Source organism: Lissotriton helveticus, chromosome 5_1, assembly GCF_964261635.1.
Source record: "Lissotriton helveticus chromosome 5_1, aLisHel1.1, whole genome shotgun sequence".
NCBI lineage: Eukaryota > Metazoa > Chordata > Amphibia > Caudata > Salamandridae > Lissotriton > Lissotriton helveticus.
Window position 1 is genome coordinate 1,667,813,579 of NC_136065.1, and position 1,153,433 is coordinate 1,668,967,011.

Below are 1,153,433 nucleotides of genomic sequence, written 5' to 3' on the forward strand. Positions count from 1 at the left end.
AATGGCGTGACGCCGGTTAACTTGTTCTTCCTTGCTACTACAGACCCCGTCACCTCCGGGCCAATGTCTGTGCTTAGTAAAGCGGTACAATATATTGAAATAACCTCTAATATTATCTAATAAGGCTCATTCACTCCATGGATCGGCTGCTTCCTCTGATCATCCAAGTCAAGGAAACAGCTCACCTCAGCCCTTTCTGTCCCTGGCAGGGACTAGTCAGCATCGCGTGCAGACGGCGCGTGCTAAAAGCAGAGGCATGCAGCCAGCCGCGGGCCGTGGAGGGAGTTACGGTGGGGCAGGGAGGCGGGGAGGGGGCGGGGCAGGGTGGAAAGGGCTAAAAACCGGCACCTGGATAATTACAGGTAAGTAAACAATTTGATTAATAAAACGAATTTCGTAGGGCGCACTGCATCGCATTTTGCGATGCAGTGCGCGCTACGAAATTCGTTTTATTATTTAAATTGTTTACTTACCTGTAATTATCCAGGTGCCGGTTTTTAGCCCTTTCCACCCTGCCCCGCCCCCTCCCCGCCTCCCTGCCCCACCGTAACTCCCTCCACGGCCCGCGGCTGCATGCAGCGGATCATAGACTCAGGCCTTTCCCTTGAGGGACAGTAGCAAAGGAAGCACCGAGATGCGTGCTCCGATGACGAGGGCTGGCAACGAGGCCAGCAGATGCCCTGGCTCCCTGACTCACAGACCCCTGATACTCTCCAGCGGACACGTGGCCTGATCCCTCACAGACCCCCTTGAACCTCTCCAGAGGTTATTCGGTCGTAAACCTCATAAATCCCCCTAAATATCTCCACAGGTCGTCTGGCCCTCTCTCCCACTGACTCCCTGGCCCTCGCAGAAAACCCCGAACCTCTCGCTCACAGATGAGCTTGCTCTATACTTGACAGACCTCTACCCGAAGCTCTCCAAGGAATCCTGGCCCACACCGTCACAGGCATCTCAATCAATCAATCAAGACATTTGTAGAGCGCACTACTTACCCGGAGGGTCTCAAGGCGCTTGGGGGGGGAGGGGGGGGGGCTGCTACTGCTCGAACAGCCAGGTCTTGAGCTTGTTCCTGAAGGAGAGGTGGTCTTGGGTCAGGCGCAGGTCGGTCGGGAGGGAGTTCCAGGTCTTGGCGGCCAGGTAGGAGAAGGACCTTCCTCCTGTTGTCGTTCTTCGGATGCGGGGGACGGCGGCGAGGGAGTGACTGGCTGATCGGAGATGGCGTTTGGGAGCGTAGAAGTTGATGCGGTTGTTGAGGTAGCTCGGGCCTTGATCGTGTAGGGCTTTGTGTGCGTGGGTGAGGAGGCGGAAGGTGATTCTTTTGTTGACGGGGAGCCAATGCAGGTCTCTCAGATGTCCGGAGATGTGGCTGTGTCGGGGGATGTCGAGGATGAGTCTGGCTGAGGTGTTCTGGATCCGCTGGAGTCTCTTCTGGAGCTTGGCGGTGGTTCCGGCGTAGAGGACGTTGCCGTAGTCCAGTCGGCTGGTGACGAGGGCCTGGGTGACCGTCTTTCTGGTCTCGGTGGGGATCCACCGGAAGATCTTCCGTAGCATGCGCAGGATGTTGAAGCACGACGAGGAGACGGCGTTGACTTGTCTGGTCATGGAGAGGGAGGAGTCCAGGATGAAGCCCAGGTTGCGTGCGTGGTCTGTCGGTATGGGTGCGGTGCCCAGGGTGGGGGGCCACCAGGAGTTGTCCCAGGCGGAGGGCGAGGAGCCCAGGATGAGGACTTCCGTCTTGTCTGAGTTCAGTTTCAGGCGGCTGGTCGTCATCCACTCGGCTACGTCTTTCATCCCTTCGTGAAGGTTGGCTCTGGCGGTGGCGGGGTCGTTGGTCAGGGAGAGGATCAGCTGGGTGTCGTCAGCGTAGGAGATGATGTTGAGGTTGTGTTGGCGTGCGATGGCCGCGAGGGGGCTCATGTAGACGTTGAAGAGGGTGGGGCTCAGCGAGGATCCTTGCGGGACGCCGCAGATGACTTCGGTGGCCTCTGACTTGTACGGTGGTAGGCGGACTCTCTGTGTTCTTCCGTCGAGGAAGGAGATGATCCACTCCAGTGCCTTCTCCTGGATTCCGACGTTGCTGAGGCGCTGCACTAGGGTGCGGTGGCAGACAGTGTTGAATGCCGCGGAGAGGTCTAGGAGGATGAGGGCCGCTGTTTCTCCGTTGTCCATCAGGGCTCGGATGTCATCGGTGGCAGCGATGAGGGCGGTCTCGGTGCTGTGGTTGGCTCGGAAGCCAGACTGTGAGGGGTCGAGGGATCCATTCGTCTTGAGGAAGGCGGCCAGTTGTTTGTTGACGGTCTTCTCGATGACTTTGGCTGGAAACGGGAGGAGCGAGATGGGGCGGTAATTCTTGAGTTCGGTGGGGTCCGCTGTAGGTTTCTTTAGTAGGGCGCTGAGCTCGGCGTGCTTCCAGCTCTCCGGGAAGGTGGCGGTGTTGAAGGAGGTGTTGATGATGTCCCGCAGGTGGGGTGCAATGGCAGCATCGGCCTTGTTGAAGACGTGGTGAGGGCAGGGGTCAGTCGGAGATCCGGAGTGGATGGAGTTCATCACGCGGACGGTGTCTTCGGTGCTGATCGGAGTCCAGGCGCGGAGGGTGGTGGTGGGGGGCGGTGGTTCGGTTGTGGCGTGCGACGGTTGAGTGCTGAAGCTATTGTGTATGTCTGCGATCTTGTTGTGGAAGTAGGAGGCGAGGGAGTTGCAGAGGTCTTGCGATGGGGTGATGTCGTTGTTTCCGGCGTTGGGGTTGGAGAGCTCTTTCACGATGTTGAAGAGTTCCTTGCAGTTGTGTGCGTTGTTGTCCAGACGGTCCTTGAATGCAGTTTTCTTGGTGGCGCGGATCAGTTGGTGGTGCTTCCGGGTGGCAAGCTTGAGGGTGGTCATGTTGTCCGGTGTTGGTTCCCTTCTCCAGGCTTTCTCGAGGGCTCTGCAGTTCTTCTTGGAGCTCTTGAGTTCGTCGGTGAACCATGGGGCCTTCTTGCTGCCGGGTCTGCTGGGCGGGGTTCTCAGTGGGGCGAGTTCGTCCGCGCAGTAGCTGATCCACTTCGTGAGGTTGTCGGCGGCCTGGCTGGGGTTCGCTGAGCTGGCGGGAGGGTGCTGGCTCAGGGAGGCGGCGAGCTGGTCGGCTGTGATCTTGTTCCAGTTTCTTCGAGCAGCTTGTGGCTGGTGGTGGTGGATCGTCGTTCTTCTGAAGGTGAAGTGGACGCAGCTATGGTCCGTCCAGTGGAGTCCAGTGGCGTGGCTGAAGGCGATGTCTTTGCTGGATGAGAAGATGGCGTTGAGTGTGTGTCCGGCGAGGTGGGTGGGGGTGGACACCAGCTGCTTGAGACCGAGGTTGGCGAGGTTGTCGAGCAGGGTGATGGTGTTGCGGTCGTTGTTGTTCTCCAGGTGGAAGTTGATGTCCCCCAGGAGGATGTAGTCAGCGGAGGGGAGGGCATGCGGGCTGATGAAGTCGGCGAAGTCCTCGCTGAATTGTGTGCGTGGTCCCGGGGGTCGGTAGATCAGGGTGCCTCTGAGGGTGGTTTTGGGGTCCGTGTGGATCTGGAAGTGCAGGTGTTCGGCGGTTGTCAGGGTGTCGTCGGTGTTGGTCTTGATGCGGATGGTGTCCCTGTAGATGATGGCGATGCCTCCTCCAGTCTGGTTGTTGCGGTCTCTTCGGGTGATCTTGTAGCCCTCTGGGATGGCGATGGCGATGTCGGGCGCTGAGGCGTCGTTCATCCAGGTTTCTGTGAGGAAGGCGACGTCAGGAGCTGTGGTGTCGAGGAGGTTCCAGAGTTCAATGGCGTGTCTGTGGACGGAGCGGGTGTTGAGCAGGATGCACTTCAGGTGGTTGCTGCTGGTGTTCGGCTTGGCGGGTGCTGGTGCGGGGCAGGACCGGATGCAGGTGAACTTGCAGGCGTGGCAGCTGAAGGGTCCGTGGGTTCGTCTCGGGGTGGCTCGGTAGCATCCCGGGATTCGGCCGGTGTTGAGTGCGATGAGGGTGGCGGCGTCGTAGGTCCGGCGGGTGGGCTGGTGTCTGCGGGGTGCAGGGGTCCTGGCCCTGGGCGCGGTCCAGGCGCGGACGGGCGCAGACGGGCTTACCTTTGGTGCACCTTCGGCGCGCAATCGGCGCGCCCGCTGCGCGTGCACGCTGCACGTTGGCCACTCTGCCATAAGAGGAGAGTGGAGGGGGCGGAGCGAGGGAGGGGCAGCTGGAGGCGGCAGGGAGGGGCAGCTGGAAGGCGGGAGCGGGGCGGCGAATGGGAAGGCTCCAGGTGGAGGGGGGGCGGGGCCGCAGGGGATCAGCGGCGGGGAGCGGGGAGGTGGCGGGGGCACAGCGGGAAAAACGGCGGGAAAAACGGCGGACTGGGCAAGAGACTGACAAGAAGAAAGAAAGGCAGGGCAAAGCGGGGGAAAGCAGCCCCAACACAGGGGGACAGACGAGAGTGCAGAGGCAGGAACAAAAAGGTCACGCAGGCAGCAGTAAGCTGCGCTGCGCTCCAGAAGCAGAGACCACGCCTCGTGGTCAGGGGCACAGCTGCGAGCAGCGGCGGGAACGGGGCAGCAAGGGCACACCCACGGGGAGTGTGCGCAGTGCGTGGAGGAGTGACCGGCCCAGAGGCACAGAGGTCATCTAAACTTCTCCCCTTCATCCTATGGTCATCTTCCTCATAGGCGTCCTGGCGCACTCCCTCATAGACACCCGGCACTCCCCTTCACAGAAGCCTTGGTCTTCTTCCTCAACTCTAAGCCGCTACCTAGATCCGTTCTGAGCACAAGACACTGGCCCATATTATCAAGAACAGCGATAAGATTATCGCCGCTTTAGCGGGTAGAAACTGCTGCTAAAGCGGCGATTAGGGGCTTGATAATATGCCACAGAGTAGTCCAAGAGAAGCCCAGGTTTGTGGTCTTTCACACCAGAACCTGGGCTTCAATTAAATACTCTAGGGCATATTATCAAGCCCCTTATCGGTGCTTTAGCAGCAGTTTCCTGCCGCTAAATCGGTGATAATGTGGCCCACTGTTTTCCTTCTCTCCCACAGATGTGCTGGAATTCTTGCTCGCTCATAATATTTACATTATGTATATATTAGGATTTATAGAACACAATGCCTAACTCAAAAATTATGGTACAGGGAGCAACACAATAACAGAACAAAAGAAAACAAAACTCAAACTAACTATGAACTAATCGGCAAACAGTTACATACTTATGCACAGGAATTATTTAAGGATGAAAGAAAAAATGATTACCAGAGTAAAAAAAAAAAGCATGTGAAAAGCATTTGAGAAAAAAGAAAGAAAAATAAAGTGATTGGAAGAGAAAAAGAACCATGAAAAATTATCATAATCCATTGAAAGCAAGCTTTTAGGAAATGGTTAATGTTAAATTAGGCACCAATTATTTCCACATTCATGTGGAAATAAAGATTTCGATATAATTAGTTTTGCATTTCTATATTTAAAATGTAATTTGCATTTTTCTTCACTTTCATGTTTTTGCTACTATTATTAGCTGTTATAAGGTCTTTTTCCCTGATTAGGTGATTAGCTCTTGGCAAAAATTTTGTAAAATGGTGTCAAGTATAATGCCCTATCTTAACACTAAAGTTCTTCGAAGAACATCGGCACCAGCTTCTAAAAAACAGTGCAAGCAGTTACTAACTGTTGCATACTGTGAGACCTGGCATCTTTTGGCGTGTTTCCCCTGTCTTTTTGCTTTCTGACCTCCTAGCTTTGACTCTGTTTTTGCTGGTTTAGTGTCTCTGCACACTTTCTCACTGCTGTTCAGTGTTAAAATGCAAGTGCTCCTACTGTAAATTATGTTATGGATTGGTGTTTCCATGTTTGACTTGTATGATATCCTGGTAAGTCCCTAGTAAGGTGCAACAAGAGTGCCAGGGCCTGTAAATCAAATGCTACTAGTAGGCCTGCAGCACTGATTGAGCCACCCACAGAAGTAGCCCTGTAAAGGTATCTCAGACCTGCCACTGCAGTGTCCGCACGCAGTTTTAACTGTCATTTCGACATGGTAAGTGTACCCACTTGCCAAGCCCTAACCTTCCCTTTTCTTAAATGTAAGGCACCCCTCAGGTAGGCCCAAGATACCTCCATGGGTAGGGTGCAGTGTAGGTGAAAGGTAGGGCATGTACTGGAGTGTGTAACATGTATTTATAGTGGAATACAGTGCATTTCGTTTTCCACTATTGAAAGGCTATCAGTCCCATAGGATAGAACAGGAGATACTTTGTAATATCATACAAGTATAACTTCCCATTGAGACAAGATAGAATGGAGTTTAGTATGCCTGGACTCAGAATTTAATCACACATCTTTTAGTAAAGATATTTTTTTAATTGTGTTTGAAAATGCCACTTTTAGAAAGTATACATACTCAAGAATGCCCCCTTCTCACACTACTTACAATATGACTTTTACAGCGACCGAATAAACAAATTCATTGAATCCGGTCTGGTATGTTTATTTATACCTTCTAGTTTTTTAGAAAAAAGTTTTTCAATTGACAGAGAAAAATACACATGTCAGTAAGTATTTACATTCTTATTTGATTAGCAAAATACATTTCGATCTAACATAAACATATACAAAAATATTTACAAACAAATCAAAAACTCAAAAACATCCAACGAAACATAACAATTCATCATTTTGCAATTTGTGCAGTTTTGATTGAATGAAATGGACATTGTAGCTCTTGTTATGAAATCTTTTTCTGTTTAGGAATTGGAATCAAATAATTGATTTAGTGAACTGCACAAATTGCAAAATGATGAATTGTTATGTTTCGTTGGATGTTTTTGAGTTTTTGATTTGTTTGTAAATATTTTTGTATATGTTTATGTTAGATCGAAATGTATTTTGCTAATCAAATAAGAATGTAAATACTTACTGACGTGTATTTTTCTCTGTCAATTGAAAAACTTTCTTCTAAAAAACTAGAAGGTATAAATAAACATACCAGACCGGATTCAATGAATTTGTTTATTCGGTCGCTGTAAAAGTCATATTGTAAGTAGTGTGAGAAGGGGCATTCTTGAGTATGTATATTGTATAATGGTCCAGCCCTCCCTCAGCCCCGCTAAGGACCTAACTCCCTTTGTGCACTTTTAGAAAGTAGGCATTTTCTTGCTTAACCATCCTGTGTGCCTCTGCTGGGTTGTGGATTGACTATTTGGCTTTGGAGTGACAGGAGCTGGGGACGTTAATTCACTGTAGACAGCCATTTGGGGGCTGACGTGTGTCCTGCATTTCCTGGATGAGTCAGGGATGAGCTGAATAGACCTGGGCTGCAATTAGAATTGTGGGAGGAAATTTCCTAGCACTTGAATTGGCCTGGTCTGCCTTACACAATGATGTCTCCACATCTTGTCAGAAAGCTGGGCCAGAGAGGGCAGAACTGGTTTGGAATAAGCACAGAGACTCTTTGCCACAAGAGAACAAAGGGAAATGTGGTATAAATATTGGGGCCTAGACCCCAGAATATTCAAACTTTTGGACTCAGAAACCTGCCAAGAAGAAGAGCAGGCGAAGCTGTGGTGAGGAACTATCACTTTGCTGTGTGATGTGCTGTGTTGGCCTGAAGAGGCTGCTTCTGTCTTGGGCAGAGAAAGGAAAGGACTCAACTTTCTGAAAAAAACTTTGTTTGAGGTTCTCCAGGGGCTTGAGGTAGAGCTTGCCCCCTGTTCAAGAAGTCTCAGGACCAGCGAAGACTTCACCTTCTTCTGGGTACCACCTCTGGGACCTTGTGTCTCAGTTGCCACAGAGGGAAACCGCTGGACAACCGCAACCGAGCCGCTGCCTGCAGCGCGACCTGAGGGCAATGCACGCTCCACCGCTCCGCTTCACACCGCAGCCTCAACGATTGGCGTCACCTGGCCACACCGCAGTGGTCGGCCGGAACAAAAAGTACTGTTTACAAGTCTTCCGACACCGATGCCGGTCTGCACCAACGCTGTTGAATGAAACTGTTGGATTTGGTTGTTTTCAGCACCGCTGTAGCACCGGACGGAGCTGCGAACTTCAAGGAACTGCATTTTTGGGGTTAATCTTGCAAAGTGCATATTTTGATTATTGTCTGCTGGATTGTTATCATTTTGGTCTTGTTTTACACAGATAAATATTGGATATTTCTCTAAAACTGGTGTAGCGTCCTTTTGTTGTGTTTCCACTGTATTACTGTTGATTAGGTGCACATGTTTCACACACTGCCTCTGAGATAAGCCTGACTGCTCTTGCAAAGCTACCAAGGGGGTGAGCAGAGGTTATTTCGGTAGTGTATCTCCCTTATCCTGACTAGGAAGAAGGGTCCCTACTTAGACAGGGTAACAAGTATAACCTGCCGACTAGAACCCCCCATTTCTAACATTGGTTGTCGGTGGTGAGGATAGGACTTGCATTTGCTCTTGACCTACAGTGATTGGTGTACATTACTACCATATCGCAGACCATTATGCACCACATACTGTTTCTTTTTTGGTCTATTTTTGATCTTGCCATTTGTTGGAAACTTGAACTTTCTATTGCATCATGCCTTAGTCAAAAGCATCTTCAGTTGCATCCTTGGAAGTAGCTGGAAACCTACAACATAAAGGAGTTGAAGGCTATTTGTAAAAAACAAATTAGTGCCATCACCAGAAAATAATAGCAACAAAAAGGGCTGAGGGCCTGAGTAGCAGCCAGGCATGCTAGAGGGTGAACTGGAGATCTTTGTATGGAGGAGGAGGAGCCTATTCCAAGGGTTGATGTTCTTTTGGGGGGACACCCCCTGGGGCAGCTACCAGTGGCTTGTCCCCAGAGAAGCTGGAGGACAGGCAGGAAGCAAGGAGCGATGCAGTTAAGGAACTTAGTTAGCAATAGAAGATAAAAGGATGCTGTTACACCATGAGCTTAGAGTAAAGGAGCTGGATCAGTGAAGTAGATCCAGCACAGATGGTGGCAGCAATTCCTCAGTGCACTCAGAGAGGATAGTACACATTCCTAAAAATGTAGGCAAGGATTACAAGAAGGATGATGATATCCAGAGGTGATTTCAGGGTTATAAGGCAGCTATACACATGAATGGGGCTCTTGAAAAGATTTGGGGAGCAGGACTGTGGCCTCTGTTCCCTGAAGAGGAGAGGGACACCTTAGTCGCTTTGAGTAAGGGACAGACCCTCACCTACACTGACATGAAGGAGGCCCTTCTCACGAGGTTTGGTCTCACTCCTGACACGTACAGTGATCAGTTTAGGTACAGTAGGAAAACAGATGCACACACTAGGTTAGAATGTGCAGATTCTTTTTGTAGGTCACTAGATGGTTGGGTGAAGGGGCAGTAATGTGACAGATTTTATGGGGCTCTACAATTTTATTGCATGGTAGCACTTGTCTAGTCTATGTTTTGCAGAGCTGCACCAGCACTTGACTGATAGTAAGTTGACTAACTCCAGGAAGCTTGCTATGTGGGCAGACCACTGGGTGAGTACCAAGGTCCACAAGAAGGTATATGGGGTAGACTCTGCCAAAGGTAGGCAGGGTCCCCAGCAGAAGAGTGAGGGGACAAGGGTAAAGCCCAGGCATTCTCTTAAGGGCCCCAAACTAATACCCAGGGTAAAGGTTCCTGCCTCTAAGGAGATAAGAAACCAGCGGTCCCTTCATGGAAGCCTGCAAAGACTGGTCCCCGAAAGTGCTGTGCCTGTGAGTAGGTGGGTCACTTGAAGAGGGATCCCAAGTGTCCCAAAAAGGCACAGCCACCCACCGATGGGTAGTCCAAGGTGTTGGCTAGCGTAGCGCTTGGGGAGGAGGGGTACCCAGAGGAGGGTGGGGATCCTGCAGAAATGACCTTTGTCTCACTAAGGGACAGTGAGATGGTCCCAGGAAACCAAGTGCCTGCAAACACTAAGAAATACAGCGTCTGGGTGACCATCAATGGGAGGAGGGTAGAGGCTCTCAGATATACTGGAGCCAGTGTGACCTCAGTCTGGTGTCATCTGGTCTCTGAGAAGCAAGTAGTCCCTGGAGCATTCCAACGAGTAGTTGCTGTGGACAACTTAGAGCACCAGTGTATGGTGGAGCAGGTTCCCTTTGAATGGGGGGTGGGAGGGAAATTAGTTCAGGTCACTTGAGGGTGGTTGTGAGCCCTACCATGTAGATTGTCTGCTAGGTAATGACCTGGAGCAGTCGTTGTGGAAAAATGTGAAGCTCAGGTCTCAATTGGAGATGCTTGGGTTGCCATAGTGGGCATGTGTGACCACTTGGTCTATGGCAGCCAGTAAGGGTGATCAAAGGACCTGAAGCCTGAAACAGTGGCCAGATGTCTGCCAAGAGAAAAGGGTAGAGGGTGCAGGAAACACACCCCTGAGGATCCCACAGTTTGGGAGGAGGCTGACCTTGAAAGGTACACCTGGGACCTACAGGGGGGAAAGTGGCTGAACGGGGGAACTTATCTGAGCTGACCCATTGGCAGCAAGAAGGTGGTTCCACCAGGGAAGATTTCTGCAGGGAGCAGAAGGAATGCCCTTCTCTAGAGGGTTTGCAGCAAAAGGCTGCAAACAAGGCAGCTGGTGAGCAGTCTGGATCACACTGGATCTACTGGGAGAACAGTCTCATGTACAGTGAGCTTAAGGTTGCTGAGCCTGCGTGCTGGTGGTACCCCAGTGCTTCAGGATATTCCTACTGGGTCTGGCTCATGACATTTCTTTGTTGGAACATTTGGGGCAAGACAAGACCTTTGACAGGATTGTCATCCACTTCTTTTGGCCCCAAATGCGAAGTCAGTCAGATGCACATTTTAGGTCTTGCTAAACTTGCCAGGCAAGTGTTAAGAGTGGAAGGAGGTGTATATTCCTCTCCAACCTTTTTCTGATTGTTGCCACCCCTTTTGAGATGGTTGGGATGGACATTGTGGGGCCACCGAACCCCAAGACAGCCAGAGGCAACACGTATATCCTGGTTTTCGTAGACCCTGCCACCCGGTACCTGGAGGCTATCCCTCTCAGGACAATGACAGCACTGGTGGTGGGTCGGGCGTTAATGGGGGATCTTTCTTTCCCATGTGGAGTTCCCCAGAGAGATCACTGGGAAGTGTTGAAGGCTCTGCAGAAGGCAGGCCACAAGATCAAGGCCAGAAAGTGCCAGATTAGGCAGAGCTCGCTGGTGTACTTAGAGCACCAGGTAGGAAGTGGCCAGGTGGCCCCCCTGCAGCCTAAGATTGACACAATTCTGGCTTGGGAGCTCCCCAAGACCCAGACAGAGGGGAACGCCTTTTTAGGTCTCAAAGGTTACTACTGGAAGTTAGTCAAGGGCTATGCACCATCATTGTCCCGTTGCCTGAGCTGACTTCCAGGAAGCAGCCCAAGAAGGTGATCTGGACTGATGCCTGTCAGACAGCTTTTAATTTTGAATGCCCTGAAGGCAGCCATGTGCACACTTCTAAAACGAACTAACTACTATCCTGGAATGTAGCCCTGGAGTGAAAGTCATGGACTTTTGATAAAAATCCCATGTCTCTGAGCATGGTTAGCAAGGTCAAGATGGTGGATGCCTATTAGGAGAGCTCTCTGCACCAAGTATATATACAAATAAATCCCCACCATGGCCGTGACCTGAATGCAATCTGAATGCAATCTGAAGCTGGAGGTGAGGAATTAATTCAGCACAAGTCAGCCATCTCCGGGTGTATGCTTGGATTTGGCCCGATCGGGCATGTGGGTCTTGTGCTGTGATTGACCCCTGGAGCGGCCTGGATGCCGTCAGGTTGAGTGAAGCGGGTGCAATGGCACCTGAGGCAATGGGTCTCAGCCTCACAAGTGTTTCTCCACACCAGAGGGAGGAGGAGCTGCGCAGAGAAGAAGTCACTGCCAGCAGCATGGTGGAGGCTGCATAAACATTTAGAAGTAAGGTACTGCACTCAACGTTTTCTTTCTTTTCTCAACCCCTGGTGTTCTGTGGGGGCCTGGGGAGTGGCCCAGACCCTGGGGTGATGGTGAATTTGGTTGGGAAAGGCCTTCAGCGGTCTTGGGTGGGCACCTCAGGGCCTGCAGTGGCGATCCTGGTGGAAGTGGCATGTGTTGGTTCCCATAGAGGCGCAGTGGTCTGTAGGGCCTAGGGGCATGCCAGGCCGAGTGGGGGACATTTGCATGGTGCTTGCCGACTTAGCACTCTGTTGGCCCCATTGGATTGGCCAATTGCTTGTGCTGCTAGATTGCACTGGAGGGGGGCGTCCTTTGGGAGCTCTGGGCCAGCCATCTAACAGACAGCCCATCCCCGTCCCCAGTTGATTCTGTGGTTTCTCTGGCCAGCCACAGTGGAAGTCCAAACTGCTTGAGGTGCCTGTAGGAGATGCTGGACCAGCTCCTCATCTAGCGGGGAAACGACTGCTCATGCTGTCCCCCTGTGGTTGGAATATCAATGGCCCACTGCAGTGTATCAAGAGAGCAGCCGTACTCCGATATGCTAAAAGATGGTTCCTGGCAGACCTCCTGCTCCAGGAGACCCAGCTGATGGACACTCAGTGCCACATTCAATGTCATTTTGAGTACGACCAGGATTTCCACGCACGCTTCTGAAGAGGCATAAGGGGTGTTGCCATACTTTTGCACAGGGCCTATTTATGATTTACAGTAAAATACACACAACCCACAGGGCATATTTCTGGGACAGTCTAGAGGAATCCCACTATAAGCTCCTCGGTGTTTATATCCTGCCACAATTTCCCAGGGGACCACTGGATGAGTGCTATGCCCTGTTCCAGAGATTTCCCCCGTGGGGTGACCATCATCAGCGGTGACTTAAATGCAGTTCCTCATCCCGAACACTATTCCACCACCAGTTCAGTGGTGTAGTGAAGAAGTGGCTCAAAACTACTGGAGTCCTGGATGACTTTGTTAGACCTCTGGGATGTGTGGAGGATGTGGCATCCACACGAGTCAGAATTTACACATATCAGCAGCTCACAAAACCCTCACCATGATGGATGTATTACTGCTCCCAGCGGCTGATGTAATTCTTACCATAGCAGTGTAGATTCTCAAACAAGGTATGTCTAATTATTCCCTAGTCTGCCTTCATATTGGCACCCCACCAGTAACCCAAAAAGTGATATGGTGGCCTAATTCCGGGTCGTAACTGATGACCAATATTTTGAGGCCTTGGGGAGAAGGGTATGGTTCACTTTGAATCCAATTAGGGTTCCGTCCCCTTCGCAGACATTTTGTAGGCAAAGCCACGATATGGAGGTGTGGAAAATCTCTGATCCGTAAATTATGAATGGGAAAAACGTCAATATATAATGGCCCTAGAAGTGCAAATTCTACAACTTGAGAAGTAGTGTATAGTAAGCCCCCAATCCATGCACTCTCAACAGTTAGAGGTGGCCAGATCTTCCCTTCTGCACCTGGTCTTGGAAGAGGCCTGTCAATGCTAGTACACCTCTCTCCATCAGGTCTATGGGTTTGGATATAAGTCCAATAAATTACGTTATTGGCTTGCTACTCATGATAGGCCCTCTAGAATGATGCCTGCGATCATGGATAATCAGGTTGTGATGCACAATATGGTGGCAGCCTTTGCAGATTATTACCATACCTTATATGCTTCCCTCCACAGTACCATCCAGCACCTGCCACCTCAATACCATTGGCTATCCCCCTACCATGGATTTCTCTGCCCCAACAAGCAGACCCGAGGCCCCTTGATGCAAGGGGAAATAGGAGAAGCTCTGGCTGAGATGAACCCAGGCAAGACCCCGGGCCCTGTCGGTTTCTCAAAATAATTTTACAGTAAATATCAAGAGGTCCTCCTGCCCCAGTTGTTAGCTCTCTACCTGGAGGCAGGAACTGGACCTCGCCACCATAGTGGTTTTACACAAGCCAGTGTGCCCTCCGGAATGATGTGCCTCCTATAGGCTGATATCGCTAATCAATAACGAACTTGAAATATTTGCAAAGGTGCTTGCACGCAGACTCCTGAGGGTCCATCCCGATCATTGTGGCTTTATGCCACACCATAGCATAAAGCACTGTATTAGATTGATGCATATGGCGCTGGCCCGACATGCCAAGATCCAAGAATAACATGCCCTATTACTTATTGAAATCGAGAAGTTCTTCAACTTAGTTGACTGAGCATTTCTACACCAGGCACTACAATGCGTGGGCTTCAGCCCACGGTTCAGGCATTATGTGAAACTCTTATACTCCTCCCTCTCTGCACAGGTGCGAGTCAATACTACTCTTTCCGATCCTTTCCCCATCCACATAGGAACTCAGCAGGCATGCCCCTTGCCACCTCTGCTCTACGCCCTTGTGATTGAGCCCCTAGTGAGACTTATTAAATGTGACGCACAGGTGCTGGGCTGGTGCTGGCGAGTGGGGGAGGCAGATAGAATTGCACTATATGCAGAATATGTCCTCCTTTATTTTTACAGACCCACAGGACATGCGTCCGAGAGTGATGAGAATCTTGTCTCTCTATAGGGAGCCTTCAGGATTGCACACTAATATGGCCAAGTCACTCTTATGAGGGGGGGGCAGAAACCACAAATTGGCAGACACCGATCCCGGTAGCTTCCTCTATCTTGGGATGCATATTTCAGTGGAACCTACCGTGACCTTGTGAGGTTCTGTGATTTTGCGTGCTTTTAAAGTGCACGACTTTCTTTTCTAAACATGGGTTTTTGCCATGCGTCGTGACTGTCATCTGGTGTTGCCTTTTACGTAGGCCTCAGAAGTTAGTCTGCGAGCAAAGCAGTCTGACCTTTTGTGGGTCATGTGTACATTAACTAGGGTTTCCTTCGTGCGCTGGAGTTAATTTCAGAAGCTGGCCTTTCACCTGGAATTGACCCTGCCAAGTCAATTTCCCTGCAAGATCGTTATCCACTTTCCCAATCACCATTCAAGACATTTGTTAACTTTTAAGTTTCTTTACGTTTCTGTTATCTTGCACATTATCTGAAACTACTTTTCTTTACTGTTTCTTCATTTCATGGGTTACGCTTTCAATTAAGGGTTTGTCCGGGCCTTCCAGATTATTATTTAGATATGCCTAAATATTAACTTGTGGGTTGGGACACTGTAAAATGAGCTTTACTATATGATGCTGTGTGATGTCATGTATTTTCTATTGGTTGAATTTCAGAAACCCCGACACCGCCAGAACCTGCCTACACGAAGGGATGAAAGACGTCGCCGAGTGGATGAAGGACAGCCGCCTGAAACTGAACTCGGACAAGACGGAAGTCCTCATCCTGGGATCTTCGCCCTCCGCCTGGGACGACTCCTGGTGGCCTCCAGCCCTGGGCACCGCACCCAAGCCAACCGACCACGCACGCAACCTGGGCTTCATCCTGGACCCCTCCCTCTCGATGACCAGACAAGTCAACGCCGTCTCCTCATCGTGCTTCAACACCCTGCGTATGCTTTGCAAGATCTTCCGCTGGATCCCGACCGAGACCAGGAAGACTGTCACCCAGGCACTCGTCACCAGCTGACTGGACTACGGAAACGCCCACTACGCCGGAACCACAGCCAAGCTACAGAAAAGACTCCAGCGCATCCAGAACGCCTCCGACTCATCCTGGTTGTCCCCCGACGCAGCCACATCTCCAGCCACCTGAGGAACCTGCACTGGCTCCCCGTCGACAAGAGGATCACGTTCCGGCTCCTCACCCACGCACACAAGTCTCTCCACGACCTGGGCCCCAAGTACCTCAACGACCGCCTGACCTTCTACACGCCCACCCGCCAGCTACGGTCACCAAGCCTCGCCCTCGCAGCCGTACCACGCATCCGAAGAGCCACCGCCGGAGGAAGATCCTTCTCTTACCTGGCTGCCAAGACTTGGAACTCCCTCCCCATCCACCTTCGGCTGACCCAGGACCATCTCGCCTTCAGGAAACAACTCAAGACCTGGCTGTTCGAGCAGTAGCATACACCTCCGCCCAAGCACCTTGAGACCCTCCCGGGTGAGTAGTGCGCTATACAAATGGCATGATTGATTGATTGATTGGTGCAGGGGCGTGCATTTTAAATGTACCTTTTTGTCTATAAATAGGGATGTCTCGCCTTAGTAAAATTGAGCAGTTTCTTGAGATGTACACCGTGTTGTATTGCTGGTATTTCTGCTACTAGCTGCAACTAATAAATTTGATCTCTGACGCCACCTAGAAGTATTCCGTGTCTCTGTATACCAAGGCAAGGGAACCCAGAGGACTTTGGGCGTGTCCCTGGCGCCGTTGGGTACTTGAAATCCCAGTTCTTCACTTGTCCCTCAACATTCCTCCATTTATGGCCAGAATTAAACAGTACTCTCGGGCCTGGGGTCACATCCCTCTCATAGTTTTGGGCAGAGTAGCCATATTTCAAATTATTATATTGCTGAGATTTTTGTATTCTTTCCCACATTCTATCCCAGTGGCATGGTACGGGATCTTAAAGAAACTACTAGATCCTCTGAGTTGGGCGTCTCCCTCACATTGCATGGGATATACATTGCAAATCAACATTTGAACGGGGTATAAGCATGGCTGACATCAGCATCTATTACTGGGCCTCGCAATTGTTGGTTATCAATGATTGGATGAACAGGGATAGGAAGACCTCGCTTATAAACTGGAGCTTCCTTGCTGGGACAATGTGCAACATCAGCTCTACTGGAGACTCATCCCCGCTTCCTCCACAAACCCACTAAGATAGTGATCGCCACATGTCGTATTGTGCTGAAACAGACAGGTTGAGAAGAAAATCATCCAACACACCTGTCTGTGGAAGTGCAAAAGATGGGGCCATGTGTCCAGCCTAGAGGGTTTACAGAAAGGGCATTTCATACCTGGTTGATGCGTGGAGGGGAACATCCATTTTATCATTTTAAGATTTGCTAGCACGATTCTCACTATCCACTCCGCAGTTCCACAAGGCCCTTTCACACGGGGCTTGCCCCGTGTGAAAGGACACATTGCTGGAGGTGCGCCACTTTTGTGACACACTCCAGCAATGCGTCACTTTTGCGCCATACAGATGCGTCAGAAATATTGACGTATCTGTAACTCCTTGCGACATGATGCGTCACACAGTAAATATGATGCATCAAATCATGTCGCAAGGAGGGCACACTGAGAAGTGACGCATCGCTGCTTTCCCGCAGCGATGCGCCACTTCTCATAAATGAGGTCCTACATACCTTACACCAATGCAGCTCTGGAAGGCGGGCAGGAGATCGACCTCACAGCGTAACCTCTGTGCAGCTCTGGACGCTGACTTTTACCATGTGAGGTGGTTATGTCCCTGTGATGCAACATACTGTCTTCTGTCGGCAGGGTATTGACGGAGGTACTGGAGAAGCTGGTGGAATTTGCATCTGAACTGGTGCTGCTGGGAATCCCAGTCAACTTTGGAGGACCCCGGGGAGAACTTACATTGGTGGGCATGCGTATGGTGCTTGCCAAGCGAGACATAGCATGCTGCTCGAATCTGATGCACCACCCTAAGATTGCAGATTGCCATTTGGCTATGGATTGGTGTTTCAACTGGAAGACCAGTTTTTAACCGGCTGGGCTGCCCACGTAAACATGCCAAGATATAGGGTCAATGGTGGACTTACCGTGGACTCAGCTGTGCTGCCGTGGTTGGGTGAGGGGCGATTTTAGCACTCTTTGTATGGATTCCAGTGTGAATCAGTATGGAGTACAATTGTTTGTTTATTTGTAATTATAAAATGCTAATAGAATTTGGTTCTGAAAAACAAACTCTCATTTCTTGGCCATAAAGAGCCAGCCCATGCTCCACCTGCACACAAATAAACTGGTTACTGTAATGCATTTTACTAGTGAGCTCATCATTCATTTATGACACTCTTTAGTTGGCATTTGCAACCAAGAGGTATTCACTGAAGTAGGAAGACTGTTCAAAAATAGGAGATGAATATTGTTAAATTATTTGAAAATCCGTAGCAACAGTATGAAATGAATTTCAAGCTCGTGACGCCATTTTTGTCAAAGCCTTTTGTCAAAAGTGGGCACTGTTTGCTAGAAATTAAAATCGACAGATGGTTATCTTTCAAGTTTTGAAGAATTATTTTCTAGATTTTATGTTTTGAGCCAACATTGTACCATTTATTGCCCCCTTTAGCATCTTAAAACTGCCTGCTCTCTTTTTGCAATTGTTTTTCATCTCTTCATTCAAATTTAGAAACAATCAATGTCTGCTTTCATTTTCAGGGCATGCCCTTATTAATATTCTTTGGCAGCCTTCATACAGCACAAACACAATGACCATATTGATTTTCACGAAGATGATGGCAAGAGTAGAGACTATTGGACATTTTGTTCTGCAAGAATACACTTTTATTTAAGAAGATAGACACAATTTCCACAATTCAAATATAAACACAAAATTACTTTGTGGGTATTTCTTTTTTTAAATAAATAATTGAATATGAATGCAACAGAAAATTACCAACTCTGCAGAAAGCATGTACCTCTAGAAACAACTGAGTTGGAAATTATTTGATATAAATATAATAGGCTTGACTAGCCACTGTATATACATTTGGAGGAATAGAGGAGTAATGGAACACCGTGTTTAGATGGTACTCTGGCTTCTTTGTCTCCCTTTCAGAGATAAATGTTGCCACAGGTGCACCTTGTCAGTTTGTAGAACTAGCCTCACTGTGCATTGCCATTGTATTTTTTTTTCTCACAACAGCATGTCACGCTTGTCTCTGAAGCTCAGGGATCCCAGTCCTGCAGTTTGTGAAACCTTGAAACTCTCCAGTAGACTTTCTACAGTGCCTAGCACACCAGCATTAGACACTACACAAAGAATAACAGGTGGTCTTGAACTTACTTGTTCTGGGTATCAGCATGGAACCCATCACAATCATTGCCTCAGCAGCAGAAGCTTATCAAGAAGGCTACTGTCTTTACTGTAGTGTTGTGCGAGTTACCAATGAAGGAACCTTTTGGCTCCTGATGGACTCCGCAGGACTATGATGTAAGTGTTAGAGCATAGTCAATTGAAAGCAGGTTTAGCATGCTGAGTTTGTGGTTACACGCAGAAGAATAAAGAAGTGCATTACCAAGCTTCATGTGTGACGTAACCGTTGGTGGGTCCCCAAGCTGGTGACGAGATAGGGGATAAGTAACCCGCAGATTGAAAGTGCTTTCCCAGAGACTTTGACATGGTCCAAGCACACTGCTTGTGCATGCCAGATGTGCCCCAGTCAAAATACAAAATCGATGCTTGACATATGTGGAGTCAAAACGCAACTCCAGCCGGTGAGACGCATTTGAGGAATATAAAAGCTTTGCTGGGAAGTCTACACAACGTTGGCTAAGAACCTGCTGGTGAGACTGTAAAGAGAAGTACCACTTTGCTACACAACACAGAGCTATACACGATATGGAGTGATAATGCAGAAGGCTTTTGAAAGAGTAGCCGATAGTGTCAGCAAACTGCAAGATAATGCTGTGATCAGAAGTGATGTGAGACAGAGATCAACCAGGTACAGAATGCACAATGGGTGGCAACAGCCAGTTACAAGAGAACAGTGATAGTCTACTTCTACAATGGCCACGAAGAAAGAAGCCAGAGATCCAGAAACTGTCTGGGATGACCCAGAGGCCAGCAACTCACAGGGCCTTAGCAATGGCACAGATTAAGCGGGTCCTAATGGACAGCAGACAGTATTGGAGAGATCTCCACCCTCAGGTCAGCCACTCCCATAAATGGTTACAATGCTGCTTCCTTCCTGAAATCACCACCATCACTCTTCACCACCAAAAAGATGAATTTTGGCGACAGATAGACTGCTTGAATAAAGACATTTGATGATTTTACTGATGCACTAGAAGAAACAGATAACAAAAAAACTATCAAATACCTTAAATATTTTGCCGGTGAAGATGTAAAAGAGGTAATAAAGAAAATGCAGTGAGCTGGCCAAGCTATATATCGTCAAATCAAAGAAGTCTTGAATCTCAAATTCAATCCAATCTCAAATGTTAATTACGAAAAGTATATCTTCAGTCAAGAATGACAAAATGTCAGTGAAACAATTGATACATTTATTGAGAGACTGGATATGCTCATCAAACACTGTAAGTTCTATGAATTTATTAATGAGGAAGCATACGCCTCAGAGTTATTGGTGGATGCCCATTAGATTCATTCAGATGATTAATGCTGAGATAAACTCTTAGTCTGGAGCTTGTTTTCATGGCACCCAGAACTGAAGAGAGTGCTGATCGACAAGCTGCTGACACGGAGGATGGAGGTGCCCTGAGTAAGTCATGTACATACAAAGTTAGGAGAAGCACAAGGCTGGAGGACACAGAGTGACGTCTCCACAGAAAAAGTTGGGCTTCAGGTGTGGAATTTTATTTCCACAAGGAGGTAAATATCCCACCATTTGACAGATATGCAAATGGTGTAGGAAGGAGAACCATTTTGTAATGGTTGGCAAGGTGAAGGAAAAAGTGTGCTACGGTGCAAAGACAAAATGACCACCAAAACATTCCAGAAGCTATGTACGACACACACCCATAAGGCCAAGCAACATTACCAATTGATACAAATCAACACCAAACGAAGTTGATCAACATCTAAATCATCGTCAAAAAGTTCTTCAGTATCAATAGCATGTGAAAGCACAGAATATGGTTGTGCAATGTCGATGCTTACTTCAGGAAAGCGTATGAGAACAAACAAGACTGATGTGTGGGAATAAAGCAAAGCAATTTTCTGTAGGAAAAACAATAAATTAATCCTTACGTAAAGGTACTCAGTCACAAGACTTATTCTTTATATTTGTAAGCACTAACCAACCGACCCCAAATGGACTTTCAGAAAGATTCTTTATCTTTTTTTAAGAATACATAAAGGCAAAAACATATACAACAAAACAATCATCAATAATTCATGATTCCTTCTTACCTATAGATTCATACATCAGTTGCTACAAACACAAAAATGCATAAGCAATCTGTATGGGAGGTAGTCCAGTACACACAGGTGAGGATTACTTTCAACCTCTGCACAGTCCCAAAGTTTGTATCCGGCTATCTTGCATGCAACTTTCAATCAGTCGGACTCCTCCAATTTGTGAGTTTGATGCATTTCGGCCCAATAAGTCAGGCCTCATCAGGATATGGGCAAAAGGAAAGCGCCTACAAAATAATACACTAACATAAATGTTGACACCAAACACTCTACATTACTAACAATGAGTGCCCAATCTCCCGTGTGTATGAAAGTAAAAGCACTTGAATAAAAAGCACACGGAGATGGAAAAACCTTTAGTTGCAAACAGAACCTCAATATTGCAACACCTTGGTGGACTAAGAAAAGAAGATCAAACCACCAACCAGTGTGGGACTAATATGATTCCTGCCACCGAGTAAGAGAACACCAGTGAAAAGATCTGTGCTTAAGTGCAATAAGGAGCGCCTATAGAACGCGATCGTGTAGTGTTCCAAATATCCGCAGAGGGAAAGACCATACTCACAATAGTATGAAATACACAGATTAAGGGCAACCGGAGCGATCAAATGCCTATCAGGGTAAGGGAAAAGCCTCTGTCAACTCTGCCCACTTAGCGTTCCCCAAACAAACTGGTCGGGCAAAACAGAAAAGGACAAACTAACTCAATAACCCAAAACAAGACAACGGCCAAAAGGTGCCAACACACCCATGAGTCTGAAAGCCGACGCCAAACAAAATAAAAAGGAAAAAAAGGGGGTCAGTCTTTTAAAAGAGAACGCATTCAAGAGTCTGCAAACTTTATCAAGTGTGCAACCAAAGAACAAGTGAAAAGCCCTATCTGAGAATGTGTAAAACCCGTCACCAGATTATATAGTAGCCACCAAGAATAAGATGGATGCAACCACACATACAAGTAGAACCATATTACATAATATGGAATTTCATATACATAGTAACGTACAGTTTAGAACAGTGCGGAAAACAACAAAATAGTTGCAGGGTACTTATAAATTACATAAAGCTCATAATGCATCTGTCTCTTCAAACAAATTTCCTCTAGTGGGGGAGGCAGGGAAATGTACAGTTCTGGCATATTTCTAACAGCTTCATCATAAATGCATTTCTAAATCCCATTTTGGAGAAGGGACTGGACACCATTTTACACAGGGGCAGCCTCACACCGAGTATTGCTGGAATAACTGTAAAAGTGCGCATCTACCTCAAAAGGGACCATAGGTCAGTTACCAGTACAAAGGAGAGTTGGAACAGTAATTAGTAGTTCCCCACTAACCAACGGACCATCATGTAAAACAAAGTATCAGGAGTACAATACGGTAGAAATTCACTAAGGGCAAGACATAGGCTAAAGGCTATAAAAGTGTTGAGATTTCATTGTATTCATTTAATCCTTGAGTTGCAGTTGTATACTTTTCAGTCATTCTAGCTTCTAGTCTATCCAGGGTAGCCTGAAAATAAACTTTATTTTTGTTTTGTAGCACAATCAGCACCAACCACTGGATATCATTTTCGCTATGTCTCAGCTGTTGGTACTGCTGTACCAGCAGGGCACCCGGTATTGAACACCTCAATCTAGATTTATGCTGAAAGATATGAGTTTTCACTGGTTGCGTGGTTTGTCCTATATAAAACACGTCACATGGATATTTGGGACAGTAAATTACAATTGGAAAAGCTGTTCTGGTGGTGTTCCTTACCATTAATGATAATGGATTTAGTGTCTCTTGTCACCTGGCATGCAGCATAATTGTGACATTTAAAGTGCCCAATCAAGAGGGAAGGATTAGCATTCCTCTTAGATCTTTCTTTGTCTCTGTCGGCCTTGCTGCTTTGACTATTTGTTGGCATATGTTTCTTCATTTGCGAACGAACAAAGGTTTGAGGATACCCAAGTGGCTTATAATACTCCAGTTATGTAGTATAATAACATATTCATCACTGTCCCAAATGACAATCCCTCTACCGTTATCAGCTGGTTTAATCACTATTGAGGAATTGTGGGCCAAATTTGTTAATGCCGATACTTCTTCTCTGGAACAGTTTTGATTGAAAAATATTTTTGGGTCATTCAAAGCATCCACTTCCCTAAGAACTTGGTGCTCAAATGCCAATATTTCTAATGGCATGGTTGCCAATGAAACCCTTTACTTTATACAACCCTCACTGACTCTTAATAGTGACATGCATTATCATTGGGTTCACCCCAACACCTAAAGGTCAGGGTGGGCTCTACCATATTCCAGTGAGCACTTATGAAGATTGGGTGGACGGGGTTGTAACTTTAAAGATAAAATTCCTCACCCACTCCAAAAGTATCCATCATTAGTGGGGTGGGAGGGAAGGTTGAAGATGAACCCGATGATTAAGCATGTCACTATTAGAGTGAGAGTTGTATAAAGAAAAGAGGTTCTTTCCCTTCCCAACCACAATAGTGGGTGTGCTGCCACCTGTCGTTCAGACGATCCCCCAACTTTCGTTGTTCCTAAAGGGGCCACAATTAATTATCGATTAAATAATTTATAATACTTAAAAATGAATTATTAAATCATTATAGTTCATTTACTACCCACCCTGTTCCCCTACAAACCTCACAACCTTCCCCTAACACTTAACTTGAAATAAATCAATTACACAATAAATACAAATTACACAATTTACATAATTAATGATCAATTAAATAATGAATATTAAACAACGAATTATTAATGAATTATAATTAATTTACTTCCCATTCTGTACCCATACAGACCCCACAAACCACGACTCTAAAAATTACAATAAACAATTAAAATAAATTTAAAAACAATAAAAGCTTTACAAAATATATTTTAAAACATTACCAATAATTATATAAACAATTTATAAAATATACAATTAAAACATATATTAAAATACTTAAAATGATCAAAAAACAATATTAACAGCGATATTCTTGTAAACGATATTAACAACATAGGGCTCGATTACGATGTTAGGCGGAAAGTCATCCGACAGCTTGTCGGAGGCTTTCCGCCCAACATCTATGGTTTCCCTCCGACCACCATATTGCAATACATGCGGTCAGAGACAAAGTCTCGGGGGATTCTGCTGCGTTTCCGAGTGTTGGACGGCATCATAATCCCATGATGACGGTAGAGCCAGCGTCGGCTCTGCCGTCGGGATTATGATGTCACTTTCCCACCTCCTTTCTATCTCAGCCATTTTGACATGGAAAAGCTGTCTCAAGGTGACCTTGGGGTCCCTAGTAGTGCACCCTTCCCCGTGGCTCTCCACTATGGGGCCTGAGGGGCACTTGTTGTGCCCCCCTAAACATCCCTGCACTGAGAGGCAGGCAACGCATGGTGCCTGCTGCACAGTGCGGGGATGTTTAAAAACATCCATTTTACAATTGTAGATTGTGCTGCAGGCCTTTTCTGCCCACTGCACAAGTTACAATTATAAAATGGATGTTTGTGACCGCCCAGGATGAAGTCGCATCTAAATTTAGTGGGTGCAACAGCCGACCTATGTCCGGGCGGTTCCAGTCCGCAATGGCGTCGGTGAGACGAAAGTCCGACTAACATCGTAATAAGGGCCATAGATATTTTTAACATCGATATTAACAGCATGGATGTTCTTGCAAACAATATTAATATCATAAATATGTTTAATATCAATATTATTAACCATAGAAAATCGATATTATTATCAATAATATTTTTGCAAAAAGATATTTGTGGATCACAATATTAAAAATTCCATAATTCTGCAAGTCGATCTCTTTTACTCGATATTTTGTCTGAATACCATGAATTCCACAAGAACAACTAAAATTCTATGTCATATCTTTTCTGATGTGGTTATGTCACCTGATCCAGCTAAAGTGCACGTGTTGTCAACTGCCAGTCCCCCACAAGATTATTCCACGTTATGTTCATTCTTTGGTATGGCCAGTTACTGTTCTAGATACATACAAGACTTTGCCACTGTAAGTGCTCTGTTGAGAGACCTGACTAAAAGGAATGTTTCATTTCATTGGTCACATGAATGCAAGCAAAGCTTTAAGAGAATCAAACAAGCTTTCAAGAATGCTACTGAAATGGCATAATTTGATCCAAAGCTTCATACAGATGTTGTTGTTGACGCTAGCCCAGTTGGTTTAGGCTTAATCCTTGCACAGCACAGCGGACACCCAAATGCTCAAAGGCATATTGTGCCAAACAGAATGTGGTTTTTCACAACCTGAGAAAGAAAGTTTAGCAGTGGTGTGGGCTTGTGAACATTTCCACATATTCTTATATGGAAAGCGGTTTACATCTATGACAGATCATCAAGCATGATTGGCCATCTTTGACAATCCAATGGTCTAGAAGCCTCCTCTCATTGAATGTTGGGGTCTATGATTATAAGAATACAATTAAACAATTGTGCACCATCCAGGGCAAGATCAAAACCCTGCTGACTACTTCTCAAGAGTGCCTATACTCGGTCATGGTACCCCTTCTAAGATGACTTAAGCCTGCATAAATATCATTGCGAAACCGAACATACCAGCTGCCAAATAAATAATCACTGCCAAAACTCAAGTTAGTGACATGTTAAAGTTAAAGGATATTATCACACACCAGTTTGGAACCAGCATACTTGACCTCTTGCCCGTGATAGTGAATATCAGAAGTTTAAAAATGTCAAAGATGAACTATTCCTTACTCAAGAATACATTATCCTGAGAGGTTCAAGAATTGTCATTCTGGAAAGCCTACGACAACAGATAATTGAAGTGGCCCATGAAGGAGACATTGCAGAATACTTGCCACAAAACAAGCTTTCTGATACTGAATCTGGTTTCCTCTTCTCGATGAGAGAGTTGGAAGAGAGTTGAAGTCCTGTTACGTATGTAACTGCCTGTCATCGAAAACTTGAGCGTGTCAGAGTTGCCGAAGCATGCTTGGGAAAATAGCCAGTGACTTCTTTGGTCATCTTCGCAATGGACATAATCTGATGGTGATTATTGCCACATACTTCTGTTTTCCATCGATAGAAGAGTTCTCGTCTAACACTCAAGAAAGAGTCATCGAGAGATTATATGGCATTTTTGCAACATGGGTATTTCCTGCGTTTTAAACATTTGACAATGACCCCCCTTTCAACAGTCCATAATTCAGAGACTTCCTCAATCATCTTTATGTGAAGCATCAGATAAGCACACCACCATGTCCACGGCCACAGTCCAATTGCCTTGTCAAACGTTTTTATGAGTACATTAAAGAAAGCTGTACAGCGTTCTACATTGGAAAAGTTTGTCCTTAAAACTGTGTTGAATTATACCTTGCAAGTTTACCATTCAACTCCTGCATCGCCCACAGGTGAAAACCCTGCAACCTTGATGTTCGGAAGAGCAATGACGACAACGTTACCACAATAGCCCAACAGAAGATCAACTATTGAGGAAGATACCTGCAAAAAAGATTTGAGGCCTCATTTGCAACAATTTGACACAGTGCAGCGCAGCCCATTACTTTGCTGCACTGCCCTGCGTCAAAAGAAAAGTGCAGGAATGCACTGTACCTATGAGATACAGGATGTTCCTCTTCCACTGAACTGGTGCACAAATGGCTGCCTTGCGCCAATGCAGGCTGCCTTGCACCATAATGCAAGGCTGCCCATGTTGTAGGAATGATTATTTTTGTACCATAAGGAACACCTTCCTGAACAAAAACTATGAATGGAGGCGTTTTCCTCCTTTGATGTGTGCTGCAGAATGTAGTACACATAGAAAGAGGGAAAAACAAGGAGAAATTAAGTTGTTTCTCTTCGTTACACCACCCCTGGGGAAGCACATGTTGTTGACTGATTCCCAGAATTACACTATGTTGAAAGTCTTGGAATGTGTCAAATATCATGGATGTTATCTGTGAACACCCACCTCAACGCCCATGGCACGCCTCCACGACGCAGTGTGAGGCAACTCAGCGACTTGCACTGCGTTGCCTTACACGCAGGGTGGTTTTTCATGGCCTCATAGATATGACTCTGCATTATGTGCTGCCGGAGAGTCAAAAAAGTGACATTCCAGTGGGGCACGGGGCTTGTAAATAAACCCCTGGGTTCGTAAAAGGAAAATGAAGGTCTATACTGACAAGCCATGACATATAAAACACATTGTTTTCACTAGATGAGGTGGAGTTCTTGTTTGTCAGTCGAGAAAATAGAAGTCTGATGCTCCCTTCGTTGCTGAGCCATTCCACATCGTGACCACCAAAGGACATATGGTGACAGACCAATGTCAAGGGAAGTCCATTACATGGCATTCCTTGCTTTTCTGACATGCTGCTCAACGATCGTCTGGTGCAGATGTCAATGTAGAGGCTGGTGCTGAAAGGACAATGAGGATTCCTTGGGGCATATTTACAAGCCCCCATCACCACCACAATGTCACTTTCAGTGACGTTGTGATGGCGATAGGGAACTCACTTTATTTATAAGGCAGCGTTAAGCCATTTAACATGGCTGAACACTGCCTTGTAAATAAAGCACCCTTTCACACTGTATTTAGCTAGAAATGGGAGAGCAATGGGTGTTGCAGTGGGTGCTCCACAGCAACACCCATTAATTTTGACGCTGACCCCTATTTGCCAGGGTTGGGTAAATAGGAGGCAGTGCCAAAATTAAGACCAGGGAAACCCTGGTCTTAAACAGACAAAATGGGTAGAAATGCTTTATTTCTTCCTCGTTGTTGCTGTTTCCAAGTGTGCTGTCTAGTGCAGCACACATGGAAAGAAATGTTGTGTCTCCTTTTTAGTTTTAAATTAACCACCCCTTGCTTTCCATCCTCTGTATGCCTCCTTACTCTGATCACATCCTAATCTGTCACATGCATTGTCCCCCTAATCCCTATTATTGTAATGGGTTTGCGGACCTGGTTAAATAAGGGCCAATGAGTTTGCAAGGAGCTCACAAATCAAAAAGGAAGGTCTTCAAACCCTTATTTCTTTTTTTTATGAACTAGCCATTGGCTGGGACTGACCATAGGCAAGTCCCTGTAGCCAACACCCTCTGAGCACTTCCAAAGCCTGTGCACAGCAAAGGTTGCTGCCCATGGAGAGTTTGGAAGAGGTTCTGGTGACAGCCAGTGCGGTTAAAGAAGAGTTGTGGTTGCAACTTAATATTGAAAAAACACTAAAATTCACAAGCTATATTTAGAGATGCAATCCATACCTTGCACAGCAGCAATGCGAATCATAGCGCGCACAATAGATATAATGCTGATGACCTCACAGTATTTATGCCAATAAATAACAATGTATAAAAGCAAAATTGTTGGGATGGAAAAGTTTCCTGCATGGTGACTGACGTGCACCCCTGCCCTGAGTTAATTAGCTGTCCGGGGCTTGTACAATGGTAATGCGGGCTGGTTAGAACAGGAGGGGCACAACAGCAGTAGTCTTGTGATGGTAGAGGGATATTGCCCTTACCGAGAGGTAAGTGACACAAGCACAGTGGTGGCTGTTATGTCAGAGCGCTTGCGACGTGATTACTAGCGACACACCAGCAAGGCCGCAGGGGCGTGGAAACAAGTGCAGGGGCCTGGCGTTGCAGCAATCATTACACAGAAACTGTGCTTGAAGGCATAGCCCCCGGCCCCGGTCTCTCCAGTGACCTCACAACCGGCCCGGTTCATATTTATTAACAATACACCATGTAGTGCGGAACCAACCACTAACACAGAAATCCAAAGGGGACCACATTGGCCACCCCATTACCTGATATGACACATGTGATGCAATGATTTACACCAGATAGTCCTTCAATCGTGTGGACGGCACTGAATTACTCCGCAGACTGTATCGAGTGAAGGCACTGTTGCCAGCCGGCACATTGGAGCAATGAGATGGGGAGATCTTCCCCTGGATCTCTGTTCCACGAGGAAACTGGGGACTGTCATCACTCGGCTCCGGCAGCACTCCTTCAGAATATGTAACGTTATGTTATGTTAAATTATATTTATAGAGCGCCAATCACCGGAAGGTCTCTAAGCGCTATCACATAAATTAGAGGTCCAGTCCAAAATCCTTACATGCAACTATCCACAACACACAGCGGAGTGAGCTTATCCAAACGCCTCTGTAAACAGAAGGGTTTTAAGTCTCCTCCTGAACAGTAATAGCCTGATTTCCTTACACATACCGTCAGGTAGATTGTTCCGGATCTGGGGAATGATGACTGAGAATGCCCGGCCCCCTAAGGTCCTTCTGTTAAAATGTGGACAGGCTAACAGACAGGAATCTGATGAACGGAAAGTGCAACCGGGCACATAAGGCCTCAGGTGAACTTTGATGTATTTGGGTGCTTCTCCAAACTGGGATTTATGCACAATGCACAGCCCCTTGAATGTAACCCTTTGCTTGATGGGAAGCCAGTGTAACTGCTGCAACAGAGGGGTAGCATTGGCTCTTCTTTGCAACTTATAAATCAACCCTGCTGCATCATTCATAACCACTTGTAGCTTCCCCAGAAGTTTGTCGGAAAGCCCAATGTAGACTGCATTGCCATAATCTAAGCGTGACAAGATTAGTGCTGTCACGACAGTCTGCATGGAGGAGAACAACAGCAAGGTCACCAGTTTCTGAAGTTGCCACATTAGACCAATACAACTCCCCACAACAGCAGATACCTGGCTAATTAGGGTTAATCCAGTGTCCAGCTTTATACCTAGGCTCATCACTTCTGGCACCGGAGTCGGAGTGGTGCCCAGCTCTTGGGGCCAATAAAGACTGGACCAGGGCAAAACCCCTGTGGTCAGAGCCAGTACTTCTGTTTTGTCTGGATTTACCTTCAGGGAATTAGAGGTCATCCAGTTCATAGTGAACCCAGAGGATATTCTGTACGTTACCTAGTGAGGCGGGAGACTTATCAACACGCACAATTAGTTGGGTATCGTCAGAGTGATTAAACACCTGACAGTCTGTTTTAGCTAGTGGGTCTATCAGAGGCCGCAGGTAAATATTGAAAAGTAGAGGAGACAGCGCATAGCCCTATTAGACCCCCCATTGTAGGCTGCCCCTCTAGATGTACAGTCTCACACTTGGACTCTTTGGGACCGATCCTCCAGGAAGGAGGTAATCCATTGGAAGACCATTCCAGTAACTCCCATCCGCCGGACACGGGCTAACAACTATACGTGGTTCACCGTGTCAAATAGTCCACTTCACCAGTGGCCTCGAGCTCATCGTGCACTGGAGGTACATCCTCTTCACTCTGGGACTGTCCTTGTCGATGATGAAAACACTTGAAAGCTGAAACATTCCCAGTGATTGTGTTTGGCCCTCATCTTGCATTGAGGTGGGTGCCTTTACGATGGATGTTGGTCCAGGGATCTTTCTCGAATGGCAATCAGAATTTGCTGCTAGGGCATTGATCCTGTACCAGTCCAGCACCATCTTACCCACCTGGAAGTCAGACATTTTCACTCATCGAAGATGACTTGCTCGATCATGAGATTTCTGACACTTTCCATAGACTCGCAGTCATCAACAGGATCTAGCAACCACATGGATGGTTCGGAATGGAATCTACAATGAATCAGCCCACGGAGAGGCGCCCCATTACCTAACCAGTGGTAAAATGGGGTGTTTGACGATATTCTCGAAGGAATTAATAAATTGTGAGTTCGCGAGGTTGGTGGCTTGCAGACGCATTCTAAATTACTTTGTTCAAAGTGCACCTAAACCGTTCAGCCTCTCCAGTTACCTGAGGCCCCCTCGGTGTGATCTTCTTGTGAATAATCCCTAAGGAAATCAAGTAGGCCGCCATCTCTTGCCCATGGAATTGACAGTTATTTTGCAGTTATTTTGCAGTTAGTTTGCAGTTATTTAAGTAGGCCATGAGTGGCCATTACATTCTCCAGTTTGGGTATCACATCACTCGCGCTCAAAGAGGGTATGACCTCTACCTCTCGATATTTGTAGTAGTCATCAATCATTACAAACCTATGTCTCACATCCGGCAAACTCCCAAAATCAAGGCTGGCACATAACCAGGGATGTAGGGGTCTTTTCTCAGTCACTAGATGGGATGCAGGATTTGCGCTCCAAGACCTGCCACCAGGATCTAAAAACAGCCTCAACTTTCTCATCCATTGATGGGAACCACACCTTAGCTCGCAATTTGTTTTTGGTCTTGACCATGCCTTGATGTTCTGCAGGAGCCAGCTGCCCTACGATGTCGAGACAAATTGTCTGCTGGGTTGTGAAATCCAAGGCTGTACTCCACTTGACAATTGTACTCTAGAAGTTGGAGCATCCATTTTTCAATCTGTGAGGTGGTTTTGCAGCAGTGCCCTTGAATAACAGAATGAGCGGTTTGTGATCCGTGGTTACAGTGAACGAGTTGCCATATGCATTCAGGTGAAAATGGCAACATCCCCAGTGGATGGCTATTTCTTCCTTTTCCACATGAGAATATCTCTGCTCAGTGTTTGTCAGTTAGTGATGTGCATACGCCACCAGGAACCAATCATCATCTACACATGACCGGTGCATTAGTATGGCTCCCAAACCTTTGTGGCCGGCGTCCACCATTATGGTGGTGTTCTTACGAGGGTTGCAATAAGCCAGAGCGGTCTCATCTGAGAGGGCGTCCTTAATGGTCTGGAGAGCAGCTTCTTGGGCTGGGCCCCATGATCAGCAGACAGACACTTTGGTGAGTTCAAGGAAGGGCTGCGTCACAGTAGTGAGGTCTAGAATTAAACGGACGAATGGTTGACCATCCCTAAAAAGCTGCGTCTTCTGTCTCAGTGGCGGGAGCAAGGGTCTCCTCAATGTCTTGGACTTTGTCCGGATCTGGTGTTGCTCCCGCAGCTGAGAACACATAACCCAAGAATTATAGTTTTTGTTGTAAGAACTAGCATTTGTTGTGTTGAAGCGACAAACCGGACTCTTGAATCCTTTGGAGGACCTCTTTCAATTGCGTACTGTGTTTGGGAACCATATTGGCATAAATAAAAGTGTCACGGCACCAGGGAGGTCATCCAAAAGTTCCTGAATGGTGTATCCCGTCACCTTTTCAATGATGCCAGTGGCCTCCAGCTTGGCCAATTCTTTTTCCACTAATGGCCGCAGGTGGAATGCGATGCACTGATGACGTAGAGCTATGGGCTGCACAGACTTATCAATATGCAGATGGATCTCTATGCCTTTCAGGAATCCAATTCCATCAAATACTGCATGAAATTCTGCCAGAAGGTGTGTGGTAGCCTACTGGTGGATTCCAAAAGCAAATGTTACAATGCCAAGGTCTATAGCTGCTCTACAATCTAGGAGCTTACCGTGGCCCTCTTTCGCAACGTACACCTTAGACTCTATGAACTCGGATCCGTAGGTGATGGTCATCCTAAACTTTCCTCGCATCACCAAAGGTTTGTCTTGACCATATGCAAACACCTTGATTGCCACCAGATGCAACTTGGGAGTTGGTTTCAAAAGTCTCATAAGCCTCAGCCGACATTACGTTAATGGTTACTCCAGTATCTACTACGGTAGTGGTGACCTGGTCTCTGACCCTTATCTGGCATTGTGGCAGCCAATGTGAGGTTTGAGTGGCCGTGCCAATGGTGAAAACGGAGTGGACTGTATGTTCCTCTGTATTATCGACATCCATGTTGCTCCCTCTTTCTCTCACTTCAGCGAGTGTGTTAATGGTGGTGCCATGTCCTCCATCTTTTCCTGAGCGACAGACCAGCATGAAGTGGTTGTGTTTGCCACACCCAACACACTTCTTCCCTCTTGCCGGGCATTCAGACGAGCAATGGCTGCTTCTGCCACAATATCCACAAGTTCGTAGTCGAGTGCTATCTCTCCTACCCTACTTTGCTTTGAGATTGCAGGTGATTGCATTGACTGGTTCCGTCTTCTTCAGGGTCTGCAAGGCTGGTTCTATGTGAGCTGGTCAAGCTTTGGAAAGTTCCCCAGTCTTGCCAAGCGTTAGAATGTCTGCTAGGGAGTTTCTCGATTCTTCCAGTATCTGCTCACAAACTTTGGCTGATGCACACCTTTGTATGATTTGTCCTTGTATTGCCACATTTTTATCCTTAAGTAAACATGTGCATGGAAAACTTCGATGGACTCCTCAGCTTGCTGTCTTGCTTGCTGAAATACGAACTGCTCATAGTCCTGTTTCGCCATCGGTCCAAAGTGCGCAGTGAGGGCTGCTATGAGGGTGAGGTGTGTCTTAGGAGCTGCTTCATTAATGGACTTAGATATTTTGTAAACGTATCTTCCCCGTAGATGAAGAATCATAGCTCTCCTTTGGGCATTGTCTACTTTGGTGGCATCAAAGAAAAGTCTTACTCTTTCTACCTACACCTTCCACTTAGGGGCGTGTGCTGATAGGGCACCTTCCACTATGAATGGTTCCGCAGGGGGTACGGTCGCCATTGTGCAGGTATGATCAAGGTGTTACCTGTAATGGCTGTTGTCCTGTTGCCCTCTTGAGTGTGATACTTTTGTTTATTTTTTTGTTAATATAGATTTACTCTTATTTTTCAAACAGTGTCCAGCATGCTACATCAACCCCTTCCTGGATCAAGCGCAGTTAACCCTTGGCAGTTCAGGACACTTCATCCATTATCCAGTGCACTCAGGCTCAGAGTGATGACCATGTGTACTTTGGCAACCCACGTTTATTTTTTAAGTAACGCTTTTGTCAGTTTTTTCCCTTTGTTTTGTTTTATTTATTTCAGCTTGTGTGCAAAACCGCTGTTTTATTTCAGTGCATAAAATTCCCTACCCGAGCAGGATATTCCTCCGGTCTCTGGGGTGCAAGCAGATGGTGCTGCACCAAGCACTCCTCACGATCCCTCCGCCCTGCAGATACTCCTGCTGGGAACCCTGTTCAGCCAAGATGGCCAACCGGGAACAGGATGCTCTGGCCCTGTTGTTCATCACACGGGCGTCTTCCACTAGTAGAGCTGCACACGCCGGGTGAATCTGAGCCGCGGCACAAGCACCTCGTGTGGCAAAAGCACCTTGTGTTGCTAGATTTAACACACAGCCACCACACAGGCCTAGAGAGGCACAACACCAGCTTGTCACTAATGTTTTGTCGATGAGTTTGCGATGTGATTACTGGTGACACACCCTCAAGGCCATGGGGGGAACAAGTGCAGGGACCTAGCGTCACGGCAATCATTACGGGGACACTGTGCTTGTATGCATAGCCCCCAGCCCAGGCCTCTCCAGTGACCTCATACCTGGCCGGGGTTGTATTTATAAACAATACACCACGTGGTACACAACCAACCACTAACACAGAAAACATTGGGGACAACTTTAAACGCCCCTATGGTCTGGACTGTAATCACACGTCCCACGATGCACCTGGTGCATCACAAGCGCAACGTTACAGTGGCGGCATGCCCATTTTGTGTTCAGTAGCAATTAGCAGTGTGAACATGCCTTTTTACCTGTGTCACTGGAGTGGTACATGGCTATGTATTTAACTCACCCTGGCCTGCATAGATTGTGTGTAGTGCTGGACAGTGTGAATACTTTTGTGTGCATGCTGGGATGCCTGTGTGTGACTGTAAATGATACATTCTAGAACACACACAATGGTCCAGTGGATCAAACTTCATGCAATGATCTACTAGCCCTATCACGACCAATCTTCTATGGGTATTTTAGTATATAGTAGTATTGATATACTACTAAACCCATAGTAGAGTGTATATCAATACTACCATACCCATAGAAGATTGTTTGCGATAGGTTTAGTAGATCGTTGCATGAAATTTGACTAACCGGACCATTGTGTTTGTTCTAGATTCAACCCAGGTTCCTTTCAGGCTGTATGGGTCGGTTCTTGTTGTTTTACATATTCTGTGGATATAACATGGAGGCCTGTGGATTCCATTTTGGAAAAATAGCGATTTGAGAGGCTAGTAGAGGTGAGGACTGCAACCCTCAGACAGAAGATGTGGACTGCTGACATTCCTCAGGGTTGAGATGGGAACAATCAAAGTGAAGGAAGGCTAGCAGAGTATTCTCTATGCAGATCAAAGGTTTCTTGATTTCTTTACACAGATCAAAGGTGTCTTGATCCCAGGAAGAGTTACTGGGAAGTGGGGCCTTGCCTCATTGTAAGGGGCTTGGTGGGACTAATTTGGTTGGTACTGTGTATCAGGGAATCTTGAAAGAGATGAAGGTTCATACCTTTGGAGCTTCATGAGGAATATTCCAGTGGAGACTGACAGCCAGGTGTGATCCAAGGTTACTTCCTTGGCCTGTGTTATGGGTCACTCAGAATTGGAGACTCTCCTGCTATGCCAGACAAAGAGACAGTCCAGAGGACAGAGCACTTCAAAGGAGCTGACACACATAACCTGAATTTCAAAGGATAAATCATAAATCCCATTTTTATCTGGATCTGGACTATAATGGTGATAGCATGAGTCACACACTTGGTTCAAAAGCACTGTTGATTCACAAGAGAAAATCACAAAGATGTCCAACCATTGAAATTAGGAGTAGAGACAAAGGTCTGCCAGCCTCCCTGCTGGTGAGCGCCAATCCTAGGAGTCAAGACATCTTGCCCTGAGCCCAGAGCATCAGCCTTCTGCATGCCTGCTAAGACCAATGGACCCTATGAGTAGGAGGAGACTGCCTAGAGCAATCCCTGTGAGTGGAGTTTGAGACTCCTTGTTAGACCTGGCACCATTGAAGTGGGTCTCCCTTCCATTTGTTTGCTGTTGCCTCCTATGTGTTTGCCGGTCTAGATGCTTTGGGCACTTTGCCACTGTTGTTCAGTGCCTAAGTTCAAATGCTCCCTTTTGTAAATTGTTGTTATGGATTAGTGACTCCATGATTCGTTATTTGATTTACTTGTCAGACCCTAGTACAGGGCACTGTGTGTGCCCAGGGTCGGTAAATCAAATCCTGATGGTGGGCTTGCAGCACAGGTTGTGCCACCCACAGAAGCAGCGTGTAAAATGTGTCTCAGGCCTGCCATTGCAGAGACTGTGTGCAGTCTGGGACTGCCATGTCGACTTGGCAAGTGCACACTTGCCAGTCACCAAACCTTCCCTCTTCTGCATGTTAGTCACCCCTAAGGTAGGCTCAAGGTACCCCTGTGGGTAGGGTGCATTGTATGTGAAAGGTAGAACGTGCCCTGAAGTGTGTGGCATGTCCTGATAGTGAAATACTGCCAATGTCTTTTTTCACTATTGCAAGGCTATCTGTTCTCATAGGCCAGAATGGGCAGTTTGTTCATAACATCTTATAAACATAACTGGCCCAGGGAACAAGGTAGGAAAATAAAGTTTAGTATGGCTGAACTCAGAATGTTAAAGTTCATCTTTTAATGTGGATGATTTTAGCATTCTGTGTTTGAAAATACCACGCCTAGAAAGTAGGTATTTTCTTGCCTAACCATCCAGTTTGCCTCTGCTAGGTTTGTTGATAGCATATCTGGTTTGTAAGTGGCATAGGCTGGGAGAGGGCAGCGGCACCGGCAGTGTGCTGAGTCAGGGCTGGGCTGAATGGACCTGGGTTGAATTTAGAGTAGGGGGATTAGATTTTCTTTCACCAGCCTGGGCCAGGTCTGCTTTCAACAATGCTGTCTTCACATCCTACCAGGAAGCTGCACCAGAAAGGACAGAACTGGTTTTGGCTGGGTACAGACACTCTCTACCTTTATAGAACAAAGAATGTGTGTGTATAAAAAGGGGCCCCAGACCCCAGAACTTTAGATCACTTCTGGGAAATCAAGAAGAACCTTTGCCAAGGAGAAGATACGGAGACACGTAAGGAAGATTTGCTGCCCCTGTGCTGCTTGCTGTTTGGGGTTGGTCTGCAGTGGTTACTTATTGCAGAGGAAAGGAGTAAAAAGGACTTTGCTGTTTTGCTTTGTCACCTGCTTGAAGAAAAGATCTCCAAGGGCTTGAAACTGAGCTTGTCTCCTGTCTGAAGTCTCAGGGACACAAAGAATTCACCACCAGCTCCCCTGAATTTCCTTGATGGGAATTCCAACTTGCAAAGAGGTGCCTGCTGCTGTTTAGGACCTCTAGAGACTGTTTATTGTTGGGAGCTGGAAGATCAATGTAATGAAGAAGAAGCATGTCGCATCCGTATTGATTTCCAACGCTTCGCCGAGTCACGGAGAAGACGCGTGCCACATCCGCACCTGGTCCCGGCGCATTGCTGAGACACGGAGAAAAAGTGTGCCGCATCCACACCGGGTCCCGAAGCATTGCCGAGAAACCCGTTGCAGCACCTGCCGTGCAGCTGCAAACGTTCATGCATCGACCAGATCATCGCATCGAGCTGCCATTTTGTTGCATCGCACCGGATCGTCGCCAAACATCGAGGCGCGCCATCTTGTCGCATCGTAACCGGTACACAGTAAGAAACACCTGCATCCCCTCCTCTCCAGTTAGGAACAGACACATTGCCTCCCCCTTGCTGCAGTAAGGAACAGACGCATCGCCTTACCTACGACCCATTTGTTAGTTTTGCGTGATGCATCCAAGGTACTTTGTGGGTAAAGTGTTGCAGTTACAACTTGCATTGAACAGAACTATTTCTACCATTGAAGAGCCTTATTTTTGATACTGTTTTGTGGATTTTTGTTGTTAGGTCTTGTTTCGATAAATAATACTTATTTTTCTAAACTGGTGTGGTATCCATTTGTAGTGTTTCACTGTATAACTATATGTGTTCACAAATGCTTGACACACTTCCTCTGAGGTAAGCCTGTCTGCTCGTGCCAAGCTACCAAGGAGTTGAGCACGGGTTATTTTAGGAGTGTATCCCCCTTTCCCTGACTGGAAGCAAGGGTCCCATTTGGACAAAGGTGCAAACCATTGCCATCTAGAGACTCCCATTTCTAACACTCCTGATCCAGTCAAGACCATTGCTGCAGCCCCAGTTGGTGTGCCCCCCTTCCCACTGTATGCCAGGTAATAGCCATTGTGTAGTGAGGCACATCGCCCTTGTGCAGTGCTAGTCAGCAACACCCATATGTCAGGTGGGAGCTGCCTTAAAATGAGAGCTGTTGCCCGTGAGCCAGCAACCCCCATATACTAAGACAGGGCTGTCATGGAAACATAGCTGTTGCCTGGGCCCGTCGGGTAATACTTACTGATAGCCAAGAGCCACGGTGTAGGACATTAGACACCAGCACAGGCTGTCTGGAGACTGAAGGAGACTCGATGGGTGATCGTGAAAAGACTGCAGGAGGTTATGGACCCTCAGCATCAGGAAACCAGAGCCCATTGAGACATTCCCAATCCTCTTACCCATGCCGGCTGCCATTGGGTTGGGTAAAACAAATTGTGGTCAGAAGGCCTGCTGGGTACTTGAAGTGACTTATGGCGCTGTAAAAAATTACTATTACGGGCAAATGTAAGTTTTGTTGTGTGAGGGAACTAGTGTGGGCTGCATCAGGGAGTCACCACACATATTGAATGGGGAATAACAAGCCTCACTAGGCTGGGATGGAGGTACTTGGGAATAGCGCCCAGGAGAGACTGTGGCTATTCTTTAGTGTGTCACCTCTATGCTTTGTGTGTTCACGTTAAAAAACTCCTTTTTTTATTGAGGGAGGTATTTGGCTGGACTTTCATGTCATTACAGCAAACGTATGTACTTTTAGCCTTGAGCCAGTGTATGCATCACATATCTATCTCCCTTCAAAGAGCATTGGATTGCTCTTCCCACACTACCACTGAAAGTCAAGTGCTTAAAGAGGTAGTGCTTGGCTCAGTTCCTCAGGACCCATAGTAGGTTGGGCCATGACACATTAGTAGTTAAAGGTCTCAACCCCTGCGGTTGAGCCCAGTAATTTCAGCTTGCCCTCTAAAAGTGATTTTGACGATTGGCAGCAAGCGGTGGAACGTCTAAGGTTCATGAGTCCAGGGTGTGAACGCTGCGGATGTTGTTTACAATTTACACCAGTAGCCCCGTAAATCCAGTTTTTTTCAGACAAATTATGCACATATAAATAATGGAAAACACACGGTTGAGAGCAGACCATAGCACCATGTCTATAGATCAGCTGAACGATCTACATAAGGACAGAGGGTGGAGGGCTCCCAGAAGGAGGGACAGAGAAGTACCTGCTGATTTCAATAGGGGCCATTTTGAAGGACTATGTGAAAGGGAGCAGGCTTAGGTAGACTCGATGAAGGGAACCTTCTAAGAACCCAGGAGGGCACTGTAGTCAAGCCCTCATATCCCATTCGCACACTTATATATGAGACACACACCGAATGCGTCCCCTAAAGCACTTTCCAAAGTGCCCCCAATTCATTTACCACCTCTTATTTCTAGGGTACCTCTGTCACCAATTCCGAGAGAAATTATTTGGGTTGGTTGAGCCCAGCATAGATGCTGAACTTGCAGTTGGCCCACCAGAAAGCTAATGCTGGTCATGAGGAGAAGGCCAAGGGTTTGAGAGGGAGAAGCAGGTGCAAGAGGAGAGGGAGGTGAGAGAGAATGGGCCCAGGAAGTGAAGCTAAGAGAACGGGAAGGGAGGGAAAGGGAATAAGAAAGAGTACTGGAGAGGGAAACATTGCCCCTCAGAAAGAGAAGCATAGGGTGGCAGCAAGGAAAGCTCCATCTGGGAAGAGTGACTCCACCTCCAGATCGGGCCAAACTGGCCAAGATTCTAAGAGAGCTAGTTGATGCAAGTGTGGAGGAGCAAGATATCTTGGAATGGTTGTGAGGTTTGAGGTTACTAGTATGATGCAGGCCTTGAATGAGGCATTTAAGGCAGCTGCCTTAATGCCTTAATGGGGTGCTTGGCATTTGAAGGGTCAGCTATAATTGAGACCTGTGGCAGACTAGATGGTGTACAATTGCATGAAAGAAGGTGTGATTAGATGATTTGGACTGAAGGCAGCTCAATACCTTCAGAGGTTCCGGGCATGCTCTGAATGATTTCTACAAGGCACAAGAGGAGTAACCTATGCTTGTGGGATTCAACACAGCATGGATGCCCACAACAGGTCAGCAAAGGAGTGGTCAGGAGGCATTATGTTGGCTACGAGAATATCCTACTTTACAGCGATATGGGCCAATGGCTTGCAAGAGTCTAGTGGTTCAGGTCAGTGCACTGAAACTTCCTGTTGTCCCTGGCATTTGAAGTGCCCTTGGCCGAGTATTAGAAAAACCCAGGATTAGTTGGACCCTTTGTTCTACTGGCCAGGGATGCAAACAGACACAGAGAGGTTCTATAGAATCTGTCCCACAGACAATAGAGTGGTGAACCAGGAGGGATGATTAAGTCACTTTTACGGCCTCTACCAATTGTGGGTGTTCCGTCTGAGTTGGTGTGAATAGACATAGTAGGTTCATTTAAAACCCTTGACAGTCAGATTCTGGTGGATCATGCGACCAGGTACCCCAAATCTGTATTCTGAAGATCATGACTGCAAATGTGATAGCAAAATCTGTGTAACAAAAAGGGGGGTTACGAGGGTGGGATCAAATGTTGACCCTTAGGCTCAATTTACCATTCCGAGGAAGTAGAATGGAAGGTCCAACCTGAGTCAGAGCCCAGAATACAATGCCTAGCAAAAAGGGGGACTCAGTTGTTCCTAAGAAAAGAGTGCTACGGTCAAGGGAGGAAAAGGTAGAGAAGAGGGTAGTGCTCAGTGGAGGACAACCCTGGGCATCCCATTAGTTGGAATGAATGGCCTCACACACTCTTGCAAGTGTCATGCTTCATCATCGGCCGTTGCTCCTCGTTGGACAGGCGGTGCAATGTCCAACGGGCTCACCTCTAGGAGGGGCTCTTTACCGGAGATCTTTTTTCCAACAGCCTGTGGGTGAAGTGCAAGTGAGGGGCCAGATAAGACGTGAATAGTGCAGGTGGGTGTGTTAAAATATAGCAAGGGATACCGGAGAGCAATTTATTCTGGTGGTTCCCATGCTATAAGTAAAACCAGTGGGTAGCCTATGATCGCCAGAAATTAGGTTCTGTATCACGATCTAGGTCTACAGGGCGTTCTGTGAGGTCAACATGTTTCTCGCTTCTGCAATTCTGCTGCGATTCTTCAGGACCTAATTGAATTAATAATACATCTATCACATGGAAAGACCTCTAAGAGTGTCAATCTCTAAACATCATTGTTAGTTAATGTTGTACTACCTGGTTGATACTGCTCTTGCCTACAGGTCAAAGAGTACAGATGTCAACAGTACCCGGTAGGTGTGACTTCAAGGGAGAGAGCCAATAGGGGTTTAATGGTTCTCAGAGCCTTGGTCCAAGCTCTTGTGCCTACCCATCACTACCGGGATCCGGATAGAACAACTGAGTCCCCCTTTTTGCTAGGCATAGCAAAATCTGTCCTTGGGATCTTTTCGGGGGTTAAATTTCCAAGGATCGTAATCTCAGACCAGGGAACCAACTTTATCTCCCCATAATCAAGAAGCAAGACATATCCTGAGCTGATAACAGTAATCAATAAAGTCTTTGAATGAATCACAAACAAAATGATCTTCGTCTCGTCATTTATTGTGATGTAATTCTTCTTAAAGGAATCTAGCCGACAACACGTGTTTCGTCTTAGGTGGTATAGACCACAGACTTCTTCAGGGCTATTGCTAGACCAACAAGTAATGATTAAACGGAAGATTGTATCAGCGTCTATATGGCGTCTTATTAAGATTAAGAGATCTGGAGGCTCTTGAAACGGTAAGTCATGGTTCAGGCAGATCTTCAAAGTAACAGTAAAGCCTCACTGCTTTACTGTTACTTTGAAGATCTGCCTTTGAAGAAGTGCAAAGAACAAGAATGCATTTTCTATGCCAGGTGACTTTGCTGTGTTTGCAATTCATGGCAGGACCATCTGAGGCACCTAGGACAGGTGTTGGATAGGACACAGGAGGAAAAACTGACCATCAACACAACCAAGTGCCAGGTGGGGCTGTCCTCTATACCTTGGCCATGAGGTGGGTAACAGGCAGGTTCGCCCATTTAGTGTCAAGATACAGTCTGTCATGTAGTTGGAGGTGCCCACTATCCAGACTGAGGTGAGGGCCTTTTTAGGACTCATGCGGTATTACAGGAACTTTGTTGCTAACTATAGAAGTAGAGTTGCCCCATTGTCTGCATTGACGGCCAGAAGCAGTGTAGGAAGATGATCTGGACTGAGGAGTGTCAAAGAGTATTTGAAGAGCTGAAGAAGGCACTATGTGTTGCGATAAGAGTACCTGACTAGAGTCAACTTTTAATTATTGAGACTGATGTTTCTGACCAAGGAGTTGGGGCTGTGCTTTCTCAACTAGTTGACAAAGGTAGACCACGTCCAGTGGCCTTTCTTAGTAGGAGATAACTACCCAGGGAGAAGAACTGGATGGTCATTGAGAAGGAGTGCTTTACAATAGTGTATGCCATGTGCACATTCTGCCCATTCTTGTTTGCCACAGGATTTTTAGGGCAGGTGGATCAGAAGCAATATAGTGGTAGATGGTTATGATGGGTGAGAATACCATCTTGTTAAGATGGTCTATTTCACTGCAAGGTTTGATTTAGTACCAGAGTGCACAGCCGGATTAAACCACAGGAATGCATATGGACTTACTTGTAGGTTTTGTTGCTCTAACTACCCAAATTCTCCAGGTTTGGAGTTGGTTTGGGGTAGTCTCATTTGGGAGGTGTGTCTGTTGGTACGAAAAAGTCCTTTCCATGGTGACGGATGTGCACAACCTGCCCAGAGTGGCCCAGCTGCATGGATATCTGGAATACTGGTAATGATTTTTGGTCATGGGCGAACGTGACTCCTGCATGTATGTCATGATCTAGGCCTGTATCATGACAATGTTGTCTTGCTAGACTGAGAAGAGAACACCAAGTGGCACCATATAGTGGTAGCAACACATCCGTTTTATTTTCAATAGTAATCAGTAGTGTGAATCTGCCTTTTTGCCTGTGTCACTGGAGTGGTGCCTACAGACCCACTCATGTAAAGTTCTGTAGCTGTGTGCATAACTCACCCCTGGCCGGGATGGCTATGTGTAGTGCCAGACAACCCATGATGCTTCCTTGATTGTGCTGGGATGCATGTGTGGGCCTGTGGATGCTACATGAGATAAAGACCATGGGTTCATTTTGGAAACATGGGACCTGAGGAGGGGGCTAGTGGAAGAGAGGACTGCAATCCCCAAACAGGAGATGTGGATTGACATTTCTGAGGGCTGGGGTGGGAACAGACCCACTGGAGGAAGTGGAGCATCCTCTGTTCATGCCATAGATCTCTTTGATTTATTTATTTATTTATAACGTTTTATATAGCGCGAACAAGATCCCGAAGGATACCAGAGCGCTTTACAGTAATGGTAGTATGGCACATATATATTAGGATCTGAGTGTTCAAATGATGCATATTGGTAGAGAGAGAAAGAACGCATTTATTATTCATTGACTGGATTGACTTGAAAACTAGAGTCGTTTTCATTCATTTCCGGGCGTAGACACAAGGCTTCCACCAATGGGGTTTACCGCTGGAGGGACAACCCCTTATCGCTCTATGCATTCACCTTGTCTGCCCTCATTCACAAGCCTCTAACGAGGGGGTCTGTAACGGAGGGACCGCCACCCCTTGGAGAGTTTAGACTCAGTGGACGCCAATTCAGATTGCGGAGGATGGGAGTAAAAGTAAAACAGAGATGGAAACAGATTGAAGGCAAAAAAGAAATAAAGAATGGAATAAGAATAGATGAAAGGCCATCAGCGAAGGCTCTGGCAGAATGAGACAACGCTGAAGACGGGGATGTGAGAGGCACAGATTTGAAGCCGCCATTGTATCCCCTTGATCACTGGGTGCCCCCGCGGCCTCGCAGTGCGCGCGCTCCCGCTGGCACAGTTATCGCGCGCCCCCGCTGACCCCTCGCTCCTCGTCTTGGCGATTTCAAAGGCCTGGCAGCCGCGCCTGCCCAGCGCCTCATTACACAGATAGGCATCGGCGCTATTCATCGGAGAGCTGGGAAGGGAATTAGTCCGACTCCTCGCCGCCGCGTTTGTCTCCCTTTTCTAAACCGCTGGCTTTGAGGGCGCTAATCCGGCCGCGCCAGAGCTCACCTACCCTACTTTCAACCGGGGACGATGAGAGGAGGACGCCAGCCAGAAAGGAAAATCCGCTGTCAGATATGCGATTAGACGCCAGGCCCATTTATTCGCGTGGTGTGCGGCCCTTGACATGCTAGTTAGCACATCAGAGGCCCAGCAGACCAAGATGTCAGTGAACAGAGAGTGTGGGAGAGACGGATGGAGTTCGCACCAGCGGGAGGCAGCAGAGGGTGCGCGAGGATTCCCTGGAGGCGGTCTTCTGTCTCCCAATGGACGACACAACGCACTCACAATCGCTGCCATGGACGGTGACGGCCAATTTACAGCTCCGTGCACACTGAGGGGTCTTTGTCTGCCCCCTTGGACCATGAGACACATCCTCAGCTCCCTTGGAGGATGGAAGAGCTTCATGGGTCACAGGGGTGACTAATAACTCTGCTTTCACCCATGGACATGCGCGCTCCATGGACCAAGCAAGTGCATCAGTGACTCCCATGGATAATTCAAGCCCGTGTACGACCCCCAGATAAAGAATACGCGCTGCATGGACAATGCAAGCACCCCCAGGGATGACGCAAGCTCCTCGGCTACTTCCAAGACAACACAACTGAAGCAACAATGCAAATAAACAATTCAAGTTAGTTCACACCTCCCATTCATGACACAGGTGTCCAACAAATCCTCCAGGGGGGTGGTGGCCACTCCCAGTGCAGTTTTTGTAGCTAGTAGACACTCCTGAGTATAAAATCGGATAGTTATGTTCAGAAAATAGGACAGATGATCACAGAGGCATTCAGCGAATAAGCTGTTGTTTGGATGGAACTCAGAGGCGAGGATGGTTAGTCATAGGAAGCTTGCCTCAGAAAAGTGGCATTGAGTTCAAAGGAGACCGCAGAGGGATGGCATTTAGAGAGGAAGTCAGCTGAAGAAGGGGTGAGCTTCACAGAGCAGGACTGTTGACAATGAGATGATATTAAGAGAAGTTGTTGGCTGGTCCTTGGATGGTAGTCAGAGGACAGCGCGGTTGGCCAAAGGTGATATTCAGTGGAGAGGACTGCTGGGTTTACAAACAGAGGACATTAGCCGTAGAGGGGGTTTAAAGAAGTGGATGAAAGATCATGGAAGACATTTCGAAAAGAGGACATTTGGTCGAGGGCTGATATTTGAACATGAGTGTGGTTGGCTTGAGGATGGTATTAAAAGGTAGTTGACCAGGTGGCATTATTTTGATGCAATGATTACTGATTGAGGGGTGGTACGTACAAAGGTAGGAAATCGCTCATAGGACTGTAGGCAAAGAAGTGAGTGGTTGCTTATGAGAAGGTATTTGAAGAAAAGGAAATTTCTTTAGAGGAAATATTCAGAGGAGTTAGTGGTTGGTTGCGGGGTAGCATCAAAACAAGTAAATAGTTGGTTGCAGGTTGGCAAGAAAGAAGCAAATGGTTGGCCAAATGGCTGTATTTCTAGACGGGGACAGTTGGTTGAAGGGTTGTATTTACAACAGGGGAGGTAGGGCAGAAGACTAAATTCAGAGAATGGAACAGTTGTTCATGTGATTGTATTTAGAGAAAAGGTTGTTTTATCAAGGGATGATGTGACTTTTACAGAAGGCAGTTGATCAAGGTGTGATATATACAGAAGCTGGTTGATTGAGGAGTTATAGATATAGGAGAGGATGTGCTTCAGATGATAATCAAAGAAATGGAAGTTTGATTTTATTAAATGTTTTTATGGGTCTCGTTGATTTCTGAGTTTCTGTCCTACATCACGCCCTTGTGTAAGTCTTGAACTGCCCGACTTTGCAAAAATAAAGGTCAACTGCTAAAGGGGTGTACCTGGTGCTCAGGTTTGGGTTGAACAGTAATTTAAAGCCCCAAGACACCAGGGAGAAAATACTCTCACTGTTGAAGCTTTGGTCCAGTAACCCCTTGTGCCCTGGGACTGCTGAAAATCTTCCCACAGACGGTATTTGCAGAAGAAGGAAGTTGGCCACGGGGGGATATCTGGTGAAGAGGACGGTGGGTTTTCAGATGGAAACCAGAGAAATGGAAGAATGATCAGGGCATGATAAAAAGAGGAGACGAGAGGTGGGTGAGGGGTGGTACTCAGAGAACTGGGTGGTTGCGTGATGTGTGGAATTAAAAGAAGCAGAGGGATGGTCATGTGGATACAATTCAGAGACAAAGATAGTAGGTGATAGGAAATCCGGCACCTGGGCAGAGAATGCTTTCTCATAGATTGCTAAGTTATATAGAAGACGGGAAATCACCAGTCTCTGACCTTCGAGCAAGTTCCAGTTCATACCACAAAGCAGAGAAAATAATGTGAGCTGGAGCTAAACACACACATTAATGGAGAAGGATCCAAACATACAGATAGATGTACATGGGCATTACCAGTTGAGCATCGTTTTTATATGGAGCAGCTTGAGATACAGCTTCAGCTCCCATCAGAGAAGCAGATCACCCAAACAGGCATGGAGAAAGCAAGGTGGTGGAGGCCGTGAATAAAGCAAATACTTTATACTCATCGTGCACTTCATTTCTGCAACACAGATAACATTGCAACCCTTCTCTAGCTCAACATGCAGCATCAGGCTGGCTTACCTTTATGATACAGACACAAAGTCAGTATGACCTAACACCTAATCGTGAAACTGATGACATTTTAGTTCATAAACACACTTTCAGGTCCTGGAAACAAAGCATCACACATTTTGGGTGATTGTTTTTTTAATATAGATTTTTTACATTTTTTTGTTTTTATAGAAAATAAAATGTTTATTGGTATTAAATTAAAATTCACGATTCGATGAGTAGTCCCTTTCGGCATCTGAGAGAACGGAAGGCTGAATTGGTCCTTACCCCCAACCACCAATCTCCTCCATTGTCCCTCCCATCACGCGGAGGAAAATGATGCGGGGCAATCTTCAGCACAGGAAGTACCCTCTGTACGCAGTGTGAATTCCAGTCACGGGCAAACACCTCACTGGGAACGTTGCAACAAACATTGAAACATGTGGTTAGACAGGACACGTGGAAGCAGGCGGCTGAGGAGGAAGGGCCGGAAGTAATGGAATAGACAGGAAGTAGGCGGCCAGAAAGGAAGTAGGGAAACTGATGACATGGAGGTGAAGGGACAAGCAACAGGGGCAACTAACAGACTGACAAACTGTAGGTAAATAATAGGATGTGGAGCAGTGGACAACACAAAGGACAACAGACAAGACACAGGGAACAAACAGGACCCGAGGGAATAGACAGCTCCATGGGAACCTCTGCTGTGGCTTAGAAATGAGTCTCCTGGGGAAGGGGGCAAGGTAGGTCTGTGACTTCTAACCATCTCGTCCTCTCTCTGCAGTCGCTCCTCAATGAGAGGCGAGTTCTGGGGGAGCGATGAAAGTCTCGTGCTTGGACCTTGGGCGTTGACCATGCTGGTGTTGCCTGTGGAGAAAGAGAAATGACAAACAATGTCACACATGTGATCAGACATTACGGAGATAGTTCAGTGTAACAATGGACCATGGTGGGGATCTTCTCTCAACCCAATGGGTGGAGACCCCCCATATTGTGATCACTGCCGGATTGGCCATTCTACCACTCTGGCATTTCACCGAAAGCTGATTTTAGAGCACGATGAGCTGCCATGACCCAACCATGGCTTCATTGACACATTCTAATTACGGCTTACAGCATTTTGGGGCTGGTTTTAACACGTTGGCCTGGGTTGGTTTTGGTTTCCATTTAGGCTGTGATTGTGGTGGAGACTGTGACAACCCACCAAAAGACCTGGGCCTAATCACCTCTATCTCTTGGCCAGAAAGCACTTACATCTGAAAGATTAAACAACAGGGGCATCTTGCCCACAGCTTTCACTGTCTCAAGTCTACTCTACAACATGCTACAGTTTTCTTTGTCTCCAGTCTATGGCTTCCTGTAGTTTTTTCGCCAGCTGCCACAGTTTTCATGTCTTTGGTGTATCGCTTGCTAACGATCTCTCCATCTTTAATTCACAGCTTGCAGCAGTTTTCTTCTTTTTTACTCCTCAGCTTGCTACAGCTTTGCTGTCTTTAGGCTACAGCATGCTACACGTTTCCCCGTCTCCAATCCACATCTTACTACACATCTGTATCTTCAATCTGCAACTTGCTACTGTTTTTACTATGCGTATTCTAGAGCCCAGTACTGATGTCATTGACTCTAGTCTACAAAATGCAACTCTTTTCCTGTCTTTACAGCCTACAGCACTTTTCTAGTCTCTAATGCAAAAATTGTGATAGTTTTCTACAGTTGTCATCATTTGTATTTTCTTCTGCCTGCACCATCTATTCTGTGCTTTAGCTCTACCTTCTATTCTAGCCTGCATCCTGCCACCTGTGTGTTTGTTCACAGTTTGTGCATCTCTTGATACAGCCTGTAGTATCTCTAATCTCTTAGAACAGTTTTCCTCGTCTCGAGTCTGTGTGTCCCTGCAGTTTTTCTTGTCTTGGTTCTACAGCTTGCTACAGGTTCCTGTCTTTACACTACAGATGATTAGAGTTTACCTGTTTTTTACTCCACAGCTTGCTAATTTTTTTAATATTTAGTCTACATAATTCCTGATGCCCTGTGTCTAATTCATTGTTTGCTACTGAGCTGTGTCTTTAATCTACAGCTTGTTACAGTTTTTTTCTGTCTCTATTCTACAACCCACTACAGCAGCGCATCTTAACTTTATAACTTCTGTGCACCCCTACTGAATCGCTACGTGAAGCCAGAGTCCCCAGCCTAAGTACACTCTAAAATTCGAACCATAAACCCATACACATAAATACAGAAACAGGTATACATCACACAAATACACTAGATATGACATATTTAAGTCGCAAAGAAAAAAAATCAACATTCAAATATACATTTATAGGAAGGTTGGAGCTTTACAAAATGTAGTTTCATTTCTAAAAGACGAAGTGAAATGTTAAACTCTAGCTTATTATGGTGTCTCTCTCGGTCCTAATGCATGGCTCTTTTTTGTTGCTGCATGTCAGAGTCTCACTTGAGCCGGGCCAGACTACCTTCAACAGAGGTTACGCTGGTCTGTACCGAAAAGATCGTTGAGGTCATCAGATGCTAAAATTATGATGGTGCCTTGTGTAGGAAAAGCCAGTTGGGGTGGCAGAAGTTTTGTAGCCAATGCTGCCAAGGCATGGAACGATCTCCCAATATACCACAGAAATATGACCAATCTCCTGGCCTTTAGGAAAGCATTAAAACATGGCTTTTCACTCGTTAATATCAGTGTACCTCTTCTATTCTCTTACTGTTTCGGCAGGACTTCATACAGCGCCAGGACACCTTCGGGTAGCAGTAGCGCTCTAAAATAACAATATCTCTTACTCTGCATGCATTGCTCCCACGAATCAAGCTAAGGATGCTAACCTTGGGGCAGATTTACAAGCCCCATGGGCCATTTTTGCGCAGCCGTTGCATCACTTTTGTGATGCAGCAGCGGCGTAAAATATGCAGCCAATTTACAACGTGATGCATCTAAGAAGATGTGTCACGTTGTAAAGCCCTGCGCCACATTATACCTGCGCCAGGTATAATGCATGCAGGGTGGGCGTTCCCACGCAAAAAGCCATGTAGAACTGATGCAGTGAAATCTACGCAGGGCTTTTTAAATAGGACTCACCCATCTGTTTTGGCGCATTGCTGAAGTTGCGCCACTTTCATAAGCAACTCCAGCAATGCGTCACTTTTGTGCCAGCAGATGGGTCAGAATTCCTGACGCATCTGTTAATCCTTGCGCCATGGAGCACTGTATTGTAAATACAGCGCATCCATGGTGGCGCAAGGACATTTGATGCTGACGCAAGGAAACTGATGCATCATCTGCCTCTAAGTTTTTAGGCACCAATTTCAAATTCCTTGACATTTACAGATCTTTTTTAAATGTTCAATGTAACTCTTTTCTACATATATACTTTCCTCATCTACTAATATTATTTAGTTTTCTAAACCATTGCATATCCCCTGAGTAGCCTTCAGAGACCACAGACATTAATGGGCTACAGGTCAAGAACCGCGTCTCTACAACTAGGGCAACGGTTCTTCACCTGTGGTCCAGGTAGCCGAGGGGGTCTGCAAGGTCTACTCAGAGGGTTCATGACAGTTTCGAAAATGAACATTAAGAGATTAATGTAAAATGAAAATATGATAAATTAAGAATGTTCTGTAAATGTGAAGGTATTTGAAATTGAAGGCTAAAATAAGGTTATTTTCCTCAGATTATTTTATGAGATCAGTGCAAACGCCCAATGAAGACTATATTATGGGAGACAGGTGGCCTCAACTGAATTAAAAAAAAATCCAACCTTATAATAAAATAACATTTAACTTTTATTTTTGTGAATTAAATAGCATTTTCATAATTTGTGTATTTTTTTAAAGAATGGCTGTGCATTGCTTTGTGCTTCAAATCCTTGAAATAACGAAGGCCCGGTTCTTGACTTCCAGTAATGACTAAGTGGGGGCCCTGGATTCCAATAATAATTCAGTGGGAGTCCTTGGATCCCAGTAATGAATAAGTGGGTTTTCACGGAACTCCGAAGGTTAAGAACCACCGACCTTCGGGCCTGACAAAACTATGGCATTAATCCTGGACATTAGTTATAGGAGGAGCCAGAAAAGTACCAGTTTTCCATGAAAAATAATATATATAAGTGCGTCCCAAAGTTTTAGAATCATAACCCAATTTTCAGAAAGACATACAATCATAGCCAACCTAGCTTTAATGTACATGAGGTCAGGCCGATGTTTTAATGTAATGACAGTAATTGCTTGTAAACGGCATGACCATGGCCTTCGATAACTGACTGTGGCCAAGATGTTGACCTGCCTATCAAAGTGGCAGATGGTAAATTTCACTGGAGTATGGAGCTGGAGCACTTTTCAGAGTGTGGTTCTGGCCTGTGACATCCGTTTACTAAAATCACACGGCTTGTGAAAAATCTAGGTGTTACCACCAGTGATTTTAGCAAATTTGAGAAGCCCCTTCTGTAGCAGAGTATGGGGTAAAGCCACACAATGGTTTTTATGCTAAAACAAGGCCCATATCTATATATGCACATATCTATCTACCTATCTATCTATCTGTCTGTCTATCTATCTATCTATCTATCTATCTATCTATCTATCTATCTATCTATCTATCTATCTATCTATATATATATATATATATATAAATATATATATTCACAGATTCACAGAACTAACTTAAGACAAAATCCTAAACTTACTACCATTTTGGTATTCACAGAAGGCACTTACTCATTTTGGTATCCACAGAAGTCACTCACTCATTTCGGTGTACACAGAAGTTAGGAGTCCTAATTTTAGGACTCCTTAATGCCTTTTGTGAATACCGAAAGTCTTAAAGTTAGTATTTTTCTGAGTTTAGGAGTCCTAAAGTTAGGAGTCCTAACTTTACTACTCCTAAACTGAGAAAAATCATAACTTTCGGTATTCCCAGAAGGCATTTAGTAGTTCTAAAGTTAGGAGTCCTAACTGTACTACTTCTAAACTGAGAAAAATCCTAACTTGAAGACTTTCGGTATTCACAGACGGCATTTAGGAGTCCTAAAGTTAGGAGTTTAAAGTTAGGAGTTCTAACTTTACTACTCCTAAACTGAGAACAATCCTAACTTTAAGACTTTTGGTATTCACAGAAGGCATTTAGGAGTCCTAAAGTTAGGACTCCTAACTTCTGTGAATACCGAAATGAGTAAGTGCCTTCTGTGAATACCAAAATGGTAGTAAGTTTAGGATTTTGTCTTAAGTTAGTTCTGTGAATCGGGCCCTCCATGTCCGTGCCCGTGCCATTCTTTTTCTTGAAAAAAGTGTCACCTCCTGCCTCTGAAACTTCACATGCCTCTGATCTCCCTCAACACTGTCTACGTGTCATTTGGCATAGAAAGCAGCACTGAAGGGGACTTCCAGAGCCCTTACTTACACCTCATTTACAAGTGACATGTGGATTGCAGCCTGAGGACGTGCTTGTGGCTGTGCTTGGCACTTGTATTTGACACTGTCTGTAAGTTCCACACACTGTATACCCCATGCCTTACTGTGTGTGTCTATGCTTTCCTTCCCCTTTGTCCCACTTTTAACGCTGGCCCTACTGCAATTGCCAAATCTTCATGCCCCTATCTTCCCACATCATACCCTATATATACTCTTACCGTGTCCGCTCTCTTGCATTTTCTTGGTCCTCTTTTCCACTCCATTGTTGTGTGCATACTGACAGTGCCCCCTATTCATAACTGTCTCTAGTTGTGCATCTCTTCCACCTCCCTGTTTTCCCTTTCTGATTGAGCTCACTCTAACAACTACCTCCGAGCGTCTCTGTCTCTGGCAGTTTTTTCCCTGTATAGCCTTTTCTACCTTTCAAACTACATGTGCCTGCCTAACCACCCAGCTTCCCATTCCCGCTGTGCCTACTCACTGTCCTAACCCCACCTGTACCTACCTGTTGCCTAACTCCCTTGCCCTTTGTCTGAGCCTGCTCCCTGCTTGTGTACCTTTCTCCCTACTGGACATTCTGTTTTTTGCAGTTGATGGGTTAGGAAGCTGGTATCCTGTAGATTCCATTAAAGAAACACCAGTTTTCCAGCTTTAATATAAAAGTAATTTCAATTTTAATCCATTGTTTGCCAGTTGGAGGGAGGGTGGGCCATCATGTATCCCCTCAAATAAAAATATTCCTTTGCAAACTAACCAGGGGGTGATCAGAGGCGTCACAATTAATATTTGCCACAGTGATGTTTTTACCACAGAGTATGAGCAAAGTGGTTATTGCCTGATTTCTGTGTGTCCAGTCTTTCAGGACATGAATACAAACCACTGTTAAAGACATTGGCAAAGCCAGTAGCTCTAGGTAAACACTCATAAGGTCCCAAAGGAGAGACCTATTGGCTATGCCAATGCTTGTTTTTCATTGCAATCTATGTATCAGGCTGTTTTATGGCTGTTGATTTAGAACACCCGTGGGGCGCCAAAAGACGCTATCTTGGGTGGCGCTCTAGTTGCTGACCCACACAATGTGCAAGTAGGAAGGGCTCTATAAACCAGTACTGTTGCACGGGAGTGCCGCTTGAGGGCCTAGGGCATGCCAAACGCAAAGCCTCCTGCGTCCGGCCACGATCCCTGCCATGCTGTCCGTTTGTATGCAGAAGCAGGTCAGTTAAATTACAGAAGGTTTGCTACAGGATGGCCTGAAGTGACTTAGGACCACCAATTTTGGAAGCTGTGTTCCTCACTTACTTTAACGTATCCCAAAGCACAGATATACCTAAGCAACTGGATGGTCTTCCCTTCTTTGAAAACGAGGTTGGGAGGAGAGAGTCTTTAAACAAAGATACAAACAAAGATACCTCCCACATATTACAATGTTACCGCCAACGAGCATTTTAGACCCACCCTGGAGCTAAACCTGTTTACGAGGGTTGCCTGAGGTGTGCCCTGCTTAACGCTCCCTCATCAGTGGAGCATTCCATAGTAATCCTTGAACTGCTGTGTCGGGGGGAGCTGGGTGTCCTGCTTCCAACAGAAACTTGATTTTCGGACACTTCCACTGCTGATGTTGAACACCATCCCCTAAAGGTTTTAGAATACTTTAAGGTAACCCCCTTCAGAAAGGGTTGGGGGAAGTGGCTATTATAGGGAGTGCTGAATATTCCATCAAATGAACTCACACTCTAGGAGTTTCTGTAAGTAGAGTTTCTCGGGTCTTCTCTTGCAGCTCCCGCCTCCACTGTGCTTAGTGGAGGTGTGTGGTGCCTCCCTCCTGTCACGTCCACACGCTTTTTAATTCCTTTTTTGATCTGATACTGCCTCTATCCCTCTCGCATACTAATTTGCTTGTGGTGACTGACTTTAATTTATGGATTTATCTAATTACTCCCTCTCTAATTTCATAGAGAGCATGGCGCCCAGGGATCTCACTCAGATAGTCAATCAACCAAGAGATAATAAAGTACACACATCAAACCTCGTTTTTGGATGTCCCAATAGCGTCAAACATATTGGTGTTGTGCAACCCTTTTGGACCCATCAAGACCTAAGGCTCCTCAGGTAAAACAACAGTGTAGTACATTTTCTAGCATTAAACGGATCAATCAGCTGACAGTGCAGAATCCTGACGACACAAAGGAGAGTTATACTATAACTACGTCCATTGGGCTGAGATGGTCTTAGATGCTGCCTTCCCTTTAAAGATAGTCATCCTAACGCATTTGAACCCCTCTGCAGCCTGGTACACCTGTGCACGGATGTAAGCCAAAAAGGGATGTAAAAAACTCGAACAGATATGGCACCATCATTTTTCCTCTAAAACCAGAACAGAATTAAAGCAGGCGTTATCTAATTATAAAACTAGCAGTTGCAGCAAAAGCGGAATTCTACTGAAATAAAATCTTAGCTGCAGAAATTCCTCTAAGGAGATCTTTGCTATAGTGAGATTTTAAGCCTCCTCCAGCTGCATAGTATCAGGTATTGTTCAATCACACAATTTAGCTGATAAACTCTCCAATTATTTAGAAGAGAAGATTAACACCGTGTGCGGTTCATTGCATCAAATAAGACAGCGGATTGACCCATATGGGAAGCTGCCTTGAACTTTCTGTCTCCTCGGTTGAGGTCTTATCCTCCGACTTCCACTTGGAACGGATGGATGCTTCGGCTGAGATTACTCCCGGCCTAGATAGTTTGAACTGTTTGACTTTGGAGCAGTTTATCTCAATTTCTGGATCTAGTAAATCTGGCTCCTCACTGAACCCGATTCCTCCAAAATATTAGAACATGGTCAAATCGTCTCTCCTACAACATCTGTTGATGGTTTGTAATGACTCTTTTATTAATGCTTGGGTTCCAAAAGTTGGAAAAGGGCACTCATTGTTCCATTGCTGGAGAAACAAAATGCTGATCAGGCCAATCTTCCAGTGGCGACTGCTACATTTTAAAAGTGGTGGGACACATACAAAATTACATTAAAAATAAAATAACCTAACCTTGCTTGATGATCTTCTGCAGCACATGTACATCCGAAGTTCCGCATGTGTTGCACTGCTTTATGGAAAATAGCTTCTGAGCCAATCCAGGCACTGCTCTTTTGCTGCTTACAAAGCTAAACAGCATAAGAGCAGTACTAGGATTTGCTGGAGTGGGTAAACACAGCGCTCCATCGAACACCTATGGGGCGGTACCTCTGCCTCTCAGCTGCCTTTCAGCTGTTGACTGCAGATGCCTGAACTGCACATGTCAGGCTGGCCACAGTGAAAACACCTGCCAAACGTACATGCACAGTTCAGTTTAACCAGCCTAAGGTCGTCCCACTGAATTACTGTTATGCAGTGGGGAGGTCATAGGGTCAGCGCTCCCACATCCCTATGGACAAAAGGCCCCTGCGCTCTTTCAAACTGTTGGCAAATATGTTTCTTACTCGTTGCAGTTAAAATTCTAGAGAACATTTCAACCAACAGTTCTCCAGGCACTTGAACAGAACCACATATCAGAACCCATCCAGTCAGGTTTTGTGCGGGGACACAGCACTGAAACTGTGCTATTGCCGGTCCTGGATGAAGTGGCAACATTAGCCCTTGTACTGCCTCGTTCCTCTGCATCCACTGCCCTTGACTCACTGCATTGGCATCCAGTTGTTATAATGATCTCTTGTAAACCCTTTTGCATGGTCCACAAGAATCTCCATTACCCTGGACCGATTTACCCGAGGAACAAATTCCAGCATTATGTCTTTGGTTGCCAACTTCATTCACAGGATACCTTCCTTCTGTTTAACCCCAGATTTGGAGGGAAAGCTTTCTATATGACTGCCGCTAAATTGTGGAACTATATGGGGCATATTATCAAGGGCAGTTTCGCTGCTTTAGCGGCACTTTTTCCCGCTACAGCAGTGATATTTTTATCGCCCTAACACCAAGATGGAGCTAACATGCATTATCGCATGTTAGCAGCCGTAATACTAACGCTAGCATCTCAGCGATATACATCTCTAATGAGTTGCAAACTAGGCGGTGCCATCGAGAAACACCCTGAATACAGTCGCTAACACGACTACCTCCTATTGTCAATGGGGCCGCAAATCTGCGTAGCGATAATAAAAGTCGCGCTAACCGCCTTTATGGCTGGTTCCTAACACCTGATTGAGACCTGACTTAGCCATCTTTTCAATGGTTGGTGGATTGTCTGGCTGAGACCACCATGGGTTATTACCAAGGATTTCACTATCACTGACATTTTATTGGTGGATTTCTAGCGCTAATCATGTATTTTGCCAGCGATAGACGGCGATAGTCCTATTCGCGCAAAGAGCGAATTGCGATATTTACTGCTACCCGCTGATAATATGCCCCTGTGCCTTTATCCCTACATAGAATGTCAGTATTGTCACAATTTAGAAAAGTCTTTGGCTGTGTACACTTTAGCATTGCTTTGTCTTCCCCGATTTCCTTGTATTCTAGGTTGCTTACTTTTCCTGTATTTCCTGCAGCCATATGACTTCTGGGTGTGGTCTCTTAGAGCTACCACACCTTCACAGTATTTGCTTGCTAAATAAATTCCGTACCATAACAAGATCAGCACGACTCAAAGTTGCCCTGCTTTCATCTACAGGGAGCTGGAAGTGATGATCTTGAGGGGTTAAGAGTCACTGCTTGACTGGTGAGAGCATTATTCAGATGCTAGTATACAGACTTTTTCTTTGCCCCTAGGTGTGAGATCCATGGCCGTCCTGTGAAAAGTCCAGCGTGAAAACCCCTAGTTCAATATTTCTCCTGCCACTGGACCTGGTAAGCAAAATGAATGCCTACCTGGAATCTCTATTTTGTAGGGATGATGGGGCATATTACCAAGCAATAGCGATAATTATCGCTATTGCTTGGTTAGAGACAAAATTTTACCGCTGAGCTGCGGCGATTTTTACCGCAGATAAACCTTGGTATTACTAAGGTTTATCGCAAATGCGATAAAAAACGGCCGCAATGCATGAATATCGCTGAAAAGCCAGCGATATTCATGCATTACCGAGCTAATGCTCTTAGCCATGTTATCCACCTCCCATTGGATAACATGGCTAAGAACTGCTCAGGGCAGGTGTTAGCTTTTGGAGATATTCGCGCTTAGCGCGAATATCTCCAAAAGTTGGTAATAGGAGATAGCGATGTTAGCGACTGTTTCCAGTTGCTAACATCTTGGCACGCCCACTTTGCATGTCATTAGTGATAAATATCACTGACATGCAAAGTGGGGCCCAAGATGGTCGCTATCTCCTACTAGCTGTCGCTAACTGGTGTTAGCGACAGCTAGGTAATAGGGAGATAATTTTATCTCTGCTTTCTTGGCCTTTAAAGCCAAAAAAGTGGAGATAAACCCCCTTGATAATATGCCCCGATATCCTTTTAAATAATTATTGTGTCCTAAATGTTATTTACAAAAATAATGTCTCACTGGGTGTAGTTGTTCTAATGTTAACTGCATAAAGGAGATATTTTTGTAATGATATATAGGATAACGAAGATGGACTTAGAATAATATATTTTTGGCACACAATATGTTAATATTAAATAAATTCTGGTACTATTGCCTGTGACTGTGTTGATCTAGCAAGAGTACTCTCACCCCTGTCCACGTTTGACCCTGTGTTGTGTGAAGGTATAGCGGTTCCTCCTGAGAGCGACACTGTTGTAGGTGAACCTCAATCCATCCTAGGAACGGCTCCTTTCCTTCCCTGTGCCACTGTACATATCACCCCACGGCTTTTGTGCAACTATTTAGCACAGAGTTTGCACTAAGGATACAACTATACAAAAATATGGCTCTGTCGTGCCAGCTCAGGTAAAAGCAGAGGAAACCACATCTACCCTTGACAGGCTGATGCTAGAATATTAAACATAGTGCATCTGATTGGAACATAGGTCTAGCTTCCCCTGTGTATATCCTAAACTCCTAGACCAAGTATGATCGGAAGCTGTGACCTTTGGTTACCCATCAGGTCATGTGCACGTAAGTCTGTCAGTGAGGTAGAACTGCTTCTGTTTGGTCTCCTTCCAGCTGTGACAAGGTCCTGCCTGATAGAACTGTCAGACTGGCTCCCAGCTGAACGGCTGCGTGGACTGAAAGAAGTAAGCCGGGAACTGAGGAGCCAGCAAAGAGTCCTGCTCATCCTCTAGAGCCAGTGGCGACTGCAGGAGTGGGGCACAAGCAATGGCGGTAAAAGTGGAACTATAAAGTGTAGGTAAGCAGCTCCCTGGAAAGTGGCTCTACCTGGCAAGCTTGCACTGCAAAATGACCTTTGCTCCTCAGGCAAATCCCCAGAATATTGGAACCAAAAGGATGGTGTGGACAGAATATTGTGTCAAAAATATCAAAGACCAAAATATCGAGACGGTAAGTGCAAATAGGTAAGTATAAATGTACTATTCTTAACTCCACATCTACGTACCTTGACGAATTACATATATCATCAAGGTACATATGTGTGGAGTTCTATATAGTAAAACTTTACTTACCCAAAGAAACTTACCTTCAAAATATTTTTGTCCTCGATGCTGTTGACACAATATTTTGTCCCAGGATATTTTTGGTTCCAATAGTCAGTCTAAATACCTGAGGAGGGTTGACTGGCCTATTGTCTCAGCTGGGCTATGAGGGTCTCCAGAGACACCCGAGAATCTCTGTTTCCTCAATTTGATGCTCACACTTGTGTAAAAACTAGAGACCTAACGTCCCCTTTGGTAGAACCAGGTTCTCCCGCCCATGGAACATCAGGAGATCACACACTCATAAGTACACAGCCGAGAGATAATGTCTCAATTCTGATTTGAGAACCGGGTGATATTAGACTTGATGTGTTGCTCATAGATTTTATCCTCTGAGATTGGCATACTAAGATGTTCAGTCTAGTGAAATATTTTGACAGCATCAGCCCAGCCCATTACGTGATAGGTGTCCACAAAAATCTAGTATCCCTGTCGCACTAGAAAACAGCACCCACATGCCAGTTTCACAATATTGGCGCGTGATGCCCACACAATGACCTTAACTGATGACCATGTGCCAAGGGAGGTCGCAAGGAATCTACAGATATTTGGAACACATTGGCTGTGAGTACTTTGAAAAAACAGTCTACATCCTCGTTTGTCTTTGCCAGTAGGAGGATGGAACTGGACCCTTTGTCCCAAATAAGAGATTGCACCAAACCTTTAGAACTACCCGGAACTTTAAAATAAACAAAGGCATTTGTGCCAGAGTGGCCTAGAACCTCTTGTTCTGGAAATACTTCATTGAATGAGGCTGGAAAACATGAACCCAGAAGTAATACCAAGGTTGAGCCCAGCTCTGTAAATTTAGTTTGAAATGTGTCTTACCCAGTATGTAACGGTGAGATCCAGATGGGGCTGTTTCTGGACATACAGACATGATTGGCACTTGGGTTTTAACAATTGTGTTCTGTTTTACCTGCTCTATTCTTCTATTGTTAGCTTAAATACTGCATTTTTCAAAAATATATCTTTAACTGGACTTTTATATTTGTGTCAGGGGCGTAACACAGGCCTCCGCAGCCCCCGCGGTGCGGGGGGCCTCTAGCTCCAAGAGGCCCCCTCGGCACTGCACTGTGGCCAGAGAGCTCCTGATTGAGCCTAGAGGGGGGCCCTCTAAGTCCCGTGCAGGGAGGCCCCCTCACTTTTCGTTACGCCAGTGATTTGTGTGATAGCTAAGCTACTATGTTAGTGTACCAGAGTCCAAGCTACATACCATCTCCTAGAAAAAAACCTTGACTGCTGTGCTTTCCCAACGCTACCACTGCTGAGCCAAGAAAATTGAAGGATATATAGCTACCCTTGGCAAGCAACACTATCCGGTGGCGTAGGACAGGGAGGGGAAAAGTCATTCCGCAACACCATAAAAGACTGCTCATATGCCCCAGAACCTGAAAATCGGCTTATGCAGTGAAAGATAACCAGCGACTCCATAAATACAACCAGTGACTCCGTAGAGTACATCAAGTACTCCTAAACAGGCACAAAAAACTTAGAGAATAGGCCAGACAACGGCCGAGTGACCCCTTCACTCCCAGTCAAAGCTGCTTTCAGTGTGCAGTACATGACCTCGTGCACATGAGCCTGAACACAGCCTCTCTGGAACAAGCTTTAAATCTCCAAACCTTTATCAATGGCTGTGGCCTTCCTCCACCGGATTAGGAATCAGAGACCTCCAAGCCACCATAGGAGGCGGGCTTTGCTCTTGCTGGTCCCGCCCTCTACCATGCTGTGTTGCCACTGATCAATCTCTGCAATGCCTACCTGCACTTCTAGGAGCTGCTGACAACTCAATACTTCATTAACTTTCCTCTTCAGGAAAGTTCTCACCAGTGAAGGTAGGCATATCAATATTTACCATACAGCAACTAAACAAACGGAGGCAGACGCAGATATCATTTTGTATGACTCCTACATATTTTGGAATTATTTAGTCAGAGCTTAATATGTATGTATGCATAATGTGCATTGCACTTTATGAAATGTACCCAATAATTATGCCCAAGCGGCAAGTACCGTTTATATGACGACGCGGTCCCAGGCGGTACGCTGAAATGTTCTAAATGTATGTATGCCCGGCAAAAACATCTGCTTTCAAAAACCAGCTTAAAGAGAAGCCACTGGACACAGACAGATGCTGCAAAGGACACCGCGACTAACTGTGCTCTCAGATGGCTTCGTACCTCTGTCGGTAATTACCGCCTGTGGCCTTCGCCGCACGGCCGGCCTTATTATCAAATCTTGTATGAATCCACGCACAGACACGTCTGATGCTGCTGAACATTAATTATTGACTCTTCTCGTTCACTAGGTGCGTCTTGGGCTCAGATGATTAATGTATCTGAGGATCTGTGGTGCCAGCGGCTGGAGGGACGGATATCTCTCTAGTCCTCTAAAGCCTGGCACTGATTTTACAGGGTGTGACATTTACACGGTCTGTTGCAGCTACCACTTCAAATGTATACATACATAAAAAAGAAGGAAGGATAAAGGAGGGAGGATATGGAAAACAGAGGATTTGTGGGAGGAATGCATGATCTCTCTTGCTCCAGTATCAACCATGATCCCTCACTGACTCCACAAGCTCCAGTTCACTAAAGTCTCCCGCCACACAGCGCCACAAAGCGGCTATTGGGCAGCATGTGAGCTGTATAAAATATCCATACTCTCTGCAGTACAGTGTCTCTATGTATGGACTGGCTTCAGCTACTCTTAAACAACGCTATTGCTAAGTATAATAAAGCCTTATAGCCCACCGCAAAGGGCTACACCGGTTGTTAAAGGCCCTAAACCTGAGCTATAATCCCTAGACGCAGGTCTTTAACAAGCGGTAAAGCCCGAAGGCAGAAGGGCTATAAGGCTATTAGAACATTTCACCCACTGAGGGAAGAATGTTCTAAATTAAAAAGGAAGGAACAGAAGGGACTAACACTGGAATGGTGACGGTCCAGGCATTTACCAACCACTCTAAACACTGGGCCACTCCATTGTCTTCAATGGATCTCCCTAAAATCCACTGCTCTAATAATGGAATGTGGTGAAAAATATAGGGGTAAATTTACTAAGCTTTAGCACCGTGTTTGCATCACAAAAGTATCGCTAATTGACGAAAATCTTTTTTTACTAATTTACTTTCCAGCTCTAAACCTGTTTAGTGCTTGAAATTCACTTTAAAGTAGCACAAAGAAGTTCTGCTTTGTATTACTTAGTGCCAAGGGGGCATATCATGGATGGTGCATGGGCATTTCCATGCAGCCACCCACGGTTTCTGATGTTAAGCCCTATTTAGTTACAACATTGACATGGTTTAGCGTCAAAAAATAGCGTCCACTTTAACCAGGTGCTATTACAGAGAAATGATTTCATTTCTCCTTTTCCTGACTGTGCATTTGTGCAGCATTGTACAGCACACATGCAAGATGGGAAATGTTTTTCGGTTAATCTAAGCCTATTATTTTGTATTGGTAGGGAAACCTTCCAATACAAAACCTATGCTAGTCTCACGTAGACACACTTTCACTATGATGCAAAGGTGTATACGTGGTGCACACCAGCACATTTCTGCATTGGCGCTAGGCAGATGGAAGGAGAGTGCCATATTTCTGTAAATATGGTGCTCTCTTGCTCACTCCTTCTCACTCAGTGCAGCACTGCGCTGCATGATGAAATGAATAAAATGAAAAAGAGATTTATATAGCGCAATACAATTACCCGAAGGTGTCAAGGCGCTAGCTCATCAGGTAAAATAAGTAGTAAGATCTTAATTCAGAGTCAGAGATTAAACAGCCATGTTTTTAATGCTTTCCTGAATGCCGAGTGGGTTTTGTCTTTTAACCTCTGTGGAAGAGAGTTCCAGAGTCTGGTCGTCCCGACCAGAAAGCTTCTGCCACCCCAGGAGCTTTTCTTGAATCTGGGAATCACCAGATTGTAAGACTGAGCTGAGCGTAGATGGCATGTAGGAATGTACCGTTGGAAGTTCTGCTTGAAAAAGGCTGGTCCTATGTCCTGGGTTGCTTTAAATGCTATGCAAAGAGCTTTAAACTCAACATGTCTTTTCCCTGGTAACCAGAGTCACTCTTTTAGTGCAGCAGTGGCAGATTTGTGCTTGGGAATGTCCAGCAAAATGCGCGCAGCGGCATTTTGTACAAACTGTAGTTTACTTAGGCATTTAGGCCCAGATGTAAGTAATAGCAATTTACCGAATTGTAAATACCGAATTTTACCGATTCGGTATTTACAATTCGGTAATTGCTATGTAGGTAAATATTTCAGTAAAAATACCGAATCTGTAAGATTTGGTAATTAACGATTCGGTATTTGCCATTGATTCCTATGGGCCTTTAAGCCCATAGGATTCAATAGCAAATACCGATTCGGTAATTACCGAATCGGTAAAATTACCGATTTTACAAGGGGGACAGGGTGACACCCTGTTGCACCCCTGTTTCGGGCTTGTGTGCCATGTGAGACACAGACATGCACTTAGGGCATGTCTGTGTGCCACATGGCACAGGTGTACATGCACAGATGTGCATGTACACTGTAATTTGTTATTTTCCATGGAATAGTATTCCATGGTAAATAATGATTCGGTAAGGGCCTGTGGCACTGATTACAGTGCCACCTACATATTGATTTACAGAATCGGTATATTTACCGATTCGGTATTTTACCGATTCTGTAAATTTACCGAATCGGTAAATATATCGATTCTGTAAATAATATGCCCCCTACATGTCAATTCCCAAATACCGGTCGGTAACGGCCGAAATGCCGTTACCGACCGGTAATTGGCGAGCTACATCTGGCCCTATGTCCTGAGATTGATAAAGAGACTTGCAGTAATCACCTCTGGAAATGATTCAGTAAATCTAGGCCATAGTGTCCCTCACAGTTTTTCGTGGATATTTTATTTGCTCTAATAGGTTGTGCCGGTGTTAGAATGGAGGCTCCACTCATGCCCCTCTTATTGTTTTATAGGTTGGCACGGGACCTTTATGCCAGGTTCATATTGAAAATGGGATTATATCCAAGTTTAATGGTGCTAAACAACTGCACAGACAATACTCCACCCATGCGTATGTTCCTATGTCGAATGGGCATCATGTGGTCAGGCTACTGGGTCGGAGTTTGGCCCTGTCTGTCATTTATTAAGTATGCGAGCTGCATAAACTGTAGGGTTGAGAAGCATTAGACCCTCAAAGTGGTCCATGGGGACTACATCTGAATTCCCGCACAGGCAACACGGAATGGGTGCAGGAATTCCATCCCATTCCAAGATTCTCCCTGTTAATGGGGAACAACTGTAGTAGTTGCTGTTTGCACTTTGATATGATAATTCCTAATTGACAGGCTGATTTCTCCCCATACATTTACCCCTTACATTTACCTAGGTGTTAACTGGAGAGAAAAAGTTGTGAACAACAGATCACTGTTTGGTGGAATTACATATAAACTCAGTTTGGCTTGTAACTCCCATTAATGGATGAAACAGAAATCACGAGCTACTCAGAATCAGGGCTTTAGTGTCCTACTTGGGCCACCATACCCATTTCCATAATCCCTGGGGAGTCATGCTATTCTGCGCATGGGTTTGCAGGCGGACCCTCTCTGGTGGGAGGAAGACAGTGCAGATGTTAAATAACAAGAACAACGAGAGCGTATGCATTGAGTTGTTTGGGGATTCTGGAAGACCAGCAGCGCTCCACCAGTAAAGGTGGCAGCTCCCTGTGGAACAACCTCTACAGGGCACTGATTGCTGCATCAATTGAAGCCCAAAAACCAGCGAGGGCTCGGTCCCTGAATTTCATACGGTGGGCCCACAGTTCCTGTAGGCCTTCGGGTTCGACTCTGTTGACAAACCCAACTCTCTCAACCTTATCAAAGCCTCAGGGCCAGATCACATATAAAATATACTGGCAACAAGAGAATATTTTATTTCTCCAAATAGATTAGGCTCAAACCCACCACCAGCCCATTTCTGCCTGCTACTTCACAAAGAGTTATCTGAGAAATTGCTTCACGCCCTACTGTGTGGCAGGGAGAGCTGCTGGTGCTGGAGCCGCTAGTGACTCTGCACAGAACAACAAAAATAAATGAAGGTCGCTACCTGTCATAACTTGCTTCTAAGCCTCGTCAGAGGTAGATAGCACTACAAGTACAATATAATGCAATACTTTCCATAGTGTGTACCCTGCTAACGCTGGGAATCATACTATTGCTTTTATATTTGATGCATGTGGTGGAAGAGGCCAGCATTAATTTACATACAAGTTACTCTACTTTGCAGTGTGCAGGTCCCCCACCAGCGAAGGATACTGCAAGGCTACCTCCAGGGCAGGTAGGTCCCTGCTTTTTCATGCCTCCTGTAAAGATGTGCACGCCCAATATTTTAACTATCGCCTGTTTTCCTATTTAATTTGTGATTTTCGTTTTTCTCCCCTGATTTTATAACGCGCTTGGCCCTTACCTGCACAATAATTTTGTATCATCCACCGCTGTTGGGCGGGTCCGCTTCTCGGCGTCTCTTCCTACAGCTGCACCATCTTGGGGGTAGGCGGTGCCGCTTTCCGGCGCATTCTGGCAGCCTACACGCTCTAGTCGTCACAAGGACGCTAGGCGGGTATAAAGGAGAGCCATGTTGACGCGCAGCGGGTACGTGCTGCGGGGACGCCTGATTGACGCCGGAGTTACGCCAGAGTTCAGCCCGTCTGCGCCCGTCCGCGCTGAGGACGCGCTGCAGGACGGGCTGGACCCTGGGACTCCTGATAGGACGGTCTCAATGCCTCCGGAAAATCTGTCACGCGATCTCTTGCTTTATAGACCTTCCGTGCAGTCATGCCATCATCGGCTCCGCCCTGAAATCCTGCGTCAAGCTCTGGTATGTTCTTCATGTAAATCCTGTTTTAATTTCACTTCATGTGCGGCTACGAAATCTGTTCTCCCTTCTCATGACGGAGGGGGACCCTCTCAACTTAGACAGGGCTTTTTGATTAATGCACGATCCCTCATCAAACATAATATAGAGTTTCATGATTTCGTCAGTGAGAGGCAACCTGATTGGGTCTTTGCGACCGAGACATGGGCCTCTGAGTCCTCGGGCCACGATCTTCTTTTGGCCATACCTGAAGGATATACTCTTCTCAGGTTGGACAGAGTGCGACGCAGGGGGGGGGATTAGCAGTCCTTTATAAAACTACACTCTCCTGTACTATAAAACCATTGTCTGTTCCCTCTGATCCCTTTGAGGCTATATACTTTTGCATTATATGTGCTTCTTCGATCTCCTTTACCGGAATTTTGATATATAGACCTCCGGGACCCAGGGCTAATTTTTGCCCTGAACTATTCAGAATTATGGAACCCTATTTTGGGAGATCCTCCTTTACTGTTCTTGGTGATATGAACTTTCATTTAGATGACCGGTCATCATCGGATACATGTTCTATGGTTAATGCCCTGGACGCAGGTGAGCTTTCCCAAAGGGTGTCCTTTCAGACGCATAAGGCGGGTCATACCCTTGATGGGGTGTTTTCTAATGACCCCAGGCTAACGGTCGGCACTCCTTTGCCGATAGTCTGGTCTGATCATTTAGCAGTACCACTATATCTAAATATGCCCAATATGGAAGGTAACTTGGTTATCACTAAGAACTGTCTTAAAAGAAATTTAGAAATACTACGAATGAGGGACTGGTACCTTTTGTTCAAACTGTAAATAGCATATCCCAGTTGATGGAAGATGATGCAGCACAAGAGTATGCTGACTCTCTCCCCAAAGCGGCGGATGAGCTAGCCCCTGCCTCATTTAAATATGTTGCGCGACAAAAACCTACAGCCCCCTGGTTCACCGATACTCTGAGGCTTCTTAGACAAAAATGTAGAAGGAAGGAAAGATGTTGGCGCAAATCCTGGGATCCGACTGATCGGGAAGTGTACAGGTGCCAGATACGAGAGTATAAAAGCAGAGTCATTAAGGAGAAACAGGATTATTTTACCAACCTAACCAGTTCTCTTACATCTTCCAAAGAGCTCTTTAAGATCGTGAGCTCTCTCTGCTCTCTCCAGGCCCCTGACCCCGTGGTAGTGTAGTGTAGTTCCTATCTTCCCAATAGGCTCTGCGCATTGGAATAATACCTACAGCAGTAAAGGCCTAGGCCAGACGTTAACTAGGTCTACTACTGTCGATACTAGACTTAAGTTTTGGGTTTGCCAGCGTAGCTCAGAGTTCGCTAGAAACTTTCTCGAATGTTCAGGAAAGAATTAACTCCCCTGATTAGACAAGAAGGGATTTAGTTTCTGACAACCATAGAACATGACAACTTTGCTCTCCCCTAATCAAGAGTATATCTCCAGAGTCGTGTGAGCACAAGGCAATTATTTTACTCAGTCAGTACGTGCATTCTTAGTCTCATCAGATTGTAGAGAAAAGGAAGAGACGGGCGTGTTCAATAAAAAGGTGTTATTTATTGATCAATCTCTTTTCTCGTACAAGAGAAATGGATCGATATTATTGCAATACTTATAGTTAAGTAAAGTGCATACATTAAAAGCAATAGTATAAAATAATACTGTAAAAACATTGATATGGTTTCTGAGCCATATGATGTTTAAAATGATTAAAATATATTTATATACACATATACATTTGACTAAACGTACTCAACTGGTGTTTCTAAATACGCCTACCCCGTGTACCTGACCTAAGTCTAATGCGTGGGCGGGAATAGAAAGTTACAGTTTAAGTTAAGTTTGTTTTTGCCAAGTGAATAACTAAAGAATTCTCTGTGAGGGGTTATTCAGTTCTGTACCTGGAAGTTAGGATGAATGAGGAATGGTATCTCTTTCTCTGCTCTCGATATTCCAGGCTGCCTGCGAGGGCTGCCCAGAAACGCCGGTGCTGGATTCTCGGCAGGAGAAAGCAGCGCGTCTCTCAGCGCGTCAGGAAGGCGGGGCTGTTGCCAGCGGGGTCTGCTCTGCTTCTGGGCTTCGGCAAGTATGGCTGCTCCGTCTCGTCACCACGCGTGTGTTTGCATAGGGCAAGATCGGCAATATTTATACCTTAAAGGTGCCGAGATTGACGTAAGGATGGACATAGATACGTCAATAAAGATGTCATACGACTTGCTCGTTAGCACATTCTTTTACTGAAGTTCTCTGTGAAATCAAAACAATGGCCGCACGGATTTTCCAGGTTGTCATAGGTTTGATTTGTTATGAGAACGTCGTATGCCTTATCAGGGGCTGGAGGAATGTCGCTTGTCTAATTAGATCTCAAGCGTTATGACCTAATCAGATAACACGTTCCTGTGCCGTAGTGTGACTGCGTCAGATAACGGTATCTGCATCATGGGGGCTTTTCTTGCCTCATGGGCTGACTGTTAGTTAACTTGATAGTTAGTTTAACCAGAATAGGGTCAGGAATAGGGGGATTGATTCAGAACCTATAGGAATACATGACAGTAGTCTCACAGGAGCTCTGTAACAACATCTCGGACTTCTTTTTAAAAAAAATAGATGATATCTATTTGGCTCTACAAACTCAGAGGAGCTTCCTGAGTGAAGAGGACTCCGCTCGAGTTAGACATCTGGAAGCCTGGGTCGATGACCCTCCCCAGGTGCTTAATCACTTTCCTGCACTCTCGCTGGAAGGACTGAACCTCTTGCTGGAAAGAACTAGTCTGCTTCTCCCTTAGATCCGGTCCCTTTGAAAGTGCTTAAGGCCTGCAGGGATACTATCCTACCTCCCATGTTGAAAATCATGAATGATGCGATGGAACATGGTATTTTCCCTGTAGCCTGGAAGAAAGCCATAGTGAAACCCTTGCTTAAGAAGCCCACTTTGGATCCAGGAATCCTACAGAATTTTAGACCTATATCTCTTTTGCCGGCCCCTGCTAAGATGCTTGAAGCCCACCTAAACTGTCATCTCTCTCGCTTTTTGGATGCCTCAGGATTCTTGGATGGGTCTCAACATGGTTTTAGAAAGCTTCATAGCACGGAGTCTGCTCTGACTATGGTTACTGACAACATACGTAGGAAAGTAGACTTGGGTCAAACCACCGTGCTAGTATTGCTAGATCTTACGGCAGCTTTCGATACCCTGTCTCCCATTACATTAACATCTAGGTTAAGGGAGGCACGAGTAACAGGACCGGCCCTCAGAATCCTGAGCTCTTTTTTACAACAAAGAGAGCAGCGTGTGATGCTTGGTGATCTCCTCTCCCCTGCCAAGTTCTTGCAATGTGGGGTGCCACAGGGGTCGGCATTGAGTCCGACCCTGTTTAATATCTACGTGGCCCCCCTTGCTAGACTTGTAAGATCTCAGGGGATGGAGGTAGTGTCGTACGCCGATGACACGCAGATCATGGTGTCTATGACCCACTCTGTGACTGTCACCGCTTCTAACTTTAGGTCCTGTATGCAACTTGTTGCAGAGTGGATGATTCTCAACTCTCTAAAGTTGAACGGTGACAAAACAGAGGTCCTGGTCTTTGGCAAAGACCAGGACATATGGTCTGGTGATTGGTGGCCTCCATCTTTAGGCAACTGCCCCATTCCCACTCAATCTGCTAGGAATCTTGGGGTCATTTTTGACACTCGGCTATCTATGGAAGCCCAGGTCAACAAAACTGTGGCCACCTGTTGGGGTGTTATTAGGACTCTGAAAAGAATCCTACATTATCTCCCCCCACAGGCACGCAAGCAGGTTGTAGTCGCCCTTGTTGGCTCAAGGCTCGATTATTGTAACTCCCTGTATGCCGGAGCCAACAAGGGCCTTCTGCAGCGCTTGCAGGTCCTACAGAATGCGGCGGCACGGTTTGTCTTGGCTCTGCCCTGGCTGTCGTCAGCGACTATGGCAAGGAAGAGTCTTCACTGGCTCCCCATCATCTCTAGAGTATCTTTTAAACTTCTTTGCCTCACATATCGTGCCCTTATGGCTGGCCCTGCTGATGCTCTTGGATCTCGGCTTACACGATATGTTCCGAGTAGGTGCTTACGCTCCTCAGAACTTAATCAACTGGTAGTTCCTCGCTCCATGAAGGCTAGATGGGGGAGTAAGGCCTTTTCCATCCTGGCACCCCAAATATGGAACTCACTTCCCCATGAGATTAAGTCACAACCCTCATTGGATCTTTTTAGGAAAGCTCTGAAAACTTGGTGTTTTGTTAACGCATATCAGTAAGCTCTATCCATCCTTTGACTCAGCTAGATTAATGTTAGGCGCCTTGACGCCCATTGGGCTAAGTCGCGCATGTGTAAATCCTACTTCATTCATTCATTCATTCAATGCACCTTCGCTGGGGATGCTGCATAAGCCCCTGACAAGGATAGCGCACCCTGCGTATCCCACAGATCACCTCCAGTCGCTGGGTTCACTGTGTTATGCCATGTCAACTACACAGTGAGGTAGTGCATGGCCTACATTTTCGTGGCTTCCTGTCTCCTGCCCAGCAGGGACTCAAAAAAATTTGTCTTTGAGTTTGCAGCACCCCCGGCACATGCAGTCTACAGACGCCATCTTAAATGATGATTAATAGAGATCCATACGCATGCTCCAGACACTAAGTACATCTTGAATTTGGACCAGATGGAATCCCTGCTAATGTGGAATTTTAGGAATTGGGTTTCTGTATGGCAGAGGTATGCACCCTGTGCAACGTAGTGGGTAAGTCAGATTCACACCATAAATTAGCCCATTCGAATCCTCCGGTCACTTGGCACAGATCAAGCAGTCTTACCTTAAGAGGCTATGGATAAAGTATTTGCGCAACACTTCAAACAGTAAAAGAGTAAAACACTACAAAAAGACTCCTCACCAGTTTAGAAAAATAAAGTATGATTATCTAAATCAAACAATACCGAAATGACAAAACTCCAATGAGTAGAAGTCAAAATATGAATTTTTTAAGATTAAATGTAAAAATAGCTCTTAGAAGCAATAAGTACCTATGACAGTTAGCTGGTCGCACTGGACTGGGACAAAGTCAAGAGTTAAGGCTGACCACAATGGAATGCAGGTCGGATGCAGGCACATGCACAGCCCGTTGAACAAAGTACCTTGATCCTGGTAGCAATAGCAAGATGCTTGGTGCAGCCGAGCGATGCATAGGTGTTGATCCAGCAGACAAGGTGATGCACATATTTTTTTTACGCAGTGGTGGCGATGTGCCCGTTCTGTAGATAAAGCTCCGAACCGAAGAGCATTGGTTCCATAGATGAAGTGCCGGGTTTCTCCACACTGTTGAGGGGATGCGTTGATCTTCCCACACTGCAGTGGTAGCTATGCAGCAGTTCCGATGCATCAGTTCTTTAAAATGATGCGCTGGTTCCTTGTGCGATGCGCTGATTCTGCTCCCGCAACATAGACGACCCATCTGTTCTGCTTCCCGCAGACAGAAAATGTGTCTGTTCGACTGGAGCAAGCATCTGGATCCACTTCCAGTGGACCAGGCACAGGAGCAGGTCAGGACACTTTGATATCTCTGAGTCTCAAAAACAAGAGGCAAGCCATCAAGCCCTTGGAGGTCACTCTGGGCTCAAGCAGAGTACAGTTCCTCCTAAGCAGGGGCAGAGTATATCAGGCGGCAGCAGCACTGCAGAAAAGCAGTTCTTCCAGAGGAGCAATCCAGCAGAGTGACCGTCCTTGTAGCAGCACAGCAGTCCTTCTTCTGAGTTTCTATACAGGTCCAGAAGTGTCTGATTTGGTGGGGTCAGAGACCCAGTACTTATGCCTTTGAAGTGGGCCAACTTCAAATATGAGTCTTTGAAGTGTACAGAGGTCCTTTCTCCCTAGCCCTGGCTCCATACTCACTACAGGGGGTAATCAAATCCTTGTGTGGGATCAGGACACTGCTCATTCAGGTGTGCCAGCTCCAGCCTCTCATCCTGCCCAGTATGAGATATTAGGATGCACCCAACTTTCCTTTACGTGTAGCTGTCTAAAGGGAATGCACAAACTCAAGCTGTCACCCACCCCAGGCGTGAATTAGAGACAGGTGGCAGGCACACAGAGCTTTAGGAGCAGAGAAATTCCAACCTTCTAAAAGTGCAAAAACAACGGTTGAAGGACAGAATGCAGAACAATGTCAAACATTCACCCCAGTACAGAGATCTGGGCCTAAATTCATTGGTTTTTTTTGCTCACCATGCCATTCCAGTTTGAACCCAGCCATATGCAAATCAGTCTTGACCCTGTGCCCCACGGGAACAGTCCAGCCTGAACTGTGAAGCCTGGTCCTCCCTGGACTGGAAACAAACATCCTAGGAATGATTTCAGCCCTCCTCAGCCAGGATAGCTTGATTCTAGTGGCATGGAGAGCACAGGACTTACGTCTGAGCATACCCGTCCCACTCAGGGTGGCAAATGTAAAAACAACAGTTGGTATTGCTTTGTTCGCCCTACGTTGGCAGGCTATGCCCAGACATGGGTCCCTTGCTCACTCTACCACTGGATTGAAGATAGCCTGGCTGATGAGGATTATGAATCCGAAACCGGTCCCAGGATGCTTGTTTCCGGTCCAGAGAAGACATGGCTTGGCGGTTCGGGCTGGACTGTTCCCATATGGCACAGGGTCAGACTGATTTGCATATGGCCATGTCTGAACTGGGGTGGTGGAGTGAGCTAAAGAATGGTGATGGATTAAACCCAGATCAGTTGACTGGGGTGAGTGTTTGATTTGCTCAAACGCTCCGTCCTTCATCCCCTTTGGTATCGCTTTGTTTGCCCTAAGTTGGCAGGGTATGTCCAGACGTGGGTCCCTTGCTCACTCTACCACTGGATTGAAGATAGCCTGGCTGATGAGTATTATAAATCCGAAACTGGTCCCAGGATGCTTGTTTCCGGTCCAGGGAAGACATGGCTTGGGAGTTCCGTCCTTCATCCCCTTTGGTACAACTTTCTAAAAGTGGCATTTCTTAAATAGTTAGGTTAAATCCAACTTTACCATTAAAGAGGAATTATCATTGTCATTCCAATGATCTGAAACATGACAGAGCTACTCCTTCTCCATCAGGAATTACAGCTTAAAGGTGTAATAAGGAATTTCCAGTGTTAAACTATAAGAGGAGTAGGCCTCACAGCAGTAAAAAAATAATGTAGGTGTTTTTCACAACCAGACCATTCAAAATACTTAAAAGCACATGTCCTACCTTTTACTTACACAGTACCCTGCCGTATGGGCTGCCTAGAACCTCCCTTAGGGGTGACTTATATGTAATAAAAGGAGGGCGTGGAATTTTAAAATGCCATGTCGATATAGCAGTAAAACTGCACACACAGGCTCTGCAGTGGCAGGCCTGAGACATATGTAAAGGGCTACTTGTGTGGGTGGCGCAATCAGTACCACAGGCCCAGTAGTAGCATTTAATTTACAGGCCTTGGGCACAGGTAGTGCAAGCTACTAGGAACTTACAGATAAATTAAATATCCAATTTGTGGATCAACCAATGTAAACATGTTTAGGGGAGAAACACATGCATTTTAGCACTGGTCCGCAGTGGTGACATGCTCAGAGTTTTAAGCTCAACAAAAAGAATCAGAAAAAAGAGGGGGTAAGCAGACAGAAAGTATTTAGGAAGACCACCATAAGGCTGACAGGTCTAACACATGTCAACCCCCGGCTGAAAGTGGGGAGAGCTACCCAAACTCTAGGAAGTTCTCATCACTAAAGTGGGAAATCTGGACAGACCATAGGCATTGTGGTGGTCTACCTCTAGTCTGTGTTAGACCCTAAAATCCATAACCTGTCGGGAAATGGACCACATCAACAATTTTGGATTCTCATCCCTCATTGCATTGGCAACCTGATGGGCCTGTGGTATGTCAGAATCAGGAAGTGTGTCCCAATCAGGCATGGTCTCAAGTTCTTCAGTGCCCAGACAACAGCAAAGGCTTTCCTCTCAATAGCGCTCCACCTTTTTTCCCAGGGGGGCAATCTTCTGGAGATGAATGCTAGAGGTTAGTCTAGGCCCTCTTCATTAAGTTGTGAAAGTACTGCCCCTATGCCATGCTACAAAGCATCTGTCTGAACAACATATTCCCTGGAAAGTCACAGGCCTTGAGCACAGGAGCTGTGCACATGGTGTGCTTTAGGGAGTCAATGGATGTTTGGCATGCCTCTGTCCAAATCATATTCCTGGGCTGCTTCATTGAATTCAGCTCTGTCAATGGACCAACAATTGTGCCATATCCCTTGACAAACCTCATATAGTACCCAATGAGGCCTAAAAAGGCTATGACTCTTGGGGAGCTCCCAGGCCATGATAGTCAGAGTTCAAGAAGTCTTTATTCGATTAGTTCATCATAAAAGACATAAAATACATTTAAACATATGAACAATAAAACAAGTATTAAAGCATTGACGTACTAATCAGCTTCTTGCATATATATACAAAATTACAGAGACGCATGAATGCAACAAAATACAGGACTCCATTTCAGGAGACACAACCTTAAGACCCCATTGGATTACTTTTAATGAGCCTACTTCTAATCAGCCAGGCCCACCTCAAAAATTTGGCCACACCCACTACTATCAGAGGATCCAAACTGGTCATTAACAGTCTGTTTGCTTCCCCAGCCGATCTTGTGCCCAAGTTTCTGCATACCGGCCTAAGCCATTTGGCTCTGGGGGCGGAATATAGTGGGCACACATATAAAAGATGACTCAGGTTTTCCCCAATACCGTTGCATTTGGGACAAAACCCCGACCTATCAACGCCCCACTTTTTGGTAAAGTCCCCAAGAGGAAGCGAGCCGCATCTAAATTGGAAGAATAATTTGCGATCCGCGGGTTTTGTTATTAGATCCCAATACCCTTCCAACTTGGGCTTATCCTTAAATACCATAAACAGGCCTGTAAGGCTATTTGAACTCGTTTTGGAGTACCTGTTATGTAGCACCCATTCCCAGTAACTGTGTTTGAAAACCTTTTTTGGAGGGAATTTAGCTGTTTCCGGTGTGGACCACAGGTCACCATACCCCAAAGCTGTTAGGGTAGCCTTAAGGTCTCTAAACCAGCTAATATGTGTGGCACCGGGGCTGTTCTTTACCTCCGAGCAAGCTTTAGCATAGTGATGGAGTTCCGGCGTTGTCCAAAGACGACGCCAGAATGTTAGGGGGCGGAGTCTTGCTAGGTCCTCAACCGGTTGGCATCCCAAATCGTAAAGAAGGGGGATTAATGGAGTCGACTGGGGCAGACCCGTTGTCATTCTTATGAATTTATTTTGAGCATGTCTTAGTGGGTCCAGATTACAACCACCCCACAGTTCCGCTCCATATAAAACTGCTGATAGAATCTTGCCACCGTAAATCTTAAGGAGGGGGGACATTGGCCTTGTAAATGACCCTTTGTGTTCCTTAATCAAGGCCCCACCCAACTGCTGATGCTTCAGGGTCATGAGCTCGATCTGATGTGTCCAGCTCAAAGTCTCACTAAAGGTGACTCCCAGGTAAGTGAAGAACAAGTTACTTACCTTCGGTAACGCTTTTTCTGGTAGATACTATATCTGCCTGTGGATTCCTCACCTTGTGAATACCCCTTGCGTCAGCAACATTCGGAAATTCTTTTTTCGTAGCCTCGCGCCGACGTGGACTCCTGACGTCATAGAGACACGACCTCGCTCGCGACTCCGCTGACGTCACCGACGCCTATAATAGGCCCACGCCGGCGTGATGACATCAGTTCCGCCCTTTTTTCCGTGCCATCGAGGCACACGGACGGACCAATGACAGTAGAAATATACAAGTATACACAGTACACAGTACTCAAGGCAAAACACACAGTGTTAAGCAAAAGCAGGAAAGCAACTGAAACATTTCCTTGACAATAAAATATATATATATATTACACTACAGTAACTCTGGCATAGAAGAGTGGACAACGGGGAGGCGGGTGGGTCGGTGAGGAATCCACAGGCAGATATAGTATCTACCAGAAAAAGCGTTACCGAAGGTAAGTAACTTGTTCTTCTGATAGATACATCTGCCGTGTGGATTCCTCACCTTGTGAATAGAGTCCCACAGCAGTCCCCACTCCCGGAGGAGGGTGTCCACTCTTCTAAACCAGGAAATCCTGAAGGACAGAGCGCGCAAAATGGCCGTCCCTCCTCACTTCGGAATCCAAGCAGTAATGCTTCGCGAAAGTGTGGAGGGAAGACCAAGTCGCCGCCCTACAAATATCCTCCACAGGCACACCTCTAGCCAATGCTGAGGTTGAAGACTTAGCTCTAGTTGAATGAGCCCTTATACCCTCTGGTGGTTCCTTACCGGCCAAAGAGTAGCAGATCTTTATGCAGAGGACGATCCATCTCGATAAAGTCCTTTTATGGACCGCCCTTCCTTTCTTGCAGCCAGCAAATCCAACGAAGAGCTGGTCCTCCAAGCGAAAGTCCTTGGATCTGTCCAAGTAAAAGGACACCGCCCTCTTAGGGTCCAGACGGTGCAGTCTCTCCTCCTCCTTGGAAGGGTGAGGGGGAGGATAGAAGGTAGGTAGGGTAATGGACTGTCCTAGATGGAAGGGAGTTACCACCTTAGGCAGAAAAGCAGCCCTGGTCCTAAGAACCATTCTATCAACATGAATGGTCAGGAATGGGGGCTTGGAGCTAAGAGCTTGAAGCTCACTAACCCTCCTTGCCGAGGTTATTGCAACCAAGAAGACTGTCTTAAGGGTAAGAAGCCTCATGGGACATTTGTGGAGAGGCTCAAAGGGAGCCCCCATCAAAAAGGTCAAAACAAGATTTAAATCCCACTGAGGCACAATGAAAGGTGAAGGAGGGAACATATTAGTAAGACCCTTCAAAAACCTTAAGACCACAGGAGACTTAAAAAGAGAGGGCTGGTCAGGCAAGCAGAGAAAAGCCGACAGCGCCGACAGGTAACCCTTTACCGTGGCAACCGCCAGACCCTGCCGCGCCAAAGAAAGAGCAAATTGTAGAACATTAGACAAATGGGCCCTCAAAGGATCAACAGACCTTTCCCCACACCACGTGACAAATTTCGCCCATCTATAAGAATAGATGGACTTAGTGGAGTCACGCCTGGCTGACAAGATGACATCCACAACGTCAGGCGGGAGGGAAAAGGAAATCAGGTTGCCCCGCTCAATCTCCAGGCATGAAGGTGCAATGTCTGGAGGTGGGGGTGTAAAACCTGCCCCTCCATCAGAGAGAGGAGGTCTGCCCTGAGAGGGAGACGGAGCGGTGGGTGAGAGGAGAGGTGGAGTAGATCTGTATACCACACCCTTCTTGGCCAATCCGGAGCGACCAATATGACTTGGGCCCGGTCCTGGCGAATCTTCCTCAGAACCCGAGGAATCAAGGGTATGGGGGGAAACGCGTAAAGGAGTCGATCTTTCCAACTCAACTGAAACGCGTCCCCCAAGGCTCCTTGCATCGGATACTGGAGACTGCAGAACGACAGGCAGTGCGCATTCTCGCGAGTGGCAAACAGGTCCACCCGAGGAGTCCCCCACATCTGAAAGATGTCGTGAACCACCTCCGGGTGCAGCCTCCACTCGTGGTCGGCAGAGAACTGCCGACTGAGACTGTCTGCACGAACGTTCAGAACACCGGCCAGATGATTTGCCATCAGACAAATCTGATGGTCCTGAACCCAGGACCAGAGACGCAGAGCCTCTCTGCAGAGACACTGTGACCCTACTCCTCCCTGCTTGTTGATGTACCACATCGCAGTCGTGTTGTCCGTCAGGACTTGAACAGACTGACTGCGAAGGGAAGGGAGGAAGGCCTTGAGCGCCAAACGTATCGCCCGCAATTCTAGAAGGTTGATGTGAAGCAACCTTTCCTCTGGAGACCAAAGGCCTTTGACCTCCAGATCCCCCAGATGAGCACCCCACCCGAGAGTGGATGCATCCGTTATCACCGTGGCCACCGATGGGGGAAGTTGAAAAGGCTTTCCTTGGGACAGATTGCCTTCCACGCCCCACCAAGACAGATCCGCTGCAGCTTCTCTGGAGATCCTCACTGACTCCCTGAGGTCTCCGCTGTGCTGATACCACTGCCTGCGGAGACACCACTGGAGCGCCCTCATGTGCCAGCGTGCATGGTTGACCAACAGAATGCATGAAGCCATCAGACCGAGCAGGCGAAGGACCTTCAGGACTGGAACGACCGCTCCATTGTAAAACAAAGGAATCATCTCCCGTATGTCGCGAATCCTTTGAGGGGGAGGGAATGCACGACATACGGTTGTGTCCAGTACCGCACCTATGAACAGGTTGCGCTGGGAGGGCACCAGGTGAGACTTGGGTACATTTATTGAAAAACCCAACCTGTACAACAACTGGGTTGTCTCCCGCAAATGATGGAGCACTCTCTCTGACGACTCCGCTTTGATCAGCCAGTCGTCTAAATAAGGGAATACCGGAATCCCTGACCTTCTGAGATGTGCCGCCACCACTGCCATCACCTTGGTGAAGACTCGAGGCGCAGTAGTAAGTCCAAACGGAAGGACCGCAAACTGGTAGTGCTGCGATCCCACCGTAAAACGGAGATACCTCCTGTGCGACTTCAGGATTGGGATGTGAAAGTAAGCATCCTGCAAGTCGAGTGACACCATCCAGTCTTCTTCTTGCAGCGCTTGAAGAACCTGAGCAAGAGTGAGCATCTTGAATTTCTCCTGTTTCAGATAGAGATTCAAGATCCTGAGATCCAGGATTGGACGAAGCCTGCCATCCTTCTTCGGAATCAGGAAATACCGGGAGTAGCATCCCTGACCCCTTTCCTGCTCTGGGACCACCTCTATCGCACCCTTTCTTATCAGAGTTAAAACTTCCTCTTGCAGAAGAGACAGATGCTCCTCGGAGCAATACCCTTGGCAAGGAGGGAAATTGGGAGGGAATTCCCGAAAGGGAAGGGCATACCCATTTTCTACAAGATTGAGAACCCAAAGATCTGACGTAACCGATTCCCAATCCTGTAGAAAATGGGTAAGCCGGCCCCCAACCGGACCCACATGATCCTGAATGTCGGATCTAGGGCTGCTTCTCAGGGGCAGGAGGGTTGGAGGAAGTGGAGGAGGAAGAGACCTGACGTCCACGAGGACGCACTCTTTGCTTTCCCCTGTAGGACCTGTATAAGGAGTTTTGCTGCTGCTGTTGTTGCTGCTGCTGCTGTTGGCCTTGCCGGGAATTCCGAAAGGCAGGACGGCCAAAACCCCTGAATCTTCTGCCAGTTGAAGAACCTCTCATTTGGAGACCCAGGGATTTAGCAGTCGCCTTGCAATCCTTAAACCTCTCAAGGGCCGCATCAGCCTTCTTCCCAAAAAGGCCTGAACCATCGAAAGGAAGATCTAATAATGTCGCCTGAACATCAGCCGAAAAGTCAGAGGATTTCAACCAGGCAGACCTCCTAGTAGCGACAGCAGTGCCCATAATGCGCGCTACAGAGTCTACAGTATCCAAACCGCTCTGAATGACCTGGCGAGCCGCTGCCTGAGCGTCAGAGATGACTTCCTCAAAATCCTTCTTGCTGTCATCAGGAACTTTTGGAACCAGAACATGTAAAGAGTCCATCAGAGCGTGTAAATATCTCCCCATCAAGCAAGTGGCATTTGATGACTTCAATGCCATACTGGCAGAGGAGAAGGACTTCTTTGCCACCTGATCCTGCTTCTTTGCTTCCTTCTCAAAAGGAACCTGAGGGAAAGCACCAATGTTCTTTTTGGAGCATGCAGCCTGAATGATCAAACTCTCCGGTGAAGGGTGAGAGGTTAAAAAGGCAGGATCATCAGGGGCAACCCTGTATCTTCTGGCTACACTTTTAGAGACAGCTGGAGCAGACAAAGGTTTTTTCCACACCTCCAGAATGGGCTCTGTTAGAGCTTCATTGAAAGGAAGAAGAGGTTCCACCACTGAACTCGGAGAATGGAGTACTTCAGTCAGAATATTAGATTTGAATTCTGCTGTAGGCAAAGTCAACTTAAGCAGACTGGCAGCCTTTCTCATAATCAAATGATAGGGCTGAATGTCCTTAGAAGGAGTACTAGAACCTGATGGTAACTCCCACTCTGGAGAGAAATCCAGGCTTCCTGCTATGCCAAATCTTCAAAAGTATCTTCATCCAACTCACCCTCCTCGAGATCAGATTGTGAGTCCAAAAACCTCCTTTCCTCCAGAAGGCGCTGAGCCTCTCTTCTGGATCTCATCTTGACCCGTTTTGCCCTCGGATCCACCATCGGCTCCGACGGATTCGGAATCGACGTCGGGATCGAATCCGTAGGTTCAGAGGGATGTGTTCTAGGTCGACCCGGAGCTGGTGACGCCGGAACCGGCGTCGACGGCTTCGGTGGAGCCGGAAAATGCCATGGCGGCGTCGGAGCCGGCATGTAAGGCATAAACGGAGCCGGAGGGTAGGAGTGAGGGACTCCTAAGTTAAACGCCAAAGGACCCATGGGACCCGAAGGTGCACCAGAGGGGTACCATGACCTCGAAAAGACTCCATACATCGCGTTGAGAAACGCAGAAGGGTCCTGGCCTGGGGCAGGAAATGGTGGATGAAAACCTTCAGGCCTGTCTCGAGGAGCGTTCGGATTCGGCTCACTTAAGGGCTCAGAACCCTCATCCTCATGAGGCTCCTCCTCATCTCGGACCGGGGACGGCGCCGGAGATGGATTCGGAGCCGGATTCGGAGTCGGAGACGGAGCCGGAGACGGCGCCCGTGACTCAGAAGGGGAAGCCTCACCTTCAGGTTCTGGATCCGAAGCTTCAATGGTCACCACCTTCGAACGAACCTTCGGTGACCTCGACCTCGACCCCGACTCCTTACCAGAACGACGTCGGGACTCATGTCTCCTCTTCTTATGTTTCCTCTTCTTTGAAACATGGTCCGAAGCCGACTTCGAAGACGACCTTCCTCTAGATCTAGACTCGGACCTCGATCTCGACTTCGACCTCGCCCTTCGAGAACGAGACTTCGACGATCTTCCTTTTCCAGCTTTCATTTTAGCCACCAGGAGCTTCGCCTCTCTCTCCCTCAGGGCCTTCGGGTTCATTTTCTTACATGAAGAGCAGTCCTCCACATCATGGTCCGAGCTCAAGCACCAGATGCAGTCGCTGTGTGGGTCGGTAATGGACATCATTTTGCCGCATTCTCTGCAGGGCTTGAAGCCGGTCTTTTTTGAAGACATTGTCGAAAAGACAGGATACAAAGACGCAGAAATTGTTAATAATAAAGACAACAAAGTATCAGTTGGCTACAGAGATTCCCGATAACCGTTAGCGTCGACGACGCGGAAAAAAGGGAACTGATGTCATCACGCCGGCGTGGGCCTATTATAGGCGTCGGTGACGTCAGCGGAGTCGCGAGCGAGGTCGTGTCTCTATGACGTCAGGAGTCCACGTCGGCGCGAGGCTACGAAAAAAGAATTTCCGAATGTTGCTGACGCAAGGGGTATTCACAAGGTGAGGAATCCACACGGCAGATGTATCTATCAGAAATGTTTTGTCTGCTCCAGGGGGATATCCCCCATGGAGACCCTGGCATTTACTTGTCTATGCCCTCTTAAAACCATAAATTTGGTTTTGGAGACGTTCACCTCCAGCTCATGTTCGCTGCAGAACTCCTCGAATCTTAACAGAGCTTTCTGCAAACCCTGCCTTGTTCGTGAAATCAGGAGAGTATCATCAGCGAACATGAGCAGGGGGATTTTCGCTCCAGCCAAACTTGGGGCATCCGTGGAAAAGTTGTCATAGTATTTAGTAACCCCGTTGATATATAGGGAAAACAAGGTAGGTGCCAAGACACAGCCTTGCCTGACACCTTTAGCCACTGAAAAGTTCTCCGTCACCTCACCCGGTTTTCCCCATCGCACATATGCAAAGGTCTGGGCATGAAGGTTCACAATGAGACGTACCAAGATGGGGGGCATACCCATATCCAATAGGGATTTCCATAAGCCTGCCCTCGGGACCAGGTCAAACGCTGACCTTAGATCCACGAAGGCCGCGTACAGGTTGCCTTTACCCAGGGTGACTGTCTTCCAATGCAAAAGCATGAATCGGAATGCCTGATCCAAGGTGCTCACATGGGATCTAAACCCAGCTTGAAGGGGGGTGAGGATATCAAACTCCTCTATCCATGCCTGGATCCTAGTGAGCACAAGACGGGTTATGATCTTCTGTACCGCGTCTATTAGACTGATCGGCCGGTAGTTGGATGGAACCGACCGATCGCCCTTCTTAAAGATAGGCAATATTTCAGCACCAGCCCAGGAATCGGGAACTCTGGCGTCCGCTGCCAATGCATTTACCAAACGCACCAGGTATGGTACCCAGAGGTCATGATCCTGCAGGAATATATCCGCTGGGATACAGTCTGGACCAGGCGCTTTTCCCCTAGGGATGGCTTTCAGAACTGCTTCGACTTCATTAGCCGTAAACACAAGTGTGTCAAGAGATAGTGGCCAGCTAATAGAAACATGCGCTGTGTTGCGACAACTAAATTGTTCCACAAAGTGGGACACCCATTTTTGTGGTTCGACAGAAGCGGGGCTTGGGCGATCATCATGTGAGCTACCCCACCTAAGGAGGTGCCAGAACTGCTGTAAGTTCCTGGAGCCACAGGCCTCGGCTAGAGATGTCCAGCGCTCATCATCCCAAGCAGCTTTGGCATGACGTTTAGCTTCATTAAAAGCCTTCCTACTTGCTTTGATTATGACAGGGTTCTTTGATTTTAGAGCCTTAAACAGATCTGCATGGGACTTTCTGCAGGCTTCATTAAACCAATTTAGTGGTTTCTTGCCCTTCCCTCTCCCTTTATTTGCGACATACTTAACAAACAAAGATTTTAGGGACAGAAACAGGCTAGCATGAATGTCTGTGATATTTAAATTCAGCACTTCCTGGTTATCACACTTTTCAATTTCTACCAGGGAGTTTGAGACCAAAGCTCTGATCTTTTTGCGTGCTTCCACGTCCACCGAAACCTTTGGCCAGCGCACCCTCCTCATATCGTTCGTAAGTACTACCGCCTCCTGGACAGGATTAGGCTGTCGTACGACCGTCCCTACAAAACTAAAATCCTTCAATTCTGCCACCAAGGGTTCATGGTCACTTTCTTGGCGTGGTGAAGTAGTGTGGCTCACTGGTTAGAGGCGGCAGACCCGAGAGCAGAGGACGGCCCGGGACCAGGGTTCAATTCCCGGCGCGGCAGGTTTCTGGACCAGGGTCAGCGGACTCGATAATTCTCTCGCCTCGGTGCCCACTCTGATCAGCGATCACACTCGGCAACTCTGGGCATTAGCTTGCCTCATCTTCACTAACGGCCCCACCAGACCGCCGGGGATGCCTGGTCTCACCCTGGAGATACCCATTAAGGGACCATCTCTCAGGGAAGCCAGGAAGGGTTTCGCAGCGGTCGAAGCGCCTTGGGACCCTACGGGTAAGTAGTGCGCTATATAAATGCCTATACATTTACATAACAGTCATATCCAAAACCACAGGCCACATTTTAATATCAACTAAAATGTAGTCAATGCGACTACTGTGTCTACCATTAAAAAAAGTATGTTTGCCCATCCTGTCCGAGCTAGCTCGACCATTGAGCGCTCGAAGCCCCCAGTTCAAACAAAGACCTTTGATATATGTAGCTGCTTGAGACCATTTATTAATCGGGGGTAGGTCGAGTTGTGGGATCCCCCAGGTCAGATCCTCTGCTTCGGTTAGTAAACCATCATCTTTACTTAATGGTTCAAAGCAGGTATTAAGGTCTCCCATCACCACTACATGACCAGAATTTATAGTAGAGCTTAAAAAATCATCTAAACAAGTAAGGGTGTGTGAAACTCTGCCACCCATTATTCCCCTAGCATATACATGAATCAACATTATATCCAACCCACTGCATGTTCGAATACTAACTATCAATAAGTCTGGGCAATCAATAAAAATTTCTTTGACAGTTACACCTGCAGCTTGGCGAACCCATGTTGTGAGGCCACCCATAGCCCGACCTCTTAAACCTTTGGTCGCGGGTTTGTTAAAATTCAGGAAACCTTGGAGATACACTGGAAGAATTGCCCAAGTCTCCTGAAAACACCAAATATCTCCTTGAGAGATGAACTCAACCCAATCAGGAATACATGTACGAGATTCAATACCTGCGATGTTCCAACAACCCATAACGGTACCCCTGTTATGCACTTGATCACACAGGTTAGTAATCTCAATGGGGTGGGAATCGTTAAACTGGCGAAGGGGTGCTTCAGACACAGAGGCAGCTAAAATCATACCTGGCATTATCGAACCCACTAACCTGGCCTGAAAACTTGGCTCTGGGTTTGCACCCACTCTGGTGACGTTCAATATAGGCAAGGGGGTTAATGCTATGTCCAGTGTGTCTAACTCCACTGGGTTAGCCGTGCCCCCCTCCATACGGTTACTAGGTTGTTCATCAGAACTTCCAGTAATGATTGGTGAATTAATCAAATCAACCCCCCCACCCATATAATCAGAATTAGATTCATCATCCCTTATCGACACTACTGGTCAATCATTTGTCGATAACCCTGATAAGGGGTCATAAAGGTTCCTCAACGGGATGCTCCAGTGGTCTTTGGGATTTAGGCTAGGTGGATGATGATATGCTGGGTAAAAGTTTGGGAGCTGTTGAAACTGGGGAAAAGCAGGGATGAAAGGAACTAAGGGGTACTGAGGTTTATTAGGAACAGGATAGTACGATAAGGCTGGGGGGCCAGGAGGTTGGGGTATAATTTTAGCCCAGCCCGGTGTTTGAGGAGGACAGTTGTAGCTAGATTGGGTGTAGGATCGGTACCGTTCCTCAGGGTTAATTTGTGGTCCATAAAAACTAGATGTAAAGTTGGACCATTTGGGGAAACTTTTGGTGTTTTTAACATGTGGTTGTTCAGTTGGATTAAACAGGGTCTCAGGATAAAAATAACTTAGGTTCCTGGTGGAAACCCCTCCCTCATGTTTTCCTACAAACCAATCTGAGATGTGGGATACTACTCTATTATCCCTAAAGTTGATTATCACTATGTCTCCCTCTATATCCTTTGGGCGAACCCCCACCCATTGACATCTTCTGACCGAAACAATGTCCCCATTGAGATGTGCCGGAAGGGGTCTATTTGTTTTTAGCCAGAAGATGACTTTATTTTTTAGGCTTTCATTGTTTTCCCGATCCCCTTCCGAGACTGGTGGCACACCCGTCATTACTATAACAAAATTCATCGAATCCGGTGGTAAGTCCACATTATGCCTCCGTAATGGGGGTTTGTGGGGGTTACTATTAGATGAAGCAAATTTGCCCTCCCCTTTCTTTAGTTGTTGCACTGCTCCCTGTGGGGGAGGTTTGTTAACAGCCACCCTGGGATTCGCATTGGCCGTACTAGCTGGTCTTGGGGGTTTAACAGCCAGAGCCGATACTTTATTTAAAATGGTGGCTGCATTGGTTGTACTATTGGGGTGTTGACTGGTAGTGGTATTTGTATTACCTGCCGTGTGTGTTGTACTTTGTGGATTAGTGGATGAACCCTTGCCCTTAGCTGAGGTAGAGGGTTGTGTTAACTCAGAGGACACCAGTAGGCGATCCAATTTTTCACTCATAATCCTAACACGCTCCAGCAAAGGTAACATGTATGATTTAATGAGCTTCTCTATGATGGCACAAGACACCTCATTAAACCCTTCAGTAACTAAATCAGGAGTAGGCAAGTTTTGTAAATCTGGCGTCGGTAACTCTACCTGAGGAGGGATCAGTTGATCAGGGATAACCATAGGTGGGGGTGATAATATCTGGCGATTATGGCCTTTCCTTTTTACCCCACCCTTTCTCCTTCTTTTTCTCGGTGGGGAACGCACCACCCTCTTTACGTCATTGGACATAGTAGCGACGTCACCCACACTCCTCAAGGGTAGGTTCTCACCGGGTTCAATGCAAACCAGTGATGAGTTGGGCAACGTGGGACATGGACCAAGGTCCTTAGTTTGGCTACCGGGAATGTTTACATCAACAAAGCTCGAATGGTCAATAGGAATGCAAACTAACTGGTCACCACTAGTTGCACTAACACCTGGTGGCGAAATATTTGGAAACCTAAATATACTGGGAATTTGGTTAATGTCTGTACCATCATCCTCAATAGAGCTCAACCCTCGGGCATCCGTAACCTGAGTGAGGTTTGAGTCTGAGGAGGTGGGCAGTTGGATTTTCTTCAACTGCTCAATTGAGCGTCGTCGCTCAGCTCTTCTCTCAGCAAGGAGGAGATCCCTATCTACTTCCTTGGTGGTTTTTAAAAAAAATTTATCGAGTGGGCCAAGTGCAAGGATGCCCACACCAGGGGGGGCTGAGTGACTCATATCAAAAGAAGAAAAATAAAATCTGTTATCTAACCGTTACTAATACCTTAATACACTGCTGACAGCGGCGAAACAGTGGGCAACCAACAAGAGAATAAATAATTAAAAAGTAACATCAGCATAAAAGAGGAAGTGTCAATACCCTGGCCCAGCCCGGCCTCCTGCGGCCCTGGACGGCCACAGATGGTCCCGCCCTTGTCCCGGGCTTCTCCCGGGCACGCTCCCGCGCGCTCCCGCGCAGCGGTACTTGTGTGCTTACTTTGTAATGTGAGAGAATGGGGGGGAGGAGCCTGCAGGGAGAGCTGCCCAGGTGGCTTGAATCAGGGCAGGCGGGCGCTTCTGGGACCAGTAGTCCTGCGCCTCCGCCTGCTCGCAGCCCTGCAGGTGACCTTTAACCAAAACCCCTCCACAGACGAAGGGTCTTGAGAGGTGCCTCCCACGCGATGCGGGACCCGCGGAGCGGGTACCGCGAGTTCCAAAGGGAAATACTGGTAGTCCTGCAAAGAAGGTGAGACCCAGTGCCTCACAGCGTCGTGGCAAAAATGAAGGTCCGCAGTGTGTCCCACCAGGAAGCTAGCACAGAGCGCTTTTCTTCGCTCCATTGGGGGAGGAGCCTGCAGGGAGAGCTGCCCAGGTGGCTTGAATCAGGGCAGGCGGGCGCTTCTGGGACCAGTAGTCCTGCGCCTCCGCCTGCTCGCAGCCCTGCAGGTGACCTTTAACCAAAACCCCTCCACAGACGAAGGGTCTTGAGAGGTGCCTCCCACGCGATGCGGGACCCGCGGAGCGGGTACCGCGAGTTCCAAAGGGAAATACTGGTAGTCCTGCAAAGAAGGTGAGACCCAGTGCCTCACAGCGTTGTGGCAAAAATGAAGGTCCGCAGTGTGTCCCCATGATAGTCTCTATCTTGACCTTGAGGAGACTGCACCTTACCCCTGCCTATCAGGTGCCACAGGTACACCACAGACCCCTGCCCTATCTGGAACTTACTGTCCTTCATTTTCAGGCCTGCCTGTTGCAGAATTTGAAGCACCTCCTGGAGGTGAAAAAGGTGGTCCTTTCAGTTGCTACTGAAGATCACAGTGTGATCCAAGTAGGCAGCACTGAAGGCCTCCATTCCAGCCAGAAACTGGTTGGCCAGCCTCCGGAATGTGGCAGGGGCCTTCTTGAGTCCCAAGGGCATCACTCTAAACTGATAGTAGCCCTCTGGAGTGGAGAAGGCCGGTCTCTACTTTGCTCCCTCAATTAGGGCGATCTGCAAGTATGTATTAGAATAGTGAGGGACTCCTCAAATGTATTTCTTTATCAACTGTTGCTTTTGCTTTATTCCTATTAGTTCTTAGCGCGTGGGCCTTGAACCTATGTACTAAATGTATGAGGCTTTTGTCTAAAGCCCTATTAAAGGGAGAAATGTCCCTTATATTGGGAGAAGATCCCTTTCCACTATCTGAAGGCGAATCTATGCTGGATATTGTCTAGAATTCTACTGAGTTTTGTTGCATTTTCTATTGACTCAACTGCTTATTAATTTAGCCTGATGGCCCAGCTCATGACTTTTTTTAATCTAATTTTTTAAGTAAACTGCAAATGAAGTTCCTTGTCTGTCGTCCTTTACTAGAAATGCTTCGTTCTTGCCTTTTGTAATTTTTCCACCTCACTTACTAGGAGAGAGAAGGGTCCACTGAAGAGCACCAATATCTGGTAGGGGCTACACCACTCCCTGTCCAGTGCCAATGCGCAAGAAGGAATTTTATGCATAAGTTTGCTCTCTTACACCTGACCACCCACTTCTCTGAATTCTTCTTTCATTCACAGGTGGGCTAAACTATTTGGGGCATATTTACATGAAAAGTAATGAGTGCTTAATTAGCCTTCTTGGCTTAACCCCGCGCTAATCTACTATTGAAACGCAGGGCTGCACTGTATTTACAACAATACAGTGCAGTCCTAGTTTCCCCCTGTGCTGGTGCTAATTACAGCTGCCTAGAGCCAAGGCAGGCACTCTTGCACTATAGTGCTGTGTTTTGTGAAAGGCGGTTTATGTGCAGGAAGGTGTCCCTTCTTGCACATAAATCATCTTAAATGGTTATTTGTAACTTCTATGTGTGCTGCATTGTGCAGCACACATAGAAGTTGCAATGTGTCATTTTTAAAATGATTGCTTATGTGCAGGAAGGGACGCCTTCCTGCACATAAACAATCATCCATGGCGTTTTGCGGTTCTTATTTTTGCTTCACAATGCAGCACACATAGAAACAGAAAAAAACATGTAGAAATAAAGCATTTCTCCTCATTGCGCCATGTTAAGACCAGGATTTTTTGGTCTTATTTTTGGCGCTGCCTCATATCTACCCCACCCTTGTATATATGGCGCAGCGTCAAAATCATTGTGTGTTGCGACAGAATGCCCACTGCAACAACCATTGCCCACACCTTTCATGCTAAATACAGAGTGAAAGGGGGCCTTATTTCCAAGGAGGTGTTAGGCCACGTTAGGATAACACTGACTTGTAAATAAGGTGAAGTACCTATCGCCAAAGGAACATCAAAAAAGTGACGTGGTGGTGGTGATAGGGGCTTGTCCCCTAGTTTCCATAGTCTCTCATCAGAAACACCTGCTCAGTAGTCCAACCGGCTGCATAATGCTCTGCTCCGAGGCATTGGATAGTCACCCTATTTAGGAGTAACCACCATAGAGGATAAAAGCAACACTGTTCTAGACATGCTGGCAGAAAACTCCCAGAGTGTCAGGAACTGGCAATGCACACTTTTGCCAGATGTGCTCCCGTCTAAACTGTACTAATCATCCTTTGGACCACACACTATAAAAAATGCTATCTTTACGTTGTCCTGTGATCCTGGAACATCAGCTCCCTGACTTACCAAAGGTTTAAAAAAAAAAAGTGTTTTGATTTTGCGTCTGACCTCTCTGTGAATGCTCAGGCTAGTACCTCGGTTGGTAGCTGCCTCCACCAACTCGATGCCGTCAGGTGATGCTGTGGTAACCTCCTACAGAGCGAATCCGTGGATGTGCACCACAGGTCTTGCGTCTCGGCAGCGTTCTGGGTCAGTGAAGGCCATGGATGGCAAATGTGAGTGCTTGAGAATCACAGAAAATTGCACTTTCACACTTATAGTTGAAAGGTGATCTCACGACATCCGGCTACGATAACGGTAATCCTCTCCAACAGACGCTTCTTTGAACAATGCAGGACGCCTTTAGGATTGTAAATTGCTCTATGGCTCAAGCCTGACTGATGAAGGCTCTAGGCACCTAGCACTTTAGGACCCCTGGCCTACAAAGACTCATGAAATATGTCTCACAGATTCGAAACACAATATACCAACTTCAATACCTAGGATGAGCTACTCCATCACCCATATGGAAACTTGGCAAACAGACTGAAAACATTGGATAACTATTTGCCCATACATAAGCATCGGCCTGTTCTATATGGACCCCTTTGATAGGACTTCTCCATATGCTCCTTTGTGCATCCCCCACAGACTCCTACACCCTTCAAATGCTTTAGGGGGCTTCTGCTTTCCTAGATGAGTCAAAAAAACTTCCAATTTATTCCAGTGGCATACATTTACTCCCACTTGTGTGTGCTGTTTTGATATCATGGGAAGGAGCGTTGTAAAACGATTCTTGAATTCAATGATCATATATACTGTATTATTACTTGTCTAATTACATGCTAACTGTCCATTTCCAATTATCATGGTAAAAACACTATGGGGCATATTATCAAGGGGGTTTATCTCCGCTTTTTTGGCTTTAAAAGCCAAGAAAGCGGAGATAAAATTATCTCCCTATTACCAAGCTGTCGCTAACACCAGTTAGTGACAGCTAATAGGAGATAGCGACCATCTTGGGCCCCGCTTTGCATGTCAGTGATATTTATCACTAATGACATGCAAAGTGGGCGTGCCAAGATGTTAGCGACTGGAAACAGTCGCTAACATCGCTATCTCCTATTACCAACTTTTGGAGATATTCGCGCTAAGCGCGAATATCTCCAAAAGCTAACACCTGCCCTGAGCAGTTCTTCACCATGTTATCCAATGGGAGGTGGATAACATGGCTAAGAGCATTTGCTCGATAATGCATGAATATCGCTGACTTTTCAGCGATATTCATGCATTGCGGCCGTTTTTTATCGCATTTGCGATAAACCTTGCTAATAGCAAGGTTTATCTGCGATAAAAATCGCCGATGTGCGGCGATAATTTTTGTCTCTAAACAAGTTAGAGACAAAAATTATCGCTAGTTGTTGGTAATATGCCCCTATGTCCTGTATTTGTTCATAATACATTGTATATACGTATGAACCACTGATTCAAGGCCATGACTAGCCCTGGTTTCCATGTTCTAGATTATGATTTGGTAAAATTTCAATTATGCTGCCATCATTTGCGTAATTTGGGGAATTTCACATTACGCTGGTGGTGCATAATTCCAAAAATTATGCCATGACGCCACTTTGTATAGTTACATACCATTTGCAGTTAAAACATACTACAAAATATGACATTCACTGTAAAAATGTACTGTAAATAGATAGGAACAACAGAACAAGAGCGGCTGTTCTTCATGGTTATTTGTTTAAATGCAACCTCCTGCCAAAAATTAACACGAGGACTCATTTACTGCTAAAATATAGGGACAAGTGAGATTCATGTATTTCATGTAATTACATGAAACTATGCACAATATTGTGTGCATCTTACAAAATTATGAAAAAGCAAATTATGTCTATGTCACAGATAATCTATTAAGGAAGTGAATACTGTGAAGGCAACCACGTAAAATTACCAGCGAAGGCTTATGACCGAAACCTGACACAAACTGCAGTTTTGGGCAATGAATGAAGTTCCACAGGAACACATTTTATAGGTTGGGAAGACAACCTCCTTGAGATGCTAGCTTCTACAACAACAGAATGGCAAGGAAGGCCTGTTGGCCTCTACCCCATGTCTGTAAACAGCTAGATCGAGTCCCCCACCCTGGGCAGCAGCCCTCTGGCCCTTCTCGGTGAGATCATACGGGGATTCCACAGGATCTCACCGCACATGCTGCCACAGCAGCTTCTGGAGGGCTCTTTATTTCAGAGATATCGCCTCCACGACCAATTAAAACCCACTTCTGCCCTTGTGCGGCATCTGTGTTATTATTCATATTCCTGTCACTGCTGCCTGAACCCATCAAGCCAGGAATCCTTTATCCTATTTCACACTTACCTGCGTCTTATTAAATGCACTTCGGGCTTTCTATCATTGTATTTCCAGCATTGCTGAATTTTATTACATTCATCCCGGATCTCGCCACTCTTTCTAAGCCTTTTAATTAGCCGGGCTACCAGAAAGTGAGCCGCGCGGTGGATGCTTTACTAGGCTGAGATGAGTCTGAACCTGGGGATGGTTTTAAACCTCGCTGACGTAGAATTTATACCACCCTTCTCATTCCTGTATATCCACAGGGAGAAAGAAATATCTACGCGGGGCCTCATTTACAATATTTTGACGAGCAGCAAGCCTTCTTGTTGCTCTGCCGTGCGTCAAAATAAAAGGGCTGGAATGCGCCGTATCTACAAGATACAGCGCATAGATATGGCACATTCCTGTCCTTGTCCTCTGCACTGGTGCACAAAGGTATTTCTCCTCAATGCGGCTCCCTTACGCCTCCCCTGAGGAGGCATGGGAATCTGACGCATTACATGGTTTACAAAACCTTGTAAATCTTGGATTGCGTCAGGTTCCATGGATGTTGTGCGGGAACACCCACAGCAACACCCATGGAACGCCCCTTTCACGCAGAGTAATGCGTGAAAGGGGCCCAGATTTACAAGGCCATGAAGAGCCAAGCTGGGTGGCTGTACATGGCATTGTGAATATGGGATGGCACACTGTCCGGCCGTCGCATCAAAAAAAGTGATACACAGGCAGCGCAATGTGGAATTGGCTTATAAATGAGCACCTTATAATCTACTTTAGACTATCGTTTTTATACTGCACTTCTTTCATTTCACAGTGCTGTAAATATCGGGTGTTAGAATTACCCAATGTAATGATGCTCAAGTTATTGGCCTTTGAATGATGAAGGGCTGAATTGGCCCTCTTTGATTTCAGATTTGCCATCTTTAGGTCACACAGATGTCAACATCGAGAACTTAACTCACTGAGCCATCTTTCATAAGCTAAAGGTCCAGTGACACCCCAGGCGAATGAAGAATGACAGGGTACTCATGGTGTAATTTATGGAGTGGAAGATGGGGGACATCTGCGGTACATTGATGAGGGTCTCGTCTGTCACACTGGTAGCTCCCGCCACACTCACGACCCAGCAACCTTAAAAATGAAGTGAGATTTGCTGTAGGATCTGGAGTTACCAGGAACAAATCTCTCCTTCGTCTGCCAAAAATCTACGATTTGAAATCAAGGCTTGTCCTCGGACTGGGATCCCCTTTATTAGGTCGAGGTAATATCTGGTCTGCCGAAGGAAGAACCGGAAGTCCGAGATTTTTTGTTTCTTAGAGTGGACTATTTGTCCCGCCTCTGTTTTTGTCTCTCTCCCATTGGCTGGCTTCCTAAACGGAGGCCAGCCATTGGAGGAGAGAGCCGTCCCTCCAAAGAAGCTCCGTCTTTTTCGGATTTGGGGGCGTAAGTTTTGCTGTTCTTTAGACAGTGACGTAGTCTGTCACTCAGAACCACAAAACCACGCCCCCGATTCCGAAAAAATCGGAAGCCTGAAACCGCCATTTTTCTTTTCCCCCAGTGAAGGTGAGCCTCGAGCCTCTGCCCCTGTTTGTGCCGTTTTCAGTGCTCCTGCACCCCTGTTTTTTTTTTAATGCTCTGCTTGCTGAAGGGTAGTTTCCCTGGTTAAGTTTGGCCGCGCATTACTCTCGGTATGAAATACGTCATAACAACTTGCATGATATCACTGAATATATTACAAAAAAAGTGACTCGTTCTACTGAGCGCCCTTTTGTTTTAGATGAAGTGGGTATTAGAGTGGATGTCACGCTGCTTGTTCAGGTTTCTACCTTTGTTGTACTAGACTTGAACACGAAGTATGGAGTTAAGCTTGTGCGGCATAGTATTTAGAGAATGATACTGCGATCCGATTAGAAGTTCCCTGGTGCACAAAGAGGCCCATCTGGATCGCGATGCGTCGCAGCGGCGGCTGGGCCTGTGCTCGTCAGACAAGTCAATACTAGACTGCTGGCAAGCACGCAGTTTACCCGGAAGAGCTGCTTGGCAATGCAGAAAGACATTTTTATCTGTGACTGACAACTCTGTAATTATTGATGACGTCAGTAAAGTCAATAGCAGCTACCTCGCTAACATCTGCGCACGGTGTTTTGCAAGTCTGTGACTGATACAGAGTATTAACCTGCGTGATATGACTGACGTACAGGCTGTACTGATAACATTAAAAAGGGACGTTTTCGGTGTGATGCTCAGTACACAGGAAGCTACAAAGACACGGCCCGCTACATGACTGCCTGGTTACAACACAGTGCACTGCTGATTGTCACTCACTCGTGAGGCAAACTTACAAGTGAAGTGGGTATGACTCTCGTTCGCAGTCTCATTTTTCACCCAATTTATGATTTCAAATGTCTCCTTTTTTCTGCAGAATGTGTCCACGCACTGTATTCACATTATTTTCTACTGCATCTTCCTAGCAGGATGTTCACATAAAATCGAGCAGATTGAAGAAAAGGGGACAGCCGACCGAAAAACACTACCAAGGTGCCCATACTCCTCTAGTAAGAACTATCACTGCTTGGAATACGTATTGGAAATTGACATTCAAAGTGTCAAGGCTTTACAAGTAAGGCCTCACCAATGCCTGATTCTGCTTCCCTTTTATAAATAATGCTAAATTCTAATAAAAAGCCCCCATTCGTAAATATTTTACCCTTGGGTGCTGGTCAATATGGTGTAATTGCTGCAATTGCAGGTTACGTTATGGCAGATATGGGGGCTTGGATGGTGGGACAGCCAATGAAAACAGGTGAACGCACACCTTATTAGTATGTTTGGGGTGGTCTCGTGTCAGAACGAGATGACGGCACTGGGCTGAGCTCCACTCGGACGTGGAGCTCTTTTTCACATTTGCAGCCTGTTTTTGCCACGCTGGGGAGAGGACATCTCCACCTGTGTTCTCCCTGATGGTCGGAGCGGCATTTGGAGCTGCTCCAACAACAAATTTCTTCCGGGCTGACCCGGGCTGACCCGGAGCAGGATAATAGTTTGTTGAAGAAAGACCTATTTTGTTCAGCATCTAAAAGCCCTTACAATATACTTTACCAAACATGATGAGTTTGCTTTCATCATACATAAATGTTAACTTTTCGCTGGCCTTCGAGGACGTGCACACAGTGCTCTGCAGGGTACAGAGAGATCTCAGCAGCAGGGGCATCAACCGCTGAGCTATCTCGCTCACTCGCACTCAAGGTACCTGCAGACTTCAACCAGATGCAGAGAGAGAGCGCCATCAGAGCAGCAGGCGCGTTAACACCACGAACTATATCTAGGACTGGAGCCTGTGCATGGAGCCCTCTGCAGGAGGAGCACGAACCGACCCAGCTAGGTTACTTACCGAGGACTTATTTATTTATTTATGCGTTTTTATATAGAGCGGACTTTACCCGAAGGTGTCAGAGCGCTTCACAATAGGAACAGAACTAATACATGAGAACATTACAAGTGCACAAAATACAAAAGCAAACGTTACATTAAATGAAGCAAAAATGACAATCGTGAGCCAACAAAATACAAGAGGTAGCAAACGGTGCATTACAAAAGTGACAATAGTGAACCAACAAAATACGCTATTGTGCATGCGTGTTACCCAATCAGCCCCCTCTGCCGTAGGTGCATTAACCAACCGAGTCAGCTTACTGGGAACTGTGCAAACACAGGTCTGTGCTGCAAAGGGGAACACATGAAGATTACAGACCAGGCGCCGGCGAGAGGCCAGTGGCCACGTCACTTCCGTGCTTTAGATCTTGGTCAGACTCGGATGTCCGAGGGTCCCTCCCGGGGACACTGAAGTCAGGCAGGGAGGGGGCACGGTGAGGGCATTATCCGGAAGGGGTATTTTAAACCCACCGCAGCAGGGAGGTCTTCGCTTCTGTTTTTAAACAGTGATTTACCACGGGTCTCACGCCCCGGGCCCCCCCTTGAGACCTCTTCAGTCCACGGGTTTCCCCTTGCATTCTGTGTCTTGTAGTCCTGGTCTTATAATGGGAGAAACAGGACTACAGACCCCAGAATGCAACGAGAAACCCTGGCCCTGAGCATCCATTTAGTTTATAATCTGTTGTACTTTGACCAAATTTGCTTTGTGATGGTGCAGAGTGGCAAAATGCCATTTATTTAACGATTACGCTATTGGCAATGTAAATGACAATGCCATTTATTTATGATTTAAAAAAAAATGTCATGAGCAATGCCAATAGCTCTACCTTTAATAATGCCGAGACCATTGCATTGTAAATGCTTGTTAATTTTTTAGTCCCTCTAACACTTGTCTTTCCCTCAAGAAAACTGAGCTTTGTGGTTTTTTACTTGGAATAATTTCTAGGCCACTGACATCCATATCTTACTCTGCTCACAACAGTGAAGCTCTCCCCTGCCTTTGGGGTTATGTTGGCGCTATATAAATGTTCTTAATAAATAAATGTAGTGTCTTGAGGACAGAGTCCTTGTATGTGCTATGTCTGAGATGCTGTAAAATGTAGGCCTGGGCAGTGAATTTCGCTCCGTTTGCAGAGTGTTCGGAGTTTTCTGCGCTCCGGACTCCGCGGAGCTTGCGGAGTGCAGAAAACTCTGCTTCGCGATGTGCAGAGGAGTTTTTTTCCCCGTTTGCGATTGCAAATGGTAAGTTCGCGAGCGCGAGCTGCCACTCAGGTAGAATTTCTACCCGAGCGGCAGGAATACCAGCACAAACTGCAGTTCGCACTGCACTCCGCCACTTGGGGAACTTTGCGGAGTTTTTTCCGTAACTTTGCGGAGTTCAGCGTAGCAAAACTCTTCAAACTTCCCCCAGGCCTGGTAAAATGTGGAGGAGAGCATTGGATGATGTGTGTGTGTGTTTGTGAGGTCTTGCTCTACTTCGTACTAAACGTTACACTCGACTACTAGAGCGGCCCTTGTCTTGTCTGTGAGAAGACCTACCCCCAGCTACAACAGAGCACCTACCTTTAATGGCTATCCTTTCTGAAATGAAGGTGATATTGTGCCAGACAGCTGAGATGGAAACAGCAAAGAATAATCCGGAGGCCGGTTCGGCCTCGGTGGACTCCCTCCAAATGTCTCTCGTGCCTGTCTCTCCAATGGTTGATTGGTCTGATTGTGCATGAAGTTATTGTTGAATCCGGCCCGACCCTGCCCTTGCCTCTCCCTCCTTCGCCAGGGTGGCTCCAGGGTGGCCCTCTTATACTGGGGGTCCTGTGGCCCCATACAGGTCCGCCAGGGTCTGAAACTGTGGCCCCCACTCTTCCAGATACTCGTAGCCGATGTCGGAGTCACCGGCACTGGATTCCAAGGCGCTGAGGGTGCCCACGGAGGAGCCCTGGCCCTCGTAGCCGTAGATCTGGATGGAGTCATAGGGTGGCACGCTCGGGTCCTCGTCCACCTCCCTGAGCCGGCTGCCCAAGAACTGCTCCATGTCAGGGGCGCCGCCGGGGCGGACTGTCTGGCCATGTCTGATCGAGGGCTTCTGCTTTGGAAGGACATCTCGCCGGGAGGCGGCGAAGAAGCCCCCACTCATGCCGGGGCCCATGGCGCCGGGCGCAGCAGCGTTGGGGTTCTGCAGGGCCGCCATGTCGAACGCCTCTGTGTCCTCCTCGCCACCACCCTCGTCATCGTAGGTGATGATGTTCTCACGCACGTCCTCCTCCTCGTAGACGATGAGGGATTCTTTCTTTTGCTTCCTCAGAGCAACAAATAGCACGACAATGGCTAGTGAGAGGGAAGAGACAAAAGACACCAGTCACTCATATCCCTAATAAACTGTCTCATCACCTCAATATATTTCTCTAATTCATGCCTTTAAGTTCATTTATTCTTTGCACTCATTGATTGAAAGTCAGTTGTGTCCCAGCTGGCGTGCAATGCCCATTGGGCTCAAAGGGCTTCAGAGCCACGCCCCCCCTCCCGTCGTGTGTGTCAGCCGGGCTGAGACAGCTTCTCGGGCTGGCGTCCGACGTATCGCAGCCACACCCGAGCACTTCACAGGTCTTTAAAAGACCATTTACTTGTTAACGAGGCCTTGTTGTGTTTTCACCCCTTCTTAGAGCCCCTGCATCCCCACTCTGCCTATTGCTGGAAGAGTCAGCCGCCCCCCCCACCCCCTTAATTTCTGTTAGCCCTTCCCGAAATTTAGCTCTAGTTGCGCCTCTGTGTCCCAACCTTGACATCTTTCTTGTACATGTCGTTTCAGGCCTCTATCTGGCCGACATCTTCCTTTCACTCATCTGGTATAACCTCTCCCCTCTTCCACCCTGGCTGAGCCCTTCTGCCACTCCTTGCCCCTACCGGGCTTATTACTTCCCACTTCTTTTCTGTCACAATCTCCATCCCTTCCTTCCATGTCTATGATGATGTTGATACATCTCAGCAGGTGTCCCTTGCTGAGTCAAGATGGCCACCACCATAAGCAATTGACAAGTACGTGTTCTTCCCTTTCTTTTTTTTTTTTTTTTAAATTATATTTACTTTTTCCATGTTGCACACACTTTATACATTATACATTTTTCAGCATTAATACTTCATGCTTCATAGCAAAATAAACTATTTTTACAAGATATACAAGCTTTTCGTTACACATTTCCACAAGCAGTGTTTATAACATTCTTACTTAACCACAATTAAACCTTAGGCCCTTCTTGGGTCTACCTGCGACCCAATTCCTTCCTTCCAAATACTTGCTGAGTCAAGATGGCCACCACCATAAGCAATTGACAAGTACGTGTTCTTCCCTTTCAATAAAAATTGCCACGCCACATTTCTTTCCATAGACCGAATTTATAAAGTAAGGCATTTTCAGAGAACTGTAAAAGCGTTTCCATTTTTCATGAAGCTGCATGTTATGCTAGGGGACTCGCCCAAGGTATAGCTCGAAGTGGGTATTGCAGCTGCAGCTGCAGCCTGCCTCTCAGCCTTGAGAGGTCACTGTACTGCCCATCTGTGCCAGGCGACGGACAGCAGGACAGCATATTGACTGACACCTAGTGGCCAGAGTAAGCATAACAACAATGGAAGACTTTGGAAGAGTATGCTCTGATGCAACAGGGACAGTAATTGTCCATTTACAGCATTACAGCAGTAGATGTCTTGCAGGAAGCAAACACTGACACCTAGTGGCCGGCTACGGTGCAGAATTAGCACAAGCCTGAAAAGAGCAGGCTGCGGTTGAGCAGTGAGTCCCACTGTTCAGACCGTGCTACTGGCTGAGGTATTCGAGAATGCACTCAGGTGCAGTAGTGAGTGACACCATGGAATTGTCTGAAGTCCTGAAGAGGGTTGACCCAAATGCAGAAGTGACACCCAGTGTTCAGTCACAGCATGGCATTAGCTCAGATTCTGTGGCCAAGCACCCAGGGCAGAGGTGGCACTGAGTATTCAATTGGTACTGAGGTGTCTGAGGTCCTTGGGCGAGCAGACAAAGGTGCATACACTGGATGCCACTGACTAGGTGCTCTGAGGGTGCAAGCTGATCCTCAGTGGCAAAAGAAAGCAGGACACTATTACGGATAATCAACTGTGCAGCAGTGAGAGCTGCTGGACATGCACTGTGTACTGCAGACTGAGGTCCTACAGGGTCCAGATAGATATTGGTACAACAGTTATCTTCAGGGGTTAGAACAGTATAGCATTGGCTGCAGTTCTGCAGAAGAGGTCACATGGTTACGTTTGGCCGTTCATTATAAGGCTATCCATTGCATGGAAATTAGGACATGAACCCTGTGTCTCTAGCTGGTCCCCTATAAGTATATAAAAGAGAGATGGGTGGAATGCTTGATTTCATCTCAGCCACTGGTAAACACGCGGGCCACATCCCAACCCATCGTTATTTTGTACGCCGTGCCACTTCAGTTTCCCTGGCCTGACATCACAGGGTTCTCCGTTCTCACTCATTTAAAAAAGGAGCAGCAGAAGGAAAATTGCAAATGTCAGAAATTGCAGCCATCTGTCGCAAGGCATCCTTTCAATGGCCACATGCCATTCTCCATTAGGCGAGCCTTGCACCGTACAGGATTGTCGTCGTTTGTGTCCAGGTTTATTTGTGTTTTGCTTCACTGTTTACCATACTTAGTTCAGACCTCACTGGGACACCATAGGAGGACAGGTGGATGCTGATGACCAGATACATAAGTATTCAAAACGGTGCTGGATGGATTGCCTATATTAATCTCAGTTACTGGTAATCACTCGGGCCCGCATCCCACTCCATCCTTATATTGCACACCATGCCACCTCTGTTTGGACCCAGCTATATAAGCAGATCAGTCTTCTATACTTAAGTGTCACCATGGTGTGCAGAATAACGATGGGTTGGGATGCAGCCCGAGTGCTTTCCGGTGGCTGAGAATAATTCAAGCATTCCATCCATCACTGTTCTGTATACTTACGTGTCGCCCTAAGTAGGATGGGTATGCCCAAATGTGGGTCCCGTGCACACTGTCTCACTGGAACCAAGCTGTACCTGGCTGGCGGGCCCATAACTAGGTCGAAACCGGTCCTGGGTTGCTTGTGTTCTGGTTCAGGGAGGACCTGGCTTGGCAGCTGAGGCTTTGCCTGCTCCTATTAGAGCAGGGTCCAAACTGGTTTTCATATAGCTGGGTCCAAACTGAGGTGTCATGGTGTGCAGAATAACAATGGACTGGGATGCGGCCCGAGTGATTACCAGTGGCTTAGATTAATGCAAGCATTCCATCCATCACTGTTCTGTATACTTATGTGTCGCCCTAAGTGGGACGGGTATGGCCAAACGTTGTTCCAGTGCACACTGTGTCACTGAAACCAAGCAGTGCCTGGCTGACAAGCCCATAACTAGGGCAATACCGGTCCTGGGTTACTTGTGTTCCAGTTCAGGGAGAACCTGGCTTAGCAATTCAGGCTGGACTGTTCCTATTGGAGCAGGGTCAAGACTGGTTTGCATGTAGCTGGGTCCAAACTGAGGTGGCATGGTGTGCAGGGTAGGCCTGATTGATTACCAGTAGCTAAGTTTAATTTAAGCATTCCGTCCATGCATGTTTTGTATATTTATGTATCTGGTCGTCAGCATCCAACTGTCCTCATATGGTGTCCCAGTGAGGTCTGAACTAAGTATTGTAAACAGTGCATAAAAACACAAATAAACCTGGACACAAACAACAACAATCCTGTACTGTGCAAGGCTCGCCTCATGGAGAATGGCCTGCGACAGATGCTGCAATTTCTGGCATTTGCCTTTTCCCTTCTACTGCTCCTTTTTTAAATGAGTGAAAACTGAGAAGCCTGTGATGTCAGGTCAGGGAATGTGTGAACCCATCTTGGTTGGGACAGATTTCTCATGATGCCGGAGTATTTCCATTCCATCAAGGCTCACCTTGAACCTCAATTAGTTTCCTTCCTAAATCCTGCTGCCAGCTCATCAACGTGCAGCAGTATGTGAATGAATGTGTAAATGAATATGTGTGATCATCCTCTGGTTTTACTGTGGAACATTGTCCTTACATAGGTCAGCTGTGATGTCTCATTCTGGCCATGAGATTGCTGTTCACCCCAGACACAGTCTGAGTGCTAGCAATACTCACATAGAGTTCACATCTGCAGTGGCTGCCATGTTCCTGGTCTTTTGCTGTCCTTCCACTATCCTTACTATGTGATCTTGCACTTTGGGGCTTGACGGAGACATTGCCAGCCTGTGGGCTGGGGACATTGCATCCTTCTTTGACATGTTGATGCCATAGTATCAATTTGCTTGCCGTGTGTATCAAAGGTAGTCAACACAGCCTCATGCCACCCTCATCACTTGAGTAATAAAATGAGAGCCGACCAGCACTGCTGTGATTGGCTACCTTGGAGAGTACTAGCAGGCACCATGCCAACAGAACCTGTACAAAATAAAATCCAGACAGGGCAGATTTGGATGCATTTATTAAATTATGCTAAAAGATTCATGGTCTTGCCAAGGAACCAATCCTTACTCGCTCTCTAGACCTAATATAAATCCTCCTATCCGGATCCCACGCACTAGAAAACAATCTCTGGCTATCATTAAGGAAGAGGAATATATGCTTAGCACAGCCTTGTGTTGACAAAGACCGCATAGGGATTCCTAGTACCAAGAAGCCAATAGAAATCTCTGACATCGTTTATAGAAACAGATGGAGGGTGACAGGTAGTGATGATGTTATTGCAGCTGGGTGAATGATTGCCGGGGCTTTAGTGATGGGAGCGGAGAGATGGTATTTGGATGTGCTGAGGGTTGATAGCTAATGACTGAGAGTTGGTGATTGATCACTGAAAGATTGGCGGATTAGAATTGTCAGATCACTGCTGACTGTTGGGTTTTTTTTGAGGAGGATTGCTGGGTGAGATTTGTTGGATGAGTATTGTTAGTTGAGGGTCTGACGTTGATTGGTGGTTGAAAGATGGTGATAGCATGTGGTTGAGGATTGATGTGAGATGGTATGGCAGACAATAGTTGGTGTTTGATGGTCGACATTTGGAGGTCGGAAGGTGAGGACTAGTGATTGTGGGTTCTTTGGGTATTTAGGGGCTGGGGTTGAGGATTGATGGTTGCATGGCAGTTGCTGATGCATCACTGGAACACTCACCCAGTAGAGTGATGATGCAGGCTAGGATGGCCACCAGCGCCCCAGTGCTCAAGCCAGCAGGAGACATGTAGGGCTCTGTGCTGCAGGAGAGCACCGTACCATCATGCCCACACTGGCACACGCTCACCGTCAGGGTGCCTGTGCTGCTGAGTGGGGGCCGCCCGCTGTCCGTCATCTCAATAGGAACCAGGTACACATCCCTCCTGTGCTGGGACAGACGGCTCTGCTGTAGGAGGATGCTGGCACTATTATCTAAGGAAAGGAGAAAGCAAGAGTTTGTTAGCAGGAACACAAGGACAGGGAGGGACAGACAGAAGGGGGCACTGTAAGTAGGTAAGAGGGAAGGGGACAGACAGGTTGGGAAGGAAAGAGAGAGAGAGAGGTCTAGAGTCCAAAGCCTGGCTCTGTCTCACCCTTGTCTAAAGGGACTTCTGAGCTATCTCAAGTCTGAACCCAGGATGCTGGACCTTGCCCGCTCTCTCCCCTCCCTAATGGAGTTTTGCAAAGAGAAATGCAGCCTGCTGCTAAAGGAATTGTGTAGGCGCATTAGTAAAGTCTGAACATGTGTTTTCGATTGATCACTGTCCACTGAAATTGTAGTTTAAAAGGAAACTTAGAAAGTAGAGTTATATTTATAAAGCATGGCTGCATTTCACAGGTCTGACCAATTGAAAAAATGCACTCTGCGAGTAAACTCCAAGTGACTTCCGGTGCTTTGCTGGTTTGCATACTCGCCTCCTTCTAGGTTCTCCCTGCATAGCTGTGCTTGTTGTTTGTAGGGCTGCCTTACTCGTGTTTACCTTTGTGCCATGGATACAATACAGATACATTTTGAATACGTATAGGTCGCTGCATTGCTCTATACGTTCGAACATTCCTTCTCTTTTGTCTCGTTGTCCCCCTTTGAAACTGAATCATAGGCAGGTGGCCGGATTCGTATCCAGGAGAATGCACGTGTAATTTGTGCGTTTCGCAGGTCCGCCTCAGTGAACGCAGAGCTCGCGTTTATCTCTTGAAAGACAACTAATCACATAGGATTGTTCGTGTGCGTGAATCGGAAGGGGGACGATGGATAGCGAGGATGTTTTATTGAATACTATTTTAAAGAGAACCCGGGGCTCCAAACGTGCGTTTCGAGGCGATCCAATTTGCTTCATTGTGCTCAATGTTCATTGACATTGGAATGTGGAGGCGCCTGCGTGTAGCTCGGTTCACAGAGTGACCGATACACAAACATATCCTCGCCATAGTTGCTTTACTAGTCTTTATCCCTGCTTTTATAATGCTAAATAGTGTACCTCAAAGACAGAATGATATCTTGGTTCCTTCATGGCTACATCATCAGGGCATTCTGGAAGGAATTAGCTACTCTTTTCTTGAGTCTTTCTAAGATTTCCACCTGTTTGGATTCACAGATGCTGGGCATAATCACTGTCTTTACAGTCCGAGGTTACATGATGCTCACGTTCACAATCAGAGCTCACCTGGCCATCTGACGTGAAGGATGTGGCACACGTTTGAGGTTACGTAATGCTCTGGTTCACCAGCAGGGTTCACCTCTCCACCTTGAGTGCACATCTGAGGTTACATGATGCACAGGTTCACCAGCAGGGTTCACCTCTCCACCTCAAGCCCACGTCTGAGGTTACATAATGCTCTGGGTCACCAGCAGGGCTCACCTCTGAAGTGCACCTCTGAGGTTACATGATGCTCAGATTCACCAGCAGGGCTCACCTCTGAAGTGCACCTCTGAGGTTACATGATGCTCAGATTCACCAGCAGGGCTCACCTCTGAAGTGCACGTCTGAGGTTACATAATGCTCTGGGTCACCAGCAGGGCTCACCTCTGAAGTGCACCTCTGAGGTTACATTATGCTCAGATTCACCAGCAGGGCTCACCTCTGAAGTGCACCTCTGAGGTTACATGATGCTCAGCAGGGCTCGCCTCTCCACCTAAAGTGCACGTCCGAGGTTACATGATGCTCACGTTCATAATCAGAGCTCACCTGGCCATCTGACGTGAAGGATTTGGCATATGTCTGAGGTTATGTGATGCTCTGGGTCACCAGCAGGGTTCACCTCTCCACCTGAAGTGCGCATCTGAGGTTACATGATGCACAGGTTCACCAGCAGGGTTCACCTCTCCACCTCAAGCGCACGTCTGAGGTTACATGATGCTCTAGGTCACCAGCAGGGCTCACCTCTGAAGTGCACGTCTGAGGTTACATAATGTCAGGTTCACCAGCAGGGTTCACCTCTCCACCTGAAGTGCACGTCTGAGGTTACATGATGCTCAGGTTCACCAGCAGGGCTCACCTCTGAACTGCACGTCTGAGGTTACGTAATGCTCTGGGTCACCAACAGGACTCACCTCTGAAGTGCACGTCTGAGGTTTACTGATGCTCTTGTTCACCAGCAGGGCTCACCTCTCCACCTGAAGTGCACGTCTGAGGTTACATGATGCTCAGGTTCACCAGCAGGGCTCACCTCTGAACTGCACGTCTGGGGTTACGTAATGCTCTGGGTCACCAACAGGACTCACCTCTGAAGTGCACGTCTGAGGTTTACTGATGCTCTGGGTCACCAGCAGGGCTCACCTCTCCACCTGAAGTGCACGTCTGAGGTCACATAATGCTCTGGGTCACCAACAGGACTCACCTCTGAAGTGCACGTCTGAGGTTACGTAATGCTCTGGGTCACCAACAGGACTCACCTCTGAAGTGCACGTCTGAGGTTACGTAATGCTCTGGGTCACCAACAGAACTCACCTCTGAAGTGCACGTCTGAGGTTACGTAATGCTCTGGGTCACCAACAGGACTCACCTCTGAAGTGCACGTCTGAGTTTACGTAATGCTCTGGGTCACCAGCAGGGCTCACCTCTGAAGTACACGTCTGAGGTTACATGATGCTCAGATTCACCAGCAGGGCTCGCCTCTCCACCTGAAGTGCACGTCCGAGGTTACATGATGCTCACGTTCATAATCAGAGCTCACCTGGCCATCTGACGTGAAGGATTTGGCATATGTCTGAGGTTACGTGATGCTCTGGTTCATCATCATGGCTCATCCTCATATGGCCATCGGAAGTGCACGTCTGAGGTTACGTGATGCTCAGGGTCACCGGAAGGGATCACCTCTGAAGTACACGTCTGAGGTTACATGATGCTCAGATTCACCAGCAGGGCTCACCTGGCTATCGGAAGTGCACATCTGAGGTAACATGATCCTCGGGTTCACCATCAGGGCTCAGCTGGCCACCTAAAGTGCACGTCTGAAGTTACGTGATGCTCAGGTTCACCAGCAGGGCTCAGCTGTGAAGTGCACGTCTGAGGTTACGTGATGCTCAGGTTCACCAACAGGGCTAACCTTTGAAGTGCACATTGGGGTTACATGATGCTCAGGTTCAGCAGCAGGGCTCACCTCTTTATCTGAATTGCACATCTGGGGTTACATTATGCTCAGGTTCACCAGCAGGGCTCACCTCTGAAGTGCACATCTGGGGTTACATGATGCTCAGGTTCACCAGCAGGGTTCACATCTGAAGTGCACATCTGGGGTTACATGATGCTCACGTTAACAATCAGAGCTCACCAGGCCACCTGACATGAAGGATTCAACACACATTTGAGGTTGTGTGATGCTTTGATTCATCATCATGGCTCACCCTCACATGGCCACCTGAAGTGCACGTCTGAGGTTACATGATGCTCAGGTTCACCAGCAGGATTCACCTCTCCACCTGAAGTGCACGTCTGAGGTTACATGATGCCCAGGTACACCAGCAGGGTTCACCTCTCCACCTGAAGTGCACGTCTGAGGTTACATGATGCTCAGGTTCACCAGCAGGGCTCACCTCTCCACCTGAAGTGCACGTCTGAGGTTACATGATGCTCAGGTTCACCAGCAGGATTCACCTCTCCACCTGAAGTGCACGTATGAGGTTACATGATGCTCAGGTTCACCAGCAGGATTCACCTCTCCACCTGAAGTGCACGTATGAGGTTACATGATGCTCAGGTTCACCAGCAGGGCTCGCCTCTCCACCTGAAGTGAAGGATTTGGCACCAAATCATGCAGTCCAGATTCTGAATTCACTAAAGGCAGCAACAGTTGGTGCCAACCAGTGTGTCTTCTTGTTTCCAATCGATACCTGTAGTTTCTTGACCAAGTCACTCAAGATGCTTTGCTGCAGATCTTGTATTGAACACAGGGGTGCCATAGCAACATCTTCTGTCTTGTTTTATTGTTGCAACAATTGTAATTATTCAAGCAATAAAGTTAATTAATTCACAAAAATAGACAGAAAAATAGATATAAAGAAATTATAAATAATACACCACCATCCAATGTGACCCAATATTGTCATTTAGGGGTTCTGGTGAAAGAATAAATCACGAGACTGGATGGTGAGTAGTTTGCCAATGTCAAAGACCAATAAAGGACAACAATACATTTGTTAAGACTTTTATATTTATTATGTTACGTTTATTTTGGGGTAGTTAGCTAGAAACGTATTTTTTCTAATATGTAAGTATGTTTTGATACTAGTAAGTGAAATTCCAGACCATACTGTTTTATTGTCTGCTTGTCATGAAAGTGTCTCGTTGGAAGACTCTTTAACATTCTAAATTACAGGGAAAAGAGATGAAAATCACTTGAGATACTCTGTACACTTAAAGTGCTGTCTTGAAGCAATGTGATGAGATTCTACTGGGCCTGGCACTTAAGTGAACTGGGTTTCTTTCAGGGGCGTTAGCTGGCTTTCATTTGTCATCTTTCTAGCACAACAAAACACGCGCTGCCTCTATTCACGTAGGAATAGATGGAAGCAGTGTTCACTGACTTTTGTACAGAAAGAGGAATATCAACAACATAATGAGCTCAAAAACAATTTTCTTAAGGGCTTAAATGCTTGGGGAAAAAAGTCAAATTTTATTTATTTTATACAGTATATATTTTATGGTTAAAACACATTATTTATAATACGTTGTTACTAGTCACCAGGCTTGGGCCTGCTTGCACGAGACTCATTTTTGATCCCTGATGCAAAGAAAAATGATGCTGTGTACATTGCTGAAGGCTTTGGGCACAACGTTACAGTGGCAGCCGCCAGCTGTGATCAAAATGTGGTGGCAAATGAAGCAAATATGCCTGGGATGCACCAAAAATGTCACTCAAGTGTGGGGAGTCAGCAGATATGCGTTGCTTCCCGGCTGAGAGTTATCACTATAAGGGACGAGAGAAAGAAGGAAATGGGGGGTGGGGGCAGGAGTGAGAATGAGAGAGAGGTAGGCAGAACCAGTGCGCTGAACCTAGTGGCAAAGCGACCCTTGAACTCAGGAGCCCTACTGTCTTCTAGTACCAAGCATCCCCAGCAGCCGAAAGCAGAAGACCCCTTTCTTAAAATAAGAAGGAAAAAAACGGCTTCACCGCTGGGGGAACAAAAGAAAAAGAGCAAAGGCAACTGGAGAATAAAATGCACTTTTTAGATATGAAATGTATGAATGAATAAAATATGATATTTAAAGCGCTACTTCATCGAATTCAGTCGATCACTCATTTAAGAGTGTGGCTACCAGAAATGAAGAGAGCCCTTCTGGCTCTATGGATCTCAGGAATTTGCTATAGACATTGATTTGCTGAAGGAGGTATCTGGTTGGCAGACAGGAAGAGACCCTGTCTGTGAGGTAACATGGGCCCTTCTTGTAGACGGCCGTGTAAGTGATCATCAGGGGCTTTAAATGATTGTGTTTTTTTTTTAACTCTGAGCCAATGCAAGTTTTTCAAATGGGAAATGATGGATTGCCTTTGAGGGATATTCAGAATAAATCCTGCTGCTGGCCTGCTGCGTTTTCAATAAGTGTGGGCATTGCAGATTTTTGCATACTCCTCGTGCCGCTGAGAACGTGGAGTCTATGCAAAACTCTGACTCCGCAGCGGAGCACAGTTCAGTCCCAGGTCCCACAGTAAGCTCCTGTCCCCGCCTCCACCCACCCCCATTAAATATTTTCAAATAAAGAAAATAAAGATTAAGATTAAAAAAACACACTTACCTTTATCACAGAGTCTCCGGGCTGCCATCCTCCTCCTCGCAGTGGTCTCTCCTGCATAGACCCCTACATCAGATGTACGTCATGGTAGGACTGCGCATGCGTGCACATTCCTACCACGACGTATATCTTATGTAGGGGTTTCTGTTAGCAGAAGAGAAAACGGCAAGGAGGAGGAGGGAAGCCCGGGGACACCGCGATAGAGGTAAGTGTGTTTTGTATCAAATTGTTTTTTTTTTATATTTACTTAGAAGGGGCAGAGGTGGAGGAGCAGAGCGGAGCTGTACTGAGTTTTTGCTCAACTCCGTGGAGCTCCGTGTACTGCAACTATGCCAGATCTCCCCAGGCTCAGTTTTGAACCATTTGTAATTTACGGGTCAGAAAAGGCGGCAGCACAAGGTATAACGCGTTGCATAATCTAACCTGGAGGAGATCAGTCAATGCACTATTGTTCTCCGAGTTTGATCAGGGACCAGTTTTGACATTTTCTTCAATCATCTTAATATTATTTATTTATTTATTTATTTTATTTATTACATTTATAGAGCGCAACTATCACCTAAAAAGGCCCCCTGGCGCTGACAGACTCATAACGACGAAGGCAGCCAATGGCGAGCTAAAGTTTCGGGAAGAGCAGTGTTTTCAGTCTCCTCCTAAACAGGAGGAGATCAGAGATATGTCTTAGCTCCGCCGGAAGGGCATTGCACAATTTCACCGCGGCTACGCCAAACGATCTTCCTCCTGCTTTGGTTTTCTTAAACCTAGGTATTGTCACCAACTTAGCAGAAGAGGGTCGTAGGCTGCGGGCTGGAGCATGCCACCTGAATTTCCTTTGTAAGCTAACTGGACCCAAATCGTGCAGGGCCTTAAAGGCCAGACAGAGAGACTTAAACTGTACCCTCTGTCTCACCGGGAGCCAATGTACCTGGGCCAAGGCTTTAGAAGAGGGAGCTCTTGTCGGCCACCCCAGCGCTAGTTTAGCCGCCGCAGACTGGATTCTCTGGAGTCTATCCATAAGATAGCTCAAAGCATCCAACAGCAGGGAGTTGCAATAGTCTAACCTGCTGAGCACAGTACAATGTACCACCTCAACCCGGGCAGGGGGCGGTAATAGTAGAAGGATTTTTCTCAGTAGTCTAATAATGGCTAGGCAGCCAGCTGCCAGTTTCGATACCTGCGCCTCCAAGGAAAGATCATTGTTAAACATAACACCTAGGTTTCGCACTACCTTCACTGGCTGTACCGCTGAAGAAAAATCCCAAGGCCAGAAGTTACAGGGTAGGGGAGTTTGCACCCTAGGTCTAGGACAGTATAACACCTCAGTTTTCTCCGCATTGAATTTCAGGGAATTAGCCTTCAACCACCCCACCGTGTCTCGCAGACAGTTGTGAAATTCTTCCAAGGAGGTTGAATCATCTCCCTCCAAGGAAAGAATCAGCTGCGTATCATCATCGTAGTTGACGATTTCGATCTTATATTTTTTGATGATTGCAACTAAGGGCTTCATATAGATGTTAAATAGTACCTGGCTGACTGCTGAGCCTTGGGTAACACCATGCAAGATGGTAGAGAAGGTGGATTGGATGGGAGGGAGGGCCACCGCTTGTTCTCTGTTCTGGAGGAACGACTCAAACCCCCCCAGGGCCCTGCCAGCAACCCCCACCTCTCTCAACCTATCCAGCAGGATGGCATGGTTCACCGTATCGAAGGCGGCAGACAAGTCAAGCAGGATCAAAACCCCTGCCTGACCCCTGTCTGCTCGCCAACGAAGCTCATCCAACACGGTCACCAAGGCTGTCTCGGTACCATGAGCAGGCCGAAAGCCGAACTGCACTTTCTCCAAGAGCTTGTGCTGCTCTAGGTGTCTAGAAAGAGTGCCTGCCACCACCCGCTCTACAATCTTAGCTGGATAAGGTAGAAGCAAGATGGGTCTAAAGTTCTTCAAGCACTTGGGGTCAAGGGTGGGCTTTTTCAGTAAAGGGGTCACCACCGCCCGTTTCCATTGCGATGGAACCACTCCAGAGGAGAGCGACTGGTTGCAAACAAGCCGAAGCATGGGAAAAAGCTCAGCCTCAAACTCCTTCCAGATTTTTAGTGGAAGCGGATCAAGTGGAGACCCAGATGTGATAGCAGAGGCCACTCCCCAAAACTCGTCTGCAGTCAACTGCGAGAATTCCACAAGGGACTGATCTCCTCCCTGCTCATGGGCGACTCTGAAATAGAGTACAACAGGTGGCCACGCTAAATTGAATTTGAGGCCAGAAAGAAAGGTCTTATCAAATTTGATCCCTTAATTTCTGACTGTAGAAGATAGAATGGGAGGCTCGCCCATATCTTCTGGCCACCCGGATGAGCCTAAGTCAATGGGATGTTACCAAATGACAGTTTTGGACTTCTCTGAGGTAAGCTTTGCACAGCTCTTTTCATCCAGTTGAATACCGTTCTGAGGCAGCCTTGAAAGCTTTTCTAAGAGCCCTTCAGTGATCAAAAGAAATGAGATCATCAACTGGGTGTCATCTCAATAAACTTAGAGCAGGTAGAGGCAGAGGCAAGCTGAGGTAAATAAACTTAGAGCAGGTGGAGGTGAAGGACATGACATGGAGTTTTCTTATGTAACCTTTCCGCTGCTTCAGAAAGCAGGTGAGCAGGAGCAGAAGCTGACCAGTGGGATAAGACTGGTGTGCGATATTAAGGGAAGAAGAGAGTGAATTGTATGCAGCTGTGATGCCAGAGAGCCTGAGAGTCCACAAGCGCATGTCTAAGTAGTGCAATTTTCTGGAGTTTCTGAAATTCATGAGATTGGGTGCAGGACAGGCAGTGACCTGCAGAAAGCCCTAAATGAAGCACTGTAAGAGGGGGGATCCACGTGTACTAGCAGGAAGGGGGTGGGTGACATACACGCATGCTAAATGTGCTATTGATGGATGTATGAATGCACGTGATGCATGAGTTCCAGCAGGAAGGTGGTGGGTGACATGCACGCAAGTGCAGGGGTTTGTGAATGGACATGTGATGCATGTGTACTAGCAGAATGGGGGTGGGTACCATGCACGCATGCACAGTTAGGGTGACCAGACTTTCCGGCCAACGCTGTGCTGGCTGGAAGAGGGTGGGTGCCAAAAAAACAAGTGATGGACAGAATGCGGAACAATTTGATACATTCACCCAAGTACAGAGATCTGGACCTAATTCCATTGTTTTTTTGCTCGCCATTCCAGTATGGACCCAGCCATATGCAAATCAGTCTTGAACCTGCGCCCAATCGTCTAGCCCAATTGCCTGGCCACGTCCTCCCTGGACAGGAAACAAGAATCCTAGGACCAGTTTTGCTGTATCACCCCTCATCAGCCAAGCAACATAGCTGGACTCCAGTGGTATGGAGAGCACAGGACCAACGTCTGGGCATACCGGTCCAACTCAGGTTGACAAATGCAAAAAGAACAAATGATGGACAGAATGCAGAACAATGTCATACATTCACCCCAGTACAGAGATCTGGATCTAAATCGTTAATATTTTTGCTCACTATGCCAATCCAGTTTGGACCCAGCCATATGCAAATCAGTCTTGACCCTGTGTCCAATGGGAACAGTCCAGCCCGAACTGCCATGCATGAGCACTGGTCAGTGGATGGATGTCTGAATGCAGTGATGCATCTATGCTAGCAGGAAAAGGGTGGGTGATATGCACGCGTGCGCAGTGGTCTGTGGATGGATGTCTGGGTGCACGTGCATCAGGTGGCAGGAAGGATGTACGCAGTTAGCCGGAGGGGGTGCGATGCGCGTGCGCGCAGAGGTGGGCCGATGAGTTGCGCTTTGATGCACGTGTTCTCACTCCTACCTTTGTTGTCGCGGACAGTGAAGTTGCGGTCATTGGTGAGTCCGGGCAGGCCACGGAAGAAGAAGGGCCTGTCGTTGCTGTGGTCATCCGGGTCCACGGCCCGCACCACCTGGACCAGCTGAGGAGAAAGAGAGATGTGAGAGGCCGGCAAGAGGGCCATGGAAAAGAGACAGGGAGTGGAAGGGGAGGGCTGGGGTGTGGATGGAGGTCCGAGGCCAATGTAAGGGGTCAAGGGAGCAGGGGTGATTAGGGAAAGAAGGGAAATGTTTGGGTGCAACGAGGACACGGGAAGAGGTCGAGGGTTCGAGACACAGACAAGGAAACGGAAAGAGGGGCACAGGCTGGTGGCTGCATAGCCAAGCCACAATGAGATGCAACATGTGCGCACACAGAGCCAATGAAGCAAGTACTTACTGGTTGTCATCAAGGTCCTCCCCGTCCCAGTCCTTGCCAAGGAGGGCAGGGTGAGGAGGGAACAGGGCCTGGGTCCCTGACCCTCGCCGTGCCGCCGGTGCACCGCCCTCCGGCGCTGTCCAGCAGACAGTCCCTCCCCGCAGTATCACATCCAGACACGCACCTAGACGCGCTTCAGGGCCCACGTGCGCTGCACTACAACGACACCGCTGGAGGGGGCGAAGGGCCCTCCCTGGCCTGACCTTTCTGTGCGGCTGGTGACCTTTCCAGCAGCGCATAAAGGTCAGAGCGCACACCTCTGCGTGCAGACCTGACACCTCGCAGCCGCCCTCGGTGGGGAGGAGGGGGGCGGCGGGGGTCCTGGAGCACGCACCTGACGTGAAATCGAAAGTGAGGCTATTATTCTCAGCCTGCCCTGCCTAATCCGCACTCCCAGCTCCAGGGCCTCTGTGAGTAATGGCCCCGTCGCGCCAGGACGAGGGAGCGCGGGCTGTGAAACCCAAAGAAACCCGGCCTGTGCGCGCGCCGCACCAACCGTGCACGCGCACCAGAGGCGACCACGGGCTGCACCGGGGGAGGCACAAGCCGAGGCTGTTTATTACAGTACTAGGCCGGGACCAGGGTAGCGAGGGGGCCGGGGCGCGACAGGAGTTGGTGCAAATGGGCCTCGGAGGTGCTCGGCTCCTAGTGCGATCACAACACTGGGTAAACCAACTGGCACCAGTGCAGAGAGGCAGGGGCACAAGCCATGCCAAGGCACCAGACGCCAGACCTGGTGAATGGAGGGGATGGGCGCACGAGGAGCAATATAACGCTGGGCAGAGTGTCTTTTCGAGCAGAGACCCCTCAGAATAGAAGGGGTGTTAGGAAGCTGAGGAGACCAGGATCTGAGTGGGCCTTTGCCAGCTTTATCACTCAGTAACAACATGCACCTAAAACAAACCAGATCTGATCTGTTAGCAGTGTTAGATACACTCAAAACAAGAATAATATTGCTGTCAAGATATAGAACTGAAAATGTTTCAATTCTGAAAATATGGAACTATAAAATAAATATTCTGTGGAAGAGATAATGGTCTTCGAAGCGTCTCCATTTTTTCTGTTCTCTTCTTCACATAAATGTGATCTGCAGCCTTTCTGTCATCCACTTACTCCCTTTTCTCTCTACATCTTTCTGGATTCCTCCATCTGCACATTTCACACATCATCTCTTCCCTACTCACACAGAACATACTTATTCAATTGTAAGCACCACATTTTCTTTTACTTTTCTCCTGTCAATGCTTCAGTAGCTGTGTACCTCCTTACCGCACTTCTGCTTACTGGCACAATACCCCACTGCTCTTTGCGCATTACAGAGAGGCCAAGGACGGGATGAGCATGCCTTCATGAACCACTGATAGGCAATGAGAGAAACTTCAGCTAATATCAGACTCTATACAGAGCTCTCAATCATGGCCAGTTATATACACCCATCCACACTTTGAACGCACAGAGACACCTATAGGTGAGCCAGTTCGCAGTAAACACAACACCATATTAATATGCTGCGTGAAAAAATGACAAACACTGCAACCTGGAAAACGCGCTTACTATTACAGAAGTAAATTATGTAAAACGTGAAATGTAAACCGAAGCAACTTCACTGACCTGGTTTACGGTGACCGTTTTTACAGTAATTGTTGAGAAAGAAATCTGTGCTTTTCCTTGTAAAGGACACCAATATTGGCCCGCCAGGTCCAGTTTCAAAGTCAATTATAAATGAACGCTGGGTCTGAGAGCCAGAGGGACCCGCATCACTTAAACCACCGCTCTTCTCAGAGAGTATTTCCACCCCTAATAAATATTACTGTGTAGTGAGGGGGAACGGAGGAGCGATAACGGGTCGGCCAACCCAACCAAAGAAACAGGAGCTGCCGTTTTCCTTCCAGAGGGGGCACACGGGGACTTGTAGGACGCAGAACTACGGAGGCCGAGATGGATCTTCTCCTTGAAACCATGGGTTCCCTGGGGAATCTGAGCCGGAAGACAGGGAGCGAAGAACGTTCTATAGTGAGACCAATTAGACCTGTCTTAAAAATCTACAATGCTAAGGTCGGAGCAGCTGTTCTCTATGGAGCAGAACTATGGGGGTCCAGTAATCTGAATAAGTTGACGGTTGCACAGAATAAATTTCTCCGCAACATTACTGGGCTACCAATGTCAACCCCATTGATACCTTTAAAGTATGATCTGGGAATCTATAGCTTTAGTGACATAGCCAAGTATAGAATTGTGGCCTACTGGAGAAGGTTATGGACAACTCCGGAGCTCTCCCAGTATGCCCAAGGCTTCCTGGAGGTGAGATCCCTAGATACTGCTAATAAGATAGTCTGGTTGAAAGAGGCTAAGCTTCTATATAGGGCATTGGGTCTATCCCAAATGTGGGATGATCCACTAAATAGTGTTTTTCCACCAAAAAAGATACTTCGTGAACTCTACTGGAGTATGGTGGAGATTAAGTGCTTTAGGAATCATATTGACCGTTCTTTTACATATGATTATTTGGAGCTCAAGCACTCACCGGCCCTAGAATTATACTGGGATTGGATTACGGTCCCAGGGGACCGGAAGAGGTACCATCAGATGAGGGTGGGGACACTCCCGCTGAATGCCCTAACAGTGAAATGGTATAAAGCACAAACTCCAAGGTGCCCTTTCTGTCCGGACCATAATGAAAACATTGGTCATGTGCTATTTGCCCGCCCTGAATATAGAATACCGAGACAATCATGGCTCAAACCAATTTGCATCCAGTTAGGTATAAAGACGTCAAATGAGGCTGTCAGGATTTTAAGAACAGATTCCTCCCAGCCTGTTGTTATAGCTATGGCAAAGTTCCTTCACTGGATGTGGATAATTCGGGCACGCAAAACCTGTTTGGAATAAGATAGGATTGCTATTCAATGCCGTACAGTTTGTATTTACTTAAGTTTCTTTTAAGTTACATTTTATGTGATAAAATATGTAATTTTCAACATATAGTTGTTGTTCTCTATCCTTATTTGATTGGATTCTAATGAACTTAGCTGGATATTTTAAGATTATGTAAAAATGTAAATAGGATGTTGTAAGATTGTGTAAAGATGTAAGTAGAATACATAGTAGTAGTGTAAATAGTATGAGATAGGAAGATTTTTATTATTTTGCTTTTTTTTGCTTATTTATTGTATTAACTTATGTGGATTCTGTATTTCTGTGGGGTGGGGGGATGGGGTGGGATAAAAAACAACGCATTTTATTTTTATTTGGAAAATGTCTTTTATGATTGAAATATATCGAATAAAGACTAATTAAAGTGAAGTGAGTTGCAGGGATGCATTCCTGTAAGTTTGCACTGTTAGTAGTTGTCTCCTTTAGCAGAAGGATGAGGGAGTGTGTGGTGTGCAACGAGGGAGATGGATAGGGGTACTAAGGTGTTGAAGGTCAGAGGTCATGGGTCGAGTGTTATGCGAACCTGGCTAGGTCAGATCGCTTCATACAGTAAGGTGTAACCAGGGCATGGGAAAATAACCGACAGGCATACTGAGGTGGCCAGAAGCAGCGAAAGGCTTCCCATTTTTGCAAAAAATGTGGGATGTGAATTTTGTTCACATTTTGCCATCACTCCGGCCACTCTTCCCCTGCATCTGTCCTCCTGACATACATTACCTTTGGTCTCCGGATCCCATCTTATCACCCTGTTGCAGGGACAGAAGGTGCACATAGGTATCCCCGGGTACCCTTATGCACCCTGCTGCGGCTGGCGGTGTGAGTGCATCACTAGCTCTGCCCCAGGGGAGAGCACACATTCCCAATGGTGTGGCACTGGCCAAGCACTGCTGTAGAAAGGATTGGGCAAAAAGTGTACACTTACGGAAAGAGAGGAATTTAGGAGCAGACCCCACCGCTACACAGCGAGGGCTGCTGCTCATGAAGATTTCCATATATTTGTATTTGCTGGCACCGCTAATTTTTCCTAATTCAATCGCAAGCCCATCTGTCGCTGGCACACGAGTGAGAAGAGTGCGATGTACCACGTCTGGAGGTAGAGAGGAGGGCATGGCAGGTGGACTGGTGGAAGGAAGGGCTGTGGTACAGTAGTGGGATGGGCGGAGGAAGGAACATGGAGGGGTCGGAGCAGTTATGCTGTGATGGAGGGTAAAATGGTAGAATGGGAGAATTATATAATGGAGATATGGGGAGCAGGGTGCTGCTATAAATGTCCAGGTATGTATATAAAGTGCCTTCTATACATTTTGCTTTTTTTCTCAGCGCTCCACATTTTTTATATAAATAAAAACCGAATGAAAGGGAGATTAAATAATTTGTCCAGGATTGGAACTGGAAATGGTACGAAAGAGAGATGCTGGGGTGAACAGCGAATGGAGCGATAAGAAGGAGAACGGTGTTTGGAGAGATAGAGAATGGAATAGAGGATGGGTGGGTGGGAGATAAAATGATGGCCAGATGGTGAAATGGTAGGATGAAGGGATGTGAGTCATGAATACAAAGATTCAGGTGTAAAGTATGGTATGATGGATCCAATCTCCGAGGCACCAGTACCTCAGTCTACACCATCTACCAGCACCTCACAGACACCACAGAGAAGATCACACACCACGTCGACAACACTACGAGCCTCAAGATGAGGTTCCTTTTAAATCTGATGGGGCCGGTAATGACACTTAGACAAATTAACTTTCCAGACTCACTCAAAACTTATCAGATCATTCCTTTAAAGAAAAAGAAAACCTTGACCCTGACAACCACATCAAACACCGTCTCTTTACATGCCTGCTTTACCAAGACAGTCAACAGGGAAGCAGCTGAATCCAGCTACAATATCAATACAATATCAAATCCACCCCGAATGTCTTCTACGTAACCATGTCAGATGTTAGATCACGGATATACAAGCATCAATAATCATCCTTGTTGCTCAACACAGGTAATGGCGCCATCTGCTTCCTAGTGCGCTTCAATTTTTTAACAATCTTTTTTTATGATTTCTTCATTTAACAGAATCTTCCTCTGCTGGGACTGGGGAGTGGTTCATTTAATACTGTGGCTGTAAAGTTTCACACCATTCCATATGCCTCTGCTGGTACAGGGAAGGGATTCATTTAACACCCTGGCTGTAAAGTTTCACACCATTCCATATGCCTCTGCTGGTACAGGGAATTAATTCGTTTAACTCTGTGGCTGTAAAGTTTCGCACCTTTTCATCTTCCTCAGCTGGGACAGGGAATGGATTAATTTAACACTGTGGCTGTAAAGTTTCGCACCTTCCCATCTTCCTCAGCTGGGACAGGAAAGGGATTCATTAAACACTGTAGCTGCAAAGTTTGATATCCTTCCATCTTCCTCTGCTGGGACAGGGAATGGATTTATTGTATTTGACTCGGTGGCTGTAAATTTCGCACCTTTCTATACTACTTCTGCAGGGACTTGGAGTTAGAATGAAGCAAGGCTACTTTCACTCTAAGACACTAAAGATTTGTTGATCGCTTTCAATATCAACAGCAAGCAACAGCATGCGTAGACCACCCAGGGGGCAGCAGTATGCACATATGCATGAACCTGGCAGAGGCAATCGTGGGTATAACCAGGCGCAGGGCCAAGACAACCTAGAGGCAGCCACTAGCCACGAATGTCTCAGCCACAAAGAAGCAAAGCAATGTACCCTTTCAAGATGGGAGGAACCTCATTGCCAATTCATGAACATACATTTATGGGCTCCTCCAATTAATTTTGATATTTTAAGTGAGAAGTATGCACAGGCGAGGATGCAGAAAACAGACCATTTGAGGAGTTCATGCCAGGATGTGGGAAAGGAGTGTTTCATACCACCCACTGCGGCCCGCAGACCCTCAGTGGACACCCACCTGTCCGGCCTGCGCGTTGTCGCATACAAAGGCGTCGTACACTTCCTGGAACTGGGGGGCGTTGTCGTTCATGTCCAGGGTCTGGATCGAGACCTGCACCCGCGAAGCCTGCGAGGGGCTGTCTGGAAAGAAGAACACAGGGGGCACGAGGCAGAGGTGACGCGGGACACAGGCGGGGCAGGCATGGCACAGTGAGCAGCACACACAGGGCACACGCAGAACAGTGAGTAGGACAAGCATGGTACATTGAAAGATCACAGTCATAGTGGAACAGAAGAGAGAGAGAGAGAGAGAGAGACAGACAGACAGAGAGAGAGAGATGTACAAAATTACCAGAGGGAGGGGCCGAGAGGGCATGCAGGGAGGGCCCAGTGAGAGGGCACAGATGGCACACAGTCAGACCCCAGAGAGATGTGTGCACAGGGCACCATGACGGGCCCCAGAAAAAGAGTGACCCCCAGACAGAATCAGAGGGACACAGGGGGTACGTGGACAGACCCCAGAGAGAGGAATACAGAGGAGAACCCGAGAAGGGGGCACACCGACAGACCCCAGAGAGAGAAGCACAGAAGGCACACAGGCAGACCCCCAGAGGGATGGACACAGAATGAAAAGGGCACACAAGGGGTATACATAGAGTCACACGAGAAGGGCACAGAGGTGCCAGACAGAATAAGAGGGGCACAAAGAGAGATCCCATAGAGAGGGGCACAGGGATACCAGAAAAAATAAGGAACATCCGGGGTAAACAGCCAGATCCGATCAGGAGCAAGGCAGGGACAGAGGGACCCACAGATGGATGGGGACACACGGGGCACCAGAGACGCATCGTTGAGACCAGAAACAATTAGAGGACAGACACACACAAGGGGCACCAAACAGAAAGACGGACAGTCGCACAAAAGGTACCATGCAGACCAACACAAAGAAACAATGGGTGGGCACAGGCATACACAAAGAGACACAAAAAGTTGGAAAGATTGACACAGACGGAGAAGAGAGACACACAGAGCTGTACTTTAGTAACTGTGAGCCATATCAAAGCCAAACAATGCGAGGGTCAATTTAAGACACACTTCAGGCAGCGCACTCCGCCTCAGGTTACATCCATCGTTCCTGCTATTATTTCACTCTACCTCGTTTATCCATTCTTGCCTACTGTCATGCACAAGTTCCTTCATCTCTGGGTAGTGTCTCACACCACCCCGTAATCCACGCCTAGTTTCCCTCTCTACCCCTTCATTCCCATCTAGTACCTCACCACCTCATCCATCCATGCACTACCTCCTCACTCCCACCTCCTGCCTCTAAGTACCTCTACCACACCAGCACGGCACCTCACACTATGCCCTCCATACCTGCTGAGTGCCTCAGACTATCTCCTACTTCCTCCACCTAGTAACTCACACAGCTTCCTCCAACTTTTACACTATCATCTTCCTCTCAATCTAGGGCCTCACATTGCCTCCTCTGTTCCGATGTAGTGGCTCAGACTCGCTCCTCCACCCCACCTACTGTCTCACAATTCTTTCTCCACCTGGTCTAGAGCTTTATCCTACTTTTGCTATCCTTGAAGAGTGCCTCCTACTAACTTCTTCATTCTCGGTTGGTGTTTCACACTAACTCCTTCGTCCTTGTCAAGGGTTTTACCACTACCCCTTCCTCCTCCCATATTGCCTCAGAACTGTCTCCTCTGTCCTCGCCTAGTGAATCAGAATACCTCCTCAGTAACCACACAGTGGCTCCTTCCCTGCCTCGTGACTCACACTACTTCCTCCACGTCTGCCAAGGGCCTCACGGTACATCCTCTGATCTGTGACTCACACTACTTCCTCCACATCTGCCAAGGGCCTCACGGTACATCCTCTGATCTGTGACAGCCTACAGCAGCTCCAGTGATAGGGAATGCTGCATATCTGAAATGAAGGGTACAGGGCCCCACGCGGTCACCCTTTCCTCTGGATTAATAGTTCTTGAAAGTGGTAGCCCTGTCTGAAGGCTAGTACCTGCAGTGCTTAATTTGAGCCGTTGGTTTCTGGTGTTCAACACTGGCACATAATTGTCAACACCTGCACTTATGACCTCTGCCACATGGTGGCGCGGTTTGTCTAATTTAGAATCTAGCACAACAATTGTTTATTAATTCAATATACATTAAAAATGACTAATGCCTGTTGCCAAAGCTATTCTTATAGGTTTGGAGAACTGGAATAGTCAGAATTGGCACACTTGTGGGAGTGTGCTAGTCACTAGCTGTGTTGATACTGTAATTGGCAGGGCTGACAGCAGCCATAGGTGGTGAAAGCAGAAGCAGCCCCCTGAGGGGGCCCTGGCACTTATGTTTTTTACAAATTAAGCACTGACTGTGCCTGGGAGTCTGCCCTGCCCCACCCCAGCTAGTCTCCTTGAAGAAAGGGAAGCCTTCCTCCTGCCCCAGCCTCCATGCACACAGCCTACTTGGGTGTGACGCTGCTGGAAGCCAGGGTGCTTTATGAACACTGAACACCAGGAAACCAGAGCTGGACTTCACTTATACAAATCTTTTTAACAACAGCTAGTCTAACTGACCCAGCTGACAGCTCTCAGTATCTCTGCTTTTAACTAGTCCACAGGACAAGCCGTGGAGGCACTACTCTAGCCCGTTTCAAATTGCACTGGCCTGCCAAGCAAATCAGAAAAATGTAACAAGATCACAAACAATGGGGGCTTATTCATGAGCCCTTGTGTCACTTTTGCGCCGCCGGTGTATCACTTTTTCTGACGCACCAGCGGAGTAAAAAATGCGCTATGTTTCGTCATATTTACAAAGTGACACATCTAGGTAGATGCGTCACTTTGTAAACCCCAGCGCCACATTACACCTGCACCAGGTATAATGTATGCAGGGTGAGCGTTCCGACGCAAGTAAGCCTCGTAGAAGTGACGCAGTGAAATCTATGAGATTTCACTGCGCCACTTCTAGGACGCAAATGCATCAATATCTTACGCATGCCTCACAGCAGGCGTAAGACTGACTCACGCGCATTTGAAATGGGACTTGGCTATGTGAAATGACCCATTGCTGGAGTTGCGTCACTTTTGTGACACACTCCACCAATGCAGTACTTTTGCGCCCACAGATACGTCAGAAATACTGACGTATCTGTAACTCCTTGCAACATGATGCATCATACTGTGAATATGACGCATCCAGCATGTCGCAAGGAGGGGGCAATGAAAAGTGACGCGTCGCTGTGTTCACGCAACGATGCGCCACTTTTCATAAATGAGGCCCACTGTGTTCAGAATCATGTTTAATTGCTCTTCCGGGGCATCACAGAAGGTAATCCGCTCTTATTAACGATACTGCACGCCTAGCTCCACGATCCCTTAGGCCCGCCTCTTCCTGTGACATCAGTCGTCACGTATGCAGAGACCAATCAATGCCCGCAGCGTTGAATCTGGCTTTCCTCTATACTTTCCCGCACCCCGCTTCGGTTAAATACTGCGCGCCAGAAAAGTGATCCCCTCCGAGGCTTCCGGACGGGAGTCAGCTGCTGCCCGCCCCAACCATACGCTTCCCTGCACGAGAGTCGGTGCCAGCCAGCACCCAGAGCTGGCTCTTCAACGCTCAGCCTGACACCTCGGCTGTCGTCCAGGCACTATTACCCAGGAAAATTGTAAATTTATGTACGCACACGCTGCTCGAAACATCTGCTGGAGACTGTTGATTAGAAAGGTATACTTAAGCAGATTATGGTGCAGTTAATGTCAAACAACTTGTGAAAAGTTTTACGGGGCTTGCTGAAAATGTGATGCTCTCTCGGTGCCAATAACTATCATCAAGGTTTTCACATCATTTTTTTGACCTTCAAAGAATGAAAGGCTTAGTCAGCATCAGGGTTGACTGGGACAGAAAGTAGGTGGGGATACCAAAATAAAAGTGCCCCCCCCCCCCCCCATTAGAGAATTAGAAAGCTGAAGTACTGGCTCTTGCTTGCAAACTAAGGCAGTTTTTAACTTGTAGACACGCTGTTCAAGTATTTTTCAAGGTAAGGAAGACTTCATGGATTTGAGCTTGTAGCAGGAAATATTTGTTTTAATATAAGAGAGATCAGCAATAAAAAAAACTGGCCCAGCAGACCATAAACCAGGCCCACAAACAGCTCAAAAACGGACTTATCCGAGCCGTCCTCTGCATGATTGCCCTATAGGCCAGTACGACCCTAGTTGTCTTGACTACGATTTCACACTTTCTGATTAAAGACAGATCTCTAAAGCAGACCAAGTGAAGAATTTCAGTAGCAAACCATCATATTTCATCAACATTATCAATGGGTACTGCTTTGTGGGCAGCTTGGGGAAAGCCGACAGAAAACAGACAAGAGGATAAGGGAAAATTGAAGAAAGGAAAGGAGAAATGGAAGGAACGGATGATAGTAGGGAAGAAGGGAAGCAATGGATGAAGAAAGCAAGGAAATGTAAGAAAAATAAGTGAAGGAAGTGGTGAAAGGAAGCAAAAATGAAACTATGGTGTGGATTAAGAAGGGGTAACGGGTGGAAGACAGGCTTGGATAATGGAAAAGGGACTAATGACAAAAGAAAGAAGATAATTAAGAGGAGGTCGATGCAAAGAGACAGAGAGGGGGTTGAACAAAGAATGAAGAGAAATGGTGAATGAAAGTGATGAAGAAAACAAGTGTTGGAACAGAAATTTCCCCTGCATGGTTCGGGAGAGTGTAATCACAGTTTCTGTTAGAATGCAGGTAAAGACACTTGAGTGTTGCATAGTGTAGGAAGCTGGGTTGCCCAGTGGGGCACATTTGTCCACCACTGTGAAAATCTGTCTCCTAGTTAGGCAAACACTGTTTCTCTAAGACTACCTCGTTGACCCTAGGCCTGGGCGGAGTTAGCCAAGTTCCGCGTGACAAACTCCACCGCGCTCCGCAGAGTTCTGCAAGTGGCAGAGTAAGGAAAATTGAGCTGATTTTTAACGCCGGGAATTTGCACGAACAGCATCACACACAGTGCAAGAGGGCACAGCTTCTTTCTGCCTCTCAAGTAGATGTTCTACTCGAGTGGCAGCTTCCTTAAAGCGAGCGTCAGGTTTTTCAATGTGAGTGGTTGCGACCTGCCACAATCGCCCACATTGAGAAATATTGCCTAGCGTTGGATTTTCCTCGTTCGCCAACTTAACGTTAGTGAGCCGTGAGAGAGGAAAAATCCACTTTGTGCCATTTCACAGAGTTTTTCGGAGCTCGAATCAACTCAGAGTGCAGACTTGCGAAAACTCTAGAAAACTCTGTGAACGGAGCAGAGTTTAACAGCCAGACCTAGTCACTCGACCCCTTAGTAGTGCAGGACTAAGAGGGAATGCAACTTCAGGATGACTGGCTACTGGGCGTTTCAGTGGGATGGTGGGGGTAGTTTCACTGTGTAGGGGCTGATTTTTGTAGCTGGGGACCTTCCGGCCATGTTCCTACTTGTAGCACTACTAAAATAAAATGCAAAAAATAAATGTTTTTAAAACACGCTTCAAGCATGCTTTTAAACCATTTGCTTTGCCATTATTTATCTAGAAGCACAGCACATGCCAGTCAAACTGGCCCGCACCCTGCCAGACAGCCAAAACTCCTGGTGACCATAAAGCCAGTCCAACTGAGTCTCAGAGTTTGTGTCAAGGGTTACCAGTACTGCCACCACAATTGCATCAAGAAATTACTCAGTAAAGCCAGTGGCCTAACCTGGTGGCTGTGGGCCCTAGCGCAAGGAATGAAACTAGGCTCCCAGACGGGTATTAAAATACGGCTATAAATGAGGTGCAGCACACACCTCAAACCCCTGGACCCTGGTGTCACTGCACCTGCTACATTGATGCAAGTTACAGTTCTCCAAGTTCCTCATTCTATTTGTCTTTCCTTCTCGTCTCCCTATCTCAACCCTGCACTCCTCTTATCGCCTCATCTATTTTATGCTCTCCTCTCCATCCCCTTACTCAGTCTCTCTCTTTCCCCTCTTATTTCTGCAACATATGCTCATCTACTTCTTCCCTTCTCTTATTTCTGATTTCTTTCTCTTCCTTTCCCCTCGCCCACTTATCTCAGCCTTATTTCCTTCCTCGCTCAACCTTTTTTCTTTCCTCATTCTGTCACCTTTTCAGCCTTCCTCCCTGCTCTTTCATCCGCTCCGTTTTCATCCCTTTCCTGTCTCTACTTTATTGTTCCCTTGTCCTTTACTGCAACTGTACCCCACTCCCTTCCAGTCTCTCAGAAAAGTAAACACTGCCAAGTCCCTGGCAGGCACTGTCTTAAAACACATCAGAACAGGCAGCCTCTGAAATAACATCAGCTGGTGCAGGGCAGACTGGTCTCCCTCCCACCGCTGGGCACCGGTGCATTGCACAGCCTGCACTACACCCCTCAGTGAAGCTCCCAGACCAATTTAGTAACATCAAAACGTTGTTTATGATTAAAATACGGCCAAAGTGACATAAAGTGCTTCAGCCGCTGGAAAGTTATAGCTAGCAGTGACGTGTTACTCAGGTAGGTTGAGGGGGGACCTGGTGGGACTGGTGCCTCGTCTGTAAATGTCCCGACCAGTACCAAATCACCCCCCACCTCCCACCCTGTGTACACAACTACGAACAATAGCCGCAGCCAGCAACAACAGACACTGCCCTCAGCCTGGGAACAGCAATATTGTTCCTGTTTATATTTCAGGCTTTACTTTATCTTGCATTCCCGAAGAGTATTTGCTTTTTCCAGGATAGTGTTTCCGTAGTTTTTTTTATGATAGATATTACTCATGTATAGTGTGGAGTGTGAAAATAGCCACTCCTATGTAGCTGTGAGGGCCACGATTGGCAGCAGCGGAGTTCAGGCTGATCACAGTGTGAATTTTTCACAGTGCCTCTTGTGGGGAATAAAATGGGTTTGGAATACATGCTCACCCAATCCTTGGCCTCTGCAGAGCACACAGAGTAGTGGTCAGCTTTGCCAACTGTAATTGTGATTATATGCAAGAGTGTGTGATTGAGGTGCACAGCTGTCAAAATGTTGACATGGCAAAAGGTAAAGAATGAAAGTGCATACAGGTGAGTGGGTGCAGTGTGTGTGTTAGTGTGGCGAAGTGAGGGACAAGCAATGAAGTTTATACAGGGAGAGTGAAAAAAGAGTTCAGAGGAAAGCGATGAGATATGAGGTATGCAGACTGAAAGCTTCAGAAATATATGAGAAGAAACAGAGTATAAATGTCTGAATGTCTAACAAAGAGACAGGAGAAAAGAGTAATGTGAATGGGAGAACAGGAGTGATTGAGACACTTCGGAGACCTGACCATAGTAAAGTTGTTCAATCCAGTCTGCATAAAAAGTGTGTATGTATATAGATTTATATACACACACAACACACACGCTCACAATCTTCATGATCACCCATTGAAGGTGGTTCCATTAGTTTTATCTCTGGGACCTTGTATCCCCATCCTAGAAATCACACCTAGAGATGCTGTGATGCCTAGAAAAAAGCTTCTAAAAGTGACAGCACATTACTTCTACATTCTGTAAGGCAGTAAAAATTGAAAGTTCCTGTGCAGTACTCAGAAGTGGCCATAGGAAGCTTCTTCTCCCTCTCGTCCAGCAACATGATTTCCAGCTCCGGTCTGCTTCCAGTCAGGCTGGAAGGGTTGGATGGGAGTCAGTAGGCTTGTGCAGTTAGGCATAGTTCACAGCTTCTAAACTTCATGAGTTCCTGTAGGGGCATCTCAGGCTTGGGTCTTTACACAAAAGTACCTCTTTCTCTCCTCCTCTGCTCCCAGCCCAGTCCTTGCTGTTGGTTCCAAAGTCCTTGCCTTCCTCTGGAGGGTCCCCTTTCTGGATACCCCTTCCCTACGCGGGCGCTCTATGCCCTCCGATGCCGGTTGCTCGGGGACTGTATCGTCCTCATCACTACTCTCCTGATTGCTGCCCAGCTTCGACAAAATTAATTGCAACATTTGGGCGATATCAGGTTCGCCATCCTTCCTCTTGTGACTCGCTCTTTTGGGTGGCATTCTCACTCACCTCGCTCCCCCCAACCACTTTCCCGCCAAACCATGCGCTACTCGCGCTCCCCCCCACTGGCCTTCCCCCCCGGCGCCCGACACAGCCAGCAAAAGAAAACGTGCACTAAAGGCCCCCGCCCGCAGCCACAAGGGATCGGGGCCGGTTAAATTGACGGGCTGAAATGCCCCGCAGCACCCGCTCCCTGCCGCTCCGAACGAGCCCCCCCAGCCACACGCACCCCTTACCTGACCTGCCGGGATACCGCTGGAAGGACCGTCGCCTTTGTCTCCGTGCTCCGCAATCGTCACCGGCTCACCTCCTCCGCCGACCGTGCCTCCTCACAAAAACCGGAACAGACGATGGGCAGTTTAAGATTTAGCTAGGGATAGAGGGGGGAGGCGCCGGTCCCAAGCGAGCACAGCCGTCTGATGTGGGGAGAAGGGGGACAAAGAGGCAGAGGTCACTGACCCCGGCCCCTAAATAGGCCATAATCTCCGCCCCCTTCTCCCCCGACCGGAAGTGCGTCACCCATGACCCGGAAGGACTTGGGCGGTCGGAGGCCTCACGGCGATCCTCCTGCCCAAAGCCTGAACAGGAGGGGGGGGGCGGGAACCGGGGAGACCGGGTCCTAGGGGCGCGCTCTCTTAATGTCGCGCTGAGCAGAGTTCCTGTAGGGGCATCTCAGGCTTGGGTCTTTACACAAAAGTACCTCTTTCTCTCCTCCTCCGCTCCCAGCCCAGTCCTTGCTGTTGGTTCCAAAGCCCTTGCCTTCCTCTGGAGGGTCCCCTTTCTGGATACCAGTTCACATTGAGTGTAAGTTTACTCTGGCACTCACTTTCAAGTTCCAAAGCAGAATCTTCACCAAGTTCTGACCAGTTGACCACTGAGAACTGGTCAGCTTCACAAAAGACTCATTAGTTGCACTTGGGTGGTCTGGCTGACCCAACTGGGGATCAGTTGACTGAACCTTTGGTAGAACAAAACACACATGCTTCGGCTGGGTTGGTCATGCTTACACCCACAATTAAGCAGACTCAATCCACTTCCAAGACTTCACAACGCAAGCCCATGGGTCTGGGTATCCTTTTCTTCTCTGACGTCCAGCGATGTTCCAGTCTAGGCTCAGGGGCCGTCAGGCCTCACACAACCTTCCCCCCCCCCGCCCCCAACCCCAGAGTGCTCGTGCTTCTGAGTCTCTCACACAAACTGCAGGCAGCAGAAGCAATCCTCTTTTCAGGTCAATCCAATCCAAAGCTTCTCCTAGCAGAGGTGGCAGAATGCGCTTACTGTAATTCCCCACACTCACATGAACAGTCTATCATTTATGGCAAAGAACCCACTATATGAGTGCTCAGTTCGAACTTTTTAAACGTTTACGCTAGTTCCAAAACTGCGCTTGGTACACCCATTTATGTTGGTTTGTCCCTCCTTCCCTCACTGAATACAGAGGCAGGTCTCACCAAAACTGCTTTGATGATCTCTCATCTTTGGCTTTAATGGAGGTTGCATGACCGGCTGCACGCGTGGTCCACTGGCACTCATTTTTGGGGGCCAGCGCTTACTTTTCTTCACTTTGAACCAGAGCAAGAGAGAGAAAAGCGCAAAATGAGGAGAGAAGGAGAAAGTGAAGGACAGAAAAACAGTGAGTGAGAAAAATGGGATGAAAAGAACCTGAAAGAATAAGATAAAGGAGCCACGGGTTTCTGGTGGTGGGTGAAAGAGCATGTGTAATCGAGACTACACAGCCTTGGCGTTTGGAGACTCTGACATTTTATAGCAATGGCATTGGGCCTCTGCGCAAAACTTTGGGCCCCAGCACTTAATCTTTTACAAAATAGGCCCTGGTCCTAATCCCCTGTGCACATGCTTATGTTAGTGACATTAGGCCCAAAAATAAAAAGAATACCAGATATACACGCAGTTGGGCACACAGGGAAGGAGAGCAAGCACATCTACAGGGGGGCAATCCTGTCCCAACAATCTCTCTTAAAACCCCTCAGCATTTATATGTGTGTCGCTCAAATCCTCTTTCTGCATTTGTATATGCAGGGTCAGAGGGGCATATAGGGTAATCTGGTAGTGCCGGAAGGGCAGGTCTGAAAGGTCAGTGTGAGGCTGTTTTTTGGCTGCTTTCGGGCATATGTTATGATCTGGTGTGCTGTTTTTGGGTTTCGCCTGCCGAAAGGCTGCGCTCTGCGCAGACTTTCAGCGCAGGTGAAATCCTATGTCTACACTAAGCACTTCGGGAACGTCCCCCGGCTCTCATTGGCTAGCTCCATAAATGGAGGCTAGCCATTGAGTGCCGGATCTGTCCGTCAAGGCCGGACCAGATTCGGGGGCGTTCCCGAGATTTTTTCCCTGGGCGGAGATGCGCTGTCCATTCCCGCCCCCTCCGTGTGCCTCCCCGCCCCACCCTCGCTGTCCTGTGCACGTTTCCTGCAGTCCGTGTCCCCTCCCGCCGTCCGTGTCCTCTCCTGCCCCCCTCCCGCCCTCCTCCCGCCCTCCGTGTCGTCTCCCGCCCCCCTCCCGCCCTCCGTGTCGTCTCCCGCCCCCCTCCCGCCCTCCGTGTCGTCTCCCGCCCCCCTCCCGCCCTCCGTGTCATCTCCCGCCCTCCGTGTCGTCTCCCGCCCCCCTCCCGCACATTTCACACACGTGCATTCATAAATACCTGGAGATTAATGCAAATAAAGCAGCGAGGAGGGCATGGACGGAACTAACATAGAAACCCCTAACTTAGTAATCGTCCCTGCGTGTGCGTGAAAGGTTTCCCTTTAGAGCCGCCCCTTTCCGTTCCTCCACGGGGGCTGGTTCAGGCAGGGGCAGATTCCTTGAGGGAGCGGTGCTTTCAGTTTCCATCCCTTGGCCGCGGCTCCTGAAGGTGCTGCTTGTGAGTCAAACTCGCACCAGTGAAGCCAAAGCCTTCTGAGACAGGATCCGAGGCAGACAAGCGCAGACCACCTCACCGGAGCGTGAGTACCATTTACTCTCTGTATGCTTTATATCCCAGCGGTGGGTGTGTGACTCTCTCAGCGATTCCTGCACGGGAAGCAGATGCGATGATTTAAATGCAGAAATGTCGCTTCCAGCAAGAACGCTTTCTAGTTTGTCACAGAATGTCGAGGGGTGGATCAGTTTGTGCCTCCAAAGGTCAAGCCCTGTATGTCCCCACCCCCGTGCGTGGACAAGGGTTCTGTGAGTGACGTGTGAACCCTCGTTTATTGCAAATAATGCACAACTGGGGCAGCTGAGGGTGATCGAAGGGACCTGGGATTTCTTCTTTCCAAGATAACTGTGTCAACGCTTCAAATAGGTGCCAGGGCCCAAGTATTACACAGAATGCACCACCCACTGCCCTGCTGCGCAGAGCTAATGCAAACGTCATCTATACAGCACCACACTCCTATTATTGTGTCTTCTCTTGCACATGAAAACAGCCTTTGCTACATATAAGTAGGTGGTCTCATGTTGCCCATTGTAAATGCATCTGCATATCTCTGTAGGAATGTCTTAATGCAAATGTAGGTGCCTGTGTTCGTGCATTCCTCGTTTTGTCTTCTTTCCATACCTACGAGTGCCTGCATGTACCTACAACTATATAAGCGGAATGACTTCAAACTCAAATGAGAAAAAATATTCTATTGTGTCTTATGTGCTTCCTGCATTCCTGTAAACTGGAACCCCCACTTCCTGAGATGATGAAAAGTTCCCTTTTTTAATGCAACTTTTTTTAATGGAACTCTGTTCCAAAACGGAACAATTCCTCTCGATTAAAGGGGGAAATTAAACACTTGGCCATGTGGAACATGAAATGTAAAAAACGGAAAATCAATCACTCCTACAGAGATTCTCAATTATCGTGGCACATTTTTAACTGAAGGTTCTGCTCAGCCAATAGGAATATAGCTTATTTGTGCAGGAAAGTGATGATGTTCCTGACACTGGAACAAAACTGATGTCCCAACTAATGTGTGTTCCTGTGCTGGACAACTATTGTTTACTGTACAGGAGTATTGATGTAATGGGTGGGCCAACGGTGGCAACTGCTTGTGTTTTAGTGTTACTTCTTAGTGCTTTGCAGTTCATTCTGGAGTTTTTTACACCTCGTTTTATTTTATTCTAATTGTAACAGATCTTTGTGTAGTGTGCAGAGTAGTGAGTGTGCAGAGTAGTGAGTGTGCAGAGTAGTGAGTGTGCAGAGTAGTGAGTGTGCAGAGTAGTGAGTGTGCAGAGTAGTGAGTGTGCAGAGTAGTGAGTGTGCAGAGTAGTGAGTAGCTAGGGAGTGCAGGGGGAGTGCAGGGGGGGTGCAGGGGGAGTAGTGAGTGTGCAGAGTAGTGAGTGTGCAGAGTAGTGAGTGTGCAGAGTAGTGAGTGTGCAGAGTAGTGAGTGTCAGAGTAGTGAGTAGCTAGGGAGTGCAGGGGGAGTGCAGGGGGAGTGTCACATATTCTGAAAGAGTCCCCTTCGACGGGAACAAGGGACTCTAGGAAGATTACTTCATATCATTTTTTACACCTCGTTTTATTTAATTCTAATTGTAACAGATCTTTGTGTAGTGTGCAGAGTAGTGAGTGTGCAGAGTAGTGAGTGTGCAGAGTAGTGAGTGTGCAGAGTAGTGAGTGTGCAGAGTAGTGAGTGTGCAGAGTAGTGAGTGTGCAGAGTAGTGAGTAGCTAGGGAGTGCAGGGGGAGTGCAGGGGGAGTAGCTAGGGAGTGCAGGGGGAGTAGCTAGGGTGTGCAGGGGGAGTAGCTAGGGAGTGCAGGGGGAGTGCAGAGTGACTGCCGAGATTAAGCTAATGGCAATGTAAATGACAATGCCATTTATTTATCTGTTTTCAAAACCAACACATAAATACAAATGTTGTCATTTACAATGCCAATAGCTCTAACTTTTCCAAAGGCGAAACCATTGCATTGTAAATGCTTGTTTACTGTTGAGTTCCTGATATAACTACAATAATTCCCCGGAGCAAGCACACATGTGTGCAGCCCTCCATACCTTCCATGACTTGGCCCCACTTTGAAAACTTAGGCCACTTTTTTAGCTCTTTCATTTCCTAATGAGGCACACTTTTATTTAGCTGACAGGCCCATTCTCTGTTCCAGTCCGACACTGGATATGTATGAGTCCCTCCCTGAAACCCTGTGTCACTGCACCCCCAGTTACACCTGAACGCCCCAAGAACCCAGTACTCAAACCCTTGTCTCAAACGCCGTCTTCACTGGCACGTGCTTCACACTGCACCATCACCTTCATTCCTCGTCCTCTCCGCTGCACCAGTGAAATAATGCTAAATAGTGGGGCCCCTTCAGAATGTGATGAGGGGCCCCTGAGCAGGGGTGACTCCTCCACTAGGGCGGAGGAGCGTCGCCCCACTGCTTTCTCGCAGTGCGAGAAAGTCAAAACATGAAATGGTAATAACTTTTAGTTATTACCATTTTATGTTTCCTTTGTGCATTCTGGGCGGGCAGGTGGGCGGGGCTCCTTTGCTCTTTGAGCAGGGAAGGAGTGGTTTGCACACTCCTGACTGCGCAAAGTCTGTTTTGTCGGCCCTCTAGGGCCGTACTAACCAGTCATGCGTACTCTGCCCTCCCTCCATGCAGGCTACATAGCAGCCTACATAAAGAACATGGACACGATACCCCATTAGCCCCTGGCTGGGTGATGTCCCGACCAATCACGACGGTGCTTGCAGCTTAGTGATTGGCTTAGTGGAGGGTCCGGAGGGAGCCTAGCTGCTTGCTTCCTATTCCTGCTGGAGACAGGAGAGCAGGAGCAGCCGCGGGTCCCAACGAAAAGGAAGGTAAGTTTAATTTAAATATTTTTATTTACCTGTGACCCCCCCGTACGACACCCTCTGCAAATCCTCCCCCACCCATGACCCCTCGCGCCTAGGGTGACCAACCATCTGTAAATTTCACGGACAGTCCGTAATTTCGGCCGGCCGTCCGTTGTCCGTTTAAAGTTTCTTTAACGGACGCCATTTGTCCGTAATTTTAACAGCTGTTGAGTGACAGCCAATCATGTGTCTTTCCAATGCCAACCGTTTGCTGTGGAGACCAAACAAAGCGATTTAGGATTGGCTTGAAAGCCATCAGCAAATCCTAGAGCTCGCTGGTACACTGCAGGGGTGCTCTCATTGGCCGAGAACAACTTTAGGGTACCCAGCCACTGTACTTCTGGACGTGTAGAGCACATTTTGAGCCTTTCCCTTTTTACATTTTTCGGCACCCTTTCTCGACCTCTGACCTGTAGACTCAGTAAAACTCATTCTAAAGGGACCAGGCCTCAAGGCCCCATTGGATGGATTGGAGGCTGGGAAACTATTAATGTCCGAATCCGATCCTAATGCATTTTTGGAGGTTTCCTGCATTCTGGCTATTCTTCAGGAGATCCTCATCGCACGACGCATTAAACAGATGAAATGACAGATAAAATATAGTCTCTGTGCGGAGGTGTAACACGAGAGCACTGGGCCCCAGTGCAAGCAATGATAATGTCACCCCGCTGTCTGTTAGCACAGTAAAAGGCAACAGTAATTGGTGTGCAATAGACCAGGTGTCGATGCTCCTTCTCCGCCATTGATAGCTACTGCCCTGTATCATTGTCATCTTAATGATTTTCGGGGCACTGTGCATGACATGTTTAGGGGCCCCCTGTTGGGAACATTTGTGAATTTTATTAACCATTTTCTGAAAACTGAAGCTTACACAAAGCACAAAAATATTAAACTATGTTAAAGTTTTAGAAACTGAATCATGCAGAAACAGCAGATGTATGTCTTCCCTTAGGGCTCAACAAGCCTTAAAACTACACAGGCAAGGGGGGTACGTTGAGATAAATAGACATAAATAATATAGAAATAGACCATCTTCCTAGGGGGGTGGGGGGCTTTATAGCTTGGGGTCCTTGGAAGTTGCACACTTTGCCCTTGCCTCAAAACGTCTCTGTTTCGTATTTGTTTGCAAATGCAAACTTATTTTAAACAATGAGGCTTAGCTTTCGTGTAACTGTGTACCACAAAAACAGGACAAAAACGTTATAGGTGGTTTCTGCAAAGGCTCTGGAAGCACTGTTGAACTCTAAACTATGTGCAATAGTGGCGCCCAGGGCGACAATCTTTGTTGTTGCCCCTTCCATGACCTTTCTTATGTATTCCCTGACTACCACCCACCATGGTGCCCTTCATCTCTCCTTAGCCCCTCTCTTATATGTTTTAATTTATAGCTCCTATAGCTAGTCATGTATATACACTGTACAACGAATGGCCAACAGAAGGTCGAGCCGCGCTTAGGCTCCAGGGCTTGGGATCACTTTTAAGTATATTTCCCTGCTTTAGCAGGTCTTCAGTAGCACTACTATGGCGGTTGCCTTGCTACTACCCCACCACATTCATAGAGAAGTCTGCTGTGCAACTGGCACCCATAACTTTGCTCCAGGACTCCTTATGACTCTCCACCTCGACTTTCACCGGTCAAGACCGAGGTAAGCATATGAGGCGGACCACGGTGTGTACTGAAGGCGGCCAGCAGCCTGTGCCTGGTTGCAACTTTAGGAGTCCCTCAGTCCATTGTGACTGATTAAGGGGTCGTGTTTATTGCCCGCAAGTTACTGAACTCAACCTGCCTGCTCAATTTCTGCGTTCATCGATATCCAGAGAAGAAGCTCGCCATTTTAGATTGAGGGTGAGGGGTATGTCCGTCCCATAGCCTATCCTAGAACTTGCCTTAGGAACTACAACAAGGGTGAAATTCTTGATGGGCCTCTTCCGTATGCGACACTGCAGATAAAAACTCCGCTCATAATTAATATGAAAAGGTGGGTGAGTGAGTGAGTAAAGGGATACCTGGATAGATTAGTGAAAGGGTGAATTGATGTATGAAAGGGTGAATGGATGGATAATGAGCGAAAGGATGGATGGATGAGTAAAAGGGTGGATGATGGGCGGGTGAATGGGTGGATAGATGAGTGAAAGGATGGATGAGTAATAGGGTCAATGAATGGATTCATGATTGGATGAGCAGAAGGATGGGTGGATGGATGGAAGGAAGGATGGCTAAGTGAAAGGGTCAATGGAGAGAGAAAGGGAGGATGGATGGATGACTGAAAAGGTGAATGGGTGGAAGGATGAGTGACTGGGTGGATGGATGAATAAGTGAAAGGATGGTTGGATGAATGAAAGTGTAAATGGCTGAATGGATGAGTGGATGGATGGGTGTAGGACTGGATGGATGAGTGTACGGATAGATAGGGTGAACGGGTGGATGAATGGATGAGTGAAATTGTGGATGGAGGAATGGATGGAAGGAAGGATAAATGATGGTTAGGTTTGCAAATGGATGAATATGTTTGGATATAGATGGGATTCATTATATACTGTAGTCAGGGTTGGATTGGGATTAAAAATCGGCCTGGGCACGCATAAAAAAATCGGCCTACATTTGCATAATGCCTTCACTCAAATCACTGCTTTCAGCGTAATTTTCCCCAAAAAGGGGAGGGGGGGGGGGGTTTAAAAAAAAAAAGCATGCATCAGTTTAGTAGTGAAACACACCTGAAAACAAGTGAGGCCACTTCTGATCTGGCCCCCTGCCCCACTTAGTATGCCTACATTAATGGGAGGCCCAGCTAAAGAAAAGGGGTGACACCTCTACCTGTTGTTCCTATACCGGAGTGATGAGTGCCCATCTCCCTCCAGAAAGGCCACTCAGACACCCACTGGGCCGCTGGCGGGATAGTCGAACAACACAACAGAGACACCGCCCAAATCGGCCCCCAGGCTGCTCAAAAGCAGCCCTCAGGTGGAACTCGGCCCCCTGCCCCTCGGGCATTGCCCGAATGCCCCCGTTACCAATCCGACGCTGACTATAGTGTGACCTCCTCTGATGTGTCTGTAAAACGTACCTTTTGTCCTGAATTTTTGTCCTGAATTTTGACCCTTTGTCCTGAATTTTTACACTCAAAGTCCTGAATTTGCACTCATGCCAGTTGGTCACCCTACTCGCACCCCCTCCACACCCCGGCCCCTATCCCAGCCCCCATAAGTAATGCCGGCTGCGACTGCCCCTAAGACTCCCATGTTTCACAGATATTCATTGGTCTTGGGCTGAATAGGGGCCACCCGAAGGGGTGGGGGCACCTAAATATGTGGGGCCTGCGTTACGTCATCTCCTCCACATGTGTCCTCATCCCTTTTGCTACCGTCAGTCGTGCAAAAGAGCCAGCCTTTCTCCTCTGAGGCCCCGCCCGTCTGCTGCGCTCTTATTTTGGGCACACACGGCAGGGGCGGCGGCTGGGGGGGCAGGGCACCCCTGGGTGATGCGCAGATGCCGGATACACGCTGAGGCGCGGTCAGGAAAGCGCAGACACACCGGGGAGCCGTGCAGTTGCTGCATTTGTGGTTTTGTGCTGCTGACACTCAACAAGGGGGGGTGAGGGCACCCCAGGGTGCTGTACAGGTGCCGGATTCGTGCTTTCCTGCAGATTTACAGCACAGTTAATGGAGCTGAGAATAATCAAGGACACTTTGGAAGATGGCTGAGGGCTCGGTAATGTCTGCTGCACCACCCGCGCGAGGTCCCGGGGGGGCCGTCGGCAGCAACAGCAAAGCTGGGCATATGGAGAGAGAGTGTACATCCGTCTCTGGCTTCCCAAAGGAATAACCCCCCCTCGACCCACCACGTACACTGAATCCTAAGTAAGGGAGACTGACTGCACGCCCTGTGCACTGTCCCTACCTCTGTTAGTGTCCCCTTAGCCTGATGGAAGCTTCTCACTGTCCCTGCCCCGCCCCTCTACTGACAGCAAGGTTAGGGTGAGCCAACCTCCCGATGCCCGTGCACCCCAGCCTGGTACCTGCGTCACACAGGTGGGCCAGCCACCATCTTCGAAGAGAGAGCCGAGCCAGAGGTGAGCCGGGGGTCTGAGGTGGCTCTGAGCGCCAAAGCTCGAGGGTCCATCAAAAGAGTCAGCATGAAAATCATGCAACAAATGTCAAGAAAAAATGTCATCCTTCAAAACCAAAATAGATGCTTTTTCATCAAAGTATCATCCTTCAAAACTAAAAAAGATACTTTTTCATCAAAATATCATCCTTCAAAACCAAAATAGATACGTTTTAAAATCATTGTTAAGTGTCTCAGTTCAGTGCGTTTGATTACATCACCACATTGAGTGTCACTTATTGAAAGTAATATTTTTCCAAACATGAAACATTCAAGAATGCTCCATGCCCTGACGAGATTGCTACAAGTTACCCAAGATATTTTAGTATGTCATGTTCTCTGAATATATGGTAAATATTGTTTAGAGGTGTGCGAAATATACGTAATTTGCTTTTGCATAATTATATGCAACTTTGAGAAAATGACGTGAAATTATGCGAAAATCAAATGACATTCATCTTTATATCTTAGTGAGACGGTCAAAGGCCTGAAATAATGCGAATTACGCAAGTAGAAATTGCGTTTCGCGCTGACCTATTTTTGTTATTAAATGTGAAGCAAGATTATTCTATAATAACCATATACAAGTGAGTTCTTTTTGTAAAGTGCTTATCCTGAACTGAATTACTACAGTGGTATTTTAAATTGCTTCGTCAAAGAAAATGACACATAGTGAATGAAAGCAATTTGCTTTGAATCATGTAATTTGGGCAAGCTAGGAAGCCGGGTTTGAGTCCAGGGTCAAAGTACACATTATTGTACTGAATGTTTCCACAGAAACTGGATATTGAACACAGAAGCAGATCACGTCTGTTCAAAGGCATGAAGCACATCCCATGGGTCTTGTTGAAGATCTGTGAGTCGAGGATCAAAGTCTGTGGGGGTACCAAGGTGAGTATGGTAAGCCAGCAGTAATACTAACATAAAAACATCCATCCATCCATGCTTAATTTGTAAATTATATAGTGCCGGTGCTCAACACTCTTATCTGAAACATGTGGCTGGTGCAATTAAATGTACACACATGGAATTCCAAAAGTTTGTATTCCTAAATCCACTTCCGTCATCATTAATTCACAGACACCCCATACGCCTTGATCTCACTTCTGAGGTTCCTGGTTTCTCTCTTTGTGACAGGGTTATGTCTTTCTCTTCCTCCATTTTTCCGCTTTATTATTTTTTCCTCTTTTGCTCTTGGTAAACCTCTACTGCAAATAAATAAGTGCTAGTGCCCACCACCTGAAACTACAGGCCCAAATTAAGTCTGTCTGTCTGTCTATTTGTCCGTCCGTCTGTCTGTCTACCTTGTTCAAAAGTCAGGGAGAGAAGGAGATGCTATTGAATGTTAAGGCCTAACGCCTCACACGCACAATTAAATAAAGAGCAAAACAAAAGGTCTTGGAGCCCCAGAGTGTTTACCCTCAAATAACAGGTCTTCTAAGAGAGGCGTGTGAAGGGCAGCATGGCTCCAGACAGACATGTCGCGGCTACAGGTCTACAGAGAGAGGCATGTGAAGGGCACCATGGCTCCATTCAGACATGTGCCGGCAACAGGTCTTCCAAGAGAGGCATGTGAAGGGCAGCATGGCTCCAGACAGACATGTCCCGACGACAGGTCTTCCAAGAGAGGCATGTGAAGGGCAGCATGGCTCCAGACAGACATGTCCCGACGACAGGTCTTCTAAGAGAGGCGTGTGAAGGGCAGCATGGCTCCAGACAGACATGTCGCGGCTACAGGTCTACAGAGAGAGGCATGTGAAGGGCACCATGGCTCCATTCAGACATGTGCCGGCAACAGGTCTTCCAAGAGAGGCATGTGAAGGGCAGCATGGCTCCATTCAGACATGTCCCGACGACAGGTCTTCCAAGAGAGGCATGTGAAGGGCAGCATGGCTCCAGACAGACATGTCCCGACGACAGGTCTTCTAAGAGAGGCGTGTGAAGGGCAGCATGGCTCCAGACAGACATGTCGCGGCTACAGGTCTACAGAGAGAGGCATGTGAAGGGCACCATGGCTCCATTCAGACATGTGCCGGCAACAGGTCTTCCAAGAGAGGCATGTGAAGGGCAGCATGGCTCCATTCAGACATGTCCCGACGACAGGTCTTCCAAGAGAGGCATGTGAAGGGCAGCATGGCTCCATTCAGACATGTCCCGACGACAGGTCTTCCAAGAGAGGCATGTGAAGGGCAGCATGGCTCCATTCAGACATGTCCCGACGACAGGTCTTCCAAGAGAGGCATGTGAAGGGCAGTGTATCATCTTCATCCACTCCCGCACCATCAGCTGATGATTTGGGCGGTAGAGTCGGGTGCCTCCACAAACATCCCATATGATGAGATTCCGCCAACATAGGGTGGTTTGATGGGAATATCTCAGCCAATTGCTACTCTATTATCCACTTGCCTCACAGTTTTTTTGTGCTACCACTCACTCTAGACCTCTCATCCTCTTTGGTATTTAAAAGGGCAGCATGGCTCCAGACAGACATGTGCCGGCAACAGGTCTTCCGAGAGAGGCATGTGAAGGGCAGCATGGCTCCAGACAGACATGTCCCGACTACAGGTCTACAGAGAGAAGCACATGAAGAGCAGCATGGCTCCAGACAGACATGTCCCAACTACAGGTCTACAGAGAAAGGCACGTGAAGAGCAGCGTGGCTCTGGAAAGACATGTCCGACTACAGGTCTACAGAGAGAGGCATGTGAAGAGCAGCATGGCTCCAGACAGACATGTCCCGACTACAGGTCTTCCAAGAGATGCATGTGAAGAGCAGCATGGCTCCAGACAGACATTTCCCGACTACAGGTCTACAGAGAGAGGCATGTGAAGGGCAGCATGGCGCAAGACAGACATTTCCCGACTACAGGTCTACAGAGAGAGACATGTGAAGGGCAGCGTGGCTCCAGACAGATATGTCCCGTATATGAAGGGCAGCATGGCTCCAGACAGACATGTCCCAACTACAGGTCTACAGAGTTGAAGCACGTGAAGGGCAGCGTGGCTCCAGACAGACATGTCCCGCATATGAAGGGCAGCGTGGCTCCAGACAGACATGTCCCGCATATGAAGGGCAGCGTGGCTCCAGACAGACATGTCCCGCATATGAAGGGCAGCGTGGCTCCAGACAGACATGTCCCGCATATGAAGGGCAGCATGGCTCCAGACAGAAATGTCCCGCATATGAAGGGCAGCATGGCTCCAGACAGAAATGTCCCGCATATGAAGGGCAGCATGGCTCCAGACATGTCCTGACTACAGGTCTTCCAAGAGAGGCACATGGGCTTCCGCAGAAATTTTTCCAGGGGGGCTAACCTGGCAAATGAAGGGGCGTGGCTAATGTTAATCAATAGGGGTGGGCTAACATGGCAGACAATCAGGATTGGGTAATGCTCAGGCCAAGCTGAGAAAAACAAGCATTGGCATAGCCAATAGGTCTCGCCTTTGGGACCTCATAAGTATTTAGTTATGCAGCAGGTCCCAAAGGCGAGACCTATTGGCTATGCCAATGCTTGTTGTTATATCTGGGCATGTTGAGAGGCTAGGGGACTGCGTCTCGATGTCGGGTTCGGAGCACAGCAATGACCTACTCAATTTGAATACGTAGGTAATACAACCGGACGCGTGAAATGAAAGGTTCACTACCAGGAATAACAGGAAGGTAGAAAGTTAGGCTGGTTAGAAAGGTAAGGAGGGGTAGAGGCAGGCATGGTGGTGAGGGGAGAAACAGATGCATGCTAGGAGAGCGCTGTGAGGGAGGGAGGCCAAATTGGAAGAGGCACTGACAGGTGGGTCGGGTAAAGACCGTAGTGTGAAAACAGACGGGTAGCGAGGGGTGAAGGGTAGACAAAGAAGTGAGGTGTAGAAGAAAAAGATTAAGGAGCAGAGACAGGTAAATCAAAGATGGAGAGGGGAGAATAACAGTCATAGAACGAGAGAAGGCCAGGTAGAGAGGGGGGGAGGTGTTTCAGAGACAGTTAGAGACAAGTGAGGAAGAGGGAATAATAAAGACTGAGGTAGACAGGTGAGGTAGAGGGGTGCGTTGATGTAAAGAAAGTGCAGAGATGTGTCAGAGAGATGTTACTGAAGAGGAAAAGAAGTAGAGGTATTGAGAAAGGAGAAAGGTACTAAAAGAAGTAAGGGGGTGAACAGAGGTAGAACGAGTAGAAGGGGAGCAATCAGGCAGTGAGTGTGAGGAGTGTGATGCAGAGGGAAATGTGGCAGTGAGCGCGAGGTGTGGGGTACAGAGGGATATGTTGTGGCAGTGAGCATGAGGTGTGGGGTACAGAGGGATATGTTGTGGCAGTGAGCACGAGGTGTGGGGTACAGAGGGATATGTGGCAGTGAGCGCGAGGTGTGGGGTACAGAGGGATATGTGGCAGTGAGCGCGAGGTGTGGGGTACAGATGGAGATGTTGTGGCAGTGAGCACGAGGTGTGGGGTACAGAGGGATATGTTGTGGCAGTGAGCATGAGGTGTGGGGTACAGAGGGACATGTTGTGGCAGTGAGCGCGAGGTGTGGGGTACAGAGGGACATGTTGTGGCAGTGAGCGCGAGGTGTGGGGTACAGAGGGATATGTTGTGGCAGTGAGCATGAGGTGTGGGGTACAGAGGGATATGTTGTGGCAGTGAGCGTGAGGTGTGGGGTACAGAGGGATATGTGGCAGTGAGCGCGAGGTGTGGGGTACAGATGGAGATGTTGTGGCAGTGAGCACGAGGTGTGGGGTACAGAGGGATATAAGGCAGTGAGCGCAAGGTGTGGGGTACAGAGGGATATAAGGCAGTGACCAAGAGGCGTGGGGTACAGGGGTACATAAGGCAGTGAGCAAGAGGTGTGGGGTACAGAGGGATATGTGGCAGTGAGCGCGAGGTGTGGGGTACAGAGGGACATGTTGTGGCAGTGAGCATGAGGTGTGGGGTACAGAGGGATATAAGGCAGTGAGCGCAAGGTGTGGGGTACAGAGGGATATGTGGCAGTGAGCGCGAGGTGTGGGGTACTGATGGATATGTTGTGGCAGTGAGCACGAGGTGTGGGGTACAGAGGGATATAAGGCAGTGAGCGCAAGGTGTGGGGTACAGAGGGATATAAGGCAGTGACCAAGAGGCGTGGGGTACAGGGGGATATAAGGCAGTGAGCGAGAGGCGTGGGGTACAGAGGGATTTTAGGCAGTGAGAGCGGGCAGTGGGGTACAGAGGGATATAAGGCAGGGAAACACAGGGTTGATATGCCATGCCAGACATGATAGGGTGCATACTGGCAGATAGATATGTTATTGACACAAGACTGTGTACGTTTTAGTGGGATCTGAAATCCGTGCTATGCTGCAACCTCAATTTTTGACTTGGGAGGATAATGCATCGACCCCCTCCCCCAGAACTTCATTTAGAAGACCCCTTGCTCTCAGGGTACACAGTGTTAAAAGGAGTTCTTGGTGTCCAGACCTAGTTTGCCACTTCCCCTGAGGATGCAGCCTGCACTTTCACCTATGGCTGATTAAGGAAAGGACTGCACGAACCAGAATGCCATGGAGCACGAGTTTGAAGGGGGTGGGTGTATTTCCGCACCACGTCTAGCAGTGGTGATGTCAAGTGGCACTCGAGGCAGAGTCTGTTCAATTTCAGGGCCTTAGGGAGAAAAACCCGATCATGGCGCACACAACACTACTCTGTCTCCCCTGGTCTCAGCAGCGTTTAACCAACCCGCTGAGCTGCCTCATTGGTTCAGGGTGGGATGTATGTTTTAGCAGCTCAAACTGGCCATTGTCATTCTGTATGAGATAATCAGCCACAGGCAGAATGACAATGGGCGGGAGGAGTGCGAGGCGCCCCATCAGGGAGTTGAAGCCTCTGGCAGGGAACAGCTCTTCTCCATGGAGGGCCCAGAATTATGGACAAAAGGCGTCCGTAAAAGCATGGGTGTCCGCAGGGGGGGCAAGGAGGGGTGCTCCGGGGGGGGCAAGCACCCCTCCCTCCCCCCTGCGGACGCCCATGGAGAGGCATGTGAAGGGCAGCATGACTCAGACAGATATGTCCTGCATATGAAGGGCAGCATGACTCAGACAGATATGTCCTGCATATGAAGGGCAGCATGGCTCCAGACAGACATGTGCCGACAACAGCTCTTCTAAGAGAGGCGTGGGAAGGGTAGCATGGCTCCAGACAGACATGTCTCAATGACAGGTCTTCTAAGAGAGGCACGTGAAGGGCAGCATGGCTCTAGACAGACATGTCTCAATGACAGGTCTTCTAAGAGAGGTACGTGAAGGGCAGCATGGCTCCAGACAGACATGTGCCGGCAACAGCTCTTCTAAGAGAGGCGTGGGAAGGGTAGCATGGCTCCAGACAGACATGTCTCAATGACAGGTCTTCTAAGAGAGGCACGTGAAGGACAGCATGGCTCCAGACAGACATGTCTCAATGACAGGTCTTCTAAGAGAGGCACGTGAAGGGCAGCATGGCTCTAGACAGACATGTCTCAATGACAGGTCTTCTAAGAGAGGCACGTGAAGGACAGCATGGCTCCAGACAGACATGTCTCAATGACAGGTCTTCTAAGAGAGGCACGTGAAGGGCAGCATGGCTCTAGACAGACATGTCTCAATGACAGGTCTTCTAAGAGAGGTACGGGAAGGGCAGCATGGCTCCAGACAGACATGTGCCGGCAACAGCTCTTCTAAGAGAGGCGTATGAAGAGCAGCATGGCTCCAGACAGATATGTCTCGACAACAGCTCTTCTAAGAGAGGCGTGTGAAGGGCAGCATGGCTCCAGACAGACATGTGCCGGCAACAGCTCTTCTAAGAGAGGCGTATGAAGAGCAGCATGGCTCCAGACAGATATTTCTCGACAACAGCTCTTCTAAGAGAGGCGTGTGAAGGGCAGCATGGCTCCAGACAGATATGTCTCGACAACAGATCTTCTAAGAGAGGCGTGTGAAGGGCAGCATGGCTCCAGACAGATATGTCTCGACAACAGATCTTCTAAGAGAGGCGTGTGAAGGGCAGCATGGCTCCAGACAGACATGTGCCGACAACATCTCTTCTGAGAGAGGCGTGTGGAGGGCAGCATGGCTCCAGACAGATATGTCTCGACAACCGCTCTTCTAAGAGAGGCGTGTGAAGGGTAGCATGGCTCCAGACAGACATGTCCCAATGACAGGTCCTCTAAGAGAGGCACGTGAAGGGCAGCATGGCTCTAGACAGACATGTCCTGATAATGTATTTGACCTCCAAGTTCTGTGGAAACATTCCAAACAGGAAACACACTCTTGTACATCTTTTAATTTAATAATATAGTCTTTTAACTCTCCTGCCTTATAGCATTTTTTTTCGTACACTGAATTAGTTAAAGTGAAGGACGCTTGGCTCGACTTTATTTGAGCTCGCCAGTCTCCACGGGACATTGGCCGAGTCAAAGTCAGATATTTGGCATAAGCCAGCCTCAGGCTTTGCTAGGAGTGCATAACTCTACTGTGCCCTCCCCCAAGGCATCGTCCCAGAAATCAGTGCCCCTACCTAATGGGTGGACCTCGGGTTTCAGTCTTCAGCCACCTATGGGAACCAGGGTCGGACTGAAATAGAAAATAACCAAGAGCACCAAAATAAAAGTGGCACCCCATTAGGGAATTAGAAAGCTAAAAAAAAGTGGCCCATGTTTGCAAATTGGGGCATTTTTGTACTCGTAAAGGCATGCTGTATAAATGTTTTGCAAGGTAAGGGATGACTGCATGGATTACAGCTTGCAGGAGGCAAAAACATGTTTAAACTCAAGGAAATCAACAGTAAAAACTGTCTTACCACACCGTAAAACAGGCCGACAAATAGCCATAATAATGGCCCTCACATTGACCAGTCAGACCAGCCTATCAGGCAGTGGCAACTGCCTGATTGCCGTATAGGCTTGTCTGTACCTGATGTCAACCCCCTGACACAGTACTCCATCCTGCTGTAGGCCACCCTAATATCCGTGCCATGATGCTGGTGAGTTTATGGCTGCATTCAATCCCCCTCAACCTGGCAAGGGCACACTGTCAGCATATCTCTTCTTGGCAATGGTGCCCATCTAATGATGCGCCACATTGGTAAGAACACCTTCTGCTTTCAGTGCCTCCCACACTAGTTAAAGTGCACCTTCTTTCAATGCCCATCACCCTGGTGTGGGCTTCCTCTACCATTAATGCCCCGTAGGCACATGGGTAATACCCCTTGTTATGAGGTCAGCTATGCTCTCAGTCCCCACCATGCTGGTAACAGTGCTTCTCTCCCAATGGCAACAACGTCCCCTGCTGTCAATGTTTCCATTTCCAGCTCCCCTGTGGCTGCCATGACGGCTCTTACCCTGTGAGAGGCAGTGTCCCTTACCTAGCTCAGTAGCCACCACGGTGATGTTGTGCCAGGGCAGCGTCTCACGGTCCAGGCTCATGGCCGTGGAGATAGTTCCATCCTGCGGGTCGATGGAGAAGAACCTCTCAGGGTCAGAGTGCCGGTCGATGGAGTACCTGCCGAAAGGAGGAGAGAGAGGGGTGAGGCTAGGCTTGCAGGCTATGACAAGTCAACTCTTGTGGCGTTCCCCTGAGGATGCGTCCCTCTGATGCTATAGCCCGTCCCACCTGTGCCCCTGAATGACCCAAGGCTTGCTATTGTTGGTATTATCTGGCATTAGTCCAGTGCACGGTCTGTCATTGGTATGGCATTACAGCATGTATCAGCAGTAGTGTGACAACAGCCCGGAGGTTCCCAGATTACTAAAACAGATTGGAGCCTGGGTTAGTTTGTGGAAGTGTGCAGTCCAGGGAATGAATGATGATGTATTTATTTCAGGTGAATGCGGCTGCACAGCACAATTGAGAGTTTGATGGGTGACGCAAGAATGTACATAGCATTGTAACTAGACTGCTTTGTCAGTATAAATTCCCATTACCCAGCAGGTCTAAATGTGTGGTAGGTTTCTGTGGGAGAAAATTTGTGCTAGATGGGTGGTGGAAAAGGTGTGTGGTAGATGGCTGGTGGGGCAGACGTGTGGTAGGTGGCTGGTGGACAAGATGTGGGTTATGTGGCTGTCAGAGAAGATATGTTGTAGATGGCATGTGGGGAAGATGTGTGGGAGGTGGCTGGTGGGGAAGATGTGTGGCAGGTGGCTGGTGGGGAAGATATGTGATGGATGGCTAGTGGGGAAGATGTGAAGTTGGTGACTGGTGGCTGGTGGGGAAGATGTGGTGTTGGTGTGTGGAAGATGTGTGGTAGATGGCTGGTGGAGAAGATGTGGGGTCAGTTGCTGGTGGAGATGTGTAATAAATGGCTGGGGGGAAGATGTTTGGTAGGGGGATGGTGGCGAAGATGTGTGATAGGTGGCTGGTGGGGAAGATGTGAAGTTGGTGGCTGGTGGGGAAGATGTGTTGTAGACAGCTGGTGGGGAAGGTGTGAAGTGGGTGGCTGGTGGGGAGGACATGTAGTAGATAGGTGGGGAAGATGTGAGATGAGTGGCTGGTGTAGATGTGTGGTATATGGCTGGTGGAGAAGATGTGAAGCTTGTGGCTGGTAGGGAAGATGTGTGATAGATGACTTGTGGGGAAGCTGTGGGGTATGTGGCTGGTGGAGTTGTGTAATAGATGGCTGGCGGGGTAGATGTGTGGTAGGTGGCTGGTGGGGAAGATATGTGATGGATGGCTGGTGGGGAAGATGTCAAGTTGGTGGCTGATGGGGAAGATATGTGGTAGATGGCTAGTGGGGAAGATGTGAAGTTGGTGGCTGATGGGGAAGATATGTGGTAGATGGCTAGTGGGGAAGATGTGAAGTTGGTGGCTGGTGTGGATGATGTGAAGTTTTGGCTGGTGTGGAAGATGTGTGATAGATGGCTGGTGGGAAAGATGTGAAGTTGGTGGCTAATGGGGAAGATGTGAAGTTGGTGGCTGGTGGAGAAGATGCGTGATAGATGTCAGATGGTGAAGATGTGTGAGAGATGGGTGTGGGGAAGATGTGGGGTAAGAGGCTGGTGGGGAGGATGTGTAATAGATGGCTAGCCGGGAAGATATGTGGGTAGGTGCTGGTGGGGAAGATGTGTGATAGATGGTTCGTGGGGAAAACGTGTGATAAATGGCTGGTGGAGAAGATGTGTGGTAGGTGGCTGGTGGGGAAGATGTGTGATAGATGGCTGGTGGGGAAGATGTGTGGTAGGTGGCTGGTGGGGAGGATTTGAAGTTGGTGGCTCGTGGGGAAGATGTAAAGTTGTTGGTTGGTGGGGAAGATGTGGGGTAAATTGCTGGTGGGGCAGACATGTGGTAGGTGGCTGGTCGACAAGATGTGAGTTATGTGGCTGTCAGAAAAGATATGTTGTAGATGGCTGGTGGGGAATATGTGTTGTAGGTGGCTGGTGGGGAAGATGTGTGGCAGCTGGCTAGTGAGGATGATGTGTGGTAGATTGCTGGTGGGTAAGATGTGTGGTGTGTGGTTGGTGGAGAAGATGTGTTGTAGATGGCTGGGGGTAAGATGTGGGGTAAGTAGCGGGTGGAGATGTGTAATAAATAGCTGGGGGGCGATGTTTTGAGGGTGGCTGGTGGGGTAGATGTGTGGTAGGTGGCTGGTGGGGAAGATGTGAGCTACGTGGCTGGTAGAGATGTGTGGAGGATGGCTGGTGGAGAAGATGTGAAGTTGGTCACTGGTAGGGAAGTTGTGTGAAAGATGACTTGTGGGGAAGATGTGGGATGTGTGGCTGGTGAATTTGTGTAATAAATGGCTTGTGGGGTAGATGTGTGGTAGGTGGATGGTGGGGAAGATGTGTGGTAGATGGCTGGTGGGGAAGATGTCAAGTTGGTGGCTGATGGAGAAGATATGTGGTAGCTGGCTGGTGGGGAAGATGTGAGGTTTGTGGCTGGTGGGGAAGATCTGAAGTTGGTGGCTGGTGGGGAAGATGTGAAGTTGGTGGCTGGTGGGATGATGTGTGATACGTGGCAGGTGGGGAAGATGTGAAGTTGATGGCTGGTGGGGAAGATGTGTGATAGATGGCTGGTTGGGAAGAGGTGAAGTTCGTGGCTGGTGGAGAAGATGTGTGATAGATGGCTGTGGAGAAGATGTGTGATCGATGGCTGTGGGGAAGATGTGGGATAAGGGGCTGGTGGGGAAGATGTGTGATAATGGGCTGCCGGGGAAGATGTGTGATAGATGGCTGGTGGGGAAGGCGTGTGATAAATGGCTGGCGCAGAAGATGTGTGGTAGGTGGCTGGTAGGGAAGATGTGTGAGAGATGGCTGGTGGGGAAGATGTGTGATAGATGGCTGTTGGGAAGGATGTGAAGTTGGTGGCTGGGGGAAAGATGTGAAGTTGGTGGTGAACAACCTTTACAACGAAACTTTTACAACGCACTACCATTACAACGCGGTCATTACAACGCAAACCATTACAACGCATTGCGCTGGGGGGCGCTTTAGGATAGGGAATAAGTTTAATTTACTATCCAACACCTTCCCTAGTGTCCACGGGGACTGGTGTTGGAATAGTAAATTAAACTTTTCACTATCCAGCACCCCAAAGCGCTATGCGTTGTAATGGATTGCGATGTAAAAACCGCGTTGTAAAGGCAGGCGTTGTAATAGCCTGCGTTGTAACGTCATACATCCGAAGTTGGTGGTTGGGGAGGAAGATGTGGGGTAAGTGGCTGGTGAAGCTGTGTGGTAGATGGCTGGTGGAGATGGCTGGTGGAGAAGTGCTGATAGGAAAACTCGTAGCCCGTTAATTGTGTATCTAGGCTGCTTTCGAAATTCTGGATAATGTGTTCTGTTAAATGACAGGTTGCGCTGTGTTTGTTGGCAGTGCGGGTGTAAACACGTTTCTGGTGCATCTACACGTAATGTACAGTATGTATGCGGTGCCAGCGGGAAGGGAAGCTGGGAGACAATGTACCTCAGCGATACACATATCTGAATTGCACAGTCACATTACATTTCACATAGTCACAATTGCATTGTATTACACGTACATTTACAATTTTAAGCACTTGGAGGATTCAGTCAACCGGGATCACAATTTTATCCTACACGTTCCAGAGTCGGCATCTTATCCACCAGGCTCCATTCCCAGGAGGGCCACGCTGGGGACGTGCCACGTTGTGCCTAATTTTCACTGTTCGAGGCAGGCGTGTGTCTCATGATGTGTAATTACAGATGTAGCATCTGTGCTGCGGCAGACCTCATCCTTTTGTGGGATGCGGTGACTGCAGCAACCGGCAGGCGAGAGGTGGCTGGTCCCCTCAGGAAAGCACTATTCAGAATTCCAGCTGTAAATCCCCACAAAGCTGCCAGAAATCACTTGCACCAGCAGGACACGCGGAGGACGCTCTGAAGGTAAGTGGGAATTGCTGCTGGGCACACAGAGCCGTCAGGTGCTGGCCGATAATTCCTTTCTCTGTCTTTCCATCTGCAGCTTGTCCCCTGCCCGCCTTCCCCATCAGCCGGCTGGCCTCGAGGACTCCTGCCGAGATGCAACAGTCTGCTGTTTTGTCTCCCCATTGCCTTTCCCTCAAGTAATCACCGCATAAAATGTCATGAAAAGGAGTTTAATTTTGAGTTACATTTGCAGACCTCATTTTTTATTCTAGTTCACAGGGCTGAGGAAATAAATATTTCTTTTATATGTGCAGAAACTTGCAGAGCAGACAAAGCATTACTGTCGTGAGCTAGCTAGGTTAGGAACCTTTCCACAGAAATTGGAAAATCAATGGGCTGGCAGCCTGAAGGTAGGACCACTCGAATTATGCGATTTTGTTTTTATCAGTGTTGTCCGCATAATTTTGGATTTGCCACATAATCCACCATTTGCTGCATAAACAACCGATTTAAAAGAAAAATTGTTTCTAGTTCAAAAGGATCAAAAGTTCCTAAAAACGTGGCCACACGTGTTGCTGCAGAGTGGAAGGTCATTTGTAAAGATTGAATGATCCTATTTCTGCTGCTTATTGCTGCATTTGGGTGTTAAACTGATGCAACCTTTGCCCTGACGCTGTCAAGCTGTGTATAAATGACAAAATAAGAAAGTAATACTATCACAAAATGTGCCACATTACACTGCACAATTTGGCGTTTCTTTCCGCATAATTTAGTCAACGCTGCTGCATAATTTGCTCCTCCTCTGCTGCATAAATTCAGTGGCCTTGCCTATAAGCTTGGCAAAGCATTACCGGTTGCATTTAAGGCTCCACCGGTTAGATTATTGGAAAATAATAGCATAGTAGTGAGTATAGTAGAGGGGTTCATAGGGGCTTATTTACAAGGCCCTTGCACCACTTTTGCGTCATTTTTAACATGGGAAAAGTGACGCACGGGTGGCGCAAGGGGCTTGTAGATAAGCCCCATAGTGCGCAGTGAAGAAAATGTAATACCGTCAGCTCAGCTAGAAGAAAGGCAGGATTATATATAAATATAACGTTTGTTCATGTATACAAATATCTGCTATCGGTATTCTTCCACTACATCGGTCTATGTTCCACCATGACGTCAAACGTACCCACTTGTCATTGAGTATCCTAAATTGAAACAGGAAGGGCTAGCATTGACGTTTTTTCTCATTTCATTGCATGGACGACGAACGGCTTGTGTCTTCTGGCGACCTGTGCTTGTGACCAGGGGTCGATAATGTTTTTTCAATTTAAGGCGAGACTATAGGTCCCCTCTAAGAACGACACATGCAAACCGTTCACCAAACTTTTTTAAAATTTGCTGTGCTTTTGTCAACAACATGGAGGCCTGTACATATAGTGTTTAATGAGAAATTAATTGATGTATATACAGTAGGGGTGGGTGTAACTCATATAATTCAGTATAGCGTATTCACGCTGAGTTACACAAAAATTCTGCTAGATTACACGAGAAGAGTAATTCTGCATTAAACACTATTTTTATTTTGCAAAAATGTTGCTTTGTGTCCAAAATGGATGTAAAGTTGCATTTTACGCTAACAAATAGTGCTAAATACAACAGAACATGAATGGTTAGTGCAAGCAGATGCTCATGCTTGCTAATTTTGCACTTGGAGTAGGATTTTCCCCAGTTTACTGTAAGCATTTAGTGCTAATTTCTTAGCACAAAAGACACACTTGTGTCCAAAATGTATGAGAGGATGCATTTCACACTAAGAAAATAGCACTAAATGCAAGAGAAATTAAACAGTAGTAAGATTTCCCCCCTAAATTAATTACGTTAGCGAGCGTAATTGCGTTATTATCAGTAAATCTGTGCCAAAGAGTAACGCGGAATTACTAAAATTACTCTGATTAATCCAGCACAATTGAAATACCATCCAGGCCTAATATACAGTACGCTATTGAGTACAATTAAGAATGAATATACATTTTTGAAATGCAGATGGTAACTAGTCCTTTAACAAAACACAAAGATCAAAAGGATACAATCAGGTAGTTAAATAAGTACTTGGCTAGAATTTCGCTGTGCACAGGGAGACGGTGACGCAGCGCTGAGTCCCATGCTGTCAATACTGTTGCATCTATGGAAGAAGCCTATGGCACTGCCAGACTGCCCCAATGTATAGTAAATGCTGACCTGTCGCGATAGGGTCAGTAGATAGGGCTGTGCTTCATTGTTTCAAGTGAGCAGCACCACTCATTTTTAGAGATATGAACATATTATGATCATCAAACTTTGACCCAGAGCAAGAGACAGAAAGTGGGCAAAGGACAAGGATGAGAAAGATATAAAAACAGTCAGAAAGGGAGAAAACAGGGATGAAAAGGAACCTGCAAGAGTGAGATAAAATGACAGGAAGTGTAAGGCAGTGGGAGTAAGAAGCATGAGGTGCAATCAAGAATAGGAAGCATTGCTATTCTGCAAACCTTGCACCTAGAAGTGCCAGTGGCAGGCTCCTAAAATACATATATTTTCTTTCTTTACAAATTGAGCCTTGTCACCACTATAGCCCAGGGAAATCGGGGAAGATGACAGCAATAACCTCAATGTGGAGAGATTAGAGGTCAGTCACTAAAATGAGGCAAGAACTTCAGAAGGGGGTCCTACCTCACAGTCCAACAGCTAGCACCATAGCGGCAATCACGGCAGCCTCTGGTAACCTGCTGTGCTCAATTTGAGCCAGTGGGGCCCACCAGCACTTACTTTTGAGGACCAGCACTTATTTCTACTTATCAGATTTTGACCCTGAAGAGAGAGAAACACACACAAGTGGGAAAGAAAGAGGAAGAGAGAGATGAATAAAAGGTGACAATGGGATAAAGCAGGGATGAAAAAAAACCTCCAGGAGTGAATTTGAGGGGCAGGGAGTGTCTGTTCATGGAGTAAAGCTGCATGAGTGGGACTCAAGACTGCATAACCTTGGCACCAGCGGCAGCTTCTGAGCACGTTTTGGCATTAACCCTTCTTAATTTTTGTTTTGAATTAAGCAGTGAGCCTGCGTCCTGCATTAAAGACGGATACAAAGTAAGTGTCACCAGAAGAAGACCTCAGGCCCTCTGGCAGTGAGGTCTTGCAGCAATCAGCTGCTAGATTTAGTGAGAACAGATGTGTTAACACATCAGGGGAGGATCAACAGCATAAGCATCCACGAGGTGTCAGGGAATAGGAATGTGTGTTCCCAGGGGAGAGAAGAACAGAAGACACAGTGACTCCAGGGTTTGAGAGAAATGAATGAGATGGGCCCTCAGGCAGCAGATTACAACACTGATGCAGCAGATGAAGCTGGGGCTAAATACCAGGAGCTAGAGCATTGGCAACAACCAAGGGTCAAGAAGCCTAGCAAGGAGAGCAGCAAACAAAGGAGATGGTAGGCAGCCACAGCACAGCCCAGACTCAGACTCTTACCGGTAACAATAGTTCTGTCATAAAATTCTTCCCAAGAACCGTCTGAACAGTTTGAGTGCCTCCCTGCCACAGGAACTACAACTAGCTGTGCCATCACTCACACAGTGTACTGCCATGATCATGAAACGTCTAGGACTAGGTGTGCCTTCAGAACACGGAACGTCATGACTGCAGGACTGGTCCAGGAGTAGATATGTCCTCGTACTACGGAATCTCATGATAATGGGAGATTAGGACTCCGCATGTCCTAAAACTAAGTTACAATACCAGGAGATACTGGGGTATACATAGGTTCCTCACAACATGTAGTACCATGACAACAAGAAGGGCCCAGGACTAGGTGTGTCTTCAATACATGGAGCGCCATGACTACAAGGCAGCTCCAGGAGTAGATATGTCCTCACACTCTGGAGTATCATGATAGTAAGGAGAGAATAAGACTAGGGGGACCTGTACACTGTATAATGTCATGAGAGCAAGGAGAAAATAGGACTAGGCGTACTTGCCCTCGCTGTACTGCCATCACTATATGGAGCGCCTAGAACTGTACATGCCTTTTCAACAAGAAGTGCCATAGCATTGAAGTCTCTGTGTGCCCCTGCACCAGTCACAGCTATTGTACTAGCTAGGTTATCGATATCGTTCCATCAAGTAAAATATCAACACAGATAAATAGACATGACCAGGACAAGACAGGCCTGGTCATGTACATGATGTTGTGTACAATGAACCACGCTTTTACCCCAAAATGTTCTTCACAGTAGAATACCATCATTACAGGATATGAGAAGGGCATTCAGTTTTCTACACCCACCTGTTGCTGGTGGGGTTGTATATGCATTATACATCTCTGTACAGCCCTAGCTTTCTAGAGGATCTCATCTCTAGACCACCTTTCCTAAAATGGTCAAAATAATGTTGCCAAATATGATCAATTAATTGAGTACATCATTGATCAAGAATGCTAATAATTCCATCACTAGTATATTCCACATCAGTTTAGCACACCTCTCCATCAATGGTGGGTCCTTCTGCCTTGAGCAGAAAGTGGCAGTCAGTTTTCCATCAAGAGCATGTGAGTTATCAGGGATGGGTTATCTTTTATCCGGTCCCAGCACCCCAGTACCCCCTGATATGGGTTTGCAGGTCCTTTCAAAAGTGTCTAAAGTTCAGATAGAACCACCACATACATGTAATCTATCTCAATCCAGTCCACATGCCCTTCACAATGTGCTACCTTTATGGGGGATTTAGGGCCAGATGTATGAAAGCCCTGTTTTGCGATTTCTCATTTGCAAAGCTTTGCGATTCGCAATTAGGAAATCGCAAAGCAGAATGCATGAAAGTGTGTTTAACACTTTTAGCGAATCCTAGAGGATCTTAAATGACCTACCTCATGAATATTAATGAGGTAGGTCGCAGTTTACAACCCACTAGGAATCGCAAAAATCACAGGGAGAGTGGTCTGCTGGGCTCAGAAGACCTCCATGTCTGTGATTGCTTTTTAATAAAGCAAATCTTTTTTTTAAATGTAGCCTGTTTTCCGTAAAGGAAAACAGGACGTGTTTTAAAAAACAGAAATGAAAGTTTTCTTTTCATTTTTTAAGAGCAGGCAGTGGTCTGTGGGACCACTGTCTGCTCTTAAAATATGATTTTACTAACATTCAACAAGGGGAAGGGGTCCCTTGGGGACCTCTTCCCATTTGCGAATAGGTTACCACCTATTTGAAGTAGGTGGTAATATGCAAATGTTTTGCGACCGCATTCACCGTCACAGAACATTAATGCATACCATTAGGATTCGATATTTGGAAGGGACGCCCTAATCACGCCCCTTCTACAAAGCAAATCACAAACCTATTTTATGATTTGGTAACGCATTTGGCCCATAGCCCTTAAATTCCTGGATCAATTCATCATCATTTTCTTATGTATTTCCCTATCTGACACACATCTCTAGGTCCAAACAAATTCACCTATAGTTGTTTTCATTTTTCCATCGTGATTTCTACTCAGAAAACTCTTCCCACCTTGACCTACACAGCAAAATAAATGTTGGACTAATTTTGTTCATGATCCAGTAAAATTGAAATGAGTAACCTTGAGGTGGGATAGGTTTTGAAGAGCTTTTCAAAGCGTTTTAGATCTCTTCGTCCAGATGGACCCCTGTACCTTGCAATCACCCAATGCCGATTCCCATTTTGTGTATCCTGTCAATTTAATCAAATTTGAACTCCCTTTTAAACTTGAGAGGATTTAACCTTTCTGCTAGGGGGCGTAACTACAAATTAAAAATCCCTCAACCGCTTAATGGTATCCCTTTATTCACAGAGTAGTTGGGTACAGTAGAACTAATTAATAGAGGGTATTTAGGTTTCAATAGTCCTATGACTCTTCTTATCCAACATGTTTCAGTCATACTCTTGCAGGCCTGAATAGGTCAGGGTCTTCATCATGGTCATTTGTCAAAATGGATCACCGAGCTCCCTGGAACTTTGTTGAGCCCACCCTGACTTTTAGGAGTCAGGGTGAACCTGATGATGAAGCATTTCACTACAAGAGTGTGCAAAGGTTATTTAAAGAAAGGAAATTTTTTCCTTTCCCGCGCTCATAGATGCAAAGTCTAGTTGGGGCGAGCACTCCCTCATTACGTCACATGTTGTGACAATAGGTGGGATACCTGTGAATATTGTACGTCTACAAAGTTTACCCTCGGGTTTCCAGATACCTGAAGACATTATTTTACTTTGAACTTGAAAAACAGGACTACAGTTTAAAATTAGTGGATGTATACTGGTGGGTAACACATTATCACCAGAGAGTGCCAAATAAGGGTGGGTATAACCTGCGCAAATCAGGGTAGCATAATAATGCAGAATTACTTGAGAATTCTGTGAGATTATGCATAATTACATGAAAAGAGTATTTCTGTGTTTAGCGCTATTTATTAGCGCAAAAATGCCCACTCATGCCCAACTAGTGCATTTTGCTCTTAGAAATAGAGTTAAATCCACATAGCACGAATAGCGGGCATAATCATACGCTCATGCCCACAAAATGTATTTGTATGGTAGGGTTGTTCTTCAACTTACGACAGGACCCCTTGGATCCAAAACGAGGGCAAAAAATGCATTTTGAGCTAAGAAGTTGCGCTAAATGTGCTCTTGTGGTAGAATTTTCCACCAACTTACTCCATTCATTTAGTGCTATTTGCTTAGCGCAAAATGCAGTAGAACACAAATGACAAGAAGCCGCTCTTGCATTAGGCTTTTTCCCTCCAAAATGCTCATAATTATGCGAGCATTAGTAATCATGTAATTATCAGTAAGTCTGCGTCAAAGAGTAATGCAAACTTGCTGAAATTGCTTGGATTACTCCGGCGTAATTGAAATTCAGCCTGGACCAAGTTCAAAGCATTGAGTGAGGCCTCACACTATCACACTAAGGAGATGCATAGTACTAAAGAGGACACAGACAGAGTGCTCTCTCACCAAGAGGTGGTACAGAATTAAGCAGGGTCTCACACTAGGCATGTCCTTGCACCACTGGGTGCCATAGTAGTAAGCAGGGCCTTCAATCATAATGCCTGTGCACCAGAGAGTTCCACAGAAGTAAGCAAGGCCTTGCACTCGACAAAAGTAAGCAGGGCCTCACATAGGCACGTCCCTGCACCACCGTGAGCCATAGTAGTAAATAGGATCTCCAATCATATTGCCTATTCACCAAGGCGTGCCACAGTAGTAAGCAGGACCTTGCACTATACAAAAGTAAGCAGGGCCTCACACTAGTCATGTCCTTGCACCACCGTGAGCCATAGTAGCAAGCAGCGTCTCTCATTAGCAAAGCCTTTTCAGCCGGACGTTTGACAATAGTAAGCAGAGCCTCGCAATCTACAAAAGTAAACAGGGCCTCAAAGTAGGCGTGCCTTGCACCACAATGAGCCATAGTAGGAAACAGGGTCTCTTACTAGTAGTGCCTTCTCACCAGGACATGCCACAGTAATAATCAGGTCCTCGCATTCTTCATGCCCATGGGTGTTCGTGCTGGCATCGTCATTATTATGTTTCTTATATAGCGCCTGAATCTACCCCCGAAGGGGTATCTCCGCGCTTGCCTTGGGAACCCGTCCTGGCTTTTCCCTGTGAGATAGCCCCTACAGGGCATCCCCAAGGTGAAAGCCAGGCATCCCGCCGCAGGGGGGCCGTTGTGGAGATTAAGCAAGCTTAATGCCCAGAGTTGCAGAGTGTGAACCCATGATTAGGTCAGGCACCGAAGCGAGAATTATCGAGTCCATGGACATTTGAGCTCAAGACCCTGCCGCGTCGGGAATTGAACCCTGGTCCCGGGTCTGACCTCTGCTTCAGGGTCTGCCTGCTCTAACCAGTGAGCCACACTTCTGTCATAAGCAAGCTTTGGAATTAGTGCATTGCCCTGTGAACGTCTGTGGTGATTTCTGCTCTTCTTTCAGAGGCGGCTCCTCCACAATGACGGAGGAGCGTCGCCCCACTTCTTTTAAGCAGTGCGAAACATAAACTGATAATAACATTATTTGAGTTATTAGCATTTTATGCTTCTTGCTCACTGCTTTGTGGGTGAGCAGGTGGACGGGGCTGCTCTGCTCTCGGAGCAAATCAGGAGTGGTTTGCCCACTCCTAAGTGCGTAATGACTGTTTGGCTTTCTCCTTCCACGTACCCAAGAGAAACCTCCGATCCACCAACCTTGCCGAGACCCCCTGCATCCGCAGAGCCAGAACAGGCGGACAAGCTTTCTCCTACATCGGAGCCAGGACCAGGAACGAGCTCCTGATCAACATCAGACCCTCACTGGACATCTTCAGGAGGACACTCAAGACCTGGCTCTTTGACTGAACCGAGCTGTTAACACCCCTCCAGCGCCTTGAGACCCTCATGGGTGATTAGCGCTCTCTACAATTCCTCTGATTGATTTGGCGGCCCTCTTGGTGCTGCATAAAGCAGTCATGCGCAGTTTTTCCGTTCTCCATGCAGGCTGCATTACAGCATACAATGGAGAACATGCCTAGGCCCCCATTCCCTGGTTGAGCTTAAAACCAGGATGCTCAGAACCAATCACAACGGTCAGGGGAGCCTGGGTGCTGACAAATCACAACGCTGCATTGCAGCGTTGTGATTGGTCAGGGGAGCCTGGCTGTGCTTCCTGGGGAGTAGAGCAGGAGCGGAGACGCGGGACCCGGCGTGTGGCAAGGCAAGAGTTTACTTAATTATAATATATTTTTTTACATTGCTCACCGTTTCCCGAATCCCCCTCAACCCGGGCCCGTGCACCCGCACCCGCCCCGCGGTGGGTGCCGAACACCACTGTCTTCTTTGCGCATCATTTTACTGTTGTACACACAGGCTCCCCTATGGAGTCTTCCTGGAAAGGCTGATTGGCGCGCTGCACGTCTCTACCAATGGGCTCGCGGCACTCCTGGGCTCCTCAGCTGGTCAGCCGGGCTCGGAGCAGATTGTCCGTGACAGGCCTTGGCGCGGATCTGCGGGGGCGCCGTCAGCTGGACTAGACATCATCCCAGCTCACAGAGCGACAGACGATTCACGAGAGAAGGGGGCGCGCGCTGTGACGCATTTGTGACTAGTGTCATAATTCGTTGTATTTGAGTTGAAAGACAGAATGGTGTATGTCTGTTTACTTACACTGTGGAGTTGACAGAGTCTACATCTTTTTTATGTTCACCCCAGGAGCAGATGGGTACAAACCCTTTCAAGACTATTGATTTGTTATATTCTATTCAGGGTGTTGGCGTGTAGTCTACCATGACACAAAATGATGCCTCGTGCTACTTAGTCTGCAAGGTACCAACCGGCGTGTCTTTCTCCACCTCTGGCGCTCTGGGGCCAGAGCCATCCCAGGGATTCAGGATGTCTCTGTCTCTTCTTCAGAAAAAAACAAATGAAGAAAGAGCACCAGCCCGGCACCGCGGGCTGCTGAAAGGTAACTGTGGTGAATTTTCAAGAAGGAGAAAGCTCTATTCCAGGAAACATGTGAGGGAGTTACACAAAAAACATACTAGAATAGCATTGGCAAACCCAATATTACAAGCCGTGGCAAGCTGTGTGCTGAATATATATTTTTTTGTATTGCAGGCAACGGCATATGCCACAAAAGACACAAAATAAAACAAAATAAAACCCTCGAGTGGCTGCCACATGCTTGCACTAAAATATCAAGTTTAAAAAAGCATTTACTCATGCAGATATCTAATTTTGTTTTTTTTAAAAGAACAAGCCTTTCATTTGTGAATTGTTTTATTTTTTATGATTTGTGATGGAGACAAGAATGGATCACCATATAAAGCAGCACTCGACTCGCAGGGTTCTACTAAGTTACTTAAACATTTTACACCTTTAAAAGGATTAGGAAAATAATCAACGTCTAACTGGGCATTCAGAGGGCAGGTGAAGTATACAGCAGTTATTTATAGTTAATGCAACACATAAAATTAAAAGTGCACTTTAAATCAGCAGTGTCAATGAAGAGAAAGGGGCTATTTTAGGTGGATGTTAACAACGTGCACAAACTTGCAGTCACTCAAAGTGAAGTGGGCTGACCCACTGCCCCATGCTGTGGAGGACCGAAGCAAAACGAGAATGGCAATTTAACAGACCAGTGGATGAAGCCCTCTGACCTAAAGCCCCTCTTGGTGTGTATATTATGTATGTTGTTTTTTTAACTATATTCTTACGAGACATTTCAAGCGCTCTCAAAGACTAGCCTTAACAAGCATTTACAATGCAATGGTCTCGTCTTTGTTAAAGTTAGAGCTATTGGCATTGCTCATGACATTATTTTTGTTTTTAAAACATATAAATAAATGGTATTGTCACCTACAATGCCAATAGCTTAATCTCTCGCAAATGCGTGACCTATTGCATTTGCACCTACACACACACACAGAGCCACACGCACCCACACACACACAGAGCCAGACGCACCCACCCACCCACACACACAGAGCCACACACAGAGAGCCACACACACACACAGAACCACACACACACACACAGACAGAGCCACACAGACAGAGAGACACACACACACACAGCCACATACACACAGACAGAGCCACACACACACACAGACAGAGCCACACACACAGACAGAGCCACACACACACACACACACAGACAGAGCCACACACACAGACATCGCCACCTTCCCGGAGAGCTGGAAGCACGCCGAACTCAGCGCTCTACTCAAGAAACCATCAGCAGACCCAACCGACCTCAAGAACTACCGCCCCATCTCGCTGCTCCCGTTTCCGGCCAAAGTCATCGAGAAGACCGTCAACAAGCAACTGGCCGCCTTCCTCGAGACGAACGGTTCCCTCGACCTCTCGCAGTCTGGCTTCCGGGCCAACCACAGCACCGAGACCGCCCTGATCGCAGCTACCCATGACATCCGAGCCCTGCTCGACAACGGAGAAACAGCGGCCCCCATCCTCCTGGACCTCTCCGCGGCCTTCGACACTGTCTGCCACTGTACCCTAGTACAGCGCCTCAGCAACGTCGGAATCCAGGAGAAGACACTGGAGTGGATCACCTCCTTCCTCGCCGGAAGGACACAGAGAGTCCGCCTCCCCCCGTTCAGATCGGAGGCCACCGAAGTCATCTGCGGCGTTCCTCAAGGCTCCTCGCTCAGCCCAACACTCTTCAACGTCTACATGAGCCCCCTCGCAGCCATCGCACGCCAGCACAACCTGAACATCATCTCCTACGCCGACGACACCCAGCTGATCCTCTCCCTCACTAACGACACCGCCAGAGCCAACCTGCACGAAGGGATGACAGACGTAGCCAAATGGATGTCGAACAGCCGCCTGAAACTGAACTCGGACAAGACGGAAGTCCTCATCCTGGGATCCTCACCCTCCGCCTGGGATGACTCCTGGTGGCCCCCCGCCCTGGACAGCGCACCCAAACCAACAGACCACGCACGCAACCTGGGCTTCATCCTGGGATCCTCCCTCTCCATGACCAGACAAGTCAACGCCGTCTCCTCGTCGTGCTTCAACATCCTGCGCATGCTACGTAAGATCTTCCGATGGATCCCCACCGAGACCAGGAAGACGGTCACCCAGGCCCTCGTCAGCAGCCGTCTGGACTACGGCAACTCCCTCTACGCCGGAACCACCGCCAAACTCCAGAAGAGACTCCAGCGGATCCAGAACACCTCAGCACGACTCATCCTGGACATCCCCCGCCGCAGCCACATCTCCGGACACCTGAGAGACCTGCACTGGCTCCCGGTCAACAAGAGAATCACCTTCCGGCTCCTCACCCACGCACACAAAGCCCTACACAACCAAGGACCAGGATACCTCAACAGCCGCCTCAACTTCTACGCTCCCAACGCCAGCTTCGATCGACCAGCCACGCCCTCGCCGCCGTCCCCCGCATCCGAAGAGCCACCACAGGAGGAAGGTCCTTCTCCTACCTGGCCGCCAAGACTTGGAACTCCCTTCCGACCCACCTCCGCCTGACCCAGGACCACCTCGCCTTCAGGAAGCAGCTCAAGACCTGGCTGTTCGAGCAGTAGCGGACCCCCTCCCCCCAGCGCCTTGAGACCCTCCGGGTGAGTAGTGCGCTATATAAATGCTCTGATTGATTGATTGATTGAGCCACACACATACAGACAGAGCCACCACACACACAGACAGAGCCACACACACACACACAGATCACTACCACCACCTCAAAATCACCAGACACGGAAGAGCAGTGACGGAGGCCAGCGCCCCCCACGGCACACCCACCCCGAGTTCCAATCCCACCCAGGCACTCTCCCACGGTGGCCGGAAGTGAAGCCCCCCCCCAGGGGGATGCTGGCAGGGGGACTGAGGCCAGGCTCACCTGAGGGTCCCGGGGAGCAGCGTCTGGAGGCAGGAGGCACCGACCGGAGGGAGAGCCCGAGAGAGGCAGGGAGGGCCGAGAGCAGGGGAGGAGAAAGGGAAGTGAGGTGTGCTAGGGAAGTGAGCCCAGCCCCACCCGCCTGACTCACAGCCGCGCCAAACTGACCCCACCCTGAAAAGTACAGCACCACACCCAGGAGGAGGAGGGGCGGGGAGGGCAGAGAGGGGGCGCCCAGAGCTCGGAGAGGAAGAGGGTGCAGGGGGAGGGAGGAAAATAAGTGAAGAGAAGGGAGATGCATGAAAGGAAAAGTAGAGCAAGAAGACGGGGACCAGGCGGCGGAAGGGGGCAGTAAAGGCGGGCAGAAGGAGGGTAAGAGTAAGGAAAAGAGAGCGGCCAGGAAAGGAGGAGGAAGAGGGAGAGGGCGGGTGAGAAGGACAGGGAAAGGAGGTACAGGAGAGCGGGAAAGGAGAGGGAGAGGAGAAACTAGAAGAGGAAAGAAGAAAGCCACGGGAGACAACACCGAGAACAGCGTCAGCCATAGAGAGCGCCCGGGGCAGAGAGTACACTCGAGCGATAGAGGGAACAGGTCCAAATGGCAAATGCCCCATAGGGCAACCCCCATCGTGAGTGCCTCCGCTCCTCCCGAGTCAGCGTGACACGGGAATAAGGCCGGCCCAGAATACACTCCCGGTGCCCTCAGCAGTTCCAAGGGGTGAGGCGGGAATCCCAGACCGGGGTCTTCCAGCTCCCTAATCCCTGAATAGAAGCGGGAGGAGGGTGGGCGGGGCCGAAGCAGGAAGGGTAGCCTGGAAGTGCATCGGCACCAAAGAGGGAGGGGGAGACCCAGTGGTACTGCAACGCCGGCCGGCTTGTAAACAGGGAGGCTCGCCAGCAAATACACCACGGCGAGAACGCAGTAGCACCCGACAACCCCACAGCCCTAAGAACCACTCTGAAATGACGCCAGCCACAGGCTGCACCGCTGAGCACCACCCGGCACAAAGCTCCGAGCTATTCCGCTGCACCCCCTGCACAGAACAGCCCTGGGCTTCTAAGTGCGCGAAAATGGCTGACGTTTGTGTTCCCATTCGGAGGGGGCCTGGCTTGGCAGTTTGGGCTGGACCGCTCTACTGGCGCCAAACCAAGGCGGGTTTGCATATAGACAGTCTCTGTTGTGCGGCAGGGGGGAGTAAACTGATGGCCTCAAAGACGACCCAAGTCACTGGCAGCGTTGAGACTGTTTGTAGTCATTCCACTCATCACCACTGCGTTTCCTCATAGCCAGGAGAGGGTCAAGTCAGAGCACGAGACAGAAAGAGGAGGGCGTTACATGCAGCGGGGGTAGGTTACAGGAGTGAAGAAATCAACCAGGTGTAGGTTACATTCGTGGGGAAGATGGAGCCAAATGTAGGTTTCATTAATGCGGGCCCAGGTTACATTTGTGCAGGGGATACCGGTTTAAATCACACGGTGCCAGGTGCAGAGACAGACAGGTGTGGTTTACTTTTTTGCAGTAGATGGCACCATTTGCAGCTTAAATACATGGAAAAAGACATTACAGGTGTGGATTACATGAATTAATTGTATGATTTATAGAGTGATTGCGACTCTGCTCAAGTGTACATAGTGCCTGGGTCAAATTGCATTTGCACAGGAGTTGGGGAAGGAGGGGACCTTGAGTTATGTTATTTCAGTGCAGGAGAAGTGACCAGAAGTAAAGGGGAACGGGAGTAATGCGACTTCAGGGCAGGAGTAATGTGACTTAAGTACAGGAGTAATTAATGTGACCAGGGCAGGAGTAATGTGATTTCAGGGCAGGAGACCAGGAGTGATGTTAATGTGTAGTTTTTGTTAGTGCTGGGCTTGGAGCAGGTCACAGAAGTGCAGGAAAGGGAAAGTTACAGTTATGATCCACACAATTTCTCTTCGGCGTACGACCTCTTCTAACCCCTCTCAAAACACACGTTGTCCCATCGTCCCAATAGTTACTCCTTGCACCCGTCGTACACACGTCACTCATGAGCACAAAAACAACCCTTCCTGACCCACCTCTTCTCACACACCGCCCCTAACAGAACAGTCACAAACACACCGTCACATTCCTGACTCCCTGCCTGCTGCCTACACCAGGCATGGAAAAAACTTGAAACAAGTCCGGAGGGGTTGAGAGCTTACGGGAAGCCTTTATAGGACGGCAAGGAGGCTACAGGAACACACACAAGAAACGTTGATGCCCTGACGCGCACCCCTTTTTCTCCCCGCAAAGACAAGCCGCCCCACCCCCCTGCAGGCGCACCCCCTCCCGGCGCCAGCCCTCGTCGGATCACCTGAAGCATCCCAAAGAAAACACTACTCATCCCGGGGTCACTGAAGGCTCTCCCCCCTCTCATCAATCCAGGCGCTAGTTGTTCGTTCCTGGGCCCCAGGACAGCCCAGGCCCCCTGGCACATCAAGGCATGCTGGCACCGCCTCCTCTCCCCCACCTATGGCAGAGGTAATGACTGTTCCCCCGTTCGTGGTCCAGATGGGCCGCCCTCCCCCTCCTTCCAAGCGGACTCCACTCCTTGGCCACCGAGCCGAATCCTTCTCCAGACCCGGGCCCGCCCCTCCCCCAGAGCTGATTATTTTCTTTGGCCCGAGGCTTAGCTTTACCCTCTGCCTGCTCTGGGCAAGCTTTTGTTTTCTTTAGCGCTAGTAAACCAGGAGCGGGCTTCTCGGCACCAGAAAGGGGTAGAGAACACCAGGTGTTGGCGAACCACCACTCACTAGAGTTAGTTTCACACCGATCAAACTAACCTCGTTCCTCGCCCGTCCCAGTGGCCACCGTGCAATATCATACCCCCCTCCCACCCCAACATGCATTATCGCATGCACGAGCATCAGGTCCCAAAAATCCTACTTTATATGTTTAAAAAGCACACACACAAAAAACACAGTTATGGGACCCGCTCACTCCCACGGGCGTCGGTTACACTACACCTGAGGTAACTTTGATAGCTAAGCCCCTGACTCCGTGATCAACATACGGTTAGACTACAGTGCCACGATTCGCGGCTTCAGGGAGCATTCGAGTCACTTGCAGACCGAAAAACCATAAACAACTCTGGGTGTTTACATGCACCTACCAGGCAGACACCCCGTGAGAAGCCCCGTCATTTTCAGACTGGGGGCGTATTTTTGTTGAGTGACTGAAGACGTCACGGAGAGAAAGCACAGCAAAAAACACGCCCCTCAATCCGAAATGGACAGGGCTTAGCTTAAAAAAATTACGTCACAGAAACCTCTTCTCCAATGGCTGTCTGCCGTTTAGGGAGCCAGCCATGGAGAAGAGGGGTGGGTTTAAGCCTCGCTACTGTGAGACATAAGATCTCGCCAGCGAGACTGCGCATGCGCAGCCTACGCTAGCCGAGACCTAAAAAGAAGGACAGTGGCCTAAGAAAAGGCAAAAGAAAACAGGTATGGATAAAAAGGGTCATTAATAATCGAGAGGGGGCAGTGCAAGAGGTTTTACGGTATAGGTAGAATTTCGAGGAATAGCTAGGGTAAAGCTAGTGAGTATAGAGAGAAGTAGAGGTACGGAGGTAGAGCTGTGCAGGGGTACTAGTTTAAATATAGTGGTTGCAGGGTATAGATAAGAGTGCAGGTGCTATGGTAATGATAGCAGGTTAGATTGATTAGGGGTTAAGATAATAGCGTGTATAAATGTGTAGAGGTACTAGTTTAGGTTTACCAAGGTAGAGGTATGGGTGCAGGTGATAGGGTGCAGTTCAGGACAGACATACTGGAGTATGGATAAAGATACAGGATGTAGGAAAAGTTAGATGTGGTAAGGTAGATGTAGTGGTCCTAGGATATAATTAGGGGCAGAGCTACTATGATATGGTTAGGGATGAGGCTACCGTGGTATGAATAGAGCTAGAGAAGATAAGGTATAGTCAGGGGCGTGCTTACTACAGTATAAGTATTTGTGCAAGGATATATGTTGGTGTATGAAGATATGGAAATGTTTTAAGCTAATAAGATACAGGCAGAAGTAGGGGTATGATACGAGTTACTAGTATAGAGACTATAATTAAGGGAAACTAATACATTGTTTAGTTTGAAAGAGGAGTACTTGGTCACAGTAAAGGAAGAGAGAAAACAGGAAACATTTTCGAGGGGAATGCTATTCATGTAGAAAACTCAAGTCAGCAGGCTATTGTCAATACCTGCTCCAGAACATATTTCCTGCAATATGTTTTCTCCAGAATCAGATGGAAATTTTCAGGATATCCACACCACACATTTGCATACAGATAACTGAAATAGGAATAATTTAAGTACTCCTCCTGGTGGAATACGAACCTTGACGACCGGAGCTGGAAACCATACTTAAAATTGAAGGTATCCAGTAGAGCGTAAAAAAAGATGAAATAATCACTTTGGCCAAGCAACCAGGCTGAGGTCTAATAACTGAGAAGGGTAGTTTACAAGTTAAAGCCATCTCATCAGACACTGGAGACGTGTTCGGGGGCAAGAAAGCAGAAGAATTTGTTAATATACTTGGAATTGCACTTCAGTGCAGCTCTGATGAACATTGATGAAATGGGCCATTGCCTCCGTTGTGAAATGTCGGATTGTAAGCGGGTTGTGTGACAAGTCGTGTATTGGTAGTAGCGCTTAAACACCCCAGTGGAGTCTACAGCCCGGCTTGCTTCCCCTCTAATGAAGCGCCTGGCGACTTTTGGGGCAGAGGGTCAGCCAATCACATCTTAGATGATGAATTACTAGTAGCTGCTAGGAACCCTCTGGCCAGGTCAGGGATTGCAATTTTAAGGGGAACACAGCGACGGTTTTAGACAAATGAGTTGGGATCTCGGCTAATATGACCGGAAATATATATTTTGTCAGGGTTGTAATGCACAGCAATGTTAGTACTCTGTCAGAAATCCAATAGCTGGTCTAATATTCCTTCTAGTATTCAGCTAGACCTAAATGCTCAGGACTTACCTTTCAAACTTAACAAGCACACTTTAAAAAGTCTTAAACATCGCTCTTATGGGCCTTTATTTGTTTATCCCTCTTACTTCTACAGTCTCCACTCATATACTTATTGCATTAAATAAACAATTTATTAGCAAACCACAACTGGAGTTCAATCTAGAAAATGTCAGCTGAATGCTTGTAACAATGCAATCGTTAGCGCATCTGTACTTACTGATCAATTCATAACTAATGCCCTTTTAAGCATTCCATGATAAATGTGTAATGCACATAACAACCAAAATGTATGTATGGTGTTATACATTTAGTTCGTCAGTGGTTAAGGTATTAAAAAGTAGTAGGCATAAAGTTAAATAGTTTTCAGCAGTTTAAACCATTTGTAAATTAACCTCTAATTACTTACTTACAAAGAGGTTGGTTATTAAGATAGAATAAGAACAAAATAGAGCGTATCATCAGTCAATTACTACAAGCAAAAGCTTTACATCAAAGAAGCATTTTTAATGTATGAAGTTGAAAAGCAAACAATGAATTCAAGTGCAGGACTATAACAGCCTGATTCATCAACGGGCCGTTTTGCGAGCCCCTAATAGCGATTCATAGCGAATCGCTATTAAGGACTCGCAAAACGGTATTCATGTAGGAATTGCTAAATAAATAGCGATTCCTACACATTCCTTATTTGCGAGTAGCAAATTGCTAATCGCAAATAAGGAATAACTCCCCATTCATTCCTATGGGCCAAAAGGCCCATAGGAATGAATGGGGAGTATTCCTTATTTGCGATTAGCAATTTGCTACTCGCAAATAAGATAGCGATTTAAAGGGTGCCAGGGGTGTCCAAAGGACACCCTGTAGCACCCCTTAAATGCAAATTGAAACAGGTGTTGCGCACACACATGTCCAAAGGACATGTGTGTGTGCAACATGCAACTTAGAAAAATGCTTTTAAAAGCATTTTTCTAAGTTTTTGCTATTTACCGAGAGGTCTAACCTCTCGGTAAATAGCGGCCCGAAATTGCGAATTAGCAATTTAAAAATGGTTGATGAATTGCATTTAAGGAATCTCAAATAGAGATTCCTTAAATGTAATTCCTCGCAATTTAGCGAATTAGCAATTACCGATTTTTGCATTTGGGATGATGAATCCCAAATGCAAAAATTGCGCTCGCAAAGGGCCAGATTCTCAAATTCTGGCCCTTTGCGAGCGCAATTCGGCTTGATGAATCAGGCTGTAAATGACTAAAGCAAGATTTGAAGTTGCAAGGCTCTAGGAAAACGAGTTTAAGATTGACTGAGGCCAATCAGAAAGGCATTGGTCAGTGGGTAAAGTAAACCTTAGGACAGCAAAGGGATGGGTCATAACAGGACTGATATGCAGGGGTATATGATAGAAAAATGTGAGAAGCCACTAAAGGAGAAACAGTAAACATCTTCAATCCATCCTACTTGACCTCGGATTCAAATCTTTGCCAGCATCTTTCCTGTTGTAGGTGCCAGGGAGATGGACTATAGAGTATGGGGAGCGCTGATATGAAGCTACTTGGTCATCACATTTATTAAATGAGTGGGGTTCCTCTATTGGTGGCATGAAAGTCTGGCTCCATCGGACCAGGAGTCATTCCAAGTAATGAGAATGGAGGCTTCTCTGGACTGTGAAACCAGGCGAACTAAAGGGAAATTTTTATTTCTGCAGAGCAGCTCCGAAAGTGAGCATTCACTGATTTGTTCAGAAGATTAATTGCAAATTGTTAAATATAAACAAATTCCAAATGAAAACAAAGACACTAGCCAGAAAGTTACATTTTCTAACTCTATTCTGCACCTGTTATTGCGAAGATGTCCTTGGAATCCAATATTGTTTTTAGGGAGACCATGTCAACCGCTGTAGAGAGGTCCAGGAGGATTAGGGCTGCTGTGTCTCCTCTGTCCAGAGTCATGCAGATGTCATACAGGATGTATGCCATTGCATCGCATACCCATACCACGCGTGCCATTACAACACGGGTATTGCTACGCAATGTCAATGACAACGACATGCCACAACATCGCAACATTTTACCACGACTATGCTTTTACCAGTCATGCCATTACAACGCAAAGGCATGCGTGGTTAAGCTGCACTCGAGGTTAAAGTTTACAAGGTAAGTTAATCTACCCTGCCCCTGCACAACCCTTCCTCGACCCCCAGTACTCTCCCTACAATAAAACAACACTACTCTGCACGACCCCCAACACTACCCTAAAACACTACACTACACAAACACTACAACACTACCCTAAACCCTAAATCACTACACTAAAAAACCACTCCAACACTACCCTAAATCCTAAAATACTACACTACACAAACACTACAACACTACTCTAAAACACTACACAAACACTACAACCCTACCTTAAAACCTAAAACACTACAAAAACACTACAGCACTACAGTAAACCCTAAAACAATACACAAACACAACACTACCCTAAACCCTAAATCACTACACTACACAAACACTACAACACTACCCTAAACTCTAAAACACTACACTACACAAACAGTACAACACTACCCAAAACCCTAAAACACTACACTACACAAGCACTACAACACTACCCTAAAACCTAAAACACTATGCAAACACTACAACACTATCCTAAACACTAAAACACTACACTACACAAACACTACAACACTACCCTAAAAACTAAAACAGTACACTACACAAACACTACAACACTACCTTAAACCCTGAAACACTACACTACACAAACACTACAACACTACCCTAAACCCTAAAACACTTCACAACCACTACAACACTACACTAAACCCTAAAACACTACACTACACAAACACTACAACACTACACTAAACCCTAAACCACTACACTACACAAACACTACAACACTACCCTAAACCACTACCCACACTGCTCCTACCCCTACACTACCCTAACCCCTAAAGCACTACGACACTACCCTAAACCACTACCCACACTACTCCCACTACAACACTACCCTAAACCACTACCCACACTACTCCCATCCCTACACTACCCCTAACACTAAAACACTACCCCTAGCACGACCCCCTACACTACCCAAACACCACTACACTACCCTAAACCCTAAAACACTGCGACACTACAACACAACCCTAAACCACTACCCACACTACTCCCACCCCTACACTACCCTAAACCCTAAAACCCTACGACACTGCATCACTACCCTAAACCACTACCCACCCCAAGCACAATCACCCTTACCTCTCTTTCCTCGTGGTTCCTCTACAGCGTCGCTGTCTCTGCTCCCGGTTCTTGCTTCCTCCTTCACGTCGAGGGGCTGTGTACGTCATTGTGAGGAAACGGAAGAGCCTCTGTTTCCTCACAACGAGGTAGATCGGCAATACATCGCATGCATTGTAAGAGCGCATGCAATGTAAAAACATGCGTAGTAATTGCTATGCGTGTTACATCACATGCGTTGTTATGCTTGCGTTGTAATGGCATTGCGGGGCAACAGCCGCGTTGTAATGGCTGTTTCATGTCATACATTATGACGATGAGGGCAGTTTCCATGCGGTGGTTGGGTATGAAACCAGACTGGGTGGTGTTGAGGAGTTGGTAGTCATAGAGGTGTTTCTGTGAGACATATGTTGATGATTTCCTCTAGGGCCTTGGCGGGGAATGGTAGCAGGGAGATCGAGATGTAGTTGGTGAGTGTTGGAGGGTTTCTTCTGCAATGGGAGGACAGTTGATGTTTCCAAGCATCTGGGAAAAGTTGTAGAAGAGATGGAGGATTTCAGAATGTGTTAAAGCACAGCACTGATGAGTTGCAATCCTCTATAGTAGGCATGGTACGATATGACTCCTGAGTGGATAGCCTTCATGGTGACGGTGATTTCTTCTGGGATTAATGACAGGCTATGTAATTAGCATTGGCTCTTTGGATAAGATTAGAAAGCACTTGGGGCCAGATGTAGGTCAAAAAATTACCTACATTAGATTTACCGATTCATGAATACCGAATCGGTAAAATTCGGTATTTATGAATCGGTAAATCTAATTTACCTACATCGGGCCCTTGGTGAGGTCTGTTGGGTCAGATTGAGGATTGAAGTTGTGAGGAAATATAGGTCTGGGGTGTTGTTGTGCAGTAGCTACCAGATCTTTGTGGTGTGTTTGGAAAATAAGGGGGTGTTGAGTAGCATGCATGAGAGGGTGGAATATTGTGTGAGTGGCTGTGGCCCAATGTAGGTTTGAGAGAGTGGGGTGTTGGGTGCTGTTGGTGCAGGTGCATTGAGTGTTGGGTGTGGGTAGGTGCATGAAAACTTGCAGGAAGAGCAGGACTGTGCTCCCTTGGTGTTGTGTGGCACAGTGAGGCAGCAGTGTGTGGAGTTGTGGCTCGGGTTGAGTGCACAGACGGTTACAGCTGGGTAGTGGCTGGAGGGGAGGAGTGCCAGGGTTCTTGGAACTGGGCATGTCGGCTTGCAGATAGTGGCCGACATACATGCCTTTGATGCACCGTCAGCTTGCCAGTGGCACACCCGATGCGCATGTCTTATGCATGCACATGCTGCAGCTGCCATTAATAGGTCCTTGGAGAGGAGGAGTGATGTCACTTCACGTGCAGAAGGATAATTGGAAATCCAGTAATGACACTACCGGTGTAGATGGATGATGGAAATGAGTTAAGTTTTGCTATGCTATGTTATGTTGATTTGAATAGTGCACTAATCACTTGAGAGGGTATTCAGGTGCCTGGGCAGTTGTGTAGGTGTGTGGTCCTTAAGGTGCTTATATGAAGAGTGAGGTCTCCAGGTTCCTGCAGGACTCAAAGAGAGAAGGAGGCTCCGATGTGTCGAGGGAGGAGCTCTTTTGCTTGGCCTCTTCTTTTAAAGACAGTTTTGCCTCGAAACCAGTGATCTAACTTCCTGTGCAGATGGGAAATCCAGTGACGTAGATGAACGATGGAAATTAGTCCTCTTGCTTCTTTTAAATGCAGCTTTGGGGGAAAACCAAGAATATGTGAAAAACGTTTAGCCTACGTTGTCGTGAATGATAAAACAGCTCCGGACATGATATTTCTGTTTTGGTTTCATGTAATGCTAGTTGGCAATCGTCTTCTTTTTTAAAAGCAGATTTAAGTGATAGCACGGAGAAGCTGGCACATTCAGCACCTGGTTTGTGTGATTAGGTATGAGGGATGGGAGGAATCGTTCAATAATTCTCTCAAGCGTACATTTAAAGCCAATTGAGTCCTAGCAAGACCTGGTAGCACTCCTTATTTGAGAAAGGCTGTGAACACAGGAACTGCTGAGATTGTCCAAGAAGATGTATTACTCCTCTCTGGCGACTTCAATACATAGATAAATCCTGTGAGAGAAGGGAAGTTGATTTTGGCTTCCTACAGAATGTAGACTCTGCGTGTGGATCTCATCCGGAATTGATTAAACCAGAGCAGGCAGCAGTTCCATCTGCTTGGCATCTGGCCATGGCTAATGGACAATTTAAGAACTCTCCAGATAAACCTACTGCTGCTGAGCGACATCTTTGCTTTTATTTGATTTTTTGCAGGTCTATGACTCCCCGTATTCGCAGAGAACCTAATATCCCTATGAGTATTTTTTATTATGATACCATTGGTTTGTCGTGACAAAATCTAACAGGCATTTAAATTCTGCTTCTATGACTGATTCCATGCCTTTGCTTGGCGATGAGCATGTGCTGCAGAACATATGAGTCGATGTGGGTCCAACATTTGAGGAAAGTCACTGGGGAGAATGCATGTAGGAACTGGAGCTTGCTTTACCTTACTACATACATCTGGTTAGATCACTTGAGTGCACGCTGGTTCAGGTGGTATACAGCTGGTCTGGAGAGTCGTCACTGTAGACTACAGCCCGACCAGGCGTTTACTTTAACACTAGCCCGCAATGTTCTCCAAGCAGGGAAATGAGGCTCTGGCAGTGGTTCAGATAAAGAAGATGAGCCGGGCAAGAACACAGTCACCTGGCCGCTATCAGTCAAATGTCATTTTGTGACCACTGGTGGAGGGCACTAACTGGCCATCCCAACAGGCTGTCTTATTCAATGCGAAAGCCAAATCTTTTCTCTATCATTAAGAAGTAAAAAAACGGAATCCACCCCATGACCACTATTTTTTTTTTTTTTAGCAGGCCAAGGAAGCTGCAGTATTTCACCAATGTTTAGGAGGCTACCTTGTAGGGGGAGGAGGCTGACTCCTTCGGAGTTAAGCAGCTTCTGGGGGAGATTTGGGGCTTTAATGCCCCTTCACTGCCTCACCTCGATTCCCAGAAAGACTGTGCAGCCTTGGAATTAGTACTGTTCCAACTGGAGGGCCCCAGGCCATGTGATCACAAGTATTCTTTGGACCACGGAGGGAAAGGATGATGGGAGAGCACGTGGCTGATAAGGGCCACAACAAAGCCTGCAAGACCTTTGAGAAGTAACATTTTAGATCACACAGTGGCCCATTGCCTCCCCCTCCCCTGCCACCCATAGCCAAACAAAGGAGACTCCACAGTGGCTTATTGCCTAACCCCTCTCCTCCCACCCACAGCCAAACCAAGGAGATTCCATAGTGGCCCATTGCCTAACCCCTCTCCTCCCACCCACAGCCACACCAAGGAGATTCCACAGTGGCTCATTGCCTAACCCCTCTCCTACCACCAACAGCCAAACCAAGGATAGTCCACAGTGGCCCATTGCCACCCCACTCCTCTACTAATTACAGCCAAACCAAGAAGAGTCCACAGTGGCCCATTGCCTAACCCCTCCTCTACAACCAACAGCCAAACCAAGGATAGTCCACAGTAGCCTATAGCCTCCCCCTCCTCTACCACCCACAGCCAAACCAAGGATAGTCCACAGTGGCCCATTGCCTCCCCCTTCTCTACCACCCACAGCCCAACCAAGGAGAGTCCACAGTGGCCCACTGCCTAACCCCTCTCCTTCCACCCACAGCCAAACCAAGGAGACTCCACAGTAGCCTATAGCATCCCCCTCCTCTACCACCCACAGCCAAACCAAGGAGAGTCCACAGTAGCCTATAGCCCCCCCTCCTCTACCACCCACAGCCAAACCAAGGATAGTCCACAGTGGCCCATTGCCCCCCCCCCTTCTCTACTACCCACAGCCAAAGCAAGGATAGTCCACAGTAGCCTATAGCCTCCCCCTCCTCTACCACCCACAGCCAAACCAAGGATAGTCCACAGTGGCCCATTGCCTCCCCCTTCTCTACCACCCACAGCCCAACCAAGGAGAGTCCACAGTGGCCCACTGCCTAACCCCTCTCCTACCACCCACAGCCAAACCAAGGAGACTCCACAGTAGCCTATAGCATCCCCCTCCTCTACCACCCACAGCCAAACCAAGGAGAGTCCACAGTAGCCTATAGCCTCCCCTCCTCTACCACCCACAGCCAAACCAAGGAGAGTCCACAGTAGCCTACAGCTTCCCCCTCCTCTACCACCCATAGCCAAACCAAGGAGAGTCCACAGTAGCCTATAGCCTCCCCTCCTCTACCACCCACAGCCAAACCAAGGAGAGTCCACAGTAGCCTACAGCGTCCCCCTCCTCTACCACCCATAGCCAAACCAAAGGATAGTCCACAGTGGCCCATTGTCTAACCCCTCTCCTACCACCCACAGCCAAACCAAGGATAGTCCACAGTAGCCCATTGCCTTCCCCTCCTCTACCACCCACAGCCAAACCAAGGAGAGTCCACAGTAGCCTATAGCCTGCCCCTACTCTACCACCCACAGCCAAACCTAGGATAGTCCATAGTGGCCCATTGCCCCCCCTCCTCTACCACCCACAGTCAAACCAAGAATAGTCTACAGTAGCCTATAGCCTCCCCCTCCTCCACCACCCACAGCCAAACCAAGGAGAGTCCACAGTAGCCCATTGCCTCCCCCTCCTCTAGCACCCTCAGCCAAACAAGGATAGTCCACAGTGGCCCATTGCCTACCCCTCTCCTACCACCCACAGCCAAACCGAGGAGACTCCACAGTAGCCTATAGCCTCCCCCTCCTCTATCACTCACAGCTAAACTAAGGAAAGTCCACAGTGGCCCATTGCCTCCCCCTCCTCTACCACCCACAGCCAAACCAAGGAGAGTCCACAGTGGCCCATTGCCTACCCCTCTCCTACCACCCACAGCCAAACCGAGGAGACTCCACAGTAGCTTATAGCCTCCCCCTCCTCTACCACCCACAGCTAAAGTAAGGAGAGTCCAAAGTGGCCCATTGCCTCCCCCTCCTCTATCACCCACAGCCAAACCAAGGATAGTCCACAGTGGCCCATTGCCTGACCCTCTCCTACCAACCACAGCCAAACCGAGGAGACTCCACAGTGGCCCATTGCCTCCCCCTCCTCTACCACCCACTGCTATACCAAGGAGAGTCCACAGTGGCCCAGTGCCCCCCCTCCTCTACCACCCACAGCCAAACCAAGGAAAGTCCATAGTGACCCATTGCGTACCCCCTCTCCTACCACCCACAGCCAAACCAGGGAGAGGCCACAGTACCCCATTGCCTCCCCCTCCTCTAACATTCACAGCCAAACCAAGGAAAGTCCACAGTGACCCAGTGCCTACCTCCTCATCCACCACCCACAGCCAAATCAACGAGAGTCCACAATGGCCCACTTACTACTCCCTATCATAGCACTCAAACACCCACGGTTAAACCAAAGAGATCCGAGAATGGCTCATATAACACAACGAACTAGTGCTCAAAGGTTCCTTGTTACATTTGCACATTTTCCAGTTGAAGAAGAGCTTCACTCACCTTTGCAAGCTACAAAACCTTTCTTACCATTCGAGTATTTTATTCCATGAGAAACCACTGCCCCCGCTAGTCACTGTTATGCCCTTGATTGGCCAGCATGCACCATTCCACCTTGCCAGTCTCCCACTTTTCTGAACCGCTAGGTTATAGCCCTATTCTGTGGCTTTGGTAGAATTTATTTTTTTAATTCTTTCACATACTATTCTAAGTTCTTTCACCATAAACCCCGTTTCGCACACTCTCTGATGTGTTGGCTGACTCCCTTTTCTGTTCCCAGCTCGGGTACCTCATTCCCCCATTGCGGACTTGTGATTCACCTTATAATCCTTTGAAGACTCCCTCTGATTTTTGTACTCAAGCAAACCATTTTGAGTTTTGCGCAACATTTTTTTTTCTGTTTGTAGAGTGTCTTTGTACTAAGGCGCTTTCCAAAGAATAGACAGCTTCCTCCTCATAGCCCAAGATACCGGTTTGTCTTCTACAGGACCCGTGGACAATATGTCAGTCAAACCTAAGAGAATGAGTATGAGAACTCAGAAGACCAGACCCAGCCTATACCAGGAGTCAACAGAAGAAGATAATAATAATAATCCACATTTGTAAAGCGCTCAATCACCCGTAAGGGTCTCTAGGCGCTGGGGGCCGTCGGGAAGATTAAGCGAGCTATTGCCCAGAGTCACATGGTGCTGGGCTAACCTGCCGCCGGAGCCGGGGATCGAACCCTGATCCCCAGATTCCAGCGTCAGTCGCCCTGGCCGCGGCGCCACACTTCTCCCACCAGACATCCTTGGGTCGCCCTCTCAGTGACCTTGGAGCTCTCGGTGTTCTTATGGTCCCTTTCTTTCAGTGTGCTACCCAGAGAGAGAGCTGTCATAGGAGTGTGAACTGTTTGAAGTGCTTCTACCTTTCATATTCTTGCTTTTTCATATTGCTTTGTCCAAGCCTATTTCACTATATTCTTTTCTTGACCACTTGCTGTCCTTCTCGCAGAGGCCTAGGTCCATCAATTTCAATACCACTTTAAAGTGTGCTGCAGATGACATCGCCTGTGACAGTCTTATCTGCCTGTGGGTTATTCTTCAGGTAGCAATCTCTGCACCTATAGGGTTTACACAAATGACAGTGGTTGAAGAGGTGTGATTAGGAGTGTGCAGTTGGGAGACTTGTCCAAGGCATAGGGATCTTGCTTTACCTTTTCAGATCACGCTGGATGTGGATTCTGTGGCATTGAATCTGTTGAATTTAGGCCTGGATTGGTTTTCCCATACATTCTCACAAGCGGCAGCTAGAATATATGTCTTCATGGGGTTAACAAAATCCCCTGAAGGGAGGCAGTGGTGAATCCCAAATCTGGATTTTCATACATCTCATAGATCAACAGCGAATTTGAGCCTCGAGACATATCTGTAGCATCCTTTACTGGGACCCATATGCAAAAGTAAACATCAATGTCAAGGAGTCTTATGAGTGACCATAAAGATCCAGAGCTCCAGGCACCCAATGGGACGAAGTCAATGCATAAAAGTGCTACTCTCAATGCAGACAATTCTATTTTTTAGGCTTAAGCAATCAGAGACGTTTTAACTTATACAAGAAAATATGGTTTCCTGGTAGCGATAACAAATAGGGTCCCGGGACCGGCAGAGTGAGGGTAGGTTTTCCCGCCAGCACCGTGGATAACGCAAGACACTGCACTATTCAGTGTCAACATCTGCTGGAACACAGTGAAAAAATAATCTGACCCAATTGAGGTTGATGTCCTAGATCTACAGTTACCACTTTTTAGGGTGCTGTATGGGTGGCCACTTAGTTATTTAATTAGGGACCACTACCAAACAGTGTGGACAGATCTTGCAGTGGTCCTGAAGAATTGCCTTTGAATAGAATAAATGGCAAGAAACATGTTGACCCCAACAGCGCACTTCCCTGTGACCTTATAACAGGGGTGCGCGTTATTCACGTTTTTAACCAGGAGAGTGGCCACATTCATTAATATAGTTCTGGGTGGACCTCTACCTCCTGTTTTAACCTCACATTTGTACCTTCCACATCTACACTCACTAGGGCCCTTACACGCACTGCACCTTCGGCAAAAGGAAAAAAGATCTCTGCTAAAAGGCCCCAATGAGGGTGCCAATCGGGTATTGCTGCGCCGACCGATAAGGAGCAGACCCGATGATGAAGCAAGACACCCCACTGTTGGGGTGTGTGAGGGTCCTTTTCCAAAAGGAGGAAACCTCCACCTGCCTCTAGTGTATACTTCTTTACTCACTACTTACACATCAACCAATAGTGTTCATTAGGAACAGCATACCATTCTGTTTTTGTTTTACACATGGGCTTGTATGCTGGACCTGGATAAATATAGCCCGTAGTCCCTCTTCTATTGTACACAAAACCAATAGGGGCCCACCTTTCTTGTCTCTCATGCCAGACTACCCTCTTTCCTCCCGTATGTATGTATTAGGTATTTATTGAGCGCATAAATCACCCTTATGTCTCATAGCGCTTCGCTGAAAACAGAAAGCTAGAAAGGGGCAGGACCAGATGTTAAAATAACCACGTTTTGAGGGCTTTACGGAATTTATTGTGGTCGGTTTCCAGGCGTAGCTGTAGTGGCAGTGAGTTCTATAGCTCCGGTGCAGTTCTGGAAAAGGACCTGCCACTGTTTTTTACAGTGCGGACCTTGGGGTTCGTTAAGAGATGTTTGCTGGACGAGCGGAGGGTTCAAACTGGCTGTTGTTTGGTCAGTTTCTTTGCTAAATAGGCTGGGCCATTATTGTTCAATGTTTTGTCTACCAAGCAGCATAATTTAAAGGTAACCCTCTTTCTTATAGGTGGCCAATGGAGGGTCTTTAGGCTGGGAGCCGATGCTGAACAGGGGGGGGGGAGATTCAAGACCAGTCTTGCCGCAGTGTTCTGCAGCACCTGAAGCTTTGTCAGAAGCTTTTCATTTAAGGATGCGAACAATGCGTTACCATAGTCCAAGCGGTTGATGATAAGTCCCTGCACAAGGGGCATCCGAGAGCAAAGAGGAATCCATTTAAAGATTTTTCCAAGGGAGCGCATTAAGCCATAGCTAGTGCAAACCACGGAGTTGATGTGGTCAGCCATGGAAAGTTTATTGTCCATAACAACTCCCAAATTGCAGACAGCTGTCTTGGGCGGGGGGCACTGCCCTAGGGAGGGTGGCACCAGTCAGTGGTCCAAATGTGTTGTTCCTCTCCAAAGAGCATGATTTCTGACTTGCTCGCTTTTAGCAGTAGGTGATTATTTGATATCCATTCATTAACCAATGACATGCATAGTTTAAATCTATGTTGTGTATCGGTGGGATCTGGATCGAGAGTGATTAACAATTGCATGTCATCGCGTTGGAGACTGTATCAAAGCCGTAGGCTCTGATTATTATAGCCAAAGGCAACACGTAAAGGTTAAAAAGTGTGCGGCTTAAAATTGATCCCTGGGGAACTCCCTTGTCAATAGGTTGGCTTTTGGAACAGAAGCCTCCTATTTGCACCTTAGAGGACCGTTCCGTCAGGTAGCTCTTGAGCCACTGTAGTGCTGGGCCCTCGACACCACACTCCCATAGTCACTCCAAAAGAATGCCATGAGAGATGGTATCGAAGGCAGCTGACAAGTCAAGTAGGACCAGGATAGCGCACTGTTTGGCATCTAGAGTGTAATGTATTTACTATGGGAACTGTATCGATATTCCTGTTTCTGACCCTTGTCCGGTTAATAAATCACTAGTGGCCATACAACGGCACAGAAACCCGTTTTCTGATTAGGTCATAGCGCATGCTATCACATTAGGCAAGCACTATCCCTCCAGCCCCCCTAGAAAGCATACCGAGTTCTCAAAACAAATCAAACCTCCAGCAACCTGGGAAATCCCCCGCAGCTATTGTTTTGATTTAGCCAAGAACTCCAGTAAAGAATGTAAGAACGACCAGTTCTTATGACATCCTTATTGACGTATTTATGTCCATCCTTACGTCAATCTCGGCACCTTTCAGGTATAAATAATACCGACATTGCCCTAAGCAAACACACGGTGGTGACGAGATTGGAGCAGCGCGACTTGCCGAGGAGCCCAGCTGATGCAATAAAAGCCCACGGACGCTGCCCCTCCCTTTTGACGCGCTGAGAGAGAGACGCTGCCTTTTCTCTTGCCGAGAAATCCAGCTCCGGCGTTTCCAGCCGCCCTCGCAGGCAGCTGGGATATCAAGTCCTGAGATAGAGATACCAGCCCTCCAGCCTTCTAAATCCCAGGTACTGAACTGAATAACCCCTTACAGAGAATTCTTGAGTCAGACCCTTGGCAAAGCAAACTTAACTTAAACTGTTACTTATCTACTCCCGCCCACGTATTAGGCTTAGGTCAGGTACACTGGGGTAGGCGTAGTTAGAAGCACCAGTTGAGTACGATTAGTCAATGTATATATGTATGTATCTATTTTATCCATTTTAAAGTATCATATGGCTAAGAAACCATATCAATGCTTTTACAGTATTATTTTATAATTCTGCTTTTACTGTATGCACTGTACTTAACTATAAGTATTGCAATAATAGCGATTCATTTCTCTTGTATGAGAAAAGAGACTGATCCATAAATAACACCCTTTTATTGAACACGCCCGTCTCTTCCTTTTCTCTACAATCTGGTGAAACTAAGTATGCACGTACTGACTGAGTAAAATAGTTGTCTTTTGTTTTCACACGACTCTAGAGATATACTCTTGATTAGGGGGAGCAAAGTTGTCATGTTCTATGGTTGTCAGAAACTAAATCCCTTCTTGTCTATCCAGGGAGGTTAAACTCCTCCTTGCCTATTCGAGAAAGTTTCTAGTGAACTCTGAGCTAGCTGGCACACATAACTTTAAGTCTAATATCGTCAGTAGAAGACCTAGTTAAGCTCAGTCCTACGTCTATACTATTGAAGATATTATTCCAATGCGCAGAGCCTATTGGGATAATAGGAACTACACTACAAGAGAAAGCCTGATGTTATCGATGACCTCGAGCAGAGCCGTTTTGGTTTAAATAGTAACAATTGTTCCTTTCACGCCCACTTATCGATACTAAGCTACAGACAAACAGTTAATGGCCCCAGCAACCATAAGCAAACTAATCTTTAGCCGCTGAAATTCAAAATTGTTATTTTATGTTTGACAGGTTCAAGTTCAAGTTTAGAATTTGTATAGCGCACTACTCACCCAGAGGGTCTCAAGGCGCTTGAGGGAGGGAAGGGGGGTACATTACTTATCGAGTATCCAGGTTTTAAGTTGTTTTCTGAAGGAGAGGTGGTTCTGTGTAAGGCGGAGGTGGGTGGGGAGAGAATTCCAGGTTTTGGCCGCTAGGTAGGAGAAGGATCTTCCTCCCATGGTTGATCTTTGGATGCGTGGAATTGCGGCGAGGCCTTGGTTGGATGATCGTAGTTGGCGGGTGGGGGTGTAAAAGGCCAGGCGCGTGTTGAGGTATTCGGGTCCTAGGTCATAGAGGGCTTTGTGTGCGTGGGTGAGGAGACGGAACGTTATTCTCTTGTTGACGGGGAGCCAGTGGAGGTCTTTCAGGTGACCGGAGATGTGAGCTTGGCGGGGGATGTCTAGGATGAGTCTGGCTGAGGCGTTTTGGATGCGTTGGAGTTTTTCTGTAGTTTGGCTGTGGTCCCGGCGTAAAGGGTGTTTCCGTAGTCTAGTCCGCTTGTGACCAGTGCATGGGTGACCGTCTTTCTTGTTTCGGTGGGGATCCAACGGAAGATTTTTTTGAGCATACGTAGGATGTTAAAGCATGATGATGAGACGACGTTGACTTGTCTGGTCATTGAGAGGGAGGAGTCCAGGATGAAGCCCAGGTTACGTGCGTGGTCCGTTGGTTTGGGTGCGTTTCCCAGGGCCGGTGGCCACCATGAGTCGTCCCAGGCGGAGGGGGATAGTCCTAAGATGAGGACTTCTGTTTTGTCCGAATTCAGTTTTAAACGGCTGTTCTTCATCCAATCGGCCACTTCTTTCATCCCATCGTGTAGGTTGGTTTTGGCGGTGTTTGGGTCTTTGGTGAGGGAGAGGATCAGTTGGGTGTCGTCTGCGTAGGAGATGATGTTGAGGTTGTGTTGGCGCGCGATGGATGTGAGGGGACTCATGTATACGTTGAAGAGGGTGGGACTGAGTGATGATCCTTGTGGAACGCCACAGATGACTTCAGTGGCTTCCGATTTGAAAGGGGGGAGGCGAGGTTCTTCCGGCGAGGAACGATATGATCCAGTCCAATGCTTTTCCTTGTATTCAGACGTTACTGAGGCGTTGTATAAGGGTGCTATGACAGACTGTGTCGAAGGCTGCGGAGAGGTCAAGTAGGATGAGGGCAGCTGTTTCTCCGTTGTCCATTAGAGTTCGAATGTCGTCTGTTGCTGCGATGAGGGCGGTTTCGGTGCTGTGTTTGGCTCGGAAGCGGGACTGTGACGGGTCGAGTGATTTGTTGGATTCGAGGAAGGCGGCGAGCTGGCTATTGGCTGTTTTCTCAATGACTTTGGCAGGGAATGGGAGGAGCGAAATGGGGCGGTAGTTCTTAAGTTCGGTGGGGTCTGCTGTGGGTTTCTTCAGGAGGGCGCTGAGTTCGGCATGTTTCCAGCTTTCCGGGAAGGTAGCGGAGTTGAGGGAGCAATTGATGACGTCTCGGAGATGGGGTGCAATCATGGAGTCTGCTTTGTTGAAAATGTGGTGGGGACATGGGTCGGTTGGCGATCATGAGTGTATGGAGTTCATCAGGCGGATGGTGTCTTCAGTGGTGATAGGGTTCCAGGCGCAAAGGATGTTGGAGGGGGGTTTTGGTTCGGAGGTGGGTGGGGTGGCCTGGTTGCCAAAGCTGTTATGTATGTCAGCGATTTTGTTGTGGAAGAACGAGGCTAGGGAGTCGCAGAGGTCTTGGGAGGGAGTGATATCGTTGGTGCCTGCGGTGGGGTTGGTAAACTCTTTGACGATGTTGAATAGTTCCTTGCTGTTGTGGGCGTTGTTGTCGAGTCGATCCTTGAATGCTGATTTCTTGGTGGATCCGATAAGTTGGTGGTGTTTGCGGGTGGCGTTCTTGAGGGTGGCCAGGTTGTCAGTGGTTGGGTTTTTTCACCAGACTTTCTCGAGGGTGCGACAGGTCTTCTTGGATTTCTTAAGGTCATCATTAAACCAGGGGGCTTTTTTGCTACCTTGCGTGATTTGATGGTTTTTCAAGGGTGCTAATTCGTCCGCGCTGTGGGTGATCCATTGTGTGAGGTTGGTGGCTGCTTGGTTTGGGTCCGATGATTTGGCAGGAGGGTTTTGGTGAAGCAATGTGAAGAGCTGGTCGGTGGTGATTTTGTTCCAGTTTCTGCGGGGAATTGGTTGTGGGAGGTTGTGGGCCGTAGTCTTTTTGTAGTTGAAGTGAACGCAGCTGTGGTCCGTCCAATGGAGAGCTGTGGCGTGATTGAAGGAGATGTGCTTGCTGGAGGTGAAGAGTGGGTCAAGCGTGTGCCCGGCATAGTGGGTGGGGGTGTCAACAAGTTGTTTGAGTCCGAGATTGGCGAGGTTGTCCAGAAGGGTGGTGGTGTTGCTGTCGTCGTTCTTTTCCAGGTGGAATTTGAGATCTCCCAGTAGGATGTATTCCTTGGAGGGGAGGGCATGTGGGCTGATGAAGTCAGTAATGTCTTCGCTGAATTGTGTGCGGGGACCTGGTGGTCTGTAGATGAGGGTGCCTCTGAGTGTGGTCTTGGGGTCGGTGTGGATCTGGAAGTGAAGGTGTTCGCGGTTGCAAGGTTGTCGTCGGCACTGGTCGTGATGCGGATGGTGTTCTTATGAACGATGGCGATGCCTCCTCCTGTTTGGTTGATGCTGTCCTTTCGGATGATCTTGTAGCCGTTCGAGAAGGCTGTGGCGATGTCGGGTGCCGATGAGGCGTTCATCCAGGTTTCTGTATATAATAGCACCTTAAGATAAAAGTACTATACATCTTTTTGGGTTGTATCTAGGTCCCAGAAAGGGCTTGAAACATTGCCAGTGTTGCAAGGTGAATAAACGGTATTCGGAGGAATCCAGGTAAGTTTTCAGTGGAGTTTATTAGAGCCACATCAATGCACCAGTGGCGGCATGAGGAAAGCTGCGGCCGCTGCTGTGTTACACCTCTAACAGTCTCGCCTCGCATGCTGTCCAATCCAGAGCACAAATCACCACACAATCGGGCTACCGACTGCTAGGCACGTGAAGGAGGACCACAAGCAAAGGATTGAGACACAACAAATCCTTTTTAGATCTCACCTAGGACGTACTTGCGCTGTCTCTTCGAGACATGCTGTGTTCAGAATATGGGCTTGAAGCCCCTCCCATCTTTTCTATTGCCTCCTCTTCATGGCCTTGGTAAATACAAGATTTTCATTGGTGAAATAGCTTACTAGTCCCTCCTTTTCACATTATGTAACCTTCCATGTGGATTGCCCCTGTTACATGGGCTTTTACGCTGCATATTATTTATTACACTTGCTTAGCTTTCCTCAAGCAGCGTTCATGCTCAGCTGATGGCAGCCTTTCCTTTCTTGAGCACGCTCACCTCTGAGCTTCAAAGTGGCCACACTTAAGCTTTATCGCTTTGCACCCTCTGGTTCACATTAGAAGCCTTCCTCCTACCCTCAGAGCAGAAACGCAGTAAGTCCCTCCCCTCACCCTTTCCATGTGCATTCAGTGAGTTTTTTGTCCAATCAATCAATCAATCAATCAATCAATCAATCATTTGTAAAGCGCACTACATACCTGTGAGGGTCTCAAGGTGCTGGGGGGGGCGCTACTGACTGAACAGCCGGGTCTTAAGTATCCTCCTGAAGGTCAGCAGGTTTTGGGTCTGTCGTAGGCTCAGTGGGAGGGTATTCCATGTCTTGGCGGCGAGGTGGGAGAAGGATTTCCCACCTGTGGTTGTTCTTCGGATGCGCGGGACGGTGGTGAGTGGGAGGTCAGCAGAGCGTAGCTGGCGGTTGGGGATGTAGAAGGAGAGCCGTCTGTTGAGGTAGGCTTGGTCGGTCTTGTGGAGTGCCTTGTGTGCGTGGGTGAGGAGCTTGAAGGATATCCTCTTGTTGACGGGGAGCCAGTGCAGGTTTCTCAGGTGGGGGGTGATGTGGCTGTGGCGTGGTACATCAAGCATCAGTCATGCCGAGGCGTTTTGGATGCATTGTAGTCGTTTGATGAGCTTGGTCGGGGCTCCCGCATAGAGGGCGTTTCCGTAGTCGAGTCTGCTGCTGACGAGGGCTTGGGTGACTGTCTTTCTTGTATCTGTCGGGATCCATCTGTAGATCTTGCGGAGCATGCGGATGGTGTTGAAGCAGGGAGCGTTGAATCGCTTGGTCGAGGATGATTCCCAGGTTGCGTGCGTGGTCGGTGGGTGTCGGGGCTGCCCCCAGTGCCGTCAGCCACCAGGAGTCGTCCCGGGCTGAAGGGTTGGAACCAAGGATGAGGACCTCCGTCTTGTTCGAGTTCAGCTTCAGACGGCTAGTCTTCATCCAGTCGGAGACGGCCTTCATTCCTTCATGGAGGTTGGCTTTGGCAGTGATGGGGTCCTTGGTGAGGGAGAGGATCATCTGAATGTCGTCGGCGTAGGAGATTATGTTGAGGTCGTGCTGTCGGACTACGTGTGCGAGCTGGGCCATGTCAATGTTGAACAGCGTTGGGCTGAGGGAGGATACCTGGGGTACGCTGCAGATGATCTTGCAGGCTTTGGAATGGAATGGGTGGAGGCGGACGCTCTGGGTTCTGCCAGAGAGGAAGGAGGTGGTCGAATCCAGAGCCTTGTCTCGGATCCCTGCGGCGTGGAGGCATGCGCGTAGTGTGCGGTGGCAGACGGTGTCAAAGCGCTCCTAATGGCAGCCTTTCCTTTTGTTTAGCGCACACCCTTCATAAAAAATTTTATTAGGCCACCACAGAAGCCCACTTTAGAGCTTCAAGGTCATCTGCTCTCACCCACCTAATTTGTGTTGAGCCCTCCCCCCCACCCTTCAAGCACAAATGCAGTGTTTCCCTCATCCCACCCATTGCATGTGCATGGTGTGAGGCACCATGCGTGTCGTTATGTGGAAGAGGGGGGACATTTAGACCCTTTTCCACATGCAAATTGCCAGGGCGTAACTTGAACAAACGTCATCGCATAGTCATAGTCACCTCTTTTTGGCAATAGCACGTCTCTGACACCAAGCTTGTTTTCTGTGTAGTGATTCGCTTTTGCACATTATCTCTCAAGGCCAGGCCTCATTCTTGTAACATTAAGCCCCCAACATTATCTTCTTTTATGGCGCTACTTTTAGCAGCTTGTTTAATTTTGGGCAACACCAAATCCTGTGGCTTTTCGAAGTATGACTTTTACATGTGTATGTGGATCAAGAGCTGACTTGTTCAGCAGCCCCACCCCTAGCAGTGCACGTCTCATCCACACATATTACCAGCTCTCCCTGAAAGCGGTGCACTTCTGGCAAAATATTCCCCAGGAGCTTAACGCAATTACTGATTGACTTGCAATGGTGATGTATCTGTGACCCATGCATACAGCCAACACATGTGTGAACCTTGCCCTGTCAGCACTTATAGATGTTGTTAGATTTGGGGGTCTCTAGTTGGCACAGGTAGGTACTTGTGACAAATAGGGACCCTTGCCTCTAGTCAGGATAAGGGCATTACACTCCTAAAATAACCCCTGCTCACCCCCTTGGTAGCTTGGCACAAGCAAACAGGCTTATCTCAGAGACAGTGTTTAAAGCATTTATGACCACATACAGTAACCCAGTGACAACACTAAAGATGGACACCACACCAGGTTTTTATATCAAACATAGGTATACTTTATATAGAGTTACCACAAGACCATAAACAACAAAAATACACAATACTATTACTTTAAGATGGTAGATTTAGCTTAATTAAGTTCAGTTCTTAAGATGCAACACTTTGCGTCAATGTACTTTAGGTTGAGTTGTGCTTCCACGACAAGCAATGTCGCAGCGAGAGAAGTGCGGCAAAGTTAAAGTACAAAGAAATAAAGACGTGAAGATCTTCCAGATGTGGCACACTTCTCCGGGGATGCGAGAAGTCCTCGGTTCGATGCGTGGACTGCAGCGGCGACACCCTGATTCAGCGATGCGACGGCAACAGCTCCAACTGCGACACTCTTCTCTCACGATGCCTGAAGCTTCCGCGCAATGTGACAACTACAGCGGCAACATCCACGATGCGAAGGCAGCAGCTCCAACGGTGGCGTACTTCTCGGGGATGTGAGGTGCTTATCTTCGATGCGGTGTAGTGGGACAGTTCCAGCGGCGACACCCTCCTTCAGAGTTGCGACGGCAGGCACAGCGATGGAGACACGCTCCGATCTCGCTGCGAGACTCTTCTCTCGATGGGGTGCAATGCGACAGCTACAACGGCGACACCCTCCTTCGGAGTAGCGACGGCAGCAGTAGCGATGGCGACACGCTTCTTCTTCATTGCGGCACGCTTCTCTCGATGCGGTGCAGTGCGACAGTTCCAGCGGCGACACCCTCCTTCGGAGTTGCGACTGTAGGCACAGCGACGGCGACATGCTTCTTCCTCGATGAGTCGTACTTCCAGCTCCTTGCGACACGCAGTTCCACAGAAGGCCCAAAACACTAGCAGACACTTCCAAAGAACTCTGGGGAGCTGGGAGGTGAAGTCTGCTGTCCCTGAGACTTCAGCAGGAGGCAAGCTCTTTTCCAAGCCCTTGGAGATCCTTCACAAGTTGAAAGCAAAGTACACAAAGTTCCTTTCTCCTTCCTTTGACAGTAAGGCAACCACTGCAGGCCAATCTCCCAAGCAGCTCTTCAGCTTGGGAATAGTCTCTCCTCAGTTTCTTCAGGTTCCTCTCCTCAGTAAAGGTTTCTTCTTGTGGTCCAAAGTGATCTAATTTTATGGGATCAGGGTCCCAATATTTATACCCTAAAATCCTTTGTTCTCCGAGGTGAAGAGGGGCCTTTGCCCAGTCCAAACCAGTTATGAAGCACTCTGTTTACCAGACTTCTCCTTTCCTTTCACAGTGCCGGGCAGAACCATCAGACGTCCCACAGGAGGTGGAGCCAGCATTGTGGAAGGCAAGTACAGTCCTGGAGCACTTTGTTGAAAGGACTCCTTCTCTTCTTTCAGTGAGCAGGGCAGAGACATCAGCCGCTCTCCAGGAGGTGGAGCCAGCATTGTGGAAGGCAGGCACAGCCCTATTCAAGGTTCAGGTGCAACTCCTTCCTCCCATCTCGATGCAGATCTCTCTATTCACCACTGGGCTGACTCATCCTGTCTCTTGGAATCCCCCAGCCCTATCACTCACAAAACCATACAAAGGAATACACAACCTAGCAGAGGCAGGCTTGAAAGGTTAGGCAAGCAAATATATACTTTCTAAAAGTGATATTTAACAAAATAAAACCAACTTTACTAAAAGATGCATTTTATCATTCTGAGTTCAGGCATTCTAAAGTCGAATTTCTACCACGTTCTCTGAGTCAGTTAGGATTATAAAATGTAATAATTCTAACAGCCCATTCTGGCCTATGAAGAACAGGTAGCCTTGCAATAGTGAAAAACGAAAATGGCTGTAATTCACTATTACGATATGCCACACACATCAGGGCTTGTCCAACCTTATACTTACAATGCACCCTGCCCTTGGGCCTACCATAGGGGTGACTGATATGAAGAAAAGGGTAGGTTTAGGGACTGGCAAGTGGGTGCACTTGCCCAGTCAGCATGACAGTCCCAGACTGCACGCAGGCTCTGCAATGGCAGACCTTAGACACATTTTACAAGGCTGCTTCAGTGGGTGGCACAGCCAGTGCTGCAGGCCCACCAGCAGCATTTGGATTTACACACCCTGGGCACACTCAGTGCACTGTACTAGGGTCTGACAAGTAAACCAAAAAGCCAACCATGGAAACACTGATTAATATATCAATTTACAATAGGGAGCACTTGCACTGTGGCACTGGACAGCAGTGGCACAGTGCCCAAAGCATCTAACACCAGCAAAAATACATGAGGCAACAGCAAAAATGGAAGGGAGACCCACGCCAATGGTGCCAGGTCTAACAGATGTTAACACCTGCACCCAGTAACTTAGGAAGGGGTGGCATCACCCCCTCATCCAGTATGACACGGACTCATTAAGCTGGGCAGGAAGCTTTGCAATCAAACTTTTGTTATTTTAATATGTCTGTTATTGCTACTGTGCCCTGCGCCTTGGCAACTGCCTGCACCCCACCGCCCCCCCTCCACTTGGCAGAGTCCGCTCACTCCCCAAAGAGGCAATTTCCTGTTTGGCTGAGGACAGGAAAGAGCATTTGAGCTGGCAGTAATGGCTGGCGCCCTCTAACACTCACGGATGGTATAGATTAGTGTGCATTGACTGCAGTCTTTCCGGCTTCTGGCACTCCTGTACTGCTTAGGCAAGACATATATTGTACAGAAAGAGGCATGTGTGCGTTTTTATGTTAAAGGTGATTTGTAGAGCGCACGTTCACCAAGCGATTTCTTGGCGCTGAGGGAGGACGGCAGCAGTTGCGTTTACATGACACATGGATTGTATGTCTGCACTCACCGCTGCTGTTGTACCTTTGTTATAATTTCCCGACTTGTAGTGCAGAATTTCTACAGCTTGTTCTTTCTTTGCGTTTTCTGATCTTTAATGGTTTCTGTCTAAGTTTAGAATTTGGTGTTGCCCTTCCAGCCTTAACATAACTAGCAGTAATGTGCGATAACGTGCTGCATCGCAAAATACTTGTAAGGTCCCTAAAGCGAGACCGATTGAATTGCAAAGGCTTGTTGTAATTGCCTTATTTATTTATTTACAGTTCCCATGTATAAAAAAAAATGTTTCCCTAACATATGTCTCTGACTGTGACTGACTGACTGACTGACTGAATTATTTTTAAAGCGCGCTTATGCCGAGGCGTCTTGGCGCTTATGCCGAGGCGACTGTGCGCTGAGATTACAACGTGTCATGTTGTATCTGTATCCCAAATCACTACTACTGCACACAGTACGTCTCGGAGGCTCGCTCAAACTAGTTACTTTGGTGGGGGGTCAAGTATAAAAAACAGTAACTTGATTATCCAGTTGGAGCGCAGCAGTACCAAAGGCTGTGGCACATAAGTGATAAAAGACAGCGGCACCATGTGTTGTAAGCAGGGTGTGTGCTTTGTATAATGCTGCAGAACCAATCGACAGACGGACATCTCAGACTGAAAGGCAGACTTCTCTGGGCACTATACCACATCTGCTGCTGAGCTGTGAGCAGGACTGTCCTACCACTGCGGCGGTGGCAGCCAAGAAGGCTTTCTGCGTTTTTTTTATAATCAAGGGTAAGGTGTTTCGTGGTTGATTTGCTTGTCAATAAACGGTGGGTCCTTCGGTGTAGAACTTCCGGAAGTGACGCACTGTCCCGAACTGACGCACTGACTGACGCACAGGCATGATAGAAAGCTGAGATTTGTACGTGAAGTCAAAGCTGAACCGCTTATTGAAAAGGACGCCCTGTCTTATGGGGCGCACAAGGCCACATGCGCAGGTGTTTAAACGCAGCTCTGGGTTGCTGGCTTCCGCAGCATAGAACTGTCGTGTCGCTTCAGATGACAAATGGCTTTCACTGTGGCATTCTACAGGTTCTGCTTACGCCTAATGAGGTAGCTAACAGACCCAAATATGCCTTTTTTGCATAATCCGTCCTTCAGCAAGCCTCCTCCCGCTGGCTCTTGATGCGCAGTGTCAGGACTGGAGAAATTCCTCTTTGTAATGGAGGGTTGGACACAAAAACAGCCTTGACCACATTGTTGGTCTGAGAAACCAAGGTAAAACCGTACCTCTTCTAACCTTGGGGTTGGGAACTTTTGTAATCGGATCTGGCGGAGGGTCAGGTGTGACCAGATGCCACAGATTTTAGCAGTCTATTGACAAAATACCTCTTATGGACCATTCCCAGTGCTTAATTTGAGCAGGAGCTTTCAGGTGCTCAGCACCTGCACTTCTTTCCCAGGGCCGGGTCTACAATTTCTCACCCTGCAGGTGGTGGTCCCAATATTAATTGTTCAAATTCAAAATAAAAAGAATAACATACATTGCATGGTTTCTGGCTGGTAAACGTTCATAGACAGGCCAGCATATGCCTGTCCAGGAAGGCTTGATTGTGTATCACCAAGTTAGTGATGATGTCATCTCCCCCCCCCCCCCATCACAAATCCAAGAAGTCATCGACAAACTATGTCTTGCATTCTATTCCCAGAGTCTGCTGCACCATGCCACTGCCTGAGCCTAAGCCTCCCATTGGATAATTGTAGCTCGGTGCTGGCTCAAGACGGAGATGAGCCAAGGAAGCTGCAAGAGCGCATTTGGAACTTGGGAGTGAAGGCTCTTGAGGAAGAATAAACCAAAGTGTGGACTTTCCACTTGATGTGTAGCCAGAGTAGCATATCCTGCAGCCCTGCATTGCTGCTATCCTCAACAAGCTCGAAGCGGCTGTGACCCAACACAACTTTTGTGCGCCATAGCGTCACCTGTAGAATCTGTGCGCTGCACCCCAGCATGGTAATTGCTGAGCGTGCGTGAGACCAGTAGGCAACGCAGCTATACTTACTAGCATTGGCAGCATTACGGCTGGGGACAATGCCTGTGCTGTAGTAGGCAGGGTCACAGCAAGCTGAGCAGTGGATGCCAATACCGTCGCCTACCCTGGACCTACTAATTACAGGCAGCACTAGTAGTGACATCACCTACTGTGCTTGAGCAGCTACCTGTTCTGCAAATAACCCAGTTATACTGCACTGATTAATATATGCAAAAAAAGAATTTTCATTTGGTGTACATTTTGTTTTTGCACTCGGTGTAGGTAAGAAAGTAAAGCACATGTAATCTTCCTCTTCTTTAGGAAAGACAACAGGAAAACGCAGAGTTCAAAATAGCAGGGACATGTACAGGCTGACGACAGGGTTCACAGGCAGCACCAGTGTTATAGATGAGAGAGCAGGAGTAAAGAGGAGAAAGAAACAACAGGGGAGGAGAGAGATAAGACGGAGCTAAGTAGAAGAAAAGGAGACCAAATCAGATACAAAGAGAAAGCAACCATGATGTGAAGAAGAGAGCATTAAGAAGAGAGAAGATAGAATGAAAGGATGTAGAGGACAGGACAGAGAAAAAAACAGACAAATGATAAAACAGAGACACAGCTAATCACTGCTAGAAGAGTGATCGTAAAGAGCCAAGATCGAGGGGAGAGAGAGGTGAGCATGGATACAAGTGAAGAGGAAATAGGGCAGGGGTAGAATGAATAGAGGGCAAATCAGAAATGCAGGGAATAAGGTAACACACCAGATGTGACAAAGATGATAGAAAACAATTAGAGAGGTTAGAAGATAGACTCTTAGAGCAAAGACGTAGGGGACAGACAACAGATCAATGTTAGAAGATAGAGACTGAGGCAGCGAGAGTGTTGAAAGTGGGGCTCACCGGAGGAAGAAGTGAGCTGTGGCCTCCTTGGCAACATTTTCAGCACCTGCACTTCTTTTTTTTTACAAATTAAGCACTGACCATTCCAAACTCTATAGTAGGCTTAAACACAGCACATGGCTTATGATTAGTTGACTTTCATGTCCATGCTTCGTGTTCAATGGCTTTCCTTCCTATCCTCGTGCTGGTTTCTGCACCATTTCTTCTTTACCATCCTTTTTGACTGGATGTCGTATACTCATCCACTGCTCACAATCAGGGTACTGCTTTTTTAGATTTTTTTTCAGCCCTCCACAGTGCTTTAAATGGAAAAAAAACAAGTGCAGAGTACCTGCTTGTTTCTGAGAAGTGCCGGTACTCTCCAATTAGAAGCATTGCATTTCTCTTGACAAGTGCCAGTTCTCTCCCACTAAAAATAAAGAAGTGCTGGTACTCCATACTGGACAGTACCGGCCCATTTAAAGCACTGGCCATGAGAGTGCATATGTTTTCTTGCTCTCTTCCTTGTGTGCTGTGCCCTATCAAATACCCCCAAAGTACCCAGCACCCCACCTCCAGAATGTCCATTGCTCCCCACTTGCTTTATCCCTCATATGCTGCTCCTTCCTAGTCCACCCCTCCGTGTTTCTCCCTCCTCCCCCCTCCATCCATTACTCCCCACACCCAAGCTCATCTGCTGCTCCCCATGTCCCTTGTCCTACCTGCTTTTCAGCTCCTCCCTCACCTCTCGCAGCCCTTAAAATATTTTTTCAGTGTTTTTGGAGAGCCCAGGAGATGGCAGTTGCTGCCAGGCAACTCTGTTTAAAAAAAAAACACTTTCACGCAAGTAAAAATGTGTTTTATTATTTACTGCCCCAAGTGGCATTTGCCATCTTTGAACGGTAAAAAAAAGAAACTGTGTGCAATGGCGATCAGCATCACCATCACAAAGTTGTCTCTTTTCTTTTCTGGTGATGCTGCATTGCATCAACAAAAAGCATTTCTTTTTTTCTAATTCTCCACATCGGTGTAAAGTATTGTCAAAGCCAACAAGCCAGTGCTTGCTAAATGATCCAGGCTCACCCCCAATCAAAAGTTGGGACACACATCCTGAACTTTCCTTACACCTTTCGTAGAATGGCATTATGAGGTGTGCTCTACCTGCAAGCTGCAAAAGATGATTTCAAAAGAGTAGATTGAATAGAAAACAGTGAAGATTGATAAAGGAAGGAGATTGTGCTGAGCCCGGTTGGACCCCTTGTGAGATGAGGCCTCAAACCGATAAGTTACATAACCATTTATGAGCTGTGATAGCACAGACAGAGGACCGGATTGTGATCTTTGTGGACAGGGTTAGTCCGTCACAAACGTGACAGATATCTTGTGCCATATTACAATTCCATTATATCCTATGGAACTTTTAATACGGACAGATGGAATATTCGTCACGTTTGTGATGGAGTATCAGTATCCCATCAATATTTCATTTAGTCTCAAGAGATGAAATGATGCCTACGAAATCTAACAACAGCCTTCTATACAAATATATAAATGAGGATCAAACTAGGGCTTATTGGCCTCTTGACAAGGAACGTATTGCAACTTATATAGCGCACGTATCACCCGAAGGTATCAGGCGCTTGCTTAGGGAACCCGTCCTGGTATTCCCCTGTGAGATACCCCGGCAGGGTATCCACAAGGTGAAAGCCAGGCATCCCGCCGCGAAGGGCCGTAGTGGAGCTTAAGCAAGCTATTGCCCAGAGTCGCAGAGTGTGACCCCGTGAGTCGAGTAGGCACCGTAGCGAGAATTGTCGAGTCCGTGGAATATTTTGAGCCCGAGACCCGCCGAGGCGGGGAATCGAACCCTGGTCCACAGCCGATCTCAGCTTCCGGGTCTGCCGCCTCTAACCACTGAGCCACGCTTCTCCACAATAAAACAGGAAATGGACTGAAGCAGGGATGCATCCTTGTAGCACTTAATTTACATTTATTCATATCTGATATGCGCAGGAAGGCCAAAATGAGTTAATTGCTTCCCACTTATAATTCAATCAATTGAATGATCCTCTTTCATGTGTACTGATGATGCCTTCATTTCAGTCCACTGCCAGCGGGTTTACCTGGGTACGTTTATTCATTCAAGACAATACCTCAGTAATGAAGATTGCAAAATGGCCGCTGGGAGACGTAACGCAACATATCATATGCACAGAGTAATATTTCCTGAAAGAATTAAAATACTTGTAATATTACGCTTTCACATTTCCCCAGTGTTGTATTGGTGCTGGTACTAAGAATGTCAATACTGCCGAAGTACTCAGTGGTAAAAATATTCAAAATAGGAGGGCAAGCTATTTGGAATACAGACAATTGCATTTATAGTTTGAAATATTTATGTGAATGCTACATATAAGAAACTGAGTGCAAAATCAAATTTAGACTTAATGAACATCCGTACAAAACATGAAATGTGAATCCTACAAGATGGGTGGGTCTACATTTCAAAATGCCTAAACACTCTACGGAAAGACAGAGATTTCAGAACCTAATCTGAGTTTGAAAAACACCAGGAAAGAAAAACTTTTCTTTCTTGAGTCCCCTCACTAACCAGGGTTTCCCCGCAGTGACATGCTTCATCATAGTGGCCATCTCAGTCCTCTATGGACTGAGGCGTGCTAGGACTTGCGGAACTACGTAGGAGCACTGTTGTGAAAACTATGTGTAGTGCAGACAGTGTAGGGGAGTGGGATAATGTGAGTTTGAAAATACCTAGCTAGTGGGCAATACAATTTTATTCTTGCTCCTGGTTGGTATAGTCTAAAAACAGCCGCCAACTCGTGGCAGATAGAGTCGGCCATATTTGGTTGATTATGTTTGTGTTTTAGACTTATTACTACGAAATATTGCCTTGTGGTGCGGCGATTTTTAGTATTTTTATTGTGACAATATTCGTAGTCTAAAATGTTATTATTATGAAGCTCTACATAAAAAACATAATTTTCATTAATATAAAAACAAAATATCGTTTTTACATCGAGATGATGCTCCGTGAAAAAAACATGTTGACAAATATAATGCTAGTTACACCTAACCCATTATAGCTAGGTCATCCAGCATTCTACCCCGTTTTTAGACTATACCAACTTGGAGCAGGAATAAAATTGTGTCACCCCTTAGCTAGGTATTTTTAAACTCAAGACCTTGCACCCAACCACAGAGACACCCAAGCCCAAGTAAACCAAACCCACATTTTGTTTCCTATTTTTTTTTAAGTAGAGGTGTACCCACGGCTCAAGTTACACACTCATGGAACCAGCGTACAATGAAAGCTTCCCCTGAGAAAGCTTGCACAGTACCACGGTATCGTGGTGCCATGGGTGAGAAGCTTCAGCAGTGGCTCAAGCTTCTCAAACGATGGCTGCGCTGGATCCTGGGAGAGTACTTCAGCATCCACAGCATGAAAAAATATACATTTTGGCACCTGCCATTCTGGATTCTCCAACAAGTATCTGGGTGGCCGCAAGAAGGTGTTTAGATGGTGGAGACCTAAAATAGGACACAGATGTCCCTACCCTGCCCACTTGCACTCTATTTTCAAAACAGTTTCTGGACACAGGGACCGAGCTCCTGAGTCCTGTATGGGCGGACACCACATGTTCTTCTTGGTTACAGCCAGCTACAGGATACTGAAATGGCCAAAGGAAGAAAATGCTTGCTCAGACAATCAGAGGACTATATTTTGTTTTTATTTGTGGTACCATGAGACTCCTGCAAAACCAACTTTCCAAATATACCTTACTTTATGATTCCTCACCTTTAGAATATCCCTGGGCACCAGACTGAACTCATAAGATTTTAACAGCAATGCCCCAGTGCGCCGGCAGGTGGCACTGTGCAGATCCACTATGACTTGGGTCCAGAAGTGACAATAGAGCCACATGTAAGCACCATCTCAGCACGTCAATGTCAGTTCATGTCTTTCTGCACCTTCATACATGAATCTAAAAGCTCACTTACAATTCTTCCTTGTCTCCAATGGGGAAAAGTATTTTTTCGCGCAAAATTGTCTTTTTACAGTGTGCAAGGTAACTGTGTTCCCTGCTTAAAGTACAGGGTTTAAACCTTGCAGGGAAAGTCGCAAACATATGTCCGTGACAGGTCCCCACAAGGGTTTGGTGCACAAATCCAAGCCCTGAGAGGAGTGTACTCTGATGAACATGAAGGTGTTTCAGGGACGTAAAGCGAAGCTGTTCATCACTGAACTATGCAAGAAGTCTTGTAAGTTTAGCTCCCACTTTAAGTCAAGGATCTAGATCCAGTTATGCCCTTGAGGTCGTTTCCGCAACAGACCATCTGTATTCCAAGTCTTCTGGTGAGGTCAAGCTGAAGAAGAAGAACGGGGAACATCCTTTACAACGAATCTTTTACAACGCGGTACTGTTACCACGCAACTATTACAACGAAAGTCGTTACAACGACCTGCGCTGGGGGGCGCTCCAGGATAGTAAATAATTTAATTTACTATCCAACTCCTTCCCTACTATCCACGGGGACTGGAGTTGGAATAGTAAATTAAAAAATGTACTATCCAGCGCCCCCCAACGCAAGTCGTTGTAACGACTTGAGTTGTAAAAGTTGCGTAGTAACGGTACGCGTTGTAAAAGTACGCGTTGTACTGTCATACATCCAGAAGAACCCCAAGCAGGATTCATGTTTGTGCCGCAACTCTCAACCTGAGAAGTCAGAGGACGTCTTACTTTCCAGATGAAGAGTCGATCCCACAGCTGATCTCAAAGTTTCCAGATCCATCTTTGACGTGGCAACAGATCAAGGCCTTTTGTCAGGCCATGTTGCAAATGTATGGCCCTCTTCTGACTCCTTCTGGCATGCCTGTAGACCCCAATCTGGCACCAAAATCCACTCTAGACCCTTCAATGCCATCACCGACTCACACCAACCTTTTGCTGTGATAATGAGACATGCAGTGGAGGTTTTGGAGTTACAATTGCAAACTATGGAAGTCAAAACTAACTTGTTAACAGACATTTTACAACCGGGACAAATTTCATCAGAACCCTTACTTCCAAATAATGAAACCCTGACTGACACCGATATGGGCACCTGGTCTAAGCCCTGTTCCCCTCCACCAGTGAATAGGAACCACAGACGCCACAGACTGACACCAGAGAGCCCTGATTTTTTTTTACATAGTACCCTATACTAGAAAGTTTGGTGGTTTATGTTCACACAAATGGGGTGAACTCCAATGTTTACCCCATGACTCCTCCTGACAAAGAGTCAAAATTAATGGAGGAATTCGGAAACAGATGCTTTCTTCTGCCAGTCTGGCTCTCTGGTCAGTCAAGGCCAGCTCTTTGCTAAGAAGATATACTTGTGTTTTATGCGACATGGTTGGTGAGATTGGTGCTGACAGTCTCTGAGGAATTTTGGGCCAGCCTGACTCAAACCACCCAGGATGATCAGGATGCTCAGTCTCTGAGGAATTTTGGGCCAGCCTGACTCAAACCACCCAGGATGATCAGGATGCTCCACAGTACATCACCTGGTCTGGGCTGGACACAACACACGCTGTGCAGGTGGCATTAGTGTGATGCTTTAGCATGCTTGGATGCGATCCACAAGCTTTCTCAGGGGACGTGACAGCCACTTTTATGGACAAATCTTTTGATGGCTCTTTTCTGCTTGACAAGGCAGCCAATTCACCATTGAAACACTATAAAAAAGAAAAGTCAAGCAATGGCACATTCTTTAGGCCTTTCCCCTCCTGTGCAATGGTACACTCAACAGTTTTGCCCTTTACGTGGCTTCTCCAGAGGATAGGCGTTTCAGCAATGCCAAAGCCCGCCACCCCTGGAGCAGTCACCCCAATCCTTTTGGGGTCTGGGTGGGGGTCCAGCAAACAACACCCAGGCCATCAGTGGGATGCACTCCACAGACCTATGCTAGAACAGAGGTCAAGCTGCTTTAGTTTTCCCCATGTGGCACATGACCACCCTGTTGGAGGTAAGATTACAGATATCCTCGATTTGGCAAAGGATAACATCCGACAGGGGGGTCCTGCAGATCGTTTGACGGGGCTAGACCCTGCCATTAGTTTTATATCTGCCACACTTATCGCCCACATCAGACCATCTCACAGAGGGGTACCTATCTATCTTGCTCGAAGAAGTGCAAGCTGTTTTGGACAAAAGAGCCCTAGAGAGGATCTCGGCCCAAGAAATAGGGACTGGCTGTTACTCTCACTATTTATTAGTGTCAAAGAAGGACAGAGACATTTGCCCTGTTTTACATTTCCACCCTTTAAACGCCTTTTTGCAGAGGGACAAATTCAAGATGCTCACGCTGACCCAGGTTATGTGTGCCCTGGATCCAGGTAACTTGATGGTGGCAGTGGCTCTGCAGGATGCCTACTTCCAGGCACGCATCTGCAGTCTCAGAAATGCAGTTCAAGTTGGCTCAGGAGTATTTTCAATTTGGCATGCTCCTCTTTAGCCTCTCCAGTGCTCCTGGGGTGTTCACAAAAGTGATGTTGGTGGCCGCAGCACACCTTTTAAGATTGTAGATTCATTTGTCCCCTAACTCGATGACTGGCTCCTCAAAGTGGGCTCCTCACAGGCAGTCACAGATCACCGCCAGATGACTGCGAACCTCCTGATATTGCAGGGTGGACATTCAGGCTATGATCCTGACATTTCTGGTCCTGGGTCTCATTAAGAGTGGTTCTGAAGCGTCTAGGCCTCTTGGCATCCTGCTTGTCAACTATGCCAATTGGTGACGTAAAGCCCCTAAGGTCCAACTCCATTTTGAGTGGTCCCCAAATCCATCTTAGGTAACAATTTTTTCCAATTTATACAGAATCATTATCATGTTTGCCATTGATGCAAATGTCATCTGACCTTATTGTTCCAAGAACTGTGACTATTCTTCAGACAATGACTTAGATATAACACCTGATGCAACATCAGTCTGGGACAAGCATCTTGTTATCACAATGTCAAGGTCAATAAGAGCAAACACAGAGATATAGTCAAAACAGAGTAGTGTGAATTAATGTTCTTTTACCTTAAATGATCATCAGGATATGTCTGGGACATACACCATGATGCAAATAATCTGTCGCAAATTCCTGACTTAATGTCAGAAAAACAAACCTTGATAAGATATATTATGAAAGGTTTGCCACTTGACAACTTGAGATTCACCCAGATTCTCACACAAGATATTGCCGGAGACAGATTTGATTGCAGCCAGCACACCAAGAAGATGCTACACTGCACTTGATACAGATAACGAGCAGAGACAATGATAAATGACGCTGCTGCAGGGTGCGTTTTCGTTTTGCAGGGAACACCACATTCATGCCTTAGATTACCACAGCTTTTGCTGTCAATAAGGTATGCAGTGCATTGCTTCTCAATGAGAAAGCTCAGATAGCAAGTTCTACTTCCCATGATGTCCTAGCGTAGCACATAGAAGTAGGTTTTAGGGTGTGAGCTTTTAAATTACATTTTAACTATGATAGAAATGTTCATTTTATTCCTGTTGTTTGCAACGTTCATTATTGCTGTTTTCATGATATTCTATGTGGTTGTTTCAGATTTGCTGGGAAACAGGTTTGCCCTGTTGCAATAAATACTTTTAGTTAAAAGTGTCTATTCTTCTTAGTACCATTTGTGGTGTGTGATATTGTGAAGAGCAAAAAAGACTTTTTCTCGGTACCGTGGTGCCACAGATCCTTGTTTAGGAACTGTTAGTAACTCAAAAGTAATGATTCTGCTTCAATAATGTATTGGGTGGGGTTCTGCAGGGAAACAATAACTTGTCTTTTACATTCAATGCTAGTGCATTGAACCAAGTTCACCTGTGCAAACCTTGTAGAGCTACGCCAGAGTCACGGTTTATGCAACAGTCCATATGTCGGTTCTGCAGCGAAACTTGAAAACTCGATGGACCCAGCACTAGGGGAACCCATCGATTTCCGTACAGGTCCGAGGTGACTACTAAATGTCTGCAGTGGTATGTCAACTGCATTTGGCTGGCCGCAGACCCCTCTCCTTGCTCCACCCAGGGCTGACTGTGGTGACAGATGTGCCTCTGCTGGGACGGAGAGGTCTCCTGGGACAGATGGAGTTTAGAGGACTCTGGTCTCCGACAGAGTCCCGTTTATACATCAGTCTGTTGAAGTTGAGGGCCAGCCACCTGGTGCTGAAAGCCTTTCTACTGTCCAACAAAACGAGGCAGCTCAGGTTCTCCTGGACAACACATGGAAGGTACTGCAATAAGCAAGGCAAGGTGAAGTCCTGGGTCCTATCCCAGGAGACACTTTGTCTTTGGGGCTGGCTGGAACCCCAAGGCTTCCACCTGGTTCTGAACCACCTGGTGGGACCGTTGAATGCCAGGCCCAAAGCAACTGGCAGTACCTTGTGGATTACGAATGGGGGTTACACCCCAAGGTGGCACAGGGCATCTTCCAGAAATGGGGATAACTCTGGCTAGATATTTTCACTAGTAGTGGGTGGAATTGATGGAATAAAATTCTGTGGAATTCCATTAAAATTGTGTGAGATTCTGTGGGATTCTGCGGTGGGCAGAGTGGGTATTTGCTGATATTTTCCTAGCGCAAAATGCATCCTCACATGAAAAAATGGATGCAAGGATGAATTTTGTGCTAAAAAAATAGCACAGCCAACTGCCACTCGGCGCCCTTACATACGTGTAGTGGTTGCTGCAGAGTATGTAAGGGAGCCACCACCGAGTGATATGCAGTGGTTTCAGAACTTTTGAAACCACTGCATACTACTCTGCTGTGCACACCCCTGGGTGTCCTTAAATACTCTGGAGTGATTACTGGAGAGAATGTAAGGGTGCCAATAGGTATGCACTGCAGTGATTTTTAAACAGGGCAGAAAGAGGAAGAAGTACTTCTATGTTTAGAAACCACTGCAGAGTATTAAGGGTGCCAAGGAGTGTGCACTGCAGTGGTCGTTTGTTTCTAAACAGGGCCATAAGAGGGAGCAGTGCCTCTATGTTTAAAAAAACACTGCAAATTAAACTTTAATCTTCAATGATTTTTAAACATAGATGGACTGCTTCCTCTTCCAGCCCTCTTAGAAACAAAGATTTACTGCAGATTAATTCTGCCGACAGAGCAGAGGAATTTAACAACAGTAATTCTGCATTACAAGAGTAATGTAGAACGTAATAAATTAGTCCACCCAGGCCGAATTTTCACCACCATCGAGAATGTGCCATGTCACAACTTTTGTGCGCTGGAGTTTAGTAGATGTCTCTCTCTTGGATATGTATTTTGGATAGATTGGAATATGGGACTTCTGTTCAGCTTTCTGCTGCTGCATTTGCTTCCATGAGTTCTGAAGAGGTTCAGGAAAAACCAGGCTCAAGTCACCTTGGTGGCTCCAGATTTGGCAAGGAGAGTGTGGGTCATGATCATCTGTCCTTCGATCCGGCTACTGCTGTGGAAGGCCCTCCTGATGCAGCAGCAGGGCAGATTCCTGACCCCAAACCTGCATCATCTGCACCACTATACAGTTAACTACATTTGATCTTCCTCCCGAAGTTGCGGATGCCACCCTGGCTGCCAGGGACCCTTCTACTACCTCTGTCTACGCCGGTGCTGGGACAAGTTTGTAACGTCAATTGGCACTCACAGTACCGATCCACTGCAGACTCTAAATGCCAAAAGACGTTCTGTTCATTTTATCTCTGGCCCAGCAAGGACTTGCATTGGCACCTTTAAAGTTATCTGTCGGCCCTTTCATCCTTCTTATGTTTACCAGACCAATTGTCCTCTTTGAAATCACCCTTTGAAATGAGATTTATAAAACGTTTGACTTATTTATTTCCTCCACAGCCCTTTATGGTGGCACAGTGGGATCTCAATTTGGTCTTCACTTTCCTCATGTGCCTGCCATTCGAACCAATGCACAGCTGTCCACCATGTTTCTTGAATGAATGAATAGCTTTTGTATAGTGCTCAGCTACTCTGTGAGTGCCCCAGCGTTTGCAAGAGGAACCCGTTTAGGGGAGGCCAGGCTGTCAGGTACTCCCTGCTCCTAAAGTTTGAATAAATATGTTTTCAAAGCTTTCTTAAAAGCTACTACATCAGAGGTGGATCCTAGGTGAACGGACAACTGATTCCACATCTTTGCAGCCATGACCATAAAGGAGGAGCCCCCTTTCTGCTGTTTTTTAAAGTGGGGGACTGATGCCAAGTCTGCGTTATTTGAACGCAGTGCTCTCCCAGGTTTAGACTCCTTGATCCTCTCCTGCAGGTAATTGGGACCAGTTTGATGGCTCAAAGTAAGCTTCCTAAACATAATGCGTTTGCATACTGATAGCCAGTGAAGTTTCTCTCTAAAGTAAGAAATAGAGGACGTTTAGGTATCAGTAAGAGTAGGCGGACCACCATGTTCTCAAACACTTGCAGACGTTGAACTATATAGTCTGGAAGACCGAGGTACAGAACATTTCCGTAGTCCAGCCTTCAAGGCCGGACTGGCTGAACGGGGCATGAGCAGTTTTGCCAGGAGGCTGGAAGGGTGGGGGGCTGGTTTTGTTACTGGAGGATGTTTTTACAGCAGTGCAATAGTTTTGAAAGCACTATCTAGTAGTTTTCAGGCAACAATAAAAGTGTCAAGATAACTGTGGAAATTAATGTACCTGCTGGAGAGAGATCAGAGTTTTGCCTAGTGGCAGTTTGAGTCATCTAAATTAGTGCAGAGGGTTAATATGCCTGCTGCAAAGGACATATACCATGCAGGTCACAGAACAATATTTTTTGTGCATATCTCAGTAGGTTACTGCTTTTGTCCCAGAGACCCTTTTGTTACTGTGCAGTTCATAAGTTACAATCATAATCTAGCACAGCGAGCTCCAAAGTGTCATCAAAGAGCTGCATGCAAAATGCATGGTATAGGTTAGAAAGTTATGTTTTTTTCTGAGACTTCCATTAACCTAATGTGGCTAAACAGGGTGTGTTTGGGTAGAATTAAATTCTTATTAGTAAACTCAACCCTTACCACAGTGTTATGTTTTGAATCCTGAGTTTGTGCTTCCCCAGACCAATCACTCCAGTAGGGATGACATGAATCCTACATATTGTAGTCTCCTCTGTCATATGTAACATTTTCTATACACTGATTTACACACATATGATTCATGGTCCCTGTATTTTCTGTGTGATGTAAAGTGCTTGGCACCCTACACTGGTATGAGAGGCGCTATAAATCAAATGAAATACATGTGAGAGAGGGGCTATGGAGCGATGAGGGTCATTGTTGGATGGTGATAATGAGGGAATCATTGAAGACCCTCAATAAAGATTGTTGAACACTGGTGAACTGTAGAGTCATCATTTACTGTGCTTTAAAAGAAAATGCAATCGAATATATAATGAAAATGTGTTGCAGAATGCACCATTTTTGCCCAGATTTTGTTTGGGGTAGAAGTCCCCCAGACCTTCCTTGTAGTAGTCAGGCTTGTTCGCTGCACTCACTATGCCCCGTACAGGGGCTGGTCAGACAAAATTTGCTATGGCTGCTTTGGTTTCCCAGTCCAGCCCTGCCACCCTTTACAGAATCAGCGCCCTGAGCCCTATGGCCTATGCTTCCTGTGGAAGAAAGCTCAGGAATTTCCTGAGCATTCATATGTTCCACAGGCTTGATTTCACTACAGCAGAAACCTGGGCTTTACAGAAGCGATGAGTGTAAAACATAATGTCCAGATTCCTTGCAAACGCCGTTAGAGGGGATGGGCCGGGCTCCTGTCCATCCTGCCCAAAAAATAAGATTTCTGTTTTGTCTGGGTAGCATTCGAGTTTGTGTGCCCTAAATCAGTTGAGTAGCACATTCATACGCTTATTTGGCCCTCGCTGAGTCTTCTTCATAAATAAGCAGGAGCTGTGTATCGTCCATGAACGATATAACCTTAATGGCGAAGGACTCAACCAGGTATGCTAAAGGGGTCACATATATATATTAAAAAGATTGGGGCTCAGGGAGAAACCCTGAGGTTTCCCCCCATTTCATAGATTTTGCTCTGGAAGAGCAAGCCAAGCTACTTGCTCTCATTTCTCCAAAAAGGAACCCCGCCAGACTAAGGCTGATCCAGTCACCCCCAGGTGCTCCATCCTCTGTAGCAGAATGTTGTGATCCACTGTGTCGAAAACCACCACAGGCCCAATAGTACTAGTGCCACATTGAGTCTTGAATCAAGACCTGCTTTAATAGATTTGAAGACCTCCATTATTGCTGTCTCTGTGCTGTGTTGTGCCCTGAACCCTGAATGGGAGGGGTGCAGCAGCTTGTTATCCACTAGAAAAGATGTGAGCTTGCAATTTCTAGTATCTTGGCTGCCACTCGAAGTAGTGACACTGGTCTGAATTCTGCTGGTACTTCAGCGTCTGTGCTGGCATTCTTAAGAAAGGGGATTACATTTGCCCTTTTCCATGAGCCTGGTATAATACTGGAATGAAGAGAGGATGAGAATATCTCATTGTAAGAAAGGACAATGTTGTCTGCAATAACCTTCAGGATGTGTGGAGGAAATTGGTCAGCTTGGGACACAGATCTACAGTTCGCGAACTGCACCTTCAACTCCTCTATTGTGGGAGGAAGTAAAAGTGTCAATGTCATTTCTACTGTTGACCCAGATATGTCTCCATGCCCTGTGACTGGATCCAAATTGTTAAGAGCCAACAGGCTTGCCTGAATTTTGGATATCTTATTGTCAGAGAAGTCACATAATCTCGAGCAAAGGACTTGATGGGTCTCTGGTTTCAGGGCCATAGTCTTTGGGTTATTGAAATCGGTGACAATCTTAAAGATCTCCTTCCCATTATTATCGGGTTCTTAAATGCATTTGGAATAGAAGGTGCTTTTAGCTCGCTTTATGTTTTGGTGATAGGAGTTGAGGGCATGTTTATATCGGCACTTGTCAGCCTTCTGATAGTGGCACCACCGAGCTCTTTCAAGCTTTTTGTACGCCATTCTCTCCAGGGTCAGATCCTGGGAAAACCAGCATGCTGACCGGGCCGTAACTCCCTTATGAGAGGGTACAATCAGAGCCACTGTATCGACCACCTTCATGAGCCAGTTATTGATGGCCCTATAGTCATCTGCGACCGAGCCTGAGAGTGTTGGTCTAGACTCATTCAGGATTCCTTTATTCCAAGTTCTCCTCCCTAACTCCTGTGGGGATCCTATGCGTTCCTTAGAACTTGGGGTACATCACAAAAATGGGAGCAGGAAATGATGTGACCGAACCACCTGAGTCGGGCTCTCCCACTGAACCGATACTTTAGACATGATGCCATCAATGGCATAACCAACCCTATGCATGCGGCCTGTATCAGCTTATGTAAGGTTAAGTGTAGATGTGGTTTCTAGAAAGCGGATAGACAGTGGATCATTTGCCCATGTCCAGGTGTATGTTAAAGTCATCTAGTATGGTAAAGTTAGCATAACTGATGCATTTTGGGTCTGTGGCTTAGTCTAGAGCCTCCTGCATATCCTGGGTGCGGTAAACTAATAGAAGGAGTGTTTTGGCAAAGGGAGATGACCTGAAGACAAGCGCTTCTGCCCCTTCAGCTCATCCAACTGAAGCACCTGGCACTTAAAAATCTTTCCATACATTATGCCTATGCCACCCCTCCCCCTTTGCCCACCCTGTTTGCATGAACACATGTGCAGTTATCTGGGACGGCTAAATGCAAATCAGGGCATGGGTTCTCAGTCATCCATGTTTCCGTCAGAAATAGGTTGTCTAGCCTGCTATCCTCTAATAGGTTATGGATGTGTGGGGCGTGATTATGTAACTAGCGTATGTCAGCCAGGGTGGCCTTAACTCAACCCAGATTTGATGTCAGGCATGATACGCTCTTAGCCTTGCTATTTAAAAGGTGTAGCCTGCGTTTGCGCTGCAAACATGAGGTATTGCCAATGCAGTCTGAAAGTCCCCCCCTTATACCTCTTAATTTGTACACTGTGTAAACATGTCTGGGACGGCCATCTATATCCAAACCGACATAGTGGTTGGTGTTGACGGTGTTCCGGTCAAGGACGGGCGCAGACGGGCTTGCCATAGGTGCGTCTGCTTTATGGTTGTGCTGTGGCCATGAAGATATAGGAGGGGCAAGACTCCTCCTCCCTGATGCTTGAACACTAGAGCGCGTCCTACACAAAGATGGCGCCGCTCCATGTCCTGATCACCTCCCCAAACTCAGAAATCACCCCTCAAGGATTTCCTGAAATTCTCACCTGTTAAAAGGTTAAAAACACCTAAAAAACCTTAGCGTGTGTGTAGGAGTGCTTTGTACAGAGTTACTGGATGCTGGATGGATACTGGTGCTTGTGCATACGTTGAGTACAAACAGTTCTTATTAAATCACAGTCTATACAGATTCAAATTCAAAACAGTTTGCTTGCAATTAAACTACATATTTTGCAGCATCTAAGCGCCAGGGAGCCTCTGCATACCTTCAGGGCATTAAGTGGCCGGATCCTGCCAGTGCTTGGCTCCGGCCGTTCTAAAAAGCAGGTGCTGAGACGGGTCTCTATCGTGCTTTCCCTTTCTGCCCTCAGGGTGGAAAAAAACATTAACTCTGCAGCAGTACCACCCTTCACTGCCTTTGAGGTACCTCAAAGAGACTCGTTATACTTCTTTCACAGTCTCATCATTTCAGAACTGAAGCATTTTCAGTATTCTATACAACGAACCTATAGTTGTTGCTTATTTATTTTACACAACTAACAACCATTTGAAAAGCCTGTGTGATGGAGAAACTTGTCTTTGGAAAGTGCCCAAGTGTCAGGGAAGCACAATACTGTGAAAGAATCCCCAATTATGGATTTATCCTCATATTCAGAACATTTACAGTGTTGGGCGTGAAAAATGATCCATTTCATCCCTAAGAATCAATGTTATTGCTGTAGAACGTACCTGATAATGCTGCCTTTGGCGTCCAGGTCAGTGGCGCTAACTCGGCCAACCAGGGTACCCGTCTCGCCATTCTCATGCACTGAAAGCTGGTAACTGGGCAGGGAGAAGAGCGGGGGCTCGTCGGCATCCTCTACGTTGACTCGCACGGTGGCCACATCCTTGAAGGGACCGCGGCGGATGTACTGTGGATCGATGAAAGTGTTGGTCACCTCCACTCGGAAACTGTAGGAGCGGCGGGACTCAAAGTCCAGAGCCTGTGGGAGGACAGAGAGAGAAAGAAGGAGAGACAGGAGTCAGAGAACTGGTGTCTAGTTTAGAATTTCATTTAATGAGGATTGCTTTGTATTCAATTACAATTTTTGAAGTCTCCTTGTGGATTGCTGTGGCTTTGTCTTCCCAGCACATATTCAATAGAATGAGTAGTTACTATTTTAGACAGAAATTAATTTATTTGGCAAGAATGGAAACATGATCTAAAGACCATACCAACCTGTTACCATGGTGCCACCCTGCCAGCTGACTTGTGATAGCCGGATCAGGTATCGCTATATCCTGTGTCTACCTAAACCTCGTGCATGTGATTAAAGATAGAGCAATATTTACACTGCATTCAGATCCAGTCTTTTTATACAGGTGCTTCAGAAGAGGAGAGAAGCGGACAGCAAACAAGTCTAGACTGCACTAGAGGTGGACAGGTCTCTGCGTGTCTGAGGCCCTTAACACTAGGCAATGCAAAGCACGGGCCCAAGGACTCCTACCAGGCTTTTCAAACAGCGCTGAAGGTGCAGCACAGGCCCAAGAGCCCTCAACAATCTTTTCAAATAGCCCTGAAGGTGCAGCACAGGCCCAAGGAATCCTACCAAGATTCTCAAACAGCACTGAAGGTGCAGCACAGACCAAAGGATCCCTGTCAGGTTTCTCAAACAGCGCTGAAGGTGCAGCACAGGCCAGTAGTGGCCGGTGGTGGGAGTGCTGCGGGCGGTGGGGCATGGCGGGGGAGGAGCAGGGTGGGGGGTAGTAAACTACGGCATACGGCCAAACAGAGGTAAGTAAACAAATAAATAAATAAAACAAATGTAATTGCGCGCGCTGCATTGCCAAATACGATGCAGCGTTCGCAAAGAAATTTGTTTTTTGGTTTTTTTACTTACCTCCGTTGGGCCGTATTCCATAGTTTACTACCCCCCACCCTGCTCTAACTCCGCCCCACCCCACCGCCCCGCAGCACTCCCACCACGGGCTGCTATTGGCACAGGTCCAAGAACTCCTACCAGGCTTCTCAAACAGCACTGAAGGTGTAGCACAGCCCCAAGGAATCCTACCAAGATTCTCAAACAGCGCTGAAGGTGCAGCACAGGCCAAAGGACACCTACCAGGCTTCTCAAACAGCGCTGAAGGTGCAGCGCAGGCCCAAGTACTCCTACCAGGCTTCTCAAACAGCACTGAAGGTGCAGCACAGGCCCAAGTACTCCTACCAGGCTTCTCAAACAGCGCTGAAGGTGCAGCACAGGCCAGTAGTGGCCGGTGGTGGGAGTGCTGCGGGCGGTAGGGCGAGGCGGGGGAGGAGCAGGGTGGGGGGTAGTAAACTACGGCATACTGTCAAACAGAGGTAAGTAAACAAATAAATAAAACAAATTTCATTGTGCGCACTGCATTGCCAAATGCGATGCAGCGTTCGCAAAGAAATTTGTTTTATTTATTTATTTGTTTACTTACCTCCGTTGAGCCGTATTCCATAGTTTACTACCCCTCACCCTGCTCTTGTCCCAACCCCACCGCCCGCAGCACTCCCACCACCGGCTGCTACTGGCACAGGCCCAAGAACTCCTACCAGGCTTCTCAAACAGCACTGAAGGTGCAGCACAGGCCCAATGACCCCTGCCAGGCTTCTCAAACAGCGCCGAAGATGCAGCACAGCCCCAAGGAATCCAACCAGTCTTTTCAAACAGCACTGAAGGTGCAGCGCAGGCCCGAGGACTCCTACCAGGCTTCTCAAACAGCGCTGAAGGAGCAGCGCAGGCTCAAGTTCTCCTACCAGGCTTCTCAAACAGCGCTGAAGGAGCAGCGCAGGCTCAAGTTCTCCTATCAGGCTTCTCAAACAGCGCTGAAGGTGCAGCACAGGCAGGGCCAGCTCTAGGGTGGTGTGACCAGTGCCATCGCACCGGGTGCTGGCTTCACGGTTTGCAACTTTATTATGCTTTTGAAGCACCTGCTTCAGTTACGGGCCTCACAAAAATGTCAAGATAACTCCTGTGATTAATGTTCTTCCTGGCCAGAGATCAGAGTTTTGTATAGTTGAGGTTTTTGACTTATGTGAAGCTAGCACACAGGGTTAATATGCCTACTGCAAAGAATGTGTACCAAGTAGATTACAGAGTGCATTTAATGTAAACAGATCGGCAGGTTACTGCTTTTAAAAAAGCCATCCGTTTGTTACTTGCAATTCATAACTTAAAGTCCTAATATAGTAAAGTGAGGAATTAACTTTCATCATAGAACTGCATACACTCAGTAAAGTATAGAACATTGAATAATGCTGCTAAAAGGGTTAATTTGGGTAGAAATTGTTTCTTTTTTATTAAAGAAAACTCCCAACTATGCTGTTTCTTTTTCGACTCTGAGTTTGTGCTTCTCCACACCAAGCACTTCTAAACTATACTTCCTACCAGTATGGATGACATGTGACTCCTACACTTTTAGTCGTTTGGCTTATGTAACATTTCCTATACACTGATTTACACCAGTATGATTGATTGTCTGTGTAATGTGTGTGTGATGCAAAGTGCTCAGACATACTTTACTGGTATGAGTAGCGCTATATAACGAATTCAATGCATCTGAGAGAGAGTGGTTATGGAGACTTGGTCACTGTTAAAGGGTGCTAGTGAGACAATCTGTGGTGGAAGTGGTCATTGGGGGGTCGGCAACTAACATTGTCGCACTGGGCGCCATCAGTGCTAAAGCCGGCCTGGCCAGTAGCAGCCGGTGGTGGGAGTGCTGCGGGCGGCGAGGCGAGGGAGGAGCAGGGTGGGGGGTAGTAAACTAAGGCATATGACTGAACAGAGGTAAGTAAACAAATAAATAAATAAAACGAATTTCATTGCGCTCGCTGCATTGCCAAAAGCGATGCAGCGCATGCAATGAAATTCATTTTATTTATTTATTTGTTTACTTACCTGCGTTGAGTCGTATTCCATAGTTTACTACCCTCCACCCTGCTCCACCCCCGCCCCACTGCCCCGCAGCATTCGCATCACCGGCCGCTACTGGCACAGGCCCAAGAGCTCCTACCAGGCCTCTCAAACAGCTCCTAAAGTACTGCACGGGTCCAAGGACTCCTACCAGGCTATTCAAACCGCCCTGAAGCTGCAGCACAGGCCCAAGGACCCCTACTAGGCTTCTGAAACAGCGCTGAAGGTGCAGCACAGGCCCAGGAACCCCTCATTGTCATTCTCAAGCAGCGCCTTCCTCGCCAGGGAGCCAGCCACGCTTGCAGTTCTCCAGTGAGGCTTCCCAGGACTCGCCTTTACATCCGCCCCCCTTTGTGTGCATCTGTAAAGTGACTACCGCTGAGACCCCCGCGGTTCCGCCATTAAGCACAAGTGGCAGATTCCCGCGCGGCAATCTGCATGCAGATATGTGCGAGACGGTAAACAGCATCTCCATCCTCGCACCCCCCATCGGCAAAGTCGTTAGTTTGAAGAATTTTTACAACCTGCATGGCAGCAAATCATGTCAAACTCAGAGGGGCTCTGTCGCCTGCGAATTGAAAGGCGCTGGATTTAATTGTTAACTCTTTCCTTACACCGACCTTCAGACTGCATCGGCGTGTGGATCTGAGGTCTGCAGGGCTGGGTTCAGAAACTAATTTATAAAAAGAAAAAAAATAGAAGCCCAAAGTTTGTCTCAGGAGTCTCTGGTGTCCAAAGCCAGCGCTGCACGGGCTGCCCAGGGTCGAGGCTGCTGAATTCCAAGGCTGTTTGTTCTTGGTTCCATTCAGGGCTTTAAGTGGGATGAAAAAACTGGGGGGTCTTTCAAAGGGGCGCGGCCAATGTAATTAAGGGCGTGGCTTAAAAACACGTAAGCTAAAAATCTGTGCTTGGCATAGTGTGCCGCCTGACTTGTATTTTGCTGTTTCTGTCATTGCATTCAGATATATGATACAACAAGTAACATCATACCTACAACAAGTCAGGACAATTGGCGTCAATGGTTGTTAGTTGCATAAGATAAATAAGCAGCAACTATGGCTTGTATATAATATTGACAACGCTCCCACTTAAAGCTCTGGTGACACCACAACAATGTTGCTGCTTCTGAGTTTCAAAAATAGAAGGGAAACCCAGAGAGAAAATAACTCTCTTTAAAGGATTTCCCTTTCCCTACAACGCTCACCCGACATGACGTCATGCCGTAACTTCTCCACAAGTGAGAAGTGAGCAGTGTGAGCATGTGCCCATCGATGTGCCTGCTGTCACTGCAGTCTGGAAAATACCGGACCGGCTGTGCCAGGGCACAAAACACAGCCCGATAGAGACCCGTTTCGAGGCCTCCTTTAAAAAACTGCCGGTGCTCAGGACCTGTGGGACCCGGCCCACTTAAAGCCCTGGTTCCATTTCATGTCTCTTTCTTCCATCACCCGACCTTCCAGATCCTTATCTCAATCTTGCGGATTCTTTTTAAGCCTTGCTTTTTCCTGTTGCAATTTTTTTCCTATCTTTCCCTATTTCTCCTTCCTTACCCTTCTCTGCCTGCCGCTCTCAATCTCTGGGGCAAGGTCTGATTATAAAAATCAGCTCTGGTCCTCAAAAATGAGTAGCAGTGACCCTCGGCCTGGAACCACTGGCACAAATGAATCGCTTGTTGAGTGTATTACTTTTTTTAATGCATCCTCGATTTTCCCACTTATTTCTTGTTAATCTTGCCCCTTCCTCAGCAAGTGCAAGGGTCTTCTTTTGTGTGAGAACTGTGAGTGGTCACAAACATTCACAAGGTTATTGATAAACTTTGCAAAAATTGTGATGGAAACTCTGTCCGAGGTGAAGTGAAAGAATATATAATACCACCAGCCTGGCTAGAAGACTTGTGTTCCTGGTGCTCTACACCAGCCTGGCTAGAAGATTTGTGTCCCTGGTGCTCCACCCCAGCCTGGCTAGAGGACTTGTGTCTCTGGTGCTCCACACTAGCCTGGCTAGAGGACTTGTGTCCCTGGTGCTCTACCTCAGCCCAGTTAGAAGACTTGTGCCCCTGGTGCTCTACCTCAGCCCCGTTAGAAGACTTGTGCCCCTGGTGCTCTACCCCAGCCTGGCTAGAAGACTTGTGTCTCTGGTGCTCCACACCAGCCTGGCTAGAGGACTTGTGTCCCTGGTGCTCTACCTCAGCCCGGTTAGAAGACTTGTGCCCCTGGTGCTCTACCTCAGCACGGTTAGAAGACTTGTGCCCCTGGTGCTCTACCCCAGCCTGGCTAGAAGACTTGTGTCTCTGGTGCTCCACACCAGCCTGGCTAGAGGACTTGTGTCTCTGGTGCTCCACACCAGCCTGGCTAGAGAACTTGTGTCCCTGGTGCTCTACCTCAGCCCGGTTAGAAGAATTGTGGCCCTGGTGCTCTACCTCAGCACGATTAGAAGACTTGTGCCCCTGGTGCTCTACCCCAACCTGGCTAGAAGACTTGTGTCTCTGGTGCTCCACACCAGCCTGGCTAGAGGACTTGTGTCCCTGGTGCTCTACCTCAGCCCGGTTAGAAGACTTGTGCCCCTGGTGCTCTACCTCAGCACGATTAGAAGACTTGTGCCCCTGGTGCTCTACCCTAGCCTGGCTAGAAGACTTGTGTCTCTGGTGCTCCACACCAGCCTGGCTAGAGGACTTGTGTCCCTGGTGCTCTACCTCAGCCCGGTTAGAAGACTTGTGCCCCTGGTGCTCTACACCAGCCTGGTTAGAAGGCTTGGGTCCCTGGTGCTCTGCCTCAGCCCGGTTAGATGGCCTGTGTCCCTGGTGATCACTGATCTGCCCCAGCCCAGGCAGAAGACTTCTGTTCTTGTGCTCTGGCTCAGCCTGGTGTCAAAGGCTGGTGTCTATGGTGCTTTGCCCTAGTCCGGGTAGAAGGCTTGTGTCGCTGGTGCTCTGCTCCAGCCTAGTAGAAAGTCTGTTTCCCTAGTACTCTGCCACTGTCCTGACAGAAGGCTGCAGCCCCAGGTGCTCTTCCCTAGCAGAAGGCTGGTGTCCCTGGAGCTCTATCCCTGTCCCGGTAGAAAGCTTGTTTCCCCAGTGCTTTGCCACTGCCCTGATAAAGGATGGTTTTCCTAGTGCTTTGCCTTAGCCCATCTAGATGCCTTTTGTCTGATGTGCTGCCAGTGCCCTGGTAAAAGGCTCTGTTTCCACGCTCTCTGTCCTTATAGAAGACTGGTGTCCCTGGAGCTCTGCCCCAATAGAAAGCTGGCATCACCAGTACTCTGTCTCCGCCCTGGTAGGAGGTTATTTCCCTGATACTTTGTAGTTGGTAGGTGTAACTCCAGTAATCCAGTGTAGCGTAATCATGTGGAATTACCTAAAAATTCAGCAAGATCATGCAGAATTACTTGAAAAGAGTATTCTGTATTTATTGCAATTTTCTCAGAACAAAAATGTCCTGTCGAGTCCAAAAAGGAATGCAGGATGTATTTTCCTCTGAAAAATAGAGCTAAATGCAACAGAACATAATTAGCAGCATAAGCATACGCTCACACTCACTAAATGTGCTATTGGGTTAGTATTTTCCCCCCAATTTACTCTCTGCATTTAGCACTAGTGTATTGGTGCAAAGTGCACCTGTTATACATAAATAAAGCTGCAACTTCATTGAAGTCTTCTGGTTGAAGTTTATTAGTTGGAGAAAACCCCAAACGATCCCTGCCAGACGCAGCTGGACCAACTGTCAAACATCCCCACCGATGGCATCAACTAAAGAACACTCATACATCACAGAAGGACGTCATGCCAGCCAGGCTGGTTGAGTCCTAATACAATATAACACATCTCCCCACCTTACATATTAATAAAACAACAGAAATGAAAGATAGAACAAACAGCGAGAAGAAAAGATAAGCCCGTAGATACAGACAGCAAAACAAGAAAATGAAAATTAGATAAAAACAATAAAACAAAATAAAAAAACAGAAATAACTCAAAAGGTACAATTTCATGCCAAAGCAACATAGTCGTTCAAATAAGCAGGAGCTCTTCTTTCCCCCGCCTCCCTCAGGACACGACAGAAACCTGTCAACCCATCTCCTTCCCTTCCTCCATCAACTCCCTTTCAAATGCAGTAACACCAAGCCTATGGACATTACAACCAGACTCTCCCTTAGAAAATTATGCATCAGTCATCAACATCCACGGTGAAGACGTGGAAAGATCAGAGACCTGTTCTGAATTCACTTTCAATTTTGCACTTTGTTTTAGATATAACGCAACACGTCTCAAATTCCACGTCTGCCCATTCATCAACTTAACCCAATTCCCACCAACAGCCTTCACTTTAAATTGACCTCTGAATTTATTCATACAATTAGTGTGCAGACCAGGTTTTACTTTAACCCAATCACCTACATTAATGAACCTTTTCTCAACTTTTGCCTTATTCACAGATTCCCCTACATCATCCAAAACAGTTTTCTCACACAACCATGATGGTAGCAATTTCTTACCAGCCTCCCTTCCACGCATCATCGCAAATGGACTTTGCCCCAAACTAGTGTTCGAAGTTGTTCTGTACGCTAATAACATCTCACTTACTGAACCAACCACTGACAAACCAGCACTATGCGCCAATTGCATAGTTCCCTTTACCATTCTATTTACACCCTCTACCAAACCGTTTCCCTGGGGATTGTACAAAGAACAACAGGTGTGTTTCACACCAACAGAATCCAGAAATTCCTTCATCTGACAAGACGTAAATTGTGTTCCATTATCAGTGAGAAGCACTGATGGAATACCTTCCCTCTTGAACACCTCACGCAAAACACCAATGGTGGCTGTCGTGGTAATGGAACTCATAAAGGCCACTTCAATCCACTTAGACTTTAGACTTAGCATCAACCAGAACCTACGCATATTCCTCATTTTCAGGCAACATTATAAATGGACCTATAAAATCCAAACACACCTTCTCTCACACTCTTTCGGCCTGAGAAGCTCCTAAACCCACCCTCAACCTTTTTTCCAACTCCTTACAAGCCAGGCACCTCACCACCCAATCCTTCACCTCACCATCCATATTTGGCCACCAATAATTCTCCCTCAACCTTTTAAGGGTCATGGTTTGCCCCAAATGCCCCTCATGTGCCAAACTAATAAGTCTAAAGCGCAAACCACAGGGTGGCACAAACTTATCACAACGCATGATGATACCGTCCTCAGTCAAAGACAACTCATTCACAACCTTGAGAAAAGGTCTAACCCCCGCCGGTAAATTACTCTCTCTCCGAATACTACCATTCATCATACACACAACACCACTCAAAACTGCATCTTCCTTCATATGCTTGTACCATGTAGCCCTTTGAACAGCACACGCACACATTTCCAAAACATCATCAACATTTGCCACAACTTCCTCTGTAGGCAAGTCCTCCACCAGACCCTGTTTGTCAGGCAAACGTGACAAACAGTCTGACCACTTTATTCTTCCACCCTGGTACATACTCCAGCTTGCAGTCAAATTCCTGTAACCTCACAGCCAGCCTTGCTAATCTCCCAGAACAATTCTTAATACTCCCTGGCCCCAGGACTTTTAATAAAGGTTTATGATCCGTCCGTAGTATAAATGGACTTCCCGACAAAAATACTCTGAAATAGTTGGTTGCCCAAGCTGCCGCCAATGCCTCTCTCTCAATCACCGCATAATTCCGCTCTACCTCAGTTAAGGATCGAGAGGCAAAAGCAACAGTTTTCTCTTCCTTACCATGCTTTTGAGCAAACAAACACTGCCCCAATACCCACAGCACTCGCATCTACTGTAACCACACTCACATTCCCACTTTTAAATGGAGTCAATACTCCTGCATGTGTAATTTCATTTTTGATTGTGTCAAATGCCTTTTGTTGACATTCTTCCCAAACAAACCTTCTTCCCCATCTTAACAATTCTCTCAGGGTTTCTGTGTTTTTAGCAAAATCAAACACAAACTTAGAATAATACTCCACAAGACCCGTAAAGGATCTCAACGTATCTCTGTCATGTGGTGTCTGGGCATTAACTATAGCACTAGCAAGATTCTCTTTAGGCCTAACCCCCTCACTCGTAACCAAATGGCCTAGGTACTCTACCTCCTTTGTTAAAAATGTACATTTCTCTCTGCGCAGAGTCAAACCTGCCTTGGCTATACATTTCAACACTTTGGCCAAACACTGGTTGTGCTCTTGTTCATCCCTTCCAAACACCAAGTTGGAACACAACTGCTCTCTCCACACCTGCAAGAACAGAGGACATCAACCGTTGAAACACACTAGCTGCTGAACATAGTCCGAAAGGGAGTCTACAAAACTGAAGCAGCAGCATTCTATCGTCGGTTACAAGAGACGTCGATGCCCAAGTCGCCTTTCACTTTATTTCCTTTATCCTCCTAGCGTAAATATACCCACTTCACCATTCGCTATTACGCTAAGCAAGGCATCATCGCGTTTGACATCTTGTCTCCCTTAGAAAATAAATCAGTTCGCTTACTTGATACAGTCGATGTTTTCCGATGTGCGTTATGTTACTTTTGTCATTCCTCCTCTCTCTCACAGCTCACAGGGTGTAATGCGTGTCTCTGCTCCACTTCAAGCACTGCATTTCTACCATTCCCTGTCGTCTTCTGCTCGACACGCGTTGATTCGATCTACTATTTGGGGTTTCTGCTTTCTCAAACTCTCTCCACGTTTGGTCAAGCGTCGCCAAAAATGTTATACATAAATAAACCTGCAACTTTATTGAAGTCTTCTGGTTGAAGTTTATTAGTTGGAGAAAACCCCAAACGATCCTTGTCAGATGCAGCTGGACCAACTGTCAAAAATCCCCACAGATGACATCAACTAAAGAACACTCATACATCACAGAAGGACGTCATGCCAGCCAGGCTGGTTGAGTCCTAATACAATATAACAGCACCCTTGCGCCCAAAATGGACACGAGGATGCATTTTACACTAAGAAAATAGTGCTATATTATAAACACCACGAATAGCAGTGTGAGCAGCTACTTGCGCCCAGCAAGTTCACTGTTTCTGTGGTAATTCTGCCCATCCCAATTACACTTAATTACATGAGCGGGATTAATCGCAGAATTATTGGTAATTCTGCTTCGAAGAATATTGCAAGATTTCTAAAATTACTCAGATTATTTTGGCATAATTAAATTAACTTCCAGGCCTTGTACTTTGTCATTGCCCTGGTAGAGGGCGGGTGTCGCTAGTAGTATTCAGACGGAGTCTGTATTTGTGGTATTTTGCTTCAGCAGATGGCAGTATTCACAGTGCCTTCTCCCTGCCTTGGCTTGGTAGATGTATAGTGAGCCAGGTGTCATTCTCCTGTAGAAGTTTTATGTACCCTTGGCATGCCCCTGCTTTATTAGGATATTGGTGTCCACAGAGATCAAAATATGAATACAGAAGTACAGGTATTCACAATCCCAAAGTATCAGCTTGCTACTGAGAATAGCGGCGGGCCGGGGAAGGCAAAGCTGGACCTGATAGGTGCCCGCGAGCAATGTTTGTAAGGGCGAGGTCACCAGGGAGCGGGCAACGAAGTCCACAAAACAGAGGCAGGTGATTGGCCATGTGGTTTAGATGACCCAATCTGGCGGGACTGAGCGTGGTGCTTGGGAGGTCAAAAGAAAGGGCACGGGCCTTCACCACGAATTGACCTCTCCGTTCGTTGGAATTGATCTGTCTGTCTAGATGTAGCGATTTGCCTTTGCCGTATAAATCGCTGCCGAGGAACTGAGTGCCATGCCTCCCATCCAGATAGGTTCAGCCTTCTTACGGGGGCAGATCCATTAACAGTGTGGATCTCCTGTGCTTGTAGGCCCCCCAGGGAGGATCATAATCGTCTTTAGAAGGTACCACGATGGGCATGGCAAGCAGAAAGGGCAAAAGAAATGGGAGAGTGTGACAGAAGCCAGCCCGGTACAGTGAAGAGGCAGAAGGAGAAATGGAGGCAGCACCAGAATAGAGGAGGCAGAACGCGCCAAGCATGGAGCAGGAAATGGGGCCAGACCTGGATGAGGATATGCAGGTTCTTCTGGAGAAAACAGGTGGACTGGTGGCCCAACAAGGGAGAGATTGGGTTAGCCAGCAAAGTCTGGGCCAGCTAGACCATGCCTTGCTAAATGACGCCAGCTGGCTCCGGCCCCTCAGTCCACTAAAGGAGCACAGGGGCCCTCCAAGGCCATCAGACCCAGATGGAAGGGGCACGCAGCCGGAACGGCGACATCCACTATTAAGAGCAATGAGAAGCATGAGCTGAAGGAGACCAGGGTCCAACCAGCAAAGGAGAGGCAGCTTGGCATCAATGGGCAAGAGGCACTCTGGGCGCGGTGACACTGGATCCCCAGCCAGCGGGCCACAGGGTCATGGTGGGCAGAAAGACACTCACAAGTGTGCAAGGGCAGCAAACTCAAGTACCAGTCCCTGCCCCGGTATCCTCCCATCACAGCTCAAGAAACTGGTCTAGCCAGTCTCATTCCTCTCACAGTTAGAAAAGGATTTGGTGCAAGGAGTGCATCGATATTTTCTCACTCCTAGAGGTGTGACAGACAGGGTTAGACCTGACTTCGCAAGTTGAGAAAGAGGAGGGCAGGAGGGACAGTCACAGACCTAGAGTGGAGAGGTCAATTGAGAATTGTTTGCTGGTCTTTAGAACCCTGCTATGCATCTATTTTTCTACGAGCAAAGAGCGCATGCAGCTCAACAGAAGTACCAAGGGGAAGTCTGGGGGTGGTATGACGAGGGCTTTAAGGAAAAGATGAAAACATGGCCTGAGATAGAGTGGGACCAGCAAGATAGTGAGGGATTCTCCAATCATATGGTGGCAGCCAGAGAAGGGGCAAGCACGCTGTACCACCTTTTTGGACCTGCAGGGAATAGAAATGTCCATGTCAGTGCAGCACAGTGCGCCAAGGTCAAAGGGCACACGGGGTAAATCTGGGAGGAGTCGCCCCACAGCCTCTTGGAAGTATGAAAAGGATGACTGCAAGTGGAGGCAGGCTTGCAAATTTAAGCACGCCTTTGGTAACTGTGGCGGAGCGCACCCAGCAATCAGTTGCAGGAAGGCCAAAGGAGCAGAGGACGTCAATGACAGAAGCAACAGAAAATAGTGGTTCGTGGGAGGCCCTCAAGCACCCCTGTCAGCCCTCCTCGCTCCCATCAGGTTCAGGGGGCTCAGCCAGATCCTCAAGAGATACCCAAGAACGAAGAAAGAGCAACTATTAGCGTGTGGTTTTATGATGTGCTTCCATGTCCCTTACCAGGGCCCCCAGGTTCACCCCCTTAGAAGTAACTTGAAATCAGTGATGGAGAATCTGGAGGTGTCTAGGCAGAAGGTGGCAAAGGAGCTCCACCTAGGGAGGGTGCTTGATCCGTTCTCAGCGCTGCTCTTGGACAACTTTTTTGTCTCCCCTCTGGGCGTGGTTCCCAAGATCGAGGATGGGAAGCACTGCCTCATTCACCATTTGTCATATCCACTGTGTACATCGTTCCGCCAGTTTTTTGTGGAATGACAGGCACAGCAAGTCCAGGTGAGATCACAAGTGGGAATGGAGTGAGATTCATACCGGGGGCATTTGAGGGTGGAAGAAACCAGGCTTGGGTGCAAGCACACCTCAGCAAGAAATCATATTACGCTAAGCTGCCGACAGGAAGGGACCCAGCAAACTCCTTCTATTGCAAGGCGGTGATGAAAGGGTGGGGGCGATTGCACCCCAAGCGGAAGGACCAGAGTCGCCTCATCTACTTCAACTTGCTGTGGAAGATGCTCTGCACAGTACTAGATGTTTTCAGGCCTGGGCACGAGGTTGTGCTGTTCAGGACGGCATTGCCATGGCATTCTTCTGTGCCTGTAGAGTTAGCGTACTGGTGGCCCCCTCCACAAACAGCTTGAGTACAGCATACAGAAGGCACGACAATGTGCATTTAGCGAGTAGCTACATGATATTCAATAATGCCTGTTGTAGATAGACCAAAACGCTAAAGGGAAGCACACATAACTAGATTGTCTAGATGACAGCACATGCTGCCTGGTATGCCTCATGCAAGAGTATATGCAGCAAGGGGGCCACAAGGGGCGGTCGCTCTTTCTGAATCAAGATGGTTCATGCCTAAGCCATTTTCAGTTCATCGCCCTCCTACGGTTGGCCATCTCCAAGACCAGACTGCCGTTTAAGGAATTTGGGTCTCACTCCTTTCGCATAGGCATGGACAGAACCATGGCATTGAGCAGACTGAGCGAGGAGCGCATAAAGCATCTGGGCCACTGGTGCATTCAAAGGTTACATCAGACCCGCGGGCATCTGAGCTGTGTTTCTCTTGAAAATTGATACTTGTATAGCGCACTTCTCACCCGCAAGGGTCTCAAGGCGCTTGTACAAATACCGCTGTGGAACCCATCCTGGCTTTCCCTGTGAGGTGTCCACTCCTGGGCACCCCCAAGGTGGAGGCCAGACATCCTTAGCGTTGTGGGGGCCGTTGTGGAGATTAAGCAAGCTATTGCCCAGAGTTGCAGAGTGGGACTCCATGATTGGAATAGGCACTGAGGCAAGAATTATCAGGACCGTGGAATTTTTGAGCTCAAGACCCGCCGAGGTGGGGAATTGAACTCTGGTCCCGGGCTAGACCTCTGCATCAGGGTCTGCCGCTCTAACCATTGAGCCACACTTCTTGCAGAAGATAGTCCTGCTGGCTGAGGCAGAGTGTGGATCTGGGGCCACTCTTGCGTCATGAGGGCACAGCAGTGGGAGTTGGCATGTAAGGACTACAAAGTAATCTGGCTGCGCAACATAGTAATGCCTTGACTGGGTAAACCGGGCATGAGTTGAGCTCATTTGCTATCGACCATCCAGGACACATTGCAGAAGGAAGAAAGGCCTGATGCTGTCCTGGTGCACCTTGAAGGTAACGATCTGGCATGGTTTGGGCAGAAAGACATATTGGGGGCAATTAAGTCAGAGCTTAATGCGAATGTGAGGCTGGTTCATACAGTAGATATGATATGGTCAGAGGTCATAGCCTGGCCGCAGTGGAGGGGGTTCCAAGACCTCAGGGCAGTGTAGAGATCCAGGCGCAAGTTATACATCTCCATGGAGAAAGTGTGTAGTGGGAATGGCTGGGGGTTTGTGAGGCACAGGCTCGTCAATCTCAGGACAACAGGATATTATGCAGGAGACAGAGTCCACTTAACCGGGTTGGGTATGGACATGTTCCTACTAAACATAGTTGGGGTACTGGAGCAACTAAGTTTATCAGAGGCAGGCAGGAAAGGGGGAGCTGCCAGCAGTCATGGAACTACCAGCAGTGTGGTGGTGACACACACACATAGCCAAGGAAAGTGCAACAGCCTAGGAAAAAGAGCTGCTCAAACAATGTCCTTGGGGTGCCTTATGGCAGGAGCACTGGGAGCAGGTGATGGGCCAGCAAGGGTCAGCTGCAGGTGGACACAGCACTTGCAGACTGGGAGAGGCCAGACAGACACCCACATAGGTCTCTGTAGCAAGGGAAGCCAGAAACCCCTAACGCTAGACACCTGCAAAGGTGCAGTCATGCAGGGCTGTTCCGGAAGTGCTGTCAGTAATTCAATATGGACCAACAAAACCAGAACTGCTGTGTTAGACCTGGCATCATTGGTGTGAGTCTCCCTTCCATTTTTGATGGATTGCCTCCTCTGTTTTGATATGTGTTTGCTGGTTATATGCTTTGGGCACTGGGCCACTGCTATTCAGTGCCACAGTGCAAGTGCTCCCTATGTTACATGTATGTACTAATTGGTTATTCCATGATTGGGTTATTTAATTTACCTGTCAGCCCCTAGTACAGTGCACCATGTGTGCCCAGGGCTTGTAAATCAAATGATGCTGGTGGACTTGCTGCACTGGTTGTGCCACCCACAAAAGCAGCGTGTAAAGTGTGTCTCAGGCCTGCCATTGCAAGGCCTGTGTGCAGTCTAGCACTGCCAGGTCGACTTGGCCAAGTGCACCCACTTGCCAGTCCCTAAACCTACCCTTTGCTTCATGTTAGACACCCCTATGGTAGGCCCAAGGGCAGGGTGCATTGTAAGTATAAGGTAGGACATGCTCTGATGTGTATAGCATTTCCTAATAGTGAACTACAGCCATTTTCGTTTTTCACTATTGAAGGCTACCTGTTCTCCATAGGCTAGAATGGGCGGTTAGATTATTACATTCTTATAATCCTAACTGACTCAGGGAACATGGTAGAAATTCAGATTTAGTATGCCTGAACTCAGAATGATAAAATACATATTTTAGTAAGTTGGTTTTAAAATTCTGTGTTTGAAAATACCACTTTTAGAAAGTAGGTATTTTCTTGCCTAACTGTCCGGGCCTGCCTCTGCTAAGTTGTGTATTCCTTGTCAGGGTTTGTGAGTGACAGGGCTGGGGGATTCCAGGAGACAGGCTGGGGCAGCCCAGTGGTGAATAGAGAAATCTGCATCTAGATGGGAGGGAGGAGTTGCACCTGGGACCTGAATAGGGCTGGGAATTCCCTCTACAATGCTGGCTTCACCTTCTGTGGCTTGTCTGATGTCTCTGCCCTGCACTGTGAAAGGAGAGGAGGAATCATGTCAACAGAGTGCTCCAGAGCTGTATCTTCTCTCCCCTGTGCTGACTCCACCTCCTGTGAGGCGGCTGATGTCTCTGCCCTGCACAGTGAAAGGAAGAAGAGAGTCATGTAAACAGAGTGCTCAGGAACTGGTTTGGACTAGGCAGAGGCCTCTCTGCCTTCAGAGAACAAAGGATTTTGGGGTATAAATATTGGGACCCTGATCCCAAGTAATTAGATCACTTCTGGAACAAGAAACCTTTTGCCCAGGAGAAGAACCAAGGAAGCTGCAGGAGTTTTACTGCCCCTCTGCCAGTGTGCTGTTTGCTGGGTTGGCCTGCAGTGGTTGCTTCATTGCCAAGGAAAGGAGAAGGAACTTTTAAGGACTTTCATCATCTTCAGAATATTCTCCAAGGGCTTGAACTGCGCTTGCCTCCTGCTGAAGGCTCAGGGACAAAGGACTTCACATTCAGCTCCGCTCTGAATTTCCTTGCTGGGAATTCTCAACCCGAGACATTTGCGTGTCGCTGGGAGCAGGAAGCGCAACGCATCAAGAGGCAGCATGTCGCCGCCACATCTAAAATTGTCGCATCGCCGGAGAAGCGAGCCTTTGCCGCATCTTCCTGGAAGCGTGTGTTCATCGAAGCTGCCTGCTGTCGCATCACCGGAGAAGCGTGACTCCATCGAGAGAGTCGCCATCGCATCACCGGAGAAGCGTGTCGCAGGGCCTTCCGTGGCTCCAAAGTACAGAGTTGTCGCAAGGCTGCCAGGGGGTCTACGCATCGTCATCGCATCGCCGCATCAAGGGCGCCATCTTCTTGCATTGCAACCGGATCATCGCATCGCATCAAGGCACCATCTTGTGCACCCCAACGGGCCCGCAGGCCAAGAATCTACGCATCACCTCCGCACCAGTAAGGATTATGATGCATCCCTTACTCTGCACAAGCATTGAGGCACGACGCATCATTACCCCCAGATCACGGAACCGACGCACCTCCATTTTGCGAGCCTTTTGTTCACTTTGTGTTACGCATCCAGGTACTTTGTTGAGAACTTTGTCGCATTTATCATCAACTTGAACTGAGTAACTTTGATCATCTTTAAAGCAATCTTAAGTGTAGTATTGTGGATTTTTGTCGTTTGTGGTCTTGTGTTAAGTCTATATAAAGAATACTTATTTTTATAAAACCTGTGTTGTGTCCATCTGTAGTGTTTTCACTGTATCACTGTGTATATTCACAAATGCTTAACACACTGCCTCTGAGATAAGCCTGTCTGGTTGTGCCAAGCTGCCAAGGGGGTGAGCAGGGGTTATTAAGGAGTGTAATCCCCTTATCCTGACTTAGAAGTAAGGGTCCCTATTTGGACAAAGATGAATACCATTGACAACTAGAGACCCCCAGATCTAACATGCTGTTGTAAACTTGAAAAGACATAACAGATGTGATGAAGTATTTGAATCCATTGAATGCTAATGACCATTAAGTTGTGATGTCTCATGTCCATGTGTAATGTTGAATTAATTGCGGCCATTATGCACCAACAATGCCATACCTTGTCTGTTCACTAGAAGGGGACCTTGGCCAACCGGTCTCACCACGGCTGCCCCTGGACCCCCACTTCCCTTCCTAATGGACATTGTTAGACCTGGCATCATTGGCATGAGTCTCTCCTCCATTTTTTCTGTTTGCCTCCTCTGTTTACGATGTTTTTGCTGGTAAATGCTTTGGGCACTGTGCCACTGCTGATCAGTGCCACAGTGCAAGTGCTCCCTATGTGAAATTGCTGTATTGATTGAATTCCATGTTTGGCTTATTTGGTTTACTGTCAGTCCCTAGTAGAGTGCACCAGGAGTGCCAGGGCTTGTAAATACAAATGCTGCTAGTGGGCCTGCAGCACGTGTTGTGCCACCCACAAGAGCGGCCTAGTAAAAGTATGTCTGAAGGTCTACCATTGCTAGACCACGTGCAGTCTGGTACTGTCACGCAGACTGTGCAAGTACACCTACTTGCCAGTCCCTAAACCATCCCTTAACTTCATGTTAGTCACCCCTATGGTAGGCCCAAGGGCAGGGTGCATTGTAAGCATAAGGTAGGACAAGCCTGACAAGGTTGGCATGTCCTAATAGTGAATTACAGCCATATTCGTTTTTCACTATTGTAAGGTTACCTGCTCTCCATCAGTTAGAATGGGCTGCCAGGATTATTAATGCTATAATCCTAGCGGGCTCGGGGAGCATGGTGCAATGTCGAGTTTGGTATCCCTGAACTCAGGGTTTAATAACGCATCCGTTTGTGTGGATGGTTTTTGGACTCTGTGTTTGAAAATAGCACTTTTAGAAAGTAGCTATTTTCTTGTCTAACTGTCTACCGGTCTCTGCTGGTTCTGGTGTGCGTGTGACAGGAGCTGGGTGGCTCCAGAGGTCTGAATGAGTCAGTGTGGGATGAATGGGGCATTTGCATTGAGAGTAGGGGAAGAGTAGCTCCTGATAGCCTGCCCTGCCTGATACAATGCTGGCTCCGCCCCCCTGCCAGGCGACTGATGACTCTGTGCCTGCCTGGGACTTTCCTGGCCCACCTCCTGCCGGGCAACTGATGGCCCTGCCCCTGCCAGTGACAATGCTGGCTCCGCTCCTGCTGGGCGGCTGAAGACTCTGCTCTGCACAGTGAATGGGCCAGGTGCTTCGGCCTGGCAACACCCACAACAAACCCAAGATGGGGGGAAATTCCCCCGCATGGACAAAGGGATCAAAGCCAAAAAGGGGTATAAGAGAAGGACCCCTGAACCAAGAATTTAGATCACTTCTGACAAGGAAACCTGAACCAAGGACAAGAAGCCTGCTGATCTAAGGACTGCCTACCCCTTCTGCCAGAGTGCTTTTTGTTGGGGGAATCCTGCATTGCTTCTTTATTTTTGCCAAGGAACCAGGATAGAGGAACTGTGTGTGTACTCTCAATCTTTGCTAAGAAAATCTCCAAGGGCTGGAAGAGTGCCAGTCTCCTGTTGAAGTCACAGGGCTAAAGGACTTCATCTGCTTAAAGTGCTGTTTGCTGGAACTTGTGAATCCAGCACCTGTGAAAGAATCTAGCAATCTCGACGCCGACGGACGCCGCCGAATCCAGCTCGACATCGTGAGTAACGGCTCCAGTGTCCCGCTTCCTCGACGCCGGACGCCGGGCCCGATCGACGCCAGCAACAACGCCAGTGAGTAGTGAGTTCGGCTCCAGCTCCAAGTGACCTCGTGTCGGCACCGCTGCTGATCGCATCGACTTCGAGCCCTCTCGACGCCGTGAGCGCTGCTCACTCTTGCAACATCGACATCGACGACGCCGTATCCTGCTTCATCTCGTGAGCGCTGCTCCCGCCTGACTTCGGTCGACGCCGCTGCAGATCGCCCCGACTCCGAGGCCCGATCAACGCCGAAGACACGACGCCGGACATCTCGACGCCGCTGATCATCGAGTGCTTCACTTTTCCAAGGTACTGTGTTGTGGGGGTCTGTGCGACTCCGGGCTCGACGTAGCGCTCCTCGCGGTCGACGCCGAACCTTTGGATTAACTTTGCCTCGACGTCGTGTGACTCCCGTGTGCGTTACATTGTTGCCAAGAACTGTGTTTTAAAGAAGAAGAGTTGCTTTTGATACTAAAGACTTTGTGCTAAGGAGAAACTACGCTTGAACTATTATTTTTCCTTCCAAGAGTATTTATTAAGATTGTGGTATATTTTTGTCGTTATTTGGTCTTGTGCTAAGCCTTATATAAAAATCCTTATTTTTATAATACTACTGTGTCGTGTCCATTTTTAGTGTATTCACTTTATTACTGTATGTGGTCATAAATGCTTAACGCACTGCCTCTGAGATAAGCCTGTCTGCTTTGCCAAGCTACCAAGGGGGTGAGCAGGGGTTATCTAAGTGTGTGATTCCCTTGCCCTGACTAGAAAAGGTGTGTCCCTATTTGTCAGAAGTGTATACCTCTGCCAACTAGAGACAGCCGCTTCTAACATTGGTGGGTCAGCGGTGAGGATTTGAACTTTGCATTTATGACCCATGTGCAGTGATTAGTGTGCGCTACATAGTGAAAGCAGACCATAGCGCAGCCACAATCTGTTTTGGTTGGATATCCTATTTTCGTTCTCCGCTTTCCTGGAGCTTGATTTTGGAAACTGCCAGTTTTGACCATGAGTAATGCTGGAGGCACTACACCTGTTGTTGAGGAGGAATTTGATAGGAGTAAGATCAACGACTATCAGTTAAAGGATCTGAAATCCTTTTGCAAGCAATTTAAAGTTCCTACCACAGGCTGCAAAAACAAACCAGAATATCTCAAAGCATTGCAGGCCTGGGTAGAGGCCAGAGATCCCTCTGATGCGGTGGTGGTACCGCCAGGGGAAGGGGAGGAGGAGGTGCCAGTGAATGGGCCCACATCCCCTCCTGGCAGCAGTGTTTCCTCCAAGGGTCTTTCTCCTGAAGAAAGAGAAGAAAGGGAGAAAGAGCGAGCTTACAACATGGAAATGGCAAAACTTAAGATAAATGGGCAGTTGGAAATAGAGAATGCAAGAGGCAGGAGAGAAGCTGATATGGAGATCAAAAGGTTAGAGTTTGAAAGAGAGAAGTTAGCTTTTGAGCGTGATACCAGGATGAGGGGGTTGGAGCTCAAAGCTAAAGAGTTAGAATTGAATCCCTCTGGTGGCAGCATCCCATCTGTGCCTGCAGAAAGTAGGTTTTATTTTCCCAAAGATGTGATCAAAGATTTTCAGAAGAATGAGGATATTGGTCAATGGTTTAAAGCATATGAGTTAGCATTGTTGGCCCACCGGGTCCCTGAGAAGGATTGGGGAGCGGGGTGTGGGGTCGCTTTGTGAATGAGGGAAGAGATACCCTGTTAGACATGCCTGTTGAGGATAGGATGTCTTATGCTCATATGAAAGATGCTTTAATGTTAAGGTATGGCCTAACCCCAGAAAAGTACAGACAGGCCTTTAGAGAATGTAAGAAGTTGCCTGGTACGACGTGGGTGGAATATGTGTCATATTTTTGCAGAGCCATGGATGGTTGGGTAAAGGGCAGCAAAGTGGAAAGTTATGATGCTCTTTATGATTTGTTTGCTTGGGAGCACTTGTCTAATGACTGTTTTCCAGAGCTGCGCCAGCACCTTATTGATAGCAAGATATCTAACCCTAGAAAACTTGCTGAGGAGGCGGACCGCTGGGTCAGTACCAGGGTCCACAAGGGTCCAGTGGGAGACTCAGCCAAGGGTGGGCAGGGTCCCCAGCAGAAGAGTGGGGGGGACAAGGGTAAACAGAAGGAGTTCCAGAAAGGGCCCCAAAGTAATCCCCAAGGGAACCAAGGGAAGGGTTCCCAGCCTCCCCCAGATAAGAAATCAGAGGCCCGACAGGTAAACCTGTTCGTAGGGGCCCAATGACCTGCTTCGCTTGTAAGCAGGTGGGACACCGGTTTTATGATCCTCAGTGTCCCTTGAAGAACTCTACTGCACCACCACGTGCAGCTTCCCGTCAGTTGGTGAGTGTAGCCCTGGGAGGGGAGGAGATGGTTGCCCATGGTGGGAAGGGTCCCGCAGAGATGTCCCTGGTCTCTCTAGGAGACATGGAATTGGTCCCTCCACCCCCTCTGCCTAGTAACACTAAGAAATATAGGCAGTGGGTGACCATTAATGGCCATAGAGTGGAAGCTCTCAGAGACACCGGAGCGAGTGTGACAGCTGTCAAGTGTCACTTGGTGTCCAGAGAGCAGGTTGTTCCCCACGCATTCTACCCTGTGATAGCTGCTGACAACTCCCAGAGAGAGTGTGAGGTAGCTCAAGTTTCCTTTGAATTGGGGGGAGTTTCAGGTACTCTTCAAGTTGCTGTAAGGCCCGCCATGCCTGTTGATTGTCTCCTGGGCAATGATTTAGAAGACTCCCCTTGGGCTAAGGTGGAGAGGGAGACACATTTGAAAATGTTGGGTGTGCCAGAGTGGGTGTGTGCAACCACTCGATCCATGACAGCAAGTAAGGGTGTTGATGGGGTTCTGGAGCCTGAAAGTATGGCCCAGGACCCAGCTGTGAAGAGAAGAGGCAGGGGGCGCGAGAAACCGTCCCCCGTAGTTCCCGTGGTCCAGGAGGAGGCAGACCTTGAGGGGTATGCCCTGGAACCCACAGGTGAACAAGTTGCTGAACTGGGAGAACTGCCCGAGCTGACCCACTGGCAGCAGGATGGTGGTCCCTCCAGGGAAGAATTCTGTGCAGAACAGAAAGTGTGCCCTTCTCTTGTGGGTATGAGGCAGCAGGCCTCAGCCCAAACCTCAGGTGATCAGTCAGGGTCACATTTTGTTTACTGGGAGAACGACCTCCTGTATAGCGAGCCTAAGGCTGCTGAGCCTGGGTCAGCCCGTGTGCTGGTGGTACCCCAGCGCTTCAGAGCCTTCCTACTGGGTTTGGCTCATGACGTTCCTTTAGCTGGACATCTGGGGCAGGACAAGACCTATGACAGGCTTGTCACCCATTTTTATTGGCCTCAGATGAGAAGGGATACAGATATCCATTGCAAGACCTGTCAAACTTGCCAGGCAAGTGGGAAAAGCGGGCGGAAGCAGAAGGTTCCCCTCCAACCTTTTCCCGTGGTCAGTACCCCCTTTGACCGGGTGGGGATTGACATTGTTGGGCCCCTGGACCCCAAGACAGCCCTAGGCAACAGGTTCATCCTGGTCTTGGTGGACCATGCCACACGGTACCCGGAAGCCATCCCTCTCAGAACAGTGACGGCCCCCGTGGTGGGACGGGCACTGATGGGTGTTTTCTCCAGAATGGGGTTCCCCAGAGAGGTGGTGTCAGACCGGGGCACCAACTTCATTTCCAACTATATGAAGTCTTTGTGGAAGGAGTGTGGGGTGACTTACAAGTTCACCACTCCTTACCACCCTCAAGGTAATGGGTTGGTTGAAAGATTCAACCGTACCCTTAAAGGCATGATTATGGGTCTTGAAGAACCAATGAGGCTTAACTGGGACGTCCTCTTGCCATGCCTGTTGTTTGCTTACCGTGAGGTGCCACAAAAGTCTCTAGGGTTCAGCCCCTTTGAGCTCTTGTATGGTCACCCGGTAAGAGGACCTTTGAGTCTGGTCAAAGAAGGCTGGGAGAAATCTCCCAGGAAACCTCCCCAGGATGTATACAGTTACATGCTGGCCTTTAGGAACCAGACTAGGCGCTTCAGAGATCTTGCTCAGGCAAATCTGGAGGCCAGCCAGGAGGAGATGAAGCGGTGGTACGACCAGAAGGCCACTCTGGTAGAGCTTCAGCCTGGACAGAAAGTTTGGGTTATGTCCCCTGTGGAACCTTGTGCGCTCAAGGACAGGTGGACTGGACCATTTGAGGTTGTGGAGAAAAAGAGCGATGTCACCTACATGGTGGACTTGAAGTCTCCCAGGAACCCCTTGCGGGTCCTGCATGTCAACCGTTTGAAGCCCCACTTAGAAAGGTCCGAAGTGGGCATGCTCCTAGCTACAGATGCTGGAATGGAGGAGGAGAGTGAGCCTCTTCCTGACCTCCTGTCTGCAAAAGAGCAAGATGGGTCAGTGGATGGTGTTGTCCTCTCTGACACACTGACCCCTGAACAGCAGCAGGATTGTCGCCAATTGTTGGGACAATTCCCTGATCTGTTTTCCTTGATCCACACCAGATGGGCACTACCAGTTCCGGGTTATGCCCTTTGGGATGAGGAATGCCCCTGCCACCTTCCAGAGGTTGGTCAACCAGGTCTTGGCTGGACTGGAGGATTTCAGTGCCGCCTACCTGGATGACATCGCAGTGTTCAGCGCCAGCTGGGAGGAACACTTGCACCACCTCCAGGAAGTGTTGTTGGCCCTGCGAAGAGCAGGCCTCACAATCAAAGCCAGTAAGTGCCAGATTGGGCAGGGTTCAGTGGTGTACTTGGGGCACCAAGTAGGGAGCGGCAAGGTGGCCCCCCTGCAACCCAAGATTGATACCATCCTGGCATGGGCACCGCCCAAAACCCAGACTCAGGTGAGAGCCTTCTTGGGTCTCACGGGTTATTACAGGAGGTTCGTCAAGGATTATGGTAACATTGTGCACCCCTTGACTTCGCTGACTTCCAGGAAGCAGCCACGACTTGTGATCTGGACTGACGCCTGTCAGACGGCCTTTGACACCCTGAAAACTGCAATGTGCACAGCACCCATACTCCAGGCACCCGACTTTTCTAAAGAATTTGTTGTCCAGACGGACGCTTCAGAGCATGGCGTGGGGGCTGTTCTAGCTCAGGTGAATGAAGAGGGCCGAGACTTACCTGTAGCCTTCATCAGTAGGAGGTTACTTCCCAGGGAACAGAGGTGGAGTGCGATAGAGAGAGAAGCATTTGCTGTGGTCTGGGCGCTGAAGAAGCTAAGACCCTACCTGTTTGGGACTCACTTCCGGGTTCAGACAGACCACAGGCCCCTCAGATGGTTGATGCAGATGAGGGGTGAGAATCCAAAGCTGTTGAGGTGGTCCATTTCCCTACAGGGGATGGACTTCACGGTGGAACACCGCCCTGGCACAGATCACGCCAATGCTGATGGTCTGTCCAGATTTTTCCGCCTTAGTGATGAGGACTCCCTAGGGTAAGGGTAGTTCTCCCCACATTTCAGCTGGAGGGGACACGTGTTAGACCTGGCATCATTGGCATGAGTCTCTCCTCCATTTTTTCTGTTTGCCTCCTCTGTTTACGATGTTTTTGCTGGTAAATGCTTTGGGCACTGTGCCACTGCTGATCAGTGCCACAGTGCAAGTGCTCCCTATGTGAAATTGCTGTATTGATTGAATTCCATGTTTGGCTTATTTGGTTTACTGTCAGTCCCTAGTAGAGTGCACCAGGAGTGCCAGGGCTTGTAAATACAAATGCTGCTAGTGGGCCTGCAGCACGTGTTGTGCCACCCACAAGAGCGGCCTAGTAAAAGTATGTCTGAAGGTCTACCATTGCTAGACCACGTGCAGTCTGGTACTGTCACGCAGACTGTGCAAGTACACCTACTTGCCAGTCCTTAAACCATCCCTTAACTTCATGTTAGTCACCCCTATGGTAGGCCCAAGGGCAGGGTGCATTGTAAGCATAAGGTAGGACAAGCCTGACAAGGTTGGCATGTCCTAATAGTGAATTACAGCCATATTCGTTTTTCACTATTGTAAGGTTACCTGCTCTCCATCAGTTAGAATGGGCTGCCAGGATTATTAATGCTATAATCCTAGCAGGCTCGGGGAGCATGGTGCAATGTCGAGTTTGGTATCCCTGAACTCAGGGTTTAATAACGCATCCGTTTGTGTGGATGGTTTTTGGACTCTGTGTTTGAAAATAGCACTTTTAGAAAGTAGCTATTTTCTTGTCTAACTGTCTACCGGTCTCTGCTGGTTCTGGTGTGCGTGTGACAGGAGCTGGGTGGCTCCAGAGGTCTGAATGAGTCAGTGTGGGATGAGTGGGGCATTTGCATTGAGAGTAGGGGAAGAGTAGCTCCTGATAGCCTGCCCTGCCTGATACAATGCTGGCTCCGCCCCCCTGCCAGGCGACTGATGACTCTGTGCCTGCCTGGGACTTTCCTGGCCCACCTCCTGCCGGGCAACTGATGGCCCTGCCCCTGCCTGTGACAATGCTGGCTCCGCTCCTGCTGGGCGGCTGAAGACTCTGCCCTGCACAGTGAATGGGCCAGGTGCTTCGGCCTGGCAACACCCACCACAAACCCAAGATGGGGGGAAATTCCCCTGCATGGACAAAGGGATCAAAGCCAAAAAGGGGTATAAGAGAAGGACCCCTGAACCAAGAATTTAGATCACTTCTGACAAGGAAACCTGAACCAAGGACAAGAAGCCTGCTGATCTAAGGACTGCCTACCCCTTCTGCCAGAGTGCTTTTTGTTGGGGAAATCCTGCATTGCTTCTTTATTTTTGCCAAGGAACCAGGATAGAGGAACTGTGTGTGTACTCTCAATCTTTGCTAAGAAAATCTCCAAGGGCTGGAAGAGTGCCAGTCTCCTGTTGAAGTCACAGGGCTAAAGGACTTCATCTGCTTAAAGTGCTGTTTGCTGGAACTTGTGAATCCAGCACCTCTGAAAGAATCTAGCAATCTCGACGCCGACGGACGCCGCCGAATCCAGCTCGACATCGTGAGTAACGGCTCCAGTGTCCCGCTTCCTCGACGCCGGACGCCGGGCCCGATCGACGCCAGCAACAACGCCAGTGAGTAGTGAGTTCGGCTCCAGCTCCAAGTGACCTCGTGTCGGCACCGCTGCTGATCGCATCGACTTCGAGCCCTCTCGACGCCGTGAGCGCTGCTCACTCTTGCAACATCGACATCGACGACGCCGTATCCTGCTTCATCTCGTGAGCGCTGCTCCCGCCTGACTTCGGTCGACGCCGCTGCAGATCGCCCCGACTCCGAGGCCCGATCGACGCCGAAGACGCAACGCCGGACATCTCGACGCCGCTGATCATCGAGTGCTTCACTTTTCCAAGGTACTGTGTTGTGGGGGTCTGTGCGACTCCTGGCTCGACGTAGCGCTCCTCGCGGTCGACGCCGAACCTTTGGATTAACTTTGGCTCGACGTCGTGTGACTCCCGTGTGGGTTACATTGTTGCCAAGAACTGTGTTTTAAAGAAGAAGAGTTGCTTTTGATACTAAAGACTTTGTGCTAAGAAGAAACTACGCTTGAACTATTATTTTTCCTTCCAAGAGTATTTATTAAGATTGTGGTATATTTTTGTCGTTATTTGGTCTTGTGCTAAGCCTTATATAAAAATCCTTATTTTTATAATACTACTGTGTCGTGTCCATTTGTAGTGTATTCACTTTATTACTGTATGTGGTCATAAATGCTTAACGCACTGCCTCTGAGATAAGCCTGTCTGCTTTGCCAAGCTACCAAGGGGGTGAGCAGGGGTTATCTAAGTGTGTGATCCCCTTGCCCTGACTAGAAAAGGTGTGTCCCTATTTGTCAGAAGTATATACCTCTGCCAACTAGAGACAGCCGCTTCTAACAGACATCCTTTTGTTTTCACTTTTCCAGGCAGTGTTCTCTATTCTGAGTTAAAATGTGCACCCTCCATCAAATCCATTTATTTCCCCTAAGCATTTGTACTTCATTTGTACTTCTTCCTAGACCAATCATCTGTTGTTTCGTAGTTCCAACGAGATAGTCACGCCTTCCCTCAGCCACATTCTTATAATTTCACACTGCGATTGTATGTAAGTTTGCTAAGATTATGTTTTTTTTTCTCTTCCTTCTTCGCTTTTTAAACTTATAATTTTTCAGGTGATTTTAATGTTGTTTTTATGCTGACAATACGATGCACATGTTGTTTGTATGGTGGTAAAACCCACCCTTTTATGATTTTTTTATAAATCAAATAAAAGTATTATTGACTAGAAGGGGAAAGGAAGCGGTTAGATGTCTGGGAGGGAACTGGTGGCGGCTTGCACATCTGGGAAGAGTTTAGGCAAGGGCCGGTGAAGGTGAAGCTGGACCTGATAGGGGACAGCAAGCAATGCTTCCCGAGAATGGGGTCACCAGAGAATGGGCAGTGAAGCCTTCAGGCGATTGGCCGCGTGGTTTTATGGCCCAATCAGGGAGGATTGGGTGTGGTGGATTGGGAGGTCAAAAGTTAGAGCATGGGGGCCTCTCCATGAATTGACATGAATTGACCTCTCCATCTGTTGCCCACCCACCCACACCAGATTGCGGGCGTCACAGACGCAGGTTGGAATTGGTCTAAGGGGGTGTAAAAACCGCACCGACACATAGCCAAGTAAAACACAATAGCTAGGAAGAAGAGCTGCTCAAACAGTGTTCTTGTGAGGCCTTATGCCATGGGCACTGGGAGCAGTTGATGGGCCAGCAAGGGTCAGCTGAAGGCGGACACGTCACTTGCAGCCTGGGAGAGGCCAGACAGCTGCCCACATAGGGATCGGTGGCAAGGGAAGCCTAGAAGCCGCTAATGCTAGACACCTGCAAAGGGGCAGTCACGTAGGGCTGTGCCGGAAGTGCTGTCAGTAATTAAATATGGACCAACATAACCAGAACTCATGTAGTAAGAAAGGACAGATGTGTATTTGAACCCATGGAATGTTAATGACCATTAATCAGTGATGTCTCATGTCCATGTGTTATATTGAATAAACTGCGACTGTTATGCACCAACAATGGCTACCCTTGTCTGCTCACTAGAATGGGAAGGGGGCAGTTAGATGGCAGGAGGGAACTGGTGGCTGCTTGCACATCTGTTGAGAAGTGCAGGTAATCCCCTTCAATGATTAAAGAAGTGCAAACTCTAAGTTCCTTTCCGTAACTGCTCATTTCAATCAATGGATGTCTCCAGTACCCTGACCTGGTAGGACGTTATTCTCTCTGCCCATACGGGGGAGAGTAGTCTGAAAAAGACTCTATGCCAAAGAAGGAGTTGGCTGCCCCCAGTGACCTGCCCCAACAGGAGGCTGATAGCTGGTGTGTTTCCATGTCCAGGAAGGAGGTTGGTGACTACTGTTCTTGCCCCCTGTAGGTAGGTAGCACTCCAAATATATGGCTCCTATTCTGCAATAGGTCTGTGCCCCTGGTACAGTGCCCTAGGGTGAGGTTGGTGACCATGATGCCCTGCAGTACTCTGCATCTGCATCTGTACTTTAATGGAATTGATACTTCATGCCACAAGAGGTGGTTGTGCCCCAAGAGTCTTGCCCTGGTGGGAGGTCTGTGTCCCAGGTTCATTGGTAGGAGATCGCGGAAACCCTGCTATTACACCAGCCATGCACTGTTATAAGCTGCTGCTGCAGGTTCTCATAGGCTATTTTTCTTGCTTTATGCCCTCCTGCAGTCTTTGTTTGCATTAGTTGCGCATGGGGTTCTGTGCCCTGCCATTGAAAGCATGTCACATCCCTGATGTACAGCTCTCAGTCTCTGCCTGGCAAGTGGTTGGTGTCCTGGTGCCTGTCCTGTTAGGAGAAGTCCTCTAGGTGACATCTGTTGTCCCTATTGCCCTTACCCTTATCTGGATGGACAAAATGGAGATTATCCTCCCCAGCACATTGGCTCTGCACGGAGTTCGCTGTCTCTGGTTGAAAATCCACTTGGCCTGTTACAAATTGTATGTATTGCAGTCAGTTGTGGTATACCTGTTTTTGGACATTGGAGTTTCTATCCGACTCAATGAAAAATATGGGAAATCCTATTTCTTAAAAAAAGACTAATTTAATCTAACATATACCAGCACATACAAATAGCTCCAATATGCTAATTCTGTAGAGGTTTCTCTACAGGAGTTCAGTGTAATTGCTCAAAAACCTGCATGCTAACAACTGGAATCAACAAAAAAAATGTAACAGGGCGACTGGAACCTTCACTAGCCCATAGTGCCCGTTTCTTGAACTAGGAGGCGGTTTCTGTCCCAGCTGCCATGACCTGCCCTCGCAGAGGTTGTAGTCTCTTACCTTCTGCCTTGTGGGCGACTTTTGTACCCATTGTCATGTCTAGGCCCTGGTAACCAGTGGCTATTTCCTATGCCCTTCCCTGGTAGGTGGTTGCTGCACCCATGATAACACTTCCCTGAAATGTGGTCGACAAACACGGTGACATTTTTCTGTACTGGTAAATGGTCGCTGTTTCCGGGGCCCCGTTCTTCTAAGTGGTTGTTATATAATCCTGCCCCTGCGCGAGTCAGTTCCGGTGTCCTGTTCTGGTAACTGGTGCTTCCGCCTGCCCTTGTGACAGGCTCGAGTCTCTGGTGGCCGTTCCCTGGCACGCGGCTGCGGTCCCCGGTGGCCTGCCAGTGTCCTCGCGCCAGTGTCCTCGCGCGCAGCGGTTCCCCTAGTTGCCCTCCGCTGGCGCAGCGCGTGCAGCCTGATGGATGCGCGGGGGCGCAGCAGCACCGCCTCGCGCCCGCCTCCCGCGGGGCGTTGATGGATGAGGCCTGTGAGTGGAAATAACAAGGGACAAGCGGCACAATTAGAGGCCGCTCCTCAATCACTGCGACAGGCCCGGAGGGGCGGCTACTCACCACCCCAGAGCACCGTGAGCGCTCACTCGGCGCAGCCGCTGCTACGAGGCCCACACTCAGCCACGCGAGGGAGCGGGGAGGTGGGTGGGTAGGGCAGCACTCTGGGGGTTACTAGACCAGACACCCAACCCCCCACCCAGCCCCAGGAACACATCCATCTGCCACTTTTTTAATGGGTTATTAAGGGTAATGGTTGGTAATGGGTTAGTAATGGGTTATTACTGCGCACTTTCATTTATTTTCCCTGTTGTGCCAAGCAGTCTTTCCCCCCTCCCCCTGCATTCTCGAAATGAATCTGCAGTATTTTTGAAGTTTCTGCAGCCAGGGGTTATTAAACATCTGTTAGTGGGCCTAATATAGCAATGTTGTATTCTAGGCAGTCACTGTCCGTTTAGCGTTTCTTTCAGCCATGCACCTCTAGTGCTCATTTGAACAGCGTGATTTTTAGACTTGGCTGGCAACATTATAGGTAGCTTTGAGAGCTGGTGTCTTCATCACCAAAAGCATACAGATAAAAGGGTTTTCGGTCAGCCACCTTCAGTCATTGATTAGTGATGGTCAGCTATTTTGAGCCCTTGCCACCGGAATGTAAGAAACTAGATATTTGATTGAGGAGAATAAAAAACCCTTCTCAAGCAACAAACACAGTCCTTGTGTGGGTGAACCACGAAAGTCACCAAATCAACCTGTGCCTAATCCTCTGGAAGGTTGGAACAAAAGCAGTTGTGATTAACTTAGACACACCGTGTTAACTATGTATGCAGCACACAAACCGTAACAAAGTGAAAACACAACACAAGAGAAATCCCACACAAATTTAGAAAAATAGAATAATGTGTAATAAATATGAAACCAAAATGACAAATATCCAAACAGTAAAACCAGAGATATGCAATTGTAGAGGTTTAACAAAAAATAGTGCCAAAAAGTGGAAATCGCTAACTGTGGGTTTCTGGTCATGCTAGAGCAGAATAAAGTCACAAGTTGCAGGGCGAGATGGATACAGGGACCACGTTAGTTCAGAGAAAAAGGTACCTTCTTAACTTAACCACTTGGATGCTAAGGCCTATTCCATCGTTGCCATGTAATTTCCATTGAAATGAATGGCATTTCCATGACGAGCTGAGCTCGTCATGAGCGTCCAAGGGGTTTTAAAGTCCTACATGCAGAGCTCAAAACTTCAGAATTTCACTGGAGGAGCTCTACTGATACCAGCCAAAGGTCCAGGACCTGGCGAGGCACCTCTTTGGGATCAGGAGAGGCAAGCAGGACCCAGACAGGTACAGTTGCAGGTTCAGGCAGGTACAGCTACCGGTTTAGGCAGGGCCAGTTGCAGCATGTCAGCTGGACAGTAGCAGGGGGGCTCTGGAGCTTACTGTGTGACTGTAGCTTAGACCAGGCGGTCAGCCAAGTGACCATTGGAGTCACTCTGATAGTCCTCGGATCAAGCAGCAAGGCAGGCTTGAAACACCAGGGCGGTCCTCTGAGGGTTCAATGCAGGCTTCAAGCAGCAGGACAGTCTTCCGGTAGCAGCATGGCAGTCCTCTGAAGTACAAAGTAGGCTTCAAGCATCAGGCAACACTCTGAAGTAAAAGGCAGTCCTACTGGGGACCCTCCACAGGGCCAGGAGTGAACTGAAGAGTGGCTCAAGAGATCCATTATTTATACCTGGTGCCACACTTTGAAGTAGGGGAACCTTGTAATCCACCCCCACATCTGATTCTGGAAAGCTCATTCCTTCCTATTTCTTCCCCAGCTTGGGCTCAAAGTGGTCTACCGGGTACCAAGTTCATCCATGAGTGTGCTGGATGCAGCTCTTTGAAAAATGAGTGGGGCAGGGAACAGCTCCACCCCACCCATCCTAGCAAGATGGCCCTCTCCCAGCTACACTCAGATCCTATTTTTTACTGTCTGGGCCCAGTATGCATTCCTGATTGGAGAGCAATTAACATGCCCAGGAAGCTGGAAATGCCCAGAAGGCCTCAAAAAGTTTAGTCCAGCAAAATGGCAACTTTTTAAAAGTGACATTTTCAAAATTGTAAACTTAAATCCAACATTAGCATTAAAGAGTATTTTAAATTACAATTTGAGTTCAAAGATTACTTTTCAGTCTTCTCCCAATCAAAGGTTAGCTCTTATTAAATGTAGTAAGGTAACCCAATGTTATCCAATGTAGAGAGGTAGGCCTTACGGTAGTAAAAAAACAATGTAGGAGTTTTTCACTTCTAGGTCATGAGAATGTGCTGGTATTGCATTTTCTCTCTGCGATGGGATATTGTGCACCTAAATGTGATACCATACTTCTGCTGAAATTATACTTAATGTGAATTTGCCCCAACATTTATTTGTACATCTAAATGCGATGCTGGGAGTTACATGTCTTTTCCTCCTGAATAACATTTGTGCTTCTTAAAGTGTTTCAGAAAGTGTTGCCATGATCCTGCTAATGTTATACCAAAACACGATACCACAATGCTGCTTACTTTGCACCTATGACGATTTGCACCTCTAAATATGATTTTGAGCAATTAAATGTGAATAGGCGTATACATGTTTCCTGTACTTCTAAAAATAACGTCACATTCTTGCTGATGTTGCACTAAGGCTGATTTTGTACATTAATGTGCTGTTAACCAACTGTGAAATACTGATGCACACATTTTATACCTAGTGTGCCAGCATATTACGATGTTGTCTATCTGTACAGAGTAAATTTGCATCTGAACTTGATAGCACACATCTACAGACTGTGTACTAAGGGTACTTTTGCCCCTGTGTATGTGCATCTTAGTGAGATTTTGGCTCGTAAGGTTATTTTTGCACCCACAACTGTCTCCACAATCCTGTTAATGTTGCACTAACAATAATATTGCACCAAAATGTCATTTGCACCAAAATATGCTTTTTCATTTAAATGTGTTTCCCCACTTTTGCGGTGTATTGTGCTGCCCAGGAGGATTTTCACCTAAAGTGTTCTTTACCTTAAATGTGATCTTTGCTCCTACAAGTGTTTTGACACTTGATGGTGCACAAAGGGGGCTTTAGAAGGTAATGTTGGCCCAGGAGTGTTTTCGTGCTTACAGCAAGGACTAGAGGACTTCAATTGTAATCAAGTTGCACATAAAACTCAACTCTCCCTCCCCAATACCCAGGGCTTTAAGTTCAGCATCAGCAGTTCTAAAAAGTAGGTGCTGAGACTGGTCCCTATCGAGCTCTCCATTTTTGCCCTCAGGGTGAAAAAATATATTAACTCTGAAGCAGTACCACCCTTCACTGCCTGTGATATAACTTCAAAGAGACTCGTTATAGTTCCTTTAGTCTCATCATTTCAAAACTGAAGTATTTTCATTGTTTTATGCAACAAAGCCATATTTGCTGCTAATTTATCTTAGGCAACTAGCATCCATTGACAAAGTCAATACTCCTGGCTTGTTGTAGGTGTAAGGTTACTTGCATTATGTATCTGGCTGGAATGACAAAAGCAGCAAAATACCCGTTGGGCGGGACAGTAGGCTAAACACAGATTTTTAGCTTACGTGTTTTTAACCCACGCCACTAATTACATCTGTCATGCCCCTTGGAGAGACCCCCAGTTTTTTCATTCCACTCAAAGCCCTGCAATGCCAGTGCGTTAACTTATAAGCCCGTTTTCCTGCTGCCATCGGAACTGTGGGCCAGTGAAGATTCACGAGGAGGAGCAGAAATTAAGACTGCCCGCTGATTTGTGCTTTGCACTACAATTGTTGTGTCAATGCAATAGTGGCGTGTTTCACTCAGAGACAAGCTCTATAGCAATTTAATCACACCCAAGTTGTATGAAACACTCTTCGATTCACCCAATACTAGGGTGGCCAACTGGCATAGGTGCAAATTCAGGACAGTAAGGTTAAAAATTCAGGACAGAGGGACAAAATTCAGGACAAAAATTCAGGGCAGAAGGTCAAAATTCAGGACAAAATGTGAATAAATGTACTTTTTCCAGACACATCATAGGAAGTTACGCGATAGTATAAAAGTAAGTAAATAGACAACCACTTAAGTACAAGTCAAAATAAATTTATATTAGGTTAAGACAATCATGCACTTCATGTTTATTTGGTATGCGTGCAGCTTTGAGCAACTGTGCAGGTGTTTTTGTGGTATTTCATATGATAATTTACATTCTATCATCCATTAATTCTTTCATCCATCATTCAATCTTTCACCATTCATTCTGTCCTTCCATCTGTGTGCTCATCCATATCCAAACCTTTTCAATCATTTGCAAACCTATCCATCATCTATCCTTCCATCCATCATTTAACTCATCCATTCCTTCAGCCACCCTTTCACTCATCCATCCTTTCACCCAATCCATCCTTTCACTCATCCATCCACTCTTCTACCCATCCATCCATACACTCATCCAGCCAACCGTTTACCCTTTCATCCACGCCTTCCTTTCACTCATCCATCCATGCTTCCACCCATCCATCCATTCACTCATCTATCTAACCATTTACCCTTTCACCCATCCAGCCATCCTTTCACTTACTCATCCATCCACCCAGTCACTCCTCCATCCACCCTTTCACTCATCCACCCATCTTTTCCAGCTCTCCACCCTCCCTTTCACTCATGATGCTTTCTTTCACTCATCCATCTTTACATTCTTCTTTTCCTTCATCCATACACCCATTCGCCCATACATTCTGCCAATCATTCATCCATACTTTCACTCATCCGTCTATCCTCCCTTTCTCTCTCCATTCCCATTTCTCTTAGCCACCCATCCTTCCAGCCACACTTTACCCATCTACCCATACACCCACCCATCCAGTTGCAGACAGAAGAGGCCCATCAAGTACTTCACATTCACTGTAGTTCCTAAAGCAAGGGGTGGGTGGGGGAGGGTTCACTATGCACCTCCACATAGGCAATCTGAAAACTTGGAAGTCATGAGTCTTGCATGATGCACAGTGCCAAGACGTGAGGTGAAATGAAATGAAATGAAAAATTGCACTTATATAGCGCGTAACTACCCGGAGGCCTCGCAGCGCTTTAGACTGATTACTGTGTCGGGCTACCGGGTACTTCAACACGCTTTTGCAAACAAATACGTTTTTAGAGCTTTCCTGAATGACATTCGGTTGTTATTTTCTCTCAGGGTTAGAGGAAGAGAGTTCCAGAGCCTCGCAGCCGTGTGAGTATAAGAGCGGCCGCCCCATCGAGCTTTGTTGATTTTAGTTGTGGTTGCCAGATGCAGTGTACCAGAGCGAAGAGCTCTGGATGGCGTATAAGGCAACACTAAGGGGTACAGAACGGCAGGGCCTGTTCGATGGAAAGATTTGTGCAAAATGCACATGGCCTTAAACTGCGTTCTGGCAGCCACAGGGAGCCAGTGAAGTTCTTTTAGAGCATTCCTCGCCGATTGCCACCGCAGGATGTTGAATAGTAATCGGGCGGCGCAGTTTTGCGTCACTTGAAGCCTGTTGGTAACTACCGCCGGGGCTCCTAGATATAGGGCATTTCCATAGTCCAGGCGAGAAAGTATCAGGGCCTGCACCATCACCCTTCTCGCCTGGAATGGAAGCAGAGGGAGCACTTTGCGGAGCATTTTCATTAGCCCAAAGCATGTGGAGGCAGTTTTAGTGGCTTGGACTGAAAAATCCAGCGCTTTGTCCAGCCAGATTCCCAGGCTCTTTATCTGAGGTGACTGTGACATGGTGTTGTTTCAAGGGCTTTACGTGGGATGAAAAAACTGGGGGTCTCTCCAAGGGGTGTGTCTGAGGTAATTAAGGGCTTGGCTTAAAACACCTAAGCTAAAAATATGTGCTGTGCGTAGTGTGCCACCCGGCTGCTATTTTGCTGTTTCTATCATTGCATCCAGTAACATTAGACCAACTACAAGCCATGACTATTGGCTTTGTCAATGGATGTTAGTTGCATAAAATAAATAAAAAAGCAGAAACTATAGCTTTGTTATATATAATATTAACAATGCTTCAGCTCCGAAATGATGAGACTGTGAAAGAACGATAAAGGTCTTTTTAACTTTTTTACACTGTAATTGTGCTACTTCTCTTCTACATATTCTTTTTGTTTGCCTGCTTGGTTTGTCTTTTCCTTCTGTGGCAATAGTGTTTTGGAAGAATACCTGGTACAGAAAAGGGTCTGGGTCACGGTAAGTAATGGGAATCCTACAGTTTGTGTGCTGTGGTCTCCTTAAGTGCACCAGGAATCCATTTGAAGCAAGAGCTATTCCCAATTTGCCCGCCAACTCCCACCTGCAGCAGATTTGGGAATATGAGTAAGGCATGGATTGTGCACCCCACAGGTTTTTATTTGCCTGCCTGGTTTTCGTCAGGGAAATCCTGTCTCAAATCACACAGAGAAAAGTGCGAAAGAAATATGAGTTTCTGCAACTTGGAGTCGGAAAAAAACATGCACAAGTAAACCGTTATTCCTCATTCTGGGGGTCCAAACGGCAACACTGAAAGAAGTGCAACATGTCACCCGAAAACTGCTGTACCCTGTGTCAATGGTGTTTACTAAATGCTCAACTCACACCTAGATTTGTGTGAAAATCAAAATGGGATTCAAAGTGATGAAATTTCAAGTCAGCTTTGTATTACTGTAGGCTATCTAGACTAGTGTTCAGTTTCACGCTCCATACCACCGCCTATAGAGGAGTCTTAGATTTAAATGTCGACCATCTAACCCAGGGGTCTCCAAACCGGTCCTGGAGGGCCGTATCTATACCCCTACAGAATGCCCTGCCCAAGACTGTTGAAGGCCACCACATGTTTCCACACCCCAAACTGGCCCGTTGTCATTCTGTATGTGGCAATCAGCCGGCACACAGAATGATAATGGGCGGGAGGGGCTGCTCTTGTGATTCGCAGATGAGTGCGAGGCGCCCCATCAGGAAGCCGAGGCCTCTCACAGGGAACGGGTCTCTGTTCCCTGCAAGGCCCGAAATTACGGACAAAAGGCGTCCGTAAAAGGGATCGGTCCAATTTACGGACGGTCCGTGAAATTTACGGACTGTTGGTCACCCTACCCAATACATCTGTGCTAATTCTTAAGCCAAGTTTTCTGCTGTCGCCTAAACGTGGATCAGTGAAGATTCAGGATGAGGAGCGAAGATTGAGGTTGTCTGCTGATTGGTTCTTTCTACTACTAAAGCTGTGTCCATGCAGTAGTGACGTGTTTAGCCCACAGACAAGCACCATAGCAGTTTAATTACAGCCAAGTTAGACAGAACACTAATTTCTTTCCATCAGGACATGAACAGGTAATTAAAGGTGGCAAACTCAGAGTTAATGCAACATTCACACAAAATAGAAGTGCAAATTGAGTTGGAATAAACAGTGGCTACTTATATCAAGTACATTGATAATAAAGTTAAAAAGTTTAGTTTCAAGGACACAAATAGAAGCTCATTACTCAGTAGAGGAGAGTGAATGTTCTGCAACCAGGGCGCATGTATGGTGATTGCTAGACATAATGGAATAGCTGGTGGAGAATTTGAAGAAAGAGCACAGTCCTGGTTAAAATACCTACAAGTAAATTTTACAGATAGGGATATGTTTAAATAGGGGAGCATTTCGAATGGTATGGTTTACCCTACTCAAGAGTGTTTGGGCAGTACAAACAATTTGCTGTAAAATGGACCTTCTTTTACATGTCTGAATATTACAATTGAGAGTAAAGATAACTTTGAGGAGATAGTTACAGCTACTTTAAAATAATCATATCTAGGAAATGACATCTTGTGATCAGGTTTTGCGGATAGATTTCAAATTCCACCGGACAAAAGACAAAGACACCACACATCTGTCTTCAAATCCTTGCTCCCCAACATACTACTACTACCTTGCATTTTCTTTACCACACCAATAACTCTGTCATTGAACCGATGTTCACAAAGAAGCACTCTGTGCAAGTCTTAAACACTCTCAGTGTGCATTGGTCAGACCACTTCTTCGTGTCTTTCAAAATCCAGACCCTAAAGCATCCTTCCCAAACTAAACAGAGCATGGACATGGTAACATCTACAAACTTAATTCGCATTAACAAAACAAGCAATTGCGATGCAATAGGTCTCGCATTTGCGAGAGTTGGAACTATTGGCATTGTAAATGAAAATGCCTTTTATTAATTTGTTTTTAAAACCTGCGAGCTTTGTATATACACGCACTTTGAACGTATAGTCGTTGCTTACAAGAAGCAAGGCTGGCAGTAAAAGAGACTGCCTGCCTTGCTTCTCATAAGCATGGACTATAAGTACAAAGTGCTTGTTTACGCACAGCTTGCAGGTTTTCAAACGCATAAATAAAAGGCATTGTCATTTACAATGCCAATAGCTCAAACTTTCGCAAATACGAGACCTATTGCATTGCAAATTCTTGGCGTGAATATGCTTTTCAAAATAACATTTAAAAAAATTTTTTTTAGGTTTTAAACAAAGCTTTATTCAACCATATAGCATTTTACACAGCTTGTTGCCACAACCCAGGGGCCGGCAGCAGACACATCAGTTATATACCCCCGTGGATCTGGTTGACACAGCCATTTAGCCGACAACCCGGAGGTCCGGCGGTGCATGATCAGGAAAAAAAAATGCATAAGAAACAGGATTGTCTTTCACCCCATCCTCAGCCCATATGTTGAGGCTTGATGAACGTTGCCCTTCATGTTCTGGCTGCTCTAAGTACCAAATCTATACTACATGAAGGGCCTACCCTGTGTGTCCCAAGCTAAGTGCGCCGTAAACTAGACCCTCAACAGTCCCGCTCCCCCCCATGTCGAACCCACTCCCTGCTCTGTAAACACCTGCTCTACTCTACATCTACCCGTGTGGCCCTGTGACCCCAGGGAGGTACTCTTCTCTGTCGTAGTGGTTAAAGTCTCAGTTACCGCATCGGCTACGTTTAAGTGTGCCTGGGCCGCAACCTCCTCCGTCCGAGCATCCCCTTCCGCATCTCTCACTCTTAAATATTCCTGATATAGACCCCAAAAATTCTTAGGGCGGCTCACCGGAGGGAGAAGTTCGCTATAGCACTCTGTTTGCGTACAGCAGAATAGCATGTCATGCGCCCATCTTTTCATGGCCCTCTGATCCAACACATTGCAATCACCAGTCTGGCCATAAGCATGCCCATATCTGTCAACCGTCGCAGGACCTTTGGGAGGCCCCTGGAGTGGCCTAGAAGTGCCAAAGCCGGATCGGACGCTAGATCTGTAGCTAAGACCAAGCTCATTTCGGCAAACACACTGTCCCAGAACTTGCGTATTCCGGGGCACCACCAAGCAAGTGCGGTGGTGCGCGGCATCTATCGCAAGCAGCGGACTGTCTAAGGCCGTACCTATGCAGCTTCTCCTGAGTATAATACACTCGTTGGAGATATTTAAAATTAATCAGCCTATGCCTGCCGTTTAGTGATAGTTTTCTGGTGCTTGAACAGCAATATGCCCACATACCATCATCTATTGTGATCTGAAGATCTCTCTGCCAGTCCATCCTCGCTTTCGAGACCGAGTGCACCCCTTGCTCTCTGTTCATGCTATATAGTTTTGCCACCAGTCTCCTGGGGGAAGACGTTTTAATAACATATGTAAGCTCCGGGAGCTCCTGAGGCTCCGCCAAGTCCGGGCCCAAAAGGTCCAACATGGCTCTGCGGACTCTGTGATATTGAAATCGGAGTAGAAGCGGGGCCCTCTCCGGGCTGGGCGCGGCCTGGTCCCAGGTTTTCACCGCACCCCCAAGAAACAAATCACCTGCAGTGTGAATGCCCATCGTGCGGAGTGCCTGTACTACTACCCTCTCCGCTATAGGAGACAACCACAATGTCCATTCAATAGGCATTAGGGGTGAATACAATAACGCTCCATCACGAGCCCGCAGCAGCGCATGCCATGCATGATTGGTGGTTTTTCAAAATAGCATTAATTGTGATTTTTAGACATCCAGCGTTCTAGTTGGCACGTTAACATTTTACCTGGTAATCAGACACGGAGTCAGTGTCATTTCCAATACAGTGTTTCCAATAAAGTTACATTCAATTGTAGAAAAACTTTACAGATTGGTTCATCCAAGGACATAGTGACAGTGTGGTTAATTACATCCATGTCAATGCATTCAATTGGGTATAATACCTCATGTCCATGAATGTGAAACAATAGTAGTGGTTCGATGTTTTCCATGTATATAATTCAATCAGGTTCCATCCCCGAGTTAAAGGATGGTAAAACGACACAATTAGGGTATAGTACCTGGAATTTTCCAACTCCCTGCTTTTTTGTAACCTGGGATAAATGCATCAGCAGTCACAGTATAGTTTTGACCTAACTATAACATCACTAACCTTTTTATTAATACATATATATATGTTTATAGAGACTGCAAGTTGGCAGTGAGCAAAGGAGGGTGAGTGCAGGGAGCAAAGGACAACCTTGACGTTGGGGGCTTTGGGGTAGGGAGAATTACAAAAAAAAACAATTTAAAAAGTCAAGGAAGGAGCACGAGGGAACATGTGGAATAGGGTCAGGTATGGAACAAAACCCATCCCACAAGGGAGACAGCAAGTGGTGAAGGAGAGAGCAATATGGAGAGCACAGGGGTATTTGGTGGGAAAGAAAACACTTTTATCCCCATGGAGTGCTTAAAGAAACTAAAATATACGTGAGTAGTGGAAGGATACATGCCAATCTAAAGGATGGTAAATAAGCTGTGCTCTGGGGAAGGAACAAACACAAGAAGAGAGGAATAGAAAAAAATCGAATGAGAAGCAAGCACATTAAAAGCGATAACAAAATCCTACCGATGGGAGAGCTCTAAGCCTACTATAAAAGTTTTTAGTAAGGCCCGCCAGAGGTAGTTTCCAAACAGACAGCTCAAAGTTGTCCTTAGGCAATTACAAGTACGCATTTCGCATACATTGAAAACAAATGTTTTATTCTGGAAAGCCATACAGTTTATTATACAGTGTATACTAATAATAAACTCCTTTCAGATGAGGGCATTCTATGTACACACATAAGCATGAAAACAAATATCTCCTCCTACGCAACGTAGGGCATTCTATGTACACACAAAAGAATGAAAAAAAAGTCTCCTCCTACCCAATGTAGGGCATTCTATGTACACACATAAGCATGTAACTTGTGGGGTACAACCACGAAGGTTACAGTGTGCACACATAAATCCTTCAATAAAAATAACGCAAACAACGATGTGGACAGTGACAACACATATAAACTAATCTGCGATCACTATCTCTACATTTACCACAAACTACCACCCCCTTATGAAAACCCACATTTCCTCCGGCACATCAGGAGTAGTGAGGAGACATGTTGTCAAAATCCCTATACATTGTCTTTAACTGTTCTTAAGAATTCCGTTTGGTTTTGCACTATTCTTGCTTCCCTCAACTAACTCATGCTGGATGACGCAGGCTAATAGACAGGCGTAACGCCAAATGACGCTAAAAGTGTTGGAACTTACCTATGAAAGGTGATGGGCTTCCCCTGCGCATCCAGGCATCTAGATTTACAGCGATTTCTACAATTTACAGCCACACAATATTGTGGCATTTTAAATCGTTGCTAACCCCCTACAAATCAACACGCAGGGGGCATATACTGTGTAGAAACAACTTGATAGGTCAGTACAGTCACTGCACTAACCAAAGATGGCTACTATGTTCAGCCACTATCGTCCTTTGTCATCTCTATGATAGCCAACATGAAAAGAGAAGGCACACTACTTTCACTGTGTTCCAATATGGCTACTATCTTGGACAAGAGAATTTGGAAACATCAGTGTGTAAATGCTCCTTCGAATTTTTCATGGTAAACTATGTCATCGAGACACCTTTAAAAGAATTTACTAGTTAGCGTGTTGCTTCGATGACTGACCAGTTATGCGTATTTATTCACAGAAAGCCCCGCGTTGAGCCGCCATTAAGTGGTCTGCCGTATATATTTTTGTAACTGACTAGACATTTGATTGATGCAACAGTTGGGTGGGGTTCATATTGGGCGTGGATTTTCCCGTGTTCATGTTCCAAGGTTGAAAGGAGTGAGGCCCACTTCATATTCGCCGCTGTTGCACCGTCTTCACTACCAGTTATTATAGTTAGGTCTTTGTTAGGAGTTAGATTTATTTAACAAATGTCAGCGCCTGGAACAGATGATCCGGATTGTCTCTCTTCTAGCTCCATGAATACAGGGCATTAGAGAAGTTGTTTTACAAGATGGCCGCACCCCTCTCTGCTTGTCAGAAGTTAACAGCTAGAAGGGGTAGATGTGCAGCGCGTTCGGAAACTGTGCCTGTTGCATTTACCGAACCAGGAAAAAAGCTGCATGTCCCGGCTTCGAATACTGTTTACATGTTGACTCAGAACAGGGATACTCTCAGCCCACCTGTTCCCCGGCCAGTAATCAAGCCTTCGCGACTCAGTTTCGAGTTCTTTGATCGTCCATGCGTCAACCTGGCTTGATTCCTGTTAGGGCAGGTGTTGACGTGAAGGCTGCCTGGGATGAGCTGCGGAACACGGCGGTGAGTGGGGGCGTGAGGGCGGACTGTGTTAGGAGACTGCCTGAAGGTCCTGTGTTGCGCTGATGCTGTGCGTGAGCAGAATCGCCAGTCAGGATGGGCGGGGCCTAAGGGCGACAGGGCGGACACCAACCCCGCTTCCAAAGAAGCAGGACACAAAAGCGACGACAATAGATCTCGCCAAGGCGAAACAATGCATGCGCTGCAACGCAGGCGAGATCTAAAAACACTGGCAAAGCTAACAGGGGTGACTTTAATGTGCTACCAGGTCTTTTTTTATTGCACAAGCTTGCAGTTCTGGTGCCATGGTGCACACAAACGGAGGGTATTATCCAAAAGGCACAGGCATAGGAGGCAAGGACAGAGGCATGTCGTATGCTTCTGTTCGCGTGCATTAACACATTAAAGCTGGCCCCATTTGCTTTGACAATGCTTGGTCCTCCTGCTCTCGTTTCACCTTCCACGAGCTAATTATTGACATTTGGGGGTAACACAGAGAATGATACTGGGTCACCTCACTTAGCCCCAATGTGCTCGGTATTTCTGGAGACATTCCCACAACATTTTCAGAGTGACAAAGGGGAGAAGGGAATTGTTTGAAGGAAGCTTAAAAGACTGCCCAGAATAAAGCCAGTGTGATGTTCCCCTCTCTGCCATCTGCAGAAGGCGTTGATCGTAGGTAACAAGACCTTACCATAGAGTGCATTTGACAATCTACTGAAGAAGCTCACTTTCAGCTGCATGGTGAAGCTGTCAACTAAGTCTGCAATTCATTTACTTCAGCTCCCAACGGCAGAACGATTTGATGATCGTTTCCTGGTGTTTAATCAGGATTTCTGAAATAGGCTCTAATGATTCCCCTCCTCAATAATCTCTGTAAGTAATGAACCGTTCACTTGTGTGTGTCTGTAATTGGGTGGCCTACCTGTGCATTCGGTTAGCTGATTCACGTTAAAACATTTGTAAACACACATACAATTAACACATTTAAAAGACATGCAAATTCACATTTTTTACTAACTGACTTTCAGACCTAAACCCCTTCGCTGTCTGGATTACTAACACATCTAGGGAACATTCAGAAGCTTCCCCAGGAATGTATTCCACCCATTGCTTACCATTATCTTTGTAGTTTGTAACTCACATTTGCTCGCTTTCTACTTGCAGGCCCTATATTAGGCTGACCAGCATGAGTTCCTCCCTCCATTTGCCAAAAGCCTACTTAAAGTATTCTTCCATCAATACTGAATTTCTGTAAACAGGGTCTTTAAATCGTGTTCTTATCTTGTCACATTTACTGTGCATTCAATAAAAGAGGTTAAAAGTCAGGCTCTCTCTTCCAGGGTGCTTAGTGTTTACTTTTCTTTCTCAGACTGAAAAGTGAGAGGATTTATGTGCCATACGTTATTTGATTTTTTTTTTGCGGAAAGCAACATTTAAATGTCTGTAAATGTACTGTGCAGATATTTCAGAATATGGAAAGCACAAATGAAGCACATTTTCTGGTAACTCTGAAGTGTGGTAGAAACAAATATTCTAATATGATCAAAACAAATTGATATGTTGGCGGCAACCCCTATGACCTACTGCTGACGCACACTGAGGTAGCTCCCCCTCCCGTCACACACTGCGTTAGCGATGGTGATGCGATGCTAGTGAGGGCAGTAAGCTCTTGGCGCAGGGCGCAGCTTTGATACAGGGTCGCGCTCACAGTGAAAATACATTGGACCTGTGGATTTCAAAGAGGGCTAGACGGTGCAGTATCATCAGGCTCATAAAGGACTGGCGTGAGTGTGGAGCTGGCTGGGGCTTTGAGGTAGGTGGGGATGTTCGCAAGGAGTCACGGGGAGGGCTTGCCTGCTATAAGCCCGGTGCATGCGTCCGACTGTCATGCAACAGCAGCACCCAAAACCGACTACCCCGGTACTCGCAAAGCAGCCTGAAAAGGCCTCATAAATTTGTGTATCCAGGTAGCATGATAAACAGATGGAAATCGCCTCAAGTTTTGTAGTCATCAAAGCCCAAGCTGGTAGCTGAGGTAGCTGGTGTAATTGGGATGACTTCATCTCAGACGTCCTGGAGGGAGTATTTGTCAACAGAAGAAGCCCACATATCACCAGCGACATCTAGTGGTTCGGAGCTGTCAGCGGACACTCCTTCAGTTAGGGCTAATGCCTCCAACTGGGCAAGAAGAATCATATAAAGGACTTGAGCCAAAACCTGCAGAAAAGTTCACAACCTTCAAGTTATTCCAAAAAATCTCCTCTAAAAGTAGCCTGGCTGACGACACCGCAAAGTATAGTGCAGGGAATTTTGTAACTGGAGATTCAACTCAACTGCGTTCCATGTCTACGACGCCTGGGCTCTTTGTATATTCGATGGCTGCAGCATTATGTTGGCTCATAAGAGAATTAGGGGGTGAAAGGTCTATGCCATTGGTAATATTACATACCCCTGAAAAAGCACTGCACTTGAATACTATATCCCAGGGGACACAGCAAATTGAGATAACTGAGATGGAGAAGGAGAACCAGGATCATTTATCCTCTCCCACCAATAGCAATAGTAGTCAAGAGTCTAGTTCGTTTTTCTGACTTTCAGACCAAATAGCAAATACTGAATAGAGCTATATAGCAAAAATCATTTACTGTCTTTGACAATGCAAATTTTAAGGTCTTTTCAGATTTGTCCTTTGCCTCGGCACGGCGCCGGAAGAGCATTTAAGGGTTGGTGAATGAGTTCAGACTTCTAGGAGGCCAGGCTTCTGTGGTTCAATCTGCTAAACTAAAAGTTCTATGGAAAGGTCAATTTCAGTTGTTTGTGGTGTTTGTGTCTTTGGAACAAGCGCAAGCCTTCTTAAAATTAATCAAAAGCTGAAGGTGTGACTGATAAGTAGGATATGTTCAGTATGTGTTGGGGAGAGAGGATAGTTACAGTTGTGTGTGTGCTGGGTGTGATTCCAAGGCCCTCCTTGAAGTGGGGTTGCGCATTGCGGGAAGGCAGAGATTCTCCGCATCATTGTGGAGTAGAGGGTGTTGGTTTGAAGGGAAAAAGGAGTAGGTTAAGAGCAATATATTTTCTTTTTAATAAATAATATTCAAAGAAAGAGTAAATTGAGAAATGCAAATATTATAATGAGAGAATTTTCTGTGAAAGATAGTAAATGATGCAGAACATTATGAGAATCACGTGTAATGTGAATGGATTGCTGAGTAATTGAAAAGCGGGTCCTCTGTTAAATTGGTTGTTGTCTTTCTCCCCTGAGATAATATTCATTCAGAAGATCCATTTTGAGTCGAATACTCCTAAATTATCCATGCCTAAGGAATATACTCAAGCCTGCTTTGCATCTGCAGGTTCTGCTGTTCATTGAGATGGGATATTATTTTCTAGTATGCAGGCTTCGGTAGTAGAGCAAGTTATTCAGGATCGACAAGGTAGATGAATTTGGCTTAAGGTCAAGGTTGGAAAGGCAGTTTTGATTTTGAATCTATTGAATAATTAATTTCCTGTATTTGATGATATTTAGGCATTGAAACAAATTTACGATGTATTGATTTCCATGGAAAGGTCTGTAGTTCTAGGAGAGGATTTTAATTATATTCAAGATATTAGGATGGATACATCAAATAAACCCAAGAAACAGTTAAAACCCAAAACGATGAAACTGTTAAATAGTATGAAACAGGATTTGACCCTAATAGATCCATGGCGCTTAGACCATTCAGGCTGTTCACAATTTACCTACTATTCCTCCAGGTTCAAGTCTGCCTAGTGTATACATTTATACCTGGTTCATAAGTGGATAGAAAGAGGGGAGTCGGAGATAATCACAAATTCTTTTTCTGATCACTCCATAGTCAAAATAGATGGAGTAGGGAAGAAAAATAGGCGACATTGTCAGTTTGATAAATCTTCACTTGAAGATCTAGTATGGATTGAAGACATTTTTATTCAGAACTTCTTCAAAGTGAATGAGAACTCTGCCTCAATATTTTTGGTTTGAGAAGCATTTAAAGCTGCTTTCAGAGGCCAGGTTATTTCCTATAAGGTAAGGATAAACAATCAGCAATTACAAAAAACTGAAGTCCTACAGGCAGACATAAATATATTTACGAGCATCTTAAATTCAGGTGTAACAGGGTCTCAGACAACTATTTTTCATGAGAATCTGGCCAGAGCAAAAGAGCAATTAATGGTCTTTTTTCATTTTGGAGGAAATTATAGAGAATAAGGCATATAGACAAAAGCTATATGAGGAAAGCCACCATATAGGCAGATATTTGGTTTGGGCTACTAAAGTTCAAAATAGTAGACATGCAATTGTCTAGGTAAGGGATCCAAATACAGGAGTATAGAAGGATAAAGGTTAAGGTATTTCTTAATCATTAAAAACATATCTGTCAAAAAGAGCAGGATATCGACCCATAATTGTTATTGGGGTATTTTGAGCCCCTTCAATTACCACATATTTCAGATGATCATAATGATTCTCTCATTAGACAAATTGATCATGAGGAAGTCACAAATGCCCTAAAAACATGGCCAATGCAAAGGTGGCAGGAAATGATAGTATCACCACAGAAGTCTAAGACCTTCCAAACCGCGCTCCTACCGTTTTTAATAAACCTTTTTATTCAGATAAAGGTGGGGGACTGTTATATCTAAAAAGTTTAAAGAAGCTGTAGCGGTAAGTTTTTAAAAAGAAGTATAAGGACCCAAGGGATCCTAATGCATACCACCCTATCAGTCTATTGAACGTAGATTATAAATTATTCATGAAAATGTGGGCCTCAATTTTGGCCCCGTGTTCTTAACAGGTGGCTCATAGAGATCGAAGGGTCTTTCTACCACAAAGATTAATGGCTGCTAATGCATACTTTTTAACGCAGGCCATTGATGACCTGTCAGTCAGCAAGGTCAAGGCAGCTATATTGATGTTAGATGCGGAAAAAGCCTTTGACTGTGTTGACTGGTAGGCGTTATTCTTTATATTGCATAAATGTGGGTTTACCTCCCAATTTGTCAAAATGCTACAGGAGCTCTATGTAAGATCAGGGGCTAAAATCATTATAAATAAGAAGAGACAGGGTGATACGGATCAGACAAGGGACTAGGTAGGGATGCCCGCGGTCCCCTCTCCTGTTCTCCTTGTTTATTGAACCCCTTGCAATTAAAATCCGTAAAAATCCCCAGGTTTTATCCTCTCTAAATGGGATGGCTCGGATAGAATTATTTGCAGATGACATAATTTTGTACCTGAAAGCTGATCGAATAAATATTCTGAACCTATTGAAAGAAATACAGGCTTTTACACAGATAGGGGGATATAGATTAAACCAAGCTAAAACCAAAATGCTGCTGTTTAATGCAACTTTATTGCAGCTCCTGTTGTCTATGCAATGGATATCGTCTCGGCCTATTAGAGATTTGGGAATATATGTGGAGAACAGTTATGATAAATTATTCTCGCTAAATTATGGCAATACTCTCGAAAATTAAAACATCTGTTATATAACTGGACCTTGCTTCTTCTGTCGCTAATTGGACAGGTACCAGTGATTAAAATGTCCATTTTACCCTTATTTTTGTTTATTAATCTTCCTCTTAAAATACATGCAACTTCAATTAGATACAACCCAAGGGAACTTATCACTCCTGCATTTTGCAACATACTATCAGGCTGTGGTGGCTAATTTGATTGTTCAGCTAGCTGTGTCACCTTCAAAATGTGATACTTTTATACTTAATTCAATGCTAACTGAATGTACAAACAATCTACCTGTTTTCCTTCGATCTTCCAAATTACTGAAAAAAACAAGGTCTAAGACAATAGCCGACTTACTATCCCATATCCAATTATTTTTTAAAGCACATAACATTCCAGGATATCACGTATTCTCAGAATTTCAGATTGTGAGAATTGGGGGTTACTGCTTTCCCAAGGGATTTTACATGTATAAAGTTATCTAGGATTTGAACGATTAGGTGAATTCTATAAGCTTACAAATACAATTACTTGGGATTTGTTTGAACAGTGGTTTGGTAGATAGAATGCAGTAGTGCCTAATTTGTCAAACAATAAGTGGCACAGCCAATGCTAGCATGGTCAGTGACAACTACTAGCCATCACATTCCTCCTACAAGTGTGACAATTCATACTATTCCAGCACCCTAAAGCCATATGAATGGCTTGGGTGGCAGGTATTACTATTTGTTAACATATATTCAGTTAATAAACAACTGTTCTTGTGCTCATTTGTCAATTAGACAACCAGCGCCATCATGTGCAGAGTTCCCGTGCTCACAATTAGATGCAGGTGCTGAGTACCGGAAACCACCGACTCAAATTAAGCACTGAAATGCAGCCCATTGTCTTAGTTTTAATCTACTATCTCATTTTTTAAGAGATTAATCGGGACTGTTGAGTGCTTCGATGACAATGATACCTTTGCACATACATGAGAATGCGTTGCTGGTAGTGGGTAGCTGGTATCGTCTTTTATGTCATACTATTGAACAGAAGAGATAGATTGATTCTTGTTAGATAGAAATAGAAACAGGTTGTAGATTGAATATCAAAGAATGGCAGTTTTTAAATGAATTGGGATACAGAGCTCTAAGAGCAGCCAATTACAAAAGGATGGATTTTTTATCAAGAGGGTTGACTTACTATAAAGCTATAAGTTTACATAAGATGTTTTCACTGCTTTCATATCAATGTTTGAGGTGCCAAGCTAGGGGAGCAGGAGGCCAGAGTCATATCTTTTTTCACTGCTTTCATTTGCAATAATTCTGGGAGGATGTGCTTAAGGTTATCAATCAATTGCTGTCTATGTTAATTGCGCCATTTACTCAGACTGATGCTATTTGGTTCCTTGTATGGGCTATATCATCTGAAGAAATATCATCAATTTTTAATCTCAATTGCAATAGCGGTAGCCAGATCTCTGATCCTTCAGAAGTGGAGATCGGATAGGATACCATCTGTACAGCTATGGTTTAGTAAGATGTCTAGGACGTATGCGTTCAAGGAGGCAGATGCTAAACGTATCGGCGCAATACTCAGATTTAAGGGGATAATGATCAGTTTTCTTCATTAATGGCAGCAAATTGAATTTCACTCTCTCTGCTTCTCGGAAGTTAAATACAGATCACGTTTATTATTAAGCGCAAGATGCTCAGTATTCTTTTCTTAATGGATAGTTGTAAAACTCCATTTCTTAAAGGTAATGCTATTAGCAATTACGCAAGGTCGTTGGAAATCTATATTTTGTGTTCCTGTTCAGAATGAAATAGGAAAATAGTATGGTATGTTGAATGATCAAAAATTATACATTGCACTTTTTATTAGGTCATTTTTTCTTGGTAGTTGTAGTATTGTATTTTACATTCTTTACTGTCTGGCTGCTGTTCGAGCTGAGATTGGAGGTGTTTGAAATCTATTATTAAATCTGTTATTCTCTACTACTATCAAGAAGCAAATGTGAACATTGTACTTCAGGATGTATGGCTGTAAAATTGCACTTTACACTTTCAACTTCCTGTTGCATGAACCATTTTCTCTGAATTGTCATTATTGAATATTTACATTTATTATATTCCAGCTGCTATTTGAGATTAGAGAAGAGATGCTTGTAATTTACTGATTCGTGTAGCTTGATATCAAGAAAAAAAAGTGAAAATATTTGAAAATATTAGCGTATGATGAATGGTTGAAAAATTGTATTTTATATTCGGTACTTGTCATGATGCACTTTTTTGGAGTTATTAGTATTGCATTTTTGGCACTCAGCATATTTTTGAAGCTATTGGAGATGTTTTCTGTCTGAGGTATGTTAGATTATTATTCCTCTTTTTGCTTTGTTTGATGTTGCTCTGTCATTTGAATTGTAAGTCCTGCTTTTTACCTACTCAAATAAAAATTGTTTTAAAAAAATCAATACACTTGTTTGTGAGCTGTATACATTTATCAGCAAAATTGTATGTCTGTCTGTATGTATGTCTGTGCAAATGTAATTGTCATTTCGATTGAAAATGTGTTGTCTGTAATGGCAGTGCGCTACCTCAGCATGCATATGCCACTTTACCCCACTCCACTCTACTCTCCAACACAGCATGAGACTGCACTCTACTTTGCACCACTCCACACTGCCCCACTCCACTCCATGCAACTCCACATTGAGTCACTGCACTATACTCTGCTCCACACCAAACGAAGCCACTCCAATCCACTTCACACTGCGTCACTGCATTTTTTCTCTGCACCACTCCACTCTATGGCACTTTACTCAATGCCTTACTTCTCTACACCACTCTACTCCAGTGCACTCTGACCCACACTACTCTACTATGCACCACTGCCTTCTTAGCCACTGCACTCTACGCCAAGCCACTCTAATATACTCTGCACCACTGCACCTATGACACTCTACTCTATGCCACTGCACTCTACACCACTTCACTCCACTCTGAGAAAATGTACTCTAAGCCTCTCGATACCACTCTGTGTAATCCCGCTCTACACCACTTCACTATACACCACTGCAATCTACACTGTACCATTCCACTCTATCCCACTGCATTCTACCCCACTGCACTCTACGTCACTTAATCCTAAGCCTCTGCATTCTATGCCACTGCACTCTTCATCATTGCACTCAACATAAATGCAATCTATGCCAGTGCACTCTACTCCACTTTACTCTAAACCAACACAATCTACGCCACTAAACTCTATGCCAATCTACTCTGCTCCACTGCACTGTGCACCACTGTAGTCCACTCTGCTACACTCTATGCCACTGCACTCTACACCATTGCACTCTATGCCATTTTGCTCTGCACCACTCTATGCCACTGCACTCTACACCAATGCACTCAATGCCACTCTACTCTACACCATTGCACTCTACAACACTGTACTCTGAGACACTGTACTCTCTGCCACTGAACTCTACTTCTCTCTATGCCAATGCACTCTACAACAATGAACTCTTTGCCAATGCACTCTACGCCACTATACTCTATGCCACTACACTCTACACCAATCCATTCTACATCAATCAAATCTACTGTTCACAATTGCTCTCAATGACACTGCACTCTATGCCACCTCACTCTACGCCGCTCTAGTCTTCACAACTGTACTCTAAGCCAGTGCACTTTACACCACTTTACTATGTACCACTGCACTACACTAATCTAATCCACTCTGCACCACTCCACTCTACGCCATTTCGCTCTATGACACTGCAATCTACTCTGCACCACTCTACTCTACGTCTCTGCACCAATGGACTCTACGCCACTTTACTCAAAGCCAATTCACTCGACGGCAATCAACTCTGCACTACAGAACAATATGCCTCTTCATTCTATGCTACTCGTTGACACTCCACTCCACGATACTCCACTCGATGATGCTCTACTCGATTAAACTGTATTACACTCTATACCACTCTACAACACTACTACACTCCACAAAAACCTTTGAAACTACCTCTATGCTACTCCATGCCACTATACTCCACTCTATTCTATGAGACGATACTCCCCTCTACTCCACTCCACTGTATGCCACTCCACTCTGGCACTCTGTGCCACTTCACTCTACTCTACACCATTCGGCTCTACAAGACTCTACTTCATATTATGCCACACCACTCTCCTACACTACTCCAATCTTTAATAATTTACTCCTCTCTACATCACACTACTCTACAACACTCTACTCGACTAAAAGCAATACCCTCTATGCCACTCCACTCTGCTCTACACCACTCCCCGACACTCTATGCCGCTTCACTCTACAACAGTCAACTCCACTCTGACATGCTACTCCACTCTATGCCACTCAACTCTACTTCACTCAACTCTTCTCTACTCTTCCACTCAATCACACTATACTCCCTCCAATACACTCCACAATACTTTACACCACCACACTCAACTCTGCACCGCTCTACACCACACTACACCACTCCACACCACTCCACATCTCTCTCTACACCATCCCATTGCACTCCACTCTGCTCCACTTTGACATTCCACTTCACTCTCCTTTACCCCACTTACTTTTAAGCATGCTGATCAGCAGCCACGCTGGTGTACAACATAGCTGAAACATATTTGCAAAGCCAAAATGTCTTGCTTCAGCGAGACCTTTTGACTTTGTCAATGCTTGTCTAACCCCTGTAATTTGGCAGGAAAGAAGTTTATGAGTTAGTAGTAAAACCTGAGCATCTCTGCTACACTGCAGTTCAGAATGGACTCTGCATTAGACTAGGGAGCTGGCTCCTCAGAGATGGGGTGGACAAAATTCTCATATTTTGCTTTTGCGTTATTACTTAAAAGTCCACTAAATTATGTGAAATTACATGAAATGCAGACATGGCACTCAGCATTATATTTTAGTAAGAAATGTGCCCTCGTGTCCATTTTGGACACATGGACACATGTTGTGCTACAGAATTGGACAAAAACAAATGTCCTGAACAACAGCACTTCGTGTTTGGGTCATTTGTGTTATTCCTGTGTTGCTGGCTAGACGGAGACCATGCACCTCAGCACCCAGATACCCCCAGGGGTGACAGTGCTGTGCTCTACAAATGCTGATTGATTGATTGATTGATTGATTGATTGATTCACAAAAACTTTGCTCATGCACACCATAATTATGACATGGGGCATAAAGGTGTAATTTAAAATAATCTGCATAAACAAGGGAAATGCAAAATAATGCGATATTAAGCTGGTGTAATGAATTTCACTTGGGCCTACTCAGAGACTTTGCCCCAAAATGAATCAGAAATTACCACCACTCCAGTTTTATGCCATTCATGTATCAAAAGATGCTACCCAGAGGATGCAAACACTCACTCTTGCTGGAAGCAAACAATTCATAAGAAGGAGACAAGCAAACTGTTCAGGATAAAAAAGGCTAATAAACATCTGCGGAAAGACACTGGCATGTGCCAGGGGCTGCCCCTCAAAGCCCTGCTCAATCTTTGAGTGAGGGTGGGATCCTCAGGCTCCACTCCGATGAATTCCCACTCTTATGTATGCATGGGGTGTTTGTAGAGCACAAACATAGCTACAGAGGACAGTTGATTCCGTCACCCGTGGCCTTACAGAGGCTTGCCTGAGGCTCCTTCCAACATGTCCCACAACCCCTCCGTGGACACCACTCCTGTGCCATTTTTCACAGTCCAGAGACATTGCTCCTCCATCATTCCCTGCGGTTCTGTAGCATCTACCTAGCCTACATGGTTCTCCACAGCTCCCTCACAAACAGTGCTCCTGTACCCTTCTGTACAGCTCCCACACAAGCAGCGACCATGAGCCGTTGCTTTCAGCTCCCTGACAGCCATAGCCAGTGTATCTAGGGTATTTTTGTTGCAGTTTTATATAGCACAAACTTGACCCAAAGGTATTGGAACGCTTTACATGAACACCAGTAACAATACACAAGGATACGTTCATTCTTTGGGCACAGAGAGATTAAGTGATTTTCCCAGGCTCACAGTTAAGCCGTCGCAGCTCTTGCCATTATGCCACATTCTCTTCCCCCCAGCTCCCCCAAAGCAAGCACTACCACACCATTCCCTGCAGCCCCTTCAACCCCAGCACCCAGCACTTTCACACTATCCTCTGCAGCCCCTTTGACCCCAGGAGCTAGCACCACCAACCCCGTTACCTGCTGCGACTTCGACCCAAGGACTCCCATAAAATTCCCTGCAGTCCCTTCGACCCCAGGAGCTAGAACTCCCACACCATTCCCTGCAGCCCCCTCAAGCTCCCACACCATTCCATGCAGACCCTGCGATGCTAACAGCCAGCACTCCCATATCATTCCATGCAGACCCCTCGATCCCAGCAGCCAGCACTCCTACACCATTCTCTGCAGTCACCTCTAGCCATGCTGCCAGCACTGCCACATCATTCAATGCAGCCCCCTCGAGCCAAGCTGCCAGTACTCCCACACCATTCGCTGCACCCCCCGAGCCCAGCCAACAGCACTCCCACACCATTCAATGCAGCCCCCTCGAGCCAAGCCGCCAGCACTCCCACACCATTCAATGCAGCCCCCTCGAGCCAAGCCACCAGCACTCCCACACCATTCGCTGCACCCCTGAGCTCAGCCGCCAGCACTCCCACACCATTCGCTGCACCCCTGAGCTCAGCCGCCAGCACTCCACACCATAACCTGCACCCCCTCGAGCCCAGCCGCCAGCACTCCCACACCATTCGCTGCACCCCTGAGCTCAGCCGCCAGCACTCCCACACCATAACCTGCACCCCCTCGAGCCCAGCCGCCAGCACTGCCACATCATCCCCTGCAGACCCTTCGAGTCAAGCTGCCAGCACTCCCACACCATAACCTGCACCCCCTCGAGCCCAGCCGCCAGCACTCCCACACCATCCCCTGCAGTCACACTACATCATCTCTACTTCACTAATTGCTCAAGCTTCCCCACAGCAAATAGTCCTACACCATTCCATGCTAATCCCAACCTCCCCTGCCCAACCCCAGTGAATGTTGTCTCACCTTTCGCACTGTGAGTATGCCGTCCTGTCCTTGGGAGTCGGTGTTTATTGTAAAGGCTTCGGCCCCCTCCTCGTCCAGGATGGTGTAGGCCATCATAGCGTTCTCCCCTATGTCGGGATCATGGGCCCGGAGGCGGCCGATCAGGGAGCCTGGGGAGGCCGTTTCTGTCACTGAGAACTGGTACAAATCTTGCAAGAAAGAAAATAACATAAAGTCACTGAGAGATGTCTTACCATCCATTCTACACACAGTGCACCTACCACATCCCCAGGAGGCAATGAATCTACACCAGGTAGCCACAGGAGGTTCCTACAATAGCCTATTACCAACGTCTGCCACCACAATAACTCACAGTCGAAGCCACTACACTAGCCCCAAACTAAGATTTGCTACAACAATCAGTCACAGCTGAAGCTCAGGCACTAGTCAAACAGCCACAGCACTAACTTGTCCAACCCGTGCTCAGAACTCTGACCAAAGCGTTTCTTGACCAGCCGTCGCAGCAAAAGATGCAGCACTCACCACCCACAGTAGAACTGTTAACATCATCCCCAATAACCACACTAAACCGCACAGTTGTCCCCACAGCTCAGCTGTGCTACACTATTAGGTGTGTTGTGAGGGCAGTATCTCAACCCACAGAGCAAGTGAAGTGTGGGCTGTCCTGCAGTTACCCAGAAAAGATTGGTCTATGGGGTAAAAACACTAAAAACTATTTTAATTCTGCGAGATGTGCCCAGGGTAAGGAAAGAGAGTGTATCAAAGGTTACAAAATATAGGATGTTGTGACGGGAAGTCTCCTGCATGTCTCTAGAGAGAGTGCTTCCCCTGTCTTATGCTAATCTCCAGGCAAGTCACTCAAAAGCTACTGTATGGTTTCTATATCCCTACCTCAGTGAGCATGACAATCATACATGTTCAATGAGGGTCTCCCTGTTTACGTGGATTGAAACCCTAGAGCTTGGCTCTGAGGTCGAGGGGGCGTGCCTAGTGCACCCCTATTTTTTAGAGAGTGGCTACCTCCCTCTCTATCCGGGCTGTGGTAGACTGACAGTGTTGGCAGCAATACATTTATAGTCAGGAGGGGTGAGTCCCTAGCCACCCTCCTGACCAAGTCTGTGCAGTCTGCCATGCCTGTGGTCCTGTTGCCTTTGTCTCCCCGACGTGTGTTTGAGAGCTCGTGGGTGTTCTGGAGAAGAATGGTGAGCTGAGCCAGAAATGCTAGCTTTTCTGCTGGACATCCCAGCTCCCCCGTGCCCCTCCCCATTTCCTTAGAAAGGCCTGGTGGGCTGGGGTAGACACTCAGCTCTTATCTGGGTTTAGCTGCACCAACCCTGCTAAGAGGACCCTCCCCCACTGGTCTGGAGTTAATTAAAATTCCTCTTTAGGGAATTACACAGGCTGGTAGCAGGAAACATGGAGGGTAACGGTGCATGCTTTAGCCATGCATTGAACATGCCATGTGATTGGAGGTGTATTAAGGATGCAAAATCAGCAGACCCTCTGATTGGATGAGCCTATCAATCATAGGTGATAAATGTCTGGCCTGAGTGGTCAGCTGTTGTTCAAGACTGGTTTTATGATGGAAGAGGTGGCCACACCATGTCCGGCCGAAGATAGCCTGGCATGGAGACGCAGTGTGAAGGCAAGAGATAAGATTCTTGCTCATTGCGTCTGGAACTTAAGGAAGTTTTCTCTATGACGGATGGAGTCTGCTGCCAAGAGTTCAATGAGAATCCAGGGCATCAGCAGCATGGGAGAAGACCAGCTGTTTCTGTATAGCGTGTGCTTTTGAAAAAGGAAATTGCAGACAGCTGCCCAAGGTGTGGAAAGGAAGCTTACAGCACATCAAGGGAATTGGTGTGGAAAGGAAGCTTGCGGCACATAAAGGAGGCTGGTGTGGACAGGAAGCTTGCGGCACATCAAGGGAATTGGTGTGGAAAGGAAGCTTGCGGCACATAAAGGAGGCCTGTGTGGAAAGGAAGCTTGCGGCACATCAAGGAAGCTGGTGTGGAAAGGAAGCTTGCAGCACATCAAGGGAGCCAGAGAGGGGGAAGCTTTATTCCAGTCCTTGAAGGTGAAATCAAATCCCCTCTAAGCTCCCCCCCGTGCGCTGTGGGAGCTTTGTACAAGAAGTAGCTGGGAATAGAGGCCAGTGAAAAAGGCCCTAACCTTTCTTTTTGTGATCTCTGGAGGTATCAGGGTAAACTGGCACTCTGTCCAGCCACTACCCTCCTGCAACTAGCCAGTGGCTACTGGACTCGTGGGACTCCAGTAAACTGTGCCAAGGGATGTATGACGTTACAACGCATACTTTTACTCCGCATACCATTACAACGCGGTATTTACAACGAATACCGTTACAACGCATAGCGCTTTGGGGTGCTGGATAGTGGTAAGTATAATTTACTATTCTAACTCCAGTCCCCGTGGACCCTAGGGAAGGTGTTGGATAGTAAATTAAACTTACCTCTTATCCTAGAGCGCCCCCCAGCGCAATGCGTTGTAATGTCATGCGTTGTAATGCCCGCGTTGTAATGGTAGTGCGGAGTAAAAGTTGCGTCGTAACGGGTGTATACCGTGCCAAGACATCAGGCACCTGTGGTCAGATCTCTGACACCACTAGAGCAGTGTCCTCACTCAGGACGGGAGGGCATTTCTGTTGCTTTGGGTGGGGGGTATGGGGCTGATCAAGAACATTTGACTTCACATCATATGCTGAAACTATCTCCTTTCAATCCAAAGACTGGTATCAAGGCTCTAGCGAATGAGAGCAGCCCTGTGAAACATGGTCTGTAATATGCAATGCTAATTGTGTGTTTTCAGGTTAACTGTGTTTTTATAGTGCTTGGCGTATATGCGCTATTATACTGTTTGGGGTCAGAACTCTGGCCCAGAGGGTTGTAGAGACATCCAGTTTTCACTGTTTATCCTAGTTTTATGTGTAGTATAATTATCTTGTGTGTATTAAAGTACTTTTCTTTTATAAAAAGTAAAGCACTGTCTGGACATTGAGTTTATCAGCCGGTAGTAGGGTGTGCGCTGTATTCTGAATGTCGAACCCCACCTCACCTCCTTGAGTAAGCCATGGACTGCTCTGTCTCGCTTAAACTTAGAGAGTCAAGTGTTGGAGAGGAGAACTTGGTTATCCATTTTTGGGACCACTAGTACTGAGGCCCCAGGACACCAGTGAGGGAACACTCCAGTTGATGCGATTGGAGCACAGTTACCCCTGAGTACCCTGGTACCCAGGAAGCCGGGTCTAACATAGGAGATGACTTTGTCACAATTATTTCAAAAGCAGGTCCTGTATCTGAAAAAGGCAGGAAAATGGACCAAAGGGGTTTGCTTTGAGATGGCTGTTCTTTGTCTAAAACCAAGACGTGACTATTTCTGATCCATCAGGCAGTCCTCTGTATTTCCTGGTGTTGTTTTGTGGGAAGGGTTTCAGGCGGTTTTGAGTCTGTCCTCCTGAATTAACTAAACAGGACCTTATTTCCACCGGTCTTCAGCCCAGTGATTCTAGTGAGACTATTCCAGCCACCAGCACTGATCTGCTGACCAGCGTGGGGCTATCATCAGGGCTTGCAGTCTTCATGAAAGAAGAAATCATGCACCGGGGTGTCTGTGGCACCAGTGTGAACCTGCTAGCCTCTGTGAGACCTTTTGAGTCACAACAAACCCTTCTGGGAATTCAGCTACTAGGGGAAGCTACCTCAGACCTGGCCTTGACAAACTGAGAACACCAGGTATGCTGGAATTGGACTGCAATACGGTCTGTCTGGTTCCTTAATAGACAGCACCTAGAATTGCTGTAGAACCAAGGGGCACTTCGCAATCCAGTACATGGAGTTAGTCACTCTGAAACCCCTGATATCCCAAGTTCTCTTGGTGGTGCAGATCCTACTGAAGGATGGAGCCTCAAGGCACTTCACATATGTCCACAGAAAATCTTTCAACCCAGTTCCGCCTTTTTTACCTATTGTGGATAGCAATAAGGTGTGTAGAGTCCACATTTAAGTCTTGATACAGTGGTGTAGCAAGAATGCCATAGAAAATGGGTCCTCTGCCCTGTGCTTGGGTAATAAAACACTCCCAGAATTTGGGTATAGTGTGACCCTCAAAGCTGGGCCTCAGTGTCATGCCAGTGCGCCTGATGAAATAATGACAATGCCCTGCCTGATGAAATAATGACAAAGCCCTGTCTTGAGACCCTCTAAAGCACGTGTAATCGCAACCAATTCCCCAAGGGTCAAAAAGTACGGTCTGTGGTGGGACCAAGGCTCCCATTGATGTCAGCAGGGTGGGGGCTGAGGGGTGGTGAACCGTGGAATTGGGGAAGCAAAGAATGAACATGTTGCGCACAGTTAGTCATGGAGTTATTTTGAGGGTTTCATTCCATGCTGCGCTCTAAATTAAGTCCCTAGACTCTAGAATATCCATAGATGTAACAATGGTGTGTTATGCTGTATATTACCTGTTATCACTCTAGCACACCATGGGGAGCCTATCACAACCTTTGGCGAGTCAAATGCAGAAAGAAAGTAACTTGATTATTGAATTGCAAAGTAGTAGAATCTTAGGCATCGCAATTTCCTTAGGCCTTTAGTGTATATGTAAACATAATAAGCGCTTAGAAACTGTCTCTGTTAAAGTAGCAAGTATTGTAAAAATTCAAGACATAATTTCCTCCAACATGGCGCACAGATCACTAATGGGGGCAGCCACAAACACCCAATCTTCAGTGACAGGCGTTGGACAATTGGAACGTTTATTGATGCTACTATGAAACTTGACATTTATCAATTCAAATAGAATATAAATATGTAAATACATAATTCAAACTATCAGGGGAAAAAGAAACATCAATGCTCTGAATTCAGCCAATTAGTTAAGGGCCCCCAGATCTGTTCACCCTCCCTCCGAACCCTATATCCTCTTCTCTTAAATACAGATATTTCCCATTTGTAAACACTTAAGAGTTTACTAAACCATACGTGTAAAGTGAGTACATATTTTTATTCTATTTGAATTGATGGATCTTGGTGATAATTGTCCTTTTTGCCCTGTAAGGACCCCTGTGGGGTGGGTGGGGGGTTGGATGGAGTATACGTTTGGAAAATGGGCCCTATGAAATGGTTGAAATGTAAGTTTATTATTTTTGCTTTTGTATGACTTCTGTACATGTCTTATCTCCTAATAAAAAAATATAAAAAAAAAAAAAAAGAAACGACATTTAATCCTGGCTTTAGCACTTTCCAAAAATATGATTGTTGTGAAATCTGTATTTAAGGTCTGGGCAGTTCCACAGTACAGTGGCATATCTTCTGTGAGAATAATCTCTATGTCTCAGCATCGAAACTACTCACACCCTAGTCGTGGTGTAATGAGCAAGATGGAAACTATTGAACCAATATATGAATATCGGCCTCCTCTTGTGAGGAATTGCTCATTCTTGGGTAATCATTTTCTGAACATATTTCTCTGCTCCTTTTTTTAGCACAGGTAGGAAAACACTTAAGTCAAACTAAACGCTGTTAGCAAGTATGTGATAAGAAAACAGGGCTGTAACCAAGCAAACGTTTTATTTTACTCAAGGAAAAGAGAAAACCCAGTCTGAGAGTTCACTTTCTAAAATATGGTGCCGTGAGAATGTTATCAATCTTGAAACGAGGAGTCCTGCACTGTGTGATGGCACTCCTGCTTCACCAAATTGTTTGACGATAGTCAAATTATAAACTTTCTGTGCCTTTGTCACCTTAATTACCATTAGGTGAGAGAGGTGGGCAGCGGCGGCTGGCAAAACAAAAATATGGAGGGAAGCCATGCGCCCAACTCACCTGAATGATGGTCCCGCTCTGTGCAGAACTCCTGGCGATGGTAGTGTGACGTCCACAAGTAGGAAAGGGAAGGACTTCCCTTCCTGCCCAACGGAACGTGACTCCTGACCAATCCTGCTGAGAGCAGATCCAGGATTGGTGAGAGCAGGCTAATCAGTACTCATTTTGAGGCTGGGGCCTGTGCCAGCAATCTCCCAGCTGTTTCACAGCCTGGGGATTGCAGGGTGTACAGTGAGCTTGTCGGGCTGGCTGGAAGTAGCCATCCGGAAAACCGACAAGTGCACTGAAAGGGGCTGCAGTAATCCTGCAATAGCAGGATTCAGCCCCCCGCCCCACCTCACACTCGTGCTGTACACAGCACGAGCTGGTGGCAAAATAAAATGGCATATTATGCCATTTAATTTATTAGTGTGTGACTGCTGTGCTCACAGCAGGTGGGGTAACGCTCCTCCGCCATTTAGGAGGAGCCTCCCCTAGAGATGGGTGAACCACTGAAGACTACATTGAAGCTCAAGCCAGATGCCTGGCTCTGGCTCAGCTTGAAGTGTATCATCAGGCTTAAAATGATCCAACCCTTCTGTCTGCCTTCCACGCTCCAACCTCATGTGGCAAGAATTAAAGGCAAAGTATTAACTTTTGTTGTAAAACAAGAGAGAGAAATAGATACCCATCTATTAGTGGAATTGAACATAGAGAAAACCAGAAAACCTGGGATCATTCCTTGCTTCCCCACTTGACCAAACTGTATGATCCCAAGCAATTATTCTGTTTCACTTAGCCTCCTTTTCTTTATTATTGCATATGAGCGCGCTTTGAAATACATGAGATCAGCAAGTGCCCTGAACAAAACCTCATGTTTAACTTATCAAACTATAATATTCCATGTATAATTGTAACCTAGGTCACATAGACAGGGCTCATGACAACTGACTTGCCTCTTAGTTCACTAATGACATTGTAGTCAGGGTACGGAAGACGTGAATGTCTCCAAGTTCATATTTGAGAGCTATCACTTTTAATTAATGCCTTTCAATGCAGTGATATAATCTGATTCACTAGCTTGAAATGCTTCCTTATGTTAATGAAATACACTTTCTGGAATTTTGAAGAGTCTTTATCATATTTTTACATATTTGTTACACATTGTCTTTAAAAATGAAGGTGTTTCTAAAGATAAGTGAAAGAGGCCTATAGATGCCCACAGCCTCCACTAAGAGAGGAGCCCTTGAATGCCCACGACCTCTCCTTGGTGCCCTCCGCTTAGATTGAATCCCTGAAATGCTCACAGCCACCTATCTGAGAGGCCTCGAGATGCCCACAAATAACCAGACTGAGAATGGTCCGGTTATTCCCACCACATCCGTTCTTGGAAAGGACCCAAGATGACCACAGCATCTTCTCTGAGAGGGGTCTGAGATGCCCACAGCTTCCACTCTGAGAGGGGCTTTATGCCCTCCACTTAAGAGAGAGTCCCTCAGATGCCCAAAGACTACTCTCTTTCCCAGAGTTTGGGAAGAGGGGTCCTGAAATGTCCACAGCCCCTTCTCTAAGAGGGGCACTGAGATGCCTACAATCTACTCTTTGCGAGGACCCTTTAGATGTCCGCAGTCTGCTCTCGGGGATTATATGCCCACTGCCTCCTCTCTAAGAGGGATCCTGAGGTGCCTGCAGTCCGCTCTCCGAGGAGGTCTGAAAAACCCATAACCTCCTCTCCCAGAGGAACCCTTAGATGTCCATAATCTGCTGTCTGAGTTGGGTATATTCTCACAGTCTCCTCTTTGAGAGGGGCCCTAAAATGCCCCAAATCTCCTCTCTAATACCGGTCCTTAGCTGTCCTCCACCTGCTCAAAAGGGGGCAGTGGAGAGGGAAGCAGAGATCACAATCAGTTGTGTGGTTTAGACAGTGAGATTCAGGGGGGTGTAAATCTCAAATTTCCCAGCTAAAAAAGCAGTGGTCCACAGAATAAATTGGTGGATTGCCCAAGGTTGGGATGGCCTATTTGCATGAGGAGAAATGTTCAGCACTGATTTGCATTAGGTAGCCCTCTGAGGCTGATTTAGAGTTTGGCAAAGGTACTCCGCTGGAACAGAAGTGAAGTACCCTCACTGCCTAATTGAAGGTCCGCCCACCTAATATTTAGTCGAGCAGACTGCAAGTTTTATGCTGATGGAGTCACATTTACAGTGTCAGTATAAAACTTCCTCTGATGGCTCGATGGATTAGGCACCATCGGAGGTAAATCATCCAACCATTCGCCCTATTTAGAGTGGAAGCTAGATAGCTTTTTTGTGCTGTCTGTCACCACGGGTGTATCCTGACGGTGAGGGATAGTAAAAAAAGAAAAATGACCCTACACCATGGGAGAAAACTCCCATGGTGTGTGGATCCTTCTATTTTTTCCTTCAACAAACAATTCCCTCTTTGGACTTTGGAAGTTTTTGCTTGAAAAAGAAAATCTGGAAAACTTTGACGTCCAGGCGTCATGTTTAACGGAGCCATCTATCTAATTTTTTCTACATTGACACAAACCGCTATGATGGCAGTTCCTGCCAATATATAGAGATGAGAGCGAAGCCAGCAGACATTTCTAAATATGGCTGGTGGAGTGAAATCAGGGTGGCAGACATGAACTCTAAATCAGGACCTCTGCCAAACTCCGTCCGTCTGCCAAACTCTAAATCAGGACCTCTGTCTAGAGTGGCACAGTGAGTGAAAAATGATAGTTTGGAATGGTACCCCAGAGCAATTGCCAGTGCTTAGACTATTTGCAAGCATACATCCCATCACCATTTGGGTGTTTGGTTGCCAGTAGTATGCCTGAAAACCTGAGACTGGAGCAGCTTTCCAAGTCAACTACCGTCAATGTTTGTGAATTCTCAAAAGTTGTAAAGTTGCATCCATCAGGCAGTACTTCGATTTAAGTTTTTTTTTTTTGGCAAGCCAGTCACTAAACATGTATTTAAGTTCTTGGTCCAAAAATTGAGCAAGCTGACACCGCTTAATAAAATCTACACAGACATTGCAGACCCGACTCAGGGCCTTCAGACCCAACTTCCAAGCCACAAATGCATGTATTTAGGATATACCAAACCCAAGCACCCCCTGAAGCTACGCCCCTGGCTGAGATGCCCGCAGTCTTCTCTCTGAGTGGGGCCCTGAGAAGTCCACAACCTGCCCTTTGAGAGGGTCCCAAAGATGCTCACAATCTAATCTCTAAAAGAGTCCCTTAGAGTCCACAACCACCTCTCTGAGAGGGGCCAGAGATGCCCACAGCTCCACCCTTAGAAGGGCTTTGAGAAGCCCACATCCTCCTCCCGGTGCCCTCCGTTGGAAGAGATTCCCTGAGATGCCCAAATACTACTCTCTCTGCCCGTGTTCGGGAAGAGGGGCCCTGGGAGGCCCACACTCTGCTTTCTATGAGGGGCCCTTAGATGTCCACAGCCTGCTCTCCGAGAAGGGCGGGATCTGAGACGCCCACGACCTCCCCTCTGTGAGGGCCCCGTTGGTGCCCACAGCCCACGCTCTCTGAGGGGCCCTGGGATGCCCGCAGCCGGGTCTCTGGGGCGGGGGGAGGCTCTGATGCCCACAATCTGCTCTCTGAGAGGGGCCCTGGGAAGATGGCCACGGTCTGCTCTCTGTGCCCGCCGTCGGCCGAGGCAGGTGATGGATCAGGCTCCGTCTCTAACAGCTGCCTGGCACAGCTGGCATCTCGTGGAGAATTACAGTGCAGCGTTCCTACCCAGCGCCAGGGAAGGAAGAGAGATTAACAGATGAAGGAAAAACCCCCTCAGGAAGCAGATCTTCCATCTCGAGCCCCACTGCACCAATCCGAGCCCGAGGAGCGCCGGGCGCAATCTGTGCTATAAATTGTAATCACATCTCCGCTCCCCCTCCATCGGCTGCCTCCCTCCAGCCGCTTCCTCCGCGCGCTCTAGCCCTCCCCTCTCGTCGCTTCTAGCGCGCTACCCTTCTCTTGCGTCTTCAGAGGTTCCTCTAGGCCAGTGGTTCCCAAACTTTTGACTCGTGAGGACCCCCATTGAGTCACCACTGGAAGCCGGGGACCCCCAAGCAATTTGTATGAGTTAAATTTAAAATATTAAAACAGAAATTCGAAAAAAATACACACGTGTGCACACTAAACAAATACTCAAAGTACTTAGGGGCAGATTTACAATAGATGACGCGTCCATGCATATCAGCAGGGATGCGCCACTTATTGTGCGCCATGCCTCCGCCACCATTGATGCGCCGCATTTACAATGCTGCGCCTCATAGGGGAAAAAAGCACAGATGCATGACGCATCTGTGCCGTAAAGGTGGCGCATTGCTGGAGTTGCGTCGAAGTGCGACACAGCTCCAGCAATGCTCTGGGGTGCGAATCTGGTTAATGCTGCGTCAAATCTTGTAGATTTCACTCAGCCACTTTTAGGAGGCGTTCCTGCGCCGGAACGCCTCCTTCTGGCGCAGGGCTTTACAACGTGACGCATCTCCCAGATGCGTCATGTGGTTAATATCCTGCACCATGGCGCATCTTTTGCGCCACCGCTGCATCACGAAAGGGACGCAACGGCGGCGTAAAAGAGGCGCAAGGGGCTTGTAAATCTGCTCCTAAGGATTTTGGGGCCAGATGTACGACAATTTCATTTAGCGCCTCGCAATTGGTGACACATTGCGAGTGGCAAATTGCGAGTCGCTAAACGAAATGTACAACAGTGTGTTTAACACTGTTTCGGATTCCCAATGGGGTCGCAAATTGCGAGGTTCATTAATGTTAATGAGCCTCTCGCAATTTGCGAGCCTATTGGGAATGCCAGCCCTCCTAGGTATGGTGCCTGCTGGGCTCTGCAGGCCACCATGTCTGGGACTGCTTTTAAATAAAGCAGTTTAAAAAACAATGCAGCCCATTTACCATGCATTTAAAAAAAAGAAAAAAAAAGAAAACGTTTTCGTTTCAATTTCTAAGGGCAGGCAGAGGTCCCTGGGACCACTGCATGCTGTTAAAAAATAATTTTGCATGCATTTGCAAAGGGGAAGGGGTCCCCTGGGGAACCCTTCCCATTTGCGAATGCATTCTACTTAAAGTAAATGGTAATTGCGAGTGTTTTGCGACCGCAAAACATTTGTACATGGTTTTAAGACTCGCTATTTGGAAGGGAATGCCCCTTCCAAATAGCAAGTTGCAAAACCTATTTAGCGAGTCGCAAACAAATTGTGACTCGCGAAATAGGCTTGGTCTGGAAAAGCACAAACTCAGGATTCAGAACATAGCACAGTGGCTGGCACTGACTTTAACATTAAAAATGTATTTCCACCCAAATACATCTTTTTAGCAGCATCAGGATAATGAATACCTGGTTAAAAACAAAACTTACTAACTGGTACCATGCAGTTTGCAAGCTGCTCTTTGATGACAGTTTATAGGTCCCTCTGCTACATTACGATTGTCACTTATGAAGTGCACAGTAACAAAAAAATCTCTGTGACAAAAGCAGTAACCACGAACCTATGCACATGAAATGCTGCTTTTTAAAATGCATGTTACACGTTCTTTGCAGTAGGCACATTAACCCTCTGTGCTACATTAGTTAAGACAAAGCTGCCACTAAACAAAACTCTCCTCATGCTCCAGCATGTACATTAATCACTGGCTTTATCTTGACACTTTTATTGTTGCTGGGAAGCTGCTAATTACACAAGAAACTTTCCGTGCTTTTAAAACTGTTGCCTGCGGACCCCCTGGGAATGTGTCACGGACCCCTGGGGGTCCGCGGACCACAGTTTGGGAAACACTGCTCTAGGCAACTGCCCATACACCCTGCTTCTAATCCCCCCTCCCCTCCCCCATCAGCCTTTGTCGCAATGTCTGCTCCCCTCTCTCCTCCCCAAGAACAGGCTCTCTCCTCTCCACCCTCCTGACGCACTCCTGTCTCCTGCTCGGCGCGAACAACTGTCCGTCTGCTGTACCTCTGTTACTGCCCTTCTATACCTCTTTTAATGTCCATCTCCTATGCCTCTTTTACTGCCATCTCCTATGCCTCTTTTACTGTCCATCTCCTATGCCTCTTTTACTGCCATCTCCTATGCCTCTTTTACTGCCCATCTCCTATGCCTCTTTTACTGCCCATCTCCTATGCCTCTTTTACTGCCCATCTGCTATACCTATTTTACAGTCAGTCTCTTCTCTCACGTCTTTCCTCATCCTTACACACTGACTCTCTCCTCCTAGCACATCACCCCTCCTCATATATCCTGTTCTACCTCTAGGCAACTTCCCATCTCTTATACCTCTTTTACGTTCCATCACCTGTACCTTACTACCCATAGTCTATACCTGTTTTACTAGCCATTGCCTATCCCTCTTTTACTGCTCATTGTCTATACTTCTTTTACTGCCCATTGCCTATACCTCTTTTACTAGCCATTGCCTATACTTCTTTTACTAGCCATTGCCTACACCTCTTTTACTGAGCATTGTTTATACTTCTTTTACTACCCATTGCCTATACTTCTTTTACTACCCATTGCCTATACCTCTTTTACTACCCATTGCCTATACCTCTTTTACTAGCCATTGCCTATACCTCTTTTACTAGCCATTGCCTATACTTCTTTTACTAGCCATTGCCTATACCTCTTTTACTAGCCATTGCCTATACTTCTTTTACTAGCCATTGCCTATACCTCTTTTACTGCCCATTGCCTATACCTCTTTTACTACCCATTACCTATACCTCTTTTACTGCCCATTGCCTATACCTCTTTTACTACCCATTGCTTATACCTCTTTTACTGCCCATTGCCTATACCTCTTTTACTGCCAATTACCTATACCTCTTTTACTGCCCATTGCCTATACCTCCTTTACTGCCCATTGCCTATACCTCTTTTACTGCCAATTACCTATACCTCTTTTACTGCCCTTTGCCTATACCTCTTTTACTGCCCATTGCCTATATCTCTTTTACTAGCCATTGCCTAAACCTCTTTTACTACCCATTGCCTCTACCTCTTTTACTGCCCATTGCCTCTACCTCTTTTACTAGCCATTGCCTAAACCTCTTTTACTACCCATTGCCTCTACCTCTTTTACTGCCCATTGCCTATACCTCTTTTACTAGCCATTGCCTATACCTCTTTTACTAGCCATTGCCTAAACCTCTTTTACTACCCATTGCCTAAACCTCTTTTACTACCCATTGCCTCTACCTCTTTTACTGCCCATTGCCTATACCTCTTTTACTGCCCATTGCCTCTAACTCTTTTACTACCCATTGCCTCTACCTCTTTTACTGCCCATTGCCTCTACCTCTTTTACTGCCCATTGCCTCTACCTCTTTTACTAGCCATTGCCTAAACCTCTTTTACTACCCATTGCCTCTACCTCTTTTACTGCCCATTGCCTATACCTCTTTTACTAGCCATTGCCTATACCTCTTTTACTAACCATTGCCTATATCTCTTGTACTGCCCATTGCCTATACCTCTTTTACTACCCATTGCCTATACCTCTTTTACTACCCATTGCCTATACCTCTTTTACTGCCCATTGCCTATATCTCTTGTACTGCCCATTGCCTATACCTCTTTTACTACCCATTGCCTATACCTCTTTTACCGCCCGTCTCCTCTCTCCCTGGACCTCTCCACTTCTTTCCTCGTCCAGGCACACCGACTCTCTCCTCGTAGCACATTATGCCTCTCTCATATATCCTGTTCTACCTCTGGGCAGCGGCCCGTCTCCTCTGCCTCCATGGCTCTCCACCCCCAGCTCTCACTCTGATTCTTCCATCTCTCCTCATCCCCCCAGCACACTGACTATCTCTGGTGTACGATGCTTTCTCCTTAACAACTGCCCATCTCCTCCACCTATAATAATGTCCACCCCGTTCTCCCTCTACTTCAATCACGCCGCCTCTCACTCTACCCCGCCTCGCTCCCCTCCTCCTAGGCGTCATCCTTGTCTGTCTGTAGCACCTTGCACCTCCGCTGCCTCCTGCACACTTCTCTCTAGTGCCTCCAGCACACAGGCGCTCTCATCTACTCCAATGATTCTGCCTCACGCCTCCTCTAAATCATTCTGCCCGGCCTTCCGCTCGCAGGCTGCCTCTCTCTCCTTCTGGCGCACAGCCTAGTCTGCCTCTCCCCTCCTAACCACACCACCTCTCTCATCTACCTCCTTTCCCTACTCCTCTCGATAGAACATCTCCTGCCCCGTCACACTGTCTCTCTCCTTCTTGCACACCTCCTCTCCAACACTGCCTCTCTCTTTCTTGCACACTGCCTCTCTCTTTCTTGCACACTGTAGCTCTCCTTCTTGCACAGCGTCTCTCTCTTGTTCATGCACACATCTCTCTCCTTCTTGCACACCATCTTTCTCTTTCATGCACACCATCTCTCTCCTTCTAGTACACCTCCTCTCTCCTTCTGGAACACCATCTCTCTTCTTCCTGCACACCGATTCTCTCCTTCTGCAACACCGTCTCTGCTTCTAGCACACTGCCTCTCTCCTTCTTAAACACCTCCTCTCTCTTTCTTGAAGACTGTCTCTCTCCTTCTAGCACAGTCCCTCTCTTCTTGCACACGGCTTCTCTCCTTCTAGTACACCTCCTCTCTCCTTCTTGTATACTGCCTGTCTCCTCTGGAACACCATCTCTCTTCTTCTCGCACACTGCCTCTCTCCTTCCTAAACACCTCCTCTCTCTTTAAGCCTGTCTCTCTCCTTCTAGCACAACCCCTCTCTTCTTCATGCACACGTCTCTCTTCTTCTTGCACAGTGCCTCTCACCTCTATGCACATTGTCCCTCTCCTTCTTCGACAGTGCCTCTCTCCTTCTTGCACATCATCTCTCTCCTTCTTGCACATCATCTCTCTCCTTCTTGCACACTTCCTCTCTCTTTCGAGCACACTGCCTCACTCCTTTTTGCACACCTCTCTCCTGCTTGCACACTGCTTCTCTCCTTCATGCAAACAGCTGCTCTCCTTCTTGCACACCGCCTCTTTCCTTCATGCACACGGCCTCTCTCCTTCTTACATACTGTCTTTCTTCATCTTGGACTCTGTCTCTCTCCTTCTAGCACACTGCCTCTGTCCTTCTTGCACACTTCCCCTCTCCTTCATGCATACTGCTGTGCTCCTTCTTGCACGCTGCCTCTTTCCTCCTAGCATATCGCCTCTCTCCTGCTTGAACACCGCCTCTCTCCTTTACGCACATAGCCTCCCTCCTTCTTGCACACAGGCTCTCTCACTCTTGCACACCATCTATCACCTTCTTGCACAGTCTCTCTCCTTCTTGCACATCGCCTCTCTCCTTCTTGCACATCATCTCTCCCCTTCTTGCACACTGCTTTTCTCCTTCTAGCACCCCTCTGCTCTTCTGCTTGCACACTGCCTCTCTCTTTCGAGCATACCGCCTTGCACCTTCTTGCACAGTGCATCTCTCTTTCTTGCACAGTGCCTCTCTCCTTCTTGCACATCATCTCTCTCCTTCTTGCAAAACGCCTCTCCACTTCTTGCATTATGTCTCTCTCCTTCTTGCACAGTGCCACTATCCTTCTTGCACACGTCTCACTCCTTCTTGCACAGTGCCTCTCTCTTTCTTGCACATTGTCTCTCTCCTTCTTGCACAGTGCCTCTCTCTTTCTTGCACAGTGCCTCTCTCCTGCTTGAACACCGCCTCTCTCCTTTACGCACATAGCCTCCCTCCTTCTTGCACACAGGCTCTCTCACTCTTGCACACCATCTATCACCTTCTTGCACAGTCTCTCTCCTTCTTGCACATCGTCTCTCTCCTTCTTGCACATCATCTCTCCCCTTCTTGCACACTGCTTTTCTCCTTCTAGCACCCCTCCGCTCTTCTGCTTGCACACTGCCTCTCTCTTTCGAACATACCGCCTTGCACCTTCTTGCACAGTGCATCTCTCTTTCTTGCACAGTGCCTCTCTCCTTCTTGCACATCATCTCTCTCCTTCTTGCAAAACGCCTCTCCACTTCTTGCATTATGTCTCTCTCCTTCTTGCACAGTGCCACTCTCCTTCTTGCACACGTCTCTCTCCTTGCACACGCCTCTCTCCTTCTTGCACATTGTCTCTCTCCTTCTTGCACATCATCTCTCTCCTTCTTGCACACCGCTTTTCTCCTTCTAGCACCCCTCCTTTCTTCTGCTTGCACACCGTCTCTCTCTCTCTCTCTCTCGAGCATACTGCCTTGCACCTTCTTGCACAGTGCATCTCTCTTTCTTGCACACCGCCTCTCTCCTTCTTGCACAGTGCCTCTCTCCTTCTTGCACACCGCCTCTCTCCTTCTTGTACAGTGCCTCTCTCCTTCTTGCACATCATCTCTCTCCTTCTTGCAAAACGCCTCTCCACTTCTTGCATTATGTCTCTCTCCTTCTTGCACAGTGCCACTCTCCTTCTTGCACACGTCTCTCTCCTTGCACACGCCTCTCTCCTTCTTGCACATTGTCTCTCTCCTTCTTGCACATCATCTCTCTCCTTCTTGCACACCGCTTTTCTCCTTCTAGCACCCCTCCTTTCTTCTGCTTGCACACCGTCTCTCTCTCTCTCTCTCTCTCGAGCATACTGCCTTGCACCTTCTTGCACAGTGCATCTCTCTTTCTTGCACACCGCCTCTCTCCTTCTTGCACAGTGCCTCTCTCCTTCTTGCACATCGTCTCTCTCCTTCTTGCACAGTGCCACTATCCTTCTTGCACACGTCTCACTCCTTCTTGCACAGTGCCACTATCCTTCTTGCACACGTCTCACTCCTTCTTGCACAGTGCCTCTCTCTTTCTTGCACATTGTCTCTCTCCTTCTTGCACAGTGCCTCTCTCCTTCTTGCACATCGTCTCTCTCCTTCTTGCACAGTGCCACTATCCTTCTTGCACACGTCTCACTCCTTCTTGCACAGTGCCACTATCCTTCTTGCACACGTCTCACTCCTTCTTGCACAGTGCCTCTCTCTTTCTTGCACATTGTCTCTCTCCTTCTTGCACAGTGCCTCTCTCTTTCTTGCACAGTGCCTCTCTCCTGCTTGAACACCGCCTCTCTCCTTTACGCACATAGCCTCCCTCCTTCTTGCACACAGGCTCTCTCACTCTTGCCCACCATCTATCACCTTCTTGCACAGTCTCTCTCCTTCTTGCACATCGTCTCTCTCCTTCTTGCACATCATCTCTCCCCTTCTTGCACACCGCTTTTCTCCTTCTAGCACCCCTCCGCTCTTCTGCTTGCACACTGCCTCTCTCTTTCGAGCATACCGCCTTGCACCTTCTTGCACAGTGCATCTCTCTTTCTTGCACAGTGCCTCTCTCCTTCTTGTACAGTGCCTCTCTCCTTCTTGCACATCATCTCTCTCCTTCTTGCAAAACGCCTCTCCACTTCTTGCATTATGTCTCTCTCCTTCTTGCACAGTGCCACTCTCCTTCTTGCACACGTCTCTCTCCTTGCACACGCCTCTCTCCTTCTTGCACATTGTCTCTCTCCTTCTTGCACATCATCTCTCTCCTTCTTGCTCACCGCTTTTCTCCTTCTAGCACCCCTCCTTTCTTCTGCTTGCACACCGTCTCTCTCTCTCTCTCTCTCTCTCGAGCATACTGCCTTGCACCTTCTTGCACAGTGCATCTCTCTTTCTTGCACACCGCCTCTCTCCTTCTTGCACAGTGCCTCTCTCCTTCTTGCACATCGTCTCTCTCCTTCTTGCACAGTGCCACTATCCTTCTTGCACACGTCTCACTCCTTCTTGCACAGTGCCACTATCCTTCTTGCACACGTCTCACTCCTTCTTGCACAGTGCCTCTCTCTTTCTTGCACATTGTCTCTCTCCTTCTTGCACAGTGCCTCTCTCCTTCTTGCACATCGTCTCTCTCCTTCTTGCACAGTGCCACTATCCTTCTTGCACACGTCTCACTCCTTCTTGCACAGTGCCACTATCCTTCTTGCACACGTCTCACTCCTTCTTGCACAGTGCCTCTCTCTTTCTTGCACATTGTCTCTCTCCTTCTTGCACAGTGCCTCTCTCTTTCTTGCACAGTGCCTCTCTCCTGCTTGAACACCGCCTCTCTCCTTTACGCACATAGCCTCCCTCCTTCTTGCACACAGGCTCTCTCACTCTTGCACACCATCTATCACCTTCTTGCACAGTCTCTCTCCTTCTTGCACATCGTCTCTCTCCTTCTTGCACATCATCTCTCCCCTTCTTGCACACCGCTTTTCTCCTTCTAGCACCCCTCCGCTCTTCTGCTTGCACACTGCCTCTCTCTTTCGAGCATACCGCCTTGCACCTTCTTGCACAGTGCATCTCTCTTTCTTGCACAGTGCCTCTCTCCTTCTTGTACAGTGCCTCTCTCCTTCTTGCACATCATCTCTCTCCTTCTTGCAAAACGCCTCTCCACTTCTTGCATTATGTCTCTCTCCTTCTTGCACAGTGCCACTCTCCTTCTTGCACACGTCTCTCTCCTTGCACACGCCTCTCTCCTTCTTGCACATTGTCTCTCTCCTTCTTGCACATCATCTCTCTCCTTCTTGCACACCGCTTTTCTCCTTCTAGCACCCCTCCTTTCTTCTGCTTGCACACCGTCTCTCTCTCTCTCTCTCTCTCTCTCTCTCGAGCATACTGCCTTGCACCTTCTTGCACAGTGCATCTCTCTTTCTTGCACACCGCCTCTCTCCTTCTTGCACAGTGCCTCTCTCCTTCCTGCACATCGTCTCTCTCCTTCTTGCACAGTGCCACTATCCTTCTTGCACACGTCTCACTCCTTCTTGCACAGTGCCACTATCCTTCTTGCACACGTCTCACTCCTTCTTGCACAGTGCCTCTCTCTTTCTTGCACATTGTCTCTCTCCTTCTTGCACAGTGCCTCTCTCCTTCTTGCACATCGTCTCTCTCCTTCTTGCACAGTGCCACTATCCTTCTTGCACACGTCTCACTCCTTCTTGCACAGTGCCACTATCCTTCTTGCACACGTCTCACTCCTTCTTGCACAGTGCCTCTCTCTTTCTTGCACATTGTCTCTCTCCTTCTTGCACAGTGCCTCTCTCTTTCTTGCACATCGTCTCTCTCCTTCTTGCACATTGTCTCTCTCCTTCTTGCACAGTGCCTCTCTCTTTCTTGCACATCATCTCTCTCCTTCTTGCACATCGTCTCTCTCCTTCTAGCACACTACCTTTCTACTTCTTCCACACCGCCTCTCGTGTATACTTGTTGCACTACCATTCTTTACCTACTCTTTCACGGATTCTCTCAATCCCGTTCCTTTCACTGCGTCTCCCCTCCCCTTCACATTGCATCTCTTTCGTTGCTTCTCCCCATGTGAAAAACGACAATTCCCTTCTTCCCCTCTATCACAGTCTCTTTACCTTCTACCAGTAGAATACCCTCTCTCTCTTTGGCTCTCACACTGCCTCCCTATCTACTACTAGCAAACTGCCATTGTCTGTCATCCCTCTATCACACGCCCCCCCAAAAGACAGCCCCTCTGATGTAGTACTATCGCACTGTCTTTTCTCTCTCAGCCCTCTACCGTGCTGACCTCCTTCGCGCTTTCCTAACGCACTGTGGGAGATATGTACAAGGAAGTGGAGGAGAGTGGTGTTAGCCTTCCTGGCTTAACACCTCTCTCTTCCACTTCTGAAACGCAAGCCTGCACCATATTTGCAAGAATGTGGTGCAGCCTTGCATTTCCCCCTGCGATGGCGCTACATTTAACAACTTAGCGCCAACGCAGGCACCTTTGCACCAGAGTGCAAGGGTGTCTGAGTGCAGGGGAGGATTGTTTATGTGTTGGAAGGTGTCCCTTCCTGCGCAAAAACAATCCTAGAAATGCCATCCTGTCACTTTCATGCATGTGGCTTCCTGCAGCACACATGAAAGTGACAAAATGGCTTTTTTTTAAAAAAAAAGTTTGTTAATGTACAGGAAGGGGGACCTTCCTGCACATAAACAAACAATGGCATTTTGCTTTTTCCATGTAGCACACATGGAAAAAGCAAAAAAGAGGAGATATAATGCATTTCTCCTCGTTTCGCCATCCTAAGACCAGTTTTTACCTGGTCTTAATGTTGGCACTGCCTCCTATGTACGCCACCCTTGTACATAAGGGGCAGCGTCAAAATGAATGGGTGTTGCAGTGGAGCGCCCGCCGCAACACCCACTGCCCACCCCTTTCAAGCTAAGCATGTGATGAAAGGGTGGCCTTATGTACAAGCCAGCGTTAAGCCACATTAAGTGGCTTAACACTGCCTTGTACATAAGGCGCAGCCCCTACCGCCACCACAATGTCAATATAAGTGACGTTGTGGGGATGATAGGGGCTTGTACATATGCCCCGTCTCTCTTCTCTCACTCTTCTGCGTCTCGAACACTGCACTGATGTTGTACAGAGAGCATTACTGTACCGGGGACCCCCTCCTCCTCCCAGACACAACCCCCCCTGAAACACATCCTGTTCTGAGAGTGACAGAGGGCAAGAGGGCGAAGCCAGGAAATTGGCGGGAAACCTTACTTGCATGACCATAGGCGAGGGACAATTGGCGGAGATCCCTTCAGCCTGTCTCTTCCAGAAGTGAGTGATGAGGGCAAGTCTCTGGGAAGCAGCACCGCCTTGAAAAGCGCATAAAATGACTTTCATTCAGCTGGGCAGATAGATTGTTTCAGCCCTTTGCCCTCCCCTGCCTGGCTCTGAGAGGATTTGAGTCTGCCTTCCAGTGAAGCCACATGTCTGTGACTGGCTGGCACAAGATTACATTGCTTGCACTTTTCTTTGTATGTTTTTCATTCTAGTATCTTTGTAAATAAATCAGGTGCTAATGCGTTTTTAACAACGTCCCGCGTTTCTTTTATTTGGTTTTGGTAATTGTTTTGATTGAGTGATGCAGCTCATCTAGTGATAGTCACCCTCTTCTTCTTTAAGAGTGACATGTCAGATCCAGCCCAAGCAAGGGTTCTCGGGGCGGAAGGACCAAACATTTGTGGTTTGGCCCTTGATGGTGTCAGGCACGAGGCGGGCGGAGGTGGCGCTAGAGCGTTCATTTTGCTGGACCTCCCGGCGCGCGTCTACGCCAGTGGCCACCAACTCCAAAGCCCTTGTCTAAAAGTGACACAACTTTTGAGGAAGAGAGAGAGCTTTAGAGGGCTGATATGAGGAGACCCGCTGGGACCAATCCTTTTCCTTCTGCCCTTTAACCTTTACATGCAGCAGTGAATCTTCTGTGTTCACTAAGACTCTACACATGATGCTTACACATTATGTGTAGGCTGGTTAAACAGAAACACTTTGTTATACTTAGCTTTGATGACATCCCTGCTACTCAGCTGGTGTGTCTCTTGGCATGCCTGATGACATAATAGAATCCTGGGTGCCTGGCTTGTGTGGAGTGCCAGTTGATGGCAGGCAGGCTGAGTGGCAGGGAGGCCGCTCCTGGTGGGGCTTTTGTCATCTTTACTTATTTACTTGAAACTGAACTTGAAACTAAGCTTAATTAAACCAGCGTGTTATATATAACTGGCTCCAGGACCTCCTTTAATTACAACACACTTCCATACCGTGCAATACCCAGTTAATCCATATGGCAATAAGTGAAGAGAAAAGATCATCAGCGTGATGCCAGGTAAAGGCGATTGGTGGACGGCATGGGATGTTGGGGGTAAGGATGCAATAGGAAAGCCTTGCAGGTCGGTGAAGTGGGGCATGGCGGTCGAATCACGGACCGCGAGGACGGGCGCCGTGTGGCACCCGCGGATCCAACGAAAGGGGAAGGTGGTAAACAGTCGATGGATGCCGGGGTCCAAATGGACAGTACCATGGAGAAGGATGGGAAAGAAGAGACTGAGGAGGATCAACATAAGAAAAGGCTGCCCTACATGGGTCTGGCGATGCCTTTGGGGTCCCATTTGTCAGAAAAAACTAAGATTAGGAACTGGAAACATGAAAATGTTTACATTTTTAAGCCCCTCCATAGGGAGATTCAAGCCAAAAAGAGAGCAGAAGGAGTAGGAGTTGACAAGGAGGCTGTGGGTGCCCATTAACATGGACAATTGGACCTCAGCTTTATTGATCTATGCAAGCATTTATTGTTAGCGTCATTTAGACAGGGCAAATGCTTTGCTGAAATGCATGGATATCATTTGCAAGGTACAGATGCATTTTGGGGGATATGCCTGGCTGTGCTATGACAAAGAGTTTTGGGTCAGGGTTACTATTAACCCAGATAAGCCATGGGGGAGATGGATTCGGAACTTTGGATGCAGTGGATGTCGTCCACCCAATCCTCAGCATCCACACATATGGCCAGTGACCTGCCAGTGACTTACCAGCCTTTTCAGACCCATCAAACTCCACTGAGAGTGAGGGGCGGGATATTACCAGAAACCACCTGGGCCCATTACAGGGGCATATTGGAACTTTAATAAGGGATTCTGTTCCATGCACCTCTGTAAGTTTAAAAATGAGTGTTCCAAATGCAGGGACACCATCCTATCACATAATATTTCATTTTGACCAGTCCGGCAGAGCAGTGGAAGGCCGCTAGAAGCCAGGGGCAGTCTGGAGCGAAGAGCACCTACCCCAGTTAGAGTTGTGGTCTTGGGTCCATGGCTCTCAGTTTACCCTGACAAGGAGGCAACACTACGGTTGAGGTATGGTTTTATTGAGGGGTTTTGGGTGGGTTACCAAGGTCCGGGCGGAGGGGCAGATGGGTGGATAACCTAAAGTCAGCAAGGGAACTTGCTTTTCCCCAAAAGCAGTGGAACCCGAGCAGTGTCTCATTACCTTGATAATTTCTTGCTTGTGGGGGCGAGAGATTCGGGTGACTGTATTCAGGCTTTGCACAACTTTGAGGACCTAACACAGGACTTTGGGGTGCCTTTGGCACCTGAGAAAATGGCAGGGACTAGTTGTGTGCTGACTTTTCTGGGCATTGAGCTGGACTCTGTGTGGTGGGTGGCCTGTCTGCCAAAAGGGAAAGTGGAAGAGATCCAGGCTTTTCTGTTACAGGCGATTGATGAGTGAAAGATTGTAATTAAGGGCTGTGCAGAAATTGCTGAGATTTTTTAATTTTCCGAGCAGGGTGGTGAGAGCAAGGAGGACTTTCTGGAGACGTCTCAGCACTGCCATGTCACGGGCGGTGCTGCAACACCACAGGGTGAGAATCTCTTTGGGCGTCCGGGCGGACCTGGGTGTTTGGCAGTTATTTGTGGATGAGTTTAATGGTGTGTGTTTGGAATTTTTGGAGGAGAACACAGTCTGGCTGGTACAGATTTTATCAGATGCAGACGGATCTTTGGGTTTTGGGCTGTTTTGGGATGGAAGGTGGTCCGCGGAGAAGTGGCCGCCACATTGGTTGAGGAAGGGAAGGAGCATTGCCTTTTTGGAGTTTTTCCCGCCGTTAGTGGCACAGGCAGTTTGGGGAGATGAATTGAAGAACAGGATGGTGCTTTTCCATATGGACAATATGAATGTAGTGGAACTGGTGAACAGAGAAAGAGCGAAGGACCTGAGGGTGTTACAGCTTTTGCGAAGGTTCATGTCGGTGTGCTTGCCTCTTAATGTAGTTTGCAAAGCAGGCACCGGGGCCAGCAATGACATGGCTGATTCCTTGTCTCATTCGCAGTGGCATTGTTTTCGCTGTTTGGCACCAGTAGCGGAGGAATTCAAGACAGAGCTGTGGTGGACATCTGTGCCTGGGGGAAGGAAAGTGATTTGACAGGTTGAGAAGTCGTTGGATGAATCTACCAGGAGAAGCTACAGGCTGGCATGGAGTGAGTTTATGGAGTTCTGGGGGTTTTCGTCAGAAGTGATTTTCCGCCAACGGCAGGATACTGGTCAGGGAGTTTTGAGTTTTGTTCTTAGTTATATTGATAAGAGCCTGTCACATACGACTATTGCAGGGAATTTGGAGGGGATCTCCTTTTATGGTAAACTGTATTTGGGTTTCGACCCTGCGGGAGATGAGATTCTAGGTAAGATTTCAAAGGGGTGGGGCAGGGAACGTGGGGTGGGAATGGGAGCTCCGCTGGATGTTATAACATTTGAGTTGTTACAGGAGTTGTTAGCGTTTGAGGTTTCAGTTTTCAGACTCTGCATGAGCTGAATGTTTTTTGGGGCGTTTTGGGTCTCAGAACTGTTGGGAACAGCTGGCCAGGGAGGGATCTTGTATGAGGAGGTGTGTCTAGATCACAGGAGCTTGAGGATCTGGTTGAGACGGTCGCAAACCGACCAGATGGGCAGGGGTCACTGGGTGTGGCTAGTGGAAGGAGGTTGTAGCGAGGTCTTCTTAGCCCGAGAATGGCGTGTGTTCCTTTTGTTGCCCATAAGGTGTCCAGCAGGGGTATTTTGTCATGTGAAAGACAGTAGGGTCACGGCTTTTCAATTATTGGCAGTATTACACATGGCTTTGTGCAAACTAGGCCGAGATCCTGCTAACTTCAGCACTCATTCATTCAGGAGCAGCGACGGTGGCAGTGTGTTTTGGGTGGTCTTGGGGTAGGATTCCCCAGATTGGCAGATGGAGGTTGTGGTGCTGCGAGTAATATATGAGAAAGTAGTGAGTCTGCTTGTGGGGAAGAATGGCTGTTGGGGGGGGATTTTGGTGTTTTGAGCGAATTGTTTCTTGTTTCTACTGCAGGATGCGTGAGTGGGCCAGGAACGAAGACGGTTACCTGGTTTGTGGGACATTCCTTCATGCACTGGGCAGCGAAATATAAGGACCAACAAGTCTATGGACAAAACCTGGGTTTGCAGAGCAGCCACCATGAGTTTTTTTGGTGGGGTAAAAGGGGGATGCTTTGGGGTGCGCTTTTACCATGGCTGACAAAGCTGGTCATAAAATGAGGCTGCCCGGACATGCTTTTGATTTATCTGGGGGAAAATGACCTAGTGCGCTTGTCTGGACTGACATCGCGCCATCATATGCAGAGGAATTTGGAAGCGATCAAAAGGAACTCTTTCGGGAATATGTGTTGTTTGGACTGAATTTGTTTGTTCTGTGCATGGTCTGGAGGGGGGCTGTAAAGCATGCTGCAATCAATAAGATCCGGAGAAAGTTGAAGAGGGCAATGAGGGTTTTCTGCCAGGCACATAATATCAAAGGGATTGCTTTCAGGGGTATTAAGGAGGAAGACCCAGGTCTTTTTTAGGGATGATGGAGTTCACCTTTCATGCTTAGGGAACACATACTATATGATGGAATGGCATGACATGATTAGCGCTATGGAATGAGTCGATATGGTGTCACCGATCTTATTGATGAGGGCAAAAGGTGCACAGAATGCAGTTGGGGCAGGCAACCGCCCTCCGAAGGTTTCCAATGTGGCAGTACTTTGGAGAGGTGGTGAGTCACATACGGGCAGATCCACCCCTCGTAATGCTGGGTGAGTGAGTTTTTCCATTCATTTATCAAACGATTGGGGTGGCATAATGTTTTTCTTAGTTTTTTGAACGGAGGTTCTTGTTTATGTTTGTGTTGTTGTAGATCACTATTAGTGCTCGTGGTGGGGGGGGGTCCACCTGTCTGGTCGTCGGCATGGTGGCCACCCTGCCTGGGAGAGGTACCTGCTCCATGTCATGAAGCAAAGAACCTGGGTGTATGGCTAGATGAGGATCTTGCTTTTGACTCCCAGGTTAGTCGAGTGGTGGGGACATGCTTCGGCATTCTAAAAACCATGAGGAAGATCTTGGATTTCCTACCCATTGCTGCTCGCCGGACGCTGGTACATGCGTTAGTCACATCTCGCATGGACTATAGCAATTTGCTGTATCTGGGGGCAACGGAAAAGGTTTTAAACCGCCTCCAGGTGTTGCAGAATGCTACCGCTCGCCTTGTTTTGAGGCTTCCTAGAAGATCTCCCTCCAGGGCAGCGCTCCAGGAGTTGCACTGGCTTCCGGTCAGGAGTAGGGTGGAATTCAGGGCTTTGGCCACATGCCACCGCATTCTGAGAGGAAAAGCCCCTGCCCCATTACAAAGTCTGGTCACCTGGTATGAGCCCACCAGGAGCTTGCGCTCGTCTTGCACAGGTCTTCTGAAAATCCCCAAAATAAAGAAAACACGCATGGGGGGTAGATCATTCAGATACCTGGCCGCTAAGCGGTGGAATGATCTGCCGATGGAACTACGCATGGAGTTTTCGGAAACCCTGTTTAGGCGAAAACTTAAGACTCATCTCTTCAGACGCTAACTACTGTTGGGCTGCTATACGGTCACCCTACCCACCACAGCGCGGGGACACGCCTTGGGCGTAAACCAGGCGCTTTACAAAACTCCCTAATAATAATAATAAGGATCCACTTACACGGAGGAACAAGAACCAACTTATTGTATCCTTTCACTTATCATTATATATGTTACACTAATTAGTAATTTTGCCCATACACTTTGCAGTAGCAACGTTACGAACAGAGGCCCTGAAGAAAGCCTTGGGTCTTTCCCATGTAGGCTGAAACATGTTGGCCAGAATGCAGTAAATTTGTTCCACACTGCACCCTTGCACTGTTCTTTTAATTAGGAAGAGACCATATTCCTAATAAAACTGTTTATTGTTTGTTCTCTATCCTATTTTAATATTCACCACACTTTTGTTTCGCACTGCACTTCTACCCATTGGTCCATATCTATTTGGTCACTATGTGCTTGTGGGCAGCGACCCCGCACTCCTACAGGGTAATATTTGGTCTCAATGATCTAGAGACTCATTACCCCTGAGGGATGACCAGATGATAAAATTGATCATACACTACTTTGATGGGTATCCTATTAACTGAGCGGGTTCTTTCCACAACCATTGACATACCTGCTGTTTAATATTGTTTATTCCACTTCAATAATTGTCATATCCATTTAGATTAGATCTAGAATGTATTGAGGTTTCCGCATCTTCCTCTACATAAGACCCCTAGGTTTCTTTGGTATTCATAAAATGAGGCTGCCCGGACATGCTTTTGATTTATCTGGGGGAAAATGACCTAGTGCGCTTGTCTGGACTGACATTGCGCCATCATATGCAGAGGAATTTGGAAGCGATCAAAAGGAATTCTTTCGGGAATATGTGTTGTTTGGACTGAATTTGTTTGTTCTGTGCATGGTCTGGAGGGGGGCTGTAAAGCATGCTGCAATCAATAAGATCCGGAGAAAGTTGAAGAGGGCAATGAGGGTTTTCTGCCAGGCACATAATATCAAAGGGATTGCTTTCAGGGGTATTAAGGAGGAAGACCCAGGTCTTTTTTAGGGATGATGGAGTTCACCTTTCATGCTTAGGGAACACATACTATATGATGGAATGGCATGACATGATTAGCGCTATGGAATGAGTCGATATGGTGTCACCGATCTTATTGATGAGGGCAAAAGGTGCACAGAATGCAGTTGGGGCAGGCAACCGCCCTCCGAAGGTTTCCAATGTGGCAGTACTTTGGAGAGGTGGTGAGTCACATACGGGCAGATCCACCCCTCGGGAGGAGGGGGGGTAAGGGTGCACAGGTCAATGATGGCAGTGCACAGGATGCAAAGAGCAAATACAGAGCTTCATGGGAGTATGTTTGGAGGGCAAGTGAAGGAGAGATTGGTTATATGGAATGAGGTCATCGAGTAAAAGGGGGAAGAGTGAAGCAATGGGACGATATGTGGAGAAGGAGCAGCTGTGAGTTGTGATGGTATGGGAGAATGAAACTATGGGTTGTGTCAGGATTCCCAATTTTGGAATTATTTGTTAATGTTAATACTGTTATTAGTATGTTAGCAACTTTGTCCAAATCAATGGCCTTTTATGCTACTATAAACAGCGTGGATTGTGGTTATTGCACGGTGATGGCCCCCGGGGAAAGTGAGGGTCATAGACCAGTCTTCCCCTGGTGTAATTCATGCAGGCCAGAGGACAGGGTGGGGACATAGGGGAAGGGGAGGGTCTTAGGAAGGGCTATAAAGGTGTCAGGAGAGGAGGATCCAGCCTCTTCTTGACACCAAGCACCACCGGAGGGGGGTTAAAAAAGTGAGTCCATCCGCCTACCTTACATGTTGCAAGAGAATGATAAGGAATTTTCGTTACAGCGTTGCCAGTTTAGGACAGGTTGCAGGGGGTTGGCGGTACTTTGGAGGGATGATGAGTCACATATGGGCAGATGCAACCCTCGGGGGAAGGGTGCAAAAGGTGAATGATGGTGGTGCACGGGATGCAATGAGCAACGGAAGGAGCTTCAAGGGAGGATGTTTGGAGGGCAAGTGAAGGAGGGATTGGGTATATGGACTGAGGTCAGCGAGTCAAAGGTGGAGGAGTGAAGCAATGGAATGATATCTGAAGAAGGAGAAGCAGGTGAGTTGTGAATGGTGCGGTGAGAATGAAACTGTACGGGTAAAGTCAGGATTCACAATTTTGGAATTATTTGTTTATGTTTATAAAGTTATTAGTATGCTAGCAACTTTGTCTTAATAAATGGCTTTTTATGCTACTATAAACAGTGTGGATTGTGGTTATTGCAGAAAGCTGATCTGTGGTCTGTGTGACCAGTTTGGCTGTGTAGCTTGTGCATATTTACATGGGAGGCGCCCTGGAGCTCTGAATGTGGGGAGAGCAGTTTGAATGCTGGTCTCTGCACCACTGTGAACCATTGAAGATCTTTCAGAGCCAGGGGCGGTGAGCCTGTTTCTTCAGCTTGAGTCATGTAAACTTTGTTAATTCTAAATCTCTTTTTAGGGGATCCCTTTGAATGAAGCACAGGCAGTGGGATTAAGTTATGTTTATACGTGCTGAGTTGAATTATTCAGTGGATGTTCCTGAGCTTGAAGCTTAGAGAGAATCAGTTACTCTGTGTCTTAAAATAAATCTTGTGTGGCATAAACGCTCCATATTGTTGTTTTCCTCAAGTCTGGGCCTAAACCTAGGCCAAGAATGGAACACGGAAGCTGCTGTTCTCTGCATGGAACACAAGGCGCTGGACTGTACTGAGAGAAACCCTGCTCTGGGTGTAATAAGATTAAAATGCTTGCTGTGGAAAGACAAAACAATATTTGACACCACCTAGTGGTTTTATGGAATTAGCTGCATTGTAAATGACTGTTAATATTTACATATATATATATATATTGTTATATGAGCTTGAGCCCCAAAAAGAGCAGGGCCGGAACAGAGATCCCCAGGTTCCCTCCAGTTTCGATGACTCCAAAGTGACCTGAAATATTTCCATGTTTAAAAACCTATATGCGGAGATGAAAGACGTAACACAACCTAGTAAAGACATTCGCCAATGTGAGTGTACAGCAGTTAAGTAGGACAAACAAGAAGATCTGCCGACGATTAATAACCTTTGCGCTAAGACACTACCCAAAGTGAGAGTCACAGCAGTGGACAGTCGACGAACCCTCAACATTGCTGTGATGCAGGCCCATAGGATCTCCAGCCTCAACTCCCACTAGCACAAAAGGGCAAGAGGTTTTAACTAGTATTAGACACCCCTCACTATGGAAGAACATTTATTCATCCAAGGGTGTCGTGGCTTTAAAAGGGTCAAGTTCTTCCAGGTCTCAGACCCAGCAGTAATTAGAAACTGAATTTGAAACTGGTTCCCATTAGGCCCTCTACTTATGTATTTAACTTTATAGGCAAAAACAAAGATCGATTTCTCAACAATGACTATAAAATTCCTTAAGTTAATCTATGTCAGCCATGCACACCTTCTTACATTTCACGCTTATTGTTAGACCTGGCACCTTGGCGTGGGTTTCCCTTCCACTTTTTGCTGTTGTGCCTCAAATGTTTTGCTGGTGTCTGCTACTCAGGGCACTGCACCACGGCCAACCCGTGCCGCAGTGCAAGTGCTCCCTACTGAAAAGTGTACATGTGATTGATGTCCATGATTGGTTCATTGGATTTACTGTTAGTCCCTAGTAAAGTGCACCAGGAGTGCCAGGGCTTGTGAATGCCAACACTGCTAGTGGGCCTGCAGCGCTGGTTGCGCCACCCACAGAAGCAGCCTTAAAATGTGTCTAGGGTCTGCCACTGCAGAACCTGCGTGCAGTCTGGTACTGTCATGCTGGCTGGGCAAGTGCACCCACTTGCCAGCCCCTAAACCTTCCCTTAACTTCATATTAGTCACCCCTATGGTAGGCCTGAGGGCAGGGTGCATTGTAAGTGTAAGGTAGAACATGCCCTGATGTGTGTGGCATGTTCTAATAGTGAATTACTGCCAAATTAGTTTTTCACTATTGTAAGGCTACCAGTTCCCTTCTAGGCCAGATGGGCTGCTGGAATTATTACACTCTATAATCCCAGCGGGCTCAGGGAACCTGGTAGAAATTAATGTTTAGTATGCCTGAACTCAGAATAATAAAATACTTCTTTTAGTAAAGTTTATTTTAATATCCTGTGTTTGCAAATGCTACTTTTAGAAAGTTAGCATTTGCTTGCCTAACCATTTCAGCCCGCCTCTGCTTGGATGTGGATCTGACTGTCTGGTGTGTGTGAGTGACAGGGCTGGGAGTTGACAGGTAGTGATTAGCAGGAGGACCCCTTAGTGGGTGGTGGGAGTTTCCCCTGAATGATGCATCAGGCTGTGCCCCTGCCTCCACAATGCTGGCTCCGCCCTCCTGGGGAGCGACTGATGACTCAGCCTGCACCTGGCCCAGGAAGGACCGAAGCTTGTCAACAAAGTGCTCAGGCCACTCCTGTCCTCACAATGCCGGCTCCGCCCCCCTGGGGAGCGGCTGATGTGCCTGCCCTCACACTGAAGGCAGAAGCCAGAAGTACCCACAACAAGTGCTCAGAGACTGGAGCAGTTATGCAGAGGCCCCCCTGGCTTGCTAGAACAAAAGAAACTGGGTATAAAAGAAGGAGCCCTGCTCCTTGTAAATTAGATCCTGTTTGTGCTACAGAAGAAACTCTGCCCGAAGAGAAGGACCTGGAAGGACTACAAGGAGGAGTGCTGACTCTGGCCTGTGTCTGGTGCCTTGCTGCCAAAGGAGAGGAAGAGAAAAGATTACAAGAGACTTTGTACTTTTATTTTGAACTTTGTGCCAAACTCTGCTGAAAGATCTCCAAGGGCTTGCTGTTGAACTTGCCCCCTGACCAGCGCTCCAGGAACAGTGAGCGCTACCCCCTGACAGAGGAACCACTGTGGACCGCTGCTTTCCCTCTGCACGCCTATCCAGGAAAAGCGGAGCGCGCTGTGACCATCGCGCTCTTCAGCAACGCTCTGGGTGTGCCCCCGTTCTGAACACCGTGACTGCTGCCTGCCAGGCCCAGAAGCATCGCAAAGATTAGCCCAGCTGATCTGAGCACCGTGACTGACCCCGAGCCGCAGCTCGCAACGTAAAGAAAGGTCCTGCCCGGTGCCTGCTTGCACCCCTCCGTGACTTGTGCCCCTGAACGCGCCGTCGCTGTCCGAGAAACAGCTGCTGCGTGGGGTACAAGAACGCCGCCTGGATTGTTGGTGGTGTGCTCTGGGGATTGCCGCCCCCTGCGGGTGCCCCTCTGTAGAAACGCCGAGGCTCTCTGTCCCTGTGGCCCGGCCCGTGCCGCAACGCCAACCTCCGAGCTCGAGCCGAGCCGCCGCTCGCTCCAACCCCGGGAGGAAGACACCGCGACGCAGATCACCGCGCTGACCTGCGATCGGACTGCCTCGATCCTGCTCAAGAAAGACGAAGGTACTGTTGTTGCCCCCGCGGTGCGAGCATCTGGCCTGCCCGCTCGCACCGCCCTCTGATCAGCCAAGTCCTCGGAGCCGGGTGAAGAGCGCTCCCAGGGCCCCCGCCCTCTCCTCCGCCAGCCGCGCACAGCCGTGCGGCTCGCACAGAGAGGCGGACTCGCACCAACCTGCCGCCGCTCCCGCTAGATGCGTGAGCCCGGGCCGGTCGGGCCCAGTCAGTCATCAGAGGCGCACCAAGGCCCCCAGCAGGCAACTCCGCCTTCGTTTTTGCTAAACTTGAACAGGAAAGCCTCACACCATATCGTATGTGAGAAAGACAAGCGGAGAAAGAACTGTGACATTTATAAAGAGTAACTGGAACCTGCATTTAACGTAACCAAGACTGTATTTACAAGCCTGCTTGAAATTATATAAAGAAGATATATTTTTACAAATACAGTTTGGTGTCATTGTGTGGTGGGTTGGTTGTGGTGGTGTAATGTTGCAAATGTTTAACCCTATGTGCCCCAGAGATTAGCCTAAGACTGCTTAAGCCACACTACCTAGAGGGTAAGCAGAGGTTGTCTTGAAGGTAACCCTCAGCCCTGACGGGGAAGAGAGAGGCCCTGCTTGTCGCCAGTGCTGCACTGCGCCAACCAGAGACTCCCCCTTCCTACATTGGACGCAGCGGTGAGGATTCGCGAATTTACATTTGCAGTATTTTACCTTAGCTACTGACCATTGCATAGTGATTTCAGTCCAGTAACTTAGCCACAGACTTTTTGATTTAATTTTGCTAAAGAAGAAGATCCCTAGTGTTGAAATAATGCCTGGCACAAACAGCGTTGATGGGGCGGAATCCATGACCTCTGAGGTGTTGGAGGTAGAATGGGATGCATCAAAGTTGGATGACTACAAGAGGAAAGAACTGTGGAGCTTTATAAAGAAATTCAAGGTTCCACATGCAGGGTGCAAGAACAAGGAGGATTTCCACAGAGCCCTGAAAGCCTGGAGTGAATCAAGGGATGCGCCTGTGGATCTTGTAGTACCTGAGCGACCAGACAGGGTCCACAGCTTTGGCAGAGGCCTGTCGCCAGAGGAGCTGGCAGACAGACAGGCAACCAGGGATCATGAGATAAAGTTGGCAGAATTGATTTAAAGGGCCAAATGGAGCTTGAAAGCAAAAGAATGGCTCTGGAAGAGCGAAAACTCCAATTGGAGTATGACGTGAAAATGAGGGAGATGAGTCTAAAAGAGAAAACCTTGGATCATCCTCCCTCTGGTGGCAGCGCAACGCCGGTGCAGGTAGAGTCAAGAGTGCACATCCCCAAAGATGTAGTTAAAGAGTTCTTTAAGGGGGATGACATAGGACAGTGGTTTAGGGCATATGAGGTAGCCATGTTTTCCCACCGGGTCCCTGAGAAGGATTGGGGAGCGGGGTTATGGGGAAGGTTCCTTAGCGAAGGGCGGGACACCCTGCTAGATTTGCCCACTGAAGACCAGAGATCCTATCCCCATATGAAAGAAGCTTTAATGACCAGGTATGGGCTTACCCCTGAAATGTATAGACAGAAGTTTAGGGGGTGTAATAAGCGGCCTGGGAATATGTATGTGGAGTTTGTGACTTTTTTTTGCAGAGCACTGGATGGTTGGGTGAAGGGTAACAAAGTGAATGATTTTCAAGGTCTCTTTGATTTAATTGCATGGGAGCACTTGTCTGAACAATGTTTTCCTGAGTTACGCCAGCACCTGATTGATAGCAAGCTGTCCAACCCGAGGAAGCTTGCTGAGGAGGCGGACCGCTGGCTCAGCACCAGGGTCCACAAGGGTCCAGTGGGAGACTCCGCCAAGGGTGGGCAGGGTCCCCAGCAGAAGAGTGGGGGGGACAAGGGAAAACAGAAAGGGTTCCAAAAAGGCCCCCAAAGTAATCCCCAAGGGGACCAGCAGAAAGGTTCTCAGCCTCCCCCACCCCCAAAGCAGAATGGGGCCCCGACAGGTAGACCTGTTCCAAAGGGGCCCTTCAATTGTTACAAATGTGGTGACCCGGGGCACATAGCCAGTGACCCCAAGTGTCGCCTGTTTGGAAAACCAGCACCCACTGGTGCTCCGCCCCGACAAGTGACCAGTGTTCACTTAGGAGAAGAAGTGATGGTCCCGGGGGGTGGAGATCCTGTTCAGATGACCCTAGTCTCACTAGGAGACAGTGAGATGGTCCCTACAAACTACCTGCCCTCTAACACTAAAAAATATGGGCAGGTGGTTACCATCAATGGTAAGAAAGCTGAGGCTCTTAGAGACACAGGAGCCAGTGTGACTGCAGTGAGGCATCACCTGGTGTCTCAAGAGCAGGTTGTACCCCATGCCTATTGTAGGGTTGTCAATGCTGACAACTCTGAGAGCCAATGTCCAATGGCTCAAGTTCCCTTCGAGTGGGGGGGGGTCTCTGGTACTCTGCAGGTCTGTGTGAGGAAAGCCATGCCTGTTGACTGTTTGCTAGGGAACGACTTGGAGGACTCCCCTTGGGAAAAGGTGGAGAAGACGACTCACCTGAAGATGGTGGGTCTACCTGACTGGGCGTGCGTGACCACCCGGTCCATGGCAGCCAGTAGGGGTGATCAAGAGGTCCTGGGGCCTGAAGGAGAGGCCCAGGAACCGGCCTTAGGGAGAAGGCGCAGGGTGCGCGGGAAACCGGCCCCTGAAGTTCCCACGGTCCAGGAGGAAGCAGACCTTGAGGGGGATGCCCTGGAGCCTACTGGGGAACAGATTGCCGAACTGGGGGACCTGCCTGAGCTGACCCATTGGCAGCAAGAAGGAGGCCCCTCCAGGGAGGAATTCTGCAGGGAGCAGAAAGAATGCCCTTCTCTCGTGGGTATGCGGCAGCAGGCTGCAGACCAGGCCAATGGTGTTCAGGCCAAAACACATTATGTGTACTGGGAGAATGACCTCCTGTATTCAGAGCCTAAGGCTGCTGAACCTGGGTCAGTCCGTGTGCTGGTGGTACCCCAGAAGTTCAGAGCCTTCCTACTGGGACTGGCTCATGATGTGCCTTTAGCAGGACATTTGGGGATGGACAAGACCTATGACAGGCTTGTCACCCACTTCTACTGGCCCCAAATGCACAAGAGCTCAGATGCTCATTGTAGGACCTGTCCAACTTGCCAGGCAAGTGGGAAGAGCGGAGGGAAGAACAAGGCTCCCCTCCAACCCTTCCCTGTGGTCAGTACTCCATTCCAACGAGTGGGGATTGACATTGTTGGGCCTCTGGACCCCAAGACAGCCATGGGCAACAGGTTCATCCTGGTCTTGGTGGATCATGCCACCCGGTACCCTGAAGCCATCCCTCTGAGGACAGTGACGGCCCCCGTGGTGGGGCGTGCACTGATGGGAATTTTCTCCAGAGTGGGATTCCCTCTAGAGGTGGTGAGGGACAGGGGGACCAACTTCATATCCAAGTATATGAAGTCCCTTTGGCAAGAGTGTGGTGTAACCTACAAGTTCACCACACCTTACCATCCCCAAGGAAATGGGTTGGTTGAAAGATTCAACCGAACCCTGAAGGGCATGATCATGGGCCTGGAAGGTCCAATGAGGCGTAAGTGGGACGTCCTCTTACCGTGCCTGCTCTTTGCATACCGCGAGGTGCCACAGAAGTCTCTAGGGTTCAGCCCCTTTGAGCTGCTGTATGGTCACCCCGTGAGAGGACCACTGAGTTTGGTAAAGGAAGGCTGGGAGCAATCTCCCAGGAAACCTCCCCAGAATGTATATAGCTACATGCTGGCCTTCAGAAACCAAACCAGGCGCTTCAGACAACTTGCTGAGGCAAATCTGGAAGCTAGCCAGGAGGAGATGAAGCGGTGGTACGACCAGAATGCCACTCTGGTAGAGCTTCAGCCTGGACAGGAGGTGTATGTCTTGGCCCCAGTGGAACCCTGTGCACTTCAGAATAAGTGGACAGGCCCATTTGAGGTTGTGGAGCGCAAGAGCTCAGTGACATACTTGGTGGACATGAAGACGCCCAGGAACCCTTTGCGGGTCCTCCATGTTAACCGCCTCAAGCCCCACTTGAAAAGGTCCGAAGTGGGCATGCTGTTGGCCACTGATGATGGAATGGAAGAGGAGTCTGAGCCTCTTCCTGACCTCTTAGTGGCCTGTGAGAAAGATGGGTCAGTGGATGGAGTTAACCTCTCACCCACCCTGACCCCTGAGCAACAGGAAGACTGCCGCCAATTGCTGGGGCAGTTTCCAGATCTGTTCTCCCTGGTTCCTAGTGTCACAGATTGGTGCGTCCATGATGTGGACACAGGAGACAGCTTACCTGTGAAGCATAAGGCTTACAGAGTGACTGACAGGGTCAGGGCCTGCATCAAGGAGGAGGTCTCCAAGATGCTTGCTCTTAGGGTGGTTGAGTCTTCCAGCAGTCCTTGGTCCAGCCCCGTGGTCTTGGTCCCAAAGGCTGCTGCGCCGGGAGCCACACCTGAACTCCGGTTCTGTGTGGACTACAGAGGACTCAATTCAGTCACCAAGACTGATGCGCACCCTATCCCCAGAGCTGATGAGCTCATTGATCGGCTAGGGGCTGCGCGGTTCCTCAGCACGTTTGATTTAACGTCTGGGTACTGGCAGATCGCCTTGACCGATGGGGCAAAGGAGAGGTCAGCATTCTCCACACCAGATGGGCATTTCCAGTTCCGGGTTATGCCATTTGGGATGAAGAATGCCCCTGCCACCTTTCAGAGGTTGGTCAACCAGGTGTTGGTTGGGCTGGATGAGTTCAGTGCCGCCTACCTGGATGACATCGCAGTGTTCAGTGGCACCTGGCCAGAACACCTGCGGCACCTCTGGGAAGTGTTGATGGCGCTGCGCAAGGCAGGCCTCACAATCAAGGCAAGCAAGTGCCAGATTGGGCAGGGTTTAGGGGTGTACTTGGGACACCAAGTTGGGAGTGGCAAGGTGGCACCCTTGCAACCCAAAATTGCAACCATCCTGGCTTGGGAACCCCCCAAGACCCAGACTGCAGTGAGAGCCTTCCTGGGGCTCACTGGGTATTACAGGAGGTTTGTCAAGGGCTATGGCACTATTGTGACCCCCTTGACAGAGCTGACTTCTAAGAAGCAGCCCAGGAATGTGATTTGGACTGACACCTGTCAGAAGGCTTTTGACACCCTGAAGACTGCCATGTGCACGGCGCCCGTGCTCCTGGCTCCTGACTTCTCCAAGGAATTCATAGTGCAAACAGACGCTTCAGAGCATGGTGTAGGGGCTGTTCTCTCACAGATGACTGAGGAGGGCTGGGACCAACCCGTAGCCTTCATCAGTAGGAGGTTACTTCCACGGGAAAGTAGGTGGAGTGCAATAGAGCGAGAAGCATTTGCTGTGGTCTGGGCGCTGAAGAAGCTAAGACCCTACTTGTTTGGGTCTCACTTCCGGGTTCAGACGGACCACAGGCCCCTCAGATGGTTGATGCAAATGAGGGGTGAGAACCCAAAACTGTTGAGGTGGTCCATCTCCCTACAGGGTATGGACTTCACGGTGGAACACCACCCTGGCACAGATCACGCCAACGCTGATGGTCTGTCCAGATTTTTCCGCCTTAGTGATGAGGAACTCCCTGGGGAAGGGTAGTTCTTCCCACATTTCAGCTGGAGGGGACACGTGTTAGACCTGGCACCTTGGCGTGGGTTTCCCTTCCACTTTTTGCTGTTGTGCCTCAAATGTTTTGCTGGTGTCTGCTACTCAGGGCACTGCGCCACGGCCAACCCGTGCCGCAGTGCAAGTGCTCCCTACTGAAAAGTGTACATGTGATTGATGTCCATGATTGGTTCATTGGATTTACTGTTAGTCCCTAGTAAAGTGCACCAGGAGTGCCAGGGCTTGTGAATGCCAACACTGCTAGTGGGCCTGCAGCGCTGGTTGCGCCACCCACAGAAGCAGCCTTAAAATGTGTCTAGGGTCTGCCACTGCAGAACCTGCGTGCAGTCTGGTACTGTCATGCTGGCTGGGCAAGTGCACCCACTTGCCAGCCCCTAAACCTTCCCTTAACTTCATATTAGTCACCCCTATGGTAGGCCTGAGGGCAGGGTGCATTGTAAGTGTAAGGTAGAACATGCCCTGATGTGTGTGGCATGTTCTAATAGTGAATTACTGCCAAATTCGTTTTTCACTATTGTAAGGCTACCAGTTCCCTTCTAGGCCAGATGGGTTGCTGGAATTATTACACTCTATAATCCCAGCGGGCTCAGGGAACCTGGTAGAAATTAATGTTTAGTATGCCTGAACTCAGAATAATAAAATACTTCTTTTAGTAAAGTTTATTTTAATATCCTGTGTTTGCAAATGCTACTTTTAGAAAGTTAGCATTTGCTTGCCTAACCATTTCAGCCCGCCTCTGCTTGGATGTGGATCTGACTGTCTGGTGTGTGTGAGTGACAGGGCTGGGAGTTGACAGGTAGTGATTAGCAGGAGGACCCCTTAGTGGGTGGTGGGAGTTTCCCCTGAATGATGCATCAGGCTGTGCCCCTGCCTCCACAATGCTGGCTCCGCCCTCCTGGGGAGCGACTGATGACTCAGCCTGCACCTGGCCCAGGAAGGACCGAAGCTTGTCAACAAAGTGCTCAGGCCACTCCTGTCCTCACAATGCCGGCTCCGCCCCCCTGGGGAGCGGCTGATGTGCCTGCCCTCACACTGAAGGCAGAAGCCAGAAGTACCCACAACAAGTGCTCAGAGACTGGAGCAGTTATGCAGAGGCCCCCCTGGCTTGCTAGAACAAAAGAAACTGGGTATAAAAGAAGGAGCCCTGCTCCTTGTAAATTAGATCCTGTTTGTGCTACAGAAGAAACTCTGCCCGAAGAGAAGGACCTGGAAGGACTACAAGGAGGAGTGCTGACTCTGGCCTGTGTCTGGTGCCTTGCTGCCAAAGGAGAGGAAGAGAAAAGATTACAAGAGACTTTGTACTTTTATTTTGAACTTTGTGCCAAACTCTGCTGAAAGATCTCCAAGGGCTTGCTGTTGAACTTGCCCCCTGACCAGCGCTCCAGGAACAGTGAGCGCTACCCCCTGACAGAGGAACCACTGTGGACCGCTGCTTTCCCTCTGCACGCCTATCCAGGAAAAGCGGAGCGCGCTGTGACCATCGCGCTCTTCAGCAACGCTCTGGGTGTGCCCCCGTTCTGAACACCGTGACTGCTGCCTGCCAGGCCCAGAAGCATCGCAAAGATTAGCCCAGCTGATCTGAGCACCGTGACTGACCCCGAGCCGCAGCTCGCAACGTAAAGAAAGGTCGTGCCCGGTGCCTGCTTGCACCCCTCCGTGACTTGTGCCCCTGAACGCGCCGTCGCTGTCCGAGAAACAGCTGCTGCGTGGGGTACAAGAACGCCGCCTGGATTGTTGGTGGTGTGCTCTGGGGATTGCCGCCCCCTGCGGGTGCCCCTCTGTAGAAACGCCGAGGCTCTCTGTCCCTGTGGCCCGGCCCTCGCCGCAACGCCAACCTCCGAGCTCGAGCCGAGCCGCCGCTCGCTCCAACCCCGGGAGGAAGACACCGCGACGCGGATCACCGCGCTGACCTGCGATCGGACTGCCTCGATCCTGCTCAAGAAAGACGAAGGTACTGTTGTTGCCCCCGCGGTGCGAGCATCTGGCCTGCCCGCTCGCACCGCCCTCTGATCAGCCAAGTCCTCGGAGCCGCGTGAAGAGCGCTCCCAGGGCCCCCGCCCTCTCCTCCGCCAGCCGCGCACAGCCGTGCGGCTCGCACAGAGAGGCGGACTCGCACCAACCTGCCGCCGCTCCCGCTAGACGCGTGAGCCCGGGCCGGTCGGGCCCAGTCAGTCATCAGAGGCGCACCAAGGCCCCCAGCAGGCAACTCCGCCTTCGTTTTTGCTAAACTTGAACAGGAAAGCCTCACACCATATCGTATGTGAGAAAGACAAGCGGAGAAAGAACTGTGACATTTATAAAGAGTAACTGGAACCTGCATTTAACGTAACCAAGACTGCATTTACAAGCCTGCTTGAAATTATATAAAGAAGATATATTTTTACAAATACAGTTTGGTGTCATTGTGTGGTGGGTTGGTTGTGGTGGTGTAATGTTGCAAATGTTTAACCCTATGTGCCCCAGAGATTAGCCTAAGACTGCTTAAGCCACACTACCTAGAGGGTAAGCAGAGGTTGTCTTGAAGGTAACCCTCAGCCCTGACGGGGAAGAGAGAGGCCCTGCTTGTCGCCAGTGCTGCACTGCGCCAACCAGAGACTCCCCCTTCCTACACTTATCATCATCTTGTTTTCTTTGTGGCTATTTGCTTTTCCCAGATGGTGTGTGTTAGACCTGGCATCCTTGGGGCGGTTTTCCCTTTCTTTTTGCTTTTGTCTCCTGTAATTTTGACTGTCTTGTGGACTTCGTTGTTACTGGTTTGTGTACACTGGGCACTTTACCATTGCTCATTAGTGATAAAGTGCTAGTGCTCCCTGTGTAAATTGTGATTAAAGTGCCCAGCGCCTGCAAATTAAATGCTACTATTGGGCCTGCAGGATTGACTGTGCCACACACATGAGTAGCCTTGTAAACATGTCTCAGACCTGCCACTGCTGTGCCTGCAAGTGTAGTTTTAAACTGTCATGTTGACCTGGCAAATGTGCCTGGCCCAAACCTTCCATTTTTCTACACGTAAGCACTCCTAAGGTAGGCCCAATGTAGCCCCATGGGCAGGGTGCAGTGTATATGAAAGGTAGGACATGTACTGGTGTGTTTTACATATCGTGATAGTGAAATACTGCCAATTTTGATTTTCATTATTGCAAGGGCTCTCTCTCCCATAGGTTATCATTGGAGCTGCCTTGTAACACTTTACAAGTGTAACTTTCAATTGGGAAGAGATAGATATTTGGAGTTTGAGTACCCTGAACTCAAGATTAAAAAAAACATCTTTCTGTGAAGGTGGTTTTTAAATTGTGTGTTTGAAACTGTCATTTTTAGAAAGTGGGCATTTTCTTGCTTTGCCATTCTGTGCCTCTGCCTGCTTGTGGAATCCACTTCTGGTTTAGACTGGCAAGTTGGGCTGTTTGAGCATTCTATCCAGACAGTCACACAAAGGGAGCTGAGGTGTGTCCTGCATATCCTGATTGTAGAGCACCAGGCTGATGGACCTTCCTGAGCTAGAGGGGTGGGAGCAGTTGTCACTGATACCTGAATAGGGCTGTGCCTGTCCTCTCACAATGCAGTCTCCACACCCCTGTAGTGTGTCTGGAGCCAGGTCAGGGCAAGGCAGGGTCTGTGCACAACAAAGACTATCCTTTAAAGTATACCTACTTCAAAGGCAGAAAGGGGTTTAAGTATTGGACCTATAACCACACATTTTAGAGCACTTCTGGATCAAGAGGAGACTCTGCCAAGAGAAGGAGCTATTAGGGGGATCACTACCCCTTTGTTGTGTTGCTTTGCTGGGTTGGCCTGCAGTTGCTGCTTGGAGAGGACAATGACTGGACTCCTCTTTCTTATCCTGCTTGAAGATTCTCCAGGGGCTTGTGTGTGCTTGCCTCCTTTTGTGGAAGACTCGGGGACATCAAAGTTTTCCTTGTGTTCTATCTAATAATCCTATGGGGCACTTTTGGACCTGTTTACTGGGCCTGTGGACACTCTTTCACCACATGCAAGGTGTGCGTCTTTACATGCCGCTTAGCCTTCCACCACCCGCTGTATGCACCCGGAGGCACTGTGAACCAAGTCCCATGCCACAAAGATCAAAGATTGTGGTGATTCCTTTAAGCAACATTACTCATTTATAGAGTATACTGTGACCCGAGTGGCTGTTAGAAGTCTAGTTGAGTTCAGGTTGTGAGTGATTGTTCTTGACAGGCACGGAATCACAGGTCTGGAGTTGAGGGTGAAGACAGTACGAGTTACTCACAGTGCCTTTAGTGAGTAGAGGTGGGTGAGGTACTGAAAGCTCGAGCCAGGATTGACCCAGATACGTGGCTCTGGCTCAGCTCAAGGTCCTCTTGGAACCTTGAGCCCAAAACGAGCAAAGCCTTCATGGGTGGTCATACTTAATATGGAGAACCTGGTTCAAATGCTGGCTCACATATCCTGTGAATCCCTGCAAATCTTCCTGTGCCATAAAAAAGCGTAACATAGTTATGTTATTTTCCGAGAATTAAAGGCACAGTCACTTCACGGACTACCAACTTTGATGTCAGAAAGACATACCTGTCTAGTGGCAGAATTGCACATCGTGAAACTGGAGATCCTGGCTTACCTGTATGACAAACTGGTGTGATCCTAGGCTAATATTTAATCAGCAAGCTTCCGTTTTGTTCATTGTCACATATCCGCATGACTACTAATATGTGAGTTGAGTCTGTGTGCTGTACAATATCTCTTGTGTTAGATTTAACAAGCAGTACTGTTGCTCTGTGTATAATAGCAGTCAAGGCCACATAAATGACACATATGACTTCTTACTTGCCTGTTAGTTCACTAATAGCACAGTCACCATGGTGGAAGCAGGAATGCTTCTCAGTTTCTGTTAAAAACTATCACTTTTAATAAATATGTCTCAATACAGAGATATAATCTACTATACTAAGGCGAAACACTTCTGCGTGTAACAGATTTTTTTTTCAGTATTATGAAGACATCATATCATATTCTAACATGATGTTTATTGCACAATTTACATGCCAAATATTTCCCAGCCTCAGCTTTTGCACAGGCTCTTACAGCCAAAACGGACCCTTTGCTCAGCTCTCCCTGTTAATGTGTTGCCTCGCCCACCTCTATTAGTGAGTCATAAACATATTCAGACTACATGCTCACCAAACCTTGGCCTCTTTGCAGAGCACCAGGAATGATGGTCAAGTATGTGCCATTAGTAATTACAATTCTTTTAAAAGGTGCTAAGGAGATATACACAGCTGTTAAAGTATTAACAGGACAAAAAGAAATAGAAACTGCTGTGTCAGAGAGAAAAAGAATGGTGAGTGAAAGGTGAGGCAAGGAAGTACATGCAGAAGGACAAACTAAAAGACAGTAATGAAGATGAAGGAGATTAAGTGTGAGATATGAAGCTGAAAGATCTCAGAAGATGCCGGGAGAAAAAGAGTGTAAGTGCCTAACAGTGTGGTGGTGAAAGGGAGAATGAAAGTGTTTGAAATACTCCAACAACCACTACCCCTTCCACAGTTTTCTGTAATAGTCTCATATTTTTGAAATTGAAGCATTTTCCGTTCTAATTCTTCTCAACATTGTTACTCATTTATTTGATACAGCAAACAAGCACTGACAAAGACAAAAGTTCTCGTTTGTTTTAGATATATGTTCTTTGTTGGGATATGTCTGGATGCAATAACAGCAAATTTACAAACACAGCCAGGAGCAGGATTTAGTTCACATGTTTTAGGTCACACACTTAATTACATAGGCCAGGCCTCCTGGATAGGATTCTTGGCCCTAATTCTGAGTTGGTTGGAGGAAGAGGTGCTACTTACCACACTGGATAAAAAAGGAACCCAGGATATATTATTTATTGGGTGTGATAAATTGCACCTACTCAGGGATTTTGGGGAATAACATGCAGATTTTTCTATTAAGGAACCAAAATCTGCCATGTATGGTAAATACTGTACACGTTTCCCATTTTTAAATTACAGCAGGTTTTACCTGCCGAAATGTAACCAAGGGTGAGGTATTTAACACACCTGTTATTTATCAGTTGCAGTAAATACTGCTAACTCGGAATTCCAATCCATGTGCAAATAGAGGTTTGAGTAGGGGGTTGGGAAACACCCACTATCTTGGAATCAGAGCCCCGGTTATGCTTCTTTGGCCATTCTCTCTACAGAGACCTCCACCCAAGAGCAAGGAAGAGCACTTCTAGTTTGTTGTTGCTGTACATATGTTCTAGAGGTTGTAGATGTTCCTAAGTTCCTATTTTGAGAGGTATGAGCTGTACCTCATGGAACTGACATATTATGTCAGGACAGGTAAGGGAATCAGACAGCAAGCTCCCACCACTCTACTGGGTGTGGTCAGCGGAAGAACAAAAGGGAACACCGGTGCAAGACTGAACCATGACAGTGCACAAGAGTGTCTAGATGGTGAGGAGCAGATGTCCCAGATTTGCCTGGACAGTCCTGGATTTTGAAGGACAGCTCCAGGTCCCGAAAAACTGTGTTCAAATAAATGCATGTCCTGGTTTTTGAGGGAAGGTGGATGAGTGAGCACATTAATCATAATGTTGTGTATTCTCATGTTCACCCTGGCCCTCTCATCAAATCTGGGATATAAATTCACTTGCTTATTAGAGTCGACTGCTGTGCTGCTTCGCATCGCTTATGCAGCACAACAGAATTTAATGAGGAGTGAATCAGCGTCTGAGGAGCACATCAACTAAGGAGAGAATCACCAGCAACCTGTCCCTTGAGCTCATCACAGCACACATAGACAAACACATATATATTCAGTGAAAAAAACAAAGGTTACAGGGACGTTATAGTTAGGCTTAGACTTCACTTGTACAAAACCAGTGAAATTTAGCAGTTATTGTTATCTGAGCTAACTGTAACTTATGCCCACACAATGCACTGCTTATGGCTTCACATATTCCATCACTCATGACATAGTCAGCGACATTACTGATGACATCGCTGATTACAACTCAAAGTACATAACTAATAATATCATCCAGTGATTGTGAGTGTTTTCTACAAGTGTTAAACATATATAGTAGGGTACTACAAAAGTTAAATTAGTATTCTTTGTGTACTACTAGTGAGTGATACTATTTCTAACATATATTATGTGAGTGGCCGTGTGACTGTGTCATCCGTATGTGAATGGGTATGTGAGTGACTGTTTGGATGTGTGAGAGGGTGTGTGGGTGGCTGTATTGGTAAATAAGTGGGTGTGTGAGTAGCTGTATGGGTGAGTGAGTGGGTGTGCGAGAGGCTTTATGGATGAGTGAGTGGGTGTCTGAGCAGTTGTATGGCTGAGTGAGTGGGTGTTTGAGTGGTTGTGTGGGTATGTGAGTGGGTCTGTGAGGGGTTCTGAGGATGATGTCATCTGTGATGTCATCAGTGATGTCATTTGAGATGTCATCAGTGATGTCATTGACCTTGTCATGAGGGATGTAATATGTGAGGACTATATGAGTGAGTGGGTGTGAGAGTGTATGGGTGTAAGCATGAGTGTGTCAATGTCTTCATGGGTATGTGAATGGGTGTGAGAATCTCTGTATGAGTGTGAGTGGAAGTGAAAGTGTCTGTATGGGTGTGTGAATAGGTGTGTGAGCAGGGCAGGACTGGCCATACCAGGCATCGGGCATTTCCCTGGGGGGTTGGAAGAGTGGGGGTCAGTAGTTTTGTGGCAGTGGGGGCCAGCTTCGTTTGTTTGGGCCAGTTTTTCAGTGTGCTCTATTATTGGTCCCTAGTAAGAAAAGCAGCAGTGCTTCACACCTGCGCCCCCCTTCCCCCAGAGGCTGGTCTAACAAAATAGCCAGGGCTGCTTTGAGTTCCCAGTCTGACCCTGTGTGTGAGTCTCTATATGGATATGTGACTGGGCGTGAGAGGGTCTGTATGGGTATGTGAGTAGGTGTGTGAGTCTCTTTACTGTCTCTGAGTAGTTGGTAGAGTGTCTCTATGGGGTATATAAATGGGTGAAAGAGTGTCCGTATGAGTATGTGAATGGACATGAGAGTGTCTGTATAAATATGTGAACGAGTGTGAAAGTATCTGTATGGGAGTAAGTGTGTGTGTGATTATGTATGTATGGGTGTGAGAGTCTGTATGGCCTTAAGAGTGGCTGTGAAAGTATATTTATATTTTTTGTCATGCACGCGAGATCCACAAACCTGTCCCGGATTTACACGAGGACCGCATGACAGCTCAGTGGATCTCATGTGTGGCCCCAAAAACTAATTTTCTAGGGTTTTACTGCCCAGTACACATGATTACTCCTCATTTTTAACATACACAAGGGGTCCGTAAAGCTCTCACCTGACCCTTTCATGCACTATACATGCACATTTTCAGCCCCGGGGACTGTTTCTTGATAAATAAAATAGCTGGCACACCTTTTCTGTGAAGGTGCGGCCAGCCAATCAGAATCTTACTTTAGCTGGCGGGTCCGCAAACTCCCCGTGAGTGCATCCTTGGAGGGTCCTCATCCTGAAATATGCTAAATTTGGATTTCAGGTAATATCTCTAAAGCTACTGAATGGATTTATACCCAGTAACAAAAAGAACACTTTCTTGATCAAGAACTAGCTTTTTGCCAAATTTGGTGTAATTCTGTTCAGCCGTTCAGGTTGCAGTCATGTTCAAAATATACATGGGAATTAACATGGGGAAAATGCGTTTTGGGACCCCCATTTTCCCATCCCCTGCTTGACAGATCACCCCGAAACATTCAACATAGCAGCTGAACTGAGCGGCTTACTAATTTTGAAAAATGTGTTAAGATTTGTCAAGCGACGCCAAAATTATTTGCAAAACAATAAACGCTTGCCTATGGAAAGTAGGTCCTAACTATAACTACTTACTAGCGACTGCCATGCCAGTAGGGGTGTGTGTGTGTGTGTGGATGTGTTGCGTGTTTTAAATGTGTTGAATGTAGTCCTTCAGCAACCATTACTGATGTTAACATTTAGGTCCTTTTCTATATCTGTGGCTGTCCCGGTTTTTGATTTTGAAAATCTGGTCACCTTATGTCTAGAGGTTCTTCTGAAGAGAACCCGCGAGCCCGCGCTATCCAGCCCCTACACTATAGCAGTGCCCTATCACAAACAACAGTTGATGAGCCCCAGTCCTCCCCTTCATGTAGGAGCTGTAATACCTTCAGCTTTTTGCCCTGTCTCCAGCAGGTGCAGACGGTGGCCTTGTGCACATACAACAGTACCTGCAGCTCCCTCCCCAGTGCCACTGCACCTTACTGCACCTCTAGCAGGGACATACCTCAGGCCTCTTACAACTCCCCTGCAGGCCACCTGTAGCAGGGACACACTGCTCAGTGGCGTAGCAAGGGGAAGGTGGGACGGGGCGGTACGCCCCAGGCGGACCGAGTTTTGGGGGCGGCGGCCGGCGGTTCCCCCACGCTCTCACATGTGGCTGTCGCGGGGCGGCAGCCGCTGGAATAGTCAGCACCCGCCTCCCCTGCTCTTAGACTCGGCCACCGGGGACGGCAAATACAGGGGCCACCACGGGTGGCCTAAGGCCTAGCAACGCAACCGACGCCGCTGGTCCCTCACAACTCCCTTGCAGGCCAACTCTAGCAGGGACATACCTCTCCCCCCTCATAACTCCCCTGCATGTCACCTCTCGTTTAGACACACCACACGCCAGAGGTGCAACTAGAGCCATATTTCGAGGGGGGGGATGCAACAGAATTTTTTTTGGGGGGGGGGCTAATTCTTCCAGCAATAGGCAGAACGGTGATGAAGGGGTGAAAAACCAACTAAGCCTCGTGAAAAACGTAAATGGTCTTTTAACTCCTTCGATGGTGATGACGGAACCGCTCCGTCATCAGCTGCGGTGGCGCTGTGCTGATGACGGAGCGGTTCCGTCATGGCCCGCTCGCCGCGCCTGCGTGGCGCGGATTTCGCGCCTCCGCTGGGCGTTCCATTGAGCGGGCGGGGCCATGACGGAACCGCTTCGTCATGAGGACAGCTCAACCGAGGCTGGTGACGGAGCGGTTCCGTCACCAGCATGGGCACCCCGCGCGGCCGCCCACCCCCCCCTTAGCGCTGCGGCGGAATAGCCGCCACAGCGAAGGTGTTAAAGACCTGTGAAGTACTGGGTGCGGCTGCGAAAAGCCCGAAAACTGTCTGTATGTGTGCCCGGGAAGCTGTCTCAGCCCGGGCTGACGCACAAGACGGGGGTGTGTGTGTGTGGGGGGTCCTTTGAGCCCTGTGGGTGTTGTGCGCCTGCCGCCGCCCCTCACAACTCCCCTGTAGTCATCTCAGGCATGAACGCACCACAGACCGCTCACAACTCTCCTCGATGGTTTAATAAAACCTCCAGCGTCCTCGGCCTGCAGATGCCCGTGTCCCTCCTGTGAAGGCGCCCCCGTCCCCCGCCCCCACCCCTCGATCCCCAACCTCTCCTCCTCGGAAGTGCAGGCCCTGGCACAGCTCATCCGAGGCAGTTGTGGTTTTATGCGCTTGAAAGAGGCCAATTAAACTGAGCTGGATATTAAAAATTAAATCCGGCTCCGGCTGGCCGCCCGCCGCCCCCAGCCCCGAGCGCTTCAAGAGCCATTTCACCACAAGTGCGTTTGTAGGAAGCGTTGTCTGTCAGTGTGTGATCTGCGCATCAGAGGAGAGATAAGACACTGGCGGCAGAGAGGGAAAGAGGGCAGAGGGAGGGTGACAAAGAGGCTGGAGGAGAGGGACGCGCAGAGAGCGGCTCTGTTCGAGAGACAGGGTCCGATCGAGACAGGGAGGGACAGGAGGGACAAAGGGACACAGAAAGGGTGGGAGGAAAGCGAGAGGCACTGAGAGAGGAGGACTCGAGCTGAGACTGAGAGAGAGAGAGCTCCGCGAGGGCTGCATGGGGAGAGAGACAGAGGACAGAGAGAGAGGGACACGGTGAGTGACAGAGGCACGCACAGCCACAGAGAAGACGGAGGCGCGAGCGGCACAGAGACAAGGACAAAACACGGGTACTTCGAGACTCTAGAAGAGGTAGAGGTTGGGAGTGACTGAGATCACAAGAGTTTTCAATATTTGAGCACTCTATACATCCTTCCCACACTTCACCGTAGAAACCCTATAACAGCTGGCACACATAGCCACTGCTCCGTGCTCTCTACAGAGAGGCCAAGGTCTGAATGAGCATGTATTAGAAACAGTTTATGGCACACTGACAGACAGACACAATGAGAAACGCACACTGCCTTCATCTTCAACTTCAGAGCTCTCCCTTGTGCCTCTACCTATACACCACCACACAACTGCAACCCACTCAGACACCTAGAGGTGGCTCGGATCATAGTAAGCACTATACAAAAAACAAATATTGCATTAAATAAAATCTACAGAAACACATCTGGAAAAAGCAAATACTCTTCTTAGGGAATGCATGAAGACGTATGGTCACTGTTAAGAATTCGAATAGTGTTTTTCATAAACAGTTTAGGACATGCACATAGGGCCCAATAGGGATTGTTTCAAATGCAGGGGCAGATTTACAAGAAAGTGACGCATCTATAGAGATGCGTCACTTTCCTTGTGCCACCCTAAAAAATGCTTGCACCACCATGAATGCGCCATATTGACAATACGGCGTACCATGGCGGAAGGATTGACAGATGCAGCAGGAATTCTGACGCATCTGTTGGGGCAAAAGTCACGCATTGCTGGAGTTGTGTCACAAGCACGGCGCAACTCCAGCAATGCATTTGATGGCCCATACCCACTACACTGCGTCACTCTTTATGCCTGCTTCAAGCAGGTAAGGTTTTGACGCAGTGGCGTCCTAAAAGTAACGCAGTGAAATCTTGTAGATTTCACTGCGTCACTTTTACGAGGCTTTCCTGCGTAGGAACGCCCCCCTGCATACATTATACCTGATGAATGTATAATGTGACGCAGGGCTTTACAACGTGACGCATCTCCCTAGATGCGTCACATTGCAAATCGGCAGTATTGTTTGCGCCGCTGTTGTGTCAAAAAAAGTGATGCGCAAAGAGGCGCAAGGGGCTTGTAAATCTGTCCCGCAGTCTTTATTTACTGCCGTGTCTGAGACCCGCCAGGACCCTCCCCACTTAAAGCCCTGCTTAGAAGTGAATGTGCCTGTGTGGGTCCTGTGGGGATGGGTGGGTTTGAACTTTTACAGTGACGATGTATACGGGCAGAAGCATGTGTGTGTAGGGGAGCATGACAGGAAGCATGTGGGCTGACTGGAAGGAAATTATAAAGCAAATGGGCAGTGTGGTCTGACTGGATCCATGTTCTTGCCAAAACAGGGTTCTCCAAGACCAGTAGCCAATCAGAGCGCAGCAGCAAAGCGTTGATCCGTCATTAGTGTCAGCAGCTGCCGGTCAAGTAAGGCTGAGACAAGCTTCTAATGGTTTGCCCCGGATAGGTTTGCTCATCACACAATCCCTGAACTGAAAATCGTTTCCTTTTCTACCACCTGCCCTTGGCAGGTTGGAAATCTGTCCAGACCCCAAGCAGAAAATATGCAGTGGGTCCCAGGGCTGGAACTGAGATGCCAGGATTTGAATCAATCCTGCTCAGACAGAATGGATGCAGGATTCAGACTCACAGGCTAGTAAGGGGACGCGTCACAGACCCTTTCACAGGCAGCCTGTGAAGAGCCGAAGACTCAAAGAGCTCCTTCAATCTCACAACAGAGACCAGCAAGGTGCAGGAGTATTCTGTTCACGTAGGACTGGCCAAGTGAGGAAACAAGGACCCCCTGAACAGTAAATAGTTCAATTCCTAGGACAGAGTAAAATATATTAATAAACTCAAATAAATCAATTTAGATCTTTCGAAGCACGTCATACTTATGTGCGGCTATTTCCTGAAGAAGGCGTTGTGAACGCCGAAACGCGCATCGAAAAATCCAAAGATAATGTTGTCATTATAACTTGAAAGTAAATTCTTTTATATACATTTTTTAACAATGCACTATTGAAACGTATATTTTGGTATCTTTTCTGCTTTTTCCTTTGGTTCTCCCTACATTCTTTGTTGTATACATTGCTTGTTGTATTTGATTCTTTATCCTGCTGGGGTCACTTATCCGAAAGTAGCCATTTTGTTCATCTACTTTAGTCATAAGGAAGACAGCGCTGCTCCCAACCCCGGCGAGGTCCTTCGTCTCCTCACCTGTCCCTGCCAGACGCCCGCCCTGCACTGGGAGCCTCCCATGGACAACTTCAGAAGACGCACGTCCATCTGAGCAAAGGGCTGATGCTCGCACTATGACTATTTGGAGTATCTCACTTTGTTCTCTACCCAGACACAAGGATGCCATTGAATCACAAATACTGCTGTGTATTTCCAGCTTGAGCTTCCTCTCCCTGAGCTGAGAGAACCTCTGCTTAGAGGAGGTCTTCTGTTCATTGCCCCTTGTGAGAGGGACAGAGAGTAGCCTGGTCATATCCACAGATGGATGAAGACAGACAGCCAACAGTGGCGTTAGAAGTCATGGAGATAGAGGGCTTGTTTTTCAGACTGGTGACTGGCCCATTTCATACCCAGTAACACAGATATCACTGAACAGGAGCGGCAGCGTTTCTTCATTCCAGACCGTTTCCTGGGAGACCTACATAATGGTAGCATGTCGAAACAGACCTCAGAAACACCTTTTGCAAAAAAAGATTCCAAAATATAGATTATGAAAATGTTGACCTTATAGAAGTCTCTCTCCAGACATTTCAAGCTGCACCAAATTCAAACAACAAACACTAGCCCCAGATATGCCAGGGTTGGAGTTAGAATAGTAAGTAACTCAGGCCTAAAGTATGAGGGAAGTGAGCGTGGCGGGATTTGGGGAGTATATAAATGTCGAAGTTTTGTAGGTGGGTGTAGGAATCCGCCTTTTTGCATGCTTTCCCTACTCGTCTTTGTTTTTTTGGAGCTGCATTGCTGGCATGTGTAGACCCTGATGCAGTGAGCGCGTGCTGAACAGCTCACCGGGTGCTTTTACCTTGTATAATGTGCTGTGCAGTGGACAGACCCCAGGGGCACAATCTCCAGCAGTGACACACACAAGCTGTGCTAAACTTTCATGAATCAGTGGTTATGGCACTGAGAGTCTACTGCTGGGAGCACTGGGGGGCAGCTTCCATCTGACAAGGGCTGCCTCATGTGTAAACAGCATATGTATGCGTCTCAGCCTAGGGACAAACACAGGTTCTGTGCTTGCAACATTTGACTATATATAGGAAGTCTAAGGTATTGTTTAACCTCTATACGGATAACAAATGTCACAGACATAAGGGCAGGTTCTTTCTCCTTCCCTGGGAATCACCCGGCTAGCCGGAGCAGCAGAGGTGCTTCGCCAGGTTAGCTCACTTGACCAGCTGAGGCACGTTTCCAGGCTTGTGGGGTAGCAAAGTCACCTCGCAAGGCTAGCTGAGGCAGCAGAGGCACCTCACCAGACTAGCCAAGGCAGCTGAGGCACCTCACCAGGCTAGCTGAGGCAGCAGAGGCACCTCACCAGACTAGCCAAGGCAGCAGAGGCACCTCACCAGGCTAGCTGAGGCAGCAGAGGCACCTCACCAGACTAGCCAAGGCAGCAGAGGCACCTCACCAAGCTAGCTGAGGCAGCAGAGGCACCTCACCAAGCTAGCTGAGGCAGCAGAGGCACCTCACCAAGCTAGCTGAGGCAGCAGAGGCACCTCACCAGACTAGCCAAGGCAGCAGAGGCACCTCACCAGGCTAGCTGAGGCAGCAGAGGCACCTCACCAGACTAGCCAAGGCAGCAGAGGCACCTCACCAGGCTAGCTGAGGCAGCAAACTCACCTCGCAAGGCTAGCTGAGGCAGCAGAGGCACCTCACCAGACTAGCCAAGGCAGCAGAGGCACCTCACCAAGCTAGCTGAGGCAGCAGAGGCACCTCACCAGGCTAGCTGAGGCAGCAGAGGCACCTCACCAGGCTAGCTGAGGCAGCAGAGGCACCTCACCAGGCTAGCTGAGGCAGCAGAGGCATCTCACGAAGCTAGCGGAGGAAGCAGAGGCACCTCACCAGGCTAGGACGCCTCACTAGAGCTGAGGCACCTCTCCAGTGTAGGACACCTCGCCTGACTAGCGGAGGCGCCTCACCAGGCTAGCTGAGGCAGCAGAAGCATCTCCCCAGGCTAGAACACCTGACCAGGCTAGCTGAGGCAGTAGAGGCACCTCATGCAGCTAGCTGAGAGGGCTGAGGCACCTCACCAGGCTAGCTGAATACAGCAGAGACACCTCACCAGGCTAGCTGAGGCAGCAGAGACACCTCACCAAGCTAGGACGCCTCACTAGGCGAGCTGAGGCACCACTCCAGTGTAGGACACCTCGCCTGACTAGCTGAGGCACCTTACCAGGCTAGCTGAGGCAGCAGAAGCATCTCCCCAGGCTAGAACACCTGACCAGGCTAGCTGAGGCAGTAGAGGCACCTCATGCAGCTAGCTGAGAGGGCTGAGGCACCTCACCAGGCTAGCTGAATGCCGCAGAGACACCTCCCCAGGCTAGCTGAGGCAGCAGAGGCACCTCACCAGGCTAGCTGAGGCAGCAGAGGCACCTCACCAAGCTAGGACGCCTCACTAGGCGAGCTGAGGTACCACTCCAGTGTAGGACACCTCGCCTGACTAGCTGAGGCACCTCACCAGGCTAGCTGAGACAGCAGAAGCATCTCCCCAGGCTAGGACACCTGGCCAGGCTAGCTGAGGCAGTAGAGGCACCTCATGCAGCTAGCTGAGAGGGCAGGGGCGCCTCACCAGGCTAGCTGAATACCGCAGAGACACCTCCCCAGGCTAGCTGAGGCAGCAGAGGCACCTCACCAGGCTAGCTGAGGCAGCAGAGGCACCTCACCAAGCTAGGACGCCTCACTAGGAGAGCTGAGGCACCACTCCAGTGTAGGACACCTCGCTTGACTAGCTGAGGCAGCAGAGGCACATCACCAGACTAGCTGAGGCAGCAGAGGTACATCCCCAGGCTAGCCAAATACCACAGAGGTAGACCACCATGCTAGCTGAGGCTGCAAAGGCACCACACCAGGCTAGCCAAGGCAGCAGAGGCACCTCATGTAGCTAGCTGAGGGTGCTAGGGTACCTCACCAGACTAGCTGGGGCAGCAGAGGCACCTCACCAGGTTAGCCAAGGCAGCTGAGGCACCTCATGTAGCTAGCTGAGGGCAAGGGTACCTCACCACCAGGCTAGCTGAGGCTGCAGAGGCACCTCATGTAGCTAGCTGAGGGTGCTAGGGTACCTCACCAGACTAGCTGGGGCAGCAGAGGCACCTCACCAGGGCTAGCCAAGGCAGCAGAGGCACCTCATGTAGCTAGCTGAGGGCAAGGGTACCTCACAAGACTAGCCAAGGCAGCAGTGGCGCCTCACCAGGCTAGCTGAGGCAGCAGAGGCACCTCACCGGGCTAGGACGCCTCACTAGGCGAGCTGAGGCACCTCATGTAGCTAGCTGAGGGTGCAAGGGTACCTCACCAGACTAGCTGAGGCAGCAGAGGCACCTCACCAGCCTAGCTGAGGCAGCAGAGGCACCGCCTGTGGTGCTTGCAGTTGCCTCCTCCTGATCTCAGAGTTCTAGGCTGAAAGGATTGAGGTGTGGTGCTAGGGTACCTCACCAGACTAGCTGGGGCAGCAGAGGCACCTCACCAGGTTAGCCAAGGCAGCTGAGGCACCTCATGTAGCTAGCTGAGGGCAAGGGTACCTCACCACCAGGCTAGCTGAGGCTGCAGAGGCACCTCATGTAGCTAGCTGAGGGTGCTAGGGTACCTCACCAGACTAGCTGGGGCAGCAGAGGCACCTCACCAGGGCTAGCCAAGGCAGCAGAGGCACCTCATGTAGCTAGCTGAGGGCAAGGGTACCTCACAAGACTAGCCAAGGCAGCAGTGGCACCTCACCAGGCTAGCTGAGGCAGCAGAGGCACCTCACCGGGCTAGGACGCCTCACTAGGCGAGCTGAGGCACCTCATGTAGCTAGCTGAGGGTGCAAGGGTACCTCACCAGACTAGCTGAGGCAGCAGAGGCACCTCACCAGCCTAGCTGAGGCAGCAGAGGCACCGCCTGTGGTGCTTGCAGTTGCCTCCTCCTGATCTCAGAGTTCTAGGCTGAAAGGATTGAGGTGTGGTGGTAAAATAGGCTGCTGAAAAGATGATGCTCCTGTGGAAGAGAAAGGCAACTGGGCAGAGTGGGGATTCCTCACCCACAGCAGGCACGATGACCTTGAATCCCCCCTCATATTTCAAAGACTAGGCCCAGTGGGAAAAGATCTTCAACACAACTGTTTCCTGTGGCCACACTGGCTCCTTGAACCCAGAGAGTACCACATGTGAGTCACCAGCTGGAGAGTTGTTTTATTCTGCGCAGTGGAGAGGGAGGCACCTGATTCGTTTGACAAGTCGAGCGCGGGCTTTGGAGCTCAGGGTTCTCCTTCATCATCTTTAAATAGACGCTCCTGTGATAGCTTTGGTCACAGAGTGAAGAAAACTCTGAAAAGTCTGAGAGGGATCAGAATTGGAACCTTGCAAAGATATTTTCAAGGATTTTCATCAATTCAGCGCCGTGTTCCCTACTGTGCCGCTCCTACCAGTTGAAAAGGAAAATGCTGCTTGATGCTGGAGGGACGAAGAGGCTGTGAAAGGATTACTCCTGCCACCTGTGGAGGAACTTAGAGAATCCTGATTCTTCATGAATCTTCAGGGCTGACAGCCATGTGCAAGGGTCAGAGAAGCTGGCTTCATGAAAGATAAAAGACAAGCCCCATCATGAAAGAAGATCCAGCTGACAGGTGGGGCTGAAGCCCATGCTGGAAGCAATGTTTGAAAAGCCTGTTTCCCGGAGACGCGCGAGCGCGGCAAAACAAGATGGCCGCCATCGTCGGAGCTCTGTGAATTTACGGGCCCGTTTTTCCCTGCAACGACGAATTTTGTGTCAGAAAGTCGGCACAATTGGCAGCGCTTACCTCCTGAAGTGGCTTTTCTCCTCTGTGGCGATTTTTGCCTCCTGGTTCCTGCTCCCAGCCTCTCCCAAAGGTATTGACTGCTCTAAGTGCTCAGGGGGCGGAGTGTGTCCTTAGGAAAGGGCCTGGCTTGGGCCTAGCCACCCCCACAGTCCAACATAGCTGCTGCACCAGTAGTTTTATAGAGTTCTTCACTGCTCTTTTAGCTTTTCACCTCATTTGTATTACATTGGAGTGTTATATTCCACATTTGTGGTTTTATTTACAGCTAATTGTGTATTTTTCACCTCAAAATGGAGACTAAAACTCCAGTTAACAATAAGAGAAGACAGCAAGTCTCTCCTCCTCCAGTCAAGTCCAAGGCGGTGGAGTCATCCGAACCTTCTCTCTCCTTAATTTTAGAAGAAATTCAGGCATTACGTCTTAGTACTGACACTATTGCTTCAGAAGTTAAACGTGTGCGCAAAGATATGGCTTCCTTATCAATGAACATTTCTGATAACTCCATCAAAATTCAAGATAATAAAAGTAAAGTGGACGCTTTTACTCCTTTAGTGGCTAAAATACTTCCTTTGCATACTCACCTTTTGGATATGGAAAATAGAAATAGGCAGTACAACCTTCGCATTTTTAATTGGCCTGAAGAAGTTGAGGGTTCTAATTGTCGCTTATATCTGGAATCTCTGCTTCCTGGTCTTTTGAATATCAAGTTTCCAGAAAAATGTGAAGTGGATAAAGCTCACAGAATCCCTTCTCATTGTAATCCTCGCCATTCTAAACCTAGGCAAATGATATTTAAAGTACTGCGTCATCACCATCTTGTCCTAATAAGGAAAGCTGCTAGAGAAATCCCCTCACTAATGGTGAATGGTAACAACATTTTTATCCACCAAGACTTTGCTAAAGAAACGGTTGCTTTACATAAAGAGTTCTCTGCTTGTCGTCCACAACTCAAAAGCCTCGGTTTCAAATATTGACTATTTGATCCTTCTACGATGCGCATTTGGAAAGACAACTTCTCCAAATCCTTTCAACGTCCTGAAGAATTGAGGCAATTTCTTGATCAGCAAATTCCCCCATCAATAGATACTCATGACCCTAACACTTGACTCCTTCTATTCAGAAATTAAATGACACATATTTGACTAATCCTCTATTTGCGGGCTTCAACGGTTCTGGCCATGCTTGTAGAACGTGTGTGCGTTTCTATGTTTCTATTTATGTATCTTGTTTGTTCCTTACTCCCTATTTTCTTTTCCTCCTGTTCTATTCTTTTCTATAGAGTTACTATTTTAATCTATATTTCAATTATGCTTCTCTTCATCTCTTCTTGTATCAGTACCGTTTTTCTTTCTTTTCCTACTCAAAATGGCTAATGTTCACAATATCAAAGTTGTTTCTCTTAATGTTAAAGGTTTGCGTCACCCAGTCAAGCATACAAAAATGTTGTATTACTTAGGTAGTTGTAAAGCTGATATCTGTTTTGTTCAAGAGACTCATATTGATGATAAAATATTACATTATATGAATAAAAAGTGGGTTGACACTATTATTTCTTCTCCTGCGAATGGAAAGAAAAATGGGGTTGCCATTTTCTTTGCAAAAAAATTACATTGTCAAGTTTTAACTAAAATTTCAGAATCTGAGGGCAGGTATATAATAGCTAAAATTAAAATTCATGACTCTACGTTATTTTTGCTTAATGGTTATGACCCCACGGCAGATGATCCCGCTTTTTAGTCTAATATTACTACTGAAGTTTTAAAACTGGGTAAAGTTCCACTGATTGTTGGAGGTGATTTTAATGTTATTGCGGATCCCCTGTTGGATAGAATATCTGCAACTAGATTTCGTCCTCATAAGGTGTTTCATGCCTTTAAATCTTTTATTCAAACTATCAAATTAGCGGATATTTGGCACCTACACTACCCTACTGAAAAATGTTATACCTTTTTCTCCAACCCCCATAATTCCCATTCCAGAATTGATTATTTTTTAATTTCCCCATCTCTTATTCAAGCTGCAACTACTCCAGTCATTGGTACTATAGATATCTCAGATCACGCTTTAATGTCTTTTATTCTGAATATCTCATCCACTTTTACTAAACAAACCACATGGCGCATTAATTCTGGTATTGCTCTCAATGATCATAATAAGCCTAAATTATTATAAGCTATTCAGGACTATTTTTTGTTCAATCCAGAAAATTCTACTACTATAGTTAATAGATGGGATGCATTTAAAGCTTATATTAGGGGTACCACAATCTCTATTATGGCTCATGAGAATAAAATGTTTAACACTAATATTAAAAACCTTGAGAAACAAATAGCACAGTATGAGCGATTATTTATTACATCCAATAATCCCCAATATAAAATTAAATTACAACAACTTAGATATGAATTTAATTCTATACTCAGTAAAAGAGCTGGAGTCCAACTTGCGAAATCAAATGCTAGATTCCGTTTTAATTCTAATAGGTCTGGGAAACATCTTGCTAATTATTTACGCATTAAAAGAGATAAAACGCAGATTACTTCTATTTGTAGCCCTCAAGGCAAGATTGCGTTGTCCCACAATAATATTGTTAAAGAATTTCTAGATTTTTATTCAAATTTATACAACAAACCAGATACTTGTGATGATTCTTTAATTGATACCTTTTTAAACACTTGTGATTTACCCCAACTTTCTCCTTCAGATAGACTTGGCTTAGAATCGCCCATCACCAATGAAGAAATTTTGAACGCCATGAAATCACATCAGAAAAATAAATCTCCAGGCCCTGATGGTATCCCTGCTGAATTTTATAAAGAATTCCAAACTCATCTTTTGCCTTATTTATTTCAACTTTTTTCATTTTTTGGCTCTTCTGGAACCATTTCAGGCTCTTTTGCTGATGCTTTAATTATTGTTCTCCCCAAGCCTGATAAAGACCCTACCCTGGTTTCTAATTATCGTCCTATATCCTTAATAAATCAAGACTGTAAATTATATGCCAAAATCCTTGCCTTTAGATTAGCTCCTATTCTTCATTCTATTATTCACCCCGATCAATCAGGATTCATGAAATATAGATACTCCGCTAATAACACAAGAACGCTACTCCATGTTATTGAACAGAGTCCAACCCTTTCTGTTCCCGCAGGGGTAATGGCTTTAGATGCTGAAAAAGCCTTTGACAAAATCCACTGGCAATTTTTATTTAAAACTTTACTATCATTTAATTTTGGTCCCTCTTTTATTCGTATGATATCTGCCTTATATTTTGCTCCCACTGCTCGCTCATTTATCAATGGCCAAATCTCTACTAAATTTTCCCTTTTTAGAGGAACTCGACAGGGCTGTCCCCTTTCTCCACTTTTATTTTTGTTGGGAATTGAACCTTTCCTTAATTATATACGTCATTGTGCAGATATTCAAGGTATTACAATTAAAAATGTTACTATTAAAACCTTAGCCTGTGCAGACGATGTGTTATTGTTTATTAGTAATCCAATTTCCTCTGTCCCGTTTTTATTAGACATCATTACCAACTATTCTGTAGTCTCGGGTTATAAACTCAATGTTAGTAAAACTGAATTTTTCCCTTTAAATATTCTTTGTACCTCTGATATGTTACCTGTGACAAATATTATTTGGCAAAAAAACAAACTGAAATATTTGGGTATTTTATTTTCATCATCCTTACCATCCACGTTAAAATTAAATAGTGATTTTATATTTGATTATGTCAAAAATAAAACTTCCAGATGGTCTTCCCTTCATCTTACTTGGTGGGGGAGAATTGAATCTATAAAAATGAACATTGCTCCTAAAATTTTCTACTCCCTTGCTATGATCCCCACTCAATTTCCACTAAAGTTCTACAAAGATATTGATAAATTGTTATCTAAATTTCTCTGGAACAACAAGCCTCCTCGAATTGCTTACAAAAAATTGAAAATGCTTAAATCTCATGCTGGATTTGGCCTTCCTGACTTTTTCCTTTATCACAAAGCATTCATATTGAAACAAAGTTCCTTATGGTTTACTGCCTCCCCTGTAGTTAAACCTACTATTTGGTTTGATATAGAGAAATCGCTTATTGCTCCTTTTCCCCTACCCTCTTGCTTACAATGTTTCATAAATCTACTGTTGTACACCACTCGTCCATAATTAAATCTTCAAGATTAATATTTAATGATTTAGATTCTAACTTTGCTTCTCCCTTAGGTTCTACCTTAGATTTATCATTATGGCACAGTGCTATTATTAAATTGAATAGAAATTTGAAATTCTGCAGTTCATGGATTAAGGAAGGCATATTCTATCTTAAAGATATATTTTGTGATGATGCTTTTATTCCTTTTGACATATTACAATCAAATTTCAAGTTACCTAATACTGATTTGGTTAAGTATCAATTTCTATGCAACTCAATTTTAGACTCATTTCCAAATGGTATTCCCTCTACAATTGCAACTGATTTGCTAATTTATCTTCATGCTGTCTCTAAATCTTCAAATGCTGTTTCTATTCTATATAAGAAATTTGCTGTTTTTATTGGTTCCAATATTAATATGATTTCATCGTTTTGAAACACTGAACTTTCCATTTCTATATCTGATGACTCTTGGAAATTTGTTTGGCTCAATAGCATTTCTGGTTTGTTACCAGTGTCCCTTTATCAGACAAATGCATATATTTTGTTTAATTCCTTATGGACACCACTGCGTTTGCATCGTGCTAAATTACTTCCATTCGATATTTGTTGGCACTGTAAATTACATCCTGGATCCTTACGTAACATGTTATTTGATTGCTCTATAATTTTAAAATTTTGGTCTGAAGTTTGGGACGTTATATTGAAAATATTGCCTATTCAAGATGTTCTTTCTTATAAATTGTTAATCTGCAAATCTGTTGTACTTATACATCCTCTTAGTGACTCTGAAGCAAAGTTGTTTAATTTCTTCATTTCAGCTGCTTAAAAATCAATCACTTTTTGTTGGAAAGATGCTTCTACTCTTTCTGTCCATGCTTGGTGGTCGTGGATTATCTTTACAAGAAGAGGTGCTCAATTATCATTACATGGAATTAATCATAATTTCCTTTCTTATCATTCCTTCTGGTCACCTATAGATTCATATTTATTGTTATAATAATACTGTTTACTATTATTCTGCTTTATCTTCACAATATTTGCATACTCAATATTTATATGTTAATAGTCACTCTATGTTTCTTATAAGATGATGTATTATGTACCCTCCCTCTCCCCCCTTCCCTTCTCATGCCCGTGATTTTGTTTTCCCCTTGATTGACTAGTACTTTGTTATAATTGCTTGATTTATTGTAATTTGTTAAGAATTTGTATTACTCAAATACTTAGACCTTATTGCAAATGTATGTATTTTAGTACTGTCTATCTATGTTACTTTTTCGAAAATTCAATAAAATTATTCTGAACAAAAAAAAAAATGAAAAGCCTGTCTCCCACTGCAGTCTGTAGCCTGCTTCTCCAGGAAGCGTGCCTGAACATTTAGAAACTGCAGAATTGACTTGAAGTAGACTTTAGCTCCATGTGAAGTTGGAACTTAGATTTCGTTTTGCTTTAAAGTAGCATTAAAACAAGATGCAGAGGCTACACAATCAGGAATTTTCTCGAGGAGCAATATTTTATTTTTCACCTGCCTCTGAGCTTTTTGCAGTGAAGTTTATGGGTCCTGCAGGACAGCAGACACAGAGTTGCCTTAAATATTTTTGGGGCACTGGCCAATATATATGTTTTGGGGACCCCTGCACATTTTTATAACCAGCTTGTACTACTTCAAGCTTGCATGAATCTAACGTTTCTGAAATGGGGCCAATCAAAAGAGTTAGAGAGGCAGAGTTAGGCAAAGAGGTTGAGATACAGGTGTAGACCGGGGTGAGACAGAGAAAGTTCACTTTTCCAGGAGTCGCATTGGAAGGAGGGGCAATAGGCAACTGCCCACTTTGCACTGGTCTGCTGGAACAGTCGCCAGGTATCCAGTATCATACAGCCATGCCTAGACACGTCTCCCTGCCTTGCCCTGGTAGAGGATTTCAAGGTGTCAGAAAGTGGCTGAATTCCAAAGTGAAAGGCGTATGTGTAAAAAGGTGGTAGAGTAACCCAGCAGCAAATGAGACTGGGCCATAGCTTTCAAATTCACCCCACTTATAGCTTTTGACATTAAAAAGCGAGACTTCATCAGGACCAGGATTATTGCCCACCTGGCTTCTTTGAGCCTGTCTTGGATACAGTGTTTACCTTGCCCAGGTGCAGGTTTTGACTTCCGAACAAGAGACGAGGGGGCTAATTGAATATCTGGTGACTTGCCAGCTCACCAGGTTCACTGTCGGCCCCAAAACGCACCTTGGACATTTACTTTCCACATCCACCATGCTTTCTGTGGACATTTTTACCTTTTCCTTGAAAAATCTAATCTATTCATTAGTTCTTTCTTACTATTATTACGTGGGGAGTTTATCTGATTCAGTTCTTGACTTTAAAACTGTTTTGGTGTCGCCTTTCTGTGGGAGAACAGCCTGTCACTTGAGCCACAAAACTGATGGAAAGCCCACAATTTCTCATAGAAGGTTCTTCGTTTTCATTTTTAGGCACTAGGGGGCATATTATCAAGGGATTTATCTCCGCTTTTTTGGCTTTAAAAGCCAAGAAAGCGGAGATAAAATTATCTCCCTATTACCTAGCTGTCGCTAACACCAGTTAGCGACAGCTAGTAGGAGATAGCGACCATCTTGGGCCCCACTTTGCATGTCAGTGATATTTATCACTAATGACATGCAAAGTGGGAGTGCCAAAATGTTAGCGACTGGAAACAGTCACTGACATCGCTATCTCCTATTACCAACTTTTGGAGATATTCGCGCTAAGCGCGAATATCTCCAAAAGCTAACACCTGCCCTGAGCAGTTCTTAGCCATGTTATCCAATGGGAGGTGGATAACATGGCTAAGAGCATTAGCTCGGTAATGCATGAATATCGCTGACTTTACAGCGATATTCATGCATTTCGGACGATTTTTATCGCTTAGGAGATAAACCTTGTTAATAGCAAGGCTCCTAAGCGATAAAAATCGCTGCAACACGGCGATAAAATTATTGCCGCTAAGCCAACATAGCGATAATTATCGCTAGTTGTTGGTAATATGCCCCTAGATTGTTTAACTTTGAGGGCCACCACCAACACAGGGTATGTCAAGATAAAGGCTACTCTCACCCCTTACTAGCAATGAGGGTTCCCAGAGTCGATGCTTTCGTAGGTTAATATTTCACCAGTCTCAGTTTACTCTTAATATGTATGCTTTTGTAAGTTGTGTTTTGCAAGATGCATGGTTAAGGGGAGCCTTGCAGCATGAGGCTGTCGGTCAACCGAATCTTCCATCCATGTTCTGACTCGAGATTCCTTCACATGTAACTAAAATCTAAAAATGTCAATAACTCAGATATTTTGGTGACTCTTTTTTCACGTTTTAAAAAATATATATATCTTCTGGGTCGGGAAACTGACAAATGTGTTACAAAGCAGCTGTCGGTATTGCCTGGATTTGCACCAGGGATGCTATCGACAGCACACCTTGCGCTGTGAGCACTGAACTCAACACTGAAGCATCACCGTCGTCTTTTGGTCAATGACCACCGCTGGGTCTGTGAAAGGAGACAGAGCCTCATCTGTGAGGCTCTGGTCTCGCGTGGGCTTGAGTGCCATGGTCAGAAGTATCTCAGACAGAGAGACTGATGTGGAAATCTTTGCATAGGATCCTTGCATCCCTGCCTCGTTGCCTGTTTATAATTCCATACCGAGGCTTCTATAAGGAGTTGTTAATGCAAGTATTATTGGCCGACCCAAGCACTGTCCTGACACTGTATAAATCCGCAAAGAAGACCGGCGAGGAAAGCTGGACCCAAGACTGATATCGGTGGGCTGCCTGCACAGAAAGGTTGCATCAAAGGGGATCACTGACGTCATGTGCCTATAATGAGTCGTCTTGTAGTGAGTGGGTCTGTGGGTTGCCCTCTCACTGGACCCACCTCGTCATATTTGCTTAAGTAGTGAGGTTTTTCTCTCTCTGCCCAACATTTCCTCTATGCATTCCTTAACTCTAATCCCTATTCCAACGGGTGAATGTATGTTGCAAGATGTCTTTACTTCCCCACAAACAAATAGGGAACTAAGTACAAGCGCAATGATAAACGAATAGTAAATTGCTTTCCCAAGTGCTATATTATTCTATTTTTCCTTCTTTGATGATATGTTGTCTTTTAGTTTTATGTCGATTTTGCCTCCTCTATAGGCGCATGTATTTTGGCTATATCTTTTTCCAATCAATGATTTCTATGTAATACTCAAAAGGAAAAGAAAGGAAATGGGCAGGAAGGGAAATAAAGAGGGACAGAATGATAGAAAGCGAACCAAGGAGATGGGAAGATGATAGACTGACAGAGAGACTGACAGGTGGGACATTTGCAGACAAGAATCACAGAGGAGAGGGGTGCTGAAAGTGAGGCACAAAGGAGGCCAGAGACAGTGGGCGCCATCTTTGGGGAGAATGAGAGGGGTGCTTACTCTGGGGGAACTTGGGAGGGTTGTCGTTGACATCGGTGAGGGTGACAGTCACCGTGGTGGTCCCAGAGAGGCCTCCCATGTGGCCCCCCATGTCCTTGGCCTGAATCACCACGAGGAACTCGTCCTGCGTCTCTCGGTCCATGTTGGGGATGGCGGTTCGGATAACTCCTGTGAGAGGGGCAAGAAGAAGAGAGATCAGAACCTGAGAAGGTGCAAGGAGGCAAAAGATGCTTATTTGGGACATAGGTTCTCAACATGGTTATGCAGTTAATGACTCCTCCACAGTCAATGACATCTCTAAAACACCCCTTCAGAGCTTGAAAAATATTTGTACTATTATCGCTTTTTGTTACAAAAGAGGCACGTTGATGGACCCCAAACTTTACCAGATCTCGCTTCCTTCAGGTAGACACGGAGCCCGGCGAGGTCAGGCAGGATGCCCCAAGAATGCCCCTCCCAGCAGGCCCGTCGGATTACACTCTGCCTCACGCCCCCCCCTCATTGGCAGTGCCCGTAAGACTCAGGGACAGCACTTCAGTTGGAGAACTACTGTTGCCTGTGAATAACCTTTCCTTCTTCAGCACAGGATCTCCCCGGGGCAGGTGTTTGGAAATGGGCTTTCATGAACAAGCAGTGTGAGGGGGGCTTGAAGAAACCTGGGCCTATTTCAGCACACTTTTAGGCTATGCCTCGCCCACTTTAAATCCACTAGTGCCTATACACTGTGTGCACGGGCTCTGCATGGCATCCCTGACACCTCCAGCACAGGAGAGATTCATGAATGTGTGAGCAGCTTCTCTACTCCTAGTGGCGACCACCCTGGTAAGGATGGTTTGGCTTCTGGTACCGTATACGGATCAATCCTTTGCACCCCACACCACCCGCACAGGCAACCTCCAGCTGTGATGAGAGCCTGATGGGCTCAGATGTGTCCAAAGAGGAGCTCAAAGCACGCTGGACATCGGGAGCGTGTAGGCGCTATGCACACAGCAGTGGCAGCTTATGAAGGTAGATCAGGAGGTTCACCGAGTGGTGAGCGAGGCAATCCGAAACCACAATTGAGTGGGATCCCAGGACAGCAGGTAAGAACCCCTTATCCTCAAGATAAATAGTAAAAGAGTCTTCTTCTGACAGCTCTTGCGTCACTCACTCTCGAGTGTGCAGAAAGACTCTCTTGGAGCTTCCATTAATAGTGGAATGTTGATGGAACATTAACCAAAATGAGGCAGGCTCATATTTTGAGCCCATCCCAAAAATCACTTGTCACCAGACATCTGAAGAAGTTTTCGCCCAAGAGTTCTTCTCTATGCGGGTTGTGGCAGCGAAAAGATGGCGCCTGAGGAACAAGGGTGAATGATTGGACGCAGCAAAGTCGAAACCAGCACGGCACCGCATCTGCTTGAACCCGCGGAGAGCTGAACGAGCTTTGTTGGTTGCCCATGGGTGCACAAATGAAATTCATCTCCTTCATCGCTGGTTAGAGCTGTTCATGGCAAAGGCCCTTCATACCTCAAATGCAGGATCAAATCCTGGATAATCAAACACAGACCAGCCAGGTCAGTCGGAAGATCAAACACCGCCATCTTCAAAGTTCAAAGATTCCACCAACAAAGACAAGGTACTTGAAGCTTCACGTCCCTGGTTCCAACACTGTGAAGCACCCTCCCACCTTCTCAAAGAGAGGAACATAATGTGCTCATTTCAAGGAAAAACTGAATCCCACCTGTTTAACTACCTGATCATTTCTTTGCCTCTTCTGTTCCCTGTGCACCCTCCCTCTTTCCCTACAGCCTCACTTCTCCATGCACTTTCAATCGGTTGTGGTTGTAATAAATGACCAGAAAATAAATAGCAGAGAGGCCGCAATACATTTCCGATAAATGATTAATAAGGAAGTATGCCCTTGTTGGACTTGGACCTTTTTTGCAGGGTCATCCCAGAACTTTTTACCTTCCACCTGTTTTTTTGACCTGTTGTTTGTGGTTTTATGACTCTGGGCACTTTATCACTGCTGATCAGTGCTAAAGTGCATAAAGTGCATTTGCTCTCTCTTGTAAACTCAGTAAGATTGGTCTACACATGTTTGGCATAATTAATTTACCTGTCAGTCCCTTGTACAGTGGTATCCCATATACCCAGAGCCAGTACATTAAATGTTACTAGTGGGCTTGCAGTGCTGCTTGCGCCGCCCACCAAAGTAGCCTTTCAAACCTGTCTCAAGCCTCCGCCTCCGCCACTGCAGGGCCTGCATGCACAGTTCACTGTCTCTGCGACGTGGCATATAAAGTGCTTGCAGCATCTACAACTCCCCTTTTACTACATATCAGTCACCCCTAACTTAGGCCCTAGCTAGCCCTATGGGCCAGGTGCGGTGTAGGTAAAAGATAGGACATGTGCCTTAACTGTGTGGCATGTCCTGGTATTGACAAATAGCTTATTTGGTTTCTCACTGCAGTGAGGCTGCCCTCTCATAGATTTGCATCGGGGATTCCCTGATATGTGCTTCAGTGGTAATTCCTGACATGAGAGGGTCGCGTAATCAAGTTTGATATGTTTGGAATAGTAGTGATAAAGTGTGGCTCAATGGTTAGAGCGGCAGACCCTGATGCAGAAGTCTGGCCTGGGACCAGGGTTTAATTCCCGCCTCGGCAAGTCTTGGGCTCAATTTCCTCAGACATGATAATTCTCGCCTCGGTGCCTATTCTAATCATAAGACCCACTCTGCAACTCTGGGCAATAGCTTGCTTAATCTCCACAACGGCCCCAACAACGCTAGGATGCCTGGCTTCACCTTGGGGTGCCCAGGAGTGGGCACTTCACAGGGAAAGGCCAGGAAGGGTTCCTCAGCGGTATTCGTACAAGTGCCGAGAGGCCTCCGGGTAGTCGTGCGTTATACAAGTACATCTACATTTACATCTACATAAATCCTGCTTATTGGTGAAAGCAGATTTATTATTACTATTTTAGAAATGCCACTTTTGGAAGTGGGAATTTCTGTTTGTTTATGTGTCTTTGTGTCCCTGCTAGTTTGTGAGTCGACTGTCTGGTTTTAGAGTGACAGGGACAGGGGATGTGAATTCTCTTCAGACATCCACTGGGGGGAGGGGTTGAAGTGTGACCTGCCTTCCTGGATGAGACAGGGCTGGGCTGAATAGACCTGGGTTGCATATAGATTGGTGGGAGGAGATTTGCCTTGCACCTGAATAGGCCTGGTCTGCCCTGAACAATGGTGTCTCCACATCCTGCCAGGAAACTACACCAGTGGGGAGAGAACTGATTTGGACTGGGCTCAGAGCCCTCTGCCAGAAGAGAACAAAGACTTTGTGGACTATAAGTAAAGGTGCTGTGACCCAATGATTTTTTACTTGAAAAGAGAAGAGACTGCGTGGGACCAAAGGATTGCTGTGCTGACAGGGAAATGCCACTGTGAACAGTCCAGCATCCCTGTCTTGGGTGCTGGGATACTGCATCTATGACCAAGGAGCATGTGTGCTGGCTGCTGCCTGCTCTCCTGGAACTGTGTGCCCTCAGTACTCTCCAAAGAGTCCAGCACCAGGGGACTGCTCCTGTGCTGGAGAAGCCTGAGCGCTGGTGAAGCGCTACACGTTCCCTGCCTTTGTTCCTGCGGTTAAGTGCAGGCGGAATGCTTGGTTTTCACCATTATCACAGCGCACTTTGAGAGTGCTGTAGGGTCGGGAGGAGTGCTTTTTCATTGCCCTACATCATGGGCAGGGCAGCGCCTTCCTTGGTGGCCAAACAACGGGAGGGGACAGCTGAGGCTAGCGAAGGGCTCTCCCTCTCCTTCTGGTGTCCTTTGGGGCTCGATCCCTGCCGCTGGGGCTTCGGAGCAAACGCCCACATTATAAAGGGGCAGGGCCCAGCCAAGGTGGAGGGCTGAACCAAAGAGAGCGAAGTCGATGGAGACTTCGCTCTGTATGCTGACGGCCTCCAGAAGCGAGAGTCCAACGTTCCCGGGGCCCGAGTGGTCCGACCGTGGGAGCTGCATCTTGGTGGCACTTCGCCCAGATTGCGAAGGTGAGAACCCATACCTTCGCATTTCCCACAGCCATCCGCGTGGTCACAGAGGGCCCCGGGTGTGCTGCCAAGCCAGTCTATGGGCCTGTGTCTGTGGGCCAAGGTCCCGCAAAGGTTCTCTGGGGAGCATTGTTTTCTTAAATCATGCTCCTAACAGCCTGTGGCTGGGTTTCTGCCCTAATTGGGTTCTATACAGCTGGCCCAGGCCTGCTACACCCCTGGCTGTGTAGGGGGAGCATCTTGGATTGCAAACCTGATGGGAAGGAAGCTTCCACGGAGCTCCCGGTCTGGCTGAGGCTTTTGGAAACACCGGGCCGATTGGTGTTGGGCCAAAGGGCACTGCATGCTGGTATTTACTGCCATAGCAAGTGCGCTGTAGTAGCGGAGTGAACTACTGCATCGTATGCCCTGCTGTTATTATGTGAGTGGTGCTACATGATCAGGGCTGCACCATATGTACCTTACTGTGATGGTTATCTATGATGTGTGCACTCTACAAGTGTGTGCTACAGGGCACTACTGATGTTGTTTATGCCTAACATTTCTTATGCTTAAGGTGATCCTGCCAGCAGTTACTGGTGACCCTAACTGTAATGTATATGACAGTGGCCCGATTGGCCATCTGATTTGTGTAATCCCTGTGATGTCATGACAAGTGCCTAGTGGCACAGTGATATATGTGATTGTGATCTAATGTGTTTTTATGGATAATACAAAGGATATTTTTTAATAACCTTGTGTGGAGTTTCTTTTGTGGTGCTCCTAGTGTGTCACTGGTGTGTGTGTGTGTTTGTTGCACAAACGCTTTACACATTGCCTCTGGGATAAGCCTGACTGCTCTGCCAAGCTACCAAGGGGGTGAGCAGGGGTTATCTTTAGTGTGTAACTCCCAGGCCCTGACTAGAGTGGTGAGTTTGGTGCATACGCTAGCCAACCAGAAACCCCATTTCTAACAGCCCTTCTCCATGGCTGGTGATTGCTGGTGAGGCTCCGTGTGAGACGTCACTCCAGTCGCTCCCTCTGATTGAATGGGAGAAAACAAGTGTAGCTGTGGGGATCATGATTGTCTCCTAGTTCGAGACATGAGGAATATGCCAGGAAGCTTAAAAGAAAAACTCTTGGTCACCACTGTCCCCATGATTATACTGTTGGCTGGATCTGCACAGCAGAGCTTGAGGCCTAAGTATATAGACAGTGGCAATGGAGTTGGATGTTGAGGTAATGAACATGTTGGGCGTCGGTTCCATCCTGGCTTGGTCGCCATCTGGGAGGCTCTGTCAGCGTGAGATGGAAAGAGCTGCGGGAGGAAGGGCATTCTCAGTTAGCCCACTGGGATTCACTTCCCATGTAGATATAAATTAAGGGGATGGAGGGTAGTGGAGTTTGTGGTGTAAGGAGTTGTGTAAGGAGTTTGCGGTGCTACCTATGCAGGAAGGATCTTTGCAGATAGAGTGCAGGCAACACGTGTCCAGGCACCTAGAGATTTCCTTCTTAAGGCTGTGCTGCATTAGTATATTCATGAGGGGGGATTAACGTCAGCCACTGGTAGTTGCTCTGGGCTGCATCCCAGTCCATCATTTTCATGCCCACCATGCCACCTTGGATTAGATTCAGACATATGCAAATCGCCCTGGATCCTGCTCCACTATCAACAGTTCAGCCTGAACTACCAGTTCCTCCAGAACCCGAACACCTGCAACCCGAGACCAGTTTTGGCCTATTAGGGCCGTTTCAGTTGGGTTCAGCTTGGTTCCAGTGGCATAGTGAGCAATGGCCTTGTACGGTACTATACCGATCATCATGGTGGCCTTCAGCAGTGCCTTATAGTGAAAGGGCGCCATGAGTTATAGCGACCTTCGATATTCAGCAAGGCCACACCAAGCAACTCTGTGCTTGTGAGCGACGTTGAGACACTTAACTATCATGTCCTCAATAAAATAAGTGTACCCGCCAGGCTCTTCATCGATGCTGAGGGAGAATGATAGTACCGATGAGAAGAGAATTACCCGTCATGAAAAATTACTGTTGTTTTACACATTTTCTTTTCAGGATGAATCGCATGTGGCCTGCATGACAGACCAACATTCTTTCACACTAAGGACACTATTAGTTCAAACTTATAATCATTGGGCGTCCTCTACACTGTTTTTAACTAATGCAATCTGGTCCCTAAATAAAAGTTTTTTTGAGACACAGACTGCTTTCTTTTAACATCACGCAAATCCTTTTTTTTGTATCGTTCACAAACACAACAAGCATTTACAATACAACGGTTTCGCCTTTGGAAAAGTTTGAGCTATTGGCATTGTAAATGACAAAATTTGTATTTATGTGTTGGTTTTGAAAACAGATAAATAAATGGCATTGTCATTTACATTGCCAATAGCTCTAACTTTTCCAAAGGCGAAACCGTTGCATTGTAAAGGGAGTGTTTGTTTGTTTGTTTGCAGAGTTGTATATAGCGTGAACTAGAACCGAACCGAATCAGTTATCAGAGCGCTTTACATAGCACCAGTTACGTTACATGAGGACACACTTTCATATTTTTTTTTTTTATTTTTTTTTAGGCACGGGGAGATTAAGTGATTTGCCCTGAATCACAGGGGGTTTTTGGCGTCGTTACCGAGACTCGAACCCAGATCCCCAGGTCCGAGGTCGAGCGCCTTAGCCGTTAGGCCAACACCTCTCCCCCAAGTGTGCAGTCACCTCCTGTTCCCCGAGACTCACTCTTCCGTGGCAGTTGACAAATACAAAACACTACAGGAAGCCTCTGCAGCGCTTCAAGCGCTATGCAGCAGATGTTTTATTTCCACACACGGGGTGTCCTTGACGCGGTATTTACCACTATTGACGGGTAAAAGGTGGCGTCCGTTTCATTCTGCGGGAACACGGCCACTGTTAGGTAAACACGGCAGACTTTGACACGACGTACGTATGTTCTATATGCACGGATCTGTAAACTAGCCCGCAGTTAACCTCCTCCGCTGCACATGCGTGTAATGTCTCGGGGCTCCCACTGACCCCAGTCCCTGCTGGCGCCGGGACTGCCCTGGCCCCTCACTCGCCCCAGCCATCCGAGCAGAGGCCCCCCTTGCGGACTGGCTTCTGATCTCTGTTGTTGCGGCTAGATTCATGCCCTGCGCCCCGCATCCCGGGAGAAGGGACGGGCACTTTCAGATCTCCTGCCCCTGGAAACCCCCGGGCATAAGAAGCGCCCCCTGTCTTTTCTGGCCCACCGGGCGGAAGTGGCTGTAAGAAGCGGCGGTGGGAGCATCGGTAACAAGCAATCTATGCGTAGTAATGAGAGGCGTCGGTAAGAACCAGTTGTAATAAGCCACGTAAGGACAGGCCGTAAGCAGCGGCTCGAGGGGGCACCAATAGGATTGGTTAGTAAGGTGCAGTGCACAGAACCAGCAAAAACAAGTAACAGCGGCAGAAGTGGCGTTAAAGAGCACAGTAAATAGAAGCGGTAAAAAGTGGCGGTAAAAAGTGGCGTTGAGCAGCGGCAGCAAGAAGCGGAGCAGTGAGCACTGTAAGGCGCTGTACTAAGAAGCGGAGCAGTGAAAGGCGCTGTACTAAGAAGCGGCGGTAATGAGCCGTGTAAGGAGCTGTACTAAGGAGCGGCGGTAATGAGCAGTGTAAGGAGCTGTACTAAGAAGCGACGGTAATGAGCCGTGTAAGGAGCTGTACTAAGGAGCGGTGGTAATGAGCAGTGTAAGGAGCTGTACTAAGAAGCGGTGGCAGGCAGCAGTGTAAGGCGCTGTACTACGAAGCGGAGCAGTGTAAGGCGCTGTGCAGAGCAGTGTAAGGCGCTGTACTAAGAAGCGGTGGTAATGCGCCGAGTAAGGAGCTGTACTTAGTGACGGCGAGGAGCAGCAAAAAGCAGTGGCAGTGAGCAGTGTACGGAGCTGTACTAAGTGAGGGTGAGGAGCAGCATCAAGAAGCGGCTGTAATGAGCAGTGTACAGAGCTGTACTTAGTGACGGCGAGGAGCAGCAAGAAGCGGTGGCAGGGAGCAGTGTACGGAGCTGTACTATGTGAAGGTGAGGAGCTGCAGCAAGAAGCGGTGGCAGGGAGCTGTGTACGGAGCTGTACTAAGTGAGGGAAGGAGCAGCAGCAAGAAGCACCGATAAAGGTAATGAGCAGTGTACGGAGCTGTAAGGGGTAGGACGCATCCTATGGAATAGGCTCAGAAGTGTCGGCGGGCGCGGAGCAGCGCCCGGGGGACATTTCTATCGTGCAATCATTTTCATAGTAATAATGCCTTGCACGCAGCCTTGAAAACAACGACCATAACGGAAGGAAACTCTGACCAAGCCGGCACTGCGTCTCTGGCTTCACCTTTCTGCCAGCAGGACTTGCGCAACGTTAAATACACAGCGTAGGTGTTTCAAGGGAGAGAGGGAGGGCGAGGACAGGGGAATGAATGGACGGGGGTGGAATGGGAGTGCGTGTAGGGATTCGGGGGCGTGTTTTTCGTGCTCTCCCCTTCCCATTGGCTGGAAGGTAAAATTCCAGCCAATGGGAAGAGGAGAGGGCGGTACTTAAAAAAAGACACGGAAACGCCCCCGAATCGCGTTTTCACGGGGAGAAAGTGATTGACGCTGATGTCTTCCAATGGCTAGCCTCCATTTATGGAGCTAGCCAATGAAAGTCAGAGGCGGGACTAAGCCCCACACTGTAGAGACATAAGATTTCTCCTGGGCGGAGCTAGGAGCTCCGGCCCCAGGGGAAACCTAAAAACCAGCTCAGCTGTAACATCAGGCATTGAAGCACACCGGGCAGACATTCGGTCTACCCGGTGGGAACCCTATGATGAAGCATGTCACCGACCAGGTCGATGAGTGAGGGTTCTTCATACTAAATTTGTATTTGTCCCCTCACTAACCCTTCCCCACCTCTTCTGTTTGTCTTCCGTTGCTTAAACTTCTTGGGGAGTATAACCTATAGTTTGATCACTCTTTTGTTGTTTGACTGCATGACAGACCGTCAGCACTTGTAAAATAAAAAGCTAAATTGACTACAATTGTCCATGCTGGCTGTTGGGGTATGAGAGGAACTCCATCAATGGCAATGGGGACACCACCTCTAGAAAATGGCAAGGGGCATGAATGACACTTTCCTAACGAGGTTTATTCCCTAACAAAACTGGCAGCTATCTACTTCAATAAACAGTACGTAATTGTATATATATATATTGGGTTGTATGTCAGAATATGGTATACAGAAATATTGTCTAACATAAATATTGTCAAATACATACAATTTACAAAAATATGGTCCCAAGCGAGACGATTTCTATTAATAATATCGATGGGATAATATTTTTGTAAACGAAATTTAGTCAACAGTATATATGTCAGATGATACTATAACAACAATATAATGGTGACATAATCCCCCTGATAGCACTTTAACCTTTCAAGTAGAAAAGAAGTCCCTGCTTGACCCAAAAAGAGGAAGAGATGAATTAAAAGGTTTCGAGAAACAAATCCTTCCTGTACTAAAATAACTGATATGAGTAGCATCTGAGGCGAAAAACAGATCATCGAGCAAGCCAACTACTAACACGTCATCAACCTTCTAAATGTAACGATGAGTCTAAAATGTTTCTTTAAAAGCTAAAACGAAATAGGCCTGTGTTCACAGGGATTACACAGGACACGAATACAGAAAATCTGAAGCTGGGTCATTCTGGGTGCAGTGCCTCTCTTGTTCTCTTGTTCCCTGAAGGGGCTGAGCCCTGTTGGACTCTGAGTGCTCAACAAAAGGATGGCAATGTTACAATTCATGACAAACACATTTTCAGAGGTCATTATGACTGAGGAGAAACATTCTTAAGGATATTAACTTGAGCAGACTGCCGTGTCGAAGAGTGCCAATCGATCAAACTTCCCCTGTGGTACCACAGGCCCCATACCTCTGAGTTGTTTCTTGTATCTTGGGCGGCCTGTGGGTGAATACTGTCTGTGACCCCCCCTCCCCCCCCCCCCCCGTGATGTGACCAGGGAGTACCAGTGGCACCACATTACCAGCCACAGCCACATCAACCAGGCGGTCTGCTGCCTCTGGTGGGGGTCCTGTACTCCCCTAACTACTTGCTTGTCACGTGTCCTGTCTCAGTCCCTTGTTCTCCGTCTCGAAGCTGGTCACGTGGCCCAATGAGCTGTACAGGTGTCATCCCTTTATGTCACTGTCCTTCTCATATGACCTTATAGTGCTCCAGTGTGTCTCACACTCATCAGTCACTCCCCCATCTGCTGAGCTCCAGCTGTTCCAATCAGTCTTGTGCCTGTTTGTGCCTGTCACTGTCTGTGAACTCCGTCCGAGGCGTTCAGCAGTTCCGTTTCTCCCTTTCACCCCGTCTGCAGTGGGCCTACGTCTATTGATTCCATCTCTCAGGTGAGTAAGTGGTACCATGAATGACTGCTGCTCCCCCTCTGTGACAGGCCAAGGGAAGTCTGGGAGATCCAAACAAACCTGTTACTGGTCGCTTTTCAGGTAGTCCCAACCCCAAATACCTCTCTGTCGACCTGGCCCCCTTTTGGTAGACATCATGTATCTCTGAGGGCCCGGTGCATGTCAGTCACTCTCCCCCCTGGTACTCTCAGGGTGGTCCCATGGGCATCAGCTCTTCCTCTGCATCCATGGAGCCCCATGGCTTTAGTTCCTGTCACTCACTCTCCTTCTCTGGTGGGCTCAGGGTGGTCCCATGTTCCTCAGCTCTTCCTCTGCATCCATGGAACCCCGAGGCTTTAGTTCCTGTCAGTCACTCTCCTTCTCTGGTGGGCTCAGGGTGGTCCCATGTTCCTCAGCTCTTCCTCTGCATCCATGGAGCCCCATGGCTTTAGTTCCTGTCACTCACTCTCCTTCTCTGGTGGGCTCAGGGTGGTCCCATGTTCCTCAGCTCTTCCTCTGCATCCATGGAGCCCCATGGCTTTAGTTCCTGTCACTCACTCTCCTTCTCTGGTGGGCTCAGGGTGGTCCCATGGGCCTCAGTTCTTCCTCTGCATCCATGGAGCCCCATGGCTTTAGTTCCAGTCAGTCACTCTCCTTCTCTGGTGGGCTCAGGGTGGTCCCATTGCTGCACATCACTCTCCATCTCTTGGGTGGACTCATGAACCTAATACATGGTTCTCCACGCCCTGTTGGCCTTGCGTTAGGGTGAACAACTGAATGCTCAAATGTTACCTCTTCTTTGTTGAATGCATCCAGGTGGTACAACCCCTTCTATTGCCCCCTCTTTCTAGTGTACATCGTAGCTCCCATGACTTTAAACAATGGTTTATTCCATTGCTTCTCTCATGAGTCTCTTATAAACCCCACACCTGTGTGTCCCACGCATTCCCTTCTGAAGGCTGCAGCCGCCATACCTGTCTGCGGATCCACAGAGAAGAAGGGCTGCCCTTCGAGGACCGTGTAGACCAGCCGGGCACTGTTGCCATACGTGGGGTCGTCAGCATCGTTGGCAGTCACCTGGATCACTGACGTTCCTGCAGGGCGAGAATACAAGACCGTGAGTCACAGAGGCCTAGAGGGCTGCCGCTGGCTTTACAATAAGCGAACAAAGACAGAAATGATAGAGAGCTACAAGTGTTCAAGACAGTCACACATCACCTGAGACAACTGAACCACAAGGGTCTCTTAATAGTCAATGGATAAGCTACCAAGAATTAAAATATTTTAGGGTTAAAAAGTGAAGGTCTATCATGGGGGTACAGCAGACAACCATGGCTTCCGGCTCATTATGTAAAGAGATAGAGTTAAACGTGATGGTTTATCATTGGTGTACAGCAAATAACCATTACTTCTGTATTGTTATGTAAGCAGTTAGTGAAATGACCAGAAGCCAATTGATAAAGGGTTAATGACTAGGGGCCAGATGAAGGTATCCAAATACCGGTCGGTAACGGCCGAAAATACAGATTTTCGGCCGTTACCGACCGGTATTTGGATACTGAGATGTAGGGCATCTAAAAATACAGATTTGGTAATTTTACCGAATCGGTAAGGTAAATTTACCGATTCGGTAAAATTATCGAATCTGTATTTTAAGATGTAGGTGGCACTGTAAACAGTGTCACAGGGCTTTAAGGATTCGTTATTTACCACCAACTATTAGTTGGTGGTAAATAACGAATACCTGTGTATATGCAAATCTGTGCATGTACACCCGGGCACACAAGCCCTAATCAGGGGTGCAACAGGGTGTCAAAGTGACACCCTGCCACCCTTGAATTATTCGGTATTTACCGAATCGGTAATTACCGATTCGGTAATTGACATTCATTCCTATGGGCCTCCAGGCCCATAGGAATGAATGGCAATTACCAAATCGGTAATTACCGATTCGGTAATTACCGAATCTTATACCGAAAATGTACCTACATCAGATTTACCGATTCTAAAATACCAAATTGGTCAAATTTGTTTTTTTAGAATCGGTAAAATAGATTTACCTACATGTAGCCCTAGATTCTGTGGCTACTTGATGAACGGTGAGGTGTTATAATGGCCTCTTACCCTAACCTTGAGAGATGTGAGGACCAAGTGTCTAGAATGTGAAGTTGAGGTTGATCTTGTGAGATTCCTCAGGTGACACTTGCTTCTGTACTAGTGGTGGCTTAGGCCAAAAACATCTAATTTGAACATACCTGCTTCTAGTGCATCTTTGAGTGACAGAAGGCGAGGATGAGGAGTTCCACCTCTACACAATCCTGCGCAGCTGCATGCTGTTGGGAAGAAGTATGTCCCAGGAAATAAACTCTACAAAGACCAATACATCCAGAAAGAGCGATCTGGAGATTTCAGACTCCTGGTAGAAAATTCCAGGGCTGTTCTGATGCAGCTTCTACATTATTGGAGGCACGCTGTGGATGCAGTGTATATTTCAGAGCCAGATCTGTAGGTCATGTGACCTAAAAGTGCTGTGGACTATGGCATCATTGTAATGCAGCGTGGATATCGCCTCCATGTGCGTCTCTTCAAAAGGTCTCTGAGTAAAGCCTGGGGCACAAGCGGTCTGTAGTCTAAGAAATTGATCAGCTGACCTTTTGGTTGAAGGTCAGTAACACATGGACGATCAATGAACAAGGCTGGCGCCCATGAGGAGGACAATTTAAGAAAATGGCCAGGGGTCTAAGGGTCAGGGACAGTCTACATAGAAGGTCACTGCTGTTCGGAACCCTATAGGGATGTTAAGGTATTACAAGCACTACACACTGCTTCTTGATAATGCACTCCAAGTGCAGCCATCCTCCCATACCCAGCCAGGAATGTGTCACACCCAGTGCTTTAAATGGGTGGGTACTGTCCGGTATGGAGTAAATCCAGTATTTGTAAAGCGCACAGCTACCCGGAGGCATCCCGGCGCTGGTGGCCGTTGGGAAGATTAAGCGAGCTATTGCCCAGAGTCACATGGTGCTGGGCAGACCCCTGCCGCCAGAGCCGGGGATCGAACCGTGAGCCCCAGTGTCCAGTGTCAGTCGCCATGCCACGGCGCCACACCTCTTCCCTGGTACCAGCACTTTTTTATTTTGAGGAGGAGGGTACCGGCACTTCTAAATAGAAATGCAATACCTTTAATTGGAGAGTACCGGCACTTCTAAGAAACAAGGAGGTACTCTGGCACAGAGAACCTGCACTTCTATTTTTCCATTTCAAGCACTGGTCACACCTGCTCTCACGGTGCCTGTCCCCTTCTGGCTGATCACCTCTGCTTCCACTTCAAAGCTTATGTGATCCAGAAACAGAAGAAAGTCAGCAGCCTGGTGTGACCCCGACCCAGCTCCCTAGCTCCCTAGCAGCGACAGTCCGCGTTGGACCCCTGGTGCGAGTCCCGCTCCCTAGTCCACACCATGGGTCTGCGAAGGGTCAAAGCCCTACTTTAAACCCATATGTAGCTCTATCATAAAGGTTACAACATTTTTCAATTTGTATTTTTTTTGCGAAGAAACTAATTATTTAATTATGTCACACGCATCTTTAACATAAGCAAACTAGTCTTGCACAACATATACTTTTGTTCTGCTTCTGCACATTTGCTTCGTACGTAGTGAAGCTCAACAAACAATAATCTTACAAAGACAAGAAATATCCATAAAAATATCCATGATGTACGTGCCATTGTGCATAGAACAGGCCACACAAGGTAAACTTGCAGAAAGAAAGATTACATGTATTTGTCACCTTGACTGGGTTCAATTAGTGTAAACAATACCTCGCCTCATGCAGAACAAGCATTTACAATGCAACGGTCTCGCCTTTGCAAAAGTTAGAGCTATTGGCATTGTAAATGACAACATTTTTATTTATGTATTGGTTTTGAAAACAGATAAATAATTGGCATTGTCTTTTACAATGCCAATAGCTTAATCTCTCGCAAATGCCACACACAAACACAGACCCACACACACACACAGCCACACACACACAGAGCCACACACACAGCCATACACACACACAGAGCCACACACACACACACAGAGCCACACACACACAGAGCAACACACACACACACACACACACACACACACACACACACAGAGCCACACACACACACAGAGCCACACACCAGAGCCACACATGCACACCCACACACAGACACACACACAGAACCACACATACACACACAGACCCACACACACACACAGACCCACACACACTCAGAGCCACACACACACACACCGACCCCCACACACACACACAGCCACACACACACACACACTCAGAGCCACACACACATACAGAGCCCCACACACACACACAGCCACACACACACACACATAGCCACACACACACACAGCTACACACACAGCAACACACACAGCCACACACACACAGCCACACACGAAACTGTCACCTAAAATGTATACCAGGAACCTTTCCCATGGGCACAAGGAAAGGTCTGTCTCTCCTCTTTTAAACCATAAACTGGCTGTCACTCTCCGTATTTCACACAAAAATTAACTGTAACTCTCCCAATTCATCAGCTCTTGCAGTATGAAACAAACCATTCTCAGCATCTAGGTAATAAGACTTTTTCTTACCTACAGCCCCCCGCAGGTCTTAATCCTGAAATCCTACAAAGTCTTTGGATATGCATCGAACTGCTTTAGCCTGTGCAGTTTGTCCATGACCAGTATCAGCCTCAGAAATGCACTCACTTCTTGGACTGAACAGCCAACCACACTACCCTCAAACGCATGCGCCAAGCTTGCAGCCAATCCTCGTGCACCTTACACACCTCAGACACTATACCTCTCTTGGGCTTTGCTAATCGGGGATTCACGGCCTGGCCGCAAGCCGTGTAAGTTGAAAAATGATAACCACCCTACTTTTCCTCGGCCCCACTAGACCAAGGCTACATCCACACCCAACATGGCCTCTGAGTGACTAGAGCTATTCACGCATGGACGGTACTGCCAAGTCAATATACACAATACGGATAACCGATGTGACGGAGGCTAACGTGTTAATATTAAACAGCCGAAAAAAATAAACATAAGCAAATATCATCAATTTGTTCTATGGTATTGTTCTTGAAAACATATTTCACATTAGACACGTCTGTGATGATTTAAAATATGCATGGTAACAACGAGAATGTCACTTTCGTCCCCAACATGCCGCATGCCTGACGATTTCGATAGGAATTACAATCTGATTAACAAAATAAAAAGGTTGGTTTGAAGACGGTTGCTACGATGCAGCTGTAGCTCTGCTTTGTTGGAACAAAGCTTCTCTCCCCACCCCAGCTCCTTCCGAGGCACAGTCAGTCCTTGGAGTACTGAGGAAGAACTAGAGCGCTAACTTTCTGTCTGTGAGAAGTGCTAAAGCTAGTAGGCTTTTTTCACGTTATAAACCTCCCTCCACCCTCCGAGCTTGTAGCAACATTAACGAAGCAGACGGGGACGGGGCTTAGAAACATCAAAGAATGTAAACAAGTCAAAAACACACCTCCAAAAAGAAACAACAGTCAAAAACACGCACCCCAGTCTGAAAAGGAAGGGGCTTAAAAAGAAAGAAATACGTCATGGCGACCTCTTCTCCAATGGCAGGCCTCCGTTTAGGAGGCCAGCCAATGAAGAAGAGGGGCGGGGCTTAACCCTTGCTAGAGAAACTCACCCTAAAACATAAAATCTCGCGAGCTCGACAGCGCATGTGTGCAATACGCCACGCGAGACCTAAAAACTTCATGTGTGTGAAGGTGATGATAAAATAGGAAACTTGGAATGCTTTCCATAGTGCGACAACCAAGAACTTCACAAAACGCCCGCACCCCACTCCACAAGGTGTTTGTGCACCGCCCGCTCCACTAGATCTTTATGCACCCCCGCTCCAGCAGTCCTTTGTGCACCCCTGCTCCACCAGACCTTAATGAACCCCGCTCCACCAGACCTTTGTGCACCCCTGCTCCAGCAGACCTTTGTGCACCCCCGCTCCACCAGACCTTTGAGCACTCCCGCTCTACCAGACCTTTGTGCACCCCTTAAACACCACACCTTTGTGCACCCCTGCTCCACCAGACCTTTGTGCACCTCTGCTCCACAAGTCCTTTGTGCACCTCTGCTCCACCAGACCTTTGCTCACCCCGCTCCACTTGTGAACCCCGCTCCACCAGACCTTTGTTCACCCCCTGCTCCACCAGACCTTTATGGAGCCCTGCTCCACATGACCTTTGTGCACCCCATTTCACAGTACTGCAGGGTCTTTGCCAGCCTAGCCCAAATCCCTTGAGACAACTCTATCTCACATATGTACAAAAGTAGGAACAGCGACTACCTAATTGCAATTTTTTGTGAATTGCAATTAGCAAATCATTCTTCCTATTTTGAGTCTCCTTAGCAATTACAGTGGGTTGCAAACAGATGTTTCTTATGAATATTAATGAGGTAGGTCGCAATTTGTGACCCCCTGGGATTCACTGCCATCTCTGAGATGCTGGCCTCCGTGGGAAACGGAAGGCATTTAAAATAAAAAAATGAAACTCTGAAGATTAATTTTTTTAAGAGTATGGACTACTGCCTGCTCTTAAAACATATTTTTCCAACCATTCTTAAAGGGGAAGCAGTCCCTTGGGGACCCCTTCCCATTTCCAAAGGGGTTATCACCAACTTTGAGTTCGCAGTAAATTGGAAATGCTCTTCGGTCAAATTTTGGTCACAAAACATTTGTACATAACACTCGATTTGGTATTAGAAATGGACGCTTTTAACATGCCCCTTCGAAAATACTTAATCGCAAAACTCAAATTGCGATTTGGTAATATGTTACTGTATTAATTAGGTCCACGCTTGAAGGTAATTTTCATGTAGTTTTATTGAGCAGATAAATTAAGTCAGGTACAAGCTCAATAGGAGACTTAAGGGACCTAGGGGAGACCCCACCAGGAGCATCTAACCAGGTGCTCAGCCCATCCAACTGTCACTACTTTGGCAGAGCACCAACATTCTGACAGCTGTACTTATGAACATTCCATAGATGGTAGAAAGGCATCACATTGGGAATAACAGGATATTACATATCCCCTTTTCTTATATAGAAAACAAAAGCTAGAAACAGTAAATCAGAATTAGAGAAATAAAAGTTAGTAATATTATCAAAAGAAGGAAAGTAACAGTGAAAAGAGAACATCCGCAAAGTAAAGTAGCAATAGAAATAAAGAAACTTGTATCAGCAAGAGAAATCAAGAAATAGAAATAGAATAAGGAACCAAAGAGAAATTTAGAAATAAGAATAGAAGAATGGAACCAAATATATATATCATCTACTCTTCTTACACAACAGTAGAAAAGAATAGATGAACGCATAAAGACATCTCCAAAACATACCTACTGGCCAGAACAGGAATGATTGAAGACTGAAAATTAGAAAGTATAGAACACAGAAAAGCAGAAAGGAAGAATAAAACAGAAAAGTAGATGAGGAATAATTAGTGAGAAAAATCATCAAAACACCATTAACCTTAAACAAAATTCAATTGAGTAATGCAAAGGTAATAGTGCGAGAGAATTTTTCAAAATACAACGAAAACAGAACATATTTAGCTATTAATGTATGAAAGTATTAAAATATAAATAAAACAGAAGCTAAATATGAAATCAAGACAAATCTCTTAAGAAAAATTGTTGTGCACCATTTTAGAAACAGAACTTACTGATGTTGTAAGTATAAATACGAAACTGTGTGGAAAAATCACGTTGTGCACATTTTAAAATGCTAAATAATTAGCAAGTATGAGTAAAACTTATGATAAGAGATATAAAAGACTTTAAACTTTTCAAAATTCCTTCAAATTGGATTGAAAAGACATAGTATGGGTGGGAACCCATGTCACTCAAAGGGAATTGTACCCTAATATAACTCCTAAATAGGAAGTGAAATACAAAATTAAGTATGAGTAGGAACTCATTACGATAATGTCAAGAGACAGTATCTCAAGCATAACTCCTCGGAAGGAAATAAAATTCATACCTACAAAATTTACGTGGGGTCTATGTGTAGACAACTATTATGGTATTGTTAGAAACTGAAAGGATTATAATCCTTAGCAAAACACAGAGAAACAAAATTTGGAGTAATTTGTGTATAGTCACTAAATGAGCACAGTTATAAACTAAAGGTAGTATAACTCTAATCAAACTTCAGACAAACTAAAACCAGTGGAACCTGTGTATGGACAACTGAAGTGTGCAACGAAAATTAAGTTACTGCAATAACAAAACAACTGCCTAGTAGAATTAAAGACTACATTGTGAAAAGCATATATAACAAAAACTAGGCACATAAAAAGAGGGATTAGCGAAAGAGTGTGCGCACCACATAACACTGAAGATAAACTAGGATAAGGAGACCAGCTTCCACACACCTCTAAACGTGCCCAGTCAACACTAAAATATGACATCTCACCTACATATCACAAACACAGGCAGTTAATGGCAGTGAACATTACAAAATTACATTACTAACCATAATGACAATGGATAATAAATAAAATGCTGTCAAAAGGCATATTACTTTTGATAGGTACTCACAATAAATGGCTAGAAATTTCAACTTATCTCAATTAAAAGAGAACAGGAACTCAGAAGATAATGAGTAACTTATACATTGTGCACACCAAAACTAAGACATGTCAGTAATACATTCTGCAATATAAATAAATAATTAATCAACATTAGCTCCGGTGAGCGATTTCTCACCCGGGTTCTGTATATATTGCTCTCTGTTGACGCTGCTGAGGTCTGTGCAGTTCCCATGGACTTCTGTCAGTCAAGTAGTGTATGATTATGTTCATGAGTAAAATGTTTATGTCTCCGTTTCTCCATATCCCTTTCAAAAGATAAATCATGGTGAAGAAATTGTAGTGATTTTAAATATACACAGGTGTGTATATCACCGAAAGAAAAACAAACGTTTCAATACTCAAGCGTAGACTATGAACACTACGAGTGGCTGCTGTTACTTTAGCGACACTAATAAACACAAGATGGTTGTCACGTCGGTCGAAGTGGCGTAAGTAGCGTGAGGGACGTGTCTCACATGAACAGCATCGCAGACGTCACAGGACACGAAGAGTACTTCGCTTCACCAACTCTCCGAAGAATTCTATGGACGTCATCAGATGGGCGGCAGACAGAGAGGAGAGAAGATCGCAGCAGACCAATCGTCAACCAACGGACATCGGGATACAGGACGGTGAGTTAAGAATCAAGGCAAGGTAAAACTTGGGAGATTGACGCTGAGACTGCCCAGGCTTTACACACATTTATTGTTCATCGAGCAGACTTTGCTCCCAGACTTGTGTATTTTGCACAGTTCACGAAATAAGACACTTTCTTTAAAGGTGTAGATGTCTTGACATTGGGAGATACGCAGGCTCAAGTTGAAGCGGCGCTGTATTTATGTGCTGGTAAAAAGTTTCGACGCTTAAAGGTAAATAGATACGTTCACAGTTTTTGTCAATGATGCAGCCAATTGAGCACTTTTTATATAACTTGCCAGTTACTGCCGACGCTTGACGCTTCTCACACTGTGTGAAGGCCAGACACAACAAAACATTCTTCAATTCTTAGGGAAGAGTAATGCTGGAAGACTTTTAGCAGACATAAGCAAGGTGACAGCAGGCATAATAGTAACAAACGCTGACGTTGTAGACTGGAGGTTTTGGCTAGACAGACTACATTCAGAAATTTGACTCACCAGACGCTTGTACAACTGGCAGATTGCTGTGGGCGACGGGTGGTAGGTCACTGGTGGGGTCACGATGCCAGTTGGGGTGCCTAGATTAAATTTCAGAAAATCTTGTGCCATTAACTTGCTTGTAGAGGTGACTGGTGTAGGTTCTTTCAGTATCGTCGCCAAAATAATGTAGTAATTAGGTCCACGCTTGAAGGTAATTTTCATGTAGTTTTATTGAGCAGATAAATTAAGTCAGGTACAAGCTCAATAGGAGAAATAGTAATTTGGACTTCGTACATAGAAAAGGCATTTTTGCGTTTACAAATGGACTGATTTCGTTAATTGGGCTGTTTGCGAATGCCAAAATGCTTTGTACTTCAGGCCCTAGTTCTCTTAGGTTCTGGAGTGCCACTTACCTGGGGAGCCACACAGCAAACACTCCCCTTTGCACAATGGAACGAGGAAGACAGTTAAGATGAGAAGCAGCAACAAAGAGGTTCAAGGTGGTGGTTTAGGCCTCCCTCTTTCAAATGCCTCCACTCCAACTAATCCGTAGTACAGCTAATGCAACCGCAGAAAGCCAGCCTCCTGAATGCTGAGGATATCACTGCTGGCATATGACAAGGGAGAGATGTCTTTGTAACTTGCTTGATTCTTCAGTCTCAGCCCTACTGCTGTATTGCAAGGAGCTCCTTTGCTTCCATCTTGGAGTTTTGATTTTTGAAGACTCGGACTATTATTCTCATACTACAAAATCGACAGGCTTACCCTTGGGATGCGAATTAAAGGGAGGGAGAAAAGATGTGTGTATGTCAGGTCTTTATCCCTTGTGTTTCTGTGTTTTTCTTAGAACCATAGCACCACTGTTGGTTTGTACTGTCATGCATGCTAGGGAGGGAGGGGAGGGGGTGCACTTAGGAGGTATTTGGAACCCAGGGAGGCTATGAGGTCAGGCGTGGCCCTTTGAGCCTGGTCTTGTGCTTATGCTGTGGACAGCTCAAAGATGGCCAGGGTGTGCATTGGGATAGATGACTGTGAACATTGACATGCCCCTCTAGGGTGCAACACTTGGGATCATACGGGGAGGCTGTGATGACAGATGCAACGCCAACCCTGGGGTGAAGCGTCGCCTTCTAAACCCGACACCGAAGGCCTAGATATGCAGGCTTGCAAAACAACCCAAAAACAATGCAAAACACTGGAAGTCTGAAAAAGGATGTTCTTGGTGCAGGGGTTGGTTAAGAAACGAGAAGAGGGGGGCTTTAGAGAGATTCCTCCCCTCACATGATCACGGACAGAGCTGGCGGGAAGTGGGCGGGCCTTGAATCGAGGCGGCATTACTGCGGCTGGCTGTGATTGATGTCACTTTAAATGAAAGGAGTCACCCTGGCTCTGGGGCTAAGGCCCCTGCGCTCTTTCTTCTCGAAACTCTCCTTTCGAGAACACACACAATATTGCAGGTTTGCACAAAGGCATGACCTTGCGGTCAGCGATCCCGCACTGTAATTCATCACCATCTCATTCATCCATACATCCATCAAACTGATTTCTGGGATGCCCACAACGCAGGTGATTCTGTCCCATCTCAACCACAGAAGTGAGTGGGAGAGAAATCTAGTTCTAATGATTTCTAATGGAAACCATGGCAGGCTGTGAACACGCTGTGGGACCAGCACCGAGGCCATGAGAGAAAAACAAGATGGAGGCAGGTGCGTCAAAGACGTGGGTGGGTGTGGATGGCTGTGAGAACAAAAAATGTCCTCGGTACGGCCACGTTACAACTCCCATGTCATTTTCTTCTTTTTCTTTGCCGGGTTATCCGGTTTTGAGCATGTGAGCTCTGCGCCCCAAAGATCAGAAGGGTGGCACGTGTGATGCGCCCCAGAAGTCTACACTTCTCTGTGCTGTACCCTGAGGTGACTCCTTTCAGAAACCGATCAAAAGACCTGGGACCCTCTAGCCTATTATTATTATTATTATTATGCGTTCTTATATAGCGCTCGATTACCCGTAGGCATCTCGGCGCTTGCCTTGGGAACCCGTCCTGGCTTTTTTCCCTGTAAGATACCCGTACTGGGCATCCCCAAGGTGGAAGCCAGGCATCCCGCCGCGGGGGGGCCATAGTGGAGATTAAGCAGCTAATGCCCAGAGCTGCAGAGTGTGAACCCATGATTCGAGTTGGCACCGAAACGAGAATTATCGAGTCCGTGGATATTTTGGGCTCAAGACCCTGCCGCGTCGGGAATTGAACCCTGGTCCCGGGTCTGACCTCTGCTTCAGGGTCTGCCTCCTCTAACCAGTGAGCCACACTTCTCCATAACCTAACAGTGTCAGTCACACAGAATGCAAGACGATTTTAAATGTGACCAAAATACCCTTATAGGGAAATGCTTATGTGCTAACATGTATGGGTGTATGTATGTGAGGAACAGGAGGACACATCCTGCCTTCGTATAAAACCCTTTATTTCCCACTGCCAACCCAGACCTGCCCATATGTGGAATTGCCTTTCTCGGAAGAAACTATCTGGCCTTTTGGTCGAGTACACAACCTTTCACGTCAGTTTGTCATTGACTGTTTAAGGGTATTTTGAGCTTTGGGGAAGTGTTTTTACCTTAATAGACGATCTTCTGCGATTGGCGCTGTCACCATTTTGCAGCTCCCAATCGGCCTGTAAATCACAGGGTCTGTCATTTCTTCCGGTGAGCATCCCGGCCATGTTTTTCCAGCACCGACTTTTTTTTTCACCTCCTTTTCAGAAAAGCGCATTCGGGGCGTAGTTTGCTTCTGGGTCCTAGAGAACGAACCTCTCTTCCGGCCCTGCTTAACACAGAGCACTCCTGTGACAGCAGGTGGTAACTGATTCAGGGGCTGTCAGGGCAATCGGGGGTTACTGGGCTCCAAACTCTGTCAACATCCACATGTCACAGGTCACGCATGTGCCCCTCCCAGGTGTGAGAGCGTGAGAGCCCACCCCTCACCTGCCGTGCGTGATGCTCTTTTCACAGCCAATGGTGGTGCTTCTGATTTCAAACTCACCCCTTGGTGGTCCCTGAGAGCTGCTCAAGAGGAGGCCGAGGTTCCCACACCAACTGCACCCCTCGGCCCATGTGGCTACATGGATCTAACTCAGAGTTCTTCAAACTGGGGACGGTGGGACAGGCCCCCCTAAGGAGGCCTCAAGTGATCCCAAGGGGGGCGCCAGGCTCTGGCCTACAGAAGCATTATGGTGATAGCAGTGCTTTAAGGTGCAAAACAATTAGCTATAATAAGCTGCTCTGTAATGGGCCATCAATAACATCTTTTGTCATGTATATCCTAGCTGAGTATGTGTCAAAAGGGAACAGACTCCAAACATTTGTTCAAAACCCCATCCCCCACCACCATTTCTAGTAATTACACTGTGAATACTTTTACACGTTAGTGAGGCCTGGCTTACCAAAAAAGTATGTTTGGAAATCATGTATTTGATTACATTTGTGAAAGGGATAAAAGAACTTAACTGTCATGTTTAAATAAGTTTAGACATATTTAAACATTTCAAATAGAATAAAATAGTTGTGAAGCATTCTGAGGGGGGGTGATGTTTTTTTATTTTTTCACTGGGGGCGGGGGAGGAGGAGGGCCTTGGCATTAAAAAGTTTGAAGACCACTGCGCTACCTTGTGATGTCTGAGTGAGCAGTCTTAAACCTATGGCTCTGCCTCTATAATTCCAGTGTGCTCGAGTGTCAAAGAACTGGCCACTACCATCGCAAGCTCCTCCCCTGGTACCCCAGGGGCAACTAACACATATTCTTGAAAAAAGCTGTATCTCTAAAGCACCAGTGTACCAAGAAGTCCGCTTCTCCAGGTACAGGGCGGTAGTCTTGAAGCGCCTACAATGCCACAGTGTCCACACTCCTGAAGCTAAGGGCAGGGCTTTAAGTGGGCCAGGTCTCAAGGGGTCTGAGCACCGGCAGTTTTTTTCAGGGGTCCTCGAAACGCGTCCCTATCGGGCTCTGTTTTGAGCCCTGGTTCAGGCGGTCCGTTTTTTTCCGGACTGCAGTGACAGCAGTTTGCTGTCACTGCAGTCTGAAAAAAAGTGCCAGGGCGCAAAACAGCCCGATAGAGACCCGTTTGGAGACAGTAAGCAGATGGATGTGTGCTGCCCACACTGCTCACTTCTCACTAGTGGAGAAGTGATGGCATGACGTCATGCCAGGTGAGCATTGTGGGGGAAGTGAAATCCTTTAAAGAGTTATTTGCTTTCTGGATTTCCCTTCTCTTTCTGAAACGAAAGAGCAGCAACATTGTGGTAGGGTCACCAAGGCTTTAATTGGAAACTTTTTCAATATTATATGTAACAAGCCATAGTTGCAGCTTGTTTATCCTATGCCACTAATAACCATTGAGAAAGCCAATAGTCCTGACTTATTGTAGGTATGATGTTACTTGTTGTATCACATATTTGGATGCAATGACAGAAACCGCAAAATACAAGTTGGGCGGCACACTATGATAAGCACAGATTTTTAGCATAACTGTTTTAAAGTCACGCCCCTAAGTACACTCGCCACGCCCCTTTGAGAGACCCCTCAGTTTTTTCATCCCACTTAAAGCCCTGGCTAAGGGCTGGACTGGCTGGAGCAGGCACCGGGCATTTTTCCAGTGAGCTGGAAGGGTGGGGGCCAGTTTTGGACCAGTGGGGGGACTTTTTGTTACTGGGTGCCAGTTTTGCAGCAGAGCTGCAATATCGTCCCCTGTAACAAAGGGCAGCAGCAGTGTTTACCTCCAACACACCCCAACCCTCCCCCTTATGGGGCCGGTCCGACGTAATTTCAAGGGCTGGTTTGCGGTCCTTGTCCAGCCCTCCTGAAGCTACACGCATAGCATCGCCCTGCGATGCCAGGAAGCAGCCACTGTCCAGACAACACGCAGGGGCACCACCCTGGGATGCCAGGAGGCTGCCACTGTCCGGAATGGGACTTGTGCTGCCTCTCTAGCGGAATGCACCGCTTCATGACCTTGAAGTGATACTTCACTGTGTAGCAGCCCATGCTTTCTTTTTGTGTGAAGTGCGACCATTTCCAGCTATTAAAACTTAGGGTCACTAATTCCACAAACTGACCACCAGTCATTTCCCCTGCTTCGAACTCTCCCCGTAGGATTGTACGAGGCGACGCATTTCAGCACCACAGACAGAGACTCTTGCTGCGCACAGTCTTATGATATTTCAGCACCATGGGCAGAAAAAGTCTCTGTCCACGGTGCTGAAACATCACACGATGACATTGCGATTTTTAAGCTGTACTATAATAATCGTCTCTTTGTTAAAACTGCTTGGAGGCCATCATTTTGGAATCATCAAGGTTAAAACATTTTGAAAATAAAGCAATTTCACTTAATCATATGTTTTCCATTGGCAAGGTTTGTGCTGCTCTGGATCCGGTAGTAACACCTCTTTTGGAGCACAGCCTGTGACTGGGGGGGGTCCTGCTGCCACTGGCCATCCAGGGAGGACCTTGCCCAGGCTCCCGCTCCTCGGCCTTCAGTGAACGCACACAGACCCACCTTTGAAAATGCTAGACACGGCCTTGCTGATTCCAGAATGCGACTCAGCGAACCCACCAAAAACGCCACCCACTTCTTGTATCATCGATTTTGATTCCTCAGTGTGTGTGCTGGCTGCCTAATTCAAAAGCGGTCATGTTCCACTGTCACCCTTCTTTCTAATGCCAAGGATGCCATCTTACAGAGTATCCAATTCTATCCTCAAGCTGGCATTCAACTCCATTAGAGCTGTTTGACCCCATTCTTCCTTGGCCTACAGTGACTCCACCACAAGACTTGAGACCCTGCCTCTTGTTGATGCATTACTTATGGCAGCACCCCACCCTCCAGCTTCACCTCAGTCATCGGAGGTAAGTGGCCAATTTATGACGGTATTAAATATGGGGACCAGGAGCGCAACTAGACCCACACTCCGGGGAGGGGGGCTAACACTCCCAGACACTGCTGGCCCTAGCACTGGTCTCACACGCTGCAACATACTTTTTTGACACCCCATCCCCATTTCCCCCTTCTCCGAAAATTCCCTCACAACCAATCCCCAACAATGCACCTCATTTCTCTATAGTACCTTTCTGACAAACGTTTCATGTTTTTGTAGCGCTGCTCATACTTTACTCACACTCACTTCTGTGATCTGCATTAACCGTCTGTGCTGTGTGGGTGGCAGGAGTTACCATGTGAGTGCACAGTGAACGATGCGAATGTGTGAGAGTAGGGTAAGAGGAGTGACTGAACGGTGAGCGAGGTGACCATATGAATTTGAGTGTGGATGCAAGTGCAGAGTGGGGCGAATTAATGCATGGTTAGTGATGGGCTTGTTTGAGTGAGATTGCAGATTGAGCAGTGAGGGGTATAGGTGAGTGAAGTGTCACATGAGTGCAGCGTGAGTAGCGTGCTTGTGTGACTGCAGGGTGAGATACAGGGTGATCAGCGAAAGTGCATTGTGAATGCATTGTGATCGTTGTGAGTGCAGGGCAGTGGCGGCTCTTCCACTATGGTGGAGGAGCGTCGCCCACTGCTTTTAAGCAGTGTGTGGCGTACATAGTAGAAACATAAAATGATAATATTTGTGTTATATTTATTTTATGCTTCCTGCTGCTTTGCGGACGGGCTAGCGGGCAGGTTGGCGGGGCTGTTCTGCTCTCGGAGCAGGGCAGGGGAGGAGTGGTGTGCGCACTCCTAAGTGCACAATGACTGTTTGGTCGCAGTAAGGTGCGTATGATGTCCCTTGCCCTTGTCATGCCAACTTCTCAATTGTTTTTCACAGATATACATTCTGGGAGCTGACTGACTGAATTCTGGATCTGAGGCCCCAATGTTCTTGCTCCAAAGATCTGAGTCTCCTGGGCTGCTCCTTGTTCCTGACTGCTCCTGGATCAGACTTCAGGAGCATTTCTATCTGCAATGCACAGTTGTGATTGGTCTGAGAATTGTGGTTCGACGCTCAGCCAGGGAATGGGGGACTGGGCAGGTTCTCCACGCAGGCTATAATGCTGTCTGTGTGGAGAACAGGGAAAGTGCATATGACTGTTTGGATGGTCTGAGAGGGCAGGCCAAACAGTCACGTGCACTTAGAAGTGGGCAAACCACTCCTCCCCTGCCCTGAGCAGCCAAACCCATCCGCAAAGCAGCGCGTAAACATAAAATGATAATAACTCATAGTTAGTCTCATTTTATTTTTCCTTTATTTGCACTGTTTAAAAGCAGTGGGGTGACGCTCCTCCGCCAAAGCGGAGGAGCCGCCACTGATAAGCTGTTTAACTGTATTTTTTTCCCTTCACTTGAACTGTATGAGGGGCTACTTTACAACTATGGTTCTTTCTGTCCGCTCCTTCTGGCTCCCTCCCATGTTTCTCACTATATTTTGCTAACACTGCATACGTTAGCACATTAAACTCAGATAAATTTGCTTTGCCACTGCTTGTTTTCTCTTTCTTGTCGAGGGTGTTGGGCAGTAGAATATGTCCGCGGGTGGCTGTCCAGGTGGTTATCTCAATGAGACCTGCAATGTGGCCAGGAATGGATATTGGTGGGAGAGCTGGCTTGGTAACAAGAGACCCCCATGCGTGGACCACCCTGTGGTGAAGGGCCCAGTGAGGGACCCTTGATCTGAGACTGAGAAAGAATGGTGGTGATGAAAAGCGCCTCCAAGGGAGATCTGAGCATGTCAGAGTACCTTAACTGGAGACTAAGCGCCTGTGAGAGGCAAGGTGATGGGGTATGAATCTTCCGTGGTGTTCTGAATGGGCCACTAACACAGCCCTGGCTGTACAAAGCACTGTGACAGTAGATAAACACAGGGAGCAATAAGCTATAATCGAAAACGTCTCCTTCACTGACCTCAGGAGGAAAAGGATGGCAAAAACAAGCAGCGAGTAATTACAGTGTCACTGCCAGACCCATATATCACGGTCCTACCCGGGAGTGCACTCCTGTTGAACTGTCTGGGCCCCCTGACAGACGAGCTTCGGCCTTTGGAGAATCTGGCCCACTTCTGGGTGAATGAGGTAGGGGAGGTTGACGTGTGTGAAGGTGAGAGGCTCTGCAGATGAGGTAGGAGAACAGTTCCACAATGATGCATGATCTGGTCCTCCAGCCAGAGAGACACAGCAGGAAGGAGTGTTTGGGGTAAGAGATGGAAGAACGGGGATGCTAGCAACAACGTCTCTGCAGCAGGCTGGAGCAGTGCACATTAGAAAGACCCCTGAATCATGCCTGGTCTCAAAGAGAAGTCTGTAGGTATCGGAGATCCCTCCTGGGCAGATGCCGCATCCGCAGTGAGAAACAGCGGCAGTAGGTTTCCATCCAGAGCAAAAGGAACAAGCATTTACAATGCAACGGTTTCGCCTTTGAAAAAGTTAAAGCTATTGGCATTGTAAATGACAACATTTTTATTTATGTGTTGGTTTTCAAAACAGATAAATGGCCCTGTCATTTACAATGCCAATAGCTTAATCTCTCGCAAATGCCACACACAAACACACAGACCCACACACATACATACCTGCAGAGCCACACGCAGAGCAACACACACACACACACAGAGCCACAGAGCGACTGCGCTATCCCAAACAAGAAGAGATTGGTGGAAAAAACGGGATCAGGAACATTGGGACATTAAAAAAATGCAGACACTGTAACCGAATCAGAGCTATCAAAATGTACACAGTAATATGCCTGTTGAAAAGGAAGTCTTAAAAGGAACAATAAACGCCAACCCCCAGAGAGGAAAATCAAGTGAAAACCTAATAAATAAAACAAAGACAATTGACCCGAGGATGAGCAAATTGTTTTCAGTGATACTATTGACAACATTCCAAACCACAGTGAAAAGCCCTGGATAAGATTCCACAGAGGGAAGTAGGGAATATCATTAGAGTTCCTAATGCATTTTTTCATATTTTGACGAGGCAGTCACAACCTTTATTCTGTAAGTAAATGTCTTTTTTTAACGTTATCTTTTAAAAAATAAGTTCGTTCTAGCAAAGTGGAAGACACTTTCTATTGTTGGAAAACAAATCTGAGCAACATGTAAGAAGCTTATTGTACACAGGTGTGTGTGTCCAACCCCCCCAAGTCGAAAAGCAGCTTTAAAAAACAACACTGAAATGTTCCCATTCCAAAGATTGGAAGGGACGTCACAGGTTCTAATCCTTATTTCAGCATGCAGTGTAACGGTTGGCAAATCGCTCTCTGTCCCTCAATAATATGTAGAATGTGAAAAAGCATGCATATATCAAAGATAAATAAAACTGTCTAGTATTGTCCCACTACGCAGGGGCGGACTGGGCTATAAGCAATCTGGCAGAGTCCGAAAGGCTCGCCTTACAGGTTAGTGTGAGGCCTTACTTTTTGGCTGTTTGTGGGCCTGTTTATGTTCTGGTGGGCAAAACACCTATACTTGTTGTCTTTAGAAGATCAACACTGCCTTGATTTGGAAACGTGGGCCACACCTTTCGCTATCAGATGTCCTAATGAGGCCCACTTAATTTTGGAGCACTGGCTTTTTTTTGTAATCCATGCTCCACTCTGCCTACTAGCAATATGCTAGCTTGAATCGCCTGCCCGGCACCCAATCTCATCCTCCGTGACAATCTATTGGTAGTTTTAACTGCACACTGAGCACACGAAACCGTTCTGAGTGAATAGCTGAAGTTTGAGATGCCCTCGCTCCTGCACTTTCGAGTGAGGTTGGTTTCTTGCTTCTCCCTGTGGAAACTGTGTCCTGTAGAGATTCTACACAGATTCCTACGGCAGACATCCTTCTGAACAACGACACTGTGATTACAGCATGCAACACGCACTGAACGATTTACGTGGCTTGTGTTTACTCGCGGAGATTCGATACGCTCTTTACTTAGTATGGGGGTAGCTTCCCTGGCTTAGTTGAAAACAAAATTTTTTGGGTATATATATATATAAATACCAAACACCACCAATCCCGTGTCTCAGACATCATGGCGTCGCGGCGCTCGCTGACAGTCTGAAAGTTTCCCTGGACACGCCTGCGCTACCCCCACCAAAGACAGAGACAGACAGACAAAGACAACAAGCATTTACAAAAACGTGTAGGAAAATTAAAAAACTTACCTCCGGGAGTCGGCTCGGTGTAGGGAGCGGGTCGGGTCTGCAAGCGGGTCGGGTCTGCATCCTCACAGGGAGAGCCGTCCGGCTGGAGTGAGGAAGGATGCCAAAGAAAAGAAAAAAAGAAAACCCCGCCCACCGCCGCACTGACGTAGGCAAAAGGGAAAAATTCTACGGAACGCCCACGAGTCGCCTTGAAGAATGACGGACGCCTCTCTCTGCCAATGGCTAGCCTCCATTTATGGAGCTAGCCAATGGGAGAGTGAGGCGGTGCCCAAGCCACAATACTCTAACAAAAGTTTTTCGCCTGCGCGAACCGCTGCTTGCGCAGCTTTTCGCCAGGTCGAAACCTAAAAATTGACTGTTCTGAAATGTTTGGCTCGTCAACAGCTGAGTGCAGTTGAGCTTGAAGTCACCATCAATAGCAGTACATGCTGTTCAAGAAAGTGCATAGGCTAAAGGGGGAGTAATGCTAGTCAACCCTTTCTCTAATCTAAGCGAAGACCACTCCATGGAAGCTACCTTCGGACTTCCACCAGGTAGTAAAAGAGCAGGAACACAGCTCCTTTCCGTAATAATTGCCTTAAGTAATACCTGGGCTGAATGTTCATGGCTCTATATGTCCTTCCATCGTCTAGGCGACTTCCAGTCATGAGAGCTCAGACTGGAGAGCTACTCAACAAACGTCCCCCAAGCACCTTCCTGCATACACTGTTATGGAATCTTCTGATGAGTGAGTGGAGCCGCATGGCACGGAGCCAGTAAGAGCCAAGAGCTTCGGCCAGAGGTGCAACTAGAGCCAAATTTCGGGGGGGGGCTACTAACATTTTGGGGGGGCTGATTCTTCCAGAAATAGGCAGAGTGGAGATGCAGAGGCTCTTAGGAGGGGTGAAAACACAACAAAGCCTCATTAGCAAGTAAATGGTCTTTTAAAGACCTGTGAAGTACTCTGGTGCGGCTGTGTGTGTGCCCGGCAAGCTGTCTCATCCCAGGCTGACGCACACCACGGGGGCTGAAGCCTTTTGAGCCCAATGGGTGTTTCGCTCCTGGCTTCGGCCCATGTCCATGTCTTCGAAGTGACGCCTATCCTGGAGATGGGCTTTTCTCGGAGCGTGGGCAGAGTCGAGCCATGAGTAGCTATCCTACCTGTTCAGAAAAGAGCAGCATGTGACCAGGTCCATTTTCTCCTGATAGGTGACTGGTAGAATAATGCACCACCATCTCCTGTGACGGGCTCAACCTAGAACCCCATCATCGAAAGGTGGGGGGTCACAAATCAGGAAGCATCTCCTGCTCCGTTCCAACACCTCCATCCTCATGACGCCCTATGCCAGGTTAAAGAAGGTGGCGAGGCGAAAGCGGACAATGGCAGGCACCTGGTTCCCTTTTGATCTTTCTGAGGGTAACAGGAAGGCAAGGGGCATTCTCCCTCGGCAGGCAGAGCACACCTATGCAAAGCACGGAGGCCTCTACACAATGGGTACTCAAAGAAGAGGGTTTTTCATTACTCTGATATGTTGTACTTTTATACACAGCCTGGTGGATCAGATTGGTAATATAGAGCACAGACAGAAGGAGGCAGCACGCACACCTGGATTCAAACGTAAATATTCCTTAGAAAAAATCGATTGGTCCAATGAAGAATCATGCCAATGAGAAATGTGCAGGGTGCACTCTCGGTAGAGCGAGCAATGAGTAGCCCTGCAGGTTCTGCTGTCACAAAACTTTGTAAAATGATCGTGTGTCCCTTTGATTTACTGGTAACTTTGTTTTAGGAGTAGAGCCCTCAATGTGAAGAAGCTGAACTCGGGGCTTGTGCAGTGTCTAATTTGTGCCAGTGTTTGCGGTGCTCAGCACCAGCACTTATTTCTAACACCCGTACATATTTATCCACCACATGGTGGCGCTTTGTGTCCATTTTGTTAGCAGAATTCATCAGTGGAGGTTTAATGATTTAATATACTTTTCAAAAACTGATAAAACTTTCATGTAGGTGCTGGGATTACTGGTATTTGACAACATTGGAAGAAGCCGTGGGCGGTGCCTGCTGCAGTGTACTCCAGAGAAATACTTTGGGTCTTGGCACTTTAGTTTTTACAAATTAAACACTGGTTCTGTGTCACCTGGAAGCTGCTAGTAATGGAAGCTCGGTTTTAGAAGAAGCTACACCCTTGCCCCTTTGGCAACGATTTATCTGAAACCAAGCTTGATAGGTTGGGGGCTTTTGCCCACTATTGATCAACTCCGAAGCAGTTGTGGCCGGTGCTGCATGGAAATTAGGCCTTTGAGCCTCTCTGGTGCACTTTAATCACCTTGTTTGAAGAAAATAAAGCTTTCTGCACTCACAAATCTACAGTCTTGCAGCAAACACTTACTTCTGTGGAGATGCTGGCATCTGTGTGAGTGTGCAAGCCTCGCCCTGAGCTGCCCTCTAGACTGGGGGTGCATGTCAGACTATCGACTGTATAAATAGCAGGCTGCGAGAATATGGCAGCAGAAATAGAGGCAACCAAAATATCGTGGAGGGTAAGTATATATTGGTAAGGATACATTTACTATTTTTAACACCACACTTGCTTTCCCTGATGATACATATATTGTCACGCTGCATGCAAAGTTAGGTGTCATGAACCTATGCTTACATATACATACTTACCTTGTTTTAGTCGTCAATATTTTTGTAGCATAATATTTAAAGCTCGGTACTCCAGTACCATTCTCTGCCCGGGGCAGCTGAAGTCGCCGATAGAAGCGCGCCGGACTCGGTTTTCCTCTTACCTAAGTCTATCTTGTGCCTGCTGAGGGCGAGGTGAATCTTCACCTACGGATAGCTCTCTCTACCTTTGGGTTTTTCGTCCATTTAACTGGAGCAGCTTAAGACTCTCTTCAGGTTCTGCACTGTTGAGGTTTTTCATGCAACCTTAAGCCAGAGAAAGGTCTCCAACCAACCGGAAGGAAGGAAGGAACTGCAGAATGGAGGAACACTAGCTGCTCACTTCAGAGTCTATGATGGTTGCACGTGGAGGTCTGCCTTCCTAAGCCGCACAAGAAAGAGTAATCCAGAGGCCACTATTATAACAGATGACCCACACTGTGCAGAGATCTGGCAGTTTACACAGTCCCTTGGAGGCGCTGGGTGGTCTTCAGTGTGACCCAGAACGTGTATCATCTGCCAGAAGATATTATATGGATTGTTCCAGTGACAGGTCCCCAGAAGGACAAGTTATGGGTGTGAGACAGTCTTTCTGCAACACAGCACATAGTGCGGAAACTCTATGGTCAACGACAGGGGCCAGGTTACCTGAACACACCAGAGGCATCATTGCGAGCTTCTGGCACACAGGTGAGGGGATACAGGACAGAGAGAATCTGCGATTTCAGCCTGGATCCCCCAACTATATCCAGAGGTTTACCCAAATTTCCGCCAGATTTGGGAATAACTGAGGGTGGGCGGAATTGGCGGAGTTTCACTGTGCGGAATTCCACAGAGTTACATAAAAACTCCCTGAGATTCCATGGAATTCTGCCAACAGGTGGAAAATGTGCAGCTTGTGCTGCAATTTAGCACTGGTAATGGAAGCAGTGCTAAAAAATCAGCGTGCATGACATCATGCTTGCGCAAGGTTTACCTGCTGCTCGAGTAGAAATTCTGCTCAAGCAATCACACATCTACTGAAGCGGCAGCCCTCTGACCAGGACCACCTGCGCTAGAAAATTGCATTAGGGGACACCAAATCTCATATGCGCTCACCAGCATACATTATCGGGAGCCTCACGGGATAAAAATTCCGCCATGCAGCCATTGTTGGAATTTAGCCAGCACTCTACATTAGAGAGTAAAGTGGAGAAATCAAAATTCTACCAATTCAGCAGACAGAATGAAACATTCCGCCCACCCCTAGGACCAAATGTGGGCCAGGAAATATGGGATGCAATTCCAGGTCCTTTTTTACCACTTTGAAGTAAACAATGGGCTGAAACTTGCATGCATCTACCACCTGCTTGTGCCAGGTGATAAATGTGAGGTGAGCCCTTGCTCTCAGATGTGGTAAAGAGGGTAGGAATGGGGGTGCAGGGAGGGCAACGCGGGTTTAGCTCCAGCTGGGGAGAGCTTTTACTGCTCCCTCTATGTTGCAGAATGCTGGTGGGTGGGTTCCAGGCTCAGCAACTGTCCACAGTCTCTAGAGGTCTGCTAGCAAATCCAGGCCTGGTGTCTCTGGGACCAGAATTATTGGACCAGAGTTTGCAGAATTGATCATTTCAAGCTCAGAGATACTGGGAAACGTATGGGTCATGGAGCAGTAAGACAGATGATGCATGGGGCAGACTAGTCTTAAAAGTTTAGAACAAGGGCTTTGGATATGACTTAGAAGAAATTGAGATTTTTAGATTCTTGCATTTTCAGCACAAAATTGCAAGTAATTATCTGAGCAGATGCAGATGCATGACAGATCTCTTGATGAAAATAAATTATTTTCCGACAATTTGCCTGGAAAGGCAATTTCACAGGTATATGCAACGCTGATATATTAATATAATGCCCCGTAAATTCTAGATGGCTCGGTGAAAGAAGGGTTTTGAAGACTCAGAATGGGAAGAGGCTAGTAGTACTGCTATGAGGTGAGGTTGCTATTAAGGCAATATTCAGGCTAATACAATCTGCCCCCTTCAAGCTAAGAACTACATTCCTACCTAAAAAAGGCAATTTTCCTACAAGCACCACAGCTCAATGCTTCTCGTCTACCTCAGCCATCTGAACTGTTATCTCTAGTGAAGTGAACCATTTTTGAATGGCATCCCCTAACCTCAAACTTGGGTACTAAGAGCCTGATTTATAAGTTGGGGAATGAGTGTTTATTCCATGAGGGTGATGGAGTAAAGTAGGTCACGCTGACGGAGTCCCCATCTGCTGAGTTCACAGATGTCCTCCAGCCCAATGGACTTCTTTACCACTGGCAAGAACCACCATCATGGTGCTTCCTGTCAATGCATTGTAAGTTTGACGGATGGCTCTATCAAAATTACAGAGCCACATGGCAAATTTACAGGGTTTTTTTTTAAACAAAAATGCAATGTGGGACTTTGATTAGAGAAATACAAAAAATGCCCATCTTGCCATAGGCATTTTCTCCCATTGGCGAAGGGGCATTTCGCAGTTTTGAATTTGACTGCGCATCACTGTTGGTAAACAGTGAAAACTGACCAAATGTTGGCCCACTCAAAACTGGGTGGGAAGCCACATGGCCAAATCTTCCATAGCCCTTACTCCTTCAGCAGTTGGAGGTTTGTGTCGACAGTCGAGTCAGAGTAGTCTCCTCTGTCAACATAAAGAAGGTCCACTCATCTCTAAATGAGGCTTCAGTTTGTATGAAAGGGTACTTTGTAGATGTTGTGACAGAGTACCCTCTCAACCAAACTCTAATTCAGCCCCTGAATCTTTAGGGCGCTGGGGTTGAGATTTCCCCACACTTGGTGCTTCAATCACCACTTAATTTCTGCCACCACAACTGGCCACAGAAACTAGCTGAGCTTCCAAGTCCATCTGTTTATGTTCAGTCTCATGCGTTAAGAGTGGTTTGTGCTATTCCAGATAAAGGTCAGCCTTGACCACACCGGCTCCATAATTAGTAGCTTCTCCTCCAGCTCTAACTCGTTCTCTTGAAGATCCAAGGGGCATGCTTACAGTTCTTCAGGAGTCAAATCATGAGCTGACACACTGCTCCCCACATGGGACGATGTCACTGAGGGGCCCTCTCTGGCAGGACTAAGGATCCTGTCCCCTCAGACTCTTGTACTCCTTCAAGTGTAACATGTTCTGGTTCTGTTCCTTGCTTCCCCTGAAATGATCTGTGCTGGGTGATCTTCCTCCCATGTACTCAAGGTGGTTTCCAATTTGGCTTTATTAACCTTGCTGCTCACCCAAATTGACTAATCTTGACACCAAAATCACATCTTCATTTTAGTCAAATGAGGCAAAATCACCAAACACACTTCCATTTCAAAGAAAACAAGGTACAAATGTTCCAATCAAAATATTAAAGAAAACAATTTTTTTTGCATATTTTGCACAAAAAAATCAGGTAAGGGACTTTTAAATCCTGCTCACAAGGTTGTACTGCTGAACCTAAGTCAGAAACTCAGTGTGGGACACCAATTTGTAGGAAACTGTGTGCCTAAAGGGGCAAATCCTACCACCCTGTGCAAAAGTAGCTTCTAGTCAGGCAAACACTATTTAACGTCTAACCCTTAGTAGCAAAGGATCAAGAAGGAAAATGTAGTAAAGGAAGATACACAGTCCAGCTGTATAGTTGAGTAATCCTTTATTGTAGCTGGTTCCAGGATAGGAGAGTAGGATACGATAGAAGGTATAGATGCAGCCCCACGAGGAGCAAGCTCCCGGCAGCTCGGCCTGAGATGACCAACTGATACTCTAGCCAAAGATAGGCACTCAGGCATACTATGATGTCATGAACATTCCAACGGGGCAGTACAGTGAGGAATAATAGAGAAGTAGTTTACCACACATCCTCCTTCCTTGAGGAATGACAGCCGAAATAAAGAGAAAGACAAGTACGATACCTCCGAAATAACATTAGCATGAAAGGCAAAACATTGAGAAGCTAATATCAAATGGTGTAGTACATGAGGAATCAGAAATATTGAAAACATTAAAATTGCAATAAAATATCATAACTACACGTCGCATCGCTCTTCCTTATGGAAAAACAGGTAAGAGAAGGGTGGTCACTCCCATAACCTCCCCATACACGGGTATACTACAGGGTAGAGACCCTGGGTAGAGACCCTGGCCTACAAAGGTGGGCGATGACACAAAGGGGCAAACCCTTGGGACTAAAAAAAAAAAACAACATCCACAAGACCCAAAGAGTATAAGTCACTCTAGATAAGAGTGCAACCTCCCCAAGAAGGGTAAACCAGAGAGTAAACGCTCTGGAAAAAAAACAAAAGTTCCCCTGATTAGAGTATAAGGCATGATGACACCAAAATATATGATAAAGGCCCGTTAAGGGTAACGCAAGAGGTCTAAATGCTAGAGAAAAGCTTCTCAATAAAAGTCCTACAAACGTGAAACCCTTGGCCACGAGTTCCATGCAGGTGGACTTCGACCGGAGCATAATGTCAAGTTGAAAGGATACTCCATAGGTAGTAACCCTTGGAACTGACAAAACACCTTCCCCCAAACAAGAGAACAACACAGGGTACTCACCCTGGAAAATTACACCACCTCCCCTAAGTAGGGTACACCACGGATACTCACCATGGAAAACTACTCAACCTCCCAATATGGGGCATTAACTACCCACAAACAACACAACCTAAAAGGTACACCACAGGGTATTCACCCTGGGAACTGAAATAGGCCTTGACTGCCCACACACAACACAACTTAAAAGGTACACAGCAGGGTCTGGAAAATAACACAGCCTCCCCATAAGAAGGGTACACATGGGGTAAATACTGTAGAAACCTCTTCTAAGTAGGGTAATTAGAACCAGAACTAATGCTCTAAAACACATATGCATCAAAACATGCATAGTAAGTAAACAAATAAAGAGAAAGATCTTGAACACTAGTGAGTGGTCTCTCACCGGAAGTCGTCACTGACGAGAAACTCGTTCCTTGCTCGTTCCGTGTAGCTCCATGTAGCTCCAGGAGCGTTGTCCCCTACCAGGATGGACGAGACATTGCAGACATTGTCAAAAGCATTGTGACCTGTAGCAGGCAAGGACAGACTAGCCTTGTAAGTAACTCTGGAACTGTCATCATGTTATGGTGCTGGCCTAGCAATGCCTTTGCTTGCATATCACATTCCATGAGTGTAGGCACCACGCGGTCAAGGCAGCAAGGATCACGGTAATCACACAACAAAAAATAAACATGAATGGAAGAAAAGGCTCACAATTACTCTTCCAAGACGATGTGCTGAGGCCAAGCACAAGACAGCGGTGTGAAGAAACATTGCAGCCTGTAGGCTGAAAGCCATGAGAAAAACCTGGTTGGCAGACGGAAGCTCCAAGTAATAATTCATAGTAAATGTGCTGTGGCCAATTCCAAAATGATGGCACGCTTCTTGACACGCGCACTGTTGCATGCAGGCGTCACTGGTCAGCTAGTGGACGAAGGACGTCATGCAGAATCCGCCCTGCCTTCGCGCGACACTAGCAGAATGGTAAGGTGCGCGTTAGGGTTTTGAATTCAAACAAAGCGCTTCAGTTTTTCATGGTGGGGGGCTCCACTTTAGGGAGCTAAAGCGGCAAAACGAAACGTGCCCACCACCCAAAAAGCACACAGTCTTTGCCCCCACAAATATACTAAGTGCTCACCAAAGGTGCCGCTCCTCATGTCACCAACGGCTCGGCCAGTTACTCCAGTAAAGCTCACAAGGACCGCCTGGTGCTGTCACTGTCTCCGCAAGGGAACCCACACTAAAACACATATACGGTGTGTCATCTGTAGATGTTGCTTGCCACCAAGCATACTGTCAGTTACGGCCAATAAAGCTGTTCAAATACCACCAGACCTTGAGATTTTTTTTTTTTTTTTAAATGCTGTCCAAGTACACTGCGAGTCTCAGCTGGGAACTAATTCCAGCTGCAGGTAGTTCATTAGTTCACTGAAGATGCAGACAAAACTTGATGTCAGACTGTGATGCTTCCCACATAGGGCCCCTTCTGGGCCGTGAAACAGCAGGGTGCGCAAACCTGTTGTGCCACTGGGAAGCTTGTTGCTGGAGAGACTGTAGCAGATGTGTTCCAGGTGACAGCAGGATCTTCAGTGGTGGAATAACCTACGCCCAGGTTGCAGGCTGTCCAGATGGTAGAGGACACTGGTGGGGCTGACCAGGGTGTAACCTTTAGTTCTCAGGTTTCATTAAAATACTTGGTACCTTGCCTTTTAGTTCCTTGGTTCTTTGTCTTTTAGTTCCTTGTTTGTCCTTACTCCCTACTCCACGCGTTGGTTCTTTAATATTCTCTCCGAAATGTAGTAAAGGAAGATACACAGTCCAGCTGTATAGTTGAGTAATCCTTTATTGTAGCTGGTTCCAGGATAGGAGAGTAAGATAAGATAGAGGGTATAGATGCAGCCCCACCAGGAGCAAGCTCCCAGCAGCTCAGCCTGAGATGACCAACTGACACTCTAGCCAAAGATAGGCACTCAGGCTTTCTATGATGTCATGAACATTCCAACAGGGCAGTACAGCGAGGCATAATAGAGAAGTGGTTTACCACAGAAAGCAACTTCAGAGAATGTGTGTTAAAGGTTAACGCCACCAGCAGAACACTTGCATCAAGAAACCACTCAGTAAAGGTCCCAGACTACTTAAAAAAAAAAAATATTTCATGATCAAAATTAGGTCAAAACAACATAATGTTTGATCTGTCATTGAAATGTTATAGCTCCTTAAACTGACAGTTGCATTCCATATGGCTTCTCCTTGATACATGGACATCATACAACTGAATACCATATCATCTTGTGAATGGTCAGATCACCTCCTAATCTCTTCAGCACCTTGGAAAAGGTGTTGATTAGACAGGGACAATCTCGTAAAAATAAACAATGGGCACGAGACTTGAGAATCATAAACGTAAATGAACTTACCATCATGAGCAGTAATCTTCTTTCAGTAGCCCCTAACATGCAAATCTCCAGGAACTCACTCCATTTCTGATATCTTTGACACACTTGCTCCCTTGCAACTCAAAAGAATCCCCAGCAAGCATTCTAAACCCTGGTTCAATGGCTCCCTCAATGAGGAATGATGTAAACTCAGGCTGGATGAAAGAATGTGGAGGAATTCTCCCTCTCTAGACGACCTCAAACAATTAAAAATGACAAGAATTGCTTATAACAGACATATACGCACTGCCAAATCTGATCACTCTAGATCACAGCTTGACAAGGCCAAAAACAGACCAAAAAAACTCTTCGAAATCATCACTAAACAAACGAACTTCGGGGCTTCTTCTCCCTCCAGTCACACAGCACTCCTCCCAGCTCCAGGCTGCTACTAGCCGTCAATCAGGCTGGAGGGGTTGGAGGAGAATCGCTTATCTTGTGCTGGCAGCACAGTTCACAGTTTTCTAACTTCACAGAGGTGCTGTAGGGGTGTCTCTTGCTTCCGTCTCCAGGGCAGACAGTCTCTCCTGTCTTTCTGAGTCTGCTGAAGCCAGTAGGCAGTAGTATCTTACCTCCCTCTCACCTACCAGTCCAGTTCTCAATGTTGACTCCATAGTCCTTTAGAGAGCCCTCTTTCGAGACATCAATTCACAGTGCGCATAAGGTAGCTTTGTCACTCAGTCTGGATACTGAACATTTTGAAAAATAAAACAAACAAGTCTTGGTCAGGGTGGGTCACACTCCCACCCACAGTACAAGTAGATTCAATCCTCTCCCAAGTACTGCCCCACACAAACCTGTGTGTCCATCTGTCTGTCTCCTCAGACGTAAAGGTGTGTTCAATCTGTTCCCAGTAGCTATCCAGCCACACACAACCAGCCCCCTCCAGATTCAGAGGGCCTATGTGTTTCCGAAGTTCTCAAGTAAATGACAGGCAGCAACAGTATGCTGGACTCCAATCCCATCAATCACCTCTCACTGAAACATGGATAGATATAGCACCTGGCAAAGGGGGGAGGAACGCCCTAGAGTCATTTCCAACAACGACAACGTACAACAGTCTCTCCTTTATGGCGAGGATCTGCATCCCTCAGTGGTCAGTTTAAGCTTTTTGATTGTTTACACTAGTGACATCAAAAAACTGAGCGGTCCTTATTTTAGCAGATTCAATTTGGCTTCCTCCCACTGGATGCCAAGGCTGGTCTCACCTAAATTGGTTTGGTAACCTCTGACCCAAGGCTTCAAATGAAGGCCAGGATGAAAATAGATCTTTTCTCCTCTCAACCCCCAGCCCTGCCAGTTCCTTTGCAGATTCATTGAAATACAATATTGGTAATCATTGTTAATATGTTTTCATGCTATCGCTTGCAAGACGCTATCACTGGTGTGAGGCACACAAGAGAAGATTCGGTTCAACGAAATTATATTTCACCGATTCACAATAATGAAACTATGTACTTGGGGCCTCATTTCTGAAAAGTGATGCATCGCTGCATGAAAACAGCGATGCGTCACTTTTCCCTGCGACCTCCTTGCGAGACCAATGATGCGTCATATTTACCATATGAGGCATCATGGCGCAAGGAGTTACAGATACGTAGGGCGCAAAAGTGGCGCATTGCTGGAGTGTGTCACAAAAGCGACGCAACTAATCTAACGGGATCCTGGACGAGTCGCAAAATGGCTTCCGAGCAAATCATAGCACGGAGTCGGCTCTACTGGCAGTCACGGAACAACTGAGGGCCTCACAAGATCTGGGGAACACCTCTGCCCTTATATTACTTTACTTAAGCGCAGCGTTTGACACGGTCTCCCACGAGATTTTGCTCAAACGCCTTGGGGAGATCGAGTCAGAGACGGTGCGCTTGCCTGGTTTGCTTCAGTTCTTTCGGACTGCTCTTTCCAGGTCCACGCCCCTCCCTATACATCCAGCAGGCGTCCCCTTAACTGCGGGGTCCCGCAGTGCTCTGCCTTCAGTCCCACGCTGTTTATTGTGTACGTCCGCCACCTGGCCCTCCTGGCCAGGGAACGTAAGATCAAAATGATCTCTTATGCGGACGACACGCAGCTTATCTTCACACTTTCCAATGACACCTCGCCTGACCAGGCCAAATTTCATGAAGACATAACGACCATCTCAAACTGGTTGTCTGATAATTATCTCCAGCTTAACTCCTCCAAAACTGAGGTGCTCCTGTTGGGACGCAACGTACAGAAGTGGGACCATCAGTGGTGGCCCAAGGGCATGGGCTCCCCCCCTAAACCTAAGGAGGTTGTAAAGAATTATACCTGCGTCAGGTATAATGTATACAGGGGGGCCTTCCCCAGCAAAAAGTCTCGTAGGAGTGACGCAGTGAAATCTATGAGATTTCACTGCATCACTTCTAGGACGCCATTGCGTCAATATCTTGCGCCTGCCTCACAACAGGCGTAAGACTGACGCGGGCTCTTTCACATGGGGCTTGCCCCATGTGAAAGGATACATTGCTGGAGGTGCGTCACTTTTGTGACACACTCCAGCAATGTGTCACATTTGCGCTTACAGATACGTCAGAAATACTGACGTATATGTAACTCCTTGCGACATGATGCGTCATACATTAAATATGACGCATCCAGTATGTTGCAAGGAGTGCGCACTGAGAAGTGACGCATCGCTGCTTTCACGCAGAGATGCGTCATTTCTCATAAATGAGGCCATTTTCTGTAACTAAGAACAGATCTCAGTGCTGTGACTGAGTGCTGATCTCAGATGATAGGATTGAGCTCAGTATGTGTGGCAGAGGCCTGGGTTGGACCTACTGTCTGAGAGTGAAGCCTGATCTCAGTCTGTCTGAGCTCAGTATTTGTGACAGAGGGTTGGACACACTGTCTGAGAGTGGAGCCTGACCTCAGTCTGTCTGATCTCAGTGCTGTGAGCAGTGACTGAGTGCTGATCTCAGATAATAGGATTGAGCTCAGTATGTGTGACAGAGGCCTGGGTTGGACATACTGTCTGAGAGTGGAGCCTGGTCTCAGTCTGTCTGATCTCAGTGTTAGTGACTGAGGGCTAAACGTGCTGTCCGAGGCTGAGGACTGATGTCAGTCTGTCTAATCTCAGAGTTTGTGACTGAGGACTGATCTTCCTCCAGTGTGACTGATGACGGGCCTCCGTCACTGTGACTGTGGGATCACCTCTCAGTGGTTTAGTCTTGATCTGTCTGACTGTGACTGAGGGCTCATCTGTGTATCTCAAAGACATCTTCTGTAACTGAGGGCTCCCCCCTCCCCCACCAGTCCTTTCTCAGTGAAATCCTCATGATTGAAACTTTAATGTGTTTTTTGCAGTATTATCCGCTTTAATTCCCACTCCGAGCGCAGAGCGATACAAAAGCCGACGCCATGAAACGCGGATATTTCACGGGGATTAATTCCAGCGCCTCCGACTCCGGGAATCCGAACTTTGCATTTCATTGAGATGGAGAGCGGCTGAATGCTATCTGCGCCCCGGCCGGCCGGCACCACGCTTTAATATCTGGAGAGAAAGGAAAATTGAGCTCAGTGAGTAAGGGTGATGCGCAGGCCCCAGAAAGCCACCTCCGCCAGAGCCAGAAATCCACTGCTGGAAGATCCAAGGACGTGTCCGCATGTTTTCTTGCTTTCCAGCATTAGTGGACTTTCTTTATACGTCATCACAACACCCTCCGGGGCTGCTGAGAGTATCTGTGCTGCAATGGCGTCCACTAACTCTAACCACTGACAGGAAGGTTCCTCTCGCGACCTGTCCCTGTGCTGCAATGGCGTCCACTACCTCTAACCACTCACAATAAGGTACCTCCCGCAGCCTGTCCCTGTGCTGCAATGGCACCTCTAACCACTCACAGTAAGGTTCCTCTCGCGACCTGTCCCTGTGCTGCGATGGCGTCCACTAACTCTAACCACTCACAGAAAGGTTCCTCTCGCGACCTGTCCCTGTGCTGCAATGGCGTCCACTAACTTTAACCACTCACAGAAAGGTTCCTCTCGCGACCTGTCCCTGTGCTGCGATGGCGTCCACTACCTCTAACCACTCACAGAAAGGTTCCTCTCGCGACCTGTTCCCGTGCTGCAACGGCGTCCACTACCTCTAACCACTGACAGGAAGGTTCCTCTCGTGACCTGTCCCTGTGCTGCAATGGCGTCCACTACCTCTAACCACTCACAATAAAGTACCTCCCGCAGCCTGTCCCTGTGCTGCAATGGCACCTCTAACCACTCACAGTAAGGTTCCTCTCGCGACCTGTCCCTGTGCTGCGATGCCGTCCACTAACTCTAACCACTCACAGAAAGGTTCCTCTCGCGACCTGTCCCTGTGCTGCGATGGCATCCACTACCTCTAACCACTCACAGTAAGGTTCCTCTCGCGACCTGTTCCCGTGCTGCAATGGCGTCCACTACCTCTAACCACTGACAGGAAGGTTCCTCTCGCGACCTGTCCCTGTGCTGCAATGGCGTCCACTAACTCTAACCACTCACAGAAAGGTTCCTCTCGAGACCTGTCCCTGTGCTGTGATGGCGTCCACTAACTCTAACCACTCACAGAAAGGTTCCTCTCGAGACCTGTCCCTGTGCTGCGATGGCGTCCACTACCTCTGACCACTCACAGTAAGGTTCCTCTCGAGACCTGTCCCTGTGCTGCGATGGCGTCCACTACCTCTAACCACTCACAGTAAGGTTCCTCTCGCGACCTGTCCCTGTGCTGCGATGGCGTCCACTAACTCTAACCACTCACAGAAAGGTTCCTCTCGCGACCTGTCCCTGTGCTGCGATGGCGTCCACTACCTCTAACCACTCACAGTAAGGTTCCTCTCGCAACCTGTTCCCGTGCTGCAATGGCGTCCACTACCTCTAACCACTGACAGGAAGTTTCCTCTCGCGACCTGTCCCTGTGCTGCAATGGCGCCCACTAAATCTAACCACTGACAGGAAGGTTCCTCTCGCGACCTGTCCCTGTGCTGCAATGGCATCCACTACCTCTAACCACTCACAATAAGGTACCTCCCGCAGCCTGTCCCTGTGCTGCAATGGCACCTCTAACCACTCACAGTAAGGTTCCTCTCACGACCTGTTCCCGTGCTGCAATGGCGTCCACTACCTCTAACCACTGACAGGAAGGTTCCTCTCGCGACCTGTCCCTGTGCTGCAATGGCGCCCACTAAATCTAACCACTGACAGGAAGGTTCCTCTCGCGACCTGTCCCTGTGCTGCAATGGCATCCACTACCTCTAACCACTCACAATAAGGTACCTCCCGCAGCCTGTCCCTGTGCTGCAATGGCACCTCTAACCACTCACAGTAAGGTTCCTCTCACGACCTGTTCCCGTGCTGCAATGGCGTCCACTACCTCTAACCACTGACAGGAAGGTTCCTCTCGCGACCTGTCCCTGTGCTGCAATGGCGTCCACTACCTCTAACCACTGACAGTAAGGTTCCTCTCGCGACCTATCCCTGTGCTGCAATGGCGCCCACTAACTCTAACCACTGACAGGAAGGTTCCTCTCGCGACCTGTCCCTGTGCTGCAATGGCGTCCACTACCTCTAACCACTCACAATAAGGTACCTCCCGCAGCCTGTCCCTGTGCTGCAATGGCACCTCTAACCACTCACAGTAAGGTTCCTCTTGCGACCTGTCCCTGTGCTGCGATGACGTCCACTAACTCTAACCACTCACAGAAAGGTTCCTCTCGCGACCTGTCCCTGTGCTGCGATGGCGTCCACTACCTCTAACCACCCACAGTAAGGTTCCTCTCGCGACCTGTTCCCGTGCTGCAATGGCGTCCACTACCTCTAACCACTGACAGGAAGGTTCCTCTCGCGACCTGTCCCTGTGCTGCAATGGCGTCAATTACCTCTAACCACTGACAGTAAGGTTCCTCTCGCGACCTATCCCTGTGCTGCAATGGCGTCCACTACCTCTAACCACTGACAGGAAGGTTCCTCTTGCGACCTGTCCCTGTGCTGCAATGGCGTCCACTACCTCTAACCACTCACAATAAGGTACCTCCCGCAGCCTGTCCCTGTGCTGCAATGGCACCTCTAACCACTCACAGTAAGGTTCCTCTTGCGACCTGTCCCTGTGCGGCGATGGCGTCCACTAACTCTAACCACTCACAGAAAGGTTCCTCTCGCGACCTGTCCGTGTGCTGCAATGGCGTCCACTACCTCTAACCACTCACAGTAAGGTTCCTCTCGCGACCTGTTCCCGTGCTGCAATGGCGTCCACTACCTCTAACCACTGACAGGAAGGTTCCTCTTGCGACCTGTCCCTGTGCTGCAATGGCGTCCACTACCTCTAACCACTGACAGGAAGGTTCCTCTCGCGACCTGTCCCTGTGCTGCAATGGCGTTCTCTACCTCTAACCACTCACAGGAAGGTTCCTCTCGCGACCTGTCCCTGTGCTGCAATGGCACCTCTAACCACTCACAGTAAGGTTCCTCTTGCGACCTGTCCCTGTGCTGCGATGGCGTCCACTAACTCTAACCACTCACAGAAAGGTTCCTCTCGCGACCTGTCCCTGTGCTGCGATGGCGTCCACTACCTCTAACCACCCACAGTAAGGTTCCTCTCGCGACCTGTTCCCGTGCTGCAATGGCGTCCACTACCTCTAACCACTGACAGGAAGGTTCCTCTCGCGACCTGTCCCTGTGCTGCAATGGCGTCAATTACCTCTAACCACTGACAGTAAGGTTCCTCTCGCGACCTATCCCTGTGCTGCAATGGCGTCCACTACCTCTAACCACTGACAGGAAGGTTCCTCTTGCGACCTGTCCCTGTGCTGCAATGGCGTCCACTACCTCTAACCACTCACAATAAGGTACCTCCCGCAGCCTGTCCCTGTGCTGCAATGGCACCTCTAACCACTCACAGTAAGGTTCCTCTTGCGACCTGTCCCTGTGCTGCGATGGCGTCCACTAACTCTAACCACTCACAGAAAGGTTCCTCTCGCGACCTGTCCGTGTGCTGCAATGGCGTCCACTACCTCTAACCACTCACAGTAAGGTTCCTCTCACGACCTGTTCCCGTGCTGCAATGGCGTCCACTACCTCTAACCACTGACAGGAAGGTTCCTCTTGCGACCTGTCCCTGTGCTGCAATGGCGTCCACTACCTCTAACCACTGACAGGAAGGTTCCTCTCGCGACCTGTCCCTGTGCTGCAATGGCGTTCTCTACCTCTAACCACTCACAATAAAGTACCTCCCGCAGCCTGTCCCTGTGCTGCAATGGCACCTCTAACCACTCACAGTAAGGTTCCTCTTGCGACCTGTCCCTGTGCTGCAATGGCACCTCTAACCACTCACAGTAAGGTTCCTCTTGCGACCTGTCCCTGTGCTGCAATGGCGCCTCTAACCACTCACAGTAAGGTTCCTCTTGCGACCTGTCCCTGTGCTGCGATGGCGTCCACTAACTCTAACCACTCACAGAAAGGTTCCTCTCGCGACCTGTCCGTGTGCTGCAATGGCGTCCACTACCTCTAACCACTCACAGTAAGGTTCCTCTCACGACCTGTTCCCGTGCTGCAATGGCGTCCACTACCTCTAACCACTGACAGGAAGGTTCCTCTTGCGACCTGTCCCTGTGCTGCAATGGCGTCCACTACCTCTAACCACTGACAGGAAGGTTCCTCTCGCGACCTGTCCCTGTGCTGCAATGGCGTCCACTACCTCTAACCACTGACAGGAAGGTTCCTCTCGCGACCTGTCCCTGTGCTGCAATGGCGTCCACTACCTCTAACCACTGACAGGAAGGTTCCTCTCGCGACCTGTCCCTGTGCTGCAATGGCGTTCTCTACCTCTAACCACTCACAGGAAGGTTCCTCTCGCGACCTGTCCCTGTGCTGCAATGGCGTCCACTAACCACTGATAGTAAGGTTCCTCTCGCAGCCTGTCCCTCTTCTTCCAGGGCCATTTATGGCCTGCAAGTTCATATTTCACAGCCCAGAGTCCCTCGGGCTGCAGACCACTTCCCTTGATTAGCACGTGCATGAAACAGTGCACAGTCGGTAATCCCTATGGGTACAGACCTTTTGAACTGACATATTCCAGCTCAATATAAAGAGTGCATCCCTGTTGGCTCACATTCCAGTAGGAAACCCTCCTGCAGAGAACCGCTCCCTGCCTGTAGGTTCACACTTTGCAACTTACATCTCCAGTAAAGAGCACTTTGTAGTCTAGTTTATAGCCTGTGTGTGGCATGTACCGCCCTCTTGGCAAGCCTTAGTTACACAGATACCAGTTGTGATTCCTGGTCGAGATTCAGCCCTTAACCCCTCAGTAGAAAGAGTGATTCCCTAGCTGTTGGCCCACAAAGCAACATCTACCCCTTCTTTGCACAGCTTTTCCTGCTATAGGGCATACATTTCACACCCTACAGCAGCTTCATGCGAAGTGCACTTTCCTGACGAGTTCATTTATCAGGTGAAATAAATACCACCTATTAAGAGTTTGTGGGGATTAACATGTGGATTTTAATTTTATTTATTTAAAAATAAATGTGTCTTATATAATTCAAATTGGTCCGAGGGTATCAGAGCACTTTACAGAGTTTGCACAATAACATTTGTAAAAAATACATAAGAAAAATAGTAGACATACATGGTGAAAATATACAGTAAAGCTCGAAGATTGCAAAGGTAGGACATTTCAAGGGTGTGAGGAGTAACTCAGCAGATTATTTCCAGAGGTGGTGATGTTCATGGTCTTGGTGGTTGAGGGGGAAGTGCATCAGGGTAAATCAGTTGTTTTAGGAGGGTAGGTTCAAAAATGTGTTGAGGAGAAGTAGTTTGAGGTTTTTTTTAAGTGAAGGAATGATTGATTAATACATAGATCCAGAGGGAGAGTGTTCCAAATTCTAGGTGCATTTCCGGAAAAGGAGTGAGTGCATGATTTTCATTTCTTGAATTTGGGCGGGTTCAGTAGTAGTGTGTTAGAAATTCGGAGAGGCCTTTTTTGGACAGCTTTTGATAGTTTGTTTGCGAGATAGTTCGGTTGTTCAGTGTAGAGAGCTTTGTGGGTTATGCAGGCCGTTTTGAATATGCTACCCGCCTCGATTGGAAGCCAGTTGAGTTTCTTAAGTGTGGGAGTGATGTGATCATAGCGAATCTCCCCAGAGAGAAGTCTGGCCGCTGCATTGAGTGTGATTTTTGTTATATCCTACATATTTATGTAACATGTATTCTAGCCCTGCTGCCTCTAGCTGCTCAGCCAGATTGTGTCTTGGTATTAGAATGTTGGTGTGTCTGTGATGCGTGGAATGCCTGGGTGACTGAGTGGGGTGAATGTGGCAGTTGGAGATGGGCTGAGCAGCTAGGGAGGCTGCTCTTGGTGGGGCTGGTACCACACTAGGCTGGCTGGGGTCATCTAAGATGTAACCTGATTTGAAGAATGAATAAACTAATCTTGAATATTCATCCTGGCTCTTGGTATCTTTCTCACAAGGATACAACATTATTTTGGCGACGAGGACAGTCTTGAACCCCAGTGACTCTTGGTATAGCTAAGCAACCAAGTAACTAAGAAACTAAACAACTAAGAGAGTAACCAAGAGATCCTACAAGCAACTTCAAGAATAAAAAAGAAGGTATTTCCAGGCAAGCCCGCGCCAGCCCCACCAGTGTCCTTCCTATGGACAGCCCCAACGAGCAGTGTCACCACCAACTGACACTTCAGCCTGGGAATACATCTGCAACTGTGAGCTGGTGGAGTAGTGAAACTACAACCGATTTTGGGTGGTCCAGCCACATCGGTGAACAGTGAGTTGGTTGAGTAGTTCAACTACAGCCTCATCTGGAGTTCCAGCCACTTGGTAATGTACAATATTGACTGTGAGTTGGATGGGTACCGTCTCTAAAACCAGGTGTTGGTGTACCAGCCACATCACACTAATGTGTGAAGGGTGTCTTTTAATAAAGTGACAGAATAATGGTTAAGGCACAGTTTTGGGATGTCCTTTTCAAAAGGCACCAGTTGTTGGTGTTCCTGCCACAGCGCTCTACAGAGCCTACAGTGTCTTTAAGACTATGACACATTTTGAGATTTATCATCTCGAAGAAGCAAGACTTTACGTCGTGCAATATCTGCACAGCAGCAGGTTTGCCTTTATGGTATTTAATGACAGTTGCAGTGTCTACACAGATGGTTAGTTGCCAGTAATTTTCTGACTTTTGCTGCGCACAAAAAAGAAATTTGATGAGAGATCTTATAGCATGCAGTGCCAGCACTGCCAGGGTATCCGCTTGGAAGGAGCTTAGTTGGGTGTTAAACCCTCTGAGATACTACAGAAGTGGCACTTAGTTTCACATTGTTTGACAGTATTGTCACTCAGTCTCAGCCGGGACCACTGCGGGTATTTTACATACCCAGCAGGTATTGAAGTCTCTCACATGACAATCAGCGTGGCAAATGTTTTGTGTTGTTTCCCGTTTTTGAATAACAATTTATTTACTAAACACGTTGATAATGGTTGTTGGGAGCCCCGCCGGACAGCTGACAGTTAAACTGCATGTTTCAAATTCAAATGAGCATCCACGCGCTTACCTTCACAAGTTACTTGTCGCGTGCAGTTCTCTGGCATAGATCTCAGCTTCAATTTCGTCCCCGGGCTCTTGTGGACGTTTGGTGCATGGACGCACCGTGAGCCACTCTGCAAGACGTCAACAACGTGCCGCCATCTTGTGGTTTCTTCTTCTTGTGGTTCCTGTCTGCAGCGATGACGCGTTCCATACAGCATCAGTTTGCCAACTACATAGTTTTCTTTTGCTGTTATATTGTTTTCTTTGTCCCTTATGTAGTCAAGGTACAACGCGGAGTCTTCTCGACCTGCTTCTCATCTGCGATCGTCTATCCTGGAATCTCCTTATGAAAACCTCCGTTTCATTGATGTCGGGGTAAAGTACGTTCGGCAAGTTTTAATATCTGAACTTTTGAAGTGATCCTTTTGGAGTATCTCCGTTTCAAGTATGCCGGAGTCCATGTGTATTGCGAGGTCCACTTGTATCATTTTTGCAGCACTTGTTTGAGATTGTTTTTCTGTGGATCTGTTTTTGGGACACAATTCATTGTACTGTAACCATATTTTCTTAATGCCCACTTTATTTACCATATTACTGTGTTCTGGGTAAATGAGTTCAAAGTTTAGCTTGCATTGTTTGGCATTACTATGGGTGTTGGCTTTCTCTCACGAGACAATGGTTTACAGTGCAAAGTGTCTTGTGCGTATATGGTAATGGATTTTTCTCACAGGGGTGGAAGGGACTGGTTATGCTTTAGTTTGTGCTTGATTTTCTCCTCTTTAATGATTCCATCTTCTTTGATGCTTTTTCCATTTGCTGCATCTTTGAGATTTGTAATGTAATTGTATTGGACTCATTCTTCTAGTTTCCTTTTTGTTTTTGTTTAAAGAAAAAGAGGTAATGTTATATCCTACATATTTATGTAACATGTATTCTAGCCCTGCTGCCTCTAGCTGCTCAGCCAGATTGTGTCTTGGTAATAGAATGTTGGTGTGCTTGTGATGCGTGGAATGCCTGGGTGACTGAGTGGGGTGAATGTGGCAGTTGGAGATGGGCTGAGCAGCTAGGGAGGCTGCTCCTGGTGGGGCTGGTACCACACTAGGCTGGCTGGAGTCATCTAGGATGTAACCTGATTTGAAGACTGAATAAACTAGTCTTGAATATTCATCCTGGCTCTTGGTATCTTTCTCACAAGGATACAACAGTTTTCATAGGGATAAGGTGGATTTGTGGGGTACGAGTGATTGTTGCATTACCATAGTCCAGCTTAAAGAGGACTAGAGATTGTACTACAGGCTTTGGGTCCTCAAAGGGGAGGCAGGTATTGATTTTTTTTTAGGTGTTTCAAAGTAAAGAAGCCACTTTTTGCTGAGGCATTAACATGGTCTTTCATGCTCAGGGTTTTGTCAAGTGTAAGCTCTAGTGACTTAATAGAGATGGAGATAGATAGTTTGCAGTTTAATGCAGTTAGGTTGTCTAACTAGTTATGGATAGGATAGGACTTTCCTTTTGGCTGAAAGAGGAGAGGTTTATTTTTATTAAGGATAAGCTTTTAGGTGGTTGTTAGTCAGCCAGGATTGTACACCAGAGGGAGTGTTGTTTCGGTGCTGGATGTCTTTAGAGGAAAAGATTTTAATGTAAAGTTAAGTGTCATCTGCATACACATGGTAGGCAATTATGGCTTGTTTCAGGATCTCAGCAAGGGGTTCCATGTAGAGGTTAAATAAGGCAGGGGACAGAATTGAACTGTGGGGGATCTCCTTGTGGGACTGACACTGCTTGTGAGGTAGAACTGTTTAGTTTGATTAAGTGAGATCGTTGGTTTAGATGTGAGACAAACCACTGAAGGATAGTACTGTTGATGCCTGCATTCTGTGAGAGGGTGTTTAGGATAATGTTGTGGTTGACAGTATCAAACATCGCAGAGAGGTCCAAGAGGATTAAGAGCGAGGCCTGACCATCATCTAGGGATCTGTGTAAGTTCTCAGTGATGTTCAGGATTGCAGTCTCCATATTGTATCCTTTCCTGAGCCCAGATTGGAAGATGTCATGTAGGTTGGAATTATCAATGTGGTTGTTAAGTTGAGATGGTCCACATTTTTCCGTGGTCTTGTCAAGGAGAAGGAGATTGGTTATGGGTCTGTAATTGTTGAGGTCATTCGGATCCACTTCTGGCTTTTTGATGAGGGGGGTGACGTGGCCTAGTTTGAGGAAGTTTGGCTTAGAGATTCTGGTTAGGGAGGAGTTGATGATTTTAGTCCATGTTGGGGAGATGACGTGTCTGAGATTTTTGATAAGAGAGGAGGGAAGAGGGTCAAAGAAGTATGATGTAGGCTTTATGCATGCAAGAATTATAATGATTTACTCTTCAGTGATATTTTCAAGCTTGGTCTAGGTTGTTTTGTTTTTTAGTTGTAAGTGATTTTGGTTGGTGTTCTGGGACACTGGGGGGAGGGATGTTTGAAAGGACCATCATTGAATGGCGGTGCAACAGGGGAGTTAATCGTTGGCAGTGGTGCTGTCATTGGTAGAGCGGCAGTGGGTCAAGAGAGAGTTTGATGTTTGTTATTTTTTTTGAGAATTTGGCGAACTTTTCTCAGCGCTTAGCAGAGTCATCGGTTGAAAACTGTAAAATATGGATCCACAAGTAAAAGGTGATAAGTTCTGGTTTATTCAGAATAAAGATCTCATCCACAGGTGAACATCCAGCCAGCATCAAAGTATGGTTGTAACTGCCTGCTGAACAAAGCATAACATTCCAGGAGATGTGCAGGAGATTCTAGTGCCTCATGACATCAGCGCAGCTATGTCATGAAGCACAGATACACAGAACCAGGATGCCACACATCTCCCTTCTGACAACAAGAACAAAACTACAAAATAGAATGAGTTAAAATTAAAGCATAAATTATACAGTCACGTAGTCCTTTAAATACTCAGGAGAATGAGAAACCCTTGCAGACTTGCGAGGAAGTGAGGAAGGTTTATCTATAGAAGTTTGAGAATGACGACTACAAGAAGCTTCTACAATATCATTTCTAACCACCACCACCCTGTTCAAATTCCAAACTCGATGGTCTGCAGTTTTGACGGCGTTCTTAAAAACTTTGATAACACGGATAGGCTTCTTAAAGGTAGCAGAAAGGGCCTTATTGTTTTTACAGGGGTTTTTAATAAGTACCCAATCGCCCACTTTGACATGAGTGACCTTCACAGAATTCCTTGTATCAAAAATTCTTTTTCTATTCTCAATCCTAGAAGATTCACGCACCATCCAATCATCACTGACATCACAAGGACATGGTTGCAAATCATTAACCCATGCGGGTACCACAAGTGTATTAGGAGTAAGTGATCTAAAAAGTTCAAAGGGGGTCTTCCCAGTAACAGCATGGGGAGATATCCTGTAAACCTTAACTTTCTTAAAAACATCCGCCCTCCAATCTGTGCCAGCAGACTTAGCCATTCTGATGGTTTCTTTAAGAACACGGTTGAATCTCTCAACAGTACCGTTGGTTTCTGGGTGGTAAAGGGATGATTTTTTGTGTTTGATACCTTGTTCTAAGAGAAATTGTTCCATGTCTTTAGATACTAACTGAGGACCATTATCAGTGAGAATGGTGTTAGGAATGCCTTCCCTTGCAAAAAGTTTGGCCAAGAAGGCCACCACATTTTTAGTCTCAATGCCACGAGTAATGGCGATTTCTGGCCATCTGGAAAAGAAATCAATCAGAACAAGAACATACCACTCACAACCACCTGAGACAATGGGCCCCAAAATATCTAAACCAACTTCTTTCCAGGGTGCATTCGGTCTGTCCCTAATCACCATAGGCTGGACCTTAGGTTTCGCCACTCTCTCACTAAGAGCACAGTCAATGCAATCCCTAACCTTACGCTCTACTTCCAAATCCATATTTGGCCACCAATATGACCTCCTCAAAATCTCCTTGGTTTTTGAGACACCTAAATGTCCAATATGTGCTAAAGACATAAGCTCATCCCGAAGAGCTAGGGGTGGAACTAATCTAGTGCCCCTAAAAAGTAAGCCATCTTGTTCTGAGAGCTGATCTTTGACATGCCAAAATTCCTCAACCCCTTCATTAGACTTTGGTTTAACCTTCCATCCTGTCATTAAGAGTTTAAGTACTTCCACAAGAATCAAATCTTCTTGAACCATCCTCAACCACCTCTCTTTATCAATGACAGCTTCCTCAACAACACAAACCATTTCATCATCTTCATCAAAATCCTCCTTATTACTAGCCTCGGAAACAGGAACAAGGTGAGATAAAGCATCCGCCACCTTGTTTTCCACTCCAGGTAGGTATTTCACATCAAAATCATAATCTTGCAAACCAACAACCCATTTCGTGATCCTACCTGACACTGCATCAATACCCTTTTTCTTCAAAATTTCACAAAGCGGTTTGTGATCTGTCCTAACCTCAAAGGTGGTTCCCCATAATAAGTTTTTAAGCTTCTTGACTGACCAATAAATAGCGAGAGCTTCACGCTCAATCACAGAGTATCGAGTTTCAGCTCCTTTTAAACTCCTTGACAAAAAGAGGATGACCCTCTCAGTCCCCTCACTTTTCTGTACAAGTACCGCACCCAAACCTTTCAAACTTGCATCAGTAATCAAAATGGATTTTTCAGAAGGATCAAAACTGCTTAATTTCGGGGCAGAGGCTAGCCTCTCCTTGATGACCTCAAATTCTTGCTGACATTTTTCTTCCCAAACGAATTCCACTCCTTTTTTCAACAAATACCTCATGTTGGAACACAAAGAGGCAAAATCCTTCACAAACTTGCTATAATATTCAGCAAGCCCCAAAAAACTCATTAATTCCTCCTTGTTCTGCGGGGGAGACATCTTAGAGATGGTGGAGATCAAATTCTCTTTGGGTAAAATTCCTCCTTCAGTGATTGTGTGACCTAGATAGTCAATGGAAGTTTTCCTAAACTTGCATTTCTCAATCTTGACAGTTAAACCTGCATCACACAGTCTTTCTAAGACACAAAAAAGCCTAAAATCATGTTGTGAATTATCTATGCCAAACACTAGAATATCGTCTTGATAGACTCTGACACCTTGTAAACCTTTTAAGACTTTTTCTAATGCCCTCTGAAAAACCGATGCGGCTGACACTAAGCCAAATGGTAGTCTGATGAACCTAAAAGTCCCATAAGGCGTCACAAAAGAGGTTAAATCCTTTGAATCTTCTTCCAATCTAATCTGATGGTATGCGGACCTTAGATCAATGGTGCTGAAAATTTTAGCACCCTTAAGTAGCATAAGCATGTCTGCAATCTTGGGTAAAGGATAATGATCTGTAACTACACACTTGTTGAGCTCTCTTAAATCAACACAGAGACGGAGAGAGTTGTCCGATTTCTTGGCTGCGACAATCGGGGCAACCCATTCCGTTCCCTCTACAGTTTCTATAATGCCTCCCTTGACAAGCTTGTCTAGTTCATCTTTAACTTGTTCTCTGACTGCTACAGGTACATTTCGTACCTTGCAGCAAACAGGTACAGCGTCCTTTTTCAAAATGATACGATGACAATAATCATTAAGACACCCTAAGTCTTCCGAAAAAACTTTAGGAAATTTCATTTTTAGTTCACTAGTGAAATCATGAGAAACCAGTGAAACAGTTTGAGACGTGCAGGGAAAAGGCTCTTTCAGAACAATAGGAGGTGTCGAGTTTGGATCAAGCATAACGCCTAAATCCTTGAGAGCGAACCAACTTATTATGCTATCTCCTTTTTGAGAAACATAAATTTTTGCTTTGGTCAACCTATTCTTATAATTAATGACTCCTTCAAAAACCCCAAGTAGTTTAATGGGTTGCCCAGCATAACCAAAAGGCCTTATATCAGGGCGAGACAGCTCAAGTTTTTGTCCCAACTTACTCAATAAAAATTATTTCGCTACAATAGTGATTTTTGCTCCAGAATCAAACAAAACTTTTGTGGGAAAACCTTCTACCAGAATTTCGTCACAAGGAGAATTCTTTGCTTCTTCAGCACTTACAGTCTGTATACAGATTTGACCACAATCTAGGTGCTCATCTAAATTACTTTCATTTCCAAAATCATAAAATATCTCATTCACTCTACCTTTGTAGTTTCCCCCTTTACAACATGAAGTAAAGTGTCCTTTTCTTTTGCACTTAGCACAATAGACCTTCCAACCTGGACATTGTCTATCCGTAGCAAAATGCCCCATTTTACCACACCTGTAACATTTTACTTGGGAGAAATCAAAACTGTTCTCCTTCTTTTTATAGGGTAATTTGCTTGGAACATTTTCATTTCCAGACTCTTTCTGGTGATTTTCCCTTACTCTAGGAGTAGATTTTACAACATTCACTGTTTCTTTAGAAGTTTTGTTCTCACCATTTTTTTTTATGACTTCCACACACTTGATAGAATGTTCTATCCTCTTTGCAATAGTAAGAACTTCCTCTAAAGAAGGTTCGTCCTTTTGCCACAATTCTTCCCTTACCTTTTCAATATAACATCCAAGCATGAACTGATCTCTTATATGTTCATCAAGACTTGCACCAAACTTACATGAGGAAGCAAGCTTTCTTAAAGCAGTAATATAGTTCTCAATTGTCTCTTCTTCCATTTGTGTTCTCCGACCAAAATGATATCTTTCTAAAATTGTACTGACTCTAGGAAGATAATGTTCATCCAGTTTTGCAATACATATTTCATACTCATTTAAACTACTATCATCAAGGTCAGGCAAATGATCGAATACCTCTTGTCCTTCTGCTCCCAAACAGTGTAAAAGTAAAGCTGTCTTTCTTTCAGCACTCAAGTTACATCCACATACCCTTGCATACCTTTCAAACACTTTACGCCATTTTTTTCCACCTGATGGGGGGATCTCCAGGTGAGGACAAGAAGAAAGGGGGAGCAGTTACATTTTGCATGTTGTCAAAAAACAGGAGAACACGAGAAATAAAACACAAGTGAATTAGTAATAAAAATAACAATAATGAGAGTCAAATATGTGAGTGTGTCACAGTAGGTGCACACAAAGGAATGTGTGTGTGTCACAGTAGGTGCACACAAGGGAACTTCCAGCAAGAATGGAGGAAAAGTGTGTGTGTCACAGTAGCAGGACACACAAAAAACAGCTCAGTGGCGAATAATTGTTTGAATTCCTGACGAGTAAAATAAGGGTTAAAATAGTACCTTGTATGTCAGTTTATTATGTGATAATCCTTGAAGACTTCTGTTCAATAAAATTGTTAGCGGTGATCAGTGTGAAAAACGCAAAAACAAGCGTTTAGTCTTTGCCCTGAAGAGAAAAGCGGTAAGAGTGACCAATCCAAGATGGCGCTTACGTAAGCACGACTCCCAGAGTGCCTTGCGGCACGCTTACCTCCTTCCCAGCAAGCTTTGCAAACAGAGGTAGTCGAAGTAGCCGGTTTGTTTGTTTAGCGAGGCTTCGAAGTTCTGCTTGGTAATTGCGTTCTTCTTTGAGAAGGCAGCTCGCGAGAACGTTGAGCAGGTAGGAGCTTTTTAAAAGATGCAGATTGAGGGCGTCGTGTTGAACGAGCCCGAAAAATGTAAAGTTTGACGATCTTAAAGGTGCAAAAACAATGGTCAGCCGGTAAAGGTGTAAAAACAATGGTTACCCGGCTAAAAAGGGTCACACCGCTAAAAGGAGCCAAAAGACTCTGTTTTTCCTTATTTTCTCTTACCTTGAGAAAGATGAAATTTAAGTCTTTTCTTTTTAGAATACCACCAAAATATGAGTAATGTTCTTAAGTTGAATGTCACTGCAGTACCTCATGAAAAATATTCCAAGTAAAGTCCATGGTTTTGTCCAAGTGAAGTTTCCTTATTTTTGAAAAAATTTTTTAGAGGTAGGTGTTGGGATCTTTTCTTCAGGTAAATCCCATCCTGCGTCGCCAAATGTAAAATATGGATCCACAAGTAAAAGGTGATAAGTTCTGGTTTATTCAGAATAAAGATCTCATCCACAGGTGAACATCCAGCCAGCATCAAAGTATGGTTGTAACTGCCTGCTGAACAAAGCATAACATTCCAGGAGATGTGCAGGAGATTCTAGTGCCTCATGACATCAGCGCAGCTATGTCATGAAGCACAGATACACAGAACCAGGATGCCACAAAAACCACCTCCCCAGAGCCAAAAATCCACTGTTGGAAAATCCATCCAAGGACGTATCCGCATGTTTTCTCACTATTCAGCATTAGTGGATATTTGAGTGTTGTTGGAAGGAGGAGGTTTGCTGTTTGATGATATTGAATAGGCCTTTACGTCTGTTTCTGAAGTGGTCAAGTTGGGCTCAGAAGAAAAACGCTTTCTCTATCTAGATGTGTTTTTTAAAAATAATGTAGGCATTCGGCTCGGAGGAGAGAAAGAGATGGGTCAACGAGGACTGTTGTCTCCTTGTTCATTCAGCCAGCCTAAATTGTCATATCTTGTTGCTCAGGTTGTTTTTGAACCAGGATCTGGAAGGGATACTTCTTGATTTCTTGAGTTTTAGAGGGGCGACAGTGTCAATAAGTTTGCCATTTTTGTTATTAGGGGAGGTGGGGTCATTGGGGGATGTGAGGACAGGTGGAGGTAGAATTTGGGAACTTTTTAAGGGATTCTAACTCTGAGGGATTTGGTGTATATTTCTCACCCAGTGCTTAGGCCAATTTCTTTGGGCGTGAAGCTTGGGTTTGATGTTATTGAGATTGAATAGAATTAGGTGGAGGTCAGTCCAGTCAGTGGGCAAGAAGGGATGGAGGGATATGGTATTATGGTTGGAAATGATTGCATCAAGGGTAGATTCTTTATTGTGGGTTCGCTTTTTGCAGCATTGAATGAGACCCTTCATTTCAAGGAGGGTGGAAAGGGCTAATACTGTTGTGTCTTCGACATTGTTCAGTAGCAGGTTTAGGTCTCCTAGTATAATGTCTACAGTGTCCATCAGGGAGTTTTGCATGATAAAGTCTGTTATGTCTTCTAAGGAATGTGATTTATCACCTAGTGGGTGAGAGATAGTATGGAGTTTGATTGGGGTGGAGCCTTTGGAGGAGAGGTCCACTCCTGGATATTCAAATGTGGGGTATTTAGCGGCGTGGAAGAGTTTTAGGTACAGTCTGTTTTTGTGTATTTTAACTAGTCCACCACCACTGCGGTTCTTACAGTTGCAACAAATGATTGTGAAACCAGGTGGGTGAGGAGTTCGATAATGGGGAAGGAGTAGTCATTTAGCCAGGTTTCAATCAAAAAACAGAAGTCAATTTTATGAAGTAGGATGGTTTCCGCTATTTCGGTGGCATGCTTGACGCCGGACCGACAGTTTAATAGGATGCAGTTTAATGTGGGTGGCTTTCTGGGTTTAAATTGGTTAGACTTGATGGTAGTTGGGTAGGGGGCCTGTGGGGGAAGAGGGAGAGTTTAGTAGGAGAAATCCTGTTAGTGCCAAGGATAACCAGAACCAAATGGTGGCAGGGTTGGTTGTGAGCCTTGTCATGTGTTGCTCAGCATTTGAGTTCTGGCTGTGACATTCCAGTGGTGGTGCATCTCGGTTTGAGATGGTAATAAGTGAAGGGAATAGTTGACCAGGGGGTACAGCATGAGGGGTCAGAGTGTATGTAGCATGGTCAGTGTTAGCCATAGTTGTGCGGTTAGGAGGCGAGTTGGCACAAATCTTAGTGTTCTTTTGTAGTGAGGTGATTCCTTCTAGTATGGTGTTTATTTTGAGTTCTAGAATTGTGATGAAGGGAATCAGTTGAGAGTTGGTTGGACATGTGGCACATAGTGGGGTAGGCTGATGGTCCTTGTAAGCTAGGATGGGGGTTATAGATGGATCTAGCCTGGTGTGGTTTGAGTACTCCGGAGATTCAGACGTGGAAGGTTGGTCTAGTTGTGTTGGAGATGTAGGCCTTGGTAGAAGAGGATATATTTCTTGGGGAATGGCCATAACTTTGTGGGTTTCAGGGATGGGAGAGGATGTAGGGGGTGTATGTGGAGTTTATGCATGGGGATTGAGGAGTGGTAGGTCCTAATAGGAGAGTAGAGAGTGTAGTGATATCTTGTGTGGGGGGGAAGAGTGGTGTTTATAGCGGATGGCCTGGATGGCATGGAGGGACAGAGAGTGGGAAATGGCGGTCAAATATGAAGAGGTTCTGCCCTGAGGCTTGGATTTGGATGTTCCTGTTTTTGTTTATGGATATGGACAGCCCTCCATCTAATTTATGGGTTGGGAAAATAGTGAGCTTGGATCCATATGGGATGTTGGTTACAAGCAGGTGCTGTAGAAAGCTTTTTTCTCATTTGGCAGGTTTCCTTGTGTAGAAGATGAAGTTCGTTACAAGGCCTCCCTGTGTTGAGTGGAAGTAAAGTCTGGGTGTTCTTTGAGGGGTGTAAAATCAGGATAAAGTTTGGAGATTTAGTTGGGTATGGTTAACAGAATGAAATGGTGGTATTTGTGTGTGGTATAAGGGCTTGTTTCATGTATTGCTAGATGGAGAGGGAGTCTGGGGTCCGCTTTAAGTGGAAGAAGTTAGTCTTTTAGAGCCAAATTCAGTTCCATCATTGCTTTGAGAGAGTGGAGATGTGATAGGATTCTGGGCTAAGGGGTGGTCAGAAATCAGGTATGTATAAGAAGGTCCAGATGCATCTACGTGCGCGAATTGATGAAGTGGGCACAGTGACCACCCGCCCAATGGCAAACTTATACTGATTATTGGGTTCCAGTAGCTATAGAGGCTTCATCCATTTGCACATGGGTAGCAGAAAAGATAACAGTAGAATGCAGGTAGAGAGCAAAGTATGAGATGTGAGAGCACGTTTCAGGGAGTCTCTGATTTGCGATCAAATGAGATCTAGGATGTCCTTGAGAACAGGGGCCTGCCTCCCATGTGCTCCATGTCACGCATTCTTGACTCACAGCGAGTTCACTACGTTTTCAATAGTTTAATGGGTTTGAACAGTGAGGTAGGCGGGTGTAGGCACTGTGTGGCAGTCATCTGGACGCCACTGATCCCAGTGTCGACGGTGTGGGTTACTGATGGACATGGCCTTCTTAGGGAAATTTACTCACAAAACCTTTTACTTTTTCCTCCTAGTCTTTGCTGATTCTCTCCACATGACCGTAGGAATCAGGCACCTTCCTATTGTACTTCAGAAGGAAGGTGCCTGTACCAGCCTCTTCCACACTAGGTGAGGGTGTATGCAATGGGTTTTATTGCTGTACCTCCGTGCACCCTGGGCCTCCGATCGCAGGCCTGGGGGTACCATTTATTTGTATTTATTATATTTATAATTGTTATATAGTGCGAACAAGACCCTAGTGGGCATCAGAGTGCTTTACATGACGAGAAGTACGGTATCAATTAGACTGGTAAACAAAAGACATATGTGCATGACAAACATATATGAAAGTACATAGAGTAAAAAGCTTGATCTCAATTATAGTCGGTAATAAGATGGTCAATCGTCATGGAGAAGTTAGTATGGTTACATTTCCATAGGAACAGATATATTGTATTAGGGTAAAAACGTAGTCAGCAAAATAGATTTTGCTTCTTTTTTTAAGGCGGCGGTAGAGGAAATTAGGCAAACATCAGTTTTTAGAGACTTCCATATCTAAGGTGCGACAACCGAGAAAGCTCTAGCACTCGTTTCCTTTTTGTGGGTTCGTTGGGGTTGCACAAGCAGGGTGTGCGTACTTTGCAAGAGTCTGCAGCCTCCTGATGTTTCTAGCTTTTGAGACAGATTTCTGGGGGCACTGAAATGTTGCAAACATGCAATTTTAAATTGGATTCTTGCTTCATACGGTAGCCAGTTCAGGGATTTTAGGGCTGGGGGGATGTGTGTATTTCTTTTTGTTCTGGAGACAAGTCTGGCTGCTGCACTGAAGAAGGCTCTTAGAGGGTCCAACTTGTATCAAGGTAACCCACATAGTGTGGCACTACCATAGTCCAATCTGGGCAATACAAGAGCTTGGACCGCTTGTTTTAGGTCTTCGTGTGGAAGGTAGGGTTTAGGTTTCCACAGAATGCTCAGTTGCCATTGCGCCACTGCCTAGGTTGACATCACTTATGCCTCAGCCAACCCTGAGTGGGTCGTCCATACCACGAGGGCCACCCCCCCAGTGCAGCCCTGAAAGGTGAAGAGGGGGTGGTAGTCCAAAGGCCGGGCAGGTACACATGGATATCCCCTGCCCAGGTAGTGAGGAACCCCCACATAGGGCGTCCCCTACATTGGAGACTTGCTATGACCCTAGGTTACTTCTGGGGTGTTGCTGATTCTCGTGTAGGGCCTCTGGCCCTGAGCACAATATCACTGTGGAGGTAGTGAGCAAGTGCATGTGCCTTTTTACACAGGCTAGGAAGAGGTGCTGGCAAGTTATCTTGAAACATGGACCGGTCTGCTAATGCAGACCTTTGGAGGGCGCACTTGCCCCTGTGGGGTATTAGAGATGCACTCAGCCTGTCATACTACCCTGAGTGTTTGCGCCCTGCCCTCTTGCTGTTTTGGATACATGTCCAGCCTGCCGTCACAGGTTTGAGGATGCGCCCTGGCACCTTTAACATTTTGAATAAGTGCCCACCCTGCCACTGGGGGCCGGTGAGTGCATACCTACAATCCTTGTGTCCTGACACCTGGGTCAGGCCTAACATTGCAGGCCTGTGGACACGCGCTTTCACTCCTTGTGCTAGTGGGGAGGTGCCCGGGCAGCTGTCGCAAGACGGTGCACGCAATCATACATGTAAAGGGGGGGCACACCCTCGCACCTAAGGTGCTAGAGCTGGGAAGACCTGGTCCAGCCTTCCATTGCAGGTTGGTTTGTGCGCACTGGCATCAATTGTGAGTAAATTGCAATTCTCCTATTAACATGACTACAGAATCTGGATTTCATTAAAGACTATGAGGCTAGCGTTATACATCTTATATAAAAGGGGTTTAACCCTCTATTTACCTGTTCCTCACTTTACTGAGTGTTCCCCCTTTACAGAGTCTCTCTTGTTCTACAAGACCCTCTCCATATAGCCCAACAATTTCTGGGGTCCTTTCCAAATAGATCTATTCACGAGCAGACTAACATTCCAATTGGAGAACTATTAGAGCTGGATGCCCGACCCAGGGGCTCTAGCGGTAAACGCATTTCTCCAATCTTGGGAAGGAACCAACGCTTATGCCTTCCCTCCATTTGCCAGGATCCAGAGAGTCTTGCAGAAAGTGAGAAATCATCGCTCATCAATTGTCCTGATAACACCCTTTTGGCAATCCCAAGCCTGGTTCTCCACTGCCCTAGAACTGACTTACGATCTCCCCTTCCTAATTCCTTCCCTTGTAGACCTTCTTACAGACATAGACGGACAAATTCAGCGTCTTGTTCAAACAGGGAATTTGAACCTTCTTGCCTGGAGAGTGTCAGGAGATGCAGTGATCTCGCTGGACTTTCGTCGACAGCTTCAACTCTCCTCGGCGAATCATAGGCCCCTGGTACACACTACCGGTACAACAACATTTGGAAAGTCTGGCTTCGTTGGTGCCTGGAAAGGAACCTGGATTCCGTGGAGGCACCTATTGTTGATATAATTAACTTTCTCGTGGAACAATTTGAAAGGGGCCTTAGTTATAGATCTATCAATTGGTATAGATCAGCTATTTCTGCAGGCATGCTCTGATCAATGGGAAAACAGTAGGTAAAAATCCCATTATTTGTAGAGTTATCAAACGCATTAGACTAAGGAGAGCTCCTAAACCAAGATACCAATCTCTTTGGGATGTAAATTTAATTCTTAATCTTTTTTCTAGTAGGCCTGATAACTCCCTTTTGAACCGAAAGAATCTTTCCATTAAACTCACTACTTTGTCTAATATCTTGCCGTAGGGTCTTGCGTTGGCAGGCTGTACATGCACATTCGTGTTTATGGTGTGAGTGAGTGCATGTGCAGCCTGCCAACGCAGGCCTGTGCATATTCATTGACAACAGTAATAGTTAACCTGTGTCCAGTCTACTGTTGCAGACTTGTGCGGGAGCACATGCACCTCTGGTGATAGGGACTATATGTTCGGCCTACCATTGCAGGTCTGTGTGTGCACCAGTGCATGTTCACCCAGGTAGTGAGGAATATCTGTGTGTGTTTTCACTACCTATGAGGCTTGCTCCACCCTTAAGATACTGTGGGAAATGATTGGATTTACTTCAGACTGCAACAATGGATTGCAGTGGAGCAGCTTCGTGGTGTTTCCTATCAAGGGATTAGTCTTGCCAAACCCTTTCCAGTGGTAAAAGTGGTCTTGGCATAATTTGCTTAGAAATGCCACTTAAAGAAATGGGCATTTCTATGCTCTAAGAGTCTTGTGTACCATGGTGCCTGGCTCCAGTGGACACCAGGGGTCGAGGAAGCACATCTGTGCATGCCCCAGCTACAGCTATAAACCCTGGACATCCAATTGGAATGATTGACCTCTGACATTTGAGGGTCACATGGAATAGCTATGGAGGAGAGGTTTTGATGCTTAGCCTCTTGGCGCCGGATCATGGCCCCACTAAAGATTAAGATCTACATTCCACGACCCCATGGTAGGCAGGCCTACAATTTAGGGGAGACATATGTGTTTCAAAGGGAAATTTCTTATACTGCCTCCACCTTCAAAGGCACTCAACAGTGTAACTACTGGTGCCATCAGTTGGGGGGTGTTGCTTATTCTAAGAGGCCAGAGAGGTAGAAGTTTCTACGTTAGCAGAGAGATATGCTTGTCGGGATGTAGGAGTGGAGAACTCAGACTGCATGGTGCACCGCCAGCGGACCCTGTTGTGCTCATGGAGGATTACTGCCCATTGTGGTTGGCCAGGCTGAAGACCTGCTGAAGTGTGGTGCTGTGAAGGGTTCAATCTGTGGGCCTCCTCTTCTCTCGGAGATCGCAGGGAAAGAAAAGATCTCCCTTTTTGGGACCTACTCTATATACCTAACATCTGGAGAGCGGTGCCCTCTCAAGTGCCCACATCAGCTACTGAATTTCATCGGGTAGCACAGTGTGAGCATGGAACTAAGACCTGTGCCTGGAGACTGGATTTTCTTGTGCAGAGCCCATTTAAGGTGTTTGGTACCTCTAATGCAGGGACCCTGATACTCATAAGCATTTTGTGGTGGTGAGCAGATTCACTGGTTGCAAATTGTTGATCGTGCTGCATCTTTCTTGTGCGACATGCCAACTGCATGCTCATTGTGTGAAGTGTCCGATTCACAGTATGCGACCCTCAGAGGTTGGGGTATAGCCATAGTAGTGCCACAGTCTACCTCGTGTGGCTGTGCTGAACTTGTACATGTGTGTGTGACAGGACTGGTCTGGTGTACCCTGAATCATCATGCACCGGACATTGTGCCTCATTTTCAGGGAGGTACAGAATTTGCAATACTTTGTGTGTGTGACCAGAATTGCCAGATGCAACCCATTTCAATGTGCACCGGTCATTGTGCCTCCTTTCCAGAGCGATATGGATTTGGAACTCTTCATGTTTCCAATCTGTAGAGGCTGGGGCGACTTATTCCCATGCATACCAGACGCTATACCCCGATTGCCTGGGCACGACTGTGATCATTGTGTACCTGTTGGGATGCATCATCATAACGAGAGGCTGCCCTGTGTTACTCCCCTTTCATCGGGTGTCCCCTTTTAACCCTCATCGTGGTGGACCAACTGCACTTGCCACACCTGGCCCCTCCAGAAGACATATTGGCGCCAGGTAGTAGCAAAGAGAAATTGACTGGGTTGAAGGAACGCTTCTGAGACAGTCGGAAGCTGGTCAGAAACTGTGGGAATCCATTGTGTTTTAAGACCTGTGGGTGAACTTCCCAAGTGGCTGCTAAATTCCCCTTGTTTATGTCTACCTGTGAATTCAAAATTGCTACATATCCCAACTGCTTCTCAAGGACTCAGACGAGACGAGGTTATTTTCGGCCTGGGGGTATAGGACCATCGGGGTAAATGAGAGATAGGCTGGGGCCGCAGAGTCTTCAAGGTGTTATCCATTTGACGTGCTGGGGGCCAGTTGCACCGCATTAGGGTGCTGAGTGCGTATGTGTACAAGAGAGTTCCTTATGGACTGGGCTGGTACCTGTTGCACCGCATAGCGGTGCAGAGCAAGTGTGTGTGAGTGGTTGTCTGCGAACCACCTGTGATGCACTACAATGGCAGGCAGGGCCATGTTATACGTTGATTTCATGCCAAAGGCAGTATACATTTGACATTGGGTTTACCAGGGAGACTTCAGCCCGCTGTGCTGTTAAAAAGTATTCTTGTTTCCTGTACAACATATCTTTGATATCGTTGTGACCCAAGGTGTCCCCTATAACTGTGTGGAATTGTATTTTCAGGATTGCTAAGTTGGGTTTGGGGTGGACAGCGTGTCTCACCGCATAAGGGTGGTCTCTCACTGAGGGGGGGGCGAATTAGAAAAGGAATTGTCCTTATTGTGGATGATATTGATATTGTCATAATATGAGTGGACCTAGAATTGCTAGTAATAATTCCAAATGTATTTTATGCCCAAATGAAAATGATGTTCATATTAAAATGATTGAATATGTGTGTTAAATATAAATGTTTTTACATATATCATGTGTGAAGTCTCTTTTGTGACGCTCAGTGTATTTATTGTGTGTGGCTCCTGTGCCTTTGATTTACACATTGCCTCTGAAATAAGTCTTCTCTAAGTGCAAAGCTACTCAAGAGTGAGCACAGGTTATAAGGCGAGTGTAATCACCCACCCTTGACTGGAGCGGTAAGTTCTGCCTGGATGGGTGCATCCCTTCAGCCAACCAGAAAGTGCCAATTCCAACAGTTATGGACAAACGTAGGCAGCCGTATGCCAGGGGAATTAGTGGGGGAGTTCTCACCAGGCAAGATGGCTCGCTTTGTGTAAATATTTCATAGTCTCCAGGGAGACAACAACTTGCTTAGCAGGCTTCTCAGTGTACATTGAGGGGGCCTGGATGAATTGTTAGCATCGGAGGCTGGTGGGTAATGGTTCTTACCATGGACAGGGCACGGCAGACCTCGGCACGGTCCTGTGAATATGAGGGGAGTGTGAGGAATGACCTCCAGGTCCTTACTTGGGTGAGTTGTTAGCATCAGGGGGCCAGGGGGTACTAGTTGTAAGCATGGACAGGGTGCGGCAGACCTCCAAGTGCCACTCATCCCCGCCCCGACTTTGCAATATTAGACTGAATATATCCAAGCATGCTTGTGACATAGGGGTATAGGGGGGCCGATTGTGCGAGTCGGGTCAGTGGGCAGTTGAGAGCAAGGGGCGGGTATTGAGTTTACCTTTGGGAAAATTGTCTCTTTCTTTTCCTTAGGGGTGTCAATATCATGGAAGTCAGCGCAGTTCTGTGAATATGAGGTGAGTATGGGAGGAGACCTCTGGGTCTATGAAGACACTCAGTCTAGTTCCCTGGCCGAAGGCTCCAGTCGTGCAGGTCTAAGAGGCGTAGTATAGCCTCAGAAGTGCAGGGAGGCGTGGTGCTCGGGAAATAGAGTTAGAATGATTGTGACAGAACGATTGTGGTGTAGGGGGGGCGGTTAAACGAGGTGGGTCAGTGTGCAGATAAGAGCAGGGGGGGAACTGGGCTCACCTTGGGGAACATTGTCACCTTTTTTCTTTAGGCGCAGTAATATCGCAGAAGTCAGCGCAGTCCTGTGAATATGCGTGGGTGTTGAAAATAACCTCTGGGTCCATGGTGGTAATCATCAGAGTGAGGGGAGCAGCGTGGGTCTCGACGTGTCTCATAGGCTGATGGCTCTGCATGAGCAGATCCAAATGGAGTGGAATTGCCCCACACTGTAGGGAGGTGTGGTGCTCGGGAGCCAGAGCACAGAGGGGGCGCAGTGTAAAGGGAACAAAATACAGGTCGGGGAGTGGCAACGAGGGCACAGTGCCTAGGCACACACCCCAACCAATGAGCCTTATCTGAGGATTGCGGTGGACTCTTTCAAGGAGAGGCATAGAGATGAAATTGCCCTGATCAACGGTATAGCAAGCCGCACCAAAGAGAATGTGAAAACTCATCACCCAGCCTGTGGGGCAAGGCGCAGCATGTTGAGCCGTGAAGAGAAGCAGGTATCACCGTAGAGTCTCAGGCGGAGTGGCGGGCGCAGGACCCGTTGTAGGATAGCAAAGAGGTCAACAGGCAAACAAGGTTCATCTTCCTCATTCTAGCAGTGTCTCATCAAGTTGAGGGGATGGAAAGCAATGCAGTAGAGATTCAGGACGAGTGGCAGGCACCGGGTCCAATTGAAAGTTTCAACTCGGTTGTGGGTCGGCAAGAGGGTAGACCCTTCTTCACCATCAAAGACCGCCTGGACACGTTGTAGGGTCAGCAAGATGAAGGACTCTTCCTCGCCCTTGGGTCGCCCAGCCAGTGGTGTCAGTGCAGGACGTTGCACTGTGTGGAGGGTAAGCAACGCAACCCAATGAGCCTTATCTGAGGATTGCGGTGGACTCTTTCAAGGAGAGGCATAGAGATGAAATTGCCCTGATCAACGGTATAGCAAGCCGCACCAAAGAGAATGTGAAAACTCATCACCCAGCCTGTGGGGCAAGGCGCAGCACGTTGAGCCGTGAAGAGAAGCAGGTATCACCGTAGAGTCTCAGGCGGAGTGGCGGGCGCAGGACCCGTTGTAGGATAGCAAAGAGGTCAACAGGCAAACAAGGTTCATCTTCCTCATTCTAGCAGTGTCAGAGGATTGCGGTGGACTCTTTCAAGGAGAGGCATAGAGATGAAATTGCCCTGATCAACGGTATAGCAAGCCGCACCAAAGAGAATGTGAAAACTCATCACCCAGCCTGTGGGGCAAGGCGCAGCACGTTGAGCCGTGAAGAGAAGCAGGTATCACCGTAGAGTCTCAGGCGGAGTGGCGGGCGCAGGACCCGTTGTAGGATAGCAAAGAGGTCAACAGGCAAACAAGGTTCATCTTCCTCATTCTAGCAGTGTCTCATCAAGTTGAGGGGAGGGAAAGCAATGCCGTAGAGATTCAGGACGAGTGGCAGGCACCGGGTCCAATTGAAAGTTTCAACTCGGTTGTGGGTCGGCAAGAGGGTAGACCCTTCTTCACCATCAAAGACCGCCTGGACACGTTGTAGGGTCAGCAAGATGAAGGACTCTTCCTCGCCCTTGGGTCGCCCAGCCAGTGGTGTCAGTGCAGGACGTTGCACTGTGTGGAGGGTAAGCAACGCAACCCAATGAGCCTTATCTGAGGATTGCGGTGGACTCTTTCAAGGAGAGGCATAGAGATGAAATTGCCCTGATCAACGGTATAGCAAGCCGCACCAAAGAGAATGTGAAAACTCATCACCCAGCCTGTGGGGCAAGGCGCAGCACGTTGAGCCGCGAAGAGAAGCAGGTATCACCGTAGAGTCTCAGGCGGAGTGGCGGGCGCAGGACCCGTTGTAGGATAGCAAAGAGGTCAACAGGCAAACAAGGTTCATCTTCCTCATTCTAGCAGTGTCAGAGGATTGCGGTGGACTCTTTCAAGGAGAGGCATAGAGATGAAATTGCCCTGATCAACGGTATAGCAAGCCGCACCAAAGAGAATGTGAAAACTCATCACCCAGCCTGTGGGGCAAGGCGCAGCACGTTGAGCCGTGAAGAGAAGCAGGTATCACCGTAGAGTCTCAGGCGGAGTGGCGGGCGCAGGACCCGTTGTAGGATAGCAAAGAGGTCAACAGGCAAACAAGGTTCATCTTCCTCATTCTAGCAGTGTCTCATCAAGTTGAGGGGAGGGAAAGCAATGCCGTAGAGATTCAGGACGAGTGGCAGGCACCGGGTCCAATTGAAAGTTTCAACTCGGTTGTGGGTCGGCAAGAGGGTAGACCCTTCTTCACCATCAAAGACCGCCTGGACACGTTGTAGGGTCAGCAAGATGAAGGACTCTTCCTCGCCCTTGGGTCGCCCAGCCAGTGGTGTCAGTGCAGGACGTTGCACTGTGTGGAGGGTAAGCAACGCAACCCAATGAGCCTTATCTGAGGATTGCGGTGGACTCTTTCAAGGAGAGGCATAGAGATGAAATTGCCCTGATCAACGGTATAGCAAGCCGCACCAAAGAGAATGTGAAAACTCATCACCCAGCCTGTGGGGCAAGGCGCAGCACGTTGAGCCGTGAAGAGAAGCAGGTATCACCGTAGAGTCTCAGGCGGAGTGGCGGGCGCAGGACCCGTTGTAGGATAGCAAAGAGGTCAACAGGCAAACAAGGTTCATCTTCCTCATTCTAGCAGTGTCAGAGGATTGCGGTGGACTCTTTCAAGGAGAGGCATAGAGATGAAATTGCCCTGATCAACGGTATAGCAAGCCGCACCAAAGAGAATGTGAAAACTCATCACCCAGCCTGTGGGGCAAGGCGCAGCACGTTGAGCCGTGAAGAGAAGCAGGTATCACCGTAGAGTCTCAGGCGGAGTGGCGGGCGCAGGACCCGTTGTAGGATAGCAAAGAGGTCAACAGGCAAACAAGGTTCATCTTCCTCATTCTAGCAGTGTCTCATCAAGTTGAGGGGAGGGAAAGCAATGCCGTAGAGATTCAGGACGAGTGGCAGGCACCGGGTCCAATTGAAAGTTTCAACTCGGTTGTGGGTCGGCAAGAGGGTAGACCCTTCTTCACCATCAAAGACCGCCTGGACACGTTGTAGGGTCAGCAAGATGAAGGACTCTTCCTCGCCCTTGGGTCGCCCAGCCAGTGGTGTCAGTCTAATTTCTAATTTAAAACATTTGTAGAGCGCAACGTCCACCGAGCGGTTTCTTGGCGCTAACAAGGTCCGGTTCACTGAGGATTGCAGGGGTAAGCAAGTTTATAAAAGGAAGGCCTGTCTAAACAGGAACGTTTTGAGATCCTTTCGAAAAGAGACATAGTGGGTGGCAAAACGTAGGTGATCAGGCAGAGAGTTCCACAAAGCAGGGGCCAGGGTGGAAAAATTGGCACCACCCCACTTTTTCCGCTTAAAACGGGGGGTTTGGAGGAAAGCTTTGGAGGAGGACCGGAGCTCTCTGGAGGGAACATAGTCGCTAATCAGCGAAGCGATGAAGGCCGGGGCAGTACCTTGCCGGGCCTGGAAGGTCATACAGGCGGTCTTAAAGAGGGAGCGCTCCCTGATAGGCAGCCAGTGGAGCTCCCTAAGAAGGGGGGAGGAGTGATGGTAACGTGGGAGACCGTAGATAAGCCGGGCCGCGTGGTTCTGCACCACCTGGAGCCTCCGTAAGCTGTATGCCGGAATGCCATTATAAAGGGCATTGGCGTAATCCAGCCGTGAGATTACCAATGCGGCCATGATCAGTTTGAGAGCCTGGGGGGAGAAAAAACGGGAAACAATACGGATTGTCCGAAGGGTGAGGAAGCAAGAGGAAACTACGGAACTGATTTGGGAGTGAAGAGTGAGGTGACTGTTCATTTTCACTCCCAGTGTTTTTACTGTGGCTGAAGGGGTAGGGGCGGGACCAAGAGAGGGGGGCCAAAAGTGGGGGTTCCAGGGACTGGATGAACCACCAGTGAGAACCAGCTCGGTCTTCTCCGGGTTCAATTTGAGGTGGTTGTGGTTCATCCAATCCCTGATGAAAATCATAATGGACTGAAAATTAGAAACAGAGAGAGAGGAAGAAGACAGGTCGAAGATGAGCTGGAGGTCATCTGCATAATTAAATACAGTGACCTCCAGCTGCTGAAGAGCGAAAATAAGAGGGGAGATGTAAAGGTTGAAAAGTAAGGGGGAAAGGGAAGAACCTTGGGGGACACCACAAGTGACGGGGAGTGGGGTGGTCGTGAAGGCTCCCAGCCGAACCGCCTGGGTACGGTCCCTCAGAAAGGAGGAAAGCCAAACCAGGGCTGTTCCCTGGATTCCGGCCGCCTTGACACGGGACAAGAGGATGTTATGGTCAACCGTGTCAAAAGCGGCGGAGAGGTCCAGGAGCACCAGCGCCTGGTGTTGGTTGTGATCCATTCCCTTCCTGAGTTCATCTAGGACCGATACCACGACTGATTCGGTCGAGTGCCTGGGACGAAAGCCAGCCTGGCGGGAAGCCAGCCCCCCATTTGCCTCTACGTGGGCACTGAGTACCGCGGTGACGTGGCGCTCTAGTACCTTGGCTAAATAGGGCAGTAGGGAGATGGGGCGATAATTGGCTGAGATGGTTGGGTCCGCGCCAGGCTTTTTCAGTATGGGCACTATGGTGGCAGCTTTGAGTGCGGGTGTCACGACTCCCTGGGCCAGAGAGTTGTTCAGGACAGTGACAGGGGGTTCAGGGCAGCAGGAGTAAATTTGCTGCAGAATGCGTGCAGGGCAGACATCTGCAGGGGAGCCCGATTTAACCTTAGGTAGAATCTCCAAGAACACTTCCTGGGTAAGGGGGGGAATAGAGGTAAGACAACTTGGGACGGTCTGAGGGGGAAGATCGACGAAGGCAGATGAAGGGGGAGGGATGTTAGCCTTGATGGTAATAATCTTGTCTAGGAAATATGAGTTAAGTTGGGTACATAAAGACTGGGATGGAGGAATTTGGGGTGAGGCTCTGTCAGAGAAGGCTAGATCATTCACAATGTTGAAGATCTCCCTGGGCTTGTTTTCGGCTGACGTGATTTTGGTGGAAAAATAGGCGGTTTTGGCATCAAGGATTGCCGTTTTATATTTGGCAAGTGCAGAGAGGTAGAGGGTTTTTAATGAAGGACAATAGTCCTTCCTCCAGTGTCTCTCTGCTTGACGAACGGTCAATTTAAGTTCTTTTAAGTTGCCATCAAACCATCTATTAGAATCCTTGGGTCGACGGATGGAAATACGGCGCAAGGGGGCTTCAGAGTCACAGCCTCTGGCTAGCCAGGCATTAATTGCCTCGGCTTGAGAGTTTGACGAGAGGCCAGCAAGGGTTGGAGGGGAATTCCGGAGCAGGGAGGTCAAAGCAGGGAGGTCAACTCTATTCCAATTTCTGGCCCATGTGTTTTTGGGGCGTGGGATTTTCGGCGCTGGTTCAATTAAGATGAAAAAGGAAATGAGGTCATGATCCGACCAGGGGCAGGGAGAGACAGTCACCGGGGAAATTGGGAGGTTGAGGGACCATACCTGGTCGAGAATGTGACCGTGAGAATGGGTGGGAACCGAAATATGCGGCACCAAGTTCAGGGAGAGCAGAGAATCTGTGAATTCCTTCGAAGTGGCGCACTCGGAAGGGTCGGAAGGCCAGTAATTAAAATCACCGAGGACCAGGATCGAAGCGTAGTTGACCACCAGGGTGGCCAGTAGGTCCTGGAACGCAGGTAGGAATAGGGGCGAGGGCTGGGGTGGGCGATACATCAAGAGGCAAGTGATGGGGGGAGAGAAATAAAGGGATCGGGCAACAAGGAATTCAGAGGAGGAAATAGGGGAAGATGGAAGGATCTGAAAATTAAAGTCCGCCCGGGCAATCAATGCCACACCACCGCCTGTCCTGCCCGCCGGGCGGTCAGTGCGTAGGGCAACATAGGTAGGGGGAAGGGTGGCCAGGAGAACGGGGAGGGACGAGTCACAAAACCAGGTCTCGGTCAAGAGCAATAGATCCGGTTTCTCAGAGTCGAGGAGGACGGATAGCTCATGGTGGTGTTTGACCGCAGATCTGGTATTGAGTAAGATGACAGATAGCGGAGGAGTAGAGGGAGGGGGGTCAGGTACGGAGGGGCAAAGCAGCGGTGGGGCCGGCAATGGCGGCAGCGGTATAGAGGTAGAAGAGGGAGTGAGTTTTAACGATGCAATGTGCTTTCCGATGGATTCAGAGAGTGGCCAGTGGCCCTGGAGAGAGGTCAGCTCCTCAGAGGAGTAGCACATAAAATTGGCATGGGGACGTGCCCCTAGCCCCGTCCGGCCGCGGACGGGCGCAGACGGGCTTGCCTTAGGCGCGCCTTCGGCGCGCAAACGGCGCGCCCGCTGCGCACGTCCGCTGCGCGTTCTGGGGTTGCACATTAAAATAGGGGATCTCTAGGGCGGGTAGGGGGCGTGGCCTCCGGGTGGGCGTGGCCAGGCGCCAAGGAAGCGGCGTGGAGGGTGACACGTGAGCGCTGGATCCGCTACACGGCGCCCTCGGGGGGTAAAGTGCAAAGTGCAAGCAGCAATCAGGTAGGCTTCATAAAACACAGGAAATACACAAAATACACTTTTAAAATCAAGCTCCCGGCTGTTTTGCCTCAGGAGTACGAACCAACTGAGCGCTTGTGTGTCAGCGCTTTAAGTAGGGCGGGTAGGGGGCGTGGCCTCTGGGTGGGCGTGGCCAGGCGCCAAGGAAGCGGCGTGGAGGGTGACACGTGAGCGCTGGATCCGCTACACGGCGCCCTCGGGGGGCAAAGTGCAAAGTGCAAGCAGCAATCAGGTAGGCTTCATAAAACACAGGAAATACACAAAATACACTTTTAAAATCAAGCTCCCGGCTGTTTTGCCTCAGGAGTACGAACCAACTGAGCGCTTGTGTGTCAGCGCTTTAAGTAGGGCGGGTAGGGGGCGTGGCCTCCGGGTGGGCGTGGCCAGGCGCCAAGGAAGCGGCGTGGAGGGTGACACGTGAGCGCTGGATCCGCTACACGGCGCCCTCGGGGGGTAAAGTGCAAAGTGCAAGCAGCAATCAGGTAGGCTTCATAAAACACAGGAAATACACAAAATACACTTTTAAAATCAAGCTCCCGGCTGTTTTGCCTCAGGAGTACGAACCAACTGAGCGCTTGTGTGTCAGCGCTTTAAGTAGGGCGGGTAGGGGGCGTGGCCTCCGGGTGGGCGTGGCCAGGCGCCAAGGAAGCGGCGTGGAGGGTGACACGTGAGCGCTGGATCCGCTACACGGCGCCCTCGGGGGGTAAAGTGCAAAGTGCAAGCAGCAATCAGGTAGGCTTCATAAAACACAGGAAATACACAAAATACACTTTTAAAATCAAGCTCCCGGCTGTTTTGCCTCAGGAGTACGAACCAACTGAGCGCTTGTGTGTCAGCGCTTTAAGTAGGGCGGGTAGGGGGCGTGGCCTCCGGGTGGGCGTGGCCAGGCGCCAAGGAAGCGGCGTGGAGGGTGACACGTGAGCGCTGGATCCGCTACACGGCGCCCTCGGGGGGTAAAGTGCAAAGTGCAAGCAGCAATCAGGTAGGCTTCATAAAACACAGGAAATACACAAAATACACTTTTAAAATCAAGCTCCCGGCTGTTTTGCCTCAGGAGTACGAACCAACTGAGCGCTTGTGTGTCAGCGCTTTAAGTAGGGCGGGTAGGGGGCGTGGCCTCCGGGTGGGCGTGGCCAGGCGCCAAGGAAGCGGCGTGGAGGGTGACACGTGAGCGCTGGATCCGCTACACGGCGCCCTCGGGGGGTAAAGTGCAAAGTGCAAGCAGCAATCAGGTAGGCTTCATAAAACACAGGAAATACACAAAATACACTTTTAAAATCAAGCTCCCGGCTGTTTTGCCTCAGGAGTACGAACCAACTGAGCGCTTGTGTGTCAGCGCTTTAAGTAGGGCGGGTAGGGGGCGTGGCCTCCGGGTGGGCGTGGCCAGGCGCCAAGGAAGCGGCGTGGAGGGTGACACGTGAGCGCTGGATCCGCTACACGGCGCCCTCGGGGGGTAAAGTGCAAAGTGCAAGCAGCAATCAGGTAGGCTTCATAAAACACAGGAAATACACAAAATACACTTTAAAATCAAGCTCCCGGCTGTTTTGCCTCAGGAGTACGAACCAACTGAGCGCTTGTGTGTCAGCGCTTTAAGTAGGGCGGGTAGGGGGCGTGGCCTCTGGGTGGGCGTGGCCAGGCGCCAAGGAAGCGGCGTGGAGGGTGACACATGAGCGCTGGATCCGCTACACGGCGCCCTCGGGGGGTAAAGTGCAAAGTGCAAGCAGCAATCAGGTAGGCTTCATAAAACACAGGAAATACACAAAATACACTTTTAAAATCAAGCTCCCGGCTGTTTTGCCTCAGGAGTACGAACCAGTGCAGTGCAGTCAGTGCAGGACGTTGCACTGTGTGGAGGGTAAGCAACGCCAAAGAGTCTCGGATTGGGTGGCGGTCATAAGGCTCAAACGTGAGTTCTATCCCAGCAGTGAGGTCGACAAGATGGTGGACCCTTCTTCACCATCAAAAACCTCCTATACCCTCTGTAGGGTCAGCCATATGGAAGATTCTTCCTCACTCTTGGGGCACCTGGCCACCGGGGGACGACGCAGCACGTCACGCTGTGAATAGAGTAAGCAACATCAAGGCGTGTTGGAATCGGGAGGTGGACACTGGGCTCAAATGCAGATTTCAGCCCAATAGTGAGATTGGCTAGATGTTGGCCTCTTCCACACCTTCAAAGACCTCTTTAGACAGGGGGGGGGCAATTCCTCCCCGACCCAGATCTTCAGACGATGAGCCCCCGATCACTAGAGGATGATTTTGGGTGACCATCACCTGACCACAGGTTGAGGAAATGAATCTCAGGGATGCCTGAAGGGGCTTTATCTGAGAAGGGTTTGGAGCTGAGGACGGACGGGTGCATACAAGAGAGTAGGTAAAGCGAAGGCAGTCAAGTGAGGTATTAATGCCAGGCCAAATCTGGAATCAGGGATCCCAGGCCTGGAAGCCTCTGTGGCCTCGACCTTCTGGTGGCCTTATTCTATTTTGGTGTTTAACGCACACCAGAGTCTGCATGATACGGTAAATACTGTATGCTTTTCTCCAGGAAACTTTTGGCAGGCTTGACCTGCTGAAATTTAACAAAGATTAGGTATTTAATGCATCTGATGATTATTGAATGTATTAAATACCTAATAGCTTATTATTACGACCCGTGCGTTAGAGGTTTACTCACGAGTTGCAATATACCGACCAACTCGTAATCAGGTCCAGTGTTGGAACCCTTTCCTGGCTGTAAGCTCATATGCTGATGGGGGAACAGCGTTTACAACGCAACTTTTACAACGAAGTACCTTTACGACGCAACCATTACAACGCAACTTTTACAACGAATTGCGCTGGGGGGCGCTCTAGGATAGGGAATAGTTTTAATTTACTATCCAACACCTTCCCTACTATCCACGGGGACTGGAGTTGGAATAGTAAATTAAACTATTCTCTATCCAGCGCCCCCCAACGCAAGTCGTTGTAACGACTTGCGTTGTAAAACTTGCGTCATTAAGGCATGCGTTGTAAAAGCATGCGTTGCAACAACGTACATCCATGCTGATGTATGTATAACCCGACTGTGTAAGAAACACTGCCGTGTCTGTACCCTCCACATGTACAGAATCAGTGTTTAGCTTGTAAAAGAATAGAAGCCTGGGCCTAATATTTTCTCAGAAGCCCGACAGCGCTGCTGCTGAATGTCAGGGTTGATGAACACCAAGGCTGTCTGGTCTTAATTTCACCTCATGAGTCCTTCATCCACTGATATACACTCCTTGCTCCTATAGAACACTCTTCCTGGTTCTTTTTCGTTTGTGTTTTAACCCTTTATCAAGGTTTTTTACATTCGCTTCCAACTTCTTTTCCCCTTGCCTGCCTTTATTTCTCTTGTTCTGTGTCAAAGTCTGCTAATTAACAATAAGTCCAGGTACACAAAAAAAGAGAGCTGCAGCCACTGGCTCAAATTAAGCTCTGCTCAGATTCCTGTCTGTGGGCACGTACACTATCATGATGTAGCCCCCTCTGTGTAAAGAGCGCTTTCCTCTGCTGGCTCCTCTTCCACAGTCTGTAACCTCTCCCCCTTGTTGTCGCGGTGCCACCTGGCAGCCTCGCCGCCTCCCTGCCGCTGCCAGGCCGGCTGCACGTGTGCCAAGCCATCCTTCTTCTTAATGCCCATCGGTGTCATCCACTCGAGCCGCTTCATAAGTCCCGCCGGGGCCGGGAGCGTGTGTACCTCGGCGCTCGCCGGCACTTTACGCACACGGCTGACATCCATTGCCTTCTCCCAGCGGCGCCTGCGGTCCGCGGGCGGCCAGGCCTGCACGGGGGGGCCGCCGAAGACGACTCAGGGACCTCGGCCTTTCTAGCTCTTCGAAGGGGACCGGAAATCAGTCGAACTATTTTGCCTCCCCGTATTTCAGCGCCTTCCGAATAGGCCTTACATCACACGGAGGCTCAGAAATACGCCCAAATATTCGAGGTGGGATCATTTCCTTCTCTGACGCCACAGTTTGAATATCTGAGGAGAGTGTATGTTCCCATACATTTATGGTAGTACCAGGAGCGGAGAGACTCAAGATACAGACACGTCAGATGGTGCAGTGCGTGCACGTGCTCGGTGGAATTGGCAGGGCACTGAAAGGCAGGTAAGTAGGTAGCTTTAACGCATTCGACGCTGGCAGCGGCGGCAGATCTGTGGTAAGGCCGCCATGTTTTTAGGCCTTTGCTTCTTTTTAGACTATCTCTTTCTTTCTATCTCTTTTTTTCGCGTGCATCTGCTTTCATTCCTGAATCTCTCTGCAGGCTTTGAACATGGCAGGAGTGTGCACAGCCCACGCTTCGGTAGAGAAAGACGATGCAGCTAACGAGCGCGGAGGGCGCGCAGTGTAAAGTGCCCGTGGGTAGCAAGGCAATAAGCTATTTTCTGTTTTTCTTTTCTGCAGTTTGCATCTTCTGTGCCAAACGACCCCAAAACATACAAATGTCATCTCGAAAACAAGTGACTCCCGGCAGTTTCTTGCAAACGCAGTGCGTCAGCCGCGCCGGGGCGCAGACGGGTCCGGCGGGAGCTTGTCTGTGTCGGAGATGGCTCGGCTCGGTAATGAATCCGTGTAGCTGCAGCTGTCTGCTGTCGGGGGAAGAGGGATGGAGAGCAGGCATTGGTAATATCTACTTTTTATGTCCTGGTAATGGATGGCGAGCGGCGCCATGTTTACACCATACGTGGTCTCCAGCAGGTGCCGACATCCGGGACTTGTTTACTGTCACCGCTGTCGTCTCACGGAATGGCTGCTCCCCAAGCTGCCTGGGTGTTGCCAGCTGCCGGCCCGCTCTAGGGTCCACTGCAGGATTGTGGCCCAGCTGCAGCCAGTGAAGAATGGTCATGACACCTACGCCTCAATCTTAAACTCCACCTACATGAAAGTGACACGCGCCTGTGCAGCACTCCATTTGTTTACTAGATGTAGATGTCTATAGTTGAGCCTACCCTCTCTTTCCCTCCCTCCGCTCTCTCTCTCCCTCTGGTTTAGTTACCACAGTATTGCAGGTTATTAGAAATGATCATTACCTAACTCAGGAGCACTTATTTTACTCACATTAGAGGAATGAAAGGTAGAGATGGCTGCAGCAAGATACAAACTTGTGACCTTGATGTTGTCCTTAGTTTACCATAGTAATCCGGACCCACCTACATCAACAACCGCCTGGCATTCCACCAACCGGCCAGGGAGCTCCGCTCCTCCCCCCTCGCCTGGGCCCACATCTCCTGCCGAAGCCGCTGCCGAGGTCGCTACTTCTCCTACCTCGCCGCCGAGTCCTGGAACAATCTCCCCTCTAAGTACGCAGCCCCCCTTCACTGGAGGACTTCAGGAAGAAGCTCAAGACCGGCTCTCCAACCATCATGGTCATCCGACCGAGGCTCACAGAACCCCAGCACCTGGAGACTCCCCAGGGTGATAAGTGGCGCTCTACAAGAACTATTGATCGATCGATTGATGCTTGATAGTAGGAACATTGACCACTGAGGTATTTTGCCCACAATATCTTCTGACCCAGTGTATCTACTGGTAAGATGGCGTAGAGCCTAGAGGTCTGGATGGAACCAGCAACACTCAGTATCATACCGGCAAGATAGCTCATGCTGTTAATGCACTTACTGTAGTGATCTGTGTGTGATTTGATGGTGGCAGGCTTGACTAATTATAAAATATGTTAGTTGGTCAGTAAGCCTGCTGCAATATACTGCTCATGACCTGCAGATCAGGTCTGAATGCTAATTAGATTGAACAGTTAGTTTCCCTTGTTTTTGCAGAGATCTTTGTGTATCCTGAAGGACTCAAGCTCCTATCCCGGTACATAGTTGAGTGGGTAAGGTGGCTGCTGCAAACATTGATTCCTTGCAGGCTGACTCAAAAGTTAATTCTTTTGAGGTTTATAAAATAAATACAACTGGTTTGAGTACTAATTAATGTTTGTCAAACGTAATTGCTAATTACCCGTCAAGTGATGCAATTACAGAGTGGGCTGCGGTTCCCCCTTTGTTTCTTCCAATAATCACTGCTCCGTTTTGCAGCGAAAAGCTTGTTTGAAGTCCCCAAGGACAGCCTCAAAGCTGGACGAAAGAGCTTTAATCCGAGAGACTGGTTCAGCATCGTAAAGTATGCTGGTCTACATCCGGATGGGCTGACAACTCTAATTAGGGCATGATTGAGCGTTTGGCAGACAGGTTCTTCTGTCACAAACATGACGGATTTCCCCACCCCTTTATTACAAGTGCCATGGGATATAATGTACTTGTAATACATTTGTGATGGAGTAACACATTCGCCAAGCTCTAAATCAGGCTGTTAGTTTCTAAACACACCCGCATTTAGAACCTTACATCCTTCCTTGTCCTGAGGACCCTTTCAAATTTTATTCAGAGCATTTTATTCCCTCTGAGCATGAAGGGTCTTGATGAAAGGCACAAAATCTACCAAGTATTGAGAACTAGAACGGTATGCCTCACAAACATGTTTGTGGGTAAGTGGATGTTACATCGTTTGTTTTTGTATCAAAACTCAATTTTTAAAAAAGTTTTGAGAACTATCTAAAGTCCTCTTGAAATACATATACAGAGACCAAGCCTGAGAAACTGAAAATACTTTCTCAATCATAGATACCTGTGGGCTAAATCTTTTCTTTTTTTAAAGATATAGATGCAAGTACATCAGATCATGGAATGAACAAATTTAGCGAAGTCAAACTGAAATGGATGCAGGATCTGTACATCTACGTGAAATAGATGTAATTACCACAAATATTAGATCCAAACACAACCTGGCACATGCATCAAGGAAGGCTTTTGCGATTCCTTAATTGCGATTATTAAGGAATCGCAATTAAGGAATTTCAAAAGCCTATGCATGTAGGAATCGCTATAAAATTATTGATTCCCAAACATTCCTTAATTGCGACTCGCAAATTGCGAGTCCAGTCATTTTATTTACAATAATCTATTCATCTTTCTTTATTTTATTATCATTTAGAATTCCAAAGAATTCCACATAAAATTCATTATTAAAAATACAATTCCGTACACCAATAATTTCAAGTAAAATTGCAAGTTATCATTTACATTTAAAAAGACGTGAACTTTAGATAATAAGGTTGTCATATATGAATTCTTGCCAATTTATACGAATTGCTTAAACTAATTCTATCCTAAAAACATTCGATAAAAGGAAAACGTATTATTAAAAAATATCTAAAAATGAAATTTACTATACATTACTAAATCATAACCATAATAATGATGATTTATCTATTCACCAAACTATACTCTGTGACCGACAGCTTAATAACAATGCAAAGTGATTCATTAACACACACATGCCTATTTCAATATACAGCACACAATAGTTTATCGGCGAAACACTGATTTAGTAAAGTACATCAAATCCTTAAGGTCAGTACCTGAGAATCATGTAATAGAGCCCAGGCCTAATTCCAACCTAAATTATTGAACATCAAGCCTCTAAAACACGATGACTCAGCAGCAAGCAAAATAATAAAATAATTGTAATCTGGGAATAAATAACTAGCAGCAAAATACATTTGAAAAAGTGCACAAGCTTAGTTGTAAACATAAGAGATTTGACATGAGGACTGAAAAGTCGAAAAAGTGCAAGTGCTCTGTGCATCTTTTTTAGGAAAATCTTTCCCAACCAATACTAGCACCAAAAAGTTTTTATAAAGTGCTCATACACAGTTGTAATCATAAACAATCGGTCATGATGACTGAAGTACCAAAATAATCGATATAAAAGTTGTAAACTGGAGATAAATAACTAGCAGCAAAAACATTTGAAACAGTGGACATGCTTAGTTTTAAACATAAGAACTTGGTCATGAGGGCTAAAAAATCGAAAAAAGTGCCAGTGCTCTGTGCATCTTTTTTGGAAGATCTTTCCCAACCAATACTTTTTTGTAAAGTGCACATACACAGTTGTAAACATAACCAATCGGTCAGAATGACTGAAATGCCAAGATAAAGTGCAAGTGCTCTGAGCATCCTTTTTAGGATGATCTTTACCAACCAATAACTAGCAGCAAAAAAAATTCTTGTAAAGTGCACATACGCAGTTGTAAACTTAACTAATTGTACAAAAATGGCCAAAGAACCGGGGGAAAGTGCAAGTGCTATGAACATTCAAATCTCACAAACTCTTTACTATCTTAATAAATATTTAAAAATTCTTTAAAAAAGCAAAAAATGTTAAAACACATCAGTTCGGATGGAGGGGACAAGAGGCAATTTCGGGCCTGTTCCGCTGCCCAATCCATGTCTAAACCAATAATTGATATTGCTTTTAAATAATTCCTAAATGTAGCACTTTTTCCCTTCATATTTACAAATATTTCTCTGTGCAACGCTGCCCTTAACAAATTGTCAAAACCATTTGTCAGTGCATTACACCATCTTAAGCATGCAGCCATTGATAGTACATATGTAGAAAGGAGACCAATTTCAAGTCTAAGCGCTGCAATCGGTGCCGCGTGATTTAAATTACATATATGGCGCCAGATCTTTCCTTCCACTTTCTCGTATTTGGCCCACTCTTGTGCATCTATGTTTCACTAGCGTAGCTCAGAGTTGGTGGGATCTTTATTTTATAAACTGAAATAATATGTGAGAAATGTCTTTTCCCACAATGTGTGTACAGACGATTAATTGCAAAGGCTTGTGAAATCGCTTTACCTTTGCAATGATCCATGTGTCTATTGGCTGAACACCTATTTGTAAATATTTTTCCTAAATATGGATAAAAAGTTACTACTTCCAGTTTTTCTTTTCCCAAAAACCAATTCAAATTCTTTCTGACCTTACAACCTTAATAACTAAAAATCATAACTTTGCTTTTTAAAATATTTATTTTTAAATAATACTCATCTGTGTACCTAACTAGCTCAGACAGTCGTCTTTGCAACCCGATTGGAGTTAAATCCATTATTATTGCATCATCTACATAGAACAGACAACTCAGTTTTAAATTTCCTAATTGAGGGGGGTCCCCTCTACTCTGCCCTACTCTGCTAGGCAGATCATTGATATAAATGGAAAAGAGTAAAGGGGCCAGGAGGCACCCCTGCTTCAACCCATTATATGTTCTTATTTTCTTTGAGAGACCTTGTGTCCGCCCAAATAAAAACTTTGCCCAGGTCGAAGAATGAAGAGCAATTATTAATCTTAGGAGATTCCCTGGTATCCCCATAGTAACCAATTTCCTCCACAACTTCCCCCGGTCTACCCTATCGAAAGCTGTGGAGAAATCTATAAAAGCTGAGTATAACGGGCAGGGGCGGATTGGCACTGCGGGCATTCAGGAATCGGCCGAAGGGCCGCTGTTTTAGTGCCCTCTGTGGGCCGTTTTTTTTCTCCCCTTTCCCAGTCCACAGAGAGTGCTCTCTGTCGACTGGGAAATGGGAGAAAAAAAACGGCCCACAGCAGGGCGACAGAGACAGAAATGAAAAGCTTCACTGTGCAGGCCATATAGCGATTATCAGCTGTGGCCTCTACTGCACCACCTGCCCTGCAAAGCAATCACGCTGAGGGTGGCTGGGGAGAGGGTGATTGTTCACAAGAATCGGCCTCCCTGGGGGCCAGGTGTTTCTCAGGCCTTTTGAGCCATTTTCACCATGGCCCCCCTGGGGCCCACGCCGCCGGGGGAAACAGTGGTAGTCTTAACACCTCGCCCATAGCCCCTCACTTTCAGGGCACAGTGGGCGAGGAAGAATGGGTCTGGCTGTGGGGGCCAGGTGATGTTTTGAAAGCGCACAATCTTCACCTTAGCCCCCCCCCCCGTGCAAGAAGTTTAAAAAAAAAAGGGTTATAGTTCTTTATCGGTGTCATCATTTTAGAACTGGTGCATTTTCAATATTACATTCAAGGACGTCATGGTTGCAGCTTTTCTATTTTATGCAACTAACAACCATTGACAAAACCTATAGTTCTGGCTTGTTGTAGGTGTAACATTACTTGCTGTATTATATATCTGAACGCAATGAGAGAAGCACCAAAATACCAGTCGGGCGGCACACTATGCTAAGCACAGATTTGTAGCTTAGGTGTTTTAAGCTACGCCCATAATTACATTGAACACCCCCTTTGGAGAGACCCCTCAGTTTTGTTATCCCACTTAAAGCCCTGGAAACAACACCATGTCACAGACACCTCAGGGCCAGGCACTGTGCATCATGCATGACTCATGACTTCCAAGGTTTCAGATTGACTATGTGCAGGGGCATCTTGAACGCCTCCCTTTGCTTTAGGAACTACAGCGAGGGGTGAATTCCTGATGAGTCTCTTCTGTCTGCAACTCTGCGTACAAAGGCTCAGCTCACAATTATTGTGAAAAGGTGGGTGAGAGAGTAAGTGAAGGGATGGCTGGATGGATCAGTGAAAGGGTGAATGGATGAATGAAAGGGTGAATGGATGGATGATGAGAGAGAATGGGTGGATGGATGAGTGAAATGATGGATTGATTAATTGATAAGTGAAAGTGTGAATGGATGAACAGATGTGTGATAGGGTGGCCGTAAGGATGGATGAGTGAGTGAAAGGGAGGGTACATGGGCAAAAGATTGGATAGATGAGTGAAGGAGTGAAAGGATGGATGAGAGAAAAGATGGATGGATGATTGAAAGGATGGATGAGTGATTGGGTCAATGGATGGATGCATGAGTGGATGAGTAGATGGATAGTTGGGTGGATGGAAGGAAGGATGGATGGCTGGCTAAGTGAAAGGGTCGATGGAGAGAGAAAGGGAGAATGGAGGGCTGAAAGGGTGAATAGGTGGAAGGATGAGTGACTGGGTGGATGGATAAGAAAGTGAAAGGATGGCTGGATGGGTGAGAGGGCAAATGGCTAGATGGATGAGTGAAGAGATGGATTGGGTGAAAGGGTGGATGGAGAGAAAAAGTGAGGATGGATGTGTGGATGACTGAAAGGGTGAATGTGTCTAAGGGTGAGTGACTGGGTGGATGGGGGAGTAAGTGAAAGGGTGGCTGGATGGGTGAAAGGGTAAATGGATGGATGAGTGAATGGATGGATGGGTGGAAGAGTGGATGAATGGGTGGATAATGGGTGGATGAGTAAAAAGGTGGATGAGGGATGGATGAGTGAAATGATGGATGGAAGAATACATGATGGATAGGTTTGCAAATGGTTGAATATGTTTGGATCTGGATTAGCGGCATCTTATGTTTGACACTTTACATCTCACAATGACTATCCAAGCAGATCTTCCCGACCATTTATCTCACCAAACATGCCTGCTCAGAACCATGAATTGTAAACAAAATATCAGACTGGACAACCCAGTGCTGTAACCATATATATAGATTATTATTATATGAAATATCACAAAAAGACTTGCACAGTTGATCAAAGCTGCGTGCATACTGAAAAACCGTGAAGTACACTATTGGTTCAACCTGATATAAACTTATTTTGACTAGTGCTTAAATGGTTGTCTATTTACTTACTTACATAATAATGCGCAACCTCCTCTGATGGGTCTGTAAAACGTACCTTTTGTCCAGAAGGTTTGTTCTGAATTTTAACCCTTTGTCCTGAATTTTTACACTCCCCATCCTGAATTTGCACCCATGCCAGTTGGTCACCCTAGTCCATGACACTCCCATACAGAACTACAGAGTGTTCACCCTGCCTTCTCTATTTGGTTACTCTTGTAACCAGATGCACCACACTGCCAAGCTCTAACTCAAGAGGGGCCATCTAATCCCCTTGGCATCCCACTCTGCACAGGGCTGACCAAAGTAGGCTGAGTAAAGCAGTACTCAAAGCTACATCGAGTGTGCCTCAATTGTCATCCCACCGAATCCAGAAAATACTGAACTAGACTCAGTGCAGTAGGTCTTCCTCAAAGGTTTACTTGACTTGCCACATCCAGCACCCAGAAATGCAATGTGTTGCTAGCCGATCCCTTCCTCTGAAGCAAGAAGGAACCGGTAGGAACCATTTTGTTTACCATTTCTTTGCACAATTTACTGATTCATTTGTGTGCCAGTTAATTATGTAACTTTATTTTAAAGGCCTCATCCAAAATGCAGACAAGGGGCATATTTCTCTATATGCCAAAAATATTAATTAGTACGTTTTGGTTAGTTTTTGTTTGAAGTGTGTAGGTCTGACTGCACTCTATTTTAGGTCCTAGGCCAGAATGTGGCAACATGTTTGTGTGTTGATTTCAGGACATGTCTAAGACTTTGTGTAATTTGATTTCTCAAAAGAGAGCTGTTTAGCCTCATTCTATGCTAGTTCGAGGCCTAAGCACAATTTGCAAACTTGGCACTTCTTTCTCTGTGCAGAAGAATTAACTTTTCTAGCTTGTTCAGGTTAGAATTCCTTTTTGTAGATTTTATATCATTTTCATGGTTAATTGAGTAATCCTCAGTCTCCTCATGGCCCAGACTTGAAGGCAGCAACAGATGTGAATAAAACTGTGTTTTTTGTATATAGACATCACTTGCTGGCTGTGAAATAAATGTATGACTAGATTGTACAGGTACATTTTTTCAGCATTCTTTACACCCCAGACTGCCTCTTCCTCATTTGTGAATTCTTACTTTTGTTATTACATGTTCTGTTCCCAGAGATACCAGTCTTACCCTTTCTCCTTGACTTTGTACTAGATTTCTGATTTATGTGATGATTAGCTGGTTGGGAAAGAGTATCTAACGACCTTGTGCAAGGCGTTAAGACTGCATGTAAGTATTCAGTTATCAGACCTGCAGTGCTCCTAGTCTTTACCAATGTTACTTGCTCTGTAAGCTTTAAAAGGCTTAATTTACTAAATATTTCTCTATGAATTAGACCTCAAAGAGTAACCAAATAGTGTTTCATGAAAGGACACGCCCCTTGAATGTGGGCCACGCCCCTTAACTGTAGACCACGCCCATTAAATGTATGCCACGCCCCTTGAATGTGGGCCACTTTTTTCATCAGTGCCCGGGCCAAATTGTGATCCCAATCCGACCCCGATAACGGGACACCCCGACCTACTGGATATTTTTCGTTTAAGGTTTGCAAAATGGAAATATTATCCAGTGTGGAACTATTCTTTCGGAATCCTGTTTGTTCCAGAGGAATATAGTTATTTCCGAATGCCCATTCTTGAAGATGGCTAAGAATACTCTTTGCAAACAGTTTCCCAGTTGCATCCAAAAGGGAAATCTGTCTAAAACTAGCCGGGGAATTTTTAGGACCCTTCTTATATAACGAAACTAATATACTTCCTTTCCAAGATTGTGGAATATCCCCATAATTATAACAGTGGACAAACAACGGATGCAAACATTTTGCCCATTCTTCACAATCCTGTTTTATTATGGCTACAGGTACGTCATCTGGGCCCATTGCACTAGAATATCTTGCCCCTTTGACGTAACCTTCAATCTCCATACATGTTGGTGCTCCAAGATCACCCCTGTTGCTGGGACGTTAATAACCTCTTCAGAAGTATGCCTGCGTCCCAATGTATTTTATATAACATAGCCTCCAAAGGCAATAGTTTTTTACACAGTTACTTTGTGACCCTACTCAAATGAAACAGATGGGAAAAACTCTATATTGTCTCACTCTTGCCACTTTTAGTTGTCTTTCTAATCTTCCTGATTCCCACAGGGACGATGCTGTATCATTAATTTGGGTCATTCATCAGCCGCTCCCTCCTTCTAGTAGCTAAACAATAACACTCCCAAACCCACTGGTTTTGAAGCCACGCCAACCCATCAGGTTCCATTTGTTCTCTCACTCTTGGCTTGTAGGCTTTACATAGGTATCAGGGAACTGCTTACTGATATCCCCACATTGGTCCCGGCCTCAGTAAAAAAAAAGACCTCCCTTAGTTTTAGATGAATTAGGTGTGAGGGATTCACCACAGTAGCTGTTGCCCGCACAGAATTTTCCATGCTCACCCACCTCATTTGATGCTGGAAGGCAACAGAGAACGCCCCTGCTGCCCCAGCCCTGCAGGCCACCTGAGACACTATGCTCCTGCAGTAGCTGCCTTGCACATGTGCCACAGCCCTGTGTGCATGCAGCGCTCTGGTCTTGCTAAGCCAGGCTTTAATTTCCATGCCATCAATTCGCTACACGGGTCCCCCTGTGCTTTTTAGAATTCTTCTGTTTACCTCCACCTCTTTAGTTTAGTGGGACTTCTAGATTCATCAGGTGACCCGTGTCCAGTGACCTGAGCTGTGAACTGGTCACCAGCCATTTGGTGTACATAACTAAGGACACATCCCCCAAACCATTGTTTTCCAGTGTTTCATACTTCACGTTGAGTGACAGCAAGTGCGGTGGCCGGCTGGCCATGTCCATCAAGCGAGTGTTACGGATGTATCTGCGCTGCGGTTGTACAGAGAGTCTGAGACGCCACACTGAAGCCAACTGGCAAGCTATCCTTTTTGAGGTCCTTTCCTTTTTTTTGCTGGGGATAAAATGTACTATTCTCTCTCTGTGTTTTTGTAGCTGGGGATAAAATGTACCCTTGTCTCTCTCCGTTTTCCAATAGTACTACAGGCGTCACCTTGTGACTGGTACGTAATACTCTGCTTATGAAGCTCGAGCTATTCCTTGCCGTCGAGAATATTCTTACATGAGCTGGAAACTTTTCAAGAGTTAAACTTAGAATGCATTGCTGCCAAGTATTGGATTTTCAACAACATTATAATCTGATGATACTGAGATATCTGTAGTGTTCTCTGGTTCCCTCGACAGGTGTTATACAGCATGACTGACCCATTCAGAGGTTGCGTCACTACAGAGCAGTTCTTGTATTCCCAACTTGGATGCTTCAATTACCAGAATTATACAAAGTGAGTTAGTTATTTGTGGAGGCAGAATGGTCACCTTCCAACACTAATGTGGGGAAGTGCCTTTTGACGCTATACTGCTATAGCCTTTTAGGTGCTCTTTAGGAACTGAAAATGTGGCCTAGTCCGTATCAACTGAGCAGGTGCCCTTCTCAGGGTTCAAACAATCTATGCGGCTGGCAGTACCAAAATTACCCAACTTATGCAAGCAACATCTATCTATAGTACAAAGAATAGCGTTCTTTATAAGCAACTTGAAAGGGGCACGTGTTATGTTCTTTGTTCAAATGTATTCATCCTCATGTAATGTGTAAGAATAAAACAAGGCAACACATTGAAGAAATATTTCGATAATTGCCTCGAATTTTCAGAAATTGAAACTCTTCGGAACAGTTAAAGTTTACCTAAACTAAACCATTATCAGTTCTCTGAAATCTTTAACATTTACACTCATCTATAAAATAATGATGAAGTAATTCACTTCACTCATAAATAAATCAAATCTAAAATAAAATGGACACAAATACTCTCAATCTTTTAGAATTGGATACGAGTGCAAATCTTTCAGAAATTGTTATAATTTCTCCACATGCAAAGGCTATTAATTTGATTGCCAAAAATAACTGAGAAATTAACACATTTTTCGATACAGCAGTAACAAATAGACACAATTCCCCAGAATATAAGAAAAGATTTCCATTATATCAAATTGTTCAACAGCCGATATAGTTATTCCAAATATCTCTAAAAGTAAAACAGCTAACCATCATATCTGAGAAAGTTATCCAATTTTCTCTAAATATCTTTTACATTGTTAAAATTAATGTAAAGCCTCTGAAATGCATTAGAAGAAAACAAAATCCTCTAGAATGGGACACGATTAGTCGAAAATCTCGAAAACATCCAATTATATGCAATATCACCACAAGAGATTTTAGTCAACTAAATCACTCTGAAGCAATTACCACAATCCTACAAAAAAAGGGAACACAGATGGGCAAAATGTAGTTACTCAAAGCAAAGAAAGCGTTTTGTGTGTGGGTTTTATTCCCTTAAACGTGTATTTATGACAACTCTATGGTGCAAATCAAATTAATCACTGCTCTACCATGATGTTTTGAGACCTTATCCACATTTGGGGTAAGACGAGCTCTTGCAATCAGAAACCCCTTTCTCCTTCAAATAGAAATAATATGCCCATTAATGAACAGTGTATAACCTGCTGAGTGAGAAGAGGACTTTATTCACCACTTACAGTTCTGTTTCCTGAGTCAGAAACCTCTCCTGAGACAACATCAAACCAGGGCACCATAAGACAGCATTTGAATAGATTCCAACAGAACAAAGCCAACATTGATATGCTCAGGCACAAAATACATACAAGGTCAACAAACCACTTTGGACCCTTTTAACAAATGCTGCAGAACCGTAAAGGGCTCCCAGATTCCAGAAGTGTTTCAGGATCAAGCAAACGGTACTAAAGCACCTTAAGCATGCACGCAACATGCTTTGGCGCACATTTATGGCCTAAAGATTCTCCAAGTGTTGGTTGCAAGGATATTGTAAATCACCTGTGAGTTCCTTGAGCATATGGAGGCTGCAGCTGTAGACTGAATTCTACCAGGACCCTTGGGTAATTTCAACACCTTTTTTACATAGAGTTGGGGAGATTGTATTATGTATAATTTAGGCCTGGGCAAATGTTTAATTATGCCGGAGTAATTAAAGTCATTTCAGTGATTTTGTGATGCGAAATTACCGAAAATTACGTGATTACGCCTGCACGCTAAATGTAGAGTCATTTGTATCACAAATGGCCATCGCAAGAGCACAGGAACAGAGCTCGAGCAGTCGCTGGCTGCGGCTGTTCATGTTCTTCTTCATTTCGTGCTATTTTCTGAGAGCAAAATGCATCCTCGGGCCGTTTTGGATGTGAATGTGCATTTTGCGCAGAGAACAAAGCACTAAATGCAGGGTTATGTTCACGATTAATTTCCCAAATTCTTGCATAATTTTTCTGTGATTTCACTTAATTACCTACAGCAAATTATGTGAGTAACGCCCACCCCGAGTATAACTCGGAGGAAGGAGGAGGGTCGCATAACTGATCATCGACTCCATTCAGCTTGGCCATGCCGCCACCAGCTGGCGTCGAGGCATCGCGCCATCTATCACATGAATGCTGACAACATTCGGCTGGTGCTGCATTTTGAGAGAGGGAAACTAGTCTATAGCGAAGTGTATAACATACACCCAGTTATGAATGAGGCAAGCCATTTTGGAGATGATTTAAGGCACAATGGAGATGCTATTCTTGAGTGTGGACACTCCAATCAAGCCTTCCTTCCTTTGATTTACAGGACTGAACTTATTACTTCCTTGGTGAGCATGCTAACATCGCACTGTTAACGTAGAAGAATAATCCACGTCACCTCCTAACAATCGCTGGATTAGCATTTTGTAAACATGAAACTACTAATATCCTCATATATCTAGACTGGCACCGCTCTGTCCTGACCGATAGTCACCCAGAACTAGGTACTGACAACACTGAACCAGTAACTAAAATGACCAGCAGAACCTATTAAAAATACAAAACTGTGGAAAAAAAGACTATATGAATAGCGTCACATTGGGTTTGAATGAATGTATAAAGATAAGCAATGAACTATATCTCTGCACTATAAGCACTGTTATGTACCCTGTTTTTCAATGTTATTTCTCCAAGTTATAGGCAAAGTGAGCAACTATAACATACATTAGAACTTGAGCGTTCAAGCTCACTGATCAAGAAGGGTAAGTGACTTCACTTACTCAATTCGATGAACGTAACAAGATTGGTCGAACCTCAATGTGGTCCTGAAGTAGGCCCATTGACCCGCCAGGGAAAACCAGGGCCAAAACATGTTGGCCTACCACGACCTCACACCAGGTGTGGTGGATCATTAATACATCCACCTGAGAACCACATGCTATTGTTTTTAACATTGCCCCTTCCTTGTTAAATAAAAGATTGGACAAAGGATTGGAGGTAATTTTATCCTCACTTTAATCACACCTGTCTTAAAACCAGTTGGTCTCATTCTAGGTGGAGGAACACAGCTCACTTGGAGAATGGAACATTCAAGTGACAAAAGACCCAATGACTTAACTGACAGAGCGGAGAACGACATATACCGCACCCAGAGTTAATTGGGAATGAGGGTCTTCAAAACAAGGATTAGAAGACCCTGGAAAACATGACATGTGATTCATTCTCCTCAGATTTTGATGTATTCTCCTGACAATATTCCCACCACCCACAAGTAGTGCTTGTGGTTATTTTCTCCATGCAAGTTCTGTGACATTATACGTTCTCATATACTCCATTTTCAATTGTAAGATGTGTGTGTAGTGAGTTGAGGGAGCCACTTCTCCTTCTCTCCAGCCCGCTCCTGAATACTCTATAGGTTTCATGTTTTCTTCACCTCCATTGTTTGCTTGCTTTAGAAACATTTTTGCTATATATAGATTTTGGGGTCAACACTCTCTTCCTGAGACACCTCACTCCCCCACTGTTAAATAGGTTGTTTTTTTTTGGTCTGGCCTGCTACCCTCGCCTCCATCCCTTCCTTGCATCCTCGCATAGCTCTTGCTTCATTAGATGCCTTATATTGCTTTGGTGCATTTTCTTCCTGCTGTTTTCAGCTATAAGAGGAAATGTCACTGTCCAGTGCACAGGCACTCATTATGCATATTTCCATTAGATGTTCACGAAGTGTATGGAGATTCAAAATGTGAAAATCTCAATCCAGAGTGGCCAACATAATGACTGTGACAAGCGAGACAAACTAATCAGCCAGAACTGGATACTGAGATGGATGAAGATGAGGGGCAGAGCTAGGCATAGGGGTGGTCTGCTGCTATGGTGCAGGGGACATGCATAGAAAGAGAGTGTTATGTATATGGGATAAGGGGGGAGTGGCATGTGTCTGCAGCAGGTATGGGCTGACTCCCCACCTTGCTGTATTCCCTGCCTTGTCCAAAGGCGGCATGTTTATTTTTTAGCCCCTCGCAGTGTGTATCAAGGACCGAGGAGGAGAAACCAGAATATCCTTGTCAGAATGTATAGGACGATGGGACATGGTCTTTATGTCGGATGATATTTCTCTATATGATATTTTAATATGCAGTTTGGGTCAGAGGGCTGTTGCTCCCCTCTCCGCGTCGAGCCATGGTGTGGGGGTACTTGTAGGCCACTGCCCCACCCCCATCACCTTGAACACGGCTGGGGGAATCTCAGTGAGGCCTTGCCTCGAGGTGGACGGGATTAATGGATGAAAATACATAAGCAAAAACAATACATATATAAAGTGCTGTTGTAACACGCGGCTGCTCCATTGTCAGACTCATGTCTGTAATTGTGAACAGGCGCGGGGACAGACACCCCCATCCTCACTGTTTAGGGTGCGGGAGCTGCGGGACAGCTGACGTCACCCGAGGGCCGGGCTGCTCGGCTCTGTAGACAGGACGGGTGCGGCTTCTCCTGGCATCGCTTCTTTGTGCTGCACAGGAGGGGGCGTGTGCAGCCATCACTGCCCCAGTTATGCTGTTTTTAGCGGACTCACACCCGGATACCCACCCAGAGGCGAGTCAGGGGCGGCCCGGCCATCAGAGAAAGGTAACTGTAAAAGAAGCTCCGCCATCTCCTTGTAAAGTCTCGCGATGTTTGTGAACACTGAGGGAGTTTGGAAAGCAGTGTCGGGTCAGGCCACTGCCATGAAAGTAGCGTGGTTCGGCGCCCACAGCACGACGCAGCCATGTTGAATGACTCTGTTCGCGGACATCCATGCAGACCCGTCGAAAGCATTATTCAATAATATATCACTATTGTTGGCTGGGGGCGGGGCATCAATATCCTCCCATGCTCGGGAATCGTGATGCATGGACTATTGTATTTGGCACATGTGCATCTATGATACATGTATGAATGTATGCACAATATACGGTTAAAACACTTAACAATTATCTTGCAAAGGAGGCAGTGTTAATATTTGTACTGTAGACACAGATGAAATAACGATCTGGTCGCATCTCACTTACAAAGCCTATAAAAGCCGATCTTAAAAGTCCTGTCATTACTCTGAAACAGGCGTAGCGGCGGTTCTCGGTCTTCTGGCGGCACACGCAGTGAAAGGCAGGGACCGGCCTTTATTGTTATGGGGGACAAAGGACGTGCATCGGTTTCAGCGCCCTCGGCTGTATTGGTCCCTTTCAGCCTCATGGACTGCGTCCTCCGTGCAGAAACATAGAAAGAAGCGACCGTGGCGTCGCCCGAGCCGAGCGCGCCGGCGGCCTAATCAATCTTGTAAGGCTGGAAGAAGGAGGCAAGAGAAGATTACAGCAGAAGCTGGCGGGGGGCAGGCGCGTGTGGCGCGCGGGAGATATGCGTGCGCCTGGGCGGAGCAGCGCGCGCCAGTGGCCTCACGGGGAGGTGATGGCAGGAGCTGGGTGTCTCTGTCAACGAGACACCATTGGCCCCCACCCGTACATAGATGCAGGGCAGGGGTGCACCCTGGCACTGTAACCTCATAGAGGTGGACGCGGACTCAATAGAAGTGCATCTCAAGGCAACTCCAGGAAGCCAGAAACCCATGCCTCGGTGTCGGATGGCTCAGCCAATCATTGATCCCCAAACCCTTCATCGGGTCTGGGGCACCCACAAAGAGCCATCGAACATCTCGTCGTTCTACCTATAGATTGCATCAATCAAGATTAAGCACTCCACTGCAGACCACCCACAATAGGGCCGGTTCCAGAATTTTTGGGGCCCTGGGTGAAGGGAAGTGTGCAGAGGCCCCTCTACTCTACATAAGTGACACCTTCAGGGCCCCAATTGTAGATAGACACCTTTCTTCAATGGGCTCGACAAGAGGTTTGTTTGTGTGTTGCACTGGTGCGGGGCCCCATACTGATGGGCTGAGTGCGAGGCCCTGGGCACCTGCCCATAGTGCCCATGCCTTGTGCCGGCCCTGACCCACAGCGCTGCACCAGGACTGGTGGAAGAAGGAAAGAAACACATGCCACCCATTCCTCACAACTTTACTCCAGGTGGAGGTCAAAGAGCTTTGCATAATACCAACGTCTAAAAAACACACAGCTTTGAAATTCCCTCCGGACAGAATTTTCCTGCGATAGACTCCACTGTAAAGCCAAGTGACTTGTGACAATCACTTCTGTCATCCTGCTTTTCAAGAAAGACGTCGGCCTGTCACATTTAACTAATTCTCTTGCAAGAATCCCCGTGGTTTGTCATCTTTCACTAACTCTCTCCAAGATTGTTCATGGTCTGTCATTTAGAATTAGAGAAGTGCGAGAGTGCCAAATGGTCGTAAGAAAGAAAAGTTTATTTTCAAGCATCATGGCAAGAAAACCAAGCAACTCCCTACTTTAGCACAGGAAGAGAGAGAGACAGAGAGAGGGGGCGAGGGGGGGGGGCAGGAGGAGGTAGAGAGCGAGGGGAAGCAAAGAGAAATGGAAGGAATGGAACTGAGAGACAGAGGGATACATGATATGAGAGAGAGGGCGAGAGAAAAGGTAGTTACTGAGAAAGAAAGGACAGCCAGTGGTAGGGAGACAACGCTAGAGAATAGAGTGTATAGAGAAAGAACAAGGCATGCAGAGAAGAGAGAGAGAGAGAGAGAGATATGAATGGTGAAAGCGAGACTCGGATAGCAACGCAGGGAGGTTGTGGGGCAGACGGACAATCACAGACACAGAGAGAAATAGAAGCAAGAGGTAAGAAACACTGAAGGCGAGGGAAGGAATGTGAGAGGGACAAAGACAAAGCTGAGCACTAACCCTGGTGTCAAACACAAGCACAGGGAGAACACTCAATGACACAGGAGGCCATGCAGCACAGAGCTGCTGGCCCCAGAGCTCTGCAAAGAGAAGCAGGCAATTCCATCAAACATTGCTAAATAGTATCTGCAGGGCTTCCAATCAATGCTGGATTTGGACAGAGAGGACACACGCAACAGCACATGGCCCAGTTTACACAAACATGCATGCAATCATGCTTAAAACCCCAGTATTAACATCTAAAGTAATCCCTCTGCAGTTATAATGGCAATGTGAGGGATTTGTTCTCTGGCTGCCGGGAGAGGCTCTTGGCATCCTGATAGGGACCTCAATATCAAGAGGCCAGTTCCTCAGAAACCTGATGCCCAAGATCAGCGATTGAGGGCAGGTGTGCACTTCCAGGCCCCTATGCTGCAAGACGGACTCTCCTTGGAGGGAGTGTAGACGAAGCCGCTGTGCCACCGAGGAGTTATCGCTATCTGGCACTCCTTGTCCCTTTCCAATCTCTGAAGAGTCTTGGCGGCGAGGGCTCCGCGATGAAAGGTGTAACAAATTGCCGCTTTCAAGTAGATCAGAAACACATCGCAGCGGGAAGCTGAATCCTTGCCCATTCACAGCGCATACAAATCGCATTATGGAGTTAGAATAAAAGCACTCCGTGCTTCCCCCACATTTGGAAATTAAGAGTCACTGTTCAGCCGTGTGGGACTCCTGGTTATGGGCAGCAGTGGTCAGCCAGCTGAGATGGTCCGCTTGGGCATATGGATGCCAGCTAGATCAGTGGCAGACAGCCAAAGGCCACTGGCAAAAGCCCAAATCCTCAGTTCCACTGCCAATGTGTATAATGAGTGGCGCTCGTGCCCACCTGCATATAGATATAAAACAACGCGACCAGTGCAGAGGAATGTTCGCTTGCCCCACACCGATAAAAAGAGCTCCAGAAAAATCTGAATAAACTGAGCAATGTTGTTGTGAAGGGATTTGCACTGGTACCAGGACAGATGTGCACTGGACATCTGAGGGTAAGCCCAGCTTTGGTTTCTGGATACAAAAAGGAACTAGAAACTTAATTTTTGCTGAGGATACCTCTGCCACTCCGGTTTTAACCTCACTTTATTTGAGTAAAGAATCAGCTCACACAACAGGTCTTCCAAACGCTGGATGGTCTAAGCCTTCAGAGACTATTCGGAAGCTCCAGTAACCAAGTGGTTATCTACTCATAATGCCACAATAACAGCGCATGTGTGAAAGTGCGGACAATCGTGCAGTAATAGAAGGGTTGGGAAGGTGCCTACGGGTTGGTGCAGTTGGGAGTATAGTCTCTCTACGGCCTTCCTTTCTTCTTGTCATTCTAGATCACTTCCCTTTTCTTCCTTGTAATTCCAAATGTCTCTCCTGTCATACTACTGCCTTAGACTGAAGAAAAAAAATAATTTTTTGAAGAACGTTTGAGGAGTAAAGACATCGTGTTGAAGACCCAGCGACACTAGAAGTGCGATCACATAAACACCATCAGCAGACGGGCATGCAGTGCGTACAGTGAGTTGGGAAGCTGACGAGACCTCACCCCCAGATAATCAAGGGAGCCAAAAGAAGATAATAAGAAGTTATCTGCTTCAGTAAGTATAATTATTGGAACCATTCCATGAACAGCCAGATCTGAGAGTGGTTTCATATCTTTACTTAATTCGAAAGTACCGCGAGCACAGATGGCTAACCTACAGTAGACAGGATCCTACATTTTACAATATATTCCAATCGGTGTACACCTTGGCTAGATGTTGAGTTTTTTCTGAATCACAAGTATCTAGGTAGTAACATCGCTGACCATATTAATCTTGAACAGAACACTTTGGCTATCACTTGTTCCAAATAATCTCCTTTTCTGCAATTCTATGACACAGGGAAGGTCTTTGCAGAGTGTTGGATCCTTTCTGGTCACAAATTCTAGCAAGTTTCCAGCTCAGTTCACTGTCACTAGTAATGTTTATCTGCAGGGCCACTGCAGCACTGGAGCAGAAACTGGGCCCAGCCTTTCAGCCATCATGAAAAAATGGAAAACTGACCCAATGCATAAAAAACAAGAATTCTTTGGCACACATACACATACCCATACACATATAATGGCCACACATCACCGAACACAATACATTAATAAACAAGCATTTACAATGCAACGGTTTCGCCTTTGGAAAAGTTAGAGCTATTGGCAATGTAACTTATCCCTGTAACTTATCCATACAATAAAAGTGTCTTATTACACTACTATCTGCTGCATACATTACATGGGTCTAGCTGGCCCCAATATGTTATTCTGTGTCTGGCATGCTCTGTATTACGCAACGTAGCCTCTATGCGCCCCCAGGTATAAAAAATCATCCTGCCAAGTTAGGGCATAAGTCCAATATTACAACAGCTAATGGTGCGTGTATTATACGACTCTATATCGAGTACCAACACGTTGTGTACGATCTGCAAGCTGTATATTACACAACAGAACATCAAATGCTCTACAACAGACACACCATTCTAATATAGATTATGATGTGATGCTACCTAGTCTACCACTATATATATATATATATATATATATATATATATATATATATTCCTCTCCGGTTAGCTTTACATATTGGCGAGCTTTGCATAGAGGTGTATAGCTGCCACTTGGGCGCTGCTCAGGATCTACACCGCAGCAGATGCCTCCTGTACACACAGCCTTGAAATTAACGTGTTACAACAGGCGTCTGATGCATATATCAAACGCACGCATATCGCGAAATATAGAGACACTTCATGTGTAAAATAAAAGAAAAAAAATACCGTGTTCGGGGCCCCAGCCGACCATTTATAAATCAAACAAAAGAAAGTGCCGGACAGTCTGAATGAATACAAACAAATGCACACCTAGTATAATTAATTGCTAGGCGGACAAACCATTTGTGATTGATCACTTGTATTTTTATGAAAAAGTTTTTTTGAAACGTTTTTTTGGCATCAAGGGATGCACACCACATTCACAGAAGTACACAAATGCATTGAAACCAAAAACAATACATAAAATTACAATGTACACATATAACAATTGTGATTACAAAAAACAACTGTGCTATGCCTCAAAATATAACGTTGTGCTGAGGCACCAATCCTGAATACAAAATGAACAAGTGGACAGAAAAATAAAATACTAGCCTACTTGTTTCCACCACCACTAGATACGTATTAATTTTGACATGTGGTACAACGGAATAGGAACACACAAAACTAAGCGGAAGTGTAGAATTTGTGCGAATTATGTTCCTATTGTGCCCTGGTATTTGCAGTATCTGGGTGGAGTAGGACGCCGACGCGTTTCGAACCCATTGAATAAGTTGAGGGTTCTCCTCAGGACAAGGATTGGGGGGTCGTTGTTGCTGTGAATTTAAAAAGATTGGTATCAATACGATGTTGACTACCACCTCACTGAAACTGAAGCACTGTACATAAACATATGAGTACCTTGTACTGGAATGTCAGGATACTCCCTGTGGGTATTCCCTGTGGGTAAGATGATATAAACCCTAATTAGTCACTTTGCCATATACAACACGTGGGCCTCCAAATGATCAAGGGAAGGAAGACACGTACCTTGATGGGTACAACACTAAAAAGTGTATGGGGTGCCGATGTGCATAAAATCAAAGATTACGAGGATTATGCCTGGGAAGATAAACAACACTATGTATTAGTAACCAAACTCCAAGCGCCCTGGTTTGGTTTCGCACATGTAGCTAACACTGCCACAAAGATAAAAGGGGCTCCTACCTTGTTGGGTAGACGTTCGTGACTGTGCACGAACTCGAGCGGCAGCCGCCGCTGCAGTTCAGAAACTGTGGGGACAAAGGGAAGCGGTGATCAGTAAAGGGCCGGGAAGGCTTTCACTGGCTCTCTATTAGAAACACCGAGATAGAGCGGGACTTACATTTTTGACGATTCAATCGGTCTGCACGTCGGACACACAAGCTGCAAGGAACTGGCAACGCGAGTGAGTTGGGGGCGTGTCCCGATCTTTTAAACGCGTAATGCATTAGCAAAGGTCCGATGGGACATGTAGTCCGCTGTAACGCAAGTGAGTAGAGGGCGTGTCCCAATGTTTTAACGCGTAAGGCGTTAGTGATGGTCTGGTTAAACATGTGGTCCGCTGTAACCCTGACACCCACGAGTGCAATTGTGAAGCTAAGAAGGACATGATTCTAAAAGAGGGCAGCTGGAGCATTGTGTGTGGACTAAATTGTCACTCCAAGGAGTCATGTATTTATGGCAATCCGACCCTTATATGATCATAATAGGGGAGGCGGGGGTGACGGGTACATCAATACGTTTAGGAGTGAGGATATTTATAGACACATGAGCGACAAGCAGCAAAAGCAGACAACGGCTGCAGGCAGGCTATCTAGAGATTACTCAGTTCATTAAGATCATTCAGTCCCACCATAGCAGTGTTGAATCTCAAGATGAGGTAGGCCTCTTTCTGAGCAAGGCGGACATCGGGGTCCCCTCCAGCTCCCGGAGTATTCTTGATGTTTGCTAGGATAGTCCACTTCAGGTCATTGGATGAGTGTTCTTTTCGCAGAAAGTGGGATACCAGGGGCGCAGTTAAAACTTTATTGTTTATCCTAGATCTGTGCTGGATGATGCGTTGGCGCACCTCCTGGGTTGTTTTGCCAATGTAGACCTTTCCACAGGGGCACATTATAGCATATACTGCGTACTTGGTCTTGCAGTTCGTGAAATTATTATGGCGCCAGAATTTTTGACCGTCCGTGAAGAGGGTTCCTTCTGTCGTCAGGTTGCACACTGAGCAAGTGCCACATTTGCGGTGACCCATGACCGGGCCCATGTTGAAGAGGGTACCTTGTGATTCTTTTTTTGTGACACCTCTTGTGGACGAGATCTGTTGGCCAATGCTTCTGTTTTTTTTGAGAGCAAACAGAGGTTTGCCGATGTGGGGTAGAATTTCTTCAATCAAGTGCCAGTTACTGCGAATTATTTTCTGTACCGGGTTGGTGTGGGGACCAAAGGTAGAGACGCAGACCATTCGCTCAACGGTAGATTTTTCTCTTTTTTGTAGGAGATGTTCCCGTGGGGTCCATCTTGCTCTCTTCATGGACTGTTTTAGAAGTTTTGCTGGATAGCCTCGTGCCCTCAGCTTGTTCGTCAGGGCCTCCCCATGGGTGGTGAAGTCTTCTGTTCTCGAACAATTCCGTCTTACCCGAAGGTATTGGCCATACGGGAGGTTGTTCTTCAGGCTTTTAGGGTGGAAACTCGCGTAATGTAACGCATTATTCCTGTCTGTTTTCTTCTGAAAGAGTGTGGACTTCAGGCCCTCTGGTGTAGATTTTATCTCCACGTCCAGGAACGGCATGGATCTGCAGTCGTATGCCAGACTGAATTTTATGTCTGGACTGCGGTTGTTCAGCCACTGGTGGAACTCCTCAAGGGACTCAGGTGTGCCGTTCCAGATGCACCAAACGTCATCTATATACCTGAGCCACTGCCCAATATGTGCTGCATACGGATTGTTGTTATAGACAAATCTGTCCTCGTATTGTGCCATGTATAGTATGGCCATTTCTGGGGCGAAGGGACACCCCATCGCCGATCCCTTTATCTGCAGGAACATCTCGTCCTCGAAGATGAAGAAATTCTTTTTTAGGGCTAGGGACGCCAGATTGACGATGAGTTCAGTGGGCACTCTGTGTGGGCGTGGTCTTGAGTTGAGATACAGTTCTATCACATCAACTCCATCCTGCTGCGGGATTTGGGTGTATAGAGAGGACACGTCCATTGTGACTAGGAGTTGGGTGTTTGGATCGAACTCAACTCCCTCAACTTTAGTCAGGAAATCCATGGTATCTCGAAGGAAGGATGGTACTTTGATGGTGAACTCCTTCAGGAAAACATCCACAAACTTCGAAATTGGTTCCAAATAAAGGGATCGGCGATGGGGTGTCCCTTCGCCCCAGAAATGGCCATACTATACATGGCACAATACGAGGACAGATTTGTCTATAACAACAATCCGTATGCAGCACATATTGGGCAGTGGCTCAGGTATATAGATGACGTTTGGTGCATCTGGAACGGCACACCTGAGTCCCTTGAGGAGTTCCACCAGTGGCTGAACAACCGCAGTCCAGACATAAAATTCAGTCTGGCATACGACTGCAGATCCATGCCGTTCCTGGACGTGGAGATAAAATCTACACCAGAGGGCCTGAAGTCCACACTCTTTCAGAAGAAAACAGACAGGAATAATGCGTTACATTACGCGAGTTTCCACCCTAAAAGCCTGAAGAACAACCTCCCGTATGGCCAATACCTTCGGGTAAGACGGAATTGTTCGAGAACAGAAGACTTCACCACCCATGGGGAGGCCCTGACGAACAAGCTGAGGGCACGAGGCTATCCAGCAAAACTTCTAAAACAGTCCATGAAGAGAGCAAGATGGACCCCACGGGAACATCTCCTACAAAAAAGAGAAAAATCTACCGTTGAGCGAATGGTCTGCGTCTCTACCTTTGGTCCCCACACCAACCCGGTACAGAAAATAATTCGCAGTAACTGGCACTTGATTGAAGAAATTCTACCCCACATCGGCAAACCTCTGTTTGCTCTAAAAAAAAACAGAAGCATTGGCCAACAGATCTCGTCCACAAGAGGTGTCACAAAAAAAGAATCACAAGGTACCCTCTTCAACATGGGCCCGGTCATGGGTCACCGCAAATGTGGCACTTGCTCAGTGTGCAACCTGACGACAGAAGGAACCCTCTTCACGGACGGTCAAAAATTCTGGCGCCATAATAATTTCACGAACTGCAAGACCAAGTACGCAGTATATGCTATAATGTGCCCCTGTGGAAAGGTCTACATTGGCAAAACAACCCAGGAGGTGCGCCAACGCATCATCCAGCACAGATCTAGGATAAACAATAAAGTTTTAACTGCGCCCCTGGTATCCCACTTTCTGCGAAAAGAACACTCATCCAATGACCTGAAGTGGACTATCCTAGCAAACATCAAGAATACTCCGGGAGCTGGAGGGGACCCCGATGTCCGCCTTGCTCAGAAAGAGGCCTACCTCATCTTGAGATTCAACACTGCTATGGTGGGACTGAATGATCTTAATGAACTGAGTAATCTCTAGATAGCCTGCCTGCAGCCGTTGTCTGCTTTTGCTGCTTGTCGCTCATGTGTCTATAAATATCCTCACTCCTAAACGTATTGATGTACCCGTCACCCCCGCCTCCCCTATTATGATCATATAAGGGTCGGATTGCCATAAATACATGACTCCTTGGAGTGACAATTTAGTCCACACACAATGCTCCAGCTGCCCTCTTTTAGAATCATGTCCTTCTTAGCTTCACAATTGCACTCGTGGGTGTCAGGGTTACAGCGGACCACATGTTTAACCAGACCATCACTAACGCCTTACGCGTTAAAACATTGGGACACGCCCTCTACTCACTTGCGTTACAGCGGACTACATGTCCCATCGGACCTTTGCTAATGCATTACGCGTTTAAAAGATCGGGACACGCCCCCAACTCACTCGCGTTGCCAGTTCCTTGCAGCTTGTGTGTCCGACGTGCAGACCGATTGAATCGTCAAAAATGTAAGTCCCGCTCTATCTCGGTGTTTCTAATAGAGAGCCAGTGAAAGCCTTCCCGGCCCTTTACTGATCACCGCTTCCCTTTGTCCCCACAGTTTCTGAACTGCAGCGGCGGCTGCCGCTCGAGTTCGTGCACAGTCACGAACGTCTACCCAACAAGGTAGGAGCCCCTTTTATCTTTGTGGCAGTGTTAGCTACATGTGCGAAACCAAACCAGGGCGCTTGGAGTTTGGTTACTAATACATAGTGTTGTTTATCTTCCCAGGCATAATCCTCGTAATCTTTGATTTTATGCACATCGGCACCCCATACACTTTTTAGTGTTGTACCCATCAAGGTACGTGTCTTCCTTCCCTTGATCATTTGGAGGCCCACGTGTTGTATATGGCAAAGTGACTAATTAGGGTTTATATCATCTTACCCACAGGGAATACCCACAGGGAGTATCCTGACATTCCAGTACAAGGTACTCATATGTTTATGTACAGTGCTTCAGTTTCAGTGAGGTGGTAGTCAACATCATATTGATACCAATCTTTTTAAATTCACAGCAACAACGACCCCCCAATCCTTGTCCTGAGGAGAACCCTCAACTTATTCAATGGGTTCGAAACGCGTCGGCGTCCTACTCCACCCAGATACTGCAAATACCAGGGCACAATAGGAACATAATTCGCACAAATTCTACACTTCCGCTTAGTTTTGTGTGTTCCTATTCCGTTGTACCACATGTCAAAATTAATACGTATCTAGTAGTGGTGGAAACAAGTAGGCTAGTATTTTATTTTTCTGTCCACTTGTTCATTTTGTATTCAGGATTGGTGCCTCAGCACAACGTTATATTTTGAGGCATAGCACAGTTGTTTTTTGTAATCACAATTGTTATATGTGTACATTGTAATTTTATGTATTGTTTTTGGTTTCAATGCATTTGTGTACTTCTGTGAATGTGGTGTGCATCCCTTGATGCCAAAAAAACGTTTCAAAAAAACTTTTTCATAAAAATACAAGTGATCAATCACAAATGGTTTGTCCGCCTAGCAATTAATTATACTAGGTGTGCATTTGTTTGTATTCATTCAGACTGTCCGGCACTTTCTTTTGTTTGGTTTATAAGAGTGGTCCAAGCCGGTCAGAGACAGGACCCAGCCTTTCCCTCTTCCCTGCGTCTTTGAACGGGTCACTACCCGTAAGGCTTCAAGTCGCTTTACTTCACACAAACAAAACATTAATTGTATTCCGTTTAGGAAAACAAATGGCAGAGAAGGACACACTCTCATTTAGTGAGGAACACATTGAGAAACTCCTTGCTGACTCCACACTGTTCACTTCATTCACATTGAGCGGCACGGCTAAGCAGCAAAACGTGGCAGACAAGGTTCTGAGACTTCAAAAAAAGCACATCAGAACAGAACTTCATGGCCAGTTCTTGTTGGCCAATTTAAGAGCTGGTACAATACCGTGGGGGCTACAGATTAAGAACGTTCCTGTCCTCTTCACCGACGATCCAGTTTACAAGAAAGGCTTCAGCTGCATCAGCACGAAATGCAGCAGAGACCTTATGGTCCACACCATCGAAACAGCCCACAGAATTTGTAAAAAAGAAATCGAGGAGATCGAAGAGCAGCTCCAGAATATCAGAGATAACCATACAGAGTCAGAGGCAAAACTCCTTCTAGAAAAGATAGAAAAGGAGATTACAACATTCAAGGACAATACAATAAACTTCAAAACAACGAAGTTTGAGAAAGATAAAAAGGCGTTCAATTTAGAGACCGTGTACCCATACTTGAAGGAGGACTTCTATACCCGTTCTGAGTCAACCAGATATCTCAACACGTACCAAGGAAGATCAAAAAAGAGATTTCTAACGTTTTCCGAAACCTCATCCTCCGACTCGTCTGCGGAATCCGACCCAGGCGAAGGATCATCGAATAGGGGTCAACAGAAGAGACCTTTTTTAGGACAGGGCCAACCGCAACAGCGGACCAAATTCAAACAACCACAATGGGAAATGTCAACGCGCAAACGGAATTACAAGTCCTAGAAGACTCCTCCATCATTAACATCTCCAATAAAGTCCTGACCAAGGCAGAAGAGGAATTACTGCAATTGGGACTTTCATTTGTACCTGGCACACATATCGACTTCACTAAAGTCAAATTAGAGGTGATCGAATTCTTTCGTAAAATTCGCCTCAGATGGTTCTTCAAAGACTCGACATACGAACCACAAACTGAGGTATCAGGTCTTAGAAACAAATCTTTCTTTTGTCCGCCGAATAACAACATGGCAAAGAATATCATTACCTTCGAGCAGAAAGTGTTATCTTCTTTGAATGAGCTGGAAAAGAAAAGAAGATTCGTACCCAACAATCTTACCAAAGATCAAAGACAGGCCATAACATCCTTGAAGAACCAGCAAGAAGCCGTGATCAGACCAGCAGACAAGGGAGGTGCGGTTGTCCTCTGGTCTAAAGACCTCTACAAAACCGAAGGAAGGAAACACGTGTATAACACCGACTGGTACCGCCTCATTACACAGGACCCTACAGCTGAGATCACCTATGAAATCTCACGGATTGTCAAAGATGCGAGAGACAACGGAATTATTGGCCCCAAGGAAGCTGAGTATCTTGTCAAACGTTTTCCACGCACCCCCCATTTGTACTTCCTTCCAAAGGTGCACAAAGATCCAAGTACCCCACCAGGCCGCCCGATAGTATCGGGTTGTGACTCGGTGTTGGAACCAATTTCGAAGTTTGTGGATGTTTTCCTGAAGGAGTTCACCATCAAAGTACCATCCTTCCTTCGAGATACCATGGATTTCCTGACTAAAGTTGAGGGAGTTGAGTTCGATCCAAACACCCAACTCCTAGTCACAATGGACGTGTCCTCTCTATACACCCAAATCCCGCAGCAGGATGGAGTTGATGTGATAGAACTGTATCTCAACTCAAGACCACGCCCACACAGAGTGCCCACTGAACTCATCGTCAATCTGGCGTCCCTAGCCCTAAAAAAGAATTTCTTCATCTTCGAGGACGAGATGTTCCTGCAGATAAAGGGATCGGCGATGGGGTGTCCCTTCGCCCCAGAAATGGCCATACTATACATGGCACAATACGAGGACAGATTTGTCTATAACAACAATCCGTATGCAGCACATATTGGGCAGTGGCTCAGGTATATAGATGACGTTTGGTGCATCTGGAACGGCACACCTGAGTCCCTTGAGGAGTTCCACCAGTGGCTGAACAACCGCAGTCCAGACATAAAATTCAGTCTGGCATACGACTGCAGATCCATGCCGTTCCTGGACGTGGAGATAAAATCTACACCAAAGGGCCTGAAGTCCACACTCTTTCAGAAGAAAACAGACAGGAATAATGCGTTACATTACGCGAGTTTCCACCCTAAAAGCCTGAAGAACAACCTCCCGTATGGCCAATACCTTCGGGTAAGACGGAATTGTTCGAGAACAGAAGACTTCACCACCCATGGGGAGGCCCTGACGAACAAGCTGAGGGCACGAGGCTATCCAGCAAAACTTCTAAAACAGTCCATGAAGAGAGCAAGATGGACCCCACGGGAACATCTCCTACAAAAAAGAGAAAAATCTACCGTTGAGCGAATGGTCTGCGTCTCTACCTTTGGTCCCCACACCAACCCGGTACAGAAAATAATTCGCAGTAACTGGCACTTGATTGAAGAAATTCTACCCCACATCGGCAAACCTCTGTTTGCTCTAAAAAAAAACAGAAGCATTGGCCAACAGATCTCGTCCACAAGAGGTGTCACAAAAAAAGAATCACAAGGTACCCTCTTCAACATGGGCCCGGTCATGGGTCACCGCAAATGTGGCACTTGCTCAGTGTGCAACCTGACGACAGAAGGAACCCTCTTCACGGACGGTCAAAAATTCTGGCGCCATAATAATTTCACGAACTGCAAGACCAAGTACGCAGTATATGCTATAATGTGCCCCTGTGGAAAGGTCTACATTGGCAAAACAACCCAGGAGGTGCGCCAACGCATCATCCAGCACAGATCTAGGATAAACAATAAAGTTTTAACTGCGCCCCTGGTATCCCACTTTCTGCGAAAAGAACACTCATCCAATGACCTGAAGTGGACTATCCTAGCAAACATCAAGAATACTCCGGGAGCTGGAGGGGACCCCGATGTCCGCCTTGCTCAGAAAGAGGCCTACCTCATCTTGAGATTCAACACTGCTATGGTGGGACTGAATGATCTTAATGAACTGAGTAATCTCTAGATAGCCTGCCTGCAGCCGTTGTCTGCTTTTGCTGCTTGTCGCTCATGTGTCTATAAATATCCTCACTCCTAAACGTATTGATGTACCCGTCACCCCCGCCTCCCCTATTATGATCATATAAGGGTCGGATTGCCATAAATACATGACTCCTTGGAGTGACAATTTAGTCCACACACAATGCTCCAGCTGCCCTCTTTTAGAATCATGTCCTTCTTAGCTTCACAATTGCACTCGTGGGTGTCAGGGTTACAGCGGACCACATGTTTAACCAGACCATCACTAACGCCTTACGCGTTAAAACATTGGGACACGCCCTCTACTCACTTGCGTTACAGCGGACTACATGTCCCATCGGACCTTTGCTAATGCATTACGCGTTTAAAAGATCGGGACACGCCCCCAACTCACTCGCGTTGCCAGTTCCTTGCAGCTTGTGTGTCCGACGTGCAGACCGATTGAATCGTCAAAAATGTAAGTCCCGCTCTATCTCGGTGTTTCTAATAGAGAGCCAGTGAAAGCCTTCCCGGCCCTTTACTGATCACCGCTTCCCTTTGTCCCCACAGTTTCTGAACTGCAGCGGCGGCTGCCGCTCGAGTTCGTGCACAGTCACGAACGTCTACCCAACAAGGTAGGAGCCCCTTTTATCTTTGTGGCAGTGTTAGCTACAGGTGCGAAACCAAACCAGGGCGCTTGGAGTTTGGTTACTAATACATAGTGTTGTTTATCTTCCCAGGCATAATCCTCGTAATCTTTGATTTTATGCACATCGGCACCCCATACACTTTTTAGTGTTGTACCCATCAAGGTACGTGTCTTCCTTCCCTTGATCATTTGGAGGCCCACGTGTTGTATATGGCAAAGTGACTAATTAGGGTTTATATCATCTTACCCACAGGGAATACCCACAGGGAGTATCCTGACATTCCAGTACAAGGTACTCATATGTTTATGTACAGTGCTTCAGTTTCAGTGAGGTGGTAGTCAACATCGTATTGATACCAATCTTTTTAAATTCACAGCAACAACGACCCCCCAATCCTTGTCCTGAGGAGAACCCTCAACTTATTCAATGGGTTCGAAACGCGTCGGCGTCCTACTCCACCCAGATACTGCAAATACCAGGGCACAATAGGAACATAATTCGCACAAATTCTACACTTCCGCTTAGTTTTGTGTGTTCCTATTCCGTTGTACCACATGTCAAAATTAATACGTATCTAGTGGTGGTGGAAACAAGTAGGCTAGTATTTTATTTTTCTGTCCACTTGTTCATTTTGTATTCAGGATTGGTGCCTCAGCACAACGTTATATTTTGAGGCATAGCACAGTTGTTTTTTGTAATCACAATTGTTATATGTGTACATTGTAATTTTATGTATTGTTTTTGGTTTCAATGCATTTGTGTACTTCTGTGAATGTGGTGTGCATCCCTTGATGCCAAAAAAACGTTTCAAAAAAACTTTTTCATAAAAATACAAGTGATCAATCACAAATGGTTTGTCCGCCTAGCAATTAATTATACTAGGTGTGCATTTGTTTGTATTCATTCAGACTGTCCGGCACTTTCTTTTGTTTGGTTTATAAGAGTGGTCCAAGCCGGTCAGAGACAGGACCCAGCCTTTCCCTCTTCCCTGCATTTATAAATCAAAGCATCCCAAATAATAAAAAAACAATACAATTATTGCAGTTACAAGAATGGGCACTTACCACCGAGGATGGCGCTAAAATGTCCACGGAGAAGACTGCCTGGAGCAGAAAAATAATAATGTGTATTTCGGGGCGCTTTCCCGCTCCCCACTATTACTGAGAATTATGTAGGTGAAATGTTGGGGAACCTCTGATGCACTGCTGCCGGTGGCACCCTGGGTGTCGGTACACGCAGCCCCCGCTGCCCCCTTCGGAAATGAACGAGGCGGGGGGGCTGGGGAGGGAAGGGGAGGCAGGAATAATCCAGTCGGCAGGCCGGGAAGGATACCCGGGCGGCTACACAGCGAGAGGATCTGTGGGGGGTGTGATGCGGATGTCGGGGCCCCCTTCCCGCCCTCCCCGGTGATCATCGGTCCACCGCTGCCCCGCACGGCCCGTCATTTGGGACTGGAAGCCGCTATCCGTTACTGATGCTTGAACGGGCGGCTCTCCTCCCGTAATTACGGTAACCACGGCGAGCCTGGCCACAGCTGCTGCACCCAAGGCCCACAGCCAATCGCGGCGGGGGAACCAGTTATGTTAGCGGTGAGTAAAGCCAGGGGATCGGGGAATGGTTGCTGAAACTAGTTGCGTATGATTGGCTAAATACAGAACTATCAGTTTTTAATTGGATGTGAGGCCACGGAAAGCTTACCTATGCTTACGATTGGCTAAACTAGCCGTTTGACAATTGTACGTGGAATGTGGGGGAGAGGGCAGCGGAAGCTAAATAGCGTCCGGCCCTCGGTTTCAGTGACTCTGGCTCTGGGTGCGAGCAACAAAGCGGGTTGAAGCCCCCATGCAGAATTTTTTTGTGCATATTATTCGAAAATTTGTTCATAAAAAGTTCATAAAGAAAACAAGTCAGGTCCCGGGCCGCGCTGTGATTGGCTGACGTCACGGGGGTGTCCCGGGCCAGCAGCCAATCACAGCGCGGCCCGGGAATGACGTCACGGGGGTGTCCCTGGCCGGCAGCCAATCGCAGCGCGGCCCGGGACAAAGGGGCGGGGCTTAAAAAAAGCACCAGAAACGCCCCCGAATCGCGTTTTCGTGAGAAAGCGCGATTGACAGCCTCTGTCTCCCAATGGCTAGCCTCCATTTATGGAGCTAGCCAATTGGAAACAGAGGCGGTCCGAACCTCACTACTGAAAACAAAAGATTTCGATCTGGGAGGGGCTTTGCCCCTCGCCAAGTCGAAACCTAAAAAGCAGTTTTACACAAACATTGCACATGCTCTCTACTAGTCTCACACAAACAAATATAAACCAATGCCCTCGAATCTCTTTCAATGAAACATTATCGAGGCATCAAACACAAATAGGGCCGACGGCCTTTCCTGGTCAACAACACAGTGTGCCCAGTTAGAGAATGCACCATACAACTGTGAATTACACTACACAACACAGTAGAACTGTATGTTATGTAACGCAACAAACCATGAGGTAATATAACACACCATGATAGACACACACTGGGAATGCTCTCTCCACTTCTCTGTTAGCTCTTTTGAGCTTTATTTTAAGTAAAAAAAAAAAAAAAAACAATCATTCCGTTTTCCTCCAGTGGTAAAGAACAGGAAAACACACTGGCTGACAACACAGCAGCCGACTGTCTATACAATACATGGGCGAGGTTAGAAGATCTATTAAGAATACAGTTGGAGAGAATTCTTGTTGCCCATTTATTAAAAAGACTCAGATTTTGACTCTTGCGCGTCAGCTTTTCACTCCATATGCAAATCGTAAACAACTTATGAAGCTGTGAACCTTCATATATGCTTACATCGCCTTTGCTCGATGGACTATGGTCCTTTGATACAAAAATGCCGGCATTTGTTCTCATTTACCCTTCATCTCAACCACCCCAGCAAGGTTCCTGCATCTGTTCAAGACCTTACATCACCGCCTATGGCAGCATCACGAGTCCATCTCACAGACAGAGCGCCCGGTTATGGATGAGCGGCGAATTCGGCAAAAGTAATGTTCAAATATTTGTCAAAGTTTCAGTTTCGGAGCATGATAGAAAAGCCACCTCTACTAATGCCCTAATTCCGCTCACCGCTTCCCCACATCGTCATTACTCCTGAACTACTCAGAATTTTTCATTTTTGTTTATAAGAAATTCTTCCCCTTTTTCTTTTGCTGAATTAAAACAAATGGAGTCTTTATTCGATCCTGGTTGTGAACAGAATGCATCTTCTTTCCACACGTGTCCCTTGTAGCAAAGAAAGATATTCCTCTCTTCACTGTAGAGCCATTAACATTTTGCATCGCTTTTTCTCTGTTCACTAAGTCCTATCCATTCCATTTTAGGCTGTTTATATCACTGATACTTTTATATCATACATAGCGGTGAAACCTTGTGCACGGTCTTGCGGTGCTTTTTGACAGGAAGCCCTCTGAGGTTCTCGGTTAGTTGTCCAGTCAAAGTTATCCACCGATATTGTATGTGGTTGTGTTTGGTATGGTTGAGATGCCAGCCCTCTGGATAGTGTCAGAGGAGGATGGACCCGACTAGGGCGTGGTGTGGTGATGGATCATATTGGAATGTCAGAAGCTTGACCCTATTATGAATCCATGGTGTACTATCAGGGTTAGATGGGAAGGTGGGGCACTGGGGCATTGGGTGATGGGCCGGTGCCCCCGTGTCATCTGTGGGCCATTTGTCTAGGGCCTCTGTAAATCAGCCCGCATGGACTTACTGTCTTCCCTGATACCCACCAGACCTCTTTAAAGTGTTGCCAGTATCATGGGCACTCTCCTGACATGCTGTCAAACTGCGGCTGGGGTCTAGGTGTTGTTCGGACCTTTCGGGCATTCTCACCTCGGACCCTGCCTTGTGTGGCCAGCCTGGCACTGAAGCAGTGTCATTCCCCCACTCGGCCATAACTTTTCAGGCCATGGCGGGTGTGGGGAGGGTGGGAGTATGCAGGGGCCTTGTCAGGGTGCCATTCTCACTCAAGACCCCTGGAGTAGCAGCAGCAGCAGCAGTGTGCTTTTCTTGACTCCCCCCTTCTCCTGCCAGGTCATACCCAAAGGCTATAGTGGGCTGGGGAGGGGGTTAGTAAGAGAAGGGGCCAAGTGTTCTCACCTCAGCCCCAATGTCCTTGGTGGAGGGGTGATGGTGGAGGGGTCTATTTGCATAGGCCTCGCTGTGAGGTCACATATCCCAGAGGAAAAAAAACATAAGATGCATCGCTATGCTCTCAGAGCTGCTGACCTTGTAACTGGGGGAAGTACTTCAAGTAGTTCTGGTGTCAGCTCAACATCGAGTGATTCTGGGAAAAAAACGTAATCTCCCTACCTTAAATAAAAATGACTTTGATTTTATGAAATGTAGCTGGTGCTCATGGTAATTGCTCCAATGCTTTCAGACCAAGTTCACGCTATATAAAGTTAAAAAAAATAGAACACCACTCTTATGCTCAGTGGGACTCCTCCGCTAACTCAAGGTTAATATCATTGTATTTGTTCCTGCTGCGCATCTTTGCGGGGCAGGCAGGGACTGCTCTGCTCTCAGAGCAGGGGAGGAATGGTTTGCCCACTCCAAGTGTGCAATGGCTGTTTGGCCGGCCCTCTGGGGCCCTCCAATACAGTCATGCACATTTTGCTTGTTCTCCATGCAGGCTTCATTACAGCCTGCATTGAGAACATGCCCAGGCCCCCTTTCCCTGGCTGAGCACTGATCCATGGTGCTCAGGCCAATCGCAATGCTGCATTGCGATTGGCATGGGGAGGGAGCCTGGTCGCTTCCTGTTCCTGCACTGGAGAGGAGAGACGGAGATGATGTGTGGTGTGGGAGGGTGGCAATAAGGTACTTTTTTTACTTGTTTTTTTTACATCACAATCTATCCCCCACCCCGCTACTCTCAATCCGTGCCGGTCGCTATTGCTTATCCTGATAGTACTCATTGCGATTTAACACTTAGGTGTGGTTACGAGTAGCACTGCCGTAGTGGAGAAGAAACCATCAGAAGCACTGGTAGTGTACTTGGAACATGTACAACTCATAATCGGGTGGCAGGATATCTCTGTCGGAGGGATCACTCCACCTGGCTTGTAATTGGATCATTGATGGTGAATCTTACCAGGTTGACATTTTATCATCATGCCTCACTAAAGGCGGAACAACTGGCTTCAAGTGGATGTACGTGATATGAAGGGCAAGTTGTTGAGAACAAAACATTAGTGGCGAAAACCTGCATCAACTCTCTGCCTCCCCGTTTCTACCAGATGATTCACAGAATGCCCAGAGGGAAACATGCAGGATTGTTGTTACATTCATCAGTCCGGGTGACCCAGGGCTCTAGAATTGATATTTCCATTCTTCTCGACTGAGATAAATTCTCCACCACTTGGCCGAAGATGTGATATCAACGTCCTGTGGATTGTTTGCTGTTTCTAGACTAAATTTTGCAGTATAACGAGGCTCTTCCAAGAAATTCATTCACAAGCTACTGGTCCCCTAGAAGGCAGGGGTCACGCTTACACTTACAAAGTAGGACCATGTTCAGAAACCAGAATGCATCCATTGGCTAGCTGCAGTTTACTACATTGAATGCGCATGTTTGTAGTTCCAACATAAAAGTCTACATGACAGGAACGTACTCTTGGATCCTGCATTAAGGAATATCTTTACTAACAGCCTTATTGACAGGCCAGTTCAAGGGGTGGTGGGGCCTTTTGCCAAATCATATAAAGAATAAGAAAGACTTCGGGAGCTGGAGCATCACTCATAGAAATGAATGCAGTTTAACCCGTTTCATGCGCCCGTGATTTTGCGGAAGTGCGGCACTTCCGTAAAACGGGCGGGGCACATCGGCCATTGGCCGACGGCAGCACTGGGTAGGTAGTGCTGCCGTCGGCCAATGGCCGACGGCAGCATGTAAGGGGTTTTTGTGAATGATTGTTGTTGTGTCTTGGTGGGCCCTGCAGCAGGCTTTATGGTGCAACAAGATGGCAGAGAGCGCAGAGCATCATCTAACTGCCATCATTATCATCACCAGAAGAACTGGACTTGATCTACGTATCCTATGCATGTGGCTTTTGCATCTGGTCCCCTGTGTGTCATGGTACCCAGTCCGCAGTGGCTCTGTGTGCGCACGTGTTGCTAGGGACTCCATGTGCCAGACATTCGGTATCGGTGGGGAAGACTGAGAATGCACTTTCTTCTGACAGCCAATACACTGTTGTGCAGTTGGTTAATGATACTGGTGAGAATATGGGCTTCTTGAGTGTCATGAGCTAACTCTGACGACAGGTTGCCAGAACTATGTGATAGGTGCCAGTGTTATACCATCAACATACCTGAGCACAAACCTGTGACAAGTGATAAGGCATTAGGATGTCTATTGCCAGGGCCCAGTGTTAGAGATAGATGTCCGTGGGCAATTCCTTAATTAGGGCATACACACTCCTCTGGAGGAACCTCATTGTACTGAGCCACAGGCAAATCCAAAGTGTCATGCCTGACCTTCAGCTCAGGGACAAAGCAACCCTCTGTTGCTAGAGCTTATCTCCAGCAAGAAAGGTTTTTCCAGAATATGGTAAGTGGTTTCCACTTATGGCAAATGTGAGAGGATGTCCACTCACCTTCTGCTTCTGATGGATGATTCAAGTCCCTGAAATAATAAATCACATAGGATCTCTTCAACATGAAGAACAATGGTATGAGGCTATCAGGTCAGATTTCAAAAGATGCCATCAACAGCACTCACATCCCTCATTGGTTGTCACCTAAAAAAAATGCAGGAGACTGGGAACCAATCAAGAAAGATTCAGAACAAGAACGCAGTCCTGGTCACAAAACAGCGTACCAGTTTTCTGAGGAAAATGAATCTGAGAAAAGGCACAGAACAATGTTCAAAATCATATTTTATCCCTTGTACCGGATAGAAATGCTTTAGCCACTCAAATCCTATGGATTTTAGGAGGATCTCATGCAGGGAGGCCAGGATCTAAAGAACCTTGAATCTACTGTGACGGCGGTGGAGAAACATGTAGTGAGGTCTTACCAAGTCATAATCATGACAATGGACTAGATTATTGCTTGCTTCCTTAAAACAACAGAAAAGATAACTCCTCACCCACGTTAGACATCTCTGGCACTGAGGCATGGTAGGGACCCTGCAGGAATGTGGGTGGGTTGTCGTTGATGTCCTGCACCTTGATGATAAACTCAGAGGGCGGCTCCAGAGGTCGGTTGGACTGGCGGTCCACTGCCTGTGCCAGCAAGGTGTACTGCCCTTTTTCCTCACGGTCCAGCGTCTTGGTAACATGGATGTTGCCGGTCTTCTCATCGATGACAAAGACCGTGCCGGCGCCTTCGCCAGTAAGCACATACTTGGCTCGGCCTTCGCCGCGGTCAGCGTCGGAGTGGAGCTGGGGGAAAAAGAACAAAAGTTAGTTTGGTGGATATTTGCAAAATATGCTCTTATTGTTTTGAAGAGTGTTGGAAATGGGATCCCCGGCTGGCCAGGGCTTTCGCCAAAGTCAGTCAGAGACCACCACTCCCAAGTCAGGGCAAGGGAGTTACACGCCAAGATAACCCCTGCTCACCCTCTAGGTAATGTGGCGCGAGCAGCAAGGCTAAACTTGGAGGCGATGTAAGTTAAGTATTTGCGCACGCACCCCAGCAACAACACCCAGGCCCACCACAAAGGAAACTCCACACAAGGTTATATAAAAATAGCCTTTGTATTACACCAAAACACATTAGATAAAACACACACTTTACAATGTGCCAGAGGCACGGGCAGAATTTACAAGGGATTATTTGTACAGGACAGGGCCACTTGGACCACTGTCAGGGGTATCAGCACTTTTAAAACTTAGCACTTCTTAGATCATAGAATAAAATTACTGTAGCACAAAAATAGAACTTGTAACACACAACCAGTCACTACTGGTACCAGGTGGGCACCACCTATGCAATCCTCACTATCCTAGGAGATCACACAAGGAACCTGGGCCTCGCTAGTACCACCTGTACTAGCAAGAAGGAAACCACCTAAGTATCGCTATACCTGTAGGGGTCTAAGGAAGGAAACACATGATGCATCACAATACATTCAGAGGTGTCAAAGCAACAACACACATGATGAATAAACTACCCATTCAGAGGTGTAAAGGTAAAGCACATGAAGCATAACATACAATCAGAGGTGCAAGGAACAGCAACACAATAGCGCAAAATTCACATTCGCCACCACCTGTGGCAGTCCCTGTGTCCCAATGTCAGGGCCTAAACGTGGCAGCTGCCCACAAAGTGCTGGGCAGCTGTGAAGATGGCGGGGCAAAACACACGTGGGAGCCTCGGTGCCCCAGGACAAAGATGTGCCCCCCTAGAGCCTCTCTGGGCTCAAAATGAATCAATGCAGCCCCTCTGGGCTCTGAATACACAGATGCAGCCTCACTGGGCTGTGGGGGTCCCTCACGGGGGACCCGGGACACTGGGAGTGCCTCAAGCCTCTCTTAGGCTGGAGCACAAATGCGGGCGTGTTGGAGTCCCCCTCCTGGGGACTCGAAGCACAAGGAAATGCCCCCTTTGCCCTCTTAAGGCCTTAAACAAATAGATGCTGCCCCTGGAGCCTCGTGGCTCCAACCAACCAAGATGCGGGCAGGGAGCCTCTCGTGGGCTCAAAGGAACAATTGGGGCCTCAGAGGAGCCTCGCAGGCTCTCACCACACCAATGCCCCCCCCCCCTGCGGACTACCAACACGGAGCCCCACTCACCGGGGCTCCTGCCGTCTGACTTCTTCACTCGTGGTCGGGCAGGGGGTCAAACAGAGCTCCACTCACCGGTGTGCAGCACAGGGACTCCGGCGGTGAACCCCGGTTGGGGCGGGCAGACTTCCTCACTCTCCGCTCCGCTCACCAGACGCTTAGGCAGGCTCTCCCCCTTCTCAGGAGAGCCCTGCTGGAACCGGCGCTGGCGTTTGGGCACTTCTTCTCCCTTCTCGCACCGGAGCACGGGGTGGGCTCCCGTCAGCTTCCGGTTTGCCTCTATGTCCTGTCCCCGGCCTGCCTGACTTCCAGGTCGCGGGGGCGGGCTTTCCGTCGGGCCGCGCTCGGATTGGCCGGCCGGCAAACCACATCCGGGTCGTCGCGGGCAGCGCGGCGGCCCGTCTCCGGCACTTCTAGGTGGGGGCTCAAGTTACCGAGGGGTCGGCACCCTCGAGGAAAATGCGAAAACGGGCGGCAAGGTCCCTGGCAGGGTGGGCACCTGCCAGGCGACAAAAACACTCGAAAATAAGCGAGGTGGCACTCGCTCGGGCGGACAATGCCGGGTGGGCACCGGCCTCTGCAGACAAAGCGCTCCCAGCGCTAGAGGCAATTTCCAGCGCTCCCTGCGCTAAATGTAAAATACAGCGCTCTTAAGCGCTAGAAGCACAGACACAGCGCTCCCAGGTGCCCTCAGGCAGATAAAGCGCTCCCAGCGCTGGCAGACAAAGTAAAGTGCTTCCAGGCGCTTCAGGGGAAACACAAGTCCAGCAAAAGTCCTCCTTGGCAGGCAGGGGGCAAGGCTGGGCCCAGAGCCAGCACACTGGGTCTCCAGGCAGGGAGACACCCCAAGTGGCGGTCCTCTGGCCCAGCGACAGCAGCAGCAGCCCCCTCAGGATCCTGGAAGAGAACAACATCTGTGGGGACACAGCCCCATTTTTATACACCATTTTCCTTTGTCTGAAGGCAGGGTGGGGGCGGAACCAGTCGCAGCTGGTTCTTGAGTACTCTGTTTACCTCAACCACCCTCTCTATTCACTGGCAGGGCTTGGGTCATCAGGCACACCACAGGGGGGCGGAGCCAGCATTGTGTGGGGAAAACCCAGCCCATCCAGGACACAGGTACACTCCTCCCACACATCACTCATGCTAATCTCCCACTCACCACCGGGCAGACCCATCCAGACTTTCTGGAGCCTGGCATGCCAGCCAGCTCCAGCCAATCACGCTCCAGGCATATTTTACACTAATATGCCAACTCCTGGAAATGGCATTTCTACATATGACACACTCATGCAACACACACCATTGCGAAGCATTCACTCTCACGAGTTCACACATACCAGACTCAAGCCTGTACACCCCACGCATCAGGAACTACCAGGGACACATACATTCCCCATGCATTCCTATGGGCGGGCAGGCCTAGCTCAGCACATGCACTCAGAGTGCGCACGCACTTTCCACTGGGACACAGTGAAAGTGCGCAGATTCCCAAAAATCACCATTGCCAGGTCACCATTTCAAGCAAAAAGTCTAGGGGTGAACCTGCCCTAAGGGCCAAGTCCAACACGACCCCCTTCCAGCCAAAACGCAGGGTAGAACAATCACCACCGTGATGGACTTCCCTGCTTGGGGCGATAGAACACGGACGCGGGCCCACAACTGCAGGGACACCCTCCTGTTCTACGCCACGGTGAACCCATGGGATTTCATCTCAAACCACTGTCTGGACCAACTGGGCTACCCCACTGGTACTCCCAAGCTGTCCGCGGCCAGGACCAGGCCCTGGGCCACCCAGGTGCCACTGGTCCTTGCCTATTCGCAGAGCGGGGGGTAGTAACCCCTGGCACATAGGAGCCATTCTCCACTCTTCCTGTCTGCAAGACAGGACTAGACTGCCACTGGTTCTCCAGCCTAGGGTCTACAACCTCAGGCGGACCAGGAGTCTCGGGGAAGGCTCTCCTCCCCTTACCTCTTCTTCTAGGGTTCCTCTTCCTCCGGCGAGGGGTACACCTAGAACGCCATTCCAACCCAGGGCTTATCCACTCAGGTTGCACCGGGGTCAGAGGTGGGCTCTCCCACCCTCTGCACCCCCTTCCAGAGGTCTGCCCTCTCCCACCTGGAGAAGTTCCTCTGGAAGAAGAACCGGTTAGGACACTGGTTACAGTCGTCCTACCCTTCAGGTCAGGCTGATCCTGAACCTGGCCTTCCAACCTCTGGTCTACAACCTTCGGTGGAACAATTGCCTGGCACTCCAGGACTTCTGGGGACTCACACACAATCCCCCTGAGGCTAACAAATGACACATCTGTTGTGTGACTGTCTGTCTGGCGCAGATCTCCCGCCCTCTGTCCACCTGACAGTGCGTGACGATCTCCCAGACCAGAAGTTGCGCCACCCGGGTCACTACACGGGAACCTAGCCCAACTGGGTAGTCCCTGACCCACTGGTCCTTCCACTGGGGAACTCCCCCAATCACTCCTCACTCTGGACTCCTGTACCCTCCCTACCGGAGCGGTACTGCCAGACTCTAGAACCACAAGAGCTCTGTTTACAGACGCTCCAGGTCCTCTACTCACTAGGAGATCCTCCTCAAATGGACTGACAGGACAGCCTAGGTCCCCAACCTGGTGTTCCCTCAAGAAATCATCCAAGTCCTGAGGCAGGGCTTCGGGCGTCTGGGGAACCTCTGTCTCCCCCTCACTCCTGCTCCACTGAGCCAGGCAGTGAGCCCCTACACCCTCCTCGCTATCCTGGGACCTAGCTGGGCTACACTGAGCCTCTTCCACCACGCTGGGCTGGAAGATACCTGAACCACTTCTTTTGGACTTACTCACTAGGGACTCTAAAGAACCTCTGGCCCTCTCCCAGCGGTCTGCTTCCGCAGCAAGCTGCTCTGAACAAGGAGACCCATATTCCAACAGGTGTTGGCGCAACTCTGGACAACAACCACTGAGCACCTGCTCTTTGACAATCATATCAAACAGTTTCTCACTTCTAGGCGGGGGCTCAAGTTACCGAGGGGTCGGCACCCTCGAGGAAAATGCGAAAACGGGCGGCAGGGACACTCGGTTGGGGCGGGCAGACTTCCTCACTCTCCGCTCCGCTCACCAGACGCTTAGGCAGGCTCTCCCCCTTCTCAGGAGAGCCCTGCTGGAACCGGCGCTGGCGTTTGGGCACTTCTTCTCCATTCTCGCACCGGAGCACGGGGTGGGCTCCCGTCAGCTTCCGGTTTGCCTCTATGTCCTGTCCCCGGCCTGCCTGACTTCCAGGTCGCGGGGGCGGGCTTTCCGTCGGGCCGCGCTCGGATTGGCCGGCCGGCAAACCACATCCGGGTCGTCGCGGGCAGCGCGGCAACCCGTCTCCGGCACTTCTAGGCGGGGGCTCAAGTTACCGAGGGGTCGGCACCCTTGAGGAAAATGCGAAAACGGGCGGCAGGGACACTCGAAAATAAGCGAGGTGGCACTCGCTCGGGGCGGACAATGCCGGGTGGGCACCGGCCTCTGCAGACAACGCGCTCCCAGCGCTAGAGGCAATTTCCAGCGCTCCCTGCGCTAAATGTAAAATACAGCGCTCTTAAGCGCTAGAAGCACAGACACAGCGCTCCCAGGTGCCCTCAGGCAGATAAAGCGCGCCCAGCGCTGGCAGACAAAGTAAAGTGCTTCCAGGCGCTTCAGGGGAAACACAAGTCCAGCAAAAGTCCTCCTTGGCAGGCAGGGGGGCAAGGCTGGGCCCAGAGCCAGCACACTGGGTCTCCAGGCAGGGAGACACCCCAAGTGGCGGTCCTCTGGCCCAGCGACAGCAGCAGCAGCCCCCTCAGGATCCTGGAAGAGAACAACATCTGTGGGGACACAGCCCCATTTTTATACACCATTTTCCTTTGTCTGAAGGCAGGGTGGGGGCGGAACCAGTCGCAGCTGGTTCTTGAGTACTCTGTTTACCTCAACCACCCTCTCTATTCACTGGCAGGGCTTGGGTCATCAGGCACACCACAGGGGGGCGGAGCCAGCATTGTGTGGGGAAAACCCAGCCCATCCAGGACACAGGTACACTCCTCCCACACATCACTCATGCTAATCTCCCACTCACCACCGGGCAGACCCATCCAGACTTTCTGGAGCCTGGCATGCCAGCCAGCTCCAGCCAATCACGCTCCAGGCATATTTTACACTAATATGCCAACTCCTGGAAATGGCATTTCTACATATGACACACTCATGCAACACACACCATTGCGAAGCATTCACTCTCACGAGTTCACACATACCAGACTCAAGCCTGTACACCCCACGCATCAGGAACTACCAGGGACACATACACTCCCCATGCATTCCTATGGGTGGGCAGGCCTAGCTCAGCACATGCACTCAAAGTGCGCACGCACTTTCCACTGGGACACAGTGAAAGTGCGCAGAATCCCCAAAATCACCATTGCCAGGTCACCATTTCAAGCAAAAAGTCTAGGGGTGAACCTGCCCTAAGGGCCAAGTCCAACAAAGAGACTCAGATCATGAGATGGACTAATGAATGGAATGTGGCTTTGGATACTCTGGAGGTGCAGAATTTTCTCGCAGACCCCGTTTCTCCTGCTCCCCGCCTACCTTTGCCAACAGAGGTCCTTCACGGGTTCTGTCTCGAGTCTTAGTTTTCCAGTACCTTTCTTCTGCTGTGCCAGTCCGAGGCCTGCTTTTACTTTCCTCATTATGTTTGCATCACCACCTCTGCTAGGAGCGTGTCCCATTCCCCCACAACCTTCTCGCCACCACCTCCTCGCTAGCTCAGGAAGCTCCCCCTATTTCAGCCTTATGGTGGAAAAGTTCACTCCTAACTCCCTCATATCCTAGCCAATAACTTTACCAGCACTTTTTAGATGAGAAAACTGTGATAATTCAGAGTATTGATTACAGTTGACTAAATGTTGACAGGCATTGCTAGATTGTGATGCTGACTCCCGCTTCCTCCTCATCTCAACCTTTAAAAAACTCCCCTCGCTCACTGAAAGTTTATTGTCCTTTCTCCCAACTGTGCCTGTTTGATGGAGGTGCTGTTTTTTCCCAAAAATAACTTGGGAAGATGCCCAATGGCTATAAACCATTTGCTCTGAGGTCTAATACTATTTTGGTCCACCATGAGCACAACAGTAATCAATCATACACATGTTCAAGGCATCGCCAGACGCTGGGGTCCCAATTTACAGCTAGAGATAAAGCGTGTGCAAGCTGTATCCGCTCTGTGAGGGAAATGGATGGCTGAAGTACCTGGGTATATAACGAGTTCTCCAAAAGCAGAATTGTATAAAGGGGGCTTACCTGAAGATATCGTTGGCCTTGTACTTTGAGGAAGCAAACTCGAATATATTGTCACTTAAATAAAGACATGACATATAGGATTACTGCGCTCCTGGGTTAGGGCTCAAGTATCTGTCAATAGTGCAATAACTGAAGGACTGACGTAAAAGGCCAGAGTGGACTGTTTTTGGCCACGTCGTGCGTGTTCCTTAATTGGTAAAGTATTACTACCAGCAACCTCCTCCAGGTGGGCCAAGCCCTTGAAGTCTATTGCAATGCCCCATTTACCACTAATTTTACCCCAACATTTCTTTAGTACATAACTCCTGTACAAATTCTCTAAAATCCTATCCAGTTTTTCAAAATGTTTCCTTTTAACTGCACTACCTACAATAAATGTTCCCAAAAGTGCAGGTATCTTGACTCACAATTTTTGAATGAGGGTCAATTTTCATGTTGGTGCCTGGTCCTATTTTTGTCTCAGTCAACACAGCTCATGTCCATTGGCCATCTAAAATCCTATCCAGTTTTTCAAAATGTTTCCTTTTAACTGCACTACCTACAATACATGTTCCCAAAAGTGCAGGTATCTTGACTCACAATTTTTGAATGAGGGTCAATGTTCATGTTGGTGCCTGGTCCTATTTTTGGCTCAGTCCAACCCAGCTTATGTCCATTGGCCATTAAGACATCTGACCCATGAAGTCACTGTCGCATCCCTATTATTGAGACTAACATGCAGACCATTATCAATGACAGCCATCCGTCATCCAGGTCATCAGCTTTGAACCCCATTGGTCCATCACCCCCACCAACAGCACCAAAATACATTCATTATTAAGCCCACCATCACCAATGATATTCCTTGAAACTTAACCTATCATTGGTGAGGCCCTTGAGGTCGCTCTCACAACCACTGGGATCCACTGATCAATACCCCTACAACCACCAAGGTTCATTGAGCGTTCAGACCTCCTGTAAGGTCCATGCGTCTTTGAGCCCACCGTAACACTCTTGAGGTTTGCTGTGATTACAACTGAGATTCACAGAGCATGGAGACCATATTCATCTTTGACAGACGTACATTTGCTCATTGGACAGAGGCACAGTCCCTGATTCATGGAAACATGCTATCATTCGTCCCCATTGGACCCTAAGTTGATTGAAAACTATAGACGTATCTCACTGCTTCCCAATGTCAGCAAAATCCAAGAGAAAGTGATTAACAGCGATCTCTTGAAGTTCGCGCAATCTAACAACATACTACACCTGATGCGAACGGGTTTGTGACCTGGTTGTAGCACAGAATTAGCACTTGTGATGGCTACAGAGGATCTCAAAAAATTTATTGACCAAGGTGGCTCAGGTGTGCTTTTTCTCCCTAATTTACGTGTAGCCTTCGATGCAGTTTCCTACCCCATCCTACTTTAGAGTCTGGAAGAAGTCGATATCATGGAAAGGGCCTTGACTTTTATATCATCATTCCTTGACAATGGAAGCTTCCAAGTTGGTGAAGGGCCTTTTCGCTCCAAAAATCATCAGCTAAAATGCGGAGTGCTGCAGGCCTCCTCTCTTAGCCGCACGCTTTTTAGTCTGATATCATCAGTTCGTTAGGCTTCACAATTTTATTGTATGCCTACGATATGCAGGTTATTGCCTATCTCTCTCACCCAATGCAAGCTCTTTTTCTGAAAAACTAAACCTATGTTTAGAGCTGGTCATCAGCTGAATGACAGCCAGCTGCTTAAAGTTGAATGGGGACAAAAATAATGATCCTGTTAGTTTGGAACAACTAGCTTCTATGGAACCCACTCACCTGGCCTCTGCCCAAAACTGAATAAAAAGGCCTGGGTGTCAAACTGGACAGACACCTTACGATGGTATCCCAAGCATAGAAAGTTGCTGGCAGTTGCAGACAGCTCGTCATGTAACGCGTTTTTTAAAAAAACGCAGCGCGCAGCGGGAAAACCGCTAGCGCGCATGCGGTTAAATGGCTTCCCATGGATGTACCAAGAATAGTGGTCCAAGGCATAATACTATCTCGCCTTGACTACGGCAACTTCCTTTGCTTAGACCGCCCTCTCTCAGTCATTAAAAAACTGCAAATCATCCAAAATGCCACTGCTTGAATACTATTAGGCTATCCAAAACCATAGTCAGTGCACCCAGCCCTCACAGTGCTTTACCGGCTGCAATAAGAAGCCGGATCAAATTCAAAGCACTGTGCATTGCACATTGTGCAAGATATAAAGTAGGCCCGCCCATTCTTCATCACCTCATCAATCCCTACCAAGCCAACAGAGAACTTAGATAAAACAAGCTAGGTCTTCTTTCTGTTCTCAAAATTAAGAGAACCAGGGGTGGAGGTCGCTCATTTGCTTACCTCGCCCCTAAACTTTGGAACTGCTTACCTATCAGTCTCAGACTAAATGACAATTTATTACGTTTCCAAAAGCATCTTAAAGCTCATCTGTTCGCCTGAATGCTCACTAGTCAAGCTAAGGCGTTTAGCACTGGGAAGCCCATTCCGGGTAGCCATGAGCTCAACAAGAACCCCTGAGTAGAACAGAATAAGTCCATTGAAACCGTCCCGCTGAGATATAGCGTTAATGAGTGCTACTGTAACCACTAAGGCTGATTAGTTTAAGCACCACTTAGAGGCAATGACCCGTGAGGCCACAAATGCTGTTTAATGATCACCAGAGAAAAGAGGTTTGTTGGTCAACAAGCCCATCGTCAACACTGAGATCCATTGGTTATCCGGAGCAGATCCTACAACTCTACTGGGTTTGATTGGTTACTAAGACCATCGCTGAGGTCCAATGAACAAAAAGACTGGCACAGCTATTGCCCCCAGGGTAATTTTCCATCACTGCTCATCAAGAAAACTGTTACCTTGGAAACCAGGCACTACTGTAGACTGGCTATCAATCAGACCCTCCAGGATATCGCGATTTCGCGATTTGCCGCGAAATCGGCACTTTTTAAAAAATGCCGCGATTTTTACAAAAATGCCCGCGAAATCGGCATTTTTGTAGAAATCGCGCCATTTTTCGCTATATCCTGGGGGGTCTGCTTTATCCAAAGACATGCACCGGTTGCCCCACACCTGTAGATGATCTACAGACACTGGGGTCAGAGGGTTAAAGCAGCTCGGCTGCAGCTGGCAGTGTGAAGGTCTAGGCTCTTTGTCATTCAGAGCTGCCCGGGACTGCGCTCGTTCGCACCTCTTCCTGGCCCACAAGAATGACAATGGGAGCCCTCACCTTGCACATCAACAGGAGGGGAGGGGGGATGGGTTGTTGTCACAGAGGATGGAGCAGGGATCGGACAGAGCAGTTCTCCTTCGAGTGTAATGTGAAAGGGTTTGCAGTGACAGGAATAGGAACTTCGAGTCTTAGGCCTGTGAGAAGGCTCATTTACTGACCTGGCAAATTGTTTTTAAACACAGTCAGCAAGTCAATTTGGGAAAGAAACGGAGAACAATTTAAATTGAAAACAAAAGACACGCTACCTTAAATCTGTTAATATATATTTTTTTAACTCGAATCTTGCATTGCTGAGAGATTATCTGCAGCATGCACACCCGGAACTGTCTATGTGCTTGCACTTCTACTCTAATGTGAATTGTATTAGCAAAATGTCTGACCTTGCTTTAAAGATGTTGCACTAAGTGCTCCATCCATGTACGATTTTTAGCATTGGATCGTAGCAAGCTTCTCCTTAAAGCTGAAGTTTAGTGCAAAAACGCTGGGCTCTGTATGAGCATACTATGAAATCATGGTTTTATTCTATAGATTAAAGAATTAGCAGAGTATCAATTTTCCGATTTAAAAAAAGGACTACAGGCCATAGAAGGCAAACAAGCAATGGCACCTTTCAGTACTCCAGGATATGGGGTGAATGGATGAATGAAAGATTGAATAAATGGATAATGAGAGAGGATGGATGGATTGATGAGAGGGGAAGGATGGAGAGAAAATTTAAATAGTTGGATGTATGGGTGGAAGGGTAGCTGGATGATGGATGAGGGGAAAGATGGATGAGGGGAAGGATGATGAATGAGGAGATGGATGGATGGATGGAGGGGAAGGATGGATGGATGAGGGGAAGGATGGATGGGTGGGTGAAAGGATGGATGGATGATGAGGGGAAGGATGGATGATGAGGGGAAGGATGGATGGATGGATGATGAGGGGATGGATGGATGGATGTTTGATGAGGGGGTGGGTGAAAGGATGGATGATGAGGGGAAGGGTGGATGGATGATGAGGGAATGGATGGATGATGAGGGGGTGGGTGAAAGGATGGATGGATGATGAGGGGAAGGATGGATGGATGATGAGGGGAAGGATGGATGGATGAAGAGTGGGTGGGTAGATGGATGGATGGATGATGAGGGCAAAGGATGGATGGGTGATGAGGGGAAGGATGGATGATGAGGGGAAGGACAGATGGATGGATGGATGGATGGATGATGGGTGGGTGAAAGGATGGATGGAAGGAAGGATGGCTAAGTGAAAGGGTCGATGGAGAGAGAAAGGGAGGATGGATGACTAAAATAGTGGATGGGTGGAAGGATTAGTAAGTGAAAGGATGGCTGGATTGGTGAAAGGGTAAATGGCTGAATGGATGAGTGAATGGATGGATGGGATGAAGAGTGGATGGATAAGTGTACAGATGGATAGGGTGAAAGGGTGGATGGATAATGGAGATGAGTGAAAGGATGGATGAGGGGATGGATGAAGGGATGGATGAAAGAAATGATAGATGGAAGGATACATGATGGATAGGTTTGCAAACGGTTGAATATGTTTGGAAATGGCTGGGCTTACTTATATACTATTGCGCGACCTCTGATGTGTCTGTAAAACGTACCTATTGTCCTGAAGGTTTGTCCTGAATTTTGAGCTCCTGTCCTGAATTTGTGTCCTGAATTTTGACCCTTTGTCCTGAATTTTTACACTCACCGTCCTGAATTTGCACCAATGCCAGTTGGTCACCCTATTCGCTGGCTTGGAGACGGAGCGCCGTGCAGAGATGTCTGTCCCTCAAGATAAACAGACAGAACCACTCAGCCGAGAGAGCTGAGGCGCACACGGGACGGGGTATCTGCAGAGGCGCGCTGGACAAGGGATGAAGTCTGAGGGTTGAGCTCACCTATTGCAGACCATTTCCCCCTGGGAGTGAGCCATGGGAAAAATCCTAGAGGCGAGAAATTTAACACGGGCGTCAAGTGGCCCCATGTCATGGGTGTCAACTTCAACCAGTCCCCGCTTTTAAATCGGAGACGATTTGCAGGCTGACATTTTGCAACGAAACTACAAGTACCAACATGCAGTTCGCTACTGTGTAACAAGTGACCACTTGGCGGTTTTGACTGCTCTTTCTCTAGTGGTTAGGTCTGTCGAACGGGCATCCGGTGGGATATCAGGTTGTGCTCAAAATACACTGTACTATTTAACGTGCTTACTAATAAAAGGGCCATAGGTATAGCCATCATTAGTGCAGCAGGTACAGTGACACCCAGCTCTAAGGCTATTGCAAGACACAAACTGACCTGCAATGGTACGCCTCTTCTGGCGCAGGGCTTTGCAACGTGACGCATCTGGGAGATGCGTCACGTAGTAAATACCCCGCACCATGGTGCATCTTTTGCGCCGCCGCTGCGTCACAAAAGTGACGCAACGGCGGCGTAAAAGCAGCGCAAGGGGCTTGTAAATCTGCCCCAAAGTGTCTACATTGTAAAGAAACCAAATATACATAGCTTCATGTTGTTAAATAACTAAAAAACAATAAGATATCTGTGTTTGTTGTAGGAAAAATGGCCACATAAAATGCCGCAAAATTGCCGCTAAATTTCCATATTTGTGCCGCTAAATTTCCATTTTTGTGCCGCTAAATTTGCTATTCCATGCCGCTATATCCTGGGGGGTCTGATCAATGGCAAAACAACCATCACCAATGAGGCCCACTGATCACTAAGATACCATGAATGCAGACATTGGTCATTGAGGATATAACCATTGAGCCCACCAGGACAACACATAGAGCTCAAATAGGAATTGATAGGAGAGGGTGTGGCATAACGGCCAAAGCGGCCATTTTTGAAGCTGGGGACCCAGGTTTGTAACTCAGCGTCGGCTCAACATCCTGTGACAAATCTCTTAACTCCCCTGTGCCTAGGAACAGTGCCTAGAGACCCTCATGGGTGTATAGCCACCCTATACAAATCTGAGTATTTGGTTATTTGTTATTGATACCACTACTATTGAAGCCTACTGACCATTGACATCAGTACTGTTCAGAGACACTAATCAACAGCCCAAGGCAGCTAGGCCACAAACAAGCGTTATATGGACTAAAATGCTAGCTGAGCGCCTATGATAGCAGAAGTCACCTATGCACCACATGAAGTATAACCACCTTGTGCCCACTAAGTACCTTTGGAACTTAAGGACCAATTTCCGATCCTCCTTTTCACTGGTCAAAGGCCCTGTTCCTGCCCCCAAGTCATTCTGCTCCACCCATCTGACATGTCCTCTTGCCACCCTCCTTGCATATTCTTATACCACATGTCCTTAACCATCAATTAGTTGACTTCCAGCATGACATGTCACACTATCTGCTACTCCAGCCTAATAGTTCAAACGTGCACAGGGAAGAGCCACAAAAAGTCATTCACAAACGCTCTCCTGAAGCTCCTCATCACCGATTACTATCATTGCACTGGGCTGAACCGCTTCCCTGCGGCACTAATTCTCCCGCTGTGCAGGAGAATTCCACGCGTGTGGAAAACGGACGCCCCCCAGCCGTCTTCCGCACCGAAGAGGCTAAGTATGATGCGAATAGGCCCCAGCTTCTATATCCTTAATAAGACCTAACTGGAGCTTATTCTCACAGCCAGCCAGTTGGTCTGCCTCGTTTGGGTACCCCGGTGTGCAAGCACTAAGTGTGTCAAGCACCATCATTATCCAGTCATTGGAGGGCAACATTATCAGCATAGTCAGGGATTAGGCATTAAACAGCATGCACATATATTCATCTCCTATTCAAATGTCAGTCCAAAGCATAGGTGGACCCCAACATCTTGAACCCCATCAAGTAAGACTTCTCACGTATGCATTTTCACGGCTCTATTTCTGCAAACTGTCACACCCCACACATTCCCACCACCTGAAGGCTTGTACTTCATCATCAGACTGTGCCAAGCTCCCTGGACCCTTCTCCCTAGCGCTAAAACCCAAAGGCATAAAAGAAATTATAGAACTACTGGTCCCGTTGTCTGGCAGCCATGGTCATCAGAGACTGTTCCTGGTTGGAGGGATGTCTTAGTAGGTCAACTGCTGCTCCACCAAACAAACCTACATCTTCCTCAAGGCACATAGGCAGGGGCAGGAGACGCGTCTCTGCATATGCCCACAGGCTGTGCAGGATCTAGCTCACGAATATAGGATTCCTCCGATGCGCCTCTCCTTCAGGAGAACCACAAACCACCAAAGCTTCAGATGAAGATGAAATGAATAGAGAAAGACCGGCCCTGAGGCTATTCACTTCATAACATGCACATCATATGTCACACAAATAAATATAGACATAAAAGTAAGGTTTGATTTAGTTAAGAGTCTGGTTAAAGTTTTGGTTGTGTGGCTAACTTGGCCAGCATTGATATGGCCACATCTCTCTATCCGTAAAGATCAATGCGGCTTTAAGTTTATGCGGCCAGACTGCGGGGCTCCTCGTTGGAACTTACCTTGCCAATGAGGACGGGTTCTGGGCCAGCGTACTCCTCGATCACAAAGAACTGGTTCCAAACCCAGCTTCTCTTAGACCTTGGCAGCGGCTCCAGGGATGGCGGGGCCCCGGTCCCCGGCGACTTCTCTGCCATGGGTGGTGGAGGCGAGTGAGGGTCGCTGAGACAGCCACACCCACTGAGCCAGACGAGCAGGAGGTGGAGGAAAGGCAGCGGCATGTGGCGGCCTCACGTCTCCCCAGTCCTGGAGTACGGCTGGGGCTCGGCTGCTGAGAAGGGATGCTGGCTCGGCTTAGTTTTGTAGAGTGTGGTGCGCCCCCTCATTGGAAGAGACTGGTTCGTGTGGGTCCTTCTTGAGTTCCATGGGGTTTCTGGGAAGGAGGGGAAGTCCAAGGACGATTGAAGGTTATGGGATGCCTAGAGCTGGCTGTGGACTTTGTCCCATTGGTGTTCAGCAGTACAAGGAGAGTAATGTCTACCTGCAACGACAAAAGAAGAAACCATTACACACACACAGGAGAAGGCCCTCAGGAGCCATTACAGAGACTTGTACTACGGAAACATTCCAGGCATAAGAGGAAGTCCTGCGGAAGCATTACAAAAACTCAGGAGAAAGCAATGAGGAGCCATTACAGACATAGTACAGAAAGCACTTGGATCCAAAGCCCTAAGGAACCATTACAGAGGTATTACAGAAAGACTTAGGAGTTAAAGCCCTAAGGAGACATTACAGAGGTATTACAGAAAACCCAAGGAGTCAAAGCCCCAATGAGCCATTACAGAGACTTGTGAGAAAAACGCCCTACAGAACATTCCAATCCTTAGAGGAAGTCCTGCGGAAACATTACCAAAACTCAGGAGGAAGCCCCAGGGAGCCATTACAGACCTTGTACCGAAAGCCCAAGGAGTCAAAGTCCTAAGGAGCCATTACAGAGGTATTACAGAAAGACTTAGGAGTTAAAGCCCTAAGGAGCCATTACAGAGGTATTACAGAAAGACTTAGGAGTTAAAGCCCTAAGGAGCCATTACAGAGGTATTACAGAAACCCCAAGGAGTCAAAGCCCTAAGGAGCCATTACAGACCTTGTACCGAAAGCCCAAGGAGTCAAAGTCCTAAGGAGCCATTACAGAGGTATTACAGAAAGACTTAGGAGTTAAAGCCCTAAGGAGCCATTACAGAGGTATTACAGAAACCCCAAGGAGTCAAAGCCCTAAGGAGCCATTACAGAGGTATTACAGAAAGACTTAGGAGTTAAAGCCCTAAGGAGCCATTACAGAGGTATTACAGAAACCCCAAGGAGTCAAAGCCCTAAGGAGCCCTAAGGAGCCATTACAGAGGTATTACAGAAAGCCCAAGGAGTCAAAGCCCTAAGGAGCCATTACAGAGGTATTACAGAAAGACTTAGGAGTTAAAGCCCTAAGGAGACATTACAGAGACTTGTGAGAAAAACACCCTACACAACATTTCAATCCTTACAGGAAGTCCTGCAGAAGCATTACAAAAACTCAGGAGGAAGCCCCAGGGAGCCATTACAGACGTTGTACGGAAAGCCCAAGGAGTCAAAGCCCTAAGGAGCCATTACAGAGGTATTACAGAAAGCCCTGGGAGTCAAAGCCCTAAGGAGCCATTACAGAGGTATTACAGAAACCCCAAGGAGTCAAAGCCCTAAGGAGCCATTACAGAGGTATTACAGAAAGACTTAGGAGTTAAAGCCCTAAGGAGACATTACAGAGACTTGTGAGAAAAACGCCCTACACAACATTTCAATCCTTACAGGAAGTCCTGCAGAAGCATTACAAAAACTCAGGAGGAAGCCCCAGGGAGCCATTACAGACGTTGTACGGAAAGCCCAAGGAGTCAAAGCCCTAAGGAGCCATTACAGAGGTATTACAGAAACCCCAAGGAGTCAAAGCCCTAAGGAGACATTACCAGTGCTTGAAATGGAAAAATAGAAGGCAGGTACTCTGTACCACAGTACATGCTTGTTTCTGAAAAATGCCAGTACTCTCCAATTAAAAGTATAGCATTTCTCTTGAGCAGTGCCGGTACTCTCCCTCTCAAAATTAGAAGGTGCCGGTACTCTACACCGGACAGTACCGGCCCATTTAAAGCACTGGCCATTACAGATATTGTACGGTTAGCCCAAGGAGTCAAAGCCCTAAGGAGACATTACAGAGACTTGTGAGAAAAACGCCCTACACAACATTCCAATCCTTAGAGGAAGTCCTGCGGAAGCATTACGAAAACTCTGGAGGAAGCCCCAGGGAGCCATTACAGACATTGTACGGAAAGCCCAAGGAGCCAAAGCCCAGAGGAGGAAACACACAGAAGAACATCCCTCGCAGGCAAAGCTGCCTTGCAGGAGGCAGCCTGAGAGGGAACCTGACAGGCATGATAAAGAAAGGCGGAAGCACGTGCAGATGGGAGAGCGGCAGGAGGGGTGTGTTTGAGATGCACCGCAGAGGGGCCCAGGACACGTTACAGACAATTCATAGAAATCCGCGATCGACAGCCGGGCGGTCCGGGCCCACCCAGAGGAGAGTACAGAGAGAACAAACCCTGCGCTCACTCACTGATGCGCCTCTGAAACCAGCACCCGCTGCCACTAATTGACAGAATCTGCAAGTGCGCTGTGAATCCCAAGCGAGAAGATTTTAAAATACAATGTAAACAAAGCATCAGTCCCAGTCCTGGGATCTGATAGCACCCAGCGCCGGCACCCATCAGCGGCACCGTGACAGATCTGCAACTCGTGCTCAGCAGAGACGGAGATCTGAAGAGAGCGCACCCAATCTACTGCCTTTGCCTACAACAGCTGACAACCCTGACAGGCGCTGCTGAGAGGCAGGGTCTACTGCTGCAGGACTGACGCCCCAGCACCAGCAGCACCAGCAGCAGCGCACAACCTGACAGGTGCAGGGGTGAGGCAGGTCCACTGCTGCAGGACTGACGCCCAGCACCAGCAGCAGCACCAGCAGCTGCAGCGCACAAACTGACAGGTGCTGCTGAGAGGCAGGGTCCGCTGCTGCAGGTCTGAAGCCCAGCACCAGCAGCAGCAGCAGCAGCGCACAACCTGACAGGTGCTGCTGAGAGGCAGGGTCCGCTGCTGCAGGACTGACGCCCAGCACCAGCAGCAGCACCACCAGCAGCAGCAGCGCACAACCTGACAGGGGCAGGGGTGAGGCAGGGTCCACTGCTACATGACTGACGCCCTGCACCAGCAGCAGCGCACAACCTGACAGGTGCAGGGGTGAGGCAGGTCCACTGCTACAGGACTGATGCCCAGCACCAGCACCAGCAGCAGCATCGCACAACCTGACAGGTGCTGCTGAGAGGCAGGTCCACTGCTACAGGACTGGATTCCCAGCACCAGCACCAGCAGCAGCAGCAGCAGCAGCAGCGCACAACCTGACAGGTGCAGGGGTGAGGCAGGGTCCACTGCTGCAGGACTGGACGTCCCAGGACCAGCAGCAGCAGCGCACAACCTGACAGGTGCAGGGGTGAGGCAGGGGCTACTGCTGCAGGACTGACGCCCAGCACCAGCAGCAGCTCACAACCTGACAGGTGCAGGGGTGACGCAGGGTCCACTGCTGCAGGACTGGACGCCCCAGGACCAGCAGCAGCGCACAACCTGACAGGTGCAGGGGTGAGGCAGGGTCTACTGCTGCAGGACTGACGCCCAGCACCAGCAGCAGCTCACAACCTGACAGGTGCAGGGGTGAGGCAGGGTCCACTGCTGCAGGACTGACGCCCAGCACCAGCAGCAGCGCACAACCTGACAGGTGCTGCTGAGAGGCAGGGTCTACTGCTGCAGGACTGACGCCCAGCACCAGCAGCAGCTCACAACCTGACAGGTGCAGGGGTGAGGCAGGGTCCACTGCTGCAGGACTGATGCCCAGCACCAGCAGCAGCGCACAACCTGACAGGTGCTGCTGAGAGGCAGGGTCCACTGCTGCAGGACTGACGCCCAGCCCCAGCAGCAGCTCACAACCTGAAAGGTGCAAGGGTGAGGCAGGTCCACTGCTGCAGGACTGACGCCCAGCACCACCAGCAGCAGCAGCAGCAGCGCACAACCTGACAGGTGCAGGGGTGAGGCAGGTCCACTGCTACAGGACTGGACGCCCCAGGACCAGCACCAGCAGCAGCGCACAACCTGACAGGTGCTGCTGAGAGGCAGGTCCACTGCTGCAGGACTGGACGCCCCAGAACCAGCACCAGCAGCAGCGCACAACCTGACAGGTGCTGCTGAGAGGCAGGTCCCCCCTGCTACAGGACTGGACGCCCCAGGACCAGCACCAGCAGCAGCGCACAACCGGATAGGTGCGGCTGAGAAGCAGGGCCCACTGCTGCAGGACTGATGCCCCAGCACCAGCAGCAGCGCACAACCTGACAGGTGCAGGGGTGAGGCAGGTCCACTGCTGCAGGACTGACGCCCAGCACCAGCAGCAGCAGCAGCAGCGCACAACCTGACAGGTGCAGGGGTGAGTCAGGGTCCACTGCTGCAGGACTGACGCCCAGCACCAGCAGCACCACCAGCAGCAGCGCACAACCTGACAGGTGCAGGGGTGAGGCAGGGTCCACTGCTGCAGGACTGACGCCCAGCACCAGCAGCACCACCAGCAGCAGCGCACAACCTGACAGGTGCAGGGGTGAGGCAGGGTCCACTGCTACAGGACTGACGCCCCAGCACCAGCAGCAGCGCACAACCTGACAGGTGCTGATGAGAGGCAGAGTCCACTGCTACAGGACTGACGCCCAGCACCAGCAGCAGCACCAACAGCAGCGCCCAAACTGACAGGTGATGATGAGAGGCAGAGTCCACTGCTACAGGACTGGACACCCCAGCACCAGCAGCAGCGCACAACCTGACAGGTGCTGATGAGAGGCAGAGTCCACTGCTACAGGACTGGACGCCCCAGCACCAGCAGCAGCGCACAACCTGACAGGTGCAGGGGAGAGGCAAAGTCCATTGCTGCAGGACTGACGCCCCAGAACTAGCACCAGCAGCAACTCACAACCTGACAGGTGCAGCGGAGAGGCAGGTCTACTGCTACAGGACTGAACGCCATGGCACCAGCAACGAGCAACAGCGCAAACCTGACAGGTGCCGCGGAGAGGCAGAGTCCATTGGTACAGGACTGGACGCCCCAGCACCAGCAGCAGCACACAACCTGACAGGTGCAGGGGTGACGCAGGGCCCACTGCTGCAGGACTGGATGCCCCAGCACCAGCAGCAGCGCACAACCTGACAGGTGCAGCGGAGAGGCAGGACCCAGCAGCAGCGAACACCCATGACACCTGAGAAACACCTCAAGGTCAGATCACCAACATGCAAATACCAAACACTAGTAATCATGCTAAGGTTGAGAGGGCGAAGAAAATGATGTGGTGAGGAACATGGGGCCTCATTCGATATGCTCCTCTAGTGGAGTGGCTTTTTTACCCCCATGGTTTTCACCAGGTCCACCTTTCTGTGGGCCTGAACCATTTGCTCCCAAATCCCAGGGCCAGATTGGTGAGGCGGGCACTCGGGCAATGGGCCTGTTTCCGAGTTGCACCTGTAAGATGCTTTTTTAGCGTGGTGGCCACTATGGTCTATTTCTGTGCAGTTCAGATCCCGTCACCGGCCCAGTGGGGGCATGAGCGCCCTTTCTGGGTGCAGATGGGCACCTGTTACTTCCCTTTTATCAACGGGCCAGAGGTGTCACTCCCAGTCTCTCTGTGTGCCTAGTGGCGTAGCATAAGCTCCGCAGCCCCCTGCTGTGTGGGGGGGGGGGTTAACTCTGGGCGGCTCCCTCCGGCACTATCCAAGGGCAGGAGCCCCTGGCCTGAGAGCTCCTAGAGTCTGGTCCGGAGGGAGGGAGCCCACCATGTACGTTACAGGGGGGATCCCTCAAGTTTCATTACACCAGTGGCTGGCCCGGGCCATTAATGTATGCAGAGTGAGCAGGGGCAGGATGCCTGAGCAGAAGTGGCCTCACTTATGTTCAAGTGTTGGTCACCATTGTGAACCAATCCGTGCAGAGTCCTGGCAACAAGTGCATTGTTTTTTAATCTCAGTGAAGTTAAGAAAACAAGCCTCTTTTATAGAACCCCTCCTCCTTTTTATAACACTTGAAACACTGAAGCAGAGTTTTGAGAAAAAACACAATACGCAAATGTGGGCCACCTTTTTTTTTAGGGTGCTCAGGTCAATTTTTGATCCCACTCCAACCCTGCCCGAGGCTGTATCATGTATAGGTGCTATCCCTCAGAGCAGAGCTAAGAGTCAGCTTTTATGTTTGCACTGTCAAAATCACACCCATTTAACTGGGAATCTCTCCGAGTTACTGAAGGTACAGCTCAGAAACGGTGAACAGTGATTGCCTCTCCCTCTTCCAAGGCTGTATTGTCTGCAGCTCATGCACTAACTCAGAGAAATTCCAAGTTTCATAAGTGTGTTTTACACAGCCAAATAAATAGAGAAAAGCAGTATCTACCAGATGCAGTTAACACCAAGAAGGTAGAATGAGCCCCTCAGCGTCTATAGAGACTGAGTGAGACATCACTTCGGGCCCTCAGACATCCACTCCAGTGAGGCAGGTATCTGCACCCAGAGGAGACCCTCAGCATCTGTCGAGAGTGAGACATCACTTCAGGCCCTCAGAAATCCACTCCTGCAAGGCAGGTATTTGCGCCCCGAGGAGACCCTCAGAATCTAGAGAGAGTGAGACATTGTGATGACTCTGCCTAAGTGTGAGAAATTATGACGTTGCACGTTCATGCGTCCTAGCGCACACACCAATTATATTTCGGCTCCTCAACCGGCACTGGCGTTTTCTAAATCCTGAGCTACGGCTGGCATTGTAAGGTAAACAAGCTTGCTGCTCGATACCCAATTCTTCATTTGTCCTACGCTGCGCCAGACAAGGCACACACCTATAGCTGAACCGGCTTTTTACCGATTCTTTTTCCTGCACGATACCCTGCGTGTCCCGTCTGAGGATTAGACGATGACCTACCGCCCCCACCTCTCTCATTTATCAGGAGGCGTTTGCCCCCTGCCTTTAAATAATACCGCAACAGCATGTGCCCATTTTTGTAAACCTTTGCCAGGCAGGGAACTTTCTCTAACTCAGGAGGCCCCTTCCACGCATACAATGACCATGTTTGACTGTGTAACCATTGCCAGCAATTATGAAACGCAAGCACGCTCCGCGTTTGGTTTAAATCATGTCGCCCCTACCTAGCCATTGTAACCTTTGCCAGTACCAGTAATAATTTTGAGTAGCCGCACGTATTTTAGGCCACACCCAGCCTTTCACGTTGAATCCCGACTGGCACTCCATGACCAACCATTACAGAGAGTTGGCAAAAGTTAAATCCTTGTATCATGAGCACGAGGCGGTATTTTAGGCCACAGCCAGCCTTTCACGTTGAGCCCCGACTGGCACTCCATGACCAGCCATTACGGAGAGTTGGTAAAAGTTAAATGCTTGTATCATGAGCACGAGGCGGCTATGCAGTTTCCGCAACGGACGTGGCCATCCACCACGCGTAAGACACCATATTCGATATGGTATCGATATGAATGTTTCCGGGCAAAGAGGCCACTGATGCTTTCTCTATGGGGGGGGCTGTGGGTCCGGTGCCCCTGTCATGGCCCTGGCACTGTAGCCGTCTGTGCCAGTCCCTCATGTTGTGTGTCACAATTACCTCCTCCTCCTAAATTTTATCGTTCTGAGACGAATTCGGAAGGGTAGGAGCTGCCGCAGCCGCAGTTACTGGTCATCTAACGCCTTTTCTGGACGTTTTATTAAAACACCTTCCAGAGCTCTGGAGGGCTCCGCCTCGCCCTGATCCCCTCTTCCGGGGCCCCTTAACTACGCTCCCTGCCCAGGGCTGCCATGAGCCTAGAGCCGCCCCTGTAACTTGTATGTCTCAAGACATCTTACGACAAGCATTGACGTTGCAGAGATGTCACACAAGTGCTTGAAAAGGAGCCTATTTACAAGCTGAGTCTAATAGGGCACCACACTACCTCCGCTATCCAATACTTTCATGACACAACCGATCCCTCGTCCGCTCCTTCTGCATATCATGCTGCAGTGAGACAGACAACACTAGAATTATCTTCAGAGTATACAAAACTCAACCTACTGATACCCACCCACATCAAAATGCCTCCAAGAGTTTAACCTCTGGATGATTGGAAATCGCATCAACCGTAGCCCAGGCAACGGATATTCTGAATAAGGGAGACAAAACCAGAGCTCCAAAAAACATGGGCTGTTGACCGGATGTATGATGGTACAACGCGTGATATTACCACGCGTACCGTTACAACGCGTTTTTTACAACGCAAGTCGTTACCACGACTTACGCGGTAGGGTTGCTGGACTTAGAATAGTTAAATTTACTATTCCAACACCAGCCTACGTACAGTAGGGAAGGTGTTGGAATAGTAAATCTACTATTCCTTGTCCTTGAGCGCCCTCCAGAGCAAGTCGTGGTTACGACTTGCGTTGTAAAAGACGCGTCGTAACTGTAGTGCGGGGTAACATCCGCGTTGTAAAGGATGTTCCCCCTGTTGACCACCACACATCCTAACAAGTTATAAATGTGTGTGTAACCATGGACTTAAATTTCACTCAGGCACCGCACATTAACAAAGATGCCCAAACTTGCTTCCTCCAGCTCCACACACTGTGGCTCATTCTCCCATTTCTAGCTTACCCTTTCAAGTTACAGGCCGAGATTGCTTTAATCTCTCAAGCTTTGTACACACGAATGTTCTGTTCCTTTGCCTCCCCACTTATCTCTAAAGAAGACTGCAAAAGGCCCGAAATGAAGCTGCTAGGCTTCTACTAATGCAGATACTAGGATTCCACAGCATATCAACCGCAGGCACTGCATACCCTGCAATTGTTACCAGTCCAATAATGTATTAAAGCACTTTGCATCAGACAAAGCCCTGGGATCCCCCTCAGTGGACCTACTTTCCAAATACCAATCTGCACATCTAGCAGTGGCGTAGCAAGTGGTGGGGGGCACATGGCACATGGCACCCAAAGGGCTTGCTTCTCCACTGACATCTAGCCATTACCATCCTAATCAGAAAATACAATTCAGGCAGAAATGAAAATGAGCCACAGATTTCTCCTAGCTGGCAGCAGAACTCCCTGCCACCTGTCTACGGGCAACAAAGGACTACATGACGTTTATAAAGGGTCAAAATACCAGGCTTTTTAATCCACCATCCTAACACTTCTATAATAAGGCCACCTCACCCCATTCTCAGATTATCTGCCATAATTCCACATCTCCAATCTAACACTACACCTATCAACACTAACCATCAAGTAGAAAAGAGACCTCCTCATCGCTACACATTGCTTTATACCTTTGGCTCATGCCTCATCCCAAGAACCAGATTCTTCACCTCACACCACTTCTCGTGTATTCTAAAACCTTCTGAGACACTGCTCTCCGGCCCTTGCCTCCTTCCACCCCTCTTCAGTAATGCATTAACTAGATAGTTCATAAATTGATACAACTTTCTCTAACTCCCACCCATTAGTGCATACATCATCGACATCATTAGCAGAGAGATGCGATAAACAGTCTGCCAGAACACTTCTGGCCCCAGGGATAGATTCGACATGACCGTGAAACTTTGCAATTTGTACTGCCATCCTCTGACTCTGTGCATTGCTCTTCTGAAACTCTTTGCAGTGAACAGTTCAGCTAAAGGGCGATGATCAGTCCTCGCAATGAATCTGGATCCATGGGCATCTTTTCTGAAATATTCAGTGCCCCACCAACAGGCTAATGTTTCCTTTTCAAGTGCAGAATATCTTGTCTGCACCTCTGAAGGGTCTAGATGAGAATGCAATTGTTTCCCCTTTTCCTTTTTGATACTGCACCAGTGCCCACACTGGTAATGTTTATTGAGCTACAACTGGTGTCAAAGGGGCTCTTTTATAGCTTTCTTTATGTTGTTGACTTCAGACATACATTTATCACCTCGTACAAACCGCGGATTCTTTTCATCTGTTCTCTCATATGATTTGTTCGATCTGTTAATAAAGGCATGTACCTGGCTAAGCTAAGCAACGACCCAATGATTTGTAATTTATCTTTTGGTTCTGGAGCTCATTTAATTGCCTCCACTACGCTCTTTTTAGGAGATAGCCCTTCGTTTCCAATGCTGTGTCCTAAATATTCTACAGATGACATTACAGCTTTACATTTTCCTTTTGTTAACGTCAAGTGGGATTGTTAATACCTTAAATCAAGTTTCATTATGTTCTTTTTTGTCCTGACAAACATTAAAATGTTGTCTTGAAAGTATAAAGTATAAGATCACATATAGCCTCAAAAAAACCCAGACAAACAATAATGGAAAGTATTTCTGCACCAATGCCATTTCTATGGCATATAGGGGAACCAAAATGTGAATGGGTGCAGTGGGGAGAAAACTTTGAAGATTATTTAGAAGTTATGGGAGGAGATATTGACACAGACAAATGACAATTAACATCATTAAAGCACTGGTTAGGAGTGTAAGGGTATTGAAATATGTTCCACCTTTAAAGATAGAGGAGTTTGAAGAAGAGGTGAACTCCACAATCCCGCAGCTGGCTTTGTTGCCCTGTACCCGGGGCAGGCCATGGAGCACCCACCAGACGGCGATGAGCATGGGGGAACTAGGACAGTTCTGGTAGAGCAACTGTTCAGCCATGCGCTGGGTGGGCATCTCGGAGCAAGTGACCTGACAGTGCAAACATTGCCCCTTCCTCTTTGGCCTACTAGGTGCCTCTGTAACTTCTCAACTCCATTCCCAGCACAGATGCAGCACCCACTCCTGCTCATACACGAATCACTTCCCTAAACCACTCCCCCAAAATGATCCTCACCCCATCTTCCCAGTGTTCTTTCAGCTCCACCACTGCTCTTCCCTAAGCTCATACCCATCCCCAACCACCTCCCAAATCCCCATTACCCTCTGCCATTTTATGCCCATGCTCTCTCCCTACTGACTGCTTCCTCTACTTTTCTCCCTCACACTTCCATTACTTATTTCCCTCAACCTCCCTACGCCCGACATCTCCTTCCTTCCTATGTCCCCTATCATCATCTGTTTATATCTACATACACCCCATTCACTTATCCCAATGCCCCTCCACTGTCTACTACATTCCACTGAACGTCTCCCGTCACCTCCACCCTGTCCTCTCCACCCACGCATTCTCCACATCTCCATTTACCTTTTCACTTCCTGCTAATCCCTCTCCTCATCACCTCCCCTCTGTCACTCTTCTCCATTCCACCAACATGCCTGCATCGCAGCCACCCTACCCTCACCCCCCTGACCTCTCGTGCCTTCCTCACATCCCCATTTTCCCTCCTGCTACCTATTCACTCCCTCTCCTCTGCCCTTCACATTCTCCGCCCCTCTCCTCTGATCTCATGCAATTTGCACCTCACCAACTCTCCTCATACGACACCTCGTCGCCCAATATGTCTTTGCTTCTCACCCACACCCACTGCCCCATCCAGTCTCATGCCAAAACTCTCTCCTCTTGCAGCACCCATAACTTTTCCCTCCCCATTATTAGTTCCTTTTAACCCACCATCATCTACTCCTACCTTTCTACACATTCTTTTTCCCTTCCTCAATATCTCTGCAGTCTCTACTCCTTTTGCTCCTCTTCTTTGCCTTCTTTGTTTCCTCTGCTTTTCCCCATTTTTCTGCCCTGCTTCCATAACCTCCGCTCAGACCCCTGTTTTACTTCCCTCAAGTTTCCCCCAACCACCGTCGTCCTATCTTCACCACCTCACTCTAGCCCATGCCCAGATGCCCAACATTCCAAGACTCCCATCCACACCTCACACCTAATGCACATCCCACTCCAAGCCTCTCAATCAGTCTTTCCTCATTTGAAATACCACTTTCACTTCACCAAACCAACAGGACACAAACTCACACCATCGTATGTCTCCCTACACTTCACCACACTCATAACTCCTCTCTGCACACTCCACATGCCCTACCACAAACAGCAATTCATCCCAATTCCCCCAACAAAACATGCTCTCCATTCCTGCACCACTTAAACAGTACAAGAAACCAAAATATTACAGACAGCAGCCCCTACACGGCACAGCACTACACAAACATCAGAATAGGTGTCAACCAGAGGTGGGCTTCTCGCAAAATTCCATGAAGTCTAACCACAAGGAATTACCTACAAATTCAGCAAGATTACACAGAATTATGTGAGAAGAGTAATTCTGCATCTAACTCTATTTTCTTAGTGCAAAAATTCCCCCTCATGTCCAAACTTCGGGCACTCAGACACCCACTCCAGTGAGGATACATTTTGCTCTAAGAAATAGCACTAAATGCAACAGAGCATAAACAGCAGCGCGAGAAGCTGCACACGCCCTCTGAACGTGCTCTTGCAGTAGGATCCCCCCCATATGACTCTTAATTACCAGAGTGGGCAGACTCGCATTATTATTGGTAGTTACCCATCGAAGAGCAACAATGCAGAATTACCTAAATTACTCAGATTTCTCCGGTGTAACTAAAATTACTTCCAGGACTAATGTCAACCATGTCAACCCACTAATAAGACACATGCAAGCCACTAACATAACACCAAAGTCACCCAAACCATGATACTGAAGAGAAACAACCCACATGGCACCTTTCCACTAACCGCAGCACAACCTGATATGCTATTTCATAATCGCTCCACCACACATAACAATCTACAAGTGTTACCACAAACAAAACGGCACTACATAACACCATCACCTCAGTCTCGATCCCACAATTCATATTATACCAGCCCACTGATCAACTTTAAGTCACTCTGCGAGCACTCACCCCATGTCCAGTCCTCACCATCAAAACCCCAGAGCCGCACCAAACCTGCTCAGACTAACAGAGATACCGTTCATCTACCTCACAGTCTTGTCCTTCAGATTAGAACATTGCTGAAAATAAAAGATTCCACTGAGCAAGACAGCAGAGCTGAGCACACATCAAAGAAATTGATTACTCCAGTCTAACCTTTCAAACGAGAGTACAGCAAACAGCGGGAAAACAGAAATAGCCTCTCTGTGCAGCACGAGGTTCAACAAGACCCAAGTGGTGGTTATTCCCCATAGCTGATATGTGCGTGGCCGAGCAAACCGCAAGTTCTACTGTGATGCCCCTTTGATGGAGACAACTTTAAGACACTCTGGGGCAGATTTATGATAACTGGCGCATCCCCAGGGATGCGCCAGTTATTTTGCGCCGCTGCTCCGCCACCCATGGTGCGCCGCATTTACAATGCGGCGCACCATGGGGCAAAAACGGCACAGATGCGTGACGCATCTGTGCCGTTAAGGTGGCGCATTGCTGGAGTTGCGTCGCAAGCGCGACGCAGCTCCAGCAAGGCTCGGGGGTGCCCCATCTTTACAATGCTGCGTCAAGACCTACGCCTGCTTCAAGCAGGCGCAGGGTTTTGACGCAGCATTGGCCTGAAAGTGACTGAGTGAAATCTTATAGATTTCACTCAGCCACTTTTGCGAGGCGCACCTGCCCCGGAACGCCCACCCTGAGCCGGAACGCCCACAAGTGGCGCAGGGCTTTACAACGTGACACATCTGCCTAGATGCGTCACGTTGTAAATGGGTCGTAGGGATGCGCCACATTTACGCCGCAGTTGCGTGACGCAAACGTGGCGCATTCCCAACATAAATCTGCCACTCCATCCCTACACTGGTTTGATTGGCATGTCACAAGATCACTCCCTATTGCAGGCAACTGCAGAGGACCAACGGCCAGAACAGCACGCCCGCCGACCACTATCTGTGGGAAAGGCTTATCCGCAGACACATAGGGGCAGATTACCATGCCCCTTGCGCCTCTTTAATGCCGCCATTGCGTCACTTTTGTGACGCAGCGGCGACACAAAAGAGGTGCCATGATGCGGGGTATTTACAACGTGACGCATCTGGGAGATGCGTCACGTTGTAAAGCTGTACGCCAGAAGTAGGCGTTCCGGCGCAGGGGGTGGGGCGTTCCGGCGCAGGAACACCTCCTAAAAGTGGCTGAGTGAAATCTACAAGATTTCACTCAGCCACTTTTCATCCCATGCTGCGTCAAAACCCTGCGCCTACTAGAAGCAGGCGTAAGGATTGACGCAGCATTGTACATATAGAGCACCCCGGAGCCTTGCTGGAGCTGCGTCAGGCTTGTGACGCAACTCCAGCAATGCGCCGCCTTTACGGCACAGATGCGTCACGCATCTGTCCGTTTTTGCCCCATGGTGCGCCGCATTGTAAATGCGGCGCATCCATGGTGGCGGAGCCCTGACGCATAATAACTGGCGCATCCCTGCTGATATGCAGGGATGCGCCAGTTATTGTAAATCTGCCCCATAGTCTGCACCAAAAAGCATGAAGAGCCATGGAACATGCAGTACAAAATTTACAAAAATAACAAGACTCGTGTAGTCTTGTAAGCTACCTTTTCTATGCAAGTTGAGGAGCAGGTATGAGCGCTCACAAACTGCACCATGCGGAGGTACGATGTTACAACGCGTACTTTTACAACGCATGCCGTTACTACGCAACTTTTACAACGCAAGTCGTTACAACGACTTGCGTTGGGGGGCGCAGGATAGTAAATATTTTAATGTACTATTCCAACTCCAGTCCCCGTGGATAGTAGGGAAGGAGTTGGATAGTAAATTAAACTATTTATTATCCTGGAGCGCCCCCCAGCGCAAGTCGTTGTAACGACTTGCGTTGTAAAAGTTGCGTGGTAACGGTATCGCGTTGTAAAACCTTCGTTGTAAAGGTTGTTCCCCGCACCATGCAGAATTCCTTATGGACTGGCAAACGCCCTATAATTCTTTTCAGACACAAACTTGAGAATGCATTTCAAACATACAAGACAAAGCCAGAGCAAACTGGGAGTTAGACAGGGGACAGGCTGTATCAAGCATCGCAAATGTGCACGATTAAAGCCCAAAGGCAGATTACAGACATAAAGAGGATATGCCTATAGGCACATTGGAGATGTGCAGGAGAAAGAGTAAATAGAGTATGAGGAATATATAGCATCATGTCTAAGGACATATTAAACACAAAGAAAAAGATGCCTAAAGACAAGAACAATTTATGAGGCAATCCACCATGTCAATAAGTGTTATGGGAACAATAACAATATTAACGCAAGTGATCCTTTAAGAAAAAAGATTTCAAGGTGTTGTTTTTTTTATTTAAACTTATTTTTAATTCTGAAAAATACCCCTATGTCAGGAATATTCGTGAGATAATTATACATCTCCTACACATGCATTACGCCTGAGTAGGCCTTCGTCCTTCAAAATTAAGTCCCCCCTCTCTCGCCCTCATTCCTCAAAAGTAAGTTGCCCTTAAAATGATCTACTCAGTTGTAATTTCTCCAAGATCCAGGCTTTACGTTAACTTTATTTGAAAATATGAAAACTTCAAAATAATTGAATGGGGTCATTTGTGCTAATATTATAAACACTCGCTGAAAGCATACAGGGAATGCCTATGGGCACATTATAGAGTTATAAGACAAAGGTCTAGGACAGAGTACAGAGAAACGGAACACAGGGCAGGGACACTAATTAGAAATATATTGTCGAAAGGAATAAGGATAAAATATAGATAGATAGATAGATAGATAGGTAAAACACCTAGGGACAAATGATGGCCATGCCAGGGACAGAATATAGACATAGAGAAGAAATGCCTAAAGACCCAGCTTCTCAATCATGACATGGGACCTACTGTACCAACAGGCGCCATCTCTGTTCAGCACCAGAACTCTCTTTGTGGGGAAAAGCACTTCACAAAAGCACATAACATGACAAAAATCAAAGAGGGCATATATATATATATATATATATATATATATATATATATATATATATATATATATATATATATATATATATATATATATATATATATATATATATATATATATATATATATATATATATATAGGATGTATGATGTTACAACGCACACTTTTACAACTCATACCTTTACAACGCATTTTTTACAACGCAACATCCATTACAACGCATTCCATTACAACGCATGCCATTACAACGAAATTTTAAAAACTACATTTACAACGCATTCCATTACAATGCATACTACCTTTACAATGCATACCATTACAATGCATTACATTACATTGCATGTTTGGTAAGTATTGGATAGTGTAGAGGTAAAAATTACTATTCTAACTCCAGGGGGTGCAACAGTAGGGTAAGTGTTGGATAGTGTAGGGGTAAAAATTACTATTCTAACTCCAGGGAGTGCAACAGTAGGGTAAGTGTTGGATGGTAATGTTATGCGTTGTAATGGTATGCGTTGTAATGACTGAGTTGTAATGACATGCGTTGTAGTGGTGTGCGTTGTAGTGTCATGCGTTGTAATGGTTGCGTTGTAAATTCATGCGTTGTAATGGATATTGCGTTGTAAAAGTTTAGTTGTAATGGTAGTGCGTTGTAAAAGTTGCATTGTAAAGGTTGTTTCCCGTATATATATATATATAAAAAAGCCAAAGGACACTTCACAGACACACAGCAGAATTATCTTTGAGGGCAGTGACAACACACAGGAGAAAAGCACGTTTCAAGCATACAGGAGAAAAGTTTCTGGACAAATTACAGAAATACAAGAGAAAATCCTAAGGGCACCTTAGAGACATATAGAAAAAAAATTATGTTAGAAACTTATTGGAGAAAGGCTGAAGGGCACGTACATAAATATTAAAGAACTGTTTATGAACGCATTGGAAACATGAAGGAGATAGTCCAAGGGCACCTTATGGACCTATAGAAGAAAGCTCTGTGAACACTCACAGACACACTGGAGAAAAGCAGAAGGACTCCTCAGAGGAAAGTAGGAGAAAGGCTTAACTATCATTAGAGACATATCGGAGACAGGTATAGTCAATCCTGTTGAAATCTTATACACATGCTGGAGAAAGGTTGAAGGAAAGAAGGCTAACCAACTGCATGAGTGCAGACCACCCCCCCAACCAGCTCTAACCTTTCCATGTACCGCCTCCTCCCTTTGTTTGTTTGTCTGTCTGTTGTCCATGTCCTCATGCCTTCATCTCACTTGCCTCCATTGCTCACTTTTGGCCTATGCCACAGTTCCCACTGCCTTCCTCGTGCCTTTTTCCTGTAAGTTCTGTTTCTCCCATGCTTTCTGATGTTCCTGAGCACTGTAAGTAAACTGTGCACTTTCTTCAAGAGGTGGACGAGTCCCAGGAAGCTCGAGCCAGATGCCTGCCTCTGGCTCCGCTTGAGGCCCTTTGGGCACTTGAGCCCAAAATGAGCCGAGATTTCCCGTGGCTTCTGCCTGCCACCGATGCTCTGCCCTCACTCATGCGGTGAGGAGTAAAGACAGAGCATTAACCTTTGATGTAAAACCGGAGAGAAAAGAGATGCTGAGCTAGTGGCTAAACTGAACAACATGAAACCAGAAATCTTGGGATCAGTCCTGGCTTCCCTGCTTGACCAAACGATGTGATCCTCTGCAAATATTTCATTTCACCGAGTCTCCTTTTTAATGGTTATCACAAATGAGAGCACCTTCAAGTGGGTGAGTTCAGGTTGTGCCCTGTCCAAAAACCTCCTGTTGAACTTAAAACTAGACTGTTTTGGATTGAGGCACTGAAAGATGTTATTCGTGTTGCTACCAATAAAACTTAACTTAATCTACTCTAACCTCTCTGCATTATTACTACATGTTTCTCCTCGGATATTAAATGTCTGAGCTCCACATAAGTTAGAAATGACAACTGACTTGCCTTTTAGTTCACCACTCGCATTGCCATTAGAACAGGGACAGGAATCTTGCCAAGTCTATGTTTATAAACTATGGCTTTTAATAATTCCCTTTCAATGCACTGGTGTAAGTTGATGTACTAGGGGAAATGCTTCTACATGTTAAAGAAATGCACTTTCTAAATTGTGAACATACTTTACCTTTTTTTCACATGAGATATGTTGTTTAGTTTACATGCGAAATACTTTCCTGGCAAATCTCATGCGCGGATCTCTCTTGGCTCGGCCCGAGCAGGGCTCTCCCTGGTCATTTGTGGGCTCGCCACCTCGGTCTCCCTCAAGGTCCCTTCCCTCCTTCACGTGTCTGCGTCCCTCCTCCACCTGCTGTCGTGTGTCACACACCCAGGGCTGTCACCTGTCCCCGGAGCCAGGGCTCCCATCTGTCTCTCACCTGCCCCGGCGGCTCGTCCCCGTCCCCGGCGGCTCCTCCCCGTCCCCGGCGGCGCCCCTCACTGTCCTCCTCCGTCCCCCGAGCCGTGTCTCCCCGTGTGCCCCCCTAGCCTCGGCTGAGAGCGAGCGGCCTCCGCCGCCGCGGCTCCTCAGATGCATTGGTATGCGGGTCAGGCAGGCCTACCCCTGACTGCAAAGACATCCATTTATAAATCACAAGCAGTGACGAGGGGAGGCGGCGGCGAGGGGGACGGGGTGAGAGAGAGAGAGGGCGGAAGACAAGAGCGGCGGGGAGGGGAGAGGGCAGAGGAGAGAGAACAGAGGGAGACAGGGGGAGAGGAAGAGAGAGAACAGAGGAGGAGAACAGAGGTAGACGGGGGGGGGGGGGAGAGGGGGAGAGGGCAGGGGAAGAGAGAACAGAGGGAGACAGGGGGGAGAGAGAGAAGGAGAGGACAGAGGACTAGAACAGAGGGAGACGGGGAGAGGAAGAGAGAGAACAGAGGAGGAGAACAGAGGTAGACGGGGGAGAGAGGGGGAGAGGGCAGGGGAAGAGAGAACAGAGGGAGACAGGGGGGAGAGAGAGAAGGAGAGGACAGAGGAGGAGAACAGAGGGAGAAAGGGGAGAGGAAGAGAGAGAACAGAGGAGAAGAACAGAGGGAGACGGGGAGAGAGGAAGAGAGAGAACAGAGGAGAAGAACAGAGGTAGACGGGGGAGAGAGGGGGAGAGGGCAGGGGAAGAGAGAACAGAGGGAGACAGGGGGGAGAGAGAGAAGGAGAGGACAGAGGAGGAGAACAGAGGGAGACAGGGGAGAGGAAGAGAGAGAACAGAGGAGAAGAACAGAGGGAGATGGGGAGAGAGGAAGAGAGAGAACAGAGGAGGAGAACAGAGAGAGACGGGGGAGAGAGGGGGAGAGGGCAGAGGAAGAGAGAACAGGGGGAGACAGGGGTGAGAGAGAGAGGGAGACTGGATGGAAGACAAGAGCGGTGGGGAGGAAAGAGGGCAGAGGTAGAGAGAACAGAGGAGAACAGAGGGAGGCGGGGTGAGAGAGAGAGAGAGAGATAGGGAGAGAGGACAGAAGACAAGAGCGGTGGGGAGGGAGGAGGGCAGAGGAAGAGAGACAACAGAGGAGAAGAACAGAGAGAGACAGGGATGAGAGAGAGGAGGAGAGGGCAGATGAAGAGAGAGAACAGAGGAGGAGAAAAGAGGGAGACGGGCGAGAGAGGTGGAGAGGGAAGACAAGAGCGGCGGGGAGGGGAGAGGGCAGGGGAAGAGAGAACAGAGGGAGACAGGGGTGGGAAGGCAGAGGAAGAGAGAGAACAGAGGAGAAGAACAGAGGGAGACAGGTAAGAGAGAGGAAGGAAGACAAGAGCGGCAGGGAGGGGGAGAGGGCAGAGAAAGAGAGAGATAGAGAACAGAGGAGGAGAACAGAGGGAGACGGGGAGAGAGGGGGAGAGGGAAGACAAGAGTGGTGGGAAGGGGAGAGGGCCGAGTAGGAGAACAGAGGGAGACAGGGGTGAGAAAGAGGAGGAGAGGGCAGAGGAAGAGTGAGAACGGAGGAGAACAGAGGGAGACGGGTTGAGAGAGAGGGGGAGAGGGCAAAGGAAGAGAGAGAGAACAGAGGAGAAGAACAGAGAGAGACAGGGGTGAGGGAGACAGAGAGGGGATGGGAGACCAGAGCAATGGGGAGGGGGGAGGAAGGGAGATAACAAAGGAGAACAGGGTGAGAAAGAGGAGGAGAGGAGGAGAGGGCAGATGAACAGAGAGAGTACAGAGGAGAAGAACAGAGGGAAACAGGGATGAGGGGGAGAGGGCAGAGGAAGAGCGAGAACAGAGGAAAAGAACAGAGAGAATGGGTTGAGGGAGACTGGTAGGGGACAGAAGACACGAGCAATGGGGAGGGGGGAGGAAGAGAGAGAACAGAGCAGAAGAACAGAGGGAGACAGGGGTGAGGGAGAGGGCGAAAGACAAGAGCAGCGGGGAGGTGGAGGGGTAGGAGGAAGGGGAGGGTAAGAGGGCAGAGGAAGAGAGAGAACAGAGGAGAAGTACAGAGGGAGACAGGGAGTGAAGGGGATAGGGCAGACGTAGAGAGTGAGAAGGAGAGGGCAAAGGAAGAGAAAGAACAGAGGAGAAGAACAGAGGGAGACAGGGGGAGAGGACGGAAAACAAGAGCGACAGGGAATGGGTGGACAGAGGAAGAGAGAGAGAACAGAGGAGTAGAACAGAGGGAGACAGGTGAGAAAGAGAGAAGGGGGAGGGCAGAAGACAAGAGCAGTGAGGAGGGGTAGAGGGCAGTGGAAGAGAGAACAGAGGAGGAAAACAGAGGGCGACAGGTGTGAGAGCGATAGGGGACCGAAGACAAGAACGATGCTGGAGAGGGCAGGGAGGAGAGAAAGGACAGAAAAGAAGAAGAAAGGAGGCAGGGATGGGAAGAGGGACAGGGGAAGGAGGACAAGAGTGATGGGGAGGGGGAGAGAGCATGAGAAGACTACGTGTAGAGAGAGAACAGAGAAGAAGAACAGAGGAGGCGAAGGTGGGAAGAGGGGCAGGGGATGGAAAGCAAGACCGATGGAGAGGAGGAGCGGGCAGAGGAAGACAGGAGAGAGAACCGAGAAAAATAGAGGTCGACAGGGGTGAGAAGAGGGACAGAGGACAGGAAGACAACAGCCAAGGGGAAGGGGAGAGGGCACAGGAAGACATGGAAGAGAAAGAGAAGAAGAACAGAGGAGGCGAGGGTCAGAGAGAGGGAGAGGAGACAGGAACACAAGTGACTATGGGGGGAGAGGACAGAGACAGGGAGGGAGGAGAAATGAGGGTGGGAGACCAGCGAACGAAGGGAGACACATGTCATAGAGAGGGAAGAGGTGATGACAGTAAGACAAGAGTAAAGGGGAAGGGAGGAAAGAGAGGGAGAACAGAGAGAGCGAGAAGGACAAACCGGGGGAGGAAAGCAGGATAGGGATGGAGGGAGAGGAAACAGAGAGGGAGGCAAAGGGAACAGTCAGGGAAGAGAAATAAAGAATGGGACACAAGGGAATAGCGATGGAAACAGAGTGGACAGAGGAAGAGAAGAGAGATGGGAGGGGCTGAGAAGACAGAGGGAGGAGAGAGAGGCAGGGATAGTAGTGTGGGAGAGGGGACTGAGCAAGATAAACATAATAGGGCAGAAGACTGGTAGAGGCAGAGAGGGAGGAGAGAACAGACAAAGGTGAGAATGATAGAGTTGGAGATAGAGGAAACAGAGGAATATAAGAATGAATAAGAATGAATGACGAGGGTAAGAGAGGACAGTGAATGATGGAGGAGAAAGAAAGAACAGACTGGTGAACAGAGATGGCAGTACAGAGAACAGGAAGACTAAAGCGATAGGGAAAGAGCAAGAGGACAATGAGGTGGAGAGAGACATAAGAACAGAGAGGGTGTTAAGAGTGGAGAGAGAAAGAGAGAGATAGAAAGAGGACAGGGGAAGGTCTAAGTGGTAATGTGGCAGGGAAGGGGACAGAGAGGGAGAGAGAACAGATATAGAGCGCGGAGAGAGAAAGAAGCCAGCAAAAAGAAAGAGAGGGGAACACAGTGAAAAAGTAGAAAAATATATGGATTGGGAGGGGGTAGTGTCATCCTGAAGATTTTTTAAAGCTCTGGGCAAGGCATATTTTGGGGCACCCTATTTGCAACAACTTATATTTTTCTCCATTTTAGCAAATTCAAGCCCTCTCGAAGCCTAACTATATTGAGTAACCTGTAGGGCTACAGGAATTATGCGATTGTGCGGCCGCTGCATTTTTTGCATGATTTTAAATCTACCACATTTGCCACATAATCATCATCTGTTGCATAATCTGCATGGTTTAACCAATTTTGTTTCTAGCTCAAACGGTTCAAAATGTACTAAAACGCAGCAGCATGTGTTGCCACACACTGGAAGGCCCTTTGCAAAGGTTGCCTGGTCACCTTTCTGTTGCTTATTGCTGTATTTGAGTGTTAAACTGGTACTAATGAGGTGCAACCAATTCCCAGACAGAGTTAAGTGTAACAAGCATTGGTAATGCATCGGTTTTGCATATGTACGAATTAATGGCTGTTTTCATCAATCATCGTCCTGGAGAAGGAAAGAGCTCCCTGGCAGATAACACAGGAGTGGAGAGGATGTGTTACAGAGGCCAGAGCTGCTGACTCGAGAGCTGCGTATCCTGGTTCGAGATTCAGCAGCACAACGCAACGCCCTGTGATTCTATGTAAATTACCTAATCTCTCTGAGTGATAAATTGTTATATAACTATGCTGCAATAGTAAAAGGCAAAATTTTATGAAAATATAATTCCACCAAAGTGGATGTTAACAGTATTTTGGCAGCAGAAAACTGAAAAGAAAAGCAGAGGAGGAGCAATCATTGGTAAACGTAGGAAAATATGTTACAGCCAATAGAAATTGAGGAAAGGTAAGTGGCATGCACAGGAACCAAAGAGAAGCCAGGAAAGAGAGGTGGCGGGATGTGAGTCCCTTTTAAGTTTATATTAAAAACAATTGATTTCGCAAGCACCGTGCAAGTGCTGTGCAGGTGAAACCTAAAAATCACAAAATAATAAAGTATTACTTCCATAAAAGATGCCACATTGTGCAGTTTGCCTTTTCTTGTTGCATAATTTAGTCAACCTGCTGCATAACTTTTCCCTCCCCGGCTGCATAATTCCAGTGGCCTTGATTATATGTTAATATTTCACAAAAAGGGAGCTGCTTGCCGTCTGTCCGTTAAACAGTTCCAAGAGAAAGGCTGAATACCTTTGCTAAAGCCCTCTCTTTTTGAGCTTGGATCTAGATTTTCTTTTGTAGCACTACATTAGTGTATATGAAATCCAGAGGCAGATTTACAAGCCCCTTGAGACACTTTTACGCCGCTGTTGCGTCACTTTTGTGAAGTAGGGCATCGTAAACAATGCGCCACGTTGCGACACATTTACAACGTGAATCATCTATGGAGATGCATCACGTTATAAAGCCCTGCGTCACATTATACCTGCATCATGTATAATGTATGGATGTTGGGCATTCCAACGTAAGAAAGCCTCGTAAAAGTGACGCAGTAAAATCTACAATATTTCTCTTAGTCACTTTTACAAAGCCACTGCGTCAAAACCTTGTGCCTGCTTGAAGCAGGCGTAAGGAGTGACGCAGCATAATGGAAATAGGCTGTCCAAAGCATTGCTGGAGTTGCGTTGTGCTTGTGACACGACTCCAGCAATGCGTTGCCTTTACGCCAATTGATGCGTCACGCATCTGTCCATCCTTGCGCCACGGTGCGCCGCATTGTAAATGCAATGCATCCATGGTGGCGCAAGGGTATTTTTATGTGACACAAATTAACTGACGCATCTCTGCTAATATGCAGAGATGCGTCAGTTCTTGTAAATCTGCCCCTCTAATCAGCCTGCTCCTCCCATTGTAGGAAAGACATAGTAGGCATAACTCGGTGGGCGTTTAGTGAAAAAGTGCATAACATCATCAAAAATACACAGCAATTGGAATTATATATTAAACTGCTAGATATTTGTAATTAGAAATACTTTCCCATCAAAACTATCATTATAGCTGCAAAAGTAAAAATCAGAACTCTGCTCCAAGGATTTCTGCCATTAATCGGGGGGAAGTCTGATAATGTTTTCCTGATTCCTTTCCCCTGCCTTGCTCCTGCCATGGGCCTTCTCTCCTCTTTCTGTGTATAATTGCCCAGCTAGACAGTGACCTCCAGCTTTGCTGAGCAAGAAAAATGAGACAGGGCTGTAGACAGGAGAAGGGCAGCGAGATAAAAAGAACAAAATTGAGAAAAAAAGTGAGTCAGAGGGAGTAGGGGGCAGAGACTGATTAGGTAACAGGATAGGTGAGGTCGGGAGAGGGATATGGTAAAGAGAGAAAGGTGGGATATGAAGAAATGAAAATGCAGAGTGGTAGAAAGAGGAAGAGACAGCAAACAAAAATTGAGAGAGATATGGATTTAGGGTGTGGTAGAGAGAGATAGAAAGTGAGATAGGAATGTAGAAAGAGGAGTGGGGCGAGTATCATCGCGATATGGTAGAAAGAGAGGTAAGATAGAAAAAATGTTAGTTAGAGACTGAGAAACGAGGTAGTTAGAGGGGAAAAGAGGGGTGGGATCAAAAGATGGTCAAAATGAGAAGTGAGTTGCAAAACGAAAGGTGAGGCGAAGAGAGTTGTGAGACAGAAAGAGCAGTAGAGCAAAAAGGAATAAATGGTAGAAAGACTGATGAGGTGTAGAAGAAAGAAAAGAGCAGAAGTAAGGAGGAATAGGTAAGGTAAAAAAGAGAGTTAGAGGCGACGAAGAGACATGTACACAGAAAAAGGTAAAGAGTATGAGCTGAAACAGACAAGGAGGTACATAGAGTGATGTGCAAGAAAGAGAAAGGGATAATGATAAAGTAAAACAAATAAAGTCAGAGAAAGAGGGATCATGAGAAAACATTAAGACAGTGGGAGAGATGTGACATAGAGGATATGAGTTAGCAGGAGAGGCGAGGTGACAAATGAGTGGTGAGGTATGCTGGGAGGCCAGGTAGTGAAGGATGTGTGGGGCAGATAGCAATGAGGTAGTGAGAGAGATGTGCAGTCAGAGAAATGAGATAGCGATAACGATAAGGAAGAGAGGGAAGAGATAGAGAAGTGAATGCGAAGTAGGGAAAATGTGGAATAGAAAGATGACACAAAACATGTGATGAAGAGAACTGAGGTTGAAAGAGAGGTGATACAAATAAGGAGAAATAAAGGGATATGAGATGGAAACAGGAGTGAGGTGAAAAGAGAGCCTGACGTAGAACAGGAAGGGGAGAGACATGAGCCAAAGACAGTGAAAGCAGAGAAAGAGAGGCAGAGGCGACCCTTTGGTAGTCAGCGAGAGAGGCAGAGGGAGGCCTGAGGCACAGATAAGGGTGGGGATTTAATAAGAGTGGTAGAGAAAGGTGGGGTAGAACGAGAGTGTAGAGAGAGGCAAGGTAAACAGAGGAAGATGTGGTGAGGAGTTAGTTGAGGGGAGTTAGACACTGAAAGAGAAAGGCAAGGAAGGGTGGGGGGAGGTAGTAAAATGATGACAGAGCAAGTGGTAGGTGAGATAGATGAAGAGAGGTAGAACTGTAAAGAGTAGTGCGAGGGATAGGTGGTGAGATGCATAGAGACAGAGGTAGGCAGAGAGTGATAGAGAGTATGATGGAGGAAGAGACAACGGGTAGAAAGAGATAGAGAGGTCACTTTACCAGGGCCCACTTAGAAGATGGGGGCCCTGAGCAAATGCCGCTTTGCCCTTTCCCTAAAACGCATTTTGGACAGCGAGGGAGGACAGAGCCGGGGCAGGGTCAAAGAGTCTATCAAAATATGGAGGGCAAAGGAAAAAGGCCGACACAATATACATAACAGGTGTTGTTGTTTCCCAGCTAGAGCAACCGGATTAGCAAAAGCCGCTCGCTTTTATTATTAAAAAGTGGTTGTCTGTCTGATGAAACATTCATTGCATAACTAGCATTCAAGGATAAACAATTGTAGGAGCAGTAAGTACTGCTAACAGCAATAAAAGAACTGTGTGCTGCAGTGGTAAATCACACGCTAATGGTCCTTGTATATCAAAAATATACTCTTTGATTTTCCATTGATACAATACAATAATTTTATAGCTAAAAAGTTAGAATATAAAATCCATCATATACGTGTAATCAAAATATATTTTAAAAGCAATGAAACAAAAACAAATACTTTTTCTTAAACGTCACACTCATGCCAGCCAATGGCTCTTCAAATGTTTCATTTTAACACCGTGCTTTTATTTATCAACATACATAATGGGAGGTGTTCTGCGTCAGTGTATTGTTACACGATGGCTCAGGCAGGGGGCGCCAGAGCGCCCTTGGAGGCAATCTGCGAGTTGCATTCTGGGATGTTGAAAAGCTTGAGGAGCCTCCTCATTATTGAGACCAGGCGAACAGCCGAGAGGAAGCGCTCACCAGCGTGGAACAGCAAACATTGTAGAGCTGCCAGATCCAGGCTGGTTGATGCGAGAAAAAAGCAAGACAGGGCTTGGATCCAGGCCTCTCGGTGCTCCTATAAAAAGATGCTTTCTGCTGCTCCAAAAGAGTGGAGCGGGGAAGGTGCGAGAGCCTGGTGGTTGCTGCCAGGCAGGAAGATCATCACTCTTTTTGGAACAAGGTGTCTGCTGGAAGGTTCTGTTCCATTGAAACCAACGGCCTAGCTAGGGACTGGGCTTATATATGCAGAAGGGAGAACTGACTGGCCCTGGTAGCGACCAGATGAGCCCAGGGCTCATGAGTCAGCCAGACAAGGAGGATAGCAACGAGGCGGCCCCACTAGGGACCGCTGTAAGAAGACAAGACAAGGATAGATTGGAAGCTCCAGCGCAGGAAATAAGCATAACCATCAAGGGAATTGTGCCAAACTAAGTGCCAGGGCTAGACACATTTTCCAGGGATCTATTCCTGAGTGAGACAGGCATATGGAGCGCCTATTTTTCGGCGATAATCACAGCCATCATGAAAAGGGCACCTCTGCGACCGTTTGGGCCAGGGCGGTAATCATCCCCACATATAAAAAGGGCTCATGGGATGTGCCAGCTAATTATAGACCCATACGTCTTACAGATAGCTCACAAAAGTTACTCAGTAGGGTCATACTGGGTAGATTACAGGAATGGCTGTCAGAAAATGAAATTCTGTCATCAGTACAGGCGGGCTTCAGGGAATCCACAGGTACAATCGACCAAGTGTTCCGTCTTTTGATGTTGTATTGGAAAGTTGTCACTGAGCGGAGGTCGATTGTAGGTTGTTTTTGTGTACCTACACTCCACCTTCGATTTAGTTCCTAGGCCAACTATTTGGCGGGTGCTTCGAGAATTGGGGTATCCAGTTACCTATTAGACATCATTGTGAGATTGCATAACAACAACTATGCGCAGGTCAGATGTGGCCAGGCAAGTGAGACGACAGAGCAGTTCTCCGTAATAGAGAGGTTAGACAGGGCTGCGTACTTGCTCCAACGCTATTTACAATCTATATTAACGGTCTTATAAACTTCATAGACCAGTGTGAGAATGATGTGCCCAGGTTGACAAACATGTGGGTTCATGTCCTCATGTTTGCTGATGACACGCTTCTTCTTTCCAAATCTCCCATGGGTCTCCAAAAACTCTCGGATCCCTTTGAGTGCTTCTATAAGCAGAGGGGTCTAGAGATTAATATATCAAGTAAATGTACCACACACATGGTATTGAACCCAGGGCACTCAACCAGGTCTAATCCTACACTAGCAGGGATCCCACTCAAGCGAGGGTGCTCTTTTACGTATCTGGGGATTACATTAACAGAGCACCTTGGGTGGCATGCACACATCACCAGCGTAGACTAAAGTTGGAGCAAGTTGGGGGAGGAATAATTAAGATGTCATATAGCTCACAATTTCGTCCTATACAACCGGCATAACAGAACTACAAACATTACACTCTAGGAATAGCATCCTATGGCGCAAAGTTGTTGGGCCATACAGACAGGGCATGACTGGCCATAGCGGGCACCAGGCATTTCCCCGGTAGGCCGCCAGGGTGGGGGCTGGTTTTGGCCCCTGGGGGGCCGTTTTTGTTACCAGGGGTCGGCAATATCAGCCCCCTGTAACAAACTCACCCGAAACCAGCCCTGGCAAACTGCTCGGCAGCACTCCCCCTCACCCCAGGGGGGTTGGCTAAGCAGTTTGCCAGGGTCGGTTTCTGCTCCCAGTCCGGCCCTGTATACAGATGTGTCCACATTAGTTACAGTAGAAAATCAATTCATGCGCCAACTAGTAGGCATCTCTCTAAGTACTCCCATTTAAGCTGGACTTTTGGGTAAGAGCCCTGTCAGACAATACTGGACTGAATCCCATCCTTTATTGGGAGACAATCTGGGCTAGCCCAAGGCTCAGTTTTTATCGGAAAGGCTAGCGGAAATACTTAGCTATGTGTGCTCCCGTAACATACCCTAGATAAAATACGTGAAAGCCAGACTAGGAGGGATTGGGAAGGCAAACTTGTGGAGCACCTCTGGCAAGGCTGGGGGAATCTCCAAGTCCAACATCAAAATAGTCTACTAGCAGCAGAAAGACTCCCGACTACATTCACAGGCAAGTTCAGGTTCCATGGCTGATGCTTTCCTTTTAGTCAAGGATTCCTACACCAGTGAGGATTTCCTGGATGAGATTGAGCCACCTTTAGCTAGGCACTTGTACCTGATGTTCAGGAATGGGACCCTCCTCTCCACTCATTTACCGCCAACTGGGCAAAAACTTAGAGGGCTGAGGATCGGCGGTGCCCAGCCTAATTGAGTAGCAGGCACTGTTGGATACTCCAGGTGTGCCGAAATTTGGGTATCAGAGAGCACACAGTGGCCCTAAGGATTCTAAGAACAGAAGCCAATAAACTGCTGATTTTTGCACTTACCTATTACCTGTTGGCAGTCTGGAGAAAAGCACAAAAAATATGTGCCTCCCTTGAGAAGTGACAACCTATGCTGTGCAATTTATCCACCCTGTACCAACATCTCCAGCTTGGATATGGTTGTCTTAAATCTGAAATGCACTGGTCACTTTACAGTTTTATTCTGTTTTTATCTATTTCTCACAGAGTTGCACGCAAGGTCACATTGCTTGATTTTATCTGCAACCAAAATGTTTTGGGTGATCCTGTTCTGTATGTTTTAACTATTTCAGTGTGTGTGTTTTTAACTATTTTCTGTATAATTGTTTTAATGGGCGTTTATGGCTGTCGAGCCCTAATAAAGAACTTTGGAAATGGAAACGGAAAATAACATGATAACTGCGGTGGATCTATACAAGTCAATGCCATGTTTTGGTGGCTGTAACGGTTAACTTCACCCCAAACTGTGGTCCACAGTTTATATTCTTTGATTCTTTAAATTCTGAGATCAAATGTTTGATTGGCAGGTTTAACTGTGCGTTAGTAGTAACAGATGAAAGTGGTAGTGTGGAAAGAAGATGTGATAGCAACAGAGGAGAAACGAAGAAGGAAGATAGAAGAACTAGAGAGCAGAGAAGGAACACAAACATCAAAATATAGAAAATATGAAGAGCGCCGGCAGGGAAGGCTAGTAGAGAGGAGGAGTAAGGAATGAGGGAGCTGAGATATAAGGAGGGAGGAGAAAAGAACAGGAGGCGATATGAGAAACAGAGACTGATTAGAAGAAAGAGGAAAACGAGAGGTAGTCAGAGGGAGGGGAGAAGAACAAGCATTGGTGATGCATCGGTTTTGCCTACGTAATTAATAAAGAGCTGTATTTTCATCAATCATCGTCCAGGAGAAGAAAAGAGCTCCCTGATTGATAACACGGGAGTGAAAAGAATGTGGCACAGGGTCCAGAGCTGCTGACTCGAGAGCTAAGGATCCCAGTTCGAGTATCGGCATTGCCACGGAACATCCTGTGATTCTATGCAAACCACTTATTCTCTCTGGGTGATACATGGTTATATAAATATGCTGCAATCGTAAAAGGCAGAACTTGATGAAAATATAATTCCACCAAAGCGGATGATAACAGTATTTTGGCGGCGGGAAACAAATAAGAGTAGCAAATGAGGAACAAACATTGGTAAATGCAGGAAAATATATTCAGGAACCAATGAGAAGCTAGGAAAGAAAGGAGGTGGGATGTTAGTCCCATTTGAGTTTATATTAAAAGCAATATATTTCTGAAGCACAGCATATATGCTGTGCAGGCGAAACGTATAAAGGAGGAGGTAATATAGCACAAGTGAAGAGAGGAAAAACAGAAATGGGCTAAATAGGTGGAGAACAGTTCAGGAAGATGACAAGACTAGGTGGGGAGAAGTAAAGGGAGAGGGGGATGGGAGATGTGAGAGAAAGAAAGAAAACGGTAAATGGGAGATAAGAAAAACAGAAGGGTTGAGGAAAGGGAATGCAAAAGAGAGAGGAGCGACTGAGTATATTAAACAATGTGCGACTGACAGAGGGAGAGAGGAAAGACTGAGTGACAGGTGGAAAAAGGAGGGATGTTCAAAGAGAATAAGTGCCCGCAGTTCCTCAATAAGTAAAACATTCTAGAAGTATCCCTCCAAATGAGATGACACGAGTCCAGAGCAACAAGCAAATAATGTCTCCTATAAGCTGAGACACAGGAAAAAACATGATTCCGTGGCTGCATTTTTTATGCACTTGCCATATAATCCAAGATCTGTTGCATAATTTGCCGATTTTAACTATTTATTACTAGCTATGATAGTTCAAACGCTATCAGGATTGCTGCACACAGAGTGTCACGCCCCGCCCGTGTTTATCAAGAAATGTTTTGTTCATGGTGGCAGCACAGACAGACACTGTGCTCAAGCAGCGGGAATTTCAGACCCTGTACTCAAACCAGCAATAATTGCATAAGGGCATTCAGCCTTTAGAAGCATCCTGAATATATTGCATCTCTTTTTAAGGCCCGGTGTCGGGAATCCTGTGGTCTATCCTATTTATTTTCATTTATTTTTGCATTTCATAGAATGAATGTTATACACCCCAATGGAGGACGGAATGGGCATGATATTTTACAGAGAGAACCTGTAAACTATGAAAAGGAAGAGTAAGGGTCAAGTGGTAATTGGGAATAACGAGCACAGAGAAATAAAATGCAGAGAGTGTGATATGAGAACGATATCAATTTGAAATATATGAGAAAGAATAAGAGGAAAAATAATAAAATAATTCTGAATGCAGGGAGCCATAAAAATAAAAGGGGGAAAGGTGGTTCCTGAGGGAGCAGTGAGTCTTTACCCTGTGTGTGATAACTGCTATGTGCTGGTCGAGACAAAGAGGGGCGTCTACAGCCAGTATAATATAGTATTGAGACATGAAAGAAGATAGAAGGTGAGTGGAGCTTGTTTAAGGCATCCTATGTGGACTTCTGCTAAGGTGTGTTTCATAAGGTGTTCTTTCAGTAATTGCACCGGTGGTTCATGTTAAACGTTGGGGCTTTTCCTAGAAGACTCTGACATCATTGCTTTTTTTTTTAGAGCAGGGTACCAGTGGCATGAGCTTTTCTTTGCTCCGGAAGTTTCTGGTGTTTCCTGCAAGAGTTACTTCCAGGTTAGGTGCTTTGGTGAGTTTATGTGCACTCACTTAGCCTTTTGAAATGTCCCTGTATGCTTGTCCCCACAGAGTGTCAGTCAAGGTAATGTACATTGAGGGTGCAGGCAGGGTCCAGAAGACAGGCCATAACCATTAAAGTATTCGTATCAGATTTCTAGTGCTCCTGAAGATGACTGGGTTACCCCGAAATGTCACAGGTGTGCCTGCCAATGATCTGATGATCATTGGCAGCCACATAAATACGACAGTAAAGAAACAAAAAAAGTCTAAGCACTTGAACTCAGGGAGTGAATTCGAATTTTACCGAAGGCCCATCGAAAAAAGAAGCAGAAGTTAACTGAAGGAAAAAAGCTCCCTGTGCTAATAGTGAACACGTGCCTCTTTGAAAACCTAGAGAGGTGCTCTCCTACCTTGAGGACAATTCAGGCCAACCGCGATGAAGAGCAGGTCTGGTACAGGGACCAAATAAGACCCCCTGAACAAAGTACCTTAAACCCTGGTTTGCAGAGAGTTGTGATATCCTGTGTCGAGGATGTATTAGGCAACAGCGGTTCCGGGAAAGCTATGGGGCTGCGATGCAGAGTCCTGCGTCTTCGTCGAGGATGCTGCCGAAGAGGGGCTTGCAATATGAAGTCTTCGTCGAAGATCAGTATCAGAACGGCAGTTCCAAAGATGCTGCGGGCTGTGATGTTGTATGTTACCTAGATTTAGAGAGCGCATGGCTGGCAGACATAGTGGCAAAGAGGTGATATGGTGACTAACGGAACAGATGTGTCCTCAATTGCTTTCTAAAGCTCAGCAGATGGTGATTTGCTCTCAAATGTATGGGGAGGGAGTTCCAGAGCTTGGGTGCCAAGTATGTAAAGGACCATCCTCCACCTCTGGCTCTTCTGATCTTTGAGATAGTTTCATAGTCCCATGTCATCATCGAGGATGCCATTGACAAGGGGCTTGCGATACGTAAGTCAGTGTCGTGGATGCCTCACAGGGCTGTGGTTCCAAGGAGCCTGCAGGCTGTGAGGCGAGGTACGGTGTCAGGGATGCGTTGTACTCCAGCTGTTTTGAAGCAGGCTGCACGGAGATGCATCGTGCTGTGTCGGGTCTGCCCACAGGATCACAGCTGGATTTGCAGAGCACATTCAATCCCACTTCCAAGGGTCTAGAACTGGGGTAGTTATGCTTGTGGGTAGGACTCACCGCAGACAGAGTCTAAGTGCTTGGTTCAAGGTGGTTGGAGCTCATTCTGTCCCTGAGGCGCTGTTCAGGAGGCCACCCAAGTAGCCCTTGGAGTCACTCTGCTGGTTCTGGGTTCAAGATGCAGTCCAGTCCTTGTCGCTCGGTCAGCAGGGCAGCTGCCCTTCTTGCAGAGCAGAACATCATTCCTTTTGAGTCTCCCACATGTCCAAAGGTGTACTGAACAGTTTGGTCTCAGGGTCCCATAGTTATACCTGGTGTCAGTTTTGAAGTTGGAGAAGGTTCTGGGGCTACCACCCCCAGAGGTGTGTGGAACATTTCAGAGGCCGTTCCTGAACACACTCATGAACGGTTTTACGGAGTCGTTTGTGCACACAGTCAAGCAGGGGCTAGGGCAGCAAGACAAGAAATTCCACACACCTCTGGGGTGGAAGCTAAGAACCTTCTCCAACTTCAAAGCTGGTACCAGGTATAACTATGGGACCCTGAGACCCAATTGTTCAGTACAACGTTTGACGTGTGGCAGTCTCAAACAGACTGCTGTGCTGCTCTGCATGAAGGACTGTTGCCCTGATGCCTGAGTTAGAGGAACTGGACCTGCATCTTGAACCCGGAACCACCAGAGTGACTCCAACGACTAGTTGACTGATCTCCTGAACAGAGCCTCAGGGACAGAAAAAACTCCAGCATCGTTGAACCTAGCACCTGGACTCTGCCATCTGTGAATCCTGCCCTGCAAAGTGGTGCCACGCTAGTCTGGAACCTTTGGAAGTGGGCCTGAAGGTGCCACACCAGCCCAGCTATGGTACAAGCAGAAACGGTCTTGACCACAGGATCGCAGCTGGGCGGGCAGTGCACCTTCAGGCCTACTTCGAAGGATCCAGGTCTGGGGTGGCTCTACTTGGGAGGTGGGACTCACAGACACAGTTCAGGTGCTGGGTTTAAGGAGGTTGGGTACTTTTCTGTCCCTGAAGCTCTGTTCAGAAGACCAACCAACTAGCACTTGGAATCACTCTGGTGGCCCTGGGTTCAAGATGTAGATCTAATCCTTGTCAGTCAGGCGGCAGAGCAGCAGGGCAGCAGTCCTACTTGCAAAGCAGCAGAGAAGCTCTCTGAGCCTCCCAAAGGTCCAGAGGTGTACTGAAGAGTTGGGTCTTAGGGTCCAATATTTATGCCTCATGCCAGGTTTGAAGTAGGAGAAGGTTCTGACTGTTTCCACTCCCAGAGGTGCTGCCCTAGCCCCAGCCTGTCCGGGGTCACAAAAGACAAGTGTCAAACCTTTTGCGAGGGTCCCATGGCAGAGCCTTTGCAATATGCAAGTGTGGTAGGTGACAACTCCTCCTCCTCATCAAGTCAGAGATGGCCCATCCTGTCAACACCTATTTCCCCTTTGTCTCACTGTCTGGGATCAATACTCAAATCAATCAATCAATCACGACATTTATAGAGCGCACTACTCACCCGTAGGGTCTCAAGGCGCTAGGAGGGGGGGTGCCGTTACTGCTCGAACAGCCAGGTCTTGAGCTTCTTCCTGAAGGAGAGGTGGTCTTGGGTCACGCGCAGGTCGGTCGGTCGGGAGTTCCAGGTCTTGGCGGCCAGGTAGGAGAAGGACCTTCCTCCTTGTTGGAAATGGGATCCCCGGCTGGCCAGGGCTTTCGCCAAGGTCAGTCAGAGACCACCACACCCAAGTCAGGGCAAGGGAGTTACACGCCAAGATAACCCCTACTCACCCTCTAGGTAACGTGGCGCGAGCAGCAAGGCTAAACTTGGAGGCGATGTAGGCTAAGTATTTGCGCACGCACCCCAGCAACAACAACCAAAGGCCCACCACAAAGGAAACTCCACACAAGGTTATATAAAAATAGCCTTTGTATTACACCAAAACACATTAGATAAAACACACACTTTACAATGTGCCAGAGGCACGGGCAGAATTTACAAGGGGATATTTACAAGACAGGGCCACCTGGACCACTGTCAGGAATCAGAAGTAGCACTTTCAGAAATAGCACTTAGTACATAGAATATAGCACAAAATAGCACACAACCAGTAATTACTGGTAACCAGGATCTCACTAGCACCACCTGTACTAGGGAGAAAACAACCACCTATGTATCACAATACCTGTAGGGGTGTAAGAGGAAAACACATGATGCAATGCATAACATTCATTCAGAGGTGTAAAGGCACATGACGCATAAACAATACATTCAGAGGTGCAAGCAAAATGAACAATTGCGCCAACTCACGTAAGTCACCACCTGTGACTGTCCCTAGGCCCTCTGGCCTTGTTGGGGCTAGGACACCCTGTGTCCCAAAGTCCAGGGGGGCCTAAACGGAGCAGTCGCCCACGAAGTGCTGGGCAACTGGGTAGCAATTGATGGGGCCAACACGCTGGGGGAGCCTCACAGGCTCTGCAGAAATAAATGTCCCCCTGAGCCCCTCTGGGCTCTAGCAAATGTCTGGTCCCTCTGAGCCTCTCTGGGCTCTGGAAATAACAGTGGGGGCTGTGAGCCTCTCTGGCTCACCAACAATAATGCACCCGAGCCCCTCGTGGGCTTTCAACCAGCACTGGCTGCCACGAGCCTCTCAGGCTCTCGAACACCAATCGCCCTTCTTGAGCCTCTCTGGGCTCAAAACAAGTATGCCGCCTTGGTTGGAGTCCCCCCCTCTGGGGGACTCGAGACGCAGAAAGTGCCCCTGGAGCCTTTCGCCAGGCTCCACAACAATGAGCACGAGCTCGCGCTCCTTGGGGGGGGGGGGGGGGGGGGGGGCGGACACCGACAACGTGTCCCGGCGCCCCTCCCTTCTCTACTTTGGCCGCCCTCACCGGGGCTTCGGCCTCACACCCCCTCCCGGTCAGCTCCACTCACCGGCTGTCTGGCTGCGGAGGTCCGGGGCTCTCCTTACTCGCCGCTCCGCTCACCAGACGCTTAGGCGGGCTCTCCCCCTTCTCAGGAGAGCCCTGCTGGAACCAGCGCTGGCGTCTGGGCACTTCTTCTCCCTTCTTGCACCGGAGCACGGGGTGGGCTCCCGTCAGCTTCCGGTTTGCCTCGATGTCCTGTCCCCGGCCCGCCTGACTTCCGGGTCGCGGGGGCGGGCTTTCCGTCCGGGCCGCGCTCGGATTGGCCGGCCGGCCAGCCACTTCCGGGTCGTCGCGGGCAGCGCGGCGGCCCGTTCCAGGCACTCGTAGGCGGGGGATGATTTTACCGAGGAGTGGGCTCCCTCGAGGTAAACTTAAAATATAGCGGCAAGGTCCCTGGCAGGGTGGGCACCTGCCAGGGGGCAAATTAACCAAAATAAGCGAGGTGGGCACTCGCTAGGCAGGCAAAGCGCTCCTCAGCGCTAAAAGGCAATTTACAGCGCTCCCTGCGCTAAATGCCAAATACAGCGCTCTCAAGCGCTAGAGGACCAAAATAGAGCGCTCCCAGGCGCTATAAGTAAAATAAAGGTCCAGCAGAGTCCTTCAGCAAGGCAGGGGGGCAGGGCTGGGCCCAGAGCCAGCACACTGGGTCTCCAGGCAGGGAGACACCCCAAGTGGCGGTCCTCTGGCCCAGCAGCAGCAGCAACAGCCCCCTCAGGATCCTGGAAGAGAACAACCTCAGTGGGGACACAGCCCCATTTTTATACAGTGCATTCCTTTGTCTGAGGGTGCAGAGTGGGGGCGGAACCAGTCGCAGCTGGTTCTTGAGTACTCTGTTTACCTCAACCACCCTCTCTATTCACTGGCAGGGCCTGGGTCATTAGACACACCACAGGGGGCGGAGCCAGCATTGTGTGGGGAAAACCCAGCCCATCCAGGACACAGGTACACTCCTCCCACACATTACTCATGCAGATCTCCCACTCACCACCGGGCAGACCCATCCAGACTTCCTGGAGCCTGGCATGCCAGCCAGCTCCAGCCAATCACACGCCAGCACCCTCACAGCACACGTACAGCCATGTCTAGAAATGGCGCTTCGCTACTAGACACATACATGCTGCATACACCATCTCGCAGCATTCACTCTCACGAGTTCACACATACCAGACTCAAGCCTGTACACCCCACGCATCAGGAACTACCAGGGACACATACATTCCCCATGCATTCCTATGGGCGGGCAGGCCTAGCTCAGCACATGCACTCAGAGTGCGCACGCACTTTCCACTGGGACACAGTGAAAGTGCGCAGAATCCAAAAATCACCATCTCCAGGTCACCATTTCAAGCAAAAAGTCTAGGGGTGAACCTGCCCTAAGGGCCAAAGTCCAACACTCCTGTTGTCGCTCTTCGGATGCGGGGGACGGCGGCGAGGGCGTGGCTGGTCGATCTGAGGTGGCGCTTGGGAGCGTAGAAGTTGATTCGGTTGTTGAGGTAGCTCGGGCCTTGATCGTGTAGGGCTTTGTGTGCGTGGGTGAGGAGACGGAAGGTGATTCTTTTGTTGACGGGGAGCCAGTGCAGGTCTCTCAGATGTCCGGAGATGTGGCTGTTTCGTGGGATGTCGAGGATGAGTCTGGCTGAGGCGTTCTGGATCCGCTGGAGTCTCTTCTGGAGCTTGGCGGTGGTTCCGGCGTAGAGGGCGTTGCCGTAGTCCAGTCGGCTGGTGACGAGGGCCTGGGTGACAGTCTTCCTGGTCTCGGTGGGGATCCACCAGAAGATCTTCCGTAGCATGCGCAGGATGTTGAAGCATGACGAGGAGACGGCGTTGACTTGTCTGGTCATGGAGAGGGAGGAGTCCAGGATGAAGCCCAGGTTGCGTGCGTGGTCCGTCGGTTTGGGTGCGGTGCCCAGGGCGGGGGGCCACCAGGAGTCGTCCCAGGCGGAGGGCGAGGAGCCCAGGATGAGGACCTCCGTCTTGTTTGAGTTCAGTTTCAGGCGGCTGGTCGTCATCCACTCGGCTACATCTTTCATCCCTTCGTGCAGGTTGGCTCTGGCGGCGGCGGGGTCGTTGGTCAGGGAGAGGATCAGCTGGGTGTCGTCGGCGTAGGAGATTATGTTGAGGTTGTGTTGGCGTGCGATGGCCGCGAGGGGGCTCATGTAGACGTTGAAGAGGGTGGGGCTCAGCGAGGATCCTTGAGGGACGCCGCAGATGACTTCGGTGGCCTCTGACTTGTACGGTGGTAGGCGGACTCTCTGTGTTCTTCCGTCGAGGAAGGAGGTGATCCATTCCAGTGCCTTCTCCTGGATTCCGATGTTGCCGAGGCGCTGCACTAGGGTGCGGTGGCAGACAGTGTCGAATGCCGCGGAGAGGTCCAGGAGGATGAGGGCCGCTGTTTCTCCGTTGTCCATCAGGGTTCGGATGTCATCGGTGGCAGCGATGAGGGCGGTCTCGGTGCTGTGGTTGGCTCGGAAGCCAGACTGTGAGGGGTCGAGGGATCCATTCGTCTCGAGGAAGGCGGACAGCTGTTTGTTGACGGTCTTTTCGATGACTTTGGCCGGGAACGGGAGGAGCGAGATGGGATGGTAATTCTTGAGTTCGGTGGGGTCCGCAGTAGGTTTCTTGAGTAGAGCGCTGAGTTCGGCGTGCTTCCAGCTCTCAGGGAAGGTGGCGGTGTCGAAGGAGGTGTTGATAATGTCCCGCAGGTGGGGTGCGATGACAACGTCGGCCTTGTTGAAGACGTGGTGAGGGCAGGGGTCGGTCGGAGATCCGGAGTGGACGGAGTTCATTGTGCGGATGGTGTCTTCGGTGCTGATCGGAGTCCAGGCGCGGAGGGTGGTGGTGGGTGGCGTTGCTGCGGTTGTGGCGTGCGTCGGTTGGATGCTGAAGCTGTTGTGTATGTCCGCGATCTTGTTGTGGAAGTAGGAGGCGAGGGAGTTGCAGAGGTCTTGCAATGGGGTGATGTCGTTGTTTCCGGCGTTGGGGTTGGAGAGCTCTTTCACGATGTTGAAGAGTTCCTTGCAGTTGTGTGCGTTGTTGTCCAGCCGGTCCTTGTATGCATTTTTCTTGGTGGCGCGGATCAGTTGGTGGTGTTTCCGGGTGGCGAGCTTGAGGGTGGTCATGTTGTCCATTGTTGGTTCCCTTCTCCATACTTTCTCGAGGGCTCGGCAGTTCTTCTTGGAGCTCTTGAGTTCGTCGGTGAACCATGGGGCTTTCTTGCTGCCGGGTCTGCTGGGCGGGGTCCTCAGAGGGGCGAGTTCGTCCGCGCAGTTGCTGATCCACTTTGTGAGGTTGTCGGCGGCCTGGCTGGGGTTCGCTGAGCTGGCGGGAGGGTGCTGACTCAGGGAAGCGGCGAGCTGGTCGGCTGTGATCTTGTTCCAGCTTCTTCGGGCAACCTGTTGCTGGTGGTGGTGGATCGTCGTTCTTTTGAAGGTGAAGTGGACGCAGCTGTGGTCCGTCCAGTGGAGTCCTGTTGAGTGGCTGAAGGCGATATCTTTGTTGGATGAGAAGACGGCGTCGAGTGTGTGTCCGGCGAGGTGGGTGGGGGTGGATACCAGCTGCTTGAGTCCGAGGTTGGCGAGGTTGTCGAGCAGGGTGCTGGTGTTACGGTCGCTGTTGTTCTCCAGGTGGAAGTTGAGGTCCCCCAGGAGGATGTAGTCGGTGGAGGGGAGGGCGTGTGGGCTGATGAAGTCGGCGATGTCCTCGCTGAATCGTGTGCGTGGTCCCGGGGGTCCCCACTGCTATCTATATCTAGTCATGTACCAAAGGATGCAGGCTGCAGGAACCAAATGGTTAGGACAAGAAACTGCAAACTCTCTAAAAGTGGCTTTTTCAGAATTGTGATTTAAAATCCAACTTTAACACTAAAGAGGGTTTTAAATTACATTTTTTTAGACATGAAACCCAGCATTCCTACCTACTCCCAATCAAAAGTCATCACGTATTAAATGTGATAGGTTAACCTAAAGTTATCCCATGGGAGAGGTAGGCCTTGCAGTAGTGAAAAACACATTAAAGACTTTGTCACTACCAAGACATGTAAAACTTAAATGCACATATCCAAATTTTAAAATACACTGCACCCTGCTCTATGGGCTGTTCAGGACCTAGCCTAGTGGTGACTTATATGTATTAAAAAGAAAGGTTTAGGCCTGGCAAAAGGTTTATTTTTCATGGTTAAAATGGCAGTTTAAAGCTTTACACACAGGTGGCAATGGCCTCAGACATGTTTAAAGGGATACTGGAGTGGGTGGCACAATAAGTGCTACAGGCTCACTAGTAGCATTTAATTTACAACCCTCATGTACATGTAGTACCACTTTACTAGGGACATACAAGTAAATTAAATGGAACAATTGGGTGTAAGCCAATGTTACCATGTTTAAGAGGAGAGAGTACATGCACTTTAGCAAGGGTTAGCAGTGGTAAAGTACATAGAGGTATGAGGCCAACAAAAAAGAGGTCAGAAAACAGGAGGCAAAACTTTTGGGGATGACCCTGTAAAAAAGAGCCAAGTCCAACAGCTTCCAACTGACAACTGGAGCACAGTAACCTCTGATTTCCCATGCACCCCCTGCGGAACCAGGTCCCACAGCCAATTTTAAAGTTTTAAAGAACCTAAAGGTGGGGCCAGAGTAAAGGGGAGAGTGGCAGGCAAACTACTGCTCATTACTTTGATACAGTCAAACTCAGTGTACACCTGGGTGCTCTAGCCCACCACGGTAGGAGAGGTGGCAAAAATGGCACCAGCAGTCCTGCATTTCTGTTCTTGTCCCTCCCCAAGTGTAATTCCCATTTATACAAATGAGTATTCCACTCTGTTAGGGACAGGAGGAATGTGTCCCAGCTTAGAGCATGGTAGGGCCTCTATAACAAGCCTTGGATCAGATCCCCTGCCCCTGTGTACAGAAAGTGTCTGTGTCAAGTGTCCAACATCTACAGGAGCTTGGCGGATGCCTTTGCAATAAGCTCCTGCTAATTTCAAAGAATACTTAAGAAGGAGAGGTAGTGAGACAAGAGAGATAAAGGGTTCTGGGGTACAGGGCGGGCGAGGGACACATAAGAGGAGGAGAGGGGTTTGTGAAAGAGAAACAGAAAGAGAAAGAAGACAAAAATGTGAAGGATTTTCAAAATGGAGGGAAGGGCAAAGAAAGTCCTGAAACGCGTTTAGGAAAGAAGAAGGTTAGGGAATAAAAACAAATGGAGGAACAGGAAAGGGGGGAGAAACAGGCAGGCAGGTGATGAAGAGAAAGTCAAAACTGAAGATATGCGGCAAGGCAAGGGAAGATGGGGCAACAAGAGGAAACAGGAGGAAATAATGACTGAAATAAGAGAGGAAAGAGCAGTTGGTTGGTAGCGAGACAGAAACGACTAGAATAAACAGAGCAACAGTTAGAGATGGGAATGACAGTAAAAAGATAAATGAATGCAGGGTCAGTGTGGTGAAAGGAACCTATGCTTCTCCCCAGGTCATTGGTTGCCCCACAAGCCAATGTGAGCTCTCTAATACATAGCGCACAATATTCCGCTTCAGCACTCTACAGTTTGAAATCCAGCCCCCAAAAAATCGTTATAATCGCCTGAGGTGGATGAAAGTCTGAGACTGTCGAACACTGGGCCTCGCGCAGAAGTATTCTATAAGTGGATTAGTCCACTTGCTGCCTTCCCTACTGTCAGAGACGTGGTCACAGCCTCCTGGTCGCGGGGGAAGGAGGCGGGTAAACACCATGGCGGTCAGAGAACCTCCAAAGCAGAGCCAATGAGCTCAGAGGACAGAAAGAGGCATGTGATGTGTTAGTAAATGCCCCACAGTGACTGTTGTGACGCGGGCCCTCGGGACGCCCAGCCTTCACAGGACCCCTGCTCTGAGCAGACAATTAGCGTCCCTCTCAGCACCCCACGGACAAGACTTCTCAGCAAGTTATTCTCAGAACCCCACCAACAGCAGATCCCCAATGCTCCTTTTAGCACCCCACCCTCAGAAGCCCCCCTCAGCCCTCTTCTTTCAGCACCCCCACCCTCAGCAAACCTCCTTGCAGTACACCCCTCTCAGCAGACCCCTCAGCATGTGCTCTCATCACCCAATCGCCAGCATGACCCAATCAGCAGACGCCTCCAACAGAGCCCTCGGAGTCCCCTCAGGAGGCTACTCTCAGAGCACCACCCTCAGCAGACCCTTCCGTTTAGCTTCTGTCAGCATTCCACTCTCAGCAGACCTCCTCTCAGTACACCCCTCTCAGCAGACCCCTTACAGGTCTCAGCACCCGTCCTCGACAGGGACGGACTGGCCGTAGTGGGCACTAGGTGTTTCTCCAGTGGACTGCCAGGCTGGGGACTGGTTTTGGACCCTTGGGAGGCCATTTTTGTTCACAGGAGACAGTTTTGCAGCATAACTGCAATATCGGCCCACTGTAACAAAAGCTGCAGTTGTGAGACAGGAGTGGTGCTTCCACTTAGCACCCCCCCTACCTGGGGCCAGCCGATTTGTTTGCTAGGGCTGGTTTTGGTTCGCAGTCCGGCCATGCTCCTCGGTAAGTAGGTATTGTACAGGCGTTGGTCACATCTCGCCTTGACTACTGCAATGTCTTGTATATGGGGTTGACTGCCAAAAATCTGAACATCTTGCAGAAGGTCCAAAATGCCGCAGCACAGCTCATCCTGAATGTACCTAGGAGGGCGTCGGTGGGAGAAGCTTTGAAGGAACTGCATTGGCTTCCTATCCGGGCAATAGTTACCTTTAAGGCTTTATGCCTGAGTCACAGTATCCTTGGGGAAAGGGGACCACATTTCTTATGGCCTTTCCTGTCAGTCCACCAGCCTGCTCGTAATTTGAGATCATTGGGAAGTGCAAGAGTGATTGTGCCCAGGGTGCGGAAGGCTCGGTTAGGCGGATGATCCTTTGGATTCCTGGCAGCTAAGGCCTGGAAAGAGCTCCCAGTGGCTCTTAGGACAACCGAGTCGGAGCCTCTGTTTCGCAAGAAATTGAAAACATGGCTCTTCCGTCTCCCTCCAGGAGGGATGAAATGGTAAGGTGCCATCTTGTAGGGATACCCACGTTCTCTGGTTGAGTAGCTTGGGAGGGTTGCTGGGGTCCAACTATGTCATAGCGCGGGGACACTCCGGTTGGAGTAACCAGTGCGCTCTATAAGCTTATTAATAATAATAATAATAATAATAGGCCCCTCAGCATATGCCCCTCAGGAGACTCTTCTAACAGAACCCTCCAAACTCTTCGGGTGGTGCCCTCAGCGTCCTACAATTAGCCAGACTCTCAGGATGTCCTCCGAGCACCCCACTTTCAACAGTCACCAGTCTGCTGCCACAATGGGTGGGTATTTGAGTGAAGGGGGGTGATCGGACAGGGAGTGAATCCCTACAGAAGTCCCACCTCCTCGCACGCAATGGCGTTCCCATACTTCACTTTGGCGGTAACTATTTGTTAAGTTTCCTTCCTTTGCCTGTATTCTTTTTTCTCTCTCATATTTTCCCTCGCTACCCTTGGTCTTTCCCTCCTTCTACCTCCTTTCCCAGTCACGCGTTTCATTCGGTGCTCTGTAAGGAAGAGGGAGGAATGTCTGCGGCTTCCCAGAGCTGCTCCTCCACCCTCCATTTGTACCCGTCCCCCCCCCCTGTGAGTTTCCCTGCTTTGGTTGCATCTGGTGGTCCCTGGTCTCTGGGGGTCAGCTCCATAGACTTCCTTTCGAGATGTCTTAGGTAAGGAAAAACCCCAAAAGACCTGCCCAAACAAATGTTACTTAAAAAGGAAGCGCAAAACAACAACGGGAGGTGAAAACGTGTCCCAAACTGCACCATCAATGCCATCTTCTATTCTTAAATCTATTTTACAGCCCCCCGTGACTGACTATGGACTTCCACGTTAACCACTTTTAGCACATTGACAGCTCCACAGATACTCATTTGGGCCTATTTACAAACATAAATGTGGCCATTCCATACTGCATTTTGTAGTGCGTTTAGTGGTGCTACAATTCTACAGCTAAATGACTACAAAATGCTATTCACAAACCTGGTGCCGAGGTCCCACCTCTGCCTCTCCTATCATTTTCTGTGAGGAGTTCTCCGCTCTGACTGCCGAGTTTCCTACCATGTATCCATGTGTTTTAATACACAATTTGCATTAAATGAGAGTGACAAACTTGGTAATACTTACTACAAAATGTGGAGGTTTAAGGGAGGAAAAATAAGGCACTAAAGGAGGAGTAAGAAGAGGCTTTCGTATGGACTCACCACACACAGAAGAGTAAGCCTAACTATTACTATTCACAAACGACACTTCTAAAATTACAACATCCAAAAAAGAAACCAAAATGGTTGCAAATGTACCCAAGCTAAGAGCTGGAGTAAGTCCAGAACCACCCATGGCCATTCACTGGTTCTGCAACTTCCTGCTGTTGGAAATAATGGAGGTAGGGGCTTGAAAGAAAACCACATAGGAAATAATGTTAAAGTAAATCACAATATTTAAACTAGTTAGTAATTTCAACAAATGTAAATTAGTGTTAAAAATTAAAGATATTTTTATTTTATTCTATCAATTTGATTAACTTTTTTAATGTCCCTTTTTAAATTTAAAGTTATTTTTAATTAATTATATACATCACTTGAAATTATTTTTATCACACAACAAAACAAATATTGTACTTTAGCTGGGATTGTTTTTAAAATGTAAACTTTGGAAAAATTATTTTACTTTAATTTAATATATTCAAAATAATACAAATGTAAATTTAAATTGTTATGGATAAAGTAACATTTGTTTATATTTTTCTGCAATGAAAATACATGTACAGAATTATTTAATAATAATATGTTACATTAAAAAAATTATATTTTTAAGTTTAATAAGCGTTTATATTAATTCTTATTTTGTGGTCATATGATATTTGACTTCCTGCACATCTGGCAGACACCTTTGCAGTTGAGACAGAGATCCTGCATAGAAAAGCATAGGGAAAAGATAAACAGTATCTTAAACTTTAAATTAAAAATAAATGTTTTTATATTCATGTTAATTCATTTTATATTGAATATAGAGCAAAATAAAAAAAATCTACAGCATTAGCAACTTATTTTTAAAATAAAAATCTAAATATTTTAATGTATTAAATTAAAATGAAATCATTTTTCTGAAGTTTAAATTAAAACAATCCTTACTTAAGTAAAAAAAAATTTATTTATTAAGAATATTAAATGTGTTATATACACTTAATTAAGAGTAATTTCATTGTTTTAATAAATAATAATATTACATTAATTTGTAAATATGAAATACGTTGGGCCCGATTCACAAAAGTAATCTGAGACAAAATCCTAACTTTATGACTTTCGGTATTCACAAAGAGCATTTAGGAGTACTAACGTTAGGATTCCTAACTTTAGTACTCCTAAATGCATTTTGTGAATACCGAAAGTCGTAAAGTTATGATTTTGTCTCAGATTTCTTTTGTGAATCGGGCCTGTTATTATTTAAAAATGAAATAAAAATGATGGTATAGTTATAGGCAATTTTAGCATTAATTAAAATGTTTTTATACTTTTTAATAGCTTAAAAGAAGTAATTTATATTAATAGTATCTTCGATGAGGTTTTATGTTAAGCTGATGCCTCCCTTATTTTATATTGAAGGGTGTTGCAGTGCAAGTGGTTGACCATATGTGGTGCCGCACTCACTCCAGCTCTGAGCTGGAGTGCATTTACAACTATTTTGAGTCCTTTTAGGCTGTAGTAACTATAGAAAGTAAGTTTGTGAATAGCAATGGGCTTACTCTTTGGGGTGTGTGCTTAACCTTCCCCAAACCTCTCTTTAGAATTCCTTTAGCCCCCTCCTTACTCCTCCCGTAACCCCTCCCCTTTAATAATAATTATTCCTAGGTTCCCAGTCACTTCCACATTTCCTACTTAAACATACGCATATGTATGTTGGGTCGCCACAGTCAGAGCAAAGATTTCCGCACTGAAAACAGACTAGGCAGAGGCTGAGACCTCTGCACGAAGGGTTTGCAAATAGAATTTTGTAGTATGTTAGCATTAGAATAATAGCACTCGTAACGTACTACAAAATGCAGTTTGTGATTAGGCCCTCACTGAAAGCATTAGACCATTACAGGATAAAAGACACAGGATAAGATCCTGCGGCCCCTTAACCCTGAACATTTTTGCTTCAATATTTCTTGAACCATTAAGGCTAGTGATATGAAATGATCACAATTCTTCATTTGGGATGTTCCTTACTTTTTACCTGGCTCATTCTTTCAACTAACTCGCCAGCGTCAGGCCTTGACTGCTTGAACAAGTCAGCCAGGACATCCAAGGAGGCTTGTAGGTCCTCGTCCATCACTTTGTTCAGTAGAGAGGACAAGCAGCCTCACCCTTAACACTTCTAGGTCCTTACATACTTGGGGTGAACAATTGATTAACCCGTATCTCCCCATCTTCCTTCCTCTCCAGATTTGTCTGTCCATGTCTCCCCTTGTTTTCCCCCCTTACATTCCCATTTTGTCTTCTTTCTCCCTCACTGCTTCTGTAGTCCTTACACTCCACTCTTGCACCATTCATTTTCTGTCTCTATATCACTCTTCCTCGCTGCTTCTCTTTTTCTAGCCTCTTCTTTCCCTCTCCAGGGCACGCCCTGTCTCTCTACTCCTCCTCACTACTCCCATTCCCCCCGCCTCCCTGCTCCTCTCTCCTTCCTCCACTACTCTCTTCCCTCTCCCTCCCTCACGCCCCCTCCTGATCCTTCCCCTCACTTCTTCCTACTTTGCTGCCAGCCCTCCATCCCCCTTCTGCTCCCTAGGAAGACTTTAAAGCCTTTGATCTGCCCACCCGTTCTCCAGGAGTGAGAAAGAAATCCGGAATTAATTAGACACGTCTGGCTGCAGGTTATCTTTAATATTAGAGTCTATCTTTCTGGTGTCCCAGCTCTCCCAGCGCGCCTCGCGCGGTACTCGGCGACACTCTGGCTGACAAGCGGCCCATCTCTATCTCTGTCTCGCCCCCTACCCCTCTGCCTCCCTCCAATACTATGTCCCTTTGCCATTTCGGTACCTCTCTGCCTCTTCCAAAGACTATACCAGTCTGCATGTAACACTCAATAAATATCACGGTCTCTCTCCGTACCCCTCTGTCTCTACACTCCATATCACTGTCTCTCTCCGTACCCCTCTGTCTCTACACTCTATATCACTGTCTCTCTCCGTACCCCTCTGTCTCTACACTCCATATCACTGTCTCTCTCCGTACCCCTCTGTCTCTACACTCTATATCACTGTCTCTCTCCGTACCCCTCTGTCTCTACACTTTATATCTCTGTCTCTCTCCGTACCCCTCTGCCTCTACACTCTATATCACTGTCTCTCTCCGTACCCCTCTGCCTCGAACACTCTATATCACTGTCACTCTCCGTACCCCTCTGTCTCTATACTCCATATCACTGTCTCTCTCCGTACCCCTCTGTCTCTACACTCTATATCACTGTCACTCTCCGTACCCCTCTGCCTCTACACTCCATATCACTGTCTCTCTCCGTACCCCTCTGTCTCTATACTCCATATCACTGTCTCTCTCCGTACCCCTCTGTCTCTATACTCCATATCACTGTCTCTCTCCGTACCCCTCTGCCTCTACACTCTATATCACTGTCTCTCTCCGTACCCCTCTGTCTCTACACTCTATATCACTGTCACTCTCCGTACCCCTCTGTCTCTATACTCCATATCACTGTCTCTCTCCGTACCCCTCTGTCTCTACACTCCATATCACTGTCTCTCTCCGTACCCCTCTGTCTCTATACTCCATATCACTGTCTCTCTCCGTACCCCTCTGTCTCTACACTCCATATCACTGTCTCTCTCCGTACCCCTCTGTCTCTATACTCCATATCACTGTCTCTCTCCGTACCCCTCTGTCTCTATACTCCATATCACTGTCTCTCTCCGTACCCCTCTGCCTCTACACTCTATATCACTGTCTCTCTCCGTACCCCTCTGTCTCTACACTCTATATCACTGTCACTCTCCGTACCCCTCTGTCTCTATACTCCATATCACTGTCTCTCTCCGTACCCCTCTGTCTCTATACTCCATATCACTGTCTCTCTCCGTACCCCTCTGTCTCTACACTCTATATCTCTGTCTCTCTCCGTACCCCTCTGCCTCTACACTCTATATCTCTGTCTCTCTCCGTACCCCTCTGTCTCTACACTCTATATCACTGTCTCTCTCCGTACCCCTCTGTCTCGAACACTCTACATCACTGTCTCTCTCCGTACCCCTCTGTCTCGAACACTCTACATCACTGTCTCTCTCCGTACCCCTCTGTCTCTACACTCTATATCACTGTCCCTCTCAGTAACCCTCTGTCTCTAACACTCTATATCACTGTCTCTCTCCATACCCCTCTGTCTCTAACACTCTATATCACTGTCTCTCTCCGTACCCCTCTGTCTCTACACTCTATATCACTGTCTCTCTCCATACCCCTCTGTCTCTAACACTCTATATCACTGTCTCTCTCCGTACCCCTCTGTCTCTACACTCTATATCACTGTCTCTCTCCGTACCCCTCTGTCTCTACACTCTATATCACTGTCTCTCTCCGTACCCCTCTGTCTCTACACTTTATATCTCTGTCTCTCTCCGTACCCCTCTGTCTCTACACTCTATATCACTGTCTCTCTCCGTACCCCTCTGTCTCGAACACTCTACATCACTGTCTCTCTCCGTACCCCTCTGTCTCTACACTCTATATCACTGTCCCTCTCAGTAACCCTCTGTCTCTAACACTCTATATCACTGTCTCTCTCCGTACCCCTCTGCCTCTACACTCTATATCACTGTCTCTCTCCGTACCCCACGGTCTCTACACTCTATATCACTGTCTCTCTCCGTACCCCTCTGCCTCTACACTCTATATCACTGTCTCTCTCCGTACCCCTCTGTCTCTACACTCTATATCACTGTCTCTCTCCGTACCCCTCTGTCTCGAACACTGTATATCACTGTCTCTCTCCGTACCCCTCTGTCTCTAACACTCTATATCACTGTCTCTCTCCGTACCCCTCTGCCTCTACACTCTATATCACTGTCTCTCTCCGTACCCCTCTGTCTCTAACACTCTATATCACTGTCTCTCTCCGTACCCCTCTGTCTCGAACACTCTATATCACTGTCTCTCTCCGTACCCCTCTGTCTCTAACACTCTATATCACTGTCTCTCTCCGTACCCCTCTGTCTCTACACTCTATATCACTGTCTCTCTCCATACCCCTCTGTCTCTAACACTCTATATCACTGTCTCTCTCCGTACCCCTCTGTCTCTACACTCTATATCACTGTCTCTCTCCATACCCCTCTGTCTCTAACACTCTATATCACTGTCTCTCTCCGTACCCCTCTGTCTCTACACTCTATATCACTGTCTCTCTCCATACCCCTCTGTCTCTAACACTCTATATCACTGTCTCTCTCCGTACCCCTCTGTCTCTACACTCTATATCACTGTCTCTCTCCATACCCCTCTGTCTCTAACACTCTATATCACTGTCTCTCTCCGTACCCCTCTGTCTCTACACTCTATATCACTGTCTCTCTCCGTACCCCTCTGTCTCTACACTCTATATCACTGTCTCTCTCCGTACCCCTCTGTCTCTACACTTTATATCTCTGTCTCTCTCCGTACCCCTCTGCCTCTACACTCTATATCTCTGTCTCTCTCCGTACCCCTCTGTCTCTACACTCTATATCACTGTCTCTCTCCGTACCCCTCTGTCTCGAACACTCTACATCACTGTCTCTCTCCGTACCCCTCTGTCTCTACACTCTATATCACTGTCCCTCTCAGTAACCCTCTGTCTCTAACACTCTATATCACTGTCTCTCTCCGTACCCCTCTATCTCTACACTCTATATCACTGTCTCTCTCCGTACCCCACTGTCTCTACACTCTATATCACTGTCCCTCTCAGTAACCCTCTGTCTCTAACACTCTATATCACTGTCTCTCTCCGTACCCCTCTGCCTCTATACTCTATATCACTGTCTCTCTCCATACCCCTCTGTCTCTAACACTCTATATCACTATCTCTCTCCGTACCCCTCTGCCTCTATACTCTATATCACTGTCACTCTCCGTACCCCTCTGTCTCTATACTCCATATCACTGTCTCTCTCCGTACCCCTCTGTCTCTACACTCTATATCACTGTCCCTCTCAGTAACCCTCTGTCTCTAACACTCTATATCACTGTCTCTCTCCGTACCCCTCTGCCTCTACACTCTATATCACTGTCTCTCTCCGTACCCCACTGTCTCTACACTCTATATCACTGTCCCTCTCAGTAACCCTCTGTCTCTAACACTCTATATCACTGTCTCTCTCCGTACCCCTCTGCCTCTATACTCTATATCACTGTCTCTCTCCGTACCCCTCTGCCTCTATACTCTATATCACTGTCACTCTCCGTACCCCTCTGTCTCTCTACTCCATATCACTGTCTCTCTCCGTACCCCTCTGTCTCTATACTCCATATCACTGTCTCTCTCCGTACCCCTCTGTCTCTACACTCTATATCACTGTCTCTCTCCGTACCCCTCTGCCTCTACACTCTATATCTCTGTCTCTCTCCGTACCCCTCTGTCTCTACACTCTATATCACTGTCTCTCTCCGTACCCCTCTGTCTCGAACACTCTACATCACTGTCTCTCTCCGTACCCCTCTGTCTCGAACACTCTACATCACTGTCTCTCTCCGTACCCCTCTGTCTCGAACACTCTACATCACTGTCTCTCTCCGTACCCCTCTGTCTCTACACTCTATATCACTGTCCCTCTCAGTAACCCTCTGTCTCTAACACTCTATATCACTGTCTCTCTCCATACCCCTCTGTCTCTAACACTCTATATCACTGTCTCTCTCCGTACCCCTCTGTCTCTACACTCTATATCACTGTCTCTCTCCATACCCCTCTGTCTCTAACACTCTATATCACTGTCTCTCTCCGTACCCCTCTGTCTCTAAACTCTATATCACTGTCTCTCTCCGTACCCCTCTGTCTCTACACTCTATATCACTGTCTCTCTCCGTACCCCTCTGTCTCTACACTTTATATCTCTGTCTCTCTCCGTACCCCTCTGTCTCTACACTCTATATCACTGTCTCTCTCCGTACCCCTCTGTCTCGAACACTCTACATCACTGTCTCTCTCCGTACCCTCTGTCTCTACACTCTATATCACTGTCCCTCTCAGTAACCCTCTGTCTCTAACACTCTATATCACTGTCTCTCTCCGTACCCCTCTGCCTCTACACTCTATATCACTGTCTCTCTCCGTACCCCACGGTCTCTACACTCTATATCACTGTCTCTCTCCGTACCCCTCTGCCTTTACACTCTATATCACTGTCTCTCTCCGTACCCCTCTGTCTCTACACTCTATATCACTGTCTCTCTCCGTACCCCTCTGTCTCGAACACTGTATATCACTGTCTCTCTCCGTACCCCTCTGTCTCTAACACTCTATATCACTGTCTCTCTCCGTACCCCTCTGCCTCTACACTCTATATCACTGTCTCTCTCCGTACCCCTCTGTCTCTAACACTCTATATCACTGTCTCTCTCCGTACCCCTCTGTCTCGAACACTCTATATCACTGTCTCTCTCCGTACCCCTCTGTCTCTAACACTCTATATCACTGTCTCTCTCCGTACCCCTCTGTCTCTACACTCTATATCACTGTCTCTCTCCATACCCCTCTGTCTCTAACACTCTATATCACTGTCTCTCTCCGTACCCCTCTGTCTCTACACTCTATATCACTGTCTCTCTCCATACCCCTCTGTCTCTAACACTCTATATCACTGTCTCTCTCCGTACCCCTCTGTCTCTACACTCTATATCACTGTCTCTCTCCATACCCCTCTGTCTCTAACACTCTACATCACTGTCTCTCTCCGTACCCCTCTGTCTCTACACTCTATATCACTGTCCCTCTCAGTAACCCTCTGTCTCTAACACTCTATATCACTGTCTCTCTCCATACCCCTCTGTCTCTACACTCTATATCACTGTCTCTCTCCGTACCCCACTGTCTCTACACTCTATATCACTGTCCCTCTCAGTAACCCTCTGTCTCTAACACTCTATATCACTGTCTCTCTCCGTACCCCTCTGCCTCTATACTCTATATCACTGTCTCTCTCCATACCCCTCTGTCTCTAACACTCTATATCACTGTCTCTCTCCGTACCCGTCTGTCTCTACACTCTATATCACTGTCTCTCTCCATACCCCTCTGTCTCTAACACTCTATATCACTGTCTCTCTCCGTACCCCTCTGTCTCTACACTCTATATCACTGTCTCTCTCCGTACCCCTCTGTCTCTACACTCTATATCACTGTCTCTCTCCGTACCCCTCTGTCTCTACACTTTATATCTCTGTCTCTCTCCGTACCCCTCTGCCTCTACACTCTATATCTCTGTCTCTCTCCGTACCCCTCTGTCTCTACACTCTATATCACTGTCTCTCTCCGTACCCCTCTGTCTCGAACACTCTACATCACTGTCTCTCTCCGTACCCCTCTGTCTCTACACTCTATATCACTGTCCCTCTCAGTAACCCTCTGTCTCTAACACTCTATATCACTGTCTCTCTCCGTACCCCTCTGCCTCTACACTCTATATCACTGTCTCTCTCCGTACCCCACTGTCTCTACACTCTATATCACTGTCCCTCTCAGTAACCCTCTGTCTCTAACACTCTATATCACTGTCTCTCTCCGTACCCCTCTGCCTCTATACTCTATATCACTGTCTCTCTCCATACCCCTCTGTCTCTAACACTCTATATCACTATCTCTCTCCGTACCCCTCTGCCTCTATACTCTATATCACTGTCTCTCTCCGTACCCCTCTGTCTCTACACTCTATATCACTGTCTCTCTCCGTACCCCTCTGCCTCTACACTCTATATCACTGTCTCTCTCCGTACCCCTCTGTCTCTACACTCTATATCACTGTCTCTCTCCGTACCCCTCTGTCTCGAACACTGTATATCACTGTCTCTCTCCGTACTCCTCTGTCTCTAACACTCTATATCACTGTCTCTCTCCGTACCCCTCTGCCTCTACACTCTATATCACTGTCTCTCTCCGTACCCCTCTGTCTCTAACACTCTATATCACTGTCTCTCTCCGTACCCCTCTGTCTCGAACACTGTATATCACTGTCTCTCTCCGTACCCCTTTGCCTCTAACACTCTATATCACTGTCTCTCTCCGTACCCCTCTGCCTCTACACTCTATATCACTGTCTCTCTCCGTACCCCTCATCCTCCAGCACTCTATATCACTGTCTCTTTCCGTACCCCTCTGCCTCTACACTCTATATCACTGTCTCTCTCCGTACCCCTCTGCCTCTACACTTCATATCACTGTCTCTCTCCGTACCCCATTGTCTCTAACACTCTATATCACTGTCTCTCTCCGTACCCCTCTGTCTCGAACACTCTATATCACTGTCTCTCTCCGTACCCCTCTGCCTCTACACTCTATATCACTGTCTCTCTCCGTACCCCTCATCCTCCAGCACTCTATATCACTGTCTCTCTCCGTACCCCTCTGTCTCTACACTCTATATCACTGTCACTCTCCGTAACCCTCTGCCTCTACACTCTATATCACGGTCTCTCTCTGTACCCCTCTGCCTCTACACTCTATATCACTGTCCCTCTCCATACCCCTCTGTCTCGAACACTCTATATCACTGTCTCTCTCCGTACCCCTCTGCCTCTACACTCTATATCACTGTCTCTCTCTGTACCGCTCATCCTCCAGCACTCTATATCACTGTCTCTCTCTGTACCCCTCATCCTCCAGCACTCTATATCACTGTCTCTTTCCGTACCCCTCTGCCTCTACACTCTATATCACTATCTCTCTCCGTACCCCTCTGCCTCTACACTCCATATCACTGTCTCTCTCCGTACCCCTCTGTCTCTAACACTCTACATCACTGTCTCTCTCCGTACCCCTCTGTTTCTAACACTTTAAATCTCTGTCTCTCTCCGTACCCCTCTGTCTCTAACACTCTATATCACTGTCTCTCTCCGTACCCCTCTGCCTCTACACTCTATATCACTGTCTCTCTCCGTACCCCTCTGTCTCTAACACTCTATATCACTGTCTCTCTCCGTACCCCTCTGTCTGTAACACTCTATATTACTGTCTCTCTCCGTACCCCTCTGTCTCTAACACTCTATATCACTGTCTCTCTCCGTACCCCTCTGCCTCTACACTCTATATCACTGTCTCTCTCCGTACCTCTCTGCCTCTGCACTCTATATCACTGTCTCTCTGTATCCCTCATCCTCCAGCACTCTATATCACTGTCTCTCTCCGTACCCCTCTGTCTCTAACACTCTATATCACTGTCTCTCTCCGTACCCTTCTGCCTTGAACACTCTATATCACTGTCTCTCTCTGTATCACTCTGCCTCGAACACTCTATATTACTGTCTCTCTCCGTACCCCTCTGCCTCGAACACTTTAGATCTCTGTCTCTCTCCGTACCCCTCTGTCTCTAACACTCTATATCACTGTCTCTCTCTGTACCCCTCTGCCTCGAACACTTTATATCTCTGTCTCTCTCCGTACCCCTCTGTCTCTAACACTCTATATCCTGTCTCTCTCCGTACCTCTCTGCCTCTACACTCTATATCACTGTCTCTCTCCGTACCCCTCTGCCTCTATACTTGATATCTCTGTCTCTCTCCGTACCCCTCTGCCTCTACACTCTATATCACTGTCTCTCTCCGTACCCCTCTGTCTCTAACACTCTATATCACTGTCTCTCTCCGTACCCCTCTGCCTCGAACACTTTATATCTATGTCTCTCTCCGTACCCCTCTGTCTCTAACACTCTATATCACTGTCTCTCTCCGTACCCCTCTGCCTCTACACTCTATATCACTGTCTCTCTCCGTACCCCTCTGTCTTTAACACTCTATATCACTGTCTCTCTCCGTACCCCTCTGTCTTTAACACTCTATATCACTCTCTCTGTACCCCTCATCCTCCAACACTCTATATCACTGTCTCTCTCCGTACCACTCTGCCTCGAACACTCTATATTACTGTCTCTCTCCGTACCCCTCTGCCTCCACACTCTATATCACTGTCTCTCTGTATCCCTCATCATCCAACACTCTATATCACTCTCTCTGTACCCCTCATCCTCCAACACTCTATATCACTGTCTCTCTCCGTACCACTCTGCCTCGAACATTCTATATTACTGTCTCTCTCCGTACCCCTCTGCCTCTACACTCTATATCACTGTCTCTTCTCCGTACCCCTCTGCCTCTACACTCTATATCACTGTCTCTCTCCGTACCTCTCTGCCTCTACACTCTATATCACTGTCTCTCTCCGTACCTCTCTGCCTCTACACTCTATATCACTGTCTCTCTCCGTACCCCTCTGTCTCTAACACTCTATATCACTGTCTCTCTCTCCGTACCCTTCTACCTCGAACACTCTATATCACTGTCTCTCTCCGTACCCCTCTGTCTCTAACACTCTATATCACTGTCTCTCTCCGTATCACTCTGCCTCGAACACTCTACATTACTGTCTCTCTCCGTACCCCTCTGCCTCGAACACTTTATATCTCTGTCTCTCTCCGTACCCCTCTGTCTCTAACACTCTATATCACTGTCTCTCTCCGTACCCCTCTGCCTCGAACACTTTATATCTCTGTCTCTTTCCGTACCCCTCTGTCTCTAACACTCTATATCCTGTCTCTCTCCATACCTCTCTGCCTCTACACTCTATATTACTGTCTCTCTCCGTACCCCTCTGCCTCGAACACTTTATATCTCTGTCTCTCTTTGTACCCCTCTGTTTCTAACACTCTATATCACTGTCTCTCTCCGTACCCCTCTGCCTCAAACACTTTATATCTGTCTCTCTCCGTACCCCTCTGTCTCTAACACTCTATATCCTGTCTCTCTCCGTACCTCTCTGCCTCTACACTCTATATCACTGTCTCTCTCCATACCCCTCTGCCTCTACACTTTATATCTCTGTCTCTCTCCGTACCCCTCTGCCTCTACACTCCATATCACTGTCTCTCTCCGTACCCCTCTGTCTCTAACACTCTATATCACTGTCTCTCTCCGTACCCCTCTGCCTCGAACACTTTATATCTCTGTCTCTCTCCGTACCCCTCTGTCTCTAACACTCTATATCACTGTCTCTCTCCGTACCCCTCTGCCTCTACACTCTATATCACTGTCTCTCTCCGTACCCCTCTGTCTCTAACACTCTATATCACTGTCTCTCTCTGTACCTCTCTGCCTCTACGCTCTATATCACTGTCTCTCTGTATCCCTCATCATCCAACACTCTATATCACTCTCTCTGTACCCCTCATCCTCCAACACTCTATATCACTGTCTCTCTCCGTACCGCTCTTTCTCTAACACTCTATATCACTGTCTCTCTCTGTACCCCTCTGCCTCTACACTCCATATCACTGTCTCTCTCCGTACCACTCTGCCTCGAACACTCTATATTACTGTCTCTCTCCGTACCCCTCTGCCTCTACACTCTATATCACTGTCTCTCTCCGTACCCCTCTGCCTCTACACTCTATATCACTGTCTCTCTCCGTACCTCTCTGCCTCTACACTCTATATCACTGTCTCTCTGTATCCCTCATCCTCCAGCACTCTATATCACTGTCTCTCTCCGTACCCCTCTTGTCTCTAACACTCTATATCACTGTCTCTCTCCGTACCCTTCTGCCTTGAACACTCTATATCACTGTCTCTCTCCGTACCCCTCTGTCTCTAACACTCTATATCACTGTCTCTCTCTGTATCACTCTGCCTCGAACACTCTATATTACTGTCTCTCTCCGTACCCCTCTGCCTCGAACACTTTAGATCTCTGTCTCTCTCCGTACCCCTCTGTCTCTAACACTCTATATCACTGTCTCTCTCCGTACCCCTCTGCCTCGAACACTTTATATCTCTGTCTCTCTCCATACCCCTCTGTCTCTAACACTCTATATCCTGTCTCTCTCCGTACCTCTCTGCCTCTACACTCTATATCACTGTCTCTCTCCGTACCCCTCTGCCTCTATACTTGATATCTCTGTCTCTCTCCGTACCCCTCTGCCTCTACACTCCATATCACTGTCTCTCTCCGTACCCCTCTGTCTCTAACACTCTAAATCACTGTCTCCCTCCGTACCCCTCTGTCTCTAACACTCTATATCACTATCTCTCTCCGTACCCGACTGTTTCTAACACTCTATATCACTATCTCTCTCCGTACCCCTCTGCCTCTACACTCCATATCACTGTCTCTCTCCGTACCCCTCTTTCTCTAACACTCTATATCACTGTCTCTCTCCGTACCCCTCTGTTTCTAACACTCTATATCACTGTCTCTCTCCGTACCCCTCTGTCTCTAACACTCTATATCACTGTCTCTCTCCGTACCCCTCTGCCTCGAACACTTTATATCTATGTCTCTCTCCGTACCCCACTGTCTCTAACACTCTATATCACTGTCTCTCTCCGTACCCCTCTGCCTCTACACTCTATATCACTGTCTCTCTCCGTACCCCTCTGTCTCTAACACTCTATATCACTGTCTCTCTCCGTACCCCTCTGTCTCTGACACTCTATATCACTCTCTCTGTACCCCTCATCCTCCAACACTCTATATCACTGTCTCTCTCCGTACCACTCTGCCTCGAACACTCTATATTACTGTCTCTCTCCGTACCCCTCTGCCTCTACACTCTATATCACTGTCTCTCTCCGTACCCCTCTGTCTCTAACACTCTATATCACTGTCTCTCTCCGTACCCCTCTGCCTCCACACTCTATATCACTGTCTCTCTGTATCCCTCATCATCCAACACTCTATATCACTCTCTCTGTACCCCTCATCCTCCAACACTCTATATCACTGTCTCTCTCCGTACCTCTCTGCCTCTACACTCTATATCACTGTCTCTCTGTATCCCTCATCCTCCAGCACTCTATATCACTGTCTCTCTCCGTACCCCTCTGTCTCTAACACTCTATATCACTGTATCTCTCCGTACCCTTCTACCTCGAACACTCTATATCACTGTCTCTCTCCGTACCCCTCTGTCTCTAACACTCTATATCACTGTCTCTCTCCGTATCACTCTGCTTCGAACACTCTACATTACTGTCTCTCTCCGTACCCCTCTGCCTCGAACACTTTATATCTCTGTCTCTCTCCGTACCCCTCTGTCTCTAACACTCTATATCACTGTCTCTCTCCGTACCCCTCTGCCTCGAACACTTTATATCTCTGTCTCTCTCCGTACCCCTCTGTCTCTAACACTCTATATCCTGTCTCTCTCCATACCTCTCTGCCTCTACACTCTATATTACTGTCTCTCTCTGTACCCCTCTGCCTCGAACACTTTATATCTCTGTCTCTCTTTGTACCCCTCTGTCTCTAACACTCTATATCACTGTCTCTCTCCGTACCCCTCTGCCTCGAACACTTTATATCTGTCTCTCTCCGTACCCCTCTGTCTCTAACACTCTATATCCTGTCTCTCTCCGTACCTCTCTGCCTCTACACTCTATATCACTGTCTCTCTCCATATCCCTCTGCCTCTACACTTTATATCTCTGTCTCTCTCCGTACCCCTCTGCCTCTACACTCCATATCACTGTCTCTCTCCGTACCCCTCTGTCTCTAACACTCTATATCACTGTCTCTCTCCGTACCCCTCTGCCTCGAACACTTTATATCTCTGTCTCTCTCCGTACCCCTCTGTCTCTAACACTCTATATCACTGTCTCTCTCCGTACCCCTCTGCCTCTACACTCTATATCACTGTCTCTCTCCGTACCCCTCTGTCTCTAACACTCTATATCACTGTCTCTCTCCGTACCTCTCTGCCTCTACGCTCTATATCACTGTCTCTCTGTACCCCTCATCCTCCAACACTCTATATCACTCTCTCTGTACCCCTCATCCTCCAACACTCCATATCACTGTCTCTCTCCGTACCACTCTGCCTCGAACACTCTATATTACTGTCTCTCTCCGTACCCCTCTGCCTCTACACTCTATATCACTGTCTCTCTCCGTACCCCTCTGCCTCTACACTCTATATCACTGTCTCTCTCCGTACCTCTCTGCCTCTACACTCTATATCACTGTCTCTCTGTACCCCTCTGCCTCTACACTCCATATCACTGTCTCTCTCCGTACCACTCTGCCTCGAACACTCTATATTACTGTCTCTCTCCGTACCCCTCTGCCTCTACACTCTATATCACTGTCTCTCTCCGTACCCCTCTGTCTCTAACACTCTATATTACTGTCTCTCTCCGTACCCCTCTGCCTCTACACTCTATATCACTGTCTCTCTCCGTACCCCTCTGTCTCTAACACTCTATATTACTGTCTCTCTCCGTACCCCTCTGCCTCTACACTCCATATCACTGTCTCTCTCCGTACCACTCTGCCTCGAACACTCTATATTACTGTCTCTCTCCGTACCCCTCTGCCTCTACACTCCATATCACTGTCTCTCTCCGTACCACTCTGCCTCGAACACTCTATATTACTGTCTCTCTCCGTACCCCTCTGCCTCTACACTCTATATCACTGTCTCTCTCCGTACCCCTCTGTCTCTAACACTCTATATCACTGTCTCTCTCCGTACCCCTCTGCCTCGAACACTTTATATCTCTGTCTCTCTCCATACCCCTCTGTCTCTAACACTCTATATCACTGTCTCTCTCCGTACCCCTCTGCCTCAAACACTTTATATCTCTGTCTCTCTCCGTACCCCTCTGTCTCTAACACTCTATATCACTGTCTCTCTCCGTACCACTCTGCCTCGAACACTCTATATTACTGTCGCTCTCCGTACCCCTCTGCCTCTACACTCTATATCCCTGTCTCTCTCCGTACCCCTCTGCCTCTAACACTCTATATCACTGTCTCTCTCCGTACCCCTCTGCCTCTAACACTCTACATCACTGTCTCTCTCCGTACCCCTCTGCCTCTAACATTCTATATCGCTGCCTTTTCCTTACAACTCTTCCTCTAAAACTCTATATCTCTCTCTCCGTGTCCCTGTGCCCAGAGACGTTTTAAGGCATAGGCAAAGTGGGCTCATGCCCAGGGCTCCAACCTTTAAGGGGGCCCCCTGATAGTGCCATGTCTGTTCTGCGAGTCTTGCCCTGATGACCTTAAATAATTCTTAAAGGGATTGTTTTAAATACTGTTTCCCTTAATCTATGTTTATTGTGGTTAATGTGTGAGAGCATATAACAGCCACTTTGCAGAGAAATGTTGTTTTTATGTGTCATGTAATATTCATTAAAAAAAATCTTATAGACCAAAACAGGACCTTACATATGAGAAATGAGAGGATATCACAGAGTTTGTTTGCAGTTATATTTGTGTGCTCCTGCTGTGTTATAATATTGAAAACACACATCACTATCCCAGAATATTAGATGTAAAAACATTTAGAATTTGGATTAGTGTGCCTGTGCACTGCCAGTGACCTGGCGAAAAGATGGCATGAAAGAGCTGAAATTGGATCATAAATTCAAAGCTATTCCGGACAGGAGCCCCCAAAATAATTTTTTCCGAGGGCCCCACAATCCTTAATATGTCCCTGGCTGCACCTCTAACACCTTATGTCTCTTTCTCTCTCTGTACCCCTCTAACACTCTATATCCTTTTCTCTCCATGTGGCCCTCTACCTTTAACCCACTATATCTTTTTCTCTATCCGTATCCCTCTGTCTCTAACACTTTATGCCTTTTTCTCTCTCCGTACCTCTCTACCTCTTCCTAACACTCTATATCCATGTCTGTCCCCGTACCCCTCTAACACTTTATATTGCTGTTTGTAGTCCCTGCCTCTATATTCCCCCCATGTTGCTCCACTTTTTACTCTCTCTCTTTCTCTCTCTTTCTCTCTCTCTGTTTATCCAACCATTCACCTCACTCTTCATCTCTCTCACCTGATCCTGTAAGCCTATCCTGGTCTCTCCATCTATAGCACTATTTGCATCTTTCCCTCTGTTGCTCTCTCTATGTTCCTGGGATTACATCACCACACTCTCTTACTTTCTCTCGCTTAATCACATTTTTTCCCACCCATTTCTCTCACTCGCCTTTTTGAGCTCTTTGCTCTCACTTTACTCTCCATATCTTTTCCTCTTGTTCTCTCTCAATAATCCAAATCTCTTTCAATCTTTCTCTCTGTCTCAATCAATTCTCTCAACACTCTTTCTCTCAGTCTCTATAGTTTTCCCACTCTCTTTGATTCTATCTCTCTCTCAATAACTTCTGTCATATACTCTTTTTTCTCTGTTTCTCTCGCCCTCTTTCCCTCTCTCTTTTTACATATATACATTTTATACTTGCTCTTGTGGAAGACAAATACCAAAATGCGTCGACTGCCCCCTTTATCTGCATTGTTGGTGAAATCAAGACAAATTGATTTCAAGGTTGTGGTGCAGCTTCTCTGGGACTGAGAAACAGGGGTGGAAAAAAGGGTGTATTTTTAATGTTAATTCCCAAAGGAATACATTGTCGAACCTATACCCGAACTGCTGGACGGAATTACACCAAAGTTGGCTGAAAGGTATATGTTGTAACGCAGATTGTGCTTTTTGTTATTTAGTATAAATCTGTTTCGTATTTTTTCAGAAATTTAAGTTGAAAATCATACTGATATTTCTGGTCGTGAAGCCTTTGTGAAGAAAGACAAGCTTGTGCAGGGAAATATACATCTCTGATTGGCTACCAACACTTCAGCCAGGAAGCCAGGAAGTGTTACCAGCCATCTTGGGACTCGGTTTTATCGAGTCCCCCTCAAAAAAGTAAAAATAACAGAAAGGGGGCAGGATAGGAATACCCTACCCCCTAGCCATGATCTCGGGGTACCCCAGGACCCTGACATGTCATAAAAGCATGAAAAAAAGAAATGTTGCTGTGAAATTGCGATATTCGTGTTTTTATAAAAAGAATAGTAGGCAGGACTCCCGTGCTTGATATAGAATGACCCCCGGGTGGGCCAGGTCCTTGGGCCGAGGATAAATATGGGAAGGGTCTGATCGGGCCCCCCTTCCAAGACATTATCAAAGCTCCGGGGACTGAAACCTCATACGGACACTTTAAATTATTTACGTGGGTCGGCCACCCATAGCCCTGGGGACCTCCAACTTCCCGGGGCTAATTCAATGAACGTGGGGGTACTCGTAGACCCCCTATCCCTGAGGAACGCCACCTCCCCTGGGCTAATTCTAATGATATAGGGGGGCCTCACAGACCCTCCTACCCCGGGGACCACCACCTCCCTGGGGCATTATCTATTTGGGTTGGAGGGACTCGCTGACCCACTGGGCCCTGGGGACCGCCCTGGGGCCAAACTCCAAATGGAAGGGGGGGCCATGTGGCCCTTCTCCTAGGTCATTCTTGGCCCCCACCATGCCATAGCAAACTCAGCTCTGCTTTCAGTAGCAAGAGCAGAAAATGCTCTCACTTGCTGAAAGCAGAGCATGTCTGTTTCCCTGCCCGCTGTCAAGTGAGCAGGGAAACAGACATTGCTTTGAGATCTAGGGAGATGCATGTTAGCAGCTCCCTGGGCCTCAAAGCAATGCTGGTTCCTGCAAGAGGTAGGGAGCCAGCAGGGATCGCTGGGGCCTTCAGGCTCACCCATGATCCCCAATGAAGTGGCTTTTCCCTGGGGGATGGGGTCCTTGGGGCTGGGAAACACCCTTCGCAACAAGGTTTTTACCTCGTTGTGCATTTACCACATATTTTTAGCATGCATATTTTTACCACATGCATGCCTTTACACCGCATGCCTTTACCACGCATTTATGGTAAGTGTGGGTGGTCTTCCCCAATAAATACATAATTTTTATATCTAAAAACAATTTGTGGTAATGGCATGCACTTTGAAAGCATATACGTGGTAAAAACACGCGCTGGAGAAAATACGTGGTAAAGGCATGCAATTTATTTCCCTGTGTTGTACCGTCGTACAACCCCCGGGCTGATATCGGCCCGGGGAGGAGGGCCATGCGCGCCCTCCTCCCCTTTTAAAAAAAATGTATAAAGGTCTACCTCACATATAAAAATAAATAAATAAAATTAAGAGCATGCCCAGGGGGATGGGGATGGGGATGGGGTCCCTGGGCCAAAATTGCCCCAGTGAAGAAGGGCCCTCTTTCCTTTATGTAGAAAAAAAAAGAAAAGGCCGGGCCCCAGGGAATGGGGTATGGGTACCCCAGGCTCAAAATGGCCCAGGGAAGGGGGGGGCAACGCAGACCCCTTCCTTTATTTAAAAAACTTTAAAGAATTAAAAAAAAGAGGGCTTGGGAGGGGGGGGCCGTACACACACATATATATATATATCTTATAGTATTCCTTTGAGAAAGGAGGACCACGCCTTGTGCGATTCAAAATTAATTAATTTTGTCCAACCGCCATCGGACGCGTTTCGGCTGATCCCAGCCTTTCTCACCAATGGCGAGGGAGCATTCACATCACGTTTTTATCCAACACCATTTTAAATTAGTGCAACTAAAATACACTTGTTGGATAAAAACATGACGTAAATGTTCCCTCGTCATTGGTGAGCAAGACTGGGATCATCCAAAACGCATCAGATGGCTGTTTGACAAAATAAATTAATTTTGAATCGCACAATGCTTCGTCCTCCTTTCTCAAACGAATACTACAATTAGTTGGATTTTGATGCAAAGATCCTTTGGCTACGTGCCCTTCGTTCTGGTCAACAGCGTGCAAGTGCAGAAACTACTTGGGGGAAAAAATATATATATATATGGACCCCCTCCCAAACCGTTTCTTTTTTTAATTCTTTAATTTTCTTTAAATATTTCACTTTCTCTCCTGTCTCTTTGTACCTGAAGGGAGTTCGGCCTGTCAGCTGCCCTTTGATGTTTTGTTTATTGTCATGCCGAGGGCTGCTCAAATGGTAGGAGATACTGAGTGCAGCTGTCGACAGGAGACGTTTGACCTTTGCCTTGGCTCGGTTTGAAGCCATTAACGCTTACTCTCTGAGGCTAGCTTCTATGGTATAGCCAATTCAAAAAACACAGCCAAGGCCCTATAACTTTTTTCGTCTTTGCTAAAAATGAAATCATGTAATGAGAAAACAAGGCATTTCCCCGGAAAATGGTTAAAAAGCCCAGGAGGATGGAAAGAAATTTTGAACAATCATTAACTCTGGCCAGCTTAGTGTGGAACAAGCCTTGGAGAGGCTTGTGTAGCTCCAGGGGCAAAAGCAATTAAAGCAAACACAAGCCAGGAGTCCTCAAAGGACTTCATCTTTAAATGCCTTTTTTTTTAAAACAAAATAGGCCCCGCACCGCAAAGACACAGATAGATTAGCTTGTTTCTGAATCACTTACAGCTAATACCCTGCAAGTAGTGCTGTAGAAGAGACACAGCTACTATAATGTTTAGGTGGGTAACATGGTCTTCCACAATCCTACTGCGTGCCGCTGTCAGAGTGGGTGATAGCGGGAAGGGGCGGGGAAAGGCTGAAAGGCTTTGGAGGCTGACACAAACAACTCTTCCTCCGAGCTAATGTTACCACAAGCGTATAATGGATATAGAAGAAAGACTGGGTGGTAATAAGGTATTGTCCCAGCTCACCAAAGAGGTGTCACTCTTCTTTCTAGTGCCTTCATCCATCAGCCTACAGCCACAGTCAAAGCAGGAGCTCATTTAGGGCCAGATGTAGGCAATCCCAGATTACCGATTCTTAAATACCAAATCATACCGATTTGGTATTTAAGAACAGGCGAATGGGATGTAGGTAATTTTTCTTAAAAAATTACCGAATCGGTAAGTTTCGGTAATTGCCGAATCGGTATTTACCGATTCGGTAATTGACATTCATTCCTATGGGCCTGGAGGCCCATAGGAATGACTGTCAATTAGCGAATCGGTAAAAAAACGATTCACTAATTGGGGGAAACATTGAAGGGTGGCAGGGTGTCACTTTGACACCCTGTTGCACCCCTCAATTGTGTATGGGTGCACATGTTGCAGACATACATGCCCTAAGGGCATGTATGTCTGCAACATGGCACTGTTGGAAAAGCAAAAAAAATGTTTTTTCAAAGGTTTTCATTATTTACCACCAACTTGTAGTTGGTGGTAAATAACGAATCCTACAATGGGAAAATCACTCATTTGAGTGCTCCCTACATATCAGGATTCGGTAATTTACCGAATCGGTATTTAAGAATTCGGTAATTTACCGAATCCTTAAATTACCGAATCCTTCTTTTTTAGGCTCCTACATCTGAAAAGCCTATTACCGGTCATAACGGCCGATTTCGGCCGTTACCGACCGGTAATAGCCTACCTACATCTGGCCCTTAGAGTCTTGTTTCCTCGGAGGCAGTGCTTCATTCATTAACAAATACATAAGTGCAGGGGCTAGAGTTGTCACCTTTTTCATAAATAAATGTTTGCCAGGCCTGGGTGGTAATGTAAAAACTTCCGCAATTTACTGCAAAACTGAAGTATTTTCTTGTTCGCGCTTTAAAAATGCGTTCTCGTGCGCGCGATAGAGACTCACCGGGTCCCTGCGTTCGCCGACAAGTTTTCCTATCTGTTCGCGTGCGACATGAGATGTTGGATTGTTGGTAGCCGGTCGCGCTATCCAGAGAGAGTTTGCGATCGAGAACAAGTCATTCGACCCGGAACAGGAAATAAGCATCGCGAGCAAGATGGTCGCGCCCATTAGCGACCACCTGGGCTAGTTAGAGATACATTGCCTCGCGAACACGTCAAAACACACCGCGAACGGGCGGGTAAAGCAATCTCCGCATCTTCGAGAAAGTTCAGCGTGCTTGAAGAGAATTTAAGCAATTTCGAGATAATTTGCGAAAGTCAATTTTGCCATTTGTCTACTTTACGTCGTTCTAGAACATAGCACCATCCCTCTGTTTGTTTTAATAATCAATTAGAAAATAAACATCTTTCAAATAGATTTTAATTGATTTTGTATTTTGTTTTGCTGTTTTATGTTTATATTTCTATTGGAATGGATTTATTTTGGCCTTTAGCTAGAGCTAATCTCCGTCAGTTTTAATCAGGTTTGGTTTGTGAATATTCACAAACTCAAGAGACTGTGGGCGTTCACAAAGCCTCAACGCAAACCATGCCTTGATCTCCCAGCAGCCCCCCCCCCCCCATGGACCATACTTCTGTGGCATACAATTATGGTGCACTAAGTGAATCTACGCATGCCTGGTTTCCTTTCCTGGATATGTGACTGACCTAAATGGAGCATTCTCAACAGTAAACAAAGGTTTAAGGCAAAAAATGGCATTGTGTATCAGGTCTGTGGCTTTTTTTGGCTAAAATTGTCATAAAATCTGGATAATTATTACATTACATTAAAAATATGGCCTTAGATAATTATTACATTACATAAAGCATATTCGACCTCTGCTGTCCTAGGGACATCTTACTATTGACCCAAACTGAGCACCACGTAAACATTTCCAGCAAATTACTCAAGGTGGTGAAGCAAAGCAGCCCAGGCTTACTCAGGAAAGTGATGTGGGGTTACAAAGACAGAACACAGCAACACCACATGTTAGCGATAAATAAATCAATGTCCAGCCAGTCCAAATACTTGCATATTAAAAAGTACGTTGAGTTCCACATTCAATTAAACACTACACAAATATAGTAGGCACAGTGGAACAATACCCGGATCTCTGTACACTGTGCTTAACTACAGATCTTTGCATTAATGAGTTCAACCAGGCTATATGGAAATTAATATTTTATTAACCACCCTGCAACTGTGTCCCCCACCACTGACCGATTGGCACAAAACATGACATACCAATAGAAAACTTATTGTTTCAAGCATCTCCCATATTTTTGTAGTTTTATTACACAGTGCCAACCTTGGGCCGTATTATGGAGAGTGCCACGGGGGAGCAGCGGGTGTTTGTGTCTGCTTTGCGTGCCCCAGGGGCACTCTGCTATTATAGAAGGGGCTGCAGTCGCTTGTGCATCCTCTTCTGTAATACCGATAGCGTTGGCGCACATAAAGCACCAGCGCTATCTACAGGGGCGTTCCCTCATTTGCATAGAGGCGTGCCCCAAGCAAGTGAGGGATTTCCCTTTGCCTCTGCGCCCGTGCCGTATTACTGATGTGGGTGCAAAGGCAAAGAAGCCCCCAGGAGGCTCACTGACAGGGCGCCACCTCAAAGGTGGTGCACTGTCAGGGCGCCCCCTGATGGCAGCCCTCTGGCGGGAAGAAAGGGGGTCCCGTGGACCCCTCGACAACCCCTTGCAGGCGGGTGCAGTCACTGACTGCACCTGCCTGCAAGGGGATTTCTAATCCCCTTCAAAAGTGCAGGCGGATTGCTGCTTGCACTGCGAAAATACCGAACAACTGCTTGCAGCCGCTCCGGTTTTCACATGAATGCGCTGCCCTGAGGACTGCGCATTCACTGTAATGCGGCGCATTTCCCTTCAATGCGGCCCCTTATTAGCAAATGAACACTTGTTTGACACCCTCTTTTTACTGTCCACCTTGATGGATCTGTAAGAATTTGAGAATATATTGAGAAAACTCAGCATACTGAGAATCTGCAAAATTTCATGCATATCTGTCAAACAATGCCTAAGTTTTTAGCAAATGAACAAATGGCTTTTCAACTGACAAGTATTAACCCTTTCAAATTCACATGGTACCTTTTTTAAACACTAATATTTAAAAAAATCATGCCACTGAAAGGATTTACACCAAACCAAAAAGAAAAAGAAAAGTGCTTTCTGAGTAAAGGTTTACTTTGATGCAAAGTTTGATGTAATTCCATCTGGGCTGTAGGTGTGAGCAAAGGTTCCTAGGTGAGCCAAAAAGGAAAAGGACATCTTTTTTTTACCCCCTTTTAACTTTTTTTTCTCCTGCGCAAAATTTGCATGCTGGACCTTAGCTGACTATGCTAAGCAAGTGGCAAGTTTGGTGAAAATTTGTTGGTGGAGGGCCAAAGGTACAGGTAAATCAAATAAATGCCTTTTCAAAGGAGAGCACATCTGAACTAGGGGTGAGTGGAATGCTTCATTCTGCCCGCTCAATTGGTGTAACTTAGCAAGTCCACATTACTCTAGCAATGTGCAGTTCCGGCAAAAATTCTGCCAATCGATGCATGGTGTAATTACTTTCCCATGAGGCTCTAGAAATGCAAGGTGGCAAGCACAAATGGGATTTTGCCGTCCTCGAGCACAATTTTCTAACCTGGACAGTTGCTCGCTGTCACGAATAGTCACGGACAGAGGGCTGCTTCTCGAGTAGATTTGATGCAGTTGGAGTATAATTTAACTCAACTCACACGGCTGTGCGCTCTTGCACAGAGCATGGTGCCATTCACGCTGCTTTTTGCACATACCAGCACTTAATTATAGCGCAACCTGCATACTTTCCGCCAGTTGGCGGTACTCCGTTGAATCTCACAGATATATATGTAACTCCGTGGAATTCTGCAGAGTCAAATTTTGTGAGTTCCGTCCACCCCTAGTCTAACCCCTTCCCCGCTGGGCTAATTCCCCCGCTGTGCTGGGGGGAGGTGGGGCGCACAGAGCTCAACGGTGCTCGTAACAAGCTCAGCTCGTTACGCAGCACGGAGGCGCTGTGCTCATGACGAGCTGAGTTCGTCATGACCAAGCCCGTTTCTATAGAACGCTCAGCACAGCGGGGGAATTATCCCCACGTGTGAGTACCGCGCGTGTCATGACGAGCTAAGCTCATCATGAGCACAGCGCAACCGTGACTCATGACAATCTGAGCTCATCATGAGCACGGATGAGGCTAAACCATAACTATTGAGTTCCGACTGACACAATATACATGTGCCTGTGTGTGCAGGCACGCGTGTGGGTGTTTGAAAACAAATAGAACACATAACTTTATGATAGTGTCAAATCTTGTAATTCAGGGTTGTCTGGTGGTATCACCACCCACAGGGCAGGAGGCTGAAGTCTTTGCAAATGTCACTAAGGCCGTGAGATGTCAATATAGAAACATAGAATATGTTAGGTGTTACGTATTTTATATATTCAATATTTATTTCAGTCCAAAATCATAAAATGTTTTAATTGAAAACAATAAGTGAAATACCGGCCTATGCTTTTTTATTTCCTGTAGTACCAGAGGAGTATTTATATGTAGTTAGAAATGCAGGGTTTTAGAAAAAATATGCTTTGCTTTGTTAAAAAAACACATTTTGTCTGTAAAAGTCACACATTTATTTTTGAATACTGGAGCCAGGAAGGTAGAGCAAACAGCCAGTCCTGATTGCAATTCCAATGACGAGCTTTAGTGAATTGACTACTAATAGATTATTAGGCAATGGTTCAGTACAGTGTTTTTTATGCTGCTCCTGCAATGGTAAGCCAATAATTTACTCTAACTGCAATTAGAATGCTCAGATCCTGCTTAACTTTCATGAAGAAAGTGAAATTTAACAATGAGCAATAGTGAAGCTTTGTAGAGGGCTTTGTGACTGCCTTGATCCAGATGCACCCTCGAGGCAGAAATTAAACTAAATCGAGCCCTCACACTGGATAAAAGCCACAATTTACTGGTATCTGTGAAATAACATGCTTTGTCAATGAAACATTTATTTTATACAATATATTTTAGGCAAACCAACACCCAATATCTCATTACAAAAAGGATCTTAGAGGGACATAAAGGTTAAAAGTGGGAACCCTCCACTCAAATATGGAAAACAACAACAAATCCCCTATTTGTTGCACCCCATGAAACTTTCATCTCTTTTTTTGGGGGGAGGGGGTGTTTTTATTGGGGTTTTCGGTGTTATAGTAGCATTACAAGTTATAGCCACATACATCAAAGAACATTACATGGGAATTACAGTTGAATTCCAGAGGCATATCATGTCATTTAAATGTATGCACTAAACATAAAGTAGTGACAAGAAATGATCCCAGGAGCTTTAAGCTACCCCTGTGATGAGTGCTGCATTGCTTTATCTCACACAGTTGTTTGCCGGAATTGCCTGAACAAGATGTCCCACTGTGGGGAGATGGGCGGCGGCTTATCCGACGTACCTCTTCGTATCGAAGTGCTTCTTCCTCCGCAGCGCCCCATTTGTGCACTGCCCGGACCATGCCTCCACTGTAGGGCCCGCAGGTGTGCGCCACTGTAGTGCGATTGCTCGCTTGGCTAAGAGGAGGACCAGGGCGTGAAGCGTGTCTGCACCTTATGTTGCTTCCTGCGCTTCAATACGCCTAGCAAGCAGGCCTCCCAAGTGTAGATGTCTGGAAGTCCTGTGACTTCCCACAGCGTAGCATGAATGGCACACCAGTAGTGTTGTAGAGCAGAGCAGGACCATAACATGTGAAAAAGTGTTATGCTAGGGTTTGACAGCGGGGCACGCAAATTGTGACTCTGGGAAGTGGTGATGGAGCTGAGCGGGGGTTAGATAGGCCCGCTGCAAGATGAAGAATTGTATGTTTTTGAAACGTGAGTTACGGGAGACCTTCTTTGGCGATTGTAGGGCCCTTTCCCATTCTTTATAATGGAGCATTCTCCCGAACTCATATTCCCATTTTTGGCAAAGTGTGGCAAGCAGGGCGGCTGATAACTCTAGTATGTCTTTGTACAGCCAGGTGATGAGGTGATGACTGAGTCAATAATGGGCTGCAGCACTGGGTGTGTCGCGGTTTGCCCCTCCCGGATAGGCTCAGATGTGCTGGCAGGTGTGTATGAGTTGCCTGTGGCGGAGGAGCTGCCCTGGAGGGCACTCTCCTTGGCTAGTTGATCAGTAGGTAGAAGCTGGCCCTCTGAAAATAGAGTTTTCACCTCAAGAAGCAAGCGACGGAAACATTGTAATATATTAGATCGCCTTCCAGGACACGCTGCATAAGAGAATTGACCAATTCAATAATTTGGTTCAGAATGAGAAGGTGCACATACATATGCACAAAAACTATTTTCTGTAACCAAAGATCTGACCAATAATCATGGGAGGCCTCCCATGATTAGTGGTCAGCACGTGTAATTTTGTTTTTAACCATGAGCCAGGGTCTGATTATTAAACATTGTTATGAATAGTTCCCTGTGCACATTTTTAGTTTGAAGTTTATTTGAGCACTCAATTGTTTTGAGGGCTTTGCACAATTGATTGCAGAGTGACACGGAAGGGTTGTTTATATGTTGTGCCCCCTTTCCTTGAGTACGACAAAGTATTGTCGGGATATGTTTTCCTAGGTTTTACTCCTGGTTTTTTCTACTGCAATAAGGAGTCCCGCCAATAAGAAGTAATAGCTAATTGGGATTGACAATCATTGATATCATGGTGGTAGCTTATGTGAGGCATCTCCAAGTTTTATTCCATAATGGTTTGGCGCCTAGTTTAAATTGTTTTTGTGAATTTATATTTACACCCCCTTTTTTAACCAGATTATTTAATTGGTCAATTCCTTCATGCAGGGTGTTCTGAAAGGGGATCAAATATATATGAATGTTTCATGATGTGCAAGATAAGAGGATTTGTTGTTGTTTTTCCAAAAATAAACACCCAAACATGATATAGCTAGATGGTTGCAGACAGGCAGTCGGACAGACAGCAAGACACCATGAAAAGGAAACATGTGGTTGGCAAACATCCACAGAGACACAGCTGAAAACGATGTCCACAACATCCATTGCTGAAACAATCTGCTATCTGTTTACCAAGAAATTAGTGTTCATAGTATGAATAAGATTAAAAAAGAACCTACTGTAGAAAGACAAGGCCATGAAGAATGAGAAGAGCAAATTCAAGGCAGCCCTGCACGGCTGACCGGCGCTGCTTGCTAAACTGAATTTTGATTGTTATCGTGTGGGGCGAATTGAGGAGCAGGCGCAAAAAAATGAATATGATGGAGAAGATGAAACAGAGAATGTTATTACCAAAATCTCAATCCTTCTAAAAGGACAGCGTGGGAAAGACCATGATGCGTACAAATTGGATTGGGCAGCTGGGGCGATAAACAAGAGCAGTGTACACTCCTAGCAGTGCAGGAGGGGCCTTTACTGAAGGTTAGGGGGTGAGGCGGCGATTGAGCAGAAAACACAATCTACATAAATATTAAGGGCCTGATTAGGAGTTTGGCGTGTGGGAGCGGCGCCGCACCACCGCCCCTTGCCACACTGCCAAACTCGTCCGCACACCGCTCACCAGATTAGAAGTTAATTTGTGGTCTGGCGGGTGGTGCTCTGGTGGCCCCACGGTGGTGCCTGTTAGAAAGGCACCACAATGGGAGCGCCAAAGCAGGTTACTGTATGACATGAACTGTGAAGTCCATGCTGTGCAGGAACTGGCAGTGCATGCAGACAGGGAGGCACACCATGTGTCCCCCTGCAAGCATCTCCTGGCCCAGAGGCAACAAGAGGCCCTGTAGGGCCCCCTTAGTTTCCTCACCACCACAGTTTTCACGGAAGGCTCGCTGCCATGAAAACTGTGGCTGTGATGAAACTCCTATACTGCTTGGCGGTGCCACAGCGGCACCACCAGCATATTGCTGGGCCAGACTGCTGCACCACTGCCGTGGGATCACGAATCCCCGGCGGTTGCGGTGGTCGTGTGGCGGTGGTAACACTACACTCATAATGTGGCAGTCGGACTTCCTGCCACACCACCTAAAGTTTGGGGGTACGGTGGACTGCCAAATTGTAATCAGGCCCTAAAGATTTTATTTGGATTAGTATCAATATGTGACAGAAAATGGCTAGGAGCATCAAAGCCTGAATGTCTGCGGGTCTATGCTTAAGCTGAGGTTGGCTCAAAAAGGGAGTCTGAAAATTCAAGTGAGAGTCTCCTGATGGTTGGACAAATTGCCTGGAACTGTGTTATTTAATGGCTCTGCATTTGATTAACAGTAAGGGTCAACATTTGACCCACATTTCTCTTATAAACTGTTATTTTCCCCTTGACTACATATTTGATGGTTTAGCAATGAATTAGTTAGGTACATTTTGTATTTTTATTACAGATAATATCAAACCTGATTGCTGCTTCGTTAGTGGGAACATTAATACTAACTGTCCAAAGCCCTCTTGCAACAGCATCTCCGCATCTTATGAGTCTGCGGGGTAGCCCGTTTTCAGCACATTCAGCTCTGCAATCTGACCATCAGCGGATAATTCTCGTCCATCTGGTGCTTGAGAAAATCTTTAGATTTTTCAATTGGAAACCTCCAGGTGATATCCGTTGTGACATATCTAGAGTTGCCATGGTAGCTCTCACCTCACTTGGTTATCCTTTCATAACTGACAGGACATATGCAAAGTATTACTATGAGCTCGGGTCGTTGACTCTAACGCCAGGTAGTCTCAAAACTCCATTTGTGAATAAAAGTCAGTGTTCTGCCCGGGCGGCCTCATTCAACAAGAAAGGTACCAGCCCCTTTGATGTGTGAGAGTTAAAGGGGATCTGGAAGTTGATGTGTCCATCTGACAGCTTCAAGAACTGGGGTTTTCTATGGTGAGCTCAAAGAAAGCCAGGTACCTGAATTATAGATGTATAAAAAAGGAAGATTTGCTCATCTTGATTTGACCAGGAAGTAAAAAGAAAAGGTAAAATGCCCTTGAAACTAATTCACAGAGTAGAGCGATCAATGCTTTTTCCCCTGCAGGAAAAACATTTGGGGATAAAAAGGCCCCACAACACTTGAAAAATGTCTAAAAGATAAAAAAAATGACCAATGAAATGAAGGAAATGTTTGCAATGCATTAGGCAATTGTGAGCCGCGATAACAGAACATTTAGTGAAATGTCTACTATGGGGAATGATGAGCCTTTAAGTCACAATATATAGATAACAATAAGGGAAGTCCAGTGGATTTCAGAGGTGAAATTGTTGGATGACCCCGCTATACCTGGGGAATGACTCTTGACAGACTAGAGATGAAGCTATTCGACTGTGTACTGTGACAAACGTTTTTAAATAAGAAGATGTATTGGAAGTATGGGGTGTCATCAAGATCCCTCACTAATACAGTCTTACCCATTGCACTAACCTTGATAATAGTCCCTGCCCTACACAATGCCCTGCTTAAAACAATGATCTTCTCTGTTGGTTCCATTTTCCTATCCATAATATATCCGAGCCTTTACGAACAGTGCAAATACATGAGTCCAGTTATCTTGTGACATCCCTACTGAAAGCTAATAAGACAATGGCAGAAGCAAGACGCTGCTACTGATGGAAGGAAATGGGTATGTTCAAGGGGTGAAAGGACGCAGAGGAATATACCATTAGGCAGGCGCGGCCGGTACAGGTAAGAGCGGTGTGGCGCCGGGGGAGGGACAGGGGAGCGGGAGTCGACACGACGGGATAGAGAAAATAAAATAAAATAAATAAATAAATAAAACCACTTACCTCGGCGATGCGGCGAGCGCGTTAAGTGGTTTTATTTATTTTATTTTCTCTATCCCGTTGTATGTTGACCTGCCAGCCCCCGCGTTAAGTGGTTTTATTTATTTTATTTTCTCTATCCCGTTGTATGTTGACCTGCCAGCCCCACCACCCCACCGCTCTAACCTGTACCGGCCGCGCCTGCCATTAGGATGGGCAATACATTAAGATTACAACACTACCCTACTGTAAGAAGATATTACAGTTGAGTTGTGAAGTCTCGGATCCTTCTGTAGGAGCCAGCAACAGGTGTGAAAGGTGGGTGTCAAAATACTCTTTATTTTGATAATGAAAGGGAGACTCGTTTTCCTGCTATTTTTTTAAAAATATGTTTTTAGCTTAAAATGAAACATTTACGGCAGTATGCTTATCATTTGCCCTGCTGGAGGGTTTCTGAAGAAAGCACACTCAACTACAGCCGATTTTTGGGGTGTCATATTACCACTTTTTAAACTATACTTTGCAAACAATTAAAAGTCACACATTAGAATGTTTCTTTTATGCTGCAGTTACCCCGTTTATTTTAAATATATGCAGCAATAGCATCTCTTTCATTTGAAGGATCAAGCCTTTAAAAAGGGGTTCGGGGAGAGCTACAGTCTGCACTGTACAGCATGAGCATACTGCACGTCACCTTGGCATTGCACCACCTTCAAGTCTCAGAACTTTTTGGTTACATGCCATGAACTTAAAATTCATGGTATCGGCTGCTTATATATAGAATTGACATTAGCAGCTTATTACTGATAGCTGGATAGATGCAGCGCTCAACCTGATACAATTAAAGACATCTAGAGACAGGATTCTGCACCCTCAGGGTGAACTTTCATTATTCTACATAAATAACACATTCTCAACTCAAAAGCAGGGAATGCTGAAATCCAGCTAATTTGTTTGAGCATAATTAAGTGAAATTCCACAAAAATTACACTAAATCCAAAACCGGCATTTAGCGTTGTATTTTAGTGCAAAATGTGTTGTGTACATTTTAGACACAAAAAGGCACATTTTGCGCTAAAAAAGAATTGCACAAAAACACTGCTGCAGACAAAAGCTACCCGGCTTTAGAGTCATTCTCCTAGTTGCCGTGCACCTGTGCTACACTTTTGCTATCAACAAGGCGTTATCACGCCATATTACATAGTGGCATGTATGCATGTATACTGGTACTTCCATTGCGCGACCCTAGCCAAAAGGCAGCAGAGTGCTGTTGAGGGGCAAAAACCAGGATAATGTCAACAAGTGATTAGAGAGGTAGCTTGGTTATGGGCGGTCAATGTATTGTGGTGAAGTGTTCTTTAAGAGGCGAGTCTTACTGTGTCCTGAACTGAAGCAGCTTTGGGGAGGTTCATGGGATCATTTTGGAAATTTTGCATAACAAGTGTAACACAAAATTCGGAAAAACACACTGGCATAACTGGAAATATTTGGCTAAAACATCAAGGGGGACTAGGAGCACTTTAAGGTCTAGCATACAGGCTCTATAGGATACTATGAAGTACATAAGGTATGCAGCTCCTGGGGGGAGGAAGGACAGGAGGTCAGGGTGACTGACACAACAGTTCGGGGGATCTGATTGCTCAGAAGCAAGAGCATGGGTATCATGCTTCATCATCGGGCAGCTCCTCGTTGGGCCACCACTGCAATGCCCACCAGGCCCCTCGACGGGGCTCTTTGCCAGAGGTCTTTTGAGCAAGGGATGCTGATGCGAGGTGTAGGGTGGAGGTGCTCTAGGTGTAGATTAGTGTAATGTAAATTGGTGGTTTTAAAAGAAGCTAAGAGATACCCAATTAAATTAAATAGGTGGATTCCCTTGTTATGGTTAAAAGGCAATAGGTGGCTAAATGTAGAAGTAATGGTCCTATGCAGCTCATAAATGTGTGTGTGTGTCTGTGTGTGATGAAGATACACAAGGGTGTTGGCTGTTCAATTTTCTTTGTTGCTCTTTTCTCGGTCGGGGTTTAGATATCCCCAGGTATGAGGATTTGGTTGTATGATTGGCTTACCTTTTGCTAATGCAACATATATTTTCCCAACCCCAAGTAGATTTGGTTTCATTTTTCGGTCCTGAAGATTTGCCCAGATTGATTTGGGGCAAGAAACATGTTGACCTACAAACACACTATTTTATGAGCTGGCTAGGACCATTACTTCCTTATTCAGCCACCCATTGCCTTTTAAGCATAACAAGAGAACTCAACTTTTAAATTTAATTGTGTATCTCTTAGCTATTTTTATAACCACTAATTCAGATTACACCAATCTACACCTAGAGCACCTCGACCGCAGACCTCACATCGGCTGCTCTTGCTCAAACGATCACTGGCTAAGAACTCCTTCGAGGGGCCCATAGGGCATTGCAGTGCTGGCCCAACGATGAGCTGCCCGATGATGGGGCATGACACCCACACGGGTGAGTGAGGGCTTTTGCTTCTGAGCAATCAGATCCCCATATCTGTTGTCTCAGTATCCCTGACCTAGATCATCCCTTCCTTCCCGCCCCCCTTTTTAATTACATATCTGAACATATACCTGGGCCTAGAAAAGAGTCAAGTTGGCTACAAGTTCTGAGCTAAGAAGAATGACCAGACTGAGCAAGAGGTCGGGCAAAGACCCGTACTTGACTCCTTTTATTTATTATACATTTTAGACTTTCAATGTGAACTGGGGGCTTTGAGGCGACTTCCACCGTTAGTGTACATTGCCGATTTCATGGTTATTATTGACCAAAATAAATGGGCTTCCACTGTGGGTTGAATGATCTGCAATAATAAAGAGAACCATTTGAGAGTAAATTAATCGAAAATTCAAATTATGATTTTTGAGTCAAACAGAGACATTTTCAGAATTGGTGAGGCCGGGCAATTTAAAAGTGAGAGACGTCTCCCAGAAGCTTCCCAGAGTCAAGGACAACAGTTCCAGGCTCTGTGGATGCCATGAAGAATCTGTTCTGCACATTCTTTGTGCTTGCCCATTTTTAACCCAGGAGCAAAGAATATTTTTAAAACTAGGTTTTCTATCACTGAACATTTGCACCTGCCAACAAGCTTTATTTAATCTCATTTCTGAAGGAGGCTAACACCCATCTGAACTATAGATTTGTTAAGTTCATGATGGTAGCAGAGAAGCAGCTTAACTTTTTATCGTGGTTTATTGGAGTATTTATGCTGTTCTTGTTGGAGTTCACATCGATATCAATATATGCAACAATCGAGTGACATATCATGACCGTTTTAACTGCTTAAAATAAGTTTGCACTTTTTGTCTTTTGTAACGGTTTAAAGTAATCACACAATAATGTCATCTGCTAATATCCTTATACTTTGCTCATACGATACTGAGCAAAGTATAAGGATATTAGCAGATGAGATTCTTAGAAAGGACGCTGTGATAGAAGCCATTGTTTTCGGTCATGAGGGTGTCTTCTAATTTTATAATAAACACCACCAGTAAACGTATAAGGTTGCACGATGGCATGCTTATTGCGATACTGAGAAGGGCCTTAAGTACTAACTAGCCCCCCTCTTCTCAATGCAGCAGCTGCCTGGTTCTTTGCTGCTATGTGCCCTAGCTAGACTTAACCGAGTCTATACTATGAATGGCGGCTTTGGGTCTAACAGTCTCTGGCATTTGAGCTTACCAGGGTGGAGCTAGCATAGAAGCACAGACGGGGCCTTGCCCAATGACTGTCCATTGTGAACCAACTTGATTTACACTAGGCCAAGGATGACATTTTAAACTTAAGTTAAAAGTCATGGGTATGGTGACTTCCAAGCTGGATCTGGTGGTGCTTCTATGGGCTCAGAGCTTACCATAGACTTATCAACCCACCACCACAAAGCTGCTGTTCAAAAAATGTTAATGTCAAGAGTAGATTCAGGTCTTATGGTGAACTCTGCATACTGTGAGTCTGTTAGAAATGGGGGTCTCTAGTTGGCAGAGGTAGGTACCTTTGTCCAAATGTAGACCCATGTTTCTAGTCTGGTTAAGGGTGATACACACTTTAGATAACCTATGCTCACCCCCTGGGTAACTTGGCACGAGCAGACAGGCCTATTCCAAAGGCAATGTGTAAAGTATTTGTACTCAAAACACACAGTAATACAGTGATAACACCACAAATGGACACCACACCAGTTTAGAAAAATAAAGTATCTTTATGTCAACTCCAAAACAACAATAATCCAATATACATTTAGTAAGAATGACTTTAAAAAGGGTTCAAACAACTTGGCCCATAGAAAACTATGAATGCGTGATTTCTTTTGAGGGTACCTGGAGTTGCGACAAAATTCACATGGCCAAACAACCGCAGAAACAACTTACAGAGGCCCAACACAGTCGCAGGCACCTCTTGGAAGGTCAGAACTCCCAGCAAGAAAGTTCAGGGTAGCTGGGGGTGAAGTATTTGGGTCCCCGAGACGTCAGAACAGGAGACAACTGTACTCAAGCCCTTGGAGATCTTCCTCAAGCAGGGGGACACAGCAAAGTTCTTGTCCTTTACTTTGCAGAAACAGCTACAACAGGCCAATCCCAGACAGCACACAGGAAAGGGGCGATACTCCTTCCCCAGTTTCTCCAACTTTTCTCCTTGGCAAAGGTGCCTCTTGATTCTAGAAGTACTCAAAGGTTCTGGGGTCTGGGCCCCATTTTTTATAGCATACATTCCTTTGTTCTCTGGTGGCAAAGAAGCTCTTTGTCCAGCCAAAACCAGTTCTGTCCTCTCTGGGGCAGCTGCCTGGCAGGAGGTGGAGACAGCATTGTCCAAAGCAGATCAGGTGTAGAGGAAATCTCCTCCCCCTACTCTAAATGCAGTCCAGGTCTATTCAGCCCTGACTCATTCAGGAAAGGCAGGACACATATCAACACCCCCCCGTGGCTGTCTTAGAGAATGCACATACCCAGCCACTGCCATTCCAAAGCCAGACAGTCAATCCACAAATCAGCAGAGGCATACAGGATGGCTAAGCAAGAAAATACCAACTTTATAAAAGTGGTATTTTCAAACGCACAATATAAAAATCATCTTTACTAAAAGATGCAATCTTATATTCTGAGTTTAGGCATACTAAACTCCATCTTTCTGTCTTATCCCAATGGGAAGTTATGGTCATAAGATGTTATAAATAAACACTCCATTCTATCCCATGGGACAGATAGCCTTTCAATAGTGAAACATGAAATACACTGTATTTCACTATCAGGACATGTCACACACCTCAGTCATTATCCTACCTTTCACATACACTGCACCCTGCCCATGGGGCAACCTTGGGCCTACCTTAGGGGTGTCATACATGTAAGAAAAGGGAAGGTTAGGGCCTGAGAAGTGGGTGCACTTGCCAGGACGACTTGGCAGTACCAAACTGCGCACAGACACTGCAGTGGCAGGTCTGAGATACCATTTCAGAGCTACTCATGTGGTTGGCACAATCTGTGCTTCAGGCCCACTAGTAATATTTTATTTACAGGCCCTGGCACACTCAGTGCTCTCTACTAGGGGCTTAGCAGTAAATCAAATATGCCAATCATGGAAACACCAATCCATAAATACAATTTACACAGAGAGAATATGCTCTTCAGCACTGATCAGCAGTGGTAAAGTGCCCAGGGGCTTAAAACCAACAACACCAGGTCAGGAAAAAATAGAAGGAAGAAGCAAAAAGTTCTGGGAAAACTCTTCAAAAAGGGCCAAGCCCAACAGAGGCTCTGCTGTATCAGTTATGGAAGGAAGGAGAGTGAAACCAGCCACGGCCCATGCAGGTGAGAGTGGTGGGGTAATGGGGCCGGTTAGGGGGGATTTCGACAGATGATGACGAGGGAAAATTCATTATTTATTCAATTTTCGTCATCTGTTGAAATCCCCCCCACCCGGTCCCTCCGCCCCACTGCTTTTACTTGCACGGGCTGAGGTTACATGGAACTAGATGTTCTAGGGTTTGGATATTTACCCTTATCTGGGCCTGATTAAAAGTCAGGCAAAGTGGTACCACTGGCTGGGGTGTGACTCCACCCGATTACAGAGTCCTCCAACCTGGACTTGCAGGGCGCATGAACAACAGCCCTGATTTTACTGGGTGGAAAATTCGTTTGATAAATTCACATGGATCAGGCTGCAAGAGCAGTCAGGCCCTCAACCCCACCCCACCACCTCTGAGTTGCAAGAGATGCAGCCGGACCTTTTTCTTGCGACACTAGTACATTTCCAACCAAACGGAATCCCCACATTTAAATCCCACCCAATTGTAACTGGGGCCTACGAAAAAAGTTAGCAACTGTAATTAGGGTATTAATGCACTGTCCATGGACACAGGGTAATTTACCCAGAATCACAGGATGTTGATTCGACACTGAGACTCGAACCGGCATCTGGCCGCTGTGCAACAGCTCTTCCCAAGTGCCCAGACAGGTGTGCCAACAGATAATAGACAATGCCGGCTGTGTGCAAAAGAGGTAAAACTGTTCCCATGACGAGATCTAATGATCCTTCTCATGTAAGTGGCAAAGTTAAACTAAGAAATTAATACATTTGGATTGTATTTCTGATTGTAGGACTGGATATAGACTTTATGCATTTTAGAATTTATAGCAATATCGAATAGGTAATATAGTTAGGCTGTTTTAGGAGCATAATTGATATTTTTGGAATGGCGTATTAAGGGTTAGATTTTATTGACGCTTAATGCCTACATTTATGGTAGGTGTAAATATGTTTTGGATTTATTTTGCTTACGAGAGTAAAATGTGATTTAAAACAAAAAGCAAAACACACAAAATTAAAATGAATTTGAAACAAAATGTTCTTACAAACTTAAGACTACAGAGGTAATTAGATACTCCCTCCCTTTTTTCCCCTCTCCCATGGGTTCATGAATACAACATCTATATTTATCATCCAATATTGCCCCAGTTCACATAAAAAATTAAAACGAGCGCATAAAGATTTACAACCTCTTATGGGTGCAAAATGCAGATTTTTAGGAATTCATCAAAGATCCTATGTGTACTACTAAAAACCTGCAGCTAATCCTGGAAATAATTTCTGACTTTACTTCAGCACAGACCTGTCCCCGTGCATAATCGTACATAATGCATAATTGTACAGGCAAAAATGACTCATTTGTTACCGCGGAGAAAATATTTTTCCCTGTGGAGAAACCATTTTCCTTCTACCCCCATCTCTTCGCATCCCCACTCTGGAAATTGACTTTATTCTGCTTTAACAGGAGTAAGGGCCAAATGAGCAAACCATTTTGTGATCACAAAAACTGCAATTTCCAAAGTCGGAGGCTTCAGCCTCGGAAACAACATGTGGTGATATATGAAGGTACTTCGAGAGTCTTAAATGTCTTTCTGACTCACAAGTACACTTTGTGACTCATGGTGGATCAGAAGGTTTAGGAGGCATGACATGTGCGTCCCCCTCCTTCAACTGGTTTACTATGCAATGCATCAGTGTTTTCGACCACAGCTGTGGTTGCAAGCCATTCTCAAGGTCGTACTGATTCTTACTGTGGAAGCTGCACAGGACAGCAGGCTGCCATATAGTCATTCACAGCTGCGGCATCGAGGAGAAGGGGGCAGTATTGGTGCAGCCTCTAGAGGGGAAACAGCTTTTACAATGCTTTCTCCACAACGCGGTACCTTTACAATGCGGTTGTTACAACGACTGCGCTGTTACTACGCGTACCATTACATCGCAAGTCATTTCAACGACTTGCTGTAGGGGGCATGATCGTGTCGGATTTACAATCCAACCCCTTCCCTGCTGTTGCACAAACTGGAGTAGGAATAGTAAATAAATCTATTCCCGAGTCCAGCGCACCCCCTACAGCAATTCGTTGTAATGACTTGCGATGTACTGGTTTGCAATGTAACAATTGCATTGTAATGGCATGCGATGTATTCGCATGCGTTGTAGGAGACATATTCCCCTAGAGCCCTCCAGAATAGCTCAGACTTTTGTAAATCCTTACAGCTCTCTGTGGCAGGAAGAATCGCTGTGGTGAAAATGGTGGCATTCCCCCAGCTGCTGTGTTTCTTTTCCACGTTCCTTTCACTACTCCCCAGGCTGATATTTCTAGACCTCGATTCACTGTTGATTGAACTCATCTCAAGTTCCGGAAGGCGCAGAGTGGGAATGTCCAACTTGCAGCGCACAACAACAGAGGGGGGTGGGGAGAGGGGTGGACTACTAGCGCCAGACCAAGAGGCCTATTATTTATTGGCGCAGCTACAATAGTTAAACCAATGAATTCATTCTCGGATGACCTTTGGGGGAGATGCCCGCTGCTTGGGTCCAGGATTTTGAACCCTATTTCAGGTCTTCTGAATCCAGGACAATCTCTGCAAGAGGGTCCCATGGAATTGCCAGTTATTCTGCGCTGCTGGCTACGCTGCCTACAGCACACCCTTACCCACACACCTTACACTCCGGATCTACCTCTACTTGGGTTGGAGCTTATGGCTAGAGTGGGGCGTTCAGATGGCTAGCGGAGTGATCTGCATACAGGGTGATCCGCGTAGGAGATGTCTACAGGCATGGGGAGCTTCTCCCGTTCGAAGATGTGTCAACGACTTTCGAGATACTGAGGGGTCAATTCTTGTTACACTGCCTAGTGGTTGCAACAATGTGAGACCATTGGAGGAATGACCCAGCTGAACCCCCATTCATAAATGCTGCTAGACACTCTGCACTATGACTGGCTGCGTCAAAGCAGTTACATGTCCATATCAAGCAGTGTGATGCTGATATTATTACGTCATTAGCTGCGCTACGCAATAGGCAGGCGTGGGCCTCACGGAGGCGGGATGGACCACAATACTTGCCAACACAGCCACAGTTTCTCGAAAAGCGAGATTCACGTTAATACATTTGTATTTTTTGCATAGGGCTTACCTCACGCCTGGTGAAATAATTTGTCTCTACCGTGCAGCCAAGGCGTCTTGCCCCAGATGTGGAGAGCATGGTGCTGAAATGCTTCGTATAGTGGGGACTTGCCCCATCTGCTTGAATTTTGGAGGGAGGCAGTAAATTGTGTTAATGAGACAACCCCAAAAATTATCCCCTGTACTCCTATGGCTTCCTTGCTGGGCGCCGGGGGGGGCAGGAGGGGGGGTTGTTCCCACACCCAAACAAGAATAAAATCACTACTAGATTTGTAGACCTGGCTCTGAACCTTGCAAAGCGAGAAATGACCATGCATTGTAAAGCCACTAGGTGCAGTATTATTCCAAGAGGCGACGCAGTTCGATTCATAACGCCCCGGCGTGGGAGCACTAAGTGTATTGTCTTAAAGAACCTTAGGCTGCCTCCATGACTCTTCCCCTCCACCAGTAGACACATTAGTGGGGGAGCATGTCTAGACACATCTGACTGTTATCCTCAATGGAGATGGATAATCTTTGTATATGTGGGAAGATTGAATAGTCACTGAGAATGTGTGGTAATTTATGCTTCATGGGGCAACTAAGACAGAGACAGGGGCATAGAAGGGCTGGGGTGGGGGAAGGCTAGATTATAGTTGGGGAGGGCCGGTCGCTTTTTCCTTATGTACATTATCTTATTATCCTTAGATATGTCAATTGCAATTGTGCCGTGACTTACATATTGATGTGCACAATTTCCTGATATTGAGCCCAGGACTGTGTTAATTGTAATGCTGAAAACGTAAATAAAAATGTTATTTAAAAAAATAAAAGGAGTAGTGGGCAGTGGGACTGGGGAGGAGCCCCATGACAATTGCGCGACATCAATTTTACTTCTTTGATTTCAGACCCTCTCCCTTTAGCGGACAGGTGCTGGGCTATGAAAAGGAAGCCTTTAGCAAATCGAAATGCAGGAATGGATGCCTTTCTTCCGATTCCCGTCTCCCCTTCACTTCATTAAGTCATTTTGAAGCATCTCTAATAAGTAGCTTTGAAGCATCACCTCTGTGTGCATCATGTCTGTCTCTGTACACCTCTATTTCTCCTTGTAACTTTTGTCTTTCATAGTCTCCATACCCTCCTTGGTCTTTCTCTGTATCATCAACATAAATGTCTCTTCCTTTGTCGACCTGCGACCCACATGAATATGCACAACATGATATACCCATATGAGGACCGGCCATTAACAGTACCGTAGAATGTAGTTGGTGTTTCAACAGCATGAGTGCCTTGATACTGGGGTAGGTTATGCAGCACCAAAGCAAATATACCTTTTACTTTTTGGATTCACTTGCTCAAAAGTACTTAAACACACACACATACCCATGCACACACAGCATGGACCTCATTTAGGGGTCGCCAGGGGTCACAACTGCGACTCCTGACTTGTCCCTTGTGACCCCTGCCACTGCCTTTTCGACCCCTGGCCTTGGATGTGGCACAATCTATATCTGGAACACAGTGGCAGAGGCTGGTTGGGGCTCCAACCTCATTGTTTTTAATGTCAAAGTGGGTGTATGAGTGTGTTAGTGGGTACATGACTGGCTATATGGGTGATTGATTGGTTGTCTGACTACGTCTATGGTTGTCTGGGTATCTGTGTTTGTGGGGAAGAAGTGTGTGACTGCCTCTATGGTTTAGTAAGTGGGTGAGTCAGAGGCTGTATGGGATACTGTTGCATGTGTGAATAGTTGTATGAGTGAATGAGTGTCTGTATGGCTGTGTCAGTGATTGAGTGCATGTGTCAGTATGGGTGAGTAACTGAGTATGTGAAAGGAAGTATACGTAAGTGATGGGATATATGAGTGACTGTAGGCGTGACCGAATGTGAGAGTGGCTATATAGATGACTGCATCTGGCAGTGACTGTATAGCTGAGTGAGTATGTGTTCCTATTTGTGTGAGTAAGTAAGTGTGTGTAACTGTTTGGGTGAATACGTGGCTGTATGAGTGACTGAATGGGTGAGTGTCTAAGTGTGTGAGTAGTTCTATGGGTGACTCACTCAGTGTGTCAGCGCCTGTATGCCTGTATGAGTGGATATGTCAATGGCTGTATTAATAAGTAAATGGGTCTATGAGTGACAATATGGATGAGCAAGTGGATGTGTGTATAGATCAATGGATCAGTCAGTGGGTGTATAAGTACTGGTATACCTCTGTGAATGGGTTTGTGAATGGTTGTGTGGGAGCGGCAGTGGGTGTATACAAGATTCTATAGTGGTGCGAGTGGGTGCATCAGAGATGTTGTGGATGATGTCAAAACTGATGTCATCAGTGATGTAATTTAAGATATCATGAGTGATGCAATATATGAAGTCATAAGCAGTGTATTGCGAAGGCGCGAGTTATAGTTACCTCAGCTAACAATAACGGCTGAATTTTTCTGGTTTTGTACAAGTAAAATGTCAGACTAACTATAACATCTCTCTAACCTTTGTTTTTTTCCATTAATATATAACGTCCCTGAAAGCTGTATTTTTTTCAGTGAATTTCTAACGTTTTTTAATGCTAATTTCTAACTATAACGTCCCTTAAACCTGTGTTTTTTTCTGTGAATGTTTAAGGTTCTTTAACTAGAAATCACGTCTGCAGAGTGGTGGAGAAAGGGGTCTTGGCCTCCAACCAGCACTCAGGAATTCTGCTGCGTAGGACTTACAGGAGCTGCCAGGAGGACTTCTTGGCCCCCAAGACCCCTCAAGAGTAAAGTGGACGTCATCCCCCAACCAGTAGTGCTTCAGCAGGCGTGCTTTCAGAGTGGTGGAGAAAGGAGGGCATGGCCTCTAAAGAACTATTAGCAATCCCACTGTGTGGGACTTACTGGAGGTAACAGGAGGGGTATATACATATATATCAGGTTGACAATGTCCTTCTCTTCCTACTTTTAGCTTCTGTGCCCCTCACGCTGTGCCTTTGCAGCTCTCTCTCCCTCTCTCCCTCTCTTCCTCCTCTCTAGCCCTCTCTCCCCCTCTCTCTATACCTTACTCTTTGTTTCTCTCACTCTCCCCTCCCTCACTCACCCCCCTCGTGCACACCTTTCCCGCAATCCTCTCTCTCTCTGAGAGCTTCTGCCCCTGCTCTGCCCCCTCACTTCAGTTGTTCTTTGTAGACTTGACAAGCCAAACAAGAATTGCCAAGTAACAGAATGCAATAATTACATGTAATTCCGCGATGTCTGTGGGACTCGCATTCATCTCCGAGCTCAGGGGCTGCTCAGACTGTGCTGCTCCCGCCTCACAATATTAAATCCACCGATAAAATCAGCCTTGTTTAATTGTGCTTGCGCCTCGCCTCGGGTTATCGGGAGCTCATCAGCTCGTCGATAACTGAGAAACAATACCGGCTAATTATTTCTGATTCTGTGGGAACACAGCTCAACCCTAGCCCTCTCCCGACACCCAGACTCGGTCTCTGGGGCTGCTGCTTTTGTTCACCCAATGCCACTGGCCGTGGTGCAGGCATACTTTTGCAGTAACTTAGCATTCACCACCTAGTGCACCAGCCTCTGTTGGCTGTACCACATACTGTCCACCCTTTGTTGGCTGTGTCACCTACTGCACCACCCTTTGTTAACTGTACCACCTACTGCCCACCCTTTGTTGGCTGTGCCACCTACTGCCCAACTTCCGTTGGCTGTGCCACCTACTGCCCACCCTTTGTTGGCTGTGCCACTTACTGCCCACCCTTTTTTGGCTGTGCCACCTACTGCACCACCCTTTGTTGGCTGTGCCACCTACTGAACCACCCTTTGTTGGCTGTGCCACCTACTGCACCACCCTTTGTTGGTTGTGCCACCTACTGCACCACCCTTTGTTGGCTGTGCCACCTACTGCCCACCCTTTGTTGGTTGTGCCACCTAATGCACCATCCTTTGTAGGCTGTGGCATCTGCTGCACCACCCTTTGTTGGCTGAGCCACCTACTGCCCACCCTTTGTTGGCTGTGCCACCACTGCACCACCCTCTGTTGGCTGTACCACATACTGCACCACCCTTTGTTGGCTGAGCCACCTACTCCCCACCCTTTGTTGGCTGAGCCACCTACTGCCCACCCTTTGTTGGCTGTGCAACCTACTGCCCACCCTTTGTTGGTTGTATCACCTACTGACCACCCTTTGTTGGCTGTGTCACCTACTGCACCATCCTTTGGAGGGTGTGGTATCTACTGCACCACCCTTTGTTGGTTGTGCCACCTCCTGCACCACCCTTTGTTGCCTGCACCACCTATGGCACCACCATTTGTTGGCTGTACCACCTACTGCCCACCCTTTGTTGGTTGTGCCACCTACTGCACCATCCTTTGTAGGCTGTGGCATCTACTGCACCACCCTTTGTTGGCTGTGCCACCTACTGCCCACCCTTTGTTGGCAGTGCCACCTACTGCCCACTCTTTGTTGGTCGTGCCACATACCGAGCCACTCTTGTTGGCTGTGCCACCTTTGTTGGCTTCAGCCGTCAGTTCCTCGTTACCTTTGTATGTTCTGTGATGAGTGGCTCCAACACAGACACAGGAGTGTCACTCAACTACTGCATCAGGTTTTGTTTGTCATTGCTAACCATGGGATATCTGGGATGAAAAAGCTCTATGCCAAGACTAGGGGACCTCCATGAACCAGTGCAAGTACTATGGAGCCCGCATGGCTCAAAGCAAGGACTGTGGATCTCAAAGGCTCATTGCAAGTGCTGTGAGCCCCAGTGGCTCAGTGTTGTGGCGATGGCTCACATAAAGAACTGTTGGTCGCTATGGCTCCCTGCGAGCTTAGTGGGCCCCCATGATGCCGTGCCAGGACTCTGGGTAGCCATGGTTGAGACCAAATGCTGAAGCTCCCGTGGATCAACTCAAGGACCGAGGAGCCCACAAGGCCCAGTACAAGGAATGCAGGTACACAAGAGTCAATGTTAGGACTGGGACTACCCATTCCGTGGGCCTTGATGGCCCACGCAAGGTGGGTGAAGTCTCCAAAGGTCAGTGTAAAGCATGTGCCCCCAGGGCTCAGTGCTTGTAATGTGGATGCCAATGCTCATTGTAAGGAATGTGAGCCCCCATGACTCAGTGCAAGGTCTCTGGAACCCCCATGCAGGGGGAATTGGGACTCAATGGCTGTGCATCTTCATGACACTGTACAAGGGGTGTGGGTCATATTGGTTCTATGCCAGGATTATTTTAGGTATCCATGGCTCAGTACATGCACTTTGGGTCCACATTGCTCAGTGCAACATCACAGAACCACAATGATAGGATCCCGCATTGGCTCAGCACAAGTGCAATTCTGTCACATGGATCAGTGCTACAGCTTTGGTACTTCCCCTCATGGCCCGGAGCAACTGTGCTGGGAAATCCATAGCTCAGTGATGAGCATGCTTACCCCTGCTAGTTTAGTAATTAGGGTGATTGAACATTGAAATTGAGTGCTGAAGGTATGGGACCACCATGGCGCGGGGCTAAGTCTGTGGGCTCCAGGGCTCAGTGCTTGGTATCCAATGACACATTCTTGTTAGTTCCTAGATGTTACTTGTTAGGTCTTAGTCCGTGTGATCACAGTGGTCTATATTCGTACCGTGAATCTACAGACACTTACTGTAAAGATGATATAACTTCACATTTTGAAATATCAGCATAAAACTACCCTGAAGAAGTCCCAAATGTTATGGACGAAACACGTTAGCTGAAGCTGCTTTTTACACTGCATGCATTTTACCTCTGTTACTAGAGAACCTTGTATTAAAGAAGTGCTTTGAGAAGCAATTCACTGTGTGTCTTTGGAACAAGTAATTTATGGACAATAAACACTACAACTTATGGAACCAGATAGATTGAGCGCAACCCAAACTGAATGCCATTAATCACTAACAGGCAAAATAAGACTCCTGAGTCTCCTTTATTCTTTCATGGAAGGAGTAATCAAACAACAAGACCACACTCTAGCAAAGGTGGTTGTGGCAGAGTGTGATGCAGGAGGACACATACGCTCAGTAGCTGATCATTAAACTACATGCAGATATTGACTGAAATGGAAATAGCTATATAATTACTTACGTGAGACAATAGCACTCTGCTGCAGTGGGGGCCTCCCAAAGTATACCTTCACCATAGGAAGAGGCCGCTACTGCGCCTCCTCAGGCTCTAGGGAGACTGATGGTAGGTGAGAGCTGTGATCCTACTGAGGGGCAGGCGCGTTCCTTACTCTACCCCGGGGAGAGACGTCTGCTGGTCCACTATGGGCGAGTCTATGCCTTTCCCTACAACTGGGGTCTGTCTCTTCCCCATGAGGGCTTGTTTTGTGGAGATTGTGTACAGCATAATGGTGGTCTCAACGGGGACTTTCCTTATGCAGCTCAGGGGTGGCCTCTGCACAGGATCAGGCCCTCCCTTCACTGTCCCTAAGCAGCACCCGTGGCTGCAGCTCGGGGACCCCAGAGCCGGCTCACTCTCGGATGCTACAGCCCAAAGTGTGGGTGCAGCCAGAGCTCTGCCTGACACAAAAGACCACTGGACCACAATGAATGCTGCTTCCTGGCAACGCAGCCTGAACATGGGCCCAGAAAGAATCCGACCCTAACTCAGGCTATTTGATTTTGAATCCACAACTGTCCCTATTGTCACCGGATTAACTAGTCACCAGGGGCCTCAATTATGAAGGCCTTGCGCCACTGGTACGTCACTTTTTCCCATTTTAAAAGTGACGCACTGGTGGCGCAAGGCCTTCATAAATAAGGCCCCAGGACTTTAGTTTGGACCCGTTCTTTGGCGCCAAAAACCATCACCATACTGAGGTGAAATACCAGGTTCACTTCTGGGGTTTTCAAAGTGTGTGTTGTGTGGTGTGACAGCGCTGACAGATTCTCAGCTGCATGGATCAAACCTGCTGAGCTGCCATTCAGCCTATGTTCCCTCGGCCAAGGGCCTTCCACACACCAGGACAAAACAGGACAATACACAAACCAACCATCACACACTGATTCTTTTCTACATCCACTTACGGGTTTTATTGCATTGACCTCGAGCCACACAAACAGGCATTACAAATGCATACATACATTAGCAGGCACACTATAAACAATCTCAAATTGATTATTATAATGGAGTACACAAGTGCAGAAGTGAAAATCAGACACGCACAATAATTCATTTAGAAGTGGTTCTAATAGGGCGCTGAATCTACAGCTCCCAGACATCAGATGCCACTGAGTACTGAACTAGTACTCGCCTTGTTTAAAGAAATGCCTTCAGGGTTCACTAAGCTTGGGCGCCAATTTGCCTAAACAATGCTGCCAAACATTTCCTCAGCAGGGTACAAAGGAGTGGGCAAAGGAAGAAGAAATGAGTGCGTGTTTCAGGAGTGTGTGTGCCACACATGCGTTGCGCGCCAGTGCACAGCATAGGTAGGGTCACTAGTCTGCCCTACACACAAATCCTGTGATTGACACGTGACCCATCTGCAATAGCATAGATAGCTTCGAACCTACTACTGTTTTTTCGGAGGATATTTACTGAATGGGATATTTTAAAACGCCCCACATCAGCAGTGTCCTGCATAGGTCATAGAGGTAAGAATGAATGCCCAGGATTTCAGGGTAACCTCTATGTCAATTACTTTCATTTAGCTTCGTATGTAAATTAAATTTTCGTGGCTGTCCTGAAAATGTGGTATTAACTTGGACCTGTGTTGGTGACCACTTCCCTGCATAATAAGGCATCTTATCTCTAGGCCAAGTCTCTTTCTCTGTCGCTAGACATGGACCCATTTGTAAAAGAGTTTGGATGACCCACTATGCCAGAAGAGCTAGCAACCTGTCCCACTCCCCTAACATGGGCAAGACAGGACAACAAAAGCAAAAACAGGTGTTGCAAACTATCCCTGACTTAATCGAGGGAAAAGACTCGCCCCCCCCCCTCCCAAAACTAATCAAGAACAATACTGGTTTTAGCCCTAGGTTCCAGTTCAAAATTAATTCGGATACATTAGTGTCAGCCTGTAGAAACGTTGGGGCCTATTCACAAACTTTATTTTGTGGTACGATTAGCAGTGCTACACTAGTACTTCTAAATTACTACAAAATGCTATTCCAAACCTAGAGGTAAATCTCCACCTCTCCTTTCAATTCTATGGGGAGATCCTCACACATGTAAGTTTACAACTTTGGGGCAGATCCGTCGGTTTCACTACAAATGTTACACTAAGTCTTCGACCCTCTCCGCCGATTTGCCAACACAGGCTCTTGCCTTTGAGTGCATCATAACTAGACAGCTGCTTCTCTCTTCTCAAGTGATTCCCACACCTGAGATCGATCTACCAGATTGAATGTTACTCCTAAATCAATACAAGTAACGAATCACCGTCTGCAATAGCACATACTTTGTGCAGATCAAATGTAGCCTGACGCACGTACCTAGTACCCACACTGCCATGAAAGTAATTGTTACGTTCTATCTTCTATTTATTTCAATCGATCAGGAACTGAAAGCAATAGAAGAGAATTGAACCCAGAGTGTTTCCAGCGACAGCTAGCATTGCTTGTTTCCTCCAATAGGCAGGCTTAATTTGTAAAAGTGTGAGGGCTCTAGTCGGGAGGCCTCTGCAGCTTGCACCACCCAATGCCCCTGGCAGTGTTGCCCATGACAGTACCTACTAACCAGCATTCGGCTACAAGTGTGACAATTCAGACTATTCCAGGCCCCCAAAGCTAAAAAAAAATGCTTGGGCGGCAGGTATTAGTTGTTTTTAATGCATATGAATTAATGAATAATTGCTGGTCTGCTCATCTCTGAATGATACAAACAGTGCCACCATGTGGCAGCTATCATAAGTGCTGTTGTCCATAATTCAGTGCCGGTGGCGATCTTTTAAGTGCCGGTGGCGAGCACCAGAAACCACCGGCTCAAATTAAGCACTGCCAATAGGAAAACACTGTTGATAAACTGTGTATATTTTAATATAGTGCCTTATCCCTGTAAGCGCTATAAATAGGTGTGATATAGTATCTCAACTTCAGAAGATTCCGAAAGGTACTACAACCTTCTGGTTCATTTTGTTGATCATTGTTCTGTCTGCCCCATAATCCACACTTGCAGATATAGAGCGATTATTTTGTAAGGCTGTGTCTCTGACTTGAGTGGGTTTACTGTGTGTAGTTACTGTGTCATGTTGTGTCTGAGTTCCAGTCTTGCTCCCACCTCTGGGAGTACACCATAGCTGACTACCACTGACAACTCAAGCACACAAAAGCGGTAGCTTGCTTTCCACTTGAAGCGCTACAGTAAAGGACGCAAGCCACTACAGGTAGTGCCCAATAACCACTGATAGCCACCAGGAAGAACATGGAGCACAGAATGCAAGGAAGACGAGAAGCATCAACTATACTGTCTATCATGAGCTCCTCCACAGGATCCTAGCACGGCGGCCATCTTAGAAAAGCTATGGCACATGGGCAGGCGAAGTTCAGGTCCCAAAACATGAGGACACGTCTACAAGGAATTTTTCCCTCGAAGCTCAAGCCATTACATTTCCACATGCAGCCACATGCAGCCATCCTCTTAGGATGACTGCTTCTGAATGGCAGCAAGGCGAATTTGGAGTCGAGAGACAGTAAAAAAGCAGGCAAGGTTTAGCATCAGAAAATAATGCCCACTTCAGCCAGGCTCTTCATTTCTCCTTTGTTGTGTGACTTTGCATGTGTGCTGCACTGTACAGCACACATGAAAGGAAAGGGAAGGATTAAGGTGAGTCTCAGCATAGTATATTGTACTGGAAGGGTATCCTTCCAATACAAAACCTTTGCAAGACTCACAGAGAAACCCTTGCACTATGGTGTAAAGGTGTGTCTGTGGTGCACAGCAGGACATTTCTGCTCCGGCACCAGGGAGAGGGGAGCAGAGTGCCATATTTCTGTAAATATGGTGCTCTACTGCTGTCTCCTTCTGAAGCAGTGCAACATTTGCGGCTGCTGCACTTTGATGCTTGAGAAACTAGTAATTCAGGACCTAGCTGTTTCTGTTGACAGATGGGCAGCAAATAGGGTGGGTGTGGAGGGGCAGGATCAAGGGCAGGGAGATGAACTCCCAGCATACAAGCCAGGACACTCTTGGAAAAGCCAGAGATCTGAAGTGGGCTATGATGCCCAGAACAACCCTAACTGAGGTTAGCAGAGCCATTTAAAGAGAGGCTGTCTAGCTTATAACTCAGTGGCCCAGATAACCCGCATCCGATTCCACAGAGAACAGAAGTTCACCAGGGCCCCCTTGCAAAGAGGGCTAGTGAAAATGGAGTTATGGGAGTCAAAATCTGGAATTATCGTAGAAGCCTGAAATTATCCAATTTTATCAGGGCACTTGGGTGCTTGACCAACATCTTACTGGCCTTAGAAATTCCTGCCATGCCAGGGTCCCTGAGATGAACATAAGAGGGTCCATCGCACTGCACAGCCAGTAGCATGGAAGCATTCAAACCACCTGTTGGACCAAATACAACAGATTAAGGAATTCGTGATGAAGGTGGATGTGCAAAGGGATCTTTCAACTAACTGTCTCTAGTAAATAATCTCTGAGTTCAGCTTCCTGGAGGGTGACCTGGCTGTGTACCAGGCATCTCATCAGGAGCATGAAACAGAGAAAACTCGTAGGACAGATGTGCGCGGATGGACCGAGGCAGAGGGTAAAGTGGAGCTGACAAGGAATGTTTTCATCACAGCTACTGATCTGCCTTCCCTGGCTATAGAGTGAGTTGTAGTGGACTTGATCCGTCTAACATTAGGACCTGACAGAACTGCCAGAGGGACACGTTTCGGGAAGCTGTGAGAAGGAGGACCACTGTATGCTTTGCAGACAAGGTACAGAGGACAGTTTCCCCATATGCACAAGTGTGTTCAATCCCACAGCAAAGGGTCTTGATCTAGCAATAGAGAGGCAGGAGCCTTCCTCCTTGGAAGCTGCGCTCCCATCTCAGGCAGGACCTCTGAGGCTGTAGACCAGAAGGTCCCGGAATGTGAGTGAGGATCCAAGCACTGCTTCTGGCCCTCTCTCATAGAGTTCAGAGGGTACGAGTCCAGCATCAGGAAATCGCTGCAGACCCACTGCAGCCTGGGAGCAAGCTGGACAAGGAAACATTGACCCGGGTAAAGGGTCTGGCAGGAGAGGCTCGCACTAGCAGCCACTGCCAGGAAATTACAATTCCATACACAGACCAGAAATGTGGTGTCCCATGATTCATGAAGTTCTCATGAAACATTCACAGAGGTTTTCCAAATCCGATCACTGGGGTTATCCCTATTCTTGGCACAGCTCCTGATCTGGGAGCGTTCGGCTGTAGGAACAGAAGTCCAGTCATTGTGCTGACAGCTATTCCTTCCCAATCTACAGTTTGACTTTCTGATCTTCTTGATTTCTGCCAGTGGGCATGTCAACTGTGAGGCCACTGGAGGTTTTTCATGGCATTTGTGTTGCTCACCAAAAAGGTTGGGGGACACCAACATGTCCAGCACCCAGGTATGGGGTAGCCTCTATCCTCTGAACAGTATGGCACTTTTTGGGGTTTTGGGACACAGCATGCAGGGAGAGGAAGTATCCATGGCAGGCTCGGATTGGCAAGGTGGGCCATCGGGCATGGGCCGATGGGCTTGTTGCCGAAGCCAGTTGGTGGGCCTTTTTTGGAGGACTAAGCAGTCCAATGAGTCAGGGCGATCCCTGTCACAGCCTTTGCAAACATATATTGAGCTTGAGCCGCCCTAGACCAGTTCATTGTCAAAGGCAGAATGACAATGGCCCGCTCCTTCTGTCAAAGCATGAGGCGTCCCTGCCCCCTGGCTCCCTCCAGATGCGCAGAGTCCAGAGGAGCTGCTGATGGGAAGCCATTAGCTCTCGCTTTGCAGAGGATTGGAGCATGGAGGAGGACTGGAAAGTTAGGGTGGTGGGGGCTGGGTAGAGCCAGCAAGGGAGCTCAACAGGTTATCTGTGCCCCTCTCCTGTCATGGAAAGGGGGGCACAAATTAGTCTCTGCCAGAGGCCGAGGTCACACTATATAAATCAAAAAACAGGAATGAGTCTTGAATGTGGGCCGCTTTGTTCTGTAGTACCCTGGCCTAATTGTGACCCCAATCCGACCCGGATGCGTGGAGTGTTACCACAAGACGGGACAGCCAATTGCAGATGTACAGCACAGGGGGTGCACTTCTGCAGGGAGAATCTCCGCCTCCGCCTCACCTTGTGGCCTTGCTAGAGAGGTCAGGGAGGAATCAGTCATTTTATTCATTCTGACTGATCATTCTGGCCGGCCCGGCTCTCTTGTATGGGCAGACTCTGGGCCACTGTACTCTCGGCAGGCAAAGGCAGGAGGCAAGTGGAGAATGAACCCGGGCAGCAGTCTGTCCTCTCCTGATCTGCATATGAAATGCTCCTCCTAGCAGCAGAAAGATGCAAACTCTTGCAGTCTGGGCACAGGGGACACCAGCTGTTCCTGATCCTTACCAACACCTAGATGGACAGGATTGCAGCTTTAACTGCTCACAAATATTGGAAAATCAGCAGCACAGCAAGAGACCTCGAGGTGCGCGGGGGAATCTTTCACATTCCAGGGCTGGACACTGTTTACCACCAGCCTCACCTGAGAACAGAATTTGTAACAATTATAGAACAGATCACAGGGCTGTTCTGAACCCAATCACTGCTTGGCGGCTGTTTCATGACTGCGTCCAACTCTTATCAAGGGGATGCCAGCTGGAGCCCGGTTTGCATTCTACGTACATCATGCCCACTTGTCTACCGCCATCTTCATTGCCTGTCCTCCAGTCACTGCCCAGTGGTAGAGTTGTGCATTGTGGGTAAGGTCTTTTCATTGAAAGGTCTTGGGATCGTTCAGCTGTTTCTTGAACTCCAAACTCACCTAATTACATGCTAGGGGTTTGCTGGAAACAAAGGGCATCATGCAAGGCCATCAACTTAGGAGGTCTGTACATCTCAGTACAACTCCATGCTCAGATCTTGCCCTGTAGTACTGGTTTCTGTCGAGTGTGACTTCAGACGTGTCAATGCACAATCATCTATTCTCTTCTTCAGCACCAGAGAAGAATACCTGCCAACTTGAAGAACAATCTCAGCATGTGAGGAGGGGGTGGGTCCTTGAAAGGGGTGGGGCCTCGTGCCAAGGCACCTTTGAACCCGACTCTGCCCCGCCCCCACCTCCCCCCCCAAAAAAACCGCTTGGTAAGGCTGTGCCGATGCCCTTGGGTGTTACGGACGTTGACAGTTCAAAGCCTCAGAAAGCGTGTGTGGGCGTGGGAGCAGGGACGACCGTGACACCAGGAATGGGGTTCAAAGATGGTTTTATTTTTATTGTTCTTTTGGATTTTGACATAAACGTCTTTCGGTTTCTTAAGGTCAGTCTCTCTCGGGCAAAGGCACTTGGTCCGTGGCGCTGGTCTTCTCCCGTCTCTCACCGCGGTATGGATGGTCCTCTCTTCGGATACAGCCGGCTCAGTCACATGGAAGAGACCAACAAAGAGGGAGGCCGTTAGGTCAAAGTCCTCCAGGGGAGGTGCACCAGGGGAACCGGGGAAAGTGAGGGTGAACCCAGTGACTCTTGCTTGCTCTATATACAGTGCTCCGTGAACGTAGGATAGGGGGGTTTTGAAGTGAGGAACAGGGGAGGAAAAAGGTAACGTAAGGGTAGGGAATCCACAGAGGGAAGGGACAAACCGGGATATGTACACTGCTGAGAGAGCACTAGTCTGAGAAAAAATGTATAAGTGCATCATATTTACAAGCACGTAGTTAGTTAATATATACCTTGCACCAGAGTGTCTTATATTCAGTAGTAAAATGTATAGAGTGTTCAAGTAGGGTAACAATAATCATAGCAGTGTGAGACTAATGTAGAAAATGTTGGAATGAATATGAAAACCTCACGTTCTCATGTTAAAGGAATCATGTAAGAGTTAAGTGGAACTTTACAAACCAGTTATATTGTGTAGGCCTCATGGCAATTCACAGAAAATCTAAACGTGCTGCTAAAATAATGTGAGGTGGGGTTAACATGGTTCTTCCAAAATGTATTATCGAATTTAGTTTGAAATATATGCTTTATAGATGTGTACTTTAAGAAACGTATGTTAGTTAAGAATGCTGTTTAAATCAAGTCAAATGTTTTCAGAGTGCAGGGACCCGCTTCATGTAAATCAAGTAGGCTCGAACAGATAGGGATGTTCCTTTGAACTGAAATGTGCTCGTTAGAGGAGAAGTCGAGAGGTGCCAAGTACTGTGCTTTCCATATGCTTTATGACCTATAGATATGAGGGAGCCTGGAATTTGAGGCCCACTGTAGGATGGCCTGTATGCAGGTGCAAGGGGTCCTAATCAGTCGAAATGAATGGAGCTTTGTTCAGTGGCGCTTGGCGCAGGCCTGTAGGAGTCTTCAGGAATTTCAGGGGGTATCGGCGCACTGGAGAAGAAGTCTGGGAACCAAGGTCAACTTTAACGAGGGTCTTGAAGAGTACCATCATGGAGTTTACCGCCCAAAGATGTACCACGTGAGGGGCGTCCCAAGGGGCGTTCCTATCGGAAATGTGATTTTGTATTAGGGAAAGCGACCCGGGAGGAGGGCAGAGCAGATGATTTTGGGAGCCAAAGGAAGCGGATGGGTAGGCAGATAGGCTGATCAGGAGAGACCCATTATCAGAGAAGAAACAAAGAGAAGTGCGTGATCTTCTTAGGAAGTCACCACGGCTGACACCTTTTTGGGGTAAAGATCTTGTTAAGTAGGGATGTCACTTAGTCTAGTGTAGGGACAGACTAACTTGAATTTTCTTTTCTGTAATGACTCTTAGGTTGCAACTCATATCGATCCTTGCAAACCTAATGATCTTCGAACTTGTACTCATTATTCTGTTTTGTAGACTCAGATTATTCAAAGAATTTATGTTCATAGTGATACCAGTTTACCTTTTGAATCTCATCTTAAGAAGTTTGTATCTTCAGTTATCTTTGGTTTTATATTAAATTTTCAAAACTAAATCCTGGTCAGTGGTCATTTAGAGTGGTGTAAGTTCTTAATTGATTGACTTATTGTTAGATTGCCTTTTACTCAATGACAGGTACCAACGATCCAGTCGACTTGGTTTGGGATCTGGTAAGGTAACTAGTAACCAGTAATCCCGCGTTAACAGTTGGTAGCAGATTAGGATGGTTATCTTCTTGAGGAAGGTAATCTAGAGAGGTTAGTTTACCCCAAGGCCCCTAGACATCGAGAGACGAGCAGCGGAAGAATCGTGCGCCGAAGGTGCAGACGGTGCGAGAAAAGCAGCAGTATCGGAGGAGAGTGAGTATAACAAGGGTCATGCGTGAACAGATTGCGGTGTTTTGTGTTGTATTTGTATTATAATGTCTTGCGGAGTTGAATGCCTGTAGTGTGAATGAGAGAAGGTTGTGAGCGCGCGCAACCTGGTGAACCGGTTACCTGGTAAACGGGTGAACTGGCAAATCTTAAATTCAGGCCAGAGCTTAAGTGGTTTTGGGTGTATCGAACATCCAGAGTAGTTGTCGACCATAGTACGGAGGTCACGAGGTACCATTGACCGCCGTGGGACCGAGATAGGGGGAGTGTAAGAGGGAGTGTATGAGTAACGGACGCTGGTCGAAAGTTACTGTGTGTAAGTAACCTATCAGAGAAGGCGATTGTCTGGACGTAAACGGAAAGACATTTCGTCAAGTTAAGGTGACAACTACAGAAAAGACTGTGGGCGTACAGTCAAGAAAGGTGATTGCTTGGACGGAAGTAATCATTTTTCGGAGTATGAATGGGACGCATGCATGACCGAGGAGACGAGCTGAGAAAGGAGGGGAACTGCTGCAAAGGGGGACGAGTGACGTCAGAAAGAGCCGCGCTGAGATAGGGTGGCGAGTGAAGAGCCGCGACGTGATAGGACTGTTGGTGTGACGTCGGCAAGAGCCGCGACGCGATTGGGCGGCTGGTGCGACGTCAGTGAAGAGTCGCGATCGGATAGGCCAGTTAGCGGGAACAGCGCGGCGATTGGTAGATTGTCATTAGGAAGTAAACAAACACGGAGAAAAGAGAAATCATGAAGTGTTTTAAGTGTTTGAAAGGGATTTTTAAAAGAAAAAGAAGTGAACATTATTACGGGAAGAGGCACCGCCGGAGGGTACACCAGCTCATTATATGGCAACGAATGTGGGGCTGCATACGATATTATGGATTGGGGCTTGGAATAAGCTTACGGAAGGAAATGAGGAAATGCAGTTCCCAAAGTACGGAACGTTTAAGCTAGAGGTGTTACATCGGCTAAAAGCAACCATGTCCTCATTGAAACCCTCACCTAGACCAACCCAGTTTGAGGCCCTTAATACATGGATTAGGGCGGCACACGATAGAAATTTGGACAGGCGTCAACAAAGATTGACGCGATCGGTAAGAGCAGTGCGAGATTCCAAATGGGACGAGGAGGCAAAGAGATGGAGGGTACAGGCTATTGAGGTAGAGAAGTTGTATCCAATGAGGGAGGTGGTAGGTGGGAGGAACCTCATGGAAGAGGATGAGGAGAGCGAGTCGGAGGACAATGTGATAAATAGATTATTGATGGACAGACCACCTCCGAGAGTTGAGGAAATTGAAGATAGAGGGCTCGCAAGGGAAGATGGGAATGCCATAGAGGGGTATACACCACTCCCTATATCGGAATGGACACCTATCAAAGGTGGGGAGACACCTCAACCTAGTACAGTACAGAGTGTAGTGGGAAGGTTTGTGGTGCAGAAAACGCCAGCCACCGAAAGGGTTGAGTCTTTTGGATTGCCAGACGCTCTTCAAGTGCCTGTTACCATAGGACCTATAGTATCGATCTATAACCCTGAGAGAGATAGAGAGGAAGAACAGAGGCAATTGGATAGAGAAAGGATCGAGATGGAAAGGAGGAATAACGTGACAAATGCATGGAAGCAATTGCCAGGTTCGGTAACGTGGAACACCCCATTAGATACAACTGTAGGTCCCAACACAGGACAGGGAGGTCAGAGAGGACCGATGGACCTAAGGGGACCGCGGCCAAAGTCCTATACAGAATTAAGAGCTGATTTGAGGGAATGGGATGGGTCCGCAGTAACCCCGAGTAACAGGTCAAGAACAGAACCAGAATGGGAAAGCAGAGATAACGGGACTGTATCTCATTGTGGGGCCAGCGAAAGCAGTCAGGGGCGGGAAGGCCAAAGTCAGGAGAATAGAGGAGTTACACGTCCTACGGATGAGAGGGAACAGCAGGAGCAAAATAGTAGGAGTGTAGGGTGTGAGGAGATGTCCCGTCTCTGGGAGAAAGGTGGAGACCAAATGGTACATGCTTTTCAGAATAGGTTTAGGTGCCTTCATCATGTACTCGGAGAAGACGTCCAACATTGGAGAAAGGAGAACAGTGATAGGTCCCGCCATGCCTCGAGTAATCAGGAATTACAGGGAAATAGTGAGGAGAGAGGGAGTAACGGAATATCTTACCATGCATCCCGTGAAACTAGACAGGATGGGGAACGTGGGGCTATGAGGCGTGAAGGAGTGTTTCACCATCCACCCCGAGAAGATGGAAAGGCATGGGACCTAGAGAGATGGGAGCAGGGGAGGACTCCCTATAACTGACCAGTGCCTAAACGTAGATCTCGGAGCTGGGATGGGAGAGATGCGGATGGAGTAACTAAATTTAGTGTGTTGAAAGCTGAAATTAAGGCAAAGAGACTTGATGTCATCAGTTTAAAATCAGATGTCGATGAGATAATTGATGGTACATTGCCTTTAGAAAGGATAGAATTGTATGAACAGGATGAGCTGTTGTTCATGGCAAAGGATATTACTAGGAAAGCTAGAGCGTTTCATGAGAAACTGACCAATTTGGCAGACAGATATGCCGTAGATTTATCTAGGACAAGGGCATTGCAGAGTAACCACAGATTGCAGTACTCAGACCAAGACCTAGATGAGAAGAGGACTACTGGATTAAAAACACACATAAGAGAGTTGGTATCAGGAATAAGAGTGTGGAGAGAACTGGACAAATGGGAAGAGAGGTGGTCGAAAAAGGGCACTGTTAGACGGAGTACAAGTGTGATGACCCCAGAGGGAAGGATAATGCAGATGGAGGCATTCCCTTTGCGAGAAATATCGAACGGAAATGATGTACATGTGCCCTGGAGTAGAGGAGACTTAGCTGCGTTTACCAACTCATTTCCGAAGTTAAGGGACAATCCAGTAGAGTGGTATAAGCAGGTAGAAAGGTTTGTAAAGATCTCGAAGGTATTGTGGATTTATTTGAACACGTTGTTTGACATCGTGGTTCCATCTGACTTATGGACACCATGCAAGACTAGTGTTGAATGGCCGAATACTGAACCAGTGAGGGATGCTCGGACTAATGGACCGTCCGAGATTGTCATGCAAAAGTATGAAAGGGTAATAGCTTGACTGAAAGATAAAGTGCCTCCACAAGATATAGATTGGGTAAAAATAGACCGAACGAGGCAGGAACCCAAGGAGACAGTTCACGAGTTTTATGAGAGATTATTGAAAACATTCAAACAATACAGTGGACTCGATGTAATGGATCCCAAAGATATAGGGCAGTTTGTGTCAAAGTTTGTCTTGGGGTTGAGACCTGATATTTGTTTGATGATACAGCAACATTTAATCTGTTGGCAGAACAAACCACTAGATGAGATCTTGCAATATGCGAGATACTGCAGTGACGAAATAGATTCTAAAGCAAAGAATCTAAAGGAGAAGTTGATGGTAGTGCAGATGCAGTCAGCAGGGAAGGGTGGACAGCAGAAGCAGGGGATGGGACGAAAACCAAATGGGCAGAACAAAGATAATGAAGAAGGGCAGAGACCTAGGGTAGACTTTGCCACTTTAAAGAAAACGACAAAGTGCCATTTGTGTCACCAGGTGGGACATTGGCGGCGCGAGTGTCCCTTTAACCCTGAAAATGGAGAGCTAGAAGTAGAAGAGCAGGTTCAAGAAGTTCCAGCTCCAAAGGTGACAGTTCCAGGAAGCAAGGTGGCCAAAGGGGGGACTTCGGCTCCACGGGCCCAGTTCCCACAGCCACCTAAAATAGCGACAGGGGGAAAGGTCTTTAAACAAATGCCTCTCTTTATCGAGGAAGAAAAGTGTTATTATATAGATCCATTGACAGGACAACGTGTGAGTAGTGAAGAGGACTGTACCCTCGGGGCAGTCCTAGAGGTGGATCAGAGAGGACCGTTTGTTGAGGCAGAAGTGGCAGGGTGTCCTACAACGTTCTTAGTGGATACTGGAGCTACTCGATCAACTCTGAGGTCAGCAGTGGTTCCAGATTTGCCAATGTCAGGGGAAACAATTCAGGTGATAGGAGTCGCAAACAAAAGGCTGACTAGTCCCTTGACAGAACCAGTGTCTGTGAAGATAGGAAACCATATGAACGAACATCAGTTTGTGGTTTGTGATTCGAGTCCTGTATGTCTGTTAGGAAGGGATTTGTTGTGCAAATTGAACTGCACAATATACTGCACCCCGCAAGGAGTGGAGGTACAGACTACAGACGATGATGCTACTTTCAAGGTAGCCAATTCAAAATCCTGTGTAGAACTATATCCTACTCTGACAGTAGAAGATCTTCCCCAAGACTTACGAGATACAGTAGCGTCAGAGGTATGGGATTTCACAGGAGAAGAAATAGGATTGATTAAAGGGGTAGAACCAGTAAAAATAATGGTAAAACCAAATGCTGAGTTTCCAAGAACGCCTCAATACAAATTGTCCCAGGAAACGATTGCAGGAATAAAACCTGTGATCGAGTCAATGATTCAACAGGGAATACTGAAAGAAATCGTGGGTAGTCCCTGTAACTCCCCGATTATGGGTTTGCAGAAACCTAGCGGGAAGTTCAGGATAGTTCAGGATTTACGAAAAATTAACAATATAGTCGTTTCATGTTGTCCCGTGGTACCGAATCCATCAGTGATACTGTTTCAAATACCATGTCAAGCAGAATGGTTCACAGTGATAGATCTTTGCCAGGCTTTCTTTTCAATCCCATTGGATGAAGAGAGCAGGTATCTTTTCGCTTTTAAAATGGAAGATCGCGTTTTAACATGGTGTCGAATCCCACAAGGATTCACAGACAGCCCATCCATCTTCAACCAGTTGTTGAAGAAGAATCTCGAAAATCTAGTACTGCCGCAGAATTCGGTTCTGGTCCAGTACATAGATGACCTACTTGTTGCGTCAGAAACTGAGGAAGCTTGTAAAGTAGATTCCATTGCCTTATTGAACCATTTAGCTGAAAATGGACATAAGGTATCTCCGAGCAAGTTGCAGTACTGTCTGACAGAAGTACAGTATTTGGGGCACCGGTTAGAAAAGGGAAAACGCAAGGTGTCCCCAGAGAGGATTGAGGCAATAATGAAGATGAATGCGCCTACGACACAGAGAGAAGTTCGGATGTTTCTAGGAATGGTTGGTTATTGTCGACAGTGGATAGTTAACTTTTCACTGAAAGCAAAACCCTTACAGAAACTGACGCACAAGGAGGTGAGTGATCCGGTACCACGGGATGACGAATGCCTAGTGGCGTTCTTGCAGCTGAGAGACGACTTGTGTCGTGCCCCGGCTCTGGGGATGCCAGATTACGAGAAATCATTTTCACTTTATTGCTGTGAGAGGGAGGGTTGTGCTTTGTCAGTCTTGGCACAGACCCACGGAAATGCCCGTAGACCAGTTGCATATTTTTCGGATACATTAGATCCAGTAGCCGCAGCGTTGCCCGGATGTCTCAAATCCGTTGCTGCAACGGGTGTCAGCATTGAAAGGAGCGAGAGTATTGTGATGGGACATCCGTTAGTGGTGTATGTACCGCATTCTGTAGAAGTGTTAATGACCAGGACGAAGACGCAGCATCTGACTAATAGCAGGCTCACGCGCTACGAGCAAGTTATTCTTGCCGCGGAGAACGTGACCCTCAGGAGATGCTCTGTCTTGAATCCTGCTACTTTGATGCCATTACCTACTGTAATAGAAGGCGAAGGATGTGAAGACCACGATTGCCTTGATGTGACTGAACTATGCACGAAACCCAGACCAGATATTGTGGATGAGCCGTTGTCTGACCCTGATGAGATTTACTTTGTCGATGGCTCATGTTTAAGAGACGATACTGGTCGGTTGAGAGCAGCTTATGCTGTTTGTACCATTACTGGAGTTGTGGAAGCCGCTTGCCTGGAAGGAGTACATTCCGCACAGGTAGCAGAAATTATTGCCCTAACCCGTGCCTGCATAGCAGGAAACGGAAAGAGAGTCACCATATACACTGACAGCCAATATGGTTTCGGTGTGGTTCACGATTTTGGGCAGTTGTGGTCTCAGAGAGGTTACATGACCTCCTCTGGTTCGCCCATTCGAAATGGAGAATTTGTGCGATTGTTGTTAGAAGCACTACAAGGTCCAGTTGCCATAGCAATAGTGAAGTGTGTAGCTCATACTAAGAATACAGATTTTGTATCACAAGGCAACAGGTACGCTGATGAGGTCGCACGCTATTGTGCGGAACAAGATTATTCTTTTTCAAAAGTGGAAATTGATGGTGCTGAAGAAAAGACAGAATTAAGCATGATGTTAGAGACTGTAGACACTTGGGAGGATTTAAGAGTGATGCAGGAGAACGCACCTGAAGCAGAGAAAAAGGCATGGAAATAGCAGGTTGTGTGCGAAGTGAAATGGATTTTTGGATTTCAGCAGATGGGAGGGCTGTGTTACCTGAGGAACTAGTGAATCCCATGGCAAGGCAAATACATGGTCCTGTACACCTAGGAAGAGACGCTATGATGAGAGTGTTTAGGCAGACTTGGTATTGCCCAAAATTTAGAATAGCAGCAGAATCAGTATGCAAGCGATGTGTTACCTGCCAACAACTGAACATAGGCAAAAGGACACCAGTCACACTGAGTCACATTGGGAGGTCAGGGGGGCCTTTCAATAGAATGCAATTAGACTTTATTGAAATGCCAAGAGTTAACCGCCTTAGGTATGTGCTGGTGGTTGTATGTATATTTTCCAGATGGGTTGAAGCGTACCCTACACGTAGGTGCGATACACTCACAGTAGCTAAATTGTTGCTCAGGGAGCTGATACCGCGCTTCGGGGTGCCTGCCTCTCTGGAATCGGACAGAGGAAAACATTTTAACAGCGAAATAGTGAAGATGTTGTGCTCCACATTAAAGATCGATCAAAAACTGCATTGTAGTTATCGACCAGAAGCCTCAGGAATTGTGGAACAAGTGAACGGCACTCTGAAGAATAGATTGGCTAAAGTAGTGGCATCCACATCTTTGAGTTGGCCAGATGCTCTTCCTTTAGTGCTCATGAGCATGCGCAGCACACCTGACAGGAGGACAGGTCTCTCTCCACACGAGATTCTGATGGGGAGGGCCATGAGACTTCCCACAGTTCCAACTGCTGCCCTATTGAATATTACAGATGATCTGATCTTGGATTATTGTAAGGGACTGTCTGACGCCATCCATTCTGTGTCCCTTCAGGTGCAGGCGGCTGAAGTTCCAGCATCAAGGAATCTGTGTCATGATCTGAACCCAGGAGATTGGGTGTTGGTCAAGAAGCACGTCCGGAAGAACTGCCTAGATGTACGCTGGCGTGGGCCCTTTCAGGTAATCCTGATCACGAACACCGCGGTGAAGTGCGGAGGGCTGCCAAATTGGATCCATGCATCCCATACTCGAAGAGTTCCAGCACCTCTAGAAGAAACAGCTCCTATCCCAGACGAAAGTTCAGTCGCGGAAGAAGAGTCACAAGAGGGGATTGGATCAGCTGAGGGGGTGTCGGAAGAAGGTGGGAACGCATCGGATCCAGAAGAGGAGAGAAGACTGGACGGCAGTGAGACTGAAGACGCGACTGAAGGGGAGAGCTGTAGTGAATACGACTCAGACACAGATCAGTACCAGAGCGACCAAGAACCGAGTGTGAGGACGAGAAACAGGAGAACAAGGCTTGGAGCTGCCACTTGGCCGGAAAGAAGAAGGAGGCTAAGTTTAAGGTCGGCTCAGGAAGAAACGCTTGCTCCTATATCCGAAGACTCGGATCCAGAAGAAGATACCCAGGATCAAGCCGAGGAAGGTCTTAGAAGATCAAGGAGGGTGCGAGTGCCTAGCAGAAGGTACTCTACTCCCGACTGGACCTACCTCGTTGCAGATGTCCGTGGGACACCGAACCGGGAGGGTCAGGGAAGTGAGCCTGATCAGAACTGATCCGATCATCACAGTGCAAATAAGATTCCTGCTGCCAGGAGCGGAGACCGAAAGGTTGCTGACACTCAACATCGTCTATCCTCCTCTCCTGAGCGGAATAAGAAAATTGATTTTAGAGACAGTTGACTTTCCGGTTTGCTGTTCACGATATCCAGTGTTGGAGGGAACTCTTCTTCGACTGGAAATGCTTGAGCGAGTAGTGGAAGTTCTTGGAACACTCATTGTCTTGGATTAATACCTTGTTGTAAATGTCTTCAAAGGGGCGTAGAACTGGGAAAGTGAAGAAGGTGATCTTGGTCAGAACGGACCCCTTTGTAACTGTGGATGTAGAACTGATAGTACCAGGAGTGGAGATTGAAAAGACATTAACTCTTCATTTTGTTCGTCCCCTGGTCCAGAGTGAAATAAGGAGAATAATCCTAGAGACAGTTGAATTCCCATGTTGCTGCAAGGAATGCCCAATACTTGAGGGAATGTTTCTTCGAATGGACATTTATGAAGACGTAGTGTCACTCCTTGCAACATACATAGATTCTGATTGATAAAAGACTTTTTGAAAAGGACTTTGTAAAATATTGCTGCAAGATAACCTAGCGCCGAGTGGAAGAAGAAAATGATAGGGTCTCCCTTTTAGAGGATGGAGAAGGGCTAGGGTTGTCTATTTCCTACAGGACTTTAAACTGTTTTGCGGAGCAAATTGTCAGCTTCTAAGTGTTCAAAAGAGAGACATTGTTTGAAAGAAAGTCTTTGTTCGGAGAGAAGGAGAAGTTGATGCTGGAAGAACATCCAAAACGACACTGTTTGAGATCATGGAGGCTGGCAACCCGAACCGCAGGGCGAAATGTATAGTTGGCACACTTTTAGGGGTGGTGATTTCACTTATAGTTTTAGTGGTTACTGTTTCATATATAGTGGGACACGAGAGAGATGCAACTGCAGTTAAGGAAATCAAGGGAGTGTCAACACAGAGGACAATCACTGTTAATAGTAAGGGAAACATCAATGATAAAGACAAAGCGTTGTTAGAAGCGGAAATAAAAAGATTACACACAGACGAATCACAGGGAAACTTCAGGTCAAATGCTTATGCCAAATTGCTTTACGAATACATTGATGTCATGGAGGCGAAGAATTGCTACGTTTGTATGCAATTACCAGCTTCGGTAGAGGAGGGTATCAGATACCATCATCTTCCATTGACATATGGAATTACATGTAGTTTATTGTTAAGCATATTCTATGGACGAGAGGGGTTCGAGTATTATTTCTCGAACTTTGACTCGACATTGCCAGAGGTCCCAAATTACAAGCATTTGAACAAATGGGACTATTACAAGAGCGAAGACAGATTACACAAATGGTTCATTCCATGGAAAACGTTAGATACTTCACATGCCAGAAGAAATAATCTGACTTGTCAAGTGTCAGAAATCGAGAAAAAGTTTATAGGGCAGGTGGATACTAGATACAGGAGGCAGAAGATTCTAAAGGCTTCAGGGCAATGGGAAACGGATTGGACCAAGGAAGAAAGGATACACCAAAGAAAGGGTAGCTTTGGTCCAATTGCTTTAGACAAGGAGAAATGGGGGAAACTGTGCATTCACAGGAGTTACTCCTATTATGAGAATCTGTATGTAGGTCAAGTCAGTTGTGAACATGCTTTTCAATTGGAGTACTACTCCAAAGACTTTCTGAAAGAGATGCAAGCAATTCCAAATGTGTATTTTGTATGTGGAAGAAATGCCTATGTGAAGCTACCAGATAATTGGTACGGATCATGCTATCTGGCAATTGTCTTCCCCAAAATATATCATGTTGAGAATTTAGAAACGACAAAGAAAGGAATACCAACTAGAGGGAAGAGAGGGCTAGGTGCAGCAGAAGTAATTGGGGATGTATTCGGTGCTGCTTTCCCTATCCTAGGAGTGATACTGAATGACATCAAAATTAGGAGATTGGCTACAGTCGTAGATAGGTTATCTGCCAGTACTGCTAGATCATTAATGCTGGTGGAGGGTGAGATGCAATCGATAAGGGCAATGGTTCTTCAGAACCGACTTGCTTTAGATGTTCTGTTAGCCAAAGAGGGCGGAGTCTGTAAGGCTTTGAAGGTCCAGGAATGTTGCACTTACATTCCAGACAATTCAAAACCTCTAGAGAAGTACATGCGAAACATCACTGCCATACACCACGAAATTGAGGATCTGACAAAGATAAACGTGTGGGAAAAAGTAGGTCATGGAATGGGTAAAGTTGGAGGTTGGTTTGCCAACCTAGGAAAGGGTATTGTTTGGTACATACTGAAACCCATCATCATAATTGTGATTTGTGTAATCACTTTGTGGGGATTGGTGCGTTTGTATCAGTGGTATAGAGCAAACAGATTGCAGAGATCTATGAGAGAACAGGAGAAAAGGTTGACAGCGATGCAAGATACACAATATAAGAGTCTGAAGGCATTGGAGACAATGAAAAGAAGTGGTACTGCCACGACCTCACTTTGAAGAGTCCTACATTTTTGTGATGGTGTTTGATGGTGATGACCCCTGAGAGTCATCAAAGGGGGGACTGAGAGAGCACTAGTCTGAGAAAAAATGTATAAGTGCATCATATTTACAAGCACGTAGTTAGTTAATATATACCTTGCACCAGAGTGTCTTATATTCAGTAGTAAAATGTATAGAGTGTTCAAGTAGGGTAACAATAATCATAGCAGTGTGAGACTAATGTAGAAAATGTTGGAATGAATATGAAAACCTCACGTTCTCATGTTAAAGGAATCATGTAAGAGTTAAGTGGAACTTTACAAACCAGTTATATTGTGTAGGCCTCATGGCAATTCACAGAAAATCTAAACGTGCTGCTAAAATAATGTGAGGTGGGGTTAACATGGTTCTTCCAAAATGTATTATCGAATTTAGTTTGAAATATATGCTTTATAGATGTGTACTTTAAGAAACGTATGTTAGTTAAGAATGCTGTTTAAATCAAGTCAAATGTTTTCAGAGTGCAGGGACCCGCTTCATGTAAATCAAGTAGGCTCGAACAGATAGGGATGTTCCTTTGAACTGAAATGTGCTCGTTAGAGGAGAAGTCGAGAGGTGCCAAGTACTGTGCTTTCCATATGCTTTATGACCTATAGATATGAGGGAGCCTGGAATTTGAGGCCCACTGTAGGATGGCCTGTATGCAGGTGCAAGGGGTCCTAATCAGTCGAAATGAATGGAGCTTTGTTCAGTGGCGCTTGGCGCAGGCCTGTAGGAGTCTTCAGGAATTTCAGGGGGTATCGGCGCACTGGAGAAGAAGTCTGGGAACCAAGGTCAACTTTAACGAGGGTCTTGAAGAGTACCATCATGGAGTTTACCGCGCAAAGATGTACCACGTGAGGGGCGTCCCAAGGGGCGTTCCTATCGGAAATGTGATTTTGTATTAGGGAAAGCGACCCGGGAGGAGGGCAGAGCAGATGATTTTGGGAGCCAAAGGAAGCAGATGGGTAGGCAGATAGGCTGATCAGGAGAGACCCATTATCAGAGAAGAAACAAAGAGAAGTGCGTGATCTTCTTAGGAAGTCACCACGGCTGACACCTTTTTGGGGTAAAGATCTTGTTAAGTAGGGATGTCACTTAGTCTAGTGTAGGGACAGACTAACTTGAATTTTCTTTTCTGTAATGACTCTTAGGTTGCAACTCATATCGATCCTTGCAAACCTAATGATCTTCGAACTTGTACTCATTATTCTGTTTTGTAGACTCAGATTATTCAAAGAATTTATGTTCATAGTGATACCAGTTTACCTTTTGAATCTCATCTTAAGAAGTTTGTATCTTCAGTTATCTTTGGTTTTATATTAAATTTTCAAAACTAAATCCTGGTCAGTGGTCATTTAGAGTGGTGTAAGTTCTTAATTGATTGACTTATTGTTAGATTGCCTTTTACTCAATGACAGGTACCAACGATCCAGTCGACTTGGTTTGGGATCTGGTAAGGTAACTAGTAACCAGTAATCCCGCGTTAACACTGCTATACTCGAGCACTCCGTCTCCCCACCCAAGCTGCCCAACGCCGCCGTACCTGTGACAGCCACATTCCTCCCTCGGGAGTGTGGCACGGCGGTTCACGGGGTCGTTGGCCTCCTGGCTTTCCTCCGGTCTCGGTCCCTCCGCCTCCTCCGCTCTGTTCCTTCGGGTTCTCTCTGTCTTCTTCTCCACCTCCGCTCTTCTCCTCACGGCTTCCTTCCGCCTTCTTCTCCTCCGGGGTGATCACACACCCCGCGTACAATACTTCCTTTCTTTTCACCAATCCGGCTGCTCTGACGTCCTTCGGGGCCGGGCCTTCCTCCTCAGATGCAAACGCCCATTTAAAGGAACTGCTCTCTTCACCCTCGTCGTCGGGTCCAGTCAGTCCGTCTTCCCACTCATTGGTCTGCGAAAAAGGTGGAGAGGCAGGGCAAGGGCACCACCATTCATGCGTGGTATGTTTCCCTACTCCGTTACAGCGTGGTTGAAAAACATTATGTTCAGTAGTTTTCAGCTTCTTTTCCCTGCCATCGTTTCAGCTTCTTTTCCCTGCCACCGTGTGATATCGGCTCCTCACTGGGAGACGGCATGATGGGAGCCGATATTGTGTGCCACACGCTGGCACCGTGTGAGTTGGCAGGTATGGAGAAGAGTAATCAATGCAAGCAGGAATGAGCAATCAAAGATTGAACCTGATTCACACCTATCCAAATCATGGGGGACCGAGTCACTTTGAATGATTTCAACCATCTGGAAGGGGAGCTCAGAATATTTGGAAACATTCAGAGCCTTATTCGAGCAGCTGGCAGAAAATAGAGTCTTTTCTGGCTCTACATGGCTGAAACGAAGGATGCAAGCAATGTGGAAACCTTTAAGGTAGAACTGTAGCCTGTAACAGTTGGTTGTCAATTAAGTGACAGAAAAGGACCGCAACATCACTTTTTTATCTGGGTCACTGGAAACTCAAAGACTGGCAGATCAAGTGTGGAGTCCTTGTGCTTTGACAGTGCTAAGGGGCTCTGCGCTAAGGCTAGCATTCCGCGAGCAATGCCAAATTAGGTTAGTGCTGAATAAACTCAATGTGCTGAGTTCCTATAAAAGGTGTATTGGATGAAACTTCTCTTATCCACTCTCCAGCTTCTCAGCTACTCCCCATTCCTATTTTATTTTTATTTTTCAACAACATTAGGCAACCTGTTGATGGGCAATCTTCACTTTAAAGTAAAATTGTGCGTACAATGCATGGTATAGAGACCGGTAAGAGAGCTTGAAATGGGATGACAAAGTTGGGGAGTCTCTACAAGGGCCGTGGACTAAGAAGCATTATTTTGAATCCTTTCTAGGAGGCATGGCTTATGTAAATAAGGGTGTGGCTTAAACCATGTAAACTAAAATCCCATGCTTCACACACTGTACCACCCGACTAGTATTTGAGTGCCTCTCTGTGATTTTTCTGCTATTGCATCCAGACACATCACACAACAGATGTGACATAAAACTAGCCAGATCTACTGTTGTGTAAAACTTTAATTAGAATTGAAGATGTTTCAATTCTGAATGTATGAGACTGTGAATTAAACAATACTGATGTTCTGAGGGTCTTCAAAACAACACAGTCACTTCTCTTCTGCCCTTCAAACCACTTTGCTCAGCAGCCTCACTGTGAGACACTTACACCCATTTTCCCCACATCTTTCTGAAATCCTCCCTCTGCATATTTCACATCTCTTTCCACTGGTGCACCCTGCTGGACATGGCTCTCTGACGTTCCGTGAATTCTGAACCTGGGTCATAAAGGTCGTGGTTCTGTTACGATTTTGGTAACAGCGAACCGTAAACAGTGAGCTCAGCAAGTATGAGTGTTTTCATCATGTTACACCAATGGATTCACTGTGTATTTGAAGATTTCGTTCTGAATCCTTGGGTTCCATTTTGTGCATGGCTGCCATTTTGTAGTTGCCCTCACATAGGCCGATGACTTTAGCTGACTCTTAGATGACCTGAGTGAACTGACCCTGTTGCCTGAAGCTGACCTTGCCAAACCAGTTTTTGCCCTTTAGCTGATCAAGATAGAGATCAAAGAGCAGGACATTGCTGAGTTTATGGTACATGCACACACCCTTCTATCTTGCTTCTCATCTGTTTCTGTTCCTTCTTTTTATGACCTGTTTACGATATGGGTTGTGGTCTTTTATTATGGGTTTGTTTAGCTTGTGTAAGAAGGAATGTTGGGTTTTTTGCATGCTTGCAAAAGCTAGGACTGCCCCTTACTTTTGTGCTGAGTCATGTAACCCTAAAACATATAAAAAGGCCTCTGTCCTCTGTATTCCTCAGACTACCTCATTCAGTTGCTACGGCTTCTGGGTGACGTGGCCTCACTTATTAAATTTAATAAAGATGTCTTTTCATATTTTCAGCTTCAGTGCCAAGTTCTCTTTTTATTAGTAAGTATTCCCTGAGAATGAAGATTTTCATTTCTTCACCTTCTTATGGGATTTCCCCAAACCTTTTTGCTTTTTTTCCTTCTCGTTTTTGCTGATTCTCTTTTCATGGCCTTAGCACTCTAAACACTTTCCCACTGTAATGCAGTGTGAAAGCGCTGGTGCCCTTCCTACACATGCAAGGAAGTGGTGCTTACTTGATTGGTTTAGATGCTGTACTTGTGAGTGTCCTGTAAAAAGGTACACCATGTACCCAGGGCATGTACTGCACTGGCAAATAGGGGGACGCAGCACTGATTGTGCCCCCACCAGAATGGCATTTAAACATGTATCAGGCCTGTCATTCCAGGCCTGTGGGTACGCAGTTGTCCCTATGCTCAGGTTGGCATTTATCACTCATTAGCCAACCCTGAGTGGGCCTTCCAATACCCATAGAGCACCCCTAGGGTAAGCCCTGAAGGGCAGAGCATGTGATAGGCAAAAGGCAGGGCATGTACACATGAGTATTCCACTGTCAGGTAGTGAAGAACTCCCATGTAAGTTTTCTCTGCCTAGGAGGTTGGCTCTTCCCATTGGACACCACTGGGGTTTGTTGATTCTCTGCTTGTGGCCTTAGGGCTCTGGGCAGTTTCACACTGTAAATGCAGTGTAAAAGTGCATGTGCCATTCCTACACATGGTAGAAAGTGGTTGTTACCTGATGTCCTTACACATGTCTCAAGCCTGCCATTGCAGGTCTGTGTGTGCGTACATGCACTTATGATGTATTTAAACATGTGTCAAGCCTGACATTGCAGGCCTGTGTGTGTATAATTGCACTTGTGTTTAGGTTGGCGTTTCTAAACCACTGGCCAATCCTGAGGGTACCAATCACTACCACTAGAGCACCCCAGGGTAAGTCTTGAGGGGTGAAGTGAGTAGTAGGTGAAAGACAGGGCAGGTACATGTGTGTACCTTGCCCAAGTAGTGAACAATACCCATTTGTGTTTTCATCACCTATGAGGATAACTCTTCTCATAGGTTAACATGGGGGGAATGGTTGAAAGCACTTCAAATTGCAATAGTGACTTACAGTGCAGCAGCCTCATCATGTTTCCTATGATTGGATTCACAATGACAAACCCTCCCCAGTGGTAATGGTGGATGTGTCATTAATAGCTTAGAAATGCCACTTCTAGAAAGTGGACATTGCTCTGCTCTAAAACTCTTTTAGCTTTTAACTTGACCCCAGTCCCCCAGCGACAGCTTTAAACATTGGGCATGCAACTGAAATGACAGACCTGTGCCATTTGAGGCCTGGCTAGATAGATTGGATGGAGAGATTATGACACTTGGCCTCTGGGAACCCAGATCAGGGCACCACTAATGATTATGATCTGCATTCCATGGCCTCATGGCAGACTTAAGGGAAGTTTAGGGGAAACATCTGTGGTTCAAAGATAAACCCTCTGAACTACCCCCAACTTAAAAGGCACACTATTATTATTATTACATTAAATTTGTAGGGCGCACAGCTACCCGGAGGTTTCCCGGCGCCAAGGACAAACGCAGCAGAGAGACCAGATTTACTGGTTAAATAACCAGGTCTTAAGGTTTTTGCAGAAACTTTTGTGTTTGGATTCATGCCGAAGCAAACATGGAAGTGAATTTCACAACACTGGGGCCAGGTAAGAAAATCAACGTCCCCCTGTGCGTGCTAGTTTGAATCTTGGGACTGAGAATTTGGCTTGGGAAGAAGATCTAAGCAGACGTGTCGGGTGATATATCTGGGCCAGGGAACATAGATAACGGGGAGCTGTACCTAATTTAATTTTATGCATGTAGCATAAGGCCCTAGATTTAGTCCGGCTCTCAATTCTTAGCCAGTGGAGGTCCCGAAGAGTGCCTGAAATGGGAGATGTTGTGGGTACGTGACAAAACAACCTCGCCGCAGAGTTCTGAACTACCTGCAATCTGCGTATCACCTCCTTATTGGCTCCTAAGTATAGGACCATACCGTAGTCCAATCTCGACATTATTAAAGCTTGAATTACAGTTCTTTGAGTAGGTCCAGACAACATCCATAGTATCTTACGGAGCCACCTCAGAAAGGTAAAGCAGATAGAGGCTGTCTTGATTATTTGCTGCTTCATGGACAGTTGATCATCGATCACTAAACCCAAGTTGCGACAGTATAAATACTGGTGCCACACTTCAGCAGGGCAGAGATACACTTGTGGATATGTGGGACCGGACATCCTGGAACTGCATGATGCACACTGCCAGAGGAATCTGTTGCAAACAAAGAGGATTATTGCCATTGGAAGGGACTGTGCACCCTTCCTGAATAGTGGCTGGCCTGGACTGAATAGCTGCTGCTGTATGGCACCCTGAAGTGTGTTCTCCAAGGGCTTGTTGGATTGCCACCTGGTCTCTTGTGGTGGTCTTGGGGACATCAAAGACCGCCTGCGAGGGATCTACACCATTTACGTGTCACACCCAGAGAGAGGTGCCCTTTTAAGTTAATGCTCATTGTGCGCAGTGTCCAATTCACAGGTTGTGACTCTTGCAGGGAGAGCGTACCTGTAGTAGTGCTTCATTGTACCTCATGCACCACTGCTAAGCTTGCGCCTGTGTGTGTGACCGGAATTGTTCGGAACGACCCGTTTTCATTTCCAGGGAGATGCGAAATTTTCAACTCTTCTTTGTGTGTGATCTGAATTGTCTGGTGCGACGCGTATCAATACGTAGCAGGTGTTGTGACTCATTTCCAGGAAGGTACAGATTTTGTGACTCCTCATTGTGTGTGACCAGAACTGCCTGGTGTAACTCCTATCAACACACACCAGATGTTGTACCTCATTTCCAGGTAGGTGAGGATGAGCAGATTTATGTTCCGTTGTGCCCAGATTGCCCGGGTGCTACTTTCATCAACGTGTGTCTGACGGCGTGCCTCCTCCTACTGAGAGCCTCCCATGCTTCATCCCCATTCATCGATTGTTTCTTTTGTGTGCTCAGTGCAGCGGGTCAGCTACCGTCTCCTCACCCGGCCCTGACAGCTTTGTGTTGCCAGATAGTATTGCCCGTATCAAGCCTGGGTAATGAGAGTAATTGACTGGGCTGAGGAACACTTCCAAGAGTGAGCCGAAGCGGGTCAAGAGACTGCCTGACCTCCCCATGCTACGCAGAACTGGGCTGGTGCCGGAAGGTACATTGTGGAATCTTTTGATTGAATGACTATTGCCCTCAGAACTCTTATGCTCCGCATCCCGTGGGTGAACTTCCCAAGTGGTGGGCAAACCCCCATTTAGCGACTGCCTCCTAATTAGCTCTGCTACCTACTCCCACCTTCTTTCCAGGGACCCTGACTAAGTGTCCCCCTGGCCACGATCAGTCTAGTATCAGAGGGAGGGTGGTTTATCTCCAACCCGTGGGCATTGGGTAGTTGGGGTTAGCTGAATGGTCGAGGAGGGCTTGGGCTATGGTGTCTGAATTTGTATTATCACCTGACCTGCCAGATATCCATGGCATCGATTCTGTGTGTGTGTGCGAATGCGCTCCACACGGACCTGCCTGATATCCGTGGCATCGCGTGTCACTGGTGAATGTGTGGGAGTGACTGTTTGAGGACTGCCTGTTATTACCAACACCACATGTTGATTCCTTGCCAAAAGAATCCTATGTTTGACATTGGTTTTACCCATGCGGCCTCGGCCCAAGGTGCTGTTTAAAAGAGTGGTCATTTTCTCTGTGCACACATTTTTAATATAGATGTGATCTGGGGTGCACCCTATAACTGTGTGGTATTGAAATATAATAATTGCCAGGGTGGGCCTAGGTCTAACCATGTATTGCACCGCATAAGGGAGCTGGGGGCAGAGTAGGACCAAGTGTGCATACTACTGATGTCATTTTAACACGGTTGGGCCTAGTACTGCTAGTAATATTTCCAAATGTGATTTATGCCCAGAAAAACATGATGTTCATGTTGTTTTAATTAATGTGTGGGTTGAATACAAACTTTATTTACATACACCACATGTGAAGTCTCTTTTGTGATGCTCAGTGTGGTTATTGTGTTAGAGTGCTGTGCCAATGTTTTAAAGAACAACACAGATGCCAATACTGGACTACACTAACCAACTTTTGCCAGCGAGCTTTATGAACAAAACATACCGGTCTGTTTTTTGTATTACGTCACTCAATGGTTTATTCACTTTTTTACACTCGTATTACTTTTTTTACGTAAATTGTAGTTTTTTTGTGCATAAAGAAACAATTAAATACATATAACCACAAATTCTATACAAATAATTCTCTTATATACAGATATACAACACACCCACTTGCAACTTAGGCCTTCACATACATTCCTCTCTCATCCTTCTTCCACTCATACCCAAACCCCTTATGGGACAAACACACAGGGGCCCAATGTCAACAATTGATTACAAACAAGATGAAGTAATACATTATAGTACACTCTATTCTTAGATTGTATAACTTTCAAATACAATCAAAAGTTCATCACAAACTTTGTGCATATTTTATACATGACATAGGGCCAGGTCGACGTGTTTCGAACCCGTTGGTTTAGGGGTTCTTCTCAGGACCAAAAATTTCTTAAGTCGTCAGGAAATTAAAGCTCTTTTTATGTCTGGTGTGTGTTCATGGAAATAGCCCGTCTCGATTTGTAAAACCAAAAGATGGCACCAGTGATGCCGATTTAAATCCCTGGCGCCGCTGGGAAATTCTGCCGTCTGCTGCGGTTGCTCCAAGTCGCCTGGTTGTGGATCCTTTTCGCGTATTCCGTTACCTCCAACACATCAATGGTGTACCGAGTTACATCACTGGCGCCATCTTTTGGCTTTACAAATCGAGACGGCCTATTTCCATGAACACACACCAGACATAAAAAGAGCTTTCATTTCATGACGACTTAAGAAATTTTTGATATATTGACTCAGCCTTACTGGGTCCGAGTCAAGGCCCTTTGCTGTTTTCTTGTGCCACTGTTTTACACATTGCCTCTGTGCTACGCCTGACTGCTTAGTGACAAGCAACCCAAGGATGAGCCCAGGTTATACAGTGAGTGCAATCACCCAACCCTGACTGGCATGGTAGGTTCTGCTTGGCTATGACATCACCTCAGCCAATCAGAAAGAGCCAGCTCCAACACAACCTCTTCTCACTCTTATCTCCAGAGCTCTCAATCGTGGTCCACCCACGGGAAACAGTAAGAACACCGCGGTCTGAACCACCCCTGTTCCGACTAGGCAAGCTCTACCACACTTGCCTTAACCACGTATAGGGCAGTGGAAGGGGTTGGGGTAGTTTAGGAGACGGCGCAGGGGGTGGGGGGGTTGCTATAGTATAAGTTAGTGTACAGGGTTTCTGGCCCTAGGGTTGGTGGAGGGAAAGGGTAGTTAGGTTAGTTTTTAGGAATGGGCAGTCAGGGTAGGTTTTAGGGCAATGGAAGGGGTTTGGGTAGTTTAAGGGACGGCACGGGCGGGCCGTGTAGAATTTTAGCCTTATAGCAGTGGGGGTGGGGGGAATGGGTAGTTTGTAAGGCTGGGGTGGTCGTGGTAGGTTTTAGGGCAGTGGAAGGGGATGGGGTAGCTTTAGGGACAGCGCAGGGAGTTGGGTAGTATAAGTTAGGATGCAGGGTTTTAGGTCTTAGGGCTGTGGGAGGGGAATGGGTAGTTGGGTTTGTTTTTAGGGTGGAGGTGGGAGTAGGTTTTAGGGCAGTGGAAGGGGTTAGAGTAGTTTAAGGGATGGCGTGGGGTGGGGTAGTTTAGGGGTTTAGGCCTTAGGGCAGTGGGAGGTGAATGGGTAGTTGGTGTAGCTTTTATGGCTATGGGGGTTGGGTAGGTTTTAGGGCAGTGAAAGTGGTTGGGGTAGTTTGAGAGACAGCGCAGGAGGGGGTGGGGGTCAGGTAGTGCAAGTTAGGGCGCAGGGATTTAGGGCTCAGGGCAGTGGGAGGGGAATTGGTAGTTTGGTTCGTTTTTCAAGCAGGGGTCGGGTAGGTTTTAGGGCAGTGGAAGAGGTTAGGGTAGTTTAAGGGACAGCATGTGATAGTGTAGGGTTTTAGACCTTAGGGCAGTGGAGGGGAATGGGTTGTTTTTTTAGTGTTGAGGTTTCAAGTTGGTTTTAGGGCAGTAGAAGGGGTGGTTGGGGTAGTTTAAGGGACAGTGCTGGAGGAGCCGGGGTAGTGGCGCCCTCAGTCAATATACCTCTTTACCATTCATGCCTATACCATGAAATTTTATAGTAAATACATGGGTGATAAAACCTTTACTGCTTCTATCATATAACCTCCACCCATAACTTGAAGTCAGGATGACTCAGTTCACAGAACAGAAAAACAGCTTACGGTAAATGCTAATACTGTTATGGAAGTAAATGAAGTACAATTGTGTGAAATGTGAATAGGAGCAACTTCACTCACATGGATTACCTTAATGGTTTTTACAGTCCTTTTTGAGATATCGTTGTTGAGAAATGTCCTGCCTGACTTACACTTATCTCGCTCTGTTCCCTAGAAATCTCTGTCTTTCTCACACAGTCCAAGAATGAGTTTAGGTTGTGCCACCCTATTTTGATCATTTTCTCACTATTCATGGCACATAGCCATTTTTAGACTCTCAGAGAGTCTATATATCAAGATCGCGTCTCTGGAAGGCATCAAGTTAATAAATGAGGCATTAAAATGTCATTGCAATGGTTAACGAACAATCATCTGAAGCTACATGCACATAAAACAGAGTTCCTACTAATTTCACCCCCAAAGAACCATACAGAAGTGAAGGAATGGACCAAACTGGTCACAGCGCTAAATTGCACCCCTCCTCTAGTTAACTCAGCGAAATCATTAGGAATTACATTGGATGAGAACCTTGACATGAAAGCCCACATTAAATCAATGGCAAATAGTGCCCGTTTTCATCTGAACTACATTAGAAAAGTGAAACCATTCATCTCTAATGCGGATCTCAAACTGGCAGTCCAATCCTTAGTTATCTCGAGGATTGTATATGGATGCACTACCTTAGCAGGTCTACCAAAAATCTTCACAGCACCACTAAAAGCATGCCTCAATGCAGCTGCAAGACTCGTCACCAAATCGAGGAAATTCAACCATATCTCTCCTCACCTGAAAGCATTAAACTGGCTACCCTACAAAGCCAGAATTCAGCTAAAAATAGCATGTATCACCCACAAAGCGCTCCACTACAATACACCAAGATACCTCACCCAGAAAATTGAATTATCAGGAGGAAGCAGACCAGCCAGGAGTGCCAAGGAGCTGTTGTTGAGACCACCCATTTCAGGAAGTAGAAAACTTATGATAGAGCTTTCTCAGGAGCAGCACCCAGAATCTGGAGCTCACTCCAAACATTAGGAAAATTCCGAAAACAGCAACATTTAAGAGGGAAGCGAAGATCTTCCTGATGAGTACGTTCCTTACATAGGTAAGACAATTCATCACTAGCACCGTGACATAGATGTTCCAATACAGAACATCATTGTAAGTAAAGAGAAAGTCACCAGCGTTAATGGAGATGTTGGACTTTGGCCCTTAGGGCAGGTTCACCCCTAGACTTTTTGCTTGAAATGGTGACCTGGAGATGGTGATTTTTGGGATTCTGCGCACTTTCCCTGTGTCCCAGTGGAAAGTGCGTGCGCACTCTGAGTGCATGTGCTGAGCTAGGCCTGCCCGCCCATAGGAATGCATGGGGAATGTATGTGTCCCTGGTAGTTCCTGATGCGTGGGGTGTACAGGCTTGAGTCTGGTATGTGTGAACTCGTGAGAGTGAATGCTGCGAGATGGTGTATGCAGCATGTATGTGTCTAGTAGCGAAGCGCCATTTCTAGACATGGCTGTACGTATGCTGTGAGGGTGCTGGCGTGTGTGTGATTGGCTAGAGCTGGCTGGCATGCCAGGCTCCAGGAAGTCTGGATGGGTCTGCCCGGTGGTGAGTGGGAGATTAGCATGAGTGATGTGTGGGAGGAGTGTACCTGTGTCCTGGATGGGCTGGGTTTTCCCCACACAATGCTGGCTCCGCCCCCCTGTGGTGTGTCTAATGACCCTAGCCCTGCCAGTGAATAGAGAGGGTGGTTGAGGTAAACAGAGTACTCAAGAACCAGCTGCGACTGGTTCCGCCCCCACTCTGCACCTTCAGACAAAGGGAAATACTGTATAAAAATGGGGCTGTGTCCCCACTGAAGTTGTTCTCTTCCAGGATCCTGAGGGGGCTGTTGCTGCTGTCGCTGGGCCAGAGGACCGCCACTTGGGGTGTCTCCCTGCCTGGAGACCCAGTGAGCTGGCTCTGGGCCCAGCCTTGCCCCCCTGCCTTGCTGAAGGACTCTGCTGGACCTTTATTTTACTTATAGAGCCTGGGAGCGCTCTATTTTGGTCCTCTAGCGCTTGGGAGCGCTTGATGTTGTTCTAGCGCTTGAGAGCGCTGTATTTCACATCTAGCGCAGGGAGCGCTTTAAATTGCATTTTAGCGCTGAGGAGCGCTTTGTCCGCCCAAGCGAGTGCCACCTCGCTTTTATTTGTGAATTCCCGGGAGGCTACCCCGGATTGCGGCAAAAAGAAGTTCCCCTCGGCCTCAGCAGCGCGACCCGGAGCCTGGGGGGCTCGTCTGCAGGGCCGCGCTGCCATTGGCTGTCTCACCAGCCTATCAAGCTTTAGCCTGGCCGGAGTGTTGCCCGGCAACGGGAGAAGCGTCCTCGAGGACGTCGGGGAAAATGGCGGCCTAATCGCGGCTGGGGCGCCGGCCGCACGTACTGCCCAGGAGGAAGAAGGAGCCCAGCGTCTTGTCCTCGGCGAGGCTCTCGAGGGTGAGAGAGCCCCGCCCGCGGCCCGGTAAGGAGGAGAGCCAAGCTCCGGACGAGGAAGGAGACTGCCAGCGTCCCCGCAGCCTACGGAGAGACCGAGCCGGTGAGTGATTCGAGGGAGAGGAGGCGTCGGTGCCCGCCCCTCCCCTCCAGCGCGGGGTGCCTGGGTGTAGAGAGGCCCGCGGGGCCTCTCCAGATACTGAGTCCCCCGAGAGGGGCTCCCCGACCCTGCCCCAGTAGGAAGGAGCCGGAGAGGCTCCAGAGACAGCCCCCTTTGGCTTGCAGAGCCCAGAGAGGCTCCTGGGCCAAAGTGAATCTCGAGTCCCCAGGGAGGGGACTCCGACGCTCCGAGGGCATAATTTGTTCATTTGAGCCCTGAGAGGCCCCAAGTGCCCACATTGGGTTGCGAGCCCAGAGAGGCTCGTGGGGGCATTTCGTTGTGCAGAGCCCCGAGGCTCAGTGGCAGCCCACAGTGTTTTGTTGAGAGCCCTGTGAGAGGCTCTAGGCGCGCCAAGTGTTCCTGGGTCCCCCGTGAGGGACCCCACAGCCCAGTGGGGCTGCACCTTTGCTTTGAGAGCCCAGAGAGGCTCTAGGGGGGCACATCTTTGTCCTGGGGCACCGAGGCTCCCACGTGTGTTTTGCCCCGCCATCTTCACAGCTGCCCAGCACTTTGTGGGCAGCTGCCACGTTTAGGCCCTGACATTGGGACACATGGACAGTCACAGGTGGTGACTTGTGAGCTTGGCGCAATTGTTCATTTTGCTTACACCTCTGAATGTATGTCATGCATTGCATCATGTGTATGTTCTTACACCCCTACAGGTATTGTGATACATAGGTGGTTGTTTTCTCCCTAGTACAGGTGGTGCTAGTGAGATCCTGGTTACCAGTGATTACTGGTTGTGTGCTATTTTGTGCTATATTCTATGTTCTAAGTGCTATTTCTGAAAGTGCTACTTCTGATTCCTGACAGTGGTCCAGGTGGCCCTGTCTTGTACATATCCCCTGTAAATTCTGCCCGTGCCTCTGGCACATTGTAAAGTGTGTGTTTTATCTAATGTGTTTTGGGTGTAATACAAAGGCTATTTTTATATAACCTTGTGTGGAGTTTCCTTTGTGGTGGGCCTTTGGTTGTTGTTGCTGGGGTGCATGCGCAGATACTTAACTTACATCGCCTCCAAGTTTAGCCTTGCTGCTCGCGCCACGTTACCTAGAGGGTGAGTAGGGGTTATCTTGGCGTGTAACTCCCTTGCCCTGACTTGGGTGTGGTGGTCTCTGACTGACTTTGGCGAAAGCCCTGGCCAGCCGGGGATCCCATTTCCAACATTGGCAGCAGCGGAAGGATAGAGTAGGCTGAGAGGGCCGCCACCAGAGGCAAAGTAGCTCTGGAGGGTAGACTATCCCCTGCGCGCAGTGTTGAGTTTCTGGATCCCCCAGGGAGGGTTGAGTCCAGTGGTGGCAGCTATTTAGATTTCAGTGTAGGAAATCCCAGTCCCAGTTCCCCCAGTCTGGTACCTGTTTCCCCAGAGGAGGAGTTAAGGGTGAAGTTCAGGGACAGTAGGAAACTGTCTCACCAGTCGTGGGAGGAGTTTGAGGGTGAATGTCATGGAGCACTGTGGGCTTGGGTAGAGGTTCACACTGACTATGATTTTGAAGTCTTGTTTGATCTTATTGTCAAAGAGCAGGTGCTCAGTGGTTGTTCGCCAGAGTTGCGCCAACACCTGTTGCAAGTTGGATTTACTGATCCTGAGTTATTGGCAAGGGAAGCCGAAAGCTGGGAAAGGGCCAGAGGTTCTCTAGAGTCATTAGGGAGTGAATCCAAAAGTAGTGGTTCAGGGATCTTCCAGCCCAGCGTGGTGGAAGAGGCTCAGTGTAGCCCAGCTAGGTCCCAGGATAGCGAGGAGGGTGTAGGGGCTCACTGCCTGGCTCAGTGGAGCAGGAGTGAGGGGGAGACCGAGGTTCCCCAGACGCCCGAAGCCCTGCCTCAGGACTTGGATGGTTTCTTGAGGGAACACCAGGTTGGGGACCTAGGCTGTCCTGTTAACCCAGTTGAGGAGGATCTCCTAGTGAGTAGAGGACCTGGAGCGTCTGTAACCAGAGCTCCTGTGGTTCTAGAGTCTGGCAGTACCGCTCCGGTAGGGAGGGTACAGGAGTCCAGAGTGAGGAGTGATTGGGGGAGTTCCCCAGTGGAAGGACCAGTGGGTCAGGGACTACCCAGTTGGGCTAGGTTCCCGTGTAGTGACCCGGGTGCCGCCACTTCTGGTCTGGGGGATCGTCACGCACTGTCAGGTGGACAGAGGGCGGGAGATCTGCGCCAGACAGACAATCACACAACAGATGTGTCATTTGTTAGCCTCAGGGGGATTGTGTGTGAGTCCCCAGAAGTCCTGGAGTGCCAGGCAATTGTTCCACCAAAGGTTGTAGACCGGAGGTTGGGAGGCCAGGTTCAGGGTCAGCCTGACCTGAAGGGTAGGACGACTGTAACCAGTGTCCTGACCGGTTCTTCTTCCAGAGGAACTTCTCCAGGTGGGAGAGGGCAGACCTCTGGAAGGGGGTGCAGAGGGTGGGAGAGCCCACCTCTGACCCCGGTGCAACCTGAGTGGATAAGCCCTGGGTTGGAATGGCGTTCTAGGTGTACCCCTCGCCGGAGGAGGAGGAACCCTAGGAGAAGAGGTAAGGGGAGGAGAGCCTTCCCGGAGACTCCTGGTCCGCCTGAGGTTGTAGGCCCTAGGCTGGAGAACCAGTGGCAGTCTAGTCCTGTCTTGCAGACAGGAAGAGTGGAGAATGGCTCCTATGTGCCAGGGGTTACTACCCCCCGCTCTGCAAATTGGCATGGACCAGTGGCACCTGGGTGGCCCAGGGCCTGGTCCTGGCCGCGGACAACTTGGGAGTACCAGTGGGGTAGCCCAGTTGGTCCAGACAGTGTGTTTAGAGGGAATCCCATGGGTTCACCGTGGCGTAGAACAGGAGGGTGTCCCTGCAGTTGCGGGCCTGCGTCCGTGTTCTATCGCCCCAAGCAGGAAAGTCCATCACGGTGGTGATTGGTCTCCCCTGCGTTTTGGCTGGAAGGGGGTTATGTTGGACTTTGGCCCTTAGGGCAGGTTCACCCCTAGACTTTTTGCTTGAAATGGTGACCTGGAGATGGTGATTTTTGGGATTCTGCGCACTTTCCCTGTGTCCCAGTGGAAAGTGCATGCGCACTCTGAGTGCATGTGCTGAGCTAGGCCTGCCCGCCCATAGGAATGCATGGGGAATGTATGTGTCCCTGGTAGTTCCTGATGCGTGGGGTGTACAGGCTTGAGTCTGGCATGTGTGAACTCGTGAGAGTGAATGCTGCGAGATGGTGTATGCAGCATGTATGTGTCTAGTAGCGAAGCGCCATTTCTAGACATGGCTGTACGTGTGCTGTGAGGGTGCTGGCGTGTGATTGGCTAGAGCTGGCTGGCATGCCAGGCTCCAGGAAGTCTGGATGGGTCTGCCCGGTGGTGAGTGGGAGATTAGCATGAGTGATGTGTGGGAGGAGTGTACCTGTGTCCTGGATGGGCTGGGTTTTCCCCACACAATGCTGGCTCCGCCCCCCTGTGGTGTGTCTAATGACCCTAGCCCTGCCAGTGAATAGAGAGGGTGGTTGAGGTAAACAGAGTACTCAAGAACCAGCTGCGACTGGTTCCGCCCCCACTCTGCACCTTCAGACAAAGTTAAATACTGTATAAAAATGGGGCTGTGTCCCCACTGAAGTTGTTCTCTTCCAGGATCCTGAGGGGGCTGTTGCTGCTGTCGCTGGGCCAGAGGACCGCCACTTGGGGTGTCTCCCTGCCTGGAGACCCAGTGAGCTGGCTCTGGGCCCAGCCTTGCCCCCCTGCCTTGCTGAAGGACTCTGCTGGACCTTTATTTTACTTATAGCGCCTGGGAGCGCTCTATTTTGGTCCTCTAGCGCTTGGGAGCGCTTGATGTTGTTCTAGCACTTGAGAGCGCTGTATTTTGCATCTAGCGCAGGGAGCGCTTTAAATTGCCTTTTAGCGCTGAGGAGCGCTTTGTCCGCCCAAGCGAGTGCCACCTCGCTTTTATTTGTGAATTCCCGGGAGGCTACCCCGGATTGCGGCAAAAAGAAGTTCCCCTCGGCCTCAGCAGCGCGACCCGGAGCCTGGGGGGCTCGTCTGCAGGGCCGCGCTGCCATTGGCTGTCTCGCCAGCCTATCAAGCTTTAGCCTGGCCGGAGTGTTGCCCGGCAACGGGAGAAGCGTCCTCGAGGACGTCGGGGAAAATGGCGGCCTAATCGCGGCTGGGGCGCCGGCCGCACGTACTGCCCAGGAGGAAGAAGGAGCCCAGCGTCTTGTCCTCTGCGAGGCTCTCGAGGGTGAGAGAGCCCCGCCCGCGGCCCGGTAAGGAGGAGAGCCAAGCTCCGGACGAGGAAGGAGACTGCCAGCGTCCCCGCAGCCTACGGAGAGACCGAGCCGGTGAGTGATTCGAGGGAGAGGGGGCGTCGGTGCCCGCCCCTCCCCTCCAGCGCGGGGTGCCTGGGTGCAGATACTGAGTCCCCCGAGAGGGGCTCCCCGACCCTGCCCCAGTAGGAAGGAGCCGGAGAGGCTCCAGAGACAGCCCCCTTTGGCTTGCAGAGCCCAGAGAGGCTCCTGGGCCAAAGTGAATCTCGAGTCCCCAGGGAGGGGACTCCGACGCTCCGAGGGCATAATTTGTTCATTTGAGCCCTGAGAGGCTCCAAGTGCCCACATTGGGTTGCGAGCCCAGAGAGGCTCGTGGGGGCATTTCGTTGTGCAGAGCCCCGAGGCTCAGTGGCAGCCCACAGTGTTTTGTTGAGAGCCCTGTGAGAGGCTCTAGGCGCGCCAAGTGTTCCTGGGTCCCCCGTGAGGGACCCCACAGCCCAGTGGGGCTGCACCTTTGCTTTGAGAGCCCAGAGAGGCTCTAGGGGGGCACATCTTTGTCCTGGGGCACCGAGGCTCCCATGTGTGTTTTGCCCCGCCATCTTCACAGCTGCCCAGCACTTTGTGGGCAGCTGCCACGTTTAGGCCCTGACATTGGGACACATGGACAGTCACAGGTGGTGACTTGTGAGCTTGGCGCAATTGTTCATTTTGCTTACACCTCTGAATGTATGTCATGCATTGCATCATGTGTATGTTCTTACACCCCTACAGGTATTGTGATACATAGGTGGTTGTTTTCTCCCTAGTACAGGTGGTGCTAGTGAGATCCTGGTTACCAGTGATTACTGGTTGTGTGCTATTTTGTGCTATATTCTATGTTCTAAGTGCTATTTCTGAAAGTGCTACTTCTGATTCCTGACAGTGGTCCAGGTGGCCCTGTCTTGTACATATCCCCTGTAAATTCTGCCCGTGCCTCTGGCACATTGTAAAGTGTGTGTTTTATCTAATGTGTTTTGGGTGTAATACAAAGGCTATTTTTATATAACCTTGTGTGGAGTTTCCTTTGTGGTGGGCCTTTGGTTGTTGTTGCTGGGGTGCATGCGCAGATACTTAACTTACATCGCCTCCAAGTTTAGCCTTGCTGCTCGCGCCACGTTACCTAGAGGGTGAGTAGGGGTTATCTTGGCGTGTAACTCCCTTGCCCTGACTTGGGTGTGGTGGTCTCTGACTGACTTTGGCGAAAGCCCTGGCCAGCCGGGGATCCCATTTCCAACATTGGCAGCAGCGGAAGGATAGAGTAGGCTGAGAGGGCCGCCACCAGAGGCAAAGTAGCTCTGGAGGGTAGACTATCCCCTGCGCGCAGTGTTGAGTTTCTGGATCCCCCAGGGAGGGTTGAGTCCAGTGGTGGCAGCTATTTAGATTTCAGTGTAGGAAATCCCAGTCCCAGTTCCCCCAGTCTGGTACCTGTTTCCCCAGAGGAGGAGTTAAGGGTGAAGTTCAGGGACAGTAGGAAACTGTCTCACCAGTCGTGGGAGGAGTTTGAGGGTGAATGTCATGGAGCACTGTGGGCTTGGGTAGAGGTTCACACTGACTATGATTTTGAAGTCTTGTTTGATCTTATTGTCAAAGAGCAGGTGCTCAGTGGTTGTTCGCCAGAGTTGCGCCAACACCTGTTGCAAGTTGGATTTACTGATCCTGAGTTATTGGCAAGGGAAGCCGAAAGCTGGGAAAGGGCCAGAGGTTCTCTAGAGTCATTAGGGAGTGAATCCAAAAGTAGTGGTTCAGGGATCTTCCAGCCCAGCGTGGTGGAAGAGGCTCAGTGTAGCCCAGCTAGGTCCCAGGATAGCGAGGAGGGTGTAGGGGCTCACTGCCTGGCTCAGTGGAGCAGGAGTGAGGGGGAGACCGAGGTTCCCCAGACGCCCGAAGCCCTGCCTCAGGACTTGGATGGTTTCTTGAGGGAACACCAGGTTGGGGACCTAGGCTGTCCTGTTAACCCAGTTGAGGAGGATCTCCTAGTGAGTAGAGGACCTGGAGCATCTGTAACCAGAGCTCCTGTGGTTCTAGAGTCTGGCAGTACCGCTCCGGTAGGGAGGGTACAGGAGTCCAGAGTGAGGAGTGATTGGGGGAGTTCCCCAGTGGAAGGACCAGTGGGTCAGGGACTACCCAGTTGGGCTAGGTTCCCGTGTAGTGACCCGGGTGCCGCCACTTCTGGTCTGGGGGATCGTCACGCACTGTCAGGTGGACAGAGGGCGGGAGATCTGCGCCAGACAGACAATCACACAACAGATGTGTCATTTGTTAGCCTCAGGGGGATTGTGTGTGAGTCCCCAGAAGTCCTGGAGTGCCAGGCAATTGTTCCACCAAAGGTTGTAGACCGGAGGTTGGGAGGCCAGGTTCAGGGTCAGCCTGACGTGAAGGGTAGGACGACTGTAACCAGTGTCCTGACCGGTTCTTCTTCCAGAGGAACTTCTCCAGGTGGGAGAGGGCAGACCTCTGGAAGGGGGTGCAGAGGGTGGGAGAGCCCACCTCTGACCCCGGTGCAACCTGAGTGGATAAGCCCTGGGTTGGAATGGCGTTCTAGGTGTACCCCTCGCCGGAGGAGGAGGAACCCTAGGAGAAGAGGTAAGGGGAGGAGAGCCTTCCCGGAGACTCCTGGTCCGCCTGAGGTTGTAGGCCCTAGGCTGGAGAACCAGTGGCAGTCTAGTCCTGTCTTGCAGACAGGAAGAGTGGAGAATGGCTCCTATGTGCCAGGGGTTACTAACCCCCGCTCTGCAAATTGGCATGGACCAGTGGCACCTGGGTGGCCCAGGGCCTGGTCCTGGCCGCGGACAACTTGGGAGTACCAGTGGGGTAGCCCAGTTGGTCCAGACAGTGTGTTTAGAGGGAATCCCATGGGTTCACCGTGGCGTAGAACAGGAGGGTGTCCCTGCAGTTGCGGGCCTGCGTCCGTGTTCTATCGCCCCAAGCAGGAAAGTCCATCACGGTGGTGATTGGTCTCCCCTGCGTTTTGGCTGGAAGGGGGTTATGTTGGACTTTGGCCCTTAGGGCAGGTTCACCCCTAGACTTTTTGCTTGAAATGGTGACCTGGAGATGGTGATTTTTGGGATTCTGCGCACTTTCCCTGTGTCCCAGTGGAAAGTGCGTGCGCACTCTGAGTGCATGTGCTGAGCTAGGCCTGCCCGCCCATAGGAATGCATGGGGAATGTATGTGTCCCTGGTAGTTCCTGATGCGTGGGGTGTACAGGCTTGAGTCTGGCATGTGTGAACTCGTGAGAGTGAATGCTGCGAGATGGTGTATGCAGCATGTATGTGTCTAGTAGCGAAGCGCCATTTCTAGACATGGCTGTACGTGTGCTGTGAGGGTGCTGGCGTGTGATTGGCTAGAGCTGGCTGGCATGCCAGGCTCCAGGAAGTCTGGATGGGTCTGCCCGGTGGTGAGTGGGAGATTAGCATGAGTGATGTGTGGGAGGAGTGTACCTGTGTCCTGGATGGGCTGGGTTTTCCCCACACAATGCTGGCTCCGCCCCCCTGTGGTGTGTCTAATGACCCTAGCCCTGCCAGTGAATAGAGAGGGTGGTTGAGGTAAACAGAGTACTCAAGAACCAGCTGCGACTGGTTCCGCCCCCACTCTGCACCTTCAGACAAAGGGAAATACTGTATAAAAATGGGGCTGTGTCCCCACTGAAGTTGTTCTCTTCCAGGATCCTGAGGGGGCTGTTGCTGCTGTCGCTGGGCCAGAGGACCGCCACTTGGGGTGTCTCCCTGCCTGGAGACCCAGTGAGCTGGCTCTGGGCCCAGCCTTGCCCCCCTGCCTTGCTGAAGGACTCTGCTGGACCTTTATTTTACTTATAGCGCCTGGGAGCGCTCTATTTTGGTCCTCTAGCGCTTGGGAGCGCTTGATGTTGTTCTAGCACTTGAGAGCGCTGTATTTTGCATCTAGCGCAGGGAGCGCTTTAAATTGCCTTTTAGCGCTGAGGAGCGCTTTGTCCGCCCAAGCGAGTGCCACCTCGCTTTTATTTGTGAATTCCCGGGAGGCTACCCCGGATTGCGGCAAAAAGAAGTTCCCCTCGGCCTCAGCAGCGCGACCCGGAGCCTGGGGGGCTCGTCTGCAGGGCCGCGCTGCCATTGGCTGTCTCGCCAGCCTATCAAGCTTTAGCCTGGCCGGAGTGTTGCCCGGCAACGGGAGAAGCGTCCTCGAGGACGTCGGGGAAAATGGCGGCCTAATCGCGGCTGGGGCGCCGGCCGCACGTACTGCCCAGGAGGAAGAAGGAGCCCAGCGTCTTGTCCTCTGCGAGGCTCTCGAGGGTGAGAGAGCCCCGCCCGCGGCCCGGTAAGGAGGAGAGCCAAGCTCCGGACGAGGAAGGAGACTGCCAGCGTCCCCGCAGCCTACGGAGAGACCGAGCCGGTGAGTGATTCGAGGGAGAGGGGGCGTCGGTGCCCGCCCCTCCCCTCCAGCGCGGGGTGCCTGGGTGTAGAGAGGCCCGCGGGGCCTCTCCAGATACTGAGTCCCCCGAGAGGGGCTCCCCGACCCTGCCCCAGTAGGAAGGAGCCGGAGAGGCTCCAGAGACAGCCCCCTTTGGCTTGCAGAGCCCAGAGAGGCTCCTGGGCCAAAGTGAATCTCGAGTCCCCAGGGAGGGGACTCCGACGCTCCGAGGGCATAATTTGTTCATTTGAGCCCTGAGAGGCTCCAAGTGCCCACATTGGGTTGCGAGCCCAGAGAGGCTCGTGGGGGCATTTCGTTGTGCAGAGCCCCGAGGCTCAGTGGCAGCCCACAGTGTTTTGTTGAGAGCCCTGTGAGAGGCTCTAGGCGCGCCAAGTGTTCCTGGGTCCCCCGTGAGGGACCCCACAGCCCAGTGGGGCTGCACCTTTGCTTTGAGAGCCCAGAGAGGCTCTAGGGGGGCACATCTTTGTCCTGGGGCACCGAGGCTCCCACGTGTGTTTTGCCCCGCCATCTTCACAGCTGCCCAGCACTTTGTGGGCAGCTGCCACGTTTAGGCCCTGACATTGGGACACATGGACAGTCACAGGTGGTGACTTGTGAGCTTGGCGCAATTGTTCATTTTGCTTACACCTCTGAATGTATGTCATGCATTGCATCATGTGTATGTTCTTACACCCCTACAGGTATTGTGATACATAGGTGGTTGTTTTCTCCCTAGTACAGGTGGTGCTAGTGAGATCCTGGTTACCAGTGATTACTGGTTGTGTGCTATTTTGTGCTATATTCTATGTTCTAAGTGCTATTTCTGAAAGTGCTACTTCTGATTCCTGACAGTGGTCCAGGTGGCCCTGTCTTGTACATATCCCCTGTAAATTCTGCCCGTGCCTCTGGCACATTGTAAAGTGTGTGTTTTATCTAATGTGTTTTGGGTGTAATACAAAGGCTATTTTTATATAACCTTGTGTGGAGTTTCCTTTGTGGTGGGCCTTTGGTTGTTGTTGCTGGGGTGCATGCGCAGATACTTAACTTACATCGCCTCCAAGTTTAGCCTTGCTGCTCGCGCCACGTTACCTAGAGGGTGAGTAGGGGTTATCTTGGTGTGTAACTCCCTTGCCCTGACTTGGGTGTGGTGGTCTCTGACTGACTTTGGCGAAAGCCCTGGCCAGCCGGGGATCCCATTTCCAACAGGAGATATCTTCTGTACGATACTATTCATGAACCAGGACTGTCAGTACACATTGATACCAAGTTGCATCCTAATTTCTACCTCATGTCACTGTAAATATATATATGCTTATCTCCTTAAGGCTGTATAATTACCTACCTCTTATCATTATGAATCGTTATACTATATACGTTTTATCTCTAACCTTCCTCATTTAATGTAAAGTGCTCTGATACCTAAGGGTCTTGTTCGCGCTATATAAAACTCTATAATAAATAAATAAACTGTTATCACAGGGTGGCATTAAGACAACCTAATGGTCGGTCCATTAGCAGATGGTGTACCATTGTTCATTTCATAGTTCAGTTCACTCTCATGATTTCATTTTACACGCCCTCGACTCTTGTTGAGGGCGTGTAAAATTAAATTATGAGAGTGTGGAATGTGTGACCCAAGGTTCTCAGTTTTCCATTTGTAGTTATTTTTACAGCTACATGGGGACCTAAAACCATTTATTTCACTGTATGCATTTTTAGATGTGAAAAGGCAACAGGAAACAGGTCTCCTTGCATGTTAATAGTGATTCTATCAGTCCAGACTGGCAGACCAATAGCTGTGCAGGCAGTCAGGGGAGTTAATATCACAAGGCATCAGGGGGCATATTTACAATAGAACTGACGGAGCGGGGCGTTAGCCTCCTTGGCTTAACGTCGTGTTCCACCACAACAAAATGGTGCAGCCCTGCGTTTCCCCCTGCACTGGTGCTAAATTTCACTTGGGAAGATGTCACTTCCTGCACATAAATAATCTTTAAATGGCGTTTTGTAACTACTATATGTGCTGCTTTGTGCAGCACACATAAAAGTTGAAACTCGTCATTTTTAAAACGATTGTTTATATGCAGGAAGGGACACCTTAACAATCATTCATGGCGTTTTGCTGTTTCTAAGTGTGCCGCACAATTCAGCACACATGGAAACAGCAAAAACGAGGAGACATTAAACATTTCTCCTCGTTGCGCCAGGGTAAGACAAGGTCTTCCTTGGTCTTAATTTTGGTGCTGCCACCTATTTATACCATCCTTGTATATATGAGACAGCATCAAAATCAATGGGTGTTACCGTGGAACGCCCACCGCAACACCCATTGCCCACCCCTTTCACTCTAAGTATAGCGTGAAAGGGTGCCTTATTTACAAGGAAGCGTTAAGCCACATTAAGTGGCTTAACACCGCCTTGTGAATAAGGCGAAGCCCCTATCGCGACCACAATGTTGTGACAAGTGACGTTGTGGTGGCAATAAGGGCTTGTAAATATGCCCCCCAGGTTTGCTAATGAAGGTTTAACCAGCTGTACATATGCAAGAGTTGGTACTACGGTGCCAATGTTTTTTTTTACAAGAGTATTGCCTTGAGTGATGCATTATATAAGGCTTCTTATAGCACTTTAAACCCTCAGGCATCCAAGTATAAACTTTTATTAAATAAAATAGAGGTGGAAATATACTTGCTGCTGCTTCATTTTTTCACAAAGCGATATAAATTTGAATAAATACAGAGAGAACGAGCAAAACATAAATATGGATAAAAGGAGACTGGAATGCCTAAAAAATGAAATACCTCTTTTAAGTGGACAGAGTGTAGGTATTGCCTCCGGCAAGGTATCCGATATTGAATCGCAAAATGTATTCTGCTTTGTTATACCAGGCAGGCAGTGTGCACGTGGGGTACTCGCCTATGGCAGCTGGGGCTCGTTTCCGGATTGCTATTGTGCTGGATGGCAGAAGGCAGACACTGCAAGTCAGATCGGGGGAATCTGAAAAAAATGCAGCTGAGCTGCCCGGGGGCCTGGGGTTCAGGGCACTGGAGCCTCCTTATGCTGCTCATGGCCCTCAGACGCCACATCTTCCCCTTCTGAATACTCTTGGACAGATGCATATGTCACTTTCGAGTTCATTAATCAGTTCGAGTTAAATCTCAGGGGATTGAGCCTAGAGTGCATAATGTCAGAGTCTCATGTGTTTTTTTAATCAGAATCTCGATAATCACGTGATATTATTTTTGGGGATCCCAAATTTAATCATGGAATTTCTGTTTTTTTAAGATTTGTGTTTTTTGGTGGTAAAGTTCCCACAGCCGATTCTTTTTTTAAATCTTTATCCTTAACCCTGTTTAGCAGATTCTCTTTGTACAATGTTATAAAATTATCAACGGTAACATTTTCTTTCCAGTCTTCTTGTTTTTATTGTTATCTTAATACGGAGAGTCTCCCTAAACGTCCCCTACATTTCATTTTTTAATCATTGCAGGTTCCCTAACCTATATTTCTTACCAGCAGTGTTGTGTTTATATCCAGTGTCAACATGTTTTACAATTAAATAATGCCCCCACCCACAGGACCTGAGAAAAACACATCACCCTGTTGGGCGATCCGTACAGCCAATAGCTTATGCCGCTAGATCCTCATTTTCTCAGATCCACCTCCTCCATGAAAGTTGGCCCAAAGATGGGACATTTGTAGCAGGGGCCACTTGGTGTGACTCAGCACAACCAGAGGGACTGTCAGCTCTACTAGGCTTCTTCAGAGCAGGACAAGTATGTAGCCTAAATGCAATCTCCACCAAGAGACAGGACAAAGAGACAGGCTCTTGGTGGAAGGCCAAAGTCCAGGAGAAAGAGGCAGTAGCACTTGGTGAAAGGCTTAAGTGCAGGAGAAAGGGACAGGCTCTTGGTGAAAGGCCAAAGTCCAGGACAAAGAGACAGGCACTTGGTGGAAGGCTAAAGTCCAGGACAAAGAGACAGGCACTTGGTGAAAGGCCAAAGTCCAGGACAAAGAGACAGGCACTTGGTGAAAGGACAAAGTGCAGGACAAAGGGACAGGCTCTTGGTGAAAGGACAAAGTGCAGGACAAATAGAAAGGCACTTGGTGGAAGGCCAATGTCCAGGACAAATAGAAAGGCACTTGGTGGAAGGACAATGTCCAGGACAAAGAGACAGGCACTTGGTGAAAGGCCAAAGTGCAGGACAAAGGGACAGGCTCTTGGTGAAAGGACAAAGTGCAGGACAAAGAGACAGGCTCTCGGTGAAAGGACAAAGTGCAGGACAAAGAGACAGGCACTTGGTGGAAGGCCAAAGTGCAGAACAAGGAGAAAGGCACTTGGTGAAAGGCCAAAGTGCAGGACGAAGAGACAGTGGCACTTAGTGAAAGGCTAAAGTGCAGGAGAAAGAGACAGGCACTTGGTAAAAGGCCAAAGTGCAGGACAAAGAGACAGGCTCTTGGTGAAAGGACAAAGTGCAGGACAAAGAGACAGGCTCTCGGTGAAAGGACAAAGTGCAGGACAAAGAGACAGGCACTTGGTGGAAGGCCAAAGTGCAGGACGAAGAGACAGTGGCACTTAGTGAAAGGCTAAAGTGCAGGAGAAAGAGACAGGCACTTGGTAAAAGGCCAAAGTGCAGGACAAAGAGACAGGCACTTGGTGAAAAGCCAAAGTCCAGGGCAAAGAGACAGGCAGCGTGGTGTTTCGTGGATAGGCTGCCCCTGTTGTACTTGTCAGAAAACCAGCAATCAAATGGTGTCGCTGAGGACATAACCATTGTAGCTCTCAAAGTGGACTATGAGCCAGCACTTTCTAAATTCCATATGTGCTTATTAGTTGTTAATACTAACAACACACAACATATTAAAATGTTACAAAACAAGCATATATGTTATGCCGTTGGCTCTACATATATTAAAATCATTGCATTTATTCTATAATATAATAAAAACCATAAAATGCAAGCTAGGGGGGATTTGAAACTCACGTAGTCCCCAAAATGTATTTCAGTTTTTGCTCACACATGGCATCAATAATTCTCATCACGAACCTTTAATCACACATTCATTAATCCACCATCTGGCCATGGTTTTAAGTGCCAGGGATGCTGTCCTTTTGTGAAACATTTTTGTTTCAACTGTAATAGCTGCTAAATAAACAAAACACAGGAATAAATAAATAAACAGTATCATATCAGGGCATCTACAATGTAGCTCATCACTTATTCAACCTCTTCCACAGCCTCACATTCCCACTCAAACTCCATCAAGGGTGATTATGAGGCAAACAGGAGCTATGGAGCATGCCACAGGGGCCCTACAGTTCCATTCATCAACTTCCTGGCACTGCGGCTTTGCCGGGCCTCCTTGAAATATTGGAATCTGTGGATGTACCCAAGTGCAGTTTCAGAAAGGCTCCATACCCTCCCCTCCCCCCTCTTGAGATACAGTAAAATCCCCTCCAACTCCCCCATACCTGTTACTCTTCCACAACCTCGCTGAAGGTATGTTTGTAATCCCCCAGCATTGCACACCACTACATGTTGGCTAGGTGTGTGCTACACATATACCACAAACATATATCCGTATCACATGAGCTGTTCACAGGTAGATTTGTGTTCTGCTGAGCTCAACATAGTTTCAGAAACCATTGAAAGGTAGAAACGACAGTTTTAATAAAATTACTTATTTTGCTTCCATGAGAGGTAACATCATTAGTTTTTGTTGAATAATATTTTGAGTGATATCTGCTCAACGTGGATGGTTTTTTGTGCCAAAAACCATCTGCGTTTTCTAAAGCATTGGGATCCGTTTTGTATTAATATAGCTGTATTTTAAAATGACATAACCAGTGTCCTAAAGAAACCTTCATTTGATATAAATATCTTCAACAAATACAGACGCATCTCAGGCCTTCCCTGCGTGACCAAAGCACTCGCAGTAGTAGTATCCCGGCAACTAGGACCTTACATTGAGACTACAGCCTCCCCAGTGACTTCCAATCAGCATCAGGACCAAAAAGAAGCACCAAATACACTCCCCTAAAAGTTGCAGTGAAACTCCTGTCTGCCTGAGATCTCGGTCTCCGTTGCCTGCTGATACTAATCGAACGTTCAGCCGCATTCGATACCGTTGACCACAATAGACTCATAAAGAGGCTGGCAACATCCAAAGGCACTGGAGGTCTGGCCCTCGCATGGTGTTCCTCTCTCCTCCAAAACTGCTCACGACAAGTAAAATAGCCTCGTTCCTGTCCAATATAACAATATTCTCTGTGGTGTCCTTTAGGGATCAGTCTTGCTCCCCTCCCATCCCTCCATCCTATTTGACATTTCCATGGCCCCCTTGACCGACATCTTTGATTCCCACAATATTGGTCATCACATGTAAGTGAAAGACCCACAGCTCATTTTAAAATTAGCGGGCAGGCACTGCAGTTCACCCATGCTTTCTCAAGGCCGCTCCCACATTCATCTGTGGATGCAGAATAATTGCCTATGCCTCAACGGAGTCAGATCTGAAAGTTTACTCTTTGGTTCAGACAATCTCCTACTCCCTTTCGCCTGGCCTACTGAAATGGCTCCTCCCCAACTCTATCATGCTAGTATGCAACCTAAGCGTTGTATTTGATAGTGATTTCTCCTTTCACCCACAGATAAACGCAGTCCCCAACACATCCTGTTTACACCCCCGTCAACGTCAAAAACATGAAGGGGAGGTAGAGCCAATCGTTGGATTTATGCTCCACTAGGTATTCAAATAAACAAGAGAAATCCAACATTTAGTGGGAAAAGAGAGTGATCAATGGATATTGAAGCACTCAGTGTTTGTGAAAATACCCCTCACACACCAAAAGGCCCCTTGGTGTCATGCTTCATCATCGGGGTCTTCGCACCCCTCTATCGGGATGCGGCGTGCTGCGACCGACGACTACGAGGGAGCACTTACGATGTTGGCTATGTGTGGTGTACAGTGTGTGGGTTGTGTTACAAGTGAGTAGGGAGTGTTGTGAAAGGTTTTAAAAAGTACCTGGCACTAGAGCGGGAAAGAAAAAAGTTTTATTCTGTGCTCTGGCTGGTACCGTTAAAAAGAAAGTGCAGGGCGAGGTCAACCTGTTGTATTAATGAACAGGACCTCCGATGTGCTTATGTGTCGACATGTTTCGGAGACAAGCTCCTTCTTCAGGACAGGGGCACAAACTCCCTTCCCTACTCACGTCTTTTGCTACGTAAAACTGTGTATTTACAGAAAAGTGAATTTTACTTAGAATAGGCTAAGTGTGCCTACAGCGGTCTGCTACAAGCACAATGACCTGTAGAAAGACAAAAAAAGACAAAAAAAGATTTACCTAATGGTTACCCATGTAACGGGTAGTTCATGCAGGTGCAGTCACCTGGAACCTCACCATTTGCTTAGCGATAAGCTTTCAAGAAAAAGAAGACTCACTACACATACAACATAAAACATATAGAGCACTAGGATTTTTACTGTAAACCTGAAATTCATACTTGTGAAGCTTGGTTGTGGGCTTCATGAGCAAAATAGGAACGTCGGGGTGCTGCTCCAATGGCAATCTGCAGTAGAGAATGGTGTGGCCATTACTAATCATTCTTTAACACTTACTTCTGTGGATGGTTAGAGATGATCGTGGCAAAATGGTACTCCTTTGGTGTCATACTCACAAAGTCAGGACGCTCTGATCACCGCCTTACCCCGTCCGCTGCTCCGCTGGTTGTGGAGTAGGTAGCGGATCAGGCTATTTATAGGCCATTTCGTTAATTGGGCGGAAGGGAAACTCATCCCATGTTTGGGTATTCCGCTCTGTAGCCATACAGGGCGTCTGTATGTTCCAGATGCGCTGACATAGGATAAGCGTCTGCAGGCGCCGGTGGTTTGGTGCTGCGCATGCGCGTTAGCCTGGCACTGTTCTACGGCGCATGCGCTGTTGGAAGTGTCTCGTTTGGGGCGCATGCGCACCTGACACACGCATCTCTTGTACGCTGTCTCCAATGCGCTTGTGTCCATGAGCCCGGTATCGAGTGTCTGTCAGATGTCTTAAGGATGTGCACTACGTTAAAGTTACAAACGCTCTCATTGTCTGGGTATCGCAAAAGGACAGAGAGGGAAGATTTAAATAAATTGGAAACTAGGAGTCAGTGAACAGAGACATATTTGTGTCAGTCAGAGTAGAACAATGTCCATTTCTTCATTTAATTCGGCGGACATAGTTGTGTAGACTGGGCACCAGTTGCAGTTCAGTTTTTGCGCTCGGTTTGCTCTTTGGGTGGTCTCTTACGTTGATAATTGACTCCACGGGACATCGTCGTTGAGCCCGTTCAGATGGGTCCCCAGACGGAACACCCACCGTTGTTCTTTCTGAAAAAGGCCCACCTCAGAGGGTAATTGTTCGATGATAGTCCATTTTAAATCATTCACACAGTGTTGGGATGTCAAATAATGCGTGGCCATTTTCGTGGTACTTTTTTTACAGCGCACATTACTCTTGTGTTCGTTCATTCTTGTCTTCATGGCTCGTGTAGTCATGCCTACATACTCGAGGTTGCACGGGCACTTAATGAGGTAGATCACGTTTTTGGAGTTACAATTTGTGAACCTTCTTTGTTCCCATGTCGAGCCGTTGCTGAAGCTGAGTCTGGTGCTTTTATCAGTCAAGTGGCAGCTACTGCAGTTACCACACGGAAAGTGTCCCTTAACACTTATGGTTGGTTGTGTGGACGTAGTCACTGGTTTTGGTCGGGTGTGTACCAACATGTCTTTGAGGTTGCGCCCCCTACGGTGTGCAAACATCGGTTTTTCTAGGTCCAGTCCTCCACATGTTAGTATTCGCCAGTGTTTGTTAACCAGTTTCGACACCTCGTTGGACACTGTGTTAAAAGTCGTAACACATATTGGTCGTTTATTTTCAGTGGGGTCCTTTAATCGGTCTTCCAACAGCGACTCTCTATTGTTGTTTCTTGCCCTTTTGAAAGCTTTGCTGATAATCCTATTTGGATATTCTCGTAGTTTGAGTTTCTCCTTGAGTTCACCCGCTTGTCTCTTGAATTCGGACAAGTCTGTACAGTTGCGCCTGAGGCGTAAAAACTGTCCATAAGGTAGGTTCTCGCGTAGGTGTCGAGGATGGAAACTGTCATACCTTAGTAGACAGTTTCTCGAGGTAGGTTTAAAGTGAGTAGTAGTTTTTAACACCCCTGCTTCCGCGTAGATATTGAGATCCAAAAACGCCAATGTTTGATTTGAAATGGTGATCGTGAATTTTAGGAAGGGGTTTTGATTGTTGAGCCATTCCAAAAAATTCTCAGCGGACAGGCAGTCGCCTTCCCAGACGACCAGGATGTCGTCAATGTACCTCTTCCAGCATTTTATTTTCGATCTGTATGGGTTTTGATCATGGAGAATCTTACTTGTCTCGAGGTGGTGCACATAGAGACCAGCCAGGCTTGGAGCAAATGTGCTTCCCATGCTGGTCCCATGGCATTGTTGGTAGATCGTATTCTTATACTGGAAAAAGTTTTTCTGCAAGGCCAGAGAAATGCACTCCAACACCAAACCACGTGGTGTTTGGTACCTCCATTGTGTTGAAAAAAGCACTTCCTCAATGATTGTCAACGTTTCATCGTGGGGGAGGCTGGTGTAGAGGCTCTCCACATCCAATGATAGCAGTAGTTGGGTTTTGGGGTCAAATGTAGTTTCTTGAAGTAGTTGCAACACGGCCTTGGTGTCCTTTAAGTAGGTATTGGTAGATTGTACTAACGGTCTCAGGAAGGCGTCAGCGAATTTGGACAGTGGCTCTAGAATGGAACCAATACCCGAGACTATTGGGCGGCCAGGTGGTTGGTTAAGATTCTTGTGAATCTTGGGAATGCTGTAAAAATACGGGATACGTGGTTTTTTCTGTTCCAGAAACTCTCCTTCCTTTTTGCTCAGCCAGTCATGCGCTAAGCCTTTCTCGATCATTGCTCCAATTCTGATCCTGAGGTTCTCTGTTGGATCTTGATGTAAGACCATGTAGTTGCGTCTGTCTGACAAGAGTCGTAGACATTCGTTGTCATAGTATTCGGTGGATTGCAATACTATGGCACCTCCCTTGTCCGCTGGTTTGATAACGATGCTGGTATCATCCGATAGGGTTTTCAAGGCAAGTTGTTCTTCCTTGGTTGTATTATGGAACGTGCGTGTGGCAGAAGCATCCAATTGATTGACCCCTGTCATAACTGCTTTTTCGAAAGCCAGCAGTTCAATAGGGAGTGCTGAGTCTGGAGGGGTAAAGGTAGACTTCGGTCTCAGACCTGTGTCCGTTGTTAATGCCTGAGTTGGTTTGTCTGCAAAAAATGCCTGTAGTTTTAATTTGCGGACAAATTCCTTCATCTCAAGGTTCATTTTAAACATATCCGGTCTCTGTGTTGGTACGAATCCCAAGCCTTTATTCAGTACCTGTCGCTGAATATCCGTTAAACGCTTGGATGATAGATTTACCACTAGGTCCCTCTCTGGTTGCTGGTTGATGCTTGGTTGGGCAGGGAGCCTGTCATGCTCCTGGTTTGCCGGGGGTTCCCCTGTTCTGCCTCTTCCCAGGTGACATTGTTGCCTTTCCGGTTCTTCCCCCGTGTCCCTGGGCGGGAGCCTAAAAAAGGTTGTGGACCATAGAAGCCTCCGTTGAAGTCTTGGTTCCATTGTGGAAAACCTTGGGCATCAGTTGGGTGATTGAACTGGAAAGGCTGGAATGGCGGTGGTCCCATGTACTGTGGGTACTGGGGTGGGTAACCTCTCCACCCTCGTTGTCTCGGGAACTGCTGTCGCCTCTGCCTCCATCCTCCTCTGTTTTGCCGATTTCGTCTGCCTCCGCTGGAATTTGAACTAGCAGAACTGTTGTCTGACCCATCGCTGTCTGTATCGTTTCGTGTGGATACATAATCGGCTTTTGTGTACGGGTAGGTACCTTCAGGTGTAAATTTGTCTTTGTCCTTGCCCAGTTTGTTTAGTTTGCTCTGTTTCAGGGTAAATTCAAAATCAGTCATTTGCTGGTTGAGTTCGTCTAGTCTGCTCTTTAGATCCTCGGTTGACATATACGAGTTTAGTTTCACCTCAATTTTACCAATGTCAATTTTCAGCTCTTTGCTGATCCTGGTGGCTGTTTTAATAATGAGAACCAACCAGTCCCTGGTACAATGCCATGAAATTAATGACCACTCCTTTTTGAATTGCATGTCCGTCTGGAAAATGAAGGGTTCATTTTTCACGATTAAGCCTGGCGGTCCCATCTTGTTTCTTAGATATTCCGTCATTATTAGACCATGCATGGCTGCCTTTATCTGGTTGCGTCTCAATTTCACCAGTTCGTTCCAGTCATCAATATTTGGGCCAGTTTCCGGATTGCTAAGGCCTTCAAAGGGGTTTACTGCAGCCAGGATTCTGTCTATTTCGTCTTCGCCGAAGGTCAGGCCATGTTCGTCCTCCATATTTGGTGACCGCTGTGGTTTACAGGTACCTAGTGTATGTAGTTATGTGTTGTGAAGAGAGTGTGGGGTAACTCCCGCAGCTGCACGCTGCCTAGACTATGTCAAAAACATGAAGGGGAGGTAGAGCCAATCGTTGGATTTATGCTCCACTAGGTATTCAAATAAACAAGAGAAATCCAACATTTAGTGGGAAAAGAGAGTGATCAATGGATATTGAAGCACTCAGTGTTTGTGAAAATACCCCTCACACACCAAAAGGCCCCTTGGTGTCATGCTTCATCATCGGGGTCTTGGCTCTACCTCCCCTTCATGTTTTTGACATAGTCTAGGCAGCGTGCAGCTGCGGGAGTTACCCCACACTCTCTTCACAACACATAACTACATACACTAGGTACCTGTAAACCACAGCGGTCACCAAATATGGAGGACGAACATGGCCTGACCTTCGGCGAAGACGAAATAGACAGAATCCTGGCTGCAGTAAACCCCTTTGAAGGCCTTAGCAATCCGGAAACTGGCCCAAATATTGATGACTGGAACGAACTGGTGAAATTGAGACGCAACCAGATAAAGGCAGCCATGCATGGTCTAATAATGACGGAATATCTAAGAAACAAGATGGGACCGCCAGGCTTAATCGTGAAAAATGAACCCTTCATTTTCCAGACGGACATGCAATTCAAAAAGGAGTGGTCATTAATTTCATGGCATTGTACCAGGGACTGGTTGGTTCTCATTATTAAAACAGCCACCAGGATCAGCAAAGAGCTGAAAATTGACATTGGTAAAATTGAGGTGAAACTAAACTCGTATATGTCAACCGAGGATCTAAAGAGCAGACTAGACGAACTCAACCAGCAAATGACTGATTTTGAATTTACCCTGAAACAGAGCAAACTAAACAAACTGGGCAAGGACAAAGACAAATTTACACCTGAAGGTACCTACCCGTACACAAAAGCCGATTATGTATCCACACGAAACGATACAGACAGCGATGGGTCAGACAACAGTTCTGCTAGTTCAAATTCCAGCGGAGGCAGACGAAATCGGCAAAACAGAGGAGGATGGAGGCAGAGGCGACAGCAGTTCCCGAGACAACGAGGGTGGAGAGGTTACCCACCCCAGTACCCACAGTACATGGGACCACCGCCATTCCAGCCTTTCCAGTTCAATCACCCAACTGATGCCCAAGGTTTTCCACAATGGAACCAAGACTTCAACGGAGGCTTCTATGGTCCACAACCTTTTTTAGGCTCCCGCCCAGGGACACGGGGGAAGAACCGGAAAGGCAACAATGTCACCTGGGAAGAGGCAGAACAGGGGAACCCCCGGCAAACCAGGAGCATGACAGTCTCCCTGCCCAACCAAGCATCAACCAGCAACCAGAGAGGGACCTAGTGGTAAATCTATCATCCAAGCGTTTAACGGATATTCAGCGACAGGTACTGAATAAAGGCTTGGGATTCGTACCAACACAGAGACCGGATATGTTTAAAATGAACCTTGAGATGAAGGAATTTGTCCGCAAATTAAAACTACAGGCATTTTTTGCAGACAAACCAACTCAGGCATTAACAACGGACACAGGTCTGAGACCGAAGTCTACCTTTACCCCTCCAGACTCAGCACTCCCTATTGAACTGCTGGCTTTCGAAAAAGCAGTTATGACAGGGGTCAATCAATTGGATGCTTCTGCCACACGCACGTTCCATAATACAACCAAGGGAGAACAACTTGCCTTGAAAACCCTATCGGATGATACCAGCATCGTTATCAAACCAGCGGACAAGGGAGGTGCCATAGTATTGCAATCCACCGAATACTATGACAACGAATGTCTACGACTCTTGTCAGACAGACGCAACTACATGGTCTTACATCAAGATCCAACAGAGAACCTCAGGATCAGAATTGGAGCAATGATCGAGGAAGGCTTAGCGCATGACTGGCTGAGCAAAAAGGAAGGAGAGTTTCTGGAACAGAAAAAACCACGTATCCCGTATTTTTACAGCATTCCCAAGATTCACAAGAATCTTAACCAACCACCTGGCCGCCCAATAGTCTCGGGTATTGGTTCCATTCTAGAGCCACTGTCCAAATTCGCTGACGCCTTCCTGAGACCGTTAGTACAATCTACCAATACCTACTTAAAGGACACCAAGGCCGTGTTGCAACTACTTCAAGAAACTACATTTGACCCCAAAACCCAACTACTGCTATCATTGGATGTGGAGAGCCTCTACACCAGCCTCCCCCACGATGAAACGTTGACAATCATTGAGGAAGTGCTTTTTTCAACACAATGGAGGTACCAAACACCACGTGGTTTGGTGTTGGAGTGCATTTCTCTGGCCTTGCAGAAAAACTTTTTCCAGTATAAGAATACGATCTACCAACAATGCCATGGGACCAGCATGGGAAGCACATTTGCTCCAAGCCTGGCTGGTCTCTATGTGCACCACCTCGAGACAAGTAAGATTCTCCATGATCAAAACCCATACAGATCGAAAATAAAATGCTGGAAGAGGTACATTGACGACATCCTGGTCGTCTGGGAAGGCGACTGCCTGTCCGCTGAGAATTTTTTGGAATGGCTCAACAATCAAAACCCCTTCCTAAAATTCACGATCACCATTTCAAATCAAACATTGGCGTTTTTGGATCTCAATATCTACGCGGAAGCAGGGGTGTTAAAAACTACTACTCACTTTAAACCTACCTCGAGAAACTGTCTACTAAGGTATGACAGTTTCCATCCTCGACACCTATGCGAGAACCTACCTTATGGACAGTTTTTACGCCTCAGGCGCAACTGTACAGACTTGTCCGAATTCAAGAGACAAGCGGGTGAACTCAAGGAGAAACTCAAACTACGAGAATATCCAAATAGGATTATCAGCAAAGCTTTCAAAAGGGCAAGAAACAACAATAGAGAGTCGCTGTTGGAAGACCGATTAAAGGACCCCACTGAAAATAAACGACCAATATGTGTTACGACTTTTAACACAGTGTCCAACGAGGTGTCGAAACTGGTTAACAAACACTGGCGAATACTAACATGTGGAGGACTGGACCTAGAAAAACCGATGTTTGCACACCGTAGGGGGCGAAACCTCAAAGACATGTTGGTACACACCCGACCAAAACCAGTGACTACGTCCACACAACCAACCATAAGTGTTAAGGGACACTTTCCGTGTGGTAACTGCAGTAGCTGCCACTTGACTGATAAAAGCACCAGACTCAGCTTCAGCAACGGCTCGACATGGGAACAAAGAAGGTTCACAAATTGTAACTCCAAAACGTGATCTACCTCATTAAGTGCCCGTGCAACCTCGAGTATGTAGGCATGACTACACGAGCCATGAAGACAAGAATGAACGAACACAAGAGTAATGTGCGCTGTAAAAAAAGTACCACGAAAATGGCCACGCATTATTTGACATCCCAACACTGTGTGAATGATTTAAAATGGACTATCATCGAACAATTACCCTCTGAGGTGGGCCTTTTTCAGAAAGAACAACGGTGGGTGTTCCGTCTGGGGACCCATCTGAACGGGCTCAACGACGATGTCCTGTGGAGTCAATTATCAACGTAAGAGACCACCCAAAGAGCAAACCGAGCGCAAAAACTGAACTGCAACTGGTGCCCAGTCTACACAACTATGTCCGCCGAATTAAATGAAGAAATGGACATTGTTCTACTCTGACTGACACAAATATGTCTCTGTTCACTGACTCCTAGTTTCCAATTTATTTAAATCTTCCCTCTCTGTCCTTTTGCGATACCCAGACAATGAGAGCGTTTGTAACTTTAACGTAGTGCACATCCTTAAGACATCTGACAGACACTCGATACCGGGCTCATGGACACAAGCGCATTGGAGACAGCATACAAGAGATGCGTGTGTCAGGTGCGCATGCGCCCCAAACGAGACACTTCCAACAGCGCATGCGCCGTAGAACAGTGCCAGGCTAACGCGCATGCGCAGCACCAAACCACCGGCGCCTGCAGACGCTTATCCTATGTCAGCGCATCTGGAACATACAGACGCCCTGTATGGCTACAGAGCGGAATACCCAAACATGGGATGAGTTTCCCTTCCGCCCAATTAACGAAATGGCCTATAAATAGCCTGATCCGCTACCTACTCCACAACCAGCGGAGCAGCGGACGGGGTAAGGCGGTGATCAGAGCGTCCTGACTTTGTGAGTATGACACCAAAGGAGTACCATTTTGCCACGATCATCTCTAACCATCCACAGAAGTAAGTGTTAAAGAATGATTAGTAATGGCCACACCATTCTCTACTGCAGATTGCCATTGGAGCAGCACCCCGACGTTCCTATTTTGCTCATGAAGCCCACAACCAAGCTTCACAAGTATGAATTTCAGGTTTACAGTAAAAATCCTAGTGCTCTATATGTTTTATGTTGTATGTGTAGTGAGTCTTCTTTTTCTTGAAAGCTTATCGCTAAGCAAATGGTGAGGTTCCAGGTGACTGCACCTGCATGAACTACCCGTTACATGGGTAACCATTAGGTAAATCTTTTTTTGTCTTTTTTTGTCTTTCTACAGGTCATTGTGCTTGTAGCAGACCGCTGTAGGCACACTTAGCCTATTCTAAGTAAAATTCACTTTTCTGTAAATACACAGTTTTACGTAGCAAAAGACGTGAGTAGGGAAGGGAGTTTGTGCCCCTGTCCTGAAGAAGGAGCTTGTCTCCGAAACATGTCGACACATAAGCACATCGGAGGTCCTGTTCATTAATACAACAGGTTGACCTCGCCCTGCACTTTCTTTTTAACGGTACCAGCCAGAGCACAGAATAAAACTTTTTTCTTTCCCGCTCTAGTGCCAGGTACTTTTTAAAACCTTTCACAACACTCCCTACTCACTTGTAACACAACCCACACACTGTACACCACACATAGCCAACATCGTAAGTGCTCCCTCGTAGTCGTCGGTCGCAGCACGCCGCATCCCGATAGAGGGGTGCGAAGACCCCGATGATGAAGCATGACACCAAGGGGCCTTTTGGTGTGTGAGGGGTATTTTCACAAACACTGAGTGCTTCAATATCCATTGATCACTCTCTTTTCCCACTAAATGTTGGATTTCTCTTGTTTATTTGTACACCCCCGTCAACTGCAGGAGATCTTCTCTTAGCTCTACTGCTTGAAGAAAACTGCCTCAGTCCTAGCAGTGGTCACGTCTCGATTAGACGATCGCAATTTCCTCTACACTGGCCTTCCTAATTTCTACCTCAAGAAACTCCAGCGAGTTCAAAACTTAGTGGCGACAGGTCTAAAACCTCATACGACAAAAGCATGTTACTCCAGATGTCAGATCTCTTCATTGGCTCTCAATCCAGGAGAGGACCAACTTCAGATCTCTTTATCTCGTCCGTAAAGAAAGCCTTAAATAGCTGGACTTCAATCCACATAGCCAGCCTCTTCATACCCTATTTGCCACCTCGGTCCCTCAGATACGCTGATCAAAAGCACCAATGCAGATATAAAAGATATGGCGGTTGAACAGTCATCCCTAAGCTACATCAATATACCCTACCTAGCGACCTCAGACTGGGACAGGATCATTGCAGGCTCAGGAGATCCTTAAGGACCTGCCTCTTCTCCCTGGCATTCAGACAACATCACCACAGGGGACATTGTCCTATCACTCAGACGCCTAAGTAATTCCCCCCATTCTGGGTTATCATATGTACACCCAAAGCTTTCTCATCTTTATCCTAATCATTGTCCACAGGCTCTGGTGTCCCAGTTGGCCGTGAGCAGCATGCTATAAATCAGATAAACATAAACAAACATAAAATTAAACATAATGATTATATAAATCCCATAAAAATGAATTGCAAAATGTACCTTTGATTGCAAAATATGGCACATCATTTGCCATTTTTCTACATATTTCAATCAAACCTGCCACATAACTGTAACTTACTCTGCCGCATAATTTCAGTTGACCTGGGTTTTACTTTCAAACTTGAATTAGAAGTGGGTGAAGTCCATGTCATCAGCTGGGATTTGTCTGCATAAAACACAAATGACACTTCCCTCAGACTTGGTAAAATTTGGAAATTTGGACATTTTTCTGAATAAAAGAACAGAATGGAAGGCAGATTAACTGGAGTCAAGGGGACCGTGCCATCAATATAGTTCAGAACACTCACTGAAGTATAGAACCCATTAAAGTTGTAGGATGGGCACAGTAATGGTCGCCCCTTTGATGAGGTCTCCTATCCCCTACTAGGTGGTATGCACTTGCACACCCTCAGAGGTGCAAATACTCAAAAAGGTACATGCACAAGGTGTGTAACGGTTCAACGAGCCTTGAGACACACAGATGCTAATGAGAGATGTGTGTGATGGGGCTGAGAACTTGGAATCAGGAGGCTGAGCGGTGACTGAGAAGAAATGTGCACAGGTGGCACTTATGTCTAAAAGTTTGCTTATAGCCTACGTTGTCAAATGAATAATACATAAATACATAAATGTCAAGCCACAAAGATTTGCTAGGAAGCCAAAAGCTTGGCTTGCCAAATACCAAGGCTGCGCTTGGTCTTGATTCCACCTCACGCCTCTTCGCCCACCACCCTCCTGTTCCTGTCTCTTTATCTTCCTCTTTCACATTTTTTTCATGCCTTCCTTTCTTCCTGGTATCCTACGTTTTAATTCATCTTTCTTGCTGCATTTTCTTCCGTTTTCTCTTCTCCTGGGTAAACTTTTGATGCAGAAAAATAAGTCTCTGTCCCCAAAAATGATTGCCAATGCTCACCACCTGCAATCACTTGCCCAAATTAAGCACTGATCTAAACATTCATAAACGCTGGAAATAAAGTGTGTGCAGCATTTTGAAATTAAATTAACACAAGGCACATTTTCATCACATTTTCCACATATTTCCTTGGATTTCTCTGCAGATTTGATCTTTTTCCCTAAATAGAAACATGAAAACATTTCTGTAGATTTTCACATATTTTTCAGAAAATCGTCACTGCTTCGGAATTGTTGCATTTCAGTGTGAGTGTTGTGGGATGCTCGTTGTTTTGGGTGTGGTGGACTATCTATTTATCTAAACATGTATGTACACAATGAAAAAGGACAAAGGTTAAATTGACTGTATAGATAGGTGAAAATGTCAGTTAAAATACAATTTTAAAGTACAAAAATCACTGAAATTAATGAGTTATAATTTACTGAGCTAACTAGAACTTGTGTCCCCACCATGTCCAATGTTCATTTGAGATGTTATTAGTGATATCATCAATAATGTCATCAAACGGGTGATGAGTGAGGCAGTCTGTGAGGACATAATCAGGTATGGTGGGGGCTCAAGTTCTAGTTAGCTCAGTGAAATTCGGAGTTTTAAAATAAATAAAATATTATTACCATACTTTTTTTCCAAATGAATGTCCAACTTTCAATTTTTTTTAAAGTAAGATCTAATATTCAACCTACCCCCACTACCCAGAATTCTTTTTGTGATTAATTTTCACAGTCCTTTGGAAGTTCCTCTGGAGTCTTGTGGGACTGCCATAAGATCACAGTGACTCCCCCCAACATTTTGTTTTTCTTAAATTTATCAATAAATCCTGAGGGACCAGCTGTTAGTAAAATATATCTCTATTTTTTTAACCTTCACTTCTCCAAAAACTACTGCAGTACTTTACTCCAAATCACAAAAAGCATGCTTTCTGGATAAAGATCTATTGCCTGATTATGAGTACAGCGGTCCTGGTACCGGCATATTCACGGTGGCGGTCTGACCACCACTACCCAGTCGGTCGCACCGCCGTATTACAATGGTGGCATTAGGACCACTACAAGCCCACCGCCACTGGCAAAATTCAGGATCCCATGGCAGTGTCGAAAACAGGTGGAAATCGTGGGGGTGGTGATGCCGGCTCTGCCGAGCAGACTCCGACCCGCCTTTCCACTAAGCATTTCATGGCAGGGGCCCGCGATGAAATGCTTGATGGAAAATCATTGAAAGGGGCCCCCAACAGGGTCCCCAGGCAAATCTGCCCATGGAGGTGTGTGTGGGGGGGCACAGGATGTGCCCCTCAAAAGTGCACAGCCATGGCATGCCCAACATGGTGCATGCCACACTGTGCACAAACGTGCAGTAGGCGCTGTCACAGAGACAGTATGCTGTTTAGGCTCTCCAATGAGCTTAACATACCCATTGCCGTGACACTGCCACCGCACTGCCTGCCCAGGATTCAACTCAGAATCCAGTGGACATGTTCACCATGGGATTGGCGGTCTTCCTTGGACCTCCACGGTGGTCGTCCTACAGCAAGACCGCCAAACTGGTAATAAGACCCCAGGTGTTCTGCCAAATTTTATGTTATTCTGTTCAGCCATTTTTTCAGAACTATTGTCTTATTTTCTGTATGGAAATTGCATAGGGAATAGTGTTTTGAGACCCCCTTTGCTCTCGGCCCTGGATTGATCGATCACCTCAAAACTTTTTGGAAAGAGGTTGAGATGATAAACTTTTTTGGGAATGTTTTGAGAAGATTTAATCAAACTGTGCTAATGCTATTAGTAGAAAAAAACCTCTCGTTCTATCTAACGCCTGGCCTAACTAGCAACCTCCACTGTGTAATATATGGAGGCACTTCCATCAACCACATACCCGGGGTACCGGTGTGCAGGGACAGCTCTACATCAAGTTAAATTACTTTTAAACAAACATTGAGTCTTTTGCATTCAGAATTACATCACTCACCAGTAAAAAGCAAAGCCTCCATGGCAGCGGCAGCCGGCTCAGGTAAGAGGGGTGGTGGGGTAGGGCGGGATGGGAGCAGGGGAAGTCGATAGACAACAGAATAGGTATAATTAAATAAATAATACCTATTAAATCGTCTGTCGACTTCCGCGCCCTACCACGCCTCACCTGCTCCACCGTGCTTACCTGAGCCGGCCGCCGCTGCACCTTGGACCACTAGTGCTCAGGTGCTGGCGCCAGGGACCCCTTGTCTGAATTCCAAGACTATGGGCTCCAGTGGTTATCAATGGAGCTGTGGGTCGCTGATGGCCCAGCACAAGTTCTTTGGGCACCCATGGCTCAGTGCCACACCATGGGTCCCCCATGATGGAGGATCCCCCTCCATGTTTCACTGCTAGCAGTGCTCGTCCACTATGCATAAATGCCATGGCTGTGCATTTCGGAGATGTGTTTCCCGGCCATAGCAATACCTTCCAGATATCAAATGAGGGCACTTTCAAGAATATTGATTTTTGACTACTTTTCCAGTTCTATCTAAAATTGCTATCCATATCAGGGTATTTGGAAAAAATGCCAGAGAATATAAGTGATTTGTATTTTTTCTACCTGAAGTGCAAATTTAAACGTTGCTGCATAAACCAGTTACTATTTCATTTCTCCTCAGACTGGTCTATTGCCTGTATTATCAATTTCTCATAACATCGCTGATTCATAATATTTTTACAGAAATCCTATACATTCTCGAAGAAGAAAATATTGCCTTCAGACCAGTCACTACTATGTATGTAGGTAGTTGAAACAACACTTGTATGCTGATCTGGAATGTTAGAACTGAGTGAGTAGGTGTGCTCCTGGAATATTGAACCCAAAATATCAGTGGGACAGGATGTTGAGGACGAAATATTGAAGAAAGAAAATATTGACAGGTAAGTAAGCCTAGATCTTACATACCTAATTCCCCATGTATGTACCTATGCAGTGCATATATCTTCAAGGCGGATGTACGTTGTTACAACGCAGGTTGTAACAACGCATACCTTTACCACGCGGCCGCTACAACGCAAGTCGTTACCACGACTTGCGTGGAGGGCGCGGATTTAGGATTTTTATAATTTTATATTCCAATACCAGTCCCCGTGGATACTAGGGAAGGTGTTGGAATATAAATTTATAAAATTCCTTATCCCACAGCGCCCTCCAGCGCAAGTCGTGGTAACGACTTGCGTTGTAACGGCCGCGTGGTAAAGGTAACGCGTAGTAAAAAATTCGTCGTAAACGTTGTTTACCCTTCAAGGCACATAGATGCGGTGTTAGGGATGATAAATCTATACTTCCCAATATGCACTTACTGTTCGGAATTTTGTCCTTCAATATTTGGCCCTCAATATTCTTGCACCACGATATTTTTGGGGTAGATATTCAGCAGTACAACCGTGAGAGTGTGGTTTTATTTATTTATTTTTTATTTTATTTATTTATTTAATGCAATTTTATATAGCGTGAACATTACCCAAAGGTGTCAGAGTGCTTTACATAAGAACCAGTTGCGATACATAAGGACTCAGGATTACGTGTGTTGTATAAAAGATACAAACAGAAATAAATTGCAAATGTACAAGTTATAGTCACACAAGGAGGAGCACTCAAGGAAGGGATTCAAATGGATATACTCTAAGAGTCACATAGGAATTGTAGATAGTACAAAGGTCTACTGCATATACTAGTGATTAGAGTTATCTCTATATACATAGGGAAGGGATACGAATGGATATACTCTAAGAGTCACATAGGAATGGTAGAGAGTACGAAGGTCTACTGCATATACTAGTAATTAGAGTTATCTCTATATACATAAGGAAGGGATACGAATGGATATACTCTAAGAGTCACATAGGAATGGTAGAGAGTACAAAGGTCTACTGCATATACTAGTGATTGGAGTTATCTCTACATACATAGGGAAGGGATACAAATGGATATACTCTAAGAGTCACATAGGAATGGTAGAGAGTACAAAGGTTTACTGCATATACTAGTGATTAGAGCTATCTCTATATACAAATAGTAGATTTTCTCAGGTCAAGACCCAAAAAACCAGGAGAGCAGAGTTCCATTAAGTGGGGTCGGAGGGGGGACGCAGTCACAACACAAAGGGAGGGTGGGAGGGATACAAGGGTATTGGGAAAAGGCAAATCAGGAAAAGGAAGAAACATTTAAGGATCGTCAAGGGGGAAACAAGGGAAAAGGGGAAAGGACGAGGGAATGGACAAGATGGCGGGTCGGGGTCCAGAGAAAAGCGGCCGTGGGGGGCTGTGTCCCAGGGGCGGAACGCAGGTCTCTACCGCCCCTACCGCACAGGGCACCCCAACCATAAGGGGGCTCCTAACTCTTCAGCGGGGCCCCATTCAGCTAAAGGTCAATGAATATCTTTGAGATATGGGTGATTCAAGGGCCTGTTGACACATTATGCAGGGGGTGCCATCTTGTATGCGCCACTGCAGCGACCCCAGGTCTCAGACTTACTCAACGCACAGGGAGCTTCACCCCGCTGTAGGACTTTGGGGCGGCGCGCCATGCTGGATCTCAATGCTTTCACTCCTGGTTCAGTTCCGCAGGGGCCACACTGCTAAAGTGTGAGGCCCTCAGATACCAGCCAGCAGTGGAGTGGGCATTTCTGATGCCCTCGGTGTCGCCCAGGAGCGTGCAAAGTATTTTTGTGCCAGCGATTTGCGATGTTCCCTTTAACTTCACTCTCGCCCACAAGCAGTATTTCTCCATGTTGAGAGATAATTTGACAAAACGTTGCCAGACAATTTTCATTTAAATGGAACCCAGACTGAAAGGGAAAATACATGCAGACTTTTTTATCTTTCACTTTTCATTCTGCAGACTTTTTCTACTGGGAAATGTAGGCAGGAATATTGTCTGCAAATTTACCTTTTAATTGTTGCAATTTTCATGCAAGAGCGAGAAAGTGTATAAATTTGGAGCATCCGCTTTCCTTTTGTGTTCCCTAGAACTTCGTGGCTGTTGAAAAGGAGAGAGTTCCTCCCCGAGCCAGGGCCGCCCTGGGCTGGTGTAAGAGAATCAGAAGGAAAGGCTGGGTTTCTGAGCTCCCTTGAGCGTGAGCCTTGGACGCCCAGACACCCAGCCCTGACTAAGACCCTTGCACAATGCGAGGGTGAAGAGCTGGAAACTAAGCAGCGCGTGGTGTGCAGCATCAGAGAAACATATCTGAAGAAAGCGTGAAGAGAGAACCTGTGACTCATGCGGGGGGCACAGAAGCATGGGGGAAGAGCCGCCAGATCTGTTACGGCTTCTCCTCAGATTAGTCATGAAGCCCCCACCAGGATGCCCACCAGCTGCATTTATTGTCTCCCTCTGTATGGCAACAAAAGAGTAACAACGTGAGGAACAAGCTCCGGCCACAATGGAGTAATAAATAAAGCGACCTTGAATGTGAATCTGAGTCCACCAAGAGCGAGGAGAGGGGAGGAAGGTGAGGGAGAAGTACCCCTGGGGGACTGCCTGGCAAGCATCAGATGTCTCTCGCGAGCCCTTCATAGAGCCCCAGCATTGGAGACCACCAGCAGGTCTGAGGACACCCCAGGGGTGCAGAAGAGGCCCTCAAGGGAGCACCACACACTGTATTCGGAGACACACCTGGGTAGGGGAGCCAGATTTTCCGAATTAAAAACTGGGACAGACATAGAAAAGTGACTTGATGTTAGCCCGATAATGGTTGCTAAAGGTCTACACTCAGGGCTTTGTGAGGTATAAAAAAACCTGGGGGTCTCTCAAAGGGGCGTGGCCAAATATAAGTAAGGGCGTGGCTTAAAACATTTATGCTAAAAATCTATGCTCAGCATAATGAGTCACCTGACTCAATGAGTCACCCTCAGAGGAACACTCATCTACAGACCCCCCGGACCACGCCCACAGTTCAGCGACACCATCGCTGACCTCATCAGCACCTACGCTCTTGCTTCCATGGACTACATCCTCCTCGGGGACCTGAACTTCCTCCTCGAGAACAACAACAACAACACCAACACCACCGCCCTGATCGACAACCTCGCTAACCTCGGACTCAAACAGCTCGTAACGACACCTACTCACGCCGCTGGACACACGCTCGACCCCATCTTCTCCGCAAGCCCCCACGTCTCCTTCAACCACACCACCGAACCCCACTGGACCGACCACAGATGCGTCCACTTCTCCTTCAGCAAACCCACCACTCACCACCGCACCCAACAGCTACCACGCCGCTGCTGGGGCAAGGTCACCGAGGACCAACTGACCACCGCCCTCGCCCTGAGACCACCCACCGACCCCACCGACCCAGACACCGCCGCGACCAACCTCACACAGTGGATCAACGACTGCGCCAACACCCTCGCCCCTCTCTAGACCCCCACAACCAACCACACCAACAAGAAAGCCGCCTGGTTCACCGAGGACCTCCGGATCTCCAAGCACACCTGTCGGAAGCTGGAGAAGAAATGGCTCCACGACCAAACACCAGACAACCACACAGCCCTCAAGAGCGTCACCCGCAGACACCACCAACTCATCAGGACCGCCAAGAAGACCGCCTTCAAGGACCGCCTAGACAACAACGCAAACAACACCAAAGAACTCTTCAGCATCGTGAAAGAACTCTCCAATACCAACGACATCCCGCCATCACAAGACCTGTGCGACTCCCTGGCCACCTTCTTCCACCGCAAGATCACCGACATCCACGACAGCTTCAACTCCGACCCCCCCGCACCCACCAACATGTCCATCACCCCTGCGATTACCACCCGCACCAGTCGCCTGACGGTCTGGTCCAGCGTCAGCAACGAAGACACCATAAAAACCATGAACTCCATCCACTCCGGATCCCCATCGGACCCCTGCCCTCACCACGTCTTCAACAAAGCCAGCACAACCATCGCGTCCCACCTCCTGAAAATAATCAACTGCTCCTTCAAGACAGCAACCTTCTCAGAAAGCTGGAAGCACGCCGAGATCAACGCCCTTCTGAAAAAGCCTAAGGCAGACCCCAAGGACCTCAAGAACTTCCGGCACATCTCCCTGCTCCCATTCCCGGCAAAAGTGACGAAGAAGATCATCAACAAACAGCTGACCCGCTACCTCGAAGACAACAACATCCTGGACCATTCCCAATCCGGTTTTCGCAGCAACCATAGCACCGAGACCGCCCTCATCACCGCCACTGACGACATCAGGACCCTGATGGACAAAGGAGAAACAGCCGCCCTCATCCTCCTGGACCTATCAGCAGCCTTTGACACGGTCTGCCACCGCACCCTATCAGCACGCCTCCATGACGCCGGTATCCAAGAGAAGACCCTGGCGTGGACCACATCCTTCCTCTCCGGCAGAACCCAGAGCGTCCACCTCCCACCCTTCCGCTCCAAAACCACCGAGATCATCTGCGGCGTCCCACAGGGATCCTCCCTCACCCCGACGCTGTTCAATATCTACATGGCACCTCTCGCCCACATCGCACGACAACATAACCTCAACATCATCTCCTACGCCGACGACACCCAGCTGATCATATCCCTCACCGAAGACCGCCAAAGCCAACCTCCACAGAGGAATGAAAGCCGTAGCCAACTGGATGAAGGACAGCAGACTGAAGCTGAACTCAGACAAGACGGAGGTCCTCATTCTCGGGCCCACCCCATCAGCCTGGGACGACTCTTGGTGGCCCGCATCGCTAGGCACAGCCCCGGAACCCACGGACCACGCACGCAACCTGGGGGCCATCCTCGACTCCACTCTCTCCATGACCAGGCAAGTCAACGCCGTCTCCGCGTCCTGCTTCAACACCCTCCGCATGCTCCACAGGATCTTCAAATGGATCCCCCTCGACACGAGAAAAACCATCACCCAGACCCTCATCACCAACAGACTCGACTACGGGAACGCCCTCTACTCAGGAACAACAAACAAGCTCCTGCGACAACTCCAAAGAATCCAGAACGCCTCGGCCCGACTCATCCTCGACGTCTCCCGCCGCAGCCACATCACACCCCACCTGAGAGGCCTGCACTGGCTCCTCATAAACAAAAGGATCACCTTCAAACTCCTCATCCACGCACACAAAGCACTACACCGGACCCACCTACCTCAACAACAGACTCAGCTTCCACACCCCCACCCGAAGCCTCCGCTCAGCCAACCTCGCCCTCGCCACAGTCCCCCGCATCCGGAAAACCACCACCGGCGGCAGATCCTTCTCCTACCTCGCCGCCAAGACCTGGAACACTCTCCCCACCATCCTACAACAGACCCAGGGCCTGCTGGCCTTCAGAAGACTCCTCAAGACCTGGCTCTTCGATCAGTTGCGGCCCCTCCCTCCCCAGCGCCTTGAGACCCTCTCGGGTATGTAGCGCGCTTTACAAATGCAGTGATTGATTGATTGATTGGTATTTTGCTACTTCTGTTATTGCCTCCACATACATAATACAACAGGTAACATTACACCTACAACAAGCCAGGACTATTGGCTTGGTCAAATGCTGTTAGCTGCATAAGATAAATATACTACATGTATACAAACAACAATGGCTTTGTTGTATATAATATTAGAAATGTTTTAGTTCTTGCGCGAGAAGTTGTGCCGTAATGGCTAAAGCTGCCAACTTTGGAGCTGAGGAAGCAGGTTTGAGTCTCCACGTCGGCTCAACATCCTGTGGTTCTGGGCAAATCACTTAATCGTCTGTGACTATCAAAAAAAAAAAGAATATGTCCTTGTTGGTGCTCATGTACAGCACTTCGAGTTTTGCAATACAGAACTGCAAAAAAATAAAAGTTACATCAAAAACAGGGAACTGCTGCAGAGTTAAGATTTACTTTTCTATTCTGAGTGTGAGGGCGAAAATGGAGAACCATCCCTGCACCTGCTTTAAAGAACTGCCGGTCCACTTAAAGCCCTGTCTACCCTGGATACATTCAGAGTGGGAGAGGTGGTGCAGCGGCCAGGGCAGCTGACTTCGGAGCACAGGGCTCACGGTTTGATCCCCTGGAAGCAGCTCAGTTCAGCACCGTGTGACTCTGGGCAATAGCTCACTTAATTTCCACGACGGCCTCCATCGCCTTGAGACTCCTCAGGGTGTGTAGTTCGTGCTTTACAAATACAGATTTACATTTTTTTTTATTTAGGGCCTCTTTTCCGACTTTAGATATAATAATATGTCTATGTCTTCTTTCGGATTAAAATTAAATAATAAACGCACGCTCCCCCCTGCTGTGATGAGCTCCAGGAGCAGACTGCTGTTCATCCCAGACTTTAGTGAGGGGCTTCCCAGGCACTGCTTCACTCATTAAATCCTGCTGTACTCCGTGAATGAGGCGAGGCACCATGGCTAGCGATTCTAAGTGATGAACTTCTGTCCCTGATTGGCTGAGAGGGCCAGTGTAAATGTGAGACTGCACAACATTATGATCAGGGCCACTGGAATTATGCAATTGTGCGGTCAAAGCGATTTTCACATAATTATAGAGTTGCCGCATTTGCCACATACTCCATCATCTGCTGCACGATCTCTAGATTAAAAAAAAAAGGCTTATAGTTTCAACGGTCCAAAAGTTACTAAAGAAGCAGGTACACGTGTTTCCGCACAGTGGAAGGCGGTTTGCAAAGGTTGACTGGACACCTTTTCGCTGCCTTTGCTATCTTTGGGTGTTAAAGTGGCACTAATGAGATGCAGCCAATGCCAAGACAATTTTAACAAGTTTTAAAATGACAAAATAATAAAGTACGACTATCACAAAAAATACTGCATTACACCACTTAATTCGCCTTTTCAAGTTGCAAAAGTTACTCAACCTGGCTGTAATTCCAGTGGCCCTGATTATGATTAATGTGCGCACTCACCTGACCCTCGCTCTAAATTCAAGACATGTATTCATTTAAAAAAATTGTTTTGGGACTCAGGGACAGTCCTTTTAAAACCAGGACTGTCATGGCCAGTCCTTGCCATCTGGTCACACTACACCTGGGACAACAACATACCTTGCCAGAAAATGACAGGTCACTGGGAACAATCTTCCCAGAAATACAGATTGAGGGTCCAAGACTAGAAATAGAGACTGACCAATGCAGACAGAAGAGGGTGACCTGGTAGAAGAAGATACTGTGAGGCAGTCTCTCAATGGCTCACCTATTAACACACTCGGAGCACCAATTTCTCCCCGTTCTGCAATGAAAAAAGAAGAATTGGCTAGTAAAATGCAGGAAGCATGTCAGCATCCTAGGTGACCTGCCAAAAACAGGGAGCAACAAAATATGTCTATGTGTATGTCCAAAAGTGACGCAGTGCATGGATTCTGCAGTATGGATATATGTATATACATGTACATGCTGTTTTTATAGCATAAAACTCGCACAAAAATGCAGCATATCGTTGTACAGGTCACAGGCAAGCAAACAAACACTCAACAAGGGATAGGAGAGGCAGATGGGATGTAGACGGCTAATGCATTGTGATATAGTTTTCTTTAAAGAGGTGCATCTTCAAATCTTTCCTAAATTGAGGCATCGATGGGGCAGTCCTGATGGATATAAGGATGTTGTTCCAGATCCTGGGTGCAATAGTTGCTTTTTTTCTTTTTTAGGTCAAGCGGAACCTAGGCAGCCCGCATGCGCTGTCTGGAAGACCTATTGTTTAGAATAAAGGACTTTGCTCCCACCTGCTTCTTGCGATTGGTTCGGTCCAGTGTCCTTCTTCTTTGCTGCCTCCTAAGTGGTTCACACAACAATACCTCACTTCAGTTTTTCAGAGGACCACCACCCAACTAAAGTTTCCTTCTACTTGCATGCTGCTTCTGTTGTTGAAGAGAACTATTTTTGTAATTGCTGCAGCGCGTCACGTAATTCATGGCTGTTGTGCTTCAGTTTATGCCACACAATTATTAATTGTGTTTGTTATATTGGAGAAATGCTTTATTTTCATTCACATCTCGCAAACACAGGACCCTGTGCCACTGCAGACTTTCCTTTGTGTGTGCACAGCTCTGGACCACCTCTACTGCTTCTTCCAACAGTTTATTACATTTATTACTGTGTAAGTAAAATATTATACACTTGACTAATTTGAAGCCAACCCTGAAATAAACACTGCTTTGTTCTGCCCTCTTCCTTTACACTATTGTTGGTGTTTTGACTTGCTACATGCTTATCGCCAGTGGGACGTTATTGTTTTTCGCTTGCGTGTCTGTGTTTTTACTGCTGATGTGTAAAAAAATTTCCATGGTATTATTTTGTTACATTTTGCTTTGTTTTGTGTTTAATTGTTGTATATATTTGTCCCAGAAATAAACTGGTGGGTATATTATTTAAAAAAAATTCCGGGGAGGTTAAATTGTTTGCCCAGAATCACAGGATGTTCAGCGGCCGCCAAGACTCAAACCTCAATCCTCAGCTCCAAAGTCAGCTGCTCAGGCCTTTACACAACATCCTCTTTAGATGTCACTGAATGTCTACAACAGCTATTCGCTGACACTAGCAGTAAACATTGAAAAAAAGATGTATTCTATCAGATAAAAGCATATGTACAAATAATAGCTCTCTACCGCACCATATAAGCTTCATATTTTTATCGTCTCATCACCTTCGCTATTACCACGAACACTCAGCTGTACAATGAAGTGCAATGTTCTATCAACGGGTCTTTGCTCATATAATGGTTGGATTCATCCTGATGCCCGATTACAAGAAAAAATAATGCGTAATTTGTTCATTATTTATTTATTTTGGTATAAATGTGTATATTTCTCCCAGAGACGGACTTCGCGGGTATATTGTTTTAAAAAAGTGTCTCAAACCGGGGTGATGGTTTTCATACATAGATTTAGGGCCAAGTACTAAATATCTGCTGCCCACAACATGCACATATGCCGGTCTGATAAAAGATATAGGGAGTCATTATGAAGTCGTGCGGATCGCCCGGCGGGCTGTGGCGGCGGTGGCGATCCACACGCCAGCACAATAATAATAATCCACATGTTTAAAGCGCGAACAAGGCCATCACAACACATTTTACCCCAGCGCTATTACTATAGCGAGCGCTACCGTGGCAGACGGAAAGTCCGTCCACCGCTATTCTGCCGGTCGTATTGCTGGCCGGGCGGAAAAGGCCCACAATATGGTGGCAGTGCCTCACAGGCACCGCCATCAATATTAGGATGCCTGTGGTGAGTATGCCTTTCCATGGAGGAAACTCCACCATGGAAAGGCATACGGTAAATGACTTTGGGGGTCCATTGCTGGCCCCTGGGGGGTTGGGGGGTTGGTGGCTGTACTTGGGGGGTACCATTGCCACGCACAAGGTGGCAGGCACCGTGTGGTGCCCGTCACATTGTGCCTGTCAATGCACAGCCTACAAATTCAACATTGCGACGGGTGCTACATACAACACCGCCTGCCACAATGTTGAAGATGCGAGATGCAACCGCCAGGGAGGCGATCACATCCTAATTGGCCTAGCGGGAACGCCGCACCTCTGGCGGTCGGTCCCGTTTTGCATTACGGTGGCAAGCGGACAAAGTCCACCCGCCATCGTAATGGGGCCCTTAGTTCTGTATTTACGGTTAGCACTTCCTTTTAGATTGTGTCTGGTCGTAGTACTTGTTGCTTTAAAAAAAATTGTGGCCAGGCTCTGTTAGATTTACTTTCATGTGTTGTTTTAAGATGTTATTAACCTAAAGCTGCCCATGGAGCCAACACGGTGTTATATTGAATCTTCCTCAGTTACGTGAAAATCAGAGGGTTAGGTGCAAATACTGTTAGTCTTCATTTGTAGAAGGTATTAGAGCGATTTAAATCAACACCAGTTACATTACACTAGGATACATTCATTTTGGGTAAGACACAGGTAGATTTAGTGATTTGCCCAGAATCACAAGATGTTCAGCCATCACCGGGGCTCGGACCGTTCCCCAGCTCCAAAGTTGGCTGCTTTCGCTTTTACCCAACATCCTCTTTAGATGTTAGTGAATAACTACTATAGTTATTTCCTGACAATAGCAGTAAATATCAAAACATGTATGATATCAGATAGAAGCATATGTAGAAATCATATATACCTGCCCCATTATATATGCTTCATATTTTTACCATCTCATTACCACCACTAATACTGCAAACTCTAAACTGTACATTGGAGAGCAATAATGTCACAACGGACAAGTTCATATTACGGCTATAATAATCCCAAAGAGGTTGCTTAAAAAATATGTTATTTGAGCAGTGTGTATATATATATATATATATATATATATATATATATAAATATATATATATATATATATATATATACATATATATATATATATATATATACAGCTACTTCCTGTCTCTCCAAACGGCAAACACAGAAATCAACGGACCACCAGGCAGCATGGAAATTGTAGGTAGGTTTATTATCCTTTCATTCTCACTTCTTGCATGACGCGTTTCGGGCAACACATGCCCTTGGTCACATAGTGAGCCTGCAGTACGATATTGGTTATTTATACAATTATTTTTTTGAAATTTTGTACCATGTGAGCATAAACAGTGAAAAAATACTCTGTGCAAAATGTGCTTATGGAACCATCACATTACGAGGCATGTCACTCTTGACTTTTGTGTATTATAGAGCTTGACAGAAAACATTATTTCATTTTGATTAGTTAATTTTTTTGCCATTTACATATTGCAGTTTGAATGCCTGCTTTTTGTGTAAATAACGCCAATATTATGTGCAAATTACACAATTAAATAAATACATATTTTAAAACCCAAAATTTGTGCAACATACGCAAATTTAGACTTTGGTAAATATTTACAAACCTAAGTGCAAATCACTGCTTAAATGCAGAAGCGTTTGTGCAAAATATGCAACGATGTACTTAAACATACATATCTTTATTCTTTTAAGAAGTTTTCCAACTCCACGTCAAGGTTACTGTATATGGATTTAGGACCAGTTACTCAATGTCTGATGCCAACAACATTGATATATGCGGGTCCGATCAAAGATTGTGATCTATAGCTATGCAAATTCTGGCTTTACTGGAGCCAAGCGGTATCTTTTGTTAACACTGCTACAAACTATTCAACCCTGTCTCACCACTCCACACTCCTTGTCTCTAAATTGGTGTCCTTAGAGGGAAAAAAGTTGCGGCAGGTGGCTTCAGAGGTTAAATGTGTACTTTAAATCCTTGATCCTTCAGGCTATCTTCAAACAAGCTGATTGAAATGCTTTTACACCTATTTTTGACATTGAGAATGATTAGGCAAGGAGTCTGAATTGGAGTAAAATTTAAAATAGTTTGTAGTTGTGTTTTTAAAGGCGCTTGCTTTTATTTCATAGCAGAAAACTGCATAGCTGAGAAGCTCTTTCTTTGTTCTCCAATCTGTCCCGTAAAATGTTCTACATCGACTGATGTGAACCTTCCTGTTGAGAATGGAACTTATTTCTTAATCAGCAACGTTATTTGTTGTACACACTATCTGTAATCCAAAATGATATTGCCAGTGATTCTAAGTCCTCTAGACAGTGCTGCAGCTGCATCTCTGTTCATAGATCCACTACACTCCAGACCAAAACACATACATAAAAGACAGTCATTTACAACACCAATAGATCTAACTCTCATAAATGCAAGACCTATTGCATTGCAAATGCTTGTTACACTTAGGGCCCGATTACGATGCCGGTAAGACACGCATCCGACGGACATCATTTTGGAATGGAAACCGACCGACTAGTAGTCGACGGTTCCATCTGATACATTAGGATGCCACCGCCAATGAGTAGTTCGGAAACATAAATTTTTCTATTGCGGCTTATATTGTGGCTGGAAAAGGGCCGCAGCACAACCCGCATTAGAAAAATGGATGTTTGCAAACATTTATCTACTGTGTGCCAGGCACGGGCAGGGGCCCTACTAGTGGCCCCCAAAGTCAGTTTCTGACAGCCTTTCAATGGCAGTCAGACCAACATGAAATGCTATATGAAAGGGATATTGTAATGGTGGTGCCTGAGCAGACACTGCCCTAATGTAGGGGATTACATTCTGACCGATGGTCAAACGGGCTTCTTGAACCCGTCAGAAGCATCGGTCAGTCCCTTCGCCCGCTGCCTCCACCTACCACCCATCATAATACGGCAGTCGGACTGCGGCCCCAGATGTTGGTTTGACCGCAACCGATGGTCTGTCGGTTGCAACCCAACTGACATTATAATGAGGTCCTTAGCCACCAGTCCAAAAGTGCCAAGGCTGCGGACGAGCCGAGAAACACCAGAGATAGTCAGCTTCTCTGCAGGATAAGTGGGGGGGGGGGGTGGTTGGGAAGTAACCTGTAAAAGCTAAATCCACCACTGAAAAGACGTCAATATTTAATGTGTTTTGTGTGTTTATCCTGGCAACACTTGTCAGGCTTGTCATGCCAGCAAAGAACATTGTATTGTATTATTCAGAAGCCGCTTCTCCGGCCCTGCAGGTAAGGAAATCTTTTAGGAGCGTTCCCTCCGGGAGGGTTCTCACAAGGTAAGAAAGGAGAGGAGGGGGAACGCTCTGTCCTAATGCCATCTAAATCCCATTTACCTCGACTCTGTGGCTGTTCCCCAGACTGTGGCGGCCGCAGCAGGAGCCAGACAGGTGGGGGAGGGGGCTCGCCTCAGAGTGATGGGTTACCTGTCACTCTGCATACGGAGAGGGAGGGATGGGGCAGCGCGCGCCGCGGCTGCCAGCCTGAGTGAGAAAGGTCGTGTGGAGGTGACCCTTCCTCAGGAGGACATGCTGGAGTGACGGATGCTAAGTGCGCCCCTTCACCAGCCCCCCTTATCTGAAGGCCCGTGTTTAGGAAAAGTACTTGTGTCTCCTGTCAGCAAGGTGTGTCGAGCTGTCACGGGACTCCGAAGACGGCGACACGCTTCCTGCTGGGCTTCACGGGCCCCGGAGGGACGTGCAGACTGTACCACGTGCGGCATGATGGGGCTGATCGACACTCGTCAGTAGAGCCACCGAGGGTCGGGAGGTAGGGAGACATTCACAGAGAACCCTGGCATGCCTGGGCTGAGCTCGGTGTGAGACCGTGGGGGGCAGGGTCTCCCCCCAGAAGAAGGGGGATTTGGGGGGCAGCCGAGCCGCGAGGTCTGCACCCCGGGCAGATTTGGGAGGAGGAAGGGGGGGCACAGGCAGGGAGCGGCCATTTTGTCGCTTTTGGGCTGCCTAGGGATAGCCCAAAGGCAGCCCAATTATGAGGTAGGCAGCCCAAGGATTATTTAAGGGAATGTCGCATGTCCCCAGCCACCATTTTAGGTACTGAGACCTGGTGGCTGGGAGCGGCAGAGTAGTTTTTGTCTGGTCAGTTTCCCTAGCTGTGGTTTAGTGTTTTGTGGTAGCTGGTTTTAAGGCTTGTCCTACTTACGGTTATGGCGGTTTCTGGTGATGGCAGGGTGTTGGAGGCCATCCGCCTGCTGAGTGAGGCGGGCGGATGGACCTCTTAGTGGGCCCGCAGGCAGCGCGCCCGGTGCGGCGGGCCTCCGCGGGCGTGGGGGCGGCGGTGCTGGCCTGCTCGCCACCGCGGAAGGCTCCGCGATTACTGGTGAGTCCCCAGGGCCGCGCCGAGGAGCACGGCCCTGTCGGGAGGTGGTGACGTGGTAAGGGAGGAGCGGGCGAGGCGCAATGCCAGGGGCACCTCGCCGGGGCTCTCAATGGCGTCCGTGGGCGGGAGGAGGGCGGGGCTGGGAGCGGGAGGGATCGCGTGGTGGAGGAGCGGCTGCGCGAGGCACTGTGCGGCCGCCCTGGAGGCGGTGTGACTGGAGCGGAGGCCTGCTCAATGCGCGGGGCCTCTGCTGGGCTGGAGGGGCGGGCGGGGAAGGGGGCGGGGGAGCTGAGGAGGGGCGTGGTGGGAGCGAGAGCCTCTGGATCGGGTGCTGCCCGGGGGATGGGGGCGAAGGGGGGGAGAGGAGGAGGACCAGGCAAAGAGGGAGATCAGGCCCAGAGGGGACGGCAAGAGAGCCCCTCACCTGCCCGGGTGGGGGCCAGGGGGACTGCAGGGAGAGGCAGAAGCAGGGTTCGGAGGGGTGCGACAAAGGGGGCACGGGGAGGGGTGGGTGCCGGGGGACAGGAGGTTGGGAGGGGGGGTTGGACTGGGGGGAGCGGAGGTCAAGGTGAGCTGGTGGCCCCGGGAGGGACTGAGGGGTGGGGAGGGGAGCTGGTGTTGGCGGGTGGGGCTTCCCCTTTGCTGATAGAGTTGGAGGGTAGTGAGAGGGAGTGGGAGGGTTTGGATGTTTTCGCGTCTTGGGAGGAGGGGCTGCGGGAGACGGGGTCTGCGGTGGGGGGGCGTGGGGAGGCCGAGGCGGGTCCGTCAGAGAGGGTGGGAGAGGGTGCCGGGGGTGGCGGGGCATCGGGGGGTCGGGCTGGGCACTAGGGGGAGATTTTTTGGAGGAAGGGGGTGCGGGGGTAGGGGGGCTCGTGTGGAATGAGGATGAGGACGAGGGCGGCGCGGGGGTGGACGGGGAAGGGAGGTCAGTTTGGGGGGTGGGCACAGTGGCAGGGACCCAGCACTCCAGCAGTACCTTTTCTTTTGCAGGGGGCAGGTCAGCGCGGGGGTGCGGACTTGGTAAGGCTTGGGGCGGCCCAGCGACACCAAGGAGAAGGGAGGGCGGAGCTTCCTGCGGTGAGCCTGGAGACAACGAGGGATCACGGCGCAGCTGGCTCACGAAGGCCCCAGGCGGGCTCGCCGGCCGCCTCCACCCACAGGGCCCCAGCGGCTTGGGGATCAGCAGAAGTCATGGATCGCCAGCACGGAGGACTGTTTTGTTTTGAGTGGGGAGAGAGGCGGAATGTGGGCCTCTAGCAGGGTACAGTCGGCGCCGCCGCCGGCATGCCGGAGTTACGTGTGGGGGGAAGTGGAGTTGATTGAAGGTGATGATGACAGTTTGGAGGAAGGCGAGTTGAGCGATGGCGTGGGCGGACGGGGGTCCGGTAATGGTGTGAGTTCTTTTTTGCAGGTGTCACGGGGCATGGGTGTGGTGGCGGCCGGACACAGTCGGGAGGCAGGTCGGCACCGGAGCGGAGCAGAGACGAGCGGCGAGGGGATACCTTGGTCTCAGGTAAATCCACGGCCGCTGCACGCATGGTGTCGGTGGGAGTGGGGGGGGAGGGGGGTGGATCGGTTATGCAAAGGAAAGTATGTGATGGATAGGGGTGTGGGGCCGGATGAGACCGCGCGGCGCCTGGGGGGAGTGCTTATGGGGAACCCAAGGGTGGCACCGGGGGGGCAGGGGTCCTGGAAAAGCTGAGCGCTGGCGGCACGGACGCGGGCATTAATCCGACGGCAGGCGAGGGGACAAAGCCCGAAATTCCGGGGTTGGCAGACGGCACAGCGGCCGGGGGCGGGTCCGCGGAAGGGAGTGGCGCAGCGAAACCAGAGAGCAAGGAGCTGAAGGTGAAGCGGCTCCCTTACATGGGGGTTACAAAGCCGCTGGGGGCCCATTTGATGGCATCAACTAAGGAGAAGATTTGGAAGGGGGAGTATGTGAAGTTGATGAAGCTGTTGCACTGTGAGGTTCGGTCAAAGGAAGGGTCAAAGGAGGAGGAATATGAGCTACAGAAGCGCCCGCGGGTGCAGTTGACGATCGAGAATTGGACAGCGGCCTTTTTTATATTTGCCAGTGTGTGTTGTGAGAAGTTCCTGGAGCGATCGGCGTCCCTGTTTAAGTACATGGATGTTATCAGAAAGGCGCAAATCACGGGCGGGGGGTATGCGTGGGCGCAGTACAACGAGGAGTTCCGGGCGAGGATGGCGTGGGATCCCGAGGCGAAGTGGGGCGAGTTAGACTGCGATCTTTGGCAGCACACGATGGGGCTGGCGGGGTCAGGCAAGACAATTTTTACCGCCAGCAGCCTCCCAATAATCTATCAGCCCTTTCAAGGCCACCCCACCCGAGGAGGGGTGGGAGCCGGAGCGAAGAGCCAGCCCAATGCAGTGGGCGCTTGTTGGGATTTTAATAAAGGAGTGTGTGCCAGGGAACATTGCCGCTTTAGACACGATTGCTCCGGGTGCGGTAAGTATGGGCACCCAGTGCTTCGGTGTTGGGGCCCCCCCGGGCAGCAACATGGGGGCCACAGGCGTCAGGCGTCAGGCGGGGCGGGGCGCTCCAGAGTCGCGCAGCCGTCGGGCAGTGGCCTAGGCGGTAGGGGGTCTGGGCCAAAGGGCTCGTACTCCGGTTAGGCTGGATCGCTTGACAGTGGCCCTGCGCAATTACCCAGATGCTGGGGCTATGGAGCGTTTGTGGACTGGGTTTCGGGATTGGGTTTCGGTTGGGCTACGAAGGGCTTCGGCGGCGGCATTGGGCGGACAACTTGCGGTCGGCTCGGGAACACCCAGACGTAGTACAGGGTAAGCTGGACAAGGAGGTGCAGGAGGGCTGCATGGCGGGTCCTTTTTTAGACTGGCCATTGGAGGAGTTGATAGTGTCACCCATAGGTGTGGTCCCCAAGAAGGAAGTGGGGCAGTTCCGCTTGATCCAGCATTTGACATGGCCGGAAGGCGGATCGGTGAATGACTATATCGACGAGAATGAGGCGGCGGTGTCTTACTCTTCCGTGGAGGCGGCCATGGACTTGGTGGTGGCAGCGGGGCAGGGCGCGGTAATGGCGAAGAGCGACATCAAGTCGGCTTTCCGGCTGCTGCCTGTCCACCCAGATGACTGGTGCCTGCTGGGGATCCAGTTTTGCGGCCGCTGGTATGTGGACAAGGCTTTGCCGATGGGCTGCTCGATGTCTTGCGTGCTTTTTGAATGTTTTAGTACGTTCCTGCAGTGGTTTTTTACGAACGCACGGGTCACCAGGGGGTTACGCACTACCTGGATTACTTTTTCCTGGTCGGGGCCTCAGACACCACAGACTGCCAGGTAGTGCTGGACAGGTTCCAGGAGCTCATGGAGGACCTTGGGGTGCCTTTGGCGCCAGAAAAGACAGTGGGGCCAGGCACGGCGCTGTCATTTTTGGGCATTGAGCTGAACTCGGTGTTGATGGAGGCAAGGTTGCCGGTGAACAAACAACAACAGATGCTGGGGCTCTTGGAAGTGATGGTGGAAAAACATAAGGTGACGGTGTTGGACATTCAGGTCCTTTTGGGCCATCTCAATTTTGCATGCAGGGTGGTCCGAGTCGGGCGGACTTTTTGTAGACGGTTGGGCCGGGCATTGGCCAGGGAGAGGCCTCCGCACCATCATGTGCGTTTGTCGGCGGGCGTTCGGGAGGATTTGCGGATGTGGCGGTTTTTCTTGAACTAGTTCAACGGAGTGCCCTTACAGCTGGACGTGGACATGGTTTGGGATGTGCAGATTTTCTCGGACGCGGCAGGCAGTGACGGTTTCGGCCTCTACTGGAACGGGAAATGGTGTGCGGAGAGGTGGCCCCCCCGAGTGGCTGGGGGGCGGGAGGAGCATTGCCTTCCTGGAACTTTTCCCTTTGGTGGTGGCGATTTGGCTGTGGGGTGAGGTGCTGGCTCCCTGTAAGGTGACTTTCCATGTGGATAGCATGGCAGTGGTGTAGGTGGTGAATCGCCAGCCCGCCAGAGATGAGCAAGTGCTGAAGTTGTTGCGTGTGTTTGTGTTGGGCTGTTTGCGCCATGACATTGCTTTTCGCGCAGTGCATGTGCCAGGAATTGACAATGACATTGCAGATACTCTGTCTCATTCGCAGTGGGGGAGATTCCGTGGGTTAGCCGAGGACGCAGAGTGGGACCCGACGCCCATGCCTCAGCGGATGTGGCACATAGGCAACACCGGATGTTGCAACTGGTTCTAGGATCCTTGGCGGAGTCAACCAGAACAGCGTATGTGGCAGCCCTGGGGGGATTTGGTGGCGTCCTGGGCGCATTGGCGGCCGCCGGGGCTGGGAAGGCAGGAGGACGTGGTGCAGTTTATTCTGTCCCTGAGAGTCAAGGGTTTATCGAGGGTGACCATAGCAGGCAAATTGGCGGGAATTGCTTTCTGGGTAAGCTGTTTTGGGGAAACGCCCCATCCGCAGGTGAGCTCGGGACTAGGATGCTGGAGGGGTGGGCACCGGTGTGTGGGAGGGGGGGCGGTGAGGCGGCCTATATCACAGGACTTATTGGAGAGAGTGCTGAGTATGCTGCCTCGGGTATGCAGGGACGGAAGGGAAGCCTGCCTGTTTACGACTTTAATGGTATGGATGTTTGCGAGGGCATTTAGGGTATCGGAACTGTTGGGTTCGAAAGGAGGTAGGGGTTGGAGTGGTCAGAGGTGTTTTTTGGGCAGGCAGAGGTGCGCCTGTGGTTGCGGAAGTCCAAGATAGATCAGCGGTGAGTGGGTGGTACTGCGGGAGGTGGTGGGGGGGACGTGCCCGGTACGGTGGGGGCGGAAATGGGAAAGTGAATGGCGAATGGGATTTTTGGTGTTTCAGCATGCGGGTGGGAGAGGGGCAACGGGGTCACAGCTGTTGGGGGTGTTGCGGAAGGCATTGGCTGGGTTGTGAGTGAATGGGGGTCAATTTGGTACGCACTCCTTCCGGATCGGGGCGGCGTCGGAAGCGCATCATCGGGGGTGCGGGCAGGGGGACATTATGCGCTTGGGGAGATGGTCCTCCAATTGTTATCGGCGGTACGTGTGCAGCATGGACTTGGCATGAACGCGCGCGGGGAGGGAAGGTTGGACACAATTTTTGACATTTGTTTCTCATTTCAGGTTCGGTGGCGGGCCCCCTGGCCAGAGACATGTTGGTTTGGATTGTGGGCCATTCCTTTGTGAAGAGGGCGAAGTTACAGGCTCAAGATAGTTATTTTGGGGACAACCTGGGTTTCACCCGGCTATGTTTCAGGTGCTTTGGTCTAGGAGGGAGGGGCATGAGATGGAAGGAATTGATCACGACGTTGAATAGTTTGGTGCGGGGAGGGCGGTGCCCGGATGTGTTGGTTCTCCACCTGGGGGAGAATGATATGGTGCAGGAGCCGGGTTTGGTTTTGATGAGAGCGATGAGGAGGGATTTAGCAGGGCTGCGGAAGACATGGGCAGATTGTACGGTGGTATGGACTGAGTTGGTACCGCGCAGTATGTGGCGGGGGCAGTGAAACCACAGGCCATAGACAAGGCGCGGCGGAAGTTGAATGTCGAGATGGTATGTTTTTGTCGGCATTTGGGGTTTGCCCGCATTTGGCACAGGGACATTAAGTACGATGCGCTTGAAATGTTCCGGGGGGACGGAGTTCACCTCTCCCGTATAGGCATGGATTTGTACCTGTTGGAGCTTCGGGAAGTTTTGTCTCGGTTGTTGGGGGTGCGCAGGGAGTAGGGGGCTGTGGGGGAGGTCTATTCTGCACTGTTGGGGGTATTGGGGGGGGCAGTGAAAGGGGGAGGCGGTGTAATCACCTAACCCCACTTTCCCTGGGTGGCGGAGTTGTTTTTGATGTTGGCCAAGTTTGGCTGGAGTTCGGTGCTTTATCGTTATGTTTGGGGAGTTGGGGAACGGGAGCAGGGAAAGTGTAAACAGTTTGGGAGTTACATTAGAGGGTACCTAGTTACAGTTGCAAGAAGGCAGATAGGTCTGTAGGTTTTGGCAGATGTTTCAGTTAGGATATAGGGGAGGAAATTGGATACTATTAGGATGTAATTGAATTGTAGATTTGTATATTGCAGGGTGGGGGGAGTTATCATGTGGGGATCGTAGGGGGGGGAGAAAAACCTAAGGGGTCAGGTAACTCAATGTTTAGAGAGGTTTTAGTTTTGTAAGGCGGTTTGCCAGTTTTAATAAATGTGATGTGCACCTGTTTCAATAAAGCGGCCTTTTACACACACAAAATGTTAGTCAGTCGTGCCTGCCCCCCTTCTTCTCTCCCAAACCCCCAGAATCGATGAACCCTGGGGGCAGAGAGGCACGGGGGGGCAGAGACGCACAGGGGTTCCAGGGGAGGGCGTGGCGGGCTTGTGTGTTGCCAGAGGAGGTGTCTAAGAATGGACAGGTTATATGTCCTCTTCCTACTCTATGTGGAAGGGGGCACCTAGAGAAAACAGAGGGGGTTTAAAAGACAGGGAGACCGAAGGGTAAGGTCTATCCCTTACCTGCATCTGGTGAGGCGCGGAGGAGTTTTAAAACAGAGGACAGACAGGCTTCTCTGGGTGGATCAGGAAGACCCAGAGGTTCTCATCAGAACTCTCTAGGCCAGCCTCAATGTGCTGGAGGTCAAGAAGTTTCAGCAGAGAAGTAGGCAGATGGAAGCGGGCAGAAGGAAGCGGGTAGAGGGAAGCGGGCAGAGGGAAGCGGGCAGAAGGAAGCGGGCAGAGGGAAGCGGGCAGAGGAGAGGGTCTCTCCTTTGTTTCATAGATGAGCAAGGATGGGCCTGCTGCAAGGCTGGAGGTTTGTGGCTGGAGGAAAGCACTCTGTCAGAAGGACGACTTTGGGTTTGGGGCACACTGACAACAAAACTAGCATTCAGGGACCACTAGGTTAATTCACCAAACCCTGTAGTCATTTTCACATCTTCATAAATGAGATCCTGCCTTCACCCCTAGGAGTTACTCATCCCGGAAGGATACACAGCCTTGCTTCTGTGGACCTGAGTAGGGTCTGTAACTGAAGCTCTGTAACTGGGAGGACTCCACTATACCCTACTTTGTCCTTTACAGGTGGTTGATGTTCTGGGTTCTCGAAAGGCTGCTATGGAAGTAGGTGTAAAGACAAAAAACTGACTGCACTGTGATCTTGGACAAGTTGAATGCTGGGGGATCAGTTTATATGATCAGACTCAGCTCTGCTGCAGAGAGATCACAGGCAACCATCGTTTGTGGGGTCAGTCGTGTACCAGTGTGATAGGGGCACAGCGCCAGTAGGAAGCATTTGCTCAGTTTATCAGGCGCCACTACTCTGATTGTCTACAAGCTGTTGATGCTCTGTAGGATGTTGTGAGACAATGCTTTAAGTGGGATGAAAAAAGTTGGCGTCCTTTAAAGGGGAGTGGCAAACGATGCGTAACTAGCAATCGTTTTCAGGAGGCATGGCCTATGTCATTAAAAACATGGCTTAAAATATGTAAAGTAAAATCCTGTGCTTTATGCGGTGTGCCACCAGGCCAGTCTCGGAGTGCCTCTTAATGAGTTTTCTGTTATTGAACTCAGACATGTCTTACACCAGCAAACACATACCTACAATAAACCAGCTCTATTGGATTTGCCTGTGCTTATCAGCTGTATCAGATAAATGAATAACATCAGTGGTCTTGCAATAAATAATTAGAATTGAAATTGTTTCATTTCTGGAAATACAAGACTGTGAATTAAACATTCCGTGGGTCTGTGGAAGGGGCAGCGTCCTTCGGAGTGTCTCTGACACTCCTGTTATCGCCTTCACCCCACTATTCTGCAGTCTGTCACTCAGAGAAACTGAACTTTTTCTCCTCACGTCTTTCTGAGATCTTCCATCTACATACCTCAGTCTTTTCCACAATTGCCGTTGGCGCACAAGCGACCATGGCCTGTGCGCTCTGCAGAGAGGCCAGTGGGTGGGCATGTTTAGATTGCATTTATACTGCGCTTACTACCCCTGATGAGGCGGAGTCTGCAGGCCTCTATGACCTGCTGAAAGGCCCTGGGAGACTCTCGCACTGCCTTCTGCCTGAACTTCATCAACACACACCCACACACTGAACTCACTCAGACCCCTGGATCTACCCAGCTCAGTGCACTATACAAGAGTCATATTTGCATGGAAAAACCCACAGCAACCGAGCATCTTGCAGAAAGCAAGCACTCCCAGGGACTGCACGACGAAGCAACGCGAGCAATGGAAATATGGATTGCATCGCTGACATGGAATACCTTCAGGGGTTTTACAGGCATTGTTAAGAAATCGATCCGTCTTTTTGCCAGTAAAGTTAATGACATAATATGGGTCTGGTAGTGAACCGCTTCAAAGTCCGCTTTTAATTACTGCTGGATCTGAGACCCGGGAGGAGGGGGCCAACTTAAAGCCCTGGTGTGACACTGTGCTAATGGGACTGTCCCCTCTGGAGACTGCGGGGTGCTGTGGCACTCCCTGGTACGTGCTGCGGCTCGGATTCTTTGCCGGGTCATGTGATGCTGCTTCAGGGTGCTATGCCTCTGTAGGGTGCTGTGGCAGTCCCTGCAGCGTGGCGTGCCGCTGAGTACAGGGTGCTGTGACGGGATCTACGCGCTGCTTTGACTGCGCCTGCAGCATGCTGTGTGGCTGTCTGCAGGGTGCTGTGATGATCTTTGCAGGGTGTCTTGATGGTGCCTGCAGGGTGCTGTGATGGTGCCTGCAGGGTGTCTTGATGGTGCCTGCAGGGTGTCTTGATGGTGCCTGCAGGGTGCTGTGATGGTGTCTGCAGGGTGCTGTGTGGCTGTCTGCAGGGTGCTGTGATGATCTTTGCAGGGTGTCTTGATGGTGCCTGCAGGGTGTCTTGATGGTGCCTGCAGGGTGCTGTGATGGTGCCTGCAGGGTGCTGTGTGGCTGTCTGCAGGGTGCTGTGATGATCTTTGCAGGGTGTCTTGATGGTGCCTGCAGGGTGCTGTGATGGTGCCTGCAGGGTGCTGTGATGGTGCCTGCAGGGTGCTGTGTGGCTGTCTGCAGGGTGCTGTGATGATCTTTGCAGGGTGTCTTGATGGTGCCTGCAGGGTGTCTTGATGGTGCCTGCAGGGTGCTGTGATGGTGCCTGCAGGGTGCTGTGTGGCTGTCTGCAGGGTGCTGTGATGATCTTTGCAGGGTGTCTTGATGGTGCCTGCAGGGTGCTGTGATGGTGCCTGCAGGGTGCTGTGATGGTGCCTGCAGGGTGCTGTGATGGTGTCTGCAGGGTGCTGTGTGGCTGTCTGCAGGGTGCTGTGATGATCTTTGCAGGGTGTCTTGATGGTGCCTGCAGGGTGTCTTGATGGTGCCTGCAGGGTGTCTTGATGGTGCCTGCAGGGTGCTGTGATGGTGTCTGCAGGGTGCTGTGTGGCTGTCTGCAGGGTGCTGTGATGATCTTTGCAGGGTGTCTTGATGGTGCCTGCAGGGTGTCTTGATGGTGCCTGCAGGGTGCTGTGATGGTGCCTGCAGGGTGCTGTGTGGCTGTCTGCAGGGTGCTGTGATGATCTTTGCAGGGTGTCTTGATGGTGCCTGCAGGGTGTCTTGATGGTGCCTGCAGGGTGCCGTGATGGTGCCTGCAGGGTGCTGTGATGGTGTCTGCAGAGTGCTGTGTGGCTGTCTGCAGGGTGCTGTGATGATCTTTGCAGGGTGTCTTGATGGTGCCTGCAGGGTGTCTTGATGGTGCCTGCAGGGTGTCTTGATGGTGCCTGCAGGGTGCTGTGATGGTGTCTGCAGGGTGCTGTGTGGCTGTCTGCAGGGTGCTGTGATGATCTTTGCAGGGTGTCTTGATGGTGCCTGCAGGGTGTCTTGATGGTGCTGTGATGGTGCCTGCAGGGTGCTGTGTGGCTGTCTGCAGGGTGCTGTGATGATCTTTGCAGGGTGTCTTGATGGTGCCTGCAGGGTGTCTTGATGGTGCCTGCAGGGTGTCTTGATGGTGCCTGCAGGGTGCTGTGATGGTGTCTGCAGGGTGCTGTGTGGCTGTCTGCAGGGTGCTGTGATGATCTTTGCAGGGTGTCTTGATGGTGCCTGCAGGGTGTCTTGATGGTGCCTGCAGGGTGTCTTGATGGTGCCTGCAGGGTGCTGTGATGGTGTCTGCAGGGTGCTGTGTGGCTGTCTGCAGGGTGCTGTGATGATCTTTGCAGGGTGTCTTGATGGTGCCTGCAGGGTGTCTTGATGGTGCCTGCAGGGTGCTGTGATGGTGTCTGCAGGGTGCTGTGTGGCTGTCTGCAGGGTGCTGTGATGATCTTTGCAGGGTGTCTTGATGGTGCCTGCAGGGTGTCTTGATGGTGCCTGCAGGGTGCTGTGATGGTGTCTGCAGGGTGCTGTGTGGCTGTCTGCAGGGTGCTGTGATGATCTTTGCAGGGTGTCTTGATGGTGCCTGCAGGGTGTCTTGATGGTGCCTGCAGGTTTCAGTGATGGTCTTTGCAGGGTGCTGTGATTGTGTCTTCAGGAAGCAGCGGCTCTGAATCTTTACACAAAGCCGTGGGAGCATCTTTAGGGAGCGGTGTGTCTCTGGGGTGCTGGGTTTGTGTCTGTAGAGAGCTGCAGCTCTGAATCTTTACACATTGCTGTGGGAGCATTTTGAGGGTGTTGTGTGTCGCTGGGGTGCCTGGATTGTGTTTGTAAGGAGATGCAACTCTGAATCTGTATAGGATCCCATGGCAGTATCTTTAGAGTGCTGAGACAGTGCCTGCAGGGTACCGGGATTGTGTCTGCAGGGAGCTGCAGCTCAGTTCTTTGCAGGATGCTGTGGGTGTATCTTTAGGGGGCTGTGAGTCTCTGAGGTGCTGAGACAGTGTCTGTAGAGTGCTGCAGCTCTGAATCTTTACACATGCTGTAGGAGCATCTTTAGGGTGCTGTGTGGCTGTCTGCATGGTGCTGTGATGATCTTTGCAGGGTGTCTTGATGGTGCCTGCAGGGTGTCTTGATGGTGCCTGCAGGGTGCTGTAATGGTGCCTGCAGGGTGCTGTGTGGCTGTCTGCAGGGTGCTGTGATGATCTTTGCAGGGTGTCTTGATGGTGCCTGCAGGGTGTCTTGATGGTGCCTGCAGGGTGCTGTGATGGTGCCTGCAGGGTGCTGTGATGGTGCCTGCAGGGTGCTGTGATGGTGTCTGCAGGGTGCTGTGTGGCTGTCTGCAGGGTGCTGTGATGATCTTTGCAGGGTGTCTTGATGGTGCCTGCAGGGTGTCTTGATGGTGCCTGCAGGGTGCTGTGATGGTGCCTGCAGGGTGCTGTGTGGCTGTCTGCAGGGTGCTGTGATGATCTTTGCAGGGTGTCTTGATGGTGCCTGCAGGGTGTCTTGATGGTGCCTGCAGGGTGCTGTGATGGTGTCTGCAGGGTGCTGTGTGGCTGTCTGCAGGGTGCTGTGATGATCTTTGCAGGGTGTCTTGATGGTGCCTGCAGGGTGTCTTGATGGTGCCTGCAGGGTGTCTTGATGGTGCCTGCAGGGTGCTGTGATGGTGTCTGCAGGGTGCTGTGATGATCTTTGCAGGGTGTCTTGATGGTGCCTGCAGGGTGTCTTGATGGTGCCTGCAGGGTGTCTTGATGGTGCCTGCAGGGTGCTGTGATGGTGTCTGCAGGGTGCTGTGTGGCTGTCTGCAGGGTGCTGTGATGATCTTTGCAGGGTGTCTTGATGGTGCCTGCAGGGTGTCTTGATGGTGCCTGCAGGGTGCTGTGATGGTGCCTGCAGGGTGCTGTGATGGTGCCTGCAGGGTGCTGTGATGGTGTCTGCAGGGTGCTGTGTGGCTGTCTGCAGGGTGCTGTGATGATCTTTGCAGGGTGTCTTGATGGTGCCTGCAGGGTGTCTTGATGGTGCCTGCAGGGTGCTGTGATGGTGCCTGCAGGGTGCTGTGTGGCTGTCTGCAGGGTGCTGTGATAATCTTTGCAGGGTGTCTTGATGGTGCCTGCAGGGTGTCTTGATGGTGCCTGCAGGGTGCTGTGATGGTGCCTGCAGGGTGCTGTGATGGTGCCTGCAGGGTGCTGTGATGGTGTCTGCAGGGTGCTGTGTGGCTGTCTGCAGGGTGCTGTGATGATCTTTGCAGGGTGTCTTGATGGTGCCTGCAGGGTGTCTTGATGGTGCCTACAGGGTGCTGTGATGGTGTCTGCAGGGTGCTGTGTGGCTGTCTGCAGGGTGCTGTGATGATCTTTGCAGGGTGTCTTGATGGTGCCTGCAGGGTGTCTTGATGGTGCCTGCAGGGTGTCTTGATGGTGCCTGCAGGGTGCTGTGATGGTGTCTGCAGGGTGCTGTGTGGCTGTCTGCAGGGTGCTGTGATGATCTTTGCAGGGTGTCTTGATGGTGCCTGCAGGGTGTCTTGATGGTGCCTGCAGGGTGCTGTGATGGTGCCTGCAGGGTGCTGTGTGGCTGTCTGCAGGGTGCTGTGATGATCTTTGCAGGGTGTCTTGATGGTGCCTGCAGGGTGTCTTGATGGTGCCTGCAGGGTGCTGTGATGGTGTCTGCAGGGTGCTGTGTGGCTGTCTGCAGGGTGCTGTGATGATCTTTGCAGGGTGTCTTGATGGTGCCTGCAGGGTGTCTTGATGGTGCCTGCAGGGTGTCTTGATGGTGCCTGCAGGGTGCTGTGATGGTGTCTGCAGGGTGCTGTGTGGCTGTCTGCAGGGTGCTGTGATGATCTTTGCAGGGTGTCTTGATGGTGCCTGCAGGGTGTCTTGATGGTGCCTGCAGGGTGCTGTGATGGTGCCTGCAGGGTGCTGTGTGGCTGTCTGCAGGGTGCTGTGATGATCTTTGCAGGGTGTCTTGATGGTGCCTGCAGGGTGTCTTGATGGTGCCTGCAGGGTGCTGTGATGGTGTCTGCAGGGTGCTGTGTGGCTGTCTGCAGGGTGCTGTGATGATCTTTGCAGGGTGTCTTGATGGTGCCTGCAGGGTGTCTTGATGGTGCCTGCAGTGTGTCTTGATGGTGCCTGCAGGGTGCTGTGATGGTGTCTGCAGGGTGCTGTGTGGCTGTCTGCAGGGTGCTGTGATGATCTTTGCAGGGTGTCTTGATGGTGCCTGCAGGGTGTCTTGATGGTGCCTGCAGGGTTCAGTGATGGTCTCTGCAGGGTGCTGTGATTGTGTCTTCAGGAAGCAGCAGCTCTGAATCTTTACACAAAGCCGTGGGAGCATCTTTAGGGAGCGGTGTGTCTCTGGGGTGCTGGGTTTGTGTCTGTAGAGAGCTGCAGCTCTGAATCTTTACACATTGCTGTGGGAGCATTTTTAGGGTGTTGTGTGTCGCTGGGGTGCCTGGATTGTGTTTGTAAGGAGATGCAACTCTGAATCTGTATAGGATCCCATGGCAGTATCTTTAGAGTGCTGAGACAGTGCCTGCAGGGTACCGGGATTGAGTCTGCAGGGAGCTGCAGCTCAGTTCTTTGCAGGATGCTGTGGGTGTATCTTTAGGGGGCTGTGAGTCTCTGAGGTGCTGAGACAGTGTCTGTAGAGTGCTGCAGCTCTGAATCTTTACACATGCTGTAGGAGCATCTTTAGGGTGCTGTGTGTCTCTGGGGTGCTGGGATTGTGTCTGTAGGGTGCTGCAGCTCTGAATCTTTACACAATGCAGTGGGAGTATCTTTAGGGTGCTGTGTGTCTCTGGGGTGCTGGGATTGTGTCTGTAGGGTGCTGCAGCTCTGAATCTTTACACAATGCAGTGGGAGTATCTTTAGGGTGCTGTGTGTTTCTGAGGTGCTGAGGCAGTGTCTGTAGGAAGCTGAAGCTCTGAATCTTTACACAATGCAGTGGGAGTATCTTTAGGGTGCTGTGTGTTTCTGAGGTTATGAGGCAGTGTCTGTAGGAAGCTGAAGCTCTGAATCTTTACACAATGCAGTGGGAGTATCTTTAGGGTGCTGTGTGTTTCTGAGGTGCTGAGACAGAGTCTGTAGGATGCTGCAGCTCTGAATCTTTACACAATGCTGTGGGAGTATCTTTAGGGTGCAGTGTGTTTCTGAGGTGCTGAGACAGTGTCTGTAGGAAGCTGCAGCTCTGAATCTTTACAAAATGCTGTGGGAGTATCTTTAGGGTGCTGTGTGTCTCTGGGGTGCTGGGATTGTGTCTGTAGGGTGCTGCAGCTCTGAATCTTTACACAATGCTGTGGGAGTATCTTTAGGGTGCTGTGTGTTTCTGAGGTGCTGAGACAGTGTCTGTAGGAAGCTGCAGCTCTGAATCTTTACACAATGCTGTGGGAGTATCTTTAGGGTGCTGTGTGTCTCTGAGGTGCTGAGACAGTGTCTGTAGGAAGCTGCAGCTCTGAATCTTTACACATGCTGTGGGTGTATCTTTAGGGTGCTGTGTGTCTCTGGGGTGCTGGGTTTGTGTCTGTAGGGAGCTGCAGCTCTGAATCTTTACACAATGCTGTGGGACGATCTTTAGGGTGCTGAGGCAGTGTCTGCAGGGCGCTGGAGTTGTGTCTGCAGGGTGCTGCAGCCCTGAATCTTTACCAGATGCTGTGTGAGTGTCTTTAGGGTGCTGTACAGTGTCTGCAGGCTGGTGGGGTTGTGTCTGCAGGGTGCTGCAGCTCTGAATCTTCACCTGATGATGTGTGAGTATCTTTAGGGTGCTGTACAGTGTCTGCAGGCTGGTGGGGTTGTGTCTGCAGGGAGCTGCAGCTCTGAATCTTTACCTGATGCTGTGTGAGTATCTTTAGGGTGCTGTACAGTGTCTGCAGGCTGGTGGGGTTGTGTCTGCAGGGTGGTGGGGTTGTGTCTGCAGGGAGCTGCAGCTCTGAATCTTTACCGGATGCTGTGTGAGTATTTTTAGGGTGCTGTACAGTGTCTGCAGGGTGGTGGGGTTGTGTCTGTAGGGAGCTGCAGCTCTGAATCTTTACACAATTCTGTGGGACTATCTTTAGGGTGCTGTACGTGACTGCAGGGTGCTGGAGTTGTGTCTGCAGGGTGCTGCAGCCCTGAATCTTTACCGGATGCTGTTTAAATGTCTTTAGGGTGCTGTACAGTGTCTGCAGGCTGGTGGGGTTGTGTCTGCAGGGTGGTGGGGTTGTATCTGCAGGGTGCTGCAGCTCTGAATCTTCAATGGATGCTGTGTGGGTATCTTTATGGTGCTGGGACAGTGTCTGCAGGGTGCAGGGGTTGTGTCTGCTGGGTGCTTCAGCTCTGAATCTTTACAGGATGCTGTGTGGGTATCTTTATGGTGCTGAGACAGTGTCTGCAGGGTGCTGGAGTTGTGTCTGCAGGGTGCTGCAGCCCTGAATCTTTACCGGATGCTGTGTGAGTATCTTTAGGGTGCTGTACAGTGTCTGCAGGCTGGTGGGGTTGTGTCTGCAGGGAGCTGCAGCTCTGAATCTTCCCCTGATGCTGTGTGAGTATCTTTAGGGTGCTGTACAGTGTCTGCAGGCTGGTGGGGTTGTGTCTGCAGGGTGCTGCAGCTCTGAATCTTCACCTGATGCTGTGTGAGTATCTTTAGTGTGCTGTACAGTGTCTGCAGGCTGGTGGGGTTGTGTCTACAGGGAGCTGCAGCTCTGAATCTTCCCCTGATGCTGTGTGAGTATCTTTAGGGTGCTGTACAGTGTCTGCAGGCTGGTGGGCTTGTGTCTTCAGGGAGCTGCAGCTCTGAATCTTCACCGGATGCTGTGTGAGTATCTTTATGGTGCTGAGACAGTGTCTGTAGGGTGGTGGGGTTGTGTCTGAAGGGTGCTGCAGCTCTGAATCTTTACCGGATGCTGTGTGAGTATCTCTAGGGTGCTGTACAGTGTCTGCAGGGTGGTGGGGTTGTATCTGCAGGGTGCTGCAGCTCTGAATCTTCACCGGATGCTGTGTGGGTATCTTTATGGTGCTGGGACAGTGTCTGCAGGGTGCAGGGGTTGTGTCTGCTGGGTGCTTCAGCTCTGAATCTTTACAGGATGCTGTGTGAGTATCTTTAGGGTGCTGTACAGTGTCTGCAGGGTGGTGCAGCTCTGAATCTTCACCAGATGCTGTGTGAGTATCGTTAGGGTGCTGTACAGTGTCTGCAGTGTGGTGGGGTTGCGTGTGCAGGGTGCTGCAGCTCTGAATCTTTACCGGATGCTGTGTGAGTATCTTTAGGGTGCTAAGACAGTGTCTGTAGTGTGCAAGGGTTGTGTCTGCAGGGTCCTGCAGCTCTGAATCTTCACCGGATGCTGTGTGAGTATCTTTAGGTTGCTGTGACTGTGCACGGGTCTGCCGGGTGCTAGGAGCGGATCTGCAGAGTGCTGTGCTGTTGTCTTCAGGTCGCTGTGACGGAGTCTGCACGGTGTTTGTAGGTATTCTAGCAGTCACAGTGCCTTTCATTAATTCCTGTCACTGTTTTGCTGCTCTGCAACATTCTGCGGCCTATGAGAGGGTGTTGCGTGTCTGTGGCACAGAGGATGAATGCCCTCAGCAGGTGCTGCACCTGGGTACCGATGGGAGGGAAGTTTCGCTGACCTGCACTGTGACGGAAGCAGGGCTTGCGGACTTTTGGCGCCATGTTATGATTAAAGCTTTCAGTGTTCTGGTTTTACTGATTTTTACTGATGAATACAGACAGAAAACAATCTGTTGCCTGCCTGTATATTTTTTTTAAATGGAAACATACAGATAATTATGTTTCTAGGGAGTAACACTCCTTGTTGTCCTTCATGAATTCCGGGAATATATGATTTTTCCACGAAGACAAGTTCCACGCATGGCATTACCACGCGAACTTTAGTTCGCATGTGTCTTCACCACGCAGCATTTGACAACGCATGTTTTTACTCCGCAAAATGAACGTTACGAAACATCTCACGTCTCATTTAAATTTACATAACGATGCTGATAGGCTACATGCAGTACGAAGGAAAAGATCGATGTTTTAAACAATTAAAAACAACAGATTCCAATAACATTTTATTTTTATTTTTTTCATAAAGCGCTTAAATAATACCTTAATTAATAAAGTTTAGATTCTTATCTGACCCCTGTACGTCTTTCCCCATCAGCCCTTTCTTCCACCGACCACGGAAACAAGCGTCAAAACACGTCTATCAAAACTGTGAAAGGACTTCAATTATGACGTACACGTCTCCTTGTTGGTGAGGCTATTTCCTTGTTCGTTTTTTAAGTTTTCTTATTTATTTATTGTTATCCGCTTGTTTTTTTTGGGGGGGGGAGACCCCCCCAACCCCCCCTAGCCCCCCCCCAACTCCCCCTAGCCCCCCCAGCCCCCCCCCCCCCCAAGCCCACGCAGATCGTACAGGCAGAACGACACAAAGGAATACCACTCGCGTGGTAAAGACGGACGTTGAAAGCATACGCGTGGAAAAGACCTTTTCGTGGTGAGTGACGCGTGGTAAACGTTATGCGGGGTAATTCCTTCGTAGTAAATGATGTTTCCCGAATTCCAGACCAACTGCTAAGCAGATAGACACCATGGGGATTTAAAAACAGGATGAGATTCCCTTAAATTCAGGCATACGTTAACATATATTTGTATATAATGCTAATATTTACCTGTAAGAGTAGTGCTCTGTTGTATTTGCCTGCTTAATTTGTTAAAATGCGTCCCTCATTAAAGTATGAGTGCATGTTTATCAGTTAACTAAATGTGGAAATATACCATTTTACGACTCCATTTATTCTCAAAATATAAAAGAAACACCAATATAATGGCCAAATAATAAATATGGATAAATACAGACAGAAATGTTAAAAAAGTAAATACCATAAAACCGGGAGCCCTAGTTGTGATGCACTCAGCACAGCAGTAACAGTATCATTCAAAGCTGAGCAGGTGTGAGAAGGAGACAGAAGGGGATAGAGAGGGAGAAACATAGATGGGGTGGAGGAAACAGAAGGAGGAGAGCCAAAAACATACAATAAAAGAGCCATAGAGGAGGAGGAGGGAGACAGAGAAGAAGTAAACAAGAGCAGAAGCAGAGTGAGAGAGCACAAGTTTGAAAAATGTATAAGTGCACCATATTTACAAGCACGTAGTTAGTTAACATGTACTTTGCACCAGAGTGTTTATATTTAGAAGTGAAATACACAGAGTGTCTTATATTCAGTAGTGAAATGCATAGAATGTTTAAGTAGAGTAACAATAATCATAACTGTGTGAGACTAATGTAGAAATGCTTGGGATGAATATGAAAACCTCATGTTCTCATGTTAAAGGAATCATGTTAGAGTTGAATAGAGCTTTACAAAACCAGTATAATGTGTAGGCCTCATGGCAATTCACAGAAAATCTAAACGTGCTGCTAAAATAATGTGAGATGGGGTTAACGTGGTTCTTCCAAAAATGTACTATCGAATTTAGTTTTGAAATATATGCTTTATAGATGTGTACTTTAAGAAATGTATGTTGGTTGAGAATGCTGTTTAAATCAAGTAAAATGTTTTCAGAGTGCAGGGACCCGCTTCATGTAAATCAAGTAGGCCTGAACTGATAGTGATGTCTCTTTGATGTGCCATGTGCTCGTTAGAGGAGAAGTCGAGAGGTGCCAAGTACAGAGCTTCGCTTATATTTTATGACCTATAGATATGGTGGAGTCTGGAATTTGAGGCCCACTGCAGGACGGACTGTATGCAGGTGCGAGGGTCTTAATCAGCTAGAATGAAAGGGGCTTTGTTCAGTGGCGCTTGGCGCAGGCCTGTAGGAGTTTCCAGGAATTTCAGGGGGTATCGGCGCACTGGAGAAGAAGCCTGGGAACCAAGGTCAACTATAACGAGGGTCTTGAAGAGTACCATCATGGAGTTTACCGCGCAAAGATGTACCACGTGAGGGGCGTCCCAAGGGGCGTTTCTATTGGAAATGTGATTTGGTATTAGGGAAAGAGACCCGGGAGGAGAGCAGAGCAGATGATTTTGGGAGCCTAAGGAAGCGGATGGGTAGGCAGATAGGCTGATCAGGAGAGACCCATTATCAGAGAAGAGACAAAGAGAAGTGCGTGATCTTCTTAGGAAGTCACCACGGCTGACACCTAGAGGGGTAAAGATCTTGTTAAGTAGGGATGTCACTTAGTGTAGTGTAGGGATAGACTAACCTTAATTTTTTCTTTTCTGTAATGACTTTGAGGTTGCAACTTGTATCCATTTTGGCAACGCTTATGCTTTTTGAAATTGTACTCATTATTCTGTTTTTCAGACTCAGACTATTGAAAAAGTTCATGTTCATAGTGATACCGATTTATCTTCTGAATCTCATTTTGAGAAGTTTGTATCTTCAGTTATCTTTGACTTTATATTAAATCTTTGAAACTTAAAATTTGGTCAGTGGTCCTTTAGAGTGGTGTAAGTTCTTAAATTGATTGACTTATTGTAAGATTACCTTTTACTCAATGACAGGTACCAACGATTCAGTCGACTTAGTTTGGGATTTGGTAAGGTAACTAGTAACCAGTAATCCCGCGTTAACAGTTGGTAGCAGAGTGAGGATGGTTATCTTCTTGAGGAAGGTAATCTAGAGAGGTTAGTTTACCCCAAGGCCCGAGACGTCGAGAAACGAGCAGCGGAAGAATCGTGTGCCGAAAGGTGCAGACGGTGCGAGAAAAGCAGCAGTATCGGAGGAGAGTGAGTATAAAAAGGGTCATGCGTGAACAGATTGCGGTGTTTTGTGTTGTATTTGTATTGTAATGTCTTGCGGAGTTGAATGCCTGTAGTGTGAATGAGAGAAGGTTGTGAGCGCGCGCAACCTGGTAAGCTGGTTACCTGGTAAACGGGTGAACTGGTGAAATCTTAAGTTCAGGCCAGAGCTTAAGTGGTTTTGGGTGTATCGAACATCCAGGGTAGTTGTCGACCATAGTACGGAGGTCACGAGGTACCATTGACCGCCGTGGATCCAAGATAGGGGGAGTGTAAGAGTGAGTGTATGAGTAACGGACGCTGGTCGAAAGTTACTGCGTGTGAGTAACCTATCGGAGAAGGCGATTGTCTGGAAGTAAACGGAAAGACATTTCGCCAAGTTAAGGTGACAACTACAGAGAAAGACTGTGGGCGTACAGTCAAGAAAGGTGATCGCTTGGACGGAAGTAATCATTTTTTCAGAGTATGAATGGGACGCGTGCATGACCGAGGAGACGAGCTGAGAAAGGAGGGGAACTGCTGCGAAGGGGGACGGGTGACGTCGGCTAGAGCCGCGCTGTGATTGAGCGGTTGGTGTGACGTTAGCTAGAGCCGCGCTCTGGTTGGGCGGCTAGAGTGACGTCGGAGGAAAGTCGCGTACGGATAGGCCAGTTAGTGTGAACGGGGCTGAGATTGGTGGATTGTCATCAGGAAGTAAATAAACGCGGAGAAAAGAGAAATCATGAAGTGTTTTAAGTGTTTGAAAGGGATTTTTAAACGTAAACGAAGTGAGCATTATTACGGGGAAGAGGCTCCGCCGGAGGGTACGCCAGCTCATTATATGGCAACGAATGTTGGGCTGCATACCATATTATGGATTGGGGCTTGGAATAAGCTTACGGAAGGGAATGAGGAAATGCATTTCCCGAGGTACGGGACGTTTAAGTTAGAGGTGTTACATCGGCTAAAAGCAACCATGTCCTCATTGAAACCCTCGCCCAGACCAACACAGTTTGAGGCCCTTAATGCATGGATTAGGGCTGCACACGACAGAAATTTGAACAGGCGTCAACAAAGACTGACGCGATCGGTAAGAGCAGTGCGAGATTCTAAATGGGATGAGGAAGCAAAGCGGTGGAGGGTACAGGTTATTGAGGTGGAAAAAATGTATCCGATGAGGGAGGTGGCAGGAGGAGGAGGAAACCTCATGGAAGAAGACGAGGAAAGCGAGTCGGAGGACAATCTGATAAACAGATTGTTAATGGATAGACCACCTCCGAGAGTGGGGGTGATAGAAGATAGGGGGCTCGCAAGGGAAGATGGGAATGCCATAGAGGGGTATACACCTCTTCCTATATCGGAATGGACACCTATCAAAGGTGGGGAGACACCTCAACCTAGTACAGTACAGAGTGTAGTGGGAAGGTTTGTGGTGCAGAAAACGCCAGCCACCGAAAGGGTTGAGTCCTTTGGATTGCCAGACGCTCTTCAAGTGCCTGTTACCATAGGACCCATAGTTTCGATCTATAACCCTGAGAGAGATAGAGAGGAACAACAAAGGCAATTGGATAGAGAAAGGATGGAGATAGAAAGAAGGAATAATGTGACAAATGCATGGAAACAATTGCCAGGATCGGTAACATGGAATACCCCATTAGACACAACTGTCGGTCCCAATTCAGAACAGGGAGGTCCGAGAGGACCAATGGATCTAAGGGGACCGCGGCCAAGACCCTATTCAGAATTAAGAGCTGATTTGAGGGAATGGGACGGGTCCACAGTATCCCTGAGTAACAGGACAAGAACGGAACCAGAGTGGGAAAGCAGGGGTAACGGGACTGTATCTCACTGTGGGGCCAGCGAAAGCAGTCAGGGTCGGGAAGGCCAAAGTCCCGAGAATAGAGGGGATGCATGTCCTACAAATCAGAGAGAACAGCAGGAACAGAATACGAGGAGTATGGAGTGTGAGGAGGTGTCTCGCCTCACGCAAACAGAGGGAGACCAAAGAACGCAAGAGTACAGGGATAGGTTTAGGTGCACTCATCACGCACACGCACCTGGGGAGAATGTACAGCACTGGCAAAGAGGGAACAGTGAAAGGTCACGTCATACACCGAGTGATCGGAGGTCACAGATGCATGAGGAAGAAAAAGGGAGTAACGGAATACCTTACCATGCATCCCGTGAAACTAGACAGGATGGGGAACGCGGGGCTATGAGGCGCGAAGGAGTGTTTCACTACCCACCCCGAGATGATGGAAAGGCATGGGATCTAGAGAGATGGGAACAGGGGAGGACTCCCTTTAACTCACCAGTGCCTAGGCGCAGGGCTAGGAGCTGGGACGGAAAGGATGTGGAAGGTATATCTGGACCAGAGATGCTGAAAGCTGCGATAAAGGTTAAAAGGCTTGATGTCTCCAGTCTAAAATCCGATCTTGACGAGATTATAGAAGGAACGGTGCCTTTAGAAAGGATCGATTTGTACGAACAAGACGAATTGCTGTTCATAGCGAAGGATACTACTAGGAGAGCTAGAGCATTCCACGAGAAACTGTCTAATTTGGCCGATAGGTATGCTGTAGATTTATCTAGGACAAGGGCACTACAGAGTAACCATAGGTTACAATACTCAGACCAACACCTAGATGAGAAGAGGACTACTGGATTGAAAACTCACATAAGGGAATTGATATCTGGGATAAGAGTGTGGAGAGAACTGGATAAATGGGAAGAAAGGTGGTCAAAAAAGGGCACAGTTAGACGAAGTGCAAATGTGATGACCCCCGAGGGAAGGGTAATGCATATGGAGGCATTCCCTTTGCGAGAAATATCAAACGGAAATTATGTACACGTGCCCTGGAGTAGAGGAGACTTAGCTGCATTTACCAACTCATTTCCGAAGTTAAGGGACAATCCAGTAGAGTGGTATAAGCAGGTAGAGAGGTTTGTCAAAATCTCGAAAGTACTGTGGATTGATTTGAACACGTTGTTTGACATCGTGGTCCCATCTGATTTGTGGACCCCGTGCAAGACTAGTGTTGAATGGCCAAATACTGAACCAGTGAGGGATGTTCGGACTAATGGACCGTCCGAGATTGTCATGCGAAAGTATGAAAGGGTAATAGCATGGCTGAAAGATAAGGTACCACCACAGGATATAGATTGGGTGAAAATAGACCGAACGAGGCAGGAACCCAAGGAGACAGTCCACGAGTTTTATGAAAGATTATTGAAAACATTCAAGCAGTACAGTGGATTAGATGTAATGGATCCCAAAGATATAGGGCAGTTTGTGTCAAAGTTTGTCTTGGGGTTGAGACCTGATATTTGTTTGATGATACAGCAACATTTAATCTGTTGGCAGAACAAACCACTAGATGAGATTCTACGTTATGCGAGATACTGTAGTGACGAAATAGATTCTAAAGCTAAGAATTTAAAGGAGAAATTAATGGTGGTACAAATGCAGTCCGCTGGGAAGGGGGGCCAGCAGAAGCAGGGGATGGGACGAAAACCAAACGGTCAGAACAAAGATAATGAAGAAGGGCAGAGACCTAGGATAGACTTTGCCACTTTAAAGAAAACGACAAAGTGCCATCAGTGTCACCAGGTGGGGCATTGGCGACGCCAGTGCCCCTTTAACCCTGAAAATGGAGAGCTAGAAGTAGAAGAGCAGGTTCAAGAAGTCCCAACTCCAAAGGTGACAGTTCCAGGAGGCAAGGTGGCCAAAGGGGGGACTTTGGCCCCACGGGCCCAGTTCCCACAGCCACCGAAGGTAGCGACAGGGGGTAAGGTCTTTAAGCAGATGCCTCTCTTCATCGAGGAAGAAAAGTGTTATTACATTGATCCATTGACAGGACAACGTGTGAGCAGTGAAGAGGACTGTACCCTCGGGGCAGTCCTAGAGGTGGATCAAAGAGGGCCATTTATTGAGGCAGAGGTGGCAGGGTGTCCCACTACGTTCTTGGTGGATACTGGGGCTACTCGATCAACACTGAGATCGGCGGTGGTTCCAGACTTGCCGATGTCAGGGGAAACAATTCAAGTGGTAGGAGTCGCGAACAAAAGGCTGACTAGTCCCTTGACAGAACCAGTGTCTGTGAAAATAGGAAACCATATGAACGAACATCAGTTTGTGGTTTGTGACTCGAGTCCGGTATGTCTGTTAGGAAGGGATTTGTTGTGCAAATTGAACTGCACCATATACTGCACCCCGCAAGGAGTGGAGGTACAGACTACCGACGATGATGCTACCTTTAAGGTGGCCAATTCAAAATCCTGTGTAGAACTATATCCTACTCTGACTGTAGAAGATCTTCCCCAAGATTTAAGAGATGCAGTGGCGTCAGAGGTATGGGATTTCACAGGAGAAGATATAGGATTGATTAAAGGGGTAGAACCGGTAAAAATACTAGTAAAGCCAAATGCCGAGTTTCCAAGAACGCCTCAATACAAATTGTCCCAGGAAACGATTGCGGGGATAAAACCTGTGATCGAGTCAATGATACAACAGGGAATACTGAAAGAAATCGTGGGTAGTCCTTGTAACTCCCCGATTATGGGTTTGCAGAAACCTAGCGGGAAATTCAGGATAGTGCAGGATTTACGAAAAATTAACAACATAGTCGTTTCATGTTGTCCCGTGGTACCGAATCCTTCAGTGATATTGTTTCAAATACCATGTCAAGCAGAATGGTTCACAGTGATAGATCTTTGCCAGGCTTTCTTTTCCATCCCATTGGATGAAGAGAGCAGGTATCTTTTTGCTTTTAAAATGGAAGATCGCGTTTTAACATGGTGTCGAATCCCACAAGGACTCACAGACAGCCCATCCATCTTCAACCAGTTGTTGAAGAAGAATCTCGAAAATCTAGTACTGCCGCAGAACTCGGTTCTGGTCCAGTACATAGATGACCTACTTGTTGCGTCAGAGACAGAGGAAGCCTGTAAAGCAGATTCAATTGCCTTACTGAACCATTTAGCCAAAAATGGACATAAGGTATCTCCGAGCAAGTTACAGTACTGTCTGACAGAAGTACAGTATTTGGGGCACCGGTTAGAAAAAGGAAAACGCAAGGTGTCCCCAGAGAGGATTGAGGCGATAATGAAGATGAATGCGCCCACAACACAGAGAGAAGTTAGAATGTTCCTAGGAATGGTGGGTTACTGCCGACAGTGGATAGTTAACTTTTCACTGAAAGCAAAGCCCTTACAGAAACTGACGCACAAGGAGGTGAGTGATCCGGTACCATGGGATGAAGAATGTCTGGTGGCGTTTTTACAGCTGAGAGACGATTTATGTCGTGCTCCGGCTCTGGGAATGCCCGATTATGAGAAATCCTTTTCACTCTATTGTTGTGAGAGAGAGGGATGTGCTTTGTCAGTCTTGGCACAGACCCACGGAAATGCCCGTAGACCAGTTGCATATTTTTCGGCTACATTAGATCCAGTAGCCGCAGCGTTGCCCGGATGTCTCAAATCCGTTGCTGCAACGGGTGTCAGCATTGAAAGGAGCGAGAGTATTGTGATGGGACATCCAGTAGTGGTGTATGTACCACATTCAGTTGAATTGCTAATGACCAGGACGAAGACGCAGCATCTGACCAATAGTAGGCTCACGCGCTACGAGCAAGTTATTCTTGCCGCGGAGAACGTGACTCTCAGGAGATGCTCTGTCCTGAATCCTGCTACTTTAATGCCATTACCTACTTAAATAGAGGGCGAAGGATGTGAAGACCACGATTGCCTTGATGTGACTGAACTATGCACGAAACCCAGACCAGATATTGTGGATGAGCCGTTGTCTGACCCCGATGAAATTTATTTTGTTGATGGCTCATGTATAAGAGATGATACTGGTCGGTTGAGAGCAGCTTATGCTGTTTGTACCATTACTGGAGTTGTGGAAGCCGCTTGCCTGGAAGGAGTACATTCCGCACAGGTAGCAGAAATTATTGCCCTAACTCGTGCCTGTATTGCAGGAAACGGAAAGAGAGTCATCATATACACTGACAGCCAATATGGTTTCGGTGTGGTTCATGATTTCGGGCAGTTGTGGTCTCAGAGAGGTTACATGACCTCCTCTGGTTCGCCCATTCGAAATGGAGAATTTGTGCGATTATTGTTAGAAGCATTACAAGGTCCAGTTGACATTGCAATCGTAAAGTGTGTAGCTCATACTAAGAATACAGATTTTGTGTCACAAGGCAATAGATACGCTGATGAAGTCGCACGCTATTGTGCGGAACAAAATTATTCTTTCTCAAAGGTGGAAATAGAAGGTGCAGAAGAAAAGACTGAATTAAGTATGATGTTAGAAACTGTAGACACTTGGGAGGATTTAAGAATAATGCAGGAGAACGCACCTGAAACAGAGAAAAAGGCATGGGAAATAGCAGGTTGCGTGCGAAGCGAAATGGATTTTTGGGTTTCAGCAGATGGGAGGGCTGTGTTACCTGAAGAATTAGCTAATCCCATGGCGAGAGAAATACATGGTCCAGTACATCTAGGAAGGGATGCTATGATGAGAGTGTTTAGGCAAACTTGGTATTGCCCTAAATTTAGAATAGCAGCAGAATCAGTATGTAAGCGATGTGTTACCTGCCAACAACTGAACGTAGGCAAACGAACACCAGTCACACTGAGTCACATTGGGAGGTCAGGGGGGCCTTTCAATAGAATGCAACTAGACTTTATTGAAATGCCAAGAGTCAATCGTCTTAGGTATGTGTTGGTGATTGTATGCGTATTTTCCAGATGGGTTGAAGCGTACCCTACACGTAGGTGCGATACACTCACAGTGGCTAAATTGTTGCTCAGGGAGTTGATACCGCGCTTCGGGGTGCCTGCCTCTTTGGAATCGGACAGAGGAAAACATTTTAACAGCGAAATAGTGAAGATGTTGTGCTCCACACTGAATATCGATCAAAAGCTGCATTGTAGTTATCGACCAGAAGCTTCAGGAATTGTGGAACAAGTGAACGGCACTTTGAAGAATAGATTGGCTAAAGTAGTGGCATCCACATCTTTGAGTTGGCCAGATGCTCTTCCATTAGTGCTCATGAGCATGCGCAGCACCCCTGACAGGAGGACAGGTCTCTCTCCACACGAGATTCTGATGGGGAGGGCCATGAGACTTCCCACAGTTCCAACTACTGCCCTATTGAATATTACAGATGATCTGATCTTGGATTATTGTAAAGGACTGTCTGACGCCATCCATTCTGTGTCCCTTCAGGTGCATGCGGCTGAAGTTCCAGCATCGAGGAACCTGTGTCATGACCTGAACCCAGGGGACTGTGTGTTGGTTAAAAAACACGTCCGGAAGAACTGCCTAGATGTTCGCTGGCGTGGGCCCTTTCAGGTAATCCTGATAACGAACACCGCGGTGAAGTGCGGGGGGCTGCCAAATTGGATCCATGCATCCCATACTCGAAGAGTTCCAGCACCTCTAGAAGAAACAGCTCCTATCCCAGACGAAAGCCCGGAAGTGGAAGAAGGGTCGCAAGAAGGGATTGCAGCAGCTGAGGGGGTGTCGGAAGAAGTTGGGAACGCATCGGATTCAGAAGAAGAGCGAAGGCAGGACGGCAGTGAGACTGAGGACGCAACCGAAGGAGAGAACAGCAGTGCATACGAGTCCGACACAGATCAGTACCAGAGTGATCAAGAACCGAGTGTGAGAACGAGATATAGGAGATCAAGGTGTGAGGCTGCCACTTGGCCGGGAAGGGACAGGAGGCTAAGTTTGAGGTCGGCTCAGGAAGAAACGCTTGCTCCTATATCCGAAGACTCGGATCAAGAAGAAGATACTCAGGATCAAGCTGAGGAAGGTCTTAGAAGGTCAAGGAGGGTACGAGTGCCTAGCAGAAGATACTCTACTCCTGATTGGACCTACCTCGTTGCAGATGTCGGCGGGACACAGGACCGGGAGGATCAGGGAAGTGAACCTGATCAGAACTGATCCGATAATCACAGTACAAATACTGTTCCTGCTACCGGGGGCGGAGGCCGAAAGGCTGCTGACACTCAACATCGTCTATCCTCCTCTCCTAAGCGGAATAAGAAAATTGATTTTAGAGACTGTTGAATTTCCGGTTTGCTGTTCACGATATCCAGTGTTGGAGGGAACTCTTCTTCGACTAGAAATGATTGAGCGAATAGTGGAAGTTCTTGGACCACTTGTTGTCGTCGATTAATACCTTGTTGTAAATGTCTTCAAAGGGGCGTAGAACTGGGAAAGTGAAGAAGGTGATCCTGGTCAGAACGGACCCCTTTGTAACTGTGGATGTAGAATTGATAGTACCAGGAGTGGAGATTGAAAAGACATTTATGAAGACGTAGTGTCACTCCTTGAACCATACATAACTTCAGACGGATATAAGACTCTTGAAAAGACTTTGTAAAAATTACTGTAAGATAACCTAGCGCCGAGTGGAAGAAGAAAAGTGGTAGGGGTTTCCTTTTAGCGGACGGAGAAGGGCTAGGGTTGTCTGTTTCTACCGAACTTTGAACTGTTTTGCGGAAATAAATTGTCAAGCTTCCAAGTGTTCACAAGAGAGACATTGCGAGAAAGAAAGACTTTTGGCTCAGAAAGGAGAAGAAGTGAATGCTGGAAGAAAGTCAAGAACTATACTGTTTGAGAACATGGAGGCTGGCAACCCGAACCGCAGGGCAAAATGTATAGTTGGCACACTGTTGGGAGTGGTGATTTCCCTGATAGTTTTAGTGGTTACTGTCTCATACATAGTGGGACACGAGAGAGATGCAACTGCAGTGAAGGAGGACAAGGGAGTGTCAACACCGAGAACTCCTATTGTTAATGATAAGGGAAACATCAATGATAAAGACAAAGCGTTGTTAGATGCAGAAATAAAAAGGTTACACACCGATGAGTCACAGGGAAATTACAAGTCAAATGCTTATGCTAAATTGCTTTATGAATACGTTGACGCCATGGAGGTGAAGAATTGCTACGTTTGTATGCAATTACCAGCTTCGGTAGAAGAGGGTATTAGATACCATCATCTTCCATTGACATATGGAATTACATGTAGTTTGTTGTTGAGCATATTTTATGGACGAGATGGATTTGAGTATTATTTCTCGAATTTCGACTCGACATTGCCAGAGGTCCCGAATTTCAAGCATTTGAACAAGTGGGACTATTACAAAAGCGAAGACAGATTACACAAATGGTTTATTCCATGGAAAACGTTAGATACTTCACATGCCCGAAGAAATAATCTGACTTGTCAAGTGTCAGAAATTGAGAAAAAGTTTATAGGGCAGGTAGATACTAGATACAGGAGGCAGAAGATTCTGAAGGCCTCAGGACAATGGGAAACAGATTGGACCAAGGAGGAAAGGGCACATCAAAGAAAGGGTAGTATTGGTCCAATTGCTTTAGATAAAGAGAAACGGGGGAAACTGTGCATCCACAGGAGTTACTCCTATTATGAGAATTTTTATGTAGGTCAAGTCAATTGTGAACATGCCTTTCAACTGGAGTATTACTCTAAGGACTTTTTGAAAGGGATGCAAGCAATTCCAAATGTATATTTTGTATGTGGAAGAAATGCCTATGTGAAGCTACCAGATAATTGGTACGGATCGTGCTATCTGGCTGTTGTCTTCCCTAAAATATATCATGTTGAGAATTTAGAAACGACAAAGAAAGAAATACCAACTAGGTGGAAGAGAGGGCTGGGTGCAGCAGAAGTAGTTGGAGATGTACTCGGTGCTGCATTCCCTATCTTAGGACTGATATTGAATGACATTAAGATCAGGAGGTTAGCTACAGTCGTAGATAGGCTATCTGCCAGTACTGCTAGATCATTGATGCTGATAGAAGGTGAGATGCAATCGATTAGGGCAATGGTTCTTCAGAACCGACTTGCTTTAGATGTTCTGTTAGCTAAAGAGGGAGGAGTCTGTAAGGCTTTGAAGGTCCAGGAGTGCTGCACTTACATTCCAGACAATTCAAAACCTCTAGAGAAGTATATACGAAACATCACTGCCATACACTACGAAATTGAGGATCTGACAAAGATAAATGTGTGGGAAAAAGTAGGTCATGGAATGGGTAAAGTTGGAGGTTGGTTTGCCAACTTAGGAAAGGGTATCGTTTGGTACATATTGAAACCCATCATCATAATTGTGATTTGTGTAATCACTTTGTGGGGATTGGTGCGTTTGTATCAATGGTATAGAGCAAATAGGTTGCAGAGAACTATGAGGAAACAGGAGGAAAAGTTGACAGCGATGCAGGACACACAATACAGGAGTCTAAAGGCATTAGAGACAATGAAAAGAGGTGGCACTGCCACGACTTCACTTTGAAAGATTCTACATTTTGTGATGGTGTCCTGATGGTGATGACCCCTGAAGGTCATCAAAGGGGGGATTGAGAGAGCACAAGTTTGAAAAATGTATAAGTGCACCATATTTACAAGCACGTAGTTAGTTAACATGTACTTTGCACCAGAGTGTTTATATTTAGAAGTGAAATACACAGAGTGTCTTATATTCAGTAGTGAAATGCATAGAATGTTTAAGTAGAGTAACAATAATCATAACTGTGTGAGACTAATGTAGAAATGTTTGGGATGAATATGAAAACCTCATGTTCTCATGTTAAAGGAATCATGTTAGAGTTGAATAGAGCTTTACAAAACCAGTATAATGTGTAGGCCTCATGGCAATTCACAGAAAATCTAAACGTGCTGCTAAAATAATGTGAGATGGGGTTAACGTGGTTCTTCCAAAAATGTACTATCGAATTTAGTTTTGAAATATATGCTTTATAGATGTGTACTTTAAGAAATGTATGTTGGTTGAGAATGCTGTTTAAATCAAGTAAAATGTTTTCAGAGTGCAGGGACCCGCTTCATGTAAATCAAGTAGGCCTGAACTGATAGTGATGTCTCTTTGATGTGCCATGTGCTCGTTAGAGGAGAAGTCGAGAGGTGCCAAGTACAGAGCTTCGCTTATATTATATGACCTATAGATATGGTGGAGTCTGGAATTTGAGGCCCACTGCAGGACGGACTGTATGCAGGTGCGAGGGTCTTAATCAGCTAGAATGAAAGGGGCTTTGTTCAGTGGCGCTTGGCGCAGGCCTGTAGGAGTTTCCAGGAATTTCAGGGGGTATCGGCGCACTGGAGAAGAAGCCTGGGAACCAAGGTCAACTATAACGAGGGTCTTGAAGAGTACCATCATGGAGTTTACCGCGCAAAGATGTACCACGTGAGGGGCGTCCCAAGGGGCGTTTCTATTGGAAATGTGATTTGGTATTAGGGAAAGAGACCCGGGAGGAGAGCAGAGCAGATGATTTTGGGAGCCTAAGGAAGCGGATGGGTAGGCAGATAGGCTGATCAGGAGAGACCCATTATCAGAGAAGAGACAAAGAGAAGTGCGTGATCTTCTTAGGAAGTCACCACGGCTGACACCTAGAGGGGTAAAGATCTTGTTAAGTAGGGATGTCACTTAGTGTAGTGTAGGGATAGACTAACCTTAATTTTTTCTTTTCTGTAATGACTTTGAGGTTGCAACTTGTATCCATTTTGGCAACGCTTATGCTTTTTGAAATTGTACTCATTATTCTGTTTTTCAGACTCAGACTATTGAAAAAGTTCATGTTCATAGTGATACCGATTTATCTTCTGAATCTCATTTTAAGAAGTTTGTATCTTCAGTTATCTTTGACTTTATATTAAATCTTTGAAACTTAAAATTTGGTCAGTGGTCCTTTAGAGTGGTGTAAGTTCTTAAATTGATTGACTTATTGTAAGATTACCTTTTACTCAATGACAGGTACCAACGATTCAGTCGACTTAGTTTGGGATTTGGTAAGGTAACTAGTAACCAGTAATCCCGCGTTAACAGTGCAAGAGTGAAAGCGGCATAAAGGAACGAAAGAGGTAGAGAAAAAGGTCGAGGGAGAGATAAGAGGGAGGGAGATGCACAGAGAGAGAGAGAGAGAGAGAGAGAGAGAGAGAGCTAGGAACACTGTGGAAGAGAGGGGCAGAGACAGCAGAGACAGAAACAGCAAGAGACATAGAGACAAAGGGTGAAACCGTAGCAGGAGGGGTGAGAGAGAGTGAGAGTAGAGTCAGGGAAAGGGAGAGCGAGCAAGTGAGGGAGGCAGCGTGATTGTTTATTTGGTTTAGTGCACAGGATTATTGAGAGCCTAGAGGGCTGGGATTTCCCTCCTTTCTTCTGCCCCATGTCTGCCAGGAGCCTGGGATAGGCAGCGACAGATGTGGACAGTGAGTTTTCTTCAGGATGTCTAACTACCCTGCTGCCTTCCAGTTCTGGCATCTCTAATGCTTTGAAGTCGGAGAATGGGGGCCAGAAAGGATGGGTGAAGGAACCTCCTGGGCTGTTTCTAATTAAGCTGCATCTGCTCACAAGAGTTACTTTTGTTCTTGGATGTGGACTAGGATAGCTAAGATACCAGGGGCCGTATTATACATACGGTGCATTTTCCTTGAGTGCGCCGGGTGCACCTTTTAAAAGGCGTGCCTGGCACAATCAAGGAAAATGCGCCGTATTAGGATGAATGTGCTGCCCCACCAGGGCAGCCGCGAACTCACGCTGCCCCCAGGGCAGCGCATGCGTGTGAAAAATGGAGCACTGCTTTGAAGCCGCTCTGTGTTCAGAGTTCAGGCAGTAACCCGCATGTACTTTTGAAGTGGGATTAGAGATCCCCTTGCAGGCGGGTGCAGTGAGTGAATGCACCTGATTGCAAGGTGTTGTCTGGGGGGCTCCATGGGGCCCTCCAGAGGTCTATTATCAGGGGGCGTACTGACAGTGGTAGGAAGAGGTGTGGCGCAGTGCCCAGGGCAACTGACTCTGGAACCCAGGGGCTCACTGTTCGATCCACGGTGCCAGCGGCAGATAAGCCCAGCACCATGTGACTCTGGGCAATAGCTCATTTAGGGGCCATATGTATCAAGCCAAATTGCATTTGCAAATGCAATTTGGCAAAATGGTATGTATTAAGAAAATCTGCGTGCAAAATAAGGAATCGCAAATTTTGCGATTCCTTACTTTGCCATTGCATTTAAGGAATCGCAAATGTTGCGATTCCTTAAATGCAATGTATCAAGGAAAAAAAAATTCCTAAATGCCCATAAGGAATCGCAAATTACCACCAACTTATAGTTGGTGGTAAGTTGCGAATTCTTTTCAAAATGCATTTTTTTTAAATCCAAAGGTGCCATATGACGCTCATACATGCCCTTAGGGCATGTATGTGTGCCATATGCGCACACATGTCATTTTCAGGGGTGCAGCAGGGTGTTCTTGAGACACCCCTGCACCCTTGAAATTATTCTCAATTTGCGATTAGCAAATTGCGAATCGCAAATTGAGAATAATTTCACATTCATTCCTATGGGCCTCCTGGCCCATAGAAATGAATGGGAAATTATTCCTTAATTGCGATTAGCAATTTGCTAATCGCAATTAGGGAATTTTAAGGAATCGCTAAAAAATATCGATTTTCTTCATACATACCATTTTGCGATTTCATACGGTGCATTTTCCTTGAGTGCGCCGGGTGCACCTTTTAAAAGGCGTGCCTGGCACAATCAAGGAAAATGCGCCGTATTAGGATGAATGTGCTGCCCCACCAGGGCAGCCGCGAACTCACGCTGCCCCCAGGGCAGCGCATGCGTGTGAAAAATGGAGCACTGCTTTGAAGCCGCTCTGTGTTCAGAGTTCAGGCAGTAACCCGCATGCACTTTTGAAGTGGGATTAGAGATCCCCTTGCAGGCGGGTGCAGTGAGTGAATGCACCTGATTGCAAGGTGTTGTCTGGGGGGCTCCATGGGGCCCTCCAGAGGTCTATTATCAGGGGGCGTACTGACAGTGGTAGGAAGAGGTGTGGCGCAGTGCCCAGGGCAACTGACTCTGGAACCCAGGGGCTCACTGTTCGATCCACGGTGCCAGCGGCAGATAAGCCCAGCACCATGTGACTCTGGGCAATAGCTCACTTAGGGGCCATATGTATCAAGCCAAATTGCATTTGCAAATGCAATTTGGCAAAATGGTATGTATTAAGAAAATCTGCGTGCAAAATAAGGAATCGCAAATTTTGCGATTCCTTATTTTGCCATTGCATTTAAGGAATCGTAAATTTTGCGATTCCTTAAATGCAATGTATCAAGGAAAAAAATATTCCTAAATGCCCATAAGGAATCGCAAATTACCACCAACTTATAGTTGGTGGTAAGTTGCGAATTCTTTTCAAAATGCATTTTTTTTTAAATCCAAAGGTGCCATATGACGCTCATACATGCCCTTAGGGCATGTATGTGTGCCATATGCGCACACATGTCATTTTCAGGGGTGCAGCAGGGTGTTCTTGAGACACCCCTGCACCCTTGAAATTATTCTCAATTTGCGATTAGCAAATTGCGAATCGCAAATTGAGAATAATTTCACATTCATTCCTATGGGCCTCCTGGCCCATAGAAATGAATGGGAAATTATTCCTTAATTGCGATTAGCAATTTGCTAATCGCAATTAGGGAATTTTAAGGAATTGCTAAAAAATATCGATTAAATTAATACATACCATTTTGCGATTTCTAAATAGCGATTCCTTAAAAATCGCTATTTAGGAATCGCAAAAGGGTATGTTGATACATATGGCCCTTAATCTTCCTGACAGCCTGCAGCGCCTTAACACCTTCGGGTAATTGTTCGTGCTTTCCAAATACTGGACAGTGCACCCCCTTTAAGGTTCTTCTTTACCTCTGCGCTCGCATCTGTAATACAGCGTGGGCGCGGAGGCAAAGGTATTCCCTCATTTGCATGAAGCCACACCCCCATGCAAATGAGGGAAAGCCCTCTGATGATAGCGTTGGTGCTTTATGTGGGCAAGCGCTATCGGTATTACAGAAGGGGCGCATAAGTGTCTGCAGCCCCTTCTGTAATACCAAATTGCCCTGGGGCATGCTTAGTGGGATGCAAAAGCCCCCAGGGCACTTCGGTAATAGATCCCCTGGTGGTAAAACAGGCCCTAGAAGCCCCCCCCCCCTCTAATTCCCTTTTTTTTTAAAGCCAAATTAGAAATCTAAGGTGGCTGGCATCATTTAGGGCCCTTGATGAGTTGTCCCAAGGTTAAGCGGGAACAAAAGTTTGATTCAGGCTAAACGATCGAAATCCTTTATCCATTGTAAAACCCTTTATCTTTTACCAGATTCTTTTAGTCAGGAGCAGGAAGATTCAGGATTGGACCATTTGTTAGTTCTGCATCCACTTTTCTCTAAGATGTGAAGTTTAAGACTGAACGACAATCTGATGGAAGCTACCTGGAGGGATCTACTTCTGCTCCAGAGTTGTATCGCTTTCTTGGGCTATGAGATCTTCGAGGGAGTCTCTATGCTGAAATCAACACGCATCTCATCAGAGAACTGCAAACAATCCTGAACGCAGCAGTGAGACTCATTATGCGCCTCCAATGCAAGACACACATCACGCCACACCTGAGGGAGCTCAACTGGCTTCCGGTTCACAAGCACGCATAATTCAAACTCCTCACCCACACATTCAAAGCACTCCACAGCATGGGCCCGGCCTACATGGACAACTTCCTCTCCTTCCATCAACCTGCCAGGCATCTCCACTTATCCAGACTCCTAATCACACATGGTCCAGGCCTACAAAGGACATGAACAGGATGTCAAGCTCATAAAGCATGGAACGACCTCCCACTACACATCAGAGACTCTCCTCTCCTCTTGTGTTCAGAACGCCTCTCAAGACCTGGCTCTTCAATGAATTTCCCTCTCCCATCTTCCTGGCCCACCCTCAAAGTTAGGCTCAAACCGTGGCTCTAATGTGCGCCTCTTTTACAGAGTGCCCATTACCCTCTCTACCCGGACTGTATGGGACCGTCGAGGTGTCAGTGTTGACTCTAGGGAAGGAGCAGGTCTTTTTACCTGCACCCTTCTGAGGGAGGTGCCTACTAGCCTCCCTTGTTTGAAAGGTTCTGTAAGTCTCCTGCAACCACAGACTCTGATATCCATCCCTATGAAAGGTAGATGTGCAATGCATGCATGGTATAGGTTAAGTGGAGTTGTGCATGCTTTGATGGGTGCGGCATGGAAACTATGTGGCTTCTCTGATGTGTGGATGGCAACAAAACATGGTAGAATGCTTGGGATGAGGCATTATTGTGCTGAATTGAATGCAGTAAACCACATCCAAGTTGGTGCAGCAATTAAAGAGGTATAAGGTTGCAAAGTCACAAAATATGGCATGCTTATTTCTCGGTACAAATGAATATGAAGCAAAAAAATATATTATGTACTGCAAAAGTATCATAGCCGGATTATCGAATACCAAAATATTGTGAAGGTAGTTATATGTAGGAAAATATAGATGCCCTATTCTATACTCCATCTCTATGCACTTCGAAAGTACATATATTTCATACGGAGAGATTTATTTATTTATCAAGTTTTATATAGCATGAACAATACCCAGAGGTATCAGAGCACTTTACAGCGATAGCACAGCAGCAATACCATGAGATACATGTGGGGTAAATAATGGTACATAATGACACTATATAAAAATAGAATACAATATATGGTTGTCTATGTAAGCAAATAGTTTGAAGGTAGTTAAGGTAGAGTGTTGTGTAATATGGGAGAAGTGGGCGCACAGAGCTGGAACAGCAGCAATTACATGAGTTACAAATGGAGTGAACCAAAAGATATAGAAACAGTATATAAAAGAGCACAGTATTCAGTAGGATATTGGCCACGTGTCACTGATTATTATTATTCGATATATGTGAAGCTAAGAATAGTAAATCTTTACTTTCCTATGTAAAATTTCCTTCATACGGTTGTTGTATTCCATATTTTGGCAATTTAAATTTTCTTGGATCGATGTTAAAATCTTGATATTCTGGTGGACACACCAGCGCTGTAGACAATCATGAGCGCAGTGGGAAAACGGAGCAGTGATCACCATTTGTTGTTTTCCCTACTGTTTATTTTTTTAAATATTAGAGCTCCCTGTGATCTAGCACTGGGACCACCTTTAGTTCTTCCTCTGGTCGGGACTCCAGTGACTCTGCACCTTTTATTTGAACCCACCCCGTTTTGGTGCTGATGATCACGTGCTCCTGTTTGAGTAGTGGCCTGTGTGAGAACAAGCGAGACTCCTGTGAGACCAGGCAGATGCCTAAAATAACCCCCAGAGCTTGTTGGTCGTGTGTGTGATTGCCCTCGGGGCTACACAGGGAGGCTGTCTCCCTTCGGATGCCCATGGCTTCTAAGTGTGGCCGCTGAATAAAAACCAAGTGCACGCATGTGCACGGCATTGCTAGGGGCTGGAGTAGAGTTAGTGGAGTTGGCCAGTATCATCAAAGACATATTTCTTTTCATCGTTCTACGGTGTCTAAACACAAAAGAAACGTGTTTTACAGATTTGCAGCTAGTGAAAGACTGGAGCAGGTATTGGTGGGGCTAGATTTCATTGCTTTCATCTGGATTTTTTTGTGCATTCGATCTGCGTGTTCATTAAATGTACTTTAAAAAAAGTTAAAGCACTGATTGAGTGATATATACTGTGTCTTTCTGAGTTTCTAACCCACATCGCCTCGCTGAGTAAGCCTTGGATTGCATGGCAATCCTATTCTGAAAGTCGAGCACTAGAAGGGTGTACCTGTTACTCAGTTTGGGTCCAATTCTAAGGCGGCCCAAGGATATCAGTGGGAAATGACTTCTATTGTTACAGTAAGGGGCACAGGAACCTCAGGTTACCAGGACCCTAAAACTAGGTCTCACAACGCTGCTCTTGCAACTGGATCGGTGATAGTTGTAACCAAGAGCTTGTTGCACCTTGATCACCCTTCCCCTGTTTCGTGAACACTGCCAAAATACCCATTAGTGGCTGGTGTTGAGAAAATGGGCGCGGGGGGACAGCGCAGGGGGCGGGGGGCAGCACGGGGGAGACTGAAACAATCAAATTAATAAACGTACCTGACGGTCTCTTGCTCACTGCTTACCGGTCTTCTCCTCCTCTGGGCACATGCTGAAGCTCAAGCTTCCCCTGCGGCCAAGCCTGGTACTACTCTCACCATGAAAGCAGCGCAGGGATTGGGTGGAGCGCCCTGGTTTTGAGCTCCATTGGGAGCTTGGAGCCTGTGCCTGCTGGTCTCTCCACCCAGCAACACAGCTGAGTTGGAGAGATGTCAGAGTGCATGATGGTTTGGCCGTCCGTAGACGACCAGCTAAATTGTCATGCGCACTGACAGCAGAGCTCACCACTCCTCCTTCCCCTGCTGCAGTGCTGTAGCCCTGCCCCAAGACTTGGCCACAGGATGAAAAATAAAATGATCTTGATTAAGATCATTTTATTTTTTATTTGTCTCTGCAGGCAGTGGGGCGACGCTCTTCCTCCATAGCGGACGAGCTGCCGCTGAAAATACCTCGTGAAGGAGGTCTGGGGAAGGGGAGGTTTATTGACATCCCGAGTGATGAGTGGATTTTTCCAGAACTTAATCCATTAGCTTATGCTGTACTATGCAAGGACGAGCAAAAACATTTAGCAAAAGCAGATTTATGGTCCCTTATCATGCTATTTAACAGGGTTAGGTGGCTGGAAGGTGATTCCCCTTTCTCCTCTGTCCCCAACTCGGGAAGGGTCAGTGGTAAGATGTGGGTCTGTTCTGGGAGGATAGACTGGAGATGTTCAGCCTTTCAGGCTTGATGGTGGAGTCACAGATGAGCCAGCAGATAGTAGAAGAGCAAGGATGCCATGAGCCCTGGTGAAAGCAGGGAAGCTGGCCTCTTTGACTGCTACTGGAAAAGAAAAACATGTCCCAAAGGAAGGGTAACCCAACAACTCCATGCAAGCTTGGGCAAAAGAATCAATGGAAGTCAATGGCCAACAAGGAGGCCACTCATGAAACAAAGTATACTTAATCCAGAAATTGATGTGTCTATGAGATATGAAACATTGAATTGAATCATAAGAGACAAATATAAGTGAACTCCATTCTCAAAAAACAATCAGAAGAACATATCTTTCAGCTGTAGAATCTGTACTAATGGTAAGTAAATTATAGAAAAAAAGGGGAACTGTGCCAACGTTTCGGTCTCGGTAGTATTAAGTATGTGAGACCATCCTCAGGACTAGCATTTGTGAAATTTGAGGTACCCTAAGATGTCTTATGCCCCGTGGGATGAGAGAAATGGACCAGATTTTATTAACTTACACTGGTCAAATATGGCTAACAATTGTGGTATCCAAGGTTGTATTTTGGCCAGACATCAGCTCCTGTATGGTGTGGAAGAACTTACCCCAGTAGCTAGCCGTGAAAGAAGAGCCCCAGCTTTCCTTCCTGTTATAACTTTGAGGAAGGAGAGCAGCTCGTGCATATGTTCTTCTGACTGTTTTTTGAGAGTGGAGTTGACATACATTTGTCTCACATGTGATTATTGTTACATCTGGATATACCTGTGTCTGGTTGCTTTTCTCTGTACCCCTAATAATGGATGTTATTCTGTAATATACATAAAGCGAATGCAATTGCCTTTTTTTTGTAAACCTGCTTTTCATTCATTTTGTTACCCGTGGTTGATTTTTTTATGCAATTCAAATGATTAGTGTATCTGCTTTAATACGGATACACTCTTGTATGTGTTTAGTTCCTATGATTCAATTGTAAATTGTATTTATTGAGCTCTTACTACCCCTGACGAGGCGTACAATGCCACATATATCATAGGTGCCTAAATACCTGGACTAGCTATTCTCCTTTTTATGAATGGCTCCTTAGTTGTCCATTGACTAGAGATGTTACGTTATGTTAGCAGTTTGCAAAGTGCATTGTTACTCCCAGGGCTTTAAGTGGGATGAAAAAAATGGTGGGTCTCTCAAAGGGGCATGTCCAATGTAATTAAGGGTGTGGCTTAAAAACACGTACGCTAAAAATATGTGCTAAGCGGAGTGTGCGGCCCGACTTGTATTTTACTGCTTCTGTCCTTGCACCCAGATGTATGATACAACAAGTAACATCACACCTACAAGTCATGACTATTGACTTTGCCAATGGTTGTTTGTTGCATTCGATAAATAAGCAGCAACTATGGCTTGTTGTATATAATTTTGGAAAAATTTCCACTTAAAGCCCTGGTGACACCCTACGCTGTTGCTGCTCCTGAGTTTCAAAAAGAAAATGTAAATCCAGAGAGAGAATTACTCATTCAAGGATTCCCTCCCCCTACAACGCTCACCTGCCATGACATCATGCCCCAACTTCTCCACTAGTGAGAAGTGAGCAATGTGAGCACGTGCACATCAATGTGCCTTCTATTACTGCAGTCTGGGAAAAAACGGACCGCCAGGGCACAAAACCGAGCCCAATGGAGACCCGTTTCGAGGCCCCTTTAAAAAACTGCCGGTGCTCAGACCCGGCCCACTTAAAGCTCTGGTTACTCCAATCCGGAGTGTGCGCACTGGATTCCAGCAGCAAAACAAGTGAAAAGCGCCTGCCACAATACGAATGGGGTGAACCATTTCTGAAGAGCATGGCCAGTACTATACAGCAATTATCAGGGTTCAATGTTCTCCATAGGACTCTGGAACCCAGTGCCAGTGCACCTGATGCACCAATATTAGCTACCCCCTCCCCCGGCAGGCAGAAACTAAACCGCACGCTCTGTGGTATGTATGATCAGAGTCAACAAGCGAGGAGAGACAGGCCCTAAGAGTGTGAGACAGGCTGAGGGAGGGACAGTAACAGAGCAAAGAAGGAGAGGGAGAAATACAGTGAGGGTGAGTGAGACCTCAAACAAGAAGATGATAGAAACACGAGACAGCCACACAGCAGCAGAAAGAGAGAAGAGAGGGGTGAACAGGCCGCAAACGAGGAGAGACAGAGAGGCCGGTAGAGAGAGGAAGACAGCGGGTATCGAGCAGCGAGGGAGACAGACCGTCTGTCATTCGTACAAATGAATTCCTCAGCGGCGGTGGCGCGGCCGGGCACAGCCCAGCTCCCCGGGGAGACGCCTTGCGGCATGGAGCATCGTCCGCTGACGGGGCTGTCTCCCCTTATTAACCTGATGGAGTGACTTTAAGAGTGTCTCCGTGGAGCGGCCCACCCCGACAATCGCAGGAACCAGACCCTGGATCGCGGCACCATTCCCTGGCCTCCCCGCTTCTCTAGTCAGCGTTTTTTGCACTCCGCATCTCCCGTTGGCGTTTTCTGGAGAGAGCGCCCCGTGTCTAAGGGAAGGGCGCCTGCCATGAGCCGGTTGCAGGGGCGGCTTAGGCTCATGGTGGCCCTGGGCAGGGAGCGTAGGTAGGGGGCCCCCGGAGGAATGCAGGCGCTGAGGCCAGTGAGGAGGGGGGGTCAGGGTGTTTGGAAGTGGAACAGAGCCGGAGGCCGCCAATTCCCTGCCAGGGGCTGCCACGCAAATATGTATCCATCCTCAGAGGATTATTATATTAAGCAGGCCCAGACTGTCCATTGCGGGCACCGGGCAATCCCCCGGTGCGCCGCAAGGGTGGGGGCCGGTTTTGGGCCCTAGAGGCCGTTTTTGTTACAGGGCCGTTTTAGCAGCATAGCTGCAAAATCGGCCCTGTACCAAAATCGGCCGAAAACCGACCCCGGCAAAGAGCTCGGTCGCACCCGAAGGGGGCCGGCCGTGCACTTTGCCAGGGCCGGTTTTGGTTCTCAGTCCGGCCCTGATATTAAGGATATATATTGGCGTGGCGGCCCCTGGGGTTTGGCGGCCCTGTGCAGGTGCACAGCTTGCACATGCCTAAGGCCACCCCTGCCGTTTGTATTTAGCCTCCGTATGGTAGGCGGTCTCCCCTCGCTCCTCTGTCCTGTTTCCCAAATTTGGTAAAAGGCGCGAGGTCTACTTGGGTGACATCAATTATAGCACAGGCCAGTGGATCATAAAAGAGCCGGAGTTGCACAGAGATCCCCTGTCTCGTCCTCACCACCCTTTAAGTGGACCACTCTGAGGCCGCAGAAACCCTGAGGCCTGCTCTGTCCGTCACCGGCCTGCTCTGCCCGACTCTGGCCTGCTCTGCCCGTCTCTGGCCTGCCCTGCCCATCTCCGGCCTGCTCTCCTGACTCTGGCCTTCTCTGCCCATCTCTGGCCGTCTCCGGCCTGCCCTGCCCGTCCCTGGCCTGCCCTACCCGTCTCTGGTCTGCTCTGCCCATCTCCGGCCTGCTCTGCCCGTCTCTGGTCTGCTCTGCCCATCTCTGGTCTGCTCTGCCCATCTCTGGCCTGCTCTGCCCTTCTCCGGGCTGCTCTGCCCGTCTCTGGTCTGCTCTGCCGCTCTCTGGCCTGCTCTTCCCATCTCTGGCCTGCTCCGTCTCTGGCCTGCTCTCCTGTCTCTGGCCTGCTCAGACCGTCTCTGGCCTGCTCTGACCGTCTCTGGCCTGCACTGCCCGACTCTGGCCTGCTCTGCCCGACTCTGGCCTGCTCTGCCTGTCTCTGGCCTGCTCTTCCCATCTCTGGCCTGCTCCGTCTCTGGCCTGCTCTCCTGTCTCTGGCCTGCTCAGACCGTCTCTGGCCTGCTCTGACCGTCTCTGGCCTGCACTGCCCGACTCTGGCCTGCTCTGCCCGACTCTGGCCTGCTCTGCCTGTCTCTGGCCTGCTCTGCCCATCTCCGGCCTGCTCTGCCAGTCTCTGGTCTGCTCTGCTCGTCTCTTGTCTGCTCTGCCTGTCTCTGGTCTGCTCTGCCCATGCTCTGCCCATCTCTGGTCTGCTCTGCCGGTCTCTAGCCTGCTCTCCCGTCTCTGGCCTGCTCTCACGTCTCTGGCCTGCTCTCCCGACTCTGGCCTGCTCTGCCCATCTCTGGCCTGCTCTCCCATCTCTGGCCTGCTCTGACCGTCTCTGGCCTGCTCTGCCCGACTCTGGCCTGCTCGGTCCCTCTCTGGCCTGCTCTGCCCGTCTCTGGCCTGCTCAGACCGTCTCTGGCCTGCTCTGACCGTCTCTGGCCTGCACTGCCCGACTCTGGCCTGCTCTGCCCGACTCTGGCCTGCTCTGCCTGTCTCTGGCCTGCTCTGCCCATCTCCGGCCTGCTCTGCCCGTCTCTGGTCTGCTCTGCTCGTCTCTGGTCTGCTCTGCCTGTCTCTGGTCTGCTCTGCCCATGCTCTGCCCATCTCTGGTCTGCTCTGCCGGTCTCTAGCCTGCTCTCCCGTCTCTGGCCTGCTCTCACGTCTCTGGCCTGCTCTCCCGACTCTGGCCTGCTCTGCCCATCTCTGGCCTGCTCTCCCATCTCTGCCCATCTCTGGCCGTCTCCGGCCTGCCCTGCCCGTCCCTGGCCTGCCCTACCTGTCTCTGGTCTGCTCTGCCCATCTCCGGCCTGCTCTGCCCGTCTCTGGTCTGCTCTGCCCGTCTCTGGTCTGCTCTGCCCATCTCTGGCCTGCTCTGCCCTTCTCCGGGCTGCTCTGCCCGTCTCTGGTCTGCTCTGCCTCTCTCTGGCCTGCTCTTCCCATCTCTGGCCTGCTCTCCCGTCTCTGGCCTGCTCTCCCGTCTCTGGCCTGCTCAGACCGTCTCTGGCCTGCTCTCACCGTCTCTGGCCTGCACTGCCCGACTCTGGCCTGCTCTGCCCGACTCTGGTCTGCTCTGCCTGTCTCTGGCCTGCTCTGCCCATCTCCGGCCTGCTCTGCCCGTCTCTGGTCTGCTCTGCTCGTCTCTGGTCTGCTCTGCCTGTCTCTGGTCTGCTCTGCCCATGCTCTGCCCATCTCTGGTCTGCTCTGCCGGTCTCTAGCCTGCTCTCCCGTCTCTGGCCTGCTCTCACGTCTCTGGCCTGCTCTCCCGACTCTGGCCTGCTCTGCCCATCTCTGGCCTGCTCTCCCATCTCTGGCCTGCTCTGACCGTCTCTGGCCTGCTCTGCCTGACTCTGGCCTGCTCGGTCCCTCTCTGGCCTGCTCTGCCCGTCTCTGGCCTGCTCAGACCGTCTCTGGCCTGCTCTGACCGTCTCTGGCCTGCACTGCCCGACTCTGGCCTGCTCTGCCCGACTCTGGCCTGCTCTGCCTGTCTCTGGCCTGCTCTGCCCATCTCCGGCCTGCTCTGCCCGTCTCTGGTCTGCTCTGCTCGTCTCTGGTCTGCTCTGCCTGTCTCTGGTCTGCTCTGCCCATGCTCTGCCCATCTCTGGTCTGCTCTGCCGGTCTCTAGCCTGCTCTCCCGTCTCTGGCCTGCTCTCACGTCTCTGGCCTGCTCTCCCGACTCTGGCCTGCTCTGCCCATCTCTGGCCTGCTCTCCCATCTCTGCCCATCTCTGGCCGTCTCCGGCCTGCCCTGCCCGTCCCTGGCCTGCCCTACCCGTCTCTGGTCTGCTCTGCCCATCTCCGGCCTGCTCTGCCCGTCTCTGGTCTGCTCTGCCCGTCTCTGGTCTGCTCTGCCCATCTCTGGCCTGCATTGCCCTTCTCCGGGCTGCTCTGCCCGTCTCTGGTCTGCTCTGCCTCTCTCTGGCCTGCTCTTCCCATCTCTGGCCTGCTCTCCCGTCTCTGGCCTGCTCTCCCGTCTCTGGCCTGCTCAGACCGTCTCTGGCCTGCTCTGACCGTCTCTGGCCTGCACTGCCCGACTCTGGCCTGCTCTGCCCGACTCTGGTCTGCTCTGCCTGTCTCTGGCCTGCTCTGCCCATCTCCGGCCTGCTCTGCCCGTCTCTGGTCTGCTCTGCTCGTCTCTGGTCTGCTCTGCCTGTCTCTGGTCTGCTCTGCCCATGCTCTGCCCATCTCTGGTCTGCTCTGCCGGTCTCTAGCCTGCTCTCCCGTCTCTGGCCTGCTCTCACGTCTCTGGCCTGCTCTCCCGACTCTGGCCTGCTCTGCCCATCTCTGGCCTGCTCTCCCATCTCTGGCCTGCTCTGACCGTCTCTGGCCTGCTCTGCCCGACTCTGGCCTGCTCGGTCCCTCTCTGGCCTGCTCTGCCCGTCTCTGGTCTGCTCTGCCCGTCTCTGGTCTGCTCTGCTCGTCTCTGGTCTGCTCTGCCCGTGTCTGGCTAGCTCTGCCCCTCTCTGGCCTGCTCTCCCGTCTCTGGCCTACTCTGACCGTCTCTGGCCTGCTCTGACCGTCTCTGGCCTGCTCTGCCCGACTCTGGCCTGCTCTGCCCCTCTCTGGCCTGCTCTCCCGTCTCGGGCCTGCTCTGACCGTCTCGGGCCTGTTCTGCCCGACTCTGGCCTGCTCTGCCCGACTCTGGCCTGCTCAGCCCCTCTCTGGCCTGCTCTGCCCTTCTCCGGGCTGCTCTGCCCGTCTCTGGTCTGCTCTGCCCTTCTCTGGTCTGCTCTGCCCGTCTCTGGTCTGCTCTGCCCCTCTCTGGCCTGCTCTTCCCATCTCTGGCCTGCTCTCCCGTCTCTGGCCTGCTCTCCCGTCTCTGGCCTGCTCTGCCCGACTCTGGCCTGCTCTGCCTGTCTCTGGCCTGCTCTGCCCATCTCCGGCCTGCTCTGCCCGTCTCTGGCCTGCTCTGCCCGTCTCTGGTCTGCTCTGCCCATGCTCTGCCCATCTCTGGTCTGCTCTGCCCGTCTCTAGCCTGCTCTCCCGTCTCTGGCCTGCTCTCACGTCTCTGGCCTGCTCTCCCGACTCTGGCCTGCTCTGCCCATCTCTGCCCTGCTCTGCCATCTCTGGCCTGCTCTGACCGTCTCTGGCCTGCTCTGCCCGACTCTGGCCTGCTCGGCCCCTCTCTGGCCTGCTCTGCCCGTCTCTGGTCTGCTCTGCCCGTCTCTGGTCTGCTCTGCTCGTCTCTGGCCTGCTCTGCTCGTCTCTGGCCTGCTCTGCCCGTCTCTGGCCTGCTCTGCCCCTCTCTGGCCTGCTCTCCCGTCTCTGGCCTGCTCTGACCGTCTCTGGCCTGCTCTCCCGTCTCTGGCCTGCTCTGCCCGTCTCTGGCCTGCTCTGCCCGTCTCTGGCCTGCTCTGCCCCTCTCTGGCCTGCTCTCCCGTCTCTGGCCTGCTCTGGCCTGCTCTCCCGTCTCTGGCCTGCTCTGCCCGTCTCCGGCCTGCTCTGCTCGTCTCTGGTCTGCTCTGCCCGTCTCTGGTCTGCTCTGCCCGTCTCTGGCTTGCTCTGACCGTCTCTGGCCTGCTCTGACCGTCTCTGGCCTGCTCTGCCCGACTCTGGCCTGCTCTCCCGTCTCTGGCCTGCTCTGACCGTCTCTGGCCTGCTCTGACCGTCTCTGGCCTGCTCTGACCGTCTCTGGCCTGCTCTCCCGTCTCTGGCCTGCTCTCCCGTCTCTGGCCTGCTACCTGCCTGACTCTGGCCTGCTCTGCCCGACTCTGGTCTGCTCTGACCATCTCTGGTCTGCTCTGCACGTCTCTGGCCTGCTCTCCCGTCTCTGGCCTGCTCTCCCGTCTCTGGCCTGCTCTCCTGTCTCTGGCCTGCTCTGACCGTCTCTGGTCTGCTCTCCCGTCTCTGGTCTGCTCTCCCGTCTCTGGCCTGCTTTGACCGTCTCCGGCCTGCTCTGCTCGTCTCTGGTCTGCTCTGCCCGTCTCTGGTCTGCTCTGCCCGTCTCTGGCTTGCTCTGACCGTCTCTGGCCTGCTCTGACCGTCTCTGGCCTGCTCTGCCCGTCTCCGGCCTGCTCTGCTCGTCTCTGGTCTGCTCTGCCCGTCTCTGGTCTGCTCTGCCCGTCTCTGGCTTGCTCTGACCGTCTCTGGCCTGCTCTGACCGTCTCTGGCCTGCTCTGCCCGACTCTGGCCTGCTCTCCCGTCTCTGGCCTGCTCTGACCGTCTCTGGTCTGCTCTCCCGTCTCTGGCCTGCTCTGACCGTCTCTGGCCTGCTCTCCCGTCTCTGGCCTGCTCTCCCGTCTCTGGCCTGCTACCTGCCTGACTCTGGCCTGCTCTGCCCGACTCTGGTCTGCTCTGACCATCTCTGGTCTGCTCTGCACATCTTTGGCCTGCTCTCCTGTCTCTGGCCTGCTCTGACCGTCTCTGGTCTGCTCTCCTGTCTCTGGCCTGCTCTGACCGTCTCTGGTCTGCTCTCCCGTCTCTGGTCTGCTCTCCCGTCTCTGGCCTGCTCTCCCGTCTCTGGCCTGCTCTGCCCGACTCTGGCCTGCTCTGCCCGACTCTGGTCTGCTCTGCCCAGGGCTGGCTGCTGATGGTACTGGCCTGCTGGTGATCCAGACCTCCTGGCCTCACTTGGAGGTTGCCCACAGTTCAAGGGTGGTGGTGGTAGGGAGGGTGGGGGGGGGGGGGGGGGTTGGGTCAGCCGTGGGTGCCTCGAGCAGGGATGGTGCCTTGTAGTTCCCGGTTGCACTCACTTGTAACTAAGTGATTCTGATATGTTGCATAATGAGGCGCTGTTTACAGAATTGTACATGCGGCATGGAGCCTTTTTCTGGCTGCCGAAGCCTGCCCTGGGGGGATGTAAATACAAATCTGATGATAACAAATTATGCAAAGAAATTATGTGGAAGCTTTAACGTGGCCGGTGTTTGGTTTGAAGTATAGAAAGATGCGTCCGAGTATGAACACCAAGAACGTGTCTTATGTATTATCTGTGTTTGGGAAACGAAGGGCGTTATCAGCGGGTGACACAAGTGCCCCGAGCATGCTCTCTGCACCTCCCATCAGCACTTCCTGCTCTCCCACCTTTGTATTGGCAGTCCACCTCTCCCTGCTTACTCCTTAGCAGTCCCTGTTTTCCCTGCTATGTCCTTAGCAGTCCCTTCTCTCTTTAGTTAGTCCACTTCCTCTTAATTTGTCCTCAGCAGTTCTTGCTCTCACTGCTTCCTCCTCAACAGTTGGCGCCTCTTTATCCTTAACAAATTCTCCTCTCTCAGGTTTGTTCTCAGCAGTGAATTCCCCTGACCCTGCTTTGGTCCAGCAGTTCCACCTCTACCTGTTTATTCTCAGCAGTTACCCCTCACTGCTTTGATCCAGCAGTTCCACCTCTACCTGTTTATTCTCAGCAGTTACCCCTCACTGCTTTGATCCAGCAGTTCCACCTCTACCTGTTTATTCTCAGCAGTTACCCCTCACTGCTTTGATCCAGCAGTTCCACCTCTACCTGTTTATTCTCAGCAGTTACCCCTCACTGCTTTGATCCAGCAGTTCCACCTCTACCTGTTTATTCTCAGCAGTTACCCCTCACTGCTTTGATCCAGCAGTTCCACCTCTACCTGTTTATTCTCAGCAGTTACCCCTCACTGCTTTGATCCAGCAGTTCCACCTCTACCTGTTAATTCTCAGCAGTTACCCCTCACTGCTTTGATCCAGCAGTTCCACCTCTACCTGTTTATTCTCAGCAGTTACCCCTCACTGCTTTGATCCAGCAGTTCCACCTCTACCTGTTTATTCTCAGCAGTTACCCCTCACTGCTTTGATTCAGCAGTTCCACCTCTACCTGTTTAGTCTCAGCAGTTACCCCTCACTGCTTTGATTCAGCAGTTCCTCCTCCCCCTAGTTTGTTCTCAGCAGTCTCCCCTTCCCTGCTTTGATTCAGCAGTTCCTCCTCTCCCTGGTTTGTTCTCAGCAGTCTCCCCTTCCCTGCTTTCATTCAGCAGTTGCCCCTCTCCCTGACATGTTCTCATTGGATTCTCCGCTCATTCTTTTGCTCTCAGAATTTCACCACTGCCTGCTGTGGTTCAGCAGTTCCTGTCTTTTCTGCTTGGTTCTCAGCATTCCTCCCTCTCTGCTTTTGACATTATAATTTCCTGCTCTCCCTGCTTTTCTTGCCAGAGTATCCTGATCTCCCCGGATTGGACAATGCTTAATTCTTCCAGTGCTTATTTTGTAAAAAAAAATAAGTACAAGGGCCCTCGACAGTAGGCTAAGCAGCTTGCGAAACCCATTGCCTTTGCCAGCGCTGTCAACGACTTTACTAACATTACTGCTAATAATCACAATGCTACAAGTGTGAAAATTCAGAATATTTCATGCCCCCGATGCTATAAGAATGGTTTGTGCAGCAGGTATTAGTCATTTTTACGTTATATTGAACGAATGTTTTTTTTGGCCCTAATTTCTAAATTAGATATACAACGCCCCCATGTGACAGACTGTCAAAAGTCCCAGTGCAGACAATTAAGTGCTGGTGCCGAGAACCGGAAACCATAGGCCCAAATTAAGCACTGTCTTCTTCCAGTTTTTCTAATCCATGTTCATGCTCTTTCTCTCCACCTCCTGTAGCTCTTTTACTCCCTGCCTGCTGTCTGCCTCTGTGTTCCTATATTCTGTTGCTGATTTGTATATAGCTTTATGCCACCCTAGCCCAGACAGTCTCAAAATATTGAGTGGGTGAACAGGAAAGTTAGAAAAGAGGACCACAAAAGAAACTGAGCCACGTTCATGCAGTGGGTTTCCCCTAAATGCTGATACCTCATTGGCGGGCTCTTTGATCAGAGCAACAATGAACTGAAGGTATCAGGTTTAGACATCTATTAGGCAGGGATGGGGCAGCGGAGGTAATAGGGGGCAGTGTATGGAGAACATATAATTTGGGAGATTATGGGTGACAGTGTTTGTAGTCAGGGCAAGATATATATATATATATATATATATATATATATATATATATATATATATATATACACACACACACACACACACACACACACACACACACACACACACATATATCTTCTTGTCCACCACTACCACCCACAACTGCACACAATATTTTTCAGAAACCCCCTTACCCTCCTATGGAAGCACAAGGCTAGAGACCAATGGCATGTCTCATATTACTGGAAAAAATGGTCAGGTCCTAGTTTGGTCAGTGTCACACTCCCAATTACTTCATTCACCTCCATGCCCCAAATATTTTTCCTACTCCAGCTCTCACTCAATCTTGAGAAAATGAGATACAGCTAAAGAGGTGAAGCTTAGTAAACATTAAACAATATACACTAAGAGGTGCCTCACACACATACAACTACACTGAGCAAATGTGGTGCCTTTTGTTGGACATGATATCCTTAGGGGTAATTACCCTAAAATGTTTCACTCCTAGTCTTTGCCAGCTGTCTCTTCATAACCTTAAGAAACTGGGCACATTTTCCCTGTAAGGCAAAGGGAAGGTGTGTCACCTACCTCGGCCCACATTGGGCTAGGGGTGCGGATACAATGGGTTTTTGAGCCGTACCTCAGTGCGCCCTGTAAACAGGTACTCCACATACCTGGGGTGGGTACAGCACGGGCTAAGGAGGGGAGTGGGATGTAGCACTGAGTGTGCCACCCACCATATAGCCGTCAACCCTATACCAGGTCTGCCATTGCAGGCCTGTGGGGTACCATTGCACCCTTGTCTAAGTTGGCATTACTTACGCCTCGGCCAACCCAGAGTGGGTCATCCCATATCATGAGGGCACCGCACAGGGAAGCCCTGATGGGCACTGGGAGAGTGGTAGGCTGAAGGCCAGGCGGGCTGGCGTATATGGTTGTCTCATGCCCAGGTAGTGAGGATCCCTCCAATGGGGCATCCCCTGCCTTAGAGCGGGAGTTACCGAATCTCTAGAGTGGCCTCAGGGCCCTCCACACATCCTCAGTGTCAAAGCAGTGGGGAAGTGCATGTGCCCTCCTCCACAGGTTAGGAAGTGGCAGTGATGAGCTGTTCCGGAAAATGGGCTGGTCTGCCAATGGAGACCGAGGTGTGCACACCGGCCCTGATGCTGTTTTGGATATGTGTCCCGCCTGCCTTGATAGTCTGGAGGATGCGCCCCGGCACCTATGGCATGGTGGATAGGTGTCCAGACTGCCATTGCTGGCTGATTAGCTTAGACTGGCAACCCCGGTGTTCTAACCTCTGAGTCAAGCCAGCCGGTGCAGGCCTTCATTTGTGCGCTTGCATCCATGGTGTTAGTGGCATGGTGCCCGGTCCGTCGTTATTGGCCGGGAGTGCCCAACCATACCTGTGAGGAGGTCCACCCGTATCTGGCTGGGTCAGGCTGGGTGGTGTGTGCACACTGGCACTAAAGTTGCTCAGGCCTAAGCCATGCGTCCGGCTTGTCCTTACCACGTGAAAGCAAGCATGCCCTTCCTATCTGTGTTACAAAATGGTGCTGATTCCATGTTCTGAAACATGGGTGATCTGTCATTGCAGACTGGTGGGTGTGTACCGATATCTATCAGGGATAAACTCATGAGCAGCTTGCCAGTGTAGGCCACTGTGAGTGCCCACCCACACCTATGTGCCAATGATTGAGTGTGCCACCTGCCAACGCAAGTTAGTGCATGCGCACAGACACACTTAATGGTTTAACCTGTGTCCATTCTGCTGTGCAGGCTCGGGCGGGTGCACCGGCAGCACCGGTGCTGGGAACCAAGTTGTCCCTCCTGCCATCACAATAGTGCACATGCACACAGGTCGTGAGGAATACCTGTGAGTGTTTCCACTACCTATGAGACCTGCTCTGCCTATAAGTTAATATGGGGAAATGGTTGACAATACTTCGCACTGCAATGGTGGATTGAAGTGGAGCAGCCTTATGGTGTTCCATATCAATGGATTTGCAGTGCCAAACCCTTTCCAGTGGTAAAGGGGGTTTTGGTATAACTCGCTTAGAAATGCCATTTACAGAATATGGACATTTCTATGCTCCAAGAGTCTCGGGGAAACCAGGGAGGGGCCTGGGGATCACATCTGTGCCTTCCCCAATCGACAACCATACAACATGGGCATCCCATTGGAGTAGCAGCTTCTGCCATTTGAGGGCCAAATGGTATAGATTGAAGATGGAGGTTGTGACATTTAGCCTCTTGGGGCCTGATCATGGCCCCAGTAAAGATTAAGATTTGCATTCCAAGGCCCCCCGGCAGACAGGCCTACAATATAGGGGAGACATCTGTAGTTTAAAGAGAAACCCCTTAAACCACCCCAACTTCAAAGACACATGACAGTATAACTACAGGTGCCACCCTCCAGCAACGGGTGAGATACACTTATGGAGACATGGGACTGGAGAACCCGGACTGCGTGGTGCACATTGTCAGAGGACTCTGTTGTGCTGTTGTGCACGTGGAGGATAACTGTCCAAAGAGAGATCGGCCAGGCTGAGGACCTGCTGAAGTATGGCACCCTGAAGTGGGCTCTTCAATGGCCTGATGGTGGGCCTCCTGTTTTCCTAGAAATCTCAGGGACATCAAAGATCTCCTCCAAGGGACCTACACCATCTCCCTGTGACATCTGGAGAGCGGTGCCCTCTCAAATGCCCACCTCAGCCACTAAATCGAAACTGGTTGCGTGGTGTGAGCATGGACTTAAGACTTGTGTCGGGAGACTGGATTGACTAGTGCGGAGTCCCAGAAATCTTGCCTTCATCTGAGGTGTGTGGTACCCGGTGAACACCAGCCGCTGTGCCTGGATCACCTGGCATGACCGAGATCATCGTGTACTGATAGGGGCGCCCCATCCTGCCGAGAGGTGTTACTCCCCAGTCATCGGTGGCTCCCTTATTGACCCTCATCGCAGTGGACCAACTGCCCTCTCCATACCTGGCCACTCTCGAAGACATCATGGTGCCAGGTAGGAGCGAGAGATATTGACTGGGTTGAAGAAACGCTTCAGAGAAAGTTCGGAAGCAGGTCAATAGACTGCGTGAGTACTTTGTGTTTTGGGGCCTCTGTGTGAATTTCCTGAGTGGCTGCTAACCTCTTCCTTGGTTAGGTCTACCTTCTAATTAAAAGTGTTGCATATATTCTCACCTGCTTCCCAAGGACCCAGATTCAGTGTGACTTCGGCGAGTGCGATCCAGTGTCCGGAAGGTGGGGCTGATTATCTTCCATCCAGTGGTATAGGACAATAGGGGTGAGCTTGAGGGTGGAGGGAGCCTTGGGCCATGGAGTCTGCAGAGGGTGAACAATTTACCTGCTGGGTACCAGACCAGTAGCAACGCATAAGGGTGCTGAGTGTGCATGTGTATGTAAGAGCATGCTGTATGGACTGGCTGATACCTGTCGCACCGCATAGTGGTGCAGAGTGAGTGTTTGTGCATGGGAGTGTGAGTGTGCAGACCGCCTGCAATTCATGACACTGGCCGGCGGTGCCGCCTTATGCGTTGATTGGTGCCAAAAGCACAATACCTTTTGACATTGGCTTTCTCCCGCATGGCTTCGACCTGTGGTGCTGCTAAAAAGTGTTCTATAATTTATGGATGTGCATAATTTTGATATCATGCACCGTATAAGAATGCTCGCTCTCAATTGGGGGGGAGGGAGAGTCGATTTGGAACTGTCCATAGTGTACATATTCATGAAATCATAACAATATGAGTGGGCTTAGCGCTGCTAGTAATATTTCCGATTGTATTTTAAGCCAATAAGTATATGATGCTCATGTTATAAGGATTGAATACGTGTGCTGAATATAAACGTTTTTACATACGTGTGAAGTCTCTTTTATGACGCCTAGTGCGTTTATCACGAGTGGCTGCTGTGCCTTTGCTTTACACATTGCCTCTGTGTTAGCTATCCAACAGTAATGCTCAGTGCCAAGTGCCAAGCTACCCAACAGTGACCACAGATTATTCAGTGAGTGTAATCACCTGCCCTTGGCAGGAGCAGTAGTTCTGCCTGGCTGGGGGCATCCCTTCAGCCAACCTGACACTGCTGGTTTCAAGACCTTTCATCAACCATAGAGAGATAAACACTGACAGCAAGAGATGTGCCTCTCACTGAGCACGCACAGCACAGAGACATAAACACTGACAGCAAAAGGTGTGCCTCTCATTGAACACAGCATAGAGGTGTAAACACTGACAGCAAGAGGCCTTGCTGACCATAGAGACGTGCACTTACAAGAAAAAAAGATGCATCCCACTAGCCATAGAATCAGATAAAGATTCCCTAATAGAAGAGATGTGAATCACAACTAACAGAGAAACATATACGCTGCCAGCACGAGTGATAGATCTAACTGACCACACAGACATGAACACTGACAGCAAGAGTTGTGCATCTCATTAACCATAGAGACATGAACACTGACAGCAAGAGTGATGTCTCTCATTAACCATAGAGACATGGACACTGACAGCAAGAATGGTGCCTCTCAATAACCAAGAGACATGAACACTGACAGCAAGAATTGTGCCTCTCATTAACCATAGAGACATGAAAACTGACAGCAAGAGTGGTGCCTCTCATTAACCATAGAGAGATGAACACTGACAGCAAGAGTGGTGCCTCTCATTAACCAAAGAGAGATGTACACTGACAGCAAGAGTGGTGCCTCTCATTAACCAAAGAGACATGAACATTGACAGCAAGTGTGGTGCCTCTCATTAACCATAGAGACATGAACACTGACAGCAAGAGTGGAGCCTCTCATTAACCATAGAGAGATGAACACTGACAGCAAGAGTGGTGCCTCTCATTAACCATATAGAGATGAACACTGACAGCAAAAGTGGTGCCTCTCATTATCCAGAGACATGAACACTGACAGCAAGAGTGGTGCCTCTCATTAACCAAAGAGACATGAACACTGACAGCAAGAGTGGTGCCTCTCATTAACCATAGAGACATGAACACTGACAGCAAGCGTGGTGCCTCTCATTAACCAAAGAGACATAAGCACTATCAGCAAGAGTGTTGCCTCTCACTAACCATAGAGACATGAACACTGACAGCAAAAGTGGTGCCTCTCATTAACCATAGAGACATGAACACTGACAGCAAGAGTGGTGCCTCTCATTAACCATAGAGGCATGAACACTGACAGCAAGAGACATGCCTCTCATTAACCATAGAGACATGAAAACTGAGAGCAAGAGTGGTGCCTCTCATTAACCATAGAGACATGAACACTGACAGCAAAAGTGGTGCCTCTCATTAACCATAGAGACATGAACACTGACAGCAAGAGTGGTGTCTCTCATTAACCATAGAGACATGAACACTGACAGCAAGAGACATGCCTCTCATTAACCATAGAGACATGAACACTGACAGCAAGAGTGATGCCTCTCATTAACCATAGAGACATGAACACTGACCGCAAGAGCGATGCCTCTCATTAACCATTGAGACATGAACACTGACAGCAAGAGTGGTGCCTCTCATTAACCATAGAGACATGAACACTGACAGCGACAGTGGTGCCTCTCATTAACCATAGAGACATGAACACCCGACAGCAAGAGTGGTGCCTCTCATTAACCATAGAGACATGAACACTGACAGCAAGAGCGGTGCCTCTCATTAACCATTGAGACATGAACACTGACAGCAAGAGTGGTGCCTCTCATTAACCATAGAGACATGAACACTGACAGCAAGAGACATGCCTCTCATTAACCATAGAGACATGAACACTGACAGCAAGAGTGATGCCTCTCATTAACCATAGAGACATGAACACTGACAGCAAGAGTGGTGCCTCTCATTAACCATTGAGACATGAACACTGACAGCAAGAGTGGTGCCTCTCATTAACCAAAGAGAGATGAACACTGACAGCAAGAGTGGTGCCTTTCATTAACCATAGAGACATGAACACTGACAGCAAGAGTGGTGCCTCTCATTAACCATTGAGACATGAACACTGACAGCAAGAGTGATGCCTCTCATTAACCATAGAGACATGATCACTGACAGCAAGAGTGGTGCCTCTCATTAACCAAAGAGAGATGAACACTGACAGCAAGAGTGGTGCCTCTCATTAACCAAAGAGACATGAACACTGACAGCAAGAGTGATGCCTCTCATTAACCATAGAGACATGAACACTGACAGCAATAGTGGTGCCTCTCATTAACCAAAGAGACATGTACACTATCAGCAAGAGTGGTGCCTCTTACTAACCATAGAGACATTAACACTGACAGCAAGAGTGGTGCCTCTCATTAACCATAGAGACAAGAACACTGACAGCAAGAGTGGTGCCTCTCATTAACCATAGAGACATGAACACTATCAGCAAGAGTGGTGCCTTGCATTAACCATGGAGACATGAACACTGACAGCAAGAGTGGTGCCTCTCATTAACCAAAGAGACATGAACACTATCAGCAAGAGTGGTACCTCTCACTAACCATAGAGACATGAATACTGACAGCAAGAGTGGTGCCTCTCATTAACCAAAGAGACATGAACATTATCAGCAAGAGTGGTGCCTCTCACTAACCATAGAGACATGAATACTGACAGCAAGAGTGGTGCCTCTCATTAACCAAAGAGACATGAACACTATCAGCAAGAGTGGTGCCTCTCACTAACCATAGAGACATGAATACTGACAGCAAGAGTGGTGCCTCTCATTAACCATAGAGACATGAACACTGACAGCAATAGTGGTGCCTCTCATTAACCAAAGAGACATGTACACTATCAGCAAGAGTGGTGCCTCTCACTAACCATAGAGACATTAACATTGACAGCAAGAGTGGTGCCTCTCATTAACCATAGAGACAAGAACACTGACAGCAAGAGTGGTGCCTCTCATTAACCATAGAGACATGAACACTATCAGCAAGAGTGGTACCTCTCACTAACCATAGAGACATGAATACTGACAGCAAGAGTGGTGCCTCTCATTAACCAAAGAGACATGAACACTATCAGCAAGAGTGGTGCCTCTCACTAACCATAGAGACATGAATACTGACAGCAAGAGTGGTGCCTCTCATTAACCAAAGAGACATGAACACTATCAGCAAGAGTGGTGCCTCTCACTAACCATAGAGACATGAATACTGACAGCAAGAGTGGTGCCTCTCATTAACCATAGAGACATATACACTGGCAGCAAGAGTGGTGCCTCTCATTAACCATAGAGACATGATCACTGACAGCAAGAGTGGTGCCTCTCATTAACCAAAGAGAGATGAACACTGACAGCAAGAGTGGTGCCTCTCACTAACCATAGAGACAGGAATACTGACAGCAAGAGTGGTGCCTCTCATTAACCATAGAGACATATACACTGGCAGCAAGAGTGGTGCCTCTCATTAACCGTAGAGACATGATCACTGACAGCAAGAGTGGTGCCTCTCATTAACCATAGAGACATGAACACTGACAGCAAGAGCGGTGCCTCTCACTAACCATAGAGACATGAATACTGACAGCAAGAGCGGTGCCTCTCATTAACCATAGAGACATTAACACTGACAGCAAGAGTGGTGCCTCTCATTAACCATTGAGACATGAACACTGACAGCAAGAGTGATGCCTCTCATTAACCATAGAGACATGATCACTGACAGCAAGAGTGGTGCCTCTCATTAACCAAAGAGAGATGAACACTGACAGCAAGAGTGGTGCCTCTCATTAACCAAAGAGACATGAACACTGACAGCAAGAGTGATGCCTCTCATTAACCATAGAGACATGAACACTGACAGCAATAGTGGTGCCTCTCATTAACCAAAGAGACATGTACACTATCAGCAAGAGTGGTGCCTCTCACTAACCATAGAGACATTAACACTGACAGCAAGAGTGGTGCCTCTCATTAACCATAGAGACAAGAACACTGACAGCAGGAGTGGTGCCTCTCATTAACCATAGAGACATGAACACTATCAGCAAGAGTGGTGCCTTGCATTAACCATGGAGACATGAACACTGACAGCAAGAGTGGTGCCTCTCATTAACCAAAGAGACATGAACACTATCAGCAAGAGTGGTACCTCTCACTAACCATAGAGACATGAATACTGACAGCAAGAGTGGTGCCTCTCATTAACCAAAGAGACATGAACACTATCAGCAAGAGTGGTGCCTCTCACTAACCATAGAGACATGAATACTGACAGCAAGAGTGGTGCCTCTCATTAACCAAAGAAACATGAACACTATCAGCAAGAGTGGTGCCTCTCACTAACCATAGAGACATGAATACTGACAGCAAGAGTGGTGCCTCTCATTAACCATAGAGACATGAACACTGACAGCAATAGTGGTGCCTCTCATTAACCAAAGAGACATGTACACTATCAGCAAGAGTGGTGCCTCTCACTAACCATAGAGACATTAACATTGACAGCAAGAGTGGTGCCTCTCATTAACCATAGAGACAAGAACACTGACAGCAAGAGTGGTGCCTCTCATTAACCATAGAGACATGAACACTATCAGCAAGAGTGATGCCTCGCATTAACCATGGAGACATGAACACTGACAGCAAGAGTGGTGCCTCTCATTAACCAAAGAGACATGAACACTACCAGCAAGAGTGGTACCTCTCACTAACCATAGAGACATGAATACTGACAGCAAGAGTGGTGCCTCTCATTAACCAAAGAGACATGAACACTATCAGCAAGAGTGGTGCCTCTCACTAACCATAGAGACATGAATACTGACAGCAAGAGTGGTGCCTCTCATTAACCAAAGAGACATGAACACTTCCAGCAAGAGTGGTGCCTCTCACTAACCATAGAGACATGAATACTGACAGCAAGAGTGGTGCCTCTCATTAACCATAGAGACATATACACTGGCAGCAAGAGTGGTGCCTCTCATTAACCATAGAGACATGATCACTGACAGCAAGAGTGGTGCCTCTCATTAACCAAAGAGAGATGAACACTGACAGCAAGAGTGGTGCCTCTCACTAACCATAGAGACAGGAATACTGACAGCAAGAGTGGTGCCTCTCATTAACCATAGAGACATATACACTGGCAGCAAGAGTGGTGCCTCTCATTAACCATAGAGACATGATCACTGACAGCAAGAGTGGTGCCTCTCATTAACCATAGAGACATGAACACTGACAGCAAGAGCGGTGCCTCTCACTAACCATAGAGACATGAATACTGACAGCAAGAGCGGTGCCTCTCATTAACCATAGAGACATGAACACTGACAGCAAGAGCGGTGCCTCTCATTAACCATAGAGACATGAACACTGACAGCAAGAGCGGTGCCTCTCATTAACCATAGAGGCATGAACACTGACAGCAAGAGCGGTGCCTCTCATTAACCATAGAGACATGAACACTGACAGCAAGAGTGGTGCCTCTCATTAACCATAGAGACATATACACTGGCAGCAATATAGAGTCTTTCTTTGACTAGGGAGACATATACACTTGTAAAAGAAAAGAGGTATCTCACACTGAATAAAGGAAGATATACACTGACAGCAATGGTGTAACACCTCTCATGCTGAGAGAAAAAGAGGTGAACCTCAATGAGTAGAGACATATGCACTAACAGCAATGCTGATACCTCTCATTGACAGCAGAGACATATGCAGTGACAGCAAACCAGCTGCGACTCACCACCCAGGGAGAAATAAACACTGACAGCGAGAGACAAGAAAGGAAGGTGCATCCCTCTGGCAATGGACATTCGCACACACACAGAATGACCAGAGAAACACATACACTGACAGCTAGAACAGCTGTTCCACTGACCAAGCAACACACATCAACAGAAAAAGAAACTTCCTCTCACTAAACATTGGCCCTCACAACAGGACAGCAGAAAAATATACACTGGCAGTAAACGAGGTGCCTCTGTCTGATCGCCAGGGTACTAAAGGCACTGAGAGTGAGCACTAACAATCACTCGCTAACAGAAGCAGTGACTAACGCACTCTGCTTAGCAAAGTAGGCAAATAGGCACATTTCCAATGTAATTTGCATAAAGAGACGGGTAAAGATGAACCAGCCTCCATGTCCCGAAGAGTATTGACAGCATTCTTTGAATAGTTGAAATATAATGATTAGCAATGAGCTGAGCTCACAGATTCATCTCAAGCAGCCACCGTGAGGCCAACGCGGGACGTGGATTGTGCGAGTCCTTTGTGCACCAACTATTCTAAAGTTTCTTTATTCTGGTCTCGACCACTGACCGATAGCAATCGTCGCAGAGCCAACCTGCCAACTTCTCAGACTGGGGAGAAGATTTGGCCACTGTACCCCGAGAGACTCTAGCTTAGGGACTCTACGTAGGATCCCTCCTGGGCGCAACCCTACAAAAGATCGCAAGGAAGGGTTGCGTCCATCCCACAGGCAGCATTACATGTGCCTTCTGTTCTATGTTGTCAGCCCTGGTCTGCTACCCTTGAACCGGTGGTGCAGGGTTGTTTTCTACATTGTGACCTGAGTATCAACAATGCGTCAATTCTGACGGTGCTCCATCTCACCAGGTCATTGTAGAAGACCCTGGAAGGGTGCAGTGTTAGATGCCTTCAGTTGCTTGGAAGCCCTCATGCCACATTGCTTTCTTGGACTGCATGCATTGGATCAGACTGGACTGAATTGAACTGTATTGGATGATGCCGAATAACTAATCCTCACCAACGACCCCACCACCGCCAGAGCCCTCACCAACGACCCCACCACCGCCAGAGCCAACCTACATGAAGGGATGAAAGACGTCGCCGACTGGATGAGGAACAGCCGCCTTAAACTGAACTCAGACAAGACGGAAGTCCTCATCCTGGGATCATCACCCTCCGCCTGGGACGACTCCTGGTGGCCCCCGGCCCTGGGCACCGCTCCCAAACCAACGGACCACGCATGCAACCTGGGCTTCATCCTGGACTCCTCCCTGTCGATGGCCAGACAAGTCAACGCCGTCTCATCCTCATGCGTCAACACCCTGCGCTGCTCCGCAAGATCTTCAAATGGATCCCCACTGAAACCAGGAAGACCGTCATCCAGGCACTCGTCACCAGCCGACTGGACTACGGGAACACCCTCTACGCCGGAACCACAGCCAAACTTAAAAAAGACTCCAACGCATCCAGAACGCCTCCGCACAGCTCATCCTGGACATCCCTCGACCCAGCCACATCACCGGACACCTGAGAGACCTGCACTGGCTGCCCGTCAGCAAGAGAATCACGTTCAGACTCCTCACCCACGCACACAAGGCTCTCCACGACCTGGGCCCCAAGTACCTCATCGACCGCATGACCTTCTACACGCCCACCCGCCAGCTACGATCGACCAGCCACGCCCTCGCCACCGTACCACGCATCCGCAGAGCCACCGCCGGAGGAAGATCCTTCTCCTACCTGGCAGCCAAGACTTGGAACTCCCTCCCCACCCACCTTCGGCGAACCCAAGACCATCTCTCCTTCAGGAAGCAGCTCAAGACCTGGCTGTTCGAGCAGTAACATGCCCCTCTCCTCCAGCGCCTTGAGACCCTCCCGGGTGAGTAGCGCGCTCTACAAATGCCGTGGTTGATTGATTGATTGATTGATCCCAGCCTGTTGCCCTTTCAGGGCCTGGAAAAACTTAGTTCACTACTGACCCCGGGAAGCGGGTGTGAAATACTGGGGTCACTTCCAAAAGCAGATTTTCTTTGAAATTCAGGGGTTAGTTGCACAAAACTGATCATCATGCATGCAAAATGTGCCAAAAACCAGCCCTTTGTGTAACACTGAACTGACAAATCTTGATGCAAGCCAAAGCTCTCCCCAGACACCAGTGCTGCCTGCTAGGTAACTTGTCCGTTTGCAAAAAAGGCTGCTAAAGCTGCAGAAAGCTCACAAGTGGAACCTTTCGGATATATTTGTGCTTCTCAACATTTTTCATCGACTTGAGTAAATGCATTATTTGAAATAGCTACTGATGGAACAACAGTTACACTTTCAGGTACTGCCTCTTATCAGAGAGGGCTCCAAGGTGAGGCTGTGCAGCATTTGAAACTCCTGAGCAGCCTTCCTGGGATGAAATCTCGTGAATAAGCTTCAATGCTCCAGGTAATATAGAAATCATGGGTAGTAAGATTATACATTTTGTGTAACAACCTTAACAAAAATCAAGGGGTGCCTCCACAAACCAAGACCAAGCAACATCTCAAGAAATGTATTGTAAATTAACCACAGCTGATGGCCAAGATCCATTTTCTGCTCTCTTTCTTTTATGCTCCTTTTTACGATGCATTTTAGTTTTTATAGAGGTTTATATTAGCTAATGATTGCAGTTAACTCTTCATGTGCTGGTAAATTTCCCAGCGTCTAAATGCTGTTTTCCTGCATGTGACTCTGTACCATGAAATGAAATCAGACCACTCTAGGCATGTTACTAAAAGAATAGGAGACAAGATGTAGCTGAAAGAAGTGCTTTACTCAACAATAGAGGCACTCATAGAGAAGACAGTATCTAACTGTCAAAACTGTACGCCTACAGTACGTAGCATATGGAATATTCCAACAGACAGAAAAGAACGGGGGAGGGGGGCAGCAAACATAGAATGGCTCTTGCCAATGAGGAACTGTGCAAAATCTAACATTACCAAGGGATGATGCTCTGGAAACAGGCAATGGAAGAGCAGTCCGCGGGGGTGGGATGACTCGCTGTTGATGTTCTGGTGCTAGACCTCAGCGCGGACGCCTGCCTTGTGAATCACAGCGTCTCACTCTCTAGTCTCAGCCTTGTGATGGGTGTTTCACAGTCTGCTGTGTTCACCTCATTTCTGGAGAACTGCTCCCACGGGCTTCAATTCATCAACCTCATGACTGCGCGTGTCCAGGTAATACATTGGGTACCCTGGGGCCCACCTCCACCTCCGCTCCTCTCTAATGTTTACCTGCAGTACTAATGGAGGTCATTATCTCTCTCGGAACCTGCTCCATCACTCGTACATGGACAATACAGAGATATATGTGGGAGCCACTGGCGAGACGGACCAGTGTTCAACTCGCGAGCACGGTCTGAATGGAAAAGCGCTCAGCATGTCCACAGGCGTCCTGTAGCTCAATCGATCCAAAATGAAACTCAGCTCCTTTTGGTCAAACCCCATCAGGAAAACATGGCCACCCTTCAGTTGCTCCCTCCACTACCGGTCCATTCGAGCCCATGGCCACACGAGCTGCAATCCCTCCTATTTTGTTTATTTAGGGTATTCATAGAGTGTAAGCCTCACCTCAGCAGGCAGTGCAAAACTGTACAAAGAACATCATCTAAACAACGTCATAGCACAAAATGCACAATTGTATTGTATTGTAATTGCATTTATATAGCGCTTATTACCCCTGACGAGGCGTCAAAGCGCTTTTTCGGCGAGTAGCACGCTACTCCGGGACCCAAACTTTATAAATAAATAAATAAATAGAGGATTAGTGTTGAATTAGTATAGTGAAACATGCAAGTACATTTTAAGTGGTGGATAGGTTAGTCAGTTATTTAGATTTGGAATGATAGCAGAAGGATAGAGGAGGACAAAGGTTTGTATTTATATAGCACTTGTTGACGAAGGAAGCCTACAAAGGATTAGTGGTGAATTAATATGGTGAAATATGAAGTAATTTCAGTGGTGGATTTTAGTCAGTTACTTGGAGTGAGCGGAGGGATAAAAGGGGAAGAAAGATTTGCATTCATATAGCACTTGTTACCCCTGATGGGTGTTGAATAGCTTTTCTGGCGAGTAGCACGCCACTCCAGAACCCATATAGGATTACTGTTGAAAATTAGTATAGTAAAAAAAAATAGGAAGTAATTTGAGTAGTGGTTATGTTATTCAGGTATTTGGGTAGTATATTAGTATAGTTTAATATGGAATTTGAGAAGTGAACATGTTAGTCTGTTAATTTTGATTGAAAAGGATAGTGGAGGGATAAAAGAGTAAAAGAATTTTTTTGTTTAGGTCTTAGCAGTAGGAGAAGGCTTTTGGATGAGTAAAAGGGAGTTTTGGAGGGGAGGACTCAGAGGGAAGAGTTTAGAAAGGTTTGTTTTAGGGGATCGGTATAGTAAAAGAGGTGTCACATGAAGCAAGGAGGGGTAGAGTAGGAGAGACTCTAGAAAGGGTTATTTTGGCAATCATAGTAGTGGTTTTGGATAAATGAGAGAGTGGATTTAGAGGATATATTGATAGAAGTATAGGATGAGAGATAGGGTAGTTCATTGGAAGGAGTAGTAGAAGAAGTTTGAGATGAGTCAGAAGGTTGGGCTAGAAGATATATTGAGCGAAGTATAGGCTGAGAAATAGGGTAGTGCATTGGAAATGCTAAATTAGAAGAAAGTGATAAATATATAGATCCATAATTACATTGAAAGTATATAGATACATAAAGGAGGTACGTCTATGTAGATTAAATATATTGATAGAGGCACAGGATGAGAAATAGGGTAGTACATTGGATATGCTTTTTTAGGAGAAAAGTAACAGACACACAGATCCAAGTACATGGAAGGTATATAGATGCAGAATGGAAGTATGTACATGTAGACCAAAGATGATTCTTATTTATTTATTATTTTTTCTCTCAACAACATAATTATTTTACTTGTTTATACAAAGTAATACACAAAGATAAGTACATATCTATAGTGGAAAAAATGCTTGTATACAGAGGTGCTTATGTGGGGAGGAGCCAAATCTTGAGTAGTTGTCTGAAGATAAGGTGGTTGTCGGAGGACCTTATGTTGGGGGTAAAGAGTTCCATAGTTTGGCTGCTTGAAGAGAAGAGAAGGATGTGCCATCCATGGTTTTTTTCTTGTATGGTGGGATTTTGAGGCGAGATGCTCCTTTAGAGCGGAGGTTCCTTTGTTGAATGTGTTTGGTGATTTTACTCCTGATGAAGAGCGGTCCCATTCCATGTATTGCTTTGTGGGTGATACAAAGCAGCTTGAACGTGGATCTTCTGGCAACCGGTAACCAATGCAGGGCTTTCAAGGCAGGAGAGATGTGGTCTCGCGGTTTGATATGCAAGAGTATTCTGGCAGCCGAGTTCTGAATCCGATGTAGTCTTTTCATGGTCGTTAAAGGTGATCCATGGTAGAGGCTATTGGCGTAATAGAGTTTGGACAGAACAAGGGAGAAGTAGCTTGGACCTTGTGTGGAAATCCCAAATGATGGAAAATTTGTCGCAGCGTTTTTATAGTAGCAAAGCTTGATCTTGCTAGTTTATCCACTTGGGCATTCATCGACAGCTTGGAGTCCATGGTCATTCCAAGGTTTCTTACTTCCTGAGATAATTTAGGCAGTGATCCCAGTTCATCAGGCCATGCGGCAAGCGGGTTGTAATGTTTCCAATCGCCACACGTGAGTATTTCATTTTTTGAAGCATTCAATTTGAGATGGCTTCAGGTCATTCACTGATCCACGGCTCTGAGACAGCTGAAAACTGGTGATTTTCCAATGTCTTTGGGGCATGCCAGTTGAAGGAGTATTTGCGTGTCATCTGCATAGTTATAGCACGTGAGGTGAAATTTATTGATCAGTACTGGTAATGACTTCATGTAGATGTTGAAAAATTGGGCGAGATGATAGAACCTTGAGGGACCCCTGCTTTTGTGGAGTATGGTTTGGACGAGAAAGGTGGGGTATGGATGACATTAGTTCTGTTTCGAAGGTAGGACGCTATCCAGTCTGAAGCAGTTCCCTCTATGCTAGCTTCATAGAGTCTTTGTTTCAGAGTGTCATGGTCAACCGTGTCAAAGGCAGGTGAGAGGTCCAAGAGGAGTAGTGCAGCAACCCCGTTGCGGTCAACTGTATTCTTTAGGTCATCCCAGATGGCAAGGAGGGCAGATTCAGTGCCTCTTCTGGGACGGAATCCTGTTTGGAAGACTGAAAGTATGTCATTCTCTTCAATGAATTGTGACATCTGGGCGAACGCTGCTCTTTCTATCAGTTTGCCCAGGAACGGTCCATTTGTAATGGGTCTGTATTTGTCAGGTTCAGTGGGTCCAAGTTTGTTTTCTTCAGTAAAGGGCGTATGTATGACTTTTTGAGTTCTTCTGGAAATATTCCAGTATTTAAGGAATCATTGATGATTCTTCTTACTGGAGTGGCAGCAGAGGTTGTTAAAAGAATTGTCTTGAAAGTTGATGGTGGACAGGGGTCAGAAGGGCTGCCGGTAGGCCTGCTTGCTTTGACCACGTCGATCAATTCATCGTGTGAGATGTGTTGGAAGGAATGGAGAGGCTTGATTAGAGCATTCTTGGATTGTTGTTTTGTACAAGGGTTAGTGCTGGTGCTTTGTTTCGGTTTTAAGTATGATTCCAATGTGTCTGCTTTGTCCATGTAACGATTTGCCAGTTGGTCTGTGAAATCTTGAGTAACAGGATGAGTTCCTTCTAGGCAATTTGGTTTGCGAAATTCATTGAGTATTTTATAGAATTCTTTATTGGCACATTTAGCGTTTTGAATTCTGTCCGAGTAGTACCTTTTCTTAGCTTTTTTGATAGCCGATTTGTATAATCTGTTAATTTTCTGTAGGTGAAGTTTGTCTTGTTTGGCGTTTGTTTTGAGCCAGGTACATTGCGGCTTTCTAATTTGTTGTTTTATGTCTTTTATTTCTATGTTCCTCCAAAGGGCTTTTTTTCTTTTGTTCTGTTGTGGGGTTTTGAGTGGTATCAGGATGTCAAAAGCTTCCTGTAGCCACTCATATAGATTTTGAACAGAATTTATGATTTCCAGATTTGTACTGGATGTTAGTTGTGTTTCCAAGTGTTCCAAACTGAGTTTGTTCCACGGCCGATAGGTGGATGGATGTAAGGTAGTTTTATGTGAGCCGCTTAGCGTTGTTTTATGTTGGAAGGCAAGCAAGTGGTGGTCTGACCATGTGACTGGAGTTGTAGTTTGAAAGGTAACTAGTTCAGTATTAGCAAAAATGTCATCTAGGATAGGTCCAGCGCTGTGTGTCAGATTGTGGACAATCTGATGCAGGTTCATTGCATCTAGGCCGGTGATTATAGTTTTTGGATGGGTCATATTGGGTTTATCAAACCAAATGTTAAGGTCATACAGAACGCATATATATAGGTTGGAGTATATTTTTATCAGGTTTGAAACTGTATCTAGAGGTGCGCCTGGGAATGTTGCCTTGCTAGGTGGAGGTCTGTCAAGGAGCAGGAAGTTACAGGAAGAAGACGGTGTAGGATTGCATCTTGTTAGAAGAGCCTCACAATTCTTTATGGAGATGTTGTCAATGATATGTATTGTTTGCCTGAATACAATAGCTAGACCACCTCCTTTTCAGGCTATACGATTTTGGGTGATTATTTGATAGACTAGTGGAATGGCTTCATGCAGGACTGGAGCCATATCTTCTCCCAACCATTATTCGGTTATGAATAGTATATCTGGTTTTGCATCGGTGAGAAGGTCGTAGATGTGATGCTTGTTTTTAGAAAGGGATCAAGCATTTATTAGTAGACAGTTTAGTGAGTGGCCTTTGGTGAAAGTGGGACTTTGTTTGGGAGAAGAGTGATCAGTATTGTGTGGGTGTGTAGCAGGTGTTTTTTTAGTGCTGGTATTAGCTGTATTAGGTAGCTATTCTGTATCGTGTTCCTCATCCAGCATGCTAAGAAGGCATTTTGATGGGTCTGCATGTGTATATGTTGGGGATGGTGTTTGAGAGTGAGTTGGAGTGCTGTGTTGCTTTTGTGGTGTAACATTGTTGTGAAGTAGACATGGGGAAGCAAAGTTGTGGGGTGAGGGATAGATAGTTTCAAGAGTAATGATAGGATAATGGAGCTTAGGAGAAGTAAGTAAACACTTTATGTTAGGCTGTGTATTTTTGATCAGGTGTTAGTCATTTTTTTCAGTAGTAGTGCATGTTGAGCTTCTCGCTGAATTCAAGAAGCCCAGAGGTTTTCCTTCAGTGTAGTAGAAATGTCATCCAAATACTCTTGTGCGCTGATGGATAAGGCTTGAATTTGAGCTTTTATCTTACACTCACTGTAGGAAAGTGCCCCTTTTAAAATGGGTACCCCCACCCCCTTTTGGCTGCTATCTGTTGCAATTCTGACTGAACGTGTGCTGGGTTCCTATCTAGGTTCACAGCACCAGTGTTCTTTTACTAAACTGTATATTTGTTCCACAGTATGCAACCCTCTAGGATCCACTCAAACCCCTAGTAGATGGTACCCCTGGTACCTAGGGCATTGGACCTAGAGAGAGCCCCTAAGGGCAGCAGCACAAGGTATGCCACGCTAAGGGACCCCTCACAAAGCTCATGCAAATTTCCATTTTAGCCTGCATGTCTTGGTGCAGAGAAAACTAAAGAGTTGACATGGCACACATCCCTGTGTGCCATGCCTGCCAGAACTACATATGGTATAGGTAAGTCACCCCTATGGCAGGCTTCACAGCCCTAAGGCATGGTTCACAATGTGAGGGCACATCTTTGAGACTGGATATGTCCCGGTGATATCTAAGTTCACCCTTAGATATTACCAGTGCACCGGGAAGCCATAACGATCACATGGGCTGGACACTCGTCATTACGAGTTCCCCATCTACATGATAGTTTCACTGTACCCGAAGGTGTTTGGCACCAAATACCTCAGCTTAATAAACCCACACTGGTGCCATTGCACTCCTAACCCCAAGCACTCAGATTCGATAGATCAACAGAAGAAGGACAAAGTAGAGTCACTACCTAGCAAGAACTGCAGCAAAACTTTGGACTTTGGCGAGAAACCCTGCCGTACTCATCCCTCTTTCAACAATCGCAACAGAGTGACTCATCCTGCGAGCTGGAGAACTTCCAAACCCTTGGTTAGCCTGCCAGCACTTCAACAAACACTGAAAGTCTCCCTTGGAGTAGAGGAGCTACTCCGCTGCAGTCCGCAGGCACCGACAAGCAGAGTTCGGACCACCACCTTTCACTCCCCAGCCTGACCGACACCACAGATGACCAGAAGAAGCTACTCATGCTCTGGAAGATCAGATCTTTCCCCCGACCCAGTGTGAAGATACCAGGATGAACCGAAGCAGTCCAGTGCCAAACCTAGGGGTAACAGAAGCTCTGCACCAAAACCCGACTTTGAGTGTCTAGTCCAGATCCCCACTGCACCAGGACCAAGCAGATGTTGCGGGGCATCGGCATCACTGACACCCACTTCGAGGCTGGCCCAGCTGCTTTGATTTTGCCCCTGCCAACTGTTTGTCCCTGACCATGAGGTGCATCTTTGGGCATTCAGCCCAGCTGACCAAACTAGTTTGCCCAGAAGTCGCCCGGCACGGGTCCTGACCAACTTGCTGTGCACCCATGCTCCAAGGCCCCTTGCAACCTGATCCCCCATTTGGGAGCCCTTGGACTTGCCGGCAAGTCCCCCTGTGCAGCCTCTTTCCAGGTTGTCCCCCTTCTCTGTAGCGCCAGTTACCAGCCTCACCTGCACTCTGCTGCCAGTAAAACCCAGGCCATTCCCGAAGAACTGCTGATGGTACTTTGAATCTTGGCCCAATACTACTCAGATTCCAGAAGGTGAACCCCTAAAACCGACTGTAGTTACTATAATGCAACTTTGACTTTTCCTTCCATAGGATTGCATTGTACGTAAAAGCTCACAGGTGTGAAACGTTTAATTACCTCTGTATATTTTTTATGAAAACTGTACTTATCTTGAAACAAAGTTCTTCAGCTTTAAATATATTTAAAAGAAGTGTTCTCTTTCTAAATTGGTTTCAGATTTATTCTTTGAGTATGTGTCTCATTTATTGCCTCGGTGTGTACAACAAATGCTTAGCACTACCCCCTGATAAGCCTTACTGCTTGCCCACACTACCACAAAAGAGAGCGTTAGTATTATCTGCTTTTTGCTCAGTAAACCAGTTGGGGACACACTGGACTCTCTGCACATTGTACTTCGTTTAAGTAAACTATATAGACAGCCAGCTTCCTACACCCACTTTTTGATTCCATCCTGGCCAGGGATACGGATGAGGAAGAGGCATAGCCTGAGACATACAGGCCAGTGACCTACAGATCTTTGAGATACAGATGTGTGTCTGGAATGCTAGTGGATATAGAATGAAGATTACTGGGGGGGGGAGGTGAAGCCAGAAAAAACCCTGCAAAAGCTGGGTAGGAAGGGTGTTCTGGGGGGCTCCATCTCAATAAATTGTTAATGGTTTACTAGGAATGGTCAAAGCCAATGTACGAAGTTATGCCAAAAATCCTTGCAAAGTATATAGATACTGGGAAGAACTTTGTGGCCCACAGTGATGATAGTCACCTAAAGGTCAGCAAGGACTTGGAGGCAGGTATCATTTTCATCTGAAGTGTGACCGGTGTTCTACACCGATTGGATGATGGCTGTTTAGACGCTTCAGTGTAGCTTGGAGCCAGTTCAGTAGGAGCGATGGTCTACTTTGCTGGGGATTGTAAGGTGAGGTGGGATCTCTGGAGTAGTGGGTCAGACATGGTCAATTCTGAAGGAGAATGCGAAGGCTCCCAATATTAGATAAGCATTGAAGGTGGAAGGGATTCCTTCACTAGTGACATCATGCCTAAGAAAAGTAGCTTGCGGCCTTCAAGGAGAGGATGTTAGAAAGGCAAGAGAGAGCTGGAAACTGGTAGTAAGACCATATTAACGAGCCTCAAGGTTGTCTTGAGCCTGGTTCGTTCGATCTCTATGACATCTTATTGAGTTTTCCTACGAAGAGTTAACTGACCGATTGACAAGCTGACTACATTTATAACTTGCACACTGCCTCTAAGGTCTCTTGGCGCAGAATTAATTTACGGCTGTGAAATCTCTATTGAGTGTACAAGGATGGATCTGCTAGGGGGTTGCTTCCATGACATACTGCTTTGCAAAGAGCCCTGCTTTGATTATTGGATTGTGTAAATTTGCCTGAGAGCACTCAGCTTTGCAAGCGTGATTTACTGCTCATGGTGGGAGCTGATGATCTTGAGAATGATGGAGTTTGCATGTGAACTGGGCTTGTGTGGCAGCTACTGTTGTTTGAGGGTGGCTCTGTTGTTAATATTCAGTTTCTGTGTGCACCGGATTGTGGGTGGGTTGGTAGTGGTCAATGTAAGGGGAGAGTAAAGGAAGCTTTGGTTGTGAATATCTGTAAATCCTGACATCTGGTGTGTGTGAGGGTCTGTTGGCATGGGTGATGAGCGGGCAATCAGTTCCAATGATATGCAGGTAATTGGAGGAGGAATCCAGTGATCGGATCCATACGGAAGCTGGTCTGTGGTACGTGAGGGTCTGGCGTGGATTATGATGTCCAGGATGTTGTCTTTGTTAGCAGTGGAGCCCCTTGTTTGCTGGTTGAGATCTACTGAGTGAAGTTTAAAACGTACCGCTGCCATGTTCCTGTTTTTTTAGCGGCTTGAGTGGTTGTAAGACCTTGGTTGGTGACAGAAACTTTTCTCTGTTCTTTAATTGGTAAGAACTATTGGCAGCACGGCCAAACTCAAAGTAAAAGGCAAAGTTTGCTATGCCAGATGCAGTCCACTCAAAGAGGTGAGGAGGCGAATACATTTACAATGTTCTGAACTTATATTTGTTTAATACTAGCTAACATAACTAGGGAACATGGTACTAGAATATCTGGTTCACACAAACGGGCATCAGGTGTAATGGTTAAGAAGTTACGGTGCAGGCTTAGCACAGAAGCTGTGGAGCTGATCAGAGCTTCCGCAGCATTCTGGGAAGATGGCGCCCAGGGTGTGGACAATGGAGGGAGGTTGTGAGTGAGGACCTCCAATGCAGGCTTCTGGAGGGCTTCTCTCATGTTCGCACCACTACGACAGGAAGTGGAGGGAGCAGTAATGTACTGAAGTGTGCTGCATGTCACAGACACGTGATGCCGGGACTGGCAGAGGTTAAAGGTCACTCTGTGGGTAGAGCTAGTGGACAGGCAGCAAAGGAGCTCTCTATTCCAGCTACTTTCCAAAATACAGCACCGGTGAGCCTCCAGCTGCGAAGGGTGAAAGGGCACAGAGCTCCCTGGCACCTCCACTTCTCATCACCGACGGCTCAGGGGACTGCAGCCTCAGTGCTCGAGCCCGAGGTCTTCTGTCACAGGCCCAGTCCAATGCAAGCCAGCAGGGGGCATCTTCTCAGCGCTATTCCACCAGGTGCTGTCAGGAAGAGGACCGCCACGTAGGAGCCTCTTTGGGCAGGTTAACAGTTCCAGAACAAGCATTTACAATGCAACGGTCTCGCCTTTGCAAAAGTTAGAGCTATTGGCATTGTAAATTACAAACTTTTAATTTAAGTGTTGGTTTTGAAAACAGATAAATAAATGGCAATGTCATTTACAATGCCAATAGCTTAATCTCTCTCGTTGGAGCGCTTTACACGAGCACCGTATTTACATTACACATTCGGGCACGGGGAGATTAAGTGATTTGCCCAAAATCACAGGATGTGGACACGACCTTGAAGCTCGAACCCTGATTTCCAGCAGCAGCGTCGGGTGTTTATGCCGACGGACCACATCCTCTCAGATTCTTGCTGTAAACGCCCGGCAGTAGAACACTGAAAGTCGGCAGCCTCGCATCTGCTTTTAATGTGCTAATCTGAACACATGTGGTGTTGCCTGCACAATTAATAACTGTAACATATTCCTGATTTCAATATGTAACAGGTTAAATAATCACGAAAAAGAGACCGTGCCTATACATCAGAACATATAATACGTCCGCCGTAAGCTACCGGTAACTTAACACTACATTATAAAACCTGTGTGGTGGTATTGTATGCTACCCATCACTCACAGTGGGACAACCTCGCACCCCGGGCTGCCTTTACTCATGCTTGCTGTCTTGCGCGCTTGTCTGATTGGTTCATTGGAAGCAGACCACAATTATGACTCCCAGAATGCACCCTCAGTACAAATAAAGCCCAGGCTTGGGGACATAGTGCTGTGATGACATGGAGTGAGGTTGTACGCCCAAACAAGTGCTGGCTTAAATAAGCACATAGCATAACATAGCATTATGTGGCATGGTATACTACGGGAAAACATCAAGGTACAACATAAGCATAACACAACACAGCATCAATGCATAACATAGAACAGAGTACTGCAAAACGGCCTACAGTCGCATGGCATAAACACCACAACACATAACATACTAAAGCACAACAAAAGAATATAGGGCAGTGTAACACAGAAAAACAGCATAACACAGCAAAAGAGAACACAACGACAAACCAAAATTTAGCATAACATAGTAACAGGCAGCAGAATAAATTGTGGGATAATTAACAACAGCAAACACACAGCCAAAGCACTAAGATAACATCGCAAAGCATACCATACTTGAGCGTTAAATAAGCATAATAATACCTACCAGCTCACACACGTGCACCCACGCATAATTTAAGACAACGTAACCCGGCAAATCAAAACATGGCTCGCACAATGCAGTACAAGACAATAAATGGTGACCGCTCCTTTCTAGCAGTCTCAGCCGTTCCTTTGGGAATATGCGTTCACTTTCCTGCCTTTAATGGGCATACGCGGAAGCGGCGAAGTGAAACGTGTGCCCAGAAGCCTTTGCATAAACGCATTTGGGTTTTGGGGACTTAACTTGAAATAAACTGACTTGGATCCCATGGCAAATACTGGACCTTGTTATCAAGAAAGGCCCGCTTCAGAAGTTCCCGGGTAAATCATTAGAATGAATAAGGAAACGGGGTGCAGGTGTGCTCTCCCTTATAATACATTCCTAGCGCTTTGATCATGTCGTCACCGGTATAGTGCACACCCCATAAAGAATACCTAACAGAGTGATACTTCTGAAAGCGATGAAAGGCTGAGACGGACTAATCTGACTCGCTCTTTCATCCGTCTCCTTATGTCATGCTTTTCGTGCAGCGCACTCCCCATAAAACAAGCAGCCAGCTAACAAACCATAGAATCCCAGAAGCAACTGCTGTGCGTCCATTCAGCAATGGGAATGTGAGCGCAGCGAAGGAGGTAAGTTACACGAAACCCTAATGTATCCCAAAAGTGGCCTGCTTGCCTCAAGCATTCGGTGAAGTGAATTAAGTCTGAATAAGGCACACAGTTAAACACAGAGCTATAGTATGACAGTAACACTGCATACATGCAGAAAAGCGTGTGCTTGAAACCTCACAAAAGCAGGACATCTGAAAAGGTCAGAGCAAATGCCAGCACGTGGTAGTGAACGGTGGCATTTCCACGCCCAAGACTAAATTCAATCACTTCATGTCATCTCAAAATCTCACACGAATAATAACAATGGAGGTAATGGAAACAAGGACACTATTTACAATGAAAATCTAGAATGTTCCATTCTCAAAACAGTAGCAAGCTTGAAAGCTCCCAAGCTCACTGGCTGCGTTGCAAGATGAAGACACTGGGCATAACTCGCAAAAGGGCCTGCCAGCTGGGCTGTGCACTCGCCCTACACGGCACGCTAGAGCCACTCAACCCCATAATTATCAGGAGGATTAAAAATGGTTACTCACGTAATCGTGAAAGGCTTTGGCCTCACTCGAATGTTCACAAGTGTCTCGCCTTTCTGGGGCTTCACAGTACAGGTCCCAAAACACGCTGTAGCAAGAAAGGAGAAAAGGGGAGATCACGTTACTAATTATTACTTGGCCAGAAAACAAAAGCAAACAATTATCAGCAAAAGCAGGAACACAGCACATTAAATGATTGCAGCTCCTCCTTGGGGCTTCGAGGAGTTGACAAAACTATAAAACAGCCTGGCCTGCTCTAAGCCGTGGTGAATTTAAGGCAGCATTATGAACCAATGACAACAGTCTTTGTTGCACTAAAAAACTGAAATAAAACAATTAAAACAGCGTCTCTAAAGCAGTGTTCTCCAAAGTCGGTCCTGGAGGGCCGGATCCAGGGTAAATCTTTAGCATTTAGCTAAATGCAGATATCTTCAAATACAAGATATCTTCAAATCCGACATGGATCCGGCCCTCCAGGACCGACTTTGGAGCACCCTGCTCTAAAGCATAAGCTGATCCAATTCAGCGTTGAGATCACTGGTGGGAGGTATACAGTAAAATTTGAATAACTTTACATACTTACCAGTTCTGCAGCATAAACTTACACGCAAGACAGCAAGCTGCCCCCGCAAATTGTTATAATGGTTTGTTAAAATCAAATAACTCATCTACTCTGACCTGTAGCACCCAGGTAGCTAAAAGGGGAACTTAACCAATAAAGGTTCAACTTAGACAATAGGGTGATAAAAAGTGGAGGCACGTAATTTATAAACAAGCATTCAATCTAGAGAGAGAGAGGTGTACAAGCAACTTGGTGTAGAGGTCAACGTACAAAAACGAAAAAAAAGGGGCACCTTCTGCAGCACGGTTTAATCTTCTCGACTAATGGGAAGCTTAGAATGCCGTATTAGCTTCTTCTTGAGGTTTGCCTACTCACTAGGTGCATTGAATGTGTTGAGTATTTGAGAATAAGGACAAATTGCCCTAGAGTCACAAAAGCGTTGTTCTACCACAGTCACAGATATTGTGCAAAACAGCACAGATCCGCAAGGGTATTTACCTTCCAGTGCTAGACATATTTTGCGCGTGGTGTTGTCCTTCCTATTTACGAGACAACGCGGCGCTATGATTCCCAGCAGCTGTCTGCTCTCTGCTAGCATCTGCTTGTAGCTCCATTCTCAAGTAGAAATTTTGAATGCGCGACCGCTACCGTGTAACTATGCACGAAATGTGGTTTCAGGGAGGTAAGTCACCGGCAATTGCAGCCTCTAATCCAGGTAACCATTAGACCGCACAGCTTGGGGGACCAGACCTGAGTATCCATGGAGGGGTGGTTCAATTTAACCATTACCTTAATTTTAAGAGTTCCATCGTTAGGCCAGAGCGAGTTTATGTATACATTGAGAATGCGTCCATCGTAGGAGCGAGCTGGTGGTACATGCATGACAGAGTGTGCGGTAGGTGAGATCGAGGCACAGTGATTGATACGTTATGTAACAGTTATTAGCTATTATAGCTGGTTGTTCCAGCAGTGCACAGACAGGCTCGGGCTCAGTGGTAATTATTTACCAGCCCCTTAGGGAGAAGGAATTGGTTTTATGCACATATATTCAAGATGACAGTACAGATTCTGACACCAAGCGCTCCAGCAGGCGGCACAGCCCCCCTGCCTGTCTCCCACGATAAAAATCTTCATGCAATGCATGGTTGACAAGCACGTCATCCTGAATGAGGCAGTCCTTATTGCTCGATGTCAACTTTGCTAGTTACGTCAGTTATGCGTTAGGTAGCACGGGTGTTACACAGGGAAGATCGTACAAAAGCAGACGTAAGTCACATGAGGTGAAGTGACAAGTGTGCAGCAAACAAACCATATGAGGTAGAAACAGTGCATTACAGAGGGACAAGTGATGGGTGCACGGGTTGTAAGAGAGACTAAGTACATCGGGGGTAAAATACTTGGGCAAGCAGCAAAGGCATACGACGGTTACAAGGGAAAATACAGTATAATTGGAGGGAAACACTGCAATACAACAGAGAACGGGGAATGACATTTGACGGCTACGGGCATCTGCTGCGCGGGCCCTAACTAATTTCAGATAAACAACCTTGCAGTGAGTTGCCAGGACATGCACGGTCATGATTATGGCGCACGGGACAGGTCTTTCTCAAGCCCTACTTTGCAGGGACTAATCGGACGAAACAACTAACGCCAAGGTGTGGGTAACTTAGAGCGTGGCCTAAGAACCGTATCTGAGCAATCCCCACCGGAGGTGCGGCTTATGCATCTAGGGGCGTGTCCTATGAACTGTCCAGGATCTCCATAGCGGTGGGGTGAAGGGTACTATGGTAGAAGTGTACCCAAAGGCTAGCGAGGAGGTGAGACTAAATCATTTACCCTAGGCAATGGCCACTTTCAGGCTTTGGCATCTGCATAGGGGGTAAAGCGAGGCCTACAACGGCAATATGCACTGTCGGGACCGGTGCGACCGTATCCCTCCCGGACGTATAAGTGGAGCGTAAGAGAGCAGAGGAAGTAGACGTATAAGTGGAGCGTAAGAGAGCAGAGGAAGTAGCTAAGTGGGTGGGGGGCTCTGTCTTCGACGGGGGCCTCATCCAGAGCTGTGGCGGAGTACAGGGCGATCTGGAAGCAGATGGACAGTAAGGGTACCTCTGCGGCAGAAGGAGACAGCAATACCTCTGCCTGGCACAGTAGGGGTGCCCGAGCCAAGAACCTGGAGCCGAGGGGGTTCCAGGAAACAACGTCGGCGCCCCGTTAGTCCTTCGGGCGGTCGGGGGGCCTAAACCGACCGGGGGTGTGCCTCATCGCTCTGCCCCGACAGGGGGGGCGGGAGTAAACGAGAACTATTAAAGGTATTGCACCGTCAAGAGCATCGACTTACCGTGCAAATTGGCTAATTAGGCAGGCGGGTCAGCGAGGGGCTGCCGTCTTGGATCGCCTGTAAGATGACCCACCTATCTGCTGTTGTATGCAAATAAACAAATAAACCTGCACCACCGTTTTCCCACAATTATGTCTCATGAGTCTTCTTGGTTGTGAATGTAGTGGGTACAAGTGGAGCGAGCGATGGCGGTGTGGGCACTATGCCGCTGGCCGCGCGACGCGAAGGGGAGATAACGCGAGACAGCGTCTTAGTGACACATGCCTCGCGAGCAAAACGTCATCAGCGCGACAGTCAGGGTGCCGCCCCCTTTAGGGGTGGCCAATGCAGGTGCGAGTTGTAAGGTGGTGGGCGGTCCTAGGGCCTTTATCTAGGCCAGCCCGGTTTCAGTACTTCCTCTTCCGCCGCGTTTCATCTTGCTACTCTGCGCTGTTCCCGCCCTGGCCCAGACCCAGCGGCAGAGCAGCGGGTTGGTGTGAACAATTAATGGTCTGTTTTGTGTTGCAGGCGGAGTCACAGGGCGATCTGGAAGCAGATGGACAGTAAGGGTACCTCTGCGGCAGAAGGAGACAGCAATACCTCTGCCTGGCACAGTAGGGGTGCCCGAGCCAAGAACCTGGAGCCGAGGGGGTTCCAGGAAACAACGTCGGCGCCCCGTTAGTCCTTCGGGCGGTCGGGGGGCCTAAACCGACCGGGGGTGTGCCTCATCGCTCTGCCCCGACAGGGGGGGCGGGAGTAAACGAGAACTATTAAAGGTATTGCACCGTCAAGAGCATCGACTTACCGTGCAAATTGGCTAATTAGGCAGGCGGGTCAGCGAGGGGCTGCCGTCTTGGATCGCCTGTAAGATGACCCACCTATCTGCTGTTGTATGCAAATAAACAAATAAACCTGCACCACCGTTTTCCCACAATTATGTCTCATGAGTCTTCTTGGTTGTGAATGTAGTGGGTACAAGTGGAGCGAGCGATGGCGGTGTGGGCACTACAGGTCCCAAAACACGCTGTAGCAAGAAAGGAGAAAAGGGGAGATCACGTTACTAATTATTACTTGGCCAGAAAACAAAAGCAAACAATTATCAGCAAAAGCAGGAACACAGCACATTAAATGATTGCAGCTCCTCCTTGGGGCTTCGAGGAGTTGACAAAACTATAAAACAGCCTGGCCTGCTCTAAGCCGTGGTGAATTTAAGGCAGCATTATGAACCAATGACAACAGTCTTTGTTGCACTAAAAAACTGAAATAAAACAATTAAAACAGCGTCTCTAAAGCAGTGTTCTCCAAAGTCGGTCCTGGAGGGCCGGATCCAGGGTAAATCTTTAGCATTTAGCTAAATGCAGATATCTTCAAATACAAGATATCTTCAAATCCGACATGGATCCGGCCCTCCAGGACCGACTTTGGAGCACCCTGCTCTAAAGCATAAGCTGATCCAATTCAGCGTTGAGATCACTGGTGGGAGGTATACAGTAAAATTTGAATAACTTTACATACTTACCAGTTCTGCAGCATAAACTTACACGCAAGACAGCAAGCTGCCCCCGCAAATTGTTATAATGGTTTGTTAAAATCAAATAACTCATCTACTCTGACCTGTAGCACCCAGGTAGCTAAAAGGGGAACTTAACCAATAAAGGTTCAACTTAGACAATAGGGTGATAAAAAGTGGAGGCACGTAATTTATAAACAAGCATTCCAAAGCCAAAAGTTCGGAAGTTGCCGGACAGTATTTTTGCCTGGTCAATGCTGGTTTTGTTTTATCGTGGATTTAGCAAAAAGTTATTTCTCAGCATCTTTTCTGCCCTCGCCAGTATAATTTTTTTTTTTTTTACGCCGACTGAAAGCAAAATTGTTTTTGGGTCGCACAAAGCACACATTGCCATAAATGTCTCTGGTATTATAGGAAACTCTTGGTGTGAGTGTGCTTATTGTCCAAAAGCAGATGCCATCAGTCACAGTGAAGTTGGCCAATGACTGAAGTGGGCTGACTTACTGCTCCATGCTATAGCGGTTTGAAGAAAAAATGTGCATGACAACAAACCAATGGATGGCGGTGACTAGCTGAAATCTCCTACGTATGTGCATGTATATATATCTTTTTTTTAAAACAAGGTAGTTCCTAATGCCATTCCATAAAAAAGTGTCCAGATCAAAGGGCAACAACTGAATAGCAGTCTTTCACGGCCAAATGATAAATGCCTTGGTAGGTGGTTGGTTGTGCGGGGGGAAAAGAGGCAATGAGAGTACGCTCTTTGGGTGGAGGCTAAGATAAAGGTAGCAGAAGCGTGCCCTTTCTTGCATGACAAGTCGCAGCCCTCTCCTCCTTTGGGGACCGGTGTAAACCCACTCCTGCGCCCCCCCCTAAAACTCTCATATGAACCACTTCAAAAATTAAATTAATGGAGGGCATGGGTCAAGCCATTAGCAGTAGAAATGGTCCAATCACTATTTCTGAGCCACATACCATATGGCCATGAAATATTAACCTGCAGCGCCTAACAAACGATAACAGTAAGTAAAATAGTAACTACAAATACACTGTATTCCTATGTACTCCAGCAAAGCTTTCTATACAGAACTGCTGCTGGTACAGATTATGCAATCGCAACCAAAACTGTAAGCTTTACACCTTCTAATGTAATGGGCCGAAACGGTTCAGAAACAACACTGATGATCAAAATGGTGTTTACCCCACCTGACCTTCATTCAATTAGCCTAAATGATAAAAAATGGTCTGTTTAGGATGTGTGATGCATGCAGCATCAGCACCTGTACAAGAACCAGCTGCACACACAGTTAGGGAGCATAACTATCCCCTTCAATTACACAATATAGAAAACAGGTCATATGTGGTTTTCCAGCAAAGCACCCAAACAAGTTTAAGTCAGAACACGTATGATGGTCAGATCTGTGACCCTGAATAGCCAAAGAGATATCCCAATCAATCATGTGGTATTCATCAAGCACTGCTTGTCACCCCGGAGGGTCTTCAGGCGCTTGCTTCTGGTCTCAAGTGAACAGCCAGGTTTTGAATCCCTTCATGAACTCTGCCAGTGATGGTGCAGTGCAGAGGTGAAGGGGTACTCCAATGAGCTGCTAACAGTTGCCACTCAACCAAAGCAGTGATCGGAAGCTCAAAAGTTCACACCCCGCAAAGACGACTTAGCCTCACATCACTTGAAGAACAGCAACCCATTACGATAAATTGGGCAGAAATAGTAACATCTGCTAGATACACTGCTTACAAATGCATATCTGCAGTATCAAGTCTTATAAAAGAACCAACTAGTAGCCACTTACCACCACCATGAATGTAAAAACCCAGGAGGTTCCCCTGTGGGTAAAACAAAAAAACAGTGTATACAATCACCCAATAAAACAAGGAGAAATGCAACACCAAAAAACTACAACCAACTACACACCCAAGAGAATTAATTCCAAAACTGCCCGGTACCGCGGGGGCTAACACTCTCCCTAACCTAGGGGCTTCAATAATAAACATGCCACCCGGTGTGATGGGTTGTAGGGGACATTGCAGGAATGACGGACTGAGGAAGGCTACAACAATGACTCGCAGCGTAGGGGTCAAAATGAGCCCCCCTCCGCCATGCTTGGGGCTCAGAAACAGTGTTCCATGGAGGAGGTGAGCAACCACGTTCACGCCAGTGGAGACCCTCAATCCAGGGCCGTCAACACGTACATGTACACGTACAGGATCTGTACATGGCCCCCTCCAAGCAAGCATTGAACAGTGCCGCCCCCTCCATCCAGGGGGGTAGCAGAGGCACTAAAGGGGTCCAAGAAGTGAGCAGGCCCCCCTCCAGCCATGAAGTAAACACTGCCCATCCATCCAGGGGGTGCAGTGACCCGTCCATTCACAGGGGTGTTCAATGGGCGCTGCACACGAGGGGTGAACAATCAGATCTCGGTTGGGGGGCCCTGTTCCTGCCCGTCCGAAGGCACCGCCGAGCCGGACATGGTGCTGGCGTGGCTCCTGCTGAATTAAGCCTCCGGCTCCGCTCGGCCTCAATCCTCTGTGCTTGCTTATTCCCTGCCTGGCTGTCAGAGCGGCCTCCTGGGCCCGGACCTCCTCCTCTCTCCCAGAGCTTTCGCTGCTCTGCCCGGCACAGCAACACTTCGACACCCGGCAGCGGCGGCCGCTCTAGGACACCCGCTCCAGCGCGCACAGGACATGGGCGGAGCCAAGCAGGGGAAGCTGATACTTCTGTCAGCCAATGAGGGACCGGCGACCGACGTGCGCTATCCCGAGGGCCCGAGAACGTGTCAATCAAGAAAGTAGTTGAATCTGGTGGTGTAGTCCAGGGAAAAGAAGCAAGGGAAGGCCTGAAAAGGGAGAGGAAGGCAGAGGGAGAGAGGAGAAATGAAACGAATGGAACCCATGGAGAACGAGGAAGGATGATAAACAAGCTGAGGATTGCGAAACAGCGCGGTGGGAGCGCACAAGATGAGACGCAGTGCCGTGAGCGTGCACATCAGCTGTAGCGACGCAAGCTGAAAATCGCCGGAGAAGACACGCCGACCTTCGAGTCTGCCTGCTTCGGACAGCCCGGTGAGTGGGGTTGGGGGGGTGAGTGGGGGGGGCAGAGAGGGAGGGGATGTGTGTGTGTGTGACCAGCATGCCATCTCTTGTCTCACTGTAAGCAGTGAAACAATGCTGGTTTGCCTGCAGGACAGGAGAGGTGAGCACGCGTGTGTGTGCCTGTAGGTGCGCGTCCACCGTCCGAATCGCCGCGCGTGCCCCGGGCTGTCTCCCTTGAGAGCCAACTTAACAGCAATAGGTCTCGAGCGAGACCTAAAAACAGATTATCAGCTACAATGAAACCCAGCAAGCACAGTCCACTTCAGCGACCCAGGAGAAAAGGGCTACAAAAGTGTCAGGGACGTGGTCGGCAGGAAATCCTACAGTTTAAATGCATCCAGTGCTTGTGTTATGCTTTGATTTCGAATGTTACCAGGTCAGCCTTCAGCATTGACCTAATAGAAAGTTTTAGGTCATAGAATGTATGTTGGTGATAGGAGAATTTTGGGAGGGCATTCTCGATAAAACGGTGGTGAGAAGAGACGGGTAACCTTGCAATGCCAGGGGTTCTGAGGTGGAGAATAAAGCATGAAATGACTCTCAGTGCCTACTGCGTTCCTTACAGCAGTCTAGCACAACTACATATTTAAGCCTCCTGTTGTGGGAGAAAGGCGATGTGTGCATAATCTGGGCATCCTTTTAGGGAATGACCAGCCCAACAGCGCCCATAGATGGAAGGTCAGACACCCATCGCCGGGATCAGCTGTTTGTTGGTCTGAGGAGAAGGGTCAGCGGCCTCGAGTAATTCTCAGCGGCTAAGAGACTTATGCGGATCAAAGGCACACATGACTTCACAGCTCTTGGCACAGACCTGGCCGGGGAACTCTGTTGTAACCTGTGGTGTTGCTATGTATCCTCTTCATAGTTCCCAGTTCCCTGCTGCTCAGCCAGTGTGAGTGTGATATAAAGGAATGTTGTTGAGTGCCTGGTTGGGATGAATGTCAGTTGGAGAGGGTGGGCTGATCAGCAAGGCTGCTAATCCTGGTCGGGCATTTACTATCTTACGTATAACCTGTAACCTAAGATATAACTTCTACAATAAATCTACATCTTATAATGTACGTGATTGGCTACCTGACTTTCTACTTACAAGAAGGTATCTTTGTTTACAACATACTGCTCCTGTCCAGCCCTTCCATCTGTGATGCTGTGTGTCCCAAGCTCTCTGGCCAAAGAAGATGGAACCAACCAGCATTCATCTGTGGAAGCTCCACAAAATGGCAGGTCATTCCAGGCCAATACAGAGAACAGCAAGAACTTGAGGGGTTCCATCTCGCGTGAATTGGGTGCAGGCAACAGTTCAGGTAGCTAGGCTTCTGGTCACAATAACCAATATTTACTTTATTTAGCTTGCTGCACCAGCAACCGTCAAGGTCTATAGTGTACACCAGCAAGGAAACGCACTAATGTGATGGACATGCTTCTTTTTTGCACTGGGGTGAGGCTGTAAACATGGAACCATACAGATTTACATTGTATGGGGGACATAGCCGGTACCCATGTTTGGTGCTAGCATGCAAGGTCAGAGTCACAGTGAACCCAAAATCAAAAAGTTACAGAATGGGGCAGTTGATTCTCTTTAGAGACGTTTCTGAGATTACTTGTCATTCTGGGCAGCCAGGTGGATTTGTGAATAGCGGCTTGTCTACCTCTGTGTAGTTGAGGTGCTGTACAAAAATTGTTATTCTTTATTCTTTGGGTATTATGTCACCAAAGATGGGAGCTGAGGTGGCAGTGAGTCTTTGTTAGAATGTTGAGTCTCTGTGTTGTGGTGGTGTCCGCCATGTTAGAGGGGTGAAGGACTGTGGGTGAGCTCTCTTAAGGGTGCCTGGGGTTGTGTGTATCGGAATGATTGGAACTGAAATGAGGTTGTATAGATTGCCTTCAAGAGTGGGATAGTGCGCTTAGTGATTTTTGAAAGATGGGTGAAGGGAGTTGTCACATTGTGGCGTATGAGTGTGGCTGTGTTAAAAGGCGGACGAGGAGCAAAATTGGAGGCGCTATACCCTTTTCAGCCTTAAGACGTCCAAACGTCCCTTATCTTCTCCACCCCTGGCTGGGAGCCTTGGCAGAGATAGCCTAAAAGCAGTGGTTAAGCTGTAACCAAAGCACTTGGTTTGGTCAGATGACTCATATAAGCCTTTTGAAGGAAGCAAGGTGCCCCCCACCCCTTATTGTCCCTGGCCAGGAGCCCCTGATTTTGTTTTAAAACATAGAGGACAGAAGTGGACCCTGCGGTCCTGATTCTGGCTTGCAACTGGATGCCCTGATAGGGGTTGTGGGTAGTTCTTGCTGCTGCTATCTTTCCGTTCTCCAACCCATTTTCCCAGTTAAGGATCCTCTAGCGGTAGAATCCATTCCTGTCAGTAGAACCTCGTCTTGGGACTCATATACTGACCTGTCAACTCACATGGTGCCACTATGTGACACACAATATCGACCTTCATCAACTGATCACCCGGTGAGGAGCCGATATCACACGGTGGCAGGGTAACAAGCTGAAAGCCACTGTTGAGAGTGGATTTACAGCTTGTCTTTGGGGGTTTGAACTGCCGTTGTCCATTAAAGGGTGTAAAAAACCACAGGCCAGCAGCACCAGCTTCGTCAAGCTTTTTGTTTTGTTTGGGAGAGGGGGGTTTGGTGGTGGATGGGGACAAAAGTGCCTCTTAGTTACTTCTTGGAACAAGGTCCGCCCCTTCCTCCTAGGGTGACATTTTTGTTTGAGCTGGCAGGTCTGCAGGTATCATGCACAGGCAGGTAACTGGAGGAATCTCCCAGAGAATCTATGTCACCTGAGCTGAGGAACCAGCACCCACCTCCCAGTGAAGCTAAAACATAATACCTTCAGCACCCTCACTCATTCTCTAGACATAATACAGTGGACTGAGAGGCATCAATGCCACAGGAGGCTGGACGTAGAGCCCCTTCAGCACTTTTCTCTTCCTGTGTGCAATGCTTAATTTGTGAAAGAAGGAGTGCTGGTACCCAAACCTCTGCTTAGAATCCCGTGGTCTGTGCAATTAAATGTTGGCACGTGGAATTTCAAGGCTGGTAGTTTTAAAACCACCTCACAATTCTTTAATCCACTACCAGACACTCCCACTTTCTTTATCTCATTCCTCTCTCTAGGTTCCCACTTTCTCCTTTTTGTGATGGTTTTGCCTTTTTTTCTTTTCCTATGTCTTTCTGATCTGTGTAATTTCCCTCTCTTAAACTTGGTAAAATAAATGGTGCACAAAAAATAAGTGTTGTTCCCCAAAAATAAGAGCCGGTGCCCACCACCGGCAACCGCCAGCTTAAATTAAGCACCGCCTGTGTTTCACATCACAGAGAAACCATGTGGTTTCACAGTACATCCTTTCAGTTTGATTGTGTGTATTATGAAGTGTTGAACCCACACCGCGCCTGCTTCTGTGGGTGAACATCAAAGAGTTCTCTGGGCCTTTCAGAGCTTATGAGAGTTCACAGAACTGTCCTTCCAAACACCTGACTACCCACTGAACATACTTACTATGTCAAGGTCAGGCACAACAGAAATCCTGGCTGGGAGGAGGGGTCATATCAAAATATAGGTCTAGACTTAAGTATCATATGTCACAGAAGACTAATCAGAACAAAATGCAGTTATTTGGAAACAATTAAGTCATCCTAAAAATTAACAGTTAAGGCCTTTTTCATCCTTGTCTGGGTAGGGGAGGGAGTACCATTATACAGCATCTGTATTTGGTACTTTTGTTGAGCATCATTTTATCAGTACCCTTTCTTGGCTGAAAAAATTAGCCAAGACGTCCTCGATTTACTTGACTCCGTTGTGGGTCGGCAACCGAGGCTTACTCCAAGAGGTGGTTAGAGAACAATATAAGTTAATGCACTCAATAGAAGTCAGTGTCCAATCGGAGGTATTCCTTTGAACAGGAACATATCTTTACATCACAGTAGAAAAATAGAGTTGTTATAGCCCAACACTAAAGCCAGAGGCAGTGGAATTTTGCAGCTGTGGCTTTTTCTGCATGCTTATGGATTTGACGCCTTTGTCACACAAATCCACCACCAACTACATAACTAGCAGGTTTCACCAAAAGGGTTTGTTTCTAGCTCAAACTGATTAAAAGTCACCAAATATAAAATGTAACAGGAGATTCTAAGCATAGGCTGACTCTTTGCATAGGGTAATTGGTGAGCTTTCAGCTGCTAATCCTGTTTTCCACCAGACTCATCCTGGACATCTCACGCCCAACCACACCTGAAAGACCTTCACTGGCGACCTGACAACAAAAGAATCACCTTCAAGCTTCTCATGCACGTCTACAAGGCCCTCCACAACACCGGACCTGCATACCTTGACCACCGCCTCTCCTTCTACACTCCCACAAGACATCTCCGCTCCACCCAACTGGCCCTGGCCACCATCTTACAGATCCGCAAGATCCCGGCAGGAGGAAGATCCTTCTTCCACTTCACCGTGAAGACCTGGAACTCCCTGCCTTTGCACCTCATGTAATCACCATCGCTGCCGCAATTCAGGAAGGACCTTAAGACCTGACTCTTCGATTGGACCACAGACACACCCCACCCTCCCAACTCAGTACCTTGAGACCCTCATAGCTGAGTAGTCGCACACTATAAGATTACTGATTGATAAGATTACTGATTGATTCAGGTGTTAAACTGTTACCAATGATGTGCAGCTTTGGCCCAACAATATATCCAGGGCCACTGGAATTATGGGATTGTGCAGCCAAGGCATTTTTTCTGCATAATTATAGATTTGACGCATTTGCCACATAAATCAGCTAGTGCATAGTCTGCAGATTTTAATAAACAAAGTTACTAAAACCCAGTGACGTGTTTCTGTGCATTGGAAGGCCCCTTTAAAGGTTGACTGTTCACCTTTTTTGTTGCTGAGTGCTATATTTGGGTGTTATACTGGTACATATGAGGTGCAACCAATAGCCAGACAGTGTTAAAAAGTGTAAACATGACAAACTACTATCACAAATTGTGTCACAATATGCCCCATATTTTGCTGTTTCTTGCCGCAATATTTGCTCAACCCTGCTGCCTAATTTGGCCCTCCCCTGTCACATAATTCAAGTTGCACGGAGTATAACTAATTGCTAAAATTACACAACAAGGAAATAGTAGTGCTACAGACTATGCCGCAAAAGTTTCCTTTTCTTGCCGCATAGTTTCAATAACCTTGCTGGAAAACACCTGAAGTGGACTGTTGACCACCATACTCATTGTCAAGCATTGGTAGATGTAAGTAGGTAGGGCTATGTCATAGAATGGGCGATTCACCTGGAAAAGGAAAAAAGCTTCTGAATTCTGCACAAGTGATGTAGATTGCCAGCAGAGTAACCACTCCAAAGCTGCTCATGCCTGTGTCCCTTGTCGCTCACTCACGCATCGCCCACATTATCCCTGCACGCAGGTCATCCTGGAGTGTGACCAGCTCCGCACAGAGAGCTCCTCCCTTCCCCCAGCTCCTCAGCAGGTCTTCTGCAGGAGGGCAGGTCACATCTTGGGGAAATGTTACCCCAGATCTGTCCCTGCTTGCTGAAGATGGTCCTCGTGTAGCGCCGCACCCGTGAAAGAGACAGAGGACGCTAGACTGCTCAGATGAGACTGCGTCATAGAGCGCAGAGGGCCCTAGACTGCTCAGATGAGACCGCGTCATAGAGCGCAGAGGACCCTAGACAGCTCAGACGAGACCCCGTCATAGAGCGCAGAGGGCCCTAGACAGCTCAGACGAGACCGCGCCACAGAGCACAGAGGGCCCGAGACTGCTCAGATGAGACCCCTGTCATAGAGCATAGAGGACCTTAGACAGCTCAGATGAGACCCCCATCAAAGAGTGCAGAGGGCCCCAGACTGCTCAGATGAGACCGCGTCATAGAGCGCTGAGGGCCCTAGACTGCTCAGATGAGACCCCCGTCATAGAGCGCAGAGGTCCCTAGACTGCTCAGCTGAGACCCCATCATAGAGCGCAGAGGACCCTAGATTGAGACCCTGTCTCAGAGCGCAGAGGACCCTAGACTGCTCGGCTGAGACCCCGCCATAGAGCGCAGGCGACTCTAGACTGTTCAGCGGAGCAAAGGTCCCTAGACTGTTCAGCTGAGACCTCGTCGTAGAGCGCAGAGGACCCTAGACTGCTCAGATGAGACCCCCGTCATAGAGCGCAGAGGACCCTAAATTGAGACCCTGTCACAGAGCGCAGAGGACCCTAGACTGCTTGGCTGAGACCCCGCCATAGAGCGCAGGCGACTCTAGACTGTTCAGCGGAGCAAAGGTCCCTAGACTGTTCAGCTGAGACCTCGTCGTAGAGCGCAGAGGACTCTAGACTGCTCAGATGAGACCCCCGTCATAGAGCGCAGAGGACCCTAGATTGAGACCCTGTCACAGAGCGCAGAGTACCCTAGACTGCTCAGCTGAGACCTCGTCATAGAGCGCAGTGGACCCTAGCCTGCAGGTACCGGCCTAGCTTTGAGCAGCACCATCTTTGCATAGAGCTGAGAGCCCTGCCATAAAGTGTAGTCTATATCTATGAAGGGACGCTGAACCTGGTCAGTACAGACTCCACTTCATACAGAGTAGCTGGTGACCATGGAGAGACCCTGAGACTGCTCAGCCGAGACCTCCCTCCGCACAGCGCAGTCTGCGTCCGCTGTTCGCGTCAATACCTCAATCGATACCTCATTTGGTGGAAATGGCCTTCCGCAAATCTTCCTTTATCATCCTGAACAGATGGAGCAAACTGACAGAAAAATGGCACCCTAAAAAACAGGGGGGCTGGGGGCCGTGGGGGCCAAAGGGATGAAGGATGGAGTGGGGAGGCAGGCTGCATGGGGCGTCACACAGCAGCAGCTCTTCTGGCTTCAGAAGCAGGCTTTACAGGAGGCGCGACAGAATATTCATAGAGCAGAGCAGAGCCGAGGGTCTGTCTGGCTGGGCCCTAAAAGCAACAGCACCAGCCGAGCCATCAAAATACTCGGGACGTAAATCATGCAACCTATGGAAATGGAAAAAAGACTTTAAAATGAATAAAGAAAATATCTTTAACACGTGGAAGTGTTTCAGTTTAGTATATTACATGATATCACTGCATTCTGAGACATTTTTGGGAAGTGAAAGACTCAGTTTACATTTTCCCTTATTTATTACCAATAATGTTGGTGTATATGTAACAGTGTCATAAAATAGTAAACCGTCTACAAGAGAGGCCCTTGTAGGTCACATTTTGGACTGAATTACTTCAAGCTGCCCACAAATAGGACAAGGAACATGAGACACAGAAGAAAAGTGATTTGATTTAGCACTGAACGCGTGATTCCTGGTTATATGTTGTGAACTGTAGCTAAGGGCTCAATAGTTTCCTTCTATCCTATGTACTGTAAAATCGAAGTGCTTTGGCGTTTTGTTCTATTCTATCTGCAGCTAAAGAGTGCATTGTTCAATAAAACATTGATCACGTGAGCACAGAGCTCTCATCTCTCAAACCCCGGAAGTGCAAGGTGGAGGGAAGGCGGGCACTATTTCTATGGTAATATCATCAGAGTTCTCTAAGGTCACACAGCGAATGACAGCAGGACAATATGATTAACACTCTTCAAAATAAAAAAAAAGTGTATTCTTTTTAAACACGGGTGCATTTTATTTTAGTACATTAGATGATGACACTACATTGAGTGGCATTTATTTTAAGTGATGGTTTCTAAACATTAACTTGGAAATAGCCATGCCAGCTCCCTGGCGATGAGGCCATTAGCGAGCCAAGAGCAAGTCAGTGGTCCTGTGTCTCTCATATGGGGATTAGGTTATTATTACAGATGAATATCTATTTTTCTCTCCCCTTTTACTTCAAAGGTGATTGCTTTATGTTTAATTGTTTCAGGAGCTGCATGAGCTCACTGTGACTTGTCAACCACAATGACTCAAGAAGCCTTCCTAGAAAAGATCAAATTAAAGGAAGTGCACAAATGGCTTGCATAATACGAAGCACACTTGCTGTGCACACACATCTTCACACCAGCAGACACCCTGCACTGCTTGTTCACACAGGCCATGCAGTGAGAGCAGCTGCGCAGGGTGGACATACAATGGAAGAAGCCTGGGAGTGTCTCTCTGTTGTAGCTGTCACCTAGGACCTTAAAGGCATGCATAGGGTGTCACCTGGGACCCTAAAGGCATGGTGCATAGGGGTGTCACCTATGACTCTACAGGAGTGCATGGAATGTTTACTTATTATTTATTTATTACATTTATAAGGCGCAACAGCTACCCAAGAAAGGTTTCCCAGCTTATTGCAGATCAGAGTCTGTGTAAAACAGCTTACAGGTTATTGGTTAAAGAGACAAGTCTTCAATGATTTGCGAAATTTCATTTCGAAGAGCTATGGGCAGGGCATTCCAAAGTGAGAGGCCAAGATATGCAAACGACCTTCCACCCATCCGAGATAGTCTAATCTTAGGCACAAATAATTTCCCCTGAGAGGATGAGCGGAGATCTCAAGAAGGGATATGCGGGCGAACCAGAGATTGCAAGTACTGAGGGGCAACCCCTATTTTAATCTTAAACATGTAGCTCAGGGCTTTGAACTTGATTCAGTTCTCCACCCTGAGCCAATGCAAATCTCGTAGATGGCCAGAGATAGAGATGGCTCTAGGAAACCCAGCAAATTAACTTTGCTGCGGAGTTCTGGACCATCTGTAGCCTACGAGTCACCTACTTGTTTGAATACAGGTAGAGAACATTTCAGTAGTCCAGCTGTGAGGTGATCAATGCCTGGACTACTATTCTCTGAGTGGCCTCTGGTAACATCCAGATGATCTTTTTCAGCCACTTCAGGATGGTAAAACATGTGGCAGCTACCTTGACAGCTTAATGATGCATGCTGAGCGAATCAACAACGAGGACGCCCAAGTTGCAAACCTGACAGGAAGGTAAAGGAAGTGCACCCATCTCACAGGGCCAATGTTGAGGGCCCCAAGTATCAAACCCTTGGTTTTCTCACCGTTGAGTTTGGGGTGATTTGATTGCATCCAAGATGCATTTTTGCTCAGGCTCACTCTTCATGGGGAGAGAGAAGATGATCTGGGAGTCGTCTGCATAAGAGAACAGGGTCAGCCCAGCATCATCCGCAATGTCAGCTAGAGGTTTGACGTATAGATTGAAGAGTAAAGGGCTAAGAATAGAGCCCTGAGGTGGTACCCCATGGGGTGATGAGTGAAAGTCTGAACTAGCTGTAGGGGAAAAGACTTGAAAAGTGCAAATTGTAAGAAAAGAAGTGAGACAGTTTAAAGCTAAGCCACAGATGCTTAGAGATCTAAAGTTTTACCTAACACTGTGTGAGACACTGTGTCAAATGCTTCGCTTAAATCTAGTAAAATGAGGGCCACTGTGTCTCCAGCATCCAGATGACAGCGCAGTCTTTCTGTTACTTCCAACAGGGTAGTTCCCGTAGAGAAACCAGCTCTAAAGCCTGATTGAAAGGGAAGAAGAAACCCTTGGGTTTTCACCCAAACAAATCTGTGTGTGGACATGTTTCTCGAAGATTTTAGAAAAGGCCGGCAGCAGCAAAATTGGCCGATAGTTGGAGGATAAATCTGAATCAGCATTGGCCTTTTTGAGGAGAGGGAGCACAATAGCGTGTTTCCAGTCTGGCTGAACAGTAGCTTCCTGCAAAGAGGCATTCAAATAGTCCATAACAACAAGCAAAGATGGCGACTCCAGCTGCTGAAGCACGGAGATGGGCAGAGGATCCCTAGGTGATCCTGATTTAATACTATCGAAAAGTTTTTTAAAGGTGGCTGCATTTAACAAGGGCCATGTGACCAGCTGGTTAAGAGGTATTTAAGACGCCCTATCCTGATCAATAAGCATGGTGTCCGCAGAGGATGGTGCAGATGTTGCTAGAGGGAGAGGGTGGTTATCACAATGCACACACACTATATCCAAATATATTTTCTCAACCTTGTGGACAAAAAAAGTAGCCAAATCCTCACTTTGCTGTTTATTGAGTGATGGGGGCCTTGATTGTGTTTTGGAAACTGCAAGCTCCTTAACCATACTAAATAGTGTTTTTGAACAGTTCAGGGCATCAGAGATGGTGGCTGAAACATATTCAGCACGGGCTGTCCTACAGAAATGATGATACATTTTTTTGGCTGTTTTATAACTATTTTTAGATTCGGGGGTATAATTCCTTCACCTAGGAATGTCACCTAGGACTCTAAAGTCGCGCATGGAGTGTCACCTGGGACCCTATAGGAAAGCATGGGGTGTCACACAGAAGCTGTAAAATGCACACCAACCATTTCAAGAGAAGCTGAAGGCCTGAGTCACGGCAATTCATTACCTGTGTTAGAAAAGAAAAGGGTCTTACTGAGGCAACCATCAAGCAGCGTTCCATGTCGTCACATCCACACCAATCAAGTTTGGAGCTCAGACTTCGGCACAGCTCACGACGAGGGCTTTTTATATGGCTGTTACCGCCCTGGGGTGGGTGGCAGCAGTTGTGATGGGCTCTTTGCCAAGACCCTGTGGAGTACTGTGAAGCACTCTAAGAGGGACTAAGCCCCTCCACAGCACTCCTACACGTGGCCACTCAGACTCATCGGCACCTCTACTGCAAGCGGGGCGTGGGAAGGGGCGCGAGAAGCCACATCAAGGCTTGGCTCGTTTTAGTCTCGAGTGTCCAAGAGGCCCTCGAGCTGAACCAGAGCCAGGTATCCAGTGAATCACAGACCTTTACTATTAAGAAGCTGCAGTGGAAGCAGTGGAGGCTGGGAGGGAGGTAGTAAAAAGTTTAGTTCAAAATAAAGATTGCGTGCTTTGGTGATGGCCCAGGTTTCAGGGTCTGCCTCCCTTCCGTGAGATGCCTTACATGTATGTGCTTGATGCTACTCCGACAGCCGTGGGACAACTTGGCCCGGTGTACTGTGGGAAGAGTTTTGGGTGATTCTCTCCCTGGCCCCAAATATGCTTTCCCATCTTTGTTCCTTGTGTGTGTGGGGGGGGGGGGGCATTGAGTGGTACTGAAGTTACTTAATTTGCTTTGCAGGGGTGGCCATCTGGGTGTCTAGTCAACTGAAATCCAGTGTTTTAACTAAGTCATTTTCTGGTCCTGAATGAGAAGGGCATTATTTTAGTTCAGCTTCAATAACTGAAAGCTCACCCCTTCCAGGCAGTAGTACATGTACGGCATAATGAAACCAAGGGTGTCTAGGTGCTGACTCAGAGAGAAAAGAGAGGGCTGCAGAGAGGAAGAGTTAATGGTTAAAAAGCCAGGTTTTTAGCACTTTCCTAAAAGCTAACAGATCAGTGTTACTTTTCAGTTCCAAAGGGAGGGAGTTCTAAAGTCTGGAAGTGCCCGCCAAAAAGCTTCTGTATCTGGGCACTATAAGATTATGTGCTAAGGCGACTTCAGCGACCCGGTAGGAGTATACCACTGAAGACTGCATTTAAGGAACTCCGGGCCAGTTCTATGGAGAGCTTTGAAGACAATGCACAGAGCCTTAAAAACAATGCACTTTTTGATTGTGAGCCACTGCAGGTGGCCGAGTGCAGAAGAAGCAGATTTGTGCTTAGGGATGTCTAGAAGCAGGCGGGTAGCTACATTTTGTACAATCAGGATTTTACACAGGCACTTTTTCCAGATGTTAATGAACAGGGCATTGCAATACTCGAATTTTGAAAGTACCTGTGTTGAAGTTACTGTTTTTTGTTGTTGCTGAGGTATAAAGTGGCAGATCTTTTTAAGGAGGTTTAGCATAAATAAGGAGGCAGAGGTAATGGTATCAACGTGACCCTCAAAAGAGAGTTGACTATCAACCGTTAATCACAGATTCTTCACTTTCCTTGCAGGTGTAGGGAGAGGGCCTAGCACCTCTGGCCACCATGTTGGCTACCAAAAGGAGATATGTTACCAAAAAGTAGGACCTTTGTTTTAAGGGTATTAAGCTTTAGACAGTTTGAGGCCATCCAGTTCCAGACCTGAAGGAGGCAGATGTTGAAGCGCTTGGCTGTATCAGTGGGGTTACTGGCCACAGATCGAGAACCCAAAGGATTGAATCATTGTTGCCAATGGTGCTGCATACACATTAAAAATAGCAGGACTCAGCGAAGAACCCTGGGGCACACCGCAAGGGAGTGTGAAAGTCGATGAGTTAAAATCCGCGAAAGTAACAAACTGTTCCCGATCGGTGAGAAAGGATTTCAGAAGAGTGCGCGCCCTTTGATACCAATTGAGGTGTGACGGTCTAATAGCGTGCCATGATTGACAGCATTGAATGCTACGGAGAGGTAAAAAAGCACCAATGTGGCACTGCCTCTGGCGTCTACTGTCTGTCTAACCTGTCCTGTGGCTGTGGGGTGCTGTGGAGGCTTCTGAACCCGAACTGAGTGGGATCGAGATGTACATGAGTCTCAATAAAGGTGGTAATTTCCATATTCATAGCCTTCTCCACCATTTTGGCAGGGAAAGGCAGTCTGGAGGTGGGCCTATAGTTCCTTAGGTCTGTATTGTCAATATTTTTTTTTGGGAAGCGGAAGAACTTATGTCCATTTCCAATTGGTGGAGAAACAGGCCATATCAAACATTGGATTAAAAATAGCGCAGTCTCCCTTTCCTTACCAATAAATGGCACATTTGCTCTGGATCCTAAGTTTCTCTGAGAAGCAAAGTTCTCAGGGCTTAATTCTCTGATTTTTGCATTTTTTGATTGGTGCTATCGTATCTAGGGATGTGGCAATTCATTGATTAAAAGAAATTGCCACTCCATTTGGATCCTTAAGGGATAAAGATGACCTAAAGGCATCTGAGGTAATCGCTTGATGTGCTTTCATTTGGGAGAGGTTAGGTAAAATGTGTTGGGGATTAAGGGTAAATATGACCACAAAGTGGCCAGACCTGATCAACGGGATTGATGTCAAGATTTGACGGGAGTTATTATTAGAAAAAACACTGTCCAGTAGGTGGCCTGCTGAGTGAGTATCTGTCTTAACATGTTGGGAGAAATCTAAGCTATCGATTACATCCGTAATACGGGCGGCATAATTGTCATGAGCATCTTCCAAATGAAGATTAAAATCACCCAAGATCGTGTAGTCAGAGGACTGAACTGCTATGTCCAGAAGCATAGATGCCGCCCTTGTGCCCGGAGGGTAATAAAAAAGCAAATCATTAAATGAAGCATGATTTTATTTAGAATTTTAAAAGATAGTGCTTCAAGTTCCTTTGTGGTATTTAGATTTGCCAAAACTCGTTTAAATGTGTTTTGATAGATGACGGCAAGACCCCCGCCTCTTTTGATTCAACAATCCAATCTAAACATGGAGCAACCGGTCAGGACCGCAATGGATAGTTATGTGCCAGACACCGCGTCCACCCAGGACTCCGTGATGGAATTGATATCTACGGTTTGTATTGTGAGGCAGTCCACGAACTCAAGTGCATACTTGATAATTGAGCGCGCATTAGTTAGGGTGCATCGGGCCGGCTTTATAAGGTGTGATGGCTTTATTGGGATAGTGGCTTTATTGGTGAGCGCTCTGACTTTTACATTTAAAAGGGTGAACCCACAGTCTGGGTAGGAGATCGTTTCAATGCTTTTGCCAGGACAAAGAGTAGTGCCTGGTGTTAGATATGTGGTTTCTGGTTGGCTAGGGTATGCACCTAAGTCAGGCAGAAACCACCACTCTTGTCAGGGCAAGGGCAATCCTTGTGTTAGCCCCCACAGAATAGGTCAGTCTCAGGGCGGTTCCTCCTGGCATACAGCAGTCCATGGAGTGTCCTCTTCACCAAGCCAGCTCAGTTCACATGGGGTCACAGCAACAGTACTTATATTAGCAAGAGTCTTTGTTCTCCCCTGGCCCAGGGCTCTGAGCCCAGTCCAAACCAGTTCTGGGGGGCACTTTGCAAGTGCACAACAGCCTCCATTGTCAGTGGGAGCCATGGCTCCGGACACACAACAGGGGGCAAAGCCATTATTGTGGATGGCAGGCACAGCCCTATTCAGGTGCATGTGCTACTCCTCCCACCACTCCAAATTCAGACCAGGTCTATTCTGCCTAGCGCTGAGTCATCCAGACTCTCTGGAGCAACTGCACATCCCCAGCCCCTGTCACTCCAAAGCCAAACAGTGAATACTCATCCTAGCAGAGGACCAAAGACACATAGCACACAGAAATGCCTACTTCTAAAAGTGGCATTTCTAAAATAGTAATAATATCTCTGCTTTCACCAATATGCAGAATTTATCACTACAACTCCAAACATACCAAACTGGATCACGCTACCCCTCGCAGATCAAGAATTACCACTGAAGCACATATCAGGAAATTCCCAATGCATTCCTATGAGAGGGCAGCCTCACAGGAGTGAGAAACCGAATAGGCTGTGTGTCACTACCTGGACATGACACACAGTTAAGGCACATGTCCTACCTTTTACCAACACCCTGCCCCTAGGGCTATCCAGGGCCTACCTTAGGGGTGACTGATATGTAGTAACAGGGGAGTCACAGACATGGCAACCACTTTATGTGCCACATCACAGCGGCAGTAAACTGAGCGCGCAGGCCCTGCAGTGGCACAGGCCTGAGACAGGTTTGAAAGGCTACTTTGGTGGGTGGCGCAAGCAGCACTGCAAGCCCATCAGTAGCATTTAATTTACTGGCCCTGGGTATGTGGGATACCACTGTGCAAGAGACTGATAGGTAAATTAAATAGGCCAAACAGGTGTAGACCAATCTTACCAAGTTTACAATAGAGAGCACATGCACTTTAGCACTGATGAAGAGTGATAAAGAGCCCAGAGTCCTAAAACCACCAACAACAGATCAGAAAAAAACAAAACAGGAGGAAGGTAAAAAGTTCTTGGAAGACCCTGCAAAAAGGGCCAAGTCCAACACCGGGACAGCGCTTACCTAAGGACTTCATATTGAAAAGCTTGTATCTCAAGTATTTGATCAGCCCCCTCGGCTGTGAGGGGAAACTGGCATGGTGGCTGGTGTTGAGCGCGGTCCGAGCACAGTCACAGATGTGTTTAATATGCAAGCGCTGAGAGCGCAAAACTGACCTTAACAACAAGTGAAGAAATGTATTGGTGTCAAATCCAGTGTCCAGCCACCCCACAAACCTCCACAGGGTCCCCTACGAAGGAATGTTACTGGAAAATGAAATTAATGAAATTGAACAGTGAGAAATTTAAAACAATTAAAAGAATAAAATAGAACAGCAATCCCTTCTAAGATGGCGAACATTTTAAACAAGGAGCCAGCCAACTCCGAAATTGGAGCGGAGTGCTTAGTGCATCCGGCTGCTACAAGGAAACCAACAAGTATAGCTGGAAGCAGCTGTTATCAATTTTGCTCTTAAGAGCTGCACGGACTCGCTGGAAGGGGAGTTAAATAACCTTCCATTTGAGGGGCGTGTTTAACTGACGAGCTCGGAGAGGGTGAAACTGACCTTAACCCCTCCCATGCTCGTGACGGAACCGTTCCGTCATGAGCCTCGGGTGGGCTGTGCTGGTGACGGAACGGTTCCGTCACGGCCTGCTCGCCGCACCTGTGCGGCGCGAATTCCACGCCTGCACTGAAGGTTCTATTAGGCGGGCGGGGCCGTGACGGAACCTTTACGTCATAAGCACAGCTCGCCTGCGGGCCATGACGAAGCGGTTCTGTCACGAGCACGGGACCGCCGCGCGGCCCCGCCTCCCCTTAGCGCTGAGGCGGAATAGCCGCCGCAGCGAAGGGGTTAAAGATAAGTGGAGAAATTAACTGGGGCCAAATCCAGGGTCCAGCCACCCTGCAAACCTCCACAGGCTCCCCTGTGAAAGAATGTTAATGTAAAATGAAATGAATACAATTGAACAGTGAGAAATGTAAAACATTGAAATTAATAAAATAGAATAACGAGCCTTTCTAAGATGGCGCCCGTTTTAAACAAGAAGCCAGGGAACTCTGAAACCGGAGCAGAGTGACTAGTGCATCCGGCTCCTTCAACTAAACCAGACAAGCATAGCTGGAAACAGCAGTGTCAGTTTTGTTCGTTTGAGCTGCGCGGACATGTTGTTAGGGGAGTTAAACAACCCTCCATGTCAGAGGCATGTTTAACACACGAGCGCTGAGAGCAGTGTTTAATATGAGCCGGTGCTCAGCACCGGCACTTAATTGGTTTCCGGTTCTTGGCACCGGCACCTAATTGTCAACAGCATACTTAGAACAGTCTACCGCATAGTGGCGCTGCTCATCTGATTTAGAGATGAGCAGAACCACGGTTGTTTAGGAAGAGAATATACATTAAAATTGCTAATACCTGCCTCCCCATCCATTCCTTTAGGTTTGGGGACCTGGAATCATCTGAACTGTTGCATTTACATGCGAGAGAGATGGTTAGTAGTTTTTTGGCAGCGATGACAAGGGCAAAGGGTGGTGCAAGCTGCAGTGGCTTCCTGGTCAGAGCCCTGGCACTTAATATTTTACAAACTAAGCACTGGCTGAGAGCACAAAACTGACATAAAAAAACAAGTGGAGAAATAAACTGGGGTCAAATCCATTATCCAGCCACCCGCAAACCTCCACAGGCTCCCCTCTGAAGTAATGTTACTGGAAAATTAAATTAATAAAATTGAACAGTGAGAAATTTAGAACAATGAAATAAATAAAATAGAAGAACAAGCCCTTCTAAGTTGGCACCTTTTTTAAACAGGGAGCCAGGCACCTCTGAAACTGGAGTTGAGTGCCTAGTGCACCCACCTCCTACAAGGAAACCAACAAGTATAGCTGGAAGCAGCGGTATCAAATTTGCTAGTCTGAACTGCGCAACCGCGACTTACGGGAGTTAAATAACCCTCCATGTAAGGAGGGTGTTTAACACACAAGCATTGAGAGCGCAAACTGACTTTAAAAACAAGTGGAGAAATGAACTGGGGTCAAATCTAGAGCCCAGCCACCCCGCAAACCTCCACAGGCTTCCTTGTGAAGGAATGTTACTGGAAAATGATGTAATGTATCACTCTCTAGTTAGGAGGACAAGGAGACTTGGGGAGAGTCAGAGGCTGTCCATTTAAAAAGGGTGGTTTAGTGAATAGGATTTGATTAGTCAGCAGTTCCTGTAACTGGATTATAGTAGTGTCACAGATATAGGATACAAGAATCTTCCGTGATTCCAGTATCTAGTCAGAGGTAGATATTATGATATGGCTTTTTAGTTGGATGGCCCCTGGGTCCACCCTCAACTCAGGGGTTGGTGCATTAACTGCCAAAAAGCTGAACAACTATGGAAGGAAGACATCAAGAATATGTCAGGGCTGAATTTTAATTACGCTGAATAATCAGGGTAATTTTGATAAATCGGTGTTACTCTTTGATGTGGAATAGCTGAAAATTGTGTAATTACACCTCTTTGCGTAATATGGGGGGGGGATCCTGCTGCAAGAGCCCTTTTAGCACACCTTTGCTATTTGGGTTCTGATGCATTGAGCACTAGTTCTTAGAGAAAAAATACATTGTTGCATTCATTTTAGATGCAAAGGTGCATTGTGCGCTAAGAAAATAGGGCTACATGCCAGGAGTAAGTTGGGGAAATATCCTACCCTAAGAGCACATTTAGCAGCTGCGAGCAACTGCTAATGCACTCTATTTGTGTTCTGGAGCATTCAGCGCCATCTCTTTGTGCAAAAATACTCGTTCACGTCCAAAATGGATGCGTGTGAAGGTGCATTTTTGCTATAAGAAGTATCACAAAACACAGAATTACTCTTCTAGCATAATTCTATGTAATCTTGTGGAAACCTCAGATAATTCCTCATGATTACGCTACACGGAATTACACAAATTCCGCCCAACTCTAATCAAGAACCGTTGTCGGCTTCATGCTTGCCAACTTACAAAGTTCCAATGTATATCAGATGATAATGGCTCTCTTTCCAGTAAAGAGCCAATGTCACATGGTGAGCAAGGGCTGGGCTGAAAACCCATGCACAGAGTAGATTTCCAGCTCGTATGTAGGGACTCTGCACAGCTGATATCCATCAGGAGTTTTACAACCTTCCTGGGACATTGGCATAAGCGAGTAACCTTCAAGATATTCAACCACGCCTACAAGTGCCTCCACAACACCGGACCTCAATATCTCAACAATAGAATCTCCTTCAATGTACCCAAGAGGAACCTCCGATCTGCTGACCACAGCTGCTTCTCATTCAGGTGTCTGACCCTTTTCCATGCGTGCACGTGTATGCTATGGCATTTTGCACACACATTTGTTCATCACATACATGTTCCAAATAGGTTTGACAAAAAGATTTGGTCCAGACATGCAGCTGTAGTGTTGCATGTGCAACACCAGGGCAGTACCGCTCTGAGTCAGGGTGTTAAGTGGGATGAAAAAAGAAACTGAGGGATCTCTCAAAGGGGCGTGGCTGATGTACTTAGGGCGTGGCCAAAAAGTACGCTAAAATTCTGTGCTTAGCATAGTGTGTCACCCGACTCGTAATTTGCTGCTTCTGTCATTTCATCCAGATACATAATACAACAAGTAAAAGTGCAACCACAACAAGCCAGGACTATTGGCTTTGCCAATGGTTGTTAGTTGCAAAAGATAAATAAGCTACAACTATGGCTTCCTTCAATAGAATATTGAAAATGCTTTAGTTCTGAAATGATGAGACTGTGAAATAACTACAATGAGTCTCTTTGAAGTTAAATCAAAGGTAGTAAAGGGTGGTACTGCTCCAGAGGTAAGATTTTTTTTCACTCTGAGGGTGAGGGCAGAAAGGAAGAACCCGACAGGGATCTGACTCAGCACCTGCTTTTTAGAACTGCTGGTGCTGAGCACCAGCAGGACTCAGCCCACCTAAAGCCCTGATCTGAGTGGTGCCCCGCTGTTTGGGGTGTTGTTGAAGGAGTCTTCGATAATATAATTGAAGTCACAAAATGGACTGAAGCCCGAGACAGGTGGATCACTCCAGAGAAGTTAATGCTGTGGATTTTTCATGGTGCATTTGTCCCTGCCAGATACTAATAGTGTGACATCACTCCACTGTGCAGTGGTCAGTTGCATAGAAGGTCCGACTGCCTACTCATCTCAAACCACCAGGAGAAGCTCAGCCTCCATTTCCAGTGGCGGTGTGCCTTGGCAGCGACCTCTGCTATTACACACCATGGAAGAGTGTATCTACAAGTTGTAACACAATCTCCCTAAGACAAGTCCTCCATTAACCTATGCTATTGTAGTATTTGTACTCAACAGCCATTTTGAACCCATGGCTAGGGCAAACTATGAGAGATTTGTACTACTCCAGGAACAGCAGGTTGATGAACACCTAGTCAATGCATTTTATGCCCAACTCAAGGAGTTTGCTAGCATATGATCCTTGCAGGATGAAACAAAGGAGCTAAAGGCTCAGTACATCCAGGACTGTGTCGCAGCAAAATTGAGGGAGGAAATACCACAGGAATCTAGCAACCTTATACAGGATGTCTTAACCTTAAGGTCTTTGAAAGACCTCTCAAAAGTCTGACAAATGGAGGCTGCTCTCCACAAGCCCATTAAAATGGAACCGATCAACCAAGTTACCCCACCAATGGGAGTATGGTATCAAAGACCAAATTGACCTTGTTCATATTTGTGGTGCTATGTTTCATGCTGCTAAGCTACCAGGCAGCTGAATGACTTTAGCTCATCCAGTTCACATTCCGGTCCATGCCTCTAAATTTGTTGGATGCTTTGAAGAACTCAAAAAAACGATTCAATGGAATAGGGTGCTTGAGAGAAAAAATGGTTCTTCTCCACATTGACCAATTGGTTCAGTTTATGACACTGCACATTAGTGGGCGGCTTTCCATCGCTAGCTAGAACTTGAAGAAGAATTCCAAATCCGGAGGCAGACATTATAAAAAATATTGAAAGGGCCACTAGTGGGTGTTACCCATAGTAGTGACTCAAAAACCCAAACCACTGGGAGAGGTAAGGCTGTGCATAGACCTACGTCTTTCAAAACCTAGCAATAAAACGTGAGAGGCAGATCACTCCAAGGGTAGATGATATAGTGAATGAAATAAGTGGGTCCTGCTGGTTTTTAAAGAGCGATCTGCAATCTGGCTATCACCAAATCTTGCTAGACCCAGGATCCCTGTACTCAACAAACTTCTTCACTCATCTTGACCCATGCTGCTACAAAAGATTAAACTTTGGGAATCGGAGTGTGGCGGAAGTCTTACAAAATACCAAGTATTGTTGGGGCTTATTGGTGTTATCCATCTAATTGATGATATCCTTGTATATGTATATGTTCTGGTGCTAGAAGAACTCCATGCTCGATTCCACAAAATGATGCGAATGCTCCAGGACTGCTGCCTCATGCTTACAGAGAAAAATGTGCATTTTTGCAGCCAAGCATTTGTTTTTCTGGCTACCATTTTTTTGCCAAAGGAGTAGCCCCTGGCCCATACCAAGATGAGAGGCATTAAATCAGTGCCTCCCTCGAACTCAGTAACAGAAGTCGGGAGCTTTTTGGGGATGGTCACTTGCTGTGGGAGATTCATTAAAAACCTGACTTCCCTCGCAGCTCCTCTCTGGGAGCTCACAAAAGCACCGACCCTGTGGTCATTGGAAGAAGCCCAAGATCTGTCATTTCAGCACATCAAAGAGGAACTGTCAGCTGCAACTATGCAGGCATACTTTGATTCAGCCATGGAGACAGAAACAGGAGTAGAATGCAGGTAAAAGTGGTGGGGCAGATTGTGGGGGAGTTAACAGAAGATGACGAGGGAAATTTAAATGATGTGGAGAGTGCAATGTTAGTGGTTTTCTTTTTTTTAATGTAATTTTCCCTTGTTATCGTCTGCCGACCCCCCCCCCCTGCACCCCCGTCCCACTGCTCTTACCTGCAGGGGCGGCTCCTGGGCAGAACAGCTACGCAAGGTTGAGGGCAATGCTGTCATAAAATGAGAAGTGTGGTACATGGCCCCCCATAGCATGCTCCCGGAATGTATAATTTTGAAAAGTTGTGGAAGTGGCTCACCACTATCTAGAAAGTCACCCAGTCAGCTGCAGTCTGCCAGTCGTGGCTGGCCGGTTCCCCTCCAGTGGAAACAGTGAAGCTGAACCTGGATATGCAGGAGAGGCTGACAGTGGTTCTCAGTCAGCAAGATGTGTTGACTACTCTTCACAGCAGTATGGGGTCTCTTGTGGCAATGTCCAGAGGGGACCCTTCATGGTGTGGATTTCGGCCTCACCCAGCACCTTCCATGGGATACCCAGACTATGAACAGTAATGCACTGTGCGTGTCTCTGTTTTATGGTGCACTTGTCTGACATCAAACTAGCCCTGTCTGAGAGGGGCTACTGGCCAGATGTGAACAAAGGACACTGGCCTCGAATCCTACCAGAGTCACCACGGCAGAGGCTGAAGGGATGCTTGAAAAGAGTTATTTATCACGGTCGGTGATTGCTTGTTGGTAAATTCACAAAAGCACTTATCCACCGCAGGGTGATAAAACTTAGTTTGGCTGAACAGGCAGGGCTATATTACATAAATGTAAGGGGGAGGCACGGGTCTTTATTGTATGATAAGCCAAAGGCACGGGCCAAAGAGGGGGCTTGTGACATCCACCATCGATGGATGGCTGATACCGTCAGATTAATAGGCATAGCAGTTTGACTGCGAAGCAGAATGTGGCTCTGAAAACAGATTGCTTTGAACCACACGAAGGTTACTCCTCAAATTGTTCGTATTACTTCCGTTTTATTGATCTGTTAGAGCGGAGGTGGGGGTCTTTTTCTGGCAGGGCTTTTGAATTTATGAACTGCTACAGCAGGCACTGCTGCCTCCCTGTAGGTCAACCAAGGAGCCGCTGGTCCCGCTCGGATCTCGCGCCAGGTCACATGCTGCAGGCGCTGCCCCGCGAGAGCAGCCAGCAGAATGGACTCCTCCAATCACAAAGACGCATTCCGTTCTCAAAGCTCACAGAGCCGTGGAACGCGCCTCGTGGTACACAGTGAGGGCTTTGGACAGAGCCATGGCACGAGCCTCAACGTGCCGCGTGGTGTCCTGTGCGGGCTTCGGACGGAGCCATGGCACAAGCCTGAACGCGCCTCGTGGTGTCCTGTGCGGGCTTCGGACGGAGCCATGGCACAAGCCTCAATGCGCTTTGTGGTGCACAGTGAGGGCTTCGGTGCGGAGCCATGGCACGAGCCTGAACGCGCCTCGTGGTGTCCTGTGCGGGCTTCGGACGGAGCCATGGCACAAGCCTCAATGCGCTTTGTGGTGCACAGTGAGGGCTTCGGTACGGAGCCATGGCACGAGCCTGAACGCGCCTCTTTGTGTCCTGTGAGGGCTTCAGACGGAGCCATGGCACGAGCCTGAACGCACCTCGTGGTGCACAGTGAGGGCGTCGGTCGGAGCCATGGCACGAGCCTGAACGCGCCTCGTGGTGCACAGTGAGGGCTTCGGACGGAGTCATGGCACGAGCCTGAACGCGCCTCTTTGTGTCCTGTGAGGGCTTCGGACAGAGCCATGGCACGAGCCACAACGTGCCTCGTGGTGCCCAGTGAGGGCTTCGGACGGAGCCATGGCGCAAGCCTGAACGCGCCTCTTTGTGTCCTGTGAGGACTTCAGATGGAGCCATGGCATGAGCCTGAACGCGCCTCGTGGTGCTCAGTGTCGGCGTCGGACATAGCCATGGCACGAGCCTGAACGCGCCTCGTGGTGCACAGTGAGGGCTTTGGACAGAGCCATGGCACGAGCCTCAATGCTATTTCCCACAAAAGAGCTGCTCCTAGTGTAGTGACCCTGTTAAGGTTACAACTGTATTGTGAGCAAAGGCATCTCACTAAATGTGACAGACTTGTCTCACACACCACCTGGTGTCATGCTTCATCATTGACCAGTCCTCGCCCTCTCAAACCTTAGTTTCATACACCTGACGACAGGGATGCATTTTTAAACTAAGTGGGGGCCCATGAGGATGTGAGTGAAAGTAAAAATCATTATAGTTATTTTAAATAATTTTAATGTGACTAATAACTATATGATATTAAAAAAAAGTGAACGGTGTGTGGGGAATTTATTGTCCACACACCGTTATGTAAATTGTCAACATGTTTCTGCCTTGTTGGCCCAGGTGGGTCCAGGGCTTTCATCAGGACCTAAGTATAAAGATGGGGGCTCCGTTCTTACCAACAGGTGGCAAGGAACTACCACTGCGCGGATGTGGCCTATGCCACTCTCCACTTCCCAAGCAGCTCGCAATTGTCAAGCCTAAGTAAAAAAAGGGGGAGGGGGAGAAATAATTTTGTACACAGCTGCAACAAACAATTGGGACCCTGGACAAAACAGAAGTATCAATTATGAAACACTGCATGCACCTGTTCACTTACAAGTGAGTGACTATTCATGTGACATGTGACACTTTATTTGTGTACACAGTTACAATAGATAAATGAAGTGAGAAGGTTTCCCACTTGTCTTACCCTAAATGCAACGAACACCTGCCCCATGGGGGGAGGAGGGAAAACTCCTGTAGTCAGCCCTGCAAAAAATATATAGACACAAGCCGCAATCTGCGTGAATTTTGGTGTCAAAATACGTTGAGAGGGACTCGCCCCCTGTTATTAACACACACATACCTCTTAAGCCTTTTAAATGAACAACCAGCCATACTCAAAACACTCATACTCTTACTGCCTCAGGAAAGTCTTCCTCGTTCATCCTACACAGCTGCTCCAGCTCCTCCCGAATGTTAGAGTGAGGGAGAAATGTTGGCGATTTTATAGTGCCGCCCATTGTCTTAATTGTTGTTAATTGGTTGGTATTAGTGGAATTTTCCCCAGGTGTGCAGTTTCCGGTGTCCCCGTATTAAGAACGCTAGGACCCCCCTGTTTGGAAAATGTCCGCAATGTGCGCCTCTATGATAGGCTGAATGAGTGCCGCACATTTCCTTATAGGCGGTGTCCTGTGCAAGGCAAGTGGAGCTTAGTTCCCCTAACTTGCGTCTCGCGACTTGCATATGTCTGTTTTCAGACTGTGGAGTCACGAGCCGCCCTGGAGCCGCTGGGCCGCTGGTGGCATCCGAACAATACAGACACCACCCAAATCACCCCCCTACCCGCTGCCCAAAAAAGCAGCCCACAGTTGAATCTGGGATACCGGCCCGTCGGCCATTGCCCGAGTGCCCGCATTACCAATCCGACCCTGGCTGGAGTCTTATAGGGCAGGTGAAGGGCTTCAGAAAACACAGTGTCTGGTTCCTCCTAGGCCTACAGGTCCATTGAAGGGCATCAGTGACAGAGGGTTGTATGACGATCCATCGCAAACACTCGCATCGCATGCCCTTACATCGGAATTATTACACCGCATGTACCCTTACATCGTGAGTAATCACATCGCATACCATGACGTCGCATTGGTATAGGCATGCATGTAAAAGACTACAGGCACCCTGCATGGTATTACATAGCAATTTACACTTCGACCTCAACCCTAAAGCCTAAAACAGCCCCTATACTGAAAGTAGCCCTAAGCCCTAATGCACGTGACGTACCCGTCCCTAAACCTTAAACCTTGTACCCTACAATACGACACGCTAACCTTTCCCTAACCCCTAAGCCCTAAACAGTGATACAAGCCTACACTCCGACCTCAACCCTAAAGCCTAAAACAGCCCCTATACTGAAAGTAGCCCTAAGCCCTAATGCAACCCCAAAAACAGCACCCATTCTCAAAGTAGCCCTAGCAGCCGTAACGTCACCCCAAAACAGCACCCATTTCCTAAGTAGCCCTAGTAGCCCTAACGCCACCCCAAAACAGCACCCATATCCTAAGTAGCCCTAGTAGCCCTAACGCCACCCCAAAACAGCACCCATTTCCTAAGTAGCCCTAGTAGCCCTAACGCCACCCCAAAACAGCACCCATTTCCTAAGTAGCCCTAGTAGCCCTAACACCACCCCAAAACAGCACCTCCTTACCTATTTCGCCGTTGTTCCCGCGTTGTCTCCCTCTCATCTGTGTTCCCCGGAGGCCGCCATTACATCCCATCCCGTTGTGAATGCATGCGTTCTAAATGCGCATGCGACGTAATGGCGTGCACAGACAACGCACGCCGTCGCGTGCGTTGTAGGTGCACGCGAGGCAAACGCATGCGCTGTAATGCATGCGCTGAGCTGGTTGTTTCCCCCCCCATCCCGTGACAGAGCTCCATGGGGCATGTGGAGGGCCGCAGTGCCAGTTGTGTGTTAGGTGGCTCCCTGGGGGCCAGTGGGGGATCCTGTTGAACCAGGGTGGGGTAGGTGGGGTGTGTCCATCGCTGCTTCGAAGGGTATCCTGCCGAGAGCAGCAAGCTTCAGTTGGAGCCGGCGGTGAGTGGCTGCCATGGGTGGTGGGTGAGACCCCTGGTACAGGGCAACCTTGCCCTCGCTAAGGCGGAACCGAGATGAAAAATAAAACGGATTTCACATCAGCATCTCTCTTTCTCCCATCTGTTCTTCAATGTCCACATTTTCATACACATACCCACATTGCAGCCCTCTTCATCCCCCAAACTCCTCGCCCTCTACCTCTGTATCCTTTCCATCATCTCCGTCTTCTACTGCCTCGATCACCTCGACGCTCACACTCCTGCCTCGGGCCCCTCCTTCGAAGCCCTGGCTGCAGGTGTGAAATGTGTGTGACGAGGTGACACCATTAAGTGCTTCGTCTCTCTTGCTTCACGTCTCCTCGTCGCCCTACCTCCTCACTGCCTGCTATTACAGGCGTGCGAGTGCCTCTCCTCGCTCGCCCCCCTCCCACGCCTCCTCTGTCCCCAGCTGCAGGGGTCCAGTATTAGTGGTATTAATAGTATTGTGCAGAAGTACAGAAGTGCGTGCCCCTCTCTTCGCAAACCTTCCCCCACACCTCCTCGCTGTGCCTGGCTGCAGGTCTGACCTACCTGTGATACTAACACCCTGCTGAAGGGCCCCTCTCCCATCACCTCTTCCCCGTTGCCTCCTCAGCGGCAGGTGTGCAGTGCCTGTGATACTAACAGCCTGCAGAAGTGCCTCTCTTCCCTCGCCTCTTCGCCATACCTCCTCGCTGTGCCTGGCTGCAGGTCATCAGCGTCTGTGCGATTAATGCCCCGTTGAAGTGCCGCTCCAGTGTCTTTGATATTAATACCTTATGCAAGTGCCTCTCTCCCTCTCCTCTCCCACGCCTCCTCGCTGTGCCTCGGGTGTTTGAGATATTAGTACCCTGCAGCATTGCCTCTCTTCCCTCGCCTCTCGACCATGCCTCCTCGCTGTGCCTGGCGCGGGTCTCCAATGTCCGTGCTATGAATGAAGGAAAGTGTATAAACCGCACTTGTGACCTAACCTCTGTCCTGACGCCGGCCCAGATCAAACCCCGGCCAGAAACGAGCATCCACAATCACTATGCCGGGTCTTCAAGGCTTTCCTAAAAGTCAACAAATCTTGACATGCTCTCAACATAGAGGTGTTCCAAGGTGTTCCAATGTTGGGCTGCTTTACCGAGCAGGCCCGGCCTCCCACTCTGATAGTCACGAACTTAGGCAAACCAAGAAGATTAGCAGAGGAAGACTGCATCGCTCTAATTGGTGCACATACCTCGAATTTCCTTTGCAGGAGCATCAGCACCTCTTATGACATGGCCTGAAGTTTCTACATATGGACTTAAAAAGGACTGTTTCTGGGCCAGGGAGGCAATATAAGTCCACTAGAGTCCCCAAAGTAGAGGAAAACCTCGACCAGGCTACGGCTAATTCACCTTTAGGAGTCGGAGTGAACCCGATGATGAAGCATGCACTACTGGCGCGGGGGAGGGTCGTATATAAAAAGGGGTTTCCTTTTCCCACACCTGAGTGTGATGGAGTAGGAGTGTACTTTTACCTCCTTACTACATTGTCATGAGGAGGATTCCATTTAGGATTGTAGTCATTGTAGAGGGAGTGTGTATCCCCTCTCCTTCCATTCATGAAAGGATCTCTCTACCTTTCTGGGACCCGGAGTCGCCCTCCTGTTCCTCAGTTTCCACGGTACGGCTATTTTAGCCACAGTGACCAGGGTGCACGCCTAGCAATGCAAACGGTGAGCCGCAGAGCCCAAAGACAATGCATTGCGGCAATCTACCGGTGCATATTAGCACTGTGACCCACTAGCGAAAAGAAGACAAAACTTTCTGAAGAAATCTCATCAAAGCAAGAAGATTATTGTTTATTCACGAGCGCTGAAAGGTCTAGACAGGAACCTACTTGAACTCGCCAGTTACATAGAGATGCTACAGATTCTGGACGCGCACTATCGGCCAACAGGCAAAAACTTGAGAGTAGCGTTGGCACGGGTCTACCAGCGGGCATCAAAGTATTTTCGCCTTTGTCACTGCCAAATTTGAAGCATTATTGCTTCACCAGGCAGAAATATAGTTCACGCAGTTATAGAAAGCAGTCATGTTAGATTGCTGGGAATAGTCCAGAGACAAAATAAGCTGCATGCCATCAGCATAATTTATAACATTAACTTGTGGAGATCTGATTAGCAAGGCCAGAGGGCACAATTAAAGATTAAACAAGATTGGGGTCAAGGCCAAATCTGAGGCACCACGTGATCCACTGGCCATAAAGTGGACCAACAAAGGTTGCAACAGAATCGCTTGTGCTTTGTCCACAAGGTAAGATGTGAGCCAGGCCAGAGCTCTCCCACTCATGCCCACATCCGAAGGCATATGATGCAGAGTCCCATGGCTTACAGGGTATTAACACCCTGCAGGCGTATCTCACTTCCCTCGCCTCTTCCCCATGCCTCCTCGCTGTGCCTCAACGGCAGGGCTGCAGTGCCGATGATGTTAACAAGCTGAAGAAGAAGTGCCTCTCTTCCCTCGCATCTCCCCCATGCCTCCGCGCTGTGCTCGGCTGCAGTTCTGCAGTGCCTGTGGAATTAATACCGGAAGTGCCTCTTTTCTCTCCACAATGCCTCCACGCTGTGCCTGGCTGCACATCTGCAGTGCCTGTGGTATTAATACCAGAAGTGCTTCTTTTCTCTCCGCAATGCCTCCTCGCTGTGCATGGCAGCAGTGCCTGTGGTATTAATATCAGATGTACTTCACTTCCCTCACCTCTCCTCAATGCCTTATCACTGTGCCCGGCTGCAGTTCTCTAATGCCTATGGTATTAATACCAGAAGTGCCTCTTTTCTCACCGCAATGCCTCCACGCTGTGCCTGGCTGCACATCTGCAGTGCCTGTGGTATTAATACCAGAAGTGCCTCTTTTCTCACCGCAATGCCTCCTCGCTGTGCATGGCTGCAGTCCTGAAGTGCCTGTGGTGTTAATACCAGAAGTGCCTCTTTTCTCTCCGCAATGCCTCTTTGCTGTGCCTGGCTGCATGTCTGCAGTGCCTGTGTTATTAATACCCTGTTCAAGTGCCTCTCTTTCCTCTGCAGTGCTTCTTCGCTGAGCCTCAGCTGCGGGTCTCCGGTGTTTGTAATATTAAAACCCTGCTGGATTGCCTCTCTTGTCTACCCCACAACTCCTCGTTGTGCCTGGCTGCAGTGCCTGTGGTATTAATACCCTGTTGAAGTGCCTCTCTTCTCTCCACAATGCCTCCTCGCTGTGCCTGGCTGCAGTGCCTGTGGTATTAATGCCCTACTGAAGTGCCTCTCTTCTTTCCCCCACACCTCCTCGCTGTGCCTGGCTGCAGTGCCAGTGGTATTAATACCCTGTTGAAGTGCCTCTCTTTCCTCTGCAGGGCAATGCCTCCTCTCTGTGCCTGGCTGCAGGTTTCCGGTGTTTGTGGTATTAATACCAGAAATGCCTCTCTTCTCTCCACAATACCTCCTCGCTGTGCCTGGCTGCAGTGTCTGTGGTATTAATACCCTGTTGAAGTGCCTCTCTTCTCTCCCTCACGCCTCCTCGTTGTGCCTGACTGCAGTGCCTGTGGTATTATTACCCTGTTGAAGTGCCTCTCCTCTCTCCGCAATGCCTCCTCGTTGTGCCTGACTGCAGTGCCTGTGGTATTAATACCCTGTTGAAGTGCCTCTCTTCTCTCCGCAATGCCTCCTCGCTGTGCCTGGCTGCAGGTCTCCGGTGTCTGTGGTATTAATACCCCGTTGAAGTGCCTCTCTTCTCTCCGCAATGCCTCCTCGCTGTGCCTGGCTGCAGTGTCTGTGGTCGGAATACCCTGGTGAATGCCTCTCTTCTCTCCCCCACGCCTCCTCGCTGTGCCTGGCTGCAGTGTCTGTGGTATTAATACCCTGTTGAAGTTCATCTCTTCTTTCCCCCACACCTCCTCGCTGTGCCTGGCTGCAGGTCTCCGGTGTCTGTGGTATTAATACCCTGGTGAAGTGCCTCTCTTCTCTCCCCCACGCCGCCTCGCTGTGCCTGGCTGCAGTGCTGTATTATTATTACCCTATTGAAGTGCCTCTCTTCTCTCCCCCATGCATCCTTGCTGTGTCTGTCTGCAGTGCCTGTGGTATTAATACCCTGCTGAAGTGCCTCTCTTTCCTCCGCAGTGCAATGTCTCCTCGCTGTGCCTGGCTGCAGTGCCTGTGGTATTAATACCCCGCTGAAGTGCCTCTCTTTCCTCTGCAGTGCAATGCCTCCTCGATGTGCCTGGCTGCAGGTCTCCGGTGTTTGTGGTTATTAATACCAGAATTGCCTCTCTTCTCGCCACAATACCTCCTCGCTGTGCCTGGCTGCAGTGTCTCTGGTATTAATACCCTGCTGAAGTGCCTCTCTTTTCTCTGCAATGCCTCCTCGCTGTGCCTGTCTGTAGTGTCTGTGGTATTAATACCCTGTTAATGTGCCTCTCTTCTCTCCCCCATGCCTCCTCCCTGTGATTGGCTGCAGTGCTGTGGTATTAATACCCTGTTGAAGTGCCTCTCTTCTCTCCCCCACGCCTCCTTGCTGTGCCTGGCTGCAGTGTCTGTGTTATTAATACCCTGTTTAAGTGTCTCTCTTCTCTCCCCCAAGCCTCCTCCCTGTGATTGGCTGCAGTGCTGTGGTATTATTACCCTGCTGAAGTGTCTCTCTTCTCTCCCCCAAGCCACCTCATTGTGCCTGGCTGCAGTGTCTGTGGTATTAATACCCTGCTGAAGTGCCTTTCTTTCCTCTGCAGTGCAGTGCCTCCTCGCTGTGCCTGGCTGCAGTGCCTGTGGTATTAATACCCTGCTGAAGTGCCTTTCTTTCCTCTGCAGTGCAGTGCCTCCTCGCTGTGCCTGGCTGCAGTGCCTGTGGTATTAATACCCTGTTTAAGTGCCTCTCTTCTCTCCCCCATGCGTCCTTGCTGTGCCTGGCTGCAGGTCTCCGGTGTTTGTGGTATTAATACCAGAAGTGCCTCTCTTCTCCCCACAATACCTCCTCGCTGTGCCTGGCTGCAGTGTCTGTGGTATTAATACCCTGTTGAAGTGCCTCTCTTTTCTCTGCAATGCCTCCTCGCTGTGCCTGGCTGCAGTGTCTGTGGTATTAATACCCTGGTGAAGTGCCTCTCTCCTCTCCCCCACGCCTCCTCACTGTGCCTGGCTGCAGTGTCTGTGGTATTAATACCCTGTTGAAGTGCCTCTCTTCTCTCCCCCAAGCCTCCTCGCTGTGTCTGGCTGCAGTGCTGTGGTATTAATACCCTGTTGAAGTGCCTCTCTTCTCTTCGCAATGCCTCCTCGCTGTGCCTTGCTGCTGGTCCCCGGTGTCTGTGGAATTAATACCCTGTTGAAGTGCCTCTCTTCTCTCCCCCACGCCTCCTCGCTGTGCCTAGCTGCAGTGTCTGTGGTATTAATACCCTGTTGAAGTGCCTCTCTTCTCTCCCCCAAGCCTCCTCCCTGTGCCTGGCTGCAGTGTCTGTGGTATTAATACCCTGTTGAAGTGCCTCTCTTCTCTCCCCCACCCCTCCTCGCTGTGCCTGGCTGCAATGTCTGTGGTATTAATACCCTGTTGAAGTGCCTCCCTTCTCTCCCCCACCCCTCCTCGCTGTACCTGGCTGCGGTGCCTGTGGTATTAATACCCTGTTGAAGTGCCTCTCTTCTCTCCCCCACTCCTCCTCACTGTGACTGGCTGCGGTGCCTTTGGTATTAATACCCTGTTGACGTGCCTCTCTTCTCTCCCCCACGCCTCCTCCCTGTGATTGGCTGCAGTGCCTGTGGTATTATTACCCTGCTGAAGTGCCTCTCTTCTCTCCGCAGTGCCTCCTTGCTGTGCCTGACTGCAGATCTCCAGTGTCTGTGGTCTTAATACCCTGCTGAAGTGCCTCTCTTCTCTCCGCTGTGCCTCCTCGTTGTGCCTGGCTGCAGTGTCTGTGGTATTAATACCCTGTTGAAGTGCCTCTCTTCTCTCCCCCACGCCTCCTTGCAGTGCCTGGCTACAGTGTCTGTGGTATTATTACCCTGCTGAAGTGCCTCTCTTCTCTCCCCCATGCCTCCTCCCTGTCATTGGCTGCAGTGCCTGTGGTATCAATACCCTGCTGAAGTGCCTCTCTACTCTGCGCAGTGCCTCCTTGCTGTGCCTGACTGCAGGTCTCCGGTGTCTGTGGTATTAATACCCTGCTGAAGTGCCTCTCTTCTCTCCGCAGTGCCTCCTCACTGTGCCTGGCTGCAGTGTCTGTGGTATTTATACCCTGTTGAAGTGCCTCTCTTCTCTCCCCCAAGCCTCCTCCCTGTCCCTGGCTGCAGTGCTGTAGTATTATTACACTATTGAAGTGCCTCTCTTCTCTCCCCCACGCATCCTTGCTGAGTCTGTCTGCAGTGCCTGTGGTATTAATACCCTGCTGAAGTGCCTCTCTTTCCTCCGCAGTGCAATGCCTCCTCGCTGTGCCTGGCTGCAGTGCCTGTGGTATTAATACCCTGCTGAAGTGCCTCTCTTTCCTCCGCAGTGCAATGCCTCCTCGCTGTGCTTGGCTGCAGTGTCTCTGGTATTAATACCCTGTTGAAGTGCCTCTGTTTTCTCTGCAATGCCTCCTCGCTGTGCCTGGCTGCAGTGTCTGTGGTATTAATACCCTGTTGAAGTGCCTCTCTTCTCTCCCCCATGCGTCCTTGCTGTGCCTGGCTGCAGGTCTCCGGTGTCTGTGGTATTAATACCCTGTTGAAGTGCCTCTCTTCTCTCCCCCACGCCTCCTCGCTGTGCCTGGCTGCAGTGCAGTGGTATTAATACCCTGTTGAAGTGCCTCTCTTCTCTCCCCAAGCCTCCGCCCTGTGATTGGCTGCAGTGCTGTGGTATTAATACCCTGTTGAAGTGCCTCTCTTCTCCCCCCCCACGCCTCCTTGCTGTGCCTGGCTGCAGTGTCTGTGGTATTAATACCCCGTTGAAGTGCCTCTCTTCTCTCCCACAAGCCTCCTCCCTGTGATTGGCTGCAGTGTCTGTGGTATTAATACCCTGTTGAAGTGCCTCTCTTCTCTCCCCGACACCTCCTCCCTGTGATTGGCTGCGGTATCTGTAGCATTAATACCCTGTTGAAGTGCCTTTCTTCTCTCCCCCAAGCCTCCTCCCTGTGAGTGGCTGCAGTGCCTGTGATATTAATACCCTGCTGAAGTGCCTCTCTTCTCTCCCCCACGCCTCCTCGCTGTGATTGTCTGCAGTGCAGTGGTATTAATACCCTGTTGAAGTGCCTATCTCCTCTCCCCATGCCTCCTCGCTGTGCCTCGCTGCAGTGTCTGTGGTATTCATACCCTGTTGAAGTGCCTCTTTTCTCTCCACAATGCCTCCTCCCTGTGATTGGCTGCAGTGCTGTGGTATTAGTACCCTGTTGAAGTGCCTCTCTTCTCTCCCCCACGCCTCCTCGCTGTGCCTGGCTGCAGTGTCTGTGGTATTAATACCCTGGTGAAGTGCCTCTCTCCTCTCCCCCACGCCTCCTCAATGTGCCTGGCTGCAGTGTCTGTGGTATTAATACCCTGTTGAAGTGCCTCTCTTCTCTCCCCCAAGCCTCCTCGTTGTGTCTGGCTGCAGTGCTGTGGTATTAATACCCTGTTGAAGTGCCTCTCTTCTCTCCGCAGTGCCTCCTCCCTGTGATTGGCTGCAGTGCAGTGGTATTAATACTCTGTTGAAGAGACTCTCTTCTCTCCCCCACACCTCCTCCCTGTGATTGGCTGCCGTGCAGTGGCATTAATACCCTGTTGAAGTGCCTCTCTTCTCTCCCCCAAGCCTCCTCCCTGTGATTGGCTGCAGTGCTGTGGTATTAATACCCTGTTGAAGTGCCTCTCTTCTCTCCCCCATGCCTCCTCGCTGTGCCTGGCTGCAGTGTCTGTGGTATTAATACCCTGTTGAAGTGCCTCTCTTCTCTCCCTCACGCCTCCTCGCTGTGCCTGGCTGCAGTGTCTGTGGTATTAATACCCTGTTGAAGTGCCTCTCTTCTCTCCCGCAAGCCTCCTCCCTGTGCCTGGCTGTAGTGTCTGTGGTATTAATACCCTGTTGAAGTGCCTCTCTCCTCTCCCCCATGCCTCCTCGCTGTGCCTGGCTGCAGTGTCTGTGGTATTAATACCCTGTTGAAGTGCCTCTCTTCTCTCCCCCACCCCTCCTCGCTGTGCCTGGCTGCATTGTCTGTGGTATTAATACCCTGTTGAAGTGCCTCTCTTCTTTCCCCCACCCCTCCTCGCTGTACCTGGCTGCGGTGCCTGTGGTATTAATACCCTGTTGAAGTGCCTCTCTTCTCTCCCCCACTCCTCCTCGCTGTGCCTGGCTGCGGTGCCTGTGGTATTAATACCCTGTTGAAGTGCCTCTCTTCTCTCCCCCACACCTCCTCCCTGTGATTGGCTGCAGTGCCTGTGGTATTATTACCCTGTTGAAGTGCCTCTCTTCTCTCCGCAGTGCCTCCTTGCTGTGCCTGACTGCAGGTCTCCGGTGTCTGTGGTATTAATACCCTGCTGAAGTGCCTCTCTTCTCTCCGCTGTGCCTCCTCGTTGTGCCTGGCTGCAGTGTCTGTGGTATTAATACCCTGTTGAAGTGCCTCTCTTCCATCCCCCATGCCTACTTGCTGTGCCTGGCTGCAGTGTCTGTGGTATTATTACCATGCTGAAGTGCCACTCTTCTCTCCCCCATGCCCCCTCCCTGTGATTGGCTGCAGTGCCTGTGGTATCAATATCCTGTTAAAGTGCCTCTCTACTCTCCGCAGTGCCTCCTTGCTGTGCCTGACTGCAGGTCTCCGGTGTCTGTGGTATTAATACCCTGCTGAAGTGCCTCTCTTCTCTCCGCAGTGCCTCCTCGCTGTGCCTGGCTGCAGTGTCTGTGCTATTAATACCCTGTTGGAGTGCCTCTCTTCTCTCCCCCAAGCCTACTCCGTGTGCCTGGCTGCAGTGCTGTAGTATTATTACCCTATTGAAGTGCCTCTCTTCTCTCCCCCACGCATCCTTGCTGTGTCTGGCTGCAGTGCCTGTGGTATTAATACCCTGCTGAAGTGCCTCTCTTTCCTCCGCAGTGCAATGCCTCCTCGCTGTGCCTGGCTGCAGTGCCTGTGGTATTAATACTCTGCTGAAGTGCCTCTCTTTCCTCCCCAGTGCAATGCCTCCTCGCTGTGCCTGGCTGCAGTGTCTCTGGTATTAATACCCTGTTGAAGTGCCTCTGTTTTCTCTGCAATGCCTCCTCGCTGTGCCTGGCTGCAGTGTCTGTGGTATTAATACCCTGTTGAAGTGCCTCTCTTCTCTCCCCCAAGCCTCCTCCCTGTGATTGGCTGCAGTGTCTGTGGTATTAATACCCTGTTGAAGTGCCTCTCTTCTCTCCCCCAAGCCTCCTCCCTGTGATTGGCTGCAGTGCCTGTGGTATTAATACCCTGCTGAAGTGCCTCTCTTCTCTCCGCAGTGCCTCCTCCCTGTGATTTGCTGCAGTGCTGTGGTATTAATACCCTGTTGAAGTGCCTCTCTTCTCTCCGCAGTGCCTCCTCCCTGTGATTGGCTGCAGTGCTGAGGTATTAATACCCTGTTGAAGTGCCTCTCTTCTCTCCCCCAAGCCTCCTCCCTGTGATGGCTGCAGGGCCTGTGGTATTAATACCCTGCTGAAGTGCCTCTCTTCTCTCCCCCACGCCTCCTCGCTGTGATTGGCTGCAGTGCAGTGGTATTAATACCCTGTTGAAGTGCCTCTCTCCTCTCCCCCATGCCTCCTCGCTGTGCCTGGCTGCAGTGTCTGTGGTATTCATACCCTGTTGACGTGCCTCTTTTCTCTCCACAATGCCTCCACCCTGTGATTGGCTGCAGTGCTGTGGTATTAGTACCCTGTTGAAGTGCCTCTCATCTCTCCCCCACGCCTCCTCGCTGTGCCTGGCTGCAGTGTCTGTGGTATTAATACCCTGTTGGAGTGCCTCTCTTTTCTCCGCAGTGCCTCCTCGCTGTGATTGGCTGCAGTGCAGTGGTATTAATACCCTGTTGAAGTGCCTCTCTTCTCTCCGCAGTGCCTCCTCGCTGTGATTGGCTGCAGTGCAGTGGTATTAATACCCTGTTGAAGTGCCTCTCTTCTCTCCACAGTGCCTCCTCTCTGTGCCTGGCTGCAGTGCTGTGGTATTAATACCCTGTTGAAGTGCCTCTCTTCTCTCCGCCACGCCTCCTCGCTGTGCCTGGCTGCAGTGCTGTGGTATTAATACCCTGTTGAAGTGCCTCTCTACTCTCCCCCACGCATCCTCGCTGTGCCTGGCTGCAGTGCTGTGGTATTAATACCCTGTTGAAGTGCCTCTCTTCTCTCCCCCACGCCTCCTCCCTGTGATTGGCTGCAGTGCTGTGGTATTAATACCCTGTTGAAGTGCCTCTCTCCTCTCCCCAATGGCTCCTCGCTGTGATTGGCTGCAGTGCTGTGGTATTAATACCCTGTTGAAGTGCCTCTCTTCTCTCCCAGACGCCTCCTCCCTGTGATTGGCTGTAGTGCAGTGGTATTAATACCCTGTTGAAGTGCCTCTCTTCTCCGCTCCTCCTCGCTGTGCATGGCTGCAGTGCTGTGGTATTAATACCCTGTTGAAGTGCCTCTCTTCTCTCCCTCACTCCTCCTCCCTGTGATTGGCTACAGTGCTGTGGTATTAATACCCTGTTGAAGTGCCTCTCGTCTCCGCTTCTCCTCGCTGTGCCTGGCTGCAGTGCTGTGGTATTAATACCCTGTTGAAGTGCCTCTCTTCTCTCCCTCACTCCTCCTCCCTGTGATTGGCTGCAGTGCTGTGGTATTAATACCCTGTTGAAGTGCCTCTCTCTTCTCTCCCCGACGCCTCCTCCCTCTGATTGGCTGCGGTATCTGTGGTATTAATACCCTGTTGAAGTGCATCTCTTCTCTCCCCCAAGCCTCCTCCCTGTGCCTGGCTGCAGTGCTGTGGTATTAATGCCCTGTTGAAGTGCCTATCTTCTCTCCCCCAAGCCTCCTCCCTGTGATTGGCTGCAGTGCTGTGGTATTAATACCCTGTTGAAGTGTCTCTCTTCTCTCCGCAGTGCCTCCTCCCTGTGCCTGGCTGCAGTGCTGTGGTATTAATGCCCTGTTGAAGTGCCTCTCTCCTCTCCCCCATGCCTCCTCGCTGTGCCTGGCTGCAGTGCTTGGGTATTAATACCCTGTTGAAGTGCCTCTCTTCTCTCCGCAGTGCCCCCTCGCTGTGTCTGGCTGCAGTGTCTGTGGTATTAATACCCTGTAGAAGTGCCTCTCTCCTCTCCCCCACGCCTCCTCACTGTGCCTGACTGCAGTGTCTGTGGTATTAATACCCTGTTGAAGTGCCTCTCTCCTCTCCCCCATGCCTCCTCGCTGTGCCTGGCTGCAGTGCTGTGGTATTAATACCCTCTGAAGTGCCTCTTTTCTCTCCGAAGTGCCTCTCGCTGTGATTGGCTGCAGTGCTGTGGTATTAATACCCTGTTGAAGTGCCTCTCTTCTCTCCCCCACGGTGCCTCTCGCTGAGCCGCAGCTGCGGGTCTCCGGTGTCGGTAATATTAATACCCCGCTGGAGTGCGTGTGGTGCCCCCACTGCCCTCACCTCTCCTCCATGCCCACCCGCGGGTCCCTCTGCTTGCGATATTAATACCCCGCGCATGCAGAGCCGCTCAAGAGCCTCTTCTAAAGAATGTGAAATCCTTGAGCGAGCGCAGCCCAAGTGCCTCTCACTCTGACATGTTGACAGAAAATGCGGATATTTCTGCCGCGTCTGATCTGAAATAATAGACATCTTTCATCTTCCTGCGCAGCCCCCCTTCCTGCCCCCGCCCGTGCTCCCCGTTCCACTTCCTGTCTCACCTGCTCTATTCTCACGCGCTGTTTTTATCGAATTTCCTCCCCCCTCTCCGCGTTTCTTCGCCTCGCTCTCCCCGCCTCGTCTCTCACCTTCACGGTCCCTCCCTACCATCATCTTTTCCCTCTTCACTCTCATTCCTTCCCTCCCTCCCCCGTTCTCACTCGTCCCTTCCGCCTCATTGCTCACGCATCTCCCTCCTGAGTCTTACCCTCTCCTTTGTTGTCCGTTTTCCGCATTTATCAGTCTGACTTTCTACCTCTTTTTTTATCCTTCTCTCTGTCTCATCTTCGGCTGGTGATGTTTCCATTTTTACCAGACTCTGCTTGTTTTCTGTTCTCCCTCTTCTCTGGGGCCCTCTGCAGGGCCGGACTGGCCTTTCATTCCACCGGGCAGTTCCCCTGTGGGCTGGAGCCCTTGAAGGCCTTTGAAATCCCAGGATGCTCTGGGCGCCTCTGCCACTTACCCTGCAGCTCACCTATGTTAATTGCAACAGGCTTCAAGAGAGAGAAAAGGGGAGGAGAGAAAGGGAAAACGAGAGGAAATAGGATCAGAGAGAGAGAGGGAAAGGACATCCAAGATAAGATGGATGGAAAGAGGGGCGATAGCCCAGAAGACGGAGAGAGTGAAGCTAATTTGTGCATTTTTTGCCAAGGTTGCTTTTGGTTCCCCAGACCAGCCCTCTCTAAGCAATGCCATCACTCTTTCCAACCTATGTTTGCCTTCTCGCTATGATACTTCCCTCTTGCTGCAAGGACATGTTCTCTCTCTTTGCCAAGTGAGTCTTCCTGTCTTTATCCCTCTCTCTCTCTGGTATTTTCCCTAATTCTTTTTGGCCCCCTCAGCCTTCGTTCTCACTTGTGTTCTTTCTCTATGTCTCTCCCTCACAGGTCTCTTACACTTTGCATCCTCGTCCCATCGTTACTTTCTCTCTGATCTCATTCGCTCTGACCTTTTACCTCTCCTGGGCTATTCTCCCTGTGAGAAATTGGGTTACTGGTTGAGGGGGCAGAAACCCCACTCAAGCAGCAACCACAACTCTTGTCAGAGTGAAACACAAGCAAATCCCCAATTAACCTGTGCTCGACCCTCTGGTAGCTTGGCGCAAAAGCAGTCAGGATTACCTTAAAGGTAATGTGTAAAGTATTTATGAGGCACACAAACAGAAAAAAGTAAAAAATACAACACAAGAAAGATCCCACACCAATGTAGAAAAATAGAATAAACTCCAATACATTATTTGACACTAAAATGACAAAAATCAAATCAGGAGTTCAGAGACATGCAATTGTAAAGGTTTTGAAGATAATACGCACTAGGAAGCAAAAACTGCTACCCGTGGTTATCTGGTCACAGTACACCAGCTCCAAGTCACAAGTTCAAGCTGACCGTGATGGCGTGCAGGCCAAATACTGGAATGAGTTCAGTCAGCCAGGGGTAACACCTCCATTATGTAGGAGGAGTATCGCCCGACTGCTTCAAGTGCAGCAGGCACACACATTAATAACAAGCATTTGCAATGCAATAGGTCTCGCATTTACGACAGTTTAAGCTATTGGCAATGCAATAGCTTAAACTCTCACAAATGCACTGGAAATATTTGGTTTTACTACCGTCCATGAGGCGCTTTCACATTTATGAAGTCACTCACATAAAGCGCTGCACAGTCACTCAAAGCGCCGTGTGAACGAATAAAGCGCTGCACAGTCACTCAAATAAAGCGCTGCACAGTCACTCAAAGCGCTGTGTGAACTAATAAAGCGCTGCACAGTCACTCAAATACAGCGCTGTACAGTCACTCAAATAAAGCGCTGCACAGTCACTCAAATACAGCACTGCACAGTCATTCAAATACAGCGCTGCACAGTCACTCAAATAAAGCGCAGCGTGAGGTAATAAAGCGCCGCACAGTCACTCAAAGCGCCGTGTGAACGAATAAAGCGCTGCGCAGTCACTCAAAGCGCCGTGTGAACGAATAAAGCGCTGCGCAGTCACTCGAATAAAGCGCCGTGTGAACGAATACAGCGCTGCACAGTCACTCAAATACAGCGCTGCACAGTCACTCAAATACAGCACAGCGTATACACAAATAAACACATCTGCGCTGCTCGGCTAAGCGGGGCTCCTGCGGGGGTCAATTGGTGACGTGAACGAAGCCCCCACTCACCCAGCAAAGCAACAAAAAGCGTGGGCAAGTTATCCCCCACCCCCCCCCGTCAACACGCACCGAGCACACAACATTACGTAACCTAAAGCACAGAGCCCTGTCTGTAGACTCCCAAGTACCACAGATGTGAGTGACATATATGAGGAAACTAGACAAGAGAGGGGTGGGAGAGGGGGTCACAGGCGGAGGGTAGGGAGAGGAGGGGGCCAGGACGAGCAAAAGAGGGTAGAAGGGAGACGGAGGAAGATATGGAGAGTGTAGAGGATAAAGGGACATAGTTAGTAAGTGGAGAGAGAGGAAATATTGTGTGTGTGAGAAAAAAAGAAGATGACGAGCAGCCCAACAGGGAGACAGGAGTAGCGATACACCGAGACACCAAAGAATGGAGAAAAGCGAGAGGGAGAGAAAGATTACAAGAAAGAAAGAGCAGGAGGAAACACAAAGGAAGAGAGAGGGAGAAAGCGAGAGAAGGGGGGAGGAAGCGAGGGGATGAGGAAGAGTAGAAGAAGTAAGAAGAGGAGGAGGAAATACAAAAGAAGAGAGAGAGAAGGAGGGAGGACGAAAGAGAAAAAGATAAGAAAGTGAGCTGCCCAACAAGGAGACGTGATTAGCTACATACAGAGAGACCAAGGGATGGAGAAAAGGGGGAGAGAGAGAGAAAGATTTTAGGAACGAAAACAGAGAAGTAGGAAACACAAAGGAAGAGAGAAGTAATACAAAGCATTGGCCGCATGCAAGATGGGGAGGGGGAGAAGCGGGAGTTCTGTGCGCGCTCGGCCATTCTCAGTCTCCGACGTCAGCCTGTTTATCAGCACCACGCGCCTCTCTGCAGACTCCCCCTGCATTCCAGAGAGGCGCGCGGCGCGATCCGGTCTACAATGCAATGCCGTGCAGACAAGACTTGGCCGCGCGCACAATGTTATCCTATGGGGAAACGCTGCGCGCGGCCAGGTCTTGTCTCCCTTCGTCGGTCTCAGACTGCTGAGACGACGACTATAGTTCTCGCTTGCGAGAACGCGCTTTCAGCGCGTTCGTCGTAGGCGAGACCTAAAAAGGTGATAAATACCATTTTGTTATGTGTGACAGGCTTGCATTGTTACAGCGTGAGGGCACGGGGTGGGGCCAATTAGTGCAATTGCACTATTACTTCAGCACCCTGCCAGGGCACATGCCAGATTGGCCCGCTGCCTACAGCTGGCCAATCTGGCCTGCGCACTTCAGAGCCTGCAATCCCAGGGCTGAGAAACAGCAGAGGGATTGTAGTTGCAGGCCCCCAGCCTCAAAATGAGCGCTGGGTTTGCCTGCTCCAGGTTCTACAAGGTAGGAAGTCCTTCCCTTTCCACCTGAGTCTGTGCCAAATAGAGAAGAAAGCGACGGCAACCGGACCCTCCAGCAACATGTATATGGTGAGTTTTTGGGGCATCACGCCTCACCATATTTAAATGTTGCCAGCCGTTACTGCAGTCAGCTGACAAAGTACCTTGTGGCCTGGGCTTCAAGATGGGGAGTCCTTGCGTTGAGCTGCATGGGCTTGTATCTAGGAGTCACTGAGGAGGAGCGGAAATGCAAGTTCTGGCATTGAGATGCATCACACAGTGGCGGGGTCGATTAAGCTGTCGCCGGGAGTTTGCGATGCAAGGCATTGTACCGGTGTCGAGTACTTCGTTGATGGGAGCTTGCGAGGACTTGCAGTGGGCTGTGTTGGTGATGAGGACAAGATGCGTCATGCTGGGCCAATGCTGGTTTTGAGCTGTGCCATCGTAGACGCCCCGTGGGCTTATGGGGCCTTGCACTGTGATGCGTCGGTGCCAAGGACAAGATGCCATGCGTTGATCATGGTGAGCTGCATTGTGCTACATAGAGATGCAAGGAGTTGCCCCGACATTGAAGAAGCCTGTTATGTCCTTCTAGAGCCCCCCCTCCCTCCAGAGTTGTCTGGAATTCCCTTCATCCCTGCCCTAGCTTGTCTGGGCTCTGGGGGCACAAAAGACCAGTGTGAAACCCTTTGTGAGAGTGCTAGGGCAGAGCCTTTGCGATGTACATGTGTGAAAGGTGACAGCTTCCCTCCTCAGCCTGACAGAGATGGCCCATCCTGACAACATCTATTCACCCTTTGTCTCACAGTCTGCAAGTATTAGACAAATACCAACTGCCAGCTACACCTAGTCATGTGATCCCGGAAACAGGAGGCAGGCATCACTTGGTTATGACAAGAAAATGTGAACTTTCCAAATGTGGCATTTTCAGAATTGTCCTTGATGCAGCACTCACAGCAATACCCTCAGGTTTCCATGTGCACAGTTTTTAGAAATTTCACGAGAGTCGAAAACAATAATCAATACTTTGCAATGCAAATCTGTAGTTTATTAAGTGATAAAACGCAATGCATTTTTGAGCAACTTTGATGGAAAACTTTCTTTTGTTAAGGATGCTACACTTTTGTCGCCAGCAATTGTGATTAATACATTTGTGAACCAGACATTAATTCAACAAGCAACTTAATAAACTACAGTTTTGCATCGCAAAGTATTGATTATTAGTTTGGATTCTTGTGAAAATTCTAAAAACTGTCCACTTGGAAGCCTGAGGGCATTGCTGTACGTGCTGCATCTAGGACATTGCGGTGATCCAGTTTTCTATCTAATTAATTTATGGGCTAGGGTAGGGCCCTCTTCAGCACTGCATGGTGAGTTTGCACACATTTGTACAAACTATTCAAAATTGAGCATTTGAGTGCATTACAACCACTGTATCTATTTTCAGAATTGTGACATAAAACCCAACTTTATCATTATAGAGGGTCTTAAATTATAATTTGTTAGTTATTAAACTCGACTCCTACCTGTGCCCAATTGAAAGTTATCTCTTATTACATGTTTAGGTAACCCAATGTTTTCCTATGGGAGAGGCAAGCCTTGCAGTAGTGAAACATGCATGTAAGAGTTTTTCACTACCAGGACATGTAAAAGTTAAAAGTACATATCCAACTTTTAAAATACACTGCATCCCACCCTATGGACTGTTTAAGGCTTACCCTAGGAGTGACGTTTGTGTATTAAAAAGGACGGTTCAGACCTGGCAAAAGGTTTATTTTAAACAATGGTTTGGATAGATGCACAGCAAAGCTTAATCGTTTTTTTTTTTTTTCTCTTTTTGGGTTTAACTGGTTCAGTTAAATTTGGCGGTGCTCAACACGGTGGCGTCGAGGGTCCTACGACGTCGAGGTTAATGTTAACAAATGTGAGGCTAGAGGACCTCTGGTCTCATCCCTTGATAGGCACTCGCATTCTTGATGTTTCTTTAATTAAAGAAAACTACTTCCATTCAATGTTCATTAGTAATTCTTTCCATTTATTTTAGTATTTTTTTTGTGGAATTCATTCAACTTTCTTCATAATCAAAAATCAACTTTAGAAATCAGGCACTGTCATTTTTCACATATCCAATGCATTTCGAGCATTGATGGCATGCTCTTCGTCAGGGAATAGACACTAGGAGCAATCATATAAACAACTATTAATAAAAATTAATAAATGGTAAACAATTATAACATGACTATTCAACATCAACCAGCTATTGTGCAGTTAAAGAAATATAACATACAAAATGCAAGTGCGGAATCGAGCGTTGCTATCGAGCAGTAACGTGTTAAAAAATTCACAACATGCGTGGTGTGTATTAGGGTCAAACAAAGGTAGTTGGAAAAAATATCATTGTTTGCTTACATGCCCTTCGTTATCTTTTTGTCCAGGAATCTAGGGGAAAACGAGTAAACAAAAAAAGGGTTTATGTCAATGCCTATGGGCAAAGCGACAATCCGTGATACCTTTGTGTATCATTGTTAGTAAGCACTAACCTGGTAGGTAACGAGTAGACGGAAGCTATCCGGGACTTGTCTCCGTGAAACGCCGGCAGAAGCAATGGCTTCCCGCGTTTGCTAAATTCAAAGGTTTGGGTGTCACGTGGTATGACCCATGGGATAGAGGTAATAAAAAGACTAAGTGAATCGTCTATGAGAATCGAGGTGAAATTCTAAATCTTCGGTGCTGTCTATACTCGATATCACTTCGTGCTAATCATCTTAAATAGATGGTAGGGGTTGTGCTTTTCAATGTTTAAAAACAGTAAGAATTAAAAAATAAAAAGTAAAAGTGTTACGCTTGTAAGTCCTGGGATCGAATTGGATTAGTGGCAGTTATGGGATACATCGTGCTTGAATCATATGGCTATGATAGAAACGGAACTAAAGCAAGTGAATTTAAGAACTATAGTGTCATGATCATAGGGACATACACAATAACATCAAGATCAGTGTACAGAGCAAATTATTCACAAATAACAAGAAAACTCAATTCTCTCATTAATCCCCATCGGATTTTGAGTGGATAATTTATAAATCCAGTAGTTCTCACGCCTCAGGAGAAATTTGTTGTTGTCTCTCCCTTCTTCTTTTAGTACCATCTCAAGAACAATAAACTTCATTTGGGAGACATTGTGTTGTTTTTCAGTAAAGTGTGCAGAAAGAGCTGACTTCATGTTTTTGAGTCTAATATTGGACTTGTGTTCGGTGAGACGTATTTTGATACGTCGCTCAGTTTTTCCAATATACATCTTCCCGCATGGGCACTTTATTCCATATATCAAATTGCTGCTGTCACATGTTGCGTTTACTCTGAGTTTAATGGGATTGCCTTGACTTGGGTGATTCACAGTGGTACCCCTGATGATGTTATTGCAATGCCCACAATTTAGGCAAGGTTTAGTTCCTGTAAATGTGGTACTTTCCTTTGGTTTGCTTTGTAGGATTTCTCCCAGGTTTTTCGCTCTGGTATACGCAAATAAAGGTGGTTGACTGAAGGCATTTTTGAAATCAGGTTCGAGGTTAAGGATTGTCCAATGTTTCATTATAGTTTGTCTGAATTTTTTGCTGCTAGTGGAATATTTTGAGACCACTACTATCCGTGGTTGTTCAGGCTTTACCGTTGGTGTTAGCAGTTTAGATCTATCTGAATCCTCAATCCTCTTTTTGGTTTCTTGCACTAGAGTTTTTGGGTAACCTCTTTTCAGGAATTTATTGGACATCTCATTGAGTCTTAGGTTAAGAGTAGTTTTGTCTGAAGCAATTCTTTTGACTCTTGCCATCTGGGAGTATGGTAGATTGCGTATCAAATTGGGTTCATGAAAACTAGAGTGTAGTAACATGTTATTCCTGTCTGTGGGTTTAACGTACAAGTCAGTGATGAATCCATTTGGGGTTACAGTAATTTTTACATCTAGAAAATTAACCGATGTATCCGAGATATCCCAAGTTAATTGGATCCGTTGGTCGATGGAATTGAATTTGTTAAGTGCCATTCTCAGTGTCTCTTCCGTATCTGTCCATATGATGAAAAAATCATCTATGTAACGTAATATCATTCTCAAGTGATTGGTCCATACAATATCTTTCAGTATGTGTTGTGTTTCATACCAGTGCATAAAGGTGTTAGCATACACCGGTGCAGCCGAATTGCCCATAGCCATCCCGGTGAGTTGTTGGTACCATTCGTCATTCACTCTGAAGTAGCTATGATAAAGGGTAAAATACATGAGCTCCATAAGAAACAGTTGAAATTCTTGATCTAAATCCGTGTTCAACAAAGCTGATTCCATAGCTTCAATGCCCATATCGTGAGGTATGCTTGTATATAAACTGCAAACGTCTGCAGTACATAGGATCACTTTCTCTGTTGGATTAAATGTAATCTGTTGTAGTTTTAGTAGAAATTGTGATGTGTCTTTAACGTACGTTTGAGTGGATTGTACTGATGGTTGAAGATATCTGTCAATCAATTGTCCTATCGGTTGGTGTATGCTTCCCCTAGTGGAAACTATCGGCCGCATAGGCGGATCATTGAGGTTTTTGTGAATTTTAGGTACCATTCTTAAAGTCGGACTTCTAGGATTGGTGGTTATCAGAAAGTTTTTAGTCCTTTCCGTGATGGTTCCCTGTTTACATGCTTGGTCAATGATATGCCTCAAAGTTTTTGTGTATTCCTGAGTTGGATTAAATTCCAATTTATTATACGTTGTCTTGTCCTTGACATGTTCCATCACTTTGTCTTTATACATTGAGGTGTTCATAATAACGATCGCTCCTCCCTTGTCAGCTTTGGTGAGGGTTATGAGGTCGTTTCCTGCTATTCTATTCAATGTATGCAAATCCTTTTGTGTTATGTTTTTGGTTTTAGGTTTGATATGTTTAATTTTATTGAGATCCTGTTTTACTAAGTTCTCAAAAAGATCCAAAGTCTTATGGCTTGTCGGTGCTTGGAACGAGCTCTGTGGACGTAGTCCCAATAATTGGTCTTTTTCTTGTTGTGGACGCTCTGGTAGTACATTGTCAAAAAAATGTCGGAGTTTAAGCTTTCTCATTAGCTTAAAAAAGCTTACTTCATGTTCCAGATGATCCGTGGAAGTAGTAGGTACAAATGAGGTACCTTTCTCAAGTAGTCTTAATTCATGTGTATTAAGGTTCTGATCACTAATGTTAATCACAAGGTGCTCTGTGATTAGTTTTTCTTGGGTTTCTTTTCCTTGGCTGTGGTTACTGTGCTCCGTGTATTCGGAGGATCTCTTTCTTTCTCCTTTTCTTTGCCCTCTCCTGGGTCTCCTTTTTGGGCTTGGCCCTGATCTAAAAAAGGACTCCTGTCACGTGTTTGACTGGTGGTGGGTTCCGCTGTAGATGGTTGTTCTTGTGGTGTTCTTGTGGGTTGTCCTTTACGCATTCTTTGTCCTGGGTCACTGTCCGTGGAGGAAGTGTCTGTGTTCGAGTTATACGGACGATTTCTCCTTTTTTGTGCGTAGACGTCGGCCCATGTATAGACCTCCCCCAGTCTATAATCCAAGGTATCTCGTTTAAATTTACGAATTTTTCTTTCATTAATCTCTTTGGTATGTCGATCTATTTGAGTTTTGATATCTTCCAAGGTGGTTTTGAGTTCCTCTTCTGTCATCATTTTAGATAATTCGGTAGAAGTTTCTTGAATTTCAGCTGAAATTTCCTCCAAGATAGCGGATAATTCTTGGATGATTAAAAGAATTAGATCCAATGAACACTTATTGAGAATCTCATACCAGCGTTCCTGAAATTTTTTTGAATGCTTGCATAAGGATGGTTTGAGTGCAATTCGTAATCCACGTGGTATGCGTTGATTCCTATGGTACTTAATGAGGGTACTGGCGTGTAGTTGTTGGTTTGTTTTCCTTTTGGACAAGTATAGTAATTGTTTTATGTTTTGCTCTTTAGACCTACTTGATGTTTCTTGCGCAAGTTCCTCCCTGATAAGTGAATAGATTTGGTCCACATCTTTTTCCTCGAATGCAAAAGTAGAGGCTCTGGCCTCTGTGCTCTTAGATATCTCTTCATAGTTACTCATGATGAAAATGTTTTTAGTGAAATGCGTGCTATCCGTCCAGTGGACACCTAAGAGGTAAATGAAACAATGGTTTGGATAGATGCACAGCAAAGCTTAATCGTTTTTTTCTTTTTTTTTTTTTCTTTTTGGGTTTAACTGGTTCAGTTAAATTTGGCGGTGCTCAACAAGAAAGAGATCCTCCGAATACACGGAGCACAGTAACCACAGCCAAGGAAAAGAAACCCAAGAAAAACTAATCACAGAGCACCTTGTGATTAACATTAGTGATCAGAACCTTAATACACATGAATTAAGACTACTTGAGAAAGGTACCTCATTTGTACCTACTACTTCCACGGATCATCTGGAACATGAAGTAAGCTTTTTTAAGCTAATGAGAAAGCTTAAACTCCGACATTTTTTTGACAATGTACTACCAGAGCGTCCACAACAAGAAAAAGACCAATTATTGGGACTACGTCCACAGAGCTCGTTCCAAGCACCGACAAGCCATAAGACTTTGGATCTTTTTGAGAACTTAGTAAAACAGGATCTCAATAAAATTAAACATATCAAACCTAAAACCAAAAACATAACACAAAAGGATTTGCATACATTGAATAGAATAGCAGGAAACAACCTCATAACCCTCACCAAAGCTGACAAGGGAGGAGCGATCGTTATTATGAACACCTCAATGTATAAAGACAAAGTGATGGAACATGTCAAGGACAAGACAACGTATAATAAATTGGAATTTAATGCAACTCAGGAATACACAAAAACTTTGAGGCATATCATTGACCAAGCATGTAAACAGGGAACCATCACGGAAAGGACTAAAAACTTTCTGATAACCACCAATCCTAGAAGTCCGACTTTAAGAATGGTACCTAAAATTCACAAAAACCTCAATGATCCGCCTATGCGGCCGATAGTTTCCACTAGGGGAAGCATACACCAACCGATAGGACAATTGATTGACAGATATCTTCAACCATCAGTACAATCCACTCAAACGTACGTTAAAGACACATCACAATTTCTACTAAAACTACAACAGATTACATTTAATCCAACAGAGAAAGTGATCCTATGTACTGCAGACGTTTGCAGTTTATATACAAGCATACCTCACGATATGGGCATTGAAGCTATGGAATCAGCTTTGTTGAACATGGATTTAGATCAAGAATTTCAACTGTTTCTTATGGAGCTCATGTATTTTACCCTTTATCATAGCTACTTCAGAGTGAATGACGAATGGTACCAACAACTCACCGGGATGGCTATGGGCAATTCGGCTGCACCGGTGTATGCTAACACCTTTATGCACTGGTATGAAACACAACACATACTGAAAGATATTGTATGGACCAATCACTTGAGAATGATATTACGTTACATAGATGATTTTTTCATCATATGGACAGATACGGAAGAGACACTGAGAATGGCACTTAACAAATTCAATTCCATCGACCAACGGATCCAATTAACTTGGGATATCTCGGATACATCGGTTAATTTTCTAGATGTAAAAATTACTGTAACCCCAAATGGATTCATCACTGACTTGTACGTTAAACCCACAGACAGGAATAACATGTTACTACACTCTAGTTTTCATGAACCCAATTTGATACGCAATCTACCATACTCCCAGATGGCAAGAGTCAAAAGAATTGCTTCAGACAAAACTACTCTTAACCTAAGACTCAATGAGATGTCCAATAAATTCCTGAAAAGAGGTTACCCAAAAACTGTAGTGCAAGAAACCAAAAAGAGGATTGAGGATTCAGATAGATCTAAACTGCTAACACCAACGGTAAAGCCTGAACAACCACGGATAGTAGTGGTCTCAAAATATTCCACTAGCAGCAAAAAATTCAGACAAACTATAATGAAACATTGGACAATCCTTAACCTCGAACCTGATTTCAAAAATGCCTTCAGTCAACCACCTTTATTTGCGTATACCAGAGCGAAAAACCTGGGAGAAATCCTACAAAGCAAACCAAAGGAAAGTACCACATTTACAGGAACTAAACCTTGCCTAAATTGTGGGCATTGCAATAACATCATCAGGGGTACCACTGTGAATCACCCAAGTCAAGGCAATCCCATTAAACTCAGAGTAAACGCAACATGTGACAGCAGCAATTTGATATATGGAATAAAGTGCCCATGCGGGAAGATGTATATTGGAAAAACTGAGCGACGTATCAAAATACGTCTCACCGAACACAAGTCCAATATTAGACTCAAAAACATGAAGTCAGCTCTTTCTGCACACTTTACTGAAAAACAACACAATGTCTCCCAAATGAAGTTTATTGTTCTTGAGATGGTACTAAAAGAAGAAGGGAGAGACAACAACAAATTTCTCCTGAGGCGTGAGAACTACTGGATTTATAAATTATCCACTCAAAATCCGATGGGGATTAATGAGAGAATTGAGTTTTCTTGTTATTTGTGAATAATTTGCTCTGTACACTGATCTTGATGTTATTGTGTATGTCCCTATGATCATGACACTATAGTTCTTAAATTCACTTGCTTTAGTTCCGTTTCTATCATAGCCATATGATTCAAGCACGATGTATCCCATAACTGCCACTAATCCAGTTCGATCCCAGGACTTACAAGCGTAACACTTTTACTTTTTATTTTTTAATTCTTACTGTTTTTAAACATTGAAAAGCACAACCCCTACCATCTATTTAAGATGATTAGCACGAAGTGATATCGAGTATAGACAGCACCGAAGATTTAGAATTTCACCTCGATTCTCATAGACGATTCACTTAGTCTTTTTATTACCTCTATCCCATGGGTCATACCACGTGACACCCAAACCTTTGAATTTAGCAAACGCGGGAAGCCATTGCTTCTGCCGGCGTTTCACGGAGACAAGTCCCGGATAGCTTCCGTCTACTCGTTACCTACCAGGTTAGTGCTTACTAACAATGATACACAAAGGTATCACGGATTGTCGCTTTGCCCATAGGCATTGACATAAACCCTTTTTTTGTTTACTCGTTTTCCCCTAGATTCCTGGACAAAAAGATAACGAAGGGCATGTAAGCAAACAATGATATTTTTTCCAACTACCTTTGTTTGACCCTAATACACACCACGCATGTTGTGAATTTTTTAACACGTTACTGCTCGATAGCAACGCTCGATTCCGCACTTGCATTTTGTATGTTATATTTCTTTAACTGCACAATAGCTGGTTGATGTTGAATAGTCATGTTATAATTGTTTACCATTTATTAATTTTTATTAATAGTTGTTTATATGATTGCTCCTAGTGTCTATTCCCTGACGAAGAGCATGCCATCAATGCTCGAAATGCATTGGATATGTGAAAAATGACAGTGCCTGATTTCTAAAGTTGATTTTTGATTATGAAGAAAGTTGAATGAATTCCACAAAAAAATACTAAAATAAATGGAAAGAATTACTAATGAACATTGAATGGAAGTAGTTTTCTTTAATTAAAGAAACATCAAGAATGCGAGTGCCTATCAAGGGATGAGACCAGAGGTCCTCTAGCCTCACATTTGTTAAAAGGTTTATTTTGCCAGGTTGGAATGGCAGTTTAAAATTGCACACACAGGCTGAAATGGCAGACCTGGAATATGTTGAGAAGGCTCCTTAAGTGGATGGCACAATCAGTGCTGCTGACCCACAAGTAGCATTTATTTTACAGGCCCTGGGTGCATGTAATACTACTTCACTAGGGACTTAAACGTAAAATAAATGTGCCATTTGGGTGTAAGCCAATTTCACCATGTTTAAGGGAGAGAGCACAAGTACTTTAGCTCTGATAAACAGTGGTAGAGCGAGCAGGGTCATAAGGCCAACAAAAAACGAATACAGCAAAAACCGGAGTAAGGAAGAAAGTGTGGGGGAAGATCACTAGGCCTGGGCGTTAAACTCTGCTCCGCCGGTCGCTCCACTAGGAGAGCATAGCCAAGCAGAGCTTACCAGCACCCTCGCCCCGAGCGACACCAAAAACTCATCAGGAAGTGAAGCAGAGGACATTTGTACCCCAGGGGCACCAAAGAAGAACATTCTTAAGTATGACGTGGCCGCACAGCTTTTATTTCAGAATGGGCCACAAATCCTACCTTCTTTTCCAGTTTATTCCCAAACGCCACACTTGGATGAGGGCTCTCATACAGTCTATGAGTCTTCCTCGTCCCGCAGCCTTACTTCCTTCCTAACACTTGAACTGACAGTGGCTATGAGTGAAGGAACACGAGGCGAGAAGCGTTCTCAGCTGCTGACATGCCAGGAAACACTCAAAGCAGATACACTGCCGTGGTGAGCTGAGTGGCCTGGGATCCAGCAGCAATAGGGCAAAGGGAACTCAAAACACTAGGACGCGAGTGGGCTGCAGCTGAACTCAGCTCAGTGCCTGGTTGGTTGGTAAGTGATAAACTTGCATTAGGTGTATTGTATGGTAGGTTTCTAGAGGACAGGTTTGCATCTGAAACCGGCACTGCTACTGACAGAGGCGTCGTCACGTGAGTAATTAGTGCAGTGTTTTCGTACACATGCCTCCTAGATAATATAAATCAAAGCACTCTCTCTGTACTTTACCCATGTAATGACATACCCCTTGCCAACTTTGTGCTAGCCAATTTCTTCCCGGATGCTATAGATCGGAGTTTCCTGTTTAATTATTTCGATGGCTGAATAAACATTGTTTTTCCGTCTATCATTTTAAGGGATGAGAGAGGGCAAATGGGGGGAGGCGAGGAAGGAATCTTTCTGTGAAGACTCTTAAAATTCACCTTATCGGGTCGGGATTGTTCGGTCACTCATCTAATCATTTAAGCCACACGGAAGTAACAATAAACATGAATTACTGGGCTAGTTGTACATCGATAATCAAAGTGTGAGATTGTGTCATCTTTTGTTTTAGACTGTGGAATTTCATATATTTTTAGTGTAAAATGCATGTAATCTAAAACAGATTTTCCACGGCTACAGGTTTATAAATTCATTCATCGTATGATGCTATGCTGGATTTGTCATTTTCATAATTCTTAGAGGGGATGTTCTAATGCCACCAGCTATTTCTTCTCCAGTCACCCCTGGCACCCTGCTGCTGTGTGTCAGAGATACCCCAGACGTATGCACACTTGTTCCCCTGGTGAGAATGCGCCCCCTTGGTTTGATGCCAGGTGGTAAAATACCCCTTAAACTTCACTATGGGTGGACGGCGGACCTCCGCAGAATTTCACAGAGGGGTTTTTTCCCCTGCACCTCCGCGGAATTCCGCAGATTACACCTTCACGAGTTCTGCCCACCCCTATGGATTGATTACCTTAAGGCAGCCAGGTCTAACACTCCCTAACTTTGATCTCTCTGACGTTGTTCTATTTCTCCATCTCTGTGTTTGTATCTGATCTGTCTGACTCTCTTCCTCTGAGCTTTCTCTTTCTACATAGCCTCAATTGAGCTGTATCTTATCCCTTTGTCCAAGTGGCTTCCTCCAAAATAGCAATTTATCGTCCAAACTCCATGCCATGAACATGGATCTTGCTTAATTTCTCAAACTTTCTACCTCCTTTACTCCTCTCCGTCTTCCTCTCTCCTATTCCCTCGGTCTCTTACTCCCTGTTGCCTTGGGCATCTTCTCCTTCAATCCCCAGTCTTTTTTCTTCTCTTTTGCCCCTCTTCCTGCATTCCACTTTCCTTTTTATCTCTTTCTTCTATTTATTTCGCCAGGGAATTTCTGCTTCTCAAAGTCTCGTACTCCCTCTCTGCTCATTGTTTCCCCCTCTATCCTTGATTTACCAGCACTCTTTCCATCATGACTTTCTCCTTCAATTGCTCTGCTTCTCTGGGCTCTTTCTATCCATCCCTTTTATGTCCCTTCTCCCCCCACCACCGTGAGGATTGAGAACTGTTCCAGAGTCAAAGAAGTTGTACAAAAACTCCCTGAACCTTTGTCGATTTCACAGAAACTGTTGAGGTCGCACTCCACCTGAATCTCTCCATTCTATGGGCACGGCGAGCACTGTTTCCCTAAGACAGCCTCGTCTGCCCTTTAGTAGTACAGAACTGCGAATACGACTCATTTCTTCAGAGAGCGTGTGGTGTGGGTTTACAGTACCAGCTCATCACTTGGGTCACACTTCACTATGCCACACTCCCAAACGAATGCAGTAAAAGCAAAAAGTATTTCATGATCCAAATATGACAAACATGACAACATTTGAATCAGTCACTGCAAAGTTATATTGTTTTAAAGTGACAGTTCGATTGCACATGGCTTCTCCATTCAGCATGGGCTGTCCATGAGAGTGTCTGTGCACTGCTCACACATAGCCACTGAAGTCCACTTCCAGTCCACAGCACAACTCCCAGCTCCAGGCGGCGTCCAGCCTTCTATGAAGCCAGAGGGGCTGAGTGAGCTTCACTCCTTGTCCAGGCAGACACCGCCCACAGCTCCCAGAGTTCAAAAACTTCCTTTAGGAGAGTTTCCAGATTGTGTTTCCAGTACAGTTAGATTGCCCCCTCTTCCTCCCAAGTCTGCCAGTACCAGTAGCCAGGACCCTCTCCTCCTCGGCTACCGGTGCAGTACTTGTTGGGTATAATAAAGTACTTGCCTTCCTCTTTACGGAAACAAAGTCACCGTCAGTTTAAGTTGGCTGGGCCACTCTTTTTCCAGTTCCATCAAAGAATTGTCACCAAATCCAGTGTCAGACTGGTTACACTGGGTGCACTGGTCTGCTTCTCAAGGACAGTCTTCTGGGTGCTCTGTTGTGACCCCAGAAGCAAACTGGAGATCATCCCTCAATAATCGTTTCGTAGTGCAAACACATGAGGCTTCATCTGAATGTCGCAGCGACACACACTTCAGCACTCTTTACCGCTTCCAAGACCTGCACCAGGCACGCTCCTGAGTCTGGCTGCTCTCACGCGTCCAGGTATGTTTGTCTCTTAGGAGCCTCACAAGTCTGATTTGGTGCTTACAGGTCACACATAACCTTTCACTGCTTCCATCTAGGCAGGGGAGCTGTGTTTGTGTTTCAGTTTTGCAAGTGACAGGCAGCAGAAGTGTGCCTGTGTAAAACAGGACCTTCAAACCTGAAGCACCATCAGATATAGAACCCAGCAGAGGTGGAAGGGAACATCCTACCCTGATTTCCCAGCCACACTTTGCTACTATTGATCTTTTATGATGAAAACACTGCTGAGTTGTCAATCCAAAGCATTCAAATGTAACAGTAATAGTAAAAATTGGCTGTTCTTGTATAGATCATCTACATTGATTTCTTTCCATGAAATATCAAAGCATGTCTCGCTCACATTGCTTTGGTGACCCCTTATCTCAGGATTCTTTGAAAGAGCAAACCAGAACTATATGTCAACCCATTCTAGCATCTCATCTTTGCTAGTACTTTGAATCTTCCCTATAGCATTGGTCTAAGTCTGTCTATACACCTTCAATTCAATTCAATTCATGGCACTTCTAGAGCCGACAGCTACTTCTGAAGTGGCGTCCCGGCACTAGTGGATTGCTCAAAAGTGAAGTGGGCAATCTAATTGATTTAAAAGCTATGAGACTAGCGTCAAAAAGAAGAGTTTTAAGGGTATGACGAAAAGCAGATCCCGAAGGACTGCAGCGCAAACAGTGGCGCATTGCATTCCACAACTTGGAGGTCAGATAAGTGGAGCACCCACCTCTTCTGACTTTGTGTATACGGGGGACTTTGAGCAGTTTGAGATTATTAGAACTCATACCTCTGGATTGAAGATAGGGCTTGAATCTTCTTCTCAGGTAAAGAGAAATTTTAGAGTGCCTTAACTTGGATCCTCTTGGTGAAAGGGAGCAAGTGAAGTTGCACAGGGGAATTTTTAAGGTTAGGTGTGTGGTGGAATTTTGGATAACCCAAATATAAACTGTTGGGTTAATCCAGTTTGGCTGTTACCAGGGCATGGACCATCATTTTCCATGAGTCCTCGGGAATAAGGTGGAGTACCCGTGTGAGAGATCTAAGAGTGGCAAAGCAAGTTGTGGATAAGGACTTGATTAGTAGCTCAGAAGTACAATTGGAATCGAATCTTACCCCAAGGTTCTTAGCCAGCAGTGCTGGGGGAGGGAGGGGGGGGGGAAGCAGGGCCCAATTTAAGTGGCTACCAGAGGCTAGTCCCTAGTAAAGACGATACCGAAGACGAGGATCTCAGTTTTTTAGTTTTGTTTAAGGTAGCTTCACCCCATCCATTCCACCACCGCCTTCAAGCTTGAATGAGCTCAGGGTTGTTGGCGCGTTTTCATGGAAGGCCAGGAGGAGCTGAGTGTCATCCACATAGGAGACAACCCACAACCGCAGGTCTCCACAAGTTTTGGCAGTGGCTCCAGATATTAAAAAGGGTGGAGCTGAGCGCTGAGCGCCTAGCCCTGGGACACACCATAATCAAGGGGTTTCAATGAGGAGGTAAAAGGTGGAAGACTGCTTGATATCAATCCGTCAAAAAAGGTTAAAGCCAGAGTAGAGCCTGGTCTCTGATTCCAATTTTCTCGATTCTATCGAGAAGGATGGCATGGGAAACAGTATCGAAAGCTAAGGACAGATCTAAGAGCATGACCATCACTGGAGAGCTCTGGTCGTGCTTTTCCTTGATGAATTCTGATACCTCCAGTAGGGCAGACTCTGTACTGTAGCCCACAAGAAATCCTGATTGGCAGTCATGCAGAAGGAGGTTAGACTCAAGGTAATATGACATCTGCTTGTTGCCCCTTTTCTCCAAAAGTTTGGCAACTGTGGGGAGAAAAGAAATAGGTCTAAAACTGCCAAGTACATTTGGATCAGCCAATGTTTTTTTCAGGAGGGGACGCAGTAGTCTTCCTCTCTTATCTCCTCAGCGGACTTGGAAGGCGCTGTCACCCTTGCCTTTAGAGTAAGATTTCAGACTCCTGTGATGTTCTGCAAAAGAAATCAGCTCTTTTACAGTCTCCTCATGCACAAAATAGGTAGGCTGGACCCCTGTAGATAAGACACTAAATTCAATGAAATTAAATGTCATAAAGCAAACATGTGTACTGAGAAACCATCTAGTGTTTTCTCACTGTATAGAGTCACAATACCAGTATTATCTAGCACAGGAAAAGGACAGAATGATGAGGAAAAGATAATTTTCTGCATTTTGCCATAGATAAGTCAACACTCATGTTTACGGCCAGTGAAAGGGCCCACTAGGAGTTTATTATTCAAGATAGAAGGACATATTAAAAAAACTACATAGTTTATATGGTGGCATGAAGACCGACCCACACCAGACACCGCCACCCTGCCTACTTTAAAGTACTATGTCAGCTGACATTACCCCAAAACTGTTTGCTCTTAGATGATAAAAGCCATTTTGGGGAGGGGTTGGGCACACTGCTTAATTTGAGCAGGTAGTTTCCGGTGCTCGGTACCGATACTTTATTGTCAAACCCCGGCTCTTATGTCAGTCTGCCACATGGTGGTGATGTTTGTTAATTTAGAGATGAGAACAATAACAGTTGTTTAGCCATTCAATTTACAATAACATTGACTAGTGCCTGCTACTCAGGCCGTTCTTATAGCTTTGGAGGCCTGGAATAGTTTGAATTGTCACACTTGTAGAAGTAAGATGGTTAGTAGTTGTGATGGGACTGTCATTGGCAGCGCTGGCAGGGGAATGGGTGGTGCAAGCTGCAGTGGCCTCCTGAAGAGGGCCCTGGCACTTCCTCTTTTACAAATGAAGTACTGGCTGGGGAGGAATGCTACAGGAGGGCAGGTTACCCGTGCCGTCTCTGCAGACCTGCCACTACTTATGCTCTTTCTGACGCCAGCCCCCCAAAGTTGCAGTCCATGTCCAGGAGTAATATTACTGCTATCTCTCTTGTTCTGACAGTACTCTCCCAGGGGACATTTCAGGAGTTTTACAGTCTACAGAAAAGATGCCAAGTGAAATATCATAGGAGGAGTGGGACTAAACTGGGTGCGCTCCAATGCCAGGTCCACAGGTGTGGCTGAAAGGGTGCTGATGATGAGAGAGCTATGCAAAAAATCATTTGATGGACAGAATACTGCACAATGTCAAACATTCACCCCAGTACAGAGATCTGGGCCTGAATCCATCGTTCCCCATGCCGTTCCAGTTTGAACCCAGTCATATGCAAATCAGTATTGACCCTGTTCCCAATGGGAACAGTCCAGCCTGTACTGCCGGGCCAGGTTCTCCCTGGACTGGAAACAAGCATCCTGGGACCGGTTTTGGGGCATCACCCCTCATAAGCCAGGCTAGCTTGACTCCAGTGGCATGGAGAGCAAGGGTCCCACGTCTGTGCATACCCTTTCCACTCGAGGTGATCAATGATGAGAGAGCTAGCAGCTCTGCCAATGGGAATGTGAATGTACTCTACGTGAAGGAACAGAGAGAATGGAGGACAGGACATCTAAAGGATGCTGACTCGTCACCACCCTGCTATAAGGCCCACGGGAGGGGGGATCAATGACGTCCTCTACCGATCGTGATTTGCTGCCGGGTCATTCTGCTCAAACCACAAAGGAGGAGACCCACAGCAGTGTGTCTTGGGTGTGTGAGATGTCTGGGAGATATATATATATATACACACACACACACACACGCACACACTAGCCCTGGCAGAAGCAGGCATAACCTGGTGAGACAGGGTGCTGGAATATAGATTCAGAAGCCACCCGTGATCTTAAATGTGCATGGTGAGGCCTGTAGAGACTTCATAGCTCTGAAATCAGGGGGGCGTTTGATTCATGGCCATGGCCTGTGGTGGTGATGAAAAACATCCGTCCAGTGCGCCCCACCCCCTTCCTCCATTACTGCCTTTTTGTCCTTCAGTTCTACGACATTGAGGAATGGGGTTTTAAAACGGCTCAGATCGCCGGGTCATTTCATGACGCATCTCCTGTGCCCTGTCCGCGTGCGTGCATGGGGGAGGTTAGCCCGGTCCTGGTTGGCAGGACACGGTCTTCCGCCCCACCTTTTTTTCGGTGATGCAAGAAATATCTGTATATTACTTTTTCCTGTTTGTATTTTCTTCCCCTCCCTTTGCTCCACCCCAGGCGTTGGTCAGCGTCGGGGCGTATTGAAGCAAGCCCTACGATGAAGCATGTCACAATATTGTGAGGGAAGGCAGTATTTTTTCACTGAGCACGTGCCACCTTTTTAAAACCACTCGCTACTCCTTTATGTGTGTTACAGCTGTCCTGGACAGCCAGACCCCTTTACCCCGAGGTGCAGGGCTTTAAGCCGGCCAGGTCTCACTGGTGCTGAGCATCTGCAGTTTTTTAAAGGAGGCCTCGAAACGGGTCTCTATCATGCTCTGTTTTGTGCCCTGGCACAGGTGGTCTGTTTTTTCCAGATGGCAGGGACAGCAGGCACATCGATGTGCACGTTCTCATACTGCCCACTTCTTACTAGAGGAGATGTTACATCATTACGTCATGCAAGGTGAGCGTTGTAGGGGAAGGGAAATTCTTTAAAGAGAGCCATTTTCTCTCTTGATTTCCCTTCTCTTTTTGAGATGCAGGAGCAGCAAAATTGTCATGGTGTCACCAGGGCTTTAAGTGGAAGATTGTTCAATATTTTGTGTAACAAGCCATAGTTTCTGCTTATTTATCTTATGCAACTAATAACCATTGACAAAGCCAATAGTCCTGACTTGTTGTAGGTAACTTGTTGTATTATATCTGGATGCAATGACAGAAACAGCAAAATACAAGTCAGGCGGCACACTATGCTAAGAACAGATTTTTAGCTTAGCTGTTTGTAAGCCATGCCCTTAATTACACTGGCCACACCACTTTGAGAGACCCCCATTTTGTCATCCCACTTAGAGCCCTGCCGAGGTAGATGCATGGGAGGCTGAAGCAAATATTACCCAGTCTGTTCCCTGCTAAGTGCCTGTGTTGTCACATCTAGAAGCAACAGAACTGTTACTTCTGCTTTCCCTGCTGGGGTTGTCGGCTTTAGGCTGAACTCGATGCCCAGTGGTACCCGACCTCAGCGGAAGAACCTACCTGGGTTGACCCAGGATGCGACGGAAGGACACTGTGTACCAGGGCTCTCGTCCTGACATTAGGACCATTTGGCCCTTCTTTAGACTATCAAGAGTCTTTCTATAGCCCTTCGCCCACCTGCTGTGCCAGGGTCAAGTGTGCTGGGGAGAAGTACACTGCTTGGTGTGCCCTCTGCTTGCTCTTTCGATGAGCTGTACCTGCTGCTTCGAAGCACTACATGGAGCGCCTAGTGACTGCTCTTTCTTCTGCGTTACTTATGGGTGCTTGAAAAGTTGAGCTCCTTGAAAAGCCTACACATTGTTACCTAAAGAGATGTATACGGACTCTCGAGCTTTGTGGAGTCTAGTTTTAACCAAGACGGAGGTTCCTTCTTTACTTGTTTCCGAATTCAGAATTCCTTTAAGCCACATTGACATGGGCCTTATATATGTCCCAGCACTGCATCCCCTGGATTGCTTCTTCTGCAGCATCACTAGAATGCCCCCATCATGATTAGTATACAGCTGGTCCCCGTAATTAGTTGCTTGTTCATCATTCTTCAAAGATCATCCTTGATCTGAGATCACGCGCGTGGCCAGGATGTCTTCAGGGAGCCACTGGCCCGCTTGTGCCGCAAGAGGGTTAAGTCAACCTTCAGTACATGGCATCGATCTGTTTAAAGCAAGTGCAGGTGAGATTTCCTGCCAGAAGAGAACAAAGGCCCATGAGAAGCCCTCGCTTCCCTTTGTACTCACAGACTGAGGTCACAGAACCTCTTCTGATGGTTTGTGAAAGGTACAAGTGATCCCATTAGAAAATACAATGATGCACAAACCCTAACAATGGACAACACACAAGAAAGAAGCCAGGGTATGCAGTATTGGAGTCAGATTGGTAAGATGGCTCTTGGAGTGAGGGATATTACTAAAAAACGTCAGCCGAGACATGCACTCCCAGAACTGTCCTCTGCTTGCATGGACGGAGAGCCCAGCCTTCTGTCATCCACTCCCTAGTTCCACCTTTGTCTCAGTAACCACCCCAAAAATCTACAGAAAAAGGAGTTGCAGTTATTGCTTAGTTTCTGCAGGTGGTTGGAAGTGGTGGGTTTAGACCCTCCTTTTTGGGGACATCATTAACGTATGTCCTACAGCAAGACAGGAAAAGGCCGAAAAGGGAGAAAGAAGGAGGATAAGAGAAGGGAGATAGCGACAGGCAGAAAGAAGGGGCGAAAAACAACTTGCAAAAAGAAGATAAAGAGACAGGAAGTGTAGGGTTCTGAAAGAAAGAGGCATGAGTTGGAATAAAGACTAGCCAGCCTTGGTACTCAGCAAACCTGGCATCAGTCAGTGCCAGGTCCTAAGTACAACGTTGCGCCTCTGCAATATTTATTTGTTTACAGATTAAGCACTTCGGATGTAGCTGGGGTGGGTAAAAGAGAGGGAGGGGAGGGAAGGGAAGGGATGGAGGGAAGGGAGTGACCACTGCCACCACCTATCAATAGGTGTAACAAGAACCTCTGAAACAGGAAGGCAGGAAGAAGGAGAGGGATGGGAAGGAGAAGGGAGAGGAGGGGAGGGGAAGGAAGGGAAGGCAATGACCACTGCCACCACCTATCTAAAGGTGTAACAAGAACCTCTGAGACAGGAAGGCAGGAAGAAGGAGAGGGATGGGAAGGAGAAGGGAGAGGAGGGGAGGGGAAGGAAGGGAAGGGAATGACTACTGCCACCACCTATCATGAGGTGCAACCAAAGCCACAGGGAAGGGAAGGGAATTGAAGGGAAGGGAAGGGAACAGAGGGGATTGACCACTGCCACCACCTATCAAGAGGTGCAACCAAAACCACTTAGACAGGGAGGCTGGAGGAAGGGAAGGGTAGGGAAGGGAAGGGAGGGGAAGTGTCAGGGAAAGACAACTGCCACCACCTATCAAGAGGTGCAATCAGAACCACTGAGACAGGAAGGCAGGAGGAAGGGAAGGGCAGGGCAGAAAAAGATAGGGCACAGGAGGGGAGGGCCATGAAGGGGAGGGGAGGGAACGGAAGAAGGCATTTTCTTTTCTGTTACTCGGGTCTCAGTGCTGTACCAAAAAGAATGACAGCCCGGTGGCCGCACTTAAGGACATATTTACTAGCGAAGTGGCAGCACGTGGAGCACTATTATGCTGCCTAGTTGGTTGGTCGCAAAGTACTAGCCCTCATTGGAAAGCTATGCCAACTCACAGTTGCGCAGAGCTCCTAGCCTAGCCAGTTACCAGCCTTGCACTTTAGGGCAGAGCTCAGAAACTTTAGTTCGGGAGATCAGAGACGGACTATACAGAGTTGATGGTGGTGGTACTCTTACCCGGCCAGCCACCTCCAGGTACCAATAATAAGACTCAGTTTGGAAGAGGAAAGGCCACTGCTTCTGGTTGCCCTCCTGTACTTCCCTCTGTTGCTTTCTCGCCTGTGTGATTCTCCCCCCCACACCATGTTGCTGTCTTGCTTGTTGCTCCTCCATCCCAACTTTGCCCTCCCTGTTAGCCTCCTGGCTTAACGTCGCGCTCGCCACTTCTGAAACGCAGGGCTGCACCATATTTACAACAATATGGTGCAGCCCTGCTTTCCCCCCTGCATTGGCATTAAATTTAGCAGCCTAGTGCCAATGCAGACACTCTTGCACCATAGTGCAAGGGTGTCTGCATTGAGGGGAAGATCGTTTATGTGCAGGAAGGTTCCTCTTCCTGCACATAATCAATCGTCAAATGCCATTTTGAAACTTCTATGTGTGCAAGTTGCAAAACATCATTTCGTTTATTGATTGTTAATATGTAGGAAGGCACACCGTTATATGCAGGAAGGCACACCTTCCTGCACATAAACAATCTAATTCTAATTTCTAATTTAAAACTAATTTAAAACATTTCTAAAGCGCAGCATACACCATACGGTTTCTTGGCGCTAGTGAGCAGGATCAGCGACTGAGGGAAAAGACGAGAGTAGTAGGAATGGAGACTAGGCGGGGAAAGCCTGATTGAAGAGGAAAGTTTTTAAATCTTTACGAAAGGAGAGATACTGGGTAGCAGAACGGAGATGGTCAGGGAGGGAGTTCCAGAATGTTGGAGCCAAGGTGGAGAAGTTGGCCCCACCCCACTTTTTACGTGTGAAGCGGGGGATCTGAAGAAGGGACTTGGAGGAAGACCGGAGCTCTCTTGTGGGAACATACGGCTTTATTAAAGAAGAAATAAAAACGGGGGCAGTGCCCTGACGGGCCTGGAAGACCATGCAGCCCGTCTTGAAGAGGGAACGTTCTTTTACGGGAAGCCAGTGAAGCTCCCTAAGAAGGGGAGTAGAATGGTGATAGCGTGGAAGTCCGTAGACCAACCGGGCCGCCTGGTTCTGGATCAACTGAAGTCTTCGCAGGCTGTATGCTGGAATGCCATGGTAGAGGGCGTTGGCATAATCCAGCCTTGATATCACCAGGGCGGCCATGATAATCTTAAGTGCCTGAGGGGAGAAGAAGCGGGAGACAGAGCGGATAGTGCGGAGAGTGAGGAAACAGGAAGAGACCACGGAGCTAATTTGTGAATGGAGAGTGAGCTGATGATTCATTTTAACACCCAGTGTTTTGACCGTGGTTGAGGGAGAAGGTGCAGGCCCAAGAGAGGGGGGCCAGAAAAGAGAGTTCCAGGGGCTGGATGAACCACCGGTAAGAACCAATTCGGTTTTATCCGGGTTCAGTTTAAGATGGTTGTGGTTCATCCAGTCCCTGATGAATGTCATAGTGGACTGAAAGTTAGAGACAGAGAGGGAAGAAGAGGACAGATCAAAGATGAGCTGGAGATCATCCGCGTAGTTGTACACGGTGACCTCCAGCTGCTGGAGCGCGAAGATAAGAGGAAAGATATAGAGATTGAAGATCTAAGATCCTTTTGCAGTTTCCATGTGGGCTGCACAGCGCAACACACATGGAAACAGCAAAAACAAGGAGAAATTACACATTTCTCCTCGTTGCACCTGTTTAAGACCAGGATTTCCCTGGTCTTAATTATGGTGCTGCTCCATATTTCCGCTGCCCTTGTAAATATGAGGCACTGTCAAAATCAGTGGGTGTTGCGTAGGAATGCCCACTTTAATACCCATTTTCCACCCCTTTCACGCTAAGTACAGCATGAAAGGGGGCCTTATTTAATAGGCAGCGTTAAGCCTCATTAAGTGGCTTAACGCTGCCTTGTAAATAAGGCGAAGCACAAATCGCCACGTGAACGTCACCAAAAGTGACATTCCTGTGGCAATAGGGGCTTGTAAATATGCCCCTTAGTATTTGGGATACGGCTTAGCTCTGTAAGTAGGTGTTTTACTTGTCTTCAGACTGTAGGTCCTACACGACAAATCTACACATTGTTAAGACAGATGCCACACCTTGTCTTTTTGATCTCTCATGAAAACTACATAGGATTCTATTTATTTGTTTGTGATGTTCCTTAAGTACCCATCTCTGCTTTGTGCCCTAAAAGCACCCTGCCACCAAACCCAACCTCTCCAGATTTAAATACCAACATACAAAAAGTGCTTCCCCTTCCAAAGGACTGCAGAGTGTGCTTGATATTAGGAGGCTGAAAGAAGGGACGAGGCACCTTCCTCTTAAAGAGAGAGCACGAATCCTCAGAGCTGGAAAATGTGCAATATCAATGAGGGTTTATAGAGCGCTCATTCCCACCCCAGCATCCGAGAGCTTAATTGACAGTTGCTAGACTCCCCGGCTCCTCCGTAGTCATTTTATCGACTTCGGGAGGATGAAAGGCCGAAAGCACCCTAATCCCGTTCAGCTGGTGTTTGCTTGATGTTTTGAATGTTAAGGTGGCCCTACGAGGATTGAAAGCTGCCCTCTACAGATGGCACCAGCCAGGGCACAAGTCGTAAAAAAAAAGTGGGGGGACGCTGTCACCGGAAGTGACGTCACGACAGGAAGTGACGTCACGAAAGGTGCCAAGCTCCTCGTCCCAGAGAGGCCAAAGAGTGAAGTCCAGCTGTTTGGCAGGGGGATTGGCGTCCCCCTGGTAAAATAAGTGGGGGGACGCCATCCACCCATGTGGTACCCGGACTCGAGCCCTGGCACCAGCCTTTGCACTACTCTCTCAATCCGCTGAGCCATCATCCCAGCCAGACTGCTGCATAACACCGCAGGAAGAAAGACTATCCAAGAATGGACATAGTTACTTTTCCCCATTCCCGTAGTACCCCTTTTATGAACTTCGGAAGGATGGATGGCTGAGTCAGTCGTGCTCCCCGCAGGCTCCACTGCTCTCTGCTGCAGGCACTAAACCCGCTAAGGTGACTCGCCTTCTCCATCTCAAGCCCTGGTTGAAGGCGCTCATCTGTGGTTAGTGTTCTTCGGTATCATATTGACAAGTGTTCCTTTCAGTCAGGTGGCCCTAGTGGCTGGTGTCCCCGTCCCCCTCGAGCCAGCACTTGTAGGACAGCTCGGAAGGATGGGTGACCCGGTGCCCCAGAGCCTACTGACCTGGCTGTGCTTCAAAAGGCCATGTTGAGATGCTTGAGGGTGACTGGTTGAAATTCCGTTCAGCAGGGCCACTAGAATTATGCAATTGTACGGCCGCAGCAATTTTTGCATAATTATAGATTTTCCGCATTTGCCACATAGTCCATCATATGCTGCAAAATCTGAAGATTTTAACAAAAACGTGTGTTTCTATCTCAAGCAGTTCAAAAGTTACTAAAAACGCAGCTACACATGTTGCTGCTGCGCAGTAGAAGGCCCTTTGCAAAGTTGGATTGATTATTTGTCTGTTGCTTATTGCTATATTAGGTGTAAACTGTCACTAAAAAGGTGCAACGAATGCCCAAACAGTGTTAACAAGTTTAAAATTGACAAAATAATGACGTACGAAACAGCCAGTAAAAGGATATATTTTTGACTTCCGTTGTGCTAGGGCTTTGTTTTTAACCTCTGCCTCTTTCTGCCGTTTCTATTTAGCGAGGTATTGGAGCGCTTTGTATTAGCGCCACTTACATTACTCAAGGCCACCATTCATTGTTCATAGGGATGGGGAGGTTCAGTGATTTGCCCAGAATCACAGGATGTTGAGCCCACGCCAAGACTCAAACCTGGGTCCCCAGTTCCGAAGTTCACAGGTCTGGCCACAGTGGCTCACCCACCTCTGGTGAGGCAGGCATTTCTCAGCGTCAACACTGCGCCCCTGAAAATGTCTGCGTCTGGGACAGGCGCAGGACGTCCTCGGAGGCGCACTAGATGGCCTCCGGCAAGACAGAAGAACTCGATGATTCACGGAGCAGACTCTCTCAAGGATTCAGTGGGACAGACACTCAGTTATTCCCAGGAGCGGTCTTGCGCGCACATTCAATGCGACAGACTTGCTTGTGAATCATGGCACAGACTCGTACGGTGTTTTGTGGGAAAGATTGATTCACTGGGAAAGGCTCGCGAAGCTACTGGCTGAACCCACGGATTCACTGGGGTATAAATTAGGGTCGTTGCAACACATGCCCAAGGCACCGGGGCCCTCTTCACCCTGAGTACTGGCTGCTTTTAGTGCAAACCCAGTGGTTGGGGCAGTGTCCTTGCATGCTTTAAGGCCCCCACGATACTTGCTACAGCACTGGACAGCAGGATTCAGTGGGACAATTTGGGTCAGAGACAGAGATTCCCCAGGCAAACTAGCTGGGAGATTCACTGGGTCAGACTCCTGAGCGGTCCATAAATGAACAAGGCCGCCATATTCATGGATGATCACGGGTCACACAGATGTGTTGACTTGCTTGGCGGACATCATTTGAGCACGACGACTGGCTAATACTAGGCGAAGATCCCGATGCACGTGACAAAAAAGGCAGATTCAACCCGGATTAACGAGCTGCGAAAGAGATAATTCCCCGACAGCATGCAACCCGCCTCAACTTTGCAGTGCTGGGTGATTTCGCACAGAAATGATGACGGTGGTACAGTACACCCCTGTCTTGTGGGTTTGAGCTGCGGTGTGTGCACGTTTGGGCTGAATGCTTCCTCCCGACAGTAAACAAAGAGTCCTCATTGGGAGCAGCGGGCCCCTCACACACAAGAACCCCGGTGCCACTGCTCCTGCTGCACGATCACTAGGTATGCCCCTGTGAATACGAGTTCATACTGAATCTCACTTCCCTTCTGCCCCCACTATTCACATTCCCCTCTTCACTTTGGAGTCAGCTTCCTGCCTCTTCAGAAGCAGGGGTGGTTCTCTGCGTGCGTGCGAGGTGCGTGAACCGTGGGTGGACGTGAAGCGAAACTCGCCCCGCCTGTGCCGGGGGCAATCGTGAGTCCGGATGAAAGGAAGAGCTCAGGGGCCCTGCCTGCCGGCATACTGGCCAGGAAGAGGGCTGGCAAACACGCATCTACTTTTGTCTCCCAAAGGAGTTTCTCATGTCTCAGAATTCCAACAAATGTGAACGGAAAGTCCTTGCTTCTCCCAGCATTCCATAACCATGGACGCATGTGTGAGCGCTGTGCACACACATGAAACGCTTTGGCTGAGCCCAGGGAGGGCAGGAAACCAGCAGGGGGAGGGTGGAAGCTCAAAGCAAACCGGAAGGGGATGCGCAAGTGTGTAAAGTTGCTCTTCAAAAATAATGCGTAACCTAGGTTTGGTTCAGTTAGCACAATCAGGTCTCACTAGGCCACATCATAACAAGTGCATATTTAAATGCTGTGCACCGGCATTGTATTTATTGAGCTTTTCAGAAAATCATTGAAATTCAACTGCAGCTTAGGCCTATCTCTGTACATTTGTAGCAATATTTTACTAGCGTCCTTGGCTGAAAGGATGTGCTTTTGAAACGTTATAAGGTTGTGCGATAAACCTCCATCACGGTGCTTGTAATATGGAACATTCCATTGGATGAAGTTGCATTTCTCATGATTCTGTCCAATGAAAACCGTTTGCAAGTAGATATTTTGGAAATTAACAGTTTTATTGGTTTACTGTGCAATAACATTTTAGTGCAGCTTTTTTACGTATGTGCTATTTGGGAGGAGTTAGAACCTAAATATTTATTTTTTCACTTAGATAGCTAGATTCAGTGTGGTCCTTTTGTATTAGGGCTTGTTTTTAATTTGACTATTGGCATACGTGTTGTGGTTATTTAATTTCTTTAAGTCACATTGCATTATTGCATTTACTAATCCATTTGGGTTCTGATTCCAACTAACTTTTTTCTTTCTGTAATGATTAATTTGACATTTAAATAATTGTACGAATTGAGAACAGGAAGAAGCCTAATTGTAGATATTTTTCAGTAATGTTCTTGCCTGATTATTTGAGCACAGGATTTTCACTTTCCGCAAATTGACCCTTCTTAATGGTAATTGAGTGGCAGCGTCAACAAAAGCCATGGGGGAGGTGGAAGAGTTGTACTGCTGAATAACAAGGACTCCTCGTGTACACCGCCATCATTTAATGTGTAATGAAATTCTCATGAAAAATCCAGCAATCCATCATGTTAAAAGGGAATGACACCTGGAAAGTCTTTCTTCATTTCCATGGAAGTGACCTTGTTTATGCTCTGTAGCTAAGTTTAGATCTTTAAAAGACATAGCCATGTCCACGAGCTCCGCTTTCATCCTTTCACGGCCACTTGCTAATTTAGTAGCTTAATATTTATTTGGAAAAAGAACTAGGACCAAACCAAGATGGATCTGAAATTATTTAGGATGTCATGAAGGTCCGGGAGGACAGTCTGCCGGGGTGACAAAAAATGGCAATGCAGCGGGCGCAATATAATTTGTTTTATTTATTAAATTGACTCCGTTCTGCTGTATGCTGGAGTTTGCTACCCCCCATCCTGCCCCTCCCCCGCCCCGCCCCGCTCCACCGCCCCGCAGCACTCCCTCGAGGAGCCGCCACTGATTGTATTTTGTTCTCAGTGGAATAGCACTTGCCTAACCCTTGAGCAGCACAAAGTCAGATACTGCAGAAACGTTGCTTTGTTGTAATTTGATTTGAATTCATTCATAAAATTACTATTTATACAGAAACTGAAAGAAAAAATAACAAATACTCTCATCAGGTGTTAGTAACAACTCCTAATAATGCCCCAGCACTCCAAAGCCTGCACACTCTCCTGATCCCAGATATGTGGAAGCGGTAGGCCTTGTTGTCATGTGAAGTTTACATCCCTTTTTCCTTCCTCAGAGGTTGTTTTGGGGTTGATTGGATGCACTCTCAGGTCTGGTAACTGCTGAATCCCTGGGTTTGCACCTCCCATGAGTAGCGCCCATCATCTCTGTGCACTTTTAGCCCTGTATTCTATGTGGTTCATCAGGCCCGGCTCCAGGAATTTTTAATTGGGTGGGCCAAGGACGCATTTGGGTGGGCCACTGCGGGCTCGATTTGTCGCATATATGTCTAGGTAGGCCTGCTTCAGGGCCCTCCTTTACCTCTTCTTAGTCTTACAAGGCCCAGTAAAACTCACTCTTTTCCAAATCTCTTTTTAATGTTATCACTCACAAAAAGTGTTTTTTCTATGTAATGTTCCTTTGATGGGAAGAGGAGGTTTCTGAGGTGGGAGTATCAGGCAAGTGACACTTCTCTGGCTCCCTCTGTGTGAGCTTTCAGGGAGAGTCCCTCTTCATTACTACCTCCACCTGACCACGGACTCTTTAACGCACTCCCTTACAAGCTTGATTAGCCACTATTCCTCTCCAGTGCACCTTATCTCAAAGATGACCTTGGGCCCCGCCCCATGTCAGGCACCATCTCCCGTTAAAAACATTAGTAAAATCACCTTCATACTTAAAACATTGAATAGAGCAATAAATATAATTAGCACGCACTTTAAAGTATGTTCCACAGTGGCCCTTATGGCCCGACTGCTAATTAAATAAACAAAAACAGAAAGGCCATGACAGGGCCGGCTTCAGCGCTGATGCAAAAGTCTTTTTTGGCGCTGCACCAAAAACCTCTTTCTCCATAAATACCTTTACTACCACCTTCCAACAGTGTACCTCATCCGCCCATGCCCCCCTATTGACCTCTTCCTCGGATTCCCTCACTGCCACACGCCACAAGTGCCCCTCATCTCCCCATAGCCCCTCCCCTTTATGACCTCCTCCTCGGATTCCCTCACTGCCACCCTCCCCCAGTGCCCCTCGTCTCTCTTTAGCCCCTCCCCCTCATGACCTCATCATCAGACTCCCTCAATACCACCATCCACCGGTGCCCCTCATCTCTCCCTAGCTCCCCCTCCACCCCATGACCTCCTCTTCGGATTCCCTCACTGCCACCCTCCACCAGCGCCCCTCATCTCTCTGTAACCCATCCCCCTCATGACCTCCTCAGACTCCCTCACTACCACCCTCTACCAGTGCCCCTCATCTCTCCCTAGCTTCCCCCTCCACCCCATCAGGGCCGGACTGGGAACCAAAACCGGCCCTGGCAAAGTGCTCGGCCGCCCCCCCCCTCCTCCCCCTGGGGGAGGGTGGGATGCCACCAAGCTCTTTACTAGGGCCGCTTTTCCGCCGAATTTGTTACAGGGCCGATTTTGCAGCTTGGCTGCAAAAACGGCCCTGTCACAAAAACGGCCCACAGGGGCCCAAAAACTGCCCCCACCCTTGCGGCCGACCGGGGAATTGCCCGGTGCCCGCAACGGCCAGTCCGGGCCTGCACCCCATGACCTCTTCCTCGGATTCCCTCACTGTCATCCTCCAACAGTGCCCCTCATCGCTCCATAGCCCCTCCCACTACCTCCTCCTCGGATTCCCTCACTGGCACCCTCCACCAGCGCCCCTCATGTTTACGTATCCCCTCTCTCATATGCATTTAATTTGTTGTATAACGCTGCTCATATCAATGTAGTGTGTGTCAGTACTTTACATCACGCACACACTTACAGAGACAATGAATCATGCAAGTATGTAAATCAGTCTACAGGGAATGTCACCTAAGCCAATGAGGATTACAAGGTGTAGGAATCATAGGTCATCCATTCTGGTGTAGTATATTTTAAGAGAGTTTGGTCTGGGGAAACACAACCTTAGGATTTAAAGAGTATTCCATGGGGGTCAGCTTTACTGATAAAAATGTATATCTGCCCAAACACTCATTTTAGCAACATTAGAATAATGAAAAGACTAGGGAAGTTCTAACTATATCACAAAACCAAAAACACGAAGTTCTAATTATACCATTCATGTTTGTTTGCAGCTCTTTGGTGGCAGTTCATTGTTCACTGCCTTTTGTTAGGATTGTAACTTCTGAAGTAACACAAGGATCTCTGTGACAAAGGCAGTAACCCACTGAGCTATCCACATAAAATACAGTGCGTCTGCATTTAAAAAATACTAACAGACAAACGATTGCTCTAAAGCAGGATCATTAATCACCAACTTTATCTGGACATTGCCATTTTGTATTGTTTTATTGTTGACCAGCATCGGCTATGATGAAATGATAAAAACTGTTTAAATGAAGCACATACGAAGTATGCGTCCTGCTGGGCCTGTGCAGATTTTAAAAAGAATTTTTTTTTGTAACACATTCTCTTACCTACTCCATTAGTCATATTTTGTGTCACAGCCTTATGTGATAAGCAGCTGCAGGGGTCAGGGGGTGACTAGGAATAAACAGACCACTTTTCCGCTGCGCTGCATAGAAAAAGAAATATCAACGCAGCAGGACAGTAGACAAAGGTTACCAAAGGTTACCGTTGTCAAAGAAAGGATTTGTCCCCTTTCACCATGCAGAGATGAAGGGGTGAAAAAAGTAAACAAAGCCTAATTAACATGTCAATGGTCTTTTAAAGACCTGTTAAGTACTTTGGTGCGGCTGCGATAATCTTAAACTGTCTGTGTGTGTGTGCGCCCGGGAAGCTGTCTCAGCCCGGGCGCACACACACACACGACCTGCGCGTTGCGCCTGCCTTCAAGCCCTCACTGCGAGGGCCAAGGCTCCTGTTTGGGTGGGCCAGGCTCATCTTTGGGTGGGCCGGGCCCACCCGGCCCACCCGCTAGAACCGGGCCTGTGGTTCATACTGTAGCTACACAGACCACTCCATGCAGGGCAGATACTGGCTTATGCAGCCTTATGAATCCTCACTTCACTCCTAAAGCCAGGAGTAAGCACAGCTACATCGTATTGATGACCGTTTCAGCAGTTTCAGCCATATCCATATGCCAAAACACTTCAAACACAGGCCAGACAGCACTCACACACTTCTGTCCATCAGTTGTAATTGAATGAAAGCTTAAGTAACCTCTCACTTATTTTCTCTTCAAATTCATGCAGAGGCATAGCGGCAAAACTTATTAAGAGCTTAACTCTGATCCTGACGTACGACATCATAAAACTCCCCAAACAGACTGCTCAAAAACACACGCTCTTCCATCGATGGCACTCCACAGAGAAGGGTGTCACTCCTCCCCAAATGTGCTATTAGGCATCATTAAGAGTGTGAAGCAATATATCCATACAACTACAACACAACATACTCGAACCCTACAGCACAGAAAAGCCACAATAATGGCAATATAGAGCTAGCAAAAATCTCTATTGCCATAACCTATCCCTACCTTCTACAAACATGCATACTTTACTAAGCTCCCGATTGAAAGTGGTGTTTTAAATTCCGATCCGTGTGTAAATGTATATTTGCACACAGAACGGAATTCTGAGTTGTGCATCAGTTGCTACATTCTGCATTTTTCTCCTACATATTTCAGCAGAAAAAGCTAGAAGAAGTCTATCAGGATAATATGCTATAAAATAAATGCAAAATATGCAGTAGTTGGTATGCTAAACACAGATTCCAAATGCTTGGCTTCATTCCGTGGTAGCAAATTTGGGGGAAGTTACTTATGTTACCCATTAACCACCACACCAAGGTAGAGGTATCACTGTGCACCTGAATCCCAAATAACTGGGAGCCATGGCTGTAGTCTCCAAATCTACTTTTGTGATTCTATCATGTTCATATCCATACAGGTACACATTTTACAGTATATTATGCTCAGTTTGGGGTCACCAACCCCATCGAGGTTGTCCATCTTTCTATCTGCTCTAACCTCTTAGCCTTATATAAATCTACACCTCTGTCTTTGCCCTGACAATACAATTACATATAAACAGAGAAGGGGGGAGTGTGGTGCAGGCGGTAATGAGAAGACCCATCAATTCCGCCTCTTTTCCTGCAGTCACCAGCTCTGTCTTGGCTCTTGCACTATGATTACATCATATACAAAGTATCGTTAAATAGACAATCAAGATCATATATAGTTATTGATGATACACGGACACCTACAGACTCACCTGATATGCCAAAATCCCTGCCTACTAACTTTGTGGACCATGTTTTGGGGGTCATTTAGAACCTGGTAGACAGCCAGCAGATCTGCAATGGGGGATACGTCTATGACCTCCCCTCTTGGGCAGAGGACTGTCTTCCCTATTGAGAGATACCCATCTGCCTGGCTTTCTGTGTTGTTAGGACGACAGCAGGCGGCTGCACCCTTCTTCAGCGCACTGCAGGGTTGCCGAGCGGGCACCATTTTCAAAGCAACAACTAAGCAAACGTTTTGGATACTGAGAAAACAAACACTCAAAGCGAGGGTTTGTTTTCTCAATACAAAACACAGAAGACCTGACATGCCTGGAGCGTTCTCCTTGTGTGTGGGGGCCATTCTACATAGTCCTTGCCTGCATCAACCATTCCTTGGACAGGGAAAGTGAGTGATGGAAGCTCCACCCTCAAAAGAGTGGAACAACCATCATTGCGACTTGGCGACAACTTCCAGATGGGCTGCGACTTTAGAGGTTTACACCTGCAGAGCCAGGAGGGCTCCACCGCTGTAAATACAGCCCCTCTACCCACTCTAAATAGAGAGTTTAGTGGGAAGAACAACTACATAGTTATGGGTGTGCTCCCACACCCCTAAACTCTAAATGCCGCGGTTGGTTTCACCTATGTCTTTGCTCCTAGTCTTGAAGATGCCAGCATGCAGTATACAGTGCCACAGGAAACACCAAAAATGATCTGATAAACAGCAAAGCATCATTCTGTAGACAGTAGGACAGGCTGGAGGTAGTGCGGGCATATCTGGTTGAAGTCAGCGGAAGAGAAACAGGGCTACAGCCCCTGCACCTACAAAAATATACAAGTTTGCATTTAGCAAAACACAAACTTCTATGTACACACACCTCATGTCAAAAAAGAATGCATTCTAAATTGTGTCCTACTGCTACTAAGACCTCGCCTCTTTTATTTCAAATTCTATTGTGCAGGCCTCCAAATCCCAAGGGGTCTTTTCAAGGCAGTCTCCAATCTCAACACTCTACCTGTGCCAAAGGACGCCCCTCTCCATAATTGTGTGTGACAATTTAGCCTCTTTTTTCCTCTGGGGAGATCAAGACTATTCCTGGTTGTATTGCCCAGTTTTCTGGTTCATTCTGTCTAATCCAGCATGAATACTAACCTTTGTCCTTGTCTGTCTCTCCTCCAATGACTCTCCAAATTATTAATGAAGATGAGGAGGCTTCCCTTTGAATTGCCTCTCTAAACTTGGGCTCTCCAAATGGTGTATGTCCAGTGTAAAATCTGTATCTGTGTTTCTTACACATGCGTTAATCTTCATCCTTAACACTGGTTTTCATAAGGCACTGTACCTAGTGGATGGAAGAAATAGGTTGCCAAACCCGATTAAAGAAGGGAAACTTAGACCACAGGACAGAGGCTAACTCCAGGCACATCTTTCTTTTGCCAGCAGTCACTAAACTTGGTGGTAATTTCTGGCTCACGGCTTTCTAAACATCTCGAAGAGCACCAGTTACTAGATGATGGCTGAATGAATTTAAGGCCTAGTGTAGGTACTGAGATGGGCTTGAGACTGTATTGAATGAAGTCAGACTTGATTACAGCGGTGGCATTTCCACTTTCCTCATCCTGCAATTGCAGTATGTTGTCCTGGTACCTCCAATTCAGAACAGAAATGAAGTGGTGGTTGGTATCATAACATATGCCCTTAACAGGCACTATTGATATTTTCACTGGAGTCACCTCTTCGTAGGACATTGCTTATCAGCCGCACATTCTATGTGCTCTGGAGCTTGAATGAATATTTGTATTCTTTGCATACTATAAAACCATTTCTTGCAAGGCTATTTCAAGGCAACTACTTCGCACATGAGAACTGCTCAATTTAGGCCCTAACAAGAACTATTTTATTTTGATTTAGGATAGCGCAGATTCCTGGCAGAAGAACGAGCAGGCGTTATTACTGCCAAATGAGTGGAACTCAGCTATTCAATCTCAGGAGGAATAGAATATGAAGTAGGAATCAGATTCAAGAACTGGCAGTAACACATCCAAACTCAGGTGAGTTAACCTACTAAGTTGAATTTCTTGAGACCTGTGCATGTGTGTGGCCTCAAACAAACATATGCTGCAACGTCCCATGAGTAGACTGAAAAGCAACTTTGGTCAACAGTCAAGAGCTTCTTTCTGAAGATAGAATTACAAATATTTCAAGATCCTATTATCATTTCACAGAAGGAATTTTCTGAGAATTGGTAGAACGGGTTTTCCTCTTCAAATAACTGTGCGAAAACTAGTTCTAAAGTGTTTTGCAAGCAGATTACACACATTGTCAAATTCACTAAAACATGTTTGTAATACTTGAATTGAGCTCGAACAACATGTTTAAAATGAACAATGAATCGCTCTTTTTTAGTGTATTGGCTCTAAGATTAGCTTTTCCCCATAGTCTGACTGGTTAGCCCCACCTCTATTGGTTGACCTGTTAGCCAGCCCCCAAAGTTTGGCTCTAGCTGTGAGGAATTGTGATTTGTTTGCCTAGAGAAAATTTATTTCAGACTAGTGTAAATTTATCTCGTTTTTTTATTGCTGAACAGGCTGTGATGCCCAGCGGCCGCACCCTTCCAAATGCACTTTGAGCCAGTGACGCGCTTCAGTCCTCGCTCCTCTTAAAATAAACCACCCTCCCCTGATGGTCTGGGCCCATGTGCTATGCTTGCGCCAAAGCCCCGGTACCATTGCCTATCTCCCAACCTCTAGCAAGTCTGATGCGTTCACATGGTGAAAGTTGTTCTCTGGTTAGTAGGTCTACAAGTCCTAAGATCCAACAACGTATACCACACAGATGGATCACACTGGCAGGAAAAACGACATGTGAATAGCGTGCACACTGTCTGTACCTAGATTCACTATCCTGTTGATCTCCAACATTGACACCTGGACTCATCCATGCTCAGTACGACGGCTCATGGTGTGGTGTCTCAGTCACCAAGGTCAGGGTGCACGCGTGCTTGTTGGCGTGATGACCGACGCCTTATATGTGGAAGTCGCGCTCTGGTGCCCAAGGGCGTGTGGGTGAAGCCCCAGGGTGACTTGCCACTTACCGGCTGCACCACATCCCGGACTTCATGCCCACAGTCGCAGAAGCTATGGGCAACCAGCACTGGGGACTACATGCCTGTAAAGTACAGAAATCAGAAACACTTCACTTCCACGTCTCCATCTCCTCCTGCCTTTGCTCTATATATTACTGTCTCCCTGCTTTCTTTCTCCCTTTTTCTCTCACCTCTTTTTCATAGTCTCTTTTTTCATCACGCCCACGTCATATTGCCTCGCCTCACTGGTTGCTTTCTCCCCACATCTCTCTCTCTCTCTACTATACTTAGGCCCTCGTCCAATCCCTTTGCTCTCCCTCCTCGGTGTTTTCCTCGGTTTCTTCTAGTCGCTCTCTGCCCCCTCTCCCTTGTCTGTCATGCTCCAGGGCTGCTGTTCTGGCCTCCTCCCCGGCTCCTTATTCTAACAGGAAGGGCTCCTGTCACTCCAGGAAGCTCTGAGGCGGACCGCTCATCAGACGGAGCCCATCCCTGTTGGCTTGCAGCTGGAGGCCGATGGAGCTTTTCACACCCTAAGAAGCACCAGCACTGATTTTAAGGTCGAGCCTGGGCAGCGCCTGCGCTGCTCTGCGAGGCATGCTGTATTCAGGTATGGACTTGAACCGCCGCCCACTCTCTGCCCAGCTTTTCAATTGGCTCCTGCTGTCTTTTCTAAATGGTTGCTTCTGATTCCTAATAGGCTTGTTAGTCCTGCCTTAGTGTCTGCATTTGGAACCTCCCATGAGGACTGGCCTTTTACTTCTGTTGTTACACAGTCTGTTTTAGCTCCAGTCTGTAAGCACAGTTTTCTTTAATGTCTTTAATCTAGCTGTAGCTGCTTTTGTAGGAACGACAGGCTCTCCCTAACCCACCCTGTTTTCATGAAGGCGTGCACCCGATCATGGACTCTGCGCTTTATCTTTCAAAAATGCTCCCTGCACAGCGCGACACTTCTGCAAGACCTCCGCTGTTTAACAAATGCTTATTATTTTTAAAAGCACCCCATACCGAGTTTTTACTTTAATGGCGGCTGCACCTTTCTTTAGATGAGCTGTCTTAAAGAAAGGGACATGGCCAACATTAAAAAATCATTTGTTTGTCAACTTGACAGACCAATGTTTTATTTTTGCAAAAGCGCCCTAAACCGCACTTTCATGTTAATGGCTGCTGCCCACCTTTCTTTGCATGAGCCTCATCTAAAGAAAGGGGCGTGGCCGCCATCAAAGTCACAGCGCGGCATGGGGCACTTTTACAAAAAAAAAACATTTGTTTGTCAACTTAAACAAATGCTTTTGTTTTATAAAAGCGTCTCATGCCTCACTTTCAATTTTAATGGTGTCCGCGCACCTTTTTTTAGACGTGGGGCGTCTAAAGAAAAGGGCGTGGCCGCCATTAAAGTGAAAGCACAGCATTCAGTTACAATAGTTTATGATTTCATTGCAAAATTATAAAAGCACTACAATTTACAAGGTAAGGTACTCTACGCAAACCACAACTCATCCTGCCACCATGTACTGCTCATGACCTCACTCATGACATCACTGAGGATTTCACATGTGGCGTCACAGTGACGGCCTCTCTATCTCAGTCTGACTCTTTTTCTCTGTTGTGCACTCTACCTGAGATCCTCTGTTCAGCCTTCTCCCACTGTCCATAGTCTCGTTGACTGACCTCTGACCTCTGTCCCCTTCTCTCCCAGCAGCTCTCTCCCTGGACTCCATCAGCTCCTGGGCCCAGTGATGCGCTTCAGTAAAGCCACCCAGTGATCACTACAGAGCCGCAGCCCCTCCATCTGTAAACCCCCTGTTTAATCCCATCAGAGTCCAGCAGAGCAGGCAGCATCCCAGGGAACCCCCTGCCGCTCATCCTAAGGAAAGGAGGGTTAGGCTTCAACAGGGGAAAGACCTCACCCTTTTCAAGCAGGCAGAGCAACTATTACAGTACAACGTAGAGTTCATGCGCAGGCTAGCAGGGGAGGGTGTTCTGCTGGGGCACTTGGTTCTTGTACAACATACACTGGGCAATCACATGCTCCCTAATTCTCTAAAGTGCAGAAATGTGTATTTGAAGTTTGGGTGCTGGCCTTGGTGGGTTTCCGGTTAAGGGGTTTGAGCGCATCCCAAGCCCAGTACATATTTTGAGGCAGGGTGTTGGGGTTTCCCTATGGGGGGAGAAGGTCTTCTGACGGGCGGACCGAACCTGGGTGGTGGGAAGTGTTTTCAGGGTTGTTCTGCAGTGTGCATCGCCATGGGGCTGGTGAGGGCCTTCTGATCAGGGTCGGATTGGTATGGCGGGCACTCGGGCAAAGGCTGAGGGGCCGGTATCTGAGTTCAAGCTGCGGGATGCTTTTTTGGGCAGCCTAGGGGCCGATTTGGGCTGTGTCTATGTTGTTCGGATGCCGCCAGCGGCCCAGTGGGTCCCTAAGTGGCCTTTCTGGAGGCAGATGGGCGTCCGTTACCTCCCTTTTATCACGGGCAGAGGTGTCACTCCCTTTCTCTCGAAGGGCCATCCTATTAATGTATGCATATTGAGCGGGGGCAAGGGGCCTAAGCAAAAGTGGCCTCACTTGTTTTCAGGTGTGTTTCACCAGTGTGAACTAATCCGTGCATTTTTTTTTAAATCTAAGTAAAGTTAGGAAAATATGCATTCGTCAAAGACCGCCACTCCCCCTTTCTATTTAGACAACTTTGTCAAAGCAGTTTTTTGCGGAAAGGCAATATGCAAATGTAGGCCACTTTTTTTTAGCGTGCCTGGGCCGATTTTTAATCCATATCCAACCCTGCTTCTGATGCCTTTCCAAGCCCACCTGCTTTGTGCTGTGGTTTAATACTGCACGGGTCGCAAGTGCCCTTTTCTAGGGGATTGATCAGAGAGTGAGTGTAGCAGTGTATTCTGTGTCCCCAAGTGCCCTTGCATGACACCTGTCCTTGGGCACAGACAGAAGGCCTGAGATGCACCGCGTTGGTTGGCTGCTGCTGAAACCCTGCCAGGCGCTGATGGAAGTGAAGAGAAACGCACAGAGGGGTCTCATTGGCTCGGCATATTGAAGCAGACACCTGGCAGGAGAATAACTGGGATCACGCAGGTATAAACCGCACAAGTGATTGTGTTCTCTTCACAAACCAGGCCGTCGATATTAAATAAGAACGCTTTAGACACCCGGGGTCGGGATGGGGCAGCCGGTTTTCATACCCTGCCAAGAGTTCACTTCCTGGCCGTGTGACGAAAGAGTGTGACGCGCCGCTGTCTCGTGCATCGGAAAATAACACTGGAGAGGGTGCTGCTGCTTCCGCTTTATCTTGTAGGAAAGTAGTGACGTCAACTCTGTATCCACCCAGGCAGGGCTTTAAGTGGGCCGGGTCTCACCGGTGCAGAGAACCAGCAGTTTTTTAAAGAGGGCTCTAAAAGGGTCTCTATCGGGCTCGGTTTTGTGCCCTGGCACCGGTGGTCCGTTTTTTAAAGACTGCAAGTACAGCAGGCAAACGATGTGCGCGGCTCACACTGCTCACTTCTCACTTGTGGAGAAGTTACAGCATGACATGACGTCATGCCAGGTGAGCGTTGTAGGGGAAGGGAAATCCTTTAAAGAGAGTCATTTTCTCTCTGGATTTCCCTTCTCTTTTTGAAACTCAAGAGCAACAACATTGTTGTGGTGTCTCCAGGGCTTTAAGTGGAATATTTTTCATTATTATATATAAGCCATAGTTGCTGCTTATGTATCTTATGAAACTAACAACCATTGATAAAGCCAATAGTCCTGACTTGTTGTAGGTATGATGTTACTAGTTGTATCAAATATCTGGATGCAATGACAGAAACAGCCAAATACAAGTTGGGCGGCGCACCATACTAAACCCAGATTTTTAGTTTACGTATTCTTAAGCCACGCTCTTCATATAATTTGCCACGCCCCTTTGAGAGACCCCCCCCCCCAGTTTTTCATCCCACTTAAAACCATGCACCCAGGGTCATGTATGAGGGGTGACCCTCAGAAGCCCACATCATCTGGCAGAGGCCCATCCATGCCTTGCTGCCTGCCCCTCACTAATTTAGGGTGAGAACAGCAAGAAGGCTCCTTTAAACCCCCTGGCTGTAAGGTTTCGCACATTGTTTCCTGTCACTTCCTGGGCTGAGCTGAGACTAAGACGAGTCCTGTGATTCCTGCATGTAAGGTCCTTGTCCTTTTGTCCTGTCCTTGGCCAGGCTGAGAGGGAGTGAGCCCTATGATCCCCCCCTGTAAGGTCTCACTCCTGGCCTCGTGTCCTTCCTTGGCCGGGGTGAGAGTGAGTGAGCCCAACAATCCCCTCCCTGTAAGGTCTCACTCCTGGCCTCTTGCCCTTCCTTGGCCGGGCTGAGAGGGAGTGAGCCCTGTAAACCCCTCCCTGTAGGGTCTCACTCGTGACTTTGTGTCCTTCCTTGGCCGGGGTGAGAGTGAGTGAGCCCTATGATCCCTCCCTGTAAGGTCTCACTCCTGGCCTCGTGTCCTTCCTTGGCCCGGGTGAGAGTGAGTGAGCCCTATGATCCCTCCCTGTAAGGTCTCACTCCTGGCCTCGTGTCCTTCCTTGGCCCGGGTGAGAGTGAGTGAGCCCTATGATCCCGTCCCTGTAAGGTCTCACTCCTGGCCTCGTGTCCTTCCTTGGCCCACTGGCAGGGAGTGAGCCCTATGATCCCACCCCTGTAAGGCCTCACTCCTGGCCTCGTGTCCTTCCTTGGCCCACTGGCAGGGAGTGAGCCCTATGATCCCGTCCCTGTAAGGTCTCACTCCTGGCCTCGAGTCCTTCCTTGGCCCGCTGGCAGGGAGTGAGCCCTATGATCCCTCCCTGTAAGGTCTCACTCCTGGCCTCGAGTCCTTCCTTGGCCCGCTAGCAGGGAGTGAGACCTATGATCCCGTCCCTGTAAGGTCTCACTCCTGGCCTCGTGTCCTTCCTTGGCCCACTGGCAGGAAGTGAGCCCTATGATCCCGTCCCTGTAAGGTCTCACTCCTGGCCTGGTGTCCTTCCTTGGCCGGGCTGAGAGTGAGTGAGCCCTATGATCCCTCCCTGTAAGGTCTCACTCCTGACCTCGTGTCCTTCCTTTGCCCACTGGCGGGAGTGAGCCCTATGATCCCATCCCTGTAAGGTCTCACTCCTGGCCTCGAGTCCTTCCTTGGCCCGCTGGCAGGGAGTGAGCCCTATGATCCCGTCCTTGTAAGGTCTCACTCCTGGCCTCGTGTCCTTCCTTGGCCCACTGGCAGGGAGTGAGCCCTATGATCCCGTCCCTGTAAGGTCTCACTCCTGGCCTCGTGTCCTTCCTTGGCCCACTGGCAGGGAGTGAGCCCTATGATCCCGTCCCTGTAAGGTCTCACTCCTGGCCTCGTGTCCTTCCTTGGCCCACTGGCAGGGAGTGAGCCCTATGATCCCGCCCCTGTAAGGTCTCACTCCTGGCCTCGTGTCCTTCCTTGGCCCACTGGCAGGGAGTGAGCCCTATGATCCCGTCCCTGTAAGGTCTCACTCCTGGCCTCTTGTCCTTCCTTGGCCGGGGTGAGAGTGAGTGAGCCCTATGATCCAGTCCCTGTAAGGTCTCACTCCTGGCCTGGTGTCCTTCCTTGGCCGGGCTGAGAGTGAGTGAGCCCTATGATCCCTCCCTGTAAGGTCTCACTCCTGACCTCGTGTCCTTCCTTTGCCCACTGGCGGGAGTGAGCCCTATGATCCCATCCCTGTAAGGTCTCACTCCTGGCCTCGAGTCCTTCCTTGGCCCGCTGGCAGGGAGTGAGCCCTATGATCCCGTCCTTGTAAGGTCTCACTCCTGGCCTCGTGTCCTTCCTTGGCCCACTGGCAGGGAGTGAGCCCTATGATCCCGTCCCTGTAAGGTCTCACTCCTGGCCTCGTGTCCTTCCTTGGCCCACTGGCAGGGAGTGAGCCCTATGATCCCGTCCCTGTAAGGTCTCACTCCTGGCCTCGTGTCCTTCCTTGGCCCACTGGCAGGGAGTGAGCCCTATGATCCCGCCCCTGTAAGGTCTCACTCCTGGCCTCGTGTCCTTCCTTGGCCCACTGGCAGGGAGTGAGCCCTATGATCCCGTCCCTGTAAGGTCTCACTCCTGGCCTCTTGTCCTTCCTTGGCCGGGGTGAGAGTGAGTGAGCCCTATGATCCAGTCCCTGTAAGGTCTCACTCATGGCCTCGAGTCCTTCCTTGGCCCGCTGGCAGGGAGTGAGCCCTATGATCCCGTCCTTGTAAGGTCTCACTCCTGGCCTCGTGTCCTTCCTTGGCCCACTGGCAGGGAGTGAGCCCTATGATCCCTCCCTGTAAGGTCTCGCTCCTGGCCTCGTGTCCTTCCTTGGCCAGGGTGAGAGTGAGTGAGCCCTATGATCCCGCCCCTGTAAGGTCTCACTCCTGGCCTCGTGTCCTTCCTTAGCCAGGGTGAGAGGATGTTTGCCCTATGATCCCGTCCCTGTAAGGTCTCACTCCTGGCCTTGTGTCCTTCCTTGGCCCACTGGCAGGGAGTGAGCCCAATGATCGGCTCCCTGTAAGGTCTCACTCCTGGCCTCGTGTCCTTCCTTGGCCCACTGGCAGGGAGTAAGTCCTATGATCCCACCCCTGTAAGGTCTCACTCCTGGCCTCGTGTCCTTCCTTGGCCGGGGTGAGAGTGAGTGAGCCCTATGATCCCCTCCCTGTAAGGTCTCACTCCTGGCCTGGTGTCCTTCCTTAGCCAGGCTGAGAGTGAGTGAGCCCTATGATCCCCTCCCTGTAAGGTCTCACTCCTGGCCTCGTGTCCTTCCTTGGCCCGCTGGCAGGGAGTGAGCCCTATGATCCCGTCCCTGTAAGGTCTCACTCCTGGCCTGGTTTCCTTCCTTGGCCCGCTGGCAGGGAGTGAGCCCTATGATCCCACCCCTGTAAGGTCTCACTCCTGGCCTCGTGTCCTTCCTTGGCGCACTGGCAGGAAGTGAGCCCTATGATCCCGTCCCTGTAAGGTCTCACTCCTGGCCTCGTGTCCTTCCTCAGCCCACTGGCAGGGAGTGAGCCCTATGATCCCGTCCCTGTAAGGTCTCACTCCTGGCCTTGTGTCCTTCCTTGGCCCGCTGGCAGGGAGTGAGCCCTATGATCCCATCCCTGTAAGGTCTCACTCCTGGCCTCGAGTCCTTCCTTGGCCCGCTGGCAGGGAGTGAGACCTATGATCCCATCCCTGTAAGGTCTCACTCCTGGCATTGTGTCCTTCCTTGGCCGGGCTGAGAGGGAGTGAGCCCTATGATCCCGTCCCTGTAAGGTCTCACTCCTGGCCTCTTGTCATTCCTTGGCCGGGGTGAGAGTGAGTGAGCCCTATGATCCCGTCCCTGTAAGGTCTCACTCCTGGCCTCGTGTCCTTCCTTCGCCCACTGGCAGGAAGTGAGCCCTATGATCCCACCCCTGTAAGGTCTCACTCCTGGCCTCGTGTCCTTCCTTGGCGCACTGGCAGGAAGTGAGCCCTATGATCCCGTCCCTGTAAGGTCTCACTCCTGGCATCGAGTACTTCCTTGGCCCGCTGGCAGGGAGTGAGACCTATGATCCCGTCCCTGTAAGGTCTCACTCCTGGCCTCGTGTCCTTCCTTGGCCCACTGGCAGGAAGTGAGCCCTATGATCCCGTCCCTGTAAGGTCTCACTCCTGGCCTCGTGTCCTTCCTTGGCCGGGGTGAGAGGGAGTAAGCCCTATGATCCCTCCCTGTAAGGTCTCGCTCCTGGCCTCGTGTCCTTTCTTGGCCCGCTGGCAGGGAGTGAGACCTATGATCCCGTCCCTGTAAGGTCTCACTCCTGGCATTGTGTCCTTCCTTGGCCCGGGTGAGAGGGAGTAAGCCCTATGATCCCTCCCTGTAAGGTCTCGCTCCTGGCCTCGTGTCCTTCCTTGGCCCGGGTGAGAGTGAGTGAGCCCTATGATCCCCTCCCTGTAAGGTCTCACTCCTGGCCTCGTGTTCTTCCTTGGCCCACTGGCAGGGAGTGAGCCCTATGATCCCGTCCCTGTAAGGTCTCACTCCTGGCCTCGTGTCCTTCCTTGGCCCACTGGCAGGGAGTGAGACCTATGATCCCCTCCCTGTAAGGTCTCGCTCCTGGCCTCGTGTCCTTCCTTGGCCAGGCTGAGAGGGAGTGAGCCCTACGATCCCCTCCCTGTAAAGTCTCACTCCTGGCCTCGTGTCCTTCCTTGGCCAGGCTGAGAGTAAGTGAGCCCTATGATCCCTCCCTGTAAGGTCTCGCTCCTGGCCTCGTGTCCTTCCTTGGCCCGGGTGAGAGTGAGTGAGCCCTATGATCCCCTCCCTGTAAGGTCTCACTCCTGGCCTCGTGTCCTTCCTTGGCCCACTGGCAGGGAGTGAGCCCTATGATCCCTTCCCTGTAAGGTCTCACTCCTGGCCTCGTGTCCTTCCTTGGCCCACTGGCAGGGAGTGAGCCCTATGATCCCGTCCCTGTAAGTTCTCACTCCTGGCCTCGTGTCCTTCCTTGGCCCACTGGCAGGGAGTGAGCCCTATGATCCCGTCCCTGTAAGGTCTCACTCCTGGCCTCGTGCCCTTCCTTGGCCCGCTGGCAGGGAGTGAGCCCTATGATCCCCTCCCTTTAAGGTCTCACTCCTGGCTTCGTGTCCTTCCTTGGCCCACTGGCAGGGAGTGAGCCCTATGATCCCCGCCCTGTAAGGTCTCACTCCTGGCCTCGTGTCCTTCCTTGGCCCACTGGCAGGGAGTGAGACCTATGATCCCATCCCTGTAAGGTCTCACTCCTGGCCTCGTGTCCTTCCTTGGCCGGGGTGAGAGTGAGTGAGCCCTATGATCCCGTCCCTGTAAGGTCTCACTCCTGGCCTCGTGTCCTTCCTTGGCCGGGGTGAGAGGGAGTAAGCCCTATGATCCCTCCCTGTAAGGTCTCGCTCCTGGCCTTGTGTCCTTCCTTGGCCGGGGTGAGAGTGAGTGAGCCCTATGATCCCCTCCCTGTAAAGTCTCGCTCCTGGCCTCGTGTCCTTCCTTGGCCAGGGTGAGAGTGAGTGAGCCCTATGATCCCTCCCTGTAAGGTCTCACTCCTGGCCTCGTGTCCTTCCTTGGCCCACTGGCAGGGAGTGAGCCCTGTAAACCCCTCCCTGTAGGGTCTCACTCCTGGCCTCGTGTCCTTCCTTAGCCAGGGTGAGAGGATGTTTGCCCTATGATCCCGTCCCTGTAAGGTCTCACTCCTGGCCTTGTGTCCTTCCTTGGCCCACTGGCAGGGAGTGAGCCCTATGATCCCGTCCCTGTAAGGTCTCGCTCCTGGCCTCGTGTCCTTCCTTGGCCCGGGTGAGAGTGAGTGAGCCCTATGATCCCGTCCCTGTAAGGTCTCACTCCTGGCCTCGTGTCCTTCCTTAGCCAGGGTGAGAGGATGTTTGCCCTATGATCCCGTCCCTGTAAGGTCTCAATCCTGGCCTCGTGTCCTTCCTTGGCCCACTGGCAGGGAGTGAGCCCAATGATCGGCTCCCTGTAAGGTCTCACTCCTGGCCTCGTGTCCTTCCTTGGCCCACTGGCAGGGAGTAAGTCCTATGATCCCCTCCCTGTAAGGTCTCACTCCTGGCCTGGTGTCCTTCCTTGGCCGGGCTGAGAGTGAGTGAGCCCTATGATCCCCTCCCTGTAAGGTCTCACTCCTGGCCTCGTGTCCTTCCTTGGCGCGCTGGCAGGGAGTGAGCCCTATGATCCCGTCCCTGTAAGGTCTCACTCCTGGCCTGGTTTCCTTCCTTGGCCCACTGGCAGGGAGTGAGCCCTATGATCCCACCCCTGTAAGGTCTCACTCCTGGCCTCGTGTCCTTCCTTGGCGCACTGGCAGGAAGTGAGCCCTATGATCCCGTCCCTGTAAGGTCTCACTCCGGGCATCAAGTCCTTCCTTGGCCCGCTGGCAGGGAGTGAGACCTATGATCCCGTCCCTGTAAGGTCTCACTCCTGGCCTTGTGTCCTTCCTTGGCCGGGGTGAGAGGAAGTAAGCCCTATGATCCCTCCCTGTAAGGTCTCGCTCCTGGCCTCGTGTCCTTCCTTGGCCCGGGTGAGAGGGAGTAAGCCCTATGATCCCTCCCTGTAAGGTCTCGCTCCTGGCCTCGTGTCCTTCCTTGGCCGGGGTGGGAGTGAGTAAGCCCTATGATCCCCTCCCTGTAAGGTCTCGCTCCTGGCCTCGTGTCCTTCCTTGGCCCACTGGCAGGGAGTGAGCCCTATGATCCCATCCCTGTAAGGTCTCACTCCTGGCCTCGAGTCCTTCCTTGGCCCGCTGGCAGGGAGTGAGACCTATGATCCCATCCCTGTAAGGTCTCACTCCTGGCATTGTGTCCTTCCTTGGCCGGGCTGAGAGGGAGTGAGCCCTATGATCCCGTCCCTGTAAGGTCTCACTCCTGGCCTCTTGTCATTCCTTGGCCGGGGTGAGAGTGAGTGAGCCCTATGATCCCGTCCCTGTAAGGTCTCACTCCTGGCCTCGTGTCCTTCCTTCGCCCACTGGCAGGAAGTGAGCCCTATGATCCCACCCCTGTAAGGTCTCACTCCTGGCCTCGTGTCCTTCCTTGGCGCACTGGCAGGAAGTGAGCCCTATGATCCCGTCCCTGTAAGGTCTCACTCCTGGCATCGAGTACTTCCTTGGCCCGCTGGCAGGGAGTGAGACCTATGATCCCGTCCCTGTAAGGTCTCACTCCTGGCCTCGTGTCCTTCCTTGGCCCACTGGCAGGAAGTGAGCCCTATGATCCCGTCCCTGTAAGGTCTCACTCCTGGCCTCGTGTCCTTCCTTGGCCGGGGTGAGAGGGAGTAAGCCCTATGATCCCTCCCTGTAAGGTCTCGCTCCTGGCCTCGTGTCCTTTCTTGGCCCGCTGGCAGGGAGTGAGACCTATGATCCCGTCCCTGTAAGGTCTCACTCCTGGCATTGTGTCCTTCCTTGGCCCGGGTGAGAGGGAGTAAGCCCTATGATCCCTCCCTGTAAGGTCTCGCTCCTGGCCTCGTGTCCTTCCTTGGCCCGGGTGAGAGTGAGTGAGCCCTATGATCCCCTCCCTGTAAGGTCTCACTCCTGGCCTCGTGTTCTTCCTTGGCCCACTGGCAGGGAGTGAGCCCTATGATCCCGTCCCTGTAAGGTCTCACTCCTGGCCTCGTGTCCTTCCTTGGCCCACTGGCAGGGAGTGAGACCTATGATCCCCTCCCTGTAAGGTCTCGCTCCTGGCCTCGTGTCCTTCCTTGGCCAGGCTGAGAGGGAGTGAGCCCTACGATCCCCTCCCTGTAAAGTCTCACTCCTGGCCTCGTGTCCTTCCTTGGCCAGGCTGAGAGTAAGTGAGCCCTATGATCCCTCCCTGTAAGGTCTCGCTCCTGGCCTCGTGTCCTTCCTTGGCCCGGGTGAGAGTGAGTGAGCCCTATGATCCCCTCCCTGTAAGGTCTCACTCCTGGCCTCGTGTCCTTCCTTGGCCCACTGGCAGGGAGTGAGCCCTATGATCCCTTCCCTGTAAGGTCTCACTCCTGGCCTCGTGTCCTTCCTTGGCCCACTGGCAGGGAGTGAGCCCTATGATCCCGTCCCTGTAAGTTCTCACTCCTGGCCTCGTGTCCTTCCTTGGCCCACTGGCAGGGAGTGAGCCCTATGATCCCGTCCCTGTAAGGTCTCACTCCTGGCCTCGTGCCCTTCCTTGGCCCGCTGGCAGGGAGTGAGCCCTATGATCCCCTCCCTTTAAGGTCTCACTCCTGGCTTCGTGTCCTTCCTTGGCCCACTGGCAGGGAGTGAGCCCTATGATCCCCGCCCTGTAAGGTCTCACTCCTGGCCTCGTGTCCTTCCTTGGCCCACTGGCAGGGAGTGAGACCTATGATCCCATCCCTGTAAGGTCTCACTCCTGGCCTCGTGTCCTTCCTTGGCCGGGGTGAGAGTGAGTGAGCCCTATGATCCCGTCCCTGTAAGGTCTCACTCCTGGCCTCGTGTCCTTCCTTGGCCGGGGTGAGAGGGAGTAAGCCCTATGATCCCTCCCTGTAAGGTCTCGCTCCTGGCCTTGTGTCCTTCCTTGGCCGGGGTGAGAGTGAGTGAGCCCTATGATCCCCTCCCTGTAAAGTCTCGCTCCTGGCCTCGTGTCCTTCCTTGGCCAGGGTGAGAGTGAGTGAGCCCTATGATCCCTCCCTGTAAGGTCTCACTCCTGGCCTCGTGTCCTTCCTTGGCCCACTGGCAGGGAGTGAGCCCTGTAAACCCCTCCCTGTAGGGTCTCACTCCTGGCCTCGTGTCCTTCCTTAGCCAGGGTGAGAGGATGTTTGCCCTATGATCCCGTCCCTGTAAGGTCTCACTCCTGGCCTTGTGTCCTTCCTTGGCCCACTGGCAGGGAGTGAGCCCTATGATCCCGTCCCTGTAAGGTCTCGCTCCTGGCCTCGTGTCCTTCCTTGGCCCGGGTGAGAGTGAGTGAGCCCTATGATCCCGTCCCTGTAAGGTCTCACTCCTGGCCTCGTGTCCTTCCTTAGCCAGGGTGAGAGGATGTTTGCCCTATGATCCCGTCCCTGTAAGGTCTCAATCCTGGCCTCGTGTCCTTCCTTGGCCCACTGGCAGGGAGTGAGCCCAATGATCGGCTCCCTGTAAGGTCTCACTCCTGGCCTCGTGTCCTTCCTTGGCCCACTGGCAGGGAGTAAGTCCTATGATCCCCTCCCTGTAAGGTCTCACTCCTGGCCTGGTGTCCTTCCTTGGCCGGGCTGAGAGTGAGTGAGCCCTATGATCCCCTCCCTGTAAGGTCTCACTCCTGGCCTCGTGTCCTTCCTTGGCGCGCTGGCAGGGAGTGAGCCCTATGATCCCGTCCCTGTAAGGTCTCACTCCTGGCCTGGTTTCCTTCCTTGGCCCACTGGCAGGGAGTGAGCCCTATGATCCCACCCCTGTAAGGTCTCACTCCTGGCCTCGTGTCCTTCCTTGGCGCACTGGCAGGAAGTGAGCCCTATGATCCCGTCCCTGTAAGGTCTCACTCCGGGCATCAAGTCCTTCCTTGGCCCGCTGGCAGGGAGTGAGACCTATGATCCCGTCCCTGTAAGGTCTCACTCCTGGCCTTGTGTCCTTCCTTGGCCGGGGTGAGAGGAAGTAAGCCCTATGATCCCTCCCTGTAAGGTCTCGCTCCTGGCCTCGTGTCCTTCCTTGGCCCGGGTGAGAGGGAGTAAGCCCTATGATCCCTCCCTGTAAGGTCTCGCTCCTGGCCTCGTGTCCTTCCTTGGCCGGGGTGGGAGTGAGTAAGCCCTATGATCCCCTCCCTGTAAGGTCTCGCTCCTGGCCTCGTGTCCTTCCTTGGCCCACTGGCAGGGAGTGAGCCCTATGATCCCGTCACTGTAAGGTCTCACTCCTGGCCTCGTGTCCTTCCTTGGCTGGGCTGAGAGTGAGTGAGCCCTATGATCCCCTCCCTGTAAGGTCTCGCTCCTGGCCTCGTGTCCTTCCTTGGCCCACTGGCAGGGAGTGAGCCCTATGATCCGTCACTGTAAGGTCTCACTCCTGGCCTCGTGTCCTTCCTTGGCCGGGCTGAGAGTGAGTGAGCCCTATGATCCAGTCCCTGTAAGGTCTCACTCCTGGCCTCGTGTCCTTCCTCAGCCCACTGGCAGGGAGTGAGCCCTATGATCCCGTCCCTGTAAGGTCTCACTCCTGGCCTGGTGTCCTTCCTTGGCCCGCTGGCAGGGAGTGAGCCCTATGATCCCATCCCTGTAAGGTCTCACTCCTGGCCTCGAGTCCTTCCTTGGCCCGCTGGCAGGGAGTGAGACCTTTGATCCCATCCCTGTAAGGTCTCACTCCTGGCATTGTGTCCTTCCTTGGCCGGGCTGAGAGGGAGTGAGCCCTATGATCCCGTCCCTGTAAGGTCTCACTCCTGGCCTCTTGTCATTCCTTGGCCGGGGTGAGAGTGAGTGAGCCCTATGATCCCGTCCCTGTAAGGTCTCACTCCTGGCCTCGTGTCCTTCCTTCGCCCACTGGCAGGAAGTGAGCCCTATGATCCCACCCCTGTAAGGTCTCACTCCTGGCCTCGTGTCCTTCCTTGGCGCACTGGCAGGAAGTGAGCCCTATGATCCCGTCCCTGTAAGGTCTCACTCCTGGCATCGAGTACTCCCTTGGCCCGCTGGCAGGGAGTGAGACCTATGATCCCGTCCCTGTAAGGTCTCACTCCTGGCCTTGTGTCCTTCCTTGGCCCACTGGCAGGAAGTGAGCCCTATGATCCCGTCCCTGTAAGGTCTCACTCCTGGCCTCGTGTCCTTCCTTGGCCGGGGTGAGAGGGAGTAAGCCCTATGATCCCTCCCTGTAAGGTCTCGCTCCTGGCCTCGTGTCCTTTCTTGGCCCGCTGGCAGGGAGTGAGACCTATGATCCCGTCCCTGTAAGGTCTCACTCCTGGCATTGTGCCCTTCCTTGGCCCGGGTGAGAGGGAGTAAGCCCTATGATCCCTCCCTGTAAGGTCTCACTCCTGGCCTCGTGTCCTTCCTTGGCCCACTGGCAGGAAGTGAGCCCTATGATCCCGTCCCTGTAAGGTCTCACTCCTGGCCTCGTGTCCTTCCTTGGCCAACTGGCAGGGAGTGAGACCTATGATCCCCTCCCTGTAAGGTCTCGCTCCTGGCCTCGTGTCCTTCCTTGGCCAGGCTGAGAGGGAGTGAGCCCTACGATCCCCTCCCTGTAAAGTCTCACTCCTGGCCTCGTGTCCTTCCTTGGCCAGGCTGAGAGTAAGTGAGCCCTATGATCCCTCCCTGTAAGGTCTCGCTCCTGGCCTCGTGTCCTTCCTTGGCCCGGGTGAGAGTGAGTGAGCCCTATGATCCCCTCCCTGTAAGGTCTCACTCCTGGCCTCGTGTCCTTCCTTGGCCCACTGGCAGGGAGTGAGCCCTATGATCCCTTCCCTGTAAGGTCTCACTCCTGGCCTCGTGTCCTTCCTTGGCCCACTGGCAGGGAGTGAGCCCTATGATCCCGTCCCTGTAAGGTCTCACTCCTGGCCTCGTGTCCTTCCTTGGCCCACTGGCAGGGAGTGAGCCCTATGATCCCGTCCCTGTAAGGTCTCACTCCTGGCCTCGTGCCCTTCCTTGGCCCGCTGGCAGGGAGTGAGCCCTATGATCCCCTCCCTTTAAGGTCTCACTCCTGGCTTCGTGTCCTTCCTTGGCCCACTGGCAGGGAGTGAGCCCTATGATCCCCGCCCTGTAAGGTCTCACTCCTGGCCTCGTGTCCTTCCTTGGCCCACTGGCAGGGAGTGAGACCTATGATCCCATCCCTGTAAGGTCTCACTCCTGGCCTCGTGTCCTTCCTTGGCCGGGGTGAGAGTGAGTGAGCCCTATGATCCCGTCCCTGTAAGGTCTCACTCCTGGCCTCGTGTCCTTCCTTGGCCGGGGTGAGAGGGAGTAAGCCCTATGATCCCTCCCTGTAAGGTCTCGCTCCTGGCCTCGTGTCCTTCCTTGGCCGGGGTGAGAGTGAGTGAGCCCTATGATCCCCTCCCTGTAAAGTCTCGCTCCTGGCCTCGTGTCCTTCCTTGGCCAGGGTGAGAGTGAGTGAGCCCTATGATCCCTCCCTGTAAGGTCTCACTCCTGGCCTCGTGTCCTTCCTTGGCCCACTGGCAGGGAGTGAGCCCTGTAAACCCCTCCCTGTAGGGTCTCACTCCTGGCCTCGTGTCCTTCCTTAGCCAGGGTGAGAGGATGTTTGCCCTATGATCCCGTCCCTGTAAGGTCTCACTCCTGGCCTTGTGTCCTTCCTTGGCCCACTGGCAGGGAGTGAGCCCTATGATCCCGTCCCTGTAAGGTCTCGCTCCTGGCCTCGTGTCCTTCCTTGGCCCGGGTGAGAGTGAGTGAGCCCTATGATCCCGTCCTTGTAAGGTCTCGCTCCTGGCCTCGTGTCCTTCCTTGGCCCACTGGCAGGGAGTGAGCCCTATGATCCCTCCCTGTAAGGTCTCACTCCTGGCCTTGTGTCCTTCCTTGGCCGGGGTGAGAGGGAGTAAGCCCTATGATCCCTCCCTGTAAGGTCTCGCTCCTGGCCTCGTGTCCTTCCTTGGCCCGGCTGAGAGGGAGTAAGCCCTATGATCCCTCCCTGTAAGGTCTCGCTCCTGGCCTCGTGTCCTTCCTTGGCCGGGGTGAGAGTGAGTGAGCCCTATGATCCCGTCCCTGTAAGGTCTCACTCCTGGCCTCGTGTCCTTCCTTGGCCCGGGTGAGAGTGAGTGAGCCCTATGATCCCGTCCCTGTAAGGTCTCACTCCTGGCCTTGTGTCCTTTCTTGGCCCGCTGGCAGGGAGCGAGACCTATGATCCCCTCCCTGTAAGGTCTCGCTCCTGGCCTCGTGTCCTTCCTTGGCTGGGCTGAGAGGGAGTGAGCCCTATGATCCCCTCCCTGTAAGGTCTCACTCCTGGCCTCGTGTCCTTCCTTGGCCGGGGTGAGAGTGAGTGAGCCCTATGATCCCCTCCCTGTACGGTCTCACTCCTGGCCTCGTGTCCTTCCTTGGCCGGGGTGAGAGTGAGTGAGCCCTATGATCCCCTCCCTGTATCCCCTCCCTGTACGGTCTCACTCCTGGCCTCGTGTCCTTCCTTGGCCCGGGTGAGAGGGAGTGAGCCCTATGATCCCCTCCCTGTAAGGTCTCACTCCTGGCCTCGTGTCCTTCCTTGGCCGGGGTGAGAGTGAGTGAGCCCTATGATCCCCTCCCTGTACGGTCTCACTCCTGGCCTCGTGTCCTTCCTTGGCCCGGGTGAGAGGGAGTGAGCCCTATGATCCCTCCCTGTAAGGTCTCGCTCCTGGCCTCGTGTCCTTCCTTGGCCCGGGTGAGAGTGAGTGAGCCCTATGATCCCCTCCCTGTAAGGTCTCACTCCTGGCCTCGTGCCCTTCCTTGGCCCGCTGGTAGGGAGTGAGCCCTATGATCCCCTCCCTGTACGGTCTCGCTCCTGGCCTCGTGCCCTTCCTTGGCCCGCTGGTAGGGAGTGAGCCCTATGATCCCCTCCCTGTAAGGACTCACTCCTGGCCTCGAGTCCTTCCTTGGCCCGCTGGCAGGGAGTGAGCCCTATGATCCCGTCCCTGTAAGGTCTCACTCCTGGCTTTGTGTCCTTCCTTGACCCGCTGGCAGGGAGTGAGCCCTATGATCCCGTCCCTGTAAGGTCTCACTCCTGGCTTTGTGTCCTTCCTTGACCCGCTGGCAGGGAGTGAGCCCTATGATCCCGTCCCTGTAAGGTCTCACTCCTGGCTTTGTGTCCTTCCTTGACCCGCTGGCAGGGAGTGAGCCCTATGATCCCCTCCCTGTAAGGTCTCACTCCTGGCCTAGTGCCCTTCCTTGACCCGCTGGCAGGGAGTGGGCCCTATGATCCCTGCCCTGTAAGGTTTCACTCCTGGTTTTATGTAATGGAGAGGGGTCTGAGATTCACTGTTTGGAGGTGTGAACTGCACTGCCTGAGACTGCAGCGGCCTCATCTTCGATCCTAAGCAGGTGAGAGGTCTGAATGGGTAATGTGAGCGGTGGCATTAGCGCTGGGACCAATGACCGCTGGGTGCAGTGCGCCCCCTGGAGCAATCATGACTAGCTTTAGATAGATCCAGGCTGTAGGTGAATCCAGGCTGTACGCGAATCCAGGCTGTAGGTGAATCCAGGCTGTACGCGAATCCAGGCTGTAGGCGCACTGGCGTAACGAAAAGTGAGGGGGCCTCCCTGCACGGTACTTAGAGGGCCCCCCTCTAGGCTCAATCAGGAGCTCTCCGGCCAGAGTGCAGTGCCGAGGGGGCCTCTTGGAGCTAGAGGCCCCCCGCACCGCGGGGGCTGCGGGGGCCTGTGTTACGCCCCTGTGTAGGCGAATCCAGGCTGTAGGCGAATCCAAGCTGTAGGTAAAAACAGGCTGTAGGTAAATCCACAGTGTAGGTAAATCCACGGTGTAGGTAAATCCTGGCTGTCGGTAGATCCAAGCTGCCCACCGTGCACGCACGCTCCATGCCAGCGGTGGAGCCGCGGTTTGGCCACGGTGAGCGCTCAGTGCAGGCAGGGCGCGCCCTTTCCTAGGAATTGGGGAAGAACCAAAAACTCCATTAGAGCGCGGCCTGGGGGTCAACCCGCTTCCTCAGAGGCCCTCAGTGCTTAATTTGAGCCAGGAGGCTGCCTGTCTAATTTAAAGATGAGCACAAGAACAGTTGTTTATTCATTCACTACACATTAAAAAAATACTATTGACTTCCACCCACGCCATCCTTATAGCTTTAGGGGCCTGGAATAGTCTGAATTGTGACACTTGTAGGACTGTGATCATTAGTACTTGTGTTAGTTCTGTTTTTGGCAGCGCTGGGGTGGTGGGCAAGGGGGGAGCAATGTGTGGTGCACACTGCAGTGACCTCCTGACGCGGGCCCAGGCACCTATTCTATTACAAATTAAGCAATTGGTTCCCTGCAAACCCTTTCCTTCATACCCAAAGCCCTCCACCTGCCAGGGATGCACCATTCACCTATGGTGGCAAGATAGCTCAGCCGGTTCTGCGTTTGTTACGTATGCCTGCGCGTGCCTTACAGGTAAAGAGCTCAGATCCAAGGAAGCAAACTCCCCCACCGAGGTCCCACAGGAAGCCCCTTTCACATGAGTCCCAGTAAATCCCATTCACAGCACATGAGGGGCCAGCCTGAGCTCTGTGAAACCAGGGATGCTTTTTCAAAGCGCTTCATACCATAGTAAAGCACATCAAAATCTCCGCTCATCAAAGGAAATAAACACATGGTTGAAATTAGGAGGTTGAGATGGTGAAATAAAGTGCCAGCACCCAGAATTGAAAGCAGCAGCATCCTTGGAGAGTGCGTTATCACCCTACTCACACGTACTTACTCCCGTGGGTCACGTACTGATAGTTCCACTGGAGCGCGTACTGGCTTATCCAATTACCAGGTTCTCCAAGGTAATCAGTGAGTGTAGTGGACCATTTGCTGCAAATTATATGCATTTATGGAACGGAGGCCCTCATTACAAGTTAAGGTCTAAAGGCCACATGTACGAAGAACACTTCCTTCCGATCGCAAAGCTTGTGAATCACAGAGTGTGGTCGCAAAAGGCTTTTCTTTATGAACAACGCCCTTTTATGGTTCAGAAAAAAATTCATGAAAGGACTCGTAAAATAACTTTTGCATTGTGCATGGCAAATAGCAGTGGGTGTGAAAGGGGCGAAATCACACAACCGCTACTTCTCAGGAATGGCGCCCAGGATTTGGAATGCATTGTCCCCAGAAACGAGACAGAACCCGTCTACTGCATTCTTCAAAAAAGAAGTGAAAGCTATACTCATGGCTAAATTTACTTGAACTTTTCATATTCGCCTGTAATATATCTATTTATATAGTATTTGTGAACTTTCTGTATTAGACTCACTCATATCTCTCTATGCTTGTTTTCAATTACTTACATTTGCACTGTAAAGCGCTCTGATACCCGTTAGGGTCATGTTCACGCTATACAAATCCTTCAAAATAAATAAATAAATACCCCTCCTATTTCGGAATTGGAAAGGAATGTATCAATAGTTTATTACCACAATTAATGAGTTATCAACCTTCGAGTTGGGGTAGTAACTGATCATAAAAGAGGAAGGGGTCTCCTTAGGACCACTTTCCCTTTGGGAATCGTGTTGGCAGCCTTGAAGGGAGACATTAGTGGTACAAACACACTGCCTACTCCTTGTTAAGTTTTCCAAACCAGAAAACGTTTATTTTCAAAAGGAGCTTTGGTTCATTTAAGGAACGCAAGCTGCTTTTAAAAAAATAAGTTTTTTCTTTTAAAATGCAGTCTTAGGGATGGTCTCCCGCTGTCCTCTGCAGGCCACCATCCTTGTGATGGTAGCCAATCACAGAGGGTCACAAATTGAGACCTGCCTATTGAATACTAATTAAGCCGGTGGTTGTGCAAACCTCTCCCATTGGGTATTTTGTGAACTGAGTCATTAGTACATAGGTTAGGTCTCAAAATACTATTTTATTCTAGTCAATATTCAACTACAATTCAGCCATGAAAGCAAACATAAAAATAATACAATGCAGCATAATAATAAAAATGATCAAGAATTGATACATAACAACTTTTATATAATGCAAAAATTACTTAATCACGATACAGTCCCATAATTTTTCTTGTTCTTAAAAGATACCTGAATGAAATTTAAACCAGCTAAACATATATACTCAGACGAAAGTTGAGGAATTAAAATAAATGTCTCCTTATATGAGCAAGTATTACCATTTTTACAAACTGGCAGTAAAACATTTCCAGGGAGATATGTGCAATGTGCAAAATAGCAACACCTGTAAAGGGTTTTGTGCTGAAATATTGTTGGAAGGCTCCTTCCATAAACCGGCAACAGGGACCGCGAAAAGACAATGCAAAGTATTCATCCTAGGAGGGGTTAAGTAAAATCTAGCCAAAACCAGGAGTAGAATAGCTCTCTCATCTGGGGTTCCGATCACCTTAACCATCTGCTCACTCTCATAGGTCTTATAAAGCTTATCCAATATTGTACATTTCACTTCCCTATCAATGCCTGCTGAATCTTTAAATAGTTCAGGGACACCCAAACCCATAAATGACTGTTTCACCTATTTAAGCCAGGGGATATGTAAAACATTATCCACATTTAAGCAGTCCGTTAGCACAGGTTTTGAGAACGTGGTTAGCCCAAAATGAAATCCATAACATTGTGGTGTGACTTCTAATAAACCCAGAAATATATGGTGTCTACACTCTTCATTTCGAATGAAATTAATAGCAGATTTAAGAGCTGCTAAAAGCCAACATAAAAACACATTTTCTATTTTTTGTAGGGGTTCTGGATTAATATACCCCCAAAACCTTGCCCTATATCTACCCGCTGGCAAACATTTTACCCTATAGATTTCCAATATAGGTCTAAATGGTTTCCCTCATACCTTTATAGAAAATATTTTAACAGTTTCCACCGACCTCAGCATTTGTTGAGTTCTAATAGAAAGGGGGTATTTCCATTATGATTAGGCCGCAATTTGCAAGCTTAAATAGGTAAAGTAGGGAACTCTATTGACTTTTAAATTACCTATTGAGTGAGCTTTGATTTTGGAGTCCCTAGGCCCTCTAGTCATAACATAACATTTAGCTCAATTCATACTTAAAGCTACAATTTTCATAAAAAGGTTAAATGAATCAATCAAAAGTTGAAGGCTGTACTTGATAACAGTATGATGCCGTCCGCATATAATAAGACCATGGTTGGCCATCCTGTGGTAAATATTTCCCTCCATCAATTAAACATTGTTCCAAACTTTTAATATAAATTGAAAATGTAAATGCCACCAACACACATCCCTGGCTTACGCCTTCACAGAGGCTAGTTTCTCTGTACACGCCCCAATAGGAGCGTCACACACCCTGGCCTGTGTGTCGTGATGCAGACTCCTTAAAATAGTGATCAGCAGCTTTTCCACCCCAGCAGCCTCCATTGGCAGCCATAATTTAGACCGATTTACAGAATCAAGTGCTGCTATTAAGTCCATAAAACCCCTCTATGCCTTAGTTTATTACCCATAATCAAAAGTAGGTTGAGGCACTGCTGAATGGTTCCCAAACCTAGGTGAAAGCTCTACTGTGCTTCCAAAAAAATCTCTTATTTCTCTGCCCAGCTCTCCCGCCTATTAAGAAGAATTCTACCTAAAACCTTTCCTGTTGAGTCGAGCAGAGAACTCAGACAATACAAGCAGGGAGACTCCTGTCCGCTTTTTAAAAAGTCGTAACTATAACTGCCAGGATGACAGAAGAAATCCAGCAATAGCTGACCTTATCACATTTTCTATCAGAGGGGCCGAAAGTGAAATATTACTTTTAAAAACACAGACTGGGAATCCGTCCGGTCCTCTAGATTTTCCTAATGAGGCTATTAATAGTGCCTCTTCTATCTCCTGTACCTGTAGGGAGTGTGCAAATAACTCTAATTCATCTATATCAATGGGGTGGGTCATCAAACCCCCACCTGTCTCTGTAGGTTTGGAGCCAGAAAAATATTAAAACCACTTATCTGCAGGAATCATTGCATCCGAAGGGTCCAAATTAGAGGGACTAAAATACAGTGCATTCACAACACACCAAAACGCCCCTGAATCTTTAAGGTTAGCAGACATCTCTAAGTCAGCCCAGGCCTTTTCGTTTAGTTCTCTCTTTCTAACGTTCAGAGTCGGATTATAATTGACTCCAACTACTCTAATTTTGGAGTCTGATCTTGGAGTCTCCTTCAGACCTTTTAAGAGTTGCTTATGAGCATTTGTGCAATCATGAAAAAAACATTCTCTCCTGGAATTACCCCTAAATTGGTGCTTGCTGGTTAACAGCTAACTTATAGACTCAATAGGATGCTGAAAAGCACATGTACCTTCATAGGGAACTCCTTCAGGGTTTTGACAAGTCTCCAAGAGACCTCGGTTATCCTTAAACACAGATTTTAAAATTAGCATGATCAATTTTCTCTGTTTTACCAGCTACCCTTGATTCATTTGGTTACAGTTCCTCTAGGCCAAAATATCAACTGTGAGTAGATTATGATCGGCAGGACATTTAGGTGTAACCGTAAATTTTGGAAGAAACAGGTACTAAGGCAGCCGAAGGTAAAATGAAGTCGATAGTGCTCCCTTAGCTTCTTCCTGTAAATGTTGGCAAGTAGGGAGACGCGGAGTCCCTCTGGTCTACAGAGGGAATAAATAAATTATATTTCATGATGAGCCTATTCAAATACTCCCCATAAGGGTTTTGTTTAAAATGTGGATGACCTCTCCCTGGTATATCCAAGAAGCCACACACTTGTTCGCTGGAGTATCGGCAAAGCGTGATGTTAAAAATTTGCACCCATAACATTGGAACCGGAGTATGTAATTTCCTCCAGTGGGTATCTAAATCAATTCCAAGGCCCTTCAGAACAGATATAGCTGCATGATTAAAAACGTTGTAATAATAATTGACCAGCAAGACATGAAGCCCATTCCCAAACTTTAACACAATCAACTCATAATGGGGAGTAGTGGCCATAACGTTCATGGAAAGATTAGCACAAATGACTGATGCTAACACTTCCAGGACCCCCCAGGTCTTCCTTTATTAGACTGAGCAGCATGGGGACAAATAGAATAAAAACCATTAATATGAAAATCCTTGGAAAGCCAGGTCTCCTGGCAACAAACCTAATCACATTTGTGCACAAACAATAGGCAATCTTGATTCTGTAATTTTGTACGTGGACCAGTTATATTCCATGTTAGCACATGAATCTGACTATTGGTCTCAGAAACGCATAATGGGTATTTAGCCACAGTGCGACAATAGTCATTGTCGTGAGTTTGATTAGATGTGTCAATACTGCTGGGTCACAATGATGATTTCTCCCCATGTACTTTTGTCGCTGTAGAGTGCCAATCAATATCATTAGGGTCTTGAAGTTGGCCATGCGCATTTCTAACTGGTAGTTAAAATAATCCATTGTCAGTCTGTTCCTGGTAAAGGCCATCCTCTTTCATGGCCAAAGTTAAAATACTGTGCGGTGGTTTGTAAAAATAACCAAGTGACATGGCTCTGATCTCTCCTTTCGTAATATCACACGAGTGTAATCTACACAATGGCCTTTCCACCACCTATGATTTTTTTTAATAATAACTACACAGTCACCAGGGTAGGTTTCGGGCTAAGACCCACCCATGGGACCCATCTTAACATAATAATGCTGTCTTTATACCACCCTGAATTATGCTTGAGCCAATGTGAGGCCTTTTTCCTCACCTCCTCCCATCCTTTGTGCTGATGTCTTGGTATAACCAGTGCATTCTCCACAACATTCACATGAGCTGTACATTGAAGGGGAAGTTGCAACAAAAAGTACTGGCCTCCTTCCTGGGTAAAGGATCAGAAATAGCAGGTGTTTGCCGAGTTGGATTGTGGGTCGTGGAGAGTTGTCCAGAGACCTGGCCAGGTGGCGCCTGAAGGACTCCTCCTTGGGTTATATCAGGTGTAGAATGTGTTCTATTGACAGGTGGCAGTGGCCTCCCACTTGAGCTCATCAATACACCAGGAATACTAACCAGAGGGGGTGGGTCTGTATTTCCACAGCATAAAGATCGCCCTGGATTCTGCTGGTTCGAATTCAGAGATGGTGAGTTAACCACTAATTGAGCCAAAATGTCCCTTTATAAGGACTCGAGCTTTTAAAATATGTTCGCGTGAGGGAACTTAGTATAGTTTGTTCTAGCTTGTTTAGATCCAGCGAATCAATTGTATGGACAAGGAAATCCTGCAGCGCTCTGGTTTTCCCATTAGTTCCAGGGGCTGTAGTCACTTTAATGCTAATTCCACCCCTTTGCTTCCCCTTTCCTTTTCCCCTGGGGGGGTGATTTTAGAGTTGTGGCCATTGATGTCTCTATCTCTTCAATTCATATTTGTAACTGTCTCAGAGCACATGGGTTTCTGCATAAACTGTTCTTTCTCCCATGATAACCTCATCTATTGGACCTGAAGATTGGGGGGGGGGGGGGAATCATTTCTAGAGCATCTATTTACTGAGTTAGTTCCCCGCTCGACCCCCTTGAATAAACCCTCCTTTAGCCCTCTATGCGCTGCAGAAAGTTGTTCTTTAACCCTTCGGATCTCAGAAGTAAGTTAAAACACCCATTGCAGTCGTTAGATATAGGGCTATCCAGCCGCTGCAGCTATTTTTTGGGCCCAATCTGTTTTTGCCACTGGGGTCTTCCTCTTCCCAACTCCAGGCGGCCTAATCGGGCCTGATCCCAGATTTAACTCCCCTAACAGAGAGTTGGAAAGTCCTTCTGGTCACATGGACTCAACCATGGCTCTACAGCTTGGCCCCCAGATTTGTGAGGCGACCCCACTCCCTGAGTCCGGATTGCCCTGCTTATTTTGTGATGGGGCTCGAATGAGCTCTCTCGCCACGGGACAGGCCCTATATGTGTTGCTTCTTACCAGGCCCACCCGTGTCTTGTTCCTTGACCACCCATCCAGAGCTGTCCCTCTTTGTGTTTGAAGGAAATTGGTGTTGTCTTCTTTGTGGAAAAGTAGACGCAGGCTACTTTCAAGGTCCCGTGCTGACCTCTCCCAGCGAACAATCTATGTGCTGAGAGAGATAGAAACAGAGGGGCCAGACACTCAGACCCTGTGGCAGGGAAAGGCGTGGAGAGGGGTAGGGCCTCAGTAGTTGTGACAGGGAGTCTCGAGGAGGGCAGGTCCTCAGTCCAGACACAGAGAGGAGCAGCAGGGCTCAGGGCTCAGGCTGTGGGACAGGAAGTGGCACAGAAAGGGCAGACGTCAGTCTGCGTGACAGGAAGCGGCAGACAGAGGGCAGACCTCAGTCTGTTTGACAGAGAGTGGATCAGTGAGTGCAGACCTCAGTCTGTGTGACAAAGAGTGGATCAGTGAGTGCAGGCCGTCAGTCTATGTGACAGAGAGTGGCTCAGTGAGTGCAGACCTCAGTCTGTGTGACAGAGAGTGGCTCAGTGAGTGCAGGCCCTCAGTCTGGGTGACAGAGAGTGGCTCAGTGAGTGCAAGCCCTCAGTCTGTGTGACAGAGAGTGGCTCAGAGAGCCCAGACCTCAGTCTATGTGACAGAGAGTGGCTCAGTGAGTGCAGGCCCTCAGTCTGTGTGACAGAGAGTGGCTCAGAGAGCCCAGACCCCAGTCTATGTGACAGAGAGTGGCTCAGTGAGTGCAGGCACTCAGTCTGTGTGACAGAGAGTGGCTCAGTGAGTGCAGGCCTCAGTCTGTGTGACAGAGAGTGGCTCAGAGAGGGCAGACCCAAGTCTATGTGACAGGGAGTGACTCAGTGAGTGCCGGCCCTCACGCTGTGTGACAGGAAGTGGCTTGGAGAATGTAGGCCCTCAGTTTGAGTGACAGAGAGTGGCTCAGTGAGTGCAGGCCCTCAATCTGTGTGACAGAGAGTGACTCAGAGAGGGCAGACCTAAGTCTGTGTGACAGAGAGTGGCTCAGTGAATGCAGACCTAAGTCTGTGTGACAAGGAGTGGCTCAGTGAGTGCCGACCCTCAGTCTGTGTGACAGAGAGTGGCTCAGAGAGGGCAGACCTACGTCTGTGTGACAGGGAGTGGCTCACTGAGTGCCGGCCCTCAGGCTGTGTGGCAGAAAGTGGCTTGGAGAACGTAGGCCCTCAGTCTGAGTGACCGCGAGACTCAAAGAATGATGGACTTCAGTGTGTGTGACCGACAGGCTCAGAGTGTGCATACCCTCAGTCTGTGTGACAGAGAGTGGCTCAGAGTGTGCATACCCTCAGTCTGTGTGACAGAGAGTGGCTCAGAGTGTGCATAACCTCAGTCTGTGTGACAGAGAGTGGCTCAAAGAGCCCAGACCTCAGTCTGTGTGATAGGGAGTGGCTCAGTGAGTGCAGCCCCTCAGGCTCTGTGACGGGGTGTGGCTTGGAGAGGGCAGGCCCTCAGTCTGAGTGACAGCGAGACTCAAAGAATGATGGGCTTCAGTCTGTGTGACAGAGAGTGGCTCCGAGTGTCCCTACCCTCAGGCTGTGTGACAGAGAGTGGCTCAGAGAGCCGAGAACTCAGTCTGTGTGACAGGGAGTGGCTAAGTGAGTGCAGGCCCTCATGCTGTGTGACAGGAAGTGGCTTGGAGAATGTAGGCCCTCAGTCTGAGTGACAGCGAGACTCAAAGAATTATGGACTTCAGTGTGTGTGACCAACGGGCTCAGAGTGTGCAGACCTCAGTCTGTGTGAAAGAAAGTGGCTCAGAGTGTGCATACCCTCAGTCTGTGTGACAGAGAGTGGCTCAGAGAGCCCAGAACTCAGTCTGTGTGACAGGGAGTGGCTACGTGAGTGCCGGCCCTCATGCTGTGTGACAGGAAGTGGCTTGGAGAATGTAGGCCCTCAGTCTGAGTGACAGCGAGACTCAAAGAATTATGGACTTCAGTGTGTGTGACCAACAGGCTCAGAGTGTGCAGACCTCAGTCTGTGTGAAAGAAAGTGGCTCAGAGTGTGCATACCCTCAGTCTGTGTGACAGAGAGTGGCTCAGAGAGCCCAGAACTCAGTCTGTGTGACAAGGAGTGGCTAAGTGAGTGCCGGCCCTCATGCTGTGTGACAGGAAGTGGCTTGGAGAATGTAGGCCCTCAGTCTGAGTGACAGCGAGACTCAAAGAATTATGGACTTCAGTGTGTGTGAGCAACAGGCTCAGAGTGTGCAGACCTCAGTCTGTGTGAAAGAAAGTGGCTCAGAGTGTGCATACCCTCAGTCTGTGTGACAGAGAGTGGCTCAGAGTGTGCATACCCTCAGTCTGTGTGACAGAGAGTGGCTCAGAAAACCCAGACCTCAGCCTGTGTGGTAGGGAGTGGCTCAGTGAGTGCCGGCCCTCAGTCTGTGTGACAGAGAGTGGCTCAGAGAGCCCAGACCTCAGCCTGTGTGGTAGGGAGTGGCTCAGTGAGTGCCGGCCCTCAGGCTGTGTGGCAGAGAGTGGCTCAGAGAGTCCAGACCTCAGCCTGTGTGGTAGGGAGTGGCTCAGTGAGTGCCGGCCTTCAGGCTGTGTGACAGAGAGTGGCTCAGAGAGCCCAGACCTCAGTCTGTGTGGTAGGGAGTGGCTCAGTGAGTGCCGGCCCTCAGGCTGTGTGACAGAGAGTGGCTCAGAGAGCCCAGACCTCAGTCTGTGTGGTAGGGAGTGGCTCAGTGAGTGCCGGCCCTCAGGCTGTGTGACAGAGATTGGCTCAGAGAGCCCAGACCTCAGTCTGTGTGGTAAGGAGTGGCTCAGTGAGTGCCGGCCCTCAGGCTGTGTGACAGAGAGTGGCTCAGAGTGTGCATACCCTCAGTCTGTGTGACAGAGAGTGGCTCAGAGTGTGCATACCCTCAGTCTGTGTGACAGAGTGGCTCAGATAGAGCAGGCCCTCAGGCTGTGTGGTACGGAGCAGCTCAGTGAGTGCAGACCCTCAGTCTGTGTGACAGAGAGTGGCTCAGAGAGCCCAGACCTCAGTCTGTGTGACAGGGAGCGGCTCAGTGAGTGCAGACCCTCAGTCTGTGTGACAGAGAGTGGCTCAGAGAGCCCAGACCTCAGTTTGTGTGGTAGGGAGTGGCTCAGTGAGTGTCGGCCCTCAGGCTATGTGACAGAGAGTGGCTCAGAGAGCCCAGACCTCAGTCTGTGTGACAGGGAGCGGCTCAGTGAGTGCAGACCCTCAGTCTGTGTGACAGAGAGTGGCTCAGAGAGCCCAGACCTCAGTTTGTGTGGTAGGGAGTGGCTCAGTGAGTGTCGGCCCTCAGGCTATGTGACAGAGAGTGGCTCAGAGAGCCGAGAACTCAGTCTGTGTGACAGGGAGTGGCTAAGTGAGTGCAGGCCCTCATGCTGTGTGACAGGAAGTGGCTTGGAGAATGTAGGCCCTCAGTCTGAGTGACAGCGAGACTCAAAGAATTATGGACTTCAGTGTGTGTGACCAACAGGCTCAGAGTGTGCAGACCTCAGTCTGTGGGAAAGAAAGTGGCTCAGAGTGTGCATACCCTCAGTCTGTGTGACAGAGAGTGGCTCAGAGAGCCCAGAACTCAGTCTGTGTGACAAGGAGTGGCTAAGTGAGTGCCGGCCCTCATGCTGTGTGACAGGAAGTGGCTTGGAGAATGTAGGCCCTCAGTCTGAGTGACAGCGAGACTCAAAGAATTATGGACTTCAGTGTGTGTGACCAACAGGCTCAGAGTGTGCAGACCTCAGTCTGTGTGAAAGAAAGTGGCTCAGAGTGTGCATACCCTCAGTCTGTGTGACAGAGAGTGGCTCAGAGAGCCCAGAACTCAGTCTGTGTGACAAGGAGTGGCTAAGTGAGTGCCGGCCCTCATGCTGTGTGACAGGAAGTGGCTTGGAGAATGTAGGCCCTCAGTCTGAGTGACAGCGAGACTCAAAGAATTATGGACTTCAGTGTGTGTGAGCAACAGGCTCAGAGTGTGCAGACCTCAGTCTGTGTGAAAGAAAGTGGCTCAGAGTGTGCATACCCTCAGTCTGTGTGACAGAGAGTGGCCCAGAGTGTGCATACCCTCAGTCTGTGTGACAGAGAGTGGCTCAGAAAACCCAGACCTCAGCCTGTGTGGTAGGGAGTGGCTCAGTGAGTGCCGGCCCTCAGGCTGTGTGGCAGAGAGTGGCTCAGAGAGTCCAGACCTCAGCCTGTGTGGTAGGGAGTGGCTCAGTGAGTGCCGGCCCTCAGGCTGTGTGACAGAGAGTGGCTCAGAGAGCCCAGACCTCAGTCTGTGTGGTAAGGAGTGGCTCAGTGAGTGCCGGCCCGCAGGCCGTGTGACAGAGAGTGGCTCAGAGTGTGCATACCCTCAGTCTGTGTGACAGAGAGTGGTTCAGAGTGTGCATACCCTCAGTCTGTGTGACAGAGTGGCTCAGATAGAGCAGACCCTCAGGCTGTGTGGTAGGGAGCAGCTCAGTGAGTGCAGACCCTCAGTCTGTGTGAGAGAGTGGCTCAGAGAGCCCAGACCTCAGTCTGTGGGGTAGGGAGTGGCTCAGTGAGGGCCGGCCCTCAGGCTATGTGACAGAGAGTGGCTCAGAGAGCCCAGACCTCAGTCTGTGTGACAGGGAGCGGCTCAGTGAGTGCAGACCCTCAGTCTGTGTGACAGAGAGTGGCTCAGAGAGCCCAGACCTCAGTTTGTGTGGTAGGGACTGGCTCAGTGAGTGTCGGCCCTCAGGCTATGTGACAGAGAGTGGCTCAGAGAGCCGAGAACTCAGTCTGTGTGACAGGGAGTGGCTAAGTGAGTGCAGGCCCTCATGCTGTGTGACAGGAAGTGGCTTGGAGAATGTAGGCCCTCAGTCTGAGTGACAGCGAGACTCAAAGAATTATGGACTTCAGTGTGTGTGACCAACAGGCTCAGAGTGTGCAGACCTCAGTCTGTGTGAAAGAAAGTGGCTCAGAGTGTGCATACCCTCAGTCTGTGTGACAGAGAGTGGCTCAGAGAGCCCAGAACTCAGTCTGTGTGACAAGGAGTGGCTAAGTGAGTGCCGGCCCTCATGCTGTGTGACAGGAAGTGGCTTGGAGAATGTAGGCCCTCAGTCTGAGTGACAGCGAGACTCAAAGAATTATGGACTTTAGTGTGTGTGACCAACAGGCTCAGAGTGTGCAGACCTGGGTCTGTGTGAAAGAAAGTGGCTCAGAGTGTGCATACCCTCAGTCTGTGTGACAGAGAGTGGCTCAGAGTGTGCATACCCTCAGTCTGTGTGACAGAGAGTGGCTCAGAGAGCCCAGACCTCAGCCTGTGTGGTAGGGAGTGGCTCAGTGAGTGCCGGCCCTCAGGCTGTGTGACAGAGAGTGGCTCAGAGAGTCCAGACCTCAGCCTGTGTGGTAGGGAGTGGCTCAGTGAGTGCCGGCCCTCAGGCTGTGTGACAGAGAGTGGCTCAGAGAGCCCAGACCTCAGCCTGTGTGGTAGGGAGTGGCTCAGTGAGTGCCGGCTCTCAGGCTGTGTGACAGAGAGTGGCTCAGAGAGTCCAGACCTCAGTCTGTGTGGTAGGGAGTGGCTCAGTGAGTGCCGGCCCTCAGGCTGTGTGACAGAGAGTGGCTCAGAGAGCCCAGACCTCAGTCTGTGTGGTAGGGAGTGGCTCAGTGAGTGCCGGCCCACAGGCTGTGTGACAGAGAGTGGCTCAGAGTGTGCATACCCTCAGTCTGTGTGACAGAGAGTGGCTCAGAGTGTGCATACCCTCAGTCTGTGTGACAGAGTGGCTCAGATAGAGCAGACCCTCAGGCTGTGTGGTAGGGGCAGCTCAGTGAGTGCAGACCCTCAGTCTGTGTGACAGAGAGTGGCTCAGAGAGCCCAGACCTCAGTCTGTGTGGTAGGGAGTGGCTCAGTGAGGGCCGGCCCTCAGGCTATGTGACAGAGAGTGGCTCAGAGAGCCCAGACCTCAGTCTGTGTGACAGGGAGCGGCTCAGTGAGTGCAGACCCTCAGTCTGTGTGACAGAGAGTGGCTCAGAGAGCCCAGACCTCAGTCTGTGTGGTAGGGAGTGGCTCAGTGAGGGCCGGCCCTCAGGCTATGTGACAGAGAGTGGCTCAGAGAGCCCAGACCTCAGTCTGTGTGACAGGGAGCGGCTCAGTGAGTGCAGACCCTCAGTCTGTGTGACAGAGAGTGGCTCAGAGAGCCCAGAGCTCAGTTTGTGTGGTAGGGAGTGGCTCAGTGAGTGTTGGCCCTCAGTCTGTGTGACAGAGAGTGGCTCAGAGAGCCCAGACCTCAGTCTGTGTGGTAGGGAGTGGCTCAGTGAGTGCAGGCCCCCAGGCTGTGTGATAGGGCGTGGCTTAGGCCCTCAGGCTGTGTGACGGGGCGTGTCTTGGAGAGGACAGGCCCTCAGTCTGTGTCATATGATAGGCCATTAGCGTTCAGGCCTTCAGGCTGTGTGACTGGAAGCCTCGGAGAGAGTAGGTCCTTAATGTGTGTGAGGGGGGCTCTGAGAGAGCAGGTTCCAGGGAGGTGTGCGAGGGAGGCTCGGGGGGAGAAGCCCTCACTTTATATCTATGGCAGAGTGGCAGGGGCCAGGGCACGCTATAGCTCGCGTGTCAGAGATAGACGTGAGAGTTCAGACTCACGTCAGGGGTGACATTGACAAACACCGCGAGAGGCCGGATCTGACGTTAGGATGTGAGAGGAGAAATTCGGAGGGAACAGACTCAAGAGGAGGAGATTGGAGAGGTGCGGGAAGGGATGAGTAAATTATGGATAGATGGGAATGAGGTGAAAGGAGAGATAGAGTGGTGAGAGCTCGATTGAAATCCTGAGGAAAAGGGAGAAAAACTAGGAACGGAGACAATTGGAGTGAATGAGAGGAAGAGAGAGAGAGGGGACGAGGGTGAGAAAGGAGGGATGGGATAGAGACCCCCCCACCTGCCTTCATCACCCCCATACCTGGCTCTGCTTAGATCTTTTCCCGCCTCAGCTCAGCCTCTGTAGTGCACGTCCGTGACTCCCGGCGGCGGTGGTTTATACACACTGCCCTTCCTCCCGCCCCCCTCCTTCGGATTAATCAGACTCGCCCCCCTTCATTTTGTACAGGATGTTGTTTTGTTGTATATTTTAACTCGTTTTTATTGCGGAGCTCGGTGCCCCGGGGTGTAAGCGCTGTAACAGCAATTACAGGAGCACTTTTAAAAGAAGTGTATAATTATTTTGCATTGATGAAATACAAAAAATCCTGTTTTTATCGCTGAGAATATGTGAGTCAAGAAGTTTAAATGTCATATTGTGTTTGATTTGTAATGGATCAACTTTGCCCACGGGTGCTTTCAGAGCAGATACTGGAGGGAGAGGGGGGCTTGGTGCCGGGGGTAGGAGCGCGAGGGTGCGGGGAGCGGAGGAGGCGAGGGGTATGGTTGGGAATGTGTGGGCCTGCCGGGGACATTTTTTGTATATAGCACCACTTCCGGTTCATGATGTAACAACGCTCTATGCCCTTAAGAATACAGGCACAACACTATCCCACCATTAGGAACCTGTCAGTGCAACAGTGTTTGTTCAAGTGCAAAGTGCAGACTGATGAGGACACCCGCCACCTTTGAAGTGCTGGTCAGAGACACCGCCCTAGCGACAAGGTCAAGCGAGGTCAAAAGCAATGATAGAGCAGTGTGAAAAGGTGTTCAAAGGAGGCCATGGTCAGTCTCCGGGAGGAAAATAAGACCCACAAAGGAGAAAGCGTCCTTCGAGCGACTCAGTCTCTTCACCTGCTGGGTTCAGAAGAATCGACTCTCAAGCGAGGAGCACCCGATGAATCTACACCCCACATGCCTCAAGTACAGCGAAACACAAATGAACCCACTTACCACAAGCACTGATCCTGGTTTCAAACCATGGGGCTCCAGATTAGGAATCCACGTTGGAGCGATGGCAAGAAAAGATAGTTTTCACAATCCTACTCCACACTTCCCAACTTTGGATCTGAGACAGTGCCCTCACAGTAGTAGACATTTGAGAGTGTGGCTTAAACAACACAACCACACCGCCTTCTCAGACACAGCTGGGGCATCACTCTCCTCTCTTCCCTGGCTAAGCAGTTTCCTGGTCGCCGACTCACATCGGTTCAGTCTGGTCCCCTTCCTATCCAACGTCCATCAGGTCACATGTAGAGTGCCCAGGGGATGCCATGGTCCCCAATACTTGTCACTGCCCTCCGCCAGAGGTCTAGATAGTCATCGCCCACAAACAAGACAAAATCCAGGTCCTGAAAGAATACTTGTCCTTTGTCGCCAGACTCTCATATGGCGCCACAATATGAGCGTCTCACACCAAGAAACCTGCCTACCGCCAGCACTAGTGTGCGACCTGCATTCTATCAATCTTGGCTCACAATCAGCTCTTAGATTCATACTACAGGAGATAGTTGTACCTGCTCTTCACATACTGTAGTTCGGACTGGACTGTTCCCATGGGGCACAGGGTCAGCGCTGATTTGCATATCGCCATTGTCTAACCCAGGGTGGTGTGGAGTGGAAAAACGATGGATTTGGGCCCAGATCTTTGGACTGGGGTGAATGTGTGACATTGATCCACATTCTGTCCATCACTGTTGTGTTTGCAATTACCGCTTCACGTACTGTCAAGCATTCTTCTCCAGGATCTTGTTGGTTATAGGGCACACCATGCAGTTTTAAAGGGCTTTGGAAGTGGTGGGGCGAAATCACCTACCATGAATTGAACGATGTTGGCTCTACCCATCACTAATATGGTGGCAAAACAGTGGATTTCAGCACAATTTCTCGTAAACATCACCTAAATAGTTATTTGTTTTAGACAAATAACAAATCTGGTGGGGCAATATCTGGCCTCTCATTTGCTTTAATATGTATAAAGCGTCTTCATTTATCTATTCAGCCGCACAATCACAGGCCATACAATGCAGGGCTAGATAGAGCTAGACGAATCTTGGAAGACTCATATGCAAAGCGACAAGCACATTTCACAGAACTCACAGATCTAGAAGCATACTGCCTACAACAGTCATACATGCTCGAGCCTCAGACAGTAGTAAGCACCATATAACAAAACATCGTATAACTATAAAAGACGGAATGCATGCACACACGCCACGAATGACACCCACTGCAGTGTCCTCTGCTACTATGGGACCACATTCAGCAATACATATCCTGAACTTTGCTTAAATGGTTTCTCAGACTTAAAATATATTACAGGAATGCAGGTATTTTGTTCAAAAGCTCAGCTTGCCAGTTTCTAGAAATAGATATTTTGCTATGAAATAGAACTTTTTTCATTTTGGACATGCGCGCTTAGTTCCATCAAACCAAAGCTTTCCATTTTTTTTTAAATAAATGCAGCTACTTGTCTCAAAATACATCCTGTCGTTTTTTTATAAATACATATATGTTTTTTCAACAAACATCAGCCAGTTAATTTCATCAGGCAGTCCTATATGACATGTGTGCAGATTGTCTCATGCTCTTTTATCAACATCAAATATCAGGGATGTATGTCATTTGCAAGAATATTTAACTCCATTATTCCTGGTACAGACATAATTGATTAACAAATGGCTACAGTAAGTTGTGGATACAACACTATATGGGAAGAACAGTATGTGGTAATGGACAGGCCACTATTAAATGAGGGATACGCAACATGTTGCTAGGAATACAGACAAGTCGGGCATTATTGTGCTAGAGATAGCCAGCAGGTAGCCAATAATGGCCATGATATATCAAAGATGGGCCAATGTTGTGCCATGAGTAGCCAGAATGTTGTCAGCAATGGCCTGGCAAGATTATGCCAAGAATCGGTGACCACTATGTTGTGAATAATGTTGTACAAAATAGCCACACTTTTAATGATGGTGCACAAGTATGTCTACAATAGCAAGAGTGTCAATAGAAATTCCTTCAGTATGTCAAAGATGGGTCACTAAATATGCCAGCGATAACCAGATCTGATCAAGAATGGATGCCATTTGGCCACTATTGTGACTGGGATTACCAAAATATCGACAAGAATGCCCACCAAATGTCAAGTATGGAATGCCAATAAACCAGTTTGAGCCCCCCATTGCTGACTATAACCTTGCCTCATCAGAGGTGCGCTGCCAAGCAACACACATGACTACACATACAGACATGTCTTCCAACTTACTATCCTAGGGCTGGCAGAACTTCAGGCATTCATCTGCAGGCTCCACTCAGGCCCCCAAGTACCGGTTTCAGCATGACACCAAGGAAAGGTTGAAGTAGTTGCGGCTACTGCCAACATGCAGCGCGGGGGGGGGGGGCAGGGCAGCAGCAGAGGTGTGGGCGTGAATTAAAAAAATTAATTAAAAAAACTTCCCTAATCCTGTGGCCGCCTCAGGCTTCTCCTGCTGCTCCCTTGCGCTGCTCTGAGTCCCGACAGTCCCTAGGGCAGACTCCCCAACCAATCCAGATGCTGCTGTCATACTATGAGACCAGCGCTGGGATTGGCCTGAGCGGGCTGCTTAGACGCGCCGCCCAGTCACAGGGAGTCCGTGCCGTTTCTCCACCCAGCTGTAGAATTCAGCCGGGTGGAGAAACCTCACTGCGCATGTCTATTTGGCTGGCCTAAGGTGGCCGGCCAAACAGACATGCACACTTAGAAGTGCACATCCACTCCTCCCTTTGACCCCAGCCCCGCCCGTCCTACACGCACTGGCTCAGAGCCAGCAGCTCAATAATAAAACGATATTAAAACACTGTTTTATTTTTCAGCTGCTGGCTCTGAGCCCGTGGGGTGACGCTCCTCTGCCGTTGTGGAGGAGCCGCCACTGGGTGTAAGCCGTCCTGACTGAATGCACACTATATGTAGAAGGCGGACTATGGCTCAGCACCATCTGCCTGTATAGTTCATGTGCATTAAGCGGATGCTTGAGTTCAGGCCCTCAGCTTGCATAATGACTTACTGAGTGGTAGTGTAATGCAATGGGGCTCCGCCCATTATGCCATAATGGTCCAGCCTCTTAAAAGGATGACAGATTTTCCAACTATTGCTAGCCCTGCCAAGTATCACGCATTGTGAGTTAGTATCATGCATTTCAGTGCTGATCACCACGCTAACATGATAGGTCACGCATAATTGGCTAGCTTCTGATATACATGATGACCTGGTGCTTCAGCTGTTTTACATTACAGACTCCGAGCTAGGTGGGAGTCCAGCTCTCGGCTCCTTACATCACGTGGGCATATATTCTCATCCTCTTCCGGCCCTCTGAGGGCTGAGATTAGTGAGCTGCAAAATGTTTGAATAATTGGTTTCTTCCTTCTCACTTCTGTACTAGAGTGCAGCATGTTTCGAAGAGGCTTCATCCTGGTGGCCAGTGTGGGACGCACTAGTATTCCATGGAAGTAATCAAAGCCTCTGTAAGTACTAATAAATGAAGATGGCCTGAAAGCAGTACCTTGTTTAGGTGCTATGTTTCCAGGATGTCTTCATTTATAGAGCTGGAAGTGGGTAAAAACGCATGGAAACTGTGATTCTGAGTGCCATAGGAACAGAAGTCAACAAGTGAGGTGGCAAGGTCAAAGACATGGCTAAAAGGAACAAAATATTGTGTACATATTTTGTTTCTCTTTCACCTGCAGGTTACTGCATATGCAATAACGGACACACCTTACATGAAAAATAATGAAGGTTAAACTAATTGGTGAGAAATTCACTCTTTTACAATATGGAACCTCAGTTGGTTACTGCGATAACTCCAGATGTCAATATGTGTGACCAGAGAGGGGCAGTGGGGAAAATGACGTGTGTATTTATAGTGCTATATGGTCACAATCTGTGACAAAAAGGTCAATGAGTATGTAAGTCATTTTTACAAAATTGTGTCACACGTAGTATATCATGGCTTTCACAAAGTGATTTAGTATGTATGAAGCAAATTCGCATTCACAAAGGCCGAAATTCGCAGAATTTTGGCCTTTGCAAATGCGAATGAGCAAAATGATATGTATGAAGTAAAATCTGGTGCAAAATAAGGAATCGCAAAATTTGCAATTCCTTATTATGCAATTGCATTTAAGGAATCGCAAATTTTGCGATTCCTTAAATGCAATGTATGATGCCAAAAACAATTGCAAAATGCCCTTAAGGAATCGCAAATTATCACCAACTTCTAGTTGGTGGTAAGTTGCGATTTCCTTGAAAAATGCACATTTCAGCATTTTTCAAAGTGCCATGTGACGCACATACATGCCCTTAGGGCATGTATGTGCGCCACATGTGCACCCATGCATATTTCAGGGGTGCAACAGGGTGTTCTATGGACACCCCTGCACCCTTGAAATTATTCTTAATTTGCGATTTTCAAATTGCGAATTGCAAAATTGAGAATACCTTCCCATTCATTCCTATGGGCCTCCTGGCCCATAGAAATGAAAGGGAAAGTATTCCTTAATTGCGATTCGCAATTTGCTAATCGCAATTAAGCAATACTAAGAATTCGCTAAAAAAAGCGAATTTGTACATACATACCAATTTGCGATTCTGAAATAGCGATTTCTTAAAAATCGCTATTTCAGAATCGCAAATCGGTACCTTCATACATATGTACCTTAGTGTGTAAGATCAAACAAGTGATTTGAAAGTACATATTTCAGTAATCGTAATCAGGAATTTTTTTTAGAAGGGTCCATTAAACGGATACATTGCAGAACTTAGCTGATAACCTCCTTGCATTACCTCTCAAAAATAATAAATCTTTGACACCATGAAGCCTTAAGTGACTTAATCGGTTAAAGTCCATATGAGCTCCCAAGCTGCCTTCACATTTAGTGATTACCAACTGTGCACATTTATATTTCTTTCAGGTAGCAGGCACCCTGGTGAGAAGGCCTGTGTGTTTATTAGCTCTCTGTCTCTTTCTCTGCTGCACAGCCCAGGAGACGCAACACCCCTTCACTTTCAGCCAGAGGCAACTCAAGGTTGTACTAACTATCCGAGGAGTTGTTTTTAAACATAAAGTATGAGAACTGTTTTTGCAAAATTAAAAATGATTGAGCACGTTTGTCCCCATGGATCCCACCCATATCGGCCTCTGTTTACATACAGATGTCTTCTCAGGTGAGTCTAGAGTCTGTCAGGAAGGAGGCCAGCAGGGTTACATTTAGATGAAGTGTCCTGATAGTTTGCACTCATTGGACTTCAAAGTAATAGGCCAGGAAAAAGAAGAAAGAAGCGAGATCCATGGCACCATCAAAGAGATGGCCTAGAAGAGGTTATACCATGTGGGAACAAATGTTTGGTCTCGCCTAAAACAGTGCATGGACTGTCTCTTAAAATAAGGTTTGCTACCTTACAGTAAGCTTATAGGCCACCCATTGCTTACCTTTGTTTGCCTTAATTGTAGGGGTGGGTGGAATGTTTTATTTCACCTGAGCAATTGGCTAAATTTGGCGTAACCACATTACTTTTATAACGCGAAGTTCCAGCCAAATTCTGGCAAACACCACGTGGCAAAATTATTTTCCCGTGGGGCTCCAGAAATGTGAGCTTGTGAGCGAGATTTGGCATCCCCTTGTGCAATTTTCTAACGTGGGCAGTCGCAAGCGAAATCAGTCAGAGGGCTGCTTCTCGAGTAGATTTGCTGCCCCTCAAGTAGGTTTTCTACTTTAGTGGCAACAAATTCAACTCGTGTGGCCATGCACTTCTGAGAACCGCATGATGCCGTTTGCACTGGTTTTTCATTGCTACTCGCGCTACCGGCGCTAAATTGCAACACGAGCAGCTCAACGTGGACATTTTCCGCCCATTGGCAGAACTTTGCATAATCTCACAGAGTTTTTATACAACTCCACAGAATTCCACAAAGTGAAACTCCACAAGTTCCACCCACCCCTACTTAATTGGCACTTTCATTTGCTTGCTTCTTAGTTGTGAACTTTCCTAGGCTTTCCTTCCTCTTCTTGTGTTTGTCTCACCACTGGAGCATTGACGCATTACTGTGTTCTTACTCTGCTTCTGTTTATGGGATTTCATTTTTTTCCTTTTTTTTAAGTACTCTAGAACAGTATGAGTGCTTTCCAGCTGTTGCCCTTATGTACTTCTCTCCCTCTTCATGTTCCTCTACCATTCCTCTCCCGCCCACCCTCCATTGTCCATGGGCTACCATAGCCCCTTCAGCCCAACATGTGTTGTCTGTGTGCTTCTTCCAGCTCCTCCCATCCACCCTCCATTGCCTATACCAGCCCCACCCACCTCTGTTGTCCATGTGCTTGTTTGTGTGATTCACAGTACCTCCCGGCCACCCTTCATTGCCCATGTGATTCCCTAGAACCTCTATTGTCTGTGTAATACCCCAGCTCCCCCCGCCCATATCTCCATTGACCATGTGCTTACCGCAGGTCATTCTGCCACCCTCCTTTGTCCATGTGCTTGCCCCAATCCTTTCCGTCCACCCTCTGTTGTCCGTGTACTCCCCCAACAATCTCTCTTGCCTGTCGCCTCCCTCCAGCCATGATCATCTCTACTGCCGTCACTCCTTCAGTGTTGCCTCACCCTCCAATGCACTCTTCAAATGTTGGAAAAGGAGTGGGTAGGGAGACTAGGCAGCACAGAGGGAGGTAGAGAGAGAAGAACCTGGGTGGGGGAGAGGACAGGCGGGAAGGGATGGAGAGCGCATGGCTAAAAAAATAAAAATGTGCTATGATGTGGACAGAGCTGAGCTTTCCTTTCTTAAAGCAAAGTGCACTGGCCTTGTGTAGTGCTTTTTTAAAAATAATTTTTAGCAATGCTGCACAGCAGCCGTGTTGTTGTACAGAATGTCTAAAAATCATTGCCAGAGTCAATCGGTCACTTAGGAGAGACCTGTTGGCTTTGCCAGTGCTTTTTTAGTTCACAAGTGGATAGAGGCAGCTTCCTCGGACAGATGCCATGAGTAAGAGATGCGATATGGGTGCTTTCATTTGCATAAAGTGCCATCTGTACCTTTAGTGCAGCAGATGCAGCTGACCTGCGGCCAGGAGTGTGAGGAGCCACTGCACCACATTTATGGCGGCTTTACTGCCGAATGGGGAAACCCTTGCTAGGCAGGACATTAGGCCCAAGCAACAGAGTGTGAGAATGATGGGTTCTTTCCATTTTTTATACAAAGGGTCTGACAGTCTGCTTTCAGCCTCAGTAGTTGTGGACAACAGGGGCAACCCTGAAAACCTGAACGAGGGGAAAACACTGGAATCCTACCAGAGGTTGAAGGTGACAAACAACAATTATACCTTAAACTATGCAAAAATACTTCAATTTAACATATCAAGAAAAAAAAACAATACAGAAGAAAAAGGAGAAGGGGGAGAAGGGGGATACGCAAGATACCTATGAGCAACAAAGGCAATTATAAGTTTCGTACAAAATCACCACATAAGACGTGTGAAAAAATAATAAAAAATAAGGTTTTATTATTTTTTCACAAGTCTTATGCCGTGATTTAGCATTATTCTCTCTCTCTCTTTTTCTCCCTTCCCTTTTTTCTTCCTCTCCCCCTTTTTCCTCTCTTCTTCCCCCTTTTTTCTTCCTCTCCCCTTTTTCCTCTTTTCTATCCATTTATCCTAACGATAGACTCTTTCTAAAGTAATGTAAACTGCTATACACACTTGATGCCTATGTACATATATTTTTTCATTTCTAGATGTTTTATCAAATTGTTCTGGACGCTCAGATAGCTAATTTTCTGTCCTGATGATGACTGTGAATGTTTTTGACGGTCGAAACGTCGTCGACGATATATGTGGCCGCAACAAATGAAGGACATATTTTATGTTTTTGTGTTATTTCAGCTTTGTTCTGAACACCCCATCTATCTACAAACCCGTCTCACAGCCAACTTTTTGATTACGCAGTGTATTGTTGATTACTTTTATTGTTTGTGTACAGTGTTGAGCGTCATTGTTTTATGTGTCAGAGTATGTTAAGAAAATGCATTAATACACTTTGTACGCATTTATAATTGTCCTTGTTGCACAGAGGTATCTTGCTTACCCCCTTCTCCTTTTTCTTCTATATTTTCTTATTCTTGATGTGCCCTCAGCCTCAGGCAATAGGAGTGATGGCCCAGCAGAGGAGACAATGCTGTAGTCATCATTAGTGCTGCAGATGCAGTGGCATGGGATCCCACTGGTGTCAGATGCCAACTGTACCCCAGTTATGGCTGAGCTACTATCCTTTCTTCTACACATTATGACCCAGTGCATCCTTACTGTGCCAGTGTTGCTTTGGACCACAGAGCGATGGTTCAAGGGAGGAGAAAATCAAAGTGGAGGAGACACCTTAGCTTGAGCTCAGAGAAGTGGTAGAAAGCAGGTGTGGCAAGTTGGGGGGCCTTTTTTTTTATAAAAAATGGGCAGACAGATCCCACTTTGCAAAACAGTAGCTAACAACGGTGGCCCGTGCAGGTAACAGCAGTGGGGTGGTGGGGCTGGGCGAGGGGGGATTTTGAGGGACGATGCAGAGGGAAAATTCATTATTTATTTAATTTCCCCCCTGCATCGTCCATCAAAATTCCCCCTCACCCGGCCCCACTGCCCCGCCGCTGTTGCCTGCACGGACCGCGGCTGGTAGCTAACATTAGTGAAGATTGCGAAATGCCACTGGGTCTTAAGGGTGTGAAAGGCCCACTATATCACATTTATTACTGTTTTACTTTATAAAGGGGGCATGGGGACTCATTTCCTTGCTAGCAAAAGGGCCAAAGGCACCCTCGCTGCACAAAGGGAGCAACATGTGGGAGCTATTTTTTTTCAGCGACAGAGAGCCCGTTTCAAGACTGGAGTGATGACCAGGCATGGGGGGGATGAAAGAGGCACAGGAGACAGCCTGCTACTCAGAGCCACACTATCATTAGTGCCCCAGTTACAGCTGCATTGAGACCTAGGCTTGAGAGCCTCACATCACCTCAGTTATGGGGAGCAATGTTTTTGGTCAGTTTCTGTTTTCCTTTGATGCATTTGCTCCTTTACAAGTCTCACATTTTAGAAAAGGTTACAAGCTACAGAAAAAGTAACTGAAACCATCTCAGAAGCCCCACCCCTGCACTCAGCCTTGTCCTTCCCACTCTCCCAATCCTTGCCATAAAGTTTTAGAGAGGGCCTGACTTCAAAACATTAATGTTAATGGGGCCTGAGCAAAAAAGTTTGAAGATCTCTGGTCTACACCTATGCTCCTTGATTCCGTTCATGCCTCACTGAGCTCAACTACAATAATTATAACTTGTGGCCTGCATGTAACTCAATAATCTTTGTAGTAAAAGCAGGTACCCATTAAAGTTGTCCCCATAAAATACCAATCTGTGACCTGCCTGTCATATGTTGTGCTTTCCAGCAGGGACCTTAATCCTCTATGCTATTTTTGTGACCAGTCAAATCTGTGACCAGACTGCACACAGATTTCTCCAGCAACTGTACAGTATTATTCATCTAGGCCCTCGTTATCATTGGCCTGGTAATTGGAATGATATTAATTGCACCTGATAAAACCTGACTCGGTGGAGTCACAGTTTATCGGGTGCAATAAATGCTATGCAATTTACGAGTTTTTGGAGAGTAACGTGGATTTTTCTGCTTACTGCACCAAAATCTGCATGTTCCAGTTAATAATAGACATGTTTCCACTGATAAACTTCTGTATATTTGACCTGCCGATATTAATCACAAAACAATTAATTGTGATATACGCGGTAACAGTTGTCGCCACATGTATCGCAGTTAACCAGTTCGCTCCCAAAGATGGCCCAAGTATGTTAATTACCTGCCATTTCAGAAGTTTTTCTAGTGCTTTCAATGTCCTTTTTTAACTTCTCAGTGCTCGTAAGTATTTTATGATATTTATTTCTACATTGGCTTCAATTCTTGGTTGTACGCACAAGAGTGTCGCTCGAAGTATCACCCATTTGACAGTAAAATGTAACTCACATGCTTACTGAAAACATTGAAATGCCACACATTAGCAATCTGAATTTCTGACAGCCTTGTTTTGTTCATGTATTTGAGTTACTTTGTTCAAGTTAATTTTACAGGTTTGAATAAGAATTAGCTGCACGTGTCATAGCTCTAACACAAAACCCCCAAGAGGAGCACCATATATCTTCAGTGCAACCCTGCCACTGAGATACTCCAGCTGTCAACAGTTCAACCCTCACAAACACAGACCACTGCCAGTCCAGGATTCCATTCACACCACCACATGACAGGAGCATCCTCACCCAGCTACCCAAGACACAGCGCTTCTCCAGTCTTCACCAACACTACAATCACACAACACTAAGATACAAACACTCTGGACACTGCAGGTTCTCCCTCAGGTACAGGACTATATACCCTATTGCTGCCCGAGGTGGACAGGATGTCGTACTTTCCTTGACTCTGAAGTGTGGACGAGCAAGGGTTCCCTAAGCTTTGGGGAGTTGGTGCCCTCCTAGTGACTGAAAATAGTGCTAGGGGAGGCCAAATCTTGCTTGCACTCGCTGACTTTTATCGAGCTGCATGCAAGAAAAAACTTCGCCAAGCAGTGGTTGGTGGAATTTGGGCAGAATTCCACATTACATGGGTGTCGCAGAGTGGTCAAAACTGCACCAACTCCGCCAGCAGAGCGGAATTTATCACCCACCCCTGATGAAGATGTCCTAGGCATAGTAGTTAAAAATTTCCCTGATGCCAGGGGCAACAAGACTTGAAATTCAGGGCGGTCTAACAGGTCAAAAAATGGAGGTGGAGCTCAAACTTTAAACAATGGCGTAGAGCTATCCTTGGAGCCAGTACAAGAACATGGGGCCAGATGTAGGTAATCTCAATTTACCTATTCGTAAATACCGAATTTTACCGATTCGGTATTTAAGAATAGGTAAATGGGATGTAGATAATTTTTCGGTAACAATTACCGAATCGGTAAGATTCGGTATTTACCGAATCGGTATTTACTGATTCGGTAATTGCCATTAATTCCTATGGGCCTACAGGCCCATAGGAATAAATGGCAATTACCGAATCAGTAAATACCGATTCGGTAAAATGGGGGACACATTCAAGGGTGTGAGGGTGTCACTTTGACCCCCTGTTGCACCCCTGAATCGTGCTTGTGTGCAGATGTGGCACACATACATAAGGGCATGTATGCCACATGGCACAGTTGAAAATGCACTGATTTGCATTTTCAAAGGTATTCCTTTTTTACCACCAACTTATAGTTGGTGATAAATAACGAATCCTAAAATAGGAAAAGCACTCATTTGAGTGCTCTCCACATTGCAAATTCGGTAATTTACCAATTCGGTATTTTAAGGAATCGGTAATTTACCGATTCCTTAAAATACCGAATCAGTAAATTACCGAATTTGCAATTTAGGCCACCTACATCCCAAATGCCCAATACCGGTCGGTAACGGCCGAAATTCGGTAATTTCGGCCGTTACCGACTGGTATTGGGCTACCTACATCTGGCCCATAGAGAGCTAAATTGTGCATTTTAAATATATTGGTCAAACCCAATTATAACAAACATGTTTTAGTAGATTTGACTGTTTACTGTCATATGACAGAGATCTTAAAAAAGAGGAACGAGCAAGACAACCAAACATAAGTTTCTACAGATTTCAATTCAAAGTACTTTAAAACCAGGTTATTCAAAGGCAAAAATCCTTTTGGCCAATTCTTCGAAAAATTCCTTCTTTAAAATGATGAGCTCCTGAAATATTTTCAATTTCATCTTCAGAAATACGATCCTGTCTGACTGTTGGGCAAAGGTTTGTTTTCAGTCTGCACATCAGAACATAGCAGCATCTGCTTGTTTGAGGCTGCACACATGTACAGGTCTCAGAACATTGAGCTTAGTGGGTTAACTTGATGTGTAACTGGGAGGTCTTGGATTTGATTCTTAAAGCCTCTTCCATTCCTCCTGAGACTTAGTAAATGACTGCCAATTTGTTGGCATTATCGCCACCTGTTAATTATTCTGTGCTATTCCAAATCAAAACAAAATAGTTGTTGTCGCACCACACGTCAAGCAGTTCTCAAAGAAAATGACTGAGCTACATCCATGGGGGAAGCTGCAATTCCTAAATAATTTGTAAAAAAAAGTAATTGTCTTAAAATAACTTTGCAACAAATGGAGTTCTAGCATACAAAGCACACATGTATTCACTTGATCCCCAGAACATATAGGAAGAGTGGCTGATAGACAATGTCCTATAAAGAGGTCATTTCAAAAGAAATAGTGCCACTTAATAGCACATTGTGTAAAAACAGCAACTATGCTTTTAATTGTGTTGTGATTCCTCAGCACATAAAGTGTGAAATTCACTAAAATATACATTTTATTTTTCAATCCTGCCCGGGTACTATGCGTTATAAAATGCAACGTTTGTTACAAATGTCTCCAAAGTTCTTTTGAACAGAATGACCATGGGGCATATTATCAAGAGAATTATCGCCGTTTTAGCGTCCGTTTTTGGCCGAAAAGCGGTGATAATTCTATTGTATTATAAACAAGGAAATGCTAGCGCGTGTATCCTTGATTTATTTTCCATTTCTGTCACGACTCGCTACGCATTGATAATGAGATGCAAAGTAGGCGTGGCTGTCAGAAACAACATGGGAAAATATTGCGAAGGCAGCTTCTCGAAATTAGCAAAGAGGGGTAGCGATGATAATAATCGCGCTACCTCTGGCCTAACGCAGGAATTTAACGTCTGCTAAATTCCTGTGTTAGGCATACCTTACATGGGAGGTGGATTATGGGGTTAAGGCCACAGGGCCTTATCATCAAGACCATTGCCGTTTTGGGAGGGACAGCGCTGTTTCTAGGCGATGTTTGGCCATTTGCCTGCTATCGCTGGAATATTTATCGCCATAGCGCTGAGTGTTGGTAATACAGCGCTAGCTTGGCAAGATATTCCAGCGATAGCCGGCGATAAAGAAAAGCACGCTAAGCGCGCTCGCCGATAATTATCGCCAACCCTAGATAATATGCCCCCATATTCTCTATAATGGTTGTCCCTAAATGTCTATACCAATTATAGCAATTAGCCTGTCTTGTGTAGAGAAATGGGGAAACTTGAAGGTCACACAAGAGAGAAACAAGGCAACACTGCAACAAGTAGTGCACAAAGTAGTGTTTTCATTGTGCAATGCTTTTACGTTCCTAGTATATTATACCAAATATCAGAGTTATTCTGCTTTTGCTAAGTTTGGCAGCGGAATAAGGTTTCACAAATATTTTGATGCCAATCGACACCAGTTTGAAGAGGCAGGACACAGCAGTGCCAAGCCCACACATGGGGAATACTGGTATATTGCCTCTGCATAGACATCATCCTGGAGAAAAACCACAAGGGATACATTAAAGCAAATACTACATCTGTCTTACAATGCACCATGAGAAACTGATCATAGAGGTGTTGTCGTTAGATGGGAGAGTGTGCCTCTGGTTAGACATGAATTATATGCTCAGGTATCACATAGCAGAGCTATCCCTTAGTCTGCCGATAGGTTAAGCGCCAGATCTCTAAACTGTCCCTCAGGTGAAAATTCTCCATCTCCAAAGGACAAGAGCCACAACCCATCATTTCTGCTAGATTTCTTCTAAAACTTGCCAGCAGACTTGAGTTTAATGCCTGGGGGCAGCCACTAAATGCATAGAAAACCTATGTATGAAAGATATGATGGAATCTTGCATTCTCTGTCTTTTTATTTAAGTTAAAGTGTGATGAATTACCTCCCTGCCTGCTTGTAGCTGTGATGGGGTGTGCTAACTAGTAAGCCTGGGTGGGTTTTGCGGAGTTGGAACTCTGCGAAGTTACCAAAAAACTCTGACGTGCTATGCGGAGTTCCGCAAGTGAGCGGTCGTGACCACCAACGACCGCCCGAATTGAGCTACCCAACCACCTGCTTTGAGAAATCTCACCTGGAGGTGTATTTTGTTATCTCGAACTAGCCAGCTTGACTTTGGGGAGCACGAGCGAGGAAAAATCTCACCAAGAGGTGGATTTTCCTCGCTCACACTTGCCAACTTGCCACTGGGGAGAGCGAGCGAGGAAAAAAACTCACCAGAGCAGAGTTTTTCAGAACTAGGCCTGTTCCCCGGAGCGCAGACTACAGAAAATTCTGCAAACTTCACGAACGGAGCGGAGTTCATCGCCCGGGCTTAATAAATAGGACTTTCATTGCTATTGAGCTATCCCTAGTCACTTTAAGTGGCCCACCATAGCCCGGTTATACGTTGCAATGTGCTGTGGGGTGCAGACCCCGAATCAGTTACCAGTATGTGGTAAAAATGTGCAGGAGGCTGTTTTACGCCAATGTGGATGGAGAAGGTGAGGAGAGTGAAGGAAGAAGTGGAAATATGTTGGCTTGCATGGGGAGCATGTAAGGGGCCATGTAAAGGGTATTGTATACAATGCCTCCTTTTGCAACAGTGATTTTACCTTCTGGATTTTTGGGTCAGTTAAAAAATTGGGTTTGTAAATCTGGGTGTTGAACACATTTCCAGATGGGAATCCCACTCCACACAGTTCCCAATCGGGTCCCCTACCCTTTGTGGGCACTTCCAGGTGGGCTTATCAGACAAAAAGAGTCCAAGACCATGAGGCATGAGAAGCAATGAAAACATAAACAAAATCCCTCTACCAGTAAATTGCTTTTGGATGACGTCAGTGGGTAAAGTGAGAGGAATCTACTGGGAACGACTTCCCAATTTGTTTTAATTTTCACAATAACAGTTTGCATACTTAAAAAAAACACTGAATGGGGACCTTCAGGTTCCTCTGGCTGGAAAGAAGGGGAGGTCTCGTGTTCTGTAAAGCAAAGGGAGAGGCAGACAATGAAAGAAGCAACTAACCAACTTGCCAAAGTGGCTGCTACCTGAAAGAAAAGTAAATGTGCGCAATTGGTTATCAGTAAATCTAAAGGGTTCTTAGGAGCCAGTATATGGCTTTAATTGATGGAGTCATTTGAGGCTTCATAGTGACAAAGGTTTATTCTTTTTGAGTGGTAATAAAAGGGTGTTATCAGATGCATCCTGGAGTGTGCCCTACTAATGGAAACTTACTGAAAAAGGCTTGCACTAGGTGCAGTCTGATTACTAAAAATATATATTTTTAAGACACTTGTTTTTTATTCTGAACATGTAGGCGCAGGTATACTAACAATTTGCACTGGGTTGGCATCACAGAGGTAATGCAAATTGGTGCAAACTGTTGCTTTGGGATTTACTTTCCATTGCAATACTTTACTTGGACTGGAAAGTTGCTGTAAAGTAAAACAAAGCAGGGATAGTGCTGATTTGTGTCATGACAGCGTCTCATAGGTGGTACATGGGAGTTATCTTGCATCCATCCTGGTTTTTAACGCAAAGCCCTATCTGCTAACATTTATAGACAGGGCTTTACACAGAAAAATTACTTATATTTGAGTCTGGCTTTGACTTGGAGAAACGTTTTTATTACTTCAAATGTTACCCACTTTGCACATGTGATGCACTGCACATCACACATACAATGTGGGAAAACTGGTAAACTATGTCTTAGCATGGTATTTTGCACTGCAAGGGTACTCTTCCTGTGCAAAACGTATGCTTGCCAGAACACACGCACCATTGCAACAGTGAAAGGGTGTGTGTTGGTGCATGTCAGCCTAATGTGCACCAGTGTACTGACAGAAGTGAACAGTGTACATTATTTTAGTAGGTATGGCACTGTTCGCCATATTTCAATAGATGTGGTGCTATTCTGCTCTCTTCTTTTCACACAGTACAGTACAACTTTGGTTAGTAACTCTGCCCCTTACTATCTTTGTACATTTAGCAGTACCCTTTCTTATACTGTGCGTGAAACAATTTAAAAATAATGACTTGCATATTCACAGTGCTCCCAGTCGCAGGCTGGGACCTTGTAGCACTATAAATATATGTCACTGTTATACTGGTGCCTGTACCAGGATTCTGTTATGTGACTGTCCTGTTACACAAATGCAATGCCCCCCTTTAACTAATTCAGATATCATAGCATAAAATAATGCATTTCCCATTGATTATTTATTTTTCATTTAAGGTGTGAGTTTTATATATCTTGTATGCGTTTGCCTGCAGGCAGGTCGACATAAAAGTTGTGGAATATGTGGCTCATTTAAAGCCAATTTCTGGCCCTTGCACAAAGGCTCAGAGTTCCCGCTGGTTTTTATGTGTTTCCAATACTTTAGAAGTGCAAGGCTTTTATTGAGGACCTTTATTGAGGGCTTTTATTATCCTAGCACCAGCATGGGGGGTTGAGGGGTGTGGAAGGGGGTTGAAGCCCTTTTAGCCCAACAATGGGCGCTGTAGGCCAGACCTGCAGCCTGATGTCCTGCCCAGGGACAGGTTAGTAGATCTCACGCCCAAGCAGGAGCCCAAGGCGGGGTAGGATGATGTTATATAGTAAATAGTTGGGTACAGGTGCTCTCAGTCGGGTATCGTGAGGTGTCTGTTGGATTCACCTTGGATTTGTACATGCCCACGCAGACTAACACACACACACACACACTCTCTCCCTCCTTTCTGTTTTGAAGTTCTTTAAAAATGTTGGTTATTTTACTAAATGTTTTGTTTTAAGTTCCACGAGCAATCCGCACTGCGCACCCTTTCCACTGCCCCTTAAGCCCCCTCATGTCCTGCTTCTCAGATAATCTATGTTAACAAGATATTGTCTGGAAATCTGAAGCACCCCCCCCCCCCCACACACACACACACACACTCCTAATCTTACTGACCAAGCTACACCCCTGCTCCCAACTTAAAGACAAAAAAAACTGTATCTACACGAAAGATTGTACCACCGGTCGCTTCACCCAGAAGGAGTTGGGGGAGGTGTATTTCTCTCGACGATAAATCAAGAGTTCAATCAAGGGTCCGCAAAAGACAACTAAGAGCAGCGAGAAGCAGCTCATCGCGCGCATTGGCTACAACAAATCCCTCCCGATGAAAAGCGTAATCCCCTTCTCTGCTTCACCGGGAAAATTGCGGAGCCGGGCAGAGCAGGGTGCGATCCGACAGCCAAGAGTCCTCCGCGGCAGTGAATGCTCCACCGGCGCGCGCCCGCTTTCAAGCCCCGAAGAGCCTCTCACCGGTCGGCCGGCTCCCTGCCCCGAGCTCGCAGACACCCGGACCACCGATCAGGAGTTAGTAGGCCGGGGAGGTGGCATCTGAGAGTCTCAACGGAGCCTCTCACTACTAGCGCGGACCCTGGGCCGGGAGTGCAAGAGTTAACGAATAGCCTGTGCCTTCCTTGCCTCACTTATAGAGGTGGGCTCGAGGCAGCTAGAGATAAGCCGGGAGGAGTGGGTTAAAGGTTAGTACCGGAGGCGGCAGAGAGCGGCTAATCTCAAAGTCTGTAAATATTAATATTCAGTCAGAATTGTTTCCTGTCTAAAGGTAATCCAAACACACACCGTATCTAGGGAAAATAATTCGCACGGGTGAAAAGCATAAATCTCCACCTGTAACCGTTCTTTACGCATGACCCCGGCAGGCAGGGACGGCTGGCGTGCGTGTGACAGGGACCAGCGCAGCCTGAGCCAATGCATCCCTGCGCGCCGTGTCAGCGTGTCATCAACTCGTGCAGCTTCAGCACCACGGACAGCGCCCGGGATGGCCCTGGCCCGGAGGCCCCTCCGTCTCCAGGCTACAACTGGAGAAGCCTCGGTGAGGGCAGGCGCACAACGCCCATTGGGCACAAAGGGCTTAACCCCCTCTTCCCCCACCCCCTCGTCGTGTGTGTCAGCCTGGGCTGAGACAGCTTCCCGGGCTGGCGATTATCTAATTACAGCCCACCCGAGTACTTCACAGATCTTTAAAAGACCATTTACTTGTTAATGAGGCTTTGGTGCTTTTTCACCCCTTCTTAGAGCCCCCGCATCCTCACTCTTCCTATTGCTCGAAGAATCCCCCCCCCCCCCCCCCCGCCCCAAATAAAAAATGTTTTGCCTCTGGTTGCGCCTCCGAGTCAGACAGTCTAGGGTGGATTTGCAGTAACAGGTGCTTTCTCCTTTGGACTGGGCGCCCACAGTTTGGGTCCTAATGCATTTTCTCCACGAGAGGTGCGTGCAGTTGAAGTTTCTTGCAGGACAGGGACAGGAGAGCCTCATGCAAGTTTTCTTGTGGGTCAGACGGCGCATGGGCAATGTGTAATTTAGAAAGGGGCAAATCTGGCACCATGATGCCACGCTACAAGGCAGACAGACTTCTCGGTGCTGGGGCACCCTGGCAGGTAATAGGTACTTCAGATAGGGCGGGGCGCCCAATACAGGGTGCAGGAAAGAAGACTCAGAGGGGTTGTTAGGGCTTGGGATGCGCCAGCAATGCCCTGAGTGGGCTGCGTGACGCGTCAGATCCTGGGCACCCTGATGAAGAGGGGCTTGTATGTTACTGGGCATGGGTCACTCAAGACCCTTTCTCGCAGCTCATAAGGGTTTTCATTACCCTCAGTGAGGTGAGGGTTCGTTGCTTGTCCTCAATTTCACCTCTTAGGAGGCTGGCGTTTTCCTGAGTCCAATGGTGCCAAGGGCACTACCCCAGCGCCTCTTCTCTGCCTTCAATGCTACTTTTGTTTCCTCCACCACTTCCTCAGTCTGTTTATTTCCCAGATTTTTGTCTCCTTCCGCTTATTTCATTATGGTCTAGTATTTTCTGGATCCCCTCCTGCTGTGCAAAACTAACATCCAATTCTTTCCTGCATTCTCACCTTGTGCCTTTTATCTCTCCTTCTCTTCCTCTCTCTCCTTCTGCTCACCAGCTGTGTTTTCTTTCATTCATAATTTTGATTTTCTATCACGTATTTTCTGCCCCGCATTCATAGATTGCAACTCTGTAGCATTTGGAAAACTAGTCCAGTTAACCTTTCAAGCCAGCATGAATGTGATCCCTCGTTCTGACACATGCTTTCTCTTACCTGTGCCGTTTTTTGTCTTCTCCGCCTCCCTGTTGCTCCCTTGCTTCTCTTCAATCTGTATTAATGACTTCAGTGGTCTCTTTCCTCCACGGCTCCCACTCGCCCCCTTCCCTACCTTTCCTGACTGGCTTCCCTTCCATACCAGTAATTTATACCATTTAGGTCAGAATAACAAGGAGGGCCACAGCTACTACAGAGATGGCCACAGTAATGACAGGGACACCTACAACATGCCATGCCAGCAATGGGTATGCCAGGCATGGCCATTACAATCCCAGGAATTCCCACAATAGGCCAGGGCCACCTTCATTCCGGGCTGGAAGGGCATCATAGTATCAAGGCAATTTACATTTTGTCAAAGATGCCCACATTTTGTCATAGTCAGCATTATGGCAAGGGATTGTCATCATACCAAGAAGAGACACCATTATGGCCCTCATTATGCCAGAAAAGATGACTGTTATGGCAGCCAGTCAAGTCAAGGAAAGCTTTATTCGACTGTTCGTAGGACAATCATAAAAGCACATAAAACACACAATTAAAATTCATTATAAACTATAAACATTACAAATAACAAAAAATTAAAAACAGGAGGGGATCCAGAAAATACTAGACCATCTACAGTAATTTTATATAAAACAAATTAGACGATGCCATTTCAATCATTATTTGTGTAATTACTCATACACACAGATACATCTTGCATTCTTACAGTGTTTTCCATTACATGGGGGTGGGAGGGGCAAAGGCAAAAACCTGCCTCTGAATCATAGTGTCTCTGAAGCACTTATGAAGTGATAAGCAATGGGCTTTCATTTCCCTCCATTGCATTGGCATCTAGGCCTTAGGCTCCAGATGGATCGTCCTAGCTAGGATGATTATTGAACCCCAAACAAAGGCTGATGGACCCTTAAGTCAGCCCTTTGTTTGTGCAGGTTGGAATTGAAAATAAGAAACTCCCCTCCTGGCTGCATGTTGCTGCACAGTTGCTGCTGATAACGTGCAGGCACTGCTGAATTATGTATTGATGTTGGAAAATGGCACTGGGACAAATTCAGTATGTTTCCCTAAATCGGCCGGATCCCAGATCCGGCCCAGAAATAGGGGACAGAAGAACCAGGATCCTACTACTTTCCAGCACCGTTGAGGGAATTTTCACACCACGTCCAGCAGCGCTGCTGTTTTTGCCGCTGGGTTCCTGCCCTCATCTCAGTCTCTTATACACACTCATGCACATGCACATCCAGGCCCACAAATGCACACTGCAAGCTCAGGGCGCCCAATTTAAGGTTCGTGTGTGTGTGCTCGTGTATACGTGTGCACACATTCTACTATGCTGCACTTGAACGTCAGAATCTGGAGCGCAACAGAGAAGTCTGCTAACATTTGCCTCCCCCTGCCTTAGTCTACTACTGGTTCCAAAGAGTCCCTGAGAAGAAGCCACTTCTACTCAGCAGGACAGTTCAACCAGTGGCTTTGGAATCATGACTAGTTGTTATTCAACTGGCCTCTGCTGAGGGAGACAGTCTGGGCTCTTCAGGATAAACAAGTGTGTCTGGGCAAACATATCTGGTCAAAAGGGCTAAGGCGCTCGACCTCGGACCTGGGGATCTGGGTTCGAGTCTCGGTAACGATGCCAAAAACCCCCTGTGATTCTGGGCAAATCACTTAATCTCCCCGTGCCTAAAATGAAAGTGTGTCCTCATGTAACGTAACTGGTGCTATGTAAAGCGCTCTGATAACTGATTCGGTTCGGTTCTAGTTCGCGCTATATAAAACTCTGCAAAAAAAAACAAAAAAAAAAAAAAACAACCAAAAGTTCGGCTATTTGGGCTTTTGAGGCCTTTTGAACTTTTCTTTCCAGACCTACTTTGCTGGCGCATTTTACAAAATACCAGTTTCTTTACATTTCATTGACTATTTACTATAATGTGCTTGGACCCCTCACTCCTAGGTCGCGAGTGTCTTGACCCCCATTACTATCAGCATAACAGCATAATGGCAAAATATAGTCCTTCTATTACATCTATTACGCCCTACAGGAAACAAAAGAAGACTCTTTCGAATTGCAGGAAATAGTCCTTCCTTTTTGTCTTTAATGGAGATACTATAGAATGTAATTAGATATGCCGCAATGTTTGCGTTTTATCAATTTTCCAGAAGAAAGACTTTTGGATCATGTCAATCAATAGTGGTTTAGTTATAGTCGAAATAGTGTTGAATTCCCAATAGAAAATGATAACGTTTCCATCACGACTGTTGTGTTTCCAGACAGAGCTTCACCAAAAGAGTAGAAAACACCCCTGTGCCTAGAAACAAATATCTATAGTTAGCAATTTACAGTAAATCTGGGTTTATTTTATTTCAGGGCAAAATGTCGGTGAAATTGTTGTTAATGCATCTCTATCAGCCTTAGTTCTGCACGGGAGCCAGTATGCACTGCACATTCAGCAATCACCTGTCCACAGTACCAGACTGTACTGGTACTTACTGGTGCTGCATTCAGCAGCATAAATGGGGACCACAACAAGAGAGCTTTTGTGCTGAGCACTATGTAAATGCTAAATCAATTTCGGCCTTGTATGAGAAATCTTCAGAAAATATTCTGAAAGCAAAATATGTCTAATTCGGCCTGATCTTGGAAATGTGCACGGTATGATTGTATGTGTATTTGTAGAGCTCTCTATCATCCGGGGGGCATCCTGGGACTGAAGATAGGATATAAGAGAAGGAAGATATAAGTTGTGCCAAGAGTTGAATTTTCAGTTGCTATTATCACAAGGAATTATTCATAAACAATAATGAAAATAATCCTGTAGAGGGCCATGCTTGGTCCTTGCTGGGGTATGGGGTTCGGCTTCACTGGGGGCCCACTGGGCACAGCTGAGGACTCTATGTGGCTGGCTACACTGATGGAGCCTTGGGCCTCATTTATGAGGCCGTGCGTCACTTTCACGCTGCTGGTCGTCACTTTTTGTGACGCACCAGCAGCGTAAAAATGTGCCTTGTTGCACCAAATTTACAAAGTGACGCATCTAGGTAGATGCGTCATTTTGTAAACCCCTGCGCTACATTATACCTGCGCCAGGTATAATGTATGCAGGGGGGCGTTCTGACGCAAGAAAAGGTCATAGAAGTGACGCAGTGAAATCTATAACATTTCACTGCGCCACTTCTAGGTCGCAAATGCGTCAATTTCTTATGCCTGCCTCACAGCAGGCATAAGACTGACGCAGGCCCTTTCACATGGAGCTTGCCCCATGTGAAAGGACACATTGCTGGAGTTGCATCACTTTTGTTACACACTCCAGCAATGCGTCACTTTTGCGCCATACAGATACATCAGAAATACTGACGTATCTGTAACTCCTTGCGACATGATGCATCATATTATAAATATGACGCACACATCATGTCACAAGGATGGCACAATGAAAAGTGACGCATCGTTGTTTTCACGCAGCGATGCGTCACTTTTCATAAATGAGGCCCCTTGAGTTAATGTTTAATGACCATGTCTGGGATCTGTTATCATCTGGGCACCGAATTGGCTGTACCTAGTAGGCACTGGATAGGAGCACTGGATGCAGGGCGTGCCAGAAAGAAGCTCCCTGTGCCCAGTACGCACTGGCTACCATCAAATGCCATTGGTAGCGGATACATGAGGACTGGAGATGGTCTTTGTTGCATCCTTAAAGGTCACAGTCTATGTCCATTAGAGACTGCTTGGCCAAAGCTGGTGCTCAGTGGCCACTGAGGATGGGGAAACAATGTATTGCACTTTCAAACTTGGCATGGTTCACCAGGTACTCACTGAACACAGCCTTAAAGCATGTCCAACAAGTACTCTGGGCATTGTGTAGTAGGGCATGGCCTGTTAGAACACAAAAACACATTACAATAATGTAATGTGAGTACTAGAAGTGGTGGAACCAAGGCAAGTATTTACTGACAAGGAAGGGCAACAGGGTGTGGTCAACTAGGGTACGGTTTCAACTAAACATAGCTTCAGAATGTACCCAGGGGGCTCTGGACGAGGCAGAGGGAGAGAGTGTAATCAAAGAACAAGGTCTTTGTTTGTGGTTAGAGGCAGTTTTCTGTAGATATCAAGGGTAGGGAGGCTGCCTTGAGGGTGTGGTTCTAGGCTGAACTCTTTGCCTTTGCCCAGTGCTAACTTGGTTTGCTCAAAGGCCGCAACCTTTGCAATATGGCAGTGGCCACTGGACGTATTCAGAATAAGAATCACTAGACTTCTTCAAGGTGGTGCCCAGTGAGTACTGAAAGTGTAGAAACTTCTTGTGTAGTGGGGCCAAGGTCATGTCCTGCACCGAGTACCTTCTGGGCATGACCCTGACAGAGCCCAATGGGTTATTGGCCATAGATTAAGCCCTTGTGCTCATATATACTGGGTATACTCAAATGTGAAGCCAACTATTAAGGCCTCATGCAGGATGTGTCCAAAAGCCGTGACTTGTGCCCGGTCCAAGAAGGCCACGGCCTAAGGCCTTGCCACAAGGCTACTGGAGAAGGCTTTGAGTGTAGGGTGTGGGTCAAGACTATGCCAAGTGCCCAAAAAACACAAATGGAAACCATTCATTAAAAGATGCTAAAGAAGCTAGGCAAAGTGGGCATACCTTCCATGATGTCATTGGTCTCAAAAGTGATGATGATGGTTGGAGACAAGGCTTCTTTAGTTGCCAAACCCAGAGAAACTTGAACTCTGTGAAGTGGGCAAGATGGTGGGTGTTTGATGGCCCCTCCAAGCCCTGAAGTGGCTGAGAAGGTGAAGATCTAAATGGCGCGATCTGAAGAGCCCTTGTAAAGTCATGGCTGAAAGGACAGCTGAGAGGGCGGCAGCTCAATCAGAAATGGACAGTTGCCCAACCGTCCCCGAGTCTCAACGCCAGGTAACATTGGAGTCTCCAGCTCGGACACTGAGCGTGCTCTGTGTGTTGACTCTAGCTCCCTATAGTCACTCCAAGAGCATCTGATGAATGATGATCCATGATGGGGTGGCACTGGTGTTTCCATCACAAATGTATGATCATCCGGCAACCTCATTAGGTAGGAATACTGAGTTGTAAGGATTCCTAAGGGCCTCTGAATGTTCAGTGGGATTGGCTATATGGCCGACAGGGAGGAACGGGATGACGATGGTGATAGTCCTCTCCTGAAATCCCCTACCTCCTCCCCCTTCCCCCCCCCACCCCCAGACTCTTCCTTTGCTGCTCTTTATTTGTGTTTGAATGGATTTTAAGCAAGCCCTTCTCTGTCCTGAGAGCTGGGTATTGTGGGTAGTTTTGTGTGAGGGTTCACAGACACTGTGACATGCAATGGGGCCGGAAGTGAAGTAAACTGCAATGCATTCTCATGGTCTGAAGCTCATGAAAAGTAGAGGCCTGAATTTGAAAGGACGCCTGCGCTCGATTGGATCTACACTATTCAAGTGCCTGAGGTAAATGTAAATTAATACACATATGTGGAATGTTTAAAGTATGGGATCAATCGGCAGTAGATTTAAAGTACACTCCTATCTCAGACGGAGAGGGGCGCGAGTGGTGTTCCTGCAGGAGACACATCTCATAAAAGCAAAAGACCTTGCATCATTGATGCAGGGGTCAAAAATCTGGGACAGAAATCATAGTGAGGGTGAGGCATGTGATCCTCTTTAACCCGTTGCGTGCTAATGACGAGCTCAGCTCGTCATGAGGCATGGTTGAGCTGCACTCATGACGAGATGAGCTCGTCACAGCCATTGGAACGTTCGCACGCGGGTCTGATTACCCCGCTGTGCTGAACGTTCAAAAAACGGGTGCGGCCGTGACGAGCTTAGCTCGTCATGAGTGCAGCTCCGCTGTGCCTCATGACGAGCTCAGCTCGTCACCAGCATGGTGGCGCCGCGCTCGACCCCCATCCCCCCCGCACAGGAGGTGAAAACCCCCCACAGGGAAGGGGCTAAGGTAACTGACATTCTGGAAGGCAAACTTGTAGCTTTAAGACTTCTGGAAGAGGCTAAATGATTCGACAAACACCAAGCTCCTTGCAATGGTTACCTATGCAGTCATTATGCCCCATTGTTCTTATTATGACATCCCTGGTTGTATCTTGTGTGACAAGCACCACAATCAGAAATTAGAAGTCCTCACAGACATTAAACAGAGAGGAAACGATGCAATTGCACCTATTGGAGGCCTGCCTATAAGTCACACGATGAGTATAGACTGCAATACCGCTGCCGGCCACTAGGTGTCTTGGTATAGAGAACATAGGCTCTCATTACGAGCAGCTGGTAACAGGTGTGATATTTATCACACCTTATTAAATCTTACTCCACCTAGACTGAATTCACTGGGTGCGATAAATAGCAGCCAATTATGATTTTTTTGCAGACTAACTTGTAGCTTTTTATAATTCTGGTAAATATTGGAAATCTTTCCCCAGATAACTATCAGCAGGTTTGACCTGGCGAGATTTATCACAAGCCCATAATCGAGCTATGTGTGGTAACAGGAGTTATGACAGATATTGCAATTAACCGAGCCCTTCGCAATGAGGGCCAGAGAGAGCAAAGGTTGCTGAAGTTCCACTCACTGGTAATAGAGGTTTACAACCGTTAAATGGACTTATAGGGAGGCATCTCCACTGTCAGCGACAAGAGGCCCTCAGGCAGGCTAGAGATGAGAGGAAGCTGCAGTCCCATTCCCAAGCAACAGAAATGTTTACAGACATTTAAAGACGGTGGAGGATGTAAATCCTGCTGTCAGCACCAAGATGTCCACAGAGAACACACAAAGAGAGGAGATCCTACAGTTCTAGTCTATAGATATCCTTACAAGTGGAGTACTTCAGTACGACCCTCAGCATTTAGATGACTTTCTCAAGAAAATGTGTGGAAGTGAGGTTATTGCAGCACCCAGCGAAATATATCATCCTAGAAATTAAACGCTGTTGTAAGGCTGCAGTAACACTGTCCACATCTAGGTGTCCCTGTAGAAATTATATCCATAATAAAATCTCCTCTGGTTACAGCCACAAGCGAGAGATATATTTAAATACATTAAATGCACTTGGAAGACTTCTGGCCCATTGTTAACAATTAAATATCCCTGCAGAGGTTTTATTGAGGGCAAAGGCTGTTTCAGTTATGCTCACAATTAAGAGATAACTCAAACACATTAACTGCAGCTGTAATGCTACAACACTATAATAAACTTCAGGACGTCCCTAAAGAGAATATATATAGGATAGATGGCTGCATCTTCCTGGTCAGCATAAAAGAGTCGTTGTTTGAGACTTCTGCATTGTTACTGGTGATGCCACTGGTCAAGAAATATGTGACATTAGCAGAGATGTGATTGACTAAGTCATCTGTGATGCCAGAGAGTGTCATTGTGGTTGCATAACTAAACACAGCTAGTGACATTCTGCACGTTTTATGTTTTGGTTCTGGCGAGTGGGTACTTTGTCATAAACATGACGGATATCCCCCCCACCTCATTACAAGTACCATAGGATATAATACCTTTGTAATACGGCGGACATCATATCGGCCACATTTGTGATGGAGTAATCCATCCTCCAAACTCTGAATCAGGCAATACGTCATTACTTCAATTGTGGATTTTTCTTCTTATAACGTTCATTAAATATCAAACTTAGTAGTCATACATACTGTGCCTTGGTGACATTGTTATTGAATATAGTTTATATGTAGACATCCAGTCTAATATCTTTTTTACAGTTGTGGGAGGGGACATGACCTCAGGACCGGCAAAGTGCCATAAGGAAACGTCATAGCTCTCATGAGGTGTGGAGAGTGACATTGGGGCAGTAGGGGGAGATAGGCCAGAAACTCTACTCTTGTTCGTCTACCCCATATTCTGGGACACAAGGCCTTAGTAGCATGGGAATGTGAGGGAGCTGAGTCAGGCCGGAAGGGACCGACAAGGCACTGAATACCATAGTCATGAGAGGGGCAAGAAGGGCTGAAGACCTAGTTGGTGAAAGTGGCCCTTTAAGAACACAAGCATGGTGGTGTGGGGGCCGTGACGGGTGAGGGGGATAGAGTGGAGTAGCCAGTGGCAGCGCCTCCACTATGGCGGAGGAGCGTCGCCCCACTGCTTTCATGCAATGTGAGAAGAGAAACATAACATGATAATAACTTTCAGTTATTATTATTTTATGTTTCCTTTTTTGGGCGGGAGGGAACTGCTCTGCTCATGGAGCAGGGCAGGGGTGGAGTGGTTTGCCCAGTCAAGTGTGCAACAATTGTTTGGTTGGTCCTCTCGGGCCACCCAAAACAGTAATGCGCACTTCCCTGTTCTCCATGCAGGCTGCATTACACCCTGCAGGGTGAACATACCCACCCCTACAGCCCCTGGGTGAGCGCCGTGTCAATTGCAGCATTGTGATTGGCTTAGGGGATTCCTGTTCCTGGAAGCGGACTCAGGAGAGCAGTGCACAGAAGACACGGAACCCAGCCTCGAGGTAATTTTTCTTCTTATATATTTCTAAACCATGCTCTCCCTTGCGACACACACACCTGCAACCCCAGTGACCCCCGCACCTCCCCCCATGACCCCCACTCCCGCCTCCGACCCACGAGCCATACCGGCCGCCCCTGGGAGCAGCACTTGTGTAGTCAAGAATCCACATACCGTAGACTCTATTATACCACATGGTTCTGTATACTTTTCTCTGCCTAATCAGCAGATGGTGTATAAGGTAAACTACTGTCATTCCATTACAGAGAACAAAGGCACACAGCTCCACCAGCAGTCCTCATTTGTGAACAGAAGAACCAGGGCTTCAAGTGGAATACAAAACGTTGGGGATCTTTAAAAAGGGTGAAGCCCATGAAATTAAGGGGGTGGGCTTAATCAAGTAAATTACATTTCTGTTATTTCCATAGTATGTCAACTGATCTCTATTTTAGTTTCTCTGTGCTTTCATTTATTGCATCCAGATATAAAACACAACAGAAGACACACACCTAAACCCAGTTAGTGCAATTGGCCTTGTCAATGGTTGGTAGTTGTTTAATATATATGAGAAACAACAATGATTTTCTTGTACATAATTAGCATTGAAAATGTTTTAATTCTAAAACTTGTTGAGACTGTGAATTAAATTTTACTCTGGCCTGTGGAAGGTGGAAGTGGTTTTCTTTGTGTCCCAGTCCCTTCCATTTTGTTCCATCTGTCAGACAAGTACACCTTTTTTATTTCGACATCTCCTCCATCTGCATATCTTACACCTCATCTCTTTCCTCTTCAGCCCCCTCTTTTCACTCTCACCTGAATGCACTTCCCCTCATCTCCTTCACCTCACCTCACCGCCACACAAACTCGCAACACACCCACTCACCTGTAAACACTGCATTTTCTTTTACTTTCACCGTGTCAATATTCTGATAACTGTGTAACCTCCACAGAATCACAATTGCAACAGGAATACATGACCATTGCTCTGTGTGCTCTGCAGAGATGCCAAAGATTGGAAGGTCGTGTGTTCTGAATACCTTTTTGGACCCACTGACAGGCACTGTGAGAAAGTCGCACTGCTTCAACCCCCACTGCATAGGTCTCAATCATGGCCGCTATAAACACCTGGAGGTGACTCTGTTCAAATGATCCACTATATGAGTATAATATGCTACACGAAACAAGTACAGAAAACAACATCATGGAAATAGCAAACACTCGTAGGGAACGCAAGATTAGGCAAAACATGTAAAATATAAATAGAAGCTAAACGCATGACATGAATTGATTTAACGTATTTTTACATTCGTTGTTCAGAAATCGATCAGTGCAATTTGCCAGCGAAATTAAGTACATGGATGTAGGGCCCCAAAGGGACCGGTTTCAAGGTTCGTTTTTAATTACTACTGAGTCAGAGACCGGAGTGACCCGGCCCACTTTAAGCCCCGAGAAGAATAATACCATTTCTCTACTGAGCACCATTATGTTTCAAACAGTAACCTCTGCTATTTGCAGCGCCAAGAAGCAGCAGCAGTGCGGCGTGAAATGCAATTGATATACATGAAAACTGCTACAATGGGATATACAACTCGGCTAAAATAGCTCGCTTTCCCATACTCATGGTCTCCTGCTGCGCTCTAAAGAAAACATTAGCGCTGTGACTGTATCTCTTTAATAAGCCGCTACATCCTGTTCCATCCCTGGTCCAGGGGCGGCCTTAGGAATGTGCAAGCTGTGCACCTGCACATGGCCGCCAAACCCCAGGGGCCAACCCGCCGATATATATCCTTAATATAATAATCCTCTGAGATGGACACATATTTACGTGGCGGCCCCTGGCAGAGATTTGGCGGCCTCCGGCTCTGTTCCACTTCCAAACACCCTGACCCCCCCCCCTCCTCTTCACTGGCCCCCGCGCCTGCGTTTCTCCGGGGCCCCCTACCTACGCTCCCTGCCCAGGGCCGCCATGAGCCTAGAGCGCCCCTGCCTGGTCCATGCGTGTGCGCGTCCTTGCCAACACCCAGCTGATAGTGGTGGCGCTCCCTGTTGGCCCTGTTCTAAACTGGCAGCCCCTGCTCTGCCAACAACCACACAACCAGAAGATTAATGAATGACGTTGCAGGCACCTTTACTGTTAGTGACGTAAACAGTGGGGAGGGGCGGGACATAGGTGTGTACGAGGGAAAGGGCGAATGAGGCCAAGGGAGGAAGCGTCATAAGAGCAGGGTAGAGACAGACCCAGGCAGGGCTTCCGGGGAGCATCCACCGTGGGGCGGCTCAATCCAGACACAGGCGGGGGGGGGCTGCAGAAGGAGCTTAGTCGTATGTATCCCCCTCCCCTAAAACCGTGAGCCAGACCATAAAACTTGCTAGAATGGCGCCACTGCATGTTCTTTATGGTAGGAATGTCAGTGCTTGGTGTAATCACCTTTTACCACAGCACCCACCAGATTTCAGAAAGTGGAAACATGTAGCATGAACGAATGTGCATATTTGTTGTGTGTCATTTTGTTGCGGTGTGATGTGTTTTTATGTTGGGCTTTTGTCTTGCGTTATTACAAAGTAATGTGTTTTACTTTTAATGTTATATCCCATAAGCATTTAAACTGTATTGTTGAATTTTGTACAGTTATGTTTTGTGCTGTAATGTTACTGTAGTATGTTCTGGTGTTTATTTTAGAGATGTTCATCAAATGGTGCTACATTTCCAACTAAACGCAGCATAATGCTGTAGTCTCCATGACAAGTAACAATCATTTACCACCATGTAATGTGGTAAAAAGAGCTGGTACAGCTCTACAACTATTTAGGACCCGTGTTACCCCAGCACCATGGCAAAGACCTGTCTTACATTAGCACTTAAAGCGCTCACTGTATGTGGCACATGCCACAGTCTTACTGTGACAGTGTGGTGTCCACGCCCATAGTCCATCTCCGAGGAGGCTGACAGCAAACTCCATATCCCCAAGTGTCATCAGGCTGCAGCAGTTCTGGGGTGCGGCATCCCAATAGTTAACTAGTGATCGCTATCTTGTCTGGCCCTGAAGGGCAATCCCATCTATCGCCGGAACTAGCAACTTCTGGTTGAAATCCAAGGTAGTCGTCAACAGAAAAGAAGGACTACGATGGGACAACTTCAAGTTCTTAGCGTCTTTTGTCTAGAAGGGAATTTTATCCCATTCTAAAATGGCGACGCACTCATGTGTATATAGAGCTTGAGTAAATTGGGCACGCACACCACCACAGGGGAGGTTCTTAGTTCTGGCCTAACAGTTAAGACGTATTGTTTTCTGAATCTTAAGAGGCTGGTTGAGAGCTTGATGTCAGTCCGAAGTTAATTCCACTGAACAGGTCCTCTACTGAAAAAGCTGCCTCCCTCTGTACTGCGGTCATATTTAGTGAGCCAAAGTCACAAGTGACCATTTAGTATTGCTGCACAAGTCTCTAGCATACACTCACTGAATGACTCCAGAGGAGATATATCACGGGTGAGTTGATGGAAGCTTTTAAAGACAATTCCCAGGGTAATGAAGGCAATGCAATCTAAAAATGGAGGCCAATGTAGGGCTAAACAGGCTGGTGACATGTGGTCTCTCACTTTTAGACCCCTCAGGGTAAACATGGCCTGAACAGTAGCATTCTGAGCTCATTTGGGCATAGCTAGGCAGGTTTTTTGATAAGTTCATGCTAAAACTCTTAGAAAATCAACCGTGCAATTGTGTTGCATCAACTATCAATACCCAGCCCATCTGGGGGTAGAGACAGGAATAGAGTTTAGTTTGTGGATCTGACAGAAGCAGTGTTTGACTAGTGCCGAACCAGTGGCTTAAGAAAGGCCTTCACATTAAATAGAAAATCTTGGTTTTTGATGGTCTAAGATAGAGGCAAAGTCAAACCAAAGACGTTGAAAATGTTGAGGGCTAGCTGCTATAAACAACTATTAGCACCAAAGACTACCAGTTCTGTCTTTGGTTCAATTGGTGGAAATTAGCGGCCATCCAATACTGGTATCCTGCAACAGATGCTGCAGGTCTACACACTCCCGACAGAAGCTAATGTCGAGGTGGGCATCACCTCTATATGACTTGATGGTGATCTATGACCAAATAAATAAGGGACACTGAGAGAAGTTACAAAGAGCAGGAGAGAAGGCTTACCCATGGGGGACTCTGAAGGTAGGAGTGATTGCATCATTTAGGGGAGGTCACAATTTAACCTATTTGCTCCTTATAAGTAGAAGGGACATAGACCACTTAATGGGTTCTTCCGAGGCCCTCAACAAGATGGACTAATGCTTAAGAACAATAGAAAGGTCGAAGACATATCAAGAACAGGCACAGCCCCATTCTTCAATATATTGCATTGAGTCATCCCAGAAGCCTAGAAGAGCTGTTTCGGTCCCATGCAGGTGTCGGAACAAAGAATGGATTGGGTCTACATGGAGTCAGAGTCCAGAGACAGCTGTGATTGATGGACAGCTGCCTTTTCATGGTGTCAGCACTGCTAATATGGTTGTAGGCCAAAAGCTGGGTCTGCGGACAGGAATAAAAGACTCTCTAAAGGATAGACAGAAGAGAGGTTGTATAACTGGTGTGCAGTGGTGTGAGTGTTGCTTTCACTTCCATGATGGTGCTTGGTCTCTCAAAGTGCCTCTTGGTTTCAATTGATTATGGACAGATATGATTTTGTCTGGATGAAATAGATGTAGCACCAGAAGGAATGCTTGTTTCTGGTCCAGGGAGAACCTTGCTTGGCAGTTCGGGCTGGACTGTTCCCATGAGGCACAGGGTCAAGACTGATTTGCATATGGCCAGGTCTAAACTGTGGTGACATGGTGAGCAAAAGAATGATGGATTTAACCCATATCTCTTGACTGGGGGTGAATGTTTTGATTTGTTCTGCATTTTGGCCATCAATTGTCTGTCTTTTGCTTTCTCGCCCTAAGTGCACCAGGTATGCCCAGACGTGGGTCCTGGGCTCACTGTGCCAATGGAATCAAGCTATCTTGGCTGAAGAGGGGTGAAACCCAGAAACCGGTCCTAGAATGCTTGTTTCCGGTCCAGGGAGGTCCTGGCTTGGCAGTTAGGGCTGTACTGTTCCCATGAGGCACAGGGTCAAGACTGATTTACATATGGCCAGGTCTAAACTGGGTGGCATGGTGAGCAAAAGAATGATGGATTTAACCCAAATCTCTTGACTGGGGTTGAATGTTTTGATTTGTTCTGCATTCCGTCCATCAATTGCAATATTGTAGCATTTCCCGGGCGGGACAGCACTTCTGCCCAGCGGTTATGCAGGGCAGGTTTTATGTCGCTTATGGGTGTCAGCTATGTCCAGTGTAATATGTAGTATTAGTTTAAAAATTCATTTCTGGATACTAATTTAATGTATTCAGACTAGCAGGCTATTCGTTATTTGTTATGTAATATCCTATCGCTTTCTTTTTTAAAGCTTTTCTCCCTCTCTTGTTTTCTTTGTATCTTGCACATTCTTCCTCTCCTTTCCACCCCATCTCCCTAACCCTCTCTTTCATTCTATCTTCTTCTCATCATTTTTTCTTCCCTTTTCTTTCTTTCTCTCTCTCTCCTCTTTTCTCTCTTGCCTCTTGGCTATCACTCCTCCCCTCTTCTTATTCACATGCTCGTAGTATTTCAGTTCCTCTTTTCCCTCCACACTCTCCATTCCATCCCTCTCCATTCCATCTCTTCCTTTCACTTTTTCATGTCTTTCTTCCCTCTCTTTCACCCATGTTCCCATCTCCTTCCGTTATTCTCCTCCTCTCTCCATATATGTGTGTACTTTCTCCCCTTAATGTATCCCTTCATGCTCCCAATTTCCCACGCCCCCTTTCCTTTCATTGTTACTGTAGTCGTTGTGTCCCACTTCTTTACTTTTCATTCCTCTATCTCTATCCCCATCCTTCTTTCGTTTCTTCTTTTCATTCCCATCTCTCTTCTTCTTTCCACCTTCTTCTTCCCATTACTTCTTTTCATTCGGCCATCACCAGTCCTCTCTCTTCTTCATTCAGTTCCTTCTTTCCATCATTCTTTTTCAGTCCCTCTCTCCACCCCGGTTCCTCTCTTTCTTTCTCTCTTCTTCCTCCCTTCCCCCTCTCATCTTCTGTCTATTTATCCCCCTCTTTTTATTTCTGCCGTACTTCACTCTCTACTCCTGTCTTCATCACTTTCTCTTGGTCTCTCTATGGCTCTCTTTCTTTCCCCTCCCTATTTTCATCTCCCTGCCTCGTCTTCTTACTCTTATGCATTCTCTACCCCCCTTCTTCATCTCGCTTCTTCTCACTCAACTTCCTTTTATTTGTCTCGTCTCTCCTTATAATTTCCTCCTCTCTCAACTTTTTTCTTCCTCGATCTCCCCTACTCTGCCTTTCTCTCTCTAACCCCTCTCAGCCTCTTCCTCTACCTCTTGCTCCTTCTCTACTTGCCCTCCCTCACTTTCCTCTGTTCTCCTTTCTCCCCCTCCCTTTGTACCTATTTCTTCTTCTGTCTCTCTTCCTCCAAGTTCCACTTCCCGCTCTTTCAGCCCCCATTCATCCTTTTTTTAATTTTTCTTCCCTCTGTCTCTCTTCCTCACTTTCCCGCTCTCTCTTTCTCTCCTCCTCCCCTGCTTCCTTTTTGTATCCTTGTCATTTCACTCTGTTTCTTTCTTCCATTCTCCTCTCACCCACTGCTCCAGTTTTTGAAACTTCTCATGCATCTTCTTCTCCTTTCTCCCGGGACTACTCTTTTCTCCATCTCTTCTTCTTATTTCTTCTCCTCTTTTCTCTTTCCCTTCCATCTTCCACTTTATCCTTTTCTCCGTCTTTTTCTCTCTCTTTTCTCAAAAATTCTCGTTTACCCTCTTTAATTCTTCAATCCACATTCTCGTTGATTCCTCCTCCTTCCTCCTTTCTATGTCCCTGCTATGCAGTTTTCTGTCTTTAATCGTACTTTCCCCTCTCCTTTTCGTTTCGTTTTTTGCTCCTCGCATCCCCCTAACCTTTCTCCCCCCCCCCCCCCCCCCCATCCCCTTCTCTGATATACCACCTCGGCGTCACTTCTCTCCGTATCCCTCGTCCTCCCGAACTCTCCATCTCTCTTCTCCACTTACTATTTTTTTCCTTCTTCTCGTTTATGGTTATATTATTCTCACCGTGCTTCTTCCGTGTCATCCCCCACGCATCCATTCTCTTCCCTCTTTCTGTGTTCTCATGATTGCCCCGTCCTCTTGGCTCGTACCCCGACTCGCTCGTCTCCCCTCTTCCTTCCCCGTTTCCTTCACTATTCCACCCCGTCCCCTTCTCTCGTCTCGGCCCCCCGTCCCCTCTCTGTGCATCCGTCCATCTATCCTCCCACCCTCTCACTCCACACCCTCCTGCTCTGCCCTCCTCTTTCAGCTCCCTTCGCCCGCTCCCCGTCTGCGCAGCGCACCTGCGCCATTCCTCACTGCGCCAAGCGCCCGGAGGCCCCGTGCGGGACATGCTGGCGCATTGCAAACCCCGCAGCCCATGAATCTCTCGGCGCACAGGCGCTCTGTGTACATCTCGGTGCCCCGGGGGCGCCTGCAACGATACACATCGGAGCCAGCGTGGCGAGAAGGGGAACCCGCCGGCGGAAGAGCGGATTTCAGACCCTTCCCAAAGTCACTGCAGGGAAAGGCTGAGCCCCTGTTACCGAGGCACACAAGGAATGGGCAGAGGGGGGCGCGCGCCATCAAAGACGCCGCCAGCAGGGTAGAGCCGGGCAGTGTGACTGACGCCTGCCAGGCAGTAACAGGGGCTGTCCACCCCTGGAGTCCAGAGAGGACCGCTGGCGAGGGACCGAGGCACCGCCAGCCAGGGGGCAGTTTTTAGCGGGAAAGAACCATCCGTGGCATTTTGGAGCTGGATTTCAGCAGACGGGGGTTGTTCAGCAGAACGTAAGAGGGGGCGCTGTAGGGGCAGGCGCCGTCACGGGAGGCAGTTTGGGAGCAGGCGAGACAGTGGGGTCACGTCACGCCTACCTGAAATGGAAGTGCGGTGCAGGCTCGCAAGATGGGGCGGTGTGGGACACGCACCTCTGAGAAGGGCAATTTGGGGTAATTTAGCACATCTAAGAAGAAAGGCTGAGCGCAGGCACCGTGGGAAGGGAGCCCGGCAACTTCAGGAGTGTCCTTTCAGTAACCAAAGACCCCAGGTGGGCACTTTTGCACAGGCACTAATGTAGCTCCAGCGACCGGCTGTTCATTGAGCAGTTAGAAGGGGGGGCGAGAGCGGGGGGGTTAGGGGGGTAAGGGTGCCTGGCACTTCAATGGGAAAGTTTACCTTTTTGCCAAGGGATGGAGATTGCCAGGGGGTTCAAGAGATTATGGCACTGCGAGGGGGCTGTGGACTGAGGTCGGGGGCAGTTTAACAAGTTGAGCTTTGACAGTGGGAGAGAGAGGACAGGTGGGTACAGAATGGCGGGCTGGCACTGGTTAGGGTACAGGTGTGTGTGTGGGGGGGGGGCGGGTAGTATGAGGGGCAGTTTAGCACCCGACAGGGGATTCTTCAAATACATAACAAGCAGACTGCCCAGCCGACAGCACCTGTTACAAAACATAGCAGCAAAGAACTTCAAACACAGTTCACGGGACATTCAGGTACAAATGCGCGGCCCCTCGCTCCGCGTGCCGCGCTCGTGTTCTCGCTTTAAGACCCTTCACCTGCTCTGAACCCCTATCTGTGAGTCCGTAAACTCGGACCTTCGCTCTGCGCCAGTGTGCACAGTGCACCTCCATTGTTCGCCATCCCCGGCTGCCACCTGAGTGCCCGCTGCCTTAGTTACTTATGGTCAAAGTCCCGGTGGTGCCTAGAAGCTATACTCTCTGGGCACACTCAGTGCCCTCAAGTGCCCGCCTTTCTGCATATATATGGGCTCAGAGTAATGACGGCGCATAAAAGCCCCCTGTCTGGCACTCTGTCTGAGACCACGTTCATTGCAATGTCTAGAAAACTGCCTCTGTGCTGTCTAAGATCAGCTCCATTTCAGTGCCTCGCGGTACCGGCCTCTGTGCGCTATATGATAACCTTCAGTTCAGTGCCTGCAAGCCTTCACCCCTGTTTGCGATATTAACGTGCATGATTTTCTCTTTGAACCTTCGAAATCTGTGCGCTCCATAAGATCACATTCTTCGAAGCGCCTTGACAAGCCAGCTCCTGAGAGGTTGGTTGGATCACAGTAAATCAATTGGATCAAAGCCCCAACGCGCTATATTTAACCATATTCATTTTCGCTCGTAGATACTCTGTCTCTGTTTGCTATAATCAGGTTCCACTAACGACGGCGCCGGAGAGCACCGGCTTCTGGGCGCTTGATTTAATCGCATACTTTCCTTGCTGGATGCCCTGACTCCGCGCGAGCTGACGCACACACACACGCACACAGCTCTCCTTACCTGGTCGCGTGAGAGACCCCCGAGGCGCGGCGGCACCTGTTCACACGGCGGTGTCACCGGAGAGATGTGACATTCCTGCACAGGCGCGGGGACAGGGGAGCGGGCCGGGCACTGCTGCAGGGAGAGGCGGGAGGGCTGGGGCTGAGCCCTGGACTCTGGTCAGGTGTGGATGGGACGGAGGCGACTTGAGGTGTAGGAAGGAGCAGAGACCGGAGGCGGGACGGAGGGGATCCGGGACGGATGAGGTGTACCGTGGACCGGAGAGGACGTGAGGCGCGGGCTGGAGGCGCCGGGGCGGGCTGAGGCGAGGGCTGGGGGGATGGACACCCCAGGGACGGACGGAGGTGTGTGCCCGCTCCAGGAGACCGCGAGGTGTGCAGGTACCGCAGCCAGAGACTGGCGGCAGTGAGATGCAGAGGAGGCAGGAGGAGGGAGGCGGACACGGGGGAGGGAGGGAGGAGGGGGAGGGAAAGGGCGGCGGGAGGCGGAGAGGAGAGGGGGGACAGGAGCAGCCGCCCGAAGAGGCAGAGCTCCTAATGTCAGCGCCTCGCCCTCTCTGCGCTTTCTCTTCTGTCTCCCTCGCCTCACTCACCCATTCATCCTCCTGTCTCCTTCAGCTGCCTGCTCTGTAGTATCCCCGTGTCACCTCTGTGTCTTCTCTCTCTCTCTCTCTCTCAACCCCTTCCCTAAATTCCTTAGACCTGGGCGTGTCTCTTCTCTATCCCCCTAGACCCCGCTTCCCTTTAAGATGTCTATTTTATCTCATTCTTCCTTGTGCACTCCTACCTTTCTCATGTACCTGCTTCTTTGCCTGTGTTTTCTCCCTCATTCACTCCCTCCCTCACTCCTCTCTTCCTCCTCTTTCATCTCGCTGGCATCCTCCTTGAGTCTCTTCTCGATACCCAGCACTCACTCACCGACTCTCCTCTGCCACCCTTTCTCTCCTGCTTTCTCTCATTCTCTAGCTGTCTCTCCTTCGTCTCTCCAATTCTCCCCTTTTCCTATTTGGCGGGCCCTCCTTTCCTATCGTGCATTGAAACACCCTCCTGTCTGCTCCCTTCTCAATCCCAGCACTTCTGTCTCCCCTGCACACCGATACTTCTGTCCTTCCCCTTGTCCTCCTTTGGCTGGCCCTGCTTCCTTCCCTTCCCGCGCCCCTCTTTTAGTTGTCTCGTGAGACACTAATACCCCGCACTGCCCCTGCACAGCCCTGGAGAGCCCGCATGGCTCTGGAGAACACGCACCTTGGTCTAAGTGCATCTCCTGTGACGTCACTGTAGGTTTTGACCCCCCCATCTCAGTGAGCAGGACATTCCTGTGTCCCAGTTGAGGAACCTCTACGTTAATTGGCCTCAGACCCCACCACATGGCTTTTGGGGTTGGGGGACACCCAAAGTGCCCCCTTTTCGAGAGAGTACCTGCTGTCCTTGTTGGCCATGCTTTGTGGGACCGGAGATGATGTCACTGAAGCTTCCGGTGAAGTGCAGCTCTTTACCCGTTTCCTTCACTGCGCACCAGCCTTCCCTGGTTCAAAGGTTCTGCCAGCTTCCCGCCACCATAGCCTTTCACCTCCACGTGTGTCCGGGGCCTACCTGCACTGTGTGTGTGACGTGGACAAGGGTGGGGCCTGTGCGCGTGCCTGTCTGGGTGCAGCAGGGGATATATTTTGGCTGCCCTGTCTTTGAAGGGCAGCAGGAGCCAGTAGAAGGCCTTGGGTCTTTTTGTTGTACTCAGGTCCTTTCTTAACCTGGGAGCCCGCACTAGAATATTTATTCCTTGTCCTCGGTTCCTACTGTAGAGGGTCACAATGTCCTGAGGGTGGGGGCGTCACATTTCTCCTTTTGTGCCTACCTACCGTCCCCTCTGCTGCAGGCGCTCCTGCCTGGCTCCACCATTTTAACTCACCCATCTTTGTCACAGAGGATTTGGCCTCTGCACCCAAGTCTACTTCACATTCACCCTGACCCAGCTGAAACCATCTCAGAACCAGCTCTAGCGAGCCCCCAGCATGGCTGCCCTGGTCACGCGGGGGCGGGCATGTTTTGATTGGAGGAGTCACCCTCATTGTTGACCTTATGCGCCACAGCTGATTGGTCGGCTCCATGCCCAGTGCAGTGCTCCAGACATTCTCACTGGCCGGAGAGGAGCTCCACGCAGGCGTCCTTGTGAAGACTGCTGCCTTCCAGGCTCGGCCCTGCGGATTGCTGGCTTCCTCCCAGACTAAGCCTGGATCAAGATCCCCCTAGGAGCGCTTCTGCCCTGCCGTGAGGGAAGGAGAGCCCTTCCTGCTGGGGGTAGGGGTGCAGAGTGAGCCTGTGGACTAGAGCCTGCCCAGAAGAGTAGACGAACAGCCCAGTTGCTGCAAGGCCTTGCTGGAGCACCCTGAGGTCTGCACTGCTCCAGAGCATGGGCTCGTTTGATGCAGGGATAGGAGAAGAACTGGCTCGTCTCATGCATCAACAGATGCAGAGTTTTGGATTGAGCCCCTTTGTCACTTACAGTGCCAGTGTGCTCTTAAGTGCCCACCCAAATCTTCAGGTGTGCACCAGTGTCCTCTTCTGGTCTGGAGATTACTGAATAGGTACCATGACGAGGCCGTGTTGAGCTCAACAATGCAAACCTCCTCTAACTCTGTGGAGTGCCTGCAGGTGTGTGACTGTGCAAGCCCAACTCATATGTGTCTCTTATTTCCTTTCTAAATCACAAGTTTGAATCCTGGTGTGCAGGTAGCAGGTTCATGTCTTGTTCCCCTTGATGTGTTGATTCATAATACTATTGCCCTTTGGCCCCAGTTTCATGACTGGCGCTCTCTGTTGTGTGGACTCTTTTCTGGCTGGTTTGGGGGGCCAGTTTTGTTTGGGCTGAAGACTCCTGTGAGGTACAGGTGCCTGGTTTCACCAGATAAGCTGTGGAGTTGTGTGCAAACCCCTGAACAGGACACCAATGATACACTCATTTATCTTACCACAAGTGTATTGTGTAGCCGCTGAGACACATTTACCCAAGGACTGTGTGTGTGTATGCATGTGCACTTTTAACTGTCAGGATTCAAGTGCCTCGGTCATGAGCACCGTAAGAAAACCTGGCCATTGATGTTACCATGTGTGAACATTATTGTAATAATTTCACAGCAAATCTCTAGCGAGGAAGAGGTATCTGGTTCATTGATTCTCACACTTACGTACTGCCCCTCATACTGACTGGCATGCAGGGCAGCAACAAAGGACCACCACTTCTCTCTGCAGTGGGCATCCTGTGTACGGTGCCACAGCTGTGGTTCAGGTCTTCATTTCTGTTTCCACAGTTCGCCCTCAGGTGTTCTTTGGCTTGCCTCTCTTCCGTTTGCCTTCTGGGGTCCAGTGGACAGCTGTTCTTGTGATGGAGTGGTGTTCTCTTCTGATGGTGGGTCCTATCTTTCTCCATCGTTTTGTATCTGGTGGTTAGGTGCTGGTTGGAGATCTTTAACAGCCAGTAAATGTGCAATATTCTTCTCCGGTTACTGGTGTGGAAAGCTGATAGTTTGGTGATTTCTCTTTGTTGTGATCCACCATACTTCTGATCCATACAAGAACAGGACAGAATGCAGGTGTGGTAAAACCTCAGCCTGGTGTTGTGTTGAGGTGACCGTCACACTTATTCAGCATCCCAATAGCATTCCTGGCCTTGTTCAGTCTGCTCTTGATGTAACTTCCTGTCCCTCTAACAGTGGTGGTTGGCGGGGGATGGGGGCAACAGGGCAGCAGGGGCGAGCATGGAGAGGGTGGGTAAAAAAAAAACTATAAAAAACGCGTACCGTTTGATGGCTTCCATCTCTCCTCCGTCGCTCCTCTTCCTGGCAAGTCCCAGAGAGAGGAAGCACACAGCCTCCCAGAATCCTCTAATCCAATCACAACACAGAAATGCATCATTGTGATTGGTCGGAGTGCTGTGGTTTGGTGCTCAGACAGGGACTGGGAAACTGGTGGGGAACATGCAAAGAACGCATGACTGTTTAGCTGGCCCAAGACGGCCGGCCAAACAGTCATGCACACTTGGAGTGTGCACACCACTCCTCCCCCTATGGCACCAGCCCTCCCCACCGTAACCCAGCATGCAGCTACAAAAAATAAAATGATAAAAGCCATGTTATTATCATTTTTTTTCCCCATTTTCATTGCTCTGAGAGCAGTGGGGCGAAGGTCTCCGCCTTAGCAGAGGAGCAGCCTCTGCCCTCCATCATGTGTGATAGTACTGCAGGTAAACTCTTCCGTCATGGTTGGTCCTCTCCTTCCAACTTGATTGGTGATGGGTTTGGGATGTTGAGTGGCATGATGTCTGATCTCTTCATGTTGATCTTCAGGCCCACTTGCTGTGCATAGATGTTAAGGCGAGTCGTCTTTTCTTTCGAATGCTGGTGTGCGTGTAAGTGCAAGATATAGTCATCTGCATCTTCAAGATCCTCCAGTGTGGAGAACTAAGTCTGTTCATCTGATGCCTCTGGCTTGGTCTTCTATTGTGCATCTCATCGCCCAGTCAAAGATGAAGAGCAACGCTGCCATCTCTGTCTCACACCGGTACTGATACTCAAGGTCCATCTCTGCGGGGAACATCCTTTACAACGCAATTTTTACCACGCACTATCATCACAACACAACCATTACAACGCAAGTCATTGCAACGACTTGCGCTGGAGGGCGCTGTAGGATAGGGAATAGTTTAATTTTCTATCCAACACCTTCCCTACTATCCACGGGGACTGGAATTGGAATAGAAAATTAAACTATTCCACTATCCAGAGCCCCACAACGCAAGTTGTTGTAACGACTTGCGTTGTAAAAATTGCGTTGTAATGGCATGCGTAGTAAAAGCATGCGTTGTGATGTCATACAACCATCTCTCCTGCCATTTGTGGTACTTTGTTTTGTATGTACTAATGTAAAAGGATGACTAGACAGTGAATTATTAAGGGGTACTTTGACTCCCTTCTGGGTTTTGAATGTCTATACCTCATCAGCTTTCTGAGTGGGTGTTGGACTGCTCTACCTTGCTGCGTTGACGGGCAAGGGTTAAACGGGAGCCCTTGATCTTCAGTTTGTGTCTACCTCAGTAGTTACAATTGAGGTCCAGTAGTCACTGAATGCCCTAGGCCCCCCTCGACCAGGTCTAACACGGGTCCTGCACTTACCTGTGCACCTTCAATATCACTGATTCCTTAATAAACCTCCCTTCTTTAGTTGGCCTTGGCTACCCCCTCTCTCACACACCCCCTCTTTCTTTCCCTCTTGTTCCAATTAGGTGCCAGTTTGCACTGATGTGGAATGCCATCTCCTTGGCCACACCAAGAAAAGAAGCTGCTACGGTTGAAGAAAGCCATGAAAACCTGCCTTTATCAGCATGTACAGCGGATAGTGAAGGGTACCTCGGTTATTGTTGTCCTATAGCACCCAGACACCCTCGGCAGTAAGGGTGCGATTTACAAATACAAATGCCAAACTAGAAACACTACATCTCTCATGTGCCCCCTTCCCATCGTTTTCTTCTAGGCACTTGTCTCAGTTTGCACACCGTATCTTTCCCATGCACCATCAGCGTCCTCTTTCTCTAATACACATTATCAAAAGCTTGTTCTCTCAATGTTTCTGTTTGATGGTCCATGTCTGTCCTCCCTCGTTCTCCCATTCTATTGTCCATTCTTCTGCTCTCCTTCACACCACCTGAACCTCTCTTTCACGCGTCCTCACCCTCTGCATCTCTGCCCTCCACACATCTACCATCTCCCCAATACCCTCCTATCTCCTTCTTGCACTCCTACATTTTGTCTTTGACTCTTCGTCTTTCTTCCACACTTCCACACTTCTCTACATCTCTTTCCTACATGCACCTGGTCCTTCTGTCACTCATCTACCTCTCTCCCCCATCTTTGACTCCACTCTCCTCCATTTCCTCTCCCCCTGCCAAATTTCTCTTCTTCTCTCCCTTTCTCTCCTCTGCACATCTCTTCCCTTTCCTGCCTCCATCTCCCCCCCTCTCTCTCTCTCTCTCTCCGCCCCCCCCTCTCATTTTCGGGCCCTCTCTCTCTCTCCAGATTGCTTATCCACTCGATCGACCCCCTGCTTCTCACTGGTGTTTAGAGATCCCTGGTGGAAGGCGGGTGCACACACGGAGCTGCCTGTGTGGGTGCCTCGTGAAAGGCTGACAGTAAACATTCTGCGTGTCGTTTCTTTGCAGGGCAGCAATGAGTAGTCTCTAGCCAGCCCCCCATCTAATGGAAAAGTACAAGTTACTCACTGTGGTGACTCCTCTCTTCCTGCCTCTGATCGGTGCCCACACTCTTCCTGCTCTGATCGGTGCCCACCCGTGCCCTGCTGGTGACTCCTCTCTTCCTGCCTCTGATCGGTGCCCACACTCTTCCTGCCTCTGATCGGTGCCCACCCGTGCCCTGCTGGTGACTCCTCTCTTCCTGCCTCTGATCGGTGCCCACACTCTTCCTGCTCTGATCGGTGCCCACCCGTGCCCTGCTGGTGACTCCTCTCTTCCTGCCTCTGATCGGTGCCCACCCGTGCCCTGCTGGTGACTCCTCTCTTCCTGCCTCTGATCGGTGCCCACCCGTGCCCTGCTGCACCGCAGACGCACAGAAGAGCTCTGAGCATGTGCAGGCCTCCTGCATCCAGGACCTGCCTCCTGTGTGCCCACACACCATGCCCACAAGCTTTGCATCCCCACCTACACACCCTGCAAACACACAGTGAGGATAGTGGCTGAGTCATCAGAAGGAAGGGGCTTCTGATTGGAGGGGCCGATTCTCCCACTCCACGAAAAACGAGTTTCTACTCGGGCAACCACTTTTTCTGTAAGATCTTTTCTACCTCTTATTAGCACAAAGCTGAGACGAAAGGATCCTTCTGAGAGAGGGGGTTAGGAATCAGCAATGTCGATGCAATACTCGAATCAAGAAATCACTCTATAAGGCTGACAATCCAATTTATTGAAAAGAAAAATATTATTATGATTAAAAAAAGGTCGAAATGACAAGTAGGTCTGTCACCAAAAAGATGTGCGGTTTAAAGTAACAGTTCCCTGCCACACTTCTCTGTTCTCCATGCACAGTCAATGAAAGCTGCTGCACAGTACTCACAAGGGGCCACTGGCACTGCAGGCTTCCCCCTGCTCCAGAAGGATAGCAGGCCTCTGAGCTGCAGGCTGCCAGTGGGGCTGGCGGGGCTGAGAGTCAGTTACCTTGTGAAGGCAGGTATAGTTCGCAACTTCCAAACTTCACAGAGTTCCTATGGGGAGTCTCTAGTGTCTGTCTCCATAGAAGACAGAGGCTTCTCTGGTCCTTCCATGTCTGCCTGAACCAGGACATTGGTGCCCCGTTCTTTCCCGGGTACACGTTCAGGCCTTGATGCTGACACCAAAGTCTTTGCCTTCCACTGGCGAGTGCTCCCTGCAGACTCCAGCTTGTAGTGACTGAAAGTTAGCTTAACAACCACTTCCACGTCAACAAGAATCTTTCCAAAGACCAGTGGCATACCAGTTACAACTGATCTGATTTGCAACAACATATTTCGGGTGCCCTACTATGCGCTAGGAGGGGCGCCGCGAGAACAGGTCACTGTGATTCTCTGTTAGAAGTAAAGAGTTGTTGGTGTAAGCAGTTACAACCCTCTTACACTTTGCCAGCAGTGTCTCCTCAGTGTCGAATATCTGCATCACACACCGTTGTGGTCTGGCAGCCTCCCCACACGTTAAGATTTCCAGCTGTGTTTGTTTCTTGGGAGCAGTCACAAGGTTTGGCTCCAGGGGTTATGAGGTCACAGGCGAACTCCAAACACTTCCTTCTGTTTGGGGGTCTGTGTCCAGGTCTTTTACTGCTTGTGGAACCCACCAGATTTCACCACATGAAGTATTCCATACAAAATACAACTCTTCAAACAACATCGTTTTAGCAAATCTAGCAGAGGTGGGGATGTCTGTATCCTCAAACCACAGTCGCTCCCTAATCTACTACTGGCATTATTAGACTTACAGCGAAAACTCTGTAACGTGAGTGGTCAGTTCAACGCTTTCAAAATGTTACAACTGGAAAAATTGAAAAAGGGGTTCCCCTTCGAGAAGGCCATTCGCTCTCATCCAAGCCGGTATGGTGACCCATGATCTGAAAGCAGGCCTTAACCATGTGTCTCTCCCCTCCCCATCTCAGCTTTTCTTGCCATTTTAATCATCACTTTAGAGCCCGCACACTCCTTTGCTCAGCTCGGTGCCTGCCATGGATGAGATGCCGCCCCCCTCCTCCTCCAGCCTCAGGTTGCAGGTCCCCTCTAGGTTAATGCAAAGGGGGCCAGCCCTGACTCTTCTGCGGGTCCATCATGCAAAGAACAGGCAGGATGCATGCCAGTGTCTGAGGAATTAAATACAGTCATTTATATGCAATTACAAGCCCCCATATAATGAGTCAAACGATTTCTGTTCATGTTTTAAAGGAAAAATATACCCCTAGAAACCAGGGTCTTATTTCTCAATGTGCGGAGTCGAGACACCAGCCATCCAATCTGAAGAAACAAGCAGGGAACAGCAACAACACAGGGGCTATTTATCACAGGGCAGCTGTGTAAGTCACTGCAGTGAGTAACTTGCACTTACTCCATCATTCTCTCCCACATGAAGACTAATGGAAAGGTTACGCTGCATCCACCATCAAAATGGAGGGGATGGCATCACGCCGATGACGCAAGGTATCCAGATTTTGAAAGGTCCCTGTTGGACTTGGGCCTTGTGGCAGGTTCACCCCTGAACTTTTTGCCTTAAAGTATAGTGATTTCTGGTCTTTGCGCACTTTGACACTGTGGCGCAGTGTAAAGTGCGTGCGCTCCCTGAGTGCGTGGAGTGAGATAGGCCTGCCCTCCCATAGGAATGCATGGGGAATGTATGGGTCCCTGGTAGTTCCTGATGCGTGGGGAGTGCAGGCTCGAGTTTAGTATGTGTGAACTCGTGAGGGTAAATGCTGCGAGATGGTGTATGCGGCATGTATGTGTCTAGAAGGGAAGTGCTACTTCTGGACATTGAGATATGTGTGCAGTGAGGGTGCTGGAGTGTGATTGGCTGGAGCTGGCTGGCATGCCAGGCTCCAGGAAGTCTGGATGGGTCTGCCCGGTGGTGAGTGTGAGATTAGCATGAGTGATGTGTGGGAGGAGTGTTCCTGTGTCCTGGATGGGCTGGGTTTTCCCCACACAATGCTGGCTCCGCCCCCCTGTGGTGTGACTGATGACCCTAGCCTCCCCAGTGAATGAAATGGGTGGTTGGGCCATCAAGAGTACTCAAGAACCAGCTGCGACTGGTTCCGCCCCCACCCTGCCCTTAGACAAAGGATTTGTCTGTATTAAAAGAGGCTGTGACCTCTTGAAAAAGGTTCTTGTTTGCTGCTTGAATCTACCGAGGGCGTGCTGCTGCTTGGGCCCAGGGGGAAGGCTTGCCTCCCCTGGGCCCTGCCCAGCCCCTGGACTCCTGAAGAGCTTTGCTGGACTTTGGTCCCTTATAGCGCTTGGGAGCGCTGTTTATTCCCCTCTAGCGCTGTGCTTGGACTTTTGCTGGACGTGTGTTCCCCTGAGGCGCCTGGAGGCCCTTTGTCCTGTCTGGTGGCGCTGGGAGCGCTTGACTGGTGGCTTCTGGCGCCTGGAAGCGCTTGTGCGCTGTCACTGGCGCATTGGAGCGCTTTGTGTCCTGCTAGCGCTGAGAGCGCTTTGTTTTTCCGAGGCCGGTGCCCACCCGGCGTTTGTTTGCACGCATTTTGCGTGAGGATCGGCGCGGGAGCCCACTCCGCCGTTTTTGCCGACCTCCGCGATCCACAGCCGGTGCCACCCGGCATTGCCCAGAGAAGGGGAGCTCATCCCCGTGATCCTTTCACTCGAGGGAGCCCACCCCTCGGTGAATTGCCCTCCAACCTCTGCAGGTCTGAAAACGGGCCGCCGCGCTGCCCGCGACGACCCGGAAATGGTTGGCCAGCCGCCCAATGGCAGCGCGGCCTGGCCGGAAGTCCCGCCCCCGCAGCCTCGACCCGGAAGTCAGGCAGGCCGGGGGCAGGAGAGAGGCAGGCGGAAGCTGCCCGCCGGGGCTCCCATGATGTGGAGAGAGCCCCGGGGCAGCCAGGAAAGTGCAGCGCCGGTGTTGCGGGGCTCCCATGTAATGGAGGGAGCCCCGGCCAAGGAGAAGCAGCCGCCGCAGGAAGAGCCGGTGAGTGCATTGAGGGGAGGGGGGTTTTCGGGGCACATTGCCGGTGCCCGCCCCTCCCCTCCAGAGCGAGTCTCCATGGGCAGAGAGGCCCGTGAGACCTCAAGCGAAGCAGAGTCCCCCGAGAGGGACTCCGCCTACCCCCACATTGCTTCAGAGCAAGGAGAGGCTCCCCCATGGGCAGTTGTGAATCCGAGCCCACGAGGCTCAGCAGGCATTTCGTGTGTGAGCCCAGAGAGGCTCAGGGGGCATCTCTTTATTCCGAGCCCAGAGAGGCTCCCAGACCCCATTTATTTTAGAGCCCAGCGAGGCTCCCAGAGGGCAGTCATTTGTTTAGGGCCCTGAGAGGCTCATGGCGGCCATTATTGATTTAGAGCACGGAGAGGCTCAGAGGGGACATTTTATTGCTTAAGAGCCTGGAAGGCTCCAACGTTGACCCCCCCATGGTTGCACCAGTTGCCCAGCACTTTGTGGGCAACTGCTCCGTTTAGGCCCCTGACTTTGGACACAGGGCGTCCTAAGCCCTAGAGAGGCCAGTTGGCCTAGGGACAGTCACAGGTGGTGACCTGTGTGAGTTTGGCGCAACCTGGACTTTGTGAGTTCTGCGCTAAAGGTGATTTATGCGCTAACTGAGGTAGATGCTGTTATGATCTATGTCCTATTGCTTTTGGGTGTTAGGAAATGTACAATGTGTAGTATGTTTTGTGCACCCTGTGTTCTGCACCTCTGAATGTGTTGTTGATGCATCATGTGCCTTGTTCCTTACACCGCTGAACGTGTGTTGATGCGTCATGTGTTTCTCTTACACCTCTGAATGAATGTTATGCATTGCATCATGTGTTATGTGCTTACACCCCTACAGGTATTGTTATACATAGGTGGTTGTTTTCTCCCTACTGCAGGTGGTGCTAGTGAGATCCTGGTTACCAGTAGTTACTGGTTGTGTGCTAAAAGTGATTTTACATTCTATGTTTTACATTCTAAGTGCTATTTCCGAAAGTGTTACTTATGATTACTGACAGTGGTCCAGGTGGCCCTGTCTTGTAAATAATCCCTTGTAAATTCTGCCCGTGCCTCTGGCACATTGTAAAGTGTGTGTTTTATCTAATGTGTTTTGGTGTAATACAAAGGCTATTTTTATATAACCTTGTGTGGAGTTTCCTTTGTGGTGGGCCTTTGGGTGTTGTTGCTGGGGTGCGGGCGCAAATACTTAACTTACATCGCCTCCAAGTTTAGCCTTGCTGCTCGCGCCACGTTACCTAGAGGGTGAGCAGGGGTTATCTTGGCGTGTAACTCCCTTGCCCTGACTTGGGAGTGGTGGTCTCTGACTGACTTTGGCGAAAAGCCCTGGCCAGCCGGGGATCCCATTTCCAACATTGGCGGCAAGCGGTGAGGATAAGGATTTGTGTTTGCGTTGTACCTTGGTAGCAGCTGGCTGCACCACAAAACTCTGCATTTTAGATAAAAACATTTTGGGGATTATTGTTTTAAGTTTGCTGAAAATGTCATTTCTGTGGAAATGTGTTTCTTGTGCACTTTGAGTTAGGTGTCCCTAGCTCGGGAGGGTAGATCATCCCCCTAAGTGCAGTGTGTTTTCTGGATTCACCAGAAGGGTGGGATCCAGTGGTGGCAGCATAAGTGTGTCCTGTGCATGTGTCCCCCGTCCCTGCCCTGGAGTAATGGTACCTGTGTCAAGTGTGGTCAGGTTGAGAAGTCAGGGGTGGTAGAAACTGCCTTACCAGTCTGGGGAGGGGTGTGTGTGGATGAATGGTGTGTGGCACTGGATGTGTTTGTGAGTTCTCTGGATGGGGAGCTTGCTGAATGCTAGTTTTGCTCAGATATTCAAGTCCTGTGTGTTGAACTTTTCCCAAGAACGTCTGCAGATAGTGGAGCCTGCTTTTTGATTTCTGTGGTCTGTTGAGAGACAGAATTTTGGAGTTGGTAATGTTCTGGGAGGAGAGAGGCATAGGGGATGGAGTGATTCCAAAAGGAGTGTCTGAGGTGTCTTCCAGCCCAGCGTGGTGGAAGAGGTTCAGTGTAGCCCAGCTAGGTCTCGGTGTAGGGGCTCACGTCCTGTCTCAAGAGGAGAAGGAGTGGGTGGGACTGCATGTCTCCAGGTGCCCGAAACCCAGTGTCAGGGCCTGTATTGTTTCTGAAGGGAACATCCGGTCGGGGGCCTAGGCTGTACCAATAGGTCATTTGAGGAGGATCTTCCCGAGTGTCTGGAGAACGTGGAACCTCTGTAACCAGGGTTCCAGTAGTTCTGGTGTCTGGCAGTACCGCTCCAGTTGGGAGGGTGCAGAAGTCCAGATGGAGGGGTGCGAGGGGGATAGGTTCCCCAGTGGAAGAACCAGTGGGTCAGGGGCCAACCAGAAGGGTTGTGTCGCCCGGGAGTGACCATGGTGATGCCACTTCTGTCCTGAGTGTCAGCCAGACTTGTACACGACACATTAGTTGTGTCACCCTCAAGGAAGTCCTGGTGCGCCAGGCATCTGACCAAAGGGTACGTCCCTCGGTTGGGGAGCCAGTAGCCGGTGTTTCCGGATCTGGACGTAAGGGCAACTGTATGTAGTGTCTTGAAGTTACAAGAGGGAACTCGTGCCTGAAGAGAAGGAACCGGGTAAGCTGTATGGGGTACTGACCTGCAGTGGTTGCCTTGCTGCTGAAGGAGGAGAGAAAGTCTTAGATTTTTGTTTCCAACTTGTAGAAGTCCTGGTGCGCCAGGCATCTAACCAAAGGGTAGCGTCCCTCGGTTGGGGAGCCAGGGTCAGGTGTTGCCTGTCCTGGATGGCAGGGCGACTGTAGCCAGTGTCCTGGCCGGTTTGTCTTCTAGGGGTACCCCTGTGAACACAGGTGGGGCTCATCTTAAGTGAAGAGACCCTGTGTTTCCCAGAAGGGGTGGTACAGGCCTAGCAGGGATCTTTAGGGTTCTTGGCTGAGTGTTGTGGTACTACCGTGAGAGCAGGTGGGGCCTACCTTAAGTGGAGGGACCCTGTTCTACAGTGGGAGGGTGCAGAACTCTAGAAGGGGCCCCTGTGCATCCGGTGAATGTGAATCCCAGGTGGTAAACCAGTTAAGGGAGCTGTGACTCAGTCATGACCACCCTGGTGTCCTGTAGGCACCGCACTGAGCAACATCCCCCTCGAGCAACGCCGCCTCTGCGCTCACCGACGCCGTCTCGACGCCGTCAACGAGCCCTAGGATGAACCGCAACTGGGGGGCACCGCGACATGCAACGCCTCGCTACACCGTTCTGGTGGTGGTCTGATTGTGGTCACTGCTGCTGAGGAAGTAAGGTCCTAAACTGGTGGGAGAGATGTGTTCTGGAGGGTGCTTCAGAAGTAGAGGTAGGGTGGGGCATTCTTGCCCGTGACCTCTGGTCAGCCTGAGGGTGCGGACCCTAGGTTGATGGATCAGTGGTAGTTTGGAACTACACTGAGAAAGGGAGTGGAGAATGGCTAGTGTAGGCCAGGGGTTACTACCCCCCACTCTGTGGATGGGCATGGACCAGTGCTATCTGGGTGGCCTAGGGCCTGGTCCTAGCCGTGGACAACTAAGGAGTACCAGTGGGGTAGCCTAGTTGGGCCTGTTTTTTTAAGTATGTGCTTGTCTTATGGATCAACGTGGCGTAGAACCGGAGGGTGTCCCTGCAGTGCGGGCCCGCGTCCGTGTTCTATCGCCCCAAGCAGGGAAGTCCATCACAGTGGTGATTGGCCTACCCTGCGTTTTGGCTGGAAGGGGGTTGTGTTGGACTTGGGCCTTGTGGCAGGTTCACCCCTGAACTTTTTGCCTTAAAGTATAGTGATTTCTGGTCTTTGCGCACTTTGACACTGTGGCGCAGGGTAAAGTGCGTGCGCTCCCTGAGTGCGTGGAGTGAGATAGGCCTGCCCTCCCATAGGAATGCATGAGGAATGTATGGGTCCCTGGTAGTTCCTGATGCGTGGGGAGTGCAGGCTCGAGTTTAGTATGTGTGAACTCGTGAGGGTAAATGCTGCGAGATGGTGTATGCGGCATGTATGTGTCTAGAAGGGAAGTGCTACTTCTGGACATTGAGATATGTGTGCAGTGAGGGTGCTGGAGTGTGATTGGCTGGAGCTGGCTGGCATGCCAGGCTCCAGGAAGTCTGGATGGGTCTGCCCGGTGGTGAGTGTGAGATTAGCATGAGTGATGTGTGGGAGGAGTGTACCTGTGTCCTGGATGGGCTGGGTTTTCCCCACACAATGCTGGCTCCGCCCCCCTGTGGTGTGACTGATGACCCTAGCCTCCCCAGTGAATGAAATGGGTGGTTGGGCCATCAAGAGTACTCAAGAACCAGCTGCGACTGGTTCCGCCCCCACCCTGCCCTTAGACAAAGGATTTGTCTGTATAAAAAGAGGCTGTGACCTCTTGAAAAAGGTTCTTGTTTGCTGCTTGAATCTACCAGGGGCGTGCTGCTGCTTGGGCCCAGGGGGAAGGCTTGCCTCCCCTGGGCCCTGCCCAGCCCCTGGACTCCTGAAGAGCTTTGCTGGACTTTGGTCCCTTATAGCGCTTGGGAGCGCTGTTTATTCCCCTTTAGCGCTGTGCTTGGACTTTTGCTGGACGTGTGTTCCCCTGAGGCGCCTGGAGGCCCTTTTTCCTCTCTGGTGGCGCTGGGAGCGCTTGACTGGTGGCTTCTGGCGCCTGGAAGCGCTTGTGCGCTGTCCCTGGCGCATTGGAGCGCTTTGTGTCCTGCTAGCGCTGAGAGCGCTTTGTTTTTCCGAGGCCGGTGCCCACCCGGCGTTTGTTTGCACGCATTTTGCGTGAGGATCGGCGCGGGAGCCCACTCCGCCGTTTTTGCCGACCTCCGCGATCCACAGCCGGTGCCACCCGGCATTGCCCAGAGAAGGGGAGCTCATCCCCGTGATCCTTTCACTCGAGGGAGCCCACCCCTCGGTGAATTGCCCTCCAACCTCTGCAGGTCTGAAAACGGGCCGCCGCGCTGCCCGCGACGACCCGGAAATGGTTGGCCAGCCGCCCAATGGCAGCGCGGCCTGGCCGGAAGTCCCGCCCCCGCAGCCTCGACCTGGAAGTCAGGCAGGCCGGGGGCAGGAGAGAGGCAGGCGGAAGCTGCCCGCCGGGGCTCCCATGATGTGGAGAGAGCCCCGGGGCAGCCAGGAAAGTGCAGCGCCGGTGTTGCGGGGCTCCCATGTAATGGAGGGAGCCCTGGCCAAGGAGAAGCAGCCGCCGCAGGAAGAGCCGGTGAGTGCATTGAGGGGAGGGGGGTTTTCGGGGCACATTGCCGGTGCCCGCCCCTCCCCTCCAGAGCGAGTCTCCATGGGCAGAGAGGCCCGTGAGACCTCAAGCGAAGCAGAGTCCCCCGAGAGGGACTCCGCCTACCCCCCACATTGCTTCAGAGCAAGGAGAGGCTCCCCCATGGGCAGTTGTGAATCCGAGCCCACGAGGCTCAGCAGGCATTTCGTGTGTGAGCCCAGAGAGGCTCAGGGGGCATCTCTTTATTCCGAGCCCAGAGAGGCTCCCAGACCCCATTTATTTTAGAGCCCAGCGAGGCTCCCAGAGGGCAGTCATTTGTTTAGGGCCCTGAGAGGCTCGTGGCGGCCATTATTGATTTAGAGCACGGAGAGGCTCAGAGGGGACATTTTATTGCTTAAGAGCCTGGAAGGCTCCAACGTTGACCCCCCCATGGTTGCACCAGTTGCCCAGCACTTTGTGGGCAACTGCTCCGTTTAGGCCCCTGACTTTGGACACAGGGCGTCCTAAGCCCTAGAGAGGCCAGTTGGCCTAGGGACAGTCACAGGTGGTGACCTGTGTGAGTTTGGCGCAACCTGGACTTTGTGAGTTCTGCGCTAAAGGTGATTTATGCGCTAACTGAGGTAGATGCTGTTATGATCTATGTCCTATTGCTTTTGGGTGTTAGGAAATGTACAATGTGTAGTATGTTTTGTGCACCCTGTGTTCTGCACCTCTGAATGTGTTGTTGATGCATCATGTGCCTTGTTCCTTACACCACTGAACGTGTGTTGATGCGTCATGTGTTTCTCTTACACCTCTGAATGAATGTTATGCATTGCATCATGTGTTATGTGCTTACACCCCTACAGGTATTGTTATACATAGGTGGTTGTTTTCTCCCTACTGCAGGTGGTGCTAGTGAGATCCTGGTTACCAGTAGTTACTGGTTGTGTGCTAAAAGTGATTTTACATTCTATGTTTTACATTCTAAGTGCTATTTCCGAAAGTGTTACTTATGATTACTGACAGTGGTCCAGGTGGCCCTGTCTTGTAAATAATCCCTTGTAAATTCTGCCCGTGCCTCTGGCACATTGTAAAGTGTGTGTTTTATCTAATGTGTTTTGGTGTAATACAAAGGCTATTTTTATATAACCTTGTGTGGAGTTTCCTTTGTGGTGGGCCTTTGGGTGTTGTTGCTGGGGTGCGGGCGCAAATACTTAACTTACATCGCCTCCAAGTTTAGCCTTGCTGCTCGCGCCACGTTACCTAGAGGGTGAGCAGGGGTTATCTTGGCGTGTAACTCCCTTGCCCTGACTTGGGAGTGGTGGTCTCTGACTGACTTTGGCGAAAAGCCCTGGCCAGCCGGGGATCCTATTTCCAACAGTCCCATTACCATCCAATGAAGGTTTGAGAAATGACATTAGGTGAGGATTTTCTGGTTCATAAATAAATCCCAAAGGACATCTGAACAGACTGAAGAGTGGCTCCATGAACCAACTTGCCATGGAACACTGGAGATTGTTTGAGGAGACAGCTTAAGGCTCACTTTTTCTCATAATTGACTTCACCTCAATAAGAAATGTGGTCTTCTCTGTCACCAGATTGATGTCACTGAATTGCATGACAAGGACTGCAAGGGCGTATGAGTCAGCCGTTTCAATGTCAAAAAGGAGGATTTTTTAAAAGGTTGGTCTCAATATATCTATAATGAAGATACCTTTCAATCGCCAAGCTCTAGAGTTAGTTACACTCTTTGTCTATTCATGGGTGCCTATTGCAACCCGATGGGACCAGCCTGGACCTGGATTCCTGGTCTGGCCATCGGACCATGGGTAAAACGAAAGTAAAAACAATGTCCAAACTAGCAAGGAGGAGATGATTTTCCCTCCAACATCAAGTGATTGCATCAACAACCTGTGCTCCTATTTGTTCCTTTGCTGGCTTTGCTTTGTTGCCACATAAGCTCCGCGTTCAAGAGCCGATGTGAAGGTCCAGGACTTTCCCATGAGGGTGAACACCGCAGGTGACACCAGTGGGGGCTTCCTCTCAAGCTCCAAGGTCTGGATGCGAAACATGGGAGTCAAAGGAATCCTGAGGCAGCCTATGCTTGTTTGAAAAGTGAGCAATGATTCAAAGAGGAGGAAACCCTGAAGGGATGCACAGAGGGGTACAAAAGGGGGTGGTGATGGACGGAGCATCTGAGCCAATCAAACACTCACACCCAGTCAAAAGATCTGGGTTTGATCCATCCCCGTTCTTTAGCCCACTCTGCCACCCCAGTTCAGACATGGCTATATGCAAATCAGTCAGACCCTGTGCCTCATGGGAACAGTCTAGCCCGAACTGCCAAGCCATGCCTTCCCTGGACCGGAAACAAGCTTCCGAGGACCGGTTTCTGGCATTACAGCCGTCTTCAGCCCGGCTTGCTTGAATCCAGTGGCAAAGTGAGCAAGGGACTCACGTCTGAGCATACCCTGCCACACTTATGGCGGCCAAAGCGGTAAGAAAGGGGGTGGTGATGGACAGAGCATCTGAGCCAATCAAACACTCACACCCAGTCAAAAGATCTGGGTTTGATCCATCACCGTTCTTTAGCCCACTCTGCCACCCCAGTTCAGACATGACTATATGCAAATAAGTCTGACCCTGTGCCTCATGGGAACAGTCCAGGGATGCACAGAGGAGCAGGGCCTGGCAGAAGAGGGCTGCATCCCATTGGGTGAGGAGAGGGAAACATGTCTTCTTGTCTCTAGAGGTAAAAAGATCCTGGAAGACCTGACCTCTGAAAATGATCATTAATGCCTCAGAAAGGGTCACGATGAAGGAACACCTTCTCCGTTCGAACAGCTGAGATATGGGGTGTGATACCTGCTAGAGTTGGAATAATTGAGGACACCTCAAATCTTAGAGAGCGTTTCAAACCTAGCCAGGGCCAGGGGCATCGGGCAATCCCCAGGAGGCTGGAAAGGTGGCGGCTGATTTTGCAGCGGTGGGGCAGTTTTTGTCACCAGGTGTCGGTTTTGCAGCGGCGCTGCTATATCGGTCCCCAGTAACAAAAGCGGCAAGGGGGGCTGGTCCCTCAACATTGCCAAGGCTGCTTTGGGTTCCCATTCCGGCCCTGAACCTAGCTCTTCCCTCCTTTATAACAGTATAACCCAATCTGAGAAGGTATATGAGGGGTCACATCCATTTCACACGTTTCTGAAACCCCCATGCAACTACTGTTCACCTTCCAATGTTCAGGGGATTACTCTGAACCTCACAGACCACACACATTGTACCCTCATCCAAGAACCTATCGATGCCATGCTCTCAAAAGGACGCCTCGGAGCCTGATGTGAATCGCAGTGCTTTGCAGCCCCCTCAGGAGCATGAAGCACTATTTAGATTCTGTATTACAATATATGCACATCCTAATCTTATAATCCCCACTCGCGTGAAGCTTGCATCTGTTTGCTGAGCATGTGTGCTCACAGGATCCTGGCTCTCGTAGACCGCTGATATTTTTGCTCAGCAGCCATATCCACAGATACACTATCTGTAAGCAATAGAAATTGAGGTCAATCATGCCTGTAGTACAGCAGGCCAGAATTCTCCTGCTTTGCAACACAGGGGTGTAGGGTTTGCCCCTGCACAGACACATGGGTGGTTTTATTGTTTCTGACACCCCCTCCAGGTTTGCCAGGCATGGGTCGATCCGTGACATGGGCTAAATGTATAAGTAAATATGGTTGACTCGTCAAGGAAATTCCAACTCATGTGAAATCACCTGAGTGCTTCCGCATCCTTTTTCTTGCAGCCACACACACCTACACTTCAGTGGTGATGAAGACTTTCTGGTGATCCATGCAACCAGTTCCTCTACCTTGCCACCTTCTCTGCTGATCACAGGGGCCTAATAAAGGGCCCTGAAGCTCCTGCAGCCCAGCAGCCTCCTGGCCCGAGCAATGTTTTTTTTGCCCAGTCGAGCCTGTTCATGGCACCATCTCTTGATGGTGCCATGCGCTTAGAGGCCTGTAGGTGATTGAGCGCGTTACAAATCTAAACTAACAACAACAATGGTGGCCATCGCTCTCCTTTTGATCAGGCTCCACCTCATACGTGCAACAATTAGGGGGGTGCAAAACTGCACAGTTACCGATGCCTATTGGAAAGTATTAATAGTCATGCTTCTTTGCCCACATCTCTTTTAGAGACCCCCCCTCACGTTTTTCATCCAACCTAAAGCCTACTCATGTGACAAGGTACTCTGCAAAGTCTGCTTCTAAGCCATCGACAAGACAGTACACGCAGTTGACCATTCGCGGATGCAGATGATGCTGGATGAGATGAGGTCGATGAAGGGGCTATGCTTGTGGCACACCCCTGGACCTGTGTGAACCAGATGTCGCAATTTCCCAAAATGTCAAGTCAGGCAAAATGATCAATAACTGCATTCATGGGCTGAGGTACATCAATCAATATAATGCACAGACATCAGTTTGAACTCCTGCCATTTACACCAACTTCGAGATGCTTGAAAGTTCATATCTTCACCTATGGAACTGGAACTTCATTACTGCTGGATGGAAGTGTGTACAGCCAACCCCGAAAATAAAACCAAGCAAGTCTCCACAAAGTTTTCTGTCACAGATACACCACCTGCTCTCTTCCAAATACCAAAGCAGATTTATTTTCCACATGGGGAGCTGCATCTTAGAAGCTCCCTGGGTGGAAAAGCAATACCGGCTCCCGCAGGAGGCGGGGAGCAGGCGGACCCTGGGGGGATTGGAGACCACCCCAAGGTCCCCAACGGATAGGGTCAGCACGGGGATGGTGTCCCAGGGGGCCAGAAGTGGCCCGGGAAGGGGGCCACGTAGCCCCCCTCCTCTTAGAATAAAAAAAATTGTAGGCAGGCCGGCCCCGGGGGATGGGGTCCCTGGGGCTATAATAGGCCTGAGGAGGGGGCCCCGCGGCCCCCCTCTGAATTTTTTAATTTTTTTAAAAAGCAATGCCAAGGCCCCGCGGGATGGGGTCCCGAGGACCAAAAGTTGCCCGGGAGGGGGCTGACACGCCCCCCCTCCCGTAACATTTTTATTATTTTCATAAAATGGGGGTGAGGCCCTGGGGGATAGGGGTCCCCAGGGCCCATAACATAGAAAAGTAAGGGGGGCCACACAGCCCCCCTTCTTTAAAAAACAAAAAGACCGGCATCGCGCCGGAGGCCCCACCACCTCCCTGCAGCACTCTGAAAACGTGCCCCCTGGTGCGTTGTAAGATGGGGAAGTAATTCCCCTTCAATGCTGGGGGTCCCTGGGGGCTACTAGCCCACCAGGAACCTCGAGTATGCGTTGCAGAATGGTGTTCAGAGGCCATGCCCCTTTTTTACACCTCTCTGCAAGTCCCCTTGAATCCTGAGGGATCCTTAGGATTCAAGGGGACTTAATCCCCCAACATAAAACGCACCACGGGGCGCGTCTGCACAGTGGTGAAGGGAGGAGGCGGGGCCTGAGTTGATATGTGTGCAAGCATGCCCTGAGGCACGTTTGAAGTTGGGGAATTAATTCCGGTCAATCCTAAGGGTCCCTAGGAGCCAACTAGCCCACCAGGTACCTCCAGTAAGACCCACAGAGCTGCATTGCAAAGATGTGTAAAAAGGGGCGTGGCCTCTGAACACCTCTCTGCAACGCAGCACCCTGGAGTATACTGGAGGTTCCTGGTGGGCTGGTTGGCCCCCAGGGACCCTCAGGATTGAAGAGGAATTAATTCCCCAAATTAAAACGGGCCACAGGGCATGTTTACACACATGTCACCTTAGGCCCCCACCCCACCCCCCCATCCTTCACCACTGTGCAAATGCCCCCCCTGGCAAGTTGTAAATTTGGGAATTAATTCCCCTTGAATAATTAGAGTCCCTGGGGGCCAACTAGCCTACTAGGTACCTCCAGTTTGCACCAGGGAGCTGCGTTGCAGAAAGGTGTTCAGAGGCCACGCCCCTTTTAACACCTCTCTGCAACACAGCTCCGTGGCGCTTACTGGAGGTACCTGGTGAGCTAGTTGGATCCTAGGGACTGTCAGGATTTAAGGGGACTGAACCCCTCAACTTAAAATGTGCAGCGCTGCGTGTTTGCTCAGTGGTGAAGGAAGGGGGTGGGGTCTGAGGTGACATGTGTGCAAACACACCCTGTGAAGCGTTTTTTTAAGTTGGGAATTAATTCCTCTCCAATACTACAAACGCGCCCCCTGGTGCATTGTAAATTGGGGTATTAAGTTCCCCTGAGCCCTGAGGGTCCCTGGGGGGGCAACTAACCCACCACTTACCTCCAGTAGGCGCCACTGCGCTGCGTTGCAGAGAGGTGGCCCAGGCCATGCCCCTTTTTACACGTCTCTGCAACGTAGCTCTCTGGTGCTTACTGGTGGTAAGTGATGGGCTAGTTGGCCCCCAGGTACCCTCAGGGCTCAAGGGGACTTAATACCCCAATTTACAACGCACCAGGGGGCGCGTTTGCGCAGTGGTACAGGGAGGGGGCGTGGCCTGATGTCATAAGTGCGCAAACGCACCCTGTGGTGCGTTTTAAGTTGGGGAAATAATTCCCCTTCAATCTTGAGGGCCCCTGGGGGTCAACTAGTCCACCAGGTGCTTCCAGTATGCTCCGCTGCGTTGCAGAGAGGTGGTCCAGGCCGTGCACCTTTTTACACCTCTCTGCAACGCAGCTCTGTGGCGCTTACTGGAGTTACCTAGTAGGCTAGTTGGACCCTAGGGACCCTCAGGATTCAAGGGGACTTAATCTCCCAACTTAAAATGGCCACAGAGCCTCTTTACACAGTGGTGAAGTGAGGGGACGGGGCCTGAGGTGATGTATGCAAACAAACCCTGTGGCGCATTTTAAGTTGGGGAAACAATTCCCCTTCAATCTTGAGGGCCCCTGGGGGCCAACTAGCCCATCAGGTGCTTCCAGTAAGCACTACTGTGCTGCGTTGCAGAGAGGTGGTCTAGGCCATGCCCCTTTTTACACCTCTCTGCAACGCAGCTCTGTGGCGCTTACTGGTGGTACCTAGTGGGCTAGAGGGACCCTAGGGACCCTCAGGATTGAAGACTTAATCTCCCAAATTAAAACAGCCATAGGGCGCGTTTACACAGTGGTGAAGGGAGGGGACTGGGACTGAAGTGAGGTGTGTAAACACACCCTGTGGCGCGTTTTAAGTTGGGGAATTAAGTCCTCTTTAATCCTGAGAGTTTCTGGGTCCACCTCTCTGCAATGCAACGCTGTGGTACTTACTGGACATACCTGGTGGGTTAGTTGGCCCCCAGGGGCCCTCAGGATTCAAGGGGACTTTATCCCCCAATTTAAAATGGCCACAGGTCGTGTTTGCACACATGTCATCTCAGGCCCCCCTCCCTTCACCAGTGTGCAAACGCACCCCGTGGCGCATTCTAAGAGGTACTTTTAATCCCCCTGCCCTATTATAAACCAGGGAAGAGGTCTTCAATCTGTGGGGCGCGACCCCCAGGGGGGTCGTAGAGTCCTGGGAAGGGGGTCGCAGAATCTGTCAGAGTGTGCAGTTCCTTGAAATGCGCGGTTTGCCTTAGTCTGGCTGATTGAGGGTGCTCACGGCGGAGGCCTAATTCACACCGAGGGGTGAAAAACATCAAAGCCTCAATAACAAGTAAAATGTCTTTTAAAGACCTGTGAAGGACTTGGGTGTGGCTTTGTGTGTGTCCGTGAAGCTGTTTCAGCCGGGCTCACATACACAAGAGGGGAGGGGGGGGCGGGGTTGGGTTTTTGGGGAGGAGGCTGGGGGAGGAGGCTGGGGGAGGAGGCTGTAGCCCTTTGAGTTCAATGGACGTTGCGCGCCTGGAGCTGTGGGTCCCGCCAGTAAAGCACGTGAAATGTACCCCCCCCCCCTCCGACATGTCCCATAAATCATTGGTTCAAGTACCACGAGCCCTCATACCTGGCGCCTGTGCGGGAGAAATGTGCCTGAGAGTCTGTTCTTCACGGTGAGATGTTGTTACATGAGAGAGGAAGAAAAAGGAAGAAGACGCAGTTACTGCCCCCCTGCCCCTCCCATGAGAGAGGCACAAAAAAGGTGGGTGGATGAGTGATGGGTGGATGGATGGATTAAAAGGGTGTATGGATGAAGGATGAATGTATGGATGTAAGGATGCAAGGGTGGATGGATGGATGGATGGATGGATGGATGGATGGAAGGATGAAAGGGTGGATGGAGGAAGGATGGATGGATGGATGTAAGGATGAAAGGGTGGATGGATGAAAGATGTGTGAAAAGGTGGGTGGATGAATGATGAGTGGATGGATGGATGGATGGATGGATGGATGAAAGGGTGGATGGATGAAAGATGGATGGATGGATGAAAGGGTGGATGGATGAAGGATGTATGTATGGATGGAAGGATGAAAGGGTAGATGGATGAAGGATGGATGTATGGATGGATAAAAGGTTGCATGGATGAATGATGGATAGATGGGTGTGTGAAAAGGTGAGTGGATGAATGATGGGTGAATGGATGGATGAAAGGGTGGATGGATGAAGGATGGATGGATGGATGGAAGGATGAAAGGGTGGATGGATGAAGGATGGATGTATGGATGGAAGGTGAAAGGGTGGACGGATGAAGGATGGATGGATGGAAGGATGAAAGGGTGGATGGATGAAGGATGGATGTATGGATGGATAAAATGTTGCATGGATGAATGATGGATAAATGGGTGTGTGAAAAGGTGGGTGGATGAATGATGGGTGAATGGATGGATGAAAGGGTGGATGGATGAAGGATGGATGTGTGGATGGAAGGATGAAAGGGTGGATGGATGAAGGATGGATGTAGGGATGGAAGGTGAAAGGGTGGACGGATGAAGGATGGATGGATGGAAGGATGAAAAGGTGGATGGATGAAGGATGGATGTATGGATGGATAAAAGGTTGCATGGATGAATGATGCATGGATGGATGTGTGAAAAGGTGGGGGGATGAATGATGGGTGGATGGATGGATGAAAGGGTGGGTGGATAAAGGATGGATGTGTGGATGAAAGGGTGGATGGATGAAGGATGGATGTATGGATGTAAAGATGAAAGGGTGGATGTATGGATGGATAAAAGTTTGCATGGATGAATGATGGATGGATGTGTGAAAAGGTGGGTGGATGAATGATGGGTGGATGGATGGATGGAAGGGTGGATGGGTAAAGGATGGGTGTATGGATGGAAGGATGAAAGAGTGGATGGATGAATGATGGATGTATGGATGGAAGGATGAAAGGGTGGATGGATGAAGGATGGATGTATGGATGGAAGGATGAAAGGGTGGGTGGATGAATGATGGATGGATGGATGTGATGAGGTCTAACAGGCGCATTTATGGTTGTCGATAGTTGATGATGAGGAGTACCAGTTTCTAGAAACTTTTGTCAGCCATGGTATCTGTAGGTTATAAATATGGCACATTGTCTACTGGCCACTGGGAGCAGGAGGCCTGCTGTTTGGAAATGTGACACTTTTAAATGGGAGAACATTAACAGACGGATGAAAACACGCAGAAGTCAGACCCCTCCTAAAGAAACCCTCCCCCGACCCTAGCGATTTCAAAAAGTATGGGCCGATCTTCCTGCTTGCCTACCAGGCAAAAGTACTCAATAAAGTCAACAACCAGCAACTTACCAAATACCTGGAACAAAGCCACCTACCAGAAGCTTCACGATCAGGATTCCATTCCGACCGCAGCACTGACACCTCACTGAACGCTCCCACAGATGACATCAGATCTCTCCTCGACCACAGAGAAACTGTGGCCTGATCCTCCTCGACCTCTGTGCTGCATTCGACACCGTCTACCACCACACCCACACCCTCATCCACATACTCTACAACATCAGCATACAACAAAATGCCCTCAAGTGGATTGCCTCTTCCCCACAGGTCGCACACAGAGCATCCAGCTGCCTCTCTTCACCTTCAATCCCAAGGACATAATTTGCAGCTTTTCCCAAGGATCATCGCTCATCCCCACCCTGTTCAACACCTACATGACCTCACTTGCAGACGTCCTTAGATCCCACGGACTCAGCATAATCTCCTAGGCTGACTACACTCAACTTATCCTCTCACTCACCGATGACGCCTCCCATGCCAAAACCAAGTTCTGCGTAGGCCTGGGCGGTGAACTTTGCTCCGTTCACGGAGTTTGTGAAGTTTTCTGCACACCGCACTCAGCGGAGCTCACGGAGTGCAGAAAACTCCGCTTTGTGATGTGCAGCGGAGTTGTTTCTCCGCTCGCGATCGTGAAAGGTAAGTTCGCAATCACAAACAGTAAGTTCGCGAGCGCGAGCTGCTGCTCAGGTAGAATTTCTACCCGAGCGGCAGAAATGCCAGCACAAACTGCAGTTCGCACTGCACTCCGCCACTCGCGGAACTTCGCTGAGTTTTTTTGTAACTTCGCTGAGTCCCGTATAGCAAAACTCTGCAAACTACGCCCAGGCCTGGTTCTACGACGCCATGACTCATGTAGCCAACTAGCTGAGAGACAACTTTCTCACACGTAACTCCGAAAAGATAGAATTACTGATCTTTGGGAAGAACACTTCCATTTGGGACCACAGTTGGAGGTCTGCAGAGCTCAGACCAACACCCACACCAACAAACCATGCGCCCAACTTAGGCATCATCCTCGACAGCGAACTAACCATGGAATGACAAGTCAACACAGTCGCCTCCTCCTTCTTCCACCTCCTTCATGTGCTCCTCAGACTCTTCAGATGGATCCCAGTCACACCAGAAAGACCGTCACTCAGCCCTTGTCACTAGCTCGATTATGGCAACCCTCTCTGTTCCGGCTTCTTCGCCTAGCTTCTCAAAAGACTCCAGACCATACAAAATGCTGCCACCAGACTCATCCTGGACCTTTCACCCCCACCTCAGAAACCTCCACTGGCTCCCCATACAGAAGAGATGCCAGTTCAAGATCCTCACACTCGCCTGCAAAGCTCTACACAATCAAGGACCATCCAACATCAACAATCGACTGAACTTGCTTGCGCTCCTCCTTACTTGCCTCGTGCACCACCCCACATCCATCGCAGCTGCAGTGGGAGCCACTCCTCCTGCATCACTGCCAAAACCTGGAATGACCTGCCTGTCCACCTCTGGCAGATTTCAGAAAGAAACTCAAGACCTGGCTTTTTGGCGGAGACATATCACACTCAATGCCCAGATACCCCTTGGGGTGACAGTGCTGCGCGCTATACAAATGCTGAATGATTTGATTTAAAATTAAAGAGTTAACCTAATCACTAAGTTAGCTCTTCATTTACATTTTCTTCACTTTAAAAGCATTTATAAACATCATTTTGTGCTGGCGCTCCAGTATTCAGTTGACAAGGACTTTTATTCAAGAGTTAAATACCTCAGTACTTCAGTTCTTCACCTCTGCTCATTATAAGGCCATGCTATCTGCAGCCTAATGGTACTAATGTAAAATGAACACAGTCTTTTCTTAACTTTTAAAGGAAAACATGACCTTGTGCCTATTTAAAAGTGAACTCAAGGCTGTGGGCTACTCTAAAGGTGTCTGCAAGTTACTAGTCAAAAGATGGTAACAGTCAGCATACTGTTGTAGAACATTTTAGGACCCTAGTGTCATTTTTCCGATTCATGCCCTCATATTGGTATAAATCACCATGTCCATATATAGGCATAGAAATCATACCCATATCTAGACATAGTTCATGCAGTCCAAATACAGCATGGCCACTTCCACTAGTTCCGAAAATCCACAACAATTTCTTGGAAAACTCGGCTTCAGCAGCTAGGGACTTCCCCTTGCTTGAATATTGATTTATCCAAGAACTTATGGAGTTTTCAAAGAACTGAGACTCTTTGATGACGTTATTATGTCCCCATTTACGTCAATCTCGGCACCTCCAAGGTAAAAATATGCCCACATTTGCCTTTTGCAAACATACAGTGGTTTGGAGCAGTTCGACTATCTACTTGCCCGACGCATCCTGCTACAGCAAGTGCCGAAGGAAGCCGACCCTCCAGCAGACGCACTGAGAGAGACACTGTCTTTTTTCTGGTCGAGAAATTCAGCTCCAGTGTTTCCAAGCTACCCTTGCGGGTTGTTGGGAAATCGAGTCCTGAGACTCACCTCCTTCATTCTAAACCAAGGTACGGAGCTGATTAGACCCTAAGAGGAATCTTGGATGGATTCTTGGTAAAGAATACTAAATTTATGCTACACCTCACTTACTTCTTCCCTTGTACTAGACTTAGGTTAGGTACATTGGGGTAGGAGTATTTTAGAAGCACCAGTTGAGTACTTTTTAGCCTTTGTTATTTATGTATGTATTTATCTATGGTCTAGAAACCATACCATGCTTTTACAGTATTATTTTATAATACTCTTCTTGCTGTACGCATTATACTTTACAGCCAGTATTACGATTGCAGCAGTTCATTTCTTCTGCATGAGAAAGAAGACTGTTCAATAAATACTTTTATTGAAAACGCCCGTCTCTCTATTTCTCTGCACCTCTGGTGAAACGATGCATGCAGGAATGATTGAGTAAAATATCTATCTATTGTTTCCATGACTCTGAAGGTCAGTTTTATCTTGAGGAAACAAAGTTGTCATGTTTATGTGGTTGTCAGAAACTAAATCCCTTCTTGTGAACTCGAGAAAGTTTCTAGTGACCTCTGAGCTAGCTGGCACTCACAATTAAGTCTAATATATTTGATAGCAACCTAGTAGACCTAAGTTCTACGTCACATCTATAGGATATATTATTCCATTGTGCAGAGCCTATTGGGAATATAGGAACTACACTACATGGCGCCCAACGTTTGGTGAGGCACTAATTTAACACTAGATACTAGAATAACTCAGTCGTGCTTTTCACAGAGACTCCCTTATCCCGTAAAATACTCCAATAGAAGTCTGGAGTGGGATAAAGGATAACATATCCGCCATAACTGAGTAGGACGAAAAATCAAATGTATTAGTTTTTGGTTTGTTCAACGTTGAAGGATAGTGTTCCAAAATATTGTGCACCTTATCTTTGTTTCTTTAAAACTTGCTCTGCAAACGTTCAGTCAACAAAATGGCCGATGATGATAATCCCGGGGCCAGTGGAACTGCAGTAAATGCAAACCAACCAGGTCTTGACATTACAGGTTTCCAACAAAATGATGCGGATGCTATAATCTGCCCGAAAAACGTAAGGAAATCAATAGCTGTAAAGCTCATGGAAAATGGCCTATCACCGAGAGGTGGTAGGGTTATATTTGTCATAGAAGCACATGAATATCGGCAGACAGAGGTATTCTATTCATGGATTATCTTTCAACAAGCAAATCCAATAACACATGTGTTCCACTTCTATAAGATATAGGAACATCCAGCGGAATACGCTCCTTTCGAGGACATTCAAATTAGACTAACTTACCAAGAGCATCAGCTCTGGTTTAAAGGTGCCCTACAACATCCAAAATCACATTACCAGGCTCGGTCCACTAGGTAGACCCGGAGCAACATGGCCAGTACTAGCCAGCTATACACCACATCCTGACATTGAAAGAATGACAGATGTAGAACTGTTAGCTCAGCTAAAACAATTAATTAAAAAACATAGACAATTGGTACAATATGTCATGCGGACTCTAACAGTCCAACCTGCTGTAAGAATTCCACAGCAAACCCTTCATTAAGGGAACACAAACAAAATTACGCTGCAGACCATACAATCAGTCATTTGTAAATTACCCACAAAAAAGGAACAAATTCCATCCTGGTTAGCTCAAAAAATTACTCAGATAGAGGCAGTATTTCCGAATAGTACACCTCATGAGAACCACAGGATTCTAACAATCTTTTTACAAATGGGGATCGCACCACACCTGGAGGACTGTGACACTTGGGGTACAGTCTTTGCTGCAATCTACACAAAAACTCATGGAGTACCATCTATGGCGGCAATACCAGACGTCCTGAAACAGATTCAAAATAAATACGGGGCAGAGCTTGCTTTAAATCTTGGTATGAGGTTACTGAAATATTTCAAACAGGTCTCAGCTATAATATTAGCAAATATTAAAGGTGAAGCAGCATCCGTGGCAATCCGCCAAAAACTAAAAGAACTGGATGTAACTGAGCAACCATATGAACTGGCCAGAATAATAGAAAAATCCTATGAAGAACTAGGAAGAGATAGTTTGGGAGGGAAACCAGTAAAACCCGAACTAACAGAAAATCCTGAAAAAGTTTTATTAAAAACAATCTCACTACTCCTAAAAAGAAGTGGGAAAATACTAGACAGACACTTCCTAAAGAGAAGCGTTCTCAATCAAGAGGAAGGTCTCCTCAAAAGGAGCCCTCTGAAAAGAGGTATAACCACAGAAACACGGATAATTTGAGAAGACCTGATAGATATCAAGATACTGATACACGTACCTCTCGTACCTTTCAGACTTCCTCGCAGAAATCCGAAAGAAGAGGACGATCAGAACACAAGGAAGAACGCGTGAAGTCCAAAGACGATCAACACGTTCCAAAAAATAAGAAAACTTAATTCACCAAGAAGAAGGTAGCAAGTCTAAAAATCAGACATGCCGAGGATCTTGAGGACACAACTCAAGAACGGGGAGTAGGCCCAGACAATGCTGGACAGCGCAGCAGAGGTTACCATAGCTTGCAAGATCCTGAAGGATCATCTGGAGACAGTGGACCTGAATGAATGCATTCAGGTTGAAACTGCAGATACCAGGGTTAGTGTACCACATACGTTATATGAAACAACACTCTGAATAGAGGGGGATATAACTAGGAAAATAAAAGTACTCTTTTGGGAAAAACGGTTATGACATTCTTCTGGCTGAAAAAGACTGGCCACCTGAATTTGTCAGGGAGTGCCCACTAATGTTCCCTCTAATTTTTTTCCTCTCTGTGCGGTAGTGGAGGGTCTCTGTGAGCTGCAACCATGGCTATGTGTGCCAGGAACCAAACCGCGCATGTCTGCGGCGCCAAATGGCACTCAAAACGTTTACTTTACAAAGTGAAAAGATGGTGCATTTTCACACATACAGCGCCACAATAAGGGTCTTAAGGGCAGTTTGCAAATTGGATAAGCACGCCATGACATGATTTGGTTAAACTGGCCCGTTCTGCCCTCTGTTCCACTCGTTTCCCCCTCGTTTTTTGTGCCCTTCTGCCCTCTGTTCCACTCCTTTTTTGTACCTTTCTGCCCTTTGTTCCACTCGTTTTCCCCTCATTTTTGTAACCTTCTGCCCTCTGTTTCACTCGTTTTCCCATTTTTTTGTGCCCTTCTGCCCTCTGTTTCACTCGTTTTCTACTTTTTTTGTGCTCTTCTGCCCTGTGTTCCACTCGTTTTTTGTGCCCTTCTGTCCTCTTTTGCAATAGTTTTTTGTGCCTTTCTGCTCTCTGTTCTACTAATTTTTCCCTTGTTTTTGTGCTCTTCTGCTCTCTGCTACACTTGTTTTTTGTGCCCTTCTGCCCTCTGTTCTACTTGTGTTTGTGCCTTTCTGCCCTCTGTTCCACTTATTTGTCACTTGTTTTTTGTGCTCTTCTGCCATCTGTTCCACTCGTTTTTCCCTTGTTTTTTGTGCTCCTCTGCCCTCTGTTCCACTCGTTTTTTGTGCCTTTCTGCCCTCTGTTTCACTTGTTTTCCCCTTTTTTTGTGCCCTTCTGCCCTTTGTTTCACTCGTTTTCCCCTTTTGTTGTGCCCTTCTGCCCTCTGTTTCACTCGTTTTCCCCTTCTTTTTTGTGCCCTTCTGCCCTCTGTTTCACTCGTTTTCCCCTTTTTTTGTGCCCTTCTGCCCTCTGTTTCACTCCTTTTCCCCTTCTTTTTTGTGACCTTCTGCCTTCTGTGTCACAGCTCTTGTGTGCAGTGAGGACGCGGGGCAGTCTCTGGCCTTTTGTATTGATCAAAGCCCTTTCACGGGCTCCGATTAACAGCAATACTGAAACAAAAGGCCTGAGTCTGCCCCGCGCTCCCACATAGCCGCAAGCGCCACAAGCCCATCCCCGCCTCCTTACCTGCACTCCTCACGACCGCTCCATCGCATTCGCGCCGCTCGGTTCTTTCAAAGCGGCCGGCGGCGCGATGTCCTCACTGTGTGCACGCTCCACGCGAGGTGGTGTGCGCTGTGATCAGGAGCGGTGCGCGCAGATGCGTGCGCGCCCTAGAGGGAACGGTGGTGCCCACATGGCTAAGAGATCATTATGCCAGCCTTCTCAAATCATATTCCTATTCATAAAAAATACACCTATGCCAGACAATGGGCTGTGGTCCAGGCTCCAGCATTATATCAAAATCATGTGGGATGGGATGAGGATTCTCCTCACCACAAGATCCAGTTAAAAAAATCAACCACCTGCTCAGAAGCACTATCCGGTTAAACAAGAATCTAAAAAACAGGTCAGGGAGATCCTAGATCAACTTGATTACCAAGGGGTGATTCAAACATGCACCTCGTCCATGAACAATCCTTTGTTTCCTGTCTCCAAACCAGAGAATACTTATCGTCTAGTTTTGGACTACAGACATTTAATTCTTGGTGCAAAACCTTTGCAGTACAAAATGCACACAGTGCATCACTGATGAATAACATCATGCGCAAAAAATATAAAATGGCATTAGATATTTCAAACGGTTTCTTCTGTCAAAACATTGCACCTGAAAGCAGGTACTTGACCGCTTTCTCAAATATGGGGATACACCATCTCTTCTGTCGTCTCCCACAGGGATTCAAGAACAGTCCTGGGTTATTTTCAGCCAGAGTAACAGAATTACTGCAAAAGTATTGTAGTGTAGTTCCTATATTCCCGAAAGGCTCTGCGCATTGGAATAACATAAACAATAGTTTAGACATAGGACTTAGGTCGACTAGGTCTCTATTGAATATGTTAGACTTAATTATGAATGCCAGCTAGCTCAGAGGTCACTAGAAACTTTCTTGAGTAAACAAGGAGGTGTTAACTTCCCTGAATAGACAAGAAGGGATTAGTTTCTGACAACCGCATAAACATGACAACTTTGCTCCCTCCAGAATAAGGAGTATATCTCCAGAGTCACGGAAATAATAGATAACTATTTCACTTAGTCAATCGTGCATGCTTAGTTCCACCAGAAGTGCAGAGAAACAGAGAGACAGGCGTTTTCAATAAAAGTGGTTATTTATTAAACAGTCTTCTTTCTCATGCAAGAGAAGTGAATTGCTACAATTGCAATACTTGTCATAAAGTAAAGTGCATACAGTAAAATGAGTATTATAAAATAATACTGTAAAAGCATGGTATGGTTTCTAAGCCATACGGTATCTAAAATAGATAAAATATATACATAGATAAAACCATGACTAAACATACTCAACTGGTGCTTCTAAGATACATCTACCCCCGTGTACCTAACCTAAGCCTAGTACGTGGAAAGGAGTAAGTGAGCTGCAGTTTAAGTTAAGATAGTTTTTGCCAAGAATCTGAATCAAGAATTCTCTAAGGATCTAATCAGCTCCGTACCTTGGTTATAGAATGAAGGAGGTCTTGTATCTCGTTCTCAGGACTCGATCTCTCAGCAACCCGCAAGGGTGACTGGAAACACAGGAGCTGGATTTCTCGGCAGGAGAAAAGACAGCGTCTCCCTCAGTGCGTCAATGGGAGGGTCGGCTTCCTTCGGCACTTGCTACAGCAGGGCGTCGGGCAAGTAGATAGCTGATCTGCTCCAAACCACCGTGTGTTTGCTAGGGCAGCTGTTGGTATATTTATACCTGGAAGGTGCCGAGTTTGACGTAAGGTTGGACATAAGACGTCACTAAGAGCTTGCAGTTCTTTCAGGACTCCAGGAGTTCTTGGACAAATCAAAACAGAAGCAGGGGGAATTCCCGGGCTGCTGGAGGTTTGGTTTGTTTTTAGAACGCGTTGTACTTTCTAGGAGTCTATGGGAGTAGCCTTGCCGTATTTGGACTGCATTGGCTATGACTAAATATGGATATGATTCTTCTGCCTTTATAAGGATATGATTTGTTATAACCACATAAGGGCATACATTGGGAATATTTAAATAGGGTCCCAGATACGTTCACAACACCCACTACACGTATAATGTCCATCATTACTAAATACTAAGCAATATTAAACATATACCTATGCATGTGTTTTCCAGCACACCCTAAAATACATAAAATGCATTTGAAATGGTATTTACACAAAAAATGAGTAGTATACTGTACGCTTTTCAAGCAATGACATCATTCAGATTATGCATATATTATACATTGGAATGATGACCGAATGAATCACGAAAATTACATTAATGAAATGGCTCTTGATACAGAAGAGAAGGTCGAGACCATTTCATCAGATATTTATACAATGCTGTACATGCGCTAGAGGCTAAATCAAAATATTGTCTCTCGAGTTTTCAAATAGAAATCTTGTTCTCTAAGAATAGTTCTACTTTAAGCAGAGTATCATGTGCCAAAAAAAAGTAAATATTTTGGAAACGGGGAAAAATAGTTTCGCTTTCAGAAAAAATTAGTTCCACACTTTTGTAGAAGTTTTTGTTTTTCAAAATTGAAGGCCGAATTCAGAGTTCAGGGAACGCTGTGTGCTCATGTTTTCAAAAGTTATTCAAAAGTTATTCTCGTTGCTAGGAGAGAACATTAACTCAGATAGGCTGGCAAAGAATTCGTCTACAACAGTAGGTGAAAGTTGGACCAAGTCCGAAAAAGTAGAAATAGTGCATATATGAGAAGCATTGCCATCTTCGGTGTCTAGATCAGCAATGGTCACAGAAGGTTGTACCTGTGTGCCGATTTCATCTCGTACCTCACCGTCACCTAATCGTAATGGTGAAATCTCAACGAATGCCGTCATCAGAATAGGTAGCCGCTGGGGACAACACGTTGCATGAGCCGTTACCGAACCAAGCAAAGTATCGATATCCATAGGTACTGCTGATGGTAGTGTGAGACAGACGTCCAACACGCATTCTTCTCCGCATAGCAGGCATTGTAGAACAGGTAAGATGCAATCTTGCCAGATTGGTCTGAATGAAAGAAACCATGTGGTATTCAGATCTCTTAGCTGAGCTAAGCCGAGTACTTTAGTTATTCTTTCTCGGTATCTCATCGCCAGGATCGTTTCTTCCATGGTAGCCTGAGTTTTTTTTGTGGCTGGATTTGCCATATCGGAGCAGAAGGAACAAAAATAAAATTCCTGCTACGAGTCCCAAGATGAGAGGCAGGCCGCCAAACACAGAGTGCACGAAATTCGGGAAGATGCTCAGGACTGCTTCAAAGGGTGCTAATAGTCCAGAAAAAATTGTCTTAAATACATATGCGATGCCACTAGTATCAGACATGTTTAAAATTTGACCTAACATTTCTGCGAAATGTACGGGGCAATTGGTTGATAATAATGTATGTATCTCTGCCACTGTCCTTACAACTTGCAGATCATACGTCTCTTTAGTCGAGGTTAAAGGCACAGTTCATTCTGCTTAAAGCATTCGAATAGAATAGATATTCAGAGAAGGCCATATTGCTGCCTCCTTGTCTGGTTTGCTGTTTGGATACAATACTTGCATACAGCATACAGCCGTTCCTGGCACCATGCCACAACAGCTGTGGTCACTTATTATAATGTAGCTGCAGTTGGAAAGTTGTCTGAAAAAAGGCTCTATCTGTGTAGCAGGGGTGCCGTGCAGGTGGCATGAAAGGTTATTTGATGAACCTTCGCAGGCTCCAGGCAAGTTAATACCTTGACACAGAAGTGTACCGCTTAGTGATTTTTTACAATTGTTGACACTAAGAAATACCTCTTTTTTCCCTTCACTATAACATCTATTTGTATAAGGTAAATTCCAGGTTGACTTGATGTATCCTTTACCCAACCTTTCATACAGGCCTGCTGGTATATACTTTTGACAATATTGAAACTGAAAAGTCGTTATCGGAATTGTAATTGTACCATGTATTATCCATTCATTGACAGGTCGTTCTGACATTGTTAATGGCAATTTTTCTAGTTTTTCAATGCTCAGCACCGTATAGTCTGCTCCTTTTTGTGCCAAAGAGATTTGTTTATCTGTAAGGTTAAAGATAGAAAATAATGACGTTGTGTTGATTAGACGCCATGGCACGTAGCCTGAACGCAGATTTTGTAACGTCCAACCTAGCTGTACAATAGAACGTAATTGGGACTGACCATTTCGTAACATTAGCATATCCTGTTCTATTATATCAATAGTAGATGATACAATGCTGTCCAGTGAATAAATTCTGGAGGACAGAGTCGTTAACCCATTGTCCACTACAGACAGGGATTTTTCCAAATGAATACGATCAATTTCTCGTATTTTTTCAGCAGTTTCAATTTGCATTACTTTCTAAGCTTCGTTGTAAGCAGCGTGTATACCGGCGTATATGAAACGTTTTTGACGCTGTTTGCGAGGTCCCAATATGAAATCTCGCAAGTCAGCACCTTCTTTAAGTAAAGTCAAGTGTTGCTTAATTGCAGGCAGTGTGGATTTCTGTAGCCATTCGAGGCATAGTTTTCCTACACTGTATGTTGTAACTATCCCTGGATGTTGTCTCTGGGAATATCTTGGGTCTGGCCTGTTCTGTTTGAACCTCTGTCTTATATTCAGGAATCTGTCTTGACAGTTATTAGTGTCTATGGGCCAGATCAACCATTTTCTCCAATCAGGATTTGTTCTATTTTGGTGTAAAATATGTGATACGCCTATCTCCACATCTGTAGTGCTATTACTATCAGGTATGGGCTTTGGTATAGACGGTTTGTTTAAGTCGTTTATCTTGGCTAGGCCAAGACAGGTTGTTTGTTGAATGGTGTCTTTCAGGAATATTATCTGTTCTGGGATCATGCAGGCTCTAAATAATGATTCTAGACCTTGTACCTGCCAATCTTTTGTACCCCAAATGGTTTTTGTTTCAATGTTGTTTTTCCAAAATTCAAAACCAAATATAGACATTTTTTTCATAAAATTTTGTGGAATATATCAATTTAGTGTTTGTCAGCATGTTTTTCATTCCTGTTTTGTTTAACATTTTAAAACAAAATGTTTCAGGATCAGTGATGTTAAACCCTGAGAAGTATGTGAATTTCTCATAAAATGTTTTCGAGCTGCCTTTTGGCAGTGTGGGACAATGTTCCCATTGATTATAATTAAAAACATTTCTAGGATTAGCAGATTTATGCAAATAGTGATGCCCAGAATGATTAAAGCAATACATTTCTTCATAGTTTGATGAGCTTTCTAAATAATCATGTTCTGTAAATTTTGCTGACATTTCTAAATATGACATCATATATTTAATACTTTCAAAGTCCCAATCATCAGAGAAAGTACTAGGTGATAAAAAGTCACGCAATAAAACCTTGAACTGATGTGGATATTTCAAGAGTTCAACCGGGCCATAAATTTCATAATCAGTAGCGTCCCATGCTACACCACCAGGTATAGAAATGGCTGTGATGTTCACTGATGACAGTTCTATTTTTGTGATGTGAGAGGAAGTGTGAGGCTTTAGGACCAAGTTGATGTTCTGACTTGCTGTGTCCATTGTACTATATGTTCCATCAATGAATTTTCCCAAACAAAGAACCATGATGAGCCAAAGCAGGAGGAAAAGTACACCTAACACAATCCAAAATGCAATCCATGGAGAAATCAGATAGGTTTCTTTGAGTTGATGAAAGAGTTCAGTTACTTTCTCTTTGAAAGTTTTAGTTGCTGGCGTTTCTTCATTTTCACTTGGATCATCAGAAAAGTCATCGAAATTGATGAAGTAGCCAGATGCAGTTCTGTCAATTGTTGGAATTGCTTCCGGATTTTCATTAATCTTTGTACGTGTATAGTCAGAGGCTACATCATTGTAGATTGGTGTTTCTTGACGAACTGTTGCAATTTGGGTTTCAAGAGTCACAAGTTCCATGGCTTTGTTGCATAGTCCTTTTTTATTCACTGTAGGTTTATCAAATTTGATTAGTCTCTCAGTTTGAACTTCTTGAATTGTAGCAAGGTTTGGTCTTCTGCTACTTCTTGGGAGTCCACTGGGCCTACTACTTATTATTGGCCACATGATTGTGGTTTTACCAGGTTGATTGATACAAGTCTGTTCTCCTTTTTACCAGCAAGGGGCGGTAGTACTACTGATCTTGTTCTGCTGACAGCTAAGACAGGTACTGCTTTTCTGTAAGAAGGCCCAAATTCCTTCTTCACCGCGATCTTTTCTCTGACCAGATCCCCAATCTTTGGAATCCAGACAGGTCTTGCTGGGACAGGTGGTTTTTCTTCAGTGGCCATTGGCTTTAGCTTTATGTTACTTAGACTTCTTCTTGTTTCATTTAAGTCCTGTAAAACAGCCAAACGATCTTTGATATCAAAGGTTTTTTGTTCCACCACTGAAGTCTGACAATCGAGGTCACTGATGATTATTCTAGTACCAAACAAACGTTCATACGGAGTGATTCCCCGCAGAGAATTTCTTGGCAGATTATTAAGACTACGTTTGACACTTGTTAGATGTTTGACCCACCCGTCACCCGAACCTAATACCCTCGCTGTTATAGATTGCTTTATGTCATGGTTTTTTCTCTCCACTACCGCATTTCCCTCGGGATGGAATGGACTAGAGTACCGCAATGCAATGCCTAAGCTGGCCATGGCCTCCTTGTAAGCTCAAGAGGTAAACGCAGGACCCTGGTCAGAATGTAGCATGCCAATTGCGTATGTGCCGATAAAGGCTCGCAAATCTTTTATAACAGTTCTGGTGTCAGCCGAGCGCTGGGGTCTCATCTAAATGAATCTCGTCTTAATAATTATGGGATCGCATTTTTCCGTCTGGATGTCTGCGTATAGATAGCCTAATGCTCTTTAATAGAGGTGTCTGGACTGGTATCTGGTCCAGTTCACAACTGCGATCTCTGTTGCAGTCCTGACAATCCATTGCAAAGCTATAAATTTGCACGCTCATCCCCGGCCACCAGTATTGTGATTGCAATTCTATTAGAGATTTCAAGATCTCTTGGTGCCTCAAACCCATTCCCATGTGTGCTTCTTGAATCAAGTAAGCCCTCCGGTTCATGTTTGGAATTACTCTGTCCCCCACTCCAGGGATTCAAGCAAACGGAACGGAGTTCGCATCAATTATGTATGTATTTCCGAGTGGATAATTTAGAGGTAATGCTGCATAGTTGCCTTCCGTTGAGGCTTTTACTGCTAGTAGCGTTTCTCCATCTATTTGTTTTTTAGAACGCTTTTTTGTAGCTACGGAAGCTGGTTTGACAGCTGCCGCTGTGGCTCTGTTAGCCAATGAATTCCCCGCAAAGTGAACGCCATCACGTTGAAGACTCTGTGTATGTATCACATGAGTCTTTCGTAGTTCTTTTTGTAAAAGAAGTACTTGTCCCCAAAGTTTTTTATGCTTTATTGTGGTACCTGTCTCATCTTTGTAACCGTTCTTTATCCATGTCTGCATGTAATTATTGTAAGACTGGACGCAGTAATGAGAATCGCACACTATTAGTGTGGGGAATTCGCGATCGGCATTCTGAAGCGCCATCTGTAAAGATCTTATTTCAGCTCGCTGAGCTGTACAGTTTCTGATTGATTCAGTTTTAGTGACCATCGGTCTGAATTTACCTAAGCGCCAGCGACCTTTAACTATCGCGCATGCTGCATTGTAAACTTGTTTTTCCACAACGTAGTGTTGTGCAAATCTGTCCGTGTAGATTACACAGGTGTATCGTTCGAGAGGCAGAATTTCGATTGACAGAGGACATTCATGTTCGTATTCCAGATCTTCTAATTTTTTCATTTTCGGATCAAATGCGTGTCTCACGTCTGTTGCAGCAAGATAATTTTCCCATTGTATCCATTTTGGATCTAAGGCTTTAGCATTCGGAATGCTTGGTCTTGTTACTGCCTCAAGGGCTGATACTGCTGTTAAAACAGATATGCTCTTCCCTTGGGCTAGGGCTCTTTCTTTTGCTACAGCAGTTTGAACCGCAGTTAGAATTTTTTCAGTAGAACTGAATTTCATTTCAGCTTGTGTGTACAAGTGTGATTTATAAGCTATTGGTACCGTTTCTCCCTCATTAGAGGTCAGGTACGTGAATCTGCATCTTCCTGGGATGACTCGGATTACAAGGTTGCTTTCGTTTGCGCGTGTTTGCAGTTTTGTTTTAGTTAACATATCTGTTTGTATTGATCTTAAATTTTTGTGTGTTTCTGAGTCCAATTAATTGGTTTGAAATCAGGTTTTATTAATTCGTAGAGTGGTTTAACCCTCTCTGAGTAGTTTAGAATGTAAGTTCTTCCGAAATTCAGGAAACCTAGAATTTTTTTTTCAGCGTTTTTGGAGCTTGGAGAACTGCACACTTCTCTAAGAAGTTGTCTGCTAGGCTTTTGCCTTCACTTGATAACTCATATCCCAAAAATAGGACAGTGAGATGGGCAATTCGTGACTTTTTAAAGTTGAACTTGTACCCTTCAGCTACGAACCCAAGTATAATGGTGTTCACTCTTTTCAAGTGTGTCTCCAGGTCATCGTCTGTAAGATAGATGTCATCGACATAAGATAATGCCTCATCATCATACATTTGTAGTAATTCTGTTACTCTGGCTGAAAATAATCCTGGGCTGTTCTTGAATCCCTGAGGGAGATGACAAAATTGCTTTCGGGTCTCCATACAGGAGAAAGCGGTCAAATACCTGCTTTCTGGTGCAATGTTTTGACAGAAGAAACCATTCAAAATATCTAATGTCGTTTTATATTTTTTGTGCACGATGTTATTCATTAGTGCTCCACTGTGTGAGTTTTGTACTGCAAATGTTTTACAGCAAGAGTTTAGGGGTCTGTAGTCCAAAACTAGACGATATGAATCATCTGGCTTGGAGACAGGAAACACAGGATTGTTCATTTGTGAGGTGCATGTTTCCATCACCCCCTGGTATTCAAGTTGATCTAGGATCTCCCTGACTTGTTTTTTAGCTACTTGCTTAACAGGATACTGCCTCTGTGCAGTAGGTTGATTTTTTAACAGAATTTTATGGTGAGGAGAATCCTCATCCCATCCTACATGATTTTTATATAATGCAGGGGCTTGGGCCACTGCCCATTTTCTAGCAAATGTGTATTTTTTATGAATTGGAATGTGATTTGAGAAGGCAGGCATAATCATTTCTTCGCCATGTGGGCACTCCCTGACAAACTCTGGTGGCCAGTCTTTTTCTGCTAGCAGGATATCATAGCCTTTGGATAGATTCTCCCAAAAGAGACCTCTTATTTTCCTAGTTTTGTCCCCCTCTAAACGTAATGTTATTTCATATAATTTATGGGGTACACTAACTCTGGTGTCTGCAGTTTCCACCTGAATGTATTCATTCGTGTCCACTGTCTCCAGAAGATTCATCAGGATCTTGTGAGCTATGGTCACTTCTGCTGCGCTGTCTAGCATTGTCTGGGCCCATTCTCCATTCCTGAGTTGTGTCCTCAGAATCCTCGGCATGTTTTATTTTAATACTGGCTACCTTCTTTTTGGGAAATTGCAATTTTTTACTTTGATGAGCAGGTTCCTTGTCTTTGGACTTGACGTGCTCTTCTTTGTGTTCTGACCGTCCTCTTCTTTGCGATTTCTGTGAGGAAGTCTAAAAAGATCGAGAGGGACGTGATTCATTATCTTGATATCTGTCAGGTTTTCTTAATTTATCCCTATCTCTAAGGTTGTATCTTTTCTCAGAGGGCTCCCGTTGTGGAGACCTGCCCCCCCGTTCTGGAGACCTATTTCTCCGTTGGGGAGACCTTCCTCTGGACTGGAACTGTTTTTCTCTGGGAGTAGTTTTATTTTTACCCTCCCACTTCTTTTTTGGAGTAATGAGATTATTTTTAATAAAGCTCTTTTCAGGATTTTCAGTTAGTTGTGGTTTTAGTGGTTTCCCACCCAAACTATCTCTACCTAATTCTTCATAGGATTTTTCAATTATTCTGGCAAGTTCAAAAGGTTGTTCTGCTATATCTGTCTTTTTCAATTTTTGGCAGATCGCCACAGATGCTGCTTCTCCTTTTATGTTGGCTAATAGTATAGCCGAGACTTGCTTAAAGTCTTTCAGTAATTTCATACCTAGATTTAAAGCAGGCTCTGGACCGTATTCATTTTGAATCTGTCTTAGTACGTCTGGTATAACCGCCATAGACGGAACACCATGGGGTCGATTAGGATGGCGGACGGAAACGTGTACCGTCCGCCGCGGAAGGTGGCTAGATACTCCGGACCTGTCCGCGGAAAATCCGCAACAGCAATTAGGATAAAACATGCAAAAAACGCCGACCGCGGCGTACGGAGCACACCAATCCCCGTCCGCGGCGGTCGGAGTACACCTGAGTCCGCGGCAGGCGGACGGAACAGTAAAAACACCGACCGCCGCGTACGCACATGACCGCGAATACATCCACCACCCCCGCGATACCTGCGCAATGTCCGTGTCCGCTATTAGGATAACTCCGCAAGTACCCCGGTAGTCACCGCCATCCACGTCCGCAGCGGTACAAATGCACCGAGAATCCGTGCACCACAGCGGAACGACAACACAAACAACATCCCTACTGTCAAACCAATGCCATACATTGGCACGGAAGTTAATCACCAAACACACGAAAAAAAACGCCCACCCACCGCAAACATCCAAACCAATCACAACACACAATGATCCACCGCCAAGCACCACACAATCCACACCTGGCAACACTCCCACCTAGCACCTGACTGCCAATACCCATTCAGACACGGTCTAGACACACACCATAAAAGAACTCCCACCCACTCCACAACTCCTCTGCATCACAGCATAGCTGCTAGCAGGACACACCACTGAACTGAGACCAAAGAGAAATAGCATTCACACAACCCACACCCAAACACACCCACCACACAAACTTCCACCACACCATTCTTACACACCACACACCTGCACCTCCCCATCCACGCAAACCCACACCCCGAGCACCACACACCATGGCACCAAAAAAAAACCCCAAATTCACTGACACCGAGTTGAAGGTTATGGTAGATGAGATCATCCGTGTGGAACCCCACTTATTCGGGGCCCTAGTGCAGCAGACCAGCATAGCCAGGAGAAACAGCATGTGGGACCGGATAGTCACCAGGGTGAATGCCTCCGGGAGCGTCCCGAGGACGAAGCAGGACATCCAGAGGCGGTGGCACGATCTAAAGACCCGAGTCAAAGCCATACGAGCCAAGAACCATCTCCGGGCTAATCACACCGGCGGTGGAACCCCTCCGGAGCCCTTACCCTACACCGAGTGGGAGGACAAGGTGATGACCATCATCCACCCTGAGAGCCTTGATGGACTTCCTGAGGGAGAAGAGGCTGGTAAGTACAAACCAAGCACCACGAGCACTACTACATGGTGTGCCTCACACAACTGTGAAGACACATCTCCCAGACCCCAACCCATGCATGCAGTCCACATACTCACCAACGTCGAAATCACTCCAACAGGCCCCCATGTCCATAGGGATGGCGGTGGTGGTGGGTGTGAGGGGATGGAACTACAACTCCCAACAGGCCCCCATGTCCATAGGGATGGCGGTGGTGGTGGGTGTGAGGGGATGGAACTACAACTCCCAACAGGCCCCCATGTCCATAGGGATGGCGGTGGTGGTGGGTGTGAGGGGACGGAACTACAACTCCCAACAGGCCCCCATGTCCATAGGGATGGCGGTGGTGGTGGTGGTGGTGGGTGTGAGGGGATGGAACTACAACTCCCAACAGGCCCCCATGTCCATAGGGATGGCGGTGGTGGTGGGTGTGAGGGGATGGAACTACAACTCCCAACAGGCCCCCATGTCCATAGGGATGGCGGTGGTGGTGGGTGTGAGGGGACGGAACTACAACTCCCAACAGGCCCCCATGTCCATAGGGATGGCGGTGGTGGTGGTGGTGGTGGGTGTGAGGGGATGGAACTACAACTCCCAACAGGCCCCCATGTCCATAGGGATGGCGGTGGTGGTGGGTGTGAGGGGATGGAACTACAACTCCCAACAGGCCCCCATGTCCATAGGGATGGCGGTGGTGGTGGTGGGTGGGGTGAGTACCAGTGCAGACAGAATCGGCAAAAAAAGTGAAAACAACCTGTCAAGTCCACATTACTCATCCTCACATTTTTGTTTTGCAGGTCATCCTAATCTGACAGCTGGAAGCAACACCCGCCCTCCAGACTCGCCAATCACAGACGTCTCAGGGGACGATTGGCCAGCCACCTCCGGGGCAGAGGATGATCCCGGCACAAGCAGCCAGCCAGGGCCATCTGGCTCCCAGGTCACCCCTGCACCAACAACTACGGCCTCTGCCATTGTGACAACACCGGCCACTGTGACCTGCACAGCCACCACCAGCACCACCTCCACCACCACCACTACTACTACCACCACTCCTGCCCCTGCCACCCTGCCCAACCCAACGGCCAACGCCGTGCCAGCGCCATGCCAGCCACGCAGGGAGAGTGTGAGGCAAGGCAGAGATGCAAGTCCAGATCCGGCAGGCAGGAGCATACGCCAAAGAAGACGGGAGGATACCAACACACCCAATCCAGTGCAACAGTCATTGGAGGCACTGGGCAGGGTGGAGGTGAGCTACCAACGTGGTCAGGCACAGGCAGACCGGGCCCACCAGGACTTTGTAGATAACACTGCAATGTTGGGGGCCATTGAGAGGCGGCTTGGCCAACTAGTGGACATCTTCACCAGGACAATCAGGCCACAAACAACGCCACCGCCACCGCCACCTGCGGCGGATGTGGTACCCGATGCCCCAGCGCAACCAGCTGACTCCGTACCGGCACAAAGACGGAGGGGCCGTCCGAGGCAGGAAGTGGGCGACAGCAGTGTGGAAGCAGCTGCCACACGCTCCAAGAGGAACAGAAAATGACTGTACCAGTACCTGCGCATGCCATTCACCCTGGCAACTATCCGGTCCCACCTGCCACAGGCCTGCTGTACTAGGCAGACACCACCCTATGTGGTGTCCGCACGGAATTTTCATCTGCCATAACCTTCTACTCTCACTCCCCCACCCCTTCACTCATTTGTAAATATGCACCTACACCCATGCACAATTTGTAAATAAAAGCCACTTACTCACTCAATCATGTGTTGCCTCCATGTTTATTCACATGAATGCATCAGAAACAGATGTTACTAGGTACAGGTATCCAACTGGTACAGAATCATGGCGCTGCGGGAGTGACCTAGGGAAAATAGAAACCGCAAAGACACGTCAGGAAACATGATCACACTCATCAGAACACACTGCAGTGCAACATATAACAACCCACACGCATCACAACAGTAATGGATGAGACGACACACATCATGGAGACGTGCATTGGCCACAATTTAGCACACACACACACATGCATGCATCACATAGCAGAACACAGAGATGAAGCACACCACTATGCCACAACACCAGCACACATTCACAGGGCATACCCAAGCAGCACAAGAGGAGCACACTCACAATCAAGGGAAGTAGCGATCAATGATCTGGCGCCTCTGGTCCACACCTTCCTCCTCACCACTATCCTCATCAGTTGACATGGCTGGGTCGGGAGGGCGAGGAACTTGCAGTTCATCAGGGTCCAAGAGCAGTTCAATGTTATAGCGCACAGCCAGGTTGTGAAGCATGCAGCACGCTATCACGATCTTGCATACTTTGCCTGGTGAGTAAGGCAGGGCCCCTCCAGTCTTATCCAGGCACCGAAACCTAGACTTCAGCAGGCCAAATGTCCGTTCTACCACTCGACGTGTCCTACCATGGGCATCATTGTATCTCATTTCTCCAGCTGTAGTGGGATTGCGTAAGGGACTGAGCAGCCAAGGCCTGTTTGGGTACGCCGAGTCGCCTGTGTTGGTGGAAGAGAGAGAGAGAGAAACATCACAACCTGCATTGTGGGGCACACCATGCCACACAGATATCACTCCTGTCACCACAGCATACTCACCAACAAGCCACGCTTGTGCCGGACGCAGATTAGCCATCAGTTGGGGGACCATGCTGCTCCGCATGATGTGGGCGTCATGTGCAGAGCCAGGGAATCTTGCACACACATGTGAGATGATGTTGTCGGCCTGGCACACCACCTGCACGTTCAGGGAATGGAAGTGTTTCCGATTCCTATACACCTGCTCACGTGCCCGTGGTGCAATGAGAGCGATATGCGTGCCATCAATGGAACCCACAACGTGTGGTATACGACCCAGGGCATAGAAGTCAGCTTTGACCGCTGCCAAGTCCGCCGCCTGAGGGAAATGTATATAGTCATGCTTGTACAGCATCATGGCTGTCAGTACATCCCGGAGTACCGTGCTGAACATGGCCTGTGACATTCCCCCGGCATCTCCAACTGTGTACTGGAATGTGCCTGTTGCAAAGAAATGGAGTGCCGCCATCACCTTTTGCGTGGGTGTCATGGAACCTGGATAGTTTCTTCGCGGCTGCAGGTGAGGAGACAATAGGGTCACAAGTTCCAACAATCGACGGCGATCCAGCCTGAATTTCCGGATCACCTCCTCGTCCACCATATCCTCCAGCACAGTGTATGGGCGATGGACATTTGGAGCCCTCCTGTGTGGGAGTAGATGGAATGGAAGTCAAATCACATACAACGCATGTGTGTGCACCTCAATCACATGTCAACGCCCTCTACCAACATGTAGTATCCAGTGTATGCTTGTCATATGTGTGACTCCTCTGATTGTCAGGACAACATGGATCGACGTGGCAACAATGTGCATCCACTAGCAACATGATGTTTAGCAACATGTGCAATGCACACTGTCTCACCTCAACATCACTGCCAACCAGACATGTGACATGACCCACATGTGTAGGCCCAACATCACATGCACACATGTAAGTACATGCACACATACTAAATTAAACACCCCCCCACCCCCCCATATCATGATGCACCAATGGCAACACCAGGAATGGTGGGCATACAGACATCACATGCATGGGGACACAATAGGCAACACACATGTACAGTACACAACAGAACCCCCACCATAGTCATCATCTGACACATACCACTCACTGACAACTGATTCACAGGTGCCCATACATACGGGATCTACTGTGTACATGTGAGGTACGACAAAATTGTGTAGGGTACTACCCGATGTGGACATGCACACGTGATGGACACTTGTGGCTCACCGATGCCCATGGTATGGACACACATGGGATGGAGCATGACATGTGTAGCCACGCAATCACGCACACAACCGTGAGCAGGCAGCTGCAGACAATGGTACAAGGTGCATCATCGGCTAAGATGCTAACATTGACCACGCCATGGCGGTGCACTGCATCCGCTGTTTACGTCTGGGCATACGCGGGCCGCCTTCGACATTCACATTTTCTGCACGTGCACAGACCGTCACGCCCACACACCGGCAAGTGCATGTGCAAGGATCCGGGACGGATGGTCGATTTGCAACAATGTTGTATCACTGGCGCCTCCATGGCGGTGCACGTACACAGCGGGGGAGGTGCAGGCCTATACACCCTGTAGATGTACTCAATGGACATGCCAGTTCATGACCCCCCTTACAGTCACCTTGCATCATCCACCGTACACCGGCCGGAGCGGCCGGCCCTTCCACTACCGCCGTGCCAGGCCCTGCCCAGGACCGCCGTGCCGGCCATGGCAACAACCGCCATTGCACGGCCCTTCCACTACCGCCGTGCCAGGCCCTGCCCAGGACCGCCGTGCCGGCCATGGCAACAACCGCCATTGCACGGACCGCCAGGGAACGCCGGTAGTGGAAGGGCCGTGCTATGGCGGTTGTTGCCATGGCCGGCACGGCGGTCCTGGGCAGGGCCTGGCACGGCGGTAGTGGAAGGGCCGTGCAATGGCGGTGGTTGCCATGGCCGGCACGGCGGTCCTGGGCAGGGCCTGGCACGGCGGTAGTGGAAGGGCCGTGCAATGGCGGTGGTTGCCATGGCCGGCACGGCGGTCCTGGGCAGGGCCTGGCACGGCGGTAGTGGAAGGGCCGGCCGCTCCGGCCGGTGTACGGTGGATGATGCAAGGTGACTGTAAGGGGGGTCATGAACTGGCATGTCCATTGAGTACATCTACAGGGTGTATAGGCCTGCACCTCCCCCGCTGTGTACGTGCACCGCCATGGAGGCGCCAGTGATAGTACATTGTTGCAACTGAAGCATCCGTGCCTGAGGCTTGCACGTGCGGTTGCCGATGTGGGCCCGTGACGGTCCCTGCACATGCAGCCAATGGGAAGAGGGACGCTGGCCGCATACGGCCAATCGCAAGTAGCGGAAGCTGTGCACCGCTACAACAGGGCCAGTCATTGGCCCATTTCACGATCACGCTTCCAGGGCTGACCAATTGCTGGCGACGTATGCCACTGACACGTGCTGAGGGCCCTATATATGTGTCTTGGCCAAAATGAAACTTCCTACCCTGGGGACCATTGCTGCCTGTGACCATCACCTCGACCTGCTGCTGCTGCTGAGCTGACCACCGACTGCTGCTCTAGTGCCATCACCTCGACCTGCTGCTGCTGCTGAGCTGACCACCGACTGCTGCTCTAGTGCCATCACCTCGACCTGCTGCTGCTGCTGAGCTGACCACCGACTGCTGCTCTAGTGCCATACTCCGTGATCTTGCCATGTCGAGAGGCAAAGAGATCCGGTCTCGACCCTTCACCGCCGCGGAGCTTGATGTCCTCGTGGACGGTGTACTCCGCAACTATGGACGCCTCTACGGCGCACCGGGACGGGTGGTAAGTGCAGTGTGGGACATGTTGGTGTGCATGAGGGGGCCAAATGATCAGGCCTATTTCTATCTTAGCTGTGTAGTGTGGGCTAGACATATGTTCCTGATTGTGCATGGCTGCTGACAGTAACGTCTTGCCCCTATGTGTGTGACAGGCCACCTGTCCACTGACTTACACCCTTTTGTCTCCCATCATGGTAGGTCAAGCTGCACCTTCGCAAGGACCTGTGGAGGAGCATAGCACGGGAAGTACGGGCATTGGGGGTGTGCAACAGACGACATACACACTGCCACAAACGCTGGGACGACATTTCCAGGCTGAGCAAGAATGTAGCGGAAGTAACACTGGGCCTGATTCCAAGGACGCCCCGTCTGTCCCGACGCTCCATGACCCCTCTCATGCACCGTATCATTGCAGTGACGCATCCTGAACTGGCCGAACGTCTGAGTGCCGATCAACAGCAAACTAGCGGTGAGCATACTGTCTGTGTAGGAAACTTGTGAGTGCTATGCATGTATTGGTGCACAGACACACTATTGAGTTCCGTGTTGCGTATGTATGCCTGTGAAGCCATTTTGGTCCCATTGGGTGGTACTCATTTGACATCCAGGTCCGCCATGTTGACACGCCACTTGCTTAGTAGTTGAGTGTAAAAGCACATCCCCTAGTGGTCCATGGCCCCATGGCAGAAAATGTGAGGATGACTGGTAGGGGTGGGCCATGTGCAGGATGAGGGCTCCTAAACCTTTGTCTGCTATGTGATTTGGCTATCCTGTTCCTTCTGTACGTGAGTGTGCCCATGACTCACACATCTTTTCTGTGCATTTCAGCTTTGACAGAGGACACTCAGCCACAGACGGTGGAGAGTAGCCGAGGAAATGAGTCCGGCTCAGACTTCGCACACACGCAGACTGACACGGAGGAGGCCAGCGCCGGAGAGGGGGACAGGACCGTCCCTGAGGACTCGCATGTGGAGACACCATCGTCCTCCTCGTCGGACACTCGTGGTGAGCCTGCACTGTTGACACAGACTGGGAGTGGGCACTCATCACCTTCTGTCGTAAGACAGCACACAGGGCCCACACTTCCGCCAACTGCACCATGTACTGTTCGTGGCCGGAGGAGTAGGGGGAGCAGAGTGGCGTTCGGTGCAGGCACCGCTGCCCCTGCCACGGTGAGCCAAAATGCACTGTGTGCTGAGGCCGTTGATCTGCTGCGACAGCTGTGTGTGGGGCAGACCAATATGACAAATGCTTTCCAGGACCATGATAGGAAGTTGGGGCAGGTGGTGGCATTCATGGAAGGGATGCATGGCGATCTTGCAGGTCTACACAGGACAGTGCAGTCATTGGCAAGCAGTGTGTCGTCTGCAATAGTACAGTCGAACGAACAGGGTGCTACTTCTGTTTCACCATCTACACCGCTGGATGTCTCAGGGGGTAGTGATTATTCTGAGCAGGACTCAAATACAGGTTATTGCACTAGAAGCAGCGTCAGACAGCACGTCAGGGCACGCAGGGCACAGACCCCATCCCCTAGATCAGCTAACTCTGTTCACGTAGACGACGTCAGATGCACTGGAGTACACACACAGGATCCACAAGTGTTGTTGGGGGACATGCCTTCCGGAGCTACACAGGCATTCAACACGAAAGGTACTCCCAAGGCAAGGGATACTCACATGTCCATGGACTGTTCCTTGGACAAGGCCAGTCAGAAGACTAAAGCACCTACTAAGAGCAGGGAGACTCCCAAGAGCAGGCCCACAGCAGAGGTAAGGGACACTCCCAAGGACAGTGAGAAGACTAAGGCACCTACTAAGAGCAGGGAGACTCCCAAGAGCAGGCCCACAGCAGAGGTAAGGGACACTCCCAAGGACAGTGAGAAGACTAAGGCACCTACTAAGAGCAGGGAGACTCCCAAGAGCAGGCCCACAGCAGAGGTAAGGGACACTCCCAAGGACAGTGAGAAGACTAAGGCACCTACTAAGAGCAGGGAGACTCCCAAGAGCAGGCCCACAGCAGAGGTAAGGGACACTCCCAAGGACAGTGAGAAGACTAAGGCACCTACTAAGAGCAGGGAGACTCCCAAGAGCAGGCCCACAGCAGAGGTAAGGGACACTCCCAAGGACAGTGAGAAGACTAAGGCACCTACTAAGAGCAGGGAGACTCCCAAGAGCAGGCCCACAGCAGTGGATAGGACCACTCCCAAGGGCAGGGACACACACAGAGAGCAGGTGTCTGCTGGAGACAGGTGCACCACAGACGACAAGTCTGCTGGCAGGAACAGGGCGGCGAGCAGGGCACAGGCTACATCCAGAGACAACACTCCACCTAAGGATAAGGCACATCCTACGGACAAGGCATCTCGCATGGACAATGGCGCTATCAAGGACAGGCATACATCACTGAGGCTGATGTTTTCTACTAAACGCCAAACTGATGTCTCCGCGGCGGAGTCCCCCCATACCTCCACTCCCATCCAGGCCAGTCACAAGCAGAGGAGGGTGTCCCCTGTTGTTGCATCCCCCATTACACATCATTCCGAGTCCAGGCGGCAGGCACAGAGCAAACGGCAGGCAGGCTCCAGCACGTCCCCCGAAACAAGATCCCCGGCAGCAGTTGCTCCACCTATGCTGGGTGGTGATTCTTTGGAGTCCCCACCACTTGGCAGTCCTGTCCTGTCCAGGGTGCACTCACACCTCCCTAAGAAACGCAGACACACACCATTGACACCTGCCAACCCCGATTTGGCTCTAGGTGAGCTATCCCCAGCTCCCAGGCCCACCCTGCCTCCTGGCCCATACAGCCCTGTGGCTCATCATTTCAGTAGTCCCAGTGGCGCTGGTGCAGTTGACTCTCATGTATCAGATGGTGGCACAGTGTCAGTTGTGCCCTCTCCTGTTGCAGATCCTGGCAGGGTATGTGGGTCTATGGCTCACGTGTCAGTTAGGAGATCTGTGTCTGTGTTGCACACTCCTGTTTCTGGTGCTGGCAGTCTGTCTGGGTCAGTGGCTCACGTGTCAGTGACTACATCTGTGGCTGTGTCTCACACTCCTGTTGCTGGTGCTGCCAGTGTGTCTGGGTCCGTGGCCCATGTGTGTGTCACTCGGGCTGTGGCTGTGTCTCACACTCCTGTTGCTGGTGCTGCCAGTGTGTCTGGGTCCGTGGCCCATGTGTGTGTCACTCGGGCTGTGGCTGTGTCTCACACTCCTGTTGCTGGTGCTGCCAGTGTGTCTGGGTCCGTGGCCCATGTGTGTGTCACTCGGGCTGTGGCTGTGTCTCACACTCCTGTTGCTGGTGCTGCCAGTGTGTCTGGGTCCGTGGCCCATGTGTGTGTCACTCGGGCTGTGGCTGTGTCTCACACTCCTGTTGCTGGTGCTGCCAGTGTGTCCGAGGCAGGTAGTTCACGCAGTCCCCCTGATTCTGTGATGTGAGGTGCTGTACACTTCACTCAAATGTTAGTTCACATGGTGTGTCCATTGAGAACTGTGTGGCACTCTTGTGGTCCCTGTGACGGTTTGGTAGGGACACGTAGTTGTGCTGCCTCTGATGTACCTGCTCTGTACTGCACAATGCCCTGTTGATGCTCTGATACTGCATGCTGCCCTCTCGTTACCTGCCTATGATGTACCTGCTCTGTACTCTACAATGCCCTGTTGATGCTCTGATACTGCATTCTGCCCTCTCATGTGCTGCCAATGATGTACCTGCTCTGTACTGCACAATGCCCTGTTGATGCTCTGATACTGCATACTGCCCTCTCGTTACCTGCCTATGATGTACCTGCTCTGTACTGCACAATGCCCTGTTGATGCTCTGATACTGCATACTGCCCTCTCGTTACCTGCCTATGATGTACCTGCTCTGTACTGCACAATGCCCTGTTGATGCTCTGATACTGCATACTGCCCTCTCGTTACCTGCCTATGATGTACCTGCTCTGTACTCTACTATGCCCTGTTGATGCTCTGATACTGCATACTGCCCCTCTCACGTGCTGCCTCTGATGGGCCTGCTCTGTGCAATGGACTGTTGATGCACTTAGCCCCTCTCACGTGCTGCCTCTGATGGGCCTGCTCTGTGCAATGGACTGTTGATGCACTTAGCCCCTCTCACGTGCTGCCTCTGATGGGCCTGTTCTGTGCAATGGACTGTTGATGCACTTAGCCCCTCTCACGTGCTGCCTCTGATGGGCCTGCTCTGTGCAATGGACTGTTGATGCACTTAGCCCCTCTCACGTGCTGCCTCTGATGGGCCTGTTCTGTGCAATGGACTGTTGATGCACTTAGCCCCTCTCACGTGCTGCCTCTGATGGGCCTGCTCTGTGCAATGGACTGTTGATGCACTTAGCCCCTCTCACGTGCTGCCTCTGATGGGCCTGCTCTGTGCAATGGACTGTTGATGCACTTAGCCCCTCTCACGTGCTGCCTCTGATGTACCTGCTCTGTACTCTACAATGCCCTGTTGATGCTCTGATACTGCATTCTGCCCTCTCGTTACCTGCCTATGATGTACCTGCTCTGTACTGCACAATGCCCTGTTGATGCTCTGATACTGCATACTGCCCTCTCGTTACCTGCCTATGATGTACCTGCTCTGTACTGCACAATGCCCTGTTGATGCTCTGATACTGCATACTGCCCTCTCGTTACCTGCCTATGATGTACCTGCTCTGTACTGCACAATGCCCTGTTGATGCTCTGATACTGCATACTGCCCTCTCGTTACCTGCCTATGATGTACCTGCTCTGTACTGCACAATGCCCTGTTGATGCTCTGATACTGCATACTGCCCTCTCGTTACCTGCCTATGATGTACCTGCTCTGTACTGCACAATGCCCTGTTGATGCTCTGATACTGCATACTGCCCTCTCGTTGACTGCCAATGATGTAGCTGCTGTGGTGCCCACTTTGCCCATGCTCACGCATACACTGTGATTTAACCCCTATTTTGTACAATAAAGGTAGTCTATCAGGTCTCGTGGTCTGTCGTTGTCATTCCTGCTTGCGTACTACTAATGTGTATTTGTATTTGCTTCTCATCAGTGGTTTCGGTAACATGACACTCCCCCTCCCTACGTCACGTCCCTTACTGGTATTCCCCTGCAGACGGCCAATGGTTTGTGCCTTACCTGCGTCGTCGTCCATGGTGGGCCATGACTAGGACGTGGTGGATCGCGAAGAGCATCGGGAAAGCGTGTAGCGCTGGGTCCATGGTGTTGGTCAGCTTGCGGTGGGTATCTCTGCTATGTCACCTGTCTTCGCAGTGGGGATTCCGCCGTGTTCAGACAGGTTGTTTTTCCGCTGCGGTTTTATGTGTATTTTCCGCCATCTTGATTTGGGGGACGGTCTTCGACGTCAGTACGTACGGCGGGGCATCCGGATGTGTTCCGTCCGCCACGGTCTCGTGTGTAGTTCGGCGGCGGAGCGTGCTATTCCGTCGCGGACGGAAATTTGACACGTTTTCCTATCCTGATATGGCGGACGGAGTATCCGCGGCAGGCGGACACGGAAAAGGCTTTTTCCGCCTACTCCAGGGCCGCGGTGGCTCTTCCGTCCGCCATCCTAATGAGCCCCCATGTGTTTTTGTGTATATGGAAGCAAAGACTGTTCCCCAAGTGTCACAGTCCTCCACATGTGGTGCGATCCCCATTGGTAGGCAGATTTTCAGAATTCTGTGTTTCTCATTAGGTGTAGTATCAGGAAATACTGCCTCAATTTGAGTAATTTTTTGAGCTAACCAGAACGGAATTTGTTCCCGTTTTGCGGGTAATTTGCCAATGACTGATTGTATAGTCTGTGGTGTAATTTTATTTGTGTTCCCCTGGTGAGGGGTGTGCTGTGGAATTTTTATTGCTGGTTGGACTGTTAAAGTCCGCATGACATATTGGACCAATTGTCTATGTATTTTAATTAGCTGTTTTAGCTGAACTAAAAGTTCTCCACTTGACATTTTTTCAATGTCAGGATGTAGTGTATAGCTGGCTAGAACCGGCCATGTGGCTCCTGGTCTACCTAGTGGACCTAGCCTGGTGAAGTGATTTTGATGTTTTAGGGCGCCATTAATCCAGAGCTGGTGCTCTTGGTATGTTAGTGGAATTTCAATGTCCTCGAAAGGAACGTATTCCGTCGGAGATTCCCCTACTTTGTAGAAGTGAAAATCGCTGTCACAGCATGTGCTGCTGGAAAATGTATCCAGGAATAGAATACCTCTGTCTGCCGTATTCATGGGCCTCTACCACAAATATGACTGTACCACCTCTTGATGATACTCCATTTTCTATAAGTTTGAAAGGTACACTCTTCCTTACATTGACTGGGATGAGTATAGCATCCGGGTCATCTTGCCGAAGACTTGTGTCTTCCGCTAAAAGTTGAGCTTCTATTTTAGCTCTTTCCCTTTCGTCGTCACTTTCTGACATGTTTTCTGACAGAAAGTTTTTGAAGAGCAAGTATCAAGGAAACAAAGATTAGGTGCACAATATTTTGGAACACTGTATCCTTCAACGTTGACTAAACCAAGAACTAATACATAGGATTCTCATCCTACTTAGTTTTGGCGGATATTAACCTTTCACCCACTCCAGACGTCTATTGGAGTATTTACGGAAAAAAGGGGTCTGTGTGAGAAGCACGACTGAGTTACTCTAGTATCTAGCGTTAAATTATCGCCTTACCAAAGGTTGGGCGCCATGTAGTGTAGTTCCTATATTCCCAATCGGCTCTGCGCATTGGAATAACATAAACGATAGTTTAGACGTAGGACTTAGGTCGACTAGGTCTCTATTGAATATGTTAGACTTAATTATAAATGCCAGCTAGCTCAGAGGTCACTAGAAACTTTCTCGAGTAAACAAGGAGGTGTTAACTTCCCTGAATAGACAAGAAGGGATTAGTTTCTGACAACCGCATAAACATGACAACTTTGGTCCTTCCAGAATAAGGAGTATAACTCCAGAGTCACGGAAACAATAGATAACTATTTCACTCAATTTCAATGAATCGTGCATGCTTAGTTCCACCAGAAGTGCAGAGAAACAGAGAGACAGGCGTTTTCAATAAAAGTGGTTATTTATTTAACAGTCTTCTTTGTCATGCAAGAAAAGTGAATTGCTACAATTGCAATACTTGTCATAAAGTAAAGTGCGTACAGTAAAAGGAGTATTATAAAATAATACTGTAAAAGCATGGTATGGTTTCTAAGCCATACGGTATCTAAAATAGATAAAATATATACATAGATAAAACCATGACTAAAGGTACTCAACTGGTGCATCTAAGATACGCCTACCCCGGTGTACCTAACCTAAGCCTAGTACATGGGAAGGAGTAAGTGAGCTGCAGTTTAAGTTAAGATAGTTTTTGCCAAGAATCTGAATCAAGAATTATCTAAGGATCTAATCAGCTCTGTACCTTGGTTATAGAATGAAGGAGGTCTTGTATCTCGTTCTCAGGACTCGATCTCCCAGCAACTTGCAAGGGTGACTGGAAACACTGGAGCTGGATTTCTCGGCAGGAGAAAAGACAGCGTCTCTCTCAGTGCGTCAATGGGAGGGTCGGCTTCCTTCAGCACTTGCTACAGCAGGGCGTCGGGCAAGTAGATAGCTGATCTGCTCCAAACCACTGTGTGTTTGCTAGGGCAGCTGTTGGTATATTTATACCTGGAAGGTGCCAAGTTTGACGTAAGGTTGGACATAAGACGTCACTAAGAACTTGCAGTTCTTTCAGGACTCCAGGAGTTCTTGGACAAATTAAAACAGAAGCAGGGGGAATTCCCGGGCCGCTGGAGGTTTGGTTTCTTTTAAGAACGCGTTGTACTTTCTAGGAGTCTATGGGAGTAGCCTTGCCGTATTTGGACTGCATTGGCTATGACTAAATATGGATATGATTCTTATGCCTTTATAAGGATATGATTTGTTATAACCACATAAGGGCATATATCGGGAATATTCAAATAGGGTCCTAGATACGTTCACAACAGTATGATGATGAGGCATTATCATATGTCAATGACATCTATCTTACAGACGATGACTTGGACAGGCACTTGCCCAGGGTGAAAACCTTAATACTTGGATTCGCCTCTGAAGGGTATAAATTCAACTTTAAAAAATCTAGAATTGCCCACCTCAACGTCCGATTCTTGGGATACGAACTTTCAAGTGAAGGCAAAAGCCTGGCAGCAAACATTTTAGAGAAATGTGCGCTGCTCCAACTTTCAAAAACACTGAAAAACTTACAGTCAGTTTTAGGATTCCTGAATTTCTAAAGAACTTACATTTTAATGTACGCAGAAAGGGTTAAACCTCTCTTCAAACTAATCAAACCTGATTTCAAACCTACTAATTAGACTCAAAAACACACAGAAATGTTGCGTTCAGTGCAAACAGACATGTTAGCAAGAACCCATGTACAGACACATGTAAATGAACGAAACCTTTTAATCTGAATCATCCCAGGGAGATGCGGATTCACATACCCAACCTTTAATGAAGGTGAAAAGGTACCAATAGCGTACAAATCACATTTGTACACACAAGCTGAAATGAAATTCACTTCAACAGAAATAATTCTGACGGCGTTTCAAACTGCAGTAGCAAAAGAGAGAGCCCTCTCGCAGGGAAAACGCATAAAGGTTGTTACTCCTGTACCTGCCTTAGAGGCAGTGACAAAGGCAAGCATTCCAAATGCAAATGCTTTACATCCAAGATGGATACAATGGGTTAATTCTCTTGCTTCAACAGACATTGAATACGTTTTTGACCCCTACTTGAAGACTCAAGAATTTCTCCAATACGAACAAGAATGTCCTCTGCCCACTGAGATTCTGCCCGTAGAACATTACAGATGTATAATTTATACAGACGGATCAGCACAACCCACAATTGGGGGAAAACAAGCTTATAGTGCTGAGTGCGCGATTGTTAAAGGTCGCTGGTGTGATGGTAAATCAGACCGATGGTCACAAAAACTCAATCTCTAGGAGACTGTACAGCTCAGCGAGCTGAACTCCAAGCTTTCAAGATGGTGCTTGAAAATACCGATCGCGAATTCCCCACACTCATAGTGTGCGATTCGTATTACTGCGTCCAGTCTTACAATGAATATTTGCAGAACTGGGTTCAAAACGGTTTCAAAGACGCAAAAGGTAGCACAATCAAGCATAAAATGCTTTGGGTACAAGTAGTTCTGTTACAGAAAGAACTACAAAAGACTCACGTGATCCATACACTGAGTCATCAGCGTGATGGCGTTCACGTTGCAGGGAATTCATTGGCTGATGAAGCAGCAAAGGCAGCTGTGCAAACGGCTTCCGCAGCTGCAATCACTTGTTCAAAAACACAAATAGATGGTGAAACAATCCTAGCTGTCAATGCCACAAGCAAAGGCTGCGGTGCAGCGTTACCTCTAAACTATCCACTTGAATATTCATACATAATTTATGCAGACTCCGTTCCCTTTGCTCGAATCCCTTGGGTTGTAGGATAGGGTAATTCCAAACAGGAAGCGGAGAGGTGCTTTAATTCAAGAAGCACATATGGGAGAGGGTCTGAGTCATCAAATGATCTCAAAATCTCTACTAGAGCTAAAGGAGATGTATTGTTGGCCAGGGATGAGCACCCACATTTACAAATTTGGAATTAATTGCGATACTTGTTACAGAGATCACAGCTTGGAGCGCCACCAGATTCCTGACTCCAGTGTAGCCAGCCCAGTACAGATACCATTGTTAGATAGCATTAGACTATCCACACTCAGACGTCCCTATGGACAAAAGCGGTCCCACAAGTATTAAGACAAGATTCATTTGGATGTGGCCTCAGCGCTTGGCTGACGCCCGAACTGTTATAAAAGATTTGCGAGTCTTTATCGGCACATACGCAATCGGCATGCTACATTCTGACCAGGGTGCTGCGTTTAGCTCTTGAGCTTACAAGGAGTCCATGGTCAGCTTGGCCGTTGCATTGCGGTACTCAGGTCCATTCCATCATGAGGAAATTTGGTTGTGGAAAGAAAAAACGTGACATAAATCAATCTATAACAGCTAGGGTATTAGGCTCGGCTGACGGGTGGGTCAAACATCTAATAAGTGTCCAACGTAGTCCTAATAATCTGCCAAGAAATTCTCTGGGTGGAATCACTCCATATGAAATCCTTTTTGGTACTAGAATGATGGTTGAAGACCTCGATCGTCATACTTCAGTGGTAGAACAAAAACCATTTGATATCAAAGATTGTTTGGCTGTTTTACAGGACTTTAATGAAACAAGAAGAAGTCTAAGCAACACCATACAAAAGCCAACGACCACTGAAGAAATACCACCTGTCCCAGCAAGACCTGTCTGGATTCCAAAGATTGGGGATCTTGTCAGAGAGAAAATAGCGGATAAGAAGGAATTTGGGCCTTCTTACAGAAAACCAGTACCTGTACTAGCAGTCCACGGATCAAGAACAGTGTTACTGCCACCCCTTGCTGGAAAAAAGGAGAACCGGTCCTTATCATTTGACCTGGTAAAACCACACCATGTGGCCAATAATAAGTAGCAGTCCCAGTGGACTCCAGATATGTAGCAGACGACCAAATCTTGCTACCATTCAGGAGGTTCAAACTGAAAGACTCATCACCTTTGAAGAATCTGCAGTGAGAAAAGAAGGACTATGCAACAAAGCCATGGAACTTGTGCCTTCTGAAACCCAAATAACAGTTTGTCGAGAAACTCCCGTCTACCATGAGGTAGCATCTGACTATACTAACATGTCAAGGGAACAAGCAGCTCCAGCGTTTTAAATAATCCGGATGCAATACCAACCATTGACAGAACCATTGACAGAACTGCCTCTGGCTGTTTCATCAACTTTGATACCTTTTCTGAGGATCCAAGTGAACCTGAAACAACGCCAACAAACAAAACCTTCAAGGAACAAGTAAAATAACTTTTTCACCAGCTTGCAAATACATATCTGGTTTCACCATGGGTTGAACTTTGGATTGTGTTAGGTGTACTTTTTCTCCTACTATGGCTCATTCTTGTATTAAGTTTGGAAAAGCTAATAGATGGGAAATATAGTAAAATGGGCACAGAAAGTAAGAACATCAACTTGCTCCTGAAACCACACAAATCATCTCATCGTGAGCAAAGAGACCTGTCATCAGTAAACATCACAGCCGTTCCTCTACCAGGTGGTATAGCTTGGGAAAGAACTGGTTAAGACATTTATGGCCCTGTCGAGCTGCTGGAGATTCCACACCAATTTAAGGTTTCCTTGAGTGATTTTGTTTCACTTAGTACATTATCCAACGCCACCAAAGGGTAGCTCTAAAACATTTCCATACTTTACAGGTTTTAATGTCACAAATCCAGAAACTTTTTACTTTAAAAATGTTAATAAGACAGGCATGAAAAGTATGTTGACTACTACTAAGCAAATTTGTTCTGTGGCCTTTTATGCTTGATTGTCCACATTAGGTATTGACTTTTGGAAAGACAACATTAAGACACAAACTGTCTGGGGCACAAAAGACTGGCAGGTACAAGGTTTAGAAGCATTATTCAGAGCCTGCATCATCCCAGAACAAATAATGTTCTTAAATGAAACTGTTCAACAGACATCTTGTCTTGGCCTTGCTAAGATAAAAGAATTAAACAAACCGTCCATATCAAAACCCACACCTGATAGTAATATAACTACAGATGAGGAGGTAGACGTAAATTATATTTTACAACAAAATGAAGTAATCCTGAATGGAAAAAATGGTTAATCTGTCCCACAGACACGAATAACTGTCAAAATAGATTCCTGAACAAGACACAAGGGTTTACAATAACCAGGCCAGATCCGAGATATGTCCAGAGACAACATCCAGGGATAATAACAACTTACAGTGTAGGAAAACTGTGCCTTGAGTGGCTACAAAAATCCGCACTCCCAGATATAAAACAACACTTAACTTTACTTAAAGATGGCATTGATTTGAGAGAATTCTTACTAAGACCTCGCCAACAATGTCGTAAACGTTTCATAAACGCTGGTATATAGGCTGCTTATAATGAAGCATGGAAAGACACGCAAAAGGAAACTGCAGCACGAATAGGAGAAATTGATCGTATTAATTTAGAGAAAGCTCTCTCTGTAGTTGACTATGGGTTAACAACTCTGTCATCCAGAATGTATTCTTTGGACAGCATTGTATCCTCTGCCATAGACATAATGAACAGGACTTGCTAATGTTACAACATGGCCAGTCTCAATTGCGTTATATAATGCTGCTAGGCTGGACGTTACACAACCTTCTTTCAGGCTATGTGCCTTGGCGTCTAATCAACACCACGTCATTGTTTACTGGATTTAACCTTACAGATAAACAAATCTCTTTGGCACAGAGTGGAGCAGACTATACGATGCTGATAAAAACTGGAGAGATTACCATTAACCGTTTCTGAGAAGCCAGCCATTGAATGTATAATACATGGCACCATCACAATACCAGTGACGATATTTCAATTTCAGTTTTGCTTAAAACACATACCAGCAGGCCTGTATGAAAGGTTGGGTAAAGAATACATAAAGTTAACCTGGGATTTACCATACACACACAAATGTTGGAGTGGGGAAAAAGAGGTATTTCTTATTGGTAAAAGTTGCAAAACTCCATTGAGCGGTACACTTCTTTGTCAAGGCATTAATTTACACAGAGCCTGCGGTGGTTCTTTGTACAACTTATCATGCCACCTGCAGGGTTCCCCGGCAGCAGTGATAGATCCAATTTTTAGGCAGCTTTCCAATGGGAGCTACATAATGCTGAATGATCACAGCTGTTGTGGAATGATTCCAGGGATAGCCTATCTCGTTAGTGTGTCAGCCAGGGTCACTTGCTGTATTCAAGTATTGTTTCCGAAAACTAAGACAGACGGGGAGTCACCATTATGGCTTTCACTGAACATCTCTTCTATTCGAATTGATACTTTAAGCAGAATGAAAGCCATTCTTTTACAAAAAACTGTGCCACTGACCTCGTCCAGAGAGACGTATGATCTGCAAGTTGCAAGGTACTCTGCGGAGATACATGCCTTATTATCAACGAACTGCCCCATACATTTCGCAGAAATGTTAGGTTGTATCTTAAACATGTCTGATACCAGTGGTATTGTACATGTATTTAAGATGATTTCTTCGGGTCTGTTAGCACCCTTTGAAGCAGTCCTATGCATTTTCCAAACTTCGTGCACTCTGCGTTCGGCGGCCTGCCTCTCGTCTTGGGACTCGTAGCAAGGATAATATTTTTGTTCCTTCTGCTCCGTTATGGCACGTCCGGTCACCAGCGATACCCAGATTACCATGGAGAACGCTCTTCTGGCAATGCAGTATCGTGAACGCATAACACAGATTCTTGGCTTGGCTCGTTTGAGAGATCTGAATACCACGTGGTTCCTGTCATTCAGACCAATCTGGCAAGATTGCATCTTACCTGTTCTACGATGCCTGCTTTGTGGAGAGGAATGTGTGATTGATATCTGTCTAAAACTTCCATCAGCAATGCCAACAGATGTTGACGCCTTACTGGGTCCAATAACGGCTCATGTATTGTGTTGCCCCCAACAGTTACCAATCCTGATGACGGCATTCATAGAGATCTCACCGGCAATTCCAGCTGAAGGTGATGTATGCGGACCAACAGGCACACAGGTACCATCTACTACGAACATTGCTAACGCGGCTGACGCTGACGGCGATGCTTCTCATCTGTGTACGATTGATCTACTTAATGAAGTGGTTCAACTTTCATCTACTGTGGTAGACAATTTCCTTGCCAGCCTAGACGATTTAATGTTTTCTCCTGACACCGAAAATAACTTTTTCAAAACAAAAACTTCTAACTTTGGAACTCTATTTTTCTAGATGAACCTCCAAAAATGAACTTTGGCACAAAACAATCTGCTTAAAGTAGAACTATTCTTAGAGAACAAGAATTCTTTGAACACTTCCTAGAAACAATATTGACCTTATCAAGAAACCAAAACAGTTTATATATTCTGCTATGGGATGGTCTCGACCTTTTTTCTGTATTTAGAGCCAGTTCATATATGTACATTTTATAATTCATTCAGTTAGCAATACTAACAACATGCTACATGATTGAAATGAAATCATTGCTTTTCAAATACGTTCAGTATTAATGCTCATTTTCGTGTACAACCATTTAAAATGCATTTTTATGTATTTTTGGGTGGGATTGTAAACACATGCTTTAGATATGTTTAATGCTTAGATTTAGTAATGTCGAACATAATAAAGTGGAGTGGGTGTTGTAGAACATTCTAGGACACTAGTGTAATTTTTCCGATTCATGCCCTTATATAGGTATAGGTACAAAAGGGGGTGGTGATGAACGGAGCATCTGAACCAATCAAACACTCACACCCAGTCAAAAGATCTGGGTTTGATCCATCACCGTTCTTTGGCCCACTCTGCCACCCCAGTTCAGACATTGCTATATGCAAATCAGTCTGACCCTGTGCCTCATGGGAACAGTCCAGCCCGAACTGCCAAGCCATGCCTTCCCTGGACCGGAAGGCATGGCAGGGTATGCGCAGACGTGAGTCCCTTGCTCACTTTGCCACTGGTGAAACTCTCGCAGTCTTTTATCTGGTTGTGTAAGCTTGTTTCACTTTCCATTTTAATTCTCTGAACTTTTACTTGAATGACTCTAATGTTGTCTTTTGACCATTTCAGTCGTTTCAAGTCGGTTGAGAGCAAGCTGTCTACATTAGTCATTCTATTTTGGTGTTTAGAAGGCTTTACATTGAAGTAGATGTGCTGGTATCAGTTGCGACATAGACTAATAATCCCCCTTTTGGGCGGCCGTGCCAGCTGCCTTTTTCTGCTGGAGTGCTGAAGTGTGTATAGCCAATGAGCGGCAGCTCCTCTAGTGCCAAAGTCTCCTATAAGGCGATTATGTCACATGATGCCCAATTTTGAAGGGGCCAGCCGTCTGCTAGCCATTTCCTGGCTCCGGCTATGTTCCATGAGATAAGGTGGAAGGTGTCTAGACCGTTGTTCATTGTCTGTTTGTAGGAGGGTCAATTGTCTTTCTTTTAATTCAGTGTATCTGCTAACCAGCTCCAGTGATCCAGGACGGCTTCAGTATTTTTTTGTTCCCCGGAGTTATCCACGCTGCATCTTGCTCGTGGTTTGCTGTGTCCCCTTGCATTCTGGAGGACTGAATGCACCTGTTCCTTTGTCTCCTGGGTGTGCCCCTCTTTTCCCTTCTCTACCAATAATTCCCTAAGTGGGCCTGGGTACTGAGGTTTGCAGGTCTTGAGAGCCTTATGCCCTATGTGTCGAATTGTTGTTTAAAGGTCGTTATTAGCTGAGTGATCTCCTCCGTTTGCCATGTGGTGAGAGTTAACTCCGGGGTCTTGTTTTGTCCTGTCTTGCAAAATTCCACTGAAAGTAGATGGGCTGAGTTTAGGTGCTTTAGCACTGGGATAGTTGCAGTCAGTTTGAGTATGTTGCCCCTATTCAATGGTTCGTGCAACCCCTGAGATTCGTACTCTGGTGTTAGTAGCAGTTGTTGTAGGTGTTGTCCATCCTTCCCTGTCCTGCTGCAAGAGCTGGCTTCTTGATCAGTTCCCATCAAGGTGGATGTTTGTATTCTGCACTATTTGCCCTTAGTCTTGGTGCCCATTTCTGGCATTTTGTAGTGTAATTTAGTGGTGGCCTACTGGCCTGGTTGTCATCTTTCCCGGCTGCGCCGAGGGTGTTACTTTCAGGTGTTAGTTCCTTTCCAAAGGTTATTGCCCTTGTGAGGGTCACCTGTACACTGTCCCAGGGCACAGCTTCTCCCTTGTTGTTTGTACTTGCTCTCGGGCCTCCATGTGGTAGGACAGGCTTTATAGCTGAAATAGAAGGTGGGCTCTTGACTGTCCTATTTAGGGATGTCCTGGTATCCTTACCTTGTGGGACTTTTGTGATATTTGAAATTTCCTCTAGATTGTTCCCTATGTATTTAGACTGGCACCGGTCATTGTTCCCTGGTGCCTCACTTTGTTTATTGCTTTGTTGTGAGTTTAGTACCTCTTTTCCAGGTAATGTACATTTCGTCCCTTCTGTCCGCTTCTCCTGTTTGCGGTTGCAGGGTTTGAGCCCATGCGACGTGAGTTTTTTTTATTATGCCCCTCTCTTTTTTCTTGTTTCTTTTTCCCAGTATGGTGTGGGCAGTCATGGTGTTTGCTTTTTTGGTGGTCTCCTATGTTCCCTTTAAATACGCTGGATTCCTCTTCACTCTCTGTGCGAATACTGCTCTGTAGGCTTGGTATTATCTGCACTACAGGTTCTGCGCTCTTCTTGGCCTTTGCTACTTTTTCCTTTCTATCTTGCACAGGCTCTACTATGCTGTTCGCGTTGGGGTCACTTTGTTCCTTGGGGAATTGTTCGTCCTTTCCTGATGTGAATGGGGACTGTTTTTTTGGGGCCCTCTGATGATCTTGTATTTTTTAATGTATAATTTTCTTTTCCAGCTGTGGCAAATATAGGGAACACTTTGGGTCAGTGCTCCATGTTCCCTGCCGATAGTTGGTTCCTTGCTTTTCCTTTCACATTTTTTTTTGTCGTCTAGTTAGTTTGGTTGGTTTAAATGAGACTGGCAAGTTTAACGTGGGGCCTGCCTTTTCCATGTTTGTCGTTTTTTGTTTTTCTTTAACCACCTGTTTGGAGGAGGCAGGTTGTGTATTGCTGTTGATGCAGCGCTACTCCAAAAATAATTTCTGAAACCATATCACTTATCCCTGAAACACCAGAACATACATTCACTCACCAGTGGGGCCCATATCACTGTGAGGTACATACACGCAGTCTTCTACCCCACTCTAGGGATCAGTGAATTTAAATGGAGAGCTGCTGTATCATAGCGAAATGTTTAAATTTTAAATTGAACGTTTATACTATTTACATCTGCAGTTTTAGAGAGTTTACCATGGTTTTATCATCAAAAAATATACATTTGGACATATCGCCATAATGGTCTATGGGTCTGCTAGTAAAAAAATTAGGCGTAGGAAAACTCAAGAACAGCTTAATTCTCCATTTATCTAATTTTTATTAAAGCAAATTTAACATGTATAAAAGTTTCTTCTCTTTATTTATTTATTAAAGCTTAGTTCAAAACAGTTAATTTCATTTATTTTATAAAATTTCAGAAATAACGTTAACATTTTAAGTTCAGAACGCAAGTATTAGCAAAAGACAGATAGTTTCCAAAGTCTATTCTCTTAACTCCCTAACTAAAATCCCTCACTAAAGTACCGTTCCTGCAAAGAAAAATTATAAGCCAGAAAGAATCTTACATCACAGGAACATCAGCAATCCAGCAGCATCCCTGGTAGAAATCAAGAAGAAGTTTTTTACTAGGTAAAATCAGCACTTTTTATACCTTTTTCACTAGCTCTATCTATCTAAAAGAATAACTTTTAGAGAAAAGTCGGGTCCTCATTGGTCAGTTTGGGGGTGGGTGAGTATAACCTCATCATCACATTATACATTTTCTTCCTGTCAGGGTTTTTTTAATGCCCCCGTTGTCTTTCATAGTCCGGCCTAGCCGAGTTTCCTTAATTTGCAACTTCAAGTAAAGTTCTCACGTTCTGAACCATTGCTCTCATCATTAGGCAGCCATCCAAACTTCCAGGCCACAGCGGCCTTGAACCGCCTTCCGTACAGGCCCAAGCAGCCCGCATTCATTCTCATCTCTTCTGCTGCGCACGCGCTCTGCCTTTTGCTGTCACAGTAAACCAGTGACTCCATTTTGTCACAGGCCTCTCGAGTCAGAATGGGAACTATCATAGAAACAAACACAAATAAACGTTAATTTTAGAAAAATAGCCTTTCTGTCTACCTCCCCCTTACTAAGGTTTTCCCTATTAGTAATTACCTAGCAAATAAGCAACATTTATGCGTAATAAACTCACTTAGGTCCAATTTTCTGGCCACAAATACATAGACAAAAGCACATTTATGCTTCATTCCATTATATCAATGCAGCATATTAGTACAGGACACAACAAAATTACATAGTTAGTTAGTTATAATTGCAACATAAGCAGAGATTAATTCCCACGTGTATGTGTATGTCCAACTTTTTATTCTAGGTTGATTAGTCTCATGCACCACTCTATTAGTTCAGATTACATGTTATCGAAGTGTGATTTCACAAGGGGTACACAATATTTTGTTTCTTCACCTTGCTCCATCAACTCCCGCCTTTGGTGATTTTATCACCAAATATCTCCCAAAATTTGCAAATTTTCATCAAAACATGTTCCAGGTTCTTCAGATTAATAACCCTTTATACTTTAGTATCCTTTTCTTTAGTTTCTTTAAAAATCTTTTCTCGAAATTCCTCCATTTCTATATCACCTTTTTCTCTCTCCCTTTCTCGCTTCTCTTGAATTATCTTCTTTAATGACTTTCTAACATTCCTTCTTTTTCTGTACATGCAACATAATCTTATCACTAAAATAACTATGACTGTTATTGGAATTAGTATTTTGCCTATAATTAAACTACCTATTTCTTGAAACCAATGTTTAACTGCTGTAAAACTTCTACCAAGACGATCGAGAATACCATCAACCTCCAGTGGTTCAATTTCTCCATGCAATTTTGTAATGTTTATTATGTTCTTCTCAATATTCTGACTTTTATCTGGAATATAGGTACAACAGTGTTGCACCTTCAATATCCCACAGACTCTTCCTTCTTTTGCTAATATAATATCAAGAGCAAGACGGTTTTGCATTACCATAGTTCTCATAGCAATCATTTCGGTGTTTACCATTAGGAATCCACCTGCTGTGTCTGTTGACAAACGATCTACTATCGTTGACAATCTTCGAATTCGATTTGCATTGAAAGATATTCCCACTGCTGGTATCAGTGCTCAAAAAACATCACCTATTATTTCTATAACACTCTCTCTTTTTCTACGACTTAACGGTTTACCTATCTCAAGTATGCCATTTGTTCCCCTATCTACATGAAAGATTTTTTGGAAGACCAAACCCACATAGCATGTCCCATACCAATGGTCAGGCAATCTGTAATAAGCTTTGTTCCCACAAATGAAATAAACACCAGGAAAAACTGGATGATGTCCTCCTTTGAATCCCCAACCCCCTATTATTCTATAGGTATCTTTAGATTGACTTGCTCCCACAAAATAATTATCATAAACAGTATTATCTCTCCTAATACAGAATTTTCCCATTAGTGGAGTGTCAATATTTATAGCTACATTCACATTTCTCTCATCAATATTTTCATCATTGAATGTCCAATATTTTGATTTCTCATGTTTCACCCTTTCTTTGTGCTTATAAGCTATTCTTCTTTCTTCAACCATGTCTAAAAATACCTTTTCTTCCACTCTCATTTTACATGTCAGATTATTTTTAAAAGCATAGTCATGACTTAATTAATCCATTTCTAGAAAGTATTCTCCCATAACTGTAGCAGGCTTTGTTTTATTCAGTGTCTTATCAATTTTTAACTTTGTAAATACTTCATCTGAGTTGGAATAATGAAATTCCAATTTACCTGTCTGGTAAAACAGGCTTGCAATCACACTACATGTAACCCCATATGTAAGTGGAAGGTGATGGTATGTCACCCCCTCAGAAACAGATGCAGGCATTTTCACACACACACACATAGCAATCACTTGCATCCATTGTCCTGACATACTCTGATAACAATTTTGAAGAAGTATTTTTCGAAAAGTCACTTATTGAGCTATCCTGATGTACTTCCGGCCTATATACATGCTGTTTGTTAGACTTTGACTCTGTCTCCCGTTCACTTGAACTTACATTCTTTTTCAATTTCACTAAACTATCCTGGAAAGGAATTACAATAGCCAAAATTATCCATATCATTGTTAATAATCCAGTGCAAACCATGCATAACCTACACAATTTTCCAAATATAGATTATTTGGGGCTAGATGTAGGTAATTGCAATTTACTGTCATGTACGCGGCGTTATTGCCGCTCCGTTGTGACCTCTAAACACCATCGGCAGTCAGTATCCTCACTTCCGGTTTTGTAGCCTTAGACCGGTCTAGTTGATCGACGGTCCTTCCTCTGCAACGAAGCACTTCTGGGGGACACGCATAAACTCTGCGTTTCCCGCCGGGTCGTTGCTTCTGATTCTTGCCGGAATCCCGATGCATGCTGAGATAAGGCGGCCGCTTATCTCCTCTTGCCTGATCTTGGTTTCCGCTATCACGGAAACCCCCGTTCCAGATCCCCGCGCTGATGCGCTTCTAGGTATCCTGCTCGTTGCCGTCTAGGGGAGTCAGTTCATACGCATTTCTTTTTGGGCTATGCTATCCGCGCTGGAGCGCTATTTTTCTTTGTGTATGGCAGCACGCGCAGGATTGCTTTGATTTGAGGCAAACATTACTCGCTCTGGAGCGCTTTGTCTTGGGCAATTGTAACTCGCGCTGGAGCGCTTTGTTTTGGGCAATTGTAGCTCGCACTGGAGCGCTTTGTTTTTGAATTATGAAAAGCACCCAGGGGCGTGTTTTGTGTGCATGACATTGCTGCGCAGGAGCGCTGTTCTAGAGCAAATAGCAGCACACGGTCACACCATATCTTGCATTACTTATCGCCGCGCAGGAGCGCTTACCTTCATTCCTTACTGGAGCACCTATACTCTTATTTGCTGCAAGGTGTTCACAAGCCATGGTGAGTTCCCTTTTAATTGGCTCCCATTTAAGAGTGTTTAGAGTTGTACATAGGAAGAAGGAGGGGTCTGGGTTCTCCTGCTAACGGGTCTCTCTTGTCTTCTTCTAGTGGACGTCTCGGTCCTACCAGAACTGCTGCCTCCCATCTCCGTCCCATCTTCTTTCGCTCCTTCCCCTGGTTTCACCTCATCCCTACAAGGGTACATCATTCTGTACGGGGTCAGATGGGTACAGGGGCGGTAGCTCTTGTCGTCCCTGCGGAATCTCTTCACAAGCAGAGGTAAGCCTTGTGGGGAACTTGACATTTACCAACTCTAAAATATCGAATTTTACCGATTCGGTATTTCAGAATCGGTAAATGCAATGTAGGTAAAAATTTGGTATTTTGAACCAATTCGGTAAAATTAGGAATCTGCAATTTGGTATTTACCGAAGCGAAAAGGCCCATAGGAATGAATGGGAAATACCGATTCGGTAAATATCGATTCAGTAAATACCGATTCAGTAAATACCGAATCAGAAAGCAAATAAAAATGAAACTTAAGTAGGCAGCCAATCAGGTGCTACCACCCTCCCCCTCCCTACCAGAAAGTGGCTAAACAGGCAGCTGCAAGTAATTAGAAGCTTCTGGAGAGGCTGTGAGAGTTGAGCTGAGTCCCTGAGCCACAGGAAAACGTTTTTGCTTTAAAACTTTGAAAATGGCAAGCACCAGTGAAAAGGAACAGCCAGAGAGAAAGAGGAAAATTTAATTTAGCACCATGGAGCTGCAGGTCCTCGTGGAGGAGGTGGTGAAGGAACACCAGAAATTGTTTGGCAAGCTGTCCCTGACTGTGGCGGAATCTGCCAAAAGGAAGATTTGGCTGGAAATACAAGCAAAGGTGAATGATGTAGGAGTGACTCCAAGGGACATAGATGACCTGAAAAAGAGGTGGTATGACCTGAGGAGCCTGACTAAGAAAAAAATTCCAGCGCTCCACAAAGAGGCAAACAAAACTGGAGGAGGGAAGAACCGTGCACCCCCCCTGACGGAGCTGGATGAGCTGGTGGGGTCCACCATTAAGCCAGAGAGTGTCTGTGGACTGGGAGATGCAGACAGCTCAGCCAGAGCTGCCACCAGAAAAGGTAAGACGCATGCACAGCAATCACCCCCACCCCATCACCTTCCCTTTTCCCTATGTGGCAAAGTTAACCCCAGTCCAGTAGAGGTAGCACTATACAGGAGCAATGCATCATGGGACATGTAGTCATAAAATGAAACACCATGTCATACAGCACAGCAAGCAACATGTTAGGCTATTCATTTCAAACATAATCAAGCGCAGGCAACATGTACAGTGTTTTTGAGTGAGAATTATTTAATTGCAGATGCTGTGAGGCAGGAGCACAGAGCTAATGTACGCTTATATGTCCACAGGCGAGACATCTCGCAGGCGTACCAGGGAGAAGGAAGGCACCGCACCAGAGAGGAATGACAGCCAGGAGGCAGCCACAAGTGCAGAGAATGTCACAGAGAACACAGGTGCACCAACAACACAGCCACCATCCCAAGACCTAGAAATGTCTCCACATCTGCAGGTGTCCCCAGAACGTTCAGGATCCCCTCTGCCACTGTCCTCACCTGAACTGCCAGTGTCACTGCCACTGACAACACCTGCATCCCAAAAGAGCAAGAGGCATGTAGTTGTCCCACTAGTCCAAATGGAGTCATCACCAGGTGACATGGAGGGGGATGACACTCAAACCTTGGCTTGGGAAGGAAGGACTGCCACACAGCAGTTCAGTAATGAGGGTGCCCGTACAGGTACCAGACGCCGCAGGCCCAGAGATAGCAGTGTTGCAGCATATGTGGAGGGTTCCAGTGTCTTCCGTGGGCTGGAGGGTAGCATGGTCAAGATTCAAAGGATGCAGGGGAAGGCCATCCAGTCTGTGCAACGCCAAATGAGGACCCTGAACACAAATGTGGAAGACATAGGGAAGGGCATCAGAGAACTGGTTGATGTGAACAAGGAGATTGCTACAGGGATGCGGGACATGACACAATCAGTGCAGCTTCTGTGCAGTAAACTGGACCAGGACATGTTAGCAAGGCGCAAGGAGAGGCAGCATGCGCAGCAACAAAGTAAGGCAATGACGCGCCTGGCCACAGCCACTTCCCTGCTATGCAGATGATGCATCAACATGCAAGAGGGACTCACACACAACAGCAATGAGGTGTCTAGGGGCATTGCTAGGGTGACCAGTGCTATAGAGGTGCTGATTAATGCACAGACAGCGCAAACTGCAGCTCTGGATGTACCGGAAAGTGAGGAAGGCACCAAAAGGAGCACCCCCTTGGTGTTGAGACACGAAGGAGCAGCAGGCGCCACGGTGAGCCAACAGCCCAAACACCCAGTGAAGAGAGCCAGCCACTTACATCTGGCACTGGTAGGCGTGTGCGGAAATTACTTGTACAGTAAATGGGGAAGTGGCCCAGGACTACCATTATTGAATGGATTACATTTGTGTTGCACATTTGTGCTTTTGAGTACCTGCGTAGTGCCAAATATTAAACTACGTTGGGTGCATACTCCACCTGTCGGTGTCTCTTTACTTACTTAAAAGTAGTTGGTTGTGATCTCTGCCCGTCTGTGTCTGCCATCTGTTGGTGTTGCAACTCCTGCTGTGTTGTGTTCAGGCAGTGCATGTTCATCATCATGGTCCTCATAGTCACTCAATTCCACCTCGGGGCCCTTCTTAGTAGCAAGGTTGTGCAACATTGCACAAGTTGCAATCATATTACAGCAGATGATTGGTGAGTACTGCCGTGCCCCTCCACTTTTGTGGAGGCAGCGGAACCTGCTTTTCAACAGCCCAAAGGTGCGCTCCACAATGTTCCTTGTAGATTTGTGTGCCATGTTGTATCGTCTCTGGCTGGGGGTTGAAGGGTTGAGGTAGGGTGTCAGGATGAAAGAGCGGTCGGCATACGCACTATCCCCTATTTGTAAATGAGAAAGACATTACTCACATGCACACATACACATACATCTGCAATATCTATCAAGGGAGTGCCACTTAGTGTTTTACCTAACAGGTATCCTTCGCCAAATTCCCCCGCTGTCAGGCGTGTGTATATCCCACTGTTCTTAAAGATGTAGGAGTCGTGGGTACTTCCTGGGAACTCGGCCACTATGTCCGTGATAATGTACTTGGTATCACAGATTACCTGTATATTGATTGTGTGGGTTGACTTCCTGTTTCTGTCAATGCACTCTGTAGCAGCAGGTGGGCGTATTGGGATGTGGGTGCCATCAATACAGCCGATGATGTGTGGGAAATGTGCAATTTGATAAAAGTCAGTCTTGGTCTTGAGCAGTTCCGCGTGAGTTTCAGGGAAGCTGATGTAATGATGCATTCTCTGCATCATGGCCTCTAGGAACTTCCTGAAGAAATGGGACAAGCAGCTCTGGGACACCACACCTACCGCAGCAATCACACTCTGGTAACTCCCAAATGCAAGCAGGTGTATGCTACAGAGCACCTGCACATGGGGTGGGATGGCGTGCGCCCTTGGGGTTGGGTGCTCCAACAGTGGGTGCAGGTCCCTGATCATGTCCAGGATGGTGTGGGGGTGTAGCCTGTACCTTTGCAATATCTCTGGCTCAGTTAGTTGAAATAGCGTTATCCTCTGCCTGTACACTTGCTCCTCCCTGCTCCAGACCCTCTCTCCTGCTGCCTGTAGCCGTAGCCGCCTTGCTATCACATAGAATGCTGCCATTCTGGTCACACTGTTGCATTTTGGGCCCTTTTTTATAGCCTGCACCTGGTTACCACCTGCTTCCAATCCATGGTAAATACCGACTCTTAAATACCCAATTTCATGAAATTGGGTATTTAAGAAGTTACCTACATCTCAAAAATCATTTTTTAGCAATTCTTATTTACCGATTCGGTAAAATTACCGAATTGGTAAAATTACCGAATCGTATTTAACAAATCTGTATTTTTGGTGTCCCTACATCTCAATATACAAATACCGGTGGGTAACGGCCGAAATTCGGTATTTTCGGCCGTTACCGACTGGTATTTGGCTACCTACATCTGGCCCTTAGTCTTGTGCTCGTTATTTACCTTCTTTTTTTTTTACACAGCAATTTTTCGAACAAATTTTCTTCGACCTTGTATCACCTACAGAGTTTGTTTTGTCACCACTAACAATTTTTTTTCTTTGAACTTATGTCAATTACACAATTATTTTCGTTTTCTCTAACAAGTTTTCTTCGACCTTTTGTCACTTACAAGTTTCCACTTCCCTCTATAATACCTTCTTCTTTATCAGGATTTTCAGGATTTATACTTTTTATCTTATACTTTGAGCAACCGTTGTCCTTCTCAATAATTCATCTCTTTACTCACTTTTCCCACTTGTCTTTGGGCAACTCAAATCTTCTTGGCTACTGTTTACTTCTTCAATTGACGGTAAAACAATATATGTCTAGTCAGGTGATTGTACTTCTGTTTGGTCTTCTCACTCTTTTTGGTCGGTGTACCACTTCAATCTTTCTTCCCAAGGACTCTCTTTGACTGGTTATTTCATGCACTTGTTCTTCCTGCTTTCTTTCTCTGTTAACCAGTTTAATTTTCAGCTCGTCATTTTTCTTAGGCCAATTATCTCCTTTACAGAATCTTTTTGTCTTAGGCTCTGTGGTGTTATGTTCCACTCTCCAGGCCCTTTTTCTTGGACTCTTTCTCACTGAAGTCTCATCTGAACTGCTGTCAGTTTCGCTTTCAAAGTCTTTGACAGTCTCATTTATAATAAACTTCACAACGTCTTTGTCTTTTCCAGAGTCAATTTTCCCTTCTGACAGTTCTTTCACTACGTAAGGAACATCTCCATAACTGGTACTTGGAATCTCATCCTTGTCGTGAGTTATTTCCGCTTTTCCAGTATCAGGATTTTCGTTCCTGTCTTCTGAGTTTGCAGACTGTTCTTCAGAGTTTTTCTGATCACCAGTTTTCTCTCTGTTCTGCTTAATGTCCTCACTGTTTTTTTCTTCTACCAATTCTTGATCTTCAGATTGATCTTTAGAATTTGGTACTTGAATAGTTTCCTCTTCTTCTTCAGACGCAAAACTAGCCTCTGAAACCTCCAGATGTCGACGTTCTTGTCGAGCTTCAGAATCTGGACCTTGCTCTGGTTCACCTTCAGAGTCTGAATCAGTGGTACTTTCACCTTCGTCTGAATTTTCAGGCTCAGGTACACGGAATGTATGGCTCGCATGAACCCACCTCTTCACTCCAGCACATTTAACTGCGGTTGTGCTGACCAGGATAACCTGTCGTGATTTCTGCCAACGGGGCACCAAGCAATTTATTCTGCGGTGCACCTTGATTCAGACCCAGTCTCCAGGCACTAGGTCATGAGCTGTTTTTTTCTCTTTCGTGTCTGAATCAGTTCCCACCTGATGAAACACAGTAGTCACTACATCAGACAGGTTTTTGCAGTAATCCAGTATGATGTCATCATTAATAGTTAACAACTTATCAACTGGTAAATATGCCTGTCTCATTATTCTACCCATCAGAATCTCATGTGTCCAGTCTTGTTCAGGAATGCTTCTCAAAGTCATCAGAACAAGTGGAAAGGCGTCTGGCCACTTCAATCCTGTCGCCAAAAACTTTTTGCAATCCTGTTTTTAATTATCCCGTTTATCTGCTCAACTACTCCTGAAGCCTCAGGCCTGTAAGCACAGTGTAGTCTTTGGCGTATATCCAGTGCTTCACATACCATTTGTATGAGCTCATTTTGGAAATGGGGACCACAGTCCGTTTCAATGGTCACCGGAAAGCCAAATCTAGGTTTAATCTCTCGTAGAAGTAACTTTGCAACAGTTATTCCATCATTCCTTCTTGTGGGGAAAGCCTCCACCCACCGTGAGAACAAACAGACGACCACCAGAACATATCTGAGTCGATTACACGGTGGCAATTCAATGAAATCCAACTGCATTCGTGTAAATGGACCTCCCTCCCGTCCTATGGTTCTCAGACTCACAATTGTTTTCCTGTTTGGATTGAACTGCTGACGAACAAGTTACTTACCTTCGGTAACGCTTTTTCTGGTAGATACAATATCTGCCTGTGGATTCCTCACCTTGTGAATATCCCCCTGCGTCAGCAACATTCGGAAATTCTTTTCATAGCTTTGCGTCGACGTGGACTAAGACGTCATAGAGGCACGGCATTGCTCGCGACTCCGCTGACGTCACCGACGCCTATAATAGGCCCACACCGGCGTGATGGCATCGGTTCCGCCCTTTTTTCCGTGCCTTCGAGGCACACGGACGGACCAATGACAGTAAACATATACACAGTATACGCAGTACAAATATCAAGGTAACACACACAGTGTGAAGCAAATGCAATAAAACATTTGAAATAAGCAACTCCTTGACAATAAAATAAATACAAAATTGAAACTCTGGCATAGAAGAGTGGATAACGGGGAGGCGGGTGGGTTAGTGAGGAATCCACAGGCAGATATTGTATCTACCAGAAAAAGCGTTACCAAAGGTAAGTAACTTGTTCTTCTGATAGATACATCTGCTGTGTGGATTCCTCACCTTGTGAATAGAGTCCCACAGCAGTCCCCACTCCCGGAGGAGGGTGTCCACTCTTCTAGACCAGGAAATACTGGGGAACAGACCGTGCAAAGTGACCGTCCCTCCTCACCTCTGAATCCGAGCAGTAATGCTTCGCGAAAGTGTGGAGGGAAGACCAAGTTGCCGCCCTACAAATATCCTCTACAGGAACACCTCTAGCCAATGCAGAGGATGACGACTTAGCTCTAGTAGAATGAGCCCTTATACCCTCTGGAGGTTCCTTACTGGCCAAAGAGTAGCAGATCTTTATACAGAGGACGATTCATCTTGATAAAGTTCTTTTATGGACCGCTCTTCCTCTCATGCAGCCAGCAAAGCCAATGAAGAGCTGGTCATCCAACCGACAGTCTTTAGATCTGTCCAAGTAAAAAGACACCGCCCTCTTGGGGTCCAGACGGTGTAATCTCTCCTCCTCCTTAGAAGGGTGTGGGGGAGGATAAAAGGTAGGGAGGGTAACAGATTGACCAAGGTGGAAAGGAGTCACCACCTTAGGCAGATAAGCAGCCCTGGTCCTAAGAACCATTCGATCAACATAAATGGAAAGGGGGCTTGGTACTAAGAGCTTGAAGCTCACTTACCCTCCTTGCCGAGGTTATTGCAACGAGGAAAACTGTCTTAAGAGTCAAAAGCCTCATAGGACATTTGTGAAGAGGCTCAAAGGGAGCACCCATCAAAAAGGTCAAAACCAGATTTAAGTCCCACTGAGGCACAATAAAAGGAGTAGGAGGGAACTTATTTGTGAGGCCCTTCAAAAACCGTAAAACCACAGGAGATTTAAAAAGAGATGGCTGGTCAGGCAAGCAGAGAAATGCCGACAGTGCTGAAAGATAGCCCTTCACTGTGGCAACAGCAAGCCCTTGCTGCGCCAGAGAGAGGGCAAACTGGAGAACATCAGACAAATGGGCTCTCAAAGGGTCAATAGATTTCTCCCCACACCAAGTGACAAATTTAGACCACCTATAAGAATAGATGGACTTAGTGGAGTCACGCCTGGATGACAAGATGACGTCCACCACGTCAGGTGGGAGAGAAAAAGAACTCAGGTTGCCCCGTTCAATCTCCAGGCATGAAGGTGTAAGGTCTGGAGGTGGGGGTGTAGAACCTGCCCCTCCATCTGGGAGAGGAGATCTGCCATGTGAGGGAGACGGAGCGGCAGGTGAGAGGAGAGGTGGAGAAGGTCTGAGTACCACACCCTTCTTGGCCAATCCGGGGCGACCAATATGACTTGGGCCTGGTCTTGGCGAATTTTCCTCAGAACCTGAGGAATCAAAGGTATGGGAGGAAACGCGTAAAGAAGTTGCGAGCTCCAACTGAACTGAAACGCGTCCCCCAAGGCTCCTTGCATCGGATACTGGAGACTGCAGAATAACGGGCAGTGAGCATTCTCTTGAGTGGCAAAAAGGTCCACCTGCGGAGTCCCCCACGTCCGAAAAACGTGACGAACTACCTCCGGATGAAGCCTCCACTCGTGGTCGGCAGAGAACTGCCGACTGAGACTGTCTGCACGAACGTTCTGAACTCCGGCCAGATGATTTGCCATCAGACAAATCTGATGGTCCAGAGACGCAGAGCCTCTCTGCAGAGACACTGCGACCCCACTCCTCCCTGCTTGTTGACATACCACATCACGGTTGTGTTGTCCGTCAGGACTTGTACTGACACACCGCGAAGGGAAGGGAGGAAGGCCTTGAGCGCCAAACGTATTGCCCGCAACTCCAGAAGGTTGATGTGAAGCAACCTTTCCTCTGGAGACCAAAGACCCTTGACCTCCAGGTCCCTTAGATGAACACCCCACCCTAAAATGGATGCATCCGTTATTACCGTGGCCACCGATGGAGGAAGTTGAAAAGGCTTTCCTTGCGACAGATTGCCTTCCACACTCCACCAAGACAGATCCGCCGCAGTTTCTCTGGAGATCCTCACTGACTCCCTGAGATCTCCGTTGTGCTGATACCACTGCCTGCGGAGGCACCACTGGAGTGCCCTCATGTGCCAGCGTGCATGGTTGACCAATAGAATGCAAGAAGCCATCAGACCGAGCAGGTGAAGGACCTTCAGGACTGGAACGACCGCTCCATTGTAGAATAAAGGAATCATTTCACGTATGTCGCGAGTCCTTTGAGGTGGAGGGAATGCACAACACACAGTAGTGTCCAGTACCGCACCTATGAACAGGTTGCGCTGGGAGGGCACCAGGTGAGACTTGGGTACATTTATTGAAAAACCCAACCTGTGCAACAACTGAGTTGTCTCTTGCAGATGAAGGAGCACCTTCTCCGGCGACTCCGCTTTGATCAGCCAGTCGTCCAGATACGGGAATACAGGTATCCCCGACCTCCTGAGATGTGCTGCCACCACTGCCATCACCTTGGTGAAGACTCGAGGCGCAGAAATAAGACCAAACGGAAGGACCGCAAACTGGTAGTGTTGCGACCCAACCGTAAAACGGAGATACTTTCTGTGCGACTTCAAGATGGGAATATGAAAATACGCATCCTGCAAGTCGATCGACACCATCCAGTCTTCTTCCAGCAGCGCTTGAAGAACCTGTGCTAGAGTGAGCATCTTGAACTTTTCCTGTTTCAGGTAAAGGTTCAAGATCCTGAGATCCAGAATTGGCCGAAGCCTGCCATCCTTCTTGGGGATCAGGAAATACCGGGAGTAGCACCCCTGACCCCTTTCCTGCTCTGGAACCACCTCTATCGCACCTTTTCAGAACAGTGCCAGGACTTCTTCCTGCAGGAGAAGCAGGTGGTCCTCCGAACAATAACCCTGGCATGGAGGGTAATTTGGGGGAAACTCCCGAAAGGGAAGAGCATACCCATTCCCTACAAGATTGAGAACCCAAAGATCCGATGTTATCAATTCCCAATCTCGTAGGAAATGGGTAAGCCGGCCCCCCACTGGGCCCACATGATCCGGAATGGCGGAACTAGGGCTGCTTTGCTGCGTTGGCAGGGGGCTGGGAAGGGGAAGAGGAGGAAGAGGAGGAGATTTGATGGCCTCAAGAACGGCCTCTTTGCTTGCCCCTATAAGATCTGTACAGCGTGTTTTGCTGCTGCTGTGGCTGCTGCTGCGTAGATTTGTAGGATTGAAAGGAAGATCTGCTAAATCCTCTAGTACGCCTTCAAAAGTGCCCCTGGTCTGAAGGCCCAACGACTTAGCAGTCGCCCTGCTGTCTTTAAAACGTTCTAAAGCAGCATCTGCCTTCTTTCCAAACAACCCAGATCAGTCGAAAGGTAGATCCATCAATGCAGACTGGACATCTGTAGAAAACTCAGACGATTTCAGCCATGCAGCTCTCCTCGTACCCACCGAAGAGCCCATGATCCTCGCCACAGAATCTGCAGTGTCTAAACCACTCTGTATCACCTGCCTTGCTGCAGCCTGAGTGTCCGAGATAACCTCCTGGAAGTCCTTTCTATCATCTTCCGGTATCTTTGGCACTAACTGTTTAACAGTATCCATAAGTGCGTGAATGTAACGCCCCATCAGGCAGGTCGCGTTTGTGGACTTTAATGCCATGCTGGCAGAGGAGAAAATCTTTTTAGCAGCTTGATCCTGCATTCTCGAACTTGAGGAAAAGCTCCTGTTGATCGTTTGGAACAGGCAGCCTGTACCAGCAAACTCTCAGGTAGAGGGTGAGTGGATAAAAATTCTGGGTCATCTGGAGCAGTCCTGTATCTACTGGCAACAGCTCTAGACACAGGTGGAGTTGACAAGGGTTTCTTCCAAACCTCTAAAATAGGATCTCTAAGGGCATCATTAAAGGGCAGCAATGGTTCAGTCACCGATGAGGGAGAGTGAAGAACCTCCGTGAGTAGATTTGATTTGAACTCAGCAGTAGGCAAAGCAATGTTCAACAAATTTGCTGCTTTTTTAATTACAACGTGGTAAGGAGCCACACCTTTAGAGGGTTTGTCTGTCACTGAAACCAAATCCCACTCAGGGGACAGTTCAAGACCACTGGCCATCGAAAGATCCTCATAAGGGTCCTCAGGATCCTGTAGCTCACCCTCCTCCAAATACTCCTCACGATAGCTCTCTTCTTCCATCAGCCTCTGGGCTTCACGCCTCGACCTATGCTTCACTTTCGAAGCAGTCGGATCCACTGTCGACTCCGCCGAAGCCGGAGCCGGCGCCGAGCCCGACGCCGGCCGAGAAAGACTTCCACGACGTCATTCGGGATTCGGCATCAGAGATGATGGAACCGGCGTCGAATGATTCGGTATCGTCGACTTTGGCGTAGATGGCTTCGGAGTCGAAGGCCTCGCCGGTGTCGGAAGATGCCAATGCGGCGCCGGAGCCGGCATAAAGGGCGCAGGGGCATAGGTTTGGGGGACACCCAGACCAAATGCCATCGGACCCGTGGGACCAACAGGAATCCCAGAGGGGTACATAGCCCTGGAGTAGATGCCATACATTGCATTTAGAAAATGCGTCGGATCCTGACCTGGAGCCGGGAAGGTTGGATACAAACTCCCAGGTGGATCTTGAGGGTGCGGAGTCGATACGACGTCGACCTCCTCTTCAGGCTGGTGCACCGGAGTCGACAGATCTTCGGGCAACGGAGCCTCTACCTCCCCAACTATCTCCTCCTCACCTACATCCTCCCGATTCGGAGAATGGGATGGAACCGGAGACGGATTCGCTGTTTGCTTCGGTGAACCAGGCGAATTCGCATGCGACGCCTCACCTCCAGGGTCATGTTCTTCCGAAGCTGAAGACATCACTTCTTTTTCTACCAGCTTCACCTGTGACTTCGGCTTAGAACCCGAGTCCTTCTTTGAACGATGTCGGGATTCATGAGATCTTTTGCTATGCTTCTTTTTTGACGATTTCGAAGCATGGGCCGAGGATGAATCCGAACGCGACCTCGAGTGAGATCTTGACCTCGAACGTCGAGTCCGCGATCTCGATTTCTTCTTTTCTTTACTACCTTGAAGCTTTGCAACAATAAGCTTAGCTTCTCTCTCCCGGAGGGCCTTAGGAGTCATCTTCTTACAGGATCGGCAGTCTTCGACATCGTGGTCGGAGCTAAGACACCATAAACAACATTCATGCGGATCCGTAATGGACATGGTTTTGCCGCATTCTCCACAGGCCTTAAAACCCGTCTTCTTCGAAGACATGTTGAAAGAGGAGATAAAGGAATACTAACAATACAGAGTAACAAAGTTACAGTTAAAGCTACGGTCGATCCCTAGAAAACAGTTAGCATCGACGACGCGGAAAAAAGGGAACTGATGTCATCACGCCGGAGTGGGCCTATTATAGGCGTCGGTGACGTCAGCGGAGTCGCGAGCGATGCCGTGCCTCTATGATGTCCGAGTCCACGTCGGCGCGAAGCTACAAAAAGAATTTCCGAATGTTGCTGACGCAGGGGGATATTCACAAGGTGAGGAATTCACACGGCAGATGTATCTATCAGAAACACCAGACACCTCTGGCACAGACTCTCTGCAATCATCCTGAATTTGGGATTGTACCACGTCTGTCTAAACAGATGCAACATGGCATCTCTCCCAATGTGAGCTTGACCATGGTATGCTCGGGCCATACTTGAGATCATGCTATCAGGCATTACTGGTCTTTCGTCTTTATAAACCCAGATTTCATCTTCCTCTCTTTGTCTGCACCCTGCTTTTAACCAAGTATTTTTCTCTTCCTCATCTGCCTCTTCCTGCATTTGCCACACCTCCTGCCAATTTTCAATTACTGTGGTTAGCATTAAAGGACTTGGAACATGTTCTTTCTCTCTGTCCTTGTTAATTGAAGCCAAATTCTTTGCACAGTATTTTGCAATTGAGTCAACATAACGATTACCTCGGGTGATGTAGTCATCCCCCTTTTTGTGTGCTGCCCACTTGACCACAGCAATCTTTTGTCTGGTAACTGAATTGCATCAATTAGCATTCTCACAAACTCAGCATTTCGTATGGGAGATCCTGCAGAAGTCAAATAACCTCTTTGGGACCACAGTTGCCCATAATCATGGACAACTCCAAAGCCATACTGACTGTCAGTCACTATGGTGACCTTGATCTCTTTTCCCAATTCACATGCTCGAATCAAAGCAATCAATTCTGCTATTTGAGCAGAACGGATCCCTTTCAGACAGGATGCTTCCAATACTTTCGCTGCAGTGCACAGGGCATAAGCTGCACTCAAAGCACCTTCATCCGTTCTCAGACATGATCCATCCACAAACATCACATAATCAAACTCAGGTAATGGCTCATCTCTGATATCTGGTCTTGGTTTGGTACAGTATTCAAGAACATCCAAACATTTGTGATCAACCTCACCTCTTATCTCAACTTCTTGAACATCAGGCAATAGTGTAGAAGGATTTACATTTACACATCTAGAAATTGTCACATTTTCTGCTCCTAGAATTGTCTTTTTGTACTTGGTGATCCTGCTATTGGTCAGGTATTGGGTCTTTGTCCTAGTGAGGAGAATCTCCACTGAGTGAGGTACATACACCCTCACAGGAAATCCCATCACTATCCCTTTGCTTTGTTCTATACTGACACGTGTAGCTGCCACTGCTTTCAAACAACCTGGCAATGCCTTTGCAACAGGGTCTAAAACAGCTGAGAAATATGCAATTGGCTTTCTCAGTTTTCCATGTCTCTGAATCAGTACTGACAATGCACATCCTTCTCGTTCACTGCAATACAGTTCAAATTCTTTTTCATAATTTGGCATCCCTAAAGCTGGTGCTTTGCAGATACTCGTTTTTAACTGCTCAAATGCTTCCATTTCAATTTTAGTCAGAACAATAGGGTCTCGGACATCTGCTCTGGTCAACCTCTGCAATGGCTTTGCAATCAGTGAGAATCCACTAATCCACTGTCTACAGTAACCTACCATTCCCAGAAACATTCTCACTTGTCTTTGAGTTTTTGGTGGCTTCATTCCCTGTATCATTGTAATTCTTTCTGCAGTAACTTATCTGACTCCCTTGGCAATCTTATGACTTAAGTATTGCACTTCTCTCTGACAAAATTGTAATTTTGATGGAGACGCTTTATGTCCCTCTACGGCCAAGTGATTCAGCAATGCAACAGTATGAATTATGCATGCATCTTTTGTCTTTGATGCCACCAGAAGATCATCCATGTATTGAACCAATACGGACTCTCCAGGCATACTCAAACTCTCTAATGATTTCTTCAGCAATTGATTAAAGATTGATGGACTTTCAGTATACCTTTGAGGAATTCGGCACCATGCCAAAATACGATCTCCGAACCGGAACGCAAATATTGGCTGGCTTTCTGGATGCAATGAAACTATGAAGAACAAATTACACAGATCTATGACTGTGTACCATTCTGCATCATAGGGAATTTGATATAAAATCACTGCTGGATTTGGTACAATCGGACAAAATGGGACAACTATCTTATTAACCTTTCTCAAATCTTGCACAATTCTAAAGGTTCCATTTGGCTTTTTCAATCCCATTATTGGTGAATTACAAGGACTACTCTCTATTTCTCTCAGTATTCCCTGCTCAATCATCTTGTCAATCACTGGGTTATTCCTTCGATTATTTCTGCAGTCGTTTTGTACTGGGGAATATTCGGGTAATTTGCACCTTCCTTTACTGAGATTTTTACAGGGTCTACATCTTTCATTAACCCAATATCTTCTCCTGTGAAATCCCACACTTTCTCTTTCACTGTCTCTTTCAATGCATCGGGTATCTTTTCTCGGTCAAACACAGGGAACAATTTATTCTGCTCAGCCTCAACTATGAGCATAGTCATTTTATACAGGCTATCTTCATCTGGGGGTTGCAATTCTATGCCATCTGGTGAACAATATATGGCATAGTTCATCTTGCACAAGATATCTCGTCCTAACAGATTCACAGGACTACTATCACACACAACAAATCGATGCATGTCCTTGAAATTCCCAATCTCTATTTCAACTGGTTGAGTCAAAGGTGTTTTTATTTGTCTGTTAGCTACACCTACAACTTGGATGCTATCTCCTGAGAGAGGAAGTTTTTGGACTTCCACTGATCTAACAGTAGAACGAGTAGCACCAGTGTCCACTAGGAAAGTTATTTCTACATCATTCACCTTTCCATTCACAGTGGACCAGACTGATCTACCTCAAGAGTGGCTTCAAGCACACACTCTTCTCCCTCTCTCAGGCACCGTCAGAAACTTTCATCTGACTCACTTCCACCCTCCTCCTGTAACCAATACTGGGGACACGCATTCACTCTGTGCGGTCTTGTTACCTGCTCACCTTCGCTGAATCCTGTCTCTGCACTGTATCTCTGTTGGTTTACACTGTGTGGAAGTGGCGGTTGTAGCACCTGACTTTGCTGATTTACTATCTGCTGTTGTTGCGGTTGCTCCTGGTTTACCTCATACTGCACCTGTGGATTCAATGATGTGTTTTCTGGATTAACTCTTGGTGGATACTTACACTCTTTTTTCCAATGCCCTATTCTGCCACAATTATGACAGGGATATGTTTTCTTCAGTTCTTCTATATTTCCTACTAATTTTGGTTTTCCAAAACTACCTTTCGGTTTTCCCTGATTTGCATCAGTGACTTTATTATCCAATTGCGCTGCCTGCTCTGCCACTTTCACCTGTGCCCACATGGCCTTTTCTTTTAATTTCTTTTGCTTTGTATCAATTTCTTCACTGCAATATTTGGCATTTCTCAAAACCTCATCTACTGTGCTCGACTGCCACCCTATTAGGGTGTGTCGGATCATGCCTCTAATTTCCGGCCTCAATCCATACACAAATCGATATACAAAATGACTCATGTCTTTATCACTCAATTCTTCATATCCACTGTACTGTTTGAACACCAACAACAGTCTCTCATAGAATGCATGTACAGATTCTTTCGGCTCTTGGGTTGTCCAATCTATTTTAACCCAGTCTGTCTCTTTTTGTGGAATTGTATTCTTCAAAAACACAATCACTTGTTCGTATTTTCGCATTACATCTGGTGATGGGGCACCTGTCACTTTGTCTCGGGGGTACTCTTCTCTTGGCCAATCTACAGATATTTTACATTCAGTCCATAGGTCTGCTGGCACAAATATGTCGAATAATCCATCCAAATCAACCCATAGTACTTTTTAAACTTTCACAAATCGATCCACCTGTCGATACCATTCATCTGGCTTTTCTCTCAATCTAGGGAAATCATTTGTAAACGATAATATATCCTGTCTGCTTCAAGGAACATGTACATATTCTCCTCCAGGTATTTCTCTCATGGGGAATTCATTTGCAACTGCCTCTTTTTCCCTGACTGGAAACGCTAGGGTAGATTTATCACTAATCTCCTCTTCTTCTTTGCCCATTTAACTCTCCATTTACTCACATCTCCCCATTTTCGCAACATCACAATTAACTCTTTTATCTGTGTTAGTCTTCCAGCAGTATTCATGTTTTCAATGTCCTTTTCTGAAAAATCTACTCTATAGGATTTCTGCAATGTTTTATTCTTGGAAAACTCCACTCCAAATTCATTTGCCAATCCCTCCAATTGATCATGCACTGTCTTTGCTTTCCACGTTATGCTTTTACACATGAACATAAGTTCATCATCCTGGTATGTTTTCAATCTATCTGTTCCGATTGTTCCAATAATTAATTCTTCCATGTCTACTTTTAACCTGGCTACATCCAGTACTTTTGAATCAAGCTCTTTCAATTTTAAAGTTTTAATCCAATCACTTAGGGCCAGATGTAGGTATCCAAATACCGGTCAGTAACGGCCGAAAATACCGACCGGTATTTGGATACTGGGATGTAGGGCATTAAAAAATACAGATTCGGTAATTTTACCGAATCGGTAATTATACCGAATTGTTAAAATTACCAAATCGGTAAAATTACTGAATCTGGATTTTGAAATGTAGGTAGCACTGTAAACAGTGCTACAGGGCTTTAAGGATTTGTTATTTACCACCAACTATTAGTTGGTGGTAAATAACAAATTCCTATACACCTGTGCCATGTGACAGGGGCATGTATGTGTACCACATGGCACACAAGCACTAATCAGGGGTGCAACAGGATGTCAAAGTGACACCCTGCCACCCTTGACTTTTTCGGTATTTACCGTATCGGTAATTACCGATTCGGTAATTGACATTCATTCCTATGGTCCTCCAGGCCCATAGGAATGAATGGCAAATACCGAATCGGTAATTACCGATTCAGTATTTTTTACCGAATTATTATCTACATCCCAAATACCGATTCTGAAATACCAAATAGGTAAAATTCGGTATTTTGGAATCAGTATTTTCGGATTACCTACATCTAGCCCCTGGTTCCTGATCTGATGGTCCTACAGGGGTTTGCGTTAAATCTATTTTCTCTACGCTCCTCTCTGGTATAGCAGAGTCAGATTCTGCTCCAGTTGCATTTTTATAAGGTAAACTTTGATTAAAAGTTAAGTCAGGCGGATTTACATTATTTACTCGTTTAACTGCTGACAAGTCTGGATAAATGTTTCTGTTCAGCTTTTGTAAGCCCTGCTGTAACAGGATTGTTAAACTTGGTTCTTTTACTTTCTGGTTTTCAAACACTGGAATTACAGGTCCTATCGTTACTGGGACTGTCACTGCTTCTATATTTTTCGTAAGCTCTAGTATCTTTTCAGTTAACTCATTTGTAGTTCGTATATATTCTGCAGTACTGGTCTGTTCCTCAACTTGTTTTTATGCCCTTTTTACACTCTCTTGTTCATGACTCTGTTTAGGGGTACAGAATAGTCTTGATTCTACTATTGAGGTATTTGGGTTGTATCTCACCTCTACTCTTTCAGGTACATCTTTAAAATTTGAAAATTGCTTTGGGGTTTCATTATTTCTCTCATCTGCCGATGGAGCATTGGGTGTAATCCATAAAAAACCTGGTTGATATGGTGGCGGTCTCCTATTTAATATTTCTACTAATACAGTATCCTCTGATTCACTGTCCCATAACCTTGTTTCCCTGTCTCTATGTTTTTCCTCTTTTCTGTGCATTTTAGCCCTTCATATTCATCCACCAATCTAACTGGAAACATGCCATCGCACATGTCAGCATTTCTCCATCTATGCATTCTACTCTCATGTGTCTCTCCCCATAAATTTCAAAATCTACCTCTTGGTCTGAAATGTCCTTTCAATCTTTCTCTTTCTAATTCATGCATCTCATCCTCCCATTCAACTAAAGCTTCGAACTGAGTTGGTCTGGGTCTGGGGTCAAGATTCATCATATTTTCACTCAAATTTCTCAAAACTACCACATCAAAAGATCCTCCTTCCGGGAAAGCGAACACACCATCATTTCTGGTATATCTCACCCAATTCTCTAACCAAACACACGTATGGTAACCATATTTTGACAACATATAGGAAGCAGACGTTTTCGGCAGAGGAAGCAATTTCCCCTCTCTTGTGACTATCGCCTTATCCTTCACAAACACAGTTTTCAATTTCTTAAACCATGAAGGTTTCTTTTTTTCCGTTCCGTAATAGTAATCCATTTTTCTGTAAATTCCCTGTCTTTCAAAAGATCGCGTACTTCCCTGTTGCTGTTCCATAACACCAACCTATCACTGCGCGGTTTACACTAACGTACCAATTAGAACAAGATACGTCTACGTATTGCTTAACCAATAGCTTTCGCTGCTTTCCGTGATGCACCAATCAGCCTTTTCCCTGTCTCATTCACGCGGAACAATCCCAGCGCGACACTTTTGACGTCACCAGCGCTCCGGCTTCTGCAGCGCCGACTGGCCCCTCCTTTACAGGATTTTTAAAGAAGCTGTATTTACAAGATATGTCGACGGAATCAGTAACTCACAAAAAACAACTCCATTCGCCTGTTTCGCTAAATAAAGTGATAGAATTTTCTCAATCACACAAGTATTCTTTATTTCCAGTAGACAGCGCTTACCTCTCCTCTACCACAGAATTTATTTCACTCTCCAATAAAGTAGCACCACTTCCTCTACTTTACCCTTCTCTCAAGCTCGGGTTAAGCTTGATTACTCTCCCAGCAGTAAGTTTTAAACCAGGATACGCAATGATCCCTATACTTGAAGGCTAAGATTTTATAGACTGTCCTCACTATACATTATCCTTTCGCACGGAAAGTCCCTAAACCAGTGATGTGCGACAACACCACTTGTGATATACGACGATACCACCGCAGTATACGACGATACTACTTTTTGAAACAGACTATGCGATGTGCGACTTCATTGCCACACTTCCTCTGTCTGCAGACAGAGTGACCAGCTTCACGCAATACTCGGAAGCCTTTTCAGGACTACATGTAATGTAATACAAACTCAACAGATGTCAGTCATAATTCTGTACACCAAAACCTTTATATAGCACTTTATACATAAGCCTAGCTAATTTCTAGAGCAACCACTACTCTGCTATCAAGCTTATAACTGATGCAGCGCTACCCCATAAATAATTTCTGATACCATATCACTTATCCCTCAAACACCAGAACATACATTCACTCACCAGTGGGGCCCATATCACTGTGAGCTACATACACATAGTCTTCTACCTCACTCTAGGGATCAGTGAATTTTAATGGAGAGCTGCTGTATCATAGTGAAATGTCTAAATTTTAAACTAAACATTTATACTATTTACATCTGCAGTTTTAGAGAGTTTACCATAGTTTTATCATAAAAAAATATACATTTAGACATATCGCCATAACGGTCTATAGGTCTGCTAGTAAAAAAATGAGGCATAGGAACACTCAAGACCAGCTTAATTCTCCATTTATCTAATTTTTATTAAAGCAAATTTAACATGTCTAAAAGTTTCTTCTCTTTATTTATTTATTTAATCTTCAAATGACATTTAAACGAAAGCTTAGTTCAAAACAGTTAATTTCTTTTATTTTATAAAATGTCAGAAATAACGTTAACATTTTAAGTTCAGAACGCAAATATTAGCAAAAGACAGATAGCTTCCAAAGTCCATTCTCCTAACTCCCTAACTAAAATCCCTCACTAAAGTACCATTCCTGCAAAGAAAAATTATTAGTCAGAAAGAATATTACATCACAGGAACATCAGCAATCCAGCATTATCTCTGGTAGAAATCAAGAAGAAGTTTATTACTCTGTAAAATCAGCACTTTTTATACCTTTTTCACTAGCTCCATCTATCTATCTAAAAGAGTAACTTTTAGAGAAAAGTCGGGTCTTCATTGGTCAGTTTGAGGGTGGATGAGCATAACCTCATCATCACATTATACATTTTCTTCCTGTCAGGGGTTTTTTAATGCCCTCATTCTCTTTCATAGTCCGGCCTAGTCGAGTTTCCTTAATTTGCAACTTCAAGTAAAGTTCTCACGTTCAGAACCATTGCTCTCATCACTTGGCAGCCATCTAAACTTCCAGGCCACAGCGGCCTTGAACCGCCTTCCGTACAGGCCCAAGCAGCCCGCATTCATTCTCATCTCTTCTGCTGCGCACGCGCTCTGCCTTTTGCTGCACAGTAAACCAGTGACTCCATTTTGTCACAGGCCTCTCGAGTCAGAATGGGAACTATCATAGAAACAAACACAAATAAACGTTAATTTTAGAAAAATAGCCTTTCTGTCTACCTCCCCCTTACTAAGGTTTTCCCTATTAGTAATTACCTAGCAAATAAGCAACATTTATGCATAATATACTCACTTAGATCCAATTTTCTGGCCACAAATACATAGACAAAAGCACATTTATGCTTCATTCCATTATATCAATGCAGCATATTAGTACAGGACACGACAAAATTACATAGTTAGTTATAATTGCAACATAAGCAGAGATTAATTCCCACGTGTATGTGTATGTCCAACTTTTTATTCTAGGTTGATTAGTCTCATGCACCACTATTAGTTCAAATTACATGTTATCAAAGTGTGATTTCACAAGGGGTACACAACATTTTGTTTCTCCACCTTGCTCCATCACTTTCAGCCTCTTTAGGCTTGGAAGGTGGCAGACTTGATTGTCTGAGCGCTATGATTTGTTCTAAAACATTTGGAAGGAGGCTCAGTTTATCTATAATTGGGCCGCAGGTGCAGGGACTTTGTTCTAATGTGTACTTTGATTGTGCTGTTGGTATTAGTTTATTCAATGTATCCAGTTTAGTGTCTATTCATGCTATATGGAGGGATATAATGTTCATTAGATCTATTTGAACTTCCAGTTTGTCCGATTGCCAATTAAGAGCCTTTACAGATGACTGGAGTGTTTCTATTACAGACATGAGAATCTTTGGGTGGATTATAGTGGCATTATGTGTGTTCTCTTGCTGTGATGTATAACCGGTGCCCGGATTCTGAATTGATAGGCTGTTACTGGTGTTCAGGGTTGATGTCATTACCGTTCTGGTTTTATCCCGTTTTTTGTCCTGGTTTTCCCCCAGGATGGTCAGCTCCTCTTCGTTGGACTTGGGGAGTTAATTGGCCACTGCTGTTTTGGTTTTTTGGTTAAGTCTTGTGAAGTTTCCTTATTTGATGTTGGGCTCGATGTGGAGCTTAGGAACTTTAACCATGAGTTTTCGTAGCCTTTCAAGTCAATCACTTCAGCTGTACTTGTCCTATGTATCTGGGCTTCAGTTCTCAGTGCCAGTATCGGAGCCGGTATAGGAGCCTGTGGTTTTATGCGTGTGCAGGGGGGGTGGATTTTTGGGTGGTGCTTGAAGCAGTTTTGGGAGTCATGTGTGACTCCGGAGTGGTGGACCTTACTCCTTGCTCCTCTCCTTCCTTGCTCCAGTTGCTGTCTATGACGGGAGGAGTCACGGCTGTTGTCTTCAGTTTACCACGGCCCTGTGCTGGTGTCTCCAGCTCGGTTGCTGATGCTGTTATTTTTCTGTGCCCGCCCCTGCCAGGGTAGTTCCTTTTCTCTGGTTGTTCTCTTCAGTTCCTTAAATGGCTGTTTTTTTACTTTACTTGCGTCCTGATTTGGGTCTTGGCCGCTTGGGTCTGTTTGGTCCAAAGAGAGAGATGTTAGACCCAAGGATGTCTGAGCAGTTGGAATAATGTCTAGTCCTTTGTTTTGGTTTGCCGTCTGAGGGATTAAACGGGCAGGCAGACCTGGCAGGGCTCATGGGGTCGAGAAGAGTATGGCCCCTGGATTTTTCAGGTAAAGAAGGCCTTGCTTATTTCTGTTGTCCCTCTCCCCTCCTAGTTCCTGAACAGGGTTGCAATTGGAGAGATTAGTGGACTCCGTAAGGCTGTTGATGTTGCTTTTCTTGTCTGCGTTGTGTTATGGTTTTTGGATTTGTTTTGTGTCCCCATCATTGGCACTAGAATTTTTCCTCGCCTTTTGTTTTTTTTGAGGCAGCTTCGGCGTCCGCCTGCCCCTGCCAGATCTCATCCTCCGTGGAATAGTGACTGTGTTTAGTTTTGATTTTTCAAGTTCTAAATTGAGGCTTAGCTGTTTTTACTGTTTTTACTGTCGTACTGTCATACAGTACAATGTTGCTTCTGCACTCAGCGACCAGCGACCGCCTGTTGTAATCCAAGTTAATCCCAGCTGGTCCTGGCTTGCTCTTGGGCTTGGTCTTGGCTAAGTCCCGGCTTTACCAACTCCCGTACCGTAGGCGGACCAGCAGCTGAGTGCACAGCAGTAGACTCCTCAGCATCGCAGTGCCAGAGTGCAGGTCAACGCTGCACTACTGTAGCACTCCTTTAACTCATTTAACTAGACTTGGTCTTGGCTTAGATCCACCGTGCTTAGAATGCGTCACTGCACCAGCCCTCACTCCCGCTGCCAAAGCTGCCATAGCCCTCATCGCAGGAGTCAGGACTCGCCGCCACACGTCGCCTGGCAGTTCAAAGGGATTCCCACTCAGCGGTGCAGTGAGACTCAGCGGGTGCTCGGCGGGGGATCGAAAGGACTCCGGCTCCCGCGCCCTGCTCTCCGCTCTCCATTCCCGTTCCTGCTCACGATCCCGTTCTGGCGGGTTGAATAGAATTGGCATAATGTTGGGAGCGTCGGTAACCTGGCACCGAGGACTGGGACCAGCGGGGGGCTGGGTGAAAGTCAGCCGGGAGTCAACCAAGTGCCTCGGCGTCTGCGTCTTCCTTCTCGTGTCCTCCTCGCGGTCGGTCAGTTGGTCAATGGCAAGCTGCGGACTGGAGTACAGTCAGCCAAGATTCTGTAACTTTGTGTGTCCATATAATTCTTTCTCTTTGGCACAGAGTTAATAGAACCATTCCTTCCTGTTTCACAGCGGCCCCAATCGACAGCCGAAAACAGTTAAAAAGTAGGTGTTGACAGAAGAAATATAACACAATGACACCAAATCAAAACAACGTAAATATGTTTTAGGTCCTCGTAGTGGAGAATTTAAAAGAAATCTTCCCCAGCAGCCACTTGGTGGCTTAAGCATGGCAGAAGAGAGATTTATGCAGTCTAAATAATGCCATCTGGGTGGATGCACATCCACTTCCTAATCTCCATGAGACTTTGGCAGGAGTGCAGGTGTTCTCCTGTTTATATCTGGCTAGTGCCTACCATCAGGTGTCTTTGGAGGAGGAATTCAAAATCCTCACAGCATTTATTACACCAGACAGATTGTTTAGATTTTTTCACATGTCGTTTGCTTTAGCTAGTGTGGCTGCTATTTTCTAAAGTCTAATAAAAGAGACATTGGATGGTTTAAGTGGTGCCATTGCATTTCAGAATGACACATTGGTATTTGACAAACCTGTTGATGAGCATGACTTCAATCTTAAGAAGCTGTTGGCAGCATTATCTTCAAAGGGTCTTACCCTGTGTTCTCAGAAATGCAAGTTTAAAAAAAATGAAGTGACGTAATGAAGGCATTGTATTAGTGGTTCAGTTATTAAGCTCAAGGGCATCCATGTGGAAAATATTTCCAGAGCACCAGTTCCAATTTTTAACCCTTTCCCTGCTCATGACGGAACCAGACCCGTCATGAGCCACGGGTATGTACTCATGACGGCGTGGTTCCGTCATGCTGCTGCCGCTCCGACCATGCAGCACTGATTCCCCGCCTGTGCGGGCTCATTAGTGAGTGGGCAGGGTCGTGCCGGAACCACGCCGTCATGAGCACAGCTCGCCCGTGACTCATGACGGTGTGGTACCGTCACGAGCATGGTGGCCCCGCGCTCTCCCCTCACATCCCCCAGCGCTGCGGCGGAATTAGCGCCGCGGCCAAGGGGTTAAGGAGCAATTGGTAGCTTTCTTGGTTTGACTGAGAATTACGCCAAGTTTATCCCCAACTATGCATCTGAAGTGGATCCGGTCAAGTGTTTATTGAAGAAAAATAGTTCAAGTTCAAGTTCAGTGATTTATATAGCGCACTACTCACCCAGAGGGTCTCAAGGCGCTTGGGGAGGGGGGGGTGTTCATTTTTTGTCGAAAAGCCAGGTTTTAAGTTCTTTTCTGAAGGAGATGTGGTTCTGTGTAAGGCGGAGGTGAGTGGGGAGTGAGTTCCAGGTCTTGGCTGCCAGGTAGGAGAAGGATCTACCTCTCATGGTGGAACTTCGGATACGCGGGATAGTTGCGAGGGCTTGATTGGCGGATCTTAGTTGGCGGGTGGGTGTGTATAAGGACAGTCGAGTGTTGAGTAAGCATGGGCGGATTTTGCGGATCCACGATTCACGAATTTGCGAATTCACGGATCGTGGATCCGCAAAATCCGCGGATTTTGCGGATCGGCGGATTTGGGGGCGGGGCTTCCTCGAGTGTGTGGGCGGGGACAAACGGACGGGGCTTCCATGCGAGCGCACATGCCTCTTGTGTGTATAAAAGGTCAGAGACCGATCAGAGCGGCAGATTAAGAGACAGAAGCTCCTGGTCACAGGAACAGCACGGGGATTGCGCTCGTGAAAGTCAAAGATGCAAATGCCTCTGGCCTGCATCACAGCGGATTTTCGATGGTATATTTGGGAAGAAGGCACACCTGCCCAGCCTCCACAACGCTCACGATTGATTTTGGGCTGATGAATGAGTCACTGAATTTAAGCTTCAACTAGGGCACATGCTTTATTGATATCTGCAAGTGTTTCCTGTTGAGGTTTATTTTTTGTGCCAGGACCGTCGTGCCAGAATGAACCCTGCCCTTCATATTTATTCAAGAAGACACCATCGTAAATAATTTACGATGGCGCCGGCAAGCTGCCAGCGCCATCCTGAAAAAGTTACTTAATTAGCTTCAACAGGAAGCTCCAACTGATAAAATAAAGCAGGCGCTCGAGCCCCTGCTGTATCTTATCTATTAGAGCTTCCTGTTGAAGCTAATTAAGTAACTATTTGAGGATGGCGCTGGCAGCTTGCCGGCGCCATCGTAAATTAGGCTTTGAACTTTTGACAGCGGAATCCGCCGCTCGCGGATTGCGGTTTTTCGGTAAATTTGCGAGAGTTCGCGGACCGCGAATTTACCGAAAATCCGCAAAATCCGCGATCGGAGCGGATTTTGCGCTCATGCTTAGTGTTGAGGCATTCGGGTCCTAGTTTGTAAAGGGCCTTGTGTGCGTGGGAGAGGAGACGGAACGTTATTCTCTTGTTGACGGGAAGCCAGTGGAGGTTTTTTAGGTGTCCGGTAATGTGATCTTGTCGAGGTATGTCCAAAATGAGTCTCGCTGATGCGTTTTGGATGCGTTGGAGTTTTTTCTGTAGTTTGGCTGTGGTACCGGCGTATAGTGTGTTTCCATAGTCCAGTCGACTCGTGACCAATGCGTGGGTGACAGTCTTTCTTGTCTCGGTGGGGATCCAACGGAAGATTTTTTTGAGCATACGAAGTACGTTGAAGCAGGAGGATGAGACTGCGTTGACTTGTCTGGACATCGAGAGTGAGGAGTCTAGGATGAAGCCAAGGTTACGAGCGTGGTCTGTGGGTATGGGTGCTGAGCCCATAGCCGAAGGCCACCAAGAGTCGTCCCAGGCAGAGGGGGAGGATCCTAGGATGAACACCTCCGTTTTGTCAGAGTTAAGTTTTAGGCGGCTGTGTTTCATCCATTCGGCTACTTCTTTCATGCCTTCGTGAAGATTGGTTTTAGCGGTTTTAAGGTCTTTGGTGAGGGAAAGGATTAGCTGGGTGTCGTCGGCGTAGGAGATGATGTTAAGGTTGTGTTGGCGTGCTATGGATGCGAGTGGGCTCATGTAGACGTTGAAGAGGGTGGGACTGAGTGATGATCCTTGTGGTACGCCGCAGATGACTTCAGTGGCTTCAGATTTGAATGGGGGAAGTCGGACTCTTTGAGTTCTCCCGGCGAGGAACGAGATGATCCAATCCAAGGCTTTTCCCTGTATGCCGATGTTGCTGAGGCGTTGTATAAGGGTGCTGTGACAGACTGTGTCGAAAGCAGCGGAGAGGTCGAGTAGAATGAGGGCCACAGTTTCTCCGTTGTCCAGTAGTGTTCGGATGTCATCTGTTGCTGCGATGAGGGCGGTTTCGGTGCTGTGTTTGGCTCTAAATCCGGACTGAGAGGGATCGAGGGAGTTGTTGGATTCAAGGAAGGCGGCGAGCTGGCTGTTGACGGCTTTCTCAATGACTTTGGCAGGGAATGGGAGGAGGGATATGGGGCGGTAGTTTTTAAGTTCAGAGGGGTCTGCTGTGGGTTTCTTCAGGAGGGCGCTGAGTTCGGCGTGTTTCCAGCTTTCTGGGAAGGTGGCAGAGTTGAATGAGCAGTTGATGATATCACGGAGATGGGGTGCGATGATGGAGTCTGCTTTGTTGAAGATGTGGTGGGGTCAGGGGTCGGTTGGCGAGCCGGAGTGGATTGAGTACATTAGGCGGATGGTGTCTTCAGTGGTGATTGGGTTCCAGGCGCTGAGGTTGTTAGTTGGGGGTGTAGGTTCTGAGTGGGGTGGGGAGGATTGTTCGTAGGGAATGTTCTCGAAGCTGTTGTGAATGTCGGCAATTTTGTTGTAGAAGAAGGAGGATAACGAATCGCAGAGGTCTTGGGAGGGAGTAATGTCGTTTGAGGCTGCAGTGGGGTTGGTGAATTCTTTGACGATGTTGAAAAGTTCCTTGCTGTTATGGGCGTTGTTGTCGAGTCGGTCCTTGAATGTTGATTTCTTGGTGGATCGAATCAGTTGGTGGTGTTTGCGGGTGGCTGTCTTGAGGGCGGTCATGTTGTCAGTGGTTGGGTTTTTTCTCCATGTTTTCTCTAGGGTACGGCATAGCTTCTTGGATTTCTTAAGGTCATCATTGAACCAAGGAGCTTTTTTGTTGCCTGATTTGATCTGGTGGTTTTTCAGGGGAGCTAATTCGTCAGCGCTGTGAGTGATCCATTGCTTGAGTTTGGTGGCAGCTTGGTTTGGGTCCAATGAGAGGGTGGGAGGATTTTGGTTGAGTGATGTGAGGAGATGGTCGGTGGTGATTTTGTTCCAATTTCTTCGAGGAATAGGTTGTGGGGGGTTGTGGGTCAAGATGGTTTTGTAGCTGAAGTGCACTCAACTGTGGTCCGTCCACTGGTGAGCTGTGGTGCTATCGAAGGTGATGTGTTTGCTGGAGGTGAAGGTCGAGTGTGTGTCCGGCTACATGGGTAGGGGGAGTCAACAAGTTGTTTGAGTCCGAGACTGGCCAGGTTGTCCAGAAGGGTGGTGGTGTTGCTGTCGTATTTGTTTTCCAGGTGGAAGTTGAGGTCTCCTAGTAGAATGTAGTTCTCGGAGGCGAGGGCATGTGGGCTTATGAAGTCCGTGATGTCATCGCTGAATTGTTTATGGGTTCCTGGAGGCCTGTAGATGAGGGTGCCTCTAAGTGTGGTCCTAGGGTCGGTGTGGATCTGGAAGTGGAGGTGTTCGGCGGTTGCAAGGTTATCGTTGGAGCTGGACGTGATTTTGATGGTGTTCTTATGGACGATGGCGATGCCTCCTCCTGTTTGATTGGTGCGGTCTTTTCGGATGATCTTGTAGCCGTCTGGGAAGGCTATGGCGATGTCGGGTGCTGATGATGCGTTCATCCAGGTTTCTGTAAGGAAGGCGACGTCCGGTGAAGCAGTGTCGAGTAGGTCCCAGAGTTCAGTGGCGTGTCTGTGGACCAAGCGGGTGTTCAGCAGGATGCATTTCAGGTGATTAGAGTCGGAGCTGTGTTTGGAGGATGCGGATTTGGTGTGGGTCCTGATGCAGGCGAATTTGCAGGAGTGGCAGGTGAAAGGACCGTGGATACGACCTGGGGCAGCCTCGTAGCATTGTGGTGTGCGCCAGGGGTTGAGGGCTAAGAGGGTGGCGGCGTCATACGATAAGCGGGAGGAGTGCGGGTTGCGAGGACCAGGGGGTCTGGCGCTGGGCGCAGTCCAGGCGCGGACGGGCGTAGACGGGCTTACCTTTGGCGCACCTTCGGCGCGCATGGGGCGCTTACGCTGCGCGTGAACGCTGCGCGCGGGAGCATCAGTCATATGTGGATGGTGGAAGGGGAGGGGCGAGGGAGGGTCAGCTGGGAGGCGGGGCGGGCTGTGGAGGACGGGCTTTGAGGCACAACAACAAGGAAGATGGCAGCGAAAACCGAAACTCGAGCTAGGCTGGGGCACTGAGATGCAATAATGGCTGGGACAATGTGTCTGCCAAGCGCGACAAATATCGATGTTAAATGCAGGCAATGCACATTCAAATAACGTTGCACAAATAGCGCTACAGCTGGAAGAGCGCGATTCAGAGCACGGTGCAATTAAATCCTTAAAGCGCTACAAAATACTTCTTATGTTAAACTTTGGAAATCGCGCTATAGCGTTATGCAGTAAAGGATTTCAACAGATTAGAGTAGCAATGAGTAGCGTCGCTAATGATACCAGGTGGTGGCTGGGAGTGAAGGGAGCGACCGCTTCTGAAAGCGTCAGGACGGTCACAGCGCTTACGGGAGTTGGAGCGGGCTATGCAGTCCGTGGGAGGGAGGGTCAGCTGGGAGGCGGGGCGGGCTGTGGAGGACGGGCTTTGAGGCACAACAACAAGGAAGATGGCAGCGAGAACCGAAACTCGAGCTAGGCTGGGGCACTGAGATGCAAGTATGAATGACTGATAACATGTCAGTGGCATTTGATGTGTTGATAGAGTTGATTGTAAATGCTCTGTTTCTCAAACCCTTCATTGTTGGGAAGAAACGTGCTGTAATGGTGGATGCTAACAATTGTGGTTTGGGAGGCATGCTGATGCATGACACGCTCGTGCTTACAATTATCATAATACAGAGGCTTTTCTATGGTGTTTACATTTTGCAAACCTAGCTGGAAACAACATAGAGCATCATGTGCATCAAGCTGAGACTCTTCTTTTGAATTATATTTCAAATTACCTTTGAAATATTTACATTTAGGAGCAGGGTGATTTAGCGATTTGCTGTGAATCTCCCAATTTCCATTTAGGGGCCCAGGCCAGAATTTTACCCCAAACCTCCAGGTTGCAAATTTAGGTTTATGATTTTCAACTAGCGAAGCACAGGTAAGCTTAGAATTTGTCTTGGTAAACGGCAATCTCTTGAGGTAAATGTGGCCTTTTTTTAATTCTTCCACCGGCTTAAAAGTACCCCAGATGGGTCTTCATAAAATGAGACCTGGAATGCAATCTCCTCAGAGCTCAAGAAACCCGGGGGCATATTACCAACCAATAGAGATACATTTTTGTCTCTAACTTATTTAGAGACAAAAATTATCGCCGCAAATCGGCGATTTTTATCGCAGATAAACCTTGCTATTAGCAAGGTTTATCGCAAATGCGATAAAAAACGGCCGCAATGCATGAATATCGCTGAAAAGTCAGCGATATTCATGCATTATCGAGCAAATGCTCTTAGCCATGTTATCCACCTCCCATTGGATAACATGGCTAAGAACTGCTCCTGGGCAAGTGTTAGCTTTTGGAGATATTCGCGCTTAGCGCGAATATCTCCAAAAGTTGGTAATAGGAGATAGCGATGTTAGCGACTGTTTTCAGTCGCTAACATCTTGGCACGCCCACTTTGCATGTCATTAGTGATAAATATCACTGACATGCAAAGCGGGGCCCAAGATGGTCACTATCTCCTATTAGCTGTCGCTAACTGGTGTTCGCGACAGCTTGGTAATAGGGAGATAATTTTATCTCCGCTTTCTTGGCTTTTTAAGCCCAAAAAGCGGAGATAAAGCCCCTTGATAATATGCCCCATGGTTTTTCACAGCAGGCCAAGTGACTTAGCGCATTTCATGGCACACTTGAAGATTTGCAGATAGGGGCACCACAGGTGTCTAGCAATCTCTTACAATGTTTTGAGGTAATTTCAAACAAGTAACGAAACCTGACATCTAAAACCATGAATTGAACTGATTTTGAGGCAAAAAAGCACTTGCAACATGCCATTGACTTTTACATTGTTTCCCTCAAACAACTATGCTTTATTCAGTCACTGATTGGGGAATTCAGAGGAAAGTGGTGGGCTCGTGCAGGGTATGTCATTATAGAATAGAGTCAATGCAACTTCTCATATGATTCTGTCTGAGATTAGTTGTGGAGCGCAGGCGTCTGCTGAGCTAAGGATGTGCTCGGATTCAGCTCATGCTTCCACGCGTGCTATGTAAACCGGCGAAAGTTATAGGCATTGCCTACCTGAAAGAAACTGTGCTAATCATTCGCTGCTTAAGCTTAGTAATATTTAATTTTAGATGTGTTTTAATCTTGACATTTCAATTGAAGGTATTGGTGTTATAGAATTGTGCAATATTTAATATTTTCAAATGTTTAATTGATTAATTGATCAGTACATTTTGTCATTAATTGATTACATGTTTTACCGGACAAGGAATTTGGGCAAAACATATTGGTCCAGGTGAGGTCTCACATGGAATGTACCCAACCGGACTCTTCCAGCCTCCGCTGGAGAACACCCTGTCATAAATACTGTTATAAGTACTGCGCTACTACTGGAGTGGGTTAGGGTCTAAAAAGAGTCACATTTTTTATTTTACAGAGTTTTATATAGCGCGAACTTGACCCACAGGTATTGGGTATCAGAGCGCTTTACATAGCACCAGTTGCGTTACATGAGGGCATTCATTGTTGGTAGGCATGGGGAGATTAAGTGATTTGCCCAGAATCACAGGATGTTCAGCATCGCTGCCGAGACTCGAACCCTGTTCCCCAGATTCGAGGTTGACCACCCTAGCCTTTAGGCCAACTCCTCTCCCTCAAGGAATTTCAATTTTTTTTGTATTACATTTTATTAAAAAGTTTCAATTTTTTTCTGATGTTGACAGGGTACACAGGCTACAACGAAAGCCACTATTATTGGTAGGGGATAGATACCCTTTTGTCTTTTTTTGTTGAAGTAAGGAGAGTGTATCCCTTTTTTTGTCGAATTAAGATCTCTCTTCCCCCCCACGGGAGCAGGGCCCACGCGGACCTGCCTCAGGGTTTCTGATTTAAAAGAGATAATTTAGCTACTGCACATACATGTATGATAGTTAAACACCTTTACTCAAGCATTTACGTGTGAGTTGTTACTAATATATAGTTGCTAAAGAGCTAGTAGCTGTAAGAACTCTTTGCCCTCTCACGTTTATTCCTAGAAGCATTCAGCAAGCTCCTAGGCTTAACTATCTTTAATGTTTAATCTAACAGTTTTCAACAAGCTATCCGGCGCTGTCCTGTTTAGTGTTTACCTTAGCAATGCTCAACAAGCTGCCAAGCTAAGCTTTGTTTAATGTTTATGGTAACAATGCTCAGTGAGATCTCTGACCGAATCCTGTCCTGTAACACCTTAAGTATCAGGTCAGAGGTTAGAGAAGAGCTTTGCACCAGGGATATCGGAGAGGAAAGGCACGACTTCAGCACTGACTCCCACCAAAGGTTGACGTGTGGTTGGTGGCCTTTAGAGACAGCTTCTGACAGAGAGAGCAGACTTGCTGTCCAGACAGAACATTAAGGACTTAGGGGCAGATGTATCAACATTCAATTTTGCGATTTCTAAATAGCGATTTTTAAGGAATCGCTATTTAGAAATCGCAAAATGGAATGTATGTAGAAAATTGCTATTTTTTTGCGATTTCTTAGTCTTCCTTATTTGCCAATTCGCATTTTGCAAATTCGCAATTAAGGAATAATTTTCCATGCATTCCTATGGGCCAGGAGGCCCATAGGAATGATTGTGAAATAATTCTCAATTTGCGATTCGCAATTTGCTAATCGCAAATTGAGAATAATTTCAAGGGTGCAGGGGTGTCTCAAAGACACCCTGCTGCACCCCTGAAATCTTCATGTGTGTGCATATGGCGCACATACATGTCCTATGGGCATGTGTGTGCGTCACATGCCACCTTCAAAAATGCCAAATTGTGCATTTTTTAAAGAATTTGCAAATTACCATCAACTACAAGTTGGTGGTAATTTGCGATTTCTTAACCAAAATTCGCAATTCAAAAATGCTACATACATAGCATTTAAGGAATCGCAAAATTGCAATTCCTTAAATGCTATGGCAAAATAAGGAATCACAATTTTTGCAATTCCTTAATTTGCGAATTTTTGATGCATACCAAAACATGCAAATAGACCGTTTGCGATTCGCAAAGGCCGAAATTCTGCAAATTTCGGCATTTGCGATTCGCAAAAGGCTTGATACATGTAGGCCTTATTGTCCTAACACAGGTACACAAAGGTGATCCACCTTTGAAACGCAGAATTGGGCAGTTTATTTACTAATCTGTTAGAACTAGCATAGTTATAACCATTATACCATCATTTTGATGCTGCTCTTAACCGCATAGTGTTCCCCCGTCTGTAACTCGCGATATACCTGTTATTGTATTACTCTCTCTGACTCATATGTCCTCGAATTGTGAATTTCTTCCTGTTTTGTATTCCTACTTGATGTCGATATTGCATTTATGTCCTTCTTTTCATCCTTTTGTAAATGGACTCTTCGGGATCTTGTTAGCGCTATATAAAACTTTATGAATAAATAGTGCTTAGAAATAACACAGAGGGGGCGATAGAACTATAAAATGCAATAACCATAGTGAGTTGTTCCTGCTGTTTTCATTACTTATAGATTACTTTGCTGCATTACTTTAGTTTGCTGTGTGGTTACAATTCATATCATATGCACTAGGCTTCTGTTTCCTATTGCTTTTTGAGTGCTTTATTCCTTTAGGAAAGAGGGTTTGGGTGTCCACTGAGTGTTACCGACCTATTTTATGGGTCTCACAACAATGACAAGCAATCTAACTGGCTTTCTAATTTGAGTTGGCACATTGACTGAGTCCCTAGTGCCAGCAGGGGAGTCAGGAAAACTGATCCCTGCAACTTTAAGGGCACCTAGAGAAAGCATAATTGTTGTCGCCCTGTTACGGGGCTCGATTCCTTTAGATCTTTGAATAGTTCTGGATGGCACACTCAAAAGACCAATTATTACAATTTAGCTGTGCCCTACATTGTAATATTGGTTACCGTCTTTTAGCTAATAGGGTGAACCTATGTGCTGTAGTGTTGTCAAGCTTAGCTAATAAAACGTTATTCCCCATTTTTGTGATTTCTGGGATTTGAATCTCATGTTTTATTAATGTGTTAGTTGAAAATGACACAGGCAGCTCCTATTGCGATCGGGGTTAATTTCAGAGCACCACTCCCATCACAACTCCTTAATAGGAGTGTTCCTAACACAGGGTTTGTTGTAAATTCACATGCTCCATATGTAGTCGCAATATTTCACTCAGGGGTGGAGTAGATCTCAATGTGGGAATTCTTTTATATGCAGACCTCCAGGCCCAGCTCTCCCAGTGCTGCTGCATCACTCTTGCTCCTGTCTTCTTGCTTTGCCATTCTTTTTGAGTGCCTTTTACTTGCTTTCCTTTCATTTTCACTGCTTTTTCCCTGATTTTTACGTGTTTATGTTATTGCTTTCTCCTTGCTTTCCCCTCATTTTCACTGCTTTCTCCTTGTGTTTTCCCATTTGCTGAGTGCCTTTTCCTTTCGTTCCCTTCATTCTCATAGCTTTCTCCTTGTTTTTTTCCCCATTTTTTGAGTGCCTTCTCATTGCCTTTACTCTGTTTTTTGAGTGCCTTGCTTTCCTGTCGTTTTCACTGCTTTCTCCGTGCTTTCTACCCTGGTGTTTGAGTACCTTCTCCTTGCTTTCGCTTCATTTTCACTGCTTTCTCCATGTTTTTTCCCTCATTGCTGCTCCTACCTGCTGCCTTTTTCCTAACTCTGCCTAGCCCGCTCACTGCCTCCATCGTCCTTCCCTCCTCCAAAGACCTACTTAATAGAGGCCGTAGCACGACCTCATTGAGCAGGCCCAGCTTTCCCTCGTGCTGCTGAATCTCACTTGCTTCTGTGTTCTCCTTTCCTTTTCAACACTTTCTGAGTGCCTTCTCCTTTATTTCCTCTCGTTTTCAGTTTTCTCCTTGTTTTTCGCAGTTTTTTTCGTGCCTTCGCCTTGCTTTTCCCTCATTTTCACTGCTTTCGCCTTTTTTTTCAGTTTTATATAGTACGAACTTGAACCAAATGTATCAGAGTGCTTTACATGAGCACCAGTTGCGTTACACAAGGACACATTCATTTTTGGTAGGCACGGGGAGATTACGTGATTTTCCCAGAATCATAGGATGTTGAGCGTCATTTCCGAGACTCTAACCCGGTACCCCAGATTGGAGGTCGACTGCCTTAGCTATTAGGCCATATCCTCTTGACACTTGCGTGTCGCTCTTTCAGTGCTTTCTCCTTGTTTCCTCGATTTTTGAATGCCTTCTCCTTGCTTTCCCTTCATTTTCATTGCTTCCTCCTTGTTTTTCCTCTCATTTTTTGAATGCCTTCTACATGCTTTACCCTAATTTTCATTGCTTTCTCCTTGTTTTGGCCCTCATTTCCACTCCTACCTGCCGCCTTTTTCTACCTCATCCCAGGACCTACTTAATGGAGGCCACAACATGATGCCATTCAGCTGGCCTCAGGCCCAGCTCTCCCCGTGTGCTGCATGGCTCTTGCTCCTGTCTTCTCTTTACTTTTTTCCCTGATTTTTGAGTGCCTTCTCCTTGATTTTTTCTCGTTTTCACTGCTTTCTCCATACTTTTCCCTCGTTTTTTGAGGGTCTTCCCCTTGCTTTTCCCTTTGTTTTTATTGCTTTCTCCTTGTTATTCCCCATTTTTGAGTGCCTTCTCCTTGCTTTGTCCCCTGTTTTTTTAGTGCCTTCTTCTTGCTTTTCCCTTGTTTTCATTGCTTTCGCCTTGCTTCTTCCCTTTTCACTACTTTCTCCATGCTTTTTCCCCTGCTTTTTGATTACTTTCTCTATATGTTCCCTTTGTTTTCTTTGCTTCCTCCTTGTTTTTCCCTGTTTTTTGAGTGCCTTCTCTTTGCTTTGTCCAGTTTTTTTAGTCCCTTCTTGCTTTTGCCTCATTGGCACTGCTTTCGCCTCTGCTTTTTTGAGTGCCATCTCCTTGATTTTGTCTTAATTTTCCTTAGTTTTCATTGCTTATCTTGTGGTTTTTTCCCTGTTGCTTTTCCCTAATTTTCATTGCTTCCCCCTTGCATTTATCCCTGTTTTTGAGTGTCTTTTCCTTGCTTTTGCCTCGTTTTCATTGCTTTCGCCTTGTTTTTCCTCCATGCTTTGAGTGCCTTCTCCTTGCTTTTGCTTTGTTTTCATTGATTTCTCTTTGTTTTTTCCCTCATTGCCACTCGTACGTGCTGCCTTTTTCCCACCTCTGCCTAGTCCCACCCACCACCTCCAGCACACCTAGCTCTTCCTAGATCCCCCTTTTTGGAGGCTGCAGCACGGCGCCGTTGACCAAGCCCCATGCCCAGCTTTCCCCTGTGCTGCTGCATCGCTCTTGCTCCTGTTTTCTCCTTGTTATTTTCCTGCATTTTGAGTGCCTTCTCCCTGCTTTTCCCTCATTTCACTTCTTTCTCCTTCCTTTACTCCCTGACTTTCAATTGTCTACTCCTTGCTATCTCCTCGCTTTCATTGCTTCCTACTTGCTTTTCCCCTGGTGTGTTATGAGTGCCTTCTCCTTGCTTTTCCTTTGTTTTCACTGCTTTCTGTCTGCTTTTCACCCCATTTTTTGAGTGCCTTCTCCGTTTTTTTTCTCGTTTTTATTGCTTTCTCCTTGTTTTTTAGGTTTCGCTGGAGGGCGGAGCTCTTAGCTCCGCCTCCAGAGAAATCTCTTGATTTCCAGTAAGGAGAATGGAATACGCCCCCCTGTCCCATTGGCTAGCTCCATAAATGGAGGCTAGCCATTGGAACAGAGATCTGTCCGTCAAGGCCGGACCAGATTCGGGGGCGTTCCCGAGATTTTTTCCCAGGGCGGAGTTACGTTTTTTCCCGTTCCCTCCCCTTTCACTGATGCGCTGTCCATTTCCGCCCCCCCTCGCTGTCCTGTGTACGTTTCCCGCCGTCCGTGTCCTCTCCCGCCCCCTCCCGCCCCCTCCCGCCGTCCGTGTCCACTCCCGCCCCCTCCCGCCGTCCGTGTCCACTCCCGCCCCCTCCCGCCGTCCGTGTCCTCTCCCGCCCCCTCCCGCCCCCTCCCGCGTCCTCTCCCGCCCCCTCCAATGGCTGAACAAATAGTTAGCAGCAGGCTAGAGCTACCTCGTTTACTGAATAGTACAGGTCTTGCCGATTGTCCCGCCCCCTCCCGTCGTCCGTGTCCTCTCCCGCCCCCTCCCGCCGTCCGTGTCCACTCCCGCCCCCTCCCGCCGTCCATGTCCACTCCCGCCCCCTCCCGCCGTCCGTGTCCTCTCCCGCCCCCTCCCGCGTCCTCTCCCGCCCCCTCCAATGGCTGAACAAATAGTTAGCAGCAGGCTAGAGCTACCTCGTTTACTGAATAGTACAGGTCTTGCCGATTGTCGACCTAGAAAAAAAACAACAACACCCACACACACTCTCGTGGGGTAGACGGACGAAAGCCCTTTTCCTCTCCGTGTCCTCAGTCTTTCTTTTACATCTATACCGCGCCGGCAGTAGTTCGGCAAGTCTTTCGTTGATGTTTATGCCCTCTTCGACGTGCTGGTTAGGTTGGAGGTTTTGGTGTCAGAGGGAGGAATCTGTTCGCTGTTCGATCTTTCCCGTTGGTGTTGCAGAAGCTGCAAACGTTAACTGTGTTCCGGTTAAGCGTTACTATCCATCTGTAGAGTGTATGACTTTGGTGAGTGCGAGGACTCTGGTCCTCTTTCTGTTTCTATAGTTCAACGTGCAGTCGTTTATTTATTTATGTATTTAATGCATTTTTATAAAGCGCGGACTTTACCCGAAGGTGCCTATCTCCCTGCTCCTTAGCCTAGCCGTTCTTTTCTTTCTTTACTCTCGGTGTTTTACTGCCGTCGTCACACCCGTGCTTGTAGTCTACCACAAATTTGTCTGAAAGGTAGGGATTCTATAGTTGGCTCTGAAATTCATTGTTTCTGGGATTGTAGGTGCGACCACACGAGGATTGTAGGTGCGACCACACGAGGAGGCGTGCATCTCGCACAAAAAAACCCGGAAAACATTTATGTCACAGGTGACATCTCGGCGTGTGATTGACAATGTGGAACGGCGAGCAGACAGGTACTGAGCTAGGGTAGTGTTTTCCGCTCATTCAACAAGCAGCTGAGCTATATAGAAGGATGATGTTTCTGCTATGGCAGGGTTGCACCTCATTTTACATACGAGTAGAAGGAAATCGAGATGCTTTACGTTTTTATTAAAACAACATTTTTGTTGAGTGCATTTGTTTTCTGTGTACAGCATGCATTTCAGAGGTCGTAGTGGGCAGGGAAACGACACCCGAAGCATTATTCATTCGATCTAAACAGTTCACACACTTTTTAGTTTTCGCTGGAGGGCTGACAGCCACATGCCCTTCACTACCCACGCTCAGGCTTGTCACAGGCGCCGGTGCCGCCTCCACTGCCGGGCTGCGCAGGCTACCCTTGGAGGGGAGGCACCCGAGCTCCTCATAACAAAGGTACTGACAGCCACATGCCCTTTACTACCCACGCTCAGGCTTGTCACGTGCTGGTGCTGCCTCCACTGCCACGGTGTGCAGGGTTACAATGCAACGGTTTCGCCTTTGGAAAAGTTTGAGCTATTGGCATTGTAAATGACAAAATTTGTATTTATGTATTGGTTTTGAAAACAGATAAATAAATGGCATTGTCATTTACATTGCCAATAGCTCTAAATTTTCCAAAGGCGAAACCGTTGCATTGTAAATGCGTGTTTCCCTAATTGCTGCTCCTGGCTGCAGTTTTTACTGCCTCTGCTTAGCCCCGCCCACTTCCTCCAGTGCCCTTCCTTCCTCCCAGGACCTACTTAACGGAGGCCACAGCGCGACCCCATTCAGCGAGCCCAGGTTTCCCCGTGCTGCTGCGTTGCTTGTGAGCCTGTCTTCTTCATGCTTTTAAAAGGTGCTCCCGGCGCAAAGAATGAAATGAGCCCTTTGCATAATACAGGCCCTGGTAGTGCATCCAACTAAGGAGCATATACAGGCTGAGACACTGGATGGACATGTACATCCTCCAGATGGGGGTTTATAATGTAGAGATACAGATTGAGTGGGGTATACCATACAGAATATTCTGGCCGCACTTATTGGGTGCTTCTGATATCCTTGTTAATGAAGATGATTGGTCGCCTCTTTTTATGAGGGATGCACCTCGAGATAAGTAAAGGAAGCCTTCTCAGTACCTGAAGTCCTCAGGAAAGAATATTCAAGCAAGTGGGCTTTAAAACAGGCTCCAACCTTATATAAAAACCAGGCATGGTGTGACAAAGAATCATTTCCACGTGTCATTCCTTTAAAGAGTGAGCCCCAAGTACAAAATCAATACCCTCTGAAGCCATAAGCTAAACGTGAAATTAAAGCTATTTTAGACCAATTACACTATAAGGACATTATAGTGCCTGCCATTCCACAATGAACACCTCTTTTCCCGGTTTTAAAACCTGGCAGCTCAGTTAGAATAGTAGTAGATTATAGGAATTTGAACTCATTAACAAACACGCAAGCTGTGCAAAATGCTCACAGCACTAGACTAATAACGATTTTTGTGCAGAAAAAATAAAAAATAACACTGTAAAATGCCAACGTTATTTTTAGTCAAAACATTGTGACTGAAAGCCAGTGTTGGACTAATTTATTATTTCTGGTTTCGGTACTCCTACATGAGATTGTCCATGTGCTATAAGAATAGTACTGCCTTATTTCAACAATTCCATACATGTACAAAACATAAACATATTATGGGCAGGCGATTTCAACCTACACGCCTGTACCAAACCAAAAAGAAAATGTCCCGGCATGGTGACGGAAGAAGGCCTCTTACTCACTCATTTTTCCCATAATAAAATGGGAAGGCAAATGAATGATCTCCTATCCGATCTGGATCTCCAGATAGCAAACACCTCGGACTATGGGGAAAACTCACTTGCGCCTACCTACATTGGAAGAGGCTACCAAACTACGGTAGACTTTATAATTATATCAGCATCCTTACAACTAAGAGTAAAGAACTTTGAAGTAATACCAAATTCCCAAAGCGACCATGCAATTCTAACTCTGGAAGTCTCATTAATTCACCAGAAATGTTCTCCAGAAATAATAGCTAACGCACTGACTCAGGAAGATATTAACATGGATAAAGTAAATGGGTATTCTATAAAATGGGAGAGGACAAATCCAGAGGAACTCACTAAAGAGCTAATAAGATTAGTCCATCCCCAAATTGAAATTTGTTTGGATACAGCCACCAATGATACGGATCTTTTAACCAACTTCGCCCAAATCATGGGAAAAATTAAGGTGTTACTAACAAGAAAACAAAAACCTAGCTCATCCAAGCCTAATGGCTGGTTCAATCAAGAGTGCACCAAGGCTCATACAAACCTAAAGCTAGCCCTAAATAAAAAAGAAAGGGATCCCAGAACAATAGCCACTCTTAGAAGTGAATATCTAAAAATAAGAAAAAGGAGGAAAGAGGAACTGAAGCGAGAGCTGTGGAATGAACTTCACACCAGTGCCCAGGAAAAAAACTCTAAAGCTTTCTGGAAAATTATAAGAACTCCTTTTTTGGCAGACGACATTTGCCCAAAAATCGAAGCTGCCATAGACGCTGTAACTTGGGTGTCACATTTCACCAGCATCTTCCGAAAACCAACCCATGATCAAGACCTGGAAGAAGAGGAAAAAATACTCTCACCATACCCAATAGATATAAGCTTTGATATTCCTGAAATTCTCGTGGCACTGAACTCCACCAAAAAAGGGAAAGCTCCAGGGCCGGACGGTGTCCCGGCAGATCTTTTCAAACACCAAATAGATCTCTGGGCACCAATTTTAACAAGAGTCTGCACCGCCACAGCAAAAATAGGAATCTTGGAGTCTTGGACTAGGTCCATTATGGTGCCGATTTTTAAAAAAGGTAATCGCATGGACCCCGCCTGCTATCGCCCAATCTCCTTGTTGGACACATTGGGAAAAATAGCAGGAAGAGTGATTTTAGAAAGACTTCAGGACTGGGCAGAAGAAAGAGGTATCTTATCCGACCTTCAATTCGGATTTAGAAAAGGATTAGGTACCGTGGAACAAGCCCTAAATTTATCATTAATTTTTGGAAAATATGTGCATGCAAAGAAAGCAAAACTTTATATGACCTACGTAGATTTGTCGGCGGCGTTCGACTGCGTCGCCCATACAAAATTGTGGTCCCTCTTAGCACAGATGGGGGTCGATCCTCCACTCCTGAATTTTCTAAGGGAACTCTATTCCTATCCATCTGCAAGAGTTCGTTATGGAATAAAGGGAGAACTGACGGAGTCCTTCGCAGTAGAGCGTGGGGTCAGACAAGGTTGTGTCCTGGCACCCTTCCTTTTCTCCCTCTATACCAACAACTTGGAGGTTGAGCTACTAAAGGGTGCCCGTGATCTCCCCTTGGCAAAACATCGCCCGATCCCCGCCCTGCTGTATGCGGATGACGCCGTCCTTCTCGCACAAACTCCCCGTGAACTCCAAAGGTCCCTTAATAGTTATTCCCAGTTTATGAGAACTCTTGACCTCCACATAAATGTGAAAAAAACTTTTGTAATGAATGCTGGGGTTGGGAAAAAACAGCAAACCTCTATTTACCTTGATAGTCAAAAAATCGACTCAACCAAAGAATACTCCTATCTGGGGGTCATGATAGACAATAAACTCTCCTGGAAACCAGCAATAGAAGCCAGAAGCCATTGCTTCAAAAGAGCACTAGCCGCTTTGGTATCGTTCTCTCAAAAACTAGGAAAACGTCCACCTAGAGAACTGATAACTATATATAAAGCCAAATGCCAATCCACAGCTTTATATGGTGCAGGACTATGGGGACACATGGACGTCACCTCTCTGCAAATTGCAGAAAATAAATTCTTCAGGTTTATCCTATCCGCCCCCAAAACTTCCTCCACTTACGCCTGCAACTTGTAACTAAGGGCACCATATATTGAAGACCTTGCCAAGCTACAACCAATTTTACTTTGGCGACGTATCTGGACATCGGATAAAAATACCCTCACAAAAATGATAGTGGCGGACGCAATGTCCCTGGATTATGTTTTGAGAATTAAATGGCTGGCCTATATTCGGACCTTTCTTCGAGATCTTGGAATGGAAAAATATTATCTTAATCCCGAAAAAATTGGAGAACTCGCAAAGGAGAATTTAAAACAGCGAGCGTTGGACCATTTGATCAAACTAAGACTTCAGGTCGAGGCTGGGAAACAGTCGGCGCAGCACGCCATGTTGGTTCAATCTACTCTTTCAATGCAGCCTTATTTAAATCTTGACATTGGTACCTTTGAACGATTCCTCCTGATAAGATTCAGACTGAACTTATTTCACAAACTGGTGGTTTTCCCAACACCAAACGTGTGGGACCTAAATTCACCTCCATGCCCATGTGATGGGATATCAGGTCAATCCACGCTTCACACAGTTCTGTTCTGTAAATTTTATCAGGAACACCGCAAACTCTGGCTACTGACCCTTTTAAAATCGTGGGGTCTCAGACAATGCAGAGTGGCCATGTTGAGCCTGCAGCTTTTGGATACCGAAGCCACATGTTACCATGTCCTTAATTTTTTGAAATGTATATACAGACATAGGAAAAACCTTTAAGAAAATATATTTGTACTGTATATACTAATGAAATTCCTTTCTGCAATCATTTTAAGTACTGATAACTAGATCTCTTTGAAGATTTTTTTAAATTGTGCTGCTTTTATGGATTGTAATAATCCGAATAAAGTTTAAAAAAAAAAAAAAAAAAAAAAAAAACATGTACAAAAATCAGCTTTAAAATATAAATCCAAATTGAATAATTAAATATAATCTCACATAGATATGAGTTATCCAGTGACGGTAATGGATTGGCACCTGACTTCCTACATAAGTGTTGTATTTTGTGAGAAAACAACAAGCCCTTCTGGGATTTCTTAATTTTGGGAGATCTTACTTGCAGCATTATGCTGAGCGACTAAAGACTTTGTATGATTTGATTTCTCCCACATTTTCTGAAACATATTGGATAGAAAATCTCACAGCTATCCTACACAAATAGCAAGCAGACATGGTAGAGACTTAAGGCATGATTCACAAAGGTATTGAGTGATTCTGAGTAATTTATACTTCTCATCTGAGCAAGTTCACTACTCTTTGGCTATTCTCAAAATCCAAGTGTACATTTACTCCAAAGTGTAGCTGACTAGCCTCTACCAAACAGCAGGGTCTGGAGGTTATACACTTTTGAGTAAATCACTTTCGAATAAGTTTACTACTTTTTGGCTATTCACAAATTCTGAGTGTAAATGTACTCCAAAATATAATTTACATGTCTACACCAAATTGATGGGCCGGTGGGCTATTAAAAACTGGAAGGGATATTCACAAAGGTAACTTACACTTTTGAGTAATTGACATGTACAAATCACTCTTATATTTTTGAGTAACTTAACACCAAGATTTTGTTAACAGCCAAAAGCTTACTCAAAAATGTAAGTTACCTCTTTGAATCAGGCCATGAACATTTACATACTAGAGATAACAAAACAAATCTAGTAACTAGAGTTGTCCCCAGTACCTCAGGCTGTACATGCATATTTTATAACGAGTGACAGACGAGGCTTATAGCGCATAGATCACAATTGTAGTCTATTGCTGAAGTGCACTTCACTCCCACAGACAAATTCTTTTACTGCAGTGCAAACTGCTGAATCAAAAGACCACTCTTTGGTCAAGGGAAACAAATCTAAATAGTTTTTCCTATACCTACAGTAGAGGCAGCAACTAAAGCAAGCATACCTAATGCTCATGCTCTACACCTGTACGGGGTGCAGATGGCCTTGTACTTAAGTGCAGTGGCGTCACTAGGGTTGGTGTCACCCGGTGCGGGTAACTCATGGTGTCACCCCCTCACGACTTACCGCATGGACCTCCTCCATTCCGAGTCCGCCAGTGGACACAGATGGCAAATAACGGGACCATACAGAATCCTTAGTAACGTTTGTAAATTTAGTTCCTATATTTAAAAAGGCCATAGAAGAAAAATGTAATTCAACAAGATCGGAGGGAAAAGATTGTAAGAAGTTAAGAACTGTCTCTTTCACTTTAAAATCTGATTCCTCTCTTCTCTTTGTGGGCACTTGAAAGGCACAGCATGAATGCTCTATTTTCTAACTGGTAATCCCATAACGCCGATTTTACCTCCAACAGACCAGAAACCCAAAAGAGAAATGGCACAGCCAGTCAGCAGAAACACAAATCCACAGCCAAAAGCACAGGGACATAAAAGCTGCCACTGCCAAGATGGACAATAAGGCAGCAGGATGAAGACCGGCCAGCAAAGCAGGCATATTTCAGCCAAAGCAGTTCACTTCATAGCATACCTATGAAGTGAACTAACTGTGAAGTGAACCACCTGCAAGTGAAGTGACGAGTTCAAGGAAAGGCCTGGCCTGCTCCCTGCCTTGAGCAATGAAACATGCAGCGGGCTGTGTGCAACTGCAAGCACAATGCAACGCCCGGGTCAGGACTAGCCTAGGAGGCTGGAAGGGTGGGCCGGACAGGGTCTTCCGGTCTTCTATTTATTTATGCGTTTTTTATATAGCGCAGACTTTACCCAAAGGCGTCAGAGCGCTTCACAATAGGAACTATAATGAAACATGAGGAGACAATTACAAGTGAACAAATTACAAAACCAAACGTTAAGTTACAAGAGGCAAAAGTGACAATTGTGAGCAAACAAAATACTTAAGGTTGCAAACAGCGCATTACAGGAGGAAAAAGTGACATGTGTGCAGGTTACAAGTGCTTAAAAGATAAACTATGACTGAAGGCAGGTTTTGAATTTTTCAACCCCTGAATGTAAGAGCTTCACCTCCACTGTCTGAATGCCAGATGCATTATCTACACGAGTAATTAAACTAATAATAGTGTATAAAAGCAACTACTAATGCGTCTTTATTACTAAAGGAACACTTTTGTGAAAATTTTGTAATAATGAAATACTGAGCAAAAAGCACTGTTTCTAAACTTATACCTTGCAGTTAGCATGCAATTCCTTAAAGATGATTCATAATTCATTAAGCAGGTATATTACAAGGATGGTAACCTGAGACCTATCTCACTCAAGAATGTCTGCAATGAAAGCAGTAACTCGCTGAGCTTCCTATGTAAAATACAATTCTGTGACCTGCATGGTGCATGCTTCACTTTGCAGCTGAGACATCACATTAAATCTTTATACTTTGTATGAGTCAGGCCGGCCTGTAACTAGACTGCACACAGATCTCGCCAGCAAGTGTATTTCACTACCAAAGAGTTATCTTACAGCTACAATGCTTTGGAATTTGTTGGGTAAACAAAGATCTCTGCACCAGGTGTCTACAGTCTAATCCCAATAAACTATTTTAAAGTGAAGTCTGCTTGAGAGAAAACAAAGTACAATTAGAAGAGGTATAATACTGCAATATATGGTAGACACTCAAGCACAAGAACAAACGTTACGTTCGTAGGCCATTGTGGCACTTGTGCAAGTATCAAAGAGCAAACAAAATGCCATTACCGCGCAGTCCCCAGCAACACTCACTCAAAAGATCTGCCAAGGTGCCCTTTTTGTCAACTGGAGAGCATCGTTATATTCCCACCCAGGTAGATTCGTCCACACACCCACTGTGTTAATCTGAAGAGGATCAAGTGCACAAAATCTGATAGTCTTTCTGTAGAGCATCACTCCCATTGGGCACACCATGAGATGTGCCTGCCTGCATTCCTATTGTGCTAGGAGCATGGGTTACACCTTTTGTGAAACAAAACGCCCACTGTACATCCAGACAGAACACAGTCTGTCTAAATAACCACCTTAGACATCCGTACTGCTTTACAAAAGAGACGGGATGAACACTGCGGAAACACCCTCCCTTAAGCATTAATATAAACCCACATAGAATGTGCGAATTGTATTGAATCTGCACAACATTGTATTCACAACTGGATTGAAGGGATCGATCGGGTACAGATGGGGGGAGAGAGTTGTCACCTAGATATTACAGGGGGGCTCCTTCATGTTTAGGCACAGGGAGATGTGCGATTTGGCCAGAATGAAGCTCCGTGTGTTGGGCCTCCCTGCCAAGACAGACACCCGGCTCTCCAGCTTCAGGGTCGGCCGCCCTACAGGGCACCGTGAAGTAGCAGACTGGTGTCCGGCAGTGGGCAGTGGGCAGTGGCGCTTGATGGTGGCTGAAAGGTGGGCTTCAATGCTGTTACTGCTTTTAGAGTGGCCCCGACTCGAGACCTTGTGGGGGCTGGGATGGTAAGGTACCCCACTCTAGCTTGCATTAGGGTGGTGCCTGTAATACTAACTGAACCCCCCACCCCTATAACGACTTAGGAAAGGGTGGGGAGACCTTTAGAATTATTATGCAGGCGGAAGGCCCCGCTCCTGTTCCTACTGTTCCTACCAGGGCATAAACTTTGTGCACGAGGTAAGTGGAGGCAGTACCTGAAACGCTCAGGAAATGTGACTGCCCAGAAAACTGGGTGCATGCTGCTTTGTTCATAATAAAGGGGGTCGGGATCTACAGATATTCAAGCTGCAGTGCCAAAGCACTGCTCCATATGACAAACAGTTAGACTGTGAGCTAGACTTTGTTTTTAACGCCAATAAAATTGGCATCAAGTGCACCAACGTCTCCATCTATTAATGGCTAATGTGTCCATAACAAGACTGCGACTGGACCATCATTATATCGGGCAAGACTGGGTGTGTCCCGCAGAACTCGAGATGTTCAGGGACCTCTAGAACATGCAGAGCTTGCCGTGAGATGTACAAAAAGTTTTATTAAAAAAGAATTTACAGAATTAAAATGTATTGTCGGAGCCCGAGTGGCGTTTGTAACGTAGGGACCATGCATCCCCTTATAGGTAAATTAATAAACTATGCCGTGAGTGGTGATGTAAACGTGCTCACACTACGGGACGTAGTGATGCATACTTTTGTGACAATGAGTGCATGCCTAATATCCCAATGCTTTTGATGTAGGAACACCACTGTGTCCCAATTTACCTTTGGCGGCAGGGTACAGCAGGGGGCACATGAGTTGTGGTGGGGCCCTGGGGGCCCCGGCCTATCTATCGTGACTGCCCAACTAAGGAGGAAGAAAGCTTTAGCCTAGTGGTGCACCCGCCCGCAGAGGGCCGTGTTTTCGTTCGTTTCGTGCCAGTAAAAAAAGAAAGCATGTACACTGAATCATGATAGTTCATTTGTGTGCCACTGCACTGCCACATTTTTAACTTAGTTAGTTCATGCGTGATGCAGCAGTATTCTAATAAATACATGATAATATTATTTCTCTCTCTCTCACCGTCCCAAATTTCAAGGGGAGACTGGAGAGACCACGACGGCGCTCGCTAATCCAATCGCGATATATCATCAAAAGAGTAGAGAAGATGGTGGTCTGTCTCTGATGTCGGCGGTATGAATTCTTTATTTTCTCAAGACGACGCACCACTGCACACGCACTCTCGTCTCCGACCTCTGGCGGGCGCGTGACCCCGTGACGCTTCAGAGCAGTGCACAGCGCTCGGGGGCTGTCCCAGGGCCGTCATTGGTAGGGCTAATTAGATTGACGGCCCTGGGACCCTGCTGGGTACTTCGCGCGCATCCGCATCGCACCACCAGTGACGATCATGATTACACAGTACATCTGGTGCGGTGCGTGCGTGGCGTGCGCTTGTGCAATAAACTTTAAAGCAGCTGAGTTAGCATAGTGGCCAGGCAGGCAGCTAACTAACTAGATTGGTGGATTGGTGTCACCCCAGATGGGGTGACACCCGGTGCGGTCCGCACCCCCCGCACCCCCCTAGTGACGCCACTGCTTAAGTGAAGTTGACATAAAGCTTGAACATGGCTCTACACTCTGCATGCAGGAATTTTTGAAATACACCCGAAATGTTACACAAACTCTTAGGGGTATATTGGGGTATATTGACAAGAACGTGTGATAACTACCACAAGAGTAGCGTAATGCAATTTTCAACATCGAAGCCCATCGCGAAAAAATAACCATGTGTCAACAACAAGGTGGTAGCATGTGATAGACACCAGATAACACGTCAAATGTCTCTGTGAAAATCAATACCACGCCACAATAATGCGATACGTGGATGCAAAAAAACATGCGATGAGGCAAATCGCAGGACAATAATTAGAGAAAACCTGCCACAGGCCTGCTAAACCCACGTGTCATGCGGAAAAATGCACTATAAAAGAAAGAAAAAAAAGAACCAATTCTAACTGCGTAGCACCATGGATGCACCCGGACCGAGTGCAGCGGACAAGCTGAACCCCACGGAGGACCAGCATGGAACCCTGTGTGCGGGGAAGGGCAAGGATAAGAGGAAGAGGAAGACATGATTCAGTCCACAGAAAGATCAGATCATCGTCACGTTGGCCATAGGACACCATCAACAACTGTACGGCACCTCCACTGCGGCACTGGCAAACCAAACGGAAATATGGCAGATCATCGTCACCAACATCAATGCAGTCGGAGTGTCGAGGAGGTCTCTGGAGGAGGTCAAAAGGTGCTGGTATGAAGTGCAAAACAAACAAGATGATGGACGGAATGTTGCACAATGGCAAAACATTCACCCCCAGTCACAGATCTGGGTTTAATCCATCATTATTTTGCTCACCAAGCCACCCCAGTTCAGACATGTCATATGCAAATCAGTGTTGACCCTGTGCCTCATGGGAACAGTCCAGCCCGAACTGCCAAGCCATGTCTTCCCTGGACTGGAAACAAGCATCCTGGGACCGGTTTCTGGCTAATCAACCGTCATCAGCCAGGCTAGCTTGAATCCAGTGGCAAAGTGAGCAAGGGACCCACGTCTGGGCATACCCTGCCAAGTTTGGGCAAACAAAGCAAAACCAAAGGGGATGATGGATGGAATGTTGAACATGGCCCCCGGATCGCCATGGAGGTAGCCCAGAGCAGATCACATCCGTAAAGGAGCACGTCACACCCTGTCATGTCCACGTGCACACACAACCCATGCTGTACAATACACGCAGCAGACAAACAATGCACCAGGCCACAAAATCTGTCCAAGAGCACATATGATCCAAGTCAAAAACAAATCAGGGCCCGAAAAGAACACAATTCAAAGGCCCACCGCCTCAAAGGGAGAAGGCTAAATGACATCAGACCTTCAGGGGCAACTCACCCACAATGCAGCACACACACATAGCAATCACAGAACATCAGCAATGATGCAATGTGGTACAAAGTGGAACACCAACAGCATAGGCCACGGCTCACAACAGGCCTGCACATGCGTAGTAACTGTCCACTCACATCTGGCATCGAAAAACAAACTGACTGCCATCAAATAGCCAGCTCCACCAAAACTGTGGCATGCAGTCTGATTGTAAACATCTGCAAAACTCCAAAATACATGTGTAACTCTGTTAACCTGCATCTCACCTTTCACATTGCAGAGGGACAAACAACACCTCATGTAGGGTACACCAGACTTCACATCATTGATGACGAAGAGGACAACCTGCATATATGTCAAGACACCCTCCAAAGGATAATGGACAGCCTCCACACCCCATCCCCAGGAGCAGGGCAGGCCAGGTGCCCTGAGGTGAGCCCACCACCATGGCTGTCTCCCAGCACTCCCGACCAATACATGGAGTTCTAACAGCGTATATGGAGTTGCCAGCTGGAGTTGGCTGAACAGCTGTGGGTGGGTTTCGACCTTGTGGCAGCCACACTCGATGCCATATGTGGGTGTCTGAGTTCCATCAGGGACCACGTACAGTCCCTATCGGACACCCCCTGCATGCACCATGCTCCGCCACAGACCTTAGCTGACCTCGCTGGGGCCATGAATCTACTACAAGAACTGTCTGGTCAGACAGGTACCAGTGATTACAGCACAGAGTTGGCACAGATGCGGAGGCCGATGGAGACCATTAAGCAGATGAAGGTTGCCGCGGCTGGACACCAGCAAATAGTATCTGGGAACTTCAATGCCCTGCAGTGCTTCATCTTGCCATTGCTGCCACAGAGCCGCTACCAGATGACTGCAGCGGGAACATCGACACACACAGCTCCGACCCCTGATGTGTCAGTGGCACACAGTGATGCAGCTCCATTACCCTTGCAGTCTGTTGTGTCAGTGGCACACAGTGATACAGCCATCGCCTCACCACACACACTGGACACAGAACCTGTATCAGGGGAGTAAGAAGGGGATGGGACTTACTGTGTGAAGAAGGAGGCAGTACCATCCATCACCACCATATGCCCTGTCCCTGCCTGGTGATGACCTATGCATCATGCCCTGGGAAACACCTCCTACTGACCCCCGGAACACTCAACGACATCCACCCGGACCCCGACACAGACTCCAATTTCATCACTGCTGGCCAATTACACGGCAATCCTGCTGCGGACTACACCCTCCCACTTCCTAATCACTTCTCAATCCCCAAAGGACTGTGGTTTGCCCACCACTGGGCTTCCGTGTGATGTGGGCTTGGATGGCCATGTACAGCTCCAGCTCCGCAATCACCTGTATGTGAATTAAACATTCAAAATCACACAGATGTGTCATTACTATGTTCACTAACGTATGGATGTATGGCTGGATGTAGAGACAATGCTCATGAAGGTACACCATGGGAACTGATATCTATGCGCATGTGTATCCCTGAGACACATGGCAAATCGGATGACAGTGAAGGTGAGCACTAGCTGTGGCCCCATTGCACATCAACAACAATCTCACGAACCCCCAACGTAGGCACACGTCCATGTGTTGAATAGGGCTAAGTGTAGAAGTGACCAAATCAGTAGCAGACCAGGATTGTTGTCCTACTTCACATGTGACAGCAGTACTTCATGACGCATACCTACCTGCACACATCTGTGTGGACACATTCTGTTATGATATATGCCATTTCTCCACATGGTAAGAGGTTGGACACCATACTCACAATGCTGAAGTCACGTCAGCCAGCAACCATCCCAAAACAATGTCTGTCTCACAGAGGTTGAGCTTGCAAAAGGGACCCACCACCATTGCAAATGCGTCAGTCAGGTCCTCCCTGTGTAGGGACGATGCTCATTGTGGTACATGAGTGGACAATCAAATCAACACACCTCACAGTTAGACACCAGTGGTGTGGCATAGACTTTATTGGGATGTGCATGTCGGCCACAACAGGCAGAGACATGCTTAAGACACATACACGCAGCATGGGTACATGTCGAGTTCAGGAAATGGTGGTGCAAAAATGTACAACAATCATCACGGATGGCAACGCTCCCAGCCCTATGAAACAACAACTCGTAGTGGAGGATCCGAGGGAATGTTTAGCGACCAAACAGGTAAATACCCCCAGTGAAGCTAAATAAAGAACAAAGAGCCTGTAGGTCGAGTAATGCTGAGATACTTAAACTAACACTGGAAGGATTGCACATCAAAGATTACATCAATAATCAAAAGTCAGACTGGCTAACAACAATTGCTGTTTGAGTCCTATCAGCCCACCCAAGTGGCGGAGCCTCATCATGTAGGACTCCCAAACCTCGGTCTGTGTGCGAACGCCCTGGTGTATTTTGGCTTCGCATCACTCGGCCATGGTCTGGTCACTGCAGTTGTTCTTACGGATGGTGGAGCTGATATGTGCAGTGCAAAAATTAAATCAAGTGAAGTGTATAAAATGGCTGTCAAAGCAAACAAGGACCTTTATTAGTGTTTGCCTAGACGTCAGATTAAAAATAGTGAAAGGACAGTGTGACAAAATCACTGTCTAAAGTTGCTTGGTGGAATTCTTAAATCGGGCCAACATGTTTCTGCCATATGGTGAAAGTTCACCGGCATTCATCAGGGCCAAGCTCTTATATATGCTACCGCAATAACACTATCAAACGTGCTTGATAAAACAATTTTTTTTTTTAGAAAATCTGACAGACCATTATCAAAAAAAGGAGAGTGGTCATTTAGGACCATCCTACCACATCTTCTCAATTGGCTCAGCAGATGCAAGTGGTCTTCCCTGTAATAAATACAAAGAGAGAAAAAAAAACATGTAGGCTATGCATACACGTAGTGCTCATTAAAGAATAAACATTAAAATAAGACTTATGTGCGCACTTAATGAGAAGTGCTTTCTTGTGCAAACCCAGTGATAGTTCAACTAGACTCAGCCATGCCAATCACAATATAGTGATGGCCACTTGAAATGTGCGCTATATTATGTCGCCGACAGATAATCTGTGTATTATTTCAAAAACTTATTATAAAACTTACCCAACTATGCGTGGGAAGAAAACCTCACCTCACCCGGCAACTGCTCGGAAGAATGAGGCCCCGCTCTAAACATGTAAGTAAAGACAGTTCCTTGATTAGATACCTGTCGCATGATTTGGCTATGTTACAATTTAAAACCCAACAGTTTTCTGAACTGCCCAACGTGGTCACCCCTACGGGAACCAAGATGGAAGCACTCAACGACTAAAATCAAAAACTCTCCTTTCGCATATCCTAGATTATGACTGCGTAGTATTGAATCGCGCAGCTCTATTTTTACATCCACCAGCTGAGTGACATTGCTGGTGATGAGCATGAAAATCTAACCCCGATGTACTCATATCTATAGGGGAGATGGTTCCTATAAGGGTTAAACCTCTCCTGAACCATAGTGGTTGTGCTAGAGTAACAGCTGAACTCCAGGTCAAAAGGTTGATTCTTGCAAACTTAAGGAAAAGGGGTCACCCATATTTGGAACTTAGTACCATAGTGCCACTATTCAGTAGAGTAAAACGTGGCTAAATACAGTGAAAGACTCAGAAGGGGCAAAAGATGTCACCAGATCTTAGTATATCATTAACTGCGTAAAGCTGCACTAAAGCGTATGAAGGACATCAAAACTACCCTTGCTCCTGCGTTGTGGAGTCGTTCTACAAAAACCACTACAGTCAGACCAGTAAAAGTTAAGCCAGCCGATTAACCATAACTGGTGTAATTAACCAATCACCCCTGTACAGACCAAGCATTACCCCCTTACCTGTCCGTCGGTACCTCACGGCGTGATCTCGAGCCGAAGGGGAGGCACCGACGGTCTGGCGGGGACGCGGTTTTATACTGATGCTAAGTGCGTAATTGTGCTCAGCTGGTCGTCCCAACAGCGCGTCTCCGCATGCGCGCTAATATGCTACTGCCTGCTCTGGACAGCGCATGCGCAGATGCCGAAGAGCCTTCAAACGCGCATGCGTGTTAGTAACACACTCACTGCAGTGAGCCGCGCACGCGCAAACACCAAGCGTAGTAAGTCGCGCATGCGTGGCACACTGCAGCGCAGGGATGTCAACACATGTGTAAGGTTATCATAACCCCGAGATCCTTTGTCTGAATAGCTAAATCCTAGCGGGGAGCGCCAACCGATATCCCAGCTTGGGAACATCGTGACACTTAGTGGCTTAAACAAGTTCAGCTCTATGACCTGAACGGGCAAATGCAGTGTAATGCAAAGAGGGAAGGATTGACGATCTGACCTTACTGGATCCACACCGGAACTCCAGCAATGCCTGCTTGTCATAGCATTGTGGAAAAAAGCCGGTTGGGACCCAAAACAGCTGAAACATGGTGTTTACAATATGTACAGAACTGAGGGGCCCTAAGTATAGTAAAACAGGGCCTTGTGAACTACAACAAGGCGTTGAAAGAGTAACTGCCATGATGGTAAAAATGCTGATAAAAACACGAAGGGGTCAATATTTATAGCCCTCGATGTTCAGTGATGCCTATCTGTCATTATAAAGAGCCCTATAGGTCAATTCAATGGGCTCTGATTGCAAAAAGTCAATGTAGAGACCTCAGATTATACAGGCATTGGATCAGCTCTAGTTGTCGTTCCAAGGAGTACTAGATGGTAAGTGTTGCACTCAGATCGAGACCCACGGAATGTTGTCATTGAGCCCGTAAATATCAGACTTCAGTTTAAAAATCCACCGTTGCTCTTTGACAAAGAGAAAATATGAGACATCAGCGATGTGTGGCGGGATGTATGGCTGTTCCAGTACCACCCATATTAAGTCCTCTGCTCTATGTTTTGCTTCTAAGAAGTGATTTGTGAGGCCTGTAGATTGTTTCTTGCAACGGATCGTGCTCTTATGCTCGCTGATGCGAGACTTGATCATTCTCGTTGTGTGGCCCACATACTGCTTCTTACAGGGACAAGTGATCAAATAAATCAGTTTCTCTGAGTTACAGTTCGTATGCCTTGTTAGCCGCCAGGGTCTGTTCATGCCGATGTCTATCGTTAGGGTCTTCCGTGTCTGTGGACAGGCCGCACAACTGCCACAGGGGTAATGACCCTGTACTGGGTTGGTGTTCCAAAGGGTATTCGTGGCTCGCTTCATGTCGATCCGAGGTCTGGTGTGAACTAGGCTGTCCCTGATGGATGGTCCTCTCTTGAATGCGAAAAGTGGGCGAGGTATTTCTCCTGCCCCTGTATTTAAGATCTTCCAGTGTTTCAGAATGATCTTCTTTACAACATTTGAGGATGTAGTAAAAGTTTGCACCATAGTCATCCGATCTCTGGTGGCATCTGATCTCTTATGTTGCAAGAGTGCCTCCCGATTGTTATTGAAGGCTCTCTTGCATGCTCGGCGTACAAGATGGTTGGGATAGTGCCGGTCTCTCAGATTGGATGACAGTTCTTCAGCATGGTGATTGTATAGACTGTTAGAGGAGCAGTTCCGTCTCACCCTGAGAAATTGGCCCACCGGTAGATTTTCACGCAGTGATTGGGGGTGGAAACTCTGAAACGATAGTAGCGAGTTTCGTGCCATGGGTTTCTTGAAGAGTTCACTATGTAGGCCTCCCTCTGCTGGAAAAATCTGGAGGTCAAGGTACGCAAGTTTTTCTTTGCTACTCTCCATAGTAAACTTGAGGAACTGATTCCTTGAGTTCAGCCACATATGAAAGGACGACACCTCGGTGGACGAACCTCTCCAGATCACCAAGATGTCGTCAATGTATCTTTTCGACAGTACCACCTGATGAAGAAATGGGTTACTGTGGTTCAATACATGATCTTGTTCAAATTGGTGCATGTAGAGATTGGCTAGGCTGGGTGCAAAGACGCTCCCCATTGAGGTCCCTGAGACCTGGAGATAGAGGTCATTTTGGTACTGGAAAAAATTCTCCATCATGGCAAGCCTTGCGCACTCCATTATAAAGGCTACTGGTGTTATTGTGTCCATTTGCCTGGCCTCTAAGAGAATTCTGATGCAATCCAACGTTTCCTGTTGCGGGATGGACGTATACAGCGACTCAACGTCGAAGCTAACCAATAGGTCTGTCTCGACGTTGAACTCTGCATCTGTTAATAATCTAAGCACATCCCCTGTGTCTTGTAAATATGTCGGTGTCTCTTTGACTATAGGTTTCAAAAAGAAATCTACGAAAGTAGATAAGGGCTCGAGTAAAGAACCTATGCCCGATATGATGGGTCGTCCAGGAGGCGGTCTCTGGGCCTTGTGTATTTTGGGAAGGCAATAAAAATATGGAGTCACTGGGTGCGCTGTAATAAGATATCTTGCTTCCTGAGGAGTAATCCAGCCTTCCGATGATCCTTCTTCTACTAGACTCTTGATGTCATTCGAGATTCTTAAAGTGGGATCTTCATTGAGACGGCGATAGGCTCTGGTGTCATTCAGTTGTCTCTGGCATTCTTCATGATAAATGCTGGTGTCTTGTAGCACTATGGCACCGCCCTTATCGGCGGGCTTGATGGTGAGGGATTTGTCATTTGCTAGAGTAGACAGTGCTAGTTTCTCCGAAGTAGACATGTTGAAAAAGAAGTTCTTACGTTGTTGGGTGTTGTTCATGACCTCATGCGTCACTGCTTGCTCGAAGGCTAGGACACTGGCTGGCACTTGCTGGTTCAAAGGTGTGAAGGTTGATTTAGGTTTGAGGCCAGTGTTCTGTTCAACCTGGTCAAGCATGTCAACCTCACCTGCATTTGAACGAGCTATTTTGAAAAAGAAGTGCAGGCGTATTTTCCTGCAGAAGCTTTCGAGTTCGCACCTTAAGTTGAAAAGATCTCCCTCATTCGTGGGGACGAAACCCTAACCCTTTGTTCAAGACAACATTTTCAGTCGGTGTAATGACCCTTGTACTCAAATTCACTACTAAGTCGCAGCTCCTGTTGTGGGGCCTGTCCTGTTGTTGGTGGTCTCTGGGGCCCAGTTCACAGACTGTTGGCCTCTTCTTTTGCCGCGGTTCCTGCCCCGTCCCTGCCATAAAAAAGACTGATCATAATAAAATGACGGGTTGGGTGGATACATAGGCATTGGGTGGCCCATTGGTGGAGGTCCCATGGGTAACTGCTGGTAATTCCAAGGTCCTGGAGGCCACCATTGGCCCGGACTGGGGTACTGTTGAGCACCTCGACCTCTGTTGAGTCTCCTTTGAAAACCCCTACCCCGCATCCCGATGTTGGGGCCTGTATTTGGATTCCCTTGGTCACTGGAGCCCGAGTCTGAACCCGAGGACGAGTAATTCGACCCGTATCTTTTTCCTTTGGAATTGGTGGAAGGAGCTACATAGGACTCGCTCAAATAAGGATAGGCTAATTCCATGGAGAAGCGTGCCAGATCTTTCTTGAACTTCTCTACTTTGTTCAGTAGGATGTTATCACGATATTCCTTGTTGGTTTTGTTGGCATCTTCCAAATTCTTCTTGTAAATCACAGGGCGAATTGCTGCGTTGATTTGTCCCTCCAGAACTTGGATCTCTATTAGTAGGGCATCGGCTGTTTTCTTGGCTGTTTTAATTATTAGAATCAGCCAATCACGGGTACACCGCCATGCAATCAGTGCCCAATTCTTCAGGAACTCTTTATCCGTAAGGAAGAGTCGTGGTGCCGTGGTGACAATCAAACCAGCATTTGACGATGAGGATTTGAACACTATCCTCAGCAATAACCCTAGCATATTAGATGACCTACCTTCAACCTCTCATCCCACGACAGAGGATGATTGGGTCAAAATATTGAATCTTAAGAAAAATCACTCATGTGTCTCTTTACACGGAGTGATTATGAATGAGTACCTACATGGCAAGTGTGCACCATCTGGTTTGATTGTCACCACGGCACCACGACTCTTCCTTACGGATAAAGAGTTCCTGAAGAATTGGGCACTGATTGCATGGCGCCCTGTGATTTACAAGAAGAATTTGGAAAATGCCAACAAAACCAACAAGGAATATCGGAGCGAGTCCTATGTAGCTCCTTCCACCAATTCCAAAGGAAAAAGATACGGGTCGAATTACTCGTCCTCGGGTTCAGACTCGGGCTCCAGTGACCAAGGGAATCCAAATACAGGCCCCAACATCGGGATGCGGGGTAGGGGTTTTCAAAGGAGACCCAACAGAGGTCGAGGTGCTCAACAGTACCCCAGTCCGGGCCAATGGTGGCCTCCAGGACCTTGGAATTACCAGCAGTTACCCATGGGACCTCCACCAATGGGCCACCCAATGCCTATGTATCCACCCAACCCGTCATTTTATTATGATCAGTCTTTTTTATGGCAGGGACGGGGCAGGAACCGCGGCAAAAGAAAAGGCCAACAGTCTGTGAACTGGGCCCCAGAGACCACCAACAACAGGACAGGCCCCACAACAGGAGCTGCGACTTAGTAGTGAATTTGAGTACAAGGGTCATTACACCGACTGAAAATGTTGTCTTGAACAAAGGGTTGGGTTTCGTCCCCACGAATGAGGGAGATCTTTTCAACTTAAGGTGCGAACTCAAAAGCTTCTACAGGAAAATACGCCTGCACTTCTTTTTCAAAATAGCTCGTTCAAATGCGGGTGAGGTTGACATGCTTGACCAGGTTGAACAGAACACTGGCCTCAAACCTAAATCAACCTTCACACCTTTGAACCAACAAGTGCCAGCCAGTGTCCTAGCCTTCGAGCAAGCAGTGACGCATGAGGTCATGAACAACACCCAACAACGTAAGAACTTCTTTTTCAACATGTCTACTTCGGAGAAACTAGCACTGTCTACTCTAGCAAATGACAAATCCCTCACCATCAAGCCCGCCGATAAGGGCGGTGCCATAGTGCTACAAGACACCAGCATTTATCATGAAGAATGCCAGAGACAACTGAATGACACCAGAGCCTATCGCCGTCTCAATGAAGATCTCACTTTAAGAATCTCGAATGACATCAAGAGTCTAGTAGAAGAAGGATCATCGGAAGGCTGGATCACTCCTCAGGAAGCAAGATATCTTATTACAGCGCACCCAGTGACTCCATATTTTTATTGCCTTATAGGCCCAGAGACCGCCTCCTGGACGACCCATCATATCGGGCATAGGTTCTTTACTCGAGCCCTTATCTACTTTCGTAGATTTCTTTTTGAAACCTATAGTCAAAGAGACACCGACATATTTACAAGACACAGGGGATGTGCTTAGATTATTAACAGATGCAGAGTTCAACGTCGAGACAGACCTATTGGTTAGCTTCGACGTTGAGTCGCTGTATACGTCCATCCCGCAACAGGAAACGTTGGATTGCATCAGAATTCTCTTAGAGGCCAGGCAAATGGACACAATAACACCAGTAGCCTTTATAATGGAGTGCGCAAGGCTTGCCATGATGGAGAATTTTTTCCAGTACCAAAATGACCTCTATCTCCAGGTCTCAGGGACCTCAATGGGGAGTGTCTTTGCACCCAGCCTAGCCAATCTCTACATGCACCAATTTGAACAAGATCATGTATTGAACCACAGTAACCCATTTCTTCATCAGGTGGTACTGTGGAAAAGATACATTGACGACATCTTGGTGATCTGGAGAGGTTCGTCCACCGAGGTGTCGTCCTTTCATACGTGGCTGAACTCAAGGAATCAGTTCCTCAAGTTTACTATGGAGAGTAGCAAAGAAAAACTTGCGTACCTTGACCTCCAGATTTTTCCAGCAGAGGGAGGCCTACATAGTGAACTCTTCAAGAAACCCATGGCACGAAACTCGCTACTATCGTTTCAGAGTTTCCACCCCCAATCACTGCGTGAAAATCTACCGGTGGGCCAATTTCTCAGGGTGAGACGGAACTGCTCCTCTAACAGTCTATACAATCACCATGCTGAAGAACTGTCATCCAATCTGAGAGACCGGCACTATCCCAACCATCTTGTACGCCGAGCATGCAAGAGAGCCTTCAATAACAATCGGGAGGCACTCTTGCAACATAAGAGATCAGATGCCACCAGAGATCGGATGACTAGGGTGCAAACTTTTACTACATCCTCAAATGTTGTAAAGAAGATCATTCTGAAACACTGGAAGATCTTAAATACAGGGGCAGGAGAAATACCTCGCCCACTTTTCGCATTCAAGAGAGGACCATCCATCAGGGACAGCCTAGTTCACACCAGACCTCGGATCGACATGAAGCGAGCCACGAATACCCTTTGGAACACCAACCCAGTACAGGGCCATTACCCCTGTGGCAGTTGTGCGGCCTGTCCACAGACACGGAAGACCCTAACGATAGACATCGGCACGAACAGACCCTGGCGGCTAACAAGGCATACGAACTGTAACTCAGAGAAACTGATTTATTTGATCACTTGTCCCTGTAAGAAGCAGTATGTGGGCCACACAACGAGAATGATCAAGTCTCGCATCAGCGAGCATAAGAGCACGATCCGTTGCAAGAAACAATCTACAGGCCTCACAAATCACTTCTTAGAAGCAAAACATAAAGCAGAGGACTTAATATGGGTGGTAATGGAACAGCCATACATCCCGCCACACATCGCTGATGTCTCATATTTTCTCTTTGTCAAAGAGCAACGGTGGATTTTTAAACTGAAGTCTGATATTTACGGGCTCAATGACAACATTCCGTGGGTCTCGATCTGAGTGCAACACTTGCCATCTAGTACTCCTTGGAACGACAACTAGAGCTGATCCAATGCCTGTATAATCTGACGTCTCTACATTGACTTTTTGCAATCAGAGCCCATTGAATTGACCTATAGGGCTCTTTATAATGACAGATAGGCATCACTGAACATCGAGGGCTATAAATATTGACCCCTTCGTGTTTTTATCAGCATTTTTACCATCATGGCAGTTACTCTTTCAACGCCTTGTTGTAGTTCACACGGCCCTGTTTTACTATACTTAGGGCCCCTCAGTTCTGTACATATTGTAAACACCATGTTTCCGCTGTTTTGGGTCCCAACCGGCTTTTTTCCACAATGCTATGACAAGCAGGCATTGGCGGAGTTCCGGTGTGGATCCAGTAAGGTCAGATCGTCAATCCTTCCCTCTTTGCATTACACTGCCTTTGCCCGTTCAGGTCATAGAGCTGAACTTGTTTTAGCCACTAAGTGTCACGATGTTCCCAAGCTGGGATATCGGTTGGCGCTCCCCGCTAGGATTTAGCTATTCAGACAAAGGATCTCGGGGTTATGATAACCTTACACATGTGTTGACATCCCTGCGCTGCAGTGTGCCACGCATGCGCGACTTACTACGCTTGGTGTCTGCGCGTGCGCGGCTCACTGCAGTGAGTGTGTTACTAACACGCATGCGCGTTTGAAGGCTCTTCGGCATCTGCGCATGCGCTGTCCAGAGCAGGCAGTATCATACTAGCGCGCATGCGGAGACGCGCTGTTGGGACGACCAGCTGAGCACAATTACGCACTTAGCATCAGTATATAACCGCGTCCCCGCCAGACCGTCGGTGCCTCCCCTTCGGCTCGAGATCACGCCGTGAGGTACCGACAGACAGGTAAGGGGGTAATGCTTGGTCTGTACAGGGGTGATTGGTTAATTACACCAGTTATGGTTAATCGGCTGGCTTAACTTTTACTGGTCTGACTGTAGTGGTTTTTGTAGAACGACTCCACAACCCAGGAGCAAGGGTAGTTTTGATGTCCTTCATACGCTTTAGTGCAGCTTTACGCAGTTAATGATATACTAAGATCTGGTGACATCTTTTGCCCCTTCTGAGTCTTTCACTGTATTTAGCCACGTTTTACTCTACTGAATAGTGGCACTATGGTACTAAGTTCCAAATATGGGTGACCCCTTTTCCTTAAGTTTGCAAGAATCAACCTTTTGACCTGGAGTTCAGCTATTACTCTAGCACAACCACTATGGTTCAGGAGAGGTTTAACCCTTATAGGAACCATCTCCCCTATAGATATGAGTACATCGGGGTTAGATTTTCATGCTCATCACCAGCAATGTCACTCAGCTGGTGGATGTAAAAATAGAGCTGCGCGATTCAATACTACGCAGTCATAATCTAGGATATGCGAAAGGAGAGTTTTTGATTTTAGTCGTTGAGTGCTTCCATCTTGGTTCCCGTGGGGGTGACCACGTTGGGCAGTTCAGAAAACTGTTGGGTTTTAAATTGTAACATAGCCAAATCATGCGACAGGTATCTAATCAAGGAACTGTCTTTACTTACATGTTTAGAGCGGGGCCTCATTCTTCCGAGCAGTTGCCGGGTGAGGTGAGGTTTTCTTCCCACGCATAGTTGGGTAAGTTTTATAATAAGTTTTTGAAATAATACACAGATTATCTGTCGGCGACATAATATAGCGCACATTTCAAGTGGCCATCACTATATTGTGATTGGCATGGCTGAGTCTAGTTGAACTATCACTGGGTTTGCACAAGAAAGCACTTCTCATTAAGTGCGCACATAAGTCTTATTTTAATGTTTATTCTTTAATGAGCACTATGTGTATGCATAGCCTACATGGTTTTTTTTCTCTCTTTGTATTTATTACAGGGAAGACCACTTGCATCTGCTGAGCCAATTGAGAAGATGTGGTAGGATGGTCCTAAATGACCACTCTCCTTTTTTTGATAATGGTCTGTCAGATTTTCTAAAAAAAAAATTGTTTTATCAAGCACGTTTGATAGTGTTATTGCGGTAGCATATATAAGAGCTTGGCCCTGATGAATGCCGGTGAACTTTCACCATATGGCAGAAACATGTTGGCCCGATTTAAGAATTCCACCAAGCAACTTTAGACAGTGATTTTGTCACACTGTCCTTTCACTATTTTTAATCTGACGTCTAGGCAAACACTAATAAAGGTCCTTGTTTGCTTTGACAGCCATTTTATACACTTCACTTGATTTAATTTTTGCACTGCACATATCAGCTCCACCATCCGTAAGAACAACTGCGGTGACCAGACCATGGCCGAGTGATGCGAAGCCAAAATACACCAGGGCGTTCGCACACAGACCGAGGTTTGGGAGTCCTACATGATGAGGCTCCGCCACTTGGGTGGGCTGATAGGACTCAAACAGCAATTGTTGTTAGCCAGTCTGACTTTTGATTATTGATGTAATCTTTGATGTGCAATCCTTCCAGTGTTAGTTTAACGCTCCCAGCCCACCTTGCCTTGCTGGATGTCTCATGTGTTGTGTGGCATCTGCCCATTGCCCCATGTGAGGGTGCACAACTCACTTCCCATGGGATCTGCATAGTGCTCTGCTACCGGAGTGCTGACAGTGTCCAGGTGAAAGGTCTGACAGGTTCACATGTCGTGCTACATTGCCATGTGTGTGCTCTCCCCCAGCAGTGTGTCCGAAATGGCAACGTTGCCAAACGATGATGTGTTGCTCCGACCATGGACCTGCATCACCTTGCACAGGTGTGTGAACACACACGTTGTGCCACGCACATGCATCCAGAGTCCGGACAATGGCAGATGTTTCCTCTGTTGTGGTGGGATATGTGAGCAATCCCTACGATGCAACAAGTTGTTGGGACTTGTGCTGTAGGTGACATTGGGATGTGGCTGCAGGGACGTATTTACTCATCCATGAATGCCCGCGATACTTCATGTGCAATGTGTTCCAATAGTACGTTGTTGTCCTGTTCAAGGAACACCAGAGTGAGCCAATCCTTTAACTGGTCTGGGCAGGTGTGCTCTGCCAACGCCGTTTCACCAATCCGCAATACAGCCCAATAGGGGTGCGCCTCTATGTGGTCACTGCACACGAGGAATTGTGCAATCTCCCATGCACAACTGCCAATACATACGCATTATGTCAAGGCATCCCATGCACGGCTGTCTCGGTTACACTCCTGTTCGTGCTCCAACAGGGGGCGCACACTCAAGTCATAGTCCAATTCATCAAGGTTGTGTTGGATAGGCAGACATCCATGGGACACTCGAATGTGCAAGTTCGGCATTGGAACCAGGGCTGGACGCAGGTGACGTAGGCAATGTGGAAGCTGAGCCGGTAACTGGTCCGCAGCACTGTCAGTGGCACTGCGCCCAGTAAATGCAGCATACGTGCAAGATAGTGTTCCACGTGACAGGGGTTGTGCATGTGCCCGGTATGGCCTGCCATTGCCTTGGTGCGTCTCATGGAACCTGCACTCTTCTGAACTGCGGCACCTGTGTGGAGGATATGCCACAGCTCTGGGCAATGATTCGAATGTGTGTGAAACATTGGGCTGAATGGGTTGCTGTTTCCGTGAGTGTCAAGGGCATCCCATGAGGGGGTACCTCCGGCAGGGGTTTCTGTGTGTGGGGTGTGGATGATTCTGATCATTTATTTGCGCTATGCGTGGTGTAGGAGTCGTCCACATCTGCCAGGGCATTTCTCTCAGGGTGTTCCAGGTGCGTTATAGACCAAGGTCAGAGGTGCAGGTGTCCTCACGCCTTCTGCATTGGGACAATGGAGCTTTCATCCCTGATGTTTGTCTGTCTTCTACTTGCATTTACGGAATGTGATGTGGATTTGGCGCTGGGATTAGAACACCGCCTCGGGCTCATGGTGTACGGATGGCGATGCACACACACATGTTGGTATGAGGAGCCAAGTGCCCTGCAAGGCGTTGCGCTACTTGTGCAATTTCACTCCGTCTCTCTCCCTCTCTTTCCTTTGTTGGGAGCATGGCACACCTTCTTCTCCTGGCTTTAGTGATCCAGGCTGTGTCCTAAGGATTGTCCAGTGAGGACCCGCTAGGTCTCATCAGAATGGTTGTTTTGGCATTTGTTTGTATGGTGTTTTGTGTTGGTGATTGCATTGCTGTATGACTGAATGTTCCTGCTTGTGCGACATCAGGCAGAATATTTGTTTTGGGATTCATGGTGTTGGTGTGCATTTTCTTAGTTCGGGGTTGGGGGTGGGCCGGGGGGAGGGGGTGGTTTGCGAACCTGGGTGTGGTGTTGGTGGGTGTTGTGGCCCTCTTTGGTGTCCCTGCTGCATGTTTAGGTGCTCCATGGCATCTGTTTGTCTTCAGTTGTGGCTGTGGGTTGTGCTCCCTTTTGTGGTGCAGGCTGTTTTGTCTTCTTATCACCGATCTGGCTAGTCGTTGCGACTGTTTGTAATGTGGTGTTGTCACGGGATTTGGCACGCCTACTCTGCATCTCATTAGCGATAGTTTTGGGGGTCCTCTGTGGAAATGTTTTTTGCGGATGCTATCGCGGGTAAACTGGTGCTGTGGGCTGTTAGCACCAGCTTGTGAATGGTGAGGTAATTTTATCCTGACTTTGGCTGCGACATTGTGCTGTTAATTCGGCGATGGCTCCTTGTGAATATACCCCTTCATGTTTTAGCCGTTCAGGAGCATAGCAGTGTGCTCTCTAGGGATGGCTTTGCACAGCCAGCAGATGGAACTAAACAGAAATATCCACGGTTTGTGCTACAGTCCAGGGAATTTTTTGAAGACAGCAACTTCAAACCGCTACCTACACACATTAAAATCGTAGGCGATTCCACCCCATAGCGCACACAAATATATGACCTGTTACTTGCTCTACAAAAAGCTGATCCATCAGTTCCCACACTAATAGTTTCAGATTTTTGTATGCAATGTTGCAATGTAACACACACCACACACTGGCACTTAAACGGATTCAGAGATTCAAAAGGGAATTCAATTAATAAATGTGCAACTCTGGCGAAAGGTGGCTCTCTTCCAGGATACACTTCATTTGGTGCATGTGGAGCACACTAGGGCCCCTAAAAGTGAAGGAATGCATGCTAAAGGGATCTGAGCAGCTTGTTTGGCTGCAAAACAGCAACACATAGCTTTAAGGTAGCTGCAGAGACCACTTTTCAAACCTAGATCAGCATAGATATTTTGCAGCGGTAACTGCATTCTTGATAGAACGGTGCCACTTCCTGTGGATCAGGAAATGCAGCTGCATTCGCATTCGCACAGAGCACGTCAGGATTGTCATGCTGTGAACTTCACTGCGTATCGGGTACCAGACGATGTAGTTTGGGTAAATGTTCCACATTAGATCATGGGATCGAAAGAGATGATACATATTAAAAGTGTGAAGAGATAATGTAATAATTTTTGCTTTTTGTTCAGATTCTTGGGGCATTGATGTCGTTAAAAAGCTATTGATTTATATATCAGCTTATACTACACTTGATCATGGAATTCTTATTGAAATGCTGACAATCACAAGGAACTATTCAGTTTTCATCATTATGGTCATTATTACATTCACAGAACCAGTAGTCCCCGACAAATATATAATTATACACAATGCATCAGTATTTCTATTTCCACATGGGAGCTATACTCCTCACATCCTGTAAGAAGCTTCTCTGCATACTTGACACACTGCATGAAACACAAAATAAAAATCATATATACAAAAAATGAATACACAGTGTGATCATTGTGACGCCACGTCCATAAATATTCATAAAACTTTTGAAGAAAAAGACTTTATTTCAATCGTGTTGTTGTTGCATTTTATTATATTCTGAAAGCAGAAAAACTCGAGAAAACCTACAGCGTATAGATTACCTATTACAAACGCATATATTGTCCACAATTTGTTGAAAAATTGGTATACAAGACTATACTTATTGGAAAGAAAACATTAATGAAAAAAGTTCTGGCTTTAAGGTATAGAATCTTTGTTCAGAGCATGCATAATACCTAAATAAATGATTACCTATGTTAACTGTACCACAGACAACCTGAATAGGATTTGGACCCATCAGAGAATTGAAAAACATCACCATTCCAAAATTTTATCTAACAAAGTTTCCTGGTTGGCAGTAGAAAGAAAATGTTACAGATACAGGCATAATGCAAAATAGAACCTATAATTCAACTATGTTTAAGACAGAAGGAGTAGCCCTCTGGGAATAATTTCAATTTTAGATTGATTTATGTTGATAAGACCACTTTTATTATTATTATAATCAGGAATCTTTATTCGATCATCATGTGAAGATAAAAGACATAAAACCAATAGCATAAAACATAAAAAGCATGACAAGTTTAAAATACATACAAAGAGAGTTCTTGAATCACAATATAGCTGACACCTTCTGCCGCATAGCACACTCAATAAAAGTTGAGGTCAAAAAACAGATCCTCGCTGTTGACAGTGACTGTAGAAATGTCAGAGCAGCCCTGCAATGTCTGGCTTTGCCTGTTTAAAAAGGTAAAATATAAATCTTCCTTAATGAGGAGTAAAACTAATGGAAAAGTATGAAGTGCAACGTGCATTGTACAAACCAGCCAATATATGGGCATATCAGTAAATTAGCAATATAGGTACGCCTCTAGGAGACGGACACTGGTCAACCTTAAACTAATTAGCAGACACCTAGGCTATGATGGAGACTGCTAACACAGGTTAGGTATGACTCAATGCTGTGGCTACTGCACATTTCAACATATGTGAGACAGTGGGCTTCCTGGCTTCTTTCTGCCTTCTCTCCTCGCTGCATTTGGCTGAAAACATTGCCTTCAATTTCTTAAGATAATAGCCTCATATGTTCCTGGAGTCTTAAAAAGTTTATCTAATTCAAACTCTAATAAGTGTTGTAAATATACGAGATCCAGTGGACTTTCAATCAATGTTTACGCTTTAGGCAGTCAGCAAGAGCCACCCGGTGAAAAGAGGTTTCATTTTCTGTCCATATCTTAAACCATAGAAACGGTGGCTGCAGTTTGATGGTATTACTGGTCAAACCTCGGCCTGCCAGATGTGAGAATTAGTGGATTTTGGCACAGACATCCATTGATAAAGCCATTCGCAACCCTCTCTAAACAGTATTGGTTGCTGAATCCCCAAACACCAAACCCATAGCTGGCATTCGTAGAGCATGTTGCTTTATATATTGTTATGAACTCCTTGATGGGCTTATTTCTTAACCTGGACATAAAGCAAAAAAGAGCCTCTGTTGTTTTTGCAAGAGCAGCAGCCCTAATAGTTTTCAGTGATCCCTAGTAAAAATTTCTCATCAAATCGTATCCCGAGATAGGAGAATGTAGGAACAGTGCAGACTTTACTGTTATTCACGGTAAATGCAATAACTTCCTACTTTCAGGATCCATGAGCCATTACATGGGTTTTTGCCTGATTGACAATGAGATTCAAGCTGGCAATAAATGTGCAAAATTGATTTAGCAATCTCTGTAGGCCATTCGCCTTCCTGACAAAACTGTGTAGTTGGCACGGATCAGTGCTGTGACACTGCGATTGCCTACTCACGGGCAATGGACATTTAGATCCAATACTTGCTCTTATAAACCATTCACATACAGAGAGAAAAGGAAGGGTGCCAGAACACAACCCTGGCATATGCCTCTGGCAAGTTTAAAGGGTTCCGTTGCCTCCCCACCCCCAGGCCATACCGCACCTTAGCAGTCACCCCTGCATGGAGGTCTCTCCGGAAATTGACAATATTCACCTCCACCCCAAGGTCTAGCATATTGCCCCACAGCTTGACAGAATCAAAAGTTGAGCTAAGATCCATGAATGCCAGATACACCTTTCCCTCCTTGGCCACAGTGTACTTACTTATTGGGAGATATAAGTTGAGGCAATGTTGAGGCAATGCTCAAATGTCCCTAAGCCAACACGAAAGCCAAATTGGAGCTCCGAGAGCACATTATCCACACTTGTCCAGGTTTGCAAGCGCTGTAGCAAGATAGGACCATATTGACCTTTTATGTTAACATCCCAAATGTGGCCCCATATCCAACAACAATCTTTGGTCTCGAAGTTGCATTCCTGCATATGTTGTCTCAGCAAATGATATGAAATGGCTTCAAGACACAGATACCGCACCTAATTTGGTCCTGATGATGGTTCCGCTGTGTGAGCTGCACTGGATGACTGAAATGTCTATGAGAGAATACTGATCCGGTATCAGTTATGAATATGATATGTGCTACAGTGATACTGTAAATTAAAAAACTGCATTTGCCTAAAAGTATCAGTGCACATCTTATATCAAAAGATCTTTATTCTGTCAAAAACCTCTCACACTCATAGATGAAAGGTTGTTTCACTCATTGCGGGATCCTCTATTTCCCTAGTTGAAATTCTTATTAAGATGTAAATTAGAGATTAATATAAAACTGGTTAAGTCAAATGTTTATCGCTTTTCTCCTCTGAGTCTCTTTGAAGGCAAACATGAATTGTTACTTTCTCTGAACAGTGGATTTATTCTTATTTTCTAGACACCAGAAGGGTCACAATTAAGTCTATATATACACTTGCAAAGTAATATTATTATACGTGGGATTATTTAATGAGAAGTCAGCAGCGGTCTCACCCAGCTCCCTTGAGGCTTCCCCGCATCATTTTTAAGTGGTCGAAACTGCTGTCTTTTCACTGGCTCTGTCAGTGGCAAAACCATGACCACTGTGTGAATGCTTCCTTCAATTGTTTATCAAGTGCCTTCAACTGCAATGTCATCCAATTTTTTTTTAACTTACTGGGGACCTCGATGAACTACATTAAGGCCCACACAGGAAAAAACAATGTCCCTCACATGCCCATCTATGTCCTCCTCATCCCATCACTAACTCAGGGAAGCATTTCTGCCTCCTGACAAACCTCCTAACATGCCTTATGGGATAACTCACATCTTGCATGGTCTTTCTTCTAACTCTATGTTTCCAAAGTTAGAAGGATTTACCTCGCCCTGCTTCACCTCCTCGTAATTTACTGTGCTTGGTGGACCTGGGCTACTGTATGTCCGTTTATTATTTATTATGTATGCTGTTCATTCCACTTATGGCATGTCGGGGGCGCTGTTACAGGAGCTGCCGATGTGCACCCCATTCATGTACTTGACTGGAGTGGGGGGAGCTTCCATGGCGTCCGGTGCCGTTTTGAGAGCTCTGTTGGGCGTCTCAGCCCTGCGCGGGGGCTGCTTTCCGCAACAAGCAGACGGAGGTTAGTGGTTTCTTTTATTATGAAGTGCAATACTTGCAAAGTATGAAATTGCGCTCACTTCTGCCCCGTGGGAGCCGGTAAGTTTTGGAGGGAGGGGGGCGGAAAGACGCGCACACGCACACAAAACACTCACAGCCATGCATTCACACATGCGCGTGCGCACACACACACACACACACAAACGCATCCATTCACAACAGTCTTTACCAAACATCCATACATACACACATGCATGCTCCAAACATTATTGAAAAGAAAGCACACACTTGCCTGCAGCCAGCTCTGACTCGGAGGTTCCGGGAGGCTTGGGACTGCTGCCTTCCCTCATTGGCTGACCCAAGATCAGCCAATGAGGGAAGGCAGCAGCCCCAATGTCATCACAGAGTGAGATGGGGTCAGTGAGACTGCTGACCGAACCCCACTCTGATAAAGTGGCACTGATTGACACTCGACCGTGGGGCTTCAGGGCTTAAAACTGAAGGGCCCGGGTGCGAGGCAATCAGTGACACTATCCCTCGTCACTAAGGGGAGGGCCTCAGGGACATTTGCTGAGCTGAGGAGGTCACACCGACAGGAGGTGTGACTTTCTCAGCCCAGCAAAGTTCAGCTCAGTCTCCCAGGAGGTTGTGCATTTAGCGTATGTCTGGCTGCCTGACCTGTAAATGAACAGTCTGTCAGGCTGACCTTTGTTCAGCCTGACAGAGAGAGTTCGTGAGGGGAAAAGGTGGAGGGGTATGGTCCTTGATCCCTAATGGACCTGTGCGGCTGCTTCTGTCCCTTGTCTCAGCACAACAGTTCTTAGTTACTGATAGCCTTGTGTGGACGCTGCCTTTAGCCTGTCAAAATATTGGGGGCAACGATGGAGAGGCTAAAAACTCTTTCCAAACAACTTAATTTGGAGCCTGAGATGAAGAGGAAGTTTACAGGTTTCAAGGAATGACCTCCAATCCAGGGGCGGTTCCTCCTAAGGGACAGAGCAGCAGGCAAAAACAAATAAATAAAATGGCATTCCCATGCCATTTCAATTGCCTCCGGCTTGCGCTGTGTGCAGCACACTGAGCACAAGCATGCGGGCAGGAATAATTCCTGCAATTGCAGGATGAGTACTACCCCTGCAGTACGCATGTCGGATTGACCAGCTGTCTTGCTATGGCCAGCCGGATGTGCACTACAGACCCAGCAAGCCCGAAGCTGTGAAACAGCCATGGGATTGCTGGCACAGGCCCTCAACCTCAAAATGAGTGCTGGGTTAGCCTGCTCCCACCAATCTTGGAGCTGCTCTCATGCTGAAAGCAGCATGAGAGCTGCTCCAGGATTGGTTGGATTTACATCCACTAGACAGGCAGGAAGTCTTTTCCTTCCTTTCCTGCTGCTGCTCATCAGATCCGGGCTGAGACACACCGGATGGGACTCAGCCTTGTGGGGAGTTTTGGGGCATTGTTCCAGACCATATTTTTACAATGCCAGCCACCACTGCTCTAATCTATCATTAAAGAAGAACGTTAAATAAACTGTGGATTCTGTGCTTGCTGACTCCCAGTTAAAGCTACAGAGAGATGACCAAGACAATGATCAGGAATCTGATGACAAGGGCAAATATGTCCAAGGGCAGCCAATTTCATGTCCTCATCCCTATTAGAGAGGCCCTGGGTTTTGACATTAAAACTCATCAGTTTCTGCTTAAAGAATGGAAGGACAAAGACAACCAATCTATTTCTCATTTCTGTCCAAGAGGTATGCTTTGGATGACTTTGATTCTCCTTTTCTGCAAAGTCCAAAAGTAAACACAATTTTGGCTTCAATGACCTCTACAGCATCTTTGGCATCTGAAGACTCAACCCTACCTGACGTACTACACAGAAAAGTAGAGTCTATGCTGAAAAGGTCCTTTGCAGCGTCAAATTATGCTATCTGAGCCAATACCTACTGGGCATATGCTACTCAGATTCACCATAAGGACTTTCAATCACTATATGATTGTTTACAAGACAGTTCGCCCTGATTTTGGCCACGATGAAACTTCTACATTTTTATCTGATGTGTTGTGTGATGGTCTCTGGGTAGCTTCCTCCTCAGCTGGCACAGCAATACCCTGTTAATGGTTATTATCAGTGAAACCGTGGAAGCTTAAACCCTCTCAGAGAGTTCTGATCCACAAATTGACATTTACGTGACCAAAACAGTTTGGTCATGAGCTGACACAAGGTTCCAGAAAGTGGCGAAATAGAAGATTATTAAGCCCTTCAAATTGTATTCTGGGAAGATGTTCTTTCTCCCAAAACAACCACCTCAGAAGATGCTGGATAAATGTCCATTTCATAGACGGGGAGCTGCATTCAACAATAAATCCAAACCACTCAACTCCCAAGATCAAGGTCAGTCTCAAAAGTGATTATCCCAGAGTTGGGGCACAATTTGCAATTTTTGTTCAATAGTGGGAAGAGTGCATTATGGACTCATGGGCTCCGAACATTAGAAGACCTAGTTACTCCATCCCATTTGTGAACTGCCCTCTTAGACATAGATCATGGTGTACTTTCTAACCGAAAGATGAATTAGGAGCACAGTCAATGTTGCTGGGGTTCCAAGCTCTACTCAAGAAGGGAACAATAGTTTCTGTACCGGACGATCAGAGAGAAACAGGATTTTATTCTATTGCATTTTTAGTGTTGAAAGCAGACTGCACTTTTCAGCCTGTTGTGGATTTGAAAGCATTAAACAAGCATACCCTGGTGGAGAAATTTTACGTGATTTTGCTACAAACCATCATATCTCTGATATCAGAAGGTGAATTCCTAGCCACGCTGGACCTTCAGGTGCGTATTTTAATATTCCCATCCAACCGAGCAGTCAGATTTTCCTGAGGGAATCAGTGGGAGACCAATAGCTGCAGTTTCAAGCTCTTCCATGTGGTTCACAACTTCCCCCAGGGTTTTTACAAAGGTACTTGCGCTAGTTGTTGCTTATCTTCAGTTACATGGATTATCAGTTTTTTCATATCTTGATGACTTGCTGTTGTCTGCTTCTCCTCCTTCAAAGGCACAGCAGAATGTCAACGAGGTGACAGAAGTTTTGCAGAACTTAGGCTTCATAATCAACTTTCAAAAGTCACATATTCAACCACTGTGAGTCAAGAATTTTATAAGGGCTCAGTTCGATACACAAGTGGATCGAGTTTTTCTAACTCAATCCAGGAATGTATCAATTAAGAACTGTCTCTCTTTTTTCCTCAGTTAGCAGTCAGTTCGGATGTATGACGTTACAACGCATGCTTTTACCACGCATGCTGTTACAATGCAGTTTTTACAACGCAAACCTTTACAACGCATAGCGCTTTGGGGTGCTGGATAGCGAATAGTTTAATTTACTATTCCAACTCCAGTCCCCGTGGACACTAGGGAAGGTATTGGATAGTAAATTAAATCTATTCCCTATCCTAGAGCGCCCCCCAGCGCAATGCGTTGTAATGGTTTTCGTTGTAAAACCTGCGTTGTAACAGCACTGCGTTGTAAATGATGTTTCCCGTCAGTTCTGGCCAGGGAATGGTTTATGGTCCAGAAACTGACGGTAGCATTGACTGCAGTCGTTCCGTATGCACTTTTCCACTTCAAACCCTTAGTGAACCACTTGCTCTCACATTGGTCAGCAATATCCCAGAACCTCGCTTATGAGGTCCCAGTGACCTTTGTCTTTCAACAAGTGCAGTGGTGGTTGACAGAGAGCAGCTTATCAAAACGGGTTACCTTACACCCTTCACCCCTCCCCCAAGACAACTGACCACAGATGCAAATCTATGGGGTTGGGGTGCAACACTGGAAGAGAACAGAAGTTCACAAGAGGAGCGGTTAAACTCCTCGAATTGGAGGGAGCTTCTAGCCACATGTGATGCTTTACAAGCTGTTTGTCACATGCTAGAGGACTACACTGTATCAGTACGGACAGACAAGCAGGTGACAACAGCCTACCTAAACAGACGGGGGCTAGGATTGTCAATCTAAACCTTCTAGCCACAAAGATATTTTCTTGAGCAGAGACTCATTGTTGGACTTGGCCCTTTTTGCAGGGTCATCCCAGAACTTTTTGCCTTCCTCCGTTTTTTTTCTGACCTGTCATTGGTGGTTTTAAGATTCTGGGCACTTTATCACTGCTGATCAGTGCTAAAGTGCATGTGCTCTCTCTTGTAAACCTGGTAAGAATGGTCTACACCTGTTTGGCATATTTAATTTCCCTGTGATTCCCTTGTACAGAAGTATCCCACATACCCAGGGCCTGTAAATTAAATGCTACTAGTGGGAGTAGCCTTTCAAACCTGTCTCAGACCTCTGCCACGGCAGGGCCCGCACTTGAGTTTACTGCTGCTGTGGCGTGGCATATAACGTGGTTGTCACATCTGCAACTCCCCTTTTTCTACATATCAATCAACCCTAAGGTAGGCCCTAGCTAACCCCATGGGCAGGGTGCAGTGTAGGTAAAAGGTAGGACATGTGCCTTAACTGTGTGGCGTGTCCTGGCAGTGACAAACAACCTATTTGGTTTCTCACTGCTGTGCGGCTGCCCTCTCATAGTGATGCATTGGGGATTCCCTGATATGTGTTTCAGTGGTAATTCCTGACATGAGAGGGGTAGCGTGATCAAGTTTGGTATGTTTGGAATAGTAGTGATAAAACCTGCTTATTGGTAAAAGTGGATTTATTATTTCTATTTTGAAAATACCCCTTTTAGAAGTGAGCATTTCTGTGTGCGTATGTGTCTTTGTGCCTGCCTGATGTGTATTGACCTTCTGGTTCTGACTGACAGGAGAGAGGGGATCTGCATTCACTCCAGCCAACCCATGGATGTGGGAGGGTTGAGGTGTGTCCTACCTTCCTGGGTTACTCAGCGCTAGGCTGAATAGACTTAGGGTGAATTCAGAGTAGCGGGAGGAGTTTTCCCTTGCACCTGAAAACACCTGGTCTGCATTTGGAGTGGTTGGATGAGTGGCACCTGCACCTGATAGGGCTGTGCCTGCCTTCCACAATGCTGGCACCACCTCCCTGTGGTGTGTCTGAAGCCACAGCCTACACTATGAATGGAGGTTGTGTGCACTTGTAAATGCGCACTTACCTTGGTGTCAGGGCGGGGCAAGACCTCGACAGAGACCCCTGAGTCCTGGAGGAGAAAGTAACCTCCATGGCATTTCCGCACTTCACGTAAGGGAGGCCTGGAGGCTTCGGTGCTCCCCGTTGTGAGGAGAATTACGGCATAACATGGAATGTGGATTGGTTGTGCCCTGATGTAAGGCTGCCAGTAAGGATATTACTAGAAGGTGTGCAGTTTACAAGTGTGTACTATAGGGCTCTGCTGATGAAGCTATGCATATTGTGTTGTGCTAAGTACAATGATACCTGTAGTTACTGGCTATCCTAACTATGATGTTTATGACAGTGGCACGAATAGACAAGAGTTTTATGTAATCCCTGTGATGTCATGACAAGTGCCTAGTAGCACAGTAATATATGTGATAGTGATCTAATGTGTTTTAATGGATTATACAAAGGTTATTTTTATATAACCTTGTGTGAGGTTTCTTTTGTGGTGTGCCTAGTGTGTCACTGCTGTGTGAGTGTGTTGTGCAAACGCTTTACACATTGCCTCTGGGATAAGCTTGACTGTTCTGCCAAGCTACCATGGGGGTGGGCAGGTGTTGTCTTCGGTGTGTAACTCCCTTGCCCTGACTAGAGTGGTGGGTTCTGTCTGACTTAGGTGCATACCCTAGCAAACCAGAAACCCCATTTCTAACAGTCACCTTCTGTCCTTGTCAGAGATTTACCTCCATGGGCGTTTGAACTTCAGAGTGAATGGTCTCAGTCGCAACCTTCCGGCCCATGCAATGTACTGTGTTTAGACAAAATGTAGGAGAAAAAAATGTTGTGTGGACAAAATATTGTGTCAAGGATATCGAGGACAAAAATATTGTGAAGGCAAGTTTTTATAGATTAGCAAAGTTTTACTAAATATAGCACCACATATATGTGCCATAACAATATATGTATCTTACCTTCTCAATATTTTTATCCTCGATATTTTTGACACAATATTCTGTTCACGTAATATTTTTGTTCCAGGCTGTTGGTGGTGGTCCCTCCACCATCATAATGAGTTTTTCCGCCCACCATATTACAATGATGGTCGGAAAGACTGACCGCGATGGTACAGACTGGCGGATTCAATCTGACCGCCCGTTGGAATGACCGCAAGTCCCTGCCGTAGGGATTATGATATCCCTTTCCACCTGTCATTCTGCAGCGGTCAACCCGCCTTAAAACGGCAGGCGGAAACGGATTAGGGTGCCCCCCTTTATCCCTGGGGCTAGGACATGTGCCCTGGGGAGCACCTATGGTGCCCCAAACATATCCCAGCACCATGTGGCAGATACCACATGGTGTCTGCTACATAGTGCAGGGATATGTAACCTGTCTTTGTTTTGTACTGAGGCGGGTGCTGCAGACTGCAGCCCCCACCGCAATACAAAACATAGGCAATGCAACCGCCTTGGTGGCGGTCGCCTCGTAATGTGTACTGTGGGACTGCCTCCTTGTAGGCGGGTGGTCCCAAATACAAAACAATGGCAGACGGACTGAAGTCTGTCCACCATCATAATCAGCCCCTAAGTTAGTACTGTGACAAGGAGGATCCAATTTTGCGATCGCAAACGGGCTGAATTCCTGTTTGCGACTGCAAAAAACGGTCACACATCTGCCTCATATTTTCTTGAGATAAGTATAACTATAACTGATGGATTTCTAAGGTTTGTGCATGTAAAATCTGCACCTAACTACAACGTCTGTAAGTTTTTTAATTGTATTTTCTGTTTATAATGCACCTGTAACCTTTGTTTTTTTAGTGAATTTCTACGTTTTTTTAACGTAAATTAATATTTAATAGCCATACATTAATCAATCCTCCACAGCGCACAGCCTTTGAAAAGTTCATAGGTAACCTATTGTCTTTTTGCAATGCGCTAACTGGTTTTAAGTAGAATAGAGTCACTAAAGGAACAAGCATGGGTCACATGCTTATTGAGCCTTAGCAGCACTGACCAATTATTCTGCTCATTATTGTCCGGTATTTTTTCAGCTTAAGAACAGCAATGTTTGTGTAAAAGTCTAGGCATCCTGTTGCTCAACCAGCTAAAATCACACTAATCTTCTCATGAATAAAATTGTATATGCATGTGAACATATGTTCTACAGTCTCTGCTGTGAATTTTGGCAGTCTTCGATTACGCGAACTTGCAAGATTATGTCTCATGCTTCAACTTTGTGAGCTTTTCCTGTGCATTCAGGATTCTAATGAACTAATAGTGGGGAAAGACCACCATACAACGATTTTCTTATGTGTATACAGTACTGATTAGTAGACATGATGTCTAACTATGCGAACATAATTTGCAGATATATTTTTCACGCCCACAAATACTGATGAGTCATATTCAATCAATCAATCAATCAGGTCATTTATAGAGCGCACTACTCACCCGTAGGGTCTCAAGGCGCTGTGCTAATACACAAATGGCATTGGCTGTCTTCTTTCCTCCACAAGTACATCCACAATGTGATATTTCCTAAATTAGTCCACAGATCAAGCACACATCATTTTTATAAACAACTACGATACAGCTAATTTGCAAAACAAATGCATATCTGTAAAAAGCATGATGAATTGTATTGCTTTAGTGAGTAAGGACTTCTAACCCCACATTTATAACTGATGTCTTTAAGTAAACTGTTAATGGGAAGAAATAATACAAAAACAATATCGATAAAGTCTGTGCGAACACCGTGACCTATCCTTGGCATCCACCATACATTCCCTCAGACACCTAAAGAGCTACAACCGCAGTTACCGATGACATTCAAGCCCTCCTTGACTGAGGAGAAACATGACTGAGGATCAGTTTGATCCTCCTCGACCTCTCAGCAGCCTTCAACATTGTATCCAAGGGGATGCTCTCATATTCATCACCTCCTTCCTCACTGGTAGAAGGCAGAGGATCCACCTTCCACCTTTCACCTCTGAACCCAAGGAGATCACCTGCGGTGTCCTCCAGCACTCATCCCTAAGCCCAAGCTCTTCAGCGCATATATGACCTCGCTGGTTAATATCGTCAGAGCCCATGGTCTCAACATAATTTCCTAGGCAGATGACACTCAACTCATCCTCTCACTCACCGTCAACCGCATCACCACCAGAACCAACTTCCTCGGATGCATGATAAACATTGCTGACAGGATGAAGAACAACTGCCAGCAGCTGAACACAGACAAGATGAAGTACTCATCTTTGGCAACAGCAGCAATACGTGGAACATCTCCTGATGGCTATCAGACCTAGGGCCCGCACCCACTCCCTCCGACCGTGACCGAATCATCATTGACAACAAGCTCATCAATAACTCACAGATCAACGCCGTCTCTTTCGCATGCTTCATCACTCTGCGCATGCTACATAAGATCTTCAAGTGGCTACCCCTACACACGAGGCACACTGTAACACAAGCCCTCATCACCAGCTGACTGGTCTATGGCAATGCCCTCTACGTAGGAATCGCCACACACCTTTTATAGAGACGTGAGGCCATACAGAACACAGCAGTCAGACTCATCCTTAGCCTTCCCTGACAAACCCACATCACACGCCACCTCAGGAAACTCAACCCACTCCACTTCCCATACAGAAAAGATGTCAATTCAAGCAGCTGACCCATGCATACAAGGCTCTACACAACCACGGGCCATCCTACATTATCCACCACCAGAACTTCCATCAACCATAGAGAAGACGACATTCTCCTAGATTTCACTTACCCATACTCCCCCATCTACTGAAGCAGAAGTGGAAGATGCTCCTTCTCTGACATTGCAGCAAAGACCTGTAACAGCCTCCCCACGTACCTCTGGACCATCACCTCACTTCCGGAATTCCAACTGGCCCGCAAAACCTGACTGTTCGAATAAGCCTCTGGGGCCTGTAATCCTATTGGGTGATTAGCCATGCTTTAATCCTGATTGATTGATTAACAAATGGGTTGACATATGGAGAGTGTTTGGCTTTTAAAATTTTAGAATGTGCAAGGAGTAAAAAACACATTACTGCCTGCCCTTCATCTTTGGTCAGATGTTAAGAACATGCTTGCAAACAATAAAAGCTGCTTTATTCAAAACACGTTTGGGAGAGTGCTCAATGATCCAATCTCGTTACTATACTGTTAAAAACACATATACAGAATACTGTTATTGGTGAATCAGGTGAGCAAAAAATTTTCAGAACGGTGTCTGAGGAGCTCCGAAAAGATATCAACTGCCCATCTCACTTGTGGTCAACAGGCTGGTTGGAGTGCCGCAAATTGCATGGTGGAGATGCAGTTAGCTGAGTTCACATGCACAAGTTTCCAGAGTGGGCAGTTATGTGACACACCAAAGCGCGGTCCTGCCACTACCTATGGCATGCAAGTGTTCACACTACTGAACAATGACTGTAACACTCACAGCATTGGGCTCTAGCCTCATCTCCCTCCACACATCAAGCTTCAGTGCAGAGTACCAGATCAGACTGCTTTCAAGGGCCTACATAAACAACAGTATTACGGAAGCCAGAAAAAGAACGTTAGGTAACCAAAAGCTGATGCTCTGCGCAGATCGCGATCATGGATGCAGGGAAAGTATAAACATCTTAGGAGAATATACTCAAACAGTCTCACACCCACCCTGCTCCATCCATCACAGAGGGAGGTGAAAAGTGGGAACTAAATCAGTGCACTCCATGTTGTCACGATTCAGGGAGCTTCATACATGTTCCACTAGTGACTGGAAACTGCCAGCCCACAACACTCATCCACCAACAAAAGACCTCAGAAGGAAGCCTTTGAGCTCATCCTGCCCAGGAAGCACACAACATTTCTATCACCCATTTTTGGTCAGGAGTGCCAGTCACTGCCAGTTTAGGCCCGCTCAACAACCAAAGGACGGCTATGACCTGGGAGATCAATCAATCCAGCTCTGCTGATACTGCCTGGTGCTGGTCAGCCGAGTTCCCAGGGCTCTGAGGCTCATTTTATCCTTCCTGACATGGCATGACCTGCAGCCGAACCGCAGCCTCATAGCACCACCGGGTGGGGGAAACAGCAAGGGACTGGCGACTGGAGACTGTCCTGCAAAGGAGGTGGGGAAGTTAACATCCCATGGCAGCTGTGTGTGTCTCCGGGGATCCCTAGGGTCAATCGTGGTCCAGGGAGGTGTGCCTCCAGTATATCACTGTACCCTGATCTGGACCTGGCACACCCGGATGGATTTAGAAACAAATAGCACAGGAGACTGCGCTTGTTTAAAAAAATGTTTTATATGCTGGTCCTGACATTATACCTTCTTTAACTTCCACATTGGTTACAGTTGCCTGCCGGACACCAACCTCGCAACTCTTAGCATCTGATGTGGGATAGCCCGTGCATGGCTCCTGGTCTTCCACAGCACTGCCTGGTCCACCCAGCTGCAGTTCCAAGGTCACCATCAGTTCTCCTGAAACACTCAACATGAGTGGGCATGTTTCCGTTCATACTCTTTTCACTTGGGCATGACTTTCTGAAGGGATAGCTGAGTGTCTGCCCAACTCTCTGCTATGTTCCTCTTCCAGCAGAACCCCTTTAGCTCCTTTAGACTGTAGTTCAACAGGTCATTTAGGTCAAAGGTAGATTCCATTTTATTATTATTATTATTATATTTAAATTTGTAGAGCGCTCAGCTACCCGAAGGTTTCCCGGCACTAGGAACATGACGAGTGTCAGGATAAAGCAGAGATGAGACACAGGGCCAATTAATTAAGACAGCCTACTGATTAAATAACCAGGTTTTTAAGTCCTTGCGAAATTTGGTATAGCTAGATTCTGTGCGAAGGTGAAGGGGGAGAGAATTCCAGAGGGATGGAGCCAGATACGAGAAGGAGGGTCCGCCCCTTCTGGCTCGTTTTATCCTGGGTACCTGGAACTTATGCTGGTTGGAGGAATGGAGAACACGTGGGGGACAGTATTGGTGAACTAGGGTTTTAAGATAAAGGGGAGCACTGCCAGAGTTTATTCTATGCATATAGCACAGAGCTTTGAACTTCGGGCGATTTTCAATTCGGAGCCAGTGGAGATTTCGAAGGGCGGCTGATGTAGAGGATTTGTTTGGAAGTTTACAGAGTAATCTGACCGCAGCATTTTGTACCACCTGAAGTTTCCGCATAACTTCCTTGCTGGCACCTAGGTACAAAACATTACCGTAGTCTAGTCTTGATGTTATTAGAGCTTGGATTACGGTTTTTTGTGTGTCCAGAGGAAGCATCCATATGAGCCATTTAAGGATGACAAAACAGGTAGAGGCAACTTGGACAACTTGTTGCTTCATAGTCATTTGGTCATCAAAAATGATGCCAAGGTTGCGAGCGGTTTTGGAGGGGGAAGGTAGAGGACCCATCTGAGGAGGCCAGTGATGGGGGCCTCATAGAGTAGTATTGTTGCCAAAGAGAAGGAGTTCGGTCTTTCCCCTGTTAAATTTCAGTTTGTTATCGTGCATCCATTTGGCAATGTCATTAAGCTCGGAACATAGTGAAGATGAGGTGGAGTGAGGATTTGCGGAAAGTGAGTAGATGAGCTGGGTGTCATCAGCGTATGAATAAATAGTGAGTATTTTGGCAAGGCACACAAGTGCAACACAAGACTCCTAGGCTTAAGAGTTGAAACAGGAGTACACAATTAGAAAAAATGACGAATTTGAGGAGAAACAACATTTTTTTAGGAGAAATCCGTAAACACATGATTTGTCTAAATGTAGAGCTTGCAGTGCAACCTTGCGTCACTGTGGTACTGCGCAAACGCAAGTCCTATCCCACTGCTGCCATCAATGCTAGAAATGGGATTTCTGGTTGGCTGGGGCATGCGCCTAAGCCAGGCAGAAACCATCACTCTAGTCAGAGCAAGGGAGTTACATCCTGAAGATAACCCCTGCTCGCCCCATTGGTAGCTTGGCAGAGCAGTCAGGCTTATCCCAGAGGCAATATGTAGAGCGTTTGCGCAACAAACACACACAGCAGCAACACACTAGGCACACCACAAAGGAAACTCCACACAAGGATATGTAAATATAGCCTTTGTATTATCCATAAAAACATTAGAACACCATAAACTATATCCACTGTGCCACCAGGCACTTGTCATGACTTCACTGGTGTGATATACACCAATAGGCCAATCGGGCCACAGATATAAAATTGCATACATCACATGGCCAATCGGGCCACTGTCATGACCATTACAGTTGGGGATAACCAATAACTATTGGTAGAAACTGTACTTAGTATGAAGCATTAGGCATAAGCATCTCATAAGTCACACAACACTTTGTATCAGGAGGCCATGGCACCTAAAACATAAGCAGGACCAGGGGATACCCATTATCCACAGTGCCGTATCGTAATGACGGTAAACAACCTTTACAACGAAACTTTTACAACACACTACCATTACAACGCGGTCATTACAACGCAAACCATTACAACGCAATGCGCTGGGGGGCGCTCTAGGATAGGGAATAAGTTAATTTACTATCCAACACCTTCCCTAGTGTCCACGGGGACTGGAGTTGGAATAGTAAATTAAACTATTCACTATCCAACACCCAAAAGCACTATGCGTTGTATTGGATTGCGATGTAAAAACCGCGTTGTAAAGGCAGGCGTTGTAATAGCCTGCGTTGTAACGTCATACATCTGGTAATGACTGAAGCATGAGCCCATCAGGACATAACACAGCCGATTGCCTGTGATACCGTATTTTTCCACTCCCAGCATGGAGCACCGAGGCCCCCGTTAGAGGTCTTGCCCCGACCTAACACTAGGGTCCGGTGTGGCTCCTCCTCGGCGACAACTTTCAAATCAGGGGACTCTACTGGGCTCGCCCAGGAATGCCAAGAAAAGAAAATGCCCCCAACATCCAGTAAGGATGCAGTTGCCCACGACCCTGGGGCACAATGTCAGACCTATGGAGCCCTTCACCACCGCGGCCTGGGTAGAAAGAAATACCTGGACGCACCGGCTGAGAGAGGGTGTCATGGGCTGCAGCTGGTTAGGAGACCCATCAGTTTGGTTTCCTGTATACATGTATGTTAAGGGGTGGAGACAAATTGTTCTGTCTTCAGTGCTAGTGATGGCTGTGGCCTCCACCTACTTCCCTCGTGTTGTCCTAGATAGCTGCAAGAACCTTGCATCAAGGCATGGCAAGTGTTGGGATCATATTAGAGAGTTGTTATGGGCTTTGCCTCATCTGCATCGTTGGTTAAGTTGTCCTACTGCTGTAGAATTATGGTCACCATTGAACAGGAAGTCATGTACGTTTATAGAGAAAACTACTATTACATCCCTGCCCAGCCCTCCTGACTGGCATGTGTCACCCAGAGTCCAAAAGTCTGAGAAACTGGGAGGGACTTTACTTTTGGACACCCATGTCCTTCTGTACTGTATCTCCTCTTTAAAATGGACTGAGGTGCTTTTCTCTGTGATTAGCATGGAAATGTTTTCCCTGTACAGCTGTTCTGGCATTTCCAATGAAACTATCCTGCAGTCAGTTTAGATAGCTGTTTGCTTTCAGGTCTGAGGCTATGCTCGCTCTCTGGAGGATACCTTTTGGATGAACCTCTTATGGGTGTTGAATTCTGAGGGTTGGTTTGTTTTGTTTGGTAGGTGTCATTATGTAGAACTTAAGCTTTCTACAAAGACCCTACCATTGTTGGCTGATTTGGTGAGGACCTTGCTTAGGTTTGATTATCGTGGCTTCTCATGTGTTTCAGTGATGTGCTTTGATCTTCTTGTAGGTTACCTAAGCCACCCTGTGAGATGGAAACCATACTTGGGACCTTGGGGGACTTTGGACTGGCAGACAATTCAGTTTTGGCTTCCAGGTGTGTAGACTTTGATTTCGGCTGCCCTTGTTCTTCATCCTTGGTCCTCCATTTATTGGGTTGGGACCCTGGTGACATGGGCGCTGTCATTGAGCTTTGGGCCTTAGGCCCTCATATATTGTATGCCCAGTATTCAGGATAAGATACTGATCCCTATGGTGTGTTTGGAAGGGTCCTCCCCTTCTTAACTCCTGGATGTGAATAGCATGGTTCAGCTTTGATTGGTTCTTCCCACACGTTTCTGGTGGTCCTCATTCTGCATGACTGCTGTTTCTGGTTTGAACGCAGGTTTGATGGAGATTCTCCTGCCACTATTTGCCGTAATCAGTTATTAGTGCCTATGTGCTGCTTCTTTAGAAATGTCTTACAGTCATTTGGGTTGTTTAGAGACAGCATTTCTTGTAGACACAGAGTTATACTTTTGTCTTGCCATGACCCACATGCTTGGCCAACATTCTAGCCTTTGAACAGTCCTGCTGGTATTGGCGTTTGGTATTCGTTTCCTTCCTCTTATTAACTCTGGGTATGAATGCAAAAACAACAGTTGATGGACAGAATGCAGAACAATGTCATACATTCACACCAGTACAGAGATCTGGGCCTAAATCCATCGTTTTTTTGCTCACCATACCATTCCAGTTTGAACCCAGCCATATGCAAATCAGGCTTGACCCTGTGCATCATGGGAACAGTCCAGCCCGAACTGCCAAGCCATGTCTTCCTTGGACCGGAATCTAGCATCCTAGGACCTGTTTCTGGCTATCAGCCATCTTCAGCCAGGATAGCTTGACTACAGTGGCGTGGAGAACACGGGACTCACGTATGAGCATACCTGTCCCTCTCGGGGGGACAAATGCAAAAACAACAGTTGATGAACAGAATGCAGAACAATGTCATACATTCACCCCAGTACAGAGATCTGGGCCTAAATCCATCTTTTTTATTGCTCACCACACCACCCCAGTTCAGAAATGTCCATATGTAAATCAGCCTTGACCCTGTGCCTCTTGGGTACAGTCCAGCCCGAACTGCCAAGCCATGTCTTCCCTGGACCGGAATCAAGCATCCTAGGACCAGTTTCTGGCTATCAGCCGTCTTCAGCCAGGATAGCTTGACTCCAGTGGCGTGGAGAGCACGGGACTCACGTCTGAGCATACCCGTCCCACTCGGGGTGACAAATGCAAAAACAACAGTTGATGGACAGAATGCAGAAAGATGTCATACATTCACCCCAGTACAGAGATCCGGGCCTAAATCCATCATTTTCTTTTCTCAACTCACCACCCCAGTTCAGACATGGCCATATGCAAATCAACCTTGACACTGTGCCTCATGGGAACAGTTCAGCCCGAACTGCCAAGCCATGTCTTCCCTGGACCGAATCAAGCATCCTAGGACCGGTTTCTGGCTATCACCCGTCTTCAGCCAGGATAGCTTGGCTCCAGTGGCGTGGAGAGCAAATACTCACGTCTTAGCATACCCGTCCCACTCAGGGTGACAAATACAAATACAACAGTTGATGGACAGAATGCAAAACAATGTCATACATTCACCCCAGTACAGAGATCTGGGCCTAAATCCATCGTTTTGTTTTGCTCATCGTTTTTTTTGCTCATATGCAAATCAGCCTTGACCCTGTGTTTCATTGGAACAGTCCAGCCCGAACTGCCAAGCCTGATCTTCCCTGGACCGTAATCAAGCATCCTAGGAGTGGTTTCTGGCTATCATCTGTCTTCAGCCAGGATAGCTTGACTCCAGTGGTGTGGAGAGCACGGGACTCACGTCTGAGCATACCCGTCCCACTCGGGGTGACAAATGCAAAAACAACAGATGATGGACAGAATGCAGAACAATGTCATACGTTCACCCCAGTACAGAGATCTGGGCATAAGTCCATTGTTTTTCTGCTCACCACACCACCCCAGTTCAGACATGGCCATATGTAAATCAGCCTTGACCCTGTGCCTCATGGGAACAGTCCAGCCCAAACTGCCAAGCCATGTCTTCCCTGGACCGGAATCAAGCATCCTAGGACCGTTTTCTGGATATCAGCCTTCTTCAGCCAGGATAGATTGACTCCAGTGGCGTGGAGAGCACGGGACTCACGTCTGAGCATACCCGTCCCACTCGGGGTGACAAATGCAAAAACAACAGTTGATGGACAGAATGCAGAAAGATGTCATACATTCACCCCAGTACAGAGATCCGGGCCTAAATCCATCATTTTCTTTTCTCAACTCACCACCCCAGTTCAGACATGGCCATATGCAAATCAACCTTGACACTGTGCCTCATGGGAACAGTTCAGCCCGAACTGCCAAGCCATGTCTTCCCTGGACCGAATCAAGCATCCTAGGACCGGTTTCTGGCTATCACCCGTCTTCAGCCAGGATAGCTTGGCTCCAGTGGCGTGGAGAGCAAATACTCACGTCTTAGCATACCCGTCCCACTCAGGGTGACAAATACAAATACAACAGTTGATGGACAGAATGCAAAACAATGTCATACATTCACCCCAGTACAGAGATCTGGGCCTAAATCCATCGTTTTGTTTTGCTCATCATTTTTGCTCATCGTTTTTTTTGCTCATATGCAAATCAGCCTTGACCCTGTGTTTCATTGGAACAGTCCAGCCCGAACTGCCAAGCCTGATCTTCCCTGGACCGTAATCAAGCATCCTAGGAGTGGTTTCTGGCTATCATCTGTCTTCAGCCAGGATAGCTTGACTCCAGTGGTGTGGAGAGCACGGGACTCACGTCTGAGCATACCCGTCCCACTCGGGGTGACAAATGCAAAAACAACAGATGATGGACAGAATGCAGAACAATGTCATACGTTCACCCCAGTACAGAGATCTGGGCATAAGTCCATTGTTTTTCTGCTCACCACACCACCCCAGTTCAGACATGGCCATATGTAAATCAGCCTTGACCCTGTGCCTCATGGGAACAGTCCAGCCCAAACTGCCAAGCCATGTCTTCCCTGGACCGGAATCAAGCATCCTAGGACCGTTTTCTGGATATCAGCCTTCTTCAGCCAGGATAGATTGACTCCAGTGGCGTGGAGAGCACGGGACTCACGTCTGAGCATACCCATCCCACTCAGAGTGACAAATGCAAAAACAACAGTTGCTGGACAGAATGCAGAACAATGTCATACATTCACCCCAGTACAAAGATTTGGGCCTAAATCCATCGTTTTTTTGCTCACCACACCACCCCAGTTCAGAAATGGCCATATGCAAATCAGCCTTGTGCCTGTGCCTCATGGGAACAGTCCAGCCCGAACTGCCAAGCCATGTCTTCCCTGGACCAGAATCAAGCATGGATTTAGGCCCAGATCTCTGTACTGGGGTGAATGCATGACAGTGTTCTGCATTCTGTCCATCAATAGTTCTTTTTGCATTTCTCACCCCGAGGGGGGACGGGTATGCTCAGACGTAAGTCATGTGCTCTCCATGCCACTGGAATCAAGCTATCCTGGCTGAAGAGGGGTGAAACCCCGAAACCGGTCCTAGGATGCTTGTTTCCAGTCCAGGGAGGACCTGGTCTGGCCGTTCGGGCCCCATTGGGCGCATGGTCAAGACTGATTTGCATATGGCTGGGTCCAAACTGGAATGGCATGGTGAGCAAAGAAACAATGGAGTTAGGCCCAGATCTCTGTACTAGGGTGAATGTATGACAGTGTTCTGCAATGCATTCCGTCCATCAATAGTTCTTTTTGCATTTGTCACCCCGAGGGGGACGGGTATGCTCAGACGTGAGGCCCATGGTCTCCATGCCACTGAAATCAAGCTATCCTGGCTGAAGAGGGGTGAAACCCCAAAACCGGTCCTAGAATTCATGTTTCCAGTCCAGGGAGGACCTGGCCTGGCAGTTCGGGCTGGACTGTTCCCATTGGGCGCAGGGTCAAGACTGATTTGCGTATGGCTGGATCCATACTGGAATGGCATGATGAGCAAAGAAACAATGGATTTAGGCCCAGATCTCTGTACTGGGGTGAATGGATGACAGTGTTCTTCATTCTGTCCATCAATAGTTCTTTTTGCATTTGTCACCCCGAGGGGGACGGGTATGCTCAGACGTGAGTCCCGTGCTCTCCATGTCACTGGAATCAAGCTATCCTGACTGAAGAGGGGTGAAACCCCGAAACCGGTCCTAGGATGCTTGTTTCAAGTCCAGGGAGGACCTGGCCTGGCAGTTCGGGTTGGACTGTTCCATTGGGTGGAGGGTCACGACTGATTTGCATATGGCTGGGTCCAAACTGGAATGGCAGGGTGAGCAAAGAAACGATGGATTTAGGCCCAGATCTCTGTACTGGGGTGAATGTATGACAGTGTTCTGCATTCTGTCCATCAATAGTTCTTTTTACATCTGGTTATGAGTGGCATTGATGACCATGGCAGAAATATTGTGGTGCTGTCATGGGTTTATCTGTTGTAATATCCATCTTCTGGCTCCTCTCAGCCTTGTTTTGGTCTCCTATTTCTCTTTGTAGAGCAAGCAGCGAGGTCACTGGTGTTCTGCCATGGCAGATTTTCTGCAGAGTCCCGTCTGGGTACTTGTGCTATATGGCATCTCTTCTATTTGTGCCGGCCTTCATAAAAGGCTGCATGTCTCTTGTGTAGTTCATTGACTGATCCACAGCCCTTCCTCACCCCACTGTTGGAGGTTAGTATGCATGGCCATATTCTCTGGCTGCATGGTCAGGGAATTCTTTTGCTGGGCTTGGACGTCCCCAAATCAGAATTTGTTGGTTCATATCATTTAGAAGGGTCCTGATTTGTTGTGTCTGGTGTTCTGGGGTTTCCAGAACTGCACTTCAGGGATCCTTATGAGTTGTGTGTATTGGGCCATTTGCTGATGATACAACTGCTTTGGCTTTTCAATGGATGTGCTCTGCCTGATTCTCTTTCTATTTTCAGCAAATAGCTGGTGTCTGCGGCCTGCTAGAATTTCATGGTGGTGTTTCTCCTACATGCTCAGCAATTCAAACATAAATTTTTAGATTCTCTACAATATTCTGAGCCCCATGGTTGAACTGAAGAGCTTCTCCCTGCCTCGCAACCTTTGTCAGCTTTTATCCTTGCTGGTTAGTATTTCGGACCTCTCTGTATGAGGGAATACCAGAAGAATTGCTTAGGAACCACTGTTACTCATGCTGCTATTTATACCCAGATTTTGAGGCATGTAGAAGTACACCATTAATAGTGATCAGGGTGATCATCCATTAGCAGAGGAATCTTGGGTTTGATGCTCTGAGATCAGCTTTTCTGATTCTTTTACTGCGCATTTCACTCAGCATTTTTCTTACAATCCATCTCAGATTGGTAAATACAAAGAAATGAAATGCTCGCTACATTTTTGAAACATGCACATCCGTGTTGGTGTGCATCTACATAATGACATGACAGCCACGTAAAAGCACATTTTTAACATTGTTTCCTGCCATGCTACACTGGAGGCGTACAGCTGTACACCATGACTAAAAAGCATTGCTAAAGCTAGTCGGCCTCATAGGTGAGAACTACAACCTTTGCCAATGCTTGTTTCTTGTAGTTATCTTGTGGTTTTTCCCTGTCACTTCAGGACCTTGGCTCACCGATCCCTCTGTTGTTGCAGAGCAGGCCGGGCCATCAGTGCCCTTGTGATCATCCTGTCCATTGAGAAGTAAGCTTTATGGGTGTGAAGGTTAGTCCAAAATGCTTCCTCTTCTATTGGGTGTGGTTGAGTGTTGAGCACATTAAACATTCTATTCGGGTCTCTCTCTGTCTCATCTGCCCAGGTTTTATGATTTTCCCGCACTTGAACGTCTAGTCTCCTTGGGTTATTGCCTCAGCTGTGCTCCCAGCAACTCCTATCATTCCTCTAGAGTTGTTGAACTGGGGAGTTTTCTCTGGCTACTGTGCTTCTGGCGGGTAGTTTATTTGGTGAGATGTTCCCCTTCTCTGGCTGTTGGCCTTCTGTGGCTTGATGTCTTTTCTGTAACTTTCTGTATCGCTCACATGTTGCCTGTGATTCCTTTCTTCACTTTCACTGTGCTGGGTGATTCTGGAAGCCCTTCTTCATGTCTTTAGGGTTGCATGGTTGCGTCCTACTTTCTGGCTTTTGTTTTTCTATTGCTCATAATCATTGGGTGGTCACAGCTGGAGTGGCAGTGATTTGCCTTTGATGGAAGCTTTTCACATTTGTTTTGTTGGTCTGGGAGTGTTCGAGTCTGGTGTTCTGCCCTAGGTTACCCTGTTTTGCTCTCCATGTTCTATATAATGGCCTTTTTCTGTTTGTGGCTCAGTGTGGCGTGCGTTCTGTTGGCTGGTATCTCGTACATTGTGCTGTTGCTAACAACAAAGTCATGCTGCTTTGGTGTATGCTCATAGAGTAAGGAATGGGACATGGAAGGGGATGAGGAGGTAAAGGCTGGGTTACTTACTCCAATTCACCACTCTAATGATGTGGCAAGACAGGAGACTAACATTATGCATTAACTTTTCACTCCTAGAACCAAACAGTAAACACTTCAAAGTTACAAAAATAGAACACTGTATGACAAAGTGAAATAGAACACTCAGTCCATACAACGCCTCAACATTTAATCTTCTTTGCTGGTCAAAAGGGAAATCACAATGCATTGGAAAGGGCAGAGGGGCCCCAACAAAGCTGGGTGGAGGAAGGAATTCATCAAATGGGTGGAATGTGATGGGATAGTGCAGCTGCAATTGGCAAAGAGAAAGAGTAGCGAAAAGGCATTAGAAGCGACAAAAGCATGGGAAAGGTTGGTGGGATTATTAAAGGACCCAGACACTGATAGCGATGAAGACAGTGAGATTGCTGTACCGGAGATAGGAATTTGAAATGCTAGCACCCAAGTGCAGCAGCACTGACACCCCTAGCACTAACATGATACACAAGCACACAGTAGAGGCGCACAACCGACTTCACTGGTAGCCTTGGTATGCTGGCGAAAACTATGCATAACAGATGGATATTGAGTGTATTCAGAGTTGGAAGTGACATGCCTGGGGTGGGGGGGAGGTTTGGGTGGGGGAAAATTAGGGAGTGCACTTAGGGTAGTAATGATCTGAAGGTATAATGCAACTATCACCCTGGGATGGCACTAGCTAGAGAGGACTGTTCTTTTTTCTCTTCTTATTTCTTCACTTTGTCTTAGACGCTGCAAGGGCGGATCATCGATATGTAACGTAGACTTCAATTTTTAAGACCCTGCACTATATGCTTGTAATGGCTACCGGGATGGGAAGTATTATGTAACGTACTTTGATACACTGTAAATTTGTGCTGACAAGGAAATACTCAATAAAGTTTGTTTACAAAAAAACCAAACATGTCATCTTCTTCCTGTTTTGTTTGCTGCTTTTGACTAGATAGGTACATTCAAAAACATAATAATAATTCAGATACAGGAATCAGCTGGATAGAGAGGTGACCAATTACCTTAAGATGTTTTTTTTATTAGTTAAGATAATGCTTAGTTAGGGAGGGTTTTCCAGCTGCTGTGCAAGTGGACATCTTTTAAACATGTTTCTTGCGTATTGAGTATGCATTTTAGAAAGTAAGGGCAGGTGTTTCCATTATTTATTTATTTATTTATTTATTTATTTATTTCGACCAGTTTGGCCATAAAAGACACATATATAAAAACAAACAATTATAATAGCATACAATAGCATTTTAAAACAGTAAGTTTAAAAATGTAGTACAAAGGTTACATTTCATCTCCTCATTTTAAAGCGCATATCATTTTGGCAACAAATTTTTGTCTGCATATACAAAAATTCTACTCAGAGTATCTGACCGAGTTTCCTGCGAGTAATATACACAGAATAAAGGAACCTGCTTATGCTAAATACAATAAACTGAGTTGTATTGCTTTTTATGATCCTATATGCTGTAGAGCAGGATCTGGTTCCTAGGAGAGTGCACATGGGTTTTAGCCATTTCTTTCGAGCCTTCAGGTAGGCACTGCATATAAACAACATGTGGACCTCATTCTCCTTACAGGGGTTTAAACACATAGAACAACACCCGCTTTTGACATTCGGGCCTCCCAATCTTTTCTGTGACCAACGCTCTGTATTATAACTCAACATAAGGATCCCATATCTAAACTTCAGATAGAGGGACTTTGCAATAGGTGGCTCTATTTCATCCAAGAAGGATTCAAAGAGAGGTTCATCTTTAAAGGATAAAAAATCTTGGATTAGAGAACCAACTCTGCTTTCATGTTTGAGCCTTTCACTCATGTAAGACCAAAAGGCTCGCTTTAATATAGATTTGGAAAAGGCTGGTAAATTGTCAGGATTCTCCCACATTGAGTACAGGCCCAGAAGCGTGAACCATTTTTTAATATGCACAAGCCACTGAATAGAGTTAAAAGAATCAAGGATCAGCAATTCTTGAAGGCCATTTCTGTATTTGAGCAGTTCTGGAGTGGACCACAACCTAACCCAAAACATTAACGGTCTTATAATGGCAAAATAATCTGTTCGTTTAAAATTCAAATCAAGCTGGAGGGGTATTAAGGGTGTACTATTCGGGACCCTTACAATAGCTCTCATGAATTTATTATCCAAACCCTGAAAGCTATCTCTGGCCCACGGTCCCCAAATCTCTGCTCCGTACAACACAGCAGATTGAATTTTAAATTTAAAAAGCTCTAAAACAGGGGTTACACTCTTGCTTGTGCTAGCGTTTAGTCTACATATAATTGGTTTGACATTGTGGGCATATGATACCTTACTTTTCTCAATTTGGGCCTTCCAACTTAGTTTGGAATCAAGTGTAACGCCCAAATAGGAAAAGTTTTCCACTGTTCCTAATTTCTGGCCATTCAAAGTCAAGAACCCTCTGTCCGGTTTGCTAGGGTTTAATGCCATACACTTCGTTTTATCGGCATTTATTTCCAGACCCTTGGTCATGCAATAACAGTTAAAGGAGTTTAAGAGTGCCTGGAGTCCCTTCTTAGTCTGGGATATTAGAATGGTATCATCTGCAAAGAGCAGCGCAGGCACCCTCTCTCCGTTAAGCTGTGGGGAATCATTAGTACAACCATTCAAGTAATTGGGAACATCATTAATAAACAAAGAAAACAAGGTAGGGGCCAAGACACACCCTTGACGGACCCCACGTTCAATGGGGATGTTACGCGTCAGTTCGCCATTTGGACCCCACCTAATGTTTGCATAATTTCCAGCATGTAACTCTACTATTTGGGCCAAAAGACACCCTGGCAAGCCTGCCTCACTTAAGGTCCTCCAGAGCAAGTTGCGAGGGACGAGGTCAAATGCGGCTCTCAGATCTACGAAAGCCACATACAAATGACCTTTCCTGATATGCACGTACTTCCAGATCAAACAACAGAATCTGAATATTTGATCAATGGTGTTAGTCTTGCTCCTAAAGCCAGCTTGGAATTTGGAGATTATTTTTGCATCCTCCAGCCAATCATTAATCCGAAAAAGCAGGTGTTTGGAATAGAGTTTCTGCAAGATGTCCATTAGACTAATTGGTCTATAGTTTGAAGGTACCAATCTATTCCCCTTTTTGAAAATTAACACAACTTCCGCTGCACGCCAACTATCTGGAAAGCAACAATTTGTAGACAGAACATTAAACAAACGATTTACATAGGGAGCCCATACTTCGATGTCGTGTTTATATAGATCCCCCGGGATTTTATCAGGGCCAGGTGCTTTGCAGTTTTTTAGTTCATTAATCGCCCTTATTGTTTCCTCCAGTGTGAAGTCAAGGGGTTCAATAGGAGGAGGGAACCATGGTATCTTGTTATCATCACCGTCATATTGTTTATAAAGGGATGTGAAGTGGGTCACCCATGTCATTTCATCCAAGAACGTGTCTTTTACAACTCTGCCTGCATGCCCCTCGTTTGCCACCAGCCTCCAAAAGGCAACATTATCATTAGTCTTTGCAGCAACTAGCATCTCTGACCAGATCGACTCTTCCCATAATTTTTTCGATGATTTTAGGGCACACTTATATACCTCCCTTGCAAGTTTGACTCCTTCCTTTGGTTTGCTTTTGATAGCAAGGAGGAGATTTCTCTTGGCCAGCCTGCATGTATGATCATACCATAATTTTCCATGGCTCCCCACTCTTATGTTTTGTTGCTTTTTCCTTGGCATTTTTGACAAGCAGGTTTTTAATTCACAGAAAAAAACATTGTGCAGTTCAATAAAGTGATCGAAGTGGACAGGTAAAAAAGATTGACCAGCCATAGGTCCGAACATTTCCCCAAAGAGAGAGTACACTGATGCTAGGGCCTTACCATCAGACAAAATATGGGGCCATTTTACTGCACGCCTGTTATTATTTACGTGTACATCCTCACATATTTTGACATTGGTAGTCTCAGATGATGAAATAGCTAGGTTGACAGTAATGTCACTAAACATTTGCACATCAATGTAAAGTTCTAAAGGGTAGTGATCACTTTCCTCCCTACTTGCCACTTTCAAATCAATCAAATAATGCCAAAGGCTAAGGGAAACAAGTCTGAAATCCAAATTACTATTGGATTTCGCAAAAGTTGGATGTTTTGACAAATCCGAAGGGAGGCGGCCATTGCATGCTCTAAGACCATGGTCTGCAGTTAGCCTTTGCAATTGAACGGCCAAAGTGGAGCACTTAACAGAATTTGGGATTTCAAGCTGGGGGATTTTGTACGCCTGATCCTCGTCCTCAAAAACATCATTAATACCAAAAACCGGTTCGAAATTGCAGTTTAGGTCGCCTCCCAGAATTACCGGAGTATCACCAACCACCTTATTCAGAAAGAGATCCAATGTTTCCAGAGTTGGTGAGACCTTGGAATGAGCAAGTGGTCTATTGTAAACGTTGACGATGTAACATTCATTTCCGTTTGGGGGTACAATTTTTAAGGCCAGGATATCGGGAGTTCCTGTATCTATAATTTCAACCCTCATAACCAAGGTGATTTTAAGCCATATAATCAACCCCCCTGACGGTCTCCCCCTATCAGACTGGACTGCCTTAGTGCCATAGGTTTTGTATCCGACTCTATGCGGAACATCTATAGCCCATGTTTCTTGCAGTAAGCAAAGGTCACTAGTATCAACATAGTCAGCCCATTCAGGATCCTTAAGATTTTTGTCTACACCAGCAATATTCCAGGACAAAATGAGCAAACGTGAGGTTAATCTATTACTGTGACAGGTTTGGACATCAAAAGCCGGCATAAGTACCGGCTGATGATGCACACTACCTAGCTGTATATCGGCACTTTGATTATCTGTCTTAGTAACCACATCTCTTAAGATACTGATGGTTCCCCCATCTAAACAACTCACATCCAGTTCGTGACATACCTTATCAGCTGCTAAGGACCTTTCCTTATTCTGGTGGTGGTCGTACTTATTACACAGTGTACAGTAAGTGTCATATAACCTGGGAATACAATCAGGCATAGTCCCAAGTCAATCAACAGCATCTAAACAACTATACCTGTTGAAGGTAGGAATACCAGACCACATATATCGTTCTGCCTGTCTAGCCAAGTTGGGTACATAACCGTGATACTGTTGAACGTTGTTCCAATTATGCCCATGTTGTATAGGCCTAGGTGGAGGGTAAAAAAACGATAAAGGCCTAGCTTCAATGGGTGGTGTATCACCATATGATTTCCATTTACAAATCTGTTCAGCACTATGGGGTTCCTCAAAAGAAATGACTATACAGTCACCCATAATTGATTTGGCCATGGGACCTACCCACGCACCCTACGAACCATGAGGATTTTACTTTTCATATGGCCCGGAATGGGTTTGTTCGAGTTTAACCAATAGATCACTTTGTTTTTTAAGGATTGAAAATTCTCCTCATATTGGTTTTCTAATTCAGGTACCCCTGTGAGAACAATCACAAATGGGCTTGCGTCAGGTGGCAAATCTATATACCCTCCTTTAAAGTTGTTAAAAGAATGGCCCGATTGGTAGTTTAGCTTGTTAGAAACATTGACAAAAGGTCTATCAGTCAAGGGTTTAATACTGGAAAGGTTAGTATGAGGATTGGTAGGTGGATTAGATGTAAATTTCTGTGGAACGGGGGTGTTGGGAATAGGAGAATGGGTAGCAGCAACATTAGGCAGTTGAGGCGTTTTATTTTGAACATGATCCTTCTGCAAAGGTTTGTTAAAGATATTTGCAGATGACGAAGTCGAGGGTATTGGATTTAATATGGCTGGTGTTTTTATTATCGATTTTATATTTGTGCTTTTTGCTATTCCCTCTTTGTTGTGCTGTATACTAGTTGGAATTTTGTTCAAAGGTATCACAGGAGCAGTGGCTGGTGCTTGAATAGGCACTATAGGTACATCAGTGCAATTAAGACTTAAGCTGGATAGTGTGATAACACTTTTTTCCACCTCAAGCAACTGGTTCTCAATGCCAGTTAACCTGACTTCTAATGGCCTGAGTAATTTCTTAAGCGTCTCCCATACCAGTTTTAAAAACTCTTCCCTTCCCCCTTCCTGTTCTACCATATTTGAGGAATTTCTCTGGCCCTCGTTGTCAAAATGGTCAGCCATCATGACCGAGTTTTGATCATCTGTGCTATCATTGATGCTTTGGACATTTGGGGGCGCTTGGTCAGACATATTATTGGCAATCGTTACATTAGATGTTTGCGGGGCAACCCCTATAATATTTTGACTAACGGCTACCTTCGCCTTTTTTCTAGCAGATAGGCAGATATGTGTTTTCTTCTTTCTCTTATGTTTTGGTGATATCTTAACAGGCACCTGACTTTTATTCGGGTCTATTTCCACCGATACCTTTGACTTCCCACCATTTTTAATTCCCTCGATATTCCCTATCTGTGGATCCGAAGATGGAAGACTTTCAGAAACAACACTGACAGAGGGACTCAGGGGAGCAAGGTCTTGATTAAAAGGGGTAGTTGTTTCCTCAGCAGTAGAATGAACCTCGACCAATGTGATAATTGGTGTAGGGCCAGTAGTGCGCTCAGGAGTTTTTGAGGAGGCAATGCTACCTAGGGAGGATTTTTTCCTTAGTGCTAGTTCGATAGAGAGCCTCCTTGCAGACTCTAATTCCAAGGATACTCTGTGCTGGAGTTTAGTGATCTCATTATCAATTGAAAGGCTTGTCCTTGTAATAAAATCGTCCAGGGTACCTGTAGCCTTTTTAGAGGATTTGGTAGACTTGCTCCTGGTTTCACGGACAGACATTATTTAAATTATAAGTGGTTTACAATAAACACAAAAACGCAACTGGTTGACTCACATGTAGAACCAAGAGGAATGGCCCGGTCCGGTCTTAATCGGTCTATAACGGCCTAAAACGGCCCTGTCTTTGCCCAGTCTTCGCCCCAGCCTTGGCCCCGCGCGCGTCCCACGTGCGCGTTCCTGACTCAGTTTATCAAGGGGAAGGGCAGGTGGAGGGGGCGGGAAGAGGACCAGCTGCGGCCGATGAGCGTCGCTCAGCACGCTGGTCCTCGCAGTCCCGCCTCTAACCTTAGTGCAAGGATCCGCTCTCGATGTGGCCGCGTTGGTGCTCCAATGCACGTTCAGGGACCCGGTGGCAATGTCCCAACCAGTGTCTTCCGCCTGCGAGCGGCACCCAAGTAGCGGGGGCCGCGAGGCGTGGTGTGGTGTGGCGCAGCGGCCGGAAACAGAAAAGCAAAACCGGGACTGTTCTCCCAGCAGGTCAGCAAAGAAAACCCTTTCCATTATTGCTTTAGTTGAGTTCAGACAGCAGACAGCCATCTTTGATTTGGGCACACACTGCACTAAGTCTTGATTTTAAGGTCTGGTGACCTTTTTACATGATGTGCACTTGTGTATGTAGGCGTTAGAATGCTTGATTTAAAAAAAACGAGTGGGTATATTCACCTTTCGAACGTGTTTAATTAACAAAGGAGGATGCAATGAAGTGTGAGATGCGTGCTGACTATTGGGACAATTGGCAATTTAATCGCAACGCTTGAGAGCAATTTAATTTTGGGTATAAAATGCAGTACAGAAAAGGGTAGTTTAAGTGGATCGATTTAGGGAATGCTTTGGTTGTTGTCGCCTTAGCAATAATCAGAAGCAGAGAGTTAACGGTCCCAAAAGCGCTGGGATGCCTGGTTTCACCCTGGGGGTGCCCAGGAATGGACACTCACAGGGAAAACCAGGAAGGGTTCCTAAGTGGTATACGGACAGCGCCGGGACACTACCTCAGGGAAGTAGCTGTGCGCTCTATAAATACCGGTACATTAAAGCTATAATAAAGAAGGAACTAAAAGATGCAGTTAAAAAAAACGTAGAATCTTAATTGAGAGATAACTGGAAGAGTAGCACTACTTGTAATCAGGAAGCACAATTGTGGTCCTTATAAGATGAAGACGGGGACCAGGTGGGGCATGTTTCAGGAAAAAAAAGACATTTATCTGTTAAAAAGCTGTCTGGGTCTTCAGGGTTTGGAGTCCTAAGCAGCTCTCATAGAAAAGGTTTACAAAGCGACATTAGAAATAGGTAGGATATCCCTGCGAACAAGTGAGAATTAGGACATACTAGTAGTGAAGGCAAGAAAAGAGTGTTGGATGAATATATTTTTGACCAGGGTAATGATGCTTGTTCAGGAAATGAGGTTCAAGCTATTGAGGAGGTTAAAATTGATTCAGGAAAGACTGTTAAGGACCCTTTGGGTCACATATTATTTGATCCTAAGGATCTGAGACATCTAAGAAGTTCTGACTGGTGGTTTTTAAACCATGTCGTAGAATATATTAAACAAAGGATTAGAAAGCCTTTGGAAAGAGAGGAGCGAAATCTGATGAGAGCAGAATGTACTCGCCCAATTGTTGGTGGAGAGGAGACTATGACACCAACTTTAGACCCAGAACTCATAACCTATCTATTTAAATTAGGAAGGGGCCATAGGTAAAGGTTGAAACGTTCTATGAAGCAATGTAAAGGTAAGTTATTGTATATTCTGACCCTATCAGCCAGAATATTTGATCTGGTGGAGGAAGTGTTTGTAAAGGGAAGCAATATTGTTATTGAGCTTTTAAGAGGCTGGATCCAGAGAGCAATTTGCTTTCTTGGTAATGCGAATGCAAGCCTTATAGCAGAGAAAAGGAATGCAGTGTTAATGCATATATACTCTACATTGGGAGATGCAGCGAGAAAAGAGACAAAAGATTAAGCAAAGGGCCTGTTGCTTGGTTTAGGGATGGTTAAATTCCTTGGTAAATATGTATCTACTTTTACAGCCTTGGGCAAAGCACAGAATTCAATGAGAAAAATGTTTGTTGGAACACTTTATATGGTAGGGCCGGAAGGAGTGGGCAAACCTTTGGCTGGAGATGTTTTAGGGCCCAATATAGCCAAGGAAGAGGAACTTATGGGGGGTAGGGGATCCAGAATTAGCAGGTTTTTCCCCATAGCGGCAGAGGCAGAAGGAATACAGCCTCAAGAGGAAGAGGTCAGCAATCCTCTTCTGGACAGAGTGACTATGAGGATTATTTTTGGTTTTGTCATTGAAATACTGATAAGTAGATTGAGGCATTTCCTGCAAGAGTGGGAAAGGATAACTCAGGATCATAGGGATATTGCAATAGTGAAAGGGTATGTAATAGAATTCAAGAAATCTCGATGTCGAGGCAGGACCAAAAGGAAATTGTGATGGGTAAAATAAAATAAATGCTAGAAAAGGGTGCTTTACTAAAAAATAAGTGAGAGAAAAAGAATGTTTGTAAGCACTGTGTTTCTGGTAGAGAAGAAGAACAACGGTTGGAGACCCGTAAGAAATGTAAGGTCTTTAAATCGTTAGTCATTTCGAGATGGAAAGAGTGCGTAGGTTACAAGATATTTTGCAAGAATCAGATCAGAAGTTGAAACTGCATCTGAAAGATGCCTATTCCACAACTCCTAAAGACAAAATGAGCAAGACGTTCATTCAATTTAAATTGGAGGGTCGGTTATTCCAGTTCCAATGTCTCCTGTTTGGACTTTGTTCTTCCCCATGGTGTTTTACAAAAGTATTGAATCCAGTAGTGAGGGTTGTTGAGAGAGCAGAGTGTGAGAATGATTATTTATTTAGACAACTTCCTTATCTTGAGTCAGACAGTGATTTTAAAGAAATATTTGACTAAAGGATCTGTTGGAAAGATTTGGTTTAATGTCAATCAGGAGAAATAGTTTTTTCAACCCACACAGACAATGGCGTTTTTGGGGTTTCACAACAGATACAGTAAAAGTGCAACATTCAGTTACCGCAGAGGAAAATAAAACTATAGGTATGTCATATGAGATAAAGACAGGAAGTGACTTCGAGAGAGTTAGCACAGGTGATTGGTCTTCTGTCCTCATTAATTCAGGCTGTTTTCCAGGACCCTTGAATTACAGGGCTTTGTAACATTTCAAGATCTTAGGTTTGTCAAGGGGTTGTTGGTATGGGGACAAAGTGAAGTAACAGAGGAAGTGAGGGAAGAGTTGGCCTGGTGGTTGAAGAATATGAAAGCATGGTATGCCGAGCATTTTTGGGGACAGTACCAGATTTTGTGTTAGATTAGGATGCTAGCAGCTAATGCCGAGGTGTTTTGTGTTGCAAATCAGAAAACTGGTGGGAGATGGAATTGGGAGAAGGAGGAGCTTATACATAAATAAGAAATGACTGTGGGTCTTTTTTGTGCTTCACAATTTCCAGGATCATTTGTAAGGCAGATTGATTTTATTGAAAATGGCAATATACCAACAGTGACTTATACAAACAGTTCGAGGGGAAGCAGGTCAAATCATTTTTGGGAGATTGGGAAGCAGTTGTGGGAATTTTGTCAGGAACACGGGATACATTTGACTGCTCAATATTTACCAGGGAAAGAAAATGTGGTAGCAGATTGCAATTCAGGCAGTCCAGTGGCGCAACAAAACTTGCGGGGGGCCCCCTGCAAAGCACATGGAGGGCCCACCCCCGACAGCCAGGCCCACCACCTATGACTTTGCCCCACCACCCAAACATCTGGTATATTTTGATTTGAAACCTCCAACATTTAATGAAATGCTTCTAAATTGTCTTGACTCAAAGTTCTAACGAGAAAGTGGGAAACCTTCTTAGCATATATGCTACGCTATTTGTAACAATACTGTCAAGAACAGATTATTTAACTGCGGCAGTAATCAGAACAATGCCAAGGAGCGGTCCTATTGTCTCAGGAACTGCTTCTGGCTGAAGATCAAAGAACAACTATGAAGGATCTGAAATAGAATTGACATTGATGAACAGGAACTTGAAACTTTAAAAGACAAACCCAAACCTGCAATTCCATAGACTCGACTGACAATATACATGAGAATTACACAAGATATACCTTAGTATCCTGCGAATTCCAAGGGAAATAGACTAGAGAATTATCAAAATGCCACACCCTTGCGACTGTCTAGGTCTGTGCATGATAATAACGTGAACTGAGGAAGCAATTTCAATTTCTACCATCATGTATTTATCACTAAGCAGGACAAAACAGGCAAGCAAACAAGGCTGAGGATGAAAACAGTTTGGATGCGTCAGAACATTGATGCAGATGTTTGTCTGTTTGAATTTATAATTTCTGTAGTATAAAATTTTTTAAATATAAGATTTAAGGCACACGTATTACAGACAAGTGCAAGCAACACCATAAATAACACTGCATGTAGAATAAAAACAAACCATATCAGCAAGTACCTAAAGACAGAATCTATACAAACTAGTTGGTAAAGCAAAAGAAAAGTGCAAATACTTCCAAAGTGCATAATAAAGCAATCAGCAGTCCAGCAATATACACAAATCAAGCATGTTTTGTAAAACAATCCAAATTTCTTCTTGGATCAAGATGAAAATACTTTCAAAATACATGATAACAACAAGTCCAGCAGTATGCAAAAATGAAGCCAGGTTAGTCCAACAATTCTCAACTTGGTGTATGCGTAAAGATACATATATTTCAAACCAACTGGTAAACAATAACAACTACAGCACCATAGAATAACCAAACTGGTTTAGACTAACAATTCCCTTTTTGAAGGCTCAAATATTTCAAAGTGACTGGAAAAACAGTAACAAGTACAGCAGGAAGCAGCATACAAAAATCAAACCACTTTAGTCAACAAATGCCTTTTTGGTTTGTGCACAAAGGTACAAACATTTCAAAGTGACTGGTAAATTCAATAACAAGTACAGCAAGCAGCAGCATATATCAATCAAACCTATTTAGTAAAACTAATTTCCCTTTTGTTTGTGCACGAAAGCATAAATATTTCAAAGTGCCTGATAAAGCAATGCAATATAGAAGCATAAACATCAAACCCGTCCAGTCAAACAATACCCTTTTATTTGTGCATAAAGGTGCCGGTGCCCATTTTGCCCATGCCTTAAAACGTCTCTGGATGGCATCTGCCTTTATTGGTTGCAACAATCTCCCATCCAGTAATGGCAGCTTAAGAGGCAGCAATTGTGACCTGGGGAAGGCGATCCGACAAACATGATACGTAGCAAAGCACTTAGAATCAGACCTGGGCCCAGGCATGGAACAGGAGCTGAGAATTTACTGGGCGTGAAAGGAAATGTGAGGGAAGATAGCAGCCCATCACAAAATGGTGGGCATGTAAATTGAAGTAACAGGGTGGCAAGAGACAGTCCTGCAGGCACCTAAACCCACGCACCTAAATAATTTGAAAAGATGTCTTTCAGCCCCTCGCGTTGGTTTGCGAAAAAGCAAAGGCATGTACATTTTAGTTAGAAGGATCCAAATCTGCTCAAGCGGCAAATGATTTCAAACAAATAGTAGCTCGTTGTAAACTTGCTTTTAAAATATATGCACACATCTTTTTTCCAATACACTTCATTCCCATTTAACAGCTCTCCGTCCGAGCAAGTCTATATTGAAGTGTTTTAGGATGTTCAGAGTAAAGATGGAGATGATTACGTGGTTAGTTGTTAAAGGGAAAAGTAAGATTCTGATCACCTTCCTTTCTCTTTTGCCGATAAATGCAATCGGATTTTTAGAAGGGAGCAAAGCATACTATATTAAGGGGTTGGTTATGCAGAGTGATGGACACATCCTTTTTTTCACAAAGGGCTATTGTGAAGATGAATCCCTGATCTTCAAAAATGGAGATGAATACTGCACATTTGGTGAACAGTTAACATCAATACTGGGAGGAGTAAGAGACTTATGTGCCCTATAAACACTGTTGTCTACAAAAAATATACATTTTCAAACAACTCGTTATTTTCAATATGGTTGGCAATTCTGTATTAGCAATAGCATAGCTGTGTGCTTAAAAAAATCAAAGTCCATATTCAACTCCATGAGCTCGGTCCAAAACGCGGGAAGTACCATATCATGTCTAGAGATAGACATATCTATACTATGGAGATCAAATGGGTGTGGCACTGGGGGTGCCACAGCAGTGCCCAATCACAGATTGGCTTTGCCCCTTGCTTCCCCAGTGGCCATCACCGACCTAAGCCTCAGATAACAAATCAGGGAAGTAAGAATTGAAGTCCTGAGTTGGCTGAGAGATTGAAACCAGAGGCGCAACTAGACCCAAACTTCTGGGGGGCTACCACTCCCAGCCAGGCCAGACCCTAGCACTGGTCGCACATGGTGCAAGTCTTTTTGGGTGCCCCCTCTCCATTTCCTCCTTCTCCATGAATTCCCTCACTGCCACTCGCCAACAGTGCACCTCATATCACTATAGCACCTTTCTGACAAACATTTCATTTTTTTTATAGCACTAGTCACACTCAGTTCTGTGATCTTTATGGTGCAAGTTCTTTTTAGCAGGCACATTAACGCTCTGCACTTTGTGGGTGGCAGAAGTGCCTATGTGAGTGCACGGTGAGCGATGCAACAGTGTGAGAGTAGGGTAAGAGGTGTGACTGCAAGGTGAGTGAGGTGATCATATAAATTTGGGTGCGGATATAAGTGTAGAGTGGGACAAAAGAATGCATGGTTAGTGATGGGCTTGTTTGAGTGAGATTGTAGATTGAGCAGTGAGGGGGACAGGTGAGTGAAGGGTGTGTAGTATGCTTTTGTGACTGCAGGGTGAGGTACAGGGTGAACAGCGCAAGTGCATTGTGAGTGCAGAGTGATCACTGTGAGTGCAGGGTGAGCGAGTGAATTGTGTGAGTGCATGGTGATCAGTGTGAGTGCATTGTGATCGCTGTGAGTGCAGGGTGAGCGTACATGTGAAGGGCAAGACTGAGAAGTGAGTTGGCTGAATATAGGGTGCATTTCCAGACACTTGAAGTAACTCAGCATGTTATTCACGGCGGCGTAGGGTTTCAGATATAAGTTAAACTATTGCTATTAAGGCATTATTCGGGATTGAGGGTGTAGGAAATATTGTGCTGATCCTGCAACAAACTTCCAGTCTTACGATTAGGGTTGCCAGCTCATTATTTTGATGTCCCAGAGTGACGTATCTGTGCATACTTCGAACAGCGAATATAAATATAAAGCACTTTTAATTGTATTCTAGGGATGCCTGAATGATCCATGCCTGATAATTAAAGGGAACAAAGACAGAAAAGTAACATTACAAATGAATACATACTTTTTTATTTATAACTAGGGCACAAGTCCTAAAAAAAGAAGTGGGGGGGACTAACCTAGTTAATCAGTATGCAAGTGAAATCATGGGGTGTGACATCAGAGCGCGTGACATCACGGTGTGTGACATAATGGTGCGTGACAGCACAGGAAGTGGCATCATAATAAGTGACATCAGATCTTAAGCCCTCACATATATGTTTAACATGTCTATCATGAGTACATTAAAGCGCATTTCCAGTATACAGGGAATCCCTCCTGATTTAGGCAGAAGATTTACACTTTTGTAAGCTACAAATAAAACAGTGTTGCCTTTTGTCAGCTTAAACTTATTCTACCCATAGTGCTTTACAAGAAAAAATAGTGATATTTAAAACATTACAAGACCTCCTCAGGGTTAGTAAGCACTATAAACAAAGTGAAAAGCTGCCTCTTTTAAGTATGTGTGAAGTGCTAACAAGGTGTGAGCCTTTGTTTCCCCTCTGCTGAATGTGTCTCTATGTGTGAGGCTCCTGACTGCTGTCAGCCAGGAGACTCCAACAAAAGGAGGCTTAATGACCCCTCAGATTGGACCTTTGCTATGGGCCTAGCAGGAGTCTGAACTAAGAAAGCCCCAGTACTGCATACTATGAAATCGAGCTCTGCTGTGGTGCCTTTAAGAGGCCAGCATCTGCCTACAAGGTGATTGGGGGGCAGAAGCCGCAACACAAAGGATGTTTTGCTAAACCCAACTTCAGAAATGTATTTTCACCTTTAAAGACGCAAAATAATGCAGCATTCTTTGGGGAAGCCATCAAAAGAGGGCCAGGTCGTGCTTTGCTTTGACGGGCCTCTGCCGCAGAAGACAACAGCCCACTTAAAGCCACGCCCATAGAAATCACTGGAGTGATGCTGACCGAAACCCCCGGGTGACAACATTCGGTAATCAGTTACTACGTCACAACTCCTCTCTCTGCTTCTTGCATTTACTGATAAAAACACATACATCTTCGCCAGATGCGCTTTATTGAAAAAAATAGGATTGATGTGCCCCACCCCCTCTGGAAACAAGTCCGACCACATCACAGCCTTTAGATTCATTCAGAGGCTGCTTGTATACTCTGGTGTACCAGCCAGCAGCAGCGCACTTGGACCCGTGGGTGCTAGGCCCCAGCCTCTTTCCTTCTGACTCACCTGCCTGATGGATGTCATCTGTGTACTTTTAGACTCTCCATCCACATAGTAGGCCTTTTTTACCCCAGCCACAGAAGGAAATGTCTGTTTTAATGGAGTAGGGTTAGTGCAGACCATGTGGAACGCTCGCATTCCTTTTGGGAGAAGTAAAGTACCACTTTAACCGGTTGGAAGCAGTGCTTTAAACGGGTAGATACTGTCGAGAACCTCTTTAATTCGAAATGGAGAGAACCTGCACTTCTCGTGCACTGCTAAAATACATTTAACGGAAACTACTGGCACTTTTCAGGAGCAAACGGGCACTCTTGATAGTGAGCAGTACAAGTACTTCATCGCCTCGTCAGAGGTAGTAAGCGCTATATAAATACTTCTATATTTCCATCTGAGGCACTGGTTGAAAGAGGCCTCAAACGAAATTGCGACAAAATGCGAACTCTGAAGCGCAACTGAGTGAGACACATTACATGGCGCTCCACAGCTGAACTTACTCACTCGCTCACATATATATCTGGACACAAACATAATTTCAATTTGCAGAAATCACAGTTAGACACGTCTGTTTGGCTAGGCTGTAATCAAGATGCGCCACAAGAGCTACTACATAGCGCTATAATGCTGTCTTTGGTTCATAAAAGAATGCAGTATTTGCTACTGTTTATTCCGTGAAGAACGGACACCCACACAAGATAAACTATAAGATATAATATATACCCTTAGAGGTTGCTGTGGCGCCCTCGTGTGTGCACTTGCCACCAGCTACAATCCCTTACAGACTGATGGATTTAGGAGCTAATTCCGTTCTATATAGTGTTCTCGTCAAATAGAGGACGCATGTGTGTGCTTTAGAGAACACATTTCTCACACACCAAAAAACATTGAATAATGTGTTTGTGAGACAAAAATAACCCCCCCCACATCATGCGTTTTTGCTTTGCATGCCGAAAAGTGCCCTATCACTGTAACATTCCATCAGGATCAAAGGGGAAAAGAGGTTTTGAGCTCGCTAGGGCAGCAAGGGAGCCTTGAGCCGGTGACAGGCATTCGACAGAAGCCTAGCACCCCAGATGGGGAATACCTTTAAAAGAGTTGTTGTGATTCACGAGGAGTGCGAGACCACGTACATCCAAGCGGCCACTCAGGGTCTAGCAATATTTAAATAATGGCCGGCACGGCAGCCGCACATTCCCTCTGAAGTCTCTAGGATGTATCACCTCCTCAAGCGCACTTTTAATAGCACAATGAGCATGACAATGTTTACCAGTCTTTGCGCAGATGCGGAGACGTGCGCGCCGTGCACCATTTAATTTATTAAAAAGAGGCAGCAGCGAAGTATCTAGTAACTGCTGGACTGGCGCGGCTGCGGAGGGGGCACGGCACCCCCACACTGCGGGGGCTGTGGGGACCTGTGTTATGCCCCTGACGCAGTCTAAGGGATTACAGTGAGTGGAAGTTGAAAACACCTTCCAGAGCTTAATGTTCATTGGCTGGGAACCATTGAAAGTAGAAGTGTTGCCAGGCATTTCTTCCCCATCTGTGTAGTACCAGGGACATGTGATTGGGTGATGTGTTCGAAGCAGGACCTTCCCAAGCTTAATGTTCAGTGGCTGTAAATCATTGAAAGTAAAGTGTTGACAGCCATTCACTCCCCTTACGCGGAGCATCACGGCCATCTGATTGGGTAATGTGTTCCAAGCAGGACCTTCCCAAGCCTAATGTTTATTGGTTGTAAACCATTGAAAGTAGAAGTGTTGGCAGCCATTCCCTCCCCCTCCGCGGAGTATCAGGGACATCTGATTGGGTAACTTGTTCCAAGCAGTAGATCCTAAGTTTAATGTTCATTGGCTGTGAGGCATTAAAAGTAGAAGTGTTGGGAGCTATTTCCTCACCATCCGCGTAACACCATGGACATTTTATTGGCTAAAGTGTTTTGACTACAAGATTGCTCCTTAGTGGTTGGGAACGGTTCACTGTTGTCAGCCATTTTATGACGCAGTTCAAAGGAGTACGAGAAAAAAAAGTTGGGGAGGGTAGGAACACTATTAACTCTGTACAGTGCTCACAAGGTGGCGGATAGGGACTGTGAAGGTAAAAATTGATTTTTGTATATTGTAAGGGTCATTCATATAATTTGCGTGGGCCTTACAAAGCAAGGTGTGTGTTGCGGACTTCTTTTTATTAAGTCTGCGGGTGGGATACTTCCCAAAAGCACTATTTACTTATAATATAATTTACTTTGCTGATGGGGAGGTGTGGTTGCGCTGCAAAAAATTCAGTCTAGTTTTGACTTTTTTTTAAATAAGCAATGACAAATATACATTCTTAGGAAAGTGAAGCTGTATATATCAGAGGGGTGACAAATAAAAACGCAATTTATAAAATATCCCTTAATCGTGGCCACATCCTCCCTTTTTTTGTCGGCTATAGTTTGTAGAAGTGTTGCCCCATATTCTTGTTAGTATAAAAGGGCATCAGTTACTTTTAGATAGAGTAGAAAAGAAGTGCTACAAGAAGCACTCCCGTACTACATCATCTCAGGTCTCAACAACAATCACCAGTAAAAATCTGTTAAACACAAATGACGTGATATTACATAGAAATGTACGCTTCATCAAAACATTACATGAAGCACTATGTATACAATTTTCTTTTTTAGCAACTACTATTTTAAGAAGCATTAGCCGTGTAACAAACTGTGAGATACTAAGTTATCCATGGAAATAACTGTAGTATGTATTGTACATTTGTTGCACAGATAGATGTCCAACCCCTTTGAAGTACTATAAACTTGCAGTATTAGAATATACAGGGTGAGTTTATAGTATTCCACAGGAGAAGAAGAATAACGGTCACTACAAAAAAAAACATTTTTTACATTTCTATTCTGTAGAACGTGAGAAAGTTCTGTTGTAGTGCTTAGAGGTCGCTTACTGCTTCGCTGATAGATCAGGTACTCCTTTAAGAATATATAGGATAATACTATATTATACACTACTATACCCATATATTCAATAAGGAGTAGGAGAATATTTTCCAGCTGTGAATATGTTGAAAGCTTCTTTTCTTCTGGACTTCGAAAAATGTCATCATTGCGCCGATGCGTCATAAACTCTTGTGAGTTCAGTATGAATATGATTATTAAATTATACATACTCACACTACATGATCCCAGGGGGGAAATGGTGGAAGAACCAGAAGCTGCTGGGGTTATATATACATTTTTAGTCTTCGCGCCCAGGGGTCATCAACAACTCTGAGGTCTGCTATACCCATGTAGCAGTTTACACACAACAACAGACAAATTGATTGAGACATTCACACAGTTTAGTCACTAACCGATGCATTCAGTAAGACACGTTTAATCACTCACACACCTACTAAATCCAGACACGTATACACCCACTCATTCTTCAATACAGCTTGGCATATATATTAAACATATTCAAACTTTACAGAAACAGACATGCAGACAGCAGAGCTTCAGGTAGCTATTGAAGAATATTTTGAATTAAACATGGGCTCAGTTGCTATGTGGGCAACACTCTGGGAGGCTTTTAAGGCCTACCTCTTTGGCGTTTGCATTTCTAAGGATGCAGGAGTATTAAAAGATCTCAGTGCTACGATTATGAGCATTAAGCAAAAATTAGAAAACCTGGATAGGGAGCAGGCTGCCCTACCCGACACCACGCGATGTAGCACTAGATTGACCCTACTGACTGAATTTAGGAAGGTCCCAGAAAGGGAAACTCTCTTTTTAACCACATACAGTAACACCTGGCGATATGGAGAGGGGGATAGGCTGGGGAGACGTTGGCCATGCTGTTGAAACCCCACACCGGACGCGCCTATATCATTGACATGCACACCCCTGAAGGACAGATTCTCACGAGCACAACAGAAAAACGAGATGAATTTTCATCATACTACATAAATCTGTACACTTCCCGGAGAGACAATGATGGCTCTGCACAAGCAACCTACCTGGCATAGATTGCGGTGGTCTGGCTAGAAAGATTTATGCAGGAGTTCCCTGCGGAACCATTTTCTAAAGAGGAAATCTCCAGCACGATAGACACGATCAATGGATCCACGGCCCCCAGACTAGATGGATTTACTGGAGATTTTTATAAGGCTTACAAAAGATCTATTGATACCGCATTTGCTAGAAGTTTATAATGAAGCCTTAGAACAAGGCGGACGGCCCCCCACACTACGGGAAGCAGTAACTATTCTACTTCCCAAGACGGGTAAAGATCTGTCGTCATGTGGAGCATATCAGCCTCTCTCGCCCCTGAACTTAGATTATAAAATCTTGGCCAAAATGATTGTGTCGCGTCAGGCCCTGTTATTAGACCGGATCATTTCCCCAGCTAAATCTTGTTTCATTCTACATAGATCGACCACCCTGAATCTGAAGACGCTATTTGCTGTCCTGCATGTAAATTTCACCTGAGGTGCCTGCTGCCACGATATTACTTGACCCTGAAAAGGCCTTTGATTTTCTGCAATGGCCTTTTTTCCTGGGTTGGATGCACTAAATGGGCATGCCAAAGGGTTTTATAGCTCTCACTGTGCTCCTATACCAGATCCCCACTGCTAGGCTCCGCTTCAACTGTACTTTGTCGCTGTCTTTCCGCCTATCTCAGGGTACCAGACAGGGGTGCCCGCTTTCCCCATCACTTTTTATTATCGCATTGGACCCTCTGGTTAGGTACTTTCAAGAACGTCATCTTCATAGAGGACTACAGTTCAAGACCGGCCCTTTGCTTGTGTCTCTCTACGCGGATGATATTATACTTTATTTACACACCCCGGAGGAGAACCTCGTACTACTCATCAGGGAGATTATTTGTTTCGGGTTGCATTCTGGCTTGGGGATCAATTGGGAGAAATCTGTGATTTTTCCGATCACTCCCATCACCATGAGATGGGACTGTGGGTTCCCTCTTGACTGGTGCTCCGATTCAACGGGGTATCTAGGGATACATATCAATACAGATACAGACCAGATAATTAGACTGAACTATGGTCCTGTGATGCATACTCTAAAAGAGCAAGTCGAAAGATGGCTTTGCCTCCCTCTCTCACTGGCAGGGCGAGTTGTCTTGATCAAAATGATTGTCCTCCCTCGGTTTTTATACTTGTTCAATAATATTCTGATTCCGTTTCACAACAACTTTTTTCTTAAACTTTGTTCCCATTTAATTAGCTTAACTTAGGGTGGCAGGAATCCCAGGGTCAGCTGGGACGCTATGACATTGCCTTATGCCAGGGGAGGTTTTGGGGTTCCGAACTTTCACATATATTACCTGTTGTGCAGTGCCGCTTTGCACACTCCTGGTACCATCCGGATGCTAGATTGCCCAACTCAAGACCTTCGGCTGATCTGGTGTTACCTGTGAAACTTCATTTGTGAAATAGAAACCTAGGCAATTAACTGGTCATGTATTAACCTATACTATGTACATTGATATGAATAGTGACTCAGTGTACTCAACATTTATATAAAAAATCGAATTTTATTAATATTAATTCATGATAAAAAAGGTTTTTGTGAAACAAACAAAAATACTATACTTAACAGCATAACATAGACATATGTGCATAATACAGACAAATATAAAACAATTAAATCCAAGTAATTCAAACGTTGATACAGAAAACAAAACATAGTTATAAGGGTTTGTTTCATGTTAAAACGTAGTGGCTTAGTGATGGAACAATTCTTTGTTTCTCTACGCGCGTTTCAGCGTGCTAAGCTCCTTCTTCAGGACAGCCACAGAAAATACCTAAATTAGTAAGTCATAAATATAAGTCTGCAACCGATACCATTAGAAACTTACACTGGCTGCACATCAGAAACAGGATCAAGTTCAAAACGCTCTGTATTGTGTATAAGGCCCTTCACAATCAAGGACCTTCATTTCTTGCACAACATCTGATCCCTTACCGTCCACCTAGATCTTTACGTTCCGCAACTCTAAATGATCTAGTGGTCCCCCGCACCAAAACTGTCTCTTGGGGGGACCGAAGGTTTCTGGTTGCCGCCCCTAAACTATGGAATACCTTGCCCCAGTCAATAAAAACATGTCCCTCACTTTGGTCATTTTGCAAGCAGTTAAAGACCTGGCTGTTCAATCAGTAAACTCTGATCTGCCCACCCTTCAGGAGGAAGTATAGGCAGATATCTTAGCGCCGAGACGCCCAAGGGCATTTGTTCGCGCTCAATAAATGCTACAAATAAATAAATAAATAAATAATAAATAGTTTACAGATGGAACCAAAAAGGATATTTGGAACCAAAGAAGGTATATAAATTACCTATACTAAAACCAATATGGATGAGGGATCCTTATATAAATCAATCAATAGAGTACTGGTACTTGTTCCCAAGTGTCCAAGTAACGACCATCAAGGCTGATATGTCTGTAATGTGCGCAAATATTGAAGCTCACTTCGTAAGTTGTTTTAAGTAATCATCTAGACGGTTCTCAAAGTTATATGGTCGTCTCAAATTGTGATGTAGGATGATCATTGGGATCAGACGTTTCCAAACGTGCAGCCTTACAGACGTACATACAGGTACGTCTGTAAGGCTGCTATAGTATGTTTTGTTTGTCTCACAAAAACCTTTTTATCATGACGATATTAATAAAATTAGAGTTTTAATATAAATGTTGAGTACACTGAGTCACTATTCATATCAATGTGCCTAATATAGGTCAATACATGACCAGTTAATTGCCTAGGTTTCTTTTTCTCAAATGTATTTTCTCTGCCCTAGGCTTTAGTGTTCTTTGCAGGGGGTCCCATTTTTTCTCAATTGACCTGCGAAACTTCACACAGTATTACCTCAGGGTCTTCCAAGAGACCCTAGAGAAATTCAAACCGTTTCCATGACCAGCTGGGTCTGGCGGAAATTGGTTAGAATCACAACCGCGAATACACTAAATTCCTCTGAAATTCCGGTTTTGAATAATGCATGGATCCCCATCATGACTGAAAAAATAGTGCTGCGCACTCCAACCAAATTTACAATGAGCAAGATCAGCGACCTATTTCCAGATGCCCATGTCTTTGATGGAGACGAGGAGGAAAGATTTAGTGAAGCTACACTTATGGACAAATTCATCTTGCGACAGGTGCAAAGCGCACTTAGGGCTACATTTATAGAATTTCTCTTGGCACCAACCGACTTCAGCCCGTTAACCACTGTAATTTCTTCCCTGGGTAGTGCCCGACTGGTTTCGAAAATGTATAGTTCATGCATGACACTAGTTCCTGGAAAGCACACCAAGATCAGAGAAGCTTGGGAAAGGGATTTGGGACATCCTATTCCAGACTCACAATGGGACTTTAGCTGTGCATAAATTAAATAAGTTTCCTTAAACAGCAGACACCGATTATTACACTTAAAATTCTTATGGAGGGTCTACATGTCAACAGAAAAATACACACCATTGACGCTAGCAGGCCACACACATGTTTAAAGTATGGCGCACCACAAGCAGACTTTGCACTCTTAGGGGCCTATTAAGATGGCGGAAGGACCGGCGTCCGTCCGCCACCCCAGAGGTGAAGGGATCGTCCGCAGGGGCAACGGCGGTCCCTCCATGCGAATTAGGATGTGACCGCCACCCTGGCGGTCACATCCTGTATTTTTAACATTGCGGCGGGTGCTGCTTGAAGCAGCACCCGCCGCAATGTTAAAGCTACAAGCAGTGCATTTGCATGCACAAAGCGGCAGGCACCACGCGGTGCCTGCCGCTTCATGCATGCAAATGCTGGGGGGTACCATAGGTACCCCCCATGTGCAAGCCCACCCCACCCTTCACCCTGGGGGCCCACAACGGGCCCCCAAAGAAAAGAACGTATGCCTTTTCGTGGCGGCATTGCCGCCGCAGAAAGGCATGTCCCTGGGCAAATCCTAATATGGCTGGCGGTGTCTGATAGACACCGCCACCATATTAGAGCTTTTCCGCTGCGGTCTCGTGGCGGCAAAGCGGCAGACGGTCTCCCCGTCCGCCGATGACCCCCTCAGCCATCCTAATCTGGCGGGCGGTCTTTCAACACACCGCAGCAGTGAATCCGCATCTTCCGGGCCGGCGGTGGCTTCCGCCGGCCCGGAAGATGCGGATTCACCGCAATCATAATCGGCCCCTTAGTTTGGAACTGCGCAAAAATCAGGGCATATTGGCGTTTGATTTGCGCTGAAGTAGCTAAGATGATTGATGGGGATGTGGCTCTCTCACCGGAGCCTGCATTATTGGGCTGTTTACTAAGCTTCACTAAGCCCGTTCGTAAATTTACTGCAATGGCCTTCCTGCTTGCCAAGCAGGAGATTGCCCTCAAATGTGGCTGCAAGGCCCCTCCCACGACCAAGGCCTGGCTCCAGAGTTTAGCCTACTGAAACACGAATAGTGATCTGTACGCGGACACCATACCTGCAGCGTCATATCCAAAGGATATTTGGGGGCCCTTCAAAGCCTATTAAGCGGACATGAACACCACCCCCACTTCACAACTGCCGGATGGGCTGGTACCCACAGGAGTGGGGTGGCACACTACAGGGTGGGAATATGTCTCTCAGATGCACCCATTGTTATGTATATTTTATCTTAGGGGGGGACTCGACCTTCTCAGATTACAGATGATTATTGTGAGGTTGGAAAGCATTGTCTGGGTGTTCTGGTTACATAGATAGGCAGTTACCGATGCAGAGCCGGTTGGAGGATGGGGCAGAAAATATCGGCAAATGTATTAAATGTTCATTGTATGATTCAACATGGAGTTACCTACTGTGGTGCAGCAGTGTACTACATATGTGAATGCTGTGACTTTTTGTATTATGGAAATGGAAAATAACGTTTTTAAAAAAAATGCTTCAGACCTATGATTGAAGAGAAAATGTCTATGCCACCTAACTTGTATCTGTAACTGATAACTTATTTATTCAAGATGGGTAAGGATTCAAGAAAAGGATTTGAAAAATCCTTAAAACAATGTCAAGATAAGGTTCTTGTCCTTCTGTACCCATGGGCAAAAATGTTTGAAGCTGTGGAGGAAGCATGTGTTAATGGTCTGTATCTTGATATGACACTGTTACGTGGGTGGTGTCAGAGAACTATTTATTTTTTAGGAAACGCAAAAGCAGGACTTTTGGCAGAGAGAAGAAAAACTCTTCTTATGCGCATTAATCCCAATTTAAGTGATCTAGCGAATAGGGAATCTAGTGAGGATGCCTATCGCTTCCTATTTGGTGAAGATGTGGTGAAGTCATTAACAAATTATATGCTTACCTTAACGAGTTTGGATAAAGCACAATCGTCTATGCGTAGAGTGTTTTCAAATAGTGTTTTTTATGGACGGGCTGGTAGGAGGAGACACACTACCGGCCGTGCAAGGTTTTAGAGCCCAGTATCAGAACCAAGGGAATGAATAGTACAGGGAATGACAAGGAGATACTCACTTTTTACCCCAGAGAGGGAGAAGTCGAGGACACTCAGTCAGAGGAAGGGGTCAGAATCCCAGACAAGGACAGAACCAAGGTGAATATGACACATTTTTTTGCTTTTATCCTAAAAACTAAAGGAGGAAGATTAAGGTATTTCAAAGAAAATTGGAGAGCCTTAACACAAGACGTTTGGGTTCCAAGGACCATGGAGTGGTATCTGATAGTTTTCGATGCAGAGCCTGTGGGGTAATAAAGCCACACAAATTGGTATTCCAAGGAGAATTGGTACATATAGAATAGGAGGAGGTTTTGCACATGTTGGGAAAGAATGTGATTGTGAAAGTAGAGGATCACTTGAAAGGTTTTGTAAGCACTTTATTCTTGGTAGAAAAAAAGGACAAGGGTTGTAGCCCGGACATTAATGAAAGAACTTTGAATCTATTTGTGACATATCGACATTTCAAGATGGAAGGTATTCATCTTTTATGAGATCTGCTTGGTGAAAATGGATCTCAGGGATGCTTACTTCACAATACCGGTAGCAAAGGAGAGTCAGAAGTTTCTGCAGTTCAGATGGAAAGGCAGTTATTTCAGTTTCAGAGTTTACCGTTCAGGCTTACTTCAGCCCTTTCTGTTTCACAAATGTAATCAGACTGGTGGTTGGTTTTCTTAGGGAGAAAGGAGAGGGAATGTTCATTTATCTTGTTGACATTTTGATAATGAGTCAGGATGTCGGAGCTTTGAAAGAACATTTGGAAATAGTGAGAACTATGTTAAAAGGTTAGGGATTTATAATAAATCAAGAGAAATCTGTTTTGACTCCAGTGCAGTCATTGGAACTTTTGGGATTCGTGGTACACACCGGGTTGAGTCAATTACGTCTGCCGGAAAAGAAGGTGAAGAAGATAAAACAGGAAGTACTAATGGTAATAAAGAAGGATAGAATAAAGTTGAGAGAGTTGGCACAAGTGATTGGGTTACTGTCTTTGTCAAGGAAGGTAGTTTTTCCAGCGGCATTGCATTACAGGGCCTGGCAGCGTTTGTAAAGTTTAGGCCCAGCGATGGGTTTGTGGTGTGGAGATGTTGTGTCGGAATCTCTAGAATTAAAAGAGGAATTGATTTTGTGGAAGGAGAATCTGGAGGCTTGGAATTGTCGAGTGTTAGATTTGGGGTGTCTCTGGTTGGCACAGGTATGCACTTGTGACAAACAGGGATCCTCTCCTCTAGTCAGGGCAAGGGACTTACTCCTAAAAATAACCCCTGCTCACCCTCTAGGTAGTGTGGCGCGAGCAGACGAGGCTAAACTTCAGGGCGTTAGTAGTTAAACATTTATGATCACACACAGTAACCCATGAATACACCAAAAATGGACACCAGGCGTTTGGTATATCAAAAATGTATTTTCTTTATATAAATCTCAAGCAGGCTTATGACAAGACCATAATAACGTTTAAAAATGAGCCACCAGATTGTCTAGGCAAAGCGGTCCTTAAATAAATGCGTAGTTCGTTTAGTTGTGCGCTTGGCGCACTCTTGGTCCGACTCCTTACACTATGCCAACAAGATTAAACAGCACTATCCGGGCGTTGCGGACTTCTGGGTCTGAGGCGGGCACACAGGGGGTACTAGCGGGTACACAGTACCTTTGGAATAGAGGAGTCCGGCTGAGACAGGCAAGCCGGGAGTTGCGGAGGACGGGGTCCACAGGGCGGTGTGGCGGAAAAGGCGGATCCTCCGGGACGCTGAGGGCGTTGTGGCATTTGAGCCGTACCTTCGGGTCTGCGGGGGGAGCTGCGTTCCAAGGTGATGTTGTAAACAATTGGTTCATTCGGGTGTAAAAATATTTCTTTTCAATTTCATAAACATATGAAGCGTTCAACAATTTCTTTTACTCAAGAACAGTTCTAGAGAAAATGAGAATCCAAAACCATCTACGTATTAATGCAGTATTTTATAAGTCGTATTCATTCTTAGATGTTTGAAATGCATACCTTTCCACATAAAAAAGGCTGAACAAAAGTGAACAATTGGTGCTCTTCGTGAAATAAGTGCTTTGTGCTCATGGCGCAAGTGAAATATGCAATATACACAGACAATATATACAAGGGGATGTGCAAAAAAATTGTACTAAAGAAAATCCAGAGTGGCCTATGTTATTTAGACTGTCAACTGTAAACTGCAAATGTCAGTATTCAATACAGTCTTCAAAGAGTAGGTCCACAAAATCTATTCGTCGACATTTCAACCCTCAGAGAGCGCACTTGGGGCGTCTAGACGGGTCTTCATCAGGACTGTGTAGGGTGGGGATGGCAGCCTTCTCATAAGCCCAGCCGGGCTTACTAGCGGTGGACGTACTGTTGCAATCAGTTCTGTCTGTACAATCTTTAGTATTGCCCCCGACGATTCATATTCCACTCAGTATTTTGTAACAATTGGTTCTGTCTGTGCAACCATTAGTCTTGCCCCAGACGGTTCATAAACTGTTCAATGTCTGAACAAGGTGGGTCGATATTCTCTTCCCAACTCAAGTCTTTGTTACTACAGCCGTAAAAGCGTGCTACGAAACGGGTAATCGCCGAAGACTGACGAATAAATTCAAGTCCGGCACGGCTTCCTCGATGCACGAGATGCGTCCAGTGCGATGTGAAGTGGGTGAGATGACAGAGTGCGGGCGGCCCAGCGAGACGTACGGCGAGCGGCTCGAACTCGAGCGGGGCTCACACGAGGCGGGGGCGGCCAGGCACAAGCGTCACGGCCCAAGGAGGGGGCGTGGTGCACTGGGGATCACGGCTCCAGTGAGGGGGGGAAGGCAGCAGACCAGCAGCAGACAGCGAAGGCAGGATAAGAGCCCAATGGTCCTGGGGCTCAGTTCAGGGGGCAAGCTCGCTTCCAAGCCTTTGGAGATCGTTTCTTTAGAAATGCACAATTAGATTTAAAAGTCTTTCTCAGTCTTTTCCTCTCCTTCTTGCAGCAAGGCACCCACCACAGGCCAGTCTCTCAGGTCAGAGACAGTACTCCTCCATGCTGCTTTTCCAGGTCGTTCTCTTCGGGCAGAGTTTCTTCTTGGTGCAAACAGGATATGATTTCTTAGGAGCAGGGCTTCTACTTTTATACACACAATCCTTTGTTCATGCAGGCCAGGGGGGCCTTTGCCTAATCCAGTCCAGTCCCTGAGCACTTTGTTTTGCAGACTCTGGCTTCTCCTTTCAGTGAGCAGGGCAGGGACATCAGGCTGGCAGGAGGTGGAGCTCGCATTGTGGTGACAAGTACAGTCCAGGAGTATTCTGTTGATAGTCTTCCCCTCTCTCTTCACAAGGTGCAGGGCAGAGACATCGGCCGCTCCCCAGGGGGCGGAGCCAGCATTGAGGTGGCAGAGCACAGCCCTATTCAGAGTCATGGGGCACTCCCCCCACCCATTCTGGTGTAATCTGTCTATTAACCACCTATCAGCCCCAGCCTGTCTCCTGGAGTTCCCCAGCCCTGTCACACACAGGAACCAGACAGCAGATACACATCAGAGCAGAGGCTTGCTGAAATAGTTAGGCAAGCAAATACTAACTTTCTAAAAGTAGTATTTGCAAACACAGGATATTAAAATAAACTTTACTAAAAGATGTATTTTATTATTCTGATTTCAGGCATACTAAACTTGATTTTCTACCATGTTCCCTGAGCCTGCTGGGATTATAGTGTGTAATAATTCCAGCAGCCCATTCTGGCCTATGAGAACAGGTAGCCTTACAATAGTGAAAAACGAAAATGGCTGTAATTCACTATTAGGACATGCCACACACATCAGGTCTTGTCCTACCTTATGCTTACAATGCACCCTGCCCTTGGGCCTACCATAGGGGTGACTCACATGAAGTAAAGGGAAGGTTTAGGGGCTGGCAAGTGTGTGCACTTGCCCAGCCAGCATGTCAGTACCAGACTGCACGCAGATTCTGCAATGGCAGACCGTAGACATATTTTATAAGGCAGCTTCTTTGGGTGGCACAAACCAGTTCTGCAGGCCCACTAGCAGTATTTGTATTTACAAGCCCTGGCACTCCTGGTGCACATTACTGTGGTGTGACAGTAAACCAAATAAAGCGATACAAAAGGGGCTGATGGACGGAGCGTTTGAGCAAATCAAACACTCACCCCCAGTCAACTGATCTGGGTTTAATCCATCACCATTCTTTAGCCCACTCAGCCACCCCAGTTCAGACATGGCCATATGCAAATCAGTCTGACGCTGTGCCTCATGGGAACAGTCCAGCCGAACTGCCAAGCCATGTCTTCCCTGGACCGGAAACAAGCATCCTGGGACCGGTTTCGGATTCATAATCCTCATCAGCCAGGCTATCTTAAATCCAGTGGCCAAGTGAGCAAGGGAATCACGTCTGAGCATACCCTGCCACACTTAGGGCGAACAAAGCGATACAAAAGGGGATGATGGACGGAGCGTTTGAGCAAATCAAACACTCACCCCCAGTCAACTGATCTGGGTTTAATCCATCACCATTCTTTAGCCCACTCAGCCACCCCAGTTCAGACATGGCCATATGCAAATCAGTGTGACCCTGTGCCTCATGGGAATAGTCCAGCCCGAACTGCCAAGCCATGTCTTTGTTGGACCAGAAACAAGCATCCTGGGACCGGTTTCGGATTCATAATCCTCATCAGCCAGGCTATCTTGAATCCAGTGGCCAAGTGAGCAAGGGACTCACGTCTGAGCATACCCTGCCACACTTAGGGCGAACAAAGCGATACAAAAGGGGATGATGAGCAAATCAAACACTCACCCCCAGCACCCGCAGTTCGGGCTGGACTGTTCCCATGAGGCACAGGGTCAGACTGATTTGCATAGAGCCATGTCTGAACTGGGGTGGCCGTGTGAGCTAAAGAATGGTGAAGGATTAAACCCAGATCAGTTGACTGGGGGTGAGTGTTTGATTTGCTCAAGCGCTCCGTCAATCATTCTCTTTTGTATCGCTTTGTTCGCCCTAAGTGTGGCAGGGTATGCTCAGACGTGAGTCCCTTGCTCACTTGGCCACTGGATTCAAGATAGCCTGGCTGATGAGGATTATGAATCCGAAACCGGTCCCAGGATGCTTGTTTACGGTCCAGGGAAGACATGGCTTGGCAGTTCGGGCTGGACTGTTCCCATGAGGCACAGGGTCAGACTGATTTGCATATAGCCATGTCTGAACTGGGGTGGCCGAGTGAGCTAAAGAATTGTGATGGATTAAACCCAGATCAGTTGACTGGGGGTGAGTGTTTGATTTGCTCAAGCGCTCCGTCCATCATCCCCTTTTGTATCGCTTTGTTCGCCCTAAGTGTGGCAGGGTATGCTCAGACGTGAGTCCCTTGCTCCCTTGGCCACTGGATTGAAGATAGCCTGGCTGATGAGGGTTATGAATCCGAAACCGGTCCCAGGATGCTTGTTTCCGGTCCAGGGAAGACATGGCTTGGCAGTTCGGGCTGGACTGTTCCCATGAGGCACAGGGTCAGACTGATTTGCATATAGCCATGTCTGAACTGGGGTGGCCGAGTGAGCTAAAGAATGGTGATGGATTAAACCCAGATCAGTTGACTGGGGGTGAGTGTTTGATTTGCTCAAGCGCTCCGTCCATCATCCCCTTTTGTATCGCTTTGTTCGCCCTAAGTGTGGCAGGATATGCTCAGACGTGAGTCCCTTGCTCACTTGGCCACGGGATTCAAGATAGCCTGGCTGATGAGGATTATGAATCCGAAACCGGTCCCAGGATGCTTATTTCCGGTCCAGGGAAGACATGGCTTGGCAGTTCGGGCTGGACTGTTCTCATGAGGCACAGGGTCAGACTGATTTGCATATAGCCATGTCTGAACTGGGGTGGCCGAGTGAGCTAAAGAATGGTGATGGATTAAACCCAGATCAGTTGACTGGGGGTGAGTGTTTGATTTGCTCAAGCGCTCCGTCCATCATCCCCTTTTGTATCGCTTTGTTTTCCCTAAGTGTGGCAGGGTATGCTCAGACGTGAGTCTGATGGAGCGAGATAGAAAACAAAATTTTGTTTAAACTCGCGAAGTCACATTTCCATAACATGAATAATAATATTAATGATTTGTGATATGTCGTGCTAATACAACTTAGATTAAACTTTACACATGGGGGGACTAACATGTGTGCTCATAAACGTGCATAATTGTTGCATCTTTTTGTTCGTGCAAAATAATAAAATAATTTATTGTTTTCGTTTTTGTCATTACTAACTGCTGCAAAATTAAAAGAAGCATGTGCTTATTTTGCTTTTCCTTGTTTATGTGATGTCATTTCTACTATTCTAGGTGCACATAAGTCTCATGGATTAATGAAGACTGGTAGATATAAACGCTGCTTTATTTGTTTGCATTTGCTAGGTAACATTTGACTAATCGGGTGGGTTAATTAATTAGTAAATCCTGGGGTGGATACAGAATCTACATTATTTCTTACATTAATACTTTTCTTGTGTTTGTTTTATACTAGAAAGCATAAATTGCCTGCTTTTGGGCCTAGTTTGCTCGAGTTGCTAAAAGCTGAAATTTACTTCTGCAAAAGTCACGAGACGCCCATTCTGAAATAAAGTGTTCGTCAAAAGCTGCATTCACAAAGCAAAAACTGACGTGCTATCATCATTCTGTCAGACGTGGCCAAGGTCGAAAAAGAACATTTTGTCAGCCTTAACTTGGCATCCGCGGAAGTCAAATGGACGCAGCGAGAACATTATTGTACATTTGTTGTAAACCTAGGAAGCTCCTGGTTGCATTCGGAAAAGACAATGGTCCTTAAGAAAAGTGACCTAATGGAAGGTTTGAAATGTGGGTGACATGTCACTTGTCACTCTCAGCCAATGGGACGTCGAAGATTTCTGAAAACTTTCCTTTGCGTAGTTTAGTTAGCGTAGAAAAGTATAAAAAGTCATGCCCCTAGGGATGGGCTGGCTGCTGCTTTCTGACTTTCCGATGAGGGTGAAGTGCTGTCGGACATTGCGTGGAGCACGTAAGAATCCTCAAAGAACTTTACTTTATTTTCCATCAATTTAGCTTAGCTAGGGACATAGGTTTTAGAAATGCTAAACTTTAAATACTTACTTTAACTTTGATTCACTTGCTTAAATTGTATTTTTCTCATGTTTCTTTAAAATCATGCTTGCTTCAATGCTAATAAATTACATTTATAAAACTATTAATTGAAATACCATAATTTAGTAAATAAAATCTTACTTTTGACAAACAAGCTGGTCTTGATTATTCAGAAGTGTAGGTTACTATTAGCTAGATCACGTCGCCAATGGTGGTCGTTTAAATAGTTAGGATTTGTTATAATGACAATATTCTTTCCGCTAATGTATAATATTATATATAGTTTGTAAATTAGGTGTATATAGATTTAATCCGACCACCTGATTCAGTAGGCCCAAATTATGTCAGGTTTATAAATGGGTCCATGATTTAGTATAGAATTTTGTTTATAGGTTATGAAGTTGGGTAGCGTTGTTTATGATATATTTTCTATAGGCCGCTGGATCAATTCTCTGGTAGCAGAAATTGATGGTTGCTAAGGGTAACCAAGGTAATATGTTGGTTGCTAAGGGTTACTAAAGTGTAATGGTATGAAAATAGGATCGATGTTTTAACACATGTTGAGTTTGTTATTCGTGCTATCTGTAAGCTATACCGGTATAGATTGTGTGGCGAGAAATTAGTCACGCAAGCCATCTGTTCTGTTTGTAGTGATATCGCCGAGTATCACAAGAGGTATCGCCGTGTACCATAGTGTTGTCGCCGTGCAGCACAGTTTTAGGGCTAGGTGTGAATCTTGTATAGTGAGGGTTTTCTAAGAAATTAGAGCAGCATGAGAATAGGGACAAAGCGCCTTCCATAAAACTCACTGTGATAAGAGTATTAGTTATATCCGAGCTTGAGTGAAGGGTAAAGTAGCGTCGGTGCATGATTATCTATAAACAGGTTAGAGTCCTGTACGGGTACATGTTTCATATCTATAAACAGGTGAGAGCCCTGTACGGATAACGTCGTTATTTTGCTAACGGTACATGATCTCTATAAACAGGTGAGAGTCCTGTACGGATTTCATGTGTGTTCGAAATTAGGGAATTTTCCGTGTGAAAGTGCGAGTTTGATTTGTATTTTATGTTCAAGTGGAACTCTTAGAACTGTCACTTCGCGGTGCGTTCAGAGGAAAGCGAGTTCATAATTATACGTGTTAGAAGGGTGGGGTAAGGGTTACTCTACTGACAATTGAAAATTATCCTTAGTGTGAATAGCGCCGTCTATTCCGAAGTGTGGATACTTGAATGTATGTATACTATCCTAAATAGTGAAACAAACAGATGAGTCCTTATTGTCATTGTTAAGAATTAATTTACACTGAAAAGTGTTCTTAAAATGGCGCTGTGAAAAGATTTTGTGAAGGAGGGGTAAGCGCCAGGAGTGAGAAACGAGAAACCGCAGCTGCTGTGTACGTCACAGAGCCGCGCTGGGATTGGGTGACCTACGTCACAACCTATACTCTGATTGGCTCTTGAGTCTCTGACGGTCCGTAAGCTAATTGGTTATTCAGGAAAACTCCATTTTTATTGGTTGAGCTGAAAAGTGACGTAGCTCAACTATCATTGGCTTGTTGGTGTGTTTCGCGCACGGATTGGTTGTTTTGCGGAACATCCCGGAAATATTTTACGAACGATTTTGTGAATTAGATTTAACTCTTAAAAATGAGTTATCATTTTAAACATGTTGAGAAAAAGCCAACATTATTTCAGAAATTTAAAAATTTATTTTCGCCTGACAAGAAGATCGAAACGCGAGGTGGTAAATTACTTCATAAGTATAAAACACCTGCAGCATACATGGAAGGTGAATATGGATATCATACCGTTTTATGGTTTGATAGTTGGAAACGCTATACTAAGAACGACGGTGTTTTAACTTGGCCTGATGATGGTTCATTTAATGTAAAAGTTTTGAGAAATTTACGAGAGAAAATGAATGCTCTTATTCCAAAACCGAGACCAACTCAATTTGAAGCATTAGTTGAGTGGGAAGACGAAATGTATCAGTTACAAAGAGAAGCTAGTGGAATTAAAAGACCTTCTAAAAATCCACCTTGGAGAAGAGAAACTCATGAAGATAGATTGCGAATGTGGAGACAGGGAAACATGAGTGAAGGATTGTATTTAATTCAAGAAATGGTAATGGGTACTCCTACAGGGAAATCTATGGAAAGTGAATCTGAGGATGCAGTTATGGAAGAAATATATACTACAGCTAGAAAGAATCAGCCTTTGAGACCTCCTAGATCATGGTCTACTCCGGTGGTTTCTACTGAAACTTCACCGAGTGCACCTCCAATTAATGAAGCTCCTAAACTTTATCCAAATAATTGTGAAATCATTGAAACTCCTAGAAGACCAGAATTTGATAATGCTCGAAATGAAGGTAGACATTTTACAATGGCTCCAAGGGCAAGAGAAGCTCCAAAAGATTATACAAGAGAGGCAAGAAATGTTGAAGATGTCGATTCTACTGAATATTTAAGATCTAAAGAAGAATTAATTAGAAGAATGACAAAAGGCATGGAAGCTGTGACAGTTCCAGTAACGATTGGTCCTGTTCAACCTGTATTTGACCAAAGAGAAACAAACAAGACAGGATTAACTATTCCTTTAAATACAGAAATTCAAAGGGTTGCTGAAAAATTTTATTCAGACTTATCTGAAATAAACTCTCCTAGATCGAGAATGCCTGATTTAACCTTTAATGAGGATTTATCTCCAAAAACACCAATGGGTGCTATATCAGATGTAGGGAGTCCTGAAGTCAGGGTAACCACACCAAAACTTGATGTGGCCAAATTAAAAGCAAATATCGAAGAATTAATAATCGGAACAATCGGTCCAGATAGTTTAAATTACTATCGAGATGATGAACTACTGTTCATTTGCAAAAGCATTCAGTGGAAAACAAAAAATAAATATGATCAACTAGAGGATCTAGCAGCGGAACTTGAAATCGATGTGAGCAAACAAAAGAATTTTGCGAAACATTACAGATTAGACTTTTCAGAAAGTGACATTGAGAGTTTGAACTCAATGGGAAGAATACTACATATAAAAGATTTGATTGTTTATATCAAAAAGCTAGGAGAACTGAATAAGTGGAGAGTAAAATGGACGAAAAAGAAGGAAGATGAAAGATTGGAAAAATTGTCAAAACAATTTCCAATGAGAGAAATTGCAGGTGGAGGATATGTTCATGTCCCTTGGTCGAGACAGGACATTCTGTTGTTTACAAATGACTTTCCAAAATTGAGGGAAAAACCAGTGGAATGGTACAGACAAGTGGATAGATTTATCAAAGTGTCAAAAGTTCTGTGGATTGATTTAGATGGATTTTTTGACATTGTCGTTCCATCAGATCTTTGGACAGAATGCAAAATATCGATTAGTTGGCCAAAAACAGAACCTGAGCGAATCAAAGAAACGGGTGCTCCAAATCCACTTGTAATGGATTTTTACGAAAAGGTGATTGTTTGGATGAAAAACAAAATTCCACCCAAAGAAGTTGATTGGGTTAAAATAGAAAGGACAGAACAGGAAACAAAAGAATCAGTTCATTCTTTTTATGAAAGACTACTGTTAATCTTTAAACAATACAGTGGTTATGAAAAACTAGATGAAAAAGATATGAGTCATTTTGTCTATAGATTTGTTTATGGACTAAAACCTGAAATTGGAGACATGATCAGAAATAGCATTGTAGGATGGCAATCACTTTCTGTAGATGATATTCTAAGAAAGGCTAAATATTGCAGTGATGAATTAGAAGTAAGACAGAAGAAGCTCAAGGAAAAAGCGATGTGGGCTCAAGTAAAAGTGGCTGAGCAACAGATTGCCAGCATGGGTAATAAGAACACTAATTTTGTTCAAACTGGAAATACAAACCAGATACAAGGAAAGTTTAAAGGTAATAATTTCCCAAAGAAATTTAGCCCAAAGATTGAGGAGTTGAAACAAAGATTACCTTGTTTTAATTGTGGCGAAATTGGACATTGGAGAGACGAGTGTCCTCATCCTCCTAAAAACTTAAAGAATCCCTTATTGAATCCACAGATGCAGAATGGTGTTGACCTGCAGCGACAGCTACAGATGCAACAGGGGTTAAACGAGTTAAACATTCAGCGACAGTTGCAGCAACAGCAACAGCAACAGGTGAATAATCGTCAGGATCAATTGCCACAACCACCTTTTCCGAATTGTGGGGGAGTTCAAAAATATAATCCAAACGTGGGATTTCAGGGAAATGAACAGGTAATAAAACCGCAAAAACAGCAAAAGCAGCAAATAGTTCAAATGCAAAATGCTTCACAACAGTTTTTATTAACAGAAAGTCAAGACAGTGATTCTGATGATTATTGCTGACGGTGCCCGAGAGAGGAGGAAGAGTGTGTTGTTGGAGCCACACTTGAGGTTGACCAGTCTGGTCCTTTTGTAAACGGGAAAGTTAATGATGTAGACATCACTTTTCTAGTGGACACTGGTGCTACCCGTTCTACTGTTAGATCAGTGGAAATTGAAAACCTACCTCTCTCTGGGGATACCATCCAAGTTGTCGGAGTAAGTAATCAGCAAATTAAAACTGACTTAACTGATCCAGTTCCAGTTGAAATTGGAAATTACAGAGACAAACACAGATTTGTGGTTTGTAATAGTAGTCCAGTGAATCTATTGGGCAGAGACATCCTATGTAAAATGAATTGCAGAATATATTGTTCTCCTGATGGAGTTGAGTTACAAACAATGGAAGAAGATGGTTTGTACAGAATGACAATGATGATGATGGAAGCAGAAGAAACAAAATTGTTTCCTGCAATGGAAAAGAAAGATTTGCCTGAAGAGCTCAGAGAAACAGTGAAATCTGAAATATGGGATTTTACTGGGAATGAAATGGGTCTAATGAAAAACATAGATCCAGTAAAAATTACTTTAAAACAGGGAATAGAATTTCCAAACATTCCACAGTATAAAATGAAAGCAGAAACAATTGAAGGGATTATACCTATTATTGAAAAATTCATTAAACAAGGCGTATTAAAGGAAATAGAGAGTAGTCCTTGTAATTCACCAATTATGGGAGTTAAAAAGTCAAATGGAACATTTAGAATCGTACAAGATTTGAGAAAGGTTAATCAAATTGTCGTTCCATGTTGTCCTGTGGTTCAAAATCCAGCAGTAATTCTATACCAAATTCCGCATGATGCTGAATGGTATACAGTCATTGATCTTTGCAATGCTTTCTTTACGGTACCTTTACATCCAGATAGTTATGAAATCTTTGCTTTCAGATTCCAAGGTAAGACCCTCGGATGGTGTAGAATCCCTCAGGGCTATACAGAGAGTCCTTCAATCTTTAATGAACTGTTAAAAAGATCATTAGAAGACCTAGACTTACCTGGTAGGTCTACGTTAGTGCAGTATATTGATGATCTGTTGATAGCTGCTAAGACAAGAGAAAATTGCGTGACAGACACAATAATTCTGTTAAATCGCCTTGCAGAAGAAGGACATAAAGTGTCCCCAGCAAAACTACAGTTTTGCAAACAAGAAGTAAAATATCTTGGTCACAGAATTGCAAAGGGAAAAAGACAAGTAACAATTGAGAGAATAAAAATGATTCAAGCAATGTTACCGCCAAGAACACAAAGACAGGTCAGAATGTTTTTGGGAATGGTTGGTTACTGTCGACAATGGATAAGTGGATTTTCAGTAATTGCAAAACCACTACAAAGACTGACAAAGTCAGATGTAAAAGATCCAATTATTCTCAATGATGCTGAGATGGATTCTTTTGAGAACCTGAAAAAGAGCTTATGCCAAGCTCCTGCTTTAGGTATGCCAAATTATGAGAAAGATTTTGAACTGTATTGCAGTGAGAGAGAAGGATGTGCATTATCTGTGCTGATTCAGAGACACGGAAATCTAAAGAAACCTATTGCATACTTCTCTGCAGTTCTTGATCCAATTGCAAAAGCATTACCAGGTTGCTTAAAAGCAGTTGCAGCTACAAGTATTAGTCTCGAACAAAGTGAGGGGATCATTATGGGATTTCCTGTGAAAGTTTTTGTGCCTCATTCAGTAGAAATATTGCTGACAAGAGGTAAGACTCAGCATTTAACAAGTAGCAGATTGACAAAGTATGAGAAAATCATACTAGGAGCAGATAATGTTTCAATTTCAAGATGTTTGAATCTGAATCCTTCTACATTACTGCCTGATTCTGAAATTGTTGATGACATTGAAACAGAACATGAATGTTTAGATGTCATGGAATTCTGCACTAAACCAAGAAAAGACATCAAAGACAGACCTTTGTCTGAATCGGATTTTGTCTACTTTGTAGATGGCTCATGCTTAAGATCCGAAGGAGGTGTCTTGAAAGCTTCATATTCAGTTTGTACAGTTAAAGATGTCGAAGAAGCATCATGTCTTGAAGGAGTTCGTTCAGCACAAGTGGCTGAATTGATTGCTTTGATTCGTGCATGTGAAATATCAAAAGATATAAGAGTTACCATCATTACTGATAGTCAGTATGGGTATGGAGTTGTGCATGATTATGGACAACTCTGGTCACAAAGAGGATACATGACATCAGCAGGGTCACCAATTAAAAATGCAGTTTTCATTAGGAGATTAATTGAAGCAATACAATTGCCGAAAGAAATCGCCATTGTTAAGTGTGCAGCGCACACTAAAGGAGTTGATTATATCTCCAAGGGCAATGCCTTTGCAGATGAAACGGCTAAATAGTGCGCAAGAAAAAATTATTCATACAATCGGGAAAGGAGTAAAGAAACTGATTCAAATTCATTAATGCTAACAACAGTTGTAGAAACATGGCATGAGATTAGAGATTTACAAAATGAAGCAGATGATGAAGAGAAAGACTTGTGGTTAAGATCAGATTGTAGACCACGTGAAGAAGATGGAGTGTGGGTTTACAAAGATGGTAGAGTGGTCTTACCAAATTGCTTGATTGCTGACATGGCCAGATTATATCATGGTCCAGCACATCTTGGAAGAGATTCTATGGTTAGACTTTTCAGAGAAACATGGTTCAATACTAAGTTCAGAACAATTGCAGAATCTTTTTGTCAAAGGTGTTTGTCATGCCAACAAATGAATCCAAACAGAAAATCAGTGGTGGGGACAGGAATAATTGGTCGAGAGGGTGGTCCCTTTACCAGGTTACAAATGGATTTCATCGAAATGCCCTTACACAATTGTTTGAAATATGTCCTTGTAATTGTTTGCTTATTTTCAAGATGGGTAGAGGCTTTCCCTACACGACATAGTGATTCAATTACAGTGGCAAAACTGATGCTCAGAGAAATCATCCCAAGGTACGGTTTTCCAGTCACTATTGAGAGTGATGGAGGAAGCCATTTTGATAACAAACTGATGAAGTTAATTTGCGAAGCTTTGAGCATTGAGCAGAAAATACACTGTGCATACAGACCAGAGGCATCTGGAGTGGTTGAACAAATTAATGGAACAATTAAAAACAGAATTGGAAAAATGTGTCTTGAAACAGGTGTAAAGTGGACTGATGCTCTTCCACTTGTTTTGATGTCATTAAGAAGTACACCAGATAAAAAGACAGGTTTGAGTCCTCATGAAATTTTAATGGGAAGAGTTATGAGACAAGCTTTTGTACCTGTAGGTAAACTGTTGAGCATAAATGACAGTGCTATTTTGGATTACTGTAAAAGGTTATCTGATATGGTAACTTCTGTGTCTAATCAGGTGGGAACTGAAGCACAATCAAATGAAAAGGTTTTGACACATGATCTGAGACCTGGCGATTGGGTCAGAACGAAAGTACATCGGAGAAGGAATTGTCTAGCTCCTAGATGGCAGAAGCCTAGGCAAATAATTTTGATCACTACTAATGCTGTAAAGTGCAGAGGATTGAAACGCTGGATTCATCCTAGTCATACTATTCCAGTACCAACTCCTGAGAGTTCTGATGTTGAAAGTGATACCACAGATGATTCTGATTCTGAAGCAGAAGGCGAAACAGAAGGTGAAATAAATCCAGATTCTGAAGATCGACAAGAAAGTCGACATCTGGAAACTGTGCCAGTGAATGGAAATTTGACAAGAAAAGACTTGGAAATCATTGAAATAGATTCTGAAGGTGAAGAGAATCTGTTAAAGGGAAAGATAACTGAGGATTCGGTTGTCTCTATCGAAGACAAAGAAGCAGAACAAAAAGAAGTTTCAGACCAGGAGAGTATCGAAAGGCAGAGAACAAGCTCTAGAGTAAGGAACAGAAATCCGAAATCTGGGAAGTTGGGGGTAATTGAAGAAGAGGAGGAAGACGAATTACCAAGTACCAGTGATGGAAAACAAAGTGAAGTTCCTGAAGGAGTGAAATTGCCGAATAGAGAAGTTCCTGAGTCAATTGAAATTTCAGACTACGAAACTGAAGAAAGTGACGTGGATGGTGAAAGTGGAAACAGAAAGAAAAGGACTTGGAAGTCAGAATCAAATAATTCTGAACCAAGGAAGAAGTACGTGAGAAAAGCAGACTACTGGCCTGGTGGAAGATTGAGAGTCAGGTTGATCAAGAAACCAAAAGAGCAAGTTGAAGAAATCAGTAGTCAAAAGAGTCCTGGAAAGGAGGTTGGAGTTGGAAGGAAAATTGAAGTGGTGTCGAGAAAAGGATAAAGAATAGTAAGACCAAATCAGAAATACAAGTCTCCTGAGTGGACTTATTTAGTAATTCCACCTGTTATTGACATATATGGTAGTAGTGAAGAAGAAGATGAAATCCAAGAAATTAGTGACAATGATTGAAGTACAGAAATAATAAATTGGCAAAAGGCTGAAGAAAATTTGTTAGTTGACACAAGGTCGAAGAAAAACTGTTTAGTTGAAGAAAACTTATGTATGACATAAGGTCGAAGAAATCTTGTTTAGGGTTTAAAAAAAAAATATATATATATTTTAAAAGGGGGGTGTAAATATAAATTTAGATTTTAAAAATTTTGTTTTATTTTGTTTTATTTTGAGGCTAAACTAACCAAAAATGCCTTATGTTAAGGAGAGCACTTCAAGGTGTTCTGTTTTTAAGAGATGCTGTAAGATGACTCTGGTGTGTCTGCTCATTTTAATTCTGCTCTGGTTAGTTTTAGCTGTGATTATCCCTTTGGAGATGAACAGAGAATTACACAAAGTTAACATAACAAGCAAAGCTTTGGTTAGCCAAACTAAACATAGTGCGTCTGCGAAAGTTATTGATCATCAGCCTAACATTCATCAAGATAAATCAATTAGTGATTTTTCAAGTAATACATTCACAAAGCTATTGAGTGAATATGTTAAGGTAATGGATGCAAAAGACTGCTACGTCTGTGTCAAGTTACCTGCTTCTGTTTCTGAGGGAGTAACATATAATATGCTTCCTCTCACTTATGGTGTAACATGTAGTGTGTTAACTAGCTTATTTTATCAAACTGGACGCTTAGAATATTACTATTCAGATTTAGACGAGATTTTCGCAAATATTAAGATTGAAAATGCTTTAAATAAGCATAAGAAAGCAAAACAAATGAGGGAATATTTCCTAGTTACTAACGAACTCACTTATGAGTATGCTTATAAAAATAATCTAACTTGCAAATTAAGTGCTGAAGGAAAGAAATTTTTGAATATGGTTGAGGAGAGAAGAGCAATTTATAAAAGGAATGAATTAGTCAAGCAGACTAAATCTAGATTCTGGCAGAAAGAGGATGAAAAGTTAAATGGCAAAATGCTTGAAAATGTTGCAATTCACATAGATAAACCAGTTAGTGGAAAGCTTTGCATTAGAAGAGATAATACACTTTTTGATAATTACTTTGTAGGTGCAAGTAACTGTGAAGATACTTATCAGATTTTGGGAGGTTGGGGATTCAAAGGTGGAAAGGATCCAATCTTTCCTGGGATTTATTTTGTTTGTGGTGACAAAGCCTACTACAACCTTCCAGACCACTGGTATGGAACTTGTTATGTGGGAATTGTTTTTCCTAAAGTGTTTCACGTTGATAGAAATTCAGAAGGATTGTTTAAAATTCATAATTATGTAAATAGAGTTAAAAGAGAAACTTTTACTGAAGTTCTGGGAGATATTTTTCAAGCAGTAATACCTTTTGTTGGTATAACCTTAAATGCAGGGAGAATCAGAAAATTGTCCACTATAGTTGATAGATTATCAACTGACACAGCTGATGGGTTCCAATTAGTGAATGTTGAAGTTATTGCAATTAGATCCATGGTAATTCAAGATCGCCTTGCTTTAGACATACTCCTAGCAAAAGAGGGAGGAGTCTGTGGCATTTTACATGTACAACATTGTTGCACATATATACCTGATGAAAGTAAGAATATTGAAATGTACATCAAGAATATTACACAAATGCATTCGGAAATAATTCCTTTAGAAGAAGATGATTTCACAGAGAAACTTTCAAAAAGATTTCAAGCAATTAGAAATTGGTTTCATGACATTGGGAGTTCAATTCTTGGCAAGATTTTGGCACCTTTGATTATAATAGTATTCATTTTTATTTTGACCAAAATAGGTTGTTTGTTGCATAAAAGAAAGAAGCAGTTGAAAGAAAAGAAAAGAATCTATAAACTTAGAAAAGAAGAAGAAAGAGAGATTGAGTTACAAGAGTTACATAGAGAACGTTATGCAAATTCCGAGGATTTTGCAGATACTGGATTTTAGAATTTATTGACACAAATGAATTTGAATCATTTTCTCGGAAGTTAAAATTATCAAAATTTTGGGTGCTAGTGTGGTGATTTGTTAATCACCAGATGAGGGAGTTGATGGAGCGAGATAGAAAACAAAATTTTGTTTAAACTCGCGAAGTCACATTTCCATAACATGAATAATAATATTAATGATTTGTGATATGTCGTGCTAATACAACTTAGATTAAACTTTACACATGGGGGGACTGGATGTATGACGTTACAACGCATACTTTTACTCCGCGTACCATTACAACGCGGTATTTACAACGAATACCGTTACAACGCATAGCGCTTTGGGGTGCTGGATAGTGGTAAGTATAATTTACTATTCTAACTCCAGTCCCCGTGGACCCTAGGGAAGGTGTTGGATAGTAAATTAAACTTACCTCTTATCCTAGAGCGCCCCCCAGCGCAATGCGTTGTAATGCCATGCGTTGTAATGCCCGCGTTGTAATGGTAGTGCGGAGTAAAAGTTGCGTCGTAACGGGTGTGTACCGGGGGGACTAACATGTGTGCTCATAAACGTGCATAATTGTTGCATCTTTTTGTTCGTGCAAAATAATAAAATAATTTATTGTTTTCGTTTTTGTCATTACTAACTGCTGCAAAATTAAAAGAAGCATGTGCTTATTTTGCTTTTCCTTGTTTATGTGATGTCATTTCTACTATTCTAGGTGCACATAAGTCTCATGGATTAATGAAGACTGGTAGATATAAACGCTGCTTTATTTGTTTGCATTTGCTAGGTAACATTTGACTAACGGGTGGGTTAATTAATTAGTAAATCCTGGGGTGGATACAGAATCTACATTATTTCTTACATTAATACTTTTCTTGTGTTTGTTTTATACTAGAAAGCATAAATTGCCTGCTTTTGGGCCTAGTTTGCTCGAGTTGCTAAAAGCTGAAATTTACTTCTGCAAAAGTCACGAGACGCCCATTCTGAAATAAAGTGTTCGTCAAAAGCTGCATTCACAAAGCAAAAACTGACGTGCTATCATCATTCTGTCAGACGTGGCCAAGGTCGAAAAAGAACATTTTGTCAGCCTTAACTTGGCATCCGCGGAAGTCAAATGGACGCAGCGAGAACATTATTGTACATTTGTTGCAAACCTAGGAAGCTCCTGGTTGCATTCGGAAAAGACAATGGTCCTTAAGAAAAGTGACCTAATGGAAGGTTTGAAATGTGGGTGACATGTCACTTGTCACTCTCAGCCAATGGGACGTCGAAGATTTCTGAAAACTTTCCTTTGCGTAGTTTAGTTAGCGTAGAAAAGTATAAAAAGTCATGCCCCTAGGGATGGGCTGGCTGCTGCTTTCTGACTTTCCGATGAGGGTGAAGTGCTGTCGGACATTGCGTGGAGCACATAAGAATCCTCAAAGAACTTTACTTTATTTTCCATCAATTTAGCTTAGCTAGGGACATAGGTTTTAGAAATGCTAAACTTTAAATACTTACTTTAACTTTGATTCACTTGCTTAAATTGTATTTTTCTCATGTTTCTTTAAAATCATGCTTGCTTCAATGCTAATAAATTACATTTATAAAACTATTAATTGAAATACCATAATTTAGTAAATAAAATCTTACTTTTGACAAACAAGCTGGTCTTGATTATTCAGAAGTGTAGGTTACTATTAGCTAGATCACGTCGCCAATGGTGGTCGTTTAAATAGTTAGGATTTGTTATAATGACAATATTCTTTCCGCTAATGTATAATATTATATATAGTTTGTAAATTAGGTGTATATAGATTTAATCCGACCACCTGATTCAGTAGGCCCAAATTATGTCAGGTTTATAAATGGGTCCATGATTTAGTATAGAATTTTGTTTATAGGTTATGAAGTTGGGTAGCGTTGTTTATGATATATTTTCTATAGGCCGCTGGATCAAGTCCCTTGATCACTTGGCCACTGGATTCAAGATAGCCTGGCTGATGAGGATTATGAATCCGAAACCGGTCCCAGGATGCTTGTTTCAGGTCCAGGGAAGACATTGCTTGGCAGTTCGGGCTGGACTGTTCCCATGAGGCACAGGGTCAGACTGATTTGCATATAGCCATGTCTGAACTGGGGTGGCCGAGTGAGCTAAAGCATGGTGATGGATTAAACCCAGATCAGTTGACTGGGGATGAGTGTTTGATTTGCTCAAGCGCTCCGTCCATCATCCCCTTTTGTATTGCTTTGTTCGCCCTAAGTGTGGCAGGGTATGCTCAGACGTGAGTCCCTTGCTCACTTGGCCACTGGATTCAAGATAGCCTGGCTGATGAGGATTATGAATCCGAAACCGGTCCCAGGATGCTTGTTTCCGGTCCAGGGAAGACATGGCTTGGCAGTTCGGGCTGGACTGTTCCCATGAGGCACAGGATCAGACTGATTTGCATATAGCCATGTCTGAACTGGGGTGACTGAGTGAGCTAAAGAATGGTGATGGATTAAACCCAGATCAGTTGACTGGGGGTGAGTGTTTGATTTGCTCAAGCGCTCCGTCCATCATCCCCTTTTGTATCGCGCAGTAAACAAAATAAGACAATCATGGAAACCAATCACATATACACTTTTCATAGGGAGCACTTGCACTGTGGCACTGGCACAGTGCCCTGAGTAGCTAACTCCAGCAAAACATATAAGGCACATCAGCAAAGGAAGGGAGACTCACGCCAAGGTGCCAGGTCTAACACATGTCCCCTCCAGCTGAAATGTGGGGAGAACTACCTTACCCCAGGGAGTTCCTCATCACTAAGGCGGAAAAATCTAGACAGTCCGTCAGCATTGGCGTGTACTGTGCCAGGGTAATGTTCCACCGTGAAATCCATCCCCTGTAGGGAAATGGACCACCTCAACAGCTTTGGGTTCTCACCCCTCATTTGCATCAACCATCTGAGGGGCCTGTGGTCTGTCTGAATCCGGAAGTGAGATCCAAACAGGTAGGGTCTTAGCTTCTTCAATGCCCAGACCACAGAAAATGCCTCACGCTCAATTGCACTCCACCTCTGTTCCTGTGGAAGTAACCTCCTACTTATGAAGGCTACAGGTTGGTCCCAGCCCTCCTCAGTCATCTGTGAGAGAACAGCCCCTACACCATGCTCTGAAGCGTCTGTCTGTACAAAGAACTCTTTGGAGAAGTCGAGCACGGGCGCTGTGCACATGGCAGTTTTCAAGGTGTCAAAGGCTTTCTGACAGGTGTCAGTCCAATCACTTTCTTGGTCTGCTTCTTGGAAGTCAACTCTGTCAAGGGTGCAACAATGTTGCCATACCCCTTGACAAACCTCCTGTAGTACCCAGTGAGTCCTAAAAAGACCCTCACCTCTGTCTGGGTCTTTGGGGGCTCCCAAGCCAGATTGGTTTCAATCTTGGGTTGGAGAGGCGCCACCTGGCCGCTCCCCACTTGGTGTCCCAAGTACACCACGGAACCCTGCCCGATCTGGCACTTACTCGCCTTGATCGTGAGGCCTGTCTTGCGCAGTGCCAACAACACTTCCCAGAGGTGGCGCAGATGTTCTTTCCATGTGACACTGAACACTGCTATGTCATCCAGGTAGGCGGCACTGAATTCCTCCAGCCCAACCAACACCTGGTTTACCAACCTCTGGAAGGTGGCAGGGGCATTCTTCATCCCAAATGGCATAACCTGGAACTGGAAATGCCCATCTGGTGTGGAGAATGCTGACCTCTCTTTGGCCCCATCAGTCAAGGCGATCTGCCAGTACCCAGACGTTAAATCAAACGTGCTGAGGTACCGGGCAGCCCCTAACCAATCATTGAGCTCATTAGCTCTGGGGATGGGGTGCGCGTCAGTCTTGGTGACTGAATTGAGTCCTCTTTAGTCCACACAGAACCGGAGTTCGGGTGTGGCACCCGGCGCTGCAGCCTTCGGGACCAAGACCAATGTGCTGGCCCAAGGACTGCTGGAGGACTCAATCACCCCAAGAGCATGCATCTTTGAGACCTCCTCTTTGATGCAGGCTCTGACCCTGTCAGTCACCTTGTAAGTCTTGTGCTTCACAGGTGAACTATCCCCTGTATCCACATCATGGACGCACCAATCAGTGATACTAGGGACCAGGGAAAACAGGTCAGAGAACTGTCCCAGCAACTGGCGGCAGTCATTCTGCTGTTCAGGGGTCAGGGTGGGTGAGAGGTTAACCCCATCCACTGACCCATCTTGCTCTGTGGCTACCAGGAGGTCAGGAAGAGACTCAGTCTCCTCCTTCATTCCATCATCTGTGGCCAGGAGCATGCCCACTTCGGACCTCTCCAAGTGGGGCTTAAGGTGGTTAACATGCAAGACCCTCAAGGGGTTCCTGGGAGATTGCAAGTCCACCAGATAGGTAACTGGACTCTTACGCTTCATGACCTCAAAGGGGCCTGTCCACTTATCCTGAAGCGCACAAGGCTCCACGGGGGCCAAGACCCACATCTTCTGTCCAGGCTGAAACTCTACCAGAGTGGCATTCTGGTCATACCACCGCTTCATTTCCTCCTGGCTGGCTTCCAGGTTTGCCTCAGCAAGCTTCCTGAAACGCCTAGTCTGGTTCCTGAAGGCCAGCATGTAGCTATATACATTCTGGGGAGGTTTCCTGGGAGATTGCTCCCAGCCTTCCTTGACCAGACTTAGAGGTCCTCTTACTGGGTGAGCATACAGGAGCTCAAAGGGGCTGAACCCTAGAGACTTCTGTGGCACCTCACGGTAACCAAAGAGCAGGTATGGCAAGAGGACGTCCCACTTACGCCTCATGGGTTCTTCCAGATCCATAATCATGCCCTTTAGAGTTCGGTTGAATCTCTAAACCAACCCATTTCCTTGGAGGTGGTAAGGTGTGGTGAATTTGTAGGTTACACCACACTCTTGCCAAAGGGATTTCATATACTTGGATATGAAATTAGTGCCCCTGTCAGACACCACCTCTAGAGGGAATCCCTCTCTGGAGAAAATTCCCATCAGTGCCCGTCCCACCACAATGGCCGTCACTGTCCTCAGAGGGATGGCTTCAGGGTACCGGGTGGCATGGTCCACCAGGACCAGGATAAACCTGTTACCCATGGCTGTCCTGGGGTCCAGTGGCCCCACAATGTCAATTCCCACTTGCTGGAATGGGGCACTGACCACAAGGAATGGCTGGAGAGGAGCCTTCTGCTTCCTCCCACTCTTTCCACTTGCCTGGCATGTCTGGCAGGTCCTACAGTGAGCATCTGAGTTCCTGTGCATTTGAAGCCAATAGAAGTGGGTGACAAGCCGTTTCATAGGTCTTGTCCTGCCCCAAATGCCCTTGCTAATGGCACATCATGAGTAGGAAGGCTCTGAACTTCTGGGGTAGCACAAGCTCACAGGATGACCCAGGTTTAGCAATCTTAGGCTCTGAATACAGGAGGTCATTCTCCCAATAAATGAAATGTGATCCAGACTGATCACCATTGGCCTGGTCTGCAGCCTGCTTCCGCACACCTACGAGAGAAGTGCATTCTTTCTGCTCCCTGCAGAATTCTTCCCTGGAGGGACCTCCTTCCTGCCAGTTCAGCTATCTGTTCCCTGGTAGGCTCCAGGGCATCTCCCTCAAGGTCTGCTTCCTCCTGGGCCGTGGGAACTTCAGGGCCCGGTTTCCCACACCTCCTGCACCTTCTCCCTAAGGCCGGTTCCTGGGCCTCTCCCTCAGGCTCCAGGACCTCTTGAACACCCCTACTGGCTGTCATGGACCGGGTGGTCACGCACGGCCAAGTCAGGTAAACCCACCATCTTCAGGTGAGTTGTCTTCTCCACCTTTTCCCAAAGGGAGCTCTCCAAGTCATTCCCTAGCAAACAGTCTACAGGCATGGCAGTCCTCACAGCAACCTGAAGAGTACCAGAGACCCCCCCACTCAAAGGGAACCTGAGCCATAGGACACTGACTCTCAGTGATGTCAGGGGAGAGGAGTTGGCCTAACGGCTAGGGTGCTCGACCTCGGACCTGGGGATCTGGGTTCGAGTCTCGGTAACGACGCCAAAACCTCCTGTGATTCTGGGCAAATCACTTAATCTCCCCGTGCCTAAAATGAAAGTGTGTCCTCATGTAACGTAACTGGAAAATATGTAAAGCGCTCTGATACCTGCTTCGGTTCGGGTCTAGTTCGCGCTATATAAAACTCTGCAACAAAAAAAACACGGCAGTATGCATGGGGTATAACCTGCTCTTGAGACACCAGGTGCTGCCGGACTGCAGTCACACTAACTCCTGTATCTCTAAGAGCCTCAACCCTTTTTCCATTGATGGTCACCACCTGCCCATATTTCTTAGTGTTGGAGGGCAGGTAGTTCTCAGGGACCATCTCACTGTCTCCTAGAGAGACCAAGGTCATCTGAACGGGGTCCCACCCACCTTGGACTTCTACCTTCTCTTCAAAGGCTACACTAGCCATCTGCCGGGGCGGAGCACCAGTGGGTGCTGGTTTACCAAACAGGCGACACTGGAGATCTTTGGCAAAATGACCCAGTTCACCACACTTGTAACACTTTATGGGCCCTCTTTGAACAGGGGTACCTGTCGGGCCCGGTCTGTTTCTGGGGTGGGGGAGGCTGAGAACCTTTCCCTTGGTTCCCTTGGGGACTACTTTGGGGCCTCTTCTGAAACTCCCTCTGTTTACCCTTGTCCCCCCCACTCTTCTGCAGGGGACCCTGCCAACCCTTGGCGGAGTCTCCCACTTGACCCTTGTGAATCCTGGTGCTGACCCAGCGGTCCGCCTCCTCAGCAAGCTTCCTAGGGTTAGTCAGCTTGCTATCAATCAGGTGCTGGCGTAGCTCAGGAAAATAATTACTAGACAAGTGCTCCCATGCAATTAAATCAAAGAGAGCTTGAAAATCATTCACTTTGCTACCCTTCACCCAACCATCCAGTGCTCTGCAGAAAAGGTTACATATTCAACATAGGTACTCCCAGGAATCTTTGTACAACCCCTGAACCTCCGTCTGTACAATTCAGGAGTTAACCCATACCTGGTCATCAAAGCTTCCTTCATGTGGGGATAAGAATGATAAACTTCAGAGGGCAAATCTAGCAGTGTGTCCTGCCCCTCACTAAGGAACCGCCCCCACAACCCCGCTCCCCAATCTCTCTCAGGGACTCGGTGGGAAGACATGGCTACCTCATAGGCCTTGAACCACTGCCCTATGTCATCATTTTTAAAATATTCTTTCACCACATCCTTTGGCATGTACACCCTTGACTCTACCTGCACTGGTGATGCACTGCCACCAGAGGGAGTAGGTGCTCTCAGATCCATCTCCCTCATTTTCACTTCATGTTCCATTTGGATTCTTCTTTCTTCCATAGCCATTTTTTTGCTCTCTAGCTCCAATTGCCCATTGATTTTCAGTTTCGCCAACTCCATTTCATGTGCCCTGGCTTCCTTCCTGTCTGCCAACTCCTCTGGCGAAAAGACTCCGCTAAACTCATGGATGCTTTCCGCTGTTTCAAGTTCCACAATATTTGCAGGTGCTCTTGACTCACTCTAGGCCCTCAGCGCCTTGATGAAGTGTGGCTTATTTTTATATCCTGCCTGTGATACTCTAAATTTGAGACAGAAGCCCTTCAGTTGGGCGACGGTGTAGCTCTCCAGCCTCTCTACTTCCCAGTCTATTCCTTCAATGTCAGGGATCACAGAGGCTGCCTTTCCTCCATTGAGTGAACCAGGCATGACTTCTTTAAAAATTGAGCTTTCTCAGAAAAACAAAAATCAACAAGTCTGTGGCTGCGTTACCGGTCTGAACTCACTACGTGGTGATCAACAATTACTGTACATAAATCATAAATGCAAATTCGAAATCCCATCGCTGCCACAAATGTTAGATTTGGGGGTTTCTGGTTGGTACAGGTATGCACTTGTGACAAACAGGGACTCTCTCCTCTAGTCAGGGCAAGGGACTTACTCCTAAAAATAACCCCTGCTCACCCTCTAGGTAATGTGGCGCGAGCAGACGAGGCTAAATTTCAGGGCGATAGTAGTTAAGCATTTATGATCACTCACAATAACCCATGAATACAACACAAATGGACACCAGGTGTTTGGTATATCAAAAATATCTTTTCTTTATATAAATCTCAAGCAGGCTTATGAGAAGACCGTAATAACGTTTAAAAATGAGCCACCAGATTGTCTAGGCAAAGCGTTCCTAAAATAAATGCGTAGTTTGTTTAGTTGTGCGTGTGGCGCACTCTTGGTCCGACTCCTTACACTGTGCCAACAAGATTAAACAGTACTAACCGGGCGTTGCGGACTTCTGGGTCCAAGGCGGGTGCACAGGGGGCACTAGCGGGGACACAGTACCTTTGGAATTTAGGAGTCCGGCTGAGACAGGCAAGCCGGGTGTTGCGGAGGACGGGGGCCATGGGGCAGTGAGGTGGACGAGGCTGATCCTCCGGGACGCTGAGGGCGTTGCGGCGTTCGAGCGGTAACTTCGAGTCTGCGGGGGTAGCTGCGTTCCAAGGTAGGCAGGCGCGGCACAGGGCTTCCAGTACGGGCGTACGAGAGGCTCTCAGCGTGCGGCGCGGCCCTCGGGACTCAGGAGTGCGAAGCGGGGCAACCGGGTATGTCTCGTACGTACGGGCCGTCCGGGGCTGTAGACAGTACTCAAATCATATTCCAGCGGGAGGGGCGAGATGCGCCTAGTGCGATGCGATGCAGGCGAGGTGACAGAGTGCGGGCGGCCCAGCGAGACGTACGGCGAGCGGCTCGAACTCGAGCAGGGCTCGCACAAGGCGGGGGCGGCCAGGCACTAGTGTCACGGCCCAAGGAGGGGGCGAGGCGCACTGGGGATCACGGCTCCAGCGAGGGGGGAAGGGAAAAGACCTGCAGCAGACAGCGAAGGCAGGATAAGAGCCCAATGGTCCTGGGGCTCAGTTCAGGGGGCAAGCTCGCTTCCAAGCCCTTGGAGATCGTTTCTTTAGAAATGCACAAGTAGATTTAAAAGTTATTCCAGTCTTTTCCTCTCCTTCTTGCAGCAAGGCACCCACCACAGGCCAGTCTCTCAGGTCAGAGACAGTACTCCTCCATGCAGCTTTTCCAGGTCCTTCTCTTCGGGCAGAGTTTCTTCTTGGCGTAAACATGATCTGATTTCTTAGGAGCAGGACTCCTACTTTTATACACAAAATCCTTTGTTCTTGCAGGCCAGGGGGGCCTTTGCCTAATCCAGTCCAGTCCCAGAGCACTTTGTTTTGCAGACTCTGGCTTCTCATTTCAGTGAGCAGGGCAGGGACATTAGACGCTCCGCAGAAGGTGGAGCCAGCATTGTGGTGACAAGTACAGTCCAGGAGTACTCTGTTGACAGTCTTCCCCTCTTTCTTCACAAGGTACAGGGCAGAGACATCAGCCGCTCCCCAGGGGGTGGAGACAGCATTGAGGTGGAAGAGCACAGCCCTATTCAGAGTCAAGGGGCACTCCCCCCACCCATCCTGGTGTTATCTCTGTATTCACCACCTGTCAGCCCCAGTCTGTCTCCTGGAATTCCCCAGCCCTGTCACACACAGAAACCAGACAGCAGATACACATCAGAGCAGAGGCGGGCTGAACTGGTTAGGCAAGCAAATACTAACTTTCTAAAAGTAGTATTTGCAAACACAGGATATTAAAATAAACTTTACTAAAATATGTATTTTATTATTCTGAGTTCAGTCATACTAAACTTGACTTTCTACCATGTTCCCTGAGCCTGCTTGGATTATAGGGTGTAATAATTCCAGCAGCCCATTCTGGCCTATGAGAACAGGTAGCCTTACAATAGTGAAAAACGAAAATCGCTGTAATTCACTATTAGGACATGCCACACACATCAGGGCTTGTCCTACATTATGCTTACAATGCACCCTGCCCTTGGGCCTACCATAGGGGTGCCTCACATGAAGTAAAGGGAAGGTTTAGAGGCTAGCAAGTGTGTGCACTTACCCAGCCAGCATGTCAGTACCAGACTGCATGCAGGTTCTGCAATGGCAGACCTTAGACATATTTTATAAGGCAGCTTCTGGGGGTGGCACAACCAGTGCTGCAGGCCCACTAGCAGTATTTGTATTTATAAGCCCTGGCACTCCTGGTGCACTTTACTGGGGTCTGACAGTAAACCAAATAAGCCAATCATGGAAACCAACCACATATACACTTATCATAGGGAGCACTTGCACTGTGGCACTGATTGTCAGTGGCACAGTGCCCTGAGCAGCTAACACCAGCAAAACATATGAGGCACATCAGCAAAAAGTGAAAGGGAGACTCACGCCAAGGTGCCAGGTCTAACATCGAGCAATTTTTGGAACTACGCCAGATTTTGTACAGGAGACCGATGCAAGCAGCTCAGGTTGGGTTGCTATTGGTTTAGGCCACGAAACTGGAGGACGTTGCACACTGTTGGAAAAATAGAAACATATAAACTGTTTGAAAATGCAGGCAGGGTTATTTGCATTGAAGAGTTTCAAGACAGGTTTAAATGGGAAGTCTGTGTTTGCTGAAAATGGATAATGTGACGGCTGTGGCATACATAAACAGGTTTGGAAGTACGAGTTCCAGAGGACTAGTCGAATTGGCAAAGAAATTATGGGATTTTTGTTTGTAGCACAAAATAGGTTTGAAGGTGGAGTATTTGTCGGGGTTCCAGAATGTTATTGCAGAATGGAATTCTCAGTATATGACGGATTACAGCGATTGGAAGTTAAGAGAGGATGTTTTTCAGAGAATATTGGCGGAGTTTGGTCCTTTCGAAGTGGATCTTTTTGTGTCTAGGCTAACCTTTCAGTTACCAAATCATGTGAGTTGGAGGTCGGATCCAGGGGCGATGGCAGTGGATCGTTCTTGCACAACTGGAAGGGGATGAGGGGCATTTTCCCCACTTTCAATTATCCAGTGGGTGTTGGTTCAGGTGAGGAGGCAGATGTGTCAGGTAGTTTTGGTTACTCCCTTTTGGAAGACTCAAACATGGTTTCCAACAGTGATGGAATTGGCAGTAGAAGAACCATTGATGGTATTGTCTTGTGAAGGTCTTACTCTTTTGACGAATGTGGAAGGCCGAGAGCATCCATTGGTGGCGTCGGGTTCTCTCAACCTTACAGTATGGAAGATATCAGGTGTTCAGGAGGATTCACAGAACTTTCAGGCTCGGCTGCAGAGTTACTCAATGAGTCTAGGGCCCCAGGTATAAGGAAGAGGTATAGAGGAGGATGGAAGGTGTGGTTTTGTTGGTGCTTGGAAAGGGATTTGGATCCCTTGGAGGCAGATGATGTTCGTTCAAGTAGCGAATTTTCATCCAGAGTTGTTTGATGAGGGGATGTCTTACAGGATCGTTACATGTTATAGGTCAGCGGTGGCGGCTGGTCATTCACTCAAACAAGGTGTATCAATTGGTAGAATTCCATTGGTATGTAGGGTGATGAAGGGAATGTGGTTGAGAAGACCACCGAATCCTATGTAATCCTTGTTCAATATAGGTTTAGTTCTTAAGTTATTTGAGGGATGGTTGGACAACTGGTATTTGGAGGTGAGAGAGATATCTTAGAAGTTGGCTACATTATTATGCCTCATTTCTTTCCAAAAGGGTATCGGACATGAAGGTGCTGGAGATATCACATAGATTTTTTCAATAAAATGGTGTAATTTGTTTAGGTCTGCAGGTGTGGACTAATACCATGTCTGGGTTCATATTTTGTCCTGTTTGATGAGTGTCCTAGATTGTGGGTGGTATGATGTCTAAAAGAATATGAACATAGGATGTTGGAAATGAGAGCTGCAGGAGTTGAACAAGTGTTGATTTCATATGTGAAACCAATAAAGCAGTATCTAATGCAACAATTGAAAGATGGGTGAAGGCAACTGTGAAAAAGGCAGGTATGGATATGTCAACCGGCGGAGCCAGGGAGAGGCCCGTAGGTGGATCGGCCCTGCTACTAGGGGAGAACTTTCCTGAATGCCCTCACTGATCTCATGAGGTCCTGACTTTAATATTAAGGTAAATGCTACTCCCTTCTACAAATTTGACGGCACTGGTAAGTTCAGGCCGCCACTGATACTAAAATGGAACTTCCTTTGGTCCTGAAGAAGCACTTTGGATCTCCTTCTGAGGCCACATACAGCGCAAAACATGTTGACCGTTATATATAAAACACACGGAAGGTACAGAAGGTCTCAGAAATACAGAGGGAGAGAAAAGAAAATAGCAAATCTCTCTATTGGGACCTAATAGTGTCCTCTTTACATGCCCAGAATACACAGTTAATCTGGAAACAACCAAGAAAACAAAAACAAGAGAAGATGCACAAGGAGAGGAAAAAGATACCCATCAGCCCACTCATAAGTGGAATCTCGTCATCTGGGTATATGTTGGTAAATGGTGTCCTCTAGGGTCTGCCTTGGAAACAATCCATAGGACTGCCTAGTGATGGACCCAGAACATTTCACCAACAGATGACAGTATATGAGCGGGAGGGGTTGAGGTTGCAGTGCTCAAAGAAAAAGAAGAAGAAAAGGAAAATAATCCAAGTGATTCTAAAAATACCTACGATGATGTCATGAAATACTTTATTAGGGCTGACCATCAAAGTGGTAAGGTTAAAAACAGTATGCTGATAGCATGTAAGGAATTGCTACCCACCAATGTTGTTATTCGGTCAACATGTTTCAGCCTCAAGGGCTTTCGTCAGGACCTATGGTGCTACTGCAACACTTACTTAAGTGATGTGAAAGTGGGATCTACATCTGCTTTCCAAACTGAAAAGAGTGTATCTTCTCCTGCATAGACACAATACAAAAGACAGAAACAGAGACATGGACAAATTATGTCAACAAAAAGAAGTGCACAGACTGCAAACTCTCGTTTCTATGGTCTTTATAATATGGCTATGAACACTTGAAAGACACTCACCCTTATTGTGGGGAGAGAAAACCTCACCTCACCTGGCCACTGCTCAGGAAGAAAGGGAGGCCACGCACTGGAAATAAACAGAACACTTAGAAAGTTATAACCAGTGGTAGTAGAAACACAATCTACAGACAAGAAAAACTGGATTCAAAACACATAAATCAGAGACACACATGGTGACACAATGGCCAGACTGGTTTCCTCTTGCATCAGGAAAGTATACCACAAAGCCTCACTGACTGCACTGCTTGCACAAACCTGTAGACCTATAAAGTACAAAGGCCCAGGTAGCCAGCCGCAGTCACTGGGAATAGAGGCGCCTACTCCTGTGCTTTCCACCTAGTACTCAAAGACCAAAGACCAAAGCAATAATGCTATTGACTGTACCACCACCACTGACCTCTCCGTCGTTGCCTCGGAGTGAAAACTGAGCCGAGGGGGAGGCGACGACTGATGGTCACACGCGATGTTAAATACACTGCAGTGGACCTGAAAGGAAACTCCTTTGTTTCAAAATTTGATTGGCTCATGTGTAGGCCAATGGGAATCGGCTCACAGGCAGCCAACCGTGACCTACACTGATAAGCCTGCAGTGGACCTGAAAGGAAATTCCTTTGTTTCAAAATTTGATTGGCTCATGTGTAGGCCAATGGGAATCGGCTCACAGGCAGCCAACCGTGACCTACACTGATAAGCCTGCAGTGGACCTGAAAGGAAACTCCTTTGTTTCAAAATTTGATTGGCTCATGTGTAGGCCAATGGGAATCGGCTCACAGGCAGCCAACCGTGACCTACACTGATAAGCCTGCAGTGGACCTGAAAGGAAACTCCTTTGTTTCAAAATTTGATTGCCTCATGTGTAGGCCAATGGGAATCGGCTCACAGGCAGCCAACCGTGACCTACACTAATAAGCCTACAGTGGACCTGAAAGGAAACTCCTTTGTTTCAAAATTTGATTGGCTCATGTGTAGGCCAATGGGAATCGGCTCACAGGCAGCCAAACGTGACCTACACTGATAAGCCTGCAGTGGACCTGAAAGGAAACTCCTTTGTTTCAAAATTTGATTGGCTCATGTGTAGGCCAATGGGAATCGGCTCACAGGCAGCCAACCGTGACCAACACTGATAAGCCTCAGCCACATTAACAGGCCGACCGTGAGACATACCTCACGCGCATATGCACACCAGTCAAATCGTAAGGCAGTAAGATGGTGTGTTGTATTCTATCCAAAGAAGAGCCATAAGAAGAGCTAGGTGTGTTTATTTATTTATACTGCTAGAGGGCAATGTTTAGAGGTCGCGCGCTAATTTAGCCGTTTGCCAACTTCCAGTCGGATAGTACCGGGGGCTTAAACTGATATAGACACTGGCTACATATATTCAATATATATAGAACATGAGAAGGGGAACCCTACCCAGCGAGGGTGTTAGAGCTCAGTGGAGGTAACCCTTATGCCAAAGGCTGTTAGCACAAGGACTCTGTGTTCGGAAAAACAATCTGCGCAATCACAGCTGCATCCAAGGAATGTCATCATTCAATCCTTCTATGTCACTATGAAGTTTGAAAACCCACTTCTGTTCTTTCCTCAATAGGAAAAGTGAAACATCCGTGACGTGACTAGGTATGTAAGGTTGTTCTAGAACCAACCATCTCAGTTCATCTGGACTATGTCTCTTGTCAAGGAAGTGAGTGGTGAGCCGTGTTGCCTGTTTTCTGCGTCTCATGGTGCTCATATGTTCCTGCACATTCTTTTGAATGATGACATTCCTTGGATGCAGCTGTGATTGCGCAGATTGTTTTTCCGAACACAGAGTCCTTGTGCTAACAGCCTTTGGCATAAGGGTTACCTCCACTGAGCTCTAACACCCTCGCTGGGTAGGGTTCCCCTTCTCATGTTCTATATATATTGAATATATGTAGCCAGTGTCTATATCAGTTTAAGCCCCCGGTACTATCCGACTGGAAGTTGGCAAACGGCTAAATTAGCGCGCGACCTCTAAACATTGCCCTCTAGCAGTATAAATAAATAAACACACCTAGCTCTTCTTATGGCTCTTCTTTGGATAGAATACAACACACCATCTTACTGCCTTACGATTTGACTGGTGTGCATATGCGCGTGAGGTATGTCTCACGGTCGGCCTGTTAATGTGGCTGAGGCTTATCAGTGTTGGTCACGGTTGGCTGCCTGTGAGCCGATTCCCATTGGCCTACACATGAGCCAATCAAATTTTGAAACAAAGGAGTTTCCTTTCAGGTCCACTGCAGGCTTATCAGTGTAGGTCACGTTTGGCTGCCTGTGAGCCGATTCCCATTAACCTACACATGAGCCAATCAAATTGTGGTAAATTAAATTACCTGATATCTAATTTCTATGTGGTAAAGTTCAATAAAATAGCTCAATCAAAATAAGAGACACAGAGTCCGTGGCGTCTGAGTTTTAAGGGGTTTTATTCCATAAAATGGAATTGGTTCGAACCAGGTAGCATGATCCATCACCACGAGGGTTCAGGAAGGGAATCATGGACATGTACAATGATTTATTAACAGCACGCAGTATATATAATATCATTACAGTGGTGATGGGTTCAGAAGGCGTAACGGCTGAAAGAAAACAAGATAAGAAACATGTGCGTAACAATATGTAATCAGAAGGCGTGCACAAGGGTGAACACGGAGGTGGGTGCCAGAAACGTCACATAGAAGAAGAAATATTTCAGCATTTCAATCATAGAAGTGACGCAAGTGGGTGGATCCCTAGAAGAATCCTGCAGTGTCAGCAGAAATATATGGCAGAGATGCGCACGCAGCAGCATGACGTGTGACTGACGTGGAACTGGAGGGTGAAGGGGACTTGACATTTAACGCTAGGATTAGAGACAGAAGTCTGGTGGGTCAGATCAACTTGTTCCTAAATCATATCTGGTATCTTGTGTTTGGAGAACTGTATTATCTTAAAAGAAAAGGTCTCTCGGGCAGAGGCTATTCTATACTGACTGCTAATGCGTGTATGTGTGTCTACGTGTAATGCGAGGGCCATGGGCCTACCATGGCAACAGGAGCTATGAATTACGTACATGGAGACAGAAAAACCGGGCCCTTTACTCTGCAGCTGGGGGAATGTTTACCTAAACTACTAGACAGGAATGTATTTTCGAGGAGCGGAGCAGATAACTTGAAGGCTGAATACAGTTTTGGCAGGCAGTCAGACAGAGCCGGGCACCACTTGCCGCGCAGGGAGTAAGTCAAAGTTCAGGGATGCAGATGCAGGTCCTCGCTGCAGTTTTTAGAGGCAGAAGTCAGGAAAAGGCTCGATGGCAGAAATCAGGGCCTTCGCCAGAGCCATGAAAACATGAATGTGTACCATGTAAAGACGGTGGCCCGGCACACTTAGGAACTGAATTATTGATCCATTCATGGCGGATCAGAAAGAGGACATGTTAATGTTGGACGCAAATGTATTTGCGTCTTCATAGCGGGTTATGGAGGGAACTTACATGCACTTTAAGCACATACATGGAGCCGTTGGGGTACATAGTAGGGGACACAATTGAGCATAAAAATTCATATTACCTCATTCCCTCCTTGTCCCCTACGGACCCTTCATGATATATCAATCTTCATTAATCCATCTATGTGTTCATATAACATCAATTGCTCTTCCTTTTTCTGACGGGAATTTGAATTTGAACTTGAATGGGGAATACATGATGTGGCGCACAAACCGCATATCGTCGGCCCACATTGTAGACATAGGCAACAACTGAATACTATGAGAAGGGCTATCCCTAGGAAGGATAGGACTTTCCATCCCCAAGTGGATAACACGCTCCAGAACCAACCGGACCAAGTCCAGGTGCCTGGATTCTGGTGTATCTGACTAGCAATTTTGTGAAGACGGGTAATGGCTTTATATACTGAAGGTGCGTTTTGTGGAATGAAAATACAGCAACTCGATCCGATGACTCTACAAGCTCCGCCCCTATCGGCCAAGATGACGTCAAGAACAAGACGATTTTGAAGGACAACAAGTCTCATAGCAGACTGTTCCTCTGTTAAATTGCCTAGGGCGGAAGTAGTTTCATTCACTACTGCTTCAAGGGTTCTGGTCAATCTACGTATCAGTTTACTATTCGAGACAGTACCTAAGTAGGGAAAGAAACCTTTATTGAAATCTGTATATTGCTCCCATGCCGTTTCAGTATAATCGACAATCGGGAGTTCTCTCTTGTGTCTAGTATGTACTAGGTGGGAGTTCCTATGATAGTCAGGTGGGGCTAGAAAAACAGGTGGCAGAAGGAATGCAATGTAACAAGTACCATCCCAATCTAGGGGTAAACGTATGTATGCTGAATGGCCACAAACAAAATAGGAATGACGGGAAGCTTTGAATGTAGACTTGCCTTTATCACTGAATTTGACTACAGTGGTACATTCGCTATGACCTAGGTGTACTGAACCATTCTTTCTGACACATAATTCACCTTTAACAGGTAATACTGACATAGAGGGTAAGTCTGGCTTGGTTTCGGACTCGACATTCAGAATCATGAGGTTAAGTGTAAAATTACCTAATCCATATACTTCGTTTTCTAGATCGGTCCCTGTCCTTTTGGGAAGACCCTCCTTGTCAGGGAAACATACTTTGTGCAGAACAGTGTTCAGATTTCCCCATACCCAATTGCCTTGGTAAACTACGGAATCAGAATCTAAGGAATTTATTAAACTAAACCATGAGTAGTATAGGGTGCATACGATCCATCACCATTCATTTTTTGACAGGTGGGAACGCCCCCTGGAAGTGACGTAGGAGCCGGAAGTCCCGCCCCGGAAGGCCCTCCCCGGAAGGCCCTGGGCGGAAGTCTGGGGCCGGAAGTCCAGGGTCTGAGGGCACCCTTCCCCCAGAGGGGCAGTGGTGGAAGTGGGGCAAGTGTAGTAGGCGAGTGCCCTTCACACAGGAATTAATGGATGTGTGTCAAGGGGTGTGGAGTGATGGTGTGGGGTGCCTAGGGCTAGCGGCAAGGCCGCCAGTAGGACCTACATGGGTGTTTTAGGGTTGTGGGATGGATGAGCAGAGACTTACCTGTGTGCGCCATGTTTGTTGGGCCAGCAGGATCATGTCTGGGCATGCAGGGACATGTCTGGGCATGTCCACTGGCTAGTAGCGGCTGCAGCCGGATGTTGCTTGAGCGGCGTCGTGGTCCATCTGTGGAATGGGAGCCCTAGAGTGTTGCAGGGTGTTTTTTGGGCGATAGGCCAGCCCCCAGGAGGCGTGCCTGTTGCCGATGGAGTTCCTGAGTGGTGGCCTGAGGCGTGGTGGCGTGCCATAGGCAGCAGAGGGCAGGAAAGCCATTTGTCCTAAAAGAGGAGGGAAGTTAGGCCATTGGATTGCAATGGTGGTAATTTTGCCTCCTAATTTAAAAAAGTCTATGGGCTAAAATGACAGCATTTATGAAAATAAAAACAAGGGTTATGCACATGTGATTTCTTTTACATATGTGGTAATGTATTTGGGGGGATAAACATGGTCATCTTGTAAAGCAGCAGCAGGGGATTGGCAGCATGTCCAAGCAGTGTTCTGTAACATGCTGGACTGTGCTACATCAGCCCCAGACTGCTAGGGTGCCTGTGCAATATCTTGCACAACCTAAGTTTAAAGGGCCTGGTGTAAAATGATTCCTATTGTGAAAAGGAAAAAAATAAATACATATTTTAAATGTCTCTGATGTAAAATGATGTCTGTTATGGAGACCAAAATAGGGGAAATAAATAAAAACACCCTCTGTGCAGTTGTCATTTCTTTCTTTCTAAAGGAACTTAATGTTTGAGGGATAATAAACACGGGCCTGTATGTAATGCAACTGTGTGGGCTGTGTATCAGGACAGTGCCTGATTCTTTATCATACTAAGGTGCTGTCACAGACCTAAACAGTAAAGTTTCTGGTGCAACATAATGCACAGCCAAAGTTGAAATGCACAATGTAAGTGACAATTACTAAAAGAAAATAATAAATAAACCTTTTTAAAAGGCACTGATGTAAAATGATACAAGTCATGAAAAGGAAAATAAAATACATAGTGATGACATGTGTTGTGTATTGTGTTTTCTTTCTAAGTGAGGGTAATGTGTTGGAGTTTATTAATAAGGGTCAGTATGTAGGGCAAAACCCAACACCACGCCAATCTACACCACACCAAATAGCAACATCCTACACATTGCACCACCGGATACAAGTATACTTATACCAGATTATAACATCCCACACTTTATACCAAGCCATATCACACGCTATCATATTGTACCCCACGCACCCTTCAACCCCTCCCTTAGTTCCCTATGGTTCCACATCAGACTACACCACACCATGCAGTAAAAGTGCCATTCAAATACCACAACTATCCATATATAGGAGCAATTACATGCAACATCACAGCACAGCACAGCAGGACTATACAACAACAAAGTTCACTTAGTACATATCACCACACCGCACCACTGAACACACAAACATACCACACAAGACAATCTCATATTGCACCATTCCACTTGAGTCTACCTCACTACAGCCCATTATATCAGGTACCAACATATTCCATCATGTCACATCATCAATTTTCAACACCACCTCTCGCAGTACCACACCACTCTCAACACACACACACAATACCACACCATGCCACACTTTCTCGGACTTTGGCACACCATATCAATACGTCTCACCTTAAAGGTCTGTGTACCACATCCCCAAATGCCGCATAACACCATACCTCCCCTTACCACACTAAATTGCCATGTAATTACTATACAATTCAATGTAGTACAATAGCCAAGAACACACTTGACTCCCCACGTCGCCCTATGCCACCCACTGCAACACCACATCAGTCTAAACCATACCTACCTGCTTCTTTACATAAGTTACATCAAGACACAAGTCTGACACAGAAAAGGAGGGTGTTCAACATCTAGTATAATCCATCTATCTATTATGGCAAAACTCTTCCTGTCACTTTGCCGCCCCTCACAGCACCCTTGTTGACTTCATAACTCCACACAGGACCATACAGTCTATGGTGTACAACACAACACACCCTACTGTACCACAACACCACTCCCTGTTCACCATACCACATATGCCACATAGCAACACTAAATCTAACACCACACTAATGCACACCACACCAATCTACACCATACCAAAACGCAACACCCTACACATTGCACCACCAGATACAAGTATAGTTATACCAAATGACAACATCCCACACTTTATACTAAGCCACATCACATGCTATCACATTGCACCACACCCATCCATCAACCCTTCTCACAGTTCCCCTATGCTTCCACATCAGACTACAACACACCATGCAGTATACATGCCATTCAATACCACAACTATTCATATAAGAGCAATTACATTGCCCAGCACAGCAGAACTATACCACAACAAAGTTCACTTAGTACATATCACCACACCGCACCACCGAACACACCAACATACCACACAAGACAATCTCATATTGCACCACTCCACTTGAGGCTACCTCACTACAGCCCATTATATCATGCACCAACATATTCCATCATGTCACATCATCAATTTTCAACACCACATCTCTCAGTACCACACCACTCTCAACACACACACTACCACAACATGCCACCCTTTCTCAGACTTTGGCACACCATATCATTAAGTCTCACCTTAAAGGTCTGTGTACCACGTCACCAAAATGCCACATAATACCATACCTCACCTTACCACACTAAATTGCTATGTAATTACTATACAACCCAATGTAGTACAATACCCCAAGCCACACTTGACTCCCAACACCACCCTACATCACCCACTGCAACATCACATCAGTCTAAACCATACCTACCTGCTCTTTACATAAGTTACAGCAAGGCACAAGTCTGACACAGAAAATGAGGGTGTTGAACATCTAGTATACATCATCTATCTATTATTGCAAAACTCTTCCTGTCACTTTGCCGACCTCACAGCAACCTTGTTGTCTTCATACCTCCACACAGGACCATACATTCTATGGTATACAACACACCCTACTGTACCACAACACACCTCCTTGTTCACCATACCACATATGTCACATAGCACCATAAAATCTAACACCACACTAATGAACACCACACCAATCTACACCACACCAAAACGCAACATCCTAAACATTGCACAACCGGATACAAGTATACTTATACCAGATTACAACATCCCACACTTTATACCAAGCCACATCACAGGCTATCATATTGCACTCCACCCATCTATCAACCCCTCCTATAGTTCCCTATTGTTCCACATCAGACTACACCACACCATGCAGTAAACTTGCCCTTCAATACCACAACTATCCATATAAGAGCAATTACATTACACATCAAAACACAGCAGGACTATACATAAATAAAGTTCACTTAGTACATATCACCACACCACAACAGCGAGCACACAAACATACCGCACAAGACAATCTCATATTGCACCACTCCACTTGAGTCTACCTCATTACAGCCCATTATATCATCTACCAACATATTCCATCATGTCACATCATCAATTTTCAACACCACCTCTCTCAGTACCACACCACTCTCAACACACACAATACCACACCATGCCACACTTTCTCAGACTTTGGCACACCATATCAATACGTCTCACCTTAAAGGTCTGTGTACCACATCACCAAATGCCACATAACACCATACCTCACCTTACCACACTAAATTGCAATGTAATTATTATACAATCCAATGTAGTACAATAGCCAAGAACACACTTGACTCCCCACACCGACCTATACCACCCACTGCAACACCACATCAGTCTAAACCATACCTACCTGCTTTTTTACATAAGTTACATCAAGACACAAGTCTGACACAGAAAAGGAGGGTGTTCAACAGCTAGTATAAACCATCTATCTATTATGGCAAAACACTTCCTGTCACTTTGCCGCCCCTCACAGCACCCTTGTTGCCTTCATAACTCCACACAGGACCATACAGTCTATGGTGTACAACACAAAACACCATACTGTACCACAACACCCCTCCCTGTTCACCATACCACATATGCCACATAGCAACACTAAATCTAACACCACACTAAATCTAACACCACACTAATGAACACCACACCAATCTACACCACACCAAAACGCAACACCCTACACATTGCACCACCAGATACAAGTATAGTTATACCAAATGACAACATCCCACACTTTATACTAAGCCACATCACATGCTATCATATTGCACCACACCCATCCATCAACCTTTCTCACAGTTCCCCTATGCTTCCACATCAGACTACAACACACCATGCAGTATACATGCCATTCAATACCACAACTATCCATATAAGAGCAATTACATTGCCCAGCACAGCATAACTATACCACAACAAAGTTCACTTAGTACATATAACCACACTAACATATCACACAAGACAATCTCATATTGCACCACTCCACTTGAGGCTACCTCACTACAGTCCATTATATCATGCACCAACATATTCCATCATGTCACATCATCAATTTTCAACACCACATCTCTCAGTACCACACCACTCTCAACACACACACACAATATCACACCATGCCACACTTTCTCAGACTTTTGGCACACCATATCATTAAGTCTCACCTTAAAGGTCTGTGTACCACGTCACCAAAATGCCACATAACACCATACCTCACCTGGCCACACTAAATTGCTATGTAATTACTATACAACCCAATGTAGTACAATAGCCCAAACCACACTTGACTCCCAACACCACCCTACATCACCCACTGCAACATCACATCAGTCTAAACCATACCTACCTGCTCTTTACATAAGTTACAGCAAGGCACAAGTCTGACACAGAAAATGAGGGTGTTGAACATCTAGTATACATCATCTATCTATTATTGCAAAACTCTTCCTGTCACTTTGCCGACCTCACAGCAACCTTGTTGTCTTCATACCTCCACACAGGACCATACATTCTATGGTATACAACACACCCTACTGTACCACAACACACCTCCTTGTTCACCATACCACATATGTCACATAGCACCATAAAATCTAACACCACACTAATGTACACCACACCAATCTAGACCACACCAAAACGTAACATCCTACACATTGCACAACCTGATACAAGTATACTTATACCAGATTACAACATCCCACACTTTATACCAAGCCACATCACAGGCTATCATATTGCACTCCACCCATCTATCAACCCCTCCCATAGTTCCCTATGGTGCCACATCAGACTACACCACACCGTGCAGTAAACTTGCCCTTCAATACCACAACTATCCATATAAGAGCAATTACATTACACATCAAAACACAGCAGAACTATACATAAATAAAGTTCACTTAGTACATATCACCACACCGCACCAGCGAACACCCCAATATACCAAACAAGACAATCTCATATTGCACCACTCCACTTCAGTCTACCTCACTACAGCTCATACACCAACATATGCCATCATGTCACATCAACAATTTTCAAGACCACATCTCTCAGTACCATACCACTCTCAACACACACAATACCACACAATGCCACACTTTCTCAGACTTTGGCATGCCATATCATTACCTATCACCTTAAAGGTATGTGTACCACATCACCAAATGCCACATAACACCATACCTCACCGTACCACGCTAAATTGCAATCTATTTCTATACAACCAAAAGAAGTACAATAGCCAAGACCACACATGACTCCCCACACCCCCCTACACCCCCCACTGCAATACCATATCAGTCTAAAACATGCCAACCTGCTTCTTTACACAAGTTACAGCAAGACACAAGTCTTACACAGAAAATGAAGGTGTTCAACATCTAGTATAAACCATCTATCTATTATGGCAAACCTCTTCCAGAAAAACATCACACTGTTGGGCCAAACAGAGCTGTAGTAGAATATAAAAATATAATGCAAACCACACAGCCCTCACCCAGAGGCATCTGCTTGTTTACATCCATAAATGGACAAACAATAAACTCGAGGCACAGGGATAGAGACACACCACCACAGTGCAAAATGAGCAAAACCACCACAAACACACTGACAACAAATCAGGAATACACAAGTCTGATTTCCCCAATAAATGAACCTTCTGTTGGAGAGCAAACTACCATAAAAATTAAGGGTATTAACAGACCATGTAAACAGTGTAGGGTGGCTAAATAAAAATACCTACCATAACATAACAAAGAGTTATTTCCTATTTGCACAGTTGCTACTAACAAAGTATCAGGTTTACTTCCCCGCTTTCTGGACATCCAAGTCCATTTTCTTCTTTGGCTCAATACACCACAGAAAATCCTATTTTGACACAGTAAGTATGTAGATTTTAAAGGTCGTTATGGTGATGGAGGGATGTCTATCTTGGTCTGAGACGCTTTTAATTGCCCGAGGATTTGGAGAACAAAAATATTCTGTCATCTAGAATATGAAAGGTTTAGACTCGGCCGCAGAAGTGCTCTAGGGCATGAACTGCTTCCCAGGGAGCTTGAAAGGGGTCATCTGGTGAACAATGTCACAGGAGCTCTGAAAAGACATCAGTGATGCTAGAACACATTTCTGATTCTGGATGCTGGCCAGGGGCTACAGCAAGCTAAAACTGTAGGTGTTCTAAGAGCATCATGATGCTACTGAACAAGCAAGTGTATCAAAATGAGCTTGACAAAAAGTTTTAAGTGGGGAGCTGAAGGGATGGAAGCGGGTGAATGATAGTCTGAGACATTTTTTAGTGAAAATGTGGTTCAGTTTGCATTATGGTGCGCTATTATGAATCATGTGAATACACTGTATCAATTTATTTCACAATAAAAAAATAAAAATAATAAAGAAATGAGTTACTTAGAAGAGCCCATTAATAAATCAGAGGGGGTTTAGCCATGCATGCACAAAAGGGTAAAATAATTTGTGGATTGGTTGTTTTCGTGCTCTACTTTAACACATGTCTGTCTCCACATTTACCCAATTAAAAGACGCAAATGATTCTTGTCTGCTATGTTGGCAAACTTTAAAAAAGGAGATATTGGTTACATTAGTGCCTTTCATGTGCCTCATTCTTGTAATCTGATATTTCCCACTCACAAGAGTGGCATGCCTTTGTTCTCTGGGCTATCCTTAATCTCTCCTTAATTTCCGTTGATCTTTCACTGCTTTTGAGCCCTCAGCTCAAATTAAAAATTTCACAGATTGAAAGGTTTCACTGTTTTCCATCACCTTTCTTAACTCCTTCCAGGTCTGGGGGTGCTGTACCACCTGCTGCACCCCTAGTTCCAACACCCGGGGCGCCAGTTGTTTGTAATTGTGAGTGATATAGGTGTGGACAAAAAGGAGTTTGTGTTTTTCAGCCTACACTGGATGGCACCTTTGGGAATGTACAACACAAGGAGTATACTCTGTGTATGGGGAGTATGGATCTGTCCTCATGCCTCAGCACATGTACTTCAAGGCACTTTTATTTAGGAATAGCTTCCACAGATTGACAGGTTCATGTATGTTTTAGCTCTGGCACAAAGAAGCAGAAGAATCAGTGCTTAACTTGAGCCGGTGTTTTCCAGTGCTCAGCCGGCAGTTAATCATCAACACCAGTGCTTTTCATTAGTACCAGTTAAGGACACGTTCATTTATGCATAGGGAGATTAAGTGATTTGTCCGGAATCACAGGATGTTAAGCCGATGCCATGGCTCAAACCTGGTCCCCCTGCACCGATGTCAGCAACTCTGGCCATTACGCCACATCCTCTCCCCACTTTCGTGGTTGGGAGTTGGTTCTCTTTTAGGCATTGTTAGCAGGAGAAATGGTCTGGTGGAAGTTGCCTCCTGACAAGAGCCCCAGCACTTATTTTTTACAAATCAACACTGCATTGAATGGTCCACATAGGACAATTTTTGCAACTGAGATCAAGAAAGCAAAACCTGTGTATCCATGAGACATGGAGTCAAAGCAGTAAAACTACAATAAAATAGTGTTGTCAATAGAGCAGTCAACTGAACAAAAGACAATCACGAGGAGGCTATCAGCGGTGCCAAATAAGGGGATACAATGGCAGTGTGCTGAGGAATGTAATGCCACGTCTGTAATTGTTAAATGCAATGGTGTTGTCTGAGCCCTCTGATGTGCACTTTGTATCCTGGTTGCTGTAAATACAAATGTACTAGACTAACAGCATCATGGCACACTCACCCTGAAAACATCGATAGTCTTCTCAAATGAATGTGACCATGCACAGAATGTTGAAAGGAAGTATTGTCATTGTCATTTTCCCAATAACATTACTGTACCGCCCCTAAACAGTGTGAGACTGAGAATAGCCAGCACTACAAGTACTGGAGTGCTAGCTGTGTTAAGTAAAGATCGTGTATCAGTATGCTGAGGAGTTTGCTCCCAGAAGGTGCAGCAGGGGAAGGCAAACAGTCAATAAAATGTAGTATCTGGGGTAGAACAAGGGCTCAGAGCAGCAGCCAGGGCACCTACCACAAATGGCCCCTTGTAATACAGCAGACGCCGGAGACCACCAACAACTAAGGTATGTGTATAAAAGGCATTGTTTTATTTGTAATTTTTACCCTCTTAAAGCTGTTACGTCTCTATGACATAGTACTACAATAATACCTATATGCATGCTTATTTTACAGTTATTCATTGTCTAAAGTTTTTAACAAATACCAGAACTGCCTTATAGAATAAAAACAAAATCCATAGCTACTTACATTAAGTATAGAGTGTTTTTCATCAGCGTGGCTGTTTCACCTCTGCGCCATGTTAACTCTGTAGTCTTCTGCCAAAGCCTGTTTAACAGCAAAGATACAATTAGGTGCTCCATCAAATTTCAGAGTGCAAGTGCAGTTAAGGCCCTTTTTCATTTTTTTCTCTGCACACTCCCAAGGTGTAAAAAGAGCGCCTTAAAAAATGTCATACTTCCACCGACCTCTCCCTGTCTAAGAACATCATGACTGTGCATATTTCCAGAACCTCAGCGACACTTTTTTGCAAGACTCCCATGCTTATCAGTCCATGCCACCTCTCTCCCCGCGTAGAAGCCTCGTCGTGTCCTAGACAGGCAGGAAACTCATGGAAAAAAGCTTACATGTTGCATTTCAATTTTTTCTCTGCACACTCCAAAGGTGTAAAATGCGTGCCTTTAAAATTGTCATGTTTTCACTCTACCTCTCATACACTGTCCCGCCTAAGAGTCCCTTGTGCCCATTTCGCGCCACTCTTTTACAAGACGGTCGTGCTTATCAGTCCCTGACAGCTGACTCCCACGTAGAAGGATCTTCGTGTCTTGACCGTCTTCAGGCGCTAAAAATGTTACATCAGCCCACTTACATCTCCAGGACGGGTTTGCCGCCTTTTGTGGAACGTGCACCATTCAGCCCTTCTGGGCTGGAGCAGCCTATTTTACAATTACAAAAATATGCCTATACATGTTGATGAATCCTAGCGCATGCTGTACAAGAATGTCATGTTTCTCAGCCATGTCCCCACACTCACACGTAGAGCAAAAGCTCAGTTGCATAACACTGGTTTTATTTTGTACTTAATGTCATTTACATCAGAGACTTTCAACTTTGTCTGTGCACAATGTTGCACCACGGAACCGACAGTCTAGGTTTGTGAAACAAATTAAGTACAAAAATAAAACCAGTGTTATGCAACTGAGCTTTTGCTCTACGTGTGAGTGTGGGGACATGGCTGAGAAACATGACATTCTTGTACAGCATGCGCTAGGATTCATCAACATGTATAGGCATATTTTTGTAATTGTAAAATAGGCTGCTCCAGCCCAGAAGGGCTGAATGGTGCACGTTCCACAAAAGGCGGCAAACCCGTCCTGGAGATGTAAGTGGGCTGATGTAACATTTTTAGCGCCTGAAGACGGTCAAGACACGAAGATCCTTCTACGTGGGAGTCAGCTGTCAGGGACTGATAAGCACGACCGTCTTGTAAAAGAGTGGCGCGAAATGGGCACAAGGGACTCTTAGGCGGGACAGTGTATGAGAGGTAGAGTGAAAACATGACAATTTTAAAGGCACGCATTTTACACCTTTGGAGTGTGCAGAGAAAAAATTGAAATGCAACATGTAAGCTTTTTTCCATGAGTTTCCTGCCTGTCTAGGACACGACGAGGCTTCTACGCGGGGAGAGAGGTGGCATGGACTGATAAGCATGGGAGTCTTGCAAAAAAGTGTCGCTGAGGTTCTGGAAATATGCACAGTCATGATGTTCTTAGACAGGGAGAGGTCGGTGGAAGTATGACATTTTTTAAGGCGCTCTTTTTACACCTTGGGAGTGTGCAGAGAAAAAAATGAAAAAGGGCCTTAACTGCACTTGCACTCTGAAATTTGATGGAGCACCTAATTGTATCTTTGCTGTTAAACAGGCTTTGGCAGAAGACTACAGAGTTAACATGGTGCAGAGGTGAAACAGCCACGCTGATGAAAAACACTCTATACTTAATGTAAGTAGCTATGGATTTTGTTTTTATTCTATAAGGCAGTTCTGGTATTTGTTAAAAACTTTAGACAATGAATAACTGTAAAATAAGCATGCATATAGGTATTATTGTAGTACTATGTCATAGAGACGTAACAGCTTTAAGAGGGTAAAAATTACAAATAAAACAATGCCTTTTATACACATACCTTAGTTGTTGGTGGTCTCCGGCGTCTGCTGTATTACAAGGGGGCCATTTGTGGTAGGTGCCCTGGCTGCTGCTCTGAGCCCTTGTTCTACCCCAGATACTACATTTTATTGACTGTTTGCCTTCCCCTGCTGCACCTTCTGGGAGCACACTCCTCAGCATACTGATACACGATCTTTACTTAACACAGCTAGCACTCCAGTACTTGTAGTGCTGGCTATTCTCAGTCTCACACTGTTTAGGGGCGGTACAGTAATGTTATTGGGAAAATGACAATGACAATACTTCCTTTCAACATTCTGTGCATGTTCACATTCATTTGAGAAGACTATCGATGTTTTCAGGGTGAGTGTGCCATGATGCTGTTAGTCTAGTACATTTGTATTTACAGCAACCAGGATACAAAGTGCACATCAGAGGGCTCAGACAACACCATTGCATTTAACAATTACAGACGTGGCATTACATTCCTCAGCACACTGCCATTGTATCCCCTTATTTGGCACCGCTGATAGCCTCCTCGTGATTGTCTTTTGTTCAGTTGACTGCTCTATTGACAACACTATTTTATTGTAGTTTTACTGCTTTGACTCCATGTCTCATGGATACACAGGTTTTGCTTTCTTGATCTCAGTTGCAAAAATTGTCCTATGTGGACCATTCATTGCAGTGTTGATTTGTAAAAAATAAGTGCTGGGGCTCTTGTCAGGAGGCAACTTCCACCAGACCATTTCTCCTGCTAACAACGCCTAAAAGAGAACCAACTCCCAACCACGAAAGTGGGGAGAGGATGTGGCGTAATGGCCAGAGTTGCTGACATCGGTGCAGGGGGACCAGGTTTGAGCCATGGCATCGGCTTAACATCCTGTGATTCCGGACAAATCACTTAATCTCCCTATGCATAAATGAACGTGTCCTTAACTGGTACTAATGAAAAGCACTGGTGTTGATGATTAACTGCCGGCTGAGCACTGGAAAACACCGGCTCAAGTTAAGCACTGATTCTTCTGCTTCTTTGTGCCAGAGCTAAAACATACATGAACCTGTCAATCTGTGGAAGCTATTCCTAAATAAAAGTGCCTTGAAGTACATGTGCTGAGGCATGAGGACAGATCCATACTCCACATACACAGAGTATACTCCTTGTGTTGTACATTCCCAAAGGTGCCATCCAGTGTAGGCTGAAAAACACAAACTCCTTTTTGTCCACACCTATATCACTCACAATTACAAACAACTGGCGCCCCGGGTGTTGGAACTAGGGGTGCAGCAGGTGGTACAGCACCCCCAGACCTGGAAGGAGTTAAGAAAGGTGATGGAAAACAGTGAAACCTTTCAATCTGTGAAATTTTTAATTTGAGCTGAGGGCTCAAAAGCAGTGAAAGATCAACGGAAATTAAGGAGAGATTAAGGATAGCCCAGAGAACAAAGGCATGCCACTCTTGTGAGTGGGAAATATCAGATTACAAGAATGAGGCACATGAAAGGCACTAATGTAACCAATATCTCCTTTTTTAAAGTTTGCCAACATAGCAGACAATAATCATTTGCGTCTTTTAATTGGGTAAATGTGGAGACAGACATGTGTTAAAGTAGAGCACGAAAACAACCAATCCACAAATTATTTTACCCTTGTGTGCATGCATGGCTAAACCCCCTCTGATTTATTAATGGGCTCTTCTAAGTAACTCATTTCTTTATTATTTTTATTTTTTTATTGTGAAATGAATTGATACAGTGTATTCACATGATTCATAATAGCGCACCATAATGCAAACTGAACCACATTTTCACTAAAAAATGTCTCAGACTATCATTCACCCGCTTCCATCCCTTCAGCTCCCCACTTAAAACTTTTTGTCAAGCTCATTTTGATACACTTGCTTGTTCAGTAGCATCATGATGCTCTTAGAACACCTACAGTTTTAGCTTGCTGTAGCCCCTGGCCAGCATCCAGAATCAGAAATGTGTTCTAGCATCACTGATGTCTTTTCAGAGCTCCTGTGACATTGTTCACCAGATGACCCCTTTCAAGCTCCCTGGGAAGCAGTTCATGCCCTAGAGCACTTCTGCGGCCGAGTCTAAACCTTTCATATTCTAGATGACAGAATATTTTTGTTCTCCAAATCCTCGGGCAATTAAAAGCGTCTCAGACCAAGATAGACATCCCTCCATCACCATAACGACCTTTAAAATCTACATACTTACTGTGTCAAAATAGGATTTTCTGTGGTGTATTGAGCCAAAGAAGAAAATGGACTTGGATGTCCAGAAAGCGGGGAAGTAAACCTGATACTTTGTTAGTAGCAACTGTGCAAATAGGAAATAACTCTTTGTTATGTTATGGTAGGTATTTTTATTTAGCCACCCTACACTGTTTACATGGTCTGTTAATACCCTTAATTTTTATGGTAGTTTGCTCTCCAACAGAAGGTTCATTTATTGGGGAAATCAGACTTGTGTATTCCTGATTTGTTGTCAGTGTGTTTGTGGTGGTTTTGCTCATTTTGCACTGTGGTGGTGTGTCTCTATCCCTGTGCCTCGAGTTTATTGTTTGTCCATTTATGGATGTAAACAAGCAGATGCCTCTGGGTGAGGGCTGTGTGGTTTGCATTATATTTTTATATTCTACTACAGCTCTGTTTGGCCCAACAGTGTGATGTTTTTCTGGAAGAGGTTTGCCATAATAGATAGATGGTTTATACTAGATGTTGAACACCTTCATTTTCTGTGTAAGACTTGTGTCTTGCTGTAACTTGTGTAAAGAAGCAGGTTGGCATGTTTTAGACTGATATGGTATTGCAGTGGGGGGTGTAGGGGGGTGTGGGGAGTCATGTGTGGTCTTGGCTATTGTACTTCTTTTGGTTGTATAGAAATAGATTGCAATTTAGCGTGGTAAGGTGAGGTATGGTGTTATGTGGCATTTGGTGATGTGGTACACATACCTTTAAGGTGATAGGTAATGATATGGCATGCCAAAGTCTGAGAAAGTGTGGCATTGTGTGGTATTGTGTGTGTTGAGAGTGGTATGGTACTGAGAGATGTGGTCTTGAAAATTGTTGATGTGACATGATGGCATATGTTGGTGTATGAGCTGTAGTGAGGTAGACTGAAGTGGAGTGGTGCAATATGAGATTGTCTTGTTTGGTATATTGGGGTGTTCGCTGGTGCGGTGTGGTGATATGTACTAAGTGAACTTTATTTATGTATAGTTCTGCTGTGTTTTGATGTGTAATGTAATTGCTCTTATATGGATAGTTGTGGTATTGAAGGGCAAGTTTACTGCACGGTGTGGTGTAGTCTGATGTGGCACCATAGGGAACTATGGGAGGGGTTGATAGATGGGTGGAGTGCAATATGATAGCCTGTGATGTGGCTTGGTATAAAGTGTGGGATGTTGTAATCTGGTATAAGTATACTTGTATCAGGTTGTGCAATGTGTAGGATGTTACGTTTTGGTGTGGTCTAGATTGGTGTGGTGTACATTAGTGTGGTGTTAGATTTTATGGTGCTATGTGACATATGTGGTATGGTGAACAAGGAGGTGTGTTGTGGTACAGTAGGGTGTGTTGTATACCATAGAATGTATGGTCCTGTGTGGAGGTATGAAGACAACAAGGTTGCTGTGAGGTCGGCAAAGTGACAGGAAGAGTTTTGCAATAATAGATAGATGATGTATACTAGATGTTCAACACCCTCATTTTCTGTGTCAGACTTGTGCCTTGCTGTAACTTATGTAAAGAGCAGGTAGGTATGGTTTAGACTGATGTGATGTTGCAGTGGGTGATGTAGGGTGGTGTTGGGAGTCAAGTGTGGTTTGGGCTATTGTACTACATTGGGTTGTATAGTAATTACATAGCAATTTAGTGTGGCCAGGTGAGGTATGGTGTTATGTGGCATTTTGGTGACGTGGTACACAGACCTTTAAGGTGAGACTTAATGATATGGTGTGCCAAAAGTCTGAGAAAGTGTGGCATGGTGTGGTATTGTGTGTGTGTGTTGAGAGTGGTGTGGTACTGAGAGATGTGGTGTTGAAAATTGATGATGTGACATGATGGAATATGTTGGTGCATGATATAATGGACTGTAGTGAGGTAGCCTCAAGTGGAGTGGTGCAATATGAGATTGTCTTGTGTGATATGTTAGTGTGGTTATATGTACTAAGTGAACTTTGTTGTGGTATAGTTATGCTGTGCTGGGCAATGTAATTGCTCTTATATGGATAGTTGTGGTATTGAATGGCATGTATACTGCATGGTGTGTTGTAGTCTGATGTGGAAGCATAGGGGAACTGTGAGAAAGGTTGATGGATGGGTGTGGTGCAATATGATAGCATGTGATGTGGCTTAGTATAAAGTGTGGGATGTTGTCATTTGGTATAACTATACTTGTATCTGGTGGTGCAATGTGTAGGGTGTTGCGTTTTGGTGTGGTGTAGATTGGTGTGGTGTTCATTAGTGTGGTGTTAGATTTAGTGTGGTGTTAGATTTAGTGTTGCTATGTGGCATATGTGGTATGGTGAACAGGGAGGGGTGTTGTGGTACAGTATGGTGTTTTGTGTTGTACACCATAGACTGTATGGTCCTGTGTGGAGTTATGAAGGCAACAAGGGTGCTGTGAGGGGCGGCAAAGTGACAGGAAGTGTTTTGCCATAATAGATAGATGGTTTATACTAGCTGTTGAACACCCTCCTTTTCTGTGTCAGACTTGTGTCTTGATGTAACTTATGTAAAAAAGCAGGTAGGTATGGTTTAGACTGATGTGGTGTTGCAGTGGGTGGTATAGGTCGGTGTGGGGAGTCAAGTGTGTTCTTGGCTATTGTACTACATTGGATTGTATAATAATTACATTGCAATTTAGTGTGGTAAGGTGAGGTATGGTGTTATGTGGCATTTGGTGATGTGGTACACAGACCTTTAAGGTGAGACGTATTGATATGGTGTGCCAAAGTCTGAGAAAGTGTGGCATGGTGTGGTATTGTGTGTGTTGAGAGTGGTGTGGTACTGAGAGAGGTGGTGTTGAAAATTGATGATGTGACATGATGGAATATGTTGGTAGATGATATAATGGGCTGTAATGAGGTAGACTCAAGTGGAGTGGTGCAATATGAGATTGTCTTGTGCGGTATGCTTGTGTGTTCGCTGTTGTGGTGTGGTGATATGTACTAAGTGAACTTTATTTATGTATAGTCCTGCTGTGTTTTGATGTGTAATGTAATTGCTCTTATATGGATAGTTGTGGTATTGAAGGGCAAGTTTACTGCATGGTGTGGTGTAGTCTGATGTGGAACAATAGGGAACTATAGGAGGGGTTGATAGATGGGTGGAGTGCAATATGATAGCCTGTGATGTGGCTTGGTATAAAGTGTGGGATGTTGTAATCTGGTATAAGTATACTTGTATCCGGTTGTGCAATGTTTAGGATGTTGCGTTTTGGTGTGGTGTAGATTGGTGTGGTGTTCATTAGTGTGGTGTTAGATTTAGTGTGGTGTTAGATTTAGTGTTGCTATGTGGCATATGTGGTATGGTGAACAGGGAGGTGTGTTGTGGTACAGTAGGGTGTGTTGTATACCATAGAATGTATGGTCCTGTGTGGAGGTATGAAGACAACAAGGGTGCTGTGAGGGGGCGGCAAAGTGACAGGAAGAGTTTTGCAATAATAGATAGATGGTATATACTAGATGTTCAACACCCTCATTTTCTGTGTCAGACTTGTGTCTTGATGTAACTTATCTAAAGAAGCAGGTAGGTATGGTTTAGACTGATGTGATGTTGCAGTGGGTGGTGTAGGGTGGTGTTGGGAGTCAAGTGTGGCTTGGGGTATTGTACTACATTGGGTTGTATAGTAATTACATAGCAATTTAGTGTGGTAAGGTGAGGTATGGTATTATGTGGCATTTTGGTGACGTGGTACACAGACCTTTAAGGTGAGACTTAATGATATGGTGTGCCAAAGTCTGAGAAAGGGTGGCATGTTGTGGTAGTGTGTGTGTTGAGAGTGGTGTGGTACTGAGAGATGTGGTGTTGAAAATTGATGATGTGACATGATGGAATATGTTGGTGCATGATATAATGGGCTGTAGTGAGGTAGCCTCAAGTGGAGTGGTGCAATATGAGATTGTCTTGTGTGGTATGTTGGTGTGTTCGGTGGTGCGGTGTGGTGATATGTACTAAGTGAACTTTGTTGTGGTATAGTTCTGCTGTGCTGGGCAATGTAATTGCTCTTATATGAATAGTTGTGGTATTGAATGGCATGTATACTGCATGGTGTGTTGTAGTCTGATGTGGAAGCATAGGGGAACTGTGAGAAGGGTTGATGGATGGGTGTGGTGCAATGTGATAGCATGTGATGTGGCTTAGTATAAAGTGTGGGATGTTGTCATTTGGTATAACTATACTTGTATCTGGTGGTGCAATGTGTAGGGTGTTGCGTTTTGGTATGGTGTAGATTGGTGTGGTGTGCATTAGTGTGGTGTTAGATTTAGTGTTGCTATGTGGCATATGTGGTATGGTGAACAGGGAGTGGTGTTGTGGTACAGTAGGGTGTGTTGTGTTGTACACCATAGACTGTATGGTCCTGTGTGGAGTTATGAAGTCAACAAGGGTGCTGTGAGGGGCGGCAAAGTGACAGGAAGAGTTTTGCCATAATAGATAGATGGATTATACTAGATGTTGAACACCCTCCTTTTCTGTGTCAGACTTGTGTCTTGATGTAACTTATGTAAAGAAGCAGGTAGGTATGGTTTAGACTGATGTGGTGTTGCAGTGGGTGGCATAGGGCGACGTGGGGAGTCAAGTGTGTTCTTGGCTATTGTACTACATTGAATTGTATAGTAATTACATGGCAATTTAGTGTGGTAAGGGGAGGTATGGTGTTATGCGGCATTTGGGGATGTGGTACACAGACCTTTAAGGTGAGACGTATTGATATGGTGTGCCAAAGTCCGAGAAAGTGTGGCATGGTGTGGTATTGTGTGTGTGTGTTGAGAGTGGTGTGGTACTGCGAGAGGTGGTGTTGAAAATTGATGATGTGACATGATGGAATATGTTGGTACCTGATATAATGGGCTGTAGTGAGGTAGACTCAAGTGGAATGGTGCAATATGAGATTGTCTTGTGTGGTATGTTTGTGTGTTCAGTGGTGCGGTGTGGTGATATGTACTAAGTGAACTTTGTTGTTGTATAGTCCTGCTGTGCTGTGCTGTGATGTTGCATGTAATTGCTCCTATATATGGATAGTTGTGGTATTTGAATGGCACTTTTACTGCATGGTGTGGTGTAGTCTGATGTGGAACCATAGGGAACTAAGGGAGGGGTTGAAGGGTGCGTGGGGTACAATATGATAGCGTGTGATATGGCTTGGTATAAAGTGTGGGATGTTATAATCTGGTATAAGTATACTTGTATCCGGTGGTGCAATGTGTAGGATGTTGCTATTTGGTGTGGTGTAGATTGGCGTGGTGTTGGGTTTTGCCCTACATACTGACCCTTATTAATAAACTCCAACACATTACCCTCACTTAGAAAGAAAACACAATACACAACACATGTCATCACTATGTATTTTATTTTCCTTTTCATGACTTGTATCATTTTACATCAGTGCCTTTTAAAAAGGTTTATTTATTATTTTCTTTTAGTAATTGTCACTTACATTGTGCATTTCAACTTTGGCTGTGCATTATGTTGCACCAGAAACTTTACTGTTTAGGTCTGTGACAGCACCTTAGTATGATAAAGAATCAGGCACTGTCCTGATACACAGCCCACACAGTTGCATTACATACAGGCCCGTGTTTATTACCCCTCAAACATTAAGTTCCTTTAGAAAGAAAGAAATGACAACTGCACAGAGGGTGTTTTTATTTATTTCCCCTATTTTGGTCTCCATAACAGACATCATTTTACATCAGAGACATTTAAAATATGTATTTATTTTTTTCCTTTTCACAATAGGAATCATTTTACACCAGGCCCTTTAAACTTAGGTTGTGCAAGATATTGCACAGGCACCCTAGCAGTCTGGGGCTGATGTAGCACATTCCAGCATGTTACAGAACACTGCTTGGACATGCTGCCAATCCCCTGCTGCTGCTTTACAAGATGACCATGTTTATCCCCCCAAATACATTACCACATATGTAAAAGAAATCACAATTGCATAACCCTTGTTTTTATTTTCATAAATGCTGTCATTTTAGCCCATAGACTTTTTTAAATTAGGAGGCAAAATTACCACCATTGCAATCCAATGGCCTAACTTCCCTCCTCTTTTAGGACAAATGGCTTTCCTGCCCTCTGCTGCCTATGGCACGCCACCACGCCTCAGGCCACCACTCAGGAACTCCATCGGCAACAGGCACGCCTCCTGGGGGCTGGCCTATCGCCCAAAAAACACCCTGCAACACTCTAGGGCTCCCATTCCACAGATGGACCACGACGCCGCTCAAGCAACATCCGGCTGCAGCCGCTACTAGCCAGTGGACATGCCCAGACATGTCCCTGCATGCCCAGACATGATCCTGCTGGCCCAACAAACATGGCGCACACAGGTAAGTCTCTGCTCATCCATCCCACAACCCTAAAACACCCCTGTAGGTCCTACTGGCGGCCTTGCCGCTAGCCCTAGGCACCCCACACCATCACTCCACACCCCTTGACACACATCCATTAATTCCTGTGTGAAGGGCACTCGCCTACTACACTTGCCCCACTTCCACCACTGCCCCTCTGGGGGAAGGGTGCCCTCAGACCCTGGACTTCCGGCCCCAGACTTCCGCCCCGGGCCTTCCGGGGAGGGCCTTCCGGGGCGGGACTTCCGGCTCCTACGTCACTTCCAGGGGGCGTTCCCACCTGTCAAAAAATGAATGGTGATGGATCGTATGCACCCTATACTACTACCATGCACCACAGGAACCATTGTGTGTGAACGGGTATGGAAAGAGGGGCAGAACTCCCTTGTATTTCTGATAGGGGGGGAGTCGGCCACATATCCAACAATTGGTAGCATTGCTGGCCTGATGGGAATGTTGTAACATACTAATGAATGTATTGTTGCGCAGCGCAAGTCTGTATGACAATTCATGCGGGGGTAATTCACTGAAAGTGTGCTCGATAGTAACATTTGAAGAAGAATGTGTATGCTTGAAAATAGGGTAGTACAAGTTTAACAGTATACTTGCAGCAATAATCATAAGACTCAGAAAAAACATAATCAATAATGTCACTATGCAGTGACTGCGGAGAGATTTAAAATATTCACGTTTCTTGAGCTGTTTCTGTCTATCTCTCTCTCTATCGGGGTCTAGCGGGAACATGTCAGAATCAGGTCTAACCGATTCACCTAGGGGAGGACTTAAACAATTAAACTGTCTGACTTGCTAGACCTCAGTTTGGATTTATACTCCTCGGACGGAGTTTTCTCTATCAGGGGAAGTTTAGAGTCACTGAAATCTGGGCAGTCCTTAGAGGGGGAGGGCTGAGAGTCTGTAACTGGAAGCAGTCCATGAAATATCTTGACGTGGCTGGAGTGGAGCCACCCTTTGCGGCCCTCGACCTTGATTGCAGTCCTCGTGGTTAGCAGGACAAGTTTCGGCTCCTGCCAACGGGGCTCCAGCGGACTCCTCCGATCAAAGTTCCTGACGAGGACATGATTCCCCGGAATAATCCCATGTGGCTTTACATCGGTGTTGTCGGGAAAGGCTGCAGCAACCTGTGAACGACATGATTGTAGTGCAGACATCAAGGAGGCAAGGTAATCTGTCAGCATATTACAGTCAACATCTGTGATTTTTCTAGGCAGAGGAGTCCCCCACATATTCGGTGGCCTGCCAAAGACCACCTCATACGGGGATAGCCCTGTTCTCGAATGCGCTACCATCCTCATGTAGAAGAGGGCAACGGGTAATGCAACTATCCAGTCTACGCCCTTTTCTTTGCAAATCTTGGCGAGACGAATTTTCAGAGTCTGATTGTGACGTTCCACGAGTCCTGCTGCCTCGGGATGTCGGACACAGTGAAACTTCCATTGATAGCCGAGCAGGAGTGATACCTGTTTCATTAACTCGGACGAGAATGGCTGACCGTTATCTGAGTACACGACACGGGGCAAACCGTACCGTGGGAAAAATTCACGTACCAGCTGCTTGGCAGTGGTCGGAGCAGTGTAATCTGGGACTGGATATGCTTCTGTCCAACGGGAAAGTGCACAGACAACTACGAGGACATATTTAAATCCTCGACAACGTTCCATCTGGATATAATCCATCTGGAGGACTTCAAAAGGGTGATCGGGAGGGTGAAATCCACCTTGCTCTACGGGAATGCCTTTACCTGGGTTGAACTGACAACAGATCATGCAAGTACGCACTTTCTGCTTTGCTGCTGCTCGTAAATGTTTATTGAACCAAAGGTTTTGAATACTGTCTAACATGGCTTTCTCTCCTAAATGTGCAGGACTATGTGCTGTGGTAATAATGACCTGAACCATAGAGTCGGGGAGAAACCATATGGCCTTTCCCTTCGTCATCCATCCCTGTTCTGTCTGGATCCCTCCCAGTTCAGTCCATTTCCTGATTTCGTCTGGTGTAGCATGTGTCTGTATGTCGATTACATCTAGGGCGGGATCCCTAACTGTCATGCAATGAGTTGGCGTCGGGACTATTGTCTTTGTCAAGTCAGGTGTGTGAGTCTGTGCTGTGCGCTTGGCTGTTCGGTCTGCCAGGTCGTTGCCCTGGGAAATGTTGTCAGTGACTTTAATATGTGCTTTACACTTCATGATGGCTATTGCTGTAGGCAAATGTATTGCTTCTAACAGAGCTTGAATGAGGGGACCGTGCTGGATCTTGGCACCGTGTGAAGTTAAAAAACCTCGTTCTTGCCAGAGGACTCCGAAGTCATGTACAACTCCGAATGCATAACGGGAATCTGTGTATATGTTAACTTTCTTGTTCTTAGCTAGAGTACAAGCTTGGGTCAGAGCAATGAGCTCTGCCGCTTGGGCTGACAGGGTGTCAATACGATGTGTTTCTATGACATCAGTTTCTGTTGTTACTGCATACGCAGCCACTAACTCTCCTGTGCTTGTTCTCATACATGAACCATCCACATAAAGTGTCAGGTCTGGATCTGGTAATGCAGTATCTGTCAAGTCTTGTCTGGGTTTCGTCATGATGGTAATGACTTCGACACAGTCATGTGCCAAAGGGTCTGTCATATTTAATGGCAAAAGTGTAGCTGGATTCAATGTGTTACAGCGTCTGATTTCTATGTGTGGCTGAAATAATGTCAATTCATAACCTGTTAGTCGTGCTATAGTCAAGTGTTGAGTTTGTGTACGGTTTAAAAGAACTTCCACGGAATGTGGAACTTGTACTGTCAATTGGTGTCCTAACACTATAAATCACTTTGTCTGATTGCTAGAGCTGTTGCTGCTACTGATTTCAGGCACGCAGGCAAAGCCTGGGCTACTGGATCTAATGTGCTGGAGAAATAGGCACACGGTTTGTGTGACCCTGCTTGGTCTTGAGTGAGGACTGATAATGCAGTACCTTCACGTTCTGTGACAAAAAGTGTAAAAGGTTTGCTGTAACTTGGTGTCGCTAAGACTGGTGCTTGACATAAAGCTTTCTTTAATTCGTCAAAAGCCTGTGTATGTTCCTGAGTCCAAGGGAGGACAGTCGATGACGCTGCCTCCTGTGTTGTCAACTGTATAAGTGGCTTGGCTAGGAATGCATACTGAGGGATCCATTGTCTGCAATAAGAAGTGAGGCCTATAAAGGCTCGCACCTCCTTTTGTGCTCTGGGCTGTGACATATTTACAATTAACTGGATACGGTCGGGTGTTAGCTGTCTCCCCCATTTGGACAGCAAGTGCCCAAGGTAAACCACTTGCTGAACACAGAATTGCAACTTCGAAGGGGACACCTTGTGTCCCTTGTCAGCCAGAGAATGTAAGACTGTCAGTGAGGCATGTTCACATTCGTGTTCACTTCGAGCGGTGATCAACAGATCATCGACGTACTGGAGTAGGGTAGTGTTGTCAGGCATGTGGATACTGTCAAGCTGTCTTTTCAATGCTTGGCTATAGATGCTGGGGCTTTCTGTGAATCCTTGAGGTGCGCGTGCGAATTTAAAACTTCGACCATTTAAACAGAATCCGAAAAGGTATTGGCTGTCCGGATCAATGGGGACACTAAAGAAGGCGTTCTTCAGATCAATTACAGTAAAGAACGTGGCTTCAGAATCAATTGCAGTCAATAAAGACGATATGTCTGGGACCACAGGATACTGTGGCACAATGCATTTATTCAATTTGCGCAAATCGATCACTAATCGATAAACTGGTGGTGCGCTTGGATCAGTGCGTTTAAGAATCGGAATGATAGGGGAATTGCAGATATTGGAGTCGGTCTCTACAACCACTCCTTGGGCAATGAGCTCGTCAATGATTTTCAGTAAAGCCACTACAGCATCTGGTGGTAACTTGTATTGGCGAATTCGGGGTAAGACAACTCCTGGCTTGAGTGTAACTCGATATGGTGTAATGTGCATACAACCTACATCAGTTGGGCTTTGTGCCCATAACTGTGCAGGAACATTCTGTAACCTGGGATCAATATCTCTCAACACATAGTGACCTTTAAAGTCACGTAAAAATAATCTAACTCCTTCCGGAGAACAACATATGACTGCTCCTAGAGCCTTCAGTGTCTTGATACCTAACAAGTTTTCTGGACATGATTTCGTAAGCAATAAGTCTGTAGTTTGTGATAACGGACCAACTGCTAGAGGAACTGGTTTTGATACTTCATTAATAATAGGTTTTCCTGAAAAACCAAGGGAAACATTCTGTGAGCCTGAGAGGGGTGCCCCTGGAACCTCGTCGTGACTTATCGTTGTTCTGCTTGCCCCTGTATCAATCAAAAACTTTCTATCTTTCCCTAATACCTGGCTATGTACATAAGGACCCTCTTGATCTACAGGAATCTCAATGAGAGGCAAGCCAACTTCCCTCTCTAGGCTGTTTCATGTGTATCGCTGATACTCGGGATAGTCAATTTGTGCATACTGGTACATCTGCTGAGTTGCATGTTGTGTTGAGGCAATTGGCTGTGGCTGGGGTACTGCTACGGTCTGTACTGTCTGTTGTGGAGCAGGCATAGGCTGTACATTCTGGGGTGCGTGTTGGTGGACCTGATCCTGTCTAGGAGGACGCGGTCTCTCCTTAGTTTTGCCTGTTGCTATATTGTATTTTAAAACAGTGCATTCATTTATATAATGGCCTGGCTGTTTGCAGTAGTTGCAAGTCCCTTTAACGGGAACTGCTGACTTATTGGACTGTGTCATGCCGTTTTTCTGACTGTCAGCTGGAACTGACTGAGCAACTAACATTTTCATTTTTGTGTCTTTCATACGTCTTTGTTCATGATCATGTTCTTCCCTAACTCTGTTCTGGTGGTACTGTAACATTTGTAACATCTGGGAAGGCGTGTTTGCTTGCCATGTGCTCTCGACTTTTAATACACGATTCTTAACTTGAGGCAAGGAATTCTCAACTAGTTTCATTACAAAAAGATGTGGGTATGACTCGCTACTCCGTTTCAGGCCACTATTAATAATAAAACATTTCTCAAACCTAGAATAAAAATCACTAGTGTCTTCATCGGGTTTCTGTTTGCAGGCTGAGATTGCACCCCAGTCTTCCTTTTTAGTAGACAATAATCTTGGCAGAACCTGTACTAACAATCCTGGTAATGCTTTAGTTTTGTCCCCAAGCCCTAGACCTGGGGTTCGAGCCGTTTCTTCATTCTCTAATGCAGCCCAATCAATCTTTTGCTCTCCCACCTCCCAGTCTTTTTCTTTGAGTTTCTCGTAAATACCGGCAGGCAGTAATACTTTCAATATTTTCATAATGTCGGGATAGGTATAGTCTCCCATAAGTAACATGTCTTTTATTTCACGGTGAAAACCTGTTGGATCTTTATCATGACTAGGCACTATTTTCTTCATTTCTAATAATTCCATTTTAGATAACGGTGTGTACACGAAAACACGTCTAAGGGTGTCATCGGCATTCTGGACTGGATGTACTTCTCGTAAGGGATTCTGTCGGTCGAAGTAAAACATTTTCCTTTCTGGGGGTGGGGCTGAAACAAACTGTGGGTTCAAGAAAGCACTATATCTGTGTCGCTGTTCTAGAATTACTTTAATTAGATCGGTACCTAGACCTCTCCATTTATTCATGAGTAGTTCTATTAGTACATCAGATAAGGGACCTGGATCAGAACTTTGGCATTTATACAATAAAAGAAGGTGTTGTATCATGTATATACCAGCCAGTCGCTGTTCGTCTGGGGACAGATTCAAAAAGGTTTGTGCTACTGTGTCATCATTATACATACTAGAATTGTCAGCCCATTGCACTGCTGACCTGGCTAATTCTTGTTCATCCATAGAATTGAGTACGTGGTACCCCATCCGATGTTGTAGTACTTTATCGGCAGCCTGAAATAGATGTTCAGGCGTTTTCGGATTTGACATAGCAGAGTGAAACAGTCGCTTGCTTTCTGGGCGTAACGTTTTATCAAAGGATCTACCCTTACCTACATAGGCTATCGTGTCTTGACTTATATGCTGCGATGTTTCTACTGTTTTCTCTGATTCATCCTCCTCCTGGGAGGAGGCTAGATCGTCTGATTCGAGTGGCTCCTCAGTTTCTCGACGAGCATGTATATCTATGATTTCTTTACGGACCTTTCTAACCATAGCATGTATACTTTTCTCTCTATCATGTTTACCCTCAGCCATGTTCTGACTCCATCTGTTCAATTTATCCATCTCACTTTGTGGAAATCCTGCCTGATCTTGTTCTCTTATCAAACAATTAACCAAAAATCGCATAATTAAACCTTTGTTCTCAATTTTCTGACGTGACATGGCGTCACCAACACTCTCGGGTCCTTCTCCTGTTCTAATAAAGTGATACATTTTGTCTAGATGTTCTGGCATTTCTGGTAACATTATCAGATAATCTGTAACTCGTCTTAAGCGTAAGGACGCTAACAACATGGGTCCTGACGTACCAGGCACAGTGTCGTATCTACAATCTGTAAGCTGTTGTCTGAGCTGTTCTGCTGCGGCACCTTTAGGTGTCCGCGCCATTGCGAAATCTCTCATTGTCACTCGATGTAACTGCGGCGGGGTTCGAAAACCTCCGGATGCGCCTCCTGAGCCGGAGGCTTGACCATAACCTGGCTGCGTTGGGACCTGAACTAGGCCCATCCCAAAAGGATTAAGAGTATTTATAGGGGGTGCAAGATTCGGAACAGGAGGGTTAGGTGGGAGGACCTGCTGTTGCGGACCCGGGGGCTGCTGATTATGGGGTGCAGGTACATGTGGGACGGGTACATGGGCAGGTGCATGAGTATAAGCTGGAGCTGCATCATCCAAATAGGAAGAAAGAAAAATCTCTGCTGCGGTCTTGTGACGTAATTTAGTCGGAACCAATGGAAGGGGCAGATTCTTTGGTACTTCTGGGGTCGCCTTGGGCAGGCCCTCGGCCCGAACTGGATACATGCCTTTATTAAGCGTACTCAGTTGTCGGTCTACTTGTTCTGTTCGAACTCGTATACCTTCCTTGACTAATTCGTTTTCTCGAGTCTTCTCTGAATCTTCTCTATGTTTCTCTGCTTTTCTGAATTCTTTTTCTGTGCGTCTATGTGATTCTTTACGCCATAATTCTATGGCGTCTTTCTGTGACTGTCGGGCTTTCTTTTTCAATACTGCTTCCTCTACTCTCATGATGCACTCGGCATCCCATGTTCCTGAAACAGGCCATCTATATTGCTCTTCTAAGTGTTTGGTATAATCGACCCACAAGTCTAAGTACAGTATGGCACCTAAGCCATGCTTGTGGTACATAAAGTGCCCTGGTGTGTCCCTAGGTGGAACAGGCACTGCTTCTTCTAGAATCCCCTTTCTAGTTCCTATCTGTCGTAACTTACTGAACAGCGGCATTTTTTAACCTTGATACTTGATACTTACTCGAATTCGAACACCATAAATACAATATACACAGTAATGCAGATCAAACAATCACTCATACCACGACATTAAAACCATATATTAACTAGTAACATTTACTTGATGTACTGCTAAACAGCACAGATACACTGCTAAACAGTGCAGACCGGGTCTATGTACCCAAAACCCGTCTCGACCGGGGCAAACTAATGCACCCGTCTAGATGCGTCCCCAGCAAAGGTACTCACCGGGAAGCACGGAACAGAAGGCCTCGGAAAACTCGACACTGGACTGGACTCGACTCGACTCGTGACGTAGGTACTTCGGAACTGGTGGGCCTCAAGACACCTCGGACCTTGCACTCTCGGCTGGACTCGGGTCGGGATCCTCCGCACTCCTCACCGCCTCGTCTGGGTATCAATCGCAGTCTCAGTCACCTCCGTTGGCCTGAGGGAGATACAGGAAATCCTGTGGATGCGCATGAGTGTCCGTCCGGCTGTGGCAGGGGACTAGGGCTGCAACGCACCGCCGGCGCGTAAGGTGGGGGAGTGTCCCATCTGGGGTGCCATTCACTGTGGTAAATTAAATTACCTGATATCTAATTTCTATGTGGTAAAGTTCAATAAAATAGCTCAATCAAAATTAGAGACACAGAGTCCGTGGCGTCTGAGTTTTAAGGGGTTTTATTCCATAAAATGGAATTGGTTCGAACCAGGTAGCATGATCCATCACCACGAGGGTTCAGGAAGGGAATCATGGACATGTACAATGATTTATTAACAGCACGCAGTATATATAATATCATTACAGTGGTGATGGGTTCAGAAGGCGTAACGGCTGAAAGAAAACAAGATAAGAAACATGTGCGTAACAATATGTAATCAGAAGGCGTGCACAAGGGTGAACACGGAGGTGGGTGCCAGAAACGTCACATAGAAGAAGAAATATTTCAGCATTTCAATCATAGAAGTGACGCAAGTGGGTGGATCCCTAGAAGAATCCTGCAGTGTCAGCAGAAATATATGGCAGAGATGCGCACGCAGCAGCATGACGTGTGACTGACGTGGAACTGGAGGGTGAAGGGGACTTGACATTTAACGCTAGGATTAGAGACAGAAGTCTGGTGGGTCAGATCAACTTGTTCCTAAATCATATCTGGTATCTTGTGTTTGGAGAACTGTATTATCTTAAAAGAAAAGGTCTCTCGGGCAGAGGCTATTCTATACTGACTGCTAATGCGTGTATGTGTGTCTACGTGTAATGCGAGGGCCATGGGCCTACCATGGCAACAGGAGCTATGAATTACGTACATGGAGACAGAAAAACCGGGCCCTTTACTCTGCAGCTGGGGGAATGTTTACCTAAACTACTAGACAGGAATGTATTTTCGAGGAGCGGAGCAGATAACTTGAAGGCTGAATACAGTTTTGGCAGGCAGTCAGACAGAGCCGGGCACCACTTGCCGCGCAGGGAGTAAGTCAAAGTTCAGGGATGCAGATGCAGGTCCTCGCTGCAGTTTTTAGAGGCAGAAGTCAGGAAAAGGCTCGATGGCAGAAATCAGGGCCTTCGCCAGAGCCATGAAAACATGAATGTGTACCATGTAAAGACGGTGGCCCGGCACACTTAGGAACTGAATTATTGATCCATTCATGGCGGATCAGAAAGAGGACATGTTAATGTTGGACGCAAATGTATTTGCGTCTTCATAGCGGGTTATGGAGGGAACTTACATGCACTTTAAGCACATACATGGAGCCGTTGGGGTACATAGTAGGGGACACAATTGAGCATAAAAATTCATATTACCTCAAAATTTTGAAACAAAGGAGTTTCCTTTCAGGTCCACTGTAGGCTTATTAGTGTAGGTCACGGTTGGCTGCCTGTGAGCCGATTCCCATTGGCCTACACATGAGCCAATCAAATTTTGAAACAAAGGAGTTTCCTTTCAGGTCTACTGCAGGCTTATCAGTAGGTCACGGTTGGCTGCCTGTGAGCCGATTCCCATTGGCCTACACATGAGCCAATCAAATTTTGAAACAAAGGAGTTTCCTTTCAGGTCCACTGCAGGCTTATCAGTGTAGGTCACGGTTGGCTGCCTGTGAGCCGATTCCCATTGGCCTACACATGAGCCAATCAAATTTTGAAACAAAGGAATTTCCTTTCAGGTCCACTGCAGGCTTATCAGTGTAGGTCACGGTTGGCTGCCTGTGAGCCGATTCCCATTGGCCTACACATGAGCCAATCAAATTTTGAAACAAAGGAGTTTCCTTTCAGGTCCACTGCAGTGTATTTAACATCGCGTGTGACCATCAGTCGTCGCCTCCCCCTCGGCTCAGTTTTCACTCCGAGGCAACGACGGAGAGGTCAGTGGTGGTGGTACAGTCAATAGCATTATTGCTTTGGTCTTTGGTCTTTGAGTACTAGGTGGAAAGCACAGGAGTAGGCGCCTCTATTCCCAGTGACTGCGGCTGGCTACCTGGGCCTTTGTACTTTATAGGTCTACAGGTTTGTGCAAGCAGTGCAGTCAGTGAGGCTTTGTGGTATACTTTCCTGATGCAAGAGGAAACCAGTCTGGCCATTGTGTCACCATGTGTGTCTCTGATTTATGTGTTTTGAATCCAGTTTTTCTTGTCTGTAGATTGTGTTTCTACTACCACTGGTTATAACTTTCTAAGTGTTCTGTTTATTTCCAGTGCGTGGCCTCCCTTTCTTCCTGAGCAGTGGCCAGGTGAGGTGAGGTTTTCTCTCCCCACAATAAGGGTGAGTGTCTTTCAAGTGTTCATAGCCATATTATAAAGACCATAGAAACGAGAGTTTGCAGTCTGTGCACTTCTTTTTGTTGACATAATTTGTCCATGTCTCTGTTTCTGTCTTTTGTATTGTGTCTATGCAGGAGAAGATACACTCTTTTCAGTTTGGAAAGCAGATGTAGATCCCACTTTCACATCACTTAAGTAAGTGTTGCAGTAGCACCATAGGTCCTGACGAAAGCCCTTGAGGCTGAAACATGTTGACCGAATAACAACATTGGTGGGTAGCAATTCCTTACATGCTATCAGCATACTGTTTTTAACCTTACCACTTTGATGGTCAGCCCTAATAAAGTATTTCATGACATCATCGTAGGTATTTTTAGAATCACTTGGATTATTTTCCTTTTCTTCTTCTTTTTCTTTGAGCACTGCAACCTCAACCCCTCCCGCTCATATACTGTCATCTGTTGGTGAAATGTTCTGGGTCCATCACTAGGCAGTCCTATGGATTGTTTCCAAGGCAGACCCTAGAGGACACCATTTACCAACATATACCCAGATGACGAGATTCCACTTATAAGTGGGCTGATGGGTATCTTTTTCCTCTCCTTGTGCATCTTCTCTTGTTTTTGTTTTCTTGGTTGTTTCCAGATTAACTGTGTATTCTGGGCATGTAAAGAGGACACTATTAGGTCCCAATAGAGAGATTTGCTATTTTCTTTTCTCTCCCTCTGTATTTCTGAGACCTTCTGTACCTTCCGTGTGTTTTAGTGTCTAGTTGGGGGACTAGGTACCAGTAGGTCTATAATAATTTTTTTCCCCTCGGACCCCCCCTTAACCGTTTATCTCTCTGACCGTTATATATATCCATTAGGGACATATACCCAGCTACAGACGGATATAATATCCCTGAGAAGAGCACCACACGCTTCGTTTTAACAATGACAGAGGGATCACCCTAATAAATAGCACCCACTCCCGCCAGTAATTTTTTAACACACTACTTCAGACTTCACTTCCACTTACACCCACGCACCCAAACAGCTTCTCATCAACAAATCTCCGATAAAGAGACCCTTCGGGGGACCCGTACGGCATTGCAGCGCTGGCCCAATGAGGAGCAAAGCCCAAATGATGAAGAATTACATCCTTTGGGGTGTGTGAGGGCATTATGATGAGGACATACTGTCCCCAACAGACATGGTAGCACATGACAAAAGTTTGTTTCCCTTCTTTCTCTACAAGGCACTGTGACTCCCTTTGTGTACTAGTTACTTTTCTGGAGCAAGAGTCACTGGACCAAATAATCGGCTCCTTGTGTCCCCCCTCTCTATAAATAGGATGTGTCAAAATTTACAGCACATTCAGTGAGAGGAGCGATGGCAAGTAGGGTGTGTATGTTAGGTGGTCGATTGGAAGAAATTTTGAAAGCAGCAGGTCTTCTGCTCAAACGTTCAGAAGATTTTATTTTAAATCAATAGATAATGTTTCAACATGTGTTTCTGAAAACTTTTGAACATGCATAATGCTAGCCTACTGCCTTGACATAAAATTGATTGCGATTCTAATAGGTTTACTGTATAAAGAATCGAGATATTGTTAAAGACTACGGGTCTCATTTATGGAAAGTGTTGCATTGCTGCATGAAAACAGCAAAGCAACACTTTTCAGTGTGCCCTCCTTGGTACACACAATGGATGCACTGTATTTACTGCCCGGCGCTCCATGTTGCAAGGATTTCCAAATACCTTGCTATTTCTGACGTATCTGTAGGTGCAGTAAGGATGTATTGCTGGGGTGTGTCACAAAAGTGATGCTACTCTACTCCAGAAAACAGTCATTACACATGTGCAAGTCCCATGTTAAAGACGCCTGCATCCGTCTTATGCCTGCTGTGAGGCATGTGTACGATTTTGACGCAGTGGCGTCCTAGAATTGGCATTGTGAAATCTCATAAATTTCACTGCGCCACTCCTATGAGGCTTTCTTGCATCGGAACGCCCACCCTGCATACATTATGTCTGACGCAGGTATAATGTAGCGTAGGGCTTTACAAAGTGACGCATCTGCTTAGATGCGTCAATTTCTAATTATGGCACAATGTGGCACATTTTTTACGCTGCCGCTCATAAATAAGCCCCTAGGAGGCTAGCATTTTCCCACCCTCCCATCCCATGTGGTGTGGTGGCTATTTAATATAAAGGCTTGTTATGTGATGTAATAATTGATAGATGGGAGGTTTAAGAGACAATAAATAAGAGGGAATTTGAAATAAGTTTACATGTTTTTTTTTTTGTTGTGCAGAATTTGAAGAGGATAGTTTTGAGAAGAGGATTTCAAAAAAGAGTCATGAAGAAGAGCAAACAAAAGAGGAGGAAAATGGAGGTCATGCTCTTTATAATGGCCTGAACATTCTTTTTACTATTGTGATCAGGCCCGGACTGGCCGTTGTGTGCACCGGGCAATCCCCCGGTCGGCCGCAAGGGTGGGGGCCGGTTTTGGGCCCTGGGGGCCGTTTTTGTTACAGAGCCGTTTTTGCAGCATAGCTGCAAAATCGGCCCTGTAACAAAATTGGCCGAAAAGAGGCCCTGGCAAAGCGCTCGGCCCCCCGAGGGGGGGCCGGCCGAGCACTTTGCCAGGGCTGGTTTTGGTTCCCAGTCCGGCCCTGATTGTGATGCTGTTTGAGTTCTACTCGAAAGCTTTTAATGGAGGTGGTGAATAAATGTTATATCTTAGTCTTTAATAAAATCTCGATTCTTTATACAGTAAACCTATCAGAATCGCAATTCTCACAGCTATTGTGTATTGAGAACTCTGATTTAAGTAAAGACAAGGACACTAGCATTATCTACCCTCCCTTTCCCTTGTGTTTAAATAAGAAGGAAGGGGAAATGGCGAATAAGTAAGATTTTAGATTGCATGGCATTTTTTCAGAAAATGTTGCAATACATTCATAGTGTTTTTTGGTTTGCTCTACAGAATGTTCTTGTACTGTATTAGTTGGGTAATTTGTTTTAATGGAATATTATACATTGACCTTATTTTGCAGACAATCAATACAGAACATTGGATAAGGCGAAAGGAGAACAAGTAGGATGAACCGAAAGCAGAGCCAAAAGAGGGAGAAGATGGAATGTTGAGGGGTTTTGTAGACTGAGTGTTCTATTCTACTTTATGAGTCATACAGTGTTCTATATTTGGAACGTTGAAGTGTTTGCTGCTTGGAGGTAGTAAATAAAAGTTAATGCATAATGCTAGCCTCATTACCTTTAATAAAATCACAATTCTCTAAACACAAAAGCTTTGAGAATCAGCATTCTACCTTCCTTTACCGGTACTTACGTTTGCATCATCTCACCTGGAAGCGCTTGGTGAGTGATCCTCGTCGGTGATTGTTATGATACAGGATAAGGTTCGAACCGGCCAGCCCTTTATGGGAGCTTGGTGGGTGCAGTGCCTATGCTATGTAGGGATGAGATCAAAACTTCTATTCAGAGGGAATTATGGAACTTTACAAGGGTCTGATGAGGTGGAACTTTCTCTGCGCAGAGTAAGTACTGGGTAAGGAACAGAAAATTGGAATAATGAAGATAACCAGTTAGTAATCTTGCCATTGGCTCTACTCGGCAAAAGTACTCCTATCTCTGCCTCAATCATGCCTTCAAAAACTAGCCGAAAGAAAGAGGGGCTAAGTATGGCCGTCTATAAAAAGGGATCTGGGAAGGGGCCTCAGCTGCTAGCCTTCTACCCCTTGCTTGATCTTTGACAACCTGCCACTGCTCTAGCTACCTCCTGTTCTGGGGGTAGGAACAGAAACAAACAGGGCTCTAGAAGTAATACCTTCTTTCTCTGGCTCCTTCTCTTCCACAAATCTCCGATAAAGAGACCCTTCGGGGGACCCGTACGGCATTGCAGCGCTGGCCCAATGAGGAGCAAAGCCCAAATGATGAAGAATTACATCCTTTGGGGTGTGTGAGGGCATTATGATGAGGACATACTGTCCCCAACAGACATGGTAGCACATGACAAAAGTTTGTTTCCCTTCTTTCTCTACAAGGCACTGTGACTCCCTTTGTGTACTAGTTACTTTTCTGGAGCAAGAGTCACTGGACCAAATAATCGGCTCCTTGTGTCCCCCCTCTCTATAAATAGGATGTGTCAAAATTTACAGCACATTCAGTGAGAGGAGCGATGGCAAGTAGGGTGTGTATGTTAGGTGGTCGATTGGAAGAAATTTTGAAAGCAGCAGGTCTTCTGCTCAAACGTTCAGAAGATTTTATTTTAAATCAATAGATAATGTTTCAACATGTGTTTCTGAAAACTTTTGAACATGCATAATGCTAGCCTACTGCCTTGACATAAAATTGATTGCGATTCTAATAGGTTTACTGTATAAAGAATCGAGATATTGTTAAAGACTACGGGTCTCATTTATGGAAAGTGTTGCATTGCTGCATGAAAACAGCAAAGCAACACTTTTCAGTGTGCCCTCCTTGGTACACACAATGGATGCACCGTATTTACTGCCCGGCGCTCCATGTTGCAATGACTTCCAAATACCTTGCTATTTCTGACGTATCTGTAGGTGCAGTAAGGATGCATTGCTGGGGTGTGTCACAAAAGTGATGCTACTCTACTCCAGAAAACAGCCATTACACATGTGCAAGTCCCATGTTAAAGACGCCTGCATCCGTCTTATGCCTGCTGTGAGGCATGTGTACGATTTTGACGCAGTGGCGTCCTAGAATTGGCATTGTGAAATCTCATAAATTTCACTGCGCCACTCCTATGAGGCTTTCTTGCATCGGAACGCCCACCCTGCATACATTATGTCTGACGCAGGTATAATGTAGCGTAGGGCTTTACAAAGTGACGCATCTGCTTAGATGCGTCAATTTCTAAATATGGCACAATGTGGCACATTTTTTACGCTGCCGCTCATAAATAAGCCCCTAGGAGGCTAGCATTTTCCCACCCTCCCATCCCATGTGGTGTGGTGGCTATTTAATATAAAGGCTTGTTATGTGATGTAATAATTGATAGATGGGAGGTTTAAGAGACAATAAATAAGAGGGAATTTGAAATAAGTTTACATGTTTTTTTTTTTGTTGTGCAGAATTTGAAGAGGATAGTTTTGAGAAGAGGATTTCAAAAAAGAGTCATGAAGAAGAGCAAACAAAAGAGGAGGAAAATGGAGGTCATGCTCTTTATAATGGCCTGAACATTCTTTTTACTATTGTGATCAGGCCCGGACTGGCCGTTGTGTGCACCGGGCAATCCCCCGGTCGGCCGCAAGGGTGGGGGCCGGTTTTGGGCCCTGGGGGCCGTTTTTGTTACAGAGCCGTTTTTGCAGCATAGCTGCAAAATCGGCCCTGTAACAAAATCGGCCGAAAAGAGGCCCTGGCAAAGCGCTCGGCCCCCCAAGGGGGGGCCGGCCGAGCACTTTGCCAGGGCTGGTTTTGGTTCCCAGTCCGGCCCTGATTGTGATGCTGTTTAAGTTCTACTGGAAAGCTTTTAATGGAGGTGGTGAATAAATGTTATATCTTAGTCTTTAATAAAATCTCGATTCTTTATACAGTAAACCTATCAGAATCGCAATTCTCACAGCTATTGTGTATTGAGAACTCTGATTTAAGTAAAGACAAGGACACTAGCATTATCTACCCTCCCTTTCCCTTGTGTTTAAATAAGAAGGAAGGGGAAATGGCGAATAAGTAAGATTTTAGATTGCATGGCATTTTTTCAGAAAATGTTGCAATACATTCATAGTGTTTTTTGGTTTGCTCTACAGAATGTTCTTGTACTGTATTAGTTGGGTAATTTGTTTTAATGGAATATTATACATTGACCTTATTTTGCAGACAATCAATACAGAACATTGGATAAGGCGAAAGGAGAACAAGTAGGATGAACCGAAAGCAGAGCCAAAAGAGGGAGAAGATGGAATGTTGAGGGGTTTTGTAGACTGAGTGTTCTATTTTACTTTATGAGTCATACAGTGTTCTATATTTGGAACGTTGAAGTGTTTGCTGCTTGGAGGTAGTAAATAAAAGTTAATGCATAATGCTAGCCTCATTACCTTTAATAAAATCACAATTCTCTAAACACAAAAGCTTTGAGAATCAGCATTCTACCTTCCTTTACCGGTACTTACGTTTGCATCATCCCACCTGGAAGCGCTTGGTGAGTGATCCTCGTCGGTGATTGTTATGATACAGGATAAGGTTCGAGCCGGCCAGCCCTTTATGGGAGCTTGGTGGGTGCAGTGCCTATGCTATGTAGGGATGAGATCAAAACTTCTATTCAGAGGGAATTATGGAACTTTACAAGGGTCTGATGAGGTGGAACTTTCTCTGCGCAGAGTAAGCACTGGGTAAGGAACAGAAAATTGGAATAATGAAGATAACCAGTTAGTAATCTTGCCATTGGCTCTACTCAGCAAAAGTACTCCTATCTCTGCCTCAATCATGCCTTCAAAAACTAGCCGAAAGAAAGAGGGGCTAAGTATGGCCGTCTATAAAAAGGGATCTGGGAAGGGGCCTCAGCTGCTTGCCTTCTACACCTTGCTTGATCTTTGACAACCTGCCACTGCTCTAGCTACCTCCTGTTCTGGGGGTAGGAACAGAAACAAACAGGGCTCTAGAAGTAATACCTTCTTTCTCTGGCTCCTTCTCTTCCACTAACAGCAGCAATTAGGAGGCTGTTGAGATGCTATGCGAGGGTCAACCCTGTGATATCACCGGGGTCAATTGGACTCTAATGTCTGACGTAGACAGATTGAAATGCGCGACTGGTGGTAAAAGAATGCTCGGGTGAATGGGAGGGATGAATGCAAACGCCATGTTGGTTTACTGATGTAAGCCCTGACTTATGCTAATGCGTGTCTCTTGGTTGTTTGTTTTGAAAGTCAAACATTGTTCGACAGGGATTTGCATAAATATACATATGTTATTGAATCTATTCTGCTGTCTATCCAAGATCTCGTTCTCCCAGACACACACGCGCACATGTGACATCTTTCTCACATTGCTTCCCCAGCAATAAAATATTTATCAAACCCCTGTACACCACTGCTCTCTTCACCCCTTCCCAGTGCGAACCTGGAGGGAGCAAATCCTTATTTTATTACACAATAATCTGCGCTTCTTATGGGTTCTCATATTTATTTAAAGAATGGCACGCCGGTGACAAACTGAGCCCAGCGGATCTTCGCTTGTGCTGTTTTTATTGAAAAATAAAGAATGAAAATGATTCGATGCGGGGTGCGCCGTGTCCTTTCGTGGACCCTCCTCCCCCGTGGGGTCTCGTCCTCCTCCGAATGATTCTCGCGAGAGTACATGCCAGGAGAAGATACACGTCAATGGAGAGCATCTTTCTTTGCACGCCTATGGACAGCATCTTTTCTGGCAGGCTGGTGTCCCCATTGCCACAGCTCATGCTGCACAGCTTCCCCTGTGGTTGGGTTAGATGTTGGGGCTGCATCCGTTGTACATTTATATGGTTTTGTAGGCCGTATGAGTGTTTATGGGTGCGAGTATTTTTGTGTGATGGTTGTAAACTTGAACCTGTTTCTTTAGTCATGGGCTGTAGCTGCTACTTGACACAGTTTTTATAAATGTGATTTATTGTGGTGTGGACTATTTTTTGCATTGACTAAACCATTCACTTGGCACAATATGTGTTTGTCACTGTGAATCTGTTTGTGGGCGTTAGATTGCCGCCCAGTGGGTGGTTCTCTTAATCCTGCTTTTGGCATCTATGCAATCTCTGTTTGGGAATGTGATTTAAGTATATGTGAAAGTTGAGCGGTATTTGCCTGGATGGTGAGGTATGGTCAGACAAATATGTTGGTATTTGCAGAGTTTAGCTTCCCGTTTCCCAACTTTAGCAACATAATCTCTACTTTGTATTTACTTTCCTTAAGTGATGTGGCATGTCTTCTGATATACGTCCAGCCTTTGACTCCTTAATCATATTGTGCTATGATTATGACTTTGCTTGATTGATTGTATCAATAATACGTATTATTTTCCACAAGAAAAAAAATAATCTGCTTAAAACAACATTTTGGATTAACAAAACAGTGTTTATCCAGATCAGAGAAGCATGCTAATAATGTTTAATATCTCTTGCAGTTGTAAAGTGGAAACAGTCTGTTTTTCATAATATTAATTTGAGTTAAAGGCGGAGTCATAAACAATTGAGAAAGTGCTGCACAGAATGAATGAATAAATGAATGAAGCAACTGTTTATTAGGAACATGTCATGGTGGGGGTACAAATGTCGACTATGGTATGTTAACGTGTGGGGGAAGTAGTTCTAATTGATGACTTACACCAAATGTTAGGGGCCACCTGGACCAAATGTGAAGGTGAAGCTGAACATGGTGGTATAGGTTTTGTTTTTCAGAAGAATAGAGAAGAACATTATATTTTAAGGTTAGCTAAATAAACTTCACAAGGTGAGAAAAATATAATTTCTGTAATTTGATACAAAGTGGAGCCAGGTATTAGATCTTCAGGTTGGGCTCAATGCAGCAGCATCATCGTTTTGCAATTTGGTACAGAACATCTTAAAACGATCAATATTCTCAGGTATATGTTGTATCTTACCAGCCATATCCGAGTTGGTGAGATTTTACCAAATTTATATGTATAACATTATTTCCTATAGGAGCTTTCAGCCATCCCTCCTCATCTAATGGTACTGTGTCCCTCACATTTGTCTGACTGACGGTATTTATAAAGCGGACTATTGCGGAGGCGTCTTGGCGCTGGGGTAAAGTGACTGATACATAACAACTGAACGTGTCAGGGTTGTGAAAAGAGCCAAGTTTTGATTTCTTTCCTAAAAACCGATCTGTTAGGTAGCCTTCTCATGTGTACAGGTAGAGTATTCCAAAGTTTCGATGCTAAGAAGGAAAAACATTTTCCTCCACATCTTACTCTCTTTATTTTAGGAAGTTGTACCAGGCCAAGAGTGGCTGACATTAGAGACCGCAAAGGGAGGTAACGTGGAAACAAGGATTGCACATCCTCAGCCCCACCACCAAACAAGGCTGTGTGCACCAGGCAGAGCGTCTTAAAATCGATACGTCGTCTTACTGGAAGCCAGTTAAGCTGTTTTATAGCTTTAGATGTAGGATGATGTTTAGGTAACCCAAGCAGAGTTCTAGCTGCCGCATTCTGAATGGATTGTAGTTTAGCAAATTGGGCAGCGCCTGCTCCCAAACAGAGGGCATTAGTAGTCGATTCTAGACAAGATGGTGGCTACTACCACTGTTTTCCTCAACGTAAAAGGGTTGTAAGGAAGAATCTTTCGCAAGCCCCTTAACATGAAAAAGCATGCAGAGGAAACTTGGTTAATCTGCGAGGCCCATGTGACATTTTTATCAAACATAAAGCCAAGATTCCTGGCCTTGGTAACCAGCAGCGGACAAGTGCCGGCTGTAGTAGGCCACCATTGCTGATTCCAAATTGAGACTTTCTGACCAAATTCCAGGAACTCCGTTTTCTCAGTGTTCAGCTTCAAAAAGTTGGAGCTCATCCAGGTCATCAAAGCCGAGGTGCAGTTACAAAAATCAGTTGCCATAGCATCCGCTGACTCAGTTACAGAAACTATAAGCTGAGTGTCATCAGCCTATGATACTAGTGTGAAATCATAACTCTTTATTAGTCTAGCCAGAGGGGCTACGTACACGTTAAAGAGTGTAGAGGATAAGCCTGAGCCCTGAGGAACTCCACCAGGGAGTATAAATTCCTCCGACCGATATCCATCCCAGAGGATCATTTGTTTTCTGGACAGTAAAAAGGAAGATAAGAGGGCAAGAGCTGTGTCACTGATACATGCATCCTGTAGTCTTTGAATTAATACCGCATGACTTACAGTATCAAAGGCTGCTGTTAAATCGAGCAGGACCAGTATAGCCCTTCCTCCTTTATCCATCACCTTGCGAATTTCCTCTACTGCCATAATCAAGGCTGTCTCCGTAGAGTGTTTCAAACAGAAACCTTGTTGTGTCTTGTCAAGGATGTTATTGGTCTCTAGATACAATGTTAATTCTAGATTTATAGCCTTCTCAAGAATTTTGGCACCCATCGGCAAGCAGGAGATGGGACGATAGTTCTTTTCATCAAGTGGATCCAACTTAGATTTTTTTAGGAGGGGACGGATACAGGCTTTTTTCCATGCCTTGGGAAAGTCTCCTGATAACAGAATTTTATTTAGTACCGGGGATAACGAAATACTGATCTCCTCTGGGGCCAGATGTAGTATATAAGGCGGACAGGGGTCAAGGGGAGAACCTGATTTGATGTTTAACAGCAGATCCGCCACTTTCTCCTCTGTCAGTAATGGAAAACACGGCAGGCCACTATACTCGGCCTTACATTCAGACTGAACTGCAACAGTTCCTCCTAAATCCTTTGCTGATTTTTCCAGGCCCTTATATACAGATTGAATCTTACTTTGAAAAAATCCTGCTAGTTTGTCAACAAATTTTTAATCTGGTGTAAAGATTACATCCTGCGGGCATTTCAGCAATGCAGAAACTGTTTGAAATAGTTCTTTTGGAGAATTGGTGGCTTCTTGGATTTTAGCGGTATAACATGCAGTTTTAGCCTGTATGATTGCGACTTTGTATTCTTCAAGGGCAGCACAATATGTTATGTTATGTTAATAACTACTTATAGAGCGCACGTACACCCATAGGTTCATGGTGCGAATGCAGAGGAGAGTAAACCCAGAAATCCCTAGGCTTATGCTTGCTCAAACAGCCACGTCTTCATGGATTTCCTGAAGATCAAAAGATTGTCACAACTCCTCAGTGACAGAGGGAGGGTGTTCCAGAAAGTGGCCGCCAAATAGGAGAAAGAGCTACCTCCTTGCTGAACGATGGAGTAGTTGCTAAGTAGAGATGGGCGGAGCGTAAATTACGCTGGGGGTTATAGTTGTTGATCATATTTTTGACAAATTTGGGACCATTTCCATGCAGTGCTTTGAAAGCTATGCAACCCGTCTTAAAAGCGACCCTTTGGGCCATCGTTAACCAGTGTAGTTTTTACAGTCCTGGTCTGGCTGACTGCCATTTGGGTTGTTTCCAGATAAGTCTTGCCGCCTGGTTTTGGACTATCTGGAGTCGTTTAAGCAGGCCCAGTGGCAGGCCGAGATATAAGGCGCTCGAGAAATCGAGACGCGAAAGTACCAGGGCTATTACTACCTGTATGAGTGCGGAGTGTGTCAGCAAGTGGGCAATTTTCTTAATTTTCTGAAGTTGGAAAAAGCTAGAGGAAACAACAACTCCCACCTGTTCTTTAAGCGATAGATCAGCATTAAGGATAACCCATAGGCTTTTTACTGAAGGGGAAGCAGTAGGGGGGGGAACCCAAGTCCGCCGGCCAGAAATGCTGGCCCCAGCTAGTCACACTATTCCCTGGCAGTACTAATTCCGTCTTGCCGGGGTTACGTTTTAGATGGTTCAAGTCCATCCAACTCCGTATGTGAGTCATGGTGGCCCGACATTCTGCCACTGAGTCTGGGGAATTCAGTGGAATTATCAGCTGCAGATCATCCGAATAATTGAAAATGGTGATCTTGCGGTTTTTTTAAAAAGTGTATCAGGGGTCTGAGGTATAGATTAAACAATAGCGGCGACAGGGAGGAGCCCTGAGGGACCCCACAAAGAGAAGAGAGTCTCGGGGCAGTAAAGGTTCCTAGCCTGACTGATTGCGTCCGGTCAGTAATAAAGGATGCTATCCATTTAAGTGCGGGTCCCCTGAGACCAGCTTGTTCGACACGGTTCAGCAGTATGTTGTGGTCGACTGTGTCGAACGCAGCCGACAAATCCATGAGCACCAGGGCCTGGTGGTTGCCTCTGTCAGCATTTACTCCTAAAGTGTCCTGAACTGCAAGAATCACCACTTCCGTTGAGTGTGATGGACGGAATCTGGCTTGATTAGGTTCTAGGTTGTCAGAGTGTTCGATGAAATTCGAAAGACATCTCGACACGTGAGCCTCCAGTATTTTGGCCATGAAGGGGAGAAGGGAAATGGGACGGTAGTTGGACGGATCTGTGGGGTCTGACCCAGGTTTTTTTATGAGATTGACAAACATTGCGTTTTTAAAGGCGCAGGGAACTTTGCCCTGCGCTAAAGATTCATTGAGTAAGAGGAGTATGATCTGGGGTAAAGCTGAAAAGACCTCTTTCATAATCTGTGGTGGGCAGCTATCGTTGGGTGACCCAACGATAGCCTCATCTTATTGAACTCTCCAAATACGTTATTTTTGCCTGCACTTAATTTTTACTAATTTAAGATCTGCAGAGTATCAGGTGATGAGGCTTTTTTACGTCGAGGTTGCATAGTCACTTCAGGTGCAACCTTATTTGCAACTATATTTAGCCAGTTATGAAAATCTGTCACAGCTTGGTTAGCGTAATTGGAGATTACAGGCCTGTCGCTAAGTGCCGACACAAAGTCAGATTTACTAACTGACTTCCAGGCACAATATTTATCAGTCAGGGGTCGAAAGCTCCGTCCACTACTAGATGTTAAGGGCATGAAGTTAAAATGTACTGCAAAGTGGTCGGACCAAGGCAGAAGACAGACCTTCTTAACTTCTATGCGAAAGTTATTGGTGCAAATACCATCTAGCGTGTGCCCTGCTGTATGTGTGGGCTCTGCGACAATTTGACTAAGTTCAAAACTGGCCAATTTGTCTAATAGACATGCAGTATCCGAGCTGTTGTTATCCTCCAGATGGAAATTAAAATCACCTAATATGGTAAAGGAATCTGTATCTAGACAAGATTCTAGATAGGTGTGGAGGGAATTTAGGAAAGACGACCTAGGCAAGGGGGTCTATAAATTAACAGACCTGGGAATACTTCTGTATTATTGTGTTTTATGGTAAAGGACATTGCTTACACGTCCGATATAGACTCTGGAGTGAATCTGAGTGTATAATAGGAACAATAGATTATAGCAATTCCTCCACCCCTTGCCCCCATTCTGTCGAGGGTGGCAACAATATATCCTGCAGGAATTGCTAGCTGCCAGTCAGGGTCACTATTTTCATTTGTCCATGTTTCCGTAAGAAAGAGCAAATCCGAATTTCCAACTTGTATCAGACATTCTAACTGGAGTTTATGCTTCGCCATCGACCTGGTATTAAGCAAAATGCACTTAATGGGTTTAAGATTTTTATTTAAGGGTACAGAACTGTGCCACGCTTCATAAGCGTTATTGTTCTCATGCCATGCATTAGCGTTACCAATGTTGATGAGCTTTCATTCAGCAGTATTCATGGTGGTTGAAGAAGGTACCACCCAACCACAAAGATTGCAACACACAGCCGATGGAGAGGTTAGACTCAGCACTAGTTTGTGTGGTGAACATTTGCCCGAGTTAAGACTACGTAGTTGCTTATGTTAGTAAGCATACAGTGGAAAAAGGGCAGCGGTTCTGGCCCTGGGCGCGTTTTGGGCTGTGACGGGGGCAGACGGCTTGCCTTTGGTGCGCCCGCTGCGCGGACGCTGCATCCGCCTTAATATAGGAAGTGACAAGTGAGGGAGGGAAACCTAGAGGGTTCAAACGGATCACTGAAAGAATATCGACGGACAGAATATCGACCATCAAAAATATCGTTGAGAAAATATCGACAGTCAAAATATCGAGTTTCTATCTACAAACAGGTAAGTACAAAAATATCGAGTTAAAAATATCGTTTACAAAAATATAGTTGTAAAAAATGTCGTATTTACTAAAAACAGTGTTAAATTAAATTAATATTAATAATTAATTACTAAAATATACTTAAAATTACTTAAATTAACTTATAATAATTAAATAATTAATGAAAGTGAAATAAATATTTTTTTATTTCATATTTATTAAACATATATATATATAGTAATAAAATATAATAAAATAATACCCAAAAACTGAAAACTGACCCTGAACCCTAAAAATACCCCTTTACCCAAAAACTGAAAACTGACCCTGAACCCTAAAAATACCCCTTTACCCAAAAACTGAAAACTGACCCTGAACCCTAAAAATACCCCTTTACCCAAAAACTCAAAACTGACCCTGAACCCTAAAAATACCCCTTTGCCCAAAAACTGAAAACTGACCCTGAACCCTAAAAATACCCCTTTACCCAAAAACCCAAAACTGACCCTGAACCCTAAAAATACCCCTTTACCCAAAAACCCAAAACTGACCCTGAACCCTAAAAATACCCCTTTACCCAAAAACCCAAAACTGACCCTGAACCCTAAAAATACCCCTTTACCCAAAAACCCCAACCCTAAAAATAAAAACGATATTACTTCACTTACCTTAAAAACGATATTACTTCACTTACCTTAAAAACGATATTTTGGCTGTCGATATTCTGTCCTGTCGATATTTTCTCCAAACGATATTTTGGAGTCGATATTATGTCCAAACGATATTTTGGAGTCAATATTATGTCTGTGTACCGGTTCAAACTACTAGACCGCTAATCTTCAGGCGGGTCCGCTTCAAAGACGGACATCGCATTAGCGATAGAGTTGTAGCGTGAAATGAAACGGCAGTGGTTTGCAAGTTAAAAACCCCAGAGCAGTGAGGGAAAGCAATTAAATTCCTAGTTAAAATGCCCAAAGGCAGTGAAAAAACCAAATTCAATTTAAACAATGAGACTCACCATGCGCTAGTAGCGTTTTCTCAGTCCCTACTACACCAACGCGGGTGCTGAATCCGCCTTAATATAGGAAGTGAGGGAGGGAAACCTAGAGGGTTCAAATAACTAGACCACTAATCTTCAGGCGGGTCCGCTTCAAAGACGGACACCGCGTTAGCAATAGAGTTGTAGCGTGAAATGAAGCGACAGTGGTTTGCAAGTTAATAAAGCCGAGAGCAGTGAGGGAAAACAATTCAATTCCAAGTTAAAATGCCCAAAGGCAGTGAAAAAAACAAATTCAGTTTAAACAATGAGACCCACCATGCGCTCGTAGCGTTATTTCAGTCCCTACTACACCAACGCGGACCACCTGCTGCAACATACAGAATGGAGCAATGGGCCAGCCCACTTTAGCAATTGGCTAACTTCACTGTAAGTGACACCATTCTGCCCTTCATAAGGAGCACATCCAAACACTAAGTAATTTCCATCAGTGCCACAAATTATGCTTCCAAGTTTGAGACCAAAACATTTTTTCCTTTTTGCCGGTATTTTTTTTTTTTTTTTAGATTTATGGTGGCTCAGCAACTCCCCAAATAATAAAGTGTTAAAAAAACATGCCTAAACAAGGAAGGAAACGCTGAAAGGCTGGTAGACAGTGCCAGACCTCAGGTTTCAGGATCAGCAGGTAATTTATTCTATTTTTTTTTTAAACAGATTCTATTGCTTTTTACATAACAGTCATCCATTTCGCTAATGGTGGTACAGGTAATTTCATAGCATTCGCATGGTCAGTAAATCTTAGTACATATTATGCATATACAAATCCGTATTATTCCTGGTGATCATCAGTCTCATCATTTGCTTAGTAGGAATCTGCTATGCAGATCCCAACTACCCTCCGCTCCCTAACAAGGTAACTAACATTCAACCCTCCCCCTCCCGCCTGCACTGGTGTCTCCGAACCTCATCTAGTGAGCTCAATAATTCACTTTCCCTGTATCTGGCGGTGTGTGTTTGCTTTCCTAGTCGCCTCCTTTCCAGGTCTAAGCCCTCCCGTGGCTAAGGGTATTAGGAGTCCCCATCTATTGGTTCTGTACTATGACCCCGTCCTGATCTTGCCTCTGAGGGTTCTCCTGCTGTGATGGTCTCTCAGGAGTGGAGGCCTCAGATTCTCAGCCTTCGCTCCTCAGTTCTTCCATCAAAACATCCCATGCCTAAACCCTGTCCATCTTGCCTATCCCCTTCTCGCGTTGCGAACTAAAACCCTGCCCTCACATCCATCCCATTTAAGCACGTAATATATTCTAGTTTCTGATTTCTAAACAAGCTGAAGTGAAAAGGAAAGATAAGATTTAACAGTGATTTTTCAAGAGAATTTGTATTGCATGTGTGCTTTGAGATCCAGCAAGTTTCAGGTCTGCCCTCCCTTTCCTTTAGAAACTTTATTCGATCTTTTTTCCAATTGAGATCATAAAAGTACATAATCAAGAATACATAAACAGCCACAATTATCATAAAATCCCAGTTCCTATGAAAAAAGGAGAGGACAGTCAAATTCATTTAAACATTACGTGCATATAAACCTATGACCATTTAATTACAAGTTAAAATATCAGTTGTTAAACGTTGGATTATGTCAAAATTAGAAATAAAAAAATCAGTTATCGGCCCACTTGTTTCCCTTTTTTTCATACATGCCCATAAAAAAGACGCTAATGAGAAGCAGACAAAAGGATTGGACAGGGATTTAAAAAACATATAATGCAACCCGACATAGTTTAAAATGATGCCCCTTTAAAATTGGGACGATGAATTTCTTTCTTTCCTGCAATAAACCACCGAAAAATAATAAATGGAGGTCATTTTGGGGAGATTGGATATCGCAAGGGCACAAAGTCAGTTCAGAGTGATTGAATCTTCTCCCCGGGTACCCTATCATCAGTGGTATCAAATTCAAGCGAAACTTTAGTAGAATGAATTTATGGTGCCATGTGGGGATATCTGATAGGTACAAATATCCTCCCTCTGACAAGGGTGGGGTTGCTTGGTACATGAGGACCAGCTGTTTGCAATAGTTCCTCTCCCCGCCCATATATTGGGCTCGCAGCATAAATGTATCCGCCAACTTCTGCCTAGACGTCTTTCTGCAGGAAGTTGGGTCCTTAAAAAGGTCTCTCAACCCTATTGCAGTCAATTCCACTTCAACATAGTTCAGCTATCTGATCCTAGTGTAGTTCTCTAATTTTAAGGTGTCTCTAATAATATCTTGTTTGAGGGGCACCGTGTCCCTGCGCCACATGGAGAGCCACAGTAGGAGCGGGGCTAATTTAATGCACTCAGTAATATAAGGTAAACCTAATTCTATATGAAATACATCATTTGAGTAGGATTATGGTAGAGAAGTTAATGATTTAAAAAAATGTGTTCTCAGTGGATTGAAGAGAGTCAATAGGTGCCATACCCCATACACCAGCCCATAGGTTACTGCTGATTTAGTCTGAACTGGGGTGGCAGAGTGGGCTAAAGAACGGTGATGGGTTAAACCCAGATCTTTTGACTGGGTGTGAGTGTTTGATTGATTCAGATGCTCCATCCATCACCACCCCCTTTTGTACCACTGATTTAGTCTTGGCGTGATAAATCTTTTTAATGGGAACTAATGGTTTTGCACCCAGCCTTATCGCGAAAAATGTTATCATCGTTAGGCTCCTCTAAATACCCATGGCCGTTCCTTCAACCAGCTGTAACCAGATTTGATTTTTGTTAAAAAGCACCCCTTACTAAGGGAAGGACTCGACCACCTCAATTTTTCCTGAGTCCATCTGGATATGCGGTTTTTTATCTCGCTTTCTTGCCCCTGCAACAATTATAAAAGATTTCGATTGGTTCACTTTTAAGTCCAGCGAGTAAATAAACGCTGCATAAGCTGATATGAGACGCTGGAGGCTTAACCCTGTTCTGGCCATTAGCACGGCATCATCGGCGTAGGCCAGAATTTGTAGCCGGTAGGAGTTAGACACAGGAACAACCAAGGTTGCTCCCAATAGTGCTATTTTAATGCTGGTCCTGTAAATGAAGAAAAGGAATGGTGCTTTGGCTTACCCCTTAATATCTTAAAAGGGCGGGTGCGTTGCCCGTTCTTCCCGTATTGAACACATGAAGAAGCTTCAGAATACAATTGGCGAATAAAGTCAATTATGACCTGGTCGACCCCCATCTCTTCCATTATGGACCAGAGTTTAGGGTGGGACACGCAGTCAAATGCAGCAGATAGATCCTTGAATGCGAGGACATTTTCACACCCTTAGCTCTAGTATATTTGTCCATAATTAATAAAAAATTCAGGCACTGATCGACTGTGCCCTTTCGCCACCGGGAACCATACTGTGACTGCATTAGGATATTTCTATCCTCCGCCCAGGTCTATAACCTAGCTAGAAGGAGGAGGCCCATAAGTTTTGCTGTGGTATCGATAAGCGAAATTGGTCTGTAGTTCTTGGGGTTCCCCTTATCACCCTTTTTATAAATCGAGACTATAATACTTGTTTTCCAGGAGAGGGGGGTCTACAATGGCTATCTTGTTAAACACATTAGTCTATAAGGGGGCCCACAGATCTTCATTCTCCTGGAAAAAGTCTATCGGGATCCCATCAGGGCCCAGAGCTTTCCCGCTACTACAGGGCTCTAGACCACTCCTCACTTCTGTGAGGAAAAATTAAAGATTATCCTGAGTGCTAATACGTGGGGTAACGGGGGTAGGGCAAGGGAAGTGGTAGGGGAAAAGATGTTTACAAAATGAGCCAGTATATCAAGAAAGAGGGAGGCCTCCTTACGGATAAGGGACAAGGAGAGAGTACTGAGAGAACTAGGACGAGTCCCAAGTGTTCACTCATGTGTGGTCAGCCCCATGGTGTGTCTACCGTATATCTCAAATAGCTGTACAAAACATAAAACAAATCCTTTTTCAATCTAAGGCCAAAAAACAATAACAGTAATCATAAACCATGTGTATGTAAAATCAAGAAATTTATTAACAATCAATAAAAACAGTGTTTATACAGTACTAATACCCAAGAATGTATACAGTATATAAAAAACAGATATTCTTTTAAAAAAACAAGTATTCTTTAAAAATGGTTGTATTGTAAACAAAATTTTTCACAGAATAAAAATTGGTGTAGATGTCGACGCAGCGTTTCGGTGTACCAACGATGTCACCTTCTTCAGGACAAACAATTCTAAGTGAAAGAACATCAAAATTAAATTCATGCCATGGAACATAAAGTTATCATCTATTTACATTCTTGTTTTTTGTTCGTCTAATTATTGCAAAACTTGGGGCCTGAGGTCTTATACATTCCACATGGTAATTTTTTCTGGGTTAACAAAGGATCTGGGATTGATGTATTTTTACTAAAGGAGCCTTTGAGATATAGTCGGCACTACACGTGGGGCTTGAGAGATGGTAACAAATGGTTACCCATTGCTTATCTGAGAAAAAACTCTCAGGGAACATACCTGTGGGAAGTTGACTTTTTGCACAAATCCACTTATTCAATTTAATGGGGTTTGTGGTTCCAAAATTATTCAGGTGTGTAGATCATCTGGTGTCTTTTCTTCCAGATTTGTTGACCTTAAGAAGTGAAATCAATCTCATGACTCAGTCATTATCAATTAAAGAGCACAAAAGACTGGGTTATTGAGTTTAAAATTATGTCCCCATTTACCTTTTTAAATAAAAAAGTGCAAGGACGCTGGGGAGTGAATTGAAGGCATCCAGTGGCGCTGCATAGAAGGGACCTTTATCCCTATATTGTTTGGTGAGTTATATTAATATAACAGAATTGCCCCTTTTTCAGAATGAAATAAAATATAATCTGGCATCGAGTTAACAATGGAAACAACCGTTGAATAAATTAACTAGTAGACTACCCCTGTCTTTTGATTCACAGTGATTTTAATGTAACAAAATACGGTGGCCCCCCTCCAGTACCTCCATTAAATAAGTCGCCTGATTGAATAAGGTAAATGGGAACATAATTTTAAACTCAATACCCAGTCTTTTGTGCTCTTTAATTGATAATGACTGAGTCATGAGATTGATTTCACTTCTTAAGGTCAACCAATCTGGAAGAAAAGTCACCAGATGATCTACACACCTGAATAATTTTGGAACCACAAACCCCATTAAATTGAATAAGTGGATTTGTGCAAAAAGTCAACTTCCCACAGGTATGTTCCCTGAGAGTTTTTTCTCAGATAAGCAATGGGTAACCATTTGTTACCATCTCTCAAGCCCCACGTGTAGTGCCGACTATATCTCAAAGGCTCCTTTAGTAAAAATACATCAATCCCAGATCCTTTGTTAACCCAGAAAAAATTACCATGTGGAATGTATAAGACCTCAGGCCCCAAGTTTTGCAATAATTAGACGAACAAAAAACCAGAATGTAAATAGATGATAACTTTATGTTCCATGGCATGAATTTAATTGTGATGTTCTTTCACTTAGAATTGTTTGTCCTGAAGAAGGTGACATCGTTGGTACACCGAAACGCTGCGTCGACATCTACACCAATTTTTATTCTGTGAAAAATTTTGTTTACAATACAACCATTTTTAAAGAATACTTGTTTTTTTAAAAGAATGTCTGTTTTTTATATACTGTATACATTCTTGGGTATTAGTACTGTATAAACACTGTTTTTATTGATTGTTAATAAATTTCTTGATTTTACATACACATGGTTTATGATTACTGTTATTGTTTTTTGGCCTTAGATTGAAAAAGGATTTGTTTTATGTTTTGTACAGCTATTTGAGATATACGGTAGACACACCATGGGGCTGACCACACATGAGTGAACACTTGGGACTCGTCCTAGTTCTCTCAGTACAAAATGAGACACCCATTCCTCCTCTCCTATGTTATTATTATCTAAGATAGGGTCCCTTCGAGTCTTGACATAGGGTGCATTTATTACCCCCCAGAACTCTTTACTGTTGCCCGTTGTTGATGCAAGCTCTAATATAGCCCACGTCTCCTCCCTCATTATCCTCTCCCTGTTTCTTCTGGCCAGTTTGTATTTGGTACGAAGTTCGGCAATTTGGGCCGCATTTCTGGGTTGTGTTCTCAGGGCTTTAATGAGGGCCTTCCTGTTTTTTGAGCAGGGTGAATCAAACCAGGCCTTGCCCTTTGAGGTTTTTTTGAGTTGCAGAGGTGGTGGGTGACATTTGAAAGTAGAGGGGCGCAAAGTGGCATACAGCACCATAGCGAGCGAGCGCAGCGAGTGACCCCCGGACCCCAAAAGGGGGGTTTGGGGGGTTAACCCCCCAAGAAAATTTTGAAAAAAAAGAAGAAAAATCGTGCATTTTCAAGCAAATTTGAGAAAGCAGGAAGGTTAATAAAGCAATTGTGAAAGTGCAGTTATTACATTAATAGATGGCATAACATAGGCTTTACATGAGCACTAGTTTCGTAACATCAAAGTGAACCCCTAAGTCCAAGCAGTTATTTAACATTGCTCAGCAGTCTGTCACCAGAGTCAAAGGAAGCAAATATTTTATGTATGCTGCTGGAAAAACCTCCAAAACCGGCCAACTTCCTCTTAAGTGATGTCTGACTCCTGAATGGCAAAGACACCCACTTGCATTAAATATGTGTATCTCGGTGGCAAGAACCGGCTACATGGTGCACACAAAGATCACGCTAAAAGTTATGGGCACACCGAGTCCACCTCGAAAATAAATACCAGCTTGAAATACCCTGTTTTAACAGTGTGGCTCACGCTCGCACCATGCACAGCTTGAGGCAATTAAATAAAGGCATGTCAGTCGCAATGATTTAGATTATCAGCTTTCACAAAGTGCTAATTCAAATGCCGTCCTGAACAATTTGTTGTCATTCATTCCAAATGTATTCCAACAATCAATGTCATACATAACAGCGCCATGAGACCCAACAGGGTGATATGTCTGCGCCCAATAAAAACCATTAATAATAATAATAATAATGATAATAATACAGGGCTCTCTCAGTCTTCCTAGTTCCACGCTGGAAACTAAATGATCGCAGGGAGTAACCTGGGCCTTGTGTTGGAGTCAATTTATGACTGAGTCAAAACTGCAAGAGTGTCAGGCAGATGGGGCTTAGAGCTGCCAAAGGGCCACCCTGGGGAACCTATGTGGCCAAATGGAAGGCCCATGGGACAAAAACAAGCCAAACACTAAAAGCACCTCCTAGGGGAACAAAAGACAGCCTTTTCAACCGTAAACACAGTACATTATGCACAATAATTACCTTGCATGGTATAAGACACATTTTTAGATTCAGCATTTAATCAAAAGCGCGTGTCTGACCCACCAATTAATTGGATATATTGTCTCCCAAGAATCCATCTCCTGGATGACTTTGCACTGTGCTATAGCCAGGGCCACCGGAATTATTACTAGATGCAAACTACAAAACTAGTCTGAAGCAGGCAAGGGTACGGGACAGGAGCAGCTGCCGTTGTGCCGGGCTGCTTGGAAAGTGAAAGCGCGCATGGCGCTCTGAATGTTGCAGGAGGCTAGGTCGTGCCTGCAGTAGGAGAAACTCATTAAAGAAAATAGTCCTTACAGACTAAATAAGACTTACTGTGTAACAGAAGTAAAAGGGTCAGTCCTCATGGGAGGTTAAAAATGAAGACAAGGCGGTACTGGAGGGACTAACAAGCCTATTAACGAATCTGAAGCCAGCATTTACAAAGGACAATGACAAGCCAATGAAAAATATGGGCAGAGAGTGGGCAGAGCTTCAACACCATACTTGAATAGAGGCTTGACCTAAAAAGATGCTATGACTAGGCCAGAGTTGGAGTCATCGTGTTTTTTTCAACTGAAAGAATGTTGCACAGCAGCACGGGAAAGTGGAAGCCAATCAATGGTGAGTAATAAGGGAGTAAAAAGACGGGTTTAAAGTTTTTTTTCGTTAACAAAATATTTCGGCAACAGTGCATGCCTTGTCTCAGGCGAAACCGAAGTAAACAGGACTTCAAGTACCCCGCATGCTCTTCTATGGTTTCCATTCCTTCCTCAAGCAAAGAGTAGGCTTTTGCTGGCTGATGGCAGAGAGCAGAATCAATCCTTCCAAGTCATTAGGGGTCAAAGGGTGGCAGGTCACTTCCACTACCCCTTGTGAGCCACGGAATGCACATTCCAAGTCCTTATGATGGGTAAAGGAGCCATAAAACATTCACTTAAGTGTCTTGTACAGTGTGTAAACGTGGCATCTATCTCTGAATGCTCTGGACAAGACACTAAACCGTTGACAAATCCATTGCCCTCTTCTACTCCTTTCGAGAATAAAAAAGTCATTTTCCTCTCTAAATGTATACATTAAACAATGGATTAAAAAAAGTAAAAACATCCCCGCTTTTCCTTGTTGACTATATGCCTTCGGCTACAAAATCCTTAGCTCCTCTCAAAAAGAATACTTCAGTGTCCACTCTGCCCTCTACAGGTCTCCTGCATCAACCGTCCCATAATCTACCCTGTGAACAAATCCCTCCCATAGCACCAACACCTCTCAATAAAACTCTCCCAGAACGCAAATTCTGTCAACCCAGTACTTCCACAGCACGCTCCAAACACATCCCTAGCCAATCCTTCCCCCCGCCCCCAACACATTTCTTATAGCTCCACTGCCCAAACCCCATCCAAACCCCCTCTATATACATCCCGCCAAGCCCTACACAGCCCTCCTAGAGACCTATCCCACCAACACATACCTCCAATCACTCCCTCCGCCAATCCCCTTCCACAGCGGTCTTTAAATAAAGCCCTGCTGCATCCCCCACAATACAAGGCTGCATTCCCTTGGTCCTACACTCCCTCAAATAGGACCCTGTATTACTAAAAGGAATAATAATTAAGTCTAGCAGAGGCACAAGTTTGTGGAAAATCAGGGAGGTTGTTTTTTGGAATTCATGCACATTGGAGAGCAAGGTTTTGTCATGTCGATTGTGCAAGGGCAAATTAAAAAAAATGCAACGTTAACTCGCTGATTATTTTGCTGATCATATATTTTTGTGTGGCCCCAGTCTCTGGTGTAATTTTCCATTTCACCTGTGGCTGCGTGTTTCTATCCTGATACCTGAACACAGAAGGTCCCAGTCTGGCACACTTATCATCCTACACCTCAAAATATGACCCGCTCGGCCTCCATCTCCCTTGTGTACTCTCCTAATGCAGAGAAGGGGAACAGGGGCTGCAGTTTTGGGAAGGGGTGGGGGTTTATATGTTGACAATGCAAGTGGGCGTGCCCTCCGACTCCCACTCCCCCTCGCTCTTTCAGGATTATAATAACCATCAACTTTGTTTGTTTCCTTGGTGTGAACAATGACCCCCCTCAACTTCGTTATATTACTGCTGTGATACATTTAGTCTAATCAATCTACACCTCGTGGTGACATAACGGAAGGGTATTTTGGAGCTGAAATAACAGATGATTAAAGTTACCCAATTCAATGGTACTAATTTTCTCGACCTCTGGAGGATGAAAGGCTGACTGGAGACCCAGGATTGGAACCTGTGACCATGAGGTCAAACACAGACCTTTGAGTACGTGCATTAACCCACTGAGCCTCCACATAATAAAGCACATAGTGCAAACTTCCATCTTTTTGCAACATTATGGATCTGAGGTTAAAACTGCTAAAATATTTCTTCACACACCATGAACTGTGCACTATTCTAGCTGGCTTATCTGATAATAATTTACTCTGATATACGTTAAATAGTCGTGAATTGAGTTTGATTAACAAACTCAACATTGATACTTCTTCACTTCTTAAGAATGCATAAATAAAATACGAAAGCATACACAGTTGAAGACAAGCTGCCCCCTCAGTAGTTTTTGTCTATACAGGGGGCCTTTAGGGACTCACTTAGACTTAGGGGAAAACTGTCCTGTCCCAATAAATCTAGGTAGCGCCCCCAACCTTTGTTCTAACCAACCTGCATCTCAGTGCAGAAGCTCCTAGACTCTCCCGCTTTGGGTGCTATATGATTCCATGCACTCTGACTATACCATTCTCTCAGGCATGGTGGGGGGGTTGGAACTAGGTCACTATGAAACCATGATAGGCCTAGAGACCACAGTCCTCGGTCATTAGGAGCGAACCGAACATTACACGGGCCGAACGACCAACTCACTGACTGCAATAATTAAATAACTCCAATCTCGGCAGATTAAAACTGTTGTAGAAACATTTCCAAACCCAATTCCGCGTCCGTCATCCAGAACCAAATGCCTCAATCGCACAATTGCTTTGCCTTATAAAAGTAGGGTGACCAGATTCTCAAAACAAAAAACGGGGACAGGTCATAGACATAGAAGTAGGGCTACAGTTTGCAGTAACCATCAATGTGAAAGTAGGACTATGTGACAGCTGTCAGACATAGAAATCTGAGAGACAGTGGTTATGGAGACTTGAGGGGCACTGTAAAAGGGTGCTTGTGAGGGAATCCGTGGCAGAGGTGGCCTCTCCCTCCATCTGTCTCTCTCTGAATGTCTCCCTCTCCAACTGCCTCCCTCGACTGCCTCAGTCTCCCTTCCTCTGTCTTACTCTCTGTCTCCCTCCCTGTCTGTCTCCCTCTGTCTCACTCCCTCTCTCTGTCTCCCTCCCTGTCTGTCTCCCTCTGCCTGTGTCTTCCTCCCTCTCTGTCTCACTCCCTCCCTGTCTCACTCCCTCCATCCGACTGTCTCCCTCCCTCTGTCTCCGTCTCCCTCCCTCTGTCTCCCTCTCCCCGACCAACATTCTGTGGGTTCCATAAGGGTCTGTGACAAAGAAGAAAACATGTTGCTTTCATTCTTAAATCGTTTTAATATTTTCCTGTATTGGTGGTGCCCAGGTGTGCAATGCCCCTCTCCACTCCCTCCCCCGCACTCCTCCATGCCCATGGCTCACAAGGGCATTTTCCATTGAACTGAATTGTTTAGGTTTTGTTTTCGTAGAGGTTACAAGCCACAGTGTGCAGAATGATGTAAATGTGAAAGCTTCTATAGGGCTCTTGGCAGCTTTTCTTTCCAATGCACCGTGATCCCGGGGCTGCTGCAAACCCAAGGCCAACACACTGGACCCAATAACCCACCGTATTCGCCCATTGAAGGGCCCTTTGCCAAAAGGACTATCCACAAATGCACAGGGTGCAGCAAAGCTGGGTAGTGTCTGAGTTAAATGGATCTGACCTCTACATTCTTGCTGTGTGTACATTACTGCTCATAGAATGTATGGATTTTCTGACAGACCAAACCAATTTGCGTGATGTTAAACATTTTACGTTTCTAAACCCATTGTTTCCTTTAATCATGCATAAACCAGACCACAAGTTCTTCTGGGAAATGTTTTGTTATTTTGGTTTACCTTTGACGGCTACCGAGCACCACGATTTTTTTTTAAAGAAAATCTTTAATGGTGTATAATTGCGATATTGTAGTGGTTTGGGGATGCACAACACTGAGAATAACACTGGGTTATATTTTTTTCTCACATAGAAGACCCTCTGAATCCAGCCCCCCCTCCGTCGTCTGTGTGTGCCTGGGGAGAGACAGCTTCCAGGGGACACACACAGCCGCACCCGAGCACTTAAGAGGTCTTTAAAATACCATTTTAGTGCTAATGAGGCTTTGTTGTTATTCACCCCTTATCAAAGCCCCTGCAGCGCCACTCTGCATGTTGCTGGAAGGCCCGCGGCGGGGCTATGCTAAAACCGGGACATTTGAATGTTTTACCCGGACGCTGTTGCAAAACCCGGACATTTCTCTACTTTAGAGAAAAGTGTCGGGACACTTTTCAAAAAACGGGGACTGTCCGGGGAAACCCCGGACGTCTGGTCACCCTATAATAAAGGGCGGTTTAGACTCTGGAACACTGTCACAGGCAGGCAGTCTGATCGCCGAGACTTCCTTACCGGCCTGTGGTGTGAACGGGCCACGGGTGTTTGTCCTGAAACCCCAGGCTGAGGCTGGCAGATGAAGTATTTAATTTACACAGTACACAACATTAGCACAACATGGAAAGATACAAAATGTATACTTTCCTTAACTGTACTGTACCCTGACTGTGACGCCGGTGACGGTGAGGCGGGGGGAGTCACACACGGTCTGCTGCTTGCCTGCTGCCTGCGCACGCCAGGCTACACGTCACAGCGGCGGGAGTCAAAGTCAGACAGTGATTGGCCCGCACTGGACCAGCCAATCCTGGCGGCTAGGGGGGCACCAGACTGCTCGCCCTTTCTCCCTTTGAAACCCCGGGGGCTGCGGCCCGCCCCCTGGTACTCTCTCAAGGGGAACTTCAGCAGGGGCTGCATCTGCGCATGCTTGCGCTAGGTGCTAGCCTGAAATTTACTTGCGCAGTACTGCTGCAGCTGAGTGGACTGTCACTCAAGCTGCAGCAGGCCCAGCCCCCCACCCAACCCCTCCCCCTGCGCACTCCGGAAAAGTCAGGTGTCTCCTGTAACGCTCGCGATCAATTTTTATTTTATTAAAATAAAAATCATTTTAGTGGGGCTGCTTAGTGGGGCTACGCCCCTACGCCCCAATGGACGCACCGCTGCTGTTGAGTTGTCATGGGTAAGTGACCTCTTTATGTATTCTGGGAGTTCTGTGAAAGACGATACCAGGGCTAGAGGGGAGATTTCTGTGTCCAGATAGCAACTGGTGTTATCATAAGTATTCCTAAATATTTTGGGGATCAGCTTAAGTTTATCAATTTGGTCCCACTTTAATTGATAACCATTTCTCCTAGCTAATAGTGGGCATCATGTTTCTTGTTGGTTAATCACTCTCCCAGAAGTCAGAAGTACCGCAGAAGATAATATAGCGTGATCGCTAAAGGTTGTGAATTGTGCATCTGCCTGACTACATCTTTCATTTAGAGGGTTAGACATCAATATAAAATCTATCGTTGACTCCTAGGCCTCTTGGTGGAAGCTTTTTTGGAGGAGTCCGTGAAGGTGGATATTTTATTTACTATTACCATGTTCCTGGATGAAAGAGTCTTATTAAGACTGTTACCGTAATTGGTATGAGAGAAGTGGTAGACCGGATTCCCCTTCAAGTCCTCCAGGCCACAGACACACTCTTGGTTGTACTTGCATGGGTGTATATTAAAATCTCCCATCCAAATGATTTTTATGGGCTCCTTTTTCCTTACTTTATTTGTAGCCTCATCAATTGTCCTGTTCACCTCATCTATGACTCGATACATGTTTGCCCCAAAGTTGTTATTATAGTAATTTAATAGGGGCCAAGAGTGACCAACTGAGGAGGTGGAAGTAGGGGCTCTTCCCTTCAAAGTTCTTAACTTTCAATGCCGGTGTGTTGGGGATCAGAGTTAGAAGGCCCTCCAGGGCCTTCTCTGAGGCTGACGGGGTGGCCTTTGTCTGAAAGGAAAAATACCATTTACGAAAATATATTCTGTTGCCCATGTCTCTTGTAGGCATGAGATGCCTTGTTCCTGCCAGTGGTCATTGCCCAGCCTGTTTATAATACCCACCACTTTCCATGATGTTACTTTAAGTATGTTAGCTTGCCCCGTCGTACCTTCATTATTTTTAGCGGGCGTTTGGGTAACGACTGTTAGAGCTCTCGCTGTCTTGGGCCCGTCATTGGCCAGTGGAAGTAGTCAGTCGCAAAGTTCCAAACCCGAAAGTGGGGAAAATCTGTCCTCAATGAATAACTCAGGATTGCCCAGAATGCTAGGCCTCAATGAGTCCTCCCTTAGAAGGGATTAACGGTTCTGAGACCACCGATAGGCGGAGGCGACAGAAATGCTCAAGGGATAATGCTACGATCTGAGTGCCCTTAGATGGAACTCTATAAAATTGGGTTAAAAGAGAGCTCAGTACAAAGGAGTTGTTGAAATGTATTACCAAGCAATCCCCCTTCATTGATTTTGGGGACAGACCCAGCCACTCCACCCTCCTGGCCATGATGATTTGGCTAGCCAGTCGAGCTACCCCCGGCCCGTACCGGTTGAGTAACAGGTTAACCAGTGGAGGGATTTGTCCATCAGTTCAGTTGTTGTTTCAACCTGGCCCTCCTGGCCCAATTTCGGGACATTGCCCAGGACCAAGGGGGGTAGCAGTCGGTGGGAGGTGCAGAGACTGGTATGTGATTGGCGCCTGCCTCTGTGTATTTGTTTGCTGCCTTAAAGTATTGCCGTTTCCACCACCCCGATGTTATTGTCTGCATGTTGGTTAGCGACCTATTTATGATGCTGGTAGCATGTAAGTGCGAAAAGTTTATAGATTCCCTCAAGTTTGCAGGATGGTCAGTGGGTTGACCGGGGGGTTTTGGCCGTGAGGGCGGGCAGTAAAATCAAGTGAGCTTGCGCTCATGTTTCGGTGGGGTGGCTGAGAGAAGTTGCCCCAACTGTGTTACTTACTGTTGGACAAACCCTCTCTCTGAGTGAACTAATGGTCCGCTACAGTATCAGGGCCCGGACACGTGGATTGGGAAAGGGGGTGATTGGAAGTGCCCACACCATCCATACATAAAAGTCTCTCTTCAATTTGGGTTAATTTACTTAGAAGAGGGTTCAGGAGCACTGTGACCATGGTCTCAATTCTCTTCTAAATATCCTCACCAATCTCCTGTGACCACATTGTGGCAGGGTTGATAGTCTTCAAGATAGAGATTAGCCCTGCTACCGGGTCTGCATTCCCTTTTGGTTTACCCGTTCGAGTCCCTTTCTGAGGCTTTTGTTTTTGCAACCCGCCACCCCTTCTTCTTTTGACTGGAGGCTCACTAATATCATCTGACTACGATTTTGCGGCCTGGCCACTCGTCACTATGTTGGAACTGTTGGTTGTGTCCAGAGGAGAAGATATGTGCAAGGCTGGCACCGGGTGTACTGCAGGTGAAGTTTGGGGGGGAGGGAAAGGGATGATACCCATGATGTGTTTGCCAAGGGAGGAGCGCTTCTGCAGAATCAAGGAGTCCAGAGAGAGACGCATTTCCGTTAACTCAATCTCTTTGCTAAGGACAGACTCATCCCTCGGTAGGGCCGGACTGGGAACCATAACTGGCCCCGCAAAGTGCTCGGCCGCCCCCCCCCTCAGGGGGAGGGGGGTGTTGGAGGTGCTGCCGAGCTCTTTGCCGGGGCCAGTTTTCGGCCGATTTTGGTACAGGGCGGATTTTGCAGCTATGCTGCAAAAATGTCCCTTTAACAAAAACGGCTCCCAGGGCCCCAAAACCGGCCCCCACCCGCACGGCGCACCGGGGGATTGCCCGGTGCCTGCTATGGTCAGTCTGGCCCTGGCCCTCGTTAAGAATGCATCAAGTATTCCAGCTACAGCACACTCCGGGCGTTCACTGTGACTCTTTAGTTTACTCATTACTAATAAAATACTAAATTCAAATGTCTAAGAAGTTACTGAAAAAACAAATGACAATGGCAGAGTGTAGTGTAGTTCCTATCATCCCAATAGGCTCTGCGCATTGGAATAATACCTACAGCAGTAAAGGCCTAGGCCAGACGTTAACTAGGTCTACTACTGTCGATACTAGACTTAAAGTTTTGGGTTTGCCAGCTTAGCTCAGAGTTCACTAGAAACTTTCTCGAATGTTCAGGAAAGAAGTAACTTCCCTGATTAGACAAGAAGGGATTTAGTTTCTGACAACCATAGAACATGACAACTTTGCTCTCCCCTAATCAAGAGTAAATCTCGAGAGTCGTGTGAACAAAAGGCAATTATTTTACTCAGTCAGTACGTGCATTCTTAGTCTCATCAGATTGTAGAGAAAAGGAAGAGACGGGCGTATTCAATAAAAAGGTGGTATTTATTGATCAGTCTCTTTTCTCATACATGAGAAATGGATCGATATTATTGCAATACTTATAGTTAAGTAAAGTGCATACATTAGAAGCAGAAGTATAAAATAATACTGTAAAAACATTTACATGGTTTCTAAGCCAGATGAAGGTTTAAAATGAATAAAATATATTACATACACATTTACATTTGACTAGACGTACTCAACTGGTGTTTCTAGATACGCCTACCCCGTGTACCTGACCTAAGTCTAATACGTGGGCGGGAATAGAAAGTTACAGTTTAAGTTAAGTTTGTTTTTGCCAAGTGAATAACTAAAGAATTCTCTGTGAGGGGTTATTCAGTTCTGTACCTGGAAGTTAGGATGAATGAGGGATGGTATCTCTCTCTCTGGTCTCGATATTCCAGGCTGCCTGCGAGGGCTGCCCAGAAACGCCGGGGCTGGATTCTCGGCAGGAGAAAGCAGCGCGTCTCTCAGCGCGTCAGGAAGGCGGGGCTGCTGCCAGCGGGGTCTGCTCTGCTCTGGGCTTCGGCAAGTATGGCTGCTCCGTCTCGTCACCACGCGTGTGTTTGCATAGGGCAAGATCGGTAATATTTATACCTTTAAGGTGCCGAGATTGACGTTAGGATGGACATAGATACGTCAATAAAGATGTCATACGACTTGCTCGTTAGCACATTCTTTTACTAAAGTTCTCTGTGAAATCAAAACAATGGCCGCACGGTTTTTCCAGGTTGTCATAGGTTTGATTTGTTATGAGAACTCCGTATGCCTTATCAGGGGCTGGAGGAATATCGCTTGTCTAATTAGATCGCAAGCGTTATGACCTAATCAGATAACACGTTCCTGTGCCGTAGTGTGACTGCGTCAGATAACGGTATCTGCATCATGGGGGTTTTTCTTCCTCATGGGCTGACTGCTAGTTAACTTGTTGGTTTGTCTAACTAGAATAGGGTCAGGAATAGGGGGATTGATTCAGAACCTATAGGAATACATGACACCCACTCCACGCTAACTATGGTCATATTTACTAATCTAGGCATAGTATAACATAGTACAACATACTATAGAGTAGTGTGTATACCTTACCACCCCAAAATACATAAATGCATTTTTAAATTATTTCAAATATACGGAAAAATTGCAGACATATATTGTATGCACTCAAGCTGTAGAATAATGCCAAAGTAATCACGCATTTGTATACATTATTGCTTATTTTGTATATGAGAATTACACATGAAATGGTTTCTTGAAAGACAGAAAAAAGTTTCGAGACCATTCCATCACAGAATAAAATATTTGTGAACATATCTGCGGGCAGCTAATGTCTATAAGCTATCTAAAATTTAGAAACCTTAGTTCTTTAAGAATAGTTCTTACTTTAAGCAGAAGATAGTGTCCCGAAAATATGCAAAAATATTTGGGGCTGCTGAAAAATTGCTGTCCGTGAACTGGTGGGAAAATCTGTTCATGTGATTTTATTTTTAAAGTTGAAGGCCGAATTCAGGGAACGCCGTGTGCGAGCTTGCTCAAAAGTCTCTATTTCTGTTCGGGTGAGAACATCATATCATTCAGGCTTTCGAAAAAGCTGTCAACAGCTTCCTGGGAAAGTTCCACTAACTCGGAAATAGGTGTAATCATGCATTCTTGTGCATGATTGTCTCCATTGACATTCTGATTCGCATTGCTGACAGAAGGTCGTACCTGTTCGATGCTGCTTTCATCTTGAACTTCACTACCCATCAATCGTAGTGGTGAAGCTTCCACGAATGCCGTCATCAGGATTGGTAGCCTTTGAGGGCAGCACAAAGCATGAACCTTGATCGGGCTCAACAATGTTTCTGCATCCATTGGCGCATCCGATTGTAGCGTCAGACAGGTGTCTAACACGCATTCTTCTCCGCATAGCAGACACCTTAGTACAGGTAAAACACATCTTTGCCACATTGGTCGAAATGATAGCAACCAAGTCATGTTCAGGTCTCTAAGCCGGGAGAGTCCCAGGATCTTTGATATCCGGTCCCGGTATCCAATGGCTAGGATTGTTTCTTCCCTTGTCGCTAGAGTTTTGTCTGTGACATGGGTTGCCATAACGAAAAATAAGGACTAAGAATAGGATTCCTGCAATTAGTCCCAAGATCAGGGGAAGTCCGCCAAAAATCGAATGGACGAAATCTGGAAAAATACCCAGTATGGCTTTGAATGGTGTTAATGCCATCGAAAATACTGTCTTAAATACCCCTGAGATCCCATTGGTATCAGAAATATTTAAGATTTCGTTCAGGATTTCCACGAAATGTACGGGGGAATTAGTTGATAATAATGTATGTATCCCTGCAGTCGTCCTTGCGACTTGTAGATCATACGTTTCTTTTGATGACGTGAGCCTGGTAGGCGTCTGAAGAAGCACTGTTTTCATTCTGCTTAAAGTATCTATTCGAATAGAAGTAATTTTCAAATCGGGCCATGCCCTTGCCTCCCTGTCTGGAAAGGAGCTGGGGAACAATGAGCGTCCACAGCACTTGACCTTCGCAGTCGTAGTTACTAGATAAGGAGTCCCGGGCGTAAGACTACAACATCTGCGGTCTACAATAAGAATGTAACTCCCATTATAGAGTCTTTGAAAGAATGGTTCTATTTCTGTTGCAGGTGCGCCTTGCTGGTGACATGAAAGGTTGTATGAATTCCCTTCACAGGCTCCATGCAAACTAATTCCGTTACACAGAAGTGTGCCACTTAGTGACATCGCACAATTGTTGCCACTAAGAAACACTTTCTGGCCTTTATTACTGACACATGCATGTGAATAGGGCAGGTTCCATGTTGTTTTAAGGTCCCCTTTCCCAATTTCTCGTACATGCCAGCCTGTATATATTTTTGGCAGTATTGAAACCTGAAGGTTGAGATTGGAATATTTATTATCCCATGTATTATCCATTCACTGACAGGTCGTTCTGACATTGTCACTGGTAATCTTTCTAGTTTTTCAATGCTCAAGATTGTATAATCAGCACCCTTTTGTGCCATACTGATTTGTCTATCAGTAAGGTTAAAGATTTGGAATAGTGACGTTGTGTTGATTAAACGCCAAGGCACATAGCCTGAACGCAGATTTTGTAACGTCCAGCCAAGCTGTACAATAGAACGCAATTGAGACTGACCGTGTTGTAATAACAGTAAGTCTTGCGATAATATGTCGATTGCTGAAGACACAATGCTGTTCAAAGAAAAAATTCTGGAGGACAGAGTCATTAACCCATTGTCCACTACAGAAAGTGATTTTTCCAAATTAATACGGTCAATTTCCCGTATTTTCTCTGCTGTTTCAATTTGAGTAACCTTCCAGGCCTCATTGTATGCTGCATATACAGAGGCTGCTATGAAACGCTTTTGACGCTGTTTGCGTGGTCCCATTATGAAATCACGCAAGTCAGCACCATCAGTAAGTAAAGTTAGGTGTTGCTTAATTTCTGGCAGTGTGGAAGTTTGTAGCCATTGAAGGCATAATATGCCCACACTGTAGGTTGTTATTATCCCTGGGTGATGTCTTTGGGGATATCTAGGGTCTGGCCTGGTCATTTTGAACCCCTGTGTTTTGTTCAGGAATCTGTCTTGACAGTTATTAGTATCTGTGGGCCAGATCAACCACTGTTTCCAATCAGGATGTGTTCTGTTTTGGTTTAATATAAGGTTTACGTCTATCTCTGTATCATCTGTAGAAGTGTTGCTAAACATTGTTGGCTTTGGAATAGACGGTTTATTTAAATCTTTGATTTTGGCTAGGCCAAGACAGGTGGTTTGTTGAACAGTGTCATTTAAAAATATCATTTGTTCTGGGATCATGCAGGCTCTAAACAAAGCTTCTATACCCTGTACTTGCCATTCTTTTGTACCCCAAACACTTTTCAATTCAACATTTTTGTCCCAATAATCAAATCCAAAAGTATTCATTTGTTCAAAAAATGAGTCTGAATAAATCAATTTTGTGTTGGTTATCATGGTCTTGGTCCCTGTTTTGTTTGACAATTTAAAATAAAATGTTTCAGCATTACTTGTGTTAAAACCAGAAAAGTATGAATATTTGTCATAAACGGTTCTTGAGCTCCCTTTTGGAGGTGTTGCACAATGTTCCCATTGATTATAATTTAAAACATTTCTAGGTTGTGCAGATTTATGTAGAAAATGGTTACCATAGTGGTTATAGCAATACATACTATCATAATTGGTAGAACCCTGCAAATAATCATGTTTGGTAAATTTAGCAGACATTACTAAGTCAGACATCATATTATTAATGCTTTCGAAGTCCCAATCATCAGCGAATGAGTTTGGTTTTACAAAGTCACTCAAGGAGATCTTAATTTGGGGTGGATATTTCAGGATCTCGACCGGACCATAAATTTCATAATCAGTGTAGTCCCAGGCTACCCCACCAGGTATCGGATTGGCTGTGAAGTTGGCTGAAGAAAGTTCTCTTTTCTCGATGTGTGAAGATGTTTGTGGCTTGAGGATCAAGTTGATTTTCTGACTTGCTGTGTCCAATTTAGCATATTTTCCCTCAATGAAGCGTCCCAAAGTAAGTACCATGATGAGCCAAAGTATGAGGATAAATGCACCAAAACCCACCCAAAATTCAATCCATGGAGAAATCAGATATGTTTCTTTTAGTTGTTTCAAAAGTTCTTTAGCTTTATCTTTAAAGGTTTTTGATGATGGTTGTGTTTTTGATTCACTGAAGCCTTCAGAGGAATCATCGAAGTTTATGAAGTAGCCGGATGCAGTTCTGTCAATTGTTCCAATTGGTTCAGGATTTCTGTTTCTTGCATTTTCACTTGGTACTTCATTGTAGATTGGTGTGCCTCTGCTAAATGTTTTTATTTGGGTTTTCAGAGGTCTGAGTTCTATTGCATTGCTGCATAGTCCATGTTGTTCTTCTGTAGGCATTTCGAATGTGATGAGCCTCTTCGTTAGGACCTCTGTACTGGTAGCAAACCTTGGTGTTCTGCTACTTATTGGGAGTCCACTTGGCCTACTGTTTGTTATCGGCCACATGTTGTGGTTTTACCAGGTCGATGGATACAACTCGGTTCTCCTTTTTACCAGCAAGTGGCGGTAGTACAACTGATCTTGTCCCGTTGACAGACAAGACAGGAACTGCTTTTCTGTAAGAAGGCCCAAATTCCTTCTTTACCGCGATCTTTTCTCTGACTAGATCCCCGACTTTTGGAATCCAGACAGGTCTTGCTGGGACAGGTGGTGGTTCTTCAGTGGTTGTTGGCTGTTGTTTCAACTTTATGTTGCTCAGGTCTTTTCTTGTTTTGTTTAAGTCCTGCAAAATAGCCAAACTGTCTTTGATATCAAAGCTTTTTTCTTTCACCACTGAAGTCTGACTGTCAAGGTCAGAGATAATCATCCTAGTTCCGAATAATAATTCGTACGGACTGAATCCCTTCAGAGAATTTCTTGGCAAGTTATTTAGACTACGTTGGACACTTATTAGATGTTTGACCCACCCAGCTCCCGAACCTAATACCTTTGCCGTTATAGATTGCTTTATGTCACGGTTTTTTCTTTCAACAATTCCGTTCCCCTCAGGGTGAAATGGACAAGAGTACCGCAAATTCACGCCCATTCCGACCATGGCCTCCTTATAAGCTCTAGAGCTAAAAGCAGGACCATTGTCCGAATGCAGCATGCCAATTGCGTATGTGCCGATAAAGACTCGCAAATCTTTTATAACAGTTCTGGCGTCAGCCGTTCGCTGGGGCCACATCCATATGAACCTCGTGCATGAATCCACTGCGACCAAGATATATTTATAGTTACCATCCCTTTGTAAGGGACCGCAGTGGTCTAGATAAACACAGGCTAATGGTTTATCCGAGATTAGAAGGGGCGTCTGAGCTGGACGTCTCACCGTTGATACTTTCATTCTTTGACATATTTCACATTCTAGAACATAGTTCCTTGTTTGTCTTCTCATTTGTGGCCACCAGTATCTCTGTTTTAATAATGATACTGTGGCTGAGACGCCAGCATGTATAGAAGCAAGCCCTTCGTGTGCCGCTATTATTAGTCCTAACCTATGTTCCATGTTTGGAATTGCCCTATCCCCCACTCCAGGGATTCGAGCAAAAGGAACATTGTTTGCATCAGTTATGTATGAGTATTTTACTGGAAAGCCTTTAGGGAGTGGTTCTATCGAATCCTTTTCTGAAGCGCTGACAGCTTGTAATATTTCGCTGTCTGTTTTTGTTTTTGACCGGGTGACGGCAGCTACGGAAGCCGTTTGCACAGCTGCCTTCGCGGCTTCGTCAGCCAATGAATTCCCTGCAACGTGAACGCCATCACGCTGATGACTCAGTGAGTGTGTCACGTGAGTCTTTGGTAGTTCTTTTTGCAGAAGAACTACTTGTTCCCAGAGCATTTTATGCTTGATTGTGCCACCTTTCGCATCCTTGAAGCCATTCTGAAGCCAGACCTGCAAGTATTCATTATAAGACTGAACGCAATAATACGAATCGCACACTATGAGTGTGGGGAATTCTCGATCGGTATTTTCAAGCGCCATCTTGAATGCCAGTAGTTCAGCTCGCTGAGCTGTACAATCTCCTAGAGAGTGTGTTTTAGTGAGGGTTGGTTTAAATTTTCCTTCGTGCCAGCGACCTTTGACAATCGCGCACGCAGCACTGTAAGCTTGTTTACCCCCCACTGCGGGTTGTGCTGATCCGTCTGTATATATTATACAGCCGTATTGTTCCAGAGGCAGAATTTCGGTCGGCAGAGGACATTCAAATTCATATTGGAGAAATTCTTGTGTTTTTAAGTTGGGATCGAATTCGTATGCTACGTCTGTTGCAGCAAGAGAGTTAGCCCATTGTATCCATCTTGGATGGAGTGCTTTAGCATTCGGAATGCTTGCTTTTGTTACAGCCTCTAAGGCTGGTATTGGTGTCACGATTATTATTCGTTTACCTTGTGCCAGGGCTCGTTCTTTTGCTATAGCTGTCTGTGTTGCAGTTAGAATTTTTTCCGTATGGCTGAATTTCATTTCAGCCTTAGTGAACAAGTGTGATTTGAATGCAATTGGTACCTTTTCTCCCTCATTAGAGGTCAGGTATGTGAATCCGCATCTCCCTGGGATGACTCGAATCACAAGATTGCGTGTGTTATCACGTGTTTCTAATTTTGTTTTAATTAGCATGTCTGTTTGTAAGGATCTCAAAATTTCTGTGTGTATTTGAGTCCAATTGGATTTTTTAAAATCTGGTTTTATCAGATCATAAAGGGGTTTGACCCTTTCTGCGTAATTTGCAATGTATGTTCTTCCGAAATTTAGGAAGCCTAGAATCGACTGTAGGTTTTTTAGTGTTCTAGGAGCTTGGATTACGGCACATTTCTCTAGGAAATTGTCAGCCAGGCTTTTGCCTTCACTTGATAACTCATATCCTAAGAACAGGACTGTCAGATGGGCAATTCTGGATTTTTTAAAGTTGAATTTGTAACCCTCTGCAGCGAACCCAAGTATTATGGTGTTCACTCTTTTCAAGTGAGTCTCCAAGTCATCATCTGTTAAGTAAATGTCATCGACATAAGATAATGCTTCATCATCATATATTTGTAGTAATTCTGTTACTCTCGCTGAGAATACCCCCGGGCTGTTCTTGTACCCCTGGGCTAACCGACAGAATTGTTTTTGAGTGCCATTTATTGAGAACGCAGTTAAATATCTGCTCTCTGGTGCTATGTTTTGACAAAAGAATCCATTAGAGATGTCTAATGTTGTTTTGTATTTTTTGCGCACTATGTTATTCATTAGTGCAGCACTGTGTGAGTTTTGCACTGCAAAAGTTTTGCAACATGTGTTAAGGTGTCGGTAATCCAAAACTAGACGATATGAATTGTCTGGTTTGGAGACCGGAAACAAAGGGTTGTTCATTTGTGAGGTGCAAGTTTCAATCACCCCCTGGTATTCTAGCTGATCTAGTATTTCATTTACCTGTTTTTTAGCTTCTTGCTTAATTGGGTACTGCCTTTGTGCAGTAGGTTGTGATTTTAACTGGATTTTGTGAGGAGGAGAGTCCTCATCCCATCCCACGTGATTTTTATATAAGGCAGGAGCTAGAGCCACTGCCCACTTTCTAGCAAGTGTGTATTTTTTATGAATTGGGATATGATTTGAGAAGGCAGGCATAATTATTTCTTCGCCATGAGGGCACTCCCTGACAAACTCTGGTGGCCAGTCTTTTTCAGCTAGAAGGATATCATAGCCCTTGGAGAGATTATCCCAAAATAGTCCCCTTATTTTTCTAGTCTTATCCCCCTCTATACGTAATGTTATTTCGTATATTTTGTGGGGTTTGCTAACCCTGGTGTCAGCAGTTTCCACTTGAAGATATTCATTCGTGTCCACTGTCTCCAGATGATTCATAAGGACTTTGCGAGCTATGCTCACTTCTGCTGCGCTGTCTAGCATTGTCTGAGCCCATTCCCCGTTTTTCAGTTGTGTCCTCAGTATTCTCGGCATTGTTAACTACCTTGATACTGGCTACCTTCTTTTTTGGAAATTGTAATTTCTTTTTTAGCTGAGCAGGTTCCTTGTCTTTGGACTTGGCGTGCTCTTCTCTTTGTTCTGATCGTCCTCTTCTTTCCGATTTCTGCGAGGAAGTCTGAAAAGATTGGGAGGGACGTGTATCAATGTCTTGATATTTATCAGGCTTTTTTATAGTATCCCTATTTCTAAGGTTATATCTATTCCCAGAGGGGTCACTTTGTGGTGACCTGTGTCTCTGGTTCGGAGATTTTTCTCTTCGCCTAGGAGACCTTCCTCTGGACTGGAATTTCTTTTCTTTAGGATTGGATTGTTTGTTTCCATCCCAGTTCTTTTTTGGTGATGTAGATTTATTATTATAAAATATTTTTTCAGGACTTTCAATTAGTTGCGGTTTTACTGGTATCCCACCTAAACTATCTCTACCTAGTTCCTCATAGGATTTTTCAATGATTCTGGCTATTTCAGCTGGTTGGTCTGCTATATCTGTCTCTTTTAACCTCTGGCGGATCGCCACGTTTGCTACTTCTCCTTTTATGTTGGCTAATAGTATAGCCGAGACCTGCTTGAAGTCTTTTAGTAATTTCATACCAAGAGTTAAAGCGGGTTCTGGACCGTATTCATCTTGAATTTGTTTTAGCACATCTGGTATTACCGAAATGGATGGAACACCGTGCGTTTTTGTGTAGATGGAAGCAAAGACTGTACCCCAAGTGTCACAGTCCTCAATGTGTGGTGTGATTCCCATTGGGAGACAGATAGTCAGAATCCTGTGCTTTTCTAATCGGGTGGTGTCAGGAAACACCGCCTCTATTTGGGTGATTTTCTGTGCCAACCAGAATGGTATTTGTTCCCGTTTAGTCGGTACTTTACCTAGGCAGGATTGGATGTTCTGTGGTGTAATTTTATTTGTGTTCCCCTGGTGAGGGGTCAGCTGTGGAAGTTTAATCGCTGGCTGAATTGTTGAAGTCCGCATCACATACTGGACTAATTGTCTATGTATTTTTATTAATTGTTTTAGTTGTACTAAAAGATCTGCTGCAGGCATTCTTTCGAAGTCTGGATGTGGTGTGTATCCGGCTAGTACCGGCCACGTTGCTCCTGGTCTACCTAAAGGACCGAGCCTGGTGATGTGATTGTTATGTTTTAGGGCGCCATAAAATAAGAGCAAATGCTCTTGGAATTTGAGTGGTACTTTCACCTCCTCGAAAGGAGTGTACATTTCAGGAGGTTCCTCTATTTTGTAATAGTGGAAGTACTTTGTTACAGCATTTGCTGCTGGAAAATGTATCCATGAATAGTATACCTCTGTCTGCCGATATTCGTGTGCCTCAATTACGAATATGACTGTGCCACCTCTAGGTGTCAGTCCATTTTCTATAAAGTTTAAGGTTATAGATTTCCTTTTGATGACCGGGATGAGTATTATCTCCGGGTCTGCATTTTGTAGTGCAGTATCAGCTTCTGCTATGTCAGCTGCTAATCTAACTGCCTCTCTTTCTTCATCGCTGTCTCCCATTTTACTGACAGGATGGTTATTTCTTTTGTTTGCAGATCAGGTTTCTTATGGAAACAAAGATTAGATGCACAATATTTTGGAACAGTGTATCCTTCAACGTTGACTATACCAAGAACCATACATAGGAGTTCCCCCCTGCGAGGTTTTGGAGGATATAACCTTTCACCCACTCCAGACGTCTTTGGAGTATAATGGGAAAAGGGGTCTAAGTGAGAAAGCACGACTGAGTTACTCTAAATGTCTTACGTTAGTTTTATCGCCCTTTCCAAACGCGTTGGGCGCCATGTAGTGTAGTTCCTATCATCCCAATAGGCTCTGCGCATTGGAATAATACCTACAGCAGTAAAGGCCTAGGCCAGACGTTAACTAGGTCTACTACTGTCGATACTAGACTTAAAGTTTTGGGTTTGCCAGCTTAGCTCAGAGTTCACTAGAAACTTTCTCGAATGTTCAGGAAAGAAGTAACTTCCCTGATTAGACAAGAAGGGATTTAGTTTCTGACAACCATAGAACATGACAACTTTGCTCTCCCCTAATCAAGAGTAAATCTCGAGAGTCGTGTGAACAAAAGGCAATTATTTTACTCAGTCAGTACGTGCATTCTTAGTCTCATCTGATTGTAGAGAAAAGGAAGAGACGGGCGTATTCAATAAAAAGGTGGTATTTATTGATCAGTCTCTTTTCTCATACATGAGAAATGGATCGATATTATTGCAATACTTATAGTTAAGTAAAGTGCATACATTAGAAGCAGAAGTATAAAATAATACTGTAAAAACATTTATATGGTTTCTAAGCCATATGAAGGTTTAAAATGAATAAAATATATTACATACACATTTACATTTGACTAGACGTACTCAACTGGTGTTTCTAGATACGCCTACCCCGTGTACCTGACCTAAGTCTAATACGTGGGCGGGAATAGAAAGTTACAGTTTAAGTTAAGTTTGTTTTTGCCAAGTGAATAACTAAAGAATTCTCTGTGAGGGGTTATTCAGTTCTGTACCTGGAAGTTAGGATGAATGAGGGATGGTATCTCTCTCTCTGGTCTCGATATTCCAGGCTGCCTGCGAGGGCTGCCCAGAAACGCCGGGGCTGGATTCTCGGCAGGAGAAAGCAGCGCGTCTCTCAGCGCGTCAGGAAGGCGGGGCTGCTGCCAGCGGGGTCTGCTCTGCTCTGGGCTTCGGCAAGTATGGCTGCTCCGTCTCGTCACCACGCGTGTGTTTGCATAGGGCAAGATCGGTAATATTTATACCTTTAAGGTGCCGAGATTGACGTAAGGATGGACATAGATACGTCAATAAAGATGTCATACGACTTGCTCGTTAGCACATTCTTTTACTAAAGTTCTCTGTGAAATCAAAACAATGGCCGCACGGTTTTTCCAGGTTGTCATAGGTTTGATTTGTTATGAGAACTCCGTATGCCTTATCAGGGGCTGGAGGAATATCGCTTGTCTAATTAGATCGCAAGCGTTATGACCTAATCAGATAACACGTTCCTGTGCCGTAGTGTGACTGCGTCAGATAACGGTATCTGCATCATGGGGGTTTTTCTTCCTCATGGGCTGACTGCTAGTTAACTTGTTGGTTTGTCTAACTAGAATAGGGTCAGGAATAGGGGGATTGATTCAGAACCTATAGGAATACATGACAAGAGTACCTCCTAGACAAGAACCTTGTCACTCCCAAGGTCCACAAGTTAGAGGGGGGGCCCAGCCCAGCCTCCTCCAGGCTCCAACGGGCATCCCCTCACGTGTCCTGCACTGCAGGCTGGCGTCAGTGTTTTGACCACACTCCAGGTGCAATGGAGGTTGGGGATTGTAGTCCCCCAGCAGAAAGATTTGTGGCTTCTTACCCGGCGGCAGTAAGTTGAAAATGCCCAGCGTCCCGGTCAATCGAGAGGCAGGTGATGTTCCGCTTTTCCTGCTGATCACCCCCACAGGAATGATAACAGGGGGAAGTGCGGCTATACGCACCAAGGGCCAGAGTTGGTGTTTTGACCGCAGTCCTGGCGCAAGGGAGGTTGGGTATAGTAGTCCCCCAGCAGCGAGATTTGCGGCTTCTCCCTCGGTGGCAGTAAACATTTAATTTCTGTAACTTGATACAAAGTGGAGCCAGGTATTAGATCTTCAGGTTGGGCTCAATGATGCAGCATCATGGTTTTGCAATTTGGTACAGAACCTCTTAGAACTATGAATATCCTTAGGTCTGGCTTTAGCTAAGACCTTTAGATTTTACCAAAATGATATGCATAACATACTTACCTGTAGGAGCTTTCAGCCATCCCTCGTCATCCACTGTGTTCCTCACATTTTTCTTCCACCTACTGCAAATACAGAATGGAGCAATGGGCCAGCCCACTTCAGCTATAAGGAGCACATCCAAACCCTAAGTAATTTCAATCAGTGCCATTAACTATGCTGGCAATTGTGAGACCTAAAAATAGTTTTCCTTTTTGACTGTATTTTTTTTAGATTTATGGGGGCTCAGCAACTCCTCTTTAGAAGTACTTTTCGCAGATCCTTTCTTTGTCGGGGGTCCCTCTTTACAGGGTAAAGCTTTCCTCTTCAAGGGTCTTTCTTTTGAACATTGCGCAGCCTTTTGTACCTCAACGACGTCCGTGCATATTGTAGGGGCCCCTGTGAAGAAAAAATAATACCCCACATTAGCCATCTTTTCTGAGGAGTCCCCCTATACACCCTCAGGGTCAGGACTTTGGCCTACCACCAACTCCCCAGCGTCTTAGACAGTTTAAATAACAGCGGCCTTTTTTATTTACATGTAGGAACTGTAGTGTTTTGCACCTTGTTCAGAGCTCCTTGAGCCTCGAGGTACACCATAAGATCTTCAAAAACTTGTTGTAGGTCGGGATCATAAGCTGTAAAAGCATACATAGATGAGAACCCCATTAGAAAAAACAGAACTTCTGAGAGCTTGGTGTACAAAACTAAGTAGAACTACACAACTCTAAATATATATATATATATATACCTGGCTGCGGGGCTGTCAATTCTCCGGCGTTGCTAGTTATTACAGTGGTGTCCAACGCAGGGGGTACACTGATAACGGCTGTTTTTGCAGGGTCTTGCATCTGTATTAAATAAACACAATAGTTTTAAAACGCCTTTCTTAAACAAAGTATTACACCTTCAAACAATTCAGGTATACATTTAAAGGCTGTTAGGATGGGGCAACAACCCACATTTTAAAAAGCGCTGCATGTGTTGCGCCAAAACATATATTCAAAAAGGGGTACCTGTGCAGCGCAGAAGTATGTACTTTAACATCTATGACAATGGCGTTAGCCTTAGCAGACATTTTAAAAATCCATAGAAAAACCCTGCGCCATATCCTACGCTTCTGGGTAAATCACTAAGGGCCACATGCATCAAGCTTTTTTGCATTCGCAAACGGTGCGAATCGCAAAATTCGGCCGTTTGCGAATGCAAAAACCTTTTTTGGTATGCATCATTTTTTTTTCATTTTTAGCAATTTAAGAAATCGCAATTTTTTGCGATTTCTCAAATTGCGATAGCATTTAAGAAATCACAAATTTTGCGATTTCTTAAATGTTATGCATGATTTTTTTAATTTGCGAATTCGCAATTAGGAAGGGGAAAATTACCATGAAGTAAACCTTCATGGTAATTTGCGAAAAGTTTAAAAAATGCAAAAAAATGCATTTTTGAAACTTATATTTTACACACACACATGGCCTTGGGACGTGGGTGTGAGTAAAATGTACTTACGTGACATTTCAGGGGTGCAGGGGGGGTCCTTTGGACCCCCCCTTGCACCCTTGAAATTGCTTTCTCATTTTGCGATTCCTTAATTGCGAATTCGCAAAATGAGAATGCCTTCCCATTGATTCCTATGGGCCTGTAGGCCCATAGGAATCAATGTAAAGCGATTCCTTATTTGCGAATCGCAATTAAAGAATCGCAAATAAGGAAAATTAAGAAATCGCAAAAACTTTAGCCAATTCTTAATGCAATGGAATTTGCGATTCCTAAATTGCGATTCCTTAATTTTCGCAATTTAGGAATCGCAAATTCCTGCAATGATGCATGTGGCTGTTAAGGTACTCCTGTCCCTTCTGGTCTGTAACCACTGCCCCTATGTGCATGGTACTTTTTTGCAAACATGTATTTGCCACTTTTCTCTTGTAACAACAATGTCTGCTAGCTCTTATATTCTGATTGCTTTAGAAACATGCACAAGGACCACCAATGCCTACATAACGTTTGTTCTTGTGTTTGAGTGTCTACCTTATATTGTAGTATTATGCCGCTAATTGTACTTGGTTTTCTCTTGTAACCTGCACACATGTCACTTTTTTTTTTCTCATGTAGCTTAACGTTTGCTTTTGTAACCGGCACACATGTCACTTTTTCCTCCTGTAATGCCCCTTTTGCTGCCTCTAACATTTTATTTTCTCCCATTTGACACTTTTGCCTCATGTAGCTTAACGTTTGCTTTTGTAATTTGCGCACTTGTAATTTTTGCCTCATGTAACTTAATGTTTGCTTTTGTAATTTGCGCACTTGTAATTTTCTCCTCTTGTGAAGCGCTCTGCACATGAGCACACACACACACACACACACACACACAAGACTGCTGTGCAAAGCCCGCCCCTTCAGTGATGAGCTGGTGACATCACTGAAGGGGCGGACCTTGCACAGCAGTCCCGTAGGAGAAGCTTCCCAGCCGCCATGCCTCCGCTGCCCGAGGGATCCACGTGGGCTGCTTGGAATTGCCCCAGGACCCTGCAACAACGCAGAACGACCCACGGAGCCCAGCCCCAGACACCCCCCCCCCCAGAGCAGCGCCAGCCGCAAGTTGGGCTCGGGAACTATTTTATAAAAAACGGCAAAACTCGGCACTCAGGGCCCGGAGCCCCAGGGACACCAGGACCCTCACCCCGAGCAGCGCCTGCCGCAAGCGGGCTCGGGGGTATTTTTAAAGAAGAAGCGCTGCACAAGGGCCACAGAGCCCCTGGGACCCCCCCGAAGCCCTCACCCCGAGCAGCGCCCGATGCAAGCGGGCTCGGGGGTATTTTTTAATTTAAAAACGCTGCACACTGGCCACAGCGCCCAATGGAGCCCCGGAGCAATCCCCACAGCACCCCTGAGCAGCACCCGATGCAAGCGGGCTCGGGGGTAATTTTTTTTTTTTTTAAATAGCGGCACAACACGGAACTCGGGACACGGCGGCCATAAGACCCACAGAGCCCGCCCCACAACACCCCCGAGCAGCGCCCGATGCAAGCGGGCTCGGGGGTCTTTTTTTTTTTTTTAAAAGAGTCACAACTCGGCATCCGGAGCCCCAGGGACACCAGAACCCACACCCCCAAAGGACTACGGCGCCCACCACGAGTCTCCCCTCGACAACCGGACACACGGCTTATTTTAAAAGGGCCTCATGCCCCACACCATCATGGACCCTGGAGACACCCCTCATTACCCACAGCGTAGCGCCCTCCACAACCGGACTCCGGGCTTATTTTAAAAGGGCCTCATGCCCCAACACCCCCAAAGGACCCCGGAGACACCCCTCATTACCCCCAGCGCAGCGCCCTCCACAACAGGACTCGGTGCTTATTTTTTTTTAGATACAAGGCCCTCAGGACCCTGGAGGACCACGGATCCATCCCCACCCAGAACTCCCAGAGCAGCGACAGCCTCAACCAGGCTCTGGGGGGCTTATTTTTTGAAAAGTGGGCCTCATGCCCAAGCGACCAGCAGCCCTGAAACCACCGGGCACACACCATCCTGGCCCAACATTCCGAAGGAACCACCCCCACCCCCTGCCAGATCTCCTCCATGGAGCCATACCACTGCTTCTGACCCTCAAATAACAACGGCTTGGTGAGTACAACAATGCATTATTTATTTAGAATTTGTAACACTGTATATTATTTAAAGACCCTATGGCAAACTTGCAATACAAGCGCGTCTAACATTATTGATCTTAATTGTACATACACCTGGTAAAATGCTTCTATGTGCTGTAAAATACACGTTTCCCTCTGCAGGTACCCTCCTTAGGCCTATAACATTATGCACTTTTAATACAAACCCTGCAAACTCTGCGCCAGCCCCACAACACCGCCCCTATTAACATTAAATGCCTACACACATAGCTTTAAACTCACTGCATCTACAAAGCCTTTATTCACTATAACCCCTACCGCGCTACCGCGTTTTCCCGTTGTGCACTGATTTTTCAAAATCGCGTTGTTTATGACAAAGCCAGCTCGTCATCCGCGTAGCGCAGGTAACGCCCATGACGAGCTGGCTTTGTCATTAGCGCGGAAGGGGTTAAATACATTTACATTACAATTCACGTCTTTTAAAAAAAATAAACTTAATTGTCACCATTATTCACATTAAACATGTCGCAGCGCCTTAAAGTTTAGCAGTTTACAAACCATGCTACATAGTACTATTTAGCATTTTTTTTTTTAAAGTACAGCTTTGTTAAACCTGCATGTACACCCTAATACATCATTGCGACATCCATTATTTACCTTCCTTACACTGTCGCAGGCGGCGTCAATCTGGGATAAGTTGCTCAGGTCCATTCTTGCCTTAAGTTCCAAGGGTTGGCTCTGGGCCTCCAAAACAATCCACGCAAGTCACTCCCCAAGGGTTTGGAATAGATGCTGGTGCAGGAACCCACAAGGTGGCGCAAAGCAATCCAGGCCAGTCACTCCCAAAGGTTTTTTTTTTAATGGATTGTTGGTGCAGGAGTCCTCAAGGTGCAGCAGAACAATCCACGCAGGTCGCTCCCCTATGGTTTTTGAATGGGTGTTTGGGCAGTGTTCCTTAAAGGGCCTTTTTATACTTGACCGGGCATGCTAATTAGAAGCCCCCACACCCTTTATGGCTTGAGGGGGGGGGTTTAGAACATTGTCATGGGGGTCTTTGGGTGGGAACCTTTTCTATCCCTGTACAGTATAAACAGTACAACACTTTATTACTTTGACAACTGTGCTTGGGGGGCAATCGCAAAACTCTCTACAACTTCTTGACACTTTTACAATTGCCTCATATGTTAAAGCTGTTTGGCCCTTCTCCTGGGAAGGAGGGATCCCGGGAACAGGCTCTATCTCCAATCCTAAACCCATCACCTGTCATTTTTAAGGCCAGATCTGTCAGGCTTGGGACCAGCCTGTCAAATTTAAGGCCATGCATGTCAAATTTGGGACCAGCCTGTCAATTTTCCTGCCAGGCCTGTCACATTTGGGACCAGGGGCTTTGGGGTGTGTGTGAATTACATCCTAACAGCTGACACCCTGTTTCAGGTTCTCATGGGAAGCTTTGGCTCTACATGACATCTGTCTTTTTCCACATCTCAGAGCTCAGGGGTGGCTGTAGTTTATTATTTTATAACATGCCCAAGCCTTCCTGGGAAACTGACCTGGTTGTGCTTTTAAAACATACTATGGGTTTCCCACCAACTACATTTTAAAGCTCCCCTTTTACGATCAGCTGCTTCTTAAGAAAGACCCTTTTTTCAAAAATAAAAACACCTCCCAGGCCCTGGGATGGGGACTCAGGACTGCTCAGCAACTGTTCAACCAACAGCTGTCTGTAAACCCCCCTAGTTTTAAACATGCCCAGACATTTCCCTACTACATGCACACACACACTTTTTCTATGCACTTTTTAAACACATACACAATTACCCCATGTTTTGCAGCCAAGCCTGTCACTTTTGGGACTAACCCTACATGTCACACATTTTAAAACCAGAGTGTTTGTGGTCAGCAGTCTGCGACCAGGCCCAGTCAAATTTAAGCCCAGAGTTTGATGCCAGACCTGTCAAATTTAAGGCCAGAGCTTAAGACCAGACCTGTCAAATTAAAAACCAGACCTGTCATATTTCCTGCCAGCAGTTTGCGGCCGGACCTGTCAAATTTAAGGCCAGAGTTGATGTGAAGGTATCCCTATATACTACTTCTGCCCTCCCATCTTTTTAAAGAATACCAATGACCGGGCAGTTCTGGTCACTTCTTGTTGTTTCTCATTCAAGAGCTATGCAGATGATTTTATGATCCTCTTCAATGTTAAATGACTGCCACATTTTGGAAAAAGCCTAGTGCAATTTACCTAAGCCTTCTGACCCTACAGGCACAGCTCAGAGATCTTATATATCAAACCATATTGCAAAGTCTTCCCATCACACAGATTGTATCGGCTGCCAGGTAAAAAAGTTATTTAATTCTAAGTAGTGTGCTCTTAATGGTACAGGGCTTTTTCCCTGGATAATAACAGCCATGTGTATTTACCAGGATGCTCCCTATGTTCAGTGGCGGTCTCTGGGGCCAGAAAGCCTTGTTACCACCACTGGCAAATTATTGAGTAGGTGTTTTCAGTCTGCACTTATGGAACAGAGGTGCAGACTGAGGGTCAGAAACTGGACAGATCACAGAGGGAAACATAAACCAAAGTCAGGGGAGCTGTAAGGTCCAGACAGCTGGACCTTGGCTCTTCAGTGTGCTCTCTGGGGAATTCCATGGCCACAAGAGAAGGGCAGACCGGGGAGTACGAGAGCATGCCTGCTCTACCACCAGAAGGAGAGGGATGCCTGGTAACCTTAACTTTCATTAAGTATAAAGGCAACTATAAAGGACACAGCTGGTTGTCAGAACCAGCATGTTTCAGAGGCCCACTCTTTTTATGCGCATGAGCAAACCTCCGCAATCTTCCTGCCCACAATACAGGTTAAGTATCAAAAACAGGGGTTCCCTCGAAACAAGCTTTAGGCCTAAGTTCCTCTGGCATCACAGAAGATATTGAATACTACAGATATGCATACAGTTATATATGTATTTGTAGTTTGTTTAATTATATCAAATATATACATTACGACACGAAAAAGGTTTGTGAGGGAATCGCGTAACACAAGAATGTGGCAGAAACAATTTAGCATCGCTCACTGAAGGGTAATTACTGAGAGGCTGAGGGATGACTACAGGTACCAGGATGCTCGACATTGCAGTAACGCCCACTTGAGGGTTCACAGACATTAAAATGAGCAATGACTTGGCCCTGTAAGTTGGATCGCGGCCCCAGGATGCATGCCTGGCTCCTACTCTGAAGAAGACCAAAGGTTATGGTCGAAATGCATTAGGAAAACGGAGCTCCTTATTGTTATTAAAAGCTTGAACTTACCGCGATGTGTGTGCGACTCGTTCTCTCCCCGGAGAGGTTGCTGAAATAAATGAAGGCCTGGTCTAGCCGTGGAACAACGCACCGCCAGACAAAGAGCACCTTAACTGCCCGAAACAGACTAAGCAAGCAATTTCGCTGCAAGGCATCAGGGCAGCGGCAGCCGCCATGGACTGATCCCTGGTTCTGGCTCCAAACAAAGACGAAAAAGGTTTGTGAGGGAATCGCGCAACACAAGAATGTGGCAGAAACAATTTAGCATCGCCCACTGAAGGGTAATTACTGAGAGGCTGTAGGATGACTACAGGTACCAGGATGCTCGACATTGCAGTAACGCCCACTGGAGGGTTCACAGACATTAAAATGAGCAATGACTTGGCCCTGTAAGTTGGATCGCGGCCCCATGATACATGCCTGGCTCCTCCTCTGAAGAAGACCAAAGGTTATGGTCGAAAGGCATTAAGAAAATGGAGCTCCTTATTGTTATTTAAAGCTTGAACTTACCGCGATGTGTGTGCGACTTGTTCTCTCCCCGGAGAGGTTGCTGGAATAAATGACGGCCTGGTCTAGCCGTGGAACAACGCACTGCCAGACAAAGAGCGCCTTAACTGCACGAAACAGACTAAGCAAGCAATTTCGCTGCAAGGCATCAGGGCAGCGGCAGCCGCCATGGACTGATCCCTGGTTCTGGCTCCAAACAAAGATGAAAAAGGTTTGTGAGGGAATCGCGCAACACAAGAATGTGGCAGAAACAATTTAGCATCGCCCACTGAAGGGTAATTACTGAGAGGCTGTAGGATGACTACAGGAGGTACCAGGATGCTCGACATTGCAGTAACGCCCACTGGAGGGTTCACAGACATTAAAATGAGCAATGACTTGGCCCTGTAAGTTGGATCGCGGCCCCATGGTGCATGCCTGGCTCCTCCTCTGAAGAAGACCAAAGGTTATGGTCGAAATGCATTAGGAAAACGGAGCTCCTTATTGTTATTAAAAGCTTGAACTTACCGCGATGTGTGTGCGACTCATTCTCTCCCCGGAGAGGTTGTTGGAATATATATATATATATATATATATAGATATCAACACTCCGATGAAGCAGACATCTGATACTAGGAAAAACATAAATCACCTTTCTGCATTTAGGAATCCCTCGGAGGACCAATTAAAAGACCTTATCCTGTCAATTAAGTCTGGCTCCCAATACGACCCCTGCCCACCTAGCATAATGCATCTGTTACACACCTGACTGGCAGTGCATTTCGGGCAAATTATTAATAAAGTGTTTTCTAGCTGAATTTTTCCCACCCAATGGAAACGTACCTCAATTCTTCCACTTCGAAAAAAAAGACAACCTGGACAGCACTGAAACCTGCAATTATCGCCCTATTGCAAGACTCCCTTTTGCCGCCAAATGTATAGGAAAATTCATGAACAAACAAGTCACAGAACACATTGAAACACACTCATTGCTGGATGAAACACAACATGGGTTCAGGAAGTATCGGAGTACTGAATCTGCCATTATCATAGAAACTGAGGATCTCCGTGTAATTCTTGATGGAAGTGTATCGGCTGCTTTGGTGCTGCTTGACCTTTCAGCGGCTTTTGATACGGTCAGCCATGAGATCTTGGCTGACCAGCTCCAGGAGACAGGATTAAAAGGCACAGCATTTGAGCTTTTAACATAATTTTTAATAGATCAACAACAAAATGTTGCAATGGGGTCAGCAATCTCTAAGCGATTCTCCCTACCATGTGGAGTTCCTCAGGGTTCAGCCCTGAGCCCCACACTTTTTAACCTCTATATAGCGCCACTAGCCCTGATTATAAAAGAAGCGGGTTTCTCCCTAGCTTCATACGCTGATGACACACACATTGTGGTGTCCCTAACAAATGGAGTAAAGAACCCGGGAGAGACTTTTAGTGCATGTATGAAGAATGTGAGTGATTGGATGGATGTAAACTGTTTGAAGCTGAATGCATCAAAAACAGAGGTTATCATCTTTGGTAACAAACCCTCCCTCTGGACGCCCGACTGGTGGCCACCAGTACTGGATGCGCTGCCCACACCCTCCACCAAAACAAAGGACTTGGGCATCATCATAGACAAAGAACTCAAATACAAAGAACAGATCAGCAAAGTCGCATCTGTTTCCTTCTGTGCCATGAGACTAATTAATCAAATTAAGAAATACATACCAGGGGAACTCTTTAAAACAGTGACCCTGGCCATGGGCCTCTCAAGCATAGACTATTACATTAGCCTTTATCTCACCCTCAACTCTGGTCAGGTCAACAGGCTCCAGATCATACAAAATGTGGTAGTCCGTCTTATTTTAAAGATCCCTAAAAATGTATCAGCAAGAGAAGCTGTAAAAAAACTGCACTGGCTACCGGTTAGGCAGAGATGTAAGTTTAAAGCCCTTTGTCTGGCTTTTCAGTCTTTGCACGGTCAAGGACCAGTACAGTTTAGGAACAAACTAAAGTCATATGTCCCCAACAGAACCTTACGGTCAGGACTGACTAGGAACATGGTAGTTACCCCCTTCAAGAAGGACACCTGGGGGGGTAGTAGCCTCTTCAGATCAATAGCAATGCTTTGGAAGAAATTACCTATTACCCTAAAAACAGCTTCATCCCTGTGGAGTTTCAGGAAAAGCTTAAAAACATGGCTATTTACCCAGACCGCATGAACTAAATAATCTTTTCTTCCGCCAGCACTAATGTCCCTTCTGTCCTTAGTCATTATAGCGCCAAGACGCCTTCGGGCAGTAGCTGCGCTTCATAAATCCAATTTCATTCATTCATTCATAGTAGGTGCTACAGACAACAGCGCAGTGACAGTGAATTGTGACATGGGTGATTACTTTTGTGCATGTGCTATTAACAAAAGGTTCAATAGCAATTCAATTTTGCTAGAACAGAACAGTCAACAGTTCAATGTGTCTGTGTTTTGGCCCCCTATTTTTACTTCACCAGAGTCATCATCAGGACCAACAAGTATGGTAGCAACCTGCAAAAAATAAATACAACCAAACAACCAATTGTATGTATAAAACTAAACACAATGAAAATCTGTTAAGTGTGTCAACATCTTACCCTGATTGTAATTCAACAATTCTTCCAGTAGCTGCCGCAATATGAAGGCTCCGTAGTATTTTTAAGAAAAAAGTTCCAATGCTCAAGTAAACTGCAAACAATTTTGCTTTGTACACAGTTCATATAAATACTTTTGTAAAAACGAATACATACCAGTTGGACAATCCTACAGCTATGCTCACTAGGCTCTTGCAACAGACCATAGCCATTCCATCAGTACACATTGGGCAATGAATGAATGAATAATTTGTAAAGCGCTTGAATCACCCCCGAAGAGTATCTCCATGATAGAGAGCAACAGCCCAGAGTATCAATTGCGGAACAGTTCAGTTTTCAGAAGTTTCCTAAAAGTAGGGAAATCAGTGCACTTACGGAGGTAAAGAGGCACCCAATTCCAATATAGGGGATCTCGATAAGAAAAGGTCTTGCCCCCAGAGCGGGACTTCCTAAAACGATGAGGAGGGATTTTTCCCCTGAACGTAAGGATCTACTCAGCCGATAAGGGAGGAGTTTTTCTGTTAAATAGCTAGGTCCTTTGCCGTTTAGCACCTTATATACGATACAGCAGATCTTAAACTTAATTCTCTGGAGTAGTTGTATGTCGGAACAATGAGTTCCTCTACCACTCCTACCGTTACAATGCAGTCTCTACAATGACTGCGTATTAACGACAAATTGCTTTACCGCGCATTCCTTTACCACAAATTTTCGTTATAAAAGCATGCATGGTAAACTGCTACCCATGGCTACGGTTACCACCCACCCCCCTCTCTCCCCCTGAGCCCTAAATACACCCCTCAACCCCCTAAAAACTACCACGATCCCCTCCCACCCCCTAAATAGGATTCCAAACCCCCTAAAACCTACCCCAAACCCTCCACCCCCTAATAACTACACATAACACTCCACCCCCTAAAATCTACCCCAAACCCCCACTCCCCCAAAAAACTACCCCGAACCGTCACCCCCTAAAAGCTACTCCAAACAACCCCACCCCCTAAAAACTACCGCAAACCCCTCCCACCCCCTAAAAATGACCCCAAACCCCACCACCCCTAAAAACCTCCCAAACCCCACCACCCCTAAAATCTCTCCTGAACCCATCCACACCCTAAAAACTACTCCGAACCCACCACCCCCTGAAAGACCTCTTACCTGTATTCTTCGCTTTCCGACGCTCCTCTCTTCCCGCCCATCCGAACACTAGACCGACGTTGCCTTAACCATGCACATGCTTGGTTATGGCAAAGTCATTGTTCAGGCAAGTAGTTTTTCGGCTTCCGTAACTCGTGGCTCTGGCCTCTTTTGTTCCGTATGTCTGGTGTATAGGTAGCCAGTGTAGCTGTCGTAGAAAAGGCAAAGCGGTTGTTCTGGATGGCACATTCTGGACCACATGGGCTGCAGTCTTGACCACTTGAAGTTTATTCAGTAAAGCTTCATTTGTAGCAGCCAAAAATGCATTGCAGTAATCTAGGCGTCTAATAACGAGCACCTGAATCAATGTTTTACATACCTCGAGTGGAAGGAATTGGAATACACTACGCAAAAGACTCAGCATATAGAAACAGGTATCAGTGGTAGCTCTTATCTGATCTTTCCTTGTGAGGGAGTGATCCAACCGGATACCTACATTTTTTACCAACGTCTTGGGAACCGGAGCTATGCCTAAGTTTGAAGGTCACCACTCTGCAGCCCAGAGCTTTTGGGCATTTCCATAGAGCATAATCTCTATCTTTTCAGCATGCAGTTGGAGAAAAGTTTGTCTCATCCAGTCTGAAACTGCTTTGATGCCTGCCTGGAAGCGGAATTTAGAGGTTGTTCATTGTTGTCAGAAGATAGAAGATGTGCTTAAAGTTGTCATCATGCCACATTAGTTTTCAGGCTATGGGCTTGTGGCTGTCCTGTGCGCAATCCCACTGCTCTTTGTTTTGAAAGCAAAAGACAATAAAAGAAGTCAGCTGACAAGGCAAATGCCCACAAATTCAAGGATGCAGACTGAAGTTACTCTAAAGGGGATATTTACAAGAAAAGGCAGGAGCGCTGTATCACCCCAAATTTGGCATTGCCACGTTCCGACATTTCCAAAAGGCTGGGATGCACCGTATTGACAAAAATACGGAGCACCTCTGCATTTTCCCTAGCCCTGTCACAAAAAAGTTGACTAGCGCCAGCGTAGGCATTTTTGCGCCATATTGCAAGGGTGCCTGTGCTGCAGGGGTGGTTGTTTATGTACAGGAAGGTGTTCCTTCCTGCACATAAAGAATCAATAATGGCAATTTGCTCTTTCTATGTGTGTTGCAGAATGCAGCCCACACGGAAAGAGCAAAAAACGAGGAGAAATTTGTAATTTCTCCTTGCGTCACCATTCTAAGACCAGCTATTACCTGGCCTTAGTTTTTGGTGTTGCTTCTGACTTGTAAATATGGGGTAGTATCAAAAAGCAATGGGTGTTGTGGTGGTACGCCGACAGCAACACCCATTTCCCGCCACTTTGTTGCAGCAGACTGCGGTGGAAAGGGGCATATTTACATGGTGACATAAAGCCACACTAAAGGGGTTAGCCCCCCCCCCGTTGTAAAAAGGAGAATGGAGCAACACCACCAGGGCATCAGACAATATCAACGCTCCAGTGGCAATACAGCTTGTAAATATGCCCCTTCGTGAGAGAAAGTATGCTAAAATGTACTACAGGATGGGGAACCTTCCTGCACAAAAACAATCCCAAGAGTTTTTTTCCCTCTTTCTACTGTGCTGCAGAAAACAAGGAAAAATTAAGATATTTCTCCTGGTTATACCTCACCTGGGCAGACATAGGTTTTTGGCACATTTCCAGGTCTACCACTCCTGATAAACCTGGGAATGAGTTAAAATTCATGGATGTTGCATGGGAACACCCACACAATGCCCATGGAAATGCCTCCCTGGGGCAGAGTAATCCTTTGCAGTTATTTGACATGCTTTGCATTACCTGAGACTTATGAAGCCACTCACGGCCACGCAAAGTGGCCCCGCATGGCTTCATAAATCTCCTTTTGAAGTTTTGTCGCTCTTGCAACATGTTGCTTGATGCAAGAGCAATGCCAAGGGGCTTGTAAATATGCCATAACGTGTACTGCTAATCCATCTTCTATTTTTTCTGTTGCCTCGTCTAGTACTTTTTGAGGTACACTCATAACTTATCCTTTTGCTTACAAAATAAAGTCAAAGTGAATTATGTTTCCTTTGTACATTTTTGTGCAGATTTATCATACAGGGCCAAAGTTATCACGAAAACAAAAACACTTTTCACTTGAATAACCAATTCAACCATAACTATAGAGTTGCTATCACACTGCCTGAAATATATCACTGAAAAAACATGAACATGACAGAGCATATCCATTAATATGGGAAGTATTACATACAGAAAAAAAGATTTGGTGCCAGATGTATTTCTGTTTTTTGCGGTCACAAACAGGAAATCGGCCCGTTTGCGACTGCAAAAAACGGTGGTAGCATGTACGATTGTTTTGCAACTGCATTTGCGGTTGCAAAACACTCGCAGTTTACCATCTACTTTAAGTAGATGGTAAGCCACTCGCGATTGGGAAGAATCTTTGGAGAATCTTTGGTCTTCACCAGCAGATGCTGTATCAGACCACAAGTAGGAGCTAAAAGATGCTTTCTGGCAGTATACTGGTGATCACATCTTAAGATCATGTAGGCTAGGCCATCTTACTGTCTCCTTTTTAGAATTTTAAGATGATTACCTTTTGGAATCTTTTTTGGATGAGGTGGCACTACCTTTACTTTACTCATACCTTCCTACAACATGCTAAATAGATATCACTGATGCTTGTAGCTTCTTGACTTCCTCCCACCTAATTCACCAGTTGCAGAGATGTGTGAGGTTTGTATATTTTGTATATTTTCCAAAGCACTGGTGACTTGCATAAGGCCACATGCAGTATCCTCCGAGTAGTGACCTATTTTGTCCTCCATGTTGACTTCACGCCTTGATAAAGTGGCAGTAGAATGTTTCAGCCCTTGTGAACCCATCTCATCAACACAGAAGCTTATGGTGCCTGGACTAAGATTTATTTTTCATACTTATATTTGTTACAGGTTCTGGTAGTTGCTTAAAATTACCAGCAATCACTTTTTGCCCCCCCTTAATGATCATATTTAGCTTACCTAAGCCATCTCTCATATTTCTAATATTTTCATTCATGGACCTCAAAGTGTGAATTAACCGATTTATATTCTTATTTTGGAGGTGCAGCACTGCGAACACTGAGGCATCCTAGCTACCAAAACAGCCGCATTGTCACCAACATCTGTAGGGCTAACAACGCCTTGACATCTCAGGCTGGAAGCACAACGACGGCACTGGAAAAGCGCCCTTCGCATGTGTCAGGCTCTTCTAGCAGGTTGTGCTATCTCCCTGCCTGTTGTTTGGTCCTCTGACTCTTGAGGGAAATCTGGCAGTGGTGAGACTAGTGCTCTGCTTCCAGGTGGTTTTGCTGTTGGCATGGTTGCATTGTCTTCCTCGTGTCTGAGTGAGTATCTTGAAGTGCCTCCTGCTCGGAATCTTCACATCTTGTGGATGGGACATCTGTGATATAAATAATAGGTTTATAGTATGCTGAATCTAAAAGCTATTTTGTTGCGTTTAAAGAAATTCAAATACATTTATTTTTCAAAATGTCTTTTACAGTTGTTTTTTTAAACATTCATAAAGGTTTTTTTAATCTTGTTTTGTATCTGAAGTTATTGTTAAAGTAGGCTAAAGTCTACTGACAACATCTCCCAGAATACACCAGAAAGGTAATAGTTTGCATTGTTCATGAGAGGTTTTTCAAATGCCACTCACGCAAATAATTGTTTGGCTTAATATTACATCTTAAAACACACTTTAATAATTTTACACTTACCTTTGGATGTAGTGGGTGGAACGGAGGTATCTATTTCAGAAAATCCAACTATACTTTCTGGCTTAGTAGTGCTTTCTCTGAGGTCTTCCAGAGATGTTGGAGGTAGCAGGGTTGAGGGATCCCCATTTGTCCCAGGGGTCTCAGAAAGTTTATTTGCAAACTTTTCTTTTTGCATGAATGCAGATCATACCACTACTTCCTTATCTCCTAAATGTCACTGCCACAACATTGTGTTGTCTTGGATGGCCTTCCAAACTTGTTTCTACTGTCTATCAGCAATCTGAAATGAGCATTTTATTAATAACTCATCATCATGAAAAACACATTCTCAGTGAGAACCTCCAGCTACCTCACTGAATTTCAGTTTCCTTTTCTGATGTAAAAATATTTCTCCAAAAGCCTTTAATTTGTAAGCAGGATACTAAGCTCACAAAGAGAGCCTTCCTCTCTGTTACAGAGTACTCTGGAAAGAATATATTAAAATACTTCCTTTTTGTGATGTCATCAAGCTGTTCCAGAATGTGACTTTTGCAATTTGCGATTCCTGAGTACCGATTCACAATTTGCAGAATGGGTAACAGGAAATGCCTAGATTGCAAACTCAAATCCTACAGATTTGCAAATTGAAGCAGGGTCACTATGATACATTATTAAGAACGATTTCTAAATTGCGATTTGATAAAATTCACAATTTGGTAATTGATAATCTAAACCTTAATACATCTGTCCCTATATTGTCCAAGTACTGTTGACAATATGCAGTACAAGTGTTTTGGAAAAGCTTTCATTTTCTGTTCAAAGACAGCCAAATGACAAACACCCACAACCCACTATATCACAAACTAAAAAAGAAAAACATAAATAGTCTCTTAAAGAAAAACACTCTTCCAAAGAACTCCTTAGACACAAGACCAACAGTGTTGTGCTGTATTGTAGTTACATTGATGTAGCACTTTTTGCCTCAGAGAAGTAATGCATTTCCGTCGAAGTGTAGCATTCTACTCAATATGTTTTCCTTGGTTTATAGTACAAACCACAGGTTTCCTTCTAGCTTATTTCGAAGAAATTAAGATCTCACTGATTTGAATAATAAGTACCAAATACAACTAAAACCAAGATATAAATGGCCTTATGCACTAACCGCCTGATTCATCAAGCTAAATTGCACTCGCAAAGGGCAAGATTCTCAGAATCTTGCCTTTTGCGAGTGCAATTTTTGCATTTGGGATTCATCATCCCAAATGCAAATTTCGCTGTTTAAGAATTCGCACATTTGCGAAGAATTGAATTTAAGGAATCTCTATTTGAGATTCCTTAAATGCAATTCATGAAGCATTTTAAAATTGCGAAAATGCAATTTTAAGCCGCTATTTACCGAGAGGTCAGACCTCTCGGTAAATAGCAAAAACTTAGAAAAATGCTTTTAAAAGCATTTTTCTAAGTTGCATGTTGCACACACACATGTCCTTTGGACATGTGTGTGCGCAACACCTGTTTCAATTTGCATTTAAGGGGTGCTACAGGGTGTCCTTTGGACACCCCTGGCACCCTTTAAATCGCTATCTTATTTGCGAGTAGCAAATTGCTAATCGCAAATAAGGAATACTCCCCATTCATTCCTATGGGCCTTTTGGCCCATAGGAATGAATGGGGAGTTATTCCTTATTTGCGATTAGCAATTTGCTACTCGCAAATAAGGAATGTGTAGGAATCGCTATTTATTTAGCAATTCCTACATGAATACCGTTTTGCGAGTCCTTAATAGCGATTCGCTATGAATCGCTATTAGGGGCTCGCAAAACGG

General features: G+C 47.0%; 1 protein-coding gene across 1 annotated transcript; it reads right to left on the reverse strand.

Moving 5' to 3' along the window:
* Positions 1–46,747: 46,747 nt before the first annotated feature.
* Positions 46,748–846,185, reverse strand: CDH24 (cadherin 24). The gene is made up of 15 exons (XM_078644893.1): positions 846,115–846,185; positions 693,859–693,943; positions 602,956–603,042; positions 455,220–455,698; positions 440,540–440,834; positions 335,869–335,988; positions 324,462–324,629; positions 260,816–261,003; positions 205,904–206,157; positions 144,313–144,449; positions 117,999–118,120; positions 111,679–111,796; positions 101,789–102,040; positions 96,162–96,923; positions 46,748–47,464 (listed from the first exon to the last, which is right to left on the reverse strand). Exons 4-14 carry the CDS (start codon positions 455,436–455,438, stop codon positions 96,397–96,399), a joined length of 2,400 nt encoding a protein of 799 aa, XP_078501019.1. The 5' UTR covers positions 455,439–455,698; positions 602,956–603,042; positions 693,859–693,943; positions 846,115–846,185; the 3' UTR covers positions 46,748–47,464; positions 96,162–96,396.
* Between the last annotated feature and the right edge of the window lie 307,248 nt (positions 846,186–1,153,433).

What these genes read in the sequence shown, in the direction of transcription:
- CDH24 (XM_078644893.1), bottom strand. Translation starts at nt 455,438, where the DNA reads ATGCCGCTGCCTTTCCTCCACCTCCTGCTCGTCTGGCTCAGTGGGTGT. An exon ending in GCATACTCACAGTGCGAAAG is followed by an intron (nt 206,158 to 260,815) that starts GTGAGACAACAT and finishes GTCCTCCCACAG; the next exon opens with GCTCTGGACTTTGAGTCCCG. An exon ending in ACAACGCGCAGGCCGGACAG is followed by an intron (nt 111,797 to 117,998) that starts GTGGGTGTCCAC and finishes CTTTCTCCTCAG; the next exon opens with CTGGTCCAGGTGGTGCGGGC.